At 38.2% G+C, this 1,043,780-nt stretch overlaps 6 protein-coding genes across 17 annotated transcripts; 2 read left to right on the top strand and 4 right to left on the bottom strand.

The window, feature by feature from the left end:
* The first annotated feature begins 74,508 nt into the window (after nucleotides 1-74,508).
* On the top strand, nucleotides 74,509-561,205 carry NBEA (neurobeachin). 5 transcript variants are annotated; one of them, XM_054164765.1, is made up of 59 exons: nucleotides 74,509-75,151; nucleotides 162,340-162,571; nucleotides 168,755-168,855; nucleotides 169,116-169,211; nucleotides 172,877-172,998; nucleotides 178,994-179,120; nucleotides 185,082-185,201; nucleotides 191,903-192,049; nucleotides 197,150-197,347; nucleotides 197,769-197,902; nucleotides 209,597-209,705; nucleotides 210,857-211,009; nucleotides 212,188-212,356; nucleotides 218,290-218,369; nucleotides 219,106-219,168; nucleotides 219,277-219,374; nucleotides 221,295-221,387; nucleotides 223,801-223,909; nucleotides 225,874-225,955; nucleotides 226,173-226,296; nucleotides 226,683-226,875; nucleotides 227,151-228,170; nucleotides 231,489-231,706; nucleotides 233,142-233,295; nucleotides 239,235-239,258; nucleotides 242,050-242,230; nucleotides 243,248-243,378; nucleotides 244,790-244,897; nucleotides 245,316-245,484; nucleotides 246,871-246,966; nucleotides 259,684-260,122; nucleotides 269,796-269,950; nucleotides 274,005-274,131; nucleotides 278,511-278,638; nucleotides 299,878-299,939; nucleotides 312,498-312,562; nucleotides 327,276-327,384; nucleotides 330,955-331,121; nucleotides 371,822-371,946; nucleotides 390,637-390,780; nucleotides 394,051-394,089; nucleotides 405,825-405,961; nucleotides 461,123-461,240; nucleotides 462,106-462,208; nucleotides 468,768-468,883; nucleotides 476,706-476,818; nucleotides 486,517-486,657; nucleotides 493,576-493,695; nucleotides 505,425-505,577; nucleotides 515,545-515,712; nucleotides 535,234-535,323; nucleotides 536,683-536,875; nucleotides 538,144-538,215; nucleotides 540,724-540,879; nucleotides 541,751-541,921; nucleotides 553,397-553,498; nucleotides 556,663-556,859; nucleotides 557,571-557,722; nucleotides 559,407-561,205. In XM_054164765.1, the coding sequence occupies exons 1-59, from the start codon at nucleotides 74,879-74,881 to the stop codon at nucleotides 559,495-559,497; spliced, it is 8,877 nt and encodes a 2,958-aa protein (XP_054020740.1). In that variant the 5' UTR covers nucleotides 74,509-74,878; the 3' UTR covers nucleotides 559,498-561,205. The 5 variants fall into 5 exon arrangements, with proteins under 5 accessions (XP_054020740.1, XP_054020738.1, XP_054020736.1 ...); XM_054164763.1 differs by lacking the exon at nucleotides 394,051-394,089 and having other exon boundaries at nucleotides 269,796-269,932; XM_054164761.1 differs by lacking the exon at nucleotides 394,051-394,089 and having other exon boundaries at nucleotides 536,698-536,875.
* On the bottom strand, nucleotides 408,538-410,761 carry MAB21L1 (mab-21 like 1). Its single transcript, XM_009902839.2, has one exon. It carries the CDS (start codon nucleotides 409,729-409,731, stop codon nucleotides 408,652-408,654), a length of 1,080 nt encoding a protein of 359 aa, XP_009901141.1. The 5' UTR covers nucleotides 409,732-410,761; the 3' UTR covers nucleotides 408,538-408,651.
* A 69,200-nt stretch (nucleotides 561,206-630,405) lies between the features above and the next one.
* DCLK1 (doublecortin like kinase 1) lies at nucleotides 630,406-882,503 on the bottom strand. 5 transcript variants are annotated; one of them, XM_054164721.1, is made up of 18 exons: nucleotides 882,220-882,501; nucleotides 878,832-879,220; nucleotides 867,790-868,136; nucleotides 755,436-755,535; nucleotides 709,118-709,234; nucleotides 694,474-694,568; nucleotides 677,074-677,158; nucleotides 675,603-675,711; nucleotides 670,691-670,748; nucleotides 669,844-669,963; nucleotides 664,382-664,528; nucleotides 659,600-659,733; nucleotides 658,872-658,949; nucleotides 658,180-658,276; nucleotides 656,097-656,177; nucleotides 648,702-648,815; nucleotides 642,985-643,058; nucleotides 630,406-633,519 (listed from the first exon to the last, which is right to left on the bottom strand). In XM_054164721.1, exons 2-18 carry the CDS (start codon nucleotides 879,205-879,207, stop codon nucleotides 633,462-633,464), a joined length of 2,190 nt encoding a protein of 729 aa, XP_054020696.1. In that variant the 5' UTR covers nucleotides 879,208-879,220; nucleotides 882,220-882,501; the 3' UTR covers nucleotides 630,406-633,461. The 5 variants fall into 5 exon arrangements, with proteins under 5 accessions (XP_054020696.1, XP_054020695.1, XP_054020697.1 ...); XM_054164720.1 differs by lacking the exon at nucleotides 642,985-643,058; XM_054164722.1 differs by lacking the exons at nucleotides 709,118-709,234; nucleotides 755,436-755,535; nucleotides 867,790-868,136; nucleotides 878,832-879,220; nucleotides 882,220-882,501 and adding an exon at nucleotides 695,502-695,688.
* Nucleotides 882,504-931,476: 48,973 nt separating this feature from the next.
* CCDC169 (coiled-coil domain containing 169) lies at nucleotides 931,477-963,060 on the bottom strand. The gene is given in 10 exon segments (XM_054164511.1): nucleotides 931,477-931,598; nucleotides 937,374-937,450; nucleotides 939,568-939,621; nucleotides 939,820-939,918; nucleotides 954,986-955,026; nucleotides 955,119-955,229; nucleotides 955,480-955,562; nucleotides 962,866-962,894; nucleotides 962,896-962,925; nucleotides 963,019-963,060. Coding segments are annotated over 10 exon segments (669 nt in total). The 3' UTR covers nucleotides 931,477-931,495.
* Nucleotides 963,061-967,717: 4,657 nt separating this feature from the next.
* On the bottom strand, nucleotides 967,718-987,456 carry SPART (spartin). Of its 4 annotated transcripts, none has more exons than XM_009902850.2 (9): nucleotides 987,288-987,378; nucleotides 979,018-979,850; nucleotides 977,757-977,954; nucleotides 975,739-975,843; nucleotides 973,858-973,987; nucleotides 972,323-972,517; nucleotides 971,226-971,384; nucleotides 971,058-971,148; nucleotides 967,718-969,430 (listed from the first exon to the last, which is right to left on the bottom strand). In XM_009902850.2, exons 2-9 carry the CDS (start codon nucleotides 979,846-979,848, stop codon nucleotides 969,238-969,240), a joined length of 1,902 nt encoding a protein of 633 aa, XP_009901152.2. In that variant the 5' UTR covers nucleotides 979,849-979,850; nucleotides 987,288-987,378; the 3' UTR covers nucleotides 967,718-969,237. The 4 variants fall into 4 exon arrangements, 1 of the variants encoding a protein (XP_009901152.2); XR_008462400.1 differs by adding an exon at nucleotides 970,123-970,183 and having other exon boundaries at nucleotides 969,314-969,430; nucleotides 971,058-971,384; XR_008462401.1 differs by lacking the exons at nucleotides 967,718-969,430; nucleotides 987,288-987,378 and adding exons at nucleotides 970,123-970,183; nucleotides 987,413-987,456 and having other exon boundaries at nucleotides 971,058-971,384.
* A 38,442-nt stretch (nucleotides 987,457-1,025,898) lies between these two features.
* On the top strand, nucleotides 1,025,899-1,031,361 carry CCNA1 (cyclin A1). Its single transcript, XM_054164668.1, has 7 exons — nucleotides 1,025,899-1,026,024; nucleotides 1,027,231-1,027,474; nucleotides 1,027,696-1,027,817; nucleotides 1,028,516-1,028,739; nucleotides 1,029,346-1,029,550; nucleotides 1,030,440-1,030,553; nucleotides 1,031,219-1,031,361. The coding sequence occupies exons 1-7, from the start codon at nucleotides 1,025,899-1,025,901 to the stop codon at nucleotides 1,031,354-1,031,356; spliced, it is 1,173 nt and encodes a 390-aa protein (XP_054020643.1). The 3' UTR covers nucleotides 1,031,357-1,031,361.
* Nucleotides 1,031,362-1,043,780: the final 12,419 nt, after the last annotated feature.

Raw genomic sequence — 1,043,780 nt, 5'->3', positions numbered from 1 at the left:
CTACTAGTCTCTACTTAGGCAAGAGGCATTCCCCACAATGTTAAAAGCTGATTTATTTTTCGTAAAAGGAATTGCAGTATGTAAGATGCCCAAACAGATATCAAAGATATCTGTTTGGGCATCATGTAAGCTTCTAAACAAATACCAGGACTTTGTATTTTTAGTCAGGATTTAAAAGCTTGCTCTGCTAAGTCCTCCGACTGCCTCGGCAGAGTGACATGGACACATGAGACAGGAATCATGAATCATTGCTCTTATCTGGTATAGCTCATGGGTATGGGTAGGGGCTAGGGATTTACCTTGGGTTTTACTGTTCAGATGAGGGGGGTTGCTGGCATCAGGATTAAGTGTGGCATATGTGAACTTCCATCACAGACATGACACACTGGGGATGGCCATGTTCTCTTTAAATGCAGATTTTAAATGGGAAAGAATATTCTTCTTAGAAAGGTAAATAATGAGAGGTACTTTATGCTGTGCAATGTACAAGGTATGAGACTGCATAATCACTATTAAAAGTGACCTGATTTTTATTTCTTTTGAAGTTTGTGCACGTTCAGTCAGCTGAAAGGGCAGACAGAACAAGAGCACTGCAAACCAGTGTCTAGTGGCAGTTACATAGCTACAGTTCCATTGAAGTCTTGCCAGTGTGCATGAAGGGCTCAAGTTTTTGAATGTTTTTTTCTAGTTTTATTTACTTTAGTCCTTGCAGGCCAGAATTGAAATGGTTTTCAAACAACTGGAAGAAAAATTTAGCTGCCACCAACTTACACCAATTCACTGTCCTCTCGTACTCGTGTCAAATAAAGAAAAGTGTGCTACACAGAAATCTGAGACTTTAGTTAAGGCACTGCTTATTATTATCCTTCTGATAACTGTGATTTATTTTGCTACTTTCTGTAGATCTAGAATAGCTTCTGAGGTAAAATGCATTATGCACTTTCAGTAAATAGTTCACCTTATGTGTCTGCACTACTTATTTTTCTGTGGGGAGCTGTATGTCAGTGTTCTGCTATCTTGATTCAATTATATAAGTGCTGTAGGAAACTATTTAAAACAGTATGTAGAGAAAATATTTCCAAAACTAATTCAGGGATATATCTGACAAAATTTTTTTCTGTGTTATTTTGTGCAAGCAGTTGTTGTGCTTCCATTTTATGTATGTGCTTAGTTACTTCATATTTAACTAAACCAGTATAAAGACTTATAAATATCAAACTGTAACTGTACAATTTGTATTTTCAAAAATACTAAAGATATTTGAATTGTCACATTGAACATAATGACAGTTTCCCACTTAGTCTAAAAAAAAATGGATCAGCATGCATGCACTTCAAAATTTTTAAAGCTGTAGAAGGTGCAAAACAAAAGAGTGAATTCATAGAAAATTTAGACAATAGTTTCAGAAATATATTGCCCACCCTACCCAAATCTCAGAAAGATTGACTAGGACAGAGTTACTCCTAACAAGTGAAAAGAAAAAGCAAGCAGTCTAAATGGGACAGGATAATTTGTCTCAGATGGAAAATGTGACACAGAAACTAGCACTAGTGAAAAAATGGAGAAAACTTTTTTCAACATTTTGAGCATATAGCTTGAAAATTTAAACATAGCATAAACTCTGTTGATGTGTTGGTTTTGTGGTGGGTTTTTGGGGGGGTTTGTTGTTGTTTGGTGGGGGGTGTTGTTGTTGGGATTTTTAACATTTACTTAAAGATTTAGAGGTAAATCCCGAGTTCCTTATTTAGGTAAATTCCTTCTACAAGGACTAGAACTTAGACAGAACAAGAACATGCTCACAGCTGAACAGAATTCTTCTTGTTTTGTGCGGCAATAATGCATCTCTGTTCAGCTCTTGGAGTTCTTTCCCAGTTTTCCATCAGGACAGAGTGTTCCCTTTTCCTTATCCCTGCCATCCCTTTCATTAAAATCTTTTAGGAAAATTAGGATAATGTAAATCAATATTTTTTATGATGTGTCCAAAATAAAAATTCAGTGGAAGAAAATAGTTATTTGGCATTGGATCTTTTACATTTTCAATAATACCAAGTCCAGGCAGCCCAATACCTCCCAGAGCAAATCTAGGACACATCTGTAGTAGTATATGTACAAGGTTTGTTCCCTGGGTCTGACATGAAGTAAGCTGTAAAAATAAGAGAATATTTTCATATCCTATTATAAGAGAGAATATCTGGCAACAGATGAATAGAAATATATCAGGTCAACCCATGGATTCCCTTTCTTAAAACAGTTATTCAGTTAGCATGTACCATGGAATCACAGAATCAGTGTTGTGAAATCTTAGAATGGTTTGTGTTGGAGGGCACCTTAAAGATCATCTAAGCCCAACCCCTCTGCCATGGGCAAGGACACCTTCCACTAGAGAAGGTTGCTGAAAGCCTCATCCAGTCTAGCCTTGAACACTTCTGTGAGGGGGGCATCCACAACATTTCTGGGCAACAGTGTCTCACCACCCTCACAGTAAAGAATTTCTTCCTATTATCTAGTGTAAACTGGTAAATTCAAAACCATTACCCCTTTTCCTATCACTGCACCCCCTGACAAAGACGTGCTGCAGTCATGGCTCTCCTCTGGACTTGCTTGAGCAGGTCCATGTATTTCTTATGCTGGGGACCTCAGAGCTGAACAGACTACTCCAGGTAAAGTCTCACAACAGTACTAGGAGGAGAATCACCTCCCTTGACCTGCTGGTCATTCTTCTCATGATCCAGCCTAGGATGCAATTAGCATTCTGGGCTGTGAGGACACTTTGGTGGTTCATTTTCAGTTTTGCATCCACCAGTATCCCCAAGTCCTTCTTTACAGGGCTGTTCTCAATCCATCCATTGCTCAGTCTGTATTTGTGCTTGGGATTGCCTTGACCCATACTGAACTTGTCCATATTGAACTTCACCTGGTTCACATGGGCCCACCTCTCAAGCCTGTTAAGGTTCCTTCATATGGCATCCCTACCCTCCAGCATTCCGATTGCACTACGCAGCCTGATGTCATCAGCAAACTTGCTGAGGGCATTTACAGTCGGTGTCCCCAGCACAGATGTTAAAACAAGTCCCCTGTATGCACCCTTAAGGGACAACACTTACCATTGGTGTATTTTTCTATTCTATCAAATATTCTCAGAGCTTTGAATAGAAGAACTGCAAATAGAATGGAAAATATGTAATGTAATAAGGCTATACAGTAGGATCACTAGGAGCTTTTATTTTCTGTTCTTTTCCACAGAATTTTCCTAATACCATTCTATTTTTGAATGCTCACAAGCATTGAACCTAGTGTTTTTATACAGCTACTGTAAGCCAATCTCATCTTTCCTAAGTAGTAGCTGGTCAAGCCATCAACATCTGAGATCTTAATTGAGGAATATCACATTTTGCTTGTTTATGTTGGATTTTATTGCACTGTCATTCACTATCTTCAGCTTTTTGTGTAACTTTCATTAATCAGTTCTCCTCCTGATATGTCTCTTTAAAACTTACTAATATCAGTAATCTATCATTTCACTATTTTTGTCTTGTTTCCAGATCATCTCTTAATGTATTAAACAGTTGCAGTGAGGACCTCTATTTCCAGTGGGGAATGATAGCCCAGGAGTTCCATGTACTGGAAAAACTGACCATTTATTACTGCTCTGGTTTCCTATATTTAACCTTGTTAAAATTTTCCCTTTTAATTCATGTGAGTTATTTCTGTAACAGTGCTTAGTGAGTACCTGACAAAGGAGATTCACACAGTATGTGATCCTTTTTGTTAATGGAACTCTAATAGGAAGTCATCTCAGTTCTGGCTTAAGGGCTTTCTTGGTCTTTCTAACATATTTTCATAAGTAATACGCATTTTCTTTGAGCAAACTATGTATTGTCTGACTTTTTAATGCATTTTACATGTCATGTCAAAATATTTTACCCTGTGGTTCTCCCCTGTATATCCTTTTTAACAAGAAACAATGTTTTGTCGCACTTATGTTGGGTTTTTTTCTTGACACTAAACAGAATGATAATAGATAGTATTATATAACTGCAAAAATGCTGGAGCTATGTACTTTATGAAGATCTTTTTACTGCAAAAAAGGCTCATTAAGGGAATGGAACATCTTCCATATGAGGAGAGACCGAGGGAGCTGGGTCTCTAAAGAGCTGGGGCTCTTTAGTTTAGAGAGGAGGAGACTGAGAGGTGACCTCGTCAATGTCTATAAATATGTAGAGGGTGAGTCCCTGGAGGATGGATCCAGGCTCTTCTTGGTGGTGCCCAGTGACAGGACAAGGGACAATGAGGAAGTTTCCTGTAAATATGAGGAAAATTTTTTTCACTGTGACGGTGACAGAGCACTGGAACAGGCTGCCCAGGGAGGTTGTGGAGTCTCCCTCTCTGAAGATATTCAAAACTCACCTGGATGCATTCCTGTGTAATCTGGTGTAGGGGATCCTACTCTGGGAGAGGGGGTCAGACTAGATGATCTTTCAAGGGCTCTTCCAGCCTCTGAAATTCTGCAATTCTGTGAAAAATTGAGTGCTGCTCAGAAGTAAACAACAAATTTCATCCCTTCCTACATGATCCCTAACTAATTGCTCAACACCACAGCCAGTTGTGTTGTCTAAAACCTTAGACTCCATATTGTCCCCTGTTGTGACATATTCTTTCAACAGGATCATAGCCAAACCTTTAGCTATTCTTGTGTTTCCTGGCATTCTGTTGCCTTTTGGCAGGTAACAAAAATCATTGTTGTCCTATTTGGATATTAACAGCTGTTTCCTATTTAGAATGGAAATTTCAAACAGCCATCAGGGTTTGAATGTTACCTGAGACACTGAGCTTATTTATTCTATTTGACTCTTTCCTTAAGGTATAATGCAAATCCCATTATAGTCTATGCTTTATTTCCCATACAGTTTATTTTTTTCTATTGCTGTGTCACTCTAATCTTCCTTCAGTGATTTTTTTCTGTGCTAGTTCAAAATAAGACATTCCAGTTTTCCTCTTCTTATTTCTTACCTTTTTATAATTTCTACATTTTTTAAATTATGGCTTGTTTGGTGCCCTATTTAACAGAGAATTCATTTACTGAGATTGTTCCTTGTAATTTGCCATTGTCATTTTGCCACTTTCTGTCCTCTCCTTTATGTGGGAATATACAATTAATCACTTTGAATTGTATTGTCCTACTGTAGAGAGATAAAAAAAGAGAAAGAAAGTGACAGTGAAAAGAACCTACTTATACTAGAAAAACTATTTTTCTTCCAGAAGTGTTTCACAATTCCTAGGGAATCTAAAAGCCCCCTCCCTTCTCCAACGTTTATCCTGAGGCTGTCCTTTTCACTTCCTTCCTTCCTTCCAACTCTGTGAGGGCTGCTACCCTGGAGTTGGGATTGCTCAGCAGTGTCTCTAAACACACTGTAGGAAAAATTCTGTCTCCATTGGAGGACCCAGCTCGGAATCCCCACAACCCCAGGGGATTTTCTCAACAGGGGATTTCTGTAATGTGGCAGGAGAAAACCAGAAAAAGCTAATACAGCCTTAGACCATGAAAGTTTGATGACATAGAATTATCCTGGGGAGAAGAGCAATTTTCTCAGTCCTTTAAGTAAGCCCATGCCAAGCATGCAGAGGGACTTTTCTGTGATACTTTCAGAGAGCTGAATGTGCTACCAAGACAGATGGCTTCTGCAAAGTGAGTCTCCCCAAAGTGCGTACAATTAGAAGGTAGAATAAATCCAGAATATAAGTGAAAAACTAAAGGTTGAGCATGGCATGGTAAAGACCAGTGAAATAAGGTGTTTTCAAACAGGAGGTTAAGGAGGGATTTTAACTAGAAATATTTTTGCAGTTCTGCAGGAGGAACATTTTCCAATTTAGCAAAGGATCTGAATGAAAGGAACAACTGTGGCAAAACAGAGTGTGAACAGAGTAGATTCTGCCAAAAGAAAAATCCTTGAGGAAAAACGAGGATGAAGGTGAACTCTCAGAGTTTTTATTGGATTAGTTCCAGTGTAGTGCTGCATTTTGAAATGAACACCAATGAGGCTTGAAACAATTTCTGGTCAGGAATCCGGATTTGTTTTCTTGATTGCACAATGCTACAGATTATGCATAGCTTTTATGTCATGTTCATTAGTTGCACCTCACTAACTAACCATTTGGGCTCTATAATAATTACCAATTTAACTCTTTTTAACATAACTATTTTTGATCATCTATGTAAAAACTCTTCATCATTTTATTCACTCACTGGAACCTGGAACCCTCAAGTAGCTAACAAGAGTAAAACCTTCCTTGATTTATGAAATTGTAATAATTGAGTCAGAACAAAATATCAATAAATAGAAATGATAGAGAGACTAGGTGTGGAAAAGGTTAGGAGAAATGTGTTGCTTCTCATGTTTTCTATCTGACATCTTTTGGTGATAGACTGAGAAACCAGGTTTCTCTTTGAAATTATAGTCCTTTTATTATCATGTGATGATGCTAGGTACCTGCAACCCCCTGCAAAACAGAGTTAGCCAGAACTAGAAATTCACTTCATTGTTTTAGATCAATAATGAAGCCTTGCCAGATGTCTTTAGCTCCAAACCTCATTTCTTTATCAAGAGGAAAATCCAAATCTAAAGACACATATGAAGAAAATGAAGAACAGTGTTGATCAGCATGACAGCAGAGGTATATTTTCTTTAATAAAATAACTCTGTATCAGCTCACACAAGTATAAAATAGCAGCTGGTAAAAAATAATTCTAATGAGGGACACACTAATTAAATAGTTATATTAAGAAAGAAAAACCATGAGTCGACCTATTTAATTTCCATTCATCAGCTGCTCAATTTCCTCTGCCCTCAAAACAGGATATGAAAATATTCTCCTGTTTTTATAGCTGACATCATATAGCAAATTGGAATATTTGGAAAATATATTTTACTCAAAATCTCTGTTTCTTTATCAAATATGTAACTTAGCTGCGATACATATTTTTATCATTAAACAAACAAACAAACAAAAAAAAAACCAACCCAGGAAAACTTAGACCAAGTCTCTGCCTATTAAAGAACTATCACAAAGGTTAAAAAGATGAAGAAGCTTTGTAGGATATTAATGAAAGCCTTCAAAGAAGGCTCCTTATGTATAGCTACATTACTATTTTTCAGACAAGTACACCAGCATCTCAGGACCTTGACACTGTTACGTATTCAATTACCCCATGAGGCCCTACCTGAGCAAAGAAAGTTTAATCCACTGCTCACCATTTTAATGCTTCAAAATTCTAAAGCCCAGTCCAGCATACAGTACTCCAAATACAGTTCTTCAGCACTGAGTGCTGTGAGCCCAATCTACAGCTAATCAAAGAATCCATAATGCACATAGTAAAGTATGGATTATGGTGTTCGGTGCAATTAAACTGCTCTAAGGCAGCATGTGGTAATCTTCAAGGAGATCTGCTAAGGAAAGTTACTAGAAATGTACTACTTCTGCTCTTTTATGACAAGTACAGAAAGCCTGTAATGTTTCTTGTACAAAACAATCAAACAAACAAAACAAAAAACAAAGGATAGTGTTTGTAGAGGGGTTAATTGTACTTGGACAAATATTTAGGTATAATATGGAAAGCAGCTTAGCAAGCTATTTGGGTTCTCCTCAAAACTAGGACAGTTTCCAGGGAGACATTCTTCATCCTTATTTCATCCTACAGAACAGTTAGCATGTTCTGGGAAAGGGAGCTATCTCCTGACACCACTGATGGGGGACAAACATTGCAGACAGCAGGAAAACAGTGCATTGATTGGGAAAAAAAGAATATGATAATGTAGGTGTGTAAGTGCACTGCTGAATCATTTGGAGAATAATATTGTAATTAGAGAATAAGTGGGACTGAAAATCCTAGTTGCTGCTGTGTAAGTTTCAATCCAAACTGCCTAATTTCAGTAATTAGCAAGTTTCACAAGCTACCATCCATCAGATTTTACAGGTAGCTTTACTGTTCCACATTAATTTGGCTTTTAAAAGTTTAAAGCTAAATAATCCCATTACTTCCGAGAACTGGAAAAGTAGAGGAATATTATCCCCATGACAAATAATGATAACCATTCCTAATTTTGTAAAGCTCTAATGTCAACATTGCTATCAGTCCATGAATGATCTCCCTCATTTACATGTGGAGAAACACAGCTCCTTTTCTTGTAGAGCAGAGTCAAAAAGCTCTAGGGGAATGCTGTGCATTTTGTGCACCTCTACCCAAGGTGTACAAAGGGGCTCCTATCTACTCATAAAGTGAAAATGGAACTCACAGTATTTAGCAATTTACCAAGCATTTTTAAAATCTTTAGGAACTTCAATTTAGACAATTTCATCTTGAGCAAGGAATTGAAGATGAGATTTAAGTTCACATCAAGGCCTTCTTCTTCATAAAGAGAGCTTTGTGAGATACCTCCACCAGCCTGTACTCCCCAACCTTGAAGCTCTTTGAGCTACTTCATCAGGAGACTCTTGCCCTTCATCCCTACCAGAATTGCACTGCATCACAGCTGTCTTTTTGGCCATGAGTCCCATGGATCTATCTTTTGACCCCTGATGCCTGGCTGGGTGCAGCGGTACAGCCAAAGCTGGTGAGGCTCTGTCCTTCCACATTACTATGAGTCTTAGCTCACAGCTCCCCTTCCTTTTCAAAGTACCACGTCCAATTCTATTTGGCACCCTGCCAAAAAAAAAAGGTGGGGAGGGGGTATGTGGAGGGAGCAAAAGTATTCTGAAAAAAAGAAAAAAGAGAGGGGGAAAGAAAAAAAAAAAAGGCTGGCTATTCTACCTGCTGCTTTCCACTCATGACTGTCAGGACTACATCCTATACATCCTACCCAGCCTGACAACTATTAATGTCAGATTAATGTCACTAATGCAGATTAATGCAGATTAATGTCACTAATGAGCAACTAACTGGCTAAAGTTTGATTCTTGCACTCTATCATCCTCTACAGGAGCTGGTGCCCTGACTCTGGAAGGCAAGTGTAAAGCTTAGCCCACCTCACTTACAGTAAAACATTGTAAATAACCCTCAGAATGTGTTTTCCATTCCACCTAGAATTAATGATATGTAAGTTAGGCATCTTGGACATCAAAACTCTTTAAATACCTGACAGTCCAGGGCAAGCATTTATAGAATGCAATTATCCCCACCAGTCTTTGACACCTGTTTCAGGATAAGGCACATATCATTTATCAGGCATAGAAGGAGCTCAGATGGCTAGTTTAAGGAAAAAGATAAATTGCAATGATTCCAGATAAACTTCATTTTAGATAAATAATTCTACACAGGCTACTCTACCAGAGTATTGGTTAATATATTGACTTTGAAGATACTTTGTGGTCCTTTATTTTGGCTATGATTCTGGTCTGTGTGTTAGAGTGAGAGGCAGGACAGCAGTCTGCAGTAAGGGGCTCTCAGGGGAATTTCGCTAAGAGGAATGGAAGCTCCTTGCAATTAACTACAACAAATTAGCAAGGCCTTTCACAATCCTAGAAAGGGTTTCCTGTTGTTTTTTCCCCACATTCTGAAACTTCAGCTAGTTTGAAAGAGATTCCTCGAATGCACATCTGACTATCATGAATCTCCTAAGACCTGTACTGATTTTTATTGTTTAGCCTAGAAACATGAGTCTGGGAGGGAGCTCCTCGATTGTCAAGGACAACATCTTGTTATTGCAGACAATCCCTTTATGTAATTGGTCTTTGAAAACTCATCCCTCTCTGTCTTACAAACCAGTCATCTTTGCTCCTACTAAACAGCTGTGCTGAACCTCACTATACTCATATTTACAAGGTTTTCTCTACTTTCTAGACTGAATGTACTAATGGGAAATGTATGATTACCTGTTTTTTTAATGTCAAAACTCTGTCATCTCAATGTTTAAGTAGTCCACTCCTATAGTTTCTGCCCACATCAAAAAAAAAGACCATAAATCATTCTTTAGGGGTGGTGGTGGTAGTCATTCCTTAGATTCATGCTCCTTCTTTTGGCACAAGCAGTCTTTTCCTCTTTGCCTTCCTTAGACATTCAAGCCTCTCTCCTCTGAGTTTACTAAGTGTCTCAAATGGTATCATAGACCTTACTCTAGTGAATATCAGATACATTAGTTCCTTGTCTAGAAAACCTTTTATTTTACTTTTTTTCCTAAAAGAGATACTGTGTTCTTGTGGATTTATCTAGCATTGGCAAAAAATATCTTATATTCTTGTAGCAATTATTTCAATGCCATTAAATAATATTACTTCCAAGTTTATGCTAAAGATTAGCTTACCAATGAAATCGATGTATTGTGGCTGATGTTGTGTTGTATTTCTCTATCTTGAAATAAACAGTTTTCCAGTCATGAAGCACCACTCAGCACTGACAGACTAATTTTTAAACTTGGTATCAAAATCTGTGATTTCATATGGCATTTTTTTTCCAGAGTGCAGAATGGTGGCTTTCTGATGGGAACATGCCACATTTCATGAATGAGGCTTCTGCTTTGCTTGAGGTAATTTCTTTTTTATTTTAAACAGTTGTCCATAGTTCACTCTGACTTCACTTCATCAGTCTAGATCAAGTATTTATTTTAACTGAAGCATCTGGGGAAGATGTCAGGAAGGAATAACTAAATCTTATTTAAGCTCAATACCGTGCTTACTTTATGGGATTTCCCTTCTTAGAAACCAGGTCTCTTGCTGCTCAGGCAGCTTCCTTATATATCCCCTGCTCTAACTGTCCTTCCCTCCACTTCCTGAAGAGTTTCTTTTGAAGTAATAGTGTGTCCAGTAGCTCCTTGCTCATCTAGGCAGGCCTCCTAGCATTCTTTCCTGCTTTTCTCTTTGTTGGTATACATAGCTCCTGGACACAGAGGAGGTGGTCCTTGAATACTGACCAGCTGTCCTGGGTGCCTCTTCCCTCCAGGGCTTCGTCCCACGACACTTTGGCTAGCAGATCCCTGAAGCGATCAAAGTCTGCACGCCTAAAGTCTAGGGTCGTAAGCTTAGAATACGTCCTCCTGATTGCCCTGAGGATATTAAATTCAACTGCTTCATATCTGAGTAGTTAAAGTCCCCCATGACAACCAGAGCCTGTGAGGCTGCTGTCAGCTGTCTATAGAAGGCCTCATAGACTTTATCATCCTGATCAGGCAGTCTGTAATAAACACCCACAACAGTGTCACCCATGCCAGGCTGCCCCTTAATACACACCCACAAAATCTCAGCTCACCCCTCAAATATAAAAGTGATGTGTCTAGATCTCACACTTTCTTCTGACAGATCTAAGAACCCCTGGTAGAAATGCTAAGTCATAAGGTTTTAAAACTCAAATTTAATGAAATTCAACAAGGGCAATTGTGGAGTCTTGCACCTAAGAAAGAACAACCCCATTTATCAGTATAGGTTGGGGACTGAGCTGCTGGAGAGCAGTGAAGGGGACAAGGACCTGGGGGTCCTAGTGGGTGGAAGGTTGACTATGAGCCAGCAATGTGCTCTTGTGGCCAAGAAGACCACTGCCATTCTGGGGTGTATTAGAAGGGGTCAGTAGGTTGGGAGAGGTTCTCCTCTCCCTCTACTCTGCCCTGGTGAGGCCACATCTGGAATATTGTGTCTATTTCTGGGCCACTCAGCCCAAGAAGGACAGGGAACTGCTTGAGAAGTCCAGCACAGAGCCATGAAAATGATTAAGGGAGTTGAACATCTTCCTTACAGGGAGAGACTGTGGGAGCTGAGGCTCTTCAGCTTGGAGAAGAGGAGACTAAGGGGTGACCTCATTAATGTTTATAAATATGTAAAGGGTGAGTGCCTAACATTCTGTGATTTGAAAATCCCATACAGTCTTACATGCTTGTTAAATTCCCTTTTTTATAAAGACATGAATTCTTTAATATATTACTCTGAAAGTTAATGTCAGGTTATAGATTATTCTTCTGCATTTTTTTGAGGCATTATGTGCAGTCTTATAAACACAGCCATTTGCACACAGTTCAATAGGCAGCTTTGTCTTTGAATATTTACTGATATAAAAGAAAAAGGGAAATATGAAATGATTTTTTAATTAAAAATATGTGTTCACATGATGTGTATATAAAAAATAAAAAGCAAAATAATATTCAGAGAATAATTGATCACAATGCAGGGTTTTCTGTAGATTCTGACTCTACTGGTTACTAAGACCGAAGAGATATAAATAGGAGCTTAGTATATTTTGGAGGATGAGAGCCTGCTAGCAGTTTCAGATACACCCAAAAATTCTTAGTGCATTCCTAAACTGGTTCACTTTCAGGGTATCTAATGCATGTACAGCAGTAAATGATTGCTTCTTTGACAAATACCATCATTCTGAGATGCAAAGACTGTGTTCCTGAATGCATGGCTAGATATTCAGAAACATTTATTTCCTGTACTATGACAGTGCCCCATATTGATTTGCATAATTCAAATCAGAATGAAGAACCTGTTTTAATTTGGAAGGAGTCATTAAAGTACCTCCTAGGGCCTGCTCTTTAAATTAGTTCCGTCCTGTGGTTGCATTGCCTGAGACTGTTGTGTTCCCTTTATCAAATTCTTTCACTGCTGTCCCCCTCCTGTTATTCTACAGTGTAAAAAGCTTTTGCCTCATCAGTTTAGTGAATCAGTCATGTCTAGAAATAATGAAGAAAAAGGCAGTCCTGTGGTTAACTGTTGAAATGATATCTCTAAACTATAACAAAATCCGTCTGTGACCGTGGACTGCATACATCATATATAACAGCAAGTATTTTGCAGACACATCTCTGTTATCTCTTTCTACTGAGCAATCACAGAATCACAGAATGGTTTGAGTTGGAGAGCAGCTTTAAATACCATATACTACCAGCCCTGTGGGCAAGGACACCTTCCACTAGACCATGTTGCTCAACTGGAAGGCTGGAAAGAGTCCATGGCAGGACTTAAATCAGGTGCCTAAATTTAGGTGACCTGAATCTGAGATAGATTCCAGTTCAGAGAAAAGCTGCAATGGGCATAAATAGAAGTTCCTGAAGAGTATTAGTTAAGATAATGGGTTTTAAGAACATTATTAAAATCAAATCAAGCTTGTATGTGTTTTGTTTAATGGAGTTGAAATTCTCAAATTAAATATGCTTAAATATCTTAACAGATGGGAGCTTTTCCCTCTCTATCTCAGTTTCTCATTTAGAAAGAAAAATGACTCTTTTTCTTTCTTTCACTCTTTTCATTCAGTCTGAGACCTCTCTAGGAAGCAGAGTGTCTCTGGAAGTAGAATATAAGAGGATCACTATTCTCTGTGTCTCTGTATTTGTAATTATTTTCTTATAGCCATGTCTCCTGGAGTCACCTGAACACTCAAATCCAGGCTTTCAGTTAAAAACTGGAAAGCTTCATAGCTATGCAGAAAAGTTTGAATACCTGCTTGAATTTATCTTGACACTTTAGCAATCAGGATTAAAAAAAGGGCACAATGAAAATCTTTAAAGGATCATTACTTTTCAATTGATCTGATGATAATTGGAGCTTCATTTACAGGTTTTGAAATGTTAAAATAGGCAGTTCTGATCTCAGTAATGCAATGAGGCAAAATGTTTGCTAGAATCAAACACAGTAAAAAATACCTTATTAGCAGATGTTCAGTTTAATTGCATGAGCTCAAGTACAAACATTTCTGACCTGACTTGGAAACCTGATTTGGCCCAGGAAGCTAGACTATTTGAGCTCTCCTCATCTCCCTCCTTTAGTTGAAGTGAATGTCAGAGAGTATCTAATGAATTATAAGATCATAAAATGGTTTTAGTTAGAAAAGATCTCTAAGATCATTGAGTTCAGCCATCAACCTAATCAAAAGAATCTCTTTTAAAAATTCCTAAGTTAATGCAAAGCCTAAACATACTGTCAAAGATTAGTATTTGCTACATATAAAAACCTCTCAACATTTTCATCTGCTTACACAATCCACCTGGACTTGTATAAAGAGTTTGATACTATTCCACACCACATACTTGTCCCTAAATTGAAGACACATGGATTTGACAGACCACTCAGTGGATAATGAATTGACTGGATGGTTGCAATCAAAGAGGTGGAGCCAACAGCATGATGTCCAAGTGGAGACCAGAGACTAGCAGCATTCCTCAGGATTCAGTACTGGGACTGGTGCTCTTTAACATCTTTGCTGGGCACATGGACAGTGGAATTGAGTACACCTTCAGCAGGTTTTGTGATCACACCAAGCTGAGTGCTACAGTCAGAAAGCTGAAGGGAATGGATGCCAAACAGAGAAAATTTGACAGACTTGAGAGGTGGGCCCATGTGAACTACACGAAGTTCAATAAGGCCAAGTACAAGATCCTTGTGTTGAAGTAATCCCAAGCACAAATACTGGCTGGGCTAAGGGTAGATTGAGAGTAGTCCTGCACAGAAAGACTTGGGAATACTGGTAGATAAAAAACTGAAAATGAGCCAGCAAAGTGTCCTCATGGTTCAGTAAGCTAATTGTATCCTGGGTTTCACCAAGAGAAGAATGACCAGCAGGTCAAGGGAGGTGATTCTCCTTCTCTACTCTCTGTTTTCATGCGACCCTACTTGGAAAGACATGGACATGCCCAAGCAAGTCTGGAGAGGGCTGTTTGCCCATTGACAATTGCTTGTATTCTGCATGAACATCAGGTCCCTAAGACAGCTTCAGGTATTACATGAACTATGTCTCAGCAGGGTAGCTACTTGTAACTACAGCCACTTGAAAACAGTAGCAGTAGGAGAGCAAAGTGAGATTATCATACATGTTTGAGAACAGAACAAGAAGTCAAGGGAAACAAAAGTGGCTCAGAGAAATAAACACTAAGAAAAAGGTCCAGTTACAGAACAAGCACATTCTACATTCTGTTTCTTCCTCTAAACAAGATTAACAATCCTTCAGAAAGAGAAATGTTACATTTACAGACTAAGTACTTTTAAGTTACACTGTGAGTTTGCTTGAGAGAGATAAGGGTGTTTTTTCCTCTTAATGCAGGTACAGCAGATTAATGCTTAGTGAATATGAAGAAAAAGATCTTACCAAATCCATGGAAAGCAACATATATCCTAATACCCACAATAAGACTGATTCCACCAAACCCATTCATTTGGACAGACAATACAGTAGAGGCAGCATAATTCCTGATAATTTATTTGCTTAGCTCATGTCCTGCCAGTGACTCAAAATCTTAGTCAATATCACCCAAGTAGCCAGCCCATACACCAACTAAATTAAACTACAGAATAATAAAGGAAAGATGGTCAACAGAAATGCTCTCCAGACATGCTGAGCCCTTTCCAGAAAACTAACCAGAGAAGTTTAGCAACTTGTTCAGGGTAGCTACTTAAGTTTCAAATGACATGAAGTTAAGTTAGATGTGGCCAAGCAAGATGAGATAGTAAAAATATGGCATGATCGAAATACACTTCTCATTGGAATCCGGTATATTCCATTCGAATTTCATTCATTTCATTATCTGTCAGTAGGAATATCCATAGCAATATTAAAATCAATGTGATAGGAATCATCTAAAAGTTCTTTCAGGAATCTTTCATTACTTTTTATAGAAATTGTCATGCTTTTTCACACAAGGTTTATGTCAGTCCCTTTTATGCTTGCAGTAGAGTGATTCTTTTAAAAATGTTTTGTTCTTTTTCTTCCTAGCACTGGGGAAATCTTTCTCTTTACCAGTTCTAATTATACATTAGTATGTTAATTTGTGATTCTATCACTTAACTATTTCTACAGCCATATTGCTTCCTGAATGTTTGTGAGGACTCTTAATTTGTAAAAGCAAACCAGACTTTAGCTCATACATATGCTTTTGATAGGAGCCCATGCCAAGACATTACGTCTTCCTGGGAACACAAATATTTAAAGAAGGTTGGAGGAGTGGTTTAAAAGAATTGTTTTTTTCTCATACAAAATAATCCAAGCCTAAATATAACCAGCAGTGAGGTAGAGAAATTTGGATGATCAAATGTTCTTTGATTTAAACTGGTTATGCTTCTTTCAAGCACAGTACACGGAAAAAGTAATGAGTAATGCAAGCAAATGCCAAAGCAGGAGATACAAAAGTTGCTGCCCCTGTTGACCCTAGCATTTACCCAGCATCCAGTGTCCTACAGCTTAGTTTTGTTAGGAGAAAGAATGGGTGGAGCCATTCTATTTATTTAGAAACAGTAGAGACTAAGCCCTTTTTCTCTCAAAACAGCTGGACTTAAAAAGCCAGAGGCAGTTTTCCTTGCTTGCAATTCCAACCTCCTTCTCATCTCATCACTGTTTAATAAATAGCTTCCTTTCATGGCTGAAAACTGTGAAAAAGTAAAAGTACTTTTCTGTCTTGGCCTCTTTTTTTTTTTTCCCATTGAATCATAGAATGGTTTGAGTTGGAAGCGACCTTTAAGATCATCTAGTTCCCACCCCTTGTTGCTCAAGGTCCTGTCCAACTTGCTTTTGAACACTTCCAGGTTTGGAGCCTCCACAACTCCTCTGGGCAACCTGTTCCAGTGCCTTCCCATCCTCAGGGCAAAGAATTTCTTCCTAATGTCTAATCTAAATCTAGCTTCTTGCAGTTTGAAGTGGCTGCCCCTCATTCTATCATATTTATGCCTTTGTAAAAAATCCTAATTTTGGTGAACAGTAGCACTTACAGTTAATCTTCTTCAATCAGTCTTCCTTCACCTGCATTGCTCTTACCTGACATTTGGGGAAACCCTGGAAACACAAAACCTAAGTTGCCATTAAGATGCTCAAATTAATGGGAGCCTAGGAAATTCTTTCTCAAAAAAATTAAGGAAGGGAGATAATTAAACATCCAAAGTTTGCTGGTAGCAAAATTGCAACATTTCTATGAGCAGCTTTTTCTTTGGGCTGATCTCAAGGATTTGAATAGCTGGTCAGGAACCAATTAATCTACTTAGCCTCAGTGACAGACAGCAATCACATTCGACTAATTTCAGTGAATAACATAACCACAGCACTTGTTCATTTGCCATCTGGGAGCACTTTTTCACACTGAACAATATCATTTCCTCTGTGATAGTCAATATATACAATGATCCTGAATGTCGGACCCCTGAGTACATAGTCCCGCTTCTGGGGATTTGTCTGCTAGGCTCAGGGCCAATTTAGATAATGATGCAGGTGCCTAGCCTTGAAGAATGTTGTTGGTGAATGCTCTGCTAAAAAGCTTCAGCAGAGCCTCCCCCTAAGAAAGTCTGCTAAGATGCCTCAGCAAGGAATCTGTCTTCTTCCCAGGAGCTGATTTTAAGCTGAGTCTTGCCCCCCCATCAAGGGTTAGGGCTGGGCAGGCCACTAAATGAGTCACAGACACTCAATTAACCCTTCTGCTTTCCCAAGGCAGAAGAGAAATGGAATAAGGGACAGGAACCTATGAATTGGAAATCTAAAACTGCTTTGATGAAAACACTACCAATAAAAATATACACATAAATACAAACTCAATATCTGATTCAGAACCCCTGATGGCAACTTGTCACCATCACCATTGATGATGTGGCAGAGGTCCCAGACTGGAGTCAGCAGCAGGTGAGGATCAGATTCAGAATTTAGATTCAGGATTTTGATTCAGGAGGTGGATTCAAAAGCTTATGGTCTGTGATCTAAGACAGAACAGAAAGATTCTTTAGATGGCAGCCATTGAAGAAGAGTGATTCTAGTGATCCTTCAGCTTTATTCTGAATATGATGTATTTCACAGAATCAGAAAACATTAGGAGTTGGAAGGGACCTCAGAAGATCATCTAGACCAATCCCACTGCTATAGCAAGACAACCTAGAGCAGGTCAGAGAGGAGCACATGCAGTTTAGTGTCACCAGAACTGTCCCCTCCTCCCTGCAGGTGTGGCCCTTTATTCTGCCCCCTGCAACATGCAACACAAAATGCAGCTGTTTTAACTCAAAAAAGAACACACTCCAAGGTGCTGCCAGAACCACACTGCAATGGTTTCATGACCATGCCTGCGCATTGTCGCATACCTGTGATCCAGATCTGAACCCTAACCATAGGTTGACCTCTGGCTTGACTCTAGACTTGTCTCATGCTAGGGATTTGCCTGGCATTCACTAAATAGTTGACTGAGCTGGTTATCACCAACATCCTTCTCTGTTCACATGTGGTGGTGCCCTGGTGCCTCTGGGATGCCCTTCATTCCTGGACCCCATGAAGCAGGCAGCCTGCACTGAAGACTCAGCAAAAGTCAATAACCACCACCAAGGGAAATAAGCAGCTTGCAGACACCTGCATTGTTCAGGAAAGCACAAGTTAAAACAGCAGCCAGAACAAGTGATTGCTATGATAGTAAAGTAAACTAAAGAGAGGGGCATTTGTCCTGAAAATGATGTGTGCTACAGTCATTTTTTCCCCCAAGCCTACTGAAAGGCACTACCTCTCTTCCTCCCAAGTAAGACACTGCAAGCTTTGCCAATCATGAAGCACATGATCAGGTAATGTATATTGGGATTCACCCCTGATTTATAGCACATTGTCACAAATAAGTAAATATAGTCTATGTTGTATCTCCATAGAATAGATGGCACATTCATTTTTAATGCCATTTTATTTAAGATGCCTGCCTTAGTTCATTTAACAAGCTACAGATTTTAATGAAAAATATGTTCTACTATCTCAAATAAGAATGATAATAATTAAAATTATTTCAACTACATTATCATTAGAGGCCCCAGGTTAAATGAATTCAGATCAGCTTCTAACACAGTTGCACACATCATAAATCTGTCCTTTTTTCTAAAAAAAAAAAATAAAAAAGAAAAGAAAAAGTGGCTGTGCCTTGTTCAAATAATGTTGCTTGAAAGCTTCAGCTTATGGGGAAACACAATCTGAGTCACTTTGTTTTTTTCTGCCTGTTTATAGAGAAGAATCTATTATTTCTGATCAGAGTGGTTTACAAACAGGAATGCAGAAAAGAAGGAATAATTGTGCAAGTACTTGGTAAATTCTTACTCAGTCTGTAAACTAGATGTACATTGTATTTTTACACATCCCAAGTAAAATGCAGATCTTAATAAGAGATATCTTATTGTCAAGGGTTAAGGCTGAGCCAGCCACTAAATGAGTAGCAGATGCTTTCTATCAAATCCTTTCCCATCCCAAATGGGAAAAGAAAGGGAGTAAGGGAGAGAAACTTATGAACCTGAAAACTAAGATTACTTTAATGAAAATAATAAGAATAACATTAAATATATACTGACAAATATAAACTCAGTATCAAACCAAACCCCTGTGATGACATTTAGTCACTGTTACCACTGATTCTGTAGCAGAGGTCCCAGGCTAGACTCAGCAGCAGATGAAAACTAGACTCAGGAGCTGGATTCAGGAATACATGGACTGGGATCGAAGGCAGAATGGACAGAGTCCTCCTCAGATGATAACCATTGAAGAAGAGGAAGAGAGCTTGACCCTTGTGATCCCTCAGCTTTACTCTGAGTATGTGGAATGGAATACACTGTTGTTCACTTTAAGGTCACCTAATTGTCCTCTCCTCCCTACAGGTGCAGACTTCTACTCTGCATGCCAGCACAGTACACAGGATTTAGCAGTGATATTGGTCTGCATACCAAGCCTTGGTACTAACTAGAATCATCTCTGCTAGAATCAGATACTGTTCGCAAAGACAAGCTGTTAACTTCAGGAAGTGCAGTTACCGTGAAGAGACTGAGAAGGAAAATCCCTGAATAGAATTAGTTCTATTCTAATTCAAACCAAGACACTTTGCAAATTATTTACATGAATTTGTCCAGAGAAAGGCAATGAGGCTGGTGAGAGGCCTTGAGCACAAGCCCTATGAGGAGAGGCTGAGGGAGCTGGGATTGTTTAGCCTGGAGAAGAGGAGACTCAGGGGTGACTTCATTGCTCTCTACAACTACCTGAAAGGTGGTTGTAGCCAGGAAGGGGTTGGTCTCTTCTCCCAGGCAACCTGTGACAGAACAAGAGGACACAGTCTCAAGCTGCACCAGGGGAAGTTTAGGCTCAAGGTGAGGAGAAAGTTCTTCACTGAGAAAGTCATTCGCCATTGGAATGGGCTGCCCAGGGAGGTGGTGGAGTCACCATCCCTGGAGGTGTTCAAGAGGAGATTGGACGTGGCACTTGGTGCCATGGTCTAGTCATGAGGTCTGTGGTGACAGGTTGGACTCAATGATCCTCGAGGTCTCTTCCAACCTTAGTGATACTGTGATACTGTGAAATCAGTAAGAATATTCACAAAATAAAGTGACATTTGTGGTGAAAGGTAACCTGGTCATCATTGCATAAAAAGTCAAGGTTGAAGATACACACTTTCAAGAATGAAAGATAATGATGCAAAAAAAAAAAACCAAAAAAACCCATATGCTAATTTGCTGGTGAAGTGAAGTTTAACATTAGCTCTGTAGACCAAGATCAGAATATAATGAAGGAAAACTGAATGGCCTTGAAGACTAAATTGGAACTAATAAACAACAGTTTAATAGCACATGGTGCAGCAGCAGGCAGGCCAAGACAGCTCTGAGAATTTGTAAACTGGAAATTTATAGTTGGAAACTGCAGAAGAATTTCAGAGAAGAGCATGACATACTGGAAATGTGTCCACTAATACAAAATCACAGAACCATTTGCATTGGAAAGGACCTCCAAAGGTCATCTAGTCCAATGCCCATGCAGTAAGCAGGGACATCCTCCATTAGATAAGGTTGCCTAAAGTCCTGTTGTGCCTGACCTTGAATACCCAAGGATGGGGCCTCAGCTACCTCCCTGGGGAGCTGTTCCACTGTTCCCCAACCCTCATGGTAAAGAACTTCCTTCTAACATCCAACCTGTTCCAGCCCCCAATCATTTTCATGGGTGTTCTCTGGATCCGCTCTGTCATGTCCACATCTTGTGTTGAGGGCACCAGAGCTGGGCACAGTACTCCAGGTGAGATCTTACCAGAGCAAAGCAGCAGAATCACCTCTTTTGCTCAGACTATGAAAAATAGAATTTTAAATCTACGAGTGCATCCCCTTTCTACAGAGACAGAGAGAGAAGCATGAATATTATAGTCCTCTGGAGGTCTCATCAGGTAGACTGTACACTTCTGTTTACCTGTGTCCATCAAGATGAATTCAGATAAGCCAAACTCAAGGATGATTAACCAGACCATTGTAGGGAATGGAAACCACATTAGATGAGATGAGAAACGTGGCTTGCTTAGACAAGCAGGAAGAAAGCTCAGTGGGGGTGTCATTGCTGTCTATAAATATCTCAAGCAGAGAAAGAACAAGAGAGACACAGATCTATTTATGCTAAAGACTGCTTTGGCATAGCTATGAAAGGACCATGACTACATTTACTGCAGATTAGATTACTTACAAGCAGCACTGTGAGGTGCTGAATGGGTGGTATGGAGACTTCAGGGAGAACACCTTCAAGTTTTTTCAACATCTCCATTGTTAAAAAGGTTAGTTGATGCATAACAGGAGATGACCCTGCAGTCACTGATAACTCAGGACATCCCCTCCAATCTTGTGGTAACTGGTGTGTCATTGTACCACATTAGATTAGCAAAACACCTGAGTTATACTAGGAAGAGTTTGTTGGACAGTAGATTCAAATTGTCTTCTTGATCTCTTTTACACTGCGTTGGTCTGAAACGCTGGAGCTGTTACTCTTGACATAATTATTTTGTCTCTTGCACAGGCAATATATATGCATTTCTATTGTTAAATATATGTATGTGTATATATATATATACACTATATATATACACATTTGTAACATTACAAAATGCTATTACAGGAATATTTATTGTAACATCAGCCTTTCACAGAGCCATACCTGATATGAATACTATTCTGTATTTACTGTTTTAAATGTACACAGAATGGATTACTGCAGAAAGGAAAAAGAATTGTCCACTTTTCCAAGAGCTGTAGGAGGTGAATGCTCTAATACTGAAAGTGTTTCCCAAATTGTTGGAGCTTAGTGAACACAAGCCTTTTTTTCCCCAATGTTTGGCCTCTGTCATATAACATATTTGGGATGTTAATTCAGTGTCTTGCTAACCTTCCAGCCCCTTCTTTGACCAATCAAAACTGAAGCCAGTTCTCACCGCTGCAATGGTAAATAAATGTTTCCTTATGTGTAGCTCTTTCAGGCTAGATTGCCAGCAGCAGAAATTGCATTGAGCCTTAGAAAAGCAGACTTTTATAATGCTCATGTTACGTGCACTTCTTCAGTGTCTGATGTGACATTTCATTTGTCTTTAAAATAAAGAAACTCTGAAAATGCAATGCTGTCAGAAAGCTAGAGCTCAAGCAGAACTCACGGAGCAGTATGCAACCAGGTGATATGGCAGCTGCAGTTACAGATTCCCTGTGTTTTCTATTTAAAGAAGATGGTTTCCTATTCAGGTCCTCTGCAGGGGACAGGAGAAGTGTTCTGAAAAACAGATAGGTGTTCAGTGCCTTGTTGTGCATCCTGCACTGCTAAAGCTCTGGTCATAATTTTGCTCCAAGCTGCTGGGCTAAACTCACTCAGTATCCCATAACCACATCACATAGCTCAAGCAGCATGCCAGTGATTCTCCACACATTTCTCTGAGCTACTGCTGTCCAGCACATGGATACAACATTTCATGCATACTTAAAAGGCCAGCAACTCTAATTCTTTGTTCCTGTTGAGTTTGGTTCCAGGTGCGTCCTCAGCATGAATATGAATAGCAGACCATGGTATCCCATGGGAAAGAGCTTTCCAATCCTTTATCTGTGCTACCTTCTGTTAGATTGTTCCCAAGGACATGCCACATAAGGAAGAGCTAGCCTGATCTTCCTCATTCATTTCAGGCTCCCATAGTACCTTCTGGCCTTCACAGCCATTTTCACACTGCAAGCTATGTGGGAGTGTTTGGGAATACTACTTACCCTGCAGGATCTTATGGTACCTTTGGCAAAGCCATTCAGATCCCAGATCATACCCTAGTTTGTCTTTAGTTCATATTCTTCATTAATCCCACATGCCTTCCTTTACAACGGAACTGCCTCCCATGGTGCCGCAGCTTCCTGCTCTGCAGCACGCTGGCACAAGCTATGACTCACAAGTTTAGGAGTCTAACAGAAACAGCAGATCTGCTGCAACATTACAGTTCCACTAGATCACATTATACTCAGGTAAGACCATGTCCTTCTTCAGAAATGGGATGATCAAAATCAAACTATTTTCCCTGGCTGTGATAGTGCAGTTTGTGATGGACTCAAATACACTGAGAATATTCTGTCTCTGTTGAGTGTCTGTCAAGTGCCACTCAAATCCATCACTGAAACCTATGTCAGGGGGAAGCTGGTATCATGTTCCGCCATGCTCTAGATTGTGCCTTCTACCAACAACATTTATATTTCTATTCTCCCTCTTAATGGATTTGAAGGGATTTATTTTTGCATCTGGGAGACTGATAGGTTCATGAGTATGGAAGTTGCCAGCTTTGTCCCTTGATTGCACAGATGTTGGTTCATTCCTGCTACTAGTTTCCTCTAAAACAAAACTTTGGCATGGCTCTGGTGAGCGACAGCTATCAAAAAGCAGCAGTGACAAGAACATACCAGATTTGTCTGCCAGCATTCCAAGAGACTCTCCAAACTCTCTTGTGCATCTCCAAAAACCTCCACACATCTCTTCTTACTGTCACGTCGTGGAACGCAACCTTAGTTTCACTACAAAAATCAAGAGCTATCTATGATAGTCTGACATGCAGCCTTTACACGATTAAGAATACCTGAAAATAAAGAATTCACAAAGAAAAAATTAAATTATTCTGTTGTATGGCCAAAGAATATTGTAAGAAAACCCAAGAAGGCTCAAACTTTGCAGGCTGTCAGTCTAACATAGTGGACACTACCATCCCGCTGCCCCGTTACAGCCGCCCTATGCCAGGGGATAAATACTGTACTTAGAAGCAGACACTTTCATTTCTGCAGTCTTAGCCTATGTTCACAGTATCACAGTATCACAGTATAACTAAGGTTGGAAGAGACCTCGAGGATTATCAAGTCCAACCTGTCTCCACAGACCTCATGACTAGACCATGGCACCAAGTGCCACGTCCAATCTCCTCTTGAACACCTCCAGGGGCGGTGACTCCACCACCTCCCTGGGCAGCCCATTCCAATGACAAACGACTCGCTCAGTGAAGAACTTTCTCCTCACCTCAAGTCTAAACCTCCCCTGGTGCAGCTTGAGACTGTGTCCCCGTATTATTTGCATTTACAAACCATCATAGCCTTTAATAAATGCACAAGCAGCCTCTACCTGTCCTTTACCAGAGGCATCTCAAATCATTACTGACTGTCCTCTCTAGGCTTCAAAGGAGCTACACTTGCATTTTCCTCTGTGTTCCATCATTTCTCTGCTGCCATAAGAATGCTATAACAGCTTGACTGAGACAAATTTTCAGCCTCATCTCATCAGTCAGACTTTGTTATTCAAAAATATATTTCTTTTTGCCATCTTGGACTTTGACCAGAACCCACTGCAAATGTAATGCAGGCAATTCATCCTTCCACTTGCATATCTCAAGGATTACCTTCAACCACATACATATTCTAACCATTTTCCAAACATTTTCCATTCCTCCCTGGCTCCTTCTACCAAGCTGACAGATCCCAGTGCCACGCACTATATTTTCACTCCATTTCCTTTCTAATGTATGGCTTGGGAATCATCTCTTTCCTGTGAAAAGCTGCCAGCCTGCCTTACCCTATGCTACTGGCTCCTTTTTATCAGGGATAGTATCTAACATAGGGCATGGTCTATCTAATCTAAGATGACATTGTATAAAGAGAACCAACATGTATTAAAACCTGTGGGTTTTGTCTATCCATCACTAATAAATTCTAAGGCTGCAGATAAATGAACAAATGGAAAGAACAAACTCTAAAAACCAGCCCACATGTAAGACCACTATGCCATTTGGAAGCATAAATGAATGTGCAAAGCACATATCGACAGTGAGCTGCATTCTGGAACCAGCAGATCTAATAAGAAAAATCCCTCCTGTAATACCTAAGGGGAGGCTTACAATTGCATTGAGAACGTGGCGCATTACTTAGAATCAATGGCTCTAAACCAGATTTTTCCTAGACCCATTGTTTACTGGAGCCAGCTTCAATTAGGCCAAGCACTGTAACGGAGCAGTGACATTTCAAGTATCTTTATTTACTAGATGCGCCAGGAATCCCTCAGTGCCCCTTCAGTCTAAATGCCAGCTGAATCACGTTATTTAAAGAAAGGCAAGGAACACAAACACATTATTCTCTGAGAAAAAAACAAAAAAAATCTTTGAGTGTCCAAGACCCAGTTATGCAACAGTGCTGGTGTAATGTATCCCAGGTGCACAGAGAGGCTATGCCTCAGACTGTGGTAAGCACAGAGGAACTGTGGGAGCCCTGCTTCAGATGATGCAACTACTGGCCAGGTTTGCATCCCAACAGGGTGAGATGTGGCATCATGCCCCAGATGAACATTATTCTGCTGTCAATCCTTGCAGTTTTAACAATGGATATCTACAAATAGCAGGCAGTATTCTGGATGCCTGTGGCAAAAGGAGATAGTCACATACAAGCCTGTAGTTAAAGTAACTCCCTTGGTGTACCCTTAGTCTGAAAGCCTGGAGGTTTTACTCTTCCTTCTGTTCCTCCTCACTGACAATGATGCTTTCCTCAGTCAAGACTGGTCTAAGAATTGCCAAGAACCATACAGCAGCTTTGCTGCTGAAGGTTTTCTGTAAAACCTTTTAACTGAGTCAGGACTGCCCACCCCAGATGCCATTTGCCACAGGAAGATCTGGGCACAGACTCAAAACCATTCATGTATCTATAGAAAATTCAGAAAATTAAACTCAAGATTCAATTCCCAAATTATTTTCATCTTTCAATTACACACCAAAATCTGAAGAAATAAAAATTCTTTGAAGAATGTTTAGATTTTTTTTATAAATATTGATTTCAGTATTCTGAATACATAATATTTCAGGGATAGGACCAGAGCATTGTGCAATCCATTCCTTAGCCACACAGCCAGAGATGCCCAAGCTTCTACAACACTGTGTTAACATACATTACTGTAGATACCTCTCTTAACAACATTACAAAAGAAGCCACAATGAGAATTACCATCAGGTCCATGGATTTTCTTGACCTTTATCTTTCAGAAATTTTCTTATATTATTTTATCTTTCTCTTTTGTGTTCTGGGGGTTTTTTATTATTATTTATTTAGTATGCTTTGTAAAGTATTGGATAAAATGATTTATTTTATTTGATTTCCCTGGATAAAGTGGTTAAACTAATTGTCTAAGGGATTGCACTTGACTACCACCAGACATTGTTACTGGAAGCCTACCATTTAGGATTCTATGAAGAGAGTGAGGAATGTAGTGAGTATTCCTTTTAGTGACAAGATAAAGTAGCTTTCCATCTGAAAGTTAAGAGAAGCTTCAAGAGGTGGGGAGGTGTTATTCTCCCCCTTGATATACCATTTGCTGTTTGCACACGGAGATCTAAATTTAATAAGAAAAACCTGCAAGTCTTTTTTTCGAAAGTGGCTAAAGGGAAATGGTGTCTTTCAATAGACAACAGACAGAGCCACTAAAGGTGTAGTAGAACATTTTAACAAATAAAAGGTCATATGAGTTAATTAGACTTTTTTTGCTCTTCCATTTAATAAGAAACAAAGTTACCATGGAGACTGACTGGATAATGCATTCTATTTTGGTTCAAAACCACCTTTTAGAAAGAACATATTTAGCGAGAAATTTTCAAAGGCAGTGAGTGCTCTGAAAAAAAAAAAAACAACAAAAAACAAACCACATGAAACCTTTACTTATTCTTTCTCTTTTTTATTTGTTGTGTGCATTAGTGGTTCTCCTCCTGCTGTCCAGTGGTCATCTGGGAAGAGTTCTCTGTTCTCTCCATAAAATATATATGTGGAAATAGCCATTCTGGCATGGCAGCAGCCCTGCCTAGCTTGAAATAACTACCTAACAGGACAAATTTTCTGTGGATCTGATACTCCTGAGATTTCTGAATTCTTTGAAACTTCACTGTCACTTTCCAATGCTTTAGATCCTAAATTCCCTAAATTGCTTTAGGTCTCATACTATAGATGTACATTGATCATATATCCAGATCGGTGGGAAACACTTCATAATACTAAAGGTATTTTTCATGTGTTCTTTGGTTGTCTTTTTGTTTTGTTTTGTTTTGTTTTGTTGCTGCTTTGTTGTTTCTGGGGGGTTTGTTGTTATTGGTTGTAGAATCATAGAATCAGCCAGGTTGAAAGAGACCTCCAAGATATCATCCAGTCCAGCCTATCACCCATCCCTATCCAATCAACTAGACCATGGCACTAAGTGCCTTATCCAGTCTTTTCTTGAAGATCTCCAGGGATGGTGACTCCACCACTTCCCTGGGCAGCCTATTCCAATGGCAAATCACTCTTTCTGTGAAGAACTTCTTCCTAATATCCAGCCTGAAGCTCTCCTGGCACAACTTGACAACTTGGTTTGGCTTGGTTTTTTTTCTCATGTCTTATTCATTGTGATTTCCTTGATTTCCAGTGCACAAAAAAAATAAATAAATTAAAATAATATAACACTCAGCATTTTGTCACATACCTAAGACCTTGGCTGAAAATTAGCTATTTTGAAAAGTCTCACAAAGAGTCCTTATCTAGCAAGCAAGGAGGTAAAAATGTCTGGACGAGCCTGATTACAGTTTCCAAATGGAGAAGGTAGTAGCTGCATTGAACCAAACATAATCTATCATAACAAAGGCTTACTTGGGGCACATGTTAGAAATGAGAACATTAGAGAGGAAGTAATTTTTCTTGAATTTATTCCCTACAGGACAAGAGGCAATATTAAATATTTAACAACTGTGTAAAAAATAAAATTGCCAACTTTAACTCAATTTCCAAGGCTGACTGATGGTGTATTATTTCTATGGCCGTGCAGACAATGAAGAACTTGACATATGCCCATTGCTTCTTACAGACATACTGAACAGCAAGCAAAATATTTGAAATATTATTCTCTTTGATGGATTTGGTAATTGACTAGCAGAATATTACAGTGTATGTCTCTAGCACATCAGACAGACACTTTCAAGATGACACAGTCAGGTTATCATTAGTAGTGTTAATGGGAAATTCAAAGTGTTCAAAATACACAATTTTTATTAAATATATACTTTTCACAATTTTTCAGAGAGTGAAGTCATAATGGTTGTTTTTAGTATTTCATTGACTTGTGTTTGATGTTTATAGATAATGAGTGTAAAGTTAATTTTACAGTAATGTAGGAAATGACTAATATGGAAGGGCTTAAATCAGTTTAATATGCGAATTTATAATGCAACTTAATATTAAGGAAAGAAAAGCTTCAAAAAGAGTAAAATTATATATCCATTTAAAAAAAAAAAAAGTGTAAGAGTTTAATTAAAGCACAAAATCATGTTTTCCTTCCACTAACCATATTCTACAAAGAGGACTTGTTCAGTAGCAGTCATAATATCTGACTTGAGATGTCTGAAAATGAGGTGTCAAGCTTGGCCTAATCCCTGTAGGATACTTTATGATCAAGAGAGGAAAATAGGTGCTATCAAGTAAGGATTAATGTGCCCTTTGTTGGCCTGTCATCACAGGACAACATATTTTTATATTTTTTAATTAATAAATAATATTATTAATAAAAGATAATAATAAAAGCAGCTTATGTTTAACTGGTTTACTAATTTTCAGATGTTCAATCTAAGGATGATTCATCCCCCTTATTTCCTGTGAAGCACACTTTCTTCTCAATATATTCCACAATTTAGGTACAAGAACTTCTATGAGCTGAAGAGCACATTGTTTCATTAATACCTAAAACAGACTGAACGTCATAAAATTGTTTTCATCTTGAGCAAAGCTCTGGCTATGTTGGTTTGGGTTTGGGGTTTTGTTGGTTTGGGTGGTGTTTGGGTTTTTTTGTTTTCTTTTGGGTTGGTTTGGGTTTTTTTGTTTGTTTGTCTGGGTTGGTTTGTTTTCTGTATGATAGATACATTTTTGCACCCTGAACCCAGCTTTTCATTGATATGTTGGTGCTTGAGCTCTGGCTGCCAAGTGTAGATACAACCTCTTTCCTGTAGAATTACAGAAAATTGATATAGATTCTATATCCAGAAGCTCTATGGGAAAATGCATTAAACACTATTAATTTGTGCAAAAATGATTATCCAAATACTTGTATTCATTTTTTATGTGCCTTGGGATCAACTGACAACTAGTGCCCCTCCTGTTCTTCCAAAAGCATGACTGATTAATATCCCTAAAGAATAAAGATGCAGAAATGCCATTTAGGCACTGTTGTGTGAGGTAATCCGTATACAAGGTTCCCAGGTAAAGATGTCCCACTTCCTTACTTTACAATCACATCCATGTCTACAATAACCATTTCCAAGAAGTAACCTTCCTGTTGATATTAGAGATACAATTGGAGAACGAAGCAAATGTGTCAAACCTGAAGTAATTTCAATATGACAATGTTGTGATCTTCAGTAGCAGCCACTTAGGCTTTTACCAACAGATGTTGTGCTAAGAGACATGGTTTAGCGCCAAACTTGGAAGAGTTAGGTAATGGTTGGACTCTGTGGTCCCTCAGGGATCAGTACTGGGACCAGTCTTGTTAATGTCTTTGTTGGCAACATGAACAGTGGCATTGAGTGCACCCTCAGCAGGTTTGCTGATGACACCAAGCTGTGTGGTGCAGCAGACATGCTGGAGGGAAGGGATGCCATCCAGAAGGAGCTTGACAGGCTGGAGAGGTGGGCCCATGACAGCCTCATGAGGTTCAACAAGACCTAATGCAACATCCTGCATCTGGGTTGGGGCAATCCCAAACACTGATATAAGCTGGGCAGCTTGAGAGCAGCCCCAAAGAAAAGGACCTGGGGTGCTGGTGGATGAGAAATTCAACATGAGCTGCCAGTATGCACTTGTAGCCCAGAAAGCAAATCACATTCTGGGCTGCATCAAGAACAGCATAGCCCCTCTATTCCACTCTGGTGAGACCCCATGCATGCATGCAGTTCTGGAGCCCCTATTATAGGAAGGATCTGTATGTGCTGGAGAGTGTCCAGAGAAGGGCCACAAGGATAATTAGAGGGTTGGAGCACCTCTCCTATGAGGACAGACTCAGAGAGTTGGGGCTATTTAGTCTGGAGACTTTATTGTGGCCTTCCAGTATCTTAAGGGGGCCTACAAGAAATCTGGGGAGGGACTTCTTAGGGTGTCAGGTAATGATAGGACTAAGGTGAATGGAACAAAATTAGAAATGGATAGATTCAAATTGGATGTTAGGAAGAAATTCTTTACCATGAGGTTGGTGAGACACTGGAACAGGTTGCCCAGGGAGGTGGTAGAAGCACCATACCTGGAGGCTGGATGTGGCTCTGAGCAACCTGATCTAGTGTCAGGTGTCCCTGTCCATGGCAGGGCAGGGTTACAACTAGATGATCCTTGAGGTCCCTTCCAACCCTGACAATTCTATGATTCTATGGTCTTAAAGGTCTTTTCCAGTCAAAATGATTCTGATTCTCTATAAACAAAGTCCCTAAGTTCTGACAACAAATATGATTCTGTCAGGATTGACTTATCACAAATGATTCAGCAACACTACCTTGGATATCTTTAACAGAATAATTTGGTGTTGCTCCTTTTATCAGAGAAATAGGGATCCATCTACTACATTGCTGATGATAAAACACACACCAGACATGATGCAAGTGAGAATGTCTTCAATGGTTTAATTTTTCTCTTCATTTTTTAATCCCCAAAGAACTGGAGACATATGGCTCTCTGAGGTATTCAGTAATTGCATACTACAGACATTTTTAATTTTGCTTCTATGAACACATTTGTTTTGCTTTAATCTCTGTCATCTTTTACAGTGTCACCAGAATCCGCTCTATGAGAATTTGCTGAAGAAAGAAGATAATGGTTAGACCTCCCATGCCTGCACTGCTGATCTCCCTACATGCAATATTTTTCTTTTCTTCTTCACAGTAAACAACTTCATTACACTGTAGATGAAGAAATAGGGATGTGTCAAGACATGCAGCTCAAACTCTTAATTTTTAATACTGTGATTAGTCAAGTGGGAACAGCAGCCAGAGAACACAGGGATTGATTTTCAGTTTTTCAATAGTTCCTATAATATTAATAATTTTTAGTAATTTACAGCATTTACAGCTGTGTCCCTCGCTTTAGAGTAACAGAGAAATATGAAGTAAGAAAAGTATTTGGTAGGGAATCAGCAGTTGATGAACCTCTCAGCATGTCCATTATGGAGAGCAGTGTATTTCGCTTGGGCAAACAATTTTCGGAACTGTGTTGGAATTAGCTGTAAGCTAATAAGCAACAGTAATTTCCAGATGGTCATGCATCTATGCATCCTACTGTGGATCAATTTGTGGCATTTTAAGGAGCTGCTCTATCGACAGGGGACAACATCTTCTTCCAAGAGGTTTATCCCTTGGATTCAAACTGTAGTTTACAAATACAAGTGAACAAAAGAACTGATTCCAAAATAGCAAAAGGTATGCAGTTTTGACAGAACTAGAAATTCAAAAGAAATGTGAACAGAGGTATGACACAGCTCCAAAATACCTGCCTTTTAATACTGGGATTGGGTTTTGTTACAGCAGCCAAATCTTCTGAAAATCTGACTGGAATGTTCGATTTTATTTCCAGAGGAGGTGTGGGAGGAATTTTACCGCAGCAACAAGCAGTACTTCTTCCATACTCTATTCAAAGCCTAGGATCAAGTGTCCCAGCTGTTATGAACATAACCCACATAGGTTATGTTCAGTCCAAGGTCAGGACCTGCCCTCGTAGCTTGGCACATGAAAGCACTCCTAGAAAAGGTCTTGGTGTCCCTTTGAGAAAGGACCCCAAACATTTGTTCCACCTGATATCCTCACTACGGGGTTTCCTCCAAGGATTTCAGCTCAATCGCCTCCTTCTACTAATATAATTAATTTAACACTAATAATAACTACACTATAACCAGTAGTATGATTAATCGCTACCTAGATAATATTAATTAATTTGGGCTTGGGTCTGCTGTGTGACAGTGAAGGCATAGCCATTCTTTCTTGTAAAAGAGCAGCAGGGATTTTCCAGTCTACAGATCCACACGTGCAGAACAGATCTCCAGACCAGTGAAAAATGGGCTATGTTTTTAACCAAAGTCATGAACAGCTTCCTCGCTGAGCCTTTTATGATGAAAGCAATCTACAATATTCCTTCTCACTTGAGTGTCTTTCTACATAATGTAGGCTGTAAGCACTTGCTCTGCTCTGTGTCCTTATTTCTAAATTTTATTTCAGGTTTATGTTGCTTAAAAACAATTTCTTTGGGCATTCATTGGAATAGTCGTAGACATTAAACACTGTTGTTTTTTTTTCAAAAAGTGCTCACTGGAAGCACTTCATAAAATCAAAATAAACACACATAGCATGAAGTGTTTCAAAAACTGACTGTAGCAAGTGGAAATGCAAGTCAGAAGCAAACCATTATATCTTCAGTGGAAACAAACTATTACAGCTGTGTTGGTATGAAGAGAAAATGCCTGAAGTACACAATTCCTACCCAAACTCAAAACTGAGAAGTAGGGGGTTTTCAGAGTGAATTATAGCCTGTTTTGTGCCTTGGTTTTGAACTCTTAGTCAAGCTCACTATACTCTCTAAGCACCAGTAGAACGATTTAAACATATGTCACTTCCTCATGAAAGGAAAGCCACCATTAGAAATTTGGCAACTACAGTGCATTTCATTTAGTGTTCAAAATGACAGCATAAAAAGTCAATACAGCATGTTGAAGTAAAGAGATAAAATACTCAGCAGCTTCATTCATTTAGAGAAAAAGAAATGAAATATTGGCAGCCTGGGAAAGAAGCTAATTTGATGGGAAGAGAAGAAGCTGCAGTGCCCTTTAAAATGCCTGTTGTTCCTGATCACTAAGGGAGGAAGACCCATAGTGTAGTTAAGATGCAAAACTTATGTATGATGTTTGTTATGTCACGCTCTTTCTATTCTGTCAAAAATGTTCAAAATCTCATTAGCATAAGCCATCTTACTGCAAAATCCTGTCCTGCCAATATTTATTGACAATGGTTTTCTACAAGCAAACCACAGAAATCTGAGAGTTGGTGAAGTAATTTCTCAGAGAAAAGACAATTCAATAGAATTGAAGGTACTCCACTTAATGATCAGCAGCTCCAGACAGTACTGCACAGATCTGTAATTTTAAGATTGTGCAGCTGGGTTTGGCTTGACTTTCCCAAAGAAAAATGCTAAATGTCTCATTATTTTGTCTAACTCTCAATTCCACACACTTCTATGTGATGAAAGAAATAAAAATTTTAATTATTTTAAGTGCCTGTGTGTTTGTAATACTCTGTGTGTGTATGCATAAGTGTCAGAGTAAGCCACTGTGTTCTTGGATAGACATTTTACTTTCATTCCTTGATTTCCCAGACTTAACCATTTACAGCATGAGTATCCGGACCACTATACCAGTCTTCAGAAAAAAAAATCTGCAAGAATTCTTGGAAAACTGTTGTTGCTAATTCTGCTATTTCAGCAGGGATGAAAATATTTACATATTTGTATGGCTTTTTTTTTTCTCCAGCTCTTTCCCTTTGTTCTGAAGGGCACATCTAGGACACTTTCTTTTTTTCCCCCCATAGCTGTCAGTATTAAATGTTTAAGATCTGTTTCTATCTTTGCACAGTATACAGAGAATGTCAGCTACATTTTAATCCAAGCTATATTATCTCAGAAAGCAACCATGTACGATTTGGGTTCTCTTGCAGTAAGCTCAAAACTGTAGTTTTCATGTGCCAGACGTGGCAGTTGGCAGTTCATATCCTAGCCCATGCGATTAAATGGTCTTGGGCAGGGAGCCATGCCCAGTGTGTACAGGCAAGAGAGGACACAAGTTTCTGGAAAAATAAATGGAGTAACTACACAACATTCCTCAGTCTGCTACCCAACCCCATCAGCACATTCTGCCTTGCACCACTTAGTACTGTGAAATGTGCTGCATTTTGCCAGTTGAGGTGGGCCTTGTGAGAGGCCAGTCTTACTCTGTGCGCATCATGGCAATTCAGAGACAACAAAAAAAAGAATGAGTACCCTGCAGAGATACAATTCTACCCCCACAGTGCATGCCTAAATTTGTTCAAATCAATGTCTCCTTCCTGTTTGTAAAGTTTATGCAGTCATTAAGCCATGGAGACCTGAACTGACAGTAGAGAGCTGAGGAAACTTGCATGCTACTACAAAATGTTATTGTTGTATTGTTATGTTTTACTCACAGGTTTTTCACATTTTAATTTTATGATTTCTTAGAATACAAAGCTCTACTATACAGTTCACTTGTGGACTGGCTGGATTGCTATGTCAAGCAGTGAAGTATGTGTTTGAACACAGCTCAGGGAAATTTTGCCCTATGGTAAATGGAAGACCACCATACAGAGATATAAACATAATTGTGCACAGTTAGTTTAAAAGTGATTGAAGCAATCCATACATTTTTCTCTTGAGTGACACCACATAACTTTCATGAATTTATTGCCTGATGCAAAGAAGTAACTAGATCATTGACGCATTTAACCAGTAATTCCTAATTTAACCAGTAATTACCAGTAATTCCTGCAGCTGCAAAGAACTGGACCACGATTCACAGGCCATATAAAAGGTTGGTACCATTTTTTTTCTAGTACAGATGTCATACATTTTATTACAATGTTCTGATGATGGATTTTTTAACATTACTAGTAACTTCAGAGTGAAATATAACAAATTAACATAAAGCCTAAAGACTGCTCCCTAGGTGGAACTCAGGCCAGGCCACAACCCAAATTCATGAACCATCTACTTAGTCGTAAAGTCACAGAGAAGATACCTCAGAAAATGTAGCACATGCTTTCTATAACAACTAAGACCTCATAGTACAGAGATACTCCTTTCTTACCTGACAAGAAGGAGTGAAAGATACAGTAATGAACTGTTTTTAGTCCACCACTACATGACAGATTGATTATAATAAACACATAAAGCAGAGAGACCAGGAAAATATGTAAGTCACTTGCTTTATTTTGAGAAAGGTATCATTCTGCTCTCTGTGCGTGGACAAAGCTTTTAAGTGATAGCTGAAATGTATGAACAGAAAAGAGTACCTGCAGAATCCTAACAGCTCAAGCTGTGAAGCTGTCATTACTGACTGTCTTCTCAAAAAAAAAAAACAAACCAAGAAACTTTTGCATTCAGAAGCATCCACTGAATTTTAAATTTCCTAAATTTTCTATTTTTATGTATAGAAGAAAGAGCTGAAGAAATAAAACAGCTACTGTAGGAGCTATGAGCTTTAACTAGAAATGGTGAGTGGTAAAAGAGTCACTTTAGTCTCTGCCTGTTGTGGCTAATTTTCCTTCATAGAAGTTCACCAATTAATCAGTGCTCATTTTCAAGCTGGAATGTACGTAGCTGACTCAAATGAAAGACCTTCTCTTTCAGCTACTAAGGCAGAACTAAAGAAAAAGACTTGCTTCTTTCTTCTGCCAATTTCATGGTAAAATTTAAGTAGTTATGTTAATTTGGTGACTTTATAAGATGTCATTGGCTTATTGATTCAATTTCAATTACGATCTTGGTTTAATCCTCAAATTAGTCTATTATTAAATAACCTCAGACAGCAATAACAGCTATAATGCATGATGCATATGTTTAGAACTGGATTAGTTAGTCCTTTTGATAAAATATACAAAAATCTGATTTGATACATTCTTTCTACCAGCAGTATGAGCCAATTCCTCTCTAACAAAGGTGTTCAGATGAGATATTTGAAAACCAGCTGGTTTTCTTTCTAAATTCATATCTTTGCCTCTCACAGTTATGTTATGCCAGTTAGCAATAAAGTTATGGTTTGATCCATGAATTTGTGTGTACTGGCACTCCCAGTAAGAATTTTCATAGGAATGTTATCACTATCACTAGCAGAAACAGAGCAAGCAACTGGAGTCTGATTTAGAAGAAAGTAAACTGAAATTATACTATAACCTCAGTGTCTTTTGCCACCAACTAAAACAGTCAGTGCTCCCCCTTAGCCAGGCCAACATTGTTTTATCATCCTAGTCCTCTATAAACAAACCCAATTATTTTATTGTAAATTAAGTGTGAAAGATAACAAGAGCCATGAAAGCAAAGCTAGACCAATAGTGGCATATTAACTTCAAAGGAGAGGATGAGGCATATAGCAAATCAAAGTGAATTTAGATGCCTACTCAACAGACTGTCCTAGGTAAGTCTGTCACACCAGCATATCCCCTTAAACCTTCTGGGGGATTAGAATGGGAATGATGCAGAGAGGTAGCAGATGGGCAGCATCCTGTACTGCTGCCTGAAGTTTGGAGCCAGTGGTTTGTCAGAGCAGGCAATACTGTGCCATACTGTTAGTGGTTTTACCCAGCTCAGTTTCCACCTACGATATGCCTGCAGTACGCATGTACATGAACGTCCACAGTCACTCATCAAGGCCATGCTTCAAGATATAGTGGTGATGCTTTCTTCTATGTGCTTTCTAGGAGAAATGACAGAATCCGTCAATGACAGGAGATATCAGCTTTTTCTGAAACAGGCACATTCACCACCACCTCAAAATGCAGCATTGTGATGTCAGAACTTTAGCCACCACTATACACAAAGGATTAACTAATCTTGAAATGCTCCCCAGCCCACTGGTAACAATGTGAAGGGTCACTCTGCTTGTCACCTGCTAAATTTTTATGCAAATATTGGGCCAGTTATTCCGCTGCACAATCAACATCAGATCTGGCAGCAGTTTGGGAATGCAATGTCTGCCAGCAGAAAGCTGTGTAGACACTGTTCACCCCAGACTGAGAGCACAGTGCTGTCCCACTGCACTGTTTGTGTGGATCTTGCCATGTAATTTACCAGGAAGACATTCAGCCACTCTTCCATGTACCACTCATGAGCTACGTTCCTCCATCACCTTTCATGGAGTTGGGACATATCAGAGTAATGGATATTTCATGGTGTTGCAACTAATTTGAACAACTTGTGATACGCTTCTCTGCTAGTCAGAAAAAGCTGGTTTAGATGTAACATTGAAGAATCCATGTCAATGAATATTGTAAATTATTTATCTATAAGAAATTAGTGGTCTCTGTAGTCAAAGCAGAATTAATGCTTATTAATTTTTCTACCCTTTGGAAGGCCCTAATTAAATACATAAAGGAATTTACAAGAATCTTTTTTTTTTTCTCCACAAAGTCATGAAAGGCCCACAGGGCTTCCAGAAAACATTGTCATTATCTGCAACAGGCTAAAACCTGGATTCATGCCAGATATATATGCCTAGGAAATATTTGTGTTAAAGCAGTTTAATCAATCATTAGTATGGGTGGAAACTGCAACTACATGCAAATAATATATGTAAATCCTTGTTGTTGCTCAAAGATGAAATGCATAATTAAGAAAACTGTCTCCAGGAGTTCTATATGGTAAATATATGTGTGGATTTACTAAATCCATCAAAACTTTCTTTCTTGCATTGCAGTAATCTTTCTTCAGTGACATGAATTTAACCAACAGTATTTTGGAAAAATTGAAGTACAAGTAATGGATAACTATGAAAAAAAAATTCCTGTACATTTAAAAGACAAAAATGACTGTGTCTCAAGATGGTATTTTTTTGTACTGCAATTATCTGTGTTCTCTGAGTTTTAATAACATCATTTAGAGTCTTTTGCTTGGGCATAAAATACCTAATGAATAAATTTGATGAATAAAGGCATGAATAAAAAGTTCACCTCTTACCTCATACCAAAGAGAGACAAACAAAATGTCATCTTCTTGTATCAAGCATAGAATGAGTTAGATTATTTTAAAGATATCAGTCAGCTTCAGCTTATGCTAGGCACAAACTGGTATGCCAGATGTCTTTCCTATGTTGACAACAGGGAGATTGAAGCTCAGATGCTAGATGCAGAGCTGCCTTGAATTCAAGTTATGGGATGTAGAGTCCTTGTACGAGGCATTTATACTGGGTCTTAAGTTGATGTGGTTTGTTTAAGATTCAATATCCAACTTCATAGCAAATTTTGTCTTTTCCTTGCAATGACATTTTCTCTCAGTATTGGAGGGACAGGAGTGGGAAAAGAAGAAATTTGGAAAAGAAGTAAAGAAAATGGTCATTCAGAAGGATGTGAAATGCTGAAGTAATGGAGAGACACTGTCATACAGAACAGGAAATATTTATTGTATTTGTGCAGAACATAGATACTGACATGAAAAGTATGTGACCAGTATCAGGTGTATAGCTTTGTGTCCTCTAGGTTAAAACCACAATTTAATATACTGGGGAATACAGCCATCACATCTGAAATAGAAGTGGATACTCGTGTGCTCTGCAGAAACCTGCCTCATAACAAATACTAGCTCTTGAGTACCTGTGCTAGTGGAAACACAATCAAGGTCAAACATCTAGTCTTGATGTCAGCCCAACTCAGATTTCTTTCCCCCACTGTCATCCTGAGGGGAAGAAAGAAGTACTACACTTACAGAAGGAATGCAGAATGTAGATAAATTTGAATGTAGGTAAGTTTAATATCCTAAGCTAATTTGATTACAAATCTGGATGTAAATGCTTAGAGAAAAAAAGTAATCTTAACATAAATATTCATCATTGCTTGTCTTTAAACTGTAAGTCTGAAAAATTTCTGCAACTTAAGGTTTTTGCATAGCTGGGCCATGTTAAAAGAGACTACTGAGATCTTATTCAGAGTTTGATTTTCCAACTTTAGGATCTTTGCTCCTCCTCACTAGATATACAGTAAAGAGCAATCTTAATATCAGATAAAGCTTTAGAATTTCCTGTAAGGAATTTAAAAATTTTAATTAAAAAATAAAAAACATTGTGTGCACATTTATATACAGTTTCCCCATATTGCTGCCACTTCAGTAGTAGAATTGTATCTAATGCCTGCTGTGATTGGATAGGCTCCCCACCAGGACTACAAAGGGATAAAAGGGCCACACACTGAGAAGAGGCACCAGATCTGTGAAGCCTGGTTAGTTTAAGGAGCAATTATAAAAGCTGACTGGAAAGAAACTTAGTACTATCATGAAACTTAGTACTATCATGAAGAGTGTGGCACCTTCCTTTCTCATCCTGGAAAAAAGGTGGAAATAGGAGCCTTGTTTACCTTGAGAGAGGAATGACTCAAACGCCGAGATTTGGGAAAATGCTCAGAATGGTCTCTCACAAATGAAAAGATGCTAAGGACTGCTTTGCCAAAATTTCACCATATTAAACACAACAGCCTTTTAGAAGATGGAGATTCCAGGAGTCTTTTTCAAACACTGAGGACTCCTTTTGGACATACAAATGGATATTTTACTAATAACTCTCACTATTACCTTACACACAAAAATGACCACCAATTTGATAATTAAAAAACACAAAATGTTGATATCAAAGTGAACCCCCCACCCCACACTTTCTTTTTTTCTTGCAAGAAACAGTTTTAAATCTTTAGAAGTTCATCTGCCTTACTTGAGATTATATTTCTAAATTAGGATGAGCTACTAAATGATTAAAAGAACAATTTTCTTCCCCCAGGATTTCAGCTTATGGAAAATGTTTTGTACTTACCTTTGGTAGAATGTTCTTCTGTCCATTGAATGACTCAACCCTAAGTTGTCACAGTACGTGGACATGAATACTCATACTACTACTGAGTTCTTTCTGAGCATTTTCATGCATCAGACTGTACATAAAACTTGAAATAGACTTCTGAATGATTTCTTCACTAAGTTCCTCTAAGACTTTGGATGAACAGACAAAATAAATCTTTTCAAGATTCTTTCTCTTTGCTCTTCAGACAATCACCAGAAAAAGCTTAATCTCAGTATATCAAACTTACCCTTAGGAGATGGGAGATTCAGCGTAGTCAATCAAAAACATTTAATTAATAGATACTGTTCATCACTGTAGAGGACTGACACACTCAGGAGATAAGCACTATATCCAGTCATATTTTCATGTCAGAGATTTCCTAAAGGAAGAAAAGTTTCTGTGTTGGAACATTCTGAAAAATGGAAGCAATCTACAGGCATGCTAAGTCTTTCACTGTCTTCTCAACTGTTCTCAACTGAGAAAGAGGTGTCTGGCCTTGTAACTATTATTTGTCTTTAAAAACATGTACCAGCTGATGGAATGGAGACAAATATCTATTAACAACAAGCAGTAAAAAAAACTAAATAAATAATAATATCCATCAATTACAATTTAGAGTATTTCAGTGTTCAAAATCCTGTGCAGATACCAGTTCATCATTGTAATATGAACTCATTTGCTGCATACTGCAAATTTACTGGGCCTTAATCTTCATTCCTGCTCTGTCTATAGAAAACATCCTGCAGAAATATCACTTTTTCAGAGAGCACAGAATGCCTGTGGGTTTTATTTGTACTTTTTTTCTGTAGCAGTCACATAAATAGACTGTCAGTGTCTTGAAGACTTCTTCCAAAATTATTCCACCCTTCAAATAAAATTAATATCTTTCCTAACTCCATAAATTACTTCTGATTTGTTTTTGCTTCTTAGGTGGATCTCATTACATCTTTCTTGAGCTGCTCTCATTTACATTCAAATGCTATCATAGAATCACAGAATGGTAGGGGTTGGAAGAGAACCCCGGAGATCATGCAGTCCCAAACCTTGCTAAAGTAGGTCACAGAGCAACACATCCAGGAGGGTTTTGAAAGTCTCCAGAGAAGTAGACTCCACAACATCTCTAGGCAGCCTATTTCAGTGCTCCATTACCCTTAAGTTCAAGTGAAGCCTTCTGTGTTCTAGCTTTCAACTGTTGCCCTTTGTCCTATCACTGGCCAGCAAAAAAAGAGCCCAGCCCCATTCTCTTGACCCACACCCTCTAGGTATCCATATGCATTAGTAAGATCCTCTCTCAGTCTTCTCTTCCCCAGGCTAACCAGCCCCAGGTCTCTCAGTCTCTCCACATCAAAGTGATGCTCCAGTCTCCTAATCTTCGTGGCCCTCAGCCGGACTTTTTCTGGTAGTTCCCTGTTTTTCTTGAACTGGGGAGAGCAGAACTGGAAACAATACTCCATGTGTGGCTTCCTAAGGGCAGACTTCTGTTGTGTCAGCCCCTCCTCCAAGTTTTGTGTCATCAGAATGTTTGCTGAGAGAACATTCTGCTCCATCATCCAGGTTGTTGATGAAGATACCAATAAAGACTGGACCCTGCACTGACCCCTGGGGAACACTACAGGCCTCCAACTGGACCCTGCTACTAGACTACTAGCACTTATGCTCTGCTATTTAGGCACAAAAATAAACCCTCTAATTTTACATAAATAACTTTATTTATACCATTAAAGAGAAAAGCATGAAATAGTAAAAGTAAGATTCTTTTCAAAATTGTAGTGCATATTTTTTTCTGTAATGTGCTGCAGGACTTTGACCGAATGGCAGATTACTCTCTTGCCACTACATGAAGTAAATCCCATCTAAAGAAACTGTATCATTATGAAATCATGACTCCTTCCTCACATAAACTTTTTACGCTGCTAATGGGTCAATCTAGTGGCTTGCATTCTCTAGTTAACTCAGAAACCTTTCCATTTCAATATGAAAACCCTCAAAATGTTCCACCATATGCTTGAATATTTCCCATCAGCAAATTATTTTCTCTGGCCCATCAAGAAGGACATACACCTGTAAACCTTCCTTGAGGGGAGGGCAAAATTGTTGTACAAATAGTCCTAAAGAGATTATTCTCTCCTTTTAGGCCAGCTAAATTAGTCACCTTGGCTCCCTCTGTCTCATTGGAAAGAGACAGACATTTTGGGATATAATTCTTTCTTTTCTTTGATGTTTTTCTTAGGACAGGCTCAGTTGTCCTCTCTTTTCCACATCTCTTTCCAATACATTTATGAGATATAATTTATTATCTTCAAGGGCATAGATAACGCTCTTAAGGCTAAATGCTGTCAAATGAATGTCCAGATTTTGGTGTTTATTCTCATACCTGTTCTTTAAGAATCATGTTATTCTCCACCATGTGCTATGCAAAGGAGAAAGTGAACCCAGAAAGGTCCTACCAAGTTCCCCAGTCCTACCTTGTCCTATACTCTCTAAACTGTTATTCAACAATCTTACAGAAATTCCCAGGTGTTGTGTGGAAAGTGAGATTGCTTGCTTCTTTAAAATAACCAGTACCAACCTCTGAACTGAAGGATTTAAAATCATTTCTGAACTTCTCAGGCTCAGATTGATCTCCTGCTGGGTACTAGTCTGACAGCAAGACACAACTCCGGTACATACTGTATAGTTGGAGCATGAAAGCCATGTAGTAGTTACTGTGCATTCTGAGAAGTTCTCTGACTCAACATTCAGTGGATCCATCTGCAATGATACTGCAGTATTCATCTGCTATTCAGCCCAATCAGCTGAGATGCTCCTTCAGTGGAAATGCAGCCTCCCTCCCTCAGGTGGCTTCCTTCCAGGACTTAAGGCACATCTTGTCAAAAGGTGTGAGTATTTGAATAATTCAAATCCTCTAAATTAATGATCATTTGATTATTGAGATAGCTCTTATCCTACTGTTGTGTACAGCCTGATTTGGAGATTCAAAACAAGACAGAAGACAAAATGCAAGTATTCAGGCACTGCAATCTTACAAACAGAAATAGTGCTCACATAAGAAAATGGAACACATCCTCCTGTGTCAAAACAATCCACCATAGGAGGATAGTGTTTTGCTATAGTACTGAAAATTTAACAGAGAAATTTTTAGGAGGGGGAAAGAGTAAGTCCACTTGAGTATAAACAGGAGACTATGCTGCATATGTAAACAAAAGCAATGCATCTATTAGGAAAAAAAAACCACCCACACCTCTGCAGCAGAGTAATCAAATTATTCGATGTGAAAATTTTACCTTTCTGAACAGCAAGATCGCAAATATGCACAGGGCAAAAGCCATTTGGTTTCATTAACTGAATTGAACTCCTCCACAGATAATTACTTTCCCTTCAGTCTCACATTTCACTGAAAACTTGGTGCATAAAAAGCATAGTTTGCAGCTTTTTTTCTCTATTTACACAAGGTTCAGCATGGTAAAATAGTCTGTCATTCTTTACTCAGTCACATAGCAAAAAAAGAAACAGTAGGCTTAAAAAACCTTGATTCCAAGCTTTCCTTATATGGCACATCATTGGCAAATGCCTCACATGGATATCACCAAAAATGTAATTATAATGTCATGGGGTTTTATCATTCAGCTACAGTCAGTATTACTCTGTTTGAGTCTACTGCATGGGACTTTGAATCTAGACAAAGCATGAAAGCAAGGCATCAGCTGACAATGCCTTTTGCTGTCTCAGATATCCTCATCAGTCATACGTCAACGTGTGTGTGTATCATCTACCCTGATCCTTTAGTTTATTATGAATTTTCAAACTGACTAGCCTTTGATACAGTGCCTGTATTGAGAATTTATGAGACTTCCAAAACAAGTTTCTACCTCTTCCTTACAGATGTATTTGGTAATATAAATGAATGTGCCACACAATCTGTGCAAACACTAGCAGGAAAAAAAAGCATATCCAAGGAAGCAAAGAACAATACAGTATTGTCTTGAACTCTGGAGATTTCCTTTATTGTAATCGCTGCGTCAAAAATGTGCACAACATGGCACAAAGTGTGAATGATAAAGATAAATTAATGGTCTCTGTCATCACTAAAAGCCTTTCACAATGGCAGGGCATATTAAGAGAAGCCACAGTATGAAGAGATCACCGTGCTCTGTCTGCTATCGACACAAAAGCAAAATTGATGAAAATGCAGATGCATTTTGTAGTAAACTGTTCGTGGGAACAGATCAGATTCTATAAGACCTTTTTTCAGTGGGAAGGGAGGACATTACTCTTAAAACTTCAAAGGCATTATTACCCATGTGTTTTTCACATGTAAAAAAAAAAAATAATTTTCAAAACTAAGTACTATAAATCTGTAGGGTGTAAAATGCTCCTTTTCACATCATTCCACCAGGAGAAACTTAGCAGAATTTCTGCCCTCAAGAATCTGTAGCATTAAAAGACTTACAGATTAAACTGACATACAAAGCCCAGGATGAGCTTGCTTGCTCCCAAATATAAGAAAACTTCTAAGAATTTACTTACATGTCATGTTTCATTTAAGACATTTTAACTAGGTTAGCATACTTTAAGCCTGATATCATACCTTATCTATATTATACCTTATATGTATTACATAGTTTAAGGAAGAAAGGCCACTTACATTCCACTTACTGAGGTTATCTGAAGAAGCTTTGCTTTTCAGATCATCAAAGTATCTTATTTAAGATCTGAGATGCAAATATAATAAAAGATAGCTCTAAATTATGTTATGTACTTCAGTAATCAAGTGCAGTCAAATGAAGTAGGCGTTTGTGGTCTCAGTTTTCTCGGAAGCTGAATAGTAGCTAATTACAGTAAACAACATTCTATTCCGTTTAAAATGCCTAATACTTTATCATTGTTACTAGGAAACCATGGACACATAGAATCATAGAATGGTAAGGGTTAGAAGGGACCTTTGGGGATCATCTAGTCCAACCCCACTGCTAACACAGCTATGCCTAGAACAGGAATGCCCTGTACCAGAATGCTTCCAGATTGGTTTTTGAGTCTTCAGAAAGGGAGAATCCTCAACCTTTCTGGGCAGCCTATTCCAGTGCTCCAAACTTCCTGTGTTCCAGCTTGTGTCAGTTGCCTCTCATCCTATCACAAGGCACCACTTAAAAGAGACTGGCCCCTTCTTCTTGACACCCACCCTTCAGATATTTGTAAACGTTTATAAGATCACCTCTCAGTCTTCTCTTCTCCAGACCCTCATCCTTCCCTCATAAGACAGATGTTCCATCCCTTCATCATATCCTTGTAGCCCTCCATTGAACTCTGGTATGTCCCTGTCCTTTAGATGGGGACCCTAGAACTGGACACAGTTATAGGAATATAAAATACTACAGTAACGGTATTTTATTAATATATTATAGAAAGCATAAAATACCATAGTAATGCATTAATTTGTTATTTAGCCTTCCATTTTCCCTGTTAACCCTTCAAAACAGGCATTTTCCTGTGCTATGTAATAACAAAATGAAATATTTTCTAGCACTCATGAAAATATTACATTTAAGGTAAAAAACCTTTACATATTCATATGGCTCTTAATGCATTGCCAGTCCAAATTTACACAGTTTGCTACTATGTCTCTCAAACCAAAATAAGCCTTTTAGGCATAAAGGATTCCTCTGGCACTTCTGTGAATGTAAAAGAGTTGCCATTTGTTATCCACACATACAGTTTATGTGGGGCTACCACTTCTTCTGGAAGGCAATTTAAATATGTATAACATCTTTCATATAAAATAGTGATGTATTTCTTGTAAAATATCAATAATTCATATGTTAAATGAAGTAGGACTTAATTGCAGCCACAAATCCATAATATAGTGAGTTTGGCAGGAAGGCCAGCTTACGAAGATCTTGCTCCCTGTTCGTGGTTCTGAGTTTAAAAATTGGGTTGGGTAATCTTAACCCCCTATTAATTCATTGATACTGTTGACAAAATTAAAATAGCAGCATGGTCCTGCGTGAGGGTGGGAACAAATATGCATGGAGGATGTAGAAGGACAAGCCTTGATCATGCAGGAATGACAAAATAATTGGGGAAGGAAGCATGACAAAAACTGGCTTAGTTGCAGTAAACAGTGGCATATGACAGGAGAACAGTGACTGGTTTAGGGAAGACCCTGTGCTTCAGGCAGCCTCAAACAGCAACAGAGCAGCAAGAATTTCAATAGGACATCTGCAACTGCTCTAAGGTCCTGCAATGAGTATATGCAAGTATATGATATTAGGTAGCATTTGCTTTTAAGATCTGGGTTGTCTCTATAGTAGGAGTGAAAGACAGAGTTCTGGTATTAGTGATAATAGTATTCTCTCTCTTCCTTTGTCTTTGCTCTTCATCTGCGCAGCACTTCCACATAGTTGCTGATTGTAAAATTGTTGAAAGACAAGGGAGAAAAAACATATGACTGCATGAAAAGAGAATGCTAAAGGAAAGGAAGGGCTATTGAGTAATGGCAGCAGCCCTGATGAATGTCTAGCATTCCAGCAGGGTTGCTAGAGACGTGAAATGCATGTGATTTGGCGATTAGAAAATAAATCTAAGCCCAGAAAATACTGTTCCCTGTTGCAGTCTTTCTCCTTTTTACCTAGAAGGCTTTCGAGATTAGCTGTGGATGCAAGAAACGACTATGAGTTCAACAAAAAGAGCTACATATCATCAGAAGGAGGAGTCCAACTGAAACACTGACCTCTAGTCTCTTTGCAGTAGCAAAGACAATTAGTAAGAGCTTGTATGATGAACACTTTGAGTTTCCAAATAGGAAAGGACAAGAAAAGACTGAAAGGGAAAAGTATTGCTCATTGGAGATTTTGGAAAAGAAAGCAGGGTTGCTGTTGCTAATACCAAAATTGAACTTTGCATGAACTTTAAAGCACATACCCAATTCTTATTTAGAAGGCACTTGGGAGACATGGGAAACCCATGAACTGATGAGGGAGCATTACATCACTAAGAGGATCTAGTGTAATGACAGTGAATGGGAGCAGACTAAATGGATGATCTTCTGGGATGGTAGCCACAGAAAAAAAAAGGGTCTTTGAAGGGAGCAGCATATTGATATAGAGAACCACTTAATTTTAAAGAGCAGGAATGGCCTGGAGGAACCCTGCATAACTGCATGCCATAATCAGAGGGAGGAGTTAAAATAATATTTCAGAGGTATGGAGAGATACGCAGAGCAACATTTGTCAGAAAAAGAAATTGAAGAAACAGTGATAAGGTCTGTGGAAACTGTTAGACAATAGCAGAATAGACTGAAGAAGAATGAAGAAATACACTGAAAGTATGTGAGTGGAGAGTGAATGAGAGTAGGAAAAAACCTTGTGATCAGCAAGAATGCTGTTTGACAGAATGCAACAGTGGGAAGGTCTGGAAAAAAACTTGATGGAAAGATCTCAAAAGCACGAGGAAGAAAATTATCAAGGGACACACAGAGTACATTTCCACATAAAATGTTACATAAAAATCTTATGTGAAAAATATTTGAGGTTTTGTGATTTTCTGAATGCATATTGTTTTAAGGAATAGGAATTACGTGATGATTTGTGTTTTGTAGAGTTTCTGCTCCTTTGCGATCCTCATCTTGACTGAGGCCTCTAAAGAGTACTATACTATACACACTATATTATACCAATATTATATGACAGTAATTTTATTACTTCTGTACAACTAGCATGGAAATACTAGGGTGTATTCTTTATGTTTATGTGTGTAAGATCATTTCAGACACATACCCAGACTTAATTCATTTGGATCTATATATACCTAGGATGCTTTGGGCACCTTCCCACAAGGGCTGTATGAGAGGCAAGCAAACCTGCTGACAGATATCTTTCCAGTCATTGTAACAGAGGCATGGAAGTCCTGTGCCTCCCTCATAGCCACAACATTTAGTAAATCTGTCAAAATCAGATAAATATTGAGCTGCCCAGAGAGGTTGTGAAGTCTCCTTCTCTGGAGACTTTTAAAACCTGCTTGGACAGGTTCATGCACAACCTGATCTAACCTGCAGTGTTAGCAAGAGGGTTGGACTAGATGACCTCCAGAAGTCCCTTCCAACCACTACTGTTCTGTGATTCTGTGACTTTCATATGCAGAGAGGGAAAAAAAATTAAAAATGAATCTAATTAATAAATGAAGAGGAAAAAAAATTAGTGATGATGATATAATCGCTGAGGTGCTGACTATCCAGTTTTTAATGAGGGGAAAAAGGGAGAGAAGTAAGTATAATTAGGAAGTAATGAAGCTTCTCTAAATACAGCTGTTTATAAAATAGAGGTAAGTGCATGCTGGAGTGCATAATGGCTATATCCACCAGCATATTGCTTTGTAAAGAAGGTATTGACTGAGGCCTGATTTTCTTCTCCTAAGACTGCTGTGACAGCAGTCTAAGGAGCACAATGGTTATCTAAGGATTTCTAGAAAAGCTACATACAGCATTCAACCTAAACTGAATTGTGTAATTTACTGACATAATTCATAAAGAAATGACAGCCCATCACAGATACGATTCTGCGGTTAAAAATCTATGAAAGGATTTTTTGTGGTTGCTGTTTTTCTGGTACCTAGTGTTTGTTAGCTCAACATTTTCTGTCTTCTAAAAGAGAAAATGTTGAGTTATCTAAAGTTAGGAAACAATGCCTGCTGTATATCTGAAAATAGTTTTGTATTTTCAATTAAATTCTTAGAGGATTGTAGTTGATTTTTGACATTCTTGCCAGGCAGGAAAATGTGGAAACAGATATTCTAGAGAAGTTTACTTTAAGGGTGATCCTCCAAGTTCATATCTGGGGCATCTATCAGATAAATGTAAAGAAATTCTTAATGTTTTATGAAATTCCAAGTCTGGAGAGCAGCCCTGCAAAAAGGTAACTGATTGACAGTAGGATCATTATGACTCATCAATGTGCTCAGATAGCCAAGAGGGCAAACCACATCCTGGGGTGCATATTGAGCAGCAGGGTGATTATTCTGCTGTATTTAGCATTGGTGTAGCCTTACTTTGATATTGCATGCCGGTCTGGGCTCTATAATTTAAAAAGAAAGGGAAGGTGCTTGCATGTGTCCAGAGGAAGGCAACAAAACTGGTGAAAGAGCTGGAAGACATCCTATGAAGAGTGGCTAAGGGCTTTGGGTTTGTCAAGTTTGGAGAAAAGTAGGTTGGGGGGCAACCTCATTGCACTCTACAGCTCCCTGAGGACAGGAAGTACAGAGGTTCTGATCTCATCTTCCTGGTATCCAGTGACAGGAAACATGGGAAGGGTTCAATATTGCATCAGAGGAGATTCAGACTTCATGCTAGGAAGCATTTCTTTACTGAGACAGTGGTCAGACCCTGGAACAAGATTTCTAGAGAGGTGGTCAATGCCTCATGTCTGTCAGTGATTAAAAAGCCCTTGGACAATACCCATAATGACATGCTTTAACTTTTGATTAGCCTTGAATTGGTCAGGCAGTCCGACCAGATGATATTTGTAGGTCCCTTTCAACTATAAGAGTCTATCCCTATTCTAGTCTAGTCTAGTCTAGTTTGTTATTCTATTTTCTATTCTCTATTCTATTCCATTCCATTCCATTCCATTCCATTCCATTCTATTCTATATAAACTAGTATACAGGCCAGTCTCTGAGATCACGGACGAATTCTCACAAGTAGAAATTTCACAGGCTATTTGTACATATAAAGCAAGAGACTGTAAGAAGATTTGTGAGGGATATAAACAAAAACAATCCTATACATAGTAGACTGCAAGGACCAACTTGAGTCAAGCATTTAGTACTCTAAAATGTCATACACAGAACAGTCATATAAATGGACTATGATATCAACATGCACCAAGTTGACAAAAGTTGCAAATTACACGACCATATTGGCCTGACAGTCAGTAAAAAAGTGAAATACCAGTTTTGACATGAAAGGAAATCTAAAGGGAGTAAGAAGAAAAAAAATGTGCTCTTTGTACCTGTTCGTCTACCCACAAAAAAATAGATCAATGTTGGTTTATACTTAAAAAGGTGTTTTACATTTTAAAAGGTGTTCTACATTTTAAAAGGTGTTTTATACTACAAACAAAGCACAGACAGTTCCAAGTTTCATTTTACATTCCCAGGTCTCAAGAGCCAAATTCAGTCCTGATGTCACCCAAAACTCCCAATGTGCCTACATCCATCATTTATGTTCAAGACTGCAGCTATAAAGAATACTTGAATTTTTTTCTTGCAAATAAACCCATTTATTCTCGGAAGTAATATTTGCACAGTGCCCATTATGACAGGATATATTGGTGTCTCTGGCAACATTTAAAACACAAACACAATTAGTCTGCACAGAACAATACTGAGCTTACCCAATTCAATACCAAATAAACACAAAATGAAGCAACAGTGCTTTTTATCCTTATTTTAGAACTCATTGAATGTGATCAATTACATTTTACATATTTTACATCAATTATAGAATAACAGTGGACAGCAATCAAGAATATGAATTGAGTTGAACATAATCAGGTGAAATTGAAATCCAGATTTAAATTCTTCAAAATAATGCAGTACCCAGATCCAAGCATTGCCTTCCACTGTAGTCTATGAATTTTGCAATATGATATAGTAAGGCAAGAAGGTTGGTATGGTCTGGGAGTTCTGCTACAACTGAAAACCTCTTATATGAGTATTAGCCATGTTTTAGCCCCACCCAGAAGCTAAGCACCACGCAGCCACTCACTCCCTCCCCCACCCTCACTCACTGGGATGGGGGAGAGAACTGGAAAGGTTAAAGTGAGAAAACTCATGGGTTGAGATAAAGACAGTGTAATAGTTATAGTAAAAGCTCCACATGCAAGGAAAACAAAATAAGGAATTCATTCACTGCTTCTTATCCTCAGACAGAAATTCAGCCATTTCCAGGAACGCAGGGCTCCATCCATCATGTGTAACTGTTGGGAAGACAAATATTGTAACTTTGAATGTCCCACCTTTTGTTTTTCTTCCTCCACCTTTTATTGCTGAGCACGATGCCATACGGTATAGAATATCCCTTTGGTCAGTTGTTGTCAGCTGATCCAGCTGCGTCCTCTCCCAACTTCTGCAAACCCAGCCTGATCACTAGTAGCTTGAGGAGCAGAAAATATTTTGCCACTGTGTAAGCACTGCTCAACAATAGCTATAACACTGATGTATTGGAGCACTGGAATGAGCTGCCCAAAGAGCTGGTGGAGTCTCCATCTCTGGAATAATTCCAAAACCTGCCTGGATGGAGTCCTGTGCAACCTGCTGTAGATGAACTTGCTCTGTCCACATGGATTGGACTAGATGACCACCAGAGGTCCCTTCCAAATCCAGTCATTCTATGATTCTGTATTGTCAACTCTGTTTTCATCCTAAATGAATTCTCACATATAAATACATACTGTGTGCTTTATTTAATTTTTTTATACTTTGAATTGTCATTTTTTACTACTCATATTTGTTTTGCTGACATCTCTGCTGTCACACTTTTAAACAAGGAAACCTTGGACAGTCCTACTCTTGTCAGGTAAATAAATCTTCTGAGCTCTCCTAAGGGCATCCTTGCCATGTGAATGTAGTTCCTACTCATGACATAATTGTCATAATTTGCCAGGATACATTTGTTCAGATAACATCACCTCATCTTAAATTGAACTTAAATGGCTTTGTTAATTTTTTTAAGGGGAAAAAAAAATTCAGGTATGCAGATAAGGCCTACTTTAGCTAAATACATTTTGTCAGCTCTTCCGGCTCCTCAGTGAATTGTGGTAGATGAGGATGATCTGTCCCTCTGAAGCCCTCAGGGAGTGCTGGTCTCTTCAAGGATACTCCTTGATGGGGACTCATCAACAAAGACAACCTTATACACTGCATGCTTCAGTTCATCAGGTTTGCACATGTGACAGAATTTGTGATGTGTGGATCCTACTGGATATCTCAAGAAGCTACAAGCAGGGTATGTTGATGAGGGGTTTTTTTCATTTAATTTTTTTGAGGTGGGGGGAAATCTCTTGTGTTGTATTTATGCCGGTAAATAATGGTAAGAAAATGAAATAATATCCAACTGGTTTTCAGTTTCAGCATTCTAGCCCCACAGAAACCAGTTTTTCTTGATTATCAGGAACAAGTGAGCAAAGGCTGTCCCTAGCTGATCTCTCATTCAGGACACCTACATCCTTTTTGGCAGTAGTATAATGCAAATAGAGAGTCAGCAATCTTAACTGACGATAATTCCCAAATGACAGGTGGAAAAAATCTACATATCTGCATTTAATCTCAACTATAATTCACAGAAGTTAAAAGAAAATTATTCTTAAAAGCTCAGCTATCTAGATTGACTATTTAGCTCTGACAAGAAACAGTTATTTATCAAAAAGAGGGAACATCATGGGCACGGCAAGGCATATAACAAAGACTGCAGACAACTAATTATCATAGGAAAGGAGTCACCCTTAAATCTATGTTACTGGTGATACAAAGCAAGAAGTGCAGCTATTGTGCTGCTCATCACTTCATTCTTTGTCACTGAACTTAACAATGTGTACCTCCTTCCCATGGCTCTTTTCTTTTCCTCTTTCCTTTGCAACATTCAGCAGCATCCAGCATTTATTTCATGGTGATTTTCAGGAAAGGTTTCCTCCTCTTCAGTAAAGGCTTAATCTCCCTCCAAAGCATCCTCCCTGACCCACTCAATTTCTTCTTAAAATAACAGAATAGTCAATATGAATCAGTGGAAAGAGCATACACTATCTGTCATGGGTAAGGATGATGCTACTTCGTATGAAGTTGGTGCACCCTTCCTTTCAGTATGATAACATGTTGCTCCATAGTAGGGAGGATGAATGTCATACTATTAAAGTTAGTTTGACCAACATAGCATTTAACTATTAACATTTTGAGAATTAGAACCTGTAATTTCTCTCCATGACCTCTTAGAAAGTCCACCCTCCATATATTTTACACTATGACTTTTATTTCTATTCTATTGTAAGAAACCACAGAGAGATTGTGTAGATAAAGCCTATGAAAATACTTTACAGAATGTTTGCCTGTCTACAATAGTGCACCAAATGTATGTAATAAATACAACCACTTTAATTAATCTTATTTCCTGGAAAATCAATGCCAAGAGTCCTAACACAGCAGTTCTTCTTGTTCTTCTATGATCCAATCTATCAGCTTTCAGCAGGAAGACCTGGACTCATCTATCCTTGTATTTCTAGCTGGAATTCTAAGTGCATGGTGGTCTATTGTGACCCTAAAATGCCTCTTTATTCAACAAAAAGGTGCTTGCAAAGGGTGACTCAGAACTTGTGTAGGCATTTTGCTGTGTGGATTATAGAGGCATGTGTGGAGAGCCAGCTTCTAGCTTGGATAACTGAATCCCTACAGTTACTTGGAACTGGTCCTTGACTGAGCAGTAGAGGCACATGCCAGTTTTCTGGTGGAAAACAAACAAATATTCAAGTACTGTAGGTATATTTTGTCATTGAATGGATTTGCATTCACCTGCATCTTAATTCTGTATTTTTCTGGTTATCTAAGGTTTTGATCTTGCTATGCTCTGGAAGACCATGAGACCAAAAAGCTTTAACTTGGCATTATCAGTGATTCTTGACACTGAAAATACAAAACATGTGCGAAAAGAAGGATGAGTGTTCTTTTCATTTGACACAGCCATGATATTATCTAGAATAATTAATTCTAATCTTAACACTATAAAGATTTAAACAAAATTACAAGACCTCAGAAGTGAAAAACAAATTATTAGGAAGATGGTGTGATAGCATTTTGTTGACATGTGGCTTTTTCTGCAAGTAGTGAAGAAGCAGAAAAGGTAACAGGATTCAAAAAATACAGGGAAGTGTAAATACAGAGAATAGCTGAAGGTGTTCCAGAGGATTGTAACTGGGTGAAACAGGAAAGTTGTATAAAAGGAACAAGACCAAACAGTGAGGACAAACAAATCACGAATAGTTCATGAGAAAGGGCAATGTGGGTTTCATTGTAGGTAATTCCATATGGTACTCAAAAGTACCTGATAAAGCTGTAGGAAGTGGTTGCACTGTATTCTCTTGCTAAGGTATGAATATAACAAAGTATTTGTTGGAACCCACTCACTACACTGATATTACTTAAAGGTTTGTAAATATCAAACTAAGACAAAATTATTGTCCCCTCAGTTTTTAAAGTGCTTACTCATTTAGTTCATGTAAATAGGATGTAGTGTAGAGTGTAAAAAAATCATAATATTTCAGCTGAAAGTTACTGTTCCCATTCATCATCCTTTTCAGGTAAAATACAATCACTGTCATTGAGACAAAGAATCATTCAGGCTGGAAGAGACCCTAGGATGTATTGCTAGGATGTATTCTGCTCAAAGTGGTCAACACTGAATTCAGAACAAGTTGCTCAGGGACTTACCCACAGCTAATCCATGCTGAATATTCTGAATGACCTCATTTTTCTCCATGCCTCAAGAAGTGGTTTTCAATCAGACTTGGTTCACCACTTTCTCAAGAAGCAGCCTGAAGTTCTCTGGCTTCTGTTTCTTGCCATTTTTGAGGACAGTACACTTTCATTTCTTCACTCATCAAGAATCTCCCTGCTTCAGTCTTTATGAGTATGAAGAGGTTATAAAGCTACTACCCTCTGCATCCTCAGAGCCATCCCATTTTGTCCTATGAACTTGTATGGCTGAAGATTTCTCTGGAGAATCCCAGTTGAAATATTTTTCTCTATTGTTATTTCCTCTCCCTAAATCTTGACCCTAGGCACAAACAGATGTCAGTGCTAATTCAGTGGGCAGTTAGGAGGGAAAAGCATAAAGAGAAGCTAGGACCTGTTTCAGCCAATGCTGTCAGCCAAACAAATGCTTGTGATACTACATTGTTGGCTGAATAACATCTTAGATATGTGTCGTCTGACTAGACAAATCACATTTCTTATGTGTATACAAGGTAAACCTGTGAGTTTGTATGTGTGAAATATTTCAAGCTCTATCTTTAAAAAGATGACATATCAATAGTATTTTCTGTTAGTTCTTTGTATGTTATGTATAGAGAATAGAATAGAATAGAATAGAATAGAATAGAATAGAATAGAATAGAATAGAATAGAATAGAATACAATACAATACAATACAATACAATACAATACAATACAATACAATGGAATAGACCAGGTTGGAAAAGACCTTTGAGATCATTGAGTCCAACCTATCACCCAACACTATCTAATCAACTAAACCATGGCACCAAGCGCCCCATCCAGTCTCTTCCTAAACACCTCCAGCAACCCATTCCAAAGGCAAATCACTCTTTCTGTGGAGAACTTCTTCTTAACATCCAGCCTAAACCTCCCCTGGCACAGCTTTATACTCTTGTTCTGTCGCAGGTTGCCTGGGAGAAGAGACCAACCCCCACCTGGCTACAACCTCCCTTCAGGTAGTTGTAGACAGCAATAAGGTCTCCTCTCAGCCTCTTCTTCTCCAGGCTAAGCAACCCCAGCTCCCTCAGCCTTTCCTCATAGGGCTTGTGCTCCAAACCCCTCACCAGCTTTGTTGCCCTTCTCTGGACATGTTCCAGCAAGTCAACATCTTTCCTAAACTGAGGGGCCCAGAACTGGACACAGTATTCAATGTGTGGCCTAACCAGTAAAATTGTGGTGGGCTTATTACAGCTAACACTAAATTATTTTCAAATATAGATTTAGCAAGTTTGACTGAAAAATAGGAGCATGTCCAGGTATGGATCAAATACATAGTTATGGGCTAGCACTTGAGATTCCTGTTTTTTTGGATGAGAATATTGGCTTAAATATTTCCCTACTTGTCTAGTTTCACTTTGAGGGAAATTAATAATTCACTTCAGCAAATTTGATTCTAAATCCAATCTTTTGGAGGCTTAGTTTGGAAGAAATTAATGTTTGTTCTTGGTGGAAGAAATAAAAGAGAGTTTTAAAAAACCTGCATTCATAAATAAATATTTTCAGTAGGTTGACTTTTACTGTAAAAGCAATTCCTGTCCTAGTTGAGCTTGTCATTTTTGTCTCTGAAACATTTATGCTCTGCTAGAAATGGTCAAGTAGCTTAATAATTCAATAAATAAATACATTCATTACTTATTTAATACAGTACCAGATGAAAAGAAAGCAGTCAGTGTCACTCACAGATTTTCTACTTTGTTCAAAATTTTAGTGCTAGTATTAACACTGCAAGAGAAGCAATACATATTACTGGGGTTCATAAAGTGAAGAGGTGAAAAGGTACAATGTTGTGCTGCTCCTAGTCCTGCAGCTGTTGATGAAGGAATTTTCTTCCTGTTATAAACAATCTGGCCTGAGAATTCCCACTCTAGAAATGTTAATGACTTTTCTATCCCAGCTTTCTTTATTTTATGTCAGTATGCTACCTAAGTTCAAGGCACTGTCTTGGAATATATTTATGCTCATAAATTAAATCAGCAGGTGATCAATGTTTAATGTTTACACTGCTGATACCTCAAGATTCTTTAACATTTAATTACATTTGTATTATCAGATTACCGTAGAGAAACTCTTGGACCAGGTTCTTGTGCACAGCAATACATATTATGCCACTGATTTCAGTGGTGTTCCTTTGAAATGGGGACTTAGAGGAATTAAGAATCTCACTCTTAATGGAACAGAAGTTAAAGTCTAGGGTGGGGTAAGAGCATAAGGATGCCTTTTTGCCATTTTTATCAGACTTTGTTTGCTTTTTAAAGATTGGTAACAGGACAACAAAACCTGTCAAGGTTTGTATTAACCTAAATGTGTTAGCCTTTTGTACTACAGAGAGTCACTATTAGCAATAAGTGAGAATATTTAGGTGGCAAGTTGCACAGCATCACCACTTAGTTTCCATTTAGACCAGGCTACCTATGCGGTTTTATACCACAATCACCAACTTAATGTCTAAACATAAAGATTCATCTATTTAAATTTTTCTCCATACTTTCAATTTTAATATAAGAAAACAAGAGTGATAATATAGCAGAAATTCTTGGTCAGATCCTTATGGATTCAGTAAAGGTGGCATTCCCACAGCAGGCTTCAGAAATAAGATGAGAAATTCTGTTTTCACACAGAATGACTTGTCCTATTGAATCAGTGAATCACATGTTTTACTGTTTGACTAAAAATGTGTATTTTAGAACTACTATTAGTACTGAGAAACTTACTTAGAATTAAATCCCATTGCATGTACTTTATTTGGACAAGGAAAAAATCAAGTTTTCTTGGCTATCCTAAAATCTGATTAAAGAACAAAAACTATAATCAGACAGGGTGAATAAAACTATAATCAGGGTGAATTTAACAATAACAGTAATACTGAGGGTAAAACATTATATATCCGCAGTGAATGGTTCAGAATCATATTTGTACTATGATTCTTTGCATAAATAAAGCAAGCATCACCAAAGAATATGAAACTTCTTTGTTGCAATGTACGTAAAAGCCATATGATGGTATTCACTTGTGCAAAACACATTAACATTTGGATTATGTGGTAAGTCAGAGTCATAAATCTGGAAAAAAAAAATCACAGGGAAAAGTATGCACGGGCAGAACAGAATTTGAAAATGAATGCAGTACTTTTTATTACAGGAAGAATTTTCAGCACCTTGGTGGCAATGAAGAATTCTGAGAATTCTGGTTGGAATTTTTGCATTTAAGGGATTTTTACTTTTTTTCTTTAAGTTCTTTCCTCATCCATGTTGTGACTAGACAAGTAAATCACCTAACGTACTATCATGTGTAATTGTGACTCAAACACAGGCAATGCATGAAAAAATATCATTAAATTTATTTCTAAATAGCTGTGTAGAGAATAATATCTTTTTAGATAAACCTAGTAATGCTTTAAAATACAAGTAACTGCTCACCTTGAAGTAACTGGTTCTGTGGGATGCAGAATTTACAAAGATTCCACTCTTGTGCATCTGTATCCCAAGGGTGAGAAATGTAATTCCTTTCTGATCTAATAAGAGGCACGACAGCTTCATGAGCTTCCTATTTTACTCAGTAATAAAGACACTTCATTGTCAGAAATCCAAATTTGTCAGGGCAGAACACTAGCTTGAGAAGCTTAGTTACAACAATATGAATAGGATTCTTTATTTTTAACACAGTAGAAACCCAGTCAGCTGCAAGCAGTGCCTTATTTGTGGAGATGAATAAGGAGTCTACTGTACCTATCAAATTTTAGGTACCTAAGTAAAGTATTATACAATGTGCTATCAAACTACAGATTGAACACTTTATTGTAGTTACAAATTTCAATAGGTTTTTTAAAAGATTGCAGCAGAGATTATGTGAGTTCAGTCTGTATGAATTGTCATACATTTGAAGATATTCTTCATCATTAAAATGTGGCATGTTCATCTGCTATTTGAAACTCACTTCAACTCTTTGAATGTACCTGCTGTTCTGAAAATGTCAAAACCAGTTTTGGTGGAAATGTAGTTGTGAGTCTAACCCAGACCTCTCCAGAAAGAAGAGAAGCACTCTAAATATATCCAGGATGCCAAGCTGTGTTTTGGGTTGAGAAGGAGAACTAGGAAAAGAAACTGAGGAAAAGATACAGTAATTTAAGGGTAAATTAGCTGCAATAGATAACCTAAGATCAATGTTTTCATTAAAACCTAATAGCAGTCAGTATGAAGTTAGGAATTACTTTATTCTCCAGTGACTAAGCCACAAGGAAAGCAATCTTCAAGGAAAAGTGACAAACAAAATAGGTACTGAAGATCTGCTAATCCATGAACTCATGTAGCCTTAACCAGCTAGATAGACCTTGACCAACTACAGAATGAAAGGTAGTGCTCTGCCTATTGGTATAGAGCATCCACACCACAGGCTGCATATATTGTTTTATATGCTACAGCACAAGGATGGGAGAGATGGAGAGCAGAAAATCAGTCCAAAGAATTAAAAGATAACATAGAACTCCTGATTTCATGTTGTAAAATCACATCTTGAAAATGATTTCTGAAAAATAATATTTCAAAAAGCTCAGTGTTTGGGCTGTCTGACAGTAACTGGGACTTTTGAACTTGTCAAGTTCCTACACTGTGAAACTGACAAATACTTTCAACTGTGATGTCATTTTCCTAGGGAACAAGGTTTATTTGTACAAGTTACTATATATCAAGTGTATCTCTTTTACATACTGTTACATAAAATGAGACAGACCATTTTCTGTCTCTGGGGTCTTCAGCTTCAGATACTGCACACCCAAAGCTCATATTGAAGCTTATAGCACACAAGTTTACACCATCTAAGCACCTGAATGAACCCAGTCACAATCCAGTGAAGTCTGTGTTCATTACAAACGGGTACAAAGGCCAGAGAGGATGCAGTGGAAATTGATTTTTATGTCCCACACAGACTGTTGTGCTGGCACTAGTCTGTTTTCTCCTTAGATCACTTTAGAACACTTGGTTCCTACTTGCACAGATACTGCCCTATTCACCATGGTGGAATAATGAGGTATTAGGACAATGTTTATCCTTTCTGCTGGATCTTTATGCAGAAAGAAGTGCAAAATGTATAGGATGAAAGAAAAAAAAAAGGGGGGGGGGCAAAAAAATCCCTTTGCTTTTCAGTTCAAAGAGAAGGATGCTCCTAAGGAAGGTAGAGCTCCAGAGCTGCTGAAGAGAACTTCATGGTGAACAGAGAGCCTTACCGTGCAGCCCTGATGCAAGTTCTTATTCAAACACAATCTCTTACTTACCATTTCATATTGGTCAGCTCTAGCCTGTCCTTCACACAGTATATGAGAACACTTGCCATCTCTGCAGGCAGTTATATACAGGAGCATTTGAATAACATCATCATCAGCATTATTATTATTAGTAGTAGTATTAGTATTAGTATTATTATTAGTATTATTATTATCAAACACCCCAGAAAGACAGGTATTTCATTTAAGTCTTCCAAGACAGGTTTTGTTAGGCAATTTTATTTCTTTTCAGAGAGACAGAGCCCAAAGATGAGATAGAGCCCAAAGATGATCCAAACCACAATGCTACAATTACTAGACTTAATAGAGGATGGCGAACAACAACAAATCTATCAGTGGAACTGGTCAATCAGATCATTTTTGTGATTACATCACTAAAAGAAAGGAAGACTTGATAAAGGTGTCTGTCCCACCACATAATACTTGTGCTGAGAATGAAAATGAATGTCAAAACAAAACCGTATTCTGGGAGGGAACTGATTTGAGAGCAGAAGGTAGAGCAAACAGACAATAAATGTGAATTTTTATTAGTGTACTGGATCACCAGCAGGTCAAAATGGGATTTTATCAGTTCTGCTAAAGAAACATGTATCTAGAGGCTCATAAGGTAATGGCTCTATTTTTGCTTTAAAATGCAAGAATGAATGTATGAACAATGGTGTAAACTATTTGCAAACAGAGCTGTTTTAAAAGAAAGGCTTCTCAGGCTGAGCCTGCTAAAACCTGATTTCAGAAAGTTAAGAATAATTCCAAATGAGCCTATCTAGAATATAAGCAAGGGCAATACTCATATAAGTAGTGAGCAGAGATGATCTAAATTTTTAAGGCATTTTAAAATCAAACAATAACAGAATCAGGGGGGAAGGGGGAAGGAGGGCAGGATAAAAAGGTAGGATACAAGTTATGTTACTTATAATTTTCCTCACTTCTGAAAAAAAAAAGCATCACCAAAGAATATGAAACTTCTTTGTTGCAATGTACGTAAAAAATATAAAGATACAGGTAGCCAGCCTGGTTATGGTGATAAGAGCACTCACAGCACTATATGCAAAGAAAACTGTCATGGAAAATATGAAGAATCATTAAAGGTTAAGAAAACAATAGAAGTGGAAATATGGTCACTGTAATAAGATCTTTTGGATCCTTCTGTTAAACTGGAGGAAATCTCCATGAAAGGAGAAATTAATGTAACCTTTATCCATAATCAACATTAGAGTTAAAAGCCAAAGAAGATCTTCTTTCCCTCACACCTACATCAAAACCAAATACCTTGCAAACTGTTTATGGAGACAGTACAGATTAGAACTTGTGAGTCCTGGTGGACACAAGTTCACTGTAACCTTTGTGGCAAAGAAGGACAATGATACCCTGGGGTGCATTAAGAAGAGTGTGGCCAGCAGGTTGTGGGACATTCTCCTCCCACTCTGCCCTGGTGAGGCTGCAACTGGTGTATTGTGTCCAGTTCTGGGCTCCCCAATTTGAGAAAGACACAGCAGGAGAGAGTCCAAGAGAGGGCCATGAGGATGATTAGGGAACTAGAGCATCTCTCTCATGAGCAGACGCTGAAAAACCTAAGCTGTCTAGTCTGGAGAAAAGATTGAGAGGGGATCTTATGCATATAAATATCTAAAAGGTGGAGGTCAAGAGGATTGGTCTGGGCTCTTTTCAGTGGTGGCCAGTGATAAAACAAGGGTCAATGGGTGCAACTTAGAACACTGGTTTTACTTGAACTTAATGAAAAATATCTTTACTTTCAGCATGATGGAGCAGTGGAACAGGCTGCCCGGAGATGTTGTGGAGTCTCCTTCTCTAGAGACTTTCAAACCCCACCTGGACATGTTCCTATGTAGGGTGGTTGGACTAGATGATCTCCAGAGATCACTTACAACCCCTACTATTCTCTGATTCTGTGATTCTATAAGATGCAATGTGACAGCTCTGATAAAATATAACGTAAGCATGATTCAAAAGTTGCAACTTAGTCATTAATTGCCAGGTCTGTGTAACCTCTAGGCAAAATAGATTCATGCTATCCTGCATCATGTTAGTATAAACAGAAATTGTTGTTTAAATATAAGGAAAAAATACTAAGAAGTTGATTAATTTCTATGTAGAAGAAATTGTTTTAATGCATTCTTAAAAGCTACCTGGGCTGCATCAAAAGAACTGTAACCAGAAAGTCAAGAGAGGTGATTCTACCCCTTGTCCCCACATTCATGACACCCCAGCTGGAGCACTCCATCATCTCTGGGGCTTCCAGCATATAAAAAGAGGAGAGCTATGAAGATGATCAAGGGGCTGCCACACCTACCCAGTGAAGACAGGCTGAGAGAGTTAGAGTTGTTCAGCCTGGAGAAGAACAGATTCCGGCAAGACCTTGTTGTGGCCTTCCAGTACTTAAAGGGAGCCTGTAAGAAAGCTAGAGAGGCACTTTTCGCAAGGGCATGTAGTGATAGGACAAGTGGTAGTGGCTTCAAACTGAAAGAAGGTAGACTTAGATTAAATGTAAGGAAGAAGTTACTCATTGTGAATGTGTGTGGTGAGGCACAGGAACAGGCTGGCCAGAACGGTTGTGGATAATTACTCCCTGGAAGTATTCAAGGTCTGCTTGGATGGGGCTTTGAGGAAGCTGGGCTAGTGGAAGGTATCCCTGCCTATGGCAGGGGCCAGAACTATATGGTCTTTAAGGTCCCTTCCAACCAAAACCATTCCATGAATTATAACTGCTCTCTTGTGCTTACATAGTATGTCAACATAATTGCTTGATCATCTACTAATTTCCAAATGATACATTAAAATATATTGCAATACCTTTTATAGCCCTTATGAGACTCATTTTGGAAAGTATGGTTTTCCTGGGGAATTTTCCCTAGTTCACTGGCTATCTTGGTAAATGTTATTCATGGACTTTCACATACAAATAAGTTATATATATATGTATATATAAAAAGATTGCTGAGAAGTTTATCTTTTTACCAAGAAAATTATATATAACTGTGAAAGTGAAGGCAAATTTGTCATGGTACAGAAGTGTGTAAACAGTTTCAGCAAAGCTCATTGTACCTTACCAATCTACCACCCCCTTTCTCAATCTAACTGTCCTCTTTATTGCAGTCCTAGAAATATCAACTAAAGACTGAAGAGTACTGACCAAATCTCTTCAGGAATGTGAGCTGATGTATCTTCTGAATGAGGATGTATCTTCTGAAGAATTTGTCAAAACTTCTTCCTCTGATGCATCTGTCTTATGGACAAATGTAAAACACCCAAAACCTGTGGGCCTGTTTGCTTGTTTGGTTTTTCCTTCACTTATTAGTAAGGTCAATTTACAAAAAAATGACTTAGCATTCACAGTGAATGTATATATCATGACCAGTAGCCAAAACAACTTGTCTACCTGGCATGTAATCTAATGTGCATGGGATGGAAGTAGGGTTGAGCTTCTGGATGGAAGTAGGTAGAGCTTCTTTTCAAACCACCTCTTAGAAAGGGTTACTGACCAGGAATGCCAAAAATCACATAAAACCAGGAACTCTGCAGTGATTAAGTAGTTCATGCCGAGGGGAAAACTGAAGGAGCTTGTGGTCTCTTTTTGATACTGCACAGGACTACAAGAGTCAGCACAATGATGATCTCGGCATACCACACCACATGCTCTCCAGCTACAGCCAGACTGACTGCTTCTGGCACAGAAGTCCTGACTGAGATGAAGGTTCAGAAAGAGGACTTAACCATGCAAGTCTCAGGCTGCAGAAATTACCTGCCACTTCTCTCTAAGACTTAGCTGTAAGCAATGGTGTCCTCGCTTCTGTGAGGTGTTCTCTGCTCAGATCGTTGATCCACCAGGGGAAGGTGCCAAAGATGAACAGCCTGCATACTGCTGGAGTGAGTGAATGGGAGGAATCTGTAACTTTTTCATGACTTGTCAGAGGTCAGCCAGAAGCTACATTTCAGTAGGTAGTGTCCAGAAATACTTGTGACTTCCACCAACAGAAAAAAAGCTCTTTCTGTTATTGAATATGTGGAATTGGAAGACATTTACAACCGGGGCTAAGAACCAAGTTCCATCAGGGGATGTAACTGATCTGTATGTTGAAAGGTGATATTAAAAGGCACTGAAAGGCTACAGTGTTTAGAGACTGCTTTCTGCAGGTGACAGGGGCACAAAGCAGCTGATCATGCTTGACATATATTGGAGGTTTGTTTCCAGAGGCTTGTACTGAAGATGTTAAAAAGGGATTTCCTAGGCTTGTTCAGTCCTCAGGCCGTTATCTCTATCATACTTGTGAACACCAACATTGTCAAAGAAGCCTCTAAAGCTCTGTGACCGAGGTGGAAGGGCACAGGAGCCCAGACAGACTAGGATAGGAATGGAAATATGCTGATGGATCAGCAGCTGTCTGAGCAGCTGCTTTTGTAATCAGTGTTTTGGCTTTTATGACCACAGCACTTTCTTTGAGGAATGAAGACAGTTAGAGGGAGGTAGCATCTATTAGTCAAAGTGTAGCATTTTTGTATACAGGTTCAATACATAAGGAGGGATTTAGATTTTAGACAAATCAGGTTGAATTAATAAGAATATAGACAGAAGGTTTGTTGAAGTGATATTCACTTACTGCCACTTTTGGGGCCGCATTTGGAGAATTGTGTCAAGACTGAGGCTCCCCAGATAGGAAAGACATTTATAAACTGGCAGACTGAGCCCAGCAGAAGCAATCAAGATGGTTAGAGAACAAGAGGGCATTACATACAACGAAAGGCTGAGAGCACAGGACACATTCATTTTGAATAAAAGAAGTCTAGGTGACAGCTAACTGCTCTCTTAAACCATGCAGTAGGTGGAAACAGAGTAGATGGATCCAGAGTTCTTGGATATGCACAGTAAAAATAAGAGAGGCAAAGAACAAATGTTGCAGGAGGACAAATTTGTTATAATTACCAGGGGGGAAAAAGTCACTATGAGTATGACTAAGTATTGGAAGGAGACTCCGAGGCAGGCTTCAAAATCTTCAGCTTTGGAGATATTCAAAACCTGACTGGACAAGGTTCCTCAGCAACCTAAGTTCAATGTTTGATCCAACTTCAAAGCTGACCCTGCTTAAGGCATCACAGTGTTGAGGATCTGGGCAGGGAGAATTAGACCAGGTCATATCCCAAGGACCCTGCTAGCTTAAATTATTCTCTGTCATGCATGTCACTGTCATCTCAGCTTTTAGAAATGTCTTAGAATATATTATGAAAGTAAGACTTGGAACTATGTTCTCTATATACCCTTTATCATAAGGCTATTATGAAGCTATATATGCTGTCCGTTATAATGAAGAATAGATATCAATAGTTCGCTGTCCACATGGCAAACGGTGCCAAGTGTGCTTCTGCGGGGGTGACCAAGGTTTGATACTATATAATAATGTCATTAATGATCTGGATGATGGAATAGAGTGTATGCTTATTAAATCTGCAAACAACACTAGGCTGGAAGCAACTGTGTCTACACTGGAGGACAAGATTAGAATTCAAAATTATCCTGACAAACTGTAGGAATGGTGTGAGAAAAACAGGATGTTATTGAACAGACACAAGTCTGAGGCATTACTTTTAGAAGGCATACTAAGCAGCACAAATACAGGATGTGGCTCATCCAACTTGTTTGTACTTCTGCAGAACAAGATCCAGGGGCAACAGAGGATCACAAGCTGAGTAAGAGTCAACAATGTCATGTTGCAGCAATAAAAGCAAACAACATTGGCATTTTTACTTCAAAAGGTGTAGCCTGCAAGACATGTGAAATAATCTTTCTACTCTGCACAATACTGTAAACTCTCAACCATAGTGGCCAAGCCAGTTCTAAGCACTACTTCAGGAAAGATGCAGAACAATTAACCCAAGACCATGACCTATTGGAATTCTGATGACAGGCTAAATCTTACATACTTTCTTGGGCAAATTGTAAACATCCAGAAATACATTATTTTCCCTCCTGTGTGCCACACTCCTTTTTTTTTTTTACAGTCAGAGGTTGAAATGATTACACCAATATCAATAAAATATCCTGAAGGGAAATCCTGAAGCAAGGAAAAATAAATAATACTTGGAGCTTGAGGAAGAGTGTGTCATAGCTCTTTCTTCTCTAGATGATAGATGGGGTTTTTTGTTTCCTTTTTTTATGGTTTTGTTGGCAGTTACGTCAGAAAACAAAAGAACTAACCTCAATAGCATGTTCTTTTCCTTTTAGCACAAGCAAATAAGTAACTAACTAAATCTCTCTGAAAATCCTGTGTTTAATTTTACTCATGAAACTGCTCTGAAGTCAAGTGTTAAGCAGGAATATAACGAATCTGTTTACTGAGTGCTTAGGGATTTTCTTTTAAACTACTTCTAATGTTACAGGTGTAATAGCTAAGTATATATTTTAGGAAGATAACCATAGAATCATCGAACTATGGAACAGCCCAACCTTTCCCAACCTTTCAAGGGAAAGAGAGCCTAGAAGAGATTAGTTTGCACGTGTTGATCTGTTGGATGGTGGGAGAGAACTGCAGAGGGACCGTGACAGGCTGGACAGATGGGCAGAGTTCAACGGCATGAGATTTAACACATCTAAGTGCCAGGTTCTACACATTGTCCACAACAACCCCATGCAGTGCTACAGGCTGGGGTCAGAGTGGCTGGAGAGCAGCCAGGCAGAAAGGTACCTGGGGTGCTGGTTGATAGTAGGTTGAACATGAGCCAGCAGTGTGCCCAGGTGGCCAAGAAGGCCAATGGCAACCTGGCCTGTATCAGGAAGACTGTGGCCAGCAGGAGCAGAGTGGTCATTTTGCCCCTCTACTCAGCACTGCTTAGGCCACACCTTGAATACTGCGTCCAGTTCTGGGCCCCTCAGTTTAGGAAAGATATTGACTTGCTAGAACGTGTCCAGAGAAGGGCAACAAAGCTGGTGAGAGATTTGGAGCACAAGCTCTATGAGGAGAGGCTGAGGGAGCTGGGGTTGCTTAGCCTGGAGAAGAAGAGGCTGAGAGGAGACCTTATTGCTGTCTACAACTACCTGAAGGGAGGTTGTAACCAGGTGGGGGTTGGTCTCTTCTCCCAGGCAACCAGCACCAGAACAAGAGGACACAGTCTCAAGCTGTGCCAGGGGAGGTTTAGGCTGGATGTTAGGAAGAAGTTCTTCACAGAGAGAGTGATTGCCCTTTGGAATAGGCTGCCTAGGGAGGTGGTGGAGTCACCATCACTGGAGGTGTTTAAGAAGAGACTGGATGAGGCACTTGGTGCCATGGTTTAGTTGATAAGATGGTGTTAGTTGGAATTGATGATCTCAAAGGTCTTTTCCAACCTGGTTAATTCTATTCCATTCCATTCCATTCCAATCACACCTTGAAAACTGCCAATTATGGGAACTCTGGCATGTTCCTGCAGACATTGTTCATTTTCACTGTAAAAAATTTCTTTATTTTGTTGACTTTTCCAGTGCAGCCACTTGTCTTTTCCATGTGGCTCCTTGTGAAGAGAGAGTCAGTCCTCTTGTAGCTGCCCTCTAAGTACTGGAATACTGTAATGAGGTCATCCTTGAGCCTTTTCTTCTTCATGGAAAGCAGAACTAGCTCCTTCATTTTTTTCTTGTAGAGTAAGTTTTCCATCCCTTTGGACCCTCTCCACTCTGTGCACATTTTTCTTCAATTTTGCAGGCCAAAATTTGACACAGTACTCTGGGTGTAGCTTGACAAGCACTGAGTGGAGTAGGAAATAATATGAAATAATACTGACAGTTACTGTGGACTCCTGCTGATAATATCTATGATATTTCAGTAAGCTGTTGATCATCCCCTGATAATAAAATTAGGCCATTAAACACTACTTTCTTGCTATAAACTAGCCTATCAATTATAAACCTTTCATTGATCTCTGTTTTTTGGTGTATTATAAATGTTAAGTCCTTGAAATTATAAGTTAATTGTATCTGTTTGGGGAAATGCTTCTCATGAGATATGAGAGCTGCCAATTCTTTATCTCCTGTTGTTGGTCATTGCAATAAAATATATATTTATATGTTTTATATTTTAGGTGGTGGTATCTTCAGACACCACCGCAACATACTCACAGAACATACTTACAGCTTCTGTTATTCGGTTGTGAGTAACATATTCCACATATGAAGACAGCTAAATGATTTAAACATAAATCTGAGAATTTCCAATATAGCAATTCAAATTGGAAATAAAGGTGCCACGATCTGCAGTTTTCCCTCAAGGGGGATTATAGCAAATTAGCCAGGGACTCATAGCTTGTTCCTCTGTCTGGCACTATCCCAGATGCTGTAACTATAACTTAAGAGGCTCTATGCTCAGAAAGGGCTAAGGGACCTTTCTCCTCTCATGCCCAGTTCACAGTCTGGAGCTTTTCCTTGGCTGGGAGAGGGCTAAGGGGCCTCTCTCATGTTCTCTATTGCCAGGCTGTAGCCTTTCCATGGCTCTTTTGGAATTAAGTTATCTCAGGGCCTTTTCCTTTTCTGCCTCTGGCACAGGGCTCTCAGAGTGTTAGTTGCCTTGGTCCAGGTGTGAAGCTCAGGTGTAGTTTGCCTGCTAGGGCAAGCTCTTGAGCTGCAACTCTGGCAGCATTCGGCTCTTGTTGATTTGTGGGTGAGAACAAGGCAAATTGCATACCATCTTGGCTGGTTTGATTACTGCCCAAAGACAATTTAATGCCTGTTGGTAACAGAGAAACCTGATAGCTGAACCTGTAAGAATGAGGCATATCCAAACATGGATATGATACAAGGTTAATTACACATGCTACACATTTACCTGGACCATCTAGACTCCAGGAAATGTCCAGGTTTGGACATTTACAGTTGCTTAGACTGTTGCCGGGGTTAGGGCATGTTTTGGGGCTTGTCCCTTCATGGCAGTACTACTGCAGTATAGATAGAATATATATAATTAGCATCCTTTCTGTCTAAGCATTTATTTGTTTCTAAGTAGTTGAAGGAAAAAAATATGCAGAAACATTAAAAATAAACATAATTTGCCAATGAATTAGGTTTTTTCTTCAGCAAATAGACATGTATAACACCAACAATTAGTATGTTGTATTATTGCAGAGAATGTTTCCATGAAAAGTTAATTTCCATCATAAGTTATTGTCTAGAAAAACATTAAAAGAAAAATGTCAAAGGCAGCGATAATTTAGTTCATACATATGGAACTTAAAACAATGCTTGCTGCTTGTATCATTTTTAAGACACCTGAATTAATTTTCTAAGAGCTACATATTTTCAACCCTAATTAGAGTTTGGAATTTATAAGAAAACATATTTTTTACTAAAAACAGCACACGGAAATCTAGTTGTAAAAAGTGTCTTGGACTACCAATGGCAGCATGTACTGATTTCTTTCTGAGTTTGCCACACTGTGATAAATGTCAGAAGATAATTTTTCAAGTTAGCTGGCAGCTTGGCATTCTGTATGCAAATGGAGTGTTTAACACAGATTAAGGAATACAGGGAGAGGAGAAACTAACATGATTTTTCTTACTATCCCTACTGTTGCCTAGAAAATAGATCTTTAGGTGTCCATATGTTACAAAATTCCCACTTTGAAAGAGCCAACAATACAGACTGAAATATCTACATGTCTGTGAAAAGAGATATCAATAACAATGAAATGAAAAAAAATCAGTTATGGAGAAAAACCAACAGAGAGGTCAATACTAGTAACTGACCTCCATAATATTTGACCTATTAATAACTTCAGTAACAGAAATTACTGTATTCATTTCAGTAGGGAAAAGGTTCTCATGGTTGTTTGTAAAAAAATAAATGAGAATAAAATGTCTGCATTGATTAAGCAGCTCAAACTCATGGTTTTAAAGCCAGATTTATGAATCAATCACAGAATAAACCCTTTCAAAACCAGAACCATAAGACCTGTGCATTACCATAAACAAATTGTGCAGACATTTTCTGTAATATCACAAATCCTGCTATTTACATCTATGAATCTTTCACTATGATTATACCACGATCAAAGCAATTAAGAAAAGAAAATAAAACAAACAACAACCCCCAAACCCCCCAAAATGGAATATGCACTTTAATTTATACAATGGAATATATTTAATATATAATAAAAATATATAAGAATATAAATATACATATAAATATATATATAAATAATTTAATTATAAGTATGCCTGTTGACTATTTCACTACTTCTGAGACTATTAGCTCTTTTTTCACTGAAAGCTTACATATAAAGAGTTTTTCCTAGTAGTATTTGCAGCCACGAGAATAAACATAATGTCTATTTTATTTTTACTGCTCTGACTGCAAAATACATAGAGAAACCTGAATAACATAAATTCCATGTAGATGTTTACTACATCTTTTTTAAGTTACAACAAAATTATTTGAATAACCTATTGCAATAAAAAGTAAATTAATTTAGTGAAGTCACACTGGCTTAATCTGCTTCACTGTGATTGAAATGTTTACACCCTCACTTGGAAGGCCTGTTAAAGTGTTTCTGTAATTGCACAGGGTATAACAAAACTTGCCTCTGGAAATACAAGGTATTTTTCATTTTTATTTTTTTTCCTCATGACTAAATAAAAGGAATTACAGATTCACAGTTAGAGAAGAAAGAAAATTCTAACTTCAGGTTTTTTTACTTATGCTTTAATTCACCCTGTCATGTGGAAGTTGAAAAACAGTGAATGGAACTATTTGGTGCAATAGGTATGCACAGCTGGGTAAGTTTAGATGCTGTCATGGCCTTTCAGTTTGTATTTCCTAGCTTTATATTTTAAGCTTATAAGAAATGCTGGTTTTCAAGGAAAGGGGCTAATAGCACTTCCCCAGCCTGGCACAGGAACAAATCACATTATCTTTACTCATGAGAATAGTCTAATTAAACACAACAGGAGTCCTCATATGGACATGGTAAAGCAAGCAGTATTTTGATGCCACTGTAGTAGACCAATGAAAATTCTCTTTTTCAAACATGGTTCAGTTCTGATCTACATAATTTCGCTATTTAAAAAGGAAACGTTTTCTAAGATTTAGCAGATATCTATTCCTGTACAAAGCACTTCCTATTCACTTCAGTAGTTTCATTATTTGTAGCCAAGTCTGTCTTCTAAAACATGTTTTTCATGCTTTCTCAGTTGAATGACTACATAATACTTTTGCTTTTAAGGTAGTATTGCTACCATTTATTTTATAATTGTCATGAAAATTGAGATAAAAGTTGAAACAATTATTTGCTAGCTTTATTTTTTCCCCATCTGTTTGTTTGCTTGTTGCAAGTGTAAGAACATGGATACATGGGTTTATTTTTCATTTTTGAGGTTGTATTTGAGAGTACCTTCTGGCATTTATGGAGAATGTATGCTGAGAAAATGTGAAGAATATGCTTTGGGAGCAAAGGCACTGCTTTCTCTCATTTCAGTAGGGAGCAAATGTTGAGAAAATTACAGAAATGTATGAGATCAGATCCTGGCGTTGGTATTGTTTTTGTGAAGGGCAAAGAAGTACATAACATCCTTCCACACATACTGTCTCCTGTCCCACCTAGTCTGGGCCTGTGTCAGTACTGATCTTGCAAGCTGAACTGAAAATGGTTATAATTACATAAACACTAGGATTTGCTAATGCAGGGCACTTTGCTGGAATGGGACCCCACTAAAATGGTCATTACGGAATTTACAGTCTTTTAACTGCATCTGTTAATATACAGTAGATGAGACAAACATTATTTTTAAAGGAATGAATCACGTTTTGTGGCATTTCCAGTGTATGTACTCTTAATTTTCAGTCTGATGAGGTGTTAAAATGGAAGCAAATGAACACAAGGGCTGCAATTACTACTGGGCTGAGATTAGTGTTACAAATTTGTTGTTCTTTCAGAGCCAGTGCTACAATAACATTCACATGAGTTGATGAATGGCCTGAATGAAAGTTTTCTTATCAAAACCAAACACTGTTAATTAGAGAAGACAGCTACTTAACATTGTTTTGGCTTATAAAAAAAAAAAAAAAGAGAATATGATTTTGTAAAAATGTAGTTGTAAAGCCATATATGAGGTTAAGAACTAAAGGAAGTCTCTCCTGTTAAACATAATCTTGGGAATTCACATTCCTTTAATAAGAGGTTTTTTTTTCCTTTAATACATGTAGGATATTATGAGATTTCGGTAGAGGAAATGAGACTCAGCCAGTTAAAGTCCTAATTGGGAAAGTATATAATGAAGAATTTAATAAACAAAACTTCTAAACAATCTCATGACTTCAGCTTTATCAGAAATTCAGTGTGGAGGAATGTATTGATAGATGTATATGAAGCGGCCGTAGTCAAGAAGTACCCCAGCATTTGGGTACATGTGTAAATCAAGGAGTCTTCCATTAATAGTACTATGAGTTATAGAACACATAATAAAACATCAAACCATTTTCCATTATCCCACTTTTCTAGAGAAAGTAAGTTTATGTGGTTGTGCTATTGATCCATCTGTTCCATTCCAAATATGAAAAAGTCACTGACAAATTTTAAGCAAATGTAACAACGGATCTCAATGTTACAAAGTTATTTTGGGATTAGTAAAAGTTGGTAAGTGCACAGAGATCCAAGTTAACACACGACAATTTTCAGTGGCCATTACAGACTTCCAGGTTTAGGTTTCAGCTTTGCAACTTGAATTTTTTAAAATATTTACATGTAAATTTAATTAAGTTTACACAAACTTAAGGACTCTCAAACTCTAAAAGGATACTTGGCTTCCAGAAATTATTATTAAAAGCATGATTCATTCCTTTCTGAAATCAAGATAAACACTTTTGGGCAGTCTCCTTTTTTGTTTGGTTGTTTGCTTTTATGTGTGGTTGGTTGGTTGTTTTTTGGGGGAGGGGTTGTTTGTTTACTTGTTCTGGGGGGGGGTTTTGTGGGTTATTTGCTTGTTTTAATGGAAAATGGGGTAAAGTAAAAAAAGTCATGGAAGCTTTCACTGATGTTCCCAAGTTAAGAATTTTTGTCTATTTTTTTTCTGGAGAATCTTTTAAAAAGCTTCTAGAACAGGACTTACTTTAACCAAGGACAGAAACAGCAAGTGCAATTTGAAACACACTACTTGATCAGCTCATCATTATCCACTAGCTGGAAGTTACCGTGCCTAGAACTCACACTGTGATACACAAGTGCTTCTCATCCGCTACAGTTGAAACTCTGCCTAGCTACTTCACTCAAGCACTCCCCTCTTTGGGTGTTTAAACTAATACGGGCTGACTTTTTATAGCAAAGCAGTTGACTGCATGCGTATTCAGTTTTGCTAGTTCTGCTACGAGGCTGGGGGGATATGGAACTTTTGGCTCCTCAACAAGTCTATGAAATTAAAGTATTGCTTTATTCCAAGTCATACAAAGCTGCTCATGAATGGCGGCAAATTGTACAGGAATTTCCCTCCAGGAACACTTTGTGCTTTCTTATCTCCAATAATCAATCTTTTGGGTTTTCTCCCCATCTTTTGCAGTTTTCTGAAATAAAGTTGATTCTGTGACTTCCAGCTAATCACTGGGCTATGCATAGTTAAGCATCTATTGACCTTGCAAACAAGTAAATGTAACATACTGTGTAGACAAGTATGCAGAGTTAATGCATTGCATAGTACAGAGCTGAGACCTTTCTCTTCTTGGTGGAGCTCAGAGCATTTCCAGTAATCCTGGTTGATGCAGTGACAGGGTCCTGCTGATTTACTCTGTTTATACAGTTAAAAGATGGGTATAAAGAGGACCAGCAATCCAGCCAAATTCCTAAATTTGGGGTTACAGAAGAGACAGGACAAATGGTATTCTGAGACCAGAGAACAGGATTTATTGTAAAAGTCAACTTTCTGATTACAGCCACTGTGAAGCCAAGATATAAAGGGGATGGATGATCTCCAGCACATGCAGAGCAAACATATACAACTTTATTCCAACTATTTGAATAATTTCAGTCTCTTCCAAATATGAGAGGTACTGTTGTTTCTCTGATGATAATGGAAGAGCTTGAAGAAATACTCTTTGCCATGAGGCATCACTGCAACTAAGAGGCTTGGTAAAACTGCTGGACATCTGTGTATGCACACCATCAGCAAGGGACAGGAGTGTATGTACTAACTTTGAACAAATACCCCTCTGCTTTGCACAAGCACCACAAGAGCTCTCAGGCTTTCAGACCCTAGGTTTTCAGTTGTCCCATGCCTAAGGAGACCTCAGCTACGGAGACCTTGCACAACCCTTGACACCCTCATTGAAATCTGACCGCTTGTAAAGACCGAAGCTGTTAAACCCCCTTCATCCGAAAAGGTCCCTACACATCCACCCCTCACGCAGAAGCGCGGGACTAGTGTGTGGAAGGCACAGCAGAAACCACAGAAGCTCGAAAGTGTGGGAGCTGGCTGAAAAGCAAGGTCCTGGGGAAGACGAGGAGGGGACACTCCCGAAGATGGGGGCCTCCAGCTTGCGGCGGGCGCTAACTACCACGGCAGCGACCGCAGCCTCTATAGGCGGCTCAGCGGCTCGCTCCTCCCGCAGGAGGCGCCCTGGGGCGGAGGGGAAAGACCGAGCCCTCGACAGAGGGATGATCCTCCGTCGAGGCGGGCTGGTGGGCGCCTCCCTGTCCCTTCAGGAGGCGGTGCACGGTCTCTCTGGAGCGGGTGGGCGCCGGCCTGAGGAGGCGTGCGGTTCTCCGGCGAGAGGCGGTGGTTCCGTGCCTCAGCGCGGCCCCTCACGCCGCCACGGTGGCAGCGCAGCTCCGGTGCACCTGCTCACCTGTCTGCCGGCCGGCTGGGGGGGCTTGGCTCGGCCACTCCCCTAGACGGGCTCGGCGCAGGCGCTCTAGCGGCTACCGCAGGCAGGGGGCGGCAACATGGCGGCGTGAGCGGCGGCGGTTTCGGCTCCACAACAACAGCGGCAGCGGCGATCGCTCGCGCCGCCGTCAGCTCCACGCGCCGCTCGCCTCCGCCGGGCCGCGCCGCGTCACGTTCGCGGCGCCCGCTCTGCCTGCCCCGCGGCGGGGAGGTGGCCCCGGCTCGGCAGCCTTCGGCTAACGGGGCATCAGCGCCCATAATAATCCCTCATTATAGCGGAGCGGGGGAGCGGCTCCTGGGACGGTGCCTGCGCCTCGGGCCGGCTCCCTGCGGCCCCGCCGAGTGAGACTGCGGTGGATGCGCGGCTCGGCCCGGCCGGGCGGGGAGGCAGAGGCGGCAGGTGCCGGTAACGGCGGGGGGTAAATGGCGAGCGAGAAGCCAGTGTCGGGGCCGGACCCGCAGCCCGCGGGACTCATCTCCGTCGGGGCCGGCGGTGGAGGCGGAGGCGGCGGCAGCAGCGTTGCGGTGATGGGGGAGCTGAGGGCGTCGGGCTCTGGGTCCGTGGTGCTCCCCGCGGGGATGATTAACCCATCGGTGCCGATCCGCAATATCCGGATGAAATTCGCCGTCCTCATCGGACTCATCCAGGTCGGGGAGGTCAGCAACCGGGACATCGTGGAGACGGTGCTGAACCTGGTAAGCGGCTGTGCACCCCGCCCCGGTGACGCCCCGGCGGGCATAGGGCCCCTGGGCACCGGCCGGCGTAGCCTACCTCCTCCCGGAGATGCTCCCTACAACCCCCCTCCGCCTCTGTGCAACCCGAAAGGGACCTTCATTTTCCCTGCCCCCGTGTCCCTCCTACACGCATGGGCCTTCCCCAACCATCTTTCCTTTCCAAACTCCTCTTGTCCCTCTCATGTTAATGCTGCGACCTGCGTGTCTCCTCGTCGTACATGTGACAGAAACCCCTTCAGCACTCCCTAAACTCCGAACAGGACCCTACCTAGTACAGACAGGCCACTTCCCCTTGCCAGTGCCTTCCCCCAGCCGCCTCCTGTGCAGTTCACAATGTAAAAATTAAAGAGATTAAGTAATTTGTAATTTCGGAAACTGGACGCTGCCCTGTAACCTAGTGGTTTCCTCATTGGAAGAAGAGTGGCATGAATGTAGTATCTGTTTTTAACTGAAATGCATTAAAAAAAGCAGCCTGAGCTGGTATCTTAGTGGCTGAAACATGTGAAAGGTTTAACCCTGTTTGCTCTGAGCTAGCTGAGTATATGTAATGTGGAGGAAAGGGGAGGAGGGAGATTTTTTTTCAAGGATTTAATAATATGCTTTTATATCTGGAATAAAGAGTTACTTGTATTGCAGTATTGTGTTGGGTTGCTTATGCCTTACTAATCTGCCATGCTTTCCAAAACACGTTCTTGTCTGCAAAGTAAGTGCTGCTGCTAATTTTGTTTAAGGTCTGTGCATTGCAAAATACTGTCATATGCTGGTAAATAGCTTGAAATAAGAAGATGCTAAAATGTAGCTCCTTAGTCATCTGCTCACTTCGTGGAGTGAAAGAGTTACTGCAGGACTGTATGACTTAATGTTTTTGCGCTACCTACACCAAAGCCTGAGGAACCTACAGAAGCCAAACGAGTGGATCAAAAAAATGAATCACTTTCAATTATGTGCAATTTGGTGCTGCTCCTGAATGCAAGATTTACTGCAGCAAATCTTTTGAAGCAGTTCAGTCAATGAAATATCCAAAATTTTTGCATGTAAAATAGGACAGAAAAATGACTGCCCAAAACTGAATGGCAATTAATTGAAACTGCCTTTGTTTCAGATGACTTTAATGCTTCTAACCATCACTCAATATATATATGAAGTCATGTGAAGAATGTATTTTGTTTCAAACACTTTAAAAGGATGTGTTCAGCTGTTTGACAGTTATTTGCATTTGACCTAGCACAGACTGAATTGAGAAGCTGCAGCATGCAGGGGAAGACGTGGTTTGGTCAGATTATTTTAATATTTATGACTTGTCTGAACACACAGGGTTAAAGCCCTAATAGTTTTGTGAATATATCAAAACAGTAATCTGGTATATTTCACACTCCTTTCTTCAAGCTGTTTGACACAACTGAAACCTGAATTGCAATTTATTTTTTTTATGAGTGTGGTACAAGTCATCATAACTTTATTGGATTATTCCCATTCCTTTAACAGTAGCACTCAAAAGAAGGGGATGACGTGCAGTTATTTTATTAACTGGCTTTGTGTAGATTGTGACAGATACAAAGATATCTAATCCTTTTCCCATTTTCTTTCTTTCATTCTTTTTACTGATATTTAAGCTTGTTTTAATTCTAGCTGTTAATTCATCAGCAACTGGACTCACATTGGCTTGTCTTTGGGGGAGGAGGTTCAAATATGTTTTGGTATTTGTGTTGAGGACATGTAGTGCTTGTGACAGTGCCTGCATATAAAATTTACCTGCTAATTAGTTCCTATTGTTGGAAACTATGCTCATATTTAAAAATAAATGCAAGAGTGTTTAACAGTTCTCTCAGCATTGGGAGACGTATATGAATGTGAAACTGCTTGGGAGTCTGCTGCAGTAGCAATGCATTCTGGATCAGTCATTACTTAACAGATGGACTGTAATATACAATAGTCAGTATTCCCACAGCAGAGAGAGGTTATATTGTGTCTGCTGATCTTTTCTCTTCTGAGAGCAGTGAATGACTGGAACTTCTGCTTGTATTTTTGAAACTGACATTACTTGCCTATGAAACAAATGTAGTGAATTTGACAGATACAAAGTAAAGCTGATGGCATATACCTGAACTACTAAACATTATCTGATTCTGTATTAAGGATTTCAATAGTAACTTTAAATAAAATACAGATTTGTAGTTTAGAAGCATTTTTTAGGGGGATGTTTAGGAGTAGAGGGAACTTGATTTTTTTTTTTCTCATTTGCTGTGTGTGTTGTATTTTCCTTTAGCATTTTCTATTTCTGAATAACTTTTACTGCAAGTGTGAGAATGAGTTGACAGTGCTGAAAGAGCTGATTTCAGTTTGATATGTCAGTCTTCAAGAGAAATCTTGCCTATACTACAACATATTTGGTATCTATAAGCCATTTGCTAATAGCTGAGACTTCTTTCATTATCTCATAGTTAAAGATTGAGATGATGGTTGGTGTTTTGTTTGTTGTTGGGTTGGTGGGGGTTTTTGTTGTTGTTGTTGGTTTTTTTTCCTCTGAGGTTACTATTCTCTTTAAAGCTTAAGTCAGTTCAGTATTTCTGCATCTGTGTGGAAGCAATAGCAAATGTCTGAGACAAAACTTTGGTTTGTCTTGCCCTTGTCGTAGAGATGGTCACTCTTCTTTCCTGTTAAGTTTTTCTCTTAGGGTTTCCCTTGAAAAGTTTTTACCTTTAAATAATTCTTTTGGTGGCCCCACACTGTGTTCTCTGTTACTAAATTTCAGACGTACTTTATGTAGTACCTTCTGGTCTTGATGGACACAGTAATTTATTTTATCTGTGAGGCGATGAAGTGCTTTTTATGCAGTGCTGAAAATCTTTTTTCCGTGTCTAATGTTTTGTTGGATTTTCAGTTTTGCTAAATTTTAACAGTCACCTTTCAGCTCAGATAGTATTTTGTTCTTTGGCATGCCTATACTGCTTATGGGATTAGTTGTTTCCTTTGATGCGTTTTTTTGTGACACTTCTTTTCCTTCAAACTTGTGTGTTTAAAGTTCTGTTATACTTGTGAATGTATTTAATAGAGTTTCACTTGGTAGAGTTTCTAGTATTGCTTGTGTTATTTTTCATTTTTTAGCATTAGAATAGAAGACTCAATAGAGTGAGAGTTCAGCCCTCAATATGAACTACTTACAGTTACCCTTGAAAAACAACATGCTATTGTTAATACTGCGAAGGTCAGAAGATGTTAAGAGTCTGAGCTGAAAGCTTTCCTGGAATGATTTTTTAGAATATTGTATTATTTTTACTTTTCTAGAAAAGTAGGAAGGAATTTCTCATTGTACCTCATTTATTCTTCTGTGATGGTGTTCATTTTGCTCTGTAGGTTTAATATGAATTTCCAGGTTCACCATGTGCTTTCTGAGACGTGTGTGCACTGACCCTTGTGTACTGCAAACCACCAAACTGGAAAAGGCTTTCCTTGGAAACAACATAATCCTCTAGTTGCTCATCGTGATTTCTCTTTGGGGGTATTTGACACCATGTCTGCTCTACTATTGATGAAGAGACCTTTCCCCTTTCAACAGCTTTGTTAGTTTTCTTAGGGTACTGTCAAAGATGTTGTTATTATTATGATAGATGTACTGCTTGACTTTCCACATATTTCCTTTGCATCTTGACACACTTTTACATCTGATATGTGTTAGACTGACATTTAAAATTTTATTTTAAAAATAAAATTTCAGTAAGTATGATATCATGGTGGAAATGGGCCATTCTATCCACTTGTATTCTACTTCAAGTGTATTTTTGTTGCACACATTTCCTTGCACAAAATTCCCACATCTGGCTTTAATTAATTTTTATATAATATATCTTGAATGGCCTTTCATTGTTTTCATTGACTTGCTGCTTTAATTCTCTGGTTTCCCAATATTTCAATAGTTTTGGTATTTTTCCTTCAGTCTATATTTTGAACTGTCTTTTTATGGCAAGCTTTCATCAAATGTGACCACGCAAATTGCATTGTCTCTCAGCTTTTAGAAAGTTTGTTCCAGTTTAAATTTCCTAGATTCTTCTATTCAGTTTTGTAGTGGTGATTCTATGGCAGTACGAAGTAAGAAAGGTGAACAGGAAGCCAACTGATACTAAAAAAATTGTGGCTGGTGTTGACACATACTGCTTATTTTTCCTGTGCATCTTGACCAGATGATGTGATGCAGATTTGAACAAATTTCAATCTGATACAGGTGTGGCTGACCAGCATTCTCCTTGTACAGTCTTGAAAGCTTTTATGTATGTTTTGTCAGGGTAGAGAGTGCTTATAAGAACTAGGTCAAACACCAGGCATAGTTCAAAAAGTCTCTTGCAGTTCTTGTTGACTACAGCCCACGCTTCTGCCTAGCTCTTCTCATTTTCTTGGCTGTTCCATCCTACTTCCCTGTTAGTCACCCATCACAAGAGGTAAGCCATTTTTTAGTGCTCTGTCACATTGTGTACGTGTAGGAGTGGCATTTGCAGCTTCAGAAGAAATGGGTTAGATTGTGTGAGAGATCCTTCTTGCCCTACAGGCTTTCCATAGTAGTGGTCATAAGCAAAAATGTAAAGCAAAGCATAGATAAGAAATATTTTTTCCATTTTTGCTTCTTTTCTTTGAATGTTGGTTCAGGGTCATCTTGTTAGTTGGATTCTTTGAATCCATTTACATACAGTTTTGGTTGCTGCAATGTCTTTGTGGCACAGTTCTGTTCTTGTCTTGGGGGAAGAATCACTTTTGGTTTTTGTCTGCTGTTTGACTCTGAGAAGACGTGCGCCATGTGAGTGTAGAAATAGTCTTGTACGCTTGAGAAACTCCATTTTCCTGGTGTAAACCTTTCAAATTTTGTAATACAATTCTTTGATGATAGTATTATTTGAAAAACCTGGCATTCTTGGGAATTTTAAAGTTGTTTTGTTTTGGTTTTAGGTAATACTTAACTGGAGCTGGCAGTCCTTGTCCAAGTTACTGCCTATCCCAGCAGGTCCCTTTTATTGTGCTCATGTTAGCTCCATACTAACCTATTTCTGGATGTTACCCTAGAAACTACCAGAGCCATATGGAAAGAGCAGTATCCAATACAAGAGTTTGTAATAGTGTTTCATGGGCCTCTATTTAAGCTATGGAAAATTTACAGAAAATCTTTGAATGACTGTGTGTTCACTTAATTTGTTTCAGTATAACTGATTGTTTTGGCCTTCTAAACTAATCCTTGACATGAGGTGTTTATGGGTGGGAAGTTTGTTCAGTCCTTGTATCAGTCATGAAGCACTAGTGGTATCTCAGCAAGTGTCATGGAATTGGCTGTGGTTCTGTTATAAAGGATTGATACATTTCTATAGGTAAATCTGCCAAGGTGAGCCTAGCACTGAGTATTCCTTTCTGCTTAACTCTGAATACCTATTTTCTTCTTAGCTTTATATCTGACACGTTTCTACAGGATTCAGTTCATGGATTAGAAGGGAGGTGAATACTTAAAGGATTTTTTTATTATTTTTATCACACTGAAGTAATAAGATTCTGAGGCTGGTGTTAATAAAACACCTCCAATCTAGGGCCTTTCCCCCTACTCTCACCTGAAACTCTACCTATGTTTTATCCCTTTGCATCAAGCAAAGGGTTAGCACCTTTCTCTTTCAAGATACTATTTTTACAAAAGCATGACCTGATTCCCCATTTAAACTGTGTGTTTTACAAGACTAAGCATTTGGCTGTATATGTAGTTATATACTGTACTGCTTTGGCACAGTCTGCTCTCAAGTCCCCTACCCCCAGCTTGGGAGGGAAAGTAACATACAAAAAAAAGCACCCTGGGTTGAGATGATAGGATGTACAATTACCTTGGGCCTGTTTCACACACCATGGTGAAAGAAGAAGCAGCAGCAAAAAAACAGTGATAAAATTACTTCCCCCAAACCACAGCGAAATTAGTGGAAAAGACCAACACCCCAAACTTGAAAATGGAAGCAGCAACTGGAAACATATTACAATCCAAACTGGAAGCCCCACCACACTGTCTTTGCTCTGGCCAGCACTTTGATTTTAAGCCTGGCATGACACCAGCATGGTATCAAATACTCACCAGCAGATTCAATTCGTTAAACCCATGACATACTCCACCTCTTGTTCTATACCATCTATGTCATGCCCAGCAGCAATTGACATCATACAAACATGCATCATACATCATTCACTGTGCGTTCTCACTCAAAATAGATTGCCTTGCAGTACAAAGCAGGCTTCTTACTGCAGATGCTCTGAAGCTCTACCCTGTTGCAGTACAGTTTCGATCAGTCCAAATGATGGGGCTGTTTCTACCTCTGGGGCAGTTGATTCCAGTGACCCCTTCTACCCTTTCAAGTGAAAGCAAAGTGTGGCTCGCATTCTGGTGCTCAGCTTCCAACACATCCAGTGGTTGGGATCCCTCTGTCACACCAGTAACATAGATGGGTTCCACCCCTCATAATTTGATGGCATTGGAGTACACTGTGCATCTGTGTCTGCTCAGGCTTAATACTTTTGCAGATTCCACATGCCAAGTCATTGGATCCATACAGTCCAATATATCCAATTGTCCCTTTCCTCCACCTGCTTGCAGGCAGGGCACCTCTAATTCTGAGTGGAATCATTTGCATCTTGTGAAAATGCTTTGGAAGCCCCTTCAGGAGGATCAGAAGCAGTATCAATTCTTCTGCCCTTTTTGGGCTCTTTTCCACTAGAAACTGGGGTAACATTCTCCTGGGGTGAATTCCCATGTAATTCACAGACTCATGTAGCTAGGACTAAAGTTTTTCCATCTCCGTTCCTCATGCTGTCCCCATGGTCATGTAAGCAAAACCACAGGGTACACCATGGTGTGTACCTCTCAGATTCTCTCCTTTAAACAGGGAAGTGCCTGCTCTTATAGCTGAAACACAGGACCATAGGAGTGGGGAATAGGACATGTTCTTTTTTAGTTTATGGACCTTCTGGGACAGTTTCTTCATAGCTGAAACACAGGCCTGTACAGAGGAGGAGAGACCTTCCTTGTATTGTCAGAATCTGTCATTATTTGTCCTTGGCTGTCTTTCAAGGCCAGGGATAAAGACTGAGTGAGCACCTCTGGCTCTTCCTCTTGTTCCTGTGATGACCCTGATTCATCCTCATCCTTTTGCAAGATGAACTGCTTTCATTGTGTGTTCCTTTTTCTGTACAGGGGTGACTGATACTGACAGGCTGGTTCTTTGGTACAGCTGCCATGCCTGCTGTTGGGGTCTGAGTAGCCACAGTGTCTGCCTGTAGGTTGAGAGACCTCTTGCCCCTGAGTGTTCTGAATGGTCATGAGAAAGACTTGATAGGCATGGACCAGGCTCCAACACACCATAGTGATTTCTGTCTCTCAAAGATTTCCAGGCTGACAGCATACCTTTCCCAAAAATTTTACCAGCTTGCCAAGATTTTGTACTTGTTCAGGGGTGAAATTTCAAGAAATTGGAGGTGACTAACATCCTATCCAGCCTTTGGGTAGGTCTCCAAGTGGTGTTCTTAGCAAAGACTTGCATCGTTCTGGACAAGACCTGGCCTAACAATTGGGTGAGATGACATCTAAACCATGTGGCTAGTCGAGCAACCATATCATAACATGCCAGTAGCCAGCACATCAACACCATAACACTAATCCATTTCCCTGAGGCAATAAGCACATCCCTGAGCACATCACAGTATCACAGTATAACTAAAGTTGGAAGAGACCCCAAGGATCATTAAGTACAACCTGTCCCAACAGACCTCACGACTAGACCATGGCACCAAGTGCCACGTCCAATCTCCCCTTGAACACCTCCAGGGACGGTGACTCCACCACCTCCCTGGGCAGCCCATTCCAATGACGAATGACTCGCTCAGTGAAGAACTTTTTCCTCACCTCGAGTCTAAACCTCCCCTGGCACAGCTTGAGACTGTGTCCCCTTGTTCTGGTGCTGGTTGCCTGGGAGAAGAGACCAACCCTTTCCTGTCTACAACCACCTTTCAGGTAGTTGTAGAGGGCAATGAGGTCACCCCTGAGCCTTCTCTTCTCCAGGCTAACTACATCAACTACATCAACTAGCATCAACTACAAGTGCATAAGGTTTTATGTAATTGTAATGAAACCGGGGCTAGGCCCCAGCACATCAGCCCCAGCCACCCCTGAAAAGCAGAGACATCAACCTGGCAAAGATACTACAGGGAGGGAAATACAAAATTCTTTTAACAAGCTTTAATTGAATTTTCTTGTCAAAACAGACTCTCCTGGTTTCACATGCACCTGGGTTTCCTCCAGATCAGGAAGGAAAGTAACACAAAAAGCTCTGGGCTGAGATAAGTTTAATGAGATGATACGATATACAGTTACCTTAGCTTGTTTTTGTGGGAAAGCACAGCAAAAGCAGAAGCAGCAGCAGAAGCCAGTGATAAAATGACCCCCTCATTCTGCAGGTCCACAGCCACCTCAGTGGAAAAGAGCAACACTCCTAAAACGGAAGGTGGAAGCAGAAACCAGAAATGGGAAGCTTCTCAGTTTGCAATCTAAACTACAAGCCCCATGATACTTTGCTCCAGCCAGCGCTTTCATTTTAAAGCTGGCATGATGTCAGCATCATATTGAATACTCAGCAGCAGATCCAACTGGCTAAACCCATGATATATCCTAATCTTTCTCTTTCCTCCGTATGTTCCCTCACTGTCACCCCCACACACTTTGACTTTCAAATAAGTACTCAAAGAGGTAGAGGTGAAGGGGTATGGCTCGTTACATTCACAAGGTTGTTGTCTAGGAGTCTGTGGTGCAGTTGTTTCTTTGCATTTTAATGCTTTTCAGTGTCTTCATTCATACTTCTCAAATTTATAAATCACTGTCTGTATTGTGTCCTTAAAACACCACCAAAACCCAACATGCCAAAACTGCATCATGATCTTTGCGTTTCTGCTGAAGTGTTTGTTTCCTTTTCATGGCATACTGAATTTAGTCAGTGGAATGAAATCTGTGATTTGGTTAGTACCAAATTGAGACTTTTATATCCTGATAAATACTGTGCACAGTATTAACACAGCTGTGTTAACTTAATAAGCTATCTAAGCTATTTTAAATCAATCTCATTCATTACTTGTTACTGCATTTTGGTTTTGTTTTCTTTTTTTCTGTCTTAGCCTGTCATGCTATATCTGCCATTTCAAATCAACTTGTGTTGCTGTCCTGTAACTACACAATTTTATAGTACTCTATAGAAAACAGTATCGGTGCAACTACCTCCTGAGTTGATACCTTGTACGTACCTGGTGGCCAAAGGGTCAGTGTAGTATTGTGTGTTTATGTTGATGAAGTGGTGGACTGATCTTTAATTACTATTCATGTGTTTGGAAATGCCACATTGTGGAGTTTTATTAATCCTTGTGTACACAGAACCCCTTAAGCTTTCTTTTAAGTGAAATTTAGAACTTGCTTTTATAATTGGAGGTAGCATCATCTGAAACATCCGTTTTGAATTTGATGATCTGCTTCCTAATTCTGTCTTGCAAAGGTTTGGCTTGGATGCACTATGAGTTCCCACAGTACTCAATATGTGATATTCAGCATAAAGATGATCACCAAAAAAGAAAAAAATGATTATTTGTGGAGAGTCACATATTACTTCCTTAATGATAGAAATATCTGTTTCAACTATAGGATTATGATGGATTTCAGCTTTTGAACTATAGTTTCATAACTTCCAATTTATAAAGATTATTAATGACATTAATCTCCAAGATAAAGATTATCTGTTATTTCCAGTAGAGAAGCACTTCAACTTCTGATCAGCCTACTGATTCTGCTAAAATTTGTGTTGTGGTAATTTTTGTAGTTTAGAGTTTGTTCTGCTGTGGAGTATGATAATCTTCAGTAAGTAAGTAAGTCTTAAGTAGTTTAGGTGTTAGTGTTACTGAGATTTATACCAGTGATATCAATTCTTTTATATCAATGCAACTCTGTAATGTGATTACCCTGATTTAAAATTAGATTCCATCAGTGAAATTGTTCCAACATAATAATTCATTGAAAGCCTGCGTAAATATGAACAGTGCTTATCCTCTTCCACACCCTACAAAATGGAAAGTAATGTTTTTTCACTGCCCTTCTATTTACAATTGGAAGCCTTTCTAAACTATGCATAATAGGTATTAGGTTTAGGAATTACCTGAAAGTGAGATAGGGCAAGTTTTTCACTTCCAAGTGAAATTGTTATTCATGTCATGCTTTTTGGTAATGCTTTTTATACTGGGACGGTGTAGACAGACGGATGAAAATAATTGTTCTTTGAGGAGAGCATTCTGTAATCCAGTACCAGAGCAATATGACACTCTAATCAGTTTTATGTGATCATACTTTGTTGTTTTTTTTCTTTTTAAGTCTTCATACTCTGTGACAACTACTCAATTACATGGAATTTTCTAAATTATATTGACTTTTGACTGCCTGCTTTAAGAACCACTATTACAGGGGGTTTTTCATATTTTTCTCTTTTGATTTGTAGAAAGATGTGTTGAGTATTTATAAACACAAATATGAATTTGGAAAAAATATGTCCATTGATTCACAAAAGAACCCGTACAATCCTGTTGAAACAAAGGTTCTCTTGTGCTACAGAAAGAAATAGAAAACAGTAAGATGTGCTTTCATTAAATATAGAATAGTAACCATGAAATGCACATTTAAGCTAGTAATGAACTGACTGAAGCCAAGCTGTGTCTTGGATTGCTGATGCCTGACAGATCAGAATTTGGTATTACTCTTCAGCAATACTTTGTGTAGCTTGCTACATCCAAAAATATTTCATGATATACATGTGAGATAAAAATCTTAACTATGTTATATATATAGTGTTAAGAACCTTCAGTTAAACAGAAGCAAAACCAAAAGACAACAAATTTTAAATCAGGGGAGCATTCTTACATAGTGGAATTTATGTTTTATATCTGGCAAAATGGGAAAGCTGTCTTCCCTTTCATAGAATCAATAAGGTTAGAAAATGCCTCAGAGATCATCAAGTCCATCCTATCACCCAGCACCTCATGACTAAATAAACCATGGCTTCAAGTGCCACGTCCAATCCCCAACAGGGGGATCCCCAATAGGACCTATTTATATCAGAAAGTAGCTACAGTTTTGTCAGCTCCAATTGTGTAGCATCTCCATAATCTGAGCAAATATGATCTAATACACCTGAGTATGTTATGCACAGAGAATGAGCTTCCCAGTGGTCTGGAGAGTGTACTTGGAAGTTCACCATCTATGCAGAAGAGCACTAGCTGCAGCTGTTCAATTGCAGGAATTGGAATGTTGCGAGAATGGGGCAAGAGCTGTTGCATGAAATGAGAAGTAAATCCAATTTTGTGTTTTGTCTTAATAAATGAAACTTATTAGGCAGTCTCTGAAAGCTGCATTGAGGCTAAGTTATACTTGATGGCTGGTTGGTTTTTTTGAGATTGAGACTTCATTGTAAACTCAGTGTTTACGTGTCCAGTGGGGTAGTTTGCTGTAACATACTCCTCCATGAGCGAGAAGTTCACTGACATACAATTGTCAAAAGTGAATATCCTCTTTTCCTTCTGTTACTACAGTGAAATACATTATCTGTTTTGGTAAATTGGTAGGTATTTGTGAGTCATGTCTGTGACTGATGGCTACTTGACTGTTAATATTCATAGACAGAATAGCTGAAACTTAGGGAAACATTTGTGTAAGACTGCCTTTGACTGAATAAGGTCTTCCAAGCAAGATGCTCAGGAGGTTGGAGCTACATTGTTCTAATTGTTTTTCCCTGAAGAGATTTGTGGGGTGTCTGCCTGGGGCCCCCCGGGTTCCAAAAAAGCATCTTTGCTGCTGCTGCTTCTTCTACGTCTTTGGCAATGGCATGTATGGCCTACAGAAGTCAGCTGTTTTGTTGTTTGGTGGGGTTTTTTTGTTTGTTTTGTTTGTTTTAGTTTGGTTTGGTTTTGTTTGTTTGGGTTTTTTGTTTTGTGCACCTTTTAGGTGTTTGGAAAGACTTTCTCATCCACTCTCTTCCTCATGGAAATATTGCATCCCCCCTTGTATCTTTCAGTATCTTAGATAGCATTACATGACTGCAGAAATAGACTTGGAAGAAGTGCCTGTTAGAGTTGTATCTGCTATTTGAGGCTGAGGTGAATTGAGTCCATCTGAAAGGAAGCTTCAATATACTGTCCTAGCCTTGTATGCAACACTTCTAAGTTTTTTCTTTTTCTACTCTCATCAAAATCATGTTAATATTTATGCCTCTCCATTCTTCTCTTTAACACTAATTACAAGATTCTCTTGAAACTTTGTTGTCAGAGTGCTTTCATCAACTACAGAATCACAGAAACTTCAAACAATTGTAGAATAGCTGAGGATGGGAAGAACCTCTGGAGGTCCCTTAGACTAAATCTATGCTCAAACTATGATCACCTAGGGCAAGTTGCTCAGGATCTTGTCTGACTAGGTTTTTGGTATTTCTAAGGATGGAGGCTCCCATGGCAAGTTATTAATTGGGCTTAAGCAGAGTTTTTTATGTCCACTGCTACTTGGCCTTTAACTGGGTGACACTGAGAGGAGTCTGGGTCTGTTATCTCTATTTCCTGCCCACCCTTTCCCCACCTTCTTCCTCACAAAGCCCTGGAATACACACACACACACACACACACACAAATTCTCTTCAAATCTTCTCTTCTTAAGGCTAAACAATCCTAGTTATCTTCAGCCTTTCTTCATAAGTTGGATGTTCAAATCCTTAATCATTTGCACACTTCGATCTTTGTTCTCTTTGTGCAGATACTAATACTTCTTTTCCAAAAAGTGGGAGGTGGAGTCTGGAAGCCTTTTAATTATAGCAACCCTTTTCCTCATCTTGCAGTATGAGTTATAATATCAACTAGAAATAATCCAGTCAATATTGCTATGCCTAACCCAGCAAAGGACAATTTGCACCACATGCAGCCAAGAGAGAAAACAGACCTCTGTGAGCCACAGCAGCGTTTGCTTTTCATCTATTGTGCCTCCTTGTTAATACATAGCCTTGAATGAAACACACACACCTGAGAGTGTCTGTCAGTTCTGCAAATCCCAGTTGTAGTTGTAGGTAAGCTTTATTTCTTGGATTTCAGAAATACAAAATGTGGCTACATACAATATTCTGCAGAAAATATATTAAGTTAATGACTTAATACTGTGTTAATCAAACTTTGTGGCTCTTAATGTATACTATAAATACTACCTTCCTCAGTGAATTAGCATGAATAGAAATTAAACTGGAAGAGTTATTATAGTCTTCAAAGTTACAGATGCTTGATATCAGAAGGAAAAAAAGGTAATATTCAGTATGGAGCCACAACTGTTTAAGTTCTGCACTGAGTTCAAAAAAGAGATTTGTGACTTTATATATAGTCTAATGTTTATAGAGTAAATGTTCCATAGCATTTTATGTGTTTATATGTAACTTACAAACTAGTATGTTAAGCAAAGATACTAGTGTAACACAATTTTATAGCTCATGTTTTATGCAAAGACAGTTATTTGTTCATAGTAACCTAGGATGTGCAATAATAAACACATTGTGACTGGAACAACGTGTAGGCTTGTCCACATAGGAGTTAGTCATTGACAGTTTAGACAATACAGTATTTGATATTTTAAGGATAGGGATCACTGAGTAGGAATTGGTACTGTCTATTCTTTAGGAAGTTCGCAGATGACACCAAGCTGAATGGTGGTGTTGATATGCCAGAGGAACAGGATGTCATTCAGAGGGACCTGGACAGGCCTGAGAGGTAGGCCCAGGTGAACCTCATGAAGTTTAACAAGAGCAAGTGCAGGGTTTTCTACCTGGGCCAAAACAATCCTCACAATCACTGCAGACTGGGGGATGAGGTGATAAAAAGCAGCTCTGTGAATAACAACTTGGGGGTGATGATGGATGAGAAACATAACAGTGTGAGCTTGCAGCCCAGAAGGCGAATCACATCCTGGGGTGCATCAAAAGATGTGTTGCCAGCAGATCCAGAGAGGTGATTCTGCCACTTTGCTCTGGTGAGACCTCACCTGGAGTACTGCATGCAGGTCTGGAGTCCTCAATATAGGAAGGATGTGGATCTGATGAAGCAGGTCCAGAGAGGACCGTGAAAATGATCAGGGGTTTGGAGCACCTCTGCTACGAAGACATGCTGAGGGAGATGGGGTTGTTCAGCCTGGGAAACTGGAGGCTCCTGGGAGACCTAATAGCAGCCTTCCAGTACCTGAAGGGGGCCTACAAGAAGGAAGGAGTGAGACTGTTTACAAAGGTCTGTAGTGATAGGATGAGGGATAATCCCTTCAAACTAGAGAGGAGCAGATTTAGATTGGACATTAGGAAGAAGTTCTTGACCATGTGGGTGGTGGAACACTGGAACAGGTTGCCCAGGAAGGTGATTGGGGCCCCATCCCTGGGGATATTCAAAGTGAGGCTTGACAGGGCTCTGGGCAGCCTGATCTAGTTGAGGATGCAGGGCTTACTGCAGAGGGGGTTGGACTGGATGACCTTTGGACCTTGCAAGCCCAGAACATTCTATGATTCTGTGATGCAATATGTATTTCCTAAAACCTAGAAGTGGATTATTCCCTATCTTACAGTTGTGATGATTTCCCTTATTACCAATATAAATTATTTTTACAACAAGAGAAAATTAATTGTAGTAAATAGTTGATGTGACTTTTTCCTAATAAAAAGCAGTTAAATTGTATTTAAGAACAATTTGGGATCTGTTTGCTTTGCTGCGTGTCCTGGTTCATTTAAAAACCCAAAAAAAGCCGTTTTCAGGTCTGTAATCCTTTTTTCTCAGGGGAGGGTGTAGTTTATTAAGCAAGCTTTCACTTTTACAGGAACCAAACTGCTCAAACTATTAGCCTAACTTCAAGCAGTTAACAGCTTTCAAAGTGTAAATAGAATGTAATTTTCTTTTCCTTTTCATAGTCCAGCTTTAAGCCCTTGGATTGTTTATCACAGTGTTGTCTTGTGGTTCTAGCCTGTCCTCTGAATCGCTACATATAGTTGTAATTGAGCTCTTTTCCTGCCCTACTTATGACATAACTGGCTTTTCAACTTACTTTAACTTAATCAAGCTCTGTTTTAGCCAAAACTTACTTCCTCCTGAAAAGAGAGCAGCACATATAATATATTGCCTTCTGGCTGAGAGCAATCCTAAATCTGTCTTGTACCAAAACTTGATGGTACCCAGATGTGCAGAAAAAGAAGTAAGACGCTTGAATTGTTGATACAATCTAAATCCTTTCTGGAGGTCAGAATAATTTGAGGAGCACCTGGTTTCAATTATTATTTCAAAATTATTCTCATATGCTCCTTGGAATTACAGTAGATTTTAAGGTCTTCTCCATACACATCCAAGCGCTGGGTTCTGCACATTGGCCACAACAACCCCATGCAGTGCTACAGGCTGGGGTCAGAGTGGCTGGAGAGCGGCCAAACAGAGAGGGACCTGGGGGTGCAGGTTGATGGTAGGCTGAACATGAGCCTGCAGTGTGCCCAGGCATCCAGGAGGGCCAATGGCATCCTGGCCTGTATCAGGAACAGTATGGCCAGCAGGAGCAGGGAGGTCATTCTGCCCCTGTACACTGCACTGGTTAGGCCACACCTCAAGTACTGTGTCTAGTTCTGGGCCCCTCAGTTTAGGAAGGATGTTGACTTGCTGGAGCGTGCCCAGAGAAAGGCAACAAAGTTGGTGAGGGGCTTGGAACACAAGCCCTATGAGGAGAGGCTGAGGGAACTGGGGTTGTTTAGCCTGGAGGAGACTCAGGGGTGACCTTATTGCTCTCTACAACTACCTGAAGGGAGGTTGTAGACAGGCAGAGGTTGGTCTCTTCTCCCAGGCAACCAGTACCAGAACAAGAGGATACAGTCTCAGGCTGTGCCAGGGGAGGTTTAGGCTGGAGGTTAGGAGGAAGTTTTACAGAGGGAGAGTGCCCATTGGAATGGGCTCCCTGAGGAGGTGGTGGAGTCACCATCACTGGAGGTGTTCAGGAGGAGACTTGATAGGGTGCTTGGTGCCATGGTTTAGTTGATTAGGTGGTGTTGGATGATAGGTTGGACACAATGATCTTGAAGTTCTCTTCCAACCTGGTCTGGTCTATTCTATTCTATTCTAGTTAAGCAACCTGGTGCCAGACAAACATGGGGGCTCAGTTTTCTGAACTGGCTCCATGGTCATGTTATATCTTTATTTGTTGCTGTCTCTTAAAGTATTGTATCTCTCCCAGCCTATTACAGATACTGAGGCATTTGGGCATTTGTGGCATTTTTATGGATGAAAGTTGATTTGGTTTTTTAATTCTTTTTGTTTTTTTTTTTGCTTAAGCAGTACATCTGAACTCACTATGTATGTTCTTGCTGCATTCATTTTTGAAAAATCTGAGTTTAAAAATTTTGTAGAGTTTTGAGTTTTTGAGGAGGCCACATACTTCATAGTACAAGTAGGATGTGGTACATGCTGCAGCTGGCAGTGCAGCCAAGGTGAATTTTTATTTTAAAATTCCTTAAACCCTACAGATTTCCTGGGAGATAGGAAGGAATTGTTTGTGGTCTAAAAAACAAATCCTGGCTTAAGAAAAACTCCTTGGCATTTCTATTTATTTAGAAAATTGAAATCTAGCTAAATAGTCTACGCTTAGTGCAGCAAAATGAGATCTTTAAAACACTATAATGAAAGGCTACTGAGGAATTATTAAAAATTAATAGAGCCAAGAGAGTTATTGAGAAAAGTAGCATTTAGCAGTAACTGTTAATGTGTTTTGGTACTGTTATATGGTATGTATCTGCCAGCTTCTTAATCTGTATTCAGTGTCCCTAGTAATGTTTTTAATTTTCAGTATTCTCAGGTATTTGCAAGTTAGTCTTAACTGTTCTGTAGTCTTAACTGTTCTGTGTCAATAGGTTTGTACTGTAACCAAAACCAGAGACTTTGTGAAGTCTTGTAAGCATCAAAATGAGATGTAGAGGAAAAATACTTTAACAGTACTGATCTTTAGGGAGTCAAATGTCATATAAAAAATACTGTTATGCTCTATGGGGACAGTATCTGGGACAATGCTCAGATTTTGAAGATGTTTGTTTTGGGGGGATTGGAGTGATACAGTCCTGATGTCAGGGAAGGCACTGGGTTTGTGTGGCAAGGTTTTGGTACTGGTGAGGGTGAATGCAGGGGTAACTTCTGCAAAAAGCTGCTAGAAGCTTCCCCTTTGACTTAACATATTTAAGAAGGGGTGAAAAAAAAACATGCTACAAAACAGAAGCTGAGGAGAGCAGTGAGAATGAGAGAAACAACTCTGTAGACACCAAGGTCGTTGAAGAAGGAGGGGAAGTAGATGCCAGAGCAGAGATTCTCCTGCAGTCTGTGATGAAGACTATGGTGAGGCAGGCTGTCCTTTTGCAGCCCATGAAGGTTAATAGTGAAGTAAATATCCACCACAGCCTTGTGGAGGATCCCACGGTGGAGCAGGTGGATGCCTGAAGGAGACTGTTACCCTGTGGAGAGAAGCTTGCACTGGAACAGGTTTGCTGTCAGGGTTTGTGAACCCATGGGAGACCAAGTGCTGGGGTGCTAAGGGACTACATCCTCCAGAAATTAACCATACTGCAGAAGTTGATGGAGTACTGTCTACCATTGGAGAGATGCCATGCTGGAGCCTGGGAAGAGAGCAAGGAGCAGCAGATACCATGTGTGATGAACTGACAGCAACACCCATTCCCTGTCCTCATGTGTTGTTTGCAGGGAGAAGACAGAGAAAGTGGGGAGTGAAGTTGAACCTGGGAAGAAGGGAGGGGTAGGGGGAAGGTGGGTTTAAGATTTGGCCTTTTTCTCTCATTATCCTACTCTGATTTTATTGATGATAATTAATTTCCCTAATTTGAATCTGTTTTGCCCATGATGGTAATTCCTTAGTATGCTTCCTGTCCTTATCTTGACCCATGAGCATTTTGTCATATCTTTCTCCTCTTGTCCAGTTGAGAAGGAGGAGTGACAGAGTGACTTGGTGGGCTTCTGGCATCCAGACAAGTGCAACCCACTACAGGGAGACAGGTTTTGTTTAAATTATGGGAACATTTTGAAATACAGTTATTAAGAAAGTACAGAAAACCTGTGGGTGGGTTAAATATTTTCATTCATAGTTTTAGACAGAATTACAGTTTTATGCAGAGATTGATCGATAGTCACTACTATTCATTTCTCTGTATTTCAACAAACAGCTGGTTTTCAGCTTTTGAAATCTGTAGACTTTCTTCATTGTGTTGACATTTGCAGGGGTAAGGTATAATTAAAACAAAAATGTGATTGAGCCTTTTGAGGTATGAAAAAGGTTTAGTTATGCATACTGGCTGTCCTGGATGTATTCCTGTTTCTGATAACACCCAATATGTTCTGACTAGTTAGAAGAAGTGGCAGTGGTGCGCAGCTATTCAGTGGCTCCACTGCTGCCTCTGGAAGGTCTTCTTTAACAGAGAGGAATCTACTTGTTCTCTCATGCAGACTGCTAATGTCTCTTTTCATATACATAAAGCTATTTAGAGACTTCTTGGAGGACAGTGCTACCAGTAAACAGCTTGTATTAAAGTTTCTGTGTCACTAATCACACATTCTACTTTGGTGTGATGTGGAGGAAAGTGCTTAACGTTTCACGCTCTATAGCTTTTACTTACACATCTAGGGATTATTTCCTACTAACTAGCACTCCTTGTGTGATGCATCTGCTGGAAATGCCCAGTTTTCACACAGAAGGTTCAGAAGTTGAGTCTGGTAGGATTTATATATCTGCATTGTACTTTTCAAGCCCCTGGCTGAACAGAGAAAAGGCTGTAACTGTTCTTTTTTTCTGGAGAGTTTGTAGTAGCAGTTGTTTCATCCTGGCTTGGAATATTAAGTATGTATTAAAGATGAAATTAAATGTTTTCAAGCCTTATCAGACAGCTACTGCTATTTAAAACTCTTGTATAGGAGAAAACGATAATTTATTTGTTACATGGGTTGACTGGGAAGTTACAATTAAAATGTAACAAAGCAACAGAAACTTTGTAACTTTCTATTGGTTCTGGCTATTTTCAAAATACACCAACCTAGTTTTCAGTTAAGCACTATACTGCCCTGCCATGGTTACCTGGAAGGCTGGAAGGTTTTTCTAACATTTTGTAGAAGAAAGGATTGCACTATGTTTGAACTCCTTCCTTGCTATCATTATCATTTAGTATTTTCTGATTTGGTTGACTGCCAGAGACCAGTATATGTGTGTGTTCTACATGGAAGCATTTGTTTGCCATTATCTGTCTTTGCTAACTATGCTGTGGATGCTTGCATACAATTTTCTTTGTGTAGGTGAGATTAACATTGTTTAATTTTGTGTGCTTTTGAAATTGCAGAATCCTTCCTTTTTCCCTTACACAGGGCCAGTTAAGGCTTTCACAGATGTCTGGCACATTTAATTGCAAAGTGCCATTGAACTGCACATGCATTGTTCAGTTGGATCATCTTTTCTTATTTAAAAATTCATGGCAAAAATGAAAGAAAATGGAATGCCTAGTGAGCATCAGTCAATTATAAATGTAAATGTAAGCATTTGGAGGCACTTGCTGCAGTATGAAAAAAATGTTAATGTAGATGTTGTTATCCAGCTTTGAATCACAGAATTCTGAATCCTTAAAGATCTATGAAGGCTGGTTGAAATTAAGGCGGTGGGGCGGGGTGGGGACGAGCCTTGGATCAGTTACAAAATACTAAACCATGACTCACAGGAAAATTTACAATGGAAGGCTTCTTCCTAGCAGTAGCCAAAACTAAGAAGGCATGTATCTGAGTCTAGGTTTTGGGGGAGGGCATGGTGGAACACACGCAGATCTAAAAATCTGATAGCTTCCATGTACTATGAGGTTTTGTGGTGATTGTTGTTCAGATACATTTTTTTAAAAAATTGCTTTACCTTCTTTTGAAAAATTTTAAAAGTTTCTTGTTTAAAATACTGTGGCTTTATATGGCCTGTACTGTTCTTTGTCCTCAACAGAGAGTAGCCTAGAGAGTAGCCTCATGGTTGTGTTGGTGCCTCATTACTTACAAGCGAATAAAATTTGCTCCTTTGAGATGAAGGGACTCTACAGAGCTAGTTACAGCAAAAGCAAACAAACAAAAACTTAAAAAGCTATGCCTGATGTAAGTAAGCAGATAAAAATGGATTAAAAAAGGGATGTATCTGTTTACTGAGGCAATATTAGTTGCTTTAGGCATTTACGGGCTGATGATTTCTTTGTCATTGTTCAACTGGTTGGGCTTTAATTTTTTCATTTTTTTTCTTTTAGTACTTTATCATCTCCACTATTTTAGTACAATTGCATTTTTGAAGTCTCTTTTTGATCTGCATTAGTATAGTTCACTGTTCTCCTTGTCATAAGTGACATCAAACAACAGGTTATGGCTTTACTTTCAAATTAAGTAAAAATTGAATTGTTATGGAGAACAAGTATTGAAGAAACATTTCAATGGCTGTATTTGTGGAGTACTGGATAGATACTGTTGTTGAAGGAAACAGAAACCAAGTATTTGGTGCAAGCTTTCAGTCTGTTTTTGTTTCTTAATCTCATCCATGTGCCCATTAGATTAGATTTACATTATATTCTCCCTTTAGCTTCCATAGCTTCACTATTGCAGTTTATCTGTATCTAAAATGATTGCAATATTTTTTTCCCCCAAAGTCACTCTTCGAAGTGAGTATCCAACCTATTGAATGAAAGTAAGGCTGGCGTTGTCTTCTATACTATGTAAACAGGGGAAGAAAAATCCCTTTGTCCTGTACTTCAGCTTTCACAAACATCAAAGCTGTGCCTAATCTTACAGGATTTGGAGCTACTTTCCCCCCCCCCCCCCCAAAAGGGTTTCAACTCAAAAATAAATATTTTTAGCTCTTCAAATAATATTAATAGTATTTGATATGTGAAGTATTTCTTCTGTCTAGGGTATTTTAGTGAAATACTTCCTTCTGTGAAAGTCCTGGATGTGTTTACATTAACTTTACTAAGCTACTTTTCATAAAGAACAATGAAAAGTTGGTTTCAGAATTTTTAAATTTTATTTTTAAAAATAAAATAAAAAACATACTGGAAATCAAGCCATTCTTTCTAAAACTGCATAGAATACTAAATCTTTTAAATAACATTATTGGAACTAAAAATTAAAGCCAGTTATTTGCACAATGGCATAGTAAAGGGATATTAAGAAGTCTTATCTCTGGGTGTATTCTGTAAGAGTTTTCCTTCCAGACTGATTTGTGATAGATCTGTGAAGGGCTAGAATTAGAGTACTAATACAATTTTTGCTTTGAGAGACTGCTGGATTTTAGGCAGCATCAGTAAACATAAAAAATCAATTAATTTGTGCCTTGTCCTGATGGATTTTAATTCTTCATAGATTTTTATGCGTTTTTTGGTGACTTCTGAACATCAAAGATGTCCTTTATTGGATCCTAGGATTTTTAAAATTCCATGAAAAACTAAACAAAAGTTATAATGGAAAAAAATCTTTGTGGTCATGAAGTTTAATGGCTATAGTACATTTTATTTAAGGTCATGTTTTCAGTGAACATTTTAAACTGTGTGTAATTAGCACCTGTTATAATAAGGGGGAAATGTTTTGCTTGCAGGTTTATACAAATCAAGTAAATACACATTTTGATTCATCAGCATAGATGCCAGTACAACTTTTGTTGTTGTTGTTTTTACAGGAAAAACTAATGAATATGAGTTTTCCCCAAAGCTTTAGTTGTTTTTTTCTATATTTAAGAATTACTTCTTTCCCCCTTCTCTTTCATGAAATCTGATATGGCAAATAGGCCATCATCTTCTCTTATGTAATTGGTGGAGGAAGTCATTACCTGGTGGAAGTATTCCAAGTACCATTTATTTACTGTTACTCCAGCAGATTTGTTTGATTGAGAAGAGCAGATTTAGGAACCAGAGCAACTTTGAATTATCAGATTTATAGTCCTGAAAAATTTATTCCAAATTTCTTGACCATCAATGTAAAAGACATCCTTTAAATCCTTTAAAGCATTTCCTTAGCCAGAGAACCAGTACTATATGGGTATGTTCTTGTATGGTTGACATGTATCTTGCACACTCAGATTACTAACTGGATTTCATATTGATTTAAGTGTTCAAATACAGCACTAAACATCTCGTGCAACTCTTACATCCATCAGCAAGTTCTAATTTACTGTAAGACCTAAAAGGGAGCTATGAAGGCTCTTCCTTTAACATGAATGGTTTATGGAAAGAAAAAGATGGAGGAGAAAAAGAAAATCCTTCGCATTCAGGTATTTCTCATAAAGCTGTGTTCCAAAATTACTCTTTTCAGGCTGTTAGACATTCTTTCTGTAACAATGTGCATTGTGCTAAGGTTTGATTAAAAAAGTGATTAAAGAAGGTTGAGGGAGGGTATTCTGCCCCTCTGCTCTCCTGAGACTTGTGTCCAGTTTTGGAGCCTCCAACACAAGAAAGACATGGAACTCTTGGGGTGAATCCAGAGGAATGCCACAAAGATAACTGGAGGGTTGAAGCACCTCTCTTGTGAAGACAGGTGAAGAGAGTATGGATTGTTCAGCCTGGAAAAGAGAAGGCTCAGGGAGACCTTATAGCAGCCTTCTGGTATTTGAAAGATACTACAGGATAGCTGGAGAGGGACTTACTACACAGGTATCTAGTGACACGAGAAGGGACAATGGCTGTAAACCGGAAGAAGTTAGATTTAGAATAGACATTAGGAAGAAATTCTCCATGAGGATGGTGAGGAACTGGAACATTGTTGCCCAGAGGAGTTGTGGAGGATCCAATCCTAGAAGTATTTAGACCCAGGCTGGATGGGGCCTTGAGTAACCTGGTCTAGTGAAAGGTGTCCTTGCCCATGGTAGGGGTCTTGGACCTAGGTGATCTTTAAGATCCCTTCCAAACCAAACCATTCTATGTTTTATTTATTTAAGTAAAAATACTAGTTTGATATGAGGTTCTTGGCATATTTTCATGCCTGAATCTGATTTTGTGAGTCATAAGCCCATGAAATTTCTGTGTATGTCATAGAATCCTAGAATACCTATTTGGAGGAGACTTCAAGGATCATCTGGGCTGACCTTTCATGTGAAAAATGTGGTTTAGATAAGATGGTTCTGCACCCTATCCATTTGAATCTTAAATCTATTCAATGCTGAGGAATCCACCACTTTCCCAGGGGGATACTATTCTTGTGTCCAATCAAAATCTTTCCTGTAGTAATTTGTACCCATTACCCCTCATCATTTCCATGTGACTCCTTGTAAAAAGGAATTCCTCATCTTCTTTATAGCCACCCTTTAAACACTAGAGCATTGTGATAAGGTTTTCTGTAAGCTTTCTTTTCTAAAGACTAAGCAAACCCAGTTCTTTCAGCCTTTTTCGTAAGACAGGCTTCCCAGTCCATTGATCACATTTGCAGCCCTCTGTGGAACCTCTCCAGTCTGACCACATCTTTTTTGGATAGTAGGAAACAAAACTGAACACTGCCTTCCAGGTGTAGCCTGACAGGTGCTGACTGAATTGAAATAACGATGACTTTCTCTTTACTGGTGGTGCCCTTGTTGATGCAAACCAGCCTCCTGTTGGCTTGATTTGCACCAGCAGCACACTGTTTTGTGTGTCCTTGATTTGTGAATGCAGGACAGAAGTGCCTTCCTGTCTTCATTGTGTTATTTTTTTAATTTTATGAATAGTTTATTTATTTTAATAGTAACTAAATAGTATGGCAGTCACTGATTCCTGAGTTGCAATAAGGTTCTTGCATCAGAGGGTTTTTTTCCAACTTGGCAGCCACAATGTAGTCAGTGTTTGACTGTTGCAGAAACTACAACAATTGGTATTAAGTTGGTTGTTGAAATTGCATGTACATAATGCTGTCCTTAAAAGTGCAAATTTGTGACTGCACCTCAGACTCCTAATAGAGAGTGGGAGGCCATTCAGAAGCTCAGATATTTGGATCAGGTTTTGCTGAAACAGTATATACTGATAGATCCATGTAACTGAGTGATGCCATTCCAAATTTAAAATATATTATCACTATGAAAGATATGCTCTAATGCTTCAATCCTTTGTAGTGAGACATCAAGAAATTCTTTTAAAAAGAAAGATAGGCTGTTTTAGAACTGTGAAGCAAGAAGCTAATTTTTTTTTTCCCTTTCTGCTATAATCTCACATTCTACAACTTGAAAAAAGAAAAGGCTGGTCAATCTGAGAATTGTTTCCATATTTATAATTTTTCAAAATAAACCATCATTATTCCTAAAACACAGGCAGAAAGCCTGTGCTTGGTATAGCCAGCCATGCGTTGTAGAACCCCACTCTGTGGGGTTAACTAATTCCTTTTTACAGCTTTGTTTAGTTGTCATCCCATTCTCACAGATTACAGTATTAGTGTAGTTTCTAAAATTCCTTTTTTAATATGATTTTATAAGCCTAAACCCAGATATATACATTTTTTTAAGTACCTCAGGATGAGATTCTTCCCCCTTTCCTAAAGACTCTCTCACTATCTGAAGAAAAGCTAATGATCAGACTTCATTATACTCTTAATGGGAACCTCAGTTTCTAAGACAGACTTCTGTGAAGTCAGTACTGCACTTCCTTCAGGTCTCACAAGATCTTTTAAATATGTCAGCATGGAGTTCCTGAAACCTCAGCTATGGCCAGTGCAGTGTAAACATGCGACCATGGACATGCTTTGAACTGCTGTTGATCAGCACCTTCATTGCTTGGGACTGATTGTTAGCTGTATATATACTCATGTTACCACTAACTGTTGCTTGCTATCCCGAGGTCATCTTGGGTCAGTGATCAAATTGCAGCCTGTGTATGCACAGCCACTCATAGCAGGCATAATTTCTGATCCCTTTTTGTCCAAATAAATTTCAGCCTTACATGTTCTTGAGATCACATCCCTTCCAAGTGCTACTGGCACAGTTCTACTGTGATTCCTTTTTTTTTTTTTTTTTTTTCCAAAATAATGGCAGTACTGTCAGATCATCTGAGTTAACAAGCCTTTCTCTCCAAGCTTGTTGTCGTTTATCAGTTGATTTGGAAAGCTTATTCATAGGTACAGCAACGTGGGCCTATCAACACTATAGAAACAGGTTCCTCATTAATATAATGTAACTTTGGTGAGGGCCACATGCCAGGCATTTGTGTTCAGGATTATGATGCATGCATGAATGGCATGACTGTGTTGCTTTACTTCCATAAAACAGAAGTCTGAGTTTGTGTCATGGAATAGATCAGTCCTTGTGAATAGCATGTGAACATTAGTTTGCCTATGGGACACTCCTTTACCAAAGTGATAAGTTTATAAGAAAGCTTTTAAGAGATTATAAGAATGACGGAAGTCTTTTTACCAGGGCTTGTAGTGGCAGGACAAGGGGCAATGGATTTAAACTGAAAGAGGGTAGATTCAGATGGAATATGAGGAAGAAATTTTTTACAATGAGGACAGTGAGGACAAGTTGCTTAGATAACTTGTGGTGCCATGGTCTAGTAAGCATGAGGGGGAGTTAAGTTGATCATCTTTAAAGGTCCTTTCCAACCCAAATGATTTCATGATTCTGTGAACAGTCTCTGGCAAATATAGGATAGTTCCTAAAAATAGGAGCTATCACCTGTCCTTAAGGTTATGTTTCTGTGGGAGCAGTTTTTCATTGACCGCTCAAATGGAGAGTGCAGCCGGTCTACACAAGGGTTGTTTTAGTTCTCCTAGTTCCTTGGTTACTAAGATTTGACTGTAGTCAACGTGGGGAGAGGGAAGAGGAAGAATGAGACAAAGTGCTTGTGACCCTACTTGTGACTCTGGAAGCTTAAATGTCATTGTTTCGCTCAGATAAGCCTGCTGGGTAGGATTTGCAAATCTGTTGCATATTTGTAAGACTTGCTTGGTCAGATTATAAATAGGACAAATAGGGTATCTTTTAGCTGAACCTCATCACAGAATCACCAAATGTATTAGGGGTTAAAACGGACTTCTAGAGATCATCTAGTCCAACCTCCCTGCCAAAGCAGGATCACCTAGGGTAGGCATGCCTCTTGTGAAAGGCATTTTGTATGCTAGGAGTCCTTCTTTCCTAAACTTGTTTAAAACCTGGTAAGGCCTCCATGGATTGTGAATGAGATTCAGGCATGATTCTTCCTCATGAGCAATGGATGGTCATTAGATTAGGATTCTCAGGCTGTGAGCTGCGTTAAGGTCTGCTGTGTTGAAGCTGTTCACCTCTTTGTTCTTTCCACAGCCCTTCCATGTAGGGATAGCAAGCTGCTTATTTTTTTCCTTGTACCGCCATGAACTGTGAATCATAGAATCAACAAGGTTGGAAAAGACCTCAAAGATCATCAAGTCCAACCTGTCACCCAAGACCTCAGGACTACTAGACCATGGCACCAAGTGGAACATCCAGTCCCCTCTTGAACACCTCCAGGGAGGGCAACTCCACCACATCCCTGGGCAGCACATTCCAGTGGCTACCCTTCAGGTAGTTGTAGACAGCAATAAGGTCTCCCCTGAGCCTCCTCTTCTCCAGGCTAAACAATCCCAGCTCCCTCAGCCTCTCCTTGTAGGGCTTGTGCTTGAGGCCTCTCAGCAGCCTCATTGCCTTTCTCTGGACATGTTCAAGTGTCTCAATGTCCTTCTTAAATTGAAGGGCCCAGAACTGGACACAGCACTCAAGGTATGGCCTAACCAGTGCTGAGTACTGGGGCACGATGACTTCCCTGCTCCTGCTGGCCACACTATTCTTGATGCATGCCAGGATGCCACTGGCCTTCTTCGCCACCTGGGCACACTGCTGGCTCTGTGGATTCTTGGCATGCCTTTTGCCCTTTGCAATCTGTGTATTGTTCCCCTTTTCAGAAATCTTGGGTCTTCTTTGGAAGAACTCTTACCTTTAATGGCTTCCTCTATATTCTGGATCCAGGGAAGTTGCCTTCTTACCACGATAAAACAAGATGTTTAAATTACCATCTGTTTTTAAAAATGCAAATGCTGTTGTGGCAAATTTTTATACAGAGTCATGGAAAGAGATTCAGTTCAAAGTTGTTTTTTTTTTTCTCACCAATCTTTGTACAATCAAAAAATATCCAGTAAGAATGATGATTATTTTTTTTGACAGCAGTTTTGCAGTAACTTTGTGTGCGGATTCTGAAAAAGAGCTGCATTAGCTTGTAGTTTCACAAGATAGTGCACAAGGTTTGTTATTTCTTGGAACCACCCAATGTGTTTGTGCCTTACAGATGTAAAAACATATAAATAAAAATCATAAAAAGTAATTTATTTTTGGTATATATTATTACAGTTCGCTTATGGGTGCCAAATGGGGAACTTCATCTTTCCTACTATGAAACTTTTGGCATGGCAAGATCCAGGATGTTTTACTGAGATTAGTGTAATTTAAAAATTAACTTAGTCCATTGACCAATGCAGATGAACGATAAGTAACCGAGAGATGTAATAGAGTTAGTGGAAGAGGGCTGGATCCTACAAATCTTTGTTGATACTTAGCTATAGTAGACCTTGATTGCTTCTTTGAGACATAGTAGCTTTGGTTTTTTGGATAACCTCTATCAGAATGTGTAAAGATCTCACATTAGATATCAGTGCTAGTACTTGGGAAGAGTGACACAAGAAGTACAGAGAACCCAATGTTGACATACTAATTTTAGGGGAAGTTACTTCAGACTAATTTCAGTCTGATCCCATTTGCTATCATCTGAAACAAAATTTATTTTTGAAGATTTAGGTTTCCCCATGTGGATTTTTATGTGTACTTCTAGAGTACATCTTTAATTTTAGTAATCTGAAATGTCATTTGTGTGCACCAGGATCATGTTGTCATGTGAACTGAGGCATCCACATTCACTATGTAAAAAATCTAGATGATTTGCTTCAAAAGCACACATCTGATCTTATGAACTATGATGCTAATGTAGACATACTCTGAATTTTACTTTATCTATTTCTGTAGATTTTTTTCTTCATTTAGGTTCACTAATTACCAATCCTCATTTCCAACCTTGTGGTTAAACAGAGGTGATACCTAGGAGGAGCCTTTTGGTCCAGTTAGCACTGTTAAGGTAAATGTGAAACTGACTACACTTTTTATTAGTCAAAAGTAAAGATGATAACTTTAATTAGCTCTTACTCTAAATTTTGGTCTGCTCAATCTGTGTTTTCCTATTATGAAATTAATTCCCTACAAAATGCTAAGCTATTTATTTATTTATGAGGAGTTGTGTACTGTAAGTATTCAAAGTGTGTTTGTCTGGGAAAACTGTAAGCTGTCCTCTGCTGCAGGGATCCTATTGTTAAACAAGGAAGCATAAAGGAGTGATTTAATCAGTCTTACGGGGATTATAAAGGGGAGAAGCTGAAGGTTATATTTGGAGTGATGCTAACTGTACATTCCAGTCTTCATTCCATTGTTTAAAAACTATACCATTTTCAGAACCTTCGGAGTGATTACACCTTGTTTATGGCCAAAATGAAAAAAAATCTAGAATCATATGTTTCAACAAGCTTGATAACCTGTTTAAACAAGTCTTAATTCCATTGTGATTTGATTTTTTTTAAAGTAGAAATGTGTTCATGATTAGATGCTGTATTTTTGGAAGGGAAAACACATGATTTTCTTTTCTTATCCCCCCTGTTATTCCTTTATGGTGGGTTGATCTTGGCTGGATGCCAGGTGCCAACTAAGCCGCTCTGTCACTCCCCTCCTCATCAGGATAGTGGGGGAGAAAATAAAATGGAAAATAACTTGTGAGTCAGGATAAAGGTAGTTTAATAAAGGGGAAGCAAAGAAAAATGAAAGATTTATTCTCTACTTCCCATCAGCAGGCCGTGTCCAGCCAGTTTGTGGGAAGCAGGGCTTCATTATGGTTTCTGTGGAAGACAAATGTCATTATAAGGATGCCCCCCTGCCTTTCCCCTTCTCCCTTCTTCCCCCCATACACCTTCTCCTTTCTCTTAGCTTTTACTGCTGAGCAGATGTCATGGTATGGAATCTTTTTGGTCAATTTGGGTCAGCCGTCTTGTTATGTCCCCTCACAAGATCTTGCCCAACCTCAGCCTACTGGCCTTTCACAGGGAGGATAATGGAGAGGCAACCTTGATGCTGTGTGAGCACTGCAAGAGTATGGGATTGTATTGTCAACATCTTTCTAGTTATAGATACAAAACACAACACTTGGAGGGCTGCTATGGGGAGAATGCACTCCATCTCAGCCAGACCCACCACATTCTTTTATATGTAACTTCATGTGCATGGCCTTCTGCATTCTTTCTTGTGTTAAACAACTGTCTAAAGTAAGGGTAGGAGATTGGTGCTGCCTTTACCAAAGGAAGTTTTTAAGTGCTCTGGAAAAGAAGTTGCTCAAGTCTGTCAGTATAACTTGTTAGCTCCTTAACAGATTTTTTTCATTGTGCCTCTTATCATTGGACATTTTGTTTCATTATTTTGGGACTGCAAGCATCTCCTTTCACAGGAGAATTTTGTTTCATTTCATTAAAATATGTTTTCTTGTAACACATGGCTTATGCCAAGTTGCACCAAATACCCAAGGGTGGGTGCATAGGGAAGAGTGTCAGAGCAGGGAAAGCACGTAACAAAGCCATTTCCTGATGCTGCTCTTGCCACTAGAGAAAGCATGGTTCTGAGACTTCTTATGTGTCAACTTTGAACTCAGCATAGGTCAATGTATTTCTTTTCCCACCCCACCTCCAATGAAGTATAAACTTAAAAAGCTCCAGGAAGAAATTATCAAATTCTCTGCTGCTGTTGGACATATGTAAAATGTGTTTTTAGCATATATTCCTATGGGAAGGAATTACAAAACTGTTTTTATAGTGTTTATTTTTAAACCCATCCTTCTTCAATTTTATTGCAATACCCCTTAGCTCTTATATTAAAAGAGCTGTTGATTTTTGATTGTATCATCCATAATTTTCTTTGGGTGTCCTAATTATTTCTGGTAGGAAAGTACTGTGTATCTAAACAGGAAAAAAACCCCAAAAACTGTGAATTAAAAATGTTTTTAAACCAGCATTTCCATTCTTAACTGGAGTGAAAAGTGTTTGTTTTTTTTTGACCGTATCTCTCAGTCTTGACTACTATTTGTTCTTTGGGATTCTTGTTCATGAGCTTGCTAGAACAGATTGAAGTCATAATCCCTTCATTTTAAATCCCCTAGTTTTGAAAACATACTGTTTGGATCCTCCACCCCCTTCCACTGCTTAAGTATGTGATACATGGAACAAATCCTTATCTGTTTTATTTACTTTTTCCTTCTGTCTTAGTAGGTCTTGTATCCTTGCTGATACCTCTCAGATCTTTTTGTCACAAGTAGGTACAATAACAATGTAAGGATAAGATTGTTTTGCTAGAACTAAATTTTATGACTGTAGACTTCAGTGAAAATAGAATACTGGGGAAATTTGTGAAGGCTGTTACTGAAATTTGGCTGGAAGATTAACAAGCCTTATTTAGATTAAAGTGATTGCTTACAGGTAGTTGAGATTGTTGGTACAATGACATCCACAGAATCTAGTAGTGAAGCTACCATGGTTCTTGACTGGATTTAGCTACCTGTAAATTTGTTACCATGGCATTGTTCATCAGATGACATGCCGCACTTTGGTAATTTATCAAAAGCTTTTGTTTAAGTGGATTTTTTTTTTCATGATGTCTATATAGCTATCATTGTTAAAAAGTAGGCTAAAACTCCTTTCTTACTTTATGCAAGGCATGAGGATGAGTATTGAAGTACATTTAATAGTACTTCACAATGTGCTTGGTTTTTTGTTTGTTTGGTTGGTTTTTTATTAAAATACTTTAAGTGTCAGACTGTCCTTTTCTGTGATTCTGCAGTAAAGATGCTTGGGAGAACAGAGGTACTGGTGTGTTGTTTCTGGTCTTTTTAAACAGCATGTCAAGGTGCGGCTAATTTTTCCATATTATCTTGATTTCTGGCAGGAGAATTCAAAAGGAGATTGGCTTTTGCTAAATCTTTAGTATTTCTTGTAACAGCACCCTTAATTTAGTGTAAAGTAAATTACATTCATGAAGCAGAGATGCTGCTTTTGCAGCCAAGAGGTTCAGTTTTGAATGTAGACAAATTGTGGCCATGTAGCTCTGCATATAGATTTACTCACATTATTGTATAACTCTTTGATTTAGTTATCATAATCATGAGCACTTTTTCAATCCTTTTAGTTGTTGATTTATGAGTTGGTGTCAAAATTCAGTGTGTTAATACACACTTTTGAGAGTAATCCTGCTACTAAGCAGTGTGTTAACATAGGTGTATTAATGTTTACAAGAATGAGACCAAAGGCATTATGAAGATGTATTTAGATGCCACTTACCATGTGACAGAATGGTGAAATACCACAGTTTCAGCAAGTAAAAACAAACAAAAAAATAATATAACTCCACTTACTACCATCCTGTGAAGAAGGCGGTATGTCTTATCTCATGATTGAAGTGCTCTGCTGCAGGGCTGTGGAGTGAGTAATTAAAGATACTGTGATACTCTGGAGTAGCTTTGTTTTTCCTGGAGTTGAGTCATACACCTGTTACAAGATTGTGAGGTTTGTGTATTTGGAAGCATAGCCTGCACTACACTGTGGATTCTTTGACAGGTCTACTGAGACTCTGATGACTGTGAATGTGTTGGCAGGGGAGGATAAAATGAGAATGGAGAGCTAGGGATGATTACAGTGTCTAATAGGTAGAAAGTTTGAGGCTGTTGTCTCTGTAGATGCACTTTATAGCCATCTAAGGATGGGAAGAGATGGAGAAAGACTTTTTACAGAGGTGGAAAAATGCCTGAATTAGAATCTTAGTTGACTTGAGAAGAGATTATTTTTTTCCCTTTCTCTCAAGAGATTAGCCCTTTATTTAGGAACAAACTTAGATCTCTCAGATTTGATGGTACAGATGTTTTCCTAATCATTTAGTGATTAATGTTTAGTTAATTTGAGATCCATTATTGCACAGTCAATATCATCTCTGTTCATGTGCTATAGATAATGGTATTGACATGCTCAAATCTGAGATTTGAACTTTGATATTTTCTTCTTGGAGCTTTGTAACAGTTTGTTTTTTGTTTTTGTTAACCTAGACTCTTATATTGTAGTCTTTTGTTCTATTTGCTATGGAAACTATTACATTGGTATCTATAAATATTTTTATTGAGCAATTTTGTTATACTTTATATAAAGTATAGCTTTGTTTCTGATGGAAGAGAATATGTATGATTTCAAGTAACATTTGGAATAAAGTCACTGAAATGTCAAATTTGTTATTTTGCCTATTTCATATTGTGCATCTCTCTCATGGGTACTTTTTTCTTGGTTACAGGCCAGTTGCCTAGATAAAGTGTATTTTCTGACCCAGATGCAGTAGGTTTTGTGATTTTAGCTTTCTTAAATAATAAAGCTTTTATTGTAAACTTCATTGTCTTTTGGCAAAGAGTAGTCTCGTCCATTTATTTCTGTAAGATTTCAAGCCCAGAGACAGTAGCTATGATAGTCTTCCTTACAGACTGGACTGAAGACTTTATCAATTGGAACTCAGTTTTATTTATGACATTATTCTTGGAAGTTCTAACACTAAATTATGTCAGTAGTAATCTGTTCTTGCATCTTTTAGAAAACTGCTATTTGCTATGTCCAAATCTGAGTAATTGATTCATATAGTAATTATTCTCAAAGCTGTAACTTGTAAAGCTTTACAAACTATCTTTTGGACATGAAGTCCCAAAAAGAAGGCAGCTAAGCAAGGTATTCTCATGTCAGTTTTATGAAAGAAACACACTTTTCTTAATACTAACAAAAAGTTTAAAATCCTTGTCTCTGCATCGAATACCTAGCCTGAGGCTCATATCTTGTTCTCAGCTTCAGTGATGTTATAATGAAGTATGTCTGAGGAGACTGATGGAGATACTAATTAGGAGTGATTCCTTAAAGAAATGGTGTTGAACACTGGAGGGCAACATTACCATTTACAGGAGACATGTTGGTCTCTATGTGTTGGAGAACCTGTGCTCAGCTCCATGCTTTATGCCTGCTACCTTTTCTGATACTTGCCCTGCTTTAAGGTTCTTCACATATAAGTTGCAATGAATGCGACTGTTAAAGCTGCCTGCTAATGTGGCCTTTGCTGTTTTCTGTAGTGATTTAATGAAATTATTCAAGTACCCAATTTTAATCAAGCTTTAAAATGAGTGTCCAGGAGTGTCTACTTTAATGAAGTCCATTTACCACTGCCTGGTAATCAAAAAGTTATCTTCCGTTCTGTATAACCTAGTGGTTCTTTGACATTGATTCAACAAGTATTTTCAAAATGCATGCCAAAAATATAAATGTATTAGGTGACTGATATAAAATGTTCTCATGCAAAAAGCAGTTATTTACCTTGCCGTTTTTAAAAACATCATGCTTCTCTTGTGTTCTAACACTTTGGTCTCTGCTCACTTTGACATGGGACTTGCCTTTTAATTCCTGAATTCTAATTCCTTATGCAAAAATGTTTTTGCAAAGATACTTGCAAAGAGCATTTTCTTACTGACATCTCTTTAAGGCTAACTCTTTGCAGACCTACTTCAGCAATACCAAAATTTGGTTTTTTACCAGTAGAGCATTTTTTTTCTTTACTTGAAGTAGCATGGGATGTCTCAATATTTACAACACAGACTTGGTCTAAAAGAAAGTTTACATACCTCATGATTTATGGCATATTAACTTATTTGTAGTTATTTGGATCATTAGTTGAGGGGTTTGCAGTAAAGATTTTATTTAGTTGTATTAGCAGGTGTCTGTGAATTTCAGTCATGAAACTGATTCAAGAATATATGATAATAACACTGATATTGATACTGAAAGTTTGGGGAGAAAAAAGCATTAGGGGAAGTGTGAATTAATGAATGAGCAACTAATATGTAAGAACATGTAGTAATATTGGTAGAAATGGGTGGTAGAGAGGAAAAAGACAGTAAAGTGAAATAAGGTGGCATTTGAGTGACAGTGTAAAGAGAAGATTTGAAATGCAGAAGATTCAAGAGACATCATCTCATCAAAAGGAAAGATTAATATTCCTGGCAATATGGAAGATGTGTGGGAAGTAGCATAAACCACAAGAATAACAAAGAATAAAAATAAGGATAATCCTAGGATTTGGGAGATGGAAAGGGGAGAGGAAGAGGAGGGATGTATATAAATGGGGAAGGGATAGTTAAGCATTTTTTTTTTTTTTTTTTTTTGACTGGAGAAATGCTGTCTTTAACCGTTTAGTCTAAAGATTTGGTCTTTACATTCAATTATCAATTTGCAATGTTATGTGATGTGCTTCTGATAAAGAGAGAGGAACCTGGAGTGAATGTAGTTAATTGTCAAAGGTATTTTCTAGGCTACTTGCATTTTCTTTCTTTAGGTCAGTGAGCCATTTAAACCAGAATCATGCTGTGAGTTCTTCCATAGGTGTATAATCTACTGTAGCAACCAAGGAATGCCTTGGCTCTGAAACACTCACTTCTAATTGTGTTCTAGTCTATGTATTTTCCTCTACTGTGTCAAATGCTCTCTACAGTCCTGGAATCACCTTTTATCTTTTTTTCCCTGAAGCCCTGCATGGGCTTACCCATTGCAACCTGTCTGAGAACATTTGCTTGGTTGGGTCTGCTGTTTGTGTCAGACCCACTGCTGTAATACTATGACAATAAGTAAAATTGACCCAGATCAAGGAAATACACTATTTAAGCACAAGTACAATGCTTGTAATTGAAAGCTTGTATGTATTAATCTTTTACTTGGTATTTTCATTTTATAAAATAGCTTATAATGTGCCTTGTGAAATGCAGTACATCTGTAAGTATAGTATAATAGCAAGATATTTAATGTATTGGATCTAAATACGTATTCCTGCAACATATATATTACATTTTTGCGTATATGTTTGCACAACTGAATATTTGATATCCAAATTTCTTTATTCTTCAAGCAGCACATGTAATTTATGGTAGCTAGATTTATTTAGACAAAGTAAAATATGGAGAGATCCTCAGGAGACTGGATTGATTTAACTGATGCACTGTGTGGTTTTGGCTGATTGTGTAAATTTGAAAAATGCTGCTTGTTCTTTTAATACTTATCTACTTACTTCTTTTATTAGTCTTTCCTTCTTCAACACCTGCAAACAATGGCCTTTTTTTAGGGATTAACTGGAGTTTACTTCTGCATATTCAGCAAGACTAAAATAGTTTTGAGTGGTTGTTTTACAGATAAGTCATTTAAATTACACACATTTTGAAACTGCATACCTTCAAACCCCACAAAATTAAAGACTGATAAATTTGTAAAGGCCACAAACTTATCTTTGATTTTTCTAATCCACTGTTTTCAACAAGTAAACCTTGTTCTCCAGGGATTTTATTTCCTATAAGTATGTGTGTGGAAACCCAAATAGTGTTTTTACTTCAAATTGTAATAAAAATACTTATCTTCAATTGCAGGCATTTTAGGAAGGTATGTTCAACATAGATAGCAAAAGCTTATGTGATCCACAGTCCTGCATAATTTATAGAGATTCAATTAGTTGCCAGGTATTTTAAAATTTCTTATTTGTCCATGCTTTTTGGACCGTTTTAGAAAGGTTTCTTTGGGCTTTTGTGAGAGAAAGCTTCAGTCTTTTGACCGCAGTCTAAACCACTTTCAAGAAGGATGAAACTACGATATTCTTCAAGTGTTTTTATGCATTCCCACTTGTATAGGATAAAGAAGCATTGGGGAATTAACTTCCTGGAACTTGAGAATTGTATTCACTGATCAAGTCAATGCACTTCCTCACACAGTTTAGGAGAAGGGAGGAAGACAGTCTCTTTGGTTCTTTCTAGCTTTTTGGGGTGTAGTAAGCTTGCCTTACAGTCAGAGATGGGATTGCTTTTCTTTTGCTGTTTCTGTGATAATTCCAGGAAAAAGTTCCTGTGCCACCCTCAGGGTGTGTACCTTATCTCTGTCTGCAAAGGTGGAAGAAGCATTGCCTTTGGGGCCGGAGCACCTCCCCAATGGGAACAGGCTGTGAGTTGGGGCTATTCAGCCTGGAGAAGAGAAGGCTCTGTGTAGACCTTATAGTGTCCTTCTAGCACCTGAAGGGGTCCCACAAGAAACCTGGGAAGGGACATTTTACAAGTAGTGTTTACGTGTAGTGATAAGACAAGAGGTAACGGCTTTATGCTCAAAGAGGATAGATTTAGACTAGATATTAGAAGAAATTCTTTACAATGAGGGTGGTGAGACACTGCAAAAGGTTGCCTAGGAAAGTTGTGGATGCCTTCTCCCTGGACACCTTCAAGGCCAGGTTGGATGGGGCCTTGAGCAACCTGGTCTAGTGGAAGGTGTCCTTGCCCATGGCATATGGCTTGAAACTTGATGATTTTTAAGGTTGCTTCCAATCCAAACCATTCTATGATTCTTAGGAGCAGTTGGACAGGATCAAAGTCCAACCACAGTTACCATGATGGAGCATTAGGAGTTTGTAACATTGTATTTCTATTACAGCATCAGCTTTCTGTCCTATTGTGTCCATCATATTTTTTGCATCTTTCTACAACCATTTATCATTGTCCAGTATGTGTCCACTGCAGCCTGCTGAGGTTCAGGGCTTTCATTACATAGTGACAGCCAAAGAAATGTTTTTCAACTTTATAAATAAATGAATAAATAAACCCCCTCTCTACTGCTAGGTCTTGTATGCATCTATTTGGTAACTTTTAAAATTACCAAGATGAAGGAGAACTAGATCTGGCCACAAATGAATGGGTTTGTTTGACAGAATGATTCTAGTTTGTGTGAAATGTTCACCTTGAAAGTAGGTGTTGGAAGGGACCTCTTGAGATTATTTTGCCCAACCCACCTGCCAAAGCAGGTTCATCTTGCATGGGCCACATAGGAATGTATCCATTTTGGTTTTGAAAGTCTCCAGAGAAGGAGACTCCACAACCTCTCTGGGCAGCCTGTTCCAGTGCTCAATCACCTTCACCGTAGAGAAGTTTCTCCTCACATTGAGGTGGAACTTCCTTCTTGCAGTTTGTATCTGTTGCTTCTCATCCTATCACTGGGTACCAGTGAAAAGAGACTGGCCCCATCTTCTTGACACCCCCCCTTAAGGTATTTGTAAACCTTGAACAGTTTCCCTCTCAGCCTGCTCTTTCCAGGCTAAACAGCCTTTCCACATAAGAGAGATGTTCCAGTCCCTTCATCATCCTTGTAGCCCTCCATTGGACTGTCTCTAAGTACTTCCCTGTCTCTCTTGAACTAGGGAGCCCTGAACTGGACATAGTACTCCAGATGAGGCCTCACCAGGACAGAGGAGAGGGGCAGGAGAACCTCCCTCGACCTGCTGGTCACACTCTTCTTAATGAACCCCAAGATACCATTTGCCCTCTTGATCACATTCTTTTTTTGTTAATACAAGGTCCAGCACATCTATCCTCACTGGCTTCTCAGCCACCTGCATCAGGAAGTTACCATCAGTGCACTGCAGGAGCCTTTCCAGCAAATATCAGGGGGCTGATGCCACCCATGAGCACCCTGGTATGAGATCTTCTAGCTGTCAGTTATTAGGCTAAGTATTAAAACCCAGATATGTGAATTTGGGAAGTTATGTTCAAAGGATAAGACAGCCACAAAAATGTTTGGCTTCTTCATTAGACATGGACTATAAATTAAATATGAAATGACATTAGTGTGGGACTAAGGTGTTTGAAGAAGATTTTAATTTACTGATAAAATTATTAAAGATTTCTTGTTAGAAAAGTAATCAACCTGTAGGTGGAGGTTGTGGGGAGTATTGACATGTATTCAGCATCCTGACAAGGAATACTGTTTTATCTGTATTCCTTCTTTTCAGATAATATTATTTTACAGTAATTTTTTTTCTTACCAATTAGCTAAAAGTAATAAAAGAGACAGTGGAAATCTAAGTAAATGAGGCATGCTTGATTTTTGGTGTGAAGACAAAACATGTATGAGTGGCATAAAAAGTAGGAAGGTAAATGAAAGCAATCCTGAGTAATTTTGCTGGTGCAATTTTGTATTGTTATAGTAGCTTTAACGTAATGAACTTGAAAGTTTGAATATCCATACCCCCTGAATTAAAAAAAAATAAGAGAAAGTTAGGTATTTTTTATTTTATAAACTCCTATTACTATGGTATGATACTTTAGACCATCACAATTACATCTAACTGTTGCACTAAGGGAAAATAATTATAGAAGGATCATAGAATACATAGAATACATAGAATAAACCAGGTTGGAAGAGACCTTCAAGATCATTGCATCCAACCCATCAACCAATCCAACACCACCCAAACAACTAACCCACAGCACCAAGCACCCCATCAAGTCTTCTCCTGAAAACCTCCAGTGATGGCGACTCCACCACCTCCCCAGGCAGTCCATTCCAATGTGCAATCACTCTTTCTGTATAGAACTTTTTCGTTAATATTCTTATTGTAATAGTATGAAGCTGAAAGAGTCAGATGTGTCTACATACATAGCTGCAGCTGAAACAGCCTGTTGAGACTTAGTTTACTTATTTAGGATGATAGGATATGCCTATGGTTATCCTGGATATTGGTGGTAGGTGTCATCTTATTGGACTGGTAGTGAAGGACAATTACTAGAAAGTATACCATTTATAGATTCACGAGTGCTGTAATTTACAGTTCATGAATGATCTTAAATGGTGTTCAAGCACCCTGTGACTATTAAAAGGAGATAAAGACAAAAACGTTTCAGTGCACCTATGTAAGCCTGCTTGCATGTACATTATCTGAAGCTTGCTGTCCAAGAAGACTGATACTCAAAGTCCTGAAAAGTATCTGTTGCTATTTGAGACTTTTTTCTTTGCTTTAGTGTTAGAATGTGTAATTTTTAAATAACAATTTTTAAATACCACCTTTCTGATGAGATGAACATAAACCCCTGGCTCTAAAGATGTTTAGTGAGTTAGTTTTTTTTTGAGTCAAAAAGCCTCATAAACTTAATGCAGAACAAAAGACTGTGATACTAGGACTTGGTAATTCTTCAGCAACTCTGGTTTTTCAGCGTTGCCTGCAGTCTGCTTGATGCAGCATGATGTCAGAAAATCAGATTGGAAGTATGCCAAACAGCGCCTGTAATGTTCTCCTCTACCGTAACCAGTGACAGACACAATTGTCGCTGTCGGTTGTTTCCACTCGCTGATAAATGAGTGCAACATCTGTTACTTAATGAGTATCTTCAGGAAAGGAGAGAAAGACCAAGTGAAGGTTTTTGTTTGTTTTTTTCTTGTTTGTTTTTGGGTTTGTTGTTGTTCTGGGTTTTTTTCTTGTTTATTTTTGTGTTGTTTTTTTTTTAATCTGTATATTAACCTCGTATACTATATTTAACTTTTATCAAAAGAATGTCTAGTTTCAACTGGAGAAGTTTGGTCCATTTATGCATTTTGCTGAATAAAGGAGGGCATGTCCTACAACTTTTTTTCAGTGTAAAAGAGACTGAATTGTTAGGATGGGAATGTGCTGACATAATATTGTGGAGTTGATTCTGTATTTGATTGTGTAGCTCACTTCTAACTTTTGAGGGGCCTGTTTCTTGCGTCACCCTCCTCTCTTGCAGAGTAGTGTTTGGCACATAGCGTCCCTCAGTAGCTTGACAAGGGAGCTGGGACAAGGGACAAGAGGGAGCTGGGATTGTTTAGCCTGGAGAAGAGGAGGCTCAAGGGGTGACCTCACTGCGCTCTACAACTGCCTTAAAGGTGGTTGTAGCCAGGAAGGGGTTGGTCTCTTCTCCCAGGCAACCAGCACCAGAACAAGGGGACCCTATCTCAAGCTGTGCCAGGGGAGGTTTAGGCTCGAGGTGAGGAGAAAGTTCTTCAGCGAGAGAGTCATTTATCATTGGAATGGGCTGCCCAGGGAGGTGGTGGAGTCGCCATCCCTGGAGGTGTTCAAGAGGGGATTGGACGTGGCACTTGGTGCCATGGTCTAGTCATGAGGTCTGTGGTGACAGGTTGGACTTGATGATCTTTGAGGTCTCTTCCAACCTTAGTGATACTGTGATACTGTGACAAGTGTAAGGCACATGTGTTTTCTTCTGGGCTTGGCTACCTGAGCCATAGCAGAACACTTCATTTGAACCATTATCTTTAAAACAAAGACATAAAACCTGCTCGACCCTGAACTGCTACCTTGAGGATTGGAGATTTGAAGTATTACAATTTCAGGATGATTCCATTAAAGGTGAGTATGGGTTACCAAGGACCTGTCAGCAGTGGGACTGTATGGATCTACTGGGATTTGCAAAGCAACCGTTTCTTGCTGCATGAGTCAGCAGAGTGTTTAGTAGCACATGACCTTTCTTCATTCTGTATTTGGCTGCTGAGCTGCTTGATCCCACTCTGCTGACCCTAGCAGGAACTGCACATGTTATGTGGAGAAGCAACTAATAAGCTCAAGTCATCTGCACCCAGCATTTTTAAGGAATTCAAGCATGAAGAAATTGAATTATAGTATATAATAATGAAAATGGTTCTGAGGTCAGTACATCTGATAAGTGTACTGATAAGCAGGTAGAAATCATATTTCAAAATAGAATTAGAGAGCATATGGGTGAACACTAAAAAAGATTCAACATGTTTTAAGCATCAGCATTTTCTGAAGGAAACTATGCATATGAGCAGTTGATATCATCCAAAGTATTTGGCTAGGTTTTTCACCAAAGGCTCTTAAAAAAAATTTGAGCTGCCATGATATAATGGCAGATTCTTAATGGGTAAAAACTGGTTAAAATGTACAGTGAAGAGGACAAAAATAAATGTCCTGTTCTGAAGGAAGGTCACCAATGCAGTCCCATAAGGATATGAACTGAGGCCTGTGCTCTTAATATATTCATATATCATTTAGAAAAGGTATGAATAATGAGGTATCAGAGTTTGAAAACACTACAGGGTAAAGTAAATATCCAGCTGATAAGATTGAGACTCTTGAACATGTCCAGAGAAGGGCAGTGAGGCTGGTGAGAGGCCTTGAGCACAAGCCCTACGAGGAGAGGCTGAGGGAGCTGGGATTGTTTAACTTGGAGAAGAGGAGACTCAGGGGAGACCTTATTGTTGTCTACAAATACCTGAAGGGTGGTTGTAGCCAGGAGGGGGTTGGTCTCTTCTCCCAGGCAATCAGCACCAGAACAAGAGGACACAGTCTTAAGCTGTGCCAGGGGAGGTTTAGGCTCGAGGTGAGGGTAAAGCTCTTCACAGCGACAGTTGTTAGCCATTGGAATGTGCTGCCCAGGGAGGTAGTGGAGTCACCGTCCCTGGAGGTGTTCAAGAGGGGATGTCTTGGATGACTGCTTGGACTTGATGATCTTTGAGGTCTTTTCCAACCTTATTGAGTCTATGATTCTATGGCAGTTCAATGTAAGTAAGTATGTATTTGGAGGGAGAGAATAATCCTAGTTTTGCATATTGACCTGCAGTCCTTAAGTTTATTGTTACTTCTCAGAGAATGTAACCTTGTAATTGAAATAGATTAATGAAAATGTTAGGTCAATTCTAAGGCACAGGAAGGGAAATTTAATGTATCATTACAAACACAATTGACAGGTCTAATGAAATAATGACAGTTGAGCAGGTTTGCTGTAGCTTCTAACTAGGAGTTAGAAGCTGCCACAAGAAAGTACATACTCGCTAGCTCAAGAAGTCTGAAGAAAATATTGGTGGTTGTAGAGGAGAGAATTAGGTTGTGGTATATATGCTTACCCTAACCTTACTTTTTTTTCACTTTGACCTGTTAATAAACAGCTAGTTTTCTACGTTTTTTATTTTTTGTCTGACCTAGTATGGCAGGTCTTCATACTTTTTCAGTATGAAGATCCTTATTCTGGCCTCAGGCTCTAATTAAAACTCTAATTAAATTCCTCTCATGAGGGAGAGGTGAGAGAATGGAGAAGTAATATTTCTGGTGCCTCTTTTCCTATGATGGTAATATTAATGTTCTGTTCTCCTCTAGTCCTGCTGACACTAGTGATCTGACCTTACTTTCAATATTCCTTTTGTCATACAGCTATATGTTGATGTGAAGTACTTCTGTTTGCCTTCATGTTAGCACACTAACCCTCTCCTCCTGCTGCTGTGCTACATTTCCAGTATGCTTAGTGCTGTTTTCCTTCTGCTCCTTGTATCGGATCTAAGAAACTGAAGGGAAGCTACAATGAGCTGCCTGAGGTATAGGTTGGCTTCCAGCCTTGTGTTGGACCAGGAGATAAGATGTGAAGGTATACCTACTTAAAGGCCTATGCAGTTATATAAAGCAGCCTAAATATTATTCCCACTCCTCTCTCTGAACTGTTTCAAATTAATGCAGGATAACTAGACTGGTTATTGAAACATTGACCTGAATGGGAACCTGAACTGGAAAAACTTAACTGTAGCTGTCCCTGAATAGAGGGAAGCTGCTCTGTGCCATGGCTTGTTGGCTTTCCAAGAAGACAGCATATGTGATGATAGGGTTGCTTGGGGCTCGCTGTGAAACAGCTTAGCTGTAAAATTAGGTTAAGTAAAAAAACATGCATTGCTGTGAAAACTGGGGAAATGTTTGATGTTCTTTGGTTCTTGATGACATTCTTTGGTCTTGAGCTAACTCCTGTAGAGACCTGTCTGCAGTATAATAAGGGTAATACATTGCTTTTGCGCTTCAAAGTAAATTGTCATGGGATATATTTTAAACACAAAATTGTAGGAAGTGTTTTAAAAACCAAAAAGAAACTACATAGATCATCATTAAGATAAATACTAAATCTTTAATTTTGATTGTAATATTGTGAGAAAGCAGTGCAGAAAGTGGAAGGTGAGATATAGTATGGTTATAGCCTTTGTTTTTTAGGTGCTGAACACTATGCCTTGACATGCTCTTCTGCTGTTGTTTAGCCAGACAGGGGCAAGATATCATGTTCTTATATTAGACTTCATTAATTACCTGGGTTTGAGGTAGCACTGGGTAAGTAAATACGTTTAGTGTCACAAAGGGATGTTAGGAGCAATGCTAAGATATTCAGGGAATTTTTCTGTTTTCAACCATTTGGGATTTTGCCACAGATTGGAAACCCTTGGTAATCCTTTCCTCCTCCTCTGGGACAAACTTCAATGTTAACTTTGGATCTTGCCAAAAAAACATTTGTGAAATTTGCAAGTAAGTCATTGTTAAAAGATGTTAAGTTTCTAAGATCACTTTTGTAATGCAAGAAAGTGCTGAAAATACTTGGAAATAATTTCATGTTTGTAAATTATTAATTTCATAGATTCATAAAATACCAGATTGAAAGGGACCTCAAGGATCATCTAGTCTGACCTTTCAGGATAAGAATGCAGTTTAAATGACATGGCCTACAACCCTCTCAAGCTGGGCCTTGAAACTGTCTAATGCAGGGAAATCCACCACCTCCTCTGGGAGTTTATTCCAATGTCTGATAGTTTGAATAGTGAAAAAATATTCTGGCATCCAGTCCAAATCTACCCAGTAACAACTTGCACCCATTACTCCTTGTCTTTACCATGTGACTCTTTGTATAAATGGAGTCTCCCTCCTCATGGTAGCTGCCCTTTGTGTACTTGTACATGGTTATGAGGTCTCCCCTAAGCCTTCTCTTCTATATGCTGAACTAACCTAGTTCTCTCAGCTTTTCTTCACATGACAGGTCTTCTAGTCCTCTGATCATTTTTGTGGCCTTTCTCTGGACCCTTTCCAGCCTGTCTGCATCCTTCTTGTATAGGAGGGACCAAAACTACACAGTACTCAAGGTGCAGCCTGACCAGCACTGAGTAGAGTGGGAGCATGACATCTTTATCCCTGCTTGTGATACTGTTATTAATGCAGCTCAGCATCCTGTTGGTTTTCTTTGCCTCTGCAGCCCTCTGTTCACTCATGTTGAGCCTGTTGTCCACCCAGATTCCCAGGTCCCTCTCCACAGTGCTGCTCTCAAGCCAGGTGGTTCCCAACATGAGCTGCATTCCTGGGTTATGTGTTCCCAAGTGCAAGACCCTACCCTTGTCCTCACTAAACTGTATGGTTTAGACTCAACTAGTCTGTCAAGCTCTTCCTGGAGGGTGGCTCTCCCTACTTGTATGTTTCGACTAGTTGATTGAAAGGTGCCCTGTTCACAAAAACAATAAGGTTCACAAATATTAAACCTGAGAGATGAGAACCTCCTAATGTAGAGAAAACATGTTTGCATTGGGGAATTTGATACTGAAAACATGAATATCTGTTGTGGGTTTTCTCTGATAGCAGTTAGGCACAGTAGTGCTGCTTGCTCACTCCCCATCAGGGAGGTGGGTTAGAGAATAGTAAGGATAAAAGTGAAAAATCTCATGGATTGCCATGAAGACAGCTGAATAGATAAAGTAAAAGCCACAGTCATTTGCAAAACAAAATGAAGACTTAATTGCCTGCTTCCTGTTGGTGGGCAGATGTTTAGACATCTCAAGGAAAGCAGGGCTTCATAATGCCTAACAATTACTTGGGAAGATAAATGCTATAACTCTGAATGTGTGTTCCCCTTCCTGCTCCCTTTCCACCAACTTTTATTGCTGATTTTGATGTTACATGATCAGTTGGGGTCAGCTGTCCTGGCTGTGTCTCCTCCCAACTTCTTGTGCTTCCCCCAGTCTGCTCACTTAGGGGGTACTATGAGAAGAAGAAAAGGGTTTGGGGCTAAGTAAGCAGAACTCAGCAATAGCTAAGAGACCCCTGTGTTATCAGTACTGTTTTGGTCAAAAATCCAAAACATAGCCTTATACTGGCTACTATTAAAACAAACAAACAAACAAAACCCAGCCAACCAAAAAAACCACACACACACAAACCAAACAAAAACCCCAAACCAAACAAAAAACCAACCAAAACCAAACCACCCCCAAACAAAAACCCCCACAAAAACACACAACCCAAACCCCAACTCTATCATAGCCAAACCTAGAACATCTGGCTTTCACAAAATGAGAGTCAAAACCCAGTTAACTGGCAATGTAAATATTAATACCCTTCCTATCCTCACACTACCCCCTCCAACAATACAATAATTAAGCACAATACACCCAAAATAATGTATATTTAAAATGAGCAGAAATGCAGTTTAGTTGTAAAAGACCATTTATTTTTAGAATTACAAAGTTGTCTATTCTCTGTAAATATCTTATGTGAGATTAAATACCTTAATGTTACAAAATAATGGATTATTTTTGGTTCTGTCATCTATAAAAGTTAAGTCAATTTACAAATTCTTACATGTGGATGCTATATGGGACTGTTTTTTCCTTTTTTTTTTTTTTTTTCCCCCCTTCAAGTAAGAAGTCTAAATCAAATTTTCAATTCAGCAAAGGATTATTTCATCATCTTATTATTTTGTAGGGTGATGCAAACACAGGAGATGTTTGTATTCTCATTTCTGTAGATATTTTTACAGGAAACTCATTATGCTGATTTAATAAAGGCAGATAATACACTTTATTTACAGAGCTCAGACCAAGAGTGCCATTGATGAAAAATTTGCATCAACTCCTAATATTTTTATTAAATGCCCCAATCCTGTTCCAGGGCTCACATTTCATATTATGGATACCTGAACAGACACTACAGTGGCTCTGTGAATACAATGGTGAGCAGCAGAGCATAACTCATGGTGTAGTATCACTAAATCTTAATTGCTTAGCAACTGGAATTTATATCTTACTAGCTGTGGCTTTCATCATGTATTACAGCATAGAGCTGTATAACTGCATCAGTGTTAAGTAGTTAGATGTTATGTTTATGAATCAGTACCTTGGTTGTGTTCAGTACATGTATGTGCTATTTTTGATGTAATCTGATAGAACGTGTGTGCGTTACAAATAGAAGTCTGAATTTTACTTGCTTGACTGTTCTTGCTAGCATCTTAACATTAGAAGCAGTCCTGCAGCCACTAAGAGTGTCCATGTCTTCTAAGCCCTGGCCTTTACTTTTCTTTCAAATGAATCAGTAGGTAGCGATTAATACAATTTTTCTAATTAGTTAAGGACTTATCAGTATGAGTTGTAAATTCTGATTTTAATACTAGGCAGGCTGTAGAGCCCACAATGTAAAATGCAAGAGCATTGTTCAGTATAGCTAAGGGCATACCTAATGATGGAGGCACTATGCATGTTTGCAGTATTGTTGGATAAAAGTGCAGCAATGCAGTGAAATGAAAGGTATGTTCATATCTCCTTTATAAAGACATTCTGTATCGTTGCAGTCATCCCTTTTTGCACTTAAAACCACCCCCTCATTTTTTCACATGGGTCCTGTTACTCAGCTAAATCTCTGATTTCTTCCTTACTGAAAATATGGGAAAACATGGAATCAGATTTCCACAATTTCGTTCTAGGCATCCATTAATTTACCAGCACCATCTTCAAACTACTCCCAGGAAACACTGATAAATGCTATGAGTAATAAAGTTGCTACTATGCGAGTCTTCTTCCAGGTTGAATATGAATTTTCCTTTATGGGTGTAGAAGGGGATAAGCACTGTTTAACACAGGTCACTGTGTCATTCACTGGATTAACTATTTTGCCTCTATCTCCATTGTATGAAGACATTTCCTCTATAAGAATATAGTGCTTTTGGTCAAGGAAGGCTATATTTTCTGTAATCTGAAAGCTCAATTATTGCTGCCTGTTTCCAGAGAGGTATTGAATAAGTTGTACTCAAACTTTTAAAAATTTGTTTGTTTTTTTTTCTCCACCACTGTTTAGGCCTCTTGGTTAGTTTGTTGTTGTTTGTTAGTTGGGTTTTGTTGTTTTTCTTCTTTTTCTTTTTTGTTTGACAGATGTTCATGTTTTGCTGGACTGTAGTTTCCTGCATATAAGCTACATGGATGTTTATCTTTCATCCAGATCATGTGCCTGATTCATTATAGGCACATATCAGTACCATATCAGCTTTTATCAGTACCTTAATAGATGTCTAACTAGTTTACTAAAGAATTTCATCATTTCTAACTTGTTATACCACCTGAGTTACTGAGGATATGAAGATGGGGCATAATTTCTTTTAATGAACACTGCTCAGGAGACACATCGAGGATCTACCTATGCCATAACATGGGTAATAAGCAAAACAGCGGTGTGGTAAACATAACAGCTTACAACAGTTTTAATCTAGTGGAAAGCCTTTAACTGATAGTAACTTAGTGCTTCATAAACTTGACAACTGTGATATGCTTTTGGCTGTAAGAGATTATTTCTGCACAAATACTGGCAAGATCGTGCAAGATGTTTATCACCTGAATAACATATTTAAAGTTCAGAGGATTCTGAAAAAGGATCTTTCAATCATGGCCAGTGGAGAGACTCCACTTCGCTGTACTCGTTGCATTTTTCCTTTTCTTGTATAAAATGAACAGTAGATGAAGCCTAAATCCTGCTGGGAAGATTCTTGAATTTCAGATCCAACACAAAAGATTGCTCACATGGGCATACAGTGTGCCTCAAATATTTTAGCAGAGGTAAGTGTGATGTCTTTTATGGATATAAGCTCTTCCTCATTGACAGTGAGGCTTATCCGTGGTAACTTTTCCTTTTGAAAGAAAGACAGTTTAGTGGTGGGTGTGTCTTTTGTGGAGGAGAGGTGAAAAAGAAATACTATCAAACAGCCTCAAAAGAACAAATATTTTTGTGGCAGCACGTGTGCTAAAATAGAGTGCTGCTTTCAAGTTCCCTGCTGATCAATAGAAATTGTTCTATGAAACTAGCAGAAATCTTTAGTGATTATTTTTTAAATCATCATAGGACTTCATAGTGTCTTACATGGCACATCTTGATTTTGGCCATTTGCCTTTGAAGTTTCATGTTAGCTAAAACATATTGGGAAAAAAAAGAACTGTAAGCTAGCATTCTTGATTTTCTCTATTTGTTTCTGCAATAAAACCAATAAATATATTTTGTAAGATTTTTAACTCTTGTAGTGTTGCCCTCTTGATCAAAGCAGGAAGTTCAGTTTAGTATCCTGGAATATGAAATGTGCAGGAATACCTTGAGTTTTAATGGGGTATAAAGTTCAGCATACCTACACCTTGAGTACTGTGTCCAGTTCTGGGCCCCTTAGTTTAGGAAAGATGTTGACTTGCTGGAACGTGTCCAGAGAAGGGCAACTAAGTTGGTGAGGGGCTTGGAACACAAGCCCTGTGACGAGAGGCTGAGGGAGCTGGGGTTGCTTAGCCTGGAGAAGAGAAGCCTCAGGGGAGACCTTATTACTCTCTACAACTACCTGAAGGGAGGTTGTAGACAGGCAGGGGCTGGTCTCTTCTCCCAGGCAACCAGCACCAGAACAAGAGGACACAGTCTCAAACTGCACCAGGGGAGGTTCAGACTGGATGTTAGGAAGAAATTCTTCACATAGAGAGTGATTGCCCATTCGAATGTGCTGCCCCGGGAGGTGGTGGAGTCACCATCATTGGAAGTGTTTAGGAGGAGACTTGATAGGGTGCTTGGTTGCATGGTTTAGTTGATTAGATGGTGTTGGATGATAGGTCGGACGCGATGATCTTGAAGGTCTCTTCCGACCTGGTTTATTCTATTCTAATGCAGGTTTTAGCACAATATGATTAGGTGTCTAAATTTTGTAGCAGGTAAAAAGAGACTTTTCCATTTCCTACAATCCAGATGGTACATAGAGGAAAATAGGTTAATCCCTATTTTGTATACGAAACTAGTACATACTTATTAGCAGCTTTCTTCTCTATGGAAATTTCAGTCTGCTTACAGTAAAACTGTTCCATTGCTGTTCCAGTAATTCTGTTTCTATAAGGATCTTGCGTAACATCAAGATCTTTGTGATCCTAGAGTTCTTCAGTGCTATGATCAATCTTTTCTTAATGAAATCCTTTATAAGAAACACAATATTAAAGGATGCTCTGGATGTCATGGATGTTCTGTTGAGAACTGTCAAAAAGAGTGGTCTGCTTCACTGGTAACTATGGGAAAAGACAGAATCCTTCACTTGTGGTAGAAAGAGAAAAGGAAGTTTGAAGATAATCTTGCTTGGAAGCTTTATGCTGTTCTCTTAAATATTTATGTCTCTTTGATGTAGCAGTGGTTTTAGACTTTGCTTTGGAAATGTATATTTGTGTATATTCAACAGTTCTTTCTACAGGCTATATAGTGTGTACTCCAGAGAAAGCAGTCCACTTAAAGGATATCTGCAGTGGCTTACAGTTAGGCAGGGCGAAGTGACTACTCTTCAGTTTGTGAATCACTCATACTGAAGAGATGTTGCCAGAAAGACCTCAAAAATGGAAGGGACTTCTGACCAGCCTTTTCCCAGAGCAATGGTGGTATATAGGTTGAAACAGATCTGGAATAATCTCATGAGGTAGCTGAAATTCTTTCAGAAGAGTGAAAAATGTCCATGTTAGTTGAACTCCTTTTCCGTAGATAGGAAAATCAGCTTCATCTGGGGAAAAAATAAGGTAAGAAATAAGTTTCAGAACTTTTTGAGACAAGTCCTATTGTGTTAAATTGATAGTGCTAAGGCTTTGGTTTGTCAAAGTTTTCATGTCTGCATGCTGCAAAATGTAAGAGTAATTATTGCTTGTTGCAAGTATCCAGAACGGCCTCTCCATCCTCAATTGTTAGAGTTCACTCTTTTCTGCATTCCCCCCTGCCACCTTCTTTAAGTCAACAGCTTGGCTATTTAAACATTTTATAATATGTTTCACATTAAGTTTTTAATTTAAAGAATACAGACAGCAAATATTTCTAGGTCAAATGAAGGTGTAGTTTGAATGATCATTATAGCAGTTTTCCAAAACTGGAATATCACATCTAACAAAATAATTTCTGCTTTAATTATTCTAAAATATAGATACCCTCCTTAAATGACCTGTTTGTCTTCAGCCTTTTTGAATATTGAGTGCAGAAAGAAGAGGCTGTAGAAGAAAGATAATTTTTTCTTTTGTGTACAAGGAGAGATGTAATGAATGGCATAATATACTGTTCTCTGCTATTGCTACAGGTAAAGCCTCTTTGTTGGACTTGTACAAAAATCAATGACTGTTATTAGAGCCTAGTTTTCAGACTTCCCTTTCCTCTTCCCCTCCCCCTCCCCCTGAGTTGTAAAAGGCCATGCAGCAGTTTCTCTTCCATATGAAACCAAATCGACAATTAGTTCACAGGATCACAGAATTGCCTAGGTTGGAGAAGACCTCTAAGATCATTGAGTCCAGTTATTAACTCTAACACTGACAAGTCTTTAACTAAACCATATTCCTAAGCACTACATCTACATCACTTAAATATTTCCAGGCATGGGGACACCAGCATAACCCCAGGCAAGATTTTCCAATGGCAGATAACGCTTTCAGTGAAGAAATTCTTCCTAATATCAAATCTAAATATCTTTTGGCATGACTTGACGCCGTTTCCTCTTGTCCTATTATCCGTTACTTGGTTGAACCAACCAAACCCCACCTCTCTACCACCTACTTTCAGGTAGTTTTAGAAAATAATAAGGTCTTCTCTCAGCTTCCTTATCTCTACACTAAATAACCCAGTTCTCCACTGAGACCTATTCTCCAGGCTTCACCCAGGTTTATTGTCCTTCCCTGAACATGCTCCAGTACCTCAATGTGGTTCTGGTAGTGAGTGGCCCAAAACTGATCACACTCCTTGAGATGCAGCCTCATCAGTGCTGAGTACAGAGGCATGATCCCTTCCCTGCTGCTGACCATTCTGTTCTGAATACAGGCCATGATGCCTTTGGCTTTCTTGGCTACCTGGGCACACTGCTAGCTCAGATCAGAACTAGGACTGACTGCAGGCCTAGACAGAAGTTTTGTTTTGTGTTGTTTGGGTTTTGTTGTTGTTGTTGGGTTGTTTGTTTTTTGTTTGTTTGTTTGTTTGTTTTTCCCAGAATGTTGATGACCTTGAAAGAAAACCCTGATTTCTTCTTTTTGTGACTTCAGAAATCAGAGCCTATTTGAATATAACAGTTTAGTGATTTGGTATACTTTGCTGATAGTGCTTATTTCTGGAGACATTTGGGGGATAAACACAAAAGCACTGCATGTACTCAAGCCTTTGCGAGTTTGTTAAGGACGTCTTCCCTAAAGTTGAGTCAGAGTATTTTTTTAAACCAAAGCTGTTACTTAGAGGAATAAATGTATATTTTCAGAGTACCTGAATTATATTAATTTGTGTTTAGGCACTTTGAGCTTTTTTCAGTTGTGTTGCAAAAAGGAAAGCTCCATACTTGGTAACCATTAAGATATTCTGATACACTTCCAAATTAAGCCTTGTTGCTGAGTGTGATGCTACCTTTCTGTCAATGAGCATCAAAGCCTAGTATTTTAGAAATGCTTTTGTTGGTAAATATGTATAATTTTAGGTGTTCTGATTACAGTTCCTCAAAATCAACTTTGCATTTAGAACAGTCTCAAAAATAGTGCAGGAGACAGGGAACTCAGTTGACTGAATTCCTCATCCTTCATGACATTAGAACTACTAGATCTACCTATTCGCTTGTATTCATTGAATAAAAAGAGAGGAAAGTTGTGCCTTTTTTTTTTTTTAACTTAGCCCATTTTGAATGAAATGATACTGATATGGATGAAGATATTGTTATACTTCAAAAATAAACACAATAAAATTATGTATTTTCCACATTCTTTCTCTTCTCAAAAGAGCCTTCTGTGTAGATTGGTTGCCCTTCAGCAAGCAGACTTTGACAGTTAAACAGCAGCTTATGTCTGTTTACTTACATTTATCTCTAAATCTTCACATGTGCTACTAAATTAGAGCATTACTACTATGTATTTAATTAAGATCCCAGCTTATGTGATAATCAGAAATTAATTTTAAATTTAGGTTTAGTAATTCTTCACTGTGTGTGGTTTTTTTAAAATAATGAGTTTCTCAAGTATTTAATCAGGAAACTGAACTGACTTAGGTACATGATGTTTTCTTTGTTTTAGTCTGGAATGACTTACAGATATGTGACTTTCTCTTCTTTTGTCTTTTTTGCTGAAATATAGACCAGGGTCTCAAAAGGAAGGACTAATTTTTCTAATGCATTCAGTTTTGGTGGCTTGAGTTTCTTCTGTAACTAATTTGATAAAGCAAAATGTTTGTTAAACAGGTAAATACAGTTATTTTAGAGCAATAGCAAGGAGCTCTTTGTTGCAGCAAATATTCAAAAAGAACAATAGAAAATTCTGTTAGTATTTGCTGGTTGATTTTTTTTTTTATTTTTTTCTCCATCACTTGAGCAATTACTGTGCTGTTTGCTGTTTTATATACAGGGAATCATACTCTGCTGGAAGTCTTGATAATAATCCTTCAGGGCACAGCATCTGTAGGTCTTCTCAGAAACAGACCTGTGTTGTCGCAAGCTGTTGCTTTGTCTGCTGTCCTCTTTCGTACTGCAAGGACAAACAATAGTTGTCTGAGGAGAGAGGAAAAAGGAGGAAGACCTAGCAAGGTGCTGAGACTTTTATACTAAGTCCAGGACAGAATGTTTTTAATTTTGACCAGAAATACAAGGAGAGCCGACTCTCTATATGAAATACACTCATTTTAATCAAGCACAATCTGCAGCTTGTGGAGGAGAAGGTAAATTGTGCTAATTACCTTCATACACAGCACAGTAGAGATAGAATTTTTGTAGTGTTTTCTTTAGAGAAATGACTCAACAATTACTTTTGCTTTGCTATTTTAGAGTTTTAGGGTGTTGGTTTTTTTAAAACTAACTAGGTAATAAAGGGAAGTTCAGTGTCTGGAGTCTTTATTAATAAGGAATTTTGTTGTGTGTCTTTCCACCATCTCCTGCTTGCTGAAGAAAACTTAAAAGTCCTAATACAAATGTGAAAAAACATCCATATCCTGTCCTGAAATGAATCTGCATTAGCAAGTATTATTTGCTTAGAGAGCAAACGCTGCAGCATTTGAAAGTGTAACTTCCCGAGTAGCAATATGGGTTACACCTGTTAAACTTCCCTATCATAAACAGTACAGAAAGGAGTAACAGAAGCATGAGAAGTTCCTTTTAGAAAAAGTAAAAGTTTTATTCTGTATTGCAAAATTGAAAATAAAGAAGACAAAATAGAAAAACTATAATGTGAAAATCAAAGCATGGTTTAAAATTAATGACCGAATCATTGTTTCAACATTTGGTCTAGCAGGTGAAAACAGCTATTGGTGAAGTTGCTGTGAGCTTTTTGTTTCTTTAGATTGTCATGAGATGGCCTTAACTTTACTTTTTGTGCCCAATAAGCATCTTGCTTCAGAGTTTACATTGCATCTGGCTATGAAAAATTCATGGTGACATGGAAAAAACACAAACACATATAATAAATAGATTTCCATCCTTTCTGGTATTCTGAGATGGATTTTTTCACCTCCTTTGAAAAAGTGCTTGAATTTACATTTCAAATGTATTATTTAAGTGACTAGAAATTATAGTTATTAACTAGTTTTCATCAAGGCACAAAGTCTTCGAGAGCATGCAAAATTTTATGAATGATGTGTGGTTGAAATATTGAGTCGAGATGCATCTTCCTGAAAATCATGGTATCTTCTCACATTAACCAAAATAGGCATGTTAGGCAGTTATGCTTGGCAATTTGACTAAATTTTCTAAACTAGGCTGTCCTTGCTGTAGCTTCACTTTGAAGTTCAGCTATCACAGTTGGTTAAAGACTTAAACTGAAGTAAATCTATCACTTTGGGTTTGCTCCTGAAATTCAGTAAACACTTCTGTGTTGGTATAACTGAGTTTTAATCTCTGATTTTTATTCTCTCTTGGAATTCCTTAGACTATTAGAAAAAGGAATATCCAATAACTAGAAGAACAACTGACCCACACAGTTCCTGTATTTGTTGGGTACTAAAATAAAATTAAAAGTTACAAATGTTTAAGTGGTCAAAGTCTGATCCAAAATTTTCAGTAGCTGAAGATAGGTGGAGTCTTTCTAATTTTAAGGAATAAGAAATTTTAGACATTATATTAATATAGAAGTCAGAGGTATATGTAATGTTCAGAAAAAATGTCTGAAATGACCTTGCCTTTTAAATTACAGGTAGATATATTGTCATTTACATAAAATTGTATTTTACTACACTGAAACAAATTAATATATTTACTCAGAGTACATTCTGGAGTACATGGTTTTGGTTCCAAACCCACATAATACATTTGATCATTTTACATTCAGTTACTGGCATCCAGAAAGACTTAACAGTGTGTCTATATAAGTCTTGTAAACACTTTTTTGGATGTTGTCCTTATTAAGTCACTTTCCTTTTTTGAGATTTTGAAGGCAATGATTATACACTGTGTGAACCAAAAGAGGTCCTTATGCAGGGGTTTTAAAGTCCAAGCTAACAATTTTGTTATCGTATGGTTTTGAATATTAACTTTGCCTTTGGTGAGAACTTAAAACCATTATTTATTTATATTAAATGTTAATTATGTTTTAATGTAATGCATTATGGAATGTATTGATTGTACAAAGGGCTTCAGCGTGTTATCTGAATTGACCAACTGTACTCTAGCTTTGGTCTGCTCAGTAAAAATAAGTAATAGTTCAATGAAGGAATCCCAATTGTAAGTTGCTGCTTTAATTCTATACTGTGACTCTGCCATACAAGACAGGTTTAATTAGTGAGGTATTTGAGTGAAGTATGAACGGAAATTCCCCTTTTGGAGTCTGTGGCTCAGTTCATTCACTTCCAGGTACTTCTGCCTCATTCTAGTACTAAACACTAGGCAGAGGAAAGAAAGCACAGTGCATTACTAAACCTGGCAAGATGCACGCTCTGAATGAGTTCCTTCACTATTTCTGCAAGTTACTCTTCAGTGACTGGTGCAGGAATGGAGGCTTGAGAGGATAGGGAAAGCAGAGCAGCACAGTTAGCCCACAGAAGGAGTTCCTCCGTATTATTGCAGCACCTCATCCTGGTTCTGTTCTAGCCATTACCATCAGTTCAACACCAGTAGCATTCTGAAATCTGTGCTGTCCTCTACCAAAATACTGATAGTCCAATCGCACTGGGACTCTGACTTTCTGGAATTGGAGCAAGTTCTGAAGCAGTAACTTAATCTCTTTTGCCACTCTGAATTTCCTTTGAGTATTGGTGTCACTTAGTTGCAGGGGAGAGATGATTACTCCAGATAACATCATGGGGATTACAGAAGGCTGAGGAGGCATAAAGCCACTTGGAGGAGAGGAGGGCTGTATGAGCAAGTGTGAAGAAAATCCTAGCCTGGTGGTGTTTGCAGTGCTCTTATTTGTGTGAACTTCTCTGTGATTTATGACTTTGTTGCTGGAAAAGGTGCTACACTAGTAGCAAAAAAATGCACTCATATATATATCTCTTTACCATAGTATTAAATTGGTTTATGGTGTCAGTGGCTTTTTATTAAAATAGAAATGGCATGTTTTCTCCCGATTACCTGTATTTTGCAGTAAATTAGCAGTATGGAAGGGCTAAATTAATTCAGAATAATTGCATAGACAGAAATGCTGAAATCAGAATGCACATGGGAAACAAAGGTTGAAATATATAGCTAAAGAGAAAAATGCTGTCAATTCACACTTTGAATGATAGGTTTTAACTGATTAAATGTCTAGAAAGTGATGCATATGCAAAAGGTAGCCTAAGTACTTTGATTGTGCATCTCTTCAGCTTTTTATCTTCTTTATTTTGAGATGAGAAACCTTTCCCAGGCTAAATTTGTAGTTTTCAGTCAGAATGGCTTTCCTGATATTAACATAGGGGAATCATCCCACTATAAATAATGCTGTGATGTGATAATTGCTGTCCTAGAAAGGGTGGATTAGGTGACTGCAAGAGAATGTAAGTGGTATTAATCTTTTTGTGTTTTGTCATACAAGTGTTGGGAGTCTGCTAGACACTCCATTTTATACAGGAAAGAGGAAATCCCATGCCCGAGTGCAATTTATGTAACTGGTTTTTTAATTGCTGTAATAGTTATTGTGGTGTTCATAGCTGTTTCTTATTAGAGAGAATACATTATATGAGTTTAGGTGTATGTCAGGCATAATTTGTGTTTAACACATAGTAACCTTGAAACAGAGATAATTACTAGATGTTGTATAGGCAGAATTGTTTTCATGAACTGTAGCCTGAATGAACATCAGTACAATGCTGGAGTTGTTCTTCTGAAACTGATCTCTTTTGTGTGCACACTTGCACATGCACACGCAGCAAATGAGGAAAGGTTTCTGTTAAATAAAGATTTACCAGTAAAAAGATAGTATTAAAAAATGTGTAATAGTGCCATCTGCTGACTCCTGTCATAACTCAGTTGTATGCATGGGCGCTGGAGAAGTCAGTGTAGAGAAAAGGAGAACTTCATCACTTGAAAAATTAGTCAAATCTGGTAAAAGAAGTTAATACACTTGGAGCTTATACTAATGAAAACTAAACCCAAATAGAAATAGATGTTGATCATAAGGAGTTGCTAAGAATTTTCTTGGCAATTTTTTAGCATGTTTGTTGACAAATGATGAAACTTCACAGTAAATAATGTCAAGCTGAATCCAACCTTAATGATTCTGTGATTCCCATCTGTTGAAAAGTGTTTCTGACTTTGTGCTTGCAGTCAGCATTAACAGTTCATCTGGTGATACAGGTTCATCTAGAAAACTCATCTATTTGAAGGTATAGAAATATATGGTTAGAGAGCAGTGGCTGATAAAACTGCTTGTTTCAGTGGCAGTGTGTTCTTGGACTGTCTTACAAGGGCTGTCTTTAAGAGACTTCTTTTGAATTGTGGTAAACATTTTTTGTTGTATTTGCTCTGTTAGTCGTTATCCTGAGAAGTTTTCTACTAAATTGTCTTGTGACTATTCTTAGAGGAAATGCATGTAAAGACTCCTCTCACTAACACTTATATGGAAGTGTATTTACCACTTGGGTTGAGTTGATGAATAAGCTGGAGAAGACCACCAAATTTGTCAGGTGGGATTTGACTTTGGTGAAGCCCTGCTGGCTGCCACCAGTCACCTTGATTTTCTTGTGCCCTAGCAGTGTTCCACAACGGGGAAGTAATACTTGGCCATCTTGGTAACTTTCTATGATGAAATGGCTAGCTTGGTAGATAAGAGGTTAGTAGTGGGTATTGTCTACCTGAATTTCAGTGAGGCTTTTGACACTTTATCCTCTGAGATCCTCATATAAAGGCTGTTAATATACAGGCTGGAGGAGCAGACAGTGAGGTGCATTGAGAACTAGGTGAATGTCTGAGGCCAGAGGATGGTGGTAAGTGGCACAACGTCTTGCTGGAGGCAAGTGTCTAGTGGAGTACCCCAAGGGTCAATTCTGGGTCCAGTGCTGTTCAAGATTTTCATTAATGATCTGGATGGTGGAACAGAGTGTACCCTTGGCAAGTTTACACATGACATAAAACTGGGAAGACTGTCTGATATGCCAGAAAGTCATGCTGCCATTGACAGGGTAAAGAAATGATTTGACATGAACCTCATGACATTCAACAAAGGGAACTGCAAAGTTCTACACCTGGGGAAGAAGAGCACCATACACAAGTATATGTTGGGATCCAATCAACTGGAAAGCAGCTTTGCAGAAAAAGGCTTGGATGTTCTGGTGGACACTAAGTCGGATATGAGCCAGTAATGTGCCCTTGCAGCAAAGAAAGTGAATGGTATCCTGAGCTACATTAGCTAAATAGTTGCCAGGAGATTGAGCTAAGTGATCTTTCTCCTTTATTCACTACTTGTCAGGCCAAATCTGGAGTACTGATGCCAGTTCTGGGCTCCCCAGTACAAGAGATAAATTGACATAGTGGAGAGAGTCCAGTGAAGGGCTGCTAAAATCACAAAGAGAATAGGGCATCTCTCCTGTGAGAAATGGGTGAGAGAGCCATGACAATTCAGCATGCAGAACAGGAGACTTGGGGAAGTTTTGTCGATGGTATATAATAGGTACCTGAAGGGGGTATGCGAAGAGAGCAAAGCCAGGCTCTTTTTAGTGGTGCCCAGAGGCAATGGGCACAAACTGAGACATAGGACGTTCCTTCTGAACAGCAGGGACCACTTTTTTTAAAAATTATTATTCTGAAGGTGACTGAGCACTGGCACAGGTTATCCAGAGAGATGGTGAAAGCTCTTACCTTCAGGATATTCAATAGCTATCTGGATATGGTCCTGGGCAAACAGTTCCAGGTGGCCTTGCTTGAATGGAGGTCTATCTGAGATGACCTCCAAGTTCCAGTCTTAAACATTTTATGATTCTGTGATATGTCTTTGAATTTTTACTAATAACCTGGTAATTTGTAAATATTTAGCAGCAAAAAATCCCCCACCAAAATTCAAACTAGATTACTTAGCTTCTTAATTAAATTTGGTTTAACCAAGTCATTGAAGAAGGTTTTTTTTTTAAAGCTTCTGACATTATAGTAGAAAATTTGGGATGATGTTGCTTTAAAACAAATATGAAAACAACCTGAACACCCTCAAAAAACACCTACAAACCCAGCTTTCTCAGCAAACTGAAGAGGTGGTTTGAAGATGAACAATTTACTTTCTCACTAAACTCCCTATGCAGTATCCTTCCTGCAAAATTGTGATGTAGACTGGCTGTGTGGCTGTCAGCTGCCCCTGCCATCGTTTGGACATCAGTGTGTGTCAGCATAAAATAGAAATCTGTGTGTGATACACTGGACTAGTTCTCTGGGTTTCACTAATTGTCTAGATCTTCTTCTGTCAAGAATGAGTGATTGCATAGAGAACTGTTATGTAGATATTTAAATTAAGGGCATATTTAAACTGTACTTAAAAGGGCAACAAAGAGGCCTGTAGAACAAGTCTTATGAGGAGTGGCTGAGGGAGCTATGATTTTTTGGTCTGGAGAAGAGGAAGATGAGGGGAAGCCTCATAGCTTTCTACAGCTACCTGAAAGAGGGTTGTACTAAGGTGGGGTTAGTCTCTCCTTTCTAGTATCAAGTGATAGAATGAGAGGAGATGGCTTCAAGTTGCACCAGGTTTAGGTTTGATGTTAGGGAAAAACTCTCTACTGAAAGAGTGGTCAGGCACTGGAGTAGTCAGCCTAGGTTGGTGGTGGTCACCATCCCTGGAGGTGTTTGAAAAAATTGTAGATATGGCACTTTGGGACATGGTTTAATGTTCATGGTGATGTCAGGTCAAGAGTTGGACTCAGTGATATTAAAGTTCTCTCCCAACCAAAACAATTCTGTGATTCTATGAAGTTTCACCTGGCATTCCTACAAGGTGTCAAAGTTCTTTGTAGTATAGCTTCTGTTCTAGAAGGTCCCTCAAGTTTCAGAGTTAGTGAATTAGAGGACTCAGTTTGACTTCACTTAAGATTCCCATTTAAAAACAAATAATTTTTGTGTGTGTTCTTAAATTCCTTCAGAGTTTTGCATTTATCTCTTCCAAGTTGCTTATTTTATATTTCTGGTGAACAGTACATTTTGTACCTTTTTTTAAGAGGGTAAAACTTGTCTCCTTGTACTTTGTTGTTCTGTCTTGTTTATGCTCATGTATTTCTTTCCTTTTTTCCTCTTCTAAATTCTTTGTTTTCCTCTTTACTCTCTGTTGTTGTTAATATGGTTTTTATTAATTGCCCTTTTTTTTGGTATATTTTGTCTTAACTGAAGTGCCAAGACACCATTATAACCTCATCTCTGATATGTTAAGGTACATTCTTCGAACTTTGCTATTCAGTCCAAATGTATTCCAGTTCTCAGTTCTTCTGGTCATATTTTACATCATTTTATTTTATGAACTCAGTTTAATGTTTGTTTTTGAATGTAAACTCCTTGGTTTCATCAGTAAATGATGAACCTACTTATTCATCAACTGTCTGACACACACACCGCCCCCCAACCCAAAATCATAAAAAAACCACTAAAGCCCCAACCAAAAACCCATTACCTCAACAATATATTTGGGTTACATAGAGGTTTTGTGATAAAGCCCTTAGCTTCCAGATGAAGGCTTGCCGCAATTGCTGTAGGAAATAGTACAGAAACTTGCATTTCTTTACTATTACCTATCGGAAGTGGCAGTCTAATGGAAATTTTAATAACAGATTTGGACTTTTTGTCTTACTTTCAACAGCAGTAAGCTCAGGCTTCTGTAAACAAAAGATGTGCTGGATTCTGGCCCCAGTACATGTTGTTTGGTAAGCAGACTTGAAAGACTGAGGCTCTTCACTATTTTGGAGGGGTAGACGAAGGCCTTCTTTTCATAGTGCTTTCAAGCAGTGGTAATTGTTTGCTGTTTGCTTTGGTGTGTTGCTCTAGTGTCTCTGCTTTCATTTTCAGCTTTGCTATTCTCTGTACTTCAGATACAAATTCCTTGTTGTTGCTAAGGGAGTCTGGGACTGTAGTGCTATTTTACTGTCTTGCAATGGTTGGAAGTGATTGCAATGGAGTAGGTTTTCTAAGTTACTTACATTTAGTCTCCAGTGAATTTCTAGGTGTTACAACTTAATTTACCTGTCTTGTAAACCCCATAACTAGAACTGTAAAACTTATGTAAATTCCTTAATTTTATTCATAATTTTAAAGATACTTGTTTCTGGAACATAGTTTGTGAATATATGTGATTTATAAATGTGTGAGATAAGTGTAGTGTTTTGTTTTTCAAGTCTTTTTTAACATGTGGCAGTTGCCCTGTGTGGTTTTGCTAATGCTAACTGAGGTTGGATCTCTTAAGGGAATTGCATCAGAATGCTAGGGGATTTCACTCTTACTTACCTTAGAGTGGTGTAAACCTCATTGCTTCCAGATCTTTCAGGTCCTCATTTTTCACTTGTTGCATTAGGTACAACTGAATATTACTAAACTTTTCTTCTATTGCTAAAGGGAAGGAAACACAAAAACAAGGAAAAATAGAGTGGGGGATCACGTTACTTTTGTTTTGTTTTGTTTTTTCCCACTCCTCTCTCACACAGTTCACAGTTTCCAGGTACTTGTCACTAAATCTAGCAAAAGAGCTTTAGGCCTAAATTGCTTTGCCACTGCCTGGTATGCAGGAACTATGAGAAGGAGGCTGCTCATGCATGGTAGAACATAAAAACTAGTGGACTGGCTACTGATGCCTGGACTGCTTACCACTGCCATGCTTTGGTTGAATGGTCTTGCCCACTCACTGAGTTACCTGTAGAGTTTGCTGATGAAATAGAGTTTAGTTTGACTTTTCCAATTATTTTTTTTTTGTTATATTCAAAATTATATATAATCTGCATATGTTTTGCTCAAATCTCCTGTATTTGACAAGCCAATTGTTTATCAGCTGTGGTGTAGACTTTTCAAGATTCAGAGTAATCAGTCCTGATTGGTGAAAGTTATGGTCCTGTTCAATGGCTTGTGTGGAATAGCAATCATTTTATTCATTCACGGACTTCTGAAGTGAAGTGCTACTATAAGAATATAGGTTCAAAAACTTTTCATGTGCATGGTTGCCAAAGGAATAGTTTTTATAAAAGAGAAGGGTAAATCCTCAAGTGTCTTATGAAAAGTGTATTCTTCTTTTCTTGCTTTAAATAATATATTTGGATAAACGCCTGATTCCTTGTTTGGAGTCATTCCTCACTGACAGTGTTGGATAAGCAAAAGCTTTTTCCAGTATATTTGTAATCTTGAAATGCACAATATTACTTTTTTTTTTTTCCAATGTATAAAATGAAATTCTTACAGTTGACTCCAAAATCTGTTTAATGCAAGCATTTAGTAAATAACACTTCTGATACAAAGCTGCAGTAATATATTTTCAGTGTGGACTTGAAATGATTGATGATTTGACATTAAAATTTTTTTCATCCTTGAAGTATTTCTCTTTCCAGATCTCTTAAAAATTATTACAAAGTAAATGTTTGTATGTTTAGTAATGCGTGACAGTTTCTGTGTAAACAGTTTTGTTACCTATGAAAATGCAAGTTTATGCATAACATTTTTCATTCTTTCAGCACTGTGAGTGCATGGAGAAGGGAGTCAAAAGGAAGCCAGCTGGGCCTGGGCAAAAGGCACCATTGTGTATCTCTGGTTGCATTACAGCAAGGTCGTTTGGAACAGGCTCAGAGGAGTGAGACACAAAAGCCTGTGGGATACTAGAGGCTCTTTTGTTAATGCTTAATAAGCGTAATGTAAGGGCAGCTGACAGTGGAAGCAGGTGGAAATGCTGGAAGTAATTACAAACACAGATTTGAGAGTTGCCATGGTACAAGGTGGTGAATAAATTAAGAACATGAATATTGCACTTTATATGTTTCACCATGAGGATTTTAAAGTTAATTTATTATAGTGAAAATAGAGGAAAATCTAACCCAACAAATCTGTATGCCCTGCAACTACATTCACTTTTTATCTAGGATCTGTATATGTAGTGTTGAGTTGTGCTTTGCAGTACTGTATGGAATGCATACAAATTGACTATACTGTAATTTATAAATTCCATTATTTTAGTGGCACAGACTGTTTTTATCTCTGAAAACTAAATCATTAATTGTTTAAAACCAGGAAATGAGGCTCAATAGTTAAGTCACTTTGCCAACAGTTTCCTCAGTCAACATTCTAGAATGCCTTTCAGTGCTCAAATAATTTACTTTGATATGGCATTTCTCTATAAAAGATAGAATGGCTGTGTGATGGTGGCTATAAATAGTTTTAGGCAGGATTATGGGATTATCTATATTAAGATAATGAAGGCAAGAAGTAACCATTTCTCTGAGGTCTGGTTCTCAGGATATATATCTACAAATTGTCATAGTACTTTTTCTATCTTTTGCCTTATTTTGTATGACAGCATCAGTCAGTGCTTTGAGTTTGAGCCATTATTTGATTTCCTTTCTCCCTGAAGTGCTGTATCCCTAATTCAGAGAAGTATTTGAAGTCAGCTAACTAGCTTGGGTAGAGGGATTGCCTCCTGTCATTGTCCCATTAATCAATTACACCTTCAAATCTGTAACTGTGCACAGATTTACAGTTAGTATGAGAGCGTGTTATGGACTGCTGAGCTTTTATAAAGGATATTATCTCCATTACTAATGTAGTTTTCCCTACAGTTACAAAGGGAAATGCATTCTGTGCCCTTGGATCTTGCATATTCTGATGCAGTGTTTTCCTACAGCCCGGGTAAATGTCACTGCTATGCTTATGTAATAGGTTTTCATGGGCAAATCAGCCTCAAATCAGGGATTTTTTTACTTAATTTATTGCCAGTTGACTTAAACTTTGATCACTGATTTGGACATTGAGGAGAACTAAATAATCACACACTTGCTTAAACACTTTTCTCCGTGTGCCTAAGTCTGGAAGTGAGCTCAACACCTATCCTCCCCAGAGCCCCAGCTTCTCCTCTTGTCACCATGTTGGATTTATCCCAGCTTCTCCAACAGGCCATGAGCACCAAGTTGGGTTAATTTGTATTACAGTTTCCATGCAACACTTGTTTCTTAGCAATCTCCTCTGCTCCACTTTGCTCACTCGTTTTTTTTCCTGTGACTCCTTGCTTTTTAATATGCTTGTTAATAGTTTTTCCTGCCACACTGCCTTCTCCTCTGACATACTTTTTCTTCAGTGGCCATCCCTTAAGGTGTCGCTGGTAGGAGTCACCCATGGCTGCTATCCCTTGAGGGTACATAGGCCTGCTGTACATAGCGTGCTGTACATCACCCCAAAAGCATGTTGCTGTCACCTGCCCTTGTGGCTGCCACCTCAGGCTCACAGACACCTGAGGAGAGGCTCAGCATGCTACTCAGGGCACATGCTGGTTTTGTGGTAAGACAGGTTAGAGCATTTTTACAGCCACCTGGAAGTGGCCCAGGGCAGTTCACAGCCACTCCCATACAAGGCTGTCTGTAGCTTCCTGATACAAAACCCCTCCCAGCCATGCCCTGTACATACAGTGTTTGTCTATAGGAATTTTGCAGTTTGTTTTGGAAGCTAAGGAGGAGGCATAGGGGCCAATGAAGAGCCCTGAGGCCTGTTATTTATGCAAACACTAAGTGTGAATTCATTGAAGTTTCAATGTGTGGCTTCAAGAATTTTTTGTCACCTTGAATTCAGACTTAAGCACACTCCTTTTGCTGTACTTCAGAGAAACTCTCTATGTGCACTATGAGAAATCAAGTATTTCATTGATAGTCTTCTGCTCGTGACTTTTTAGAGAGTTGCTTTCTCCCAGCATCCCCTGCACAAATTTGCCTTTTTGCCTAATGCACATGTAAACACCAGTCCAACTTTACTCCATCAAGTGCTATTCAATACCACCATAATTCTTCTCAGCCACTCTTATTTCTGGGAAATGTTTAATTCCTAGAGTACTCTTTTTGACTGAAGTAAGACACCCCTTTTCCAGGTTGAGCTACTTTACTTCTCTAGCTATTGCAGCTTGTGTCATCTTAAAAGGCATAATTGCTGGAGGTCCAGTTCTCTTGTTTAATACCAGGTAAGAATAGCTGGTTATGCAGTGGGAATTTTGGCTTCAGTCAGAGCAGGGGAATTTTTTGTTCACTACTTTTTTTGTAGGATGTTGGGGGTTTTTTGGTCTTATTATTGAATGTGGCCTCTGTATTTTTGTTTCAGGGTGTACCATTGTCCTGCAATGATTATAGCATTACAGTGGTGTAAAAATATTCCTACTTGTGGGAGTAGTTTAACAAGCAAACCCCCAAACCAGACATTATTGCAGAATGTGTGAAGTGTCAGAATAGGAAGTGAACCAGAAGCGATGTTCATTAATAGTAGCATCCCTGGGACTAGCAGTGTCTCTGTGTTGAGTGTGTAACATAAGGTTTTTATACTTCATTGTGTTATGTTTGTCTGTGTGTATTTTGTCTGTTGCCAGATTGTGGCAGTTTAGGCTTCAACCTTTTAAGCTGAACGTGCTGGTGTTCAAAGCTAAGATGTACAAAAAAGCCTGCTGTACGTACTGGTTTACTGCTTGGATGATAAGTGTGTTAATCCAGAAAGCACTATACATTTTAAGCTTCCTAATGAGGTGTTTATTAGAATATTCTGACTGTGACATATCAGTTCATTAACAGGGTTGAATTTAGGTGCAAATTTTATGGGGAAGAATCAGTCCCATTTTTTTAAAGAAGTTTCCCTTAACCACTGGGGAATAAAACTGAATCTTGGAGCATTCTTAATTGTTGCATATCTGTTTACTTTTAAAAGGAAAAATCTGCTTTCAGATTGCTGTTCAAGATAAAAATCCTCTTTATATGTTCCAAATAATATCTGAGCTCTGCAGGGTGAGATAGTGTGTATATTTATAGATCCTTTTCCAATGGAAAAGCATGAACAGCCTGTAAACCCAAGAAGGTTGCAATTAGTTTGTAACTCGGTGACAAATCTATGAGTATAGTGTGTATTTTTTTACTTCTTATCACATAGGAAATTATCTACTTGCACAATGGAGCATTTGATCACAGAGGTAACTCAGAGAATCTGTAGTGATTGTGTAGGAAAAATAGAGTCCTGTAAGGCAGCAGCATTTCCTTTAGGTCCTAAATCACTGGGCTGCATAACAATGGACTGAAGGACATGCAAAAATGTAAAATAAAATATCTGAAAAGCCCCTATGTGCTGAATGAACAGCCTACAAAGCCATACTGGGATTTTCTTAAATTGTCTTCAGGATTTCTAAAAATTTCTTGCAGTGTTTTGAAAAAGAGACAAAACCAGTACATGCATAGACATACCAATTGTTCAAATTAGAGCCTATGGAATTCCCTGTGTATAGAGAATGAAAATTAAATTTATGCACAGGGAGTAGCTAATGAAGGAGCATTTAGAAACTAATACATGGGTTAAATTTAGAGTTAACATATTGAGAAGTCCACCTAAAACTCCCTATTTCTTATTTGTATTTCCATGCATATTTTATACATTGCTGTTACATAAATTACATGTGTTCAGTAATTACAGTAATTTCCATGATTCTTCCTCTGGTACATCCTCAGAAAATTTCTTCCCAGTTCCACAAGTGAATACAAAAAGAAAGCTATTTCAGTATTAAGAACATAATAGAACTTAAAGTTAAAACATTAAAGTTAGTTTTATAAACAAATCTCAAATACTATGATTTAGCTCTATTCACAGAACAAAAAGAACTTGCTTAACTAATGAAAAGTGGGAGGGTAGTATGACAAAGAAAGACGGTGAATTAAGACAGAAGAAGATAGGGACTTTTTTAAGTAGGAGCAAGGGGGAAGGGACTGAAGAGAGGATCTCCTTTATATCTTCAAGATTACATGGAAGAAAAGTACTTGAATCATTTAACAACTTGGCAAAATCAAATGGAATTAAGCCCTTGTATTTGTTGTGCTAAGATGAGTGGGGAACTCTGGGATGCAGTTGTTCTTTGTGAGAACAAAACTAAGTGTGATTGAGATTTTTGTTTGTTTCTTTCTTTCTTTGTTTATTTTCATGGAAGATAACTTGTATACCACTTAGGAGAACAGGCTTTTAAATCTGCATTTGTTTGGTTTGTTGACTGTTAACAGAATTTTAAAGTTCTGAAAGTAAATGGTTGTTAGGTTTCTCCCAAGTCCTCTGCACTACCACATCCTCTTTCTTTTTCACTTTCATCTCTCTGTGGGCTAATTTTTGTGCATAAATTATTTTTTTCTTTTTTTTCTTCTTCTCCTTCCCTTCTCTGTTATGCCTAGAGTATCTCCAGTTGATGGGTTTGGGTTTTTTGGTGGTTTTTTTTTTTTTTTTTTGTTTTTTTTTTTTTTTTAAATATATATTTTTCCCTGCTGTCTACTAGCCTTCAAAAGTAATTTGTTTTATGTCTGTGGGAGAATATCTTACAGGAAAGGACATAAAGCTCAGTCAAATGAATTGATCAAAAAAGATGAGATGTGACTTGATTTGAAGCGTGTAGGGACTTCTATGCAGTAAGAGTTTCTGTTATAAAAGTCTTGTTAATCTAGTGACAAGAAACATCATAAGAACAAATGGCCACAAGCTGCAACCAGGCATATTAAAATGAGATGTGCATTTTTAATAGAATGAAGAACTGTTGTAAGAATGTACCCAGAAGTACTAGTAACGTATCTATGTCTTCTTGCTACACATTTTTAAATCAAGATTTTTGGGTGCCTTTATATGGTTTTTAGTAAATCTAAGCACAGTTGAACTCCTGTTTCTTTTGGAAGTACTTTATAATTTGCGTAGAATACAAATGCAGAAATGCGTTTTGACAACTGGTGAATTTTAAGATACTTACCAGGGAAGGGCAAACTGGAGCTTTTGAAAGAAGTTGCTTAGGGAATGCAAAAATCTTTTCCTATTGCTGTTTTGGCAGTATTAAAAGTATTCAGACAACTGGTGAAATAAGTGTATTTAATTTCAGCATGAGATCCTTAACCTAAATACCGATTTGAATAGGGATTTTCTGAGTGTTGCAGTGCAACTGTTGTGTAAGTGGAGGTCTGAATACGGTTGCGATAAAACTCTTATGTGGAAATAAAGCTCACATTCCACTAATTATTTTTGTTAGGTTTGTGCATTTGAAGCTTACTGTCCCTAATTTTGTTCTTAATGCCCTTTTTTTTCTGGAGTAGTAGAAGTTAGTTCTTACATTTCCTTTGATTTGAGATATTTGTTAACCATATTGTGACACAAGGTATTTTTTCTTGGTGTCCTCCCACCTGATAAAACCATGACTGTGGGGAGCAGTTCTGTATGATAAGTGTGATGGCATTACCTTCTTTGTATGCAGGAACCAGAGGAAACCATTTTCACAATGGATAATCTTTATAATCATCTGTCCTTTTAGTCAGAAACCTCTTATTTGAGAAAAGGGACATAAATTAAAATAAATGGGGAAAAGAATGTTATTTTCATCTTGCAATGTAGAGAACTCAAGAGTAATAAATGACATTCTTATCAGTGCTTTCGATATGAAGGGGCATCAGTTAAATTTAAATGAAGTTTTGGCATCAAGAAAGCTTTAATATATTTTTTTATAAACATTACATCAAACATCAATAAAAATACTTACTACCATTTCTGTAAAACTAGCTTATAGCTTAATAATTTAGTTACCAAATTTATGATCAAATAAAGCAAATGCATATTTTTCAGGTGTATGTTTTCATTTGTGTTTCTTTCAGTGTGATGATTGATACAGCAAATAACCCTGGAACTTAAAAGTAGTTATGAACCACTGGACTACTTAATTCACAGTTTGTTAAGCTTCATCAGAATTACTTTTTTTTACTGCAGTGATAGTATTGGTTGAGTCTGTACACCAGTCTGTGAAACTTACAGTAAAGTACAGAAAATAACCTAGTTATTGTTCTCCCTCTCATAATAAAAACACAAAGTAAAGGATTTTTATAAGTATATTTTGTAATGGAAATTTTAGCAACCTTTTGAATGAATGGTTATGACTTTGTTTCCATGGAGCTAGCACAAAAATAGCTCAGAAGGAGTAAAGTCGTATTAAGAGCATGATGTTAAGGCTACTTTGGGGATCTTTCCACTTGATCTGGTGAAGGCAATTTCAATTAAATAATTTAACTTATTAAAAGTAAAATTTAGGATAGTATTTGTTTTGTTGAAGCTTTATTTAGTAAACACTTCCTCTGCTCCTCCATCCTATGAAGCCTTCCCAGCCACAACAGGAACTGTTTCACTGTGTGTATAAATAATGCAGTAGTAACTTCACCCACATTCTGTCACCTACAGGAGGTACGCACTGTCACCCAATTGCTTGAGTTTGGGGGAGTGCATTTCTCTGTTCATTAAGAGGCATACTTGGAGTCTTTAGAAAGTTTTGGGTTCATTGAGTTGTGGAATTGGAGTCTGTGTATGTGGTGGGAAGTGGGGTGAAGTTTGTTTGTTTAAAATTTGGTGTGATTAAGCTGTTCTTTTATAACTCTCTATATGGCTGTTTAGGGTGTCTCAGTGAAAAATCATAGAATCATTTAAGTTAGAAAAGGCCCTTAAGATGATTGAGTCCAACTGTAAACCTAACACAACTGAGCCCACCCCTAAACCATGTCATCAAGTGCCACCAAGTCCGTTAAATACCTCCAGGGATGATGACTTAGTGATACTGAATACTGACTCAACCACTTCCCTGGGCATGCTGTTCCCACTGCTTCACAAATGTTTCAAATGAAGAAATTTTTCCTAATATCCCATGTAAACCTCCCCTGGTGCAATTTGAGACCATTTTGTGTTGATCTATGACTTGTTAATTGAGAAGAGAGTCCAACATGCACTTCCTTGAGCATTCTTTACTCCAGGGTAAGCAACCACAGTTCTCTCAGCCACTCCTTATAAGACTTGTGCTCTAGACTCTTTATCAGCTTCATTCCCCTTCTTTGGACATGCTGAAGCACCTTGATATCTTTCTTGTAATAAGGGGCCTAACATAGTGTTAGAGATGTGACCTCACCGGTGCTGAATGCAGCGTGAAAATCAGTTCCCTAGTCCTGTTGGCCATGCTGTTTCTGATACAAGCCAGGATGCTGTTGGTCTTCTTGGCTGCCTGGACACACCACTGACTACAGCTGGTTGTCAGTCCCAGATCCTTTTCTGCTAGGAAGCTTTCCAGCCACTCCTCCTCAAAGAAGATACTTTCCCCCCCAAAACTGATGTAAAAAAGAAGAAAATAAAGTAGTCTCCCCTAAAAATACTTAGAAAGTTTAGTGCTTCTTTAAAAGAAAACACACAAAGGAAGACTAAACAAACAGCAGTCTCTCTCCTCTGGAAAAAAAACCCTTCACTCAAGGTAATATAATCTTAAATCAAAATCCTTAGTGACTTTAAATTAATTAAACGTGCTCTTGTATTCCCAGTGTAGAGTGGTTGACATGGTCCTTAAATCAAGTGAAACATGGACCAGGGAATGATTATCCTCTCTTCCACCTTCTGACTTCTGGGACTTCTTATGTTGTCTCATGGGTCTTTTTGTAGTTGGATTGTTGGTTTTCAGGGGATACTTTGGAGTGGTCCCCAGTACCAAAACCTCTATGAGGGGACTTTTGCCAGTATTATGCTGCTCTTGTATTGCAGTAACTACTTAGGTTTAGTTGACTTTAGGATTGGAGAGAGGCTGGTAAAACAAAGCATCTTTATTAATAAGGTACAATTCATATTTAAAATTGTCAATATCAATCAGACTTGGAGTGTGTTAGTAAAAGGCTGGTCTGAGTCATCAGCAGAGAGAGGAGAAAGTGTCTAAGCTAGATAAAATTTGCATCAGTATTGTCACTGGTATTGAAAGTAGTATTGTTTACAGTACTAGAGATTACTTTTCAACACAGAGGAGACATTTGAAAGTTGTGTGACAGTATGTCAATGGATGTTTTTTTCTACACAGAGCTCCATAGGGGAAGTATTTACCAATAAACCCGTATGTCTTGTGTGGGACTGAAGAGGCAGTGATGCTCACTGCTTAATGCTAAATTAAGGCTGACTGCGGAAGTTTCACTGGTACTTCTTAGAGGGCAAATTGATACAGATTTGGATGCTTTCAAGAAACAAAAATTTCTGGAACTAGAATAATTAATTTGCAATCATTATGGTTCTGAGTAGGCATAATAGCACTGCTAAAAAATTCTATTGCTTTCCAGAGCATGCCCTTTTTTTGGGGGGGGGAAGGGAGGCAAGTGAGCTAATTTTCTTCTAATTGCTTGAGCAGTCAGAATTTAGGGTTGCAATTTCTCTTCTGCTTTAATTCTGTTTAGCTAGTTAAGAGAAAGTTTTGTGTATTATTTTGCTGCCTAGACAAATGAGTAATGTACTGAAAATACAGAAACATAGAAAAATCAGACCATCAGAATAAAACAATCCATTGTTTTTAAATCATACAAAGTAGCCAGCTTAATTTAGCTACTGGAGTACAGAGTTCTGGTAGTATTATAAACAAGGTTGGAAAAAGAGTTTTTTCCTTCTCTGTGTACTTCTGTAAATTCCATTATGGAGAGGATTTATGTGTGAAATTCTCGAGGAGATAAGCCCCTGACTTAAATTCAGATACCCCAAGAAGATCTAATGGAATAATAAGTTGTTCCATGACTGAAACAGCTGAAAGTGAAATAGTTTATTTGCAGAATATGGTTGTAATTATTATATGTATTCAGTAAGTCAAGAGCATAATAAGATTTGTTCTGGGAGAAAATTGGGAGGAGTAGTGGGAAGGGAAACACTTAAAATTTTGATCAAGATTGTACAGTTATTTTAATGAATTTGTTCTAGCAAAGTTGTTCTCATCTGTTTACAGATGGTGTGAATTATTATTTTACTTGGCATACTCACTTCTGATTATAATCCAGGCAATTAAAGAACAACTGAATAAATTCTCTGTTCTGTCAGTTGATAATGGTTTCTGAAGACCTCAAATTTGAGAGAGCTTTTATGGATTAAGATCTGTGTTTTTTTCCTTTGTGCCATTTCCTCTGGAGTAACTTTTTTTTTTTTTTTTTTTTTAAATGTAAATCAATCTCCAATTCTGTTATGCCAGCCAAAAGGGAAAAATCAGTGTTGATCACGATAACCTAAGGTGGAGGTCTCTGAAAATATTTGTGAACTTCTAAATATAACTTAAAATTACAATATGGTATTAATTATAAATAATAAAAATGAATATTAAATATGCATTAATATAAAACAATTTTTTTTATAAGATAAAACATACTGAATAAAACAAATTTCAGATTGCTTTTCTTAAAGGCTTGTGAAGAGCCTGCAGCACATGACCTGTGAGGAGTGTCTGAGGGAGCTGGGGTTGTTCAGTCTGGAGAAGAGGAGGCAGAGGGGAGACTTCATTGCTCTCTACCACTACCTAAAAGGAGAGTGGAGTGAGGAGGGGGCCAGCCTCTTCTCCTTAGTGTCAAGTGACAGGACAAGAGAAGATGGTTACAAGCTGTGCTGGGAGAGGTTTACGCTGGACATTAAGAAGTACTTCACCGAAAGGATTGTGAAACATTGGAATGGTCTGCCCAGGGCAGTGGTGGTGTCACCATTCATGGGGGTATTCAAGGGACATATGGACCTGGGGCTTAGGGACATGGTTTGTGCTGACCCTTCAGTGCTGGGGCAAGGGTTGGACTGAATGATCTTTGAAGTCTCTTCCAACCAGATATGTTCTGTGATTCTGTGATCTTTGTTGCTCTAACATTTCACATACTGAAGATTTAATTTAGGATGTTTAAAATAAGATCTGAAAAGTTGTTTTTTGGTAGGTTCTACCAGATTTCTGGTATGAAAAAAAATATTTTTAGAGTGAACTGTAGCTACAGTTTCTATTTTTATTTTATTCACCTTTTCAAATTGTGTAAGTGGAGGAAAAGTAACTGAATCCAGCCATTTGAGGAGGTCTTGTTTAGAAGTCCTTATGTTTACATTTATTACTGCTTAGTAACTTACACTCCTCCTTCAAAACCAAAAGGTGTGTAAGCATTTTGAAGATGATGCGAAACAAGTCAGAGATCAGGTTTCACTGCTGCCTTGTGCAAATTAATTTTAATTCAGGGTTTTCTACTTCCTCATTTCAATTAGATGAATAGAATTGTGGGGGTTTTGTCTTTTTAATAAAGAAGATGTATTAAACTCCTTTGTATTGTAATTTTCTTTTCTAAAATATGATTGAGGAATATGTTAGTCATCTCCAAACATAATAACTTTAAATGAAAATTGTGATTATTTTAGAACCAAGGTCTTCATTAATAAGACATGGCTACATTTAGAAGTGTAATTTAAAATGGTTTCTAATTCTATTAAAACCCTGTTTTCTTACAGTCCACTCCTCCCTCCTTTTTTTTTTTTTTTTAATTCTTTTGAATTATAACCACTATTTTTTTTTTAACTAAAATGTTTAAGAATGTGCTTCTGCCAAGTAGAGATAAAAAATTATTTTAAGTATTGGAAAAAATAAATTGTCATAAAACATTTTGTACTTTGGCAGATTTTTTAATCCAAGAAGAGTATCATGATCCATAGAGTATGTTATATGAATTTAGATGAAATTTATGTAAATATCAGCTAAGCATAATGCTAAAGGAGTAATCATATGTATCTCTAGGATATTTCTCTTCTAATACTGTGATGATCACTTGGTTTTCCTCCATTGTGTAACATCTACCCTTGTAATTACCGATACTTCAGTTGTCGTTGTCTTAGTAACCAAATCACATGATATGTGATACCAGTTTTATCTGGATACATGATGCCTTAAAAAGAATTACACGTGGAGTTGTGTAATTAGTTATGCAAATGAAGTGTTTGAAACTCACCACAGGAATGTTTTCAAAATCTAGGCCTGAGTCTTGGAATGACTCTAAAAGTGCATCCTTAGTATTCCTTCCAAGCTTCACCCTGCATTGCTTGAGAGAATAATGAATAAGTATAGTGTAAGATATGAAAGGAATGTCAAGACATTATGGGATATCTTGCTGAATGGATGTGTTGCCTATTAATCTTTTTTTTTTTTTTGGTAACAACTTATCTTATGTTTTTCAAGTAAAGCCAATAAGGGATAATGTGTTGCTGTGTGAGAGTTTGGTTTGGTTTGAGTTTGTGGTGGGTTTTTTTTGTTTTTATTTTAATAATGTCATTTAGGATAGGAGAGGGTTTAGTATCCTAATTATTTATTAGTGGAATTACCCTTTCATTTAAAACTTTATTTATCAATTATGTATAAGTTTAGTTTATGATAGGAATCATAAGTGGAAATGATGTTATTTACAGAGAAGTATGGCACTCAGGTGCTGCATTTAGGTACATATTTACAAGAATTAAGTATGTGATGCAATTAACATTTATGGAGGTTTTTCATAAGTCTCTTTCCTCCTTTTAAAAAGCAATAGAAGGTCTAACTTTGTCTCATATCTGCTACTCTGTATTAACTATGCTGTCTCACAAATGCTCTTATAAATCGCCTCAGTTATGTTAGTTCTGAGAAAATGCATTTTGGTTCTTATTAGCAATTATAAAAGCAAGTTAAATATTAGGAATCATTAATAAGGAAAAGGAAAGCAAAGCAAAAAAAACCCAAAATATTTTCATGGAACTGTATAAAACAAAATGTTTGTATTTTGAATGTTGCATGAGGTTCTGGTAATTTACAGCCTTGAAATAATATATTAGAAGTAATGGGAAGCATGAAGGATCTGAAAGTTGATTACATATTGCTTTCAGATGATGAGTGAGTTTAAGTATTGAGCTTGGAAAAGATGATCAAGTATATTTGAGATAGAGATGAATAAAGGGGAGAATGTGATAAAAAACACTTCTTCTTTGCATTTCAAAATGCAAGACCTAGAGGGCTGAAATGAAATTATCAAATATCAGGTGTATTACAAGATATTTTTACTTAGAACATGAGGAGACTGTAGGACTCATAGGATGTTACGCTTCCAAAAAAGATGAGAGATCAGAGAAATTAATGAAAGTAAACTTATTGGCTTTTTGAAAGACATTGTTTCTGGTTTAGAAATTCCTGTGTCAGTAGTAGTGGTAAGCTAGGTCTATAATGGAGAAAATCTAGTATATGCTTATCCCGTTTGTATACTTTTTTCAGAATCACAGTATGTTAGGGGTTGGAAGGGACCTGCAGTGGTAAAGTCCAAAATCCCCAGTCAAAGTAGGATCAGCTAAGGCAGGCCTCATAGGAAAACATTCAAATGGGTTTTTAAAGTCTCCAGAGAAGGAGCCTGCTCCAGTGCTCCATCACCCTCACCATGAAGAAGTGTCTCCTCATGTTGAGATGGAACCTCCTGTGTTCTAGCTCATTGATCCTTGTCCTATCACAGGGCACAACTGAAGAGAGACTGGCAACTTCAGCTTGACACCCACTCCTCAGATATTTATGGATCTTAGTAAGATCTCCCCTTTTCGTAGACATTTGGCATTTTGTCACAGGGAGCGGTTAAAACATTCTTCTGGTTTTATAGAACAGCAGATCCAGCAGTAACACTAGGTACAGGGCAATATAGAGATAACCTTGTTGTCTGTACAGGGATTTCCTTCCTTGGTCATTTATTTTCATTTCATTATGGGTTTCATCTTTAGAAAGGTGGGTGTGTATTTTTCTGAGGTATTTTAAGTAACAGAAATAGAGAAGAAATGTACACACAGTGTTACAATAAACCAGCATTTTCACTCTTGGCTGTAGTTGCATAATTGTACCTAAACTTAATTCTCTTGCCCTTATCTCAGGATCATGTGAAAAGATGAAAAATGCAAGCAGTTGTACATAAAATGGTGCTGAGTTTGGGAAAGCTGAACAATAAAAAGGTCCAACCAGCTTCTTGCATGAGGCAAACTGATTTTTTTTTTTTTCTTATGCTTTTTTTATGTCTTTCAGTTTCCTTCTTGAAAATTATCTGCTGTGATTAGAGTTGCATTATTATCCTCTCCTATTTTGCTGTACAATTCTGGGCTTTGTTCTTGACTGTGTTCTCTTTTACAGGTTAAAGAAAATATTTCATTGGGTGAAGAACTGCCTAATAAATTTTAAAGGGTGGGGGAAAAAGGCAATTAGGATACACTTCTGGCTTTGTAAAACAACTGTCATTGTGGTCTCTGTGGTGCTTCCTTTAGTGTTTGAGGTTTTAGGTTTTATCCTTGCACAAAAAAAGTCTTAAATCATTCATGACAGCTAAAACCCTATGGGAGGCCAGTTACAAACCAGAAAAAATATCCTAGAGTATCCTGAGACGTATTTAAGGAAGGAAAGATGACAGATATTGACAAATCTGGTTTAAAAAATAAATAAAAATGTCTTCTAATCATTTACAAATCTGTTGGGTAGTTACCTTTATAACCAAAGTGAGCTTCTTTTAAGGCTAAAAAAGGGAAAAAATGCATAGAGAAGTTTTAAAAGAGTTTTTGAAGCACAATCCCTATCATTCATCAGTATCTTGCTCACTTCTGAGGACAACAAAAATGTTGGAAATAGTGGAACTTCTCTTGCTTTTATTTAAAAAAAACAATGTATGGACTGATATAAAATTAAATTATGGTGATTATTTAACAAATGTCAGGCTACTAAAGCTGAGAAGCCACAGGAGTTATATGGCCATTGATAAGGAATGTTGCTGATAATTTTCCCACCTTGTTTGTAATTCACTATAAAATTAATTGGTATGTGTAATGGGATGGTACTCTTCAGCATTTTATCACATACTAAACAACATTATGCTGTTACAAATTATTGTTTTTGTTGAGAAATTGCTAATGCTTTTTGTACTAACTAATTGGATTTAGAAGTGTATTGCGAGCTATAAATTAACATTTATGTGACAAAATGTACTTAAGGAGCAAAGTAAGCTTTGTGGTAAAAGCGTGTTTGTTTATACATTTGAGTGTGCTCCTTTACAAAATGTGGTCAAAGGCATTTTGGTCATTGACAAGGATTATGTAGGTTCTACAGGATGCCTTTGTTCAAGCTCAATTGAAAAGTTCAATTCACTCATAGACCATATTTTTTGTTGTTATTTGATGAAATTTACCTCTCTTTAATCGGAGTGCTGACTGCAACTTCCTCACTTACTGTTGTCTCTCTTTTACCATGTAGCTGATTACATGGAACTGTATCACATGTCCAACGTTAGTTTTATAATCAATAGAGAGTCATACAGAAGAGTTATACAGAAATGAGCTAGGGCTTTTCATTGTGCCTGAGCACTGTGTAGTTTTATCCTATGATAACTGCTGGAATAAAGAGGCTGTATGATAGGTTGCTAATGCTTTTGGCATTTTATTAAAAGTGGAGGATTGCAGAAAATGAGTATGTTGGTATGGAATGTAGGGCTTCACAAACTGGTGATGAGCATTGCCATAGGAAAGTTTCAGAATATCCATACCAAAAATGTTGCTTGACGTCTCAAAATTGCTGATGTAAGTGAGCAGCAGGATGCTGAGAATTAGAGACTCTTCTTCCTTCTTCCAATTAAGCTCCTGCTTTTCAGAAATATGGAGTGGAGGAGGGTAAGAGCACTGTTGTTCACCTCTCACTTTAGTATTGTTGAGATCATGTGTCCCCAGCATTGTGGTTCTTCTGGGCTGTCACTGTCATTAATCATTAACTGGAACAGGATACCATTGACACCTATATGTACCTGTACATTGTTCTACTTTTAAATGTTGCATAGCCATGATTTATAGTGTTCAGGCTTTTCAGTCTTAGAGTGTTTTGTGACAAGAGAAAGAGAAGACCCTAAAGAAAGTAAAAAGAGAAAAGTAGATATGAGAACTGGACATTTTGGAATTATTTTATTTTAAAATAAGTAACAGTTTAATTTTCATTAGAGAAATGTAAGTAATTTATTTTCTTACCAAACTAGCAGTGCTATAAAAGCAATGCAAGATGAGTTAATAGTAAAACTAGTATTTAGCAAGGTAAGTGAATTGCATGTGTTGATTATTTTATAGAACCCCAATTACAATATGAAAGCTACTTACATTAAACTTCCTTTGTTTTATGTTCAAATAGTGATATCCTTTAGAATAAAATGTAAGTTATTTCTTGGCTAGCTGCTGAATCTCTCAGGTAAACTATAAGTATTAGGGAAATACTTTTCATCATAGGTTCTCAGGAGAGTTGCAGGGTATTATACTCTCTCAGTTCTGTTACAGTGACAGATTATACTGTATAAGTTTTCAGGGGATGCAGAGCAGAGAAGTGAGAACCTGAGTGAGGTGAACTCTCCTCACTATGTCCAGTAGGAGCTTGCAGAAGAGTTGCTAATGGGGATGGGTGTACAAGAGGGCTCCTTCATAGGGGGAAAAAACCCCAACCACCACCAACAACAAAAAAACAGATGCCAGCAGGCAGCAGTTGCTTTGCCTCTCTATGACTGCCTCATGGAAAAGGAGACAGTAAGACAATTTGCATGTTATTGGCTTGGGATTTACAGGCCAAGGGTCAATATATGATGGTGTGGTGGTTTGGCCCTGGCCTAGAGGCCAGATGCCCACCAAAGCTGCTCTATCACTCCCCTTCTGAAGTCGAACAGTGGGAGAGGGGGGAAAAATATAACAAAAGGCAATAGTAGGATAGGAGCAATTTTAATAACAATAATAAGCAGACAGCAATAGACTGCGCAGAAACAAAAAGCGGAGAGAGAGGGATGTTAGTCTCTACTTCCCATCAGCAGGATGATGGTTGGTCTTGGGAAGCAGGTTTCTCTAAGCTTGGTGGTTACTTGGGAGGTTGAACTCATGTTTTTGTTTTGAGTTAGGTATTTGTATGTGAAATGCATTTGTGGCTTTTAATGTCTGTCAGAAGTGGCTGGACTGCTCTTCCAGCTCTCCTAAGTCAGTACAATTTAAGATACCTAAGTGGAAGTCACACTTTAAAACTCTCATGTTGCATTTCTTCTAAAGCAATTTTGGTACTAAGAATCAATGAAGAGAGTCTGGAACAATATCTCATGACAGATGTCTTAACCAGTGTCCTGGTATCAGCTGAGATAGTTATTTTTTCTTCCTTTGTTTCTTAGGTACAGTTCCTTTAAGAGTGTTTCTTTGGGACAGCTTGCTGAAGTGACTTAATGTTACCCTTGCCATTACTTAAGTATTACTGTTACCATTATATAAGTATTGACAACTGCTATTTTGCAGACCTTATCAAATGAGCAAACGTTTCTTAAGGGACTTGGGGAATACTGGAATCACAGGACTGGACTGAATGGGACTTGACAGGGACATACCTCATTTCTGTCATTTATTTTCTTTGGAAAACCCTCCAGTGATGAAAGTTGACACCCTCTTTAAGCAGTGTACTAGAGCTGCATTGTGCCAGGTGTGCCATGTGAAACAGCAGGATGGTTGCTTAGGTAACTAGCGTTTTTTTAAAGTAGTCATCAGTGGTGCTTAATAAACCTTTGTGTAATTGTTTTACAACAAAGATGGTTTCAGTTGGATAGTTGCTAGTTTTGTCCTTTTTGGTGCCAGCAATGTTATTTAGAACGGTCCTCCTAGAAATAAAAGGAAAGTAGACAGTTCTTGTAGTAAATTTTACTTTCTCTTCCTGGTTTATGTTCCAAAGAACCTAATGTCCTAAAGCGGGTAACAATGATGACAGGGGAGGACATTGGTAAATACAAAGTTAATCTTCATTGCTTGAAGACCCTTTGTTCTTTCACAACATACAGTATCTTCCAGGCATTTAAAATATTTTTTGTTCCCCTTCGTGCTTGGAAAAAAAGATCTGAACTGTAACAAAAGACTAAAAAATGTAGGTATTATCACAACTGTTGACACATAGAAAATTACTCTAGGGCGGGGAAAGGCATGGTGAAGTGCTTTCCCTGTGTAATGGTGGTACAACATGCAGGTTTGTTTGAAATGGGGAATAAACATGCTTTATAGTATATTAAGAAAAGGTGGGCATTTGTTTTTCTGAGACAGACACTGAAGTGTGGTGTTTCTGGAAGAACTCAGCAGGCTATGCTCAAGGTTATTTGGACACTTGGGCAAAGTTTGCTGTGTTGGATTATAGTATGATGCTGTGCAATTTACAGTTTTTCCTTTCAGCACTTTAACACTACGTGTTAAGATTTGTTAGAATTTACTGAATTGATTAGTGCTGCTCAGTGGGCAAAACTGTCTGAAATAAATTTGAGGACAGAAGCCAAAAGTTTTAAACCATGGTGGGTTAATCCCAGCCACCAAATAAGCACCCACTACCTTAAATGCTCACACACTCTGCACAATCCAATGGAGGAGAGAATTGGAAGCAAGACTCCTTGCTGAGAATGATGGTGTGGAGTATCCTTTTGGTCAGGCAAGATCACTTGTCCTGGCCGCAGCCCTCCCACAACCTGTTGCCCGCCCCTAGCCCACTCGCTAGGAGGGCAAGGTGAGAAACAGGCAACCCTGGCACTATGCAGTGCTCAGCACTAGGTGCATTATCAGTACTGTCTTAGTCACAAACAAACCACAGCACTATATGGGCTGGCATGAAGAAAATTAACTCCATCCCATCCAGAGGCAATACACAAACCTAGAAAGAATATACAAGACATTAAAGGCAGATTTTTCACTTACAAAATGAGCAGCTCACACTCCAAAGTACCAAAAGTGAAGCAGAACATGGTATTTCATATATTCTCAGCAGGTGTAAAGAACGTTTATATTCTTTCTTTTTTTTTTCTGAATACTTCAAAATTTTCCATAGCATTCCCTTAGTGGCACACTGCAGTGTGCATACTATACATTATTCGGGATTAAAGTGTTTTTGAAGCTGAAATGAATAAAAGGTTTACGGTAATCTGGAGAAGGACGTGTTGTTATAGTGATTCACGTGAGAATCAATCTTTATTGCTGTCATTTGGTTATAAAACATACTGTGAGCACACTGGGTAAGATTAATCTGACAGAGCTTTAGATGTGTCTGTCTGAACTAGTTGTCCTTTTATAGTCAGTGAAAGGTACTACATTTCCTGGGAAAGATTTATTTCATCCTGATGTTGGATCTAAAACCAGTGGGACAAATAATTTCCCAGAAGCACCTTTTACTTTCCAGTGATGGCAAAAAGAGCTTTGAAAATTACCACAGATACACATACCAGTAGTTCTGATCTCTGAACTCCATTCAACAATTGCACGTCTTAAAACTTCCTTTTCCTTTCATAAAAAAAAAAAAAAAAAGTGGAATATGTACCAGTTATGGAAAATATCTACTTTACATTATTGTTACCTGCTTTTTCTCTATAATCATAGTAATATATTTAGTTTAAGCTGGCTATATCCAGCTTTTCCCTATGGAACTTAGTGCCAAATGCCAAGTCAGTTGTTTTGCAGTGCCTGGAAAGATATATGAAGAACAGGAAGGGGAAGAAAATGATTAATTTTGTTTCAAAACTGCTTACCTCCTATACTTAGAAGATGATCACTCATTCTAATTTATTTTTTTGCTGGTGTTTCTGGTGTTGGTGGTATTTTTAGCCAACAGTTTGGTTCTCACAAACTCACCCAAAATAGATAGATGACAAAGGTTGTCATGTTGACTGTGATATGTCATCATTTATTCTTAGTCTTAGAAGAGGTTTAGCAAATGTGACAGTGGCTAATGAGGGATGGAAGCAGTGCTTTGGTGCAGATCTGACCTGGGTGTGGTTTTGTGTTGTAGTAATTATACCATTGTGATCAATTTGCATTTACAGTGGTACTTTCTAGTATTTTGGAATTCTTGTTCTTAATTTTTTTAAGATGCAGATACAGGTCAAATTTGAAGGATATTAAAAGTGCCTCTGACAACAATGAACAGCAAATTTAGCAATATGAATGTTTGAAGACTTTGACTTATGTAGTTCTAATATGCATCCTTTGATCAAGACAAAATACAAGTCTGATAATGTAGATGAGGGTGGGGGGAAGGTTATAATAAAGAGCTTTGGTTTTGTTGTAGGTAAGTACAACCACATTTCACTTTATGGTGGATAAAATTGAAACTGGAAAAAGACCTTTGCCTACCCAAAAGTGTAGAGATTAAATACAAACCAGGAAGTGGTAGATAGTTATAGATAACACCTTTTCCCCCTTGTGTGCATTCTTGTAATTGTATTTGAAGAAAAAAAAATTCGCTGAAAAATATATTCTTAACAGTTAAAAGTAAATTTGAATTGTGCAAGCTAGTAGTTGTTATGACTGTGATCCAGAGCAGGAGTACAGAGAAATAAATGTAAATTTAAAAGCAAAGAGAAATGTCTAGTTTAGATACCATGGAACTTCTGAAGTATAAGTGCAGAATATGGCAAAACAGACTATTCTGAGAAAGTTTTCATATTTCATCTATTTACCATGAAACTAATTGCACAGAAAAATGTTTAGTTTGATATCTCAGTAATTAAGATTTTTGCACTTCGTTATTACTGTGTATTTGTACTATGTAATTCTTTCTTTAGCAGAATGTACTTGTATTGTGCATTTAACCAAAAAAAATACGAAATGTTTCTAAAATACCTTTTTGTGTCTCACACAGTTCATGAAGTAATTATGCCTGGCAGTTGTGTGTTGGTTGTTTGGGGTTTTTTTGTTTGGTTGGTTTTGGTTTTGTGTATTTTTTTTTTATTATTAAATCACAGATGAAATTGTTTTGTAAAACTTCATGTTTTTTTCTATAAAACCCTCCCAAAGTTCTGACCTCTGCTTTCTTTGAATTTTTCGCCCTTCAGTCTCATTATCATCCTGATGTTCCATTTACTTATTTCTGCTAAGATTGGCTGCCATCTTTCTTTTCCTTCTATGTTAATTTGAAGAATTTTCAAGTCATCTATTATTGGAGGCTGGAGAGGTAGCCTTACTGCTCTCTACAGCTTCATGAGCAGGGGAAGTGGACAGGTTATTGCTGATCTCTTCCTCTTGCTATCTCTCTGAAATGATTTGGAGCTGCACCAGGGGTGGTTTAGACTGGATATTAGGAAACATTTTGTTACCAAGGGGCTGGTCAAACATTTGATCAGGCTTCAGAGAGGTAGTCAAAGCACCATGCCTGTTATTTCATCTCTGTTCTAGTGCGTAAAAGATCAGCCTAAGTTCTGCATAGGTGCAGCAGAACTTCTGTTGCATAGCATAATGAATGGCAAAAGCTTACTGAGGAATGGCCACAGTTTTCAGGAAAACAGATATTCTGAGTAGTGCAGCTGCTTTGGAGGATGGTGGTATAGGTTAACGTAGATTATTGGAGCAATTTACAAGGAGTGTCAACCTGCCACTGTAAACAACCTCAGTATAGGGAAGATAGTCCGATTTGTTTATAGCTGCCAGTTCAGTACATCTTCATAGGAGTTATGTTTGTTGGGTATATTCATCTGACTTGGAATCATAATCTGAACATCAGTTTGCTGTTTCATTTCCTACAGCTGTGCTGTGAAAGATGCAAAATAGTTCAAAATTGATAGATGAGCTTGACAAAGTACAAGCAGTAATTCAGGATACTTAATCACAGTGAAAGCGTGGTCTTCACTGAATATTAAATGGTTGCTTTAAGGGTGCAAAGTCAGACTGAGTGTTTGACATCATAAAAAAGATTGTACTCGAGATCTGTGATATGGAAGAAGTGCTGATTTATGGTGTGGTATGTTGACTTCTGGAAGTTCTCGGAGTGTGCTCTAGCTAAAATTCATCTTACAACATAGGTCTTCCATATGTTATATTAAAAGTAAGTTGCTTTATGGCAGTATGATTTAACTCTTTTTTTGGTGTGTAATATTGCATCCAGAATTGTACCCAAGTTAGGAAGCTGTAAATTCATTGTTAATTTTTACACTTGCCAAGGGACAGTTTTTAATGTGGCATAGTTGTTTAAAATAGTCTCTTTTCTGGACGATAATGGCAGATCTGAGAACTGTCATTCTGTACATATGAATAAAGTTATAATAATGTGATATTACTTTTCCATTTATTGACTTTGAATTCTTATTTGTTGTAACCCAGCTACTTAATATCAGAAAAATCTTTGCAGCTCTCAGTAGTTGGTGTTTCTTACTGCATTTAACGATTTTTGGCTCTTCAACAAACCTCAGTTGTTTCATTAGTATCCCCACTTGCTACCAGCTCATTATCACAGTGGTTCTCCACTGATAACCTCCCTCTGTTGTGAAGATTGACTGGTTATTCCTCTTTACTTACTCTCTTTTCCTTGGAAAATACAGATGCAGAGCCTTATTAGAGAATGCTGTATTTTCTGTAGTGAATGTTTCTTCTTTTCTGGGCTGCATTGTATTTTATTTTTTACATTTTAAAGCAGAGATGGTTGCTTTGCCTTACTTCTTGAATACAATTTAACCAAAGCCATTTATTTATGTATACTCAATTAATTTTGTGTCTAGATTTTTCTTTTTTCATGACTCCTAGCATTTTTATTTTATATTGATTTTTAGGATGATGACTTTTTAAAAGTAACACTCCTCACCTTCGTCATTTTTTGCCTTCACTGTTAATTAATTCCTGTTCTTTCTTTATTCAGGAAATTGATTTTAATAATAATTATGATTGTTAGTGCCTGAAATATGCTTAAGCTGCAGTTAAGGGCAAATCAGGTGCACTTCAAAGTTTTCTTTCATATAGTCAGTCACAGATGGACTATAAATATTTTGCTGACAAATGAACAAGTAAAATAATTATACTACCTACTGGATAGTCCATACCCTAATGGAAGCTTTTATTAGAATTCAGTACATCTTTTTAATGCAAATTTGCTGATCTTTTTCAAGTATACAAACAGCTTGATTTTGATAGTACTAAAACACTAGCAAGTAAATACAGTCTTTGAAATATTTTAGTCTGCAGTGAATCATTTTAGTCTAACTATTCTATGTTTATTAATTTACATTAGCAAGAATTTTTCAATGAATAGTGTTTGAGGAAATGGTGATTAGCCTCCAATGAATCTCTACATTCCAACTGAGGTTGTGCTAGTTTTTCCTTATTTTCAGGTCCATCTGTTACCAAAAAAAAATGATGGAATTCATCTCACATAAATTAGGTATCTGAAAATTTTAAATTGAAAAGCTATCGCAGTATTGCCAGGATTGGAACAGAACTCTGGAGGTTCTCTGACCTAACCCTCAAGTACAAGTGGGGTCAGCTAGGACCTGTTGTCTATGTGCAGATGGCTTTTGAATGTATCCGAGGGTTGAGACCCCACAAATATGATTTCTAGATTTCCTGCCTGGAAAGAAGTAGATACACAGCAGGTGCTTCATGCTGTCTTCAGATAAGCATCTAAAAGAGTTTAACTGAGTATTTTCTACAGGTGCCTGGTTTACCTCTGTGTGTGATCATGTTAAAAATAACATGACCTTAGAGAGGCTCCTCCAGATGGAGAAACACTGAAAAAAAACCCCAACCAACACAGATTGATGGTGAAGTGTGCACCAGTTACTGCTGTTTTCAGAAACAGAGACTCCACCTGTCTTTCATAGAAGTGTGGTGTTTCTGTTTGATGTTATCAAAGAATTATCATAGAAATAATGTGTTTATAGTCTTGGCACTCTTTGGAACACATATGTTTACCAAGCAGTCACAAGTTCTAAACTAAAATTCTAATCATAGCTAGGATAATAGTTTTATTTGAATGTAATTAAATGTCCTTAGTCCTCACTAAGGAGGTACTTTTTTATGTATTTAGTATACTAGAAGCATTTATGTTAGAAAATTAGCAATTGTTTATTAGCAATTAATTGATAGAGAAGAGGAAATAGGTAAGTGGATGAAAAGTGTGAATTAGGGTATAAGTCAAAACTAGACCTTGCTTAGTTATATTACTTCTGTCTGCAGTCTGGAAGACGACTTTGAATATTTGCATAAGTTTAACCACCAAAAAAAGAGTTTACTCAAAGTTGGTGAGGGGTTTGGAACATAAGCCCTACGAGGAGAGGCTGAGGGAGCTGGGGTTGCTTAGCCTGGAGAAGAGGAGACTCAGGGGTGACCTTATTACTCTCTACAACTACCTGAAGGGAGGTTGTGGACAGATGGGTGTTGGTCTCTTCTCCCAGGCAAGCAGTACCAGAACAAGAGGACACAGTCTCAGGCTGCGCCAGGGGAGGTTCAGGCTGGATGTTAGAAAAAAGTTCTATACAGAAAGAGTGATTACCCATTGGAACGGGCTGCCTGGGGAGGTGGTGGAGTCGCCATCACTGGAGGTTTTCAGGAGAAGACTTGATGGGGTGCTTGGTGCCGTGGGTTAGTTGTTTGGGCGGTGTTGGATTGGTTGATGGGTTGGACGCGATGATCTTGAAGGTCTCTTCCAACCTGGTTTATTCTATGTATTCTATGTATATGTAATTCAGATTGCTCCTTGTTTGGAGTTTAATTTGAAGGCAGTATCAACTCCTTTTAAATAGGCTACGGAATAGCTTTCCATTAAAGATGGTGAAATTATACACTTGTAAGAGATTAATTCTTTGATTATCTTTAATTTAAAACATACTATTGTGAATTTAATTACGTAACTTCCTGAAACAAATAGGAAAGAATTTATATAAGTTATTTTGTAATTAATTTATTAATTTCGGAATTAGGAAATTGTGGCAGTTTGGGCTGGGTGCTTTCTGCTGCTGCCGTACGGGGTGCACCTCTGGTGCCCCAGATGTCCAGCCCAATGGGTGGACACAAGAAATAGCATATTTCATACCCATGATGTCCTGCTCTCTTTTTTCAAGTCAAGCAAGTGACTGGTCAGAATTCCATTCTTTAAGATATACTTGTTCTTGACGTATCATGCCTGGTAGTTGTGGTGGAGCTCAGGACTTTGGACAGCCCTTTGCAAGTGTTTGGGTAGAATGGAGTCATACTGTAATTTCATCGGTACTGCTGCTAAATCACTTCTCCTCTGAGTTCTGGCTCCTCTCCCAGTGCTGTGTCTTTCTTTATCAGCAGTAGGTTTCCTTTACCACAGGATGAACCGATACGTCTACTTTGGTCCAGAGCAGGTCACTGATTCCTTTTCTGAGCATGATTGCATAACTTCTAGGTGATACAGTGGAAAGGGCAGTAAGGCCTTGCAAACATGTAACTGAGGGCATCTGTTAGCTTATATGAGGAGAAAACTTAGATATTTCAGTGTCTCTTTATTTCCAAATAGGTCAATTTCTGTTGAGAGAACTGTTAGAAAGCCTCAGTAGCTTTTGAGCTTTTCAGGTTCTGCAGCTTTTGCACTGCATCATTCTGGTCCAAGCTACTTTCAACTATTTTATAATAAGGAATATTTCAAATGCATCTTGATTTTTATTTTATGCAAGTGTTTTATTCAATACTATGACAAAAAATAAAGTAGTATTTTGACACTCATGTGTATTTTGTGCAATTATGTTTTGCATGCAATGATTGTTAGTTTGCTATCTTGCTTGTCATAGCTGTGAGTTTATCAAGGTAACTTCCCTCATCATGCAGAGAATTTTCAGTGTTGGTTGCACTGAAGGTATGAAAGACACTAAACTATGTATTTCACATTGTAATGCTGTTCCTTGTTTTCTTTTGTAGCTGGTTGGTGGTGAATTTGATCTAGAGATGAACTTTATAATCCAGGATGCAGAGAGCATTACATGTATGTCAGAGCTTCTGGAGCACTGTGATGTAACGTGCCAAGCAGAAATTTGGAGTATGTTCACAGCAATTCTCCGTAAAAGTGTCCGTAATTTACAGACTAGCACAGAAGTTGGCTTAATTGAACAGGTACTGCTGAAGATGAGTACTGTGGACGACATGATTGCAGGTATAAATTGCCAACTGATAAAATAATTGTTTGCATTCTAGAACTGTCAGCATGTTGTGATTGTGGAAGGGTTTGGGATTCTTTTACTTAAAGTGATACTTTGGTTTCTACTGCCATTGAGTCAGAAGTAATTTTTAATCAATTTACAGTAAAATTAAAACAACAACAACAAAAATATTCTTAGTTTAAAAGATATGTAGATACATTGCTTAAAATAACTGCCTGATAATTCATCTGAGAAGATGTTCTCTTAGTGATAAAAAGAGGTATTCTGAACATGATTATGAACAGTACATGTTAAGCTTCTTAATTGTCAAGGTAACAGTTTTTAAAAGCATCGATCATTTTGAGTTATTCAGATGTTAGAATTCTTACTATGAGCCACTTTAAGCATAACCTACATTTGACAGCATATCAGAGAATATTCATATTGTTAAATGCTAGACATTTGGACTATATTACACAATCATTTCATAATATATAGCTCTGTTCCCTATAATATCTCTTTGGTATTTTGGGCATAATTTTTGGGGGGGTAATTTTTCACAGCATTAAAAAAATAGCCTTCTGAAAATAAGTGATGAAGATGTTGTGCAGTGAAGGTTTTCAGAGTGCTTCTGAAGGAGTTTGTTAGTCCATACTATGTCCTCTAATTAGTATGGTACAGGCTGTAATCCTGAATTTACTAGGTTAGAGAAGATTTGGTTGTCCTGTTTAAATATGGTAGCTGAGAATTACTTTTGATAAGCATTTATCTACTCCTTATTCCTCTTGGGGAGAAACAGAAACCAATCACTTTTTTTCAACTCAGTATGAAAGTAGTTCTTAATTGTTATATAGTTTGAGACTGACAGTAGGAAACTTTAAACTGCGTGGCATTTTTTGAAAGATTGAAGAGGTTATCTTCCATAATTGTAAAATCACCTGGTTTCTGACACAGTAAATCCTTGATAGTTTCAGACCAGAAACAAGGAGCATAAACCAGAAGCCTGGTCTTGGCTTTTTCTCAGTATAAAGTTGTCTGTAATATTATGTATTTGAAAAAGGTACATTACCTTCTTTATTTCAAATCAAATCATCTAATCAATCTTGTTTATTAGAATTGTGCATCTAAATTCTAAGGCCAGAAGTGTCACTCTAAATATTTTACTGTGAGTTTCAGACTGAAGTGTAACAGATCAATAAATTCACAAAGCAATGTTTTTCACCAAGTATGTTTTGTTTTTCAGGACTTGTAAGTATGTCAGAATGGTATAATGATGAAGATACAGTTTTATTTCATCCTAAGTATAGGACATTAGTTGATGCAAACAAACATTTATATCTTGATTTTTTTCAGGGTTTCATTCATGGAAATAATGTACTTACAACAGTAATCATACCAATAAAATTTGTCCAATTCAAGCTCACCTAAATAGTATTTCCATATGTGGCATATGTAGCTGTAGTGATACACCCATTAGAAAGAAATTTTTTACAAATGCTTATCTGGAAGCATTCTAGATAAGAAGATTCTATGCTGGAGCCATCCTAGCATATTTCTACAGGAAGTAGAAGTCAGAAATCAAGAGTATTGGATCCAGGAGCATTTGGTAATTTAAAAACTGCACTAAATTTTCAACAATTAGCGTAAGCCAGGGGCAGTACATTAATCAAAAAAATTAATGAAGCATCTACCCCATTAATCTTTTCCTAGGAGTGGTTACAAACAGTTTAGAAAGAGACCTTCAGAAAAAACATCAGTAGACTGCCTTTTTACTGTACTTAACAGGGATGAAGAGAGCACATACTCAATTCAAAATCAAAATTGAAAGTTGGAATTCTGATGGCATTTGAGCACTGCAGTGCATGTCAAATTGTCTAAATGGTGTCTTACATACCATGAGCAGGGATTTAACAGAATCACAGTTTGTAGGGTCTTTCTCTTATAAATAGATAAGAAGGTGGATTTTTGGAGAATTTTTCTGGTAGAGATGGAAACAACCAAATACGTCACTTTTATCTCTTGATCTCTGCAATCACTTCACCACCTTTTTATAAATAGCAACAGTGTTGGTAATAAGTCAGAAATAACGAATGTGTTCATGTAATAAAAAGTTCAATGGTAGGCACTTGATGACAATAGCAGTGACAGCTAATGCCGTATCTATGTTCCCTAAAGTGCTATGCAGATGTTGAGGTCATAATTGACACCAGATGACTGTAGAATTGCATCGTCCTATTATTTCTGTGAACTTCCTAAACCCAGAGAATGAAGGGATAAATTTTGTGGCAAAATAATTTTTACCGCTTCCTGAAGCAGTTGCTAATGCTCTGTCAGCCTAGTGTTTTGCAGCTGGCTTTTAAGATGTGTCAAGGGTACAGTTTTCTGGGGTTTTATTTTTGGGGGTGTGGTGGGTTGAAGTTTCCCAGCACATTAACTTAGCACGACTATCTCAGTAGGAAGCAAATGAAAGCTGTATTTACAAGCAAAAGAGGAGGAGTTATTTGTTTGTTTTTAGGTCATCTCACTTGTTCCTTTGTGAAATAGTGTGATTAGACCTAGATAAGATTTAAATAGACAACACAGGCATAATCTATTTTTTATGTTCTGACAGCACACTTTCAGGACCAGTCTGTCTGAAGCCACTCTTCTATGGTTTTAGAAAAGTAACACAACAGCAAATAAACATGTACCCAGTCTTTTGCAGTTAGAAGAGCTTGTCTGTTTAGATGAAGACTTTCAGATTCGTGAGACTTCTCAGCAGTTCAAATATCTCACTTCCTGAGATTTTACAGATTACATGCTCAAGAATAAAAGCTTAATCACCTTGCAGTTCTCAATTGCAATCCAAATGAGATCATTGCCATTTGTATTCCAATTTGCTTTCCAGAAGCATCACCTGTCAGAAGTTATCTTTGTACTCTGATAATCTGTAATACTGGAATTGGGGATGTTCAGTTGTTTTGTCAGTGGTTAAGGGGAAAAGATGGCTAAAATATTTGCATACACAGTTGGCACTTTTTTTTAAACAGCTGCACAGGATCTTGCTTGAGAAGTTTACTTTTGCAGTTCTCTATTTCCAGGTGCTGGGTAGTAAAGCAAATCATCTGCTCTGAGAGGCTCTTGGGGATAGTGTCTCTAAAACTTTCAGAGAAGTCTGAATGGTGGATGAGAAAGTAGCCTGAACTTGTACACAGTGGATATGTCTCCCTTGAGCCCCATTTTATTTCTAGTGATTCTGTTGCGATGCTGTAGTTAAATTGTTCTAAAATTGCTGGAACTGAAGCATTCTTAAGCATGGAAACAGTTCCTGTTTTTTAAACAAAATGGTTTTGATCACTCTTGCCATTAATAGGCCTTTAACAAGCATTTCTCTTACAACTTGTTCTATAAGAAAACCTGCAAAATGATCACATTCTCTGTTGCCATTGTGCAGAAATTAATTTACTTCACCAACAGAGTTAAAATTCACAGCTCCATCACTGTCTGCTATTAAAAGCTTAGGGAGGCATGAGGGTAGTTTTCCTGAAGCTATGATTCCAGTGCTGTTTAATATGTCTTCTAAAGTTAATGCTGCTCCATTCAGTTTGATGTATGTGCTTGGTTACTTGAAAGACAGCCTGGCTCTTTTACAATTGCGTTTTCATATTAAATGAGCGAATTAAGCATTCCTGCAAGGTTTCTGCTTAATTTGTAGCTCCTATATAAGCTGCTTAGTATGAATACCAGTTAAGGATGTGGTTTTATTTAACACTAAAAAATGAAGTGAACATAAAATCCAATTGTAGTATGTTTTCTGACCTTTGTCCATTTGTAGATGAGTGGATTACTAGAATTTATAAACCAGATTCAGACTGGACTCTTTTACATGAGATTTCTGATACATATGAATAAAGTTATGTAATAGAGTACAAATATTTTTAAGTCAGTGTATTGAAACAGAAACAAGCCTTCTGTAGAGGTATTTACAGCAATGTTTTTATGTAGTATTAAGTGCTTTGACTTCCACAGCTCTTTTTTCCTTTGTGTTTACTTGTTGCCTACTGGGATTCAGTCTTTCAGGTCTTTGTTTTACCCAGAGTTATATTGTTAGGGAGCTTATGTTTATTTTTCTCCATCAATGTTTTATTCACTGTTTATAAATATGTATTTCTAATGCCTATGGGCTATCAAAATGCTCAGTAGAAGTAAGAATTTTTCTGTTCCATAAGGTAGTATAGAGCCATAACAATGAAACACAGTCAGCAGTTTTAAAAACTTGTCAATCACTTTTGTGTTTGTATTAATTTACACATTTGGCATCTATTTTAGAAGTTGGGATTTATTTTTTATGCTATTCTAATTTTCACCGAACAACTTGGCTTCTGTGCAACAGGTTTTCTCTAAAAGAAAAAGCATTTGAAGTGGCTTGGTGTAAAAAGCAAGCTAAGACTACAAAACAAGAATGGTGAAATTCTCAGCCAGAGATTGGTATTCACTTGTGCTGATTTCCCTTTCTGCATTTTCACTGTGTTACTGTTCTCAGTTTCTGCTCACGTACAGTATGTGCAATCACTGCCAGCTCCACATTGCAGGCTGGAGACTGTACAGTGAACAGGAAAGATGCTTGTAGGTACCAGAGGAGGAGCTGAGTCATACAATTCACCATCATAAAAGAGAAGGGGGTTTAGTTTTCTTAGCTTTATTTCGCTCTCCCTTAGCAAATTCTGTCACAAATATAATGTGACACTCATTATAAAGGGAAGATTAAATAAACTGTGCCTTTAAAGAAAGAGGAAATAAAAGTCTATGGTTGAATATCAGAAATGCATTCAGATCTTATGGTGAAAATGTCTGCAAGTTACAGTGCTTTCACTTTGCCTTCCCTGACATGCAGTTTCATTCACTGAACAGCTTACTATGTCTTCTGTAAATCAAATGACATTTCATTCCTTACACATGCCTTTTGCTTACTGAGGAATAGAGATTGGTTCCATAGTAGAACAAGTTAAATTGATATTGATGTTCTCACTCAAAAACTGATATATAGGGATTTTTCAGAGAGAAAAAAATGTTTAAAAATAAATAAATCAGTGCAAGATGTCCTTGAAAAGTATGGATGCTTTTTAAAACTACTCTGTCAGCACCTCTGAGAGTCATCATCTCACTAATGAACAAAGAGAATAGATAGTCCTGCAAATAAAATGAACTTATTCATGTCTGCTATACATTTTATGAGGTGAACTTTCTGACTGTTGAGCAAATTGAAAAAGTTTATTAAAGCTTATTCTATTGTGTCATAACTTTTGTATGTGTGTGTATTGGGAATTTTGTACTTCACTGTTGGATCTCTGAATCAAATTTCTTATGTTACATCTAGCATCTTGAAGATAGCTAAATTGTTTTTCCTCCTGCTAGAGGAGGTATTAATTCTTAGTAGTACTTCTTACTCTACAAGAAAATATAGATTATAAGGCAAGGTCCAGCATCCCACAAGCTCACATTATTAAAATGAAATTGTGTGTTTTAAAATAATGATTCAAGCACTAGCAGTAATTTTAAACCTGATATTACTTTAAAAATTTATGGGTCTTGAGATGGCTAAATGAAAGCTGTATTACATAAACTTTCTTCACTTCTTTTTATTGTTGTCTTTTAATTTTTCTCACTGATTTTTTTTTTTTAAAGGAATTTTTTTTGTGTGTGTTTTGTGGGTTTTTTCCTCCCTTGTCTTTCATTCTGGTAAAAAAATTAAGCATTATCACTATAGCAAAACTGTGGGAACCATGGAAATGCTAGGTATAATTTGCTGTGCTTAGGTTAAAGAAAAGCATCAAGCATCTTTTTGGGTCTGAAATTTTTGAAAAATACAGTCTTCAGAGGAATGAAGAAGCCCTTATTCCAAGAGAATGTAACAGAAAGGAGCAATCAAGAAGTTCATAATGTATCATGAATGTTGTGAAGTGGGAAGAACTAATTCTTAATAAATTGAATAGATATTTTGTTCAGAGTGTGATGCAAAATCTAAAACTGCATATGTAAATTTATTTCTAAAACGACAACAGAATGTAAAGAGTTTTGTGAAATATTTAGGGCGACTAAGCTTGATTTTTAGAATTTATGAATACACTTAGTTTTTAAGGTACTAACTTTTTCAGATTTTTTTATTTTGTCAAAACAATGAAATTCAGAGTTCAGAATAACTTTATTTTCCTTTGAAGATCTTCTAGTTGATATGTTGGGGGTTCTTGCCAGCTACAGCATCACTGTCAAAGAGTTGAAGCTTTTGTTCAGCATGCTTCGAGGCGAAAATGGAATCTGGGTAAGCTGTGATCAGATAAAGCATTAAGTGTCATTCCATTAGACCCTGAAGTTAACATAAATTGTCTCCTGGGACATAGAAATTTGAATTTTTAATATTATTTCTTTTCATGTTGATTGAACATATGCTTATGAAGTATTTTTGCTAACTACTTTAGAGTTAATTCTCTGTGTTGTTCGAAAACTGTCCAGTTTCCATTGTAGCCTAGAGAGTACAAAAATGGTTATATTGACTTTTGTGCACTCTTCTTGTTTTCACAGCCAAGACATGCAGTTAAACTATTATCAGTTCTTAATCAGATGCCACAGAGACATGGGCCTGATACCTTTTTCAACTTCCCTGGCTGTAGTGCTGCAGTAAGTTTTCAAACAAAATGCCACAACTTGAGGAACAAAGAAATGATTCCTCAATTGCATTTTCTATCATTTGATTTTGGAAATTCTTGAAAAGGAAACAAGAGGGGAGATACATGCTTGATTAGGATAGACCTGGTCTTCCATTGGTTTGCAAGGTAGTTACAGTTTCACCTGTGAGGATGAAATGTCCAATAGCAGATTTTTGTCTGGGGAAGTTATTGTAGAAGCAACAACTGAAAATTTCAAAGACCAGTGTTATTTTACTTGAGTAATGGAATTGGTATTATAAAAAGCAGAGGCTTGAGGAAAGTGAGGGATGAGCTTGTCAACATTACCACAATTTACAGTGATAACACAGTCATAAATTGTATTATATCTTTTACTTTTTGTCTGAACTCCATTGACTGTTTCCCTAAGGCAGTGATTTCAGTGCAGTCTTCTTTTGGCTTTACTTTTTGAGATAACTTAGGACAACAAAATTGTATTCCTTTCTAAACCTTCTCAGATAATTCTTCTTCCATTCGTTGCATGTGCATTCAGAAAAAAATAAAAATAAATTGAAATATTGTAGACAAATGTATAAATATCATTATTAAGGAAGTCAATACAGATGCTTAAAAATGTGAAATCCAGATTTGAGGTTCATGCTTGGATGCAATGTATATGCTCACAGTAGAACCTGGAATCTTGTAAAGGAGGGGCAGTAGTGTCTTCTCTTGGGCAGTTGTGGTTGTATTTCCTTAGTACCACAGATAGTTTTCTTCAGGCATAAACCACCACCTCCTGTTCTTTGTGAATACAACTACTGCTGTGCAGATTGCATCAGAGAAATAAGCTGACTAAAAAAATCACTGTTTTTCACCTGGGCTATTTTTGGCTTGATCACTTCCGTGATCTTTTTTGATACTCAGCTGCAGATGTGTCAGTAAAATGCACAGGGCAGTTCATGTAAGGAATTAATTACTGAGTTTTAAAAGAGGGGGTTTCATTTGCTACTGCTAAATTAAAACCACAGTTAACCTCTCCTAAAAGTACATGCAGCATCAAGACAGCTGATGCAGAATATGAATGTCTATAATGACACATACTGCTTTGACATTTCTGGGCTTCAGAGGCAAACCCTGATGAAACGTCTCTCTTAAATTTCATTTTGTGTCAGAGCTTAGGAAACAAAAAAAAGAGTTCTGCAGGGGAAAAATTTCAAATACTCCTCCCTGTCCAGAGAGAATGCATCAATTACAGGAACATGAAGTTTCTTGATTGAACGGCACAATAGGCGCTTTTTTTCTGTGTTGGGATATTGTTTCACATACCACTCACCATTGGTTGTGTACCTGTACACCAAGTACAAGCTTCAAATTTACACTTCTTGAGTAAACACATGTTGGATTACACTATGAAGATCTGGAAAGGACACATCCTCTGAAGTGGATCAGGGTGAATACAAGCTAGATCACAGGAGGATCCAGCTCAACATAAGGAGACACTTAGTTATGGTGAGGGTAACAGAGCACTGGAACAGGCTGCCCAGACAGGTGTGGTGTCTTCTTCTCTGGAGACTTTCAAAACCCTCCTGGATGTGTTGCTGTGTGGCCTGCCTTAGGTGATCCTGCTTTGGCAGTGGGGTTGGACTCGATGGCCTCTAGAGGTCCCTTCCAGTCCCTAATACTCAGTGATTGAGGCAGGATAGGACCTGGTTTACTGAGTTTGTGTTTTCAGGAGTGATGCACAGTGCTGACATTCAGACAGAAAGAAAGCATGTTTACTTAGCATGATAAGTATCAGATTAGCTATCTTTAAAGCCCTCTTTGGATGCATTTTCCTTGTATAAGCAAGATTACAGTGGTAGTATGAAAGAGCCAGGAGTCTCCTGAACTACTGTGCAGATCTGCTTGTGAAAGCTACTTCAGTATCCCAGCTGAAGTGCTCTTCCCAGTACTGTGTTACATCTGTACTAGTCTGTATAAGTATCACATTAGGCACTCCATTAAGAGGACTTTTCCCAGGTGTTGTTCCTGTTTGTCATCAAGAAGGTTTTTCCCTCTTTCAGGCAGGGAACTCCCTTTCAAGAGGCAAGAGTGATATCCCAAAGGAGTTCCTTAAAATGCTTTATACTAAGCAGTTAGAATGTGTGGATTTTGGTTTTGGTTTTTTATCTACTCAAATACTTATCATAATCTGAGCACATTTCTGTATCTAATTTTAAAATTCACTGAGAGTTCCCTCTTACAAAATACCCTTGCATATAAAACTAACAAAAAATCAGTCCCACTCTGTACCCTTTATGTACTTTACTATATTGATAAAGAATCATAATGTCCCTTCTCATTTTAAGAAATGTGTAAGTTTGCTACAGTTCTTTGTAATTTTCAATTTGAATTGGGCAGTACAAGACTTACCACTCCTGAAAAAGCATTTCCAACCATGTCTTATTAAGTACCACACAGAATCACAGAGTGGTTGAGATTAGAGATTAGAAGGGATCTCTGAAGGTCATCTCAGCCAGCTCCTCTATGCAGAAGTAGGTCTACCTGGAGCAGGCTGCCCAGAACTGTGTCCAGATGGCTGTTAAGCATTGCTAAGGATGGACACTTCGTAACCTCTCTGGACAACCTGTGCCAGTGCTCAGTCAGTATCACTGATTGCTTTGGTAAGAACACAATACTGTCAGGGCAAGGATTCATTAGCTAATATTTATTATTTTAAATTGTAGTATGAGTTTAAAGTATCTTACTAAAACTGAAAAACATCCATTAAATACCCTTAGAAATAATATGTTATTGTTGTTTAGAAATTGATTTTATTCTGCTTTGCATTTGTATACAACTTATGTCAAGAAGTAGTATTAAAAACTCTTACTCAACTACTTTTCTTTAAAATATACCATACTACATCTGATGATGTAGTAATACAGTAATACAGTAATCTCTAAGTTACTGAAAACATTTAATTTCTTAATTTTTTTTAATTACGCTTCATTTTTCCAATAGTACTTATAGTGAGGAGAAAAAAGAATATTTTATCTTTTAGGGGTAGCACAGAAAACACTTTGTAAGTGACCTCTGAAGTTCTTCTTGTCTGATCTCCTCACTAAAAGTGCCTACCTTCAAAGTCAGATCAAATACTCAGCGCCTTGTTCTCTTGTTCTCTGAAACCTCTTCATCAGTCAGTCTATAAAAATAAAATACTGAAAAGTCAGATTTCTTCTCAGGCTGTGCCTTACTATTAATGTATTTAACTGAAAATAGGGATAAAATTTTCAATTTCTTACTTTACTAAGTGCTCATAAGAAAAAACCCCAAACTCATAGTGCACTTAAATCTCAGAGAACAACCTTTTTTATATTGTAGTTTTAACAGTGAATCTGTTGAACTCTGTTGAGATTTAGTGTTTAAGTCTATGGATGACATGAATGCTTCCTGAAAGCTGAATTTATAGCTTAATTTCTGTAGAAGTAATTTTTGTATTTTTTTCCCTTAATATTGCCCATTCATAAATTTAGTTTCATGTCCTCTGTTTGCAGTAATTATGTATTTAAACACAGAAGTATTTTATAGATAGAAAAGGAATGTATTAATTCAAAAGCACTTTTTGAAGGGAATGTTTTTTTATGTTTTTCTTTTGTATTTGACTTGCTATTTCTTTTTCTTCTCTCATTCTTCCAGGCAATTGCATTGCCTCCTATTGCTAAGTGGCCTTATCAAAATGGGTTTACTCTTAACACCTGGTTTCGTATGGATCCACTAAACAATATCAATGTAGATAAGGATAAACCCTATCTCTATTGGTAAGTAACTTATAATGCTTCAGTTACAGGTTGTTATGGTTTCCTAATAATAGTTAATATTTTTCATTGGTTTGCATTACTGGCGTGCTTTTTTCCCCCTAAAATATCTGCAGACTTTAATAGTTCCTTACTGTATGTACACACTTACAAAGTCATCTGTCATTTTTGCATTGTAATTTTTTAATTCATGGACACTAGGTGTGCTTGTAGATAACCATGAAATGTATTGTGCTAGTTTTTAAAGGAATTTTTAAATAGATGATTTCTTAGAGCTGTAAATGGAGAATGCTGTCATATTTTTCTCTTTGGTGTTTAAGATATTCACCTGATGCAGATACTTCAAAACAAATCTCATACACTCAAAGCACACTGGTTACACATTATTTATAAGTAGTAGAAAGTAGATCTATGAATATAAAAAAGGCCCACTGATCCCTTGTTCCCAAAAATGGAAGCAGTATTTCATAATACACTAATTGCAGGAGAGTTTTAGTTTAATTAGGTTTGCAGTTGTGATAAAAGTAGAAGTAATTGTTAAATCCCTGACAAAGTCCTCTTATATTTAGAAATTATGCTGTAATACTAAAACTGTTTATTCTTTTCTTCAGTCATGAAAAATGTTTGGGGGTTTTTCACTTCAGAAATTAATTATATATCTGTCTCAATATGGTTGTCTTAGCTGAAGAAAAAGAAGGATGAGGAAAGTAAGGATGTGATGTCAGAACATGCTGTTACTTTCTTCAGCACTTCTTCATTCTTTATGTATTTGCCATTTAGTATGCTTACCTTTTCTCCTATCCTTAAAGAATTGGACATAAGCAAGATCTATGAAGTTTTGTCAGCTCAGAAAAACAGGATAGCACAAGGAGGGAAGTCACCAAAAGTCATGTTTCTCACTTTGTAGCCATTCTGGTCCAAAGAGCAGAAGTTCTTAGTAGTCAGCTGAGAAGAGGACCAGGTGATGTGGTCTCAGGAAAGTACTTGTACTATCAATACATAAAAATTTTACTGTGCATTTACTTGGAAAACCAAGCTAATTAATATTTTTATGGAATAAATATCTGCTTAAAAATCTAAGTCAGCATCTGGGATAATGCTATTCCGGGTGCTTGTTTTCTGCAAAGAACTATAGTTATTTTACCATGGAGATTTTTTTCAAGCTGTTGGTTATACCTGTTTAGTAGTGTGATCTATATTTTATTTATTCTTTCAGTAATTCTATGATAAAACATGCATAGAGAAATTTAATATGATCATTTGTTTCTGAGCCAGAATTTACATTTCAGAATAGGCAGCATTAGGTGGTATATTTGATTTGAGAATTTGTTGTTGGCTTGGAACAGGAAAAACATACTCTGAAGTTTCACAGCCCATGACATATGCTGCTTTTGTTGTGGTTAGTAGTACAGAAGACCTTTAGCTTGAGTGATGAATATAATTCCTTCCAATTCCACTGTAATTCAGAAGCAGCAATGCATTAGGTTAAAATAGCTTGAGATTGATTATTTACTTTTTTTGTACATATTTTTTGCCTTGATGTAGTTCTGATGTTTGTTGTGATATTTGTCTGTGTCAGTGGGAATTCTGGTTTCATTTTAAAGTATATTGATATAGACATTTTCTCTAGCCTATATTAATTTTGCTACAAAGAAGTGGTGTAACTTAGAATGAATAACTGTCATGTGTCCTCAGTTACCTGTACTTAATAAACACATTTTTCCTTGATTAGGTTGTTTGTTTCCTGGAACGTATCAAGCAATAAACCTCGTAGAGCTGCCTTTTGAGTTAAAGAAACCCAAATTTCTTCTTTCAAATGAATTCTGTCTCTCACCTTGATGTTGCACTCTCAAGAATATATTTTTAACATACTTTTTATTAGTGACAACCATAGCATTTCCATGTTTTCTTTAAAAATATCTACTGATTGACTTGTAGTAAGAAGCTTAATATAATACCTATTTATTAGAATAAAACAGAGAAGAAAAGATTTTAAATATTTTTTGAGTTTATCTTTCTCCCATGGTTGATGTGTGCTTTTTTTTGTTTTCATGTTGTGGGTTTTTTTTGTTGTCATACCAAGATAACATCCTCTGTATTTTGTTGTTGCAACCTGAAACCTGGAGAAAAGTATACCCCCCAAACATATGGAGTTTCAGCTCATGTATTGTAGTGAATAAATTATAATCTCTCTAGTAGGCATAGGTATTTTGCTGCATGCACAGACACTTCAAGTAAGCTTTGGGCATATTTGTGCTGGGTGATTTTCTCTGTCTCACACCAAGTTGTACACATGTATCTTTATAGTTCAGTTCTCACTTTCTTGCAGTAACTTCTGTTGTGGAATACGTGTAAAACTCGGAATATTTATCAAAAGTAAGAAATAAAACTTCTGTGACTAACAAGGTTGAATTTTTGAAATGCTTCATGTGAGTCATAGAAAGAAGTCAGTTTTACAAGAGTCAAATGTCAAAATTGAGACTGTAGAATGCCATGTAATATGCATAAGAGGAAGTGAGTATGTCATCCTCAGAAGGAAATTAGGAGCAATGGAAATACTTATCATTTTTATATAGTGGCCTAAACCAAGCCATAATTAAAAGCAGGAAATATTCAAACTAGATTACCCATTTCTTCATTATATTCTTCTTGGTCTTGTTTCCCCAACCTGCTCTGGTCCCTCTGAATGACTACACATTTATCTGGTGGTGTCAGACACTCCTTCCAATTTTTTTTGTAATCTGTAAGTTTCCTGAAGGTGCACTCTGTTTCACCATTCAAGTTATTAAGGAAGAAGGTAAAAAAGATTAGACCCAGTATTCACCTCTGCAGTACTTCAGTGGTTCCTGGCCTCCAGCTGAACTCATACCGCTGGAAACAATGCTTTTAACACAGTAGTTCCATTAGTTTTCAGACCACCTCACTGTCCACTTATGTAGCTCATTCTTCATTAGTTTTGTATTGAAAGCTCCTGCTAAAAAGCTGGGATAAATATCCACAGCTTTCTTCTCCATCTTCCAGTCCAGTCATGTAATTGTAGAAGGCTAGTAGTCTGATCGAGGAGGATTTCCGATTTGTAACCCCCTGCTGTAAATCCAGAAACCTTTCTTCTGGGAGAAAGCCACTACATTGGCTTGACCATAACATGAAAACTAATGTTTAAAAATCAAGAAAGGAAGCAAAGAAATGCTCTACTGTTTTGAAATTAGTGAAATGCTAAGCGATGTTTCAAGAACTGTAAGCCAATTTGTTGGTTTTGATTTGTTTGCTTTTGGGGTTTGTTTTTTTCAGTAATTTTAATTATCTCTGAGGATGATGTTGGGCAGCTGCTAAGTGATAGTCTATTAATACTTGTGTATTGGAACAGTATTCTAGCTTTCTTACCAATTATGGAATGAGCATGAGAATCCTAGAAGAAAATTAGTAGTCTTTCACATTTGGTTGCTTTAACTGTCACAGTTATATTATGACACAGTATAATAATCGGTTGTTGGAAATGTTTCCTTAAAAATGAGGAGATTCTTTGCCATGAAGACAGTGAAAATTTAGGAATTTAAGGCCAGCCCTAAGCACACTTGACAGGAAAGTCTCCATCCTCTAATTTCTGCTGTAAAAAGGAGATGGGTTAATAGTACTTCTAAGTAAGGTCTGAAATTAGATAAAATCAATTCTGATAGTAAGATTTGTGTGGGATAATTGCCAGTGTGTCCTTGATTTGTTTGTTTGTTTATTTGTTTTTGTTTTGCTTGTTTCATTTTTTAACAATTGCTTTCTTTCAGATTGTGTATTTGGCCCTGTAAAAGAACTAGAGGATGAACCGAGACTGGATTGTCATGTGTTGCTTTTTGTCCTTGAAACATCCAAGTACTTCCACAACCATTTAATGGAAGTCTAGCTAAAACTATTTAAAGACAGGAAAAACAAAACCAGAGAAGCCAAAACATAAGCCATCTCATCTTTTCAATCTTTCTCTAGAGCTAATAATAATAGGGATCATTCAGCACATATTGGAATTCCAAAGCTAGTAGAAAAGAAACTTTTTTTTTTTTTTTCAGGAGAAAAAGAATTAATATCTTCTCAATCTTAGTACTATAATCAGTTGTAAAATTGCTTGTAAAATCCTAAACTAAAGGAAATGCAACTCCTAAACAGTTTATCAGTGGATGGAAGAATGCTTATGTGCTATTGAAGTGTAATAGCATCCAGTAGCTACTTTGGGAAACTGGATGAAATAAAACATAGCTGTAAGGGGAATGACCAGCTGCTATAGGAGGTGCTTAAAGGCTTATAAAACCATATGGCTATTGATAGTACTGCTTTTCTCTCTGTGTATTTCATCTTTGAATGTGGCAAGTTTTGCATGTGTAGATAATTGGTAAGAGAATTTCTGTGCAGTATCCTTGAGACCAATCCCTAGCCTACTTTACTATTGGCAAGAAATAAAATGTGAAGATTAACATAATCTGTATATTATAACTTTGAGGTAAACAGAGAACATATATGAGTTTTCAGTTTCTAAACTGTTGCATTAAAATGGCAATTAATATGGGCCAAAAAAAATGTAAAATCTTGGCTAAGCTGTCTAGAAAACCGTTCATTCTATTCCAAGAGGAAGAGTTGTGTAAGAAATGAGCTATTATTTCATTGCTTTCTTGTCTTTGTATGCTGAACTCCAAGAAGTTACATGTGGAAGGACAATTCAGAGTTTAAAATTGCAGGAACAGCCCAGTTTGACCATAGTGTGACAAAATCAGCCCACTAAGTGGAGTGGTTAGAAAAAGGAAACAGTTTAAACATGTAGACATTTGTTGGTTTGGATTGGTTTGTTTAGAGATTTTGGTTTTGTTTCTTACCCCTGTTTCAAGTAGTAGCTAGGATACATTTTACACAATTTAAATGTTTCATCCAGTTAAAAAATGCTGATATTTACAGTGATTGTCTGTTGATAATTTAGAGAAAAACATTTTATTTGGTGTCTCTAATGAAATTATACTATACCATGTGTCAGAACATAGTGAATTCATGTGTGTTTTTTTTAAGTATCCTTCAGAACAGCATTCTCTTAGCCAAAACCATTTTAGCCAAAACCATTTTAGCTTGTAGAGTTGATGTATGTGACACAGCTGTAGATATGGACTTTTAAAAAATTCTCTATGTAATTTTCTGAGTTTCTAGCAGCTACCTTTGCAAAATGTTTATTATGAATTTCTCTTTGCAGCACTTTTGATTTCAAATAGAAGTAGAGAGATGTTTGAGGTTTCTGCATTATATGTCTTTATGATATTTGCTACAAGAAAGCGGGCAAACCTTACTACACTTGCTCTGTTAGAATTGTAGTCCTTTATCAATTTGACAAATGAAAATAAATCCACAACTCAGATGATTAAAACTTCATAGATCATCTGCTTAGCTAAATCATGAGTCTTGAAAAAGAAATAATTCTTGTGCATAACAACTACCTGGCATAATAACGGATTTGGAAGCTGAGGGGAAAACCTGATAGATATGGTATCACAGTATAACTAAGGTTGGAAGAGACCCCAAGGATCATCAAGTCCAACCTGTCCCAACAGACCTCATGACTAGACCATGGCACCAAGTGCCACGTCCAATCTCCCCTTGAACACCTCCAGGGATGGTGACTCCACCACCTCCCTGGGCAGCCCATTCCAATGACGAATGACTCGCTCAGTGAAGAACTTTTTCCTCACCTCGAGTCTAAACCTCCCCTGGCACAGCTATCTTGGAATTTATAAAGAAAGAAAAACCAAAAAAATGTATTGCTTTTTAGAATGTAGCCTGGAATCAAGTAAGTGACGCAGGTTAGTATCTCTCTTGAAAGAAATTTTGAGTAGAGAAAATAAAAAGGAAATTAACTTCACCATTACAGGTACTTGTTTATGTTTTGTGTCTTGGAAATGTAAAGTAATATTTGGATCTTGTTATTATACAATAATTCCCTTTTTTCCCAATTTAATTAATAGTTCTTTCTTTCCAGTTTCCGCACAAGCAAAGGTGTTGGATATTCTGCTCATTTTGTTGGCAACTGCTTAATAGTTACGTCACTGAAGTCAAAAGGCAAGGGTTTCCAGCACTGTGTAAAGTACGACTTTCAGCCACGCAAGGTAAGCAAAGTGGTATTTACAATAAAGATTAATGTTGAAAATGTGATAAAGTGCTCCTGAGAAGGGCTAAAATCTTTTTAGTGACAAAGTGTTACTAATAATGTCTTATAAATAAGTAGCTTTTCTGATGGTTATGAAAGTTAATGTCAGTTATAGACCAGAATCAATTAAGGAAAAATGTAGCCCTTCATAAATAACATGTCAACTTAAAAAAGAAAAACAAACTACTTTATTACCTTGAGATAGAGAATAATTTGGAGTATTTGTAAAAAAGATTGGATTTTTTGAAAGGCTGTCATTGTATTTCTGAGCACTTTGTATTTTTGTGGCTTTGGTGCCAGTGTCTGGAGCAATTTTGCTGGCAATGCTTTGCTTTTGTTATCTGTTTCTGGGGCATATAAGTCTCTGAACTTTCATCTGTGTCAGTGGTGTTTTGGGATTTCTCATTTTCATCATAAATCTTGATTATTTCTCCAGATCATATTAGTGTTCATTTCTATTGTAAGCCTAGTGGTCCTAGGAGAACAATGATTCTGCTGGCTTCAATATTTCAGTTCGTTGACTGAAGTGTTGACTTATTCATACGGCAAAAATTATGTTTGTCATTGATAGCAGCCTTGAATGTATTTGACTGTGAAGCTCATTTTTTATGGATTTGGAATTTGTATATTGAATTTCAGTGCTTGTTTTGTTTTGAGAAACCAATCTCTTAGGCAGGGGATGCCATTGTTCACTTGTCAGCTTTATGTTCTATTATTTTCTTGGTATGTAGTTGTGCTTCGAAATCACTGCTTCTAATTCTGTCTTCTAGCTTCGAGGTAATTTGTGGTTTTTTGTTTGTTTGTTTGGGGTTTTGTTTGTTTGTTTGGGGTTAAGTCATAGTAATGTCTTTGACCAGTGTATTATTTGGCATATATAAAGTCTTGTAAACATGTAGCTGCTGAGTGTATTGAAATGAACCAATTCTGTTTTACAAATTTTGTGTAATGTTATCGCTAGAATAGACTTTTGATGCCAGTTCATTTTTCTTTTAAAGTAGCACATCTGAGACTACTGGGAAGCACTCAACCTAGGAACAAATGAAACTCTTAATTTTTGGATCGTGTTATTGATAACTAGCTCATCAGATCTAGATGGTAATTTTGTTACTTGTTAAGAAATAGTCTTTCATATTTTAAGAAGATATTATTTTGATGATTTTTATTATGAATGACTAGTTTCCTTCATACCACCCCTGGAAAATTTTACCACTTACTATTTTACTTAAAATAGTTAATTCTTAAATACTAGTATATCTATATTTCATATGAGTATCAGTTTCAAACAATAATCTACTGATCTGCTCAAGCATGTGTAAATATAACTTCTGTGATGAACTGGGGAAGATCATAAAGCATACTAATGTAAAGTTTACACTACTTGGCTATAAGCTGGGTGGCGTCTTACAGGGATGAGAGTTCAAACTTTTAAATACAAGAAGCATTTGGATTTATTTCTCTTTGAAATTCCTAGAGAGCTCAGATGCTGACTCTTGCTTCATTTTGAAAAACCTTAGAATAGAATAAACCAGGTTGGGAGAGACCCTCAAGAATGTGTCCAACCTATCATCCAACACCACCTAATCAACTAAACCATGCAACCAAGCACCCTATCAAGTCTCCTCCTGAACACCTCCAGTGATGGTGACTCCACCACCTCCTCAGGCAGCCCATTCCAATGGGCAATCACTATCTCTGTAGATATTCACCTAAAAAACAAAACAGAAAAAAAGAAGAGGAGCAGTTAAAAAGTGGAGATGTTTGATTGTACTGGAGAAATATATGAAAGATTAAGAGCAAATATTCCATTAGTAAAAAACAATTCCAATATGAAGTTTAAAAATTCCTCACAATGTAGCTGAGCATAGATAAATGGCAAATTAGAGACCATTGTAAGTGTAAAGAAGTTGTTCAGAAAGTGGAGTTGTATCAAAGTGGAAAATACTTAGAAAAGTATAAGTTACAGGGATTTTTATGTGTCATAAGACAATTTCTGTTTTCCAGTACACAGAGGCAATTAAATGACTAAGGCTTTATAGGAGCCCTTGATGAATATGATATCATAACAAAACCAGCTAAATTAATTAATTGCATCATTGTTTACTACAAGACAAGTCATTGGGGATGAGTCACAGGAAGTGTCTCAAATTGAAATGTCAGTTGAAGAGGCGTAGAAATTGATATACAAGATAGTAATTAATTGCCCAGACCTTACAGTAGGCACCTAAAAGTTTCAAAGAAATTTGAATGTGGAATTTGCCAAATGTATGATTGTGGAATATAATCTATTTCCTCAAACAAAGGGATGAAGTGCAATTACACAGCTTTTTAGAAAAAGTCTTTGCACAGATATAGAATTACCTATTCATGTGCACATTTTCTTAACAATCAAAAAGGAGTTAAAATCTAGAAAAAATGGAAAGCAAGGATTATAAAACACACAGATAAATATACCAGAGCCAAAGCGATGCAGTATTGCGCTGGAAATCTTGTTCCCCACTTCGGTTGAGTTATTTGAAGCATTCTTGCTGTGCATAAGAATGGGTTTGTGAGCCAGTTAATACATGCCATGTGGATTCCCCAAGAACACTGGACATTATATTTCTTTGAAAGTCTTAAAGAAGTTAGGCTATCATACAGTAAGAGAATTTATATTTGTTAAAATATATGGTTGGAAGAACATAAATTGAGTGCGCAAGCTGGAATCTCGGAAAGACCTTTTATTTTCCTGTCAATATTGGTTTAACTCAGTGGAGTTTGTCATCCTTTATTTTAGGAACTAGCTTTGAAAACCCAAGTAACATTTTATCTAGATTGGTTCTAGTGACAAATATGATACAAAGAATACATGGGGGGTTTAATAATTGAATATTTCCCTGGCTAAAAAGAAATTACAGACTGAAGTGTAAATTTAGTTAATTCAAGTGCAAGAGGCAAAAGAGCATTTTACTGGGTTAGTTACGATAATGAGCTGGAATGAACTCTGTGTGAATGCACCTGTGTTTGTGCACATATATTTCAGTACAGAAAAGCTCAAAGTTTGTGTAGTGCTTGCTTTGTGGGTTAGAGTGGCAAGCATAGGTAGTGCTCTGACATAGCAACAATGCTAAAGATTCAAAAAGGTTGCATCGAAGTGAGGCTTAAACTAAAAGAAACTTCATGTGCATGAATGGAGGTTAAGATAGAGAATAAAAATATTATGAAAAATAGTTTATATAATTTTCCTAAAGTTTTACATAGACACCAAAGCTCTCCCAAGGTGGCATTGCTCATTTTAGTTCCTCATAGGCTCTGTGGACAGTGTTTCAACAGAAGTAAGGAACTATTTACTTCCAAATGAATGACTCATCTATTAAGCTTAAGCTACACACAGAAATGGTCTTACAAACTGATACATTGTCAGAAATGCTCTTGAAGTGCTGCTAAATGAAAATCACAGCTGGAAGAAAATGGGTAAAACTTGGGGCTTAGGATTGTCAGTTGATTTGTGTTACAAAAGCATCAGAACTGGAAATACCACAGAACCACAGAATGATAGTGCTTGGAAGAGACCTCTGGGGATCCAAGCCCCCTGCCAAAGTGCTTTCATCACAGGATGGTGTCCAAGCAGGTTCTGAATGACTTCAGGGATGGAGACTCCACCAACTCTATGGGCAGCCTGTTTCAGTGCTCTACCACCCTCAAAGTAATGTTCCTCCTCATGTTTACTTTGAGTAAATTTTTATAAAAGGTGTGACTTGCTGTTGGGATGAAAGTATTTTTGTCACTTAGTGGAGATTATTGGTAAATTAACCTTTGAAGGAAAGAGGATAATGGATTATTATATTTTTTTCTTCTAAGAGATATATTTAAGGTGGTGTGGAAGCTGTGGAGAAGTGCTGATGAAAGCAGAGCTCTAGTCATGTGGTTTGCACTTAATTTCTGATTAGCATAGTCACAAGTTAAGTCTCTAGGCTTGTGTGTGTGCCTTTCTAAAACAGAATCTGCTTACAAAATGGGGAACAACTGTCTTATTGAGTTGTGGGTTTGCTTTTTGATTCTTTTGGGGGGAGGGGACAGTAGCCTACACAAAATGCTTGGTTAATAGTTGCTTGTCAAAATGTAAATTTGACTTCAGAAGCCAAAGCTGTATGAGCATGTCCTTAATCTAATATCACCTGAGAATTTGGTTTACCTGGATATGCATGAAGTGAGATACTCCTGCATACTGTTAAATGATTAATAGTGGTTAATTTCCCTTCTTCTAACTGTAGGTTTTCAGGAGAGAAAGGCCTGGAAATAGATGTGGAAAAATAAGTATATTCTAATATATATAGATATGTAAGAGAATTCAGCTGAATTTGAGGACTACTACAATTATTATTGTCAAAAATTTGTATTTTGCCTTCTGATTGATTTCAAAATCAACATGTGGAAAATGTTTGCTTTTACTTTCTCTGATACATAAATGCAGTTAGTAGGCTCTGTATGTCCTCATCCCAGCTTACAGAGAGAGTCAGCATGTCAGTTACTAAAAGGGATGCAGAAGTTCTCTGCAGACCTAGCAGAATGAAGAAATCAAAAGACAGTAATTAAAACAGATACCAAGTCAGGGAAAACAATTAAACTCTAAATTGCTCTTCCAAATTATTAAAGTATGAAATGGTGTTCTCAAGGCAGATGAGCTGAGATTTTTCACAGAATCAGTAAGATTGGAAAAGGATGTGTTGAGGCAGTCTTGTACTTACCCACTGTTCAAAGAAGGGATGCTTAGATCAAGTTGCTCTGGGTGTTGCCTGGATAGGTTTTGAATATGTTCAAACACATTCCACTGTTTCTCTAAGCAACGTGTGCTAGCGTTTGAACAATCATTGATGCTTATTACCCTTTTCATTCATATGTTTAAATGTTTTTTTCTGTATTTCAATTTGTGCCCATTGATTTTTGACCTGTCACTGGGTATTAGTGAGAAGTCTCTGGCTCTGTCTTCTTTATTCTTTGCCTATCAAGTATATATACACATTGATAAGATCCCCTTAAGCCTTCTTGTCTCCTGGCTAAACAGACGCATATCTCAGCCTCTCCTTATGTGTCAGAGGCTTCAATCACTTAATTATCTTTGTGGCCCTTTCTGGACTTTATCCAGTATGTCCATTTTCATCTGGTTTGCATATTGATATACTACAGATGCCCATAATGAGTTGATTTTCAGATCTTAAAGGTTGAATTTCCATTCCTAGTCTTAGATGAGTGTAAAGGTTCTGTTTTAATGGAAACAAGGTTTTCTTCTTGAAATGATTCCTGCTGAAGAGATTATTTCAATGATCAACATAGCTGTACTTGGAAGCATTTTGCTGTGGTGCTTCCTTTATGTAATGCATTTCTAATGATATGAGAGTTGACCAAAATTCAGTAGAATGGTAAAGAACAGGGGCAGAAAATTGTATGAAGTGATCAGGATAATACAATAAAATAGGCTTTAAAATACGCTATTGTGATTTTTTTTTCCCTTTTATTTGATAATATCTGTCAGATGATAATATCTGTGATGAATAGGCAGAGATATATGATATGAATTTGTTAAGGTAAGTGCACGTAGAACACAGTTTCCTATCAGAACTCAGTTGTGTTTTGGGTTACAGTGCATAGTATTGAAATTAAGCTACACTTTCAGGAATGGGAAGTGTGTTCAACTTTTTAAATTGTATATATTCCAGTTTTGGCTCTAATCCCATAAAGGGATGCAGGTAGGTATTGTCATTACATTTAGGCATGATTCTGCTGCCTGAACTTACCCTTCTATGGATTTGTCTTTTAATTTTATGAAAGGAATCACCTTTTGTATAACTTCACAAGACTGGTCATTTATTTTTAATGGCATTTATTAACTTTGTTTTATAGCACCAAAACTGCCACTACATACTGATTTTCCATGTCTTTCCAGTGGTACATGATAAGCATTGTACACATCTATAATCGATGGAGAAACAGTGAAATACGATGTTATGTGAACGGTCAGCTGGTATCCTATGGCGACATGGCCTGGCATGTTAACACCAATGATGTAAGATTTTATTTTTTACCTTTCTCAAAGCCTTCCATTTTAAAGTTAATTGGAAAAGTACTGTATTTGTTTTCTTTAGATTTTTGCATTTACTTTTTTTTTTTAACATTCTTCTTTGATCTGTCCTAGGTATACATTTTAAATGTATTATTGATTTTCTGTAATAATATTTTAGAGAATTGGGGATTTAGTGGGGCTGTGATTTACATATTTTCTTTTTTTTAAAAATATGTGATATTGTGTAGAGAACACTCATAACAGTGGAATAATACTCAGCTTTTTCCATAGGAAAATGTGGTAGAGTTTTTAATTTTACCGTTTGAGCTAGAGAAATGTCCTTAAGAAAAACCGCCAAACTGTTTTAAGCACTATGTGAGTGTAGGAAGATGTAATTACTTTTAAGTAGATTTTGCAGTTTTAAACCAACAAGATAGAGAGACAGATAGTAAAAACCAGAAAACAGAAGCATGAAAGGTGTCAAGAGATCTGTAGCATTAAGTGAACTCTGAAGTCTTAAATCTGTCTCCCATTAACTAATATATTTTGCTTTTATTGTTTGACTTGACATTAATAGACAGTTGACCATTATTAAAACTTCTGTGGTAAGTGTTTAGGTATTGATAATTTAATAAATATTGATAGTAATACAAGTTAACTGCTGAGAAATTTTCTTGGATAGTAAACTTTTACAAAGAGATCCTCCCTTGTCCATCCAAGCCAGCTTGGAGCAGATACAGCGATCTTGTATCTGCTTGTCCCACAGGCAAAACAGTCCTGAGAAGATGCATATATACCTGTAAATATACCTGTATGTATTATTTGAGCTGAATTCAAATTAATGCTGTAGTCTTATAGGAAAAATATCTGGTTTCATATATTTTACATTTAAATTCTTTTAATGAAATCTATACAAGTCGTACATTTTGTGTGTGTGTGTGTGTTCTGGAGTCTTTTACCTTCTAATTTGGAAGGTTTGAGAGTCTACATCTAATGATGCAGAAAAAAGACCCTCTTTTTGGCCCAAAGTTTTGGTTAGGGAAGGCACACGAAATGGTTCTCCTATGCTTTGCCTTTGGGTAAAGCTGTGCTAGACTTTCAGAGGTGCTTTATGCATCAGCTTGCTGCACTTCTGTTATTTCTTATTTATCATATAATTCTCAGTTGTTTCTGACTGCCTGTGTAGGATAAGGAAACTCTTTTGTACTTAAGGAAATTTACTGGCTTTTGCTAAATTCTAGAGGCAAAGTTGGATTTGAAAGGAAAAGCTTAAATATTACATGGTAATTTAAGTAGGAGGACTGTGCCAAAGCCTCTGATGATCATTTGTTCTTTTCTTGGTAGCACTTCTACTTGCAAGAAAAGGCAAGCCTTTACATTTTTACAGAGTATTCTTTCTCCGTGGTAATATAAACAGGTTTGTGATAGGTGAGAATGTGGTGACCGAAAAACTAGCTGAGGTGTCAGAGATCTGGGCTGAATACATACATAGAATACATAGAATACATAGAATAAACCAGGTTGGAAGAGACCTTCAAGATCATCGCGTCCAACCCATCAACCAATCCAACACCGCCCAAGCAACTAACCCACAGCACCAAGCACCCCGTCAAGTCTTCTCCTAAAAACCTCCAGTGATGGCGACTCCACCACCTCCCCAGGCAGCCCATTCCAATGGGCAATCACTCTTTCTGTATAGAACTTTTTTCTAACATCCAGCCTGAATCTCCCCTGGCGCAGCCTGAGACTGTGTCCTCTTGTTCTGGTACTGCTTGCCTGGGAGAAGAGACCAACATCCGTCTGTCTACAACCTCCCTTCAGGTAGTTGTAGAGAGTAATAAGTTACTGAGTTACTAGTTAGAGGTTGTGGGGATCTGTAATCCTTAATGATAAACGATACTATTTCTATTCATATTATCTTTACAGTATTCTTTTCTACTTTCCCAAAACTTCAATCTTTTCTTAAGGTGGGATTGGTTTACCAAGCTTTAGAGCTGTCTTTTAAGTTTCTGCTAAGGTTTTATTTTGTTGGGAAAGACACTAGGGAGGTTGTAGCCAGGTGGGAGTTGGTCTATTCTCCCAGGCAACCAGCACCAGAACAAGAGGACACAGTATCAAACTGCACCAGCGGGGGTTTAGGCTGGATGTTAGGAAGAAGTTCTTCATAGAAAGAGTGATTGGCCATTGGAATGGGCTGCCTGGGGAGGTGGTGGAGTCACCATCATTGATGGTGTTTAGGAAGAGACTTGGTCAGGTGCTTGGTGCCATGGTTTAGTTGATTAGATAGTGTTGGATGATAGGTTGGACTCGATGATCTCAAAGGCCTCTTCCAACCTGGTTAATTCTATTCTATTCTATTCTATTCTATTCTATTCTATTCTATTCTATTCTATTCTATTCTATTCTATTTCAGGAAAGATGTATTAATGTCACTGTGCTAAAGACATAGAAAGGAAAATAGGGGAATGTGTATATACACTTCTGAGCACTATTATGTATTAGTTAGAAAGAGAAAGGAGCTTCTGTTTTAACTGTAGAATTTTCTTGTTTCATGTTGTGGCAGTTTAGGCTGGGTGCCTCCTCTTGCTGCCACACAAGATGCACCTCCGGTGTCCCAAGTGTCCAGCCCAGTGGGTGGACACAGGAAACAACACATTTAACACCCATAATATCCTGCATCCTATAAATCTATCTGCAAAATCATTCTCTTCCTCTTTTTTCCCTCTCTGCTCCCGTGAGAGAGATGCTCCCTATTGGGTAACGGCAGGGGCCGGGGAAGAAAGAGCCCTGGAGGTTTTGGGTGTACCCTCAGGTGGGGAGAAGGGATGTGTTGAGAGGCTTTTGGGTATGCTGCAGGGGACTCTGTGTGCTTTGGGTTTCTTTTTTCACTATGCTTGTAGTTTCTGTAAAACACTTAACTGCTTTTCCATTTAAATTTTCCATCACTTCTGCAATCCATTCATGTGAGTGTTGTTCTTTTGCTCCTTTCAGGGGCAAGAGAGGATCTGCCTGCCTGGCCTCAAACCAGGACACATGTAAATGTTGAGGTGTTAGAAGTGTGCCTTGGAAAATCTTGAGCACTTGTCTACCCTTTAAAATCCAGAAGTTCATTTCTACCTTCATATTCTTTCACTTGGATATAACAAGATGACAAGAAAATACCTTGCCATAGTAGCTTTGGAGGGTAAAAAAAAATATGCAAATCACCCCATCATTATTCTTTCTTTATATCATACATTGTGCATAAATATTTATGTAGATTATACTGGTAGATTTATCAGTAGAGGTTGCAAAAACAGTGAAAACTGAGAAAGGAAAGGAGTTACATGTTGTTGGCTAAGTGCATCTTACTCTCTTCAGTCTTATACAAGAACAATATAAGACAGTGGTGTTTAATGTAATAAAGTGGTAATAGACTAGTGTTTAAAACACTGTTATGAAGACAAGAGTTTTTTAGTTGGTCACTGTATCAAAGCTACCACTGAACAAAATGCATTATGATTAAATCTATAGCTTTTAGATTAATAAAGTGTTCATTAGATTTGTATTCTTAAGTTCAAGATTATGAACTGAGTTGAATTATTTTTAAAGCATAAGCTTTTGTCTGTCTAGAGACTAAGATTTTATTTTATTTTTCCCAGACTGATCTTGCATTAAATTCCCTTACATTTTTATTACATTATTTTCAATAGCTGACACTTACATCCAAACAATTACCAAAGTCTGCAGTTTTCATATGTACCCTGAAAGATACTGAAGTAAAGATGCAATGACAAAAATGGTTAAGGTTTAAAAAGATAAGGGTGGGGAGGGTGGGAGGAAAGGTATTTGAAGGTTGGTGGGGTTTTTTCATTTCTTGAAATTCCTGCTTATTTATACACAGCTATGAATTCACTGGGTTCAACTATTTCTCTAATATGGGCAGCAAGATATAGGATATTACATAAACTAATCATTAAAGCTTCACATCTGTATTCTTCACAAAGGTGTGTTGTCTTAGTAGACATGTTTCTTCTAGGAATTTGCAAAATATGTCATCTGTGCAAGCTTCTAAATCACTTAAACCTTCTTCAAGATTTCTCATTTTGTTGTGGGAATTTCTATGTGTTAAAAACATTGTACAGTGTTCAGCCTGGATGTTAGAGGGAGGATGTGAGTGTGGATGAAAGCTGGGAAGATACTGTAAACTTCTGTGAATAGGTGTTTCTACTATAAATGTTGCTGATACACACTTTTTTCATAGAGGCAGTTTTGGCTCTGTCTTTGTTATTACTATTTAATAAAATAGAAAAAAAAGTAGCAATGCTGAGATTCATTGTGTTAAGTTGTACACAAGATACAGTAGCAAGTGGAAAATAACTCATTGACTTTATATTCCAAGGTGAGATTATGACAAAAAGATGAAGTGAAATACCTAGCAGGGTAGAAGACAATCAAATGTGTGAAATTGCTACCTGGTCAGTAGTCATGGTCAGCTCTGTGTGCCTTTTGGAAATAATCATTTATAAGAGATCAAATACAAGAGATCTCTTAGATTAGGAATTTTCCCCAGTTATGGGAAGTAACATGAGAAAAAGTGTTAAACTTCTGTTCAAGAAGTAGAATATGAGGATACTGAGGCACAGTAGAAGATATTTTGATCAGATAACTGGATGAAAATAAGCTTCATGATGTGCTGATGTCTTTTACAGAATTTTGTGTTTCTGTTGTAGCATAAGAAAACTGTAGAAGAACTTCAAAAGTTGATATAAGTAGTAAAGGCCCACAGATTTAGCTCATAAGTAGCACTTTGGCTGCACTGGAAAGAAGGATTTATAAACATCAAGACTATTGAGGATATAGTTATTTCTTTAAGTAATGAAGTTCAGAAGTCCAAACAGTTTAATTTTTTTATGTAAATAAAATAGGGGGATTTGGACTAAGGACTAAATGAAGCAGAGTTGTCAGTCACTTCATTTTGGGGTCACTGATGACATATTACAAGGGATGTACAGAAACAGACAAACTTGAACCAGTTGGTGTCCATCAGGTTTAAAACTGTGGAAAAGTGAGATAGTGGGAGGAAGACCTGATGAGCTATGAGTATTGGGTGCTGACTTTTAAATAATTTAATTTTACAAATTGTTTGGAACAGAAGGGAATAATACTTTCTAGAAGCTCAGGAGTTAGAAATAATGGGAACACCTAATCACAAATTAAGAACCAGAAAATGGTGAAGTTGAGTCTGGTCAGGATGAAAAAAGAAAGAACTGTAAACTACTACAAGTTAACAGACCTAGAATTTGTAACTCAGAATCCCTTGAGAGTTACAGTGGTATTTGTGCAATTCATGGTAACTTAGAAGAGTCCAGGAAGATGCCCTTGTAATAGGCAGGAATATGTTTCAGAAACCATTTGTCAGAGTGGTTTCATAGTCCCATCTTTTACAGATTGCAACCTGGATATGACTTTGCAAATCAGTTTTGATGTATTTGTTTTCAGAGTGGTTTGATGTGGCTTGTTTGTTTTATTTATCTTTTAAAATGATATTAAAAAATTATAAATTCTGTGAGAAAATCATGGAGGGAGTATTTGATCAAAACAGAGGATAAATCAGAGGTGTAATCCTGGATACTTTTTACTTTACCTTGTTGCAAAATTGAACTCCAGAATCCCCTTTTTCTTGTTAGTAGCTTATCCATCTAGATAGTTGCTGTAGCATTTTGTTATATTTGATGCTATTCTCCAGACCAATGAAAGCTTTTCTTAGGGTAAAACAGAGCAGCCAAGCAACATGAAAAAGCAGACTTTCTAACACAGATTCTACTATTTTGCTGATTCAGTTCAAAAAGTGAGACCAAATCCTTGTTTCCATTAAATGAAGAACATGTGACTCAAGGAAGCTGAGAGAATAGCCTTGGGATGCTTGTGCTTCCTGCTGCTCTCTTCTTGTGCTGTATGTTGTTTTTCAGTTCCCCAGATCTTTATTCCAGACAGCTGAGTTCTAAAATATGTTTCATCTGAAAGCACCACAACAGCTTAACCTGAGTCTTGTAAAATAAATTTAAATTGGGAAAAAAACCCAAACAACCAAAGGTGACATAGAACCCCAGTTCAAACCTTCAATAATAGGAAATGGACAGTTCAGAAACTGCAGAAGGTCTTTGTGCAGAGAGATAGTCAATGGAAGGAAAAATGGAACATAAGAACTCTTGTGACTGTGGAAGAAGACCAAAGAGGAGTTTAAGGTCAAACCATGTCGTTATATAAGCTGTGGTCATAGTGGAAGACAGTGCACCAGTGAAAAGTTATATTTGTTTTCTTCTGCTAGAGATGTTTATTTCTAATAACACAGCATTGAAAGAACAGTGCATTTCAACATGTGTACTCATGTGTTAGCAGTGGGAGTTCTGATTATAATTACAAGGAACTTCAAGGTTTTCATATTTCCTAGAAGGCAATAGAGAAAGTTCTGTTCTAATTTTATTATATGTTGAACCACTAATAAAAGCCAAATCCTAGCAGCAAGTCATAACAGCTTTGGAATACTGACTTGTAAAACAATTAATGCTACAATATTCAAAATGAAGTTTTTTTTAATTACCTCTTAATTATTTTTTTGCTTCAGCAGCTGTATATGAATATTATTTCATTGTATATTTTGTATGACTAAATTTCATCAATATGGCTTCTTTCTCATACAATATTGCTTCTTTCTCATACAGAGCTATGATAAATGTTTTCTTGGCTCTTCGGAGACAGCAGATGCTAATAGAGTGTTCTGTGGCCAGCTTGGAGCAGTGTATGTATTCACTGAAGCACTCAACCCAGCACAGATATTTGCAATACATCAGTTAGGACCTGGATATAAGGTAACAAAAAATGTAACACCGAAAAAGAAAGTAATAATTAATAGAAATAAGTGGTAGTTAAGTATGCATGTAGGTATTCATCTTAGGATCATACAGTGTTATGTGAATTGATTGCAGCAATGGAAGAATATTTCTTCAAGTATCCTAATTTATCAATTTCCAACAGCTTTTTGAAAGATGCAAGTTTCTTCTTTAAAGGATAGCTGAGACATGTTTGTAAGTCAATTTATGACTTTGGGTCATGATCAGATTAGAGCAATTTTTTGTATTGGTGTACTCAGTATCAGAGGAAAAACTTTCTTCTCTACTGTTTCTGTTTAAAACCTGAGTTAAGGCACATTAAAATTCAGCAAGTCATAATAACCCAATTCTGTTTAAATGCACAGTTTCAAATAGTTCTGCTGAAGTAAACGGTGAGCTTTATACTCATGCTTTGACAGTGACATTTAGAGGATGGCTTGGAAAAAGTGATGTGTGCACAAACATGGATCTCTAGTATGAATAATCACATTTTTAAATGGATGTGTATAGTATCATTTCATCAGGAGAAACAATGGAGATATGTTGCAGAAGTCTGCAGAGACTGTCTAGAAGGCTTGACAATTAATCCAAGCCCAGCTAAACACTGTTGAATTCCTATCATCAATTATTGCCAAATTTTGTGAATTTTTTTTTATTTCTGAAATTTCTGGTATCATCTGAAGTACTTTCAGGTTCTTAGTAAACATATACTCTGAAAATAAAAAACTTTTCAAACTAGCAAGTAAAAAACTAATATTTAGATTCTAAAAATATTAAGTTGATGTGCTGAAAATGATTGCTCTAAATCGTTTGATGACAGCTAACACTTTAAGTGGTAGTGACAATTGAAAACATCTTTTGTGACATGTTTGTGGCATGAAAAGCCAAATATATATCAAGATTGCTTGGAGAAGAGGAAGTCTATTCCATATCATTATGGTTAGAACCTGCCTTGAAACTAGAACTGTTCAGTCACTCCCCACACAATTCCTTTCTTCCTAGGCACAGCTCTGCTGTCTCTTCCCCAGAAGTGACACAGACAGGCAGGGAATGGGAGCTTCAGTCAGTCCTGCCTATTTCATGTTGTTTCTGCTGCCCCTTTCCCCTTATGGGGAAAACTCCTCACAGTTATCCCTTGTGGCAGTATGGCATCCCTCCCGAAGGAGACAGTGTGCCACTAACTTGTGTGACCATAGACCCCTTCTGTAGGCAGCATTCTTCCTAAGGACAGATCACTCTGGTGCAGTCTTCCCTCTGATTCCATGACTCTGTTACCTATTCTAGTGGGGAGTCTTCTGTGGACTGCAAGGGCTCATTCTCCACTGAAGGGTAGTGGTTGCTCCTGAAGAGGAATGGCTGCTTCTGCATGCCTTTTCCTCTCCTTCACTGACCTGGGTGTCACTTTCAAGTCCCACTCCTCTCCAACACAAAAGAGCTCCCAAAACAAAAGAGAGAGGTTACTGTAGAGGCGCTGATCGGCTTGCCCTTGGAACCTGGAGGGGTTTGAGGGTAGGGGACACACAAATGTAACACAGGCATTATAATACAAGATAATATTTTATGTATGATCATGGAACCTACAGTAGCAAAATGGGTGAATGATAAATCAGAAAGCAGCACTCTGGCTTCTGAAGAAAAGAAGAAAGCTGCTGATGTTTTAAATAGTGGTCCCGATCAAGCACAGCTTCTCTTACTGGAGGAGACAATGCTGGAGTAATTCTCAGCTCTTTTTGTTAACTCTCCTATTCCTGTAGGAGCAACAATTATCATTTATACCTTTGTTATACATCCCATATATATTTTAGAATATCTTAAATCAAAGGCTCTTTTTATCTGTCTTTACGCCTTGCTTGTACTACATCTCAGAGCTGCATTCTTTCAATGAGCAGTGCCATTTGCAATTTGAGTTTGCATGCTTGACAACTTCTGTCCTCCTGTGGCTGTGTTCTCTCAAGCCCCCAGTAGAGTATGCCTATACTGAATTTCTTTTCTCTTCCTGTCGATTGCTGTTAGTCATAAAGGAGTATCGTATATCAGAGTCTGTAGTCTCTCTTTTTGTATACTAATAATCTTTTGAGCAGGAGACTAGTATTTCCAACTTATGATCACTTTCTTTGGGCAAAATGTCCCTTTGATTCTTGTGGGTTTTTTCTCAAAAAAAAAATGGGACAGAGTTTTATGTTGATTCAAAACTTACTTGTACCTCACTTTAAAATAGTAATCTCTGATAAATTCTTGAGGAATAGTAAATGTTGAAGACTGGGAGATAGATTAGTGCCAAAGTTTGTTTATAAAAATTATTTTAACTTAGTGGTTTAGAAAGCTGCAAAATTTTATGGGTATGAAACGGTACAAATTTTGTATCAAAATACTTTGACATATTTAAAACAGCAAAGTTATGAAAAACTACATAGAGGTAAGACATTTTGAGCTTTGAAATCTGACAAGGCTTAAAGCCATGAAAATTTTTCTAAGAGATCTTTTCATGTGGTACAACATCAAAATATAGTATGGGCAGAAAGCAGATATCTTTGGGAATCAAGGAACTCACTGAATTATTTCTGTCTCTGCAGAAAGTGCACAAAGATTTATCTGTATAGTTAAAAATGCTCTTTGGGGAGAAATAAATCAACACCTTCCTCAGGACAAATATGTAATCTGTAGCAGTCATTTCCTGATAAGTGAAATGTAGCCAGCCATATCAACAGAGAGATAACTCTCAAGCTCTAAACATAATATTCAAACTTTAGAGCTTTCTACTTCAGTAAGTAATGTGGCACAATATGAACACATTTCTAGATTCAATTTTTGGTGCTGAGGGCTGAATACCCACAGCATGCATATTTGGGGATTTTTACATCAGAATGGTGGTAGTCTCGTCCTTTGGGCTGAATGACTATCACCAGGTGCATGTCAGTCAAAATGAAGTCTGGTTCAGTACAGCTTTATAGTATGAGCAGAGCAGTAAGGTGGGGATTGTCCTGGGTTCAGAAATGAGGAATTTCCCTACAAAATGGACTCTTAACCCAAATGCGAATCACAGGCTCACAGAATGATTGAGGCTGTCACAAGGGACCTCTGGATATCATCTGGTCCAAGCCTCCTGTAAACGCATGGCCACCTAAAGCCAGTTGCCCAGGTCTACATCCAAACAGCTTCTGAGTATCTGCAAAGATGAAGACTACCAGCTTGCTAAGTACTCCTGCAGTGAAAGTGTTTCCTGACTAAAGGGAACTTCCTGTGTTTCAGTTTGTGCCCGTTGCTTCTGCTTCTGTCATTAGGCACCATCTAGAGGAGCTGGACTTTGCACATTTCCATCAGATAGTTATACACATTTATGAGATCCCACTCAGGCTTCTTTACTACAGTCTAGCTAGAACAGTCAGCTCTCTCAGCCTTTCCTCATGGGAGAGACGCCCAGCTACTTCATAATTTCAATGGCCCTTCATTGAACTCTTCAGTAAGTCAATTGATCTCTTGTATTAAGGAACCCAGAACTGCAGGTGTGGACTAACTAGTGCTAAGCAGAGAGAATCACCTTCCTCAGCTTGCTGGCAAGTCTCCTCCTAATACAGCTGAAGTTAACACCATTCTTTGCCAAATGTAGATTGAACCACCGACTTCCCATTCCTACTTGCATTGTCTGTTGTGATATCTGCATCTCATACATTTTCAGCACAGAATAGCTGCCTCCCCTCTGCTTGACATCACCAAGCATGGGACAGGGCTGACTGACAGATCTGCTCCGAGGGTTCTTCAGCAGCTGCAGTCTGTTCAGTCTGCATCAATCTTACAATCCATATACAAATGGATGCTTGTCACAAGACCTTAAATTGCCATGTGTTAGTCACTTCAGCAAATTCACTTTCCCATCACTTGTCTGCAGGAAGGAGAATTTTGTTAGGCTGTCCAGCAGCCTTGAGAGCTCTGTGAAAGCTGGATGGGTTTTAGGGGTTTACGTAATTGGTAGGAACCTGTAATTTGTTTGGAAGGGGAAGCTGGTAGCCTGCAAACTGCCTATTTTAAATCTAACATGGATAACCAAAACCCCAGTGATGGCACTTTCGATAGTTTCACGATACAGAATTTCTTACTGTGTAGGGCCAGGAAGGGAAAGGTTTGGTAGGACCAGAGATAAAGGGAGTTGTGATAACTGCATGCAGTGGAAACAAGTGAAGCACATCATAATTAAACTCAACAGTAAATTACTTTAAACTGAGTAAAGATTTTAGAAATATATATGCAGCACTAATTAAATTGTGGTAATTTCTAACAAATGTGCTTTATTTGTGTCAGTACAGCACCGTGTCTTGTTACCGCTGTCAAATGATTGTTAGATGCAAAAGTAGTGCTTGAAGTAAATATGACAGTGCATTGCAGGAAGTCAGAAATCTGTCGTCTTGAGCTTGATTGATTTGTCACTGTTGCCAGAAAACCTAGTTTTAGACCAGATATGAACAGTGGTGTCCTTAAGAACAGTAGACATTTTCAATTTTCATTTGTAAAAGCTTTGAATTTAAGACTCATTAATTCAAAATGCGGTGTTTATGATTTATTTGGGGTTTTGTTTTATGGTGTAAGCAGCTTGTATATACATAGTCCTGACTGCTGGTGAAACATGGGACTTAAAGCTGTTTAAAAACAACTATTATTTTAGTCAAAATGGGATAAGATTCAGTATTCTATTTCAAGTGATCTTATATAAACTAAAATACAAGGCATACAATTTGTTCTTTAGTTTTAGTGCACTATCTGCTCTTCTTTTTATTATTTTCGCATATGTATAGCTGTTTAATGTGACACATTTCTTTGAGGTAATTGCTTCTGAATATTGTTAACACTGATACTGAATGAAGAGAGTAATAATACTACCAAATATTCTATTCAGATGTTAATGTGAAGTAGAGTAGGTAAAAACATTGTCTCATTGTTCAGTAGCATTAAACTATGGGAAAATTAAAACACAGTTTAGCAGTTTCTCTAAAGTCCACTTTATTTTATACACATTTTGTGGCAAGGGTTTTGTCTAAAATACTTTGTGAAACTTATGGTTTTTGTTGTTGTTTTCATTTTTTTCAGAGCACATTCAAATTTAAATCTGAAAGTGACATTCATCTGGCTGAGCACCATAAACAAGTGCTATATGATGGGAAACTTGCAAGTAGCATTGCTTTTACTTACAATGCAAAGGCTACTGATGCTCAGCTATGCCTTGAATCCTCACCAAAGGAAAATCCTTCAATTTTTGTACACTCCCCCCATGCTCTTATGCTTCAGGTTTGTGCTATTAAATTGATGTTCTGTTATTACTTAACATTATTTGGACAACAAGATAATTTGTGTGCCAGTGTACAAAGATACCGTTCTTTTGTATTACTTCATCTCTTAACATACTTATCACTCAAACTGTTCTTTCTTTGCTCATTCCTTGAGCAAAAAACTACTGTTTCTTAATCTAAAAATACATACTTCATAGCATAAAGAAGTTTGGCAGGATACTGAAGTTGGTTTTTTTTAAATGTTTGTTTTTAAGTGTAATGATTAGAATTTCAGCATACTTAATGAAACTAAGTTAAAATGGGTCTGATATCTGTTGCACCCAGTTCAGTGTTAAGATGTACACAATTTATGTTTGTAACTGCCTTTTCATATTGAAATTTAACTGGCTTTTTTCCATTTATTTGTTTTACTAATTTAGGACGTGAAAGCTATCGTAACCCACTCCATTCACAGTGCAATTCATTCCATTGGAGGAATTCAAGTTCTGTTTCCTCTTTTTGCCCAGTTAGACAATAGACAGCTGCACGACAGTCAGGTGGAAACAACAGTTTGGTAAGCTTCTTTCAAGCAAGATAAAAAATGAATTAAACTAAGAATATTTCTGTTTTTGTTGTGAGAATGTTTGGTTTCTATTCTTTGTAAATGCTGTGACTTAACTTTTTACCCTTGTTTCTTTGAAAATAATACTGTTTTTTAAAAAGTAGAGGGATGTAAATTTTATGAATCTGGTGAGATTCCAGGTGGAACTGGCATAACACTGATTGGATTAGCTAATGGATTCAAATCACTCTACAGTCTCTAAGGGTAGGTTTGTGACAGTTCCAACTTCTAATGGAAACCAGTGTGCTTTTACTTGACAGAGCGGTGTTGTTTACTTTCTCAAAGTCTGTGCAGTTTGACTTCATATTTAATACTATTCAAGATTAATGAAAGAGATTTCCTTTCATTTCAGTACACATCCAGAAAGTCACAGAGCTGCAATCAGTTATTTTTTGACCGTATTACAATTAAAATAGCAACTTGGGACAGAGAGTTCTATGCAGGGACACATGAAGTCTCCACTCTGATACTATGGAAGTACCCCCTAGCTCCACAGTCTGCACAGAAGTTAGATGAATTCTTCCAAGTGTAGTCTACGAAGGACTCTATAGAGAGTGTGTCAGCGCCCATGCTAGCTCAGCTGTGGTTGTTTTTGCAAAGGAGGTTTCTTGCTACATGCTTGTCAGGGCAAACTGTTATTGTAGTGGTGACACAAGATGTCTAAACTTGTCAGAAGAAAGTGTGTGGCCTAATACTATGGAGGTAACACAACTAAAAAGGTCATGCTGAAGAATTGCTGTGGTGGTTGTGGCTCTAAGCAACTTGATATAGTGTGAGGGGTCCCTGTCCATGGCAGGGGGGTTGGAACTAGATGATCCTTGAGGTGCCTTCCAACCCTAACAATTCCATGATTCTATGATTCCCTGTAGGATGGAACATAACCAAAACCTACTAGAAAAGGATGTCTAGGGGCAGCAGAAACTGACTCCAGTATTTGAATAAGTTCTAAAATAGGTATGTAATTCAGAGTACCTGAGCCAGTGTACCTGGCTTATTTTCCAGCTTAGAATACTCTGCTGTTAATTATTCTGAACATTTCCTATGATGTTAGATAATCAGTCATAAATTAGCTGACTGAAAAATAAATACATAATACCTTAATTTGCTGATGATTTTGAAAAATTAAAGTGAAATAACTTACCTCAATCTAATTTAAGAAATTTAGCCATTTGGTGAGATTTTGTCAGTCATCTGTTTTCCCCTTTGGTAACTCAAATATATCTTGCTAAGATGGTTGCTGTTTTCAATTTCTTCCTGTAGTGTGAAAAGTTATTGTAATTCATAAGAATATTTTGGCACAACGTTAGAAGAAATAGCACAGTCTTAAAATAATATATTCTATTTTCAAGCAGTATAGTGGTACGAATTATTTCATTTCAGTGTTAAACACATAAAAGCTATTTCTGTATTTGCTCTTGGGGGATATTTACTTTTTTGTGAGTCTGTTTTCCATTATATACTTCACACTGAAGTATTGTGATGTGAGGGGAGTAGAAGAAACAACACTTGATTTGAAATAAATTTTGGAAGAAAAAAAAAAAGTCCCTGGTATGTTTTTATTTACTGGTATGACAGTAGGCAAAAGAGCTTTATTCCAGTTTAAGGCAGATTATGTGTGTTTGTGCCTGTACACATGAATAAAATACACCTTAAATTCATTGATGAGCTGAGTCTGAAATAAATATCAGAGCAACAGCTAGGTCTGTTTAAAAAGGGAGAGCTAATATAATGTAACTTCTGTAAGTTGAGATAGACGACTTACAAAATCCTTCCCAAGTCTGTAGTCTTTCCAGTGAATGAAAATGTGAAGTACAAGTTTAAATGTACAGAACATTTCTGCAGTTAGTTGAACTGTAAGTTATTGTTCTTGAATAAATCAATGCATTTCTTCTATAATTAGATTATATTCTAAAAAGTGATCTGTAATTCATTATGCTTTGTGATTGTACGAATGCATAATGTAACAAGATGGGATTCAAACTCGAGGACATATTCAGAAGATTTTTAAGCAAATGACTGCTTGACAAGATGTAACTTAAATGTTGAATTAGCGTGGGTTTGGTGTATGTGTATTATTTCCTTATATTAAATGTAATAGGCTGGAGATTTTGAGAAAAATAGTAGTTGAAGTGAACAAGGAAGTAGCCAAATAAAGGATTGAAAGCTTTCTAGAGGCAAAGAAAGGAGACAATAGGGAAAGCAGGCTCCGCATGAAAACCAGGGCTATAATTCAGAATCATTTGTGAAGTGGAAATAGGGAAGAAGTTCATTGACTGCGTGCTTTCCTTCTTTACCCTTGTTTTTTAGACTACTCTGTCTCTACATGTTCCTTTCCAAAATGTAGCTGTTGATCTGATACTTTTTTACACTCTTAGCTATGAAAATGTATCTACAACAGCAATAGGAGGCATTCAGCCATTGCAATCTATGTATGCATTTTTATAAGCAGGTAATCTTTATGCCACTTTACCAATAAAATAAAATGTAGATGATGCCTAATAAGAGCAGGTGATTGTGTTTGTAAAGGCTTACTATGTTTGTAGAATTTATTTCTTTATGGTGGCCAACTGGGGGAGACTTGGAAGTTGTTCTTTGATTGTTGCTGCCTTAATACATTCCTGGGAGGTGGGAAGTATAAATAGCTTGATACCCCAGTGTAAGTGTGCTGAAGTCACCCCTGCTACCAAAACTTGGCCATGTAAGCCTAATACAATGGTTTTCTTTCTGTTAAGACACTATTGTTGCCTTTTGATTATCCTAGAAGGGTAACACAATAGGAAGATGGGTAATATGATAGAAAGGACTTGTTTTATTCACTTGTGGTATCTCTGCATGGTTTTTAATTCATTTAGGTCTGCTGAGCACAGACATACAGACTGATTCTGACAAGGTATTTGGTGTGCAGTCTTTGGCACTGACCCAATTCCATCACAGAATAAAAACAAGTGTTAATTCAGATGAACTTGTTGCTTTGGGCTGTACCATATTGGGAAAATATTTGAAAGCAAAATGAGCCTGAGCTGTTTGCTTACATAGAAGCAATTCCAAGAATTTTTTTTATCTACTTACCTCAGAAGTTACTGACTGGATATGTTAAATTGCATACACGACACAGTAAAAATTAAAAATACTTTTGCAGCTTAGCATACCAAATAAATGCAGTGCCTGAGCCCACCTTAATTTCCTTAAAGATGATGTATACACCCACCAAAAATTTGTAGCAAAGTAAATGTAGGTATCTTTCCAGTCAGTTTTATTACCTACATTATTTTCTCTCTTTTTAATGCAGGTAACCATAATGCAGAGTACATTGCCCACCTATTTTAAGTCATTGAAATGGTAACATTGGTGAGGGAGCAGCAGTAATATTTCAACTGCTGTTCTTAATCTTTTCCTGTAAACATTTTGCGTGTTTTGCTTTAATCAATTGATATCCTTGTATTCATTTTTTTTATATTCAGATAATTACTTTTGGGGTTCCTGTCTGTGACTAGTAATGTTGCTACATCTACTTTTTAATGGATGCATTGTTTGATGGGAAGCCGGCAGATTTTCAATCTGTTCCCACAAATAGGAAATAGCGCAGCTTATAGGAAATACAATTTGATGTCTTGATTTTTTTATTACCTTAATATGAAAATTCTCTGAGTTTCCAATAATTCTTAATAATGTCATTAGCTTCATTCAATTTATCTTTAAGATTATGGTAACAAATAAGATGAATACCAAATAGTATCCTACCCAACCTGCCCTCTCGTACTGTCTTTCATGAATTTTCTTGTTTGCTGCAGCTGGCCTAGGTATTTAGACTTGAGAATAGGTACAAATGTGATCATTTTCAAGGTTGTTGCATTTGCAATTGCAGTCTGCAATTCAGACTGCAGAGATGGGTGCTGGTATCACTCTTCTGCATTTCAAAAGGAAGAAGACTGCATGTTGCACCTGGAATTTCATATCTCTAGTATAACCTAGCTATGCTCAGCTGAAATCAACTGTACTGGAATCATCACAAACAGGAAGGAACATGACCTGCCAAATCACACAGCCTGGGTGATAGTTTATACTCTAAATACAGTCACTTTATTGTGGTAGAAATCCTTTGTAAACTCCCAAAATGTGATTCCTCCACAAAGTTCAGAAGGTGCAGGAACTATTAAGAGTGGCTAATTTATGGCTTTAGTCTGTATCACAAAATGCTATGCCTGTAAGCAGAGGTCCGTACAGCGTCTCTCTCTAGTTCTCCCACACAACAGTTATTCAACTGACTCATGTTTAGTGTCATCAGTTTGGATGAAACATATTTATTAATCTTCTTTTATTGTCTTCATCATATGTTATGAGAAAAAGATGCGGAAAAAAAGCAAAAGAAAGAAGGAATCTCCACTTTCTTCCCAACAACCTTGCAGACAGAAGAAAGGTAGTTAAACTGGAAGCTAAGGAAACGCTAGAGAACTGCCATAACTGTAGCTCATGGGAGCTTCCTCTCCATCCCCACCATCTGTATCTCTTAGCTCTGAGTTTATCTAGCATTTGACCTGGTTAAGGGGAACTCTTCTTGGCTTTGCAACATGCAGACTTTAATGGTCATGACTGCAAAACAGGAATGAGTGAATGAATACGGTAATTAGTAAGCAGAGCAATTGGCTTCATTAAAACATGCACAAGTGTTTGATTTGATGAAAATCCCTTTTTGTATACCCAACCTATATTATAAGTACAATCCAAACAGTTTCTGAAATCCACACTTACCCTTTGTGCTTTGATTTTCTTCCTGAAAGAATGAAATAAAGAAGTGGATAACATCTTCTTCAAAAAACATTGCTAAAGCTTCTCCTTGAGGATTTCTTAAGTCTACTATGAAATGTTTAGCAAGTATTCTGATGAAGTAAGAAATTATTTAATGAATCAGCTAAACTAATTTTACATTGTTGGCTAAAAGTGAGATGTAATGGGTAGCCAGCAGATAGAGTGTCAGTGTTAGTAATAATTTATTTCAATATGGCCAGTGTTGCATTTTGACTTGAAGTCAAGGGGCAAGACACTTAGGGTTTTCTTTTGTTTAAAAATAAAACATTAATTGTTGGTGTGGGATTTTCCGTAATATAATTTTATCTGGTTTTGCTAAGATTTGTTTACAGAACTTATCATATAAACAGCCTGTGATGGAGTTGATCATACTATCCTTTTGTCTTATTTTGGAGAAGCTGAATGTGCAAATGGCATTAGTTTATTAAGAATCCTACCCAGAGATAATCAGATAGAACAAATACCTAAATCATTCTCTTTTACATCGCATCTTCAAGTTAAATCATCTGTTATTAATCAGCATACTTGGATCATTATAGCTACATGCCGGCTTTGATTAAAAGTGCCTTTTGTAAAATGCAATCCAGATAACTATATAAAACACAACCCAAGATGAAACTTAATGTAATTAAGGTAAATTTTTGCTGAGAAAATTATCATGGGAAAGAGTGGTTCTGTGATTTCAAGTAGAATAGAGTATTTGATCTATGTAGTAATTTAAAACATAATTAACAGTGCAATTTGTCTTTTCTGTTTGGTTGGTTTTTGGTTTTTTGGGGGGTTATGTTGTGTTTTGTTTTGTTGTGGGTTGGTTTTGTTTCTGTCCTAGTCATGCACATTCCTGACTTTTAGGGTTTTCTTTATTCCTCCAAAGCATTTGTCACTTGAGTTTATTTGAATGTGTGACTGATGTTCCTAATAAGATGCTTCATTTTTAAGTTGAAGTCATAGAAACTCATTTCATAAGAATGGTTTATTTAAAGTATCCTCTATTTTAGCTTCACAAAACAGTAATAATTGTTTGCTTAGTGGAAACTACTGGTCAATTTAGAATTCGACAAAGGTGGCTCTGTTTTGTTCAATGATTTGCATAGCATATGGATTTTGTAGCTCTCAGATTACCACTGTGAGCTTCTTTTATGTGTAATGTGTAAAATTCTTTAAAATTCCCATAGATGCAAATGGACAGCGACAATGAAATATTTATCTGTGTAATTATTCTTAATGAAGAAGGAAGTGTCATATTTTTGTATTTCGAAGACTGTTGGCTTTGTGAGTATCTGTAGTGTATTTATTTAAGGAGAAATGTGGCATGACTGCCTGAAGATTACAATGCTGAAACTTTCCAGTGTTGAAACATAATGATGAACTGTTGAAGCATAGTATTTATATTGTAGCTAAATCTTTAGATTTATCTATAATATACAACAAGCAATATATTAGCTATAATATACAACAAACAAGCCAGGTGATTTTTTATAACTTTACAGAATAGAGTAGAATAGACCAGACCAGGTTGAAAGAGACCTTCAAGATCATCACGTGCAACCTATCATCCAACTCACCTAATCAACTAAACCATGCAACCAAGCACCCTATCAAGTCTTCTCCTGAACACCTCCAGTGATGGTGACTCCACCACCTCCCTGGGCAGCCCATTCCAATGCGCAATCACTCTCTGTGTAGAACTTCCTCCTAACCTCCCGCCTAAGCCTCCCCTGGCACAGTTTGAGACTGTGTCCTCTTGTTCTGGTGCTGGTTGCCTGGGAGAAGAGACCAACCTCCACCTGTTAACAACCTCCCTTCAGGTAGTTGTAGAGAGTACAGTGTACTTCATATGGGAAAAATTTCTGAATTATAAGGTTAGGGACTTCACAAATGCAATAAATGTGTACCGATGTGAAAACATTATGAACATCTTCCTGTCAGAGTATGCTGCAAACACCAATTTTGTGCTTCTGTTTAATTTATTTAAAAAAAAAAAGTCTTCACAAGGGACATGTGTGTTTGAGGGAGAAGTCAGGCAATACAGTAATGGTGTAATTAGTCTTCAGTTTTCTCCCTAACAGTAATCCAGAGACTTACTGTCTCTGCAATACACAAATTATAGAGGAAATAGTATCATAACCTTTGCAAATACAGCATCTTCATGTTTGGTCTGCAGCCTTTTTTGTTTTGGTTTGGTTTGTTTGTTTGTTCCTGCTTCTTAATAATGGCAAACTGCTGGACAAATTTTGTTCTGGAATATAATTATATTTTCAGCAAAAATCATAATTCTGTCTGATTTTGTGCCGGTTGACACACATATTTCATTGTGCATCTGTTGTCTTAGCTGCACTGCAGACAAACTGAACTGTTCTGGGCAGGGTGTTTATATTTACCTTTGTATCTAGGGGAGTTGAAAATAGGCAAGAATGGAGAGAAATTTTGTATGGCATTGTGCAGAATTTTGCAAGTTTAATGTGAGCCCTGCTGCAATCTGATGCATTTTAGTTACTGGTAAGTTTATTAAATTGTGTTTGAAAAATTGTTCATCTTAGGAGACAGCCTTCTAATCAGTATTATTTCCCCTGTGCCAACAAAATCTTTTTAAAAGCATTATTTTGGCAACCTGGTTCTGCAGATTAAAATTTGTAAATTTAAAATCCTCGGGTTTCATTTGTTTTCAGCTGCCAAAATGACTACATAAATTGACTATCCTTAGAAGTATGTTCCAAGTTCTGGATACAGTCCTCTGAATGAGGCAGTCACTTCTCTAGAAGACTAAAGTCTTAAAATGCAATATTGAGAATATTATGTCAGTGTGAATTTCTATAAAAATGCACACACTCTTAAGTGTTTGGTTGAGGTCAGTCTGAATGTATATGGAAAGAGAAGTTTTGAAGAGACTGGTGAAGTTTCATAGATTCATAGAATACCAGCTTGGAAGGGACCTCAAGAATCATCTAGTTCAACGTTTCAGGGTAAGAATAGAGTTTAAATAAGATGACCTGGTGCCTTGTCAAGCTGGGCCTTGAAATTGTCTAATGTAGGAGTATCCACCACCTCCCTCGAGAATTTATTAGATTGTCTTGAGAATTGTTAACTGTTATGTCTTTTCAGTCAGATTGAATATTCTCTATCATGATGTACATAAGAGAGAGAACATAACATGTAAAACCATTATTTTGATCAACAGCAGTTTTTCAGTGCAGTTTCATTCCCTCCATCCTCCTCCGAAAAAGGCATTTCACCTGATACAGGTGTAAGCAAGATTTCTGAAACAAATATCAGAGCAAGCATGTAATCAGTTTTCTGCCTGTCTCTGATAGTCGTCTTCAGGTAGTCATGACTTCAGTACTGTACTTGCAGTGAGAATTTAAAAACCACTTACAGTTCTTCTATCACTAAAATATTACAGAAACACAGAATGGTATGAGTTGGAAGTGACCTCTGGAGATCATCTACTTCAACCCCCACAGCAGGTTCACATAGATCAGGTACAACAGAAATGTGAGCAGGCAGGTTTAGAAAGTCTCCAAAGAAGACTCTACACCCTTTTTGGGCAGCCTGCTCTAGTGCTCTGTCACCCTCAAAGCAAAGTTTTTCCTTAAGATCAAATGAAACCTCCTGTGTTCTAGTTTATACCTTTTGCCCCTTATCCTATCACTGGCCACAACTAAAAGGATCCCAGCCCTCTCCTCATGACCTCCACCTTTTAGATATTTGTATTAATTGATTAGATCCCCTCTCAGTCTTCTCTTTTCCCAGCTAAACAGCTCCAGGTCTTTCAGCCTCTCCTATTAAAAGAAATGATCCACTCCCCTTATTGTTGTGGCCCTTCATTGGACTTCCTCCAATAATTCCTTGTCCCTATTGAATTGGGGAGCGTAGAACTGGACACAGTGCTCCATGTGCAGCCTCATGAGAGCAGAGCAAAGGAGAACCTCCCTCAGCCGGTGGGCCACAGTATTCTTAATGCACCCCAGAGTACAGTTGGCATACTGATGTGGGGAATTAGGATGCTAGTTTTTATCAGTACTATGGTCCTGAATAGTATTTACCTGAAACTTTTCTGTAACTGAAAGGTGTTTCTCCCTAACTGCTTCTTTTTCTGGTTCTTGGTATTTTTATGTGCTTGAAGGTGTAAGATGTATTGATGCATTCATGTGTACTATCCCAAGATGTAGATTAATATATACTGCTGTCAGATCTATTATTTATGGCAGCAATCTTGGGTAATGCAGAAGGATTAGAAACTAGAGTCACTGCTTGCAGTCCTGAGCTGACTCTGCAGAGCTGGCTTGTGATGTCTTTTTGTGTCAGGTTCAATAGATGTTAAAAGCTGTTTTGGACTTAGGAAAGGCATAGCTCATTCACAAGATACTGGCTAATAATGTTTTCCGGGAACTAGAAACATTGGCATCACTTTGTGGTGATAGCTAAGGTAGCTCTGTACAGTGCTAATGCGGGTAGCAGGATTAATTAGTTTAGCTGTACTCCACATAAAGATAGTTAATAGCTTAAAAAGTGGTATTTGGGCTCTATCTGAAGTAATAAACTTCATGAATTCAGGTTTTTTTCCATAGAACCAGCTCATATGTTTCTGTGTCTGTAGCATGGTTAAATATTGACTGGCCACCAATTATTTCTGTGTTTACTGGTTTATTTTATGTGTACTTACAAAGATGAAAGGAGAGAAGAATCTCTCTTGTTAGGGTGTCAGTGTGCCTTACAATATGTATGAAGAGTCTTAGCACAATTTCTGAACAATTGCTTGTAGATCTTGTATTACTATGAGATAAGAATAACTCCAGCCCATGAGTTTGCTTCTAAATTCATTTATCAGGCAGATAAACTGCAATACAAAGAATAGGACTTTTGGTACATCATGTACAGAATATTTTTGGCTTTTCAATATAATATTAATGTTATTTATTGTTGTAGTTTAGGTCCTAATCTAGCAAAAATATGTGCCATTCTTTATATATAATAGGTTGCCTTCCTAAGTCATAAGGTTACTCATAAACAGTGATAGTGAGCACCATTTATATGGAATTATCTTTGACCTAACCAATTTTTATTTTTTATAAATTTTTAAATATAAATTATTTTCTTATGAACTATCATGTGGTATAAATTATTAATATCTTTATTTTAGATGACAAATACAATAGAAACTTTTGTTCGGGCTAGAAAAAAATGATGCATATAACCTGGTTTGAAATTGATGTGACAGCTTGACAGGCTGTTTTGATAAAAGATTTGTAGTACTGTAAATGGATATTATCTGTGCTCTTTTACTGCTGACACTGTGGAGCATTCTGTTTGTGATTTTAGACTGATTATTGTGACCATTCAACAATGAAGCGAGACAAAGCACTATTTCATGTTCACAGCATGTACTTTGCCTACACTGTGTACTTTTCGCTTGGCAGCCTTGCTCACCAAATAGAATAAAACTTGTTTTCCTCAGCAACTTCATTATTTTTTGGTGCTGGCATGGATTAACCAATCTCAACATTTATTTCAAAGTAAAAGTTTTATTTGGAGAGCAAGTGAACCTTCAGCTGACTAGCTACTGGAACTGAAGTTGAAATTTATGAAATGCAAGTTGGATGTTTCCTTTAATACGCTTTTTCATATCTGCAAAAGCCAGAGTTTTCACGCTTGCCTGTGCCCACCACCTATGTGTGAACCTTCATGACTGTAGACATTTGTACAGCTAGCAACTACTGTAACTATTTTAAGAAAAGGAATTATGACTTTATGTATGCATTGTATATGTAGTACAATGCATTCTGTCATCCACCTTTTCAAGGTGCTTGAGAAATAATTTTAAATATTTCCTTTCTGTCAGAAATGTTGGGGTTTGTTATGTTTTTTTCTTTTTCTTCTGGATTTTTCAGCAACAGATGCGAATGTATTTTTGTTTCCTCATCAACACTCAAGAGTCAACTGTGATTTTAATTCTTTTTTTTTTCCCCCAGGGTGCATTGATCTGTCATACGATTCATTTTTATAACATGCTTTCACTTCTTGCTAATTCTGTCCCCTGAAGTCTTTCATATATCTTCTGTTTCTAAACCATAAACTTGTCTGAACACTTTTTTCCAACCCAATACTTCTCTTACCGATTGGGATGATATAGGATGCGATGCTGGGTGATTTCTTTCTGACTTCTGGAATCTCTCTCTGCTTTTCTTAATGGATGAAAGTGACTTTCAACCTTTATTTGGTCAGGCCTAGTTGTTATTCTTCTGTTTGTTCTGGAGAAAGTATGATGGAAGTTCTCCACCCTGGTGTTGTTCCGCTGTGCTTCTTGGGGGTCATTGTTGCCCACATACAAGTTACGCCATTTTGTGCCTCTTTTCTGTAGTAGTAATGACTCAAGGGAATGAAAGTGTGGAATGATGATATACCTACTGTCGTAAATTTGGCTATTTAGCCTAGTCTTAGATGGTAAAAATGGTAGAAATGGTCGCTGCCTGCATCATTGTATCACTGTCGGCTGGATCCCACTCATCTTCCCCTTCCTCTCCCAACTGCAAAACCTTTGGCTAGACCTGCAAGCTGCAGGACTGGATAGTTAAAATATGGAATAGTCCTGGTAAAATCAGGAGAGCTGACAAAGTGATTTTGCATTTCTGTTTGAATATGAACTCCCACTCCTTGCCATTGTAATATGTGAACAATCATTGGAGAAAATTTTCTACATGAAAGTAAGAGTGCATTCTTTCAAGGAACTATTCATCACTTTAAGCCTGTTCCTGTCACTTCATAGCTGATGATTATTGAGAGTGTAAAAGATTGATTTTTCTAAATTTGTGATCTGAAAAGATGCTTGTTCTTTACATGCAGTGCTACCCTGTTGGCTTTCTTGGTTGAGCTTCTTAAAAGTTCAGTAGCCATGCAAGAACAAATGCTTGGTGGAAAAGGTTTTCTAGTCATTGGCTATCTCCTTGAAAAGGTATGTTTTGAGGGGTTTGTGTCGTGTTGTGTTTTTTTCCCTTAGGATGACTACTGTTATTGTGATATATTCAATTACTTAGCTCAAAAAACTGATAAAACAGACTATGTTTGTGATATAAGGTACATTTGATTTGTAATACTTTAAAGTTGTTTACAAGAGTCTTTTTGTCCTTTATGTCCTCTTATATGGCAATATTCAAAGAATCAGGTTTCTGTAGTTGATCATATTTGTCTAATTTATACTTTTACTTTAGATCTCCTTGTAAATTGCTTCTATGCATTTTCAGTTGTGTTTCTCCACTCTATGACCTCCAAACTCTCTTTTAGGAAAGTTCTCTTGTTCCCAGTTTGCACAAATGTATCAGGGACACTCCATAATTTAGGTTTAAACTTGCATGTGTGTGTGTGTGAGAGAGAGATAATAAAAATCAAGATAATCCTCTGTGGCTCAGTTTTGAAATCATTGATATAGTTGCTCTGTGTTTTGAAGAAAAAATGTAAAATAGTAACTGTAAAAAAAAAAATATTCATTTATGAAGGAAATGCAAGAGGCATTCACTTTACTTGCTTGTTTTCAGACATGATGAGCAGTTATCACAAAACTGAGGTTCAGTTCAGATGCCTGTCTGAGGACTATTACCTGCCTCCTGGCCCAAAATCCTCATGAAACCCCCTTACTGTGATTTGATAATCTGGAGACATAATTACTGTCAGTGTACCAACATAGTAATACTCTTACAATTGAATCTCATGGCTCCAACATTCTTGACTGTCTGCTGCTGTAGTATTCATTAGAATGCAGGCAGTATAATAATCGCCAGTATAATAATGACCAGGGCTTTATGATGTCCAGTGGTGAAATTAAATAACAATAATATCACATTTAAAAAGTATTTAACCTCAGTTATTGATGAATATTTTTAACCTGTTAAATGTAACCATTAGGTAGACCATTGATATTATTAAAAAGTATTAGTTGCTGGTATTTTTTTCTATCTTTCCTATCAAATTCACTGACCTAAAAATATACTAGATGACACATATTTAGTAAAGATGAACCTGTTGAAAATGTCACTTCATGTTTCCCCTCTAAGTAAATTAAGAAATAATTTTTTTTTTCCTTTGTTCTTTCTGATTATTTTTACCCAGTCATCCAGAGTTCATATAACCAGAGCAGTTCTGGAGCAATTTTTGTCATTTGCAAAATATTTGGATGGATTGTCTCACGGAGCACCTCTACTGAAGCAGTTATGTGATCACATCCTTTTTAATCCTGCTATCTGGATACATACCCCTGCAAAGGTAACTGTACACTTGAATGATGTTATTATGGCTTTCCTACAATTAAGGAAAATAAATACTTATACCATGGCACTTAGGTTTCTTCTTCTAGCAAAGATTTTATAGATCATGAAATCTGTTTAACTATCTTCTCCAATGTCGCTTGTAAGTTCCTAAAAGGAGTTATATTCTTCCCTAAGGTTCTGGCTTATTCTACGACAGGTCCGTTTCTAGAAACCCAGTCCAAAGATCAGTGGTTGCATTAATTTTCCTAAAGATTAAGCATACTTCTTGTAAAGATAAAAATGAAGATGAGATATCTTTTGTTACATATTCACAGGAGCTTTCATTTTAATTTGAATCATGTATTTTAGTTTGATAAAATCTATGTAAAGTTACCATTCATCTCTGGTAATTATGTGCATACAGTATAGGAAAGACAGTGAGGTCCTGGAACATGGTCCAGGGAAGAGCAACAAGACTGGTGTGGGGTTTGCAAAATGTGTTGGACAAGGAGCAGCTGAGGAGTCTGGGGAAGAGAAGGCTCTTTAACAACTACCTGGAAGGAGGTTGTAATGAGGCTGGTGTTGGTCTCTTCTCTCAAGTAACTAGTCATAGGATGAGAGGAAATGGGTTGAAATTGTGCCAGGGGAGGTTTGGATTGGGCATTGGGAAAACTTCTTTACTGAGAGAGTAGTGAGACATGGGAAGAAGCTGCCCAGGGAGGTGGTAGAGTCACCATCCCTGGAGGTGTTCAAGAAGTGTATAAATGTGGTGCTTCAGAATATGGTTTAGTGGTCATGGTAGTTGGGTTGCAGTTGGACTTGATGATCTTAAAGGTCTTTTCCAACCTTAGTGATTCTATGATGCTATGAATTAGTTGTTTTCATAAATACACAGTTGAGGAATGTGCACCAAAGTGAAATGTGACATGATCCTAAAATTTGAAAATCTCTATTTCCATTATAAAAAGCCAGAAGAGAAACAAACCAGTATGTTCTCACAACTTGAATCATAGAATCATAGAAAATTTGGTTTGGAGGTCATTCCAGGTTGTCAGTCCAGTCTCTGCCCTAAACTAAAGCTTAATTATTTTTCACATTTTTATATCCTATTCTAAGTAAATCCTAAACCCCCCACAAGATAGGGTTGCTAATACAGAACTTGCATTTATGTGGATAACTTATTACATTCCTCAGGTGCAGCTGTCTTTGTATACCTACTTGTCAGCTGAATTCATTGGAACTGCTACTATCTACAACACTATACGCAGAGTAGGGACAGTACTGCAGTTAATGCACACGCTGAAATACTACTACTGGGTGGTTAATCCTGCTGATAGCAGTGGCATCACTCCTAAAGGATTAGGTAAGTGCATTGCATGAGAAAGAACATATAAACATTTCTTGTATAAGATGATTTATGATATGAATGTGTGAAAGCTCCTTGCATCTGTAGACAAGGAGGTAATTAAATGGCAATAATTGGTACTAGTGTTCAGTAGTACAAGGACTGTGCAAGTACCTCTGATGTTAATTCCTTATATTTGTATGTATTCCCAGAAGATTCCCTCTCCGTTCTTCACTCACACAGTGAGCACAGTTTAGTAAACATGAACATCACTCATTTTATTTCTGTAACAAAGAGAAAATGTTAAGTGTGTGTCATATGCCAAAGTAAGCTTTGTGGGATTTGAATGCTTGTTTGTGTTAAGAGACCTTGAAAATAATGTGGAAACCTCTAGTTCTCACTGCTGAGATTTCTGAATCTATATTTCTATTTCAATTTTTCTTCTTATAAAATAGAGGTTGATTTCACTGTGCTTATAGTCATGTGCTTAGCTTAGCTCAGGAAGTGCTGAATGACAGCAATGATGACTAAATACAATAATGCATACCGGCTAAACACTGCACGGAACAGATATTATTCTAATCCTATACACTCCAGATGTAATGTCATTACATTTAGCTGACTTTTTATGCAAAGCAGGGAGGATTTGGCTGAAAGTCACTTAAAAAATTAAATTATATAGGAGAACTTATTAATTATCTTTATTCTGTAACTATTATTGTCATGCTGAGAAATTGAATAATTGGGGAATGCTTTAGTGCTGTCACATATCCAAATATTTAAGAATGTGACATATAAAGCTTCTAAGTTATTGGATAGTTCTTCATTTATAAGTGAGCTAAATGTATAAGGTTTTTCTTTATTTATTTTTAAATAAATAAAAATGGAAGGCACAATTCTTCTAACTAGATTATCATAGTAGGCAGTGAAGTTGTGGATTGAGGATCACAGAAATAGCTGCTGTTGGATCTGAGACCTCATTTTTGGTTCTCTCATAGCATCATATTAAACATATTCTTCATGAAACTATTAAGATTTGCTTTACAAGTACCTAACAAAAAGACACAATTCTTTATTTGAATGAAAAATTTGCAATATCAGATTATGAAAATTAACCATGGTGGTTACTTACCTAACATTCTTTGTCAGTGATAATGTATAATTTCCACTTACACTGATTCTGGGTCCCCTCTGTCTGAAGAGAATTGAATTCATTATTGGTACCTGCAATGAAGGTGTCTCCATACGAGATAGGCATCCACTGATTATAGACAGTGGAATGCAGGAATGAGTTGCCCGAATATGGGTTTCTAGCATCATTTCAGATATGGGGTATCCCACCTGCCTTCTGTGCATCCTGCATCAAATCTGCTTGTTCTTTGTAGGTGTTTTGGATACCTTACATCATTTCAGATCACACTGATTAGTATGTTTTGGAAGCTGTATCCTATCTCTAGTTGACAGAACCTTGAGAACTATTTAGTTTGAGAAGTAGTTACTTTCTAGACTCCATTAGCTATATTGATTGGATCTCCATTGATTTCAGTGGACAGTTAGAAGCTGGTCTTACAAGCTGGCAACTACATGGTAGATGTGTGAAATTAGAGTGAGCTGAATCCTACCTTGGGACTGATTTATCCTTCATGCTTCAGAGATCTACTCTGTTGAGGGTTACAGTGTTGTTTTGCATAGGTATAGTTACCATCAGACAAGTTAACCACTTCTGAGCTCTTTGAGAAATCAGGATGTTAAAAGCTCAGCTGATGAGCTTATAAGCACATCATATTTGTGATTGGAATGACCAGTTGTTGGGAGGTAAAGTTTCCAGATATCAGCCATTTTTACACCTGAACAGAGACCTGGAAAACTGATAACTAGTTTGAGACTGTAAGTTTGATAATATTGTCTACTTGTTATTGATGTAATTATTTTGGGGTGTTGGGGTGGGTTTTTTTGTTTGTTTGTTTGTTTTTAATTAAAATATTTCTGCACTTCTGTGTCATGATAGTATCTAACACCACTTTGAAGAGGTACTGCACATTGCAGACTTCCTGCTGGGTAGGCTTGCCCTTTTGTGGAAACAGTGTGATGTTTCTTTCTGTAGGAGGTACTGCTTGTTTTTATACTGCCCAGATCTGTGCCTCTGCAGTTAGCTGTATTTTTGGATAATTTGTATGTGTAACGCCAGTTGAATAGCTACGAAAAATATATGTAATGTATTCATCAACATCTGAACAGAAGGCATGGTGTACACCAGGACACAAAATTAAGAATGAGGAATGAATCTGTTAACTCTTAAATTAGGGTACATATGGCTGGTTTACTTCCCTACCTTTTCTTTCATTCTTATTTTAAGAACATAGTATATTTCCTCCTCAATGATTTTAAGTCCAGATAATATTGTATTTTTCTCAGGAAGGCAACCAGGTAGGTTGCCTGGTAGGCTACCTGAAAGGTAACCATATAGTGTAAATTACTGGTGGGTTGGTGTAGCAGCATGACATCAAAATTGCAATTACCGAGGCTTTCATACAGTCGTTGGGAGGGCATCTGGTGAGCTATGAGGCCGTGCACATTTTCAAATTACATATTATTATCCAGTACATCTGAATTTTCTCCTTTTTTCCCCCCTTTAGCTCAATCTGTAGAGAAACCTGACTTTTTTTAAAGGTTGATCTCAACTTTCATCCTTATTCCTTACTTCTTCCATCCTTCCTCTGTGTTGCTCAGACTGCTGAAGTCCTATGTAATGAATAGAGTTATAAGAAAGTATTTTGTAGTACTTACTTTCCTGTCTTTAAAAATAGCTTTCCTTGTATTGAGTTGAAGAACGTTGGCTTAACAGGGAGGAAGGTGATAGCAATGTATGTACAAAACCAGCATAGCTATAGAGTTTTCTCCATGCAAATCATCACTAGGGCTTTATTTCCTATTAATTCTGCTTTTGGATAATGCAGCTGTAATAACTGTGGTGATTTTCAGGCAAATGACTGTGAAAATATAGTAATTGCTGAGGTGATGGGTAACTAAATTGATATTAATTTAATTTCATATTAGTTTTTTATCAAATTCATATTAATTGCTTTCAGTTGATAAAATTCCTGAAAACTTTTCAAAAATGTTTAATCACCCAGATATTGCATCACTTTTCTTCACCAGATGCTGTTTCTTTTAACATTAAGTGCAGTCTGCCAATGTGATATGCAGGTCTGGCTGACTCAGGTATATCGTCTTAGAATGCTAGATGTAGCTGTACTTAATATGCTTAATGCTTTTTTACTTTCCACCTTTGTTTTCAGCAACTCAGAACTTCACCAGTTTTAGTATTTAAAAACAAAAAAAGTGATCAACATAACATATGATGTTATTTATATATATGTGTGGAAATAAAATTCTGCTGTATTTCATGTTTTATTGATTTAAGTAGCCGAAAATCATGCATTTTACATGTAAAAAAACCCAGTTGTATTTGCTTGCTTGTAGAACTGATAACAGAGTGTATTATTTCCAAAGACAGGATTAGAAATCCTTTTTTTTTTTTAATTTATTTAAAGCTTCCAATCAGTTTTTTTTTATACCAGTACTGATTGTACTTCACTCTCTGAATATATTTATTTATTCCCTCGTAATTAGTTCTGGTTTATGCCCTTATAATTGCTCTGTGCTGCTCTGTACTGCAAGGATGAATTAGATAATTTTTTTTTCATTTATTCTGTCTGGATAAAGCTAACTAACTCTTGTTATGAGTGGATATCTAAAAAAAAAATTACCTGATGCAAATCATGTGCTAACTGCAATAAATACATCCACAAAGAATCTAAAAGCAGGAAATTATTTAGTGACTCATGCTGGTGTGGCATAAGGGAGGCATCCTTACTCTGCCAGTTAACAAGAATGGTGCTATTTTGTATTAGGGATTTATGGTTGCTGTACTGGCTCTTTGTTGATGGTTGTTTTGGGTTTGGTTTGAATGTTTAGCAGTAGTGTTTGCCGGTTTGTGATTGATGATGACACTGACTTGTCTATGTCCATTGACGGTCTTAAAAAAACCCTACTTTTCAATGTTTGATTTGATAAAATAAGATCTACTTGTCTCTCCTTACCGCCATATACATGTATATAATATGTGTGTGTGTGTATATATATTTATTATAGCATAAATTATGCCATTGTTTGGTCAATAATGCATTTTTTTTTAAATGAATCTTCAACTAGCAATGACTTTCTTCAACTTCTAGTTGAAAACAAAAAGTGTGGTGATGTAACAATTATAGTGGCAAATTCGTTTTATGTAGCTTTACAATTTCCTAGATTAATTGATGCCATTCAGTCTGTGTCAGATGACTGTTCACAGAATCACCAAGGTTGGAAGAGACCTCAAAGATCATCGACTCCAACCTGTCACCACAGACCTCATGACTAAACCATGGCACCACCTGCCACGTCCAATCCCCTCTTGAACACCTTCAGGGATGGTGACTCCACCACCTCCCTGGGCAGCACATTCCAATGGTGAACAACTCTCTCCATGAAGAACTTTCTCCTCACCTCGAGCCTAAACTTCCCCTGGCACAGCTTGAGACTGTGTCCTCTTGTTCTAGTGCTGGTTGCTTGACAGATTTCTGTGATGCAGATAGAGGAATTAAATCCACATTTGAATTAGGAAAAAAATAGCTGTTGTCTAGGAGCACACCATTGCCATGAAAACACATGCAATATTTAATGTAGTTGCAGGTAGCACCAAAAAATCATCCTTACTTATATTTTTACAGTAGATGTTCTGTGATGCCAGTAGAACATATAGACATAAAAGTGTTCCTATATTTTTAAGGTGTGTATGATATATTTTTAATAAAAATTATCCTTGCTGTTCTCACACATGCTGGTGGGAAAAGGTTGAGGCCTATTTGCTTATTCATGAAAGTGCCCAGTTTGCCTCTCTGCATTCTTAAACAAGGATGAAAACTTGAGAGGGTTAACAACTCTTTTTTTGTTCCTGCTTGTCAAACAACTATAACTTACCTTCAGACTGCTGTTGTTGCAAACTTGAATTACTGTGTGTACAGCAGTGGTTTCACTTAAAGGACTACCAAGGGAGGCTGTAAAATAATCTCCATTAGAAAGCTTAATTCATCTGGATTGGAAATAATACTGGGACAAAGAGTGTTATTGAGCTTTGTTATGTGTTTATCAGCATAAGATTAAATGGTTGATGAAAAAATAAATTAGACTGCATTTCCTTCCACTGTGCAAAATTTAAGACTGCCCATAGTCGTGTTGTTTCATAAGGCACACATTGTTTGAAAAGTAGGAACTTTACAAAGGAATTTCCAGTTCAGTCATAACTATGAAAGGGGAAAACAGAAAATACAATACAGCAAGGTTCAAGTGAATATACTTGTTCAGACTATGTTTCTTATTTGTTTAGATACTTCTGCTTTCTTAATGTACTTCCTCAAACAGAATCATTTCAAGTATTGTGGATTACAGCTGTTTTTCTTTTTGGCTGGTATAAATTTAATATTTTTTCCAGATGGTAGTTAAACAGCATCAGTTTCGGTTGGCTGTAATGACCACCCCTAATGTTTCTTTAATCCTTACTATGTTGGTTTTCATTCAGATGGTGTTCAACATAGTGGCCTACTTATTCCAAGTAAATGATAATGTATTTTATTTTTAAAAGAAATGCGTATTTATTTATTTATCTTCTAAATGAAACATCACATATACATATAGGTATACATATACATATACACGTGTGTGTGTGTGTATGTATATATTGGTGCTGTAAAATGTGATGCTGAAAGGTTGTAAATGATATCATTTGCAAATATAAACATCTATAAGTGAATAGAATGCTAAATCTGTTGTAGTAACTGTGATCTCTTTAAGAAGCCAGTCACTAAAGGAATTAGTTTATATTTAAAAATGGTATGTTTTGCTTCTTTCAGATGGTCCTCGACCCTCACAGAAAGAAATCATATCACTAAGAGCATTTATGCTTCTATTTTTGAAACAACTTATACTGAAGGTAAACCAGTTGAGATCTGTTATGTACATGTAGTTGGATCATTCATAGTAATGAATACTAAATACTCATCAGGTATTGTATCTGTTTCTGGTTAATTTTTGTGTTCATGCACATGCTAATTAATACAGAGGTGGGAAATCAAGACAATATTTTTTATTAACCTCACCAATCTATGCCATATGTATTTTATTAAATGTACATGCAAAACCTTTCAGGTATTTGGGCACTTTTTTATGTGTGAGTAAGTAGTTGCTTGGTTGATCAAATGGCAAAAGGGTAGTGGCAGTTGTTAAATTAGTTGCTGCTTTATCCTGTTCTTGATTCTAAGACTGGCTGAAATGGTCTAGAACTCTTTCTCTGTTACAGCTAAAGTCTAGTTTTTGAGGTTTAATCTGCTGTTTGAGAATAGACTGAAAACAAGTATTTTCTCACCTAGTTTATTCCACCTGCTTTTTCCGTTCTGTTTCAGGGATTGGAAGGGTGGTAGTAATAGTGTATGGTATCTGAGGACCCACACTTTAACAGTCCTCACTAGCAGGAAGAAGGGATTGACTTCATACTGGGTTGAATTGTTAATTTGATAAGGAAAAACAATGTAATAAAAGAGAGAATTTAGCCTTTTGAGTTTAAATAGAACAAAATGGTAGAATTATTTGACCTGGCCCAAGCTTTTCTTGGGCCAAACTTAAAAAAATTATTTCCTCTGAATACCTTGCCTCCATGTTTTTCTTTTTAGGATCGAGGAGTGAAAGAAGATGAACTGCAGAGCATATTAAATTACTTACTAACAATGCATGAGGTACATTTCTGTAGTTACCTATATTTTACTATAAGCAATTGTATCACATCTATGGGAAGCCTGCTGTTGAGGCTAGTTTGTAGAATAACATTGATGCTTGTCATACAGGATGAAAATATTCACGATGTCCTGCAGCTGCTAGTGGCACTAATGTCTGAACATCCAGCATCTATGATACCAGCCTTTGATCAGAGAAATGGGATACGGTAAGGCAGTGAAGTTCCAGTAGCATTATTCTCCATCTTTTTTTTTTTTTCCCTTACTACAATTTGTTTTTTACTTCTACTATATTTTTTGTTAAGAACAGTTTATTTGTTAGTTTGGAGATTGCTTAAGGTTATCATTATGATATTTGAAGGTAAATGACCTGTTGTACTTGCTTCTTCATCTCAAATAGATTGTGCAACTAAGAAGATGCATCAAAAAAACATCTATCTCAGAATAATTTTTAATATTCATGTCTTCATATGTTTAACATAGTTGGAAGGGAAAAAGAGGAAAGCAAGAAAAATTGTGCCCTAGCCTCTGGAATTTTCTCTGAAAAGATAAATGGAGGGGAAAAAAATAACACAAAACTCACCTACTATCTGATAAATTCAAGCTCTGTTTTGCCAAAATACTAAAAACTTATGCTTCAGGCCCTGTTCCTGGAGACATTCAAGATCAGACTTGACACTGCCTTGGACAGCCTGATCTAGTTGGAGGTGTCCCTGCTCACTGCAGAGGGGCAAACAAGATGACCTTTGAGGGTCCTTTCCAACCCAATGCGGTCTGTGAATCTGTGAACTTCATGCAAATAATTTACTTAAAACTGTTTGAATGACAATTACTTGAAAAGAAGACTCTGTACTTACAGTTAGCACTTTCCTGCCTGTAGTTGTCTGTATTCAGACAGAATTCTATTACTGATACCTTTCAAAGAGGGGTAAGACTGATCTGGATAATTTAAGACACTATTTTAGAATCTCAGAATGATTTGTGTTCAAAGGGACGTTTAAAGGTCATCTAGTTCACCCTCTCTCCAGGGGGGGTTTATGTAGCATTTGTGGTACCAATATTAAAGTTGTTTGATGGTGCAGTTTTAGTGAAAATCTGTTTTGAAAAAGTGGAAAGCATGCACTGAAATGCAATGTTTAAGTACTCTGAAAAAAATGCCTGGCATACAATTAGGAGTTTGTCTGCTTAGGTTATCAGAGGACAGAAGACTCTGAGGTCATTTGATAATGGCATCCGTCCTTTGAAAATACGAAGATATTGTCTGCTAAAGCACTGTTTGTGGAGAATGATGAAAAAGAATGACTGGAACCTGAAAGTCAGCTAATTCAAATAGGGAAGCTAAAATAAAAATTTAAGAATTCTTTGAAGAAGAGTCTAGGTCTAGGGGGAAGGGTAATGTTACCGATCTCTTGGTGCCTTCAAATCCAGCCTGGTTTATTTTCTGAAAGGCTGCAGAATTTACATTTAAACCAATCATATTTATTTAAAAAGTAATAAGTTCAGTTAGTCAAATTTTGAGTGCTTTATTTAATCCAGGACTTAAAAACAGAGGATTCAAAGATTTTTTTAAGAAGTTTTGTTTTCCTACTGCGGATAGATACCGAGGATGGAGCTTCATAAGTGTATGTGGGATTTTGTGTGACACACTGCATATTTTACTTTTGGCAAATGAGTTTTCATTATCAACATCTTGTGATTAAATACTGGTACATTAACCCGTGTAGAATGGACATTGAGTGGGATTTTAAAGAACACAAGGAACATTTCAGTTCCAGATACTCCAGGGAACTTCAGGATATCATCTTGTGTTCCAGTTTGCTTCCCTTGTCTTAAGCTGTAACTGTCTTTTGGTCAGATTTTTTTTGTTTGAGTTTTTTTCCTGAGTTATTAGTATAAGGCTCCTACCTTCAGTTACAAGACATTGAACTGAACCAAAAGACACCATGTCCCTAATATAAAGAATTCATATTTAGACTTTTTTGCTGTGCTTGGTGCTTTCAATATATCCTTCTATTTTGTGTAAATTGCCTTCTTTATAGTTTTATTTATTAAAAGATATCATCCCTGTTCAGTGAAATACATGATATTTAGTAATAAAGTGAAAAAAACTTGTTGGATTTGTTTTTCAGAGTAATTTATAAGTTATTGGCTTCCAAAAGTGAGAGTATATGGGTACAAGCTTTGAAGGTCCTTGGATATTTTCTTAAACACTTGGGTCATAAGTAAGTGTTGTTTTTTTTTTATAGTGATGTGTTTAAGTTCACAATTCTTCATGTCTTTTTTATCATGATCACTGTATATTCTTTAGAAATGATCACTATATGGTCTTTAGAAATTGCTATTACTAGGTTTTCTCATTAATAATTTGCATGCTTTGTTACCTTTTTACATCAGGATAAAATTAATTTTCCAGTTAGCTTGTTGCTACTGTGGTACTTAAAAAGATACAATGATTTTCTGCCAAATATATGATATGCTGAAATTCAAGTCTTACAACTACTGAAAGGCATTTTTCAAAAATGTATTTATAAATGTGTATTGTATACTCAGCTAGGGATAACAGAAAACATATGTATGTCACCAAAACTTTGTTGCTGGAATTTCCATTGCAATAAAAGTTTCAGAGCAGTACTTTTAAAAATAGCTTTTAAATGATGGGAAGATGAAATAGATGTTATTCACATGGGAAAGTTTGAGAAGGAAAAGCAAACAGACCACGTAAATGGTCATAAAAAGGAGGTAAGGACATGCCTCTATTCATGAAATAGTCACATATAAAAAGAAGTGGTGTCATGAAATAGATGTATTTAGTCTCATCTTCTGTAGTTTGTTGGGAGGAAAGAATTAAAATTATGCAGTGCTGTGAAACCAGATGCTACTTCCATTTCCCCTTCTGCTTGTGGTGTTTAGCTTCCTGCTGGGCTTAACCCAAAACAATGTTCCAGTGGGAGACTGTGCAGTATGAAAAATAGCCATGTGCTTCACAAGGGGCTGTATTATGTAAAACCTCCTTAGAAGGAAAAGGAGCTAGGAGTCCAGCCAGAGTGTGATATTGCTAGTTGTGCTTTTCTCAGTAAGATCAATAAAGTATGACTAGATAGATAATTGAGAAACAGTTAGCTGAGAATATACTCCCAAATGGGATTTTTCTTTTGGTATCCTGCAAGCCAAGTAGCATTCTGGGAATTAGTCAAGCAAATTGATAGTCCACTCAGGAATCTCCAAGGGCTTTTCAAACATTACTTACTAAAAAACATTCACATTGATAGGAGTTGGATTAAGTAAGGTACACAAGATGAAGGTTTTACTTCTGCAGAAGCCTTGTTGTGTTAAAAAAAGTACATTTGTTTAAAATATTTATCATTTATTCATTAAATCAAATTCCATTAGTAAAGCATTAGAGAAAAAGAGAAGACATTTTTCAGAAGCTGAAAGTTCCTTTCCCAGTCCCTGGCATTTACTTGTAATTATGGTTGTAACACTGTTGTTTCCATTGTTGAGAGAAATCAAGTGCTTAGCACAAAATTAATTTGATTTTTCATGTAATTGAGATAATTTAAATCCTTTTGAATATTCTGTGTAACTCTCAAGGGTTGGCTTTTTTCTATATTTTCAAACCCCTGAACATCTGTAAATACATTTTATGCAGCTCACAAGGTTGAATACATGTAGGTTTTCTCATAAGTAACTCATGAACTCTGTAACCCAGTTACAAGTTGTTGCTACTCTCTTTTGGGGCTATTTAAAAATTATAATAATGTGTTAATTTTAAGTGTTCTAGAATGAATCTGTGTCATTTAAACCTGTGTTATTATCATCAGTAGTCAGCTTCTGAGCTTTTGAATGTATAAAATTTTACACTTTCCTATTTTTTCACTTCCATCGTTCTAGTACTTCAATATAGATTATTAATTATTTTGAATAACAGTTTTTATTTCAAAGTCATTACCGTAGTAGATAAATTTAATGATGCAATTTACAAGAAGTACTCTACTTATGATGATGTATCCAATTTTTGGAACAGGTGGAATTCACTGATGTGAGCAGCTTTCTTCTCTGCTTTTTAAGATAGGAGTATTTTTCAACCTACCTATAAAAATCTCTTCAAGTACTTGGAATTTCACAGCTTTTCAGGATTTTATTTTCCTTGGAGCATTTCATTATTCTGGTTCCATAAGAGCATGCTATATAAAGAGAAAGGCAATACTGATAAATCTGTATGTTAGTATTTATATTGGAGGATCTGAGCTTGGAGTGTCCCAAATCCTTGAGAGAGCAGGTTATGTTCTGCAGCAATCACATTTTAGCCAACCTGTAAATATCTTGAACTCATTCTGAGTAAGATAGAAATTTGTGTTATTCAACTGTGAAAATTGCAGAGGGTGAGAATGGTTTGTGAGTTGCTTTATACAAAAGCCCCCCAAATACAACATTGCTTTCAGAGAACCTTTGTGGATTTCTACAGTTGAATTCATTGGAAAAAAAATCTTCAATGAGGATTATTTCATAGTATTTGCAGACTAACAAATTTAAGAACTTCTTAGTACAACACCAAAATATTTGACTTCCAGACTTTTTGCATTAAAGTGTTCAACACACTTCACATTTTCCTAATGCCTTTATTTTGTCTTGCAGGCGAAAGGTTGAAATCATGCATACCCATAGTCTTTTCACACTGCTTGGAGAAAGGTTGATGCTGCATACAAATACTGTGACCGTTACAACATATAACACACTTTATGAGGTACAAATTATTAAACATGGTGATTGACATCTCTGCTGTGAAGAATGTGAACTAATTGTATTGTTGTGACTCTGTGCTTTACAATATCCTGATTCTCAACAGAGAAATTTATAGATAGAAATTTTTAAGAAAGGGTTGATTCAGAGGTATCCTTCCATGCTTTTGGATATTTTTATTAACAGTTGCATAATTTTTACACAATGTCTAAGCTTTCAATTTATAGCATTACCTTGCTTTTTAAGATACTTATCACTTTCCACGCGCAAAACCAATTTACTTCAGACCTCCAATTGCTCTTTCTCCTCCATTGTTTGGAGGAGTTTGTTTCCATTGCAATGGAAAGTGCTGGAAGCAGAAAGATGCCTCTTTTTCTTTTTTGTGCCATTCTTTTCAAGTTTACACAAATTCAAAAAAGGCTCTTTGTCTTTTTCAAATAAAAATGCTGGTAGTTTGCCATAATGATAACTAAACACAGCCACTTTTATGTAACAGATACTATTTGAGATGAGTAAATACGACCTTGAAACATTCTCCTGTTCTACCAGGCTCTTGTAGAAACTTAATTTCTCATGATAAGCAATTTTTGTAAGATAAATATTGTAATCATCAAATTAGTCAAAACCCACATCCTCATGCCTGCAAATGCATAAAGAGCATATTCTTTAAAATGATGACTTAAAATTGACTCTTTTGCAATTTCTGAGCATCTTATGCTCTAGAAAGATTTTTTAATTATTTTTTTTGGTTGGTTGGGTTTTTGGTTTGGTTTTTTGGTTTTTTTTTTTGTCACAAGTAGGCATAACAGCTGGGTACTCAGGTTAGATTAGTCTCAAGCAAAAACACAGAGTACTAAAGGAGTGCTTGGCATTTAGAGTTCGATGTTAGAATGATGTAGAAAGCATTCTCCTTTGGTTGTAAAAATCCTACATGTCATTTATTTGACAAACATCAAGTTCGGGGATTTTTGTTTAATGTATTTTGTCATACATATCTAAACTTCCACTGTGTACTTTGACCACTTGGATCTAGATGTCCCTGCATTCAGATTTCTGAGGGCTTCTGTATTGGTATTCCTGGAAATTACATGACTTAGTGAAAAAATTAAAGGCCTCATAAAGTCCAGCCTTCACAGACATTTGCATTTGAAATAATAGTCAGAGGAGGGGAAAAAAAGAGTTAAGTGCCCTAAGAACAAAAGATTTGCCAAGGAACTCAAGCAGGTATTTTTCACATTCTCTCATAAAAAGCAAAGGTATTTGCATTCCATTTTAAATACCAATATGTAAGGACCCATTCAATGATATTTTGATTACAACTGACATTAGTTTGATTATTGATTAATGAATGAGCTAATGTTCTGCTTTAAAATAAATAGAATCATTTCATTATTAATCCTTATTTGCTTGAATACTCTTACGGAGAATCCCATGTTAATATCATTACATTTTTAGCTTGTTCTTAAGAATATCTCAATATGAACAGTCTCTGGTGTTGCCTCATTACAGATTATGTAGATTGTCAGGTACAATTCATGAAACGTGAAGCTCTCTTCCTCTTTCTTAGCTGCAGAAAACCAAACCCACTTTTAAAAATTAGTTGATTGGGTTCTGGATGGAACAGAATGTCTTATTAAATTTTGATATACGGTGCTCATGAAAGTGTTTTTGATCTGTGAATGCATAGCACTATGAGGAATGTAAATGAAATGTCTTTAAAAAACACCACTACTGTATAGTCAGATAACTCAAAATGTGGTTAACCAGCCACTGTATAACCATGAAAATCTTGATCCTTCCTTAGAGGAATTGCTTGTTCCTATTCTTCAAGAATGAAAATATTTTATATAAATGTTTTATAAGGAGTGACAGTGTGGCCGTGGTAAGCGTTCTTACATTTAAAAATGAACAAAGAAATGCTGTAACATTTAATAAAAATGGTAAAAGAAACCTGATATTCTCTTTCAGATTTTGACAGAACAAGTATGCACTCAAGTTGTTCATAAACCACATCCAGAGCCAGATTCTACAGTGAAAATTCAGAATCCAAGTAAGGACTATATGTTTGTATGATAAATGTGTTGCCTCAGGGCGGTGGGTGTTTTGAAAGAATGTAATTCAGGAAGTGAGAACGATTAATTAGTGTATCTGAAATACATATGGGTTTCAGTTACTACTTATATGAGGAACTGTCAGCAACTTTTTCTATCTTTTTTTTTTTGAATGTTATTAAAATGTGTTACGTTAACTAATTTATTCTTTCAAAGTGATTCTTAAGGTGGTGGCAACACTGTTAAAGAACTCCACGCCAAGTGCTGAGCTGATGGAAGTTCGACGTTTGTTCTTATCTGATATGATAAAGCTCTTTAGTAATAGCCGTGAAAACAGAAGGTATGTTGCTGCAAATAGTTGTTGTTTTTTCTCATCCTTAGTTTGTAGGTAATAGTAATTTGTTACATGAGCACCATCTTATCTTTCCTCCAGACAATGGCAGCAAACTCTACCCTATGTGGAGTATTATATGATATTTTTAGTGAAATAGAATAAAAATACATTGAATAAATTTGTGGTACCTTTTCTTAGTTCAGCAACTAATCCTGTGTTCTTTGGTTTAGAAAATATTTAAAATCAGTATTCATCCTGAAGTGTTTGTAAGTTTCTTCCTACCATTGGAAGCAGGAAGTTTCAGAGGAGATGTTCCTCTCATGTTAACCATCATCACATTAAATTAAAGCAGCTTTGTTTGGATATATTTTGACCTAATTATTTCACTTTAGATGTTTACTTCAGTGTTCAGTGTGGCAGGACTGGATGTTTTCTCTGGGATACATAAACCCTAAGAACTCTGAAGAGCAGAAGATCACAGAGATGGTTTACAACATTTTCCGCATTCTTTTGTATCATGCAATAAAATATGAATGGGGAGGCTGGAGAGTGTGGGTGGACACTCTTTCTATAGCTCATTCCAAGGTAAGAAATGGTTCGTGGGCTGTTATTTTTCAGCACTGGTAACTCCCCAAACAAACGAGCAATGTAGCAAGAATAAATGTAAAGTTATTTAGTGCCATCTGGTGGCTATTTCCATACATGTCAAGGCGGCCTTTTTCTGGTCATCGTTGTAGGTACTTTGCTGTGAAACAATTTGTAAGCAGTATGCAATATGTTGTCAAGATTTTTGTTATTTTTTGGGGTCCAAGTTCACATAGCATATATTCATCCATGTAATCTGTTCACTTCTTATTTAGGTCACATATGAGGCTCATAAGGAGTATCTAGCAAAAATGTATGAAGAGTATCAAAGGCAAGAGGAAGAAAACATTAAAAAAGGGAAGAAAGGGAACGTCAGCACCATCTCAGGTCTTTCCTCTCAAACAACAGGAGCAAAAGGTGGAATGGAAATTCGAGAGATAGAAGACCTTTCTCAAAGTCAAAGTCCAGAAAGTGAAACAGATTACCCTGTTAGTACAGATACAAGGGACTTGCTCATGGCTACAAAGGTGTCAGATGATGTTCTTGGAAATTCTGAGAGACCAGGAGGAGGAGTACATGTGGAAGTTCATGACCTTTTAGTTGATATAAAAGCTGAAAAGGTAGAAGCTACTGAAGTAAAACTTGACGATATGGATTTATCACCAGAGACACTGGTAACTGGAGAAAATGGTGCACTTGTAGAAGTTGAGTCTCTTCTAGATAATGTATATAGTGCTGCTGTTGAAAAGCTCCAAAACAATGTTCATGGAAGTGTGGGTATTATTAAGAAGAATGAGGAAAAGGATAATGGTCCATTAATAACTCTGGCTGATGAGAAAGATGAACCTTCTACTAACAGTACCTCATTTCTCTTTGATAAAATACCTAGTCAAGAGGAGAAACTTCTACCTGAACTTTCAAGTAATCACATTTCTATTCCAAATGTGCAAGAGACACAGATGCATCTTGGTGTAAATGATGATTTGGGATTGCTTGCACATATGGCAGGTAGTGTAGATATTACATGTGCTTCAAGTATAATAGAGGACAAGGAGTTCAAGATTCACACAACTTCAGATGGAATGAGTAGCATTTCTGAGAGGGAGTTGGCTTCCTCATCTAAAGGATTAGAATATGCTGAAATGACTGCCACAACTCTCGAGACAGAGTCATCTGGTAGCAAAACTGTACCTAGTGTTGATGCAGGAAGTATAATATCAGATACAGAAAGATCTGATGATGGTAAGGAGGCAGGAAAGGAGATACGGAAGATCCAGACAACTACCACAACCCAGGTAGGTTTCAAGTGCTGTACTGCTGTATGTGTCTGATGCAATCACTTTTTTGTTGCTGACAGATAAATTGATACTCTAATATCTGGGAGATATTTGAAGTGTATTTCTTTAATTCTATGAAAAGTGCCCAGTTTTCAAGTCTATTTACTTTGCAAACTGTATAACATGTAACAATTGTCAAGCCTTTCATGTTTGTATAGAATATGTGTATTGCAATTGTGGACGCTTTAGTTTAAAAAAGATAAAACAGTCTCTCATCCATTTGCCTTAGTTCTTCTGGATAGGTTCACTAAGACTCTTAGAATTCTGCTTTAGACTTTTTTGTTAGTAAGTCTTAAGATTGGCAATATCTGTATTTCATTGTGGAAACTAAGTTGAAGTGTTTTTACTCTTGCTGTACCTTTCTCAGAATGCAGTCTTACAACACTTTAGTACACTCTCTTTCTCTCTGCTGACGTAAGTAATCTCCTTATTTGATCCTAACACAAGAAAAATGAATAGTTTAGTGATATTAGAAGAGAAACTGTGACTCAACTTCCAGACCAGACTTCCTGAAACTCTGGAAGAAGAGCCAAACAAAAGTTGCAAAAAATTACTCTGCCTGGAATTGTATAGTGTGTAGTTCATTGTTAGAAAAGGGGGTTTCAGAGACACACTTATGTACACTCAAAGTATGTGTCATCTGATGAAAGGACAGAGGTCAGTTGGCCTGCTGTGTTCTTCAAGGAGAGAATGCTTTCAGAAAAAAACTTTCAGTTCCCAAACACCTTATTTTAAGTCTTAATTTTGTCACTGTTAATACCATAGAAACTTATAAATGGAATAAATGGAGGATAGCAGGAAAAAGGAACAGTCATCTTATATTCCAAAATGTGGACTTTTGTTTAAAAAGTAAAGCACAAGTGAAATACTAGTATTCATTTTCTGTGTACATACATACATGCAGAACCACTGAATTTGTTAGATACACCTTTAATGAAAAAGATTTTCTGACTTTGTGCTATCTACTGCAGAAAATCCTGCCAGCGTGACTTCAGAACTTTTCTGTTCTTCAACCTTTTTGCTTGATGACTCTCACCTATAGCAACTGAATCATAAAAATGTAAATTCCTCAAGCCTGTATTGTTAGGATTAAAATTATATCTAAATCTTAGTTTAATGTTATCAGATCATTGTAAGACAGGAGAAACAAAATGTTTTCCAGGTGTTTTAGTTACAAAATTCCTATATTTTCTTCTGCAAATTATCTACAAACTGTGAACTCTTCAAAACTCTGGCTCCACAATTAACTCCCATATACTACTTAAATTACAGTTGTTTGCCTCTAAAATAAATTTGAAACTACCAGAAAGTAAGTCTGTAGCAATTAATATGTTTTTAAAATGTAATTATCAACTGTGTAACCACCAGAATAGTTGTTACTGTCTAATCTTTCCTTTAGGTGTTTCAAAGTATGCGGTGAACTGAAAGCTGTCCATGGTTAAATCTTTTCTGTTTAAATGAAGTTAACCTAAACAAAATCAAAAAACAACCCAACAACAAAAAAAGAGAGAGGTGGATATATATCAAACAAAGCATAAATTAAGCATTATGGTTTTCATGAGTAAAGAGTGATGTTTTGATTGCAGCATACGTGGGGACTGCCACATTAGATTGGACCTCTTTGATGCTACTGAAAAGGCTTAAGGCTGGCCACCCAGATATGGACATGGGTTTCATGGTGAATTATGTAATGCACATATAAAGCCCATTCTTGTAAATACAGTATTATTGGCTAGAAAATATTTCCTTGCTTTTGGTACAGTTATGATACCATTACTGCTGCTGACATGACAACTACCTGTCATACTCAAAAGAGATCAAGTGGTATGTGAACAGAGTTGCTAACTTCCAGTTCTCTACAATCAGTTATCTGCCTTATGAGCAAGAAATAGTGGTTTTTATTCAAATGGACTGAAAGAAAGCAACACAACAAAGTAAAGATGGGAACTCCTTTTTGCTTCTAACAAGAGTTGGTGCCTTTATCAATAGTAGATCAGATACTGAAGAATATAAAACTGAAGTCTTTCCTGACTCAGAAAGACTGAATATAGAATTAAAAGCTCTATGCAGAATATTCATGGGGAAAAAAAAATTAAAATCTTAGGTATGTCTAAGAGAAAAAAGGAAAGCATAATTTAAAAATAACTTTAAGAAAGACATAGGAAATGAACAGTAACAATAGTGATCCCAGTAAGTCAAATGGAGTGAGGGAAACCTACCTTGTTCTCAGAATGCTGGCTATGGAAGATCAAAATTAGACTAAAGATCTAAGAAGCTTTCCAGCTCAACTCCAGTGCTGTGACCACTTTCACATTGCCAGCACAGATATTTCATAAATGTCTGTTTACGTTTAAATGTCCAGTTTTAAAACAGCCTGCTTAGATCAGCATGTGAATATGTGCAAAGCAAGTGTATTTTCTGGTTTTTGCCAGTTTTAAGCTCAAGTGTGAATCTCAAGGGTCAGACATTATATTCATTCCTTTCAGAAACATTGCATGTTATAAGTAATTTCATTGTTAGGAATACTTGTGTCCAAGACAGTCAATATGTTTGTTCCTTACTACTTCTTCCTTCACAGTATTCTTCATCATATCCTTTATGTGTATCTTTTACTTTTGCCTTTAATCACCAAGTGGTAGATATGTGACTATGTAGATATTGAAAGGAAATGAAATTCACATTCACTACCTGTTGGGAGAATCTAAAGAATGTCCTGAGGATCCATAGAAATGTTAACCAGTTATGAAGTGTGATAAAATTGGCAAAATGAGATCTGGGAGACTAGACCTGAGTCTCTAATCATCCTGCTAAAAAGACCAGATAAATTAATGAGTTTTGGAAAAGGAGGAGCTGTTTGAAAGTACACTGATTCCATGGAGCCATCACTGTATAGTTTATCTGTGTCTTGAGTCAAATAGTCAAAGATGACTGTGTTTACCAACACAAAAGAGCAGTAATTTCCTATAAACAAAGTCTTGTCACTGTTGACCTTATACATGCTGCATTTGGTGTTTTCTGTAATACCTCAAGTGAAGAACCTGAGAGTAGAACCTTGGTGAACAGATGAAATGAAGGCCAGCTGTAGGCCCTCAGTGCTGATTAATTTGAAGTAGAACAGCTTCTTCACTGAAGGCTAGTACCTGCCTTGGAAAAGCAGTATCTTCCGTAGTTTGCACTCGAGTCTAGTGTTAGTGTTACTCTTTCTCAAATTCTGTGGTCCACTCAAGAACACATTACAAAAAGTTAATATGATTTTTGAACTTCTTGTTGCTGTAGGCGGTGCAGGGTCGATCTGTCACCCAGCAAGACCGGGATTTACGGGTTGACTTGGGATTTCGAGGAATGCCAATGACAGAAGAGCAGCGACGACAGTTTAGTCCGGGTCCACGCACAACTATGTTTCGTATTCCAGAGTTTAAATGGTCTCCCATGCACCAGCGGCTCCTGACAGACTTGCTTTTTGCACTAGAAACAGATGTACATGTTTGGAGAAGGTAGGTGGTTGTTTCTTCTTTAACTCCTGTGTTGTGTTTCCATCAACAAGGGAAAATTAGATGGATATAGAGGGGATGTTACTGGGATAATGGGAAGGGAAAGAGTTGCTGTAATCTACCCTTGTGTATCTTACATCTTCTCTTTTCACCTCTTCACAGACTGTAATGGCACTGTTTCACAGTTAACAATTTTTGGTCTCTTGAGGGCTTGTACAACTCATACATACCTAAGTGAAGTGAGCTGCTTTTTCAGCCTATGTTTACTGTTAGAATCTGTTGCTTCTGTTTCTGACATGAGGAAGACTTCTGTGTCTTCTTATGGCCATTTTTTTCAACTGATCCATCAAAAGAGACCTACTCGACCTGCAAACCATATAAAGGAAACCTCTTTCCTATAACGTTTTCTAAGGAACTGTTTTTTCTAGTTGACAGTCTTTATTAATTTTTTTTGCATGCCACCTCCTGGTTGTGGTTAGTCTTGGTAGTTATGTTAATTTTATGACAGCACTGTGGTTTCCTAGGTTGGTTTTTTTTTGTGCACTTTTTAACAGACATCCCCTATAACCTCTTGCTGTCATAGCCCTTAGGTATAAAAGACAATATTTAATCTAATATCCAGAACAGAATAGTTCATTTCCAGGAAACTTGAGCATAGTTATATCCAAGGACCAAATTATATTGCCTTTAATTTCCAGTTTAGTGAACTCTTCTGTGATAGTCACTAGGAAACAGACAATTTTGATAATTCTTTTATGGCCAATTATGTGGGAGGAGTTTGTACTTTGTGTTTAGGTTTTGGTTAGAGATTGAAGTTCAGTCTGTGCATTTTCAGTTGAAGCATTTAATTTTTGTTTGCTGGCTTTCAACAATATTGCTTTTGAGGGGAAAAAAACCCCACATACGTATAAGACTGAGTTTTCCTCAATATTGTCAATGTTTTGTATTTTGAGGGAATTACTATTTTGTAGACAACTTTTCACCAAATATGAGTTGCAGAGATTTCAGCTAGTTTTAGTAGCATCTATCACTTGCAAGTTACTATTAGATCAAGGTATCACCATATTGTCATGTTATCATCAGGTGTTACCTAGGGTGCTTCAAATGGCACTGTATCAATATGGTGAACTCTTAATTCATAACTTTCACACTGAAAAAACAACCCTAAGTGCTTTCAACAGAACTGTTAATAAAGTAAAAATAAATTATTACAAGCCATTGTTCTAAACTGGTTATCTGAAACTGAACCTGTATGAAAATAAGATAGCAATCAATTTGTTCATTAGACTAGTCCTGTTTATATTTTTAGACAATTTACTTGCAAAGTTTTTCCTTTAAGTCCAAGAAAAATGGATAGTCTATTTGCAAAGAATACATCTATCTAAACTTGTTATTTTAACCATTTCTTTTTAATCCACGATTTCTTCTGTTCTTGCAGTCACTCCACAAAATCTGTGATGGACTTTGTCAATAGCAATGAAAATATTATTTTTGTACACAACACAATACACCTCATTTCCCAGATGGTAGACAATATTATTATTGCTTGTGGAGGAATTTTGCCATTGCTGTCAGCAGCCACATCCCCAACTGTAAGTACAATATTTCCACCTAGTGGTGATGTTAGAAATTGTTAGTAATACAAACCACTATTTGCAGCTGACTTTTCTTCTTTAGAGATTCCTGTTCCACCTCTGATAGTTCCTTAAAAAAAAAAAAAACAACACTAAAGAACACTTTATATACCAAACGGTTAAGCTTTCATAGACAAAGTGTTTATAGTGTTTTGCATTTGGAATGCTAATTTTATTGAAGAGGCAGTACTAAGTAAGAATAGTATTTTGTAGTTATATAATACTCTGAAAGAGAAGACTATTAGGATCATGGTTATGAATCATGATTACTGTAAGAAAATTACATGCTTTATGATGGCTAGCCATTGATATTCATAAGTGCATTTTGCTTGGCTACTAGTTGTTTGCATGCAAAATACCAAAAGTCATCCTCTCAGTACTCGGTTTACTTCTTTCTTCACTAGGTCCTGACCTTTGTTTCCTTTTTTGTTTTAATCTTATATTGAAATAGGCTTTTATTTTTATCCACTTCAGTGTTCTTAGGTGATCAAATCTCAGGCAGGCTAAGCAGGCTAATAGAATGCTTTCTTGAAAAAGGAAGAAATATTATGTAAACAATGCATTACCAATAGTTATTACAGTATTTGAATGGGATACCTTGTCTGTATATATATGTGTTTTATTACTTTCATAGTAAATGTTTTATCCTGAGGATCCCATAAACAGTTCATATTAGTCTATGAAACAGGAGCAAACGAAGCCCAAAAGTAACGAAGAGGCTTCCCTTGTAGTAATATGGCTAGTAGGCATTGAAGGCTGCAAATGTAGTTTATCAGAAAAAGCTCCAATTCCTCATTTGAGCCTTTCAGCAACTGAGATTACTGTATTATGCCTCAACTATTACTTCTGATTAGCTAGCCTGGTTGGCACAACTCTGTTTGAAACGTATGAATGTATGGACTAACACTTCAGTAAATATTAATATGATTTTCAGCCAGGCAATTAGTGATAAAAAGCTTTGTCTTTACTATTTCCACTCTGTTAACTGGGAAAATGTTTGCTATTAGCAAAAGTACAAGACTCAGATGAAAGACTGCAGTTGTCCGTAGTCACAAGAATGGCATCAAGGTTGCTGAATTTTGTGAGTGCTTTATTGTAAATATTGACAAATATGATAGAGTGCAGCCCAGACCATCTTGAAATGCAGTCTTTAGGTAAAAGGACACTGGGCAATATTTTTTAACACAAACCTTTTAGACATCACTTGAAAATTAATGTGTTTTCTTTACTGCCTCTTACATAAAAATATAAACCAGGGAGAGCATTAATTAGGCTGCTGTTCCACTGAATGATCATCGTGGGGTTTAGCTCTTATCCTGGTTTATGACGCTGCAGAGCTATTTTAAGGAATAATAATTTTGTAGTTCACCATTTCCCTTTATTTATTATGGATAATAAATACGTGTGTGTGTGTGTATGTGTAGGTAGATAGCTGATACAGCTTTATAAATTGCACATCCATTTGTTAAAGCACTGAGTGTTGCTTCTGCCTTGCTACAACAGCAGTGATTTTCTCGCATTGGTAGAAAAGACTACCTTTTCAAATGCATGTCTTATGCATCCATTTCTGCACTGCATAGGGGCTGTGTGTATTACTGAAATGCTCAATTTTGCCATCTGTTTAGGATAATAAAATAAAAATAAATAATAAACTAAACTAATTCACTAAAAGATCAGTAGTTGGTTTCAAATTGAATTAATCCTACTTTGTGAAATTTAAATTTAAATTTAAAAAATAAAAATAAAATTACTTTTGCCCCAGATGTCCAGGGAGGCTGGAAGGAAGTAACTGATAAAAATCACAAATTCCCTTCACCTGGAAATAACCATTACTCTCTAGGTGATTCCTCCTATTCAACTCCATTCTTGTTCTGTCGTTGCCTGTCCATAAATATAAGCAGAAAGCTGGATTTATTCATCAGTGTGACAGATGCAATGAGCCCAGCACATCTTTTCTCCTTAGAGAATGTGCTTTCCCTCTATATTTTTCTAGGTCTCAGTTATGGTGGGACCAGATGCCCATGGGGTATCAGACCACTTCTGAATATCCCTTATATGGTGAATGTAAAGAACTTTCATACTGATTCAGACTTCTAATACTTTTGCATCCTTGAACTGCTGTGGAGAAATTGTCTGGTGATTTTTTTTACTGTAAACAAGGCATAGTATTAGAAGTCCAGTCAAACAATTCTGCACTACTGTTACAAAAGTAAGCAGTTAACATGGGACGTGAGCTGCCTTACTGGGTCAGCCCAAGGGTGGGGCTGGTTTACCATACTGCCTCCCAACAGTGTCTGCTTGCAGCTTACCTCAAAATAGAAGTCTGAGGAAGCGTATTGATTGCTCTAATGATACTTTGTTTCAGGATTCAGGGTTTTTAACAGCTAGAGTAGGTGTCCAGGCCGTCACATTTAATCACTACAGATGAAATTATTCTAGACTTTAATTTTTTTTTAATGCTACTTAAGCTTTTAGTTTCCATAATAACCCCGTGGCGCTGAGTCTGGCAAAGTAATTATATAACTATTGAAACACTTCTTCTCTTTGAGATTTTTAAGCCTACTTAAATCTATAAAGTCACTATGTGCCTTGCTGTTTATGCTATGAAATAAGTGGTTAATCACATCTTTATTCATCTCCATATAATTCATGGCTTTGTAGGCTTCGGTTGTATCTCCTGGTGTGTCTGTTTGAATCCGAAAAGTCTTCATCTTGTCTGTCACTGAAAGCTTCTGATCCCTCTTCTCTATATTCTCTGAAGCTTTTCTGAGGTCTCAAAACCTCACATTTTATAGGTCCTGTGAAATACATACATATGTTCAGTTCATCAACAAGTATGAGCTCATTTTACTTAATTTCTTCCTTTATCACTTTCATAAATGATGACTCGGATATTCCCACTGAAGGCCTCTCATGCCCATACTGAAATTTTAACATAGTAGTTCTCACTTACTCACTGGCATAGGATATGTATTTACATCTACCTCTAAAAATTAATATGCTTTTTGATATGACGTAATGAAATAAGAGAGCAAAAAGGCAATAGAACAGACAATAAAAGACATTTCACCCTTTTACTTTTGGGATGATAAAACAGGATGTAGTTCAGGAAGAGATTAAGGTAAATTCAGGTATCCATCTGAAGTATTTACATGTGGGCTAGATTTCCACTACAGATCTGCTCAGTAGAAGCAAGTAATTCAGCTCTCTTTGATTTATACATTTAGTGGCCGCTCAGTCAGATCCCTATAGGATCCATTGACTGCAACAATTGTTAACCTGGAGCTGAACCCAAGAGTAGTTTACCTGTTTTCTAATGGGGAGGATGACAGACAAAAACACACATTTCCTTTATCAGTCTCGCACTCCTACCTATTCACACTTGCCTGACTTAAGAGTGTCTCAGTCTGAGTTCAAGCAAGTCCTCATCCTGGGCTGTCTGTTACAAATCTTGCATCTCGACAATCTGCTATAGTTAGTTGTTATTACATGTCTCAATGTCTCTCATTTTTTAACGGTATTTTACCTATTTCTCATTATTAGAATAAATGCTTGAGTTAATTAAGGTGATAAACAGAAAGAACCAAGAGTTAAATTTAGGAAAACTACTGAGAATATTGGAGGTATTGTAGGATTGTGTGTGTGTGTGTGTGACAAATTCTGTGTTGTGCTCACTCCCATGCTGATAAAGTTGTACTGTCACAGTTTCTTTAAAAAGAAAATACTTTTTTTCTTTGTATAGTTAGGGTTTGGAATGAAATGGCAGCTCTTGGGGGCTGGCTACAATATTACTCCATGATCCTTGTCTGGTGTAGAACAGGCAATCTTAATTATGAAATTTCTTCAGTATTGAAGTGTTGTAATAGGAATCTGCCATTTGTTTTGCCTTTTCTAATCCAGGATGGAGTGATTTGAATAGTGCTGTGAACAGAAGCCTTTAAATAGGAGCAGGAAAAGGAAAGAAAAAATGCATTATCCATCAAAACTAACTACTCACATATTTCAGACTGACTTGAGTACAGTGAAGGTTACACATTTGTATAGAATACAGGGGAAAGTTTACTGTAATCCACAGTAGTCTATTCCCACTAGTTTTTAGTATTTCCTTTTGATTTCAGTTCTATACCATCTAATTTTGAAGGTTTATCAATTGTACATGTGAAACAATTTGAAATTTAAGCAGATACTAAAAAAAAATTACCACTTTTTAGCAGGAGTGTGTTCCACTGATGATTCTGATGTCTTATTTATTGGGAATATTAGATGACTCTACCAGCATTATAGGGATGTCATAAAATATTAAGTACTGATGATGCTGTGCAAGTATGACAAAAGCACATATCTGGAGCTCTAAGGAAAAAAGGTTTGCAAAAGATGCTTTCTGTTAATAGCAGCTGTTTGCCAGATAAAATAGTTGGTGTACATGCTAGGAATTTGGAGTTGCTTACTACACGGATAGCAGATGTGACAAGGACTTGAGGACATTGAGTAAGGCGAAAGAAATTTGACAAGCTGAAATATATGTGACAATTAAGAGTAACTTTCCAGACCCTTTGCAATTAGTTTGCTTTTCCACTTACTCTATGAAGTCTCTATGAATTCTTGCTTGAAGCATTTAAAACAGCCGCTCGCAAACTGTGATCAGAGAGCTGCTGGTGTTACATTAATGTCTGTCTACAAAACTTAATTATATATTTTAAGCAGTCTTAATAAATATATGAATTAAGGGCAAAGAGGAGGTTTCTTTCTGTATGGCTTGTATGTAGCAATGGCATTATCCTGCCATGGTGCATGTGATACCACGGGTCCTATGTGATCGATAACAATCCTGAGAATCAAAGGTGGCACGCTGATGTAAAAATTTTCAGCTATGTAATGGACAGATAATAGATGCAGTTGCATTCTCAAGGTGCATCTAGCTACAAAAGGGAAAAATGCAGTTGAAAACTGGTTGAACTTGGTATTTTCTGTTCCAAAAGGAAGGCTAATTTCAGCTTATTTTACTTTCTGTTAGGTTATGGTTTTCCACTGTTTTAACGATAAAAATGACAATGTAGTCTTGAAAATTCAATTTATTTCTCTTTGTAAAACATAACCATTGAAAATTTAGGCATTAGTTCTTAGCCCTTTGTGATAGGAGAAAAAATGCTCCTATCTAAAACTAAAAAATGAACATTTAACACACCTTTTTAAATTGTGAACATTTGAATTTGGTGACTAACTCAGTCCAAGGGTTTAGTGGATCTTTAATTTGTTGCTTTGGGTTGTTTGTTTGTTGGTTGTTTTTTTTTTCCCTGTGGTTCAAAAAGTGTTCAAATATCCATTATGATACTGGTTTAAGCTGAAGAAATCACACCAAAATGTTACACTTATAATGGCCTATCTTGTGTAGCTTCAAGGGAAGCAACATTATGCATGAAGAGCCAGCTTGCTTTTTGTGATTTATATTTGTTTTGTAAAAGCATTTTGAACTTATTTGCTTCCTCATGCAAGGATTAACTGCTTTATTACATTTCAGTTGAATGGCTTGCTGTAAAACACTCATTTTATTCCTGTATAATCAGTGAAAACATTACTTTGGTTTACATTGCTTCATAAAATTGCTGTTGTACTATATCAAAGATGTACATTGGTTTGGAAGAATCAGAGTTTACATGAAGTTCATAATAATACAAGATTTACAATTTTCCTTGTGTGTAGCTATTGTAGAAGTCTTAATTTTCAAATACTCATGCTGAACTGAAATGTTTTGCTGTTCTAATTGTAAATCAAACAAATGTAAAGTTCCAAGATACTAATTTGTTTCAATTTTGCATTGTATTTTTAGTGAACTTAAATAATTTTCTTTTTCTTTTGTTGTTGTGATCTGTTGTCTGTTTTGTCTGTTGCATGTCCAGGGTTCTAAGGTTAGTACTGCTGCTGTAAGTTTCCGTTTTTTTTGCATTTCCAACAATAACTTCTTTTTTATAATTTAATATTTTGCTTTTTTATTATTATTTTCCTGTATCATTTAGTAGGATGCAAATAGGAATATATTTGGTGTAACTTTAAGCATTGTCAAGTATAGCACTTATTTTTAACTATCAGATGAATGAATGAATGCAGGAAGGTCTATGATCTAGTTTAAGTTATGTATATAGAATCATAGAATGCACTGAGTTGGAAGGGACCTCTAGAGGTCCAACCCCCCTGCAATAAGCAGGAACATCCTCAACTAGATCAGGTTGCTCAAAGCCCCACCAAGCCTGACCTTGAGTATCTTCATGGATGGGGCCTCCACCATTTCCTGTCACTCATCTCTGTCTGTACAGCAAGCCATTGACCACTGCCCTCTGGATGCAACCATCCAGCCAATTTCTTATCCACCTAACAGTCCACCCATCAAATCCATATCTCTCCATCTTAGAAAGAAGGATGTTGTGGGGAGCTGTGCTAAAGGCCTTGCAAATTCCATTGTCCCTCACTTGTCCACTGATGTAGTAACTCCATAATTAAAAAAAACCCACCAGATTGGTCAGGGAGGACTTGCCCTTAGCAAAATGATTCTGGCTGCCTCTCTTTTAGCCCTGAACATGTTACCTGTAGGGGAGACTTTTTACTGCTCTTAAAATATGCTAAGTAATGAAATGGTTATCAGTTTATTTTTTTAAGAGTTTTTGAGCTACATCTATCCAATATTGCTAATACCTGAAGCCAGCTTGATCAGCAATGGAGCTTATTTTAAATGTTATTAGGATACCAATGTGCTGTTTTTAACAGGTATAGTTGATGGTAAGTTTGGTTGTCAAAACTGTTGGTGTTTTTTGTAGGTTTTTTCCTCATCCAGCAGAATTTTAGGGAGATTTGTAAAGAAAGAGGGCTGGTGGTTTGGGGTTTTTTTCAATGTAAAGTTTGAGAAAAGCTTGGTAAAATACATTGAAGTGTTATATAGAACAATTACATAAATTACTTAAAAACGTAAGGTGGTAGCTATTTTCACAAGGTTTAAGACTGTGATTGATGCAGTTTGAAAAAAAATCAACAGCAGGCAGTGAAAGGGCTGCTAGGAAGCCTGATGTTATTTCAAACATGAGTTCAAAGTTCAAGCTTCTATAACCGCCTATGGGTTTTTCTAGCAGACTGTTAAGCCTATAGATTTTTGCAAATATATTTTCTTTCTGTGAGGGCTTTCAAAAAAAATGATGTTCCACTCTGTTATGAAAAAGCAGTAACTTGTTTTCCCAAGGAGTAGGAACAGAGCACGCACACTAAGCAGGGGAGACCCAGCTAAAGATAAGGCTGGAAAGCAGTCTTCTGAGAGTCGTCATCTTGCCATTTTCTGATATTGCTGGGCAGATCAGAGAGATGACAACACTTCCCAAAGCAGTCATGTAACTGACATGTAACATCCTTAAGAGAAATTAAATGAAGCGGTATCTATCATTGTGGTGACAGATGCCACATTACATCCTTCATTTTTCAAAACAATTTTTTCCTTAATCCTGGTTGGCAGAGTTCACACTTTTATAATTTTGGATGTAAAATATTCTAAAAAGTCACTCATAAGTGAGGGTACTAATTTTTTAGAAGGAAGGAAATGAAGCTTTTTTTTTTCATTATTTTTTTTCCCTGTATTTTTTTTTTTTCCTTTGGAAGGAAAGAGCCTTAACAGCACAGAATATATTTTGAATTTTTATTATAGCTACTTGTAAGCAAATGACTAAGAATAAACAAGCACAGCTAAAGGAATGCTTTTCAGAAGGGTGGAACTCCCTGTTCAGAAAAACCCTGCAATCTGCAATCCTGTTGACAATCAATAAGACTCAGCCATCTGTTACCAGTTTTAAAAATAGTATTTAGGCATAGAAATGTGGACACAATCATGTACTAAATCCCATTTTCAATGCCCCAGAGTAAAAATTTTTGAAGACGTACTTTTGTTTTTTATTGCTATTTCACTTACTGTTTCCTCACTTACCTGTATTGTTAATCTGTACCTGAATGCACGTAACCATGACTTTGGATATCTGAGTATCTTTTTAAAGAAAAACATGAGCCCCTTTTAGATTTCAGAATTACTGTCCCCATTCAGCACTTTCCTGTGGATTGCCATTAAGGAGAGTCCAAGACAACAGTAAGAAAGAAGTGGCTCTAAGAAACATGAGCTACACACTATGCAACTGGTCATGGTTTTACATTCCTCCTCTTGCCTTTGTGAGGGAGTAGGTAGGCTGTCTCCTGATGTCCATGAGAATTAAGACTTTCTCAGTTTCCTACATTGTATAGGCATTCCCAGGGAGAATCAATTCATGGAAATAGGGCTTTTCACACTCTCTTCCTCACATCTGCTTGTTTAGCTAAAATAACATAAAAGCTACACAGACAGTAATTACTTGTTGTTAACCTGTCAGTTTGCCTAGGCGGTGGAAGAATGCAGGAATACATTGCACCCTTAAATACCGTTCATTGTTTTACTGTGTGGCCACGCTAATCACTTTGCCATTTATATTAAACTTTTTCTCATCTTTTACAGCATGTACATGTAAATAGTTTTTTCACTCTCCATGCTGTCTTGCTTTGAATTTCACTCACAGTTCATGTTAACGGAGAGTATTTAAAATAATTTTTCAATGTATTTGTCATTAAGCATAACAATTTAGATATGCATCTGTGTGTGCTCTCTTTATATTCCAATTGTGTTCAAACTCTTTAATTTGATTGTCTCCTTTTAAGACTGAATTGGAAAATATTGAAGTGACACAAGGAATGTCAGCAGAGACAGCAGTAACTTTTCTCAGCCGTCTGATGGCAATGGTTGATGTACTAGTATTTGCCAGCTCTCTAAATTTTAGTGAGATCGAAGCTGAAAAAAACATGTCTTCTGGAGGTCTAATGCGACAGTGCCTAAGGCTTGGTAAGTCGGCAGACAGTATGTATTAAATAATTAGTTACAGATCAATGAGCTACAGATGAATCAAATGGTGGCATGTGTAGGAAAGGACCTGTATTGACTATGGTGTGATAAAATCCTGCTTATTATTGATTCGTTAGTTTTAAGTTTGATTCAGTTTAGCCACAAGAATGAGTTAAAATGACCCATCTGAAATTGTTCTTTCTTACGTATTTCAAGTTGGAGAGTTAAAATGTGAAATACAAGTGAAAGGAAATTTCTGGGTTTTTAATAAAACTGGTTTGCTGCCTGCATGTAGCATATTGCAGGTTTCCTCATCTGAATCTCCACGCATTTGGAAGACTACTTATAGGCCATATAAGATTAAAGTGTGGGATGAATGTGCAGACTCTGTAGACCTTGTTGTAACAGTCTGGCACCTCTGTTCACTGTTTAAATTAGGAAATTAGAAAGTTTATAAATAATTCCATCTACTCTATGCAAATGATATTACTTTATCGTTGTGAACATTACATTTTGATTGTCATCTGGCATGATGCTGACTTACTAATATTATGTCCCATATACTTTTTCTGGTCTCAAATGATAACTAATTTTTGTACTCAGATTTTGTTCTATTATTATTGACGTAGGTCATTGATAATTGTACTGCTCCTGATATGGAACTTGTGGTTTATTCTCAATGATCAGGTTTAATGAAATTCCAAATTGCCGCCTACCATTATCATATGCTGTTAAGTACTTTCAGATTTTGATAATCAATAACATATGAGAGGTCTAGATTAAGGATTTATAATTTTCAAATTCTGATATATTAATATTTATACAAAATAGTTGTTCAAGTAAAGAATGAAATAAGGCACTGTAATGCTTTCTTAGCACTGACTGCCTCTAATGTGAGAAGTATGTTGAAGTTAGTATTTGGAAATGTTTACTGGCATACCAAACTGCTAATTGGTTTTCTTAACACGATAATGAGAAAATGCTTTTAACTTGCAGCATTTTCATAACTTTTTTTAGTTTGTTGTGTGGCTGTGAGAAACTGCTTAGAATGTCGGCAGAGGCAGAGAGAGAGAGTGAACAAAATTTCATTAATCGGCAGTAAAACTCAAGACGCTCTTCAGGGTGTGACTGCAGCAGCAGCAACCAAGGTAACCCAGTCTTCAGTTAGAAACAGCAATGACAAGTCTGTACCACTGCTTTATAGGATCAGAAAATAATTGTGATTACCATCTTAATTATGTGGCAAAAGCTTAGATTTATTTTTTTTTGCTATTAAATGTTTTAAAGTAAAAGTATGTGAGGGACTTTGTGAAACAAGAAAATGTTACTGCGGTAGTATGATTAGTGTCATTTTAAACAGCTTTTTCACTCTTGCTTGGTCTATTTCAAAGGCCAAGTCTCACAACTTACATCTGTCATATATACTTGCATAGCTTTATTCATCTGTTTGGGCACTTGCAGTTTTGATGGAAACCTGCAATCACATCTTTGTTGGTGGAACATCAGTATTTTCTATCTAATTTTAGGAGTGAAACTTGTTTGCTATTCTATTGTGTCTCAGTTTTTCCAGTTTAATTAATTCATTTGTGTTTTCTTTGTTTTTTTAAACTTGTTTAAAGCTTTAAGACTTGGGGAGCCTTGAAACTAAAATCTCCAGGAATTTATTGCAGCCCATGAGTAAAAAAAATACACCACTTTGTATGATGTAATGGATTCCTTATTTTGTTACTATCTTTTCATTACTAGATAGCTCCTTTCACAGTATTAATTCATTAAATCTCACAAAAACCATTACATTTCTCTACATTTTACATTCAGTACAAAGCAAATCAGTAGAAGGAGAATTTAGGGCAAGAGGAACTGTATCAAGTTACACCAGGGGAGGTTGAGCTTACATATTATGCAAGACTTCAATACTGGAAGGGTCATCAAAGACTGGAACAGGCTGCCCAGGAAAGTGGTTCAATCACCATCCCTGGATGTATTTAAAAGGCATCTAGATATGATGCTCACGGGTATGGTGCAGTAGTGGCCCTGATTCAGTTAGATAATGGTTGGATTTGATGTTCTTAAAGATCTCTTGTAACCACAGCGATTCTGATTCTGTGACTTGTAATACATTATATTTTAAAGGAGGTATACTACTTTATGCTTTGTAATAATAGCAGTTATTCAGTAAGCAGTCTGTAAAATGGACACAAACTGAGCTTTAAAAAAATATTTTTGCTCATCCTTTTTAAGATACATATTAGAAATAATATACTGTACTCCTATGAAAAAGCTCATCTGAAATTAACCTTTTGTGTGGAAATTATTATCTTAACTATGGGAAGAGCTACCGTTTTTCTGAGACACAGGGAAGATACAACAATTTATATCTTAAATAGTGACTATTAAGGCAATAATTCAAAGTCCTTGTCTGGGCATTATGTTGGAAGCATATTGGTAGTAAAAAAGCATCTAAGATTGATGCAATATCTAAAAAAGATGTCAAGATTCTAACAGAAATGCTTTGATATTTGGCAGGAATGGAAAAAACTCACTCCTTTTTATTTTTAGGCTCCCCTTGAAAATGTCCCTGGCAACCTTTCCCCTATAAAAGATCCTGATAGGCTTCTTCAGGATGTTGATATTAATCGTCTACGAGCAGTTGTTTTTCGTGATGTGGTGAGTAATATGTGCTGTAATTCTTTCTTCTGCAAAATCATTGCTTAGTACCCCTTACCTTCATGTCACAGATGCTTTTGGAGTCTCACACTTGGGGCAGCAGAAGTCCTTGCTGTTGGGAAGCCTTGAAAACACTCTTCAAGCATAATCTGGCCTCTGTTCTGAAACTCATGTTGCCTCTACACCCCCAGAGATTTGTGTAGTTGCCAAATTAACTGTAAAATTCAGTACTTAATACGTGATGTGTGTATAGTACTCCGCTGAAAATCCACTAATCTTCTACATAATCCGTTTTCTACTATGCTAACAGATAAAACATTTCAGAAAGGTATTATTTATTAAGCCTGGTAATGATCTTGTGTGAAAATTCTATGGAAATGTCTGGTATCTTAGATCTGTTCTTTTTTTTCCAACACAGGATGACAGCAAACAGGCTCAGTTCTTAGCTTTGGCCGTAGTCTACTTTATTTCCGTTCTGATGGTCTCCAAATACCGTGATATACTAGAACCACAGAGAGAAACTGCAAGGTCTGGGAGCCAGGCAGGTAGAAATATCAGACAAGAAATAAATTCACCAACAAGTACAGGTACACTTGTTTTCTTCAAATGTATTAGATTTTTTGTATTTTTTTTTTTTTTAGAACTGTAATTATTTTATTACAAAGTATTTTTACTGAGTAGGTTAAGATCCTATGAGGAAATTACTTGTTACTTTCTTCCTCAGTTGGTTCTTTAACATACACTGGCAGATTTCTTTATATTTGCTTATAGAGTATAAATCATTTCCATTTGTATATTGCTTTTTTATCCCTTTCTTTCTTTAATCTGAAAATAATTAAAAATAATCAGGGTGCCTGATGGAATTAAAGCTGTAAAATACAAGACAGTTGATCAGCACAACTTCCTGAATCTGCTGTTTGTTAGAAAGAACAGATATCTTTAACTCTAACCCCATGAAAATTATAAACAGCAAACACAGCTGTTTGCTCATGTGAACTCCTTTTGTTTGAGTGAGATTTGTGAGAGTAGTGGTGGAGGACCGAGTTCTTTCTTGAAGTCCTGCTGTGTTAGTGCCTGTGTTTAAAAGCCTACAGAAACAGTATGATAGAGAGGAAACATTTCTATTGTGTTCCTTGACTGAACTGTTTGTGATTTTTATTAGTAGTAGTGGTTTACAAGCTTGTGTTCTTCAGCTTGAGAGGGAGTCTGTTAGCTGTCAGAAGCTGTCAGAAATTAGGGATCCAGACTTTACCCTGCTTTGTTTCAAATATTTTACACTGTCAGGGTAGTAGGTTTTATCAAGTCTAACTGGACTGATTTTAACTATACCTTCTGTGTTAGAGCTGAAAGCAGTAACTGATTTTGTCCATGAAGGTCTTTATGTATGGGGTTTTTTTTCTTGTATTGATTTTTAATTACTTTCTTCATTTATGGAGTTGCTAATTTTCATCTTCATAGAATTTATCTTCCAATTTGTGTCTTATTTACATTTAGTCATTATTTTCTTATTCATTGTGATGTTTTAGTTTACTATTTAAACATAAAATTTTAAGTCTATATGTTTGTATGCTTTTCATTTTAAATATATTCCATTAACATCATTATGAGAAATCATAATTTTGTTTGCCTCTCTGTTTATATATTATGGTTCTGCACTAAGAAAACTGCTATTTTCTGTGAACTATTTCTGCCATGATTGTCTTGGCTGTGTGCATGTGTGTGTGTATATATAGCTCTTTCTGTGTCTCTTTTTTCCCCGTGAATGTTGCTCTTGAAGTGCCCAAACAATAGGTATGCTGTTTCCTATCTCTTGATACAGAACTTGTTTTCTTCCTTTAGAAATGCATTTTTTCGTTGATAATACCATATCTGCATGTTTCAATGAGATAGGATATCTGTCATGGATCCACAGTGGACCAGGCCACACATGAATACTAGCTGGCTCACATCTGATTCCATGATTTTCTCCACAGTTGTGGTCATACCATCTATCCCTCACCCAAGTTTGAACCATGGATTCCTTGCCAAGTTAATTCCTGAGCAGAGCTTTACCCACTCATTTTACAAAGGTAATATTAACATCATCTCCTAACCTGTTTGGGTGTTCTTATTTAATGTAATGTAATTCAAGAACGAACTGTGATGTAATGGTTGATAAATAAGTATACGCCTCAGGTTACATGGAGATCAGACCTGATGATACCTTTAAAACTTGGACTTCCTGCCTAACTTTCTCTAGGAAATCTCTTTCCCACTTTTACTACCATTTATTAACTTATTATGAAAAAAAAATAATAATAATTAAAAAAAAAAAAAAGTCAGGAGGAGGGAATGGATGTAGAAAATTTTAAATGTTTTTGGTTTGTGCTTATTCTGCTACAAATATTAGGTCCATAAAAATAAAATCCAGGCCTATGTTTGCGTACCACAAAGTATGTAGTACTTCCCCATATCCTTTCCTGTTCTTTTGCCTTCCTTTCTCGCTTCTTTCTTGCCTTTTTGATGGTATGTAAACCTCCAATATTGTATGTATTGTGAATTATTTTATGCCTGTTATTTAATGTGCTGTGCTGTGCTTTTTTGAAGGGAAGCACTTTTGTGATCAGAGCAACTATTACGTGTTTTGGGCCTAATTTGTTTTGTTTGTTTGTTTGTTCATTTGTTTGAATAGATGCAGGGAATATGTTTATCAGAGATCATTACTTGAGAGAGAGGATTATCTGAATGGAACTATAACCAAGTTTGCATGTACATTTCCCCATTTATTTGCATGCACTGTGCTGTGAATATGGACGTGTAAAATAGGTGAAAACGTTTAATCTGATGAAAACACTCTTAATATGATTTTGAAAAATCTCAATACGTAAAAAAGACTGAGAGATTTAAAATTGCATCCTGTTGATGAAGAACAGAAATAGTTATCTTCCTACTGCAGTAATAATGCAACTTATGTTTATCATAGACTGTTGTGGGACCATTATGTTAAAATACTCATTACATCAATTTAAAGTATCACTAGGCTAATCTAGGATTTCTTTTCTGTGCACCCATATATGTATATTATAAGTTCTTTGAATTTCTATTAACTAGCAAGCAAGTTTGTGATTTTGATTAGTAAGACTATTGTCTACCATGCAAAGAACAAAAATATTTTGGATCATTCAGTTTGCTGATAAAGCATTTGTTGTGATGTAGGTGCATTTGCATGATTTAATCTGTTGTCGATTAAGGGAATCATTTGTTCTTAGTTTAGAAGAGCGCCACAGTACTATGCAGCAATATATTGTAAACCCCTAAAATTTCACTATTGCTTTTTCATTTTGGATCTAGAACATATTTCTGTATATCACACATAGGATATGTTATTCTTAACTACGTTTTCTTAAAACTTAATTGGTTAGACTGCCTCAAGACATAGTCATTTAAGAAAATTTTTTTAAAAGGAATGATGCAATGAAATAAAATATGCCACATAAATGAGATTATATTACTCTTTGTACAAAGCTTGGCATTTGATATAGTATATGAATAAAAGATATGTCAAAAAGCTGTGACAAAGTTGAAGCAGACATAGAAACTCACAAAATATTTCAGATGAAGCATTTTTTAAGAATGGTGTCTTCCATACTCTTGTTCATAGTATTTGTTTTAGCTTGAGTTCAGGTTTTGTTTTTAAAATAGTTCAACAGAGCTACAGTAAGAGTGAGCAGAATACCAAACAAAAAAAAGTGGTTTAATAAAGGAAATGTAATTTATAGATAGTTATTTTGTTGGTTTTAACTCTGAGGTCTCAGTCTATTTTTACCTACCTGCTTCACCTATTAGGGAAGAGAAATGTTTCTGCTTTTTATCTTCTGAACCCAGTTCCTTGGTTTTGAACATTAGCAGGAAGTGAAATTTAAAAACACCAAAAAAAGCCACCATTGGCAGAAAAGACTAAAAGTCAAAACCTATTTTGTCATTTCAAGAATCTTTCATTCCAGTGGCTAATCCAGTTGCTTTCATTTTAGTGATCTGACGTGCATGCATATGTTGGCAGTGAGTGTATAGTATTTGAATATTATTTTGATTTTTAAGTTATTTTAATATTTTAAGGAATAGTTTAATGTAGCATTTAAAATGAACTGCATACTTTAAAAGCCAAATCCTTTTTTTTTTTTTTTTTAATGGATACAAATTCAGTTGTTACCTGGAAATAAAGTCTATATTTTATTCATTCCATACGACCACTAAATGGGTGTAAAGGATTTGTTCTTCGTCAGTGCAATTCAATACAGCATATGGTGTCAGAAGTGCACATGACTGTTTTGGAACATATCTCTATGAGTTAAGGGACAGGAACTGGATATTTGAAAGAAATCTATTTTTAGGAGATGGAATCTTAATTGTCTGTCCAGGAAATTTGTTGGGGGAAGGCTAAGGTAGGACTAGGTGTTACTGGTATTCAAGTAAGATATCAATTTTGTTCTTAGTGATGCTTTTTTTAATTACTATTATTCTATTTTATATGGAGCAATGCCTTTAATTAAAATAAATTTAAGGCAGTGTGAAAACCTAGTTTTCTCAGGCACATTACAGTATGTCCTTGGTGTATGCTTCTTATGGGTAACTACAGCTGCTGTCAAGTGCAGGTTACAAGAATTTTAAACATGTTGGTTCATGTCTCATGCCTAGTTTATTGATGATATTATATATGAATAAAATGTAACACTGAAATAAAAGGGGTTTTTAATATGCTTTGCAGGGAAAATATATTTACTTGCAAGTGTTTGTAGGTGGTAAAATAAAGATTTAATGTTTCTTCTTTTGCTCACGAGCTATGTTATCTTATGGTGCTTAAAGAAGAAAGGACACACCCAGGAAGAAAAAAAATAAATTACTGATGTCCATGGCTACCATTTAACAATAAAAATGTTTCTTTCTTTACAATACCTTATACTTCTGTATTTATTTTTCTTTTTAAGCTGATCCATGAGGAGGAAAAAAAATGTGGCTCCTTGTGACTCCTTGTCCTAAGTTTGTTTCAAATGCTTGGGTTTCTTCTGCTAATTTCTGATAAATTCAGAGGTTCTGCAGTACTTATAAAATAGTCTGCGCTTAGCCAAACAAAGCAGAACTCACAAAATTAAAATAAAGCTCCCTCTCTTTTCAATATAGGTCACATATAGTATTAGTCTTTAGAATAATTTATTATCACAGTCTCTAGTAAAATTGCAGACCAGAATTTAACTCCTGCATCTCAATGTTTGAGGAACACAGTCTTACAAAATTAAATGTTGCCAGACTTGCTTCTTTCTGTTCAGAATAACAAAGAATTAGAGTGATTTAGACTTTTGGGATGTCAGATACCTCAGTTTCTCTACATTTGTGACAAATTTTAAATGAAGACTTAAAACAAGAATTATTTAAATGCTAGAGCCTGTCAAGTGTCTGGCTTACAGACCTTATGGTTCATCAGATTCTTCAACTGACTGTGATGAAGAAAATTTCTTCAAATTAATTAAAGTACAGAGAGGCAGTAAAGATGAGAATAGCATGGAAAACACCTTTTCCAGGAGGGGAGAATTGTTTTTACCTGAATAGTAAACTAATTATAGAAGCATTGTTTGTTGTTCTCACTGTCTCTGTACTGGCATCTGTGAGGACTTCAGGCTTTTATCTCAAAATCATCGGCCCTTTATGACTTGTACTTTCTGGACCATATCAGTAGTGAATCAATGTCTGACCTAGTCATCCCTTTGTAATAGGTTTCTGCACATTTAGGGTACAGTTCATCTGTCTTGCTTTAGAGATGAGCTTAAAAAAAGATATAACTTTGGCACTGAAAATCCCTAACTTTTTCCAGTCTCTATAGATGCCATTGTAAACCTCTGCCTTGGTCAGATTAGTCCTGATTCCTTTGACTGGGTTTAACATAACTACAGCTATTAAATATATGTTCATAGATACATATTATTCTTTAGGAGTACTACATGTATATGGTTAGAATGTAGGAACTATATATCCATCCAAAACCCATTACATAGTATCTTCAACCTAATGTTTGTCAGGCATGTGCCCATTGTACCCAGCATCTAATAAATCTGAGCAATGCATATCATTGCCCCTCTGATAAGCACCTTATTTCTTTGCTACCTCTCTCTCATGTGCAGTGCAACTAATTTGCACTTTGCTGTGAATTATTTTAAAATACTGATTTTTTTGTTGTTGTTATATAGTTGAGATGTCCAGTTTTGTTCTTTTTTTTTTTTTTTAAGTATTCCAGTGTCTTTCTTTACCTGCTGAGTGTTTGAGATCATCAAAAGAAGGATCTTACAGTCTGATCTACTAGCATCCTTGCAGTCTGATGTACTAGCAAACTCTTCTATAAAAATCTTTACCTTTCATCTTTAGCAGCATCTTCAATAAAGATCATGTGTGAGAGATCTTAGCTGCATTGTATTTAGGGAAGTGGTGCTAAAGCTTAATGTCTGCTCCTGGTGCTGGGAGGTAATTTTAAGTTCTTTGAAAAGATTCATTTCAAACTGAGAAGACGGAAAATAGTCTCGGTAGGCAGATAAGCTTCTGGTTTATTTTTCAAGCTAATACTACTTTTGCAAACTCCTTTTTCACAAAGGAAAAGTGGGGGGAAATGAACACAAGTTACACCTGGGAAGATTCTGCTCAGAAACAAGAACAATTTTTCACAAGAGCAATTAGCCATTGGAATAATCCCCCCAGGGAAGTGGTGAATTCCCCAACACTGGATACTTCTAAGATTAGACTGGACAGGCCATCTTGTCAAGATCATGCTTTTGCCGGGAAGGATGAGCCTAGAAGATCCTTGAGGTCCCTCCCAACCTAGTATTCTATGATTCTATAATTCAAATATATTAAATTAATCTTGACATCACAGGAGTCTTTGTACAGGAGGGTTATCAAGACTCTCACAAGGCTTCTGGCATCATGGCACATTCTCAAAGTTCACCTCATCAGTGAAACTTGCCACAGGAGAAATAGAGGAACATGGTATCTGCTGTTAATAGCAGCTAATCAGACATCACATAAACCCACGTAACCTCTTTGGCTTAAAGCTACAGGTTTCAAGTAGTTTTAGCTATGGTGGTCAGGATCACTTCAGATTATTTTTCTCCATTATGATCATTATTGGAGCTATCCTTGCTTAACTTAAAGGTTTATTTTGATTATTCTACACACACACACACACACACACTTCACCTAGCACCCTGTTAATTACTGAGAACAGAGTTAGTGTTAATCATATCGTGCAAAGATATTTTCAGTTGAAAACTGATCTTTTCACTTAGCATTATTCAGGAGCATTTCAGAAATTAAAGCATTGCAACAGTGCAATTCACCTTATAACATATGGTACAAAGAAAATTGCTGTGTAGCTTATCAGAACACTTAATTGTCTTTTCAACTCCCTTGATGTCACTGGCTGTATTTTTCCCAAAGCACTATAAATGAACATATTTCTTAAAAGGCATGTTCTGTGGATGGAATGCAAGCTGTTGATTTTCTCTTCCTGACAGAATGAACTATATTAAAAAGTTGCAAAGTCTTCATTGAAGACGTGTACAGCATCAAGGTTTTCTAGTCTCATTGTTATGTAGTACTCTGGGTATTGTATTTTGCTATGCCATCCTTTGTATTCCTAATGTAGCAGCATAGAGATTTCTGGCTTATTTTTAAGTTGTTGGGGTTTTTTTTGCATAATGGTAACTAACTATGCAAAATGGCCTAAGGGATTAATTTCCATTGCTTGCCAAAGTATCATAGAATCATCAAATCATTCAAGTTGGAAAAGAAGTTTAAGATCATCAAGTCCAATCATTAACCTAACACTACCAAATCTGGGGCTAAACCATGTCCCCCAGCACTATGTCTACATGTCTTCTAAATACCTCCAGGGATGATGTTTCAACCGCTTCCCTAGGCAGCCCATTTCAGTGCCTGACAACCCGTTCAGTGAAGAATTTTTTCCTAATGTGCAACCTAAACTTCCCCTCACACAATTTGAGGTTGTTTATTCTCATCTTGTCACTTGCTGCTTGGCAGAAGAGACCACCACTCTCCTCACTACAACCTCCTTTCAGGTAGCTGTACTCTCTTTCCCCAAACTAAACAACTCCAGTTCTGTTCCCTCCATAAAGTCATGGCAAAATTCATGGCTCCCTCTACCTCAAAATCTACTTGTATATACGTTTTGAAGAAAGTGAGGAAAATCTTATAAATGACATGGATGATAACAATTAGGATCATAAAATTCAAATTCTACTGGCTATTGCTCAAAATTACCATACTACTTTACTGGTTAAATATATGCTGCTTATTCCAACTATCTCTGAAGACATGTATTTGAAGATCTTGAGATAGTAATAAATACATCTTGATGTAATATTTATTGCCCTTCATGAACTACTTAAGCCTCAGAAGAGAGGTTTGCACATGTTTCATAATTAATTGGTCAGTCATTTTGCATGAAGCAGTTGTAATAAGGATATTTTTTTTTAAGTACCATCAATAATTTTCACTTGTACAAATTGCATAGCGTTAAAAATACATCAAATTACAGTAGATGTTTTTAAAGTTTTTTGATTTTTTTTTTTCAAAGTAGTGTTTAACATAAAACAATTTGAGTATAAGTTTCATCATGTGTATGGAACATACCCTGTGCTTCCCTGTTCAATGTTGTTGCTGGGTGCTCTAGCCTACCTAGGTAATGGAAATTTTTGTGTTTCTTTTGCAATAAAAGTTTAGTCACAAAGGTAACAGCTGTAGTAGCATTGGTCAGAAATACAACTAATCTGGTTTTTCATTATGTGGTTTTGGGTTTATGCAAGACAAAAATAAAATCCCAAACTAAAAGCTGGCAAAAGCTAGGTAAATTCATTCAGAACAAATACATATTAGTATATTGTTCCTAATTTGTTACTGTTTTTTAATTTCAAATGTAAGCAACTCTTTTTGTACTCTAAAGATAACATTCTATTAATACAGCTTTTAACTTTCATACATTTATTTTATCATGTCTTTTTTAGTTAATATCTAGGTAATGCTTTGGTTTAGGACTGCTAGCATTTTGTTTGGCAACCAGGTAATCAATCATACTGATGTACAGCTGTCTTATCTATCAAGCGCTGAGCGAAAGAGGTTTGATTAGTAAGGAAGAATTAAGACATTGATTAAAGACGTTGCCTCAACAGATCAAGAGTTATGTCTGTCATAAGTGGCTCTTTTAATCTCTTTCTTTTGTCAAGGTAGAAGGATTTGCCCTTTGTGTCTGCCTGAGTCCAGGAGTGACTGGGGGAAAAGAAACAAATTATATGACTTTTGAGGGATTTAAATAAATAGAAGCAATTTCCAGTGAGCAAAAAAAGACGTGCACTTAACAGGCGTCCAGCTGTGGAAAAGGGCTAATAATTCTGTTCTCTTCAGTCACTTCACAACCCTGATTTCCCCACCTTAACTTTCTCCTGCTCAATTTCTTTCCTATTTAAGAGCCTCTATTTTGCCTAGTTCAGAGCTATATACTTTCTCCACACAAATCATTTCTGATTAAAAGGAAATCCCCAACTCCCTGTCTCAAATCTTCTGGCTCAAGATCTGCACCCTTCCATTTGCCAACCCATTCCTGAGTCTTTCATACATGATTTTTCCCAGTTCCCTAGTTGTTGGTTGTGTTCCTCTTTCCCTCAGCCATTCTTGTCAAAGCCCTAGGGTATCCTTGTTTGTGGCTTCTGATCTTCCCAGCCAGATGTTGCTGTGGCATGTGCTCTACTTCCACCTCTCCATGTGCCTGATATTAGAAGATATTTCTTCACAGAAAGGGTTGTAAAGCACTGGAACAGGCTGCCAAAGGTATTTAAAAGATGTGTAGATGTGGTGTTGAGGGACATGGTTTAGTGGTGACCTGGCAGTGTTGGGTTAACAGTTGGACGTCATGATCTTACATATCTCTTCCAAACAAAACAATTCTATGAGTCTATGGTTCTAAATGATTAAGCCATGATCACAATCATTATACAAGGAATTTGTACTCTGGCCTCTTTATAACTTCCATGCAGAAGTACAAACAGTAAGAAAAATGGTCCTGAGCAGCTTGGCATATTAATGCTTCTTGTAGGGTGATTCTTCTCAAAGATGCACCTCAGGCTAAGTTCATTTTCATTGCAACTTCATTCCTGGTTACTACTTTCATTGTACTTCTACCCTTGTTCCTCTTTCTTTCTGTTCCCCTACATAGTTTCTCATCTCAGTTTAATTGTGCTGCTTCTCATGTATGACAATGAGTAGATTAATGTTGCTGGGAATATTTTTTTCAGTCTCCCTTTATAGCCTAGGAATTGATTAGTTGTCTGCCACCTGTGGAGGAAGCGGTATCACTGCTTGCTTGAATTGAAAACATTTTCAGCTTGTAGTGTACTGTCTCTGAAAGTTCATAGGATACTACAAAGGAGTATATAAAAGGCAGATAGCAAGATTATTATCAATGTCTTAAGACAGTTACACCAAAAACAGCTCACAAATTTTCTGCTGCACATGGAGACTGAGAGGTGGTAGCAACTCCTATATCAAGATTGCCTCAGACCTTCCATTGCCATATGCTGCTATATTGTCTGCAGCAGAAATTTGGCAATGATTTGGGACAGTATGAGTTTCAAATGGATTTTCAGCCGTATTGTAAAGAGTTTAAAAAAAAAAATCATACATTTTTAGTTTTTCAAAATTTTAGGATGAATTTTATCTAGTAGGGTGGTTTAATGAAAAAGAAAAAAGATCACAGGGATATGTGCATAATTTTTCCATTTTAAAAAGTAGATTGAGATTATAAGAACATTATTTGGTGGTGTCATTTTTTTTTATAGTGGCAAAATTATATCTAATTACTGAAGATATGAAATTTCTCATTATTAAGTTAATAAACATGGATTTTTATGTACTCATTTTTTTAGGCATATGGAAGCAGTGCAAGAGCTATTTAGGTAACTCAGTAGGTTAAAACAATTGCAATACACTTCATAAATCACAAGCAAACAAGGTATTTTAGGGAAAGAGCGTGACGGATGAGGTCACCAGATAGGCAATATGTCATTTAGTTAACTTAAGCCCATATTTTTCCCATAATGTAGTAGATGAACTCATTAGTTACAATGAAAAACAGTAAGGAGGAGGCATCTGGCTTCCAACTGCCGATTTTTGACAGGGTTAAGATCACAAGATCTAGTAATGTTTCTGCTTTGTCTACTGACGTGGCCTTGTGCTGCAGAAAACTGATGAGGTTTGCTGAAAATTTACAGGCTTACTGTCACAATGTTATAACATAGACAGATGCAATCAGTTATATTTTTGCTTCTGTTCATGTTTATCATTTTGCTGAGTTGCTTTGAGTGTTTAGGATCTTTATGAAAGCATACAAGTTACTGATTTAAGGTATTTCTAAATAACTTTATGAAGCAGTATTCTTTATTCCTGAATTCTGAAGGTAACAGAAGTGCTATGACACAGTATAAAAGGCCATAGAATTAAAGTTGTGGATATGCAGTATTGTAACTAAAATTGATTGGATTTTGTTACCCATGCTAAGGAGTTTATAATTTACCTACAACAGTACTGCTAATAATGCTGATCCAGAAGATTTTGTAATACAGCTTGTCAGACATTTATCTGAATGTCACAAATGCTAATTTGCTAGTATTCTTGTTTGAGAGGCAGTTATTAAGCAGTTTTATCTGTTCTGATTTTTCTTCCTGTGACTTATATATACTGGACCTTTCAAACATTTATTCATTTAGCTTGCTTGGTGTTTTAAAAATGGGAGTCAATGCACTGGGTTTAGATAGCTTTTAGAGGTTGTTATTCATAGTGATAAATCAGACCAAGTTTAGTTGACTTAGTACAGTATATTTGTATTAGGTACTGGAGATACAGTAAGAAAAGTAAAGATACAAGGTTGGTTACTATTTAAATCAAATAGCCATGCAAGTAGATATATCTAGAATAACTTCTCTTGATTTTTTTTTTTTCCTGTTGTGGGATCTATTTCTTCAGAAAAGTTTGTCATGACATTTGCCTTTTCTATAGCAGTACTGGTAACTAAATAACTACCCAGTAACTGATCTATCCAGGTTCTTCTCTTCAGTCATTTCCAGTTGATGAATTCCAGTTATAATGGGAATTTCTGTTAGTCCCTGGATTCAGACCTTTTCACTGTTAAACGCAATTTGCAGCTCTGTCATAATATCTTCTTACAATCCTCCTTCTGTGGTCATCAATTGTACCTCATAACTGTTGTCAGCAAATTTCACCAGATTGTTGTTACTTTTTCACCTGAAATCTTTATTAAAAAAATTAATGAGATAATCATAGAATCATAGAATGTTCTGGGTTGGAAGGGACCTCCAAAGGACTCCCATGGTAGTTTCTCCCAGTCTGTCTGTCTTTATATTTTTCCCTTGAAACTACTTGATGGCTCTTTCTTAGCCATTTTCCCCGCTGTGTTCTACCAATTTCCAGGTTCTTATGACTAAAATACTATCTGTTGTGACCAAGCTGCTATCTGTGGCTCTACTGAGTTTTGCTACATTTGTCCTTATTTTCTTGGAGCAACAAATATTTTAAAAGCTCATTGCCAAGCTATTCTGTAATCTGTCTTTTTCCATTCCATTCCATTTTAACTCCAAAATAAATCCTGAAATCTTGCTTAAAGTCTTGTACTTCACGAGCTCATATTTTCTTCTTAAAAAGAAAAACAATATTTTAAATTCTTCAGTTATATATTGCTGTCTCCATTTATCTGTTTGGTAAAAATACTTACTGCTAATTTTGAAAACAGCTTCTTTCAAAATTGGCTAGGAGTCAGTTCATTCCCATTATTTTAATACATTAAAATGTCTCTTCTGGTTTATTTAGCATATTTGAATTTCAACAACCACATTTCCATTAACTTTATTGTCTTTAGTTTTGTATTCAGCATTGAAAATTGAGGTTACATGTACTGTAGCTTCACCGTGTAGTAGACTGTCCTTTTAATGTCTTCTTTTCCTTCATATAATAATGGAATCTTAATCAATTTTACTTACCATATATTACAAGGACAACAATCTGCTTGACCAGTAGTCCAATCTTATTCTTCCCTCAGTTAAGCAATGTTTTTGTGTGGATGAAGCTTAAAAAGACAAATGAGTAGAAAATTCATTAGCATCATTCTGTGGATCAGATATCCATTTGTGCCAAATATAGGCAGTGCTAAGTCGATACTGACTTTTTAACTTCCTGGCCTGGCAGATGCTAAATGCATTTTATACAGCTCATAAATCCAGTTTCTACTTCCTGCTTCACAAAGCAGAGCTCATATCTATTTGATAAGATGTGTTTCAGGCACTTAGGAGAAAGAGAAGGAAGTGGCTTCAGCATTTATGGTTATTAAAAGAAGAAAACAATACTCTTTATAATGGATTGTCCTGCTTTGTATTGTTAAAAGCCTCTTCTGTTGTATCTATATCCATTTGTTAATGGCTATACAGTTGGAGAGTGTACATTGTTCAAACAAATAATTTCATATTGAATTTTTTCTGTATGCATGTATAGATACACACAAACATGTGGTAAATACATATTTTACAGCTGTCTGTATCAAGCAATTGGTGAGAAGATTTATAGGACCACCATTAAATTATGTTGTTGAAGGAGATTTTTGTTGGGATAGTCAGGAGGGCAGAGCTTTATCTAAGTATGTTGTAAAATATTTTCCATAATATCTAAAGTACTATATCAGAACCATGAAAAAAAAAAAAAGTCCTATTTCATACATAGACCAGCTGAATTTTATAATCAAGTGATCCAATGAAAATAACGTAGTTTGAAAATTAAAGTGAGTGCAAGCTTTTTGTTATTAAAAATAACCCCAGTCTGTTGCTTAAAAAAGTAAAACCAAGAAGATGTGTATGGAAGTTACTTACAACTCTGGCTAACTTTCCACTCAGCATAGCAAATTAGTCTTATTTAACGAAGTTGGTTTTGTCGCTTTCACTGAAGTAATTAATAGAGGTATGCTTTTCTCGGTTACAAGATGTTGTAGAGTCCGTTTGAATCTGGAAATGTTCCAAACTCAACAGATTTCATTTGCCTGTGGCTAAAAAATTGTGTTTATTTTGTTCTAAACATTTACCTGAAAGAATTACAGAATTTTACCTTTCGTGAGGAAGGAGTTATCCAAAGAATCAACAATAGCACTTCATTTTTCTTTTTCTTTCATTCATGCATAGATAAATTTGCAATTAATGTAATATGTGTGTAAAATTTTCTACAATACACACTGCAAACAGAAGGTCTAGCAGTTCTCTTTTGAATGCAAGCTTAATATTTGCTGGCAGCAATAAAGGTTAAATTTTGTAGTAATTCTAAAGTATAAATGGTTGTATTTTTCTCTACCAGTAGTCTCACAGGTCATACAGATATGCATTTGATAGGTTATAATGTTTAACCTTATTTTTCCTGGCAGTATTTTCCTGTTTGATTACTGTGAGGGTAGTGGGCTCTAATTTCTAAATGTCACTGAGTTTGCATAATGCAACCTTGGGCTCCCTCTTCCAAGCCTTTATATATGCCAAACAGCTGTTTAAAGCAAAATATTTTGTATATGAAATGAGTTTTTAAGGTTTGCAAGACTAAGATTTGTGGTCTTTATAACACTTTCCTGTCTTGTTAAACATTATGATCATATTTTGAAGAAAAAATTATCTGAGTTAGAAATATTGTTCATAATCTCTATTTCACTGCAGAGACACCGACTGTATTTCCAGAAAATATCAAAGATAAAGAAACACCAACACCAGTTGAAGATATTCAGCTGGAAAGCTCCATTCCTCATACAGATTCTGGAATTGGAGATGAACAGATGCCCAGTATTTTGAATGGGACAGACTTGGAGACCAGCACAGGCCCTGATGCTATGAGTGAGCTGTTGTCTACTTTGTCTTCAGAAGTGAAGAAATCTCAGGAGAGCTTAACAGAAAGCCCCAGTGAAATCCTGAAACCTGCATCGTCGATATCCAGCATCAGCCAAAGTAAAGGCATCAATGTGAAGGAAATACTGAAAAGTCTTGTGGCAGCCCCTGTTGAAATTGCAGAATGTGGTCCGGATCCAATCCCTTACCCAGATCCTGCACTGAAGAGAGAAGCTCAGGCTATTCTTCCCATGCAGTTTCACTCATTTGACAGGTATATGGCTGGATTCATTATTTTATATTGATGTAATACAGAATTTTGATTTTTTTTTTAAATGTTTTTAAACATGGTTCTTCTTCTATTGTTTTCTATTAGACTATGTTAAAACACAGCTGTTATTTCTTCTCTTTTTCTGTGTTACCAAAACAAACCATATAGTACAGATAAAGGTTATTCACCTTGTTTTTCTCTGCCAACAGTGAATAAAACTCTAGGAGGTACTTGTTTTCCAAGCCTGTTGTAAGGAAATATTTTTGCAATAAAATCCTTTTTCTTTTAAAACAGCATTTTAGTGAGGAGGAGGGGTAATACCTGCTGATACAGAACAGACTGCAGAAATTGAGTCAAATATTCTTTCAAAGGCTTAAATCTTAATTGGATCCATCATTGAGCTGTTTTCTGGTACTGAAATGCTTCAACCATGGCAAATTGTTTGCATGGTCATGGTGGGAACCAGTTTCTTTTTAGTTCTTTAAACAGCAAATGCATCTAAAAGTTGATGTTTAAAAATAAACTGCTGAACGTTTCCACAGAGAGTCCTTTGTTTCTCTTCTCAGACTGTAGTTTCCCAGATTCTGATAGATATACTTTACTTTGTATGTCCAGTCCATCTGAGTTACCTTGAACACAGAAGGTATGATAAGATGTGCAGTTGACAACATCTTTCCAGAAGAGTAACCTGATCAATTGTGGGTTCAATCTTAGCCTGTGCAAGGTGCTAATTCTTTTGAGTGCTGATATGGTTATGTTTTCCCATATGCCAAGATCTCTGCAGTTTCTTCATAAAACTATTAAGTGCAAAAATTGGAACCAAGACTTAATTCAAAGATACTATAAAACATCTCAAAGTTTTAAGCAAACATTTGCTTAAGAAATGCAGGCACAACAATTAAAACTCTGGAGAAAGTGGAAAATATAACAAGAAAATGGCTGTGTTGTGATTTCTGAGAAAAATCCATCTGCATTTATGGCAAACATGCAAAAATGTCAGAAATGTCTTCCTTGACATCGTAAGCAATAGACAATCAATGTTTCCAGCATAATTTTCAGCATAAAGATACAGAGAATTTCACAATTGAAGAAACACTTCATCATTATGAAATCCATAGAAAAATTAATTCCTTTTTGTCTCTGCTTTTCTGAAATAATTCATATAAACAATCGGACAGCATCTGTTGTAACAATGAAGATTGGATCAAGATAGGAAAAGTGAAATGTGCTTTAGCAGCTGTGAATCTATCCCTTTCTAATAATATTTTAAGTCATAGGGCTGTTCCAGAGAAATCTTCTTTAGCATCTATTTCATTAAGAGAGGTTTTGGGGGTTTGGTTCATTAGTTTGCATGTTTTGATGTTAGAGTGATTTCAATGTGAAGTGAAAAATACTTTGTTTTCTGTACATCTTTTCCTTATCCTCTTGTAAGGAACCATCATATTTGAGAATGCATTCTTGTACAAGCAGTACAAAAAATTGTGTTAGGTGTGGAATTAATAGCACCTAGATGTAGTCACAGAAAGGCTACTTAAATCTGTTCAGCTAAATTTCTGCCTGGATCAATTCAGAAAAATACTTCATTGTTGTTAATTTACAAAATGCTAGACAATTAAATTATCACCTCATAAGATGTGTTAGAGGGAAATTAGCATCAAGCTGATAAAAGACATCCATTTTATCCTGTATTTCTAAACTACAGCTTTAAGAAAGCACTGAAATTAAAGGGCTGCAGTGGGTTGGCCATAACCTGTATTTAGTGTGAGCACCTCCACTAGTGGAGCAGTGTGACTACTTGTGCATTTCAAACATCATTGTTAGTAGTTGCTAATACAGAATTTTTAAATTATTTGAGAGATGTTTCATGTGTAGAGGTTAGTTAATATGTTAAGTTAATAACAAATTTGGTTTAGAGCTAGAGAATTTAGTGGTTTGCTTTTTTCCTATTCTGTTAAGCCTGCTGAAAAGGTGGTCGTGCCGTGATCTTCAGTATAAAGTGTACAGCTGCATTTGTATCTTGATAGTATATGTTGTACCATGTCAACTCTTGGCAGCATTTACTACTTCAGCTAAAAAAGTGGTAATGGATAATGTTAGGCAACATAAGGTCCATTTACATCAATTTTATTGGGATATTTTGTTTCTCTTACATAGATGATTTTGCTATCTGATTTTGGTGTGAGGTAGGTCATGCTTTTCAATATAACTGACAACTATGAGTTAACAGGTTCAGGCAGACCCCAGCAGATCAAGAAGTATTCTATTCTTCCCTCCAACTAAATGTATGTTATTGAACCATGGGCATCTTCATAAAAATATTAATGTTCTTAGCCCAGATGGCTGCATATTTTCAAAGCACTTAACTGACTATTGTGGCAATCCTTGGAGGCCGAAAATGGGTGGTATTGTCACTTTTCTTTTTCCAATTACAAAGAAGGAGCAGATTGAGAACCTGATGCTATAACTTTTAATAGCAGATGAAACAAGTGTTAGGGGGAAAGGATCTTGAATAATATATTGAAATAGTTCTAGAATTAATTAAAATAATAATTGATACAGCAGCAGCAATTTTAGTTTATGGTGGTTTATGAACATTTTGTGTATCCCAGTTATCATTGAAAAACTGGGGGAAAAATGAGAGCCAGATTGTTTTTCCATACTTGCTCATATAAATACAATTGCATTTAAAAATATAAAATAAGAGTTAAATAGTATACATTGCACCTTTTTAAAAAGCTAACACTATGCCTTTAGGATCTTCTGTTGATATAGTTTATTCAACTTTTGATACTACACTGAGCAATGTGGCTATTGGTCATATTTATTCTCTTAGGGAGATTCATGAGCAATGGAGTGTAACATTTTGTCAGGTTTTGTTTCATTTTTTATACAATATACACAGTGATCACATATTTATAAGCAAATCAAGGTGAAAGAAATGTATTTTTCACTTCACTCAAAAGATACTTAGTCCTTGTCAGACTAGACTTTTTAATTTTGTTTTTGGTTTTGGATGGCTGAATGCCTTGTAAAAGAAGAGTTGACCTAATAAGTAATTAGTAGAAAAACATCAGTATCTTTGTTGTTTCAAGGCTGTTTCTTGAACTATAATCGCTGATCTTGGATGCAGGATGCAGGTAAACACCATATAAAGCAAAGCTTCTGCTGATGTTAAGAATTCTGTTTTATCATTTAATATGGTATGTTTTGCTCTGCACGTTCTTTTTATTGTACATTGCTAATACAATCATAAGAGTTATTGTGCGATAAGCTACAGTGTGTTCCTCCATAGAATTTGTGCAGTTATAAATGAAACATAAAAGCAGAAAACGTGTCCAACATGTTTTATCAAACAGGACTTGTGTGTAGTTAATGTATGCAGCAGTTCAAGTACTATCGAATGTAAATGATGAGGTGATATTGATGAAAGGAGGGGATTGAGGTCTCGAGGGGCGCTGATGACGGATTGAACAGAAGCGGCCTTGCACCGCACGTAACTCAAGTCTGTCGTCTTCACCGCTCAAAGCCGTAATGGGAGGTGGCAGTCTGAAATGAGTTGCCACGGCAAAGAGTATTATTTTTGAAATGCTTTCACACAAATCACTAGGCCCTGCATACAACTTAGTTTCATGCTTTAATGTCATCAGGAGGCACAAATTGGTGTGTCTAATTGTTTGCCACCTGCCAGCAAAATGAGCTGCCAGCCAGCCAGACGGGTTTGATTGTCTGTCAGCTCTTCAATAGATTGAGAGTGACAACATCAAAAATTTCACTTCAAACTCTGAAGCTTTGAGCAGCTTTTCAGAGACCTCTTCCCCACAAGTGCTTCTGGACAACTGCATTTTTCAATTAGTTTTCAATATATTGCTGCCTTCTGCCTCATCTGTCTTAAGGTAGCTGTAATTACATTATGAGCTATATAAACAGATTTCTGGGACACTGGAGCCTGGATCCTCAAAGTTATGACATGTCTTTTAACATCAGACTGAATTCTTTGAAAATGGCATCCAGGATGACATTTTTAGAAGAAAACACTAAGGGTTATTTCACCTAGATATGCAACTAATGGAGCATAACTCTCCAGTAATTCCTTTTTGCCTTCTCATCTTTTGTCTGACAAAAATCAGTCCCTGCTATTGATTTTTAGGGTTTGGGGATTTCTTCTCTCTGTTTTTGTTTTGGTTTTGTCAATTTACATTTGTCCCACTAAATGCAACCCAGACCATTAACGTTTGTGAGTTTATTTGTGATTCTACCAGGTACTGCATTGTGAAGCTTAGGTTTGTTCCAGTCTACTTTTTTTCTAGTACAGAATATTTAGAGGGTTGCAATTATAAAAATTGAGACTGCTTGTGGGTTTGTGTCTCATTTATCTTTTTTTTCAAAGCAAAGCAATTTACATTCATTTTCAGTACATAGCAGAATTATTTCAATGGAAGGCATGCTTGCACAAGCAGAAAAGCGAGAGTTCTTGGAAGCGAGATCAGCTATTAAATATCTTACTCCCTCTTTATCCATTATCACTTCATGAATTGGAACATTATGGGCTTACATAGTTTGCATCCTCACTGAAGTCTTTACAGGCATGTTTTAAATATTTTGAAGTATACACTTCTGAAGTACTGTAGTCTTGGTTTTGTATTGGATTTTTCTCCCATAGAAGGTTCTTGGAGCCAAGTTTAAAGGTATTCATGTGCTAGAAAAGTTGGATATCTTGTGAAATTCAATCAGAAATGCTACATTCCAGTTAGTATAGTGAAAGAAGTTCTTCAGAAAGTAAGCTTAGTATCTTTTCTCTATATAGTCTCTAGGAGGACTGCTTAGAGTTTTAATGGAATTAACTGTTACCTTTTTTTTTTTAATACTGACTGACAGAATGGGAAAAAGAAAAGAACTGTGAGAGAAGATGCACTGAGGACTCTAGAGATTCAATGTCAATCTGTTGTATTATTGCCCACCATTTGGGAGATCATTGTTATGCACTAGTTTATGGAGTCATTGAAATAAAATAGTTAAATTAGGAGATTATATTCCTGTCAGAAGCATTAAATTCTCCAAAATATAATTGCTGAAAAATAGATTTGATTTTCCTGAAAACTTCATAAAACTGACTTATGAATAAATATTTTAGTCTTCTCCCAACAGAAAATACTACTTTGTAAAGTTCGTAATGGAAAGTATTTGGAGAAAAAGAAAACAGCACCTTTCTCATGAACCAAGAAGAGACAGTTACAGGTGCTGCCTGTACTTCATCATTTCATCCCCCATTACTCTGAGTATCAGTAGTTTGTGGACTTGTGAATGGGCACTGGATAATCAGCAACAGACATGTTTTATAAAGGACTGGACACGTACATATTAGTAACTTTCAGAGAAGAAATTATAGGCTTTCTTTTCAGAGGTCAAATTAATCTAATTATGGGAATAATGCAACATCTAACACAGCAGATAGATTGCTCCCAGTTTTCTACTGTGATTTCTTCAGAAATGTCTGGCAGAGATTGCTGTTTGATACAGAGTGCTTCTGTGAAAAATTTGCCTGAAGTCTGTACTGCTTTTTTGAAGAGCACTTCTTGAAAATCCTCAAGCTTTCTGCTGCTATGTGTTGAGGAAAGGAGCAAGAGCCTTAAGAGGTGTCACATATCCTAGAAGAGGGTAAAGTGATTCTAATTTAATTGCCACTGCTCGGATAGGTAGGAAAAGACATCCACTATTAGAGATGTAACTCTGACCTCTTGATTGATCAGACTGATGAGGTTGGAAGGCCTTTAAATTTTAAAACAGATAAGAGATACATAATGTGGTTGGACTCCATGATCCTATGAGTCTGTTCCAACCACAGTGATTCTGTGCTGCTTAACCCGATTTGTCTGTCACCAGCCCTAGGTAGCTAAATTTTAAGGAAACTTAAGTTGAGAAACTATTTCTTTTTTTTTTCTTCTTTTTTTTTTTTTCCATCACCATCATCCTCTTTTTGTGGTTCAACATGCTGATGGTATTATTTTCTATCTAATTACTTAATGTTAATTTTTAAAGCCCAGCAGAATCTTGTAGCTATTTGCTGAAGGTAACTAATGAACCAACAATACATAAATAGTATGAAGGCTGAACCAACAACATCATCTTAAGCATGATAGGAATTCCTAGCACTTAAGTCCTAGGTTTATAATTTGGAAAGGACACTTGGAGTAACAGAATAGTAGTTGGTAGTCACAATTCTCTTTAGAATTGTAAACTACCCAATGAACAGAGAAATAAAATCAGTTGCTGCAGCAAATTGCTGCTAAGCTTTTGCTGACTATATCATCAGGGATCATGTCAGACCAATACAATGTGATTCAGAAATATGTGGACCAGTTTGGAACATTTTGAAATACACTGTATAAAATGAGGCCTAAACTAAAATGATGGAAAGAAATACCTGATTCCTAGAAAGAAACACGTGATTCCTGACAGATACATGTAATGCATCTATCACATTAAATTCTTTCCTCCATTCATATTGTGCTCAGGTAAATAGATAGATTTCTTTCATGAATCTGATTTGGTTTGATTTCCCTATTTTCAATGTGTGAGCTGTTAGAGTGGTTTGATTGGTTGAGGGTTTTTTTTTTACTTGAAAGCAGTCAGGCATCTTCTTTCACCTTTCTTGTTCTGCTGTTCCTCTGATTGTTTTGCGCATTTTTGACCATTCTATTGTGGTGTTCTTCCAGTTTTTCAGTCTCCTTCTGCTGGGTGTCATTCTGTATTCACTTGCTGTATTTTGTTTTATCAGTAGGAATGAGACATTTTGACAAGGTCACCATGTATGACATGTCATAAAACTGCCATTTCTCTCAGACTGGGATGATAATGTCTCGCTGATTTTGCCTATTCTTATGGTAGAAAGAGGGAGGATGGTATGAATAGCAGCGGATTAAAACTCAATGTATGACACTCATGATGTTTCTTTATAATTTGTAATTTAGCAACAATTTATTTATAAGGATAAATAATGTCTGTATTTAGACCTGCAGAAGAATATCACCCATATGTAGAACATCCCACATATGTACTTGTGGGATCTGGGCAGGATTGTCCTTTCTTGCTGTGGGAGATGAATTTCAGTCTTAAACTGCACTCTTAAGAAAAGACTCTTTGCTTTTAGAGGGGGATAGTGCATTTAGGTGTTGGATTAAATGACCTTTAAAGGTCCCTTTCAAACCAAACTGTTCTATGATTGACATATGTGGTCTTTGTTATGGTAAATTAAGTGATCTTTTGAATACTCTGAAAGAACACCGAGTGTCTGAAAGTAAGGAAGGAGACCTTGAATTTAGCATCATCTTTGGAAAAGTAGCAGGAAGATAGCAGATACTTCTGCAGCAGCTTTATCAGCAATTCAGCAGATACCAATACCAGACTTTATAGGAAGGAAGAAAATATTTTACTTAAAACCCAAACTAAAACTAGGATCTGCTGCAATTGCACGGAGAGCATGGGATGCCACCTGTCTAGCCTTCCTCACATTTCCTAGGTTCTTCATGGGCTGGCAATGGTTTTTAGGTTTTGCATGTGCCTTTTTTTTATTCTTATGGAGCTGCCAATAGCCTTTCTGTCCTTTCCCACTTCTGTGAATCTCTGAGAGTTCACTGCTTTTGCCTCCAAGGTGTGGTTATCTTGTGAAGCTGCACACATCTGTAGCTTTTATAACCTGATCGTGATGCCCTCCTATTGCAGTTCTCTGCAAAGATGCTGTAGGTAATGATAGTAATGTAATTGGGACATGTTTCCACTTAAGGTACAAGTCCTAATTTCTTCTTGTGTTTCTATGGCACTAGAGGGACATCACTCTTGTGTACTTATTCAGTGATCCTGTAAAAACATATCTCAAGTGTTTGACTGAAGTATTAATAGACCCTAGAGGTCTTCGTGTGTAAGAGCTAATTTTAGGAAATTACATGTTGCGATGGAGCAGATCAATCTAACCCATGTAGACCTGGCTTTATTCACCTGTAGCTGCTCCTATGTAAACACTTCATATCAGCAACAATTGCAAGAGATTATTAACTACAGACAAAAGCAGTTATTTTAGGGTCACATCTTAATCAATAGCTATCGCATTGTGCAAACTCATCTTCTCCTAATGTCAATGGAAGGAGACAGAAAACCATCAATATGCCTCAAATTGCCTTTCTAATAGTACATGCTTCAGGGTGGTGGCAAAACTGTTGTTCAGAATGCAGAAACATGAGCTGGCACTGGTAACCCTCTTAAAAGAGTGGGGAAAATAATTGCTTACAGATTCTTTTGAGCAGTTTCATCACATAAGAGGACATCCGAAAAACTAACACTTTGTATAATTCTCACAGTGGCTTCACCAATACAATTTGCATCACCAGTCTATACAATCTGGGGAGACTGGGGATTTAGACATATATGAAGAAACTACATTACTGTAAAAAAAAAAAGTTCTGCATCTTTTGCTCCTTCTTACTTACACAGAAATACAAGAAAATAATTAATAAAGGAACTTCTAGAGCAAAATGTGGCCTTATGCCCCTAAATAGTTGCATTTGCATGGTTTTTATTTGATCACAATAATTAATTTTAAAGAAAAATGCATCTGCTTAATGGGGAAATAGATGTATGATGATGCAAATCTGTATCTCAACATTAAAAACATTTTTTGCAAGTTTGTTTTTCCTATTTTTCCACAGAAGTTTTCTACTGAAATAGACTTGTTAGGAGCAGTTTTTTACAGAAAAATGGAAATATGAAGTGGAAAAATGTGAATAGTCCACACTATAAGAGCTGTCCAGTGTTGAAAAAAGTATTAATTAAATGTCTGTATAATATTTTTTCTTCTTTTTGACATGCAGAGCAAGTCTTTTAGTTTCAAGGTTTTTTAAGTGTTTTAAGTTTAGATAGAAATAGGTTTGTTTGAAGACAGTGTTATCTATATGTAGACAATGATATGTCAGATTTTCTTTGTATAAAAGGCCTGTTCTCTTCTCAGAAGCTTCAAATTCTCAAGACTGCTATTTAAACCTTGTTTTTAAATGGATGTTATAGCAGTATTGTGAAAGCAATACTGTGTTGCATTTTAGGTCTTCAATTTAAATGATGTGTTGCTTATTTAAATGTGTATGAAAGTCTTCTAGAAGCCTGAGTGCAAAATTGTTTGCTAGTCAACTATAGCTGGAAGACTAGTATATGCATGGTGCTGAAGAATCAACTACTATATTCAGATGACTGGCAAAATAATTGCCATCTTGGGTAACTTCAGTAACATCAACAAGTTAACATACTCAGTAAGACTGCATGCGCATAGACTGCCAGTATGCTGCTGTCATTTCCAACACAGCATTTTATTGGCAAATCTAAAGCACAGGTGGCAGTGGTGTTCACAAAATATCACTGAAGTGCTATGGTCTTTCACTATGTGGGCACTGAAAGACAAATTAAATATCTCAGAGCCACGTGAGGCTGCAGTCAAAAGATAGGAGTATGGCGTCCATTCATATACCCTATTTCAGAAAGGCTAGGAAAACTGACACTTCTATGTGTTCCTCAGCACTGCTGGTTTGTTCTATTCTATTCTATTCTATTCTACACAACATTATCTCATCATAAACAAAAACTCTCACTGACTCCATTGTGCAGTTCTAGTAAACTGCTGTTTCTTTTTCCACAGGAGTGTGGTTGTGCCAGTAAAGAAGCCCCCTCCAGGTAGTCTGGCTGTTACCACGGTGGGAGCTGCGACAGCTGGGAGTGGACTGCCACCGGGTAGTACGCCTAATATATTTGCAGCAACAGGAGCAACACCAAAAAGTATGATTAATACAACAGGTATTGTCCTTAAATATTTTTGTGGCACTCATTATTTCTTGTTTGTTTTTTGTTTTGTCACTTTTAGTGGCATTTTGGTTTTTAATCACCTATCTTTTTTTGTTATGTTTTCTGTACTTCTAAAATAAAAATCTGGAAAGATTAAATCGTGGCCTTTGTCAGAGCCAATGTTTTCTCTTGGTGCAATTTTATAATCATTGATAGTGCACATTGGACTTGCAAAGCCTTAAGTAAGTGAATAAATAGCTTTAATATTGTTTTCTAAGTGTAGTTTAGATTGAAATGAGCAAACTTCTCCAGTGCTCTGCAGTAGAGGATGTTTATATGATATATACCAATTATGTATCAGAGAAAGTAAAGACAACAAACTACTTAATAAATATACTGTAGATTGCGGAGAATTAGTATTTTGGGCAGTTTACTATTTGTCAATAAGAATTATGCTATGCCTTTTTGTAAGATTTTTTTTTTTTTCCCAAAGAACCTACGTAATTTAACTGTAGTCCTGTCTTAACAGGACTACCTCTAGAAGGAGCACAAGACCTTTGTGGGGTTTTTTTATCATTTAATGATGACATTATCTATCATGAAGGAGCCAGTTGACCATGGAGACTGTGGTTTTTCATTCAGAAATTAATCCCTGCCAAGAGCAACTGATGTTTACTTAAACTCCTTTGAAATGTCTGGCTACAGTCTTTTCTTTGTAAAACAAGCAAAAGCACTTGAGAGAAGAGCTCTTTTCAAGGATATCACAACTTCAGTCAAGGGTTGAGAAAGTTAAAATATCCCTGGGATTGCATAAAATGGAGGGGGAAACTTTTGGCATCATTCTACTTCATGGAATAATGTGAAGGCACACTCACTGTTTCTTCTTTCCTTTTGCAGATTACAATTAATACCTGGTAATTGAATTTTGATTTTTCTAAGGATTAAAACAAAAATAAAAATCTTAAATTCTATTTCTCCTGAGGCAGATTGGAGGAATGAATGCCTTGAATAATGCTACCACTCCTATGAACAGTTCCATTTGTCTAGCCACTTCTGTTAATCCTGAATGGATTTCATTTTAGGTACTCTTATGTCATACAAAAAATATCCTTCATTGGAAACCTTGTTTTCCAAGAGTTACTGAATAATGTAAGCTTTTCAGTCTTCTCACTCATTAAAGATCTGAACTGTTTTGTCTGGAATATATTAGCCCTTCTTTGTAAGTAATTGCATTTAAAAATCAGTAAATTCCAGATACTGTTCTTAGTATAGGACACTATTTTAACGCACCATGGTCCATTCACTGGGGTTTAAAGGCTGTTTTTTGGTGGTGGATCTTATAACTCCATTTTTTGTTTCCCCTTCAATAGAGCTGTTTTTGTCTCCTAGTTTATGGATTAGCTTGCTTAAAAGAAGAATATTTATTCAATTGAATTTCAGCAAATATCAGATTTAATTAGAGCTAGTTATCTCCTGAACTTCTTTAGTAAAGCCTTTTATGCTTGAATTCATCTGAATGAGCTGTAGTGAGGAATTCTCAGAAGAAATCGTTTGAAAATGCCTTCCCCTCCAACCTTTTTCAATATTTGAATTTTATATCAACATTTTAGAAATGCTAAACACATTACTGATGGAAAAAAAAAGAAGCACTAGCACATTGAAAACATGTAAATTTTTAATTAAAATTATCATGTTGCCATTTTTAATTAAGCTATCCTGCAGTAGTTCAAACACTGATGATCTATCTCAGATTTTGAGATATAGCAGAAAGTATCTGGATACTTTCTGGTTTATATGCTTGTAGTCTGTGAAATTATTGATCTTCATATTAATTTTAGAGTAGTGTATGGAATTTGATTGAACAGCATTTTTTTTTAATATGATAAAACAGAAAGAGTATACAGTTTTTTTAGGAACACTAGATGTCTCCCCAAACCTATTTACATTGTTTTTACAGATACTCTAGAAATACAGTTTTATCATTGAGATATATTCTGTGCTCAGCTTTTGTGAGAGGATGTTTTTTTCAGTTATTTGTGGATTGCTGTCAATGTTTACATTCCATGTGCCATTGTTGTCGTAGTTAATGTCACTGTCACAATGTAATGAGATGTATGTTACTGAAGTCCTTTTAGTGCTTTGGATGTATCTTTTGGGAGACAGGTTTTCTTCCTTCATTTGTTTTTTTGGTAAGAAACTGCTTTTATAGGTTTTAGATTGGATTTCTGTCGTTCGTATCCTGATTCTCACTTTTATGTTAATCCAGTAGTTTTAGGTCTGTTTCACCTTCTCTTCTGGGAGCCTAGCTGGTTAAACAACTTTGCAACTGCATTTTTAGACAACTCTAATGAAGAAAATTTGACTTTGGAAGGAAAAGGGAAGAAGCAATAAAAAATTATTATCTATGTATATGTGACTACAAATATGTAAATAATATTAATACATGCACACACATATATACACATAAGTATAAGGCCTTAATATTTTTTAAACTACCTTATTCCCAGCCAGTTGTTGTGATTCCTAGGCTAGGAGAGATAGCCCACCTTATATTTTTGTGTTTTCTTCTCAGCATGTTTGGGTACATTTGCAATTTGTATTTAGTCCCAGTCAGAATCCACAGTGTAAGCCACCTCCCACTCATGTTATTAAAACAGGAGGTTAAGTCAGTTTGTAGTCTAAATCCAGAACCTCAGTAGTTACTCTAGTGCCAACAAGTTCAGCAAATCCTTCTGCATTTAGGTATGCTGGCTTTAATGAGAGAGAGTCAGATTTCTGATCTTTACCTGATTTTTTTTTATCAGTAAAAATTATTTTTTAAAAAATCATAATAAATAAATAATAATCATCACTGATGCCAGGGAATTTCTCCCTATAACCAGCATTTAGCCTTCACTTCACTGTCAGCTCTCTGCTTAAAGAGTTATGAAACCATAAATGCTTTGTGCAGCTTCTCAGGAAGCTGACAAATAATCTCTAATTATGCAATGTAAAGGGCAGTGATATATCAGGTGCTAAAACTGGCCAGCAATAAGGACTTTCCAGTTATCATTTTAAAAACAGTTACTAGAGTACTTTCATTGATCTCTAAAAGGAGGTTCTCCAACCCTCCTTTCTAACTTGGATAACCCTCGCCTATTGTCTTCACCTTTGGTAGCACTGCAGTCCCTCAGGCTTTGAACTCCTGACTACAAGGGCGTTTGTTTCTACCGCTCTTGCAATGATGCATTGCACAAGGACTGTGTAGTGGAGCAGGGAGGGCATTTATCAAGGTGCTCTCACAACTGAGCATGGCCATTCTGAGCCTTTGCTGGTTTGCATCAGAGAGGCTGAACTCCCAGTGTCGTTTCAGCAAACATGATAGATTGGCATTTAGAGTCTAAGTTTAGCCCTTAGCTTTGACCCAGACCACTTAAAGTATAAATGTATGTTCTGTCTGCATCTGTTTTCTGGGTAGCTGTTCACAACTTACTGAAATGATACCCCCACTGCCCTCCCTGGTTTGAGACCTTAAAATTCTTCTCAACTAAAGGAAAAAAACAGAAAAACTATCATTTGAGTCTTTATACTCCTCACATACTTGTTTCCCTTACTGCTTCATGAAAGAATATGCCTTTTCTATCTTCTTGTGACATTTTTTAGTTCATATTTTATTTCCTGCCCATAGTTCTAACTGGGCAGTCAAGTATATAGATATGTTTTAAAATATTAGTTAAACTTCTGGTTTCAACTCAAGCTTATCTTAAATGCACCTTTGTTTTAGAAAGATCTTGCTTTAAAGGATGATGTAAAAATGTTTTCAGCTTTGGAATGTAATTTGAGAATGATGAAAATGAGGTAAGGATTTGTTTTGCCTGACTTTCAATAGCTTTTTAAACTTTTTATTGTTATACTAGCAAAATAAAGCCCTAATTTCTGTGATAATCATATGGAATGGTTTTAATTGTTTGGTAATAACATTATTTCCTTATTTAAAATTAGAAGAACAAGACAAGGATTGTATTAAAAATCTCTAAAAGTTATGTTTCTTCAGACTGAATTTAGACCTGTATTTTTTGGGGGACAGGTGCAGTAGACTCAGGATCTTCTTCTTCCTCTTCGTCATCCAGCTTTGTGAATGGTGCTACCAGCAAAAATCTCCCAGCTGTCCAAACTGTTGCTCCAATGCCAGAGGATTCAGCTGAAAACATGAGGTACACAAGTTCTGTTTTTTAATACTAATTATGATATTTCCTCTCATGACAATGTCATACATTCAAAGTAGTGAAAAAAATACTTTTTAAAATGCATTTTACCTCCTTTAATGAGCATTGTTGTAGTTACTCATATAATACTGTGTATATTTGTTAATTTTTTAGTACTAAGAATGTACATACTAAAATAACACTTCAATGAAAAGTGTTCAAACTATATCAAATACTAAAACTTAATTAAAAGTAGTTTTTGAGTTGATCAACCTTTTGCATCATTCAATAATGGCAATAAGGATTGGAATGTAAGCAAAACTTAGCAATGGAGCAATAGCAAGTTGAAAGAGAGCCACAACCTCTTCTGACCAAACAAACCCTGTTTCAGCTGGAGAGGAGAAAGCCAGATGTGTATTTGTGCACCAGACCTGATTTGGTGTCGCAGGAGTCTCATGCCACGGGATACCCAATACTACTCTTACACTGACTGACAAGTGTGAAAGTGCCCTCTGAAATTGCAGTTAAATATCTTTGTGTAATAGGTTATTATTTTATAAAAGCATTCAGCTGTGCCACAGCACACTTCAGAGACAATTTTTTGACCTTTTCAAGGTCATACCTGTCTGCCCTAAAATGGGGACGCAGTGTATACTAAGCATCCTGTAGTTGGCATAGCACATCAAGATATGGTTTTAAGAAAATGGGAGTGGAAATAGCAACCAAGCTCATGAACAAGAGAATTTCATCCCCTGAAATGAACTAGATGGTAAATAAACTTAAATCAAGGGCCCTATATAACCTGTAAAAAAAAAAAAAAAAAGGCATTGATGCTTCAGTGATTTAATACTCTGCAAGCCCAGGCTGAGAGTGTGAGGGCTGTTGGCTGCACTCCTAAAAGGTGCAAGTGGTCAAAGAGAGAACATGTGATGCAATTAATCCACTTCTTTTGCTTCTTGTCTTTTTCATGTGTTGGGATAGTGCTTTGATAAGGATGAAATATTTTTTTTGAAATTCAGGTATTAAAGTATGCTAAAAGGAAACTGAATCACAAATCAGTGTTTTTCAGCTATTTTAACCAATCCAATATTCCTATTTTTTCACAAATATTTTGAGAATTTTTTTGTCCTGGAGTCAAATAAAAACTTCAGTTCTGAATTCTGAATTCAGAATTTGAACTCAGAAGCAGTTGTAATCTGAATAGCAACTGAAATTAGCAACTGAAAAACCCTATGTTGAGCACAGTATCAGAAATGTAGATAGTTAGCTTAAGAAATGTCTTTTGGTCTTTTTACCTTTTTCTGCCCTCTCCCAAGAAACAATTAAAACTTTATAAAAGACAACTTTCTGTCTTCTCACTTTGAATTCATTGTGCTTCAGCCTGTATGAGATTATAAATTACTGTGTTTTCATTAAGAAAAAAAAACAAACAGCAAAAACCAAACCAACCAAACAAGAAACACCCTTAGTTCAGTCATGAAAACTGCTTACATTAATCTCCACAGGGAGTCCCCTAATGATTGCAAGATGCATTGCAAGGTATAATGGATGTTAGAAACAGCTGTAGAATCAGATCAGTCTCTCATTTGCTGCTCTGTGTGCATGTGTATGGACAGGAAAAGCTGCAGATGTGCTACCTGCTTCCCTACAGGCATGTTTGGGGGGTTCTGTATGTATGTTTTTTTTCTTAATTCTGTTTGTTCTTTTTGAGGACCAGAACTTCAGTCAGTATTCAAAATGTTAACGCACCAGGGATTTGTATGAAGAAAAAAGGAACCTTTTTGTTCTTTCTTTTTGATAGAAATATTAATTTCTGTCCTTTGATCTGCCTTTTTCAACAGTGCTAAATTATTTTCTCACATTTTCACAGAATATCCATCCATCAGCTATCCATTTCACTTGTTTCTTAAATCAAAATTTATTTTAATCTAAAAAGTTTTAAAGTTTTTAACTTGATTTTTTTTTTTCTATTGTACGTAAAGTTTCAGATGTAAATGCACTCTATAATCAGGCCTTCTAAACAAATTTATGGTCAAAGCATTTTTAAAAATGTGGTTCAGAGAAGTCTAGGTTAATGAAGTAGTCCTTTTATCTCTAGCAGCAAAAGCTTGGGGTAGATGCATATTACAAATGTAAAACTCTAAGCTATGCAGGTGAAATTCTAAGAAATGTGGGTGACTGCCTGCATTTCAAGTATATAGTGAATAGAGGATTTACCATAGTGAAATTCGCTTCAATTAATCATCTAAGACAAAGGCTGGCTAGTGATATGAATCCATCCTTTAGAATATCAGAAAATCAGTATCTGAATTTGAAATGGGAAAGCAGGACCCTGAAAGAAAATAAGCTATAGGAATTCAGTAATTTTAAGCTGATGAAGGAAAGCTTCCAATTTATTTATATCAGCTTTACAATAAAGGGATCTTTGTGCAGTATGAATTTAAATCCCACATTCCTGTATTGTTTATAGATAGTAGATTCGGTATAAAATTTAAGTGCCAGTGTTCACCCTCTTAGATTCTGTCAGCAAATGTAACTTTGTGCTATAACCACACCTTTAATTGCCAATATTTTGGTGACGTAATTCAAACACAACAAAAACCTCTTGAGCCATCAGCAGTCTGAAAAGGAACAGCAAAAATTCTTCATAGACCAAAATATGTATGTAATTTCTGTTTTGTTTTTAAGTAATAGTTCATTTGCCTGAGATAACATGGCAGGTTTTTTTAATCTTGGCATAAGAGTTTCAGAGGGCACAGGTCTTATGTTCCATTAAGTTTTAAGAAGAAAGAAGGACTCTTAAGGAGTACAATCCTTGGCACACTGCCGGTGTTTGCATACTGTTGCTAGGTTTGTACCAGAAATATTATTTCTGATGTTTAACAACCAAACAGAAATCACACTTCTTTTCATTGTACAAGTGAAAATTAAGGAACACTCCAAGCTTCCAGGAACCTCAGTAGGCAGAGAGGTAATAATGCAAAGGCAAACTGGATAGGTGGGCCAGGTGAACCTCACGAGGTTCAATGAGAGCAAGTACAGGGTTCTGCACCTGGGCTGGAACAATCCTTGCTATCAATACAGACTGGGTGATGAGGTGATAGAAAGCAACACTGAGGACTTGGAGGTGATGACAGATGAGAATCTGGATATGAGCAGGCAGTGTGCACTTGCAGCCCAGAAGGCAAATCACATCTTGTGCTGCATCAAAAGATGTGTGGCCAACAGATCCAGAAAGGTGATTCTGACACTTTTCTCTGGTGAGACCTTACCTGGAGTGAGGTAATAATGCAAAGGCAAACTGGGTAGGGGGGGCCAGGTTTGCCCTCCTTAATAGAGGAATGACATGAACCTGATGGAGCAGGTTCAGAGCAGGGCCACGAGAGTGATCAAGGGGTTGGAGCACCTCTGCTACAAGGACAGGCTGAGGGAGCTGGGCTTCAGCCTGTAGAAGAGGAGGCTCCAGGGAGACCTAATAGCAGCCTTCCAGTACCTAAAGGGAGCCTACAAGAAGGATGGGGAGAGTCTGTTTACAAAGGCTTGCAGTGACAGAACTTCAAACTAGAGAAGAGCAGATGTAGGTTGGATATCAGGAACAAGTTCTTTACAATGAGGTTAGTGGAACACTGGAACAAGCTGCCCAGGGAGTTGGTTGAGGCCCCTTCTCTGGAGATATTCAAGGTGAGGCTCAACAAGGCTATGGGCAGCCTCATCTAGTTGGGGATGTCCCCGCTGTCTGCAGGGAGGTCGGACTAGATGACCTTTGGAGGTCCCTTCTTGCCTGGACCATTCTATGATTATGACTAATACTAATTTAACTAATATGTTCCCTCAAAGTTGGGGGGAAAAAAAAAGAAAACAAAACACAATAAAACCACACCACAAAAAAAGCACCCACAACTGATTTTTTTGGATAACCGTGCTAGTCCACTTCCTCCTATACTCCCTCATCTAGCATTGCAATGCCAGATGTTATTTGAATGCTTGAATGAAAAAGGGACTTACTTATGATTGCTTTGAGAGAATAAAAACTTCTCTTTTCAGGATTTCAAATGTGTATAAAACAATGAGATGCCTATAAACTGAGACAGCTGAAATAGACTTATGCTTAAATATCTGACACCCTTACCATGTTTGAAAATGGGAACAAAAGTTTTACTTGTTCTTGTGTACTCTGTAAATGCTGTAGAATTTGAGGCTGATGTGCTGCTGACTCTGACATGACATTTGCATTTACTTAATGCCATTTAAACACTGTAAAGTTTAATCAAATTATGACCATCCTCTTGTCTAAAGAAGCAACTTCAAAAAACAGGAATGATTTGACATCATTTAACTTTTACTGTTAAATATCCTTCTAAACAAAGTCTCTCTTTTTTTCCCCTCAGTATCACTGCAAAGCTTGAAAGAGCTTTAGAAAAGGTGGCCCCTCTCTTACGAGAAATTTTTGTCGACTTTGCCCCTTTCCTATCCCGAACGTTGTTGGGCAGTCATGGACAAGAGCTGTTGATTGAAGGTACTGTGTCTGTTATAAAGTTGTGCTATTTTAGCTATTAGTTGTGGTATGAATAATCTTTCATTTTCACAAGACTTTATACAATTGGTTTTGATAAGTTACTGAATCAGTTGTTAATGTGTTGTGATTTTACTTTCTGACATTTAACATCATTGAAAGAATTGAAAAAATATAGGTTTTGTGCTTCTTTTTTTCCATCAGTGAGATGTTGTGTAAATATAAGAGGGACAGAGATCTACTCAAGAGAGTCCAACAGAGAGCTACCAGTATGATTAAGGGACTGAAGCACATGCCCTGTGAGGACCGGCTGAGAGACCTGGGGCTTTTTAGTCTGGAGAAGACTGAGAGGGGATTTAATAAATGTTTATTAATACCTGAGGGCTGGGTGTCAAGAGGGAGGGGACAGGCTCTTCTCAATTGCACCCTGTGATAGGACAAGGGGAAATGGATATAAACTACAACGCAGGAGGTTCCACCTCAGCATGAGGAGGAACTTCTTCACTGTGAGGGTCATGGAGCACTGGATCAGGCTTCCCAGAAAGGCTGTGGATTCTCCTTCTCTGGAGACTTTCAGAACCCATCTGGATGTGTTTCTGTGTAACCTGTGTTCTGATTCTATGGTCCTACTCTGACAGGGGGGTCAGACTCGATATCCAGAGGTCCCTTCCAACCCCTAACATCCTGTGATCCTGTGATAATGTTTTGCCATCCTGGAATGCAAAAACCTCTCTATAATTTGCTTTTTCCTCCTCAGAATAATTCTATAAATCTTTTAGCCTAACTTTGAAAAACAAAGCATAATTAATAAGTGTAATTGATTCCTATGGAAAATTGTAAATTGAAGTCTGTATTCCATCATTATTGATACATGCATCTACATTTGGTAGGAGACTATTTGCTCAGGTGGGTCGGCTGGATTCAGACAGGCAGATAAGGAGTTGCCCCTAGATAGGAATAAAAAGTGATCAATTCTATTTATTTTATTTAAACATCCTTGAATACTTTCAAGGATTTTTATGGGGTTTATGTGTTGCCTTTACTACTTTAATTATACGTATGTTTTATCCAAGTATTTATGTACAGTTTTTCTGTGCTTTCAGTTATTATTCCTGACAACACTAGCCTTCTTTTATTATTCATGCTAGAAATAGTTGTACCTTGTAACTGAAATCTTCTAGTCCTTTCTTTTTTGTCTAATTATTGTTTAATTATATTAGTATTTAATAATACCAAGGAATGCTATAGTAGTTTAGTAATTCTCAGAAGCCTTAGGGGTTTTATACTGCTTATTTTAGAGCTGTGAGTAAGTTGCAGTTCTCAGTGGTCCTACATTCTCATTGAGATGGCTGAAAGATATTTGGTGGATTCCATTCTTCTTTCAGTGAAGCTGACTGCAAAATTTGTGGTGGTGTTATTACTTTCCATTTGAAAATGTATTAATTGCACTGTAGTGTTTATAGAATACCAATAAAATAGTGTTTGTTTCACCTGAGCTTTTTTATACATTACAATAATTGTTCACCGATACTGTTCTGACTTTGTTCTTTGGGTCAGATTCATGGTGTGAACAATGCTCCAACAGTTCCCACTGTACAACTACCTGAAGGGAGGTTGTAGACAGACGGATGTTGGTCTCTTCTCCCAGGCAAGCAGTACCAGAACAAGAGGACACAGTCTCAGGCTGCGCCAGGGGAGATACAGGCTGGATGTTAGAAAAAAGTTCTATACAGAAAGAGTGATTGCACATTGGAATGGGCTGCCTGGGGAGGTGGTGGAGTCACCATCACTGGAGGTTTTTAGGAGAAGACTTGACGGGGTACTTGGTGCTGTGGGTTAGTTGCTTGGGCGGAGTTGGATTGGTTGATGGGTTGGACGCGATGATCTTGAAGGTCTCTTCCAACCTGGTTCATTCTATGTATTCTATGTATTCTATGTATCACAAAGACTGAAAAGCTAGAGGCCACAGGAACCTCACAACTACCTGGCAATATGTGTTTATCTCATTGTCTGACCAGACAGAGACATGGTTACATTTGCTGCTGCATTCTGCTGATACCCACTGCAAATGCTGTTCCAAATTTTGTCCCATCTGTGACTCAGGAGTCACTGTTTACTAACCAAAATAAGTACTGTCCTTCCCATCACTTTTCCTTTCTCTTCAACCACTGTTTCTTTCCTGATTTCTAAGAACTAGTCCTTGCTGCCCAAGATACTAGAATAGCAATCTGTAAAGAACAAATGCAAACATGGTTTAGATTTTTTACACTACATGCCTGAGGACCTGAATGTCTGTTCCCTCTAAAATAGCTGGTGTTTTTTATGTGGCTGTTTTCTTTTGTTTTGTTTTTGCAGAAAACTCAGCAGCTTTTATAGTCATTGTGTACTACTTTTCTTTCTTCGTTGCCTGTATGAGACCCTTGATCTCAACTAAACTGAATTGTTGCCTGCTTATGTTGCCTTTAAAAGGGAATTCTAACTCCTCTTATAGACCATTGCCTGATTTACTTTGATAAATGTCTTGTGCAGCTTACTGGACCTTGACGTTCTTGAAAGGACTCTTCATGTAATGACTTTGCCAAGCAGAGGATTTAGTGGCATGATTCAAGTTATATGAGTACATAGAATTCCTGTAGGGCTTGGATAATTTAAATTTGATTTTTACTGGCAAGCAGTAATTATCTTGACAGCTTTATAGGAAATAGTGTAATCTGTTGCTTTATGTGTAAAGGTTTTCATTAAAACAATTTAAAAGGAGCAAATAAACTTTATGTAATCAAATCTGAAGGTGCTGTCTATTTGCCACAGAAGTACCTGTTGCATGCTCTAAAGCATGTCCTTTGTTTTCTGATTACTCAAGTTTGAAACAAAAATACCTTCCCTCCTCTTTCAAAACCTCCATATGATATGAAGTGTTTCCCCTATCATATTTTGTTAAAATCTGAATACTTTCCTTCAGGTCAGCCTTGATGGCCTGTCCCTTTTTTCTGAAGCTCTCTCTAGTGCTCTTGTGTATGTACGTGTTTAGAAATTACTAAATAATTTCAGATTTGGTGAAGATTATCCACTGTAGCTGAGGTTTTGTGTGCTGAAGAGAGAGCACAAAGGAAAAAGGAACAGAAAAAAATAATTTTAATACATGTTATTTATGCAAAATTTTCATAGGATCTGATATTTTGAGATAGGTTTTGTTAATACCTATTGAAGAAGTAAACTGCCTCTGACAGCTCCTCTGATGAGGAGGGGCTGTTGCCCTGGGATGGATGACTGAAAGCTTGTGGGTCAGAATTTAAGGCAAGGACAGGTGATGCTATAGTGGGAGTCTGCTCCCACTGCCACCTTACCAAGAACAGAGGATGAGGCCCTCTATGAACAAATAGGAGTACCTCATGTTCACATGCCTTGGTCTTCATGGGAGACTTCGGCCACCCCAATATCTATTGGAGGGAAAGCACAGCAGTGCACAAGCAATTCAAGAGGTTCCCGGGATGCACTGATGACAGCTTTCCTGCTCCAGGAAGGAAAGGTGATATGCTGGACCTTCTTCTAATTAACAAGGTGAGGCTGATGGAGAATGTAAAACTCAAGGCCAGCCTTGCCAGCAGTGACCATGAAATGGTGGACTTCAGGATTGTTAAAGTGACAAAAAGGGTGTGCAGCAAGCTCACTACCCTTGACTTCAAAACAGCAGATTTTGATACATTCAGAGATCTGCTAGGGAGAGTACCATGGGATGAAGCCCTGGAGGGAAGAAGGGCCCAAGAAAGCTGGTCAGTAATTCAAGGATTACCTCTTCCAAGCCCAACAGCAATGTGTCCCAGCAAAGAGGAGGGTAGACAAAGATGCCAGGTGGCCTACACAGATGAACAAGGTACTACTGGACACTCTTTGACACAAGAAGGAGCCCAACAGAGAGTGAAGCAAGGACAGATATCCTAGGAGGAATACAGAGAAGTTGTCCGAATAGCACATAAAGAAACAAACCTGGCCAGGGGCTTCAAGGGCAACAAGAAAAGCTAATTATGTCAATGACAAAAGAAAGACTAGAGAAGAAATGGGTCCTCTCTGCAAGGAAACAGAAGACCTGGTCACTGGGTAGAAGTAGTAGCAGAAGTACTCAATGACTTTATTGCTTCAGTCTTCACCAGAAAGGGCTCTAATCATACCATCCAAGTTACAGAAGGTGAAAGCAAGAACTGGAAAAGTGAAGAAACACTCTAAGTGAAGATCAAACTCAAGACCACCTGAGGAATCACAAGTCATGGGACCTGATGGGATCCATGTGCAGGTCCTGAGGAAGCTGGCAGATGAAGTTGCTAAGCCATTATCCATCATATTTAAGAAGTCATGGTAGTCTGGTGAAGTTCTCACTGACTGGAGAAGATGAAATGTAACACCATTTTCAAACAGAGAAAAAAAGAAAGATCCAGGGAACTATAGGCCAGAGAATCTCACCTCTGTGCCCAGCAAGATCATGGAGCAGATCCTCCTGGGAGCTCTGCTAAGACATGAAAAATGAGAAGGTGAGTGTTGGTAGCCAGCATGGTGTCACCAGAGGCATATTGTGCTTGACAAACATGGTGGCCTGTTATGAAGGGGTAACAGCATTGATGGACAAGGGAAGAGCAATGGACATTGTCCACCTGCACTTGTGCAAAGGCAAATCTCCCCCTCTATGCTTCTCACTCTGGTGAGACTTCACCTGGAGTACTATGTCCAGTTTTAGAGTCCCCAGCTCAAGACTGGGGACTCTAGCAGTGTCTGATAGAGCAGATTCAGAGGAGGACCTCAAAGATGATAAGAGGGATGGAACAGCTCTCCTATGAAGATAGGGTGAGAGAGTTGAGGTTTTCCAGCCTAGACAAGAAAAGGCTCCAGGTAGACCCTTCCAGCGTTTGAAGGGGGCCTACAAGATAGTTGCAGAGGGACTTATTACAAAGGCATATAATGATAGGACTAGGGGTAATGCCTTCAAACTGGAAGAAGCTAGATTTCTATTAGACATTAGGAGGAAATTCCTCACCGTGAAAGTGGTGAGGCACTGAAACAGGTTGCCCAGAGAAATCATGGAGGCTCCAACCCTGGAAATGTTCAAAACCAGGTTGGATGGGGCCATGAGCAACGTGGTCTAGTAGGAGGGGGATTGGAACTAGATAACGTTAAGGTCCCTTCTAACCCAAACCATTCAGTGATTCTGTGTTCTTGAAAACTCCAAGTGTGCCTAGTAGCAGAGGAGCTCTGTGGTGTGGAAACCTGACATTGAAGAACATAGTTCTTGGTAAAACTCTTAGTCTGTTTACTTTCTGCAGTAGTGCTCATTTTTGCCCCTTTTTCCACCACCAGTTCTTTCTTCAAAGGTATCTTACTACAGTCTGGATATTTAACTTCCCAGAATTAGTGTCCTCTGATAGGGTGAAAGGGACTGATTTGCAATCTAATGGAAGTAATTTCAGAGTATACCAAAACCAGCCCATCACTACTGTGGTTCACCAAGTGAGGGTCTTTCAATGCCACAGAGAACAGAAGTTGCAAAGGTTAAAATTGTCCATATAGAATCTAATTGGAAACAAACATGCAATATGTGTAGGTCACATATTTAAGCTTGGCAGCGCTCATTGTGGAGTTCCATTTAACACTTGCACAGATATGTTTTCACTAACTCTAGTTTCCATATGGTCTGCAAATTCCCTCACATGAGAAGAGCATTACAACATTCTAGCTTTTAGGTGAAAATGTTACAGGCAAGTGTAATCTGATCGGTATCTGAAAGAACAGCTATATCCTCTTTTTGTTAAGCACAGATGGGTAAAAGTATTTTCACTACAGCTCTTCTTGGAGTGTCCTGAACTGTCACAAAATAGGTCCAAGATAGAAACATAGTAAGAAAAAATGCTTTCCCTTCTTTTTAGGGGGATACCAAACAAACATTACCAATGCTTTTCGTCTTTCAGTGTCAGTTACCTGGGTAGAAGGTCAGCCAAGTAGCCTTTCTCCAAAAGAGCTCTTAGGAATATTTTTGGCATACATTTGATACATGCACAATTCAAATCAGATTAAAAAGAAAACATTTTCATGCCAATATGAGCAGAATCTGTTTCTCCTCATTAACTCACCACATGGCCCTATGAAAATATTCAGGAGAAGTGGTGATGGACTAGTTTTGTATGGTGTTTGACAGGAAGCTTCTTGAAACAATTGAAACATTGCTGAAAACATTCCTTTGGTAACCACAGATAGAACTTGAGTGCTAAATGACACTGCTTAAAAGCTCTCAAGGACCACAAGTGTGGCATCTCAATGGTGGCATCACATCTACCAATGCTGGCACAATTTATTTCTGAACAATGAGGAAGAACATTGTAACTATTTTGCTGGGATATGGTAGAAGTCTGGAAATCCCTTAGACCTTCTGGAAAAATCAAAATACTTTTTGGTGCTTAACGTGACCCTTGGCTTGCTCTTAGAAATCTTGCAGAACCTTTTCAGCATGTAGCCAACATGTTGAACAAAATAAATTAATTACTAAGTATGAGCAAGTAAGAGAGAAAAAAAAAAAAAAAAATAGATAATGTTATGATTTTGAAAGCACATTAACTGAAATTAGCAGTACATAAGTAAAACCTGAAGCTGTTCATAGTGGCGAAATTCCTATACGCCACTTTTTGATCCTATTTTGATATTTTTATTAACAGTCTTGATTACGGTGCAGGATTGTTCTAGAGAAAGCTTACTGCGTAGACAGAGATACGCAAACTAAGAAAGCAAAAAACATTCCACTGGAGGGGTACATTAAATCATTTTGTGGAATAACTGAAACTCAAGAAAAAACTGGATTTCAACACAGCCGAATGCTGAGTCCAGGCTCTAGGAAGCAATAATATAAACTGTACCTAAGGTGTAGGAGGTGAGGGATGAAGCCACTCAAAAAATGTAGGGACTATTATAATAATTTTCATATTCTGGGTTCTCTTAGCTCAGTGCTGAGGCACAAAGACTTGTTCAGTACCTAGATGCCTAAGAAGAATATACAAGGAGGTGATTTCCTTTCTGTGCACAATTTCAGTAAAACTCCTGTCATCCGGTTCTATAGTCAGCACTTCAAGAATGATACACACACACTGCAGAGGGAACAAAAGACCAGGGCACAAGAGTGATTGGTGAATGGAAGATAAACTCCATGAAGTAGAATGCAAGGAAATTGATTTGTTTGATGTACCGAAGAGAACAGATAAAAAGAAGTTGGATACTCCAGGATGTCTTAACCTTTCTACCAAAAGAATGCCTTATCAGGGTAAATAACATTTGAGAACGCAGTACTTGGAGTCTTTGTGACTGTTTTAAATGTTCTTTCTAAATATAGTCTCCAATCCAGCTTCTCAGGAGGAAAAAAAAAAATAACATATTTACTGAATGGTTTGGGAGCTCTCTTTGTGTCTTTGGAGCCTGTGAATCCCCATTTCATCTGTGCCATATCTTGCAAGGAATGATACTCTGCATTAACCTTAAATTGCTCTAACATTGCCGTAGCTGCATTTGTTCTCATGGTCTTAGATGGATGTACTTCCGTGTCAGCTAGCCACTTGCAGGGATCAGTGAAAAAGTGTGGTTTTTTTCTTGTTCTGCAGTTGAGAATATATAATCTTCCCCTGAGGCATGAAATATGGCCAGTTTTCAAGTCACTGTATGAAATAAACTCCTTTTTTTACTGCTTTTTTTTTAGTGTTTGTGTGTGGATATATATAATTTATTTATTTTTTTTTTAAAGAAAATAAGTTCTTTAGTCTCCAGCTCATTTTTTTTGCTCTTTCTGCATAATGAAGTTTGTTGATTTAGACAAGCCTCACAAAAGGCTCATAATAAACGTAATTTGGTCCCAGACTTCAGAGGCTCTTGCAAGTGTGTGAATGCATAGCTATACATATACTTAAATGTGATTTCATGAGGGTGTGGGACTTATGCGTTCACATTGAGTGAGGAGGATCAGCATTTTACTCCCTTGATAGCTTTTCAATGCATTGGCCAGTTTAACAGAGGATGTGTAAAAGATACTATTTTTATACAGCATTCATGAGTATAGGTATTCCTGTAAAGAAAAGATAGCCTACAATATCTTGACTGAGGCACTAATTTCTTAATCAACTTCAATTATTTGTTCTTCACTGTCATTTAGGCTATGCCATCATTGTGTGGTGAAAAAAATGGAAAACTAAAAAGTAACTCAAAGAAAATCTAACGTGGTTCTTTTGCAGCTGTGCTGTGTACTGGATGTAGATACAGATATACAGTGTTGGTACAATACTGTGCATATTGCAGCACACAAAAGGAACACAAAAGCAATTTGATAAAACAGGGAAGAGAGAGCAGTAGGAACTCAACCCTATTAGATATCACAGAATTCATGTTAGAAATCAAGGTGAATGTTAAAAATGCTTCTGTGGGGAGATCAGGCTAGTGTCATTTGCTCTGTGTGTGTCTTACTTGGTCACTCTGGTCAATTAGAGTCAGGAATCTTGTGGATTGTTTGGTTTGTATTGGGGCAGGAACTCTGAACTGATTTAAAGGTTGAGGAGTTCATAATGTATTTCTTCTCTGCTGTGCCATTTCCCGCTCCTTTCTTTCTGTATGCCCCAGGTGTCTCAGTGTGCATTCCTCAATGTCTAGTAAGAGTTGATGCTTCAGGCTTAGCTCAGTGAAGTTCAAGCCAGTGATCTGGAAGATCACTTTCCTTAATTTGTGGTTGTAGAAATCCTCTTCATAGATTTCTTTTCTATCTTTCATTGTAAACACCTGCAAAAAGATCCCAGTGAAATCACACTGCTATCCAGAAACAAGCCCTGTATAAATAATGAGTTTGGAAAAATAATGAGTTGCAGATAGTGCTTTTCTTCAGTATGTTTAAAAACAATACACCGAATAACTTCATGTTGCTATAATCTTTCAGGGTTGATTTGCACTGTGAAGATGTTTTTTAAAGTGTTTTCCTTTTTTCACTTTATTAATTTCTGCAAGTAATTTGCAATTTACCCTGAAGAAAACAATAGGCAATTTTGAAACAGGGCATGGAACTCCTTGAAATCCTCTAGTGGATAAGATTTAAAATGTTGCTGATGTTAGAACTCCTGCCTGCACATGTTGTAATGCCTTCATAAGCGGGGGGGGGGGAAGTTAATTAATTTAGAACTTCTAATTTTAGGCTTGTAAGAAATTATCTACTTATGATTAGGTCTTGGTGTCCTACTGAAGGACTGCACAGTATGTTCATAGTTCTGCAAACACTTCTGGACTGGAAGTGTTTCTTTCTATAAAACCTTTATGAGTCAGATACACATGGAGGCAGAAAATAACACCTATTTTCCCCAAGTCTGTATGGTAGGAACAAAGGAGTGATGAAATAGCTATTCAAATCTGTCTATTTATGTATACGTACTCTATCAGAGTCAAGGCTCAAAGCTTCTCAACTTCCACACAGTTTTTCGGAATACACTTCTAGTGGCAAGACGGATTCCAATACTGGCTCAGAGGAGGAGCAGAAGAGCAGGTGCCACAGCAGAAGTCGCTTATCTTCAACTAGAATGACACCCCCTCCCCCCCCCCAAGTACATAACTTTTTTTTTCCTTTCATATAATATTGCTTTATGATTCCTTTAAAGGGATATCATTACAAACCCCAGAAAGTAAAGAGAATACACATTAATTTGATTTTAAAGGTTTAACTCTTGAACTACTGAAGTTCCTGTGTGCAGAAGTGTGTTCTGAACAGATGTTTAACATAGCAGGAAACATTATAGATCAGAGATCAGATAGCAACTATGAAATGCATAGCATCTGGCACCTTTTTGAAAGTAAACCTGCTAATAATTAATTACACATATCCCTGTCTAATGAATTGGACACTTACTAAGATGTATTAGGCTATGTAACAGAGGTTAACTGCTCATGCCCTCTCCTTTGTTTTTGGCTTGTGTGGTCCCACTGTAACTTAAGGGTAGAAATTGTTGTTGGCACTTGGGTTATATGTCCTAGATTGAGGTGGTTCTGTTGCTTTGCCAATGGAGAAAAAAAGACTGAAAATGTGAGAGTAATTACAAAGTTTAGAATCAACAACATGTACTCAAAAGAAGGGGTTAAAAGAGTGCAGTGAAAATGCATTAAAAGAAATAAATACATGCCCTCAGGAAAACAACAGCTGGTAACAATGTAAAGTAGTGGAGTTTGCTGATGGGAAACTCTGAAAGTTATCCTTGAAAATGCAGAAGCCACCAAAAGTTTAAAGCTACTAAATTACTGAGAAAATGCTACTATAAACGTTATGCTTCTAGAAACCAAATATCTATTGCTGTTCTTTTAAAGCATGTAAAGACATACACAGAATAGTGGAGCCTTTAAAAGAGTGACTAAAGGAGTTTTTTTGTGGTCCATTGGTGTTGGGCACTTCCTCACAAGTTTCTTTTTGAAGTTAGTAGCCTGTATTCCAGACTGGCTTTTTATTTTTGCCTTAAAACTCTAGAAGAAATTCCCTCCCTGATGACTTCATACTCCTTTTTCCTAATATCACCCAGGTCAGATGGCTGTGGTTTTTTTCATTTGTTTAGTTGGGGGTTTTTTGTTTGTTTGAAGTAAGTTTACCCTCTACTGCAAAAAAAGAGTAGCAAGAGATTGATTTAATGTTATTTCAAGGAAATTAGTATTTTAAGGATTCTTGAGAAAGTTCTTAACACATACAGGCACTACTGTAACATAGCCTGTAGGTGGACTCATCATATCAGCTATACAGCAGTGCTACTGCATGGTAACACTGGACCAAGTTGTACAATTTCTTTTTTAAAACAGCCACCTTTTCCCCCCATAGTATTTTCTCCACTACTGTCCAGGTCCAAAGAAAAACGAGGTGGTATGCCATAAAGGTATTTAGTATCTACAGGATGTTCATGCTGTGAGTGAAGCTCCCCACAGGCAGAGGTTCTCTGGTTCTTATTCCACTTAATTCATCATTCAGAACTCAGCAGGGGACTCTGCCTGATTTTGGACTTGAAACTGTTAGGCTGGTATTTGCCCCACCCTTTGTCCTCTGAAAGCTTTTTAAAAATTGAATCAATCTACTTTATTATCCTTGCAGTATTTTCCAGAGAACGATCTAACTTTGGTATACTATGGGGTGCGAATAACATCTCTGTATCAGATTTTTGCCCTGAAAGATGTGTTTCTCATGAGGCACAGTCTAATAATCCCTTTCCATATAGCCTGAGCTATATGTCCAGGTTCTTCACACAACTAATCTTACTAGAGCTGGTCACAGATTCTCCTTCTGTGTTCCTTAACTTTGTGTCTACTTATCACCTGTTCTTATGACCCAGACTGAAACCTTTCAATCACGGACAAAGGTTACAAAACTCCTTTACTTCTACAATTCATCTTATTGGATGTGCATATGCCTGCTTCTTTGCCTTCAAAGAATAAACAAAGAATATTCCACAAAAACTATTGGATCAATTAATTGAGACACTACTACATTTGAACCTGAAAACCACACCTATTTATAGAGTCCTTTGGTTTTGATAGAGAAAAAAATATGGAAAATAGCATAAACATTAATGAACCATCAGGCTTGATTTATGTAAATGTTAGCAGACTCCCTACAGACCTGGGATTAATTTTGCAAGGACTAAGAGAATGTATCTTTGCTGTGTTTAATGCAACTTTATGTTAAAATTAACCTAAAAAAAAAAACCTGCTAAATATATATTGTCTTGTATCATGTCTTATTTTTGTCTGTTGGTATATGGAATTTTATGATCCAGTCTTTTTATACTAATAATGACATTGTCTGTGGAGATTTTCTTGCACTGCAAAACCTTCATGCTGAAAGAACTTGTCAGACAACAGAGACAGTTGTGATATGTCAAATTAAGATGGCAAAGTGATGTCAAAGCAGGTCTAGGGAGAGCTCATAACAGTGTTACTGTCAAGTAAATAAAGAAAACTGAAACACAAGAAATACAAGTTATTTCAAGAGATCTGTGACTGTATGACATGGTTCTGTGCTTTGAGAGACACTGTTTTAGAATGATTACCATTTGTCAGTAGGGCTTCAGGATGGGAGCAATATCTGATGGCTGCCAACTAAGGTCAACAAAGTTCAGCATGGAAATGTTGATTCATTCTTCTCCCTTGCTGTGAAAATCTCAGAAAAAAATTATCCTCTGAAAAAAACAACAGTTTGCTCAGATAGATACAAAAATTACCTGGTAGCTTAGAAATTTAGGCCTTAGAAATTTAGGAAGCTGCATGAGTTTTGGAAGGTTTTATTATACTTCCTATGTAAAGCCGCACTGCTTCACTCACTGATCTTTCAGCATGGCCCCAAGGTTGCCAAAGAGAATAAATATAAGGAAGTAAGAAGTACAGAGTGTTTTTACTGCTGTGCAGCTTATCCTTTTCTTGCCTGTTTTTGTTTGTTTGTTTGTTTTCATTCAATTGTGTCATGCCATGACAATAATATTTCCTGTAACGATAGTAAAGGATCTAACAAAGAACTGGAAGGTAGTAGTAGAAAGATACAAAAGACAATTCCTTGGCGGGGGGGGAAGACAAAAATAACAATAAAAAAAACATAGAAAACAGAGCATCAAATAGGAGTAAGTTATACAAGGAAGCTAAGGAAAAGTTGATAAATTTCAGGAGAAAAATAAAACCTCATTCCTAAGTAAAAAAATAGCATTGAGTAGTACATTTTTAAGGACAGTATGATATTCTAGAAACTGTCATTTGGCATCATACTTATGATTCATCTTGTCCAGGATGTCACTTTTGACAGCTTTAGAAAAACTTGCAGAAGATTCTTGAGATTAAGAGAAAGCATCATAGTTGTAGTTAAGCTATAAATGCTTATTTATGGTTATTGAGTGAAAGTGGTGTTCTGATTTCTGTTTGCATACTTTGAAAATAATTCACTGTTCAGATAATTCTTCCAAGGTGTGTTTCCTGATTTGAGAGGAGGTGAAGGACTGAGGAAAATGGAGGAAGGAGAGGTAGATATTTCTTCATCTAAATGAGAAAATTGGGAGGGACCAGTAGAACATAAAAATCTCAGAATATCCATTGGGGTTTTTTTCCCAGATGTATTGAATATGTGGCAGCTTCTTTGGTATTGGCTGTTTTTATTTGGCAGTTTTTCTACAAATGTAATCACAAAAATAGTAGCTTGATCAGGAGAGGAATAGCATCCTGAGAAATTATCACATGCCAAAACTTGAAAATTCTCACACCTTTGCACATGCTAAATTAAATTCTAAATTACTTTTTTGTTTTTTTTTCTTAGTCCATTCATTGAAATAAAATTTCCAGGGAAGCAGCCATGGCAGAAATTTAGCCACAACTCTGAGCTGCTTATTTGAATTATATCATAGAATAAAAGAGGAAATCAGGAGACTTTCAGCATCGTATTTTACTTTTCACAGTGGACTATTAAGTGTTTGGGGAAAAAAAAAAATAAAATGAGAATGTTATTCATGAAGATTCTTTCTAGATAAATACACCACGATTTGGACTTTCCAGAACCTCTGTGTAAGCGTTCTTTACATTTCAGTTATTCCAGGCTTCCACTGAAATAAAACAATTATCATTTACTCAAGTACCTGAAACTGAAATAGAATTCAACAGAGAAGTAATCGTTCAACTTTATAGATATATTTAAGATTAGGGCTGTTTTAATTTCATCAGCTGCAATGCAGTGTGGTCACTGGTTTGATTTTTTTGACTTGTCTCTAAAGGGACTTCAGAGGAACAGGCAACGTTTATTTTCCAAATTCAATTCTAGTATATAATGAGTATCACATTATTCTGAAATAGTCTGCCTTATTTAAATTTATCAGGGTATTATTTTATTATAATTAACATTTGTTGTATATTATTTTTTATTAAAAGGATAATTTTTGTGTTATTAGTGCTAATTAGAACAATTTCTCAATTGATACATGATAGATTGTTATGCATTTTTGATCTGTCCTGGTATAGCAATTAGATAAGCATATTAGTTCACTATGTCATAACAGACTTTGGAACAGAGATCCATCCAAAGAGATACTGTATTAAGAGAAATCCCAAAGGGCCATTGGCCAAAGAAAAAATTACCACAGGTGCTACATGGAAAACTGGATCAGTTTTGAAAATGTTCAGTGAGATACTAAACTTAACAGTGGTAGTGGGTTTTATTTAATAGATTAAGCGATCTCCCTTTCAACCAAAGAATGTGAATTTGTGCATCCCATTAGCACTAATGGAAAACTGACAAAATTTCATACACTGGTATAAGGCTAGACTCTACAGAGTAACGTGGCACCAGCATCAATTTTGTCAATAGCATTACAGCTCATGGGATCATAGTCTGAAAATCAGGAATTTTAAAAAAGTTAATCACGTCCACATTGTAGTAAATCCCCTCTCTGTGGGTATGCTCTCAAGGGTTTTTGCCATTCTGTGGTTCCATCTGGATATTTTGTATTCCTCATTTAGATTCCTTTTGAGTAACTGCAGTGGAGAAGTATAGGCTTTCTTACTTCAGTAAAATTATTTAAGAAATTGTTACATAATGTTCATATTATTTTAGACAGTGTCCTAGTATTATGATGTACTTTATTTTACAAAGGTGGCAAAAAAGGCTGAACTGTTTTGAGTTGGATTTCAACAGACTAAAACCTGCTTTTTATGTTTATCTATCAGTGTTTATTTGAAGTGTAATCTTATGAGTTTTAAAGATTTCTGGTAATATTTTAAAGGTATTTCATAACCTGGATGATACCTTTCCTAAATTTTCAGGTACTGGATATAAAGAATATAGTGTGCATTGTGCAGTGCCTTTCACTGTTACGAAAGGTCCTGCAAAAAGTATAAATTTCTTGATCAACTGAAAAAAAACACTGAGTCAAATTTGTGTTCATCTCATTTTTCTATGTCACTTCTCAGCTCTGTAAAGGAGATCTAACCGTGAAAAGGATGTTCTGGAGTAGTAATACAGCCATCCTTCATGGTCCCTAGAGTGGATGGTAATGTTGTGTTCTGCCAGACAGGGTTGCTGAATGGAATTGTTAAATTCATGACCTTGACTTTGTTATTTTAGTGAGTTATGTTCATTGGAATAGTGTTTCCCTTTCATCTCGTAAAAGCGAAGTTGTAATTATTTTGCAACACGGCTATGATTTCCATCTGCAGACTTTCTGCAATTCGTGAATATTTGCCAGCCTTCACTTTTCATGTGTTAAGATCATTAGTGTATTTTAAATGTCTACAAAGTATGCGACATATGTATGTTTCTAAACCCAATTTGGAGTGTGATTTTGCAAAACATTGCATCATTTAATGCAATTTTTTGTTTGTTGCCTTTTTTGGGGGGGGGTGGGGGAGGTGGGGGTGGAGGGGGTGTTTTGTTTGGTTTTGTTTTCCCGTGATGACATACTTAGCTTATACTTTCAAACTTATCACCTATCTTTGTATTTTCCCTTCATACTGCTTGTTTTCAGATCTGTAGGGAACTCACCAGCAATGTGATAATTGATTGAAAATACCAGTTTGAATCCAGGCTTCACACAGTTTCACAACGGTTTCTCTGAATGACAACATATGGTGGAGAGGAAATAGTACAGATTTAAACTACCCACACAATTTTAGTTAATGGTCAAAAAAGAAATCCTAAATGTATTTCTTTGATTCTAAATTGGAATATTTCAAGAAAATATTTGCCATAAGATTTTTCTGGCAGAAGAAATACATTTTGCCAGAACAAATACACATGAAGGAACAGCTGCATTTCCAACCAAAATGTCACCATCACTTTTTTTTTTCATAGTACTGTCACAGCCAAAGCAGGCTTTACTTTCTGTCACTGGCATGAACTGTCCTCAAAGCTTTGTTATACCATTCCTAACAAATGTTGAACAGAGTGTAAGGGAAGAGTCTATCAAAAATGAAGACACAATTTGTGAGCAGTAGTTCCCAGCAGAAAATTCCTACTCTGCTTCTTGTTGCAGAAGTCAATGAGAGTTATGAGAAGAGATACTGTGGTGTGAGTAAGTATAGTGAAAATTTTGAAATAATGCAGTTCTGTTTAAAGTACATGGAAGAGGAAAAGTAGGAGGAAAAAAAATAGCTGATTTCACAAAAATACAAATTAAAAAGAAAAATTCTAGTATTTCTCTTTTTTTTCATGTCCAGTTATAGGACCTTGTGCTCTTTTCTAACTACATTTTATGCATTTCTCATATGTCAATAAAATAATGCTTATAATAGCATGTCATAAGCAATATTTTTCTGTACAATATGCTCCAGTTTAAATGACATGCTGTACAGGAGTAATAAGAGCCAAGTTTTCTCTGCAAGGTGATTTATACAGATTAAACTTTCTCAAGATTTATATTTGGCTATACCTGAGACTTTCAGCTAAGTAGGAGCTATAATTGAGTGAAAGATTTCTGCAGGGTCTAAAATGTAATTAATTGCATCTTTTTTTTCCTGAGTTGAGCATAAGATATAAAAACATTTAACTTTTGGTTTTACTGATATTACAATTGATTCCAGTTCCAATAAGGGTTTACGTTGACACAAAGTAAAATCATTGAAAGAAAATGCAGGCAAACCTTGATAAAGACCAGATGAAATTGTGGTGGTATTCAGTTAGACTCATACGCACATTGTATTAATAATAATAAAAAGAAGTTCAAAACCATGATCTTATTTCATAAGGATTTTTTTTCTTGCAATTGATTTTATCAGCCTACATCCTATTTCTTCAAAATAGAAATTCACACTGACTAGTTCAGCATGGTGACTTAGAGGTTTTGAACCCATGACTTCACTAATGCCACAGGCATGACTAAAATAGTACAGTTGAAATTAATCTTTTTTTAGACATTAATAAGTCATAGTGAAAAGGAATAATTAGCATATCTTTGGGCCAACAGAAGAACACTGAAAAAGAAGTCAAGTATACCAGAGCACTTCATGATAATTGCCAGGCATACATCATTTATTCCAGATTAGCTAAGGTCACGCACTTGATGCTCCCATTTTTTGCATCTATATATATGTGGTCATTGTTGCCATCAAATTGCTGAATTTCGTTGGCTATGTTTAATGGACTGAGAATAGACCATGAAGAAAAGTACTAAGAACAGCACACATAAAGAGCACGTACTCCATTCAGTTAAACAGTGACCTTTTTAACCTTCCTGTATGCAGGAAATATCCACTTGTATTTTAGTAATTACATTAGCTTCCTTAATGGCATTTGATACAGATGGTATAAGAAGAACTTATCTGCAGCTAAAGAATGCATGCAACAGTTTTAGCTGGAATTGCAAATACATTTTCTCGTTGGAGTAAAGAGGGGGTGGGGAGGGTGGAATATAACTGAAAATAGATTTGTGTGTTCTCAGTCAGAGAAGCCATTATTTCTCAAACCTTGTTATCATTTTTGTTTCTAGAGTTAAAACATAGAATTTTGAACACTAAAAATCTCTGTCAAATCCTGAAAAATGGTGAAAAGGAAGAATAAAGGCAGTTGCTCGTGCATTTTGGACTGAAAAAATTGATCTTTTTCCTGATTTGTGCTACAAATTCTATTTTGGATTTTTATGAAGATACCTCAGCCAGTTTGTGCCCTCTCTTCTGTCTGTAAAATGGGAGTAGAACATTTTCTTCTGCTTTTTTATTTTCCTTTTCCCTTTTTTTCCTTGTTTCACCCCTTTTTTCCCTGTTTCTTTCTTTTTTCTTTTTTTTTTTCTTATCATTTCTGTTAGAATATATACCATCTGCTGCAGGAAATTATTTTAGTGTCTGTACCAAGCCAAAAGCAGTTCATACAAGTTGGACTTTGTAGACTAGAGGATCATGCAGACTTAAAACCCAGAACAGCATTAAAATTATCTTTTTTCCTGGTCTGTGTAGGCTAAGTTGAACAGGACAGGGATTCTTCCTTGACTTGCTCCTTCAGCTTTTGATTATGTGGAATCTTCATCAAGCAGAGATTGCATTCTGACAGTTTTTCCTAACAAGCAGAAATGGATCTGTCCTTCATTAGATCTCATCATTCTCTAGTATTGACTGCACAACAGCTCTGACAGTAAACTCTGAAGATGAGCTCTGTTTTGCATAACAGGAAGAAAAAAATCTTTATTTATTTCAAATCAGGAATGAGCAAAAATGGGAAGAAGCACAAAGGACACAAAACCAGAGCACTTTGCAGTTAAGAAGAAGGAAACGGAGCATATAATGGAAGGCACACACTTTCCCTCCTATGATTTGAGTGGAAAGAGTCCCTGAGTTGGGAGGAAGAAGCTGATAAGCAAGAAACTTGTAATGTGAAATGATGGCCCTGCTATGAATCTTTCATATTTCTGCATTTATTTATTTTTTTTTTTACTTCAAGGAATATATGATATGAATGGTTAAAGGTGAACAGAATGTGTTTATGTTTCTATTTCCTTTTTCCTGCCCATGAATATGCATGGGATTCTCCATCTGCTGTCACAGCTACTCCTATTTTTTTTATTTACAACTTCAGTGCTGCACACTTCATTTCTGCTGTAGACTGAGCCCTCTGTCAAAGGTTGTTCCTTGCATCCATCGTAGAATTGTAGAACCATTAAGACTGGAAAATACCTTTAAGATCAAGTCCAACTGTAACCGAACTACCATATCTACACTCTTCTTGAAGACCTCCAGGGATGGTGATTTCACCAGCTCCATAGGCAGCCTATTCCAACACTTCACCACTCATTTAGTGAAGAAATTTTTCCTAATATCCAGTTTAAACCTCCCCTAGAACAACTTAGCCCGTTTCCTATTATCCTATCACTAATTACTTGGGAGAAGAGACCGACAGTGGCTCACTACAGCCTCCTTTCAGGTAGTTATAAGAGCAATAAGATCTCCCCTTCATCTTTGACACCATAAACTATCATGTCTAAGGTAGTTATTTGTTTCTTTTTTACATGAAAAACAACCTCTTAGAATGTCAGGTTTTGAATACTGTTGGTTATAAGAGGTCTTAATGGCTATTATCAATGGATTTCGTGATCAACAGGCAGTAACAGAGCTGGGTACAACTAAAGGGTGTGCTGATGTATCCTTCTCTTTCTGTTTCTGAAGTTCACCAAAATCAGTTTGGTTCTCTTTTCTGGTGCTAGAATGCAACATCCAAGCTTGCAGTTCATTAACTGTGATAAGCAAAAACGATCAAGTGATGTCCAGACAAATGGAGAAAAGGCATCAATTCTATGTCAGGCAACCACTTTACTCAAGCCCATTGAACCATCAGGCTATATAAAAAGTTAGACTTAGTATATAAAGAACTTACATAGAAAATTTTACGTTCCTAATAATGAGTACTTACCCTAACTTTGTGCAGTTTTAGGCATGTGGGTTTTTTTTTCATTCATGCTCCAAACTTTTTTTTTTTCATATTATTTGAAGCCACACAAGTGCCATAAGTGGCACCAACTCTTTGAAAATTAAGAATTTCTAATTTAATGAATTAAACCAGGAAATACTCACAATGTGTTTCCCTTTAAAGTGTGTATCTTACACCAAGTTTTCTCTTCTTTTTGTAAACCTGGTGAAGATACAAAGAATTCACTGCTGATGCATAAACACTTGTTATGTAATGTAATTGGTCTATTTTTCAGAGCTATGTATGATGCTCATTATGAATATATTTGTTCTTTTGGTATAAAATCAGAAGATTAAGACATTTACAAATATTGAAGCCTGTAGTATGGGAATGTGTTTCTAGGAGTATTATTTTAGTTTGATCCTGGTTTAAGACACCTCAGGCACCCACAGTGATCCAAACTATTTTATGTTTCAATGATTTTGAAAAATAAGTGAATGTGTAACCAAAAAGATATTTTTTTTAGTTTTACAGAGCATGAGGTGAATTAGTAGTAAACCAGAGAACATTCTATGATAAAATATTTGATATATCTGTGCTACCTGCATTGGCTCAACTGTAGAGTTCAGACTCCTGTTTAGATTTTTCTTTGTCAGCTTTCAAACAGTGGAGGTAGCTTGCAGGTGATAAGTATCCCATTAATCTTTCTGATCCTCTAGTACTTGAGCATGAGAATAGCTGATCAATTACAGCAATTGTCTCCCTAAATGAGCTTTGCACATCTGCCTCTTATTTCATTAGTTAACTGTCTGCCTACATATCTGATAGAATGGAATCCTGGTGGCTTCTTACAGCTTGTTCTGTGTTACTATACAATAAGGATGGGGTTGTTAGCAAAATAGGCACAAAAGGGTATTTATCCACTACCCACAATAAATATATGTGCTATTGTGTAGGAGTGCTTTTGTCTCTAATCGCTGTTTGTAGAAACCTACTTAAAGCACATCAGTTTCCTGTTCAGCTTCCTATTTAGTTCTTACTTACAAGGGTTGTATTTGTGAATTTATTGTTCTTCTAATACAACCAATGTGTGTTAGAAGATGCCCTAAGTCATCATATCATTGTCTGTATGGTTTTAGGTAACAGAAGCTACCATATACAAAATTAACAGAAGTGTAGTTTCCTTCTGGTCTCCTTACAATGCAATTTTTAAATACTTAGGTATTTACAATACTGGAAATTGTATTTGGTATTGATTAATTAAGTGCAAAAAAGAAAAAAGAGTAACAGTAACACTGCATAATTCAATATTTGTTCTAAGCAACACGGCCTACAAATGATGGTTTATAATTTTAACAAAAATAGGATTTCATATTAATGCCTATTTCATTAATTCATTACCAGATGAAAATAACTTCTACCTATTAATATGTGGCCAGCTTATTGTTAAGAATTTACATTATTTAAGATTCAAAGGTTGTTTTCTTATGTTTATTATATATTGAATCGCTTTGGATTACATAGATAGGTATTTATGTAAGTACATATCTGTCTATCTATGTATCTATGTCTGTATCTATTGCTGTCTATCTGGTTATTTATTTATTTACCTAAATAGCGACCAATTCTAAAACATTCTTTCCTGAAGCTGGTATGTATTATTCAAGATGATTCTCTGATGCTTTCTGAACATTTTAATATGTTTGAATTAAGCTCTCAGATGTTTGTGCTTGAAATTTTTTTTCAGTGAATTTGAGTGATTAATACCACTCAGATATTTTATAGAATTGCTGAAACCATCAAGCTGTAATAGCTACATATCACCAACCTTTTCAATTTATTCTTTGACTCTCAATTGCAGGTCTGGTTTGTATGAAGTCAAGTACCTCAGTGGTTGAACTTGTCATGCTGCTTTGTTCACAGGTAAGACATTCTCTGGTTTTAATTGTATTAGTTTATTTGCAAAGAGCTAGATTACTGCCAGACTAAGAATTATATCTTGGTGTTTGTTGCATTCTTCCATTTCAGTATAAGACAATACGAATTAATCTCTTCTGGTAGCCTGTTTATTGTAGAGTGCATTTTTTATATATATGGTCCACAACTTCTCCATATTCACAAGAGTATGCAACTTAATGTTTGCTTTGTTAAAGTGCATGGATGCACATTATGCACATTTTTTTTTGTATGACCTGTTTTTCCAACCAGAACTTATTCAGAAAGATACTGTTGTCAAAGTTTTATGCTGAAATCACTCTATGAATTAGTAATTTTCTTTAAAACCTACTTTGTGGTGGCTTTATTACTTTCGATATACATGACATAACTTACTGGATACTTTATGTAGCTGTCAATATATAAAAAAGCAGAGAAATGTGGCTTAGTCCTCAAGACCTGGCAGAGGTATTTCTGATTTAAAAATGCGGATAATTACAGGGGGGGAGGTGGGGGTACAGAGCAGTACTAGTTTTCTCAGAAATATGAAGCAGTTAACATTTTGAGTAGCTTTCACAAGTGAAATACTCAAAACTAAAATTATTCAAAAGTAAAATAATTCTTCATACTATTTCTGTTGTTTATGTCTCAGTTTTAATTTTATGTTTTTGACAGAGGTGTTATTGGCTAATTTCAGAGAGACAGCCTTCTGTTTCAGGCTAAGAGTAATAGATTATCAACAAACACTTTAGAATTTTGCTCATTTTGTAAAATAAAAATGCGATGACCTTACAGATCCAAATCATTTCAGAAGTTTTTACACTTCTATAAAGACTTATTAGCAGTGTTTCATTTACCAAGTACCCCTACAGATATTTTAGTACCCGTTAAACCAAGTTAGTACATAAAATGCCCATATTAACTTGTTACATTATTACCAAGGAATATTACTCTTTTGGAGCTTTACTTGAACATTCACTGCTGCACATTGAGAGCATGCACCAAGAGTGTACTGAAAACAAATTAGTTTCTAGAGGTAACTGAAAATAAAATCTACATTTGAGGAATCTATCTGAAAATAATCAAGATTCACAACTGATTTTGGAGGAGAGGGTTCCAACTTACCTGCTGTTTGCTAGTCTGTAAGTTGCTCTTCTTCAATCTTGTGTCATAAGGAAATCATTAAATCTTGTTTTCCCTTTTTTTCGCCAACTCTTCCCTTTTTCTTTTTTTTTTTTTTCCCCTTCCTCTTTTAGCCAGGGTGGATATTGGTTAGGGAAAAGAAAAGAAAAATATATCCCTGGCAGGAATCCTCAGTGGGGTTTGAACTTCAAACCTTCTCCAACAGGGCACTTGAAAAATTTGTTACTTAATGGTGAAGTCCTGAGTTTCAAGAAAATTCCAAAAGATCCATTAAGGTGTTTGAGCTCTGCATTCATGCCATGCAACTTTTTTTCCCCCCTTTTTAGCAGCTTTTGAAACATTTTCTTGAGGGAAAGAATAACTTACACTCCTTTCTTCACTAGCCTTTGGTTTTACTGCAGTTCTCAGGAATAAAGTGGAATGTAGCATTAGGGTCTAGCGTCTTCGATGGCCTCATCATCTAATCATAGGTTTAACATTACTCATTTGCTGGCTCCAGGAATTCCTGCCATTAAGGGCCCTAGAGATGAAACTTTGCCTCAAATATTGATTGAAAGGAAGAGAGAGAAATTTAAGCTCTTTCTGCAATGCTTTTTCCTTAGACATCCAAGTAAAGTAATGCAACAAATGCAGCTAAAATCAATTTGTTATTTTTAGTACTGTTGTACATGTTATTCGTTATTTCAAAAATATTTGGCTATTTTAAAAACAAGAGTCAGTTTATACATTAAATACTGTGGAGAACCTAACTATTTAAAATTTTTGAACAGTTATTAATTTTCTTTTGTGTTTCCTTGAGAAATTGCAAGTTTTAAGTGTTCATACCCCATCTGATACTTCAAGGTTGTTTCTCCAACATCGAAATATGGAAGATTTTGTTTCTTGGTGGCCATTTATTACTAAGTACTTCAGAATCTGGTGCTGCAATTGTTGATAGTGATGTTAAATGTTTCTACAGGAACTAGTCAACAGGGGGCTGTAGTGATGCAAATTGCATTCTCCCTTCACCTTCCTAGCTCCAAAAGTACTGCTTTTGCAAACTGCAACTCCACAGAGCACTGTGCTTAATCTTACAGGTGTACTAAACAGGTCTGTAGTTGTAATCATCTGCGGGGGGGGAGGAAAAGACTTTTTCTTTTTTTCGTTAAAGAAAACACAAAGTAAAGTCTGTAAAAGTACTAATAAATAAAATGCCATAATCCTGTGTATAGCTAACAGAAGATGGAATTAGGGTTCTAGGGGATGTTTTCTGCCACAAATTAGGTTGACACATCTCTATAGGAAAAAAAAAAAGAAAAAGAAAAAAAAAAGATAGTGCTCCCTGAGCTTTTCCATGTAATAAATTGAGACATATGAACTAGAAAGACTATTCAAAGTACTGCAGTTTTTCAGTAATCCTGTTGTAACTAGGGCTTTTCTTCCTAACTTGGGTAAATCCTCCATACTCAAATTTAATGACATTTTGCAGATTATGTGGGGAAGTTTGAAATATATGTGGGGAAGTTTGAAATATATCACTCAAAAGATAGATGATGATCTCAAAAGCCTTTGAAAAGTACAATTTTGTTTGCACAGAACAGAGTAACTTTAGAGGTTGAGTAGGAAAAGGAAATGCAAAGTTTGTTTTCCTTTCATTTGCTACAGCAAATTAGATGCTTTTATGCTCTTTATGTTGGAAATTCCATGTTAACAACTACAGATTAGCAAGGATGTCAGAATTTTTTTTCTTATCTGAGCTCCTGAATAAAATCAACATTGCCAGTGGCTCACATCCAAGGTATGGTCTAAATTTACATGAAATATCACATTACAAATGTCTGAAGGTACATGTCATGGATAATTCAGTTCATATGGGCAGCCTTTTAGACTCTGAAGGATATGCAATCAAGCTTTTCCCCCAGTGGAATTCTGAGTTTCTGTGAAAAATATATTTTAAGTTTTAAAGGAACTCCTGTAGAGATAGTGCATCATTTGTTGATTGGGGAAGAAGAAAGAAGTTTTACTCTTTCTATTTTCAAAATCTCTCTTGTACCATAACTTGCTTCCCTGTACTCATTTTATTTTTTCCTAGTATGACCTATTTAACTAGACTGAAATCTAAGTTAATTTGAAGATTTTATTTTCTGTATTTCTTATATAAAACAAAAGCATATGTCTGTGTACTTTGGATATTTAATATTATATTTTTTTTTTTGCTAAATAACTGAAAAACATGCAATGCTTTTCGCTTTCCGTGGAATAGGCATTTTCATTTGGTCTTAGTCTATTTTAACATGAAATGAATGAAGATGTGTTATGTTTGACAAGATCTGTGCTTGATTAGCTGGTCTTTGTTCCCTTAGTGTAGTTGAGCATGTCACAGCTCTGTTGCTGTTGGAGTGGTAAATTTCTTCAATAAACTACGGAATGTGTTTTCTAATGCACTAATTTTTACAGTGTAGTTCCTTACATCAGATAGAGATTTCAATTACTTATTTCTTCTCTGTCCTTTTTTTTTTTTTTTTTTAGCCAAAACACTACAATGGTTTCTAATCAATTGCATATATTTTTCAAATTTTTCTCTTTGGGATACAGCTTCTACAGAAACTGAATGATGTTATCCCAAAGGAGTCTTATCTCCTGCCACTTGTATTTTTCTGTATATTGCCTATTAACAGCGGAAATTGTCTTAAACAGAAAATACTGTCTTAGTATTTAAGACAGTTATTTTAAACAGGCTACTGGCCTGTTTAAAAATATGAGTATTATAATAGACAAACAGTTTCTTTAGTAAAAACATCTAAGTCATTTGTGATTGTAGACTCTCTGACATGTTTCAGGATTTTGTAGTTTTCAGTAGCTCATTCATTCTGTGCTTCCCTGCCCCGTGATCAAAGTTTGACCAAAGTTGTAATTGAGGAGATTCCAAAGGAAGTATCAAAACTATAGTGAAAACAATCCTCTTCTGAATCATTGTGCTGACAAAAAAAGGTTTCTTTTAGGTGCTAGCCCTTAAGTAGTCTTACTAGAAAAACTGTATGAGGAGTGAGGAAAAGGGTATACATAACCAAGAAACAAACTACAAATAAAATTTTCTAGGGGGCTTCTTAAATAAACGATAACACAGAGTTCCTTTTATAATTGAGCTGTAAAAACCACAAGCTATATGAAGAGTATATCTATAACTTTCATAATTAAAGTCCAGTATGTAATTGGTATGTAAACTGAACTTCAACTAAGCCTTTTAAATGTTGGTTGACAGTGTGAGCCTCATAATGCATTGTGTCTGTCCCTATCGTCTTACCTATTAACTTGGAAACTTTGATACTTCATGGGCTGAATCCAGTCTGTCTTTCCATATCACAGGCAGCCATTCAGTACATACTAAATAAATAAAGATCTGTGAAGGATCTTCCCGTATGCAGCACAGCCCAGAAAACACTTTCCAGCAGTTTGACACATGTAGAACATAATGGTTATATACTGCTATATATACGATAGCAGTCCACCTCAAAAGATGTGCCTTGTCAGTGCAAATTCAAGGGAAATTCTCATGGAGCAAATTTGGTAATAGGTTTTCCTTTCAGTATGTAGGAAGATCCATCAACCAGGGACTGGAGATATTTCAGTACCCACTAGCACATCTAAAGTTAAATTCTGCCTCAAAGTATGGGATAACTCTTGGGCTCCTGCCCAGTACAGAAACTGTGCAAAATAAGTTTTTGGGTTTTTTTCTGGTCCCTACAGCTGACCAAAAGAAGCCCAGAAATATGGGATTCATATAATAGAAACACAAAGCATGCTTCTTGATACTAAACATACTCTATTCAAGGCTTTCTAGAAAACTTAAAGTAGGAATTCTCCATCTCTGCTGTTACAGTAGCTTCCTAATGATTCCATCCTCACAGGTATCTGACCAGGCTCCATCTTAAGACAGCTTTATTTCTCTACTATGCTATTTGTATGTCTATTTTACATTTTCATTTTAGGCATTATTAGAAACTTTTTCATTTTCATTACAGCTTTATTTATAATAATTCTGTATCTGTTTACTCTTGTTGCCAGCATCAGATTCAACTTGCACTGTGCTTGTTGGTCCTTATTTATTCCCTCCAAAGGTACTCCTAGAGCTCTCATATTCTTCAATTTTTGTTTCATAATGATAGCTCTTTCTGAGCGACTGTGAGAGCAGTACACTAGCAGAAGTGTTTGCTATTTGTCTTTTTGACACCTACTGAAGACAAGTTAAATAATGACTGCTTCTCCCTTCTAGAGAAAAAGCAACCTGAGACCTAGTCTCTTTATGAAATTAAGTCTGTTAAAACTTTGGTGGTAAAATTAAGGTTGGTTATGCAAAGTCCTGTGGAGCGTTTTTTAATCTTCCTTTCTCCTAATCATGAAACAGTTTGGATGTTTTGCATTTTGCTGTGTTTTCCCACTTGGCCTGTTGGATTATCCACTCTCTCTGCATGTATATCAGTGCAACTAGGAGACAATGCTGCATACCATATAACTGCAAAAGTCTGAACTGAATTAAAATTTGATGTAGAATGTAAGGACACACAGAAACACACATACAGAAACTTACTGTTTCAATAATGCTTTTTTCCAGCATATCATGAAAACATTTATTCTAACAAAGTTGTGGATCTGATATGCTTTTTTCCTGCAGCTTCTTATCTTCTAAACCCACTTTTGTGCCACTGCTGATATTTGAAAGGCTGATTCACAAACACATCTGAAAACTGTTTAGATGTTTGTTTCCTGGTTTAGTGCATTAAGCTAGCTGAGACCCTAGTTCAAAAGCCACAGAGCTTTTTGAATCCCTCAAGAGAGGGATTCAAAACTGCAGATCTGGGAGCACAGAGAAGAGAGAAAATGCCACTCCTGCTTTCATGGTAGCAAGCTGAAATCCAGATCTCTGCATCTAATGAAATCAGAGTCTTAAGTAGCAGTTTCATCTAGCAGCTTAAGCTTCTCTCTGTCCCAAATCAGACTGACCAATGTATTGTAACATCTCCATGCCTAGTTCTGTATTCCTGCTTGCTCCCTTCCACCAATACATGTAATGATGGAAACAATTACATCAAAACAAAAAGTAACTGTGGACAAAATAATTTTTTTTATTAATTGTATCTCTAGAGTGGCAATGAAAGCAAGAGGTCATAGCAGGTGGCAGGGAGGATGGCTGGGGCTCCAGGGAGGAAGGGTTACCTCTGTGGCAGTCAAGAAAAAGGAAATTCTTACATTTGATGGGACAAAAATAAATTAAAGCCAAAACAAATTCCCACAGGTGGCCATACACAGGACAAAGCATTAGAAAGATGTATGAAAAAGTCATGTAGCTCCAAACTGAGGCTTTGTAACTTCACATGGACCACAGGGTCAAGTTTAAGTTCAGTACTTTCTCTAATATTGTCATCCTATTTTTACTATATAAAGGTCTAGCAAGAAAGAAACAACAGTTCTACTTTTCTCTTTAGCAAATGTGGTACAACTTAAATGTGTATTTGTGTTCTGATGTTCATATGGGTTCCTTCACAATCCAGAACATGTTCTATACTCACATAGGTTGTTACATACAATTGCCAACAACAGATGAACTGCAGTACCAGCTACAGGGGAGGAAGAAAACTTTTGAATTTGTATTTTTGCTCTAGCTATTAATAAATACAGTTTTGAGGGTTTTCACTATACATATATATAATGGTGACAATGTGAGGAGTAGTTTTCTGTGCATCAGGAGTCTTCTCTTTAGTGCTGCTTTTTGGAAGACTTCAAATCAGGTATCCACCTCTAACATCAAAGTTGAGTAATAAGTGGATTGGCTTTCAGGATTAATAGCCATACATGGCAACACATGTTGTTTACAATAATTGTTGTGTCTCTTAAACGAAAAACTCTGGCGGTGCATGTATCTTCCATCTTCAGTCTGTATTGGAAGATAGTTATTGTTGCTTAGATAATGTCAATGGTTTTTGTGGGGTGTCTCTTCTTCTAAGATCCCAATGAAATGTTCCTCTGGGAATATTTGACTTCATTTGCAACATAAATTGGGCAATTGCCACAAGTGATATGAAGGGCAGTATTTCCAAGAAAGTGAAAATGAACATACTACAACAAGTCAACAAAATAGAGGGGGAAAAATAGGCTTTAGTCATGTGAAAGTGAAATCTAACGCTTCAGACTAAATTTGCTGCATTGTTAAAGTCATATTCACATAGCATAATAGAAGTTTCACATTCTTTTCCGTTCTGTGATTTGGCAAGAAGCCTGGTGTATTCAAATGCTTGCAGATTTGCCATCCAGGAAGATGTCATCAGTCATTCTCCAACTTCCTTATTGTGGGAAATAGTTGCTTTTAAAATGAATGATCAGTCATAAAATCTTAAAACTAATCTCAAAGTTACTTGAAAAATGAGGCCAATGTGATGGTTTGGCCCTGGCTGGTGGCCAGATGCTCACCAAAGCTGCTCTATCAGTCCCCTTCTTAGATGGACAGGACAGAGGGAAAATACAAGCAAAGGCCCATGAGTTAAGATAGAAGCAATTGAATAGGGTGAAAAGCAAAAGCAAAGGCTATGCACAGAATCAAAAGCAAATAAATATATTTTCTCTACTTCCATTCAGCAGATGATGTTCTGTCGCTCCTAGGAAGCAGGGCTTGCTCCAGAGGACAGATGCCATCAACAAACATCCCCACACTTCATTCTTTCACTTAGCTTTTGCATCTGAGCTGACAACATATGGCATGGAATACCCCTTTGGTCAGTTTGGGTCAACTGGCCCGGCTGTGTCCACTACCAAGATCTTGCCCATCCCTCACCATACTGTTGAGGTGGAAATGTTGAAAAAGCACAGCCTTGGTGCTGTGCAAGCATTGCTCAGCAGTAGCAAAAACACTGGTGCGCTATCAACACCTACCTACCTCACTGCAAAGCACAGCACTATGAAAGATGGTCTGGGGACAATTAACTTCAGCTCAGCCAAACCAAATACAGCCAAAAATTACATTTTGTTTCTCAACCAACAGCAGTATGTATGTGAATGTGAGGGAAGGGTAAAGGCAGTAAAACTGGACTTCTTAAATCTGATTCTCATTTCAAACACTAATGGAAGATTTTAAGATTTCAATATCTTTTGATCAGTTCTTCTACAAATGGTAAGGGCAGTCCTATGATCTTAAAAACTGTGTAATCTTCTCAAAACGTTATAAGTATTCTGCTCAAAATTTTATAAGGCCACATCTTCGTTTTTCTGGTTTTTCCTACTTATAATGGACATGGTTTACTGCCATTACAGAACACTTCCTGTGATTTTTTTTCCTCTTAAGTGAAGCAAGTTGTTGGTGATTTTAGAAGGTAATTAACTTCACAATATGGAGTTCAAACCCAAGCTAAATTGCATGCATGTTGTGATTTGCAAGGGCATTTTTATAACATTTCTTATTCCTTCCCCTGATAGAAGGTAGCACCTGTTCATCTCAGTCCAAGACTTTTCTCCATACATATTCAAGGGTCTGGAAAGAAGAGATTCCATATAATAGAATTTCATCTGGCTCAGTTCTTATTATGAAAATACCATGATTGAAGAACTAAGGTATTAACTGAGTTGTTAATATCTTAGACTAAAAACTTCAATAAATGTTCAATATGACAGAAACAGACAAACAAAGAAAAACCCCTGAGATTAGTTTAAAACATGGAGAACAGAGAATTCCAAAGATACAATTGGTCATGACAGTGGCACCTGTATTGGAAAGGGAATAGTGGGGCAATAGCTACGCCAAGTATCTGTCCATTCAGTAACTGCAGTTGGCTGAGAAACTTGCAATTTGTGACACAATTTTAGACTTCCTTGCACGAAGTGGAAAGGATAAAAGCTGTCCTGTAAATTATGAAAACTCTGAGAATCACTATTCCTCCTTCTTTTTTTAAATGTTTTGTCATATTTATTATTTGCTTTTTAATATTATCACAGGGTATTATCACATGTCTTCTTAAAGACATTTTTGAAGCATCATGAATTAAAAAATATATATAGAAAACAAGAATTGATTTTGAAAGCATAATATTCCTAGCATGCCAAGCCTAGTTGTTCCTGTTTGTTCCTTAGCTGCTACTATTTTAAATTATTTAAAGAAATTAATATTTTTAATTATTTAAAGAAATATAACTAGAGAACTACACTCTAAATCTAAGAATATCAGAGATTAAGATGATGTCCCCTGTGACTTGAAAGAAAAAATAAATAAAAGAAAATAAAAACACCCCCCAAAATGCAAGTAATATCTGTAGTGTGTTGTGGTTCATTATTTAGAATTTTTAATCTTTTATTCTCATCCTTGTTTCATTCATCTCCTGTCCTCCTTTTCATGGACAGTTTCATAACCGGATTCAGTCTGAACCTTCTGTCAGGAAACGTGTACTGATGGGTTTTGGATGCAGTGATGCTTTTCAGTCAGTGACAGAATAGAGGAGGATGACAAATAAGGTTGGGGCAGCAGACAGCAATTGCCAATATCCTAATGATTTAGACATTTTTGATGTCTTTTGATTGAAGTTTGCATAAGATATTTAGCATGTGGCCCTACTGACAGGAATTGAACGGAATGTCTGAAGTTGCAATATTTAATTTGTTTTGACAAGAATAAAGCTAAAAATGAAATTTGATATCTTCATTCTGGTTTTAGTACAAAGAAGTGATATGCCAAAATTCTTGAACACTGTGTTAGTCTCTAAATGTGCCTCTCTCTCCAAGTGTTCTGTGACCTGCCTTGTTCTGAGCGTTGCGCTACTTGCAGCAGTAGTCATCTCCCCTGCCCTTTCAAGCAGGAGTGCCAAGGGAGGAAACATCAATACATTCCTCTTCTGCAGAAGAAATTCTCTGGGATATGATTTTGTTCAAGTCTCCATTACTTCAGCATGCCATCAGCATTTTTGAGCCACAGAAAAGTCTCCTCAGCTGTGGTTTTAAGACTCGGAAGATTCAGGATATGAACTACACCAAAGCTGCCTAAGATGCAGTGTACTCACTTACCTGCTAATAGCCAAGTGTCTGCAATATTTTTCTGTTTGCCTATAGCATAAAATTTCCAATCACCATCACTGCATCCATTATATTTGGTGTTTATCTTTCTGCTTCATGTTTCTTGCGGTTGAGAGAAAATGTCCATTCTTTGAGCATCTTAATCTATTTCTTAAATTACATGCAGTAATCTGGACAGCTATTGCAAAGGCAGTTGTCATGCTGGCATTTCTAAGTATTTTGGTTTATTGTTTGGTCTTTTAAAATGAAACTGCCTCTTCACAAGTACAGTTCACTTCTCAGCATCCTAAATGTGTTATTTTTAAACTAAAAAACTGAGAGGAAATTGTAGTAATAATAATTATTTCCTTATTTGTGGATTAATGAAGGGTTAGGAGTTCGTAGTGAGGTTTGTAGTGTCATGTTTGTCGTGAAGCAATGCATGAGTCATTAGTCCTGGTTTCTTTATGGTCCTGCATCATCACAGTTTCCACTGGATTTTGGCAGGTTTCACACAATTTTATCATTAATAATTACTTTGGATAAATTGGTGGGATTTTCCATTCATGGAGACATAAGATGAGATTTGTTTGCTTCCACATAGCTATCTAATAATTCATCAGGTACTTTACTATATCTCACCTAAAATCCAGTTAGCCATTTTGGATGTCCTGCAGTATCTGAGACATTTGCATTGAGCAGGAAGATCTGACAAAAGACTTTCTCTTACAGACAGAGGTAGAAATTCTGTCTCTCTTTAAAAAAATTAATTAGCATGCTTTCTTGTACTTATATTAGGGAGCCTTTTTTTAATATATTTTTTTTAATTTCTTCTTTTCTCTTTTTGACTTCTTTCCTGAAATGTAGCCACAGCAGTGCTGCTTTCTTGCCTACAGCAGTGGTGCAGAAAAGTATCTCAAAAGAAAGTGCTAATAGAGGTTTTTACAATGTACAGTAAAAGGCTCTAATTAGAACTTATAATAATGCTCTGCCTCAAATACTCTCTCTAACCCATACTATTGTTTCTTGAAATGTCACTAGGTGTCTGTGTTCAGCTAATTGGATCCTTTCCTTCTTAGTTTTTGAAAGTGACTTGGTACACTACCAAGGTGATTTAATTGCTTCCAAAAATTAGATAATTAGGCTTGCTTCAGTTACTAGATTTGAAAAATATCAAAATAGGCAGCACTGAAGAAAGGACTTGTTAGAGTGGTTTTCTAGCCTACAAACTAGAGGCTTGAGTGCTGATACTCCATCTTCCCCAATCAGGACACACCTGGCTCAGTAGTGACTAAGGGTGTGTTTGTCCATTGGCTATTTTAATAGCTTGTTTCTTATAAAACCAATAATTAGTGCAAGATTATTGTTGTTAGGGGTTTTAAGATGCCTGACTTGGTTAAATCTGTGAATTTTCACAGAATCAGTAAGAAGAGCCTTGTTGATTAGTAATTAGTTTTCACAGGTATTCTTTGAGAAACTTTATCTGTGGAAAGCTATCTTTCCCACCCACACCACACACCCCACCCCCACCCTCACCCCCCCCATCAGGAAATAAGCATTGGGATTTTCTGCTTGAACTTTTAGTCCTGGGAAAAAAAAATGAAATGTAAACCATAATAGTTCTGTAACTGTAACTCTTTCTACCTTTTTCTGTTTATAACATGGAGTCTTAGACTAGAAGTGTATCTCTGAACCATAATCCAGCTAAGGTATTTTGATTTTTTTTTTTCCTGTGTGATGAAAAAGAAAATAATCTTTACTTGACAAAGAGATAATTCAACTTTTTTTTTCATGTTGCGTATCAGAAGTGTGATGGTGTGATGGAGGCAGAAAAACAGTTTATTGTGTATTGAGAATTTTCTCTGTGACTTAGTGATATATGAGGTAAAAGTTGTTATCTTTTAATCTCTGTTAGGTGGTTTAATTCTCTGTTGAAAATTTATCTTGGAAAACCATGTTAATAGCAAAGGAATTATGAAGCTCAGTTTGTTATCAGTGACTGGTTTTGTTTTCAGTCATAATGGGGAAGAAACAAGGATTGAATGTGAAGAAACTATTGCTGCCATAGTTTGTTGCACTAAGTTCGTTGGGCAACTGTATAAATGGGAGAAACAAGATGTATTTGCATATTCTTTATATAAAGAAACTAAAGCTTGCTTAAGGGTGAAATAACAATCACGACCATCTGAAATTAATTACAGAATTAATTACAGTTTTAAAAGGACCAAGTCATTCTTCTTTTAACAAAAAAATCAAAAATAAATTAAAAAGAGGCATTGCATCAAGAAGTTCAGCCTTCAGCATAGATTCAAGCTCCTTAGGAATTCATCAGGGGCAACTTCAGAAATGTGGTTTGAAATCCTTGGGTTTTGATCATGTTATATTTTGTCTTCTTAGGAATGGCAAAATTCTATTCAGAAGAATGCAGGACTTGCATTTATTGAGCTCATCAATGAAGGAAGGTAATTAATTTTAAAGCTTTTGAACAAGTAGTCATTTTGCATTTATTCCATTGGGTGATAATACTTTCTCACCATCTGTTCCAGAAAGATTGTGAAAAGGCCATTTTAATTAAGAGATTTATTGTATAGATACCTTATATAGTAAATATTTAATGTGGAAATGGGTAAATTCTGAAGATTTTGTTTATTGACAGAAGGAAATAGAGCTCCCATGAACTGTGTATAGGTTTGAGTTTATTTGAGAATTGAACCACCATTTTCCAGAGCAGCAAGGGTGTTTTACTCAGACAGTCTAGGGAGCCCAATCTGTAAACCCATCTGCTGCTCCATCTGTTTTAGGAGCACAGCATTCCTTGTACAAATGCACTTCTCTATACTACCATTTCATGAGGAATTATTTTATCTAGAATTTCTGGTCCAATTTGAGTCCAATAAAATGCACAAGACTGTTGAGATGCTTTATTATGAATCCTGAAGTCATTTTAATGCTGTATCTATCTTCTGTTCTGTGCAGTGTTTGTCAGTACTTCCAGCCAGCAAGCTGAGCAGCAAAGAGAGACTCTTTGGCCTTCCTGATAGTGGAATGCCAAAGGCAAGAGGAGCCACTTGTGTGTGACTCATATTGGCCAGTACATTAAATCTGTTTGAATCCAGAGATGTCTTGATAATTGCAGCTGAAAAACAAAATAATAAAAACACCAAAACAAAATGCACACTCCTTAAAAAAAATAAACAGAAAACCAACAAACATCCAAAAAACAGCAATACGCCTGTGGAAGAGATACTGTTGATTTATTTGTGGTTTCTTGGGTTTCATCAACAGTATGTCATCAAATTTTCTCTTTATTGTAGGATGTTTTTTGTCTAACTGATATATCAGTAGTTAAATCATGTATTCAATTAAAATGAAGTTTAGAAAACACGAGAGTGCAGGAATATAGTATCTGGAAATCAAGAGCATTTTGTTTGGTAAAAATTCTTTTAGATTCCCTGTGAACACTGCAGTACAGCAGTCAGAAATGTAGTCTTTTCATTGGAAATTCTTCTTGCTGTGAAGTGGCAGTATGAGTTTACACCAGAGAAGGGCTCTCTTGACTGGGTCATGTACTGCTCATTATACAGTAAATAGTGCATAGTGTAATAGACTAATTATAGGAAGATGATGTTCTTGGATAGGAATATGCAATCCCATTTTGACCTTCTTTATTTTCTTGGCCAGGCTATTGAGTTCAGATATTACTTGCATGCTCACTATCGATAAAATGCTCATTCCAAACAAATGCTACATCTACATATTTTTAGCAGTCAGGTAATAAGATATGAGTTGAACCTCCACTCCCCTCTAACAATAGCTTTTCGAAACAAAGTAGTACTTAAGAACTGCTGCTTAAAGCCAGTCAAAGGAATGTTTAGTCCAACTACCCTTGACGCATGTTCCTACATACACTTTTGTCAGAAAGATGTTTTAGAACAAGTGTGTGTGAATTTCCTTTGCAATCAGCTCATTTGTTTTTAATTTACCCTTTTGGGTATAAAGATAACAATCCTTTAACTGGAAATTGTTATAAATATTTATTCTGCTTAATAGCTAAAATTGTGAATGCAATTCATCAATCATAGCTAGAGAATGCAATTGTGCAGTTGTCAACAATTAACAGGACATAAACAGTTGATGAATGTGCAGCTGAATTAAAGTGCTCCCTAGGATAACCTGAAATTATAAACAGGATCATTTAAAGGAATCTAACAAAGGATCTTTATAATTAAAACAAAGCAGGGTTAATGGGATGTAAAATTGCATATAATCGCTGTGCAATAATGATTGAATTTTAAATTATTAAAAGCAAAATGAAGACTAAGAATATTTTGAAGGACTTTCTGGGTAAGATTTTTTGAGAGACCTGGGTAATAAATCAACAGCTTTGAGAAAACTTTTTGTTTTGAACATGAGGGAAAATGTTTAAATGTAATGTGGAGGCTCTTCAATTAGATGTCTGTTTTAACATATGGATGCAATAAGGAGATTTCTGTCTGAGTAGCTTTTTTTGTTTCTGATTGAAATCATTCAAGTGTTTTATTGATCTTTAACTTGATTAGAAATATTCTGAAATAAAATATTTTGGTTTAGTTGTAGTTAAAAAAATAAATCTATTCTTGACACTTTATTCAATTGCATTTTCAATCACATGATTTACTGTATTAATTTCATTTTTTTTTTTCTCACTTTAGATAATGTTTGGTTAGGAAGGTCTGAAGCACATATTTGTAGAATTCAGCTTACAAACATTCCAATAGAGTTTTCTAAATATAGGAACTGTTATAACAGTTTTTTTCACATAGCAAGAGTATTTGAATACAGATTTAAATTAATACTTCCAAGGAAAACATGTGCAAAGATACTGAAGTTGGAAATGTAGAACACCACTCTGTAATAAACCTGAAACTTCATGGTGTTTAAGAAGTCTCATGCTAAGAATTTGTGATGTTGAAGGTAACATACATGTCAAGAGCTTCACTGGTAGCAGCTTAGTTGGAATTTCAAATTTGCATTAGTTTATATATATAAGTAGGCTTCTTAATTTAAAAGCTGGATGCATCTGCAATGTTGGCTGTAAAAGATGACATGAAAAGAGCACTCTAGGCGTGGTGTAGGACATGTTTAAACACACGTTTAAGTTGTGTTATGATAGATGAGGTCCGAAAAAAAAGCGTGCAGGGTCACAAGAACCAGAGATAGGAGCATCCCCCCTCAAGTAAATATGTATACTAATATGTACATTTTGGGAAACCAGAAGTAGAAATGACTCCACATGTAGCCACAAAACAGTAACATCACTGGAATGAACGAGATTTGGTGGGACAGCCTGCATTGCATGACAGAAATGCTGTGATGGGCAGATACAAGTTCCTTGAGAAAGACAGGCAGAAAAAGCAAGTAGAAAATGTTGCCTTTTCTGGAAGGAGCAGCTCAGATGTGTGGAGATTGTTTAAACATGTAAAGAAAGTTTTCAGGAAGGCCAGAGCTCAACTGGAAATGAGAATTGGAAGAGATATCAAGGGCAACAAGAACTTCTGCTGCATCATTAGTAGTAGAAGTTTGACCAAGGAAAATGTGGCCTGTTGCTTAATGGGTTGGATGATTTAGTGATGGATAAGACTGAGATGTTCAATGACTTACTTGCCTCAGTCTCCACCAAAGTTTCTCAAGCCCCTGTCTTTAATGAAAGGGTTCAAAGAGGATGCTGGCAGGTTTTGTACACTGTGTCCCACAATATTCATGTATCAGAGTTAGAATGCAACGTCTGAATGCATGGACAACTGACTACACAGAAAACTGGTTCCAAGGCTTGTGGTTAATTTTTTTTATAGCCTACTTTGACACCTTTGACAAGTGGAGTATCTCAGGGGTCTATCCTGCCTAAGAGATGGATGTTACAGATCATTATCTATTAGTTTTTCAGAATTTGATTATTATTCTCACCTTCCATTTCCTTCCCTCTTAATGTTTTCACAATACTCGCCTCATTAGAGAGATGACCTTGTACTTTAAAACAATTTCCTTTATTTTTTACAGAATTTCCTCATTTCAAATAGCAAGAGTAACCTGACCATAATATAAATTTGAGGAAACATGAGACCATATTTCATCTCAGATTTTAAATTGCAAGTTTTGCTTCTATAATTTCATCTTTGTGCTTATGTCTGCTTTCTGCCTTTAGCCATGAAAAACATACTTTTGCATATCCAGATACCTGGACCTCCAAAAATACTTAAACTTCACAGGAGGCCTTTTCCTGTTAAACTTTGTTTTGTTGAGAAGCTTCACTAATTTTCTGGAAAGAGTAGTAGAATGTTTAAATAGACTGGAAAATTGTGTTTGTTTAAATGTAGATGAATTACTGATTAAGTCCTGAAAGGAGGCTAATAAAGACTTACATTCTTTCCATGTTACCTCAACTAGGATTGTTGGGTAACTGCAGCAAATTGTTCTTTGGACATCCTCTGTTGGAGTTTGGCAGATCTGATAAGTTTGGTTTGTGTTAAATGAGCTCACAGTCATTATTCACTGTCTCAAATATTTAAATGCTCAGGCCCTGTGTTAAAAGGTATATCTGTGGTGCCATTTGCCATATTTGATTTATGATGTCAATTTGCAGTTGGGTCCCCAGACACTGCTTGAGGAACTCATTTAGAAGTAGGGTCCAAGAAGGGAGGAGGAAGGACACTCTTCCTTGTTTCTATCTTGACAATGATCTTGATCTCAGGAACTTTGAGGTTAGAATGGGGAGTTCACCTGAATCATCCAGAAATGCAAGATACTTGGCCTTCAGACATCATGAATATTTTGCATCTGAGAGCAAAGTGTTTCAGTCTGGGGAAGCAGTAGCACTCACATACAGTATATAAATGGGCCCTATGTTCTGCTGGCAGGAACAAAGGACCCAATATGTAGGCTTGACCTTCATCATAGGGAAGCCTGTAGTCTTCCTGGAGCCCAAATCAGGGGTATTACTAGAGAACTCCCCAACATGGTGTGGTCAGCAGACTGTTATCCATTACTGATCTTCCAGACAGGTGAGAAAGAAGCTACATCCTGTAGTGTGAGGGGAATGAAAAGAGATTTTGAGGCTTTAGGATGGGTGGTGAACAAGTCTGGGGCATAAGTTATTTACTCTTCCCTACTTCCAGTACCCAGCCATGATATGGAAAGGAGTAGAAGCATCCAGTCCATAAGTACCTGGCTCTGACACTGATGCTACAGGCAGGGTTTTGGGTTCTTTGATTTTATAGGACACCAGGACCAATGGTAGTATGTGGGGAAGGCTTATCTCACAGGGGGGAAAGGATTCTAGGACAAGAACTAGCAGGACTCATTCACAGAGCTTTAAACTAGAATCAAAGGGGTTATGATCTGGTGTCAATTACAGAGATGTGGTGGGACAGCTCACGTGACTGGAATGTGGTCACAGATGGCTGTGTCTTTTTCAGGGAAGACAGGTCAACAAAGCAAGGTGGTGGCATTGCTCCTCATGTAAAGGAGCAGCTAGAATGTGTTGAGTTCTGTCCAGGGGCAGATGGGGGCTGAGTTGAGAGTTTGTAGGTGTGAATTAAGGGGCAGGCTAGCGTGACCATTACTGTTGTGGGTGTTCATTACAGACCACCTGATCAGGACGAGGAAGTTGCTGAGGCCTTCTACAGGCAGCTGACAGCAGCCTCGCAATCACAGGTCCTAGTTCTCATGGAGGATTTTAGCTATCCAGGTATTTGCTGGAAGACCTACTCAGCCAGCCAGCCACAGTCCAGGAGGCTCCTCCAGTGCACTGATGATAACTTCTTGATGCAAATGGTGGATGAGCCAACTAGTAGAGGAGTGCTACTGGACCTGTTATTCACTAAGAAGGAAGGTCTGGTTGAAGCAGTGAAGCCTTGGCTGCAGCAATCATGAGATGGTGGAGTTCAGGATCTTATGTGGTAGGAACAGAATACCAAGCAGGATCACAATCTTGGACTTCAGCAGGGCTAACTTTGGCCTTTTCAAGCAATTGATAGGAGAAATCTCGTGGGACAGGGTACTAGGAGGCAAAGGGACCTATGATATTTGTTTAATATTCAAGGACCACTTCTTCCAAGCTCAAGATCAGAGCATTCCGACAAGCAGAAAACTGAGAAAGGGGGACAGGAGACCCATATGGTTAAGTAGGGAACTGCTGAGCAAAGTCAAGTGGAAGAAGAGAATCTACAGATCATGGAAGAAGGAGTGTATAAGAAGAGGGAGGAGTATAAGACTGTTGTCAGAGGATGTAGGGAGACAACTAGGAAAGCTAAGGCCTCCTTGGAATTCAACCTTGGAAGGGAGGTCAAGGACAACAGAAAGGGCTTCTTCAATTACATTGCAGGAAAAACGAACACTGGAGGCAATGTAGGCCATCGCTGAATGAGGTGGGTGCCCTGGTGTCAGAGGGTACAAAGAAGACTTTGTTACTTAATGACATCTTTGTCTCCATCTATACTGCTGGATGGACTCAGGAGCTCCAGAACTCTGAGGCCCCAGAGGAAGACATGACAAAGGAGTAGTTTTCCTTGGTTGGTGAGGACTGGGTTGATGAGGGCTGGGTTAAGGCACAGTTAAGTAATCTGGACATCCATGGGTCCTGATGGGGTGCACCCATGGGTGCTGAGGGAGCTGGAGGAGGTCATCACCAGACCTCATCATCTTCGGTAAGTCATGGCAGACAGGAGAGGTGCCTGGGGACTGGAGGAAGGCAAACATCATTCCAGTCTTCATAAGGGTAAGAAGGAGGACCCAGGTAACGACAGAGTGGTCAGCTTCGCCTCCATCCCCAGAAAGGTTATGGAGCATCTAGTCCTTAGGCATATCAGGGACTAGGGGGTCATTAGGAGCAGTCAGCATGGTTTTGCCGAGGGCAAGTCATGTCTGACCAACCTGATAACCTTTAATGAGGACATAACCAGGTGGATAGATGACAGCAGAGAAGTGGATGTGATTTATCTTGATTTCAGTAAAACATTTGGTACTGTCTCTCACAGCATCCTTGCAGCTAAACTGAGGAAGTGTTGTCTGGATGATTGGGTAGTGAAGTGGATTGTGAAGTGGTTGAAGGAAAGAAGTCAGTTGTGGTCAATGGGACAGCGTCTGGCTGTGGAATCCCTCAGGGGTCAGTAGTGGGACCAGTACTATTCAATATATTTATCAATGACCTGGATAAGGGAACAGAGATCACTGTCAGCAAGTTTGCTGATGTCACAAAACTGGGTGGAGTGGCTGACACACTGGAAGGTTGTGCTGCTATTCATCAAGACTTAGGTTGGAAGAAATTTAATGAAATTCAACAAGGGCAAGTGTAGAGTCTTGCACCTGGGAAAGAACAACCCCATGGATCAGTATAGGTTGGGAACTGACGTGTTGGAGAGCACTGAAGGGGAAAAGGACCTGGGGGTCCTAGTAGATGGAAGGTTGACCATAAGCCAGCAATGTGCTCTTGTGGCCAAGGCCAATGCCATTAGAAGGGTTGTGGTTAGTAGGTCGAGAGAGCTTCTCCTCTCCCTCTACTCTGCCCTGGTAAGGTCGCATCTAGAACGTTTTGTCCATTTCTGGGCCACTCAGTTCAAGAAGGACTGCTTGAAAGAGTCCAGCACAGAGCCACAAAAATTATTAAGGGAGTGGAACATTTCTCTTATGAAGAGAGGCTGAGGGAGCTGGGTGTCTTTAGCTTGAAGGAGACTGAGGGGTGACTTCATTAATGTCTATAAATACATAAAGCATGAGTGCCAAGAGGATGGAGCCAGGCTCGTCTCAGTGATGCCCAATGACAGGACAAGGGGCAGTGGGTGAAAGCTGAGGCATAGGAAATTCCATGTAAACATGAGGGAAATTTTTTTCACTATGAGGGTGATGGAACACAGGAACAGGCTGCCCAGGGGAATTGTGGAGTCTCATTCTCTGGAGACACTCAAAACCTCCCTGGATGCATTCCTGTGTGATCTCATATAGGTGATCCCGCTCTGGCAGCGGGGTTGGACTAGGTGATCTTTCAAAGTCCCTTCCAACCCCTAACATTCTGTGATTCTGTGAAAGGTGATTATTCTATATTTGACAGATGTAACCAAATTCTGTTGCTGTAACTTTTGATTGGAGTAATTCTTTATTAACTATGAGTTGCTGTTTTATGGAAATGTATCTTTAATATAATCTTCCATTGGTAGAAGATTCCTATCATAGATACTTCTATAAAACTGGTCACTGAATGTCTGTATTTCTTCCAGCTGAGGCATGAGGTTGAGCTCCCTGTTAAATGTGGGTTCTTATAATCTCATGTTCTTTACTTTAGCTGTCCTTGCCCTACCTCTAGACTAAGTCAGTTTGTGTTAGACAAAGCATACACTGTTATGGTATCCATCTGCATACTTGTGGGGTCAGTATAGCCGGAGTTTTTAGGTCTTTAGAGGTTTCAATGCATCCTCCCGTCTTCTAGCCTTTCTTGATTCAGTCTTATCTCAAAGGAGAAGCTGAGACTATCTCAGTTGTAACTGCTGGTCTTGGATGTTCACCATTTCAAAAAGACATATTCCTCTTCATTTAGAAAATTCTTATGCAAAGCAGAAAATCTTTACAAGGAGTGAGATAGATTCATTTTAGACAAATCTGAGTTTCACTAAGTCTGTTATAGCTTCTGTGATCGTTCTGAAACATTGAGAGGTACCCTTCACGGTGTTTATCTTGTCTGTGTGCTCCTGTTGTAGTCCAGTAGCTGGTCTTTGCATGCTATGATTTCAACCTTTTTTCTAGTAAATTCTTCATCATTGCCCTTTTGTTGAAATTAGACATTACCTTCTAAAGATTATATGAATTTACTTTCAAAGTATTTACAGCAGTACTGCATCTTGTAGAACTCTTAAAGTTAGACCAGTTTATCTACATTATTAAAGAGACTAAGTGCAACAATATATTTAATTTCTCATGAGTGCCATTAAGAGCAATAATTGTCAAAACAACTGTGTTGGTGAAAAAGTGGCATATTTCCAGGCTGCTTCTTGGAAAAAATAATCTATGGGCATCTGATGAAAGTAAGTCAGAGAAACATCTGTTTCCCTGGACATATGAGTTGGCAGAACTTCAGGAGTGAGTAGAGGATGCAAGACCCTAGCTAAATTATAACAAATGTTCATTCTGTAGTCTGTTTTGAAAAGTGCTGTTTGGGAATGATTTGGGTTTTTCAGTTTATCTCAAATGAAAGAAAGATTGGGTAGCATAAACACAATTGTTTTATCTAGCAGTGTAACAGCTATAAGCTCTCTCTGGGTGAGGTTATTACTAGGAAGAACTGACTACAGGATAGCAAGTTTAGAATAGTTAGTGAGATACAAACTTTCATCCTTCAGTTCTGATAGGTGTACAAATAACCTATCCCAATCCACATCTAAGTGTGCTGAAAACATTTTATGGTTTTTACATGGCTTGAAGACAGTTTGGGTATAGTCTTATCACTGCCTCTATTTCAAAACAATAAAAATGTTCTTTAAAAGCTTTTAAATTCTTCCAGGTTCTGGTGTTTTACCTGAATGACTTCCTGGAATGTGGAACTCCACAATCCAGCCTTTTAAACCTCAGCATCTGAAAAACAGGGGATTCTGACTGATTACATACTTTTTCACATCTTCCTTTAACCTGTAAGCACTTTAGACTTCGCAAGTAATCTTGCTGAGGACAGAATGCAGGAAAGCCAGCCACATGGATTTAAAATGACTTCTTATCTTCTCCTAAACATTTTGAAATAACTCATATTTGTGAACTGCCATGTTCTGTGATGTACTTTTGCCCAGTCTGCAGTCATTTAAGTCATGAGTGATTTCAGACTGCTTTGTTGGTGAATTCCTTAGTGAAAGATTTTTTTTTTATTCAGTCTAAAACCAAATCAAACCCATTTCCTAGTGAGGGACCTTCAACTGTGGTTCATTAATTTGTGGCCATCAATAGAAATCAAGCTTGTCTTGGTAAAGAGAAACCATAAGGTACCAAGTCAGTGTTTAATTTCTACCTTATGCATTAAAACTTGCCACTCAAAAAGGATATAATTTTTGCTGGTCATCAGTTCCTGATTGATATTAGCTGATCTGGGGAAAGACACAGCAGCACACTTGTCTTCAATTCTGGTAGGAGATTCAGTGATGCAACTGAAGAAGTGGACACATAGGATAAAGCCAAACGTTATTTCAGATCGATGTCTTTTTTCTCTTTATATATAATGAATTATGGGGAAATGGTATAAAAAATACAGCAAGCCTGTGGTGACACTTTTCATACAACTCATCAGCCCTTTGGGAGGACTATTTGTCTAGAGATTAATGAGTATGACTAGAAGGTCTGATTGATCACTGTCTTAACATCAATCCATTTACTAGTCTTTTGAGGGTGGTGCTTTCTGAGGCAGGATGAGGATTTACAAGGATGAAGAAGACAGTGGATATAATTCTGTCACAGCTAATGTTCAGTTGTCAGTGATAAGATCTCACTAAAGAACATGTTTACAAAGGACCATAAAAATGGTACTTTTCTCAGATTTCAAATCTTCCCTCTGTTTAGCAAGTACATACGCATTTTGTACCTCAGTCTCCTTCTGATGGTTCATCAAAGATGCACAGAACAGATTTTTTTCCCCACAAAGGGAAAACCTGTGGATGGAAAACACAGTTGAGCAGATGACTGAAATATCAGTCAGGATATATTGAGTGGGTTTCAAATCTGCAGTAATACAAATATTATACATTATAATAAGTTACATAAATACTTTATAATGTAACTATACATGAAGTTAATTTTCTTAGGAGTATATGCTAGAGACTGTTGGTGCATCTTTTCAAAAAGGCTGAGGAGGTAAAAGACCAATCTGTCACTGACATTTTTTTAAGCAAAATTACAGGCTATGGGGCTAAGGAAAAGGAAAACACAAATCTAAAATTGTATCAGAAAAAGTATTTCCATTGAATAAGACAGCATCAATGTTTCTATGTAAGTAGAGATTAAAACTTGTCTAGAATGCTGCTGACAGTTTTGGCCATGCACTTGCAGAAAAGGTAAAATCAGTATATGAAATTAGAAAAACAAACAAACAAAAACCCAACCAACCAACCAAAACCCAACAACAACTAAAAAGAAAAGGCAATCTCTTTTGCTAACTGTTTTGCAACACAAGTCAGAGAGCTGATTTACTTAGCCTAGTAAGACAAGGATAAATGGAATATCAGAAGGTCAGCAGAAAATAGGATTCTGTAAGCCTAAGGGCAAAATTTGCATAAAATGAAACACTAAAGACTGCTGAAGAATACATTTGGATTGGAGAGTAAAAGGGTTTTAACCATCAGAGGACCTTCTGAGGTTGTGCTGTAGGCAAGCAACTCGATCACATTTCCCTTAACTGAAGACACTTTTTGTGAATTAGAGTTCATGAAAATACTAAAGATAGTTTATGAAAGATATTTCCTTGAGCTCTACTTCTAAATCTAAAGATAGCGTATAAAAGAGTTTGTGTGATTTAGCTGTGTGTTGCAGTGAAAGAGTGAATTTGCTGATGGAGATGTCCTTGTTCCTTTCAGTTATTTGCAGTGCAAGGGAGATTTTTTGATGCATTGGCAGCCTTTGATGCCACTTAGTGTGAGATTTTACCTAGTTTGGCATCCTTTCTGAATAATTTATATTTTTTTTTCTATGAGAATTGAAATGATAGTTACAACCATTTTATCTCATGCCAGAAAAATATTATTTTTAAATAGAGGTTTATGTTTCAAAAAGTAACAAGTTTCCTTGAACATAAGCAAGTTGCTTTGCCAAAACCTTTCTAAGGCATTGCTTCCATGACCTTGTAGTAGACCTTGCCTTTTCTTTTAAAGCTGACACATGTAACTGCTTTTAGTTATTATACTTCTGTTTTCTGCTTTACTTTCTTGCACTTGCAAATAAAAACATCCGGGCCAAGGCTTCTGGAGGTATGCAAGATTTCTAAATTATGGCCTTGATTTTAACTGTTTTTCAAAAGTTTGGCTTTCTAGCAAATTATTTTAAGACTAATGTAATTCTTAATGGTCTTCTAGATGCAAAAGCGTAGTCTACCTAGTCTTTGAAGTTTTGTCTTAGGTGCATAGACATACCTAAGGTAAAAGAATCACAGTAACTGTTATTAGCACATATTGATACAATATTATTTAATGATTACATAGTGTTGATAGGCTGCGGTCTCACTTTTGTCCTAATCCAAATGTACTGGCCACCATGCAAACAACTTTTTGTCTTTTTCTTGAATAAATCACAAGCAGTGGTAGAGATGTGAGAGTGTATGAAACAGCTGGCTAGACACAGTTGAAATAATATTGAGATATTCCATAGATAACAAACAATAAAGGAAGAGAGCAGGTGTGTCTGTAGTTTAAGTAGCCTGGACTGGCCTATGCTCATACTGCTTAAGGTTAGCATCTCCTAGAGCAGGATGTCCTCATTCATCCTACATAGCACTTAGTCCAGGTCTTCCCTGAAACCTGTGCAGTTCCTGTTTCACCTTAAGAGTTCATTACAATTTTGTCTGTTTAGTTCAGACTAACTGAATAATGCGAGGACTACCCACTATAATGATGTGTTCTATGTATGCTGGGGTATGGCACGAGAGCACCTGCAGAAATTTCTTGGGTAACATTGGAGAGAGTTCAAGTTGATCCAGACTCATTGATGTACCTTCAGTTAACTGTACCTTGGACCATGCCTGTACATTTGCTGCATGGCAGTTAGAGTGAGCCAAAAAAAAGACTGGCAGCCAAGCTAAGGATTTGAGTGCTGTAGACAGTCAAGCCCCAGTGTTCAGGCATGTTCCCTGGTCACTTCTTATTTGACATCTTGATTTTGGACCCTGAAGACCTGAAGCATTGCCAGGTTATCTGAAATTTGGATCATTTTGCATAATGTGCCATCCAAAAGATACAGCAAGTCTGAAGTTGTTCCCAAATGCATCAATTCTCTCAGTCTTTGGAGTAGAAAGGTCCATTAGAGGGGTGGGAAGTACATCTGGGGTCACCAGCAGTTTCAGCCAGCTGATTTGAATCATCTGCTGCATGTCTTTCAAAGTTTCCATTTTCTGTAAAGCAACCAGAGACTTGTGTTGAGTTCTTTAATATCTTTTCTCTGAGTACTGGCAAGAGATTTGTTTGTAGCTTGTATTAGCATTCTCTGGGAATCCATTTGAAGTCCCTTGTAGGTGGTTTTAGTGCATAAATGGGCACAGAGAATGGGAATGCTTCTTACTACAGACAAATATAACTAAGATGAAGATAGCATGAATTTACCATCGCTCATGAACAGAGGCAGTTTAGTTTTTGTTTTGGTTGTTGGGGTTTTTTTGGAGGGACAAAAACTATGCCCAGCTGTCCCAAATAATAAACCCAGTGGATTGAAGTTAGTCTCAATCTTTTCTCACCAAAATCTTGGTGGCAAGGACTACCTAAGAAACCTATTGATTTCACCTCAAGCCTTTTGGAACTAGAAATCCTGCCTGGCCCACAAATGGCTCAAAGATACTGAATTTGTACTGTGCTTCATTTATTCAGTAGTTTATTCATTCAAAAAGCTACCTACAGCTAGTAGACACTTGAAATCTCAGTGTTTGGTTTTGAAATCCTAGCTAATTTCTTCCAGGTAGTTACTATAAGACAGAAAGGTTCAGGAAGACCTGTGATGCCAAATTTGATTTCAGATGTTAAACACTTCTAGTATTTTCTCATTTTAAAGGAGCTTGTTAAAATCATGAATGTTCACTCCTAATCCATATCTGAGGGAAGCTCTACACTTACATCTTAACAATAGAAATCTGTACACTTCTCAGTAATAAAATACTAAAGTATATCTTCCAGCAGAGTGGATTTTAAAGTGAAGATCAGTTTTAAAGAGTACAATAGAGGCAACATAATGTCTTTCACATGATAGTTTGCCAAAACATTTTTTGCTTTCAAGAGCTTATTAAAAGTATGAATACCCACTGTGAAGCCTTGATCCAAGCTTGTTTGTCTTTATCTCTAAACAGAGGCCCCAGTATTTTTGTCTTCCCATGCCACACACCCATATTAAACAGTAGCTCAGGGTAAGTTATTTCCTTCTTTCAAAAATGGTAGAACACACCAAAGGAGGTGAGAACAGAATTCAGATCTTATAGGTGTAAGGTTTAACAATCATGGTTTTCACCTCTAATAGTCACGACTTCCGTTGCAGTGCTTTAAGGCGCCAGACACTAACCTGAGGGTGAAATGTCTAGAAATGTCACATTCCTAATATAAGAATCTCTGAAATTGTTTCCCTGGTGTTGCAAGAAAGAGAATCCCAGATTGTGTGCCAATCTGACACAAAGAGAAACAGTTCTTCCTGATTCTAAACAGACCTGTCAGGTCTTTGCATCCTGATATAGATTTCCTACATTCTGATAAAAAGACCAGAGTGATTTTTAATAAAGCAGGCAACCTTCAATGTGGACTGCAGGGACAAGAAGGAGTTGCTTCTATTCATCCTGCCCAATAAGATATCAGCAATATTTAAAACCATGTTATTTAAGCTGCAGTTTCATTATACATTTCATGGTATTTGGTGATCTTAATTTAGGTATCTGATTGACATCTTCCATCTCAGTCCAATCTTAATCTTTTTTTCCTTCCTCTTCAGTAAGACTTGTCTAAGTTCTGATATCATGAAGACTTGGAAACATGATGCACTTTGCATTCCAGTGTTTGAAAAACATATAAGGGATATTAATATTCTTTGGGAATTTTAATAGAATTTCAAATCTTTGGTAATCTCCTTATTTTTCTAAGGCTTTGAAATATCTATATTTAATGATAGAATGGTATCAATATGAGTTTAAGTCTAGACTTTCTAGTGACAGTCTAGTGTCTGTATTGAGATGGCTGTTAAAATCATGCTGGAAATACACTTCTATAAAGAACTTTTCCCTTCAATAATAAATAGCAAGCTTTTTACATATAAATTGTTCATGCTTTCATGAACGAAGTAAAGTTTGGATAAAATTGTATTTTTCATGCCAACTCATTTGGCAATTGCATGAAAATAGTTTAATTACATTTTTTAACCATTTTAACTAAATCTGCTGAAGTGGCTTATTTTAAGTACATCAAATACAAAGGTTGATTTCGATTTTTCTTATTTTAGGTTATTATGTCATGCAATGAAAGACCATATAGTGCGTGTTGCAAATGAAGCAGAGTTTATTTTAAACAGACAAAGAGCTGAAGATGTCCACAAACACGCTGAGTTTGAGGTAAGCCTGAGAGTCAATGCATTTCTGCTTCTCTGTTTTCACTCAGTTGTCACCTAGAAAGAAATTTACATTGAAGGCATTTCAAAACTAGTTTTTAAAAGCTTTGGTAAATGTCAAACACAAGAAATGGGTTTAATTTCTCATCTCCTCATTGAAATTAATGAAAACATTTACAGCTTGAAGAGATCCCTTAATCAGAATGTCTAAAAACATTTCATCACAAAGAACTTTTTTGATTTATTGTAAATAGCAAGGAAAATCACATTAGTAATTATCTTTCTTGGATTTTATCAGCAATATATGCGATTTCAATAAGAAGGAAAAGCAATTGATATGCTTGAGACACTTCATAAAAAAAAAAATAATAAATAGAAATGTTTTGTTAACGAGAATTAGTATTTTAAGGTAATTTTGTAAGAACATTTTGGGCCACTAAAACATTTGTTTGCTACAATTTATGTGTTGAAATACAATATTACACATCTTTCTTGCTAGTTAGCGATCATTAACTATTGACAATAAGATAGCATTTGAAATCTCTATTTGCCTTAAGTATTAGAAGAAATATGTCTCTTTAATGTCTGTAATTCTTACTCCTAAAAGGAGTCAACATTTATTAGCTTTTTTCATCAAGGAGCATTGACGTATGCAATTTAAATTGTATTACTTGAAAATCATACAAATATACAAAAAAGCTATTTTTAAAAACTTGTTCAGTTTAACAGGTTTTTGATTATTTCTTCAGATTTATTTTGCTCTTATTCAAAAAAGTCTTATGCAAAAGGGATGGAGGAAAGCCATCATTTCATTTTTGATATGACTTTATCGGATATGGTTTTGCATTTTTATGATGTTTTATACAATATTTCAGCATCGTTTGTTATTTCCAAACCTGTCTGTGCTTGCATTCATTTGTCTATGTGTGAGTATATATTCCCAAACACACATTTCCACATTTTAATGCTCAAGTGACCTAAAATTAGAATTAACTTAGAATTGATAATAATAAAAAGCTATATCAAGTTAGTCATCTGTCGGAAAATGTCAACAAGCACCTGGTGGCTAGAAATTGGATCCAGTTTTGATGAGGTTTTTATCTCCTTGAAACAGCTTTCTTAAATGTGCACTTTGATGTGCTAGTTCTTGTGCTCCTTGTCCTAGATGAGAAGTGTGACACAGAGATATCTGTTGTCATTTTGTATACACGTAACCTTTACTTCATTTTGTCAGAGCAGCCAGAAGACACTTGTCATATGGGATTGCAACAACTTTATTACCGAGCATATACTGGATATTTTGAACTTAGATAAAATCACATTTACAATTAAGTGTGTGGCAGAGTGAAGTTTTATATTGCCTCAACAATAAATAACATTTGATATTTATCAGGGCATCATGCAGTAACCTAAGATGACAATAGAAGATTGAGTTATCTGCTCTTTGAAGAATACATTGAGGTATAAGATCTGTCAGAACTCTAGACAAAATGAGAATATTCAATTAACTTCCAGCTTCTGTTAGCAAATAGGATTTAGAATAATAACTAAATTCCCTAAAGGAATAACCTTAAGTCAGTCTTATTGTCTGGTAAGGAAACCAACACATTTTTCATATATGAAAATTTTCATTATATTTGTCATATAAAAACCCTCAGCTACACGTTTTAGATGAGTAAGATAAAATCTGCAAGTCATAAAAGAAAATTATGAAATGTAGCCTGTGTTAAATGTGAAACTCAGATGTACTTAAATAAGGTGATGGTTAAAGCAAGAAAGATTGGTTTATATATTGTCTTCAATAATGGTGGGTATATAACTGAACATTTTATTATTTGTCATCCTACTTGAAAGTAGTAGGGACAAAGAGATTTCTGGTAGTTCTCTGTTGCATAATTGTAAATCTGTCATTTTGTTTTAATAAGCTGTATTGGTATATGTTCTGGGGTTTAGTACATGTTAATCATTGCTCTCAGCCAGAGAAGTGAGTGGCTATTTTATTTTTACCTTTTAAACTTTAATTGAATCATTATGGGTGAAATTTTTTGGCCCAAGCTGCACAAAGTTACTGTGTCACCTGTGTAGTGAGGAGGCCCTAGACCAGCATCTGAATTTTATCCTGTGACTCCAGTTGCAGTCAGGACCAGGGAAATTCCTCCCGGAATGGGTACTTCACAGTTAACTTCCATTTTGCTAACCTTTGCAATTGTTCAGGAAGAAAAATGAAAATTTAATTTTACTGTCCAATGAGCTGGTGAAGTATTAACCTCATTACTAAGGCAGATCATTGTACTAATTGGTGCTTCCCTGTACAAGAAGATAAATTGAAAGATGAATTAACCCTTTATGAATTAGTGTAACAATTGTTCCTTTCTAGGTGGATTACTTGAAATAATGGCTGTAACACAAAGGAGAGGCCACTGTTAAAATTTTACTGAATTCTAATGGGATCTATACTAAAATGGCAATGTGCAGAAATATGAATAATAAAGTACAATTTAGTATTTTAATTACTCTTGAATACTAAAAATCTGTTCAGCATTGTGTCACATCACTGAATGTTGGTTAAATGCTCCAAAATAGTGCACAATAATTGTGCATGGAAAAAGGTCTCTAAACAGATGATTTTAAAAATAGTTCTTTTGGAAATAATCTTGCCTTTTTAATTTATACCTAGAAAATGATGCTCCAGATGGATTTATTTTAAGTACTATGGCTACATGTGCTTTCTTTAAACATTTTGAAAGTATCTTTACTAGGAGTCAAAACTGAATTTGAACTTAACATCAATGGAAATGGAAATTTGTACTGTGCTTACTATATATAAAGAAAGGATTTATCAGAAGTAAAATACACTATAGAGTTTTGACAGTTTTAGAAATGACTTTGCATGAATGTCAATAACCACGGCATTGCTTTAGAGAAAATTTGATGAAAATACTAAATCCTTTCAAGTTTAGGGGATGAGCCATGTCTTTTTAACCATTAGTGGTTTTTAGAAGTGGTAGCATATTATGAAAAGTTTTCATGTTGTGATATGAAATAGAAAATATCCTTAATTTAAAGACGTTTCTCTTTAGCATTCATAATAACCAAATTAACAAATGGCTTTTTAATTGAGGGTTTGTTGCCATTAAAAAATAAGAATAAACAAACCAAACAAAGCCACAAAAGAAATCCCAGCAAACCATTTTGTTTCCCCTGTTTGTTTTTTTTCTGTATATTATGCTGTATGCTCTACCTGTATTTTATACCAGAGAACACAGGAAGCTTTACAAATAATGAGCAACTTTTAAGGCATATCCATGGACATACATATGCACACAGAGATGTATAGCTAAATGGTTTTAATTACATTTCTATGGCTTTTGATCCCAAGTTTTCAATTTTTGCATGTTCTGACAGTGATTTTTTCAGGGATAACACATAGTACTAGAACCATTTCATTGGTGTGTCCTATTCCCTTTTAAAGTATTTTAATTAATTCTCATCATATTTAAAGGGTGTTAATTATCACTCTAAGATGATTCTAAATAGCCTGTCTTTTATGAAGTTGATGTACTTTCATTCCTAGTCACAGTGTGCTCAGTATGCTGCTGACAGAAGAGAGGAGGAGAAGATGTGTGATCATCTTATCAGTGCTGCAAAGCATCGTGATCATGTTACAGCCAATCAATTGAAACAGAAGATACTCAACATACTGACAAATAAGCATGGTGCCTGGGGAGCTGTTTCGCACAGGTAAGCTGCAAACCTAAAATGTGTAGTTTTTAAATGTTTCTTTCAACATATAAGAGGAGCTAGTAATGATAAAATAAATTTTCTCTAAGTCTTTTCATAGAATGTGTTGGGTTGGAAGGGACCTTAAAGGTCAACTAGTTTCAGACTGGTAAGATTCACTAGTAAGATTAGTCTTCACTCACCTACCACAAAACAGTAGTCAATGCCAGCCAGGCACAAACTACACCTGAAGCAAAACTTACATTTTACTTAATTGTAGCAAAACTGAACAAAACCAAAGTGAAGCTCAATTCTGCCAATACTCTTTTTCAAAAAATAAATTAATAAAGAAACCATCATGAAAATACGTCATTTCTACAGTATCTAAGTGATATCATAGTATTTGAGGTTTTAATCAGAGCTATATTGAATACTGGGTTTAAAAGTTTGTTACATTAAACACAGCGGTGCAATTAAACATTTCTCTTGCTCTTCTGAATCACAAAAATAGCCACTGGCTAAGGTGCTGACCCTCATGTGGAAGAAGTGAGCTGAAATTGCTCTCTTCCTTCATTCAGAGCAAGGTCTTGAACCTGGATATGCCATGTGAGTGCCTTGCCTGCAGAACTAGACACTGCCAAATCTCTCTTGTTTTGCATTCTAGCCGCTAACATTTTATTTGTTGAGGGTAGATCAGCTCAAACAAGAAATCAAGGAAGGTCTGCTTCCAAATACCCAGATTTTTACAGTTTGAGTATCTACCTAAAACAGACAGAGCAGAACAGAAAGTTCCATTTTAGCTCTAAAAAACCCTTCCAGTTAAATGTAATTGAGCCTGACAGACTAAGACAAGCACAAACACTTTGCTCTAGATATTTTCTTTCAAAAAAAATCTATTTTGATTTAGCTTGAACAGATATGTAGTGCTTAAACCTGTTAGAAAAGTTGCCAAGTAATAAATTTGTCATAATAACAATGTTTAATAAACAGTAATAATGTTTAATAAATTATGCATACACAGTTCCCTTTTTGGTTTTTTTTTGCAATTCTATATAGTTGGTTGCTACAGTTATATGGTGCTTTAAAAACATAATTTTTTGTGTGTTCCTCATCTTTATACCTTCCAAAGAAATCACTATTTTCTGGATGATGATAGAAGTCTATTTACTTTTTAAGATGGTAGGAACTGTGGAAATTAAGTGCTACAAAAACTCTGTAGTCTAATTCCACAGATGTGCTGGTGGAAACTACAAAAATGACAAATGAGGATTGTGATATGGTTAATTCGAAATAGCCTTAGTCCATAAGAGACACTTGTGTTATCTCTAGGTGAGGCTTAAAGCTGTGTATCTGGAGATTTGAACTTAAGGAAAATAAGTGCAATTTTCAGTCCTTTCATTGTCTTTGAATTTTTGAATAATGTTGTAAACTTATGCAACAAGTGAATGACAGTGGATAGTTTGCAAGCTCAAGTCAGTTCCTGGTCATTAACATTTTCAGAAGACCATCTCTTCTTTGGGCCCAATAACTTTCCACTACTGGATTGTTGATGGCATCCTAAATAGGAACAGACCCCTGCTGCAGCTCTTTTTGCTCTTCAGTCCATGATAGTTTTTGATGGGCCATGAAGCAGCTTGACACCTGTGACAAACCAATCCATTTTTTTACATCAAGCAAAAGAAACTTTCATTTTATTCCTGTCATGCCACTTCCCAGTGTGTCTGCTTCTCAGTTATTTGCAGTGATGCTTTCCCATTTAGGCACTTGCTGTGTTAGGTGCAGCTGTTGTCTTGGTTGTATTTTAGCTGTAGGCTACTACTTACCCTGGAGAATAAAGGACATCATGACAGCACAGGTGTCCAAGTGGAATTCTCCATTTGCAGAAGCCAATCAGGAAGCAAGTGGCCTTGTACTGCAGGTCTCACCATGTAGCTGAGTGATTCACCACACAAGTGCACCTTCTGTCATAAGACCTAATGGACTGTCAATGAAAAAGCCCAGGGTGGCAGCAGGTAGGGGGACATGCCCTCTAGGACAGCCTCCAAGCCTTGTTAAGGAGCAAGGTCACTGGTTATCAGTAGGCAGATTTAAAAGGCTTCAAGCATAGAAAGTAGAGAGTAGTGTAATTAAACTGCTTAGGCACAGAAGGCAAAACCTGTTGTTAATTAGGTAGCTCCTCCAATACTTGTGAAATGTTGGAAATTAAAATGAGTTCTAAAATTATATATACCTCTGATCTTGGCTGACAGAAGATACAACAGGCCTCAAGTTTCTATTTTTAATTCCTGACAAAGAGTTACCACTTTAGCAGTCTCTTTATAAACTGATGCTTCTCTGTGCTACAGAAGATACAGCCTGACTGGAATACAGAGTTACTTTAAAAAAACCAAAATTAATACTAATAGGTTGACACTCCAGACCTCTAGACCTTTGTAGTGACTCCATCATTTCTGTTGGAAAGAGCGTTCGCAGTTTTGAAGGCACATTGCTTGTCTCCTGTCTACCTCATGAGCTGCAGACCATTCATTGAAATTGTGAATTAGAGAGGTCGTTCTCTGACCGTTCTGCCCCTGTACTCAGCACTGGTTAGGCCACACCTTGAGTACTGTGCCCAGTTCTGGACTACTCAATTTAAGAAGGAGAGATACTTGAGATACTTGAACGTGTCCAAAGACAGGCAACAAAGCTGGTGAGAAGTCTCAAGCACAAGCCTTATGAGGAGAGGCTGAGGGAGATGGGGTTGTTTAGCCTGGAGAAGAGGAGGCTCAGAGAAGACCTTATTGCTCTCCACAACTGCCTGAAAGGAGGTTGTAGACAGGTGGGGGTTGGTCTCTTCTCCCAGGCAACCAGCACCAGAACAAGAGGACACAGTCTCAAGCTGTGCCAGGGGAAGTTTAGGCTCAAGGTGAGGAGAACATTCTTCACCGAAAGAGTACTTGGCCATTGAAATGTGCTGCCCAGGGAGGTGGTGGAGTCACCGTCCCTGGAGGTGTTCAAAAAAGAATTGGATGTGGCACTTGGAGCCATGGTTTAGTTAGTCATGAGGTATTAGGTAATAGGTTGGACTTGATAATCTCTGAGGTCATTTCCAACCTGGTTGATTCTGTGAGACCAAGTGTTATGAATGTATGGAGGTTATTAATATGTTATGTCACTGATCCTGGTACCATGCGGCACACATGGGGATTTAAACAAAAGCAAAATGGCATCAACCACGTGAAAGCTGCAGGAACACAGTTTCACTTTCTGTTGGCTTCTGCAGCTTGTTGCTGTAGCATATATAGGGTTTATCTCCAAAGGCTCTGTACCTGAAAGCTTTGCAGAAAAGAGGTTGCTGCCAAGGCTTGCAGGGCTTGGTGGCTTTGTAGCTTTACCTATTTGGAGAGGTTCTTCAGCTGCAATCTTCACAGCGGTGCTTGTTGCTTCTTCCAGTAAAACAAAACTGTCTTGGGGACTCTTAGCTCTGCCTGGGGTTCGTCTCTTGGCCCAGCAAGACACTCTGCTCCTGGGCTTTATAATGCTTACAGTGAGAGGTCTTGCAGTCTGTCTGGGTAAACTGAAGCACAGCTCGGATTCCAAGCAAGACTTGTGACTTCTCCCAGAGTTTGGACAATTGCAAGGCAAGGCACTGGCTCTTTGGGCTTTGGATTTCCTAAGATGATGGCCAATGATAACAAAGATTAAGAGATAAAAACCTGACACCTTAACCTATAGAATGAGTTTTCTCCAAACGTGGCCAAAGGTGCACACACCTGGCCCACTTGGACTCCAGGGCATGTTCAGACAAGCCTGGACAACGTGGTCATTTTCCTGAAAAACCAGACCTGCTGGCTCCTGCCCTATTGTCTGATTCAGAGCATTTTTGAGGATTTTTGTACCTTCAGGACACCAAGAAAGAGCAGGGGAAGAAACGAGCAACCTCTTCTGTGTGATAAATACTTGGGCAATAGCAGTGCCTTTTCTTGTCCAGAATGGACAAAATAAGTAAAAAACTATTTGGGAGAGAATGAGTGCAATTGTTAAAAGTGTCAGTTCTCTAGCCACATACACAATCTGCAGCTACTGGTTTACTAATAATTGTAGCATATAGTACATATATGTGCATTTTTGTTTATCTTTCTTCAAGGTAAATAACAGTTTTTAAGTTCTTTAACATAGGTGCTCCTGTTATACAATATTAAGGTCTCATTTTGTGAAATACTACCCAGCTGTAGAGAAAGTTTTCCCTTGCATTTCTAGTTTAACACAATGAGCTTGTAAGCCTCTCCAGCATGTGTGACTGTGTGTATTGCTTCTGCAGAAAGCAGCAACCAGCATTTACTGTGTTTAATCTGTAGGTGTCACAAAGCTTTTGTTCTCACAAAGAGACTGTTAAGAAATATCAAAATTTAGCCCTGGGGATTAAAAGAAAAGGTCAAATGTAGAAACTCTGTATTATTGGGAAATGATGAATTTTAAATATGTCATCATAAACTCTTCTCAAAATGTCTGCAGAAACAAGAATGAAGTTAAAATAGTGTGAGTCAACAAAACACCATATAAAACTTTAGATTATAGTTACATAAAGATAGTTAAATTGAAAATAACATAAAATCATAGGTGACTTGCATTTAAATTACCTTCTTAATTAGCTATTAATTTATGGAGAAGAAATTAATAATTTGCAAGTGCTTCATCACATGAATAAATGCCTACAAACAGCAGCACTGTACAACCTATCACTGTCTATGCATTAATCAATCAGGACGGTTTGAGTTGGTCTGAGAACCTATTTACTTTTACATCTGCTTCTCTCTAAAAATGGCAAATAACAATTGAAAAACAAAACAAAACATTATTTTGTGTTGCTTCTCCGTGTTAACTTCTTTCCCCCTTCACCTATTAAAGCGAAAACCTAAGTTCTTTTGTGTGATTTCTTGCAGATGTGAGCATGAACGTTTCTACAACAAAAGGAAATTATTTTATTTTCTGCTACATATCACAGATAAAGAATAATGGATTTCAAAATCTTGTTTCTTTGTTATAGGTCATGTGTGTGCCTTTAAAGCAAACTACTGTTTTCCTCATTTGGACAACTTGACACTTCTAGATATCTTCATAGGATCTTACCCTAAATACTCTCTTTCCCCCTTTTTATAATTTCAGCATTTTACCAAAATTAGAGTTCTGCATATTTTCCCCATTCAGATGAGAAATCAAGTAGTTGGTTCTTTCTTTCTTTGATGCACTGCCACTTATTCATAGTGAATATTCAACATCCTATTTCCTTGAACTCAGGAAGAATCAAGGGTGTTTCATAGCTTAGCATTCAAAGCTTCTTTAAGCCAACACTTACCCTTAACATTTTTTGAGGGTTATAGTCTTCATGTCACAGCATATGCTTCCTTCTGTCTTCTCTGTCAGCTTCATATGGTGCTTCTCTTCCTCCCCATCTGCTTCTCTCCCCATACATATCTTTCTTTAAAAAAAAAAGTTTAGCAAAACCTGTCTGTACCACTGTTTGAATTCCTGATAAACTATTTGCATGCCTGTGTTTTAGGCCATCATCCACAACCATGTTTATTAGGAGTATTTTATTATTTCAGCTTCTTGATTTGATCAGATACCTCAACTTTTCAAAAACTTGTATTCAATAATACTGTATATATGTGTCTACCTTACAGTTTCTGTAGGTTAAAGCTAATCTAGGACAATACAGAGAGTTCTGAGTTCCAGTTTTCTAAATCTAATTATGAAATATTTGTTGTAGATATTTTCATATGATCAGTTTCTATATACACAGAAGGTTTGCTATAATAAGAAAAATGACATTTTAAAATGAGACTTTGCTCAATGAAGGAGATTTCCACCTGCATTAAAGCAGCTTTACCAAAAAAGCAAGTATACAAGGGCTTTTTCTGTTCAAATCCATCTCAGGTTAAACTAGACACCCATAACAAATTAATCATTCATGGTGGAGGGCAGAGCTGTCAAACTCATTCTGTGGTGAAGACCAAATTCGTCTGGGGAAACAGGCTGGAAGTAAAAAGTTTCTTGCTAGACAGCTAGTTTTGCCTCTCATGGCAGCATGTGCTTCTGCAGGGAGTGAGTTCTGCTGGGGGCCAGGGGAAGAGAGTGGAAAGAGAACTGTGGGGTTTGGCAGTTAAGTTGATTGTAGGATGCTGTAGTTTATAGTGAGGAAGACCAGAATGCAGGAATATAGTAAGAAGGAGTTTCCCTTACAACCAGCCTTTGTCATACCCTGACTCTATTGCTGTACTAGCTGCTGCCTTAGGATGTTCAGAGAAATACAGAACCTATCCTGTCCTCCACTGCAAATCAGCTTCATCTGTTTTAGTTATTCATTCATTTCTGACTGATTTTAACTGCTAGACAAAAATTAAAAAGGGAGCTTTAGAACAGTGGAAAAGAGTAGGACCAGATCCTGTCTAGTAGATTCAGAAGTGTGTTTGACATGTGTGCTGTTAGAGGGTCTATTGTACATACTCTGTAAAAATTGTGATTTTTCTCTATTTCTGGGATTGGAAGAATCAGTTTTTCTTTGCAGAATAAATCCCCACAGATTGATCTGGTGGAAATTTTCAGCTCATTCATTAGCTACCCTGATTACAAGTTCCAAATGTTGTTACAACAAAACATTAAGAAAATGTTTTTTCTTTTATTGTTCAAATTTGCAGTGTTTCACTGTACTACATAAGATACCTTGAGATCAGCAAATGTGTCGGCATTATTCACTTTTTAGGTCCAATGTTAGTCACCCTTCTGTAGAGGTAATTAAACATGAATGTGAGTTTGACAATTTTTCTAACCTTAATGATCTTTTATAGTAGTTTATTATTTCAATCACCTGCTTACTTCTCTTGCTTTGCTTTCAGCTTTGTACTGCACCTGCTGCTCTGCACCTATTCTGTTACATCCTCTACCCATTAGGTACCCTCTTCCTTCCTTACTCCTTGATTGCTTACGGCTGTGGTGAAAGGCAGAGACTATTCAAAGGAGCTATTGCTAGTGGTGCTGTGGCACTTGATGAGCACAATGGGAAAAGGAGGGTAGAAGAATTCTATATGCTTTTCTGATAACAGGAAGTTAGATCTAGGATGCTATTTGCAGCACTACCTGCCAAGAAAGGAGCATTGTGTAACCAGATATGGGCATGGCGCATTCAGTTCTCTACTTGAGCAAGGTTATTCCGTTGTTTTAAACTATGATGTTGTTCATGATGGATTATTTTTTTTCCCACAATAAGAGCTATTTGTTTAGAGGAAGGATAATTTTAACAAACTGAGAGGGACTTCTACTCCTTAAGTCGATCCATACAGCAAGCATGTGCACATTCAGCCATTCAGCTTCCAGGACACTGGTCACAGCAAGAACCATAATGGTTCAGAGGAGCCCTGTAACCTATCTTCAGTTGTAAATGAACACTTACAAAACAGGAAGATAGGACAAGTAGATACCCTAATACTCAGACTCCTTGAATTTTCAGCTCAGGATTTTCTGAGGAATCTCAAACAATCTCAGTTATGAAGTTTCAACACCTCAGCTGGGCTCCAAAGTCCAACTGCCTTTCTTAATGTTTTCCTCCTAGTTGCTGCAGTGGAAATAGCCTCTGAAGTGTGTATCGGTAAAATGGACCAGCAGTTGCTGTATTGAACAATATTCCTAACACCTATGCTCTTTCTTTCCCTGCCACCCATTTCAATAGAGGTATGACTCTAGGTTGAAACCATGAAGAAAGAATTTCTCATTAGGCAGATAACATTTCCCTCACATGATTCTCAGTTTTCTTCCTGTGTCTATCTACTAATACCTGTGCAATACAGCAGTGGGTTTCCCATCTTCCCCACATGTAAAAACAGAAAGTAAAGAATTAAAAAGAAACAAAAGCCACAGATTAGAAGTAAGTTTTCTTTTTTTATGAAGGTTCTTTTTTTGATCAAAAATTTCTTTCATTTTTTCCTCTCTTTGATGACACAAATGGCTGAGAAACATTGTATTTTTAAGTCATAGTGAGCTGTCGTAGTACCTATGCAGTCCAGAATTCTTTCCGATGTGATGATTCAAGTATATAACAGGAAATCAGTGCAAAGCTGGAGAAAATGTTATGTGGTTGTGTTGGTTTTTTTCTAAGTGAAATGTCTGTAGTATTTTGTTGGAAATACCATAAATGCAAATTTTAACCAGAAGTGAAAACCCCATGCAGCCATTTTGATTCCCCTCCTCTCAAAACCTTGATATGTCTTTTCTTTTTTTATTTAATACATATTTATGCCCAATCATATGTTCATAGATGATTTAAGGTATTCAGAGATCTATAAAGGAACTGAATATCAAGGAACAGGCTGCCCAGGGAAATTGTGGAGTCTTCTCTGGAGACATTCAAAGCCCACCTGGATGCATTCCTGTGTGACCTATTCTAGGTGATCCTTCTCTGGCAGGGTGGTTGGACTTAGATGATCTTTCAAGGTCCTTTCCATATCCCAACATTCTGTGATTCTGTGGTTAAATCAGCCTCAGGCACTGAGGCAGGCATATTCTAGCACATCCCTATCACATGCTTTGCACAGAATTTTTTTTTCAAGATCTATTATTTTAATAAATTAGTCTTCTATCACTTGAATTTGGCCTTTTTTCCATTTAGTTGTTAAAAAAATATAAAATTAAGTATCTCATGTCTCCCTCCTTTTTCAGAAGGTGTGATAAAGATTTTTCTGTTACATGTCAAAGCACAGTACTACCTTTTTTTTTCCTTTTAACATTGCCCAGACTTTCAATAAATGTTTCATGCCTGTTTCTGAACTTCAGAGGAAGTAAACTATTATGTGCTAAACAAAAAGTACTTCTTTCTTGTTTTTCACGGAAACAATCACTCATTTGTCTTGGCAAGCTTTTGTGATGCCAGACTAAGTTTCATCTTTAGGATATTAAGACTTTTTAGTTCTTTATTTCTCATTTTCCTTATTCCAATGTGTAAGTGGCTAAGATATGTAATAAGCTGATTATTTTTTCTTGTCTTCTTGTTTGTTTTTTTCCTCTTCATCCTCTTCCCCCAGGGAGGGGAACAAACTGTTAGACCTTGGAGATTTTTATTTTTATTTTTTACTATTTTTGCTACTCTATGGTACATCATCCTGCTTCAAACTTATTTAGAGCTTTCCTAAATCAATGTGTCAATCATACAGGTCATCTGATGGTAAAAAGAAAACATTTTATCTCTGCATAACAGGTTTTTGTTTTGGTTCATAGTTCAACGTTTGAGGAAATCAAAAATCTCCTCTCAGCAGTATCTATTCTGTCATTATTTGCAGCTTTCATCTATCCATACCCTTACCATCACGAAGAAATACTTTGTGCTTTTGCCTATTTCACTTTATCTCCTCTCACTCTGCAGTAATTTCTAATCTTCTTGAGGTCTTATCTTGCTGTATTGCTACAGGGGAGTGATTGGCAAGTGTGTGTGCAACTGCTGCTCCCGAGCACCGCACAGATATATTCCTTGTACCCTTTACAGACATAAAATATCTGACAATAACAGATTGCAGGCTTCTCCAAATATTTGTGCTCCTCAGTATATTGATATCTGTTGTCAATAGTACAGGCTTTTGATTCGCTTGTAAACTCCATTGCTCAAGAGTGTTATATTTTGAAGTCATCTGTCATGACTGTGTTGTAGAGATAGGAGACTATTTATGTTTATGGCATTTTAAGTAACTCAGTAAGACCCTTTAGAATATACAGAAAAGGCTTGTTTACTGTCATCATTGCTCACTTAATCCTGTGACCTTGACATGATAGTATGTCCATAAAGCTCCCTGCGGGTAGTTCAATAAAATAGATGAACATCAGAGTCTAATGATTGTTTCAGCTTCAGGAATATACTGCCTTATGCCATAAGTATGTCTGAAGCATTCAATAGCACTGAACCATTTAAAGCTCAATAATGTAGCAAAATATCCAATTGTTGAGATTATTAGAAAATCCACCAAAAAATGTTTAAGGTGCATATACTTCTACTGTTCAATTTGAGAATGCTAACCGTTGTTTTAAATAACATTCTGTATACACAATGCAAATAGACTACAATTTAAAGTTATTTCTTATCATTTAAGTGTACTTATTTTTCAGATTCACATTATTTTTTTTCCCTTCTCTCCTGATAGGAAATACTCATTGGGTAGGAGTGCTTTTTAGTTTCTTCACAGTCACAGTCCGAAATCTAGGAAAGATTCATGTGTAAGAAATTTCTTTTGATGATATATTAGAAGTTACATTTGCACTTATGGTAGGAAGCAATAAAAATGTACATAAAGAGGAAGCTAAATTTCATGTCTCTTAGGCCCAATTTAGAAATAGTACTGGAACCTTTGGGATACTTTGCTATAAGAGGGCTCTACTTTTTTTTTTTAATTTTTTTTGCATAATATATCTTGTTCTATGTGCAAACATGGGGAAAAGTAAAGCATGATGTATTTGCCTCATGGTGAGTGGAATTGTTGTTTTGGAACTATTAATTTATCTTTTTTTCCTAATGTATAGGTATCCCAGTTTCCAATTTCTGTTAGCTAACAATGCATTATTTTCAGGTAGATGGTCTTTTACACTCTTTAATACTCCAGCCTCTTGTGTTTTCCTGAATAAAAAGCAATGTTTTCAAAGTTGATGACAGCTTAATAGTAGAGGAAATTTATTTAGTGACCAGTATTTTCAGTGGTAGAGTTTCATACTGAACTGTTGAGCTAAAAATCTATGAAAATTAATTGGGTGAAACCTGCCAGAAAAAAAAGAGCAGCCATGAGAAAGGTGTTGTAGGTTTCCACTAGAACAAAATGGAATCTGCTGTCCTTTTTGATTTAATCTCAGCTGAGTATCACTGAGAAGTATGATAGACAATAAAAAAGACACCCTACATTATTTGGCTAAAAGCCAGAAGAGGATGAATAAGGAAAAAAAAAAAGTTTCACTAGAATAACCATGCTGTTCTTTTGTAATAGAGATTTGAGATCATCATGAAGAGCTAATGAAACTCTATATACTTTCAGAGGACCCAGACAGACAAACTGCAAAATTTTTTGCCTTTTAATTTTTAGCAGGCTTGGCATTACAAAACTGTGATTGGAAATTTGTGGGAATGGCCACCAATTTTTCTGATAATGGCTTCAATGAAAATTAAATTGTCTGTTAAATTTTAACAAAAAGGTGGAATAAAACCAACGTACTAAAATTAGTATAAAAGATGGATTGGAATTTATGTTGGAATTTATATACATTTCAGTAGTGTTAGAAGAACATTACCAATTGTCTTGAAAAACAAGGATATAACTTTTTACATATAAATTATGTTTTTCCATAAGAAAAAAAATGTTCCTTTAGTGTACCAGATATACTGGGGCTTAGCTTTCAACTTATTTTTGGACTGAGGATACTGCATATATTGCTGCTTTCATTTTGTGATGAATATATTCTCTTCCTTGGAAAGAAACAGGTATGTTTCTTTCTGAGTGGATATCCAGTGGAGGCCAGGTACATAAATTTTTCTAATGTGTGTTGCAGAACCTAAATCCACAGGATGTATGTTGGGTTCTGGCTAGGCTGCCCCTTGTATATCTGGATCATTTGATAATTTTTAGCTCAGCTCTGAAGGGGTGTTACTGCCAACCCCACAGGAAGTTCAAAAAGTTCTGCTGGACACCACTACATTTTAAACAAAGACCTTTTCTTGGCAAAGTCCTGTTCTGAAAGTACTAGAATAGCGCCTTTATTTTGCAGTGACACAGTGACAAATTGCCAAGGGCAGCTCTCTCAATGCAATATTTATTTAGACGATTCCACTTCTTTAAAAGTAATCAACAAATTCTCAATTTGTGTATGCTAAAACAAACAAACAAACAAAAAAAGAATGTACTTCTAAATTCTTGTTCTTTAGTAGCAGGATCAAGAAAATACATTTACCTTTTCCCTTCTTGTGTTGAATTTCTCTTTTTACAGTCCCCGCAGTAAAGTTGTGATGCTGGTGTTTTCTGAAGACATACATTCCATAGGAAAAATCCCTGTTGTTAAAATGACAAGGCCAAAATGGATATTCTCTTATAGGACAACTTCTACCGATTCCTATTGTTATTCATATTTTCCAAAACATATATGATGGGTTGAATCACAAGCAAGTTCTGTGGTAGTTTTTAGTTAATAATTGGTTTCTATGTACTGGTTTCTCAGGTTCTCCATTGATTCTATCACTCAAATACTTTTCTCACCATACCCGCTGGTGTTATCAGTTGTAAAGGCAGAGCTTCTGCTGGTACTATTTCAACCCTATTAGAAATTCATAGCTAATATAATTACAGACAATAGAGAAGCATAAAGGTCAGTGAATGGTATAATTAGCATACATATAACTGAATGATTATGATTTTGGTTCCAGAAATTGCAGTTGGACATCAAGAGCAGATGAATTTACAGAGAGAAAAATAGTCATACTACCTGACGAATACTATCTGTCTGAGAAAGAGCTATAGGTGTGACTGAAGAGTCATTTTATAAAACCTTTGAGTTGAGACTTGACAGACAACCAAATCTGGAAGGATTGGGAAGCAATGATCCTTACTACCCAGTTTTTATTCTTATGTCTGGCATCAACAGTGAAACTACAAAGCATCAGTCAAGCACTTGTGTTTCTTTTTGAGCAGCATGAATTTCAAATCAGTAGCACCTTTTTGATTATTTGAGAGCTGGGGGGGAGGGGTAGGGTGGGGGTGGAAAATAAGGGTGAATCTTCTCATTTTCCATAACCATGCTCACTGCTCCTCCCTTTATTCTGCTTCTGATGGTAAACAAATAAGGCAATTAGCAACAAAATGAAGAAGTTTTAGTAGTCCAACATCTGTGCAGAAAGATTAAAATTTGAAGTCCTTTATGAGTTGGAATATTTTTCAAGAATTCCAGGAGGTACTATTTTTCTTAATGAAAACTCTAAATTCCGATATGTCTTCCCATTTTACGGTTTGCATCAAGAAGGAGCAAGACTCATGGGGTTGTTACCTGAATTTATGAAGGAGAGAAAGATTGCTGGTATATACCAGCATTTACTCATAACAATTTCCTTTCTTTTTGTTTTCTAAACCAGACAGCAATAATGAAGGTGGAACATGATTTACAGGATTTATTGTCATGGGGTCTGTGGCCCCTTCCTCAGATTTCTCACTAAATACAATTGTCATTGCAATTCAATTTCAAACCAATTATATGCCTTCATTTACAGTATCTTGGTGTTACCTACCTTCCATAACTTTCCTGTAGACTGAGATCAATGAAATGTTTTTAAATGACACTGTACTGAGTGCACTCAGTGGTTTTTACTCTCCAGTATATGGGAAACAAGAGAATTTAGCATGCATAATTTATTTGGATGTTTCCTGTACTAAGATCAGGAATTAAGAGGTACTATAAAATGCTGGTTTGTTTGTGTAGTGCATTAAATGATTTTGCTCATGCATGATTTTGTACCCTAGCATGAGTTAAGTCACAGAGTATATTTTTTGAGATTTTCTCCAGCGCTGTTGATTAATTATTTTGAGTTTTGAGATTTAATTATTTAATTGTTTTACAAATTATATACCTGGGCATATTTCTTGAGATAGAGAGTAACATCGAAATAATTTTGCATGTGAGTTTGGGGATGAATGAGAGTTGTTTTTCCTGTGGGTCAAGAAAGCTATAGGAGTGAAAAAACGATGTGTTATTTCCATGATCTAAATGTTCTGCAGCAGCAGCTGAGCAACTCACTGTTATTCAATGCTACATTAACTTTTCCATTAATGCTGGTGCAGTAAAATATGAAGCCCTTAAGCACTGTGAAGTTGCTGCCTGATTTTGTTCCTTTACATGGCTGCTGTATATTTGCATGCTACAACCATTATATGGATAATCGCCATCATTACATTTTAGAAGGTCACTCTCTTCTTGTTCATAACATAGTTAGATACAGAAAAGCCTTAATAGGAGAAAGGATCTTAAAAATATTTGCTACAAATGCTGTCTTTTTCAGTTATTTGCTGCTATGTTTGTATCATAGCAGCTCAAGTGTCAACAAGATGTGCTGCCTTTGTGTTTTTCTTTCTTCATTAAATAAAAAGCAAAGCTATAAATAACCCAATAAAATAGAGACCATGAAAGACTTGTTCTTTTCACTAAAAAAATGAAAGGAGAGAAAATATTTTTCAGAAATTAATTAGCATTGTTTTTCACCAGGATAATTTTTTTGTTATGTTATGTAATAAACATATTTTTTTAAAACTGAATTGTGTAGAGAGATTTTAATTATATTTATTCAAATTTCCTGCAGTTTTAGAACCTTTCTTGAAAATATTTATGTATGTTTATAGGATTAGTGGATTTAATAAGTGCCGTTAACAAATCAGAGCAGCAATTCATGGTAATTCCAAGCAAGACATACCAACCGCTCCATTCACTCTCCCCTACAGAATTTGCAGTACAGTTTGTATGGGAAAGCAAGTTTTTTTTTATTCAGCTATGAAAGCAGGCACTTCATGCCCTAAATAATGAAGTTATAGTCTTGATGGTGCCAGTGAGGTGACACCTCAACACTGAATAAATCATTTCAATCTTTATCTATCCTCCTTCTTTTCCCCATCTTTAATATGTGAATTATGGCACATAGTTAACAGAGTGATTTGAGATCTGCTGATGTAAAAAAAAAAGTCCTAAAAATAGTGCTTAATTAATATCTTATTTTAAGAGAAAATGTTTAAATATTTAGTGCTGCCTTGCTTTAGTTTTAAATATACTTTAGTCATGAAGTTCTTTAATGAGGTTTTGCTGTGCTTCAGATTCACTCTGTTTGGTGATTTGATGGTTAAAATCATCAGCATCTGAATAATAGGGTGAGTTGTGTGATGGCTTATATAGCTGCATGGAGCCATTGCCACTGCACTTAAGGTCTGTTTCTGCAGTTTTTGTAACAGGATAAAAAGGCATATCTGATTTGACTACAAAGTCTTTATTTTTATCTTCAGGCTAGTTGTGTTTCTTGTCCATGGTTTTCTCTCCCACCTCTCTATCTTACAGAATGTTTGCAACACGAATATCCTAAATACTTTTCAAATTCAAGTACTTTGATTTTGGTATTATTTAATATCAGGTAAACGTAAGAAGATTAATTTAGTATGCAAATGCTAGAAATAACATTGTGTGTGTTCTATAAATAGAATGTCCATATTGAGCCCTAAGTCTACAAAGAAATTGTGCAAGAAAGTTTAGAATTTATTATATTCTTTCCACTGTGAAAGCAATTATTTAGGATTTTTCACAGTCCTGTTCAGTAATCGCTAATCTGGATGCACTGTGTTACCAGCACATGGTCTGAGTGAGTGTTTACTAATCTAAACCCTCTTGGGTGTTGCCTGAATCGCGTCCCTTGACTATGTCCTGCCAACATAGGATTATGATTTTTCTCATTTATTTCCCTTAAGCTGCTGAGAAAACTCTTCTACATTTTTATACAGGGTGTATTTCCTCCTAAAACCTGTTCAGTGTCTATCTGTATTGATGCCCTGGCTGGATAATCTGTCTGTACATCCCAGCAGCAATGTGACACTCTGAAATGTTTGTAGTCTTGTTTAGACAGCTCATAAAAGGGCTTTTGGGGAACGGGAAATAAAATAATTGGCTCAAACTTGTAAATTATTTTTAAATTTTATTTAGGTTGAATAAGATACTTGGGGTTGATGAAATAATTCCAAACAAGAAAAAATACACAATCAAAATTGTCTTACAAAATCACACATTTTTATAATGAACTCACTATTAATATCAATTTGAATGGGTTTGATAACTACAAAAGAAGAATATATAAACAAGGGAACATCTAAAAATGTAGTGTGCTTTGAATGTTGAGGAACAGCAGAGCTCTTGGATGTCACCAAAATCAGACTAGAAAAGCCTAAGGTGCATAAACCCCAATGCGCTTGTCTAAATATTGTCGTGTAAATGTAGGACAAAGGTTATTGTTTTGTAAAATAGCTGTTTCTACTTTAAAAATATGCTTTTCCTTTGATGCATGGGAAAAAAATCCTCCTTCTTGAAGCATTAACTGATTCTATGTTTGTGAAGCAACTCAGTCTGAGAACTTCACGTTCACCGTAACTGAATATTTTAACTTGAAGTTCCAGTTTATACTCCTGTTTAGTAAAACCAGAAAAAAGTCTCAAGATCCTCAATGCAAAAAAGCAAAGAAAACTTTTATGATCTTCCTTGGCATGAATCCAGTTACAGGATTAACAGTCTAAGTCAGAGTCAGAAATGAAAAGGCAAAGTCACTCTAACACTGATTAGCTGTTATCTGGAAAAACAGATTTCACTTTACTCAGTGGAACACTCTATTTTGTTACGAATCAAATTTTACAAAATAAATTTCAATATTTTTTAGCATGGCAGGTGATGAATGTTCTCCCACAGAGGTTATATCAGAAAATCAATATTTGTAAAATTGAAACAGTATAAGTTCGTATTGATCCATGTGGCTAAATCAAAATGAAAGGCTTTGTAACAGCTTTCTTAGACAGCCTGCTACCCAGTAATGGCAAACTATCAATTTTAGCTTTCCACTGATAAATCAGCTTGAAAATTGGATGTCAATTTTTTTTTTTTTACTGAAGTAGTGATTTTTTTCTGCCCTCTAACCTTTCTTGATGTGTTAGATTGGTTTATAAGACTAAGCTCTGCTTTTTTGAAAGCAGTTGTCAAAATTGACATTTAGATATATTTTGAAACAAAACTGAAATGCTCAAAGCCTAATTTCGACTGTCTTGCTGGTAATGCTATGTTTGCACATCTGTGTAAACAAACAGGAATATATGTACAATACTGAAAATTACATTGATTTAATACTTAATATATATATGTTTTTCTCTTTTCTAATCTCTGGAGTTCACAAAGGTCAGGTCTTCAACTGGAGGTTTTAGAAAGTAATGCTCCAGAACCTACTTTAGCTTTCAGTAGTTAGGAAGATTGATTTTTCTTTAATTGACTGATTTTCTTTTTTATTTTGTGTTAAGTGAGACCTTATGAAATTATAACAAGAACATCAGTTTCAGCTGCAGGTTGCAACATGTCCTAAAAACCTGCATGGTTACTCATTGCTTTTAATGATAGAAAAAAGAGAATGCGTGTACCAGAAAATAAATAGCAAAGTCCTTTATTAAGGTGGGGGGAAGGAAGCCCTTTAATCTGGGTCAAATGTGGTTTTCAGTGACAACTGACAGTGCCATACCTTCATGTCTGTACAGCAGAATATAAGTTAGCTGAAGAGAGTATTGATTGTGAAGTTTGCTCTTCTATAATTACTTTTGACTGTAGAAAAATGTGGTGTGTATTGATCTAGATGGAAGCATTTGACTAGCAGTTTCCCTTGGCTAACAGTGAGTGTCATCTTTCAGCCATGATAAATGGTAACACTCTGGGTCAGCATAATTACTTGGTGGTGAAATGAACCTCCTGTATCTTTCTCCCTCTCATGCCAAAGAAACACCATCATCATCTTTATCTGAAAGCCATGATTTACTGAACTAACTAGCCCCTTAATAAAGTCCTTTTTCCCCCTTCCCACAGTATGCACCCACTTTAATTGTGGCTCTATACTATTATTTTTTAAACTAACCGGTTCTGTTCTGAGTCCGAAAGTATGATTTTTTAAATTTTTTTTTTCCCCAATTCCCTGTCAGTGGACTTAGATCACCAGGAGGGAAGTTTATGTTTAATGTTTACGTGGAAAAAGTGGAAAGATAAAGGTGTTTGTCGTTTTGACACACTGCTTTTTAAATCTTGGAATCAAATGTTATTAACACACCGGTAAATTATTAGTGTACTGCAAGGAAAACTGCCACATGAATTTATTGTCAGCAGCCCTTTAATTTTATAAGAGTAATGCACACACTGGATGGGCTGTCTTTTGAGAACAGATGAGGATATCTTTTCACAATATGCTGCTAGAACAGCTTCATTTATAATAATTTTGACACCTCATTTAATAACAGGTTTAAATGTAAGATTTTTTTTTTTATGAGTGTTAGCCGTTTTTCTGTTCACATGTATGTCTAACAGGTGACAAATATGTTATCAGAAATAAGGAAATTGTATTTACTGCTAGAATAGAAAATGATGATGATTTGTATTGTTTGGCACCTTTTTAACGGCGAGTTTTCAATTTGTTACTGATATTTCATTAAAGCTTCGTAGCATGTTGTTGAAAATGGATTTGTGTTTACTTGCCAGTAGTATAATATGGCCCCGGGGTAATGACTTTCTGTTAAGTAATGCTAGTTAAAGAAAATCTGGCAATAGTTTTAGATCATTTTAAGACAGCTGTGAAGGGTTTGGATAAAGGTCATTTTCAATGATTGTGCTTAGTTAAATAAATGTGAAGGGTTTCACAATGGGAATCTTGCTTTTCAGTATGCTGTCATAAATTTCCCTTTAACACATCTGGGAATATGAAGTAAAATGTAGTTGTTTCTGCCTTGAAGGCAATGTATTTTATATTTTCCTTGCTTTGTTTGTTTTTCCCCTTATAATGCTGTTTATTCACATAACTAGAGTTCAAAGGTTTTACTTTGTCATAAATTAAATCTTCTATTCTCTGACAGTCTGTGGGACCCACTGGATATAATTTTCAAATGGTTGTAACTTGAAGATTTTTTGCTGAGATTTAGTCATTAAAAGTGTTAAATTTTCTGACAGCTCAGCCTCTATTGTGACCCTGGTTCATTGCTTGCTCTCTCCCTTGGCCACAGCTGGCCTCTTGCTGTTCACAGCTGAAAAGTGAAATCAATGCTGGGTCTAACGAAATGCAGATGAAAGCCATTCTGATCATATATAGTCATTTCCCGTAATTTTATCAGCCTTCAGTTTCTTAAATGATCTCTGGAAATCATTGTTTGTTCATGTGAATACAATATCGAATTTTGTGATAAAATGTCCCGTCTTTCTGAAAAGTAATACTTTCCTAAATGCTAGTAGTGATATATAGCTCACATTGCCATAGCAGGACTCTTTAAAATACCAGTCTGCTCTTTCCCCTGTTCCCTCCTGAAGGGAAGCGCGATGTATCAAAGCCCGTCAAAGAGCTGCTGGCTGAATCCTGCCAGCTTTGAGTCTTTGGAATCTTGCAAATTGAGGTTTTTATGTTCTACAAGGCTCAGAGCTGGAAAGTAAGAACTCTTAACATGTGCCAATCCACATTGCCATTGATCTCTCGTGCTTTTTCTTTTTATTTGAGCAAGATTGGTAGGAAAGCCATGTTGCAGTTAGAGGTGGCAGCATATGATGTAGCTTAATGCCCCAAAGGTCACGGAACTACAATGAGTTTGATGGAAAACAGCCTTTCTCCTTACTTTAAATGGTTCCTGCTTTGATTACAGGCATTTATTATAATTATCAAGAGATTAGTCTGTTGTTATAGAATCCTTGTAATGGAACCATTTAAAGGGAATATAATGGCAGTTTATTGGATTTTGCAAAGGAAAAGAGAACAGATAAAGTGGTGTTTTTAAATGGATCAACTGCTGCTCTAAGCATACTGATTTATATTTTTTTTTCTTTTGTTTAACTTCATGTTTCTTTTGGTTCAGTTTTCAGTTCAAGTCTGAAAAAAGTCACTTTGTTTCAAATTTTGAAAATATTTCATTTGTAATCGTTTCATCACACTCTAACCCTATGCAATTTAGTTACTAAAGATATTCCTTCTGTAACCATACTGTCTTACATGGATGCTTTGGGATTTTATTAATATCTTCATTTTAAAATGGTAACAAAAATACACTGTTGATCAAATATCTAAAAGAAATTGTGAAAGCTGTATTTCATCAGTGCAACCAGGGTGATTTCTCATTTATATTGTCAAAATACAATAATATTGGTGAGGCTCTCTTACTCCAAAAGAATGGGAGTTAAGATTATAACTTAATCATCTCATTCAAATGTTACAGAATACTATTTGTGACCCAGCAGTGAATGTAAGCTCATGTTTTATATTAGAAACTAGTTGGTATTTCAGGACCACTGAATTTCATAACATGTGTAAGTGTGTCTTAGTCTTTGTGGGAACACCTTCAAAGGTTTGGGCCAAATCTGCATTCTTCAAAAGAGTACTTACAGAGCTTTAGTCCTCCTGCTGAGAACGTGCTGTTCTGTGCTCATTAGCTGAGCAATGGCATGAGTTACTTAGTACTGCTGTTAACCTAGGGAATAAAGTTAATTGACTGCAACTTAGTTGACATGGGACTATTTTGATGGCATTAGGGAATCAAACCAAAATAACAGTGGAAAACGATATAACAGAGACCTACAAGAATCAGGTTACAAGTCTGCTACTCTAATATCTGTTGGCTGCCAGCTGAGGAGGCCTAGGGAAGAGGGTAGTATTTCCCTAGGTGACTTTAGCATGATACTCCCCCAGCATATCCTCCCAGCTTTCAGCAAATTGTAGCTCAGGGACTTCCTGAGCTAGAGGTGATATCCTTGACTTTAATAAATTGTGGGGTGGTTTTTTTCCCCTCTATGGAAGGAAATGTCTAATCCCTTTAAGAATTTGTGTAAATTTGTGCTGTCAACAATATGGCAGAGCATTGAGCTCCATGCCTTGAGCTTGTTGTGTGAGAAATTCACACAAAGTGCATTTTCATTTGTCTTGACTTTGTTCCTTGATGTCTGTGTTCTCCCTAGGTCTGTTCTCAGGAGAAATAGTGAGTCCTTGTTGCCATTTCACCATCCTGATGCCATCCAGAATATAAAAGATTATCACACCCCTCTCAGTTATGGCTCTGTTCTTTAGCTGAGGAGGTCTGAAATGGCCTTGTCCACCTTCTTGGCGGCTCCCCTAGCAAGCTGTAGCTTGTTCTGGAGCACGTCTCTGTTAATCCTTCCAGCTGGAGCTATTTTACTTTGTGTAATAGCCAGAGAGAAAAGAATGACATACATATGTACTTACATCTCTCTCATTGCCTATCCACCCTCCCCCATCTACAATGTGCCAGTTTGTAGCTTTATTGCCATTAGGAAGCTAACTAGGAATGATTTAAGATTCCTCAACTACATCCCCTGAATCAGTACTTTCAAAAGGGAAAAAATAGTAACAATTTGGATTCTGAATTAGAGCAATGGGGTAAGAGATGATCCATATTATTCTAATCCTTTAATTCCCCACTCCAATCAGTGTTCTGCTAGTGTAAAATGAGACAGTGTTCCATTCCACAAAACTCTGATGATTCATGAGGGAAGCGTGTTGTGTCCACTATAGCATTTCTTATATAATTGTATTTACATTCAGATAGAATCAGCTGTAAAAGTTTAGGCACAAATTATTGTTGGTGTGTATATTTGTGACAGAATGACTTCACTGGCAAAGCTTGTGGGGGGAGGGGAGGAAAAGTTTAGGCTATCAGAACATCTCTGGAAGATTGCAGGCATGATACTATATAGTGAATTGCATTCTGGTTGCCTTTGGATGTTGGTGAAGTTAGAACATATGTGTATTTCACAGTTCTGGATAGCAATTTCTCTGGGGTTTCATATGGAATTTAAAATTTAAACCACTTTGCTTGCAGATTTAACTTTAAAATTATAGCAAGAGTAAGTATGTACACCTTGAGTACTGAATTATCAGGCTCAGTCAGCATGGGTTTATGACTAATCTGATCTTCTTCTATGATAAGGTGACCCACCTAGTGGGTAAGGGAAGGGCCATGGGTGTTGTCTACCTGGACTTTAGTAAAGCCTTTGACACTGTCTCCCATAGCATCTCCTTCTGAAATTCATGGCACAAGGCTTGGAAAAGTGCACTCTGCACTGGATAAAAACCTGTCTGGATAGCCAGCTCCAAAGAATGGTGGTGAATGGAGTTAAATCTGACTGGCGCCCAGTCACTAGTGATGTCCCCCAGGGTTCAGCCTGTCCTCTTTAATATCTTTATTAATGATCTGTATGAGGGGATTGAGTGTACTCTCAGTAAATTTGCAGATGACAACAAGCTGAGTGGGTGTGTCAATCTGCTAGAGGATAGGGAAGCTTTACAATGGGATCTGGACGGATTAGACTGGTTGTATGAAGTCCAACAGGGCCAAGTGCCAGGTCTTGCACCTGGGTCACGACAACACCATGGTAAGCTACAGACTTGAGGATGTGTAGTTGGAAAGCTGCAACTTGGGGAAGGACCTGGGGGTGTTGATTAATATTCTACTGAATATGAGTCAGCAGTGTACCCAGGTGGCCCAGAAAGCTGCTGGCATCCTGGTTTGTATTAGAAACACTGTGGCCAGCAGGAACAGGGAGATGATCATCCCCCTGTACTCAGCACTGGTGAGTCCACACCTTGAGTTGTGTTCAGTTCTGGGCCCCTCAATATAGGAAGAGTATTGAGGTGCTGTAGTGTATCCAGAGAAGGGCAACGAGGCTTATGAAGGGCTTGGAGCACATGACCTACAAGGAGTGTCTGAGGGAGCTAGGGCTGTTCAGTCTAGAGAAGAGGATGCTGAGGTGAGATCATATTTCTCTCTGCAATAACCTGAAAGGAGGTTGGAGCGAGGAGGGGGCCAGCCTCTTCTCCTTGATGACAAGTGACAGGACTAGAACAAATGGTTACAAGCTGCACCAGGGAAGGTTTAGGAAATACTTCTTCACTGAAACAGAACTGGACCTGGCACTTAGGCACATGGTTTAGTGTTGACCCTTCAGGGTCAAGGGTTGGACTGGATGATCTTTGAAGTCTCTTCCAGCCAAATATATTCTGTGATTCTGTATTACACTCATTTTATTTTGTTCTTTTGGTATGCTGCAAATGGCGTGTGGAACAGAAATAGAACAAATACTACTAGGGAATAAGTTCCAAACCATACTGCCTTGTCACTGGTCACCAAATCACTACAATCATAGACACACTGCAAGTGTCATTAATGATGGTTTGGTTGGTTGTGGTTTTTATTTGTTTGGGTTGGTGTTAGTGTTTGGTTTGGATTTTGGTTGGTTGGTTTTCTTATTAATCCATTGATTTATACTGCCTGTTTGGGAGATAATGCTGCTGGTACTGGGAATCAGTTCTTAACACAATATTGTGAGTGTGGTGGAGCAAAGATATTTTCCTAGCATGGTGTGTAGGTATTATGATATAGTATCATTTTCCCAAGCTCTTCCTGAAGCTAAATAATGGAAATATTACTTTTTTTCAGGTGATAAGACAAACTGAAGCAGATATTTATATATTTATTTTTTTTGTCTGTGAGCAAGAACACAATTTTCTGAGAGTTTTTTTTCCCAAAACCACACAATAAACTTTTGTCAGATTCAGTGGTAAACTAGTCCGTAATTTAGCTTTACTACTCTATGGCAGGATATTGCTGTTGAAAAACAGTAGAATTGTTATATATTGTGCTTGGTTTGTACCTGCGGTTTAGAACCACCTCACTAGCTGCAGAGACTACAGAACACCTGCAGAAGGATAAGGATGCTTTGGGTCAATGATAATATGCCTACAGCAACTTGATTTAGATAAGTTTGGGAAAAGAAAGTCTCATGGAACATCTTAGTCTCTCTTATCCATCAGTAAAGCAATACTGAGGAAAGAACTTAACTACTGGTGATAGGACAAGGAGCCATATACTTGTTCAGTTAAACATCAGACAAAAATAATGCAGCTGTTGAGCAATACAGAGTACAGACCTGATGTGTATAATCTAGTCCCATGTCGCTTTTGTTGCTTAAATAAAGCATGAGATAGTAGACAAAAGCTATTTTAGAAATGTATTGGAGTTATATTTTGTGAAAAATCCTATAAGGCATGAAATAAATATACAATCTACATAAATTTTCCATATAAAAGATCAATGCTCTTTCAGAGTGATTTAGCTTTTCACTCTGGTGTCAATTTAACCCATTTCTTACTAGGCGTGTTGGAAACTTCACAAGTTCGCCTTTTTTGTTTGGTTGTTTGCTCCTTGAAAACAGAGCTGTTTTAGAAAGCAGGAAAAAAGTTAACAAAATAACCTCAACTGAAGTCTTATCTGTACATTATAAAGTCTAAGGTATCTTTGCCTACCAATGTTCAATCTGTAGTATGGAAAAATACATTGATATTCTACCAGTAGCTTAAGGCCTTTTCTCAAATATTGGTGGTATTAAGCCCCTAACATATGTCCAGAACCATGTCTCATTTTAAATACATTGTTGACCTTAATGGGAGTTCTGAAAGGCTTATACTTAAACTCATATTTATTTTAAGAATCTGGCCTAAATTGTATTTTCTCTTGAAAACTATGTATATGCTGCACCACAGATTGAGGCTCTCCAAAATAGTGCTGCTGCTTTGTTAACACTGTCTTATGCATAAGAAAGAGTATTCTGGGTTTAAGTATTTAAATATTAAGCTTTCTCGATTCCTTTAGTAACATGGTCAGATTTTTGAGAGTGTAGGCTTTTTTTTCCCCCCCATTGCTTGAATTTATATAGGTTTGACTTCCTGAATGTATATATTTTTATGTTCAGTATTTTGTATTAGTTCAAAAGAGTTTTGTTTCCAAGTAAGGCATTTACAGTCTGAGTCTGAGGATTTTGAATGCTGACTCTCTGATTCTCTGTTGATTTTTATCAATAAAATCGTAAGCCAGTTCTTTAAAAGAGGAATTTAGACTTTTTAATTTTTATTTCAATAGAGGAGATGTTTTCTGTGATATTTATCTATTATTTATTTAGCATTTGCTTTAGCAGGTCAATCAGGTGACACCTCTGTGTAACTTTTACTTATAACAATATAAACCTGGGACAAGTCAATCGGCCACTTTCTCCAATTCTCTCATTTAACAGGATCCATATAGCCTATAATTCTCATTTTCTCTATCCTGCTCTTGGATTTCACTTACTTATGTGATTTCTCTGACCTGATCCTTCCCTTGACGATTCAACACAAGTCTTAGATGCCAGATTCTTTTGAGAGAAACCTGTGTTTTTACTTTCTTTACTGTTGAGACCTTTGTTACTTGAGACAAGAGCAGTAGGTTTCCTATTGCCCAACTTTTCCCAAGGTGCAACTAGTTCTTTCCATCACCTATGAAATGGATGTGGGTTGATTAGTTAAATGTCAATAGTGTTGAGATCTTAAGTGAGATAAAAGAAACTCAACTGAGCTATCATTTGGCATAATTTGACAACCTTAATCTTCCAGTAAATTATTGTTGGTGAAGAAGGGAGAGAGCAAACTGTATTTCCCCCAAGATGATAATTAGAAACTGGAGAACCTCTAAAGCTGGCATGACCTTCTCCATGGCTCCTAAGCCACATGTAGTTTTTCAGCACTTCAAGATCAATTCTTTCCCAGTGCTTGTGCTACAAAAAGATTCATCAGAAAATATCCTGCATGGTCCAGATTCACAGCTTAGCTTAAAGTAAACAGAAAACACACCATCACCAAATTGCCTTTAAACTCAGGTGCAGACTGAGTCCAGCTCCATTTTATCTCACTGTCTTCCACTTTTGAACTTCTTCTACAATGATGTCTCTTCTAAACTCATATCTTGTATTTCAGAGACCTGAAAGTTTTGATTTTTCTTTCTCAGATCAGGAAATTTAGCTACCCAGGGTCTGAAGGGGGAACCACACATGCTTCTGTACCCAGATGTGCCAATCTTTCCCTCACCAGTTCCCTACCTCAGTACTGATCAGTCAGTAAGCTTTCCTTTCTGGTGTAATAATAGGTGGGTTTCACATAATCATAAACTGATATGAGTTGGAAGGGACAGCTGGAGATCATGGAGTCCAACCTCCTGCCAAAGCAGGATCACCTAGGGCAGGACACACAGGAACAAATCCAGATAGGCCTTCAAAGTCTCTAGAAAAGAGCTGGAACGTTTAAACTCCTCATTTCTCATCTTCCATGCAGACTGTGGCAAGAAAACCTTAAGAAAAACAACAATCAGCAATGAACATGTAAAGGTCAAAATCGGCTTAATTAGCAAAGTTGAGGATTGCAGTTCCTCATGGTGATTTTACACAGTTATTGAACTGCTTCTACTGATTTTTCTTTAACTGTAGTATTCATAGAGTATTGGGTTGGAAGGGACCTCAAGGATCATCTAGTCCAACCTCTCAGGATATAGTTTAAATGAGATGGCCCAGGACCCTTCCAAGCTGGGCCTTGAAACTGTCTAATGTAGGGGAATCCACTGCCTCTCTTGGGAGTTTATTCCAATGTCTAGTAGTTTGAATGGTAAAAAAAAGATTTCTGTTATCCAGTCTGAATCTCCACAGTAGCAACTTGTCCCCATTACCCCTTTTCTTTCCATGTGACTGTGTAAAAAGGGACTCTCCCGCCTCATGATAGCCACCCTTTATGTACTTGCACGTGGTTATGAGGTCTCCCCTAAGCCTTCTCTTCTATAGGCTGAGCAAATCCAGTGCTCACAGCCTTTCTTCATATGACAGGTCTTCCAGTCCTCTGATCATTCTTGTGGCCCTTCTCTGGAACCTTTCCACCCTGTCTGCATCCTTCTTGTACAGCAAGGACCAAAATGGTACACAGTACTCAAGGTGCAGCCTGACCAGCACTGAGTGGGAGCATGACATCTTTATCCCTGCTTGTGATACTATTAATGCAGCTCAGGATCCTGTTAGCTTTCTTTGCCACTGCAGCACAATGTTCACTCATGTTGAGCCTTCTGTCCACCAAGACTCCCAGGTCCCTCTCCAAAGTGCTGCTCTCAAGCCAGTTGTTCATTTAAGTTAAGAACATACAGCCAAATATAGACAAATACACATTATATATTAGTAAAGCACATCCCTATAGGAAATCATACTATACGATATCAATGTCAGCTGAACTATCAGAGTACATGGAAAATGCAGAAGAAATATGTGATCATGTCACAGATTTGTGGTACAAACATGGGAAAAATCAGCTGTGTCCCATAACTGTCACACAAAATTGCCTAACAGATTGAGCAGCTGAAAGGAAGAAAAATGTTTAAAAGTGTATCTGGAATAATGGATTGTCAAATACTTTGTATTCAAAATATTATATAAAGCTTATCCTGATTGCTTTTCAAAATCAAGAAAATATGGGGAGTTTTGAGAGAGAGAGAAAAAAACCCTGTGTCTTTTTCTTCCTTTTTTCCTTTCTGCCTTTCTTTCTGTCTTTTATGGCATTTCTGCTTCTTCTCCCATGACTTTTGCAGAGCCAAAAATAAATCATTAGGTCATGCTGATATATTTTGGGAAGTTTTATAGAAGACTGTTTCTATACTTCTAAAGAACCTGACTGTCAGAAATGAACTATAAATAGAACAGTTTTGATTTACTTGCCAAGCTGATTTCTTAGCTCTTACCAAAAAAATTCCCAGGAACAAAAAAGATCAAAGTTAAGATTACTTCAGCATTTATTTGATTGTAAACATAGTCTCTATTTAAAATTCTATAGCACTCCTGGCTATTCCACTTGGCAAATGTTTATTTCATCAATACAAGTTGCATTTGTGGGTAGGGATAACTGTTTATACACCACTCAAGACATATCCACTAAGTGGGCCAGCATGTCTTTTTCTCAATTCTTAAGAACAATATTAGGTTTAAAGTTAGATATGTGCTTTGTCTTAACTTACGCTGTACTTGCAGGTGGCACTTCAGAGAAAAAGAAATCTGTCCCTAAAATATTGCAAAAAGTTTAAAATTCAGACCTGTATAAATTTTGTATTTAAAGATTTCCAATTGTCAAGCTTGAAACAGCATTTTGCAAAAGTCTCATTCTGTTAAAATAGTGAATTATTAGACTTGCATTTTAATAAACAGTTCCGCATGATAGAAATAAAAAAAATTGCCTAGGTAAAACTTAATTATTTGTTTATTGGATTTTGATTACTGTTGCTGGAGCATCTCTCCTATGAGGACAGACTGAGGGAGTTGGGGCTATTCAGTCTGGAGAAGAGAAGGCTCTGAGGAGACCTTATTGTGGCCTACCAGTATCTTAAGGGGGCCTATGAGAAAGCTGGGGAGGGACTTTTTAGGGTTTCAGGCAGTGATAGAACTAGGGGGAATAGAAAAAAAGTAGAAATGGGTTGATTCAGATTGGATGTTAGGAAGAAGTTCTTCCCCATGAGGGTGGTAAGACACTGGAACAGGTTGCCCAGGGAGGTGGTGGAGGCCCCATCCCTGAAGGTTTTTAAGGCAAGGCTGGATGTGACACTGAGCAAGCTGATGTAGTGTGAGCTGTCCCTGCCCATAGCAGCGGGGGTGGAACTAGATGATCCTTGAGGTCCCTTCCAACCGTAACAATTCTGTGATTCTATGATAGGCCTCCAGAAAGCTAATTATTTCATCTCGATGGCAGGTTTATAAGCTAGCTCTCTTTAAACAGTTGCAACTTGAATAATGTATAAAGGTTTGAAACAGTAATTCATTACGGGTTTTTTAGAAACGGTGTTTTAAAAAATAATAAAAAGCAGTGGGTCTTGATTTTAGAATAATACTTCAAAGATATTTAGATAAAACTTTTTGGTTTTTTTTATTAAAGGCTTTGAGATACAAATTTTCTGTTCCTGCCTTTGACAAACAGGAGTCACTAACATGATAATGACTCCTTGTTGGTTTCCCTTGAAATGGGACTGTAATTTGTATGCTCAGTAGCTTCTTCAAATGTTCTTTCACAAGAAATCCATCTGGAATGGAGCAAACAGTTGGGGCAGCATCTTCATCAGCAATCACACATATACTATCCCTACTTACAGGTTTGAGTTTGATATTTAAGTAAGCCAGTGAGGCACCAAGGTTTTCAAGAGCTTCCACAAGTGTTCTTACTTTAGATACCCACTTTGAAAACCTGAGACTATTTTTTCAGTTGTTGAAGCATATTAACTCTAATTATAGCAACTTTTAGCTCGTGCTTAACTCTTCAATGATTGCACATAAGTCACAAAAGACCATTTTTTTCCTAGAAACTATGTCCCTAATTATATCACAGTATCACAGTATCACAGTAACTAAGGTTGGAAGAGACCAACCTGTTCCAACAGACCTCACAACTAGACCATGGCACCAAGCGCCACGTCCAATCTCCCCTTGAACACCTCCAGGGACAGCGACTCCACCACCTCCCTGGGCAGCCCATTCCAATGACGAATGACTCGCTCAGTAAAGAACTTTTTCCTCACCTCGAGTCTAAACCTAATATGTTTATTATAATGGGTAACATTCTTGAAATATAGACTAAATTGTCTTTCCTGTTAAAAGCACCTGCTTCATCAGAACACCTGCAAAACCTTATAACTTCTGCATTGTGCTGATGTGGACAGTATGGGAGTGATGTGTCCAATAAGCTGAGAAGGGACCCCAACCTCCAGCTTTTCTTATTGAAGTTTCTTAATGCAGTGGAATTACTGCTATTCAGAATTAAAGGGAAAATAGATTTGATATTTTTTTTTCCCAATAGAGGTAGAAAAAGCTATCTAAAGAATCTGGCTGTGTTCATTTTATTCAGAAGCAAAATATCGTATTGTATAAATAAATAGAGAAAGCAACCCTCATGCAGAAGTCAAAGGAGGAGGGTGTCTCTGGGAGATTTGAATAAATTGTTCTTTCTCTCTTCCCTTTTCAGTACAACATCCGATCCAAGCAAATGATACTGAAAGAAAACCCCAGAACAGTTTGATGGACAAAGGTTTTGGGGTTTAAGTGTATTCCTGTGAGACAAGGGAGTCAGACAATAAGATGCTATGCTAGAGGCAAAGAATAGCTACAAGAGGGAGTTCTCTTACTTCCCAGTGGTCATAACACCAGTTTATTTGGGGTTTCTGCAACAACCTGTTCACCTCCCACAGACAGAATTGAGTCACTGTGCTTCTGACTCAAATGTTCTTGTCTGAAAAACTGAACAGAAGTTTGACCTTGCTCAAAAACCAGAATCTTTATGGCAAAGCGAATAGTTATCCTAAGACATTTTCAATTTAGTTTAAATCAACATTCAACATTTTAAAAAGTCAAGATAAACAAGATTTTCTGAGATGTTTTTCCAATTCCTTATGGATTATAGCTGTAAAGTGGAACAATGCTCAATACTTGCTGATTTTGACAAAAAGTTGTGTGAGGACTGCTGCTTGTTGTGTTCAGAGGTCACCCCTTTTTGTTCTTTTAATCTGACAAATAAGATGCTTAAGAAGCAAAATAATATTGCTACCAGCAGGTGGTATACTTGTATAAACTGAAGAAGAGTTGAATGGAAATTTTGTTTTAAAACCTTTTTTAATCAAAACCCAGTATTTTGGTTAAGTCTTTGGGTGAAAAAATATGATGGCATAAGCTGCTATGAAAATATCTGATTTATTTTCCCTTTCATTTTCTAAAATAATAGAAGCCTTCAAAAACATTTACTTCAAAATTTTACTTTATTCTGTTTTCATATTCTATTTCTTCACACCAGGACTATGTAAGTTGATATTATAATATATATAATACTTAATATTTTTTTCAGAAAATGGAAGATCATATGGTAGAACATTTTTGTGTCACTTAAACTTTGAGATATTTCTGCATTTTGAATATGAAAACCTGCACACTTAGCATGGAATAGTTTTTGCTTAACTTTAGCCATCTACAGTTCTGCTTCTTGTCTAAGCCATTCTCTCTGACTCTTTTTGCTGTCAAGAGAGAGGCAACCTCAATGCAGCATTTATTGGAGTTTGTTACAGTGGGACATCATGGCAGTACTTGCAATACCTCAATAGGTACATCACTGCTGAAATGGCATGGTATAACAAAAAAAATGCATTTAAAATGTCCTAAACTACTGTATATTCTTTCAACATGTTTTCCAAAATTAATTTGACCCAAAGTTTCTTTTACCTGAAACTTTTAAAAGGAGGTTTGAGTCCTTTGGAGCCTTAGGGGGAATTATTTCTTCTTTGCTTGGGGGGATGACAGCATATTCTGAAATAGAATAGAGATTCCAAACTAGAAATCTGAGTTAAACCACAGACTATTGTTCCAACCACTTTCTTTTCCCTTTTTCTTTTTTTTTTTAGTATAAGATAAACAGATGTCTTCATTTTAGTAACCTTAAAAATTAGTGCATTTTAGTGTTTCTAGGGATACAGTTTATTATTTCTAGAATTGGGTTCACTTGCATTCTGTTATTATTGATAATTTTGTTGCTAAATAAACCCATTATGATTCTGATGAGTTAAACATTGATGGCCTTTTTTATTGCTTCAGTTTTTCATTTAGTGTTGTTGGATTAACTAAAAGGAACTGAGTATGAAACTTCAGGAAATTGTGTTGCTTCATTTAGCTGTACTACATGTAGTGTTCTACTGTCACACATAGTAGGTGGCATTCAACATTGTGTTCAACAAAGCCAAGTGTGGGCTCCCACACCTCGGTCACAGAAGCCCCATGCAATGCTACAGGCTTGAGAAGAGTGGCTTGAATGTTGCTTGGCAGAGAGGGATCTGGGGGTACTGGTTGACAGCCAAATGAATATGAGCCAGAAGTATGCTCAGGTGGCCAACAAGGTCAGCAACATCCTGACTTGTGTCAAGGATAGTGTGGCCAACAGGACCAGGGAAGTGCCCCTTACCTTGGCACTGATGATGCTTCACCTCATGAGTACTGTGTTCAGTTTTGGGCCGCTCACTACAGGAAGGACATGGAGGTACTGGACCATGTCCAGAGAATAGCAAGAAGGCTAGTGAGGGGTGTTGGTTGCTCAGCCTGGAGAAGAGGAGGCTGAGGGGACCCCTTATTGCTCTCTACAACATTCCTGAAAGGAGGTTGGGGTGAGGTGGGTGCCAGCCTCTTCTCCCAGGTAACAAGTGATAGGACAAGAGGGAATGGCCTCAAGTTGCACCAGGGAAGATTTAGATTGGATATTAGGAAAATTTTCTTCACTGAGAGGGTTGTCAAGCATTGGAACAGGCTGTCAAGGGAAGTGGTAGAATCACCATCCCTGGAGGTGTTTAAAAGACATGTGGATGAAGAGCTTAGGGACATCGTTTTACAGTTGTGTACAGGTTATGATTGGACTCAGTGATGTTAAGTTCTTTTTCAGCCTGGTGATTCTATGATTCTGTCGTAGTATTTGGATAGATTTGCCAAAGCTATGTTGCATTAATTTATGTTTTATGTTAAATCAATCAAATTACTTTAAAAATCCCTTTTACCTTTGGTTTTACTTTATAGACATTTGAGTTATCTTTTTCTTCTTTTTTGCCTTTTTCTCTTTTTTTCCGAGAGGTACATGGCCTTTTTCTTATGCTTTTTTCCTCATATAGTTTTATGCAGTCAGTTTTATTTCCCCCAAACTGCTGCTTCTTGGTATATGTTTACTACTTTTTAATAATATAGCAGCCATCCCAGAATGAACATCTCATTCTGGAGAGCTAAGCTTCATTAAAAAATTCTAGATGGTCAGGACAATTATTAGTTCTTCATTGTGTGTTCATTATCAGTTTGTTCCTTCAGACCCTATGCAATACATTATAATCCTCAATCCCTATACAAATTGCCTGCCTTATACAAATTGCCTGCCTTCTATATAAATTTTCTCAGACTATACAATAAAATCTGGCACTTAACTGCCACAGAAGTTTGTATTTCAGGTACTGCTATAGCTAAAAGGAACATCTCTATTGGCACAGCCTCTCTTTCACTTCTACTGACATTACTCTTCTCTCTGATGTCTCATCTAACTGAAGATTAATACATCTGGAGAGATTTCTCTTTTCAGCTTCCCTTTTCTATTTATCATCTTTCAAACTTCAATGTCCTCAGTTTTTTCACCAAAATTAAGTCATAAAAGTTTCAGTACTTGGAAGGTTTCCTTGAGACGATTTATTAAATATACCTTTATCTAGTGCCTTAAGAAGAGAATAAAAGCCACATAAATCACTCCCACATTTCTGACAAGGATGCTGCACTTCAACACAGTTCTTAGAAAATTCTTCTCCAGGAGTTTGGTGGCTATTTAATCACAGGATTTTTGCTCTCTCTTCATTTGTAACCAATTCTCTGTTCCTCTCAGCTTGTCCTTCATTATTAATGCAAGACCTTTAGTAACATGATAATAGGAGAGAAACTGAGTTGACAGTTTTCGTTTTGCTTTCTAGAGGTGACACCTCTGCACTGGTTCTGCTGATTAGTGATGGTATCGTCAGTTATTTTGAGTTCCTCCATGCTCTTATTTCACCCTTATTTCCAAGTCCACATGAAAACCCTTCCCCTCCACCCAGACCTGGCAAAGCTACAACACACAAGTACTGACCTCTGTAGAAGTTTGCAAGTTTATGAATTGTATTCATCCTTCACAAGTGTAAATTACCTCAAAACTTTTTCTTTCATATTTTAAAAACTGTTACCATTTTCCCATCTCCACAGGGAAAACTAGTCTGCTGCTGACTTGTGCTGCATATGTTGTCATGTTAAAGTGAACCATTCTCCCCCCTTTTCTCTTCATACAATAATCAAAGAACATCACAGATTAGCCCTAAATTTCACATGTTTTTGGAGTTCACTGCATTAAATAAAAGTAGCTCAAATTAATGCCTCAAAATGTAATAGATTATCTAACATATGTTCTTGATAACCCGGTATTCATCCATTTATGCATCTATGAATTTTCACATGGATTTTGTTCTCCTCCCATTCTCTTTCACAGTTAATTCTCTTCCACTGGTTTCCATAATCATTCATTTATTCTCACATCTTTTTCTAACAAACTTGCCACTTTTCCATTTTTCACAGCTCAGTGTTTCTTTTTGTTCACCAATCAATAATTATATTTCAAACCTTTCAACTGTGCTTTTCAATTTCATTTCCTCCCTACCTGTTCTCTTAGTAGTTTCTCATTTCACAATATTATGGAATATATTGCTAGAAGAAGTCTTTTAATCAGTCCTTCACCCCTGTTCCAGTAAAATTATTCTAATGAACATTATCTGTTGGTTAGATCCTATTACTTTTCTATCAAGTCCATTTTCATTTTTAGGGCTCTGACTTTATCTACATTTCTTCTGAAATTTCACCAATCATTCCTGTCTCATGTCTCTTCTCACTTTAATTTTTTACACTTTGGCAGCCCTCCATAGGAGGTACAAAAATACTTCTCATCTCTTGTGACACCTGTAAATACAGTGGTGCTGGCATGCTGTCTAGCCGTGCCACTGGAATGTAAGTCATCTAGCTGGACTAATGTACTTGCCACACCATCTCCTCCAGCTGTCAGTGTTCAGAACTCTAAATGCTTAAACCAAATTCACAGGAAGCTCTCTCATTTCTACCCATGGTAGTTTGCTGCACTGGTTACAAATACAAGATAAATGCAGAGCCATGCCTTAGGAAATGCTATCTCTAACCAACAGCCTAGGTATCCCTTGTTTGCTCTCTGCCATAATCACCATCCACCAGTTTATAGTCTTCTTCATGGCTTTTCTTCCTGCTCTTGTCTTTCTGCTTCACTAGTTTGTGGGCATAATAACTGCTGTGTGTTGTACCGATACCCTACATCTTGTAGCCCCATTTCCAGTAATCTATATTCATCCACGTGACTTCCCTAGGGCATGTCCACCCAGCTTCTTTCAAAGGTATGAAACTTCTCACACAAGGATTTAATCACTCAATATCACATTCTTTAAAAAGAAAAAAAAAAAGAAAAAAAGAAACTTTAAAAATATGAAATATTACCTATATTTCTCTTTTAGCATCTATTTAAATTATAATCTCTGAGACTTCTTTCTATGCTGAGACTGACAAATACTCTGATGTTTAACAGTAATAATTATGCATATGTACTTAAGAGAAAATTAAAAAGTGTCTAAGAATGCTTGAAGATTTTTTAAACTATCAATTTTCAATGTATTAGGTGTTTCTCAGGTTCATCAACATCTTTATTCTCTGTCTTCCTAGTTCCAGTATTTATTATTATTGGTATTCCTTGCTTAGCATTTTTCTTAGTCTTCAGTATTCCTAGTTTTATTTCTGGGATTCCCTAGTGTTGTCTTTGGAAAAATATAACGGAGATTAGCAATTTTTGTCACTAAAAAAATCATTTCTTTATTGTGTGGGATAACTGTAGTAGTTACATTAGCTAAGGCTTCTGGTACTTGTTTCTGTTCATGTACAACAGAGCCTTGTTGTCTTTTCATCAGTGAGGAGAAAGTTCTTCACAGAGAGAGTTGTTAGCCATTGGAATGGTCTGCCCCGGGAGGTGGTGGAGTCCCCATCCCTGGAGATGTTCAAGAGGGGATTGGACGTGGCACTTGGTGCCATGGTTTAGTGGCCAAGAGGTCTTGGGTGACAGGTTGGACTTGATGATCTTTGAGGTCTTTTCCAACCTTATTGATTCTATGAGGGAAGTGATTTTTACCTACCTGTCTCATCATCTTCACTGAACCAACTGTTTCTGTTTCAAGAACAGTCAGAAAAACTTTAATACAGGTGTTGTCTCTGTTGCTATACCATTTCTGAACAGTGTTTGCTCCTTTGTTGTTACAGAAGACTTTTACTACTTAGATCTTCTAGCATATAGGTTTATATCTTGGCTTGTATTTTTTAACTGTAAAAAAATATTGCAAAAGTAATAATTTGTAATTATTTGTACATTTTCTTAGTGGTTTGGGTTTTTTTTAGTGTTAGAATTTTTCTTTATATTACTTTATGGAAATACTTCACACTTTTCCAATAAACATTTTTTCTTATTCTTCAAAACGGAGTAATAATTTCACATTGTGGAAGGAATTGTTTGTCCTTTTTAAAATATGTTATGCAAAAATGACCAGAACTAATTCTTAAAATTATAGATCATATTTTCCTTGTCTTTTCTATGCAGTTTCCCAGTATTACAAAAAAATATGGATTCTCTGACATCATTCCAGTCCTTTGACCAACCTCTTTTTTTCCAAACAACTTTTTTCCCCTTCCCCCATGCCTGCAGGCTTGTTCCTCTTCATTAACATATTCAAACTTAATCTCTTCCATCTGGCAGCCCATCCTTTGGTCTGCAGTCTGAGGATCTTTTATGGACATGTGTACTGCTACTTGCCACTGTTTGTATTTGCCTCTAGTTGCTGTATCTGTAGGTGACACAGAACAAACTGCATTTGTACATGAACACAGTCTGGTTTTCACAGCCATGGAGCTGCTGTCTCCGATGCCAACTGCCCACAAGATGGACAAAGGCTTGCTGTGTAGGACAGCTAATATTCATAAATAAAAGAAAAACATGTTCCCATACACTTAGGATCAAAAGTTGTCTTTAAAAATGCCAAGTTCTATAGGCGTTGTGAAAAGGCAGGAGAACTTCGCTGTGCAAGCTGGCTTGATATTGATCTAATTGTTTTAGTGACAGAGTGCTACACAATTTCACCTCTGAGAGGGTAATAGTTTGGACTATCCTTTAGTCCCCAATAACATTTGTCCCCAAATATATGAAAGGGTGGTGTGTGGTATGGTAACAGATTAATATACAGAATTCTGGGTAGTTCAAACTTTTGCTCTTGGGAGATTGCAAAGATGTTTTCACTAAGTCTCCCCTGGCTGTCTGGAGTAGCATAACACCATTTTGCCTTTCCATCCAATGATGGCCTTTAACAAGATAAAATGCTGTTTGAAGTGGGAGGGTGTGCACAGCAAGCTGCTAAGTGGACACCAATGATGACAGTGGTAGTGAAACAGATTTTGTAACCCTTTAATAACTGAAGTAAAATAGGACTTAAACATTTAGTGTCTGTATTAACTATATGAAATACAGCACATCTGAAGTCTAGGATGAATTTTGGAACATGCACACCACTCCAAATAGAGTTTTTCATCATTATTAGACTTGTGATATCACTGGTTTCATGCCGGCCTTTATTATAAGAAAAAGAAATGTTTATATTAGATTATATTACTGTTTGTACAGAAATTATCTTGGCAATTAAACTCACAGTGCAGACTTCTTTGGGTCGTGTGTTTTAAGGTGCATTTTAAATAACTTCAGTTAAAGAGAGGTATTTCTTTTTTTTAAGTCTGTAGAAGTAGCTCATGAATGATGCTATAAACTTTTAGTTGTTAAAAAAAAAAAATCATTATAGCATGTTTAATATGCACTTACTCAAACAACCGTGATTCAAAAATGTCACTTAACTAGTATAACATATGGGGGAATGAGAAATTACATATAATCTAGTTGGCTATGGAAATAAGGATTATTAATAATATAATAATATACATTATATCTAGATAATATTAATAATATACATAATATTATATATAATAATATATTATATAAGATTTTATATATTATATGTATCATATTATATAACGTAATTTAATCTTATTTATAATATTAATGATATAATATTAATAATAATAAAACATGGTTACAAAAAGTAGAGCTTTTTGAGATATACTTCTCACAGAAATAAATTTCAGAGATGACTCAATTTAACCAAGTCACTTCTAGGAAAAGTGTGCTGTAGTAGAAATAGATAGGGACAATTTGCAGACAAGCTGTTTCCTAGGACTGACTTGTGGAAGCAATAGGAAGTGTAGTTCTGTTCGATATGCAGCTATCATTTGGAACTACCTAACAGCTGTCTAAGTTCCTAGACAAAAGTAAAGACTGAATAATATGCACAGGATTATAATATAAGTATTTCCAAAGTACTCTAATCTAAGAGCTAGACAATTTAATACTGATTCTGTCCACAGTTCTGGGCTTTTAAAGCAGGTTAAACTTAATTTCAGGCTTGAGCTTGTGGCCACAGTCTACTATGTGCTACTATTTTTAATCTAATCCAAAGATGCAATAATACAACTGTTTAGGAAAATCCCACTCATTTTTCTGTCTATAATGAAAGCGATGAAACTCAACCATTCCAAACTCTAAATACAGCCATCAGCTTTTCTTGCTAAGAGTAGCATAGGAGAAAGTATCTAGCCTTTTTGTTAAAGATGTCGCTTGAACTGTCAAGGGTAAATATGAGAATAACTGACTAAGATTTAGAAAAGGGGTTTTTTTTATGGTTCAGATACCATCTCCCAGTATCCAGAAGTATGCAATAACATGATGGGATAGACTCCTGTAGAAAAGTCTAGGAGGAAGTTTCAGTTGTGTCTTCAAAAGCTATATAATTTGTGGTTAGGAATAAGGTTTGCAGTCTATTATTTCAATTTTTGTATTTTGCACCATTAGTATGCATTTCAGACTTTGATCCCTGGTGAACTCCTGACCTCTTTTGAATCCCCAAAACAGACTTTATCCTCTGACAATTTCATCACTTCTTTACTTAGCACTTCATTAAAATAGTGACTTTAAAACCTGTTTTACTTTCTGCTAAGAATATACAGTATTCTTCAGACTGATGAATGAAATTACTGAATTTCTAGATTAAACACATAAATTAGAAGTGTAATTTTTAAAGTCTCTGAGTTTTTCTTAATTTCCTTAAAAGTGTTTAATTCTTACATGGTTGTGTCATTCTTACCAATCTAACAGTACTATTATTATTGTTGTTATTGAGACAAATACCATTTCAGAGAACTCCTGTCTTTAAATGAGTTTTCATTGAGTATCTTTGCTCCTGTCCCATCATGACCTACTCTTAGATGCAAAGGAAAAATTTCTTGCCTTTCAAAAAAAAATCACTGTGATAGAAAACCTTTAGGATTATCTTTGATATTTTCAGTTCAAAATGTAAACTTGGAGTGCACAAGGAGTCTTTAAACTTTGTCTTTTAAACCATGGGACAGTGGTCGGCCCATTTTGCATTCATATCACATAAGGATCGAGGCGATTTAGCAGTTGCAATAAAATTATTCAGTGCTCACTGTAGGAGGATAAATGATGGACTGATACTTCAGGCTAACATGACATCTGTGATCTAAAAACTGTATCAGAATACAAACCTAAAGTAAGCTCTTTTACTTATCAAAAGATAATTGGCACTCACGGTAGCAAAATATTTCTGTCTCATAGCATGTAGGCCAGGCCATTAATGATGCGTTTTCCCACCATCAAGCTCAGAGTCACTGTCTCAGCTTTACACAAGATGCTCAGAATTGCTCCCAGTGAAGAAGCAGCTCCCACTAAACTCCTAAGATGCTTTCTCACTACTTGTACATAAGTAAAATGCCTGTCCTGCAAGACAGCAAGGAAGTAGCGCCTCCACACAGACTCAAGGAATGTATAGTGAAAATGTCATTCAGGATGAAAAAAAAAGTGAACACAACACTAAAAAAGATGGTGGGCTGCTTCTGAAAATGTGTAAGTGGCTAGAAGGCATGCCGCTACATCCACTGCCCTTGATGCTGTGCCCTGCAGAACTGATTCAGGTCTCATGACAGCCATTAGTAAAGCTGGATAAGAACTCATGCAATCTTCAAAAAATAAAAAAAAGTGGTTAAGTGTAAAACCTGTAAAGGTCAGTTCAACGTTAGCGTGTTCTTGCATTTCCTCTGGAAATGGCTACAGGCAGATAGCTTGGCAAAATGAAGGCAATATAGAAAACAGTGGCTTAAGTAACCCCTAGAAAAATCCAGCAAAGATGTAGTCCGTACTTGTGAGTGGAAAACTTTTCTCTTTTATTTCGTCTGCCTTTTGACCCTACACCACCAGGGTTCTGCAGATAAATTGAAAATGACTGGCTGAAGGCAGTAATTTTCTAGTTCCAGTCTGCAAGGTCATGATCTGCAGAATCACTTTAAGTGCATAATGTGTTCATGAGTTTGATGATAATAGGGATCCACAAACGTTTTGGCTATTTGTTATTTTTACATTTGGATAGTGATCCAAACATTTTTGTAAATGTTGGCTTAGAATACAGCTTTGGCTAAATATCTTGCAGCAGACTTGTACAATTGATGTGGGAGATGTTTGTGTTGATCAGGTCAAGAAGTTGTCTGAAAGTGTACCTAGTTATTTCTTTTAGAACTGAAATTGAGTACCAGATTATTACATGTGTGTATGTTTTGACTTGAAAACAGATTAACAATGGTTTATATCATTCTGCAGAACTCTAATATTGCTTTGGAATGTAAAAAGGCAATGTAATGCAGAGGTGGACATGGTTGTTAATGGCTTGTATTAGCTGGAAGCTATAAAATCATCCTAGTACTCTGTTAGTGCTGGAATAATAATTTACCAAGACAATTACCACATGGTGGAATTTTTTTGCAGCTCTAATTCAGTGTTATTAATAATGAATAAAATTGCAATTTTCTCAGGTTGCTAGGGGCAGTGGGGAATTATTTCAATGAATATTTCAGCACATTAGTTTAATCATAGTTCCACAAAATTCAAGTGGGCAATATTTTATACTTCTAAGTTCAGTCTGCTAAGGGACCATAGTCATTAAATTGCAAACTATTTGCACTGAGGTCCATTCTATGATTTACAAGCCTTGTTAAAAACACTGTAAAAGAAAGCAAGCTGTGCCATTAATACTTGTAATTTGATGCTGCATTTGTTAATGGGCTCAGTGTGATTAATGTTTTTAGCAGCAGGCAGAACATTTTGAGACAGGCAGTGCTGAGGCTTATAATATATAAATACATGTAAAGAAACATAAGAATATTGTGAGGTTTAGTAATATATGTTTTTACAAGGCCATGCCTGAAATAAAAAAAGGAGCAGTGGAATTATACTATAATGTTTGTAAATACAGTTCAAGCTGTGGTAGGTGCTGATGTGTGTGTTCTTTATTTCATAGCCAACTGCATGACTTCTGGCGCTTGGATTACTGGGAGGATGACTTGCGCCGACGGAGGCGATTTGTTCGCAATGCTTTTGGGTCTACTCATTCTGATGCTCTTCTAAAAGCTGCTGTGGAATATGGTCAGTACTAACTCCTACTTTAAAATATACCTTATGCTGGTTTCTTGATGTCCATGAATCCGTGAAGATTGTGTCCCTTTTTTTTCTAAGGCTAGTGTTGAGAATTCCTAGCAAGATATATTTTTAGAAAAGGAACTATTTCAATTCTCACACTTCAATAAACCAGAGGATTTTAGCTTGTGGGCTGTTATTTTTTTCTCATTCCCAAGGGATTCACATTGTATCTCTTTAGCATTCCCAAACACTAATTTTGAGTCACTGGTAAAAGAAACTAAACTTGTCTTTCCGGAGTGACAGAACGAAACTGCTAGGCCATCAAACTAATCTGTTGTAATAGTTCTATTGGAGACTTGCCATGAATGAGGAATTAACTGGTTTTGAAAATCTTTAACTTTGGCATCCATAATCTCAGCCAAATATATTTTTTTCTGCAAATCATTAAATGCATAAGAACTTGTTTATAGTAATTTAAACAAAAGCATGGGCTTTATGCATTATACCAGTATAAGAACCCTTTAAAATTCTTATTGATTAGTATATTTTACTTTTTTATATTGAACTAGCATTAAAGCAGGGCAAAATCTGATTTATAAACTATTACAAAGTTTGTGATTTGAGTGGTAAACTGACTAAGTAGGAGCTTCAGTCTAACAACGGAAGGATTAGATGAAGTATGATTTTCTTGGAGAGGTAGATAGCATATAAAAGAGAAAGGAGGAACAGGCTTAAAAATTCCCTTATATCATCTGAAATTTGTCTATGTTTAGTGACTTCTAGCACTAAACATATACAACATGAACCTGAGCACTCCAAAGGACTAAAGTAAATTTATTTCTCATATTTAAGGTGTCTAATTTATTAGACAGGACTCTTTAAAAGAATACTAAGATGTTTTTTCTGTCCTTTTGCTGTTAAAAAAAAAAAAAGGCAACCTGCAACACTGGAAACAAATCCTAAAGAAGATAAAAATGGAAGTAACTATACACAAAGCGAGTTGAACCTTTCAGCTGATGTGTAGCCAAAGGCTAATGTTGCCAGAAACTCTCAATATGATAAATACAAAACTAACATTGCATGACCTATGCATTTCATGAACTTTGCAGGTTGTTGAGGCAGATAGCAGGGATTCAAACGTTAGACATACAAATTAAAATCTGTGTGTGCAGTTATACCAGCTAGTATATGTTAATATTTACTTAAGCATGAAAGCTATTATATGAAGGACTTAAGGTCATAAACTCTTCCTAATTGGGTTAAGGAAGACATTTTCCCCAGTAGTGTATAGTACTGCATCTTTGACAAAGGGTTATTTTCTCCACATTCTTCCAAACCATCAAAATAGAGATAAGAGGCAGGGCAAAACCATACTGATTAAACTATTGCATCTGTAAGGGAAATGGTCTTCAAAACCATGGGCTTTATGTGTTATAAAGGTATAAAAACCCTTTTAAATGTTCTAATTTATACTTTTCATTTGGGATCTTGAACTAGCATTAAAACAGGAAGAACTATTACAAAGCCATGGTTTAGTCATGAGGTCTGTGGTGATGGGTTGGACTTGATGATCTTTGAGGTCTCTTCCAACCTTGGTGATTCTGTGAAAGTTTTAAGCCTTGATGTTACCCTATTTTGGGTTTGGGTTTTTTTAATAGCAGGATAGCCATTTACTTGGCTTTGTTTCATGCCTTTACAACAGGAATGTTGTATCTTTGGGAGAAGACTACTGGGAGAATGCTGGAAATAGTTTTGTTTGGTTTTTTTTAATGAGAAATGTAATACAAGTTGCACTTAAACTATTTCAGCATATGTAACTGTTCCATTTATGTAGTTTCTGTGTTTAGTGCAGGTGACAGGTGCTAGGTAGTAAAGCTACCCTGCAAGATAAAGCTACAACCAAAAGAGACAGAAAAACATGAATAGTTATAGTTTTGCATTGGATAATTTCTGTATAATTTCAGGTGTGGTTAGAGGAGGTACACATCAAACTTGATGGTTGCATAAAAATTACAATAGACTGAAGTTGTCTTGTTTGCAGAATTCAAATAAATTCTACTAATTTTGCAGACAGAGTAAATTAACATATGGATTTTTAAAGCAGTGTGCATTAAAGTTATAATTCGTGGTCTTATCTACATGTACTTTTCAGAGCCTTTGGATTTTAATACTAAAACTTTTAGCTGACCTTTCTCTGTAAGAAAACATCCTTAACACTGATGTTATTTTTATGCCTTTTGGTGTTACTAATGAGTTGAATAATTTATGAGGTTGTCATGTGAAAAGGATTTGGTGCAGTTTGATGTACTTTTAGCCTCTGGTGTTGGAATGTGATTAATAAAGATTAATAAAGAGCTGAAGGCAGATCTTTTTTTTCATAGGGCTTAACTTTCATTGTGTTGTTGTTTGGAGTTGTTTTGGGGGTTTTTTTTGGTGGTTTGGTTTTTTTGGTTGGTTGGTTTTGTTTGGCTTTTTTATTAGCTTTATTTTGATAATTTTGTTTGAAACAGTTTGATACTACAATGCCCCTAGCTTCCAAAACTAAGTATGATATCACACTTCAGAAAGAATTCAAAGCATTTTTTAGAAAATCATATTGCATAGCTTTCCAGTAACAGATTTTTTTTTTCCCCCTGACCTCAGATACTTTGTTTGTGAGAAATAAACTATTCATCAAAGGAAAATTTGTTGGGCTTTTGTCATATTAATAGCGAGTTTTCATCTTGACTGATACCTCTAGTACAAGTAAAGCTATTCTGAGCATCAATAAAATAGTGGAAATATCTTACAAGTTTTTGTTATCTACATTGACTGTCAGTTATCATTTAGGATTTTGTGCATGAATATTGCAGCAGAGGAATGTTTAGTCAAAGCCTAAGTCAGCAAGCTCCTCAGTGTCTACGATCAAAGGCATCAACTTAAATAGGTCTGATCAGGCATTGCAGAAGAGGGCAGGCAGTTTCAGCTGAGCAAAAATTGCAGAGCAAAGATGACAAAATTAATCAGTCATTTCTTTGGCAGTAAATAATAAGATACACTGAGGATTGCAGATGAGAGAATTTGCAGATTCCTTGGAGATGTGCCTGCTTAACAGCTGATTTATCTAAGCTTTTGCAGCCATCAAGATATGACCTTGATAAATAAAAAAGTGCTCTACAGCTACTCTAGTATTGAACCAGGGTTGATGTTGGATGTGTTGGATACTGTAATTATATAATGCAGTCATCAAGGAATAGAAGTGTCTTGGAAGTGAAAGCTGTGTCTGTGATCTATATTTTTTTTACAGAAATAACAACAAATGTTAAATTCTACCTCAAAAAGCTTAAAAAAAAAAAAAAGAGAAATTGCAATTTACTTCTATGACTGTATACAACTGTGTGAAAAATTCTCGTTTATTTCTGTGACTACACACTTAGCTGTCCTTTGAGACTGTAAGTATGTTGGAGTCACAGCAGCATTTACAGGAGATGGATTGGAGAATTTTTCACTTTGGATGAGTCTAAGATTTAGGTATTAGGCATTGGATTTGTTTGTAGTCTGTTAAAATGATTTTCATATCTAGATTTAAAATTCAAGCATAATTAGTTCATCATTGACTCTGCTGTGCTCTTTTGATTTCAATTCTTACTTGAATAGAAATAAAGATTAATTTTTTTTTTCCCTTTTGTAAAGCTGAAGGGACACTTACTGCAGTATCAAAGAGCAAGCTATAATGGGATTTTGAACTACCTGGAAACTTTTACTAGAGTATTCATTTTATAATGTCAACAGATTTTTTAAAGTTCTTAAGTTTAGACTGAGTTTCAATCTAAATGATTAAATTGAAGACCAAAAAGAAAAGAAGAAAGAAAAAGAAGGTTGTATAAAATATTATTAACTCTTCTTCCCTTTTCCAAATTTTTCTACCAGTAAATGCATGAAATATGCAGATATGACCCAATTCACAGTGATTCTGTACATGTGGTGAAAGAGCTGTCTCTTCTGGTTAATCACCTTAACAGTTTACAGTCATTGGAGATTAGTATAGATGAGACACTACTGTACCACCCTGTGAACAAGACAGAATGCAGGTCCACAAAGATCATGTTAAGAGCAAAACAGATAGCTTTGCTCCTTCAGTCTTTCAAGATTGTGGTCCACAAACCATTTGCATAGTGGGGGGGCAAGAAAGGACACATTTTCTAGTCTGCACTGGAAGAAACTGTCATGAATAATTTTGTGCCCATGTTCTAAACATATATATATATATATATATATATATATATAAAAGCTGGTCAAACACTTCTAGGGTCTGTGCTCAAGAATATTTGGCCTGTTAAGCTGATTGTTGTGACAGATCCTGAATGCTTAGAATAAAAATTACAAATAAAAAAAAATCTTCATAATTTACTATGCAATACTTTGGGGTTTGAAAAAAAAGCTACAGATATGATTTATATGTGCAGTATGAAAATTGCTTTTGAATTTTCCTACTTGAAGTGACTCATTCCATTAGGCATTTGGACATTTGATTAGCAACCTTCTTTCAAGAGTGGTTCTAGTTGAGACAGACTGTATATGGCTGCTTCTGGGACTTGTTACTACTCTAAGTTTCAGTAAATGCTCTGTGTGCTCTTCATCAGAAATATGGTTTCCTCATATAAACAATTTAAAAAGCATCAGGTTTTGAAATCTGAAGTGTTTGAATATGAAATCTGCTTTCATGAAAGCAGATGGATTTTGATAGACTTTCAACTAATTGTGGTCAGGATTCCTTCAGGCTGCTGAAGGAATTGCATTCCCAAAACATTTAGCTTCAAGCAAGTGCTGCCTTAAAAGATTTTGACTGTGGAGCCTTGCTATAAAACTGTGTCTGAAATCCATGGGAACTTATACTCAAACCAGGAACTGTCTTCAGAACAGGGATTCTATGTGTTCTATGGACCCTAAAGAAAAATACTGATTTGTGAAGGTCCTTAATGTTAAAGAAAAGTGTACCAAGATGAAATTTCAGTAACTGTAGCTCTAGAGAAACCCCTCAGTACTGAGAAGTCTGGAGCAGTTGATTCCCTCACCTTCAGACTTTCATCTTTGGAACTGCTGGACTCCCTGCCTTCTGCAGTCAGTGTTAGAACAAGATAGATGGAGGAGACTTCAAACAAACACTTGGCATGTGCCAAATGTTGTTCTAGAAAGCTAAGTCAGTATTTTACAAACAAGCTTGTTTTGACATTTTCAGGTGATAAGACATCAAAATGTCCCATGAACTCGAGATGCTTCAGTCCCTTAATCATCTTCGTGGTCTTTCATTAGACTGTCTCCAGGATGTCCATCCCTCTTGTAATAATGGAGAGATGAGAACTGGTCATAGCACTCCAGGTGTGGCCCACCAATGCTGAGTAGAGGAGAAGGGTCACTTCTCTCCACCTGCTGACAGTACTTAGCCTAATACAGCCCAGGAAAACACTGACTTTTGCAACAGGGGCACATTGCAGCAATAGGTTCCTCAGGGATGCGGTTGTATCCCCACCCTTGGAGGTGTTTAAAAGATGCATAGAAGTGGTGCTAAGACATATGGTTTAGCAGTTTTAATGTTCATTGGTGAGCATAAGTCATTAATCCCTAACAATGCTTACATGTGTCATCAAGTAAGTCCTCTTTGTTCTTTAGTCTAAATGTGATTATGCTGAAATGTGAGACAAGCGTGTGAATCATTCTGCTTCAATTGGAACACCTGAAATAATACTCCTATTACACAGCTTTCAGTACATGAACTAACTTCCACATTGTGAAATTTTCAATGTACTCTGAGTGAGTCGACATCTGACTTGTGTGCCTGAAGGACTTGCAAAAATCTGTCATTTTTTTTAAGATTTAGGATTTACATCTACAGCCTTATAATTATAGCCCAACAGTGCCATCCACTGCTTCTCCAAATAAACTTCCTAATATTTCATCCTCACAGGGTTTTAGGGAAAACACAATCTAATAATTGTTTCCACTTAATATTTTGCATGGTAATTGTCAGATACAGATTAAAATTAAATTTCTTTAAAGTAAATCCAGGAATAAGAGCTTATATTAGGTATTACTGGAAAGATCTGTAAAGTAAAATCCTAATTGTGAGAATAATTGACTCCAAAATACTAGATTTAACTTGCTCTCCTTTCTCTTCTTTCTGATACTTCTTCCCCCCCTTCCCATCATACATATATTATCATTAAATATATCTACTATTATGTTGATACTCATTCCTATACCCACTGTAATGTAATAAAAGATGCCTTCAAGGCGTACACTGTAATGGAGTTTGCTTAGATAGACTGCTTCACACTGTTACACTGACCTGAACACCCAGTGTCTGAGCTTCTCCTGCCTGACTAGGTGATAGAAAAGAGTTGCAATTGCGTCCTAACAGGTCTTTGCAGTCTCTAAATATCTGTTCTCCATTATATGCTATTTGTAGCACAGGAATTTTTATAGCAGCTTTATTATGTTTTAAATGCATTTTTATCAAACAGTCTTTTGGTTTTTTTTTCCCCTAATTATTTCCTCAAGCCTGGAATGTCAGAATCTCTGTCTGGATTCTTACTCAAAGTTTTGGATATGAAAACTTTGGGTGTCATCCCTCCCCTCCCAAAAATTTCTGTGTTGGGTTTCAAATGCCTTCACTCTGAGATTTTCATGTTATCTGGCATGAGTTGGATTTTAATGACTTGGATTTTAGCTGCTCTTAACTTTCTGGCTTTTTACCAGCAGTTAACATAAGTAGTTGTGTTTCTCACTTCTCCGTCTGAAAGCTTATTACTCCAGAATGTTCTCGAAGTGATCAAATTGCCCTGCAAAACCATTCCTAAGACCTAAACCTCGCAATCATTGACATTCTTAGAATTCTAACTACATTTTTCTCTGTTCAACCATTATATTTTCATGTGAAAAGAATACACTGTCTGTTCTGAAAAATGAGAGTCACTTACTTACCAAAACAGTAAATTACTATGATGTGAAAAGTTTTTAAAACCATCTCAAGGATGTATTGGTTCCATTGCTAACTGATGAAGAAATAGAAATTATTGACCCATGTATATGCAGTGCATCTCACAGAAATATTTTGGGAGAACATTCTGTCAGTGGAAGTCTAATAATAGTTCTTCAGGACAGCTTTCACAGTTGAGTGAATGTATCTCTTGGGACTCAGGTTTTACCTTGTGCTTTTCTTACCTCCTATTTTCTATGCTTCTAGACTCCATATTTAGGAGTCTTCTCCTTAGTATCACTATACTTCTTTGGCTCAAAATATTCCAGTTTTAATTTTTCTCTACTCTTTCTTATTCTTGATGTCTTTTTTGACTGCAGAACTATGTTCTTCACCTTGCATATGAGTAAGTGGAAACACATGTCATTTGTAAAATGAAAATGTTGTTTAATATCACCAATAACTGACTGAGTAAAGAAGCCAAATCTAGACCAAACAGGTCTAAACATGCCAGATTAATTTCAATTTCTGCCTGTACCAAGAAAGGTGTTTTCTGAAGATCTGGCTAGGGCAGCCTGCCAAACTCATGGTTGGAATGGAGGGCTATTATTCCAGCAGTGCTGCAACCATTGCAACCTAGCATTAAGAGACTATAGTGCAGATTTTAAGACTTTACTCTCCCGCTCTTTCTGACAGTCAGAAGGAGGCATGACAGGCATTCAGGCAACGAGCTCAGGTTTAAGCAAGCTTCTGAGTTACTGTAAACTAAAGATGTCGAGGACACCGAGACATTTGAATGTGTCCAGAGAAGGGCAACAAGGCTGCTGAGAGGCCTTGAGCACAAGCCTTATGAGGAGAGGCTGAGGGAGCTGGGATTGTTTAGCCTGGAGAAGAGGAGGCTCAGGGTGACCTCATTGCCCTCTACAACTACCTGAAAGGTGGTTGTAGCCAGGAAGGGGTTGGTCTCTTCTCCCAGGCAACCAGCACCAGAACAAGGGGACACAGTCTCAAGCTGTGCCAGGGGAGGTTTGGACTCAAGGTGAGGAGAAAGTTCTTCACCGAGCGAGTCATTCGTCATTGGAATGGGCTGCCCAGGGAGGTGGTGGAATCACCATCCCTGGAGGTGTTCAAGAGGGGATTGGATGTGGCACTTGGTGCCATGGTCTAGTCATGAGGTCTGTAGAAACAGGTTGGACTCAATGATCCTTGAGGTCTCTTCCAACCTTAGTGATGCTGTGATACTGTGATAGGTTAAGTGGACAGAGGCAGATTGCAGGAATCTCTTCAATATAAATGATTTATTATCTTTCACAAAGCAAAAGGAATTAGCATGTACAAAGGAAATAAATGAAGGAATTACTTTTCAAAATGAGTATATATTTTAATATACCTAAATATTTTTACTGGGTTTTTTTTTTATGTTACACTGTATTTATCATAGAAAATCTTTCATATCATATTAAATTCTTGTAAGAGTTTTACATAAATAGTAACATTTTTACACATGAAGAAAGAATTATTGTGTACATGCACTGGCTACTCCCTATCCCTACAAGTATAGTTAGTTCTTCAATACCACTTATTTTGTGTTTCTCATTTTATAGTGTTAGCTTTGAAACATACACAGAAAGTACCAGAGTAGTGATAAACTTGGAAGATTTTATAAGTTTCAGTATTGTGCAAAGTATAGGCAGGGATGAAGAAACTTCTAGTGAAAGCACTGTATTAAAAGTCAAATACATTTCATGGATAAATTCTCAAATATGCACTAACCAGCATGACAAGGAAGACACCTTGTTAAGAACTCTGTCAGCCAGTATATTATGCATGTTTCCAGTGATGTATTTAATTTGGTTTTCATATCATGTATTCTACATCATGAGATGACTTTTTTCTTATCCTTATTGCATGCCTAAAGAATGTATCTCACAGCATATTTATTTGCAATAGTTATACTTTCCCAGCTGAAAGAACTATGCATAATGCTTGAAGAGTGTTTTATTGGTGTCACTTTTGCCATATAGCACAAGTCATTCAATCCCCAGCCCTTAAAATAGCTGATCATGCTGTCTAAATAGCATCTCAACTCCAGTCTGAACGGAAAATTGTGTTCTAGTGGTTGAAAAATTAACATAAACCTAGAAATTGTGCAAGTTGCGTTGAAGGTTTGCACTCTCTTGCAATCCTTGCAAAGCAGAATGAAAGACATTGCAGACCACTTGTGACAGCTTAATGGAAAGTGAAAGAAAATACTGCTGACTGCTACAAAGATTTTTGTGAGTTAGGTCTCCTTAATCCCCCTCCACCCCCCGGCTTTATACCTGGGACAGTGATAACCATTCACCTGTTTCAGAAGCAAAGTAATGAAAACCTTGTTGGTTATCTTATTGAGCTGTTGTAATTACTGACTCTCCAAATCTTCTTTCTCAATGATACTGTGTGTACCCTTTCTGTTTTGCTTTTCATCTGCTAGGCTGCATAAAACAAAGACATTTTCTAAATGCAGCTATTTTTGTTAAAACAAAACAACAAACAAACACAAAAGCCCAGCAACCAACAAACCACAATAAACAGAGTAAAATTCTACCGAAAATGAAGCAAATAGAAAGGCTTTGATTTGATAGATAATTGGTATTTAGAAGGAAATTATATATTTACAGCAACCTGGACCAAACAGAATTGCTGTCTGTTGCTACTAGAGCATGGTCCCTTAGTAGCACTTCAAGTTAAACACAAATATTCCAATGTTAGTACCACACTGCTGCCTCACAAATGTGTATATCCTGTGAGTATTCTGTATATCCTTTGTCTGGCATTGCTACAGACATTGATTTATACAGAAGTAGAAATGGTTCCTCCCACCAGTTGGTTGGTGAGTTGCTGCTGAAGTGAGAATTATGTATGCCAGTTCTAGAGCTGTGGTGGTCTATGTGAGGATGATACGAAATTTGTACAGAAAAAAAACCAACAACATAGTGCGCAGCATACTGAACCAGTTGGAATTGCACGGTCAAAGACAATGCAATGGAAAGTAAATCAAGATGTTTCAGTGACATTATTATATTGACAATTTTATTTATACATGATGGGGACAATCTTTCTAAGAAACAGTTACAGAGGACTTTGTCATGTATAAGGGCAACAAAGCTGATGAGGGGTTTGGAGCACAAGCCCCATGAGGAGAGGCTGAGGGAGCTGGGGTTGCTTAACCTGGAGAAGAGAAGGCTCAGAGGAGACCTTATTGCTCTCTACAACTACCTGAAGGGAGGTTGTAACCAGGTGGGGGTTGGTCTCTTCTCCCGGGTGGCCAGCACCAGAACAAGAGGACACAGTCTCAAGCTGCCCAGGGAGGTGGTGGAGTCACCATCACTGGAAGTGTTTAGGAAGAGACTGGATGGGGCTCTCGGTGCCGTGGTTTAGTTGATTAGATAGTGTTGGATGATAGGGTGGACTCAATGATCTCTGAGGTCTTTTCCAACCTGGTTAATTCCATTCTATTCTAGTCTAGTCTATTCTAGTCTAGTCTAGTCTATTCTAGTCTAGTCTAGTCTCATCTATTCTAGTCTAGTCTAGTCTATTCTAGTCTAGTCTATTCTAGGTTTTCCCTGTGTAAAGACTGCATGAGATGTTCCTTCTGAATATGTCTGAAAAGAGCAGAATTTAGTTTGAAAACATTACCATTCCAGAAAAAAAAAAAAAAAATATTTCAGACTTATTAACAAATAGGTTATTTGAAGCACTGATCATGACCTGTTGAGTCTTTCTTCTGCAAGTGAATAGTCATGGTAGAAATTAAAATAGTTAACTACTGAAATTAGGATAGCTACTATAAAATAATTTAAAACTTACTTCATATACCTTCATTCTCTGCACTACAGAATGATTTTTGTTTGGGGTTTTTTTTGCCATCCTATCATATCTGTTTACACTGGGTGTTTCCAAAGAGCTGGTCTTGTTTGGACCTGATAGCAGAAACTTAAGAGCTGAGGGGCAAAGTTGCCTTCTGGTCCATGTTTTGTCCACAGAGAGAGAGAATTCAATAATTAAAGACAAACAATAATACCACAGATATATCTTTCTTTTAAAAGTATTGGGGTTTGGACCAGTCTCATGGTGTGAAGGCTCTAAGGTAAGGGTTAAATATGTTGACATATGATACCCCAGTACAGGAAGTAGGATCACATTTCTCACCTGCCGCTGTGTTACCATGGGGCTCCTAGTGCTAGCATACATCAAGTTTTTGTATTTCTAAAGAGCATTTCATTTCTTCCTGAGACTTTGTCATGATTAGCCTTTTCAATTAGAATTTTTTGTGAGCAGGAAGCAAAACTGAAGCTAGCATATGTGAATGCAGTTCCTCAATATGCCTCTTCAGAAGTCCAACAACTTTGATCTTTCACAAGAAGATAGAGTCAGAACATGGCTTTTCCTGCAGAATATGTGCTTGGGTTAGGTATTTCAAACTCAGAACTAATCTAAAATTTTCCAGACATAAATGTTAAGATGTGTTTCACTTACCTGTTATCTTATCAGATGCTATTTCAAAAGCATAGAATGCCTTGTTTAGCAGATTCATTTTATTACTTCATTATCATGTCTTATATATTTAAATTCAATCAGCTTTTTCTTCTTATGTTATTAATTACATTTTTCTGTTGAAATAGTTTGATTACCCTCTTCAGTGGCCTGTCTTGAGAAACCTTTGCTTACATGTGAATATTTTGAATTAAGGATAAATGAAATTCCTTTTTGCTGTCAAAACCAAATTGTGAAAATGCATTGCATGGCTTTGAAAATCAGTACACTCTATTAGCAGACCTGTCAATATAAAAAGTGCATTCTATTTCCACCTCTTGCTCTAATAACCTTTTCTATGTTACTCAGAGGCAGTTCACATAATCAGAGTATATTGTCAGCTTACTGGAGTTGGGGAAGCATGAAATGAAAATCACGTTAATATTGATCCAATTCTCTTACTTGCAAGTGTCCTTGATGTCCTTTCCACTGAGCAATAACTGTTGGTGTGATGTAGTTATTTTCCTCTCAGCTATTACTGTACTTCTGTAAAATGGCTGGAAACACAGTTAGGAAAATTTTATTGTTCTTCATTATTTCTCTTGTGTATCATCTTTGTCTGTTTAAGTGATCCACAGCATATCAGAGAATTTGGTTTCTTTCTGCAATTTATCAAAGTACAGTATATACCAAGTGGTTGCATTTCAAACTGACAGGGATTTGTAAAGGTCATCAGTCATGAAATATGAACCTATTCTTGTGTGTGCAAGTTATGGTAGCAAACCACATCTTAATCAAAATACAAACATTTAATTCTTTTAAGTTCCTGTTAGAAGGACTTCTGATTGCAGTAAGAATGAAGACTGTCCTTCAGGAACCAGAATGCCTTGTAACATTTGCTGGACTTGGGCATATCCAAATCTCTCTCACTCAGTCGCTGTTTATGGTCAGTGCTGAATCAGTGCATGACCCTTTCTTTGTATACTCAGAACACTTGAAATCTCAATTATTATGTAATTTAATAATATTGATGACTTCTAAAGATTCAATTCATAATCACTCTCAATCTTAGTTTTCCTATCTGTAAACTAAAAACTAACAAGTACCCAACATGCTAATTTCATCTGTATTTTTATGGAGGACCTCTTACATTAATAGATAATACTCTGACTGTAACTACAAGTACTTATTATTTTAAAAGCCTCTAACCTCATCTGAGAAAAATACTCATTTTGGTCTTGCCTATATTCTTGGACTTCACATTAGCTCATTGGCACACTCCAGTTTGTGTCAGTCTCATTTAAGCAGTGTAAAACATCTGAAGATTTTAAAGAAGAAAGCATGTGCAACAGTAAAATATTTATTTACAAATGACTCAAGATAATTTGGTCAGGTGTTAGGTCTAAAAATTAGAAGAAAAAATATATGGAAGGTTTACGTTTAAATTTTCATGTATTTATCTTACACAGAAAACAAAAATGTGATTTGGTTTTACTTTTGGTGGAAGTAACTTCCAATACAACTATATGCCATTTTTAATTTCTATGCAATATTCATACTTTTTCTCCCTTGTTTTTTTCAAAGATCCTTAACATTCAAGTATGATTTAGATATATCTGGTGTTTATTAAATCTATTAAAACCAGCCTTCCTTTAATAACAGTCACTTCTCTGATTTTCTGGGGGGAAACTAAATTATATGCCAGTCAAAGCCACCAGTTCCAGAAACACATTGTAATTTAAATAACAACTCTAGCAGACACAGGTGGGGACAGTTCATCATGATATGCCAGCACTGGTTTGCTACTCAAAGTCAGAAGGCCAGTCTCTTGAGCAGATCCAGGGATACCTGGTGCACATTTCTCGTGGAGTGAAAGCAGTCCTAGGAGGGCTGGCTCTGTAGCCACACGGAAAGATATTACGCTGGGATGGAGTGGTCACAGTATCAATGATTTAATCTTAGCGGCTTTTGTAGAGGTCAGTTTGCAGACTCCCTAGCAGCTGCTCTTCATAGCTGGGACTGCTGCAAGGGTCCCAGTGCCTTATCAAGTTAGCAAAGGTTACAATGAAAGCAAGGCTTTAAACTGCTAGAATATATAAAGCAGGAAGAATATATAAAGCAAAACTTTTTCAATTACTAAGTATTTTCAATACTTAGAATGTTGAATGGACAAAAAAGGTAGATAATAGTGTTGCTTTTCAATTCTGCGTACGCATAAGCTTGACTCTTCCTGTAAAATTTAGTTTGTAAAATAAACAGTCTCTCCCAATATAAAGCTTAGTTCTTTCAAACCTTATTAATGAATTATATTTTACCCGTGATGTAATTTCATAGTTCACATCATGACCTGTACGGAGTCCCTTTTTTAAGGAACTAATTCTGAATTCCTGTATTTAATACAATATTAAAAGCTACCCTACACATCTGAAATTTGGCCACAAAAGCAGTGTTCTACAGAGCAGTACATACCAGTGATCTGGAAGGAGGAAAAAGCAGCTTTATCCTTGAAAGTTTCTGAGGAGACCTAAGCTTCAGAAAAACTGTACTTAGCTGCTATAAAAGAGAGGTTTTAATTAAATGCAGCATTTTACTGTAAAGAGAACAGACTTTACTTATGTCAAAAGCTCCTTTAGAAGCCACATAAAACTGTAAAAGACAATATATGAAAAAGGTTCTTATAGAAAAGAAGAACACCGTCCCATGAAGCAGATTTCCAGATGTTTGGAAACATTAGAATTTCCTGTCAGTATATTTAGGTAACATTAAAATGAGGTTAACTTTCCATTCTGCCATCTCTTTTCAAAGATCAAAGAGCACTCACTGCATAAATTGCCTTATCGGTAATTCGTTGAAGTAAACTATGGAAACAACTTTATAAGAAGCAGTAGTCTCCTTTTGTTGGTTACAGTATTACCAAGCAGACTTTTCTTAAAATCAACCTTATTTTTAACCCCATTCTGTACTAAGTAGAGAAAGAAAAAAAAATTAAAACACTGTATTTTAAAATACAATTAATTGTTAAAATCTTCTTTCCTGTGTTCAGTTACAATAATTAGTGTAATGTCTTAATAAAAGAAGTGTATGTAAGCATAAATATAATCAACAATATGTTATATATGTACTGCTAATTTTAAAATTCTGTGTGGGAACCATTTTTCTGGATCTGGACACCTACAATGTCTTTGAAACTTAGATTGCATCCCTGGAACCTGTTGTGACCTACAAAACCCAACAGGGAATTTATTGATTTAATTGAAAAGAGAGGGGCAGAAATACAGATGTTGTAATAACAATAGCCTTCTCCCTCAATTGTTTAAATATTGCCTATATTAAGTACTTCTTGAGGCTGTAGCTGCAAAATAACATGGAATTCTTCTGTTCTTAGGAAATCACTAGGATTTTGTGAGGCTTTGGTGTGGGCTTTTTCTGTCTGCTTAATTTCTGTATAAAGAAATGTAATGCTACTGGAAGAAAGATTAGTACATTCTTGGCAATACTGTACAAGTTTACTGTGCAGCCCACGTAACCTTTCAGACATATAAAATACACTCCCTTTTTCATGGAAGCTGAGGATATGTGGAGGAGCAGTGGTTGGTTTCTTTAATTTCTTTCAAAGATGAGCTCTGTTTCAGTTATTCGGAAGCAACTGCAGGAAGACAGTTTTTATCATACACAGTAGAAAAATTCTCAGCATTATAGCAGGTGTCCCAAAAGATGGATTTTTTTTTTAATACCTTATCTAGCCTGGTATGTGTGTTGTCTTGAAATATCTCTAAGACAGAGACCTCAAGGTTCAGAAATTAAAGCACTAACTTCAGATGGACTTCAGTGCGAATTGAGTGACTTATTTCCTTGAACTTTTATGCAAAACATAGTCTAAAGAAATATTTAGATGCTTATTTCAAGGCTTCTTTCCAAATCCCAGTGTATAAAAATATCCCTTAAGAGGGAGCTTGATAAGGGCAAGGACTGATAGCATCTGCCAGTTCCAGTTCTGTGCACCCCAATGTCAAAATGTTGCTCTTGAAATTATATCTAGTTTTCAGATTTATTTTTTTCCCCTGTTTTAATGCATTTGAAACATTTTCTAATTAGACTTTGGAACTTACATTAATACAATTCTGTATTGTGTCTTTAAAATACAAACTCTTTGTGTCCTAATGAGAGTTTTAAGGGAAATATCTGGAAATTCATTTCATAGTAATTTTGCTGGGGCTTTGAAAAATAATTTGAGGTTTGATTTTTTTTTTCAAACATGCTGAAATATCAAGCATTCATTTATTCCTCTCTCCTTTTTATATCACTGTTAACAATACTCGACATAGTTTTGTGTCATATAATTTTTTATTCAGTTTGTTGTCTGATTTTAAAGAGACAAGTTGTTTTGCTTTTTACTCTTATTTGGAGAGGTTCTCATATTTTAAAACCTTTTTGAAGTCATCTTGAAATATAAAAATAGAACATCTGTGACAGATCTGTTTTGAACATATTTCACATTTCAGGATCCAAGGAGATCTGGTGGTCTGTGGTATTCGCTTGTTAATTTCTTGATGAATGGGTAGAAAGGCCATGAAGTGCACTCAGTACAGCATGTCTTCTGAAGATAGATGATCTCAAATAAATTCTATTCCAAATCAGTTTTTGATTTGTTAGGTGTTAAACCATTTCTTTGTAAGGACAGTGTTTACAAGCCTTGTAATGAGACAGCCCTGTGAGACCTTACTCTTCTTGCTGTAATTTTGATAAATGGAACTCTAATTCATAAAGGATATAGTGATTGAAGGGCAGCTCTGGGTCTTGTACACTCTCATTTAGATAAATGTTTGGTACAGTACAGCAAAACTGAGGTGCACTCAACAAAGTGATAAATTTAAACAACAGTCAAACCAGAGGTTTTTTTCTATCAAGACAAAGAAGCACCATTTACTATAATTCTGTTAGATAAATGTATGTTTAATATTATCAACCAGAATGGATTTTAGAAACATTTGTCTTGTTGCTAAGCTCCAAATTTGCCAAACTACTCTAATGCCTTCTACTCTACCACATTTCATACACTGGTGTCTGGCAATATTTCTGTAATCTTGTAACTGGAACTCCTATCACAAGGGATTTAATATATTCTAAAATTCCAGTTCTTTTGATTTAAGTGTTAGTAATAATGTAGGGCTTGGAACTATTTACCTCTTTATTTTAATAGTGTTATCTTCATTGACTCTATGAATACTTCAGATTAGTACATTTGGAGTAATTAATTTGAAGATTTTCACATTTTATGAAGCTCAAAACACTTTGGTAACATTCACTAGAACTACAAAAAAGAGAACAGTATTCTCATGCTTCCTTTTCCACTGCATTAGCTCAATTCAGGCCTGGGCTCCTTTAGTATCAAATGCTTCACAGCAGGAGCTATTACTTGTGTCAAATGATGCTAAACTCCCTTGCAGTAAACAGAAGTGTAATAAGTTCCTGATCCAGCAATTAAATACTCAGAACAATCCTGATGTAGTAAATTGAAGGTCTGTTACAGCACATTACTCCTTTGTGTTTTTCTAAGCTCCTACAGTTCTTGCTCCTTTTTTGTGAAAAAACCAACAACAAATACACAAACCAAAATCAAGCGAAAGTCCAAACAAACAAATACACAAACCAAAACAACTACAATAATGCTGAAAAAAATGGACATAAAACTGGACTGAAAACTTTTCCAAGCATTGTTTACTTTATTCAGTTTTTAATTGGGTGAATCATTATAGTTAGTCATTATAGTTAGTTATACTAAGTTGTAACATGTGAAGGTGAGGTAATGATCACAGCCTAATAGCTGAAGACAGCAAAACTCAGTTCATTAGTGTACATTGGCATCAGTATTGTCTAAATCGCTGTCAGTATCGGTATGGTCCTGATGAAGAGAGCAACAAACAGGAAGACTAGAGATGCTGTGTTTGGTTTGGGGCTTGCTGAAAAAGTTGGAGGTTTGCCTTCTTGTTTGTGTTTACCTGATCTGTAGTTTCAGATTTCTGGATAATGGCAGTAGTGTACAACGGTATCAAATTAAGCAATGTAAAACGTGAGGTTGTCTCAGCCTGTGGTGGAGCCCAATATCAAGTGGTGTGCTAACAGTGATCTTTAAACAGGATAAACACTGCTACAGAAAAATATGCCTCCAGCATCTTCAGTTTTCATGGTGTTACTCTTCTGTGCACAAACTAATTAAATGACTCATATTGGAGTAGGAGATAAAATCATAACACCTCCCCCACTGTTTGTAATAACAAAACTGCCACGCATCTTGTTCCATTCCATGCTTCTTCACTAAGCTATCTACTTACTATATCCCTCTTCATTAATATGAGGCCATGAGTCTTACTGGGCTTTGTCTCTCCATTTTACATCTGCTTTAATAGTATTCTTCGTGTTAAAGTTCATGGAAGACAAAATCCACACATGACTGGTGTCTCTCAGATTTCACCCATCATTCTGCACCTTAGGTAGGAAGCAAATTTCCAAATTACACAGAAAGGAAGGATTATGTTTGAGTTTTCTTTCTTGGTTGGCAAAAATGGAGATGCCCAGATCTTGTGTGGTCCAAGGTGAATATGCAAGGGTTTCAGCTGTAGGCAAAAAGAAAGGGTAAGACTTACTTGTGAAGCTCTTTGTGGTAACTGGCACACGTCCATACACCATCATTTTTATTATGCTCCTTAAAAACACACACACAGATGTACACCAAAGTTCTCTCACCATGCTTGTCTTGTTTTCTGACCCTCTGCATAGCTTACCTTGTGGTTACTGTATATTGAGATAACCCATCTCCTCCATAATGTCCCTCTCAATTCTAAGATGAAAGTCATTACACATTTTGAATTCATGAAAGCAACTTCTTTGTTTAAAGATTTGAGCTCTGAAAGGCCAGTCAGAGTCAGGACACCAGGAACCCAAGAGAAACTCCTGTTGAATTTCTTCAAGGTGGAAAACTAATGAGACCATCAAACATAAAGTAAATAGAAATTATTAAAAGCAGGAGAGTCTTTGTGAAATGGTCTGTATTTTGTTCAAGGTATATTTTGAAAGGAAAAATAAGACTGCTCGATAAAGTCTTGGAAAATGTTCCTTCCCTTTTTCAATAAACGTTATTTAGACTGTATTTTTTTACTACTTGACTGTGGTTGTTTTATATTTAAGATATTATTCTTCTAAATTCCCAACATTTGTAACTTTTTTAGGCACTGAAGAGGATGTAGTGAAGTCAAAGAAAACTTTCCGAAGTCAAGCTGTGGTAAATCAGAATGCAGAAACAGAGCTTATGCTGGAAGGAGATGATGATGCTGTTAGCCTGCTCCAAGAGAAAGAGATTGACAACCTCGCAGGTAATTATAACTTTTCATTATAACTAAGATTTGAGCCAAAAGCCTCTTTTAAATGTATTAATTCTTAACCCTTATGATTAGTGTCTTAATATTGACAGCTAGACATACAATTACAGTACAAATACATGATGTCCTCCTTCCATGAACCAGGAGAACTGATTACAAAGCACATGGCCTTTCAGCAGAGATGTGAGAAATAGCAATACCTCAAGTGCTTTTATTGCTGCCTGTGACTTCTTACTGAAAATTCTGTAAAAGCACTGTGAAACGAGTTTTTTCTTTTTGGTTAAAATGGAAATGCAGACTAATTCCACAACTCAGGGTTTTGTAAGTCAGAGTGCAGTTGTGTATATACATGACCTGATCCCAAGTGCCATGGATCTTGTGAGTAGACACCTGCACTCCTACTGGTACCCGCTTCTTTCAGTGATGGAGTAAGAGGGATCTTTAGTATGTCAACCCATATGCCACAGGGAGAGAAAAAGTTCCCTGTTGTAACCAGTGACGAAGAAGGAATGAAACTGTTACCAAGCAATGAACTTTGTTAGCATATGAGCTGGGAATGAATCCTCTGTAAATATATACATGAGAGGTCCTTTCTCCCTGGGTGGAGGTATGCGGTGAGGTTTCAGTTTTATCCATCCTCTAGTAGTAGGTTTTAGTTACAACTCTGTCTCAAGGCAATACTACATTTCCTGGGGAAGTAGTCTGGAAAGAAGGGCATGTTGAAAGTTGAAAAGCCACTCTCCTCTCAGATGAGATAAAAATGTGAGAACTGTGAAATGCAGTGTGATTATTTTTTTTTTTAGGTTAATTCACTTTGGAATACCTTTATTAAACTGTTCCACTAAGGGAAAGTTCTGTGATGTCTCAAGATTTTTTCTGCATATTGAATTTCTAAAATAGCTATCTTTGTTCCTAATCCAATAAGGGAAATTTATAGCAAAGGTAAGATCATAAATGGATGATCAAACAAACAAACAAAAAAACATTCAAATGAAAAAAAAAATCTTACATAGAAGTTAGTCTCAGACTTTGAAACTAGAACAGAGCAGAGGGGGAAAATAAATGCTTTTATTTGGGAGCAACATTCAGTATATGATTATCACAGTTAATATGTCAAACTGCTTGCTTTCTCAATCTGCAGCTAACCATTATTGAGACACTGTCATTTTGGGTCAGTAAAACAGTCTGTCTAGTGGGACCATTAGTGGGATCATTTTAATAATATCCCCTTCTCCTTTACAAGTAAAACTCAGTACTGTTTTTGCTAAATGCTAATTTCTTGTATCTATGAACAGTGATTCCAACTAAATGCATATAGCACCTATAGTTTAAAGGCTTTACTATGCATTTACATTGAAATATTGATTAGAACTGTGAAGTGGACATGAAAAATTCTTTCCCAGCCTGGAAGATCTGACAGTCATCTATGAAGTTCTTATATAAACCCCAATACCGCCATGTTGTTCAAACACACAGATGCAATAAAATCCCTAGTTACATCCCTCTGGGAAAAACAAATAAAAAGAAAAGGAAAAAGAAAAAGAAAAAGAAAAAAAAAGAAAAAGAAAAAAAAAAAGAAAAGGAAAAAGATAAAGAAAAAAAAAAAAAGGAAAAAGATAAAGAAAAAAAAAAAAGAAAAATAAAAAGAAGAAGAAGAAGAAGAAGAAAAATAAAAATTAAAAAATCATTTCAATGTGTCCTTAAGTATTAATGTGCAAAGTACCCTTTTACCAGAGATCACTACATGTTCTCTCAGCTCCTCCAGGATATGGCATGATAATTCTAGTCCTTTGCTTTTACAGTTTGCAGAAGCTGGGAAGTATTGTCAGTATTAAAAAAAAAATAATAATAGAAATTGAAACAAATTAACTTTCAAATATTGACAGGACATCTGTCCTACCACTGGCAGAAAATTAGTCTTTTTTTGTTCCCTTTCAACACTAACAGGGCAAGCAAGGCAGATCCAAATGTGGTGAGGTAATGTGATAATGGCTATTTGTGTACCAAAAGCTGTGAAGATCTCAAAACAAACCCACATTCCATTACCACGTTTTTCCTATTAGATTAACTGCAACCTTTGATACTCAATTCTTGCTCATTTTTTGAGCTGAAATGCTTTTGAGAGTTAATGGCCACACATGATATCATATGTGTCTTCTGCAAATTTTACCCATCAGAGAAAAACACTGAATCCTTCCATATCCGCTGTTTCACTGCATGATTTTGCATCTAATCATGTCAGTGGTTTCCACAGTTCTCAGTATATACAATGTGACTTGAGTCCAGCAATTGAAATCAAGAAAAGCAGTAGGCAAGGAAGGTGGAGTTTGTGCCTAAGAAGCAGACAGCACCAAAGAACAGGTCTCAATAAAGCCACACTGTCCGTTCCTGTCTAATTCTGAAGAGTTATGTAGATTCGCTGTATGTGATCTGGAAATCTTTAAGATATATCAGGTTACAGTATGTCACAGCATCATTTATACCTTGTTACTGTTCAGAGTGGAATGACACATAGGAATTTCTATCTTTGGATATGCCTCCAATTTGACTTTAAAGCTTAAATCTATTTAAACCTAGTTTACAGCTATTTGGATTGTCTCAGTAAGGGATGGGAATTAAACAAAATCATTATAAACCAGGTTTAAATTGATTTAAGATTGTCCACTTTTAACTAAAACAATTTAACATTGTTTATTCCATTAAACAAAAGCACCTTTTTAAAAGAAGAGACTTTAGGGTTTAGAAAACTTTTAACTAAAAGGCCATAAGTAAAGGAATATAAATATTACAATATTTTGATTTGTGAAGTTAAAGTTAAAAAGAAAAAAAAAAAAAGAAAGGAAAAGTTTGAAACAGATTGAGACTGTTTGTACAAAGTTATCTGTACATACCTTTTGTTCCAGAGACTCTTTATAGTTTTTCATCAACCATGTGGCACAAATCAGTGTAAAGTTAACTTTGATAAATTACATATGGGATGGGGAATTTTTAAATAATTATAGTCTGAATATTCTTATTATATAATCTTAGCATTCCACATGTTGCAATGGCAGTTAGTCAGATTTCATTATATTAAGTAGCATTTTGATAAAATGTAACAATCAAATTCCCTGTTACTATGGTCTTAGAATTATGACTTCTAAGTTTGCATGGAGATTTTTAACTAAAGCAGTACTTCAACTGTCTTACAGTATGAGTTACAAAAAAAAGTTGTTCTTGTTTTAGAATTTACGTATTAAAATATTTTACATTTTTCTGTTTCAGTTTTAGCTCCTTTTCTTCCCAGACTGTTCACTTCAAGAGGCAAGTCACATCTCTGTTAGAACTAATGACTGAGATAGTCCAGTCAATTTTAACAGTTTTCTAATATATTGTACATTTGTGGGTAATACAATCAAATCTACTGTAGTGAGTTGATATTACTAACTCTTCTCCTTTTCTTTTCCTTCTTCCAATGCTTTTCCTCTTCTAATGCTGAAAATAGGACTCTTAAATACCTTTTTTTTGTTAAGACTGAGAATGCAAATTTGCTAACAGTTTGTCTTCTGCTTAGTTGCTGTTTTTTTTTTTTCAAAATGAAAAATATGTTGATATTGTAAACTGGCATTCTCAAAGGGGTATATGTTTTAGGAGATAAATAATATTCTTTCCCAAAAGATTTTTTTCTTTTAAGCACTGATCTTGCACTAAATTAGGTCATTAAGAAAAATTTGAATAAACGTTGAACCGCTCAGATTTTATGAATTCTACATTTTAGAAATAAATTCTCTTCTCTTTGTTATGAAGTTGCAGTTGACTTGCTGAGAATTGTTTGTGTGCATCCAAGAGCAGAATGTATTCTTAATCGCGTTTTTGCAAGATGTATGTTCTGCAACTGGAGCACATTTCATCTGTTTTGTTATATGGCTAGTGGCAACAGCAAATAGCCAAACAAACTATCCCTGACAAGATCTTCTTCTGCTCTCTAAAGAATAGTTTCTAGAAAGGAAAAAAGAAGGAAATAAAGATAGGAGGATATGAGGCTTTAGGTTATTTTAGGAAGACAAAAGGCTTATGCAGGCATCTGTCTGGTTAGTTGCATGGGCTAAATCAATTCAGACTCTGAACCATGGTGAATTACAGCCTCACAAGTCATCTTGCAAGAATAAATACATATTATTTGTTCCATTATATGAGGTTGCACAACTCATCCAAATAAACCCAAGGAAAGACACTAACAGCCTTTGATGCATCTTAGTCTTAATGTATCTTAACCTTCATTACAGAATCTTCCATTCTCCTTAGACATCTGTCTTAGGTGGAAGTAAACCCCCATCCCCCACCCCCAATGCAAATGTGCCAGGAAGGTTTGAGTAAGACTCAGCATCCCAGCACTGCCCTAACTTTTAGCAACTCTGAGCTTCAGTGTAGAAATATTTATAGAAAGCAGTATGACTACTGCTAAACAAGAGCTGATCTTCCATCTAAGCCAGCCTGAGTCTATACTGGCTTAAGGACTAAATGTGATAAGCTCTCTGTCCAGACTTCTTGGCAGTGTGCTGTGTATTTACTTACTGGCCAGTGCTAAGGAACACACCAGGTCATAAGGATTTGACAGCTTGTATTATTATTAATGAGATATAAGACCTTTCACTTCCAGGTCATGTGTTTGAAGTCCAGACAAGTCTGGTTGTAACCAAACATTATCAACATCTGTTTTGTGGCCTATGCAAAATAAGTCTTTTGTCTCATTTCAGCCACACTAATAGAAAGCGTCATGATTTTGAGCAGTTTCCAACTAAAGAAATATTTGGTGCTGTCATTAGAGGAAATTGGAATAGCTCCTAAAGTTCTAGTACACAGTTACAGTCAAAATTGTATAGCAGTATGTTAAAAAAAGGGGGAAAAAAGAAGTAAACAGTGTAGCCATTAATGAAATCTTCTATTCCACGTTTTAACAAAGGACTCATTTGCATTTATGAAATTATTTTGAAGCCTTGCATAGATCCTGATGAAGTAACAAAAACACTGACACACCAAGACACTGCATCTAAAGCCACAAAAAGCTCACAAAAGTTTTTGGGATGGAAAACTGACATAAGATTGACTCAGCTTTAGACATATAATATAAAAGATTTACACATATATTAATGTAGATTATAGAGTTACATATTTTTACGTCTACATAGTTAGTTATAATAACATTTCTTATGGCCAAAATATGACACCAAATTTTCTTCACAAGAGTTGAATGGTGCTGACGGTCTCTGGTAAGCAAAGCTGTTTGCAGCTTTTTCTTACCTGTTCTGAAGAAGTGGTAGAGGGGCATATTTTCTTTGTTTGGTTGGTTTCTTTCTTCTGTTGCCATCTGAAAATGATTTTAAGGTATGTAAGAGAAACAGTAGATTTCCTAAATTAAAGCAAAAAACAATAACTTGAGCCTCTGCTGAGAAGGCAGGTTTTCAAGGTATTAGATGATGCAGGCAAAAAAAAAAAAAGCATCATTTGTTTGTGGCCAACCAAAGAAAGTTTTGTTGCATTATGTAGTGTCAGAGTAATAAATTGAAAGAAAGGGTGAAATAGCAGTCACCACAGCCTAACCAGGAAGTTTTAGAAGACAGGAATCATTATCCCTCTCAAATCCTGGAGAGCAAAGTATGATAGTGGTTCCAAAAGTAGTCTCATCTTCCCTCACCAACCCTTCTCCTTCCTCCTTGGCATGTCCTGTCCCTCATGGTTGGAAGAGCCCTGCACTGCCCATCATGTGCTCACTTTCTACTGCTGCAGTTGCCATCCATACATCAGATGGGGGTCCCAGGGGGCAGAAAGCAGAAGCCACAGGGGAAGCCTGGGAAGGACAGTAACAAATAGACAATGATACCACCTCTAAGGCTTCCAGAGTCAGAGATAGTAGTTATTCTCTTTATTTTCTTTTTTTTTTTCCTTTTTTTTTTTCCCTCCACATTTTCTCTTTCTCCTCTCTCTTGCACATTCTTGGTGGCTAAGGTACCTTAAGCTTTTTCATGGTTTGTTTGTTTGTTTGTTTTTCACTTTAAGAGAGTATGTTTGTATATGTGCGCAAGCAAACACATCAGTTAAATAACAAAGCTTCATTAGAAAACACCAAAATAAAAGTCTTACTATTTCTCCTAGTTTTTCAAGTTTATCAATAGAAAGTATTCAGCATGCACAACTTGAGTAGTTTTCTCCCCTTCAATTCCATTGCAAATTAGCATTACAAATAGGAATTTCATTTACGGCAGAGGGAGTTGCTCGTTTGGGGAAAGGACAAGAATGTGGAAGAGGAGTGATTCTTTTTCCCTTTTTATGGTAGACATGTAACCACACAAGTCTCATACTTCCAAACATGGAAATTTAATTCGGACACATTTCCATAGTTTATGCTCATTATATATTCAGATTTTGATCCTCAAGCCTAAGTATAAAAAAGAAAAACATATTTGTATGAGTTTAATTTGGAGTATAGATTCAGGCATAAACTGAAAGCAGTTACATTTTTGATACATAGTTGGCTTTCACATTGGAAAGAAAAATAACCCCCTCTCAGTTTCTTACTATTTCACAGTAACATGCTATTTTTAGACATCTCAGTGTTTATTGTAATCATTATTCCACGTAACTATCCAAAATACCTTAATATTTAATAAGGTGGTTGTCAGTTACATATGATAGTGCTTCTAAGCACAGCTTTGAAGAGTTCTTCTGTTTGTACCTTATTAAACTCCACTCTAAGCCTGAGCATCTTCAACTTCTAAAATGGCAGACAGATTTCCTACCTTCCAAGCTTCAAAATTAAATACATTCCAACTTTGTTGTTTTGTAGTTCTGAATGCTCTGAGAGTGCTTCGTGAGCTCTTATTGTCCACTCATACCATTCTATTTATTTTATTTTTCCTGTAGCTTTCAAAATGGTTTTTTATCTGAAATTTCTGAAGCTGCAAAATTAAACTATGGCAAAGCCAAAGACTACAGACATGCTTAGTGCATGTTTGTAGCTTCTTCCTTGCCCTGAGGTAAAATGTCCTACATCAGCTACCTGATATATGGAAAAGAGATTGCAGAAATATAGTCCTAGACATAAGGAACCAGACACCACCATTCTGTAGCTCATTTCATCATCACTATGCATTTGGTTCCAATGTAAAAATCCCTGTAATTTCCTAAGAACACCCAGTGACAGACCTACATAGATTAGTAGTAGAGGAGTATCCAGAACTGTATTTATAGTACCTATATTTACCATTTACCTAAGCACTGTCATTGACCTATGGATAGGACTTGAGATTTTTCTGCCCTTCCCTCCCATCCCCACCCCCCTCCCCCCCTTTTTTTTTTTGTTTTTTTTTTTTTTTTTGTTATTGGCTTTGGTTTGGTTTGGGTTTTGTTTGGGGTTTGGATTTTTTTTTTCCTTCCTAGTGTTATAGAAGCAAGTTTAAAAATCAATCAAGAAGACAGTTTGTTTAGTCTTGGTTTCATTAGCCAGAAATTGTACAAGAGGCAGCCTCATCCAGTGGGCTTGGGCAGTCCTTGCCAGTAGCCTGTATACAACTGCTTTTAACTTGGTTTCTAAAGAAACAAGGTTTACATGAGCATCCTCTGTCAGTATCTATCTTTGTAATTTCTGAACCTGGAAGCTGTTTTGAACAAACTTTAGCACAGGAGCAAGGATTTCAGAAGCAGTAAAATTCCTGCAGTGAAATCAGGCTGTTAAGGAAAAAAGCCTAAACCTGGATGACAAAGCTTGCTACACTGGTTCTCCTTTTATTAGGTACCAGAGAATCTCTTGTGTGAGAATCATCAGAAGTTCCCTGACTGTGAGAAAGTGAAACATGCAATCAACCAGTAGACACAGTTAGACTAGAAGACTTTATCTACTGTTTCTGGTGGTGTTTAGAGATACTCATATTTTCAGAAAATTTTGAAGTTACTACTATTGCATCTTAGATGATTCTTCCAGCAAGTTGTGTGCTGATTCAGCAACATACTTCTTTCTTCCTACACACATACAGGATTAGCTAACCAAATAAGTGAATTTTCAGTATCACAAGCTATGTGAACATAATACTTCACTATGGTCTCAAGGAGTACAAGGCTTACAGTTTATCCTGAAGAGCTTTTCCAGAGTAGAAACTGAAAGATATGAAAGCGGAGGGCTTGCATCTTTCATTTCATTTCTAATCAACTGAGCTTTATTGGCATGACAAGGTACACAGGCTGGACTGTATAATATACCTGTCAAGTCTGGTTCATGCAGACTGGCAAGTGGGATTTGATCCCTTGCGTTCCTAATCATTACAATGAGCTCCTGTTTTGGTGGTGTACCGCTATAGCAGGGTGTTCTCTCTGCTTTCTCCTTTCTTTTTCCAACATTAAATGTGCTTTTCTAAGGTGTGTTTTTCTGTTACCTTTTGGTTAAATATAGATATAGTTACTCCTTCAGAGACAAAAACTCATTTATGTGGGCATGTTCATCATCACTTAAGGTTGTCTGGCTTGAAAAGGACTACCTTAAATTTTACCTGAAAAGGGGGAAGGAGCTCGTGCAGGTCATAGTGCATTAGTGTAGTATACTCACATCTGGATGTACTGCTTAATAATCAACTTGTTAGTTTCTAAACCATCTTAAATTACTCAGTCCTTCCAAGGTATAGCTTCAGGCAGAGCTCACTGTATGAATCTAATTGTGAAGAGGCAAATGTATGCATTGCAGTAGTGAGGTCCCTATCCCAAACATTTAAGTTTATGGCCATCTGTAAACCATTAAGGAGAGTCTTGATTATTATTAATACTTGGTCTGGCAGGTTGGAGCTTGAACACGTCCTGGAACACCACTAAACTCACATAAGCCACTCAAAACTTGAGCACAGTTCCAAGGTTTTCTTGTATGCCACAGAGAAAATCAGATTTTACCTGTGAAAGGGGGGAAGAGTTGATTTTCTGATTTTCTTTAGGCCATTAGACACACAGCTAATTGTTACATCACGTCCTCAGTGAGAAGACACCTAATAAGATTGACTTTGGTATGGTATTGAGCTTGCCTCTGCATATTCTGTAACCACTGTATTGAGTGGTTGCTTTGTAGCGCACTTTGAATGATATAAAGAGATTCTTAGGAGTATTCTGAAACACATTTTCCTTCAGGAATAAGTACTGTTTTATATTTTTCTTTTGATGTGACCAGAAAGGTATGAAATCCAAGTAAGAATTTACCTGTAGAGGTGCATATGTCACTTAATTTGAATGTATAGAAAGTATGTATATATTTGAGAGAAAATTCCTTTTTATTTTCCCTTAAGCAATGCTATCTTTAACTATTTTCAGTCTCACCAGAAAATATGTATTTATTTCTTATTATTTTATTCACAGATGTAATATGTAATATTATTTTTATTTACATTTTCTTTTTAATCAAACACATTTGTTTGCCGTTATGGCACCACTTAAGGGAATCGAGTTGCTGTAATTGTTTAGTTATTGTTGTTGGAAAAAGACCATTGAAGTTGATCTTTGATGTTAGTAGTAATGTTACATGCTTTATGGAGGAAAGGGGGGAAAAGTGGGGAAAATTTGGGATAGTAAGGCCTATCCACACTGCACTGACATACAGAAAAAAAAAAGAAAAAGAGGAAAACCCAAAACAATAAAAATCAATCCCTCCCTTCACAATATGAAACATATGATTGTGCAAGAGTAAAAAGCCAACAAAGTAAGCTTGGATACCTCTGAAAACAGGGGGAAGGAACTGAGGTTGTTATTTGGTGGTGGACGGTAAAAACAAGATAATAGCCCTGTTTAGGCTTTGATTCTGGTTTTTGCAACCAAAAAGTTGTGCAAATCATTATCTTTATTGAAACTGTTGAGAGTGATATGTAAAGGGAGCTGTATATATCCATTCCTATAAAAGCCTTGGCTTGCATAAAGGAGTTACTCCTTGTATCAGCTGTAGTAGAGAACAAATTGGGGGCAACCATCCTCATGTAAGTTCAATATATTTACTGCAGAAATCTTTCTAAAGGGTGGCTTGGATCAGATTTATGACAATAGGAACAAAAAAAAAAAGAGACTAAATTCTGTACAATTTTTAAAGAATCTTACATTGCTTTTTGTTCTAATACATGGCAGTGCATGTATTCTATTAATGATGTTAATTGCATGAAATATTTTCTGGCTACAGAGCTTTTCCCAAAGGCTTCTGGTGCCTATACCTATTTCTGCTTATATGCTATGTGATTTATGTTACAAGAAACTGAAGTTTGTGTGTGTGTGTGAGTGTGTGTGTTACATATAAATTGTTTCAAGTATAGGGATTCGTAGTAATTTTAAATGTAAGTTGGTGTCAGATACACTGGACTTTACAGTTAGAGGGCTGAAGGCATTTCAGTTGCCTTGTGAGTGATTTTTAATAATTATTCTTAGTGTGCAAAATTCCTGTTCCAGTATCCTATCAAATTACGAATTGTAGCTCATGTAAATTTTTTTACATATTAAAGTTATTATTTTCAGCTAATCAGTTTTGTATTTCCCGTGTTAAACAATATCTGAACAAATAATTTTTTTTTCTTTAAAAACCAATGTCAGCTAAAAATTAAACATGACAATATTTACTACTTTGATTTTTTACTTCTTTTTTTTCAGAGTAGCTACCATTAGACTGTAAATTTGAATTGGTATAATTGATTGGATATGTTTTCAAAGTATTTTTTTTTCCAGACAGCATTTTTTTTCATCTACAAGTAATCACCAAAATATTAATTTTGAAGCTCTTGACTTTTAAGGCTATAGCAGGTAAATTGCTTGTTTTCATAATTCAGCATATAAAAGCTATCCTACTTAGGAGTAATTACTCCAAATCATGTTAGCAAATACACCTCTGGAGTAATCTTCAGGCTCATAAATGTAACACACCTTTAGCTCTTAGAGTGAAAAATGACAGTTTATGAAACTGAAAATGTTTTAAATAAGTCCAAAATACCTTTCCTTAAGAAATGTAATTTCACTTGCATTGCTGTAGCAGGTAGCAATGTCTTTCAACTGACAGACCTTCTCCCTTGCATTGATTTTCTCCACTTGAACTTGAAAGATACAAGAGCTGAGATACAGGAACTAAATACAGGGATTGAAGCCTCAGTTTAACAAAAATTAATGGAGAGGAGGAGGGCTTTTATTCACTGGGACCATCCAATCCCGTAATCATTTACTTTTGGAAAGAAAATATTATTTTAAAATGTATATTTGCAGTAGCGTTTATTTTAGAAATGTAAATCACATGTGCGAACCACAGGGATCAGGCAAAGGGGAAAATGCTCCATTTAAACAGATCACGACCTGTGGATCTGAAGTGATTTCTGGTCTGGTTTTAAAGCCAGAACTTCTTTGTTAGGTAGCTGCCTCTCTGCCGTGCATCACCCCGGCCGCTTCAGAAAGGTTGGGAAGGGGCAATGAAACGATTCTTAAACAGAGATACTCAGGCTTAGAGCCCAAACAACTGACAAGCGTTCTGGACGCGTGTTTTCCCCAAGAACCACATGCTGTTTGGCGAAGTAGAGCAGCCACAGGTTGGCATTACCTGGGAGATAGGAAGGGCGGGCCCCAATGCCGCCGGCTGCTTAATCTGGGCTGGGATCGCCCGGCAGTATCACCCGGTGCCGATGCCGGGCAGGGACCACTGCGCTTCGCTTTTCGGCGGCTGCAGCCAGGCTAAGGATGAATATTTACAGCCCCTGCAAAAGCGCATCTCGCCACCGCCGCAGAGGGGACGTGGTGAGGCTGGTAGCCGGAGCTTGTTATCTTTGCCGCATGTGAATGAGCCCGTCCCGCGGCTCTTGGCTCAGGTGTGCCCGGCTTTTGTTTCACTGGATTATCAATTGTGTTTGGAAAGGGGACCAGAGCTTCCCGGTAGCTCGGTGCCATACGGAAAATCTGCAGTATTTTGATTGTGCTCTATGTAAACATTTTAATATCGGATCCTTAAAAATCCAGAGACTATCCCAAAGGGGATTAAAACATAATCCTCTCTATATATAGCTGTAGTGGATTAATTTCGTATTCTCTCAGCGGCTGGCTTGCTCCCTGAAGGCTACAACAAAAAGACTCGGTGCTCTTTAAACATGCTATGGAATTGGAAGTTGTAATTGGAGATTTCCAAAGGACAAGTGTAAAAATCACACACTGTTAATACCTTTTTTATCATTCTATGCTTTCAGAAGGAAAAAAATAATTTTAAAAAATAAAAGAAAGAACAGAAACCAACCTCTGATTTTTTTTAAACTTAGTTTGAACAACCTGTCCCCCAAAAGCCTATAATTTGAGCACTGTTTATTAAGCTTTCTGCTTCTTTTTTACTAAAAGATTACTTTAAAAAAAAAAAAAAGTTTTCTTATCTGGAGAGTATAATAACGCTTATTCCTTGTCTCACTTTAATACCTCTGACGTGTTCACATTACAACAAATCGAGGGTGTCATTTGAGCAGAACACAGGGCAGATGCCAAGGTACCGATCTGGGAGCTCGGAGCTTTTTCTCAGGAGGAGAAAGAGGAAGCCAGAAATCCTGTATTTCCCCTACATTCAGTAACGAGCTAAGAAATGCATGTCCCTTTTCCCTCTATATCCACCCTTGCTTTTGAAGCTCTGCCCCCTCACACCCGCTAGCCGTGGTGCACCTATTGTCTTCTCCTGGATGTCATATTAAAGGTTTTGGCCTTTTGACCATTAAAATTGGAGTGGCTTTATTTTTATTTTAGCCACATAACACTAGGGAAAAGAGGTAATTGGATTAAATTGATGGTTTTCCTTCTGGGATTCAGCAAAGCCCACAAACGCCTCCTTAAAATGATAGAATATCAAGTCGTTTCCAGGACGCATCTTCCTAAAGCGCTTTTCTTCCCGCACAAAGGCCCGGGAGCCCATTACCGTGCGCCGGGCCAGGCGGTGACTCCCGGCCGCGCTGAAGGGAACGGCGAAGGAAGGGCTGGGACGCTTTGCTTGAGAGGGCAAGTGGTTCTGCAGGGCAGGGAGCCGCTGTCTGCCCAGGCCCCCCTTCTGTAAACACAAAGAAAGGGGGCCTGGGGAATAGAAACCCAAATCCACTTGTAATCGTACAAGAGAATCGGGCGTAATTACTTGAGCAACCTAGATGAAGATTGATGAGGCTTTAAAGCGGCGTTTCGGATCGATCTCCCTGCCCTTTGGAGCCTGCAGCCGGGCTTCCCTGGCTCGGCTCGGCTCTGCTCGGCTCTTTTCTCACCGCGAATAGAGGAAGGGAAGATGGAGGCGAGACAGGGAGAGCAGCAAAGCAAACCCAGCGCATGTGATTCTGATCAGCTGACTAGGGTCAAGAGGCTACCCCGGTTTATTAGGAGATGGAAAACAATAAAATGAAAGAAAATAGAGTTTGTATCAATATTATCCAGCCTGCCACGCTGGGCTGCTGAAAGCTGTCACTGAAACTGTGCGGTTTAGCTTCCCCTTGTGCACACAGCAATCCATGCCTTCCTCTTTATTTATTTTGCAGAGCGAGTGACAAAACATTGTGCAACACAGTCTCAAATTGGGTGTTACAGTGAAGTAAAACATTAACAACATGACAGTTAGATGCACCGATACAGGGCTAATTCGGGCTAAGTGAATAATTTGAAGTGTTTCTTTCAAGATCTGGTAGTAAAGTGTGCGTGTAGTACTGAGAGAGGAGAGGAGAGTCTGCATCCATGCGTATAAGCCTTGCTGCAAGCTGCAGCCCAGGGCTCTCCCTGCCCGCTCCAAGGCCCTGCTGTTCCCTGTGCTGCTGTCTTGGTCCCCAGAGAGATGAATGCCCAGGGACCGCAGCTGGAAGCGCAGGCAGACACTCTGCCATCTGAGAAGGGTTTTCCTTATTGCAGGGGAGATTTTAACTACATAAAACAACCAACCTCCTTTTTAAGCGTTTGCTGAGATGATCAGTTTGCCAGTTTCAGAGAGGTGCACTGGATGGATGCTGCACCTGGTTTCTCAGTACTGATGCTTTATTATTGTATGCCAGATGTGTATTTGTGCATGTATGTGGATGTGTGTGTTTACACATATGTATAGAAATTACGCTATGCACTTCAGCAGCTGAATGTATAAGAGTTTTTTTATTTAATATTTTCATTTAATTACAGCAAGTGAGCTTCCTACATACACATACTGTCAGCTTTAGCAGTAGACTGCATTCACAGTGAAGATAAGATGGTGAAAAAGTGATCCCCTGTTGTCTTTGGCATTACAGAAGTTTGGGGTTTTCCTCCTTGAATTAAACACTAACGATTTGTGCGGAGAAGGCTGCCTTTTACAGTAGGTTTTCTCCATCCCATCTTTTCAGTGCCCGTGCAAGCATCTCGATAAGGAATATACTTAAGCGAAACATTGTTACAGTAATTATAAAAGGATTGAGTGATAGCAAGGTGAAGTAAAAACTGTCTTGCTGTAAATATATTTAACAATGCTAGCCTTTGTGTGCATGTGATATAGAAGTAAGGGGGATAGGGAGTGGGAAAACAGCAAAAACAAAACCGAAAACAATCTCTAATCTTTCACAATACTTTCGGAGCTGAGATCTGGAGCCAGAGTTAAAAATTTTGTCCCCAGGCTTCTCAGGGTCGGTGTGGCGGGCGGAGGCTGCGGGCTGCTCTGCCGGGCCAGAGACCCTCCGCTGCCAGGTCGAAGCTGTGTGTAAATGAGTCGCCGCTATCGCACATAAACAGCGATAGTGTTAACGAGGATCAAAAGGGCATGAAAAGAGAAGGGACCTACTTCTAAGAGGCAGCTATTTTTCACTCTAACCGCTCTTCATTTCGCTGATGGCTGATTTATCTCGCAACCCGGAGCTCACAAACTCGCTTCTGTCCTGACTGCGGAGTTCAAAGCGCTGACCGCGGGCAGCAGGGGAATAAACACGGCAGTTTACAAACAGAGTTTATTAGGGGGCTCGCCGGGCGCTCGCTCGGCTGAGAGAAGGGGAAGGGCCACCGGGGATGGGCCGGCCGGGAGCTTCCAACCTGACTCCGTTGCCCTTGCCTTGCAGGCCCCGTGGTCCTCAGCACGCCGGCACAGCTCATCGCCCCCGTGGTGGTGGCCAAGGGGACGCTCTCCATCACTACCACAGAAATCTACTTCGAAGTGGATGAGGATGACCCGGCCTTCAAGAAGATCGACCCCAAGGTGAGTGCGGCGGGTGTCTCTGGCACACTTGCGCTGGGGCCGCCCCCTCCCTCCAAACTCCGCGCCCGTCAGTCTCCTCTCGCTGCGTTTTATTAAAAAGTACAAAAACAAACAAACAAACCCCAACATACACACACCCCGCAATGTATTAACGATGTTAAACCCTCCTTTCTTACTGCGGCGTGAGCGTTTTCCGGCAGTCTTTCGCTCAGTGCCTTTGTATGAACGTCGTCAGATTTAGTAGTTAAGCCAATTGCTCTGAAATCCCAGGGGGGGAGCAGCAGTCCCAGCCCGCTGCCTTCCCGAGACACAGCGGAGAGGGTTTCCCTTTACGAGGATAACGGAGAATCCCGTTATTTGGGAAACGTTCGTTTCCTTGGAAGAAAACACGGTGCATTTGAGTAAACACTGCGGAAATGCAAGTTAATGCTTATTTTCCTGGAGAAAATAATAATAATAAATTAAAATAAAGGGGAAATAGGCATGCACCCAAGAGCTGATTCCTGGGAAAGCTCTGGGGCTTTTTCTGAAGTCATTTACTACTACCAATTCCCCAGCGCCGCCCCCCTTCTTCCCCTCCCCTCCGCTAAATCCTCCAGCCCAGCCGCAACAGAGCACGGGTGCGTGACTCGAGCAGAAACCTTTGCGTGGCTTCCTCCCCGCAGGAACGCATCAGGGGGCTGCTACGGGGGGAGGAGGGGATGTACGGAAGGGACGTATGTCACCGGGCATCGCTTTTTTCACTATTGCTTTTTCGTTGTTGTTATTGCGATGGAAAACGTTAGAAGAGAGAAAATAGGGAAGGTACTTTTCTAAGACATTGGGACTTTTTCTTTTTTATTCTGAAAAGAGATCATAAATAATTTCCAAGAAAATGCTAGCAACCTCGTTTGAATGTGTTTTTAGTAAGGTGATTTCTCTTTGACAAATAATTTCTCCAGCTTCACAGTGCTGGGGGAAAAATATAAAAATTAAGACCGTATGTCAGAATGGCTGGGTATAACGGTTTCGTTAAAGTGCATCCACTGGAAAGGGTTGCTAGTGAGTGTTGCATGGGCAATCGACCTCTTTCAGCACTTGTTGACTGTTAGGGTTCTAAGCAAAATCTGCGTCGTTGTTACACATTTTGATTTTAAAGCCGCTTTAAAGAAATGCACGTTGAAACGGGCCAGGAGTTGCAGCACCAGTAAACAATTTTGGATCACTTGCAGTTTTGTAGGCACGCACATGTTATTCCCTCTGAATGCCCTGGGAGCACAGGGGCTTGATTTCTGGGAGTGCAACTGGCAATCTTATCACATTCAAAACGGATTTGTAGGTCAGAAGTAATATTGTTGTTCATTTTATTGGTGCTGGCATGAACTTTTCACCTATCAATTTTCTTTTCTGGTTTGTTTTGTTGTTGGTTTTTTTTGTTTGGTTTTTTTTTTTTTTTTTTTAATGCTTGCACCAAAATGATAGTTTTATCAGTACACTGACTGTTTCAGAGATGTGTTGTGTTGCCTCATCTTTGTCCAAACCCAAGCAGAAACACATCAGTGCCTTTTGAAAATGGACTGCTTTTCTGATGGCTGAAAAAGTGTTACTGGCAGTTGTTGATGGTCATCTGGAGCTCAGTTCTAACGGATGTGTACCACTAATACTTCCCTGTTGTTCAAAACTATTCAAAATACAAAATCAGGCTGCTGCCCTTAACTTTTATGCTTTACAGGGTTCAAGCAGCTATCCACAGAAATGCAAAATTCACAAACCTTAGCTGCCTCTGTTATTTCAAGTAGAAAACTTGATCTGGTATTGAAACACTTACCCATATGCATTTTACTTCATTTATTAGCTTGTAATTAAATAAATCAGCAACAGGAATTAAAATCTAAATCACAAAAGGTAATTATCCAGTGTATTTCAAGTGCATTTTCAAATATATAATTCCAATATTCAAGCGTTATTATATAAGCAGAATCCAAATTTCTTTTGAATATATTTAAATAACATTTCAAGTATATTTATGGAATGTTAGAAATAGAACAAGCAATATATATGAAACGAAAAATGTAAACTTGTTAAGTTTAGACACTTCAAACAACAATTAGCAAAAGTACCGTGATAAAATCTACCTTTTTTTTATGGTATCTTCTCTTTAGCAGAAAATGTCCTTGAAGTATCCAAAATGGAAATTTAACTTCTGTTCACCAAATCACAAAACACCAACATCCACAATTTCAAAGACAATGTGAGATCACAATATTTGATACAAATTAAAAGGTACATTAGGATTTGTTCAGGTGGCATATCCAAACAGCTTTTACTCACAGAGGGCTTACGTAAAAATACCGGGTTTGTTATAATCCATTGGTAGCATTTCTAGGCAGAATGGTCACAATCGTGTTAAATTACGGCAAATTTTCCTTCTTGTTTCTTTCTCTCTCTCTCTTTTTTTTTTTTCCTTCCAAGGGGAAGAGCAAAACTGTGGCAAACGATACTCTTTTTTCTTCTTTGCCTTTTTTTTTTTTTTTCATGAAGAGCCTCAGCTATATTCCTTACAAAAAAAAAAAAAAAAAAAGAGAGAGAGGGAGAGGGAGATATAATATTATTTGCATTGTCGAGTGGAAATATTTGACTTTTCGAACAGGCTTCTTAAATTTTATCGGGAAAAAAGCAGACTTCGGTCAGGCTGTTGTTACAGTTACCCTCTAAAGTTTCTCCAAACTTTTCGGGTTGGTAAGTATTTCCCTAGCCAGTCGCCACGTTTGTTTGGCCGCATTTTCCAGAGCCGAGTGAGGTTTGCCCTGAAAGAGGTCTAAGTTGGGCAAGAAGTAGTGCGGGCACCTCCTGCACTGGAGGCAGGAGATGAGCTGGAGTAAAATCCCGTTGAGCCGGTCCCCCAGGCACGACTCGTCCCAGTCCGACTCGCGGGGGTGCTTTTCGCATTCGTATGAAACCAGAGTCTTCATGTGATAATTATTCAGGGGCTGGCCCGGCAGCTCCAGGTGCCGGTCCCGCAAGGTTTTGAGGATAGAGAGGCATTTCTTCCTGCAGCCGCCCATCTGCAGTCTATTCTCGGCTTCTGCGAACTGCAACACCCAGGCATCGCTCTCGGCCGAGCTCTGCTTGCCGGCCAGAGAGTGGCACTCCTTGGATAAGAGGTTGAAGCCTTCCGCCTTGACCTCCGCTACCCTGTTGGGTCCTGGCCAGGGGATGTGAGGAAGCGGCCAGTGGGCAGCACTCCGCGGCCAGATCCCGGTGCATTTGAACGCCGGAGTGATCTGCACGACATATCTATCCCTGATTCTCAGCTTCACTTCGCTGGTGTCCGCCACCATCTTTACCACGTCTCTGTAACTGCACTTATCCACGGCTTGAGCCACCAGAGTCTGAAATCTGGACCGGATTTTGCGAGCGGAGAGGTAGCCAGACGCCGTGATGAACTCCACCCAGAGGGACATACTCCTCTTGCGCCCGTCGCTTAACTTTAACACAGCACAGCCCGGCAAGGAGCCGTCGTCCACGAAGTTGAAAACCCCCATCTGGTTCAGATACAGCACGACTTCAAACTCCGTGGGGGAGATGACTTCCAACCCCTCGTAGCGATTGTCCATCTCATTCAAGGAACTGATGAAGCGAGGCTCCTGCACCTCCACCTCCTTCAGCACGTCCGACACCACTTTGCAGACTTCTCGGATTGTTTTGGCGATGGCAGCTTTCCTGGCTTGACATTTCTCGTTGTAGTATTTATTCAGATGATACACCAGCTTGGCCTGGGCCGCGATCATGTTGGGGCAGAGATCCGGATTGTATACCGGAGTCTCGCAATAGGCTGTGGGATCCAATGCGGCTGCTAAGGCTGGAGCCAACTTCAGAGGAGAAACAGGCTGCCGCACTCTGAAATGTAACAAATGTTTTTCAAAATGTGCTGGGGCTGCTGCTCCTCAGATGCTCTCTTCCTGCTTTTTTAGATCAGCCGTCTTGAAGTGTGTGTGGCGAGAGGAGGGGGGGGGGCGGGGGGGGAGCGGGTGGGGGACTGGAGGGGGCGATATTTTTCCTCCCCCTTTTTTTAAAGGGTCCGTGAGTGAGAGGAAAGCATTGAGAGCTGCACCTTCCCCAGAAGCAAGAAAAACAAAAGTTGCACTGAGACACAGTGAGGCTTCCAGTAGTCAAAATAATAAAACCTCTTCGTATTTATTTATGTTTTCCCGTAGTAATCACTGTGTGTATGCTGGGTGGTTAATCAGATGGTGGAAAAAAGTGCCGTGTGTGTGTGTATGTCAGAAGAAGCTGGCTGTTGGTTTGTATAAGAGCCCAGATGCACTCGTGTGGAAATTATAAAGGCAGGGCCAGGCAGGCGGGCGGCCAATCGCCACTGGGCTCGTCACTGCAGCCTCTTTCAGCTCAAACCCGGTTAATTAATCCCTCTCTAGGAGATAGATATGTATACACAGACACACACACACACACGCAGGCACATACAGAAAGGTAGAAGGTTCCTGGCAGAAAAACCGCCTCGGTCATCGGTACGCTCGGAAATCCAGAAAAATCGCTCTCCTTTGGGTGTGACTTGAAGGGTATTGACGTTTGGAAAGGACTTGGCAAAACTGTGCTGCGCCGCACTGAATCCCTGCGTGCCTACCCACGGCCGAGACGTGAATGCAGGTGTATTAATGGGCATCCATCAACTAGGGAGATACAGACCGGGCTCGCTCCTGCAGGAGCAGAGGCGTAAATTCATTAACTCACACTTGGCGTCACATCCCGCTGTCCTTTCCTCCCGATAGTTGTCTGTAACTGCAAGCAAGAAGTTGTTGCTTGGGGTTTTTTGTTTGGTTTTGTTGGTTTGTTGGTTTGGTTTTTTTTCCTTCTCTCATGAACCGGCCAGTGAACAAGGCAGCTCATTCACGGCAAATTTACTGTCCTATGGAATAAAATATTACGCAGAAGTCCGCGATTTGTATTGTTTTAAAAGGTCCTCTGACGGGCTCTAATCGATTTTGAGCTTTAATACTTTTCGGCATTGTCTCTGCCTTGCTTTTTGGGTTTGTACCTTATGAAGGGAGAATCAATCGCTAAACGTACCTGTCAGGTCTTTTACACGTTCCCTCCAGAAATCAAGTCGTTCATATCCATGAACGGTAAATCTCAGCTGCCAATACTTAGCTTCGTTTTTTTATTCCGCCTAGCGCACCAATATGTCGTGAAGAGTGGATATTCGGCTGCTTTTTGAGACGCGCTAGAAGTATCTGTTAATTTCAAACCTGGACGATTTATCGTATAGCGAGCTCTGCTAGCAAGCTGCGTTTAGTAAATGTGCACACGGGAGGGATGATATCGACTGCAAACATGCTGGCATCTGACAGTTCGGGGTTTCATGTGTGTGATATGTAATTAGCAAATTTCTCCTTCAGTACTTTAAGTGTTAGTAATCGGGACCTTCATTTGCAAATAAGATGGAGTGGCAGACTCCTCTGCTTTGTAGCACTTACTGTGCTTCACTTAAGGAGAACCCATTTTTTTGCTCTCCCCCCCAAAAAAAACCAAAAAAACCCCACCTACATCAGCAAATCTTTTAATCGCTTGGAATCTTTACTGCCCGATTACTAATTCTTAAAAGTTGCTGCCACAGGCATATCCATCGCTAAGGAGAAACCGTCCCGCAAGGAACGTCAGGACATTTATTCAGCGTGTTAATGTAACCAACTTTATTGCACACAGCGTTTATACGGGCGCTCCCCGTCGGAGGAAGCTGATGTGGGAATCATTTTCTGCTTATTAGTACAGCAGCACTAGGGCTGTCTCGGGGCGCTTCGCTGAAAAAAACACAGGTGACAGCTCGTCCCGAAAAAGCTTTTCCGCCTCTAGGCCGCAGCCCCCTGGCCGGCGGCGGAGGGGCGGCCGCTTTCTGGCTGTTTCAACCGAAGAGGAACGAGTTTCCTCCCAGCCTTTTTGCTTCCTCCGGCTGATTTGTCGGTTAGGCGGCGGGCGCCGGGCGGGACACGCTTGGCTCCCCTCGGCCACAGCGGGTGCCGCAGCGGCACAGCGCGTCTGCTCCCGGCGCCTCCCGCGATGAGCAGCTGCCGGCCGCTGCCGCCGTCCCCACACAGGGTCCGAGACTGCTGCCTCCCTTGTTCCCCGGGGCGGTGGCGTGCACGACTGTTCGGCAATAGGCTCCTGGAGGCCGGCTGCCCCCGCTTCCCCCGAGAAGGCACTTACAGGGGTCTTGGCTAAGTCCGAGGGGGCAGGCGAGCGCCTCCACGCCGCCGTGCCCCGCTGCTATTACCGACGGCTTCCTCGGAGTGCGCGGAGAACCTTCCGCGGCGGGGGCTAGCCCTCTCCCCTTTTTTCGCGGGCTGCAGGCGCACTGAGCAGCCGGCTTGGAGACACCGCCGCGGGCCCAGTCGGCGGGCGGGGAGGGGGAGGCACTTCGCCGGCCCAGTACATCCCACCCCTTTGCTCCCGTGGATGGGACCCGGGACGACCCCCACCGCCCCCGTCCTGTCCGCCCCTCGGGCCCGGGGGCGATGCTGGTCGCGCTTTGCCCTCAGACACGGGATGCGGTGTTGGCCAGAGCTGTGCTGAGGAAAGCAAAGCGGTGAAGTTGCGTCCAGCTCCGGCGGGCGGGTCCCGAGACTGCCTGGGGCGGGGGAAAGCCCGCGGCCCTGCTGGCCCGGGCTCTGGTCTCCGCCCCGGCGCGGCCGCGACGTGCCCGCCGGCGGTTGCTCAGTCCTGGAGCCGGCCGGCACGAAACCTACGGCCCTGCCTAGTCGGGAGCGGCTTCTTTGGGATTTAAATAAGAAAGAGCTCTTTCCCCGCGAGGTTACATACCAGCGCCGTGTCAAAACGAAAGTTGAGGCGGGCGGACAAAAGGTTGTCCCTTTCTGCAATCTCTGCCAGGGGGACAGCCCTTTCCTGCAGTGGGGGGCACACCGACCCCACTCAACTTCTCATCGCTGCAGCAGCAGCAGAGCTGACGATGGAAGCGTTTCGGACGAGGCTTTGGTTATTTTTGCCCCATGGCTTTTACCTTAGTAAATCCAGTTGCTGATGGAAAAGGTCGTACCTCGAAGCTGTCAGAAGTCTTAATTTTCACAATGTGGCAAAATTAAGTGAAATAAAGCCCACATCTTACATCCTAAATCAGAGCTTTCAATATAAAATGCTGAGATTAACCTATGATATCATGTAATCCAGGTTATACGTATTTATTGTCTCATGATGGGTATGGGAAGTACTAGCCTTAGTCTTGGCTGGGTGATGTTCAGCACTAAAGGTTACTATTACCTTCACTACAGAATTTTGTTCCATGCATAAACAATGAACGTTTGATAGTTTGACCATTCCTGTATTTAGGCATTGTTGACACGAGTCAACTACTGGAATGTAACTGGTAAACTGACTGGATTGTTTCACATGAAAAAAAGTCAACAGTTTGATTTAGATTCCAAAAATTATTATCTGACTATATATTATATAAAATATGAATATTTTTGAGGCTTCTGACCACTTACTGCAGTTAGTTTTTCTCCGTAGTTATTAATATGCCCTTCATAAATTACAAAAGAAAAGAACACCTTTTCATCACTGAGTTTTATTTTTATATGTATTGAGTTGTTCTGGAAAATTGAGATTAAAACCACCTCATTAAAATGATGATTGATCATTTGTCATGATAATGGTACCATATGGTATTTGTGGCTTTTACCAAATTACTGTTTTCTAGGTATTTTCCCCTAATTAGGGGGTACTATAGCAGCATTTGTTGAACTCTACTTATTTCAAATCTTTCAAAGTCTGGTGCCCTGTCACATATTGCCCATGTTATCCGAAAAGCCAAATGATGTTGAAAGTCCTTGACTGATGGTACTTGACCACACTCCCAAAAATGTAATTTGGAAAAAAAATAAATTCCTTATACATAAATTTCACAAAGAATTCTTGTTTGTATGGTGAAAAGTGTGAGTGAGTAAGTGTGCATTTGCACACGCAGATGCATACACACAAGAAGAGCTTGTGTTGGTATTACTTTATATCTCTTATTGTATAGTGATAGTTCTAACACACATAACACTGCTCATGAATTTTAAAGTTTTCTTTTTTAATATCTGCCTATTGCACTGGGGAGATAGGAAGAAAAGAGTGAAGCTGAGTTGATTAAATTATTTATCCCTATTGCTGAAGTGAGTTTGAAGGCTCATTGAATGTATCTGATTTCTTGACTTCTCTTTTTCCCCTCCCCCCTCAATTCATCTTTCCAGCAACAATAAATTTGCTTCATTTCTTTTCCTCCCCCCAAGTAGGAAAACTAAAGAAAGATATTTTGCCACATTTGCTCTAAGTGTCAGATTATATAAAATAGGCAGACTTTTTTTTTTTTTCCCTTTTTTTCCCCCTGATAGTAGTTGATGGTATCTGCAATCTCTGTATTGTTATTTGTAGTTTACCTTTGGACTCAATTTACAAACTCTGGAACAATCAAAAAGTTAAGTTTACATGTAAGTTGCCATAGCAGTTGCAAAAGCTTTGTTTTAGTGACATGCATTTCATTGCTTAGATTTTTGTACATAAGATTCTGGATTATTAGGATTGCAAACATTTTTATTCCATTAGCTACAGGTTTCTATCTTTTTTAACCTTTTTTTTTTTTTTTTTTAAGTGATATAGCTCCTTTTCGCAGCACATAGTTTGAATTTCTTAACGGTAAACTCATGACGTGTGTACTCCCCCCCTGTTAAAAATAAAAACCTGAGAAGAGTTTGCCGAAGAGTCTTAGACTTCCTCATCCTCGGTCTTATGGATGAACTGTTAATGCCTTAAATTCCTTTAATCTGCAATCTGTTAAAGGAAAAAACCCCACAAACACAAGAATTGATTTGTTTTCTTTAAAATGTTACATTTCAAAAGTCAACACAGAGCTTGCACAACTGTAACTTTAGTTAGAACTGCAGAAACATTCAAGCAGGGAAAAATGCATTGAATTATTCATTTGGTTCACTTCTCCATCAGCCAGACATTCCTTGAAGCACAGCATTTTATTTAAGCAATCCAACACTGTTTTGTTTTGTTGTTTTTGGTGGTTTTGTTTGTGTTGTTGTTTTTGTTTTTTTTTTAAAGAGCTCCTGCTTGGAGAATGCTCTTTTCTGCTGAACTGAAAAAGGAGCGTGGAATCAGTGGGGATTAGCATCTTTTAATCTGCTACATCTGTAGTGGGTCATCCAACACTGCAGAGCTCTCATTACTCTCTCATGCTGTATATGATTAAATGACTGAAAATATTCATCGCTGACCTTGGAAATAAGGCTGTATGAGTTGGATGAACAGCTTCCAAAGACTCCATGTCCAAACTAACCTTTCCCCTCGGTAGCTTCTAACCCTGGTCTGATAGAGATCTAGAGCATTAGAAAATGTAAGTAAAAAATGAAGCATGGGAACATTTGAAATGCATCATTATATAAATTATGACATCACTCAGCTTGTTCATGCTGTGTTTTATGAGTAATACAACATCTTATTAGCCCAGTTGAGATGGGAGGATGGTATGTCTTGAGCACACTTATTTTTATGACTGGTGCTTTTCTGTAAAATGGTTTCATACCAATTAACACACTAAACTACATCCTCTTGTAGGTAGCAACTAAAACTCTTGACATCAGCAGAAAGCAGGTTGCTTAATGTCTTTGAACACCAGCTAGAAGTAAGCTAGAAGTAAAGCTTAGTAGTAAGCACCACCTTTTCACTACATTTTGTCATGTTGTGTTTATTGCTTATTTTCATGCTGCCAATACTTCAGGCATGTCAAATCCCCCTCAATCAAAATGAAGCTTGTCCCCTCCCCTTACAATAGCATGGGTATGGTAAATTACCTGTGTAACTCACTTTATCTATAAAAAGACATGCCTAGCATATTTCAATGCAGACCTCTATTTTTTAATGGAGTATATAGCTCTCTGATATTTTCTTTCCAAATAATGGTGAAGGCAGGAGTTGAGTGAGTTCGTTGTGAGTGATTAATATGTTTCATTGAACCTTATGAAGGCCCTGGTTAGTGAAACATTCAGATGGTTCTGGTGAGGTCACAGGCTTCTTTAGGCTCACACTTAAGCACAAGGGTGGTTATTTGCAGGATCAGCACCAAACTGATAACTCTTGGAGGTTTACATTTGAATAGGATGAAATATGGTATGCCTTTAAAATATCTAATGCATCAAATGCATGCATTGGTGAGGAGCTATGATTTTGGCCATAGGGTTTACTCTTCTGTCATATAGAACTTGCCTGTTAATTCCACTGGTTTAGCGCTATTGTTGAATTAGCTTCTTGAGAAAGGACAGTTCTGTTCTGTCCATATTTTAAAAAGATGCTCCCACAAAAATGCTTTCCCTAGCCTGCTTTAAAGCTTTACAAGGAGGGTGAAGTTATTCAGAGAACTGAGTGAAGCGTTATGGTTTTAAATTCCCTATTAAAATTCTGCTTTTTTATTCACTTACACATATTGAGGACTATTTCTATAAGTCCTGAAAGGTACAGAATCTTTTAACAATCTCAAATATAAGCAATCAACTTGCTAAAATAATTTATTCATTGTTCCTGAAAATTTCCTAACTATAACTGTAATATAAATAGGTCAAACAACTTATTATTTAAGGAAGAAGGGGAGAGATCTGTTCAGGAAAAACTTGGCACTTAGATCCTTTGGCCTCTTGAATGTATTGATTTTCCCACTGCCACTCTGATCTTTCTTTCTTCTGACTGGTGGAACATTATCATTCTGGAGTGTAATATATTATCTAGGGGAGAGCTGAGTCTCTTATGAAGAGGAGCAAATCACTAGTTCTCTTACTTAGGTTTGAAAATTCAACTTAGATTACCTACTATCCTTCTTATACAGAACATACAGCACTGGCTCCTTTGCAGCATGGTGACAGTGTCATTGAAATGAGAAAGAATACAGAAATAACGTGTTTGCTTGTAATTTCCTAAATCTCCAATACAACTGTTGAAAGAGAAATACTAACTTTCTGTTATAGAAATATCTGGTTATCATATTGATTTTTCTTAATAGCAGAAATATATTGTTTGATGGGTTGGACGCGATGATCTTGAAGGTCTTTTCCAACCTCGTTTATTCTATGTGTTCTATGTATATCTTACTTTTTGGGCATGTTATTGTTTGTAGTATGTTAACGACAGTGGAAAGAAGAAAAAAAATTGAGGTTAGGTGGTATCTGTTAGGGCAGTGACAATGTTTCCACTTAAGTATCCTTTGTTTTAGATGAGGCAAAGGAGATACATTTGTTATTTTGCATTTTTTATTCTTCTTTACTTATAGTTTCAGTTGATCCCCAATTCTGAGCATTTATTTTCTAAAGTTGCCCCATTGGTTTTAGTGGGGTGGATTTACTTGGTCAAAATTGGACCATAAATATATTCTTTATGACTTTTTCTTTGTTCACTACAGTGGTAATTTTAAAGCTATGCAGTATGTACAGGCCTACTAAGAGAGAGGTTGCTGTGATCAACATCATTCTGTCTTATTTCCACCAAATGTTCTACCGTTTCTATTTCTTGCTTTCTTCCTCAAATTGAATGAACTGGCTGATTTTGGGTTCAATTTTTAAAATAACCTTATCAAAAGGAACAATTAACAAGTGCAGACATCTTAGTAGCCCTCTGTAGCATAGAAGAATATATGACATATGCTACGTTGTACCATAAGGATGGAAATTTTTGGCTATACTTCAAGCAGTTGCTTCTTTTAGTAGGTAAAAAATGACAGCAAGTATGTTGGACAACAGTTTTCTCATTATATTCTGTGAGTACATTCATTATGTATTATTAGTCCTTAATTGTAAAGGTGAAATAATATAACCATTTATCTTGGCAAGCCCATTATTTATAATCCACGCCTTACAAAATTGTGTGGATCTGTGTCAGTGTTTTCTTCTACACACGCTATTCAGAGTTTTGACGTGGAAGATGAGGAAAAACTTTTAAGGCTGAATTTATAACTAACCTAATCCACTCATGGTCCTCTCTCCCTCGCTGCCCCCAAAACTGAGTTCTTCATTTGTTTTGTTCACCATGCTGCATTAACACGGTTTTCCCTTGTGTGCATCTGCCAGTGTACAATTTAGCCACAGGCATCTGTAGACCTTGTGGTGATCAGTATTGCAGGCAAAAGCCATATGTGTTTAAATAAAAAAAAAATCTCTTTATTTCATTTGCTGTTTTAACTGGATGGATAACTTTTGTGCCTCAAGACAGAGGAAGAGAAAATACAGAAATAATTAATTGCCTCTATTCTTGAGGCAGTTTCATTTTCCCTCTCCAATATGGAATGCTTGTCAGCTTCCCTGATAAATGACTGCATGTATTTGCATAGATTTTACATTAACACAAAAATTAGTTTTATTTGTGAAAAACTAGTTTACATAATAATGCAAAATACAGCATTATGGATTATATTTCCAAAATTGAGAGACTGGATAAATGAGGTGGTTTTGGTTGGTTGGTTGGTGGTGTGGGGTGTGGGGGGGGTTTGTTTTGTTTTGTTTTGTTTAATACTTTCTGTTTGTTATTGGGTTTTGGTGGTGGGTGTTTTTTGATTTGATTTTTATAACATTTTTAGCTTTGTATTTTATTTCTATAATCAAATCAGGGTCTTTTAATGTTTGTAAACCCTTTCTTCAGTCTTTCATAGATTAAATAATTGATGGTATGGCTTCGTTCATAGATTTTTACACATTCCATTTATTAAATGCAATCTTAAATATGAATACATTTGCAAAATCTCAGGGAACTGTTTTGAAAAAAATCATGCAGCAACTTAGCTGATAAATACACTATAAGAGTATACTTTACGTTTCTAATGCTACTGTGAAAATAGTGTTCCACCAGCTATTCTTTCAAAATATTCATGTACTGCATTACTTTGTATGCCATTGTAGAACTTTTTGGTTTTTTTTCCCATCTAATAACCTGTCTGGTTTAAATAATTAGGCATTCCTAGCTTGAAGTGACAGTACTATACCTCTGTTTAAAACTGTGTTTTATTCACAATTTATCATGTCCATAAATAAAATTTACAAATTAATCAATCTGAAATATTCTTGAAGGAAAATATACTGCTCTAATTTTGAACCAATTGTAGCTATTTTCAAGTGACATGAATTGGCTGTTTGCTCATATAATAAACCTGGTGTCTTGTAGTCTAAAGGCAACTGCTAATTGTGTATCAGCCTGTTCTCTATGCTGAAGAAAATACAGATGCATTCAATGCTGTTATTTCATAGAGCATAACAAAAAAGAAAATATTGCTTCTTATGAAGCATGCTATACTTGATGGCAACTTAAAGTAAGAGTGCCTTTGCTACTCCTTGAATCTGGGACACCCTAGGTGCCAGCTGTCACTGCTCAGCTAATGATGACAAATGCCCCTCTCTATGCAGATTGCAGAGCTTGCAGGCTGCTATGAAAGGCAGCCAGATTACCTTTCTTCAGATAGTAACTTAACCTTTTAAACTCATGTGTCAGAATGAAATTATTAGCTGGAATACTTTCAATATCTGTTTCTTTAAAAAGGAAAGAAAAAGAAAATAAAAGAAAGAAGGCACCAGCAACTTCAAATACCATAGCAGCTCATATTCACAAAATGTTTATGCTTTTCTGATGCTTTAAAAATAGGAAATTGCTGCCACTGTGCCTGTGAGCACTGTGTGGAGTTTGCTGGCGCTGAATGCATGAATACTGAAGCTGACCTCTCGATTGCACTACACGGAAATGAGGCCAAGTGGGCCAAACTCTGTCCTTGCTTACATCCACGCAGTGTTACTGATGCACAGATCTGACAGATCACAGGTTAACTGATGCTATTATAATAGACCTTAATTGATCTTACATATTGTGGGTATACTCAGCTCACTCCATGACAGGTCATGTTACCACTCAAAGTCTAAGAAACTCAGTTAGAGTCCACTGTACCAAAATAACAGGGTTGTTATTTCATGGGTATGAGTGGTTTTGCAGAACTCACTGTCATGTGGTTAATGTAAACTTACTAATTTCAATATGTTCTTCAATCAGAGTTTTGGAGTTATTTTCTAGGTTTTCTTGGAAGGAACTAACAGGATGAGAGGATATCACATAGTTTCCTAACAGCACATCAGAAACAATACAATGTAAGCACTGTATGTGCCACCTAAAGGTGTAGGGTGCTTTTTAAATGCGTGCACATGTACCTGCATATTTATGTGTGTTTAAACAGTTGAATATAGAAGTAAATAGAGACATGGGTGTTCATATTAATACATGTATACATGCTCTAGCCTGCACATGTAGCATCCAAACAACATAACATTTCTGTATTTGTATTAAAATACTGACATATATGAGCATGTTTAACTTGAACATTATATTTGCCATTAAATCAGCCTGTACAGTGGATGGTATATGAATATTAGTTTCCTTCTGGGCAAGGTGTAGTTTTATTACAGTAAACAAGTGCTTGCCTCTAATATTTTCAGATGATCCATAGCAGTGGGCAATAATAGAAGACTACAGAAAAGATGTGGAAGGGTGCTTGAAGAGAAGACTATGATTACTATGGTGCATGGGTGCAAAGAAATAAATTAACAAGAATAAGAGGGGGAAAAAAATGAGACTGGAATGTCCCAAACAGAAAATAGTTATGACTGGCAGGAAGTACAGGAGGTAGAAAAACAAGAGCAAGTTTACAGAACAAAGTTAAGATGAGATCAATGTTGCAATAATTGCAACGTGCTTGGATTTGTAGTAATCACTAAAGGAAAGGAAATCTGATCCATGAACTTAATGCTAATTAATATTGTTTTCTCCAGGAAATAATAGATCTAATTGCTGGTACATGCATTCTCAAGAAGCTTCAGTCGGTACTTGCCACTTTTGGCAATACTTTTAAAAGAGAGATGGTAGTTAATACTATTTTAGAAATGTTTCCTTTTAAAGTTTGGGGAAGTGGGAAGAGTGTCTGTTTTTGCCTGTGCATAAGTAAGTTTAATTTAACATCACATTTTGTTTTCTGTAGTTTTTTGCTTGTTTGTTTTGGGTTTTGTTTGGTTTTTCTTTCTTTAAGTCATTATGCTCAAAGTATTTAAAACTATACATGTTTCTTTATTTTGAGCAAGTGTAGCACAATCTGGGAAATAAAAAAGACAAAGATCTAGTGTTTCATACTCAGCTTTCTCAGCTTGTTGGTTGAATAGGCATCAAATGAAGTCCAATGCCTATACAAAAGAAATGTTCCTTGTTTGGATTTGCCCCATCTGTGTCATCTGGTGGCTTATGCAATAGGAGGTGTTATCACATGAATCCAAATGCACAGGCCAGTTGTTTTATGGACTCTTTCTGTGCTTGGAGGAGTTTATAAGTTGCCCACTCTATTGTGTGTCACTCCCAGATGACACGTGTGCATTCTGCTGAGCATATTTTGGGGGTAATTATAACTAATGAAGCCTGGTACACAGCTTGTTCGCAGAGTGATTTATTCTTCTCCTGTCTGATTCCTGAGAGTTCTGTAAAATGGTTATATTGTGCCTTCCACTGTGGACGTGTATGGGAGCATGTGGTATTGAGTCCATCTGAGAAAATTTGCCATTCAGTGTACCACAGACTAATTACAAAGATATTGGCTCCGTCCATTTGTTCAAAACTGTAGGGATGAGCTGAAATTATAAATGGTATCTGTAACTTTAGGGATATTGACTTCAATACAGATCTTGTTTAGTCATTTATTCTTCCCAGACTTGCAGTAACTGACTTACTTAGATGTAGTGCTGTTAAATGGCTCGGAGCTCCTCTGAACCTCATAAATTGAAATTAGGTTCCCTTTATATCTTTAAGCAAAGCAGACTTTATTATGCAGTTTGATTTCTGATAACTGATGATATATTGTGGAAAAGGGGATTTAAAAGTTGGGAAGGAAATACCTTGTATCTTTGCAGGTTTCAGAAAGCAGCAACGACAGAAAAAAAACACCCACTGCTGAAGCCTGGTTGTCAACCTTTATTTAACCTTAGATATACCATTCTCACCCTAATTTATCTTGACTTACCAGTCTCTCAGGCAAGTAAATCCACTGACGTTAGCGAGACTCATCCTTTGTACAAGAAGTACTCATGCATTTGTTTGTCAGGGTGGTTTCTAATTTTTTTTTTCCCCCAAGATGCTAACCTACCTCTGAAGTCGTGAAGCAATGGGGTGTACAGAAGCTGCAGGGTTTGGCTCTTCATCTACCAGTTTCCCAAATGTCCAAGCTGGCTGGATGTTTTTACAAGTATCTCAGCATCAGTGTTCAGTAATAACAGCCTTTAATTATATCTGTCTTCAGTTATATTATTTTCTCCCATCTTCACACTCTCTAATTCTGTATCCAGATTTGAATGAATTCTGCATCTTTTTCTTTTTTTAAAAAGTGTTTAAACAAAATTTTCCTTCACAGGAGAAAAAAAAAGTTAAAAATTATAATAGGGCATGTAGAAATTGAGCACATTTCATAAAAAGCATTTTATAAGGCTAGGAAACAAGTGTGCTGGGTGGTAGGTTGGACTTGATGAGCTCAAAGGTCTTTTCCAACCTGGTTAATTCTGTAATTCTGTAGTATCCTTCCTATTAGCTGTGTGAGTAGAAAAGCAGCTTTACTGAGAATGAATTATTGTTTTTCATCTGGTTTTGTGCAAACGACCTGGGATTTGTTTAAGACAACATTACCAGCATGATGAGTGAGAAGACAGCACTAGTTCTCAGAAGTGAATTGTATAAAATGGCGTTCCTTAGCTAGTACCAAGAAGCTGGTGACCACATTTTCTTGCTTAAGAAAATGTGGTCACCAGCAGACTTGAAGTTTACCTGTTTCCTAACCTGTCCCAGTGAAGAAGTTTATAGTATCAAAAGCATTTTTCAAAATCAGTACTTCCACTGGGAATGAAAAGGAGATAAACCAAAATCCCAACCTAATTTTTATCTTCAGAATCACGAAAGTCTGTCAGTTGACTTCATTTTTGCTCTTGTATTTGCATGGAGCATGTTCTCCTAGTAGGGGTCTGCAGTGTTGCATACCACAGATGATAACCATCAGAAGGTAAGAGTGTTAGAGACAATTTTTTGTGTATATACAGAGTATGAATATACCTTTGTACAATGTGTGTGTGAAAACTGACTTGTTCACTGAGGACAATTTTGTCATAATGCAGCAGTTATTCTTAAATTGTTTCAAATAAACAGAATTTGAGCTTGAACTCTGGTAGTAAGGATGTTTAGCTTCATGCTTTGTTCTGTATTTCCTCCATATATAAACACGTGTTCTGAGGACAGTTTTTGCACAATGATTTAGGGCAATATGCCAACTGACTTGGGAATGGGTTCACTGACAATGCAATTGTGATAGGTTTTGACTTTTGGGAAAATTCATGTATTAACCATCTTACCAAGCCAGATTATTGCAAGAGTTTTGCTAAATTGAGAAAACATACTTATAATTGAAACTCTTAGATAGAATACACCTCACAGATGGAAACCAGAATTTGGCACATTTTGTGATGTTTTTCTGGGTTTTTGTTTGGTTTGTGTTAAAGAACCATGACAAACTGCAATAAGTGGTATATTGGAAAATGCCAGAAAATGAGAATTTGTTTTCCTTGGAGAAAGACTGTCACACATTTGAAGCATAGTTATCTGGAATTATGTTCTTGTGCTATTAAAATACTGTAGTTGTCAGGTGTAGTTTTCTTTGCTGAGTAATCATGTTTAGTCAGAGTACATCTGTTGTATATAATTTTAAACATTTCCTAAAATATTTAAGACTAATGGTCCAAATCAAACGCTAGCCAGAATGATGACACTAATTGTGTCAGATGTAGTCAGGTCAGTGAAGCTTACATGTCACTCTTTTGTGCTGACCAAACTTTTGTTGCATGAACAACATCTCATTTTAGTTGGCTTCTACAAGAGGCATCATTGCATGGGAGTAGAATGTGACCTTCTTAAATCTGGGAACTGCAGCTGTAGTTTCTTCTGCTCCACTTTCTTTTCTTCTGCAAGCTGTATTAATTTTATTAATTTCCATTCCTTTGCTACTTTACAGGAATTTTGTGACAGAAATGGCTGTTTATGTCACCTTGAACCTAGAAATTTATACTATGCAGTGATAAGGCTAGTACATATGATATGCTTATCAGTTATGCGTAGGTAAAGATAATTTTTCATATTAATATCTAGAAAATGGTAGTACAGTAGTGCTTATTAGTACTTACAACATTTAGCAGAAACTGAACCAAGAAGCTGAGTTGCTTTTTGGATGGTAATTTCTTACTTGTAAAGCCCACTGGTGTTAGCAGGAGACTTTCCTCCCTGCTGGTAAGCCACGCCCTTGCATTTTCCCTGGTAGCCTCCCAGATTGGTGGGGCCAAGCTGCCTACTTGGACTGTTTTCTAGAAATTGTGAAAAAAGGTTGATGGAAGAGTGCTTGCCATATTTCATATGTGCTGATCAGTCACACAGTGGATGATTAGAGGTCTTGAGCATCTTCCCTATGAAGAGAGACTGAGAGACATGAGGCTGTTTACTCTTGAGAAGACTGAGAGGGGATCTGATCAATGTCTATAAATATCTGAGGGGTGGGTGTCAAGAGGAGAGGGGCAATCTCTTTTTGGTGGTGCACAGTAATAAGACAAGGAACAATGGGTACAAACTTGAACATAGAAGGTTTCACTTCAACATGAGGAGAAACTTTACAGTGAGGGTGACGAAGCACTGGAACAGGACTGTCCAGGGTGGTTGTGGAGTCTCCTTCTCTGGAGGCTTTCAAGACCCAGCTGGATGCATTCCTGTGCAGACTACCCTAGGTGATCCTGGTCTTGGTGGGGGGTTTGGACTCAATTTCTGGAGGTCCCTTCCAACCTCTAGCATTCTGTGATTCTGTGATATTTTGGACTACTTCTAAAGCAAGTGCTGGCATGTTTGAGCTTAGTGAGTGCAGAAGGAATTTGAACTCCAACCTCACAGTGACCCTGTGATCCTATTTGCAGTATCAGTTGTGCAGGCAAAATGATAGTGATTCAATTTTTGTATCCATTGAGTTGTGTTTGTATGGTTTTGTGGAATGGGAGAATTAAATCACAGACAAGAAGACAACCAAAAATTATGTTGTGTTTAGGTTAGGGAAAAAACCCAACAAACTATAAACTGGATAGGCTGACCATCACAGCAAAAAGATCTAAGAGGATGAATTAGAAATGGAAGACATGAAAACTTTCCAGGAAAAATTAATTTGAAAACTTCTACTAATATTTGTTTCATTGAAACAATGGGACTTAAAAAAAAATAAAAATAAAAAAAAAGATAAAAAGAACCAAAAGGGGAAATCAGAGGGCAAATAATGAAGGAAGAGTAATTATTTTCTTAAAGAAGTTTGAATTAAAGTAGACTCATGTAGAGTTTTTTCCATATAAAGATAAGTGTGATACTAAATAGAAATCAGTTTGAAGGAATCTCTACCAGTGCACCTAAGTACAGTTGGCTCACATGGTGATTCTGATGTGAATCGTGATGGAAAGTAGCATTTCCAGGCATACTGTTGGCTGTGCTTTAACAGATCTGAACTCAATGTAGTTGCTGCTTTTCTGGGAAGAAGTCATTGCTTTGTGAAAGCAAATAAAGTAGTTCTTCAGGAGCTGTTCTCCAAAGCTGTAGACAGTGACAACAGCACCTTTTCATCATCTTCCACTGCTCTAGAGGTTAACCTGTCCACAGGCTTATGCAATCTGTACTGTAAAGGAAAGCTTTATTAGAGTGGGAAACAGAATATGTTTGAGAAGAGGGAAACAACAGAAAGGTTGAAGTTGAGAGGGAACGCATATAATGAAGGTCATGGAACATCCTTAAAAGCCAAGATAGTAATATTGACACCTTGGCTGATATTTCTTTTACCTTGTACGTTAAGACTTAATGAGTAGGACAGAATGAGACCTTCTTGGATGCACAGACTGCTGAACTTGCTTATATTGCATGGCACTGCATTTTCTGAAATTAGTGTTGCTAGAAATAGGACTTATGAGAACTTCATTCACAACCCTACGTTATTTGTTATTGGTCTTGTTTAATATTTCTAGAGTGACAAACATTTCCATTTTGCCTTAGGGAATAAATAAAAATGGTGTGATTCTGGCCTCATTTTACAGTCTAATTTTGGCAGATGCAAGAAATTGTGAGACCAAAAAAAAATTTTAAAAAAGGAGGAAGAGGTAATGGTAAGGATTAAAAGATTGTATTAAAAATGTTTGCTACTGTATTATGTAGGAAGCTTGTATTTATCTTTGCTTGTTTTAAAGCCAGTATAAAATGGAATATCCAAAAGGACAACGATGTAGAGAAGAAGTCCTGTTTAAGGGTTAGGGCTGGGATAAGCAACAGTTGAAAGGCAAAGGCAGATGATTATTTTGATGTGAGTTTGTTGAATTCAGAGATGTTTGAACAAGACGCAATGGCTAGAACAGGTAGGAATATTTTACTGTCCCTCCTCTCAGGTGGATGAGTTGAAGACCAAATGGTAGGCAAGCTTCCTGTTGCTGTCTGCTAAGTAAGCTACCTGAGCCAAACAGTAGTCTTGTTGGGGTTTCCCAGAAATGCACAGTTCAGTGCATGAGCACAAAACATTCAGCTGCAAAGTTTACATGTGCATAGGAGCACAAGCTCAAGTTCCCAAGAAAGCCCAACGAAAAATTCTTGGCAGTCTTGGTCAGGAGAATGATGACATTGGTGTAACATGATAATATGCTATTTTTCAGATGTGACTGTAGTAATGCATCATGTTGCAATATTGGGCCTGTAATCAGAGAATCACAGAATGGTAGGGATTGAAAGGAATGTCTGGAGATCAACTAGTCTACCCCCACTCTAAAGCAGGTTCAACTAGAGCAGGTTGCATGGAAGTTGAGGCTAGCTGGTAGCTTCCTGAGTCCTCCTTGTTGTCCTTTTTGAAGACTGCAGTGACTTTGCTTTTTCTCAAGTCTTCAGGCAGCTTTTGATGTACCCAATACTAATCCAGTTCTTCAGCTTTGAGAAGTGAGATGCTACATATCTGAATCTTCTGTTTCTGTACCTTTCTGGACTCATTTGAAAAACTTTCCATTTTCTCAAAACACCACCATTCTAGTATTGTGTTTCATTGATATTTAGAGATACACCGTCAAGTTCACTTGTATTTTGTCAGGTGTTGAAGGAAAGAATGATTCATCTTTTTAGTCACACAGTCTGCAACAGTGTTCAGAGCATTTCATAGACATTAGGTTGATACCCTGTCTAGAATACTTCTGTTATTTAAACTTCCTGTATTAGTTAAAAAAAAAATGTTCTTAAGTATGAATTTTTGGTTTTAACAGCAAAAAATATCATCTTTGATAATGATAGGACAAGGGGCAATGGGTGCAGACTGGAGCACAGGAGGTTCCATGTGAACATAAGGAAAAACTTTTTCACTGTGAGGGTGACAGAACACTGGAACAGGCTGCCCAGAGAGGTTGTGGAGTCACTTTCTATGGAGACATTCAAAAACCCGCCTAGACTCATTCCTGGGTGACCTACTCTAGGTGATGCTGCTGTGGCGGGGCAGTTGGCCTAGATAATCTTTTGAGGTCCCTTGCAACCTGCAGAATCACAGATTCTGTAACAAGAAGTGGAAATAACTCCCTGCAAAAACTCAAGTATAAAATACCTGTACAGGTGGACAAAATCCTGGCATAAGAGCTGACCTCTTTTATGGCTTTTCAGTCACTGTCATGGTAATAACATGTTGTGTTTAGGAAGTGGTCAGTTTTGCTTGGGGTCTTCTGCTTAGTTGACTGCTAGCACAAAATATGCAACTTTTTTAAAAAAAAAATCTTATTTTTATTTACAAAGCAAATAAGTTGCAGGGACCATAAATCCTGTTATTAAGCCTTTGTTCGTTTATTAATGTTAATCATTAGGTGGTTATTAATCTGGATAAAAGGACACACAAAGAAAACAGTTTTGTGATAAGAAAGCAGCTTTGTGTGAAATAAGGGACACTGGATGTAATGCTCAGCACAGTACATTTTACAGAAACACACAGGATCTGTTTACCTGGTTGAAATTCAAATTGTTTTATTATGGTGTCAATTCTTTGGTTTTGGCAGCACTTCTAAAGTGTCTATACACAAAAGGACTACCACAGTGAATGAATGCTAGTGTTGACACCACCTAACAAGCAGGGATTATGTGTTTACAGAAGAAGTAATATGATAGGTCAAGTATAAGAGGCACTTCTCAAGAGCACTTCACCACATAATGAGTGACTGACTAGAAAGTGCGGAGCTGCCACTCTTTGGCTTCGTTTTGGTGTTGATGCCTGCCTCTCTTCCTCCAAAGCTCTCTTGATCATGTTCAGCTGCTCTGTTCTCATGTGGTGAATAATAGTAGAGTAAAGCTGCTTTTCTGTCTCATTTTTCTTGCTAATTTACACATTCAAGCCATTTTTTTGTTTGCTATCCTTATTTGCTATTCCCTTTTGTCAAGGCACTGTTCTCTTTTTTTGCCTCAGGCCTAGGAACTAATTTGAGCTTCTATAATTACTTCATGTTTTACACCTGTCTGCATATCATGCATCCCTTGTCTCTGTACTTAAGCTGTATATTTCCTTGGAAGGAAAAGGGGGAAAAAAAAATTAAAAATAGAAAGGCTAGTTTTCATATACAAGGAATCCCCAAATTTCTCCTCTCAGTCTTCCTACAGGAGAAACACAATTAAACTGTTGAGATGTTCTCAGCAATGCAGCTGACCTTTTGGGTTCATGAAGGACAAATGAATGCTGTCTGTTCAGACAGTTTGTGTTAAGACATTGTTGAGCAAAGAGCCCTGAGCTTTGTTCCTCTTGAATGAAGCAATGGTTGTAGTCATTTTAAAATCATTAAGAGCCTGAATGCACAGTATCATTCTACAGTGTTTGCTCTACAGCTGCTCTTCTGCTTTAATAGCAGCTTATTAAATTTGGGTCAAGCGCACTCTGAAGAGTATCACAATGAAGAAACTGTTCAGAGAGTTACCTGTTTAAAAAAAAGGCAATTGATTAGATTTTTAACTTAACAGACAGCTGCAATTCATTGCCTGTTCTTTGTGGTGTCCTGCAGCCAGAGTGGAAGCCTTTTGTAATTTGGTCTTCATTTTGTAAAAGCTTTCTTGAATAATCCAGGGTTGCTTTCCACTCTGAGACCGCCTCAATCCAATTAGGAGTTTAACAAGGGTCAAATTAAGGAGACTTTACACTTCATGTTTGCATCATTAGCCATAAGACTGTTTTGTGTGTGCACGACTGTGTGTCGAGGGAGGAGGGGAGACTGCAAGATGGGCAGACACAAAGCTGTCATCCACCATGTGGTGCATCCCATCGCTCAAAGGAGGCACAGCAGGCTAGGAACAACATTTCTAGTTGTCTTTTGGGGCTGTCGTCATGTGGATTTCAGCTGGTACATAGTTGTTTGGAGGTTACAGGTGCTAGCTAGAGCCAAGGAAGACCATGCTCTGCGCTTAGTCTTTTCTCTCCTGGTAGCCTATTGTTATTGGACAAATGACTGGGAAGAGATGAAGTTAGAAATCTCTTGAGCATTCATTATTTTTGATGAGATGACAACTACCCCAGTTCCTTGTTCTCACTGCTCATGCTGTTTCCTGTTATTTTTTGAAAAGATAATTTTTCTGCATGCTAAGTGTATTGTAGAGTGCAAACTTTTTTTCATACAAGTAGTTTGTTAGCAAGCTTTTGATAATCAGATGTGTGTACGGACAACTACAAGCATGCAGTCATATTTTCTACAATAACATGCAACGTCGAAGTGATGCTGGCTTTTCTTATGCAGTTTTTTGACTATGACTACATTTTCCTAATGAATTATTTATGGCAATTGTTGAAAATTAAAGAGAAAACCATAAGACCCTCTTTCTGTGTAAGACTGTTCTTAATGACAAGAAAAATTCTCCTGCTAATCAGTGTTTAGATGTGTGGGATATTGCTGGAGAACTGTTGCAGTGTCTCTTTAGCAAATGCTTTGTGCTCCTACATACAAAGTAACGATTTATCTAAAAATAACACTTTCATTGTTCCTCCCCCCCTAAACCCATTAATAGGTACTTTAGTATCATGTGAGTTTTCATAGTTTAATCCCTTTTCAAAAGCTTTTCAGAATAAAAGCTCTAAATGGTCCTCAGTATTAATTTGATGTGACTTCTGTACAATATGGTTTGAAACTCTCAGAAGCACATTTTTACAGCTTACCCTTTTTCACTAGATCAGTGTGTGGAAAATACCAGCTAAATGTTTCATGGAGTCTCTGCTGTAAGCCTTTTTTGTTGTCTTGCAGATGCTATGGCTTTCTAGTGAGTTTTATTTAGTACCATCATTATTAGATAATACTTAAGCCATATAAAAAAACTCTACATATATTATTGTTCATTGAATTTAAATTTTAGGAAATACCACTTAAAACATAGTTTAAAAAAAAAAAAGGGAAAAAGTTTTGACCTATCTCTTGAATCTCATTTGATGAGAATTAGCTTCAACAGTAAACTGTGCATAATAAACGGTGGCTGAGTTTAATGTAGTCTGTGTCTGTAGTCAGTCAGATCTTTGTTTACATTTAGACAGGAATAGCTGGCTTTAGGGCTTTGGACTCCCATAAATAATAACATTTTTTAAATGCTCAGCTCTCAGTGAAATATTAATATGTTGTGTCTGATGGCAGTAACACGCAATAATTAAAAGTTGTTCTGTCAATTTCTTTATCAAAATGGGAATGCGTTTTCTGTTTGGATTGCAGTGTGACTGGTGAAACAAAAGTCTTTACTATCAAGTTCTTTTCATAACATATGTCTCCTTTATTTTGTTTTGTTTTGTTTTGTTTTGTGTTCCTCAAGAACACTTCCTCATACTAAGAAATTATGTGGAGGGGTGTATTTTGCTTTGGTTTGGTCTGTTTCATTAATTACCCCAATTTTAAGGATTTTGCATAAATGAGTATCATAAATTCATTAAATGACAGTAATGTGTATTATATAAGCCTGTTTGAAGATATTCAGTCTATTCTGAGCTCTAGATATCTAAGAGGATCAGAATACTACAAGATCCTAAATGCCATAAATTTTAATTCTGTATTACGTAGTTTCTTTAGACCATTGAGAACGCAGTCACTTGACTATAGAAGCATTTATTCCAGGTACTGTTTGCCATGGTTCTGTAACATAGGGTACCAACAGATACTTGGGTACTGAAGAAAGCTTCCACCACTAATCTGCAGTGTGCTCTCTTCCTGACTGACCATTACATGTATATATCCAACAAATGCCAGTTTATTTTTTTTTCCTTTTCCTTTTCCTTTTTTATTTTCCTTTTTCTTTTTCTTTTTTCTTTTTCTTTTTCTTTTTCTCTTTTTCTTTTTCTTTTTCTTTTTCTTTTTCTTTTTCTTTTTCTTTTTCTTTTTCTTTTTCTTTTTCTTTTTCTTTTTCTTTTTCTTTTTCTTTTTCTTTTTCTTTTTCTTTTTCTTTTTCTTTTTCTTTTTCTTTTTTCTTTTTCTTTTTTCTTTTTCTTTTTTTCTTTTTTTCTTTTTCTTTTGCTTTTAATTTTTTTTTCTTTTTCTTTTAAGCTATGTACCTTCAGAAAAGGTATTTCTTTTTAGAATGTTCACACCTGCGACCCTGAAGAGATACCCTTCACAAGACTGTAACAAACTGAAATGATGAATCATAGTCATTATGAAATAACTTGCCTATCACAAGATATATATTGTAGTCTGATATTATGTGATAAGCTGAAAAGTACTTTAGTATTTCTTCAAAATGAAGCTTGTGAACACCTTCCTGTGCTAACTAAAAGTCCCTTTTGCCTGCCTGCTAGATCCTTTTATTATAGGTTTGTTAGGTTTTTTTCACTTTTTTTTTTGGAGTGTAGGTGGTCTGCAAGAAAAAAGAATGTATTATACAGCTGCAATGCCAGAATTTACAGGTTGAAGGAAAAGTGGGCTTGCAACTGATGAAGATTACCAGTCATTGGTTCTTATTTATCTACCATAAAATACAGCAATAGAAAAATACTTTCATTTTTTTGTTTCAGTAGGGTGTTTTACAGATATACATGTAGACATTTGTATGCAAATTAGAGAAAAATATTGAGCTCTTGGTAAGTTATCAGAGTGGATCTTAAGTGTCACAAACCTTCTGCCCACTCTACCAGAATTTATATAGCCATAAGAGGAATTATGACAACATGATTTATGCATCCATTTAAGTTTCTGGACGATCACCCAGTCACCATTTTGTGCCAGTGTCACAGATACCTGAAGTAGTGAATGGTAAACAGGCTGTTCCAGTAAAGCCTGAAAAATCCTGTCATCTACAAAGGTTGGAATTTGAGATAAACAGACCTCTCACAGCATCAAGAATTAAATATTTCTTCTTAATTGCAGTAAGTCTGTACAGCATAAATTCTTAAAAGCAATGAAGCTTTAAAGGCTGGTAATCTAAAAAGGTTGCTAATCTAAACTTTGAAATTTCCTGTATCAGTACATATATTTTCACCACTGTTAATTTTGTACAGTTTCCCCTATTTCAGAATTTGTATTTTCTTCTCTCTGTGTGTTGATGTAAAACATAATGTTCTATCTGTATTAAAATATGAAGTTATTTGGATTTTTAGTGTAACAAACTCACCGTATAACTTATTTGTTTTGTTTTCTTTGTTTGTTTTTTCTAACATACAAAGCCATTTACTAAACCTAGTTTTACTGACAAGGTAACTTCAGTATGAAATTGATTGCATAGTTGTCCAGAGGAGGATCAGGTGCCAGCTTTATTTCTTTTAGAAGGGCTATCTACACTTTTTGTGTATAGTGAATTTAGTTCTCTTGAAAGATGCTAGGCTGACAGCCCTGAAGAGCAAAATCCTTTATTTATGCATGAGCAGCAACAATTCTGCCTTTCCCACACTGCCCTCCTGATATGCTTCACCCATGACCTGAAGGATCCCCCTTAGAGGTGACAGCTCAGTAGCCTTCATACCCATTCACTCCTTCAGTCCTCTGCTGAGAGTGCCAACAAGAATGCCAGGGTGGTGGTGCCTTTTTGCTGTGAATGTTTGATAACTGCCTGTCAGGTCACAGTGGATATCTCATTTTTCCATAGATTATTGAATAGCAGCCTTGAGAGTGGTAATTTTTCGGCTCTTTGGGATAATGTCAAAGCAGAGGCCTTAAGGTAATTAAAGGCAAGACCAGGATTTGGTTCAATTTTTGTAGATAATCTAGTAAATTTGAGTCAGGTCCTCCAGCCCATTACCAATTCCCTAATTGAGATAGTCCTCTTGAAGTTTTATGGCACTATGAACGTTCCTCAGACACTCTTTTATTCACTGGGAAGAAAATGTTTTCTGCAAGCACAAGTCACAAATAGCCCAATTTTCTTTTGGCTTACAAAATGCAAAGCATAACTAATTTGATAGTGGATTGTACCAAGTTTAATTTGATTCAGAGACCATATGGGCTAATTGAGTAGGTTTCTGATCTCATTTGTGGTAAAATAAATTTAAATTCCATTTGAGTTAGGCTAGATACACATGTGAGTATAACCACAGTACTTGACACCCTGTGTGTAACTTATGTACTGGATGTATGTAATTAGTCCTTTATGTAACATAATACAAAAGTACAAGAATTATAGTAGATCAAATAGTATAGTGCTAGCAGAAACTCTAACTTATTCCCTGCCATAGATTTATTTATAGTATTTTGCATCAGCAATATATTTATATTAGAAATATGTGCTCAGTGCATCTGAGCTGCAATTCAGTTGCCCACTTTCATGTGTATTTCAAGAAAAATGTACCAGGTGTTTGATTTTATATTTTTAGTTATTCCAGAAAGTAACACATACATGTGTTAAAAAAAAAAAAAAAAAAGACATTAAAAAGAAAGAAGGAGAAGAAGGAACTGTTGTCTTGTGCCAAATGGGCATATTTTCAGTATTCAGTGAAGTATTGAAATATTCCACGCTCTAAATAAGAATACACAAGCCTATGCATATGAAGAGCTCCCCATGTTAATATACTTTAGAATTCTTAATGGATGATTTAAGTGTTAGAATAGTAAGATAATTCAGTTATATCTACATTAAAATCATTACATGAAAAACTTGTTTCTATGTTTCTGAATATGAGAGCTAGAGTGTATACACACAGCTGCATGCAAAGCGCTCATCATGTTGCTAAAGGTTATCCGTGGCTCCTGGGAGAAAAACCCTTTAATTTCAGCCCAATTGATTCATATTTGTCAAAATGATTATGTTCCTAACAGCCTCTATTGAAACCAAAACAAAGGTTAAAATGAAATTATTTCTAAATAATACAGCTAAAATGTAAAAAATATTTGAGTCGCTTAAAAGATTTAAAACTACAGCCAATCACTTTATGAAAAAGTTACTCATCTAGACAAAATAGACAAAATTCCATCTCAAAATAATTGTCTCCTGAAATATATACTTAATATGAGAACACCACTTCACAAAGCTGTTTGTGGCACTGAATTATTTGAGAAAAAGTGTAGAATCTTAACATGATGATGAAATCACTGCGGTTGAGGTGACCATAAATTATTTTTCTCTCTTTCAGTTGGGGGAAATCTAGAAAAAAAAAAAAATCATCCTCAGTTTCTGGGCTGTGCAATGCAGGAAGGAAATAAATAACAAAAAGAAAAAAAAAAGAAAGAGTAGATTTTAATTTTATATCAAAGAAACCCTTGAGGTGGAAAGTTAGGGAAAGCTGCATGGGTTTGTAGCACACAAAATGTCGCTTGAATTTTGCTGCTCAGTAGTTTGATATACTCATTTGCTGATGTGAAATGACGAGGGCTTAGAAAGCAGGGTTTTGTTTTTTAGCTGTCTGTAGACCTAGTGGGGCCTTACAGAACCCAGTCAGCAGGTCATTAACTCTGGAGAAAACAGCTTGCATTAATATGCTCTAATCCGGTATAATTAGTCAAATTACTGCACGCCGACCGGCTTGTCATGTGTTGTCAGATTTGGCATGCAGGCAGGATCGCCAGGGTCCCTCTGGAATGCCACCCTGGATCAGGGAGAAGGACTCGTTTGTAGTACTGTGGGTTTCTTGATGAGGAAAGCAAACATAATAAGCAGCCATAGCCCTACAGAAAAGAAAAGAAAGGAACAAAACAAAACAAAACAACCCAAACAAACAACCCAAACTTAATCTGTTATTATTTTGTTGAAAATTAGAGAATTTATGTTGTGGGGACTATTTATGGTTGATACCTGCTGTTAGAAATAGGAGCTGTTCACTTGCCTTTGCAAATTCTATGTACCTAACAAAACTGGAGATCCGCTGTACTATATAAGATTAGCATTCATAAAAAGATTTAAAATAAATAATTACAAGAGGATCAGCTACAAATTACCTACCACACTGTGACACAGATTATTAAACTACCAGCGTGTGTGGGTGTGTGTGTATGTGTGTGCTCGTGCGTGTGCATGTGCCCCTTTTTCCAGTAGGGGAGGAGGTTATTAAACTATAAAAGGGCCATATTAGCATAAATTTACAAGAGCTCTTGTTCTGGCGGCATGATAAAAACCTGTGTTACCTTTGCATTAACACTGAATTGCTTGTTGTGCTTTTGGCAATGACAGATAAGTCAGTGTAATTCCCCATCACAACGGAAATGATGCTCCAGATTCCAAACGCATCCTGAAGATGTCACTGACAATAATCTTCAAAGAACGGCCAGTGAAAGTGGGCTGTATGTTTGCAGGATGATATACTGCAAATGACAGGAAGAATTATGTGAGTGAAGACGAATCTGTAACATATTATTAAGCAATTTCACGAGAATAACAGGGATAAAAGGATAATGGATGAGGGTGTCATTACTACCTTCATGTAGAGGGAAAGCAAAAGCAAAGGTAGAGAGACAAGATTAATTGAGGAAGGGTGAAGCATTCATTGCTCATCAGCTCTTTTGTACTCTCTGCTCCTGAAATTCCAGACACAAAAAATAAAATAAAAAATTGCTCAGGGCTGCATTTTAATGCAGCTGGCAAGGCAGAGCTGAAAACTGACAGGGCACTTTTTAGTCACCTCCCTGTTTCTATAAACATACAACAGCTATACTCCTGAAGTCTTCCTGTGGTCAGAACAGCAAACTATGGGATGTTCTTGTTTTTGTTTTTGTTTTTGTTTTTGTTTTTTAAATCACAGCCACTGTTTTTAATTGTGCTTCCAAACCCGACAGTTTTATCTCTTGATGGTGTGGAACTGAGCAGGTTGTTCCCTGCGCATTGTTTGCATTGGAGGGTTGCAAATGCAAGCAGACTGTACATAATAGATGTCAGCAGAAGGGCTTCTTCTGAACACAAAGGCAAGCTGGAGTGTCCTGTAACATTAGTAACAACATAAAATTATGTCAAGGTATCAGGGTTTTACTAGGTTTTAATAGACAAGATGAAGAAACAGGAAGTCATTTGGCAATTGTGCAGACCAATCCTGAAGTGTTAACTCAAGTATAATTCCTGTCAAAGTCAAGTTTTGCTTACTCAGAGAGTTATCACTGGGTCAATAATTTCAATTACTATCCTTGTTTTCTCTATGTTCTCAAAGCAGCAGCTGATTTTACTGCAGAATATCATTTTAAAAGCATTCAGTTTTCTTTTATAAATCTTGGTGTGTAAGACAGTCCTTGATAATTAATTAAATGTTGCATAGATACAGAGTTTTCAGATAATAATGTTATTTTCTCTGCATACAATTAAATTTCAAAAACAATGCTAAGGGCCTGGGTAATTAAGAACATACAGCTATTCATATGCAGAGAATGGATTTGGAATGCTAAACCTTTATAGATTTAGGGGGAAAAAAAGTATTCAACTTCCTTCCCCCCCCCGCCATATTTCTTTCATATGAAGAGTGATTTTGATGAACTAGACAGAGGGGATGGTGTTTTTTTTTCCCTTAATTGATAGAAATTATTCCAAAGTTTTTACACTGAGAGAGAAGGAAATTAGTTTCTCAGCTGCTTTGTGTAGGGAAAAAAAAATTTTTTTTTTTTTTTTTTTAATTTTAGTACTGTAAGGGAGAATGATGAAAATCTGCAGTTTAAGAAAAAAAAATGGAGACTATGCCTCAATTGATTGTTGTTTCTAGTAATGAAAATTTGGGTTGATTTCACAAAGTTGTGTATTTCTTAAACGGAACTGCTCACATATGACAAAGGGCGTATACAGGATTTCAGAAAGAAGAGCCAAGGTCAGCAGCACAAACTCACTCACTGGCAGAGTTTGAAACCGAGTCACTGGGGGAGAAGGATTTTTGTTGCCACCTCATGCATAACAGCAAGATAAACAGAGAGGAGTACTGGAGGACAGAAGGGAGTTGGAAGCTGGGTTAGGTTGGGAGGGGGCATCAGGTTTATCAATCACTGTGTGAAAAGAATCAAGAGCAATTTTCTATAGTGTTATGCTTTGATATATTAGCACAAGGATATGGGAGAAGGTTGTTTCAGCAAAGCCATGCTGCCCAGGAGTAAAATGATGTGAGAAGTTTAACAGGACTAGGGGACTCTGTTTAGGTTCATTACAAAGGTCTTTCTTAGTAATCTACAGAATCTCATGCTTAGATTTATATTTCTTACAGTAACCTGCTTGCACAGTGTAACTAAGAAACTGGGTCATCCTGCTGGCAGAATGCATTTCTGTGTTTGATAGTTCGGATCATGCTCCTTTTTGTGGATTTTATTTGTTCATAGTATGTAGTACAATTGTTGTCCTTAGAAATCTAAAATCACTTCTGATCAGTTATCAGTAGATAATGGCAGTGGTTGGTTAACCCTTGTGGATTTTGCTTTTTATGTTCAAAGCAATTGTTGCTAAGGCAAATTCAGATTGTACAAGATAACAGACTGCAGATTCATATCAGTCTTCTATCCTATACTTTAAATTTATTCTGTTCCAGTGTTCAGTAGTGTAATGTCTTAAAATAAACCCCTGCAGACCTGACCAAGAATCATGGAGAAAGTGGGAATCTTAATTTTATTCCCCTTGTCCCATCACTGCTCGGTCTAATGTTTGTTTGACCTGATTGAGCCTGTGAAAAGGGAAGAAGGTAGAGAGGAAAACATTTTATCTTGAGAGATTTTTATTTGACTATGACTAGCAATGCTTAAAACTGCACAGTGGAATTTTTCATGACTCTCTCTAACCTAAGCACCAATAAATTTATTCATTTTTGTGGGTAGAACGCAAACAAAAGCAAGGTTGCATTGTCCTCTCTACTGATTGACCTAGCAGTCTACTGAAAATTCTGTGCACCTCAATTTTACAATGTCAACATGTGGCATATGCCTCAGGTGGCTTACAGTTACTGGTGATTACGTTCAACTAGGAAAGAATCCAGCTTGACAATATAATTCTCAGATGAGTTTTCTTGACTCATCATTATAAAAGAAATCTCATTCTGTTACACCCAAACTATTCATACATGGCCTGAACTAAGCAGGGTGGAACACACTGACTGCAAAACTGGCTTTAGAAAAAGTTTTGGACAAGTATCTGAACTGATGTGTTCATATTAAACTGAAGAGTAATTCTCACCCAGGGAACCAGTGGGACATCCTGACAAGACATAGTGGCAACTTCGTTGTATGGTATCATCACGTTTCAGGGCATATTTACAGAATGCAGGGATACTGGAAGATCAGGATATTATTGTTGTGCTTTGTCTACCCAATGCCCCCTGTCTTTATCACCTAATAGTTTAAATTAAGTGATGCATTCACTTTCTCTCTGCTTTGTTGTGCTTCCTCCTCCACTTTTTAATGTTTCTCTAATCAGAGTTCCTTTTGATCCAAAATTACTGAAATCAGTGGAAAGAACTGGAATTATTTCAGTGGGTTTTGAATAAAGCGCAGTTGTTCTAAAATCAAGAAGCTCTTCAATTTTGATTAAACCTTTTGCAGTTTAATGTCCATGAAAATCCTTAGGCATTAGTAGGTTCCAGAGGTATAAAAGTACTGCCATCTTTGTCTGAACTGAATCATTTATCATGGAGGAAAACTCCATTAATGAATGCAAGTTCTAGCTAGCTTTGTGTTCCTATTATGTTAGTTAATACTATCAGGACTTTAAATATTTGTTGAAATATGTGGTGTCTCAGTTCCATATTTTAATTTCCACCTCCTTGCCCTCTAGTGGACAAAGAAGCTCATTATTGTTAGAGCCCAAACACATCAAAGACAGCAATTACTCGTAAGTGGTTTTCTTCTTTTGGTGATTCCATGTAAAATAGGTCTTGGGTTGTTTTACTCTTTGGTTGGGATCTATTTAGTTTGTCTGTACTAAGGCAGGAAAATGTTGCTTCCTGGAGTTATTTGGTGTAAGCTTATAAAAAAATTGGAATGTTCATAGGAATATTTTGCTTAGATCACAGCAGAATCAGACTGAATCCTCCCATATTCGATTTTTTTAATAAGAAGTTTGAAAAATCATGTTTGTTGATTAATTCCAAAATAAAATGACAAAAAGTATTTCAATTGTTTGGGATTTTACAGAACTAGTTGACATTTATGCATTGCAAACATTTTATCTTTTTTTTCATAAATATTAAAAATACCCTAAGTTTTTGTGCTCAGAGAGGAAGCTGCTTCAACAGCAACCAACTGATTTTAAAAATCTCTTCCAAGAATAATGCTCTCACTGGATTTATTTATTTTTATATTTATTTTTACATATAGCCTGACTGCCTTACTCTTCATGGTAAATATGAAGGAAACTCATGCCAGTATTGGACATTGCATTAGAGGATTGAAGAAAGGGTCACTGTATTAATTCACTGAGGTTTTCCACAACTTACTATGGCCTTGTTTTGTTTCTATTATTCAATCATTTACATGAATGATGCCATGGGCTCTTAAGAATGAGTGGTTAATACCAGGAAGGGAAAATGTACATATCTAGTCTTCCTCCTGAAGCAAATAGGTATTTCTTCATATCAGTTCCTTATACATGGGTGCAACACTGTTGTACGGGAAAAGCAAATAAGGTCACTTTATAGGTTTCTGACAGTGAGCACCTCTGTGTAAACCCAGACTGGGACACTTTAAAGTACTTCCAGCTTCTACATCAAACTTCCAAAAGTATCAGATGTTCAGGGCACTGAACATTTTTGCAAACAAGTCCAAACTCAGCACTGATATTAATAATAGCTGATGTATCTTATTTAAATGCTGCTTCTAGAGCAATGATGTAAATTTTTCTCTTATTTATTTAGTGTGGTGTTAAAGTTTTAAATTATTTATAGTAATTCATATAAAATTGATTATTCAGTCAGCAACATTGATACATCTCATTCAATTAATTCACTGGGATAGCATCAAAATGAATGTAGGAAAAGTTTTACTCCAGTTCAGGCTTACTTTACCTAATTTTGCTGTATCTTCATTTTGCTTAATGATTTGTGGCAGAGAAGGCAGGGAAGCAATTATGGTAATTTTGCATTGCTCTGTGTTTTGGTAGTGTATCCTTAGCCTTGTCTCAGTTTCCTGTTCTACATTCAAAACAGAAACACATCTTCTAGCTAGCATTTTAGAGTACAAAATAGAAAAAATGCAAATACTCAAAAATAAATTATGCCTTTTTTTTTGAACGCTCAATTGCTACTACATTCCAAGAGGATGTATAGATTTAAATTTTGTGTGTGTGACAGAGGTAGCTAAAAGCGAATCGAGCATTATCATAAGATATGGTGATTAACATTAAATTTGGATAAAAGAATGTTGGATGCTTATCATGATAGGAAAAAGGTTAATATTTTAAAGTGAGGCTAAAGGTTGACAGGAGAAAAATTGAGTTAGTTTGCAAAAAAGAAATTTGTTTCTTTAAGTGAAAATTGGGGTCAGGAGGCCAGAGCTCTCTGCTTCAACAGGAATGAAATAAATTAAATAATGCCACCATAAAGCATCAGTGTATAAGCTAATGATCAAATAGTACATGCTGGTTTTGAGAAAGATACTGTCTCTAAGAAAAAGAATCTGTAGAAATGCTCTTTCAAATCAGTGATTTTGGGGTTTAAAAATTTTATTTTTACCATTGTTTTCAAAATGGGTGGGGTTTTTTATTTTAGTTTGAGGCTTTTAAATTTATGCAGTACCTTTATTAAGAAAGACACTAATGCTGACGTTCAGAAAAAAAAATAAATTTTCAATAATTACATTCAGTCTAGCAGAAATTTATGGCATTTCAGATGGGTGCACTATTCTGTACCAATTCTTGATAGAACTGATGTGTGATGTCAGCTGATATTTCCCCATCTTAAGTCAACAAGAGTTGACTCTCTTTCTTTGGTCACTGTGTAGTAATCCTTGTACGTGTGAATAAATTTAAGACAGTACATCAATCTGTGACTAGTAATATAAAAATACCAAATACAGGAGTTAAGAAATCTATCAGTATCATTGCCCTTCATCATGTCAACCTTTGCCTTTGGCAGGCAGAGCTGGGTAGATAGTTTACTGTCATCATGGCACTATGACATACTTTTGTTTCCCCAATCATATGAATATTTTTCCCCATTATCCTTGTCAAATTAATTAAAATTTTCTAAAAACCCAACCAACCACAAAAAACCCCAACCAAACCAAACCAAACCAAACAAAAAAACCCCCAACCACAAATCAACAAACCCCCAAAATGAAACACAACCATTTTAAAAAAATTTTCCTGCTCTCTAAAGGTTTTTCATAATCTAGGTGACTTATGTATCAAAATATTAACATAACAGATTTTGTGGCAGCACTTGCTTCTAGTGTTTCATTTTTCAGATTTCAAAGATGGTTAGGGGGTTGAAAATTGAAGTATATTTGTGTATCTAGATTCCTTGTGGAAGTACATTTGTATCTAGACTGCTCACAGAAGGGATTTCTGTTTGTATGCATGCAATAATCCACTTCCATTTTAATTTTTCCTCTCAGGTCTACAAATAGGTTTTGAGTAATAGTCAGCTCTGCTATGTATCTTGCATGAGTTTTTTCAGGCTGGGGAATTTTAGGCTTTTTTGGAAAGTCAAGGGTTACCACTTCTCACTGGCATTGGCAGTGAGGGCTGCATCCAGTCTCAACTTCACAATTTTTCACAATTCTAGCTGTAGACTTTAAATTATGAAAGAGGTGATTCCTCATCTCTTCCCAGGAAAGTAACATGGTGCTCTAATTGCATGCCTAGTATCTAAAAATGGGGGAAATAATTCTGATTGGTCTTGAGGTTAAAAAAAATAAATAATGGTTTGGACCATCTCATCTATACAGAAATGTTAGGGTGGCTGTGGCTTTAGTCAGTGTATATCTGGCAGCAGAATCTAGCTATTACCCTTCCATCTGGGGTCATAGTTTGTTTTAAAAGAGTTATGTATGAATTTTCTCTAAATTGTAGCAGAGGGTCATGAATTAGTGTCTAAATGTGGGTTTGACAAGATTATTTTAGTCTCTATTTCATGCCAGAAATAAAGAAGAACAGAGATGGCAAGCTTTTAAACAGACTTTCTGACATCTATAATGTCATCAGAGAGTGAATGAATGGCAGAATGCAATAACAAATCTTCATTTTTCATTATTTTATCAGGATTAGATGGACCTACTCTCATTCATAATTCCTTCCTAAAATAATTACTAAGTACTATGTGAACCAGTCATTTTTCATCCCTGTTACATTCCAAATAACACAAATTATTGACTAAGATGTACTTGTTAAGAAACATACACTGGAATATACTTTGGTTTACATTTAGGAGTAGATGACAGGAGACATTTATTTAACATTTTGCAATTTCATTTTAACTAAATCTGTATTTTTAAATAATTTTGTTTGTGTGTAGACCAAATAATTTTGTTTAATGCTTATTGGGCTTCTTTTAAATAAGAATTTTCAGCCTCCCTTTCTGTGGATTTAATGATATTTGATTTCTGCAGCAGAGATCTGTGTTAGCAATTTCTGATTATTGACTTTATGGAGCCAAAATCTCTGTTGACAATTTTTGAATGACGAAGACAGTATGCCTACCAGTATACTACTTCCTTTTCATTAAGCTCCTTTGAAGATACTTGTTCAAGATTTTCTTCTTTGATTATTCATAGTCTGTGTATAACTAGGCAGGAACCACCTATGTTGAGGCTGTGGACTCCAATACTTTTTAAATAAATCATTGTTCCTTGGTATGAATATTAATTTCCCTTTAAAGGCACAAGCAGCCCCACTTTGGCAGATTTTCCCCAAATGATAATACAAACCCTAGCATGTGATTGTTATGAAGAGATACAATAATCAGTGACCACAGCTTCTTTGAAAGAATAAAACCACATACCATTAGTGGTAAATTTTTGTAAGTATAGCTCTGCCAATGGTTGCAGATATCTTTATATCTGTATATATTTTGGAAAAGAATATGTAAGCATAGTAATAAACACAGTAAAATCATAGCCAGGTACTACAAATGCTCTCTCATTTTTCCTTCTTCTCTAACTACTGACATTAATGCTTTTATTAGTCTTCTTTTTGCTAAAGGAAAGACACAAACAATTCCACTAATGAAAACCAGCATGAAGTGCTAGTAGCTTTTAAAAATGTGTTTGTTTTCCTCCCCCATTAAAAAAAAAAAAAAAAAAGAGTATGTAATTGAAATAAAATCATTGTTTCGATCCTAATATTTTTCTATTATTATTATTATATATATATATATTTTTTTAATCTTTCTTTTCCTTGAGCCCATCCTGTCAGGCTGAAAGCGTGGAAGTTATTTTCTGGTGGTGTGATTAGATTGGGGCTGAACTCTCCAGCTGGCAGGCCTGTCTGTGACTGGCGGCGGCCTGTCCCCAGTGCTTGTCATCTCCTGACATGCCTGACAGGATGGGGACAGCAGCCCCAGACAGGTTCATTAGATGGTGTTTTCTACAGCTGGGCTAAAAATAATAACAACAACAACAACAACAAAAAAAATAAAGTTAAGGGAAGAAAAAAAAAAAAAAAAAGCCACACTTTGTCAGGGCCCAAGCTGTAGGGGCCCTTCTTGTTGGTTTAAACCAAGGCCTTGTTTTGACAAATTCTGATCTATGTGGTTTTTACATTTTCTGACACATTTTTGTTTTCTTCCCCTTTGGCCTGCACTCTTTGCACTCTGCCTTGTTGCTGCTTCAAAATCCTAACACTGTCTTCCCGAGAGAGCAAGGAGGATGCTTGCAGAGGGCTTAAAAGAAAAATAGAGCACTACAGTGAAACAGCAATAAGTGTTCATTTCCATGGTGATCAGCCCAGTGGCACAAAAAAACAACCTTGGGACTCTCCAGAAGCCAATTACAAGAAAGGTTAAGAGTTTTATAGTGCCAGAAACATGCCATCTACATGAGAAAATAGTATCATTACTAGCAATCTATGCTGTTAAATGCATTGGTGTCTGATGCTGCCAGAAATGTAAGCTGTTTATGTTGTTTTGTTTTCTTTGGGGGCTGCCAGTTTTCTGGTGGTATCATCAAACTCTGGTGCAATACATCAAAAATCTGCATGGTTGTAGACAATAAAACAATCCAAAGCAGTAATAAAACAGTTTGAAAGCATTAGGCACATTTAGCGTCACAACACTAACTAAATTTATTCAGATTCTATGAGTATATTTGTATCAAATCTGCACTTTATATTTTATTATAAAAACACACAATTTTTACATTGTCTATAATTAAAGAATTTTCCATAAAATATTTTTTACAATTACCAAAAACACTTAATACTTTTTTTTTTTTTCTATTGCAGTAGTGTGGTACCTACTGACTCCTTTAATTTGCAGACTGGTGACTATAGTTTGAGGTTACCTGCTGTTTTTCTCAGGAGTGTCACTTGATTCCACACATTTTACATAGCTACAATATGTTGGTGTGTAAAACATTTCTCTAGCTATGGGGGAAAAAAGGAAGATGTTTACTATTTTGCTTACTTTGCCCTGCTGCTTAGGAGCATAGAGAGTGTTACAGCATTTTCTTGTTTTCAGCGTTTAGCTGCTTGCAATGTGAGCACTGCAGCTGAAAACCAAGCCCTTCATTCACAGAAATCCTGCCACTTACCTTTCCTTTGTATTGTTAGTTACTGCTGCTTTAGTTCATGGTCTCTATGACAACTGTTTAAATTGGGATGGGCAACTGTCATCTGGAGTATTACTGAAAGAAAAGTGTTAGTGAGCACACAGTTCCATAGATAGAGCATTTCAATATAATCCAATTTTAATTGAGCTCCAGAGACTTTGATGTGCTGCCGAAGGTTGGGAGAGAGCTATTCCAGGGAGAAATTAAAGCAGCCCAGCAAGGCTTCACTACTCCAGACTGTCACCATTTTAAATAAGCATTAGCATCAGACTTAACCTTCCCCTATGAAACATCTCACTTTTTTTCCCCCCAGCTTTTTTTTTTTTTTCCTCCCTGTACATATAAAGGCAAAGACACTTTCATCTTTTTATATACATTTCTATATTGCCTTGATTAAGTTTGAAAAGCATGTACGGGACCGGAGACACATCAGGCTGTCTATTGGACCTTGCATTGCAGTTCATAGAAAGAAATAGAAGCAAAGTGAGGATTAATTGGCATATGTTGGGTTTTCTAAGACTGCTCTAAAAGTAGCCCATCCTTGTGCTAAAAAGTTGAGTGGGAACTCAATTTACCTTGGCTTCATAATTAATTCCCTATTTTATGTAAATGAAAAAGAGCAAATAATCTCATTGTAGACTCTTTTAACAAAACTAGCTTCTTTCTATAGCTGTGTGTCTGCTGGCTGCTGGGGTTTGGTCTTTTGTGTATTGCTTGGATTTTATTTTTTTTCTGCATAATAACCAAAAAGAGTCACATAACAATTATGGTAACAATTAGCAGACTTATCTCTGGTTTTGTACAGTGAGAAGATCAGAAGGTGACTGTAAACTTTTGAACTGTTGAATTAAAATCTCTCATGACTGCTTCATTTAAACTATATGATCCTTTTGTACTATTCCATTTTTCTCTCACAAATATGTATACATACAAAAAAACTACTAAAATGAAAAACTTCCATAATAATGTGTATAAAACATGAGAATCACTGTGTGTCTTCTAATATTTCAATGTACATTGGGCAGCATTGCATTTTAGAGAGCTAAGACACATTTTGACATGATTAATTTTCCTGGCCTTTAGTTTCCTTCCCTTTCTTCCTTCTGAGTTCCTTCCGAGTTCCTTCTTTCCTTCTGAGTTCTTTCCTTCCTTCATTCCAAATTCCTTTGGAATTCCTTCCTTCTGAATTGCTTCCAAATTCCTTCCGAATTTCTTTCAAATTCCTTCCTTCCTTCCTTCTGAATTCCTTCCAAATTCCTTCTGAATTCCTTCTGAATTCCTTTATTCTGAATTCCTCCCTCCCTCCCTCCCTCCCTTCCTCCCTCCCTTCCTTTCCTTCCTTCCTTATTTCATTCTTCTTTCATATTTTATTATTACCTCTCTTTATAGCTGACTTTTTTGGCTTTCAGTGAATGAAAAGAAATACGCAAGATGCTGAGCTCTCTTTCTGGATGCTCTATACTCAGCTTCTTCTCCAACTGGTAGGATTTGAGATACTCAGCTGCAAATAAAAGATTCATCTTGCAAAATTGAGTCTATCAGAGCTACACTATTGCATGGGATGCTTTATTTCTTTAGAAGGAATGTGGTATGCGTCAAATCTAACCTTAATTGCATTAGAAATGGAAGCAATCGCAGTATGGGGAATAATCTGTCTATACAAGTTAATAGGGTTTATTGTGTACTAAAGCAATTAGCTTGTAACCTGCATAAAAGAAAGGTAAGGATCTAGATTAATAGGACAATTTTAATAGCTAGCTATAGTAATATATTTGAAAAAAGGAAGTATCAAATCTCTTTGTAAAGCTTGAGGTATTTTTAAAAATTAAAATAATGTTAATAATAAATTATTTGAGGTTATTTGAGGAACCCCTTTTTGACTGGAATGGCAGTTTTTCATAGTTGCACAGTACCCAAATGTCCATAAAATCTAAATACCTTCTAAGGTGGAGCAGCTTATACTGGATAAAATCACAGGCACTTTCACACAAAGTATCTCTACATGCTGACAGGTGTTGTAGTAATTTCATACTGGGAACCTAGAGTTCACCACAGGAAAGCCTGTGAGTATGCCCAAATTTAAGACGTTCAGGTTTGCATTCCAACTGGCTAAGAATCCAAAGAGGAAGGAACTGTATATTAAATCTGCTATAACACTTCTTCCTCTAGCTCTTACAGACATCACAAGACTCTGTGCCAAAATCCATTTCCGATAGTCAAATGAGTAGACTTAATATTCCTTCTAGTTTTCAAGAGCATTGTTGGTACAGGATTAGACCACCCTGTACATTGTTCAAATTAAAAATAAGATGATAATTTACTAGGTGGAAGTACACCTAGAATAAACAGAATGCACATCCTAAAAATATAATGTAAATGTGGCTGCTGTTATTGCAAGAAATACAAAAATAACTTATGAAGTTTCCATATGCTATTTACCTTTGCTACAATTTCTGCAATTTTAATATTTTCTGCAGATTAATTTTTCAGTGCTTAATTACTGTATCTGATTTAAAGAAAACATAAATGTTAAAGCACATATAAAATGCATAGGTGCATTTTGTTCAATTTTGAAGCAAAATAGCTGTAATGAAATGCAAACTAATTAAATTATTGATTATTAGCAGCAGGCAGTTTGCAGGAACTCCAAGTTAAAATTCTCAGACAAAAATTTGCTGTTGCACACTGAGTAGTATGAGATGTTATATAACACTAAAAAAGTATAGCAGAATTTTGATTTCTGTTGGACCTGTTAAGTTTTCCCCAGTGCTATAATTCCTTGTCTTTTCCAGCAGTTGAAAAGAAACTCTTAAACTCATCTTAAGTGGTCATCAGTTGGTATAAAGATGTTTTGATGTGTGTTCACCACAATTCATAGGGAGTATAGTTGCTCTTTAGGGATATTGGGAAGTGACACAGTGTAGAGTAGGCTTGAATCTGCTCTAAATTCCAACACCAAGCAAACTATCTTCCAGGAGTCATTAGTGCTCTAGACCCAACACTTTCAGGCACAGCTGCGTGTATGACAGCTATAGATTTTTTAATTTCTTGAGGATTATGCTCAATTGCAAACTGTAATAAAGAAAGTTTGGGGATGGTGAGGATGTTGTAGGTGTATAATACTGATCACTTCATAAATGCATATAATTATTTTTTGTTAATAAAAATAACTTTTTGTGCTAAAATTTTAGCAGTAGATATTACTCCAATTATATTGCCAAATATTGGCAGTATAAAAGAGTTTTCGCATATGAAATTAATACCAAAGTATTACCGGTTTATGATCAATATTATACAGGAAGAAATATTAGCAACAGAACTGACAAAAAATATGCTATGTAATAGAAAAAGTGTTTTTATGGATCTTGGTTCATACGCATTCTGCTCTGAATAAATCAAATATGAAACTGTTAAAATCCAAGATGCATGCATATATCTTCTCTATGACATTGAGTTCACGTCTATAAAAGCAGAGGCATAAACCTATCTTTCTACCTGTCATTTGATAGGGAATGGGTAATGTTTAAGAAAACTCAATACATACACTTTTCGTCAGGCCAATTGTAGTGCCTTGAGTTGCTGTAACATTTAGGATTTTCATTATGGTACATTTGAGTCTTCAGACATCTTTTATTGCACTGCACTTTTGAATAAGTATATTGGTAGGCAAGTTCTCATATTATAAACAAACAAACAAAAAGACCCTGAGGATTTTATGACTTTCTTCTTGAGAAAGAATACACAGCATACTTGTGGATACCATATGTTCTTTTTTCCCCCCTACATTTTGTGCTTTTGCTGTGTCCTAGAATTTGAGTGCAAGGGAAAACCTTATACATATGAGGATAAATTTAGTACGTGAAGACACAATTTTAGAATGTAGAAGAACATGAATTTCATCTAGTCCTTTCTGATAACTGGGTGGCCAACATATTCATCTGGAAACAAAGGTGTTTTGTTTCCTGTTTGAAGGGAGCAGTTTGCCTTATATGTTGGCAAATTATTATGCTTGCTTTGCAATCCTTTCAGAAACGTGGCAAGAGTCAGCGAGTTTCTTTCTATTGCTTAATCAGTTGGAAGTGTGTAGGAGCTTGCCAGGAGCTGCTTGCTGCTGACTCTCCTTGGGGCAGCACACAGCTGAGGCAGATGATGCAGCTCACTGTTGCACTGTCCATCCTGGACCGTTGAGGAGTACTCACCCAGATGTGAGCTGCTCACTGAGAACACAGCAGAGAGGTGGAGCAGACACCACTGTTGGGGAAGGGGTGTTGTTCTGGTTCACATGCCTTTGAGATAGAAGGGAACTACATCCATCTATTCCAACTTCTAGCCTCAGGCAAAAGAGAACTTGTTTGTTTTCATGCTGGTTTTTGACTCCAGTCCCACGGGTTTTTTCAGCTAAAACTCTCACAAATTCTATCAATTTACCAATATTTAATAAAACTGCAGTTTTCTGTCAAGTAACTAATTTAATGAACTAATGTCCAGCTTTAGTTTCATGTTACAAGCATTTATCAACACTGTCTTCTCCCTGGATTTCTGAATATTACATGTCCATCCTTTTCATTGCTTTACTTTACTAAGGAGTATAATGAACCAGTTGACAGAAAAACAAGCTCTCCTTTTTTAGTCCTGGGGGGAAAAAAAGTCATGTTTTTGCTCAGATCATATCAATTTGTTGTCGTTTTGGGCCCATCCACTAGGGAAAAAAAACCTAATTTGTGCAGTTCTAAATAAATTATAAAAAAATAAATAAATTACATTTCACTGAATGTTGTGCTGGGACAGAGCTGGTCAGATCAATTTGAGAACCGAGATCACCATGCACATGCACCTTTTTGGATTAATCTCCAAATACGAGATGCTGAGTGAGAATGGAAACTGCAGTTCTGTTAAGATTCTCACTAGATTTGAATCTGACATCCCATTAGTGCCAAAGTCAACATAAGATCATTTTAGACCTTGTGAGGTAACAGACACAATCTGTGTCAATTCTGTCACTAACTAGAACTAATTAAGCTTCTTGACTTTGGATTTTGCTCCACTGTTTGTTTCCTTGGTGTCTATGTTTTGAGTTGGACTGTGCTCTAATATTTCATTCTGGGGCACTAGAATGTATTTATCTGTGGCTTCTCTGCATGCACTTTTGCCCCACTAGGCACCATCAGCTTTATTCTTACTTTTAGAATCCTTAAATGAGCTGAAACTTCTGCTTAAAACAGTAATTGTTAGAATTTAGTTTGGAAGTAGAGCCTAGAAAAGGGCTCTTCCAAACTTTTCAGAGATAGTAATATCTGAATCTGCTACCACTTCTTGATGCTGTTCTTCCCAAGAATTTCAATCCATTGCTCATTTCAAGAGTGGCCTACAATGAGTCTGTTTGCATGTTGCACAGAAAGGAAACTACACAAAGACACATAAATGTGTAACACCCATAAAATGGTAATAAAAATAATTCTTATGCAGAATTCTCTTTTCACAAAGGTGTTATTTTCCAATTTCAGTAGTACTTATCCTATTTAAAACTATGCACTGATATTTCAGAAAAGCAGAGTTAGAAATAATGCCTTTAGAATATGTAAAATATTATCTTTGGTGTTTTTTCTTTTTTATCTGGATATTAATATTTACCAGCAATGTTTCCATATCTAGAGGCAGGATATTTTTTTTTTCTAATGACTTTACTGCAGCTGCTCCTCAAGAAATCCCCATGTCCTTTCCATTACTCTCCTCAGACAGAAAATCATAACATGCAGAACCATTTTACCAAGGAAAAGAGGAAAATGGCCTGAAAATGGGCCAACTTCAAATAATTTTTCAGATTACTGAAAATGAATGTGGGAATAAGAGTGTCAGTTTCTTGAGTGGGCATTGTTTTAATGGATACTGAAGGGGTATACTCACCAGAGAAACCAAATTGAGAAAAGGTTGGGGTGAACAGAAACTTATGTTCCATTTCAAGAAGAGGGGCCTCTTGAAAGCTTAAAAAAACATTGGAAGTAGAAGTATAAGCTACGAAAAATTGGCAAGGAAGTAAAGTCCAAAACCACAAAAATAATATCTGCATTTTTTAGATCCCTGAAGAGGAGAAAAATGAATCAGGAGTGCCAATATTTATTTTTTAACAAAGCTCTAAAAAAGTTTTTTAAAACTGATGCAAATTGAGAAGTTATAATGGGACACAATACTCAGCTGAACCTGCAGAGCATAGGATCACAAGAGCTTTGTGGGGAAAGTGTTTAGGGCTTACATTAAAGAAACATTTTACATAGAAAAGAAAATAATAAAAAGAAAATAATAAGTCATCAATGAAACACTGGGATATTAAACTAATTTGAACTGTTCTTCCTCTGTATTTACATTCTCAATTTCCCATCTCAGAAATGCAAAATACAAGGTGTTTAATTACTTGAACTTACCCAAATTTGAAATTTCTTAATAAATATGTTTTCTTGTTGTATTTATATACCCTGACATGATATATCCCTTGTTACACTGCATACATACTTTTCCTGTTCTAGTGGTTTGGCCCTGGCTGGGGTCCACATGCTTGCCAAAGCCACTCTATCACTATCCTTCTTAGATGGACAAGGGAGAAGAAAATAGAACAAGAGGCCCATGGGTCAGGACATAAGGAGTTTAATGGGGGAAAAGCAAAAGCAAAAGCTGTGTGAAGATACAAGAGTAAACAAAGATGTTATTTGCTACTTCCCATCAGCAGATGATGTCCAGCTGCTCCCTGGGAAGGCAGGGCTTTAATACAGGTAGCAGTTGTTTGGGAAGACAAACACAATCACCGAATGCCCCTACACTTCCTTCTTTCCCATAGCTTTTATATCTGAGTTGACATCATACAGTGTGGAATGCCAGTTTGGTCAGTCTGGGTCAGCTCGCCTGATCATGTCTCCTCCTGAAGTTCTTGCCCACCCCTCAGCCTACTGTTGAAGGAGGGGAGTGTTGAAAAAGCACAACCTTGGTGCTGTGCAAACACTGATCAGCAGTAGCCAAAACACTGATGTGTTATCAACACCCTTCTTGCTACCACGACAAAACACAGAACTATAAAAGATGCTATGGGTAGAACTAACTCCATTTCAGCCAAACCCAATACACCTGCTAAATCTGCAAATTGATCATATCCAGTACTTCATCAAATGTTTTGAAATTATGTAATATTTACTCAATACAGTATTTCATAAACTCTCAGGGTGTGGTTCCATGCCATTAATGCCTGTCATTTCAGTCTATATTTAGAATACGTAAAGCAGTCATGCAATCTGCCATGTACTTGTAGTGAGCTCTGTATTATTAGATGGCTCTGAAGAAAGAAGTTTACTGTATGTGTACAGAAGCCATTTGTTTTCAATCTGTGAAGATCTGTATTCAGAATTTCACATTGTCCTTGAAGCAAATGGTAATACCAGCAAACACTCTTAAAAAGGAGATGCAAATCCTTGACAAGAGGGAATGATTTTCAGTAATTGTTTTCATGGTTTTAACCTCTAAAAGCATACTATGATACTAAACTATTTTATCTGTTGTGTACCTGGGACAAGTGCATAAGCACACTTGTGTAGCTGGGTCTATGCATCTCTCTGCTTTTGTCAAGTAATCCATGTTCTATTGGCAGGCGTTTTCTTTTAGGTGCTGAGGTTGCAAGCTTGGAAACATCCTGTAAGACACTAACATAGGGCATGTACTAGAGGAGTACAATGAATTTTATGGTTCCTGGGTTCTTATGAAATGGTTAATATGAAATCAGCTGTTGCTTTGCGCCTGAAGCATGCCATACCTTGCTATTTCAAACACAACTATAAAGAGTAGCAGCTTTTCCCACAATTATAATTTCTTTTTTCTTTCCTTCCTTGGCACCTTTTTTTTTTTCTTTTATTTTTTTTCTTACTTGCTTATTCATGTACAAGAAAGATGAGGTGACCACAAATTTAGATTTTATCTCTTTTTTTCATTAATGTCCTCTTATCTCACTTTATAAAGAAAGCAAGAGATACAGTTTTCAGCAGACAATGGGGAGGCCAAAGACCCTTTTGGATACTCCGTGGCTATCACAACTGTTTTTCAGGAGGGTAGCATCAGAATAACAAAATTACTTTACAACAGAATTTCACTGTGAAAAAAACACTCAGCCTTAGGGAATATTAAATATTCATTTGACAAGGATGGACAAGAGAGCTTCAGAGAGTTTTTCTTCTCTCCTTGGCTACCGCCTTCACAGAAAAGTCTGTCACAAAAAGCTCCTGACCTGGAAATCTGGAACACCAGGGCTATTTTACTTTTGTTTATTTTGATAATGTAGGTGTAGGGACTGCAATGTAACTGAAACGAACCCAGATTTCTTCTTCCTGTCTTTTATTTAAGGTTGTCATACACAAAATAGATTCGGATGGCTCTTGCTGGTTATCTGTCTTACCAAAGTTGGTGAAGTTGTATAATGAACAAAAATTCTATTCAAACTGAAGGACCACTGTATATGGTCATTTTGTAGTGGAAGAAGCACAACTTAGAAAACTTGATTAGAAAAATAAAAAAAAAAGGTACCACATGTAGTTAATGCACAAAGAAAATACTTGCAGCTCTAATTGAGCACATTTGAAACACTGGAAAATAGAAAAACTTTTAAAAATTATTAGGGTTATTGAACTGCTGGAGGGACAGATGGTGAGTACACAATACAGTGCTTTTAATCATATGCTTCCAAAATTCTCGATTCAAGTGAAAAGGTTTGTTTTGGGTTGGGCTACCAGGACACAACAGCATCCCACTAGACCTTACTAGTCAAGACAAACCTGTTCAAATGCAAAACCAATACTTTTGAAATGTGAAATATTAAAGTTGAATAAGTAAGAGGGTTAAACTGAGAAGGAGATAAAAGGGTAAATTCATAGAAGTTTCTTGCATCCCTAGAGGAAAAATAAAATGAAGTAAGTAGCACGTGGCAAAGACAATACCCTGCGTTGCTGGGTAACAGAGCTGTTTAACAGATAGATGGAATTTTGATGTCTAAAGCAAGGACATACCAGAGTTCTTTCTTAAATGTTCTAACTAAAATAATGATGTCCAGGTTCAACATAGTAGTAGCTACACTTAAGCAGTGGATGAAAATGGTTTTGTGAAATAGTAAAATATTTACAGTATTAAAATTACAGTATCCTCAGAAGCCCTTGTGTTCATTGATAAGAGCAAAAAAAAAAAAAGCATCCAAACAGTTACTTTCAAGAAATGCCCATTTTATTCAGAAAGCATGACTCTGGGAATGATTTTCAGACTTTGAAAAAAATTACGTATAGGAATTTTGGACTGTATCTGTGGAAATGCAGCAAAACCCAAACCAGTTCTACTAGACATAAGTGCAAGGCAACATTGTCCCTTGCTGATCTTGTTTGACATTAGTAGTACAAAAGATAAAGAAGGATGAAGGAAATCAGTGAATAAGTACCTGGAAAATAAAATTTTAAAAAAAACAAACCCACCACATAACCCAAACAGAAACCTATATTGCATGTTAATGGATATATGCATTTTGCACTACATATAAACAAAGAAGATGGGAATTAAAATACCCTGAAACAGAAATCTCATTCCAAAAGACAAATGATGAATTCCCATTGAAAAAAAAAATAGATTAAATTCATATACGTAGACATTAATGAAATGCCTCAATGGACTGCTTTTAAAAAAAAGGAAATGTTGAGCCATAAGCAACAATTCTTTGCAACAGGCTGAAGAAGTGGCCATTCTTACTGTAAAGGTAGCAACAGAATTGATAGAACTTCTGCATGCTGCTTTCCTCCATTTCTTTGTCAGAGGCTCAGGGGAAACCTTATTGCTCTCTACAACTACCTGAAGGGAGGTTGTAGACAGGCGGGGGCTAGTCTCTTCTCCCAGACAACCAGCACCAGAACAAGAGGACAAAGTCTCAATCTGCACCAAGGGAGGTTTAGACTGGATGTTAGGAAGAAAATCTTCATAGAGAGAGTGATTGCACATTGGAATGGGCTGCCCGGGGAGGTCGTGGAATCACCATCACTGGAGGTGTTTAGGAGGAGACTTGATGGGGCACTTGGTGCCATGGTTTAATTGATTAGATGGTGTTGGATGATGGGTTGGACTTGATGATCTTGAAGGTCTCTTCCAACCTGGTCTATTCTATTCTAGTCTAGTCTAGTTTAGTCTTATTTTGAGATTATTTCAATTCCAGAGCAATAATCAAAAGGACCAGAATATTGTAGAGGAACCTGGACAGGCTGGGTCAGTGGCCTGAGGCCACTGGTATGAGATTCAACAAGGCCAAGTGCAGGGTCCTGTACTTTGGCCACAATAACCCCATGCAGTGCTATAGACTGGGGGATGAGTGGCTTATGCAACTAGTGATGCAATTCTGCCCCTGTAATCAGCACTGGTGAGGCTTCACCTCAAGTACTGTGTGTAGTTCTGAGGTCCTCACTTCAGGAAGGATATTGAGGTGCTGGAGTGGGTCCAGAGGAGAGTGACAAGACTGTTGAGGGGGCTGGAGGGAAAGTCATGTGAGGAAAGGTTGAGGGAGCTGGGGTTGTTCAGCCTGGAGAAAAGGACACTGAGAGGGGACTTTATCACTCTCTACAACTACTTAAAAGGAAGTTCTAGTCAGGTGGGGGTCAGGCTCTTCTCCCAGGCAACTAGTGACAGGCAAGAGGGCATGGTATGAAGCTGCACCACGGGGGAGGTTTAGGTTAGATATTAGGAAGCACTTCCTCACAGAAAGGCTGATTAGGTCCTGGAATGAACTACCCAGAGAGGTGGTGGAGTCACCATCACTGGAGGTCTTTAAAAAAAGGTTGGATGTGGTACTTGGTGGCATGGCTTAGCTGATGCTGTGATGTTAGGTCATAGGCTGGATTTGATGATCTCCAGAGGTCTTTTCCAGCCTCAACAATTCTGTGATTGTTCTGCTGTGTCTTGTGCATGCTGTGAGATACAAATAATGGTATAAAACAGTGAACATAAACCTCAATGCTAAAGTGTTTCTCCAGTGGAAATAATCTATTAGGGATTCTAGGAGAATGGAAATTAGTATTTCTGGTCCTTTGGTTAATGTGATACTTCAAAATTCCAGCCATTAATTAACAATTAATTAATTATCAATAATTGAATAATTACTGATGTAGGTTTATGATTAAAAATGGATTGACTCTTCAATGAAGGAATGAAAAGGGGGAAAAAAAAGCAGAGCCTTCATATTTGTGCCAAGCAGGAAAGCCTTTCAATAATGGCTCTGTTTCTTTTCTGTAGAGCTTTCTGTCTGAGCAGCCCAAGCTACTTTACTAATCTAAGTGTTAACCATTAATTGATTTTTCATATTAGAGAACTCTTGAGATTTAAAGACTTCTTATTCCATTATTAGGGTGACATCTTCATTTTACAGCAATCCTAGCAAATTTTTATTCTCGGTCTGTTGTCTGGCTAGTGAACTCATTGCTGTCTTTAAAACATACCTGTATTTCAGGGTAAAAGAAAGGGTTTTACAAGGAGAAGTGAGCTTTAAACCAAACGATTTCAGCTGATATTAAAAAAGTATGCTCAGTTCACATTTAGATATTGTTGCTTGGCTGCTTGGATTTTATTTTATTAAGACCATTTAAGGACATATATATAGTATTAGTATTAAGTATACATAGTATTAGTATTAAGTATATATAGTATTAAGTATTACATATATGTAAGAAGAAGTCTTCACGAGTATTTGTAGGAGAAAAACTCATAAAGCTATCAAAATAATGAGCACAGACTAAATAAAAACAACAAAATATGGAATGGAGCACATGGTAATGTTGGCTTCAGATGACTAGGTAACATAATTTCAGTGTGTTTTGGTGAATGCAGTGGTATTTCCATGGGCTTTTTTAATAATTAAATATGCAATTGTCCTGGTTTGAGTTAGGACTAATTCTGGTCAGTGATTTTACTTTTCAGCTCAGGCTCTTCTACGTGCACTTGCTGAAATGAACAGCAGGTTTTTGCAGACAGTGTCTGCTTCTGGTAGCAATAACAGTCAATGTTTCTAGTTAGTACCAAGGCTTGGTGTGTAGACCAAGGTCACCGCTAAATCTTGTGTACTGCATTGGGAGTGTAGAGTAAAAGGCCATAGCTGCAGGGAGAAGTAGACAGGCCAGGTTACCCTAAACTGGCCAGTGAGGTATTCGAGGTATTCCATTTCACATATGTAATACTATAAAGGTGAGGGAACATAAGGGCCAAGCTTTTCTCTTTCTAGTCTTCAATGTTCAGTATCTGAAGAGGATGTCTCCATTCATCCTTGAGTTCCTGAACCCAGTTCCAGAATCCAGCTCTTAAATCTGGTTCCTGTGTGCTGCTGAGTCCAGTCTGGGACTTCTGCCACAGCATCAGTCTTGACAATGACTAATTACCATCAGGGGGGTTGGGTTTGGTATTGATTTGTGCATGTATATATACATTTCATTTTACTATTATTATTTTCATATAAGTAGTTTTATTTTTCTTTCCCAGTTCATAAGCCTGTCTCCCTTATTCCCTTTCGAGAAGGGAGAGAGACTGGTAGAAAGTGTCCATCAGTCATTTAGTGGCTGGCCCAGCCCGAACCCTTGACAATAATACATGAACTCTGTAAAAAAAATTAAAATAGTCATTCTTTCATTTATGTGATATGAGAAAGTGAAATGTTGAAAGTAATCCTTGAAGTTTACAAAAAAAAAGAAAAAAAATCTTTCAAAGTATTCAAATTCAGAAAAATTGACTTACTTTGTTTTGGCTCTTATAGCAACAAGAAGAAAGAATCCTGCAGCAATGTCAGTAATTTTTGGTGTGAGCTGTAGATGCCTAATAATGGAGGGTTTAATACATTGCTTGAAAATAGTGTTAGATGAATGTTAAGGAGGATGGCGAACATGGGTAGTACATCTTGGACAGGAAAACAATACAGCAGAAATACTGAAATAATTGAGATGATTTGATATCAACATGATAATCTGATATTTCTAGGACTAATAGACAGTTAAGAAGAGTGTAATTGAGGACAGTAATTGAATTATAGGCTCTTTCCTTTCCTCTGATTTCACTGGAGTGCTATTTTAAGTCATTCATTTCATAGTGGGTGAATGTACCTCTATGAAGTTATAATTGCTTTATACTTGATTCAGGAGAGTAGGAAGAAAGTGGCAGCCAGTGTATAGTTGATATACAATGTGCTTTTAGTGTTGTTCTCTAGTAACTGAGCTGTGGTATGTAACAAGACTTCATAAATGTATTATTGTGAATCATCTAAAATGTTAATACATCATATATAGTCACTATTAAACATTTTTCTTTGGAGAAAAAAAAATAGGACAACTAGGAACATTTTTGAAACAAAATGTGAATTCCTGAAGCATAGTATTTTGTCCAGAAACTAATTCTTTGGCTAATGTGCTGTCTGCTGTAGATCTTGTACTTCATACATTTCAAAATCCTCTCTCTGGGAGACTACTCTCATCATTTAGCTTTTTAAACTAGAGGTTTTTTATCTCCCTGCTTCCTCTCTGTATCTTGAGAACTTGTGTATCTATAAAAAATGTGTATCAGATAGCAGCAAAATACATTCAAAGATGGAGGGTGCTGAAATCTTCAGTTATTGTTCTTATCCATCTGAATTTCACATACACGATACCAGCTGTATCCTAGCATCTGATCTCAATGAAAGACTGAAGGGAAATTTGGTTTATTTAGCTCATCAAAGAGAAAGCCAAGCAGTAACTGAATCACAGTCCGTAATTACTGACACAAGGAAAAGTTATATGATACTAGAAGACTCTAATCTCACAGACAAAGGTGCCATGAGATCTGGTGGCTAGAAGCTGAAGTCACCAGAGTTCAAAGTAAAAATAAGGTACAGATTTTTAACCATTGCAAGAATTTAGCACATGATATAGTAATTCCACAGCTGGCCTGTGACTGAATAGAGGAAGCATACAGACCCTTCTGTGTGTCTGGGAGGTATCCAAAGAAATCAAACCCCTTCCCTTCTTCAAGGCTGCATTTAGTTAGTGCGGAAAGCTGAGGTGAAGGAAACAGCACCATCAGCAGTGTTGCTCTAAGTTTTCTATTTAACTTCTCATCTAGACATTACACAGGGATCAGTGTGTCCCTGATACTAGCAAGGACATTTGAATATAGCATTTGAACGCTACAAAGTGTGCTGAAGCATATTTGTATTGTTTCTTGTGTAACTTCATTTCTGAAGTAGACTCACCATGGTTAAAAGAAAAAAGTTATGGAAGACAAATAAACAAACATCCAAGAAGCTCTTTTAACACCTAATGTACAAACTTAAATTAGCTTTTTCATATATAAAAATCTGTTACTAACTTCATCAGAGAAAAATAAAGAAGGAATACAATTTCCATTACCTCAAGCATGAAGGATCATTGACAGCAGCAATGTATGGTCCCCCTAATATTTCCCTATACAGAAGTTGGGGGAGGTCATGAATACAGAAATCAAAGACCCCAACTGAGTGAGTAAAGCACTGCAAGCTGGTATGCCAACAGTTTCTATGTACCTAATGGAGAACAGAGAAGTTCAGTCTCTGTAGTCTGAAAGCTTCTTTTTGCATTTCCCTTTAGTGAAGGTGTTCATTGTGTTTCTTTGAGGCTGCAGCTCTCCAAGAAACTGAAGCCTAGGAGAAGGCACAGTCTACAGAGACTGGGAAATGCAGCTGGGTATGGCAAGGGGATATTTCCCCATCCCAAACAGCTGGTCTCTCATAGGATGAAGTGTTGGGGTCTCAGCTAAGGGCAGAGCCCACCTGAGCAGAGATGGAGGGCTGAAGGCAGCTTTCCAACAGGAAAGAAGGACTGGAAAAGACTTGTTCTACATACTGTTGGAATGATAGTTCACTGATAAGTTAATAAAGCAGACACCTAATTAAACTGTGTCCTTTTTAGTCTGTCTACCTGAACATCCGGAAGAGTGAAAAAGATTATTTAACCATTAATATATAGTTTTAGATGAACACTGACAGCTGAGAAACTGACAAATTGGGAAAGCAGTACTTGTTTTAAACGGTTTTATTTAAAAATAGTTTTGCATCAATGTTAAAATTAAAAATAATTGTTTTGTTCATGGATTTGAATGTCAGATGTACTTAAGTTTAGAAAAATTACTGTGTTAACATACAGTTCCAACTAATTTCTGGTTTTATTAATGGAGTTGAGTGAGTTCCAATTTGTGACCCTGAAATGGATGTGAATAGAAAGTTATATTATTTTGGTTGTACTTACCCAACTTAACTTCAGAAGTGAATTTGTTGTTCTGATGCATAACTGACAATTGTGTAATGCTCGCTGTTGGAAGAAAATAAAGCTAAGCATAATTGCAACTATGTCCGTTAACTTGTGCTTGCTCGTAGAGTTTTGGGGTTGTTTTTTTTGAGAAAAATAAGATGATGTGACTCATGAGAGATAGACCTTAGGAGATTCAGGTTGCAGTACCTAATAATCTTCTAACAGCTAAACTTCACTGCATTTTTTAATAAATGATGCAACTTCATGTTTTAACTCACGGGTTTCAAGTTTTAAAGAGATACAATTTACTGTATTTCTGTATGGGCACACAGAACAAGAGGACACAGTCTCAGGCTGCACCAGGGGAGGTTCAGGCTAGATGTTAGGAAAAAGTTCTATACAGAAAGAGTGATTGCCCATTGGAATGGGCTGCCTGGGGAGGTGGTGGAGTCGCCATCACTGGAGGTTTTCAGAAGACTTGATGGGGTGCTTGGTGCCGTGGGTTAGTTTGGGTGGTGTTGGATTGGTTGATGGGTTGGACACGATGATCTTGAAGGTTTATTCTATGTATTCTATGTATTTACTGTATGGGTAAAATTTACTATATTCTTATGCAATATTTTAGTGAATAATTGGTAACTAATAGGTAACAATTGCCACTTTGACTTTCTTTAAAGGTCCTTGCCTATACAGAAGGCCTTCATGGAAAATGGATGTTCAGTGAGATTCGGGCTGTTTTTTCAAGACGTTACCTTCTCCAGAACACAGCTTTGGAAGTGTTTATGGCAAACAGAAGTATGCCTTTGTTTAATTTGTTGTATAGATGTGTGCTAGTAGTTGTTTTGTGTGTTATTTATTAGCCTTAGAATTTAAACTCTGTGCTTCATCTGACAAAGTGCTTATGTCTGAATTCAGTACTGCTTATTCTTGCATGTATTCATTTATTTTGTATTTAAATCAATCACATAAATAAATCTCACTGCTTTCCATGCAACAGATTTATTTATTGAAAAAAAAAAGTCACTGCAATTGGTAAATTCTACAAATGTTTGATAGGAGATTCGCTTTTCCTAAGATCTTACCTCTCTCCTCCATTTTCTGCAAATGTTTTACTGAAGTATCTAAAAGGATATTTCCTTTTCTAGTTACAAACTGAGTTCAAGTAAAAAGGATCAGTTCAAGAAATTGATCCACTCAGTTTTCAGTATGTGTTACTCTGAATCAGAGTTGAATGGTTGGTGAGGTGTGTCAGTAGTCTTTTGCCCTGAGGAGCTCTGATGTAAGTTTTCATTTTGAATGAAGAGGGAATTAAGCACTTTCTGGTCCTATGTGTTTTAATGCACCAGTTAGAGGACTGAATACCAAGCCAGCTGCTGAATAGCTTCCTCAGCCTGATAAACTTTTATGGATTAATGGTAATGATTCTTTTGATGTATACTTCACTTGAGTCTTCTACAAAATGGGAGAGTTAATGCCAAAATGTTAACCAGCTGATGATACATAGATATGCCAGGAGCTTCTGTAGTAACATCCCTAGGATAAAAATGGAAGTGGCTTCTCTTCCCAAATAAAAATAAAGAACATTTTAAAAATATGTGTAGGTGGAGAAACAGGTGTCTGCATATGGCTTACTAGTTTTTACTTTCTCTTCCTCATTTAGCTTCTGTTATGTTTAATTTTCCTGACCAAGCAACAGTGAAGAAAGTTGTGTACAGCTTACCACGTGTTGGAGTAGGAACCAGCTATGGGTTGCCACAAGCCAGGTAATTAGTTTTGTATATTTTGTTTTATTCAAATTCCTGTCATGAAACTCTAGATTTTCTCTTTCTTAAGGTTACTTTGAGGAACAACATGCTTTATCTATTATATGGCTTGTTGTTATTAAATAGAAGTAAAAGTATTGCAAATTAGATTTCTTTAAAAAAAAATCATTACAGGAAATAAGTACCTTCCAGTGAAGGACCAGAAAACCACATATACCTTGTATCTTCAAAGTCTGCTTTTCAGTCATAACTGTATAGACAAAGGTTCATCCTTGTTATAATTGTTATGCAGAATCACAGAATTGCCAGGGTTGGAAGGGATCCCAAGGATCATCTAGTTCCAACCTCCCTGCCATGGGCACACTAGATCAGGTTGCCCAAAGCCAAATCCAGCCTGGCCGTAAAAACTTCCAGGGATGGGGCTTCCACTACCTCCCTGGGCAACCTGTGCCTATGCCTATGGTGAAGAACTTCTTCATAAAATCTAATCCTCTAGCTTGGATACATTCCCCCTAGTCATATCAGTACCATCACCCTAAAAAGTCCCTCACCAGCTTTCTTGTAGGCCCACTTCAGATATTGTAAGAGCACAGAACATGGAACCACACTAGGTTTTGTATTTGCTGAATGGAAATTATTTTTTATACATACCTTCTCACTTGCCTTTTCTATGAACATGTGTGGGTTTAATTAACTTCATTCCTCATCAGGGAGTGGCTATTTTGAACTTTCAGCTTTCTTCCATTCATGAATACAATGCATTATTTGTCTTTTGTCTCTAAAATTAAAGACAATATATGTTTTGAAAAAGAAGTTCTAAGTCTAAGGTTCAGTTTAGGCTGGATGTTAGGAAGAAGTTCTTCACAGAAAGAGTGATTTGCCATTGGAATGGGCTGCCCAGGGAAGTGGTGGAGTCACCCTCACTGGAGGTGTTTAGGAAGAGACTGGATGGGGCTCTTGGTGAGATGGTTTAGTTGAATAAATAGTGTTGGGTGATAGGTTGGACTTAATGATCTCGAAGGTCTTGTCCAAGTTGGTTAATTCTATTCTATGCTATTCTATTCTATTCTATTCTATTTCTATTTCTATTTCTATTTCTATTTCTATTTCTATTTCTATTTCTATTCAATTCTCACATTCTATGAACAAGTACAGTTTTTGTTACCTCATCAATGTTAGTATCAGATAGGCCTATGGTCAGAAATAGGGCTGGATTTGTCATATCCTATAGTATAAAAGTGTTTATATTTCAGTGATGAATAAGATGATCTTTCTGTATACTTAGCTGAGTTGGGGGAAAATTTCCTGTCCCCACTATTTTTTCATTGGTGGCTTAGAAAGGTCCATTCAAACCAAAATTGATTTTAAGATTCTACCATTAGAAGTTTGGTGAAAGATGTTTAGGTTCAGGAATAATTTCTGGTCAAAATTAAAGAAAAATAAATAAATATAATGGAGTGAAGAAACAGCAGAAAATTAACAAAATGTGGTGCTTTGGTTCATATCTCCATCTGGCTTGACTTGCCAGTGTAATTAAGTGTAATGTCTTGGATGTGCCTTTCTCTAAGTAATACAATGCAAACTAGAATTTCAGATTGTTCTAGTTTTATCCCAATGTAGAATGTGGAAATACTCTGAACTGTCAAAGCATTTGCTGGATTGGAGAACTATTTTGTTCCCAGCTGAACATCATTCCCTGTCATGAGCTCAAGAGTCTCATGATGCCTAAGGCTTGATCTCTTGAATGTGCTGAAGTTCTTAGGCAAACTGCCAAATTTCTCAAGTTTTCACTGAGATCAAGGGAAAGTTGGGGCATTTCTTTGGAAGGTGCATCTTGTTAATATTTGCATTGCTCTTCCAAATACTCAAATTAAAGGAATTGCTGTCTCTAAATGAAAAGTAATATTATTCTTTTCTGAAATAGAAATGGCCACATGGTCTAGAACAAACAAAATGCAAATTTCTCAATCAGAATTTCACATCTGCAGTGACATTTTTTATGTTTGAAATTCATATCCTTTGTGCATTATTCAGTGAATAATTGAAAAAGTTTGTTGATATATAATTATTTAGAAAAACTTCATCTTTAATATGATATGCAGTTATTTCCATACCTTTTTGATTAAAGTTCAATTTGAATCATAAATAGGCTTGCTAGCCTTCAGAATAAATCTGGCATATGGTAGTGAAGTTGTTTTTCTTTTCTTGAGTAATCATGATACGATTTATGTACGATAAAGACTCTGCAGTCATGGCTTTTCTTTTTGTTTTCCTGTCTACATACCCTTATTGTCTTCAATAGGCTCGCAGCAGAGTGAGGGAAAATCTGGCTCTCTAGCTTTGTAGTTAATATTTTGTTAATGTTAGAATTTCCTATGAATGCGTTGGCTCAAGAATGCTAATTTTTAAAATTACGCTTAATTGTGTAACTAACATAGGGAGAGATTATGCTGAGTAACCAAAAGAAACTGCTACACTGAGTAAAATGTTACCCTTTTTAAAGAGCAATTTTCAGGATTAATCTGTACTTTAAAATATTTTAACAAAAGCAAGTATTTCTGGTTGTTTTGCTTAAGTCCTTAGTTTTATTTTTGTTAAGTAATAGTTCCTCTCTGATGCTACTCTGATAAAGGTTTCATCTAAAGTTATTTGCATTACCACGAAGAATTGCACTCAGAAGGAGTATATTACTTTTGGTACAGAATGTGCACTTTCTCATGGAGAAATATTTTCTGGTTTTATGGAGAAATTTATTAAGACAGATGGAAGAAAATAAAAGAAAAAGCAATATTTATGGTCTTCTAATAGTACAAAGGATTAGAAACAGGCAAACTGATACCTCTTCCCTAGACTGCTACAGACCTGCTGTTCTGAGCAAGTCTCATTTAGGTCTTTGCTACCTTTCCCAACAGCCTGTCTAATGCTTTTCAAGCATTGAAGTCTCTGCTTAATGTTACAAAGAAGTAATTACATCATTAAAATTAGTAAAATGTTGAAGAGTTCAGTATGATTTAGTAATCACATTCATCTGGCTTTGATAAATGCATTTTCACTGTTCCTGAAACATGTTGCATTGATTGAAGCTCGCCATATGATACAACTGGGCACACAGTACTGTGCCTTTTAATTAACTCCTTTCTACAGCTCTGTACGATTCTACATAGGTAGAGTAATATCCATGTTTTTGCAACACTATTAGCAGATCACTTTTTAGGTTTCTAAAACCTTAGATGTAATTTACTGATGAATTTTTATTGAGGGTAACATCACAGCTTAGAAACCAACTGTGAGCTTCCTGTTTTGTAAGTGTATAGAGATCAAAGAATTGGTAAAAGATATAGTATCATCCCTCAATGCTAAACATGTGCTAGCACCTTTCACAGAAATGCAGTTGTTAAAACAAAGAAATAAAATGATGAAGTTTTTACTGAAAGAAAACATGCATGTGTCAGCTCAGCTCTGCCACAAACTACAATAACTTGATGATCAGTTTCCAGATCTCAGTGTATCTGGTTGCGGAGGTCAGATATGCGAAAGCTAGAAGGGTGGTAAAACTAAGGTTTGATGTCATCAAAACATAAACCCCCATTTAGAGCTTTGATTAAAAGTTGGAAGCCAGTGACTTTCCAAAGCCTTTTGTGTTTTTCTGAACAGGAGCAACACAACACAAAATATTATGCAGGTGCTACATTTTGGACAAGACACTTAAGGATTCCTTGCATGAAAATGGATTGTAGCTAACTAAGTTAAAAGTGATTGTGGAAGGGATTGAGTCATTCTCCCCTTATGGGATATATAATATCCCTTCCCTCACCAAAATGTCATATTTAAAGCATATAAAACTTTAGAAATTGGACTATCCTTTGTACGTCGGAGATTCTTCAGGAGTTTCCATTTTGAGTAGGTATTTCATGATTCTCCAGAAGCAAAGGAAGCATATTCATTCGTGCATCTTCATATTGGTGGTGGCATATCAAAAGAGAGAAATGATTTTATCAAAGTTGGGTGGATTTAGCAAAATGCAAAACAGTGGGTCTTCCTGTGTTAACTGAAACAGGCAGATGTGGAACCAATTTATTGTGCATAATTTTTTCCAGTCATTGCTGAAATAACTGTGAATCTTTCAAACACCTCAGCTATAAAGAGCTTTTTTAGTATATTTTCATTTTTCTGTAGAATTCTCTTAAACCAGGCATTCAAATGCAAAGTGCAGCACTTGACAGTTTGTAGATGTTTTGAGACACCCTGGGAGATTGTGAGTAAAGTCTAAAAGCAGCTACTAAGCTGTACTGATTCATAAACATTGTTTTTTCAGGGGAGGAACAGAGAGTCTGTGACAGAAATGCCTTGTAAATGTAATGATCTCTTTAGTGTTTTTATTTTGTTTTACTAATTTGATTGTAGCAGTAGTCATGGTTTACTGTAAAAGTAATTGTTATCCTATAAAGTGCAATATAAAGTATGACTACATTCAGATAATTCTTTAGGTAAATTGTTCAGGATTGTAACAGAAACAACTTTTAAAATCTTTGTAATGTCTTCCATGTATTAGTAAAGTGTAGTTACTATGGGTGTCTTAGAGTCTACTGCAAAAAAAACCTAGCCAAACTGACAAGCTGACATGACCCTATGTGCTGCTATTTTGAGTAAATACAAACATTTTTAGAAAAAAACCCCAAACAAATAAGGCACACCTATACTTGGACAGGCTGAGGGAGTTGGGGCTGTTCAGCCTGGAGAAGAGGAGGCTCCAGGGAGACCTAATAGCAGCCTTCCAGTACCTGAAGGAAGAAAAGAGAGAGACTGTTTATGAAGACCTGCAGCAACAGGACAAGGGGCAACGGCTTCAAACTAGGGAAGGGCAGATTTAGATTGGATATCAGGAACAAGTTCTTTACTGTGAGGTAGAACACTGGAACAGGTTGCCCATGGAGGTGGTTGAGGCCCCTTCCCTGGAGATTTTCAAGGTGAGGCTCAACGAGGCCCCTGGCAGCCTGGTCTAGTTGGGGATGTCCCTGCTGGCTGTGGGGTGGTCGGACTGAATGACCTTTGGAGGTCCCTTTGAGCCTGGACCATTTTATGACTATGTTTTTTGTATGCCCTATTTGTAAACCTAAGTATAGCAAACAGCCTACACATTGACAATTTTGACCGATAATAGTGATAACTGTATACTCCAATCACATACTACTCATTCTTTCTCCAGCAACAGAGTTTAGTGCATGTGTAGCAGTAGTAAGTACATACATCTTTAGATGTTCTGAATTTTTGCAATCACTGCTGAGTTTGACACTGTGTTACTTTAAGAAAGTACTCAGCATGCAGAGTCTAGAAATAGAGTACACTCTAGAGTACACTCAGTGAGTGTACAACAGAAAGCTGCATCAAGAGTCCCTATTTAGTCCAGCTATATAAATACTAGATATATTCTTTAATTTCATCCATAGGCTACACATTAGAAATCCACTCTTTCTCTCTCTCTCTCTTTTTTTTTTATTTTTAACAGGTGTAAACATTTTCTCTGTTTTGACCTGTTTCTAAGATTTTAATTTGTGGAGGTTTGGTTTGGTTTTTTTTTTAAAGTATCTGAGGAGGTAATTTTTTTTTCATCCTTCCAAAGATTTCCCATGTCTTTTTTCAGCAAGGACTGTTTTCTTTAGAAATGAGTCGTGAGCAGTGAGACTATTTCAGTATATTGCAGATTTTTTTTCCTCTAATGCATTAGTCTAGACTGAACCTAGTTTCATATGTTCTACCAACTAGGCACAGTATATACTACAGGTAATTTAGAACTCTGAGCACAGTATTTGTCACTGTGATGTTGTCAAATTGAATATAGAAGAGCCAAAGTTTCTGGGTTTCTCTTCCCTGGCACAACAGCTTTGTTCTTTTCCCCTTACTCAGTCATGTAAGTTTCAGACAACGTATGTAAAGTGAGTATCTGGGAAGCTTCTACTCTTCTTCCAAATTCAAATGAAATGCATCACAGAAGTTATTACAGAGAGACAGGCAGATGTATATGTGAGCAGCTAACTGAATAAACATTGTGTTTTTTTCAGAAATCAGGCTAAAATAGAAATCTCAAAGCTTACTGGCATATAAGAAGGATAAATGTGGAGGAGATGCACAAATTATGGAATAAATATCTTAAACCCATGTGCTGGAAATGTGTGGCACTTTATCACTCACTCATCTTAATGAACTTATCTCCGTTTATCCTTTTGAAAAAGGGAAATGATATTCCTCTTTTATTCCTGCTGGACAAGGCAGGCACCAGGAGGTCTGCAGTTCCTTTTATTTCCAGTCTTTTAACCAGATTCAGAATAAAATAAAATATATTATTCTGAACTATTACAATGCTGTATTACTGGTAAAATAAAATACAGATCTTAATTTTAGCAATTTCTCAAATAAAGATAATAGTGTCTTCTTGACTTCATTAAAGGAAATAAAAAAGCCTCTGAGAGAATCTGAAATTAATCACACTAATAACATTGTCCTACATCTTAACATTTAATGAGGCTCTTAAAACCCCTCATTTTTAAAATGTATTTCCTAGGAGAATCTCTCTGGCCACTCCCCGACAGCTTTATAAATCCTCCAACATGACTCAGCGCTGGCAGAGACGGGAGATATCAAACTTTGAATACTTGATGTTCCTCAACACTATAGCAGGTAAGGTTCCTGACTCTAATCCTTCATAATATGTTTAGGTTTGTCGAAGTCTTAAGCACTATGTCTTGATATAATACATTTATCCCTCTAGAATTCAGCTGCAGCTTTTTGATAGGTTTGGAAACACACACATTAAATTTTATCAGAAAATGCACAACATATCACTGAGACTTTCAATTCATGTATTGTTTTGGAGGCTGTTTCTTGCTCCCCCTTCTGCCATTTCCTCTGCTGACAGCTTTGTCTGAAGCTTTATTAGAGTCAACAAACCATTGCCAGAGAGTGTCTGGAAATAATAATGGAAAATGTAATTTTGCTACTTCATCATTCTCAGCAACAGCAACCAGACAGCAGAATAACAACAGTATTCTGCCTAGTACAGATGTCACCTGGATTATGGTATGATTAGATTACAGCATCTTTTCTCATTTAGTTCTTTGAGCTGAAATATAATATCAGATTAGGTATTTAAAATGAAAAATAACTGCCATAGACATCCATTCGTTATTGGCAAAGGAAGAGCTTTTCTGGCAATTGTCATTAATTAAACATTCAGAATGGCATTATTCCTTTCACCTTTCCCTTTTCTGTGTGTTAACTCCTGTGGTAATTTTAAGCGTAAAAAGCAGCAGTTTTCTGTGCCATATACAAAGATTTCCAGGGAGTTATCTACTATTATGATTCCTGTCTGCAGCATACATGCTGCTTATGATTCTGCCTGTGGAGAGCCTTCCTCAGACACTTCAGTCCAGTGAGCTTTAATTTGAAACCCAAATTAAACTCCACCAGGTACCACTTTGTACTCTAGTGTTATACCTCTGGTCTTTATTTGGTCCTGACTTTTATTCTTAAGGTGCCGCCATTCTGCAACATTAAGGTTATTCTCTGGCCAGATAAAAGACAAATACAATTGTAAGACTCAAAGGTAGCACCCATTATGCTGACCAGGTGGAGGACAGTCACTATGTCCTTCTCAGCAGGGCAGTGACAGAATTCAGGAGTTGTCAAAATCACTTGCTTTAAACCTTTAGGCTTTTGCCTTTGTGTTTATATATTAGTCGCCTTCTGTGCATCCAGTCTTAGGGATGTTAATAAATGTGTCATCAAATTATCCCAGTGTGATACAGAAGTACTACCGCTGAACAGCTGGAAATCTGGGGGCATGTTTACCTTGTGTATTGGAGCACAAAACAGAGTCTCTGAAGCTCCCAGAGACCTGGGCTGGGAAGTCCATATGGTGCAGTCCAGTGCAGGCTCACCAGCTTGGTTCCTGAGCATTATAGCCACAGTCCTGCAGATCTCTCTTGAAGGAAAAAGCCCTGCTGAGCATTTATTATGTCTGGCACTGTGCCAGAAGAATGCCTCTATCCTGCTTCTGGACACTGGCCTGCCTCCAGCCCTGTTGTGTCTCTTGCACATCCGCTGCCCTTCTGGTGATGAGGAAAATGCAGGCAGAGCCTTGCAGGCTCCCTGACCACCTCACTTGAATATGGAGGGTTTACTGGAGAGCTGGGAATGTAGTCTGGATCCCCTCAGTCCTTGTCCAATACATTATTGACAGACCTGTCCTTCACTTGTAATTTCCTTTTTATGTATTCATTTTTTCTGTAAGCTGTGTCTAAACTCTTTAAATGAGAGTAGACAAGAGCAGAGATAATTTTTGAGAAATTACTTTTCATTTTTAATCAGTTTAAAACTCCAAGGTCATTTATTTTTAGGTACATCACCAAAGCATCCAAACCTGGAAGACATCATTAAGTCTGAAATCAATTAGGAATTGTAGTGACACTTACACTAAAATATCCATCAGTAAACAAACTTCAGCCTGAAGACATTCCTTCACAGTATCTCAGAGGTCTCGAGAAAAATGTTTTTTGACCTGTTGTTTTATACTAGTATTGATAGGCAGGCTTTACACCAGACACCTGGGTGGTTGCATTAGGCGTGTTTCTCTTAACATCTAGCATCATTCACCTGCCCTACAACAAGATGATTTGACATTTACAGCTCAGGTATTACCTGTTATACTGAAGGTTTGGAGGATTACTGGCTCTATTTTTGTGTGTATGTGTGAGCTTGTATTCTGTTTGGAAAAGCTTACAGAAGCTTGGTCAGTATGCTAGTAGGGTCTCTCTGACTCAAAGCACTTAATTTCTGGCAGGTTTTTTGGTATCAGCCTCTTACTGGTAAATCTCATTTGTTCATGTAATCTCATTGTTGGTAATTGTATAAGCTCACTTGTTCATTTTCACAGCATTACCTACCATCTTATGAAGTCTTTCAGCAATGCAAGATCAAATTCAAATTTAGGTAAAGATCATATTCCCTGAAAGACAGGGAGGTGAATTTGAGTCTGTGGAAGAAATGTTATTATCTCTACCAGAAATACAGTGCTGGAAGCAAGGTACCTCAGCTACATGTTGCCCTCATTTTGATAACACTGAACTGGTAACTCTCCAGATACACCAGTGCTAAAACAGAAGCAAAATTTTATATGCACTGTGGACAAGACCCTTAGCAGTCAGAAGGAAATGCAGGTTTTCCTATTTTGCACATAGAGTACCTTTGTCAAGATGTGTATTTTCTTTTCTTTCTTCTTTGGAAATACTTCCTTAAAAGATAAAACTTCTTTGCTTGTAATTGTTCATGTAGACAGTGATGGCCTAATTTTATACCGTGTTTATTTATGCAGCATGTTCTTTTTTAGCACTATTATTGGTTGTAGCTGTTGAGAAATATATTCATCAAAGTTTTTTAATTTATTGTGCCATTTACCTCCTACTGGCTTATACAGCATCTCTGAGCTGAATAAGTGGAGGTTTGGAACTTGATAAATGTAAATTTTATTCTGATAAGTGAAACATATGTCTGTTTGGGTTTTGTTTGTTTTTCTCTTCCATATAAATAGAGGCCCACTAATAAAGTGGTTTAGTACACTTTTTGCCATTTCTTTGTGGCTTCCTTTTTTCTTACAATGGTGTTTAATTAGCAGCTATGGAAGAGAGACCTTCAGAAGTAAGGCTTCAGGCACCAACTTGTTTATTCCATTTGTGACATGCAACTGGGTCCTTTCCCACAAGATTCCTTTTGCCTGCTTGTTGATACTGTTAATTACATCAACCAGTTGGTTTCTGTAGAACTGAACACAGAAATAAACGTACAAATCTCTCCCTGGTTTGCCAACGTGTCTGTCCTGGCAAGCATCTTGAAGTGTCCCCTTGGAAGAAATCCATCTTTCTATGATTTTTTTTTAAAAAAAAGTTACATCACCCTGTTACCACCTCTGAAACATTGCCTGGCTTCATTTTTAGTTTAGCTGTTTCAGCTGTGATCTGTACTCGTGACATAGTAACTTTCCACTTCAGCTATCATAGTTCTCTCTTTCTGGATAATTTCCTATTCAAAGACATATGATTGCCATAGTAGCCCTGGCCTGATGACTCTCTTCAATTTAAATTCAAAATCACTCTCTGTTTTCAAAACTCTAAAGGCTTGTTTCAACCTGTTTCTCTGGCCCTCTAGCCAATATTTTCTTGCCTCCCTATTCTGTTTCCAAGGTCTTCACCTCTTTCTTGCCCTCTTTTCTGACGAGTATATTCCATCATGTTTACAGCTCTGAGTTTTTCTCCCAAAGGTAAACAGTGCATTCTGCTACTTATCAATCAGTCTTGGTGTTATAGTCTCTGTGCCCCTGGCTTTTATCCTGGTTGTGTAGACATAAACCTTCCCTCTACTCCTAACTGTTGTTGTCTCAGGGATCCATTATTTTTGAATGCTTGGAAGTAGCCATGATTGTACTAATTGTCATTTCTTCAAGCACATAGGAAAAGGCCATATTACATATAAACAGCATGTATGTCAACTGAACCCTCTAGGTGATACAGGGAACAATTTTTACTATTCTCAGTTACAAGATTATTGAAAGAAGTACTTTAAAGTATTCCCACCACTGCCAAAGGGGCAGGAGTAGTGGGAACAGGACGTTGTTTTGTCATATGGTTGCATTACTCACTGTTTGGAAATCTATTTCTCATTATTTAACTGATTTCTGATGACATTTCCTTTTCAGATTGCAGTATATTAAATGTGTGTTTGCATTTGTATTTATTGGAATTTAAATTCTTTTAAATCCTACCTGCCACAGCCTTTAAAAGAAGTGGAGAATAATTATATCCATAATTTTTCTAAGTAATTTCGTGTAGTGGAAAGGGATTACTTTTAATGGTTCGTGAAAAAATGACATCTTCAGTCAGTTAATAAATTCAGTAAAACTTCTTTACCTCCCTCCCCCTCCTTTTTTTTTTTTTCCTGTTTAGCATTTTCCACTTTTTTTACTCTGTGATGTACAAGCACTCACTGGTTAATTATGTATATATTTAGCTACTGCATACGTTGGGCTTATTATTGTCATCTAATTAGATGTAACTCGAACTACTTCCTTCTAGAAAAATCATTAAAAATTCTTTCCTAATGACCTAGAGATGACAAAATGTCTGTAAAGTGTGAAGAAGCAGACAAGCACAGGAACATCGCTCTTAAAGAGTGTTAATCCAGATGCTGCAATCATCTAATTAAACAATATTTTGCTGTCATTAACATTTTCACCAAGGAATTGCAGTTATAATTTCTTTGTCAGCTGTCTCTAGCTCACTTTACCTTCAAAACTAAAGTGCCATATAAAAACATTAAATTGGATGGTTTAATTAAAAAGTTTTTTTTTAATGAAGAAACATATCCAGTATTCCTGAGATCTCATTTACTATGCCTCAGTTTTATTGTTCAAGTAGATTAGTGTCACAGTCTTGCAATATTTAATATTCAGCCTTTAATATTAATCTCTGTAAGCCTACTTGGGGGAAAAGCTGCAGCTTCTGAAAAGGTATAGGGACTACCAACAGTGGTACAGCTTTAATTTTTATATTTATTTAGCTAAAGAAAGAACCAAATAATGCTTGTTGGGAGCACCAGACAATTGATGAGATACCTAAATATATTAATCTCCTGACTTTGTTCTGAAATTAACCATTGTGAAGCCAGAACTGATCAAGAAAGCATTGCTAACCAAGTTAAACAACTAATATTTATGCACGTTTAGAAATAGGGATTTATAATCCCATCATATACCTAGATTACTATCATCCACTCAGATAAACATAGATGTGGCATCTTATCTCATGGTGTAGGTTTGGTCTCTTCACAGTTTAAATTATGGTTCATCTCCTCAAGTAATTTTATTGTGTTGATACTAAAAAGAAAAAGATTCAATTGAGAAAAAAAAAAATCACTGACTTTTTTATTTAACAAATTGATGGTTATTCTTAGTAGTTAATCCCTCAATAAATAAAATTCATTTTATAAATATTGTAATAGATAAATAAATATTTTATTTTTTCCACAAGAGTATGGTTACATTTATCAAATACATAATCACAAAGGCTCCATTGTTTGTAACTTGAAAGCTCAGAGTGAAGCTCCTTCAAATTATTTCTCATTGTGGGGTAGAAAAATGCACTTATTGCAGTGTTCTGACATAGAGCAAATTCGATGTGATAATTTGTTCATCTATTCATACTATAAGTATCAAAACCATACAGCAGCTAGGCTCAAGATTGTGTTTTTTCTCCTGTGCTATTTACATATTTATGACTTTCCTATGTGGAATAAGAACAAAAAGTCAGAATCTTGTTGACTGAATACTGACACTGAAATGAAATGAATAAAATTGCTATCAATGTTAAATAAAAATCTGAATATGGAAAACAACAATTTAAAATACAAAGTAATTTGGGATGACCCTAAATTTCCTTTCAAAATTTTGTAAAAGGATTTTTTCTCCTTTCCAATTTTTTCTGTAAAGTGTTTTCAATTGGAGGTCTTTATCACTGTGAACTCTTTTCAGGAAACTTCTGATTCTGATGAATCATCATTGTTTGCTTATACTTCATAATGGACCACAGTCATCTCAGTCACTCTCTTCCTAAATCTCTTTTTTTTTTTTCCAGTCTGTTGTCTATATAAATACAAATACTTTTCTTTTGTGGGAGCTTTTGCATGCTCTTCTGTTAATTTAATTAAGGATTCTGTTGGTAAGAAAAAAAAAGTATTATATAAAGGTGTAGTTTTATAAAGGCCCTATTTTACAGAACCTTAAATTTGACGGTCTCAAGAAACTTTACAATTTGTATGCAATTAATCCTTTGCCAAAGAGGGGAAGAGTATTCTGTTTTGATGGATGTGGAAAATGAGGCAGAGTTGTTGTACTTCAAGATGTATAGAGCCCCCTCAAAAGAAAAACACCACCAGTTAATATTCTGCCAGAGGGTATCTTTCCTTTCCTTCCTTCACATGGGTAAATTCTGTTGCACTTTTTGGTTTAATTGTTTGATACATACTCATTCTGTCCAAGAAAGGGTTTGCATTCATTCCTTGTTAATATTAATGAAGTGGTTTTGTTTCTATCCATCTTTGTGTGATGCAAAGAATTCCTTTTTAAACAAAATTGTACTTGCACCTCCATTATTTTTTTTATATTCTCGTGAACATCTGTGTGTTCCAAATGTAAACCCGAGGACACAGTTGTTAACAATATGCACTTTTCCTGTTTTCAATGAAACTATGTACAAAATAGAAACATGCTTCGTGTACATCAACTTTTGTTGAAAAAATAAGGTGTTTGTAGAGCAGTGAAAGTTTCACATTTCATTAAAGCAGAACTGATTTTTGTGGAGAACTGCAAATGCTATTCAGAACAAGGAAGCCTGTGTTTTCCTGTGCCGGGTTTTGTACCTCAGGAATCTGTCCAGAATCTGGAAGGAAGCAGTTAGTGAGACAGGGCTGTAAATCTGCCACAGGACTGGGAATTGTTAACCTGGGTTATTTCAGTCTGCTAATTATATTATATAAATACACACACACATATATTTATGGCCTGATTTTGTTTTTTAAGACTCATGTTGCATATTGTGTGGTTCTCAGTAAATCAATATGGTGGATGGTTCTGTATTAGGCAACTTCATTTGTCTTATCAATGAAATGTTAGATAATACTAAATACCAGCTGACACAGAAATAATAGCCTTTCCTGAACACACTTTTTTTTTCCTGGTGATGAATTCATAATCTTCAGTTCACTTCAGCTGCAGTTATTCTTCTGAAAATGTACCTAAAGATGGCTTTTGCATATTTGAGCTGCTGGGATGAAAATCAATATTTTTCCATTATGTTTGGAGGGAGTGGCCTGACCAGTCAGTTCTGTCTTTTAGTGGGGAGAAAACGTCTTTTAATTTTCAATGTGGTTACAAAATAGTATTAAAGCAAACATTACTTTTTCCACTTTGATGCCACTATTGCAGTGAAATATCAGCGCTTCTTTAGTGAAGAAGAGCTATGGGGAATGATGGATTAATATGATTTATCAAAGATAGAAGTAGATTTGCAAACTTCGAATTTAGCTCCTTGCTGTTTGGAGTTTTGTTTAATCTTTGCCAGCTAATGATACCGTGCACAGCTTCCAGGAAGCTAATAGTGTAGTGGGTTTAAATTTCAACATTCATGGTATGAAGATAGCTTCCTGGAAATATAGTAGCATATGGTGCATTTTAGTTGATCTTGAAAGATCCTGTGATCTTTATATTATGCTGCTTTCTGTGCTGACTTCTGATTCAAGATAGGTGCATCAAACAACTGCTTTTGTCTGAAAGTTTTATACCTGTCCAGTGGTAGAAATTGGAACATGATGCAAAAAAAAGTAACCACCAGATTGTTTTTCAGCTGGAGAAGTGGACATTATTTACTAATTCTTAACACATTTTCTTTCTTAATAGGACGGACATACAATGATCTGAACCAATACCCTGTATTTCCATGGGTACTTACAAACTATGAATCTGAGGAGTTAGACCTGACTCTTCCAGGCAACTTCAGAGATCTTTCAAAGGTATGCTTCAATTCTGTTAAAGAGACTCAGCCAGCCCTTTTAAGAAGAGCTGTTTTACAATCACTTTATACTGAATCTTTACAGTATGCTACTTCAATGTCACTGACTGATCTGGTTCAAAACCTTCACCTCTTCTGTTTCTTCTTATGAATCACAAGTGCATCAGACCACTTCATCTCACTAATTATCTCACTTGGTTTGTGAAAGCTGATCCTTTGGAAATAAAACTTGGACTAGTTTTCCACTCTGTTTTGCAGTGACTAGATGAGCACCTCCTTTTGGTTTAATAATTATTCAGTAAAGAAGCATTTTGTATTTTATACCCTGGAGTATCTAGTCCCCTTATTTGTGTTTTTTTTATCCTCCAACCATTCTTGGGCAGGTAATGCTTTGTAATAACACAGTCCCCAGTATTTGTTTCTCTTAATGACATCAGACTGCCATCTATACCCAACTCTGGTACTCTGAGTGTGTCAACAGGCTGGCAAATGTGTCCCAGCCAAGCATAGCACAAGCATATTGAGGGGCTCTACTTCTGGCCAACTGGAATAAAGACAAAAAACAGAGTTTGAAACTTATGGGAAGAATGTTTCCTGGCTCCTATTAACTAAGTGCATGCACTTTCTTACCAGTGAAGGTGGGTAGCCTTGCAACATCTGCAGCATGAGGTTTCTGTTGTCTGGACATGACAGCTTTCTTGCATCTTTGGCTGTAGTTCCTCTGCCAGGAGAGAGAAGTTGCTTGCACTAGTGGTGTGAGGCTCAAAATTACAGGAGGCTGTGATTTGCTGGCTTAAACAATGAGGCTGGAGAGGAGAAAATTATTCCCAAGGCCTTTTTCTGCACCCCTTCTGCTCCTGGTCAGGGATGAGAATTCCTGGAATCTCTGAATGCCTGTTATTCTTTCCTCCTCTTCCCGCAAAGCACACATACTGGGTAGCAATGGAGAGATCTCACCCTGGGTATATCACAGTCTCATAACCCTTTTGGAAAAAGTATGCTTGCAGTACCCCCAGATGCATTTTCATCATTCCTGCAAGCCTGCTTTTGTGAGACTTCCAAATTAATTTGAGCAGGACTTGATTGTGTAATATCAGATAGAGACACCTACCTTTCCTCTTCCTTTCTTTCTTTCTTAGATAAATAAATATGTAAATAAAAACAAAAGTAAACAAGTTGGTTGAGATTCTGTTACCTTCTATAAAACTTTCACAATACTATAGGTATGTTTCACAAAGTGTTTTTCAGTTCTGTAACACCACTCTAATCTGTGCCAGGAACAATATAAGAGAATCCACAGGCAGTAATTAAATAAAGAATAATGATCATCTTGCCCTGTCTCATTCTCTAGCATGTATAAAAATATTTCTGCTTTAGAGTTGTTTATAGTGATAAACCTTTCATTAAGATGCTTACACTTTTCAAAATCTCTTAAACTCATTTATTTCTGGCATTAATAACACTGTGTGTGGTGAAGTGCAACAAGATTAGGCAGTGTGTCACGAGTCTTTCATTAGATACTTAGCTTTGGTTGAATCCAAATTTTTATGGTAGCCTATTAAAGTGTGTAATTGCTACAGGAAGTACTGTGATAGTTGAATAGACAGGTTTTCCTCATGAGTTAGTTAAGACTCATTATGGAATTAGTGCTTGTATAGCTTATTAAGTATCACTCCACTGTGCTCCTAGTAGTGCTCTCCCTTGAAAGGAAATGTAAAATCAAGTCCCTGGTTATTTATGTTTCTTCAAGAATCCATGCAATGTGCACAGCAGTATTTTGTCTGAAGACCTTTTCTTGCCCAATTTGGTAACTGCATTCCCTTACTCTAAAGCTACCAGCAGTTTCTTCTGGAAAAGCTAGGTTTTTGACCACTAGGAAAAAAGCCTACACAGAACTAGTTAAGGCAAATGGCCTTTCCTTTCTGGCAATATCTGGGATGCATATGTAAATGGATGTGTGGGAAAACACATCTGGGATCTGTAAAGTGTTGTGGGATCCCTCAGAATAAAAAGGATATAATTGTAGATTTTTTTCCAATGTTTATTATAATAACATCTGATAGATTTCACAATGATTTTAAAATGAAAAATAGATTTATGATTTTTTATATTTATTTTTTTTAAAGGCAGTTAATATGAAATACCTTACTTTGTGAATTTGGGCTGTTATACATTACTTGCATCCTGTTTCAATTTCTGCATTACCAGTAAAAGTCTTCAAAATCAGAATGCATCTGAAATATTTCCTTGACAATTCTGTTTTCATTTTTTATATTGTCCTGTATCTGTAAGCCAGCCTCTTCTTTCCTTGTTAGGGAGGTGAATCTTGAGCCTAGTGCTTAAAAGCAGGAGTTAGTGATTTACTGTTCACATTAATGAACCAGGGTGTGCTATCAAGCCTCAGCCAGACCTCTGGGGCAGACACACACTGTATCCTTTCCATGAGGAGCCACTTCCTTCTGTCAGATTTCACCCTGCAATGGAGAAATGCTCCTGCAGATTGGATGGCAAATCAGAACCTCCGGCTAAGCTCTTGATGGATAAAATCTCCCTTGTCACTTCCTGACCTTCTATCTTCCTGCAAGTTTCCCCTTCTTGGGTTTCACAACACCTCTCTCTTTAATATTTAGCAATTAATACCACTCAGTCTTTTGAAACTATTTAGAATTGTAATGGCATTACATGTGTGGTAAAAGCCCACAAAAGCAATTGACTGAAAAGAGAAGCCATCACTGATTTTAAATAGTTTTGGTAGTTAAATGTAGCTGCTATATGTAAATTCTAATTTATTTATTTTTTAATTACTTTATGCATTATTGCACAAGGTTCATACAAAGCTGTGGAGTCAGTTATGATAATTGTGAAATTTTTTCAAACTTTGATTCCTGTGCTCAAAAGCGGTACATCACTTTTGCAATATCACAAGTCCTAAGTGCATACACAACAAATGCAATGTGTAAATGAAATTAGATACGTTTGGCTTGCTTATGTTGTCAGTCGAAGCATAAAATATATGCGTTTTGCATTTACCTCAGACTTAATTATTTATATTTCTCCAAAGCCACCCTGAACATGTAACTTGCCCTTTCTTTCCATTCCATTTAATTCTGGCTGTATGTAGTGTTCCTTATCATATTACTTTTACATTCAGTTGTTGCTTGTTCTCTCAGATCAATTATATTTAAATATTAGTCTAAAAATTCCTCTGCCCTTTTTTTCTTTGACGTGTTTGGAAATTCCCCTATTAAGGCTTTCTTTGTTTTCTTTTACATAAGATTTAAAGCCAGGGCCTATGGGCATGGAAGGTACTGCAACAGTAGGAAATATTGGGTCTCTCATTTGATTAGACAGTGTAGGCTCAAGTTTTATTCATTACATATACGAGGTTAAAGGTTATATTTATTGTTTGACAGGATGAAAAGCTAATGAAAGAGGCTGTCATAGATAGGTAGATTATCTTTTCACTATCAAACCACTAGGTGATCTGCTTATTTTCTTCTTTATTGAGATTTTCTTTGGAAGAATGGTATTAAACATTAGTACAGGAAATGTGTATTCAGCCTGTACTGTGCACTGAGGGATTTTGGGTTTCATCACACTTAAAATGTGATATGGTTTGTTTGTGCCAAATTATATGACTTTTACTCCTAAATTACAGAAAATGCATGTGTTTGACATGCTGCATTGTCCCTGCTCATCAAAGTGTAAATGGGAACTTCTCCTCATTTACTTTCAGTCCGGCATACTGTTAAATAAAATTATTTCTTCACCAGGCAAAGTAATACTAATATTGACATATGTATGAGACATCACACACCCATTCATTGAGTGGAAAAAATTATATTTTGTTAATATAGAAGGTGTTTGACTGACGGGTGGTGATAAGCATAACCACTTTTCCTTATTACTGTGCCATTTCAAGAAAAGGAAGTGATAAAGCCCCAAGGCTTCTAAATGTAATAATGCAAATGAATCCATCAAAGTGTGAATATTTCAAGGCAAACCACACTTAATACTTCCAAAAAATGTGAGTTGTGGAATGGAGTTTATGGGCTTATGAAGAACCAGTTTCACTGGAGAATACCTTAAACTTCTCTGTTTTCCACACACAAATCTACCATCAGAAGAAAGATTAGTTTGATTCTTGCTTGGTTTAAACTGCACAACTAAATATTTTCTTGCCTCAAATAAGAAGTTCATTTGACTCTGGTACTTTCAGTCTGCTAGAACTGTTATATTTGATAATGTTGATAATGATATACTGCAGAAAACTGTTCATGAATTTGAGTAAAACCAGAATTCAGTTGAAACTTTAAAGTATCATCCTAAGATGTCCTACTTAAATGTTGTTGTTCAGTGGGATTTAAAAAAAAAGCAAGCAGACAGAGAAATCTCAGGCTATATACACCCAGAGTAAAAAAAAAATAAATAAAAAAGGAAAGAAAAAAAAGGGGAAAAAAAAGAGATAAACAGATAAGGTAGCTGCTGCATCAATTAGAGTCAAGATAAACAGAGTATTTCAGTGGCTGCATAAATAGGATGCTACATTCAGTTTTGCCCTCATGAGAGAATGTAGTTTTATTGAGATAGCTGGCAAACCAGTAAATATTACATGAGCTAACATAACATGTCCAGTGGATATAAACACGAGATGTATTGACAATACAGAGGTTCAAAGGCCAGATGTCTAACGAGATTAGCCAGATAAAAAAGAATGGCATGCATAGCAGTATATTTTCAGTGTTAAAGTAAATACTTACATTATTTTTAAGTGGAAAAAGAAGCATAAAATAAACCCAAACAGCAGCTTTTAGTACATCAGCAGTGAAATGTCTGAATAGGCATTGTCATACAGTGAGTTGTTGTGCTTGGTTGGAGTAAAGAATATATTATAAAACCATTTTAAGGAAAGTTAATATTATTTGATATATGTCCTTACAGAGGGCTTTTTTAATAAATAGACAAACTGAGTGTTTGGGAAAAGCATTTTATAAAACATCAACATAACTTTTTATTTAATGTTCAGAACAATTTGTTTGACTCAAATTCAATTTCTGTACTGCTCTTATGGTTAAGGTACTGGACTGAGACATAGTACATAGATTGAGCTTTTCCTTTTTATTGTTTGTGCAAGTCATTTTAGCTAGTTTACACAGCAGTAGAATTTCACTGAAGTGGAAATAAAGTAATTTTTTTCCATTATGTGAAGATAGAGGGACTGATCTGTAAATAAAATTTATCTCCAGTTTATAGGCATGGTCTCAGATTAAAAGCTTAGTAGTTGAATATCTGGGCTGAGAACAGCACTGTAACACTATAGAAAAGTGACAAAAACTCTATATACTCATATTTCTTGTGAAATACGAGAGAACTTGCTCTCTAACAGAACATATGCCTCATCAGAGTAAAACTAGGTTCATTACTACAGTACAGAAAGGCTTTACAGAAAATGTATGTCTTTACCGAAGTATTCATGTTACCATTTCTTTGGATAACAGCATTCTACCACACAGACATTTGAAAACTACTAAGGAGCTCAGGGCAGACCTCTCTGAATTTACTCCCTGCTGTTTTATTTACAGAAATTTTCATTCTCAGAAAATGCCTGCTTCTCTGGTACACACAAGCTTATCTACTTGTAGTTCAACAAGTTTTTTAATTATACAACAACAAAAAAGGGAGATTAGAGTACTTCCTGTTAGCAATTTCAGTATATGGTTTCCTACATAAGGGGAGATTTAAGTCCTATCTATTAATGTGAAGAGAAGTGGTTCACACAGGGTTCTCTATTACTGCACAGAAGAGGAGAAAAAAGGGATCAGATATTCCTTGTATTTCTTTGCCACAGGCCAGAGAAAATTGAGTTGACACTGAATCAGAAGCTGCAGAGTTGTATGAGCATGGGCAGCTCACAGCTCTTCTCTCTGTGAAGTGCTGCATTGAGACAGCTGCACTACTTCTGAGATTCCAGTTGTCATCTCTGCGTAAATGGTGCCATGGTTGCATGCCAACTCCTCTAGAGCTAGCTCAGGGATTTCTAGCCCAGCATTGTGTTGCAAGCTATAGTCATACCTAAGCAGTTTCATAGAATCATTTAGGCTGGAAAAGACATTTAAGATTGAGTCCAGCTGTAAACCTTAGCACTGCCAAGTCCACCACAACTTTATCGCTCAGTGCCATTTTGCATACCTCCAGGAATGATGACTCAACCAGCTCCCTGGGCAGCCTTTTCCATTGCTTGACAACCCTTTCAGTGAGGAAATATTTTGTAATATCCAGTCTGAACCTGACCTGGCACAACTTGAGGCTGTTTTCTCTTGTTCCTTGGATGAAGAGACTGATGCCTATCTTTCTATAACCTTCTTATTCAACCAAGCCATACTTAACTAATGAAATTTGGTTGTCCTGGCAATGAAAATGAAACATCAGTGGTGTAAGAGATGTGAAGCACATACAAAATTTTCCTTAGTCTGGAGGCCTACCATTCTAACAGCTAGCTGGGTCTGACTCTGTGGCACCAAAACCTCTGAAAGGCCTGCCACCATAGCAGAGGCACATGTGCTGTAGCATATCTTGCTCCTTATGCATTTAAATCCAAATTCAATCATTCCAGTCCAGTTTACCTGGCAACACTACAAATCTTTGTGGAATGACATAAATGAACCTATATCTCCTGAATTGCAGGCTACCATCCAGATCGCTATTTCATCCAATCCAGGATCTGTCCCAAGATGTCAGTATGAGACTTTCTAGCTGAAGACAAGCTCTACCTCACCTCTTCATTTCTGTCATCCCTTTTCTCTGGGGCAAGGAAGGGTAATTCCCAGCAAAGATTCTTCCCAGAGATTTTCATATGATTATTTCCATACCATGGAAGAAGAGTCCATTTTATTCAGCAAATATTTTGTGCATTTCAGCATTTTTCTTCAAATGAATCCTAAAGTAATTGAAAGAAAAATGGATTCTGACTCTGAAAAGAATATTGATGGGGATGAAGTTAATCTTCAGAATCCAGCTTTTTAGGTTTATCATTTAATAAACTGAACATGTGTCTTCGGAAAGTAGATTATTTTAGCTACTTGTGCTGGCATTTTTACATGAAAATGGGAATGTAGCATTTTACAGCATTATATCTTTTAAGTTGAAATAACACTTCTCTCTGAAGAAGCTAGAAAATGATGGTGTGCTTGCATTACTGGTTTATGTGACTTCAGAAAATTATTGTCAAGTTCTTGAGAGAAAGTAGCTTTTTTATTAAATACATACATATATATATGAAAGTTTTTTAGAAGTTATTTAAAAGTATGGGTTAGACCATTGTTAAAATTTTCTAGTCTATAAAACAAAATGCCTTGTTTTTATCTTTGAGCATCACAGTTGTTACTACCATAATCAATTTACAATGAAGAATGAAAACACATAGCTTATTTGATGAAAGACATCTGAGCAATTTCAAATATATTTTGAAGAGCCTTGAGTTCTGTTTTTCAGTCTTGCATTAAATCACTGTATCTCTTCTGTACTGTGCCTTCAAACATATATGTACAATCATATTGTGACAGATGACACCTCTGTCTTTCATAGCCTCTGAATTCACTGTAACATCAGGTAAAATGAACCTTCACGGTGGATGGAAGAGATAATCCTAGGGTGTTTTTCCATTACAAAATACTTTCTCACTGATTTGTCTGCCATTTTGTGTTTCCTTCTCAGAGGGAATTACTGCTTTAGCTTTTGAAATGTGCAGTTGAAGACTGGAATTTACTCTGCCAGAGAAGTAGATGCACAGTACCTTAATGAGGGCAGTATCAGCAGGTCCCATGCAGTCCTCAAAGCAACCCAGAGTCCTGATATGGTTTAGCAAAGTGAGCATATATCTGCACAGTTTATCAGTCTAATAGGGAAAGAATGTCTTTTAATGAATTACTTTTTCACAGAAGTGGCTGAACAATGATTTTTATATATTGGCAACTTACAGGGTATAATAATGCCAGCATGTTTCCTTACAGTGGCAGGATGTGTAATGAAACTGAGTATAACAAAAATGCAAATACATATTTCGTTCTTTTCTTAGTAGTTGAAAAACAAGGCTGGAAAGCTCATACTTCTTTTTCAAGCATTTCTTGTGAGGTCTTGCAATGCAGTCTGCACCAGATAACACTGGTCCACGGGGATTACTCATACATTTTACACCTATGAGAAAACTATAAACTTTACCAAGGCACAGCAAAGTATGAAGCATCCATAGTGTTTCATGTGAAAAACTACTGAAATCATAATGTTTTAAAATACAAGTGTTCATCAAAGACTGCTATTTAAATCAAGTTCTAATATGTAAAAATGGAAAACATATTGTCCTATGTCAGCCTTTTAGCAGCCATCTCAAAAAACATAGTGCTGCTGAAGGAATTAAACACTTGGAGCTTTGAAATTGTTCAGTTACAAACATAGTGTTGTGAAATACACTGATTTGACTTTGTGTGGGAATTTCCATTGCAGATGACTTTGGATTTTAACTCAGTAGAAAAGCTATGCAGTGGAATGAAATGCGAGAATACCTGTTAGCTTTCTCAGAAGGGTCAAAGTCCTTAAGAATATGTTTTCCTGTTGTAATTCTCTTAGTAACATCAATTCTAACTCTTAATTTTTGTTTAATACAAATCAAGTAATCATTTAAAATTATAGTCACTTTGACAGTTATTTGGTGTGGGGAATAAATTGTGCTCTCCTATAACTATTAAACTATGTGCGTTTGGTTAATTTTACTATGGAAGATAAAATCTGAGGATTCTTTGCAGATAGGTAATAAATACTCTCTACTATCTCATCTAGCAAAACAGATTTAAGATCATGTATACTCATTACAACATTTTAGTTACTTTATGTTCTGTTTTTCTTATCCCAGTGACTGTTGTATGACACGATAACGAACACATTTTACCATAAAAACTCCCATGATGGACTGTGTCAAAAAAAACCCCAAACACTACAGAAAAGCGTGTATAGCCTAATTAGATATGTCAAAGCCAACAGTTCCTACTACTGTCTTGAAGTTTCTTTTGTTTTCCACCTAATCTGTATAGATTGTCTGTTAAGTATGCTTAGAATGGACTTTGAATTCATGAATAATTTCCAAATTCTATTGGTTTAAATTACAAAGCTTGTTTGTTTTGTTCGATCACAAACTACATCCAGTCCTCCAGTATTTCTGCTTAGGATCACCAGACACCATCAGCAGTTCCGCGTGAAATCTTTTCATCGTGAACTGTGCATTATAAAGTATCCTGTGTGAGCAAAAGTCAGTTTTCATTAGCTGTGTGATTATGGTGAATGACAGCAACAGAAATATTAGTTTGGCCTCAATGCATTTTAAATGCAGTTTTAGAAGTCTATTTCCAGAACAATGTTACTGAATTAATTGGGAAACAACTCATACTTCAAGAAGGTCTTGAAAGTTTGCAGATGTGGATCAATTATATTTGTCAGTTAAAATGAGGAATCTCATAAGACCTTCAGCACACAAAGCCTTTGAAAAGAAATTCTAAGATTGCAAAAAATCTGAAGGGATTACTAACAGCACAGAATGTGTTTGGTTGCAGGCTCTTCTATGTACTTAATTTTAATGCAGAATTAACGTATGACATGTTTGACATGCTGCTCTTCAGCTGATGTTGTATTTGACCTCTTATCCCTTTGCAGCCTATTGGTGCTTTGAACCCAAAGAGAGCAGTTTTCTATGCAGAACGGTATGAGACATGGGAAGATGATCAGACTCCACCTTACCATTACAACACCCACTACTCCACATCTACTTCTACACTGGCTTGGCTTGTTCGTATTGTAAGTATTCCTGCATCCTGGTTTTCAGTAGTATACCTATGTGCAGAGTCTTTTCTGTCACTTACCACCATTTTTTAAAACGAAAATACCTCTCTATCACAATCTCATTGTTCATCCCTGCTGTAAAACCTCAGAAATTCTCTAGGTATGCTGCATATAGACTTTTACAGTGATGAGTAGTCCTTCCTACCCCAATAATCTGAGATATATTTAGAAGCAAAATTGTGGTGCTGTGAGGACACATATGGTAAAGAAAATCCATCTAAAACTAAATCCATCTTAAAAAAGTCTCTAGACTGAAAGTTGATGTTACTTGTATATTAATTTGTTATTTTCAGCTACAGACATATATATACAACATCAAAGAAAAACCTTTCCAGAAAAAGCAGATGAAACTGTGTCAGATTGAGAGGGGACTTACAGAACTAGTTTTATGTTGAAGCAGGATGGAGTAATACTTTATGCAAATGAAATAGGCTTGTCAATGAATTAATAACTTTTCAGAAATCATAGATTCTAATTGCAAAGTTCTATTTCAGTTCTGAAAACCTCTTGCTTAAATCCTAGACTTAAAATCAGATGTAGAGAAGTGGGACAAACTTCAAAGATAAAATGAATCTGAATTTAGTTTACATGTTAACACAGTGATGTAAAAAAAAATATGCAATGATGATAAGAGACTTAAGGTTTCACAAAAACCCATGGATTAATGAAAAATAGAGTCACTATGTAATTACTGACCTTAAACTACACCCTTCCAACAAAAATCTGTCTCTTAAGGTGCATTCTAAGCATGTTTTGCTCATAATGAAGCAAAGCAGAGCTGCAGAAAAGCTTGACATCTGAGTTTTCACTCATCTCAGCTTCTCTTAGATGTGTCCTGTTTTTCTGCTTGGAAGGGAAGAGTTCATGTGTCTATGAGTTAAGGATATAATTCTTGTTAACCAATGGGAAACTAAATGTTGATTACACTCCTATATGGGGTGATCACTGTACTCCTTTTAAAAGTTGCTAAATTATTCATGTACTGTGGCTACATTTTATGGTTCACATGTGCTTCTTCGTTGCCTTAAAGTGTATTAAAACCAGTGGGTTTATTTGCATGTTTATCTATTAATTTTGGCTGCTCTTCAAGAATAGATTCTCTCTTGCTAGTTGGCGAATGCCTAGGTCTGAAAGTCTGCTTACAGACTGAATGTACAACACACTAAGGACTGTTCATTTCCTGTATTAAGCTAATTCTGTGTCATTTTTACTACTGTTGTTTATGTAATATTGTAGATGTTCTTGCTCTTTTTCTATTCAGCCCTAAAGTAGTGAGAGGACAAAGGTTCTGCCTTGATGGCCTTGCAGTGTAGATGTGACAAATTATGTTTGTTAGAGCAAAAAATATATATGAGAAGAAGAAGAAAAGGAAGAGCAGTACTTACTAGGGAACAGATTACTGATGGCTAGAAGGTGAAAACAGCAAAGGGAGAATTTAAATATGAGGAGACACCTAGATAGGCATTAAAAAAAAATTCTTTAAATAAGAGTCACTGGTGAAGAAAAGCAATCATTAGCAAAAGGAGACAACAAAAGTGAGAGGGAGACAGACATGGGGGAAAATTAAAACTCGGATAAAGGAAAAAGGAGATAAGGTGATGAGACTAAGCCTGCATATGGAAACCCAAAATAAAACTTTGAAATAAGTGTGTATAGAGACTGGAAAAGATTATAGCTATGGGGATTATAGAGTCATAGTGACTTAAAGAAGTAGTTTTGGCTACAAAATAAAGGGTTAAAATCCTAAAGAAGAAGATTATGCCAGTGAAATTAATAAATAAGGCTAAGTTATATTTCTGGAAGTTAAAGTAGAACTTCTGGCTCATGAAGTTCTTGAGCTAGCATGTGAGTTTGTGAAGAAGACTGTGTAAGAACATTTTATAAAAGGTAAATTGCAGCCTAGTCCAGAAAGAGGAAAGTGCAGTCTAAGATGCAGAGATTAAGAGAGAAAAGCAATATTATAAGAATTTGGAGAAGATTCATGGGAAGGTAAATTGCAGCCTAGTTCAGGAAGAGGAAAGTGCAGTCTAAGATGCAGCGATTCAGAGAGAAAAGCAATATTATAAGAGTTTGGAGAAGATTCATGGGAAGGGATGTATTACAGCAGAGCTTTTGGTAGTATCACAAAATGAGAATGAAAGAGAAGAATGGAAAGTAAAATCATGGGAGAAGACTGTGCAGACCATGGTTTAGTCATGAGGTCTGTGGTTACAGGTTGGACTTGATGATCTTTGAGGTCTCTTCCAACCTTGGTGATTCTGTGATTCTGTGACCAAAGACTAAGAGAAAAGAGAAAGAAAAGAGAGAAATAAAGAAGGAAACAAACAAGCAAGCAAACAAAAAAAAAAGCTATTACAAAAAATATACTGGGAATGAGATAGCCTACACAGAAGCAGAACAAAACAGTACAGAGCAAGAGGGGTCAAAGGGAGAACCTCCATGCCTAGACCTTTGTTTTGGAGGAAACAGTACTTGTAGTAGATAAGGAAATTTCAGCCACCCTGAAGTGTGTATGTATTGAGCTGTGTATATGCCACAAAACCTTAAAATATTTTTGAATCTTGCTTTTTTACTTTGGCAGGTGCAGTCTGGTTCCTGTCATTCTCTTCAAAACACTGATTGCAATATAATATCTCTAAGTAAAAAATAATAATATTATTATAATAATATTATTTTTTTGTTCTTTTGCCTTTCATTGTGCTTCATAAGAGTATAATCTGTAACAAAAGCTCTGAGATGCTAATGTGTTTTCAAAGCTTCAGATAAGATCAGATAACTACTTTACAGAGGCATATGTGAAAGTCAACCTTATTTATTGTTCAGTTAGGTTACTAATGCTGATAAAACTATCAGAGAACATCATGACTTATATAATATTACCTACCCTCTTTTGAGGTGTTACTGAAATCAAACCACAGTTAAGCAGTTTTGTACATTACACATCTTTAAATCTTGAACCCAAGAAATTCTTCTTGCTCCGTAGGAGCCAACACTACCAACAGGTTTGCTCTGGCAAGCAGAATGAAAGGTTTTCTGGAAAGGGATTCACTGTTCTGTTGAGTTAGTTCCATTTTTGCATAAATTAAATTAAATATTCATAGTTTATGGCTAGGTGACCTTATCACCTGGTTCAAGAGTAATCTTTTTTGCGTGCTTTGTCCGGACCAGTGAATATTTAAGATGCAGAGGGCAGCATATTTTAAACCAAAAATGCTACATCAAAATGCCATATATTACAGTGACTTGAATGTCAGCTTGAAATGTAGACAGAAGAAAACAGAAGAGAAAGAATAATGAATTCTGACTTGAATTCAGATTTTAGGTGAAAGAGGCTACAATTGTGGTGCAACTGGATGCTCTCAGTAGCTGCTGTTGAAAAAGCTGTGTTTATGTGAATCAGTTACATCTTTATTGAAACAGAGACCAGTATTAGGGAGCATAGTTCTCTAATGCACGTAGTCAAAGACTTTGTAGAGAATAATTGGTTTCCAGCTTTTGTTACAATTACTGAATACTTGTACAAGGTAGAAGAATTTCTGAATTTATTATGAGTCAGGCCTGATTCAGCTGAAATGACTTTTTAGTGTGATTCAAAGGTGAAAATCCTCTTGTAAATGGAAGTGAATCTGAGTCTTCTTTTTCGGTTGGTCTGACCATGACAGTCACAGGTATATCAGACAAAAGGTTTACATCAATCTGACAAAACCTGAAATACTCTTTTTCTCCTCTTACAAATGACTGGAAAGACATTTTTGTTTGACATAACATGTCTTAGAATGACGCATCACTCCCTCCTTTCTCCCCTGCTCCCACCGTAAGTGATTCAAATGGGACTGTGATGTAGAAGGGAATGGTGGGAGAGAACTGCTGTTCAATGGAAAAATTCCTTGTTCCCACAACTCAAGCTTGTATTCATTGTAATCAAGTACTGCACAAATTTCTCATCTTGTTGGCAGCAAATAAGGCATGAATTTATTCAGAATATTAGGAATGAGTGAGATGGGGTTATAATGAAAACGTTGTGCAGCTTTATAGCTTTCATAGCAACAAAACCTTTACATGAAATGACAGTAATCGGTATCATAGAATAACAGTATTTAAATGAGTATATTGAATACAGATATGAATTGTATTTATATAACATAAGCACTTGACTTTGCAGAGAATAAAAATTATCTTAAATTTATGTGAGAGGTCTGAGATAAAGCAAGTGAAAGCTCTGAATTTCTGCTAAGGATTAAAAATCCAAAAAGATAGGCACAACAGGTCATAGCAGGAGAACATAATAGGGCACCCTGTAGTGCTCAGCTATTAAAAGTGTAATCCTTGATTATGAATTTTATTGCTTTTGTATGTTTGTCTCAGATGCCTAAAATAATGTTGTCATGGAATTTTGGATTAATATATTTACATAATTTAATGTAATTACATCATTTTTCTGGTTTCTTTCTTTTTTTAATCCATCAGCTGCTTCTTATTTCAGAAGTGACCCACAATCTGCTCCACAATGATATTCATAACAAATTACATGTATCTTATAAAGAAAATAAAAAGATAGATAGGGATTGGTAGAAGACAGATTTTTTTTGTGCTCAGATCAACAACATATAAAGTTTTTCAGTCTGAGTAAGCTAGAAAAACAGCATAATTTGCAAAGATTAATATTGCAAATGTATTCAGAGATTTGGGGGGAGGAATTCAGTTTAAAATAATTCCGGTGTTACAAGAATTTATGTAAATGTAATGTTAACAATATAATATAAATATAATTTTAGGATAAATTAATATAATCCAATTCCTGTGTACATTGTTTTCTGTTTGCAACCTCTCAGTCTGAATCGTACACTTCTTCATTCATATTTTACCTTTTCACTATATGGAGCACTATAAAATCCAGACACATTAAAACTTAATTTCTTTCAATATTTCAGTTCATTGTGATACTTTTATACTGCTCATCACATTGAACTAATGTTAAAATTTAATATTCTGTTGAAAATATAAACCTCTTCCTCACTTGCCACGCACTCTTTTAATATTAATGAGCGCAAAATTATTGTGCAATGGGAGTTGGGGTCCTCCAACAAGAAACTATGTTGTGATGGTTTTGTATTTTAATTAAATTAATTATTTAACACATATTAGGATTCCTTGATGGGAATAAATGTAATGGTGAAAGTATATTTCTTAGATTGTTACCTATTATTTTGAATGTATCTTTTAAAAATAAATCACCGATATTTTAAGAGAGGGGAAAAGAAAAGGAAAACCACCCCACCATTCCATTAAAAGTAGTATATCCTGCATTCTTACAATGAAATTATTTCATATTTTCACTGACAGACAACTGAAAGTTAGGTACTGCCCCTAGAGAGAAAAACATCAAAAAGAATGCAATAATTATTCTAATATAAGCCATTTCCTTGAGCTACTTAAAAAGTTCTGTCACACCTTGATGACAGTAAGAGAGAAATCCCATTCCTTCTCATTTAGAGAGATAAAGCTAGAGATTTTCTCTTCTTTTAAAGAAAGTAGCCTCTGTTGGCTGTTGTGTGTGATAGAAAAGATTACTTGGGAAGACAGGTGGAGTAAAGACTGGAGAAACAATGGAAAATCTCTGGAAATCTGAATATCCTTTTCCATTGTCTTCCTCTTTTTGGATTCCTTCACTACCATTGCATCCATGAGTTCCATATATATAAATATATTCCAATTGCACTTAAATGATATAGAAAAGTATTTACTTCAGTCCTCTCTAATCTTGGGTAATTAAAACACAGTGTGTATAATGTGATGTAATTTCCTCAAAACTTCCATATTAATAAAGGAATTCCCTGCTTCAGTCAGAAGTTTCAGACAAGGAAATAAGAGGACATGTAGAATAAATTTCAAATAGTGTGTGGGCAATACTGTATTAAGAATAAAGATCTGCTGATTACAAAATGCTTACATTAACATTTCCAAATGATCAGGACATTCAAGGAAATAAATTTGGCTGTGAATTTAACTAAAACAACACTTTTTAAAACATTCCCCATCAGACTTGTCACAGAAGAAGAAATAGTTTCCATTCATATGGACATATTGACAATTATTGGTTGAATCAGAGAGCTAATGGAGTGGTGTTGAATAACCAAGGCGTGGGAAAGATCTGGGTACTCAGGTTCTGCTGTCAAATAAAGGATTTGATCCTGTTAGGTTCTTCACTTTCTGCCCGAGAGTTAATAGCTGTTTCCATTTAGTAAGTGGTTTCATATAGAATTATCAAAATCAACAAACTGTAAATATTTCATCTCTGTATTTCTGCCCCAAGGAAATGATAAGGCTAGATATCCTGTAGCCATAGTCTGCCTCATAATGACCATAGAGCCATTCTGCCTACCGTGAGGCAAAGTGGAGCCTACGGAGGTTTTTTAAATTTAATGAAAACAGAAAGAAAATTCAGGAGGTGGATTATTTAAAATTTTATTTTGGAATACTGTCTTACAAGGGGTAAACAAAAGAGGGTAATATCAATAACAGTGAAAGTGTTTATGATGGTTGCAATGAGGTGAACAGCCGTTGTGAACTGGAGCTGAGCTACATAGGTCTGACACTGATGGGTAATTAGTTTTATGAAAGAATAAATATACAAAATAATCTTTGCTGCCAGAAGTTGGGATTTGTGTGTGGAAAACGTGTTAGTGCCAATAAAGTACTGAGATACTCAGTATAGGTACCCATGCATAGATATAATTATGAGGTGCCATATTTTTCTTTAATTCTGCGTATATGAAGTATTTTGATCTGCAAAAGTCATTTGGATTTTGTTAGGAACCGCTGCATGATTCCTTCTGCAGTTTTCTTAATCCATCTTAATTTCATTGATTACAGGAGCCCTTTACAACATTCTTTCTAAATGCAAATGATAGCAAGTTTGACCACCCAGATCGAACCTTCTCTTCGGTAGCCAGGTCTTGGAGGAACAGCCAAAGAGATACCTCAGATGTGAAGGTAACATAAACATTAAATAAACTGATAAATGTATGTTTTCACTTAAGGTATTTTGATTTATGTAGGGACAGAGGGATTTATATTTCATATTTTTTTTATTCAGTATGCTAGGCATAGTTTAAGTAAAAGGTAGATGTTACTACAGTTTATTTTTCTACCATAAGCAATCAAAGATTCTTTGAAGTTGAGTAGACAAAAGGTGTTTTGTTTTTAGAGAAAAACAGCCTAACTGATCTAATTTAGATCAGATAATCAGGAGATGGAGAAAAGCCCAATAAATTGTTCTTTCCTGCTGTTAACTCAATATTTGGCCCACTCCATAAAACACAGCAGGAATTGGATTTGACCTTAAAGTGTCATATTGTTATAGCTTGCCTAGCTCTGGCTTTGCATTGCCTAGGGCAATTAATAAAGCATTAATGACAAGACCCATTTAAAATGTTGGCTTTTCTGTACAGCTTTAGCTTTTACTTGAGTGTGCCTGGGGATATTATGCAACAATACGCATTAGATTAAAACAACTTCTGCACGATATACAGAAACAGCCGGAGAGCAGGGTGATTTTACTGTTGTTATTCCTTACCTATTGTTAAATACAAAGGGATATTGTGCATATACATGAGACCTTACCAGGAAGAAACCAAAATCTAACTGTGTTTGATAATGTGGTCTTTCTTGATTCTAATTTTCTAGTAATTAGGTAGGCAAAGGCTATCTTTGCAGTATACCAATAATGGCACTTTAAAAAAAACAACTTTATTTTAAAGTGAATATTTCTCTCTTCTGTTTTGATACTGTTACTCATACTAGGAAATAGTAAAGTCTCATTATCATTATATTTTTTACTTAATTTGACAAAAGATGTACATTTGTTGATTTATTTTTATTCCAGAGCTCCTGTTTGCTTAAAAATTCCATTAGAGCATGATATTATAGTTATATATTATTATATATTATTATGGTTATATATTATCATCTATTATGGTTGGAAGAGCTAATCCCAAATTGTGTGGCACTCTTAACATATGGGAGAAAATGCTTTTTAAATAAAAGAATTTAAAACTGTTTACAACCCATTTCATGTTTATTTATGCTTCTCTGGAAGTCAATAGTATTTTAAATACTGTCCCTGTCACCTTTGTAAGGAAATGTCAGAACTTCGAAGGACTTTGAGTTAATACATTTGAAATGCAGCTATTTCTTCAAATTAAAAGTGCTGACATTTTGATTTTTTCCTTTCGCTGAAATACAGTTTTCCTGGAATTCCACCAGAGCATCTGGGGAAATGGCTTCCTAGGAGTGGGGCTGAAACAAAAGATAAGAGCCTTACAGTGCGGAATAAGGGAAGACAGTTGGAAGTGACTGTAATCTTCTTGTCTGGCTTTAGTACACGGGAGGAGGGCAGTTAAGTACATGAAGGCATTTCAGAAGATAAAGGGATATCTGTGGACAGAGGAAGGGATGGTAGTCGACTAGGTTATATAATTAGTGAAAGGATTGCTCCCGAACTAGAGGCTGAATGAGTTAAAACAAAGAACTGAAATGTTTGTGTGAAAATACAAGGCATCCTGTGAACTAAGTGGGATAAATTAAAGTGCTGCTGCCAGCTAGTGCAAGGATGCAGGAATTATGGAGGGATAATGCGTTATAAAATGTATTTGTGTTTAAAAAGCACAAGTTAATAAAATAAAGTGACTATTAAAAAAAAGATACTTAAAACTAGATTCTCACCTTCGCAATAGGAAGCCAAAAGATGAAGATGTGGGGTAGCTATGTACTTGATGGTCATTCAGTTTGGAAAAGGGAGTTTGGGATAACTTGGATAAAATAGTAAGAATTATACTAGTGGAAAGACTGTAAAATACTGTATCCTAGAATACATTTGTGAGTCTCACATAGAGTCCCAAAGACAGATTTAGATATATACACATTTCTGTTATGCCAGTGGAAACAGAAATGCTACTTGGAGCTAAGTCATGACAGAAAATCTAATATGGGAGACACAGATGAGGTATGTTAGCCAATGTTTTCTCCAGATAATCCCTCATCTGTCTGTTCAGGGATACTTTAGGGATTAAAGATGCTATTTAAAATATGGGTTTGTTAATTAATGAATATACAGAGAAGGTGGGTTTAGAAATTAACCTTGAATTGATTTATTATAAATTGGTTCAGCTAAATATAAAAATATTTTATATATATAAAAATATTAAAATATAAAATATATCAAATATACATAAATTCCATTTAAATATATATAAAATTATGTAGAAATGTAGTTTTATATTTTATATGTATTTTTATATCTTATATATAATATACATACTATAAATAGATATATTTGTATATGGACTATATTACAGTGATGAATATAAATATATAAAAATTATATTTATATAGAAATATAAACATATAAAAATATTTTATCTATAAAAACAGATAAATAGAAGCAGATTAAAAAATAAAAAGAATCTTAAAAGGGTGTAAAAGGAAATAGAAAAATTCATAGGCTATCTAAATAAAAAAGAAAAATTATGAGAAAAATCACAGAAAGGTAGAAATGAGAAGAGATTTTAAAATGTATTTAACATCAGCACTCAAAGTCATCATCGTATATATGTTACATATTAATACAAAGCCACTACTGGGATAAGTCTACCCAAATACACTGCGGTGGCCTAAGCAGCGTGTGTCACTGCAACAAGGAAACTTAAAGATCAGCAGGATGGCAGAAAGCTTATAGTGAGACTGAAGCTATGTCCTTATGTTAAACAGCAAGAATACCTTATGGCGTCTAAATTTCATGTGGAACAGTCTGGTTAGTCATCCATTTCCCCAAAGCTCTTATTTTTGTTGAGAACACAAGTTTTTGCCTTTTCCTCCTTCAGTTTCCACTCTGTGTTCATGCTGGATAAAGCAAATTCTTAGTGCTTTCTTTGCTAGGCCTAGCAAAGAAGTAAATATCCAAAGTGGATAGTAAATATCCAAAAAGATATATATATCCAAACTAGAGGGAGCCATAGGAAAAGTAGAAAATGCACAGAAAGAGGTGGATACAGGATGAAAAATGTTTGTATATGTGAGGTAATTAAGTCTAAAAGTGGTAACATAAATGCTATGAAATATGCAGACATATGAAAGGGAAGAGAATTGTCAGGGAACAAGGAGCTAAACCGTAGAGGAAAGGGATCAGATTTGTAAAATGCTTACTTAACCAATAACGTTTAAGTAAAATTAAGTATTCTCTGAATTTGAATATCCTCAAAAGGAGATGTAGTAAAGCCCTTACTTCTCAATCTTCTTAGAAATGTAGAAGACAAAACACTGGAAAAGCATCAGGGACAATCATGAATTGGCAAGAGGATATGGTAGTTGACCCTTCAGGCCTTTTCCATTTGTAGAGTCTGTGTTTCTTAGCGATAAATCAAGAATGAGTAGAGTAGCTAATTGTTGCTCTTGTTTGTTGCTGAAGATCTTAATGAACTGCATTTCTCAATGCCATGACATCAGGGCCAACTTTTCCCTGAGGCCTTGGAGTTCATCCTGCAAAAGGATGGAAAACTTAACTATTATCAATACTAGAAATACCTCTTTTTTAATTTTTTAAAATTTTTTTTCTTTATTTTCTTTTTTTCTTTTTTCCTTTTCTTTCTTTCTTTCTTTCTTCAGATTAGTTGCGCTACTGCTTGGGACATCTTACAAGCTTTTTATGCATTTTAATTCAAGCATTTTGCCAAGACTGGAAAATCTGTCAGGTTTAGGGAACTACCAAAAAATCCCCTCAAAAATCTCGTCCCATTTTGTCCACTTTCCTAAGAGCAACCACTATCTTGCACTACAAAATGCCTTCAGCTCTAAAACTGTGAAACATCCAAAATTCACATTCAGCTGTCTGGCAACTTCTAATATTTATCTAGCAGTCCTGCAACAACATAAATACTGTGCTCGAGAGATGTGTAGAGGTTGTGTGTGAGCACAAAACCCTAAAGCATGTTCTGTGTCAAAGTGTTCTGTATATTTGTGTAGTTTCTTCTGGCTGCACGTGCAGTAAATAAATGGGAGTCATGTGGATTCCCACATGATGTGCACACTGTAAATTGTTTTCCCACCCTAAAGATTTTTTTTTGAGTCTTTTTATCAATATTTGGTGTGTGGAATACATCAAAGAACCAACCTTTGAAAACTGTTACGAAGAGCAAGTGTTCGTTATTCATGTACTGCTTATCATGCATTTGAAATTCATCTGAGCTGCTTTAAGTACATTTAATCTCTGATCTCACTAATCTTGTTAATTACTGTGGCACAGGTTGTGAAATAATTTTAAAACAGCCTGTGTAATGAATTAATCTGACACCCTTCAGTCATGTATACTGTAACATGGTCACAATTTTTGCGTTCAATTACTGTATTGACTAATAATTTGATTGCTGCAGGTCTCTATTAACAACATCTAATGAAAAAAAAATCCTTTTAAAGTTGTTTGGGGTTTTTTAAGGATAACAAAAGTATAGTTTATTTTCTTTAGTTATTGTTTACAAAGAAGGTGTTTGGGATGCTTGATTCTTAAGTGTTTGTGAAGTAAGTCAGTGTAAACTAGTAATTTGAGATTTTAAGCAATGTGGACACTTCCCACGATTGTTCTTTTGCAGCCTCAATGTAGTTTTAGAGGAAACATCCAAACCACTTTTAGGAAATTTTCTGCATTAAACTTTAAAAACCAAATACCTGACATTTGCAAAAGAATGTATATCTTGTTAGGAAGCTGCAATTCTGTGGGTTAGTTTCCCTCTTTTTTCAGGTACATGTGTCCTCTCTGGCATTTTCCCTCTCTATTTCTCCTTCTCCCATTCCCCTTCCTCCTTTTCTCTTTCTCTGTGTATGTGCTGTCTCCTCCGGAACTAAATGGTTTCATAGTGAGCTAATGAAAATAGGGCTGTGGCAGTAGTTTGATCAATATGAGGGAAAAAAAAAAAAGAAAAAGGTTGTAATTGCTACATCCTGAATTGTGTCAAAAGGTAAAGAAACTTTGGAAAAAGTAGTGTATGATAGCTTATTGTTCAATGGATGATTAAAGATCTACTTAGACAATTTTGTTCCTTACATTTGGGCTGATTTGGTTCATTTTCAAAGAAACCTGTTTGGCTACAGTGGATGAAACACAATTAATATGGTATGTGCTATGTTAGAGTGGAAATACACAAGGGAGAACCTGGATAACAGAGTTTATTTTATTGTGTCTCCCTTTATCAACATCCACCTTTTCTTGAGATAATCAGTGCAAGCTGGAGGAGGAATGAGCATTCACAAAGTGACCTTTGGGGAAGCAAGTCACCCAGAAATGACCATAACTTGGCCAGTCAGCTTTCCAATTTTTAACTTTCTACCTCCCCCTCCCTGCTCCAGTTTTTGGTAGCATTGACTTACCCAGAACCTCCTGTTCAGGCACTAATCTTTCCTAATGCCTCTCAAACTTGTTATATTACTTTTTGAATAGTGTGGTTAGAAGTTGGAAAGGTAGCTCTGACAAAATGTCATTAAGATGTCTTAGTGTGAATTAACGCATTTAATGGAAGTACTCATGGCTGACTCATTGACCCAGTACTATGCTCTCATGGAATTAGTGGATGCCAGGGGATCAACCTTTTGGGAGGAAAAGAAAGAAAAAGAAATGGCAGCTTTAAAACCTTGAAGTGAATTATATTAGGAAAGTGAAAACGTCTGGGTTGGATTTGATTTCACTGGGAGGCCGTAAAATGGTATACCCTTAGCAAAACATATTAAACAGAAACGTCAGGTTTGATGCAAGTGGTGTACAGCTATGATAGTGTTAATAGTGGTCCTCTATCACCTCAAGACATATTTTTAAAAGTTTAATTTCTCAGCAGCTTGGATTTGTCACAGGCTTGTAAATTAGAAAACACATTTGGGGATGTTTTCTTCTATAAGGACACAAGGCATATAATACTGTTAACTATACCTTGGGGTTTTTGTATAGCTATTAAAATAAACTAGAGATCACATTTACAGACAAGGAATGTCTGTTATAATATTCATTTCACCTGTTTTTTTACACCCCTCAGTAGCTTTAGTGCATTGTTCTTCATCTGAGAAGAGCCAAGTGACGCAGGCAGTTTGAAAGGTAGCTGACTATTAAATGATAGAAAGCTAACCTGTCTTATTAGAAGTGTGTAGGAAAGGGGAGCAGAGGAGGTTACCAGTGTGTGAAATGTCAAGGACAACTAGACAGAAATTACTGCAAATAGATTTAGATCACTAGAATACCTATTTTTATTAACTGTTTGAACTCTAGGTATTTATTGTGGTAAGAAATTACCCATGACAGGATATGTAGTTGGAAAGATTTATTCAGAACCTTTGAAATGTTTTGGCAAAGCAAAGAAACCAATAAAATTTACTGAATCATATCAGTTAATACAAAATTATATATCAGCTGAATGGCATATAATAGCAATATGCACTTAAAATGCTTAACTGGTCTGTTAATATTTTTAAAGCATCAGATTTTTAAAATATATTGATCTTCGGTTACTTTTTTTTCTTCATTCCTTTATTTTATGCCTACAAATTGATGTAACTCCTGGGGAAGCTTTTTTGTTTTATTTTTGATGTGTTCCTTCATGTCTTGATTTGCACTGACTGACTCAATATTTGTACAGTAGGAAGAAAATATTTTGAGATTTGTCCTTCACAAACATTTGTAGCTTGAAACACAATCTTCTCAACATCATGGTAGTTTCAAACAAATATTCCTTTGCATAGACTTGGCTTTTCATTGACCTTTTACTGCTAGTGCCACTGAACGTGCAATACTATTCTATCTGTTAAGTGAAAAGCAGATTGGAAGACAGAAGGTACTCAGTGTCCCATCCCCTTGTGTAAATATCGTCTCTGAGATACCTTTTCACCCTGTTAATTTCTGGTTCTCCTTGTCTCTGTCTTCAGGGTGAATTTAACAATGACCCTTCTAAAGCATGAAAACAGTGATGGCTTGGATGAAGCAAATTACATAAAAATGAATGAAAAATAGCAGACATCAGAAAATTAGGCATTCTTAATCTCTGATCTAATGGCCACAGAGGTTGATCAAAACATTTGTTTTGGCTTCTGTGTTTTGAGCATGTGACAAACTATAAGAAGGCCAAAATGTATGTAGGAATAAAGTATGTTATGCACTTTTTAGGAATAATTCTAGTACTTAATTTAGGGAGTTTAAATGACTGTTTCATAACTGTAACTGTCTGTAACTAAGACTTAAGCAAGGTGTCAATGGAGAAGGTAAAATCATTGCTCTTCATTTGGGCTTTTAGGAGCTGAAAAGCTGTAGGTAGGATAATGCTTTCCAAATGTAAATATGTAAAGAGAAAACCAGTAATTTGTTGTCTGTATGTAGCATAGATAGCTAGGACAAGGAAGATGAGCTTAGATTGTGTAATGAAAAATCCAGGCCAGGTGTTAGGTAAAACTTCCTCAGAAGAAGAGTACTGAGGTCAGTTTTTGCAAATTGTGGAGTTGCTGTCATGTGAACTCTGGTACAACAGGAAGACAGTTATCTGGCAGGAAAAGTTAGTGCAGCTGAAATGCTTCTGAAATGAAAGAATGGGCAAGGTCACCTTTCCAAAAGTGACAGTGGAACAGTTAGGTATTTGAGGTATCCATTCTCTGTCCTTATAGGAAAAGCACCAAAACAGCTATCTCTCCTTAGCTATAATCTTTATTAGAATATGAACTGGCACAAATCCACTTACAAAACAAGCTCTATCTTTGGCTAAGAAAACTACAAATAGGTTTTGGAGCTAACTCTAGCCCTTCCTAATGTTATCCTTCCCTTCATTTGTGTGTTCATTCTTGCAGCTTTCAGTGGCTTCTCAATTAAACCAATTCTCTGGGCCCCAGTTGTCATCTTGCCGTCTCCACTGAGATTCGCTCCTGTCTGCAGCTTCTTTTTCCCAGCAACCTCTCAGGCTCTGTCTTGTCTTTGCTGCCTGCTCTGTCCTTGCTAATGGTTCCTCTCCCTGCTTCTCCCAGCTTGTTACTTCTCCTAGTGAAGTATGCTCAAGGGCTTTGGGTAAGGTAGTACTCACCTTCACATCCTTGCCAGGTGCTTGCCTATGGCATGAGGTAGAAGAGATGGCTTCTTCACTTACTCACAACAGAATAAACAATGAACACAAAACCAAAGCTTTCTACTGCAGTTTTCCAGATTAGTTATGGTTTCTGTGCATCTAAGTGGGTAAATATGCATTTTTGAAGATTTTTTCCAAATATTAGTGAATTCATGCTCACTGGGTGACAAAAGTTTTCATAGTGAGTCTGTTCTTTAGTATGTATGCATTCTTTAGAAATGAGAAGGGGATGGATTTATCTAAACTGGGTTGAAGTGTTGTGGTTTCTTAGTCTAGTCAATGGTGAAGACAGCAAAATTGTACAAGGAATATCAAATGCTACCAAAGAAAAATAAATGGTTAATGCAAACTATGGGAAATATGCAAGTATCTGGGATGGACAGCATGCAACAGTATTCATATCTCAAGAAGAGGTTCCATTCATCCTAAATAATTGTCAAATGAGCAAAGACATTTGTAAGCTGCACTAAAATTAACATTAAAGATAATGCTGAGACTGTAACACAGTGGGTTTATTAATTTTTATTTATTTTTAAATATTATGTATAGTTTTGTTACTTTGACTAAAAACTAAATAGATACCAGATGTGTAACAGAAATGATTAGGGTTCTAGAGAGAGTGTTATTTGAAGAGGATTTAGAAGTCTGGCACTGGTTATTTTCCAGAGCACAAGAATAAGACAGGTCAAACTAAACATATACAACACAATAAATCTTATGAAGAAAGTTAATCACATGCTTTCTATTTATTCTATATCTGTTTATGCTTTCTGCTATATCAGACAAGGGAGCGTTAAATTACACTGAAAGCAAACAGTAACAAAGATAAAATTACTAAATGGAAATACCATTAAAATATTCAGTGACTTAAATCCTGTTGTTTCAAGATTGCCCTGAAGCCATAAGATTAGTAGTATTCTTTGTTCTTCTGTCTCTGGATAGCACATCTCTTTCAGATATGTCAGATGTAAAGGTTCACAACCGAATCTTAGGACATTTAAAGTTGAAAAAGGAAATTTAACAATTAATGTATATTTGACAGAATCAGAAACGTGCTTGCTATTTGATTTTGCAGGTTAGTACACCCCCATGTTGCATAAAATGTGATAATTAAAAGCAGTGGTATGTGTTTCAAGACTGCCATATAAAACAGAAATAAACTTTGTGTGATTTTTTTCTTTACTTTCATTTGAATTGTTTCATTTGATTGTTGGCTTTTAATTTGATTTAGACTGAGTAATATTTCAGCATTCTGATATTCTTATGAATTTTCCCTTTTTTAAAGATGATACTCTCAGTTTATCACTGATTTGTATGGTAGCACATACTGAGTTGTGGCCAGCTTTTAGTCCCCAGTTACTAGTAGTTTCTTGAGATCTAGGAAGACTAATGTCTAGTTTCTTAAAACTGTGATAATCCTTCATTCTTCTTTGGGCTCCATTAGAGAAAACCAAAATACTTCCTGGGGAACCTGAGTGTGAATCCTGTTTAGGGGACAGGCAGAATTTTGCTTTTAGAAATATTCTGGGCAAATTAGAGGAAACATCATATAATTTAAGACTGTCAGTAAAATAATACTTTTTCTTTTAACCTTATAGGATATTCAGCATTGCTTTTAGCTTGGTTTTGCTCCAGCTGCTGTGTTATTATTTACTGCCTGTAATAGTTCTTTTTTCTTGGGGGGGGTGGTGTGTGTGTTAGGTTTTTATGAAATTACAACTCATTCCAGAATGAACTGTTCAAGCTCAGGCATGTCAGACTTGGTTAGTGTTTTGCACTGGTTAAATATTGATTGGCATTGCAGTTTAGTCTAATCTGAGTTCAGACTGTTTATAGCATAATAAATATGATGTAAAGAAGTAAGTAAATTGTCTTCTTAAACATTTAACTTTGTAACATAAATATTATCTTTTCCTTTTTTTTTGTTTTGCAATGAATACATTTGAAAGCACCTTCTATGCTTTAACTGTTCTACTCTCTATGGATCTGCACATCAGATTTAATTAGATAAGTTTTTGTCTGCAGTGATTTTTTTATTTTTTTTTAATGCTTCACTTGTCTGCCTTGAAAGAAACTTAGGTTTCAGGTGCTGTGTCATCAGTTTTGATCACGTTACACAACTGAATACCATAATGCTTTTAACAGTGTAATTTAGTGAATTTAACCCATATCTGGATATTAGAAAAGAAGTAGAGAGCTTTAAAGCTTTTTTGTTATTGCAGTTCAGTAATTACTGCTAAAATAAAGGACAGCACCGAATGTTGACATTTATCATGTCAAAATCTGTAGCTAAATTCTATTTAGCTATCTTGGAAATGGAAAATCTTCACAGCCTAACTTATCTATAAGGTATTAATTCACTGTAGATGTTCTTCACTACTCAGTTACTGATCTTTAAGTGTAAACATCATGTGTTTTAAGGATGTTTGTTGTACTGCCATTTTTTTCTCCATTTATTTTTAAAATTTTCTTTGAGTAGAGTAGAATAGAATAGAATAGAATAGAATAGAATAGAATAGAATAGAATAGAATAGAATAGACCCGACCCAATGTGCAGAACCCAGCACTTGGATGTGTTAAATCTCATGCCGTTGGATTCTGCCCATCTGTCCAGCCTGTCGAGGTCCCTCTGCAAAGCCTCTCTACCCTCCACAAGTAGTTTACACTGAATTATTTTGCCCTATATAGGTAACTGAATTCCCACCTTTTCTTGTGCAATCAAAGAAAATAGAGAAAGTAAAATCAAGACAGTCTTATATCACCAATTCCCCCCTTTAATTAGTTTAATTGAATAGTGATTAAAATCTAACATATTTATAGTATCAAAGGCTTAGCATACACTTTCTTCTATCACAGAATCTCAAAATCATAAAATATATCTGGTTGGAAGAGGCCTCAAAGATCCTGTGGTCCAACCTTCAACCCAGTACCGGAGGGTCAACACTAAACTATGGCCCTAATCTCCAGGTCCACACACCACTTGAACTCCTCCAAGGATGGTGACTCCACCACTGCCCTGGGCAGACCATTCCAATGTTTGATAACCCTTTCAGTGAAGTGTTTCCTAATAGCCAGCCTAACTTCCTCTGGCACAGCTTGAAACCATTTCCTCTAGTCTTGTTGCTTCTCATCAAGAAGACGCTGGCCCCCTCCTCACTCCAACCTCTCTTCAGGTAGTTATAGAGAACAATGAGGTCACCCCTCAGCCTCCTCCAGACTGAACCCCAGCTCCCTCGGATGCTTCTTGTAGGTCATGTCCAGACCCTTCATGAGCCTCATTGCCCTTCTCTAGGCATGTTGTTACCTGTTATTCTGAAAAAATCTCCTTTATTGATTTGAACTTCTTTCTCAAGTAAGGCTTTTCATTAAAACAGTTAAGAGAAAAACAAAGATTGAATATTCCATTATGAAAAATACGTTTGACTGCAAGTACAAGAAAACAGATTGTAAAATTTCTTTTTAAAATGCACAGAAACATAAGCAAAACCAGGGACGCTTTAATACATACTACAGCAGAGCCTGATTCTGGCAGCACCATTTGTTATCTTTGTATAAATGTCTCATTGTGTCTTTCTTCCTTTCCAGGAATTAATTCCAGAGTTTTACTACCTACCAGAGATGTTTGTCAACAGTAATGGCTATAATCTAGGAATCAGGGAAGACGAAGTTGTTGTGAATGATGTTGATCTGCCGCCATGGGCCAAGAAGCCTGAAGACTTTGTCCGTATCAACAGGATGGTAAGCAGCACTTTAATTTTATCATGAATTTTAACACGCTGGTTTTCATCTCTTTAGAACTAGGTTAGGAGAAAGAAAATAGAAAGTGAAGGAGAATTTGCATTCTGTCCTGCTTGACAGAACCCTTTATTTTACAATGGGCTTTCTTTCCATGTGCTGATATCATGGGAAATTAAATTCACTCTCTTATGATAAAGCATCAGATGGACACAAAGTGGACAATAAAAGATAGCCTGAAAAGTTTGTAAGTCTGCTCCTCCTCACCACTTTCTACATGAAAAAAAAAAAAAAATTAAAAATGCTGATACCTTGAAAGATATATTCCTTACTTGACTGAAGCTATACATTTCCTGTTCATCAGAGATGAACTGGAAGTACAGAAATGTGAACATAAGCCAAAAACTACAGACTCTGAGGAAATTTTGCAAAAGAACTGCTCTGCTGTAAATCACCATGAAGACTGCAGAACTTAAGCCTGGAATACATTGATCTATGTTATATCTTTCTTACTTTAATCTGATTGGTAATGATCCTATTAATAAGAGTTAATACATACACGTGGTTCTGGTAATTTTTAGGAGAACCAAGGTATATTCTGATGTTTTGGCCAGCAGTAGTTCAGTTTATGGTTCTGTTCTGGAAATTGATCTTCCTTAAAATGTCCTATAGAATTTTCCTTATAAAGTCAGGACTACACATTCAATAACCTATGGGTTTCCATACAGTTTCAATAACCTATGGGTTTCCATGCAGTTGCAGAACTGTTCAGCTTGTGCATTATTGCCTGTAGTGCTTTGTGGTAGTATTTTAAGTCTAGCAGTGTTGGGTATTTTCTGATCAGTTTGGCAATTTGATTTCAAGAACTCTCCATTTAAAAAAAAATTGTTCTTCAGGAGCTGATAGTAAAAATAGTTGTAATGAAGTTCAAAAGAATAGGAGAATATTGTAAAAACAAACCTATTCCTGCATGGATATTATTTAGAAGTGTCCTTCATTTAGAAAAGTAAATTATTTGACATATGTACAGCAGTCTCCTAAGGAAGCGGTGGACCTCATCACTTGAGACGTATAACATGCACTACACAAATCAGGAGAAATGTGTTCCACAGAGTAGTCCTTTGTTGTCAGGAAGAAGTAGAACATTTTCCTTCCTTTTCTTATCTGATTCCTCTTATAGCTGCATATATTGTAACATTCTTTCTAAAACCAAGTAATAGTCACAGCTGGGTGCAATAAATTCAAGCACAATTTTACTAGTAAAGAGGGAGATGGCCTCAAAGGATCATTACACTCCGTTAGCATTCTCAAGTGTGAGATGTGCAATCACAGATACCTGTCTCCAGAGTGTCCATGTCCCTGCACAAAGGCTTTTTTTTTTTTTTTTTTTTTCAATTGTGATTGTGTTGTGGCTAAACCCAAACTGGGCCCAGGAGTAAACGCACTGAAGTTGACCAAGAGATTTAGTTTTGACATCTGTAACAACAGAAACGTGATACCCAGAAAGAGGCTAAAGTGCCACCTATTGGGGAATATATTGTGAGTTGCATATTGATTCCCCTCAGGAAATTTTATAAAGAATGTTTCTTCTTGTATTTTAAATTGTGTTTTCTCCATTTTGCCTTTCCACAAAGATGGAATGATAACTAGGAGGATAAATGTCAGTGTCTGATAAGAAATCACATAAAGAATGTAGGTCTTTTGCTAAATTGCACAATGTCTCTGATATAATTTCTTTTTTTTTTTATATAATTTTTTTTTTTTTTTTTTTTAAAGAAAATAGCATAGGAAATCTCTGCATGAAAGTTTTGTGCTGTTCAGGAAAACAGCTGCATGCATGAATTTAGAGATAACATTTATACCCCTTCAGGACAAAGCTTTCAAGAAAGGGTGATGGTGAAAAGCTGCAAATTCCTTTTCAGTATTAGCTGTAGCAGCACTAAGAACTGCTTCCATATGTGTAAGCATGCTCAGGCTATCAGGAGATAGACCAGCCAATGTTAAGTTTAGAGTAGTATTAGTATTACAGGTTTCAAGTAACTGAGTACTTCACAAATTTCTGAAGTCAGGAATGATCTCACTTATGTATCATACCCTTCCTATACTGCCTTCCACTCCTCACAGATGTGAGCATCATGCTGCTATTATACAGCTTTGCCTGGAGGCAATTTCTGCATGCCCTTTATTCGTCTCAGCATCTACTTTTAGCAAGAGCATGATCAGTAGTTAAAATTCATTTCTACACAGATATGTGCTGTCTTCAAGTGAACAGTCTGAAGTTCACAGAGTTGGGAATTGTGTAGGAAACAGGAGAAAGAGGCACAGATTTATTTTAATTAGATACAGAAAATACACTGAAAATCACCTTGGGAGGAAAAGAATTAAAGATATTCAATAGGATGCTGAAGTCTGGAAACAAAAGTAGTAATAAAATAAAGCAGGAGCATGGGAGTGGTGACAATGAGCAGTAATTAGATTAGACAAAACTCTGCAATTCTATGTACACCAGAAATAAATGCATTTTGGTGCCATCTATAGAGAATCATTGCATCACAAGGGATGTAAACAGTCATACCTGTCTGTGGTCCTTTTGAGACTGCACCTGGAATATTGGACTCACTTCAGGGTGACTGGATGACAGAAGGAGTATTCACATTTGGATGGAATTCAGAAGGTAGAAACAAAGTGAGCAACTTGGGGATGTTTAAAGAGCATGTTATATGTGTAGTTTTTTATAAAGCTTATTCTAAGGTAGCAAGAAGATAAGGAAGGATAATCCCTTTCTCAAAAATGCAGATAGTATGCATAGTAAGAAGTAATGGAAATATATTTTGAAAGTGTAGCAACTTGAATATGTGATGATTGTTTTTCAGATAAACTTCCTTGTGTAGGGTTTTATTAGCACATACAGTAAACTATCACTATGCTCTATCATTGGCCACTGAAACTAGACTGGTCAAAGTAAGAAAAAAAATGTAAAGGGAGCAGAAAGTTTTACATTCCCTTCCTCATGTCTGACTCCATGTTTTGAACCAGCCAGCAGATGTACTGTTCAGTTAGGTCATCTCTAGGCCAAGCTTTGGCTGTTACACAAGAATCTATCTTGAGAAGGAAAAAAATGACCTGGGTGTGGTGCTGACGTGTAAAACACAGCAAGCTTGTGGGAGCCTGGAATTTCTACAGCAACACAGCAAAGCAAGTAGAGAGCATGTTTGCAGGGAAACCACAGAAAACTGACGACTATTTCAAATAAGTTTTATCCTGATCCCTTGTCTAATGAAACCAGCAGTAGGAATTTCATTTCAGTGGAAAGGAAAGGATCTTGTGTGGTATTACCTAACATACAGTGGGATCTTGTGTTTTCCTAGATGACAATATTTCCCTCTGTTCATTTTTGTTGTTGTTGCAGGCATATGTGATGTGTAATTTTGCATGGGAGTAAATACAAATCCCTATATACAACCTACTTGCACATTTGTGAATGTCACCGTTTTCTTTAAATAACAGCAAGAATTTCAGCATTGCATCCTGAGACTTATCAAAGTAGAGAACACCCTAGAAAACATCACAGTGGTACAATGACATAAATCAATGTAATTTTACCAATTGGTTAACAAGCTTTACTAAAATTCTGTGCAGATTAATAAGTGGCAGGCATGATTTTAGTGTGTTTTTTTTTATTTGATTGTTTGGCTGAGTGTTTTACACTTTTAACTAAACACAGAAATGGAAGTGGAAATGATTTTCCATCAAAGGAGATTCCTTTAACTTTTGAAAATTAGACCTCATATAAAGACCAGAAAAGACATTCAGTCCAGTTACTTGTAAGACCTATTACAGTAGCTTCTAAGGCACTCAGCCTATCCATCAGGGATTGTTGTAGCAGTTTTATTTATCCATACGAAGCTAGACTGATTACTATGGAGTTACTCATGAAACATTAATAAAGCACTATGTTCTATGCTAACATGATTATGGTCTGACCTCAGCGATGGCACAAAGGACGGAGGCAGAAAGTGTCCCTGATAACATTACCCTAATGCTGGGCTCATCAATCATAATCTCCCAGTTTACCAGGGAAAAAAACCCCACGCATAAAACCTTCCACAGATGTGCATCTGTAGTCCTACTCAGCCTCTCAGTCCCCACAGACTTAGAGTGGTCCTGAGAGCCAGAAATAGAACAGATTCAGTCAGTAAGTCAAGCATGTTAAATCAAGGCAGGGAACACCACTGTGAAACACCGAAGCAGAGCTTTTGTAATAAGCATGCTTTAGTTTTGAAACAAAAGATGCAGGATTATGTAATTCAAAGTTAATTATAATGATATTTTCATTATGGCTTATGCATATATTAAATTACAAATTACAGCATTGAGTAAAATGCATTCATTATAAATTGTATTTTTGAGAGACTGAATCGTGTCCTGTTTTTGTTACACGTATTTTGTTTCTATTACATCAGTGTTACTAAGATTGAATTTTCTTTCTGTTTGTGAAATGATTCATTTGTGCTCTTCTGCTGCCTGCCAATTACATTTTTATACAGTTCCTTAGCTGTTCAGAAGCATGCATAGTATTTCATAATTAAAAAGTGTTTTGAATAGTCATTAGAAACATCTACTATGAAATGTATGTGATATAAGGATCTAGATGATTTATCTTTTCTCTTCATCATTCACCAGTAGTTGACATTCTTTTTTACCAGATAATCTGTAGATAAGATTTGATATTACTTCCTCAGTAGTAACTGTGATTTTATTTTGTATGTTGTGAAAGTTTGTTCTCAATGCAATTAAAACTCATGCAGCTAACAGGTTTCAATCTAATTGGAAGTGGCAGTGATTCTTATAAAATCTTTCTATATTGCTGAAGAATCTTATTTACACCTTGAAGCTGCTCACATAAAGGATCCATTCTTGTGCAGACATTCCTGAATAACCTAAATCTGATGTAGAAGGCACTTTCTGTGTCACTTCCATTAAAACAATACTTTTTAAAAATGAATATTAGTATTGCCCAATTTATATTTGGCAAGAGACATAAGGATTTTACTCTGATAATCAGCACAGGAAACAGTAAATGAGGCAGAGAAATATTAAGCTGAGAGTGTCTCTATATTCAATGGAAGAAGAGCATGAATGTGAGGGGAGAGAAGAAAAAGCCAGCTCATGCTGAAACAATTTCTGAGGAGATCTACAAAACCAAAGTGTCTTGGAATGGTTTTAAGAAAATATTTTAAAATGTACGGAATATAACTTAATAGCAATACGCTGTGGTAGGAGTTCTTGGAGAGACAGAGAACATGTAACTGCAATGGGGAGGGAAACAAGGGAGAAACTGTAGAAACAGGGGGGCCATGTACAGCTGTGGTCCAGACAAGGGGCAGCATCAGGTCTTTCCTTTTCTCTTGTGACACAAAATACCCAGGTAACACAAAACATTGAGGTAGAAAGAGATTTGAATAGCATATTTTATGTATCTGCAACTCCGATACTTTACACAGCACATAGTGTGCATTAGAATAAAACCAATGCTTCCTATTAGAATCTCTGTAAAAGATAATTTTGAGATGAGCTGAGAAGGAAGTGTGCAGCGCTCAGTACTGCACAAAAGTCTGGAAAGGGCTATAGTGATTGATACCACTAAGCAATACCTTCATTTTGTTTACACATAAACATAAGCTTACTAATAACTCTTTACATTTTACAACAGCTACTGGTTGTATTTTCAGCCTGTGGAATGTGTGCATACACTTGCTGCAAACACACAAAATTCATAGTACTACTACAAATTATGTATACACTAGATGTATAATAATGCTTGTGATTAACCTGTTAGCAATAGAAGCTTCTGCATTGAAAACAGTAGCACAAGTGACTCTTTCCTCAAAACAAACCACATGAAAAAAAACCAACTATTTGGAATGCTGCTATCTGAAAATGAATCCATAATGGCAGTAGTTCAAACGAGATCAGTTCAACAGTGCCTGAATAAAACTAGTTTCTGTACATTTTAATTGTAGTAAAAGGCAAGGTGGATATTAAACCATTTATGCTTAACAGTAAGAAACTTAAACCCCATGAATAACAATATATAATTTATTATTATTGGTTTTAAAGTAAAATTGTTGCCTCATATTTCATATTGAAAATATGTTCAGAAAAAACAAACTTTCTTCAAAAGTTTTAAAGCCAAAATTTTCTTGAAACATACTGTTCTTTAAGGATAATATTGTTACCTTTTTCTATATGTTGTTGCTGCTCTACCTACAAATTATTTTTTACACAGAAAATTCTGTCTCCTTATTCCCTACTGAGTATTGCATGTTTTGTAAAAACCAAATGACATACTGTTCACAGTGAACAGCTCATAAATTTACAGGAGGCACTAGCATGGAGGAGGAGCAGCCTGTGCATTAGAGCAAATTAGGGAGAGGATTCTACAAGTATCACACGAGTAGCATTGCAGAAGTACTTGGGAGAAACACCAGCAAACCAGGTCAGACCACCAGAAACTTTCTTCTGACTAAAACAAGCTCATGTTATAAAGCACAGATCAGGAGCCTTGTCCCCCCAGACAAGGGGCAGGTGGAACTTTGTAGCCTTTTGGTGACCTGTACTAGAGTGGACCCTAGCCATTGTTTATGCCAGCACGACACCCCACAGGATACTCTGATGGTGAGGACACACAGCACACACATCGCAGCCCACAGCTGGAGGCTGTGCTGAAGCCCATACAGAGCCATTCTCTTTCACATCTCTGGCACCTTTATTCACCTTCCAGTCTGGTCTCTATTCCAAATCCTCTACCACACTGGCATTCCATCACACAGTGCCTGACAGGTACAGCACTGATAATCCCCTTGCTACCACCAGCATCCTCACAGTCCCGCTGACAGCAGTTCTTCCAACTGCCAATATATTATGGAGTTCTGAAATTTATAGTTCAAAATAATTACATTTACTCCTTACCAATTTCCCCAAAGTTTCTCCAAGAAACTTTATGGGTATTTTTGTTGTTTGTTTGTTTTTTTCCCAAGGAACTAAAGACTTCAAGGTTCTTTAAGGAACCACTAGACCTGCAAACATAGCACAATAAAACTACTTAAAGAATTGCAGACAAAGACATGACATGCAGCTGTTAAAAAGTCACTCATTTATTTAATAATGAGTGGCAGCATGGTATTGAATATCAGCAGATTCAACTCGGCCCATGACAGTTATTAAAGAACTGTTCACCCATGTGAAATAGTTCTCCCAACCTGCCAGGGTCAGTAAGACCTTCTCTGGAATGACAAGCTGCTGAGTAAGGGATGGTCATGCAAGTAGAAACTGCCTCAGGGAAATATAACCTAGGCATTCAACTCTCTTAACTCTCCCAACTATGAAGGTTGCAGAAAGTGTATTACCCCTGGATGAATACAACTGCCAAACTGGTAACAACAGACAAGGAGGAGGCTGAGGTACTCACCAAAGTTTTGTCACAGTTTTCAGTGTCAGTCTTTCTTCTCACACCTCTCAAGTGGATGGACCACAATGCAGGGACTGGAGGAGCAAAGCTTCTACCACTGTCAGAGATCAGATCCATGACCACCTGAGGAACATGGATATGCATGAGTCCATGGGTCCTGATGAGATGAATGATGACAGTCCTGAAGGAACTGGCTAATGTAGTTGCTGAGCCACTCTTCATGATACCTGAAAAGTCATGGCAGTTAGTGAGTTTTTGCAATCAGTGATTACTGGAAAAAGGGAAGTATTGCACCCATTTTAAAAAAGGGTAGAAAGGAGGACTCCAGGAACTACCAACCTTTCAGCCTCACCTCTGGGAAGATCATGGAAGCTATGCTAAGGTACATGGAGGACAGGGAGGTGATTTCAGACAAGTCAATATGGTTTCACTGAGGGTTAGGCCTGCCTGACCTTCTGCAATGGAATGACTACATAGTGGACAACTGCTAAGCAAATATTTTGTTGCTGTTGTTAATTGCATTCTAATAAATAAATAAAATATACAGATGCAAAAGAAACTTATGAATATACAGAGTTTGGAGGAGGAAGAAAAGAGGCTACTCACTGTACGTTGACCAGAGATGGATGCTGGAAAGACAATAGGTGTTAAATTCTATTTTAAGTTTTATTACATACAAAGTACCATTAAAAATTGAGCATTTAGAAGTCAGGAAATGCTTTATTTACGGTTGCTGTGGCATGCTTGATTTTATCCCCATATGCTAACATCAAGCATGCTATGAAAAAAATTATATGGGGTGATGTAGTTGCTGACATTATCATGTCACATGCACACAATGTGATATAATTAAGGATCTGGCATTTTAAAATTATTTAGTGGGAGACATGCTTTGAAACCAAATAGCATTAGTTTAATAGTATTTAGTATTAAGTAGTATTAATGCTATTTAAATTGTATTAATTGCAATTTGCATGTGATGGCCTCTGATTCTGAAAAGAATACAGCAGATTTTTATATGGCTCTCTGGGACACATCTATATAGCTTCTTCTGATTTGCGGAAGCCCTTGAAGGCTGAGATACATGTCAGCCATTAAACCTGTGCCTTCCCGTTCATTTTCCTGAGAAATAACAGTCATGGGTTTTGACAGGTTCACCAAAGCACAAAGAAAACTTTCCACCAAAGCACAAAGAGTTTCTTTTCCACGTGGAGCATTACAGGGAAACATCTGAGGAACAATTGTGAGAGCTCACTAGACTCATGTGGCTTTCCCTCTCTGCAGTGATTCCTGCATGTGAGGTGGTGGGCAGAGGGCTGCTGCCATTGGGCAGTGAATGGCATGGTACTTCAGGGTGCAGTGATTATTTCTGAAGCAACTTCCTTTTTTCATGTGAATGAATGAAAACACATTTAAAAAAAAAAAGTTTATCTGCCTAGATCAGGCTCAGTGGTAATACTATCATCATTTTCTCTATCTAGAAGTATCTTTTTCCATATGCTGAGCAAAGGAATAGCAATCCTTGAACATGTGTTTAAACTGTGTTCCCCAGTTAACCAAATTAATGTCAAAAATAATGTGTAAAAATTGCTTTTCTCCTTCGAGAAACTGCTCACAATTTACACATGGAGTTCAGAACCTCATTTAGCCTATACAGCTTTTTAATCTTAAAGTTTCCATTTTAGGTTTAAGGCTTGTTAGAACTAGTTGGAAAATGTGTTTTGGAAATTGTTTTCTGATTTTAATCAGAATTATTAAATTAAATTACATATCTTATCTGATGTCATGGGTTTAGCCAGTTGAGTCTGCTGATGAGTATTCAACACCATGCTGACATCATGTCAACTTTAAAATGGAAGTGCTGGCTGGCGCAAAGTATCATGGGGCTCGTGACTTAGATTGTAACATGAGAGGCATCCTGTTTCTGGTTGCTGCTTCTGTTTTCCATTTTGTGTTGTTGGTCTTTTCTGCTGGGCTGGCTGCAGGTGTGGGAGGTGAGGGCATCATTTTATTGCTGGCTTCTGATGCTGCTTCTGAGTTTGCTGTGCTTTCCGGTGAAACAGGCTAAGGTAATTGTACATCATCTCATCTCATCTCATCTCATCTCATTAAACTCCTTGTTTCAACCCAGGGCTTTTTGCAGAGCTTTACCTCCTAATCTGTGTTGGTGGGAGGCTTGCTTGTGAGAGCAGGCTGTGTTAAACCAGGACATTTAACAAGCCCCTCCATATTAATAATTAAACCCCTTGCAGCTAGGAAAAACCCAGTAGCTAAGAAGAAAATAGGATTATATAAAGATGAAGTAAAGAAAAATGTCTTTTTAGTGTTTCTCTCAATACAATTAGTTCTGATTTCTAATTTTTGAAGGATTTCAAATATATCAAATAAGCCTGAACAGTAAATATAATGATTCTTAGTATGTTTCCTTAGTTAATAGGAAAAAGTAACATGCAATTTGCAAGACAGAATTTACTTCCTAACTCTGAGTTTCACTTGCAGGCACTGGAAAGTGAGTTTGTATCATGTCAACTTCATCAGTGGATTGACCTTATATTTGGCTACAAGCAACGAGGACCAGAAGCAGTGCGTGCACTCAATGTTTTCCACTACTTAACATATGAAGGCTCTGTGAACCTGGACAGTATCACTGATCCTGTCCTCAGGGAGGTAGGTGTTTACGGCCATTTTATTCTAAAAATTGATGTCATCTCACAAGAAGTGGCACTTTCTCATCTTTCACTGGTGGAAGAAATTGTTGTTTGTGAACTGATTCTATAATAATATATTTAGTGGTCAGTTATAATATGGGAAATTATGTTTAATGTATTGTGTAATAGATATTCTGCTACTTTTTATAGTTTACTTTTTATTAAGTTCACTTAGTAGACACGATGGAAGGAAAAAAATCCATCATAGTCCTGGGGAAAAAAAAATCCAACCTTTTCAATCAGATAATATTGGTGACACTATGTATATGAATATATTTACTATAACGACACTAGCAATTATTCCAATTACTTTTGCATTAATCAAATTATAATCAAAGCATTACCAAAATGGAAAATGTTTGCTATTTCTTGTGCAAATCTTTATGCTTGTATATATGTATGTGTGGAAAAAAATACATTTATGTGCACGTATGTACAAGTAAGCTTTTTAAATACGTCAGCAAATTTAAAAGCAATTGTACTGGCTATCTTGATACATTTCCTTCCAGTGACTGTATTTGGTTTGAATGACTATTAATTTGAATGATCATTTTCTAATATCATCCATTTGTTGGATAAAACAATTGAAATTTGGTGAAAAGTGTGAAGAAGCAACAGCTGCTAGATGAGTACCGCTGTGATGAAGCTGTACACACAATCTTCCATTCCCCTAGATAGCTGCCATCTGCTGTATGCAAAACAGTAATAATTTATACATTGCCAGGCAATGGCTGTTTGTTTGTTCATTTGTTTGTTTTCCAATCTTGGAGAAAGAAATCCACAAATTTCAGAAAGAAACAGATCCCTGGGAGCATTCACATTCAGCTACATATGGGGTTTGGCATATTGCTTTTTAGTAGTGTATTGTTGCATCTTGTTACATTTGGTGTTTTTTGAGGAGGAGAGCTAGGAACCATTCAGACCCCTAGCTTCCTAGAGCTGGGTTTATACACCATGCATTGCAAAGCTTGTATTTTGTAAACAGTATTTGCTTAGTTTGAAGAATGGCTAGGCCTGTTTTGAACCCACTGCCTCAAATATGTAATGTTCACATCTGCATAATGCTTTTCTGGATTTAAAACTTTGAGCACAAGAAGAGTCAACAGGGTACAAACCTGGAGATAGGAAGGAGTAATACTGTTTAAAGCATAAAACGTATGTCAAGCACCATGAATACAAGGGATTTGTATGGCTTAAGGTCCTGATTTGCATGGACAGACTCCTATGTCTTGGCTTTAAGGGTCTACTCCCACAGGGCAGATTGCAGGATCGAGGTCTATCTGTCTGTCTGTGCGCCTTATTTAACATATTATGACATGATGAGACTCTTCAGCTCTCCTGTGGCTCTACTTACATGCATAACTTGTCATCAGAAATTTCAAGAAATTCATGGGGATCTTTTTGTTCACTCACTTGTACATCTAGCCCAGGCCCTGTCAATCAATAGCATATAAACCATGTAAACTTCTAGAACCCACAACTTTTTATTCATCACCATAAGTTAGATTAATAAATAAAATTCCTTGTTAGGAATGAGAAGGCAGCACATCTTGAAAAAATGAGTCCAAATTTCCTTTTCATATATATAGCTACATCAAGTTATATGCACACATTTAAAAATAGCATGCTTTCTTCTCCAAGAGCTCCTACACATTGGTGATTTGTGGTTTGACATAAGAAGTTTAAAAGTGCTTTTTATTCATTTTTAATCAGAAATTGCAATCCATAGATAAGTATAGACAGATTTAGGGCCTTCATCTGTTTCCTCCAGCTATATTTTTGAAACTAGCAATATTTTTGAAATGTGGCCAATAATAAAATGTTTGACATCTTGATGATCAAGTGGATCAGGTATTTGGATGTCATGTTTCTCTTACAAGTATATGCTCTATATATACAGTTTTGTTGGCTTTTTTTCTTTTACTTTATTCTGGCTTTAACAAGATATTGCAGAAAATAAATTAAAAGGAAAAAAATCTTTTAAAATCCTCTGCAGAGCAGTTATAAATACAGAAACATGAGGTTAGGAACACTAGCACCTTTTAAAATAGTGATAACAGTGGTTTAGTATGTTTTACAGTGGCAGTGTCTGGCAATCTTAACTTAGAAACACTGCAATTCAAAATTAATTGAGATTTACAGCAATCCAGGAAAATGCATCTCTCAGTATCCAAGTGCTCTTGATGTCTATTTTCTAAATAAATAGAAACTTTGGGGTTTTTTGTCACACAGAGAATGATGAATTGTATAAAAATAACAACTGTAAAATAAGCCAACCTTATTGGCAGCAGCCATTATCAGACCAAGGGCCTCAACACAGAGAGAGTGATTGCCCATTGGAATGTGCTGCCTGGGGAGGTGGTGGAGTCACCATCATTGGAGGTTTTTAGGAGGAGATATGGTAGGGTGCTTAGTTGCATGGTTTAGTTGATTAGGTGGTGTTGGATAATGGGTTGGACGTGATGATCTTGAAGGTCTCTTCCAACCTGGTCTGGTCTGGTCTATTCTATTCTATTCTATTCTATTCTATTCTATTCTATTCTATTCTATTCTATTCTATTCTATTCTATTCTATTCTATTCTATTCTATTCTATTCTATTCTCTATTCTATTCTAAATATGACAGTAGCCTCCTCAAACTGCAGCCACAACTAAATTCATATTGAGTTGATTCCAAGCAGAACCTGTGCAGTGAAATAACTCTGCAAATAAGAAACCCTTCCATTTAGGTCTCAGCTGATTGAAAGACATAATTTAAAAATGCATTTTCCCATGACGTGTTGATGCTATACATTGGCCCTTTCACTTTGACCCTTTGTTTGGGAACCTCACTTACCCACCACGGTATATGTTGTTAGCTTTCTGTGAAGAACTGCAGATAGTCACTTCAGCAGCCATCAGGCTGGAGCAAATATATATTCAATGATGGGATAACTCATCCATGCCATTCTTTACATCTCACATGTGTAGGGGAGCCCTCTAGGAACTGTCTGTTGTTTTAACACTGGAAAAATTGCCATCTTGGGCTTTTGTTCTGTTTGACTCTGTTTAGTAGAGGACTCTCCATCTGGCTTATTTTCTTCATTTTCTATTTCACAATGAATGAAACAGGAATGCTGGTATACCATTAAGTTTTATGCTACTAAAGTCTATGAAATCACATGTGTCTGGCCCTGTAATAAGTCTTTGGCAGCTTAAGATCTGCACTGGATGTGTAAAATATATTGAATTCACTTAAACATTCTAATTTTGATTTTTCAAACAACTTTGTAATTTTCTGATACCACAAAAAATATTTGATCACTGTAATTGATTTCAAGTAGCGATGAAGGCAAGATGAAGTTACTGGCTAAAACACTCCACAGAGTGTATGAAGATGAAGTTTGTTCTTTACAACATTTATGATTACAAAATTTGGAATTTCTACAGTTCTATCCTGTCTGTTGTTCTTCCTTAATCTGCACATTGCAAGATTGTTTTCATATTGTAATGAGGAGGAAAAAAAACCCAAACATTTTGCCCAAATTAGGAGGCCCCAAATAATTATTTTTTTTTTTATTGCAGCCTTTCATATGCTATTTGTAAAATTTTTTTTTTAAACTGAGAGCAGTGAAGTGAAAGCTAAAACTTGATGAACAGCTTAAGGATATTGATTCATTCTTACTTGACAGGTGAAATCATTGTTGCAGCACTAACCACAGCAATTACGGCATTAAAATGTCAAGAAATTAGAGGTCAGAATAACAGATAGTTTTCTTCCTTTTGTCAGATTAAAAATTGACATTCTTTGACAGCACAGGATCTCTGGTGGAGAAAATTATGACAGCTTAACTCATCTTGTACTTGTAAAGCAGTAATTGATAATGAACTTTACCATGACAGTCTTCTCCTGTGGAGAAACATGACAGAACATCCCAAGTACAAAGCCTGTATCTCTTTTTAATATGTAAACAGTAGTTATGTTGGACATTAGATGTTATTTGGAATTGTCTTTACTGTTAGTTTACATCATAATTCAAATCCTTTCCACTGGACAGCTTTGGCTGACTTCAGGAGGCTGGTGCTGGGAATGCTAATGTATAAAGAGCAATATCTGAAGTGCAGTTTATTTATTGCACTTAGATGTTATTGGCTCACTTCTTTAGGAAAATACAGAAGCGAACCTGATTTCTCCCAGAATGCTTACAGATTTTAAGAGCCTTCTTTTCCCCAAAGACCTGGAAACTTAGTAGAGTTGTGCTTTTTTTTTCAAGTTAGGAACTTGCTTATGTGACAAAGGCTGAAAGGCAACAGCATAGTTACACTGGTCATTAGAAAATGCCACATAAGAAGTAAAGCTATTTTCATTACTACCTTGTAGATTAAACATGAAACAATCAAGTGGGCAATTAGTGCATAATAAATTAATCACATGTAGTAATGAAAGCACACCTAGTATGGAGAAAAATACTATTATGGGCTTTATGTTTAAAACTGCAGCCAGACCTTGATTTCTTTTCTTTTAGAGATTCAGCTTTTTTGTGATTTCAAATGTTTTGAAAAAAATCAGGTGAAATGTTGTGTTACACAACTATAGGTTTGTGCTAGATTTTAGGCTAACTTTGTGTCATCCCTGTGTTCTGCGAGTTGCAAATACATCTTAGCAGCACAGTACAGTGACTTTCTTGTGCCTCCTCTGTCTTCACCAAACACTTGCATCCCTGTATCAGACAGGAATTGCAAGCATGTAGGAAAGCACAGCAGTGTGAAGCTACTGGGCTCAGATATTTCTTCTGAGCATCCACCTGTCAAAATACCTGAGCATACTTGCAACTCACACAGCAAATTGAAAAATGATTAAAATTGCTAGTGTTTGACAGGCAGTTGCTGTGCCCGTAAACTAATCCTACTAGGACAGTTTTGCTGCCAGCTAACAGAGCATATGGCCTATGCAATATTTATTTCTTTGCTGGTGACTAGATATTTAGCATATTTAAATAATTTGAAAAGTCATAATGATGTGGTAGTCTTGCAGTGCCTTTCAGTTATCCTCATTTCTGGATTTTATTTTTCCTCTTATATTTTCTTCTGTTATCTCTTTCTTTGATCTGACAGGAATAACAAAGCAGCCCTCTGGATCTGCTATAGTGAAATATGCCCACAGGAAGCAGAGTAGATCACATCAGTTTTCACTTCTTTTTTTTTTCTTTTTTCTCTCTTTCCTTGCTCCCAACCCCCACCTCCACCCCCCCCCCTCTCCTTGCTGAAACACTCTTTGCTACTACAGAGGGCTGACATGATAGGGCTGTCAAGACTCAGCAAGATAGATATATCTTTAACAAAGGAAGCTGGAATGCTAGCCTTTCCCTGGTGGCTGAACCTGGCAAATTTATGAAGAAAAAATTAAGACTCTCTTCTAATAGCACTACATAATGTTTTCAAAGTAGCACCAGCCCTTGCAACAAGGTGCTTATTCTTGCTTTTACTTGATGCTATTCCTATTCATTCTGACTTTGTTTTTAACTTGTTAGATCTTTTTTTTTCTGGTCACCATTTCTTTGATGTGACAAGAATATCAAAACCACCCCTATGGATCTGCTTGATTGAACTGTACCCACAGCATTAGCGATTTACATGTTCAGTTGTGCTTAATTGCCTCCATACAAGGGACAGTCTTTGCTTCCTTTCTAGGAACAGTCCTGCTTGGGCATGAATATGGATAGTGGTGAAACAAGTAGGAAGCTGCACATAGTATCAGTGTCCACTTTTTTCCAAGTTGATTGAAGGAATCTGTGTAGTAAGAGTAGTTATTCAAATAAATCCTGTCATTAAAGTAGAACTGAAGGAATCTGTATAGTGAGAATAGTTATTCAAATAAAACCTATCATTAAAGTAGAATTAATTTTCTTATATGCTGAGGGTACTGTTCTTCCCTAACAAATGTGTAGTTGCATCCTGTTGATTTTTGTTGAGAAGTCTCCATCTCCTTTACTCTCAAATACTTTGCTTCCTAGACATTTTATTATTTTTTTTAAAATTTATTTTAAATTTGTGCTAATCTGGGGTAAAACACCTTGATTATTTTCCAGTGGTTTTGCCCTGTGTGTCTGTTTTGCATGCATTAAGATTATGAACAGAGAACTAAACGGATTTTTATGCTTCTCTCTGGGATCATCTATGGATATAATAATTATTAAGTCTTTCTAGTGAGTTTCAGAGCTCATATCCTCTAAATACTAGAGGAAGAGTTTTTACGTGCTGTCTCTTTGTTATGATAACTCTCTGTAGATCAAGAAGAAAAGCACAGCAATTTTCTGAGGGTAAGATATTTATTTCTGGAGGTATACAATCGTGCAGGTGACAATGAATATGGGCGGAGACATCTTAACTCAGAATATGTAATAAGGAATTAGCATAAATTGCATAAGGCCAGTTACTGCACAGTAATTGCCTAATGTGTAGACTTTTATTTTGCAATTAATGTGTGCTCTGTAACTTGTTTCTCATTCAAGAGAAAGGATTTTCAGGAGCTGTTTAGTGCAGAATAACAGAAGCATTTTAACTATGCATCCCATTTTACGGTGAAATAACTTTCAGGGAGCACCTACTTTAAGTAACACAAGCCATTTATGACAAGGAGTCAGAAGTTGTAATCTGATCCATAGGATTCCAAATTAAAGCCATTCTCCTACCATTACTACAATTATCTGCAGTTGGTTTAATGATTGATCAAGATATCTCCAGTTAATGAATGTGTTACCAATAATCTAGTAGTCAGTATTTTAGTGAATCTGTGCTGATCAGAATTCATGACCTGTTATTATGCTGTCATATGTTTATGTTGGATTATGCTATTACATGTTTATGGGAATTCACAGTCTTTTCATAGTCAAGAAACAGTTCCAGGAAGTAAAACAAATTGTAGCACACAGATGGGTTTTTTTTCCATAATGGCATATAAGAAGGCTTGGAATTTGGTTGCTATTGATTGTACTTGTGATAAAAAACTCAGCATCCAGACAGAGGAAAGCACTGCCATTCAACATACATCACCAACCACACATTGAGCGTTCAAACTGAGGTACTGCTGATAACTTACTTAGCTGAGGAGACCTCAAATATTTGATAAATATTTCATTCATTCATTGAAGTAACACTAGGGAGAGTTTCTAAATAACTCATAGCCCAGAAAAATATCTCAATCTACTTTGAGTGTTACGTGGAATAAATTGTTTGGCCAGTTCTCATCTGCATTAGAAATTTCATATGTATTTTTGTCAAAACATCCTGGAGTCTTACCCAAGCCAAGTTTAATGTTTTGCCAATATAAAAGGAACCTTAACTGCAGTTGCTCTGCTTTATTGCAGAAATATACAAAATACAGGACTGGTACATGAAAATTTTCTTCTGGTTACTTTATTTTTCTGCATATGGATGACATGCACCAATTATTGATTTTTAAAATTAGCAACAAGCATTTTAATGTACACTTAAAGTAATATTTTATGTGGGAGAGACAGAGGGAAAATAGGCTGAAAATTACTGCAGCTGATTGTAACAGAAATAGCTGGAAGGGGCTTCTTTTTTCCTATTAGCACAGATTTCAGTTGTATTATGCTGCCATTACCTCAGCATAAATTAACTATTATTCAAAACATTTCACACGCAGCAGTTTATTGAAATAGATATTACTCAGTCTAAGTATCTAGTCATTCACATAGGAATATGCAAAGCTGAGCTTTCTAAATGTTTTAAACATATTGATAATGTGCCTCTTTAATGCCATTTTGAAGCCTGTGTACAGTATATCTATATTATTGTTTTCAATTTATGTCAAGAATAAAGTGAAGTTTTGAAGAATGTGTTCTGGGAAATAATCCAGATAGAATTATTTCTTTGTAAGGTAAACCCTGAAAATAACTGAGAACATTTATTTTAAATATAAGAGTATAACCTGTTTCCCAGACTGAACTTCTAATACACACTGAAGCTTCATGAATGTTCTATGTGATGCTTTTCAGTATGCATGTTTTGCCTACTTCCCTGTCAGCCCTTTTTCAGCTGTTAATTTTGAAGGCCTTCCTGTTCTCTAAGATAGTTTTTGTGTCCTGCAGTGGATAAACTGAAGGCTGGTGGATGGTTGGACCTTCATCATAACCACACTTTGTTGTCAAGAGTATGTGATTTGCAAATCTCAGAACACCTTCATAGGGTAAATAATTTGTGATAGAAAGATGAACCAGCACCAGAACAAGAGGACACAGTCTCAAGCTGCACCAGGGGAAGTTTAGGCTGGAGATTAGGAAGAAGTTCTTCATAGAAAGAGTGATTGGCCATTGGAAGGGGAGGTGGTGGAGTCACCATCATTGGAGGTGTTCAGGAGGAGACTTGATAGGGTGGTTGGTTGCATGGTTTAGATGATTAGGTGGTGTTGGATGATAGGCTGGACGCGATGATCTTGAAGGTCTCTTCCAACCTGGTCTATTCTATTCTATTCTATTCTATTCTATTCTATTCTATTCTATTCTATTCTATTCTATTCTATTCTATTCTATTCTATTCTGTTCTACTCTACTCTATTCTATTCTATTCTACTAATAAGGATAATCTGAATGCCATCTCCACATGTCATCTATTTGAAAATTAACTCAACTGCTTCAATTTTTTATGATGAAGCTGAGAGCAACGAAGTCAGCAAGCATTTACTTTCTATTCAGATAAAAAAGAAAACCCCTCATGATATATTACCACATTTTATTTTATTAACTAGGAAATGTTTTACTGATGAACTTAGGTGTTTGGTTTTTTTAACAGAGCAGAAATGGAACATGAAGTCACACTTTTAATTTTGTGTAGTCTTATATTTATAAAATGAGAACAAATCACAGGAGCTAGACACTTTGGTTTACTAAGTCTGTTCTGCTTTTCCAGCATTAAAAATGTCTTCAGTGATCATGTTTTATTTCAATAATAAACCAGAAGAAAAAAAGTCACAACTAAAATGCGCTCTTTAAAGATTAAGTACCATTTCCTCTCTTATTACTGCAAGCTTTCAGAAGGCCTGTTCTCTTGTTTGCTTCCCTGTTTTTCTCATTTTCTTTTGCATTTTCCTACAGGGGATGGTCTTAATTGTAAAATTAAGTGTAGTGGATTTCTGAAACCCGTGCAAATTTTCCATTTGGCAATAAAGATTGCCCACTATTTGAGCTGTTAATAACATCTATTTTTCATGATGCTGATATTCTCTAGACTTGATCCTATACCTTCATTTATTTACCTTCTACATCAAAAGATGTCAGTCTCACTACCTCAAGACTATCTGCTTATAATCATCTGAATTCTTGTCAACTACTGGCCAAATTGCCATCAGGTAATGTTTTGGTTGAAAATCCTCATGAGCATGGTGTGTTACTCTCTATAAAGGTTTTCTAGGGTGATTTGAGGAGATCAGAGTATCCTAGTGATGAGAGGACAGAGAAATATGATATATGAGGATTTCAAGAGCAGAAAATAAGAGAGTGAAAAGGGTGTGTAGCAAAAGGGCAGGAATTTGGATGGTTGCTCTTGCCAGCTAAGATAGGGATATTACGTAGTCTGATGTCAGATTAACTAGCAGTTACAGGATCAAATTCAGACAGGAAGGTTCAGGCTTAAAGGCAGAAGTTTCCTAAAGTCTATGAACTGTAATTTGACTACACAAATCTTGTAGGAGAAACTGTGGAAGCATCATTAAGTAGGTAATTTCAAAGTAGGATTAGGAAGAGTGTACACTATGAGCGAATAGAAAAATAAGGAATTTTTCATCTTTGTCTTTTATTCTGCTGTGTTCTGTTATGATGATACCTATAAGCATAACATGAACATAACTACTTGGCCAGTAACTACATTAGTCTGTGTCTACTTTCCAGACTAGGCTGTGGAATAAGGACAGAGATGATCAGTCTGCTGCTTTGTCCAAACTAGAGATTGCTCCATGTCTCTTTCCATAGAACTTCATGAACAGTAAAAGTTTATTCTTTCTTCTGCCTCAATGGAGAGGGAAAGTAACAGGATTGTTCACAAGTACCTTCTCTGATTTGTAGCACTTTTTCGCTGGGACAATATTTGGATTTTTATTATTATAGGAATACAAATATACAATACAATTACAGGAATACATGATGCCACTGTCTTCATTTCCACAGACTAGCTAGCTTCTGCTGTCAGCTCAGCATTCTGGTTAGCATAAATGGTAGTGGATCAGAGACATGTGAGTTGGAATATTTTTTGAAATTATTTTTAAAATATAGGGAAACCAAAAATACCTTCAGTTTTTGCCCAGGATAAAGCCCAGTGTGTACTGTAGTGTTTATCTGAACAGGTTAGACTGATAAGCTTCTCTTCATGTCTGAAGAAAATAAATAACAATGAGGGATGAAGGAGGGGAAATGGAATTGCATGGGACAATGGACATTTACACAATTCCTGTCTTCTTGAGAGAGAGAGAGAGATCAAGGTGCAATGGGAGCATGAGAAGGGAGCTGAACAACAAAGAAGGGAAAAGGACAGAAGGGACATTTGGAGCTCTTGATGCAGAGGAGGAAGGGAAAGGGGTAGCTACAAAGTCCTTGGGAGCCTTGTAGAAGTGAAGGAATTACTGTAGATCAGGGAGCTCTTAGTGTGGTTATTAATGCAGAGAAATGATGTTTGCAACATTCCCAGAGTTTAAGAGATTTTTTTTAGTCTTGACCTTTGGGACTTCTTTATTCATTAGTGAATTCATTGAGGTATTGTATAATATAATCAAGTTGGGCATTTCTAAACAACAACAACAAAAGACTAAGTGCTTTTGACTTGTAAAATTTAGCAGGTTTCTCAATGCAGTTGATAGTGTTTTGAGAAATACTACTGGCAATTTTTTGCTAGCACAACTGGAATTTCAGTCTTTCTGTCTGTTACTCACTACTTTTCACATGTGGAAACAATTGTAGCCTCCCAGACAGCAGCAATTCTTTTTTAAATGCCTGTAAATTTTAGTGACTCCCAACTAAGGGATGATAATGACAGTTTTCATATTATTTTATTCCTTCACTTCCTTTTATTTTATTGTAGACTTTGGAAATCTGTAGTGGCTCCACTCACAAGAGAAGCTACATTTTAAAATTCTAAGAATTTTTTATTTCATACTCAAGGAAATGTAACAAATTTATCCCTGCTTTAGAAAAGCCACAAAGTGACCTTTCATTATTGGACATAACACACTTGGGGGAAAAAAATGTTTTTGTCATAATTCTACTCTTGTTTCAGAAAAAAAAATCTTAAAAAAAAAATCCATCTCAAAGATCTGAAAACATAAATTAAGAATTCACCATCCTGGATTGTATTTCATATGCAAAATATAAAAATAAATTTGTTAAATGGTAACATAAGGGAGAGGAAAGGAAAATCTTGACTTAAAAGCAAAAACACCAGAGCAGGAGTGTCAATAAATAAGAAATATGACAGACCTACATCTTTAATAGTAGATTTTAATTTTATTTTTTTTAAAAGAAAATGGTAGGATGCAGGCAAAGAAAGCTTCAAGAGGAGTTTAAAGAATAGCAATTACATTTTTTGAAACTGGCGGTACAAACTCAGGAAGAAAAGAACAGTTTGGTCACAACAGATGATGTGTTCTGGGTAAGATCTTGCTAAGACCAAGGTCTCTCTCTTAGTAACAGGAGTTATACAACAGGAAGCATGCAGAGGCAAGAGAACTGGTTTGGTTTTCAAATTCTAGATAGGACACATCTGCAGTTCTGCATGTCGTGATGCTTTGATTACCATCACATAAAGGAGTAATAGAAAGGAGTAATATCAGCAGGGAAATTCTATGCTGCAGGTGTACATTTTAGTAATTTGCATTGCAGAATCAAGATGTCAAAGACAAGCTTGTTCCATAGACCTAAGCACCAGATGGGAAAGATCATCTAGACTGGCCTCTCACCCAACAAATCACACAGAGGTTTTCTCCACACAGCCTTTTGAATGTAACCATAAGTGTCGGTGTCTGAATAACAAAAAGAGTATATGGAAGCATTTCCTTGTATTGGTAGACTTCAGGTGATGAGAAAGTATTTCAGTCAGTCACCTTAAATGTTTGTCATCCAAAAGCAAAACCAAAAAGTCTTCTTTAAAAAAATGAGGAAATGTCTTCAGAAAAGGCAGAACTGCTCGTCACTTTGAGAGGAATCCTTGTTTCTGAGGCTGTCCGTTATGTAACAATAGGAAGTTATTTCAGGGAAATCATCAATCATCTGAAAATAAAATGTCCTGATTGCTATTTATGGCATTGAAGTTACATATTTAATGAATTATTGTATCAGGCTATTACATTTCTCACAAAACTAACTTAGCAGTATAATCTTTTTTTAATGTGTTGTACTGAGTAACTTAGTGATCAAAGAAAGCAACATCTTGTTTTATAAACTTAATACAGATTTGGGAGAATGATGACAGAGCAATGATTTCATTTGGCATGACATCAATGAACACACAAGAGTTTCGGTAAATGTTACCAATCTGTATGGGACAGGAATTATTACAAACATGAACATAAGAAATACAATACTTCAACTGAAGAAAATAATGGCATGAAATAAGAAGAATAAAATGTGTGTATATATGGAAGGCAATCTCATTGCTCTCTATAGCTTCCTGAGCATGGGAAGTGGAGAGGGAGGTGCTGATCTCCTCTTCCTGGTATCCAGTGACAGAACACATGGGAATGGTTCAAAGCTGCCCCAGAGGTGGTTTAAACTGGGTATTAGGAAGCATTTGTTTCCTGAGAGGGTGGTTAAACATTGAAACAGGCTTCCTAGAGAAGTGGTTGATGCCCCATGCCTGTCAATGTTTAAGAGGCATCTGGACAATCGCTTTAACGGCAGGATTTTACTTTTGGTCAGCCCTGAACTGGTCAGGCAGTTAGGCTAGATGATCATTGTACATCCCTTCCAACTGAAATATTCTGTTCTATTCTAGAAAATAAATGTAATGCCATTGTAAACAAAATTATAAACAAACATTTGACTTTCTTCAGTTCCAGACTATGTTTAGAGTTTTGCACAGCGCTGACTCTACAAGTAAAGGGATGCTCCCTCTCTGCCTTGTATACAGACAAACAGCAGGGAAGAAAAGGCAGCAGAATTGTCATGGCCTATGTCAGAGGACCTGGGAGTTGAAGAGTGTAATAGAGCTTATGCTTTAGAGCACAATAGAATTTGCTGCAGTTTTTAGGGTAATTTCGTGAGAGAATTTCATTATACCAGTGGTAAATTCCTTTGTTCCAGGTAGAGTTGGAAAGATACAGGAAAGAGAAAAACTGTAGAAAAGGAGGGGCTTCCCTCTGGTATAGTAAGGAAGGGAGGAGAGCATTTCACCCTTTGGCATCAGCCCTTTTCAGTGTCAGCAAGGTTTCTATGATTTTCAGGGGAATGGGCTGCTGGAGAGGAAAAGGAGGTATTTGTGTTCAGGCACATGGGAACCTTGCACATGAAAGTATGCCTGAAAGAGTAGGGTACACTCTCAGCTAAACCTGCCCTGGCTGCAGGGTAGCTGTCTTTATTGAATTTATTTCCCACATTCAGTGTATTAACCAATTTTTTTGCTTAAGATGGCAGAGTGTTTAAAATATTTTTAGGTCATAAGAGGCATGTTGGACTACCAGGAGCAAGAATGAGAGAATTCTAAAGATGGAAAAGGGAAGGACTAGATATCACAATTAGTAGCTTAATGAGGCAAATGTCAAAGCTAAGAGGCAGCACTCCCTGAGACAAATAAGGTCACCAATGTGGCTTATGCATGTGAAGAGAATGAGAGATCTTACCTTTCACATTCTCATTCCTTTTATAGTACTATTTCCTTTCACAGGGGAATAAGGAAGAAGTTCTGAGGTGCACTGGCTCTGGGAGGCTGAAGGTCAGCACTGAGCTATTGGTCTTCTGCTGAGAAGCCATTTAATTGCACACTGGATCCAATGAGATACCTCCTGTGCAGGGAAGGAGCTTAAGCTTGCCCCTTCTCCATTGTTAAATTAATAAAGTAGTGACCTGTGGAGAAAATCCATTTCTATGCCCATCTTTCAGTCCCTTGAGCATCCTGATTAAATAACCAACTGTACTGAAGCCTCCAGACTAGTTGAGTCATTGCTTGTGTTTAAACCACAGCATTTCTTTCCTCTAAACATACAGTAATAAAATGAAAATCAATACTCTTAACCTAACTTATCAAAATTCCTGAAGATGTTGATGCTGCTTAACAGCTATAGATGCAAATAAAAATGCAGTACCTCACACCACTCCTATGAAACAATAACATTTCAAACTGCTTATGCTACCCACCAGAGAGCTGTCAATCATGTCTGCTGTGAAGAAAACGATTCTTGGGGGCTGTTGAGCATGCTGGCTGCAGGGCGGGGAGAGCATATAGGGATTCCTGTGTTCACTTATGTGCAAAAGTGAAATAAACTTTCTGGATGACTACTGCTATGCTGTGGATTTCTCAAATGTGTACACATATTTTCTCTTTACTGGAGTCAGTCCCCAAGCACAAGGGAAAATAGATTGTAGAAATACCTGAATGGGATATACAGGAGGAGCAGAACACGTCAGGATTATGGGATATTGACTAAAGTTTAAAATTTTTAAAAAATATACAAAAAGAGTTAATAAAAATAGAGGGACTCAGATAATACATATTTTAGAAAGTTTAACATTTTATGGTAGTAATTGGTGAAGATGAATGAAACAGAGCCACATAAGAGTAAACCCATTGTCACTGCAGTGCAGTCTGGTTTTAGGAATTTCTTTCTTCCCTCCATGATTCAAAATAAAAGTGCTCATGCTTTTATATTTAGCTTGTTACACAGTCGCCAGGCATCTCTCTCAGAAAAGGGGGGTTTGCAAATGAGATTGACCACCTTCCTTGGTGCATTTATAAACAACTTTGTTTGGAAAAAAGTGTGTTAAAAATAAACTGCTTCGTGGCTTACCCATTTCTGCAAAGGTGTGTTAACAAAGCCTTCACTTCTGTGGAAGAGTCAGTTCTAACGTTGTCTTTTAGATTAGGACTGCGCTTCTGAAATGAATCTGCCAATCATCCCTATTTGTTATGCTTTCATTCACACTGCAGAGAAGTTTTGGAGTGTGTGAACTCTGTGTTCCGGGGTTGCAGCTAGCAGAGCTCAGCCACTGTCAGGGTCTGGAGCCCATGCTGGAACCAGGTGTGGGGAAAAGCCTGCAGTGGGCCTGGCTTCAGCATGGGTTCCTCATGAGGAAGATGGTGCTGAGCTCTTCTCCCTGGTGTCTAGTGACAAGACACATGGAAATGGTTCAAAGCTGCAGCAGAGGAGGTTTAGACTTGACATTAGGAAGCATTTCTTTACCAATAGGTTGGTCAAGCACTGAGCTAGGCATCCTAGAGAGGTGGGGTTTTGCCCCAAGCCTGTCAAGGTTTAAGAGGCAGTTGGACAGTGGCCTTAACAACATGCTTTATCTTTTGGTCAGCAGTCAAGTGATTGGACTAGGTGATCATTGTAGGTCCTTTCCAATTGGAAAAAAAAAACCCTTTCCTATTCCAAGACCAGCTCTTTTGCTCTGCTGCTCTGCTTCTGATGAATTAAACTTCTTGATGTTAGAGCCACTGCCTTTGAACACTAAAAGTATATCTTACACCTAAATAAAGAGATTTTAAAAAATTATTTAATGGCAATTTGTATTTCTTGCAACTAGAATTATGAGGTAAACACCAACTGCTTCAGTAGGTTGCATAATAAGCAAAGTAAATGGGCTGAACTCTTCATTCCACAGGAAGCTGGATCACACTCCTCCAGGTTGCAGAGAGCATCCCAGTGTCTTTGCGAATGTATAGTCTGCCTTGAAGCATAAAAATTGTCACTCAGTAATTAATTTTCTTCGAGCAAAATATATTTTTAAAGCATATAATGTTACTCTCTCTCTGTTATTATTAAATGGCCAATATGAAGTTGTGTTTTGAGGGATTGCATAAATTGGGAAGTGTGGCACAGCTAATTTTAAACTTGGAATTACCAGTAAGTTTGCAGGTATTTTTTTCTTTCCTCATTCTGACCTGTGATTATCAGATAATGGGCTTAGACCCATTTTATCTTTCTGCAATACATGATCATATCCTAACAGATATTCCCTGAAGTGTCTGGAGTACAAATCTCATTTTGTGTGTATTAAAAACAGTAGGGAATCTCAAATCAGCTCACTAAATAGCTTTTCTGCAACACCTTATTAAGAAAGTGAAAACGAATATAATTCCCATTTTGCTGTTCCAAAAGCATTAAATCTAGTAGCTGCTGAATTCCAAGCTTTTATTGTTTCTATGTGAAGGACATTTGAAGGTGAAATGAGAATAAACTTTATTTTATTAACATTTGTATTAAATTCACTAAATGTGTGTCTCAGGAAGTGGTATAGTACTTTGCACACAATACTGAAGATCTGTTGAGGGGAAAAAGGAATTGATTAATTAGAATTAAATGTTTTAGGACATTAAATAAATCTAAAGTTTGAAGAATTACAGTTCAGGGAAAAGTGTGGTGTACACATGCCAGTTTTCAGGTTAATTTCAGATACAGCCAGAGTTCTCTTTTTGTAAACAAATCAATGTAATACATTATTATTCACAGATCTGTGCTGTACCTGCTTTTCATTTTGTGTCAAGTGATCTGATAGGAGGCAGCATTAGAAATACCTTTGGGCCAGGCACTTTATCTCTGCATGCTTATGTTTATCTTCTGCTTTAAGTTTTGACAAGGTTTTTCTGTCCTTTTAAAGTGTTGTGAGCTTCAGAGAGGAATAATAGTAGCTGTGCACAGCTGTGGTGTTATGCAGACTATAGTCTCAATGCAGTAGTTAAATATTATTTTTTAAGAAAAATCTTTCAGGTCTTTTTAATGATTCTATGAACAAAAGGTGTTTTGAAAGATTACTATCCACAAGGTGTGGGGAGAGGTGGTTGTCTTGTAAGTGCAAGCCAGCAAAAATGCTGAATATTCCCTTAATATCTGGGTCTTGGTTATGCATTTGTTCTGGTTGCAGAAGGACTTGACATTAACTTAAATGTTTTAAAATGTAAATTATGTAAGAGAGTATTTACCAGGACATCTTCAGCTGTAAAATAACAATTGCTTTTGACAGGCATGTTTAGATTATCCATTCCTCATAATCTGAAAAAAAATCATGCTGATTTATTATCACATTCTGCTTCTCTTTTCTTCTGTTACTATCATAAATCTACCTGAACTGGGAGGCAAAGCCAACGAAGTTTATGTGTGCAGAATTTACAGCTAAACAACCAGAATTTTCCAAAACTAAACACCATGAAAGTAAATGTATAAATTGGAATTTGGCTGCACTGAAAAAGGATTTGATAGTTCATTTTGGTGTGCCTGTGAGAGAACAGAAATGTTATTTAAGTGATCATTATGAGTGTGGGAGAGGAAGATCTGGGCTTTGTTCAGTGTTGCTGCCAAATACAATTCACACTCTTATTTCAACGCAGAAGTCTTTCAAACATTAAAATGGAATTAACCTTGATAATTATTTGAAGAAACAAAAATGGAAATTGCTTTTGTGAAAAGGTTATTGACAGATCTGCATAGAGGCATCTATCACACAGTGCCTTATTGCATTGATATTAGCCGCTGTAATTTTGAAAACGAAATTCACAAACAAGTATCATTCCCTTCCCTCCTCTCCACCGGGCAAATCAGTTCTAGAATGCTAAATGTGATAGATAATACTTGGATTTACCTGAAGTGAAATGTATGTTCCTGTTTATAAAATGTCTTTACAAGTGAAGGTAGCTACACGGTGTGTAAAGAGATGTATGGTACACATAGGTAGCTGATATATATATAGATATATATATATATATATATACATGCATATGGTCACAAAAATGCATTAGTTTCATATTAATTTATTCTATGATTTAAAATTAATTCATCATTAAATGATATTACTAAAACCTGAGATGCTCACCAGTTTCCACAAAGCACACCTGTGCCTTGGAGACTGAAGTTTGATCTGAATTAGTCAATAAACAAGAAATCATTTCTCTTTGGATAATTCAGCATCAAATGGGCTAGGGCTGCAATCCACTGAAAGTCCTTCAGCTGCTTGACTGGACTTTGCCTTAACTTTCCTTTTCATCAGCTGTTTGTTTCTGGTATTCCATTATATGCCTGTCAATCTAGGGCATCAAGAGTGGTAGACATTAGTGACCTGTGAGTAAATCTCTCTCTAACATCTGTGCTTGCATCTATGCTGTGAAGAGGAGGAAAACAGAAATTGGCTTGCAGGCATTACACAGTATGTGGATTCTTCTGTATCATGAAGTAATTGTTGTGCTTCTTACCGTTTTTTGTCTGAAAGAAATAACAGAATTTACCAAGATAGTCATGTGTTTGGTGTTCTTTCATGTTTCTTGTGTGGTAGTGAGTAAAAAATTCTTAAAGCTTGCAAGAAAAATATTCAGGGTCAGTAGTGCAAGGTACTGTACCTATATAGCTACATAATGCACAATGTGTTTCAAAATCTGCCTGGTTAGCTTTCTGTGAACACTTTATTCTCAGTTTTATAAAGTCAAATAAAATAGCATCAGTCTGAAAAATAAGGAGTGTTCTATAACAGTATTGCTTTTACAAGCAGCAATCTTTTGCCAAAATCTTTAAGAATTTATCTTGAATATATTTTTGTTTGAGTAGTGAAGCATCTCAGCACTCTGATGTATTCTACACCCTATTGAATGACTCCAGATTTAGTCTGAAATTAGATTTAAGTCTTGAAAAATATATTGGGAATGCTAAGTTTTCATTTCAAACCTGTGATGTCTGAACACCCATGAAAAAAAAAACCACAATAAAATTAAGCATGAAATCAGGACATGAAATGAATGTACACAGCTTGGAAAGACTCTATCTGGCAAGATTTATTTTTGACTCTTTTTTTGCTTTAATTTACTAATGTTGTTGAAATAGTAATTATTTTGGTTTTATTATATTTTATATATGAATTTTGTTTCTCAGTTTGCTTTTCTTTTCCCTCATTTAAGATTCCAGAAGCTTATTTTATTAGAGATCCTCATTCTTTCCTTCTTACAAAGGACTTTATTAAGGTATATATGTTCTTCTTAGTGTAAAAAAAAACCAACAAAACACCTCTCTCAAGACCTGAGCTGCATGTCCTCGCAGGTTAACATTTTCACATGTAATGCCAGTTACTGGAAATGAGAATGGTTAGTTGGTTAACTGAAGCATGCTTGAAAGGAGAAGCAAAGCTTGTCTACAAAATACTAACACTTGGATGAGTCTGCAGCCTGGGAGGAGAGCACCGGGTGAATTTTCTGGACTTTTTTCATGGCTGACTTGGGATATGCCTGCATTGTCACACAGTGTGTTGACCTCTCTCCTTGATGCATATTGCTCATGACAGTCCCTCTCCTTTGCCCACAGGCCATGGAGGCGCAGATACAGAACTTTGGACAGACGCCATCGCAGTTGCTCATTGAGCCCCATCCACCTCGGAGCTCTGCCATGCACCTGGTGAGACATAACTGCCGGCTGGGAATGCATTCCCTTTCAACCTGAGGATCCTTTGTAGGTCGTAAAGTATCCATTAGGCAACACTTTTAATGCCCTCCGCTGCCCATACAGCTGCCCTTTCTCCTGGCAGCAGTGGCTCGCAGTTCTCTAGCAGAACAAGGTGGAGGTTTGAATAGCTTTAGCTCCCTATAGTCCTGGATTTTCCTGTCTAATGTTGTATAAAAAGGCCCTTTCTTCATAAAATTTACACTGGATAAACAGACATTTGTATTCTTATGTCTGCAAGTAGTGGGAATGACTACAGACTTTTCTTAGAGTGATCACGTTGTTTTGTTTTGTTTTAAAAGATGCATTGTTAGGGGCTGATTTCTGAACAATGGCTGCTTGAAAAAAATGAAGTATTACAGTTCAAATCATGTTGGAATCCTCCTGACTGTTACCCTGGGAGAATACAATGTATATTTTTAATTTTAATTTCAACTCCAAAATTCATTCCTAATGCATTTGTCTCTGTGCTTCTTGCAAAGTATTACATGAAATAGCTAGACTGAATAAGACAGATCTCTGTGCCCTTCAGTGAATTTGATTAAATGTTTAGAACTAGACAGTTTAAGCTTTGTAAATAGACAGTAATATGTGCAGTGGTTTCAATCACTTTATCTATCTACAAGGAAATCACTGTCTAGTTGAACAAGGTGAAAATGAGAATTGATTTGGAAGCATTAGCTATGTTACTTTAAGTAATGCATGGATGTCAAATACCCATGATGTTTATTTTATATTCCTAAGATATGGGTAATATATTTTTAATAATAATTTAAAATTATAAGGAGAAAAGATTATTTCAACTACTAGAAATAATACTATTTCTTATAACAGAATTAAATTGTCTGTGTTTAGAAGTGCTGCATTTCACAGAAAGAGTTCATTAAGAAAAATTAAATATCTGTGAGTTTTTGTGTCCCCCCTAGAATTTCTTCTTTCAATTGTTGTAGTTACAGCATTTATATTTGTGATGCATTCATTGATTAATTCTTATATGACTCTATGAATACTAACTGCTGTATAATTTTCTGTTTCACTGTATATTAATATAAGCGCTAATTTTTGGTCATTTTGCACCCCGTGATGATAACCCTTACCATACCTACTCTCTGCTTGTCCTCATGTAATGATCCCATAATAGCTTCTGGTTTTGCTTTCTTCCATTACTAGTGTAGATGCACAGGTAGTGCTGTTTTCCCTGTATGTGCACATGCTTGCCTGCTCTTTTTTAACCTTGTTTTCCCCTCAGACCTCCTCACTAATTGTGTTATCCCTTCTGTTTTCTTCTGCTCTCTTCTCCTTTCTACTCAACAGTGTTTCCTTCCACAGAGCCCCCTCATGTTTAAAGATCAGATGCAGCAGGATGTCATCATGGTGCTGAAGTTCCCATCAAATTCCCCCGTCACACACGTGGCAGCCAACACGCTGCCCCATCTGACTATACCCGCCGTGGTGACAGTCACTTGCAGCAGGTTGTTTGCAGTCAATCGGTGGCACAACACAGTAGGTATGTTCTCATGGGCACCGTTCATTCAAATTTAAGACCTTGGCAGTATACAGCTTTAATTTCAAGTGCCATTTAGCTAGAAGTGGGGTAATCTCACTCACTTGCCTGTGCACAAAAAATTTCCTTTTTTACCTGCTTTACATCAAATAATCAAAGCTTGTGTTTTCTCTGGTGCCATTCCTAGAAACACTCTCCCCAACAGCAGCACATCACCACGGCAGACAATCGATTTGTGGTTACATCAGGATCAGCCTTTGATATAATGCTTTTCAGGAGAGTGCTGCTGTTCTTGACACAGTGGATATTAATATGTCCCAGGTTTCAGGAATACATACTGGCTAGTATGCTAGACAGCACACATCACTGTCTGCTGCCTGAGAGAGATTTCAGGTCTGTTCAGAAGCTTGTCATAAGCCTTCCCCTGGGTCACCATTAGATACTGTGGGACCTTATGTGAGCCTAAGCAGCCAGTCGCTGAACTGTTCTAAAGAGGTTTCCTCAGTCTCTCCCAGATCTCAGAGCCCTGTTTTTCAGAAGATGACAGAGGCCAGCTGTAGACTGTTTTCTTACACCTCCTCCAGTTGTCTATTGCAGTAGTAGAAGATAGAGCTTATTCTCCAAACCTCTGTATCTCCTCTTATGGAGGATATCCATGTGCAATGTGGCAGCTCAGTAGTGACTATTGTGATTTATACGCTGGGGAAGGTACTCAGAAGAGCCAAAGCAGTGCTATCTGTGCACAAGAGCAGATAACATTAAGAACGCAGCCACCGTTGCACATTTCATCAGCGTAAGAACTGCTTAGGATAGAACTAATAGGAATAATGGTGGCAAATTTACACTAGCCTACAATTTTCCAGGTAGAATTTCTAGATAGATCCATGAGAAGGTCTAAGTTACTGTCACTTACAGGTTTACATATGTAAGAAACTCATAACAATGTTTAATCCAATTATTTTTCTTTCTTCTGTTCATCTGTTACACTATTTTAAAGGAGTTATTTAAGGAATGTTCGTGATGGCAGAGGTGGTGATGAAATTAACGCTTTCACATTTTATAACTACTATTGCATAACTGAAGAATTAACAAATGTGTCTTTGTGTAGCATAGACAAAGGAATCTTAAAAGATTCACAGAGCAAGTAATAGTAAGAAGTTACTTTTTTATATATGTAACAACCAAATAATGCAGTTTTAAAACTGGGAAAATAATATCTAACAATTAGACAATGAGGTTCCTATGTGCATTATTCTTCCTTTCATATGTAGGCTTACGAGGAGCCCCAGGATATTCTTTGGATCAAGCCCATCATCTTCCAATCGAAATGGATCCATTGATTGGTATGTCAAGATGAAAATGTAGCAATATATTTGAAAATGGCATTTTCAATCATTATGGATTAGGCTATATTCGTATATTATGCTTCATTTAACACAGAAGATGGAAAAATATTTATTCTGTAGACCTAAGAGCGTTAGCTATTGATGCTGAATGAATTACAGGAGTGCTATTTGTTATTAGCATCACCAGCAATTGCTTTTTAAGGAACAACCAGTTAAGTGAGTTACATTGTCAGCCCATATCTATAATTCTATCCTAAGATCAGGTCACATTAGTAAAACAAAATGTGAGAACCTGGTAGAGTTCACATATTTTCATTTCATACAGCCAAGACTGCATCAGTACAGGTGCAGATCCATTCCTTTTTATTCAGTTTAAGATTAGGATTGCATTAGTCAGCATTACTAAATTAATAAAGGGAAGGCTGGATTTAAGATTGGTGCATGACTACATTTTGTAAATGGGAAAGTGAAGTATTTTGAGAATCAGTGTCTACTAGAACTGTTAGATTATAGGGCTTGTATTTCTAATGTTCATTATTTCTCTTTAATTGCAACTATTTGTTTTGTGGGGATTTGGTATTTTGGTTTGTTTAGGTGTTTTAGGGTTTTTTGGTTTTTTTTTTGCAGTAGGCATATCTCAGAGACAGAAATTAGGGATAGGGAAGGTTCTTAGAGACAAATTTGCAGTATTGGTGTGGAAAAAACCACTGCATTTTTAAACATCTCCAGATGAAAAGTTCCTTTTTTGTCTCTGCCAGTGTTTGCAGTTCAAAGATTTATATAAAAGTACCTCAGCAGAATTAGCTTTCTCCTTCTGCATTCTTCATTTGCTGATATGACAGCAATGGTTTTCTCTTCAGAATTTCTTCTCAATAGCTAGGGTGCAACAATTGTATCCACCTGTTCTGGAAATTTGAATAATTTGCTATTCATTATCGTTCAGTGGATGACATAGAAGGTGTGGTAATTTATGTGGATTGGGAATGTATATAAACATAGCATTAATTTCTACAACCAAATTTAAAATCTGGTCTTTTTCAATTGAGTCTCCTATTTCAAGCAATCTTGAACAATTCAAGTAGAATAATGACAAACAAGGACAAAATTTTTTTTCAGAATATTATCTACATTAAATCATATAGGAGAAATGTCTTTCAGAGTGAGTTTCATCTCACATAACTTCTGTTAGCTGAAGTTAGTTGTCAAGATTCCCTCCAATGCTGCTGTATAAAGAGAAACCTGGAGTCGTCTAGCACTTGGACAGCTATTAGAACATGAGATGACTTGAATCTCCCTCTCTCTCCAGGGAGTATAGAGGAGTGCAGATAATTAACTTAGATATTATACTGAGCTTTTACAAAGTTAATATTAGCTGAGAAGGATCACACCTTTTATCTTATTGCCAAATCCTGTCTATTGTGTCAGGGGAAGTAATGAGCACACAAGGTAGTTACTCTCAGTCACAGAATCACAGAATCACAGAAACATTCAGGTTGGAAAAGACCCTCAGGATCACCAAGTCCAACTAACAACCCTGCTACTCTACTAGGTTCACCCCTAAACCATATCCCCAAGCACCACATCCAACCACCTCAACCACCTTGTGGGGGCTGAACTTGATGATCTCCTGAGGTCCCTTCCAACCCCTAACATCCTGTGATCCTGACATCCTGTGACCTCCCTGGGCAGCCCATTCCAATGCCTGACCACTCTTGCCCTGAAAACATGTTTCCTAATGTCCAGTCTAAACCTACCCAGTTGCAGCTTGAGGCCATTCCCTCTTGCTCTATCACTATGAGAAGAGACCAGAACCAGCCTCTGAACAATGTTCTTTTGGGTAGTTGCAGAGAGCTATGAGGTCTCCTAACAAGTCTGACAGTTGAGGTGCTGGAATTCTGCATGGACCATTCCTTTTCCCTCTGTCCAGGGGAGTTCCCAGGTGTCACTCCCTCTGCTCCCTGTTTGAGGAATAGTGTTGAAAAAGCACATTAGATTTTAATAACTTCATTGGTTGAGTCCTTTTGTCTTTTGTCCAGTTAAGTGTCTATAGGTATGGGGGATGTCAAGGTCACACAATACAAGCTGGAATATCTTCTGTAGGAGAGATAGCAACCAGGAAGAGATGACTTTCTACAGTATTGTTAGCACTGAGCTGGTGTTTATTACTTCCATCACTTTCCCCTAGCTGAGTTTGGTTTTGGAGTGTACTTCAGCAGAGCAGTTAAAATATTACTACATATTATGCAGTACATCAGACCATTTATAAGAAATTGTCATCTCCTGTAAAATCTTTTGTCTTATTCAAAGGGAAAACAGAAATCTAAGGATAATTTTGTACTTCTGACACCCATATAGACGGCTCTAAATGTTCATATTCAAAATGCTTACTCAACAACAAATTCACAGTTCATTGAAAGTTAAATGTATTCATTTTCTCCTGTAAGGGGATGACAGGAAGGTGTTGGAATGGCTTACTTGTAAAATGTGTTTTGCATTTCGTTACAGCCAATAACTCTGGTGTGAACAAGCGGCAGATCACAGACCTTGTGGATCAGAGCATCCAGATCAATGCACATTGCTTCGTGGTCACAGCAGATAATCGCTACATTCTTATCTGTGGTTTCTGGGACAAGAGCTTTAGGGTTTATTCTACAGAAACAGGTGACCCTAAATACAACTACTTGTTTCTTCTTAGGTCACAAATCATGCAGTTGTCTTAATAATGCCATGTATAATGACTGTTCTTGCCCCTCAATAAATAACAAAGGACAAAAATCCTGCATTATTGTTTGACCATAATAGCTTTAGGATGCTTTTTATTTGGAAGATAAAGGATGTAAAATGAAATGGAAAGGCATTCAATTTTGTTACTGGCAACTTTTGAAAAGCATAAATGTATTCAGGAAATTAATGCTATCAAAATATTTGTCACCACATTTTCATGGCTGTATTCTTTCTAGCTCTATTTCATGTAATAAGGAAGTTGGTTGCATAGCCTGCTACCAGGAGCAAATATTTTGTTTCCCTGTCTGATTGTGTAGCCTAAAATCATTCACGGTATTGCTAAAACCCAATTGCAATGACAGGAAGTAAACCTTAGTTTGAGATTAACATAGAAGAAATAATACTTTTTCAATATAATAATGTAGCAGAAATATGGAAAAGCTCATGTGCTACCTTATGCATATCATTCATGAAATTCACAAATCTTTTAACACCATTGCTTAAATACTGATGGAGCAGTAACTCCACTTAATATTCAGTGACTGCAGCACTGTCTTGATTTTCAGTGATAAGGGTTAGGCTGTGGATTGACACAGAGCAGAGTCCTCAACAGGAACACGAGAGAAAATAAAAAAGTTTTACATTTGTGACTTTTTAATTTTGTTGTAGCATATTGTGAATGCTAATAAAGGGACATGAGGGGCAAATTACATTTGAACTAATATTTGTTAATGGTTTAGTTAAGAATTTCTAAATGCTGCAAGTAGTTTAAAACTCCTAAATGTCTATCACTTTGTACTCCCATCAGGAAAGTTAACTCAGATTGTGTTTGGCCACTGGGATGTCGTGACTTGCCTTGCCAGATCGGAGTCCTATATTGGTGGCGACTGCTACATCGTGTCTGGGTCTCGTGATGCTACATTGCTGCTTTGGTATTGGAGTGGTCGACATCATATTATAGGTGACAATCCAAACAGCAGTAAGTATCCTGTAAAAAACACCTTCCAGAGAGGTCCTCTGTCACACCTATTCATTTTTAGCATTGCTTCTGTCAGCTTTGGAAGGTACTACCAAATATATCAATTACTTCACTTACGGGTTGAAAGTTGGTATAAGAAGAGCACCACACACTAAGCAGTTCATTGAGTGCTAGCCAAAAAAGTGTTTAAACAGTCTGTGCGTGGTAGCAGATAATAGTAGGGGAGTCATTCTTAAATTCATAATTGTCTTTGTCACTTACAGCATCATGTCATCATAAACTAGAACAAGATCGTTCTGGCCTTTAAGTGACAGGATGTACATCACTATATTTTGACTTTCCTTTCCCCAGAAATATTTTTTGGCATTTTAACTTACTCCATTTGTGCTACAGCATGCCGTATCAGCTGCTTGCCTTTTCAAACAGGGAATGTCTCACATGCCATGGAATGAAATGAGTCTCTCTGAGCAAAGTCTGTAGCAAGCAAACCTTTGGAGAAGCAATGTGACTGACTAAAAATAGGAAAAGATGAAATGTCAGGTAGAGTTTACATATCATTTGAAGAGGGCTAACTATCAGTGTTGTATAAAGTGATGGGGACACAATAATAAAAACATTAATTTATGGAGGAAGTCACTTAAAGCACACTGTGAATTTACAAGGTCCCCTCACCCAAGACAGAAATGTGACCATAGCTAAAGACAAGAGGAACTTTTATCCATATACTAGTTCTGTACAACAAAATTACAGAATCACCGAAGCTGGAAGAGATCATCAAGACCAACCTGTCACCACACACCTCATGACTAAACCATGGCACCAAGTGCCACATCCAATCCCCTCTTGAACACCTCCAGGGATGGTGACTCCACTACCTCCCTGGGCAGCCCATTCCAATGGCTAATGACTCTCTCGGTGAAGAACTTTCTCCTCACCTGGAGCCTAAACTTCCCCTGGTGCAGCTTGAGACTGTGTCCTTTTGGTGCTGGTTGCCTGGGAGAACAGACCAACCCCCTCCTGGCTACAACAACACTAAATCCATTTCATTCTAAGCAGTTTTTTTAATTCTAATGATTACTTTCAGCACAAGGATATTGCTTCTTTAGATAAACATGGAAGAATCTATCCCTATCAATCTTGATCTCCTGTTCAAGTACTGACTGGAGGCATTTGTAAGACCTATTGAGTACAGTGAAGCAGGTGTGAAGTGAAAGCATTTCATCAATGGACTGTCTGATAGGAAAGTCTTTTATTTGTTGCAAAGTAAATATTTTGTTAATTTTGCAGCAGCACTATTTTATTCTAATTTTCTTCTATTTATTTATCTGTATGCACAGCAAAGGAAACCTAAAAGTCTCACTTTCTCACCTGACTTTCTCTTGCCTTTGTAATAGGGAGAGAAAGGGGGGGCATAAAATTGTGTTCCCATGATAAATGCATCTAATTTTTGTGTGCATTACAGGGCTTTTAAAGCACATTCCCAAACAGGGAGAAATTCAGTTTGAAAAGGACACTTTAGCTTGACCTCATTTTGCTTCTTTGAATGCCTGTATGATTCATATCAAGTATTCATAATTTCTGTGCTTTGACTCAGGAAAAACAAAAAGAGCTTGCTCCTTTCATTAAAGAGAAAAATGTAAGATTTTTCCTTTACTTTATTTGATTATATAGGGCTTGGACAGCATTGCTACTAGTATGTCCTTACTGACTGATATAATCTTCTTCAATTCTTTTACAGATAGATTTATTTTAGTTCCCATAGCTTCTTTGTCATTATGAACATAGTTGAATACAAGAAGCGGTACTTTTGTGGAATCTCAGGTTTAATATCTTAGGTGTGTTACTTTGGAACTGTCTGAGTTAGAGTTCTTTAATTTTTTTATTAAACAAAAAAAAAAAGTTCATCTATCATATGGCAGAAATCAGTGCAAAAAAAATATTTCTATGATTTACTCTCTGTCTCTACCTCTCTATGGATACGGCACTGTTTTGCTGAAGACAAGGCCTTATGATCAGATAAACAGGAGACTGTGTTGGAGGAGATCATGCCCAGACAAATGTAACTCATAGGCACAGGTAGCAGAACTCAGGAATATTAAATACCCAAGACCACTGTGGTAGCTTCAAAATATATTGGTCAGATTTCTTAGTACTCATGTTGAAGACATGCTGAAGATTCATGTTGAGAAACAATGATGTCATCACTCATTATTGCTATCTCTGCTTATTGGATTAAAATTATCATGAATTTGCTAATTATGTAATAGCACTGTTCTATAATCAGAACTTCATATGATGTAAACATATCCTAAATAATAACTGCTCTGACTTTTCATGAATATACACGAGTGATTAAATGCTCGAAGGACCTTCTGCCTATCGGAACTTCTACCATTGCAAAATCATTCAGCTAAAGTAAAGACTACAAGATTCTGTTCCCTACCATGAACAGGCATAACAGTTACTGTATGACTGACTCCCCATACAGTAATTTTCAGGAGTGAAGCATTCTAAACAATCCTTATGAAAATGTGAGTGAAGTTTTACATAGGTATAGCCCTCCAAAGCAGTATAAAATATTTCCCAATCTACTCTTCTTCTATCCTTACTAGTAGAAGATTAGTGTTTACCTTGTAGTAAAAATGAAAGTGAGATGTTCACTGTAGGTCAAATCCAATTAGTTAACATCTTTAGAATGAATTTCCAGAAAGATGTAGATGATATTTCCAGGGGAAAAAAGGGGGGTTAGTTTTTCAAAAGCTGTCATCTGGAGACACAGATAAGATATTTTATGCCACAGAGTGTAAGAAGGTGAAAATTTCAAAGAAAAATGTCAGATACAGTAATTAGCTGGGTTATATGCTTGACTTTATGATGATCTTTTAAGCTGAAAGACAGTTAATTATCAATTTCAGCTTCAATGCATCCAATTACCAAAAGGAACTGTAGTCGTTTCAGAAAGCGTTAAGGAGGGGAAAGCAAGGCCACAGTCCTAAACAGTTTATGTAATTTAACAGTTGTGTAGAAAAAGGTAGATAGCATTTCAAAAGAAAACGTAGCAACCACAGTCATTTATTGTGAAATACTCTGGGGCAACAGATCGTTAGAACAAACTCCTTACCAACTCTACTAAAATTACTTAATTTTTTAATCCATAAGTAAGCTAAAATCTGTCAGACAACACATATGCCAATAACCTAACCTTGAGACTTCTGCAGAAATACCTGTGTGAACATGTGCTCAGAGGGTGACCTCAGCTGTGTCTGTGGGGATTACAAAATCAGCTGTGTTTTGAAGAGGAGAATGTAGGAAAATGGTTTCTTGGATAAGGCTCTTGCAGGTGGCTGCTTCAGCTCAGTAAAACTTGCCTGTGAGAGCATGGCCAGCCTCACTTTATAGTTTTAAAACAAATTTTCCAATCACTGCATTTTCTAAGTTGTCACTTCTATTCTACGCTAAGTATCAAAAAGGAGGTTCTGGTTCAGTTTGCGCATGTCACAGAAGACTGAAGTTTTACTAGATTTTTAATACAGTGTTTTCCATGGAGTAGCTTTCAAAAATAGCTTGTAAAAAACCCTCTGCTTAGAAAATTTGTCCAGGAGGTGAGAAAGGACGCTCCTGGTCTCCACAGACAAATGCAAACCCACAGTCCCATATTCAGAAGCATATGCTGACTATCAGTCTATAAACTAATGTGGAAGGGGCTCTCTGTGAACCTCCAGCTTTGGTGTAAAGCAAAGTTCTTTCTGTGTGCTGTTGTTTGTGGGTCTTATGTGACTTGGCAATTGGATAGAAATAAAGAAATCAATACATTTTTTAAAAAATTAAAAAATCAATAAATCAGCAACTTCAACAGCAATATGTAGGGCAAATCTTCTGCATTGTACTTTCTCCAGTCCAACAAAAATCACTTTCATCTCTATTCAATGGCTAAGCTCCAATAGCAGTAATAGAACATGTCTTTTTCCAGCCTAGAGTAGAGTCTGGTGCCTGGGGATGCCTCTGGAAAGATGGGAGATGCAGTATATATTCCTTTAGGAATTGTGGTTGAATGCAGATGTTTGAGCCTCCCCTTATTTCTTTATCCTTACGTAAGTACCACCTTTGGGAAAAACACTGAACTGAATGAAGCTTAGTCAGCTTGCAGGGTCAGATACCTACCTTCTAAGCCAAAATTGCCCATCTGAAATAGGTAATCTGAATCTGCACCTTATTAAGTTGATGACCACATCATAATAATCCTCTGTACTTCAGAGAACAGTGAAAAGAATCTGTTTTCTCTTAGAAAGACATGACACATGCAAAGGACAGAGTTTGCTTATTTTAAGTCTTTGAAATGATCTGCCAAATGTTAATCTTTGCAATCCTAATAAATTCAATAGAAAAACTATTGTGGTGGAGTTTTAAAATCCATGATGTGATTTTTTTTCTCAGGATCTGTAGGGATTTGTTTTAGCTGAGTGTTAATTTGTATACAAATTTCTTCTCACACTGTATCAGTCACCACAAAAAGGAGCAAAGAAAGTACATGATATGCCCTAGAGTTCAACATGTGTCATTATAGTTGCTTTATTTTTATATTTTATGAATGCTTTATTGACTATCTCCTTCAAACAAATTACTTCGAAAATGAGAATTTTCTCTGAATCTTTGAACAGATACCAAAGTGGATGATAGAATTGCAGAAAAGTGAGGGACAGATGCTTTCATCTGAAACAGACACAAATTCAGAAACTAATTTGGAAGTGATAAAAATTAATTTGCACACTTTAATTGGAATCAGACTCCTGCATGAAAGAAAGGAAGGGTAGGCAGCTTGTGCTAAAAGCTGATTGAATTTTTTGTCAGGTAAGTATGTTGGACTTGGCCGCTTATCCTCTTGAGCCTCTCTGTGCAATATATTACATTCACCCTCTGCCTGGTGTTCTTTAAAGGGATCAATGCTATTCCTGCTTTGTCCCCAGAGCCTGAAATTTCATTGATCTTGGGACTTGACATTTCTCATTACCTATTGTGGCTTCCAAGAGGAAGGCCACAAGAGGTGTGAGAGTTAACCCTCCTTTTTCTAACAGGAGCTGTGCTGGTCCTTAGAAAATATTGTGTCTATCATCCCTAAAATGGGTTTGTTTAACATTGTAACGTAATCCTTAGGGGCGCTACCAATTCATCCTATCCCAGTGAGTGTATTCTGTGCATACCTGAAAGGGAGTGTAAGTGCTACCATAAAGGATCTTTCTCAAGTTAACCTATACTTTTTTTTTTTTTCTAAAGCCTGTCATGAAGTATAACTTTATGTGGTCCTTATACATAGTATATTTTTGTAACAGTTTAAAATTGTGAATATCACTGTTTAGTAAGTTTGTCTCTTGAAAGCGTAGGTATTCTGAACTCACTTCTTTTATATCCCTCCACATTTTAATACCATATAACATGGCCTAGTTAACCTTGAAAGGGAAGCAGTTAAAAAATAGCCACCTCATCAAGTGGACTGAATGGCCATCTAAAGGTCCTGCACAAGTGCATTGTCACACATGCAGTCTGTTTTGCATGTTTAGAGTATCAAGGTACTTGTATGTTTGTACACATTAAATATTAACTTTTAAAATAGGGTATCTTAGCACTGTTCTGGCAGTTCTATGAAAACTACTGTGTAATATATACTGGCAGCATCTCTGCTCTGGTAGTCAGAGATCTCTCTTCTAAGACTTCTATGCAAAGGTGAATGAGTCAATGATATATCCAAAGTAATGCAATTATATCTAGCATTTTATCAAGCAATGTTTGCACCCATGCTTTGTTGCAATATCCCATGGGAGAGAGAGTCAGCAACTTGCTAAAGTTCCCAAAGCAATTTAATGGAAGAAACAGAAAGAGAAGCTGCAAATCCTTACTCTTCTCCACTGTTTCTCCACTGGATAGGTACAAGGTACCTGAAAGTCCACCCACCTGGGTTGTTTGTAGATAGCTACAATGCTGCTTACATCCCTCAGCAATTAGACCAGTTCTGCCAGAGGTGAGAACATTTTAAATATATTAATATTTTCCAGTTAGCAGTCTTTCTTTTACATCCATTGCATCCTTATGTTGGTGGATATTGTTATTGGCTATTTCCTCATTTGGAATATTCCCATTAAGTGGTCATAGACTTATCTTTTCATCAAACTCCAGGATGTTATTTTCTGACAATAAAAATCCAAGAAGGTTGTTGCATTTTCATTTCTGTGAAAGCCATAGTATTTTCTGAGATTTTTTTTTTTTCTGATAAGTACCCCCTCAAAAGCGTTAATAGTAAAATAAATTATTTTCAACAAATAATTCAGGTATAGCCTCATATTTGATTCCATCAAAGTCAGAGGTAAATTGGAAGCTGGGATTTGCTTTGTGCTCTCATGCTTTATACAGAAGACTCCATAGCAGTCTGTATATAACTCCTGGGAAAGGGCAATATGAGAGTAATAGTAACACTGCCTGTTTTGGTTTCTTTTGTTTTGGTTTGTTTTGGTTTGGGGTTTTTTTAATCTTAACATGCAAGAAGGCTATTTGTTCCATAAGAATCTTACAACAGTATTAAGCATTATATTTTTCAGAGAGAAGGAAAGGTGTATTTTATTTTAACCTTTGTAGAAAAGCTTACTTGTTTGGAAATACAATGCTGATTTACACACACACACCACTTCCTCCCCCCTTCTGCCCTGTAGTAATTCAGTTCAAAGGTGCTCCTTTGGGGAAATTACAGGGAGTTTACAGTGATGGTATCTCAGTTCACAGGTAGAATATTTTCACCTGCAATTCCCTCAGAGCTTCAGCCTTTGACCCCTGGCTGCATCTATCATTGGTGATGCGACAGTGACAGAATATTTTGCTAGATTTTGAATCATTCTTGGAGTTCACAACTTCTGTCCTTAGCAATAAAATGTACTAAGATTGATGTTCTGTTCCCCATGCCACAGATTGTCCTGTAGAAAGTATTACTAAATATTTTTTTCTCTGAGCCCTAATGGGAAAAATCCCATTTTCAATTACCTTTGGACTCTCACTTTTAATAATGATATTCTGCTATTAATTTGTATTTACTAAAAAAAACAGGACTCAGAAATCTATGTTTTGGGGCAATTGTTTCTTATAAGCATTTTCCTTCATAAATCAAGCAGTCAATTAAATATAGTAATTTTTCATATTCTGACATTTTATAGTTTGATATTATGGTGTTTTCCTAGGAAACTCTGAGGAAAATGTCTTTCTGGAAATTTTATTATTTCTTTTCCCTTAAAATTCTAACCAGCTAATAATTTCAGACTTTAACCCTTGCAGTCTGATGATGCCACTGTGTACACCTCTCAATCAGAGCTTAAACCAAGATGATCCATGAGCAAAATTCCTCTTTCTTTTTTCATTTTTTTTTCTTTTTTTCATAAGGACAGAAGAAAAAAGTGGAAAATTCTGAATTTAGTTGAACTGTATTTTGTTTTTCACTTTTGTGTTATGTACTTGGAGAAAAGAAAATCACAAAAGGAGATAGGTTTCTCAGCAGCGACATTGATGGGGAAATTACAAAAATCAAAATCTCAAAATATAGGTAGTTGTGAATGAGAAATGGAAAGCATCTTTTGTTTGTTTGTTTCTTCCAAAATCTATCAAGCATCTTTATTTTTCATTTCTTCCAAAATCCATCCTTCCCTAGTAGTAAGCCTTCCCTAGTAGTAAGCCCTGTTTTCATTTCCCATTTTCACTTTCCAGACCAGAAGGATTCTTTTCTTTCAGATAGATTAAAGATTGGGAAACTAGATTTTATTGGGGTGCCTGAGTCCATTACAGATAAGAAAGTGTTAATGTGTCTGTACAATGCAATGATAAGACTAAGCAGATTGGACTATATGATCTGCAGAGTTCCTTTCCAACCCCTACCATTCTGTGATTCTGAGAATCTGTGATTGACTCACCTTGTATTATTGGGTGCAAAACTGAAGTCCAGAAATCCATGGTTGATAGATCTCAGCTGGTTCAGAAAGACAGTAAAATGCATGCAATTGCTATTAAAATTCTGATGTCAGGAGATGTTACAGTTTGGCAAGAAATACTATAGATTCGTGCTAATTTTGTTCTTATATGCAGTTCTGACTAGCCTAATTTTAAGAACTTGGAGCTACACAGGCACAGAAATGGGTTGCTACAGTTACTAAAACATGGAAAGCCCATCACTGTGAAGGCTTTTGTAAGAGTTTGATTTTAATAGCGTCTAAAGGAAAGACCAAGGGGGCTGATTTATTGTCTAAGTAAGGAAAACGCAAGAGAAGGAGAAAAGCTTAAGCCAGTTCTGGGCCCCTTAGTTTAGGAAAAGTACTGACTGACTGGAATGTGTCCAGAGAAGGGCAATAAAGCTGGTGAGGGGTTTGGAGCACAAGCCCTATGAGGAATAGCTGAGGGAGCTGGGGTTGCTTAGCCTGGAGAAGAGGAGGCTCAGAGGAGACCTTACTGCTGTCTACAACTACCTGAAGGGAGGTTGTAGCCAGGTGGGGGTTGGTCTCTTCTCCCAGGCAACCAGCACCAGAACAAGAGGACACAGTCTCAGGCTGCGCCAGCGGAGGTTTAGACTGGCTGTTGGGAAGAAATTCTTCATAGAGAAAGTGATTGCCCATTGGAATGGGCTGCCCAGGGAGGTGGTGGAGTTTCCATCACTGGAGGTGTTTAGGAGGAGACTTGATGGGGTGCTTGGTGCCATGGTTTAGTTGATTAGATAGTGTTGGATGATGGGTTGGACACGATGATCTTGAAGGCCTCTTCCAAACTGGTTTACTCCTATTCTATTCTATTCTGTTCTATTCTATTCTATTCTATTCTATTCTATTCTATTCTATTCTATTCTATTCTATTCTATTCTATTCTATTCTATTCTATTCTGCTTCAGACTGAAAAACAGAATACTTCACTTCTTAAGAATAGGAAAGCTGGAACATCCTTCCAAATCACATGCTCAAATAACCTATTCATTAAACTGTTAACAGATTTATTTCATGTGCGTGTCCACAATAAAAAAGACTATATTGATTGACCCACAGAATTCTATCCAAACCTCCATTCCTAATGCATATCTTTTAGAAACCCATACAATATTGCATAGCTACACAAGCAGCTCCCTTTTTATTTTGTTTTAGCGTTTAACTGTTTTCTAGTTAGGAAACTGCATTTTACTGCAGGATTGAAATGTGTGTAGCCACTCATTCATTGGATCTCACTGTTCCATTAGCTGCAAGATAAATTTCTGGGCCACTGGACATCTTTTATTCCTGAGACTCCTAGCTACGGTGATCAAGTCACTGCTTTGCTGCCCATGCATTGAAGATAGAAAATACTTTAAACACTGCAACAGCCTCCTGTCTTCTTTTTTTCAATCAGTTGTGTGGCTCTCCTTTGAGCTAATTTCTGTAAATATGGGTACAAGACTTTAATCTTTCTGGCCTACAGTGGCAAAATAGTTCTCAACTCCTATTTGCTATTCTTGGGTATTGCAGTGAAACTTAATACTGAGGGAGTTATCCTTTGTGGCCGCATAAATCCTTCTCTGTCTTGCTGTCTTTCAGAAACACAATCTGCTGCCTGGTGAGCAGAACTTGTGCTTGTCTGGGAGAGTCAATATTCTACCTGGCTGCATTCAAAATAAAGAAATCAATAAAATAAATAAATAACTGCATCTTGCTACCTTTTTATTTAACTAGGCAATGTGGAGAATGTTATAATAGTGATTTTTCCTCTCTTCTTTATGCAGTTACCAATGAATCACTGTATCACTTTTATATACAACTGTATCTTACCAGCAAAGATTGTGTTTTATCCTGTGAATAATATTACTGGTTAGTATTCAGTCAAGAATTAATTCCCAGCTCCTAATTGGACACCCTAATTTCCAATACCTCAGTACGTAGCTCATAGTAGTTACTTTTCTATGGACAAGAAATATTAAGGTCCATCACTGAACCAGCTTCTGTGCCATCCACATTGTCCACAGTCAGTTCCATATAAAGGAGGTTTACATCAAAATGTTATGCTACTAAAACAAATATTTTGGGGAAAAAAAATACATGGAGACCATTTTAACATAGCTGTCTTTATCAGCTATACCTGTCATCCTGTCAAAAACAGATAAGAAGCTTGCTTGACAAGGCTCCCATTCCAGTACAGCATGGTGACTGGCATTAATGAGTCTTCTACTTCCAATTCCTTGTTGACAGAACTGTGAATTAACCATTTTGTTATTTTGCGTAGGAGTATTGTTACAGTAACTCATCCGTAGTTCCCTAGGTCATTTCTTTTATCCTTTTAAAGTATTTGTACTACACTGGCAGTACTGTAGCCCTTTGGAATTTCCTGATTTTCTGTATTTCATAATACACAAAGCAAATGCAACCAGATGAAATCTGTGCTATCTAGCAAGCTGCTAATTTTATGTTACTGATTAACCTTCTTTGCCTGGCAAAGCAGTATCAAATACTGAGTGATTGCTTACTGCAATCACTGGTAAGATGTTAACATCTGCTATTATTAGAAGAAAAAGAAAGCAGAAATGTTGCTATTTTTCATTAAGACTCCATAAATGCCCACTTGTTTGAACCTAAAAAAAAATACATTTCACTCCTGAATATAAAAATCAAATATTCAAGGAGTAATCTATCCTACTCTTTAACAAATGAAATGTGATATAAATGGCATGTGTATCCATAGACATATAAAGTGATGTATACTCATAACCATTTTTAGGTATAATTTTAATCTATAAGCATTCAGTGTGTCTCTGAAACAATGTATGTGCAGCAGTAGTGTCTTTCTAGTACAGTGCTGTTCCTCCTCTCTTCGTACCTCCAGTTTCATGAAACAAATTGTGGTTATTAATATATGAACCTACTCAACTCATGCTGCTCTTTAGGTTCTTAGCAGAAGTCTAGAGGCATGTCTTTCCAATATAGACCTTTATATGCTTCATGGTGCCTGGGGATATAGTTTAGGGGTGAACTTTGTAGAGCAGGGTCAGTGGTTGGACTTGATGATCCATAGGGTCTTTTCCAACCTGAATGATTCTATGATACAATTCTATGATATTACAGCTGCTTTTAATCCACCACATTCTGTGTTCTTTATTTGACACAGTATATTTTCAGGTCATAAACCAGTGATATATTGTTATGATTTGTGTATTGTAAACAGCACACAGTCCATAATTTTTAACAAAAGAAGCTTTCATTTTGTTAATGTATGAACTAATGCATCGAGAAGCTGTGCTTATGAAACTTTATCGTCTCTGAATGTATTTTGTCCAGAAACCTAAGTGTAACATCTTTAAGCACACTGCACCTCTCTTTGATGCTTACTGATTTAAGGGCAATTTACAGCAAAGTTCTTTTGTTGATAGAACAGGTCTGGTTTGGCATTCCTCTGTTACTTCCTTTTCAAATTTTTTTTCTTCCTGTGTTCTTTTTTCACCAGGTGATTATCCAGCTCCTCGTGCTGTTCTAACTGGTCACGACCATGAAGTTGTCTGTGTGTCGGTCTGTGCAGAGCTGGGACTTGTTATCAGTGGTGCTAAAGGTCAGAAATTATTTTATGAATTAAGTCTTAGCACTTTTAGAGCCTGTTTTAGTGGTACTTCTCAGTCTTTCCTCAAGCCACATACACTTTCATTATCTAAAGTCTGCTTTACTAAGATGTGCTGTAATTCTGAAGGAATCTGCAGCATCTTATTCTGAACATTAGTAATACCTGGATTTAAGAGGTTTAGACACAAATTAAGTTGACCATTCCTTCCAACCTTCAGCCTGTGCTACTATTTCCCCCAGGTTTGGAAGAGTAGTTGATAAAGATTTTACAATTTATATATCCACTGATTTTGAAGGAAACTGTTGAGAGAGACCTGTGCTGGTAGAAGGGCCAGCTCCCAAGTTCTTCACCCTGATCTTAACTATATGGCAGTTTGTAGGCAAGCAAAAAAAAGCTCACTTTGCTTGGGTTTGGACCTGTGGACAACATTTAATCCAGTATGGATTTTTTTGCAGTGGATTCCAAATAATGAGAAGCTTGCAGATTTCTGTCTTTTGTTAAACATTTTGAACCATTTGTTCACAGTTTCTTCCTGTTACTTATCCATGGATTTGAGTTTTCAACCAGTGCTAATATAAATGTTCAAAACACCTTTCCAGACCTGCAGCAGCCTCCTGTATAATTGGCAATCAACATAAATAAAGCACTCACCTCACTGAGTGTTTGCTTCATCTTTCCTCATTCTGTTTCTTCATTTGTTCCCTTTTTCTTCTTTTGTCCACCTTCTTTTCCCCTTAATTCCATGTATACTTTTCTTCACGCACTGCACTTTCATTCAGCTTCTTTTCTTAATTTGACAAACTATGTTTTTTCTCTTTTCCTTTCCTATTTGCCTCCCCCTCCTTACTTTCTTTTGTGCTTCATTATCTCTTCCTCATTTCCTTTCTTTACATTACCCTTGTCATCCCCTAATATTCTTCTTTATATATCTTCCTATCTCATTCTCACTCCACTCCTACATCCACATCCAGCTACTTGCTCTCTGTCTACAGCAAAGACTGTTTTATTAATCCCCATGGATATCCTTGTACTCTTTAAAGTTTGCCGCTTCTGAGGGTAAAAAGGATGTGATTCTTGTTCTGCCCACTTTCCCTCACAGTTCCTCCTGGGTTACTGTCTTTTATACTTCCCGAAGCTCAACATTTATTTATTTTAAGATGAGTGTGAAACTTCTGGGTAAAGACAGGAAATCCTAATGGGTCATTAGCTCTTGTAATGACATACTACATAACAGTCATAGGTGAAGTCAAGACATTGATGAAAAAAATGTACATTGATGCTGAACCTAAAGTTTTTTCTTGCAGTACTGCTGTTTCTTAACTTTTAAGGCAGCTTTATACACTCTTAGTGCTGTAGTAGTGTACCCTTTCCAAGTATCTCTATTGTAAATTTCCTCTTACTAAAATAAATGGCATCTGTGCTCACTTATCTTCTGCTTTATTAATTACATTATGCTTTGGTAATATATAGTTTTAGAGGTAAAGTCTGCTGGAGGACCAAAGACTTTTACATCAAATCCAGAAGAAGTTTGTAATTGATCAAGAGAAATGGAAGCTCAGTCTGTCCCCCGAGTTACTCTTTTAATGTTCTTTCTCTTCAATATAGAAATAATCTTTCTCTTCTATATGTAAATGCAAAGAGAAAATCACTTTTTTATCATTAGTCTCCATCAGATGCCTCTTTTAAAGCTGCTTCCTCAGTTTCTGTCCTTGCCAGTCCCCTTCCAGTCTCTTGGCTGCATTTCGTTGGCAGGACTCTATTGCTCTGCTGTCCTGGCTGCACACTGCCCCTGCTCCTTCGTGGGGACCTTGTGCCTCTTAAACTGACTGTGGCACTGCAATAAGGCACACAACTGTTGAGAACCTGCTGAGGCAGGGAGACACCATATTCAGGCCTCCTCTTGGAACAATCCTGTTTATCAGGTTGATGTTTGCACATTCTTACCCAGTAAACCCCCAAAAAGAGCCATCAGTCTGTACACATTTACAGTAGCATCCTAAGTTAGGTTTTAATTCCATTGCATTCATATTCCATGGACCCAGTCAGGCTTGAGGTCTCACTGCATAAGGTTTTATCCAAACACAGATACAAACCTGTAGCAGAGGGTTTGCAGATGAATGCATTGATGCCATCATTCATTCTGCCTGGGCAAACCCATCTGCTGTGTGAACTTCAGAGAAGTTTGAAGGACTTAACATGAGGTGGCTGGGCCTGCCAATATGAATGTGCTTTCAGAGTCATGAGCCAGTTGTATAAGAAAGAGATTGCTGTGCTGTCCAGGAGTATCCTGTGATTCATAAAAGAAAACATATACTATTTACTGTGACTCATTACGTTTATCACAGAAGAGACATTTTTTCATATCAGGAATACAGATCGCTTTCAAAAGAGCTTTACTCTGGATCATGAAATGGCAATAGCCTAACTTTGCATCTTAAAATGTACATTGCAGATTTCATAGCTGGTTTCTTCTTTCATCAGCAGTTACACAAAGACAGTAAAATCTCATATGAAAGTCTGTCTGGGGCAAACACAGTTAGAGCATGGTCTCCTAAAAGCTCTGATAGTCCAGCTATCATAGTAACTGTAGGTTGTCAGATGACTCCCATCATTAAAACTGTTCAGGACTGAAATCTATGCATTTAACATAATCACAGGGGGAGAGGACCTACAGCAACTGCCATTGTCTGTTGGAGAAATATGCAGTGATACAATTATATGCCCTCTGGGAGTTGTTCCTACTAGTCACTGATAGGGCCCCATCTGTTTAATGTGAATGGGCAGGCCAAAGAGAGTTCATGTTGTTGGAGGAAAGCAGTAAGACAGAGTTCTGAATGCTTGGAAAGAGGAAAGAATATTTTAGAAGATAGATCAGTGGAAACTGATCTATCAGTTTAAGTAAATAATAAACTGAAATCAGTTTAAGTAAATAATAAACTACCACCTTAAGGCATGTTGTATCTATTCTCTCAATATGCTACCTCTTGTATGTTCTTTTCTATTGCATATTTTAAACTGTTCAAGCAAATATTGCACCTTCTTGTAGCTATGCAGAAGTAATGTGATATAAATGTGTGTTATGCATTGCTTCCGTGCACAGAGTATAGAGTTTGTATAAGAAGCAAATCTATGATGTCTTATGTTTTTATATACAGAAGGTCCTTGTCTGGTACACACAATTACTGGAGATTTGCTGAGAGCCCTGGAAGGAACAGAAAACTGCTTGTATCCTCGCTTAATTTCAGTATCTAGTGAGGGTCACTGCATCATCTACTATGAACGAGGACGGTTCAGCAATTTCAGCATTAATGGCAAACTCTTAGCTCAGATGGAGATCAATGATTCAACCAGGGTAAATCTAAATGCAAACAAACATTTGTTGTGTCTCACCTTTATTTATGAAAATCAGTTTAATGTATTTGCAGTGTGGTTCAAAGGAAATCGCAAATGTAAGATTGCCACCTCCTGCTTAAGGCGTAATCAAACACAGGTCCTCTGTCTCCAAATTCAAAACTACACTTGAGCTTTTCTACAATAAATAAGAATTGTCTGTGATCCCACACGATTCCCGAAGTATCTGTTTGGAATTAAATTTCAGTGGGAAACATGTCTTTAAAACAAGATGCTCTGAAAAGAGTCCATTCTCCTTTTATTAGCAAAGACATGAATTCCTGCCTTCAGGGCTCTGCTCTGTCACTAGCACTTGAAGCAGCATTAGGAATGCAGATCACTGCTCTGCTATAAGTGTTAGTGATGGCGCTGAGTATTGTAGGACAAACAGTGAAATGTTATGTGCTGAATTCAAGTTGTGATAAATTCAGCTAAAGAGCTTTTGGGGTATTCATCGTGTTTTAAATCATGCAATTGTTTCATTTAACGTTTGGAGATTCAAAATCTGTTGGTTTATCATTTGATTGGAAAGAAAGAGGAGTGGGAGCCTTTTTCTTCAAATTTAAATGGGTGGAGCAAAATAAATGCTTGTCTGGTGATTAGTTTTTTGTGCAATTGACCCATTCCTATAAAAGCTAACTGTATGCTTGGATTTTCACTTTTTCTCCCAAAGGCCATTCTCCTGAGCAGCGATGGGCAGAACCTGGTGACAGGGGGAGACAATGGTGTAGTGGAAGTATGGCAGGCCTGTGACTTCAAGCAGCTCTATATTTACCCTGGCTGTGACGCTGGCATAAGAGCTATGGATCTGTCTCATGATCAGAGGTGAATTTGTCGTCAATATTTGTGTGTAAATGGTAAAACTGCACAAACTATGCATCACCATGGATTTATGGTATGCAGCTGTTAACAGGATATCGTACAAAATTGTTACCCCCAGTATCTCTACAGCTACCTGAAAGGCAATTGTAGTGAGGTGAGGGTCAATTTCTCCCACTAACAAGCAATATGATGACAAGAAACAGTCTCAAGTTGCACCAGGGGAGGTTTAGATTAGATATTAGGAAAAAATTCTTTACTGAAAGAGTGGTCAAGCACTGGAACAGGCTGCCTAGGGAGGCAGTGGAGTCACCATCACTGCAGGTTTGAAAAAGACATATAGACATGGCACTTCATGATTTTGTGGGCATAATGGTGTTGGGTTGGTGGTTGGGCTTGATGACCTTAGGTCTTCTCCAACCTTGATGATCCGATGATTGTTACCATGTGGATTTATCTGACTCAGCATTTTTTTGCATCCTTGAGTCACACAGTGCAAGCACTTAACTTCAAGGTGGGTCTTACATCATTGAAGTTAGTAAGACAGAGACTCAGCAAAATATGAGTAAAATTGCATTAACTTAACACAGGAATAGTCAGTCAGGATCAGAGTGTGGTAGTTCCTATTAACCATTATGACTTAAAACCAATTACAGAAGTTTCTGGCATATTGAGAACTTCCTGGGGCTGCATCTAGACTACAATGTGTGATTTTATCAGTGAACCTAGCTACCAAGAGTGAATGTGGTCCTTTCCTGTAACCTTTTTGAGCAGTGGAAACATACAGACCTAGATTTATGCAGTCCCTGCAATGACACTAAAATGGTTTGACAGAAGTAGTGGTAGATATCTAATTAAGTTTAAAACTCATCTACGAGAGTTAGAGGATATGTGATAACTCAGAAATCACCTCAGCTATTGTCACCAAAACACTGTAAATATGGGCCTACGTTTCAGTATGAAACTTTTGAGAAATACCAAAGTGCTATCAACTTATCACAAGGGATGAGGTCCATTGCCTTCACAGAGGCATCTTAGTCTGTTTAGAAGGCCCTAAGATATCTAGCTAATTCCAGCTGCGGCCCCAAGTGGGCTTCATCAGCCCTATGTCCCAGATGCCAGACAGCTGTCCCAAACATGTCAGCCATCCTGATGCACATCCAGTGGCATGAGGTAACTAAAATTAGGCAGCTGGGTTCTGAAATACCTGGTCAAAGGGGTTTTTTTTGGCATAGGCATCTTCACATGAACTGCCAGAATAAGCTCCTGTAAAAATCATGGTGATTTATATGGCTGTGGAGTCTTGAGCACAATTAAGCTCACCCTAAAGTACATGCCAAGTGACATGAAGAGAGTTGGCCTCAGGCTGCAGAGATGGCACTACTGATTGGGGCCTAATTTGGTTGCCTACACATAACCAGTTAATACTGTTTGATATGCCTCAGAGGTCTGGGGTGGCATATATGACAAAGGACCTAGTGGAGACCCACACACTTCTGGAGAGGCAGCTGAAGGCAATACAGGATATGCAAGAGCATACCTCCATCGCAAACTGCCACCTATGAGCTTAATCTTTAGAAAGTGTTGCAAAAAGAGCCTCATTGTTTGAGCTTTTTTGACTGTTTATGGTAAACCGTTGCTTGAGAAGGTAAAACAGGATTAACCTGGCCATCTTTTCTATCTTTTTCAGAACTCTGATTACTGGCATGGCTTCTGGCAGCATCGTAGCTTTTAATATAGATTTTAACCGGTGGCATTATGAACATCAGAACAGATACTGAAACAGAATGAAGAACTGAAAGCCCAGGTAAAGCTGAGAGCACAAGTGCTGCAATGAAAGGTGTAGTCTCTGGTGGAAAACCACGTCTGCATTGACCTCCGTTGTACATTCCATTACACCCAGCAATAGCTGTACATTGTAGTCAGCAACCATTTTACTTTGTGTGTTTTTTCACAACTGAACACCAGCTGCTGAAAAGCAAGCTTGTATCATGTAAATTATATGAATTAGGAGATGTTTTGGTAATTATTTCATATATCTTTGTTTATTGAGAAAAGGTAGTAGGATGTGCCACAAGAGACTTTTGAAAATTCTGGGGAACCTTGTGTCCAGTTATTTCAATGTTTAGGCTTTGAACCTAACATGCATCCCATCTCCAGCCTCTTTTCAAGCTGAGATTTAAGAAAAAAATAAAATAAATACGTTTGATACTTTGTACATCAAATGCACATCTTAACTTTAAAGGGATACTTTTGTAAAAGTAAAACCTTGTATAAAGAACAAAACTGTTTCTTAATTTTATTGTGGAGCTACAACTTGCATGTACTTTAAACCTGATGTCTTGAAGGAACAGGTGCATTCTCACAAATCAAACTGGAGATCTCCTAAGGGTACAGCTTGTGTTGAAGGGGTGAATTTGGGCGCAAACAGTAACTTTGACATTGCCACCAACACATGTTTTTCACTTTTTTGAATCTCAACTTTACCCCTCTTATGTGGAGTTCTGCTCATGAAGCATTTGGATAAAAAGCCATCATTTGCCATATTTACACTTTATACAATAGAAATTAAGTCCCTCCCTTTTGAATTCAAAGACTAGAGAGAAAGGGAGCAAAGAGAGAAAGAAGTTCAGTTTAATGCTTTGCAATGCTTAGTGACTCCCAATACAGACAAAGTGCTATACTTCTGGATTTATCAACATTCGGCATACAAACCATGGGCAAAAGAGCCCCCAGCGATTTTTCTCCCCTTGTTTTTACTCTGAGCAGCTTGGTTTATTTGACAGCCTTAGCTTCATTATCGAGGTGACTGAGGTTATTCTTTTTGGTTCTCCTGAAAATCTCTCCTGAAGCCACACAGACCAAGGCACTTCATGTTTTACAATACTGTAATGATAACTATCGGAATAATTTTCTGCACATTGTACTGATCAAATTACACACCCAGGGGTATATACACTTTAATTCATGTTTCTTCTTTGTATATTTGGTGACTGTATTGTCATAGATGTACATATTGTGTCGGTAGGGCTATGAGGCATGTAACAGGAATGTAATTTTTCTCAGAATTTACACTCACTTGCAGTCATTTATTTAAAAAGATAATGGATTCTTTGTATTGGCACTTTGCACCAGGAACATATCATTATTTATTGATGTGATTACTTATTTGTTATCCACCTTGTATTAGTAAGTTTAGCACTGAATTTCCCTCTCCATTGTTGTTTGTATTTATAAGATTTGGAAATCATCGGGGATCAGTGTAATGATTAAGTTATTCATCACCCGTCTGTAAGCAATATCTTGAGTTTGTAGCTTAGAATTGGGAGACTATTGAACATCTGGAAGACAAGTTCATTTCATCTTGAGATCATGGTGAAATATTTTGGATATATAAATTCCTTAAGCTATTGTAACCATGTTTTATTGCAAAGATGTAAAATATGCCAGATGTGTGTGAGTTGGAAATCAAAAAGAAAAATAAAATATGCAAAGAATTCATTGATTGCTTTTAATTTCAATGAACTTTCCATCCAAACATTCACATTATCATTGGGAACTGACAGTTATTTTAAGAAATTGTCTCTTGTGTCCTATGTATATGCCAAAAATTATGCATGCCTGGGTGGTTTTATTTGCTGGGGTCTCAGGAAATAAAACAGAGGTTGCAGGGTGTGTTTTGCAAGTCTCGAATTCCAGTACATGAAGAAAAGCTGCTAAAGATACTTTGATCAGAAAAACTGTAAAATCAAAGCCTTTAAGGGATATTTAGGATCCTTGTAAACAGGCAATAATCTTGTTTAATAGACCTCACATAAAGTAAAAGATCTGATGGGAGCCATTTTGGGTATCTCTCAATATCTGGTAAGACAGAATTAATTTCATCTTTTGGGGGGCATTAAAAGTTAGATATCTACACTCCCTCTATAGCAGAACAAAATGCTAATTACTATTGAGTACATGAAGTGTCTCTGCATTATGTGAAGTACAATTTAGTCACAAAATAAAAGGTTTTGCACACAGGAAAACTTTTGAATGCAAAATGGGCCACAAGTTACAAGAATTAAAAAACAATCCTTCTTTATTGCCCTCATAGATAGAGGTACCAAACAAGTCAGACTCATAATAATAATAGTAGTTGTAATAATAATAATGATAATATGCCATCCCCATTACAATTTAAGTTATAAAAACAGAGTTACCACAAAGGCACAGGACAAAGAGAATATATTGACAGTCACATAGACCATCTTAAAGGAGTTTTTGTGGTGAAACACCACTGTTGCCTTTTACTCTGTATTTGATTTCTACTTTTTAAGGGGAAAAAGCCAAAAGAGAGTTATGATTGCCAGGATATTTAAGTTCCTTTGTCACTGTTGTAGTTTGGTTGGTTTGTGTTTTTTACATTACTATACTCCCATCTGAGCAGTCTCTGAAAACTGCCTGTGGAAAATGTAGCAGCTTTGACCAGACCAGTTAAATGTGATCAATTTCTTAACTAAGGGAGATGCAGCACTAAGGATACAGCTATGCAACCAAAATATGCCTGCAAGGAAAATAATGTGCAGTTATTGGCTGTGTTCCTCCCAGTGAGTCCTAGGTTAAGACGTGTACTATAAGACAATGCCATATCAGGAGGGTGATGCAACAGCTATTAGGAGGATGAGGCAACAGCTATTTCCACTGTTGAGGAGGATGCTGCTTTCTCTACAAGAGCAACAATAAAAGAAAGAGTACTGCATCTTACCTCAAGGAAAATCTAGTTCGGTTCAATTTACTGGATTACAAAAAATGATTGAGTTGATAAAGAATCTCATGGATGGTGTTTGTAGAGCTAAAAATGCTGCCTGTGACAACAGTTGTGGTGAATGCTTGTTATAATACAGTACATCAACCCTGCTGACAAGAAAGCAGGATGTTTGAAGCAAGCCTTGTGCTGCCAGGAATAAAAGTGTTTCAAGCAGACACAAGGAGTGAAAGGCTGACTTTTGATAACAGAAAGAGAACCACCTAGCAGATGTCTAGTACATATAAATATTTAATTTGAAGACTTCTAGACAGAGTTTGTACTCACATTTTCCAAAGGTTTAATTGTGGACTGGCTTTATTTAGCCTTTTATGTGTGTCTTACTTGCAAACACTAAAAATGAATGCACTAAAACTTTTGCTGCTCCTTAAAGAAGGAAAGAGGTACTGGAAATGTGTCTTTGCAATGCAGTGAAGTTTTTGGACTCTCTAACCCCAGTGATTAGCTTTGCAACTCCTTCAGTTAATTTTCAAGATCTGCAACTGACAAGAAATGTCTGAAGATTGCTTTCATGTAAAATTTATAAGCTGTGGCCAGATAATTAGTTTACAGAGGGATTTCTGTAGACCAAAATCTGCCAAACAGCTGACTCAGTTTATGGGGCCCTTTATGGTGACATCATGCCTAAACTGCATTACAGCTTTGCATCATTAGTTGGAAGTTCTCTCTCAATTGCACCCCATTTGCACAAATAAGGACCTGGGTGATGAACAGGGGAACCTATGTGCAAAATTTGGAGCCTGGAGTGCTTCTTTTATTCATGAAAGGATTGACTGTGTGTGCCTAAAGGTGCCATAGTGCCAAACTACCTTCATCCTAGAATTCCTAACATGAAGCCGAGAATATGCTTTTATGTATAAAACCAGACAGGGGGGAAAAAAACCCTACCCTCCTCTGGTGCCAAAAGATTACAGACAGCTAAAAGCTATCAGCACTAGTGGATTTGGCTTAAAAGTTTCATCTGTTTATACTTTGAAGAGACTTACTCTTGGCAGGATGCTGCAGTGACCAAGCCCTGTGGCAAAGCTAATCCTAGTATCATAGCTGTGCAAATTTAAGAATGATGCATTTAGTGTGTACCAGAACTAGTGATTGCCAGAAAATGCAGCATAATAATTGAAAGTGCTCTTTCAGTCATGCTGTACAGCTATGCATATAAATTCAGTGCCTGTGGCTGTTCAGCTAGGCTGTACAGAGCTATCAAATACAAAATAAAATAGTGCCTGGTGACCAGTGGCTAGTAACAGAAAAAATAAACTGTTTCAGTAGGAAGGCAGCAGGACTCTGGAAAGGGGACAGGAGCTTGGAGAAAAGTTAGCAGGACTGATTTCCTCTGCAATAAACCACTCAGCCCATTTCTTCCAAATAGGCCCAAACAAATCATCCCAGATCCATTTCTGCAGTGTTATTTCCCTCTCTTTCCTTTACTAAACCTTTCCAACCCCCTAGTTTTAACATGCCATGAAAAGCAGGCTGTAAGTTGAGTTTTCTCTCTCCTGCAACCATGTTCCTCCTGTTATCCATCATGTGCCCTCATTCCCCCTTATTGCTAAGGAGGACTAAAGCAAATTCAGCATAAAGTCCACATGTGAAGCTCCAGAAGGCCCACACAAATCTCTTCAACAGGCTCCTTACTGTCCTAGTATGAGTTGCAGGAGGAAAAAATCTGAAAAGAAAAGGGTATCTTATCTTTCAGCTGTCTATTCGAGCAGAACCAGCAGTCATGTGGGAGTATTATTCTCCTAGCAATTAACACAGGTCAGGGCCCTTCTCTGACCTGAGAGCAAGTGACATGACAGCCTCTAGCCATGCTGCCAGACTCCCTGGGACCAGCCTTTAACCTATCCTAGCCCATGGACGCTGCAGAGACTTGTTTAGAGGGTGATAAATTACAAGCATGCCAGTTACACCATACAGATGAGCAAAGCACACTGCCCAAGCCTCCATGTTTAATTGTCCAAGTTGCTGGATGTCGCCAAGTCACCTGTATGGAATCCCTTCAGCTCCATTATCATTGGCATATCAACCACATTGCACAGTCATGACAGATGGGTCTTAGGACTCAGTAACAACTCCCAAGCACAAGTTTATGCACAAGACTACTCCATCCAGTTTGAGCACCACATGGTAAGACTACAGCTTTTGGATCACAGAGTGCAGCTACTGCAGTGTTAGATGAAAGGCACTCATCTTGTTAAGACTAGTGCTTTGTGAGGGTCTCAGGTTCATGATGCCTTATGTATATCTTTACATGAGGGAAAAAAATCAATATTGACTGGAAAGAGCTTCTACTCACTCTCTAGCTCTCAAGAACTTTGTTGTCAGGGCTCCTCTTTAGCCATTACGCCATGAAGCTACCATCACCATTGCAATAGCTTCCTCTGTTGTCAGAGCCTCATTGCAGAGGCCTATGCCCCAACTTGATAAGTCACACAATAGTAAGAAGTTATCTTGTGGGAGATAAACCTGTCAGTCAGACACCTACCGCAGCACTTAGAAATGTCAAGTGGGAAGGATTAACCTGGAACATAAAACTCTGGACATGTAATGAATGAATATGTGCAGAAGCTGGCATACAGATAGCATACTCATGTGCACCTCATTCCGTGTAGGCTGGATTAGTGTCCCAAGGGGTGCAGTTCCTTCTTCATTGATGTATGATCTGGCCAGTACACTAGTCAGGAATACCTTCCAAGTTCCATGCCCCTCCATAATGAATGTGATGAGGCTATATGTACACAACTAGAAAGACCAAAGTTTACAGTTTTCTGCAAAGTGCAATCTGTTAATTCATGGAGGGCTAGAAGGATAAGTTTTGAATTGTACATACGGATAAAAATCTGGGGGAAAAAAAGATTGCTTGCCTGCAGTTTTTCTTCAAGATGAGTTGCCTGTAGGAATATTTTCAACCTACTGCACAGCCCCTTTCTCTCAAGTCTCTTTCTGTTTCATCCCTTTTGTTGCCATCAATTTGCCATGGAGAGGGAGTGGACCACTGTACCTTTCCAAGGCAATCAGAGCACAAGTATGCATGCATGCAGGTGTGCGTGCAAGGCAGCTCACTTATGGTTTTGTCTGTTTTCCTGTCTGTTCTTTATGAAATTTGCTTTGTGATTCGTAAGAAGCGATTCTCCCTTTCCAACCTGCCCCTCTTCCTGAAGGCTTCCAGTTCAGAACTGATAGATAAGTGAATGTATTTTCCAGATACGCTTTATTGCTTTCCCCCCCTCCTTTCCTTCCTTATTTCTGAAAAGAGGCAGTGAGGGGGAAGAAATGATCTGCCTGTAAATGAGACACAGAAGCAGAGATTTATTGAATGATGAGAGCAGACTCAAAGGGCCTCCAGGTAAAAACAGCATAATTAGCATAGTATCATATGACTAAACAGCTTCTGCTCCACCACTACCATTTTTGCACCTATTCCAGAGCTAGGGGCAAGACCCTCACCAGCCAAGATACCACACAGAGGAGCTCAGCCCCAGTAAGGAGGCTCAGCCAGCACCCGTGGATGATATTGGAGAAGTCATCAACAGTCTTCCTACCTAACCGGGGGGCCACCAGGCCCCCCGGCCTTTGTTGTCACCACCACCATCACCCAGTGTGCACCATGGGCACTCACCAGTGATGAGAGGAGGATCCCTCAGCCCAGATGGGCTCAGCTTAGGGCTTCTGCCCTTCTTGAGGGGATTAAAAAGGGGAGTGGGTGGGGAGGACCAAGTGGCCACACCTGGGGTGGGAGGAGATTCCAACAAAGCCCAGGTGCTCTGGGCTTGAGGGGAAAAAGGGGGAAACTGGGGTGGGTGAGGGACTTTTAGGGTGCCAGGTAATGGGGAAAAAATAAGTGGGTAGATTCAGATTGGATGTTAGGAAGAAGTTCTTCACCATGAGGGTGGTGAGACACTGGAACAGGTTATCCAGGGAGGTGGTAGAAGCCCCATTTCTGGGAGTTTTTAAGGGCAGTCTGGGTGTGGCTCTGGGCAACCTGATCTAGTCTGAGGTGTCCCTGCCCATGGCAGGGGGGTTGGAACTGGTTGATTCTTGAGGTACCTTCCAACCCCAAGAATTCTATGATTCCAAAACAATTTTGCAGTTTAGGCTGGATGTTATGAAGAAATTCCTCACAGAAAGAGTGATTGCCCATTGGAATGGGCTGCCCAGGGAGGTGGTGAAGTCACCATCCCTGGAAGCATTTAAAATAAGACTGGATGAGGCACTCAGCACCATGGTTTAGTTGACTAGATGATGGTGGGTGATAGGTTGGACTTGATGATCTTGAAGGTCTTTTCCAACCTGGTTAATTCTGTGATTCTGTCTTTTTTGCTGCTTAAGGAACATTCTAGCAAAACCCACACCAAAACAAAGAAATCATTAAATCACAAGGTTAGATGGTACCAAGGAGAAGAAAGGGAGCAGTAAAAATTCTAGTCAGGGCATCTACCAGGACCTGGGCTCAGGGCAAAATTAGGAGTCAAAGCTCAAGTCCATTTTTTATATCTAAGGCAAAAAGAAATAAGGCATCTTCACTGACAATCTAGAATAGTCTGCAGACATGCATAGGAATAATACAGCCATTCACAAACCAGGGTCTGAAGGTAAAACACTTATATTTATATTGCTACTACTTAAATTACACTCAAATCTTGTTTTAGGAATCTAATATCTATCTATATCTGGTCTGCAGACAATCAAATTACAGGACTGCAACTTCTGGAAATGTCCATTTCTAGGCATTTAATGTGAATGTACTTATAAGTGCATAAAACCTGCAGTCCCTAAAGACTGTTTTCCTTTCCAGACATTAATGTTTTCAGTAATTTCTTTTAAGTAGATTTTCAGTAAAAATCCTCCTTAGTACTGTTTCTTCTCCCCAACACATAAATTTTTTTTTCCATAACAATTAACACTCAAATACAAACTATGCATGTTTCAAAAGATAAAAAGCAAAGTGAGCATTTAATGCAACTGTGTAAAAGTCCCACTGCTTCAAGGCTTTTCCAAATGAGAGCATTTGAAATCCCAAATCAATGAGAAATTAATGAACTCAGAAACAAATCAATTTTGGGGATTCTGCCTTGGGAAAATGTGGGACAATCAATGTCCTTTTGCTGTATTCTTCATTGGTTTTAGCCTTTTGAAAGAGGTTTCTAATAGAAATCTTTTTCTGCAGAATCCCAGCAGAAACTAGGTTTTGAGACAGTGACGTGGATGTGCCTGTTATTTCTTCATCAAAATACTATGCAATACTAGTCAAATGCCTTTCATTAAACCAATGTTGTTCCTTTTAACACATATGTAATCTCATCAAAACTATATCAAGTCTATTCTTCACAATTTATTTTGATATCAAATTACCTCATAACTCAGCACTAAACTCCTTATTAACTCCTGTTTTCCATGAGATCCTGTAAAGATGACAGGCCTGCCTTAATTTGATTATTTTTTCTTTTTAATATATTGGCAAGAATTGTTTGTGGTTTAATCAGTTCATAAAGAAAACCCAAAGCAAAATTCAATAATTCAAAAGACACCACATCCAGACTCTTTAAACTCTTCGAGGTAAGTTGCAGAGTACACTACCTTGAGACATCTTACGTTAGTGTAATGTTTAATCTCGTGCAAGTGGAAATCAAATAGTCCTTATTATTTAATTCATAGTTTTCACTGAGAGACAGGTAACTGCTTGTAGTGTCAAAATAAAAAGTATTTTTGTTAAGAAGTCCGAGGACAATTCAGTGGCAGCTTTATAATCCTGCAGGTAACAGAATCATAAAATCATAGAATGGTAAGATTTGGAAGGCACCCCTGAAGATAATAGAGTCTAACCTTCATGCCAAAGCAGGATCACCTAGGGCAGGTCATGCAGAAATTAATCCAGATAGGCCTTGACAGTGGCTAGAGAAGGAGATTCCACAGCTCTGGGCAGACTGTTCCAGTGCTCCATTATCCTTGCAGTAAAGTTTTTCTTGATGTTGAGGTGGAACTTTCTGTGTTCTAGTTTGTATCCATTGCTTCTTGTCCTATCACAGGACACCACTGAAAAGAGACTGGCCTCTTCTTCTTTACACCCATCCTTTATAAACATTAATGATATACCTCTCAGTCTTTTCCAGCCTAAACAGCCCCAGGTCTCTCAGCCCTTGCTCATAACACAGATGTTCCAATCCCTTAGTCATGCTCATAGCCCTCCATTGGACACTCTCTAATATACCCCCGTCCTTCTTGAACTATGGAGCCCAGAACTGGACACAATACTCCAGACATGTTCTCATCAGAGCAGAGTATTAGCTGAGAAAGTTTTCTCCCTGACATGGTTTAAACCTATCTGGCAACTAAGACCCACATAGCCTAGTCGTTCACTCCCCCTCCCCTGGTTGGATAGGGGAAAGAATTTTAAAAGCGAGAAAACGTATGGGCTGAGATAAACATTTTAATAGGTAAAGCAAAAGAAGTGCACACAAGCAAGGCAAACCAAGGAATTTCAGCACTTCCCATCAGCTGACAGGTGTTTGGCAATCTCCAGGAAAGCAGTATCAACACTGTTTCTCACACAAATACAAACTCTAGTCCCCAAGAAGAAAATTAGCCCTTCCCCAGCCCAAACCATCACACTTCCTTAGAGAAAACTTCATTACAATTAAGCTTTTCACCATGTTTCCTAAACTAAAATAGGTGGGGTTGGGGAGGGGAAAGAAACCTGTTCTTACAAAAAGGGGTAGAGACAGCAATCAAGACAATACCAAATGACTTAATATTTTGTGGGGACAATGTAGCTACACAGTGCCTTCTCTGTTTTCTGACACCATGTGTTTTGTTTCTCTGGGCTTTATTGATACAACATGGAAAACAAGGGTTGCTAAAAACAAACCAAAGCTCTTTCTCCTCCTTAGAGTTAGTGACTGAGTACACCAATTCCTGTCAATCTACAGTGTTGAGACATCCAGAGCAGTTACCTTCTGCTCGCAAACATGACCCAGCTCTCTGAGATATCCCCCATTGTGACAGTGAGATGAAGGGGATTTTTAAAAACAATCTGGGGATGGATTTCCTGCAGAGCCAAATGGTTGTTTTATTAAACCAAAGGCAAAAGTACACAAATACTGGGTGAAAGGAGGCAATGATTTATATCAGACAGACTGGAAGTTCAGAAAACATTGACAAACATCTTAGAAGGACTGATTTCACATTTGTGTTCCAGACACAGTTTCCAGGCTGAAGCAAGGAGGATTCTGGTTACTGAGTCAGTCTCAAGCTCTGCAACTCATACATCAGGTCAAACCAGCTTTCACACTGCCAGTAGTGCTGCAGGGCCAAATTAGGTGCTCAGTTACACCTGTGCTCCCCAGGGCTGCAGATTAGAGTGGTGGTGATAGGGGTATAATCCCCGTGCAGTGATAGGGCTGGGCGCTGTCGCTGCCTGAATTCATTACATGATTATGGTGATGACGTGTGAGAGGCATCAGCTGCTCCCCGCTGAGGTGCAGCATCAGCAGCTCTCCTGTGTGGTGACTGCAGCAATAAGGTTTGGAGCCAAAACACCTGAGCTCAAGCAAATTACTTTGCTGACACCTTCTCTCCTCCTTCATTTCCATGTGATTATTAATCCGGAAGCTGTTTCAACTCAACAGCCTGAGACAGTACAGGAAGAGGAGCTGAGGCTTTAGAATCCTTGACCAAGGGAGCCATATGCCCAGTCAAGGAAGGAACAGAACTGTAATTTTGAGCACATGATAAGGAAATTTCATATTCAAAGGTGTGTTCCTTGTGCATCAGGGTTGTCAGGGCTCAGTGTAGAACACCACCTACACTCCACTTATTTCTTATTTTTGGAGCTGGCTCTCTCTCCCTTGTTGGACTAAAGGAGTTATGCACATTATGGTACAGGCTAGCCTTTCAACCACATATGACAATAAATAGTAAAAGGCAGTTTTCAAGGCTTTACAGGCAGGTCTTAAAAATAAAGAACTCATAGGAACATACTTAGAAGCTGACTGAAAAATAAATGACTGGGTTGAAAACCATGAGGATATAATGGGTAATGTTATAAATGTCACTACCGATGAATATACAGCAACATTTCAGACAGAACAATCTTTGCTTCAAGAAAGAAGACATCTTCCAATTTGACAAGTGTCCTAAGTGCCAGTGATGATGCATACTGATTGGAGATCTTTTGCATATGTTTTGAGATTGTCCTCAGTAACGTATCATTGGTAACAAGCATATTATAATAAGCAAATGTATATGATCCATTTGCAGCCTGAAGTACTCATTTACACTGGTTCAGGAAGCACTCTGATATCCCCTGTCTAACACTTTCTTCTCAGTGAATTTGAGAATAGTTCACCTTTAGTTTTTCAGTCTGAATTTGATCTCAATGTTTTGTGATGTTTGGAGGCAAGAGGCTTTATACAGAACATGGATTTTGAAGTACACCTAATAGGATGTTAAATAATGAGATCAGCTTAGTGTGGCAATAAATGTAGTAAACTCTTTCTGTAAGAAAGTAGCTCTCCTATTAGCATGACATAAAAAATGTAAAACATATTTTTACATAGAAAGTTTCTTCAGAGAAGAGTCTATGGAACTTAAGAGGGATTTCAGAGAAATGCTATTCAGGTAAAGACAACAGCTAAATAAGGACTGGAGTGAAAACAGAAAAAATACACAGCTTATTAACAACTGATTTTTGCCATTTATTCATTGGCTTAGGCCTAGGTATGTTTGTGCAAAATATGTTTAGATGTGCCAAGTATGGCAAACACAGGATCCTCACTGTTCTGTATTTCCCAATAGTGTTCAAGCAAATTCAATAGCCAATTTTAGCTCAAATCCATGTTTTTGTTGAAGTGAGCTTTTACCTCAAGCTTATTTAAGTTCTGCCTTTCTTTCTGTTCACATCTTGTGCAATCTTATTACATAATGCAACAAAACAGAAACAAAGTTATACCATATCTTAAGGTTATTATTGGTTACAATACCTATTACTAGACAGATTACATCTAATTGTACCTAAGAGGTGTAACTCAAACTCCAGAAACAAAATTATAACCAACTAAAAGCATATTTCTAGTTGAGAAAGTTGTCTAGATTTGCCAAGCCACACATACTATTGAGAATACTTCAGGTCATGGTCTCTACTTTTAATATACTCGGTGTAATGATTATTTTTTTGAGCCAAGGTCACTCAAATGTTGTAAGATCTGTAAGTCTACCTTCATGATTGGCAGTTGTCTAGAGAATGCTATCACTAGTTTTATTGTGAAAGCACAAAGATGATCAAATACCGCAAAATTTTCATAGAGCTCTTTGGCACAAGTGATGGACTGGGCAAGCAAGAGGAGCATCTTTATCAAAAAGCTACTCAGCAAGAACTGTCAGGCAGACAGCAGACAGATAGTTTGTTTAGCTCTGATTTCCAAAAGATATTTCCCTAGAAAGCTAGATTTGCCAAGGGAACCTGGGCTTGAGCAGCTGTAAGTCATATCAGAAAGAAAAACACAGGGAACAGGAATCACACAGCTAGGTGTTTCAACAGCCCCATTTTCCCATGAGATAACTCACACAACACACTCCCTGGCACAGCTTTCCAAACCTTTGCTAAAAGCACCAGAGTATGCTATTTTCAAAGCAGGGTAATCAAGTTGTCCTGTAGGAATCATACAAAACATTCAAGACGTTGTTCGCTAAAGTAGAAACATCCAGATGAATGAAACTGGGAGTAGCACCTCCATTATCTGGGTTACACAAGTGCCCCCGTCTTCTTAACCAGTAAAGCCATATTGCTGACAAGCATCCTATTATCTCTGTCTTTCAAAGCCTTATCTAGGGAGACTGCTGTGGAATCAGGGAAGAAAATATGAATACAACAGTCATAACACTCTGAGTGAATCACCTGAGTGAACTCTCTATCTTCAGAAACCAGTCACTGTAACTGCAAAGTTGAGCTGGAGAGGCCACCTTCATGCTGGTTACAGCTGATAAGTAGAAAGTGACACTTGGTAATGTTAAGCTAAATGCTTCTCAGAAAGTCCATATCTGAATTAAGGAAAGACTAGATGCATTCCTTGATTTTACTAACAAGTTCACTTTTCCTTATCTATCCACTACAAGAAAAATCAATGTGTAATTGAGAATGCAGAGGCTAAAGGGACTTGAGACACTTACTACAAAAGACACTCAAGCTGAGTGCTATTTACAGTAGGAAACTATGCTTGTAGACAAGTTGTGAGGAAATGGTTTTTGAAACTTTTAAATTGTTTCATATGTTTCAAAAAATCATAATTACAGAGATCTCACTCAAAAGACGACTGGTAGGCATTCAGATACAGAAGGAAAACATTTTTAATTGACTTTACCAGTACTAAACTTATGTTACAGTGATACACTGGCTTACAGGTCTGGTTAAATTCCAGGGAAACACACTGCATGGCAACATTTATCTGTATATCACACTTGACACTTAATTTATCATAGTTTTCTCTGTGTCTTCTAGTAGAGACAAGAACTAGTCTGAAGTCTAAATTTCTAACAAAAGTCTGTTGTGACCCCCTGAATTAAATATATGATTCATTTAGCATTTGAAGTGTAATATCTTGTAAAAACATCTCCTGAAGGCTGAGACTCAAAGCTTACCAATTCCAGTCTAGTACGTCCCCAAATGAGCCGATTCCATTGAGGCAAGTCAGCTAAGGGGCCTGTATATATGTCTGTGTCATTTAGCCATTTACCAGTACACAGCTGGGTTTCAAGTCCATTGTTTGGGACATGCTGAGCATGGAAATGCACACACTAAACTCAAGATTTGTTTCACCCAGTGCTTCAGCTGTCCAAGATCATGTATCCAAATCCATACATGTAACCCCAGGATACCTATATTGTCAGTGGAAAGATGCAAATAGGCACTTGTGGAGGGAGAGTCCTTTGAATTAATGGGATACCTGGTTTAGGTATCTAGGATACCTAATGAAATAAATCTTCTTGTTGTAATACATATTTCTCCCCACTGGAAACAAACACACCTTGATGTCACTCACACGGATGTAAATACCTCACATCTATACATATTAAGGCATTTCAGACTGGTGCTGGCCACCCAGCCCCTCCTCTCCATTCAGTCCAGACAAACCTGGACCCTCCCTGCTCTGCAAATACAGCTTCTTCTCCCATCTGCTAGCTAAAGTGGGTCATGAAGCAGATTGTATTGGAGATACCTTCTTTTTTTTTTTTTTTTATTCCCCACTGGCTTCATTCTTGGCTGGATCAGCTCACTGGATGGATTAAAGCTTTGCTATTCTATCCAAGCACCCCTCTCTGAGTCATCTTACAAGTATACCTGGAATAAGGCTGAAGAAGATAATGTGTAGAGAGGTGGGAGGTGGAGGCGAGGAAGAAGATAAAAGACCTCAGGAGAGGGATACGCTATAAAACCTGACATGCTCTGCTGAGAGCAGGTTGTCCCTAGGGAGCACAGCCTGAGGCATAGCTTGTGTATGAAGAAATATAACATGGAAGCATCTACTGCAAATTAGGCAAACACAAGGAGAGGAGCTTTCCTGGCTGGATCTTGGTGGTAGTACTTTAAGCATGTGTTTCTTTATAATTGCCTGTAACTCTGATTTCTGTTAGCATGTTGTAAATAAATGGATTTGCAGTTTACTATATCCTGATTTGATGACTTGATGCAACCTGCTTACAACAAACAGTTCCTTACTGTGGTGGGTTGAAGTTCCCACCCCCGCCAACATTATCTTTGCCAGACCAACTCAGTTAGAAGCAAATGAAGCTGTATTTACAAGCAAAATCTACACTCTACAATGGAATGCAATGAATATGTACAAAATAAACAGGATTTACAATATTTACAGATATTTACAATTAATAAACAGCACAAGGATCCCCCTGGCCAATGACCAGGGGAAGCTACTAGCTTCTCCCTCCCTTACCCCCCCTTACCCACCTGTACAAAAGGGACAAGAGAAAGGAGCAGGGAAGTTAGACTTAGCCAAGGCCAACCAAAAGCACATTATCTCTCCTGAGTGAAGCAAGAACAGCCAGAGATTAGAAGAGAAGAGAGAAGGGCAGAATTGTTATGGTACAGCTAGTCTTATTCTAGATATTTACCCAAAGAATTTGTTTAGAATAAGCTTTTGTTTACAGCCAATAGTGATTTATTTATATTTTTCTATTTTTCTGCTTGGAATCTGTAACTAAATTTTAAAGGCATAGCCTAAACCCACCATACTTACACAGGATACTGCAAATCTAAACCACAAGGTTTAACCGCCACAAAGAATAAGTGCCAAAATCACCAAAGTCCTGCTTGAAGGTATTCAAAGAATAGCTCAGCACATCTCTACAAGCCAGACTAAGACCTGGGGATTGGGTGAAGAAGAGTCTCCCAGATACCAGCAACAGTCAGAAAAATTCCCCAGTGTTTCTAGATGCATTGGAGGAACATACTTAAACCGAGAGATATGTCCTTAGTTTGTGCCATTTCCTACAATTCAAAACATTCATCTAAGGGAATGTCTTTATTAACAGACTGGGACTTGCTGTGTTCCCAGCAGGACTTTGCAGTCAGACCCAGCAACCAGCACCAGAACAAGGGGACAAAGTCTCAAGCTGTGCCAGGGGAAGTTTAGGCTCGAGGTGAGGAGAAAGTTCTTCATCGTGAGAGTCATTCATCATTGGAATGGGCTGCCCAGGGAGGTGGTGGAGTCACCATCCCTGGAGGTGTTCAAGAGGGAATTGGAGGTGGCACTTGGTGCCATGGTCTAGTCATGAGGTCTGTGGTGACAGGTTGGACTTGATGATCTCTTCCAACTTTGGTGACTCTGTGATCTTCTGGTCAGGAGAAAAGAAATATATAGGAGGGAAAAATCATCAGATGCTCCAACAGGTTTCTAATCTAAAGAGGGGAGGCATATCAAAAGACAAAAATTAAACTTGCAACATAATACCCTAGTGAGAAGTCAGAAAATAACATCTATTTTCTGTATTTTGTATTTGCATTTTAAATTTGATTGGCTAATACAACATGTTGTGAGGTCTGTTGGAACATGTTGGAACAGGTTGGATTTGATGATCCTTGGGGTCTCTTCCAACCTTAGTTACTGTGATACTGTGATACTGTGATACAGCTCTAACACTAGCCCATTTTCTGCTCCTCAGCTATGAAACACAGATGCAGCAAATAGAAACAAAGCAGAATTACTCAGTTCAATAATTTCACTAATCAGGATGAGTAATTAAGGTTCCCACAAAGCAAAATTAATTGCAGCAAGAGGGCCTTACATATAGCACAAACACCTGCCTGAAATACCTGGAGAAGCTCCACAGAAAAAAATGCCAAAACCTCCCATGAAACTGTAAAAAATGTCTCATGTAAACTTCTGTGTATTTCACATTGTATTTGTTATATTGAATTTATGTTTGGGGGGGGGGGGGGGAAAACTAATTATTAAAACCATTTGATTTTAGTCCAACATTTTCTGTAATTTTATTTTGTTAACAAATGGGGGATATCTACTAAACATATAATGGGTTTATCACTTCTCAAATGAAACTGCTGCCAAATCTCTAAGGTTAGTGTCTTCTCTCAGCTATAGTATTGCAAAATCCACAATACCTGCATTGAAATTGACAAGATTTTTCACTGATATTTTAAAGGAATCTAAATTCTCTACAGTTAGCTTCTTTGTGTTATTTTGTAGATGCTGGCTGTTACTTAGAAAGTATTACCATCAACGCAGAATGGTTTGGTGATAATATTCATTGGGAAGTACGATCACCTGAACCTTTGTTCTGAGCTAATGCTGATACAGAAGTGTATAAATGACCAAATACAATATATCACAATTTCTATGGTTGGTTTGAGTTATGCTCCTGACATTTTATTACATACATTGGGCTGGCCAGCCTAAAAATAATTTATATAGTGTTTGTTTTGGAGTGGAGGTCATTTCTGTGGTTATGGATTAGTAGTGTAGCTTGGCTTTACCCACTCCCTGTTACCTCGGGCTACAGCCAGAGAATATTTTTTGTTTGATATTGCCAACTTAGAATTTATAGGTCCACAGCTCACACCACCAGTTGCCAGAGGCACTCATAAACCCTTCTTCCTAGCACAAACTATCAATATATATCCTGATCAGGAGCAGACACTGCAAGTAATGGCTCTTTGTTTCCCTCTGGCTGCAAAGTGCCATTGCTGGCCGTGCAGGATTTGGATAAGATGACAGCAGTGATAGTTACTGTGCTCTGAAGTGCCTCAGCAATTTTAACCTGCTGATATACAATACAATGAAACAGCCCTACCTGGAGTCATTCCACATAAAAGGTATGCCCAAGACTCATATTTGGTCTGAATGAGACCTGAAGGACACAGAGCTCTGAAGAGGAGGATATGTCAATGTGAAGGTCCTCCTTCTCTTTCTCCTCCTCTTCCTCCTCAGCTTAATCAGAACATTACTGTCAAAGTGGAATGTCTTCTAAAAATCACACTTTTCCAGGAATTTGAGAAGTTTGAAGGAAACAACTTTTCATATAGAAATGTTATCAAAGAAAGGAAGCCCACAGCAGTGCCTGTAAGGTGCTGATCTGAGATGTGAGGGAGTCCTTAACTCAAAGTAGTTTTCAAATGTCAAGACCAGTGTGAGGAAGACTGAATAGGGACTGACTCCTTGGTGGATACTGCTCACACACCCCTGCACACATGCAGGCATGGAAAGAGTTCACCCTTTGTCAAAAACATTCAAAAGAGGCTTTTACTGTGTTTCAGCAGTAATGAAAAATGTCTCCTAAATCACAGGAGTTATTACTAAAAAAATGTGAAAATACCTGTCCTTTATTCAAATCTACCATGGAAAGACTTTTGCAACATCAATGAGAGTTCAAGTAGCTTTCAAAATTTATTCTGTGTGGAGGGGAGGTTTTTAATAAAGACATAAAAGGAGAATGGATGCTAAGCATGACAAACATCTGCTCAAGAACAAAACAGGTGAAAACCATCTTCATCTGCCCAGGCCTACAAATGCTTCCTTTGCTCTTCCTGTCATTGAAACAGGACACTAAAGGCTCAGCTTTTACCATCTCCAAAGACTTGGCCAGAAATGTGGAACAGTTGAAAAATACTTGATACTATATAATTCAGGAGATAATAAAACCAGTAGCAGAGTTTAAGAATTTTTTTGGATTTATGAGCTGATGGAAGTTACTTAGACAACCACAGAGTCAAAATCTCTTCCATGAAGTCAAACCACTCAAAGATCAAAGCATCTGTATCAACATTATCACCAGGCATGAAAGGAAAAAAAAAAAAAAAGGAAAAGAAAAGCTGCAATGTACAACAGATGCCCCCTCTGTCTGCCTTCAAATGGTCAGGAGTTAGCAACTTTCAGAGCATATACAACATACACATCTAACCGAGAAGGAGAGGGAGACCAGGGAGAAAGGACAAAAACGTTGAATGAACAATTGGATGGAACACTAAAAAACAGGCAAAATTTACCTGCTCCTGCTGAGTTTTGTTCTTTATAATTTTCATGGTATTCATATAATTGCACACAGAAAAGCCAAACATTAGGAAGTGTGCACATTTCCAGCAGTGATGGTGACCAACAAGCTTGTCTAAATTGATGAAGAAAATGAAATAAACTACTAATATGCCTTTAAAGAAAGTGTCATCTCCATGAGCTACATCAAGTAATGAAGCTCACACAAATTAAATACTGGAAATGAATGTCTGTAACTTTGTGACTGTCACACAAACACACATGGCTTTCTTCAGGAAGTTATCTCCACTGTAGCTGTTCATTCTTTCATGTTGTGACCGGATGGTTCATGAAGTAAGGATAAACTTAAGGGGAAATTAGTAAACCGTAGTAAATCCTTGTACTATTCTGCATTTAAATATGAACCAAAAATAACTTGATTTTCCTTTTTTTAAGTAAGATGACTTCTCTAAAGCTCAGTGGGCTTTAGATTTCTGAATGTTATTGTTTCATGTAAAGGCAAACTTAAATGTGTTAATGTCCCTACCTTCTTAACAAAACCCCAAAACTGTTATGCAGGCAAATTGTGCAGTACAGAGTCTGTTGCTCACAGCTGGAAAAGCACAGCATATTGCTATTACTCTCCACAGGCAGTGGAGCTCAAGCGATTCCAGTAGAAAGAAGTGGGACTTGTACATCAGAGGGCTTGTTCGAAAGCCATTGTAGGAGAAGCCATACTTCAAATATGCATAAAAGCAGTTATGAGTAGATTCTGGATCTATTCTGTGGTGCTTATACTACACTTAAAGCAAACCGTGGGTATTTACAGTTGTACACACCACTGCCATTCTCAAGCCTCTAGCTACCAGTTCTTGCCTGGTATCTGGGTTTCCACTGCTGAAACATTCCTCATGCTTACACTTCTGTGGTTGTACACATGAAAGAGTCCCTCTGCCATAGCAGCGATAAGCTTCATAACACTTCATTTCATTCTAAATCCTATTTGATACACAAACTATGCACGAAAAGGTCTATCTCAATAGCAAGGACAAGTGGATGATACATATTCATACATACCCCTTGCTCACCAGCCACATGACTGTGACGTGATGCCGGGTGCAGGGTCCCAGCCTGTCATGCCTGTTTAAGGGACACATATAGGACTGGGCATTCCAGGCAAGGTAGCCAAGGACACATAAAATTTTTACTCCAACAAGTCACAGCTGCCATAATCTTCCTGTTATCATTGTGGCCGTTTGACGCTGTGCCTTTAAGAAAGGGGCACACTGGCTAAATGTTTGTAAAATATTTTGGTATTCTAAACGAATTTCATTGGCCAAAGATTGTGGGAGGTCAGATTGGACCCGGGGGAGCTGGGAACTTTCTCTCAGTCTTCCTTCCTTCGCTGTCCCTTTCGGCTGGATCTGCTTCTGGGATTCTGGCCAACTAAGATAAGATACTAACTCCCTGTGCAAGGCCTTTATTCTTTTCCTGCCCTGTTAACTGTCCTCGTCTCTTCTTCTACCTCTTTTGGGGGAGAAGGGAGGTAGGGGGGTTGAAGGGGGCACAGGGGGAAGCCCCCTCTGTGGGGGGTCTGGTTTCTGGTTGAGTTCATTTGCTGTACATTCCTGTATATATTGTAAAATACCTGTGTTTGTTGCGTTACATCTGATCTGTTTCCTTGTAAAGTATAATCTCATTTCTCCGACTGGGTTTAGCCGTGGTTTCTTTCTCAGTGGGGGAGGGAAAGCAGAGCCTTTCCTTTCGAACCACCACACTTTTTTTATTGGCTCACCAACGTGGGGCTGGGCAATTAAGTAATTAAGTTGATTTATTGCTTGTCTCAGCCGGAGAAACGAAATGAAGGTGCTCTGGGTTTTAGAACGTTTATTCTTCTCGGTCTGTGGCATGTTGGTCTACCGGTACTGCATCGGGTTGATGTTAGACCAGATAGGTAAATATTTAATGCGTAAAATCTATTTGTGGTTTATGCATAGGATCCAGCTGCTGTATAAACACTGTTTGGGTTTTTTTTGGCTCACTAATTACGGCAATAGAACGTCTTCCACTTTGCCGATCGAGATAAGGGAGTTTAACACTTCAGGAGGTCAAAGAGTAACTTTAAGTGCTGGGAGGTTCCATCACATGAGGAAGAACAAGCTGGAATCCAAAGAGGCCAAATGGTATGCTACCATAGACATTGCTAATGCATTCTTCTCTATTCCCATAGCAGAGGAATGCAGGCCTCAGTTTGCTTTCACCTGGAGAGGAATCCAGTACACTTTCAACAATCATGCAAAGTTGTGTATCTGCAAAAGAGATAAATACAATCTCAAGTTCGCCTCCTATGTGAGCTGCTTCCAGCAGAGTAAGGCACTGCTGTTGCTATTAGAAAACATAATTCAGGGAGATTTCATCCTGGTCAACCATTCTCAGAAGAAATCAATTCAAAATACAGTAGGCACAGAGGAGAGCTGCCAAATCTTATAAATAGTAAACAGACTGGGATGGCAAACACAGAACAACTATTTTTAACTGAAGGATGATTCTGATATCCCCTGTGATGAGCAAAACTGACAAGCTGGTAAGAACAGACAAGCAGAAGGCTGAGGTTCTCAACAACTTTTTTGCCTTGGTCTTCACTGACAGCCTCTTTCCTCACACCTCCCAAGTTGAAGGACCAGAAGATGGGGACCAGGGGAATAAAGTCACTGTAAGTGAATACAAGGTTCATAACTCGGGAAACCTGAACACACTCAAGTCTGTGGGACCTGATGAGATGCATCACAGAATCCTGAGGGGACTGGCTCATGTAGTTTTCAAGCCACTCCCCATGATATTTGAAAAGTCCTGGCAGTCAGGTGAAGTGCCTGGTGACTGGAAGAAGGGAAACATTACACCCATTTCAAAAAAGTGTACACCAACCTTTCAGCCTCACCTCTGTGCCTGGGGAGACCATGGAACAGATTCTGCCAGAAGCTCTGATAAGGGACATGGAGGACAGGGAGGTGATTCAATACAACCAGCATGGCTTCACCAAGGGCAAGTCCTGCCTAACCAACATAGTGGCTTTCTGCAATGGAATGACATCAGTGGGCAAGGGAAGGACAATGGATGTCATCTACCTGGACTTCCATAAGGCCTCTAACATGGCTCTCCACAACATCTATCCCTCTATGTTGGGGAGAGATGAATTTGATGAGTGGACTGTTTGGTGGATAAGGCACCAATGTTCAGATGGAGATGGGTGACAAGTGGCATCTGTCAGGGGTCCATACTGGGATCAATGCTGTTTAATATCTTCATCAGTGATACAGACAATTGGATTGAGGGCACCATCAGCAAGTTTGCAGATGACACCCACATGAGAGGTGTAGTTGATATGCTGGGAAAGTGGGCCCAGGTGAACTTTATGAGGTTCAACAACACCAAATGCAAGATCCTGTATCTGGGTTAGGACAATCCTTATTATCAATACAGACAGGGGGATGATGTGGTAGAGGCCAGCCCTGCAGAACAGGACTTGGGGGTACTGGTGAACAAAATGCTGGACACTGAGTCAGCAATGCGTACTTGCAGTCCAGAAGGCCAATTGCATCAACTCAAATGATCCAGGAGGTGGCTTTCTTCATGTATGAAAACCAAAGAGAGAAGAAAAGAGCTGGAGATGCTGGTAAAATATTTTATAAACCCCCAAATGCTGATGTAGAGGATCTGAAGTCCCTTTTCAGTCCAAAGTGACTATCAAAACGAAAATTACTTTTAAAACAGCTCCTGCACTTGGAAAACTCTTGCCAGGAGAAATAATGTTTAGAGGGGACCAGTAATTTTGAATGGAAATGATCCAAAACCTTGACAGTTAGGAATGGAAACCTAGATGTGCCCTGCCTTCCTCTCTCTCTGTGTTAGCTGCTGTGATGTCTGAAGAAACCCAGAGATGCTTCAGAGCTCCTTGAGTGAAATTCACAGTTACTTACTTCAACTAGAACATTACACAGAAGAGGCAAGCCTTGAGGTAAAGGGATTAAGCTACCTGAAATCCTACCAGTTTCTCCAAACTAGAGTAATGGAGGCTAAAATGCAACATTAGGGAAGGTATTGCAGGCTTTGTGTCTGGGAAGCGTACCAGAGGGCTGCTGTGAGTCTGACACAAAAATGGAAGCAAAGCCCTAAAAGAAGATAGAGAGATGTTTCTGTTTATACCGCACCCACAAGGATATACCTGATTAAAAAGCCCTAGAGAGGTGTCCAGAGATAGTTACTCCTGTTTTCAAAACTGACATCCACCAAAAAAAAAGAAAAAGAAAAAGGTGTTTGTGGAAGGCATAAAGACAAATTCTAGATGAAGATCTTGGATTTCCACATGGGTTTCGTAAATTTCTTTTGCAGCCCTCATTAGAAAATCCATCTCAAACCCTGCCCCAGGAGTACTTTGACCCTTCCCAAGGCTTTAGCCTTCCACTTGGGAGCCTGCCTCCCTAGAATTTTCCTCCTCCTAACCACTTCTCAACCCAGAGCTGCCATCCCCCGACACTCAGTCCTTCCCCTGTTTTACAGGGCAACCTAATGTGATCAAGATGTTCAGTATGTCTGGGCTGAGGCAGGAGCAAAGTGGAAACCACACTGATCTCAGCTGAAGCAGGGAAAAGGCAGCTTTTTGAGATAAGTGTTCAGAAAAAAACAACAACTCAGCATCTGTAAAAGATCTGCCAGTGGAGGGGGAGTTCCCTTTTCCCTTTGTAAAAGGAATGGGTGCAGGAGGGGCTGCCTCTACTATAGCAACAAACCGCAAATCCTTCCATTCCACTATGGAGCTTACTTGATTAAGTACAACTCTAGCAGAGGATGCTATTTGTAACGTCAAGAACCACGCATTTTCCTTCTGAACAACAAAGTCCATCATAATATACAGGAATTTTTCCAAAGTCCCACCCCAGTTGCAGTGGGAACAGGACTGCCTCCCAGCCCACTGCTCAGGGGCTACCCCAGCAAGCTCATTGCCAGTTTGATTGTTGCCAGAGAAGGCAGCTGCTGTGAGAGAAAGGTAAGAGGGGAAAAAAGAGAACAGAAAACTGAGCCCAGAAGTGGCATGTTCACATTAACACATTACTCAGTGGAAAACCTGCTGTAATTGGACCTCTTGGATCTTTTATCAGGGTGACACTTTCACTCTTCATAGACTGAATTGCAAAGATTAAAATGCACATATTGCTGCACCCAAGTGTGGGCTTAGCACTGGGCCACACAAACCCAGACATAGACTGCTGCTATTTGGTAACAAGTTGTATTGGAATGATTTAAAAGAAACCCACTGAGAACAACAGTCCCATAATACAGATCTTAAAAAAGAGATAATCTTTATATACTAGCAGTTTTATCTCAGTTTTTCTGGAGCTGAACTTTAGCCATTGAATGTTCCCCTTTTGTTTCATTTTGTTTGGGTTTTTTTTGTGGTGGTTTGGGTTTGTTGGGTTTTTTTGTTTGGTTTGGGGTTTTTTTGTGTGTGTTTTGGTTTGGTTTTGGTTGGTTGATTTTTTTTTATTTTTTTTTACACAGATGTCCTTTCAAAGAACGAAGGGAAAAGCCATTGCCATTGTCCTTGGTGCTCACTCAGCTTTCAGACTGGGGTGGACGAGAGGCCAGCCTTACCCAAAACAGTCTATTTGCAGCTAGCTAAAGTGTACTTACATGAGCTGCAGCTTTATGACTTCCAGTCAGATATAGCCTCCAAGAGTCATCCTTCACATTACTGTGTCAGTTCTCCATGCTGACAATACTACAGGGACACTTTCGATGCAAGGACTGTAAAGCACTCTACACCACCAGAGTGCTTATGGATTTAGCCTTGCTTGCACTGGCAAGCAATTCCTGTAGTGAAATAAATTGTCTTTCCAAGCCCCTAAATAAATTAATGAGACTACAGAAATCATCTCAAAGGATATGGGGGATCCCTTGCCTTCTCAGCCCTCCCCCTTTCCTCACAGGTGCATGCACTGTTGATTATTGTCTGCATTAAGACAAATTATATTTAATAGAATTGAAGCTACACACATTTTTAAAGCAGACTGGCTCTGTGTGACTGTGTTGAACAAACAGTCCTACTGAGGCAGTAATTCACTATTATTGCTTGGCTCTTTTTTTTATATATATAAAAACAAATGCTTCTCTGTAAAACTTGGGATGCAATGAAAGTGAAGATGAAGGAAACAAAGGGTTGTGAAACCATTCAGATCCCTGGTTAATGGGAAAAAATCCAACAGAATCAAATTCTTTGATTCTCACATTTCTATGTTAAGAGAGACTTCCCAGGAAGCTCATTCTCACATCAGCAGCCTACCCGATATCCAGAGAGTAAATGAGCAGGAACTCATCTCAGTGCCAGACTTCTATCAGCCATTAGAGTAGGAAAAATTTACAGCATGAGGCTGCATAATAAACCATCCTTATGGTGATAAATTAATTCTAGAAAAAAGAGAGAATGTGCTCCTATGGGCTGCTGGTGGTTAAGGTAAAGGAGTGGATGTCAAAAAAGAGCATGAAGAAGGTGGTATATACATACCATCATGGTACTGCTGTGTGAGCTTTGACAATTCATGAAACCTTTTCTTGCATTGCCCATTTTTTGAGTGTGATATTTCCCTTTCTTCAGTGTTTATGCCTGTGAAGAATTCTGGCATTCTTAAGTGGGATGTGGTACAGAAGCACTATTTCGCAATGCTTTTCTGCATAGGCAAAAAAAAAAGGTTTAAAAAGCATGTTACAGTTTTACAGGGCTGAAGCATGGTTGAAGAGATATATACATTTCTTGAGGGAAGCATAACAATGAATTTTTAATGAAGAATGGTCAAAAGGTCAAAAGAGCACAATGCAACTCCTTTCAAAGTGATGTGATAAGCTGGAATCACACATCTGCAAGACTTAACTGGAATTAAAAAAGCATCCTGATAACTGGAGATAATCAACTGTCATGGCCTCACCAGCATGTACTTGGAAAGGGAAAGGAAAAATAGCATTAAAAAGGACCAACATTTCAGCCCCATATTCCTGAAAGAGAAGCTCTACAACAAACCACAAAATCAGCAAGTTAGTCACTGGTGCAAATGGAGATCTCATTTACCAGACATGCAAGAGACAAATCTGAATAGTGGGAAATATCTGTTCAACAACTTCAAGCTTCTGTTGCTTTTGGCAACAAATCAATCAAGAATGAGGAGGTGAATGGGAAGAATGTACTGGGATCTACTTGGCATGTACTTGGGAATAGACAGTGGGACAAGAAGGGGAAGGTGCTCGAGTGTGGCTCAGTCTGCACAATTCATATGCACTGCAGACACCCACAGCAGAGCTAATTGTCCGCAGTGCCCTTTAATGACAAAGAAGATAAGCAAGAGTTTCAAGAATACAAATCCTCTCACTCTGAAGCAAACACTTAAAAGAGAGATTTAAAAAAACCCAATTATTTCTATTTTTTGTCTATGAAGAGGGTTCAGGATGACTAACTCTAACAGAGACAGCTTAAGGAGGTATGAGGAATCCCATTTCAAGGTTCATCCAAGATTAATTTCCTCTTCCAATTGTCCTGCCACAATGATACATGTTTCTACGATATGGTAATTCCTTACAGAAATCAAGCTGTTGGAAACATTGCTGTCTACCAAAAGAAAGGAAACTTGAGAATGCTGTTTTGCAAACAAAGGTGTTTGGGCCTCAGAATGCTTTTAATCATTTCCATGTGTTATTATTTTCATGTTCCTGTTTCAAGCACACACCAAAACTGATTGTGAAAACAGTCTTTAGGGATTGCTTTTGTACTGTTATTTCTACACCTGCATATGCAAATTTAACTGTGCATCTGAATTCTAAGTGCATCTGAAATCCTACAGGAGCTCAAATTTGCAAGTGGCTATTGTTTAAGCAAACCCAAATCCCTGGGAAAATTGCAAATCTCATTGAAATGCTAGGTATGAAGCAATGCATGCTTAACAATGGCATAAACAAAGCTTGCTGGTATTTGCTGGCAAACTGTAGAATTTTCAGATTTAGAAATAGGAATGAGCATATAGTAAGAAGCAAGTTATTGGCATGGAAAGCATATTGCTTTCTACCATTGATAAAGTGCAGCAGCACCTTAGGAGAAGGATTGCATAAACTAAATATTTTTGCACAACGTAGCAAGACAGGTCCACGGAGCTTAGTGACACTAAATGCCAGCATAATATAAATATTTAACAACTTCTGCTTCCAAGAAAATTCAGGCCACATGAAACATAGATCAGGATTGTGTATCATGAGCCCATTCCAGTATTAGCATTAATGAGATCTGAACTGGCCAGTCAACATAACAAAATAGTTGCTAGAAAACAGCAGCTAAGCTATCTGCCATGCTGTCTTCATCTGTCTTATGATGGTCTGAGTCCAAGCTGCAGTCAGTGATACCTACCCAAAAGTCAGAGAAGATTAGTAAGTCAGGTGTCCTGCTCCACAGTACTAGGCTGAAAGATGAAGTGGAATTCATTTAATCTGTTAATCGGGATTCTAACATTCAAATGCCCTATCCCGAAGCTTTTCAAACTGACATAGTGTTGAATGATAAAGTTAATATCAGTTGACAGTTTGCCATAAGCCATTAATTTAAGCTCTCAGTGTTGTTTCAGGGCTTGTTGATTTTATTGTGGTCTTGAAAGAGGAAGAATCCGAATAAAGAACCACTACGTTTCTTATTCGCTGTGTTTGTTTGTTTGTTTTCATCTGCTGTCTTTGTTATTTTGAGGTTTGTTTGGTTTTGTTTTTTTTTTTTTATGAGAAAGGTAATCTAAAAAATTTTGTCCTCATGCATTTTTTTAAAAAGAAGTAAAAATTAAATCAGACCTGTGTTTATACAACACACTGCACTGGCCCTGGATTTATTTTTGAAAGTTGGTAAACTCTCCTTCCAATTTAAATTGATTAAATAAGTACAGCTGAGTAAATGGATGGAGTTAGACTGTAAGTCATATGTTTCCACTTTAAAATTACATACAGAGGAACGCAGAGAAAGGAAGCACAGAGGAAAAAATGTACAGAGGAGAGTTCACTGTTATCAAGATTAAGAAAATAAAATCACAAACAAGATTTGATGCCTGCCACATTTTGCTCTCATGTAGCAGATGCTGTGGTCAGCTATGGCTGGCTATCTCATACCAGTGGCCTGTGATGCAAAGCATACATCTTACTAAGTAGCATTTGCATATCCTTTGAAAAGAGCCTGTATTTCATTTTGCATCAGCTAGATGGATTTTCACAGTTTGTTGGCTGTAAGTTTTAGGTACCCAAAGAACGCTACCAAAATGCAGCTGTGATGCTTCCAAAATGAAGTACTCTGGTCATAAAAATTTCCTTTCTCTTGAAAATAAAGGATATCTCCAGTCCTATATAGCAAGCAGCATCTGTAAGCCTTCAAAGAAATCTGGTAATTATAGTTAATTCTATTACTTCCCCACCAAAAGCACACATTATATTGTAAGCTAATTCCTTTGTGTTCATGAAATAATTAAGGTACTGCAATGAACTAAATGGTTTCCACAAAAATTGAAATTAAAGGCAATTCTGTGCAGTCAAAAGAGACTTTATGCAGTTTTTGTTAAACTGTGAAGAATAAAGCAGGCATAATTTCTTTAATATTGGCTTCTTCCCCTTGCTAATTTGCAATATTGCATATCTATCATTCTTTATACATATGCATTATAAAAGGAAATATAGAGAAATATTACAATCCAGTACAATGGTTTTGTGGAACTTGAAAAAAGGCCAGATATCTGCCTTATCTGGAAAAATAATGGATACATTTGTGTTGGAAAGAACCTGCATAGATTAATTTACAAGTAATTTTTGCCATCCCTGAAAGAAGCTTCTGTATTTACTCTGAAAACTGTTAAGGTACTATGAGAGTAGAAAGACATCTTTCCTTGGTATATACATAAGGCTATTAAACTAAACTACTTTGTTTCTTCTCTATATTTTACTCCTTAGTGTTCTAGCACTTGGGATCTGCTTGTAATAGGAATTTAATCTGCTTCCACCAATGTTTTTCTACAGTATTTACAGTCATCCCTGTTGAATTATTTTCATCCACATTCCACATGACTGCTTTCCCTTTCCAGCTTGTTTGCTCTAGGCAAACACAGAGACCAGACTTAACACTGTGAGATCTAGTTCTCTCTTTTATTTAATGGTCAAAAATATTTTCCACATTACGTTGCTCTTTATATCTCAATATTTGGTCATAGACCCAGCCACAGACCTAATCACTACGTGACAGAAGTAATATAATAGATGTGAACCATTTCCAACACATACAATTTAAAGGCTGCTAAAAATATTTTTTTTCTGCACAGGGAAATTTCTTAAATTGGCAAATGGGGATCCTTCCCATTACATGCAGCAAAAGTCCAGGATAATCTCAGACTTACTGTTTTATCATCTGAGGCTTCATGCTTTCAACCTACCTAGTTTGAAGACCATCAGTGCAACTCTCAAAGCAAATTCTGTACTGCTTCTGATTTGCAAAAGTGAAGTTTCTAACTTAACAGGAGTGAGAGGCGGCAGCTCCATGCCTTGTGATGAGGATGCTGTGGAAACCTCACTGACTCCATAGGGAAGTTGCTGTATGAATCTGGAAGCTTCCAAAAGAGAAAGGATGCCAGACAAGTAGAACAAACAACATTTCTTGAGCAACAAAGCTGGTGAAGGGTCTAAAGAACAATTCTTATGAAAGAATGCAGCTCTGTGGAAAAGGACCTGGGAGTGCTGATGAACAGGTTTGGCATGAACCAACAATATGCCTTCATGACCAAGACAGCCATTAGCATTCTGGGGTGCATTAAGAGTGTGGCCAGGAGGTCAGGGGAGGTTCTTCTCCCTCTCTATCCTGGTGAGGTCCAGTTCTGGGCTCTCTAGTTCAAAAGGGTCAGGGAACTACTGGAGAGAGTGCGATGGGGCCACAAAGATGATAAGGGGGCTGAAGCATCTCTCTTACAAGGACAGGCAAAGACCTGGGGCTCTTTAACCTGTAAAAGAGAAGACTGAGACAGGATCTCATCAGTGCTTATAAATATCTAAAATCAATATCTAAAGGGGCTGGGCTCTTTTCAGTAGTGCCTAGTGAGAGGTCAAAGGGCACAAAACTAGAACACAGGAGGTTTCATTTGAACTTAAGGAAAAACTACTTTACTTTGAGAGTGATAGGGCACTGCAACAAGCTTCCTAGAGACACTGTGGAGTCTCCTCTGGAAACTTTCACTTGGGCTCGTTCCTGTGCAACTTGATCAAGCTATACCTGCTTTGGCAGGGAGACTAGATTAGGTGATCTCCAGAGGTCCCTTCCAGTCCCTGTGGTTCTGTGAACTTGGGGTTATTTAGCATGGAGAAAAGGAGGTTCCATAAGGAGGACAAGGAGTAACCTTATCACTCTCTGCAACCACCTGAAAGCAGAGCTTGTAGTAAGGTGGGGGTCAGTCTCTTCCACGTGACAGGCAATAGTATGAGAGTAAATGGCATCAAGTTACATCAGTAAGTGTGGTCAAGCATTGAAGCGGTTGCCCAGGGAAGTGGTGGAATCACTATCCCAGGAGGTATTTTAAAGAGGTGTTTAGAGGTGGACTTGGCAGCATTAGGTTTATGGTTGGACTCAATGATCATTTTCCAGCCTAGATGTTTCTGTGATGCTTTATGAACAATCCTGTTTACTAAGGATATTATATATGGATGGATACAGAACAAAATATGTTCTCTAATGAACAAAAAGCTCTGAAAGCTCTTTAAGACTAGATTACTTAGTGAGCTACAGGTACTGGTATATTGGTCCTTTCAGAACACAGTAGGAGTTACACTGATACACTAAGTGTCAGGCAGGATTTCTTCTAAAAATCAGGACCTTTCATCTCCATTTCCCCCTTTTCCATCTACCAGATCTCCAGTGAAACCTTCAAGTATGTTATCAAAACCTAAGATGGTGATTTCCTAAAGCAAAGTAATTTCTCCATTTCTACAAAGACTAAATACGAATTCTTTACCTGGATTTCTGTTCTGACTTTTCATTGTTTGTTAGCCTTCAAGAAGATGAATATTTAGAGCAGGCAGCCTCTGTTAGGACTACATGTAATCAGCTTTCTATAAATACCTGCCTTTCACTGAGATGCTAGTTTCTACTTTAAGAAAATGTAATTATTCCCAAGTACAAGGTTATGTAAGTGAAAAATTGATCTCTGAGTCATCATTATGAACATATACTACTGGAGAAATATGGTTTCATATAAGCTTCCAATCTTTAACTACATTCTAGGACTTGTTGCTATTTGGTAATCAGCAAATTTCATGGTATGTCTGAATACAATGTAGAACATATAGTATTCATGCCTCCACATATTGTAACTGCCTCATATTCATCCTGAAGGACCCTATCATAGCAGAACCACTGTGCAAACGAGAGTGACCAGGCAGGCTTCACCTGGATTTAATTACTTTAGCATTCATTTAGGTAGAGGAGAAAAATAAGGTCTTCATTATGGATGTCGGAATTTGGTCAGGAATCCCATCCAGACTGAACTTCTCCAGACAGAATTAGTGCATGTGCTTGCCCATCAGCATTCTCAGAAGATGGGACTGTAGCACAGACATAGGCTAGGGACATTGCTGTAGTGCAAACAATTTGATAGGTCACAGACCTTCTGTTCACTGATTCTGAAATCTGAAGGCACAGGTGATTTTAAGGGTTCACCTCTTTCCTCCTAAAGGACCACTTGTATCTCAGGTACATCTCTAATCAGGTAGAGTTAAAGAATATGTTCCCCCTTTTCCTACCTCACATATATTGCTCCCCACTCTGACCAGGCATAGAGATGAACTACACCTTTCACTGAGGGAAGAGCATCACTTCAGAATAAAGCCTTCAAGGATCTAATATTTGAAGGACAAAATTGTTCATTACAAATACTGCTAAAGTGGCTCCAGTGATGTGTTATCCTGCACAAACAAGGATAGCTGCTATTAATAGAAACTGTACTCATGAATAAAGCCTCTACCCCCAAAATGCCAGGAGACATGAGTTTGATTCAAATTACAGCAACTTTTGCTTAGCTGGACCCATTCAACACCAGGAATGATGAAACAGTGTAGCAGTGATGCAGTATATATATTTTATAACCAGTAATATTGAAGAACCACGAGTTCAAAACATACAGCCCAAAATATACTAGCAGAAGATCAGAGCTACATGCAACTGTCAGTCCCAGAGGATACTGTGCCTTTGGCTCACGCAGCTGCAGCACAAGCTGGAAAACAGCATCTGAATCTATGGCAATGTCATTTTGTTAATAAGAACAAGTACTAAAAGCTGTACAGTTGTTCAGCAGGGAATCAAGCAGCATCAACAAGGTTTTGACAAAATTAAAGTATACTTGTCAGATCAGCCAACGTGAGAACCATAACCAGCATCTGTGAGCAGCCACTGCAGAGGGCTGGCAGTAGGTGGCTGTCCTTTGGGCCTGAGCTGAGACAGCTCCTGTCTGATTACACTGGCTACAGAAAGTTCATGGAAAATGGTGCTGATTGTTTTCTTGTTGCCACCCTAGAAAAGAGACAAATCTTTGAGGTGCTACTTAAGTCTTGTAACTGGAGACACATAGAGGCTACTTTAATGTATGTCATCCTTTGAGAACTAAAGTAAGTTAAAATGCCTAAAAGGAGCAAGGGGAGAGGGTGGGGGGTGGGCATAGGGAAACTGGTGCACAGAATAAGTGGGAACTAATTTGTTGGGGTTTTCTTATAGAAATAAAATGATGACTTATAGCAGTAGTATTGGAGAGATAAGACAAACATACTTCAGCAAAAACTGTGCCCAGGGGAACCAGTGGGGAACGCATAGGGTGTGATGAAGGGGATTAAGGGAAACAATGGCAAAACTACAGGCTGAACAAATGACAGCTCACACGAACTTCAGACCACACAAACCAACATGCAAGTCCTGTGCCAGTACATTTTGATCATGTGGTTCTCAGAGGAGCCCAGATCTCAAACTACCTGGGAGGTTCTTGACTTCTACCTACAGCACCCACAGGTGCTTCAGGCAGTTCACCAAAAGGATATTTCTTGTGACATCAGTGCATTAGGCTTGATTCTGTCTAGAAGAATGGTATTAAAGCAGTTGTTTCAGTGCATTTCTCAGTGCCACTTGCTGTGCAGTTGTCACCTGAGTTCCAGCTGGAGCTCACTCAGCTGTTACAGCAATAATGCCAGCCTTCAGCTTCAGGCCAGCTCTGGCTCCAAGGTTTGCAAGCAGCCTGCAGAGCTCAGGCTGTGAATATAGAATAGAATAGAATAGGATAGAATAGGATAGAATAGAATAGAATAGGATAGAATAGAATAGACCAGGTTGGAAGAGACCTTCAAGATCATCGTGTCCAACACCACCTAATCAACTAAACCATACAACCAAGCATCCTGTCAAGCCTCACCCTGAACACCCCCAGTGACGGCAACCCCACCACCTCCTCGGGCAGCCCATTCTAATGGGCAATCACTCTCTCTGTGTAAAACTTCCTCCTAACCTCCAGCCTAAACATTCCCTGGCGCAGCCTGAGACTGTGTCCTCTTGTTCTGGTACTGGTTGCCTGGGAGAATTTTACTCCTCTGTGTGTCACTTCAAGGTGTGATACATGGATTCTACCTTCTGCTGCTACTTTAATACAAAAGTCACTGTTTAAATACTTACCTATCACACCTTCTTCAATCCTGTGTCTTAGACTCTAACACATGTCAACTACCTTTCTGTCCTTTTGTTTCACATTACCAATTTACCTTTCCTTGCTAGTCACAGGAAAAGGTCACACAAGATGGAACTTCACTAGTTTAAAAAGTAGCTGGAAAATACTGAAGATGCTGCTGATGCATAGCTGACAAAATTTTCCAACTTCGTTTCCTGCACAGGAAATATTACTGTGCTGAATTAACACTTTCCTAAAATCAAAATGAAATCAATATTCAGGTAGAAGATTACTTTTTTTTTTTTACTTTTTTTTAAATAACAGCCAAAGCCTTTTTTAAAAAGCCCACTCATCCAGATTTTCTATTTAGCAGCAGACCAGGACACTTTTTCAGTATCTGTCCTTGGAAGAAAGCCCTCAAGGCCCAAGAAACTCACAGCCCTGCATTGTTGTATGCCCACGCTTGGTCAATATTGAACAGCCATATTAAACAACTGAGTGCACACAGCAGTAGCAAATCCAATCTTTAGCCACTTTCACAGGAAAGCACTTCAAAGTTTCAAACATTGGTCTTCCCAATCTAAAATGTGACTCCAAGATTAATTTTGTGAATTGAGAAGTAAACCAGGCCGGTTTCACAAAGAGGGATAAACCGGTAAAGGTACTACACCAAAACTTACGTTTCCTGTATCTGTTTTACATTATAGAAACATTCTAAGTGAACAAGACTGCAAATATCAACCCCTTATTCCAAGCAGCCACCTCTCCATTCTATTTCACCATGCATTAATTAAGACACTGACAGTCATATATTTTTCCTTGTCATACACTTCAGCCGCTGTGCAACTTGGATAAACACAGGCACAAGGGGATGTGAAAAGGGAAGGTAACAGAAGGAGGACAGTCTCACCACAATACAAGTTATAGAAATAATTTGAAGAGTGGCAGTGAACCATGAAATATATTATCTCTCTTCACATCTCAAACTCTCTCCACACACAAGATTGTAATAGAGCAATAGATGCAGAGATGAACAGATCAAGCAAAGAGAAGACTATCCTGTGGGATTATGCAGCAGCCTATTCTTCTCCAAAAGAAAAAAAAAAAGATTGTTAGATTTCTCTGACTCTTCAAATACTCCAACTCTTTCTTACTTTTGTCAATATGTTTTAAATAAAAGTTTTATGGTGATCTATTCTGAAATGGAGCATACTTTGGCAGTGCAGAAATGAGAACAACGTTGACCTAGAGACAGACAGTTTCTTAAGATGGAGAAAAAAAATACTATATATAAAAAAAAAATCACACCCACTGAGAAAAAAAAAAAACAAACAACCTTAAAGTTGTAAAAAAGAAAATAAAATAGAAACCACAGGATCAATGTGAAGAGTGGCTGATTTGACAAAGCACTTAGGATAAGGCTCTTGTGTGTCTGCATGTGAAGAACATACAAATGAAAGGTAAAGCAGAAACTTGGGATTGCAAACAAGCCTCTACACATATGGGTCTAGTCCTGGTGAAGTCAATGGTGACGTAGGAAACTGTGACTGAAAGTGAAAACGCAATACAAATTTAAGTAGGTAAAACAGTTCTGGGTGAAGGACACAACCTTTTAATGTCTGAAAGTGAGGTAAAGCCATCTTATTTTGCATCTCCTCATATAAACAAGAAGTGTGGAGCTATATCCTGCCCTTTAATCAGCCCTATAGAGGCAAGTATTTGATGTCAAGACACCTGACAGTGACTGTCTTGTCAGGCAGTCAATTGCCAGTTTCTCCTGGCAATTATATTTCAGACAACTCTCTATTTTACCATCTAATCACTGGCACCTGTGTTGAATTGCTCTCTTTGTTAATCCTAGCTTTCCTAAAGACAAGATCTGAGATTTTTAGACCAGTCTCAGCTACCAGCTCTGCCTTTGCTGTAGAATTCACTATTTCACACTAAAAAGGACCCTGAAAAATCAGTAGTCAGTGGACAAGCCAGTGATATTAGTATCAAAGGTTTCCTTGTTATGACAGTCCAGCACCTGGGCAGTGTCAAGTGGCAAGGCACAGACTGATCATGTAATTCAAAGTGTGTGGCATCAGGCCACACTTTCCGTATTAATAAATGGGCAACTCATTATATAAACAATATGCCATTGCCTTAGTTTGATGCATTGAGAAATTCTTCTGAAGAGGAAAACTTGACTTGCTTCTCTTTAAAATGGGAACTCTTCTTTTACTAAAAGCCATTTTCCCCTCCTTTGCCAATTTGTGTTTAGTCACAGACTTCTCAAATCCACTCCTTATTCTTCAGTTAAAAATGTGACTAAGGATTTCCACAACAGCAGGGCCAGGGGGAGAGGAGAGTTGACAGGAACAAGAAATTATTTTCTCCAGCATTTCATGGTCATTTTTTAAGTACTTCTTTTGATTTCTCTTCCTTACACCCATGTAACTTCCTTGTGTAAGCAAGAACAGATGTTGCTACAAGCAGAGTTCACCCTTGACCCTGAGATCTCATTGCTTCTTTTCTCTGGTGCATGTTTGGATTTAGAGCGAAAATCCTACAAAAATGTGTGGGGGTGGGGTGTGATGTGAGGCCGGGAAAGAATCTAATTTTGGCGAGTCTTCCCTAGGAAACCCTCCCCAACTTCCACTTGTCTCACTTTATTTGTGAATGTCTGAGTCCCAGAAGCTGAAGGCATCCAAAATGCACTCAGATACCACACCGAGCAGCATTGCATCCAAGTACCCAAATGGATAAATTAGATCTCCTTCTCCAAAATTATTTTTGGAAGACATAACCTATTGCCCTTTCTAGTGTGCATGACACACTGCAGCAGAAGACACCTCCCTCTCCACATTAGCCCCATGCACAGACTCCTCTGTAGAGAGCTGTATTTTATAGATTTCAACTCTTGCCTACAAACACCCAAAACATTTTTACCCACAAGCAATTAAAAGACAAACCAAAAATATCTTTTGTAATACTACCACTCCTCTTCTTGCCCTGTGTTTTTCCTATCAATTTTGCCATTCTTTCTGCACAGACTCTGAACAAGTTGCTCCTGGTGCCCCACTCCCATTTCTGCCCAGTGTGGGCTATGCCCACTGCTCACAGCCACTCTCTGCCAGCTCCCCATCTTTGTCACACTCTACTGGCTGGAGACAGGTTGGGGAAGGCAGACACAAAACGAGCTGCAACAAACAGCTGGCAAGGGCTGAAGAGTTTGCTGAGAATGGCTGCTAGCCATGCTGTACTGGGTTGCTGGCAGGGGCTGTAGCTGCCTCTGATACAGATTGAAAACAGAGTCCTGCCACAAGGAAAGCAAGGCTCCTGAACAGCTTGCTTTCCCCACCACCACTCCTTGTGGCTGCCAGGAAACCTCTGGGTACTCCTATCAGGAGCAGGATAGAGGCTTCTCAAATTTTGGCCAGAAAGCATTTAAATGAGCTGCCAACAGGCTCCCAGGACATACCTCTGCAGCTAGCATAGGGTCCTGTGAGTATCCCCACTCCCACAACTCCCTTCTCAATGCTGTTTTTTCATCTGCATTTCTTGCAGGCAGGATCGTGAAGCTCTATCTGGCTGCAGGGAGGAAGTATCCTGCCACAGGCCTCCTGTTCTCATGCTCCCTTTTGTGCTGCTGAGTAGTACTGGCAATGACATGCAGGTGACAATGCTGAATCCTTGCCTCTGACAGAATCAACTTGTGCTCGCTAAGAAAACACACTCCAAGAGCTGCAAGAAAGAAAAACAAACAAGAAAACCAATGCAATTACAGCCATTATATCTCAGCATATAATTCTGAACTTTTCTAGTCCTTTGTCTGCCTGGGATTTTTTGTTCAGAGGACCATTCCCTGAGGAGATTGCTTCTCAGCCAAATACCCTGTCTCAGCTTTTCTCAGCAGGCACAGTTTTCCACTCTATTCTTTTCCCCTTTATGCTTTTATTGATATACCTAAAGAACACCTCCCTGTTTTTCCTCACATATGTATCTTTAGCATTTACAGCTTTGAGAGATTGATTCATCTTAACCACCCAAATACCTTGTTTTCTAACAATGTAGTCTAATGTATGATTGCATTCTAATGTATAATACTTAGCTTTCTAAATCTTTATATTAAATAGAATTTTGTGATGCATTTAAGTTCCTCAGAATTTGGATTCTGTTTTTACATGCGTCTCTTGTAATATAGGCAAAAATATTTAACAGATGTAGAAAGGTACCTTGGAAACTAGCATTCTATAAAGTAAAAAAAGCACTTTCTGAGAAAGGAGAAAAGATTAGAGATTAAAGCAGGCAGCTCTCCATTGTGTGGCCACTTAGTGTCACAGAATCCAGCAAGCGACAGCTCTTGCCATTTCCTTTTGATTTCTCTCTGTAAATCTGCTCTCACCTAAAGCTTGAGCACATGACAGTATATGCTCACATTAAACTGATTATTTCTGTCTGAGCTGGGTGTAAAAGAGGCAGCTTTAACTTAAAAATAAATAAATAAATAAATCCCCAACTCTTTTCATAAAATACCCCCATTCACGGCAGGAGATATGTTTCACATCCCTAACAGACCACTGCATTTTATCTTAACTTCTTGATGATTACCAGGCTAGCCTGACAGGGCTAGCTACCAGCCCAGCCTAACATTTGTGTTCAGAGTTCACAGAATCACAGAAACATTCAGGTTGGGAAAGACCTGCATCACCATGTCCAACTGATAACCCTATTCTCTACAAGGTTCACCCTTAAACCATATCCCCAAGCACCATATCCAAATGATCTTTAAACACATCCAGGGTTGGTGACTCTACCCCCTCCCTGGGCAGCCAATTCCAATGCCTGACCACTCTTTCCATGGAAAAATTTTTGCTAATATCCAGCCTAAACCTACCCAGTTGCAGCTTGACACCATTCCCTCTTGTTCTATCACTAATTACCTGTGAGAAGAGACCAGCACCAGCCTCTCCACAATGTCCTTTCAAGTAGTTGTAGACAGCAATGAGGTCCCCCCTCACCCTCCTCTTTTTCATTAAAATGTCCAGATAATGTAGAGAGAGACACAGATTAATCTAAAAATCGAGATGTTTCAGATACTATAGATCAGATTAAAATTTTACCATTCCTAAAAAACTATCAGCCATTTACCACAAAATACATTCACAAATTTACTTGACTAATCTGAAAACAGCTTATGGTTAACCAAGGGATCAAGAGATGATTGCCTGTAAGAGCAACTGAGTTTGCACTGGAGAATAAATACCCTGATTGCAGAGGTTTCTCCTAGCAATAACTAGGCTTCTCTTTTCCTGCAGACACAGCATATATTTGGAGAACAGTGGTGCACCTTGAGGGTGGGACTATAAGAAAATTGGATTAGGTAAAGTACTGAGCATTCTGCTCCCTGATTGGGCAAGCTATCTCGACAGTCCCCTTGGAGCAAGAGAAGTATAGCTCTATTTCCTCCTTTCTCTAACCTCACAGCTGTTGGGTCAAAGGATGCTTTAAATCCACTAATCAAGCAAAAATGTATAGCAAAAGTCAATTTGATGAAATTTATTAATTTCTTGCAGAAGATGCTGACATCATAGAAATGCGAGTTTATGGCTACTTGGACAATTAAGTTAAAAGAGAACCAAACAAATAAATCAGTCAGATCAAGTATGTGAACAGTTATAGAAATTCAAGAAGGAAAGTCTCTATAACATGGACATGACCCAAAATGATTTATAAAGTCTTATTAAAAGAAACAGGATTCAGCATTTCAAATGTTTTACCATCTCTAGTTTTGTGATAAAGGTTTTAGGAACTCACAAAATTAAGCTGTTCACTCTGTTGGTTGCACATCATCACTGAAGCCACAAGGAAGTACCTATCATCACTTTGTGTGACTTTCCCTCTCAGATTTGTGGTATGCTGTTGGACTGCACACAAGAACGGAGTCCAGAAATTCCCAGTATAGGATTTTGTTTATGACCTCATGTAAGTCACAAGCATTTCTGGACAGCCCACAGATTCTCATGCCTAAAAGTCACAGAGCAGTGTTTTCCTTCACTGGGTGGCATACAAACAGGACTGCTCTGAAAAGCTCACAGAGTAAAGTAAGAAACTGATCTGGCAAGTGCACATCCAAGGGACCCCACCAAAAAGCAAAACCATTATGGCCAATAGGAAATCTAATGGTCTCAAAGGAGTAACTAGCAAGAAACTTCTCAATAAAGCCAGGAGAAATGTACTCTAGGAGCAAAGAGGAATGGGAAGGCAAACTAAAGGAAACAAAAAGAGGCCTTGGGACATTTTTGTCTTCTTTGATCAAAAGCAGTGAAGACTGTGGGACCACTCACAGGATGACCACAAAAGTCTTGGTAACACCCCAAAAAAATATAACCCTTTTTGATGGTATATTTAACTGGCATAATTTCGACTCAAAGTCTGTCCATGTAATAATTTGTTGTGTTGTTATTATCTACCATATCATCATATACAATCTACCTCTCTAACTTCAATTTTACATCTATAATTTTTAACTGTATGCATTCCTCAACAGATGACCTAGGCAATGTGGCTATTCCAACATGTTTCTCTTACCCCTCCAAAATCTGCTTGTACCTGTGAGGCCAGAAGATCTTTTTATATCTTTTTTTCCCCTGCTTGCTGAATTTTCATAAATATGTCTATTAAATCCAAGCATGGAGAATATAAAAGTGTCTGCTGACTTTGCTTTTCTGTTTCCAAGGCTAGAGATCTTTCTACCAGCTGTGCTAGCCTGAGTCCCAGAAGCCTAAAATCTGGTTATTTTTAAGGGAGGCCCAGAGAAATATAAAATATTTTCCTTTTATGAATTGTTCTGAATGGTCAATGTCACAGAGCATCTCTAAAAATTCAAACTGGATACTGTCTTCGTAGCTTTGTCAAACTTTGTCTCTGCTTTCCCATCAAACAGGAGGATTCTTCAGAGGATCAATGGAGTTTCCATTTCTTTGAGTAACTTTGCCAACTCGGGTAATAATCTTTCATTTATTTCAGTGAGACTTTGGGAGTACCAGCTGCCTTCATTTGAAGCCTGACCTATAGATTTTCTTTCAGAATACTTACTAGCTTTAAATGGATCCACAGCATACCCTTTAGGTTCTTTGCACATATTTTGTGTAGGCCTAACACCTCACAGTAATGAGCTGTCATTTTATTAATAAAACCTTTATGCCCTATGTTCAAGCAAACTTACTGGCTTTCTTTATTATTTTTTTTGTCTGTCCTCAGATCAATCTGTCTCATCATCTCTTTTGGTGTCACATCTACCTGAACAGTATCTACATTCTTCTTTACACTCCAGTCTCAGAGTAGAGAGGCTGTTTTTAGTTCCTGCTCTGCTGTGATTGGTTTCCCTTTTTCCTTTGTCGTCATTCTTTTGTCTGGTTGTCCCTCTCATTTGTATCTGTTAATTTTATTTCTCTTTGCTAATCAAGCTGTCTTCTCCTTACAACCATGTTTTGAAACATGCAGCTGTCATTCTGTACACTGCTATGTCTGCTTGTTTGAAAGTCCACTCTCCTAGCACCTCCTTCATCTACACCTGGAACACCTTTGGCTTAGGAAATGCATATTAGGAGCCCAATTTAGAAGAATGTGATTTCTGATTCCACCCCCCTCATCCTCCAGATCCACTCCATTTTTGTCACAATAGTCACATCCCTTTCTCTTCTTAATGCATCTCTGTTCTTAAAGTAGAAAGAAAACCCCACAAATAATTTCTTAGACTCTTTCAGATACTTAATCTCATTTCCTATTTTCTGGATGGTATCTCATTAAAAATATATAATCTTAAGTCAAGTACAGAAAATGGCAGCAAAACAAGAAGCATTCTGAGACTTTTCACTTCTAAGGTTTCTTGCTTACAGGAAACACCTATATAAATAGCTGTCATAATCATAGACATGTTTGGATTGGAAAAGACCTTCATGATCATCAAATCCAAACACGTTCCAAGTCTGATGCTAAGCCATGTTCCTCAGCACCACACTTATGGTGCAGCTGGAGACCTTTTTTTCTCATCCTATGACTTGTTAATAAGGACAAGAGGCTGACATCCATCTCACCACAACCTCCTGTCTCCAGACTAAACAACACCAGTTCCCTCAGCCTCTCCTCATCAGGCCTATCCTCCAGACCCTTCAACAGCTTTGCTGCCCTTCTGTGGGCCTGCTCCAATATCTTAATGCCCTTTTTGTAGTGAGGGACCCAAAATTGAACACATCACTCAAGATGTGACTTCACCAGTATTGAGTCCACAGGAACAATCACTTCCCTAGACCTGATGGTCACACTATTTCTGATATATGCCAGGATTCTGTTGGCCTTCTTGGCCACCTGAGCACACTGCTAGCTCATGTTCAACCAGCCGTAGGTCAACACCCCCAGGTCTCTCTCTGCTGGACATCTTTCCAGACACTCTTGTCCAAGCCTGGAGCATTGCATGTGTTTGTTGGGACAGAAGTGAAGGACCCAGGACTTTTTGAATCTCAAATAGTTGGCCTTGGCCCATCTATCCAGCCTGTTTAGGACCCTCTGCAGATCCTTTGCTCCCAACTTAGCGTGCTGTTCACCTAATGTGTTCCACACCAGAAGTTGCTGCAATTCAAGTTTCTTATCCACAGATACATTTTTCAATGTTCCTTGACATTTTCCATATTTTCCTTCTCAGAGTATTTTGTGACTTCACCATCTATTGCTCTGTAAGGATATGTTATTTATATTGGATCTACTTCTTAAGCTGTACTTATTTGATTTTACCTTATCTGACATCTTGTTTCTCAGCCCACATATATGTATGCAAATCTGCTTAGCGTATTTCCCATTTCTTTACAATTTTTAGTTCCCACAATTACATATCTTCTACAGATTTATTCAACTCCCTACTCACTACTGACATCTTGACACTAGCAAACAACCATTTGCTGAAAATCTTTTCCCATGACTTAACTTGGGAATCAGTTTTACCCTGTTTCCTTTGTCTGCCTGTAAGTTTAAGCACTGAAGGTTTTCCTCTGCAGTAGCCATACCGGTCTAGGCCAAGTGAATTAACCTTCCGCACTTCCTCTCAGCCCAGAGACCACAAGGAAGCCCATCCATGCAGTAGATCTTGGAACAAACCCTCCTCTGCTGAGGAAAAATTAAAAAAAAAATAAAATTAATTGAATCAAATTGCTTTGAGGCTCCCAGTAACAATGACTGTACGTGGAAGGACCTCGTTAGTATCTCTGCTATTTCACAGTTTATTTCTTTCAGACTCCTCAGATTAATACCATCTGCTTCTGGTAATCCCCTGCATTTGTCTTTCTTGAGTTGCTTCATAACTTCCTCTTGAGAGACTGAAATGTCTCTTAAGGCCAGCATCTGATTCCCCATAGGAAATGCCCTCTGAATAGCACCTTCTACTGAGAACACAGATGCAGGAAATTTCTAGACTCTGCTCTTAGCCAAGCCTTCTTCCCAGCTGACTCCCCAGTCCAAGTAGTGCACAGTCACCTTAGGTTTCTAAACACAAAAAAGTACACCTGAGTTTTTTGTGTTGGAAATATTTTTATATTTTAGGCAAATTTTTCATATACTTACATGACAGAAAGTCTCTTTATAGTCTCAAAGTTTCTTTATAGTGCTTATCCCAAACATTTCTTAGGATAGAGTGTTTTGAGACAAAGCATGACTATGAATTCTAAGAAATACTTTTCTCATTTTTACCCATTTTCCTTTGTGTTCACAGCCATCATGTTTCACTGGAAGAATTTTCATTGATTAGAAACAAGTTGAACCTTCTACATTCCTCACATCAATTAACTCCTGCAATTACACGATGAATCTTTTCCTTTTTCAAAGACCCTAAAATGAGTTATCAAACAATTAGTTACTTATGCTCTCAGTAAACTGCTCTAATCTGCCACTCTGCAAAGGACAATGTGGTGATGCATTAATTATGCTGCCAGTTTAGTAAGTGTCTGACAAAACAATGGCTTTGGTTAAGACAGTAGTCTGGATTTGAATGTCACATATGGGTGCTGCTTGTTCAAACAGAACCAGTAAGGTTATTTAAATCTCACCAACTCAGGAAAATATGAAGAGGGTTGCAAATTATGCTGTCAAACCAACAAAGTAAACAAACTAAGACACAATGGGATTAAAAGATGGGATAAAAGTCTAAGATCAAAGAATCCTTCTCAGAAACTCTTATGCACTAACAGTCACTTCCCATGCAAAATGAGTTGCAACTATATTGAAATCAGACAGGTAGAAAAACATCCTCCAGAACAACCAGGACTGTTGGTTTCCAAGGGGCTTACGGCATCAAACACAGTTCCTTATAATACTGCTATAAAGAATTTGGGAACTATTAAATGCTACAGAGAACAAGTGTAGAGTACTTCCTGCAAGGAATTCCAACTAATAGGCAGCTGTATTCTGTACTTGTTTTATAACTACAGCAGATCCAACAGCAGTGAACTTTTTTCTCTAATCATTATGTACCGAATGGCTTAATCAGTTTGCAATCTTTCCTTTCAGGTAAGTGAAAACAGGATCAAATAAATGGTGTACAAAAGGTACCCTCTGAACAAAATATTTCAGAACTATGTAATACTCACCTGTCTTTGTCTGACAGCAATGTGGAAAGAATCAGAGTACTTCTGTGAGGTTCTGAAAGAAGAAACTATGTAAAGATAATATATAATGCAAACATTTTTGATAACACCACCTAAGATATTTAGAATGTTTTTTTCTACAGTCTCAGATATTATTTATAGTAAATTCTCCCACAGTACGTATAGTACTTACATTCCTTATGGTCAGCTCATTAGAATCCTAATAAATTCTCTATCACTTGAATCAATTATGTGACTAGGATTGTAACAAATTCTTTAACTCACCAAGATTCCATTGTTTTCTCATGACAGATTGTTCTTAGAAAGATTGTAAGGAAAATAATCTACAGATTTTACCAATGGTAGGGCCATCCCAGTCAAGAAAGAAAAGAGAAACATTGTGGGAACCAATCATGGCCTATTTTAGTGGTGATGTTTATTTCTACCTACCACACTTTGCAAACTGGTTCATGCCTTGAAGCATACAGAAATATTGTGCCTTTAAACCTTTATTAAAATAATTCCCTAGAGAATTTCAGATATTTTTTAAAGGATTTGTAAACTCTGTTTACAAAGTTGTTGCAAATTTTCTAAGTAGTTCTCACCTTGCAGCAAAAGGAAATACTTTTCCACATCCATTTGATATGTACTATCTTCCAATTTCATTGAACATAGTCTTATTTTTGCATTCTAAGTGTGTAAAAATAGGGCTTGTTCACCCTCTGTTTATCAGTTATTTCTTAGTAGATTTTAAACCACTTTCCTTTTTCTGACTGCTTGTCATGAATGCATCCTTTCCTGATGAAATAAACGGAATTAAACATATTATTTTTGTTCTGAAATACCTAATGATTTATGTAGATGATTTATAGTGCCTCCAGAATTATCATTGTCCTCTTTCTAAAATATTGCTGAATTTGGTTTTTATTTGGTGTTTTTTTACTGGCTTTGCACATTGAGTAGAAGTTATAATTATATTCCTATAATAGTACCCAGGTGCCTTTTCTGAGTTAATTTAGAATTCACAAGGCATATGACTAATTAAAACTTCATTTAAGAACCAGATACTCTTGAGGGCTGTGCCTAAATGACTTTGTGACATTTTTAAACATATAGGAAAATGATCTGTGGGGTATGTCAGCTGCTCCACGCCTCTATTGTCTGATAAGCAATTAAAAGTTTTAATAGTATATCCTTCTCTATCTTAGACATTTGAGTATGCAGAATGAGCAATAGATAACCTTTTTCTTAATGTTAAAAAAAAAAAAAAAGGGGAAGAAGAAGCAGCCATAACCCTCAGTCTAATGATCTAATGTTAGTTATTTTAACTGCTGAGGCAAATTTTACAAGGAAAGAGATTATTCAATGTGGTTATGTAAAGCCAGCCTGATCTTGGATACAATCACCTGATTCTTGCTTAGAGACTCAGAAGATCACAAACTCTGCAGGTAACAAAACGTGGCTCTGGAACTGGAAAGGAGTATTAAAGTTATAAATAGAAATTCTCTGTCAAATATTTCTTCAGCATCAGTGGAGATGAGATGCAGACAGAGAGGAGATTAAATCTACAGGAGACCTGGGGTATATTAATTAAGTGTCTGACATTACAGAACACATGTCTGGGTTGAACATAACCAATCTCATCTTGGCGAATTGATTTTCTGATGGTATCTTGAAGACTAGTGGCCAGTGTTCTTGATAAAAATCTTTACATCTACATTACTTAGTGAAATCAGGAAATATACATCACATTCTGGGCATTTATTAGATTTAGCTTAAATGCTAAATTCTTGCATGGCAAACTGCCACTTTCTCTCTAGAGTTACTGAACTTATTCCCTATCAGATGGAAAAGCAAGTGAGAAAAATCTTTACAAAAGCCTGCTGGGACTCCATCAAAGCCAGGTGTATTGGCAAGAGAAAATTCTTCATTCAATTTCCAAGTTTCCTAAAACATGACTGCCTTTTCTGATATTAGCTAGAAGAGACAGGAACTGTTGTTTAACTTACTGACTGAAACGGAATACGGAGATAGGCTGGGCACCATAACGCTTTGTTTTCATCATGCATTTAAAAAGATTCAAGCTAGATAAAACAAAGTAAAAGCTGTATTAAATTAATCAGAGCAAACTTGCAAAGTCAAGCAGCAAAACCAAGGAAAACTGAGGCAGCCTTTGCACAGCCTCCTTTACCAGTGCCAGAAGAAGAGGACACAGTCTCAAGCTGTACCAGGGGGGGTTTAGGCTGGATGTTAGGAAGAAGTTCTTCATAGAGAGAGTGATTGGCCACTGGAATGGGCTGCCCGGGGAGGTGGTGGAGTTGCCATCACTGGGACACAGTCTCAAGCTGCGCCAGGGGAGGTTTAGAGTCGAGGTGAGAAAGTTCTTCACCGAGCGAGTCGTTCGTCATTGGAATGGGCTGCCCAGGGAGGTGGTGGAGTCACCATCCCTGGAGGTGTTCAAGAGGAGATTGGACGTGGCACTTGGTGCCATGGTCTAGTCATGAGGTCTGTGGAGACAGGTTGGACTCAATGATCCTCGAGGTCTCTTCCAACCTTAGTTATACTGTGATACTGGAGGTGTTTAGGAAGAGACTGGATGGGGTGCTTGGTGCCATGATTTAGTTGATTAGATAGTGTTGGATGATAGGTTGGACACAATGATCTCTGAGGTCTCTTCCAACCTGGTCTATTCTATTCTCTTCCTCTACAGCATCATTTTAACATAATATATGTTGCAGTCCCCATAAAAATAATAAAAAAGGTCTTTAAAGTTTTTGGGAACAAAATAAAGGTTCAGAATTAAAAGTTTAAGTACCCATCCCAACAGAATGACTTGACATGCACACACAAATACAAATTGATATTTTTTCCTTTTGAAAATTGTTTCCCCAGTCCTTATTTACAACGGGCCTTTTTTCCCCAGCAGCCTAGTGATTTTCCTGTTTTTTACCATGCACACAGGAACTGCTATATTTTTCCACTCCTTATACACTGATGCAGTGAAGCTTTCTGCTATTTTTATCTTTCCAGCCTCACTTCATCTCTACACATATATATGAAATCAATGACTTACTTAAAAATTACTTGTCTTTCTGCCCCTAAAAGAGCACTGTATCAGCAAAATGAGACAAAAAGGAAGCTATTAAGTGATCCAAGTTCATATCTGCTAAATCTAGAACTCTGTCTTGACAAATGTAAGAATGGAGCAGGAAAAGGATTGGTGGAAGAAGTTGTATGCAAGAAAAATTATAAGCAAATTATTGCATAGTAAGCTGGTATCAGAAGTCCTTCTTAGCTACTTTCTTCTGGTCCAAGACCTCTACTTAAATATACTAGAAAATGTTAATGTTATAGTTATCTTTGACTTTTTCAGAACTCAGACATGAGTATTTTATTCTCTTACATCTACCACAATGATGTCCTGTTTTGCAGTTGGTGCCTCTTTGCAATAGCAAAAGCTTCTCATTTCAGAAGATATTTGAGCCAACACAGGCAACACTACAGCTTACTATATGATACATGGATGCTACCTCTAAGCTCAATTTTACCTTCTAGTAGGCTCCAGTGTCTTAGTGAAGTATATATATATATCACGAGCAGAACAGACCTAATATAAGCTGTCTGAAATCACATACTTCTTGGTACATATCCACAGAAAACCTCCTCTGGGAAAGAGTTCAATTAGAACCAAGAGAGATAGTTTTCATGAAAAGTCAGCATCAACCCAGAGTCATAACAAAGCAATGTATATTTGAGAGGAAGCCATAAAAAAACTTGAGAAGTTTGAACAAATAACAGCACTTCTATTTTCTGTGTATGTTTGCAACATTCATCCATAAGTAGCTGAAGTAATGGCTGAAAAAAGGTAACCAGAAAACTGCTCAGTAGTTCAAAACTTGAATTTAGTTAAAGTGTCATGGCACTTAAGAGATATTAAACACACAAACTGTTTTCTTTTCCAGTCCCTACCCCTGTGCTACAAGTACTTCTCATAGGCATTGGTTCTATGTGGGCTGGATCATCAATAGCTAACACAAACTTCTAAGGACAATCTTTACATTTTAATCAGAGCTTTGTCATTCTACTCAAGTAAGAAGACAAGCATATTATACATATATATATATATAAAATAATATACACATTTGTGTGTGTGCACATATATGTTGGTGTATAAATACATATAAACACAGAAGTGTATTTAGCCATTACTTGCAAAGTAGCTACAGGTGCAATGAATAGAAGAATTATCCTTTTTTCCTTACTTTCTTTTTTTTTAATAAAGGAGGACTGGGAAAATTTAGGGAATTTGTTAAACCAACACTGAACTCAGCAGTAGTATTTTGCAGCCATTTGTGCAAGACCTTGTTGTGTTTTCCTTCCTACAGAAGTTGTGCCCCTTACAGTGTTTTGTTTTCACAGTGCTTCAGAACTGAACATACCAGAAACCAAATTAAACTTGGCTAAAACCACCATGGTTAATCTAGGTGTAAAATGTGACATTGTAAAAAACAGAATTTTGCACAATTTTCATGTGAAACAATAATTGGCTATAGCTGGCTCAGAAAAGTGAACCCATGTTCACCAGAAACTGTTGAAACTTTGTTTTCCTTATAAGATTTGTCTGGGGCTTGATCCCCCACAAAACCATTTATCTACACTTTTCCAAATCTCTTACAGTTCTTGGAAGGACTAGAAAACTCAGTCTTCTCCTTTATGTTTGGAGATACAAAGGAAATACACTCTGAAAAAATATCATATAGCAGGAAAAACAAAGGAAGTTGTCATGAGGAAAATGCCTTCAGAATCCTCAGCCTTACACTAGTTTAGATCATTCATAATCTCTGCCCTCAAAAATTAGATATTATAAAAACTAAGCATGAAATGGATGACTACAAAATAGGATTTCTTTACTTTTCTTTAAATAGCTAAAATTATACCATAAAAATGCTGCTACCTTGTGTGACAGACAGAACTTGAGTTCTTGTCCACAACTCCTTGATACTTCTGAAAGGAGTCTGAGCCAGGTGATACCCGGCAGATATTGTCACCACTACAGATTGGCATCCTGAAGTTTCAGGTGTCACCAGAAAAGCCACAACCAGGAGGTGAGTCTGCTTGTCTTTCATCATGAAGACAAAATACTGTGACAAACAGAGTTTGACCTCCAAAATTACAAGATGAGCTTTCCTAGGAATTGGAAATTACTGGGCAGGGCTAGCAAAACCCAAGAAAGTCTGACTGAAAACACATTGTGAAGAAAATACTTCAGGACAAGTTACCCATGCATCTCTGCTATTTGTCTTTATCCAATCTTTTCCCTGGGAGTTTTATTATTTGGGAAGGCAGTCAATTACTCTAGCACAGAAGTGAACAAACCCCCACTCTTCATCATTCAAAGGCTTTTCAGCCTCTCAGAGGCATTCACTAATAAAAAAGTTCTGGCAAAATATCATTAGCTAACTAATCATTGTCCATGACTCCACACTGTTATCAAGTTGTGAGGCAAGCACTTTACAGTACTTGGTTATCAGGCTGTTTCTTCCAACTCCCTGTACAATCACTGACAACTTGGGGCAGATCCACAGAGGTAGGTGACATATAAACACCCCTCCCTAAAAAAAATAGTCTTTCCATGTCTCAGCTTTAATTACTATTTCTTGGAAAGAAACACTATTCAATATAAGTTTACTATGCAATACAGCAGGAGATAAAACCAACCAGGATTTTTAAGACAGAGTATTACAGTTATTTCTAAAATTGGTTAGATGAAAATTTTCAAGCAAAAGTTTTTTAATGGGTACACAAAAAATATTCAGAAAGTTTAAAAAAAAAGTCCATCAAGGATCTAAACTCAGACAGTCCTCCACAAAAAGGCACTTCTCAAGATAGACATGTGAAAAGTCAATGTCAAAAGAGATTCATATATAATGGCTTTCTGAAAATCAACACTCACTTTCATCCTGATGGCAGGTAAGGACTTTGGCTGAGGTACCTAATGTGAGGGGTTGTTGTCTTTATACCTTCCTAATGTGAGTCATCTGTGGGGCTAGAGAATGTCAGCTTCAATGAATATCAGCCATCAGGTTTAGGTAAAGGTTCAAAGATCCACAAAGCCTACAGCTTCAAGGACACTGAGGATGGAAAAGGAATCCCTATCGGGAATGGAAAAGGGAGCAAGGCACTTCAATAATATAGCTGCCTCCACACCTTTCTAATCTGAGTGAATCACAGTGCAGGGGATCTCAACCTCAGACTCAAGAAGGAATTAGCATTACAATTAGGGTTCAGAGTGGTACAATGCCTACAGCATCAGAGGCACTGGGGCTTTAACTGCATGCCAAGGGGAGCACAGCACTGCAACACCATGGAGGATGCATCCACAATGTTCTAAACTGGGAAATCCATGGTACTGGAAACATTGAGCTGAACCTCAAGTTGTCATTAGAGTGAGGGGTACAGCTAGAGTTAGGGTTCAGGAAGCCACAATCCTACAGTTCCAGGGACAATGGGGCTGGAAAATCTATGCTGAGGTGAGCATGGCACTGCACCAGTACTGCTTTCTCCTCACCATTCTAACATGCTGCTCTTGTCATGTCATTTTCAGACACTGTGTCCCTGGAGTCTTAGGATTTGTTGGCCTATGGACCCCAACCATTAACTCAAACCCTAATGTAAGGTTAGGGCTGAAACTGAAGTTCTCAATACCCTGGGTGGCCCAGATTATAGAGATGTGAAAGCAGCAATGTTGGTCCAATGCTTTGATCTTTTTGGAATGCCTTTTCCATCATTGTCCCTGAAGCTGTAGCACTTATGCCACTATGATGATTGTAGTAGTAATTCCCTTTCCCTTATATGCTTGTGGCAGCACAATAAAACTTCCACAAGTATACCTTGGATAATGTCAGCTATGTCTCTTTTCAGTGCTCTCATTTAACAATTCTGTTTCTTGATTTTATTGTAGAAATAAGTGCCACTTCTATCATTTTACTATTATAGCTTTTTATGCTGCCAGGGTATAAAATGTGTCATGACCTTTTATGAGAGAAACAAGCTTACACAGGAAAATGTTTTAAAAAGAATGGAAATATCCATAAAGGTATGGGAAATATCTCTATACTTCAGGAGCAGTGCTATGAGAGCCAGGCATAGCTGCAATTTTTTACAGAAGAATGCATTTTTATCAACTCAACCATTATGATTGCACATCTTCCCAACTGCTTGTCTTCTAGACATTGTATTTTCCCTTGATCCCAAAACAGCTTTTCTGCTTCCTGTATCTCTCTCTGGGTTTGTTTTTGCCATGTTTCAGAGACATTAGGTAAAGCAATAGTCCTACCTGCTTTTCCCCTCATTCTTCATATTAGTTCTTCTACATTGTGTACTGCATCTGTTCCCAAAGCAGCTTTTTTCTACACTTCTTTCCTGGGAGGACACAATTTACTGTGATTTAAGGTATAAAAATCTACTTAGGTGCCCACAGCTATCTCCCTGCCTCATAGCTTGGGAATGCATGTTACAGTGCAAAGGCCACCTGGAGCCTGGAGAAGAGGAGACTCAGGGGTGACCTTATTACTCTCTACAACTACCTGAAGGGATGTTGTAGACAGATGGATGTTGGTCTCTTCTTCCAGGCGGCCAGTACCAGGACAAGAGGACACAGTCTCAGGCTGCGCCAGGGGAAGTTCAGGCTAGATGTTAGGAAAAAGTTCTATACAGAAAGAGTGATTGCCCATTGGAATGGGCTGCCTGGGGAGGTGGTGGAGTCGCCATCATTGGAGGTTTTCAGGAGAAGACTTGATGGGGTGCTTGATGCCATGGGTTAGTTGTTTAGGTGGTGTTGGATTGGTTGATGGGTTGGACGCGATGATCTTGAAGGTCTCTTCCAACCTGGTTTATTCTATGTAAGTCCTAGCTGCTCCTCCAGTGCTCCCTTGGTAGAACTCTCAAATGAAATCTCAGAATTGAGGCATCTTCTTGTTTAGACTTTTAATTTTGGGGATTTTTAGGTCTGCTAAAATAAACTAGCAAAGGCAAAACTGAGAGTCAAGGTATAGTGAAAGCAGTTGAGCAAATGAGTGCCCCCACTTTTGGCAAATGTCATTTGTTCTGGAGGTTCTTGGTTGAGACATACAATTTTCTCACATCATGCTGTCAAAATACTGTCTAACTGAATGCTTAGGAAATCCTGTCAGTATCTAAATAATCAGCAACAGGCACTGAACAATATTAGTTTCATGGGTTCTGTTGAACCTGCGGGTGAGTGTTTGACACCATGCGTGACATCAGTGCTGGCTGGAGCAAAGTATTGTGGGGCTTGTAGTTTGGACTGCGCATATATCACATCTGAAGGTGCAAAATTGTTTTCATTTTTAAATAAAGCTTTCTGCTAGTTGTGGTTCAACCAGGCTCCATCTGACTGTTCACTGAGCCCACAATGACTGACACCAAGGAATTCTGCCACTAGGAAAATGTCACAAGAACATGATGGAATTTGGGAGGTGAACAGTAGAGTGGACCAAAGCCACAAAAGCGAGAGGATTGCTCCCAGGTAATGCTAGCCTTACAAATGTGCACACTAATGATTCATTTAGTGTATTTCATGTGACCTTAGGACAAGAAGAGTCATTCTCATAAGTTTGTTTCTCTGCATTGACTACAAATGCATATTGGAGTGATAGGCTCCAGTGTAGACAGATATGACACCTCTTTCACTGCCAGTCTGTGTTTGTCTGTGAATCTGTCCCATGAAGCAGGCAATCCTGCCCCACTGCCAGGTCAGAGCCTTCCCAGGGACTTTTGTATACTTCTGCCTGCAGAGTCCCCTTGTTAAATCTGTGGAGCATCAATTTATTTAGCAACAGCTGCTACTGGTCAGTATCTGTTCAGCCCGTACAAGTCTGGCCTCCCCATGGCGAGTCGGCACAGCTTGGTGCAGGCCTGGACTGTGCATTTATCTCTTGTGCCCTTCCTCCTGTTACACAAAATACCAAAGATTAAAAGGAACCTCTGGAGATCATCTAGCCCAGTTCCCCTGCTAGAGCTGAGCTTGCTAGACCCATTGCTCTTTTTTTGCTCTTAGTGAGGTTGCTACGCTCACATGGAGGCTGGCATCAAAGTGTGGGTATCATTTCTACCTGTTAATCAGTTCACTGTCATGGTAGAGAAAGACTCAATTTCTCTCATTTCCCAGTGCAATGCCCTCAGCCACAATGATGCCTGGACCAGAAGGATGTTGTTGACACTTTCCTGAATAGCAGAGAGCTTCTGCTTAACTGCTAAGATAGCCAAAAGTTATTTCTGCCTTCTCTGACCCCTATATTAGCTCCCCATGGGATTCAGATGGTATCTGTTGAATACCTTGAATGCAATGGACAAAGTGCCAGAGAGATGGATCATTTGTTAAGGGCCAGGAGCAAAATGCCTTGCTGCTGTCAGTGGATAACCTGAAACATAGGTGTGAGTCAGCTACACTTCCGTCACCTCAGGCTAAACAAAAACATAAACATACATTTATTCATAATATTCAAAGCAGACAACACAGTCACAAATGTTTATAGAAGATGTAGGCAGAAAAGAATAAAAGCAAAAATACGCTTAATGTGTTTATACTGAGGTAACATGAAAAAGTTCCCTCATTCCATTATTCAGTGGATTTGCTGTTTACTTCCTGGTAAGATGACAGTTTCTGCCTTTGCCCACACTTCCTTTTTGAATGAGTAGCTCACCTTTTATAGTCCACAGGCCCTTTGAAACATCCTAAAGGGTTAAAACCGGCTTCATCTTTCACCCCTAAATGCATCTCTTGGTTCCTGAAGTAGGAGACGGGTTATTCATCCTCATGAGTGCAATAAAGGTTGCTTCCCAAGTACAGCAAGGTTGCAGTAACTTCAGCCTTCTCTTTTGTTTTACTAGTAATTTATTGGATGAGCTGTAGCATATTAGCAGTTCTATTAAGAATTTAACAGTGTTTTAAAGAATACTACATTAGGAGTCACCTGTTATACTTATCTGGTGAGTGAAGCACTGTGGCTAAGCTGGGTATGAATTTCTTATCCCCTCCTTTCAGTAGCTTTTTGGTGTGGTTCAGTGAGAATGCATTCTATATAACATTTTACTTAGAAATGTATGTGTTTGTAGCACCCTGCCTGTATATAATTCACTACCAGTATTTGCCAAGAGAACACAGCAACTGATCATATTGAGGCAGCAAAGGGTCTTGTATGACAGAGGTGCTGAACGTCTATGGATAGGTGAGGCACATACTGTGCATGGATCTGAGAAAGGAGGATGAGAATTGGGAAATGAATCTCAATATTCCAATCTTTGCCTGTGCTCATGGATTTAGACAAAAGAAAAATTTGTTTCATTGGTTATTAGTCTGCTTTTGAGCAGAAGGCTTTGAATTAGTTATTTTCTTCCCTTTGCAACAAAGACATGTTTCTTAGACACACTCATTTAATTATAAGATGAACATGGGCGCTCTGACCTGTTGCACAGCAAGATTACAGGTCTATTTCTGTTAAAGGAAATAGTGAGTGAAAGAAATCCTTTGCTCAGACTGGATTAGGGACCAAAATAGCTTTTGTCCACTGCTTAGGCATGTAGACCAATCCATACGTCACCAAAGGTAGGAAAAAAAAGCGGGGGGAGGGCACAAAGTTACAAGATGCATCAAATTATGGAACCCTGAACAGACCCAAATGCTCCCAAGTCTTTGTTATGCACCTGTTGGATCATGCTTCTATAAAGAAAGATTTGCTGAAAGTCAGGAGAACAATTGTCTAATGAATTCACCCACTGATCAAAAGGGTAATCAAATACAAAGGAAGGAGGGGAAGAGAGGAAAGATTCACCATGCAAACAAATAACAAAATATTTAAACTAAAAGACATTAAACTAGCAAAATGAATGCCAAGCTGAAGTGAATAGTACCATAGTGGAAGGAAGGATTTCAGACATGTGAATATTGTCAGTCCAACATCCTGGATATAAGAAAGCAGAGTCATTAATATTCAAGAACTTGCTTTTGGTGCTCTGAACCATTCACATTCCATATACAGTTTTTCTGTATAAAACCAGCTGAGGAGGATTGAAATACATGACAGGTCAGACAGATGATGAAGTGGGAAAATGAATGGTGAGGATAAGGGTTTCTTAAATTAAGTTCTTGTACATGAACAAAAGAGAAACGTATTGCTTAAGTTAGCAGAACAAACAAAGAAAATAATGGGAAGTAGTAGTAGTAGGAATGACTCGGTCTATAAACCTGAGGGCTCAGCAGGAAAAGCAGAGACAAGAGAAACAGACAAACTTAAATATAAGGAAGACAAGATTTAAACTGGATGACAGGAAAGAGAGTCCAACTAAAAAGGTTATTGGGTTAAAGATCAGGCTGCCAAAGGAAATAGTTCAAGATATAATTATCAAAGAATTTAACACTGGGACCAAAGAGCACTGAGAGGCTTATAACGTTTATACGTGGGATGGATTCACCCTGATAAAGCCAGCGGCCCCTAGACAGAGCTGTGTTTCTTTCCAGCCAAATTTCTCCTATAAAAACAAGATGGAATTCCTTTTACTCATTTCCAGTAAATTAAACCACATCAAACTTATTTTATTTTTTACTTAAAAGCTGCACTGTAATTGTCCTCAGAGTTTGTGCTGTGCCTCAGGTTTACAAGGTTATTGCAGTTTACAGCATTGTCATCTGACATGCACATCATTAATGGTCACGGCTGAAGCAGTATTTCTGTAAACAGCCATGGGCTGGGGTAAAAGAGCTTTCTGGTCTAAGTGCCAAAAAACAATGCCAGCTTCTGCTGCCATATGGCATGGAGACAAGCAGCAGGGTCACCATTTCACAGTATGTTGCCTAGTTCCCTTCCTCAGATTGATGAGCATTAGCCAAGGAACTGTTCACAGACTTGCAAGGCAGTGCCACTTGCATCGTCAGTCCCTGTGGATTTTTTAGAAGAATAATATTAAAAGAATGGGAAAATATCCAGGAGTTTGATTTTATGAGTTCTACCTCCCTGCCCTGCCCCTTCCCCCCCCAGTCTTTTTCCTTTTTAGATAAGGCTGAATAATAATTTATATAGAAAGCTAGCAAGAAAAATCAATGTTTCTTCTGAGAAGAAGATTAGAATTATGAAATAAAGCAATGCTGTTTTCCAAAAAGTATTCATAGGACTGAAATATTGAAGAGGTCTGTTTCAACAAGAGCTACATTCGACAGTTAGACTCAATGATCTTGGAAGCATTTTCCAACAAAATGATTCTATGATTCATGGTCACAACATTTCACAAAAGCATAATTTATTCTGGAAAGGTCAAAATGACACATTTCTACCTGGGATGGGAAGCCTAGCTGCAGCCAGTTTCAGTGCATCAAGATTAAAAAAAAAAAGAGAGAGAGAGAGAGAAGCCAAAAGGGCACTGCTCTCCTTCAGAAAAAAAGGAATTATAATAGCACTCCTGCTTCATCTCTCACTTTAAAGATTTGTGAAGAAGAGAGGAAGAAGATAAGGGACACGTTACTTCCTCTCAGGGCTTTCCTGCCATTCATTTATGTTGCAGGGCACAGAAATCAAGTCTTCCAGCTGCAAGTGGGAATAGGTGACACTAGAGCTGCATCCTGAAAGTCAATTGTACAGTCCACAATCCAAAGCAGCATCAAGTTGGCTCTCCGCCTGTCCCTTCAGCCACTGCCACAATAGTCCAACATCCCTTTCACAAAGGCAGACAGGTAAAATCACTATGCTGCCCCTCTGAGCAGGAGTACTGCTGACTCACACTTGCCTCTCTCTGACACAAGGGTCAATGACTAACTTAACCTTCTCTCAGCTACTGAGCTGCTGATTTTCACAATACTTGTATGTCCTTAAGTATTTTTGAGAATTCTGTTTCTTTTCTCCAAATTAGTTGAAATCAGCCAATCGACTGAGAAGTTGTGAAAGGGAGACTGGACAAGGAGTGCACCGATTACAGCGGGACACAGAGAGGAAAAGAGGTAACATTTTAAGTAACAGCATTCTGAAAACCAAACTAATCAATTTCTCCGTGGATGCAGGCAAATGTTGGTGCATTGACAGATCTCTGGGCACTGGAACCATATCTGAGTGTAATTTAAGATCCACATGAAAGACAGCACATGTGAAACTGAATGAAAGTCCCATGGGATTGTTTTCTTCCAAATTTGTACTTCAAGTAAGTAGTAAAGTGTGAACTTCACTCTTTATTTCTGACTATCCCATTCAATGTTCTCACTAGGCCAAATTTCTGTTGCCAGTGTAACTAAAAATCACAAGGGGCGAGTGCACAGCCCTGGTGTCCAATGGAAACTGCTGGGTGATGAAGTGTGGCAGAGCAGGCAGCTTGGAGCTTGTGCATTTACATTGAAATGTATGGCCAGTTTGCCTCTAAATTCTCCTGGGCACATTTCCCTTTCTTTTTTTCCATATTACTTGTCTCTGAAACCTTTTTCCTCATTAACTCTTCTGGAACTGTAATACTTACTGAAAAAGTACTTTGAACTTACCTTCTTTGCACACCCCTCTGACCCTTGTGCTTTGATGTAGCAGAAACCACCTGGGCTAAATAGGCATTGAAAGCTTTGCCTTCATCTGATGCCCATTTTAATTTCAGAAGTGGGAGAGCAATGAAACACTTTCCTGCTCCTCTCCCTGAACTGGGCAGTGGCACTTAGTCGCTGGGATGGCAGAGAGGTGACAGTGTACAAGGGCTTAAAAACAAGCAAACTTTTTTAAAAGGGCCAAGGTCTCCCTGATCATCACTGGCTCACGTCACAGAATCACAGAATTTTAGGTGCTGGAAGGGACCTCAAAAGATCATCTAGTCCAACCCCCCTGTCAGACCAGAATCACCTAGGAACATACAGAAACATATCCAGGCAGGTTTTGAATATCTCCAGAGAAGGAGATGCAACAACCTCTCTGGGCAGCCTATCTCAGTGTTCTGTCACCCTCACAGTGAAAAAGCTTTTCCATATGTTCATGCAGAACCTCCTATGCTCCAGCTTGCACCCACTGCCCCTTGTCCTATCATTGGACATCACTGAGAAGAGCCTGGCACCATCCTCCTGACACTTGCTCTTCACATATTTATGAATATTAGTGAGGTCACCTCTCAGTCTCCCCCAGCTTCTATAGCTTTCCTCATAAGGAAGATGTTCTTCCACTCCTTTAATTATCTTTGTGGCCCTATGTTGGACTCTTTCAAGCAGTTCCCTGTCCTTCTTGAACTGAAGGGCACAGAACTGGGCACAATATTCCAGGTGCAGCCTCACTAGGGCAGAGTTGAACTGGCTCCACCAAAACTTACTCTCTTCAGGAAGTGGCTCCAAAAAGAGCCCTTAACCCTCTCAGAGAAGCCGTATTCAAACATTAGCTTGGTCAACCAACTTGTGTTAAGCTCAGAGTGACTATGCTGGACAGAACAGGAAAGGATTTATTAAGCACATGTGGTGGGTTGAAAATTCCTTCCCACATTAGATTTGTCAGACCAGCTTAGTTGGAAGCAAATGAAAGCTGTATTTACAAACAAAACTACACTCTACATTGACATGCAATGAATATGTACAAAATATACAGTATTTACAAAGACCAGGGGAAGCAAATAGCTTCTCCTGCCTCTGCTCCTCTCCCTACCCACCCTGTACACAAAAAGGACAAGAGACAGAGCAGAGAAGTTGTTATTGTTAATACTAGTCACAACAAAAGTGATGCAGTCGAGGTCAGCAAAGCCAGGAGAAGCATCACTCAGAGCCCAAGAAGCAAAAAGAGAGAGAAATTGTTTATGTACAACTAGTTTAAGTCCCTTATCTCTCCAATGGGATTGTTTAGGACTATCATTATTTTCCTTTTTACACCCAGTAGTGGTTTATTTACATTTTACCACTTTCCATTCAAGATACATGGAAAATTTTAAGGGCATAGCCTAAAACTACCACAGCACACTTACCCTTTTTTATTGCATCCTTGAAGACAGATTCTTTTTCTTAGCTTTCATTTCACCCAACTCCACAGCTTTTCGGTTTTTACAATCCCATTTTGTTCCATCTCCTCAAGCTCAGTTCAACCTCATCTCTGTTGCTTACTTTTTCCAGTGGTTTCTTTGTTTCTGCAGGCTCCACAGTTTAACAAATCAGTCTGCACATTTCTCAGAGGAGCTGACTGCCACCTCTCCGCATAGACCACCACCTCTCTAATAAGCACCTCAAAATTAAGAACACCTAAAAATTGAGAAGGAAACAGGACCTTGGCCATCACACAGGCCTTGGCTTTTCAAACTGACAGCTCATTCTCCCTTTTTTCTTGAAGATCTCTGTGCTCTAATTCAATGACGTAAAATTAGCCACTAAGCTGATGCTGGGGTCAAAGAGAGGCCACATGCTGCTCCTGTGATTTGGGCAAGTTGAAAAGTTTCTGGACACCAATAGCTGCACATCCTCACCAGGGATTGGTCATTAGAGCTTTACTTCTAGAAATATTTATTTGCTTTATGTGCTTCAGAGTTTCCTCCAAGTCACCCACAGAAAGCAAATGCAGCATCAGTGCCACGGGCAGGAAGTTAAAACAAAAGCAGCGGTCAACTCTTTGTATGGCTTGAAATAAAAATCCATAGGTTTGAAAATTGAGTGAAAAACGTTAAGTCTACTCCTTCAAAGTGGAGAGCCGGGAGAGCCAGCTCCTGCCCTCATATTGGCATGTTCCATATGAGCCAGCTGACTGCTTCTCCCTTTATAGCATTGCACTTCAACATTACTACATCATTTGCATGCTCATGCAGCGTGAAATGCTGTGCAGCCGGAGCAGCTGGCTGTCCCTCATTGGCTTCTGAACCACCAAACCTTTTAGACTGTGAGTCACTGAAATCCTGCAGTCTGGAAACTTTGGCTTGGTTCACAATGTGTCAGGTTTTTGTGCTCTCCTTTTCAGCTCATCACTCTTCACCGAGTATGTTCTCTTGATTTGTGAGCTGTTGGTCTCTAGGAATTTCAGTGCCACATGGTTATTTGCGGTTTGGATTTCTTCATCTATCATACATCCACACCCACATTAATCTCCATCCCACTCCAGCTCCTAAGACTGACTGAGTTCTCAGCCTCTCTCAGGGTTTTACCAGTGGCCTCAGGGCAGAACAAGCCAGTTTCAGCCAGTCTGTATTCCTCTATACAGGCACACAGCTGGTCATGAAACCTTTCCAATGGCATCAGAAAATTTCCACCATAAACCTTGAGTTTCAGGCAGAAACCTACAAATATCCCTTCTAAATATAGCTGCTATAAAGGGGTAAAGGTTGACATTTTAACAGCAACCACTGCATATTTTACACAAATTAGGCTACTGAGCACATTAACATACACAGTCAATAAATTAGCTACTTCACCAATCTGTTTGGGTGAAATGGGAAAGGCTGCAGGAAATGAGGACAAGTTTATCCTGACATGTAAAGAGCAAAGGATGATACCTTCTCATCCACAAGTAGACTCAAATATCAAAGAAAATATTGTAATTCATTACAAAAACAAAGGAAAACTCCACAGATCTGTAAGAGAACATGGAAACAACATAAATTTTTTCTGCTGCATGATGTTAAAGGGAAGATGATGTTCTTCAGTAATGCCCAGAAAAGTGGATCTATATTAGGGGCAAAAAGAAAAAATAAATACCAGGATTTTCTCTTCCTCCAGCCAATGGAGGGGACCACTTCTGCAGGAGAGTGACTGCACATCGTTAGTGGCGCTTCAACTCAGCCCTTTATTAAGCAACCAAACTGCTGTGCCATAGCAGCAGCATTGTGGTCTACAATACCATTCTTCCCTTTGTGCTACGGCTTCCAGTGCAGGGGGAACTACTTGCTGTGTTGCTGTGCTTTGCTTCCAGCTCTGTGGGTACTAAGTCTACAGGTAGAGAGGGTTCGTGTGGCTCTACAGCTGTCAGTAATTAGATGTGCATTAATAAAATAATATTTTTTAAAAAAATCTTAAAAGAAATCTAGGCCAAAATATCTTCCTCTGTTGCAGTTTCATTCAGCACTGCCTGGTCAAAAATGAGATATTTCATATTCTTAAGGAAAAACTGGATCTGACAAATTCATTACTTAATCAGGCTAATCTAGTAAATGAAGAGGTGATTCTGAAGAAATGATGAAAACTCTCTAGTGGTGCATTAATTAGGACTTTTTTTTCAGTTATTAAGAAAGGAGGAACATAGATGTGGCTAAGAATAAAAGTATCTATTTTCAGGGTCAGTGGATTTATCTTTTCAGACATTTAACAGAAAAGAAAAAATTGATTTCTCGCTATGCAGGTGATTTGAGAAGCCTTGGACAAGAGAGGTGTTTTCAGTTGGTGTGTTGTTGGGGTTTTTTTGTTTGTTTGTTTTGTCCCCCCCAATATTGCATAATTAAAGTTGCTACATTTTGAAGTTCAGTATCTTAAACACAGGCAAATTCATATTTTTTTGATCCAAAATCCAGCAACCTCTGATAATTGGCACCTCTCTCAGTGATAAAAGTTTCACTTTCTAATTGTAATGTCATTCATTAAGTTTGCTACCTCTGTGTTTTGCTTCTCCTACATAAACCAGTATAGAAAGATATCAGTTTGGGGGACATCCTATAATGTTGTCTGCGATAGACTTGACTGCGTGGCAACTGCATACAAACTAACAACACCAAGCTCCAAGTCACTTGAAGGGACCAAGGTTTCCATTCAGGTAATTTCTCTTCCTGGAATGCAATGTCTGCACTTCAGAATGAGCAGTTGGATATAATCTAAATCCTATCTTCCTTATCTGCCCTTTGCACAAATAGAAGAATCACAATAACCTTAGGATAGTTCTTTGATGTAATGCTGTTAATTGTTTTGGTTGTGGGTTTTTTTTACACCTCTGAAGCCCCATTTCCCTGAACATAACAGAAGCAAATAGCAATAGATAAGTTTGAATTTTGAACAAGTTGCCTGCCTAGAAAAATGAAAGCATAACCCCAAAACCAAATCCATCTGCTTTCCAGGGAAGACTTGGTTATAACCACTTACTATTGATTTACAACCTGCCCACAGGCTCCTCATTTGCTGCCTGATGCCTGGCACATCCTCACAGTAAGCACAGAGGCAATAAACCAGCACTCCAGTGGCTGCATTTTTTGGTCTCTTTTCAGAAGTATATCTTTTATGATTATAGAATCATAGATTTGTTTCAGCTGGAAAAGACCTTTAAGATCATTGAGTCCAAGCATTATTTGCCTTTACCAAGTCTTAGCACCACATCCGTGCATCTTTTAAACACCTCCAGGGATGGCAATTCAACCACCTCCCTGTGGAACATCTTCCAGTGTCTAAAATCCCATTCAGAGAATAAGTTTCTTCTAATATCCAATCCAAACCTCCTCTGGTGCAACTTGAGACCATTTCCTGTTGTCCTATCACTTGTTTCTAGGAAGAAGAGACCAACACCCACCTCACTACTACCTCCTTTCAAGTACTTGTAAAGAGTGAGAAGATCTTCCTTCAGCCTCCTTTTCTCTAGACTAAACAACCCCAGTTCCCTCACCTGCTACTCATAAGACTTGTTCTCTAGACCCTTCACCAGCTTTGTTGCCCTTCTCTGGACCTGCTTTAGCACCTCAACATCTTTCTTGTAGCGAGGGTCCCAAAACTGAACCCAATACTCAGGTGTGACCTCACCAGTACTGAGAACAGAGGGAATCATTATCATTGGTTCAAATGTTTCAAAAAAACAAGCAAATGGTATTTAAGGCATTATCAGTCTTTCAGTGCTGGAAGCTGCTGCTGACCACTGTTGTGATTCAGGCTCATACAGCAGCTGAGCCCCACACAGCTGCTCACAGCTGCTTCCCTCACCTCAGAGTGGAGTGGGAGGGAAAAATCCAGAGAAGAAAGCAAAATCATATGAGTTGAGATAAGGAGAGCTTAATATAACAGCACAAAGAGATAACAACAACCAGGAAGAATAAGAATATTAATGAAATAGTGTACAGAGCAAGTGATATAAAACATAGCACTGACCACAATGGAATGGAGTGGCGTAGCATGGCCCCATCCGTCTGATCACGCTGTTCCACACCACAGCTACCTGCTGAAAGCACCCCAGCATGCCCAGCCTGCCCAGCCCTTCTGTTATATAGCAAGCATGACACCGGTGTGATATCAAGTACTCCATTAGTTGGTGCAGCTGCCTATCCTGGCTCTGGCCCCTCCCACCTTCTTGTGAAGGAAAACATACCAAGAAACCCTCAATTGCAAACTTAATCCTATCTTAGGTGAGCCCAGGACTCCATACAGTGCATGACTGCTAGCTTTTTTTCTGTCAGACTCCAGCAGTGCAAAGCCTGCCTGCTGGGCCATGGTTTAGTTTTCTACCTACACCGTGGGAAGTAGAAAACACTCTCTAAGCCAGCACAGCTCACTACAGTGGGACAGCATGTAGGCTTAAGTTTTGCAGCAATTGCCTTTACCCATCTTGAAGGTTAAGTGGCAGGAAATAATAAAGCTGTATAAAATTTATCACCTTGAGGCAAGTGACTGCAAGACAGAGCATGTGTCTGTCTTCCATCATTGTCCTTTAGAAATCATTGGAAAAACCTAAAGCATGCAGCATCTGAAGGTAACACTTGATGCATCCTCTCCATGTACTCCCAGTTTTCTGAGTGTATGTAACATTTAAATATAAATGATCATGTCCCAGTTTCCCCCAAGTCTTTCTTCTTTTGTTATGGTAGCATTTTTTAAAACCACCTCACATTTTCAGTTTATTCAAAAATAAAAATTATTTGAAAGATCCATATGTAAAGAACAACTGTGTAGATCTTGCTCCTCACAGAGGCAACACATGTTTTTTTAGACCTTACTCCTTAATTTAATTCACAGTTTAAGCCACCACTACTCTTGGAAGAAGTCCCATTGTCCCATTGCAACAGTCTTTTTTTATGTTCCCTTTTTCCTTGCATGTTGCTGTATTGGAGCAATGAACAGAACCAGGTAATTAATGCAGGGCAAAACTTTTTGATGACTCTGGAGCAGTTTCTCTAATCTGTTTTTACCATATGGATGCACAACATTCGCACCATGCAAGAGGAGAGGTGTGTAATAAGGAGAAAGAAGCAAATGGCTTGGTGAGGCAGGACGTGTGTGTATCCTGGGCTGCATCAAGAGAAGCATAGCCAGCAGGTCAAGAGAGGTGATTCTCTCCCTCTACTCTGCTCTGGTGAGACCCCCCCTGAGGTACTGTGTCCAGTTCTGGAGCCCCTATTACAGGGAGGATCTGGATGTGCTGGAGCGCATCCAGAGAAGGGCCAAGAGGATGATTAGAGGGCTGGAGCACCTCTCCTATGAGGACAAACTGAGGGAGCTGGGACTGTTCAGTCTGGAGAAGAGAAGACCCTGAGGAGACCTAATTGTGGCCTTCCAGCATCTGAAGTGTGCCTAGAAGAAAGCTGGTAAGGGACTTTTTAGGGTGTCAGGACTAGGGGGAATGTCTCACCATGAGGGTGGTGAGACACTGGAACACGTTGCCCAGGGAGGTGGTAGAAGCCCCATCCCTGGAGGTTTTTAAGGCCAGGCTGGATGTGGCTGTGAGCAGCCTGCTGTAGTGTGAGGTGTCCTTGCCCATGGCAGGGGTGTTGGAACCAGATGATCCTTGAGGTCCCTTCCAACCCTAACAATTCTATGATTCTATGAAAGTGGGTGGAGAAGAAGGGGGTCGTTTTATGTGAAGACAATGAAGGTTCATGAAGGTTTAACAGTATTCACATTCCAAAACTTGTGCTGACAGTAAGATGGAGGACAAACCGTTTGGGAAGACAATGTCCCAGAGGGACAGTACCACATGCTTATAACCCTGTTGTCAGTTTATAATCTTCATGAACATAAAAATGTATCTTACAGACAGACAGAGAGACATCTTCTGACAGACTCTTTATTTTTGCAGCTATCTCCTGTATCGAGAATCATTCCATGAAACAGCTGTTGAATAGCAACTATTAACTTGTAAATGAGAGTAGGATAAAATACAGGCTTTTATCAACATAGATAAAAAAAGCACTTTTTCTGCCTTTCAGCAAAAATAATCAGAGAGCCCTGGTGTGATCTCATGTTACTCAGACTCCTTATTTGTAGCTTTTATACTCCAGTACACTTGCTGATAATGTATGAAGTATGAAATTAAAATTAAATCAATTGTCAGAACAAATGAAAAGTACACTATGTAATGCATTATCCTCTGGTCTTTTATTGTATTTCTTCATTCACCTGCTAATTCCCCAAATCCAGCCATTTACAATGAGACTTCCAGTCATTAGTGAGATTTAGCAGGCTTCCACTGTAAAATAGTATTCACGTGTCCTGCTAGACTTGGTATGTGCAGTGCTGAAGAGCACCAAACACAAAGGCTCTTGGTCCACAACTATATTTGATTTCCATAAGCATATCCAAACTCACCTCCTGAAGGGTGAATTTCATTTTGAATAGTTGCTTCTGGTTTTGTTTTGTTTTTTTTTTTTTCTTTTCATTTAATAATCACGTTCATCAAGACTCACTTTGGTGCAGAGGTTTATGTGGGAATACTAAGATGTGGCTGCATGACTAATTTTTAAAGCCTGTGCACAGCTTCTCAGGAATGCAGCTGGATCTAACTCCTTAGTGGCTTGCTTGTGATGACTGAATTGAAATATATTGTAATGCTTCTCTGCTCAAGACGCGTGAGCTTGCTGGAAGTTGAGACCAGAACTGAAGTATTAAGTGATTTGTCTCTTTCTACTCTTATTACCATTTTAGAGCAAATATTTTACATAAAAGTAAGCAACAGCTTAAAAAATTAGCTCATAAATTAAGGTGATAATATCAGGTTTTATTTCTGTTCATTTAAGTTTAGTAGCATAAATGGCAGGATTTGAAAAATGCTATTTTCTTCTCTCCTTCTTTTGCAGGAATATGTATTATGTAGAAAGTATTTAATTAGTACCTTGAAAAGCAAAGATTTATATGTGCATTCAAACCACATATCAGTTTCTTATTTTTTAAAAGAAACACCTTTCTTTTTTTTTCTAAACTGAAGTAATTTATGAACTTGTTTAAAAGCTACCATTTCCTTAGTTTTTTAGCATGCATGAGGAAAGTGCTATTTAATTTCACACTCAACTAATCCTTTAACAATTTTCTTTCGGGCAGAATACAAAGGTTATTCCTAAGTCCTTAATAAAATAAAATAAGGTATAGTGGATGGCTCTTTAACCCTGGATCAATCTGAGTAATTTTTTTCTTCTTTCAGAGAAGGCACCAAAGATCAGCACAAATGGCAAGCGATATATTGGCCTCTGGAAATTACTCAGGATTCTTCCTCCTCCCTTTTAACACATCAGGTCTCTCTGGAAATGCCTCTCCTGAACTACTTCTGGTTTTAGGATTGGTCAGTCAATTTGATTACCCCTACCCCTTAACTATCAGTGGCAAAAGTTGTCAAGGTCTGATGTTACTCACCTTTAAATTTTGATTCCCTATTACACTGAAATAATCTCACAAAAGACTATACCTAGTTAAGATTCATGATGAATGCCAAATTGTCAGAAGTTTGTTATCTTAAATGCTTATTTGTCTTTTTCTATGTGCCTGGATTTTCTGAAAAGAAAAAAAAAAAACCACCAAAACAAACAATCTCTCACTCTCCTTTGCAAGACAGAGCACCAGGAATTCCCCTGAACACATGATCCATTGCGTTTATACCTTAAACCTAATCCTTCTCTCAGTGCTCCAATTACTAACTTTCAAACTCACCATATTATAGACCCCAGCTTCAAGAACTATGAGCATCCTGTTTGAAAAGAAAATAAATGCATAGGTGCTGTTATTCATATGAGACAAATCTGGTCTTAATAGCAGATGTTGAAGCATTGCAGGCACCTAATGGAGGTGTGCGGCTTAAAAAAGGAATTAACTCCAAGCAACAATGATGGTGGTAGTAGTATAGTAGCAGCAGCAGTAAGTCATAGTAGTAATGTCAGCTCTTCTTGAGAGTAACTTTAGACAAGTAAAGCTAGGCCTCTTTTTTGTTATTTTTTTTTCTCTTCCAGGCTCTTAAAATTAGATGTCTTCCTACAAGAGGAAATGCATATGAGGACATACAAGAAACACCTCAAGAAGAAAGTCTCATCAACAGATAAAGTTTCAACTGAAAATCAGTTAAAGTTTCTTGGCTCCAATGGTTCTGTTGAAAAAAACTCTCAAATATCTGTTTTATCATTTGGCCAGAAACCATCTTTAAAACACTATTCTACATCTGCCATGGCTAATCTTTACCTCTATGCTTTTTTCTACCTTTGTCATTTAGCATAAAAGGGTCCTTTCTTAATCCGCTGTTTACTCATGGCTTTGCAAAATGTGCAGCACTGCAGATGGATGCCAAGAAAACAGCAGAGCTCTGTCCTGTGTCACATTCTCATCCATTTAGGCAGAGTGAATACTTTGGGAAAAGACAGGACATTGTGGCTCATCACTGAAGTAAACCACTATGAAGGATTAGGAAGATGTCTCCATTATGGGTGGGTCACTCTCTGAACTCTTTTTATGAAGATTCATGAAGGATGCTTTGTGCCTTTCTCTGGCCTCTGCTGCAGAAAACTGCAGGTAATACGAAGCTTCAACATAGCACTTCAGTTCTTACTGAAGCTATTTGGCATGGGCTATCCAAGTATATATTCAGACAATTATAAAATGCATAGACAACACTTTTTAAAAGCTGTCATTTCCCAAAAGGACCTATTAAGGTAGAATCATACTGCAGAATTGGTATTTAAAAAAAATAAATAAAAAGTACAGTCATTTTTAAACACCTAATTTCCCCACTAGCCTGTGTGTAACACTAGTTCAAACAGCTACACACGGTCTCATTTAGTGAATATATGAGGAAGAGGTCTGCATTATGTTTGCTAAAAGAACTAGGATTTCAATTCCATCTGCCACTGGGTGTGTTTGAGTTGTATATTAATTATGCCTGTTTGTAGCTGTAAATTTGCTCCAGATTAGTAGCTGATTGGCTCTGCATATGGATTCATTACACTGTGTGGCTCCCTTGCACTTTTATAGTTTTCAAATGATTACATACTTATGCTTTTTTTAAACTGCTTTTTATACCTCTCTCATTTGGTTTGAGCTTTCAACTCTGTCTTAGTCAAACCATTTTTTTCCTTTCAAGAGCAAATGTGTTCCTTTGATTCTTCTTTTTGTAGACCTTTCTGGCTGGTGTCACATCAGCTTTGTCCATGGTGCTACTCTAAACTACAGGATGAAAGCACTTCTTCTCTCAGTCTTTAACAGAAATTCAGCATATTCACATTTAGCATTTGCTATGTAGAATGACTTAAACTAATGGCTTTAGGAATTAACACGAACACTCAGCAGGGCACATACATATACCCATTACTGTGCAAACTTTACATGCTTGTCACATTGAAATAAAACTCTCCCATATGTGGAGCATTTTCCTCTTAATCACTGAGCTTGCCCTCTGCTTTTCAAAATGCCCAAAAGTTCTGAGCTGTCACCTTTGTAGTTAAGACCTCCAAGATACGCTTGAAAATGTAACACATCTGAAATGAGCTGCATAGAAACAGCCTTTGTGTCTGTGTGTGTGTGTGTGAGAGTGTTTGTGTAGACTTAGAAAATACATGTCAAAGAGGTCAAGCTGATTTCCTTCATATTTCAGGAAAAGAATCACTCTGAGCTGAAAAATTGTATGTCAAGTTTCTGGCCTGAAGCAAATTTTTACGATCAAATTAAAAACCTTTGAGACTAAGAGTTTATAATGGAAATACTAACACAGCCTTAACCATGGCAGCACCAGCAGGCACTGCAATAATATTAAGAAAGCTCTCCCTGCCCACAATCTAAACTAAATAAAAAAGATGCCATTTTCTAACATGTACCCCAGGCTAGCAAATAACAATGATTTAATGTACTTGCCCTGTGGTAATATAGCAGCACTGCAAACCTCTGCGCCAATTTTTCTTTTCTTTTATCTTTTTTTTTTTCCTCTTTTTTTTGATTATTTTTTTTGAACATATATGCCCCATAGGGAAAGGATTGCAGTTTAGCTCTTATTCGTGGATATATCGCTTTCGTTTTGACAATTCTTGAAAGCACTCCTGCTGTCACATGCTACTGTATGCAAGCACCCAACTGAATAAAGACCCACCAGGCTTTTTCAGGAGTTTATTCACAGGTTTGGCTTTGCTTATTGTAGTATGCACCACATTTAAATTAGATGAGGGCTACTGTAAAGCAATAACATTGTCAATGACTGGAATCTCACTTTCCCCTCTAACAGTCTGAAGCAAATTAATGTATTGGTTGTTCATTAACAAGTAAACAGTTTCTGCTACAATGTCAAGGAAAAAGAATGTGTTCATTAATATGAACAATCTTCATCTACAAAGATGATTTACACAATGCATGTCATGAGATACCTTTCCCCTAACTAGTACACTACCAAACTGAAAAGCTGATTCTTAGGACTTCCTGGAAATTACAATATTGTTTGTTTACCAATAAGAAAGACAGTCTCAGTCACCTATGCCACCATTGTATGATCTATAGTAAGTACTTAAAAAAAGAGAGATTTCTGGAATCACTTGTGGAATTAATAAAATTGATAACTACGGACTTACACTGCATCAATGATACATATTCCTGTGATAAGTTAAGCTAAAAATAAGATAAATTTGGTTATAGAAATTCCTTAAACAACAACACTTAAATTCTTTCAAACTTGAAAATTTCCAAGATTTTTTTTTTTTTTTGAAAAAAATCAGCAAACACTGGCTAAAAAAGCAAAGCAGTTTGGATACACCAATGTAATCAGCATGCCTAGTGCTTTTCTGTTAACCCTCTGAGTAGAACCATAGTATTCTGGATTTTTTTTGTACATTAACACTATGAAAACTGTAAAATACAGAAATATTAATTTATATGTCATGAAGTAATAGATCATGTTCTAAATATATTTGGACTAGGCACCACTTCTAGGAAGCAATTTCAGCCATCCTAGAATTTTAATTATCCACTAGAGAAGCCAGTCTCTAGCAACTATAAGGAAGGTTTAGACAATTGCCTTTGATTATATGCTTAACTCTTAGATGGAGACATCTAGATAAGCAACACCCAGCCCAGCATCACTTAACTAATCCTATGCTATCATCTATCAGAACTACATTTTCACATCAAAGTTTGCTTACTGCAAGTAAGCTCTCTAGAATATTGCACTCAGGTTGGAGTCCACATTACTCCCACTTACATTTAATTGAGAGGAATTAAGCTGGAAGTGACCCTGTTTCTGCTTTCCTGTTATTACTAAGATCAGACTGACAGGCATCTCCAGAGACCAAATATTAGATGACCTGGATCACCCTTCAGAAGTGCTCCTCTTCATCTCCTTGGTGATAGACTGTGCCTACCACAACTGCCATCCATCTCATCTAACTATACAGGCTTGGTGGGAGGAAGTTTGCCTCGTATGTGTAACAAGCATTAAAAACCTGTCATTGTCATGTGTAGTACCAGTACAATGCAGAGATTCAAAAGGAAAATGAAGGAAGAAGTCAGGAGGACTGGTACATGTTACAAATGACCAGAGTGTGCTATGTGCTCTCCCAGATTATCACATTAGAAATACTCTGTAATCTTTGATTTGGGTTTTTTCACCGTGGGGACACATATTCTGTCTTCACTTACCCCCGGGAATTCAGAGGTTAGACAAGAAAAAAGGGTAGTCACTGCCAAACAAGCCTGAACCACTATTATTTAAATGTAGTCATATATATATATATATATACACATATATATGGATATATTTAAATATATGTATGGATATATTTAAAACCATCATTGCAAACTCTTTTAAAACAGCTTAAGTATTCAGATACCTTTTGTAGAGGCCTTAAAAGAGGCTATCAGCAATTTGAAACCTAATCTCTGATGGACCTAAAAATAACTTTAAAAAAAAAATTAACTTGTAGTTATGTTCATAAAACATGAATCAAAGATCACAAACTTATAAGACTTTGAGGATGAGTAGGGTTTTCAGGATGTAGTGCTATTTTAATGTACATTTTAAGTAGTACAAGATGGTGCAAGATGAAGGAGTCAAACATTCCAAATCAAGGTAAAGCAAAGGTGATAGGAAAGTCCTGAATGCTTTGGGGTTTTATCAGTAATATTTATCATGCATAAGGTGAAGCAATTTTATTTTTTCTCCTGTCTTCTCTCTCCGATTAAGAAGAATGAACATTGCTCTTTGCCTTAACAATGACAAATTTTCTCAACAGTCAAGAAGCGTGTGCTATTAATGGATACCTTTTTTATTACCAAATGTATGTTTTGCATTTACATGGATGAGTTCTATCTCTTCTAAATGGAAGACTGTGATATAATGTGGGAAGGACAATGTGCCAAATCCTAACCCACTGTAAACTGATGTACCTAAGTGCCAAGGGAGGTTTTACTTTGGCTGAAGTTTTGATCCTGTGGTAAAAACAATCCCTGTCCTATCCAGATGTTCTCAAACCACAGCCATTAACATCAGAACAGAAGTGGCTGTCTACGAAGGTCTTCTGTCCGCAATAACTGTATGGTTTGATAGGCACAGTCAAGGATCTCCCACAGACACAACATTTCTCAAAACCTAAAAGCAGACATCTTTCCAATGGCAGCTCCTTTATCCCTTCACCTCTTGCCCCTTTGGAGTTCTTGAAGACACCAATTTGCTTTACTTAGGACAAGCTGTTGCTACTCGGTTTCCAGACAGAGTAACTGAAGCCATGCACAGACCTTTTGCCCTTGGACATACATTTAGAGGTCAGAATCTCCTAATGACTTGGGGTGACATTCATTGATCTAAACTATAATTTGATGTTTGGTGTCTGATGTAAGCTTCCATCAGCAGTTCTTTCTATAGTCAACAGAGTGAGAGCAATAGCTGAATCAAAGTATGAGTCCTGCCTAAAACATGTGCCCATGACAGGTGAAATGAATCAAACCTGGAAATGCTCATCTGGTCTGGACACCTAGTTTCAAATAAATATTGCACTTGCAGATTATTACCATTGGATGAATTTAAAAGCATTCTGAAGGAAATACTTGTACCACTTGTGTGAAGATTCACAAGATTAACTTTCTGTATAGGAAATCTTCAGAGCATTTAGTATATAAATTTTCATGAGTGAAGCAATGAAGATATACTTTAAAGGGTGGAGGAACAAAAGAATGTCAATGTTTCTTGAAGTACATTTCGACTGAGAATTCCAACTAGAACTGCAAAGGAGCATTACACTAGCTCCAGCAAGTTGTAGGTACGCATTCACTGGTACAACTGCTTGCAGGGATGGTTCCATGACAAAACACAACACAGAACGGAAATGGCATTGTGGGCAACTTGCCCTGTTCCTCCAAAATTCAGTTGTACTTCGCAGCAAGATCAGAAGATTTTGCATATCTTTTCAGGCAGTATATTGATATTTCTAGTGGCATGATATGGAAGGAAAGGGGAGAAATAAAAAGGATGAGGAGAGAGAAGTAACATGTTTATGGGACTTTTTAAAAACACTGTGAGAAAATTTTAACTTTAGAGAAGAAAACTTCCATTTTATATGAGTAATAAGAGGAAAGTATAAATTTCATATTTTTTAGTTTCTTTTAATATTAGAATAGATTTTGGAAGTTGTCTTTTTTTATTTAATTGAAATTCTGCATGGTTTTATAATAGTTTTCTTCCAAATTACCACAGCTGAAGCAGAAATCTACAAAGTGTAATGTTTCTGTGAAAGCTAACTTTGGGATGATGGTTGAATAAAATGCTATAATGCTGTGCTGAGGTTCTAATAAACCAGAAATATGTATACTCTGTGTAAATGCCCATTTTATTAAATATTACAAATGGAACTGGTGAATCATTTTTAGTTTCTCCATTCCAAGACAATACTTTTGCTAATTCAGTTTAGGTTTTACATATATATTAAATGACTCGTATTTTCCCCGATTTAAAAGTACTCTAGTTATTGTAAAGGTAATTCTCAACCATGTTAATCTTTGAAAGCAACTCTCTTGGAATAACCAGGTTATGATTGGTTGCCTGTACATGACAGGATGCTGTACATTTCTGAACGTGAGACAAAGGAACCAGTAACTTCTCAACTAGATCATTACTACCATTACATGACAGAACATGTCCTCAAGCCATTTCCCAAGACTCTGCATTGTTATTAGCAGCAAACGATATGGAAGCAACCTTTTGTGGCCATCATCATGTCATCTTCTGTAAACTATGAGGTTGCCCTAAACTGAATTTCCCATTTAGCCTGCATAATATCCTCCCACAGCAGCTACTTCCTGTGGAAGTATAATACAGGTTTAGAAAAGAGCTGCTGTAGAACATACTGTTTGCTTACTTTTATTTTAATTTTTAAAGCTCATATTTGTAACCCCTAAGCAATAGTGCGTTTTGTATTGTTTTGGCCAGAAACAGGCAAGGAACTTTAAGGTACTATAAAAGATATGTGCGTATAAAAGCAACATAGCCAGAATAAAGCCCTAATGTGGGTTGTCAAGATTTAAGCTTATCGTTTACTCAGAGGGTTAACATGTGCTAAAATTACATACTGCAGTTCCTAGCTTCACTGATGAAAACATTCACTGCTCCTATCTTTAAATAAAAAAAAGCAAAATAGCCTTAACCCTTTGAGGATCAAATTAGCAGCAAGTTACAATCTAAACAGAGAGCAAGTATTTCAATCAATTAGGAAATTATTCTTACAAAGATTCTGTGAGCACCCTTTTGTGTTCCACCATCCCAGCATTTACTGCTGGATAGATCAGCTGTAATTACTTCACACAGGTCTGAAGGATTTTCAGGGTCTCAAAGGGTTAAAGCCAAGACTTTTGAATAAAAGTGTTTTATTAAAAGGGTGAATTAGGTGAGCGAACAGTCTCGGATGAACTTGGTGAATAGTCTTCCGATTCGGAGTTGAGTTCAGGTGGAGCTTGCTGTGCCTTATAACGTCCCCTCACATCCTGGTTGCGTCTTCGTCGGAAAACCTGCCTCTCCTTATCAAGAGCGGTGGTCTGGCAGGGGCATAAAATAAGAATAAATGAAATTAGGCTGTGTGTGAAATGCAATCTAATGAAAACCACGAGTTTTTATGTGGCCTGCAAATACCAGGGATAATAAATGTTCAGACCAAATTAAACCCGTTCTGTGTCAGTCAAGTCTGAAAAGTCGAGCCCACAACACAGCTAAATGCTTTAAAAAGTGCATATCCCAAACCTTAAGAGGCAGCATGACATCACCAAGTAGATACAGTACCATATATATGGATGCCATATGTTCTACTTCTGGATGCTATTAATTTCATCCCTTAATAGATTCAAATTTCAAGCCAAATTCCAACTGACCTTCCCCTCCACCCCCTACCCCCTCAAAGTATAAATCTGTTTCAACAGGCAAGGCAGAGATGCGCACTTGTCTTTGATTTGACCTAATGAAGGCTGATACACACTCACCCATGTTCAACTTAGTGCAACTGGCTTACAAAGATGGATTGTGATGAAGTTGTCAGACAAGGGAGAAAAACAAACACTGAAGGGAGCTAGCCCAGCTCTTTGACACCTCCTCATGCTGCAAAATGGATGTTCTTAGGGAGAACACTGAAGAGCTCTGACGGAAAGACCCGTTTAGCCTGACCACCCTGTCTCCTCCTGTTAACCAGGGTCTATTGAATTAAATATTCTGCTAATTTTACCTAGGTCTATCTAGAATATAAAGGAATGGGGAAGAAAAATGTTTACTTCACGGGCTTTATTTTCTGATCAGTTTCTGCCACTATGGAGAATACAAGTCTTAATAAAATAGCTGTCATTTCTAGCCACATCCTTTCTTCTGCTTTCCTGGCACATATACAAGGTGAAACTGCAGTCCAGGTAAAATCAGCCCAAGACTGACTAATGATTTCAAGGATAAGACTGGGTTTCGCTGTTTTTCTTGATTACGGGGTATTAGCCTTTAGTCCCTGAAATCGCTGCAAAATTGCAAGTTCAACAGGATGGCCTTGATTCAGCAAAAGCACTTTGACATATAGTTAACTGCCTTCTAAAGCAGGGCTGCCTTCTTAAAGTATGGCCTGTGATTTTTAAATTTTTTTTTGTTGTTGTTGTTAAAGCAAAACAGGAAAAGGCAGGTGGCTTGTAAGATGACATACAAAATGCAAATATCTGATCATGGCTCTGGAGGCAAAGATAATGTTGAGAAATGAATTGGTTTAACTGCTAGCACTTGTAAAATTTGTCCCTAGTATGAAAATATCCCTTTAAAAGAAACTAGCCAAAAGGTTATTCTGCTTCAAAGATTTACTCTTTTCTCTTGAGAGACACATGACTGATTTCTCTAGAAAATTTAGCAGTTACAGTGTGAACCTCAAAGGAGAGCAGAGATGTATTTATAGTCAACATATTTTTGAGAACAAAATGAAAACTAAATCCATCATACTGATGCAGAGAAACATTACAGCAATCCATGCTCTAAAATAATGCAATCAGCATTCAATAGGGATGTAACAGGTAGAAAGATGGACAAGAGCACAGAGTTACTATAGCAAAATAACTCAGTTAGGTTAAATTGCTGAGCTATTATTTTTGTGTTTTGAACCCACATAGCACTACTTTAAAGGAGTAAAATAATTAAGTTCTATAATTTCATCCCCATATTTTAAATAATAGTTGCTATAAAATACAACACTTCCCATCTGGTGAGAATTTCTTTGTTTACTGCTAATCTTTTGCTTAAGCGATCTAATTAGTATTTTCAATGCCTTCTACATTTCTTAGCCTTGAACCAATTCAGTTTTTGATTATTTTTTTAATGTGAAACAGAAGAATACCTAGATCTTTTGCACAGAGTGAATACACTGCATACAGTATGTAATTCTGTGTGAAAATTGAAAAGAATGGCATATATTACCATTCTATAAAATACAGATTTCCATTTAAAAGAATTTTTATGCTTTGAGGAAATGAGCATATATTGAAGGTTTAAACCACATCACATTGTCCTGTGGTAAGAGATAATCTCAACTCAGAAAGTGAAATATTCCTGGTTGAGTAAATAAGAATATTCATATTAAATACAAAAATTAATTTTGAAACCTGCTACATGAGAATGGTAAATGTGTAGGTAAAAAAAAAAAAGAGAAGATATTTAAAATTAGATCAGTTTCACAGAAGGAAATACACCTGAATAAAAGCTTAATTTTAAAGTTGAGCCTAGGACATTGTTGGGCTTTTTTGAAGACAAAATTCTAAAATTGCAAAACTAGATCATTAAGTGTCTGGACATCTTTAAAGACCTCTTCATAAAATAAGCCCAAAGATATTATATTTCTACTACTGTTGAAGAAGCTCTGGAGGGCTTTCATTTAAATGTATTTATTTGTTGAAACACACATGAAAGTACTTCCTGTCTCTGAAAAAAAAAATAAATAAATAAGAAAAAGTCTCCTATGATCTCACCTAATCCAGCACCTTTTCCTGTAGTTTGTGGAACCAAATATTTCTGGCTTCTTAACACTTCAGAAACTTCCTAGGATATTTTGAGGCTATGTTTTTCTTTACATTTTTATCCAAAGTTTCCCCTTAATTTGAGTTAATTGGTCTTTGTAAAGACACATTTGTGGATCCAGGGGCATTAATGTGGTTACTGTCCTGGGCTGAGAGACATTCAGAGCCTTTCTCACCCAAAGAGCTTATCAAAGAAAAAATGTATAAAGTTACAGAGACCCAAAGAAAGCAGTATTTTTATAGTGAAAGCAAAAAACACAGGTCATACTCTACTGTGTTTAACATGTCAGAACCACAAAATGGGTCACTTCTGGCCACAGATAGGGCACTCACAAGCCCTACAGAACTTACAAGACCATTGGGCTTATTCTGCCCAATGCTGCAATGACATCTCAGACTGCAAGGCTCTCATATGCAGCTGGATGGTGTTGCCACTCTGCATTCTGCACAAATGCTATTTCTCATTTAATGAGGCCACAGTTATATTTTACCTCTACAGAATTTCAAAACATGATAGATTAATGCTTTGGAAGGCAGGAGAGAGGGCAAGATACATTTAGAGTGTTGACTACATATGTTTCACAAGCACAATTTTCACCTACTGTATCCTCTAGTGCACGTGGGCATATGCCAAAAATCAGCTTTTCATTATTATTACTGTTTTTGCAACAAAGGCCTCTTAGACACATTGCCTTGGTTTAATAGATGTATTATTTCATGTACTATTCAGCTGGGTGGTTCGCTGGTGCGTGAACTAGTCCATTATGGATTTTCAGGCATTTCTACTTTAAGCTACTCTTTCAATAAATAATAAGAGGATCTGAAGTGCACTTATGCTTCACAGGGCTGCAAATCCCAGATTTTCATTATCACATTTTGACATTTTTTTTCCCAGCTTGAGGTGAGAGAGTAAGAATCTTGAGCACTATATGATAGCAATGGTAACTAAAATGTAAGGAAAACATTTTTGCTTAAGATATGTGGCTGTACTCCTACAATCCATGTGAGGAAACGTAGAGCTTCTTATCCAGCAGCAGGTAAGTGGATTGCCTCTAATAGTTTGGAGCTGATGAGTCTGAAGCACTTCATTAAGCACTAATGTATTTTGCATCAACATTTAGTAATCCTGACACTCACTACCAAATGGTTAACAAGCCATTTTTGGAAATGCATTTAATTTGAAGTAACGGCTCATTATTTTAAAATCATTGTTTCTGTCACCTATATACTAAGGTGCAGCTAGCATTTTCTCTAGATTTTACCACAGGGAGTGTCTTTATCTCAGTTTCCACCTCTTGACATTGCAGGACTCCTGAGCCATAAAAATTAGTTCATTATCTAGAAAAACATTGAACTCTGTGTTTATGAACAGACACTCAAAAACTCCAACTGCTTTGATACCTGTGTTGGATTTGCAATAGGAAGTGCCTTATTTTAGCTGGGGGGTGATATTTTGTCAGGTCAGTAATTACTGGATTGAAGTAACTGCATTTTATGAATGCGAGTAGTACTGTTTCTCTTTTCACTTGTCTTAATCTACTGCTGGCCACCAAATATAGATATATATTCGTTTCATTAATAAATGAACATTATTGCACATTTTGCCTCTTAGCCTATCCATTATTCATACCAGCCAGGAGACTGAACCGGGGAGGCAGCTGTTCACGCATTAATCTAAGAAACCCTTCACTCGTTTTCATTCCACAGGAGCATATTTACAATTTGTTTGTAATTTTTGTGATGCACTATTTAGTGTGTGAAATTACATGCACATATATATTGAAACCCTGCTATTTTCCTTCCAGTTCATTCTTTTATAGACACATATGTGTATGCACATATTTAAATGTTCACACCTAGATAATTTAATCTTATTTCTTTCAGCTTCTGGCTAGTGACCTCGATACACTGAGATATGCAACGGCAGGTTTTCTGACTACAAAAATGATCATTAAATAATGCTTGTGGCATGAGCCAGGCAGCCCTTCAGTCTGATCTTTCAATTTTTTTTTTCCATGGGTATCTGAGGTTAAATATACCTATACACATATACATATATATATATATATATATGTAAAAAGATATATATATATATGTGTGTGTGTGTGATTCATGAGTCAAAACACTTTTTGGAGAGCACTTCAAACTTAGCAATGCACCTCAGTCCAGGAGTGACAGACAAATGTTATTTTTAGCCCCTCAGGCACAAGCTGTAACTAAGTCAAGTTACACGGTGATTTGGAGACGTGCAAATGACCACATCGAGGGAACAAATTAATCGAGTGGATTTGAACCTAGACCTCCAAATACAATAGGCCAGTGCTTTAGCACACCATGTAACTTCAGACATGAAATTTAGATAAAATGAAAGGAAAAAAAGAAAAAGAAAGAAAGAAAACCAAATCAATTTCATGTATGCTTCATATTGTATTGGTGAGTGAATACAAAGAGGAGTATTCTACATGTACAACTGCTGAATTCATATTGCTATATTTAAGTTTGTGTTTACTCTTTGACATCCCCCATTTTTAGAGACACAATTCCTCAGCTGGTTTCAATTACACATGGAAGAGCCTGAGCGCCAAGTTGTTTGCATGGATGAATTTTATTTATAGTTTGTATATCAGTTGTGGTTTTCTTAGTCAAAGAGTAGGCAAAGAGATTTAAAATTAGTTTAGATGTTTTCCTGTTTTTACCAATATTCAGTTCACAGCAGGGTTTACAGTATAAAAAAGGCACTTCACAGACAGTGAGTCTGATTCCCTGCTTCCTTGTCCCACTGTCAGGATGTCTGGCTGTAACTTTTGACTTGAAAGTGTGTTCTATCTGCTTGCAGCAGGTGTAAGCAACAGATGCAAAGTAATGGGAACTAGGAATGAAACACAGAGGATGCAACTCTGGATTTTGAGATGAGCTATTCAGATGTTTGACAGTGAGAACTGTTTTTTAAAATTGCAGTATTTTATTAATTCAATATTGGCTAGATGGATGATTTTGTAAAGTATCCAGTGTAACTCATCTCCTTGCTACTGTCATTACGTAAATAAGATCATTAATGACTTTCCCATACATTTCCTGGGTTTTATGTTTCTCCTTTAGCTTTATCTAGTGTCTGTGGTTATATAGAAAATAACATAATAACAATTTATACTACTCTTAAATATAATACTACATATTCTAGTATTTTCTAATAATAGTTTACATTAGATACAACCACTCTGGTGCTCGCTTAATACTCTGGATCAGCCCAGAAATGGCATAAAATTCAGGACATTCTGTCAGCAGCAGATCAAAATAATATTAGGATTCAGATATAAACCAGCTCCAGTAAGGAAATTCAGGGTCAAGGAAAACATTGCCAAGTTATGCAAAGTAGTTCCTTCAAAATGTGCTGCCATTGTGCAGAACAGTTAAAGCAGCTGAAGAAGGCTATAGACTGGACACTGCAATGCTTGGGTCTAAAGAGAAGGCTTGAAATATTCCCACTTTTAATAGTGTGGCTTAGTTACAAGAAAGCCAAAAAATGGAATCACACAAACAGTTAAAAGCCTCAGTTAAATATATCTTGTTCCATACAAGAAAGCAAATCTATCAATTATGCTAATTCTGAAGGACAATGCAGGTGCCACTTGAATTTTTTTTGTGATCACTCTTGCTAAGTTCCAACAGAGTGAAATTATGAAAGATGATTGGATTTGCTTTAGTCTTTTCACAGAGACCTATCAGTGAATGGGGTGTCTTTGGGGGGAAAAAAAGAAAAGAAAACCCAAGCACAGTATCTCTACTCAGAGACAGGTCATCTCTGCTGTCTTCCACTTGAGTTGAGATTGGTAATCCTGGGTGAATTGAGATGTGTCTGCACCATGGCCATTACCCACCTGCACCAAGTCTGGCTTCCTTGGCTACCATGAACAAAAATGTTTCACCAGCCATGGCGCAGCGCAGACTGTGGGGTTTTAACTGGAACCTCTGGGATTTTGGCCTTTTCTGCACTTCTGGCAGGGCTGATTCCTGACAGCATTATAGGGCTGTTTTTAAAATATGTATCAGTCTAGAATCCAAATGAATTTACTGATTTGGCCCCTGTATTTTTTTCTGTTCCTCATATTTGGGGAACAATATAAGATTTCCCAGGCATTATATGTCATACCTGCCACAACAACTAGTATTGTACATAAAGTTTGTTGTATTTCAGTATCTCAAATCTTCATGTCACTTCGGCACATGTTATCCTACTGAGAGGGAACAGAACAGGATGCAGAATGAGTGCTCAGAAAATTAAGACTTTGAGGCACTTCGAACAGGAAAATCTTTTAGGCAGAGAAAGGAAAAGGTTTTCTGGTTGACTGAAAGAGGAAATAGTACCATTAAAAAAGATATTTTAGAAGACTGCTGGAAAACAGGGATGAAAGCGATCAAAGGAACCAAACTAAGGAACACTAACAAAGGGAGCATTAAATTTTCCTTGGGACTTACTTTCATTTTTTGCTGTATGTCTGAATTCAGGTTAATTTTCATGGACCAATGAGAAATTAACTGTTTTGTACACGGGAATTGACAAACCTCTTCATATTCTCTGCATTTGCTCTACTAAAAAGCAAACAGTTGCTACAATGAAATTATTTTATTTAGAGAAAAATGCTGGCCACTACAGCAGTTGCTTGTTTCTTGGAGATTAAAGAGAACCAAACACACGGCAGTGCTTGTTCAGAGGTGCCCCCTATTAGAGCATTTCCTAATTAAGCATCTACACCTAGGAGCCCTGCTCTCCCAATCTGCCTTTCCGCACTAGGTGCCCTGTTTAGAAAGCACTAATTATAAACACTGTTGTTACTGCCCCCAGCTGGAAAACAGAGCAGTTTATGTATGAATAAGAGAGATTATCGCCCATCTGCTCCAGCCCATTATTCAGGGATGTGTCATTTTGTATGCTGATGGCAGCCATTACTAGTGTTTTAGTCAAATAGCCTTTTTTTTTTTTTTAAATAGCACTTATTTATTTAGTAACCAAATTGAAGAATTAGCACCTTTCGCCCCACCTATCTCCTCAATATGGTTTGTTTCAAAATCTGAGCTACGCAATTAAACTGAGTCAAGGCCAATCTGAAAGGAGAGACGCCCGGATTTATCAGAGGCTCCTGTTTCTGGTGGTCTGCTCCTCCTGAAGCTGGGGTATTCAAAGATCCAAACATCATGTGTAGCGAAGACAGATTTTATTTTTTTTTTTCCTTCTTAATTTTAATTTTTGTCTGTTCGTTTGCGTGGGTTTTGTTTGTTTGTCTTTGTAAAATAAAATGAGTGTAAACTGATCACAGAGCACTGAAAATCCAGGAAGATAAATAAAGCTCATGTGAGCTTTTCCCCATTTGACAGAGGACGCACTGAATTTGCAACTATTTTGACAAAGTTCTGCTTGACACAAAATGCCATCTTTCCTTTGTAAGCAAAAAAGAACAAGTTCTCTAATACTGGCAAACTCACACTCAGCTAAAGCTGGGCATTCATTCCCCCCCTCTTCAAAACCAAAAAAGCACAGATGTTGTGCTGCCGTCTCTCATCTGTGTTACAGGGCTGGAACCTACGAAGCATGATGCCAAGTGACAAGATAGAACGAGCAGATTTTTCTGTGTCCTCTCAGGTCACAATAGACTTATAGCCACCAACAAGAGTGGAATTACAGGTACTGCTGCACACATGAGCACTTGGAGTGAAAGTGTTTCTCCAACACTGACAGATGGGAACTACTTTTCTACTTCTTTGCTTGAAATATAGGATTATATTTGTTTATTGTTTCCCCAGAACATCCATATCAGAATTTGCTTAACCCTCAGTGTGTGCTCAGGGATCTACTGGGCTTTATGGAAACTGTGCTCTAGCCTGATCCATGCACTCAGTGAAATGATCCAGGGTGGGTGTTTCACTTTACTGGAAACACTTGCAGTGACCATCTCTGCTGTTTTGCTAAGGCAGTTAATTTGCTGATTTTTTTCCAAATACCTCACAGATGAGTTTTTGAAGGCTTCAATCAGTGCAGTGTTAGAAAGCGCAGGTCTGGTGAGAAACTCTTGACAAATTTCTCCAGCTATCAAAATGCAGGTCTTGTGAGTGTCAGGAGCAGTAAGAAGGAAAAAAGCCAGCAAATAAACACTCAGGGTTCTGGATTGATTGAGGAGGAACACGGCCCTCGAGTGGGCTATCAGATCTGGATCCCTCCTTGGCCCCACTCCAGAACAAACCCCATCCCACCCAGAGCCCCATTTTATCATACAGGTTAAGCCAGCTAATGACAACCCTGGCACAGTTACACAATGAAGAAAAAAATATCCAAAAAGACTCATGCAATATTTAAAAAAAAATAAAAATCAAAATAAATAGGTATCAGAAGGGTTTTTAAAAGAAAAGAGAAAGAATGCATTGTTAGAAACACAAGCTTACCCGCACATACAATGCATTGTATTTCATTGAACTTGGGAGAGTTTCTATGGCCCGCGTTATGTAAATGCATTGTGCAATCTAAGGTAAGGATTGTGTTTAGTGGGTTTAAAATGACAGTATATAGTTCCACATCTCGCATGGGAAAAGAGGAAAATATATGCTGAGAGCCTGTTGCTGCTCCGTGTGTTTCAGAACAGGAGCGTGGGGGAAGCAGATGCCTTAACAAGCAATAGGGAGGGGGAGGGTGCGTACTTCAGCATATCTAGTAGATTGTCTGTATACACTGTCCTTTTAACTATAGGGGAACTGATACTGAGCATGTGCAATGAAGAGAAAGCTGGTAATGTGGGTGTGAGGGATGGGTGAAGAAAGGGAATGAGAGGGTGTGGCATCTCAATCAAGATTAAAACAAAACTGATAAAGCAGCATATGGACCGGATAACAAATCAAAAAGCATGTTTATCCACTGAAGGAACTGGTTAATGGAGACTGCCAGCACGTTGCCATGGAAACACTGACTGTTGGCGCTGCACCATCTCATACCTTATCCAATACATTCCTGGTTGCTGGTAGTAGTCCAAAGACCCTGATCTCTTGATGGTAAACCCGTGGTCCAGCTGAGCAGAGAGAAACGGGGCAACTCAGTGGATCGACATTAGGCTACAGAATTCAGACTCCAGAGCAAGCTGTTCCTTATTTAGTGCATATTTACTGTTTTCACTTTCAGAAGGCACTTATCTAACATCCTAAAGCTATGTATCAGAGACTAAAAAGAAAAAAAACCAAACCAAACCAAAACGAAGTAAAGAAATAAAAGAGAAGGATACTAACTCTAGATTTGGGGTTGCTAAATTAGAAGTCAATTTAATTGAACTAAAATGGAGTTTGTGAAATAGGTTACTTAATGCATAATGCGTTCATTTAAAAGTCCGACAAATATCTTGTTACTTCCAAAGGCTGAAGTGCCCTTTTAAGTTGCACATACCAGAAATGGAAAATTATCTTTTGCAATTAAACTGAGGTTTAATTATAAAAAAAAAAAAGGCAAAAGAAAAAAGAAAAAAAAAATAAAGCACTGCAACCATCACAAGGAGCAGGCTAGACAGGCTACACAAGGCTTAAATTAGACTGCTTCATAATCACAGAATGTGTAAAGATGAAAAGAATTAGGTTTTGATACCCCATCAATCATGGTAATTCATTTCTAAAAATGCGTTAACCTTGGAGAGTAGGACTACTCAGAGTCATGAATAACATTGTTTATCATTTCAGCTTACACCTCATGCTCAAAAAGATAACAGTACAAAACTACGTGGTTTAAAATTGCACCAATTAAAGTCAAAATGGAAATGAAGTTAACGCTGTGTCCAGGAAAGTGTGCTCGTCATGTTACTTAAGGAATACAGACCTTTTAAGTTTAGTTTATCATTAGCAGAATCATGTGCACAGGAACAAAGAAAATGTGTTGCTTTCCCTAACTGTTCTGTGCTGCACTAAGAGATGGTGGAAACACCATTTAGCTGATTTGAATTAAATTTTAGGGGGAAATATGTGTAGGGAGACACTGCCTGCTTCAAAACTGTTAGTTGTGAAATTTTTTACGTTTTGCCCTATGAAGAGAAAAGGCCATTTTGTGCTTCAATAAGAGCGTGGCATGTATTTGCAATAATGATGACAGTTTCTTATTCTAAATTCAGTAAAGCAATTCCACGTATTTCCCGTTACCAACCACTTCAAGGGTGGCAAGGAGCTAACTGCACATTTAAATTTTTCTTGATGACTCCCCTGCAAGTGTAGAATTTAATAATTTATTCCATTTGGTTAAAACAATGTCGCTTTCATCTAATTTAGAATTATTTAAAGGACGTTTCCTGTTTAAAACCAGAAGAACCTTGCACCTAAGAGTTAATGCGCGGTTGTCTTCACTACATCGGTCTGCTATTGCCATCTACTGGCTTCCCTGTGCGCTGCACACAAAATACACAAACGAGGTGTTGGATTAAAAGGCAGATCAAAAATATTGCCCATAACCAGAATAGCTAAAAACTAATACAGAGAAAATCAGGAAAGTCTCTTCCTAAGGCGATTTGAAACAATGTCATTGATGTGGAGATCCTGCCATGAGAATCTGGCTGTGGACGATGAACCCAGGACAACCCAGACAATAGGTGGGAAATGATAGCTGAGGAATGGGTTCAGCTTTAAGCCAAATAAAACTCATAGACTAAACTCGGCTTCTCTTTTTCATCACCCGGGAAACCCCACCACTAAAAACGACACTTGGATTTCGTACTTCTACTCTAAAATCGGCAGAAGGCAGGGCAAGGACCCACCCACTGCCTCACACCACTGTTCCCAGCACAGAGAGGATAGCACAAGAGGCGGCCAGCTGCGCCAACTTTCTGAGCAGCTTTTCTCTTTTGCTGTCCAGCTTGATTCCTCTGAGCCTCCAGCTGGAATTTACTCCCACTGTCAAGACAGAGACCTCATACAGCCTTCAGAGAAGATTCTCATTAGTCTCTTCCTCTGTCTTAACAATGGCAAAAATGCAAGCATGAAAGTGACAACATAGGACTTCAGACAAGAACACAAATTCAGTGATGCTCAGTCCATAGAAGGAATTACAGCACACCTCTGGATAGCAGAATAATTCTGAAAAACTTGTGATGGCTCTTGATCACTTTAGCCATTGTCACTGAAGGCCAGAGCATACAGCCAGGGGATATTGCTGCGTGGTCACAGAGGCAGGGAAAAAGAAAAAAAAAAGGGAAAAAATAATATATCCTTGAAGAATTGCAGAAAAGTATCTATCCTCTGATTTAAAAAAGACTACTTAGTAAGGGTCTGGGTTTATGTTTTTACTGCAGTATCTTTTATAAACTCTATCACAGAATGAGAAACCTGATCCTGCAAATATTTTGGCACAAACTTAACAGTAAGGCAGCTATTCTGACACAGAGTGGAGGGGCACTAGCCCAGTTATTGTCTCCTACAGAGATCAGGAATCAGTGCCTAAAATTTTAAGAACAGGGCAAGTAAAATTATCTTTTTCCTACCTAGTCTCCCATCAGCAAGCAGTGTTCTTAGAGACTTGTTAGTTCTCTCGCTGTTTCAAAAGCTAGGCCTCCAATTAAAATCTTGCTGGCAAGGAGAAGTTGGTTTAAGGGAATTTTTTCCCAACTGACATAGTTATGCTGGCAGAACTTTTAATGATGTATTCATGTATTAGCAGAAAAGTCTCTTTGCCTGTACAGTTAATTTTGTTTGAGGATTTTTTTTTTCTTTTTCTACATCAGCAAAGGAACAACTTTGCTAGGCACACACATGTTCATTATGGTAGTTTGTCCAAACTGACAGACCACTTCAAATGTGGACAAACTTCAAGTCTGGACACTTGCATGAGAACTCCTAGGATGTCTCTGCCCTGAAAGGTCAGAAACAATTTTTACTGAGGATTATCACATCAACATAGCAGATGTACATCTGAACCAAAACAGCCAACACAACGTATTTGCACATCTCTGAAAGAAGCAGTAGCCACAGTAAACATATGTAAAATACGTGTGGCTTCACACTTCCTTCCAGTGAAGCTGACCATAAATGTATCTTTAGGAACTTAGTTTTCATATTGATTAGTTTTAATTGGTGCATATGATAAATACTGCTTGAGACCTTTGAGGTGTGTTACTGCTCACAACTGAAGAAAACAGGCATATAATGTCATACCAGTGTGAAGACAAATTAAGAACTAAATTCTACAGATTAGCTATCTCTGTACAAAAAAGGAGTTATGAAACTCAAAATATTAACCTTTCACACTACTAAGTAAGCTATATAACTATACGCACATATTAACACCTTTTCACAAACACACACACACACAAACACAGATGTGTCATATAATATATAGAAGGCACCCCTATATATTATATACACAAGCACTCTCTCAAAAAGTTAACAGTAAACATACAAGCAGGCACAGTAAAACAGTGCTTTTGAGGAAAATGTACTTAGTGTGCATCTTAAGTGCTGAACAATATGTTACAGCATCTGCACATACTTTGAAAACTCTAAATGTAGAACATTCTTTGGTAACAAGATTTACTTCTGTGATATTTGAGATTGCAGTTAAAGGAAGATTCTCAAACATAAAACTCTGATGACATGCACGTCAAATGTATACTAAGTATGCTTTCAAATGCAGAAACAACAATTAAAAGTTTTATTGGTTTGGTTTGGGCTTTGTTTTACTTATTAAATTAGCTTATTAAAATTATCTAACTTAAGGAATATTACCATAACACTAAAGAGGTCTATGCTTCCTCACATCTTCCAGTTTTTTAGAGAACAATTGACACAAGCTAATCAAATCACTTTCTGAATTCTTTAAAAATACTCTAAACATTTCTACTTTACAGGCCAAGTTGCAGGGTTAACTGTGCCAGAGTATGATGTTCACCCATAGACATGATCACTAAAAGGAATCTGTTAAATGTCAAAACACTAAAAACTAAATAAAAGCCATTAAGGATATAATTAAACATATACTTTCCCCCCACCCCGATGTATAATGTTTTGCAATGGAAAGATTCACTATGGTGCCTTTTTCATTACTCAAGTGTCAAACTGCTGTAAAGAATTCCTTGGCAGAGCAACCGGGGCAAAAAATAAAACAGAGGAGGGTGGGGAAATTAAAAAGAAGGTGAGGGATGGATGAGGACAGAGGCGTTAATTTCTTGCTTTCAAGCTTTGAATTCATTAGCATGGAGGATCTAAGCAGTAATTCTCATGGACAAGCGTGCTGGCAGTCCATTCAAAAGGAACACGGTTTCAGCTAGTCTATACAGAACATACCTGCATTTTGGATGAGCAATGGGTATGTGATGTTTTAGTTGTGGAGAGTTGTTGCAGTATTATTGCTTAAAAAATGAAAATAAATAAATGCTGACTATGTTAGCTGATGACTGAGAAAATCTAGGAAAAGCATGAGGAACAACTTGCTTCCATGTTGAGGACATTCAGGGTTGGAAAGAGTAAAGAAAAAATATGAGAGAGGCACAGCTTGAAATTTTAAGTACTTTATACCAAATAACTTTGAGAGAGTATCCGTTTTGCTGCACAAGCAGTTCACACCTGTGAGCCAGATTGCATGTGCTGGGCTGAGTTTACTTCATGCTGATTTAACTCAGCACTGGAGGGGCTGAGCTGAGAAACATGAAAGCGGAAACAGTACAAGAAAGTGTACATGTGCAGTCACACCACCTGCAATTTATGGAAGCTAGGAATGAACACTGAGTAATCTGATATGGGAATGGGTATGTTTAATGTGTCAATTATTTTTAGTGACTATTTGGAGCGTTAACATTACCATGAGTAATAAAGAGAAGCTTACAAACACAGGCAGATGTAGCCAAAATGCGAAGGATGTGCATGTTACTATTCAATGGCATTAGCATGGATAATCTCATAGTACATTGACTATATTCTCTGTGTGTGTATATCTAATGCACATGCTCATCTCTGGGGCAAAATACAAATGTATGTGATGTATACTACGCTGAGAATGCCATTGAAAACTCAGTAAAACTTGGTGAAAAGTCTGGTTTCGGAAGATCCAACACATTCTAACCTGGAATGCCTAGACTGAAACTGCAACATGATGGAAGGCAGAAAGGAGCTCAGCTAAGTCCTTCTGCCTAATGGGAAGCAGCTTGCATGTGATAGTACAGTAAAATGCTGCTGCTCAGCTAAATGTGAAGTGGCTAGGCTTGTATCAACAAGTAAGGTAGCAGTGATGCACCACAGCTTTCCCCAGTGTCTTCAGAGAAGCAAACCTTAGGCTGCCAGATAGCTTTTTCTGTTACAACTCTACAGTAAGTTCTATTTTTAAATGCTGCTGTTCTTCTGCTACAAACTCTGTGTGGCCTCAATCCATCTGATTGTGCTGCCAAGTGAAATGGAATGATCCTGTAGTTCAAACTGTTGGAACTACATTGGACTTAGATCCACTGATCTTCTGGTAAAATGTGGAAGTGTTTGTAAGGGATGTATCCTAAGGTTGTAAATAACAATGTGACTCACAAGGAGAATCAATGGAGAAGTTGTGCAGTATACCAGTCTAACTACGTTTATATTAATTAAATGTTAGCCCTGTCTAAAGATTAGCCCTCTATGGTTTCTTATGGTGGCATGTCCAAAATTCACACTGTCTTGTGAGTACACAAATTTAAATGTTTCAGCTGTGTATTTCAGATGCTTACTGCTATGACAGAAACTCCAGCCGCTGTGCTGTTTGGTTTAGGGCCTGTGTTGAAATGCTTCTTTATCTTCCCAGCTACTGACAGCTGATGCTCATTCTCTGGAAGGCCATCATCCTGCAGAGAAATAAAGCAAAATAAAACTTCAGAGAGAAAATGTGAAATAAAGGAATTATAAGGTGATTCTGATAGCACCTATCAATATGGAAAAGTTTACAAGCAGTTTGTAATGAAATATCGGGCAGTCATTGTCCCCAGTCAATATGGGTAAGGTATTTGTAAGATGAAAATCATATCATGAAGCAGCCTTTCCCTTGTTTACTCAATATCTTCCTCTCGAACTCTAGGTAATGTTAATTAATGATAATTATTAAAAATGTTATTATTCTTTCTACCATGTCTTAACTACCACTGCCCAGTTATTTTGAGGTCCATTAATATTTCAAAGCTTGATAAACTCAGATCTGTTGATGATTCTGTTTACTCATTTCATAGACTTGAAGATAATGACCTCAACAGTAGGAAGCACTCAAGAGATTACAGTAACCAGAAGATGTATTCTGGTAGGATGCAAGACAGGATCTCCAAAAGCTCTGAGAGACACCAGTAAGGTCCTTGTCTCATAGTGAAGTTTACAAGCTTGGGGACTGTGGGCAAGAGAGGAGATAAGATATGACCTGCCTGAGACCCTCAGGACAGCTGAGCTTGAGACCTCACCAACACCAGGATGCATCACTGCATGTGACTGCAGGCCAGTTTAGGTGCCAGCTCATGGCTTTCTGTGAAGTTCCTTGCAGACTGTGACTGAACCATGCTAAAATCATATTTAAACAAAGCCACTTCTGCAAATCAAATCTCTGACTGACTGATAACAAGGGACTGCAATTTCTTCCTTAGTCCCGAGGCACACAAGCCTTGGACGCTGTGGGGAAAGAACAGACAGAGGTACAGACTGCCTGGGAAACCAGAGAGGGGCTGGAGCTGGCTGTGGGTGGCCTCTTCTTCTCTGCTGAAAAACACATGTTCTCAGCTTGTGCTAACCTGAGGTAAAAGTAGGCACATAACTGCATGGCGAAGCAGAGGCAGACACACGTTCTGCTGTCGTGCACACCAAGCAAACCAGCTGTGCCCAAGCTCCAGACCAGAAGCTATGCAGCTGGGCTGGGAGGTGCCTCCTTCCAGCTGAGATATTCTGCTTTGCAGAGCAAACCTGTCTATCCACACCTTGGCCCAGGCACCCTCAACGTCAAAGCAAAAACCCAAAAACCTAGCAGAAAGAAAGGAGTTTGCAGTTTTGCACAAGTCAGTGGGTTAAATTCAAGCCCAAGGGAAGAAAGGATAATTTTTAGAAATTGAAGCAATATCCTTGTGCCTGAACAAAAAGTGCAAAAAGCCACTGCTCAATGAGACTTTCCCACTAGTGGGAGGATATGCAGGACTTCAGGCAACAATATACAGTTTAGGCAACAAACTGCAGAACAGGCAGAACGAGCTGGATATCAGGTCGCAGGCCATCTGGAATAGTCATCTCAAGCTGGTACTACATACTGTGTATTGCTATCAACAGTTGAAAAAGTTCTTAAATTCCACTTAAGTGAAATCTTAGCAGAATACAGGCAAATAAGAGATAAGAGACAAGCTCAGAATACAGAGAGAGATGACAGACCCTTCCCCCCCCAACCCCGGCTTTGCAGCAATTCTGAGTGCACTTAAAGAGTTACAGTGGCTGCGGTAAATCATGAATTCAGTGAGCATATGGGAATTTTAGGGAGGTTGGTTGGGGTTTGTTATTTATTTAGCTTGGGGAGTTTGTGTTTAGAGATCCCTCACTCACCCCTCAACAAAATGTCTCAGCTGGCAATATATGGTCAAGTGCACACAGCTGCAAAACACAAAACAAAACAATACAGCCCAGTAGCTGATTATTGTCTAGCACCAGGGAGTCTTGGCTCGGTGGTATATGACCCCTAAAAATAACCTGCTTTCTGCTGACCTTGCCTTTCCCAGAAGAAAGCAAGCCTGTAAAATGAACTCTTCTTCACTAGGGGGGGGTGGTGGTGGGGAATCATTCTCTTGGCTTTCTTGACATGAAAGCCTGCCAAATGTTCATGTCATTTTGACAAAAGACTAAATTACGGAGAGGACAATAGTTACCAAGACTGTGGCAGTATTTTATTGGTGAAGCACCACACCCACAATTCCAGTGGCAGTGCTCCAGAGACACATAGTTTGGGCTCACAGCGCTCATATGAAATATCTTCCAGCTCAATTCAAGATGCAGCATAGGGATATATGGGAATTACTCTATCTTTATTAAAATTTCTTACTACTTTATTGTGTTTAGTAGTTATATTTTTTCTTTTTCTTTTTTTTTTTTTCTTTTTTGTTTTTTTTTTAAGTCCAGTGTGCTTTATTAACAAGCTAATATATACTAGCCAGCTCCTGGAATCACTTCAGCCAACAATAAAATAGATCGATAGAATGGTGAGAGATGACAGCTGTTTAGCTACCTAGAAAGCAGGCTGCTCTGCAGTTTAAACAGGCAAGGAGTGAAAAAACCAATGCATCAGATTCACCAGAATCAGCAGGTGAAGTTATAGACCTGTAGAACAGGCTAAACATTGCTGACAAGAATTTCATCAGGTTGTTGCAATGGGAAGGATGTCAGTCACCAAAAAGGTTAACTGTTCCTTTCTCTCGTGTAACTTTTTGCTATAGAAACTACTTTTTGAAGCAGGTTAGAATCAACAGAATTTCATCTCAGCTTTTGCAGCCAGAACAAAATCTTTTAAAGATGATTAGTGCTTTTGGTGTTCAACTCTGAGAACTTTAAAGGGTCATGAGCTTCAGAAAATATTGACTGCTAATGCTCTGAAACAAGTGCTTTTCAGAGCCTGTCTCAGAAATTGAGTAGTCTGAAAACTTTGTTCCAGAATTTGAATTTTTTCCTGGATAATGTAAACTGCTTGGGATCTTAACATACCTCCACAAAGTAGCTTTCATGGTGTATTTGCAAGAAGTAAAAAAAAACAACACAAAAAACAATAAAGGACAAGAGGCAGAAGGTCTTAGCATCAGTTGAGTAATTAATAAGCATTGCTTTCATGTTTGCGTTATTCTCCGTGACAGGAGACATTGCTGCTCAAGGCAAAAGAAGTGTTAAAAACATGGAACTAAGTTCAGGATTCTCAGACTCCTACTGCCCTAAAGCACTCAGGTCCATTTCACAAGCCAGTCACACAAGCTTTACTTTCCAGGTCTAAAAGAATCAGATGAATAGGTCATTATATAAATAACAGCAGGAAATTAGAGCAAATAGAACTGCTGGAAAAGCTTTTGGACTCTGTTTCCTTTAAGGATTACAAGGAAATTTTCCTTTGGGCAGTGTCCTAGGGTGTAACCAAAAGGAGGGCAACTGCCAAGTAAGAAATGTCTTTTTTAATTAACTTCCTTACGAATGTTCAGTTTATTATTATTTACTGCTTGGTTATTAATTTATTTTGCACACACATTTCCAAGAAAATATGCAAAAGTTCCAGTTTCCCTGATTCTTTTTAGGCTGGTGTGTGCCATCTTCCTCCAGCAACAATCCTCCTCCACCAGATTTTATATCAATTATTTTAACAGAGAAGGATTTATAGAATGCAATGCATCCCTTTCAGCATCCATTGCTCAGTGGTGTATCAGGAAATGTTTATTACTTTTACAATAAAAAGAATGCATATTTGTCCTGTAACGTGCATAGTATAATTCAGGCTATCCATAGCATCAATGTTTAAAATGCTAAGCCTAGATTTTCCAGCTTCTTCTATAAATTCTCTGATTTTGCAAAGAATTTGAGCAGGTAAAAGAAAGACCAGGGGTTCCTGTAGGGGAAGTATAAACGGATGGATTTGTTTCCAGGTCTAAGTGTACCTCATAGGACAGACAAATCCAAATAAACTAAATGGAGGGGGTAAGGAATTGCTGCTGAATTTAATTTAGAATTCAAGAACTCCATTTGTGGTAGTGGCACGTAGCCAACATCTTTTCAGATTCTGTTTTTTGAATTGAAAACAGCTGGGACATTATTGACATAGGAACTGCTTTACTGGTCTGACTCTGACCATAACAGGTTTTGCAGTTTCCAAGAAGATTCCAGCTATTTTTATAGCAAAAACTGAAACTGAAATGAGGGTTGGCTCCTACTGAAACTGTCAAAGCACGTTCCAGGAATCTCAGCAATTTACCAAGTAATCACATAGTAAGCAGCTATAAAGTAGAATGGTTATTTACAATCTACAAAATGGTTTTATATAGTGTAAGCAGTTACAACACTTCTATCAAAGGTTTGATCAAAGAGAGAAGAAATTTTTTAAACTGTTGAAGAAAACACGTGCCTATCTTTCAAGCCAGCTGTCCTAGCCAGAGTTTCAGCTGCAAGTTTACCACTCTACAAATAGGTTCAAAACTAGAATAAAAAAAGGGAAAGTGAAGTCTACCATTCATTGCCACAGACAAGTATTTTAACAGGTTATTTGGGAAAATGGAGTGTTAGGTGAAAACTGCGTGTGCCATTTCTTCTCAAAAAGACAGTATTTTACTGGAAGTTGCAGATAATTGCTCAAGTAATTACAACACATTGATCATGCAACCTCTTGTAAACAGCGATGTGTGCATTTATTCCCTGTTCTGAGGTAGAGGTGAAGAGAGATTTTGTGACAGATTTGCAGGTGGTCAAGCAAATGATGGTATGGGGATGTGAGGTCAGCTTTGACACCAGTGTAGCATTCTGCCTCTGTACACAAGCAAGATGTCTCTGCTAGGCTGTCTATTGCATACTTCCTGACCCACTTCAGGGAAGCGTTCTTTATCATGAAAGCATCTAAGCACCTGCTTCAGCTCAGACATGTTCTTATTTCTCCTGAAATTAACTAGGATTCTAGTGCCATTTAGTTAATTTTATGTCTAATATTAAGTACTTCCATGTGTGATGCCTTGAAATAGGAGCAATGTTTGGAATATGATCAAGCAGTTTCCTGAACCAATCCCAGTGCAGGCCTTTCTCCTTCCAGAAAAAATATCTGGAGGATCCATAAGAGAATTCAAAAGACATTTTGATCTGCACTTTGAACTATCATTAGTATATTGCTGAAGATGAAATATTGAACAGAAAAGAACTGTCATAGAATATTTGTTTCACTTATCTATGGACAGAACTGGTACAAGCCTTGATTACAAAGGGTTATAGTCAGCATAAAACTAAAAGTACAGCAGAGCTAGACCAAAGGTGAATTGAACATGGTGTCTTGTTTCCAACAGTGCATGATGGACACTATTTATGAAATAATATATTTAATAAAGACATTTAAGTTCAAGTAGGTCTTGAACTGTCCTTGATATATCCTCCAGTTTCTGCCAACCAAGTACTTAAGAACTTAGTGAGCCAAGAGTTGTATCCAGACCCTTATATTTAACAGACACCAATGGGCTCATCCTCCAAAATGTATCAAGGTCCCTTTTGAATTTGTTTATACTTGGCCTTTATGGCATCCCCTAACAAGGACCTTCACATTTTAACTTATTGCATAAAGCCCTATGAATGTGCCATTGCGCTTCAGTAACCAGAGCTCAAGTTTGGTTCATGGAGATCTGGAATGTTAAAAGACATTAGCCCTTGGCACCTTTCCCCATCCCTCCTCATCAACAGGCACTAGTGAGGGCAGGAAGCAGACCCTCATGCCTTCATGTCACCTGTACACCATCACATTACTGACAAAAAACCCTGTACCTCTTCTTAATACATCTTGCTAATTGGTTTTCTAAAATACACTATGGTGTAACTGAAGGGAAAAAACCCAACATGCATGCACCAAAAAACCCAAACAAACCCCACCCCAAAAAGGTGTGGAGGGGTATCATTAACAATTCCAATGTATTTTTCAGTACAGGAGGAAGATTAGTGACCACATCCTTATGTGGCGTAAACAAGTGACATTTCAGCAACTTCAACAGCAGTTCAAATGCAGTGCAGACTGACACAGCAGGTGACCTGGCCTCTCTGAGGCTTCTGATCAGTCACTTCCACATCTTCCTTAGCAGCATGCCAGAAATTCCAACCTGTCCTCCTCCCACAGAGATAGAGAGACATTTCAGTCACCAAAAATCATTATAAACTGTCACAGAACACTGTGTCCAAGGACAGCACCTGGTACCAAGGAAAATTAGTAATTCAGCTGCTTGAATGTCATCTTAAAAATGAAAAGATTTTCATCAGACATTTTCCTGTATTCTTGCACTCCTTAAATATTGCAGAAGTACTTTGCACAATAATAATATTTACAATTTAAAAAAAAAAAAATGTTTAAACAATAAGGGAGCCTCCAAAACTAAAACTGTGCTTGGAAAACAATTGATCACCACTATTCTGGGATATGGAAGGCACTTCCATTTTAAACAAAACAAATTAAAACAAAACAAAACAAAACCAACACCGTTTGAGATTACTGTGTCTTTGAATTTTTAGAATAGTTGCTTTAGTGAGAAAAAGATTTTGGATACAGCAGTTGAGGGATGAAACAGTATTCCAAGAATGACTGCACAGAGAAACTTGCAACAAACGAAACATTATTTCTTCCTCCTTTTAGTATTTTTTTTCTGCTCATCCTTATTGTATTTCTTTTCTTGATCTTCTCTTCTGAGTTTGAATCTGAATTTTATCCAATTTTTCTTTCTTGTATTCCAAATATTTTAAGACATATGCAATATACTGAAACAATTTAGAAATGTTAAGCAGTGTTCCTTGTCTCAACATTAATTGAAGAGAAATCACTTCATTCTCTACTAGATTTACCTGTATGCTACCTCACTGATTACCACTTTTATGACAAATGTCCAGTTGCTTAGAGAGAAGCCAGGATACATAAATAACTATTTTATAGTAACTCAGATTTAATGGATATGGCTGCACATCAATATATCTACATTTTAATGTCAGAAGCTAAATATGATTCTAAAGGTTTCCTTGTTTCATGCTGCATCAACTAAGATTAAAACTGTGGAATGTATTTCAATACATAACTGTCAGATTTTAGAATCACCTAATTTTAGGAGTGCAAAATGTGTCACTGAACACACACACACACACACACACACATTTTTAGAGATACAAATTTGTCAAGTGTGATTGAGATTTGTTGAAAAACTGGCCCAAAATATTTCAGAGAAAATGTAGTTGAGCATGCATACTCCAACCTATGGGTGATATATTAAACCAGCATGTAAACCAGCTTATTTCCAGTTAAATCTGTGTCATTTTAAGAATGTGCTGGCTCCAAAAGGGCATAGAAAGGACTTTACCGAAAAGAGATCAAAGTGCCAAACTACAAGCAGCATCTACAAGCCTGAAAAAATACTTACATTAACCCATGGATGCTCAAGAACTTGCAATGCTGAGAATCGCAGATCTACATCTACTTGAAGCATCATTGTGATAAGCTCCTGAGAAATGGAATACTGGGTCAAATTCAAACATTTTAAAAGAACAGATCAAATTTAATTTGCTAAAGTGCATGTCAACTGATTATGTAAGAGTGCTCAAAGAGACAGTGAACTACCAAGTGCAGAAATATATTAAGATTACTAAAAGAAAAGAACAATAATGAAATGCTGAGCTTTGAGCCGAACATTTAAATCAATATCTAACAGTACCTTGGAAAGTTAGTAGACAGCTCTGAGTTACAGAGGCTCTGTTGCCACTGTTTAAGAGAAAAGCTTTTAAACATAATGTACAAAACAGATGGTTGCATGAAATTAGGTTAGCTTCCCATTAAGAAAAAGTCAATCCCGCTGTAGGAAAAAAGCCAGTAAATACAGAATTTTACTTTAACTGTTGAGTAAATAACATAGAAGATGTTAAAAAAAATTACTTAAAACATTTTCATCATCTGATTTCCTCTGCTTTTGCCTAGTGTTCAACTAGCATGTAAATAAACATGTATCTAATTTCACTAGTGAGCAGACTGCACAGAAAACAAGATGGTAGCATGGCAGCAAATAAAGGGGTAACAGCAAAGAACAAAGTTAATAATTCTTAATCACAAGAATAAGTTAAATGAATAGGTTTAGGCTAAACCCCCAAAATTTTACACAAAATTACTTAGAAGGAGTTTCAAAGGAGAACATCACTGGCAAAGGACTTGCAGAGCTCATTAATGAGGCTACGAAATAAAGCCTGCCACAACACAATTACATGATTTAGAGGAGTTCTTCCAACTCTGTGACTGTTAACCTTATTAGTTAACCTCATTAGTTAAGAGGCTAAAAGTCCTTATCACCCTACACATATCTGTAAAGGTAGGAGGTAATTCTCCAAAGAATGGAGATTTAGGATCTAGAACACTATTTTGATTACCTACATCCACCTCCAAAATTTGTACTTCTTTTTTTATTAATGAAACACTTTCACACTGAAATAAACAGGAAGACAGTATTGCCTGGATTTGCCTTACAGGCTACAGAAGTAAAGGGGTAGAAAGTAAGCACTTATCCACAGGATGACCACATGAGCAATTTTACATTTTTGGCTTTTTGTGTGTCTGTGTGTTCTGTTTTACATACACATATGTATTATTTCTCTCTCTATATATATTCTTATACACATGACTACAGTGCATGCAAGAACTCCAGAAAATCTGTGAGTTAAACTGTTAATCCAGTGCACTAATGACAGTTGAAAACTTAAATCTGCCCTGCAAGTATAATGAATTCTGTCAGGATCTGTATCTGAAAAAGACTGTATCTGGTTTAGCACACCTCAAGCTCTTCTTCCTTTGTGTCATGTGCCACGAACCTATGGCCTGTGAATTGGTGGCCACAACTAGTCTGTACTTCATACCACACTGACAACAATAAGGACTTACTGGCAATGCCAGCCCTGGTTCTTTGGCAGAGGGAAGCAAGGAACATATGTAGTGCTTGGTTGCATGGTTTAGTTGATTAGGTGGGTTGGATGATAGGCTGGATGTGATGATCTTGGAGGTCTCTTCCAACCTGGTCTATTCTATTCTATTCTATTCTATTCTATTCTATTCTATTCTATTCTAATAAGGAGAAAGCAGCTTCTCTATGATGTTATTATATAATATTTCAATGCTCCAGGTTGGTACCTGGTCCACATCATAAGCACACATAAAGCTCAGTCCCAGAGAGCTTCCAAGATAAGAAGTGTCGGTCAAGAAACATTACTTCAAATTTTTCTTCATCAGTAAGGGCTGCTGGTGTCTCTGTTATGAGAGATAAGGGTCCATTTCAGAACCACCTGAAGTCTAACAGACGGACAGTGGTCAAACAACAAGATATTTGGTGACCCAGAGGAATTTATAAGTGTAGCAGGAGGTGTATGAGACACATTAAATAAAGCTCTGTGAGAGAACAACATACATTAGATATCAGTACTTGGAATAATACAGCAAAAGATAATATAGTTAACTATAAAACCTACCTTTGCGGAGTCAGAGACGTTGTCCCAGTATGGAGATGGAAAATCCACCTGTCCCATCAAAATCTGATCAAAAAGCACTTCTTGATCATCTCCACTTCTGTAAAGTAAAGACCAAACAAAACCAAACAAACAAAAACCACACAAAAAGTTATTTCCAGAGTTGGTTTCTATAGGCTTTTGGAAATGGCTTTTAGTTGGTGATCCCCTAGAATGCTTTTGGAAGCTGTTGATTCCCCACAAGCATGCAACCATGGGTGTGAATGGTGAGATTACAAAACAGAATTCATTTGGTACATTCTTTCTGAGGTAACCTGCTTATCTTTGGGACCCTCCACAACTTTGCAATTGCCTTGAGAGGGAGGAAAGATCTGACACATCCTTAACAAGGGGCTTACATTTTAATTACCTTTTACTGACCACAAAACATGTTGTATTTGGTCCATGATAGAAGATGATTATTTCACTGTGTGTTTTAAACATCAGGCAAAGGCACCCAGAACCCGTAATGGAAGCACTTGTTTTGCAATGCAAGGAAGTTTAAACTAAAATAAACAAATGTGAGACAGAAGTTTTACAGTAAAATCATAGACATAAGCAGAGAACTTTTTCCAGTAGGAATATCTGCGCTTAATGAAAAAGCAGCACAGGCACCAATTCACAGAACAAGGATGGTTGATTAGATCAGTCCATACCCACGGAACGGAGGAAAACCACAGAGCAGGATGTAAGTAATCACACCCGCTGCCCAGATGTCCACCTTCAAGCCATATCTAGAAGTGTGAGAGACATGGTTTGAGACATCTGATTTCTATGAGCTACTGTAGAACAGAGGAAACATTTTCAAAAATATTAATAACTTCTTATATATTTTCATCTGAACTTTCTATGTCCTATCTACCGATCCTAATTTGAACTTCAATCTTTTTTACATTTATGTCTTAAAACTACACAAGGTCAGAATGTAGGAATACACAGAAGACATTGTGCTCTATTCTTTACTCAAATATTGATGCCCACCAATATGAAGCCTGCAAAAGCAACACAGGCTGCTCAATCCAGCGTGGAACAAATCAGAAGAAGAGAACACTGGGTGCTAACAAAATAATATCAAGTGAACAGCAGTCAGTAGCCTCTGGATAGCTTAAGAATTTTACTGTATCTGCAAATGGCTACTTAGTAAATCACTGTGAATCTGACAAGTTTGAGGCCTGATATAACTCCAGAGTTGTTCCTGCTCTTGACAAGATAGTATCCAGAGGTGCCTTTCAACTAAATTGCTCTATGACCCCTGATTTTGTGTCATACCCAAGCACGGGGTTAATAAAATCTTAATTGCAAGAATTCCTGTGTGGTACACTGGTGAGAACATGCTCCTGAGAACTGTGTATACATCAATGAATCATCGCTAGAAGTGATTTACCCAGTTTCAGCAATGATTTCTGGAGCTACATATGTTGGGGTCCCACAGACAGTATACAGAGGTCCATCCACAATTGTTGCTAGGCCAAAGTCTCCTAGCTTCAGGGACTTGCTTCCATCTTGGTGTTCATACACCTAAATCAGGAGGAAAATTCAAGAGTTTAACACAATAACGACAAGGTAATTAGCCTATAATTTAATAATGGCCTGAAACATTCCTTCTAATTTAGTCTTTTTTTCTTCTGCTCACCTAAAACATAAATTCAGAGACAACTTGGACAGCTTCCTTTGAATACATTTGAGGTGTTTGGGAAAGACTTATCTTGCTTTCTGGCTAACAAAAGACATATTACTTGCTAGAAGCTTTAGCTTTACCCCAGAGGTAAAGGTCTGATCTTCAAGTGGTGACATTCTTGTGTTAACTCTACTGACAGCCAGTTCTCAGTGTAGGAAGTTTGAGTTTATTCATTTTGTTTGCACAGAACACAAACTTGCACAGTAATTTCAGCATTTAGATAATATAACACTCTCTGCACTGATAGCATAAACAGGCTCTTCTCTGTGTATTGAAGATGCAAACCTGGGTGGACTATTTCACCTGGAAACACTGTCCTCTTCTTGGATGACTAAGCACCAATCAGTGTCTTAATGGTATGTCAGAGTCGTCATCAGTGGATATAGGTAGGGCTGTTCATGAGTACACAGGGAAATACTGCCTTAAAACATCATCTTTGCAGCAGTAGCATGATCTTTCATAGATTTTTTTATGGGTGCAAAGGGAGATTAAGATATAGTCACAAGAAAAAAACTAGAAACATTGATTTAAAAAAATACACACTATTTTAAAAGTTGGCTTAATGCAAAAGAAGAACCTCAAACCTGAATTCTTCCCCAAAAATATGTTAAAAAAAAACAAAAAAAAAACCCCCAAAACTAAAAGGTTTCTAAATGCTAGACTGTGAGTGTTTGTTTAATCCAGTTGCTTCTTTGGGTTCTTGCTTCTCATTTTTAGATTGTTTATGTTGCAATTTAATGCTGTTTACTACAACACCAACTTCAAAAATGGGAACAGTCTGCAGGAGGCCTTCTTAAAGTATATGCACCACTTGATTATTTTGCAACCCAAATCAAAGCTCCTTTTAATCTGGCTCACCAGATAGTGATATCCTGATGATTAGCTGTAACACTGCACAAAAATAGAAGATTTTGCACTTCGCAATCAAACCCAAAATATCCCTTAATAACCATCGTGACCAGCTGCTCATGCATCATAAAACACATTTATCTACAACTGTTTGCACAGGAAAATCCTAGATTTTTTTTTTCCTCAAAAGAATACAACAAATTTTGCAGAGCTGTGGAGAGCAATGAGGTCTCTGCTCAGCCTCCTCCAGGCACCACTTTCCCCAGCTACTCCTCACCAGACCTGTTCTCTAGACCCTTCACTGGCTTTGTTGCCCTCTTCTGGACATGCTCCAGCCCCTCAATGTCCTTCTTGGAGTGAGGGGCCCAAAACAGAACTCAGTATTTGAGGTGCGGCCACACCAGTGCCAAGCACAGCAACACGATTACTTCTGTGGTCCTGCTGGTTACATTATTCCTGATGCAGGCCAGGATGCTGCTAGTCGTCTTGGCCACCTGAGAACACCACTAGTTCATGTTGGGTTTTGCAACACATTAATAACCCTGTGTCTTTGCTGCTACATGGATGTCTCTGTCCTACCTCCATCAAGACTACAGACCAAAGGCCTTGCAAGCACATGACCCCTCAAATGTTGGTGTAGTTCCCTCAGACTTATCTCCAGAGAACTTGGATTTTTCCCTTTTTCTCTTCAAATCTAGTTTAAAGCTCTTTCAATGAGCCCAGCCAGCTCTTCTAGCAGGGAGGTTGGACTTGATGATCTTCAGAGGTCCCTTCCAACCCCTACCATTCTTTGATTCTGTGATACAAGGGAACCTTGAATAGTTAACTTGGTGCAAAAGTGAAATCTTGAAGTCTCTCAGTTTATAATAATTAGTTATATTATACAGCCTCACTCTAGTTTTTCCTTTGTTAAATTGAGTCATGTCTAGAAAGAAACCTCTCTGCCCTGAATCCCTGCCACCAGGTGATACAGCCACAAGCAAACATTCAGAACACACAAAATTCTTCTCCTTTCCTTATGTTATTTTTAATAATACAATTGGATCTTTAAGAGGACCAGCAATTTGATATGGATTCACATTTCTCTGCTAATAAACCAGAAAAAAAAAGATAAGCTTATAGAAAAGCAGTGGAAAAAAAGCAATTATGCTTTTATTAAAAACACAGATTGTTAAATACATCTGGTTCCTGAAACTAAAGAAAGTGCTCTCTGAAATGGCAGTAATAAATCTAATTTCAACAACAGTTTTAATTAAAGGCTAGAAACTAGAGCTTTAAATATTCACTTGCTGAAAAATGTAGAGTGTGCATTCAGACATCAAGAGCTGAATCCAGCCTAATTAGCATCTCATATTCTATTTCATGCGGTTATCTTTTACAAAGCCCTCTCTGAGCTGTGTTAACCTGGAAAATGTTCATAAGTTCCTTCCTTGAACAGACTGCACCCTGTGTGACTCATATGTCCTAGAATGTAATTACGGAAGAAGCTTGTTTGCAGTGTTTACCAATGAGGAGGGCTTGGGACTGTGCAATTTCTAGTATTTTGCCCCATGTGTTTCCAGGAATTACCTTCCCTAGAAGACTACTTCAATTGACTTGTAAAACTGTAAGAAAGTAACTTTTCCTCACCCTGTTATAACTCCATATAAAAATGAGCCAAATATGAAGCTGTGGTATGTTACTTGCCAGTCAAGGAATGTGAAAGATAATTTAATGCTCATGTTATTCAGAAGAAACACTATATATATGTTCCACTGCATTTAAATACCATTAAAATACTCATGTTATTCAGAAGAAACACTATATATATGTTCCACTGCATTTAAATACCATGGGGCAATTAAAGAAGTGGGGATTAGTGAAAATTATCCGCTATGTAGTGCTTTCACTGTTTTAACTAAGCAATAAAACTGCGTAATTGTACAACATTAATTGAATGCAGCCACACATAATTGTGTGCCACCATATGTATCCCATTACTATAAAGACTGTCAGTATTTTCTAAGCTGCTCTTGTGATCAGTGCAGATGGTAACAGTCAGAGAAGTTGTTCTCCAGGGTTTATTATATGGCTATAAAGACATCCCATGTCTTGACAAAATAAACGTGCTAAATAGCAGCAATTATGAAAAATGTTCCAATTAAAGCATGGAGGACAACCTCTAGAGAACAAATAGATGGCAGAAAATCACAAGTATTCAGCATACCCTGAACTCCTGGACAGCTGATGGTTAGGTGGGCTTTGCATGCCTTGAGGGTAATAAGGAATATTTAAGCACTTACAGAAATAACTGATGTTGCACATGGGATGTTGAGACAGGTTCATACATGCAAAGATTCATCAGCAGGGTCTACAGCTGATGGTATGCATCGGGTCTACAGCTGATGGTATTCATCAGCTCTATGCATGAAAATTAATTTGGAGCAAAGGAAAAAACAAAGAAGAAAACAAAGGAGGGGAAAGTAAAGCTCTCCTAGGAGCTGGAAAGAGATGCAATGAGGAGGTGCCAGATGACCATCTGCTTCTGGGTGCCCTCTCCAGAGTAGCATGCTCCCCTTCAGCCTCCATATTATTCCTGTAGCAACTTTATAGTTTTTGTCAGGCCCTACTCATCCTCTTTTTTACCCCTGCTGATGGAGCTCTTAGTATTGGGACATGTTTGACCAGGGCAGAAGCTGTTTTTAGCAGTTTCTGGAAAATGAGGGTAGGCTACTTCCTCACCGTCTGCCACTAGAGGAATCTCAACCACAAAAATCCCACTCCCCAGAAGTTTAATAAGACCTACTTGAGTCAACTTTCCCTTAAACCTCTTCAGTGTTAAGTCATGGCAGAGAGCACACAACTTGAGAGAACCGATATTATAGGTATCTTAAACAGTGCTTTATGCCTGGTACTGGCACATGCCAGAAAATTTGAGAAAACTCAGAGAGCATTGAAATGATCAGGAAATATGAGTCAATTCTCAGAATTTAATTCCTCAGAAGAAAATTGGAGAACACAATTGCTGCACTCAAGAGTGTGAAATTCTTGGAAGGACTAATTGCCAGGATATGTCTTTCATTGTCTTCAGTGAATAGAGTTCATACAGATTCAGTCAGGGAAAGGAAAATTTAGGTCGTGAGTTTGGGAAAGCAGCTTAATAAATATCTGCTATAGAATTATATAGGAGAAGCAACAGGGAAAGGAAGGACAATGAAATCTCTCACTGGGTGTGCTCTGATGTCCTATGTGATTAGGGCAAACCATTTACACTCACCACATTTGTAAAACTGAGCTGCTGCTAATTACTTAGGTTGCTGCAGAAGTTCAGAATAGTCTACTGAGGGCAGAACAGCTTTGTATTTATGAGAAGCTTGAAATTATACTGCTGCTTACTAAAGGTCACTTCTAGCGATCACTGGAACAACTCTGATGCTGTGTCCTGGGGAACAGTCTAGACATATCAGCTTATATTACTGTTCTTTTTGTAATAGCTGTTATTCTTAGGAGACCTTTAGAATGATAAGTTTAAAATTAAAAGACTAATGACTTAAAAGACTGAAATCACCTTAGAGCGTGTATAGAAGGAGGAAGAAGCACAGACCTTCTCTCATACACTTTCAAGTATTCAACAATAGAGAAAGCTGAATCTTCACTTACCAGTAGATTCTCTGGCTTGATATCTCTGTGGACAATGTTCAGGCTGTGAAGATACTTGATGGCACTAGCCAGATTGTAAAGCATCCCACTGGCATCCCGCTCTGTGTATTTGTTGGTGGAAGTGATAGCATCAAAAAGATCTCCTCCCTGGAGAAAAATCACCATGGCATATGAGCAACATTGCTTGTGAAATGACTGAAAAATTTAGGGAAGATCAAGAAGCATCATTTACAGAGAAGAAGGAGGGAGAAGCAGCAGAGTTTTCTTGCAGCTATAAACTATGGCTATTATGATGACATCCTCCACAATGGCAACTGAGCATATCAGTAACTCAGAACCATTTGTCGTGGCTTATATGGCTAGCCAAGAGGCCAGAGTCTCTACTGCAAACTGTTCCCACTTGCTGCTGCTTTTGTAATACATCCAGCGCTTGTCAACCTGTGTGTTCAGAGGCCCTGCTGCAAACTTCTGGCTTGTCTACATACTTGTCTGTCATGATGCCATATACTAACCCTTGTCACTCTTTATAACCACAAACAGGCTGAAATAAAATTTTTGCCCAAAGCCTCATAAAGATAAAGGAACTTTGAGGAAAACTCAAACTGGCTACCTGTCATCACTGCTAGCATCTTTTAAAAGTCTGTTTCCATCTCATAAAACTTTGAAAAGGTGGAGTTTAGTAACCACGTTCTCTATACTCAATATGAAGTTTTAGGTAGTTTGATGCTTCTTGTAGCCAATACTGAAGAACTTTCTAGAATATATATCAGACAACTATACTGGAAGACACTTAAGAATTAACATTAGGATTTCACCACAGCTACAAATACAGATGGCAAATTGTTCTAATTCATCTAAAAGCTACTTTCAGTGAAAGAAAAAAAAGAGAAAAAAAAAAACAACAACAAGAAGAAAAGAAGGATAATAAAGTGTAAGTCCTCAAAGCTGAAATGATCTTCACTAAGATCTGAGGCAGCTATGACATTTGGACTGTATTTCCAGAGCTGAGCTGGCAAGTGGAAGAAGAACATGCGAGTGCTTGGAGAAAGACACACGCACACACACAGTTTAAAGAACAGATTTAGGAGGAAGCTTGACAGAGTGGAATTAAAACCAAACATCTTCTGAAAGATACTATTCAAAGGTATTGGTTCTTTTAGCAAAGAAATACCATGAAGAAAACACAGACCAACAGAAAAAAAAAAGAGGAGTAAAAGGATAATTCTGCAAAAAACAATGCAAAATATCCATGCTTCAGTCAAAACATTAAGGAAAAAAAGCACAACAGATTGTATTTTAAAGAAAAAGTAGGTACTTTCTGGAGGTCACAAAGGAGTCCCTGCTTTGGCAACTCTCATGATCTTATCAACAGACTCAAGTTATTTGTCAGGGGTTTGTTTTTAGGGCTATATTCCACAGTAAATATTATTTTCACTAAGACAAAGAAGGAGGGGCAAGAAACAAAAAAGGAACTTTTCCAGGAAAAGTAGGAAAAGGCAACCACCAAAGGGAGAAGAAGGCAAGCACCAAACACTCAAATATGAGAAGACAGACATTAATTGTTTAAAAAATCCAAACTATTAAAATTTTTGAATTGTTGAGGTGCAGCTGAAGTATTCCAGGGCAGGTATATTTCCAATGTAGATATAAAACCTCAGCTTTGGCAACTGCTTGCAGACAAGCCTTGTCAAATCTGCACCACATGAAAACCTCTTGCTCTGGCTGGTGACTGATCAAGATACATCCAGATACACAAGTGTCAAGACAAAGGAGGAATAAAAGGCCAGATTAAACCAGAGAGAGGATTAGAGAGAAAAACCAAATATTTGGCAAAAGTACAATCCCATGTACTTCATGGCAGTATCTGATCCCTAAGTATTAGATATCCGCATGCAGCAAAATATGTGGGATGAATAATCTATCTTCCCTAAGATCCTTCCCACAAAGCCCCTGTACCAGCTGCTTTTTTAACATGAGGTAGTAGATTAGAAAAATCTTTGGTCTTATCTAATATCTTCCAGATGCTCCAGAGAAGTGTCAATAACATCAGCAAATGATCTGCCTCCAAAAAAAGAAAGAAGTCTAAAATGAGATATGAGGAGCAAGAAGGAAAGAAGCTGAACCTTAAAAAGAGAAGGGAACATTTTGGCCTAAAGTCAGAATGAAAAGAACAAATGCTATGTGCAAGAGAAACCTAAAGTCAGGAAAAGATAGAGCCTGCAGAGCACATTAACAGATGGTCAAGCCAATCTGAAGCAGAATAGTTTTCTCCATTTAAACTTGACTTAGCAAAGTTTCTTACCAGGTAGCATGCTAAGAAAATAGAATATATATTTAGATTCTGGCATTCTTTGCATTTAAAAGAGAGGCGATATCCTGGAAAGAGTTAAAAGAGCTGAAAGCTGTATCAGGCAGAATTGTTTTCAGACTTCCCTTTCCCCTGAAGAGCACTTTAACCTGCAAGGTTCTGCTTAGCTGATCCACACAGCAGGTCACTATCATTTATTCAGGCACAAGGGGTGAGTTCAGGATGACATTTCAGTCTTAAATCCCCTGTTCTGGAGTGAAATGGCAACATCTGAATGCAGTTTTTATCATCTGCACACATGAGGAAGTATACTTGGAAGTAGAGTAACCAATTATTTATTTATTACCTTGTTATGTAAATGATATAATCTCTCTTTTCTTCTGCAAAAGTGAAATCATATCCTGGAGCAGTAAAGGAAACTCTGCCATAAATCTTGCTTCTTAAATTGGCCAAACCTCTGTTAGGTTTGAATAACAATTTTGTTTCGCTGTGTAAAAAGGCAACATGCCAGAAATCAGGTCCTTGCTTCCTTTTACAAGCACCACTTGCAATGTGTTTATATTTGTATTTATGAAGTGCTTTTTCTTACACTTTACAAAGCAATGAATGGCCTTTCCGCCACGAGGTGAGGGCAGTATTTGCTGCAGCCACTTATGTCAAACATGTTACTGCCAATTAATTCAGGGTGGTATTAACTGAAACCGTGCTCTGTGGTATCAAGCCTTTTCTCCTTGAATTTCTTTCCTGTCTGTCAGCTTGATTGAAAGTCAGGTCTTCAAAAGTCAGTCAATAACAGATGGTTAATCAATTTTAACAGTGAACACTATGAAATGGTAACAGTCAGCAAGCAACTGGTGAATTAACAATTAATGTCTTTCCAGAAATACCTTCCCTGGTGCCCATAGAGTATAGCAAGGCTTTTTATCCCAATTAAATATTAAAGAATAGATGTTTGCCTCAAAGAAACAAAGCTGACTTCCCAGGATCAGGATATTCCTTCTAAATTTCTTCTATTATTCTACATAACAATAAAGAACATTAAAGCAGTGCTCTCTAGGCTATCTGAACTACACAGATGTCTATAAAGCCCTTCTATAGCATAACTAAAAGCATAAGTATCTTAGTATGTGCAGCAATTCTGAAGAGTTAAGAAAGAGTGTAAGAAAACAGATCTTTCCAGAAGGCAAATATAATGGATGGTTTTCACAGGCTAGTTATTTTGTTAGGGCTTGTTGGTTCCCCACTCTCTTATTCAGCTGAGTAAGACTTTGATTAAAATCCACCAGAGACTACAGTTTTAACATTTTTCAAGCATGAATAACACAGCAGGTTGCACCCATAAAACCAGCTATGTGCTTATGTTTTGGCATGTTAGACAAGGCACAGCTTTTACTTCTTAGCACACCTCATGGGGCCAAGATGAAGCATTTGTCAATGCAGGCTGAAGCTGTAGCTACATTACATTACGATGTTGTGCAAGAGTATTGAGGTACCTTTGAATGAACTCTCACGGATGCTGGGAAAAAACTACAATAGCATGGAACACAAAGTGAACTCACTTATCATATAAAAGAGCAGTAATTATGATAAAAATAGCTTTAGATGGCTAAAGGCATCTGCTGTTTCACACAGCAGCGAGAACACAGCTTGTGTCACCACCACAGGGGAATAATGGAACAAACCAGAAAGTCTCTCATTCTTCTTGCTCTCATATTCCACCCCAGATATTGAGAAGTTCTTTAAGAAACACTTGGACTTGGGATCTCCCTGTTGAAGATCTCAATGATGTGCCTACATAAGAGCATCCCCTAATCTCCACCTACAACCAAAGCAAAGCAGATAGCAATCGTACTTGCCAAAATTATTTTCATTCAGGACCTCTGGTGGTGCCTGTTTCTAATTACTGATGCAAAGAATGTCTGCTAAAGGTGACCACACTTTTAGCTTAAGGTAAGTGGAATTGATCTGACTGCGAGGGTTCCGAGTGCCTTATTTACTAACAAGTGTTGAGCACACATACAACAGGCCTGCACACAAATGCTGCTGCTGCACAGCTTCATTGTAATCTTTGTCCTTAAACATTTAAAACTGTGGAATTCCCAGGTGTAGACATGATAGGCTACCCCAGGAGAACATGCTGATCAAGATACAGAAATGGAGATGGCTGCTGGAAAGATCTTCCCACAGAATAACTGAGGAAGGAAGGCAAATTGATAATCTCATTAGTGAATTTGAAAAACAGGTGTATTCTGTTAAAGTAAGCATAGATGACATGATGTCCTCAGTGGTTTTATGTCCCAATTTGTACAATTTACTCAAATGTATTTTTACAACCTTTTATGCACAGTGGCATACTTGTGTTTTAGTACCAGAGCCGAGAGCTACATTCATGCTTCTTGCACTGCGCTGTTGACAGTATGGGGGCAAGAGATGAACTGGTCTGAATTCATAATCCAGTTTGAATAAGCAATTCCATCAGTGAGTGAAATAAACACATACAATCTGGAAGTTATTATAAAGAAATAAATAGGCTCCCAAATATAAAACACTACATTTGCAAAGTTACTTTTCAGAGCAGAACCAGGCTTATTCCTTTCACTCCCCTCCCCTCTTCCTCCATCTTAAATGTAAATTATTTTTGAGGAGGGAGGCCTGGCAATGTGTTACTACAAGTCAGTGGAAAAAAAAGAGACAGGTAATATTGTTTAAATTGAATATAAATTCATACAATTTAATAAAATTCTATTCTGTCAAAGAATATTGAATTTTGAAGGCTGGTATTCATGGTTATTTGGACTGAGTTTATTTTCAATTCATCTCAAGGCAGATTCATTCCCTTGAGATATATATTTTTTAAAGAGACTTCTCTTGGGGGAGCAAATAAAACTGGTGATCTCCAGAGTACTGTCCACAGAGCTCTTCTGACTGTGGCTTTCAGAAAGTTAGACAAATAATTGAAATATCTGAAAGTTATAAAATCCAATCTGACAGTGGGTTGCACATATTTCAGTAGTGTGCTAGACTACCTTCAGAAACTACCTCCATTCTAAATTGCTCTGTGGTTCCGTGATTTTTAGTAGGATTTAGTACAAATGAGATTTCCCAATATGGTTGAAACAATTCCTTATAAGCAGCTTGTCTCCAAAATACCCACCTTTACAAGTTCCATGACAAGGTACAACTCAGTTGGCATGTCCATCTCCTCTATCAGAAGTACAATATTGGGGTGCTTAACTCGTCTTAAAATAGATACTTCATTCTGGATCATGTGTTCCTATCACACAAAATAAAATTTCAATGACTATGGGTTGGTGGGAAAAAGAAATTGACAATAAAAAGGCAGACAGAATTGGAACCTGCATGGATTTTTCAGGGTTTTTTTTAAAGTTAACACGTGTTGCCTCCACCAGTATGGAAGGAACATGTCTACAAACATTGGTGTGATAACTAAAAGAACAGAGAGTAGAACAGAAAGAAAGAAATGGAGGAAAAGATGCATAGAAAAGTGAAATATGGAAGCTTCTTTTTTTTTCAATCCAATGCAGAATCTTTAGTTTTCAAAATATGATAGCATTTCAGAGAATCTTTCATTGTAGATATCAAAAGCTAACAGTCACTTGGTATAAAACTATTAGTAGCATTAGTAGCATCATTATCAGTGTTACGACTACTAGCACTATTTTTCCGTTTTCCAGTAACATCTGGAATTAGAGGACATAATTACAGAGGTAAAGAGCAGGAGTGCCCACACAAAACCAACCAACTGGAGAATCACTACGTGCATCTAGAAAGACACATGCATCCTTTTATGCCGGTATTTCAAGAATCTCCAGAAGGCAGGCAAAGGCGTCCACCCAAAAGATTCTGTCACTTGCCAAGAAGAAGATAAATACCAATAGCTTCCAAAACTGATCTATTTTGAAAACTGATCTTTTTTTGGGGGTGGGGGTGTGGAAATAAAAAAACCCAACCTTTTGATCTCATGCAAATTTTGTACTTACTTTCCCTCTGCATTTACTTTTTTTGATTATTTTCAGTGCATATTCTCTACCAGTTGATCTGAAGGAAAAGAAAAGAAAAAAATGTATCTTCAATCACATTGACTACTTTTGTCAGTCAAGTTTTTATATATCACTTGATAGGTCTAGGCAAGAATTCTATTCAAGAGTTTGTTTCGTCAAGAAATGAAGCTTGGATTTGACTGAAATTGTGAACTTGAGTCAAATTTACTGAATACCTGTGGCTGAGAAAAAAGCATTAAGCATTTTTTTTGGTAAATGAAGACATTTCAAGGTTTAAACAAAACCCAACATAAACTTTTTTTCCCCTTTAATTTTGTAGTGATAATTGTGGTTTTCTGTAAAAGTGTTATATCGTATCTACAGACACAAAGCTTTTCAAAAAGAAATTTTTGCTTTCTGTTATTAAAAAGCAAGCTAAGGAAAAGACTGTTTTGCTGTAATTAAAATGAAAAGATTTTTTTTGCACATCTACACTCACAACTGCTATGACCAAAAATAAAAAAGTCAGACTTTAGAATAATGTTTTATGCATTCAGCATGTATATGATATTTATCAGCCCTAAAGGTGATGTTTATAGAACAGAATATGAAAGGATGTGGATGCAGCATGAAACTATAGAAAATAAGTTCAGGATGAACACACATTTCCTTTTAAGCATTTTTTTTTTAAACCATATAATATTTATTACTACCATATATATCTATATTATATAGAATGCTAACACAGAAGAGTAAGCTTGTAGACAAGTAACAGTATCAACTTCCATTTCTTAATCAAGTTACAAACCCAAAAAGATGGTTATAAGGATGACATCAAGGATTGCTTCTCACAAGCTCTGCTTTCACTATAAGGTTAAACAGAGAGTAGATAATACACCAAAAAAAAGCTCTTACTGAAATATTTTCATTTTGTAGCAAGTATCTAGACAGTTCAAAAAGGTCTATTACATTGTCCTTAGGCATATGTTTGGTTAAAAAATATAGACAAATATAACCTCTCCAGCATATGGGGTGATCTTGTTTTCATTCCCTGTTTAGCAAAACATAGTTAATCTGATACATTATATTGATATATAGTAAGCCAAACAGAGAAATAAACGTGCCTAAATGTGTACACAGTCTGTCAAACAGAACATGCAAAGCGAGTCATAAACTGAAAGCATTTCATCAGGAAAATGACTGGGCATTTTGATTGCTGTATTTAAGCATGGAGAACTCCTCTGGCAATGACGTACCACTAGGTATTAATTTAAAGGAAAATAGGGACTTCAGAAAAAAAAGGAAAAAAGAGTTTGGTTTGAGTTCCCAAGTCAGCGGGGAGCAAAACCAGTCTGCTTTAAGACATCAAAGAAATCAGACTGGATGATGGTGTTTATGACTTGGAAAAAAGTGCAGCCTGGCTGTTCAAGACTTCAAGCGAATTAAAAACTTCTCATATCTATAGGATTTTAATACTGCAGACTCCAGAAATGAGTCACACTCCACTTGGGGTGCCCCTTCTCAGTATTGCTGTTTGGTGCCTGCAGTCCCAGATCAATGAGGGGACAGGCAGAGATATGGACACTATTTTAGAGGAATTGACGGAGGACGTAGGAGAAGGAACACTAGAAATTAAGATATCTGGGGTTCAAACTGAGACATAAAATGCCCTCTATCAATAGGAGTCTTTTTCAAGATGTTTAGTTTCCCTAGGAATGCTTCCTTTCTGTCATGAGAAAGGAAATTGATGGTTTTTGTTGGCCATGGGAGACTACATATACTCCAAAGCACTGGGAAATCTGAGCTAGTGAGGAAATGTCAGAATTGGAAGTATCTGAAAGTTAAAAATGAACACATATAAAACCACCACAGGACAAATTACGTATACAATGGAGCAGATATGTAACGAGCAGATGACAACTCTGACTGCTCTCTGTTTTGATAAAAAGAAAATTAAAGGTAAGAAAATGCAAATCCCTTTCCCTAAAAAGCTGCAGAACCGCAGGCTGTCAGCAGCACTGCAACTTACATGCCCGCCAAAAAATACACACAGCCATGCCAGAAACACACAGTGAAACCAGCACATCACCTCTCACCTATCACTCAACCCAAACAATAAAAGGTGCCACACAAAGTAGGAAACATGTTATAACTGGATAAAAGTCTGGACCTGTGGCACTACTGCAGGGCAGAGCTAGACCTCTAGTTCATACCAGGGCTCCATGACACGTCCTCTGGCTGTTTTAACCTTCTGCAAAGTTCACCGAGATTTTCATTGCACTGGAGAAGAAAATCTATCTTTATTATTTTTTATGTGTGCATTACAATGTGTTTGTGTGCATGTGTCTGTGTCCCTGGGCGTTCACAGATGCACAGAATGGGATTGAAAAGTCTTCACATGAAAATTCTGAAGGTAGTTCTTGTATTCTACTTGGACTGTACATTGTCAGAGGAAAACAACCGTGAATGCACTTAAAGCATCAGTACACATGCGCTGGTCTTCACAGCTATGGAAAAGTATCCATGTGATCAGCAAAGATGTGCAAGAGCCAATTCCTACTTGCTTAACACCTCATGGTGCTATTCCTTTGAAGTCTAATGCACACAGGATTTGTGTGTCAGAATAAAGTGGGAAAGTCCTCCATCCCAAGTATCACCCCATTAATTCTGACTCTGAAAATGATGGACATATCAGACTTTGAAGTGAGGTGTTTTTTGCTTAGGACTATAAAGAATGTTTTTGAAGGGCTTTTACACACACTGGCTTTAATTTACCCTCTGAGCCATTAATTTCTGATTCCACACTTGTGATGGCAATGGTACACCACTTTAAAAGTGGAAACTAACAGATAAAATTCTACTTTAGTTTTCAAACTCTCTCAAAGCACTAATTCTTTGATATTAATGGGATCTATGAAATGGTATAACTCAGAGACTGTAAGAGTATGTATCTAGGAAAATCTGAGTGATCATGCCATTTGAGCACATTTTCACAGGATACATTGTATTATTGGATCCTTCTGGGACCAGTGGGACAGTCAAGAGGACAGGAAACCGTTTTCATTTGAACTCTCAAAACTGTTGTAATCAGCATTAGTTTCAGGTGTGGTGGGACCTATGCTTAATTTTTTTCCTGTCTTTTCTCTCAGCTTAAGAAAGAGTTATAAAGTGCACTCTAGCACATTTGACTGTCCTGTGGCATCATCAGTATTTTCAGCTGAGCAACAGCATATTAAAACCTCAACCTTTTTTAATTTTGACTTGTAAGCTGTATCTCTCAGTCATTACTTACTTTCTGCTTTTCTTGTTCTCTTCTTTAACACATACATGTTTTTGCCTGTGGTTTTTATCAGTCATGCCCTCTACATCCATTTTACAGTGCCACCTTGTATTCATATTGTGTTGCTTTCCTTCCTCTAGGTATCCATATCCCCCAGTTTAGTGTTCAGACCTTGGGGTTCGATCTAAACAGCTATCACCCTCCAAATGACCAGCTCCACCGTGAACTTGCTCTTCCTGAGCTTTCGCCAAGTCCTGCAAGCACTCTGTCAGTTGATACAAAATCCAGTCTTCCCTCTTTCCCCAACAGCTGTCTTCATGGTCTCTGACTTGCCAGACTCTTTCAAATGCAGAGTGGGACCTGACTTCTTCCAGAGAGATTCTAGTTTAAAACCAGTCATGCTAATTTATCATCAGCTGCCATGAGATCTAATCTTGACTAGGTCTCTAGGATTTATATCAAATTCTTACAGGCTAAAGAGCAAAAAAATTTTTCTTTGAGCCCAAAGGTGAGGTTGCAGTCTTCTTTAAGAGTCTCATCTCTAGGATATGGTAATAGGGGATATAAAACTTTGGTTCTGGAATTTTGTTATCAGACCTTGACATCTCTTTTGTTCCTTCTTTTCAGCATCACTATATCTACTATATCTACAGCATCACTGTATCTAGTTATCTACACTGTTACTATCTTAACATGAGCAATCTTATAACCAATTCATATACATGTACCTTTTGTCTTTTTTACACTGTGTTCTCCTGTTTTTAACAATACTACCAGAGGGCACCTGAAGTTCTGCTTAGAACACTTCTGTATTTGTTCCCTATTTTTCACACTCTTAGTGTTGGTACATTCAGTTCAAACCTGGCTCATGACCTGCTTGACCAGATTTAGAAACTGGCACCTGAGCTAGACAACATGGATGCTTTCAGCAACATCAGTGTTTGAGGTGACTTCTCTAGTCTGAAGTGGATGTCTAAAACTGGTCTTTAAATGTTTCTGCTCTCGCCTCAACTGCCCTTCAGTAAAGGACACCTAAGAAGTTAGATTTTGATGTCTGCAGTGCAGTCTCCTAAGGTTGGATGGAGATCCTATAATGGCATAGAGTAGGCAAGCAGGAAATGGATGCCTATATAATTAAAGATAACCATGGAAGAGGTTATTCCTCAGTGTCAGATGGCAGAAGAGACGGATCCAAAGTCAGTCCTTTCTGCTGACCACCACCACTACACTGCTCACACAAAACTTCCTGACATCTCCTACACGTGAATTGTTTCATTGGTCTAATGTAAAAGGAGAGTTGCAAGAATATAGCTCAAGAAAAGGCATTTTAGTGTAACAAGAAAGATTTCAGAAAAAGAATTAGTAAAATCATGTGGTCTGAAGCAGAAAAACCCCACATATTAAACACACAGATAATTAAATTCATAGATTGTCCCTTGGACACTTTCTCCTTCTCTTCATGAGAGGCCATTAGTCTGTTTTTTCCATCTGGCACTGAGAGATTGCCTTATTACATGTCCTGTATTCTACAAATAAAGACATGTCCTGTATTCTACAAATAAAGACATGCTCTAGAAAAAAGCATTACATTTATGATCATCTTTACAGTAATGAGCATATTATCCTTCTCACCTTTCTATACACTCCTTCACAATAGCAAAATTTCCATCCCCTATAGTTCTTCCAACTTTATATCGTTCTGCTATTGATGCTGGAACCTGGAAACCTTCCTCCAACACTTCTGAAAGAATCATTAGTACATTTTTATTGTTAGTGAAGGAAACACAGATGTTGCACATAACATGCATTTTGAGTCTATGGTTTGAGGAGCCTGGAAACCATTCGGAGTCAGTATCTCACTTACTGTACAGTGAAACCATGCTGCTGACATTGTATATACTCAACAGGTTTCACACAGATACAATAATGAAAAATAAGACTTCTGGGGGCTCAAACATACCACCACTCGAGTGTTACATAGTTTACCATTCCCACTGCAATATGCCCCCAGGACAAAACCAAAATTGTATTTTTTTAATTATGAAAAGGCCTCTGTGATCTGCACAAGCGCAGACCAGCCTCCAAAAAGGGCTGGAACTCCTTGACACAGCATGATTAAATATATGTACCAAAGAAGTCCAACACTCAAGCTCTTATTTTATTACATCCTGTAAACTGAGACATCCATAAAACTCCTCATGTGCTAAGTGCTAGTTCTCCCCCTCCCCCAATATTAAATATTTAGTTTTTAAACAAATGTTCTCAATAATACTACCTTGCATGCAACCTGGGCACCAGATGTTTAGGTAAAAATTGCATTAGACAGTATCTAAGCATAAGAAAAGCAGTTTCATGTACTTTAGTGCTCATTCATGTACCATTATTTTTAAATGTATTTGAAATAGCATATTACAAATACCTAACATGCCTCTAAAAGCTGACTTGTAATCTGCAGCTGATACAAACTGCTATATAAATACCATAAAGTAAAAAAAAAAAAAAGCCTCTGAGTATGTGACTTGAATTTACACTTTAAGACAGTGCTTTTAAGCATAGCTTATCTGTCCTTTGTTCCAGTTTAGTATTAGAAGTGAATGTTATGGTACAAGGAGGCTGGGGTTTGCCTAAATTCACAGACAGCATGAAGAGTTACTGTCAGACAGGAACATATACACACACTTACGTATGTGTGCATGTGAACAGGCAGTATTTGAGCAGACACTATCCCTTAGCCAACTTGCTCAAAGCCTTGTACAGGGTGAGACTAATAATTCTTGAGTAAAGACCTAGGACTGCAGTATGCTTTTCAGTATCTTGACAGATCAGAGCAAAAATTACTGAAATAATACAGTCAGCACTGAGTCACCTACAGAACCAGTGTCTCCAGCATCCAGTAACCAAAGCACCTCTGAGTAGCAATGTCCAGATCAAATCTGATCCTGAGTGAACCTAATTGGTCTGCTAATACTGATGAGTCTCCTCACACAAAGTCATCCAGCCCTCAACATTCCCAGCTTCTCCAGCAAGAAGAATGACTCATTTCCGACACAGCTGCTGTTATCACCACATTGACTGCTTTGAAATGTCAGCCTTCAAACGTTACCTTCTGCAGGTCCATCATTTTCATCCATAGAGCTGCAAACTTTGGTGGATGCTAATGAGGTAGAGGAGCCACTGTGTTGGGAGCTCTGGAAATGGAGAGACACAAATGAAAACAGATGATTTTTAATGAGCACGTTCCCGCTGGACATATGTCCCAGAGAGGCTTCAGTGTTCCCTGTGCAAAGTACCAATTTACTTTGGTGGAGGGATATGTGGATACTTCAGAAGATTCCGATTTTCCCACCGAAGTTACACATTTGTTACCCCTGTGTACATGGAGATAACCCTGATCCATCATGTGCAGCAATGTGCAGAAACACTTTTACGTATGGTCCATTAGCTTCTCCCTATTCCATACACATTTTTGCCAGAGAAAACCGTGGAGCTGTATGCCCTCTGCAGGCAGGAGACTGCTTCCTCACCGACACCATTAACACAGCAGGCACTAGAAGCAAAATGTCTGTTTTGGCTGAAGCTGGCTTTGTTACGGGCAGAATTCCTCACTTTTAGAAACCTCCTTCAGGGGAAATCCTCCCCACTTGTGTTCTAGAAGGGAGAAAGAATTATGGCAATGCATGGTGAAAACAAAATGTCATAGCGAATAACTGGCATTTCTGTAAAAGCACTTGAGTGGGTACAGCTCACATGAGGTATGAATGCATACCCTGGGTTCAAATTTGTGTACAGGAAGTGTCTGTGGTTGTCCATACAGTTAAGGTGGGGAGGACAGTAACTCTGTAGTCTCTAGAAGCTTTGTAGCCACTCAGCTTGGATGTCAGAAGTATAGCAGGCAGGATCTCACGAGGAAAGCCTTCCAAAGCACCTATCAATGTTTATCAGTAAAGTATGGGCTCTAGGTATGCACTTCAGGAAGACTTCTCCATCACACATCTAGAAGGGTGAAACTACACAGACATGAGATGGACTGGATTTCACCCAAAATTTTAATTCCATGCTGTATAACAACTGTATAAACATATCAAGGTTTACCCATCTTCAAGGGAAACCAGGAAAAGCTACAACTTTAACAGTGGCCCTTTCAATTTACAGCAAAACTGAGCATTTTCTCCTGCCCCTGTGTTGCACCATAAGAGAGAAGTACTCAGAGGATTTCCAAAAATCTTTCTTAGGCTCACATAGTTCACATGCTAAGAGATTATAAAGTGATGCAGTATTTAATTACTTTCTTCAGTCTATATATTACATAAATTTCAGGCTGTACTGTATGAAACTATTAGATCCTTATCTGTATTTGCAAAATATCTAGATGTCCACAGCCAAGGTGCCAAGCCACTTTATATATTTAATACAGCTTCTTTGGGATGATTTTTCTCTTCTGCCATGACAAAGCACAGCCAACAGCTGGAGCAAGAATAACTCATGATGCAGCAGTTGGGATTTTTGCTTGCAAAGTACAGAGCCAGGGAGAAGGCAAACAGCAGAGTTAAAAGCTGGCCAGTGTGCTGAGTTCATTTGAATAGACTAACTTTTAATTTCTCCCATAATAGATTAAGGTCAGCTGATTTAGACAAAGGCTGTACTTGGCCTATTTTTCACTAAATAATCCTGAGAGCTTGCACAACCCTTCTATCAAGAGATTTTTTTTGTCCCCTTTTTTTCTTTTAATCAACTCCAGCTCATTCTTTTCATCCATCCCAGCATTTATTCTGAGCTTTGATCAGAATTAAAAATTGCATTCATCAGTTTTTGGACTACTTTTGCTGCCTCTTAGCAAACAGAAGTGAGCACTGACTGATTTTATGCCATTCTCTAAGATATTGCTGCCCTCATTTTATGATTAGGATGTGTTTGTGTATGTGCCATTGCTGTGCTAAACTCTGCAGGATGTCTCAGTAAAAACTTACCTCTGGTTCATTTTTGAACAAATGAGCAGGTGAGGACCAAGGTAACAGGACAATGCTAGGAGTTGTCATGCCTGGAGAAGTCACTCTCAAAATCTATTTTTATAAACGTGTAATGAGAGAATTGTTTCCATTACACTCCTGCTTGTAAATTAAGCAGAAAAACATGTTTTCTCTACTCATTCTGCCGCATCTATTTGTTTTCCTAACAGGCATCCAATTTCTTCTTTTTGTGCCCCAGAGTATTTTTTTTTAAAGTAATTACAGCATCTTTAATATTTGCTACATACACAATCAGGAATGAATCTTTACAACATGCTAAGGAGTACAATACAAAAAAGTTAGTGCTAGATTTTCAATAGATTATCAAGCAACTATTTTATTCAGCTTTTTGACTTTTATACTATTCAGCAGATGTTAGGTCAGGACTGTTGACTATACACCACTGCAGCTTTCTTTAGCAGCCTGATAGTCTCTTTATGGAGTCTCATAACCATTGTTCTCATTTGTGATAATGTGAGATGTGAACTTCAAGACTCAGCTCAGTGGCCACATCTCAAAATAGGTGCCTAGAGAGACTCAAATTTCTAACTGGGAACCTAACTTCTCAAAGACCCTCAAGATGAGGCTTAGCTGTGAACTACGACTGCTCAGTCCTTCCAAATTTAGACTCTTTTGAGGGGCCATTTCAGCAAAACACTTCAACAAGTGCTTCACTTTAAATACAAATAGTTTTACTGTCCTACAAACATCTGAAATTCATTCCTAAATATGTCTTAGGTACAGCTCCCTAAATACGTATTAAGCCTAGATTTAGTTAAAGAATCTTGAAAAAAAAGTGGTCCATAAAAAATTGAAAAGAAATAAAACATCCATCAGACATTTAAGTGCCCCTAACTATTCTTATTGACACTACATAAGAAATGGAAGAACTAAATTGATGCATTAGCAGTATATACTATACCAGAGGTTTGCAAATAAAGCATACAGCCCCTTCAGTGAGATGTGTGTGAGAAGCACCAGTGTGCAAGCAGAAGCAGAACTCACTAGTGAAAAGAAAGCAGTTGCTAAGAATACTAAAAAAATGCATGCTGAGGCTTCAAAAGTTTAAACTTCCAAGATCTGAATATCAATTGAAAAATAGGAAGAAAGCCCCCCATATTTTTCATTACCTTTGCTAAACCTCTCCTATTAAAATAACATTAAAAAGAAGTCAAGAACTTCACATTTGCATATATTCACCAAGTCTGCTGATAAGATTCCCTCTCACCATTAATGAGATGTTACTAGGTAAACACAAAACAAATATTTTTGTCTTTATTCAATTCACTGGAACAAAATGCAGGCATTTATTTATCTTTACTTCAGCTAGAAGGACATTCCATTTATTTAGACTTTAATTAGCTCGTTGTTCTCACAAGCTGAAAGTCCTCTGGGTCCAGCAATCCTTGTGGGTCTCGGTGTTCCTTCCAGTTGGCTTGCCAATCGTGAGGCAGTCTGCCGTGCACACTGTTGCTCTCACAGCTGTGGACCCCATCAGGGACATTGCAGATGGGGAGTGGGAAACCCAAACTCTAAGGAAGCATATAATCTCTTCAATACACAGACCTTAATGCAATTAGCTGTTTTAATTTTAAGAGATGCTGAGGTACTTGAAATGTCATCACTTTTACACAGATTTAAAGGGGTCCAGTTACACAGGTCGCCAGCACATGGCCATTTTTATGGCACACCTCCATAAAAAGTGATGGCATTAAAAACTCCAAGTCTTTAGTGTAAGGATTTCAGATCCTATTCAGGTTTATATAACAGATGGCCAGCACACCACACATCTCAATGATGTGAATGGAAACATTAGCACTATAGAGTTTCGTTCGTGTCTCACTGGGAGATTTATTTAGCAACTGCTTTGTAAATAGTTTGTATCTCAGTGGAAATTGTGCTAAATCCACGAAAAAAAAAAAGGCAGTAAAATATTACTGTGATTTCTCTCCTCATACTCAACTTTGTCCTAAATTAATCTTAAAATCCCATTCCAACTAAACAGCAGGAATTATTCTTGTGGGCTACCAGTATCAGCAGTTATGAAAAGAAACTTAAACAAGTAGGACTTGGAAGTTTGTTAATGCAATTCAGATTCCTGAATCTTTAACCCTAAACACTGCATTGTATTTTCCCAACCTCTCCAAACCTTTAGTAGCGCATATGGAGTCTACAAAGTCTCTCAACAATAGATTCCTTTGTGTTTTCCTAGCACGAAGGAAGCATCTGGATGAAATGTGAGCAACAGAAATGCACACAGGTGTAATGCTAAGTTTGGATCTCATGCAGAGTTCTGCTCCTTCAGAAATGGGCTTAATGAAATGAAGATTAAAATTAGCAAAGTGTAAATTCAGGGTGGAGGCTCAGGATAAGGGAATTATTTATAGCTTGAAATGATGTTTCCTTAGACTTTTCCTAATACATATAATTGTACAGAATTAAAAAAAATCCAACAAAACAACACACAAAAAGCTCTGCATGTCAGTAATATGTGTAAGACAAAGCTCAACTCAGCACAAATAGCATTAAACCCCAAACCAAACAGTTAAGCAACAATGTTCATGCCTGTACTAGTGTTAAGTATGGTAATAAATAATCTTTGCAAGGTAGCTGTCATGAATTCCTCAGTCAGTTCCTTAGCCTAAAGATTATCACGGTAGTGGCAAAATAAAGACAACTGCCTCATGCAGGTACTGTCTTCGAAAGGCTGAGAAAATTTCTGTAATACATTAGTGTTAAGCATGAAATAAGTGAGTCAAAAAAACACAATGGCACATCTCTAGGGAATCAAAGACGACAAACTTGTTTCTTCTATTATTTAGTTTAGAAAGAAACAAAGGGTTATACTGCAACTCCCTCTCCCAACTCTATTCAGTGAAAAATGGTTTTGATTTTCTTTTTTAAAATTGTTTACATTTTTTTGGCCCAGACAGCTGAGATGGCAATAAACATTTTCACATAAACAGTACAGAGCTGGCAAAAAAACTGACTTCATGAAGAAACCATAGGCCTGATGTTGAAAGAATGGAAGCCTGTGGAATTCAAAGTATAGAAAGAGAAATGATGCAATTCTTTTCACATCTGGACACTGCACTAAACTGACACATAAGATTCAAACTTATTTATAAACTGTTTAATCCAGAAAGAAAGGTCCTGTTTTATTAGACACTTAACAGAGACCCCACACAGGGAAATTCTGTGTTTTCCTTCATTTATGCAATTCAGAATTTACACAGTTTGAAGAAGAAATAAGTTCAAATGACACAGGCTATAATCCTGTGTTTGTTGTTCAAAATTTGTGTTGGTTTTCGTTATTGAGTGATTGGAGGGCAAATGAGAGAGATTGCAAGGAAATGGAGCTGACAGACTGAAGTTAAATTTTCAAGCTGAAGCACTCTTTTAAAAATTAAGATCCTCTTATTAAGCTGCAGCATCAATTCTTGTACACTCATTTGATTTGTGTAACGAGGCAATCCTGAAAGACTAACCTAGTTTCCTCTATGATATTTAACAGTAAACGCAAATCTCTTAAATCAGTAAACTTAAAACTCCGCTAGCTCCTAACAGCTGCTTCCAAAGCTGAGCCATAATTCAGGCTGCAGGCTCCTTCAACCTTTGACATCCTCCAGAAAAGATTGATGATGTAAAAAGAAATAAGTATCAGTTTCGTGGTAGCGGAAGTTGCCCTGTCATTACTGTAGCCGTACTGCGGTTAAACATAAAAAGTTACATGTACAAGCGATGCAATGTGAAGGTTTCCTTTTTCATTTTCTGAAGTTATTTACAGGTAAAAATATCCACTGAATTACAGAATAGGAATTGAAAGGCCATCAAAGGAAGTTCTTATGTCTTTTACCTAATTAGGGGCATTGCACAAGTACCACTTTTATTTTTATTCTTAACTGTTTACTTGGCAGAGATAGAAATCTCAATTAATTTGTTTCTACTCCACCTAACTGGTATTGTACTGTTTCCTTAGTATGTTTCTACACTTTTCTTTAAGACCTATTTATTACCAACCAAAAGGGTTTCAAAACAAGAACTTCTATCAGGCCCCAGGCCCAAAGATTCCTCTAGGAGGAGAGTGCCTGAGCATCAGCTGAAGCATCAGACCGGCAGATGACATCTCAGAAATTGTAACATCTCTCTTCCCCCGTCCCTGCCAAACAAAAAATAAAATGAGACTATAGAAACATATTATTTTTAGAGTGGAAAGATATCTCAAGAAAACAAGGTAGTTATTTTAAGACACTGTGGGTATGTTTCAGCACTTCTAGTTTTTCACAGGCATATTTTCTTAATACTTGTCTTAAGAGGAGTGCTGCTGTTTCTGAGTTGTCAGCAGGGAGCTCAAGCCTTCCTTTGAATAATCTATTAATTTCCCACTTCATACTTCAAACCTCTGTCATTGTATACACGCAAACTCACACACAGGCAATTCAAGGCAGGTATATTTACTGTCTCCAAAAGACCCATTAGAAATCAAGCTCTTCTGTGAAGGATCTTTTACATCTACACACTAGGTTTCAGAGTTTATGATTTAAATGGGCACTGAACACGTCTACTATTTAAAAGGAACCCACTAGGATGCATGAATCCCATACGCGTAACTAAGTGAACTGTTAAATGGACAATGTTGATCCAAAATGAACGAGCAATACCAACCACAAGAGTTTGTTTTCACTTCTTTTAAAGTCTGTTAGTCATGTTTTTGAAATAAACTCACTGAACAGCGGGTATTTTTTAAATATATTTATTACATCACCTACAATAATCTACAGCAATGTTAAATCTAGCAAAACAACAAATTACAACCAGGATGACGTGGCCAAATATGAAACACAAGTACAACACAGTATGGTGAAACAATGGCACAAAAATGAAGGTGATTTTTCTTCAGCTGATTATATGAAACAAAACATTCATCGGCATTTTTTTTTTGCAAGTTTTACATTTTTTTTGTTGATAAATCAACAGTTTTGGTTTTGCTTTCCTGTGTCACATTAATACAAAAATGGTATATTTTAAAAAGCAAATATCCAAGCACTTTTCTTTAAAAAAAATAATCGTATGCGTAACTTTTAAAAATCTTAAAACTTATGTTGTAAATGTGCCAATATTTACAATATCATAGTGCAACTAACAAAATGAAGAGGCCTTAGCACAAACATCGTTAGCTCCTCTTTCACTAGCGTCCCAATTCCAAAACACTGTATTGCAGGGCAAACCACAAACTAATTACCTCATATAACATCAGACAACAAGTACACACTGAATACAATACAGCTTTTGTTCATACTTCACTGCTGAGGGTTAAGTTAAGCAAATGTGAATATAATCAACATGCGCAAATACAGACACTAAAATGTATACGAATATGTACGTGTGCACCGTGTGGTTTTAATCCTTCGCTAACATGTGCATACACAACACATGTATCTACATACCCATTGCGTTCCACAGGGAATTTGGGTGCTCGGCCAGTCTCAGATCAGGTGCAAGGTGAAAGAGGCAAAGTGAGCCAGCTGAAAGGTGTTACAACAGCAAATGGAGCTCAGAACAGCCTCTTCTGCTTGGCAAGCCCTGCATTCCGAATGGAGGGGTTTCCTGGTGGGTAGCACACCCATCTCCAAAGAGTGTGACAGCCACTTGCTTGTTTTGCTCTGCACATAAAACTACAGCTGGCTGCATGACACAAGGTTATTTTTCTATATATCACTCATAGTTACAAGTTCTCATCCCATCACTAACGGATAAATTGAAAGTGAAGATTAAATAAAGAACACTCTTGTGTTCGGTTGTATGCCATTAACTGGATACAAGAAAGCACACAGACAACATTAATCAAAGTAGTAATCAAGTCATGAAGTAATTTAGCACCATAAAGATTTTGTTTGTTCATTCCTGTACTGTTTTTGACAAAACAGTAAACTTGTGTTGATCTGAGGTTCTTTTCTATGTAACTGTTAATTCACCTTAACGTATAGAATCAGAGAGCTTTTTTTGTAATGCACTGCAATAAAGAATGTTCACGTGGCAGTGTGAAGTATGAAACTGTAAAAGCAGAGGCTATTATTTATTTTGATTGTTAGGCCACATAATCTTAACTCAGGTGTTCTTCAAGGCTGTTTAACATTATGTGTCCTTATAACATGCATTTATGGTTACAATATTAATGCTCTTTTTTTTTCATTTTACAGCCATATACACCCTGTGAAAATGGTTTAAAAAGAAAAATAACTAAATATAGTGTGCTGCCACTTAATTATTTTAGAAATTCAAAAGCAATTTTCCCTTTGGATAATGAATGGTAAAGACTTTACTGATTTCCACAAAAGAACTTTAAGCACTGCATGACTTAATATATTGCAGAGCAGTGCAGTTCAAGAGGATACACAAGTCTGAACATGTCAAAAAAATACCATTTCAAGTTTATGATTGTTTTGTCTATGTATATGTATTTGTGGATAAGGTCCTTTCCTTCCCACCTGGTTTTGCCACTAATTTCAAACTGAGTGGAATATAGCCCTTGTTTATATGTGAGATCTCTTAAAATCGTACAGACTTCCTCAGGGAAGCTGCTCACAAGTATAGGTCGGTGCAGCGTCACTGACTTGAACAGAGCTGTAGTGAAACCCACCAGATGAATATCCTTCCATTAATACATTCTCCCCACATATTTTTTTGAAGCCACAAATGTGACATAACTGTGCATGGGTTTCAAAGCCGTTAATCTATGTGTGTGTGTGTGCGCGCGCGCGTACGTGTGTGTTATAGGTGTGTAAATATAAACATACACATTCTGTGCTTCACATGTGAACTGTTTGTTGCATAAAAGAAGAAAAGAGATTAAAAAAAAAAAAACAACAAACAAACCCAAAAAGTTGTAGAAAGCATTAGGGAAATACTCACAAGTATTCATAAAACTCAAGGAAAGCAAAGCATTCAAAATCTATATAAAACTCTTTAGCTACATCATAATAACCTTAGAGTAGGCACAAATAATGCAGCATACAGAGAACTCTAAGAGGTTCAAACACTATAAAGCACTGAAGCTATTCCATTATTTAATGAAGCTGATGAAATCTAGGAACAAACTAAAACCTGTGCTCTTGCTAGCAGGACTACAGCATCAAGAAACACAATTTCAGTTTCACCCATAAACTTAAACCTTCTGGTCTTGCTCAACAGAAACGCTTCATTTCTGCTCTTATATAATGGAAATTACATTCCACACAAAAAAGGGACCTCAGAGTCTATAAACTGTGTACCTTTTCAATCTCTAAGGGACTTTCATTCCTTAAATGAAGTATTAATGATACATATTGCCCTTGAACAGCCCCTTAATACAAGTCATATGTTTTAATGATTAAATGTTATGGACTAGCATATTCTCTAAACCAGTCTTGACAGAGAACTTGCTGTGATAACAATTACTGATCTAAGGTCCATTTTTCTTTTGCACAGCTAAGCAAAGCTGTGGGATTCAGGTTTGCTGGCAATCTGTGCTCCCTGCACAGAACAAACATTCTTAATAAACTGCCTTAAGCAGCAGTAGACTGTATGGTAGAAGGGAGGGAAAATAACATTCCTGGAATTTATGTTCTCTACAGGAAAAAAACAATTATTAAAATGCAAGTTTTTGTTCAGACTGCTGGAGCAGTCTGCTTTTTTGGAGACTGATCTCAACACACCTTTGCATAATATGCATTTCTTGGGATTAAATAATACATTTTACACAGATCTTCCCCCAGAACAGGCAAAAATGCAACTAACTTCACAGCGGAGAACTTTTTCAGTAGAACAGGACAGCCTAAGGATTGGGATATGGGGGGGACTGTTCCTGTGTTCTTATTGCTGGGAACACTTTTAGATCTGAAGTCTGAAGCAGGAATGACGAAACATGCATTTCAAAAGGGAATGACCTAACTGCTTCAGTAAACCCACCAGATCAATGACTTTCTCTTCAGGTGATACTGGAAACAAGTATTGAAAACAGAAAAGGTAAGCTTTGTGTTCTGCTGCCCTTTTACTTCTTTTTTTTTTCTTTTTTTTTTTTTTTCTTTCTTTTTTCTTTTATTTTTCCCTCCCCCAAATATCCTCCATAAAGAAAATTATATTGATAGAGTGAAGCTATAACATCACATGCCAATATTTTCCAGATGCTGAATCTTATTCTGGACAAATCAGTGTAAAGAAATTATTTAACTACATTTAAAAGTTGGCATGTAGCAGCTAAATATTTGCTGCTCTTAAGTAAATTTCCTGATTTCAAAATATATTAAATCATCACTAAGTAGCTCAAAAATATAATCTCTATAGTTTTGTGTTGAGGATTAGAATCACACTGATTTCTATTTCTAAAATCATTAAGGATTGAAATATTATAAGAAAAGGTGTAAGACAGGAAACGTGTATGATCACTACAGTATGGGCTTAAATACAACAGATACAGTTTAAAGCAATATGCAGCATAAGATGGGAAATAGTAGGCTAAGATTCTCACAATAAAGCAGCAGAAAACAAATAGTATTAGTAGATATTTGTTAAGCAACTGATTATAATGCGTGACCTACTTTAACACTAAAGGAGTTTTGCATATTCATGCTGTACAAATGACGATCTCAACAAATTAGAAAAACAGAGAAATTAGGTCAATAGGAGGATGATTTACAGTACCACCATTTCTGTAAGCTTTGATTTAAAAATGCATAAAATGTCATACTAGAGTAAATAAAAATTGATGTTCCTGTCCTTAACAAGCGAAAATAATCGCCAGTTTCTCAGGCAAAATGTGTTTTTCCAAAAGGTGTCATCATATGTGTGTCAGATGATGCTGCTAGCCAGCAGGCCCCCATATTTCCTCATTTAGAAATCTGTCCATATTTACTTGCAACACACAGATGATCACTATTAACAGCTCTTGCCAGGTAAAACACTCACACTGCCTGTGACCATTGTTCTGTTTAAAGTCATCAGATGGTAATGCAGTGAAAAGAACTCAAACACCACTTTGAAAACATTTACTTTTTGTCCTGTGACCACATGGGATTTCTTAACTTTCTTTTCATTTAGATAAAATGACTAAACTTAGAGTGTTCCAAATGACTAAACTTAGAGTGTGCGTATCAGGATCAGACAGCATGGTGCAGGCAGTTTAACATGGCAGGTTTTTTCTTTCTGCATTTTACCTATTCATTGGTAAAAGCAAAGTATTCATTAACTGTTCATACCAAAATGAATAAAGATACCTATGGTAAAAATAGAACATATAATCAGTACCTTAGACGGTAAAAAGAGTGCTATTCATAAATGTGCCCACTATGGATTTGTGCGTTATAGTCACCTTATCCAATCTTCGTTCCTTAAAGTGTGCACAATGCTGTTTTGTACTTGATAGACATATTCAATGGCTCATTCATTGAAAATTCTTGCATTAAAATGCAGTGGTAAAGACAAACACCCCCCCACCACCACTTGAATTAATTTGGCCCCATCTTTTTAATACTAAATATGCAAAACTCTTTTGTGCGGTTCACTATAACTGTAAATTAGCAGCTATTCTCTTTAAAAATGTTAAACCTTCACCATATCACAAACCATAAACATTGTTCCATTTTCTGTTTTACACTGAGTCTCCTACTGAATCCATATCATCCGAAGAGAGTGGGCGATACAGGTCCTGTAAGATGAAGTGCAGTATAGGTTTGTTTATTGTGCTTGATTTGTTGCACTGCAACTCTCATATCTTTGTTACTGTGGATCAGAAGATACTTTTCAAACATAAAATACACATATGCTACACACTCATTTTTTGCTTAATGTCATAAAATTATTTTTAATCAACAAATTGATGGTTACTAAATAAAGCTGGAGTTTCAATGCAAAACATTGTAAGATGCATTTTTTCCCCTTGTTCTTTCTTATTAAACACTATTAAAACAGCATTTATCTAGTCTGGAAAGTCTCCTAATAGTTTGGAAACTTGGCAATAAGAATTTAATTTTAAAGAGAACATATTTCCCCTTTTTGCTGTTTCATAAACAGCAAGAGATTGTATAGAAGTGCTTACCTTACATAAGGTAATCAAAACTTGCCACCCACTGGTGATAAAGCATGGATCCAGCAACACTTGAGCCCCAGAATGCTGACACTGAATATTGCCATTATCTATATTGTACTGACAATGGTATCTCTTCGCCACAGTTCTGCTATCTATATGTGTAAGAAGAAAGCATGTAAAATCTCCCTGTCACTGGCTCTTCCTGATGGTAGCCAAGCAACCAGCTCATGACAGGGAGGGAGAGTCTGAGTGTACGGATCCACGTCGTTTTTTTCAACACCCACTTGGAGCATCCTCTGACGAATCAGATAATCCTCAAATGCCAGAGGTGTTACGGGATGATACACTGCCCTGTGCAACCTACACAGCACAACAACCCTTGCCAAGATACACAACAGAACCAAATGAAAGTTCAGCAGAGAGAAGCAGCAGCAGACACAGTACTATCTTTTTTAAGGTGAATTAAGCTTAAATGATGTTTCAGAGGGACATTGAGTAGACAGGTACCCAGCACAACTCATAGCCAACCTCTTACACCTTTAAGGTGTTTTGGGGGATCCTTTAAGACGTATTTATGAAATAGAACAAAACAACTACAAGACAAAACATAAGAACAGATGAGAACGGGATGGCTGATGGAGCCAGCTCTAGGGCTGACCTTGTTTGGTGTGTTGTTTTTTTCCCTTTGTTTTTTTTTATTACTGAAAGAAAATAATTGAAAAAATAATTGAAAAAAAAAAAAAAAAGATGAAATAAAATCTGTACTATAATCCAAGGACTACCTAAAATGAATGCTTACAAATTTTGGGTTCACAAGGATCTCAATAATTTGTACAGGTTTATGCTCTCCTTGCTATGATATAAAGGAGATTTAAGTCCCTTAAAAAGATTTTTCATTCCCTAGAATGATTATTCTGCATGTATGCTGCCACTGACCTGTTAGAATGGGAGAGTGAAAATTAGATCTTAAATACATTTCTATTTGTTTTTGATGAATGAATATCTAGTAACAAGAAATTTAGACAGACAAGACCATCTTACTCTGAATAGTAACTACTTAATTAATTATAAAAATTGATTTGGGCATATACAGTTTGGAAATTTGTGATATATAGTAGAGAAAAAAAAAAAAAATCTTTTCATTTGCTAGGGAGTGTAACATTCCAAACTTTTGAGTTGTATCTTCCAGGTGATTGCTTTTAAAATATGCATTAAAGACTTGAAAAGAAGACATTTGTGAACACTGACTTTTAATATTTAGGGAGCATATTTTTGTTTATTTTAGTAACTATAAGGCTAGAATCAAAATAATGCACAGAATCATATTCTCTGTGTATTTCACATATATTTAAGTATCTAAAACTTTTAAAAGGTTTTTCTTTTCTTGCCTATGATTAGCCAAAGAGCTGTATTTCTGAAAAACATGATGAGAATCTGGGTGGTTTTTGCATAGATTAATAAAATCACAAAACTTACTGAATAAAGACTTGGCCATCTACAACTCAAAAAACCTTTATATACATAGAATTCAACTAATTTTTCTGTTTAGTAAAAAGGAACCTTAAATTTAGCTTTTTATTATTCTATAGATTGTAATCTCTAGGGAAGTAAGAAAAACATTTCAAACAATGGCAGGCAACAGAAAATATGGTATAAAGTATAGAATGTGTCCACTTTAATTGAAGTATTGACTCTGGTTACAAGATGGTGGGAAAATAAGCACATAGACTATTATAAAGGCTAGTTAAATAAAATGGGGGGGTTGCCATTATGTATACTTCTTGTTATGATTGCCATGTCACCTTTTCTGACTGTGTCATTAACCATACTCTCTACATGCATGAGCAATACAGTAACTTTCTACTTCTGCAATTGCTATAAACCTGAATTTCAGATGTTTTAATCCTCCGTGGAAACAGACAATTAAGTGCATAAAAAATTTAAACCAAAGAATCTTAATTTCCTATTTAAAGATAACTGCAAAGAAATAATTAAACTACAAGAAAAGCGTAACTACAGTACAGAGTCTGCAAGCTGAAATATTCAGAGCTGATAATTGGCTGTTAGTTCAGATAGCTGATAAATGGTTCTTAGTTCACTTTCAAGTCCTTGTATTACTCATAGAATTAGTCCTTCAAATCCGACTTTCCTCAAATATAGATTGAATTTCACCCAAGATTATAAAAATATACCTTACACTGAATTTCTGGAAACAACTCAGCTACATACATATGCAAGTGAAAAAGGATAAAACTTTCTTGTTACATTCTGGCTTTTGAGGATATGAAATTCAATCTGTAGGATTACAAGAGCACCATTTTCATTAATATGCACCAAAGTAGCATTTTGGGCTTTATTTACACCAGTGGAAATCTTTCCATTATAGGCCAGGACTTATTTTTCCAAAAAGTTGAGTGATGTAATGTCAGTAATTAAGATGATTTGATCCCCCTTTGAAGTTGCCTAATGCACTCCATAATTAGAAGGAATATTTTCTTTGGAAAATTCTACCATCCTTACTATTTTTACAGGTCTTTAGTAGTCATAGGGAACAATCTCTCAGCTTGTAGAAGTACCTTGCATGACTTCCTCTCACCTGTACTTCCCAGGAAAAATGCTGTCAGCCCTGCTCAGACCCCTCAGCACTTTCATGTACCAAGCCTACAACTTCCTCATAGCATTCAGATGTGGATGCTGAAGAGTTGATTAGTTACATCAAAGGGAATCAGGCTACACTAGAGTCAATGTTCCTTTTCACCTTCCAGACTGAGTACATACCACCAGCATCCCATTTACCTAATGACATGAGAGAACACGGCTGAGCTGGCATTGCCAGGACCCAGCATTTTAGTTCAGTTCTAAAGTAGTAGCTCCCTCAAACTCCATATAAAAAGAGGAACTCAGACATGTCAGAAACCAAGTCATCAGCTACAAGCCCAGACTTCTAGCAGCCAACAGTTTTCTTTTAGGGCAGGAATATCCCACTTCTCAACACTGAAGACAAGGTAAGAGCTGAAATTAGTCTCCTCCTCTCTTGTAGTTTTGTCACATGATACCAACACTTCCTAACCTACTAAGGAATAATCCTCCTGCAGGTGCCTTATCAGCCCTGTAGGTGAAGCCATTGAAGACAAAGCAAAATGCTTTGGGTTCAAGTTTGGCTTATGACAATATGGTACATAAAATAACTTGTCCTCTAAATAAAATTTAAATGACATCACACAAAAGATGGTACTAAACCAAAACAGAACACCATTTATACTGCAAACAAGAAAATTAAGATTTGCAAGCACTGTTTAATGGCTGTTCATAGAACTAATTTAGCCACTGAAATACAGATTATGACCTTTAATAACACAATTGTGTGCTTTACACAGAACTTCTAGCTCACTCATATCACAAGTTAAACATGAAAAGAGCTGAAATAAATTCCTGAAGTGTAAAGTTTCCATCCCTGAACTTCCAAGTAGTTGATTTTGTAAACTAAATAATACTATTGCAATGCATTTTTACATGATTGTGATCTATTTTTACACTAATGGATTCCATGTTCTGTTAGGTTAAAAAAATATAAGTCTGTTTAAAATGATCCAGACAAGCATTAAAGGCCCCTTACCAAGGTCAACTGGACTGGATTTGAGTATTTCAGAGGAGAATTCATCTCTTTAACAATGTCTTACTTCTCCTGTAGTTTACTTTAATATTTATATTCTATAGAGTTAGCAATGTGATTGTGTTACCACTACACAGTGCTTTGCATCCATAATACTGATGCTTGTGATCCTGTTACACTTCCACATAGGGAACCTAGATAAGAAGAAGCCCATCTGCCCTCCTCTTCACATTTGAAAGTCAGAAACTTTGTGGTCAAAAACTCCTTCTGTCTACTGCTGCTGACCACACGGTTCCCACTCATCCATCCACAAATGCTAACAGAAAAACACTTCTTCACTGTGGGAGAGAAGCATCAGTGGTGGGGAAGGAAGTTTAGGAAAGTTACCAATGAAGAGACAGCCTTACAGCGAATGCAAATCCACTGTATGCTGGTATCATCCATCTAAATGGATTTTCTTACATCACCAATGTATCATTCATTAGGAAAACTGTTTGTTCCCTCTTCAATGACTTAATAATGATTCATTAATATGCTTTGAGAGTAAGAATAAACAGGTGTGGAAGGCACTGCATTCAAGATTTTAGTACTAGCTTACCAAAATGAAACTCTTTAGCCTTTACTCTCTGTGTACCAGATGATTAAAACCATGACACTACCCTGTGATTTCAAGCTCCTGCTCACTGGCTATCTCTGTTCTGCAAGATCAGTCAGCTTTCATATCTATAAACAAGTCACATCAGAAACTCATGGCTATATCCCAGCCTGAGGTAAGACTTGGGAATGCACAATTCCTCAGCTCCCTGGTATACACTGGACATGAAGAAGGGAAGACAAGATTGATGGGAGTTGTGCTTTTCCCTGATCTGGGGAATCAGGTCTGCACCAGCTTCTAAAGTCAAGCCCTGCCAATTTTGTACATAATCCCCTTACTTTGAGAGACACAAATTATGTCTTTATTTAAAAACTAAAAAGGCAGGAAAAACATGTGTTCAAACTATGTTTATAAACAAGACTGAGATACAGAGTACTGCCTTAGGGGAGCCCTGATTGACGACTGATCACAGTTCAGAAAATAGCAGAAGAGAAGATATATAGACATCTGTCCCATTGGTTTTTAGTAGATACAATTAATTAAATGAGCATGTGGAGCTTTTGGGGTTGAATAAGTAATATTTTGTCAGAGGGTTACAGCAGTAACATAGGTTATTACCTTAATTCTGGATGCTTAGGTACACTTTAGGTTACTCTGCGTATGATAACTAGGGTGAACCTATAGCTAACAACTATGGCCCAGCAAAGTGACTGACAAATCTCAAGCTGCCTTGATACTGATACCATCTTGACTGAACAAGGCTATGATATCACAGATAATCCACAACTAAATTCCACAGCACATTCTTTCACCTTGTTTCAAAATCAAAGCTATTTGTAAATTTTGCAAATAACATAATGCCCATGTCAAATTAAGGACAAAAAAACCCCAACCGACACTTTGACAACGTGAGCATTTCCTTCCAGTTGTGAAACCTTTGGGAAAATACACTAAAACAACACAAAAAAAAAGTTTTGTTAGAAACAAGAAAGATAGCCCAATTTTTCCCTTAAGGATAAAACATTCCCAGCACACTTAGCATTTTGACAAGACACAGAACAGTTGTATTCCACTTCACAGTGTTGTACAAACACAACAAGGACTGTAGCCAGGCTCTTCCACGCTATGCCTTTACAGACAAAGAATCAGTGGGGAGAAGACCAGCGGATAATGGCTATGCCAGACTCCCCAGCCATGCTCAGAAATCAGTTTCCTTATTTCCTTACCCTCTGTTTCCTTAGGCTTCCTGGGCTGGTGGGAGATGGGCTTGGAGACTTCCCAGAGCGGGGAGTAGAAAGCTGGCTGCCAGGGGTTCCATTCACTAAAAGGACAATACATTAAAAAAAAAAAAAAAAAAAACAAGGCATTATTAAGAGCAAAGAAATAGTCACAGCAATATATTTCTTTCAATTATTTGTTGAACAGACTAATTTGCTTTACCATAATGTTTTAAACATTAAATAAGGTAATTCAGAAAAGAAGTGCTTCCTCAGAGTTTTGGCTCATTAAGCCAATTTTTACATGGAGTGCAAGAAAATAATCAAGAAATCTATAAAGACTGCTTAGTCAATGGCAGAGAACATGATCATGTGTACTCCTCCTGTGCTTGAAAGTGAAGGGGAGCAAGGTGCTTTGTTAACCTGATCAGACACTTGCTAAATGTAAATCTTTTCATCCCATTTAGTTATGACTTGAAATGCTACCCACCAAAAATAAAAGGCAGCAGTGCTTGCAGGAACAAACCATCTGCTTGCTGTTCCTTGCTCACTCGTTTGAAGAGATTTTTGTAATACTACCTGACCCAAACATCACCTCAGACTTAACACAGAGGGTTTTTCTAGAGGCAAATAAATTGAACATAACAGCTCAAGTCTGACTTACAGCAAAGCATCACTTTCTCAGATAAGTAAGTTCCTTCATATATGCCAGTGCCTATCATTTTAGAGGCATCTTTTGCATGCACATGACATTATTCATTTAATTAACAAAACAAAACCAGCAGAGGACAGAATTCTACTACAAAGTAATCACACAAGAGACTAGCAATACTGCTCACATTGAAACACTGAAAGAAACACTACAAAGTGTGTATCACATATATATGTGTAAATATTCTTAAGCAAGCAGCTACTAACTATATCACAGTCCATATTTCTCAGCACCAGCTAAAAACAGAATCAGCAATCAGATTCCCAGATTCTGAATCTTAGGAGAATATTTACACACTAGGATATCAACGAGGGATTTGACTTACCTTCTATGAGTTCTAACATGGACAAAATCTTACTGTTTAACCTGAGAATAGCAAGCAGCAAAATTCCTGCTCTGTCTGTACTAAGCCAAGCTGTAGCCAAACTGAGAAGCAATGGGATTAGTTAAGGATAGCTGGGGCTGCTCACAGAGTGAGCTGAACGCGATGCAGGATTCATAAGCAGAAGCCTTTTCTGCGTAAGGCTGACGTCTTCGGAGCAGCAGTGGGAGGTGCAGGTGCTGTCTTAGGGCTACATCAAAGGTGTCAATTAAGCATAATGCTGCTGCTTCACAACGCTGAGCCACCGCAACCCCCACTCACTTTCCACGGAGCCCTGAAAGCCTAAGGAATTTTATATGCTGTGCACTGAATCATAATGAGGTGCCTTAGGGGGGCAATATACCAAATGACTCATTTGAAAATCAAAATGACAATAACTCTTGTAAAACCTTGGCTGACTTGGAATCTAGCAAATGGTAATGCCTTTGGATAATACAGTAGGCATTTTTAATAGTTTTTTTCTTACTTTGTACGTTACACATTGTTCTCTCCAGCTAATACGGGGCCCGCACATCATAAGAAAGAAACATGTAAATCTGCTGCACCACACACATCAATAAAACATGCAACATTGCATGGTAAATAACAACCCCTTAACAGTGCAAGGCATTGTTTAAGGTAGAAGTGTAGTGTATTTGTATAACCATAGGAACAACAAGATACAGTAACTGGATTTAAATAGGCTGCTTTTCTAATAAACCATTCCACTCATCCAGGCTTCAAATTGTCTTCGTATAGAGGCCAATAATTTACACTTATCAACACCCATTCAAGTGTTGAACTAAGTGTGTACTCGCATATGGACACATTCACCAAAGATCATGCAGTATTCAGCAAAATACCCTGTAGATGTGGCCAGTAATGACTAAACTAAATTTATTAGCAATACTTCTGTAATAATTTATGAAAAAGGCAAGATGAGGGTATTACAGATGAGCTTTGTGGAATCTCAACCTTCTATATTTCAACAGGCTTCTTATAAACAAAAATGATATTACTTAGAAATAAGTACTAAACTACTACTATTACTCACATGAGGCCAGTCCTCAAGACTGCTAAGTACTGACTAGTGCTTTGCCTTTTCTTTAAACCAAGCAAATATTCTTAGGTCTTATTATGATAAGAAAATCTAAGAAAACAGATATACTTCAATAAACTTTGTAGCATTAGGCACCAGTTCCTGCTCCTTATAGGTTGACTCCTTCTTCATTTTTTTGTAGCATTACTATGGCAATTATCCTGTCCTGAAGACAAACACTTAAGGCTACCAGGTGGAACCAGACAAATAGATGCAGAGGTGTATGTGACATGTACCATGTCAATGAGTATCCCATTTGAGATTAAAACCAAAAGCACTGTAAAACCTTAAAAATTACTTGCCGCCCATCTGCGCACCATCAGATAAGTCATGTCATCTCTACCATCTATCCACTTAAGCTTTAAGTTCTGGCACATCATGTTGTCTGCCTTCTGGATGCTCTGCATACCTGGAGATACACATTATGGCTGATATTATCAATGTTATGATTAAGACAGGGAAGAAATAGTAATTTCCAATAATTCTTCAGTTCAGTTCAGGGGTCCTTCTTTTTTATCTTACTAATGACTGCTGGCCATTCCACCTCTGAGTCTAGTTCCTTGTGAGTCATTATACTGAATTTGAAAATAGCTGGTATTAGGTGCTGTGTAGAAGAAAGAGAATGGACTTATTCTGACCCCTTTCCTGAACTCCATTTACAATCACAACACTATGCTGCTCATGACCAGATAACATGGCAACAAATACATGAATGAAATAACTTAATAATACTAGATTCCTGGTAAGTACAGGAATATAGCCTAAAGTGTCTTTAACTCCATTTATAGGAAGAATACATTCTGCTGGGAAACTGCCTTCCAGTCCAGTATATGCACTGCATTTCTCACTGACTGACACAGCACATGTTTCCACAGGGAACCCTGATGTAGATAAAGAAATAGGAAATTGGTAAATCACTGTTGTGATTCATCATGTCACTGAGTGAAGCAAGAGGTTTCTTGTCACTTTTTATCCATAAAATGGCAGAGGTCAGACTTCACACACAGAGCCCTCCCACCATCTCATGAAAAAGATTTATTTGTTCAAAATTTCACAGGTGAAATATGTATTAAAATGCCAAAACAGTAATAAAATTATTGTGGCTGCTATGAGCAGATTTATGCAACTGTTTAGCCATGAGTACCTTTCCTTCCTGTCCTCTCTTGCTGAAGATGCATAAGAAAGCAAGAACCTGTATTTGTTTTTCCAGCACCTGGCACCCACATGAAGGTAAAAAACCTTATAAAATTGAGTATTAAAGCTGGATGCCATAACCTACTGAGATAAATGCAAAATAGATTTTCATATGGTTATGTTTATAAACTAGTAAAAATGCTGTAAATAGAAAGTACTTTGATGATAATCCAATAAATGAAATTTTATTATCATGAATATTTTATTGGGTAATTAATAAATCATAAATAATAATAAACATTTTATTAAGCAATAAAACTTAAAAGTGTGAACATCTGAATTAAAGTATCAAGTGCCAGTCTGAGAAGCTGCCAATGCCACTGCACAGTACTGAAATCATACTCTCCTATAAAACTGCCTGTTGATGTGTTAGCATCTTATGCTCTATAAAGCACATAGAGATGACTCTGTGTGTTTACAGAAGTGGTTTGCCAAACACAAGTGTATGAAGAGGAAAGAGGAGTCTCAGGAAAAGGAATCGTGCAGGCTTTTTCACAGCCACAACTTACTCGTGACTAGGACAGGATAAACTGAAAAAATATTTAAAGTCACAACAGGTGTAGATCATAGTCTGCAATATCAGCTAGAAAATGGTGATGTGAGATCATTGCTTGACCTTCATCTCAATTACTCCTGCAATTTGTTGCTGTACTTTCCAAAGCAATATTCTTGTCTCAACAAGATTATGTAGTAACAAAGTAGTTAGGGAACAAACTACACCTCGCCTATTCATTCCCTTTGCTTTTGTGCTCTACTTGTATATATTTCACCATTTTTACTTTCATTCCAGAAGACAGTTTGTCCAGAACATCACATTAAGCAATGCCCTCATTATCACTCCCCAGTAAAGACAAGGCTTTGTAGATTAACCTTAGCTAGCATCTGGTTGAGAAAAATCCCAAATAACTAGTACTTCATTTGTTTTAACTGGTGCTAAATATTTTATGTTCAATCTTTTCTAGAGATTATGGAAAGAAATAATGGAGATACAGAAAGAACATCTCTCTGCCACTGAAGACAAGGCTTGACAGACCCATTCAGAGTTCTCACCTTATCAGTATATCAACAAATCAGAAATATCAGCAGAAAGGATCACCTTCAAGTCAGGTTTACATTCATATCCCAGCAGCCACCAATACCTGAGTTCTGTAAGTCACTGGTACCTGTGGTAACCTAACCAGTGCAGAGCTTAGTAGGGACTGTAAACCCCACACATGCTCAGCTCACACTGATCTTCATGGAGTGGCCATTATGATAGCACCTCTACCTCAACCTGAAGTCAGCTATATCTACACCACCAAGCAGAGAAGTGCTGCAGACACATAGACACTGCGCACACCTGAAATCTTGGAAGACAGGAACTTTCCTTGAAAATAAAGTTCCCTGGAATCCAGGAGGGTTTTCCATGGGCCTCAGAAAGTGGGTAAGTGCCTCTTGTTTTTCTTTCAGTACTTCATCAGGAGTACAGCTGATATCTATGATCTCAGCTGTTAATTTCATGTAGTACCTAATCAAGAGAGCATCTGCATGTACATAAGATTTAATGAAAATCCCTCTCTTGAACTGTTTTGCCTAATTGGAAAGACTAGAATTCCCACATCAGTTTGTGTGACCAGAGTACAAACTCTGAGGGTGTTCTTCATTTGGCATTTAACTATTTAATCCTTTAAGAGGGCTAGACTATTCAATCTAACCAAACCTGTTTCTCTTACTAACTGTTAATTTTTGTTACAGGCTATAAAATGATAAAAGTTAAATTTGGAATGATTAGTACAAAATACAAACACCATAAATAAAATATCTAAAAGGAAATCAGGATCAAAGTAAAAATCATCTGGAAATCCTTGGGTCTACAAGATAACTCATTCACTCCCACGGGTTTGTACTCTGGGCTTCAGGAAAGTTTCACTTAAGCACATATATTACAAAATCTGTCAGCTGAGTACCTGTAACAGTGTGCATAAAAATATGTGACCTCACCAAAGACAATGTGATAAGTTGTGTTCCTTCCTCTGGGATCCAAAAGACCTTCTTCAGTCAGGTGGCTGAAGAAGGGCTGTTTCTGAATAACGGCTTAGGGATGAATTATCAAACTAAATGAAAACATTATCCTGCAGAGGAACACATCTACCTATTTTTTTTTTTCTGAGGAAAGCACAAGCATCTGCTCTAGAGAAGCCTCCCGTAAGATCCAATTTCCATATCCTAAACTACAGTTTTGATCACCCTTTAGGGTGACAAGTAGTTTCACAATTTCTTTGCCCTGGTGCAATTTAGGAACCTCCAACACTCATCCTTAGGAGTGTAAGGAGGTTATTAATATTCAATAGGCAGAACAATTAATACAAATATTAATAATATAATTTTAAAAATCCTGCAGAAAATATTAATAAAACCTATTTACTGGTTTGAAATATTCAGATGTGGAACAGATACCTCACCAGCAGGAACATGTAACAATTTAAACAACGTGAGCAAAAATCCAGAAACAACAAACAGTAATTTAAACTGTAAAGAAAAAAGGGAACATTGGCAACAGAGCCAGAGATTGCCCACAAGGTGGTGGAGGGGGGAACTCTAGAATTCTCTAGGGCAACAGACCTTTAACAGATGCTTATAAAAATCAGGTTTCATAATTACTCACTGATCCTGGTACCACGTGGCACATGTGGGGATATAAACAAAACCAAAATGGCATTGACCACGTGAAAGCTGCAGGAACACAGTTTCACTTTCTGTTGGCTTCTGCACCTTGTTGCTGTAGCATATACAGGGTTTATCTCTGAAGGCTTTGTAGCTGAAAGCTTTGTAGAAAAGAGGTTGTTGCCAAGGCTTGCATGGTTTGCTGGCTTTGTAGCTTTGCCTATTTGGAGAGGTTCTTCAGCTGCAATCTTCACAGCGGTGCTTGTTGCTTCTTCCAGTAAAACAAAACTGTCCCAGGGACACTCGGCTCCGCCTGGGGTTTGTCTCTCAGCCCAGCAAGACACTCACTCTGCTCCTGGGCTTTATAATGCTTACAGCAAGGGGTCTTGCAGTCTGTCTGGGTAAACTGAAGCACAGCTTGGATTAACTGAAGCACAGCTTGGATTCCAAGCAAGGCTTATGACTTCTCCCAGAGCTTGGACAATTGCAAGGCAAGGCACTGGCTCTTTAAGCTGGTATTTGTAGATTTCCCAAGACAATGATAGCTAATGATAACAAAGATTAAGAGATAAAAACCTGAGTTTTCTTCAAATGTGGCCAAAGGCCCACACACCTGGCCCACTTGCCCCCCAGGATATGTTCAGACAAGCCTGGGCAATGTGGGCAGTTTCCTGGAAAACCAGACCTGCTGGCTCCTGCCCCATTGTCTGATTCAGAGCATTTTTGAGGCTTTTGTCCCTTCAGGACAATCCCTTGCTAATACAATTTACTCTATCCATTCTTCACCTATTTTCCTTCTGTCATTTGGAACAGGTATGTGGATCAACCCAGTAACTCGTGAAATACATACTTGTCACATGAAATAACTGAAACTCATAAATAAATCTTCTTAGTAAAACCAAACTTAAACTGCTGTTACAAATAAGATTTCAAGCATCCAAAATACTTCGAGTGATAGTTTGAAGAGAACAGGAGATAGCTCAGAGGGGAGGAGAAATGAGAAGGGAATTATTTTAAAGCAGCTGCTCAAACTGAAAAAAAAGAAGGCAGCTCCTTTTGATGAGAGCATGTCCTGAAAATTAGAGTTGGGATTTCAGAGGCTAAAACAGAGTTCCTGAATGCAATATGGTTCCTTAATTTAATGGACCGAGAGTACAACAATTCTAGCTGTCTCATACTTTTCTGGATTTGATCAGAAATAATAATCATGAAGAAGTAAGTCTTGCTTTCTTTGAATCTGCTACCTCTTTACCTGCTTTGAGGCTTCCACCAATGGTGTCAATAAGTAGCTGGACAGAAGCTGACAGCTACTGAATATCCATCAGACACATAATTTTCAGTCAGCAACAATGGGCTGATACCCAGTCTTACTGAAATTCAATGTCTCTTTTCTTACATCCTTTCCTGAATATTTGATGCTAACAAAAAGACATCAAAGTGTTTTGCAGGCTTTAAGAAGACATCAGGAAAATTAAATAGAGACAGGATTATCTATTGCACTTGGAATAGACTTCAGCCTTGTGCCTGCCTTGGAGGTCACACTACCTTTCTCTGCTTCTCTTTGCCTTGTTCTCTGCTTCACTTCTCTATTTAGACTGAAGTATTTTGAAGTAGACAATACCTCAAATGCATTTGTTAAAAAAAATAAAGTGTTTCTCCTACAGTGAGATTTCTGTCTTGCAGTACTGTTTTGAAACCTTGTCAGATGTAAATAAGAAACAGAACGAAACATATAATAATGGAGAAGTCATCTCTTACACAGATATTCCTAGCTTGCATGTACTCTTAGGGAAAAAAATGCCACCAAATACAACAACAGTCTTTTTATATAAAAATAGAATAGAATAGAATAAACCAGGTTGGAAGAGACCTTCAAGATCATCGTGTCCAACCCATCATCCAACACCACCTAATCAACTAAACCATGCAACCAAGCATCCTGTCAAGCCTCGCCCTGAACACCCCCAGTGACGGCGACCCTACCACCTCCTCAGGCAGCCCATTCCAATGGTCAATCACTATCTCTCTGTAAAACTTCCTACTAACCTCCAGCCTAAACCTCCCCTGGTGCAGCCTGAGACTGTGTCCTCATGTTCTGGTACTGGTTGCCTGGGAGAAGAGACCAACCTCTGCCTGACTACAACCCCCCTTCAGGTAGTTGTAGAAAGCAATAAGGTCACCCCTGAGTCTCCTCTTCTCCAGGCTAAGCAACCCCAGCTCCCTTAGTCTCTCCTCATAGGGCTTGTGTTCCAAGCCCCTCACCAACTTTGTTGCCCTTCTCTGGACACCCTCCAGCAAGTCAACATCCTTCCTAAGAGCATCATAGGAGGCATCTGGTCCCAGGAGTAAGGGAGGCTATCAGGAAATACAAGCAGATTAAGCATATTCTCTGTTAAGAAGAAAAAGGGAAAAACAAGGATGGGAGAAAGATGAACATCACCTATGGAAAGGCATATATTCCTCTCAGATATGTCAAGAAATGGTGTAAAAGCAGATGCAGCTCTTTTGCTCTCTAGATTGTATAGCTCAAAAAAGGGTGAGGAGTGTGTCTCCCCCATTCTCTTACAGGCTGACATATATTTCCTTGCCCTCAGTTAATGTGAGGACAGATTTGAACCTGCATAGCACTTCAGCACTAGGTACCCTCTGGTAACACTCAGGGTCTTTCTGTGCAACCCTGCAGCCTGCTTTCCACTTGCAGCTCCACCCTTTCTCTCACATTGCCACCACAGTGCATCCCAGAGCCTGTAGGACAGTGTTTTTTCATTCTCTTCCCATACTGTTGCTCCCATGGCCATGTAACTGCAAAGCCTGGCAGTTATGAGAGGTTATGTATGGGGCTTTATGGGGCTTTCAGGGTCATCAAGAATGTCATCTTTACAGGCAACAGAGGTAGGAAGGCACTTGACTAAGAGTCCTTTGTCCCCAGTAGCAGATGAGATGATGACGGAAATGGTTCTCTGGAGCAGTGGCTGGGGGCTTGCCAAGGAGGGGGGACACTCAGGGCCCTTTGCCTGTTCCTGCCCACAGTCAGAGGCCACCACAACAAGGTGACAATAAAACACATTAGGGGTGAGGCCTTCAAGAAGTATTCTCTCTAAAAATAATTTGTTAACATTAATGAATTTATCTCCAAAGCACCAGCCTGAAACTTGAGATATGCAAAAATGAGACAAAGACATTAGAGAAAATCAGCAAACCAATTAAGACCCCCAGAATAACCTTTTTGAATGCAACCAATTTCAGAAGCTATTGGGATGAATTTAAGAAAGGTCATCACCTCATAACACTATTTGCTCAGAACCAGGGACTCATGAGCATCATTGCATTTATAAACATGCAGTTCAAGCCAAAGTTTAGCTTAATTCACTTGCCACTTAAAATCTGTGTCAAAGGGAAACAGTTCATGAGAACGGTATTTAAGTGCCTAAACTAAAGCAGATTGTCTACATGTCCAAGACTCATTCACACATCCATATCTCACAAATTGGGGAAATCACCCAAGGATTGTGCTTTTAATAACCCTGAAAGTGATGAATCCTGATCAGCTATCTTATGCTGTAGAGATGGAGAAGAAAGTTCATAGAATCAGAAAACTGCTGGGGTTGGAAGAGACCTTGGAGGTCACCAAGTCCAACTGCTCATCTAGAGCTCACAATCCAACTACTACTGCTGAACTACTATCATTAAACCACATCCCTCAGCACTGCATCCATGGGACTTTTAAATACCTCCAGGGATGGTGACTCCACCACCTTCCTGGGTAGCCCATTCCAATGCCTAATAACCCCCTCTGTAAAGCATTTTTTCCTACTATCCAGCCTGAAGCTCCTTTGGCACAACTTGAGCCCATTTCCTCTTGGCCTCTCACTTGTGTATGAAAAGAGACCAACCCCCACCTCACTTCTTTTCTTTTTTTCTTTCCTTTTTTTCCACACAGTCTTTCTTGACAAAACTTTCTTTTTTGGCCTGTGTAGCTATCCATATATATAATCTTGCTATGGACACAAACTGACGACCAAGACAGGAGTCTGGTCCTTTTGCGTAGCAAGAATGTGTGGACTTTTCAAAATGCAGCAAGAATCAGAGTCTTTCCAATTAGCAACACACTCTTCTCCATACAGTTTGCTTAGCTTTTTCTCAAGGGTACACTATCTGTGATGCTTTCTGCCTGACATTTACCCCTACTTTTCTGAGCTTTCTTTTATGATACAACTTTTCTCAAAATGAGGCATCTTTTCATTTCATGTATTGTCTTTGATCTGAACAAAGAATCTACTGTTTTTCAGGAGGATTTTTTTTATGTTTATCCCTAATGAAATAAAAATCCCTAACATTAGTTTAAAGACAAACTGAAAGCAGTTTAAAAGCATAGAATTAAAAAAAAAAATACACTTAGCAGTACGAACATGACAAAAAGGGGAAAAATTATTTGCTTATCTGTGCATTAGATGGTAATTTCTCTATTCTGCTACTGTCACAGGTACATAATTCAAATAAATAGGCAGCATTTTCAGGCCTACTGGGTAGCAGAATGGTGAAATCTCTACATATTGTTTGCATGTCAGGGGAGAATTTTGTGTTTTGCCTAATGACATCCAAGAGTTAGCATTTCTTCTTCTTTTCACTGTTGTTTTTCATTGCAGTGTATAATGTCAAATTGCACATTTAAAAAAATCTATTCATGGATTGTTTGTAATTTTGCATGACCTAAACACAATTCTTGAAGTCAAACGTTCACTTAGTACAATATTTCTTCCTTTTATGACAGTAATATTGATGTAAATATGAATGTTAAGGTTAGAAACAGGCTTTCTGTAACATTCACACAATTTGACTTCACTACTTGCAGAAAGCAAACACAAGAGGTACAGATCCACTGTTCCCATTTAAATTAATTTCTTTAGAAACATCTGGAATTGTTTATAACTTTTAAGCTGTAACAGGTGAGTGGAATGGAATGGAACAGAACAGAGTAGAGTAGAGTAGAGTAGAGTAGAGTAGAGTAGAGCAGAGTAGAGTAGAGTAGAGTAAAATAGAATAGAATAGAAGAGAAGACTAATAATCATCTAGTGCAGCTGCCTGACCAATTCAGGGCTGACTAAAAGTTAAAGTCTGGTTTTAAGCACATTATCTAAATGCTTATTTACCATTGACGGGCTTGGGGCATTGATTAGCACTCTAGGAAGCCTGTTCCAGGTTGTATTGGATTTGTGTAGCAAGGTTTTGGTAGTGGGTGGGGACTATGGGGAGAGAGGTTTGCAAGAAGCTGCTGGAAACTTCCCCTGTGTTCAATAGAGATAATGCCAGCTGGCTCCAAGACAGACCTGCTGCTGGCCAAGGATAGGCACAGCAACAACAGTGGTATAATGTCTGTGATAACATATTTAATAATGAGGATAAAACCCAACCTGCACAACATGTGGACACATGGAGAGAGGAGCCTACACTGGAGCCAGTTTGACAGAAGGACTTGGGAACCTCTGGGGTACCCTCACTGGAGCAGCCTGTTTTTGAAGGATGGCACCCCATGGAACAGATCCATACTCGAGCAGCTCATGAAGAACTGTAGCTTGTGGGAAGGAATCAGACTGGAGAAGTTTGAGGAGAACTGCTTCCCATGGGAGGGCCCCCATGCTGTAGCTGGGGAAGAGTGTGAAGAGTCTTACACCCAAGGAAGAAGGAGCAACCAAAAATAACATCTGATGAACTGACCAAAACCCCCATTCCCCTGCACTACTGGGATAGGGGAGGTAGAGAAAATTGAGAGTAAAGTTGAGCCTGGAAGGAAGGGAGGGTTAAGGGTTTGGTTTTTTTGTTGTTGTTGTTTGTTTGTTTGTTTGTTTGTTTGTTTTTCAATTACTTTATTATTTTATCACAATATTCTGGTTTGATTGGCAATAAATGAAATTAATTTTCCCGAAGCTAAGCTTGTTTTGCCCATGACGGCAATTAGTGAGTGATCTCCCTGTCCTTAGCTTGACCCATGCCATGAGCTTTTCATTGTATTTTCTCTCCCTTGTCCAGCTGAGGAGCATCATGACAGAATGGTTTTGGTGGGCACCTAGCATCCAGCCAGGGTCAACCCATCACAGAGATTTTTACCTCCTTTTTAGTAAAAAAATGTTTCCTAATGTCCAGTTAAACATCCCATGGTTCATCTTCTCACACATCTTGTCATTGCATCCCAGACAGAAGAGATCAGGACCTCCCTCTCCACTTCCTCTCCTAAGGAAGCCACGGAGAGCAATGTGGTCACCTCTCAGCTTCCTTTTCTCCAAACCAGACAAGCCCAAAGTCCTTAGCCACTCAGAGAACATACCTTTCAGCCCTGTCACCAACTCTGTTGCCCTCTTTTTCATACATTTCTTACATTGTGGGGCACACAGTGTTCAAGGGGAGGCTGCACCAATGCTGAATACAGCAGAATAATCACCCCTTCTTACCAATGAGTTATGCTGCTTGATGCACCCCAGGATGTGGTTTGCCCTCCTGTCTGTCAGAGCATACTACTAACTCATGTTGAGTATCATGCTGCTGATGACCAACACTCCTAGATCCATTTCTGAAGGGCTGCTTTCCAGTCACTGCATGTTCAGTTTATACTTGTGTTTTGCATTGTGCTCCAATCTATCCAGACCCATCTGCCAGGCTTTTTGCCCCTCAAGAGAGTTTAATGACATCTCCCAGTTTGGTATCATCATCACACTTGCTAATGGTGCATTCAACTCCTGCATACAGATCACTGATAAAAAATATGATCAGAGCTGCCCCCAGAATTAAGCCCTGAGGAACACCACTGTTGACCAGTAACCAGCCAGATGTAGCCCTATTCACTACAACACTCTGGGCCAGTCATTCCTCAGCGCTTTACTTCTTGACAGACTGTTCTGGCAATGTCTTACACACTCCTGTAGGGCTTTGCTCAACATTTTTCTCAAAACATTCAAATGCCCAAATGATTATATAAAATAGACAAAGTCTATTTCCACTACATTGTTCCTTTTCTTCTTATAAATTTAATGGTATATTAATTATTATTGTGGCATAATGAAAACATTCTTTATTTTATAGGTTGTGGAAAGACAATCTCCTGATCTTTTTCAGTGATTGGACATGTAGTGGTATTCTGGTCAGACTCTTGTAAAACTGAACTGCAGGAAATTACGATTTATTCATCTACATTTCTCCTTTGTGTTTAAGTAAAACCAACACTCTCCCAGGACGAGAACAAACAAGGTATCACATAGTCAACATGTCAAAAATATGGCTAATCCCATGACAAAAACATTTGTTATGCATAGCAGGACAATTATTCCACATAGAAATGAACACATACAGTTCAGTGTCCATTACTTACACTTCCAAATGAATATTCATTAGGCAAAAAAACCAGAAAGAGCCTGTAACATTCACATACAAAACAGTACCTCCCTTGCTAAAGTTTAATTTCACTTTGTTCTACCTAGCTACAAAGAAAGCTAATTAATGGATGTTTAAGAAAGAGCTGCTCTGAGCTTGTTCCTCAGAATCGATACTTCTTTCCATTACCTCTTTTCAGGTTTCTCTATTTCAGCTGTTCTTAGGATATGTAGGAGGCACATTGCCTCCCAGCCCTGCTACCAACATCTACACCTCTGCCTCTCATTGTATCTCTCCCACTTTCCTCCTTCCCTGAGCAAGAATGATCTTTATCTCAGCTTACTCTTCTTGTGAAAACTATAGTTCCAGCTGGTCTATGTCTCCTTTATTTGAAACTGCAGAGGTGCACCTGGGCCATTCTGGTCACCACATCCTCATGGTGCGAGTCCTACTATGATGTTGGCAGAAGACTTGCAGAAGAAAGAGCAAGGTGGCTTTTACACACTCTAGTGTTTGCCTCTTGTGAAATCCATATTCACAAGCAATGCTCCAAATGCTGGACTGGGTCTACTCAACTGGCCCACACGAAGTATTATTTGCACTTTCAGGCACCAATACTGGCAAATTAGTTAGTGCACTTTAAAAAAAAAAAGTATTTGTTTTGCTTGGTAAAAAGCTGCAGGGGGGAAGTAGTCATAGACTAATTAGTGAGAGCAGCTGCAATGGCAGCCAAAGCAAGGCACTTCAGAAAGAATTTCTGTAAATCTTTTTTGCTGTGCCTTCTCCAGCCTGCATCACTGGCTGCTCTGACTTATTTCTCCCTCATCTATCTCTACACCTCATGTTCACATCTGTAGTTGGATTCTTTCTCAGCCATGCCCCCCTTTCCTCAACACTGTCATTTTCTTTAAGCTGTTCTTTTCTCACTACTGCGTCTTAACTCCCTTGGAAACAAAATAGCTTGACCTACTTTCTGCACTGTGTTTATTCAGTTCCTAGTACACATATCTTTTCTTGTTGCTCTAGGTATTGTCAGCAAAACCATGCATAAAAACCAAATTGAACTGTGGCAAAACCAGAATATGATTTATAAAACAATAAAGAATTATTTTATATTGGGCAAACAATCTCAGATGCAACTGAGAAAACAAGTGAAGGTGTACCAACAACTGTTTCATGCACACAATGTTTTGCCACAAAGATGTGGAATTTTAAGCACATTGACAAATGTGTTGAAATAGATTGGTTGCTGCTGTTAAGAAAGACTTCTTGTGTGCTTTACCTGAGCTAGTAGAAGCAGGAGACTTGCTGCGTCGGGATGGGCCCGGGCTCTTGGTGGTGCTCCTACGTGAAGTCGAAGCTATTTTGGTATAGGAAGTGGATTTCACCACCCGACATTCTAGAAGACAAAGAAACTGCATAAGTTAGCAATTAAGAAAGCCAGCAAGGCTCTGTAATAGAAAGAGCACTGAAAAGCACAAACATTTAGCCCACGTTTGTTTTCATTCAGCTTGAGAAGTTTTATGGGAAAATACAAAACATGCATAAGTGGCTCCATTAAAATCTAAGTACAGTATGTACCACATCCCAGACAAAGAACTGCTGCAGTAATCCAGAGTTTTAGATACCATGGTTACTGCAGGTATTTAGGATAGCTTAATTTAACAATGCTGAGACTACATATAAAATGCATTTGCTTTTGAAATTTCAGCACAAGCAATGTGGTGAGTTTTTTGCAAACAATCCAAATGCAATGTAATCATTTCTGTCATCTTAGGCAGTCTCCTCTGGAAGAGCCAGAAGGCTGCTTTTGTATATCAAAATGTTAAGACTGTGCAAGGTGATGCAGGTGTCTGTCACTCATGAAAGGTTTGAAGAAAGCAAAGCAGGTTTGTTGCTCCTGCTTAATCCTCTGGTGAGCAACAGCCCACATTGTATAGCACACACAATTCATCACAGGTTGAGGGAAATGGCACTACTTGCTCATAAGAGACATTAGTGAAATCAATGAAGAGGCGAAATTGCCCTCCCACTTGAGAACACTGCAAGATGTTCAGGTTAGAGTTTATATACACCCACACAGCTCTGTAGGCATTCTTGCATTACACCTGCAAAATGGTTTGTGGCCTGAGGATGAAAGAATTTAGTGTGCACAATGCTGATGTCTTGCACTCATAATGGATACCAAATTAATCACCAGACATGTTACACAGCTGGAGAAAGAAGAGATTTCAACTTCTTAGCCAATATACAATTAGAAGTCTGCAGTAATGTTTATACTGTCTTCACTGATGATGTCAGTATACATAATTTATTAAAAATACACCAGTAAACATTTAGTTCAGTATGACATGTTGCCCATTATCTTCCCATAGTTAATGTTCCTCCACATAGGTCAAGAGAAATAACCAAGATTTTTTTCTTTCTAGTAAGAAAATACATTGCACAAGCCTGCACATTGTTTAGTCTTCACAGATGATCAGCAAAGCTTGTAACACAGTTTAGACAGATTAGAGAACAAAGAAATAAAACTGAGCATAACTAATTAACTTAAACATATCCACCAGAGCATGATGTCATGAAATCTATTTCTCTTGGCTGCCCTAACTGTTTGCCTTTCATCAAGTTGTTCAAGAAAATAGAAGCAAGAACTGATGTGTTACTGAGGGAATATCCAGCACAGCTGAGAGGACCAGAGAAATGCTCCAGCCTTCCAAAAAAATCTTTTCCTTGCAAACTCCCACTTTCCTAATGACCAATAGTAGCAATTAGCTTTCTGTTGACATTTTATGTGATTCATTGATGACTACTCTTACTTTATACTAAACAATGAGTGTAAATGGAGAAAAACATTTCCTCTGTTGTAACAGGAAATTATCAGCTGAAAACAGAAGGAGTCAGATGAAAGCTTTCAATTAGATTCCACTAGGTAATTACAGCAGGAACCTCACATTGTAATACTGGCATAAACAGCTGCTCCAGAAACTGTCTATATATGTTGAACATAAACAGGTTCTTTACCTTTCTTGTAAACAAAGATTTAAAATGTCCAAAAACCTAACAGCCAACTTGTTTAATCTTGTAAAACTCTAAGTAAACTCAGTGAGGGCCCCATTCACAGGAATCAGTCACAGGAAGGGAACTGAATATTCTAATAGTCATCAAACAACAAGTCTTAAGTAGAATGACCCAATCATATCAAAATCATTAGAATATAGTCATTAGTAGAAAAAATTCAGAGTCCATGAAGGCATTGAAACTTTACCACCCAAAGGTGGTAACTTTGGTACCACCCAAAGGTGGTAAAGTCACCATCCCAGAAGGTGTTCAAGAACACATGGACATGGCACTTTGGTCTTAGATTGATGCTCATATACTTCAATATATAAAAAGCTTTCCTGTTTCCATCTTTTGCAATTCATGCTATGCACTAAAATATTAATTTTGCTAATTCATTAAATCTGTTTTTATTTCAACCCATGGGTCTTCTCAATTTCCCTTCTTGGCCATGGAGGGGTCACTGGGTGACAGACAGAGCAACTACTATATAGCTGAGCCATGGATATGGACTAAACATAGGCAAAAGGCTAACAGTGTCTTGTCACCATCTTTCTTCTCCCAGCAAGAAGTTCTGCTCACATGCTATAGAGGTTACAATTTCTAGGAATCCCCTGTAAGCTGGGTGCATCCAGTAAGGCATTTGACCATCTCTCAACTACTGAGAGTCTCCTTAGAAACGGTATTAAGAGTGTCTTGATGGGCTACATATAGACCTTGACCTGTCACTTGAGTAACCCTACATTAGTGTCATATTATCCTATGAGGAAGCCACTTCTCACAGCCAGAGGAGCATTAAATCTGTCCCTACTGGAGCAGAAACACAGATGATCACATGTTCATGTAATTATTTGGGAAAGGTAAAATCATCACTGATCATAGGATAAACTAGGTTGAACACTGTATAAGGTCCTGGAGGGAAAAGAGACCTAAAAAAGCTAATTAATATTGAAGAATCATCTTCTCCAAGCTCTAGAACTTTAGGGGAGAGTGCAGAGAAGATGGAGACAGGCTCTTTTCAGCAATGTCCAGTGAAAGGATAAGAGGCAAGAGGCGTAAGTGAAGTAGGATGGTACATCTGAACTTTTTTCTGTTGGGGTAAGCACTAGAATCAGCTGCCCAGTGGTGGTGTGAAATCTCCATCTTTGGAGACATGGTCCTGGGCAACCAGCTCTTAGTGACACTGCTTGAGCAGGGAAGTTGTATCAGCTGAGGTCCAGAGGTCCTATCCAACCTCAACCTTCTGAGGACCTGTGATTATCAGGGCTTTGTCCAGTTCCTGGAAAATCCCCAAGGATGGGCACTGCACAGCCTCCCTGGGCAAATCCATTCCACTGCCTGACTGCTGTCACAGTGGAAATGTTTTTCTTTATATCCAGTCTGAACCTCTTGTTTCAATCATCTTTCATCCTCTTACCATGCATCACCATGAGGACCCTGACACTATCATCTTGAAGAAGAGATGCTGCCCCATTGGCACTGGGGACTGCTGGCAAGTCCCCCTAAAGCCATCCCCTTTTCCAGGCTGAATAAGTGCAGCTCCATCAGCTTCTGCCAGGGGGCAAGTGCTCCACCTCCCCACCATTCTAATGACTCTTTAACTGCCTCAAATTTAGTGCTGTCTTCCTTGAACTGGGGGACTTTAAACAGTACTCGAGACATGACCTCACATGTGCTGAGTAGAGGAGACCAATTACTTCCCTGTCTTTACTGAGTCTGCTCCTTTTCATACAGCCCTAGATGTTGTAAGCATTCTTTGCTCTCAGGGCAATGCTCTCTTCTTTTCAGTCTGTCATAGACACTTTGTCTCCTTCCCTACTTTTTCTATTTGTACAAACACTTTTGAACTTGTTCATTTCTTCAGTAGATTTTTATTCTTCCTCTCAAAAATAACTCACAAGTAGCAAAGTTTTAAAAGATTGTAATCCAAGTGAGCATATATTCTCTCTGCTCAAACACCACTATGAACTCACAGGTAAGCTTTAATAGTGCCCTGTTTCTTATGGGCTTACAAGTTTGTTCATAAACGACATGGGCTATGGTATGGCCTGCAGAGAGCCACATGGACAAGCTTTCAGTGCTGCACACACCAGAGTGAGGCAATTCATGTCTTCACAGACTGTAGCAAGACTAATTAGAGTGCCTAAAAGCAATTCCAGTTAGGGGTATAATGTAACCATGCTGCTTGTTGTAAACACCTCTCAGCTCCTATGAACAGTTTACGTGTGCATTTCTGTGGTCACATTTATTTTGGAAAATGAAATTTTACTGCAAGCAAAGATCCCACTCATTAACCACACAACCACTGCTCGTCTCCTCTAAGACATTACCATAATCTGCTTGTTGCTGTAGAACTGTGTGTACATAAATAGGAAGGGAAAATAAGTGGGCTTTGAAACTGCATTTGCTACACAGAATCTATAGTGGTAAGGAAATAAATACACATCTTCTCCTCATCAACAGTATTCTGATGACTATAAACCAGGTCCTTGGTAAGCCATGAAACAGAAGAGCATTTCCCCCCTCATTCTCTTTTCATGCTAAAACTGTATCAGAAATAGATCTGAACTCCTGACACAAGAGAGTTATACTGCCTTTCTCACTCCTTTGGGCAAGCTCAACCAAGAAGAAATACCAGGTGTTTCTGTAGTTGTTCAGTGAGGAAAGAAATATATCACAAGCCCCAGTTCTTCCTCTCACCATTGACTGACTATAATAAAAGGAAAAAAATCATGATACCCATGGTAACGTGAAGCAAAAGGTGGTTAGCTTTACAATCCAATCACAGCCTTTATTGCTTTCCAACTCAGAATACTAGATAAATAAGAATGTTTTTAAACTGAAATATCTGGCAATAAAATGTTCTGTTGTATAACCACAGAAAGAACTACAAAGCAGGACAGAAGTAGAGATTATCTAACAATAGAATAGAATAGAATAGAATAGGCCAGACCAGGCTGGAAGAGACCTTCAAGATCATCGTGTCCAACCCATCATCCAACACCACCTAATCAACTAAACCATGCAACCAAGCACCCCATCAAGTCTCCTCCTGAACACCTCCAGTGATGGCGACTCCACCACCTCCCCGGGCAGCCCATTCCAATGGGCAATCACTGTCTCTGTGTAAAACTTCCTCCTAACCTCCAGCCTAAACCTCCCCTGGTGCAGCCTGAGACTGTGTCCTCTTATTCTGTAACACTGCAGTCACTTTATAGCTTGGAATATTATGACAGAGGTCTCAGATATTTAATGGACATTAGCAATAAGGCTGAGGCTATGATCTGACACCACTGAGACACTGTTGGGACAATATAAGGAACACAAGGTTCCTGAGATTGCACCGTGGTGCCAGTGAGTGGCAGGAACTGGTGTAACTAGGAGGACCCGCAATATATTTGTTTCTGAACTCTTGATTCTTCTGGTTGTCAAATGGATAAAATGTAAGCCTGAAGTAATTAAGGGATGCTAACACACAGAATCATAATGCCTCTGGTCTCCAGTTCTGTGATGTTTCATTTCCAAAATGTTTCATTATCTTCTATGTTCATTAGATTTTACAATGGCAAGAAAACAGCAGAGAGTAACTAATCTGCAATAAATGTGTCATAAAATGAACAAATTTAATATGTTTCTAGAGGAGACTGTGAAAAGCTAACTAAATTACCAGGAGATCAAAAAGGCTTGCTTGTCAGCTACTCAGAAGCTGACTGCATGGCCTTCACGAGCTCTCTCTGGGCTAACATATTGCTCTCTGCTATATTTCGCCTTTTTGTATTTGAGGTCTGTGTGTAGGGGATAGATATTTATTTTTCCATGTCCCTGACAATTTGTTTCTCCAAGATGAGAACATTTAACTTTGTTTCAGCAACAGCTGTATCCCACAGATAAGCAAGGAGGGAGGATCATGGGTGCTTGTGACTGTTGGTAAGCCATTTTACTATGAGCCTTAGGCTGGTACCTTTTACCACTACTTAAAAGACATTAGCCTCACTAGCAATGTCCTCAGGCCAATCAGTAGATCATTAGCCCAAATGCAGTACTGAATTTAATTTTTAATGTTAAGAATAATTTGTTCCATGTTGCTAATTCTTAATGCAGCTAATAAGATTTTACTTTTCAGTTGCATTCATGCCTTCAGTTAAAACCAGTAATCTGCTGTTTGCAGAAGTTTCACTCCCTTCAGCAAAAGGGAAATGGTACCATCCTGTCTAGTGGCATTGACATACATTGCAAATCATCCAACCCCACTGGTGAATCAGTGGCAGCTATGACTTGTAATTACACCATCTTCAAAAGGGTAGCTATCACACAGTTTCCAGAAATGAAAGGGATATAGGTTGTTTCACAGAGGTTTTAAGAAATTTCAAATCTTCTATCGTCATGGTTGTGCCTACTTCAGTTTTGTTCTGCATGTCTTCCTGTTCAGCATGTTCCTGATGCAGATGGACAGTGATGTAAGCATAGAATAAAAAACTCCTAAAGTTTTATCCCATGCACTAAGCTATCTGTCACTGTAAATGAATGGGGTTTTGAGACATCTTATCTTCTGATTTGACTTCTTACCAGTAACCAGTTCATGATAAAGATTAGGAATACTGCCTCTTTCAACTCTGTGCTGAATATCCCTGCTAGCAAATACTTACAGTGAAACATGCTTTTACTGGGATATGAAATACAGTAAAAGCTAGATTTTCTTTCATGTGAAAAATCGTTCTACAATTCTGAAACTAAGTATTCACTCACAAGGCTAAAGCTACAGAAAATAAAATATTAACAGCTAAGGCCATCTATGTCTTACTGCAAATCAATAAAACAGAGATCTTGCAGGCTCTTAGGGACACAAATAGCTTCATCCAACCTAAGAATGCTTTCAGATGTATGTATTACTCAAAAAATGCCTTGTAAGTTAGAAAGCAGGTATTTGTGGGTTCATGAATTATCTCTACTATCTCATTCTGCTCTAATGTATAACTTTCAACGTTGTTATTTGTTTCTAAATTCAGTGAAGTCTCCCAGAAAGTTCTTCTAAAAGGACAAATGGATTGTATTTACAATCAAAACATTACTTTAAGTATTGCCTACTTTACCTACAAACATACTTAACTTAAAGACACTGTTGGGAGGAGTGAACTCATCTAGTACTATATAGCTAAAAAATATGACACATACATATAGAAGGTCTTTCTACAGTCAGTATAGAACATGTTCATTTCTATAACCAGTCTTAGTAGATTTAAGTTAGAGAAGGTGAAGCTTATTCATGAATGACCAGATATAAATTACAGATTTTGAGTACTAGTGAACATATCTTAAATAGACTATCTTTCATAGACTCATAAAACCATTAAAGTTGGAAAAAAACTTTAAGATCATTGATTCCAACTGTAATCCAACTACCATGACCACTAAATTACATCCTGAAGCACCCTACCTACACACTTCTTTAACACCTCCAGGGACAGTGACTCCACCATCTCCCTGGGCAGCATGTTCCAATGCCTCACCAATCCCTCTTTTGGATGGGCTCTTAATACAAACAGTAGTAAGATTTCTGCTGTATTTCATGAACTTACTGTGAATGAGTATATTTTATCTTCCTGTCTTCTCCAAGTGCTATACTTTTTGTTGGAATTCTCTCACACAAACTTCCATGTTAATATTTTGGCTAAAACACACCACTAGCACACATGTAATATTTAACATGCATGTCTTGTCTTGTTACATATTCCATTCCACTTCCAGGATTTTTATTATCACTGTTCAATATAGTTCCCCCAATTTGTTCCAATGCTTCAATAGAATACATACATAGAATACATACAGAACCATGTTGTACTTCATTAGGTTTATCACAGCAGCTGCACTGATCAAAGTATCCTGATGCTACTTTAAACTGGAAATGGTTAAGATGTGTCCTGCTTTTGCTTATGGCTTTTGTTTACAAGGCATATATACTAACAGTAGATATCCTTCAATTACCCCTGAAAAAAATCATCACTGAAGTACCTTACTTTATGTGCACAATTTGGATGGTGTTTTTCTTGGCATTGTTTTATTCATACAATGGAGAAGGAATGAGAGGATGATACCGTTTGTAAGTTTTCTGTTCAGCAAGAGCAATTGTTTATTTTCTTGTTCAGCATGAAGAGGTAGCATTTGTCATATTACCTATTAAAAATCACCTTGTTCTTTACTTTGAGAATAAACAGACCTCCTATCTGATCCATATGGTCGATATTAACATCATCCTCAGAATCAAGAATACAGGCATTCCATCATTTTTTTTTTTATTCCGGTCTAAGATAAATGACAACATTGCAGTCCAACAAATTCTGAGGTTTTGGTACTACTACTTGCTATCTGAAGAGTATCACTTATTTTCAACCATCTTCCAATTCAAATGACCCTTTTGGAAGTTTACAAGATCAAGTCCTTCCCACAGTTGGAAAAATAGAAATCCTAATTTTCAGAAAATGTGCTTCACATGGAAAGTATCAAATAAAGGCATTACTGAGAAACAAGCATTTAAAACAGTTAAATTCTAGCACATTTTAACTGAGTCTCCTGAAGTTACAGATTTTTCCAAGTAACTGATTTGTGATGAGGCAGAAAATATGTATTTAAACCGAGTGTCCTATTTATTTCTGCTTTGATGCTTTTTCTCAAGTAAATCTGCATATTTATGATGCACTCATCAGTCTCACAACTGTATTGTGCAGTATTAAGTATTGAAAGCCCTTTTTTTTTTTTCTTCACAGAAACACCATACACTATAATGGGATAAAGATAATAGTCACAACAGTTAAGCACAACCCAAAATCCCATGGCACTTACACATCTAATTAGTTAGATTAGCAAGGAGTCTTGCACAAAAAGGGGAAAAAAAATAAATATATATAAACTACCATTTAAAAAAGCATGAATATGAGAAGCAAACAGTTTCATTTTTTTTTGCTTCAGTTTTCATTAAAAATATTTTCTGCACTCAAACAGATAATGTAACTTTAGCAACAGCGAGACTAGAAGACAAGACATACTGAGAATGGGTCAGACAGAGTCCTTATGCAATCTTTTTCATATTAGCTAGATGTGAAGAATATTTAGAGACATACCGGAGACAATCTATGAGCTCCAAGACACTATTTTTGAGAATTATGAAGGACAAGTAAAGTTCCAAGAGATGAGAAAGGAAAAAAAAAAATCAAATCAAAGCAAGTGCCAATCTTTAAAACTGGGACAAATGAGAAAACTAGGAATTGCAGAACAGTCAGTCTGCCTTGAGATTAGGGAAAAAAAAATATCCAAAGGAAGGGTATAAAGAAGACAGAGTCATGGTTCTTTCCTTCTAGATGTGGCAAGAAATGAGGCAACGGGCACAGCTGAAACATAAGAGATTCCCTCTGAACATCAGGAAACACTTTTTCAGTCTGAGGGTAACAGCACTGACACACCTGTTCACAGGCATGTGGTAGATTTTCCAGCCTTGGGGATATTCAAAAGCCATCTAGACATGATTTTGGCTCCTGGTGGCTTGAGCAGGAAGGTTGGACCAGATGACCTCTAGAGATCCCTGCCAACTGCAACCATTCTTTAATAATACAAAACAATAAAAGCTTAGAAGGTATTAAAATTGCATGCAAGAGTCTAAAGAGTTTTGTCAAGAATGAACTGTCAAAGTAGTCTTACAACAGAATAACAGGGGGGTGGTAGGGATGGTAAACTTTTCTAATGGGGATATTTAAACCCATAACTTTGGAAAACAACATCTGCAGAAACTGTTTTTTAAAATGGGTATTGGAAAACCAAACCAGAGTAGTTATCAATGGAATTACTGCCAAACTGGGAAAGAAAGAGCAGAGAAGCTCTCCAGGATTTTGTTTCTGAGCCTGGTACTAGTTAATATTTTTATGAATAAACTGAGTATGAATTTTTAATCCAGAGATAACACTACCACAGGGTAAGGCTGTAAGCATTCTAGAACATAACAGGTATTTTGAAGAATCCTGAAAACTAGAGAAGTGCTGAACGTGAGCCAGCAGTGTGCTCAGGTGGCCAAGAAGGCCAACAGCATCCTAGGAAGAGTAGGGAAGTGATTGTGCCCCTGTACTTGGCATTGGTGAGGCAGCACCTCAAATACTGTGTTCAGTTTTGGGCCCCTCACTAGAAGAAGGACATTGAGTTGCTGGAGCATGTCCAGAAGAGGGCAAGGAAGTTGATGAAGGGTCTAAAGAACAAGTCTTATAAGAAGCAGCAGAAGAAACTGGGATTGTTTACTCTGGAGAAAAGGACACTGAGAGGAGACCTCCTTACTCTCTACAAACTCCCTGAAATGAGACTGTAGTGAGGTGAGTATTGGTCTCTTCTCCCTAGTATCAAATGATAGAACAGGAGGATTTGGCCTGAAATTGTGCCAAGGGCTGTTTAGATAGGATATTAGGGAAAAAAATCTTTACTGAAAGGGTGGTCAGGCATTAGAATAGGTTGCCCAGAGAGGTGGCAGCATCATCATCCTAGAAAGTTTTAAAAACACGTAGACATGGCACTTTGGGCCATGTTTAATGGCCATGTTGGTGTTAGGTTGATCGCTGGACTTGATGATTTTAGAGGTCTTCTCCAGTCAAAATGATTCTATGATTCTGTGACATCTGAATGACTCTGGTTTCGTTAGGGTTACTGCACTGTTAGCTAAACCAACAAATACACTTTTGTGTTCCCCATTTACAGTATCACAGTATAACTAAGGTTGGAAGAGACTCCAAGGATCATCAAGTCCAACCTGTCTCGACAGACCTCACGACTAGACCATGGCACCAAGTGCCACATCCAATCTCTTCTTGAACACCTCCAGGGATGGTGACTCAAGGCTTTCACCTTCAGAGAGGTGAGAGAGAAACAATGATCACAACTCTGGGAAACATGATCAGGATAACCAATACAAATGAGATATATATAAATAGATAAAATATAAAAAATATATAAAAATATATATATAATATAGTGTAATATATTATATATATAAAATAATATATAAATTATATAAATTATCAGGATAGCCAATATAAATGGGAAGTGATGAGCCAAAATAGCAGGTTTCAATACTTAATACACTGTCAGAAAGAAAGAAGAAAAAAAAAATCCTACTATTAGTTGTATCACAAATAGGACAAATGATCTTAAGTTTCTAACAAGTAGATTAACTCAGACATGAAGAAATATGTTTTTAACTGCAAGAATAAAGAAGCACTGCCATGGATCATGTGGAGAACTTACTGAACTTCCCTAACTATCACTTCACATAGACATGTTAGCTAGAAACCTGTGAAGTCAATTTAGATACAGCAGGTCCTCCCATGGGACCTCTTAGATCCTTTCTATGATGCTTTTGATTAACTCCTCCTAGTATGACTCACAGAAGGTACTCAAAAGCTTATTCATTGTCAGCACATCTGTCTTGAAGGATAGTTAAAGGAAGATAAGCATTCTAATGTAAAACTGACTGAAAGTCCAAGATCATTTTAGCAAGGGAAAAGTGCTTGCTTAATGGATGAATTTAAATCATCATAATTTCCTGAGTGGGGTGAATATTGAGATATAAATCTTTGATTTGTCTTCAAAAGCCATACTGATTACCTTTAAGAATTTCTCTCAGCAGGACATTAACAAAATTGGTATTTTCCCAAAACTGTAGATTTCTACTTCATAGACAGTTCAGAATCTTGTTGGCTAATATTCTCTCATAACCATTAAGACATATGTACATTCATTCCAAACCAACTATATGATGGAACTTAATACTGAGAGATGACAATTCTTAACAATTTCCTGGATCAGGTTGTTTTTTACTCCCACTGAACATATCTAAACTGATTTTGTGATGCTATAGTTGCTTGAGGAGGCATGGCTCTATCTATATCTTCCACAACTCAAGCTGCTTTAAAAACACATCTTTCATTCTTAAGTCCATATATAGGCATGAACAGATTAAAAAAAACCTCAAAACACACACACACAAAAACCAACCACACAAAACCAAACCAAAACCTCCAAACAAAATCCCAACAAAGTTACGCCAAACCGGTAACATACACATGCTACCCAATTCAAGAAAAGCTGTCGCATGAAAATAACATAAACTACAACATGCTGAAAACATGTTAGCCCACACCAGGGCATGAAGCAGTCTGCATTGTAAACATTTGAAGGATGGATCCCAGCTTAATATGCAGTTGATGCTTAAATGGTAACCAACAAGCAGTGGGTAGGCAAAGAGGGACACAGAAGCAGTGCTTACTGTGCATCGATAACTCTGTATTTATACACATTCAGTTATTTTATTGTTGGAACCAATGCTTTACACCCCACCTTATAAAATTACATGTATCATTTATTATAGTATCTAACATTTCAGTAGATCATTGGTTTCAGAAACTAGTTTGCAAAATTATTTCACAAACTTAACTGACATTAGTCTGAGCTGAAATGAAAGCCCTTACTATGACTGACATAGTGCCCTATAGTGCCCTAGACATAGTGCCCTAACAGTGCCCTAGACAAGAATGTTTTGTAAGGGTGTCTCTTTCTTTAAATTCTTTGAACCCATGTAATATTTTTTTCTGCAATGTGGTGTCCAAGAAACATAGAATAACAGGATGCTCTAGGTTGGAAAGGACCTTTAAAAGTCATTTAATCCAGTTTCACCCCTGCCCCCCTTCCCATCCTCCTACTTCAGTATGCAGTGGCATCTTTAAGTAGATCAGGTTGCTTAGAGCCCTGTACTGTGAATGTTTCCAGGGGTGGGACTTCTAACGTCTCTCTGGGCAACCTGTTCCAGTGTTTTACTACCCTCATTGCAAAAAAAAAAACCTTTTCCTTATGTCTAGTCTAAATCTACCCTCCTTTATTTTAAAACCAGTACCCCCTGTCCTGTCACAAGAGGCCTTGATAAAAAGATTGTCCTGTTCTGTCATATAGACCCCTTTAAGGATGGAAAGGCCACAGATAAGGTCTCCCCAGAGCCTTCTCTTCTCCAAGCTGGACAACCTCAGATCTCTCTCTGTCCTCATGGGAGAGATGCTCCATCACTTGCGTCTTTTTTGTGGCCCTTTTCTGGACCTGCTCCACCAGACTAATGTCATTGTGCTAAGGACTGCAGAGTTGCTCACAGTACTCTAGGTGAGTGGAGCAGAGTGGTAGAATTACCTTCCTTGACCCGCAGGCCATGCTTTTTGATGCAGCCCAGGACATCTATAGCCCTGTATCTCTTCCATTAATTTTAAAGAAATTCAAATGTGGAACCATATCCTTTGCTAATTCTTTAAATAAAAATGAAATTCTACCAAGTGTTTGAAGAGAGTTATCATATGATTTGACAAAACACTGGGCTGCCTTTGAGTTGAAGTGATGTAGCAACTCTGAAAGATGAAAAAATAATTAACAAATTCTGCCACATTATTCTTTGTGAGTCACCCACGATTTTCTCAGATATGTTTGAGAAGTATATTTTTTTTACAGACAAGCCCTACTTGTCTAAAACATGCACTTAGAAGTTTGGGATTAAGAGTATTCCTAATCTTCAAAGGAATCCAACACTCAGAAGCTTGTTCTGAACAGATAAGGAACAACTACCAGTAACAACTTGGTGCAAAGCCAATGCTAACTTACTCTCTGTAAGTATTCTCAAGAAGACAATTTCCTTTGAAAGGTCATTCCAAAACAGTTTTTTTACAAGAGTATTTTCAAAAGACAAATACCAAGAATTCTAAACAAAGATGAACCCAAAAGTTAACTTAAGAACCAGATTTATTAACAGGGTAATATTCTTATATTCCTCCAGATGCTCTAAGATAAAATGTGACTTCTTTCTCACAAACACAAGCACATAGAAAACAATGTTATTCAGAATCACAAATTACTGAATTAGGCAACACCTCTGATGATAAAACGTAGTTCCTGGAATTCCTAATTTCCATTCTACCAGTATCTGGACCCCAAGGTGGTCTTCAAGAACATCATAAACCCCCTTTGCAATTGCAATGTAGAAATACTGATGACAAAATATCCTTGGCTTAACTTTCCAATTTGTTTCTAACCTCTCCGTGGTTTTGTCAGCGTCAGTCCTACCTTCCCATATGTCTGTTCCTCCCACAGAAAAGCCCCTGCACTTTCTCTGACACCAGCTTCTTTGAACAGAAACCTCTCCCTGAGGCAACGTGCACAAGGCTGCTTCCCCCTCTGTATGATCCCTCAACAACTTTATAGTTTAAATACTGCAATCGGGATGATGTAACGCAATGCAAAACAAACAGATGGGCAAGAGATGTAAAGCATGGCCAGGCCTAAACTGGAAAATATCACTGCCAGAAATGTTGTTGGGCTTGCAGCTGTTGACATTGCTCCTGGGATGTGTGGACGCTGAAGCTTTGCTGGCAGCTGCATTGCTGGCTGAGGTTTGCAGCATGTGGTTCTATTTAGGTGCCACAAGCTGGGCTTTGTTTGCTTCCTCCACATTTACATGTGCCTGCATGCAAACCTGTGGAGATAAAAGGCAATTCCAAATGCCAAAACTCTGTTATGTGCATTAGGTATGTTCTCCTACACTGAAAGAATAATGCTATGAACAAATGGGAGTTTTTTAATGAGGTATGCTTACTTTGTGACTGCAATGTAGAGATCTGGAGGTACCATCCTAGATTTAATTTAGGTACTGATAGCAATCTAGTTATAGGAAAATGGAGCTTGGGCTGGCCAATGTTATCTTCTGTGCTACTGCAGTAGATTGCTTGATTGTGTGAGAGGGTTTATTTAAATCTCACTTGGGAATCTCTAGGAATTCTGTGATGGTGCTGGATAAAAATAATCACTCCCATTCCAATTTCTTTCCTAATTATTATATTCCATGCTATCTTTATGTGACAGAAGGTGTAGCTCATTGACTATATAAAAGCAGAGTACCACAGACACACTGCATTAAATAACATAATTCTAACAATAAAGAAATATTGGGCAGGGGGTAGCGTGTAGGGGGGAGAGATAAAAGCATTACAAAGAAAAAAACAGTGCAAATGCAACAAGAAATGTCATGATATCATGAGAACTTGTCAAACAAAACCATCAAGTACTTTGATTGTCCAGTCTCAACCCAACACTGTAAGACTTCAACTGGATAATGGTGTTTCCATACCAGTTATGGTCTAAAAGCAAGGACCAAGGAATGCTGGATAGTCTGAGCTATACGTCTTAAGTGTCCAACTGAAACAGCTGCACAAGACCAATAGAATTCCAGCTTTCTGAACTGTTTCAAACAAGAAGTACCTTTTGAAGTAACCAACCTTATGCACAAATTGCCTTCCTGATCAAAGAGGAGCTCCCTCCCCTAATATTCACATTTGATGAAACCAAATGAAAGCATCCTTCTAACTTGTAAACTAGATATTCTTATGGGTGAGAGAATTAGAATGCAAACAGTAGAGTTTGAAATTAAGTCTCTGGAGTTTTACATCTGAGATACTTATAGGCATAAAAATAATAGATATATATCAAGAAGTATTGTTTTAGATGAGTTGAAAGCCATTATGGGGACCAGAGGACTTTTCAGAAGAGCATGTATACTGAATTCATACCTTAGTTCTGGCAGAGTAGGATTTGAAGGATCTAAAATACCTGGATTAACATCTGGGTCACTTTGAAACAGACAAATGCAAAGAAAGATTTTGATCTTGTTCCTTGTTTCTACCATTCTTCCACTGAAATAAACATTTTTATGGGGTAAACATGATTTTACAAACACAAATAAGTAAATCAAGGCACCCTGCATCTATTCACAAAAACTCTAATTATTTATTCTAACACTCTGTCAAATTACATACTGATTCCTAGCAAGGTAACACAGTTGAATTCCATCATTGCTATCTGCAAAACATGAAGGAATGGATTGATGAGGCTGGAGGATATAATGATCCATATATATTTTACTGAGATAAAATATTATTTTTTTTCTGGCTATTGATGCAAGGACAACAGAAAAATTTACACAAATGCTCCCAAAACTAATCAGAGACTTCAAGGTGGAAGACATCATCAGCCACAGATCTTACTCACAGGCACCTCATCAATGATTTAACATGACAGGGGGGACTGCAGCTTCATTATCCGGTGATATTTTATTTATTCATATTTAATTACTGCATATCATAACAATTTGAAACTTGACTGCATTGCAGAAGATGAGGGAAGGAATGAAGCTGTTTTACGGGCTGTACTAACACATCTGCTTCACAGACCTACAGGGATTCACTCAGCCACGATATATATATAATAAAAATGAAAAAAGCACTTATATTCTACAAATGAGTTACAAATTCTTCACATTAAAACTGGACGAAATAAACAATGATGTCTGCAAAATTCATGCAGTGGACATGAAGAATTCTATTTATCTTCATTATATGCTGAGAGTGTTTGGGCCAAAATCCCCAATTTAGGTGAACCATGAAGAGGAAAAAACCCAATGGCAGGAGAAAAAAATAAAAAAGTAACATGACAAATTAGCAGAACCAAACCTCTCCCCCAGTGGGAGGGAGAGGTGAAGGCCAAAGGGTAGATTAATCTTGCTATATCATATGGTCTTGATCTTAAAAATTTCTCTGCGTGTTTAGCAGAAATCGCATGCACAATGGGGAGACTTTGAAAAGATCAGGAGCCAGAGCAGATTAAGATGAAATGGGGACAGATCCAAAAAGCCGTCAAACTCCCACCCTTTCCTGCAGACTCCCATGTGGGCAGGAGATTGTTTTGTGGCTCCAAAGTGCTTGTCTGTGCTGAGCTCATTGATGAGTGCTCTCGCTCCCCATGTCTCTCATAGAGTTTTGACTTCTCTTTTCACAGCAGTATGAGCTGCAGCTGTGGACACAGGTCTTTGTAACCCTTTTCACTTTTTGGCTCCACGTTAACATGCAGAACCTATCTGATCCAAGCACACAAAAAATGGATCCATCCATGTTTTTAAAAAGCAAAAGAAATGACCAATTTCATGAGGCCTGCTTTTTAAAACAGTACATTTTATCTTTTTTACTGCTGCTCACAGAGTTACTGAACATCAGCTAAGTCACAGCAATTATCTACATATATGCACAGTAAAAGTGAGTTAATACAACACAGCTTAGCTGAGCCTACAATAGAAGAAAATTAAATTATGTGCACACAGACAACTGCTACAGCAGGCACACAAATAATTTGGAACATTTGTTTTTTCATCTTAAGGGGTTTTAGATAATTTATTTATTTCATGAGTTACACAATGACCAAAAAATAGAAGGAGGACCCCTAAAAAGCATAAATGCTGTTGTAACTATTGATCTGAAAACTGTTTCACTAATTTGCTTTCAGAGCTGCTAGGTACAGGAGCATATGTCCATTCAAATAAATCTAACAGCAGTGTTTTCACTCTCTTTTAAGATAAAAGCTAATTTGTTCCATGAGTTATGATCTCACTGACTTTCCATGTTCAATTAGGCAGCTGAAACAATCTATGCCATCCTGTGAATTGTTATTAACATGGTAGCACACACACATACACTGACTGATACATTTTATTTTAATCCTTTGTGGGTAAGGATAACATAACAATGTCATGAGAAATGGTTATACATCTACTAATGACAAACTATTACAAACATCTGCTCAGGACTTATGTGCAAAGTCTACCAAAGGCAAACACCAAGGTAATTCCCAGTTCTACACTGGCACAACTATTTCACACTGTAACTTGAAAGAAACCTTGTGTAAACCAGATACTGTGCTCCCCATTCTTCATTATAAAGAGCAGTTCAACATACTTATATACCAGTTGCTTCACGTCTTCTTCAGATCCTCTAAGTGTCTACCAATCATGTTACTGCTCACTGAATGAGGCAGAACTCTTTCTTCTTCCCCCCAATTTTTCCCTGCAACCATAACTCATTGTTGTTTTTCCTCTAATATTTAGTTGTGCTTGAGTGAAATGCATTGGCTTACACCTAATGCACTGCATGTGTTTACGGAACACAGCAGACGCGTACTCCATTTTCAAAAGATATAACAAGAGAATAGCCATTTATGAAAGTTTTACTGCTTCTGATTCTCGCTTCCTCTTCACTCTCCACCTCCTCCCAGAGTCCAACTGGAACATCTGGGTGCACTGGATTAAATAATGGACTCTTTGTTCGAAGAAAATTCACAGGAAACCTCTCTTAAGACAGGAGAGGCTAGTGCATGGGAGCCAGAAGAGAAGAAAGCCAAGGATTCAAATGGAGAACTGTGATTCTTGAAGACAGGAATTTAAATGTATCACTAGAATGTGTGAGAGTGAAGTACATAGCAGCTAACTGTCACAACAATCTGGGGCTCCTCTGTACCTCCTATACTGGAGGGAAGAGGCAAAAAAAATATAAATAATCACCTAAACAGGTAGGAATGAACCTGAGAAATTTCCTTGCCATGGGAGAATTTCTGCAAGGCAGTGTGCATGGACTAGTTCAAAGAAGACTCCAAAGAATTTGGTTTGATCTGTTATCTTTGCCTATCTCTGCACAGCTTTCCACATGTTAAAGTCTCAAGACAGTGCTTTCTACATTTTCTTTTGCTAAATTACATCATGGAGAGAACAAAGGAGCTAATAAAACCTAGAGAAGATCTACAAAGAGATGTGCATTGTTTTACCAGTTCAGCTTGGTCTGGAAGCTTTTTAGATCAACAGAGCTCTATAACCATCCTTGGTTTAACAGTACACATCGCATTTTTATCACTATAGCAAATAAGCAAGTAATTCAATTTTGATCTGAAGGTCAGTTTAAATAATATGGAAAGTTCTACAGCATTAATTTTAGATGTTAACATTGGTTTGTGGTTGGGTTTGTGTTTTGGTTTTTTTTTGGCGTGTGTATGCTTTCTTTTGTTTTGGTGTTTGGTGTTTGTTTGTTTGTTTAAATCTGCATAGTTCCAGTTCCCAAAGTTAACTGCAGATCTTCTATATCTGGGCACAACTGTATCCAACAAAAGATTTCTACGTACATAGGTATCTAAATATTTTATGGCTCCCCTAGCAATTCGTAATGGAAAATGAATCTCTATGGAAGTAATAGAATTTGAACATAGCAGCGTGCTGCTGATCTCCACAAGATTAATTTTACATCTCAGGCACAAGCTATTTTTTCTTTATGTACGTAGGGGGTGGAAAAATATGTGCTGATTTTACTGTATTGATACTATAGAAGCAGAGAACACCTACATAAAGCACAAGCCTTATGCTTCACTTATGTGGATTTATTCTACAATCCACTAAGCAACAAAGATGACAAAGGACAGTCTTAATCTGCTTCCCTCTTTTTCAACTTACATGGAAAGAATGCTAACCAATTGGTTTAAGGTGTTATAAGATACAGGACAGAGATTCACACTCGCCTCAAAAATTATCAGCCACATGACCTGAGGAAGAGCCATGCTGCACACAGTAAAGAGAACTCCTGAACTCATGCCAGTGAAGCTTGAGCACCCCCTAAACTGGCTAATTTTTCTGCAAAAATAAAGCCTTAGCAACTATGCACCTTCATTAAAACAAATCAACATGAAAAAATAGAGCTATGTATTTCATCCTCAAATTCTGGGAAGCAAATGCAGAGAGGCTGCAGCAAGAAATTCTTTCAGCATATGAATTAGTAAATAAAATGTATGCTCAAAGCACACTAAAAATAAAACTGAGAAGCAATTCAGTCCCACCAATTGTTTTTTTCAATTATATTTATAAAACTGTTCACCTAATGTCTTTGGTATCTCTATAACTTTCTATCTGTGCTTCACATTGAGTACCTGAAAGAAAGTGACAGAACTGGTTTAACAGACAGATAGCTTTATTTTAATACCACATATGGTTTTGTGGTTTCCATAATTAAATGACCTTGATATAATCTCAACTTTACATATATGGTAGAGAGGTCTAAATGTCTTATTTCACAATAAACTGAAAAATCTGATTTCTGTTTTCTCTCCAAATATTTTTAGATATTTTTCTTTAAACAGCAGATGTTTAACATGCACACTTCAGTGCACACTCTCAGCTTGTACATCTTCATTATAACTGAGTTACCTTCAAGAGACTGTGACAACATGACAATATATAAGAGCTGATGATGTTCCTCTTTCCACCATCTTTTCTTAAATAAATCCCTAGACATATTTCTGCAATGATATTTTAGGGTTGCTTTTAATTGTGTGGGTTTGGTTATTTCTTTTTTTAACTCTGAACAGGACAGGAAAAATGAAAAAAGAAAACAAATCTTATTTAAAGGCTATGAATGAATGCCTAAATATCCACCTTCATCATATATTCCGAACATGTAATCAAGTTTCTGGGTTTTTTTGGCAGTGGATTTGCTTCTACCACAAACAGTACCATCAGCATAAACAGGAAATCATAGTGGTCATGCTAAACACCTAAACACCTAAACAAACCAATGTCAAAGCCCAAAACATAATAAATGTAATAAATGTAATTTAAGAGTTACAAGAAGATAAAAAGAAAACACTGAAAGACTTTCACATAATGGTTTCTCCCATTAACAGAAATATTTATTTCCATAGTTCCATTTTCACATTTCTAACAATTAGGTTTTGTCAGTATGATGAGGCATGGGATACTTTTGTTTCAAAGGTCAGTAATATTTTAAGATTTGTAGAACACCAGGTTGGAAGGGACCTCAAGGATCATCAAGTCCAGGGTGTAATAAAATGTATGGTTTTTATATCTTTACTACTTAATATCTTGAGTGGTGGTATCTTCAAACATCACCACAACTTATTTACAAAATGTATTCACAGGTTCAATTATTTGGTCGTGGGTTTTACACTGCACATATAAAGGCAGTTAAATGATTTAAGCACAGATCTAACATTTCCAATATAGCAATTCAAATTGGAAATACAGATGCTGTGATCTGTGGTTTTCACACAAATAGGATTCTGTGGCAGATTAGCCAGGTACTCACAACTTGCTCCCCTGTCTGATACCTTCCCAGATGCTGTGTCTACAATTTGAGCAGTCCTTGTCTCAGAGAGGGCTAAGTGGTCTCTATCTTCTTGTGCCCAGTTCACAGTCTGGAGCTTGCCCTTGGCTCGGAGAGGGCTAAGGGGCCTCTTGTGTGCTCCATTGCTGGGCTGTAGCCTCTTCAGTGATTCAATTCTCTTGGAGCTTTTCCCCTTTCTGCCTTGGTCCAGGTGCAAGGCCTGGGTGAAGTTGTTGGTCAGCTAGAGCAGGTTCTTCAGAGGCTACTCCAGCAGCATTTGGTTCTTGTTGTTTGCTGGGTGAGAACAAGGCAAGTTGCCTGACTTTTTGGCTGGTTTAAATACTGTCCCAAGACAATGGATGTCCTTTGGTAACACAGAACCCTGATAACTGGACCTAAAGGATGGGGCATATCTAAACATGGCCAGGGGCAAACACAGTTCACAGGTGTGTTACAAAATTAATTACAAGTGGTACATGTTTATCTGGACACCAGGAAGTCTTGCTTACAATGTTAATCACATGTGCTACAAGTTTGCCTAGACCATCCGGACCCCGGGGACTGCCCAGGTTAGCATGTTCACAGGTGCTTATCCTATTGCCTAGGTGAGGGCATGTTTTGGGGTTTGACCCTTCAGGACACAGGGTAAGAACACAGTTTAAATAAGATGGCCCAGCACCCTCTTAACCTGGACCTTGAAACTGTCTAATGTAGTGGAAGATGAAGTGCATCTAAGAAATGGCATTCCTGATAAATTTTCAGGACAGAAAAGCTTTGACTCAGTAACAATTTTAAAGAACATCTTTAACTACATTGCTCATCCAGAAACAAAAATATTGTCTACCAGCATCTCATCATATCACGTAACTTACTCTGTTTTATCACCTGTCTCCCTTCTTCTATAGGAGTGGGTGGAGGTTTTGTCTGTTTTTATGATATACTGAAGCAGTGAGGGAGTAGGAAGAGAAACTGGGAGAGGAAAATAAGGAGTTAACAGTGAAGATGTTACTGCAGAAAGTGTGATCAACAGTGTGGAATCTGAAAAAGGTCAAAGAGTAGAAGGATGGAGCAGAGACTTTGTGACATAGCCAGGAATGGAGAATTGGGAACTCCTGAGAAACCACATCTGATGGGCTGGAAATACCGCAAGCAACACTGAGGCTGCAGATGGAGAATGAGGAAATGATCACATAGAATCTGAAAACATTGCAAGAGGAAGAATCAGAGAATCATTTCCATTGGAAAAGATCTTTCAGACTACCCATGTCAGCTGTAAGAACAGTGGTACCCTGACAAAGGAGTTGCAGTATAAGAGAGTACATTTTTGAATACAACTTAAGATGACTGGATGTGCCAAGTTTTCTGCTGCTGTTCTTGCTATTACAGCATTTTTTGACAGCTTTTTGGTGCTATTCTGAATTTGCTGGGTTGCCACAGGTATTCACTGAAGTCCATGATTAGCAGTCACATTGTGCTAGAAAACAATTTCATCATGGAGCTAATTTTTGTGGTTTTTTTTCAAATGCATGCCATGTTGCAATATAAACATCAGCATTATGGAACATCTTCCTTAGGAAGAGAAACAGAGGGAACTGGGTCTCCTCAGTTTGGAGAAGAGGAGACTAAGGGGTGACCTCATTAATGTTTATAAATATGTAAAAGGCGAGTGCCCAGAGAATGGAGCCAGGCTCTTCTCAGTGATGCCCAATGACAGGACAAGGGGCAATGGGTGGAAGTTGAGGCGTAGGAAGTTCCATGTAAACATGAGGAAAAATTTTTTCACTGTGAGGGTGACAGAACACTGGAACAGGCTGCCTGGGGGTATTGTGGTGTCTCCTTCTCTGAAGATATTCAAAACCTGCCTGGATGCATTCCAGTGTGATCTGGTACAGGTGATCCTGTTCTGGCAGGAGAGTTGGACTAGATGATCTTTCGAGGTCCCTTCCAGCCCCTAACATTCTGTGATTCTGTGACAGAAGTCCAGCAGAGGGATAGATGTTATTTTTTTTCACTCCAAAGATGTCTATAGGCTTATAACCAAACATCAAGGCTGCCTTCTCTTTCAAGCCTCAGATCTAATAACATAATCTACACATCTCTAACTTACCTTTTCATTTCTATGCCTTTGAAAGACTTTTAGTTCAATGTAACTTCCTTCTAAAATGACCTTTTCTTGAACATCAAGCTACTTAAAACTGATCTTTTCCTCCGTAAGGTCATAAAAGATAATATATTTCAATAATAGAGGTATTTTTTTTATTTTTACCCAAATCAGCTCATACTCCTAGATCTTAATAACACACTGAAAAATCTTGAACGTTTTTGTAAAATTATTTGACAGATATTTTAAATTTTTGATTTGATGATTTGTGTGCTCAGAAATCTCCAAGCACCTCCAGGCTAATTGTTGTATGAAAAGTCCTAGACAGCACAGATGCATCATTCGCCAGACACTGTACTCAACAGATATCTTGATGTAAAACACACAATGGTTTTATTGCTGCTGTAATTAGTAGCACTATTTAAAATAAATTTAAAAAATGAGATAGCAATTAAAAAAAAAAACAACAAAAACTGTACTTCTGCTGAAGTGTGTGTCAAGAAATGCACAAAGAAACACTAAATTATTCCATTCTGTGACTCATATTCAGCACATTGCCACATTTAAAAGGTAAGATATTTGGTGCCAAGCATTTCTGTTTCTTCACAGCTCACGTGTATAATGTTGCCTAGACCACATCATGAGCCCTCCTTTCTACTGCAAAACACATTATTGAGATTACATTAAGTGGAACATTACAGTTCACTTCAGCTGAGCATTCTATTCAGTGTTATAGTTGAAGCTGCTTGATACCTCCTATTATAAATCATTGTTTACCAGTTGCTTATAAAATGTTACAGAAATTTTAACTGTGGATTGAAATCTTCCATGATTGCTGCCTGTCCTCAGTCTGATTTACTCCACTTACAAGTTCTCAGTTGATCCCAAAACTTAGAGATGATTTGGAGAAAGTTTATTATTTGTCAGGGGAAAAGAAATTAAAGGAAGCAGGACTGATATAAACCCAAACTCACCTGATTTCATAAAACTTTTGATGATGCTTAGTTTTTCTGAGATTTACACAGCTACACAGAAAAGCAAAGGCTTGGAAAAAAAGCACAAACCTCCAGAACTGTTGGAATATAATTAAAAGAGTTCTTTAGAAGTTTTCAGACCTTACAGAAAGATTTTCCTGAAGATTTTGCCTGCATAATGGAGGACCCGTCTCCTCTGCAGCTTCTGCCCACTGACCACACAGTTAGGTGTGTCACATTGTGCAGTCATGTCTGAGCATCTCCCACCTGTAGCTATCAGGGGAGAATCAGGACTTTCTTTCCAGTTTCCTTTTCTGATATCCACAGGTTACAGCTATTCTAGACGTGGAAAGTGGAGCTGGAGACTCGGTTTTATATTTCCCATGCTATCTGGTAAGGGATGGCATAGGAAGAAGGAAACAGCCACACTGAAGCACTGAGGAAACCCAATAATGATGAAAAAAAACATACTTGCTAGGCAATCATAACTTGTGATTCCCTAACATTTGTGAGCAAGATTTGTTTAATATTTGAACAGTATTATTACACAGTGCTTTGAATTTGGAGAGGGTTTTCCTTTTTTCAATTTTTTTTTAATCACCTTTTTATTTGTTAGTTTTATTTTATTGAAGCACTTATTTAGACTCCTAAATTTGCTTAAAGAAATTACACCTTTTTAAAATAGTAAATTTTTACCAAATAACAAATAGTAAAGAATTAAAAGAGCTGAGGCCAATGTATGTGATTCAACAAGGGCAAGTGTCAGATCCTGTACTTCTATCATAACAACCCCATAAAATTCTACAGGCTTGGGGAAGAGTGGCTGGAAAGCTGCCCAACAGAACAGGACCTGCAGGTGCTGGCTAACAGCCAGATGAACACAAGCCAGCAATGTGCTCAGGTGTCCAAAAAGGCCAACAACATCCGGGCTGTATCAGGAATAGTGTGACAAGCAGAACTAAGGATGTGATTGTCCCCCTCCTCTTCGCACTAATGAGGCCACGCCTTGAGTACTGTGTTCAGTTTTGGGGCCCACACCACAAGAAAGACACTGAGGTCCAGAGAAAAGCAATGAAGCTGGTAAAGGGTCTGCACAACAAGTCTTATGAGGAGTGGCAGAGGGAACTGAGATTGTTTAGCCTGAAGAGGAGGCTGAGGGGAGACCATATCAATCTCTAACAAGCAACTGAAAGCAGGTTGTAGTGAGGTCTCTTTAGTAACAAATAATAGGACAAGAAGAAATGCCCTCAATGCACTCAGGAGATTTGGATTTGATATTAGAAGGAGCTTCTTCAAGGGTTATCAAACACTGGAATAGGCTCCCCAGGACTGTGGTTTGATCTCAGTCTCTGGAGGTGTTTTAAAGACACATAGGTGTGGTGCTGAAGGACATGGTTTAGCAGCAGACTTGGTAGAGTTAGATAATGGTCAGACAATGATCATATATTAAGAGCATCTTAAAGGTTTTTTCCCATTGAAATGATTCCATGAAATAAATTCTCATATTAAAAAAAGAAATCAACAACCAAAACCAAACTTTAAAAAAAAATAAATCCTGAGAAGAGGAAGTGAGAATAAATAAAGGAATAGAAAAATCTAAGCAACAAAATCTGTATACTGCCCATTAAGGTTTTGTTCCTATTTCTGTAGGCACACACATACGTCTGTCCAAAGGTATTTTTAGTTCTTTCCTTAAAGTGTATCAGCTGGTATTATAGTCCAATTTTAGCTATTTCCACACATCAGTGCTATTTCTGCCCTTCTCTACCACAGACCACACATTACCATTCATCTGGTTACAACACGGGAGTAGAGGAAAACAAGTGCGCTAATTGATTCATTTGGAGATACTTTGAAGGTAAAGAAGATAGGCTAAAATGTATTAGCATGAACTTTCTTGAGCATCAGTCTCTAATGGCTTCTCACTAACCTTTGTACACAAGATGAATTAGACTTTTCCCTGTGATGAGCTAGCAAAGATGGGATGCTTTCCTTGTGTATTCTAAGAAAGCCCAGCTTGATCATTGCGCACAAAGCACACCTGTAATTGTTGTACTCAATCTGTTTGCATTTTACAACTCAAGTATCTAACACCACAGATAATATATGCAAATGACAGAAAAATAAACTCCTACTTTCAGAGGTATAAACCAACACCTATTCCAATAAAATTCTATTAAAACCAAAGATAACTGGCCCCAGATAATTATGTTTTTATTTTGCCACTGCTTATCTCTGAATTTACAGTTTCTAGGTAACCTATGCACTGTTTTATACTCCTACAGATCAGATATTTAAGTCTGAGATATTAATTAGCGTTCTGTAGCTTTGAATGCCCGGGAGATATACATTAGCGTTTCATTTAGTTTCTTTTTTCCTTCCTCATCACTGGGCTTGCAGATCACAGGCAGCTTTAAAGAAAATTAGGCCAGTTTCAACTACAGCAGCAATGGTGGCAGTCACACATTTTGCCTAGTCAGGCACTTACTAATATGCACAAGATGTGGCATCTAAACCCCCTTCTGAGTGGGAGGCCTGACAGCAATGCTACTTCTAATGATAAATACACAGCAAGTGTATGCTACAGTAGAAAGAATGCACTTAAACTTTTAAAAACTGTGTTTCAGGATGAAGACCTTTTTGCCTCTCCTTCCTTTCTCAGGGCATGCACAGTTGTCGTCAGATCTCATCATGGTACGCCCAAGAAAAATGTGAAGCATATCCAGGTGTTTACAAGCCCACTGAAGTTGTTCCCACAAAATGCTCACAAAAATATGCAATCTTTGTCCTGAAGAACTTGTTAGTAAGGGAAGTATTAAGATGCCTTAAGAATCATACAGAAATATGTTCAGATGTCCTATGTGTATTACCTAAATCGTCCTCTCCCCAGACTTGAAGTAAAGGACAAGCCCATGGGATGAATATGATGCATGACCTTTGAACAGAACACTCAAATCATCTTCCAGGAAGTGATTTTAGGAAATAATTACTCAAGACTTTGTGAATCTCTGCTGATCTTCTGGGAACAGTTTCTAAACTGTGAGTCTGGAAATGAGCTAGAGCTGTTTGTTATGTGAATTTTCAATGGCATCAGTAATCTGTGAAAGTTCATAAAGCCACTGAACTTAATATCCTGTATTTCGTACTGTGTCCCACATGACAAATTCTGTTCTGTATTTCTTGCTGAAGTGTAATGGAAAGGAGCCACAGGTTTAAAAGGTATATTGGAAAAGACCAATTCAAAGGGACTTGGACAAGCTCAAGAAATGGCCCCAAGTTCAACAAGGATGAGTACAAGGTCCTGTACATGGATCAGGTCAACCCCCAATATCAGTACAGGTTGGGAAACGAAGGAATTAAGAGCAATCCCATGGAGAAGGACATAGGGGTACTGGTGGGTGAAAAGCAGGACATGAGCCAGCAATGTGTGCTCACAGCCCAGAAAGCCAACTATATCCTAGGCTTTGAGGAAACCTTATTGCAGCCTTTCAATAGTTAAAGAGACCTTACAGGAAAGATGGGAACAGTCTTTTTAGTAGAGCCTGTTGGGTGAATGTTTTTGAATTAAAAGATTCAGACTAGATATAAGGAAGAAATTTTTTTATGAGGGTGGAGAAACATTGCCACAGGTTTCCCACAGTGCTGGTGGATGTCCCATTTGTGTAACACTTAATGTCTGGCTGGACAGGAGTCTGAGCAACCTGACCTCTATTGAAGATGTCCCTGCTTACTGCAAGAGGTTTGGACTAGCTGATATTTAAAGGTCCCTTCCAGCTCAAAACATTCTATGATTCCAGTTCAATGTCAGCCTTCTCACAGACATGAAAAATCCTCTATGTAATTCAAATACTCATATTCACCTGAATTTATAGAGAGCCCTGAAATAGGAACAGCCATGTGCATTACAGATATTGATGAATAGTGTTATTTTGAAGTATCATTGTCATAAAAAAGGACACAGTGAACTTGATGGAGCATCATTACATATTTCCTAAAAGATAAAGACATGGAAACAGTTCAACAGTTCTGAGAAATATCCAAGTATGTTTAGAAAAGAGGAGAAAAAGATCTGCCCCTCACATTAAGCAACAAATTTATTTAGTTGCCCATCCACCTTAATGCTTCATGAGGTTCACTAGAAGAAAGGTAGGCAATAGCAGTGAAGAAAGATCTGAAATAGAGTCCAAGGAGGCTATTTCATATGTGTGGAGGAGGAGAGGAGAAGACAGTTCTGGAAAACATGTGGGAGAATTGGCCACAAAAGCTAGGAATACTTGTGGAAGAGTAGGTATCATTATGAGCTGTTCAGAAGAAAGGCAGGCACTCTCCAGGGACTTTTGGGTCATTTAAAAGAGAATTATGTTCTAATCTCATTCAGAAAGCATCCATTCTGTGATTACAAAGTAGGCATGTTTAGAAGTTTTCCCTGTTATCTGTTGAGGAGAGAAATTGCTCATCTGGAAGCTCTGTCACAGCTAACATATTCATCATGGACATTCTTCATCAAATTATGCCCCCAAGTGACTTTTCTAAATCTGCCATATAAGCAGAAAACACATTTCAGAAGCTTGGTCTCTTAGGAAAATAGGAATGTTAACATCTTTCCAACTGAACTATTCTATTCCATTCTTTCTTGAACAACTTGATGTACTATTGCAAAGTGAGATACTTTGTTCTATTTGAACATATAAAGACTATATGGACAGCTTATGTGGAAAAAAAATGAAAAAAAATCCAGATATAGCTATTGCAATTTACTATACATCACAGAAAGCTGGCCTGTTGCCATCTATCTGAGAGTTTGGAGAAGGTCTATCCTCCTTATATGTTCAAATGATAAAGAAAAACAACAACCCCACAGGTATGACAAACAACATGAACCATACACATTCCCTTCAGTATACAGAAATGATAATTTGAAACGTTGAGTGTGATGGTTTAAACTGAAACTGTCACAGTGAGTTATGAGAACATGAACATTTTTTGAAACCCTCCAGATGAATGTTTTGCTGGAAAAAATAACTCTGCTGTCCCTCACTCTGTAGGCGAATCCCTCCCCAAAGTGCAAAAATTCGCAAAGGTTAACAAAACACCTGTAGTTTAATAGAGACTATGTGCTTTAAAAAAGGAAACTTCACAAAATCACAGAATGATATGGGTTGGAAGGGATCTCTAGAATAGAATAGAATAGACCAGACCAGGTTGGAAGAAACCTTCAAGATCATCATGTCCAACCCATCATCCAACACCATCTAATCAACTAAACCATGGCACCAAGCACCCCATCAAGTCTCCTCCTAAATACTTCCAGTGATGTCAGCTCCACCACCAGTCCAACCCCCTGAAAGAGCAGGTTGACCTAGAACAGGTTGCACAGGAGGGCGTCCAGGTGGCTTTTGAATGACTTCAGAGATGGAGACTCCACCACCTCTCCGGGTAGCCCATACCAGCGCTCAATCATCCTCAAAGTAAAGAAGTTCCTCCCCATGTTTAGATGTAACTTGCTATGCTGAATTTTCTCTTGTCACTTGAACAACTATTGATGGAGCTTTCATCTCTGAAACAGAAGTGCTTACAAGCTGTTAAACATAGCCTGAAGCAGTGTCCACTCCAGACAATATATCTGGCTTCTCTTTTCCTGATAACAACCATTGAATGCCCTTGTTCAGGTCTCCCATTTCAGTAAGATCTATTCATTGACAGCATAATTAATTCACTCAGAGTTCATTCTTAATGAATGGTGTGAAAAAGACTGTGACAAGCAAAATAATCTGCAAAGCCACTCTGTGGTCTTTCATACTTAGCAATTTCATGTATCAGTTCTTGAAAGAATTAACCTGGTAGAGTCTCAGGTTAGCAGCATTTGTGCTCTTTAAACAGACAAGATAATAAAGAATATTTATGAATATCCCACTTGAGCTCACAAAGACTCCCATTTTGCACTGTTCCCATGTACTCCAGTTACTTGTAAACAACTCAAAGAAGTCCTATTGTGCCTCTGTACTACAAGCAATTCCTACTATATATATCTGTATCTCCATCAATAAGTTCCTGTCACCTCTACTGAGTTCCAAACACTTAAGAAGCACCTTGATCAAATTCAGATTCAGAAATGACTTCATAAAATTAAGAAGAAATACTCAATATCCTTGACATGGCAGGGCCAAACAGGCCCAGCACAAACCCAGACAGGACCTGGAATGTCTAGACATGGTCCCCCTCTCCCCACTCTCTCCTGAAGGAGTCGGCGTAAGGCGGGAAAAGGGACAAAAGAACAGGCCCCAACATGTCTGGGTGAAAAAGTTTCCTTCTGGGGCTAAGAGCACATGTGCTGGCCACTGCTTCTCCTCGACCAGGCCTATGTTTCTGCCTTTTATGGCCACAGCCTGGCAGAATCCCTTTTCACTGGGTACCTATTTGCTGGCTTCCTTTGTCCTATGCGCCCAACTGAATCTTGGGCAAGATAAATATACAGACTGATTTGGAGTCGCCTTGCCTTGCCTGCTTGGACCTGCCTTGTTTTAATTTGCCTTACCTTGAGCTGCCTGGTCCAAAACTTGGGATAGAAGCCATAAGCCTACTCACTGCAAGCTAGAGAAGCCATGAGCCTTAGGATCCAAGCCTCGCTTCCCCTTGCAACTAGAATTTTTGCCATGCCTCAGTTTACCCAGGAAAGAGCCCTTTGCGTTGAACGCTTCGCATTGCCCGCCAGAGACAGACCAGCTATCAAGGACTGCATGGCTTTCCTGCTGGTAACCAGCTGTGCTTGGCACATGAAAGCAAAAAGCGTCAATGGCTAATACAGCCACAGCACCGCCGTACTTGAAGTAGAAATCTTCATGAGCAATCCATTCATTGCCTCCTTGGCTGAACACTTCTTGTCAACCGTTCCTGTCATCCAGGCTGGATGAGGCTCTGGCCAGCCTGATCTAGTATGAGGTGTCCCTGCTCATGGCAGGGGGGTTGGAACTTGATGATCCTTGTGGTCTCTTCCAATCCTGACTGATTCTATGATTCTAAGTCTCTTCCCCTTGGTTGAGTGCTGTTTTGTACTGGGGGATTCTCTGTTTCCCTGTTATTCCTCCCAGTTTACTTAAAATTGTTAAAATTTTATATTGCCTAAGTGTTGTACATTCCCACTGTAAACATGTATTCCAACCATATATCAAACCTATTTAATAATGTTTGTCAGTTTTAATATTAATAAGAAGTTATTATTTTATTAATATTCACATTTGCCATACAGTTAATTATAAATTAATAAATTCATTCCAATCCTACCTCACTGAAGATGAAAGCTGTTAAAATACAATGCAATGCCAACTATATTAGAGCTCAATGCAATTAAAATAATCCAAGAAGTGCAAAATCTCACAACAAATCTATTCATTAGATTCACCTCTAATACAACACTGAAATACATAGTATCAAGGAACCTCTTATTTTAGCTTGAAAGCTAAAATGTCACTTCTGCAACACGTAAACACTGTGACCTTAGCTAGAACCAAACTTTGGCCCTGAGAAGGTTCTGCTTAACAGAGGAAATAGGAAATGACTTGACCAAAAAAAACCCCCACAAAACATGTTCTCCACAAATCCTTGGGACACTTACATAGAATACATAGAATACATAGAATAAACCAGGTTGGAAGAGACCTTCAAGATCATCGCGTCCAACCCATCAACCAATCCAACACCGCCCAAGCAACTAACCCACGGCACCAAGCACCCCGTCAAGTCTAAAGTCTACTTGAGTACTGGAATCCAGAGACACAATAATAGATGAGACTTTGGCACCAGTTCATGGATAACTATGGTTCCTGTGTAAAGAGTATGCTGATACATCACCTTTCCAATGACTTTATGAAACTCTCAATTCTGATTTTAACTGACAAAGACTTTGCTCCTTCCAAAGCTACTTGATTCTTCAGACCAGTTACCAAACACAAGTGCAACACAGCAAGAATTTGTATCTCTTTTAGCAAGGCCATATACTGGCAGATCCCAAAGGTTCTGAAATTTAAATGCAAACTACATCTCTCAACTACATTTTTCAACCTGACCTGGAACTCTAGGATTGTAGGCATAAACAGGGAGATGAAGAGTAAGGTATCTATTTAAATACTGTGAGATAGGAAAGGAATAAGAGTGCACTACTTGTTTTAGGTTTGGATTCTTTTTTTAGATTCCTTTTTCAATGCTTGGGCACAAGTTTCTTCAAATTACCTGTAACAGATTTTTTAATTCTCTGTACAATGTTGCTTCATAAGGAAATCTGATTTTGTGATGTTAATGTCCCAGGGACTTGTAAGAACAGTTAAATAACTTCTGCAGGGATGTCCTTGTTGGACAAGATGCAATTATTTAATGTGAAACATGGTGACTCTTAAATAATTTATAAATGACAGTTCTTTGCTTATTTTTTTTTTTATTTTGGTAATAGAAATTACTTAAAATAGGATAGAAGCTTACAAAGGACTGCTAACAACACAGTCTGACACACAGCAAAACAAGAAATACACTTAGACCTTGAAATTCTAGACACAATTTTAAGAACTTCAAGAAAAACATTTGTTTACCATACCATGAGGGTTTGTTTAATTGGTTTTAAAAGTAACAGTAACCCTAAATTGTTTGTCACTTAGTCAGGCATTGTACTAACTGAAGATTACTGATTACTTAATGTATGTGAAATGATTATGTTGAATTTCATTGAGAATATGAAGAAAGTTATGTATAAATACAAAATTGAAAGTACTTGGGTGATTAAGCAGATATGCCTATTGCATACTAGTTTATGGTGTGGCTGGAGAAAGGATAAGGCCTTCTGGGGCTGGCTTAGCATTTTCAAAGTTTAATTAAGGTTCCTTCACCCTGTTAAAGCAGGTTCACAAGTGGAATTCACTTGGGTGACAAAGTCATATAGGGCATGGTCATGCCAGGCAATGGGGATAGCATGCACAACCAAAAGCACTCACAGCAGTGCCTCCTTTCATTACCTGGCAGTTAGGACACAAACAGATGACAATTAAGGTTTAATGTTTATGAATTTTTGCTTATAAACGATGGTGCACACACATACCACAAACTATCCTGGGAAAGAGGAAGCAGAGTGGAAGTCCTTTTTCTTCCTGATGTATGTTCTAACTTACTAGACTGTAGACGCATGTTCCTTCTTGCTTCCTACCTCTTTGGTTTCATGACTCTCACATTCCTGCATGCAAGACATCAAGACACTTGTTCTGGAGGAGGAAAATGTGGACCACTGCCAGTAAGAGCCAGACTATTTTAGTCTACCAGGAAGTCATTTGTTTTGGTACCCAGTATAACACAATAAATCTGTAGGGTTTTAGGCTAATTATAGTCTTGCCCATGACAAGAATAACAGGTATCTTGGAACTCTGTGCTACCTAGCTATCTAGCCACAATGCTTACTATGAAACTATTGGTGTGTTTATTTTACAGGTTTTCCTCTCACCTCAGCCTCCTCTTTTCCATACTAAACAGCCCCAGCTCCTTCAGTCACTCTTCACAAGATTTATTCTCCAAGCCCTTCACCAGCTTGGTTGCCCTCCTCTGCACTCGTTCCAGCACCTCCACATCTCTCTTGCATTGAGGTGCCCAAAACTGGACACAATATTCGAGGTGTGGCCTCACCAGACCTGAGAACAAGGGGACAATCACCTCTCTACGTAGCATTTCTAATACAAGCCAGGATGTCACTGGCTTTCTTGACCACCTGAGCACACTGCTTGCTCATATTCAGTTGCTTGTTGATTAGAACCCCAAGGGCCCTTTCTACCAGACAGCTTTCCAGCCACACTTTCCCAAGCCTGTCGTGTTGCTTGGGGTTGTTGTGACCCAAGTGCAGGACCTGGCATTTGGCCTTGTTGAAGTACTTCCCATTGATCCAATCTATCCAAATCCCTCCATAGAGCCTCACTAACCTCATGCAGATCAATACTCCCTCCTAACTTGGTGTCATCTGCGAACTTACGGATGACACAATCTATGTATTCATCAAGATCGTCAGTTAAGATGTTAAACAGAACTACCTTCAGCTGCAGTGGATTTCATGCAGCATGGCTTTAACTATCAATAGAAAATCAAGAAATTAACTTCCTAAATTAAAAAATACCAAAGATTCCAGGAGTGCCTCCAATTTAAAAATCCCTAGGCAGCTTTTTACTCTAATATTAATGGGTTCCCCTTGAATGCTATCTGGTTCAGGCAATTAAATTTTGTTACAATTATTTAGATAAAGTAAACAGCCTGAGTCATCCTGGCAATAGGCTAACAGCGTCGTATCTGGAAAACATGGCTTTACTAAGAACATCTGCTAACACCACAACACTTACTGAGTGTGTCAAGTCCCAAGGACTTTTTTTTTCCTTTCTCAGAAAGTTTAATCAATTGCAGATTGAAAATGCAAGTTAGTCTGGAAATAGCCTGTGTATCGCAGTTTCAAAGTTTCTAGATAAGATTGTTCGAAAGGCTGATGTCCTATCTGAAAACTCAAGGACCCTGTTTTTACTGAGTACAGGAAATCAGATCAGTAAAGAAATGGCAGATGACCTTTAATAATGTAAGTTTCTTTGTTACTATCTAATAGCATATATGAAGTTGTTTTTTCCTCAACAGTGATACATCTTACTTGTACAACACAATTGCTACTGACTTAATTTCTGCACTCTTCCCTAGGACGGCAATTTTCATTTCTCCAAAGATTTCTAAATAGGCAGAGTGCTTTTATCCCATTATGTATTTCTGTTTGTTTCTGAATACAGATGCTAAAATATTGGAATAGTAGATCTGCCATTACTACTACTACATTACTACTTTCTGTGGTGGCTTTTTGTTTTGTTGGTTTTTTTTGGTTGGTTGGTTTGTTTTATTTTGGTTTTGATGTTGTTGTATTTGTTATTGGGTTTTTTAAACTTTATGTCCTTCTTTGGCTAAAACCTTTATCTAATTTTATTTCTTTTGCAAGGTCAAAATCAGCATAATCTTGGCAAATGTGACTATGTGAGCATTGTCATGTCTAGGCTTTGGTGGAGAGTTATTTACTGACCAATTGTTTTTAGGCTTTGCATTTCCCACCACTTGAGTCTGCATTCTTACTAATATATTTTGGACAGATGCAAACCTAAGACAGTTGTTTGAAATTCCAAATATTTTCCATAGTTCAGGTCCCCAAACTTAAACAACTTAACTGCAGAACTGGTGTGGTTTTCTGTAATTTTCTGTTCAACACACACACAAAAAAATCAAGACATTATTAAAATATCTAATATTCTTTAAAAGACACTGCTTTTATAATATCATTATTGTTAACAGCCTTAAATTGGAATAAATATTTCTAGTTAGCATTAGCATCATTTTGTCTCTAATCTGCATCTGATAAGTTTAAAACTTCTCATAATATGTTAATATTTCTCCTGCTGGAACTACACAGCTGCTTGTCTGCAGCAGTAGGGGCTGTGATCCCAGTAGACACAGTGATCCCAGTAGACTCCCAGCAGAATCTCTTGAGAATGGTTCTTCCCAAAGTGATTTTTAAAAAATCAATACTGTTTTATTTATGTAGGTTTGTTCTTATTATGAAATGCTTACATATGAATTTAAGAACTGTATTTCACAGGGCACTGGAAAAAGCTCCTCAGGGAGGTTGTGGAGTCTCCTTCTCTGGAGACTTTCAAGCCCCATCTGGATGCATTCCTGTGCGACCTGTGACAGATTCTATGGTCCTGCTCTGGCAGGGGGTTTGGGCTTGATCTCCTAACACCCTGTGATCCCGTGAGCCTGTGATTTTTAAAGACAATTTCAGGGAATTTATTTGATCTGAAAGTTAGGCTCCCTGGTGTGTATTCCCCATGCTTCCCCAATTTATTTACTTTTTTTTTTTTTTTTTAAAACAGGAAACAATACATCGTATCTTCCAGCCCCACAATACAGCAACTGCCATGCAAAAAGCAGCCTATTCCATTTTCTTAAGACACCTGTTCAGTAGCCGTGCTTGCAAAACTTAAAGAACATATGAAGTTAAAAACAGAATAATTTTTATAAAGCTTCGTCAAATTTGCTCTCCTGTGGAATATTTTTTCTTCCTAAATATGGTGTCTGCATCAGAAACTGCCTTGCTCTGCAAGTTGTCTTCCCATTTTTGCTAGACAATCCTAACATTCCTAAGTAATTGTGAAAATTTTCTCTTTCCTATTCCATAATAACATGAAAAACAAAGTGATTTTAATTTGTCTTCTAACCACCCTCCACTCTATTAATTCACAATCTTCCAAAAACTTTTATTTGGGTCCTTCAGTTAAAAGGATAGCTTTTTTTCCTTCAATAAATTTTACATCCCTAAATGATTTTCTTCTAAAAGAAAAAAAAAATAAAATAAGTGCTGCAATTCCTATAGAAGAAAATGTTTAAAAAGGTCTGACTGAAGAATAAAAGAACTCAAATCGTTGCTCCATGACCTACCACCTACGGGTGTTCAAATCCATGGCAACTTCCTAATGATTACTCAGCCTTAGATTACTTTATGCATAATATTAGCATCCAGTCCTCCTGCAGTAAGCTGTGCAATGAAAAAAGTTTAGTTGAAGGTGACTGTTCACAGAAGAAACCTGAACTGTCAGGTAACACTTGAATTTTTCAATGGTAAATTTCTCTAAGAGCCGTTTTGAAAATAACAGCCCTGAACCACTACTGCAGGATGTATTGTGAGCTATCAGTTCCATCGTGCAGTCCAACAGTCATCAAACAGAGATCTTCTACTGGTTGTCTTTGCAGGACAGTATACCCCTTTATAATTGATGTGTTTTCGTCTGTATGCACAGCATCTCACTAAATATGTATGAGTATATAAATATGAATACCTATCACTGATGTACTCAGTTTCTGATTTTACCACTTTGAAATATTTCCAGGTTGGTTTTCATTCTCTCTCAGCTGCTGTACCACACTTTGTGTTTGATAAGAGTATTTTTTTAAAGGCTTTTAATGAATATTAAAAGATGAATACATTTTCCTCATATGCCTTCAGAAAGTTTCTGCTTTCTAAAAGCTAATGAACTCTGGACTTTGAACAATCATTTTATTTTCAAAAGATTTTGCCAGTATAACAGAATCTATGGATGGCTCTGGCAGTGAAAATGTGTGCGCACACTTCCTTGCAGCATGACAAAACTCCAGGTATGGAGCCTGTATCTAGTGTGAGAAGCAGAGAATTATAATGGTCAATTTAACAAGTCAGCCCAATGTTATTGATGATGAGTAGAGTCATCTCAATACAAAATCTCTCTAATACAATCGTACTACCCAACAAACAGGCAGTCTCCATGGTGCATCCTAATACAGTTTAGCAGACAGCACATTCCGTTCAGGTTCTCAAACAGAATAATGAAGCATTGACACTTCAAGAACTATTCATCTCAAAGCTATCCCACACAAATTCATAATAACTGGAGAAAAAGGAACTATGGTGCTCAACCAAAAGGATCTCCTGCAATAGGACTATGGGGTACATCTTTTCAGAAACAGATCAGATTCTAACAGTTCCCAGCACTGAAAAGGATTTGCGGTGAAAAATACAAATCTACTGGACAAATCTGTACACTCCTTTTTATCAAGGTAATTAAAAAAAATACTGAAGAAAAGTATAAAGTACAGGAGAAAGGTGATTTCTAAACATCTTTGTGAGACTGCTTTACACTTCTCAACAAACTACATAAAAGACTCAGTGGAGAGGCTCATAACAGACAGCTACTATCTGCTGCTTCCATCATCACTGGAACTGGAAAACTAAAGGACAGAGTCTCTCCTAAAAAGCACTCAAAGGAGATAATATTTTGGAACCTGCCATCTTGTGAGGATACAGGCTGAATACAAGCTCACAACTTAACCTGTGGTCTAGAACAGAGTATTATACAAACTGTGGACTAGACTCAAAGTTTGCAACGTAAAGCTACTTCCACGAAAGAGAAGATACGAGACAGTCAAATTAAGAACTCAAGTGTCAAGATCTACCCTGTTAGGTCTACCAAATTTCTGAATTACTTCTCCAGAAATGAAAGCTTGGCCATAAAAATTGGAATTGTACTCTGTGTTTGGATACAAAACCAAGGTGTTCACAGTTTGGGAAATCAGCTTAAATTGTGTTGTAAGAAAAACCTTTTCTCCTGAACCAATCTAATTAATCTAAATATTCCTCTGGTAATATTCAGTTCAAGAAATTACAACACAAAAATAAAATGACAGAGTAAATATATCAAGCTATACAAACCCAACAAACACATTCTGCCTACTCTGTTATGAACTGCATAATAGCACTACCTGTTACGAGCAAAACCTCCTGTACATTTAAGATAATAATACTGATGATGTTTAATACCTATTTTTCTTTTTTTGTAAAACAAGCTTACACTTTTTATTATGAAGTTCCAATAAAAATTCAAAATAATTCATATGCACATCTTATGGAAAAAAGCTTGATTTTTTTTTTTGAACCAAAGTTTCTAGTATTTTCATATCCAAAATCAGCTTTGCCATGGAAAAATGTTGAAGGAATATGCCCACTCAAAATTCCTTATGCAAATGAAATGGGAATTTCCACCAGCTCTAATTTATTGGATGGCATTTCATTCATGATATTTTTAACAGACATCAGAGAAAGCAAATACTGCAGAAAACAAACTGAAGAACATTTGGTTTAATAGGCAAAGTGAATTAGCATCAACTACAGCCTTATAATTTGGCTAGTTTCAATGACAAACCATTACATAAGTTTTAAGTGATCATGATTATTCCTGGTTATACATACAGGAAACTTTGCATAGCAACACTGATGAAAAGTGATAACTATGCAAATACACATGTATGCATGGTGAGGAGTTGGGGGAAGGAGAAAGAGGAAAGTGAGAGGCAGTTCAGTGTAAATCTGGGCTGGAAAGAACATGTATAATCTTCTCAAAAGCTCTAACGTCCTTATTCAAGTCTATAAATCTGCCAGCCAGGGAGAGCAAAGAGTTACCACTTCAGTGACCAAACTTTCACTCCTAAAGATGCTTAGGCAGAGAGGTGAGAAGCAACGTTTGAAATAAGTAGACCTGTGAGACAGAGTAGAGAATATCCAAAGCAAGTAGCTTGCAGACAACAGATAAAGAAATAGGCTTACATAATGAAGAACACATCTATAAAAAACCCAACTATTAAAAATCTTCTGCAAGCAAAAATTAGAGTTCTGTGAAAGCATTTTTCCTGTGATCAGCTCACTCAACTCAAGAATTATTACAGGTTTTAATGAATGCCACATGATATTAACAGCCACCTGATGACCATGCTAACAGCCTGCTCTTGGTATTTAATTGCAGATCAGCATTTCACTTTAAGAGTTCAACAAAACAGAAACAAGCTACCACTTGCATGCTACCATACAGCTGAGTATGTCCATTCAGCCAGAGTCAAGCCTGTTGGATAAGAAAAGAGATCCCACTAATGTCCTTACTGTGAGGAAGGGAATGAGGACAAGCAGCAGCATGCCAAATGGGAGAGAACTAAGCATACTGTGCAAGTGTCTAAGGCATGACGTGTGGCTGGAGATGAAGCTGGAAGTCTCAGAGTAGAAAAATTAAAGGGGCACAGGATGCAAATCCACAGTGAAAACAGCTTCTTTCCTTCTGCCCTTTCTAAACTCTTAGTCTAAACAGTACGTGCAGCCAGAGGACTGGTCCCTCATGCCTTTGTTTGTTTCTGCCTTGTACACAGAGTATCTGTCTCCAAGGCCCAGCAGTTGCTGACATTTGAAAATATCACACTGCACTGGAACGCTATTCCTCTGCTGAAAGCAAAGTTATATCTCAAAGTCCCCAGAACCCACCATTACTTTCCAATTGCCAAAGCACGAGTTCTTGATGAGGGCAGAGTAAGTCAGCCAGCATGCTCTCCACTTCTGAAGTCCAGCCATCACTCTCTGTTCTATAAATCAGGGTAGACAAGGACTATAACCAATTTCCCATTCCTCCCTCTTTTAGGAAGGACCGAGTAATGGAAGTTACAGAAACCTGACAATTATTAACAGGGATAAACATGATACTCCTGACCTTAACTGAAGTTCCTGAATCAGATGTGTGTGCACGCCTCCACATGCACAAGCACGTGTGTGGACACCACAGGACTCAGATTTTCCTGGCAACAAGTCATCTGCTGCTGGCAAGATGAAGCAGTAATACTGCTGGCACAGAGATGCTGAGCTGAGGGCTAAAATAGGCTAATAAAGTCAAAGCGAAATTAGGTTTCGAAGATTCCAGTCTTAATTTTCCCCTAGAAGAGAGTAATTCTCCTCATTGTTTCCATAACCGTAATACGTGCTCTTGACAAGCGATATGCAGTTGTTTTCACGTGCAGACATTCTAGTGGGTTACGCTCTGCTTGGAGGCAGACACTGGCTTTGGTCAGCCAAGACTGCAGCCTTTTTGCATGATGCATCTCAATAAGTGATCAAGTCTGTTATACTTAAGGTTGAGTACTCAGCCAACATTAACTAAACATAAAAAATAATTTAATTTAAAAACATTTAAATGTGATAGCACCAGCCTAAAAAAAATATATATATATATATCTTATATTTTAAAGTGCTAAGAAAGAAGTATCTGTATAAGCCAAGGAGATGTTCTCATTTAGGGTGAATCCCATGAGTTATTTACATTGCCAAATTCTATTTAGGTGCCTAAATTATAGCTGACTGCAAATATTTTTTGTGAGTGTGGCCCTTAAACCCTAATCTCTGCCAACATGCAGCTGCAGAGCTATAGGAAAAACATCCTCTGAATTCTTCTCTTCTCTGAAAATGGAACCACCACCAGTTAAAGAAAACCTGGGATTTCTGGGAAAGTTTCCAGAACTGCAAGTAACAATGCCTAAAGCAGCCACTGCCATACTGTACAATGAGGATTTTTCTTCTTTCAAGCTAGCTGATAGGGGTTTCATTAATATAATGTTTTTGTGCTTACATTTCCCACAAAATTTTTCAATACAAAGAGCATTGCCACTGACACTTGACAAACAAGAAGTATTTATTTATTGAATTTTATGGTCACTCCCATGTTCCATCTGCAGTTCTCATGATGGAAGTGTATGTAGCTATTGTATCTATCAATTAGGCCAGATATGGAGATGATTGATAGAAATTATTATGGGAGTGGTGCCTATTTGTTCTGTATTCCATGCAATAAACAGTGTGTTTAATATAAAAAACATCTGTACAGCAAAGAAGAAAGAAGAAAATGCAGCGTATAGTGACAACTGTTTGTTTTTCGCTTCAGTGGATCCCTAATAGAATAGAATAAACCAGATTGGAAGAGACCTTCAAGATCATTGCGTCCAACCTATCATCCAACACCATCTAATCAACTAAACCATGCAGCCAAGCACCCTATCAAGTCTCCTCCTAAACACCTCCGGTGATGGTGACTCCACCACCTCCCTGGGCAGCCCATTCCAATGGGCAATCACTCTCTCTGTGTAGAATTTCTTCCTAACCTCCAGTCTAAACCTCTCCTGGCACAGCTTGAGTCAGTGTCCTCTTGTTCTGGTGCTGGTTGCTTGGGAGAAGAAACCAGGCCCCACTTGTCTACAACCTCCCTTAAGGTAGTTGCAGAGAGCAATAAGGTCACCCCTGAGCCTCCTCCTCTCCAGGCTAAGCAACCCCAGCTCCCTTAGTCTCTCCTCATAGGGCTTGTGTTCCAAGCCCCTCACCAAGTTCGTTGCCCTTCTCTGGACACATTCCAACAAGTCAATATCTTTCTTAAACTGAGGGGCCCAGAACTGGACACCAACTTGTCTTAACTGATTATCAAGGGGATATGCAATGCCTCTTCCTGAAAGACAGAAAACAGAAAAGGGAGATGATACAAAGAAAGAACACACTCCCTCCTTCCAGGACTGGTTTGAGTTCAAAGTGAAAACCAAACAATTAGTTCAACCTAAAGAACAGAAAAATTATAAGGTTTATGGGCATCCACAGACTTTTTCAAAGAAAAAGGAATAATCTGTTTCTCATGTTCACAGAAGGTAATTTGCACTGGGCTTAATCTAGACCAACAGAATCTGGGCTAAGATAGCTGAAAAACAGTGAGGCAAGATCACTAGTGGCACAGAAACTCTCAGGAGGCTACAGGTTTCTCCTCATCAGAGGAGGTAAAGAAGTCATGTTAGACAACCGTGTCAGCAATGCAATGGGGAATGTTAATCCCACACATAGACAGTGAGATTGATTCACTGACTTCTAGATTTGTTTTTCTACATTTCTGATTCTGTGGCTTTTAGAAGGTGTCATCCTGTAGCAGAAGCAAGCCATGAGAGTGGGATAGATAAAGATGGCAAAAATAATGCAAACTGATGAGTCTTCAGAGTGGAATTAATCTCATCCTAAAAGTTTTTACACCAACTTTAAAGCAATACTATGTAGATAAGAACAGCTAAATCAGACATAGAGACAGATCCCTTTACAAAAGTGAATCAGTTATTTCTGGAGCATAATTCACAAGAACTCTTCTGAACATCCACCTTCAACTGAGTCAACCACGCATCTACCATCTACCCTGTCAATTAGTCTAATTTTTATTTATTGGGAAAGAAACTTATTGGGAGTGGCTCAGTTGCAGGTACTTACTTTCCTGATAGCTACTATTATCAAGAAATGAATGCCTGTGTACTAACTGATTTTCCAGTCCTAGAAACTTCTGTCTTTTACTCATCTCTAGTACCAGGAGCTCTGAACCCAGATCACAGAAAAAGAACATTCTTTCTCCCTGATAAGTAATTCCTAAAAGCCCAGAGCCCTGATTGTGTATTTATTCTCTCTACTCTTCTTTCCCACCTTCAAATTTTGCTTTTCTTTACTCCTTAAACTGCAACACTTTAACTGTTATTCTCATCATCTGGCTGAAAATGGGAAACACTGGAGTGATGTAGTAACACGGAGACTAGCAGAGAGCTGCTTTCAAGCTGCTTTTCAAGAAAACAGAGACAGGCTTTCCAAGCCTTGCACAGTTGGACATCACTTACTAATAGTTTTTATGTTCTTAAATTAACTATGAGAAACACAGGCACACGGTGTGATCACACAAACTTTATTTGCCAAGCAAAACAATCTCAGTTATTTTTAAATTTTTTCTCCAAATCTTGCTCCTACCTCAGAGAAGGCTGACTAGATCCATATGAGTTGGTACATCAATTATTTATGGCAATCAACCTAAACAAGTTTTCTGATACCAAACATGCCCAAAAATAGAGAGCAAAGTATGCTTTGCAAAGGAATTAGATATAGTCTGGACTCTGATTCTCTGCTATTTCTTCCCTCCTGTAGCCAAAACAGCCAACATTCATTGAATATTTAACTAGCAGAAAAATAAAACACCCCAACAAATTGCTAAAGTTTTGTTTTCAGCCTAAATGTTAAGAAGGTTATAGTTTGCTTGATTTTGTTTTGTTTGTTTTTTGTTTGTTTGGGGTTTTTTTAAGCTTAGCATTATGTGGTTTTAAGCATCAATGTTTCAGAGAATGATAGTGCCTACTCAAAGAGATGATGATGTCACACAAAGAATAGGCAGAGTCAGGCTATGCCTGTACTTTGACACAAGACCTTCAAAAAACAGCTATGCGCTTCAAAGAGGATTTAGATGAATCTGTTGTCAGCACTTCTCCCTGAGTTAGCAGTGGAAAAAGTGATGCATGTTTCTGTGAGGAGACACCAAGCAGCTACCAGTGTCATCTTTCAGATAACCGACACAAATGGATAGAGATTGTGCAGTCAACTACCTATCTCTCCTCTCATTAAAAGCAAGGACAACCATATGGCTGCGTGTCCACCTGGGAAACTCCTCTGATGCCCAAATATGCTCCCCCTTACCTTTCTAATTCCTGTCCTAAAGATAGAATAGAATAGAACAGAATAGAACAGAACAGAACAGAACAGGTTGGAAAAGACCTTTGAGACCATCAAGTCCAACCTATCATCCAACACTATCTAATCAGCTAAACCATGGCACCAAGCACCCCATCCAGTCTCTTCCTAAACAGCTCCAGTGATGGTGACTCTACCACCTCCCTGGGCAGCACATTCCAATGGCCAATCACTCTTTCTAAGAGCTTCTTCCTAACATCCAGCCTAAACCTCCCTTGGTGCAGCTTGAGACTGTGTCCTCTTGTTCTGGTGTTGGCCGCCTGGGAGAAGAGACCAGGCCCCACCTGTGTACAACCTCCCTTAAGGTAGTTGTAGACAGCAATAAGGTCTGCCCTGAGCCTCCTCTTCTCCAGGCTAAGCAACCCCAGTTCCCTCAGCCTCTCCTCATAGGGCTTGTGCTCCAAATCCCTCACCAGCTTTGTTGCCCTTCTCTGGACACATTCCAGCAAGTCAACATCTTTCCTAAACTGAGGGGCCCAGAACTGGACACAGTACTCAAGGTGTGGCCTAAGCAGTGCTGAGTACAGGGGCAGAATGACTTCCCTGCTCCTCCTGGCCACACTATTCCTGATACAGGTCATGACTAAGATTACGTCTTCACGATTAGTACATTTTACCTTAGAGGCAACTACAGCAATTTTATTATTCCAAAGAGCAAATACTGTGCACTATTTTTCTTTCCATATTATAAGGTCCTCTAGAAGAAAAGGAATGTATGCCTGTTGCTGTCAGTGTCTTATAAAAAATGTCATTCCCTTGCTCAGTAGCAAAGGTACCTCCTTTTTCAGACTCATCTTTCAGCTCACAATGTAAGCTGCTTCTGCTCCTCCACAAGGGCATAAAGCATTTGTCTGGATCCAGGTAAACCAAGAAGCCTTCCACCTTCACAGGTTAGTTAGGGAAATACAGTCACAGAATCTTTAATTTAAATGCATATTTGCAAAAAAACAGGATGATGAAATATGAAGTTAAACAAGGACACACATGATGACTATGAAGCAGTTACTGTAAAAAACTTGGATTTTCCAGTCAGCTGTCCTTTGAGAGATTTAATATTTCAAAAAACATATGAGAGTCAATACCAATGGATTAAAAACACACCCTGGACTGAAAGGTAGTGCAGGAGCAATAAGACCTTTGCTGGGTCCTGCTCTACACAAAAATAAATGCAATTTAAGTGGCAGCTCTTTTTCTTTTAAAATACATAAGTCCTATAGATTTTCTCTTAGAATACATAGAATAAACCAGGTTGGAAGAGACCTTCAACATCATCACATCCAACCCATCAACCAATCCAACACCACCCAAACAACTAACCCACAGCACCAAGCACCCCATCAAGTCTTCTTCTGAAAACCTCCAGTGATGGCGACTCCCCCACCTCCCCAGGCAGCCCATTCCAATGGGCAATCACTCTTTCTGTATAGAACTTTTTCCTAACATCTAGCCTGAACCTCCCCTGGAGCAGCCTGAGACTGTGTCCTCTTGTTCTGGTACTGGCTGCCTGGGAGAAGAGACCAACATCCGTCTGTCTACAACCTCCCTTCAGGTAGTTGTAGAGAGCAATAAGGTCACCCCTGAGTCTCCTCTTCTCCAGGCTAAGCAACCCCAGCTCCCTCAGCCTCTCCTCGTAGGGCTTGTGTTCCAAACCCCTCACCAACTTTGTTGCTCTTCTCTGGACTCGTTCCAGCAAGTCAACCTCCTTCCTAAACTGAGGGGCCCAGAACTGGACACAGTACTCGAGGTACAGCCTAACCAGTGCAGTGTACAGGGGCAGAATGACCTCCCTGCTCCTGCTGGCCACACTGTTCCTGATGCAGGCCAGGATGCCATTGGCCCTCTTAGCTGCCTGGGCACACTGCACTCTTACTACTGTGATTCCTAAGTTAGGAATATTCTTTGTAACAATAAAGGTATTTGAAAACCTAACACGTATTTTCCTTAGAGGATTTTGTACATTGATTACATTATTGTATTAGTCTCTGGGAAAACAGAGAACTCCCTGTCATTCTCAGATGACTTTGTCTGCATTTGTTGATTATATTTATCTTTTGTACATAATTGCATCTATCCTCCTTTATCATATTACCTGTGCAGCATTATGTGTAAGAACTGTGAAGTGGAAAGACTGTGATAAAGAAACAAACTAAAGTCAAAAAGCAAATAAAGACAAAATGCTAAAAGAATGCAAAAAAGGAGTTCTACCAAATACATGACTATCTCCTACAGTACATAAAAATTGGACTGAAGTAAAGTCTTATGCTGCACAGCCAGAAACATTCCCCTTGCCAGCATTACTCTGGCTTTCAGTTACCTCTTATTTTCAGTACTCAGAATTTAAAGAACAAAAATATGTATCCTCTTTTTGAAATCAACTTAGGCAATACAATTTTGGCTTAATTAGCATGATATGGAAACTTGTCCTCTGCTTTGGTTGTAAACATTTTAAAAATACATCTTCTTACCACTTTCATCCAGTAAGAAATCATCCTGGTAACGGAACTTTTCTGGTCCACATGCAATAAAAATGTCATCATCACCAAAGAAATCCTGAAGGCACATCACCTGCAAGCAAAAGGGAAAAGAAAGGCACTGTATGAAATATTTCATCACCAAAATTGTAAGAACTATAAATCCCTCATTTCCATCTGCATGAAAACTCTTCACTTTTAATGGAATCAACAGGGCTTCACCTCCAGATATTTTTCAAAGCAGTGCTCTGACCATCTGTTACAAGTGAGAAACACTTTTATGGAGGCTGCAGGAAGAGAAAGATAAGACAAAAAGCCGTAGTTGTCACATTTATTACGTGATGCGTCAGAGGGGTATGAGGTAAATGCCTTTTGTTTATGCACAAGGTCCCATTCAGTAGTTAGTGGATAATTAATTTGCTTTTGAGCCTACATCTCTATCCTTGGGCTGCAATGAAATGGGATTACAGCTTTGTAACCTCTGTGCAGAATGCAATGTAGTTATTTCAATAAAAACTCCCTGACTGGGAATGAAACTTGTATGGGTGAACTGAGTATCTATCACATACTCTTCCTCTTCACCAGCAGAGTCAATGTGAAGTCTCTTCGAAGGCACCAAGCTGAACAATCAGGGGAGCTGGGAATGATTCTTCCAGAACCAAGTAAAAGGGTAATCCCTTTCTACTCATAAATCTGAATAAACACAATGACTTTGGTGTAGTGTTATATCCATACATGGGATTTCCAGAGAGATCTTATTGCAGCCTTTCAATAGGTAAAGGGAGCTTATAAAAAAGATGGGACCATCTTTTTTTATCAGGGCAAATTGCACCAGGACAAGAGTTCATAGTTTTAAAGCAAATGAGGATAGATTCAGACTAGATAAAAGGGCGGGGGGGGGGGGGGGGGGCGGAATTACAGTGAGGGTGGTGAAACAGTGGAACAGGTAACCCAGAAAGGTAGTAGATTCCCCATCCCTGGAATCATTCAAGGTCAGGTGAGACACCTAGCTAAAGAGGTCCCAGCTCACTGCAAGGGAGATGGACTACAGTACCTTGAAAGATCCCTTCCAAGCCACACTATCCTATGATTTCCTTACAATAGTTTTATTTACAGGGTACTATTTAATTTTAATGTTTCTATTCCTTTGACTATTTTTACTATTTTTCTACTCCTATGACTATTTCAGTAGCTTTCCCAAAACCTGACTGACCCAATTTTTACAACTTTAAAAAACAAATTAGATATCTGACTACTGAAAAAAAAAAACAACCCACAGAGACAATTGGTAAACTCTGTTCCTGCTTCATATTCACAAGAAGATTTTAAAAGGCTATGCTTGCTTATTTTTTTATATAACATTTGTAATTAAATAGGGCCCTAATGTTTGAACAGGATAATTTCACAAATAGAATTTCAGGTCCACAAACAGGACAGTAATGCATAAAGAATCTCTAAATATTGGCAAAATATTTGAGAACAATGCAGCTGAAGCAAGGAGAGAGGGAAGTCAGAATTTTAAGCCCACAAAAATGCAAGTAAAAGAATAAGCCAATGAGATTTTGCTAGAGTTTGGCATTAAAACAAGCACCCCCACAACCCACAGTGACTGGTGTCCAGGGGTTACAAAGTTCATGTCACGCTTCACAGAAACACACCTGAAGGCTCTAGCATCTGCAACAGTTATGAGCCCCTATGCTAGAAAAATATTTTGAATAGAATAGAATAGAATAGAATAGAATAGAATAGAATAGAACAGAATAGAACAGAATAAACCAGGTTGGAAGAGACTTTCAAGATCATTGCGTCCAACCCATCATCCAACACTATCTAATGAACTAAACCATGGCACCAAGCACCCCATCAAGTCTTCTTCTAAACACCTCCAGTGATGGCGACTCCACCACCTCCCTGGGCAGCCAATTCCAATAGGCAATCACTCTCTCTATGAAGAATTTCTTCCTAACATCCAGTCTAAACCTCTCCCGGCACAGCTTGAGTCGGTGTCCTCTTGTTCTGGTGCTGGTTGCCTGGAAGAAGAGACCAGACCCCACTTGTCTACAACCTCCCTTCAGGTAGTTGTAGACAGCAATAAGGTCTGCCCTGAGCCTCCTCTTCTCCAGGCTAAGCAACTTCAGTTCCCTCAGCTTCTCCTCATAGGGCTTGTGCTCCAGACCCCTCACCAGCTTTGTTGCCCTTCTCTGGACACATTCCAGCAACTCAACATCTTTCTTGAACCAAAAAAAAGAACCAAAAGTACTGAAAATAATGGTACACACCATGACTTGCTTGCAAAGTTAAGATTTGTCATTAAAACTATTTTAAATGTAGAGCAATAGCAAATTAAAAACAAATGGAAAATTAGGAGAAGAACTAAAGGAAATAAAGACCTTAAAAGACACAAAAGTACGCCACAATTTATCCCCCTCTTAGTCAATGCACATAATTTTAAATTCAGGTCCACCACAATCCTATTTCTATCATCATTGTAATCTTAACACCACAGAGCACATGAACACTAACATCAAAAATAAAAATATATGATGGAGCGTTTTACCATGTTCCTACTCAGTTTATGTTCTACCCATGTATCAGACTCAGCAACCTTAATATAAACTCACTTCCCATCTATTATTTTTTTTTGTCCACAAGACACATCCTGCCTATCTTCCCACCCCATACTCCCACCAAGCTTCAAACATCTCTTCCCTTCAGTCAAGCTCCTCTGAAATTGCTACCTCTCCCACAGCATGTACAAAACTACTAATTTGCACAATGACATTAAAAATTCTGTGATTTCCTGTTTGCCTCCTAAGTTTTAGGGGAGTGATAACCTTTACATTTGTGTTTATACTAGATCTAATACTTTACTGAACATTAGAATTGAACAAACAATAAACAGCCCTGGATATGAAGTTGAGCTACTTTGACAACAAGCATGAATGAAAATTAAGTTCATGTCTGAATGAAAAAATTGTATGAATTTAATAAAACTCAGAAATGCTTGGCTCTGCCCAGTTAAGGGGGTTTCATTCAAGCCTGAACAAGACATTAAAATGGAAGTTGCCACATCTAACCAGGCTCAACTACACCAATACTTAAAGCATCTACAGTTCAATCAGTGCAATTTATATGCAAATAAGAAAGCAAATATGATTAGCACAATAGAAACATAATTAGTATTTATATGTCCTTGGGTTTTATTAAACTTCAAAATTATGATTTGAAGTATTCATATGCTTGTGCCTTTCCTCCATGCTCTTAGTTTTCTACTCTGTCTGTAAAACTACACATGCTTCTAAGTTTTTCTGGCCTCCTGAGATTTTATTAATTTGGGAATTACAATTCTTGGTCTTGCTCCTAGAATGCTCATAGCAAGACCATGTTCTCTAAAAACCCATCCACCTCTGGACTAATTTATCTTCAGGCTTCCAGTACTTTTCCCTATTATTTATCAAAATCTTTGAGATGCCCTTCATTTTCTGCAATTTCCATGCTTTGTATCTCAGCATTCCTGGCCTGCTCTGCTCTCCAGCTCACTCTCCTCACAGATTACACCAAAGAGCCCTTCCAGAAGGCATCTAACAAATACACAGAACTCCTTTCCAGGCTTTTTTTCAGAGAGAAATCTGCAAGCACTTTCTATTCACACTCAGTTATCAGCTAACCAACAGAACCTGCTTTTTATTAGCCATTTTCACTTCTGTAGAACACAGCTTCTCTAAAGTTATGGTTTAGAAGATCAAGGATTTGTATCACTCAGACTGGACTGTGTCAGTTCTTCAGAGACCAGTGTGCTCTGCTGCATGTGATCAGCTTTAAAATTAGATAGTTTTTAAGACAGTGAATTACAAAAGCCTCCCTGAACAATTTTGTTGTTTTCAAGACACAAAATCCTTCTTCTTCTTTTTCATAGATTTTTACCTTCCATATTCCATCAGAACATTTCTCACAGTGGGGAAAACAGTCTACTCAGATGCAGTCAAACATACACCTTAAATATGTTTTCTACCACGCACTTGGTACTGAACATACAGTGACACTTGTAAACAAAACACTTTCTTACAAAGAGGTGATATTTAAAGTTAATGGTGCCTCTCTTACACTCTGCAGGTGAATGAATAACTAACAGTAACATTACCAGTGCCCAGGATAGTCTCAGGCATTGCAGTCCTCTATACGGGTGGAAAAGACCACAAACAGCAGCAAAGAATATCAGTCATAAGCATTGGGTTATACATAAGTCACGTAAAAAAGACCAGCTGACATGTATGCATCCAAGGGAAAACAGAAGAGAGAACCAATAATTTGTTGTGCCTAGGCTCACCTAAGCAAGTTGTATAGACTGAAGCCCCCACAAATCCTTGTCCTAGTAAACAACTTAGGAATCCCACATGCCTTACCAGTGGGAAATGTCTATGTCAGCTTAGGAAAAACCCTCAATTATTCTGGAATTCAGCAGTTGCCATGGTGCTTTTGCTAGAAGCCAAGAGGGGATATATGGGGACCCAGCTGTGTCAGGCACTCACAAGACACAGTGGGTGCATGAAGCAGATCAGATGAACTGTCTGAGAAGCACAACAGTGAGCAGAGCACCAAACTTGGCTTCCAGACTAGCCTTCAGGCCTCGCTCTGCACCATAGCACAGACACTATGGGCACCTTACAAATCACCCTCATTTTTCTTTCTCCTTTTTTTTTTTTTAAACAGGTGAGTATCTGGAATCAATGGGAGATCTCCTATTGTGGAGCCTTTTGCTCCTCCTTGACTAGCCCAAAACACCTAAGTTTGTAAGAGTCACCCCTTTGAAGTCGGTAACTTTGTTATGGACATCCTGTTTCCTACATCTACAAAAGATGCGAGAAATTATGCTTTATGTTTTGGAGAACAGATGACCATAGAATAAGAACAGCAGCTTGCAGAGCCATTGCCTGATTTTATTCTCTCACCAGAAGTGAGAAAGAGCTGTCAGTAGTGGTGCGGAAGAGGTGCAGAGGGAGGGAGAGCAGAAAGAGGGAAAGGAGAGAAAAGACAGGAAGAGGTGAGAGGAAGAGAGGGAGAAGAGGGAAGTAAGAAGAGGGAGGGATGGAATCAATCCCTTATCTAAAAGCATGACATGAAAGCTACAGATGAAATCACCTTTTTTAATTGCTGCCACTCCATAGTAGCATCAGGGACCCTTTTGAATTCATGTTTTAAAACAAACACATGCACAAAAAAATCCCAGAACAAAATTCTTTGCAGACGTCAGTCACAGCAAATCAAATACTTTTCTTATTGTTTTAAAGCTGACCTCATATCAAGTTCATACTGACTCTGAATTTTTTAAATAAATTAAAAAAAACCAAACAAAACCAAAACCTCAAATTTTCCTCTGCATTCAGGAATAGCTCATAGCACCAACACGGTACACCACCACTACCAGGACAACTATGTTTCAAGGTTCTATTATAATTCTCATAACATTGAGTACTTGGATGCAAAAGAACAAGGTGATTATTCTGTGTGTTTTCTTTTTAAACACAACAACTCAATTAGACTCAAAGTTGACAGCTATTTTGGATGACCAGTAAAAAAGGTCAAGGTGCCTTCAGGCATCAGGGCTGTTGGAGGGCTGGTAAGAAAAGTGAGGACAAAGAATGAGGTAGCAGACCAAAAAAGGATGCAGAAGGTTATAAAGAGAACTCAAATGACAAGCGAGTATAGTGGTTTTCTGAAAATAAAAAGATAAATGAATGATGGCAAAAAGGAAAACATGAGGCATAAAGAAATAAGGAGACACAGGATGTAAGGCAGGAGCACACATCCACAGCAACAGAGATGTAATTAACGCTAGTGGGGGAAAAGCAGTCCAAAGGAGGAGCAAGCAGAGACATAGTGGAAGGTGCCTTCCAGATCTCACCCACAGCCAGGCAGCTGGAAAGTTTTACAGCTCTTTTAAAGTAGTCTTCTCGAACCTGAAACAAACTTATATTGAGTTTGATTACCAATTCCCTGATGGTAAAAAAGAAATTGAAAAAACCCTTTATCCTTGGAAAAAAAACCCTCAGTGTTGACATGACTCATGATTTTAGGACTCTGAGTCATCAATTTTGAATCAAGTTTTATGAGTCTTATTGCGTAACTCTTTGTCATTTCCCTTCTGGTTCACTCAGTCTCAATGTTTAATTCCCATGCAGATATCTTTAATTCATCTTGTGTCAAGGGCACTCACTCTACCTCTATTTTTCTCATTTTTTCTTCTGATATTTTCAGTAAAACAAAACCCCTCCAATCACATACATTGATTTTTTTTATGTTTTCTCTCTATTTTCCTATTTAGTTGTACTGTATTTTCCAATAAGAATTACTTATTTTATTCCTATTCCCTATTATTTATCTAATGCTTTATGGAAAAATATCTCAGTTTAGATCCTACACTGATATCACTGCTGTCTGCCACTGACAGCTACAGATTTTCCTGAGATCTTATAAATCAGTTATAGAATCATAGATTAATTTGGATTGGAAGGGACCTTTATAGGTTTATCTAGTCCCTCACCCCGCCATCTCCTCTGCAATAAGCAGGGACTTCTTCAACCAGATCAGGTTGCTCAAAGCCCTGTCCAACCTGACTGTGACTGTTTGCAGGGACGGGGCTTCTACCATCTCTCTGGGCAACCTGTTCTAATGTTTCGCTACCATCATTTTAAAAAAGTCTTCCTTAGATCTAATGTAAATCTACTCATTTTTATTGTAAAACCATTACCCACTGTCCTGTTGTAACAGGCCCTGCCAAACAGTTCTTCCTCATCTTTCTTATAAGCTCCTTTTAAATATGACAATAAGGCCTCTCCGGAGCCTTTTCTCCTCTAGGCTGAACAACCACAACTCTCTCAGACTTTCTTCAGAGGTGTTCCATTTCTCTGATTGTTTTTGTGGCCCCTCTCTGGACCTGATCCAATTAGGTCCATGACCTTCTGGTACTCTGGATCCCAGAACCTGAATCAGTATACAGAATACAGAATCAACCAGGTTGGAAAAGTCCTTTGAGATCATCAAGTCCAACCTATCACTCAATACCATCTTATCAACTAAACCATGGAACTAAGTGCCTCATCCAGTCTCCTTTTTAACACTTCCAGGGATGGTGACTCCACCACCTCCCTAGGCAGCCCATTCCAATGGCCAATGACTCTTTCTGTGAAGAATTTCTTCCTAACATCCAGCCTAAACCTCCCCTGGTGCAGCTTAAGACTGTGTCCTCTTGTTCTGTCACTGGTTGCCTAGGAGAAGAGACCAACTCCCACCTGGCTACAACCACCCTTCAGGTAGTTCTCCAAGCTAAACAACCCCAGCTCCTTCAGCCACTCCTCATACGGCTTGCGCTCCAAACCCCTCACCAGCTTTGTTGCCCATCTCTGGATACATTTGAGCAAATCAACATCTTTCTTGAACTGAGGGACCCAAAACTGATACTCCAGGTGTGACCTCACCAGAGTGCTGAAGAGGGACAGAATCACCTCCCTTCACCTGCTGGACACACTGCTTTGGATGCAGCCCAGGATATGATATGCTTTCTGGGCTGCAAGCGTGAGCACACATTGCTGGCTCATGTTCAGCTTTTTCTCCACCAGTTCCACCAAGTCCTGCACAAGTTGTCTGAAGAAGTATTAATATAGTTTTGTTTAACTTTATAATCCTAGCAGAATTACTAGAACAGAAGAGACCACCTACATTACTGCATTTATCTCCCAGCCAGTACTGGGCTGCTTCCCATACTAGCTTTTCCACTGCTTTGCTCAGTTTTGTAATATATTTTGTAATATATTAATTAATGTGTAGAACCTCCCTTAGCAGAAAGGCCAGTAAAACAACTGTTACTCATTCAGCAGTATTTCATGGCTTCAAGAAAATAAGAAATTAATCATTTCATAATGATGTAATTGCTCTTTAAGTCATTGCTGTGAGATGAGAAATCCAAACATATCAAGAAGGCTTTCAGGAAGAGGAAAGAAAAATATTCATTGTTTCTAAATAAATAAATGATATCAAGCCATTTTTCCCCCCTCTTCTCCCCCTCCCCTCCCCCTTTTTTTTTCTAAGGATTTTCAGCTGGCCCCCTTCTGTGTGGACTGTGGGATAATAGCAAGAAATACCTTTTCTGAGGGAAAGGAATTAGACCTCAACAGGAATTCACAGAACATCACATTTGACTATTTCCTTCAAGTTTAAGGCAAGAGTACTTCCCTTCCTGTTGGCTCAGGCTCTGAGGCTTTTTATTCACACCCTTTCACATTTATCTGTCACTACACACATGCCACTTCTTGAGATCCGGTCATCTACCAAAAATATAATTCATCATCAGCATATATGTACTTCCTCTCCCAGCTTCTGATCCAAGTTCTCTCCTCAGGTGGTAGCTTAGCTGAAGGCATTGGGAGGAAGCTGCTACACATTTCCAAAGTTAAACAGCACCAAATTTGTTCCTTTCTGTTGGAGTGAAATCTCCACGGTGACAACCGCATCATCAAGCTGTGAGAGCTTTTCAGTGAATAAGAGCGTTTTATCATGAGATTTTCATTACAAGAGTGCCCTCTGTAAATGAAGAAGAGATGTTACTGCAGGGGTTCCTGTAAACCATGAGAAGGTACTGTACGGCTTCAAACTGACTGAAACTAATCTTTACCAATTGGCTCATGAGGTTACATTGCAGACTAATGCCTCTGAAATTGTGTGTGTGTCCTCAAATTAGATAAGCACAAGACATCATCATGGTTAGAAACATGAATTTTCATACTCAAACTCAGCAGAAATAGCTTGCTCTCCTGCTGCTGGAGTGGATGGAAAGCAAGACAGCACCCTCAGGGCAAGGGCGGTTGTGTTTTGCGCCCCCTGCCCCTTCTGCCTCAGCTGCTTGTTAATCAGCACTGGTTGAGGACTGACTGCTTTCATTTTGATCCCTCTGTCACTAATACAGAGGTTGCTCTACTTTATACTGTTGAAGCTGTAGTATTAGTCTACTTCCCTAGTTCATGAACATCCATTCTGTGCTATACACACCTCAGTTTTTATCACCTTTATCCAGCTAAGACGTGGCAAATAAATCACTAGGAATGAAGTATCTGTTTTTATCAGTTATATTTAGTTCTATCATGGTCAGTGTGGGCTTTTCAAAAGCACAAGAAAACCTTTCCACACTATGCTTTATATACCACTTTTAATGTCCTCTGTGGGTTTTTTCCTTTGTGGCACTAAATGACAACATGCTTAAAAGAAAATCAATCTAAATTAAGATCCCAGCTTTTGCAATTGTACCATCACCTTCTTAAGGAAAGGAATTTTAATTTGTGACAGATCTATTTTAAAAGTTTCACATTAGTACTTTCAATTTCAAATAAAGATAATAGAAACTTGTCAGTTCTAACACACTGAAAGGACCATTTCTTAGCCTGAAATGTTAGGTAAGACCTGAACAATTTCAATTTCATTTAATTCAATTTAAATTAAAATTAATTTAGTAAACAAGCTTCTTTGTTACACTATTTGAGGGGACCAGGGCATATTTCCCAACCCATGGGCTTATGCGTGAATGCAATGCTGAGAAGCACTAATACTCAATTTCATGAAAGGTTTGCTTGTGGGAACTACTAACACAGCCAGTTCAAACTCCTCCTGTCAAAAATTGCTTCATGGTAGGCAGGATAAGAGCAGTGAGAACATGGCTCCTACACACACCCAAAAATTACTCCTCTTCAAATGTTACCTTACTTTGACAGCTGCACCAACACAACTGATCTGCGTAGCTAGTATGGAGACAGGTGACAAACGTTCACATGAGAATGAGGGAAAATGTAGAGTAGGCCTATAGTAGGTATCTCCTCCGTTCATCTATTTTGCATCTCCTGTGCCAAATAAAAACTTTCAGCCCTTCAATTTTCTAACCAGCTCATTGCTTCTTTAGTCCCCTCTCTCTGCAATTCAAAACCCTCAGTGTACTGAAATTTCATTTCCCATGCAACTCTTGTGAATGTATCCAGCACTGATGCCTGTTCTTGCAAACAACTACATAACTGTTACCCTTTCACTTCAGTTCTCTTCTGAACTCAGCTCTCCACATCACACGCTACTGTACAGCTTTGCCCAAGACAGCATTCCCTCCCTCTTCTAGCAGAATCCATTTTCTCCCCTGCATATGAATTCTCCAAGCACACTCTTTTCATTCACTCTGTATTGTGGCTGTAACACTTTGGCAACACAATTCTCCTCCCACATCCTCTTCAGCACCCTCTAAAGAGCACCACAGGCATTAAGTTGTGGTTCTTTACAACCTTTCCATCAATCCACTAAGGATAGTATTTGCAAATTCAACTGCAGCCTCTTTCTGAAATGCTTTTTCCTCATTCTCAATTTAACTCAAATTTATCAGAGCCACATAATTACTGTGGAAATCTCCCTTCTAGTTTTCATGGCACCACATTTAGCTATTCTCCTGCTTTCAAAGACCCCAATGAGTGCATTTCTTTGCAGTTTAAAACCACTCTTTCATTTCTGAAGTGGCTTAGTCTTTGGCTCCTTCCTCTTATTTATACTATGTCCTTGATTACAGTCATCAGGAATCTCTACACTTTCTGTATTTCCAACTTCAGACTCTACATAGAATACATAGAATAAACCAGGTTGGAAGAGACCTTCAAGATCATCACATCCAACCCATCAACCAATCCAACACCACCTAAACAACTAACCCATGGCACCAAGCACCCCATCAAGTCTTCTCCTGAAAATCTCCAATGATGGCGACTCCACCACCTCCCCAGGCAGCCCATTCCAATGGGCAATCACTCTCTCTGTATAGAACTTTTTCCTAACATCCAACCTGAACCTCCCCTGGTGCAGCCTGAGACTGTGTCCTCTTGTCCTGGTACTGGCTGCCTGGGAGAAGACACCAACATCCGTCTGTCTACAACCTCTCTTCAGGTAGTTGTAGAGAGTAATAACGTCACCCCTGAGTCTCCTCTTCTCCAGGCTAAACATAAGCTACAACATAAGCTGTAAAATTCTATTGGCTTCCCAAGCCCATGACATTAGTGTGTACCTCCTTTTCTTTACATCCTAGGTTCAGGATCCTACTTTGACCCTAAAACTCCCTACATAAAAGGGATATCAAATAGTTTGCTACTACTATTGAAGCCTTAACTCGATATACCTCTTTTGCTTTAACTATCTAGCTATTGCCCTGTAGCATTCCAAGTCAATCCAAGGCAAGCAAGAGTAGGTATTACAGAAGAGTATTTAAAAGTTTGCAGTTATCACATGTGTGGGTGAACAAACACCTTTACTAGCTTTACCCAATCCTCTAATGGTTGAAGACCAATGAAGCATGCTTTTGACCTTGCAAAACTTTTATTTCTGCTCTATTTCAGAGTAATTATCACACACAACTTAGATCAGGGAAACCTGGATCTGTATAGTTTACATAGCAAGCAGTAGTTTATCATCGTGTTTTATGCATGAAGAAAAAACTCGTGAGGGTGACAGAACACTGGAACAGGCTGCCCAGTGGGGTTGTGGAGTCTCCCTCTCTGGAAATATTCAAGACCCACCTGGATGAGTTCCTGTGTGATCTGGTATAGGTGATCCTACTCTGGCAGGAGGGGTGGACTAGATCTTTCGAGGTCCCTTCCAGCCCCTAACTTTCTGTGATTCTGTGATATTTGGGGTTTAATTGATTGCCAATATGGATTCAACAAAGATTGTAACTTATCCACAAACTGACTCATCTTCCTTTTTTGGCACTTCAATTCCCAAGTTATTGACAGATGCTATTATTTAGTCAGAATCCAAGGTTTTATGTGATGCAGAGATCTTGCTATCCAAATAGATTACATGAGATGAACTATAGAAAGAAAGAATTGCTGCAAGAACATCACACTGGTATTTCTTTATATGGATACTCAAGGTTCCAATACCCCAGGACTAAAAATAGTCTAAAATTCTGAATAGTAAGTTTTACTGCTTCCTTTGGTGCTTCATGATTTTGATTGTTTGGCATTTCTACAGTGAGAATCTGCATTTCCAGCCAGGTATATCTTTGACTGGAAATACCTTGTGGTGTTGGCTACTCCATAAACTACAGTAAAGTCAAGTGCCTAAAAAATCACAAACAGAAAGAGAGACATTTGCTCCAAGTTCTGAGCGGAAGCTATTGCCCTGTGGTCCAACAGATGGCCCACAGCATTTTCTTGGCAGACAAGAAACTGCTAAAGCATACAGCAAGGAAAAAGCAATTGTGCGCCCTCTGCTGGTCAGGGTGATACAGAAAGTGGGATCAGGCATTACTATTGTCTCATATTTGCACTGAGAAAGGATAGATGGATGCTCTCTTCCCCAGGAGCTCTGCTTAGTAGCACCTACTGGAAGCAGCATCTGGCTGAGTATCTATATGTTGTAGCACAAGTGAGAACTACTCCCACATCAAGGGACAGTCACAGGTATTATTGCAAAAATAATTGTATTATTATTATTCACAATATTATTTACCATTATATTTAATATTAAATTAAATCAGTATTATTTTTAAATTAAAAATACAAACTATAAAGTTGAATTACTGGGTAGCTTATTCAGGCAAGTAAGCAGGAAGACATATTTATGAGTAACTCAAGAACTGCAGCAATTTCTTGGCACAGAAACAAGAAAGTGAACCTTCAGGTTCAGAAGTCCAGCTGGAGGAAGAAGCAGGATGTCCATCTGTCACAAGCACACACCCTAGCATTCTTTATCCCTGTCAAATATGCAGTGCATATTCCTACACCACCATTAAAAGGGAGATAACTTTGCAGCTCCTGAGCCCAGACAATCTTGCTCATAAAAGTCAAGTACATATGCCAGCTAAACATTTCTCCTAAATAATTAATCACTTGGCCACATCAACTAGAGTCTTCTTTTGCATTGAAGGAAACTGAAACCTGCTAGTCACCATAGAACACTGCTAATCCCATGGCAACTGCACAACAGGTCAGATTGCTTGTGATGGGCAATTCAACAGCACAACAAAGCCCATAATTTAAAATAAATTATTGTTAAACTGAGGATGGGGTTTTCAGAACAATCAAACACTGAGCAAATGGTTGAATTAGCATCAGATGTAATTAATGGGACAATGGAAAACAGTTGAGACTTCGATGGAAAATTTCAAGTACACCTGGATTTTCTTTTTTTCTCTGCCTTATTTATGTCTTTTCCTTTTTCAGCTGCAATACATTACCACCATTTAGTGGCCAGACACACAGAGTGCAGATCTCAACAGCCTTCCCATATTTTTGTCCAAACAACTGACAACTATTTTAAGAGTAAATATTGTACTCACATAATCCTAACAACTAGGAAATTAATGTTACCATAATTTCTGATTGCTAAGCAAAATAAAATTTGTCTGAATTTAGGCTCTTCCGTAAAGTCTTATCAGAGGTACTAAATCAGTTCCAAATATTGGGAAATATTTGTAAGATGCTACCAGGAAAAAAACCCAACATGATACTATCTTACACAGCTCTGGGCTTCTGTTGAAATGTATCTGAATTTCAGAATGTGTATGTAGAAGGGAAAAAATTCATGGAGCTGTTTAATTCCTCTTTTGCTGAAAAAAAGACAAATGCAGGACTATGTCCCTGAAAGTTGTTTATTTGATGATTAGTATTGAATTCTACCATTAAATAGTTTGGAATGGAAAAATTAAGCACAGAGTATGTTGTTCATCATCTAATATGTGAGTCTTTAAGTAACAAGTGGTAAGACAAGAGCAAATGACCAAGTTGTACCAGGGGAGGTTTAGATTGGACATTAGAATAAACTTTCTTCACTGAAAGAGTTGTTGAATACTGGAATAGGCTCCCTGTTCAAGCACCAGAGATTGTAAGGAACATGGGTTTAGCACCAGACATGGTAGAGTTAGAGTTTGACTTGATGACCTTTCCCAACCAAAAAGATTCTCTACAATTCTATGAATTCTAAGGAAGCTGATCCACCCACTTAACTAGCATGGCTAATATCCTCTGTCTCAAAACGGCCTTTATTGTACTTACTTGCCATGCAATACATTGTACCTTTGTAACTGGATTTGAACAAAAGATACTGGTTTCAGAGCAGTCTCTTTAACTTACTTTAAGCACTTGTCAGTGTGTTCCTCAAAAAGTGGTGACAGCTAACTGGCTGAAGAAGGCCTTTCCATAACAAAACCTCTTATGAATGGAAAACATACAATTTGAAGACCACATAGTAGAAAACCCAAATGGCTTTTCGATCATCAATCAAGTTACAAGTGAAAATGCTATTTTTTAATTGCTTGGGATAATATTATTTTTTAGAATGCCATGCCAGATATATTTTAAAAATAAAATCCACAGCTTTGTTATTCTTGCAATCAACAGCAGAGCTCTGCACTGGATTCACATATCTGTGTGTACAGTTTCTAAAATGTGCAAGAAAAATCAATCATGAATTTTCATTGTTCACATTTCATGACAAATTTAGCTGATGATTGAATCCTATCCTTCTAGTTTCCTAGAACAGATAAACAAGGGGGCAGAGACCAACTGGATGAAATTAATTCATTCAAAAGAAAAATGTAGTCAGGTGCCAGTTTATGGGAATTATAATTACAGGCTTGGAGAAAGAAGGGAATGTCTTTTTAAAGTACAGATAAAAATATTTCTCATTGTGAGCTAGTGCTAGATGAAATTAAACACTGTATTCAGTTATCCTGACTATGTTTAATAAATGTGTTATATTTGCCTACTTCCTCAGGGCAATTAGTGGGTCTGTCATTTCTAAAGTAGTTTTAATGTATTTCCCCCCAAATCTTACAAAGTTTTAATTCAGAAAAGTGGAAGATAAGATATACTTGATCAGTTTTCCTCAAAATCTGCTATTTCAAAGTTGAGACTCCATAACCTCTCTGAACAGCCTGTTCCAGTACTCTGTCACCCTGAAAGTACAGAATGTTTTCCTTATGTTTAGGTAGAACTTCCTACACTCTAGTTTGCCCCTTGTCCTATCACTGTGTACAACTGAAGAGTCCAGCTCCAACCTCTTGACACCCACCCTTCAAATATTTAAGTACAGGCCTCAAACTAGATTCTGCGTCACTAATCACAACTCTCTGAGCTCTCTCATTTAGCTAGCTCTCAATCCACCTCACAATCCACTCACCTAACCCACACTTCCTAAGATTACCTATGAAGATGCTATGGGAGACAGTGTCAAAAGGCTTGCTGATGTCAAGGCAGACAACATCCACTGCTCTCGCTTCATCTACCCAGCTAGTCAAAGAAGACCATCAGATTAGTCAAGCATGATTTCCCCTTCATGAATTCATGCTGACTACTTCTGATAATCTTCTTTACCTCCATGTGCTTTGAGATGACTGCCAAAATGAGATGTCCCATCACCTTTTCAGGGATGGAGATGAGGCTAATCAGCCTGTGACTTCCTGGGTCCTGCTTGCTGTTATTGAAGACTGGAGTGGCATTGGCTCTTCCAGTCCTCAGGCATGTCTCCTGTCTTCCATCACCTTTCAAAAATGATGGAGTGGCTTATCAGTAACCTTAGCTAACTCCAACAGCACTCATCAGTGCATCCCATTGAAGCCCGTGGATTTGTGGGTGTTCAGCTTGTCTAAATGATCTCTAACCCAGTTCTCCTTGACTAAGGCAGAGTCTTAAAAGGCTTTAAGTCATATAAGACTAGGCAAGTATGAGTCCTTGAATTAATTCTTAGAGCAGAAGCCCCCAATTAATTTTGCACCATGGTCCACTATGTATTTTTCTAGAGGACTGTTTATTTTAGCAGAGTTCTGCTCAGCAGGAAGCTATAAGCTGGGCTCTGCTCTGCTTGGTTGGTCAGATCCTGCTCTCTACCTTCCCTGCTGGGAATTGTGGCAGCAAGCTGTAATCACTTTTTGAGACTCTGGGATATCAAACGGTCTTCCCTTGGAGACTGCAGGAGACACCACTTATCTGGGAATTGGTCTGAATAAAATTTACTAGCTGTCTAGATCCAAATCCACATGGAAATCTTCCATTTGTAATTCTGCTTTAGATACTGAAAATCCCTCTATAAGAGAAATTGTATTATATATTGCTGACTGACACATAAAAAGTTGAAAGTTATAGTCTACACATCATTATGAAAGCATACAAGTTAGAGACTAACAAGTCATCAGGTCCACTTGGCATCCAAGGAGGCAGTTTCTGAAAAGCCACTTAGAAACAAGTATTTCCTTTCACAGAATCATAGAATGCTTTGGGTTGGAAGGAACCTTTAAAGGTCATCTAGTCCAAACCTATTGCAGGGTCATATTCACCTAGATCATATTGCTCAGAACCCCACCCAATCTGACCTGGAATATTTTCAGGAATGGGGCATACACCATCTCTCTGGGCAACCCATTCTATTTGAACAGGTCTGAGGACTCAGAGCAACCTACCTCACTATGTCTTTGTCGAATGTGGGAGAGTATACTTTGCAAAAACAAGTAAAAACATGGAATTTGCAAGTGTTATGTGAACTGAATCTATCATGCCTTGTGCTGCAACAGAACAGTTGCAATAAGTGATTCAAACAGCAGATGGACTGTGAAATAACATATAGCTACTCAAATACATTTATAGATGGGAAGGTTTATTTTTTCTTCTTTGAAAACATTTTTATTCCAAAATCCCAGGGCTACAATGCAGGCATCACCTTAATGCCCACAACAGAATGGTCTAATGTTAGTTTACTGACTAATGGTGGACTCTGGTGATAAAGCTGTAATCTGCATTTCTTTCAGGCATAATAATTTATAAAAGACATGCAGGACATACACTGTCTGGAACTGAGATGTATGATGCCTGTTGCTAGATACACATGCTATGTTAAGTCTCAGCATGCAATACTGGAAAAAAGTGACATGGTTGACTTCGAAAAAAAAATGAGGAAAAAGGAAAACAGATGTCAGGGTTTCAACAAGTCATTGCATACTGCAGCTGGAACCCGTACAAAATCAACACAAGTATGCTGATAATGTAGCATTTCATGTAACAATAAGGGTAATAAAATAGCAGAAAATGCAAAACCTTGAACAGCTAAACACCTTCCTCAAATTCCAGAGAGTCAGTTAGCCTGCACAGTAATAGTAACCTTTTCAATAACCAGATCAAATGATCCAACCATTAAAGCTCTTTATGCTTTAGAAAAGTGAGCATTTAGATATTCCCTCTCTTCTAAGTGCAGAATATGGACAATAAATCTAAACTCCAACCCAAACAGACATTCAGATGCATGCAATCTCATCACCATCACTCTTGAAAGTATTTGGCAATAGTTTCCATTATTACAACAGATGTTAACAAGATGGATAGAGAGCATGTTAAATAAACATTAATATTAATATGTAAGTATCTATCTAGCAAAGCTCCTGTTCAAATTATAGACTACCCCAAGAACTTTTCTTGGAAAATTAATCAGAGAATTTGTCTTGCAAGTAACTGCTATAAATTCAAAGTATTTCATGAGCAAAGGCTGTCCTTCAGAAAAATTACTAAGTAAAATAAATATGATCTACTTGTGTAATCTGTAACTGGACTCTGGTGATTTTTGAAACTGGAAAGCCACTCTCACTGGGTTTAGCCTCTTAGGAGGGTGCAGTAAAGGTAGGAAATGTGAAGAGAGAATCTAACATAAAAATTTATAATATGAAAGAGTTCAAAAGCTTAAGGATGAAGTAAGAGCAGACACAAGGAATAATTACAAAAATCTGGAATTTTAAGCCCAGCTCTGTGGTAGAGACACCTCGACCAGAACAGCATCTGCATTACTCAGGCAGGCTGGTTACAACCTTCAGGATTTCTGAAGTGTGTGGAATGTGGAGGTTGCTTTCTCACGTAAATGTTCATGTTCCAGTAAGTTGTGAGTCTTTTGGTACAGCAAGTTTTGGGACATTAGTGAATCTAACAAGTAGAAAATCAGCAGAAGGGTACACATCCGTGAATCTGAGGTGAATCATCAGGATTTGAACTAGCATCCAAGAAAGTAAGCAAAAACCTCCAACTGACACTTGGGAAAAGGATTTTAAAAGCAGTTATAGACTCATAACTGACTACTAAAGTTTTGAGAATTAAAGAGAATGCTGGCAAGAGGTAGGGAAAAAAAATCCTTCAAAATCCTGTCTATTTTGCTAGGATTTAAAAAAATATTTGAACTGTAATCTCATCTGTAAAATGTGAAAGGAGGTACTTTTATTAATTTTAAGATTAAAATTATTAGAATATAGTTAAAATATACTTGTTGCCTAAGAAAGTACAAAGTTTATGGCTGCCATACAACCAACCCTTTTGCATTCATCACTGACCTGACAGCAAAGAATGTTGCATTCGTGCTTAATTATTAGAAAGTTCATTCTCATCTGTGCACCTTTAGGGTGACTTATTTTAAGCTGTAGCATAGCTTAGAAGAAACATGTGGAGACATAATCAGTGTAAAAAGGAATTTCGAAGTGTTTTGATTCCTTTGGACATAACAAGATACATCAAACTGACACCCTGATGCAGATGCACATCTCTGCTAGCACTGCAGCATCGCTTACATGCAATAGTCCTACTAAAAATATTTGCCAGATGCGCTTGGAAATTATATGCTATTTAATGCACATTTGAAGAACTGACTCAAAACTCAAATGAAAGCAGCTCCAAATAACTTCTTGAACTGCTGGGCAAGAAGTCCAGTGATGCAATCAGCACTTTGGCTGTTCCTTACACAACTTTGCTATCTTTCAGCTTGTATTCCTCACGCTCTGGTTTTACATCCTATTGTGAACTCCTTCAGCCATCAGCTAAAAATCCTTCACTTCTGAGATCCTACATCTTTTAGGGAACAATGTGATAAAGAAACGCAAAAGAAGGCTACAAAATGTAGGAGAATTTAGTGAGTTTGTGAAGATTAAAAATAAAATAAAATTACCAAGTCAGACAAAAGCAGCAAGAAAGGAACCAACTATACAGCCCACAGATGGTGACATACTCTGCTGGATATGGAAGTAATTATGAGCCAGTCTTAGTTCTGGTACTCTTCAAGGAGTCCTTGAATGATATCCACAAACACTAGGCACGTGAGAAGGGATAAGCACTCTCACTTATACTAGTGGCAAGGCTCCAATTACTCTGACTGGCTTCATTAGTTTGGAAGTGTTGCTAATTACTTTCAGCCAGGCCATGTAATGCTTCAGAAAAAAATGAGATATTTTTCTTTTTTTAAAAGATGCTGCAGTAACAACTTGATACTGGAATTCAAAGTTTAAGTGATTTTGTTGCTTAAATGGAAACCTGGAAAAGGGGAATTCTGAACCCAGAAATATCAATATTTCACAACCACACTTCCAGAGTGCTGCCAAGTGCATGACTGTTCAAGGGCACTCTGCATAGTGACTTTTCTCAATGTATGTTAGGCAGCAATGTTTATGAAATGCATTTGGTTTGTACTAATAACCTAATTACAATTTTCCAGCAAATTTGTAACAGGCAGTAAACTTGGCCAAAAATGCCTCAAACATTCACCCTTACTTGACCTTTCCCCGTCATTTCAAATCACATTTGCTCTTTCAGTCCCCAAAGATACTTCTTTTCATTCCTTTCCATTTCATAGAGGAACTTTGCCTTTTGTTCAAGATGACTAGCCTTTAGTATAACCCTTCTTTGCAGAAGCCAAGAGACTTGGGAGCAAGTTTTTCCTTCTTATGATAAAGACTAACCTGAAAGTATACAAAATTCAGCCCACTTCAGAGCAGTAACTTAGTATAGAAATAACCAACAAGGACCCAGAATAAGCTCTCAGCAGAACCAAAAGCATTTACACCACGTCTGTTTAAGGGTGTTAGGACTCAGAAATGTGTTTTACAGACAATATATGATCCGGGCATAGTGTAGGTGTCAATATTCCTTAAAAAGGCGTTCCCTAAGCTTATTAAATGTTTTGGGTGGGTTTGTTTGGTTTGTTTTTTTTGTTTGTGGGTTTTTTTTTCCCCTACTATTATACACATAGGGAATATATTCACAAAAGTTAACATCACAATCAGGAAGTTCTTCAATGGAAAGAGGTTTTAGAAAAGGTGGTTCAGAGCGGGAGCAAAACTTAAAACTGTTTGAATGACCTTTCTAACATTCTGCAATTCTGAAATCCCCTCACTGAGAGGGGAGAACTCACCCACCATTTGGAATGACACAATGACTCAAACAGCTTTATGGTTCAGAATAACATAAAGATCCAAGTTACTATCACTGGATAGTAACCTTACAAAGACCATCTTTAAAAATATTTTGTGTGCAAAGATTACTGTCTACCTCACTGAGTTCATTAGTGGCTACCTCAGAATAAATTCAGTCTTGAAAAAGAAATGTCATCCTGAGGGCAGACAGCAGCCTTGCCTTCCCTCCCAACCAGCCATGAATATTCAGAGAAATGAATGCTGTTTCTAAATGATGCTAAATAGTTCCTTGTCCATCTGAAGTGGCTCCAGAGGTCTTCATTCAGTTTCAATTACCTAGTGCAGACTCCAAGCCCTCTTCTGCATACTCAAGCATAGCAATTTAAAACGAACTTGCTTGCTTTATAATGCTTTCAACCTAAGTTTAACAGTATAAGTTGACGCTACTGAATTCGAACATTTACTGCCTGCTGTTAGCGTGCTCAGAAAATGCAGGAGCACAAAAAAAAAATGCAGGAGCCTAGAAGCACTGCACAGGGAAGGGCCGGCTCGCTTCAGAACGGAAGCCCCAGCCCTCAGCGGGGCCCCGGCGCCGCTGCCTCCCCGCAGTTGCACACACGGGGGAGCTGCAGCACCGTGCAGCACCGGCGCTGTCCCATGCCACGCCAGTGGTCACCGCCAGCGCCCGTTGCCGGCAGAGACCAGCGCACGTTGCCTTTGCTTGAGGGTTTTTTCTGACAACCTAGCAAAGACTAACAGCTTCATATTCGGCATCTTTATATCCAGACAGGTTGGGGGGGGAGAAGCGTACATAAATGCAGAAATAAAAGGATTGTAAAGGAACTCTCCTACATGCTCAAGGAAGCTTTACTTGCAGAATTTCAAAACAAGGGACTTCTGTTGTTTTGCCTTTATTTTTTTTTTTTCCAAAGGTGAGAAATCTACCCAGGAAAAGCCTTTCTCCCTTTCCGACACTTGAGATGCATGAAATTAACTTTGCTCAAAGCTATGCTTTGCTATGAGCAATCACCCCAGCTAGTGCTCATAGTGTGACATTTCTTTTTCACACTTTCTCCCATTTTTTCTGAGTATTCGGAAACAGATTTTAATGTGAGGGTGACTGAGCACTGACACAAAGTTTCCCAGGATGGCAGTGGAATCTCCACCCTCAGAGACACTCAGAAACTATCTGGACATGATTCTGGGCAACCTGCTTTAGGTGACCCTGCTTTAGCCGGAGTGGTTGGATCAGATGACCTCCAGATGGCTCCCTTCCAGCCCCAGCCATTCTGTGATTTTATTTTTTTATTTTTATTTATTTTATTTTTGGCCCACCTTCTCCTGCCATCACTCCTACGCTCTCATTCTTTTTTCCGTCAGTAGCCACTGCTTCCATTGCCTGTTATCTCTGCTTACTTCATCTCCTGCGTTTCATTCTCGGCCCTTGGGAAGTAACAGGAGAGGCTACATGTTTGACCACTGGAGATAAATATATAGTATAGAATAGAATAGAATTAACCAGGTTGGAAAAGACCTTTGAGATCATCGAGTCCAATCTATCATCCAACACTATCTAATCAACTAAACCATGGCACCAAGCACCCCATCCAGTCTCTTCCTAAACACCTCCAGTGATGGTGACTCCACCACCCCCCTGGGCAGCCCATTCCAATGGCCAATCACTCTTTCTACGAAGAACTTCTTCCTAACATTCAGCCTAAACCTCCCCTGGCACAGCTTGAGACTGTGTCCTCTTGTTCTGGTCCTACTGAAACATTTTCCATACATGGTTAAGTATTTTGCAAAATCATTTCTGATTTTTATTTTTTTTTTTAACTCACTTATGAAACTAATTGTAAAGGCTAGTAAGCAGATTTTATATAGGTTTAGAAGCAAAACCCCTTGACCAAGGAGGTATGAGCTCCCAAACATCTAATTTTCTTAAAAAAAACCCAACAAACTGTATGAGATTTGACAAAGCCAAGTGCCAGGACCTGCACTTCAGTCACAACAACCCCATGCAATGCTACAGGCTTGAGGAAGAGTGACTGAAAAGCTGCCCAGTAGGGAAGGACCTGAGGGTGTTTACGGACAGACGTCTGGGCATGAGCCAGCAGCATGTCCAGATGGCCAAGAAGGCCGAAAGCATCCTGGCCAGTATCAGGAACAGTGTAACAACAAGGACTCATGATGTGATTATACCCTTGCTAACAATGGTGAGGTCACCACCTTGAGTACTGGCTTCACTTTTGGGATCCTCACTACAAGAAAGACATTGAGTTGCTTGAGTGGGTCCAGAGAAGAGCAGTGAAGCTGGTGAATGTTCTAGGTCTTATGAGGAGCAGCTGAGTATGCTGGGCTTATTTATTCTGGAGAAAAGGAGCCTGAAGGGAGACCTTCACACTCTCTGAAACTACCAGAAAGAAGGCTCCAGTGAGGTGGGGGTTGGTCTCTTCTCCCCAGTAAGAAGTGACAGGACAAGAAGAAAGGGCCTCAAGTTGCACCAGGGAAGGTTTGGATCAGATGTCAGGAGGAGCTTCATCAGTAAAATGGTTATCAAATACTGGAATAGGCTCTCCAGGGAGGTGGTTGAATCACCCACCATTCATAGAGGTGTTTAAAAGACCCACAGATGTGGTGCTAAGGGACATGATTTAGCATCAGACTTGGTAGGATTAGATTACAGTTGGACTCCATGATTGTAAAGGTTGTTATGTCTTTTCCAACTGAAGCAATTCTGTGATCCTGTGGTATTTTTAAATGTTTCATAACACAACAAAGTCCATATCCTTCAGGGTAAAAGATTTATGCATTCTTAAAAAGCAATTCAGTTCCAAAATAATGCTGCATTCTTGTGCTATCCTACAATTTGTCTGCTAAAACTGGTTCTCAGCAAAAGCCCTGCATTCCAACAATTGCTTACTTTCTTGTTGCAGTCTTAGCTGCAGTGTCTTGATAAATACATGTTTCCATGGAGATGACAAATGAATATCATCCATGTTGCAATGAGCTTCTGATTTCATCTTGAACCATTAGGTTTTAAACCACAGCCTATTCATTATTTATTTGCAGTAAGGAAATGGCTGAAACTCAGAGCATTACAGCAGATTAGAATCTGTGCATGCAGTCCAAAAAGGAAGTGCATTTGTCACCATACAAAATTTAAAATAAAGAAAGAAAACCAACACAAGAAAACAAAACAACAAACAAACTCCCTGTGATTACAATAATGATCCTAGAAGCTGCCTTCAAGGCCTAGGAAAGTTTTCCCCTCGATTAATACCATGTTTACACAAAGCATGGGAATTAAGGCATATCTTAAATACTCAGGTAGGCAGGGGGCTGTCAAGAGGAAAAAACCAGTAGGTAGCATTCAAAGTTTTGACACTGTAAGAGTAATACTAAATGCTTTCAGAAACTCAGGAGCAGGCACAAATTATTTTAAAAAAAAATTTAAAAGTTTAGTAGGAGCATGTATTTTTGAGTGGTTTTTGACTGTATGAAACCAGTATCTGATTCTCATTAAGAGAATGCCTTTCTTTTCTCATTGGCAGATGACTGCAGTCTTTGGCAGCTGTGAAGGAGTCTAAGAAATAGAAGAAAATACTTTCAGTCTTTCCTTAATAAAAACTTTCACAGTTGCTGCAGTTATTTTTTAACAAGGACTTTAAAGCTCATGAGAGCTTTCCACTCTGCAGGAATAAATCTCTACTTTTGTCTGCTCCACTCAGAGAAATATTTATTTTTCTATATTTAAATAAAAGCATTATAGTTTTAAGATGGCTAATCATATTAATGTATAATATCACTGCAATCCATCATCTGAAAACGTTCTTTTAGTCCTAAGTACTGGGCTAGAAGGAGAAAAAATGCAATGCCTTGTTATTACTACATGTAGCACCTTTTTCTGTCTTCTGCCCTTTCACATGAGGGCTTCATATTTCTGGTAATTTGAAGAATATAGAACACTAGAACACTGTTTCCTGAATGCTGACCTAAGACTAGCCTCCTTGGAAGGAAGGAGTCTGTGACCGCTGCTTGAAAGATGCAGCAGACAAGCATTGCAGTATCATGTAACTTTTACTTCCTGCTCATTGCCTGTAACAGCATTCAAATGTAATATAATTAAGGCAGGCAGAAATTCTCTGGCTGATTTTGAGATTGAAGGTATTTATATGTACATGACCTGAAAGACATTTCGTCTGGATGAAAATTATCGTGCATCTGATCCAGGGAAACAAAACAGGGCATATAAAAGTGGGACGTCCTTCACACTTGCCCTGGTTAATAACATCCATGCTCCTGCTGTCTTGAGTTATCCTGGGAAAAGCATGTCAATTAGAGTATGTTATAACCAATTACCTGTCCCATCATTTGAATTATTGTCCATTAAGAACTGACCTGAGTTTACAGAACATATTTCATTCCCATAATAGGCTTAATACCTGTGTGATAAGAGGTTGAAGGGTAACAAGAAATGATGAAGAGACATTTACTTTGTTACATGAAAAGGGGACAGTGAGCAGTAGCTACTTTTTTCCACTAGTGCCTACATGCCATTTTCATACTACTACTATTTTACCAACTTTCTCAGATTACCATGAAGCAGGAATTACCACATGCTCCACCATACAGCCATCTCCATAAAGTCTCTCCATATCTTACAGATGAAGCTTTATCCAAGCATAACACTGGGATGAGATCAAGCAAGCAATAAAGGCCAACTCCTACTCATGTCAAGAAATACACAGACAGTCTGTGCAGGCTGCCTCACCTGCCAAATGACCTTTTCTGTAGAAACACAAACTTGCTAGGGTCATTTTTGTTGCACACAGGATAAGACAGAGGGGGGAAGTGAAAACCACTGTCCTGCCTTTGCAGCCTCTGAGGATTTGATCCACCACATTTCATTTAGGGAGCTTTTCCACTCTGAACTCAAAATAGAAGCTGCATTTGATTCTGTCCATTATTGCAATTCACAGCAGTTAAAGTCTGGATCTGCCTAAGGTGTGAAATGAGACATTTGGGACACAGGCTGTCAAGAAATGGATTTGTCTCTCAGACCTAACTCTTCTCTTATTTGGCAAGAAATGGGAAATGCTCTCTCTTCATCATGCTCTTCATTTGCCTCTGAGCACAAATCCATAACAACCATGACAGTGTGGTCTCGCTCAAAAGCACAAAATGTAACTTTGTGAGGAAATAAGAGCAACAGGCAAATAGACAAAGCTGTGGAACCCTTTCACCACAGCACAGTCAGGATTCCCGCATCGAACTAGATGGCTCATAGAGTAAAACATGTTCTCTTCTCCCTTGAGAAGAAAAACAAGAAAACCCCAGGATGGAACAAGGTGTTCCAAGTACAGTGTCATGGAGTACTTCTTTGTAACTTTCTAAGTAAACACGCAAAAGACTTAGAGTTTTAGTGATATTTACTGGAGCAAAAATGACTGCTGGGAAACCACTGAGAAATACATTGAATCTTCTGAAAGACAGTGTGTTAACTGTTATGTTTGCAAATACTTGTTTAACCAGTATCTTCTCTTTGCTTGCTCTCTCATGCATTTACATAAACTTGTCACCATGTGCCTACCTGCTACTGCTTTTACCTTCTCCAACTAGATATGGAGAAGTGACTCTGCAGGCAGATGGCATGAGACAACATACATGGTCCTACAGCAGAAAAATCACTGTGGTTACCAACTTACAAAAATGGGAGAAAAGTCACACTGTGGCATTTCTTCCCCACATTAGTGACCACATTAGCCAAGCTTACCTACTTTTCTGCTTGCCATTCTGTGTTGAGCACTCCGGGTGACCCGCCACAACCTGCTAGCAGATAAAGAACTCAAGGATCTCTCAGACAAAAAACATTGTGGAAGAAACTGAAGTAAGATGGAAAGGTTGGGGCTATGTATGGTGCTGCTGGTGCTGAAGCCCCTCAAAGGACCATATTTGAAGCCCTTCTGTCATCTCATGGTGGAAGAAGCCCCATGGAGAGCTAGGGCAGAGAAGCTCACAGTCTGAGACACTCCTGTGAATGCAATCACAAGCCCTCACTCACACAGTTCCTATTCACCAAGCCTAAGTGGGGCCAAGCACACAGCTTTATGACCATGGCTTTTTTTCAACTTTGAAGTCAAAGTTCCATGGCTAAGAAGCTCACCAGGCATTTTGAGAACATATATAATATCTTTGCAGTTTCCAACCTGCTTGATGATGAACTATAATCATGAAGGAAAAAGCACCACTGTGTCACCACCGCAAGGAAGAATCGCTTTGATTTTAAATTACTACTTCTCTTCTGAAAGAGATCTTATTTTTGTCTCATGAAACCTGCTTTTTCCTAATTTCTTCTCTGCAGAAGGGAGAATTTATGCAATGTGTAGAGCTGGCTGCACTATGTATAGATACTATTATAGATCATCATATCTGATGATCATGATGAGTTCTTAAACCATTTGACATTTTTCATACCAGTGTCAGTCCCAGAAAACAGCAGGGAAATCTTCAGCAGCAGCCATTCAGACATTTCCCTGTTACCAGCCAGGATAAAACTCAAACAACTAGAGCACTTTATACAGAAGATTTAGCCCTTCCATCCTTTGGAGCAGGGACTGCACCAAGGTCAAAGAAAAGCCTCATTTCTCTCCCTGTTAATACTCCAGTTTACTCAGATTTTTAAGGTGGGTATGCATTATTCGAATGTACACCCTGTAGACGTGTAACAGAATCACATAATCTCTTTTTCTAACACTGCCCCTGCAGGGCACTTTCTAGCCCATGAAGGTGCAAAGCAGCATTAGGGAGGATGTGCCCCACCTAGCTCTATGGCACAAGCCGAATATCCCCATTCTTGCATGTGCAATTGCTGCTGCAACCACCAGGTGCTACTGCGGCATTAGAATGAGAGCCGGGGCTATGGCTGCATCGCTCCTCATGCTCCCCTGCTGGGGAATGGACGTTATACAGTTTTTAATTACATGATCATACACAACCCCATCCCCTGAGCAGGTGTCCTTTGGAAGAGGATAATCACAAAAGCTGTCACCTGCAGGACTCTTATTTGCCAGAAAAGTTAGCAGGTATGTATTGAACAAAATGAGATTGCAGGGGAAAAGGAGGGTATTGCTGCTGAGGCTGCTGGACACAATGAGGCTGTTAGAGAAAGCATTGAAAAGGGCTGCATAGCTGGGAGCCTGGGTACAGACAGCATTCTAGCTATCCAGAATCAGAGAATATTCATGGCACTGTATTTCATCTCTCCATGTCTCTGTTTCTTCCATGAAATGGGCATAATGCCTGCCAACATCTCTGAAGTGACTTTATAAGTATTGAACAAACAATGGTTCTAACACTCTCAAGCATTTATACAGGAACTATTACTAGCTGTAGGATTTAGCACTGCATACCCTATAGAGAAGAAAAAAAAATCCACTATTTATTTCAGGTAATTTTTTCTTTAACAAGCTGAATACATATAAAACTCCAAAAGGATACCTATCTAACATATTCTAAAGACCTTTGACAGCTTTACATATCTAAAATGCAGCAGCACAATAAACTCCAGTCTTCTTCCAGACACATTGAGAGGGAAATTCAGAAACCAAGGTTAAGGAGAGGCCCTCCAGTAGGATCCCTGTAAGGACACCAGCATACCAAGGCCACTGCTCCCTTACTGTAATGAAACTTGAGCTCTGATTGTCTCATGTGAGGAGAATGATGGCCATGGCATCTCATGGATGGTCAGATGATAAGAATGAAGATGGGACGTAGAGAATAGGAATGAGTGCAAAGCCCACAGTAAATATTTCAAACACATATCCAAATTACACTGGAAGCCTAGATTTAACATGTAAGCCTTCTGCTATTTGCAGTTGTTTTCCCCATTCCATTGCAACTTCAATGAATGGGGTGCATTAAGAGGAGCGTAACCAGCAGATCGAGGAAGGTTCTCCTCCCCCTCTACTCTGCCCTGGCAAGACCTCACCTGGAGTATAGTGTCTAGTTTTGGGCTCCCCAGTTCAAGAGAGACAGGGATCTACTTGAGAGAGTCCAAAGGAGGGCTACAAAGATGATTAAGGGACCGGAGCATGTGCCCTATGAGGAGAGGCTGAGAGATCTGGGGCTTTTTAGTCTGGAGAAAACTGAGAGGGGATTTAATAAATGTTTATAAATACCTGAGGGCTGGGTGTCAAAAGGGAGGGAACAGGCTCTTCTCAGTCACACCCTGTGATAGTAGAAGGGGTAATGGATATAAACTACAGCACAGTAGGTTCCACCTCAACATCAGGAGGAACTTCTTCACTGTGAGGTTCCCAGAGCACTGGAACAGGCTTCCCCAGAGAGGTTGTGGAGTCTCCTTCTATGGAGGCTTTCAAGACCCATCTGCATTCCTGTGCAACCTGTGCTAGATTCTATGGTCCTGCTCTGGCAGGGGGTTTGGACTCAATCTCCAGAGGTCCCTTCCAGGCAACCCCTAACATCCTGGGATCTGGTGATCCTGTGAATGCCTGGTAATCTTTGCATTAACTCCTTCCCCAGCTGATATGAAAAAACCCTGCTGTCTGTGCACTGTCAGATGGAGGGCTTGAATTGTGCAGAGATGGGGTAACTAAAACCCCTCCAACTCTTCCTCATTCTATGATCAGGCCTGTTGTTTTTTTTATTGCAACCCATTAATGCTCATACTAGGGCAGCTCAGCAGGAAAACAGCTACTGTCTGGGAGGCTGATCTCTGCTGCTGCAGGGTAGGAAAGAAGAAAGGCAGAGAGGGGAATTAGCAGTTTAACTTTATTCAAAGTGAAGTCACATTATCACTGAATTGAAGATGGTCATACCCATGAGAGAGAGCAATTATGCTTTTCCTTCTGGGTTTTTTTTTGTTTGTTTGTTTTTTAAATCTTAGGATTGCAATGTCCTGATCAGCAATCAGGATCAAACATTTAAGCTCTACATGCAGAATCTACAGTCCCTTCCTAAACTTTCATTTCCTTTAGATAGCATTTTTTCTTCATCAAAAATAAGTCCTTATCCCAACCACCCACCTGATTCTCAGCTCCTTTCTAGACCCACAGTCCATCTACAAGCTCAAAACAGAGCTGCTGTCCTACTCCTTGCTGCCTTCCAGCAACTGGCCTGCACTGTCAAAGCTTTTGCAGAACTTTCAGCCAGATTCATAAAGGGATTTTGCAAAAATGGCATCACTGACCTAAGCAAATATTAGATCACAAAGACAGAACAGTGAGAGGAATCAAGCCACCAGAAACAACCCAGCTGGAAATGAAACCTGAGCAATCAAAAGCAAAGTACCATATTTTTTTTTGGTCTGGTAGTAAAATAGGTGCAACCACCATGACAAAGTAGAAACTATAGGAAGAAATTATAAATGTCTGCTTTTTGTTTAGTGAGGCCAAACTAGTAAATGTTTTAAGTCCTGTCAAACAAACTAGCAAATGGTCTCAAAGGCAGAAGCAGTTTCTCTAGTATAGTACACAATCCCTCTATACTGGAAAAGCAAATTTGATACCACAGGCTTGGTCACATTTTTAATTGGACAGAAGCTGGATTGCAGCTGTAAGAGAGAAGCAGCTGAGAACACAGGACGCTCATGTGAGTAATGTTGACCATAAAGAACAGAAGACACCAGCGGTAATGCTGCTTCCCTACAGGTGGGCACATGGGATTAAGAGGATAGGCACTGAGAGATAGGGGCTACCTTCATCTAGTCCACCCAGAAGATTTTTTTAGAGGAGGTGAAGAGATGTTGCTATGTACTGCATCTGTCAAGAACTGTGCAGGAATCACTCAGTGCATCAAGTCCCCACCCCAAAAAATTATCCATATAGAGTCTCTTAAAAAGAGAAAGAGATAGAGGAATCATATTTGGTGTTCAATTTACCTTCCCACAAAAAGGTTCCCATACCATAAATGAGAGTTTAGTTTTGTAGTAATGACCACACTGGAATGACCATCTCTGGAAATGAGAAATGCAGCTGCTAGCTGAGGAATCTATCTCTACCATAGGATTGCATTTGTCAGAAGTTAATTTTCAAGGAATATGTCCTTACCATGGGGTGCAATCATCTGAAAAACCAGTGCTTTAATAACAGATGCTATCACTTCTACACAGCTCCAGTCTTGGTTCCCCTTCCACACTGGAAACCAGAGAGATTAATTGCCAAGCATCTACTGAAATCCAGCCCTGTAAGTGAATGTCACTTAGCCCTCTCCGGGGTCTTGGGTCTTCTGACAGTGTCTCCATTTTCCCTGCATTGCTGGATTATAAAACAAGCCTCCCAGTTTTCCTTTCCAAACATAGTTACTGCTTGACTGAATGTGGCAGCTGGAGGCTTCAAGAGAGAAGCACAACGGCTGCAGTTTCCTCTGTGTTGTAGGAATGTGTTACAGTTCTAAGACTGTGTAGGTGCCTCAGAAGATCTTCAGGCCTGGGAAGCATCTAGAGTGTTGCTCATATCCTACAAAAGGGATAGTTATTCAAGAATTATTGCCTCTATGTTCATTATCAAACCCCAGTGCTTCCTAAAGAGAGGAGTATTAGGAACATTATCAAATTCCAATGCTTCCCAAAGATAGGGATATTAGGAGCAACAGTTCTGTTTCTTGTGAAGACTTTGCTTCTCTTAAAAAGCCATGGTGAAAGAAGAGACCATTTCACTAAGTTAAACTTGGACAGAGTTTAAACACCTGACATGAAATTCTGATCAGAATCCCAGCATAGTTCAGCAGGACCCTTTTAAGCCTGTTTCAAGCAATACTAGAAGAAATCTCACTCCCTTCTCAAAGCTTCTGCCATCACACTGCCAGCAATCATACTTTACCCATACAAAACCTTTGAGAAGTAGTACTCAGCTGTCCTAAAAACAGTACTGCTGATTGCAATGGAACTTGACTGCCATTTTCTATTCACAAACCCTTTTAGTTCTTGCAGTGCCTGCTGTTATGCAAGGTAATTTACCGGTTATAATGAGGTTTAAAATAGCTAGAGAGACAATCCAGAACAAAATAAAGCACATACAGTAGGTATTTCTTATGCATTTCAGCTTCATTATCAGTAAGGCTTCCAGCGACTTCCTGATATATTGATAGAGAAGTGTGACATTATTTTGACAGAGTTAAGCATAAGATTTGGATCTTAACCAATTGACCCTGAACTTAGGGCTGTTTTGATTTCTGTATGCTCACTCTTTTGCTTTAAAAGAATTTCCTTATTCAACTCTGTAAAATATGATACCACAATAAGGTGAAAAGGAATTGCTAAGAGTCAGTGGCAGACAAAATGACAGATGCCTGTCTGCAGTGCCAAGTGGGGATGTACCTTCCCTGCAGGAACAATGACTGCCTGGGAAGGTACAGTGAACTGTACTGGGTCTTCTGCTGCTGCAGAGACACCATTTCCAATACTATTTTGTTAATTTAATACCAGTGTGGAAATCTATACTGTGTGCTCTTGTGACAGTGGTGCAGACAAATACTGAGGCACTCACATGAATTGCAAAATACCATTTTCCAAAAGGTAACCTTTAGAAGAAATAGCAGTAAAATGGAATCCTTATGTCAATTTTAATTTTCATGCACTGGTAAAAGTGTGAATGAGGGTGAAAGTAGCTGCACTTCAATGTATTTTGCTGATAGCTGTTTTTTTAACTCTATTGACCACAATACTGTTAATAAAGCAGGATACAGAGGCCAAAGTCAGATGAGCTCTGCAACACATCATTGTTTGCATGGGAAGCAATAAATTCAAAACATCTAAACTTGCTAACTTGAGTCTATCCAATGACTACCATGTGTCTGAAAGAGGCAGAGAACGCCTGTGAATTTTTAGTACCTCTCTAGTGAGGCACCAGCAGAATACACATTGTTTGGCTAAACCCATTACATGTGGTAATTCTCTGCCCTTCCACAATTCCTAAAAGGTCCTGAATTGGTGCCTGTGAAAGACAAACATGCTCCATTACAGTTCACATGGAAATAGACAAGAAGCAGCAGGATTGGCACATGGCACAGGGACTCTGCAGCAGAACGCTGCATTGTTTCTTCCAGCTCCCAAATGGACTACTTCTTCCTTCTTCAGCTTCACAGGACCAAGAAGCTCATCTGCTAAGTGGTTGACTTTTGAAACAGTGCCTTAAAATTCTCACTTTCCAAGGCAACAATATCATTCAAGTATCTCAAGGAAAACAAGAGTCCTGAGTTTCCACACTTTCAGCCTGACAAGAAATGTCTTGGTAAGAAGACACATGCATGTTACATGCCTAATTACTCTCACATACAAGAAGCCTATTTTATGCACTCACAACAGGAACTTCCTATGTATCTGTGATACTTTAAGAAGCAGAAGTCTGTTGTGAAGACCTCAGTCATCTACACCTTATGACAGATTTGGCCAACTTTCTTTGTACTTTTCTTAGAAGGACTATAAGGCTCATGCAGGGCCTGGAACATGTCCTGTGAGGAGTATGTGAGGAAGCTGGAGCTGTTCAGGCTGGAGAAGAGAAAGCTGAGGGGAGACGACATGGTGTCTCTACAACTACCTGAAGGGAGAATGGAGTAAGGAAGGGGCCACCCTCTTCTCCCTGGTGTCCAGTGACAGGACTAGAGGAAATGGTTACAGGCTGCACCATGGGGGTTCAGGCTGGATATCAGGAAATACTTCTTCACTAAAAGGGTTATCAAACATTGGGACGGTCTGCCCAGGGCAGCAGTGAAGTCACCATTCCTGGGGGCATTCTAGCAGTGGGTGGACCTTGCACTTAAGGATAGGGTTTAGAGTTGACCCTTCAATGCTGGGTCGAAGGTTGGCCTGGATAATCTTCAAGGTCTCTTACAAGCAGCTATATTCTGTGTTTCTGTGATTTGTCACTGCCTTTGTGATACAGCCCAGTTCTTAGAGCTATGCTCTGTTCTAATGCAAAAACCACTTCCAAGCACAAGGAAGCTAGAAGTTCCATGTAAATAAGTAATCTAGTTGCATTCCTAATTCTAGGTTCTGATCAACTCTTTGGAAATCATTTATTTAAATGCCTCTTCCATATAGAAAGGAAGACCCCAAAAAATGAGTAGCATGATAAAAACGTAATTGCAGGCAACAAAGCACTATTGCAAAGCATTCTCGTTCTACTTTTTTCTCCTCTGCAACATTTGTTCTAGAAGAGCAGTTAAAATGCCAAAAAGTGCCACTGTAATTCAAGATCTTTCCAGGTACTTCTGACATTTCACTGCAGCTCAGCCTCATTTGCCCGTCTGCCTTGCCAGCCACCCAAACACTTATTCTCCAGAGATCAGTACACAGTTAGACTTTATCTCAAATGCCATTTGCTTCTTTTTCCCTTCCAGTAGAATGAACAATAATGTTTTCCTCCACTTCACAATGACCGAGCTTTCACGTTCAAGCAATTCAAGATAGGAAACTTATGTCTGACTTTTCGTGAAACAAAAAGAACCATTTCACTGCATCAGTTTTTAAAACATTCCATATAATAATTTTCCAGTAAATAAAACAAATAAATACATAATTTCATACTGTGCTTATCTTCTGGGTAAAGAACAGCAAAATGACAAAATAAGCATGTTACCTCTGAAGTAATTTGCACAATCTGCCAATTACTGGTGAACAGAAACAAGCCTGAGGTGAATGAATAAACACACACTTGCTCCTCAAGTTTTAATGGCTACCAACGTCTTCCATGAGTATGGGCATAACTAACTGCAAAAAATATTGCAGCTATTTTTTCTTGTGTGTTCAGAACAACACAGGCTAAAAGCCTTTCATGGTTTTATGGTTAAACAAAAGCACTTTAAGGTAATTTTCTCAAATTACACAAGCAGAAAAGAGAGGAATAAATACTAGCATGTTAAAAACTGTAAAAGAAGAGAGAAATAGTAAGTAGGACAAAGGAAAATTCTCATGTCCAAGGACTCAGGATACTGAAACTATTCAAGCAAATGAAGAAAAGTAGTAGTATGGGTTCTCTATGGACTAATTTTGTTAATAAAGATGCGGAAAAGGTTTGTCTATCCTGCATTTCAGAAGTGGCAGAAAGTTACTGCATCAAGTCATGACAGAGTGCATTCTAGTCTCTTGATAGCTGAAGAGAGTATGAGAAAGTATCTACTGCAAAACACCCACACAGAAACTTTCAAAATGAGAAAAGCTGGTAAAATATCATCCAGAAGTCTAGAAGAGATGAGCTGAAAAATAGTCTTATATCTTATTGATATATATGTCCACTTCAGGACATGGTTTAATGGCCATGGTAGTGTTAGGTTGAATGGTTGAACTCGATGATCTGAGAGGTCTTTTCCAACAAACAATTCTATGATTCTATATATGTGTCTTTGGCTGCTACAGAATCTTTTAAAGCCTGGAAGGGTATCAATAAAAACTGAAATGTCACTTCAGGTAGCACTGGCAGATCTATTCTGCTTGGCCTGACACCAGCCCTGAAAAATGCAATACATTTGGGAAACAAATAATTAGAAGGCAAACCCAGAATTTGTGCTGGTCAGTACAATTTTGTGGAAAATTTTGTTTTGTCAAATAAACCTGGGTTTATTATCCATTGAAATAATTGGGTTGATGAAAGTTACTACATAGGTGCAACAAACTTAGATGATACGCATGAGTTGGTACTGCATGACACACTGCTTCAATAATAGCAGTATTAAATATCATACTGCTGAATGGTGTTCAACTGTTATTCATGTGGCTGAATAACAGTTCTCATATGGTAGCTGCAACTGGGAAATCACCTTGAAAAGGCTGCGTTTCCAGCAGAGATCCACTGGGGTTGACACTGGGCATGATGATGCTTAACAATAATTTTTTTCAGTCAGCGACTGATGACTGATGAGATTTGTGAGAGGCACAGGAATTGGCACAATATGTAACAAATGCTTTGCAAAGCATGTTTTATAGATTTCTTATCATTCTGAAGTGCTGCTATGGACCCTTAGATGACATTTATAGAAGTAAATGAAACACTTCACTAAAGTGAGAGCATGCTAGTTAGCTCAGACTAAAAAGCATTCCAGGTAACCTTCAAAAGATTTATTGCTATGGACAACATTTCCAGTGACAGGAGATGTCGTAGAGCCCAAGAAAGACAAAGAACAAAGAAAAATGTAGAAAACTTGGCATATGGGGATGGAGGGGAGAAGGAGCAAACTGAAGTTGTTTAATCTGGATGGGAAAAAAAATTTACCAGGTCATGAGCATTTGTATATAGAAAGGGCTACTGCATTGGAAGAGGATACATTGGCTAAGACAAAATAAATGTAATTATAAGCAAGGAAGATTCAGTTAATCTTTAGGAAAAACTTTTTGACAGCAAGCACAGTAAAATACTGGAAAAGATTTCACAGAGAAGTTGCAGAATCTCTGGCAGTTGAAGATTTAGACAATCATACTCCAAGAATTGTTCCTGCCTTAGAAAAGGGAGGTTGACTCAACAGACCTTTGACCCATTTGGAGCCCTGTCAAATATTTTTCTCCCACAAATACTACAGGATGCACACATACAAAAAAAAAAATACAATTCCCCACTTCTGTGAAAACAAATATTTTTCTCCTTTTGCTGCCAAACCCCAATGTATTTATGGCATATCTTTGCACTAGCACAGATAAGAACATCCAGAAAGTTAGAGAAAACCAAAGCCTACATGGAAACCTGACAGTTTTTCTTGAGTATCTTCTTGTACTGACACAAATAGTTTGAAAACTTCAGCACATTTCTGAGTCATTAGATAAAATCTCTAGATAGTTTGAGTTTTGTTATGCAGAGAAAAGTCTACATCCAAATCAGTCTATTGTGGGGTTTTTGGTCACTTCATCCACAAAAAGGACATTATCTCTAACAAAGACAATTATTATGTCATGAGGTGTCAAAACTAAATTGGTTTTAGATTCTTATTCTTCTTGACAATAAAGACTTTTTGGATGTAAAGAGGACAGGACGCAACAAGTTCTTCCTTGTACACAACAAGATGTTTCATCCTAGTAAAACACAGATTTAGAACATGAAGTTTTAGAAAGTATTTATTGCATCTCTTTAAAAGAGACTACTATAAACATGATACATTTGAAGAATTTGTAAAGCCAGATTCTTTTTCTGTGACTGGATTTTCTTCCCTGGATATGTCAAATACCACTGCATGGTACTCTTTTACAATCCACCTTTAAAACAAAAATGGATTGTGTGTCACACAGAGTATGTAAACAAAAGCAGCATCTCCTAAACTAGCATAAAGTAGCTTTACATTCAAACCAAAATTTCTGGCACCACATCTGCCAGTTGCTTACATATACAACTGCAACTTTCAGGAGTTTTTGAGTATTCCCCTGGCTTAAATAAAAGGCATCACATAAGACCTGTAAATTACAGTCATAAGCATTTTATTTTGAAGTTGAGATGGGAAATATGAAGGAAGTAAAAAGCATAATCAGTTGTGTTAGCTCAGAATTAAAGTTATCTGCCTACTCGTTAAGTCAAACTCACTGCATTAACAGTACAGAGTTTAGAATCTAGTAACATTTTAAATGGTTTACATTTTTCTGTGAGAAATGGCATTAGACTTCAGAATTAAATATAAAAACTGTTTCCTACTGCTCATGTGATGAGAAACAGCAAACAGTAATTCCCTATTTAACTTTCCCACATCCTGCTTGTATGGGCCTCAACTCCATTTCCCCTTAGGGTTAAGGTTAGGATTTGCTGGCTTTCCTCTCCATGCTACAAAGTTTTAGTTCCTCCCTGTAAAACAGACAAAATCCATGCTTCAGTAGGACTGCATGGACAACTTGAGAAATGGCATGCCACTAGAGTGCTATGGGCATCATCAGCATCTGCTGTTTTGTCTCCAAACCACTTCTAACACTTCTAACCACTTCTTTGTGTCCTTGACCACTGCTGCATATTGAAGCTGAGCTTTCCAAACAGAATCAGTTTCAGCTTCAGAATCTTCTTCCATAAAAGAAACATCTGATTTAGAAATGACTGAATTCCTAGCTAGATGAATCACTTTTCATCTGCTGACATGAAGTTACATTTGTGCTTTCTTTCTGGCCAGTTGTTTAACACCATAAAATATCTGTGTAAGACTTTGCCACAAGTTTTAGCACTGAATTTCCATATAACATTAACCCAACACCAATCCCTGTTCCTGGATATTTATGAGGATGATGAACAGGACAAGTCTTAGCACAAAACCTTCTGGGACTTCATTATGAATCTGATCTTACTCCCACCATCTGTTCTCAGTTTTTCATTCATTACAGGCTAAGAAGTCCTTTTTTTTCCCCCCTTTTTTCCATAATACTCCCTCACATAGCCCACTATTACTCCAACCTTCTGAATGTAACTCAGATCATTGTTTCCTGGCTGACATATAGAGTTCCAACAAAAAGGAACATTGAAAAGAAATCTGAACTCGGAGAAGGTAAGAAAACTTCTGGGCAATTTGTATTGGGTATTTCATGTTCAAGAAATGGCACAGCCATAACCAAAATAAAATAACTTAAGCCTGATTATTTATAAGCTATGAATTCCAAATAACTTAAGTCTTTTAAAAAGCATTGGATATGGAACCTAGCTTCCCAGAGGTCAAATAATTGCAGGGTTTTGTTAGCTGTTTTATTTTCAACTCATGCTTACATCTATTTTTGGACCAATGAAGTTTTGTTTACTTGTGCTACCACAGGGCTTCTGCAGAAGTAAAAGTGGTGGTTAATTGAATTCACCTCTACTCTTTGCCTGCTAAAATTCTACATATACTTAGTCCCCAGACCCACCTGTAGACCTCTCAGACATCTTCTCACACATTAGATTTCATGCCTGAGATAAAGGCTAAGCCACGTGAAAGCAAAACGATCAAAAAAAGGCTGCACAAAGTTAAAGACTGTACTGTGTATTGTCCAAAAACACACAGTAAAGTCAATACTGTTTGACTCATACTCAGCACAGTTCAGCTGATACACTTTAGAGCATTCCTTAGAAATACTTTTCTTTGTGCTCTTTGCTTTCTCTTCACATCTACAGACGTTACATCCATGTACCCTGACATCCACCCACATATGCCCACAGAAAGGGCGCAACTGATCCATATGCTGTTACCTAGTGTGTAGGTAGCAGGTACTGCAGCATGAAGCACCTCAGCCTAAGTTGTTCTGTATTCAGCAATTAGAGGTTGCCTTCCAAAATAATTCTTTTTTTCAACTTTTATTTAAATAGCATTCATCACTATACTACATGTCTGGACAACAAGATACACACATACCCTTCCAAAGCCACTGGTTCGAGTTTCCCTGTTGTCACTACTACCAAAGTATTCTGACAACCCCACAAATTTCTCCAGGGGGTTAAAGGATTTGAGTTGAGTGGGAAGAGGATTTCAAATCTTTCTTCCTAGAATGAGAACCCTAGAGAACTTTGTTAAAGAACAGATGATAAAAGATGACCATGACCTCACTTCATATGAAAACCAGACTGGATTCTGACTTAAGCAGGAGGTTAATAAGTTGAACAGTCTTACATGTTCACTTGATAGTCAGTGATGAAAGGCTGGCTGTCAGATTTAATTTGCTTGAAGATAAGCTGATTTATTGCTTACAAGTAATACAGTTGGCACAAGGCATGTGCCCGAGTAACGGTGTATTTCAATAACTATCACTGAAAAATTCAATTCTGGCAGAGTATATTCACTGTTCAGAAAAATAAATGCAATTCCTGAAATAGCATTTCAAGCTATAATTTTCTTGTATTTCCCACGTGACAAAAAAAATAAATAAAAAGAAATCCCCAAACCCCCTCAAAATAAAACAAACAAAACCATACTTCTTTTACCCCCACACAAAAAACAATTTTTTTGTTCTTCATATCTAGCTGTTCACACTTATGCAGAGCCACTTTAATTATACTCATCTTGGAAGTTCAAAAACCAGAATTGCAGTCTATTTATAAAGACATTTGGGAAAGAGTTTTTGTTTGTGCTCTATCAATAAATGTTTACAGCTCTGCAAGTTCCCTCATTTTCCACTTGTAACAGTATCTTTTGACGGTCGTATGCTTTACCACTATTTTGGATTAAAATGATAACTCAGACCTACTAAATAACAAAGATTCACAGAATTTAATCTATAGCCAACACAAGGCCTGCCACATGACTTGGAGTGCTACGTTACTTTTTGGTTAATACTGAACAAGGAAGTTTTAAATGGGAAAAAGATTAAACAAATTGCCCTTACAGGACAATCAATGGAAGGAAAATGCAAAGCAGCAGAGTCAACAGTATTGGATGACTACAAGGTACGAAGAAGCTGAGCAACACCAAAAGAGATCAAGATTGATAGTGGATACTAAGTTGAATCAGGACAATCAAAAAGGATGGATATAGTCACAGTATATTGGCCAATATACAAAAGTCAAATGAATACCTTTTTTTCTGAGTGAAAAAAATACCCAAGATCAAAGTTCTCAAGCTGTTTAACAGAAGAGTGTGGAGGCTGGAGGAAGTCTATTGGAGAAGGCAGAAACAGGAAAATGCACATGACCAGCAACTACTGCCTGCTCCCAGGGCAGGTGGTTCTGAGATGGAAAGGCCTCCATAAGGAGCACTGTCAAAGGCAGGACTTCAGACAGAAAGCAACACAAAGATTGTATAGAGAAAGAAGATAAAATCAGATATCCTGGTTTCTCTTGGCTCTGCAACTACTGCTCCATTTTCTGCCCTTCTCCAAGATTACAGGGAGGACGCATTTGCTCACTGTGTTGAGTCTTGGATTTCTGATCCCCATCTGCATGCCTATTCCACTTGTCTTGTGATGTCCACTGATACTACTCTTGCCAAAATCTCCAAGTGTCTCTCCCTTGTCCCCACCTGCACATCACTGCATTCTCTTAGCAATCTGTTGTGTCAAGGACCAGTAGTGTAATCTTTGTAAACACCATTCAAAAGTGTTTGTACAATAGGCTGTAGAAGACACAAAAATGGATTAGTGTTTTGTGATCCATTTTTTAAACAAACAAACAAAACCAGACAGAAATCCTTAAAAGTACCTCAGTGGTTCATTAAAAAAATTCTACACCTTGATAGTATTTTTATTTAGAAAGCTTATTTAAATAATACCAGGTATCCAGATTTTCTATCAGGAAACAACACAGTGGCATTTTAACTTAGTCAATGGTATATATGCTAGTGAAAATGAAGGCAGTGAGTCCTCTTGCAAGGCAAGGCTGGAAAGAAGCTGCATGAGCCCTAGCATAAAACAAAATATCTGCAGCCAACAGGAAACTCACATTTCACATTTAGCTGAAGTTTTGCGGAGATGATTTCTCCAGGAACAGGGATTGAATTGTTCTCATTTTGCTTGGAAAATAAAGGCTACAGACCTCATATGACGATAAAGCTCATTAACCATTCAAATAGTAGCAGCGGAAAAGGAACATTTAACAGTAAAAGAGGAAAAGGGAGTTGTATTAAGTGTCCTAGGCATCACCATCAGAGTGACAAGGAAGCTCCCCACCAGGCTTCACCACTTCTAAAGCTTAATGCCAACTTATGCCATGCCTGTCCCTGCAGTACCCAATTACCACCACAGTTTGAAGCACTTGAGAGCTTCTCTCCCAGTAACTAGCTGACCTACCAAGGCTTTGGATACTTAATGGCTTTAATATGTACTTCTTACAGCACAGGTCTTCAAAGTCTCTGTTACAGGGTAAGGTAGTGCCATCCAGTCTTATTAGGCTGATGTCTTCTTCTGGCCACTACTTGCTGAAAAACCTGTTTTGCACATGCCTCTCAGGATGAACTGTGCTTCTCCTGGGAAACCATCACCCTTACTATACAGTCTCCTTTCAGAGATGCTTGGGTCAGTTCTGTGATTAACTTTACAACATCTACAGCTTTAAAAGTTTCAAGCTGCGTAAAGAAATATGTGTTTATCAACTTGCATCACTCTCATTACAAGACCTGATACAAAAGTGTAAACAAAATTAAGTCATTACTGATACACTCTGCCAAGTGTGTTCTGAAGTATATTAACTGTTCCTCTGACAGAAATTGAGCATCCAGGACCATTTCTTCCTACCTGAAATAGCAACTACCTACTGAAAAGTCTTCATTCAGCTGTAAAATTTAACATGAAAATCTTACTGGAAAAAAAACAACCAAACAAACAAACAACAAACTGGTGAAACACAGCCCTTTAATGCAAGCAAATCCTTCTCCTGTATGAATCAAAATCTGGTGTTATTATTTACTCAAGCAGCATCCAATGGCTATGTTTTCCCATCACTGCTCATACAGGGGAAACACTCTAAGAATATAAACTCACTTATACTACAGTATGCTTTTCCTACTTTAATCGATAGCATTCTGCCTGTGTCTTATACCAATGCTGACAGTAAAATTCCATGTGATACTGCTGGTATTGTCTCTATTTGTTGGCAATTTCCATCTCCCTTGTCTATGATCCATGTGCTCCTTGGTATGTGCCTGAATATCTTCTTAAGTGTCTCAAACCTAGGAACACTTGACATCTCAAAACCAAAACAGAAGTAGGTATGTCATTTCAGAAAGGCAGGTGATCCTAAACACAGAAAGAGGATTAACAGATTCTCCCATTTTTTTTTCACTCCTATGGCAATTTAAAGTGTATAAAATCTATCAGCCTTTCTATCTGTAAAACAGACCTACAAGATTTTGTAAACTGTTACATTTTCAGGATGCAATGAATGCAGCTTTGCCTCCTGCATCTTATTAATGGAAATTCTTTTTCTACATTCTATTACCACCATCCTAATTCTAGTTGAAATTGCTGCCATTAAGATGGATTAATCCAATGGATTAACAAATCATTAAAAAGTTCCTTTGACTTTCAAATTGCTATTTATTTTTTTGTTATCTTTCCTCTAATCTACCATTTTATTATAACAATGATTTTCAAAATGCAGCACGTTACCAGTTAAAATCAAAAAGTAAAATAGCACATTATTGATAAAGTTCTGCAACTACAAATAAAATGCAAATACAGTAAGAAAAAAAAATTAAAGATAAAATAAACAAAGATTATTTCATTGCGAGTGAGATTAGCCTTTGAGACATCACAAGCACTGTGGCATCCTGCAAGATGCCACCGTGTATACAATATGCCAAATTCAGACTGACCCCTCTGAAGCTCACAGATGGAGCAAGTAGCCACCATCCTTCGCATTGGTCACTCTGCTGCATAATATCTGTTTGCTTCTTGAAATGTAAATTACTTTTTCTTAAATACCTATTGATATATGCTACACCTGCATCTCAGCTAAAAGACATGGCTAGGTATGAAATAGTATGTTTATGAATAGTGGGGCACTTGACACCCATTTTATACCCCATGAGAACTCAGAGAAGCAGTGCTGAACCCTGATCTTAAATTACCTAAAGTCCCTCTGCTGAAAAGCACTGTATGATCCTAAGGGAATTTACATGAAACGTAGACCTAATTTTGTTTTAAACAAAAAAATAATCTGAAATTAAATGTGCATCTCTCATCATCTCATTGACATCTACAAGTTACTAATAACTCTGTGCTGGAATTACTCAGAAAAAAAATCCTTGTGCATTAGAACAACATCCTTGTATTTCAAAAGCATTCGGCTGCTGTCACTTGGAATGCAAAGCAATTGGCATATCAGCATGATCCAGGATTATATAATGCACCAGTTGAAATTAAGCCAAGCTCCAACATGATATCACTACACTGCTGCTGTATGCTAAGTAATTGTGTATCTGCAACATCGCACACAGAACCTATTTGCAAAGCATTTAAATTAGGCTGGCACACATTCCAAGACCTTTCCGCAAGGATGTCAACAAGCAATTATTCTAGCTGCGGGCCTGCTTCTACAATGCTAGGCCATAATTAACCACCTCACGGTTAAAGTATGGAGGTCACAAATACTTCTACCTGGAGACAGGCACTGGTGACAGAGATCAGCAGGAAGCTGGGAAAGGAGGTAAAATTAAGCAGATGAAGAGCAGTATTTACATAACTGTAAAACATTATACTGCAGCATTTGTTTTAGTTCCAAGGAAAGAAAAGTCATAGGAAGCAGGAATGACATTTCATTTGGATTGTCTTCACTGAGCTGAATGAGGCAGGATAAACTCAACTAGAGCCAGTAACACCGAAAGAACACAGCAATCTTCTGATGGGCTCACAAAATTTCTGAATACTTCCATTAATATTTCAATTTATATACTCCATGTCTTTGAGCATGACAGCTGATCATATTACAGCTTCAAGCAAAAGAGCCTATGAACACTGGCACTGATGACAGCGCTAGTGTCATCAAGTGACCTGAGTGAAGAGACTGACCTAAGACATGTCAGCTGCCACACTGACATCCCAGTGCACACCTTACTCTGGATTTTTACATACTAGGAAAAGTTTCAGAGAATTTTTTAACTCTAGAGATTATATCATCAGCTGGCTGCTCTTAATTGTGATTTTGTTTGGTTTCAGAAAGAATGAAGGTAAACATTTTCTAAAATTTAAGTTTGTGGACCTTACTAGGACAATAGGAAAGTGTAGCTTAAACAGACAGCCTTAAGAAAATCCTACAAAACCGATACTTTGAAAGCTTACCACAACATTTGCACAACCTTTGATAATAAGCTGCAAATGTAGAATTTTAGCAGAAATGGTGCCATCAACTCCCTACAATTCAAACTATGAAGAAAGCCTTGTTAATACCCAACACATTTTAGAGCCACATATGAGAACAGAACCTATTTAACTAACCAAAGAAAACCAGGGCTTTTAGTCAGGAATTACATACACTTCGCAATAGGTTTTTGTTGTCTTGTAAGTTCAGTTTTAGTTTACAAATCTTGTTAAAGAAGATTTCTATGGGTAACACTGAAGCCCCTGACCCAGACTGAGAGGGACACAGTGATGGAGATCCCTCCTGGGCTAAACAAAGAGCGTGGTTTGTTCCACAGGAAGTTGTGCAGGGAAGAAGGTATATGGTGGGCAGAAGTCCTAATATGTTCTGTCACTCTGGACAGCTCTGAAAAATGTTCTTGCATTTCAGTAAAGAGCTAAGAGGAGCACTATAAAAAGGAGTCCCAAATACCTACATTATGTTTTACAAAAATGAAATCTGGTCAGAAAACAACATTCCTATAAATTACTTGAGAACAATTTACACCTATTTCACAGGTCAGTGCAGGGCAACAAGCTCATACAGAAGAAAAGGCAGAACAACCCCAAACCTACAGCTGCACTGAATCAGAAATGTTATTTTTATATTATGACAGTATTTTAAATTCCCATCAAGATACATAGGACAGCCCCTGGTCTGTAAAGCTTACCTTTTGTATACATAGTATGTCACTTAGGAAACAGAATGACAGGTGAATTGATATGCTAAGGAAAAATATGCCAAGAAGTTTCCCATATTTTGCCCAATTCAGTGATTTACCTACAACAATACTTTCTGGAGTCAGGCAGTTTCTATAGGAAATGTCTTGATCTTGTACAGCAGGAGAAAAACTGAAAACAAGATCCACACTCATACTGCTATTTTTCATTAAACCAGGAAGCTGTTCTCACTTTTTCATGGACTGACTTTTCATCAATATTCCATAGAATACAAACAAATACTGCTTGAAGCAGTGCAATGAAATCATCAATAGCTTAGTAAATGTACTTCACAAGTTTCTGGAATGAACATCGGGATGTGGCAAAGAGCACATGAAATGACCTAAGGTTTCACATATCTCAAAACCAATCCAAGCACATGCATAGACTGAGGAATATTAATATAAAGGTCTGTCTCATAAAGAAAGTAGCCAGAGAAGACAGGCTACAATAAGATACATAACTTCTGAAACACCTTAGAAAATAAATAAAAATTCTTTTTATTAGGCTAACAGCACCAAGAATGTGTGGGTCATCCCTTCCTGGAATCTTATTCTACATTAAAAAATAAAACCAAAACCGAACAAACCAATGATGCAAAAGCATTAGGACTCACAAAGATCTTGAGGATGACCTGCATATCCTTTTCATTGCCTGTTACCATTCTTTACTGTGATGGTAGTAAATAGTAGGTAGATAAAATAATCTACTTTCTCAAAATAGTTGTTGGTATAAAACCTCCTCCTAGTAACCCCAACTCATATAATCTAAAAATCTGTACAATCTTGAAACCATACATACACCAGGCTTAGCTTTAATTTAACCTTGGCCCAGTCTGAACTTTTGACTTCTGGAATCCAAACTAAACTGTGTTAGCCTTCATTAGCCCTACATCCATTCCTTAAGAACTTGCCACCTCAGAGACAAATCCTCTGCACACAGAAATATCACAGAGGTGAAGGTCTTCAGCTTGGATTACTCAAAGCAAAATCCACATTAAAGGTCTTCTTAGAGTTCCCTTACTCCCCTGTTACCTGCTCACTTCCACATCAAACTTGTCAGCATATCTGTTCAGAATCCTTCCTTTTCTGTTACCTCCTGCAAGCTTTCTTCTTCCTTTCATCTCTCATTATGTGTTTCTTATCCACTGGATGCTTCTTGAATGACCCTCTCAGCCACTCATTTCCAGCATTTTGGGAATGTTTTAAAGCAAGATTCCTTTTAGAATTTGCCATCCTGAGTTCCACAGCCTATTTATAGTTCTCTCTAATTAACACTGTGCTATTTTCCACTGTCATTTTGTAAGAATCCCTGTATCATCAGGATTAAAATTGAAACTTACATTTAAACAAAATGTTGGCATATACGGCCTATGCTTTTTTCAAATGCTACAAAATTCACCCTAGGCAACTTTGTAAAGCATTTTATTTGTTTTCACATGGTCTTTCAAAAAAGTATTAACTACCAATATAACCATGCCTCCTCCACAGATTTGCTTCCTGCAAGAAGCCTGAACAACTAAAATTTCAATTTTACTTGGAACTTCCACTAGAAATTACCCTCTAAACAGCACCTTTCAAAATAACTTCATAATGCTTAGCTCTCAGGAAGAAGTCTTAAATAAAATGCTGTTAAGTATATTAGTTAGCTCCATCTTAGGGGTACTTGAAAAATAGTGTTATTTCCAATGGTCTCAAATTACATTTTATCCAGCTGTGACCTTCAATACAAACAGATATCATGTGGCAAGGTAAAAACAAAAAGGCATTTTCTCACACCCCACATCTTTCACACATATGAACAAGTAAGAGTCTACCAGGACTTTACTACTTCTACTGTCCACAGTTAGAAAAAGAGACTATGGATGATGTGGAAGACTCATGCTCTAAAACACAGCACTGTCTCAAAATGGATGCACAAGGGCAGCTTATGATCAACTACTGCAACCCACTCAGTCGCTTAGGGTGCCACCATACCCATCACTATTACAGCTGCAACTGCAGCAGTACTGACATCTAAAAAGACCTACATGCCAGAAATATGCTAGAAACATGCTAGAAAAACTTAATCTACACAGTTTCTAAAACAATCACAAAAATGTGATAGTTCAGGAGTCTTCTGTTTGGGGACAGGTTTTGTTAGGTTTTGTCTGGCTGTTTTGCTTTTTTGGGTTTGGGTTTGTTTGAGGGGTTTTCTTTTCAAAAAGCAAGCAAACAAAAAACCCAAAGCAACAAAACAACCAGAAAATTAAATGCAGTGGCCTTATATACTAAAGATATTAAACTAACAACTACTGTGCATCTTAGGTAACATCATTATCCATAATCCTCGCCCTTGGTGTTGAGCTATGCTGGGTGGCTACCTATTAAACTGCACCATCAAAGGTCAGATTTGTAAGACTTTCATAAACTGGTCCTCCTTAATATCTCTCTAAGCACTGTATACACAATTGACTTACACTTGGTTTACAAAGTCAAGACTCAACATCAGCTTGAAAAGCAGCTGCTGCCAGTGCAGAAAGCAGGTCTAATTTACAATGGTCTTCATTGTGGTTGACAAGAATATTAAGAAGCAGCTAGAATTGAAACAAAGCTGCAGTTATCTTTCAAAGAGCTTCTAATTATGATCATTCTCTAGCCTTAAGTTGTGCCAGGGAATGTTTAGGTTGGACACTAGGAAAAATTTCTGCTCTGAAAAGGTTGTCAAGCACTGGAACATGCAGCCTGGAGAATTGGTGTCATCACCATCAGTGGAAAGATTTAAAAGTTGTGGGGATGTGGTGCTGAAGGACATGAGTCAGTGGTGACATGGCAGTGATGGGTTAACAGTTGGACTTGAGGATCTTAAAGGTCTCTTTCAACCAAAATGGTTCCATGATTTCATGATCCTGTCTGCATTTTGACTCAGTCCAAAGCATTGCCATTTGTATGGTTGAAGGACAGCTACCTATCCAATTTGGATACCATTTCCAGTCCCTTACATCTCCAGAAATCCTGTCTGAGGAAACCTTTTTCATTTTGGTCTTAACCCAGAACACTAGTCCCTTCAAAAGTCTTCAAAGAAAGGTGGCAACTGGTTTTAGTTTTGAGAGAAAACTGCCTCATACACTTTGACAACCTAAACTGAGCAGATCAATAAAAACACCCCAAAACCACAGTTTGGTTTCCAAAAAGACAGCACTGAACCACAGCAATGTTATTAATAAATCAGTGGTAGCAGCTACTTAGCATACAAGTCTGAAAGAATACACTCTTGTATAGCACTTTTCACCATCACTCTATATGCCTTCCTTTAAAAGAATGCCCAATAGTCTTGTCCTCTTTCCAAGACTCCAAAAATCCAAACCTTGCAATGTGATACACTGTTTCTAAGATTCAAGTGGAGCATCATAAAAAAATTACAAAAATTGAATTACCACCACTATTTATATATATTTATATAAAATAATAATAAAAAGTAACCCATCAAAGAGCATAGTGGGGGGAAAAAAATTCCAGTGAAGCAATGCAAAGGTGGTGTAGGACTAGCCCAAACTTTGATACATGCAGGTAGCAGAGGTGGATCTCATTATTACATGGCAAAATCAGCATGCAAACAAAAGTATTGTAATGTTATGAAAAAAAAAATAATAATATGCCACAAAATTCTTGGTTTGTAATCAGAAGATATATTTGTGTTCCTGAGTGGATCTATTTAACTCAGTCTAACTAAAAATTAGTTCACTGTGTGCTCTGTCCTTCATTTTTAAAGTTTTTTTGTTGTTGGGGATTATTTTTTTTATCTTACAAAACTGACGTGTCAAGATGTATCATGAAAAACAAACAATGAAGTCTTCATAACTACAAAGGAATCAAGTCACCATATGGTCCCTTTACGACACTGGTAAAGGAGGTTTGAAGTATATCAGAAGTCTTCAATAGCGGTGTTTAATTATAGTAAAGTCACTTGATCTGCATTTAATGACAAATCATTCTTGGAGACTGTCCCTATCCATGGACAATTTTCAGCTCCAGTTCCATACTTTTGCTCCTTCTGTGGTGTGGAGAAGTGCACAAGGAGTAGCTGTTTGATGCTTGGTGTTATCAGGGTTTTCCCAATAGATGTGGTAAACACATGCAAGCAAAAACATCTACAAAGGAATAAGAAATTCAGAGATGGCTTCTGTAAAAAGAAGCAGAGGCTCCTGCCACTTGAGCAACTCTCAAACTAGGATAAATAGCATGATCCTGGAATTGAAACCAGTCCCTGGCAAAAGTTTTTCAGGAAGCTATTCTGGCATGGATTTAGTTATACTGGACCAAATGACTAGACAGGGTGAGCTATAACAGCTACATGCCAAAGTAGAATGGTAGTATGGGTTTGGATTTGTGTTAGAAAATCCTAGTTATTCCATTTAATTTTTGTCAGAATAGTTAAAACTGAAGCCTAAAGCTGCCTTAAACTTCCAGAACAGCTCCCCTTACAAAACAGAAAACCATTTGTGACTGTTGCCTTGTAAATATAGATCAACCCAAAGTACTTCTGGCTCTTGCTTTGATAGCAAAGAGATCCTACACCTAGAATGCAAACCAGCAATCCTGGAGCAAACATGAAGTCAAATGCCCACCTACAACAGGCTGGCTGAGCCCCATCAGAAGCAGGCAAGCCCATGGGCTTCAGAGGACAGCACAGATAGCAGGTGTGCAGATGTGCCATACGCACTGAAATTCTCCCAGCTCGCAAGGATGGATGGGTCCTGTTCTGAATTTTAACGGCCAAAAGAAAATAAAGATTATATTTCTAGTCAGTCAACTTAGCAGGCACAACTCTGAATACCACTGAGGATGTCTGTTGAAGCTGTTCCTTCAAGCAAAAAACCACTCAAAAAGCAGCACCAAGTGATTGTATTTCTCTCTTCTTATCCCTGCTGCATCAAAAATGTAATAGCAGCTGTCCTACTCCTCTGCCTACCTAACAGCTCCAAACAGAGATTTGCTGATCTGCTTTTTAGGTGTCACTTATTTAAGACCTGATAAAATACACTGATGTCTGTTTTAATTTTATTATATTAGTGTGAGATTCCTAACTAAAGAGGCTGTTTCTTACTTGAATCAATAAAGGACTGAAGATAGATGTGCAAAACAGACAGCAAATTAGTAACCTGGCCATATTAGTTTTGTAAGCAAACAACTTTGTAAGAGAGTGGTTTATTTTTTATGCATGATAAAGAGATTCTCATTATGTATCCAAAATCCAATCCTGTCATGCATATAAAAATTAATTCCTACTGTAACAAGTAGATTTTTAACTCAGTGTTTTGTGTTCTTTTAAAAAACATTGTATTTTTTTCTCATTGGGAAATGAGAATTTGGTTTAATTAAAACATTTTGTGAGAACATAGGCATTTCATCAATATTTTAAACAAAACCAGCAACAATGTTTTTGAAGTGCTCCATCCTCAAATGAGATTGATATTTTGTCCCAATTAAGCACAAAACACTGACATCTCAGAATCTCCCACGGAATGAAAAATCCCTGTGAATAGTTACAGGCTTGAAGCTTGAGTCTGCAAGGTGTTGTCATAATCCATTTCAAAGGGTACTTGTACCTTTAGGAGAAAAATTGTCCACATGTATGAAAATACCTTAAAATAACTTAAACTCTCTGCTTCTTCAACAGCAGCTTTATTACTCCTTGAAATTAAAATTGTCCATATCACATTTGCAGCAAAACTAACATTTCTTTCAAGAAAATCCACAAAAGCATGTATTTTTGAAAGTAGTGACAGTTCTGTACATATGTAAAGAGGATTGTTCCAATGACACGACTGAACGACCCTTAATCACTAGCTTACAGCAGATGAGGGGATGATCGGGGACAAGAGGTTAACTGACACAGCCATGCAGTCTTCACAGGAAGTAAAGAATAGTGAAATACTCCTGAATTCATCACTTTCTAATCATGTCAAATAATCTCAATCTATAACTTCAGGAAGTTTTTTTCCTACTTTCCTTTACAGCTTGAATCTATCACTGTTTTCAGTATCAGTAGCACTAGAAGAGAGGTGGGATGTGTAGTTCCTTTACCCTTCGAGTCTCCACTTGCCCTTAATATTGTGAGCACTACCTCTTCAATTATACAAACTTTGGGGATTTCTTGTGGGATTTAATCTTAATCAACGTACATTTCTTCCAAGGTTAGGAATTAGGTTTTAATTCACCTTTCATTGAGCACAATAGGCACATATTATGAGGAAAGACAGTATGACTGTCCCTCTTGGAAGCAACCACCCAGTCATAATCAAAGCCTTTTTTTTTCCCCCCAATGAGCTCTTCAATAGAACAAATAATTCTATAAATAATAGACCTTGCAAGTGTAAAATGATGCTGTTGGTACAGCTGATTACAGGCTTTCTAATATTCCTGCCCCTTGTAAAATTCACTTTTCATTCCATTAGCAAACATTTGTGTAAAAAACTGATGCAGAAAGATTTTTATCCCATATTCCTATGCACGTTCATGAAGAGCTTAAAAGCAAAGAGAAAAGAGTATGATCATCCCTCATCTACAGAAATTCTAGTAGAACTTAAGCTGCTCAGAAAAGGACAGTGCTCCTATTTTGTTTATCCATACCTCTAGTTAACTGGAAAAATATGTCCCTGAGCAACACCTCTTCAGTAGTTGTTTGTTTCAAATATATGTCTGGCACAATGCAACAAACGTAAGAGAACCATCCCTGAGATTCTGTACTCCTGACTACTGGTCACTGTGCTCCACAACTGAATAGTTGCTTATTGTTCATCCTTTTTAGCTTGAACAGAGGAGTGGAGAGAGCAGCAAATCTTTGTTAATAATATTGTGGAGTGATATCCAGAGCTGGGGAGCAGAAAACAGTTTTTTTGAAGACAGAGTTGAAGGCTTTCCTTCCTCTTCTATGCTCAGTATGTCACTGGTCAGTAATGAAAAAGAAATACTGAGAGGTAGCCATACATTAGAGGACAACTAATGTTTGCAAGGATGAGAAATAGCATTACAAAAAACACAGAGGAATTTTCTGACAAGCAGGTTTACAAATTAGAAGCACTGCAGCACCATTCATAAGAAATTAGTCAATTTACTACATAGTAGTCTGCTGCAGCATGGAAGCATAGATGATAACATAACGAAGGAAGAGGAAAGTTAATTTCTTTGAGACTCTTTTGCATCCCCAGGATATAGTCTGAAATATTTCATCAGAAAAGAATGAATAGAATAGAATAGACCAGACCAGGTTGGATGATACCCCTACCATTATCATCAAAGAATGCTAAACAACAGCTGCTTCGATAAGGGTTTTGCAACAGTAAAATTTGGCATACATTGTATTTAAGACCTGTAAAAGAAGCTGAATGCAGAGTTCTGAGGCAATAACAGTCAAAACAGAGTAGGAAACAGGTCCAGCTTAACAACTGAGGAAACCAAAGAGGGTTATCTGGACAATAAAAACCTCTTGTCACTATGACACTGGGTTCTCAGAAAATAAAGTGGTAGTTGATGCAGAGTTCCAGTAATTAAAAGAAGGAAACAATGAATGACAACTGGGACAGAATTATGGAAAATGGGTCTTGTTGAACTAAATTGGTATTTTGTGAATGTGAAAATGATTCCTTTAATTGAGCTATGCTACTTCTGATGGGTGAACATTAGCGCCTGCTCTAACATTAAGACCAAAAAAAGGAAACAGTGAGTCTGGTGAAGAAAACAGATGTTCTTGGAACATTGTTCACTCTAGGACAGTGGCATGAAGCTGGACAGTTTAGAGAAGGGCCAGTGGAAAACTGAGGGATTAGAAGTACAACATGCAGAGAGACCTATCCTTTCATCCTATCAAAGAGAAAATAAAAAAGGACTACAGACTAAGCCACTACACAGCAAAGAGAAACTTAATTATTGAAGAATTTCTGTCTAGATGGACAAGACCTCATCAAGACAAATTACTGGAAATTTGAGCTGGATAAATTCAGATGACAATGTATATCATATTTCTCAACAATGGAAAATATTAAGCCACTTATAGTAACTACTGTGGTGAATTTTTAAATCACTGGGAACATTTTAAATATCAACATTTATGATACAGTGGATGCTATTCAAATATAGATAAAAGCCTGGGAGCCAAAAGTAGAATAGTAAACCCCTTTGTTCTGCCTTACATGGAAGATGAGGGTAGGTGACCACAACAGGCTGTTCTGATCTTTTAATGTCTGCAGCCATGGATAATTTCCCCTCATTTTTTTCTTTAATAGATAACCACTGTGCTCTGCTATAGACAAAGTCCTCCTCTTGGTTCACAAAGCACTGAAAATAGTACTTATTTTGTCCTTCATTGCATTTTTGAATTAAAGCCATTATGGTAATGGCTTATCATCTCAACAATTTTAGGAAGCTTCTTTGCTTTCACAGGATCACAGAATGTTTATTCTAATCCCTCAAGAAAGCAGCCCCAGTTAGTTCAGAAAGCGACCTACTTGACTGAGAAATATAGGTCCACCACAAGCACCATTAGCAAGTACTGCGCCTTCCATGACATTGTGTGCTGTGTTCACAATGTGCTGCTTCACAATAATCCAGTCGTCTTCCATCAGGAAGACAAAAACCAAAATCAAGACAAAACCTCTTCACAGCAAGGTCTTAATAACAATGGTTACAATCTCTTCATTATTCACTTTCCAGTTCTCCCAGTAAAGAGATCTAATCAAAAGCATATTTTTTTTTTCCATCAGTAAATACATGCCTCACTTAGATACTTAATCCCAATCACTCCTCTGTGGTAAATCACTGTATTAATGTGACATGCTGCTGGCTCCCAGGAAATAATGACTTCTCTGCAGATACTGAAAAAAGGATGGAAGTTAGTCCTTTATGTTTTGTCACTAAATTAAGGATTTGCTGGGAAATGTCTTCCCGTAGCTTTAAGCACATCTATATGCTGACAGGAGCAGTTGCCTTGGAAACTAAACTGCTCAAAATGTAATAAGGACAGAAGACGCATTAGCCAACAGTTTCAGAATTGTTCCCATCGTTAACAGCTACACCACTTGTCAATCCCTACAGTATTACAGGAACTGCTGCTAAGTAATTCTATCAAGAGATGTTTCCTTCATGCACAACAAGAAGATTCCTCCCAGTAAGGTAGCTTCTACTATTTGTGCATTTATAAGGTTTCAGGATGGGGTTTGTGGTTTTGGGGTTGTTTTTTTTGGTAGAAAGGGTTTAGAAAGATTTAAGAGAGAACTCCCACAGCCCTGTTTATAGCTAGTCATTCAGAACTGTAATATTTGGAAGGAAGTAAAAACATGCAATGATTGCTTTCACAGTCCCCATTCATGCAAGGTGCAACCAGAGTCTTCACTTAAAACATTTCGTTGTTGCCAACTGTCATTCAAGATGCACACACACAAATGAACTGAATAACAGCTGCTGATGGGAAACAACTTTCAGATTTGTGCATGCAGGAAAAAAAGATAAAAGGAAAAAAAAAGTGTACTTGGCAGGTTCATGGTCTCATTCAACTATAGGAATTGTACAATTTTCAACAATAAAGATTAAATATGAATTCAGGTGACTGTTCAAAATGTACCATACTGGCAAAGAAGTCATATTTGTAATACTATTGTGGCTTATTACAGTGTGGAGACAGCATGATATATACAAGCACTGGTACATAGGACGAACCTGTGAAGAGCCATTCCTCTGACTGATGTAAAATCCCTGCAGTATTATATATTTCAAATTACCCATAATACATCAAACACACCAAAGTTTTGAATAAGGGATGCAGAATCCCACATTAGCATGTAAGAGAATTTTCAAAAGTGTTCCAGATCATCTTTGTTAGAAGACATTTTTTTCATTAAAAAAACAAATACATCTTGTAGCCCTACAGGCAGGGCAGGGGAGAGAATCAAATTTGACCTTAAGAGAAATTAACCCACACACTGTGATACCATCAGTGCCAGCGTGAGCATCATCACAGTACACACAAAATACACACCCACGTTCTTTTGCTTACTGCTGTCAGGGATTATGTGTGCAACTCTCTAGTTTAGATGCTGTACTTTTGGTATGAGTTGTGTTACCAATCTGTTAATCAAACACAATTTATTCTGCCTTTACTTCTTTGTAAGTTCCACCTTGAACTTGTACAGTTCTTGGGGGGAATCTATGACTGGCCTAACTGCAAGACTTGCTTAGTTGCTCCCAGTGACCGATCAAGCAGTTCAAAATGGCAGCTTCCTTCCAAATCAATATTGTTCATTCTCCTCCAAAGCACTCAAATGCAGAGGAAAAAAGGTTAAGCACATAATGCTTGGAGCTTGCTTCCAGCTCATCCCCTTTCTTATGGCTTAGATGACCCAGGATGTCCCTGACATCCAGCAGGGCCCTTTGCCTTAATCCGCAATACCGCTCTGGAAGCAGCTCTTCATTCCTCCCCCTGAACTACTCTTAGAAATACTCAGTTGAAAATATTTTTATAATTTAATTCACTATTTATTTCCTACTGTGTTCCACACAGTCCCCTTACCTCAGTAAAATCAGCCAGACAATACACACTATTGTCACAACTAATAATAAATTCTCCAGGATATTTTTCCTTTTTTATTTTCTTTGTCTTTAAGTACTTTCAGCTCTTATCAGTGACAAGAGCCTGATTTGTGATGAAGACGTAGAATGATGAGAAAAGTATGTGCATACGACTTGACTAGATCATGATAATTGAGTCTGCATGAGATTCCTTTTATCTTTACTGGCCTCAAGCTCAGCGGCAAGCTATACCACAAGGGACACAGCAGCATCAGAGCAAATTTGCCGCCAGATCTTTCTACCCAAAGCTTTCCATGCAATTATTCATACTGAGCTGACAAGCTTTAAGGAGTAATTTCCTAGTAACCTTGCATTAACCTTCAGACAGTCTTTTGCCACAAGCAAGAAACTTGTTTGGGCAACCCATAATCTGCCATGTTGACTGCATGCACAGTTTGGATGAGACCTTTTCCAAAAGTTGCTGGTGTTGGAGACATTGCTATATGAGGTCATCTTAGAAAGTAACTGCATTGTTTCATGTAGGGTGATGCAGATTTAAGCAATCTGGTATGGCAGCTATAGAGTCTTGAAGACTTGCACTCTACAAAGCAAAGGAGATGGTATGGTCAGATAATAGTCTGCAGGCTTAGTGGCTTCTGGAAACCCTTGTTCATGCCAAATACTATTTTGTAGACGACTAATGCATGAGCTTGCTTTGGTGGTAGTTCTGGAATTTCTCTCTGTAGCATAAGAAAGATGGAGAAAGTACTGGCACAACAGGTAAACTGCACAGGGTCTTCAAGTCTTTGTGCCAGTTTCCCAGTTTATCACGATATAGGTTGAAAACTCATCTCTTTCCTTCAGAAATAAGACTAAGATTTCTGGATGAAGTTAAAGAATATGACTAAGATAGTGACCCAACATGCAGTAAGCCAGCACTACATTTGCACCTCTGCCTAGGGAGATGTCTTGCTCTCTCCCTCCCCGTCTCTCCTACTGCCCCTAAACAAAGCAACAAGCCTGCCATCAAATAGAAAGAGAGAAATGGGACTTAAGACTACTCACCATTAGTGTACTGATATTCCCTTTCAAGCATTCAATTTCTATAGTGCTTAAACAACAATGCAACCACAGATTTTAAGTACAGGTTAGGGGATGCCCTGCTGTAAAGCAGCTCCGCAGAGAAAGACCTTGGAGGCTTGGTGGACAGCAAGTTCTCCATGGGACAGCAATGTGCCCTTGTGGCTAAGAAGGCCAAGGTTATCCTGGGGTGTGTCAAGAAAAATGTGTCCAGCAGGTCTAGGGAGGTTCTTCTTCGCCTCTACTCTGCTCTGGTGAGACCACACCTGGAATACTGTACGCAGTTTGGGGCTCCCCAATTCAAGAGAGAGAGGGATCTGCTAGAGAGAGTCCAATGGAGAGCCACAAGGATGATTAGTGGACTTAAGCATCTCCCCTATGAAGAGGTTCAGAAAGACCTAAGGCTGTTCAGTTTTGAGAAGATTGAGAGGGGATCTCATCAAAGTCTATAAATATCTGAGGGGTGGGTGTCAAGTGGATGAGGCCAGTCTCTTTTCAGTGGTGTGCAGTAATAAGACAAAGAACAACAGATACAAACTTGAACATAGGTTTCACCTCAACATGAGGAGAAACTTCTTTATGATGAGGTTGATGGAGCACTAGAACACGATGCCCAGAGGGTTTGTGGAGTCTCCTTCTCTGGAGAACTTCAAAACCTACTTGGATGCATTCCTGTGTGGACTACCCTAAAGTGATCCTACTTTTGGCAAGGGGGTTGGACTCAATCTCTGGAGGTCCCTTCCAACCTCTAACATTCTATTATTTTTCACTACTTATAAGACCTTGCAGAAGATGGGGCAGGGTATTTCGAGGTCCAGGGAGGAGGGATGCAGTATGGTTGTTTTTACAGAATGAAACTATTTTAAGTTAAAAGACTACCCTATAACTTTACAAACAAATTTATCATGTAAGTCAAGAAAGGTTTCAGCATTTTGTCTGAAGATAACGCATGATTAACAGAGGACAGCAGGCCTGAAAGGGTAATTCATTGCATCAGTTGTATCAGCTTATTTCAAGAGGAACTGAATTGCCCTGTGAAAATATCTACTTATCTCTAAACAATTAGCTTAGACTAGACTCTGAACTTTAAGCAGTTAGTGCTAGGTGAGATGCATCATGCCTGCCTTTATTCTCTTCTATGTCTGTACCTTCCTTTGCCTGCAGGCACATAAGGGAAATGCTCCCTCTTTTTAGCTATAGGGCTGACACTCTTGTACCTTATTCGCCATCTCAAGTTCCTTTGTATTAATCCCTAAGAGTCACTAGCCTATAGAGAACCAGGAGGACACAGATATAGCTAGTTTTTATAAAACAATCGTCTCAAACCAGAAAAGCCAGGTAAATGAGTTTTTCATACGTTCACAGAATATTAGTTTACGGGTGTTCTCCTCTACCTCCAAACATCACAAATTTAAAAAAAAAAAAGAAAAAAAAAGTAAGCAACCCACAATCCAAACCAAACAAACAAAAAACCCCAAACAAACAATAAAAAGAACCCCAAGACTGTTAGTTGGTGATGCTATGCTACGCACAGGCTTTTTCAAATGAGGCACAGCAGGTAACTAAGACAAGCAAAACTTCATTCTATGCTATTGTTTTCTTAGGAAAACATCTATTTTCAACCAACACAGAAAAATTGCCTATCTACATTCAGATCTACTTATTTAATAAATTCTTTGCTGTATTTTTATTAATATGTATCTACCAATAAACACAGACTAAAAGTCAAACATCAATTGAGAAAGAATTCTGTTATCCTAACTTCTCTCTCTAGTAGATTTTGACCACAGTATCTTAAAATATCTTACTCTTCTCTTATAGCCACATCTGCCTTCTGTGTATTAAAAAAGTTCACATAAAGAAAGTTACAGCTTTTTCAGTTTAGGAGACAACAATGTCATTGAGCAAGTTCCTTGAGGCTTTACTTCTTGCTTTTATAGACAGCAAAACCTTTTCTTACGCCTTTGCTAAGTGTCGCAGTGAATTTGCATTCCTGTCTAATCTTGGGCCAAAATAAAGGACAGTACTGACACTGCCATCTGAGTTCTCAGTGAAAAGCCAGTGAAGTTTATAGTAATAATAGCTGTTCATGGCCTGCTAGGCAGACTGACTAATGGACCTGGGCTTTGGAAAAAAGAAATGTTTCCAATGACACAGAAAGAAAGGTTACAAGATTGGGGATGCATTTTAAAATACACTCACTTGGTAAGAAATTCAGGATGGGAAAAATAGCTTGTTGGACTGTTTAAGCTCAGAAACAGAAATACAGGGAGAGTCCAATCTATTCATACATTGCACAGGCAATAGCAAGAGGGTTTGTTTAGGAAGTGCAGACTATGCAACCTATGTTTAAGTAGACAGCATACAATATTACAACAAATAGGGTACATGTTATGGCACAATTGCTAGCCAGTCATTCAAGTGGACTAATACTGTGTGGTGAGTATTATGGGTTTGTACCACTCCTGACAGCGGCTGGCATTAGAAACACTTTAAAAGGTTTTACTTGATGCCACCCCATAAGCAGGAGCAGTCTGGCTAGGCAGCAACTTATGCCCTAGGATCCCACAGTGCTCACTCTTTCTCAAGGTTCAGTGAGATAGCAGTAGTTAGCAGTTTCAAATAACCCACTATTGCAAGAACTGCTGTATTTCCACAGCATAGTCTTGGATGGAAAGAGAGAAACAAGACACCTTTTACAGTATGACCATAGAATAACACAGCAGTATGTTTCCAGGCAACATCTTCAGAGTTCATGTAAATGCACAGCAATGAGCGGTGTTGCAGTCTCTTACAGGTGCTGCCATTTCAGGTCCTGGTGCAGCTAGTCCCTTAGTGATCCAAGAAACTCCAGAGCAAAACCAGGATTCATGTTCTTGGCAGTGAAAACCTCTCACTGACTGAAAAACTACCTTCACCACTTCTAGCTCCATAGCAGAAAAGCAGAATTGAGACACAGGCAATAAAGGGAAATATTTAGGGACTTTGGAATATAAGTGGATGTGTCCCCTCTTTTTTGTTTTTGATTGCAGGCTTGAAGAGAAGATAGGTATCTTCTGTTATTCTTCTGCACAGCATGTCTGGGATGGGAAAGAATGGAGCTTATGGCAGGCTCCCCCAGCCTCAAAGAGCTTAAAACTGCAGAAGTACTGAGCAATACTGAACTGGGGATAGACAGCATGCTTTTTCCTGGGGAAGAAAAGATTGATCCAACACTTGTGTACCTATATAGAGTTGGATAGATGGTACTGGATGAATTCATGGGACATACTCAGTGTCTGAGAACAGGTTTCCAGCTTCTACTTTCATCAAATGGTCTGAGTTTCCACAAGAGAAAATAAACCACAGCAGGCTGCAGGAACAGAAGTGTTAAGATCACAAATATAAATGGCAGTTAATTACCTCCAACTTCATTTTTTTCCTTTTATTATTATTTGACATTATTTAACACAAAATCTAAACCCCAAAATATATTATTTGCATGCCGCACAGTATACAAAAGTATGCACCAAATAAAAGTTAGGCACGACTCAGAGGAACAGTGAAAATCTAACACCTTCATGGTGTTCATTTGTCATAATGCCACATCTTCTTTAAATGGAAAGCCAGAGCAATATATTAGATCTCTGTCAACTTAGAGATGTTCGTAACAACTCAAATACTTCCAGTACAAATCCTTCCTGAAAATTGTCATGGAGGAGATCAAGATCTGTAATTGTGCAATTATAATGTAGCAAAAATATTGTAAACTTTTCTGAACAGGGATATTCTCCCAAGTGTACACTGCTGAGTTGCAACTTTTTTTTTCCAGAAATTGAACTGGAAAGTAAGAACTATGAACACGTAATGACTGGGCATGTAACAACTTCATGGTCAACTTACAGATACACTATTTTCACAGTATTACCAAGACCAGTGTAGGGCTTCCAGTATCTCAGAATCAGTTTGACTTCAGTGAATTTTTCTGGTGATCACACTTTTAGGGACAATGTTGGGGGGAGGGGAAGGAGGGAAAAGGGGGCAGAAAGACAAAGAGAAAAAACTGAAGTGGCAAAGGGAATGGAAACTCCATGCAAGAAGGCAGCTCCTGGTAGGCAGGCAAAAACCATGAGTACAGAAGTAACCTCAAGTATATTCAAGAAAAGCAAAACCTTGGCCAAGGCTAATGAGGAATTTATCTGCCAGAGTAGGAGGAGCAGAAGTTTCTGTATGATGTCTTTACAGTACTTCATGCAACCTCTCAGAAACGGGATCTGAAATACACTCAGTGATATGACCAGTTAACAGAAAATGTGAAGAACTAGGGGGGAAGGAATGCTGTACTTCAAATACCACCTCTGCCAATCTTAAATGCTTCACTCTGAGCATTTATCCATAAGCTAAAGCCTTTCCATGTGGAAAAAGAAATAAAAGTGCTTCTATTTAATCTTCAAAGATGGTAGACAAGAAATATTCTAATGGTTAAAGGAACTATTTCCCTTTACTCAGGGAATTGCTCTAACCAACAGGTCAAACTGTTCTGAGCAAAAGCACTTAAACCCATAATGAAGTTGGTTCACTTTGCAAAGCACAACACAGATCATTATTAGCTTGGAAAGCCAGCTGCTAACACCAACCACCACAATTTTCTAGCCCAGATAATAGTGTACTCAAGAGCAAGGAAAACCTAAATGTCAGTTACTGTAACCATGTCATACTTTTCTTATTAATTTATTTTGGTAAGCCTCTGGCATTGTGGTCATGCACAGAAATTAAAATCATCCATGCTAGACTAAAGGTCAGATACCTATTTTTTTTCCCCCCCCCTTCAATTGTCCCTAGATTTTGAGGCAAGTATCTGATTTCCAAACTTGCCAACTGATGACTCATCCATAAAACCACAAAGAGAAAAGCAGCATCACCATAGGTCATGTTATGTAATTACATGGTACAATTATCCCAGAAGTTCTGTTGCCCTTGCGGTCCTCTGCCTCTGATTCACCACACAGCTCACACCCACAAGCTTACTTGTGAGGACCCCATGGGACACCATCTCTTCATTTTCCTGTAACTCTGTTAAGCAGTCCTTCAAATTAACCTTCAGTTAAAAACTCTTTTGTAATTATAAAGGCTACTGACAAATCACCTGGAAGTGCCCACCCATTTGCATCAAGTCTGCCACATTTGGCATCCCTGACACAGTATATCCAGTTTTGCTTTATTGTAAGCTGATAGAAGGCAGATTCCATACTCATACTGCAGTACTAATTATAATGCTGAATTTAAAAAGAAAAAAAAAAATAAAAAATGCATCTAAGACATCTCAAAGACTGATTTATTTTAAAATCAAAAGAGGATGGAAAAGGCAGCTATTTTAAAAATTGCTGGCATAGAGAAAATCCTGTTAGCACTTCACTTCCTGGCAGAAGTCTAAAAGAGATGAATGAGGAAAAAGTGAATAACTGTTTCCAGTCTTACTAATCGAAAGGTAATATAACTTACTGCAAAACTCTAGTGAGCTTTTTTGAGGTACTGACACAAACTCTTCTTCCTCCAAATTTTAATGTAATCTAATCACTGGTATTTAGGTATAGAGACATACATAACCCAGAAATGTAACAGCACCCCCCCAAAAACATCTCTTCCTATTTCTCCCCCTCTCCCCAATTTTGCAGTGCTGTCTCCAGCAGAGACTAGCTCTTCACTGTGGCAATAGCTATATGAAAAACAAGGTATATATGTATAAACTACCTCAGACCAAGATGTAGGTTAAATACTCATAGTTCCTGATACTGTATTTATTTGTGGTGCACAAAATTATTCTACATGCATTTTCTTACTCACTTTCAGTTTCAGCTGCCTAATCCTATGAGAAATGCAGCCCTAATGAGAGCACAAAGCTATGGATAACACCCTTTGAGGAGAGATACCAATGTCGAGACAGCAGCTACTGTTAAAACGTTTCATTCATACCTACATGTGACACTTCTGACAAACTCCCAAGTAGCTGCTGGTTTTGGCTGTATCATGCTGGGTCTTTTCTGTATTTCACTCTGCTTCTTCTGCAAATAGGCTAAGCTAAGGTAATCATGCATTGTATTAGATTATTAGACACATATTGTATTATATATTATTAGATTATTAGCTAAGGTAATTATTCATTGGGCTTATGATATCTCATGTTATATTAAACTCCTACCTCTTTATCTCAACCCTCAGTTTTGTGTGTTACTCTTCCCCTCACTTTTGTGTTGGGGGAGCAGGCAGGGTAGACCTTGTGCAAAACCATCACATGGTCTGTAACATCCCATAAAAAAGGTCAACCTAAGATCACTTTGAAAATTCATTACAGCAGTACTAAATATTACACTAAGATATGTGGTTCACACAAACTGCACAAATTGATAGGAGCTATATATTTCAAATAAATCAGAGAATGGTAGAATGGTTTACTTGTACGTGACCTTTAAAAATATCTAGTCGAACCACATTTTCCATGGGCAGGGATATCTTTCATTAGATAAGGCTGCTCTTTCCTGACTTTGACCACTTCCAGTGGTGGGAAAATCCAAAGTCAGTTGTGAGTAATGAAACATAGCGCTTCAAAACTGACTGGTGAAGCACCTTGCAAGTTCAGATACCACATACACACACAAGAAAAACCCCAAACTTAGGCAATGTGTTTTGGAGGTCAGGGTAAAGAAGCTCAGAATTTTAACCCAAGGAAAGATACAGTTGTCCTCTTTCTTCTTACATACAGCAGCACTGAGAAGCAAAAGAACAACAGTAACTTATTTTATGTTACAGAAGACTCTTTTTTCCTTTTTTTTTTTTTTGGCTCGTGGGTGTTGCTTTTTCAGATGAGGCAAAGAAGAACAGAATTATGTAGCAGACGCTGTCCTCCAAAACGCATAGCTCATATGCCTAATTTTCATTTCATTCCTCAGTTAGTATGTACCTCATTTGGAGACAGGTCTTTTATAAAAAAATAAATTTAAAAAAAAAGTATCTGATCAGCTTTAACAACATTTTGCTTCTGAGAAGAGCGCTTTCTGTTCAAACCAAACAACACCCTGTATATTTTTGGTTTGGCTCATTAACCTGAGCTGGGCAAACTGTAAATAGAAAGCTCTGTTCTCATTGAATCATTTCTACAGTTAAAACAATGGATTTGGCAAATAAGGCAAAATGTTTATCATTAGCAATGAAACACTCCAGCCAGTATCTAAAAGACAAATGTTGCTGAAAAATAGTCTTATGGTAACACATTGTGAATAGCCTGAATTTTATTCACAGGCTTACATTTAAGACCTCAAGCCAGATGCTGCCTGTTAGAAAAACACAATTCAGCCAAAACTGTCATCGTCTTGTATATGCTATAATGACAGCAGAATTTCTACCAGATTATGCCCTTTGATTTTCACATGTCTGTGTGTGCAGATCTGGGCGTGGGAAGGACTTGCAGATTTGCAGCTTGGAAAAACCAAACATGGTTAAAATCTACTCCTGAAGCTGACATTAGATGAGGCTTCTGTTTTCCTAGACAAGAGGCACTGATTTCCAAGGCAAAACTGGTAACTCCTGATAAAGTCGTTTCAGTGAGGAAAGAAGATAAACCTATCAGTATGCTATTGTTACTCAATTGTATCTCAAGCTAATCAGGATCGTCTAGGAGGGCAGAACCTGACAACCCTGAATGCTGTTGTGTTACATTACCAGGGCAGAACTCACTCTTCCTGGCTAACACATACAAAGCAAAGTTATGAAATGGGGGTAGCAACTCAAGCTTTATGAATCCTGTAAAAGATCTCTTTTTTTCACACCTGAGGTTTCCTCCTCATCAGTAAATAGAAAAAAAAAAAAACAAAACAGTTTGTCAACAGTAAATTACAGACATGTAGCAAGCAAAAACATGAATTACAAAATTAGTGGTACTATGACATAATGTGAACTTCTTGTGGATAAAACCACACAGGCACTATCAAATTTATTTTTCATTACTATACTGATTTTTATATGAGTAGCAGTGCAAACAGTAACTAGGAAATAAAGACCAGAGGTAATAATACCAGTGTCTGCTAATGCACATTTTCAGAACTAACTCAGATACTGAGGAAACCAAGGACTGAATAACGTGTACAAATTTTTGGCTCAGTATCTGAAATCAAACAAGAAGTCCACAATTTACAAGCCAGGTCCTCCCAGTATTAAATCCTAGCTGATGGATAATTCAAATAAGCAATTAGGAGGGAATGCTGATCTGCTTCAGGGAAGGAAGGCTCTGCAGAAGGACCTGGACAGGCTGGACTGATGGGTTGAGACCAACTGTATGAGACTCAACAAGGTGAAGTGCTGGATCCTGCACTTCAGTCACACTAACACCATGCAACCCTACTGGTTTGGGGAAGAGTGGCTGGAAAGATGCCAAGTAGAGAAAGACCTGGGGGTTTTGCTCAGCAGATAGCTGGGTTTTGTTTAGGGCACTCACTACAAGAGAGACATTGAGGTGAAGCAGGTCCAGAGAGGGCAGTGAAGTTGGTGAGGGGTCTGGAGAACAGGTCTAGAGAGCAGCTGAGGGAACAGGAGTTGTTTAATCCAGAGGAAAGGAGACTGAGGGAAGATCTTTTCACTCTCTACAACTACATGAAAAGAGGTTGTAGCAAGATGGGTATTGGTCTCATCACCCTAGTAACAAGTAACGGGATGAGAGGAAAAGGCCTCAGAGTTGCACCATGGGAGGTTTAGACTGGAAATTAGAAGAAACTTTTTTCACTGAAAGGGTTATCAAACACTGAAATAGGCTCCCCATGGAGCTGGTTGAATCACCATCCCTGGAAGCATTTAAAAGAAAAAGAGATGTGGTGCTAAGGCATGTGGTTTAGCACCACACTTCGTAGAGTTAGATAATGGCTGGACTTGATCTTGAATGTTGTTTCCAACCAAAATGGTTCTATGATTCTAAATCCATACTCTTTTGAAAACTGGCTTTGCCCTTTGGGCTCTCATTTTTAACATCAGTTCAGGTATCTGGACCTACCTAATGAGATAAGAACTGACAAACATACTCAAAGAAATCTGGAAATCTAAATATATAACACACTGCTCTAGGGAATAAAAGGACAACTCTGTCAACTCACACAATCCTGAAAATGAGTTCATTAGCACCCCTATGAGCAAACACAAAGAACAAGTACTCAATGCAGTGTTATGAAAAGAAAGCAAGAAGTCCCTCTCAACAACTGGAATACTTCACGTGTGAGTTTACTGTAGTTCAGATAAATGTGGAAAGGATGAACTACAGCAGAAGTCTTGCAGAGTAAATTAAGATACTCTGGGTATTTTAGGTTTTGTTTCTGTAAAGGCTCAAGCAATCAAAGCAAAATACCTGTCTGCAGAGGAAGACTAAATTAGTATGAACAACTGCTGAGAGGATGTATCATGGTGCCTGGTAAAAAAAGCCTGATGCTCCTACTCCTGTCATCCCAATGTGAGCAAACCACACAAAATGCCCTACTCTAGGCATCCATACAAGAGCCCTAGCTCCCTATAGGATCTCCTTCTGGCATGTTTTATAAGGGAACAGGAGTCTCTGGCAGAACTTTGTCCAACAGTTACCCATCAACAGTTTCAAAAGACACAACATTGAGAAGCTGGGTTTGGTCTGAGATGTTTCATATGGTAAGCACCTGTGAAATTCCAGAAGGTTCAGAAAAGTTGAGATTCCCATGAAGCAGAAACAGCAACTCTGCAGCACCAGGGGCTGACCATCAGTCTTTTTTCCACAAAGAAAAGTGAACTTCTATAACCTCCTCCAACAACCCCCCAGTCTGCAAGGATTCCCATTAATTCTGCTCATCTTTCTCCTCAACTGATTTTTTCCCCAAAAGCCTTGTTGCAGATGTCAGCCCTAGTGTTCCCAGGCAGACACACAGACCTTGTTCTTCTGAGGTTCTCAGTTTCTTTAAATCTATAAAATGTTGCATATGCTCAATAATCAGGGCCAGAGAGGAACAGTAATCACAGGCTGGGGACATCATGCACTCCTTCCCACAAGTGGAAAGTCCATGTGAAAAATTTAACTGAAATATGTCAGTCAGAAGGGTGAGAAAGTGATATGGAATTACAGGCTATTCTCAGAAAAAAACGTATCCATGTCTGAGCCATTGAAAGTAAACTTCAGCATAGAAACATTTGTATTTTTATGTCAATAAGAATTTCTACACAAGATCTGAATTGAAAAAAACAAACTCTAATTTAGCTTTTTTATTTAATTTGGTTGACTGTTTGTAACATCACCACTGTGTGACAAATGCCAACCTTGCAGAGCACAATACTGCACTCAGAACTACAAATGCATTACACTATTAGAGTGCTGTCCCAGTGAACAGCCACAAATCCTTCATATAAGGTGTACCACTGCACTGTGAAAAACTTGAGTGTGTTACAAACTACAGATAACTTGAACAGATGACAGAGTAACTAGTATCTTTTTGCTGATTTTCAGAAACATTTGTCCTTTGAAAACTGTATGTTATTTCTACCAAATGATAGAAGCAGTGGGACTATAGGCATTTGGATGTATTGCAGCTGATACACAGCCTATAAAATGTGAATAGATGGTGTTTGGCTTCTAGGCTGACTTAAAGTAACATGCATTTATTTTCTTCTTTGTAGTCAGAGCACAAGAATACACGCTATTCCTTCTACGAGCAACGCTCCTTTTGTCATTAAAATTTCTCCTTTTGTTTTCACTTGTGAGCATCAGAAAGTCTTTATATGTTTTCAGACTGTAATGACCATTTCCAGACTAGTATATCCAGTTCCTGCAATGAAACATTTTCAAACAGAGACACAGAAACAAGCCTGGGAAGTTATGGAACAGTTTTGCAAATTAGAGGTCATCAAGTTCACAGTTCTTCACTTGGATTAATTTTGAAGGCACACAGTCTTTGGCAACCTCACTCCCTCCCCCCCCATTATTTTAAGAGCTATCAAGCACTTTGTAGTAAAAGGTTACATTCACCGGCCAAATAGCATAGGAATCACACCTGGATGTAACTGAGAAGTACCCACTTGGATCTTGTTTTGGTTCCCTACAGTAACAATTGGCATGCTAACAAACTCCCAACCTGGAAAGGAGCCTTGGCAATCATTGATTTTTCCTGTTCATTTAAAACTAAAATTTCAGTTAACAGATACAATGTTAGACTACAAACTCCTTTGCCAAGACTCTCAATGTATTTTTGCAGTCTTGCTTTGCAGTTTTATTCATCTCTGCAGACTCTGCTTCACAGCAGAGTCAGCAGCAATCCAGCAGCACTTACTAATTCAGGCTGCCCACTGGGCTTGGACATGACACATCTGCACCTCCTGGGTGAAGCATTTGCTTATTCAGTGAAGAGGTTCTTTGCTGAGGTGAGGCACTTGGAGTTAGGATCTGAGCAACACAGCAGGAAGGTTTCAACAGAGAAAACAAGTACCCTAGGGCGAGCCTCTAACAGGGACATGATACAGCCATTACTGGTGTCAGTCAGCCACAGCCTTGAAAAACATCCACCACTAGCAAATGTCCCAACCAGTGTATTACTGGATTTTCTCCTTGACTTCTCTCCAGAACTATAAAAGGGTAAGTTTCAGCCATATGGCAAGCAGAGTATTTTCAGGGTTTGAGGAACTAAATTTGGGATACAAGTTATTTGAGACACCATATCCTCCTCCTCTTCTTCTTCAAGTCCAGCACTGGGCAAGTTCCCTAACTGGTATGGCCAACTGTGTAAAACATTGTCTTCATATTAGCAGAAGGAAATCAGTGTTTTGAAGTATCTGATAAGAAAAAAAGCTTCAATCAGCATCAACTGCACCTTTCAGACCCCTTTAATACAATTAAGAATTAGCTTGCAATTATTTGCACACTGAAGAAACAGAAATTTGGTTTTTGAACTACAGAGTCACAAGAAGAGATATAGTCATAACTTCATGGTACTAGCACACACAGAAGCATAGTACAAACCTTGCAGAAGAAGCAGATGCTTCCTGGATTAATTTCTAAACAAGCTAGAAACACTGCAAGGAACAAATGCCATAATGTTTCAGCCTGACCACATAACTAATACAGTCTAGGTCCAGTGCTGATGGCCACAAACCAAGGCCAACTCTGAAAAAATTTCACATGTATCAGCATAACCAGTCGGAAGTTAATCAGGCACAAGGAGCACACACAGGTACTTTACCAACACCACTGGCAGCTTCCTCCATCTCTTGTATAATTCCGTGCAAATAGTATTTGCAAATCTTTCTGCTCACAGCCCTACAAGCTTTAGACATTATACAAAAATGGACCAAAACAATCACATGGATTTTATTCTTTTCAGCCTGCAGTACAGAGGCTGGATCTGGGCCCTCAGGAAAATTCAATTTAGTTATGCTTACAGACAGCTTAACTTCCTCAGAGCAATTTGCATGTTAAGAGAAGGGTCTTCAGGGCAAAGGCTAGATTCACTGTCCTGGCAGCTGCTGCAGCAGCTTAATCTGGATCCTTCTTGCAATCTCTCAAACCTATCACATCAGTGGGTACCTACATCTACACTGCTCCCCAGCAATATGGCAGCTGTCATATGCAGAACAGCAGTGCTGTGAATGGGCAGTTAATCCAATTCAAGCAGGAACTAACCATTCTTGTCTGTAAGTGCAATACACACACGCTGTCAAGTCTTGTAAGACCAATGTCTCCAAAACCACTGTGGGTATGCACTGGGTTTACCAAGTGGAAGGAATCACAGCATAGTTTTGATTAGAAAAGACCTTTAAGATCGAGTCCAACCATTATCTAACTCTGCCAAGTCTGGTGCTGAACCATGAACCATGTGTTTTTTAAAGACCTCCACACATGGCGATTTGACCACTTCCCTACGGAGCCTACTCCAGTGAATGCCACATATTTCTCTTGAATGTGTTGAGACTGCTCAGCATCTCAAGACTGCACCATTCATTGTAGAGTTTTGATCTATGCAGCTAAATTTCTGTTATGTTCCTCTAAAAAGGTGTGGATACTGATGGGTGCCATCTAATTATCTACCATACATAGGAAAAAGATAGAAAAGATTAACACAGTTTCAATAAATTTATAACTGGAGAAATACAACATAATGTGGAGGGGAAAAATGTCTGAAGCAAGTTTCAAATTGCAAATATGCTGTGTTTTCCATATCTGCCTGCAAATTTTTCTGAGATCAGAACTGAACTCAGTCATCATTTTCTTTACAATTACTGCAGGGAAGTCAAATATTGCAGCACATCATTTCATGTCTAATATTGCAGTGAGGATTACTAAATTGTTCTACAATAGCTGGTAAGCAAATATTTGCTACTGCTTCAGAGTGAACCTATAATAAAATCTAGGGTAGCACATTAGGTACCTTTTATTACCACCTCATAAATACCAGGCACATTGGAGCAGTCAGACCTCACCTCTGGTACTCTAATCCTGCAAAGCCAGTTTCACAAATTCTCATTAAAGGATGCACTGATGCAGTCCTGATGCATGTTGTAATAAATATGCTACCTTGTTTAATTCTGGTATCTTACAGGAAAAGCCAGATCATTGAATAATCAGATTTAGCTATCAGCACAGCAGGAGATCTATGTTTTAAACCAATTGAAGGTCTACAAATACCATATGCCAGCTGACAAAGTAACATAATTGACTCAAATGCTATCCTCTTCTGTTCGGTTGTTGCAGGACAATCTATGAAGCTACAAAAACAGCCACAGTTCCTTTTTCTCAGAGGCCACTCAGCTTACAGGCTCATTAAAATGCCTTCATGTACAATCTGCATGAATCAGTAAAGCTTAGTATTTAACTATTAGAAACTCTAAGCATGTTTCTGGAGAGACAAGTTTAGAGAGCAAAGGAATGAATGGAAGCTGTTTAATATACAACAATTTCTAATTCTTTTTAACAGAGAGTTTCACCATTGTGTGCTCATTCCATTCCCATTGCAAGAGGGGCTCCAGACTTCTGTTCACTGTCTCCAGTCCCCTGCACCAGAAGCTGTTTATTGGAAAGGAAGAAAATCAGCCTGCTACAAAAAGTAGTAAAAACCTGTGCTGTTGTGGCTAGAGAACAGAGTCCACCCGGTTTAAAGCTATCTTAGTACGGCTTAAAGCTAGCTCACTATGCATGGGAAGCTGCAGTAACACTCCAGACTGCATTGCAGACACACCAGGACCTTTCATTAGTGTAACCCCCAGAAGCTTAGGGAGAAATATTGGAGAGAATACAACCATGGTTGTGACTGATGTCACTCCTGAGCTTTTCAATCAGTGCATTTCACTTAGAAAAAAATTTAAAATATATGATTGTATACAAGATTAATTCTAACTCAGACTCAACAGTAGCACAGGGATTTCAGTAACATGAACAAGAACTGCAGACACAGACTGCCATAGCCATGGGCTATGTCACAGAAGTCCTCTAGATCTTTGCTCATACTTGGTGCTCTTGCATTTAGCCTGTCTCCAACCAGTCAAATATCTTCTCTGCAGGCTGAAGCTCAATGCAGGGCACATTTCATTTCACTCCTCACTTAGTATCTTCTGAGCCAGACCAGTGCTGCATATAAGCACTGTGTTTACACAGCCAATGGCAATGTTTTCCAACAAGATGTCATTCCTAGTTAGTGTTCGGCTGGAATCAAATACAATCTTTAAAGTCTTTTATTCTTAGCTAGCAAATAATTCCCATGTGGTATTTGATTATTCTTCCCAATTTCACACTTAGCTTTTACAGTGTCAAAAACCCCCAAACCCTCAATTTCAAATCTATTTGCTTACATAGCTTATATCTCTGATATGATTTGCAGAACAGATCTTAATTACAATTTCTTGCTGTTCACAGCATTAATATTAATTAGTAGCAGGCTTGGGAAAGGTTACTGCAAAACTGGGAATTTCTCTGCAGTTGAAATCAAACAAGCACAACCACACAATAAACTTGGTTCTATGTCTACTTTGTTCAAAGATTCAACTAGACAGCATTTTCACACTGTTCATAGGAGTGCTACGTTGAAAGCTTTCCTACAGTCAAGATATATCTAATCCTACTTCTCCCATATCCAGCAGGCATGTTGCTCTGTCACAGAAAGAAAATAAACTGATTCCAAATGACTTGTATTTGACAAATCTATGTTGATTGCTGCTTACCACCTCCCTTTCTTCCAAATTGTTTGTTTCAGTATTTTTCCAGGAACTAATCTGCCTGGTCCACAGTTCTCTTACATACTTCCACTCCCCATTCCCTTTAGAAATAGGCAACACCTTGGTCTTTTTTGTATTTCCAGGTTATCAGTTGTCTTCTGTTCATGCTCAAATAAGGTCCCTAAAAGCATCAACCCATTTTAGCCATTTGCCTAAACTTTCCATCTGCCCTAATAGTGTTTAGGAAAGGACCCCATGCTGTGTTCTGACATCTTAGCTCTTGTGCTTGTCAGCTCAGTTAATCCCAATCAGTGAAGCAAAAATGGTCCTTGCACCCTCTTCAGCAACATCCGTCGGTAACTAGAATCCAGCTTTTCTGCCTAACAGACAAGTTCTTTCTTTAGTGATTTCTCTTCCTACTAATATATTTACAGAATGTTTTCTTGCTGAAGCTTTGCCAGCTCTGTCTTGTTTTGTACCAAGTACTCTTAATGTCTCCACATACAAGTACTGTTCTTTTTGTAAGACATGTTCAAAAGCTGACCTAGTACCCCCTTTTTGCATGGCTCCTTCAGTTTGAGACTAATGAATAAATTGTAATTAGGCAGCAGCAATTATGGCTATCTATTCTTCCCAGAGAAACAGCTTGTACTTGTGCCCTTACAGCACATCTTTAAGAAGCCACTGAATCTTCTGTCCTCAAACTTCAAAAAATTCTTTGATTTTCTGAAGTATGTTTTCCAGGCCATTGCCTAATAGCCACTTTCATCCACTTCACCACTAAGACCTTTCTCTTAGTCGTAAGCAAATAGAGAAGACATTCACTATGAGTTGCTTTCAGCACTGTTCATCAAAAGAAGAGCTGAAATTTTGTTAGACTGCACATTACAATACTATCTTCTGGAAGTTGTCAGAGTTCTCTGAATAGTATACCCTGTATATGGGAACACACATGGATAAGAATTAGTCTCCTTCAGGGATGAAAAGAGAGAAAGAATCACTTTTTTGTTTTCCTTCATTGTACTTTTAGAGGTTTTCAGTACTGCCTAGTGGATTAAGTAAAGGCATCTGTAACACAAGGAGGAAGAATTTCTTCTCTTACCAGTCCTTGTTTTCCCTTAACTACTTATTCAGCCCTTCAGTCACAAAAATTACTCCATTTATTTAACTTGAGTGGACAGAAGGTCAAGGAAGGTGATTCTGCCCTTCTACCCTGCTCTGGCAAGACCCCATCTGGAGTACTGTCTCCAGCTCTGGGGTCCTGAGCACAAGAAAAGCATGGATCTGTTAAGAGCAGGTCCAGATGGGGGCCATAAAAATGATCAGAGGGTTAGAGCACTTCTCCTATGAAAAAAAGACTGAAAGAGTTGAAGTTGTTCAGCCTGGAGAAAAGAAAGCTCCAGGGAAAACTTATTGGGGTCTTTCAATACTTAAAGAGGGCCTAGAGGAAAGATGGGGCCAATCACTAGAGTCTGTAGTGACAAGACAAGGGGCAACACCTTAAACTGGAAGAGGGTAAGTTTAGATTGTAAAAAACTTCCTCCTTGTGTCCAGTGAGGTTGGTAAGACACTCAAACAGGCTGCTCAAGGAAGTTGTGTGTGTTCCATCCCTGGAAGCATTCAAGATCAGGTTGGACAAGGCTCTGAGCAACCTGATGGTTTGAGCAACCTGATCATGTTCAAGACATCCCTGTCCATGGCAGGGAGGTTGCTCATAGAATATTTTGGGTTGGAAAGCACCTTAAAGATCATCTAGTTTCAACTCCCCTGGCATTAACAGGCACCCTTTCCACTAGATCAGGTTGCTCAAGGTCTCGTTCATCCTGGCCTTGAAAGCCTCCAAGGAGAAGGCATCCATGACCTCCCTGGGCTGCCTGTTCCAGCATCTCACTGTCATTACTACAAAGAATTTATTTTTACTTCCTAATATCTAGTCTAAATCTGCCTTCCTCAAGATTCAGAGGAATGTTCAGATGTTCTTTAAAGGTCCCTTCCAACCCAAACCATTCTATGGTTATGCTAAATAAAGTACAACTTTGATTTACAAGTATGTTCAGTTCCCCTTCTTTCAAATATATAAACCTATCATTTCCACTATTAAAACAGCATCCTCATGGACTAGATTCCAGGCTGGAACAGGAAGATATCTGGTCCTTGCTACTACCTAATCAAACTAGCAGCACTTAATGTAATATGATGAAAGTGAAGTATTGTAACTTCCTCTCAATGTAGATCACGAACATCCCATCATATCAGGATGTGACTTTTTTTGCATTAAATCGGTGATTGTTTCACAGAGCAGCTGGATAGGAAGCCTGCAAAAGAAAATGCCACCCTTGATTTGGTCCTAAATATAGACTGACTCTTCAGCTACAAGATTTGAAAAATCCTGTTTCCCAACAGGAGCCATAGAGGCAAAAAATAAACCTACAGTTGCACTCAGGTTCAGAGAAAGCAAGCACAAGAAAGAAGCAAGCTCATTAAGAGAACCCAAAAGTGTCAGATAAATAACTTCAATCTTTGCAAGCACTGTGGAGATTATGAATGGTAGCAACACCAAATAGACAAGGCAGGTATATATTTCATATTAAGTAAAAACCTTAGAAAGGAAGAAAGGAAACAAGAAAGGTTTGTGCCTTTTTGAGGTTATCTTCAAAAAAGCTGAAGACAAGCACAAATAAAACAGTAGCTCAATAGGTCATAAACTCTGGCAAATTAAAAGTACAGCAAGGCAGGTAAAACAAACAAACAAATCTGATGAACAACTGGCAGAGACTAATGATAAATCTGTTTTCAAGCACATCAGGAACAGGAAGCCTGACAGAAACTCCAGGTGGCAACTCAAGAGTAGTAAAGGAGCACTCGAAAGATAAAGGCATTGCAGAAAATACATCAGACAGATGCCCTGCAATGATGGTAACAGTACAAAGTATTGGGAAGTCTCTGTAAAGAACTGTGATAGAAATATTAACTCTGGTATGAATGGAGAATAACTGTTTGAGCACAGGATCACCAGGAAAAATAGTAGAAGAGGGAATACAATAACGGCATTTGTTGATGGCACCTAGATTAACAGGCCAGGAAGTCTGTAGCACATTTTCATGCAGGGTTTCAGGATATTCAAATCAGGAGAAGAAACCTGAAACAAAGGACTGTATTAATTCATAATGATGGAGAGGTGAGAAAAGCTGGAAAGACTAGCCACAAACCAGATGGAGACTAAACACATGCCTGCCAAACTAGGGATCCAGAAGTCGTGATGAGAAGGCAACAGCTGGAGCCCCTTGTATTCCACATGACTGCACAGAATCCTGGACCAGCAACATGGGTACATGTATCTTGGTGCCTGAATGCTAAACTGCGGGAACACAAGTATATTGCTGCTTTAAAGTACATTGTTGTGAGAGCAAGGAATGAAATCAATTTAGTATTAAAATAAAATCACTTTTCCCTTCTATGAAGTCTCACTGATTTTCACCACATTATTGCTATAATATTGCAACACTGTTTCTCAAGATTCCCCTACCAGGACCCCTCTTTGCAGGGGACTCCAAGGATGTGTTGGATATTGCAGTGACTGTGTAAGCAGATACGACAGGAAGCAACAAAACAAACGCTAACAACTCACCGGGACCAGATGGCAGTCAAGCCAGGAATCCTCAAGGAACTCAAGCATGAAATCAGTGAATTACTAACACAACGGCATGTCATCTCTCAATTAAAAGTATGTTGGTAGTGGAGAACTGTGTAGTGGCAAAGGTGACAGACTTACAAGAAACTGCAGGCAAGATCTTAAGACTAAGATCTGTGTTGCATATACTAATAGAAACTGCAATGAAGAGTGGAATTCAGAGATATCTGGATAAATATGATCCAGCTGGCTTTTATAATGGGATGTCCTGACTTAGAAGCCTGCTGGAGTTCTATCCACAAGCTGGTGGAGAATCATAATCCATTTCCTCTCCTTCAAGTTTCAAAGGATTTTCCCCAAAGACCTTGATTAAAACTTTTAAGGATGCTAAGTATGCAAAACAGTAAAGGTCCTTCTTGCATGGGTGAAAACTTGATTGAAAGATTGATCACTTACTCCTACTCATGTTTGCAATTGCTGTCACCAGTGCAGTTCTGGAGATACCTGAAACATATAGGACATACAGCCTTCCCACACCAGATAAAGAGATGAGGAGTACACTGATGACACCCACCAAAGGCTATTCAAGGTAACAAATGTAAAGGCAAAGTAAAGGAAACAAACACTTCAAGAAAAATGACTGAGCAAACAATAAAATGGCACATTACATTCAATGTAACTAAATCACAAAGAATCTTAACTTCAGAAAGAAAATTCTGTGCTTAAGTAAACTAGCACCTGCTAGGAGTGAGAACTTGGTAGTCATGATGTACAGTTGCATGAAAATATCAGCCCCCTGCTCAGCAAGCAGTTAAAATAGGAAATAAAGTGTCAGGAATCATTAGGAATGAAATTTCAATAAACAGCCAACAGAGTTTCAGATGGACAAAGAAGAGACAATTTTGTGGCCTATGAACATCACTCCCTAATAAACAGTAAGGCAATAATTACCAGTTCCATGACACTTTTACTCTCTGGAATATCCAAGACCAGATGGACATTCAGAATTGTTTGAAGGAAAGCTTTCAAAAACTTTCTCCAGAAGGGATGGGTTACCAGACTACTTTCTCTGATGCTCACCATGCAAAAAGGGAGCACAATTTACCTCTTAGCAGATTTAGCTCGCTCACTACAATAAGGTGAGAAACTTGTGAAACTATTAGGCAGATAGTTTCAGAAAAACATTTGCATTAGCATTATTCCCCAAATCCTACACAGCAGAATCATTTCATAGGGGTTGTTATATTGCTCAGTCTGTGTGCATTCTCCTAGCACAAGATAAACAATGAAAATAATTATATCAACATGTCCTGTCTTCTGACAATCGTTTTTTACTGCAGGTTAACAAACGTAATTAGATGTTCACAGGCCTGAAAAACCACTGGATAATCTAATTCTCTGGTTGTCAGTTACTCTTTTGAGACACATACAGTCAGTGAATCAAAACTGAAACAACAACTTCACTTCACTACCCATTGTTTTTCCACTGAAAGATGAAACTTTTCTAGCATTTTTTAACGGTAGCAGAACAAAGCCAGCCATGCAGAGTTTGTATTCTCTTCTGTTACAGTTGGTTTTGAGTAGCCTGCTTAAAAGCATGTAAAAAAGATACTTCATACATAACAAAAAACACACCAAAAAAGCCCCACAACCAAACAAAAAAAAAAGTATTTAGACTACTTTTTCTTAAGTAATTAAACAAAAGAGTTCTTACAACACTGTCAGATCAACATGCCCAAAATCCACAAAGGCAGCCTCACACTTCCTAAGGTAAAAAGCAAATGAAAGATCTTCAGTGGTTAAATAAAAACAGTATGTGGATAAAATGCTGTAAATTACATTTCTAGAATAATATCTGTCAGCTTAGAAGAAAAATGCAATGCAACTTCTCGGACCAAACTGCAAGAGTTCTGAAGCCACATTTTCAAGACAGACAAAGACTACCACAAAATTAAGGACAGTGCTAACACTGCAGCTCTGAACAGCCCATTTTGTTTAAAATTCCTGGGCAAGCCATATCCTTGGCTTGCTCTTCTCACCCTGTAAGTGTGTCACCACTCTGCTGCTGTGGGTGTGCTGATATGGTTGTTATATAATTCCCTTGCTCCCAAGTGGGATTAAAATAAAAAAACAAACCACTCTCAAAACTGGAAACCAGCAGTTTCTCAGATAGGCTATGCTCCTCAAAGAGCACTATTATGCTATTGTTTGAGGGGTGGATTACCAGGTAGCAAAGAGCCCCAGCCCCTTTTGTGTCTAGCAGTATCCAGTACCAGGCACATTCTCCAGCACTGCAGTGATGTTCTGCCCTAGCTGTGGCTCCCCATGATGCAAACATCTACATGTATTCTGGTTACTTCAAGTGCCATTTCACAAAGAAACAATCCTCTCTTGCAGGTTCAGTTCATCTCATCTTACAGAACACCATGAGCCATGCTTATGTCATTTCTCTGGCTATTACAGTAGTCTAGACAATTAGCTTCAACAGAGGAGGCTAAGCAGCAAGTATCTGAACAGAGGCAAATGTAAAGAAGCAGGCTCGTGGTTGTGCATGCCACCTCCTCTTCTCATTCACAGTTCGGCTGCCTTAGCTTCTGCTTGCATTCTCCTTAGGCCTCCAGCATATGTTGGTCCTCAGCCCACAGATGCAGGGAGCTGAACTTACATTCTGATGATCTCTTTGCTGAATGAATATATATGTAGCTTCAAAAAAAATTTCAAGTTGTTAATCATTTTGAAGAACCAAGTGCAAAAGTATGAAAACATAGGGATATGCACAACAGAACTAAATAGTTTCCTGTTTAGAAAAAGCAAATTAAACAGAAATTTGAGTTAATTAACTTGCTAACCCCTACTATCACTGTCATGCTCGCTCCCAACTCAGTAACTTCACCTTAATAAGCAAACAAAGTCAAATCCCACAGAGAAGAATAAATTCAGAATCTTATCTGGGGTTTTGCTGCTTGTACATCAACAGTATTTAGCCAAAATCTCATGCCTTTGAGTACTTCAGAAATTATTAAATCAAGGTAAAAATCTGACAATATGCAGAACATTGTAAGAGAATTAAGAAAGAAGTAGAATCCAAGAAGTACACGACTTTTCAAAACCTTTTCCTATGAAGGATGCTTTTGAAAGAACTATGAAATGGCTCCGATGATTGTTGCTAAGGTGCACGGCAAGACAGTGTGGGAACTGACCCTCTTCAAAGAGAGAGTTCTTACCAGAGATAGCATATTCCTGATAGCATGACAAACTCGGGCCATCTTTGCAATAGAAAAAGATAAGCCTAGGCATGAGAGGGGAAAATGACCTTCAATCAAAATAGAAATACTCCTTTCCTGAGTGAAGGTGGGTGCTTCCAGCCAGCAGGATACTGTCAAGTATCAGCAAAAAAGCAACCCTGTTCTAAGGAAGTTGCACTGTGTTCTCCAGCATTCTTATAAAGACAGTCACACAACAGATACTGGGCTTGACCCAGCTCCATACCCTTACCTGACCACCTGTACCCTACTTGACCTACCAACACTATCCAGATCCTACCTTCTGCTCCTTTTCACTTTTTTCTTGTCTCAGCCAAACCATCACACACAGCAGTAACTTTTCAACCTCCTTGCATGCACTGGTATCAATATTTCAGAATGTTCCTCTCAACTTCTCTATCATTTCACTATTTCTGACCTTCATTGTTTCATCACTAACTGATTCTTTTCTCTCATATGTTTCTCAAAATCACAAATACCCTTTTTCATGGTAGCATTTGCTTTATGCATAAGCTCTTTTTCTGTTCTAATTCAGAAGATCCTTTTTCTCTACCCTCTGACACAGCAGAAAATACTATTCATTACCACTTTAATTTTCCCCTTTCTGATTTAGAAAACTTCAATATCAAAATAAAATTGCAAATCCTATCCCAAGAGTCAGAAATATGAAAGCACCTTGGTTAATTCCTGCTCTGAACAGTCCTTTCTGTTTTAATTTCCTACAGCTAGGTGTGAGGCTTTACTAAAAACACATCCATTAAACACCAAAGTTAGACAGTATCCCACTCCCAATGCCTTCACTTTTACAGCTGTAGAAAGATCACTTCCCTTCAACTTCAACAGACATTTCCTACATTTTTGCAGACACTTCAGGTAGTACTGCTGAGGTTTTGGAGTACAAACTGGTGGTATTACTGTTCAGCCACCTTACAACATCCTTAGCAATTTGCTTAGGGCAATGCCTCAGTGATACAGAAATCCAGTTAATTTGAAGCAGCAAAATCACTCTATGTTAGTAGGAATGGCATGTCCTATCTAAAAATCAGAAGACCAGCATGGGATCCAGTTTCAGTTTCCCCTTTCTGTTGCAGTACCATATATACAAACAGCAAGAAGCAGAAACCCCTATGGTTTGCCAGCTCAGGTAACTCCCCACAAAGGCGGCAGTCATTGGAGCTCTGCACTAAAAAGCTCCTGACCCCAAAGGGCAGCTGCTAATAGGGTAAGCAGATGCAGCAACCTTCTGCCAGCTGGTACTGTTGAAGAGCCGATACCCTGAGAAGTGCCACTCCTATCTGAGCTGGTCTGTCACTGTGCCACTGCCCTTTACCCCAGAGTTTCTGCTCCAGAGAACAGGTTTTCCACAACAGCAGATCAGCACAAAGCATTAACAAAGTAGCAGTTCACCCAAATTAGTTGAAGACTTGTTCAACTCTGTTATACATTTAAGTAATTGATGATTCTCATTTGATTAATTTCTCTTTTCAAATACTGTTATTACCTGAAACCAAATGAGATCTTTGTCCAGAAAACACCACCATCCAGCAAACAATAAAAACCATCATCATGCTCTCTTGACTGTACCCCATTGACACTCCAGTTTGGAGGGAATCATGGAGTGCCCACATTCCTAAAATACAATTTCTCAGTTCAATGTACTCTACAGGGAGATACAAATTTCTAAAAGGCAGAAAACATAACATCTAATTAGGGACCTATAACTGAGGTCCTAACACAGTAGTTTTTATTGATCTCCTTACACTGTTGAAAACTGAATGGAACAAAAAAATAGTAGTTAGAGCTCCTGTCTTTTACGAACATTTTCTGATTATCATATATGGTATCTGTAGACACACACAGTCATTTGCAGTGTACTTTAACACTGGCCAATGAGATTCCTAGAGGCACTCCAGCCATTCCATTCTCCAGTTCTGTGGTAGCCAGTTACTCACTCATGCAGGAAAATGTTTACTTTTGTGGTTTGAACTTCAAAGACACCAGAATACCTGATAGAGCAACTTTTGGGTCATGAGCAGAAATAATCTGAAGACAGAAAGGAAATGTGGTGAACTCATTCTTGGCACCATGCAATTCCCTCTATTTTTTTTGAAAACAACAGCAGCATGTCCACAGCTATTTTAGTTTTAGAGAGCAGTGCCAGAACACTAAACTACACATCCAGTTATAACATGTCAGCATAGCCAAAACCCAGATTCTAATAGATTATTTGTACTATTTCCAATACAAAGTTAGGCCTAAGTACAACCTTATACTAAATGCTCTTGAATCTGGAGGGGTTTGAGTAAATTAATTAAAAAAAAAAAATGGAAAGAAAAAATTCTTAGCAATCTGATCTTGTAAGGAAACAGGCTTTATGCAAACCACATGCTTTTATCTCTATGATATTTAAAAGCATTAGCTTCAGTCAAAGTTGACAGAGAATCAGAGGTCTGAACTAGTTCACATATCTCTTAATTGTATGATACTATAAAGAAAGATATAAAAACGACTATTGGGAGAGGCAGGATGCACAGGAGCTCAGTGCCATTTATCAGCAAGGCCTTTATGCCAAGATAGGTTACAGACAACCAAAGTCTTCAACAGCTATTTTGTTATACTCCCAGTTTATCAGCCACAGAAAGATAGCTTTGCCTTTTACTTTGTCTTTTTTTACTTCCTAAATAGTATAAAGCAAAATTTACTTTAAACATTTGTTTTCATAAAACCGAAAACTAAGGATTCTGTGACTTTCATTATTCTCCATCTTTAAAACAATCAGAAAAACAACCATTGCTCCTAACTTCAAAGCTGAACACCCTGCAGAGCCAGGAAACTCAGCTCTGTAGAACGTCTTAAGGTTTAAAACAAAATAAAAGAACCAAACAGATAAATTTTTTTTGTCCCTGGAAAAGCCAAAACATCTAGATTTAAATAATGCTAGCAGATATTAACTTACTCTTTAGGGAAGAAAAGGCTACATCTTTTTAAGTATTTTGTATTTAACCCTTGTTATTATATTGGATCAAGATGGCTCTACCCAAAAAGGCCACATGGGATGCATTTTTCCCTAGAAACAGATAAATGAATTTTATATGGCCTTAAAATCCCAGTGTTGCAGTAACAGTCAGAGGTGATCAAGTGGGATGAAAATAATTAAAGTAACTATTCATGTGAAGCTCTGACACTGTATGTCTATATTTACACCTCTGACTTGAAGCACACTAGGCTGATTATGCCATCAGTCACCTGTACGGCACAAGGCAGGCACTTGCCTCCCTGTCTAAGCAGAAAGAGTTATTCTAATGAGCTGCAAACTCCCTGAGATTTAAGCACCATTAAATGCACATGAACTAAAAATTTTCCACAAGGGATTTCTGTGAAGCCATAGAAGGCATTTCCTGCTCATTCTTCAGTTAAACACTGCTTTACCTCGAAGCAAGATCACAGCTATGATCATCTTCACATAACTTTCCTGCCACCAAAACATCATAGAAGCATAGAATGTTTGGGGTTGGAAAGGACTTTTACAGGTCATCTCATCCAAACTGTCAGCAGAGGCCATGGACATCATCAACTGCATCAGGTTGCTCTGAGCCCTATCCAACCTGACCTTGGATATTTCAAGGGATGTGGTTTCTACCACCTCTTTGGGCAACCTGTTTCAGTGTTTTCACCACTCTCCTTGTAAAAGATTTCTTTCTTACATCCATTCTAAATCTACCTTCTTTCAGTTTAAAACCATTACCCCTTGTCCTATCACAACAGGCCATGCTGAAAAGACTGTCTCTATCTTTCTTGCAGGCTCCCTTTCAAAAATATTGGAAAGCATTATAGGTTCTATGGTAAGCATCCATGAAGATCTGACAGCTCTGTTCTGCTCCCTTGTCCCTGACAGCAGTATCCCAGGGAGTCCTATTGATTAATTCCTTGAAGAGATGGAAGTTTGCTTTCCTGAAATTCAGGGTTCTGACTACTCCTCACCTGATCCATATCCCCCAGTACTGAACTCCACCACTGCATAATCACTGCAGCCTAGACTGCCTCTAATCTTCACATCTCTGATTAGTTCACTTCCATTGGGGACCATCAGGTCCAAGTCTAGTATTGCATCACCTCTCACAGGGCTATTACCCAGCCTAAGTTACATACCCCCTTTTATCATGTCCTAAAAATAATGTTATTGGCTACTCCAGTACGTTTAACCTCACAACATCTTCCTTTCAGAAGCTGAAAAGGGCACTCAGATAGCAAACAGAGGTTGCTGAATAACCTTTATCTTGGCCATGTAAGCAGTATCTTTAAAATGAAGTCCTCTCCCCTGAGGCACAAAGTGGCAAATAGATGAATAAGCTGACAGTTTTTGAAGACTGATGAAAAGAAACCAAGTAGGCTTGTTATAAAAAGGCAAACCTCACATGACTTAAGCATATGCTGTGCATTACCAGTCACATGGGAACTCCCTCCTCAAAAGCTGCAGTTGAAGGGAATGGAGTTGGAGGTATATCCCTTCCCCAGCAGGTAAAGTCTACTTACTCTCCATTCAAAGAGATGAGATCAATAGTAGAATGTAATGTACCCTTAAGGCTAAGAGATCAATTAATACAATATTCTGACCAAACCCCTGTGCTTCCTCCTGCCTCTTTGCTTCCCTTTCTATATGGAAAGATATTGACCCACTTCTAAAAATGTAAATTATGTTCTCAAAAATTTGGCAAGGTATGCAGTATCTGGAGTAAAAAATTCCATGCCATGTGGTAGTCTCATGGCACCCTGATCTGGGAAGCCTCATTAACTACAGCTCTGGCATGAAGAGATTTCTTCACATTAAATATCTTTGAACATTTCAGTGACAAGTTCTGGAATACTGGAATCAGACTGGAATACAGACACACCATTTTGGTTCAGAAGCTACAGTCAAGTTCATGACTTTTGACATTTTTGTGAAAACCCTCTTGGATTTCACCAAATTACAGGCTTCTGAAATGAACAAACCTCAAACATATGCAGCAGCTATTTGCTAGCATGTGGTTTCACCACCATCAACTGCTGCCAGCCCACATTCATGCCACAGTCATGTGGCTAGTCAAACCCTACCCTTCCACCTCTGGCCAGCTGTAGCACTTTCTCCTCATCCTCCAGTCTGCATTGGGTTTAATGCTTTGGAGCTCAAGGTCACTAATGTCCAAGTTCTGGCACTAGCACAGAAGAGGCAAGGGGACACAAGTGCATCTTTTGGCAGCATGGCTAACAAAACTCCAGACAAACAGGAAACAGCTCTCTAGGATGCTGCTCTGTGTCAACAGAAAAGCTCTGGACATTTCATCTAGATGAAATACATTAATTATACCATGCTTGCTTGAGCTGGTAATAAAAGCCTCCCATCTCTCTAAGACACTGAACATCAGCATCATCCTGAGTTTCAAAACCACAAAAATCTGTATTACATTTGTAATGTCTACCACAGTTTCCCAGAGATAAAGAGGAAAACACCTAATTAATATTAGGCACAAAAATAAGAATATATCAAAGAGCTACAAGGATAACAGGAAGGGATTGATGCAATAACCATTTTGTGCTCCAGATCTAGCAGCTGACACAGTATTAACCAACATACTTTTATTTCAAGAGTCTTGTCTGAAACAGTTTTTGCAGAGGACTGCAGGTAGCTAAAGTTATAGAAAGATGTGAAAAAGAAATGGAGGTAGACTAACATCTATTTATGCTATCTCCCAGGAATTATGTAAATTTATACACCTTTTTAAACAGAAATAAAAATAACAATGTTCACAGAATCACCAAGGTTGGAAGAGACCTCAAAGATCATCAAGTCCAACCTGTCACCACACACCTCATGACTAAACCATGGCACCAAGTGCCACGTCCAATCCCCTCTTGAACACCTCCAGGGATGGTGACTCCACCACCTCCCTGGGCAATCCATTCCAATGGATAACAACTCTCTCAGTGAAGAACTTTCTCCTCACCTCAAGCCTAAACTTCCCCTGGCACAGCTTGAGACTGTGTCCTCTTGTTCTGGTGCTGGTTGCCTGGGAGAAGAGACCAACCCCCTCCTGGCTACAACTACCCTTCAGGTATATTCCTACAATACACCCAAAATGGGTATCAGTGCAGAAGCTCATGACTATTTATCTACTTCAAATAAACTTTTTAACATATAAAGTGATCTATACAAGATACATACTATGCCAAGAGGTCATCTTAAAAGAAAGGCTAATTTTACACATACTTGACTGCAATAACAAATACCAGAAATTCATTCATCTAGAAGTCAAATTTGCATTAAATATGAAATAGTTATCATTATGATTTTGAGTCAGAGGGTTGTTGTTTCTTTCTAAGATAAAAAGTTCTCCAAAATATTGCAAGACTGAAGTTTTATTATAACCTCTGGCAAAATAATCTAGGAATCTATGCATCACAGAACACCAGTGCTACAGTGTGCCGTACCACACACCTCCACTAATCTTGAATCTTTGCACAAGTTCATCCATGACCAAACAGATCAATAAGGCACATCACTGAAGTCTCCTGAGGGATACCAATCTCAGTAAGAAAATTAGTCCCAAGCATAACAGCAAGTACCAACAGTTGTGATTGATAAAGCACACAGAGGAATGAAATCTGATGACTATCAAATCTCTACATCAGTAAACTATTACATGGCTAGTGCACAGGAGTCAAGGTTAGTAGTTGCCACGTATCTAATATTCTAAGGCACACTCTTTCCTGAGGAACATGGTCTGCCACATTGACTGTAGGCTACAAAGTGGCAGCTGCCATGCACTACCAGCTCATAAGAGAAGCTGGAATGCTGGCCTCTCCAAATAGGTCAATAAAAATAAACAGATGCAGCAAAACACAAAACTGGAAGGTATTCACAGAACCACAGTTGGAAATTACCTCTTTGGGGTTTTAGTGTTGACTCCTATTCCTTCCTGATGACTTCCACCTACTCAAGCTCTAAAAATTTCTAGAGATGAATATTAGACAAACTCTGAGCAAACTGCTCTAGTGCTATACTACCCTCCTTGTGAAAATGCTTTTCCTAGTGCCCATCTGAACTTGCTAAATAAGCCATTCCCCTTGCTACTCTATTCACACTGCTTTGAAAAGCACTGCAGGGTCATCAGTTTAGGTATTTCCAACTACTTGCACTCTTGCTCCCCAACTACTGCCTGCTCCTCTCCCTCCCAAATCATTTTGCTAGGAAAAAAGTTTTGCCTACAAAAAATGATGAGGAATAGAAGAGTATTTCATCCTTTTGTGCATTACCTTCACCGGGCTGCCTTCCTCCATCCTTAAAAAACATCCCATTTCCCCTGAACTCTCTCTTGCAAGTACCATACTTGTAGGATTCTTTCTTGTTATCCCTCATGTCCTAAATTAAAAAGTTTCTCCAGCAAAGCTCTCTGTAAATGCTGCTTTGTTACATAGTTAGGGATAGGTTATGAATCTTCATAGAGGAGGAGGGTGGCAAAAAAGACAAAAAAAAAAGGCAATTCATTGCTTTGGCCAACCTACATACTCCCTTAAATGCTGAGGTACTTTGTCTAGTACAGTCTGCTGTGCCCATGCACAGTGCTTGAATTGAAGCTGTGGAGGAAAGCTGGGAAGGTAAGCAGCAGAGCTAAGAAGCTGAACTATAGGAAAGAAGACTTTTCAGATATTTCAGGAATTGCTAGGTAGAAACCAATGGTAAGCCACCACGAAGTCAAGTCTCTGCACTACAGCCCTTTGTATTAAGTAGCTTCTGATGCTCAGCCCTAAGGGTTGGTTTTGTTTTGTTTAAAAAAGAAACACACAGCACAACTCCCCCACACTCTTATTTCTATTATACTAGGTTGCTGCTAAGATTAGGAATCAATTGCTAGAGTAAGAATGTTAAAGCAGAGGGTTAGAGACAGCCCCTCACCCTACTACAGAAACAAAGATGGGCGTACGATCATTCATTAGAATGCTTGAATCAGAACTAGGAACTGGAACTCCAAGGCCATCCTGTTTTCCTACTGGGTTTTTTCACTTGCTTCTCTGAAGGAGAGCCTTTATATGGCTCACTGAAACAACTGTTTTTCCTTTGAGACTTGTGGATCGCCATACTTGTCTATGTTTCTCTGTGAAGTATATCCTAAAAGAAACCAAACATCCAGTTCCCAAAACTGTATCTGCTTTCACTTATATATTCCTTCCATCTGACATTACTTGTCTTATCATGCACTAAGAAACCTGAGCATTAGAGCTCAGTAAAGTTTGTGTTGCTTCTGGCAAGGACTAACAGTTTAAAAGGTATTTAGGTGGCTAATGATACAGTTAAGCATCTAATAAGGTTTCCAGATGAATGCTAGCTGCAGTCAGATGGGTACATATAAATACCTTTAAAAATCATGCCAAGAGTGTAGAGATGTTTCTAAAAACTAGCTGCAGGAGTCTTACAAATTCCACACTGCCTCTCAGCAGATAAATCTAATCTTTAGCTTACGGGCCACTAACTAGAAGGTTTGAAGTATTGTGTATTTGCCACCAAGTCTGTTTGCAAACACTGTTTTATTGGAGAATAAATCTTATGAAGAGCAACTGAAGCAGCTGGGGCTGTTTAGTTTGGAAAAGAGAAGACTGAGGGGAGACCTCATTGCTCTCTACAACTACCTGAAAGGACATTGTGGAGAGGCTGGTGCTGATCTCTTCTCACAGGTAATTACCGAATCAACCAGGTTGGAGAAGACCTCAGAGATCAAGTCCAACCTATTACCTGATACCTAACACTACCTGACAACTAAACCATGGCTCCAAGTGCCATGTCCAATCTTTTTTTGAACACTTCCAGGGGCGGTGACTCCACCACCTCCCTGGGCAGCACATTCCAATGGCCAATTACTCTTTCTGGGAAGAACTTTCTCCTCACCTCAAGCCTAAACTTACCCTGGCACAGCTTGAGACTGTGTCCTCTTGTTCTGCCACTGGTTGCCTGGAAGCAGAGACCAATCCCCACCTGTGTACAACCTCCTTTCAGGTACTTGTAAAGAGCAATAAGGTCTTCCCTGAGCCACCTCTTCTCCAGGCTAAACAACCCCAGCTCCCTCAGCCTCTCCTCATAGGGCTTACGCTCAAGACCTCTCACCAGCCTTGTTGCCCTTCTCTGGACATGTTCAAGTGTCTCAATATCCTTCTTAAATTGAGAAGCTCAGAAATTGACATAGTACTCAAGGTGTGGCCTAATCAGTGCTGAGTACAGGGACAGAATGACTTCCCTGCTGGCCACACTATTTCTGATACAGGCCAGGATGCCATTGGCCTTCTTGGCTACTTGGGCACACTGCTGGCTTATGTTCAGCCACCTGTCAACCAGTACCCCCAGGTCCCTTTCAGCCTGGCTGCTCTCCAGCCACTCTATCCCCAGCCTGTAGCACTGCATGGGGTTTTTGCAGCCAAAGTGCAGAACCCAGCACTTGGCCTTGCTAAATGCCATCATGTTGGACTCTACCCATTAGTGACAAAACAAGAGGGAATGGCCTCAAGCTATGTTTGGGTAAGATTAGACTGGACATTAGCAAAAAAATTTCCACATAAAGAGTGATCAGACATTGGAATAAGCTGCCCAGGGAGGTGGTTGGAAGTTTTTGGTTTGGGGTTTTTAAAATTTATTTATTTTTAAAATAAGCATATTAGTTTGTTAGCTGATCATGATAATTTGGTCTTTCATTTTCAAGTGAGAGATTGTGATAATTGCTAGTTTAAATGCTGAGACAGTAGTTGTACTAATACAGAATCACAGAATTATTTAGGTTGGAAAAGACCTTTAAAATCACCAGGTCAGATCATCAACCTAACACTGCCACATCCACCACTAAACCATGTCCAGAAACCATCTACAGAAATACCTCCAGCAATGGCGATTCCATCACTTCCCTGGGCAGCCTGTTCCAAAGCATAACAACCCTGTTGGTGAAGAATTTTTTTGGCACAACTATAGGCCACTTCCTCTCATCCCATTGCTTGTTACTTGGAGGAAGAGACCAACCCCTACCTCACTACAACCTCCTTTCAAGTAGTTTTAGAGAGCGAGAAGGTCTACCCAGAGCATCCTTTTCTCCAAGCTAAATAGCTCCAGTTCCCTCAGCCACTCCTTGTAAGACTTGTTCTCTAGACACTTCACCACCTTTGTTGCCCTTTTTTGGACATGCTTCAGCAACTCTAATGTCTTTCTTGTATTCAAGAGCCCAAAATTGAAGCCACTATATGAGGTTTGAGTTGACCTTCTTGTCCACGAATTGTAGCTACCATTGTAACGAAAGACATTATATGTATGTTAATAGATTGCACAGACTTTATTCAATCCAATTTCTTTTCTGACAATAAGCCCAAAACCAAGTTGTTGTCTGAGATACAACAGAACACTCAAAAGTCCTAAGTACAAGAGGCCACCACTGTTCTGCAACATGGCCAAGATCAGCAGTTGTCAGTTTTCAGCTCTATCTTGCAGTTTTCCATGTACCTGCCAAATAATGATTCACAACAGAAGAATTCTCAGAATACTGTAACCAGACATGAAAAAGTAATGAAGAGAAGCATTACGGTTTGCTGCATAGATCAAAGGCAAATCAAGGCTGAACTGATTGATTTAATGCAGGAACATGTGAATAATGTTCCATAAACAAAGTGACAGATTAAAATGCTCATCCTTTCTAGTATCAGCAAACAAGAAACTATAAACCATCTAAATAAAAGAAATCCAACCTCAGCTCTAAAGATACAGACATAACCCATGTAATTCAACTCCACACAAAATACATTAAAAACAAATCCTAAGAGTGACTACCTCAGTCAGCAGAGGCCACTGCAGACACCTTGATAAGGAAGATTCAGCTTGCTCAGAACATCTTGCCATTCACCACTCTGATACTGGGCTTCTTGGCCTCAGCCAACAACACCCTTCCAAAGCTGCCATTTACTCATGATGAACAGAATCAGAAACTCATCCCACCCCAGAAGTCCCTGCAGCTGGCTTCAGCACTTTCAGCTGCACCTCTTAAGATGCAGCAAGCAAGCGCACCTATCAAGGTTGCTCAAAATAGCCCCTGGAACCATCCTGCTGTTGTTAAACTTCAGCAAAATGAGCCACAGTGCACCAAGCTAGTTTCCTCCATAATTTAAAACCACAATTACTAAAAAACACATCAATTTAAGAAAAAAAGTGAATAATAAGAAGAAACATTTTGCCTGAAATGTGCATTTCTTGCAAGACTTCCCCTTGAAAACCATTGTGAAGAATAAATAAAATGTCCCTTTCAAATCACAGAATGGGCTCCTGCTACTGCAATGAATATATACCCCGGACTGTGCATGGTCAAAAGAAAGAAAGTATTTCTGAAGTCTCACAATTACTCTAACCCTTCTCTGCTCCCTTTCAAGGAGGGCAAGAAAACTGCCAATATCATCTGGTGCTTTATCAGCCATAGCAGGTTTGTAGACAACTTAGAAAGTCCAGCTTGGCTGATTAAGCACAGCAGTATGATACCCTGCCCTGGAGATTTTCCCCATACTTATGCTTTAATAAATCCTGGAAATTGAACTAGACAAGACTTAATCCCTCCAAGCCAAGTCTGAACCCTGGGAAGTGTATTCTCCTTGTGTGCGTATTTCAAATGTTACTAACATTAGCTGAAGCTTGTGTGACTGATAAGCCAAAGCAATTAAGGCCTCAGAATATAAAACAAAAAAGATCCAAAAGCAGAAACTGCACAAGTTTACAGTAAGGATTTATGTTGTCCCCTTCTCTTGTTGAGGGTATCTCAATTTACTACAAATTGTCTCTGTCAATCAGAATAAAAGGCCTAGCTTAATGCAACCAAATATTCCAATACTGTTTATGTATTACTCATTTTCCTGCCATTTTAAAGGAAGATCAATGTCACTATGTGACACTTAAAAACAGCAAGACTAACACTTACCTACATGCATTCATTTGGCAGGTTAGGTTTAAGGAGCTTATATATATATATAGCATATACATAAAAGCTCCTTATATATATCCTTCTATATAGAACACCTAAAGAAGTTCAGTGCTTTTTGCATAGCTTGAAGGAACATAGTACACAGAACAGACCCTCACAAGTTAAAAATACTTCAAAACCAAGTAATTTAAGGATGGCTCATCAGACTTCCAGCAACTGATGCAGAAACACAGAAGCCATGCACTCTGCTTTTTGAAGGGGTAGTATGAGAAAAAACAACAGAAACAGACAAAACAGTTTCTAAAAAAAACCAGAGCAGCTGTGAAGACACACAGACTAAAGAGGCATAGAACCTCAAGCTGAGAGTGCCTTTGCAGGAACAGATAAAACAGGACTTCTGGTGCCATTTTGTGTATTTATACGTAAACCAAATAGTCCTTAACTTCCCCTAGGACAAGGCTGGATGGTATTAATCATTCAAGGCTAAAAAGGGTTCTTCAACATCTTTGGTGTACAGTCTCCTGTACCACACAGCTGGTGTACATCTTCATTAAACTGACAGCAATATAGTACAAGAGCAACATACTTCCAGCACATACTGACAACTTAATAAATGGAAAATCCCATCACCTAATGGCTTTTAGTGATATTTCAGAAGGAAAAAAACAATCTCTGATAACATTCTTCTGAACTAGCCTTAGAAGGAAATCTACCCGAAGAGACTTCTAGGAAGCTGATTTTTTTGTTCAGATGAACTCCTTTCTTAAGGCAATATTAGCATGCTTACAGAATTTTCTCACAGCCCAGTTACAACACATGGCACAAACTGTAGCTAAGCTTTAGTTTTGTGAATTTTAAGACATGCTGTGAAATAGTCATGGTTAAAATTAGCGTCCCTTTCTCTTTCCAGATACATTGGAGGCAGTGTAAAAAGACACTGTTTTTTGAACTCAGACTGGGATGACTGTAAGCTATGTTAGGTAGCACAAACACCTTAAACCCATCATTTGGTTCCAGCCTATGAGAATGAATTATTAGAAATCTGGACTATTAAACACAAGCAAATTCTCTCAGTATCAGGGGAAAAAAAAAAAACAAACCACAAAAAATAACCCAAACAAAATCTGATAGTACCAAAAGCTGGGAGGAGTATGCAGGAGAGAGCTGCTGGATGCAGCTTTTGTGCTGACAGGCACAGACCCATGGCCAGGCTAGGAAGCAAGTCCTGCCAGTGTAAGCACACCAGGCTAAATAAGCCAGTTATAAAGCAACTCTACCTCATCAAAGCTGTACCAGCCTGGGACAGTAAAGAGTTTTGACATTCAATCCCTCTTCTAAACTACATTCTTTTCATCCATTATAGAGCTAGCCAAATATAAGGTCTTTTTTAGAACTTGATATGAATATGTTTATTGGGTTTATTTAATTTTGGCAGGATAGGCAATATAGAGAGATGAATATAGGACATGCACTTTACATAAAACATTTGTGTGGATTTTCTGTATCAAATCAGGATTTTGAAGTCTGTTATATAAGAGGAGAAAAATAAATCCCTAGTTTGGCCAAGTTCTATACAATCTGGATGACTGATCTCATTTAAATAAATATAACTCAGGAAGTAATGCTCAGTTGCATTGAAATGTCATTTTCTCCATTGTAAATGATATTTATTTTTAATATTTATTAAATAAAGTCATTTATTTTAACAGTGAACTGGCTCTCCAATCAATCTATCTGGTCAGAGATTATAACATAAGTAAAGTTCAGAGTATCTACACTCAAACAGCAGCCCAAGTGCTGCCCTGGTTCAAAAGGACAAGTTCAGGTCAGGCACTTAATCTAGTTGGCTGGCTTTTATCAGTCTGTGCTGTAACTTTTATGTTGTGTTTTAGTATCCAATTTATTCATACAAGTTTTTAAGTAAATCATGCCTGGAGTGACTTGTAAAGTTATTTGGGCAACTGCAAATTATTATAAGTGAATTACACAGAAAGAGAATTCAATGTTCCCCATTTAATAACCCCAAATGTTTTTTTAAAGAACATTGTAGGGCTTGGGTCATGGAAAACAGTATCTGAAAGAGAGAGCAAGTACAAAGGATAGGTTGATATTTATGGTGTTCATTAAAAGATAAGTAACTTGCTCCTTTATTTTCCAGTGTACTCTGTCTTCTCTACTCAAAGCTTTCAGATTACAGCTAACCCCTTTTTAGGGGTTGAGGGTTCTTCTCTGTTCTGCATTATGACATATCACCTCTATACCCACCACATTACTCCTAACTTGCAAAATGTAGATGGTTTGCTCAAAGTGTAATACAGTATTTGAAATTGGGTGTGTAGCTTTACAAACATTCATCTAAGTCAAGTTATTGCTCACTCTGATTTCCAGTAGCTGTGATGACTGCCCTATAGCTTTCCTCACTACAAAAACAGCCATTTTTTTTTATTACATCACAGGAAATATTTGAGCACTTCTATTAGAAATACAAAAATAATCAATTCAGTAACAAAGGTGGTAACAATAGTCAAGAGATAAAACTGCATTTCACTCAGTAATCCATCAAGCTGGGAATACCATATAAAGGCACCAACTTGCTTCAGTGAACTTCAGCTATCCACATGCAAACATTTTCTAAGCTAAGGTAAATCCAAAAGAACTCCTGAGAGTCAGCCTGAAGGTCTGCCAGTTCATGTAAGCAGGGCTAGTACTGGGTGACAAAGGACTTTAAAAACTGTCAAAAATCTAGAAAGTATTAGAAGTGCTTTTTTGGCTGCACTTACTATAGGAGGCTATGCCCTGCTGAGTACCTACAAAAGCAAAGTGGCTGCAGGTAATGCAGCATTTCACTTAAGCTATAGAACTAGAGATGCTATCAAATTTCTACTCACTTGGCTTCTCCTTGTACTCTGAGATGCATTGTGATTGCACAATCCTCCTGGAATTTTAACTACAGGAGAAAATAACTATTCCTGGCTTCTTTTCCTGCACACCTGTGGGCAGACAATACTATGCAATAGTTTTTCTCTTTCACAGGAGTATCTATATTTCTGCATATAACTAACTACTCTGTACTACACAATACTCATTTCACTCTCCTTGCATCTATTCCTAATACTAACTGACTGCAAAAACCACTGGTGACCAGCATTCACGTTAACACTATAGTAGCAGCACTTCATTGGACTAAATTAGACTTACAGATTCTACAATAAGGTCAAAAAACCCTATTTATGTCTACATCAGCCTCTCCCAATTCTCTCACTCTTTCAGTCTCACAGAACTATTTATTAGTTTGTCTACATGCAAAGTACAGTATTTTGTCCCGATTACCACTTACAAAACTAAAAAGCAAATGAATGCCCTCCTTTGAAAATATGTGCATTCTTTTGTAACAAAGTCCAAATTAATTCCTGAGCTACTTTGAGACCATGCACTCCGAAATTCACAGCTGTAAAATTGACGGCTGCAAGGCAGCCTCAGAAAGAAAATTCTACACTAACACAGAATCATGACTCACAATATGCTCCTTCTATCTGCATTCATTTTAGAAAACTGATGAACTGATGACAGGTGCCAGTTTGCACTCAGATGGGAATCCAGATTGTAGTTCTATCAGAGGTCAAAAATGAAAATACTTTTGGAGTTCCAGGGAGCCTAGAGAACCATGTGGCCAAGAGTTATCCTAGCAGTGCTCATTTTTAATCCTATTGTCGCTGGGATATGTGGAAAGAGAATAGTTGATTGCTCTCTGCAAATCACAGAACTGGGACTTATCTTGCGTTATAAAAATAGTTCCTTTTTTAACCAAAGAATGACACAATTTATTGTATGGTTAGTTTAACTGTTCTGAAAACATGCATTTTCCCAGTTCTTTATGTCCATGCAACTATTACATCCTTCCACAGGAGTCCAGTACCTGCACATAACAAGACAGTTGTGATGGGTGAATTACAGAGAAGCCAATACCTCAATTAGACCTAAAAAAACCCAACCTGTTCCACCTAACAGTCAATATGGAGTCCATACTTCAGCAAATATCAAGCTTTTGCTTTCACTGCCTGTAAGTGCCAAGAATGAAATCACTCTGTAGCAGTGTCCCTGTCCTTTGTGCAGCAGAAGCTGTTCCTTGGCAACCGATGCAGACAATTCTGTTGCCACAGAAACAGGAAAGACTAATTTATAAAAACTCTGAAACAAGGCAAGTGTAAAAGCAACCCTAACTAGGGAGAGTATATTCTGTATTACTTCCTAGAGCATTCCCACAGTTAAAAAAATAATAAAGACTAAATTATTAGGCATAATTCTCCATTAGTTCTGCAAAATTTTGTTTACATAGAGCAAATGTTTCATTGCATCAGCAGCAAGCAGCTCCTTTTTCCCTTTGGTTCAAGTTGGCAAATACATCTGAAGATTTATACTGCAGATGAAGAGGAACACTTCCCACAATTTATCTTTTTGGAAAGAGACGGGCTGAGGGAAAAAGGCACAGAACTGTTGAGGGGTCTTCTGGATAAGGCAAGTGTTCGCATAGTGAAAAGGTAGAACAATTCTGTATATCATAGCTCACATAAGCTTAAGACTGTATATTCAACCTTTCTCTTAACAAATATTTATTGGCAGAAAATATTTTGCCATTAATACTTAGAAAGATGCCAGAGACAGCCATCTCCTGAACACACTTTAACCCCATTTACATTTTGCATATGTACATGTGTGGAGGGCATGCTCAAGGCATACCTTTTTACCAGTGAACAGGATGGAGGGGAAGCCCACCACATACTGCATTTCCAAAGAAAGGAAACCAATCTCAGCATGATACATTCAAGAGAAAGTGAGATGTTCCTACCTATGTGCACAGCATACATTCTCCTCCTACCATCTTAGCTTCAACACTCTGCAATATGCCATGACACATACACAGAGTTAGATAGGCAGTAACTATTTACTGACCATCTGGCTATTGACAAACATGGTATCAGTGACAAGAATCCTGGCTGCCTCACCTCCACAAGGGGAAAAGTCTGCTTGCAGCACTAAAGAGAGCCTGGATTACTCATCCAATACAATTCCATGAAGTCACTGGAACTGCTTCAAAATTGTTATTGCTCTTTCAAGTTTGATTTAGGCAGACCATAAATTCAAAATCTATTAGGAAAGTACTGAAATAAATAGTCCAGAGTCCATACACTGTATTTCCATGGACAGCTAAACCGGAACTGAAGACATCAGCAGGTTTAAAAGAAAATGCATCCTCTTGATGCTTTCAGCAAATCAAAGAAATCAGTCATACCACTGTACTCACTCTCAGCTATTCAATGAATTGTGAAAACCAGTATTCTCACTAGTGATTATCACTGAGATTGACAGGTGTGTGCTCTGGAGAAATGCTGCACATCAATCAGTTGGGGGGGGTGGGCATTCCAGCTGAATACTTGCCCAAGCTGCCCCATCATAACACCTTGCTTGTTATGTAAATTAAGAAAGAAATTAGGCACAGATAACATTGATTTTAACCCAATAGTGAAATTATTTCTTAGATACAGGGTGCTCCTAAGAAGTTTCTCCAGTATATTACATTAGGCACCAACAGCCTATTTTCCACCACAAACAAGCTCACTCAAACAATCTGACAAAATTACTGCATATAGCTTCTCTGGAGTTTTTTGAAAGTAAGTAGAGGTTAAAAGTTAATTTAGCTTGAAGGGTTGGTGTACCAAGTATGTGAAGCTCTCTCTGCTATGGTGCTCCTACAGAGTGAATATTGGTCTATTATCTCAAGCAACCAGTGAACAAGAAGACATCACCTCAAAATGTATCAAAGGAGGCTTAGATTGTATACTAGGAAAAAAAGTTTCACCAAAAAAGGTGTCAAACATTGGAACAGGCTGCCCAGGGAGGAGGAGGAGTCACCATCTTCAGATGTATTTAAAAGAAATACAGACGTACTGCTTGGTGACATGGTTTAGTGGTGGGTTTAGCAGTGTTAGCTTTATGGTTGGACTTGATAATCTTAAAGGTCCTTTACAATCTAAATGATTCTATAAGCAATAACAAACATTTGCCCAGTACCTCTGAAAGTAACAACTTCTACAATTTCACATGAAAGCAACGCACTTCGGTAACTCTAAAAATCAGTACCAGTGTGAAAATAATGACTCTATTGATGAGAATTATTCTCAAACCTGAAAAGATTTTAACAAACATTTTGAACTAAGTGGCAGATTATTTGCATTTATGTATGACAGAGCAAGATCAGGAAGAAGCACCCCAAACTTTCTAGTAACATTTTCCTCTGCAAAGACAGCTGTATGTGCTATCCCATAAATGCAAACTTCCCTTATAAAGACAGCTGTCTGGTTAAAGACCAAGACAGACAGGCTCTGCTCACTACCTGTTCTTCGCAGAACCAAACTTCACAAATCTGAGCCATACTAATAAGGGTCAGGAAGAAGATGGAGTGGTGAAAATACACCAGAAAAACAAAACAAAAACAAACATAACCAAACACACACACACACAAAAAAACCCCCACCCCCACCAAAACACAACACCACAACTGGGACTGCACAGGTTTTGTTTACAATGTTGACTGGAAAACAGAAAGACAGATGGAAAGACAGACATAACACACAAAACCCAACCAACCAACCAAGTCACCCCCCCTCCAAAAAGGCAGAATTAAAAAAAACAAAAACAAAAAAATATAACTCCTTATTTGTTATTAAGACAAGAATGTGAGCACTGGATTGTGGATGTATGTGTACATAAGCACACAAAAGAGTTCCAATCTGCCCTTCTCAGGCATCAGGTGGGCAGATTATTGACTAGCAGAGATTTATGCAGATGTGTCTGAAGAAATGGAACCTGAATTACACAGGGTCATAAAAGAAAGGGGGTGGGGCGTGGGGGGGTGGAAATCCACAAGCAACAAATGTAGATTAATTGTATCCTTGTTCAGAAAATAACTTTTTGGGGGGAATGAAAAAGCAGCACCCACCCACCTTCCGCTTTGCCACCTTGCCCCTTCCTACACACCATCCCCGTATAGGAGAGGAAAAAACTAGGAAGACTCCAGTTTGCCCAGCTGTTTTGCAGATGGTCTTGCCTCTCCATACAACAATTTTGAAGCAAGTAAATGACATGTCTGAAGAGAGTTCTCAGAAGGTATGAAATTTTATGAATGAGAGGAGTACCAAAACACCCTGGTTAATTTAGTTCAATACTGTATTGCAGGATGCGTCACAATACTTGAAGCCTGTTAGAATTAGCCAGTTGACTCATGATGGTATTATTCACACATGGCACTTCAGTCTTTTCTGAGAAAGGAAGCTCAAGAACATGAAGCCTACAGAAAATCTTAAAGATATACAGAAAAGAGCTGTCCAAAGGGAAGAAAAACCCAAATTATGTTTCCACTAACAAGATAAAACAAAGTGGGGCTACTAAGGCTATTAAGCCTTTTGTCTGCTAGAATTTTTCATTCAAAATATCCTTTCTTGGCTTCAATTACAGCTTCACCAAATGAACTCTTGAGATATGTTTGCAATTAAATGTTTTTCAGGCTCGCTCAAGGGCTAACAAATACCTGGATATAGTGCAGCTTATGTAGATGGCAGAAGCTCTATGTTACTTGTGTTACTATTGAAAATGGAGGAGAATCTACCCTTCTGTGTCTAACAGGCCAAAAGAAGGAAGAGAGGACACAGTACTCGGGATTTGCCATGAAATACCTGCTGCTTCTGCAATACCTAGAACAGCCCTTTTACTTACAGTGCTTCCACAAGAGTTTCATGGGATTACAAATCAGTTCCTTTTCCTGACCTACATGTAACAGGCTTCTATGTAAAAAGCATGAGTGATCTTTTTGTGTCTCCAGTAGCTCTGTACTCTTCCCACAAACTCTTCTGTCCTTGCTGTTCCCTTTGTCACCATTCCAGTCTACTAGTGTCATCCACGACAACTTTATATTGTCCTCTCAATTTTGTCTGTATCTCCTCCAACAAAGTGCAGATTATCCAGCCTCATTCTCGTCTGCCATGTCCACTATTAAACAATTACCCTCACCTTCTCTACATCTTTAAGTGACAGAGATTAAGTGTTAAATTAAAAATTAATTATGTACACCTTAAAGGCAAAGTGTCTCAGTCTTATTTTGCACAAGCCTCCCATTTAACTATTATCCAGGATTTTCAGCCTAACCTTGATTAGGACTGCAGGCAAAAGTGCTCTTTGTTCTTTCTAATGCATCACACACCCACTGCACCTTGCAAAACTCTCCCAGCTCCACTTGACAAGCTGAAAATGACTTGTCACCTTTTTTAATCTGCTTGGAGTTTTTTGCACTAAGTTTAAATACTCATTTCCAGGGAGTAATCTAAAATAATACAGAAAAAAATTATAAGGAAAGTTGGTACACGTCTTTAGTGAGGCTTTGTTCCCAAAGAACGGAAACACTTATTGTACAGACAGACTACCATTGACTTGGAGTACAAAAACTTCCCACACACTCTATCTAGGTTGTTCTGAGGAGAGAAATTTGGAGCTGTAAGGCTGCCTGTCATTTCAGGACTTCAGAATTATGTTAAGTCGTGACAGGCTGTTTAAAAAGAAGAAAGAAAAAAATCAACAGCTAAACTTGACTGTGTAATATCATAAAGTTCCTGTTTCAGTGGTACAGCAGGACAAAATGCTGCAGTTTGAAACAAAAGGCAAGAGAGGTCCCTCCTCTGCAGGAATACTGGAACTGAACTGGAGGCAGTGGTGAGGAGCTTCAATCAGTATAGCCACAATATAGGTCATTTTCCAGAGCATCTGCCTCATTTCATCAGTCCTTCTGATTATTTGCCAATAAGAGAAGCAGCACTGCTAAAGCTTTCCTCTTCCTACACAAGTACAATGTGACATTCAGTTGTTCCTCTCCCCCTCTTTCTGAAACATTTGAGAGCAGTTCCTACTGTATGCTGTGAAAGATGACTGTCATTCACTTGGACTCAGCACAAGAGAACCCAGAGATTTATTTTTTTTTCTAGGACAGCCCTCCTCCATCTGCAGATAGAAGAGTTTTTACAGGGATGCCACATTTAAAAGCTACTCCTCCTACAGTGTTATTGAAGACCTGCCAAAGTAAAGAAACTCACATCCTTTCATTCTCATCACCTCCCTCCTCTCACAGACAACCAAAGTATAAAACACACCAGGCCATATACCAGGACCTCACATTTAAATACTGCTACTTAAACAAAAGTATAATAAACCTGTAATGTAATTTTTCAGGAAGATGCATTCCTAACAAATACTACTAATATATAATGACTGCTATACATCTTTACTCTTCTGCTCCTTTGATTCTGCATTTAAAATTCTCTAAATATTTTAAAATAATTTTAGCTTCATGGCATTATTTGTTCTCATATCTTAATGAAATTCCCTGGGTTACAAAACAAGGTGGGGGGGGGAGGGGGAAAGGCATTCAACTGAATAGCTTTTTGTCATTTGATTGTTACATTGGGTAAGTGTATTTATTGTAGCAAATACTTTAACTGAAAATGTCAGACATTAAGTACTGGGAAACTTACACAAGACAATAAAAAGGTTTTATTTCCTTTGAATCTCAAATGATAGAAATGGAACCCCAGACAGCCTTTACCAGTTGCTTGGAATGTCCATACTACAAACACTAAATATTTCTCTCACGTTTATTTGTTGCTACATTTAACCAAAATTCCAAGTACCAATGTTCCTGGTTCTCAGCCAGTTAGAATAGCCCTGATATTCCAGGTTCATCCCTTTAGATGCTATGTGTCTCTCAACTTTTGCTCACCACACCAAGAACGATCAATCCTAGTATTAGTCCAGTTGTGTTTACATAAGGTGAAGAAATGTTAATGTCCTTGATGGAAAAGATGTCCACATCTGCTTTCACAAAGATCCTAATCAACTGCACAAACAATAAACACTTCTTACTTCTATAACCCCATTCTCCTACATACATGTTTTTACACCATCTCATAGTAATGAAATGTTCAACAGTTCTTATGTTAAAAGCCTTCATGTCATGCTTACTGCACTCTCATCTGGTTTCTGTTCCTCTAGTTTTGAAAGGCCATTTGATTATTCATTCCCACATTAACTGCTTCATATTTGCCTTATTAAATTTTACACTGATTACAGTTCTTGTTCCCAATTCATCAAGATCACACTCTATTTAAACAGATTCCTCCAGAGTATTGGCAATGCTCTTCATTCTGCCCCAGAACAGATGTGATCTGGTTTAGAAATGGAAACATCCGGGTATCAAGTTGTTTCTGTAAGGCCTTGAAGCTGCCTTCTTTTTCACAACCACTTAGAAAACTGACTGCTGAAGCACAGGAGGGACTTTTAAGTAGAAAGGATAACATAATAGATGTACAATAGCATTTCAGGTAGCCACATAGACTACTCAGACAATAGAAAACAAGAGTGGCTTTTTATGTTCCAAGTGCTTCCGTCCTAAACTCAACTGCTTAGGTGTGAACTCTGCTACCACCATTGTATCCACACAGGGACATGGACTCTGTTCATGCTTGTGCAGCTATAGTAAAGAATTGGACAGAAAATAAACTATTCTGTATCAGCACTGACAACATCATATATGGATGTTTTAATGATCACGAGCTTCTACATTTTTAACCTTAATCTTAAGCGCCAAGACAGAATTACAGCATGTATTAATTTATTCTCATGAGAGTACAGGGTTTCTCATTAGCAGTGTCTACTGAGCCAGGATCATTTCCCACAACACATGCGTGTTACACTCACCTCCTTCTCAAAGTTATTTCCTCTCCAAGGAGCATGTAAGTGTGCCACTTAAACACCCTGTACATTGCATTAGCTTTAACTCAGATTTTGTGTGGGTGTAAGATGCAAACACAGATTCCATAGATGGAGAAACAGCAGAAGGGTAAAGAAATCTTGATTATAAGCATACAAGATTTACAGACAGAACAAAAGAGTGGACTACAGAATCTAGATGTTGTGCTTAGGAGACCATTTCACGCAGGACAAACTCCACAGAAAGTGCCGTTTGTCAGAATGTGCTAGATTTTTAAATGAACAGGAGTTGTGACTAGAAATCAAAAGAGAAGGCCATACTGAAATGAGTAGTTAAAAACTACAAAAGGTGAAGGAATCTCCTATAAAACCTCCAGAAACATACAAACGATTCAGAGGTGTGGCAGTTCAGGCTGGGTGCCTCCTGTTCCTGCCGCATCAGTTACGCCCTTGGTGTCCCGAGTGCCCAGCCCAGTAAGGTGGACACAGGAAACAATCCTGCACTCTAGAAATCCATCTGCAAAATCATTCTCTTCCTCTTTATTCCCTCTCTGCTCCCATGGGAGATGCTCCCTACCGGGTAACGGTGGGGGAGTATCTCAGGGCCTCTTAGGGCTGGCTAGGCCTAATGCCAGGAGGCGAAGGGAGGGAGCAGTCTCAAATCTGGTCAACCTGAGACCAGCCTAGCTGGGGGGGGGGGAAGAAAGAGTCCTGGGGGTTTGGGGTACACCCTCAGGTGGTGAGAAGGGAAGTGTTGGGAGGCCTTTGGATGTGCTGTAAGAGGCTCCATATGCTTTGGGTTATCTTTGCCACTATGCTTTGCAGTTTCTGTAGAGCACGAATTATTATTTTTTTCCATTTAAACTTTCCATTACTTTCCAATCCACTTGTGTGTCATTCTTTTGCCCCTTTCAGGGGCAACAGAGGATCTGTCCAGCCTTAAACCAGGACAAGAGACATATAAGATGTCAAGGAAGGGAACACTAGACAGTAGGATGGATATTTCAGGGACAGATGGAATAAAGAAGGTGTCAAAGGTTTAGCATGCTATATAGCAGCAGCTGCAGTCTGCAATTCAAACTAATGCAAAATAGACACATAACCTGGCTGTAAAGAAAGGCAGGTGAAGGTATTTTAAATAGCAAACATTCTTCTATTTAAAAAGTCAGCATGTGCATTTCAGGCAACGTTTTGCCTCATATTTAATCAAAGGCATTCTACCCTGGTGGCTATTCCACAAAAAGATGCTCCAAATCTTCCCCTACTGCCTGGCGGCTTTGAGAAAAAAACATTGCTTAAACCAAGCCAAAATGATAATTAAAGCAGTTCAAACTGAGATTTCACTCCCTGTTCACTTTGATGAATAAACGTCTCTTACCGTTTTAAGCTATTAAAGCTCAGAGAAGTTTTATTTAAAAGAAGTTTCAGAAATCCAACATTTAATGGAAAACCAAATCCACCAGAACAAACTGATTTGGGAGAGGCAGTCAGCCTTAACTACTTAACATGAGTTTTATTTTCAGTAACACCCAACTCTGAATTCAAAACTCCACAATGCTTTGCCAGTTCCAGTGGGAGCATACTACAGTCTTCTGTCTTGCTTTCTGAACTAAAAGTCAGTTATCTCTGACAATTTAACACCCATCTGTGTTCATTTTTATCTATTTGTGAAGTAACATACCCTGTCCTGCATGCCTCAAGTCCTCAAAGACTTCTTTGCACTTCTGTCTCTGACCTCAAGAATGAAGCTTGATTCTCTCCTCAGCAGCCTTCTCAAACCAAAACATCCTTGTAGCAGGTGGTCTGACCTACTTCCAAAATTTGTTGGGAGGAAAAACAAAGTACTTAATGAAATTTCAAAAATAAACCATACGTGATATATGTTTTGTCACATACCATTAACCAGGAACATCAGGAAAGCAGTCTTAAAAGAATTTATTTCTTCATAACAATCTAAGCTGTTTTCAGAGCACCACTGTCTTCATTCAGCATAATGGAAATATTTTAACCTACTGGTAATTGTATTAGTTCCTAAATCTGATTGAGTCTGGGCATTCTGCCCCCATGAACTGGCACACAGTAGTAGGGACAAAGATTCAGAATAGATTAAGTCAAGACTTCCTACAGGATTGAGCAAATTAGTTTCAAGCTTAAAGTGGAATAGAGGGGGGAAAGAATGCACTGTACATCACAGATTTAATAGTTCTTAATATTGGTGTCCCTGAAGAACCTCTGTCTCAGTTTTACTTCTACTGGAATTCACAGCTGAAATCCTCACACACACGGTGTTGCAGTGAAAGAATTGCATCTCCAACACACAGCAAGGTTCATTGAAGAAGAAAGCCTTCTGAAGGTAGAGACCTGGATTCATCTTGACTAATCTGAAGAGCACCTGAGAAGTATATAATTGTTCTAGGCTCAATTTCTAAAGAAAAAGAATCGCAAGAGGCAATTCCAGACTGAATAGATTGCCCATTGGAATGGGCTGCCCGGGGAGGTGGTGGAGTCACCATCATTGGAGGTGTTCAGGAGGAGACTTGTTGGGGTGCTTGGTGCCATGGTTTAGTTGATTAGGTGGGTTGGATTGGTTGATAGGTTGGACGCGATGATCTTGAAGGTCTCTTCTAACCTGGTCTATTCTATTCTATTCTGTTCTATTCTATTCTAATATTACATTTGTGGCTTTAGCTACTCAAGACAAGAAAAGTGCCTGGCTTAAGAAACTGAAAAGTATTGAAAGTAAGTTAAGATGCTTCTCAGCTGACCACAATTTCAGAAAAGAAACTGGGTTCATAAAAGCTTAATCAGAAAAAAAAACGTCAAAATTGGGTTGTCATTATGATTTCCCCAACCATCAGTAATTTTAGGATTATTATGCCAGTATCAAATACATTTTGTGATGTTTTAAAGGTCTTGGTTCATATAAACAGAAAAGAAGAAAAGGAAAGATCAGGTTTCACAGAAAACCATGGCTAGTTTCAGAATATTTATGTAGTTTGCCTTCTCGATAGTCATTGTTCACAGAATTATTTTCTTCTACACAACAGCTGGGAAAAAGGTGCTGAAGGGAAAAGTAAGTGGAAAGGAATAAACAAATAAGTAACCTGAGACAGCATATGTCCTTGATAACTGCTCAAACTTGAGTTTGATTTAAACGTTATCACCCTTTAGGTTATTAACTCAACTCTTTCAAAAGAGAGATTGCCAAGATTTTCTAAGTGTTTGTGCAAGATTTCAAGGCCCAACGATCCATGGGGAGAATTAGACTAAAACGTTTCTTTAAAAAGCAAATACTGAAATTCCAACAAGCTGCATGCAGTATTAAGAAATTTTTCCATAAACAGTATGATTTAATTTCTTGGGAAAGGAACATGCGCTACCAAAAAAAAAATAATTTAAAAAAATAAGAGGAAAACATTCGTATTTTCTTTTGATGATGCTTAGAATTCTGCTAAATGGCTGGGAAGTTTTAGCCGTCTTCTAACAATTGGTTTTAGAAGAAACAGAAACAATCCAGCAATCCAAGATTCATTATGCTTTTTTACAGTCTTATTACATCACATCACTTCAGAGTAAGGAAACATACGACACTTATTTATGCCAGTGGAAAAATATTACAAACAGCAACAACTTCAGAGAGCAAAAATAAATATTGTCCCAGTGAACAGGACAGTTTGACAATACACAGTGAAGGAACTTCAAACTATAGAGCTTATCTTGTTCAGTGAAAGTCAAGAAATACAGTACCTTAACAGAACAGGGGAGAAGAACAGAGGAAGTTTATGGTGACCACTACTTGAAAGCATCACAGAAACATTCCTCTGTTGACACAGAACCTGAGAACTGTGTGGTACTGCGCAGAAGAAACTTTCCAATGATTACAAGTAACCTCATGCCTGTCTCCACCAAATAGTCACACAGCATCTGCAAGTACTTTTCAAAGTTCTTTTTGATGAAAGAAGCAAAAAACCCACACACATTCACTCCCAACATAACCATACAGTTGAGGTTGCTTCCATTTTCTTTTCCTCTGCACCCTGGCCAGCAATACATAAATCAGAACTTAGCATGGTGAGAAACACTTCTTATTGCTCATGAAGCAAGGCTCAGATATAGAGGAAAAGGGCACTTACTCTAGTAACTGATAGTTCTGAATGACCACAACATCTCCTTTTCCACCAAGACAACCTTCCTCAGACTCACCCAATCCTCAAAACCTTTGAGGAGCTGGAAATCATTCCTCAATTTAAAAAAAAAATAAAAAGCGCCTCTGACTGTACATAAACTCTTTAATGAGTAGCTGAACATTCTTATAAGACAGTAAGATGAACCTACACTATATTTAAAGTATACTGCAGCAGATCTGCAGGTTTTCAGCCATATTAAATTAATAACAGCTTTTCTTTTGCACAGCATGAATGCCAATCTAAAGGTCACAGAAGAAGGCATCTTCTCTTCTTAATTTTCAGTCAGCCTACAGTTCCTAAGGGATGCCACTTGGCAACCCTGGAAACTCTTATTGTGTGAGAGCTTATGGAGACAGAGCTACACAGTTGTCAGTCTCAGCTTAATAGGAACCGACCCTAGACAAATGCATTAACACACTGCTTTCAATTAGGAATGGGCTTCTGTTCCCTCCTTTACAGAAGCCTTTATTTGAGTAACAATTAAAATTGTTAGTCAATGTCATAACATGACACCAAAACAGCCTACTCAGAGTCACAAGAGTTCAAGGATCTATCACAGCTCTCCTCTAACACCAGAATAATGCCTACTGTCAGCAAACTGTCTACTCTAGCATGTCTTTGAACGGCTTTGAATCAGGTTTTTATGCCTTCTTTTTACTGAAAGTACAGAATTTAATAACAGAAGTCCACTTATCTCAATAGGAATCATAAGAATCTTCCAAAATCCCCAGAGCCCATCACCACCTATTAAGTGACTTTTTGGGGGCTTTTTGTTTGTTTGGGTTTGGTTGGGTTTTGGACTGTTGTGTTTTGTTTTTTTTTCTTTTGGGAGGGGGTGTTTGTCTGTTTGTTGGTGGGGGGTTTTGTTTGTTTGGGGAGGGGTGGGGTGGTGGTGCTTGTTTTTTATTCTGCCATGTCTTCAGGAAGGGACCTTTTCTCCAGTATTGAGAAAAAAATCCTCATCTTTGAAATCCTGCAAAATTAGCCACAAATCATACATTTTCTAGAGAAAGAAGGGAGTTTTTGATAAAATATACTGCAGGCAGGAAGGAGGGAAAGTGAGGCACATTAAAGGCTGGAGAGACGCTCTTTGTTCTTGGAGAGTGTGTCTCAGTTACGTAACATGGTAATCTGTCAGCATTTCCCAGCTAGGGCTCTAAATTTCTTGCTTAAACCTGAGCAGCGCAGGTGTTTTCTGAGAGGTATGGCTGCCTTTGGAAGTCCTTTAGGAAGAACCAGCTTGTACAGTGTAAGCAAAAGGGGTTTCAGGTCCCCCGATGGTAGTGAAATATTGAAGTATCACCTCAAGAACACAAGCACAAGTTTCTCTAGTTGTTCCTTTCATGCTAAAATGCTTGCAAGAGCTGTAGAAACCATTTTACTTAAATGCTTGCTCAGAATTGGTCAGTATCTGCGCAGCTACGTGTCAAGAGAATTAACCACGGTTCTCTGCTCAATTAACACTAACTCTGCATGCCTGTGACTGGTAGGGAGCTTCAAAGTCTTCAAGAAGAGACAGAAGTTAAAGTTACTGTACTCAAGAGAGGTCCTACAGAAGATAAAATAGCACTTATTGTCCACATTTTTCAGACTAGTAATGATTTTAAGTTGTGTGCATCTCAAGTGAATTGTAACTACAACCGAGGAACAAATAAATAGAACATGAAGTCAGTCAGCCCTTAAAATGAAATGTGCTGTCTATGTTAAGAATGGAACCAATTACAAATACTGATGTGAATTAAAAAACAAGTCATTTGCTGCACATCAGTTTTCTTTGTTTAACATTAACTTTGTCAAGGTGGTAGCATAACATGAGTTACACAAATACCAAGTTGAGAATGTCTGTCTTTGTGAATGATACTTACCTTGTTTTATGTAGGCTTTTCTGTACCAAGGACAATCCAGGTCTAGAAAAAAGACACTTGATATTTTTAATCCATCCTGTGAAAGGGTAGATTTGGCCACGAATTTATTGCATTATGAAATGGTTTCCACTCGTTAAATACAAACCCACAAAAAAAAAAAAAAACACACTTATTTTTCTTGAAGACTACTTGCTTAAAACAGTAACAGTAATTCCATATTAAAAACTAAGACATTAGCTGCCTTCACCAAGAGAAGTCCACAGGAATTTTTAATTTATTTTGTATCCTAGGATACCACCTTAAGAGCAAGCTTCCAATAAAAAACAAAAACATTGCACTTCGTGAAGAAGCTTGAAACTTTCCAGAACTGTGATGTTCTCTTTCCTTGAAGGCACAATTTTTAAATAACTATTTTAATAGCGTAAAGCAAAGTTATTGAGGGACATCCTCTACCTATGGTTTCAAGTAAGAGTATCTGTATTTCAAATTTGTAGAGGCAAATTGATTTGTAATAACATTTATTTATTAAAAATAAAAAAAAAAAAAAATCAATCACTTTTATTCTGGTATCACTGCCACTGGAAAGTTACCTGTCTGGAGCCAAACTGACAATATCATGCATAAACTGACAAATAGTTTGCATTATTGAATCTTGTTAAGGTAAACAAACCACCTGTTCAAATAGGTAGGTCCCATTATAAACCACATTTGCTCTACAAAATGCAAATGGAGGACTTAAAGGTAAGAAAGCACTTTTGTCCAAAATTTAGTCTTTATCTAAAGATGCAAACTGTAAATATGCTGAACAAATACACACATCACAACACTTCTAAAAATGGCACTGTTTCATAATTTTGCTGCTATGTGTGACCTTCATTAGTTTTCTTCCATTTTAGCCAAGTGCGCCAATTAAACAGAAAGCAGAGAACTGAGCTCGCAACACAATAATCAGGCCTTATCTCCTCAAGCAGATGGTATCCTTGATGCTTGCATTGTGTCCACACACTGCCTTTACAAAACCATACTGTAGCACACAAACTAAAAATGACACCTTTTGCTAAGAGACATTTAAAAGCCAAACTGCAATGGTGCAGCTACAATAAAGCAAGACATGAGAAAGCAAGCTATGAGAAAGTGCTCCTCCTCTGCACAAATGTATGACAATATTAAGGGTCCACACTAACAATACCTTTTCATATACTTAAGATTTTAATCTGGAAAAACATTATTAATACTCACAGTAAGGGCATGCCCTCATGATCTGTATTCCTACAGGTAGCCATAACACCTACTCATCTATTTTTATTTTTCTTACACAGCAAAGTTGGCAAGGAAATCATTGCAAGACCTCCTCCTGGAAAGGTTTTCATTTTGGCCTGAGCTCATAAAACAGTTTAACACCTCTGAGAGTCCCACTATCTTCTTCAAATCCATCAGCATCTTACAGGGAAGTGATTGCTTCTCTTCCTCTAGAGTACAAACAGCACCACTTCCTTGTACCAGGAGGAAAAAAAAAAAAAAAAAAAAGTATATCCATAAAAACATACATAGACTATTCCATATATGAGAAGAAACCTGTCTGGCTTTGAGAAGTCATCAATAATCGAATTGTGTAAAGCATATTAAATGCAAGCCAACGATAATGTGCTACACAATCAGATTGCAATTGTATACTGTGCAATATTCTAAATTTTCAGAAATATTGATGTCAAAACAGAGATTCTGAAGAGTTGCAAGAAAATGCAAAGTCACTCTGTCTGTAAGGCGAAACACATTTTAACAAAACTGAATTAAATGCATGAAATCCAAAGTAAATACCTATCCGATGCTGGGGGAAAAAAACCAAGTTTCAGTCCCTGAAAGGCCACTAACCCAATGAAACAAGACTGGTTTGTCAGGGTCTCTTTTATCAGGGGTTGTTTTCTCAGGTTCTTTTGCAGGTTTAATTTGTAGGGGGTTTCCCTGCAGTTCTAAGGAAGGCCCACAAAGAACCATGTGCACCTAAAAAACCCTGATTTTTTTCAAAACTAGGAAGGAATTCTGGGGATGGAGGAAGCAAATGGATGTCATGGAAGAGCTTTTTTCCTAGCAATCATAACTTTCCTTAAGTACTTAAGTCCAAGCACTACCTCTATCATCCAGCACTACCTCTACCATCAAAATAAGCTCTTTACATTGTCATCAACTTTTATAGACCATAATTTAAATTCCTTTTAACTGAATACAATACATAATCATGTATTTTAGAAGTACAAATCAAGACATCAGAACTAACCAAGCTGTTGGAGACAGAACATTAAAGTTCAATTCTTCAATGTGTAATGTCAGCAGGAAACAGCCACCTAATGCAGATGCCCAGTTCGGATTCTTGACTTCTACTACTATCTTTTTTTATAGCCTGAGGCATCCAATGATAGCACTCAACAAATGGCATCTATACCTCATTGTCCAACTGCACTAACTATTTATGGGACTTATGTCAATTTTTGCCATGGATGGGCAACTCCAGTCTTGGCCTCATAAAAGAGATGACTGTACAGAACAGCTTTTCTCCAAGTTACATTCACAAAAAAATAATCCTAGGAGAGCCTTATTCTCAGTAAATTACTTTTCTTGGCTCAGAGCTTTAAGATTTTATTGCTTTTTAAGTTAGTGATGAAAGATTTAATCACAGATTTGTTAGATTTAGCCACTGAACACAGGCTTCTCCGGAACCTTTGAAGCTCCAGCAGGAGTCACAGGAGAAGTTCCCAACTGGCAAAATTTTGGATTTACCATGGATTTCCTCTCAGTAATCATTCACAGCTTGAATTAGCAATAAAGAAATCCATCATCATGCCCCCAACGCCATCTGGGCGATCAGGCTTTTGGCAGAGAAAAATGGAGCAGCAATTGCCTAGCAGCACAGGAAATCAATGACTTCCCCCAGCACGAATGAGCAACAGGCTGCTCCTGCTGAGTGCAGGATCATTCATTTCCCTTCCTGACAGCGAATCTGCTTTGTACATGCAGTGAGCAAAGTCTCCATTACAGTGGCAGGACACGCACACTACCCCCCAGATCCTGCCCTTACCAGTAGGATTAGGTAGTGAGCTACACAATTTCAACTGTATAATCAAAGAGGGAAGGACTGTGGAGATACCAGTCTCCTGGGAAAGCCTTTAGGTTTCAGGCTACAAGGTAGGCAACAAATATCTCATTACAATACTGATGTCAGCTCATCTCAGATCCCAGGACTTGACAACATCACAGCCAAGAAAACCTGGTCTTCTCTTTTCCCCCAGGAGTAGTGTAGTACTATTTACTTCCAGTAATTAGAGCTTTAAAACAGCTGCAAAGGTCTATTTTTCATTTTAAGCACAACCATTAAAGAGGAGTTTGGAATATTAGAAGAAAAACAACAAAATCAACAAAACACCTGAGCACATTATCCAGGAGACAAACAGCCACACTGGCATCATTCCAGGTTGCACTTCTTCATAACCAAACCACAAGTTTATTTACATATACAATACAAACCAGACACACATCCCTTTTTATTGAGAGGGTTTGCAGAAACTGGAATAGTCAACATCTTCTGTCAAGGTCACAGCAGAGACCATCGCTGATCTCTGCAGCTTTAAAATCCCAACTTGTTCTTCAGATTTACTAACCTTAGTGCTCCCTGGAGCATGAGGCAATGTAAGAAGGACAGGAGTTGAGAGCTTCCCCAGACACACATTTTACCCTTGCTGCAGGCAAAAAGAATTTCACATCCACATTTTCGCTCTAGGTCAAAGTGTCCAACAAAGTCACAGTAACAGAATCATTACAGACATGTATGCAGTCTTCAAGAACTGAACTATTGCCTGTAACTGGTGTCAGAGGTTGCTGATACAAAGTAGCAGATGGAAGCAACTTCTGGTCAATACAGAATGGCCTTGATTTGAACCAGAGGTCCAAATAGGCAGACTGTCCATTAACCAGCCCTCTGAGATCAGAAGGTACTGCTGAAGATGTTTCCAGAGCTATGCCTGCATATTAACCCCAATAGTGTTAGGATCACCACTCCATCTAGCTGACTAGATTTACCAGTATCAAGAATATTTTGCAGCCTCTCCTGGTAGCTACACTGGTAGCTGCATATCTCTGAATCACCAAGCATAGCATCTGTAAAACACAGTTATGTTACAGCACAAGTATCTTGGTCTCTAGTAGCTTCTAGCTTCTCAGGGAGACTGCTTGCTCATCTTTCTACCCACATGTTACACTTCTATCATTTCTTCAGTTTAATAAGTTACATCTGTAAATGCAAGTATCTGCTTTATTTCTCTAGAGTCACCATTGCTCTAAATCAATTCAGGTCAAGCTGAAATTAGTCTTGTCCTTCACCAGGTTAACAGCTTCTTCAGTTTTGCTATAATTAATACATGTCCGTAGATGAATTACAAATAAATGAAAGACCAAAAAAAAAAAAAAGAAAGAAGTAGGGTTATTCTGTGTTGGTTTTTTTTTGTCTCTCCATCTCCAAGTTCAGTAAGAAGTCTGTTAAACAACCCACTCAACTGCAATTTAGTAAGTCATAGGGGAAAAATAAAAGAGAGACACTGCATTAAGGTATTTAATAGAATATGCAAGCTACAAGATTTTCCCCAACAAATGCGGTCATCACACAACCCTACCTGTTTTCCTGCAAAAGGGAAAAAGCTCACTCATTTTCTAAGCTTGCACCTTCTTCATAGTCCATTCTACCTGCAGTAAGTTTCATTGTTTGGTCACTCTGGACAGCAGTAGGCCTGCACTTATCATGGTGGAATGTGTCCTCACTGCTGTTCTTACAGTTTATGGAAAGGCAAGGACAACGAGTCATAGAACTGCTGCAAGAAAAAGCTGAAACAAGTTAACAGAATGAGCCGCTTCAAAATTACAACCTTCATCCTACATTTCCGGCATACAGTGCCAAAACCACATCACACTTTCGACTGACAGATTTAGAGCTATTATTTATCTTAAATGACAAGCCCATCACTGAAGCCAAGTAATGCTTCATGATGTGTTCCTGAACTGCTAACACTATAAACAGTGGAAAGCCTAATTCTCTGTTCTAAAGAAAAAGTCATTTTTTTATTAACATACTATTGTTTTCTTTTTGGACAATTATATTTTCTTCATGCTGAGAATAATCATCATGAAAACTCTTACCTGTTTTCCATCTAATGTGTATAATCGTTTAACCACCCCTGAATCCAGCTTGATGGCATCAGTTATATCAGTAAGAACTTGTTCAAATGAATGTGCTGTCTTCTTGTTGAGCAGAATCCGGACTGCTTTCCGTGGTTTCACTCCGCTCCTGATGATAGTGACTAGTTTAGGCCTAATGAAATCCTTATTCTCTTTTGTGTCTGGAGTACCTCCTTTAGCAGTGGCAAGAGAAGGTACTGAACGAGAAGTAGAAGTTGTCTTGACATTCACTGACCAGTTTGGGTTTACATTCTTCGTGTACTCCAGTTTCTTGAAGGGTTCTATGGAACCACATACATAGCTTTCCCCTGCAGAAACAAAAGTAACAGACCTGCACGTCAGATCAGAGGAGGGGGGAAAACCAAAAACAACCATAAAAATCACACACACACACAAAAAGGAAAATCCCAGAAAAATACCAAATCAAATCCTTCTCAAATTGTTAAACATAATTCTTATCACTTAATGCTTAATGCACTGATCTCTTCCCTCCCAGAATGCTATAGAATATAAAATGCCTATTAAAGGTCACTCATCAGCTAACCATTGAGAAAATGCTGTTAGAAAATCCTTGAATGCAACTGTTTCCTTTTCAGAAAATGCCATCTGCATGGGGATGACTGCTGTCAGTAAGTAGTGTTCATATCTCATCAGCTGCCTGGACCCAGCACATTATCACAGTAGTCCCCCAGTCTTCATGCTTACATAGCCTGCTCCTAACAAAACAGCAGGCCCGCAACACTTCAGATGAAATAATATAAAGCATTATCAAAAAATATAGGTTACAAATTACTTTCCATTAAAAGTGGATTAAAATGTCATAAGAGATTTGTTAACATTTTATTATTTAAAGCTTTAACCAGCATAAACCCAGGATATATACAGGCAAGAAATCTTACTGTATTATTCTACTGATGTAATATATAGTATGGGAGGAAAGGAAGGAAATTAGTTGCAATTAGGTTTCTCACAATAAAATTTACCATACTTTAAAGGGGGGAAAAATGGATTGTAGCTTATATTTCTATTACAACACTATCTACAATAAAATATTTTTACAACCACACAATTTCTGGGGAACTAGAAGATGGCCAGAAAGCATCTTAATCCAGTCCAAATACAGGCTGCTGTGAAAGAGGAAAGTGCTTGGGTGCTCCAAATCACTCCCTTCAGATTGACTGAGTGACTGGGTGAGTTTGATCAGCTCAGTCATCTGACTGGACACAACAAAGATAATACTAATTTTGCAGTAACAACCTGATCCAGTTCATTCTCTGGATGAAACAAGCAAACAAACAAAATACCCAATACTAGATCCAGTAAAACTGCACCTTCTGGCAAATGCAGTTAAACGCCATTAGAAATAATGCAAAATCCTATCCTGAACAACAGTACAAAAGCATCCAAGACGTTTTAATTCTGGGTTCAGCAGTTCAGTGTATGCTAATAGCACACAAGGCTTCACATTATCAGTCTAGCCCAAGTTATTACAATAAAAGAACAACATTCAATGATCTATCTCCTATGCCAAAAAGCACATAATCAGATTTTCCTAATGATCCCTACCCTAAGGAAATAGGACTCACAGTTCAATTACTAAAAAAAAAAAAGCATTTAAATTTTATTTCTGGGCACAAATTTTAAGGATTCAGGGCACCCAACCCAATCCCAGCACACATGAAATGCTAGTAGATACACAGACTTATTGCATTTAGAAGTGAGAGCAGTTAGGATTCACTGGGACATGAGGCCCCAGATGCAACAGGGGTTCAAATCCATTGGCATGATGCTCCAAAGATGAGACAGTAACACTTTGTACAGTGATTATCAGAAAGGCCGTGGAAAGACTCCAAAAGAAGACAATGAAGTCAGAGCAACATGTGATGATAAACTAGTGAGGGGAAAAGATAAATGCAATAACAGCATAATCTTATGCTGTAAAACCATTAAAAAAAAAAAAAAAAAAGAGAGAGAGAGAGAAAGAAAGAAAAGGCAGTGTCCTTTTAAAGCAGAACAAAATACACAGTGGGAAATGAACTAAGGCATTCCAATGCTTACTAGTCATCATCCAAATTCAAGTTAAGATGTTACTGTAAAGTGCAAATTAAGAAAAGACCAAGATGGAGTGCTTGCACAACCTTAAAAGTAAGCTCTTCCTTTTATCCATTGTAAATACATGAGAAATATATATATATATATGGTAACATAAGAACAGAAAGGCTTAGCAACAATAATGATCCAAGAGTGATCAAAAAGTACATACTCTCTTTTATCCATGACCCTTTCTTTCCCATATTTTTGGCACTAGATACTCAATTGCTACGAGGTCAGAATGCACCCTCAACATCACATCCATAAAATTAATGTATTTTTAAACACTTTTATAGCATTTTATAGGGGGGGGGGGGGGGGGGGGGAATCCTGTTATGAATAGGACTTCACACAATACAATAAATAATTTTTCTACAAAATGTTCAGCAAAAGTCTCTTCTACATTTTTTTAAAAATTTATTCTTTTCTCCACTTGTGTTTGCTGTAAGACTTAAAACCCATCAGGTGGGGTAAGGGGGGATGGGTAGAAAAAGCAAGGGAATAAAAATCCTATTTTCATGTTCAGTGCAATCAGAGAAATTGTTCAGTTTAATTGCATGCAATAATTATTTATTTTTAAAGTCTCCATATTAAAACTCACTTCTCAAAATGTAGGTGCAGAAACAAATGGCCACACACATTGTATCCAGATGATTTACAATTTAGTTTATTAAGAATTCTTCTGATTCCCCTTGGAAGGATAGCATTCCACTATCAGCCAGGTCGGCTAAGCCCCTTGTATCTTTAAACAGCACATCAGTTCTTCATTATTGGGGTGGTTTTAGGCCATGCCTTTAAAATTTAGGTACAGATTTTGAGCAGAGAAGTAGAAAAATATAAATAAATCACCATTGGGTGTAAAAAGGAAAACTAATGATTATTCTGAACAAATTAGTTGGAGGGATACCTGTTATAAAACAAGCTGTACCAAAGCAATTACTTCTCTTTTCTGATCTGTTCTCTGTTTGCTTCACTCTGGAGAGATTAACCTGCTTTTTTTTGGCTGACCTTGGCTTGGCTGTGTTGTTTAGTTAAGTCTAACCCACTGCTTTCTCTCTGCTCCTCTTCTCTCTTGGGACAGGGACAGGGCAGGGCACTGGAACAGCTTCCCTGGTCTCTGACCAGGGGGATTTTCGTGTTGTTTGCTAATTGTAAATATCTGTATAATATTGTAAATACTGTATATTTTGTAGATATTAATTGCATTCCATTGTAGAGTGTAGCTCTTGCTTGTGAATACAGCTTCCACTTGCTTCTAAGTGAGTTGGTTTGGCAAAGTTAAGGCTGGGGGGAAAATCTCAACCCACCACAATTATGAAATTAATTTTGTGTAAATGACCATTAAAAAATACCAACATGCTGAGATTGTGTATTGTTTTAACATCAGACTTTTTTCCCTTTCTTCATTTCCAACAGTACTATATTACATCAATGAAGTATTTGCACCTTTTTTGTTTTTTTTAATTTAAAGAGGCTCATATTTAACTGCAGAATCACAATTACACCTGGGGAGGTGGTGGAGTCGCCGTCCCTGGAGGTGTTCAAGAGGGGATTGGACGTGGCACTTGGTGCCATGGTCTAGTCATGAGGTCTGTGGTGACAGGTTGGACTCAATGATCTTTGAGGTCTCTTCCAACCTTAGTGATAGCGTGATACTGTAATATCTTGGAGGTAAGACATTGGAGGCCTTCTAAGACTATATGTCTTTAGTAAGAGCTATTTTATTTAGGAAAACACATACCCCTCCCATAACACTGTTATTTAAGATTGCTTATACTTTAAGCAAAGTGCTGGGGCTTGTAAACCTTCAGGGATGTTAGCCATGAACTGGAGTTCTTATTCACAAGGGCAGGTCTGTAAGGAAAAAACCTAAATGGACAAAACTATGTCCTAAAAGTACCTTATATCATAAAACAGGACTCACTGATCGTCAGATAACATCCAGCAAAGTACTCAAACCACTAGAAACACTCAAATAGAAGCTTAGATTCCCTGACAGTAGCTACAAATGTCAGTGTCTAGCCTAATCCTTTTTAGTATGCACAGTGTTTGTACGCAGAGCAAATGTCAAAGTAAAGGACAAAAAGCCTTCCCTTAGATTTTCATCTCTTCTTTTTTACAGTTAAGGAGAAAAGACTTCAAAGAAGTTTTACTAGGGGCATGACTCACCTTCTGCCTTAACTACTGTTTCCTCACCAAAACTATTAGGTAATGACACCATTTCTTTTTGGTTGTTTGGTAACCTCTGGCTACAACTGCCTTCCAGACACAAGCCTAACATCCATGACTTGTACCTGAAGGGACACAGAAGCTGTGATCTGTAGGCAGGCAATACCAGCAGCAAGTTTGTTCTCCCAGCTCCAAAGCACCAGGAAAATACACCTCCACAGGGTAAAACCACTAAGCACCATTAGCACTTCCTCAGAGTCAGGCCTGAACACAAACACAGCCCACAAACATCACCTGCGACTAAATGGCAGCAGGAGACAGAAGGTAACATACTCCATACGCTAGATTTGTAACAGAATGCATGTTGAAGGAAGCTTTGGAGATACTGGATTAAACAAAAGCATGGAAAAGATAGCCAAATTTAAATGTTTATTTGATTGCAGCTCCCCAAGAGAGAGGAGGTAGCATTTCACAGTGCAGACAGCGGTCACTAATGAAATTTTGACTACTGATTACAATGAAACTTTGACTCTTGATTACAGTACCAATAGTCAGTAAAAGAAGAAAAGGGGGACCCTCAGCTGTTTGGAAATATCTGACATCTAGGAAAAAATTCATTACTAAATGTAGAAAGTATCCCTTTCCTGACAGCCCTCCTATCTTTTCACAGCAACAGTGCAAATGAAGCACACACAACTTTAATCCTTAAAAAAAAAAGAGAAAGATTAAGATACACAATTCCTGTTTGACAGTTTTAAACCAGTAATCCTACAATTTAGGTTGTGCAAGTGCCCAGGAAATTCCATGTGGAACAATTAAAACAAATCTTAGCCTTGAGAAGCTAATCATGTAGGACAGAACACGGTTTATGCTTTAGGGGAAAAACAAACAAAACCCCACCCAACACCCTACTACCCGCAGTTACACACCTGTTCAAATTCATTGCAGTTGAACTACTAGAGCCATGTAACACTGAAGGGTAGTTCTTACAGGTCATGATAAAACTTCATTACATGCTTTATGTATTAAAAATACAATTTAAAAAAATATCTGTGTACAAATTGCCTGCCAAGAAATCACTGCCTGTAAGTACTGGCACTTTCCTGATGCAAGTGTTGATTCCTTCTTTGGCATACTGGTATTAGTTTATTTCCTTCAGCTTGCTGATGTTCTCACTACAAGAATGATCAAGGCATTATCTCTTAAAAAGGATTATTTGCATTGCTTTTCTGTGCTAAAGGCGACTTGGCCTAAAATGACTTCATAAGGAAGCCAGCTGGTCTTAGGTGAAAACCCTGGAGAAGGAATAGAGAATGTTTGAGAACACAGAATCTGCTTGACTCCTGCAAGCAGAGAGGGAACAACCAACGCTTCATTGCGGGGACAGCATGACTGCAAGTTCATTAAAAACACTGTTGATTCGTTGTAGCAGAGCATGTACAAGACCACAGTACTCGCACACTTTGGTGGTGTGGATGTTCAGTGTAGCAGTTAGCCATTGCAGTCCATTTCCCCCACAGAGAGGACAAGAAACACATAAGGAAAATAGGGAAGGGATTGGCATCCCCAGCACTCTGTGCAGCAGGCACACCTGCCCTTCTTCATTTCCATCCTTTCATATTGTACATTAAAAGGCAGAAGAACAATCTCTCAGGGCAAAGGACAAGGAATTCTAACACTCCCTCAAACAGAGCAGATTGCAAAAGACAGATGACCTGAACCAGATAAGTTACTACCTGATAGTTCCCAAATGTGTTCTTTAATAGAGCAATAACCTACTTAAACTACATTATGCTGCCTTGACTTTTTGCAGTGTGTGAAAAAATGCAACAATGCAAAAGAGATGGAGCATCTATAAGAAATACCCTGGCCCACCCAGGTTCACCTAGGAATAGAAGCTTCAGAAACTTCAAATCAGATCTTCTCAGACCTTTTAAGACTTTTTACATACCATTATTTCTGCTCAGCTCAGACAAAAAAATATCTTTCTTTCCTCATCAAAAGACATACTGTCTGCCCCTCTCCCCCCCCCCCCAAATTTCCAGTGTCACCACAAGCAAGATAGGAATTGTACATACTTTAAAAAACAACAACAACAAAAACCACCACCAACAAAACAAAACACTCCACCATACCACTGGAAAGCACCTAAAATAAGAAACTCTGGGACCTTCTGAGAAGTTGTTAGGGAGGACACAATGTGAATCAACTGACTAATGGATAAAATCTTCTCAAATTCATAAAATAAAAATAATCAAACTGTGCCAGATCAACCCTCTACCATTTTATGCAACACGATTATTCAGCTGCTTGTTTATTAAACAATATAAGGATTGTAGGCATTTCTGCCACAGGATCCAGTCCAAGTTTCACTAACTGATAGCCCTGGATCAAGTCCATAGTAAATATCCAGCGTAAATTCAATCCCATAAACAAATGTCCACATAAATTCAGCTCTACAAACATTTAAACTGATACTTTACTATTATTTTGATAGCATATTACATATGCATATGAACCTTTCTAGCCTATCAATTCCCAGCTGCTGTAGTAGGCATAACTTAGAAAGAAGAACACTGGATCCAGAGTGTTTCAAAGACCGTATCAATCAGTTCCTACAGTCTAGTCTAGATGAACTTCCCACCAGCATCACTGGAGCAGGTGGCTGAGATAAGGAGACAGCAGTAGGAGCTGGCAGGAGAGGGAAAAGATGAGGAATGAGGAGACAGTGGGCGCTGGAAGACCCACATGCAAAAAAAGTCAGGAACTCTGTCATGCTCCACCACTTCAAGACAGGAGGCACTGCCTTTCCAACCCACCACTGACAGGCAGCTTCTCTGCTATAACAAACTCAAACTGAGGGCCTCCACTTACAAAAACCCTCAGTCCTCACGTGACTCATCATCTCCTCTGCCACTGCAATGAGGTTCACAGCTCCCAAGAGTTACTAGCTGGTTACAGCCACTACCAGATTTTTAAACAGATAGTATATCTGTGTTCTTTCCAACTGCTCCTTCAATGAGGATTGCACCTCCAAGATAATATTTGACAGGCATTAATTTTAATTTGAATTTCAGGTTATTCCTTGGCACTGTTTTTGCCATCCTGCCTACACAAAACGTGCACACACTCATACAGGTCTTTACAATAGTTTGGTAGTGCACCCAATATTGACAACATGACAATATTGTTTCCCAGCAGTCTTGTGGTTTGGGATTTTGGGTTTGTAATTGCTGGTTCTCTGCTGCAGGGCTCTTCTTTTGGGGTAGGTATTATGGAAACCTAAACCAATTGATTCTGGTTCATACCCAGGACTCTGAGGTAATATTATAATAATAATTAATGAGAAAGGGATGCAGAACTAGCTATGAATTGATTCTGTGGTCTTTGTTCTACATAGCAGGACCCCAAGAGTAAAAACTGTAAATAACACCCTTTGCCTCAGAGTTATCCTGCTCTTCCAGTCTATTACTGGTCTTGTTAAGCCATTCAATGCTGACTTTGGGGGTAAGGATCATTAGCTCATCTCTGCCTTCAGCTTTAAATATGGAACATTTTTGGAAAAGCAAAAAACATTTAGCCCTTTCCTGAGACCTTGTTTACAGATAGCTTAGCCTTAAAAGCAACTTCACTTTTATTTGTAATACATGCTTCGATTACGTGTAATACCTAGGGAATAATGCCCCACTTGGAAGCTGTTCTCTAAAGGCAAGAAGGTCCTGAACATCAGTTCTTGACAAAAAGATGGTAACCTGAGTCTATTACATAACTTCCTTCATCTAAAGTGACAGAAGTTACAGAGTGTGTGAAACTTTTTACATTACGTATCCTTTGTTATCAAATTCCAACAAATTTCACATACCATAAGTCTTATAAAACAAAAAAAAAAAAAAAAGCAAACCCAAACAAACCAACCCCCCCAAAAAACCAAACCCCAAAGACCAAACATAAAAACCAACACCAAACTAGGGATGGCATTAGTTTCAAATGAAGGGAAGATGTGTTCATGCACCTCAAAATAACCCACAGCACCAGCATACAGCCACACCAGATACTAATTACATGCAGCACAGAGCTAAATCACTTTCTTTTGGGACTATCTTACATGCAGCTCTATGCATTTAGCTCTGGGATGAAAGACAGTGGCTGCTGTCTTGCTTCCTGCAGGAGCCAGTTGCTTCTCCATCCTCACATACCATATAGGAAGCTAAGAGTACAGTAACTCCCTCATAAAGACAAGAAGAAAACCCATCACCAAATCAAGGCTTCACTCATTCACTTTCAACAAAATCACTAAGATCAATGTCTTCCCTTCCCCCCCACACACAAAAAAATATCTAAATGCATAAGAGTCTAATTAAATTAATTTATACAGTAAGGGAACAGTCTCACCACAAAGAAAGCAGTGCTTTGTATTTCAATGGTTTGAGCACAAATGTCATTTGGCAAGAGGCAAAAATCAAGTGATTTTCCAGCTATTTAAACACAAAGCACAGCTCCAAGCTAATTAATGTTGTACCAGACCAGCCAAACTCTAATAAATTTGTCCAGTAAAGAGTGGAAGGAGCCTACATAAAAACCACTGAGCCAATAATATATGAAACTGTACTCTACAGTGAAGCTCTATAAGGGAAACAGAACAAAAATAACTGCCTTGAAGTTTTATACAAATAGACAGAAGCCCCCTTTCAGGTGGAACAAGGATGTAACTTTTGACTTGCACACAATGACTGACTTCTGTAAATCCCACAGCATTAAGGGCACACAAAAATAACACTGTCCAACTTGAAGTACACATGGGAAGGGATGATCTGTTCATTGAAAAGGTAAGCAATAAAGTCCCAAAGAACTGGAAGAAACCACAAAGCCCTTCTTTAAAATAAACTTATGCTCTTGTACTGTCATTTATTTTGACTGATTTATAACTGATATTATTCTTCTCTGGGATGACAAAATAAACCAGTTGTATAGGTGGCTGAATTTACTTCTTTCTTTTCAAAAGCAGATTCTGACTGGCAACAAAAGACTGTGAAAATCAACATTAACATCAGTGGTACTCACTTCGTGATGAACATACCAGTCAAATAACCACAACTATTTATATCACTACTGAGAACCAAATACACAAACATTTTGTTAAACAGATGTTGATTAATATTGGTATTTCCTCCCAGAAATTGATTTTCTCCACCAATTAAATACTGCCCTGACAAACATAGTTCTCTGTCCTGGAATTTATTACATTGATCTTAAGATCAGCTTCCTTTCCATTTCACTAAACCTATGGTCCTAACCCTCAAAACCCTTACTTAGAAAACTGAAGTGGTGGGTTTGTCCATCTTTCTTAAGCATGTTATCTCCTAATCATCCTTGCAAGGAGATTATCAAGAGTATCTTATTCTCAAGACTTCTGTTTAAAAAGTTTCCCCTGCTATGATACCTAAGTAGCCAACTTGAAGGTGGCCAAACACCTGCTATGCAAAGATATGCTCCTCTTTCAAGAGCCTTATTTGCCATTACCCTTTACTTGGTCTCTCCCCACATTAGCCACCTTCTAATCCTTTCATTACATCCTGATACTGCAAGTTCTCTCCCTCAGTGCTCAAAATGAAAGACATTTTAAAAGGACAGGCTCTGTTAGAACTCTAAATTCTGTCCAGTGGTTACAGATCCAAGCTTTACAGGTTTGCCCATTGCACATTGTGGCCAGGGTCATGATAGAAACAATGACAAAAAGATATTGTTCCACCTTTATTTGCCCTGAACATAGTCAAGAACCTGCATTTAGACTTTAGAGATGGAAAAAAACAAAACACCTCATTTATGGACATGTGCTAGTTAATGCTTTCATATCCTATGTATTCTGACAATTTATACTAGGAGCTATTTTTTTTACACATAAAAAGAAATCCACTGCAAGCCAGAACCACTCTATGCTGGAAAAGCTGCTTTAGCAATTTGTAAAATTGTTAACAGTGTTATTAATACCCTAGCCTAATATTCAAACTGATCAAGAGTGTCATTTTTTTGCCAACAAAACTATTACTGAAGGAGTGATAAATTCAGCGCCAATGGGCAAATTAGTAACTGGCATCTCTGATGTCTGATAGTGACCAAGACCCATCATTTCTAACCAAAACATGAGTAATGCTTTACACTGCAGGTACAAACCAATGCACTGGGCAAAAAGATTCTACAATATGCCCCTCCTGAACCATAGCTACAACATTGCTCTTTTGACAGGTTGCCTACATTTACACAAGTCCATGAGAGGTGAGTATTTACTGAAGACATTCACTTGCAGGGAAGAGTTAGAGCTCCTCACTAAACATAAACAGACTTTAAAAAAAAAAAAAATTCAAAAAATATCCATGGAGAACTGAATTTCTTGTAGGTTTCATCAGCACCATGGAACTTGTCAAGTTTAAATGACTAAGCTCTCATTAGCATTTGAATTATGTGAGTCCAAAAGAAGTAGCAGGTGTGATCTTCAAGATCTAGGACTATCAACACTAGGTGAACAGAAAGGGAAAGGTCAGACACTTTCAACAAGTGAGAAATAAGTAGCAAAGTACAAGTATTTCATGAGACAATTTAAGATATTCACAATTCTAGCTATACCACTGAAGATCCGTTCTTTATCAATAACACCACCACCACCATTACAAATTTGCAGAAGGCTTAACAGATTAGACAAACAATGACTCAAACATAACTTTACACCTTCAAATCTTACTGCTGACCTTCTACTAGCTGGTCCAAGGAGGAAATCTTCTTGGAGCCATCAATCGTGTAGATTGTTCGCACTCCCTGGGGCAGATTCACATTGTCAGACAGAGTTCGGGTCAGATCAGCCAGGAGAGCTTCGAAGGATCTAAACCGGTCAGGAGAGATGGCATATACAATCCCTTTGAAATACCGGTCTCCATTACGATAAAACCGAACTTTCTTGGCTTTTTTCTCAGAACTCAGGGTCTGTAGGGTACGGGTTCGGTAAAAGCTGCAGTGGGCACTGTGAGTAGGGCTGGGCAAACCATTCACCCGGGACCCTCTGCCATATCGCTGCGCTTTATCACGCTCGTCAAAATGCTCCAGCTCCATATCTCTCCCAAAAGACATCTTGAAGTTCAACCTATGGGACACACAAAAGAAAAAGTTTAAGAAACTTACACATTTTAGGGGAGCTAACCTTGAGTCTCCACATTCTATACATGCCACTTACAAAGGCATTACTTTACAGGATGAGAAAACCTGGAAACATTCTCTCATTTATTTCACAGCTAACCCTCCTGCCATGCCATAAAACCTAGTTTATGAGTTAGACTTTTACACACCACAAAAATGCCACTCGTGAAACCAAATGCTACCCATATACAAACATTAAAAAGCATTTGTTCAAATTCAGTAAGAACTCTGAAAATGAGGTGACAAAGTTGAGCTACTGGAAAAAAAGATCAAATGCATCAACTTTCTACTTTTTCTCATGTTATATTCAGGTGCTATTTGAGTCCAATCAACCTTCTAGACCCTTCGTTCCACTATACTGTTTGTTCCAACTGTGATCTCAAGAGGTGCCATTTCAGAAAGGCAACTAGTCATCAACAAGTAAGCAATTAAGAACTTTTCAGAGGAACAGATGTTGCAGGTTAGCATTGAGAATCAGGATTATCACTTAGTTGTTCAAGCCTCACCATTCAAAAGTCTCTGTGTATTCCATCTATTGGTTTCCCTGCATCCTAAGCTTTGTAGTGAATTACTTCAGTCATCCCTGTGCAAATCCTTTGCACACTCTAAACAAAGTGCTCAAATGTCATGAAATTAAAAAAAGATTAGAGGGAGACAGGAAACTAGTATCTTTTCAAGGAGCAAGCTACTGCAGCACTCTGTAAAATTTGTGAGATGAATTATTAACATCCTAGGTCTAATATTCAAAATTATTAAGGCTGGCAGCTTCTTTTGCCTACAAAACTATCACTGAATGAGTGATAAATTCAGCATCTATGGGCAAATTTGCAATTTGTATCTCCCGTGTTTGACAGCAGTAAAAATCCATCAGCTCTGACCAAAATGATCCCAGTTGTTCAACACAAGACAAAATACCACATACTGCACAAAGAAACAAAATATGAAAAAATACAGAATAATCAAAATATCATTAGGTTCAAAGGGTATTTTTTTATTTAGGAGCCACCTAGATTTGCAGTTGTCTGTGGAAGAGTAAAGCACAGTAAGTTTATACACAGACCTAATTTAGAAGTGAGCCCTTTCGCTGATTTCCAATAAAAACAAACAAACAAAAGCACAAACTTTTTTTCAACTACTCAAAACTGTGTGACCCTTAAGGGGAAATCCAAACCAAACAACACCAACCATATTCAGACCAACTGTACAATAGTAGCAAGAAATACAGAAAGACTTACTGGTGCTCTTTAGCTTACAGAAGTCTGGATTAAACCAATGATTACACAGCTGGACCCCATTGCTGCAAATCTGCAGAGGGATGCGCTCAACAACTTCCCAGAGTGGTTCATGCAGTAGAATGTGCACCTAAGGGCTAACAACTGCAAGTCTGGGGCCTTGGTGGAAATTAGCTACCTTGCATTTTTTACAGCTTACAACTTATTTTGTTACATTGGCGCAGGATCGTGTATTTATGTGTGTGTGTGTATATATGTGTGTGTGTGCAAGATTTATTTTTGCAAATACCTTAAAGCTATCTAATATATGTATATAATGCAGTATATATGTGTGTGTGTATACACACATAAAAGAAAAAAGCTAATCTACGTTTTTATCTCCTCAATATACACCCACACCTATACTCCAGTGAAAATAACATTTGCTGTGAAATTTCTATTGGTTAAATGCAAAATATCACTTAATGGCCACAGTTTAGCTTCAAGATTACACTACCAATGTTTCCCTGTTGAAAAATAAAGTAATTATGTCAGTGGTTTCACTTCATTTTTACTTTCAATGAAAACATGCTATTCAGATTTAAACACTCTCAGAACTCACAATTCAGAAACCATCTCAAAAGCAATGGCTGTGCCAAGAAAATTATTTTTTCCTTTCAGTCTGCTGTTTCATCTGCTCAAACCATCCCAAATACATGCAAAAAATATATATGTATAACTCTGCATGAAGATACATTTTTAAAGAGACTTTCATCTTTTGCAATTTTGGTTGGGGCAGAAAGAAGTGAGTCACTGCCCTTTCTTCCACACACTTATGCTTTAATCAATAATGGCTGTAATTCCCAATTACGCCCCTTAGAACAGAGCTCCCTTTGAACACCACAGTCCTGATGTTTACAGGAAAACCTGTTCAATCTACAAGGTCAGAGCAGACAAAGAAATCCTAAACAATCTGATCTGATGATACGTTTCTGTGTGCCTTTGCACATATAAATACATACTCATATACCCACAGATACCAGAAAAATGAAAGGACACACCCCTGGAAAACCACCATGCCCAGCACTTCATACCCTACACATTTGCTGAAAGAATTACTTATAATGCAGGTGTGGGTGAGCAATTACATAAAACAACCATGTATTCTGATTTAAAAAACCATCACGCAGTGATGTGACTGGGACCCAGCGATGATCATTCAGCCACTAAGCAGCAGTCTGACTACTAAGTCATTAACTGGGGGGAAACGTGAATACATGCGGCAGCAGCTTCAGGGGAAAAAAGGTTTATTCCGCTGAGGTGGAAGAAACGTGCTTGAAATAGAACCCCACGCTGGAAGTGGCATCCAGCACCTGAGCACCGCTGCGGGCTGGTAGCGAGATGCGCTCGCCTCCGGTAGGGCGGAAGCACCTACCGCGCTCCCCGGGGCTGCCCGGGAACGGCCAGCTGCTCCTCGGGGGCAGCAGGGACAGGCGGCGGCGCCCCGCAGCAGACGGGCACCGGCACACGCCCCGGCACACGCCGGCTGAGGACGGCAGAGCCTCCCGGGGAAGGCGTTGCGGCGCTCGGCGGAGGCCTCCGCCCCACACAATGGGCACAGGTGCACCGCGCCGAGCCGAGCACCCAGCGGCCGCGCCCCGACGGCCGCGCCTCAAAACCGCTGCAGCCCTCGCGCAAGAGTCAGGGAGGGATGGTTTTGGGAGTGGATGCTTACCTGTTCTCCGCAGCCTGGCGAGCACCTTCTCCCTCAGACCTGCCTGCGAGCGTAGAGGGAAGGCAGCGGCTCGAAATGGCAATCGGCCAAAGAGTTAACGGCTTCCCCCCTCCCCCCCCGGCGACCACCCGGTTTTAATCGCAGTAGTTGCCGCAGAAAGCGGCTCCGCTGCCTTTGTTACGCCTCCCCTGGCTGGAGCCCGCTGCTGGGGAGCCCGGGCTGCAGCTGCTTCGCCTTTCTTCTGCTGCTGCCGATTGCAGTGATTTGCATTAGCCCGGCCCTCATTGAAATGCGGCTCTTCACACCAGCCTCTCCCTGGCACTCTCTCCAGAGGGCGGCGCCGCCGCCGCTGCTCTCTCTCCCTCACTGTCTCCCTTTGCGGGCTCTCTCTTCCGTCGGCGCCGCGGTGTGTCCGCCAGAATCGCCGGTGGCAGAGAGCCCTGCCCGCGGGGCGGCGGGTGCGAGGGGAGCTCGCTGCCTGCCTGCGCACCCCGCCAGCCCCAGGAGAGGGGGGGGGGTACAGCAGAGAAGCCGCGCTGGGACGCCGGTTACTCTCCCAGTGGGCACCTCCTGAGGTAATTGCTGGCCTCACCGCGGAGAGATGCCCACCCGCGGTCGCCCGCCGCCCCAGGATCTTCCGGCCGGTGACCATGTATCCAATCGGGGCCTGTCTGTTCACAGGGCAGGGCTGTGCCCGGTGGGAGGCAGCTGCCGGCCCCGCGAGTCTCTGGTCCGGCGTCCAAACATGCCTTTAGGAGTTTTTTCTTACCATATGTTACTTGGTATTTCCAAGAGGTTCGTCTGCACCCGAAGTACTGAAAGCCCACCCAGCCCCCAAAGGCCCTAGACAGGACTAGGGTGGCAAAGGTGGGATTGATGTGGAATTTAGGTACCAGAACTGAAGCCATGCTTCCCCACACCACTCAGTTACAGCTGACCTTGGACGTGACTAACCTCCATAGATGCTAAGGTTTTTGTGCTTAAGATTCCCGGAAGATTAATTTGCCAAAAGGCATCTCAGGTTTCATGTAACTTGCTTCTCATGTGCCAAAACCCCTCAGATCTTGGAGCACATTTGTGAAGTCAACCTCCACACAAATTCAGGTATAACTGATAGTTTTACCTCAAAGGCTTGGTTACATTGTAATATAAAAATGTTGGTGATGAAAACATTCTCAAGTTGAGGGACCTGGTTTGTTTTTCTTTGTGCAACGAAGACTTCACGTCTCTTCTTGTCAGGTAAACAGACCAGGCTCCAGAGGGACATGGAAGGGAAGAAAACACAGTCTGTCCCTTCTGTTGAAGCTCCTCCACTTTGTACTCTGAAAGAATTAAAAATGCATTAGATCAGAGAGAGGGAATTAGTCTATAACCTCATGGTTATGACACTTAGTTGGGAAGGACAAAAGGAGGCTTTGTGTGTCTATATTGTGGAGCATTCATGTGTTTTATATCCATAAATCCAGAAACAATCAGTGAAACACTTGGGATGTGCTGCTCCCAGTGATAGACCTTAATCAGAACAGAGGCTCCTGCTTAATCTGTCTGAAGGCAAACCAAGCCTTCAGTCTACAAAAACTGTAAGAGGCTCAGAAGAAGGGGATAGAGCACCTCCCTTCTTTTCTGTTTCCCTAGAATAGTCCACAGATAGGAGATTCCCTAAAGGCAAAAAAGTAGTTGTTGCTGTGTCTTCATTATCATGGAGGACCTCTTTAATCACCAAAATATAGAGCAGAGATAGGAGTATTCTAGCTATACTTGTTTCCTTAGCTTTTGAAAGAGAAATAAGCACCTAAAACCTTCAGGAAAACCTCTTCTTAAAGGAGTAATCACCAAAGTGATTGAGAATTCAATGTACAACTCCATTCTCATCATGCTCCTACCACCTAGTTTAGTTTTTGTGGATCATGTTCTAAGGCTCTAAGTTCTCCTTCATGTGCCGACCTTCCCCACCGTGGTCAATGGGATGCTGAGACACTTTAATAAAGATTGTCAGTTTTCACATAGAAGTTCCTAAATATCGAGCACTGAGTACTTCACCCACGATGTTGCTTTCTTGGTCTTTTGTTTTTGAAAATCACTTGGTCTGTTTTTAGATGTAACAGATACGGTGATAAAAGTAAGTTGGGGAGAATGGGAACTAATTTTAAAACAATTCTGATAGTCCTGCGTTAAAATGTTGCTCTTTAAACTTCTTCTTTTGTAGGTCAACAATCAAATAAAATATTCATGACCGTATTAAATGATAAGGAAAAGTGGAAGGTTGCCAAGACTAGAGGTGGAAAAGACTATTGTAGTCACAACAAAAGATTGTTCTTTAACATTCCTCAGTGTTGTTTTATCCAGTGCATTTTAAATTTCTCAGGTAATGGGGCATCTACTTCACAAAGGAGATATCTCTTTGAAGTGGAATTCCTCTGAATATAAGGATTTTTTTTTTCTGGTTAATGGAACTTTCTTATGTTTCATCTCATTACTTTAGCTATAGTGCCCTGTGTTCACGTACATAATTTATTTCTCCCATTGGTGTTTACATCTCTCTGACATGTATTATTTACGTGTAGCCAAAGTGTGCAAAATATTTCACAGATGTTCAAGAAAGATCTTCACTCTGGTTATATTAAAAAATCAAAATAAAAGAACAGTATATAAACCAATACTCAAGTATGAACCCAATAAGAAAGCGTATTTCCAAACATGTTCTTTTTGTTCATTTACAATTTTGTGTTCAGCACAAGATCATTCAGTCTATTTGCCTTTGTCATGCATGCTTGCCATGCTTTTCTTTTTAAAGCACTTTTTAAAGTGTTTCCCTTTTTCATGTGTTTGTCCGCCACCTCACAATTCTAAATAGAAACAAAGCTTGCATAAATTGTTTCAACAGTTACATAGTTGCCCTGTTAAAAGAGTGTACGATTTTGCTAATGTAAAATAGTCTTTCCTTGTTGGACAGACTTTGGAATGCTGTGTGTTTCCTCAGCCCTCTGTAATGCATCTATATAAACCACAATACAGTCACTCCTTAATCCCACTTTGGATAAAGTAACTTGGACTTCTCATCTTTGTTATTGCTGATCAGGTTTTTCAGACCTAACAGTATTCCAACAGTGCTCTTCTGAACACTGCTAATTGTTAACAACCTTTGACAAAAGTGTACAGTAGAATTGGATACAGTTATGTCACCACCCAACACTCTTGTATCTTAAGACTGCTTTGGAACATTGTTCTGGGAGCTTCTCTTTAGTTGGCTAAACACTGTGACCCCTAAATCCTTTTCAGAGTCACTGCTTTCCAGGACACAGTCTCCAATCTTCTAAACGTGACCTACATTCTTTGTTCCTGATGAATGACCTTGCATTCAGCTGTCTCAAAAAGCATGTTCGAATGATCTTGGCTTACTAAAGGATGTCAATTTCCCTACTGAAAAACTGTTATTTTGTTGCATTATTTAGGGCTTTATGCATTTTATGTCATCTTCAGATTTTGCCATTAATGCTGTTAAGTATTTCTTTACACCACTCATAAATTTATGTAGTAGCAGAGGACAGCATTTTCTAAAATGTGGGGCTCAATCCCCCAAGGTAGTGGTGTCAAGGGTGTGTTTAGAGCTCATTCCGCACTGTGTCAGAGAGGCACACAGCTCTCAGAATGCCAGACCATGCCAAGGGAACTAGCTGGTCACATATGTCTGTATCAGCAAACAGCCTGTGCCAGCTCCCAGCAGGCATCTGAGCAACTGGAGCTGCACCAGCCAGCTGGGCACTGCAGAGGCATGGAGCAAGGCGGCAGGGTCCTGGCACTGGGCACCACAAACACTTCAGGAAAAACTTCCTTATGAAAGAGAACAGAACTGTGAATTTCTCATGAGTTACCCGAGGCATACTGATTACCTGTTTACAGTTACTTTTGGAGATCTGTCAGCTATCTGTTTTTAAATTAATTATTATGTGTTACATTGATTTTGTATAACACTAATCACTTAATTAGATTGATGTGCCACTGTATGTCTGTTGCTTTACAGAAGCACGTGTTGATGCAAACTAACTTTATCAATCATATTTGGCAATCTCACTCACAACCATTTTCTGTATTGATTACATCATAGAATCATAGAATGGTAGGGGGTTGGAAGGGACTTCTGGAGGTCATGGAGGAGAGACACCTAGGGCAGGTCACACAGAAATGCATCCAGGCAGGTTTTGAAAGTCTCTGGAGATGGAAACTCAACTCTCTCTGGGCAGCCTGCTTGAGGGCTCCAGGACCCTCACACCAAAGAAGTTTCTCCTCATATTTAGGTATAACTTCCTGGGTTCCAGTCTGTGCCTGTTGTTCCTTGTCCTATCACCGGGCACCACTGAAGAGACTGACACCTTCATCTTGGCACCTACCCTTCAGGTACATTATATATCAGGCCTTCAGTTATTTTACCCGCCACAGATTCCAGCATAGCAAGAATTATATAATCAAGTTAATTTTTCTTCTTTTTCTTTTTTTTTTTTTTTTTGGGGGGTGGAGGGGCTGTGTGTTTGTTTGTTTTTTGTTGTTGTTGTGTTGTCCAAATCCCAGTGTAGCCCTGGCTGTATCTAGGTTTTTAATACTTCTTTAATATTCTTTGATTTCTTAAATAGTAAAGGTAAGTCTCCAAGCAGACCAATAATAAATTCTTCTGAAACTGCCTGTGTATTAAAAATCACTTGTATATTATTTTAGGCAATAATGTATGGCATTCGTGGCGAGTGTAGGAATGCATTATGCAGAAATATTAATTGAATACTTCTCTCTGTTCTACATTGTTACTGACAATTTCAACTATTTGCTTCTAATATTAATTCTTCTATTATTAATTCTTTTCCATTCCTCTTTGTCTGTAGTATTTCTGGCTAGATTATTTTAGATATGTCTGGTTTTGATATTTCACTTGTCCAGACTTACAATAATGAGTAAATAGAGTGTTTTTGCTCTATTACCTGTCCTTCTGTATGTCCCTTCAGTGAGAATATTTGTAAGAAAAGACAACATAATCTCTAGCTGTACACTACATAACTGCAGATTTTTGAATGTGGTAAAATCATTCACAGTTAAAGACTTTGTTTTTTCTTATTTGCCCATAACTGATCTCTTCAAGAAATTAATCCTTTAAAAACCAGTTTATCAAACAGTAGTTTATCTCTTTGTCTATAGCAGATATATTTTTGTGGTGGTCATGGGATAAAACACGTTTAAAGATATTTCTATGTTTGTCTACTGGAAAGGGGTCCCATTGTAAAGTGAACCCATGTTGGATGGAACATTTCTTATGTTGGAAAATTCTATTAGTTCATTTTTTGAAACTCCATGGATATTTTAACTACAAATTGCCCCCATCATGCTTTGTAATACTTGCATCTTTTAATAATTTAATTTGTATCAGATATTGAAAGGGTTTGTCTTTCAGATACTATTATTTCAAATATCACAGTATCACAGTATCACAGTGTAACTAAGGTTGGAAGAGACCCCAAGGATCATCAAGTCCAACCTGTCCCGACAGACCTCACGACTAGACCATGGCACCAAGTGCCACGTCCAATCTCCCCTTGAACACCTCCAGGGACGGTGACTCCACCACCTCCCATTAAGGGCATGTTTAAGAGCTGTTTGTCTGATTTGATTTACTTGCTTATATGGGTTAACATATTGAACCTAAACCCCTGCCATTTGGCATAATCACTTGGAAATGGACTGTCGAAGTGGCAGCCCAAATCCTACCTGTGAAACAATTCCATCCATATCCAAAATATTCTTCATTGCACAGCAAGATCTGCGTACACTGTTACTATAATCTTTCTCCTTTCCAGGCTGCCAAGAAGCTGAATTAGAATAATTCTCAAGCGCCAGATTTGAATTTTTGCTAGTCCTTAGTTCAAACTTATTACATTGGTATTCTGCTAATCTTTGGCAGAAGCATTTTAAATAATTTAGAATATGTAAGTTCACAATAACCTCAGCCCAGTCTCAGCAGTATTCACATGCTCTAAGCTGAGGGTTTGGGGACTGTCTCTTCCATTTTGAGAGAAAGCTGGAATGTTTTATGAATATAAATGCACAAATTGTACACAGTTTTTTTGAATGACATGAGAACAGCATGTGTGATAATTTCATTTACCAGTGTTTTAAAAATAAGTTTTAGGGGCTACAGTTTGGTCACCATTTTTACAAACATTATTTTTAAAGAGGGCTTGCTTCCCAAAAGAATTTGGAGGATTAAATTCTGCACCAACTGTTGGCACTTTTAAAGCAAATCTCCAAATATCTTTTTTCTTTTTCCACGCAAGGCTTGCCAGTCAGAAGAGGGTTAGAGCATCCCAGTAGCTGAGGCAAGATTTTGTGAGAAGAGGGAGAGAGACACTTTAGCTCATTCTCAGGACCGTAATCAGCCAGTGTGTCCCAAATCAGTAAATGATGTGTGTGGGCAGTAAATAAGAAACAACAAGGGAAATCCCAGGTCATTGAAAGAGGAGAAGACATTGGTCATCTGGGAGGTGTCAAATTTTCAGTGTGTGGGAGTAGTGTTTTCACCACGTAGAAGCCATTTTTTTGTGATGCGTTGGTCATATAAGGTTGTCAAGCAGTGTCTTCTAGGTTCCAGAGCTCCTGTTGCAACCAGAATCAGATCCTTTGGGCAGCATATATATTTCCTGAATGAGGATTTGAATGCCATGCTCTCCCACAGTTGTCAAGTGGAGGGGGCCAATCTCTTTCCAATGGTGCACATTAATAAGAAAAGGAACAACGGATACAAACCTGAACATAGAAGGTTTCACCTCAACATGAGGAGAAACTTCTTTACGGTGAGGGTGATGAAGCACTCAACAGGCTGTCCAGGGACATTGGGAGTCTCCTTCTCTGGAGACTTTCAAAACCCACCTAGGTGCATTCCTGAGGAGTCTACCTTAAGTGATCCTGCTTTTGACAAGGGGGGTTTTGAACTTAATGATCTCTTGAGGTCCCTTCCAACCTCTAACATTCTATGATTCTGTGACAAGACACTGACTGTTAATTTAACTAGACTAGCACTTCTCTCCTCATGCAGGTTGTGTACTGTGGAGGGATCCTGGTCTATTACTAATGTGGTCCAAAATGGTTCCATTACTGGTGGTCCTTCTACTTGACAACCCTATGGTTTAGCACAAGACCAGGTAGAATCATTTTAATGATATTTGATTAAAGATTTATCTGTATTATGGCTGAAAGTCCAATTTTCATTAATCTGTAGGAGATTCAACCTCCAAACTGTTATGGTATGTTGTTAATTAGATGTTCTAATCACCTCGAGCAATGCTTCCAGTACAAGATGTAAGCAGGCAAAGACTTTTATTACATTATACAGCAAAGTTTTATAGTCTTTTTGAAAGCATAGGTACCACATCTTAATAGGCTATTTTCTACTGGTATGCATGTAATTAAGGCATGCAATAGGTTAAAACAGCAAAACAATATTTTAACACATCCAACCAAATTCTGCCTAGTTTCTCTCCTTCAGTTACAAGGTGTTTACATTCTTCTCTGAGCTATACACCAAACATAGTCTTCTCTAATTTGAGCAAAGGCAAATCTTCCCCTACAATGGTAAAGATTTCAGCCTGACTGTCTAATATCGTTAGTGTACAAATAGTTAGTAATCACTCTTTTAAGACTCTGAGCAGCAAATAATTTTATCTCCAAATTATGAAAATATAAGATTTAGAGATGTACTTATTAATAATACCTCTGTTGATAATTTGGATGTTCTTACCTACTGTTAAGGTTGTGCACTGCGGTAAGCTTTATCAGGTAAAACAAACAAAATGATTATAGTGTCCTGTTAACCCAGGACACACAGATATCAATCCTAAATACCTTTTTGCTGAAGACAAATGAAGGTAAATATACAGACAGCAATAGTTTTATGTCTGATACAGTGGGTGTTTATAATTAACAATTATATTGAAAGAGTAGATGTGACTCTTGTGGTAGAATGGCCTGAGGTAAAATCAGATCAAAGTGTAATATTCCTGGTCATCACAGATTGTCTCATGGATGCACAGATAACCAATAGACTACAAACAAAGCAAAAAGAATGAAAGCTAGAGACCGTCTTTGAGGTGAAATAAATAGTTGGTAAATGAAGAAGGCAAGGAAACATGAATGTCTTTTCTCCTCCCCCCCTCAAAAAACCAAGCAACCAACCAACCAAACAGAAAAACAACAAACAAACAAACAAACCAAAGCAAAACTACAAACAAACAAACAAACAAACCACCCAACCAAACAAACAAGAGAACAAAACACAAGAGAAAAGAGCTTCAACACCTAAAACTGGACTGAGACTTTAGAAGCTTAATACAATACTGCAATATGCCCAACACCCTACCTTTCTGGACAGTTCCAGGTACCTCCAGTTCTACTTCACCAAACCAGAATTACCAAACCAAATTTCATTAAAAACTTGTATCATGAAAACTCTCAGCCAGTTTAAATGACAGAATGATTCAAAATGCTGTTATTTAGCATTGCTCCTTAGAAAAGGTAGGGCAAAAGCTCTGGGCAGGAGTAGATAGATGTTTTCTGATATTTTAAAACTCTTTGGATAGTCAGCTCAGTTGTTTGACAAGTAATAGGACCTTTGTTGTCTATAAAGTAGCTATGGTTTTGTGGGGAAACTCAGACCTAGATGGCACTTTGCATCACCAGATAACCCTCTTTCTGCTTTTCCATGTGGTTACATTTTGAAAGTTCAGCTGCAGTCAAGGGGAAATATATTCACATACAGTCTTAAATATGAATTTTGATAAGAAGAGCTTGCTATTGTTGATAGCCAGAAAGAATTCAAACACAAATCTTAAGATTACATTCAAACAATTGTTTATAGGAAAGAGAGTAGTATAAGGAAGTCAAGCCACATCTAAGGATGGTAACAAAGCAAAACCTAATTTGCCGTGGAAGTGGAATTCAGAGTCACTTGTTTTGAATAACTAATTAATTTTGCTTTAGTATAAGAAAGCTTAGTGTGACAAATCCCTTGAAAATTTATGGAGGGCTCTTTTACATAAACAACATTACACCTCTTTATAGTTCTAAAATAAAGGACCTTAAATTGTGCATGGTTTAAGTTTGTGAAGCTTCAGTAAAGCAAGTCCATGTGGAAAATGAGCATTTTTTAAGCTTAATTAATTTATGATATTGCAGTAGATAGTGACACTAAAATTTCTCTTTTCTTTCTTTCTTTTTGAATGGTGTAGGCCTAGGGGAAACTGCCTCCAAACAATCATTATTGTTTCATCTCCTCATGTTAATTTTATCAGGATTATTACGTTTAGAATTATCTAAACAACAAAAAGCCCACTTGTCAGTTTGGAAATGGCTAGATTTCGTTACGCTCTGGAATGTCATTGTGGAAAGAATCAGATATTAAGTAGACATCTAGTGATACCATGGACCCAGGAGCTTTCAGAGAAGCTAGTTTCAACTATATTTCAAATTTGCTATCAGAGAAGATGACGATCTTTTCTGTTATTTCATACATCAAGTTTCTTTACAAGTGTTTCTAATTCCTTAATTAGATTTCCTTTGTCAGAGTGCTCTCACAGTGGTGTCAGTATTTCCATGGTAAAGCCTGGTGACAAACTCAAAACACTCATTTCCCATGCTATGACACTGCTGTCTGGTGTGATAACATCTCACTTTTATAAGTGGTAAGTTATTTTAGGGGTTGAAGAGTGACCAAGGTCATGATGTCAGGGAAAGTTTTAGCTAAGTATTTTTTGGTCACTACAAAGTCTTCCTTTATTTACACTCTGTGGAATCTCACAGTTCTTCTGTCCCTCCATCAGCCTCAGAGCTGAAGTACTCTATTTGTCATCCATGAGTTAGCCAAAACGTTGGATGAGTTTGAGTATCTCTGGGACTCTATATCCAGTAGACTGTCAACTGTCACACAGAGAAACAGATCCTGCCTCTCCTCTTTAGCTGTCTGTACCTCATGCATTCATGCAGCATAGCATTTCGCTTTCCCTGCTCTGTCGTGTTCCTCAGATGATATCCTAAATGCAGTTCCTTTCCTCCTCTCAATCACATGCTATAAGGTGCCAGACACATCCCACACAATACACCAATCTGTAGTGCTCTCTCATGCACAGAAGATAATTAAGGAATGTAGAAAGATGCAAATCTTTGTTAAAAACAAAATGTGGTTTACTTTGAAGAAGAAATAAAGCTTTTAGAAAGAATAATTTTTCAACAATCTATAGCTGTGTTTGTACTACTTTAAGACCTACAATTTTGTGTTGGTCATCCATAAAGCTGCAGTTTTACCCAAATACCCCAGAAATGTTGACTATGTCTCAGTTTTGTTTGTGCAAATCTGTTCTTGCCTCTGTCTTACAGGATCTTTTTTTACCCTGCTATCATTCCTTCAGCCTGTGTACTCAAGATACGGCCATTCTGGTCTTGTCTGCTCAGCAAGTCTTCAGGACCTATGGCTCTAGTCATTGACCCTCAACAGCTTGTATGTTTGCTAGAGCAGATATATTGAGTTGGTTGTTTTTTTTCTGCCTCCTTGCTCTGACAGAATGCTGCCAGATCCCTCCTAATATAGTATGCATCCTATTAACCAAGCAACACACATTATCTCTCTCAGAGCAGCACTAAATTTAACATGGTCATTAAAAACTACTGCTAGGGATTCATCTCATAGACTTGCTACTATTCTGCTGCCTACAAAATAAAAGACTAGTGTACCATCTTAATTATGCCAAATAATTATGAGTTACAATCAGAGACTCTTAAGATACATTTACTCCAGAAACTAAGGGGAGCATATGAAAAGGGGAGGGAATTAAAATGAAGTTGCTAATAAAGCTGAGATTTCCCTTACTATGCCCGTTACCATGTCAACCTGAGTTATGCAGCATCACATTTGAGATCTATTCAAGACCCCTTCAAAAGCTTAGCAACTAACCAGCATGTTATAGATGGATTTTCAGCTGATTTTGGCATCCTTTGCATGATAAATGCTACTTAACCACATTCTTTTTCTGGTTTAATATCAAATGCAACTGAACAAATGTTTAATTATATCCATGCAGATGGCTTATTATGTAAGAGATAATTACTTGTCCCACTTTGAAAGTATTAAACCATGCAGAAAACATGAGACTCAATCATTTTAAGATGGCAGTAACTTAATATAAATAATTATTTCTTGCACATAGAGAAAAATATGCAGCCTCAGAATCTTGTGTATGTATTAGTTTCAGATGGTTTAAACTGTGATTCTTTTAAGTTAGCATGTAAGTATTTCCTCTGTTCTAAACTTCCTTCTTAAATTCAGCACAGCTTTCCACTGCTGGCTGGCAGTAGTCTAAAGCCTTTTATTGAAAACTGAAGCAATGCAAAATTTGACAGCTGATCTTTCAAGAAAAGATACTTTTCTTTATTCTTAGTAACTTAAATATCTATATAATGGCCTTTAGCATGATTAGTTTCTTATTTGTCTTACAGATGTTATAAGCAGTATTATTTCCAGATTCAGTGTCTTAGATTTGAGGATTATATAAGCTGGTACACCACAAAAGTTGGTAGATAGCAGCTATTGAGGAATTACAAAAATTTTTACCTGTCTCCCCTGTTAGTTGAGCTATTTAAATATGTGTTGAGAAAAAAAAAGGTGAAAAACTATGATTTGAAAGCAAAATTAAAGTATCAGGCAGGAATTATTTAAATTGGTATTCATAGTAAAGAACCTAGACTTATTTACCTGCTTTTTAGTAAAACACTGACTCAAAGCTGCAAAAGGGAATAAATCCAGAAGAACTGATAAATCCATTGCATAATATCATGATTATTAATTTAGCCAGGTGAAAGTCACTGGTATTGTAAAAGTGATTAAACGCAATTTGACAGAAGATGCAGAAAATCCCCTCACACTTAAGACAAATGCTGGAAAGATTGTTCCCAGAGCAGCAGAAGTAATGGAATTCAGTTAGTAGCATATCTTGCATATGTTGATTCTTTGATGTCCAATAGTGAATGAACTTCTTATTCTTTCTCCGCACAGACACAAACATTGTTTCTCTTTACCCAGCTGTCAAATTTTGTACAATTTCAAGGAATTCAGCATACTTGAGTTCTCTCATCTTGGCCAGTTCTATTAGTTTCCAGTGGTTTTAAATGATCAGAAGGCAGCTGATGGATATGGCTTGCTCACCAAAGGCAGCAAGCTGGCAGTAATCCTCCAGAGAGTCTGAAGGGCCTTCAGGGCAGGGTGGATAATCCCTACCTAAGCAATGCCAAAGCCACACTGGAAATTCAGACAGTGAAATGTAGGTGCTCAGATTGCCAGTATTTGCTCCATTCCTCAGAAGAGCTGATTTTGAATTGAGCCTAACTGAATTTTCTGAGTTTCATATCCTCAGAAAAAGCTAAACCAGTGTAGAAAAGTCTTGGCATATGTCTGCCAGGCACATCCATTTATGCAATGCCTGCACGTTTCTCAGGCAGCTCAGTATACTCCCCTAACATCCATAATCCATGCAGAAAAACTGTCTTATGTTACTGCATGTTCCAGAATGAAAGCAGGTCTACAGAATAACCAGCACCCTCCTCTGGCTACCTGAAGTTATGTTTACAAGCAGATAGCATACACAAACATAACCCTCCTACCTACCACTCAAACATCTAGTTCTTAGATTGTATTTTCTAGGGATCCCATATTTTATCTGAGGAACCCAGCAAACAGTGACCATCTCAGCCTAGGAGATACCCACAGGTTCTGTTGTCTTCTATTTTCTCCCCTTTCCACTGGCAAAAGTAAATAGTGAGCAAGAAGTGAGTGGAAGGAAAAGGCCAAAGTGGATCAGAAAGGAAAAAACAAATCAGAACAATAATTACTTTTTGGTTGTGCAAATAGTTTTTAAAGTGTTCCTACAACAAAACACATGCTTCTGACAGGCTTATGAGATAGAACAATAGTTTGAAGCTGATATTTTCATTTTACAACAAAGCCAAAGTCTCCTTAAACAAACTAAGGCTGAACTCCATAGTAAGATGAATACTTGAGCAGCTGGGATGAAAAAAAAAAAGATGTATTTTCCTCCTTTCTCATTAAACAGGGATTCCTTCGTTGTTGCTAGACATACATAGTGAGTCCTTCAGCTTCTCCACTGCCACACTCTGTAGTGCAAAGCTGAAAGAATTGCCCTAGGTTCAGTGACATATGCGTAAGAAGCCATGAAAACTGCAGGAAACACAGTAGTAGCAATTTTCCTGAACTCTCTGCAGAGTTTGTGGTGTTCATACTTTTTCATTCTGAAACTAGAGACACAAAGCTTCTGGGTGAGAAAGGATAAAAAACCCCACAATGCTGGGTGAAGAAAAAGAGGAAAGAAGGTAAAGATAGACCTTTAAAAGGTATGCTGCATGCTGTCTGATGATGATACATGTGTAAAAAGTCACTGGTTTTATCAGTGGAAACATGTGCCCCCATACCTCTCTGCTATCGTATTCTCTCACAGCTATTTACAAGATAAAATGAAAATTGTGATTACTGGTTTTAAAGAGCACAATCTACTTCCCATGCTTGGTCAGGCCCACTTATATTTCACAGTGTGCTGACTTGAAACAGTAAGGTGCAGTATGTCTTCCAAACTGTAAGAAGAGCAAATTCCTGTGACAAATAAGGTATCTGGGGATTTTTATTGTAAGACAATATACCTTAAAACACTTGCTGTTCTTTCTTAGGTACATAAGGAGCCCTAGCACATTTGTCCACAAGCAGGACCCAGCATAACAAAAAACAACAGGTATATTCCTGAGTATAAGAAAAGCAGGAAGTGTATGTGCTGGGCATTGAAGGACCGCATATCTGTATAGCAAAGAATGATTGCCGTGTGGGAGCTAAGAGGAAGAAACAGGCTACTGTGTTGGAAACTGAGGGGGAGAATGGTTACATAAAGATGAAAGACAAGGAACTGCCTACAAGCCACATGTAACTTTTGTGAGGATCTGTGATAATGAGAAACAAACAGGAAAAGAAAAGGTTATATACATGCACCCATGTACACACGTCAGACGCTGCAAAATAAGACAAGGGAGGCTATCTGTTGAAGTTTTTCTACAGATCCTCTTATGTTGTATATCCTAGCCTCTCCATCTTCTTTTTCTCCTGAATTTCTTATGTATCATCTTTTGCAATTTTTTTTTTTAATACAAGAATGGACTAAAGTGTAGGAAATCAAACTGCCTTTTTTTTAAAATGAGAAACACATAGCAGCATTCTTAAAGGGAATTTAGCCTATCCTAAGCAATCATAAATTTCTCAGAGAGCCAGAATTAACCCTGTAACATTTATAACATGTCTGCTCTTTGAGAGGTACAGCCCATTGCTTTCTAAGGTGTTCACCTGAAACAGCTTGACATGGTGTGATCTGTGTGATAATTTCAAGTGTATGCTTCCTACTGTAATGTTCTTAAAGAAAAGACTGATGTGGATTGTATGGCTCAGTATAGTGCAGTGAAGGTACAGCGGAGGCCCTTTACGCGTGACTCAAATACAAATGGCATCCAAATGTAATGAAGAATGTAATGGGTCACTGGGTAGAAGATATCTTTTTGGTTTTAGTCCCAGTTTAGACTGTAATCAGGGAGTTCTTACTCTTGCAATTATTAGGTTATGTGTAGAGTATTCAGACATTTACAAAATTAACAGCTATCTTATACTAACAGTTGAAAAGTGCCATTAGCTATTAATCAGGCAAGTGGCCTGTGAAAATTAATAACTTGTGATAATGGGAAAAGAGTACATCTGCACATTTGTCTCTTCCTCTTCCTACTAAGTGCTCTGGAAACTCTGTTGAGACAAAACGCCTGGGCCTTAGGATAGGGAACACAGTTGTGGCTTGCCATGACCAGCAGAAGGGTTAATGCTTCTGGTGACACAGTTCTTAGTTAAAGGAGTCAATACAGAACTATAATACCAGGTCTAGCTCAAGTAATGGTGGACAACATCTCAGCTTAGTGTCTAGCTTGGATCTTTAACAATGCTTTAATCCTTGACTTTGTCCATCACCCAGCTGTGCCTATGTGTCCTCAGGTATTGTCTAATTTCCTTTCTTGCTTCTATCATCCATGTAGAATACAGTATTCCGACATATCCTTGATGGCAGGCTCAAAGAGTCTCTGCTGCTTTCTGTGCAGACATAGGTCATCATAAAATAAAGAACAGTGAGGACAGCCTCTGAATGATGTCTCATTTCACCAGAAAAAATGCCAAATGAAAACCAAGTAGGAAATGAATGTGCTCTTTCTAAGATTTGTTTTGTAAGATAGGCGAGGAGATAAGTTTCACATGTAATATTTTATGTATAATGTTTTATATTCTATATTCTGACCCAGCAGCAAAAAGGTATCATCAAACTGAAGATGTCTGCAAATAAATATTGCTGCTGGTCACATTAATTGTGAAAAATATTCAAGTCAGTTCTTAAACTTGAAACATCTTCCTCAGTAAATACAGATATTGATGTTTCATCTTTAGCTAATGACAGAAAGAACACTTAGTTTGGAAATCTGTATCAAGAAAAGGTCTTTTTTCCAACAGTAAACAAAGCAGTTTCTAAATCAATAAAAGACAAATATACAACAAATATTAGAGGAGTGAGTTGAAGAAGACATCCAAAAGGGAAGCTGTGTGACCAAGACTAATACACAACAACTAATGCAATTAGCAAACAAACCAGGATTATGACTTAGCAATGTATTTACCTATATGATGAAACCTCTTAGAAATCAACAAACTTCAGTACTCACTTAAATCTCTTCTTTTAATTAAACTGCAAGAATCATGGAATATTACTTTGCATAGAGATAACACAAAATACTGTGTAAGCCTAGTAGTTTTAAGAAAGTTCTGGAGAATGAAAAAAAACCCAACCTGTAATTACATAAGGAAAGATTACATGTGCTGCTCAAAACTGTGAGAACAGCTCTCATGAGTGAACTCAGCTCCACTAAAACACAGGCAATCTTGCAGAACTGAAAAGCTGTGTTTAGATGTTCATTTTAGGCTTACACATTTACATTGAAGAAAATGTCATCCTGATTCAGTGCATTGCTAACTAGCAAAAGTCTTAATCATTCCAAGGGCTGCAGGAGGAGTTGACCTTTGGCATATGAGTGATAGCTGGTGATGGATATAACAAAATATTTTATGACTGCACACTGTTTCTCCAAATCAAAAAGGCATCTGTTTTATTATTGCTAAGTAAAACGTACCCAAGGGGCTGAGTAATGGTCTCTGCACTCACTGGACTGCAGATATTTTTATTTACAGGTCAGAGTGGAGCAGCCCTGTGAAACCTGTGAACATGGTTTAGGATCTGGTGCAAAGAACATCCAAGTACAAGATTAATCACTGATACCCAATGAAGATCACTATTTGCATTGAAGAAATATATATGCAGAAGTGTATGCCAAAGAAAGAAAGAGAAAAAGAAAGAAAAAGAAAGAAAGAGAAAAGAAAGAAAGAGAGAAAGAGAGAAAGAAAGAGAGAAAGAAAGAGAGAAAGAAAGAGAGAAAGAAAGAGAGAAAGAAAGAGAGAAAGAAAGAAAGAAAGAAAGAAAGAAAGAAAGAAAGAAAGAAAGAAAGAAAGAAAGAAAGAAAGAAAGAAAGAAAGAAATAAAGAAATAAAGAAATAAAGAATTAAATAAAGAAAGACAGAAAGAAAGAAAGAAATAAAGAAAGAAAGAAAGAAAGAAAGAAAGAAAGAAAGAAAGAAAAAGAAAGAAGGAAAGAAAGAATAAATGCTTTTGGTTCAGCTTATCAAGCACAATATTTTTATACCATGAAAGAGTACTTGTCTGAGGGAGACATACAAGGTTGCTTGAGGCTGCAAAGCCTACTGAGAGTGGGCTGGAAGAATGTACTGCAGAAGTCAGAGCTTGTGCAGGTTCATATATACATCTTTGGAGAATGGGGTTTGGACTGAATTATCCCCAGAACTGCATATAGATTTTGTTTCATGGGCAACTAAATGTTTTGGTCTAAAAGAGTGCTTATTGCTGAACTAATACATACACTATTGACGATCAGTGAGCCAGAACACAAATGAGGGACTGAAATATTTGGCAGTTGTGAATTACCTCTTGAAAACAGATTGGGAATACATGATTCTCCATTAGCCATTTAGAGAGTCTAGCAGCTCTCTGAAAAAAAATAGAAGCAAGTCACCTATGGAAATCAACAATATGAATCTCACTGCTCTTCCTCAGACATTCCACTAAAGCCATATAAAATGCTTTTTGTTTGTCATTCTCTCTCCCATATTAAAATAAATGCAATTTAAAATTATTTTCCTATCTCCTGCTATCACAAGTTAAGGTTGACTTTTAACAAGAAATACAAGTCTAAATAAATCAAGCTCAATGGCTTTCTCTAAATTAATTCCAGTTGTTTGTATCTTTCCTTTTCACTTTGGTCATATTGTTTGGAGTCAACCACTTAAACAGCACATGGTTTCCAGATTTCAGCTTCACTAATTGTGTAATTTTAAGAAGCAATATTTTATTTTTATTCCTAAAAAATGAGATAAATTATTTTATCCATACAAGCAGGAATGAGAAGCACAAAAAGGTGTGAGCTTGGTCTTGGGAGATCCTCTCTTGATGTTCAAAGCTGTAGAATGACATCACCCAGAGATCTAAGAGGAGTGGTCATTATAAAGGTGGAATCTTAAACAGTTTTTTGTGCTCCAGGTATCTGAACACTTTCACAGATGCTTGTGCTTCCCTGTAAGAGTCTAAACTCCTGGTGTGACTCAACAAAGATAAAATCACTTGCTGCTTGCCCAGACAGTACCAATCCTGGATGCAAATCACCTTGCGATTGCTTCGTGATAACACTGGACTGCAGCTGGCCTATAACAATGACCCAAGGACCCAGCCATCACGCCTTCAAGACAGCTATCAGATACCCCCAGGAAGGGAGGGTGATGAGTCAGTGGACTCTCCACCTGTCTCCTGATGTGTGATAAGTGGGTAGGCAGGGAGATGGAGAGGAAGGAGGCGGAGGCCCCCCCCCACTCCATCCAGACCACTGTCCAAACTCACATGAATACACAGAAAGACTTCCTGGGGAACGATATCTGGATACTTATGATTTCCTGGCTCCTGAATTCCTGAGGGACAATGCTTGGACACATACCTAAGGACTAAAAACTGTATAAAAGACTTGACCACTACTGGCTCAGGGGAAAGAAAACCACAGAGGAAGAAAACCGCAATGGAGGGAAGAAAAACGCAGAGAGAAAAACGCTGAAGGAGGACCATGCCGCTGAGAAGGAAGGAAGCAGACTGAACCCTCTCTCCGTGTCTTAAGTCCCGCTTGCTGCTACTCATGGAGCTGACCCACGCTGCCCAGAGGGACCTCATCTATTCTCCAGCCAAAGCCTCAGCACCCTTTCTCTACAGACCCAGGCTGCCCAGAGGGATCACATCGCATCTCCAGCCAAAGCCTCAGCACAAACCCAGCACCTCATGCAGCACCTCTCCTCCACAGACTCAAACTGTCTTGGGGTGGGTGAGGGGTGTGGTAATAGGATTCCTTTCTTCTTCTCTCTCTCTCTTCTCTCTTTCCCTCTCTATCTTCTCCCTCTCCCCTTCTTATTTCCATTTTCTCTATGTAATAAATAGTCTAGCTGTTGATATTTTGGCCTCGTTTGTGCCGATTAATTTCACAGCACGGGAATATTCAAAAGAACTAGTCTCCTTCCCTCTCCGGACCGAGACATTTAATTGGCGTAGTCGGCAGGATTCCCGTGCAGTGAAAGTATCACAGCAAAACTCCTGTATTTCTGAGCACCCCGAGATGTGTGTGTGTGTCTGAGACGTACTCTGAGTACGAAGTGAGTGCGGAGTCCAGATTCGCGTTTTCACTCTCCCGCGAGGGAAGTGGCCGGAGAAGGACGAAGCGAAATTTTCAGAGAGACTGTGTGGGAGTTCTCAAAAGCTTTCTATGTGTGTGCTTTCTCGAGGAAGGTTATCTGGGGTACAAATGTTGAATTTATAGTGTGACCTCCTTGAGAATCCTCTGTACCCTGCTTTACATGTGTGTGCTTTCCCGGGGAAGATTAACTGGGGTACAAACGTTGATTTTATAGTGTGGCCTCCCCGAGGATTCTCAGTACCCTGTTTTGGGAAACCCAGTTTTGGTGATATTTGTAAAGTGTGTATTCTTTCGGGGATAGTGTGGCTTTCCCGAGAAGCCCAGTATTGAAGCAAAAGTTGAGTAACTTCTGCTGGTGTGTCTTCTCTCCGAGAAACAGAGATTCTTCCTTAAGAATCACAGGTTTCTTGTCCCGGTGTAACAGAAAATTTGAGGTACAAAAGCCGAGAAGCTTTTGCAAGTGTGGGTTCTCTCAGGGAAATTGTGTTACCTCCTTGAGAAGCCCAGGTTGGTTGGTTGTTTTTTCTTGTGTGTGACCTCTCCTGAAAAATCTATTGTGCATTTTTCCTGGAGAAGATTAGTTTGGAGTAAGCTTTTAAAGGTGTACGTTTTCCAGGGAAGATTTTGTTGGTACAAACAGTGTTTTTGATCTGACTCCCTGTGAAACTTAGTGCCCTGTTAAGAAATGCTTTGTGAAACAAAAGAGATGGCCCGGAGTGAGAGGCTTTTTAACCTTTTAGAAGCTCACGGTGCCCGCCCATCTGTACAGGTACTTGACTGGGCCCGTGAAAATTGGCATAATTTCCAGAGTGTGGCTGATAGAATTGTGGCTCTGCAGAAAGATGCAAGAGCAAAAGCCGGAAAAGGCAAAGGTTTTATTTGTGCGGTTTTAGGCGCCTGTTTAGCTGCTTCAGTGAAGGAGAAAGAGGAATGGCATGAGCGAGACAATACAACTATTTCCTCTTTGCAGGACTTAGTTTCGTCACTACAAAGCCATGTTGCCACTTTGAAAGACGCAGTGGCAGATCTTAAAATTCAATTGGAAAAGGAGAGGAGGCAAAATTCGTATTTGGACTCAAAACAGGGTGTGAATTACCTGGAGTCTGCCCCTGTGTACCCTCGGGCAGAATTGGCAACTGCTAAGGAAGCTGCTGTGCATGTGAGACCTCTCATTAAAACTGAAGTATTATATGAGGATGGGGAAACTACCCCCACTGTCACAACTAAAGATGCACCTTTCTCCTACACTGTGCTGGCCAAAATTCGTAAAGAATTTGCACGCTCTGCTGTGGAATCTGAGGTGGAATATGTGTGGCGAGTTTCACAAACTGGAGGTGATCAGATTATGTTAACAGAAGCTGAAGCCATGGGCTATTGGGGTGATAATGTTTTTCTAACCACGAAAAACAGGAGTGGACCCTGGAGCCTTACCCAGCGAGCTGCCTATTGGGCAGGGGGGGTTGATCCAAAGGAGAGAGGAGAACCTGTAGTTCTGCAGGGAGGGATGAATCAGATAATGGAGAACGTGCAAAAGGCTGCATGCCTGCAAATGATCTATGAAAGAGAACTAAAACATCATTTTGAATCCCCCCTTTCTCTTCTGGTGGATGCAAACAGAATGACTCCTTTGATCAGGGGTCTCCCTGACTCGCTTAAAATAAGAGGTATCCAGCTCCAAAAGGAAATAGCTAATACCGCACTTTCTTCCAGGACATGGGAAGATTTGGGAAGGGAGTTATTAGATTATGCCAGGCAGTATAATATTCCTGAGGAAAGTAAAAAACCTCAAACTAGAGGCTTGAGACATGTGAAAATGATTCACCCACCAAGCCCCCAGGGCCAGTCGCGCCGTATTCCTAGTAGGCACCTGGCCAGGGGCAGGGAACACTTGAATACCCGGCAATATTGGTGGGGGGTGGGTCAGACGAAAGGTATTCCAAAAGAAGTGGTTGATGGGGTACCCACGAGGCAATTAGAAATCATTGTGAAATGCTGGCCTGAGCCTAAAAAGAGGGCTGAGGCCACTGCTCCTCTCTTTGTGAAACCATTTGGTGAGGGGAGGGGTATGCCCCTCAGGGCAACTAAGGGCTTCACTTCTCAGTGGTGAGTGGGGGGTGAAGCATGAGTCAGAAGATCACCAAAAAAATTGTACTTGGTTCGGGGAAAAGCTTTTGTTCGTGTTTAACTTGGCTTTGAGAGAACCTGAAACAATCAACGATACTTACAGGCCCATTCAAAGTAAATAAGCGAACTCTTTCAGGGACATCACCTGAGAGGGTGTCTGTATGGGAACCTCTGTATGGGAACCTGAAAATACCAGTTTTGTATGTTTTAAGGTTGTGTTTCTTATTTAAGTTCTAATGCTAAATATTACCTGTTATTTAAATTATAATGCTGAAGACTACCTGATGTATTGTCAGAAGGACTTGTCTTGTTACAATATAGAAGACCTCTCAAGTTTTGCATCACAGAAGACATCTCTTCAAAGACTGTACTTTCCATAGCCCCGCAGACATTCAGATCTGGAAGGAAGCTCTCACTTCAATTCCAAACTGAAGGACTGACGGGGTGGGGGGGGTATGGGTTTGTTCTCTTGGCTTCCAGGAGGAACAAGGATGCTTTCACCTTGTGTAATTACCTGTTTTGTCCTATTTTGCTAGTATTGTTAATCTTTCACATTGTGTAGTGTCCAATATGCAATTTGTGTCTAATGATGGTGTACAACAGATTTGTGCCATTAGCCAACCAAAACTTATGTCTATTGAAAAAATTGTTTAAAACTTCTTTCCTTTCCTTTCTTTTCTTTCTTTCTTTCTTGCTTTTATCTTTGATTGACGGGGTGGTGTAAGAGTCTAAACTCCTGGTGTGACTCAACAAAGATAAAATCACTTGCTGCTTGCCCAGACAGTACCAATCCTGGATGCAAATCACCTTGCGATTGCTTCGTGATAACACTGGACTGCAGCTGGCCTATAACAATGACCCAAGGACCCAGCCATCACGCCTTCAAGACAGCTATCAGATACCCCCAGGAAGGGAGGGTGATGAGTCAGTGGACTCTCCACCTGTCTCCTGATGTGTGATAAGTGGGTAGGCAGGGAGATGGAGAGGAAGGAGGCGGAGGCCCCCCCCCACTCCATCCAGACCACTGTCCAAACTCACATGAATACACAGAAAGACTTCCTGGGGAACGATATCTGGATACTTATGATTTCCTGGCTCCTGAATTCCTGAGGGACAATGCTTGGACACATACCTAAGGACTAAAAACTGTATAAAAGACTTGACCACTACTGGCTCAGGGGAAAGAAAACCACAGAGGAAGAAAACCGCAATGGAGGGAAGAAAAACGCAGAGAGAAAAACGCTGAAGGAGGACCATGCCGCTGAGAAGGAAGGAAGCAGACTGAACCCTCTCTCCGTGTCTTAAGTCCCGCTTGCTGCTACTCATGGAGCTGACCCACGCTGCCCAGAGGGACCTCATCTATTCTCCAGCCAAAGCCTCAGCACCCTTTCTCTACAGACCCAGGCTGCCCAGAGGGATCACATCGCATCTCCAGCCAAAGCCTCAGCACAAACCCAGCACCTCATGCAGCACCTCTCCTCCACAGACTCAAACTGTCTTGGGGTGGGTGAGGGGTGTGGTAATAGGATTCCTTTCTTCTTCTCTCTCTCTCTTCTCTCTTTCCCTCTCTATCTTCTCCCTCTCCCCTTCTTATTTCCATTTTCTCTATGTAATAAATAGTCTAGCTGTTGATATTTTGGCCTCGTTTGTGCCGATTAATTTCACAGCACGGGAATATTCAAAAGAACTAGTCTCCTTCCCTCTCCGGACCGAGACATTCCCATAAAGTGCATGTGGGGAATCAGGAACATCAAAACAGGCTGCATAGTTAAGTGAAATGAATTTCATCCTAATTCTCTAGACCTTTGTAGTTTTCAGGTATTAGTTGTGCTGGAGTACTTCACCTCATGAAGGCTGATGCTTCCAAACATTCAATAACACAGGGTAATGTAGATTGAGAGCACTGCACACCAAAGAGGGGATCACAGAATTGTCAGGGTTGGAAGGGACCTCGAAGATCATCCAGTTCCAACCCCCCTGCCATGTGCAGGGACACCTCATACCAGATCAGGTTGCTCAGAGCCACATCCAGCTTGGCCTTAAAAACCTACCACCTCCCTGGGCAACCTGTTTCAATGTCTCAATACCCTCATGGTGAAGAACTTCTTCCTAACATCCAATCTGAATCTACCCACTTCTAGTTTTGTTCCATTCCCCCTAGTCCTACCACTACCTGACATCCTATAGTCCCTCACCAGCATTCTTGTAGGCCCCCTTAAGATACTGGAAAGCCACAATAAGGTCTCCTTGGGTCCTTCTGCTCTCCATGCTGAACAGCCCCAATGCTCTCAGTCTGTCTCTATAGGAGAGCTGCTCCAGCCCTCTGATCATCCTTGTGGCCTTTCTCTGGGCACACTCCAGTGCATCCATATCTTTCCTGACTCCAGAACTGGATGCATTACTCAAGCTGGGGTCTCATCAGAGCCAGGTCTCACCTCCCTCGACCTGCTGACTATGTTTCTCTTGATGCAGCCCAGGATGTGATTAGCTTTCTGGGCTGTGAGTGCACACTGGTGGCTCATGTTGAGCTTCTCATCCACGAGCACCCCCAAGTCCTTTTCTTCAGGGCTGCTCTCAAGCTAGTCACTGCCCAGCCTGTATCAGTGCTTGGGATTGCCCTGACTCAGATGTAAAATCTTGCACTTGGTCTTCTTGAACTTCATGAGGTTGGCTTGGACCCACCACTCCAGCCTGTCAAGGCCCCCCTCTTTGGATGGTATCCCTTCCCTCCCGTGTGTCTGCTGCACCAGGCATCTAGGATGCTAGTCAGCTTTAGGTGCCTCAGTCTTTAAAAGGATGCTGAATAGGTCGCTGAGATAAAAATTTCTTACTCAGTGAAGGGAAATAACTGAGCAAAGAAAAAACATTGAGACCTGTGAGAAAGCAAGCAGCATAGTCAAGGAACTCATAAAGACAGAGTAGATAACAGGGGAAAAGTACCAAGATGCTTTAGCTGCATATCACAAGTAGCAAGTATACAAGTAGCTGTATATCACAGAAGCAACTCACTGTGCTCTTTGATGCTGTATTTCACAGTTATATTAAAAAAAAATTAAATTAAAAATCCTTCAGGTTCAGGAGCATTTAAATATTAGTGTTTTGATGCATAATGGAACTCTAATATTATTAAAAGTTGGTCCTAATTGTTCATATTTGACCAGTTATGTAAAAATTTTATCCTTGCAGAGCAAATTTAATTCACATATTCCAAAGTTACTGAGAATGTATTTCCTAAGGGAAGATCTCCCTATCAAATTGATTATCTTAGCAGAACAAGCCCCCACCAGAGAGCAAAAATAATTTCTTTTATAAAGTCCTACTACAGTTGCTAAAAAAAAGAAATCTTCATAAACTGTTAGCTCATTTTGTATAGTGCTCTATTTCAGAAACTAAAGCTGATGATTTTAGCATGCTAGACACTGGGAAAAGGTTCACAAGGTAATTGTTTTGTTCCAATAGAGCACTAAAGTGAGTTCCATTTGATCAAGCAATATTTACAAAAAACAACATTTAGAGAAATCAGTTTTAGGCAAAAATGCTTCAATATTACATAGCACCTTAGGAACTCTGTGCTATTATGTTTTAAAATTTCCATTTAATAATCTCAGATAGATGAAGCTGTGCTTGAATAACTTAGAGTTGATAGTTCATGCTACACATTTGCTAGAGGCAGGGGGAAAGAAGGAGAAATAATGATTTCTTTACTAGGTTGTTCAACAGTTTCAAGGGCTTTTAGAACAGAAGAGAATAGAATAGAATAGAATAGAATAGAATAGAATAGAATAGAATAGAATAGAATAGAATAGAATAGAATAGACCAGGTTGGAAGATACCTTCAAGATCATCATGTCCAACCCATCATCCAACACCATCTAATCAACTAAACCATGCAACCAAGCACCCCATCAAGTCTCCTTCTAAACACCTCCAATGATGGCAACTCCACCACCTCCCCAGGCAGCACATTCCAATGGCCAATCACTCTATCTAGGAAGAATTTCTTCCTAACATCCAGTCTAAACCTCCCCTTTTTGCAGTCTTAAAATCAAGACTAGTTCAGGAATAAAACAGCATAATGAGGATTTAAGCTGTATATGATAGTATTGAACCTCCAGCCTTCTGCAAGATGTGACAGCAACAAAATACTATATTTCAGATTATTCCAGCATTGCAAAAAAGTGGAGTAAATTAGGTGGCTCAAGGTACAAGTTCTCATGTAACTGATATGGGGCATGGATAACAGACAGGCTGTAATTTAGATGATCAGAATTATTCCCTCTCTTCATTGTTAATGTGTATTTCTTCATTGTAGTTTTCTTAACAAAAAGCTTTGTTTTGTTTCACAGTAACTCAGATCGATACTTTAGTGGTCCCTACAGAGAAAAGTATTCCAAATTTGGATGGGAAGACATGTAAAAAAATTAATAGAGTAGCATTGTGAAGTGATATATATTATGTATTGGACAGTAAAAGCATATTGAGCCATACACAACAATCTGGCTGAGTGTCATCTGCCTGAATTTGGCCTGTTGCTTTTGTCTAATAGCCTAAACATGTTTGTCTCTCTAACACACATTTTCAAGCACACAGTCTAACAGGGGCAGAAAAATAATTTGATAGCTAATTAATACTTGGAGAGCATTTGTATTACAAATGTTTTTTGTTTTATAAAACAAATGAAAATGTAGTGTAAGAGGTTAGTTGTCTAAGGTGGGCATAAACCACAAACCCCTTGATCTTTTTTACTAAAACAGCCAGCACAACATGTGTTGTATATAACATATTTTTCACATAAATCTTTAAAATAAGATGAGAAGTATGCAAGAAGCTTTGCAAAGCAGGAGGGAGTCAAAGATAATGCAGAATAAACCAGACAAACTTTTCATTTTAATAAAATGGTTCACAATAATATATGAGAGAGCATGTCCCCTCTGCTATCTCAGATTGGCAGCCTATTCAGAAGCAGCTCCCTGAGAATATCCTGATAATGCTGTTTTCTGATAGGGACTCCGTGTAGGAGACATCAAAATAAATCTTGATATCTTTGACTGTGGTCTACAATATTGCTGGAAAAAAACCCAAAACAACAACAACCAAAAAACAACAAACAAAGACCACCCACAAAACAATAATCATAAAAAATCCCCTCAAAATGTCACAAGGAATAGATTTAGCCAATGGGATTGGTTTCACATTCCCTGAAACATAATAGGTGCATAAGCATGCTGTACATATGAGACTCCCACGTTACTTTTCTGACTGGTACTGCCATATTGCATTATTTATATACTTTTACAAAGTGTCCTTTTGACTGTGCTCATGAATTTCATTAAACTGATTTTAAAATGCAGATAATGTTCAGATTAGCCTTCCATCCTGTGTTCCAAACTGTCTAGATTGTCTTCTGTGCTCTTCCAACACGCACAGTGATTTCCACAGAATTCTGTGGTGACAATACTGTACATATCTTTAGACTTCCAGATTTTGTTTCAGTGACTTTTAGAAGACTCCATACCTATTTGTGTATGAAACTGCCAGTTCCTTGTATCAGTACTGACAATCAACAGGCAATCCAGGGAGTTAAACCAGTTACAAAACATATTTTTCCTAAACTTCTTAATTTGGATACTAGGTAATTTTACTTGATTGCTCTTAAGCATTTCACAATATTCTCAGACAAAACCAGCAAAGCTTCAGAGACTTTTCTGCGGTTGGAAGCCGCTTGCAAATTCACTCTGTTTTGACTGGATGACAGGATAGCAGCAGGGGATGACTAAAAACCAGCACAAACAAAAAAACCCTTTTCAACTAGGAGACTCAAACTCAGCTGGAATGCAGACTTCTTGTTGGATGGGAAGGAATTTTTAATTATGGAGAAAGAATAGCTGAATGAAGGAGAAGATGTAAATAACTAATGACTGACTTCACCCTGCAACAGCAGTAATTCCTTTTGAATATTTTTAAACAGAAAATTATTAAAACATTTCAGAGTGTGAGAAACAAACTACTTTTTCAGGTACTCTTTTCTTTCCTAGAGTAAAACACTCCAATGTAACTGTGCCACTAAAACATTTCCAAATTGAAGAAACTCCTCTGAGTACAGCACATGCAGGGCAACCAGGTGGTCAGGCCCGGTCAGCATCAGTTCCTGAAGGGCAGGTCCTGCTTAAGAAACCTGATCTCCTTCTATGAGGTGACCCACTTCATGTGTGGAGCTAAGGCTGTGGATGTTGTTTGTCTGGACTTTAGCAAAGCCTTTGACACTGTTTCCCACTGCATCCTCCTGAGGAGACTGTCTACTTATGGCTTGGATGAGTGAACCAATTGCTAGGTTAAGAAGTGGCTGGATGGCTGTGCCCAAGGAGCCCAAGGTGAATGGAGCTAAATCCAGTTGGTGGCCAGTCATTAGTGGTGTTCACCAGGGCTTGGTATTTGGGCCAGTTCTATTAATGTTTGTCAATGATCTGGATGAGGGAATAGAGTGCACCCTCAGCAAGTTTGCAGATGACACTAAATTGGGTCTGAACTTCAGTATAAGCTGGTGCATTTACAATGAATGTAATTTCTAGTTTGATTACTTCAAGATAAATTGTACTGGACAGAGCACTGGGTTTCCTTCAAGAAGCCCAAACCACAAGAGCTAGAGAAACTTCTTTCAAGAAAACTAGCTAAACTGTGCTAAAAATTTCATATTGACTTTCAGGATAGAGAACTCCTCTGTGAGTTCAGTATTGCTATGTCCTTGTACTGAGAAGCCCCAAACTGAACAGAGTACTCTAGATACAGTTTCACTAGTGCCAAAGTGACAGGAGGAATTGTTTCCCTGTCTTCACATGCTGTTGCAGCCCAGAAGGCTGCAGGCCTTTATTGACACACAGGTGCACTGCTGGCTCTTGGTCACTTCTTGTTCACCAGAGCCCCAGCGTCCTTCTCTGCAATCCTGCTTTTCAGCTATGAGTTCTCAGCCCACATTGGTGCCTGGAGATTTTCAGTCTCCAAAGGCTGAAGATTGCATTTGCATTTGGTGAACTTCATGAGATTCCTGAGGTCCTTTTAAGTCCCTAAGTCATATTATATTCAATTCTATGTGAACTGAATTTTTCACAGGAGGAAAAAAAAAAAAGGGGGGGGAAAAAAAGCAATTAAAAGAGATTTTCATTCAGATGGTTCTTGGAAGCACTGAAAACCTGCAGGGATGCATTCTACTTACTACTGAGAAATGTCTGAATGAAAGTGGTTGAGTCTAGCATACAACCTTTGGTGCCCCCCATGTGGTATTTTCGACCAATAGAGGGTCAATAACTGAGATATGTTTAACTATCTTCAAACGTACCTTTTTGCTTTGACAGGGCAGCTGCATAAAGCTATTTCATTTTCGGAGGAAATACAGTGCTGAACAAATCTTCAATTGTATTTTGAAATTTCAAGCTTCTTAGATATGGCATTTTCATAGTGAAAACAGACATTCTTATGTGTGAGCCTGATGTCTGCTCTCCTTTGTGATACTTAGCTTTATTTACTGCCTGTCTGCATGGGTAGCCACAACCATTTCAGGACAAGAAGATGTTGCCTAGTATTTTTATCCCAATATGCAGGTAGCAGAATACATTACTTTCAAGTTCTCCATGGACCACAAATTATGGTAGTCTAAACAGCCTTTAATTTTCTTATCAGCATGAATTTTACTCCTCTGAAAACTGACAGTCCTCTACCTGAAATTTAAGAAAAGAGAAATGGTCTTATTATTGCTATTATTACATGCAGCACAGTTTTTCCTGCTGATGGCAAGGGTAATCAAGGTGATGAAAACCCACACACTTAATTCTCACTCAACTTATTAAAAGATGTCAAGGGATAAATCCTGAGCTCCTTAACTTAGATAAACCTCAACTGAATAAAAAGGTTACCTGAATAGTAATTTACACTTTAGATTAATTTTGGTATATAGTTGCCATTACTTTAATGAAAACTCAATACCTTTCTAAATCTGTGTCTCAGCTTATATTTAGGTTGTTAATACTGTATATAAATTAAGTAAAATAAAACCTGTAATATTTTACCCAGATAGCCAGAGATTTAACACAACACATTTATATGGCAATGTTTAGGAATTAAATGTAGCAAACTGCAAAATTAGCTTTACCCTGATAAAAATCTATCTACATATGCATCTTTCTGATTGTCCTACAGCGCTTCATAACATTAACTGGGGAAATACAAAAGGTACTTTAAAGGTTAGTGAGAAGTATTCCCAGAGGAGAATGAAGCAGGAAAGAAGGTCCATGTGGGACAATGGTGAGGTATTTTCAAATGACAAGAACTGCTGGGAGTAACAGAAGAAGCAGAATTAAGTGGTCTTGTAACCTCTTACTAACCTTACATTTTTGTGCGTAGGACAAGTATGGGGTGCCAGGTAACGATAGGAGTAAGGGGAACAGAATAAAAATAGGAATGGGTAGATTCAGATTGGAGGTTAGAATAGAATAGAATAGAATAGACCAGACCAGACCAGTTTGGAAGAGACCTTCAAGACCATTGTGTCCAACCCATCATCCAGCAGCATCTAACAAACTAAACCATGGCACTAAGCGCCCCATCAAGTCTCCTTCTAAACACCTCCAATGATGGTGACTCCACCACCTCCCCAGGCAGCACATTCCAATGGGCAATCTATGAAGAACTTCTTCCTAACATCCAGCCTAAACTTCCCCTGGCACAGCTTGAGACTGTGTCCTCTTGTTCTGGTGCTGGTTGCCTGGGAGAAGAGACCAACCCCCACCTGGTTACAAGCTCCCTTCAGGTAGTTGTAGAGAGCCATAAGGTCTCCCCTGAGCCTCCTTTTCTCCAGGCTAAGCAATGCCAGCTCCCTCAGCTTCTCCCCATAGGGCTTGTGCTCCAAACCCCTCACCAACTTCATTGCCCTTCTCTGGACACATTCCAGCAAGTCAACATCTTTACTAAACTGAGGAGCCCAGAACTGGACACAGTACTCAAGGTGTGACCTAACCAGTGCAATGTACAGGGGGAGAATGGAAGAAATTCTTCACCATGAGGGTGGTGAGACACTGGAACAGGTTGCCCGGGGAGTTGAGGTGTCCCTGCCCATGGCAGGTGGGGTTGGAACTGGATGATCCTTGAGGTTCCTTCCAACCCTAACAATTCTATGATTCTATGATGCTAAGTCTCACAACAGAGACAGTTTATTATTTTACTTTTTCTGAGTTCCTGCTGTTAGATAATTTAGAGCAAACTATGCACTATACTGGAAAGCATGGCTATAATCCTTTCCATGAATACTATAGTGAGGCATAAACTCTGGTGGAGATCTAACCTGTGCAGATCATAATCCCACCTTCTCCTGAGAACACTTCCATTGTACAAGCCCATTCCTGTGGCTTGCCTACCTGTAGTTCTGAGTTATGATTGCTAGGTGGAAGTGGAATCTGATGACTTCAGACCTAGGGAGTCCCAAGACCCTGTCCTGTAGAGCCAGTCTGCTACAGTCCCTGGCCTTGGGCCTAGCCAGAAGCACCACAAGCTTTCACATACATATGAGCTGTACAAACAGCCTTGTTCTTACTTGTCAGATAACGAGGTTTGTGCTCAAAGTTTGCCAGCAGAGCTCACACACAGGCTTACACAAATAGAAATCTGGACCTACAGTCCCTCCAACAGTTAGTTCTCAGACCTCTAGGCTCCCAGTGCCTGGTCCCCAGACCTATGGTCTTTCCAGCAGCTGACTTCCAGACCTCTCACCCTGTTTTGGCTTGTAGTTCCATGGTGTCACAGATACACAAATATACAAAAATAGAATAGAAAGCACCCTCAGTCAGGAAAATGTTTATGAATAGTGTTTACTAAGATAGGACTGCAGTGACCAGCTGAATGGCTTGCCCAGACAAGGATACAATCAACAACACAGCTGGCCCCTGTTATTCAACTCTACTCTCCATTTTCACATACTTGTTTCTTCCATATCCATCTTAGTCCCTGCCTTTCTCATCTTTGTTTCTTCCCTTCAATATCCCATAATAAGTTTCACACTTTTTCACAATTCCCTTCAAATATCCCATAAAAAGTTTTACATATTCACACAAGCCCCATCAGGTTGCTCACAGCCACATCCAGCCTGGCCTTAAAAACCTCCAGGGATGAGGCTTCCACCACCTCCCTGGGCAACCTGTGCCAGTCTCTCACCACCCTCATAAGGAAGAACTTCTTCCTCACATCCATTCACATCTGAATCTACCCATTTCAAGTTTTTTCTAGTCCAGTAATTACCTGACACCCTAAAAAGTCCCTCACCTGCTCCTTTTTCCCCTCAAGCCCAGAGCACCTGGGCTCTGTTGGAGTCTCCTCCCACTCCAGGTGTGGCCACTTTGCCCTCCCCACCCACTCCCCTATTTAATCCCCACCAGGAAAGGCAGAAGCCCCAAGCTGAGCCCATCTGGGCTGGAGGATCCTCCTCATCTCTGGTGAGTGCCCATGGTACACACTGGGTGATGGTGGTGGTGACTACAAAGGCCGGGGGGCCTGGTGGCCCCCCGGCTGTTAGGGCAATGGTTTATGACTCCTCCAATATCACCCATGGCTCCATGCTGGGACTCCTCACTGGGGCTCCTCTCCTCTGAGTGCTCTCTCTTAGGCATTCAAAAAAGGCTTGGATGTGGCATTTGGAGCCATGGTTTAGTTGGAGATAAGGTGTTAGGTATTAGGTGTTGGACTTGATGATCATCTCTGAGGTCTTTTCCAACCTGATCTTGGCTGGTGAGGGTCTTGCCCCTGATTCTGGGGTGAGTACAGGCATGGTGGTGGTGGTGGAGCAGGCGCTATTTAGTCAGATGAATAGAACAGAATAAACCAGGTTGGAAGAGAACTTCAAGATCACTGCATCCAACCCATCATCCAACACCATCTAATCAACTAAACCATGCAACCAAGCACCCCATCAAGTCTCCTTCTAAACACCTCCAATGATGGCAACTCCACCACCTCCTAAGGCAGCACATTCCAATGGCCAATCACTCTCTCTATGAATTTCTTCCTAACATCCAGACTAAACCTCCCCCTTTTGCAGTCCTAAAATCAAGACTAGTTCAGGAATAAAACAGCATAATGAGGATTTAAGTTGTATATGATAGTATTGAACCTCCAGCCTTCTGCAAGATGTGACAGCAATAAAATACTATATTTCATCTCCCTCAGCCTCTCCTCATAGGGCGTGTGTTCCAAACCACTCACCAACTTTGTTGCCCTTCTCGGGACACACTCCAGCATCTCAACATCTTTCCCAAACTGAGGGGCCCACAACTGGACACAGTACTCAAGGTGTGGCCTAACCAGAGCTGAGTACAGGGGCAGAATAACCTCCCTGCTCCTGCTGGCCACACTGTTCCTGATACAGGCCAGGATGCCATTTGTCCTCTTGACCACCTTGGCACACTGCAGGCTCATGTTCAACCTACCATCGACCAGCACCCCCAGGTGCCTTTCTGCCTGGCTGCTCTCCAGCCACTTTGTCCCCAGCCTGTAGCACTGCATGGGGTTGCTGTGGCCAGTGTGCAGAACCCAGCACTTGGCTGTGTTAAATCTCATACTGTTGGATTCTGCCCATCTGTCCAGCCTGTCAAGGTCCCTCTGCAAAGTCCCTCTAGAAGATCAACACCTGCCCTCAGCTTGATGTCATCTGCAAACTTTCTGGTGATAGACTCAATGCTGTCATGCAGATCATCAATAAAGGTATTAAAGAGCATGGGGCCCAGCACTGATCCTTGGGGCACACCACTAGTGACTGGCCAACAGCTGGATGTGGCACTATTTGCCACCACTGTCTGGGCTCAGCCCTCCAGCCAGTTCCAAACCCCATACAGTGTGCTCCCATCCAAGCCATGGGCTGACAGCTTGGCCAGGAGTTTGCTGTGGGGGACGGTGTCAGAGGCCTTGCTGAATTCCAGGTAGACTACATCCACAGCCTTCCCCACATCCATCAGGCGGTCACCTGATCATAGAAGGAGATCAGGTTGGTCAGGCTGGACCTGCCCTTCCTAAACCCATGCTGGCTAGGCCTGATCCCTTGGCCATCCTGTAAGTGCTGTGTGATTGCACTCAAGATGACCTGTTTCATAATCTTTCCTGGCACTGAGGTCAGGCTGACAGGCCTGGAATTCCCTGGCTCATCCAACCGGCCCTTCTTGTGGATGGGTACCACGTTGGCCAGCTTCCAGTCATCTGGGATCTCTCCAGTGAGCCAGGACTGATGAAAAATAATGGAGAGTGGCTTGGCCAGCTCATCTGCCAGCTCTCTCATCACCCTAGGATGGATCCTATCCGGTCCCAGGGACTTGTGGGGTTCCAAGCGGCTGAGGAGATCTCTAACTACTTCCTCCTGGATTACAGGGGAACTATACTGCTCTCTGCCTCCATCTGCCAGCTCAGGAAGCCAGCTGTCTGGAACACATTCTGTCCTACTATTAAAATTTGAGGCAAAGAAGGTGTTAAGTACCTCTGCCTTTTCCTCATCTTTTGTTACTCTGTTCCCCTCTGTGTCCACCAAGGAGTAGAGGTTGTCCTTGCCCCTCCTCTAGCTATTAACATATTTATATATTAATTAATATATTAATATGAAATATTTGTCTGTTTTCTTTGCTCTTGTCATTATCAAACCATAGGCCTGTAAACCCAGCATTTAGAAACTTCATAAAAATAACCACCATATCAATTATGAGTCTGAAAATACTTTATCCTTCTTTTTATATCCTCCATGATACAGTGACAAATCATAAGGGGGAGACCTTTCACTGTGTTATTTCTTGTTGTGGTTTTGTGTTGGGGTTTTTTTTCTAGATATGGTGGGTTTCCATCCTGGAAAAAAAACAAAACAGGGTGGAGGGTTTGCGGGTGCTTTGCCCTCCCTGCAGGGCATTTACCCCCTGGGAAACTGAGTCTGTTTCACTCCCCCCTCCCTGTCCAGCTAAGATATATAAAGCAGGACATTGCAGTCATTAGGCCTCCTTTTGGCTCCTGCCTCTCCTGGATGAGAGCTACTGTGGCTCCCTTCCTGCTCCTCTGCCATGTGGTTAGGCCTGATCCTTCTCCCTGCTGCCTCTGCACCTCTTCAGAGAGAGACTGGTTTTGTATTCTTCTTTGTCCCCCTCTCATCCATCCTTGTTCCTTGCCCTTGCCCACCTTACCTGTTAGTGTTATTTATATATATATATATTTTAAAGAAAACTCTTTACCTCTCTACTTCCAAGCTGACTCCAAGTTATTGTTTGGTGGATTTGCTCCTTTCCTTTTTTTTCCTTCTGTTGGGAGGGAGGAGCGGGGGAGCGATTCTCAGCCTTGCTCCCATCTGAGCTCTTAACTCCCAGTTAAGGTTTAAACCACCACACTAGAAATCATACATATTGGAAGTTCTTTAAGGTGCATTGCCTCTTTTCCCTGCTAACATGTGGTAAACTTTCAAATCAGCCCTGCTGATTAACATGGCAGTTCTGTAAGGAGCTCTGGTGGCAATCACCATGTTTTGTTTGTGGGGATACATTTCCTGCTAGATCATTACTTGAAAATGCCTTGAAAGAAGACAGGGCTGTCTTTTCACCCTTCCAAAAAGCTGAAGGAGAAAGAGACTATCATTGCATTCACAGAATTTTTCTTTCCAGCCTTTAAAAAATATGGCTTAAAGATGCATTTTAACAACTTATGCCAAAGGCAGACTCTCAGGTGAGCCGGGTGGTGTGGAAGAGTAGATGTGAAGGAGTGACTTAAAGACATAAAAATATGGAGAGTGTGAAGCTGAGAAATCATATTTCTGTGTTAATCACAAATAACCTTCAGGAGAAGCTTCAAGTTTAATCTCCTCTTTGTACTTTTGGTCTTTTTTTGTTCTGGAATAAGGGAGAAGTTGGTTTCACCTCTCAGTTCTTATGTCAGAGAACAAATTTAGAAAAACACTTACATTTCTTCCCAAAGTCTTTTGCTCTGACTATGGCTATTATAAAACTTCTATAACAACAAGAGCTTGGAAAAAAATGTTTCATTTCCCTTATGTTGTGCAAATGACAACACTGAGTCCACATCCAGTCCCTTCTGCCAGCATAACTCCCTAAGTTTTAAGCTGAATAAGAGGCCCTTCACAATTTGGTTCTCCCTGCTCAGTAACCACATTCTCCTAAACCTACCCATTTATCTGTCTGATTTAAAAAAACACAATAATCAAGGAATAGAAGAGAAGCAAATAGATGGAGGAAAGCACAGACCATAGGCAAGGTTAGTTCACTTGCAAACTCTTTTGAAGAAGGAAGCAGATTCAGCAAAAAAAAAAAAGAGCTGTGTCACATAATTTAAAAACATTTGGCTTTTCAAAGGGCCTTGGTTATTTGATCTCCACCAGGTAGGTACTGTATTTTTCAGCAAGAAGCTTGTCTTTGAAACCTAGTTCTCAAACTGGCTTATATAGTGAATGACAAGAAAAACTGTGGTTACTGATCTCAAGACAACTTGCAAGCAAAATGGCAAAGTATCACAGCGCAATTCTTTTAATTTCTCTTTCTGAGGATCAATTTTACTCGTTTGTTGTCATGCTCTCTCAATGAACATTGGTGCTACTTGACCTTTAAATGTCAAAATGCACTTGAATGGAATTTGCTGTGAACTCTGCAATCGTATACCATATGTGAACAGCTAATGAATCAAAAGATGTATTGCATGATGCACAGTTAGGCTTATGAATTCATGTTATTATTCCTATCACCTCCCAAGAAAATAAATTTTCAGCTAGCTACTGCTATTTTAAGAAGAGAGTAGGGAGAGTACACACCAGCAAGCTGATTGACATAAGTCAGCTAACTCTTCCAGCTAAAGGTCTGAGTCTGCAAGCTGTTTCTTGTGGGTGGATCTCAGTGCTTAGATTGAAAAGACTGCAAAATTTAAAGTGAAATCAGCTATAGCTAAGCTACAAGGCATAAAATCTTACTTCAAGTTTTTCAGGAAAGAACCACTTACAAAGTCAAGTCACTTTGCATGTTGTTATCACCACTTCCCATTTGCTCCTGATTAGTTTTAGCATACAAATAATCTGTGTTTTATTTTTTTCTGTTTGTGTCACATTGACAACAGGAAGAAGCTTCTTCCACTGCATCCTCCTGGATTAAATACTAAATCTAAACCAATTATCCTCACCTTTTCCCTGGGAAAGTGATGGGGAAAGGAACAGCAGGGCAACCAGTCATGAAGAGCAAACTGAAAATATTTCCGGTACAGGCAACAATTTTATCCAGGCTCATCTCTCTAACTCAAAGCCATTTGGCAACAGTTCAGTCATAACAGATGTTCTGTACCCTCTTCAGCTAGGACAAAATAACAGATTTTGTCCAATTTTCAAGTCAGTTTGGGAAAAAAAACCAAAACAAAACAAAAAACCAAGAAGACAACTCCTTCAATTTCTGAAGCAAATTATGATGGATTTTGCAATCATTTACTCAAAATTATACCCACAGCATGATGCAGAAGAGCATAAGGATTTTCATTTCTGGACATTCTTTTACTTTCACAGGCGGACTGGCCTATTTTACCCATTCAAAGGTCTTTCTTCCTACAGAAAAGAGCTTTAGTCTTCAGGAGGGGAGAGTGAAAAATAATTATTAACTTACCACTATTTCTCTCACACACTTGGTCTAGACTGGTAGGAATGGATGTCACAAAGAAACACGACTAGGGCGCTGCTGTGCTGCATAAGCAGCCCATGGCTTGAACAGCCCACAGGAAACTAGTCATTGTAGAAATGTGGTTATAGCATCTTGCTGGGTGTTCAGCCAATAAACTCAGGTAATCCAATTTTTTTGATGTACAAAGCATGTTAAGCATGTAAATTTCCACTGCTGATTCAATTTTCTTGTTTCAGCCTTCTGAATTAGAAGTCATGCTGGTTTTCACCAGTGATGCCTGTCACATCAAGATGGAGACACCTCTAGAACATGACAGAATATCAGTGCTTACAACACCCACAGGAAACAGTTGTTATCCCGCAGGCAAGTGAGAAATTGAGTCACCATAACATCATCATCATCTCCTACAGCCCAGCTATGTGTCCCAAGTATAACATCAGTCCCTATTCAGAATCATCTAAGTAAAATGAAGCCTTAAAGTTAAGTACCTCTATAGCGTTGCAGAGCTTTGCCATCACAGCAAGCTGTCTCACATTTGAATTATGGACACCTAGGCTAGATCATTACCTGCAGGATGACCTCAGGAGGTACAATAGGCCAAAGCAAGGGCTGTTCAATATTCCCCTGATGAAGTGCCCTATCCTAAAGTAAATGGGGCATAGCCTTCACTGGAAACTTTCCACACAGCTATGAAGAACTCCCTCCTCTGTGTTCATTAGTACACACAGTGACCCAGTGCTGTGTCGGTTTACTGAACCTACCTCCCAGTCAAAAGAGTTAATTTGATGACTTAATTCCTTTTAGAAAGCAAATGTAAAAGTAATCATCTGTTCATAGCTGAACCACTTCTTCTTTCAAAAACATTTTCCCAAGAGCTCATCTCAGATGAATGGGATGTTGGCCATGGAGCTGTACAGTCCTCAGTAAGGTAACCGATAGTCAAAAGTACAATACAGCAAAAAGAAAGGAAAATCCTCATATTACAAACCCAGGAAAATCTTCTTTCAGTTAGATAACTGTCACTTGAGAACTAAATTACAGGGTTTTGTTATTTGTCATGCATTGGTCTCAAAGTTTTCTCATATGTTGGAGATTTCCTCCAAGTGGGCAGTCTGCACATGCACTCCCCACAGGGTGCTAGCGCACTGGGAATATCAGTAATGGTGACGGGCACTCACAGAAAGCAATACTTGTATTCCTCTGAGCTGAAAACAGTGCTTTCAGCAGCTGAAATGGTGCCTTCTGCATGAAAATACAAAGACAGAAACAAGACTTATTAATAGAATACAAGCCATTAAGTCACCAAAAACCTTTTCCCGCAGATTTCTTACTGTGTTGTTGGCTTGTTATTAAGTAAAATAAACAATAACAATCCATATTTGGTAGTGTATGTCCAGTTTTTTCCATAGTAAAAACTGTCTTTGCAGGGATGCTGCAATCTTAGACATGGACAAGGTGTGTACTGAAAGAAAGTTTTTTTTGATGACAGTGTCATACTTAATGAGAGAATCTTTTGGTATTTCTGCATGCACTGAAGAAGCTTAAACCTACCCTTCCCAAGAGTCACTAGCTTGACTAATCAGCTTGTAGACAATACTTCTGACGTCACTGCTTTGTTAAAATTGCCAAAATCACAAATTCAGGGTCTTTCAGAATGACAGAATTGTCAGGGTTGGAAGGGACCTCAAAGATCATCCAGTTCCAACCCCACTTCCATGGGCAGGGGCACCTCACACTAGACCAGGTTGCTCAGAGCCACATCCAGCCTGGCCTTAAAAACTTCCTCATGGGGGCAACCTGTTCCAGTATCTCACCACCCTCATGGTGAAGAACTTCTTCCTAACATCCAATTTGAATCTACCACTTCCAGTTTTGCTCCATTGCCCCTAGTCCTATCTCTACCCAACATGCTAAGAAGTCCCTCACCACCTTTCATATCAGTTCTGTTTAAGGTTGGTAAGAGGCCAAAGAGAGAGTCTGACCTGTTATACACAAAATAACGTTTCATAGGCAACAAAAAGAGAAAGAACTAACCTGATAAATGCATCATTCCCAGAGATGCACGTACTGAAACTGTTGATTTGCCAGGCAGAGAGTGAAAAGGTTACATGAAATGTCTTCAGCTTTCCTTATTAAGGAGACCTTTCCCTTTTACTTGATAGTGATTACTTTCAGTCTTCTTGTAAATGTGTATTTCATAACGTAAGATGGAATTAAAAAAAAACAAAACACCAAACCCCCAAACTAATAACCCCCCCTATTTTATTTTACTATTCCAGCACGGCATTTTCTGTTTGTTAAATATCATTGAATTCTAAATGACTGTGGAAAACACCTGTGTTGTGATGTACATCCAATAACATCAGTGATGCATTTATTTCTGCACTGTAGTAAACTCTATTAACGGGAAGCCATCCAAAGGCTGAAGTGTTCCAAAGACATTTGAGAGATCTGAAATGGAGTACAGCACAGTATTTTCTGGCTAAACTGCATCAGTGTGAGGTGGTCAATAACTGAAGTGGAAGCTCTCCCTAGAAACTCTCCCTACTTTGTTTAGACAGATAAAGCAGAGTTGCCAGGAGCTCTTCACTGTTTCTGCTCATCATCCTGATGACTGGACTACTGGATGGCCATCTTGGGCTTCCCCCATTCAGCATCTTAATGCTGTCAACCTCTTCCTTTGATTTCTAAATTTTCCTATGAAATGTATGGAGAACATCTGTGTCAGATTCCCTTTATGGAACGTAACTTTCAAGCTGTATATGATTTCAGCTCTCTTTGAATCTACTCTCTAAAGTCCTTTGACAATCTGGCTTTTAAAATAAGTCTTAACAACACATTCTGTATTATTTTCTTTTTCATCTTCTTTTTAAGGATCCAGGAATCCACCCGATATCTGTTTGTGCAGTTGCACTGGGCAAGTACTTCAGCTATGCTTGCACTCTACAGCTCAAAAGGAACACCAAAAGCATGCAGGGTAGAACACCTTCCCTCTTTTTCGCTATATAAGAACTCAACCAGTCCATTAAACTTGTTAAGATTTATCTTTGCTACTAAATAAATTATGCCCTCAGTGAGCATCTTCTGTATCAGAGGTATCTTGCTTGCCTCTTTAAAATAGTCCCTCAAAGGTATTTCTTAAGTAAACCTTTCAAAGGCTTTTATAGAGTAACTTTCCTTCTCTCCCCCTGCTGTGTACCAATGTTTGTTTAAACTGAAATTTATATGAAGTTTGATAGTGCCGTGTTTACATAGAAATGCCAAGTTTCCCCTCAAAAATAACTCAAGCCAAATCTTGTATGAACTACTTTTGTTTTCATTGCAGAGACCAATTATTTCGATTTTATGGGGGATTGTTTTGGCCTGTGGTTTGGTTTGGTTTGCTTGGGTTTTTGGGTAGGGTTGTTTTTGTTTGGTTGGGGGTTTTTTGATGGTGGTGGGAAATTTTTTTGAACCCATGCTCTTTTTTTTCCATTTTCTGTATTTTCAGGCACAGACCATTCCTTCTTTCCTTCTTGGAAATGCTATGGGTGCTGTTTGTAAATGATGATTCCCCCAGACCCATAGTGAGACAAGAGAGGGCAGACAGTTCCAAAAGGGAATAGCAGGCACTGCTGTGGCTGATACTGGAATTGGGAAACAGATGGTGCTGGGAGATTCCTAGGACAGAAAATAATAAAAAAGTCTTCTATACCTCAGGCTTGCCAATGGAAAACGTTAATAAAACAAGATAAAGGAGTAACTTTGCAGTTCTTTAAAATGCTTAATTGAGAAAGTATGTGCTGCAGATACAAGGGAACAGAAGAACTGTCATGAGTTTAGCCAATTGGACCTGCTGGTGAATACTTGATACCATGCTGACGTCCTGTCAGCTTCAAAACAAAAGTGCTGGATGGATCAAAGCATCATGGGCCTCCTGCTTTGGGTTCTAACATGAGAAGCTTCCTGTTTCCAGTTGTTGCTTCTAGTTTCCAGTTTTGGAGTGTTGCTTTTTTCTCGTGGGCTGGCTGTGGGCTTGCTGGGTAGGAGGGTAGTTTCATTGCTGGCTTCTGCTGCTGCTTGTACTTTCGCTGTGCTTTCCTGTGAAATAGGCTAAGGTACATCATACCATCTCATTAAACTCCTTATCTCAACCCAGAGTTTTCTTTTGTGTTACTTTCCCTCCTGATCTGGGGAGGTGAGGCTTGCTTGTGAGAGTAGACTGTCTAACTAAACCAAACAATTAAAAGCAATTAAGTGGGCAGCAGAGAATATGGGAGGAGCAAGGCAGGTATTTTTGCCAAGGTTTTTGGAATATCTGCCATGAGAACTGTCATAACTGCCCCCATTGAATGCCAGCCTAGGGGGACAGTGTGAAATGCCATATCTCTGCAGAGGCTTTAGCATAAGTTCACATCTCTTCTAACTTCTTGGCTGTTTCAGGAAATGCTAATTGGAATGGCATCCTCACAGGGATAAAATAAGTCAACAATGGAGAATGCTTTGCTCTTCTGAATCATGAGATTGTGTCAGAAGCTGATATATAACATTAAAAGCATGCATCTTGCTATAACTGTTGAATTTCCTCTTAAACATCCCACCTCTAAAATGTGTTGCCTGAAGTTAGATGTGGGATCTTAACATGAAGGCCAGAGGGGAGGTTGTGCTGACAGGATGACAAAGTGCATGAACCCACCACTGTGAGGTAACTTGTACACACCTGCCATGTACTAAAACTGTAAACCTTGGACTGCCAGTAATAATCTGTGGCATGATAATCTCTTAATGAGCAACAGCAGGTGCTAAAGTGCTTAAAGTAAATCACTCCTGCATTTTAGCAAGTTGTTATTTATGTCATCACTGTCAAGTGCAAATCTGACAGGACTGGCAGCAGCCAGTGACCTCTGCTACTGAGGTCTAGGAGCTGCAGGGGATCTCCAGGCAGGCAGGAAGGAAAGGGCAGGCAAGGTAGGACAGGGCATGACAGGGTCTGGAAGCCATGGCCCATCCCACAGCCCCAGCCAGGAGCAAGGTAGGCTGGGGGGAGGGGGGTTCAGCCCCAGGCATCAGGTACTTCCCCAAGGACAAGGGCAGCCAACCCTGGGGCAGGACATCTGCCCACAAATGGGGTTGGGGATCAGGCTTAATCATGGGAACCAGGGTGAGACCCAGGCCAAGACATCAAAGTGTAGCCAAGGAATTTGAGTGTGGTTTTGTATCATCAAGTTTTGGTCTTCTAATTTTGAGTTGGTTAGAAAGAGGTATGTTTTATCAGTCTTGGGGAAGTTTTTTGTCAATTTAGGAATTCCTGTTACTTGTCCAGTTTAGCACATCAGTAGATACACCCAGAAAAAACAGTCACTAAAGAGGTATTCACACATTATGAAACATTAGCCAAATAGCAACAAGGACAGCACAACAGTAAATTTTCAGACTTGGTGCTTCACTGCAGATGTCCAGAGTGGAAACCACAGCAAGACCAGGCTCCTTTTCCTCAGGAGCCATGCAAAGGACACTCTGTCCTCACACCCCTCCAGACACGATGGCAGAAGCAGCTCGAAAGCAGCTTCCATCCTCACTGTTAAGGTGCTGATAAGAGACCAAAGGCTTGGCCTGAGATTTCTGTGCATGAATTCTGTGATTTCTGATGGCAGCCTAAGGCAAGGCAGATGATTTCATCCAAAGATTTTAAGCATATTTGAACAAATTATTTTTTCCCTAGATTTATACTAATGAAGTTATGCTGACAGCTGTTGTGGGCCTGGCAGGAATTGCAAACTGTTTTAATCCTCGAGCAACATATTTGGCCAGTCAGTAATTTGACTTGTCATTAGTAAATTCCTAGCTCAGCTTTTTAAGAGACAGGAACACACAAAAAGTATTGATTGCAATGTTATTGATCCTTATCACAACTGAATCAAATTTCCTTTAAGGTCTGTAGCAAATGGATCTATGGACTATGTTTTCCCATCCGTATATTAAAGGTCCATAGGATTTAGGGAGGGCTTTTTAGAACAATGTATCATCTTCTTAGTTTGATTTCAAAACACCATGGAACCTGCCAAATCTCTTCAAAGGGAAGGAAAAAAAAAGAAGAAAAAGGAAAAAAAAAAAGAGAAGGTAATTTGTCCTTGTAAGTGTTGATGCAACATGAGAATAGATCTATAGGCCTTGTAAATACAATGCTTAAAGAACAGGTCCTCTGTTGTGTGCTGTGCTGCTACAAGAGGAAAAGACCAATCCAAAGAAGGGGCAAATTGCAGCTTCATATTTCTTCTTGGCTCAAGCTCTCTACTGAGCCTGGGTATCACTCTCTCTAATCAGAGCAAGAAAAACAGGACCAAGATTCAACTAACCTAGCTCCATGCTACACTCATTATTCTGAATTTGTCATGTGATATCTCTTCTAGTCAGTGGAGAGAAATCCAATAGATGTATCATCTGATCCATTTTAAGCATCTTTGTTAGAGAGGAACTGTTCTTTGAAGGTGTCTGCTATTTCCCATTGACTACATACAGAGTATATAGTGATTAGCTCAGACTTTGATGTATGACTTTCAAGCCCCAAGCTGGGACAGACAACTCCCACTCTTGTATTTCGCTTTTTTTTTCTTCTGCACTTGTTTAAAGATGTCTCAGTATCCTATTCCTAAGCAGCACAGAATGAGTCAAGGGGAGCACACCCTTATTGCTCCATCCTTCTCCCAAAATAACCCTTCAGCTGTGCATTGTTTCTCTGCTCCCCAGCCTGCATTGCTCTGTTACACCACACCATTCCTCAGCAGATTCCCCACAGGACACTTGTCAGTTGTGAGGAGGGATCAGACAGCTGCAGGAGGAATCGCCTGTTGTATAGTGGTGAGGGAGCAAGGCGTGTCCTTGGTCACACCTCACAAGGGGCTCTTCTTTTCTCATGGCTGACATTTTTTCCTTTGACAAGATTTACACAGCAACTGGTGCCACTGATGAGCTGTGTTCACTGGGAAATACCCTGATGTGAATCTTCCCTGGAGGTTCTTTTCAGTATGATGCAGCAGCCACAGCTGTTAAGTGTCTGTACTAACATAGCACCAGTGTTGTCCATTTTCATTGCAAGACAAATGAAAACCCATTTGATTTAGGGTCAGACTTAGGCTCACTGTTTTTACCAGCTGGCTTCCTTCTACTGCTGATGTATTTATCCTCACATTACTTTTCAGTAGCAGAAGCACACTATTCACCCTAATTTACTGATGGCTTCCTGAAGCAGAGTTCATCTTCTCCCAGGCAACAAAGGGAGGGGCAAAGAAGTTACACGGGAAGCAGAGTGTAGGAACTGTGCCAGTCTGGAAGTGAAGCTCTTCTGCTTACATCAGGGAAGACAGCATCAAGGAAGTCTTTTATATGGAATCCTGCTGTGGTGGCAGTTCTCAGACATGTGCCAGGCTGTGGCAGCAGAGCACTCCTAGCTGCAAAATTTGAAGGAACTGCATTGCCTACTCCTGGAAACCCTGCTGTAGGAACTGCCCCAGTTCCACTGGGCATGAGCACATGCAGCTGATTAGCTTCTCCTAGGTAGGTGCACTGAAGCATCTGCAACAAGTCAGTACTGTGTTCCCAGCTAAGTCAGTACTGTGTTCCCAGCTCTGTTTTGTCATCGGTTATAATGGGCAAAGGAACTCCAGCTGAGGGCTGTCCCCTCAGTCAGTCTTTCTAGAGTGAGAACTGGAAGTGCTCAAAATAGCCCTGTGCTAAGGGGCGCACATTACTGTCCTACTCAGTCCCCAGCTCTATACTGTGGGTGAACAGAGTGCAACTCATGTTACCATGTTACTACCATCAGGCATACATCTCTCTTCCCATAGTTCTCAGGTAATGTGCCAACACCTCTGGTCATGGAAAAGATGCCTGACAGGGCTGTGGTGGAAGCCACCTGTGTGACAGGTGGTGCCCAGAATTGCTTCAGAGGTTAAACCCATTCCAGTAGCTCAGCTGTTGGTGGTTCTGCTGCAAGGAAGGTATAGCCTAGGTGAGCACTTTCTGGAGTGGTGCATCAGTTTGCACACAGAACCATTGGGAAAGCCTGGTCCCACCTCCATGATGCTCCTGTAGATATGAGATACTCATTTGAGCTCTGCATGGTTCTTAGTAGTTTATGGCACAAATTGGTGAAGCTCAGGAGAACCGGATTCCAATCTGTAATCTATAAGGACATACATACAATGTTTGTATCTCTGGAAGAGAGGGCTATACTGATCTGCCAAGTTAAAAGGCACACTGCTACATTTGAAAACCCTTATTATGTGGTCTAGAGATATCTGCTGTTAGTTTGCCACTTGTATGTAAGGAGTTAAAACTGTTGCCATTAGCTGTGATCTTCAACCATGTACATTAATTCTTCCAGCCAGAGTTAGTCCAAATTAGGGTTTGACACCAGACTGGCAGCAAGAGCAGAAGCCTAATAATACACAGGTTCATTTATTTGTTTATTTGCTTGCTACTGTGTCTACATCACATTTCTAAAAATGCCTCTGCAGCATCTTCCACTACTGGAAATGCATTAGGACTAAATTATGAATCCTGTCTTTACCAGCAGAGATGGAATATCATAGCAATTGGGGAAACTGTGAAATGTACCACCTAATCAGTTACTTACATGGAGATCCCATTAAACAAAGTAGTGAAGCAATTAAATATTTTGCTTATTGTTACCTTGACTGTGAGGAAGCTTATCACTCAGGTTCACTGGAGTCTGTAGTTATGCTGCATAATCACACAATAATTAGCTACACAGTCAATGCCTATCCAGTAAACAACTTTATTCTTTCAGAGGAATACAGTACAGCTATATTGATTTATTAAAAAGAAAAATCATGGCTCATTAGGCTCTTAAATTAGGAAACTTAACAAAAAAAAAGGTATTTTGGGAAATATGAAATATCTTCTTACCAGCATTTGAATTCCCTAATTTGTATTTTCCAGCAACAATATGGGTAAATATTTAAATGCCATAGTTACTTCATAATCATGAATCATCTGAAATCGGTGGAGTTACATGACTCTCAAGTCCCAGGAGTCGGGATAGCAATTTTCTCAGTCCATCAGTTAAAGGGAAACTACAACTAGTACATCTGGAATCACAATTACATTCTGTGAAGTTTAGACTGATTCAAACCTTTCAGCTCTAATCCTATCTCACTCTGACATTCAGGTCCATTCATTCACTGACCACAGCTGTCAGCAATCCAGTTTCCCAGATTTGCCCAGTGTTTAGAATACGATGTACACAGACTTGAGGAGACAAACTTTGCCTTCTAATGATTAGCAACATTACAGATCACTGTCATGAATTCAGGTAAAAAACAGACATCACTACACTCTCATCTCTAATTTAAATAAAGCTAGCTCCGTGACTCAGTCTTATATGCCTCAAATAAGAGTAATAGCACAGACTGTGCTTTGAAGGATTAATTACTCCATATATATATATACCTGCTATCCATGTAGAAGATACTGAGCAAAGACATGTAAAGACATGTTCATTGCTGCAAATGTAAACAAACCCAATGGCACAGCACAACAAATGACCCTTCCAACCTGGTATTCTATGAATCTATGAATAGTAGCAAGAAAAGTCCACACAAGAAAAATTTAGGAATTCCAAAACACCGACCCATCCAAAACCACTAAACCAAACCAAACCAAAAATTTCCAACATGATTTGGGAAAGTTAGCTGTGTAAGAGTTTTATTCAGGTCCAAAGGAAAACCACAACACTTTTGATGCCCAAACTATCTTTCTGCTGTTGCAAAGAAACTTGAGCCATCAAAATTAACCATTAGGATGCCCTTATTTTCAAAAAGGCAGAAGGAATATTAAAAGCCCAGTATTTTAAAGGGTAGAGTAAAAGGGGGTTGGACTAGGTGATCTCCAGAGGTCCCTTCCAACCCCTAATATCCTGTGATAATGTGATTTTGCACAGAAAACAATGGGCACACAATTAGAATGCTCAAACAAATGTTTCAGAGCTTGATTATCATGCTACTGAGTTTCACTTCCTAATATTTTCCTGGCAAGCCGAATCAGGGACTAAGGAGGACACAGTCTGTTCCTCTCCTCAGGTCACTACTGTACCAATACATGTATCTTCTTAGGCTTTAAGACCTCAGTAAGGACTACCCAGGAGCGAAGTGTTGAAAGGTCCTGCTGTGAATAGGTGTCTTCTGCTGTATTTGTGAAACATTTCCACTTACTTTGTGGTGTTACAGGGACCACACTTGAACACATTTACTCACATTTGATTTAGAGACAGCAGTAGTAAATGTCTGCTGCATGAAGCCAAGAACTGGATATTCTTCACTACTGCAGATGTCTCTTGTCTTTTATGCCAATAGGACCATTATGGCAAGTTTGGGGTTTTTGTTTGTTTGTTTGTTTTTCCCTCCAGAATAGCAAATGCCAGCACAAGCAAAATTTGGAAATTCTCCAGGTGAAAAACAGGAACAGAAGAGTGCTAACCTAATCAGCTGGGCTATGCTTTCAGCTGTGACTGTGAGGAAAAAATTGGCCAGGCAGACCACTCTGCTTGTGAAATAATGATACCAGGTGCATCATGGTAACATTAGAAGGATCTGTAAATAAATCTTGTATTATGTTAGAGAGAAAAAAAAAGGGGGGGTGGGGGGGGCACACTGAATATGCTGCACAATACTGGAGGTCTTCTTCCTCTGGTTTTTGGAATGACATCATTGATCTTTTTAAAATGAGTTTAATTACAACCTCACTTTAAGGCTGCCAATAATAAGCAACTATTAGTACTGCTCTTAAAGAGGCAAAAAGCTTTAATAGATACTGCAAAGAGCTAGGGATGCTTTTAATAAAAACAAAAGTTGGGCAATCAATCCCATTTGCTCTGCCAAGAGCTTTTAAGATGTGACACAGAGGCTTGGAAGCTTCATTACCAAAATGTTTTTCCTACCATCATTTACAAAAATCTGCCAAAGTTTTAATGACTAAACTGTAGGTAATGAAACCGCAATAAAAATTGCACACCTAAAAATGAAAATACAAAATATTTCTACTTTCACTGAAGACATTACTTTAAAAAGACCCTAAATATAGATGGGTCAGTGTCACTGAAGAATGCCTAGACTTTCATGGAAGCTGGACTGTGGCTACAAAGGTTCACCTGAGAGTTCAGTTTTCAAATAGCAACAGCCAATACTGGGAACAATAATGTTATGGATTCCATGAGTTGAATCTGCTGCTGTTCTTCATACCATGCTGCAGTCATGCCAGTTGCAAAACCAAAAGTGCTAAGTGGAACAAAGTACTGTGGGACCTGAAGTTCAGGTTGCAACATGGGAGTCTTCCTGTTCTGGTTGCTGCTTCTGGGTTCCAGGTTCTTGCATGCTGGCTTTTTTTCCTCAGGGATGGCAGCAAGATGTGTGGGGGTTAGGTAGCACTGGTTTTGGTTTTCTGTTTTGTGCTGTTTTTTCCCCTGTATCTCACTGTGCCGCTTCTGCAAATAGACTAAACTAATCATGCATTGTATTATTAATTAGGTTATTAGCTAAGGTAATTATGTATTGTGATTATGATATCTTATGTTATTTTTATCTCTTTTATCTCAACCCTCAGTTTTGTGTGTTACTATTTCCCTCATTCTTGTGTTGGGGGAGCAAGAAGGTTAGCCCTGGTGCAAAATCATTGCAGTGTTTAAAAGAAACAACTCCTCCATGTGATAGACTCTGAAGAATTCTTAATAAAAAGTACTCTATTTTCCTTCCATTTCTACCTGTTACTAGTGCCTAAAGTAGCTGGCAATGGTGCTATGCTTCTAAATTATGCAGACAGAAAGTGGTGGTCAAACACAGGACCTGTGGCAAGCCAGCTTTTAACAATGTTAGATTTGGAAGTGTTTTGTCTTCTCTGCTAGAGAAGTTTTTACATAAATATAAAATAATGTTAAACTGTAAAGGGACTCCACTGTATGGTATCATGTAGGAAATCAGATGTGCTGGTAAGTTACACTGTTGATCTCTTTAAGAGCCAAACGAAAGGGCATGTTCAGCTCTACCAACATCAGACTACTTCAGAATCTCTCTTTCCTGTCTGTGCTGAATGGATTTTTTTCTGAGAGTTAGTGTTTTGAGTGGCAAGATAATACCTCAGTTTATATCAGTCTGCCTTTTTCTTCTTGGTTAAGAGATCAAAAACGTTAGAGGCTTGTTTGTTTTCAGTGTTTGCTGTGCAGTCAAAGAGTTCAAGGATCTACTTAGGCATTATCCAAGGCATTCCAGTGTTCTCCAAGGCTTCCAACATCCTGACACCCAGAATCACTGATGAGAACCAGAATGAAAGATTCAGCAAGCACCAGAACAGGTTTGGCAACTGGAAGAACAATTCTGATTGGCAGAGGAATACTTAGATTAAGGCTGCCAAAAGACATGCCAGCCCGTGTTTGGTGTTATAATAAGGCACAAGCACATTCATTTTTAATCTAGAAACATTCAGATTTTTTACTTTTTTTTTTTTTTAAAGTGATGGACATTCTTGGCATTGATGTTAAATCAGTGCTTTAGTTTGGGAAGCTGCTTCACTCCTGCAGTCTTATTAATTGATCCTTTTGGAGGATTAACCATCTTTGGGTTTCTTGGTACACTGCATCTCCCTCTGAAATGAAATGGATGAAGTTAGTCACCAAGCATCACATTCCCTGTAAGCTTTATCTGCTGGAAATTACACTTTTTATATTTGCATAGCTGATTACTATTGTGAATTAATAAACCTGAGAGAGGAAAAAAACAAGTGTACTGCTGGGTTTGCAGGCTAGCAGAGCATCTAATTATTATGCATGCAAACTCAGTCCTCATCTCATGATTGCTGACTACTTCCTGTTACCTAAATGATGGCATTTGAAGAACATGAACAGAATACTAATTATTTGCAGAAAGAATGATAACTGGCTAAGGAGATGTTTTCAGTAGTTACATTATCCCTGTTAGGAAATGGAAAGCCACTTTACGTAGATGTAGTTAACAGATCTTCGCAAGGACTCCACTGTGGAGACCCGTGGTCTTGAGCCTATGATCTCACTGTGAAAATACCACCAGCAGACTTCTGAAGTTGTACTCATCACAGATAGCTACATACATCATCTACATGAAACCTACATGAGCTGTTTTCATCCAGATATTTTAAGAGAAATCAGTAATAGGAATGTAAACAGAACTCCAGGGCGCAAGGGAGACAAATTGGAAAGGTCATTCTCATGACCAAGCAGCATGCATCTCTACTCATATGCAACATACCTTTGTTCCTATCCCTGTTCATTACTACAGTGGACAGACAGCACTTTACATAGTACTCTAACAACAATATACAGGATTTCAATGTCACTGTCTTGGTCCAGAGAGGGAAAGAGACTCCGTTCTTTTGAATATTCCTGTGTTATGAAATTAGAGGCACAAATGACGCCAAAATATGAACAGCAAGGCTATTTATTAACAAAATAAAGTAGATGGATCAGGAGAGAGAGAGAAAAAAGAGAGAGAGAGAGAAGAGGGAGAGAGAAGAGGAAAGGAATTATATTATCACCCCCCAAGACAGTTTGGGTCTGTGGAGGAAGGGTGCTGCCTTGTTGGCTGTGCTATCCTCCAATGGAGGAGAGGAGGGAGAGATCCCAAAGTCTAAGTCCAAGTCCTTCTCTGAGCAGCTTCTTCAGCTCCGTGAGTTGCAGCAGGCAGACCTTAGGACACGGAGAGAGCGTTCCTCCTGGTCTGCTTATTCCAAGCTACATGGTGATGTGTCTGTCTTTTTCTCTCCTGGTATATTCTTCATTTTAATTCAGAGCGGCATTGCCCAGGTCTTTTCCTTCTTCTGATCCAGTAGTTTCTCAGGTCTTTTATACAGTTTTTTAGATATGTGTCCAAGTGGTGAATCCTTTGCACCATCCTCCCTCTCCAGGGTAGCTGATGGGTAGAGATGATCTTGTCTATGCACATTCCAGAGAGTCATTATCCAGTGGCATCTGCCCAATACACATCAGCTGTTGTCTGGGCAAGCAGCAAAGGTGATTTTAAGTTTGTTGAGTCACATCAAGAGAGACGAGATTTAGTCTCTTACAGTCACTCTTAAGGAATGGCATTCTGATGGGGAATACATTATAGTAGCCAATGATAATATTCATGATGATACCCCAAGAAATATTTTGCTATGTGGTAGAAGCTGTGATGACTTGATATGTGCAGGTTTCAAATGACTGGGTTAACAGCCAACAAAGTTGTCCTTAGGACTTGCTAGTCTTCTGGAGGTTGATACATTCTGTTTTCCAGCTCTTACAAGCAGCCATGCTCTTGAAAGAAGAGCTACTTCTACTCAGAGCTTGGAAGATCAGAACCCAAGACCTCAATTTGCTCAAAATTCAAATCAACTGATTACTCAAAATGAACTAATGAATCTGTAGATCATTGTCAGGCAGGACCAAGCAAACAGCATATGTCTGTTCGGAATTCTGCATGCAGCAAAATCTCTTTCCACTCAAAAACAGCTGGACTAATGGATTTAGAGCCAGGTAGCTGCAGCCAGTGCAGTGTTGAAATTAAGTGTAGTAAGGGCTCAGAACAATATTAAACTGGCTGCTCAAACTGAGACATGAGTCACCAGGACATCCTACATTCTTCACAAATGTCACCTAGCCAGTGGTCTTCTGCCTTATGAAATACTGTAAAAAGGACTCCTGTTGAATGTGGCTTCTACATTTGTATGGCCATGCATCAACAGTTAGTATTCACAATTACTATTCAAAAATGTTTCAGTGCTGCTAGAGTTTCTCAAGTAGATGTGGATTCTGATTTTGATCTCGACTGGAAACACCGAGGTGAGATATTCTTAGCTCGGTGGGCTCACCATTCGTCAGGACATCAAGGCAGAGATGCAACCTACCAGTGGGCTCGTGACAGAGCCATAGACATTTCCATGAATGCTATCACACAAGTCACATGACTGTGACATTTGTGCTGCTATTAAGCAGGCAAAGCAAATTAAGCCCTTGTGGTATGGTGACAGATGGTCCAAGTACAAGTATGGTGAAGCTTGGCAGACTGACTACATCACTCTACCTCGTTCTCATTCTGGTAAGCAATATGTGCTTAGTATGGTAGAAGCAAACACTGGATGGTTGGAAACTTATCCAGTTCCACATGCAACTGCACGCAACACCATTCTCGGTCTGGAAAGACAAATCCTGCGGAGACACGGAACTCCAGAGAGGATTCAGTCAGACAATGGAACTCATTTCAAAATCTTGTAAAGAACTGGGCCAAAGAGCATGGCATCGAGCAGATATTCCACATCCCCTACTATACACCAGCTGCAGGGAAGATTGAACGCTACAACAGTTTGCTGAAGACCACTCTGAAAGCCATGGGGGGTGGATCTTTGAAAAACTGGGAGAAACATTTAGCACAAGCAACCTGGCTGGTAAATAGTAGAGGTTCAGTGAACTGAGCTGGACCTGCACACTCAGATTTGCTACGGAAGGTAGAAGGTGATAGAGTTCCTGTTATTAGAGAAAACAATCTGTTTGGGTATTTTCTCCTTCAGGAGAGGCCAAACCTGTCCAAGGGGTGATTTCTGCTGAAGGTCCTGGTCACACTTAGTTGGTAATGCAAGAGAATAGTGAAATTCAGTGTATTCCACAAAGAAATCTAACTTTAGCTGAGAGAGTTTAACTTCAGAGTGTTGTACAGATACAACATCACACCCAAGGGACAAACCCTGAGAGCCCTGAGTCAACTGAGAGTCCCTGTTTCTTTTCTTTGCTTCATCTGTGATGAGACAAACTGTTTTCTGTTTTCTTGTTTCCTGGTTTTCTTGGACTTCTGAATCATCTACATCTGAGGACAGCCAGAATGGACTATGAACTTTACTTATGAATTGTAGATAGTGCTCTTGATTAGATGGACAGTACTAACAGCCAATGAAATTGTTTAGAAGGGTTGGATTGTGACAGTTTCAGGCTGTGTCTTTTAAAACATTTTGAGCAAAACTACAGTTGGCTGTAAAAAGGAAAACAAAATATTGTTCTAAATGAATTTTATTGGTCAGATGTGAGATGTACCATAGCAATATCTCACAATCTTCTGTCATTCCCTCTCTCTCATTGCATTCCATTAGTGCTTTGTAAATACAGCTTTTCCATTTGCTTCCCCAACTGAGTTCAGCTGAGCTTTTGTTAATGAAGGTGGGTTAAACCATCACACCAACTAAGACCAAGGTTTGACCTGAAAGTCACTGGTTGTAAAAGCCAATGCTTTGCAAACTGGGTCCTTTGCTACTAAGGAAAAATAAAAAGATTAACAATTTCTTTCATGTGTGTAAAGTATTTTTAAAAGTTTTTAAAAAAATCCCCTGAGGGAAAAAAGGTTGAAAGGTGATATTTGTGGTGCTTTAGCTCTGGCTGGGGGCCAAACACCCACCAAAGCCACTCTGTCACTCCCCTTCTTAGGTGGACAGGGGAGAGGGGAAAATAGAACAAAAGGCCACTAATAAGGTAGAAGCAATTTAGTAATGCTAAGCACAAGCAGAGACTGCATGCAGAAGCAAAAGCAAAGAGAGATGTTATTCTCTACTTCCCATCAGCAGATGATCTTTGATCACTTCCGGGAAGCAGGGCGTTGCTCTGGAGGACAGATGCCATGGATGAATACCCCACACTTCCTTCTTTCACTTAGCTTATATATCTGAGCTGATATCATATTGCATGGAATACCCCTTTGGCCAGTTTGGATCAGCCAGCCTGTCTGTGTCCCCTGACCTTGCCCACCCCTCAGCGTACTCTTGGGGCAGGGAAATGTTAGAAAAGCACAGCGTGGGTGCTTGTTCAGCAGTAGCCAAAACACTGGTGTATTATCAACAACCAGCTACAGCACTATAAAATGCAGCACTAGAAAGATGCTCTGAGGAGAATTAACTCCAGCTCAGCCAAACCAAATACTATATGGTATTAAAATATGCATCATCTGAGATCAACAATTACAGGGCACATTATTTTCTTTCATACTTTTTTTGCTTTTGTTTGACATAGAGAAAAATACAGAAACACACTGTCATATAATCTCAGGCTAAATTATGGTCTAATACAATAAATTGAAAAAAAATCCTAACATAATCATGTCAGTGCTAAGAGTCTCAATATCTGGGGGATGATATTTAATCTCCCAGCAGAGACAGTGAATTCTCCTAGTTCCAGCTTCCTGACCCCCCCATGAGCTGTGCTAAACATCACTGGGGTCAGAAGCAACGCACTGCCTATATATGGGGTATCTCAGACCCATATAGTGCTTTATTCAATATAGAGAAACTTCAGTTATGGACTCTAATCCATATTGTACTACATTCATTCATATTCTACTAATATTCCCTTCTGAAGCATGAAAATCCACTGTTCTGATTTATGAAATCCTGTGCTTCTGTGCTTACACAGAATGAAAGGCTAAAGCTGGTAAGCAAACACGTCTACATATTTTCATGCTTATAATTCATTCATTACATTTTCAGATATTCCCAACATGTACTGTGAATGCTCATTTCAATAATATAGTTAAGTGGGTTCATGGAAGAGTATTTACTGTGAGACTTTAAATAAACAGAAACTATACTAGCTCAGGTAATCTCAAAAATAAAGTATTTGGGAGAGTTCCAAAAGCAAATATTTTGTCTGCCTGCTCACACACTTTTTTAGGCATTTATTTCTGGCCACTGGATGTAGGATGCTAGGTCCAACACACTTTTGATGTGATTCCCTGTATTCTTAGTTCTTTATAATCTTAACATTTTCCTTTCAGTTAAAAAAAACCCATCTCCTTCAATTTCAAGCTTTCTCACAAACACTACAATCAGAAATTCATTTTATTTGTACAACAGCAGGTGGGCTCTTTTAAAATTGAAATTACTAACCCATATAACTAAACAGAAATCTCTTAAGCAGTGAAGCCTTCATATGTTGTCATCTAAAACCACACACATTATCATCCACAAAAAGCTTTACAATCTCTATTGTATTGGCTAAGAAGGACCAAACAAGGCATTATTTGAGTTACTCTTAATGGACTGAAGAGTAATACTTGTTGCTCCCAACACTGCAGTAATACAGAAAAAAATGGATCCATTTTAAACACAGGTTGGAAGAGCAGAACATTGCAAGTGTTGTAAAATTTTTAAAAGGTCACACAAATATATGTATTTTCAATAGTGCAGCATACTTAGTATTAAACCAAACTGACTGAAATGCAGTATTAAAAATATTAAGATTAACACTTTGTCACTTTTACAAGTGGGATTCTGCTCAGTGATATTTACCAAGAACAAAGGGGTGCAATATTCAAAATGTAGTAATTTGCACAAAATAATAAACTAGGAAACCGAGGGAATATAAAGGAAATTTACCTCAGCGTCTGGATTTCTCTCTTGCCTGTCAGAACATCTGGATTTTGCCCTTCAACAATTTTAAGTCTAGCTGAGGTCTGCAATAGTCAAATTTTTATGAAACAAGTAAAATCATAACCACATTCACACTTAAGGAAGTAAAACTAATGTGGACCTACTATGGTCTTACTGCCATGAAGTACTTTTAAGCACATACTATACTGATGCCTTGTTGATTTGCGTAATTGAACACATGCCAAAATCCCTTGCTGTGCAAAAATAGTTTTATTTATTAACCTGGATGAGCAGAGATTATGTTATTTCAAGCAGCATATTTTCGGTCATACAGCCTGTAACTCCACATTTTTAATGAAGAAGCATTATATTTCTAACTCACTTCCCTGAATGAGGAAGAAAACCAATTATGGTCACAGCAAAATTTTAATACAGCTAAAAGAGTGTGGACTGGAGCAAGTTCAATAAAATTAGTTGTTAAAAGCAGGGGAAGATTTCAAAATATAAAAACAACAATCAATGTCAGGAACTGAAGGGACCACACAAGCCAATGAGGCAATGGCATCAAATGAGAAAAGAGCAGATTTAGACTGAATGTTAGGAAAAGATTCTTTACTATGAGGGTCGAGGAACAGATTGCCCAGAGAGGTGGTTGGGGCCCCATCCCTGGAGATATTCAAGGTGGGGCTCGACGGGGCTCTGGGCAGGCTGATCTAGTTGAGGATACTCCTGCTCACTGCAGAGGGGCTTGGACTAGATGACCTTTAGGGTCCCTTCCAACCCAGACCATTCTATGATTCTATGATTCTTTAGCAGTCAACAGTTAGCCATGATTAGGTTGACTGCCATGATCAGATTAGAAGTGTGAAAGGTAGAAGTCTAATCTAAACTACTCACCTAGGCTTGGCTTATAGCTCAGGAAGAGGGACAGATAAGTCCCTGGGAAATTTCATCTTGATCTAAAAACAGGTGTAATTGTATGCACTTTAAGCATGCTTCTCTCTCTGCAGATTGCAGAGGATCCCTCTACAACTACTTTAGATTGGCTGTTTAATATGCAGAGAAGTAAAAACAATGAGATTAATCTGAATATTATTATTTTGCTCTCATAAGATTCTGAAATCTCTTAGGCAAATACTTGATTACTGAAAATATAATGCAGTAACTACCTTGAGCGTCAAAGGAAAATCCTGGTCCCACTTAAGTGACATGTCAGTGCATGTGCCTTACTTCAAATAATATTTTAGTTTAATTGCTTTTCTAGGCAGCTGAACATAGACACTCCTCTTACTAGCATGATCAGTAATAAAATCATCTTTTATTTCTTTTATTTCCTACTTCCTTCAGCATCTCCCAGTTTCACTGTTAATGCAAAGATATTAACAGTTATCGTGGGCATCTCTTGGGCTTTTTCTTGGTTTCATGCTCAAAAATTAGTTTTAGCAATTCCTTCAGATTTCCCAATGTAAGAGAATTAGTTTCCCACATAAGAGAATTAGTTGCCCGCTGTGCATACACATGAAAACATTGCTAATTACAGCCTTTCACCCCAGTTAGCTACGACAGGGATTCAGTCATTCTTGAGCATCAGACTAAGCTATTACTTTTACACTATTTAGGAATTAAGAACACTTTCAGAATAAGAAGTACTAGAAATCTTCACAGGTTCCTTGACAGATTCCTCCAGTTTATAATATCAACTTTTATGTACAACATAATTTGCCATCTGCAGCAATAAAATTTAACCTCTGGTTTCATCAAAACGAGGTATCTTACTCCTTGTCTTATAACTTTAATTGAAATATGTGCTGTACTGACAATCTGAGCTGCCTGGCTAACTGACCATTGAAATAAAACCTGAGAAATACAAAAAAGAGGAATTGCTCCTTAAGGTGGGTGATACTACTGCTGATAGTTTGGTTCTGTTCAACTGAAACACTGAAGCAGCCTACCAGTCTTGTGACTAATGGATAGGCAAACAAGCATCAGAAAATTCCTTCAGCTTTCTCAACTAAAGACAGTAATTAGTAGCATTATTTCAGTGTCTTGTTGTTATAAAGTTAAAATAAAACTCCAGCTTTTGTTATGGATTTGGTAGATGAGATAAAAGACTCAGACCTAATAGCATTAACATATGGTATTACTATATTAAGAAAGCATAAGGATTTTACAATATTATTGAGTCACACATTTGTCTTACCTGTAAGATCTCGGAGAGGCACATGCGCCGCTCATCATTAGCTTTGTGGTAAGCCTACAGGTAAAATAAGGGATATAGGGTACAATTAAGCAAAATATTTTAGAAGTTGGATCATACAGAAAAAGCAAATACAAAGCAGAGCTTTTTTCCAGTGACATAATTTGTGGAACTATTCTACATTCCCCACACATGGGCTGTTTGTCAGACAATATAACAGCTTTCATAGATTAGAGGTGTAGAGCGATTACAAACCTTAGCTTCTTGTTCCAGCCTAAGTTCATAGTCTTTTAGCTGATTCTGGAGAATTTTCTTCTTTTCTTCTAGTTGTTTAAGAACTTCCTTTAAGGCATCCTGTGGTTGCAGTAAATAAAGACTGTTTTACAAATATTTCCATTTTGTAAGAAGATATCATCACCACAGTCTCTGTTCTTCAAGTATTATAGTGTTTGTCATTCTCTTTGTTTCTTGTGCACTTTTGTTTACATGATTTTAGCTGGCACACTGCAGAGATAACAGCAACCAGCTACATGTTACAGATAGGGTTTTCCACACTTTTGCTCCTTGGTAAATTGGCAAAGTCAGCTTGCGGTGACCAGCCAAAATTGCTCCTTGCTTTGAACTAAAGTTCACTCTACTCTAAGTAGAAGATTTCAGATTTCACTTACACACCCATTTCCAAATCACTTGCAGAGAGAACTACTGGACTGGCTGAAGAGGCACATGTGATGTCAAAAGTAACTCATAAGAAACAACATTGATAGAAAGCAGTACATTATGGGGAGACTATCTGTCTTAGGTGTGTAGCTATCTACCTCATCTATGGTTGGAATGAGCTAGAATAACAGTGGTAGAGTCCATTTTTGGTTACCAGCATTGGCCAGTTGTTTGTCTGCTGTGTAGTGCAGGTAGAATGCACACCCAAGCAGGAAAGTGCTTTTTATAACCCCTCTCATAAACAGACCTATCCATCCAGCAAATACTTTTATTGGGGGAGACTCTAATAGTAGATGGCTTTTTAAATTCCTGGTCTTTGGTTATTCAGGATCATTTTTTACCTGTTTGTTCTTCTGGTCTTTTTTTTTTTAAGATTAGATTGAAACATATTTTTTTAAAGACAACTCCTCCTCTTCTACTCTGGTGTTTGCCCCCAGCGTATACTGACAGAGCCAGGAACATCTTTTTTACTAGGATAAATAAATGGAGCTTTAAAACATGGTCTTTCCCACAGCAGGCTGCCCATTCATCTAATCATCACAGTAACCCTCTTGTACACCAGACTGGATCTTAACCTTGTGTTGTTGTCAACTCTACTACAGTATGCAGTACTCCAGAAGCTATCTCACTGCCTTGAACAATGCCAGTAATACTGACAGCATGTCCTTTTCACAGCTGCATGGTGATGGCTCACAGTCAACATGGGATCAGCTAGATTACCCAGATTCTCCCCTGCAGCTGTGTCCAGGTAATCAGTTCTCAATTCATAACGTAGTTTGTTCACTATTTCCTGTTTGGTCTACACTATTAAATTTTAATGATCTAGTCATCCTTTTTATAAACAACATCTAGATCCCTAATCTAATTATGTTTTGTATATAAATGTGGTCCTGGAAGTACTCTGCTTATACTCTCAGAACAGCCTCCTTCACTAGTCATTGTTACTATATTCCATTTGCTATCTCTTTACACCTTCAACAAATCCACTAGTTTACCTTTCCTCCAAATCAATCAGTTGCTTCCCATATCACTAAAAGGTAGGTTTTAGTCTTTATGTGAAATAAGCAAATATAATTTGTGGAAGTAATCTGATGACATTATATCCAATTTCATCTATCCAAAATTTATATATATTAGACTGTATAGACAGGATTTAGTCTGAGGTGGGGACATCTACATTTCAGTGTCCATATGTGAACTAGGCTTCTACTAAGAGTCACAGTCAATAAAATCAGTGGTGTGCAGTGATTCATTCAGCTAAGCATCTAAAGAGCTCAACTCAGTTGCAACCTGAGATGCCCTAGAGCGTCCAAGACATTCATGTGTGGTAGATAGAACACATGGGTTAATGGAGACACATGTCCTTATGGAACAGTGGTAGATTACTCTGCACTGAAATGTCTGTGAGTCTGTTTACACAACTATCCCACTGCGGATGCCTACTTAGGTAAATCTGGATACAACTATCTATACTCATCAGACTGTACTAATCAGACTCACACTGCCTGTAGTAGGAATTACAGGTGTACCTAAGAGGCAGACATCTACATACAAAAAAAGAAAACATTGGTGTCCTAGTGTTTGAGTCATATGGTTTAAATAAATATTTCAATATTCCCCAATGTTCTTGTGTTTAAAATGAATTTTTCTGTCCATTCTCAAGATGAATTAATCCAAAGAGATTCAGAGATTCCTTGATTGGTTTGGAAGGGACCTTGAATATCATCTGGTTCCAACCCCCCCGTCATGAGTGGGGACACCCTCCACTATACCAGATTTCTCAAGGCTTCACCCAGCCTGTCCCTGAATACCTCCAGGGAGGGGGCACCAACAACCTCTCTGGGCAACCTGTTCCAGCATCTCACCACCCTTACTGTCAAGATTTTTTTTCTAATATCCAGTCTATCCAGTTGGGCAGAATCACCTCCCTCATCCTTTTGGTCACACTTCTTTTTATACAGCACAGGACATGGTTGGCCTTGTAGGCTGCAAGCACACATTGCCAGCTCATGTTGAGTTTTTCATCAGCTGACATACCCAAGTCCTTCTCCTCAAGACTGTTCTTGCATGGCCTATATTTCTGTTTGGGATTACCCTGACTCAGGTGTAGGACCTTGCATTTGGCCATGTTGAACTTCATGAGTTTGGCTTGGATCCACCTCTCATGCTTGTCTAAGTCACTCTGGATGGCATCCCTTCCCTCCAGTGTGTCAACAGACCAGACAGCTTGGTGAGGGAGCACTCAATGTCACTGTCCATATTGCTGACAAACATGTTAAACAGCACTGGTCCCACTACCAAATCCCAAGGGATGCCATTCGTCACTGGTCTCCATTTCCACATTGAGCTGTTGAACAGCAACTCTCTGAATGCAGTCATCCAGCCAGTTCCTTATCCAGTGAGTAGTCCACCCCTCAGGTCCATGCTTTTCCAATTTGATGCAGGCATTCATGGGTGTGTAGCTCTTCTTGCTTGTTCTTCATGCTCTGTGAGTTAGTGTAGAGGCATTTAAGTTGGTGCTCCACTGAATCTGATTTACTGACTGGGATTCCCTTATCCTGTACTTCAGGTGCTCTCTACCCAGCCTGTGGTCCAACTCCAGGCTCAGGGTGCCTATAAGTGTCATTGCCCTTGATGTGGGATGGATTGAGGATCCCTTCTCCCAGCAACTCTAGTTTAAAGCCCTCCTCACCAGATGGCAAAGCTTGTGGCCAAAGATGAGGAAGAAATAACAAATAATGGTAAAGTCTCTCACATCTGCTATATGCCACATATGTCTGTGTTTTGATATTTCCTGACAAGTGCATACCTTTTAATACTTGTTATTGCATTGTTTTCATTATCAATGTTAGTACATTTCAGGCTAGTCAGGTTCTTCCATTTGTCTGCTTGGGCCTTCTGTGTAAAATAGATATCTCTTTCAGAATTTTTGCTGCTTCTTATTTCTGCCTCAGGTATCTCTGTAGTCAGAAGAGCTGTATCCTTTCACTACCTGTACTGACTACCTGACCATTGTCTTAATAATCAGCTATTTCTTCTCATGACTTCAGTGCTTTTTAATACCTTTACTTATCAGATTTTCCTTGGAAACATGGAAAAGAAAATAATATCACTTTCTCCAGATACTTTCAACTTCTTCCTTCTTGGATTTTTTCTCCCTATTTATCATGCAAACCTTAGATCCAGAAGGACAATACTGAAGTATGGTCAATTTCTCAGAGAATTTATTAATGTTTCCTAATGGTAAACAAAAAATCCCAGAACCTAATTTAAGCCATAAGTGATCATACTGGGTCCAATCCTGATTTACATCTTCAGTAATGACCTGGATGATGGGGCAGTGCACCCCCTCAGGAAGGTTACAGACTACACCAAACTAAGAGGAGTGGCTGATACACCAGAGGGTTGTGCAGACATACAGAGGGACCTTAACAGGCTGGAACAATGGACTGACAGAAATCTCATGATGCTGACTATGAAGAACAAAGTCCTGCTGAAGAAACAATCCCATGAGCTGATAAATGCTGGAGGCTTCTCAGCTGGAAAGTAGCCTTGTAGAAAAGGATCTTGGGTCATGGTGGCCAGTAAGTTGAACACAAGCCAGCAATGTGCCCTTATTGCAAATAAGGCAAATGTTATCCTGGGCTGCACTAGACAAGCATTGCCCTTGACTCAGCCCTGGTGAAGCCACATCTGGAGTGTTGTGCCCAGTTCTGGCCTCTCCAATACAAAAGCTACATGGACATACCGGATACTGTCCAAGGACAGTACATATGGATACTTAACAGGCTGGATCCTCTCCCATGAGATGATAAAGAAGGTTGGGACTATTCAGCCTAAAGAAGAAAAGGCTGAGGAAGGATCTTATTAATGTATATAATTACCTGGAGGGAGGGTGCACAGAGGGCAGAGCCAGGCCATTTTCAGTTGTGCCCAGTGACAGGACCAGAGGCAGTGGGCACAAAGTGAAATACAGGAGGTTCCTCCTGTACATGAAAAACCACTTTTTTTTTACTGTGAGAGTGACCAAGCACTGGAACAGGTTGCCCAAGGAGATTGTGGAGTCTCCTTAGACATGTTAAACATTTGAACATGATCCTGGATAGCTGGGTCTATGTGGCCCTGCTTGAGTAAGGGGGCTGGGCAAGAAAATCTCCAGAGATCACTTCCAGCCTCAACAGTTCTGTGATTCTGTTCCTTCATTTCATTGTTAGAACTGTGTTTTCCATGTCTCAGTCAGTACCTTGGTCAGATCAGTTCATGAAAGACTGTGTCATTCTACTATGAGTATTTTCAACTCAGGTCTAAAATTGTATTTTTGACTTTGGGCATCATCAAGTCATTCTATTTTCTGGATGTGTAAAGTGATAATCCTACCAATGGCACCAAGCTTATGCATCTGCCTGTTTGAAATCTCCAGTCTTCTCCTTTCTGTCTTCTGCAGATTATTAATCTTTTATTCTTTTCATAATTTTCTGTACAATACATTACTTATTTGACTTGTTTTAGTTTTGGTGTGGGGTTTTTTTCCCCACAAACCCATGTTTGCCTGTTACTGAGATTTCCCTAGGAATGATTTCCTTTGAAGATGAGATTTAGCTGGAACATGGCAAAAGGCATAGAACTTCTAAAACATGTTGCTAAGAGAGTATAACCCCTCCCACTGTTCCAAAAAACCCAAAAGAGATGATACAGAAGAGCTATATATTTCAAGAATGTTTCACACATGACTGAACTGCTATTAACTTTAATTTGTTTTAATAGACACACTGGAGACAAGAAAAAAAATCAGGAGTTTTTGGGTTGATTTTTACTTTTCCCCCCCTAATTAAAGCATAAGTATGTTGGACACATTAAATCTTTGTCCTAATACAGTCAGTACAGTCACCACTGGTCGATTCAAGGAGAAAAGTAAGCTGCAGATTAAAGAGAAGATTTGGCTAAATTCCAGTAGGGTCATGTGCTATTTCAATACAATATCAGTGTCTGTACAGCACTAAACAAGACACATAGAGAAGGTCTCAGCACTGCCAAAGGTAGGAAATAATTTTTTTTGCCCTCTTGACATGACTGCACATTAAAGATTATAACCATGTGACATATTCATACCACCTACCACATATTTTGTACCACCACAGTAAGCTTAAATACAGTAAATACTGAGGTTCATGCTGCACTCCAGATTTGTTTTATATAAATCTACAGCCCACTATTTTTTCCTCACTACACTGTCCATCAGTGTTATTATATAAGTTGACAAGACTCAGTATTAAAGCTGCTACATTAGAGCAACTTGGTATCTCCTCAATGATGCTACTTGTCTAAAGTCTGATTTCTTTCACCTACAAAATAAACTACTTTTAGATCTTTCTTCCATTCAACCTTTTCAGAACCACTGTCTATTTTTTGGTGCCAATGCAGCTGGTCCAGGCAGATGCCTGGCCATTAATTCAGCTCTGGAGCAAGGCTCTCATCCAACCACAAGCAAACAAACAGTACAGTACACAGCTTCTGATGAGCAAGCAGGCAGAAGTAGGTTGATAATGTGACTAAAGTATATAGTCACCAGCCCTACAGTGTCTGGGTGCTCCATAATTTGTAATGCACCTATGCTTAAAATTCCTCTGTGAAATAAGAAAATTATAAGTTACTCCAAATTCACAGATTAGAAAGTGAACCCCCACACCAAAAAAGAGACTACAGTCTAAATTGCACTTCGGGCAGGATTTAACATCCTAATGCTAACAAAGCAACCTATGCAATGCCTTACGTTCTTTTTATCTGGCTCTGTCACATAACTTAGGTAGGTATATGAACTGTTGCTGTTGTGGTTGTCCATAAGCACAAGCTTCATGAAGCTGCTTAGTATGCTGCTGAAAGCCTTTACAGAATCTCAAAGCAAAGCCTTGTGCTGGTCCTCTCCCTAACAGGGCACAACCTGAGAAGCATGCTCCACCCATAGTACAGGGGGAAGGAATCCTCTTCTGTCTAACAGCCTCAAAATTAACCCACAAAGAAATTGGATGAGTTATATTTTAGTCCTCTGTCACCCTACGAGCTTGAATTCACGGCCATCTGACATCCTAAGTGTGCCCTTGCCATTATTCTTAACTATTCCTGAGATAATTTTTAGAGCCAGGCTGTTAATCAGTCAGAAATACAAAAAATTACATGGATGGAGAAGGAACAAGTGAGAAAGGCTGCAAGGTCATGCCTACTTTTGGGAGGGGTTTCAGACACTATTCTTGGGGCATTTCTTAACAACTTTCTATTCTCTTCCATATTACATGCTCAGTTGTGAATCCCAGTCTAGCTGCCTTTCTTCCAGTTAATACCTAGGAAACTTAGGGCACTAACTTGGCCTTCTCAGTGATGTAGCACTGTCCTAGAAGGCAAAATTGTCCAAAAAAACCCACTCCAGGAACATTTAGTAAGATAAATCCTGAAAAAGCTTTTTAGAAGTGGTTTAACTGAACATTGAAATGTTGTGGGTTTGGTTTTGTTTGTTGGTTTTGTTGTTTTGTTGTTTGATTGGTTTTTTTTAAGTTAGAGTTATTACACTTTCTTCTACAAAGCCTTGAATAGCTGGACAATATACTGGTGAAAAGGAGACATAAGCTGGCTAAGGGATTTAACCTGAATTTAAGATCTTTAGTTTTCAGTAACTTGTCCATGTCAAACCACTCTGAGAGAGCTGGTAAGCTGAAAGACACACTGAGGTATTAAATGAATATTTCTTTATATAACAGAATTTTGCAGAGCTTAGCAAGATTCACTCTCAGAGTAATGACACACTAAGTCTTATGTGCAGCAGTGACTGAAGCCCAGAGTTTCACAAAGGGAACACCAATACTCCAGTTCTTTTTTCCTTGCAATTTCCTTTACATTGACTGAAGTTACATATTTGGCTTAACACTTGCCAGGATATGAAATTATACAGAATGATACTGCAGCTGAATTTAAAGGCCACCCACAATACTTGCTCTCATTCCGGATTTTTCTTTGCCCTGCTATCAATGGCAACAATTTCTATCAATCATTTCACAACAGATAAGGTGACAAATCCATTACACCACCAAGAGGTTCAAACTTGGTTTCATCAGAGCACAGCTCATGCAGACTATTGATCCTTATGGCAATTTGCTACAGCTCTAATCCTCTTTAACTTTGTTTTCATGAGTTAGAACAGTAGCAATATATCTGTCAGTTGTGTAGCAAATCCCAACAACACGAGAAGCCTTTGCAACCCATTCTGTTTGACATTTTACATCAAATGAAGTTTACAAAATAATTTCCCTTCCTTCCACACTTGGAGCTGATGTTCACCAGCTGATTTAGCTGAACCTTTTAATGTATTATTTTACACTCATCAAGAGCAAAAAGCAACACTACATGTTTAGTTTGACTGTAACAGAATTTGATTTTAAATTGGTATCAATAAACTGACTAGTTATATGTTACTGAAAAAAACAAACAACTAATGCATAAAAATTATTTGGCTTAATTCTACATACAGTATGGACTTGGTGTGTGTGTATATATATATGTATATATCTAGTATACACACACATATACACACACACGCACACACACACACATACATATACATATATACCAGATTCTATCAGGGCTTCCACGCAGGTGAAGAAAGGCTCTCAGTACTTGTCTAAATGCCAAGTGCCCCCTTGTGGTTCGCACCATCTTGTATTGGAAACCTGACCGAGCAGCGAGCTACATGTGTCCTCCTCACATCAGACTTTGGCTGTGGGGATTGAAGAAAATGAGTTAATCCCTTTGGCCAGGATAAAGAAATCAGACTAGCGACTTGTTGGAAAGTTCAGGCTCTTTTAATATGTGTGCAGCCTTGCTACCCTAAATGCTCAGGTCCACGGTTTCCACAGAATCACTTATAGAGTATCTGCTGATTTGGGGACAAGGACCTTAAAATGGAGACCTCCTTTAATGTCGTTCAGATTGACAGAAGTTGCTGCTGACTCTGAAATGTTTCACTTAATATTGCTCCAGGTAGGACTGAAAAAGGCTGGAGATTGCTTCCTTATGGACTTTCTCTGGAAGACATGCCAGGGTCCCTGTCAATTGCTAAGGAATTCTTGAGAATAACCAGCTAATAAAGTCACTTGACTGCAAGACTTTTCCCTGATTGTTTTATTTGAAAAACAAAGTACATTCTGCCTCTGGAAATATCACAAAGTCGTTTGAATAAAATAATCTGCTGGTTTGAGCAAGGAACAACTAATGCAGACATGACAAGGAGATGAAAACGTGTGAAAAGGTCCCTTGGAGGCATCCAAAACACTTGTCTGAGGTAAGACAAAAGGACTAGGATGGGGAAGTTTTTGAGGAGGCAGTATACTGCTTAGGCAGTCAGACCAAACTATAGAAGCTTCTCCAAAATACTTCCAGGTTTCATGAAAAGATAGGATAATATTTAATCTCTCTGTAGAGCTACTGGTAACTTAATGCAGGAAAAGCAAGTGTTCATTTAACAGTGACTTGCTAGGAGAATTGTCAGCTTCATAGGACATTATAAAGTGCTGATGTTCCCTATAGGCAGTTATCAACACCTACTGAAATACTAAGTCCTCAATGCATGTTTCATAAACCAAAGATTCCCCTCCTGTCATCCTGCCACCGCCTTCTCCCATGTGACACTGCCACATATTCTGCTCACAGTTTAAAAGCGACAGAAAAAAACCCAAGGTGCTTGTGTGAAGGTCTCAGTTCTTCAGTCACTATGCTCTCAGAAAGGCAGCTTTGCAAATCAAGCATCTGGCCCCTAATGTCAGGATTTTCTGAGCTATTGTCTGGACATTCCTGAAAATGGTGATTTATCACAGAAACCTTGATTCCTCGGCTAATCTTAACTGGAGCGTTGCTAAGGCAATGCTATCAGGAGTGTGCTCTTCTGAACTGATTTTGCAGTATGTTCTTCAGTATTTGCATACTAAAGCTGCTATCAAGGGATTCTTTCTAGCAGAAATGATGAGATATAAAGGAATAATTTTCTTTCTGCTTATATGGGAAATGATGCTTAGTAGAGAGAGTGTATTTCACCAAAACTCATTTAATGAAAAAAATGTAACAAATGAGTGCAGCATGTTTAAGAGAAGCAAGTAAAATTCACATCATGTTGTACTTTAGAGAGAAGGCATTCCTTCTGTAATTATTTCTGAAGTACTATATGACATTTGTATTATTCATTGGGACATAAAGGAAATTACTGACTAAACAGTTTTCACTGCTGGAATTCCCTTGTGCATCTCACGGATTAGGTAATTTTTACTCTGCCCCTCAGTACACAAAAATTATTTTCTAAACCCTGGCTGTAAAAATCTGTGGTTCTGCATATACTGTCACATGACACCTATGTGGTTTCTTGAAATAAAAAAGAAGGATTATCTCAAGTCAGCATGAAGGCTTCAGAATGATAATTGTATATTCAAATGTTCTAGGGGTGATTTTTAACAGCAAGGAATCATTCATCAGTATGATTCTACTTCTAAAGCAAAAATACTACAAGCCATCTGCAACAATTATTGCAATTTATCAACACAGAATATCTTCTGTGCTTCCCTGTTCATCACTCCAGAATTTGCATTTGTATTCTTTTTCATTCAGGTTTTTATAGCTTGCTGACTGCCAGAGTCCCTGATGACTAATCTTTTATATTTTCCCTCAGGTGCTTGATACCAAGAATATATTTTATGCTACCTATCTCTAAAAGGGATAAATTACTCTGGAGACATGTTGGTTTTTTTCCCTTCCATTGACTGTGGTTGTACCTTAAATGACTAAATGAGATAAATCTCTTTAGTATCTTTGAAATACTTCCAAAATTGCTCAGGAATAATCATTAGAGATTCTTCTCATAATAGATGCATTAAGAAGAGTGTGACCAGCAGGATCAAGGGAGCTTCTCCTCCGCCTCTTTTCTGCCCTAGTTAAGACCATCTCTGGACTACTGTGTCCAGTTCTGGGCTTCCCACTTCAAGAGAGACAGGGAAATAACAGAGAGAGTCCAATAGAGGGCCACAAAGATGCTGAGGGGTCTGGAGCATCATCATTATGAGGGGAGACTGAGAGACCTGGGGATGTTCAGCCTGGAGAAGACTGAGAGGGGATCTTACAAATGCTAATAAATATCTAAAGAGCAAGTGTCAAGAGGATAGGTCCAGTGTCTTTTCAGTGGTCTCCCGTGATAGGACAAGGGTCAACAGGCACAAACTGGAACACAGGAAATTCCACTTAAACAGAAGGAAAAATTCCTTATTTTGAGTATGACAGAACACTAGAACAGGCTGCTCAGAGAGGTTGTAGAGTCTCCTTCTCTGGAGACATTCAGAACCCGCCAGGATGTGACCCTGTGCAGTGTGATCTTAGAGAACCTGCCTTAGCAGGGGAGTTTGACTAGAAAATATCCAAAGATCCCTTCCAACCCCTGCCATTCTTTGGTTCTGTAATAACTCCAACTGCATAGTCTTAACTTTCTTGGGAACATAGGTTAGAAAGACTTGCAAATCCTATTTAATTTTCTAAATACGCTGTTCAAAATAAAAATCTACTGTGTACTTCTGCCATATTATAGAAACTGCATCATCTTGCTGGAAGAATCACTTTGCCATCTTCCCACAGAGCCTCATATGCAACTGCTAGTTGAAATATCATAGTGTACTTTTGATTTAACAGACACACACATGATTTTATCTATACCCACTCTCAGCATTTTTTCTTTGAGCAAATGTAGATTGATGACTGGCTGCAAAGCTCTTTGCTTTTCTACACCCACTCACCACATCTGCTCTTTATTCTCATCTGTGGAAAAGCTAAATATTCTCCCCAACTCCCCTGAACAACTGTCAAAAACATAAAAAAGATCTGCATAAACCTATATGCTTAAATATCACAACATTATCTGTGGGGATTTTTTTACCAGTGTTTTATCTCCTCAATTTAAAAGAAAAGAAAGCAGCACTGAGTTCTCCAAGAGTATCTGTAAATGTACACTGACCTTTAGGATAGCTTCAGTGGGGAAAAAACAAACAAACAAACAAAAAAACAAACACCAAAACACACAACAGCAAAGCCCACAAAATACACCTATTTTCTTCTCCTCTTTCCATCTCTCAAAAACTAAAGCAAGGAAAAATAAAATATTTCACTAAATTCCTAAGAACTATTTTCCCCCCCTCTGGATAGCAAGCAGAAGAATTTTCCTGTCTAGAATGGAAGGCTGAAGGAAGGACATAAAATTGCAGAAGTAAAATCTAGGGCATGGCACATGGGGTCCAGACTTCCCTAGGTGTGTCACAGGTTGAGTTGAATTTGCTGCTGATATTCAATCCCATGCTGTGTTGTGCCAGATTCAAAATGAAAGTTCTGGCTGAAGCAAAGTATTATGGGCTTTGGAGCTCAGATTGTAACATGAGAGGTTCCCAGTTCATGTTCCTATTTTCATTTTCTGGGCTTGGGGTGTTGTAGTCTTTCACAGGGATGGCAGCAGGATGGGGAGTGGTGGGGAGGGTTAGCTTGCTGGCGTCTGCTGCTGTTGCTTTCTGCATTTTGCTGCACTTTTTCTGCTAATAGGCTAAGGTAATTGTGCATTGTTACCTCATTTTTTCTCATTAAAGCTCTTTATCTCAACCCAGAGGGGGTTTTGTGTTACTTTCCTGTACTTCTGTGTTAACCACTACAAGGTGTCATCAAGTCCAGGACTCCCCAAACTGTCTTCTGTCCTAGCAGTATGAATCAGTTCTGCTGTCATTTTTTCCTTTATGAGAACCACACTTCTCAGAACCACAGCTCATAGGTGAGAAGGCAAGGCAGTACTTAGTAAGGGTTAAAAATGTATTGGATTGGTGTAGTACAGCTGCTGATAAAGGAAATTGGCAAGGTGTAATTTGACTGGGTAAGAAAGTACTAGCAATTGGATGGAAAGAAAAACTTCTGATACTGTAAGCATGCAAAACAATCTGTGCTTTACAAGCTGACAGGAATAACACTGTCTGAACCAGACTCTACTGTTAATTTTCCAGATCAATGTTCCATCTTCAAGACTTTTCTTCAAACATAATTCTAGTTATATTTTCAAATCAACTCCATGAAACAGGAAAGTAGAGATGGGAAAGATTTTGTTCTCTAATTACATGCTTTAACAATAAATAAATAAATAAATAAATAAATCCTGCCAACTCAGAAACTCACTATGGTCTTCAGGACAGTACTAAAACTGGCAAGAGTTTTTACTGTCTGAAAGAAATGGGTTAGATCAAATTTTAGTTAATTTTTCACACCCTGCTTACAACAGATAATTATTACCACTATTAAGGCATGTAGCCCTCCCCAGGCTCAGTAAAGTCATATTAATCTTCAGAATCTGACAAAAAAGTTAGATGGAAATACCTCTGTAAATGTAAGCAACTGGAACAAAAAGCATCTGAGCCCGGCCTCATAATGTTCATTATTTCTGCTTATCACAGAGAATCACAGACTCACCAAGGTTGGAAGAGACCTCAAAGATCATCAAGTCCAACCTGTTACCACAGACCTCATGACTAAACCATGGCACCAAGTGCCACATCCAGTCCCCTCTTGAACACCTCCAGGGATGGTAGCTCCACCATCTCCCTGGGCAGCCCATTCCAGTGGCAAATGACTCTCTCAGTGAAGAACTTTCTCCTCTCCTTGAGCCTAAACTTCCCCTGGTGCAGCTTGAGACTGTGTCCCCTTGCTCTGGTGCTGGTTGCTACAAGGCACTATGTCATCTTTATCTCCCTTACCTGTTTCTAAAAATGGATAACAAACAAAAAAGAAAAAGCAGTCCTTGTTTTCACTTCATGTACTACTTTTAAATGGACAACTTTTTTTTTCCTTGTCATTTTCGCCACAAGAATGCAGAAAAAAATGTTTTATGCTTTGCTGAAACACAGGTCCTGAAATACAAGTGTATCAAGGGAAAAAAATTAAAAATTAAAACAGATCCTTCTTTTGATGTTGCAAAAATTGACTGTACAACCAGGGATTATGCAAAGCATTACTGCAGCTGTTTATCCATATTATCTCATGGCTGATATAAAACTGGGAGGAGTGACTGATACACTAGCAGAATACATTGTCGTTCAGAGAGGCTTCAACAGGCTGGAGAAGAGAAACAGGGAGAGAGTAATCACATGAAGTTCAGTTTGGGAGGGGGAAAGGCAAAGTCCTGCCCCTGGGGAAAAATAACCCCAGGCACCAGCATATGCTGGAGGCTAACTGGCTGGAAAGCAGTTTGGCAGAGAATGACCTTGGTGTCCTGATGGGCAAGATGACTACAAGCCAGCAATGCACTCTTGCTGCAAAGGAAAATGGCTAGCTAGGCTCCATTAGGAAGAACATCGCCAGCACATTGAGGAAGGTGATCCCTCTCTTCTCCCTAGCACTGGTGAGACATATTAGAAGTGCTTGGTCCAGTTTTGGACTCTCCAGTACAAGAAAGATAGGGATTTCCTAGAGGAAGTACAGATTAGAGCTATGAAGATGGCTAAAAGACTGGGAGCATGTGACATATGAGGCTTAGAAAAGCTGGGACTGTTCAGCATGGAGAAGGCCCAAAGACATCTGATCAATGTGTTTAAATGAGAGGGAATGAGTAAGAAGCAGCCAGGTTCATCTCAGTGCTAACTAGTGACAAGACAAAGCAATGGGTACAAACTAAAACACTGAACTCCATCTGATCACAAGAAAATACTTTTTTGTTTTTACTGTGAGAATGGTCAGTTCTGAATGATGCCATGATTTTGTAATCAAGGTTTAACATCTTTCCATTTATTCATTGAACTAGTCCAGCTACTCCATCTCATATGCTTTACTGCACGTTCAAACACACAACCTTCACTCAGCTAAAAATTTAACTACATGATTCTTCCTAACATTCAGGTCTTACATACCTCCTACTTAATGATTTTACTCTGTCAATTTATAAGCAACTGCATATCTGAAACAATAGAAAAGTAAGTAGGAGTGATTGTTTTTATTTCTAGACCAGGCTGCTGATATTTCTGTCATGAAAAAAAAAACAAACCCAGAGATTATACAAGTTAATAAAGAGTGGAGGTTCTTCTTGCCCTTCTTTTTAGCATTAATATATTTATAAAAATGCTTTTTCTTGTCTTTCACAGCAGTGTTCAGCTTAAGTTCTAACTGGGCTTTTGCCTCTCTGATTTTTCTCCTACATGATCTAACATCCTTAAACATATCACAAGTTGCCTCCCCGCCTTTCCAAAGGTGATACACCCTCTTTTTTCCCCTTAATTCCTTCAAGAGCTGCCTGCCCATCCATGCCTGTCACCTTCCCCACCAGCTCATCTTTCAGCACATGGGCACAGCCTGTTCCTGTGCCTTCAAGAGCTCCTGCTTGAAGTAGGTCCAACCATCCTGGACTCCTTTGTACTTAAAGGCTGCTACCCAGGGTACTCTCTGAATTACTTGCCTAAATAAGCTGAAGTTTGCTGTCTGGAAGTCCAAAGTGAGGGTTCTGTTATTGCTCCTCCTTATTTCCCTGCATATTGAAAACTCCACTATCTCATGGTCGCTGCACCCTAGGCAGCCTCCTACCATCACCTCTCCCACCAGCCCTTCTCTATTTGAGAAGTTCCTCCATTACTCTGCAATTTGTTGTTAACCAACTAAATGCCATAGTACTCACCAAAGGCATTTGATCAAAGGTGCGAACAATGGACAGTTTATCTATAAATAAGCAGAAAAATTGGACCATTGAGGTAATTTCAACACATAGTCACTAATTCTATTGGAAAACAATTATGAATATCCATTTCTACCTGCTGGATTTCCATGAATAAGCTCCATCTTATCTTGAAGAATATTAATCTGCCTCCCCAGCTGTCTGTTCAGTTCTACTTGTGTCTCATACCTGGTTTTCCATTCATTACCTTAAAAATAAGTAAGGGGTTATTCTATTTCCCAGATTACTTCATGTCATTTCAAGTGAAAGCCAGCATTTTTTCAAGCTGTCCCCACTTTCTTTTTTTCTGGAGACTGAGAAAATCTCCACTTAATAAAGCTCCAAATCAGAATCTTTGCTTATAAGAGCCTACACAAAAGATTTAATGGGCCTACAGAAAAGAATTAATTTTCTGTGTTTCTCAATCAATTAGCAAGGTTCTGTTGCTATTCACTTACCTTCATCTTCAACACTGCTAAGCCTTTTTTCCAGTTCTGTTACAGTGTTTCTCAGTTCAAATATTGAGATTTCAAGCATCTGCCTGTGGTGTTTAGAGAAGTCAATAAATCAGCTTTTTCATTAATCCTGTTCTTAAAGAAAAATAATATATTTTCAGATGAAGCATCTATTGGTCTTTCCTATTCAATTACATCATCTTGTCCACACCTTTTTAATGCAATTTTCTCTAGAGATATGTGGTGGGTTGAAGTTTTTCCCCCCCAGCATTAACTTCAGCCAGACTAACTCAGTTAGAAGGAAATGAAGCTGTATTTAGAAGAAAAACTACACTTTACAATGGAATCCAATGAATATGTACAAAATATACATATTTACAATATTATACAGATATTTACAATTAGCAAACAACACAAACCACCACCACCCACCCCAGTAAAAAAAAAACCCAGAGAAGCCGTTCCACTGCCCCCCAAGCCCCTCTGTCCCAGGAGAGAGAGAGAAAGCAGTGGGTTAGACTTATCCAAGGCCAGCCAGAAGCATGTTATTTCTCTCCCGAGCAAAGCAAACCAGCTGAGATCAAAAGAGAAGAGAGGAGGAGAGAAGGGAGAGGGTAGAGAGAAAGGCATGGGAATGGGAAAGAATTGTTATTACAGTATCACACAGTATCACAGTATCACCAAGGTTGGAAGAGACCTCAAAGATCATCAAGCCCAACCCATCACCACAGACCTCATGACTAAACCATGGCACTAAGTGCCACATCCAGTCCCCTCTTGAACACCTCCAGGGATGGTGACTCCACCACCTCCCTGGGCAGCCCATTCCAACAGTGAATGACTCTCTCAGTGAAGAACTTTCTCCTCACCTCCAGCCTATACTTCCCCTGGTGCAGCTTGAGACTGGGTCCTCTTGTTCTGGTGCTGGTTGCTTGAGAGAAGAGACCAACTCCCTCCTGGCTACAACCCCACTTCAGGTAGTTGTAGACAGCAATGAGGTCTCCCCTGAGCCTCCTCTACTCCAGGCTAAACAATCCCAGCTCCCTCAGCCTCTCCTCATAGGGCTTGTGCTCAAGGCCTCTCACCAGTCTCGTTGCCCTTCTCTGGACATGTTCAAGTGTCTCAATGTCCTCTTATCCCAGACATTTATCCAATGAATTTGTTTAGAATAATATTTTGTTTTCCTTTTTACACCCAATAGTGATTTATTTATATTTTTTCTACTTTTCTGCTCAAAATCTGCAGCTAGATTTTAAAGGCATAGCCTAAAACCATCACAGGATACTACAGTGCCTTAAAACCAATAGAAGCATTTCTACTTTGTGAAACAAACCAACATTTCCTAAGATTTAATAATGGTCTAGCAAATCAGCAGAATTAAACCAATGTAGTGAAGACACTGGCCTTAATTCTTCATCTAAAAGAAGATGCCAAAGAAATATGACTTTTTAAAAACAAAACCAAATGAACAGATAAAAAAACAACCAAACAAACCAAACAACTCCAAAACAATATGCCCAAGGGTTGTGCTATTTGAAATTCTGAATTAATTATTCATTTTGATTAATAATCTTCATTTTGATTAATAATGATTAATAATCACATTCTAAACTGTACCTGTAACAACTGATCAAATAGCATGTATTACAACTATCAGAAAAGAAATCCAGTGATTGAAATGAGTGTAACACAAAAAACCACAGGAGCTAAAGCCACCATTTTTGTCAGCACTTTAAATTCACCATTGTGGGAAAATATGTATTTTTGCCCCTTGATTGCTGTTGTACACTGGTCAAGCATCCAGACAGCTGACAAATACCATAGAAATTTGGCTTTTTCAGCTTTGGAAAGTATGACCAGAAGCAAAAGCTAGCAGAGGACTTTGATGAGAGCACAACCCACCTGCATGCGCCACACAACAGCTGAATGACTCTCATCCTTGTTAAGTGGCAAAATGGTAGTTCAGTGTGCTACAATGAGGCATATGATCTCATTAACTCCAAGAGAAAATTACTGCTAACTAAATTATTTACCATATTTATGCCAACAGCCTGGTTCTTTTTGCAGATGTCTATGGAGACATACTTCTGCCTGAGATCTCAGGAAGTGAGCCTACACCAGCACAGGTGCAAACAAAACACAACACAGAATCACAGAAACACACCACAAGGAAAGAGCAGTTTAGGCTTTGGTCCTTTAAAGTCGAGCTTGGAAGGCAAACATTAAAAAAACACTAAATGGTTCTTGGGTGCCTGAAATTTTCAGTGCCCAAATGGAGGTATTTCAAAAGGTCTGAGAACACAACTCTGCAAACAAAGGCCATTTGGAAAACACTTTACAATGCCAATGTGACCATAGATGTCTTTGAAATCTTGGTCTAGCTCACTAAAACGTGCAAGAGAGTAAATCACTGTGCTGTCCTATTTGTTGTTGTTGTTGTTTGTTTTTTAATAAAGAGGGGCTTCTATGTCAGCATGATTCTTTTTTCAAACACATTTATAATGAGAAATGCTCTTCAAGAAATAGTTATTTAGCCCATGAGAAATCTGATAGAGCTGATTACTGAGAAATGGTAGCACCTGTTGCACTCTTCCTGCTCACATTCGGTCAGCAACATTTCTTTTCCATAGCTTGAAACATCACATTTTAACTAAGAAGCAGAACAGAATCAACCAATTTTAAGAAACAGAAGAGGTATGCCTGGAAGAATGATGGCTGAAGAGCTGAAATAGCAAAGGTTTGTACAGAAGAGTAATTTAAGGTAATTCAAGTAAGAAACACAATGGAGCCCACTAAGACAGACGTATTGAATTACAGGAGACAGCTGTCTTCCCAACCCTCCTTGCTCCATTGCTCTTTTTGTTCCTACCAGTGTTAAATTAGAGGAAGGGGAGATACAGGCAAAGAAACAATAAGTGTACAGGCAGCTTGCTGGTGACAGAAGGGTGCGGTGAAGCCTCAACAAAAGATAGTCTTCAAACATGAGTCAAAACTCCTAGATGAAGGAAAACCAAAGGAAATTTGATTGGTGCGACCAGTTTGCTCCCACTCCAAATGAAGGAAGCAGATAGCTGAAAGAATGACAAACTCCTATTACATTGCTGGAATCATCCCAATATAAATAGATAAGGTTTCTGCAAAGCAGATTTCTATCAACCTCTCAGTGCTTGGAAAAGAGGAAATTGTGATGACAGTGTTAAAATGGGATTTTTGAAGGAGGTAACACTGAAAATTTAGACACAGTCCAATCTGTAACTAGAACAGAGCTATATCAAAATGAAATTTTTTCCTTCTCAATTGAATCCTATCTAGGTGCTTACATGGACACAGAGGGATAACACAGTTCTTCAGCCAATATTTTCAGTTTTAATTTCTGTTACTATTTCAAGAGTATTTCTTACATTACATTTTGTTATTCTTTTTTCACTATTTGCAAAACTGCCAGCCAACTTCCAATTGTATTTTGTCTTGATGAAAATGTGTACAGAGATGAAAATTGTCAGGTGTCAGACTGTAAGTGCTACACCGCCAGAAAATCTTATTTTCATTTAGGAACTGAAACCAGTTTTAAAAAAAAAAATCTAATTATTGTCAAGCATCTAATACACCAATAGCACCCAGAAGGTAGCCAGGGTGGAAACCCCCTCTTTGAGTCTGTGCATATGGAGAAATAAATCACTTTGACTTAGCTTGGAAATCACAGTATCACAGAATCACCAAGGTTGGAAGAGACCTCAAAGATCATCGAGTCCAACCTGTCACCACAGATCTCATGACTAGACCATGGCACCAAGTGCCACATCCAATCCCCTCTTGAACACCTCCAGGGATGGTGACTCCACCACCTCCCCAGGCAGCCCATTCCAATGATGAATTACTCTCTCAGTGAAGAACTTTCTCCTCACCTCCAGTTTAAACTTCCCCTGGTGCAGCTTGAGACTGTGTCCTCTTGTTCTGGTGCTGGTTGCTAGAGAGAAGAGACCAACCCCTTCCTGGATACAACCACCCTTCAGGTAGTGGTAGACTGCAATGAGGTCACCCCTGAGCCTCCTCTTCTCCAGGCTAAACAATCCCAGCTCCCTCAGCCTCTCCTCATAGGGCTTGTGCTCAAGGCCTCTCAACAGCCTCGTTTCCCTTCTCTGGACACGTTCAGGTGTCTCAATGTCCTTCTTAAACTGAGGGGCCCAGAACTGGACACAGTACTCAAGGTGTGGCCCAACCAATGCAGATTACAGGGGCAAATCTCTTCAGCTTTTTAATGTATCAGAGTATTTTGCATTTCTGGAGTTATTTCCTATTACTGTGAATTTACTGCAGCCATATGTAGCTGCCTGCCCAGAGACTTGGTCTGTACTTAGAAAGGTTTTAGTATGACTCTCCCTGCAGTCTCAATGTGTCAAACATAACTGGACATATTCAAAGCCTATGAATCTCTCCCATGCCAATGGACAATTTACAGTCATCACAGAAGAATTCCTATAAATCCTGGAAGCTCACATTTAAGTCATTAGGAGAACTTAAGTACATCCTTGAATACTAAACATAACAAGTAAGCTCTTGTGAAAAGAATAACAAAAATTGCAGTTCAGATAAGAAGGCTGTGATTGAAATTTAAAAAAATGTTAAGTTTCTTTTTAAGACAGTATACAGGTGATATTTTATTTGAAAGTGACAGCTACTTAGGATGAAGGCTATTTTCCTGCACCTTTTGCTATCCAGATCTGGATATCTGGTACATGCTAAACGCTGCCTGAAGCCATTTTCTATAGTGGAGAAGAAAACCAATGGAACATTAGAGGAGAAGCTCAAGGCACATCATCAGTTCTAGGGCATTAGTTCTGTAACATGGCAGACCTTTACCATTTCCTGTGGAAGATAAAATATAGAGAACTTACAAATAAAGCAGAAACAATACTGTGCAGTTCCAAAGGGATGACAGGGAAGTACTTAAATCTACAGGCTGCTGACACTTGCAGTCAGCAGTGTGCTAGGAAAATTCTGCAGCTTTCCTTGCCATGAAAACCACAGAAACCAAAATCTCACAAGCTGAATTAACACACAACTCTGTCAACATTAGTGTGTAGCTGATATACATCAATATATGGCTTTAAGACCTCTTTATCTATTAAGAAGTATTCTGCAGTATTATATGCCTTCTCTCTGACAAATATTTGCCATGACATTTCCCAATCAAACCTGTACTTAATCTTGTTTATAGTAGTTCAGAGTCAAATTTAAGCTGACTTTCATTAAAACTTTTGAAAGATTTCACAGTACTACATCCACAGTCATTGAGAGTCAGCAGGTACTTTAGGTACAGACATGGATGACTGAATTTTATTCTTTGAAGTAAAAATCTCTTCTTTTTAAGTATTAAATGAGAGTAGTAAGTGGGCTGTTATCAAACTGCCTAAATGGCACAATAATCATATAAGCCAGTAAAAAGACAGGGGTGTGAAGAGATGCAAACATCTATCTGTAAGGCAGTTATCCTCAGCTTGCTTTATAACAAATGGAGAGAAACAGGCATCACCTAGGGTGTGAGTCATCTCATGCTAAACCGAGCAGTCAAAGTAGGTCTGATGAATCACACTTTCAAAGGTCCCTTCCATATTCACTGACTATACATGCCACTGGTTTAGATGTAGACGTCTAACAAGCCAGGTCATTAATGGTTGAATAAATAACTTCCGTGAAATCGACAATAATGGTATAGTCTATTTGTACATACAAGATAGGCACAGGAAATAGGTCCAGAGCCTACCTGGAGCAGCAAGTCTTTCGGTGTCATCAAAATAAAGGCTTTATTAATTATGTATTTTCTTTTCATCAGCCAATAAGTCACCACTTTATAATGTGTGTTAGGCTTTGGGCCCAGGCTTGGAGAAAACTCTCAGGAATATTAGCAAGAACTTAAGGTGCAAGAAGAATCTAAAATGTTACTAATTGAAAAAAAAAAAAACAAAACAGAGCAGTGAAACAAAGCTAGGAACAGTCTGCTTTTTTTTTTACCTGAATGCCTAGAATATAAGCATTGTGTCAGGTAAAAAAATCAGTGCATGCAGAGGATAATTTATATGTTACACAGCCACACTACTGCTTAAGGCATTTAGTAAAAGGACAATTGCTTAACTAGATTGATGCAAGTATATCCAAGCTGCTTTTTTGTGTCATTTTGAACAGAGGAGCTGCCCAAGCATTTTGACTCTGCTAATATTCGCTTCCCCTCTTCCATTAGTGAATAAAAATTCTATAAAATCCACAACTGCAGGACTAATTTGAAGAGCATCTGCAGCTCAGCCACAGAAAGCAACATTGTCCAGGGGAGAAATCAGTATGGATTAGAATGTTTGAAAATGGTTTGGAAATTTAAATATTAGGACTCTGACTTAAGGCATCACAGGAGCTTCTGACAGATTTCTAAATCTTAATTTATGGATTCTAAAGGCAAGCATGGTCTTTAACACAGGGAAAAATGTTTAACTTCCTAAGGAAACTAAGAAAAAAAAAACACATCTGAGAATCCCAGCATTGCATGAACTCAACAGTTATCAGAGCCCTGAAATATTTGCTGTTTAAGCAAAAGGACCAATTGGTAGCAATAACAAGTCCTCATCTTACTCTGCAAACTGCACTAGAGAGATGCCATACCTTCCCTGTAAATTTCAGTGATATTTGCTGATAGTACAGTGAAATCCACTTCTTCTACTCAACACTGTCAGAAGTGTGTTGAAAGAGCACCTCATTGTCCATTTGTTTCATCTTGGCATGCACCCATGTGAAGTCTTTCCATTCTACTCCATCATGGCTTCCAATCCCAGTATTCTGATCTGGGCTTGGATACATCATATTTTCTTCACAGTAGCTTTCATGGTTCTGTTCTGGATTTGTGATGAAAACAGTGTTGACAATACACTGATCTTTTCGCTGCTACTCAGCAGTGCTTATATATCAATGCTTCTTTCCAATTCTCAGGCTGCCTTGTCAGCAACCAGGCTGGGAGCGCACAAGAAGTTGGGGTGGACACAGTCAAGACAGCTAAGTCCAGCTGACTGCAGGGATATTCCATACCATGTATGGTCATCTTCAGCAATAAAACCTGGAGGACTGAAGTTTGCTGGGGCTGTCTCGCTTGGGGATTGTCATTAGACAGCTGGTTAGGAGAAACAGTGATCTTTTGCACTGCATGCTTTTCTTGGATTTGTGTTTCTTTTTAAAAATTTTTTCTTTATTTTTTATAACTTATTAAACTGCCTTTATCTCAATCCAGGACTTTTATCACTTTTACCTTTCTGAATCCCTTCCACTGTGTGAGTTGTGAGTGAGCAGCTCAGCAGTGTTTAGCCGCCCAGTCCTATCTTCCATGCCTTTTTGACTCAAATTTTTAACTTGGGGTCCTTGTGCCAGGCCCAGCTGGGCCTTTGGCCAGCTGTTCCTATTACCATCAACCTCCGTGCCTCACCAGACTCAACCGTGTTTCCAGCACAACAGGCCTAGCTGTGGGACCTCCTGGGACACACACAGCCCCCAGGCCGCCGCTACCCACCGCATCAGCCGAAGCACGCCCAAGGCAACCACCACCATTTTGCCGCAGGGAGGCGGCAGCAGCCGGCTCCTGAGAGCAGCTGGCCGCTGCGCTGCTCAGCTACAGCCCAGTCCTCTGTCGGGAACTCACTTCTTCTGCCTCTCCAGCTCCAGGAGGTGGGGGTCTCCCTCCCGGCTGCCGCCGTCTTCTCCCATGGCCCCGGCTTCCCGCGTCGGCGGCCGTTGCCCGGGGCAACGGGAGCTGAGCGCCGGGCCGAGGCCTGGGGGCGTGGCGTGGCGTAGCCCGCCCTCCCGCGGCCGCAGTGTGGCCAGAGGCAGCGGGGTCGTGGACGCTGGCCTGGCCGCCTCTGGGTGTTGAGGGTCTTCTGTCTTGGCAGCTGCCGAGGCTCTCCCACTGCCCGTGGAAAGCGGGGAGAGGGAGACGCGGCCTGGCAGCCGGCATCGCCTTCACGGCCTCCGCCTTCATGTTCCGTCTGCCAGCACTTGAGTCAGGTCTTGCCAGTCTCCGCGTTTGATGGGGTGGTTTTCTTTCCTTAGCCCATGGGAATCCCCCGGCATGTGCTTCGGTGCAGCACCATAAATTAATGGGGAAAACATGATAGTTTTGGCCCTGTTAAGGAATTTTGATGGTGTAGGACAAACTGTTGGTGTGCTAAGCTTTCCATGACCTGGGAAGCACAAATGTACAGATTTTTGTTTTCAGCACTTCATTCGAATAGAAAACAGCAAGGTTTAAGTAAGTGCTTTGACCCACATATGAAAGCAGGCATAGCACAGTGGGGCCTGGACCAAAAAAACACCTATCCTGTATTTTAGCACACCTGATAATTATAATCTGTGCTGTGCATTAAATAGTTCACAGGAAAGTAACCTGAGATAGGACAGAGAGCTTTTAACCAGTCTTACTCATCACTGATCAAGTCAATATAGTCAATTAGTCAATATAGACTGGCTAATACTTAAACTGTCTTACAATGGTCCTGATTCATGCTTTAAAATGTCTGATGTTACATTTTTGAAACAAGGAATTTCAGATCCATTTGTGGCTTTCTCAAGGTAAAGCTTTATGAGGTGGATTGAATTAATCTAACAGTGTAACACTGCAATAGTGGCATCATCTCTGTCAGGCTTTCCCTATCATCTTCCCCAGCTGCTTCAGTGCCAGTTCTGATATTTGTGTAACTCTCCAACAAGTCAGTACAGTTCATGAAAATTCAAAAACTTACATCAGGGACCATGTTTAATGTTTGCAGTTTCTGCTGCTTAGTGAGCTGAAATGGCTCAGCAGCTGTAAGGGACAGGGTGAATCTGGGAGTAATTAGTGTGCTCTTCAATCACTTCCCATTTCATGAGACCTAGTGTTCACTAGAGGAGTTATCTGTTCACTTTCTTATAAAGGAGATGGACTGTAATTTTGCTTTACTGTTATACTATGAAAAAACAAAAGTTCAAGTAATTCTGTTGCATGAGTAGCAAGCTAAATGCTATATTCCTGCAGACTGTTGGGTAATAGAGGCGCTGGTTTCAAAGTTTAAAACAAGGGTTATGTATTACATTTACTTAAACACAGCATAAATAAGCATCATCAGCTAAAAGCTGGTCCTGAAATTTTGTACATTTCAGTCTTAAGATGCTATTGTATGGCACTGGAATAGGCCAATCTAACACTTTACTGATACTGCAACAGCAGTATTGCTAATCCATCAAGTTCCATTGTCTAGGGGTAGAAAAGTAGGATCGCGAGTGAGAAGCTTGATTGTAAGAAGTAATTTTAACTTGATTTAATATAAATTAGAGCAGCAGGTGATTTTTGACAGTCTCAAGTTATAACTAATGCTATCATCTAATCAGTAAATTATCACATCAGGTGTGGATTGGATTCAAAATTGTCTGAAATACTTTAATCAAGAAACAAATTTAGAAGAGTGCTGCACTGTAACTTCATTTAAATTTATCCTCGTTTTGCCTTCAGGATTTACTGAATGCTGACTTTTAAAGATACATATTGAAAACACATTCCATACCAAATCAGTAATTTAAGTAATGGCTTGAACCTAGGAGGCCAGCATTAGTGACTAACTCAGTGTACTGAATCTTAACAGGAAAGATGTTAACCAGTAATGCTTTTTCTTACCAGTTTTTGTGAAGAACTGCATCGAGATTAACTTAACCAGCCCACTGAATAATTCACAACTGGAGGGCGTATTCAGAGCTCAGAAAGAGCTCCAGCATCACAGTGAAGTCTGAGGACAGCACAGGTGAACTCATCTGCCCCAAAACACTTTCTTTGACCTCCTCTCCAGGATACTTTGAAGTTCCTGCCTCAACTCAGGGATTACCAGCTTCTCTAACTGGGTAAACTATCAGGAATCATGTCACACAACCACAGAAGGGAAGGGGGTGGAACAGACCTCCAGGGATCATCCAATCCACCCCAAATAACTAGAACAGGTTCACCTATATCAGTTTGCACAGGAACGCATCCAGGCAGGGGGAATTTTCAACCTACCACACCTTCTCAGAGAAGATTCCTCCACCTCTGGACAGTGTGTTCCAGTGTTCCGTCACCCTTAAAGAGGTTTTCCTTAAGTGAAACCTCCTGTGTTCCAGCTTGCACCCATTGCCCCTTATCCTATCATGGGGGACCACTGTAAAGAGCTCAACCTCCTCCTATCGACCTCTACCTTTGGTACTGGTAAGAATTGGTAAGATCCCCTCAGTGTTTTCCAGATCAAAGAGCCCCAGGTCTCTCAGACTCTCCTTGAAAGAGAGATGCTCCATTTCCCTGGTCATCTTTGTGGGCCTCACTGCACATAAGGATGAGCCTAGAGCACACATTGGCACAGGATGACAGGTGTAACTGTACTTCACCAGATGGTTTGGGAACTGGAGAGAGAGAAGAGCAAAAGTGTTTTGTGGACTGAGATCTCATGCATGTAAAGCTTCAAACCATCAATACTTTTAACAATCATGGCAGTAACATAGTGACACTTGCAACACATTAGAGTTCTCCTCCATTTCTTTATTCCAAATAAACAGGTTACAGTTAGGGTACTTTTCACTGCTCTAAAGCTTTTAGTATTATTTTTGAGATTAAAATGTTTAGTAGGAAAATGTAGGAAACTCGGTCAACACCACAATGTGGTTTGAAAACAGAATTTTATACTTAAGTATGTATCATCAGATTATGTGAAGGTAATAAATAGCTAGGGTTGTTTAAAAGCAAGGTACACCAGTTGCTGAAGAACAAATATTTGGATTATGACATAAATTATTTTTTACCAAGAAGCAGTTACTTTTGTAGCACCAGTAGTTAGATTATAATGACTAGCTGTGAGCCAGGGGAAACTGGTGCATGTTATATATTTTGGCTTTACCAAGGACTTTTGATACAGCCTCCCATACTAGCTTTATAGCCAAACTAGTGAGTTATAGATTGGATAACTGGGAAATAAAGTTGCTGGAAAATTGTCTGGGCCAACAGGCTTCAAGTATGACTGTGTAACAGAAAGCACTGCAAGGTACAGGCCTTTGACACCGTTCCCCATAGCAAACTCCTGGCCAAGATGTTAGCCCATGGCTTGGATGGGAGCACACTGCGATGGGTTAGGAACTGGCTGGAGGGCCGAGCCCAGAGAGTGGTAGTGAATGGTGCCACATCCAGCTGGCAGCCAGTCACTAGTGGTGTGCCCCAGGGATCAGTACTGGGCCCCATGCTCTTTAACATCTTTATTGATGATCTGGACGAGGACATTGAGTCCATCATCAGTAAATTTGCTGACGACACCAAGCTGGGGGCAGGAGTTGATCTGCTGGAGGGTAGAGAGGCTCTGCAGAGGGACCTCGACAGGCTGGGCAGATGGGCAGAGTCCAACGGCATGAGATTTAACACATCCAAGTGCCGGGTTCTGCACATTGGCCACAACAACCCCATGCAGAGTTACAAGCTGGGGTCAGAGTGGCTGGAGAGCAGTCAGGCTGAGAGGGACCTAGGGGTGCTGGTTGATGGTAGACTGAACATGAGCCTGCAGTGTGCCCAGGCAGCTAAGAGGGCCAATGGCATCCTGGCCTGCATCAGGAACAGTGTGGCCAGCAGGAGCAGGGAGGTCATTCTGCCCCTGTACACTGCACTGGTTAGGCCGCACCTCGAGTACTGTGTCCAGTTCTGGGCCCCTCAGTTTAGGAAGGATGTTGACTTGCTGGAACGAGTCCAGAGAAGTTGGTGAGGGGTTTGGAACACAAGCCCTACGAGGAGAGGCTGAGGGAGCTGGGGTTGCTTAGCCTGGAGAAGAGGAGAGTCAGGGGTGACCTTATTACTCTCTACAACTACCTGAAGGGAGGTTGTAGAGAGACGGATGTTGGTCTCTTCTCCCAGGCAGCCAGCACCAGAACAAGAGGACACAGTCTCAGGCTGCGCCAGGGGAGGTTCAGGCTAGATGTTAGGAAAAAGTTCTATACAGAAAGAGTGATTGCACATTGGAATGGGCTGCCTGGGGAGGTGGTGGAGTCGCCATCACTGGAGGTTTTCAGGAGGAGACTTGATGGGGTGCTTGGTGCCGTGGGTTAGTTGTTTGGGTGGTGTTTGATTGGTTGATGGGTTGGACGCGGTGATCTTGAAGGTCTCTTCCAACCTGGTTTATTCTATGTATTCTATGTATTCTATGTATTCTATTCTATGTACGTTAGATAGTAATTTTAAGCCTGAAATATTTCAAACTCTTATTTAATGAGCTCGTTTCTATGACAGACAGACCTAAATGCTTTTATTACTTCAGAAGTCCTAGTCTTTCCACTTACACATCTATACAAAAGGCCAAGCACAGATGGACCAATTTTAATTTCATCTTTATTTCCATAAATCAAAGTTAACACTTCAAGTGGTTAGATCCTCTGTTTCACATTTCTCACCCCAAGTACACACCTACAGTAGCTATCACATGTGCACCTATTACCAATCTAATACACATTATTGTCTTTTTTGAATCTGATGCCATTATTTGCTATCAACCATTTACATGGAATAGAGATAAGTTGGACATCGATGGTGTTCTGTTTGCCCCAGGTCCAGCCAATGTTGGAATGTGTAGCAGCATTTAACTCAATAGTGAGTTGTTAAATAAGTAGCAGTGTGGAAAAAAAAAAATCTCAAGGATTCTATGCATAGAGTTACTTCACAGTGCACTAGGAACAGGATGAAAAACCTAGAGTTATGCCTACTCTATTTCACACACATCTCTCCATTAAAAGCTCTTGTCTTCATGCTCTTTAAAGACATACCTTGTGCAACTATCAATTTAATGGAATAAAGATGCTGATTGTTAGAACTACTTGTTGAAGCAGTAACATATGTATTCCTTTAGAAGGCCATGATATATACTCTGAATCTTTCTGGATCAGCTGAAGTACAGAATGCATAGATGTTCCTAGTGTCCTCTATAGAATGTTTTTACAGAAAAATAATTTATGAAAAAAATACTTCTCCTCTTTACATAAAAATCTCAATTTCAAAGAATTTTTCATATATTTCTTATGGAGTAAATGGGAGAATACATTTCTCTAGAGTTATAAATATTCTCTTTTAGAAGAAATGCTTGTTATCTTTGGTTTTCTTATATGATGGATGAAAAAAAAATAAGGAAATAAATACCTAGTTACCTGAGGTTCATCTTTCATTTCTTCTAACAAACTCTGTATATGATTAGCTTGGTAACTGAAAAGAGAAAGTCTCTACAAACCAATGAAACACAAAGCTCCTTTATAGTAGTGCATAATAAATAAGACAAGGCTGTTTTAGTAAAACTAACTCTTAGGGTTAGTTAAAAGCCAAAACTATTAATCCTCTTTGTTCTATATCACCACCTTCTTTAAAAATATAAAGTATTAGAAAAATATTCACAATAGTATTTCTACATTAATCTATTAGTCCATATTGTATTTTGAAAAAGTGCTTAGAGACAAGCTTATTAACTGCAAACATATCCTTCCAGTTGTGTAAACACTTGATCCAGTTGTTTAAAAACCTTGTTCGATACAGAGCAAGGAATTCAATCAACTTCATTCTTCCCCATCTACAAATGCTCTCCCTACATTTACATTTTCAATTAACTGACAGTTGCTTGAAAAGTACAGTGTTATTTATGGTTAAATTGTAAATTAGCAATGTAGTTACTTCTAAATAGGAAGTTTCACCTGTAATGTAAGGCTTCGAAAAGTATATTATTGCTTTATTTTATCCTTATTTTCATTATCCAATACTTTATATTCATCTAACACAGCATGGCCTGTTTCCTTTGCAGTTCTCTTTACAACAGCTTTGATACCCATATTTTCAATGTTAAATGCTGTCACACCAAGATTGATTGCAGAATTCATAGCGTTGTCTGTAGCATGCCCGGCATCCTCTCCATACCTTAAGAAAGACAGCAGTTTTGTAGATTCATATAATTAATTCTTTTGAGAGCAAAAATTTAAGCATTACCATGTCCAGATATTAAACACTGCCAAGCCATTTGAGTAAGGGCTGCTCCTCTATCAGATGGATTACTCTTCAAAGATACCAATATGCTTCATAAATTAGCTTTAAAAACCATTAGTAAAATAGATAACCTTATTTAAAGTAAGGCTTTATCTTAACCAATAGTTACATTATTTCTTAAATATCTGGCAACTGATTTTTCAGTTTGTCTGTCTCTGCTGCATAATTTGTAACTTCTTTTTATTTTAAAGGAAAAAGTTGGGCAGATGTAGATACTGCAGTTATTTAAATCTTGAAAAATCCACTAATGTAGCAGCGTGGTACTTTGGTAGAAGCTCTGTTGTACCACAGTACTGATCAACATCCACATACAATGATCACCGCTTTGTAATTCCATCCACAGAGGTATTGCAGCCAAGTTTCAGCTGATTTTTTTGTTGATTTAGGGATACCATGATAATGCTCCTTTAGTTGTTTCCGCTAAGCGGAATTTAGCTTAAGCACTGAACAGTGTTGTCGCTGAAACAAGAAACAGCTTCCACAAGAGATGCTATGTAGGATTTTAATACATTTATGTAGATAAATTTTAAAGATCACATAAGCAAATAACTGCAACATGTAATTACTTATTGTTTTTCACTCTGAGTGGCTGTTGGCTGCTGATCTCCACATTTCATATTTTTATATCTAAAACAAAAACAGTAATGTGAATGAACGCAAAATGAGTACCAGTACAACACATCCTGACATTCCTACTGAAAACAAGTATCAGCAGTAAAGCACCACTGACCAGAATGTCCCTGTCTAGCCTTCTATTTAAAGTGTATCACAACATGACCCTGAATGCCAACCTGTTTAATGCTCTTGTATGGAAGGTAACAAGGAAGATAACACAAGCTAGTAGCTTGTATGCACTTTCAGCAATCCTTTTCAACACCTCTTTTGCTACTTACCACTAATTCCATTTAAACTACAGGCTTTTGCTTACATCTCCCTGTATATGCACTCAACTTTGGGTTTTCTATCATCTTAAATCCCAAATGTTATTATCTTTATCAGCTTTTTCTAATAAAAATGGTATTTTGCATGTCAGGGCTATTGTGTTTCTGCTATTTATACCTTAGATATCCCTACACAATTTTTTGCACCTCCTTGCTTTAGTTCGATCTGATGAGAGATGAAGTTCTTTCATTTTTCTTAAATTTAGCTAAGTTTACATAAATCCTGAATCAGAGCTGAGAGGTTTAAACCGGTAACTTCATAATGTCATTATACTGTAGAACAAAAAATGTAAATCTGAACATTATTTGTAACACAGCCTGAAGCTTTAGTACTTCTCCAAAGGAGCTAAAAAAGATACTTACCACAACCATTTAATTCCATATTTTTACTTACAGGAGATGCTCATTACTGTGCACTTAGCAGTTAGCAGGTGCTATGTAATTGGTACAAAGCAGGTATTTCAGCTTCCCTGCACTTTCATAAGTGTGTTTTTTTGGCAGTATTCAAACACAATGACAATATGCTGTAGAAGATGAAACCAACAAATCAGGTAACTTACTTGTATTTGACAGTTTTTACAGTTTCAGTTGAAACACTTTTAGCAATGCACTTCACTGCACTTTCTAAACCTTGCCACACTGTCGAAAATCCTGTAAAAATGAACAGCTTCTGTGAGTTCATAGCATTAAAAAGCATGCAATTGAAAAATATAAGGCATTTTTATTACCTTCAACTCCGCTTGCTGCTACCACCAGAGCACCATCAAAAGTAGATTTGCCATCTTTATCGCTCTTAAGGGATTCTGGAACTAATTTGCTGCCATGCTTCTTCACGTGTGGAGCCAGCTCCTTTCCAACACAGCTTGCTATAGAACACACTCCCTCAACTACCATGAAACAGTAATATACAGATTATTTAGCAAGAACACAGAAGATTTTTCTTTAAAACTCCTTACTTGTAATTAAAACTAAGCTTCACTGAAGTCTTAAGTGTTGTTTCTATTTAAATATGCTTATTTGAAAGACAGACCTTTTAATTCACACAAGTACCAAACTGATATAGAAGCAACCTTATTTTTCAGATTCTGCACAGTCCCAGTTCCTAAGAAATGAGTAAAGTTGGCCTTATGACTAAAAACCACTTTAGAAAAAACACATACACATGTCACTCCATTGCAGATAGGGAACAAGCTGTATTCCTTTCCTGACTTGTCTTCTGGGTCTCGCTTAAAATAATTTCAGCTCTTCCAAGTAGTTTTGTAACATCCAGCACAATTTGCTTTTTAACTTGGATGACTCACTAGCCTCATGAAATGTAAACATTAATGCAAATAAATAACAGAATTAGGTTACTGTGAGCACCTCTGAACACAAAGCTATTTCCAGATGGAAGTTTACACACAGTCTAATGGACTTGCTTCAGTTCTGTGTATTTACAACCATGCACACACATTGTTTAGTGGTACAATATGTTAGCAACCAGTGATACTACTGCTTTTAAAATACAGTTATCAACTCAAGAATTTCACCACTTTGCATTAACTGTCTAAAACTTAGAAAAGCATGCTACACTTAAAGACTGTACAGGTGGTTATTCTAGGGAAGAAAAATAGGCCTCAAGACCATGTAATAAATATTAATCTTAAAGCATATCTCTCACAGGAGGTAACTAGGCACAAAATACTGATCTCTGTATCTCATCAGGTCAGTTCCTCCTCTAGTTAATTGGCTTAAGAAACTAGTTCTCATTTTACAGAGTATCTATTATTTAAGGCAAAATTACAATACAAAATTATTACAATTACAATGAGATGGGAAGTTTTACCTAAGAACTGGCTGACTTTCACAGCTCCTCCAGTAGCCCGTTTTGCTACATGAAGTCCCTTTGCTACAGTTGGGTTGACTTCCAGAGGTTTTTCTTCTGGTTGAATGTGTTCTCGCAGTTTAGAAGCTCCTTTGTGGATAGCTTTACCAGTATATTCTGCTCCTTTTACGAGGCCCCAGCTCACCCAAGATGCACCTTCAAGGCAAAAAAATGTTCTTCTTGGAACGTACAATTTTACAGACTATGATTCCTACAGGTTTTCCTCCTCTTTCTCTGCAACACTGACTTTAGAAACATTGCTGGTTACACAGTCTGCAACTGTACTCTTCCCTGAATGAGCCAGAATGAATTCCTTCAGTGATTCCTGCTCCTACCCTACTCACATATTTTCAATTCACTTTATTCAATAAGCCAGCTCTCACCCTAACATCAGCTTTTAGAAACTTTTTAATAGATAGTCAAGCCCCAGCTAGGTCAGTAGTGACAGAACTCCACATCTCAATGCTATTAACATTCCAAACAACCCAACTCTCTAGATCATTAAGCAGATTCGTATTTATTACAAGCAGGTGGGGATCACTATTATATTGCAAAGGTTCATAGAATCATAGAATTGTTAGGATTGGAAGAGGCCTCAAGAACCATCTAGTTCCATGCCCCTGCCATGGGCAGGGACACCTCACACTAGATCAGGTTGCTTAGAGCCAAATCCGGCCTGGCCTTAAAAACTTCCAGGGATGGGGTTTCTACCACCTCCCCAGGCAACCTGTTCCAGTGTCTCTCCAGTTCTCAGAGGAGAAAAAACTGTTTATGTACAGAAATCACAACAGACACCTGCCTTAATGTAACTGCTCATACAGGAATAAATTTGTTTTATCATACAGTTCTGAGTCACAGGGGGTGATATCCTAACATACAGTAAAATGAGGAACCTAATTTGTTTGCAGTAAACATGGCTGTTGGCAATGGAATTAAATTCTGCTCATCAATGTATCCTTCAGATGATCACAATTGGAACTGGTGAAGAACTATTACAGACCACTCAGAGGAGGGACACAAAGGTGATCAGAGGACTGGTGCACTTCTCCTATAATGAGAGGCTGAAAGAAGGCTCTGGGGAGACCTTATAACTACATTTCAGTGTCTGAAGGGGACTTACAGGAAGGCTGGTGAAGGACTGTTTAGAAAGGCATGTAGTGATAGGATGAGGGGCAATGGTTTTAAACTGGAGCAGGGTAGATTTAGGTTAGACATAAGCAGGAAGTTCTTCACAATGAGTGGTAAAATATTGGAACACCTAGGCTGCCAAGGGCTGTGGTTGAGGTCCCGTCTCTGGAGACATTCAAGATCAGACCTGATGTAGCTCTGGGCAGCCTGATCTAGTTGGAGGCATCCCTGCTCACTGCAGGAGGGTTGGACAAGATGACCTTTGAGGGTCCCTTCCAACCAGATGCAATCGTGAATTTAGGTGGAACTACTGTGTAAAATTTATACAGAGGTTTACATTCAACACAGTCCTCTTATTACAACAGTACCTGACAAGATTCCATGGGCAACTTTCTCACTCCATTCTGGTAACTCTTTTTGATTTTCTGCTCCTTCAGGTTGTGGTTGGATATGTACAGTCTGAGGCAAGTTAATTGCATCACTAGAGGCTTCAGGAGGCTAACAGGAGAAAGAAAACATTTGAGAAACTATTCACAACTTATCATCAGGCTTTCTGGTTTAGATCATACAGATCTGTTATCAAATAATGTTCATGTTTTGTATTCCTTGGGTGAGTACACAGAAACTCAAGGGAAATTTCTGATTCAGTTACTTCTTCACAGAAGTGCTGTGCATTTAAAAAAAGCTCACCACATAGCTCAGCATTTTGTGTACACTTTCTTCATCTAGTTACAATGAAAAGATTTGCTTGCCATCATGGCCATACAGTCAAGTAGCTAAATAGGAAAAAGTTACAGTACAAGTTAACTAGCAAGAGACAGAATTGTCCATCTGTCCTTTTTGTCTTAGAGGGAAGTCAGCTCTGTTGTTATTCAGTACAGCAACTGCAGTCTTTGACCAGAGAATCCAGCTGCACTGAAAGAATGCAGCTGTTCTGGTTTCCCTCTCAAATTTAAAAATAAAGAAGATAATTCATTGTATGTGCTGTTGATGCTTTTCAGACTGGGACAGCCAAGGAAGACATCAAGCTGTGTATAATACTGCTCCCCATTTAAAATTGGGTGGATAGGTTTTGTATGATTTCGTGTCAAACACAATAGAGAGTTTCTGGAGTAGATGTTACTATTCAAAAATAGCAACCCCCACCACACTGTGGTTAATGCTTCTAAGAAGTGTAATATCACTTTACATGGTTCATAGAAAATGTATAATTAAACTTTAATTACAGAAAGCAAAAAACCTGTAATAGATTTGGGGGTTTTGTTAGGCCCACCAAACAAATAACAATTCAGTGATTGAAAACACTGCTAGTTAATGATGGATAGAAGGGAAAAAAAAATTAGTCTAGTCTCGAAGAGTTCATAGAAGCTATGAGCAGAATGGAATACACAATACAGAGTAATATTTGTTGTTTTAAGGAAATCTTAGATTCCCCTGAAATATTTACTGGAAATAAAAGCAGGGTCTTGCACAAAAATAGCTGTTGCAGTAAAACAAAACCAAACCAATATTAACAGGAAAGAGTAGATTAAGACGTAGAAGATTTCTATCCAGAAGGTTGAAAATGTGTAACTGGTATATTCTGTATCATCAGCTGCTGCTTAGCAGTATAGAATCTCACATTCAATTAATATCTTCAACATGTGACCAAAGCACTTCCAGGGCTGGGCTGGAGAAATAAACTTAATACATAGCTATAGATAAAAATCAAAACAAAACCCAAATGAAAAACAAACCAACAATATTCCAGATGTAATTTAGTTCAGTGAACCACAGTTTGGGTCACTATGTAGAAGAACAGTCAAGACTTCTAAGGGCTATACTAATGAGCAGAAATAGATTATCTAATAAAGGTGACTTTGTGGTTTAATTGCAGTAACTATAGATGTTAATTAGATCCTCATGAGTACTATGTAAAATAGACACATTACATGGCCATCAGACCAGATTCTGAAATACTTGTGGTGTATCAGTTTTTAAAACTCCAGAAATCTGCCAGTTTGCAGAATGTGGTAGGCTGCAGTAACTGAATCAGCTCTTACCAAAAAGACAACCAACCAACCAAAAATACAACCACCAACTGAAAACCCAATTAAAAAACAAAAAACAACACAACACAAAAAAACACCAAAGAAGCCCACAGGGCATACAATACATTGCTGCTGAATAGAGTCTGGAATCTCAGCAGTTCTAACATGTATTTCAGTGATAGTTTTACTTGGTTTTTACTATACAGTCCTGGAATTTACCTGGACTTTGTGGCCAGACATCTGTCTAAATTTATCTTCAAACTGCGCTCTCTCAGTTGCTGGGAGCTGTGAAGATAACCCTACTCTCTCATGGGATCCTGGCACCTGTGACATTGTTTCAGGGAACATTAACAAAAACATGGAATTTTAGAACAATAAGGATCTAATGAGACGTCAAATTTGAACTACTACCGCATAGGAAAGAGGACAGAATTTTATCCACTTAAGTCCTGCACTCAAATATCACATAATTCTGTAGTACTTTTCCCTTTTAAGTAAAAATTAGTGGCCTCTTAGCTAGTGAAATTCCCCACTGAAGAGGATTTTTGCCATGATTCCACCCATATGGCATGTTGCAAACTGCTACATCATCACTACATTCTTATCTTGGTGATTCAACAAGGTTTTAATCTTTTGTGAAAGGACAGATCCTTTCTATGATCTTTTCAGTAGTTAATGATTACCATTCTTTCTGAAATGATACTCAGTGCACTTACAGTAACATTTTTTCGCCGTGTTTCCAGATATTGTATTTTATTGCACATTTCATAGATATGGGGTTTTGTCTGTTTTCTCTGTCAGCATTTTACTGCAACAAGGCATTAGATTTATGTTTTGAGATCCAGTTTGAAGGCAGATTTCTAGGATACACACTACTTCCACAGGTCTTCTCTGAAATGAGTTAACGGAGTTAAAAGCAGATGGTGGCCAGTCACAGCCCTGTTCTCTCAGGGCTCAGTGTTGGGACTACTTCTGTTTAACATCTTTATTGATGACCTTGATGAAGACAGTATGTCATCAGTAACTTTGCAGATGACATCAAGTTAGGTGAGAGTGTTGATCTTCATGAGGGTAGGGAGGCTCTACAGAGGGACTTGAATAGATTGGTTTAATGGCCCAATGTTAATGGGATGAGCTTCAACAAGGCCAAATGCCAGGTCCTGAACAACAACCCCAAGCAATGCTACAGGCTTGGGAAAGTGTGGCTGGAAAGCTGTCTGGCAGGAAAGGACCTGTGGGCTTCTAATCAACAAGCAACTGAATATGAGCAAGCAGTGTACTCAGGTGGCCAAGAAAGCAAATGACACCCTCACCAGGATTAGAAATGCTGCATCCAGGAGTAGGGAGGTGATTGTCCCCTTGTACTCAGCTATGGTGAGGCCACACCTCGAATATTGTATCCAGTTTTGGGTACCTTAATACAAGAGAGATGTGGAAGTGCTGGAGTGAGTGCAGAGGAGGACAATGAAGCTGGTGAAGGCCCTCAAGAATAAATCTTATTAAGAATGACTGAAGGAGCTAGGGCTGTTTAGTTTGGAAAGGAGGAGGCTGAGGAGAGACCTCATTGCTGTCTACAACTACCTGAAAGGACATTATAGAGAGGCTGGCGTTGGTCTCTTCTCTCAGGTAATTAGTGTTAGAACAAGAGGGAATGGCTTCAAACTACAACTGCGTAGGATTAGACTGGATATTAGGAAAAAAAATTCACAGAGTGGTCAGGCTGCCCAGGGACCCTGGATGTGTTTAAAGGTCATTTGGATGTGGTGCTTGTGGATATGGTTTAGGGGTGAACTTTGCAGAGTAGAGTTATCAGTTGGACTTAGTGATCTCAAGGGTCTTTTCCAACCTTAATGTTTCTGTGATTCTGTGATTTCTGAACTGTAAATACATTTGGGCACAATATTCCAGGAATGGTATCATCAAAACTACACAGAGTGTCTCTGTGTGTGCACACAGATGGAAAAAAAAGTGCTTTCTCCCAAACCCAAAATTTAATTTTGGGTGCCATGTTATCTTTTGGAAAAATAGAGAAAATATACAAAATGTTCTCTTCTTTGTATTTAAAATATAGTATTTTTAAATGTCTGTCCTTCCATGCCACCAGGCTTACAGTTTCATCACTAGGTTGTTTAATCAAAGAGCTTTCACATTTTACACAACTAAGTGTAGATGGGAGAATACAATGGATCATTTACATCTTTCCTTATTGGTTTAAAAAAGGAAGACCATAAATGTACCTGGATTCGAAGGTCAGACATCTGTTTTAAGAGATCCTCAAACAGCTCTCTGTCAGCTGCTGGAAGTTCTGAAGACAGCACTACTCCCACATAGGACCCTGGTATCTGGGATATTGTGTCAGGGAACATGTAGACTCCAATATTGCAGCACAGAACAGGAGACTGGTTACACATTAGAGGATACAACCAGTCACAAACCTAGAAAATATAAGTACATAAAGGAATTACAAGAGCCTTTTAAAAAGAAAGATGCACCACAAACTTATTTCCATTAGGTTCAGTAACATCAACAAAAAACGCCTTATGCCATCTTGAGAAAAACAAAACAAAAACCAACCAAGCAAGCCAACAAAACAAAGCAAAATAAAACAAACCACAACACAAAACACCCACATGACTGTGGAAATACCATTCTTGATTAGTTCTGTCAGTCTAATACAGAGCAAATACTCTTTTTCACAGGACTACAATTCAAGCTGGGAGCCTCTTAACCGAGCTCCAGTCTTGAGGCCGAGTAAAAAGCACTACCAAACAAGTCAGGAATCACAGTGCCTGTAACATCCTGTAGATCTCAGGACAGGTTCATGTGACAGGTTAAAGAGAACATATGACTATTGAAGACAGGTGGAGGTAAACCAGCAGACCCCAAACCAGGAAGCAGCTTCTGGTTTACTCCTCCAAGTTGTACCTTCACTGCTGAGACTTCCAATAGCCAATTTTAGCAGGAACAAGAAGATTCAAAGTCAGAAAACAGACCAGGAACACAATGTACATTGCAGAGAATGCCTACAAGAAGCAAGCATGGACTGAAAAAATTCAAATGCTCCATCTTTTGTATTTGTAGTTCTGAGTATGTGCTCTCAAATTATCAATTGTCCTAACTGCAATACATTATCACTAGTTGAGACTGAAGTGGGTTGTGCGCAACCCTGTTTTACACTGACACATTACAATAGGAAAATCAACATGTCTTCTCTGTGTGAGGAAAGGGAAGTTGATTTTATGAAATGGAAAGACATGTATAGTCAACTCCTTTAGAAGACAGAGGTCACCAGAACAGTCAGCACTCAACAGTGGTGATTTTTTGGAGAAAAAGTAATAGAAGTTTGTATTTGCAGAAAACCATTTACTCAACAGCTGTAACAGCCTTCCTATTATCATGGATTTAGGCTCAGAAAAACAAAAACTTAAGGAGATTCTGTTGAACATTTTATGACAGTTCTTAAAATGTAATTAAAGGATAAAATAATTTTCCTGTTACCTGAAGAAAAGCAGGTGGAAGATTCTGGGCTGTCTCACTCTCTGTATCCAAGAACTTCACAATGCATAGATATCCAGGATAAGAAGGAGCACTAACTTGCCCATCAGGATTCACAAAGAATATCTGTACTCCTTGGGGAATCAAGATCAGCTCATCTACATCCACTCCCAGGTTCTGAAGGGGAGGTGGCTGAGTACACTTGCTGTAGTAGTCCTCACCCACAGAAGAAAACTCCCCAGACTCTGTGCCATAAGACACAGTAAAATGGCCATTGGTAGCTTGAGGAGTATAGGCAGGAGGTGCTTCATTTGGAGCACAAAGAGGGTTTGCAGATGATGGACTCATAGCTGGAATTGGCCCCTGGCTCACAGTTGCAACACTTCCATCGGCTGCAGGTGGTTGACTTGGTACAAACAGAGAACTGGGGGCTGGGGGTCTCTCTGGCTTTTCTTTGGAAGGAATGGATGGGTATAACTTGGGCACCCCCGCAGGGGCATCCATCACAGCAGGACTTGCTTGTACAGGTGAGTTGTTTTGTTCTAGAAGGCCAAGTCGAGCATGAACATTTTGGAGAGTCTCCCTCATCTTCTGTTGCATTTGCCTGGCAGACTCCCACTGAGACCCCACACATGCAGGACCCTGTGATGGAATGCTAAGTCCTCGGAGCAAGTGGTCAAGCCCTTGCTTGTAGTAACTTCGTGCCTCTTCCTTCTGACCCAGCTCATCTGTGTTCAGTCCTTTATTGACAAAAATAAAGGCTTTTCTGTACTCTTCATTAATAGCTTTAATATTTTCATCTTCTTGCACAACTGGATCCTGAAGTTGTTCCATTACTGCAAATTGGAATGAATATTAGTAAGAATATTCACAGATGAAGCCACACAAAATTTACCTTAGAACAAAATGCCTTCTGATTGGTTTTTAATGACCATACTGCATGAATTAGTAGAAAGCTTAGTTGCTTAGTACAATGTCACACATTGTGGTTATCTTCTATTAACTTTCATATGTAGAATACATGATTCTAAGACAGCAAGAAATCTATAACCATCACATCTAGTTACCTCACTGGCATGTATTCCTTAAACATCAGAATAACAGGGGTGCACCTAATATTAAACTTTCCATCTCAAAAAGTATTAAGATCAGCAGCAAGCAGTGGAGTAAAAAAAAAAAAAAAAAAAATCTAGCTTTACTTTTGATAGTATTAAAAAATTTATTTAACATGTTGTCTGTTTAAATAAAGGCTGAATTCAGAAACTCAGTACACTTTTACTTAAATAATTTAAGGGAGAGCACTCAACAGATTTAAATAAATCTTGCAAACTTCAACTACCATCAACACACAGAAATGGGAGGAAATACTCTGAATGTGTAAATCTGTGCTTTACAAAACAAAACCAGGGAATTACTAATTTCCTTTATGGTGTTTATAAAGTGAGAAAGACACCTGTTTTCCCTTCCTTACTCCTTAGATGACAAAAGCTTGAAAAAAATCAGTATGTACAAAAGTTCAGAGAATCACAGGATATTAAGGGTTGGAAGGGACCTTGAAGGATCATCTAGTCCAACACCCCTGCCAGAGCAGGATCACCTATACCAGATCACACAGGAATACATCCAGGTGGATCTTAAATGTCTCCAGAGAAGGAGACACCACAACCCCCTTGGGCAGCCTGTTCCAGTGTTCCATCACCCTCCCAGTGAAATTTTTTTTCCTTATGTATGCATGGATCTTTCTATGCCTCAACTTCCACCCACTGCCCCTAGTCCTGTCATTGGGCATCATGGTAGATGTCATAGGTTCTAAGTCTATTTTGGAATGCATTCCTCAAACTGCATCATGTATATTTCAGGAATGGAAAACCAAAAAATAATCCATATCTGAACTCTGAAATGTGTAAAAATCACAGTTTTAACTGAATGCAACCTTCAGTATTGGTCAGGCAAATACAAATCTTTTTTGGACTAAGGTTGTGTTGTGTTTACAGCACAAAAATTGTAAAAAATTCCAGCAACATTTTTTGTACGGTGTTGAGACATTGCCAATTCAGAAAAATCAGGGTATTATACTAGAAGAGATTAATAATCATGGACAAGAAAAATGAGACGCTATATAAAAATGACAGCACATACTGTTCAAAACCCGCAATGATTCTCTGCTATAAGGTAGACTGAAAGCATGGGGGAAAGTAAAATCCAAATTCCCAAAGTAAAATTACTTCTATTACACACACACAAGCTGTGATGCCACTGTACACAGGACTGGCGAGACCTCATACAACACTGAGCCACATTAAGGAAAGTTCCTCCAGAACAGGAAAGGTGTGCAGATGGTTAGTGATTTTTTTCTGGTGAATCATTTACTTTTCTCTTCTCTAAAGAAAGGTCGTTTGCCTTACCAAGGCAATAAACTAAAGAGTAAAAGATTGGGTTAATCTCTATAAATGTACTGGACGAGAAGAAGTAAATCAGGAAAGAAGAAAAGAGCTATTGAAATCCAAACTTTTACTAAAATCCTAAAATCTGTATTTCAGTTTATTTAATGTCTCTTCTTGCTTTAGTTATAGATAAGGTAAATATATATACAACATCTGGAAAATATTCTTCCTGTACTTCAACAAAAACAGAGAAACTAAACAAAGAGATTTTGAAGAGGCAAGGATGGAATGCACTGCTCTACTCCCACATCCTTTATGATGAAAAAGCAGATAGCACTTAAGATGACTGATGCAACTGCAGTCACAGGACAGAAGTGCTGTGTAATCTGGAATACATCTGTATTTTTATGAAGTGACAGAATCCAGTTTCATGCAACAGGCAAGATGCATGACTTCAACAACAGGGATGTGGCTAAGAGTACAACAGGGACAGCTTGAGAAGGCAGCCCATGTGGAGCACGTTGGCAGCAACTGAAGCCACCGGGCTTACTGCCCATCAGGTAGAAGAAAAACAAATCTTGGGTGCTGGAGGAGAATTTTCTGGCAGATTGCAGTTCCTTGCTGCCAATGGGATCAGCATCTTTGATTTAAGTGGAAATACAACACTGACAAAAAGAAAAGTGAATTTAGTAACCACCAAGGACATCAAGTTTAGAAGTTACAAGCATGCTTCTGACCAGCACAGCAGCAAGTATAGTGAATGTAACTGCAAAGAATTCTAACAAGTTTGCAAATAGAGATGGACATTTACATTGTTGTAGTTTGAGCTGGGTGCCCCCCTGGTGCATTCACTTCCTGTGTCCAGAAGTCCAGCCCAGAGGGATGGACACAGGAAAGTGTGTATTTCCTACCATAATTCTTTGCACCACTATAAGATCCAGTGCGGAGTCTGGCACTTCCTCTTTCCTTCCCTCTCCGAGACTTGGTAACTGGGGGAGAGATCTCCCGGCCATGGGCCTGATTAGGCCCAAGGCCACAGGGGAATGGGCAGTCTCAGGCCTGGCCAGCTGAGACTAGCCCAGCAGAGGGAGGGGGAAGAAGGAGCCCTGGGGGTTTTGCATGCACCCTCAGGTGGGGATGGGATCTTTCTTTGTCACTGCGCTTTGGGTTTTCTGTAACATTCACTGCTTTCTATTTAAACCTTCATCACTTTTGCAATCCGTTTGCCTGAGTCGTTATTTCTGCCTGTGGTGGGGAGGGGACCTGCCCCAACCCATTACATTTTTGGCGCACCAACGTGGGGCCAACTGCAGCTCGGATTGCAAAAGATGGAGAGTTTAAATTTAGTTCTGGGCGTCGGTTTGGGTTTGGAAAGTTGGGGCTCAGGTTTTGTGCTACCGGGGCGACTGTGTGAACTCCTGTAGACTGCAGAAGGATAGCTGGTGCGTGGCTGATGGCATGGAAGTCCCTCCTGTTGTTTGGGAACAGCGAGGGGTGGTTCTTTCTGTGACTTTCTGCCCAGGGTAGCTTAAGAATGCTCGAGTAGCCTAAGAAGGCGAGACCTGCCTTCTCCTCGTTCTCTGCGGAGCGGCGGGGAGCGGAGGAGGGGCAGCGGCAAGCAGAGCGTGGTCGGCCCGCGGCCGCTGCGGGGAGCGGACACCCGCGGCGAGCGGGCAAGCGACTGCTGGAGGTGACTCGGACTCTGCATCGCGGCGACAGAGACGGCGGGGGCCGGGCCGGGCCGCGTTCAAGCGGCGGCGGCGGCACCGCCCGAGCCGGGCTGCGTTCAGGCGGCGGCGGCAGCTGTAAATCTTTCCCTGGCGTTTTCGGACGTGTTCCGAAAATGGCGCCGAGCACCTGGCTCCGCCTCCCTGCTTCTTCAGCGGGCTGTGGCGCAGCTCCTCCCTTCTCCGGGGGTGGAGGTTGTGCAGCCGGATGCTGTCCTGCCTCGGTACGCGAGCGCCCAGCCGGGGGGTGCGGAGTGCCTCTGACGTGCATCCGTGTAGCTTTGGTCCGCGTGAAAGCGGTTGGCTGCGGCACCCTGGATGGATTGAAAAAGGCAGTCGTGGAGCCGGATTGTTCCGACTGGCCTGCCCCAGGGGTGGAGAATTTGCCGCTGAATAGGAGAGTAAAGGCTTGTCTGAGAAGTTGTGAGGTATTTCCAGGTGACCAGGATGTCCCAAGGAGTCCACAAGGAATTCACACTGCAGGAGAAGGACTGCGTCGCTGGGAGGTTCCATCACATGAGGAGAAGAACTGGAATGGACTGATGCTTGAGCCTGAATGAGAGACTGTTTGAGTGGACGCCCAGATGAAGATGTGGACTTCGCCGGACATGTCATCAGAAGTTTTCTGATCTGATGATGTGTTTGGGTGCAAAGATTATGGTATGAAATACAGGGGTGGCATGTTGTAGTTTGAGCTGGGTGCCCCCCTGGTGCATTCACTTCCTGTGTCCAGAAGTCCAGCCCAGAGGGATGGACACAGGAAAGTGTGTATTTCCTACCATAATTCTTTGCACCACTATAAGATCCAGTGCGGAGTCTGGCACTTCCTCTTTCCTTCCCTCTCCGAGACTTGGTAACTGGGGGAGAGATCTCCCGGCCATGGGCCTGATTAGGCCCAAGGCCACAGGGGAATGGGCAGTCTCAGGCCTGGCCAGCTGAGACTAGCCCAGCAGAGGGAGGGGGAAGAAGGAGCCCTGGGGGTTTTGCATGCACCCTCAGGTGGGGATGGGATCTTTCTTTGTCACTGCGCTTTGGGTTTTCTGTAACATTCACTGCTTTCTATTTAAACCTTCATCACTTTTGCAATCCGTTTGCCTGAGTCGTTATTTCTGCCTGTGGTGGGGAGGGGACCTGCCCCAACCCATTACATACATGAAAAATTGGACTTAACCATGTGATATATTTTATAATCTAGACACTAACCATTTAAGATATGCATAGTCCATTTAAGATATGCTGACAAAAACCCTTTGGATTCCAAAACCACATCATCTTACATCAACACTTCTATTTACTAATGAAAAAAAAAGAATGTTCCTTTGTAAGGAAGGGTATAAAATAAATTTAATATCGAAAAACTCCAATTTGAAAATTATTGTACGTTTCCAAAACACAGAAGTTTAGAAAACTAAGAAGAAAGAAACATTAAATTTTGCTCATAAAGAAGTAACTTATGATGTAAAGTTAGTGTTCTGACATTTTGAGTGCCTGTGCATTCAATGTTTTAACAAGTCCCTTTCTAAGGCTTTAAGTAAACAATACATTTGTGCAAACACAATTGCAGTACCACAGTCGAATCTGGCCCAGGCTTTTTGATTTGCTTTCAGTGGGGGAGGCTAAAGCAAAGATACCTTACAGATTTTAAATAATTCTTTTGCTAATGACTGTTAGTACATAACAAGAAGGGCCATCAAGTAAAATCCTAAAATCATAGCCACATTTCAACTTAATGATGAATTAATTTACTATTCACTGTATGTTTGCCATGCTGTCAACACCACTGTTCTTGCTAAAGCTCAGTCTTTACTGACACTAGAAAAGGTCTGTAAGAAAACAGAGGTGTCAGCACCATCATTGGATACACGGCACCAGTGCATGGCAGAGGTACAAAAGCTAGCTCAGCAGTTCAAAAGAATGGAAGCATTCCAGCTCATCTTTGACTGCTTGAAACATCCCAAGTTTGCAGTACATGTGGTGGCATCATTGCCACCAAACTATGGATTTGCATAGCAAAGCATTTGGAAATGGAGGAAGGAATTAATGGCAGATTTTAAGTTTAACACAAAATAACTAAAAGTCAGCCCGAAGAGCTGAATTTTTTAATTATTAATTTATTAAAATTAATACAAATAATAGATGGTATAAACTAAACACGCCAGCTGGATTGCTCCCTTACAAGAAGAAATACATCCTCTGAAATGGAACATTTAAGGAGCAATGGGATCATATGCAAGGAAGATCCTTGGTCACTGTTATATTTCAGTATATGCTCTTAGGGCTCTTAATACAGTATTTAAGTGCCCTCATGTTTTAATATTTAGCTGTAATCCATTTCTACATGATGCAGAGCCTTGTTTTGTTTGTTTTAAAGCTGGAACAAATGGCAAAGTATATATATTACAAAATATGTGAGTGCCACAAATAAGCTCTTGGTCATACAGCCAGTAGATTGGCCCAGATCTGCACTACACGGTGACAAGTAAGATTTAGAGAAACTTGTTTTGGAGAAAGCCGGTCCAAAACCGCTAAGAAAATAGTTATCAGGCACTATAAATAATCACAGATCAATCCAGTGCCTGAGCTCATTCCTTGCTATTTGTTTTTCATGTATCAGTACAGATATAGCTTGTGGTTTTAAGTGACTCAACCAGGAAAGGCTAAAGTGCAACAGGAAAACAGGAGTTCAATTGGATATTGTAAGCTAACATCTCAGCTACCTGAGCATTCTTCCTCTGAGGCAGCACACCCCATTTCATTAAAAAAGAATGTGTATTGAAAACCCCAAACCAGCTCAATAGCAGATCTTGCTGACAGAAGGTAAACATGAAGCCTAAGGCTTATTAAGAGGATTAAATACCCTGACTCACAGAAGTTAGCCATTCTTTCCAACTCACTCTTTTTGAAACCTGGGGGGAGTAAAGGGGAGAAAAAAGCAACCCCCCCAAAAAAAAACCTAAATCCAAGAGCTCTTCCTCTATGACAACTGTTTTTCTATTAGCTGCTGATGTCAAAGATTAAGAGGACGAAGAACTCCCAAGCAGACAGAACTGTTTAAGCTTTATTCTGTAGGGAAAGTACAATTAAGTATTAGTAACTTCCAAAAGATCAGAACTAATACAAGCCAGCTACTAGTTGACAGATCTATGTTTTTTTATTAAAATTAGTCTGTTTAAGGTAGCCCTCACATTTTTCATTAAGTGGTGGCCTACTGATTGTTTTTTATCACCTAAGGCTAGATAATATCAAAGACTAGACAACAGAGAAAGTCAGTCATCTGAACTAACATGGTAATTCTTACTCTCAAAATTACTAAAGACTTAGTACGCTATCTTCTGACATTTCAACCTACACCATCTCTGATTGGCATCCCTGCACCTACATTCACTAGCCACCATGTCTAATTCCTTCCTCTCGACTGCCGACTCAAGCACATTTTGTCCAAATGAACAGATTTCTTCCTGACTCCTTGTATTTCCACACTCTCATCGGAGACCTTTTAGAGCTTGTGTGCTTACTTAGCACTTCTCTACAAACGAAAATAAAAAACTTGTAGGGCTGATAATTCCCTTCATCAGGCAGCTGTGCTGTCCACAATTACATTTTTCACAACACTGAAGTACAGTCGCTACCATTCTGTGGCCAAAAAGTCTAATGGCATCACAGGAAAATTAGCATTACGTAAGATTGCAATTTAATATTTTGTCATTAGCTTTGTGCCTGCCAGCTTCTGATCACTGCCAGCAGATTTCTCCATATTCAAACTCATGCCCAGACTGACATGAATCTTTAAAAAAAAAAAAAAAGACAAACCAGAAGAAGCAGTTTTCCTAAGTATTTCGTCAAACAGTTCCATAATGATAGATTCAAAATATTATTATCACGGCTTCTTTAACCGGCCTCATCACACCCCTCCCCTCGGCTCTCCGTGGCATCAGAGCTCGCGTTGCAGAGGCCGCGCTTCCATCCCCCACGAGGCCTGCGCGCCGCTCGCCCCGCACAATCCCAAGGAAGTGGGTTCCCTGCTCCTCCGGGATCCGCCTTGACAGCTCCGCGGACGTGGGGGGCCAGCCTCGGGCCTCTCTTCAGTGCGAAGATAGGAGACACCTGAGCACTGTCACCACCATCCCCACCAGGCCCCGCCCAGACCCGCTCACGCAGCTACCTCTGCCCTGCGCTGACCGGGCGAACGAGCCCTCTCGCCGCAGCCCACCGGGAAGACCCGCGATCCACGGCTTTGCAGGGAGCCTCTGCCAGCCCGGAAAGGCCCAACCTCGCAGCCGCGCTCACCGAGCCGAACCGAGCCCAGCCGCGGCTGCCCCAAACCCCGCCGCGGCCCCAACCCGCCCACGCCACCGCCTCCCCGGTCAGGAGGTAGGGGGCGGGGCTGTTGGCATATGGGCAGGGACGTCACCGAGAAGCTGTCACGGAGTGCGGGCAAGGCGGGGGGGTGTCGATTCGGATGGGCCAGGGCTGAGTCCTGTTCGTGCGGACGAAAGTGGCAATTGATTGGCGCGCTCTTCAGCGGGCCAGGGCCCAGACGATTGCGCGGCGGGGTGAGAGCTCCGTAGCAAGGGGCGGCTGCGGGCTTGGAGTTAGGGGAACAATCCTGCGCCTTCTGCATATCTGTAACAGCTTCATGATCTGAATCTTTAACAGCTTAGTTAATAAAGAGCATGAGGTGCTACACAGGAGTCCTGTGGAAAAGGACTTAGGGGTGCTGATGGACGAGAAGCTGGACATGAGCAGGCAGTGTGCACTTGCAGCCCAGAAGGCAAATCACATCCTGAGCTGAATCAAAAGATGTGTGACCAGCTGATCCAGAGAGGTGATTCTGACACTTTGCTCTGGTGAGACCTCACCTGGAGTACTGTGTGCAGGTGCGTAGGCATCGATACAGGAAGGACATGTACCTGATGGAGTGGGTCCAGAGGAGGGTCACAAGGATGATCAGGGGGTTGGAGCACCTCTGCTATGATGACAGGCTGAGGGAGCTGGGATTGTTCTGCCTGGAGAAGACTCCAGGGAGACCTAGTAGCAGCCTTCCACTACCTGAAGGGGGCCTACAAGAAGGATGAAGAGAGACTGTTTACAAAGGCCTGTAGTGGTCGGACAAGGGGCAATGGCTTCAAACTAGAAAAGAGCAGCTTTAGACTGGATGTTAGGAACAGGTTTTTTACCATGAGGGTGGTGGAACACTGGACCTGGTTGCCCAGGAAGGTGGTTGGGGACCTCATCCCTGGAGATATTCAAAGTGAGGGTCAACAGGGCTCTGGGCAGCCTGATCTAGTTGAGGATGCCCCTGCTTATGGCAGTGCAGAGTGGACTAAATGACTTTGAGAGGTCCTTCCAACCCAGACCATTCTGTGATTCTGTAAGTACTTATTGTGGTCTGTATCTTATCCCAGCCTGATCAGGAAAAAAGAGGACATTGTCTCCTGCCACTCCCCACCCCAAGAGCAACATCATTGTGGCATAAATTCAAATTCTGCTGGAGCATTCCATCATACCCTTTGGGGCACTTGGACTAGAGGTCACTTTATACATAGCTGCTTTGTATTTACCTGAATGGCTTTGTAAGTAAATTAATTAAATAGGATAATGAAGCAAGTAGTGCCTAGTAAGAGGCCCATGACTTAACCATTGTTGAGGTAATACAGAAACAATTGAAGGGAACATCCTTGTGATGCAGAAATGCAGGCGTAAGATAAGAAGGTGATGAATGACAGAAGGAAGGTGATAAACTGTGAAGTAAGCTATGTCTTTGGTGATAAGGAAGAACGGGGAGTTTTACAAGCAACTAAGAGTGTTCTGTAACGAGCATGGTTCAAGTAAGGGACACAATGAGAAAAATGATGGGTGAGCCCCTGAAGACCCCTAAAGGCCCCTGAAGACCACGAGAGGATGAGAGTGTGCATGTGGAACATATATTTCCATATATTATCATGAACTGTGAAAGGCTAATGAATATGTTAATGATTCATCAGAAAAGCCACGAGTATGTTTTGATGTGTGTGTAACCGGCTCCTCCTCAGTACGCGCATACTTTGCAAAGAGATTCACCTGTGTGTCCAGTGCAGATTAAAGAATGCCTTGCTCAATAAAAGCTCCATGCTGCTCTTACAGAGTTTAAATCAGATATTTTCAGTTGAAGTTTGACATACAGTCAGACTATGGAAAGTGGTGGAGGTGCTGAATATAATTTTTCATTTAGTGACAAAGGTGCCAATATGCAGCTGTGAAAAAAAGAGATCATTCAGGGATAAGGAATTTGCATGTCACAGGTCTGGAAGTGAAATTGTATACAATTAATAAACAATGATGAATGATGCAATTTTCCTGGGGTTTTGCTGTTGGTTTTGTGTTGGGTTTTTTTTGAGGGGGGAGGGGGAAGGTGGCTACACAGGAAACTAAAAATGCAGAACTGAAAACACAGAATCAGAAAGCAGTGCATCTCATGCTATATCCATATTTAAACTATTTTTAAAATGCTCTTGGTGTTTGGAAGAAGCAGATGACTACATGATAATTTCACTTCACCATAGATTAATTTCTCTGGAAAGATGAAAGAGAACTTGTGGTTTGTCTTCTGGCTTTTATGGGTTTACACTAATGTGTAAAACTGGAAAAAAAAATGTATAACCCTGGTTATATCAAGCATTGTTTTTTCTGTTGTTTTTCAGTGGCCAAGAGTGGCAGTTTTGAGTTGGTAATTTGATTTAGCTAGTCTTTTAATAAGAAGCTGTAACTCTCATTCAGTTCTCTGTATGTGTGAGAGTACATGTGTACAAAATAGCACATATACCCAAACTTCAAACTGTGCTATTCCAAAAATTACATTGGCAAAGTTAGGCACTATACAGTATGTACTATACAAATACTGTATGTAAGAACAACTATCATCAAGATTTTGCTCCAGGTGATGTGAAAGAACATCTAATTTCCTAATGATTTGGGTGAGGTAATCTGTGGCCATGCCGGTGGCAGTGCTGGCTTGTCTTCTTGTGGTCTCAGCTCTTCACAATTTGAAATTCGCACTGATCTCCAGTTGCTTGAATTAAAATGGGTCTGAGGGCTGTTATTCTGTAAGTAACAACATAGTTTTTTGCATCTTCCTTAGGTGAATGTGGTATTGGCCAGTTTTTGGAGTAGACAGTTCAGTGAACTTGTCCTGTGCAGGCATATATGCCATACTGTCCATCTCATGCACTGGTAAGTGTATATGAATACCAGCTATGAATTGGTAAGAGTATAAGAAATACTAGCTGAAAGACATCTGCTTATGTAGATTTTACTTCTTTTTATGTTTAAGGTATGTCTTTCTTTGGATAGGTTTCACTTTCTACTTGGAGTCCCACTCTGTGTGTGTGCTAGATTACATAGATTTATGTATTACATAGGTGGGAAGTGGATAGCTTTCCCGATAGCTGTGTACTTCAAAATGAGAGTCTGTGTTTAACTCGGTGACATTTCTATCATGTAATCAAATCAGATTTCCTTGCCTAGAAAAGAAAGATACAGGAATGATGTTTCAATTTGTTTTGACATACAAGCTCCTCAAAATGATGGGTAGGAGCTCAACCAGAATGATTCCCATTATCTTCTGAGTAATCCTCTGCTAAACATGAGCCAGCAGTGTGTCCAGGTGGCCAAGAGGGCCAATGGCATCCTGGCCTGTATCAGGAATAGCATGGCCAGCAGGAGCAGGGAAGTCATTCTGCCCCTGTACTCAGCACTGGTTAGGCCACACCTTGAGTACTGTGTCCAGTTCTGAGCCCCTCAGTTTAGGAAAGATGTTGACTTGCTTGAACATGTCCAGAGAAAGGCAATAAAGCTGGGGTTTGGAGCACAAGCCCTATGAGGAACATCTGAGGGAGCTGGGATTGTTTAGCCTGGAGAAGACGAGGCTGAGGGGAGACCTTATTGCCATCTACAACTACCTGAAGGGTGGTTGTAGCCATGTGGGGGTTGGTCTGTTCTCCCAGACAACCTGTGACAGAACCAGAAGACACAGTCTCAAGCTGTGCCAGGGGAGGTTTAGGCAGGAAGTTAGGAAGAAATTCTTTACAGAAGGAGTGATTTTCCATTGGAATGTGCTGCCCAGGGAGGTGGTGGAGTCACCATCCCTGTAAGTGTTTAAAAAGAGACTGGATGGGGCAGTTAGTGCCATGGTTTAGTTGATTAGGTGGTGTTGGGTGATAGGTTTGACTCGATGATCTTGAAGGTCTTTTCCAACCTGGTTAATTCTGTATTCTGTATCCCAAGAAACATTCTGGTTCCTCACAGCTCTGTAATGCTCTGGATGAAATGTGGAAGTAGTCTGTAGAAATCAGTTCTTCTGGTTCCCAAGTCTAGGTGTTAAGACCATCCATGATCTTGTCAGTATCAGGGCATGCCCTTTTCATGAGTCTTCAGCCTCTTGGTTCTTCGGTTACCAAAAGAAGTATTGAGTAGGATGCTTGGTGGATTAACATCTTGAGGGTGCAACGATACATTTCTGAAAGTGCATCCACATGGCCAATGAATTCAAAAAGTGCAGACTGAACACTGAATGTTCAACTGACACTCTGTAAGCAGGTTACAAACAATTCATGGATCAAACATAAGAGATACTTGCTAGGCAAAGTGTTTTGTAGAAATCTTGGTCTTTGGTAGATGAATGTGGAAAGAGGATCTAGACTTCAATTCTCAAATATGTAGTTTTAACTTTGTTAGTTACCCCATTCAACTGAAGGCATATATAAACCTAGTTTTAACTTTGTTAGTTACCCCATTCAACTGATGGCATATATAAACCTTTGAGAAAGAAGATCCTGCATTTGGAACGTAAGTCATTCACAGGGAGCAGCTTGTTCACCATCAGATGCAATAATTTTAACCCTGTTCTTACCTTTTTGGTTTGCTGTCAGATAGTATTTTATAATATTGTAATATTTTCCTAAATAATAGATTATGCCTGTGCCTTTTGTAATTAACAGAAATGCAGCTGGAATCCTTGTATCTCTGTTCTGCTGTTCCAAACTGAAATAGAAAACCTTTGTGTCTAGCAGAACTGGGCTAAAGATATACTGTTACTGTATAGCTAGATGGCAGCATTCACATTGCTTTGAGACAAAGTAGGGTCATTTGAGAGATTTTCAGAAAAATCTGGCTTCTCTGTAACACTTAATTGGCATGGTACTATTTTGAAATGTGCTGCATATGAACATCTGAATATCTAATACATCTGAAAATCTGAGGAGTTTTTTTAGATGTGTAAATGGGAGGTGCATAGTTTGATCCTACAGATGAAGAGTATGAAATAGAGTATTTCACTGCTTATCAACAAAGATAAAAATCTCAGTAAGTGTCTACAGCTTTCAAAACACTATTGAAGGAGATGGACCTGCTGGAGCAGAGGAGGGGCCACAAAGATGATCAGAGGGCTGGAGCACCTTTCCTGCAAGGAAAGGCTGACAGAGTTAGGGCCATTCAGCCTGGAGAACAGAATGCTCCTGGAAGATCTTATAGCCTCATTTCAATGTCTGGAAGAGATGTACAGGAAGACTGGGGAAGGACTGTGTAGAAAGACTTGTAGCACTGAGACAAGGGGCAATGGTTTTAAACTGGAGCAGGGTAGATTTAGGTCAGACACAAGGAGAAAGTTCTTTCCAATGAGAGTGCTGAAATACTGGAACAGGTTGCCCAGGGATGTAGTTGAGGCCCCATCCCTGAAGACATTCGAGGTCAAACTTGATGGGGCCTTGGGCGGTCTGATCTAGTTGGAGATGTCCCTGTTCACTGCAGGGAGATGTCCCTGTTCACTGCAACCTCTGAGGGTCCCTTCCAATCCAAAGCATTCTGTGATTCTATATGTAATTCTTTTTATTTGAGAATTTTGTAAATAAGATACTGCAATAAGATAATATAAAAATACTCTTTTTACATACCCAGTCCATTTCTTTAAAATCTGTGGCAATAATAATGTAAAAATTGAATCTTTGCCATTGGCTCAACAGGCCTCAAATCATTCTTAAAATTGTCTTCTACTTATTTTTGTCAGTAGTAAACCTCCCAAACCACATTTGTTTCATTAAGAAAGTAATTAATCATAGTTCAGTAAAACACACAAGACATTGACCGTGTCTGCAGTGGTTTTAGGCTATGCCTGTTGCCTGTCATGCAAGTCATACATGACTGTGACAATGTCTAACAGTAGGCTAGTCTGTAAACACAATGAACTGGGAAACAGATACCAGCTTAAAATCCCAGGAAGCTACTTTAACCAGCATTAGAGGGAAACATTTTTTTATGATATTATCATGAAATGCTACAACAAGCTTGTTTTAATGATACACAAATTTCCTTCCTTTCAGATATGTAACAAAATACTTACTAACCAAAGTCTTTCTGAATGTCTAACAAGCTCCTTCTATCTATCCTACCAAGACTTACTTCATCAAGCATAACCCCACCAGCTCTTGCCTTGCCCTGTAGGGGGATAAAGACACCTTTCAGGACATCACCACATCTCTCTCTACTAACTGAAGATGTTGGAAAGACCTGGGGCAGGCAAACTTGGGCCCCACTGGCTCACACAGCCTAGAATAGGATGGCTTCACTTTGTCCTCTCAGTTTTCTGGAGGATGACCAATATCCTGAGACTAATTTGCTTAAAAGCCTGCTTTGTGATTATATGCTACTTTGGATACCTGAGGCTTTATGAGAAACAGAGTTGATGTGCACTCAGCTGAAAACCAGAGTGAGATGCAAAGAGCTGAGCAGCAGCAAGGTACAGAGGAATGAAACCAGGAAGATATAGGTATGGGTAAAGGAGACAAGTATGGGAAGGAGACAAGTAGGTTTGGGCAATGATTTCTGTGCAGCACAATCAATCAAATAAAAAAGAGACAATAATCTGGCCTAAGCAATGTTGCTTTATGCTGTATTTGATACTGGATATAAGATGCAGTGCAGATGGCCACTGACAATTGTGGATTGTTTAGGCCATTTGAAGGAACATCTTGGAAGGTGTTAGAAGAACTGAATACTCCAGGGGTTTATTCTACACTTTATTGTGCAAAGACTCATCTGCATTAAGAGAATGATGAATTCTTTATTATGCCCATTTGTGTAGGTTATTGTTTGCATATTTATTTCAGTTGACTGGAAGTTAGCCAATGTGATACCCATCTATAAGAAGGGCTGGAAGGAGCATTCAGGGAACTGCTTGACCTCAGTGCAAGGGAAGCAGATCATCCTGAGCACCATCACACAACATGTACAGTCAACATGAGTTTATGAAAGGTGGATTGTGCTTGGCTAACTTGTCTCCTTCTATGACAAGGTGACCTGCTTATTGTGTGAGGGAAAGGCTGTGGATGTTGTCTACTTGGACTTTAGTAAAGCCTTTGACACCATTTCCCACAGCATTGTCCTGGAAAAACTGTCTGCTTATGGTTTCACTGGGTAAAAAACTGTCTGGATGGCTGAGCCCAAAGAGTCATGAATGGTGTTAAACCCAGGTGGCATCTTGTTGTAAGTGGTGTTGCCCAGGGCTCAGTACTGGGGACTGTTCTGTTTATTATCTAGACAAGGGGATCAAGTGCACACTCAGTAAGTTTGCAGATGACAGCAAGCTGAGTAAGGGTGTTGATCTTAAAGTTAGGAAGGCTCTACAGAGGCATCTGGGTAGGCTGTATCAATGGGCCAAGGCCAACTGTATGAGATTCAGCAAGAACAAGTGCTGGGGCCTTCACCTGGGTTACAACAGCCTCATGCAATGCTACAGGCTTTGGGGAAGAGTGGCTGGAAAGGCATCAGGTGGAAAAGTACCTGGGGGTGTGTAACAGGTTAATGCATGGTAAACAGCTTAACTTGCCTGTTGCCCTCCCCCCCAGCACAGAAGTGAGTTTTCATGTAACACGCAAGAACTCTGGGTTGAGATAAAGAGTTGAGATAAGATTAGAGTCTAATATAAAATAACATAATCACAATTACCTTAGCTTAGCCTACTTGCAGAAAAAGCACAGTGAAATGCAGGAAAGAAAGAAAAAAAAAAAGCAGCATAAACCAGCAATGCTACCTGACTCCCAGCTGTATTGCCACCATCCTTGCAGAAAAGAGCTAGCTGTGGTTATGTTTCTGAGTGTTGTAAAAAACATAGTGGACCCAATCCTGCTGGTCCCACCATGGTGAGCTGATATACAAGCTGACAGACCAGTTTGTGAAGAGGTGGCCACTGCTGCAGGCAGGCAAATGACCTCTCATTGCAGAATCAGTCCCTATTTATTGAGAGGTTCGTACACGTTCCACTTCCCTTTCCCACAGCCTACCAATCCTTGAAGCCACTATTTACACTCTCATTCTAGCAGGTGGCTTTTTACCCCCTGTTTTCCCATCTGCTCCAATGATACGGAATTTCATTATCTCCATACTCACATCCTTTCTCACATGGTTCCAAGGTACAACAAGGCATGTTATCACTTATCACACCCCAGGTTGCCACATAGATGTGAAGGCCAGCTAAATATCCCATTAACCACTACCTTGGGTTCCTACAGCCAGCACCCAAAACCCAGAACCCAAAAGCAACAACGGAAACAGCAAGCCTCTCATGTTACAATCTGAACTTCAAGCCCCATAATACTTTGCACTTTCATTTTGAAGCTGGCATGAGGCAGGATGGTTTTGAATACCAGCACCAAATTTGAATTTAACCCATGACAGAGTGTTGATCAACAGCTGGCCAAATATCAGCCAGCAGTGTGCTCAGCTGGCCAAGATGGTCAACAGCATCCTGGCCTGGAATAATGTGACAAACAGGACAAGGTAAGTGATTGTGCCATTGCACTCAGCACTGATGAGGCCACACCTTGAGTACTCTGTTCAATTTGGGGTTCTCACTACAAGACACTGAAGCACTGGAGCATGTCCAAAGTAGCAAAGCTGAAGAATTGTCTAAAACACAAGTTCTTTGAAAAAAACTGAGGGAACTGAGGTTGTTTAATCTGTAGAAGAGGCTGAGGGGAGATCTTATCACTCTCTCACAAGCACCTGAAAGGAGGAAAAATTTCTTCACCCAAAGAATTATCAAGCACTGGAACAGGTTGCCCAGTGAAGTGATGGAATCACCATCTCTGGAGGTTTTTAAAAGACATGTAAATGTGACACTTAAGGATGTGGTTTAGCAGTGAACTTGACAGTGCTAGGTTTATGTTTGGACTTGATAATCTTAAGTGAGGTTGTATTTCCCTTGTCCATGTCATTCCTGTGCTGAGGACTGCATAGACGTAGAGAACAACATGGAAGTTCCTGCACTCAAAGGGCTTGCCTTCTCAGTAGGAGACTGATGATGGCAGGGGTTACAGAAGAGAAATCCATAAAGCCATGGGACTGTTCAAAGCCTCATTCAACCCTGAACTAGATTCAAGAGTAAATTAGGGTGTTCTGATGTCTTCTGAAAATCATCTCTACTACACACTGTTAAAGGGTCCATGGGGACAGGATGGACATGCTAGACAGGCTGGTTATCTGGCAGGGGGAAAGAAGATGGAGAACTGTCAGGAGTGGCTTTCCCCTGGTGACAGCAATCATGTCACCTGTGACAACAGTCATCAGAGCATTTGGCATTGTGCTGACCTGCTGGATCAGATGAGATCCTGGAATTGCCAGGATGATGTGGGCATATTGTCTTTTCTGGTCAGCTGTTGCTGTGGCCTCAGGTCTGTGCTTAGCTCTGCTATTGCAGTTCTGCAGTGAAAATTGGGTTTTATTCAGTGTCCATCTATGCTACAGACTATAGAATAGTGTGGAGATGCTTAAAATAATTTTCAGTATTTCTGTATAACACTGAAGGTTATACTATGGACATATTTACTTGAAATCATAATGTAAACCTAAGGATTTTATTAGGAAAAATGCACCAATATATTATTTATTTCCAGTATTTCTGGTTTTATAGCCTTGCACTGATGGCCTTGCTTGCTTTTAAGGTTTCTGAATTTTCTTTATTTCTGTAAAACCAATGCCTGTGCTTTTTAGCTTATAGGAATGGGTTTCATATTTATTAGCTCAGTAGAGGAAAACTGCCATCAGAATCTGTAACAATGCTCCAAAGCTTTTGTAGATATGTAATATCAAGCCAAAGGTCAGTAAATCTCATTATCAAAGGCTGTATAATATGGAACAAAGATTAATAGTTCATTAAATCTCTTCATCAGAAACTATAAAGGTTGAATGGAAAAGTCACCTGAAAGCTCTCAGCTGTCTTCTCAACCCTTAGATAGGGATCTCAGAGACAAAGCCTTGGCATTGAATCTGCAGGTAAAGGGGCTAAGTAATGCATTATTTACCAATATGATTGAATTGATTTTTTAAATTTGCCAAAACATAGAGAAAAATGAGACCATGATGATACAGACACCTGAGTACATCATTGATGTTATGGACTGACATGCTGTAAATGAACCTGCATGTGTAGGATTTTGTCTAAGTGTCGAGAATTTGTGACCCGTTAACAGCTCTGTGCCTATGTGAGTTCCTCTTCCCTAGGCTAGAAGGCTACAGATTTTACTGAGAGATACCTGATGGTTATTTCAGCATGACAATCACAATACCTAAGTACCTGAACCACATATAAAACTTTAAAGTTTTTTTGTTATTGTCTTTATATACTCACCTAGGTAAACTACCTACTACAAGCGTTGGCACGCTGTTCCAACACAGTATAAATAAACTGCAGTAAAATTATTGTTTTCTGCTTTCAGTCTTCTTGGGTGAATGAGAAATATGTATTAAATTTAGTGAACATGAACCTCTTGTGAAATGAAATAGATATTTTAACATTTTCTAGGGTTTATATTAGGCTTAAAAATTATTGTAATTGAAATATTTAATGTATTTCCTTTTTATAGAGGGATTACAAGGAAAACCCTTCTGGGGTCAATTTAATGCAAACAATTCCCAATAAGTAGCACTGAGAACTCTTTAACCAAATGGATAAACTGTCTGTATGATACTGAAATGCAAGTAACAAGATTATATCCCAAAGATTATATCTCTATGAGAAATTTTTCATACTTTCTATTCCCTTGGTACCTGAGACATTATTATATTCCATTAAAGTTATTTTATTACCTTCAAGTATTTTTTTCATTTATTAAAATATTTAAGAAAACATAATATGCAACATTATTAAATCTAGGTTTTCATGTGCACAGGTCTCAATATGTGCTATTAGGGAATTAGGCTGATTTGAAGTCTACTTGTATGACTAAAATACTCTTTCACTTTCCCTTTTGCAAATCAAATGAGCTAATATTCATTTCATGCTTCAAAAGCTCAGGAACTCATGCTGTCTGCATACCAGCAGAGTGCAGAGAGGCTGAGGACATAATTACCTTACCAGTCATTTGGCAGGGTTTTAATGCCACTGATGCAGTTCATGGTAGGTCTCTATCACAGTGACACCTGCAGACCTGATGGGGTGATGATCTGCAGCACGGAGTTGGGGAGCTTGCTAAAATAGCCTTACTGTCAGAGAAAATGGGGCATCCCCAGCACCCTAAAATACACCCTGTAAAATATTTCCTAGGTGTGCAGTATAGCTAGTAGTTAATTTATTTCCTTTGCATAAGCTAATATTCTTGTGAGACCCCGCCTGGAGTACTGCGTCCAGTTCTGGAGCCTCTATTACAAGAGGGATATGGACATGCTGGAACGTGTCCAGAGAAGGGCCATGAGGATGATCAGAGGGCTGGAGCACCTCTCCTATGAGGACAGATTGAAAGAGTTGGGGCTGTTCAGTCTGGAGAAGAGAAGGCTCCAAGGTGACCTAATTGTGGCCTTCCAGTGTCTGAAGGGGGCCTACAAGAAGGCTGGGGAGGGACTTCTCAGGATATCAGGTAGTGACAGGACTAGGGGGGATGGAATGAAGCTGGAGGTGGGGAGATTCAGACTGGACGTGAAGAGGAAGTTCTTCACCATGAGAGTGGTGAAGCCCTGGAATGGGTTGTCCAGGGACGTGGTTGAGGCCCTGTCCCTGGAGGTGTTTAAGACCAGGCTGGATGAGGCTCTGGCCAGCCTGATCTAGTTTGAGGTGTCCCTGCCCATGGCAGGGGGGTGAAACTAGATGATTCTTGTAGTCCCTTTCAACCCTGACTGATTCTATGATTCTATGAATAATAAGTAACAGGACAGGGATCACCATTCTTTGCTGAGAACAGTGGCTCTGCAAAGCTAAAGTGCCATGAGAAAGGTACAATTCTGTGCATAAGGAAGCACAAGCATTTGGAGGATGGTAGCTTGCATTGTCCAGGAAAGTAACATCTCCACGCTGTACCAGCTGTGACAGTAAATTAGCTTTGCTTGCAATATGCCATGCTCCATTTTTGACTGTTCAAATTATTACTTTGTTCTGACTTAAAGAAAACACATATTTGAGGATAGCCATGCTCTCTGACTTGTTTTTACTTGTGAAACACTTTCAATTCAGGAAATACTCAATCCATATTTATGTAAGCAGAACTTGTCCCACTGTTCTTTTCTACCGCATAAATTCTCTAAGTGTTTTCAAAAGCTGCCTGAGTAAAAATATACATATTCAAGAGTTCTCCCGGCTTCAGGGATGGCTAGTTAAGTGGCTTATATAGTTTTCTTGGTTTTTTGAAGGCCTTTAAAGATAAGGAGTTGCTGAAGACACTTTTATCTGGTAGGAATGAAAAGCGTGAGTGTATAAAAAATGCTTTTGATTGAAATTAAGGTCCTAAATGCAACCTAAATTTGAATTACTCTCTACCGAACTGAATTCTGTCTTAACAGGAGTATACACATCAGAGGTGAGAGAGTTTGTCTGGTCTAGTTTAAAATACTTAAAGAGGGCTTATATCACCTCTGAAACATAGCATTCTCATTTTCTCCTATTAGGCCTTTCTGCCTCAGCTGTTGCACTTAACAGTAAAAGCAGCATTCTGTGGTGTTTCCAACTATTGCCCTATCTTTAATGTTCTCTTCTCTGAAAGAATATAGCCCAAGAGATTGGAAAAGAGACTAAAAAAATCAACAATAATAACAAAACAGAAAGCTCACGTAAAGCAACAAGTGTAGCAGATACTACATTTCTCTAAATACATGCAGGGAATGCTCCCTCCTAAACCCATGCTTGTCTCTTGTAACCTTACTGAAAGCAGTTCAGCTCACTCGTTAGCTGTCACTGACCCACATCAAACCAAAGATGATTTGGAAGTTTTTTGGTCTAATTTTGTCATTAACTGCAGAAAAACCTAATTAATTATCAATATTATTGTAATATACTCTTTAAGCCTTAACTCAAAATCATCAGTTTCACTTTGTGAATATATTATTGAAAGAAATATTTTACTTAGAAAACACAGTGTAAACATCATAGGATCTTAGGAACAAATTATTTGTTAGCAAAATTATTGAATCCTCTGCAATCAGTAAAATAATCTCACCACTTTCCCACTGCCACATTCATTCTTGAAGTGCAAAGCATGGTGCCGTGCTTACTGCCCCCAGCTGCTGTCCAGTGCAAATTACCCACCTCATTGCATAACCTCTTCCGGAGGAGCAGTGATTGTGGCTGGAGTTGGTGAGGGCCAGGAGCTCTTAAGATGGAACCAGAAAAGTACATATGTCCAAGGCCTTGGTATTATTTTGTGATTTGCTTTCTATACAACTCAGTTCTCTGTGACACAGGTACAATGTCCAAATTTGCTGTGAAGTGCTAGAAAACCAAAGTGATTTCAGTCTCCAGACAGAAAGGTGTGCAGAGCCACCAGGGTGTATTCTCACATTGAATTTTGGAAAGGTGTCCTCTGCATATGAAGGCTCTTGTGTGGGGAACTACAAGAGAACTGAATGAGGCTCTCCAATCTTGCAGAAATCTAAAGGGTTGAGCATATCTCCAGCTGCAGAAGCGGGATCTGTGTCTCATGTGCAGCTGGTTTTTCTTGCAGATGTTTTGATCTTCCTTTCTCACTCCTTTAGGCCTGGAGCTGACATGGAGGATAATGCCTCCAATGCAGCAGAACTGCAAAACAGTTGCAAAGAAGTGCACCAGCATGCACAGTATTAAATAAACACACCTATTTCTTCTGTTTCCCTGTAGAATAGCTATTCCCTAAGAAATCAATAGTGACTGTCAATGGTTGTGTTAGCATCTAGGTTGATCTGGTGGCCAAGGCGGCCAGTGGCATCCTGGCCTGTATCGGGAACAGTGTGGCCAGCAGGACAAGGGAGGCTACTCTTGCCCTGTGCTCAGCACTGGTTAAGCCACACCTTGAGTCCTGTGTCCAGTTCTGGGCCCCCCAGTTCAGGGGAGATGTTGAGGTGCTGGAATGTGTCCAGAGGGGCAGTGAGGCTGGTGAGTGACCTGGAGCACAGCTCTATGGGGGGAGGCTGAGGGAGCTGGGGTTGCTTGGCCTGGAGAGGGGGAGTCTCAGGGGAGACCTCATTGCTGTCTACAACTGCCTGAAGGGGGGTTGTGGCTGGCTGGGGGTTGGTCTCTTCTCCCAGGCAACCAGCACCAGAACAAGAGGACACAGTCTCAAGTTGTGCCGGGAGAGGTTCAGGCTGGATGTTGGGAAGAAGTTCTTCACAAAGAGAGATTTGCCACTGGAATGTGCTGCCCAGGGAGGTGGTGGGGTCACCGTCCCTGGAGATCTTCAAGAAAAGCCTGGATGAGGCACTTAGTGCTATGGTCTGGTTGATTGGATAGGGCTGGGTGATAGGTTGGACTGGATGATCTTGGAGGTCTCTTCCAACCTGGTTAATTCTATGATTCTTTTTAAGCATAAATTTTACTGCTCTTTTAAAATGACAGCATTCCTAAAACTATCAGATGAGAATGTCCTCATGATTTGGGAGGAATTAAATTAGGTTTGATGGCTGCCTACAGCTGTAACATATATGACCTATGCACAAAGAGTTGATGCCTGGCTGCTAGCCTTACTTCTGCCTGGCTCCCACAGCTGCTGTGAGAGCTGAGAAGACGGACTTTGGCAAAGGCCCAGAGCAGTGGGAATGCTTGGACAGGCATCCTGGCACTGCTCTTTCTTTGTCAAAATCTCTGCATTTCTTGGACAAGTGACAGTAAGGACCAATTAGTTTGGAAACCTGCAGGAGGGTGGTATGTCTGTTACAGCTCTTGGACATCTGCAGCGATGATGCATCAGTGATGTGAAGTGCTGGCTGTGCTGAGAGCAGCTGGGCTTTTAGCAGTGGTGCTGGCAGGTGTGAGGGATAGAGGGAGAGCCCCAGCCAGGAAGCCAGGGACAGGGATGGTCCAGCCCAGCTTGGAGTGTAAGGGCACATGGGGCTATGCAGATGGGATCAAGGGGCAGGTGCATGCTATGGGAGCTCCTCCAGCAGCAATCGCTTGAAAACTCCATTTTGCCTCCCTGCTGCCAAGAACCATATGCAAAGCCCTTTCCCAGCCTCCTGCCATGGTACATCCCACTGCATCAGGAGGCAGTTGCCTACACTAACCTTGCCATTTTGAGTCAGTGTGAGCAGCAAGTCCTGTTTATCACCTGGAGAAGATTTTATAGCTCATCCTTTATCTTTGTTGTAGAATCTCTGTGTGCTCTTCATCAGAAATGGCTGAGTTTCTGTGATCACTTTGTCTGGTATATGTAATTAATTAAAATCTCTGGGTAAAAAGCCCTTTTGAATGAAATGTCCTATATAACTGTGTTCTTATCATTGCCAAAAATTATTTTGAAACCCTGCTTATCTCTATTTTGTTTATCTTAGTTTGGTTCCTTTAGAAAAAGGCATAATGATAATGAATAATGTGATGGTACCATCTTTTTCTATTGCTTTAGTTTTCTCAGCAGTCATCATTGCACTGAGTGGATGTAAACTCTTATTAGGAGGTAGCTTTACAGCTAAAATTGCACATAGGGATCACATTGAATTTGCTTGTCTGTCCATTAAGCAATTTCTAAGCTAGAAAGCCATTAGTAATACCTTAGTACTCCTGATGTACATCACCTTTACAAACAATTCAAGTGATAATAAATTAATTCCAAGAAATAGTGTTCTGTGTTCTTAGAAATTAAACCAAATCCTATCACTTTACCATTTTCTAATTAAAGCTGGGCAAACACTCATTTTATAGTTTGGAGACAGCCAGCAAAGAAGCAATATGCATTAGTCACCTGCTCTTCACTTCTGAGATTAGTATCAGTTGGAAGCTGCATATTCTACTTTGTTCAATAAAAAAGATGTTAATAGATGTGTAGAGATGGTGGCTCATGATAAACAACCATTTATGAAATACTTTTTAGAGAAGCTCTCCTGGTAGATAGTATCAGCAGTGCTACAACTAGCTGTGTAACTGAAGAAATGTGTAGAGGTTGCTGATGTACTACACTATTGGAATTATAAAGAAGTTGCAGTCTCTTAGTAAAAGACACTGCAGGTTAGAAGGCCAGGTGTTTTGGATCTTAAAGCAGAGCTTCAGGTGCAGTTACAATTTCTTGGAAATAGACTGAACAGAAACATATTTTTTAAATTTCAAAAAGTCATTAAAAGCTATAGATTTTTAGAAAAGTCCACATATAGATCTCTGCACTACTGACAGTGCCTGGTGAATGCTTAAAAAAAAAAAGACCAAAGGGCACTGGAGATAAACACCCTTGTAATCTTTTCTGCTAGTCTTTCTCTCACCTTACCTGCATCTACTAGGCACAGAGAGATGTCCTGTGGGGCACCCCCTCAGCTTCACCTACCTGCAATGCCTAGCAGCCAGCAGTTTGTTTTCATTCTTTAGTCGCATCTCTCAGTTTTCCTGTGCTTTCATTGCTCACCAGAGGGAGGTAACAAGAATAAGACTGTTTTGTTTCATTTGTGATAAAAGCAGGAGAGTGAAAGATGGCATCGTCTGTCTTCCTTCAAATCAACAGAAGCTGGTCTCAGAGAATGTTGTGTTTGTGAGGTTATGGATTAACTGGGTGTGTTGAAACAATGGAGGTGACAGATGTTATGTAAGGATGGTTTGCTTCATTGTCTTGGGAAGCCAGCAGCAAAAGATTTGCAGGACAAAGTTACTATCTGCAAGAATCCATACACATTTCTGTCCAGAGCTTAGTGGGAAGGGAAGTAGTGACAAATTATTCAAGATCGTGGGTGCAGGCTGCATATCAGAATCTCCTATAAGCTTTGTGGGCAGTTTGCAGGCAGAAGCCTTCCCAGGGTTCCATGAGTTCATTTCTGCAGGATACGGTTACACTAGGCAAGTTGATGATGGCAGATTCAGCAGCTCATGCTGGTTTGCCCTTTCCCCACTACCCAGAATGGAAATAATTGACTCAGCATTCCCTATCCTGTGCGGGGACCCTTCTCCTGCCTGAGGTCTCTTCTAGGCCCATGAGACAATGAAAATGAAGAGTTAGAGTCACCTCTCCTAGAAAGCCTATATGGTGATTAGAGCACAGGAAGAGTCAGGGTTCACATCATCTAAGTCAAGGAGATATCTGACATGAAGTGTCCCCCATCTCAGTTACCTGAGCATTGTTACCACCAGCACTAACAATTTGGTGAATCTAGGCTGTCATTTCCCATTCTTTTCAATGGTTCTAAAACACACTCCCAGACAAAACATTTTCTTTGTTAGAGAACAAAATCTTACCTCAAAATTTTATCCCTTCTTCTTGGGGTATTGCCACAATCCTGATCCAAACCTTAGGGGTTTATTAACCTGAAAGTAGGGAAATAGGGCTCACTGGCAGTCCTCTCTAGGTAGCAGAGCTCTGCCTCAGTGACAGCTTTGGTGATACATTCAGCTGAATGCCAGGCATGTTGGTTGATATGCATCTTGCAACAAAGCATCATTTTGTTCCCTGAGAAAGTCAGACCTCTTCCTTTCTCAGAGCCTATGCACACTCTTCTCCACTTCATTTCAAAATACACTCTGTTCAAAACCATTGTTAAAAGCAAAAAGACACACAGTTTTTTTCCCTTAAATATAGCATGTCTTCTTTTCTTTTTTCTCCCATGATCTGACTTTGCAGTGGTTTTTACAGATAATGCTGTACATAGTACAGTATAAGGAGGCAGTATTATTGAAAAGCCAAGCACAGGGGAAGAAAAAAAGTATAAAATATGAGGTTTATCTCATTATCTTTAGGAGCCTCCAGATAAAATTGTAAATGGGTGTTTTCATAAAGCTTTCCAGCTCTCACCACCCAGAACTAATTAAAGCTTTGTATAAATTCGCACATCTTGGCACAAGCACAGAGAAAGCATGGGGAACTTCAAAATGCAAGCTCTGCTGACATGCATGTGACCTTTTAATTTTGCATATTTTTGCTATCTTTGTTTTTGCAGGGGAAATTAATGCTGTCCTATTAAGACAACTCTTCAATATCTGTATCTATATGCACATATATATGTGCATGCATTGCTGTACAAATCCTAACAGTATCCACACTTGTAACATAAAAATCACACAATGCTGAGCTAATACAGAGACACAGAGACATTCAGCCTTCTCTGAAGTACCTTGCAATACAATTTAAAACAAGTTGTAAGTGTGAGGAATAACTATCTTTAGAAAGAATGAGGAGAGGTGACAAGATATCTCAGATAGCACTGTGATACTTGAGCCATTGTGGATTTTGCTTTAAGCCTTTCTTTTCCTTTCTTATGCAGTGAGCATCTGGCTGGGTGGGTATTTCTGGCTTCCTCTGATATCAGAGAAAAGCTAGAGCCTGCTCTGCTGGGAGCTACAAAGACAGATTTGTTCAGTAGGACATTTGTCCCCTTGAAGGCCACTTAGTGTTTCCAGAGTGGCCCAAAAAGAGCTTGTCTTCCTGAGAGCCAGGCTACCTTTTTAACTCAGGGGTGTAATGGTTTTATCATTATTTGAGGTCTCTTTCCCATCAGTCAGGGTCGCCTCTGAGTCTGGGAGCTGGTGTGCTCTGCACTGCAAAACCTTGTGAGAAGCGAGGTGATGTTCTCATTATAGTAACCATGAATCCCTTGGGAGCATCCCAGCCTTCAAGAAACTCAATTTGTTGTTTGACCTGTTTTCCTCAGAGAGGCCACTGGAGAACATGGAGGAAAGGTTTGACATACCATACCCACACTGACACATTGGGCAGAATCAGAGGAGTACGTCATTTATGAATCACTCTGTATGAACTCACCTACAGCTCTACAGAGAATATGATTTGTAAAAAAATAAATAATTAAAATGTTACCTGAGGTACAGCTTAACAAATCAATATTTAGCAATTTACTAATAATGAGTGATTTTTACAATTTAAGGGAGTTCTGGGTTAAGCTTAGATGAAGGTTTGTTTCAAATGGTTATAGATTATAGATTTTATCTATGGATGTATGTGTCTGATTTCTCACTGCTTTGGGTTTTATATCATAGAATGAATCATAGAATTGTCAGGGTTGGAAGGGACCTAAGGATCATCTAGTTCCACCCCCCCTACCATGGGCAGGGACACCTCATACTAGATCAGGTTGCTCAGAGCCCCATCCAGCGTGGCCTTAAAAACTTCTAGGGATGGGGCTTCTACTACCTCCCTGGGCAGCCTGTTCCAGTGTCTCACCACCCTCATGATGAAGAACTTCTTTATAACATCCAAACTGAATCTACCCACTTCTAGTTTTGGTCCATTGCCTCTAGTCCTATACAATCACATGCACATGGAAAGAACGCTGGAAAACTCTATCAAATCAGACTGGCAGTGATATATAGTTTGGACAGCTGCAGATGACCAGACAGGCAAAGAATCAAATTGTCTTCTGCGAAAACATTTGCAAAACACTCAGGCTACAAAGCCTAACTAGGACAGTAAAATACAGGAATATGCTTGTAGAAATTCATTGAGTAATAGTACATTTATTCTATGTAGCCCTTGCTACAGTGGCTTCTGAATGTGTCAGTTTAGCAATCTTTTTTATTACCAAGTGTCAGGGGATCATGCAAAAAACAAATTGTGACTTGGCAGTCACAACATTAGTCTGCTGCACATTTAAACAGACTGTTGAAAGAGAATTTTTTAGCAACTAAAATCCAAGCACCTGGCAAGCAGAATGTTTTGCTAGGAGATTGCTTTATTTCACTTGACAGTTTTATTAAACTTTAATCACCTTCTCACTTCAAGCATTGTCTAGTACCCACTGTTCCTATGGCCTAAATCACGGACTTTTGAAACGATGAATACTTGTTTTTCTGATTCTCAAGCATGGTGCAGTTCTGCTTCTGTAAACCAGAGACAGAAATCGGTGAGATAAAGTGAGGCAATAAAACAAAATTAAAGTGCTGTCAACACTAGATTTGTCAGGGATTTAATGAGCTTTGCAATAAAGGCTGCTGATTTTAGGTAATATTTCACAATGTCATTCATCACTTAACAAAATAATACACTTTTAGGAGACAACTGTTAACTGTGTTGTGAAATGATGGAGGTGCTTACAGATGAGATTAATGTGTGCTGTGAGCAGGTGCCATTGCCGCTTTGCTCCAGTTAAAGGCTATGTGAAGTGTACGCAGTTAAAGTTGTCTCCTATCCAGCAATTTCTTTACAGAAAGCTTAAATAGCAGTAACAGAACATCCAGCTCAGCCCTAATTGTCTCCTGCTAGCTGTTCCTATGGTTTTATGCAGATACCCCATCTTTCCCCCATTTCCCATCTTCTCGATGCTGCAGGAATGCATGTGACATGTGCATCTGAGACATGTTAGTAGTCAGTAGCCAAAGGTGTATGATAAGGCTGCTGCCCCATCTGGCTACTGTGAATTCCCCAGCCCTGTTGACCAAGCACTTAGCAGCAGCTAGGCCTCATGGGGACAGCCATTATGGCAAGCACTATGCAGTGTTTAAATTTCTGGCACAGGGAGCATAGTGAGACACCTTAATTGCTCTGTCATTTGCCCTGGAACCTGGGAAACTTGCCCTCCAATTGTTTTCTAGGAAAGTGAAAAACATGAAGAATTTACTGAGGAATTTAAAGATTTTTCCATCTGAGTCAGATCTTTCATTTATTTTCCTTTTGTTTCCTTCCCCCAACTCTAAATCTAGGTGTGTTCATTGAATACTTCCACTTCTCACTTGTGCAAAGAGAAGGCTCCGAGGTGACCTAATTGTGGCTTTCCCGTATCTGAAGGGGGCCTACAAGAAGGCTGGGGAGGGACTTCTCAGGATATCAGTTAATGATAGGACTAGGGGGAATGGAATGAAGCTGGACATGAGGAGGAAGTTCTTTACCATGAGAGTGGTGAAGCCCTGGAATGGGTTGTCAAGGGAGGTGGCTGAGGCCCTGTCCCTGGAGGTGTTTAAGACCAGGCTGGATGGGGCTCTGGCCAGCCTCATCTAGTGTGGGATGTCCCTGCCCATGGCAAGGGAGTTGGAACTAGATGATCCTTGTGGTCCCTTCCAACCCTGACTGATACTATGAAATTAAACAATGAGGTTAGTCAGACCTGCAAGGTGTCATTCCCTACTTGTCTGCATTGCTGTAACTTAAAGTAGTTGCTAAACCTGTAAAAAGAGAGAGGAGGATCTACCAGCACAATGACTCACGCCTGGTGGGTGTGCACAAGTATTACTAGTAGCGTCTTGCTCTGTGGGGAATCTGCTTGGAAACTGATCTTTTGTGTCCACAAAGAGCTGTGCAGAAATGTCAGCATGAATAGCAAAGCAGCTGACTTCAGTGTGGACACAGATACTTAGAGATCCAAAAAGTGCAGAATATTTCAATTACACTTGCACCTTTAAGTCACTTGTTATTTATAACTGCCATCAAACAGAAAAAATACTGGTATCCCAATCAACAGTATTCAGTATTCCTGTAATATGTAGCCATTGTTCTATTTTAAACACATTTTTTTCACTGATCCATGTGATATCAAGACATCAGGATAATGAGGATGTAGGCCTGAGCCTATGGACTGTCATGTGAGGCTAAAACAGGTGTTCTGGGTAATTTAATACAGACAGAGAGGGGAAAAAAGCAAACCCACAGTTAGCTGTGACTATTATTAATGACTTACACTGCACATAGCATCTTTGACTCATCACTGACATTGAGTTACTTAGCACTGAGTGGTCCAGGGCAAGCCAGGGAGCTCTAAATCTGGGGCATTTTCTGGTATCGCTGTAAATGTCAGTAAAGGCAGATATAGTATAGTTTTGATTTTTGATGTATGCAAAATCACTTTTGGATTGAGATTTGTAAAGGTGATTTTCATTCCTTTCTGGGTCACTTCAGGAGATGCTGTCAAGATGCAGTCATGGACAGATGAAAACACAAATTGGGATTCACTGCAAAATCCAAAACTGTGCAGCCCAGTTTAACACCAAGTAGCCTGAATGTTGGCTCTCAGCAATTGTTGGGGAGTTCTTGGACCATCAGTTCCCTTTGGATATTCTTAGTGGGTGGACATCATCTTCTCTTTGCTCTTTCTCTTTTTCCATAGGGACAAGATCCACCAGTGCACACACAACACAAGACACCTTCAGTTCAATACTTGCAACACCCCAAGCTCCTGAGGACTAAGAGGGCAACCACCCATGCTCATGAGTTCCTTGGTTACTTCCTATTCTCAGACGACAGTTATTCAGGGCATAATGTCATTTGTTTCGGCCTGGTTTTATTGACTGGGTAAATAACTCTCCTGATTACAGTAGTTACAGTTTTTCCTGTAGCTGTATTTGGCAACAAGCTACTCACTCTTCTCTAACTGCACTGCTAATTAGGAGGTCTATGTTTCCCTTCTTGTCAACAGCAACTAAGCTTCCTGCCACTGGAATTTCTTCTCCCTTCAAGGATGAAAGAAGAGAGATTGTTTGCCTGGTTATACTTCAACTCTTCCATATGCTTTTAATAAATCTATAATTAATACTTGGAGAGTTTTTTGTTTTCTTTTCTTTTCCCCTGTGGCTGAGCACATATTTAGCACAATTTTGTTATGGCAGTAAACAAAAATAAAGAATACTTAATTGCCCTCCCAGCACAACTCTGATATTTCTCACAATGATGCAATAGTCTTGGGAATCTAAACATGAATGTCTTAAAGTCAGTATTGTATTTGTTACAGGCAGCCTGACCTCATTAACTAAATATTCACTAACTGTTAGAAGGAAAAATCTGCCCAAACGCTTCTCAGTATTTGGCAATGTTAAAAGCCAGGGACACTGGACTTTCTGAGAACAGAGGGCAGGCTGTTACTGCTTTCCCCCCTGGATTTTGGAAGAAAGTAGCAATAGTGTTTGAGCTCTAAAAATGTATAAAGCATACAAGAAGCTTGAACAGGCTCCAGCTGAAGCCAAAGACAAAACTAGACATATCAATATAAGCATAAAGGAGTCCAAAATATGACACTGGTAACTGTGTTATTTCTAAATACAGAGTATATATTACTTACTGCCATCAGATATCAGAGACTTAGAGTTTAGCTTTAAACTGTGAAAAAAAATAGACATTAATATGCTTCTACATAGCAAATACTAACAAGAGAATGTGTTCTTCTCTTATAATTTGTTGAGATAGTCTCTGTCTATAGCCAAACTCAGCTTTTCAGTCTTTAGGCCTTAGTTTAAAATGGGGCATGACCTTTTCTTGCAAGAGAACATAAATTTCAAATTTGTCATCAAGAGCAGATACATTTTCAAGCTAGACATACTCCACTTTCCATATCTGGACTACAAGAAAATTTTCTCTGATACACAGAAGGACAAGGAAGAGGAAGTCCAGCAGAAAGCCACTAAGATGTTTAGGGGACTTGAACATCTACCTTAAGAGGAAAGGCTGAGAGAGCTGGGTCTGTTTCACCTGGAAGGAATCTCATTAATGCTTATAAATGTCTAAAAGGTGAGTGTGAGGAGGATGGAGCCAGACTATTCTGAGTGGTGTCCAGTGATGGGACAAGTGGCAATGGACACAAACTGGAAGACAGGAGGTTCCACATAAGCATAAGGAAAAATCTTCAGTTCCAGTGTAGCAGGGCACTGTAATGGGCTGCCCAGAGAGACTGTAGAGTCTGTGTCTCTGGTGGCACTCAAACCTGCCTGGATGTCTTCTTGGGTGATTTACTGTTGGTGATCCTGATCTGTCAGGGGAGTTGGATTAGATGATCTTCAGAGGTCTCTTCCAACCCCTACCATTCTCTGTGACTCACTGTGATATGTCACTGCTCACTATCACAACCAGAAATCTGGAACATAGCAAGCATAGAGCACATTCTGCATTCGCACAATGTGCACATGAAAGGAATTTTGTATTTTACTGAATAATAGTGTTGGTCCTTGCCTGAGATAGGCTGTTCAGCTAGATTAAATAGGTCTGCTGGGAAGACAGTAATATACCTATTAATGTATTCTTATTCTTACCTATTTTCATATTCTTGTAAAAGCTTTACATTATATTTTAAAATCTCAACCTGACTTTCTGAAAGAAGTCATTATCTAGGTAGCCATTGCATGAAAAATACATTTAATGGCTCTGAAGAAACATACTATTCCTTACTATGAGGTGTTCTGTTCAATACTTACAAATCCTTTACCACATTATTTGTACTATAGTTTGACTTGACAGCATCCAACAGAATCCTTCTGTGCATCGCTGTTTCACAGGCACATGGCAGAGGAGAAGTCTCTTGGCATTTCCAGCCAGGTGCTGAAAAGAATGATTCCCTGAAAGGGGACTGTTTGCACACATTTAAGCTGCTGAGCAGCATCTAGGACTGGATCTAGGTTATTTCTGGTGAAAGAACATATTCTAAGATTGCCAAATAACCCCACTGGCAGCATGTGCTGTGGGACAGCCATACAGGCAGCTAAGCAGGACTGCTGCACAGAGGAGCTGGGCCTGCCTTCTGGAGCTGATCTGCCAGGACAGACACTGGGTCATTTGCAGGCCATAACATAATTACCTAATTCCACAAGGGACATTGAGACTGAATGGACAAAATGGAGATAGAAATTAGAGGAGAAGGGGAAAGGAATTACTTTTATGTCCTGTTTTGGTATATCTGTTTTGAAAGGATCCCTTATTTGCCCTAAAACAGTGGGATCTCGTATCTCCATCACCCTAGTGTTGAGATCAGTGCAAGAATTGGGTACAAAGCTGTCAGCAGTGCTGGAAAAGGACCATCTATTCTGAGGAAAGAGATGATTCCAGTGTAGGGAATTAGATGAATATAAACTATACAGGTGAGAGCTTATAATGTCATCTAGTGAGTGATGTCACAGATCAAACATAACTGTACAGGAACTAATTTTTAGATTAGAGTTGTTTTGATCTTAAAAACCAACAAGTTCATCTCATTAGGCTTTCTATCTATTAGCATACCATAAAATTTTTTCCCACTTACACCAATATACAATCTGGCAGCATGTAATTTTTTTTAGATAATGTATATCTAAAGTAAAGGCATACTGAAAGCATTGAAAGACACCCTGTTTTCTCCTGGGGGTTTTCTGTAATAGGTAATCAATCTCATTGTTACAAACATTTGCTTTTGTCTAATTGGAATCTGACTGGATTCAGGTACCTATCATTGAATCTTATTATCTCAGCGTCTGCTAGAATAAATAGGCTTTTCACGCTTGGTGTCTTCTTCCCATGGGAGTCCTGATGCAATCCAGTTATCTTTCAGTCTGCTGCTTAGTAAGGATGTTAAGACATTAAAATATCTTCCTGTAAGCATTTTTAAAATATATATATATATATAAAAATATATAATGGTTTTCACGCACACACCCGTCCACATCTTTTTGTTTATTTATTCTGTTCTGCATCCTTTGCTCCATTTTCAACATTTTTTAATAGGCAGACATGGGTTTTCCCTATCAAAATCATTATTCTTGTTTTGTACTTCATAAAATTCTTACTCTCCACCACACTGAAAGTGGAAATTCAGACTCTGTGATCTGAGATATCCTCAGCTTTTCAAGATGTAGCCAGATGAACATTACCAAGCAAAGAGCATAGTTTACTATATGAAAAGAGCTTTTAAAATTTTAAACAATGTAAACCAGATGTGCTGAATTTCCCAGTCCTCTATTTTGCCCTCCCATCTCCACTGCTTATATAGAGGTTTGCTCTGCATTTAGTAATTGGATTATCTAATTGTATTTCTTTATTCACACTGTTAGGATTTCTTTTAGTCACAGGGGAGTTTTAATACCTCTCCCTCCCACAAGGCCATTTTTTTCCAGCTAGGCATTGCATTTTCATGAGAGGTATACACTTTCAATTACAGGTGCTCTATAAATCATCATCGCCGTGAATCATGGACATAAATAAACAAGGTTGATGAAAGACCTTTACTGCTATCAGTTATAACATAAAATGGGTTACACAGACAATCTGTGACCTGTGAGATCAGATTGGTATCTAGAGTTTTAATCTCTCTTCTTGGCTGCGTTAGAGAAAAATGGCTATCATTTATCACTAGCAAAGCATGCTGTAAGCCATGAGAATGTGTGAGCTCAACTAAATGGTAGCTGCTGTGTATGCACATGAGCACTGCTGTGCCATACACCTACCACAAAGATTTATTAGCAGTATGCTGTAATTATGAACACAGATTCATTAGAGCAAACTTGAAACAGCAGAACTTAGATAATTGCAATAGGAAAGTGTAATTGCAATGAGCAAGTATCATTAACTAATTTTCTCAGATAATCAAGAGCCAGCTAAAATTACATTGTGGAGGAACCACACAGTATTCCAATTAAAACACATAAACCAAAGAAAAAATGCAGGAAAACTTGCCAGGTAATGGAGGAATTTGGCTACTTCTGTTTCTTCTGTCAATACACTTTCCTGGCCACAGGGCTAATAATTCTGGTATTCAGTTTGTGATGAACAGTGCCTTGTGGCAAGCAGCCATACACTTGAGGTTTTTTTCAGTTTGAAAATGGCTAGAGTGCAGTGCTCCAGGTTTGATTGGTATAGGACAGCCTATTTCTATCGCAGGTTATGAAATCCACATTAGTGGCCTTATATCCAAGGAGCTCATCTAAAAGTTTTGATGAATCTTATCACTGACTTCTAGGAGGAATTATGGAAAGAATGCCAGTGACACAAAACCACCAGGTAATGGCTCCGTTAAGCCATCCTCTGTCTAAGCACTTACCTCTCCCTTTACCCATGTAAGTAAGGCATAGAATTCAGAGGATAAATTGTTGTCCAGTTTATATAAAACTATTGCCAGAGTCCAGCAGTGTCAAATCTTGCATGCAGAGCTAACTGAAAACCAGTTGCTTGTCATGATTCATTCTGATAATAGCTGTAGTTCTTATCATTCCCTTTAAAACCAAAACATGTGTTGTGATTATGTCTTGGTCCAGAGAGGGGAACAGACTCAGTTCTTTTGAATATTCCTGTGTGTGGTAGTTTTAGGCTATGTGTGTAAAATTTAGCTGCAGATTTTGAGCAGAAAAGTAGAAAAATACAAATAAATCACTATTGGGTGTAAAAGGGAAAACAAAAGGTTGTTCTAAACAAATTCATTGGACAAATGTCTGGGATAAGAGAAGCTGCATCATAACAATTCTTCACATTGCACTTCCATTCCCATTCCTTTTGTCTTCTCCTCTGATCTTGGCTGTTCTGCTTCATCTGGGAGATAACAATGCTTCTGGATGACCTTGACTGCTTTCTCCCAGCTTCTCTCTTTTCTGTCACTGGTACAGGGGGGTGGGGGAGGTTTGAGGGGGCAGTGGAGCAGCTTCCCTGGTCTTTTGGACCAGGGGGGGTTCTGTGTTATTTGCTAATTGTAAATATCTGTATAATATTGTAAATACTGTATATTTTGTACATATTCATTGCATTCCATTGTAGAGTGTAGTTTTTGCTTGTAAATACAGCTTCGTTTGCTTCTAACTGAGTTGGTCTGGCTTCAAAGTCAGTGCTGGGGGAAACTTCAACCCACCACACCATGTTATGAAATTAGAGGCACAAACAAGGCCAAAATATCAACAGTGAGGCAATTTATTAACAGAATAAATTGGATAGAACAGAAGAAGGGAGAGAGAGGGAAAAAATAGAGAAAAGGGAGAGAGAAGTGGAAAGGAATTATATTACCACACCCCCCAACCCCCCAAGACAGTTTGGGTCTGCGAAGGAAGGGTACTGCCACTTTGGCATGGAGGAGATGTCATCCTTGTTGGCTGTACTGTCCTCTGCTGGATGAGGGGAGGGAGAGATCCCAAAGTCCAAGTCCTTCTCTGAGAAGCCTCTTCAGGTCCATGAGTTGCAGCAGGTGGAACTTAGGACACGGAGAGAAGGTTCCTCCTGGTCTGCTGTCTCCAGGCTACATGGTGATGTCTTTTCTCCTGTGTCTGTCCTTTTATCTTCTGGTATTTTCTTCATTTTTCTTCAGAGCGGCATTGCCCAGGTCTTTTCCTTCTTCCGAGCCAGTAGTTGCTCAGATCTTTTGTACATTTTTTTAGGTATGTGTCCAGGTGGTGAATCCATTGTCCTTTGCACCATCTTCCCTTTCTGGGGTGGCTGATGAGTGAAGATGATCTTGTCTTATGCATATTCCAGGAAGTATTGATAGCAGTGACATCTGCCCATTATTTGCAGGGCAGCTGCAGTCTGGTGAGCAATCTTTATTCTTTGTTGGCGCACATCTCAGTTCATGATACAATCACAAGGTGATTTGTAGACAGGATTCCTACAGGATTCCTACAGATTGTACATAGATTGTTCATGCCTTCAACAGAGATTTTTCAATTTAATTGAAAAGAAAATATTTTAGTATTAAAAAAGGTTAAATTAGTGTAAGGTAAGGTCTGAAAGTTTTGGTGGTTGATTTCTTTTATTCTAAGTTGAAAAGGAAATCCCATATGAAACTGCTCTTATAGTAAGAAAATTATTGAAATGGCTTCACACAATTACAGTGACCAGTCCTGCTTATATTCTCTAGTTTAGTTCTAAGAAAGTTTTACATTATGCATTTTAGCATGTGAAAACTCCCAAAGAATGTACCATCCTGTCAACATCCAACATAACGGCATTTATGTTCACACTTCAGAACTCTACTGAGCTGAGGCCTTCATGAATAGCTTTTGCCTTCACAACACCAGAGGTGTTGATTATTGCACCTACATTTCAAAGCAAACATTTTAAAAAAATAAATCTATTTCCAAGATTACTGTTGCTATAAATTTTGCCTCAGTTTTTCTTAGAGGTAGATTTCCAAGTAGTTGTGCATACAAAACTCACCAGCTTCATACAAGACACTGTATTTGAATGACTTACAAGTAGAACTGATAGTAATAAATAACAAATAGTTGGTCTTTTAAGCTCTAGATGCTGCACTCTGAGAACTTGTAACCTAAGAAATAAAGCCCTAGAGTCAGCTTCCACAGGATCAAGTCAAAGCATTAATTTCTTTTGAAAGTTTTCAACTGTCATCTTCTGAGTAGAAATGAGCATCACCTGTCAAAGCTGAATAACAGATGCTGTAAATATAGGGACCCTAAATTAGGGACTTGATTAAGAAAATATCTAGAATAAAAAAGGGCATTTTAGCGTGCACTGTATCAATATCTGCCAGAAGAGCCTAGCACTGGAGCTAGACAGTTATTAAAATGTGATTTGAGCAATCTGGAAATGTCTGTTTCTTAACCACGCAGAACCATTTCAAGGTTCTGTCAAAGTTATGGGTGCTTTCCTGTGTTATTCTGAAATGAAAAGCAAGGTTGAGATAATAATGTTCTGTGAAGGACATTCATTTAAAACGTGCACAGCGCTGAAGTACTCTAGTCAGCTGCTTTACAATACAGAGAAGCTTGTAAGGAAATAAAATAAGGATAGTAGAAATGTTTGATTTTAAGATTGATATTTTGCCTTCATATGCACACTACAGGGGCACAGCTTATATTCTGAGATTGTTTTCATGCTGAAAAAGCCTGTTCTCTTGTCCTGAGTGAAATGGGAGTAACTGCAGCAGTGCTGGGCAACCTACATAGTCAAAGCTAGCAGGAGCACCCCTAAACTGCTGTGGAGAAGCAAAAGCAACCCCAAAGCTGGAAGTGTTTAGAGCCGTATTTGTCACCTGTCACACCACTTGATTGAGAAACATCTTTGGGTTCAGCTTCGGGCTATTCTGCTGATACTCTGAAGTGCACTGGGGCTAGTGTACCTTGTGATCCCAGTAATGCAGCCACTGAGACTCCATAAGCTATTGTTTAAAGTACCATTGTCTGGAGCTAACACACGAAGAAGAAAAACAGATAATCTTATGTCACTTTGTGTGCTGAGAACCCCAAGCTGTGCGGTGTCAGATCTCTGCTCAGGGCCTGCAGTGTTTATTCCACCCCATAGGAAGTTTCACTGACCTTTCGTTTTCCACATCTCTTACAGAATTTTCTTTGTATTTGGCTTTGCTAATGTCAGCCAGCCACAGGTTCACATGAGAACTTGCTGCTCTGTTGCAAGATAAAGACAAGGCCATGCAGGTGGTGTAATCAAGAATACCAAGTGGGAGCTGCCTGTAGGCTACTCTGTTGACGTTGCTCAGCTAAGTTTATGCTGCAGCCAAGAGATCTATACAGCCCAGCACAGGCCTGAAGGGTAAGCTGTACATGCAACACAGCACCAGCTCTTGCTTACTTGGGGTCACTGTTACATGGATCACCAGCTCTTTGATAAACAATAGTCTTCTCATTGGGACCATTGCAACCCCAAAGGGGAAAATCTTGCATCTGCTTATGGCTTTAGGCTTTGCTTCCCTTCTGTGGGCATCAGCTTATGCTCTGTGTCAGCTTGGTATCTCCCACAGCAACTCGAGGCAAGTTCTGCCTGCTATCAGACATTCAACACAGTGGCAAATGATTGCCCTTCATTATCTAGCATGACAACAATGAGATTTGCAAGCAGGCTATGCTCCAAGGTCAGGGGACCTACAGAGATAAGGATGCAGAATGCATTAGGCTTCTCAGAATCAACCACATCATGAACAACAAAACTGCAAGCACAGAAGCCAGCTTATAGATGATTAGAGTGCTGTCTGTGACATGGGATACATTGCCATTTCCCTTCCTTTCTTTACATAGACATCCTGGGATTTTTCACACATTATTTCTGGTTTTTATAGCAAGTGGAGGGTGAATACATGCAGTATACAGGCAAATCATACAGTGTTACCTTGCACAGCATTTCCAGGAATGCAGTGTGTGTAATTCTGAAGACATTCAACATCTGGGGAACAGACAACTACTTTTGAGGGCTGCTTTGGGACCGTCATAACTCTTCTTACACAGCCTCACATGGCTGTCTGTGGGCTGTTCTGCAGAACAATTTTCAAGAGCACTCTGGACACTAATGTGCCACATTTATTGTCCTCCCTCACACCCCAGGCTCCATGTCTGTATGTAGGAATTACTCTACACCCACTTCATATTTCATATATGGATTATAGTGGCATGCAGTGTAGTAAGAATCAGCAGTTGTCTTGTAATGCAACAAAATGGGCTGTTTGATTGATCCTGCAAGCAATATGAACCTTTCACTGTGATTGGTGATATGAAGAAAATCTCTCAGTTCACATTCCAGATACATTTCAGCTCTGAGAGCTGATAATCTGCTTTCATATCCATAAGGACTAAGAGTTATTACTTTAAGGTTCTATTTAGGAAGAAAGTTTCAACTCTAAGCATTGGAGTTAATTGATTTTATCAAGTCAGTATATTTAACAATACACATATTTGTTTTTTTCTATTAGAACCCTAATATGTATAGAGAAAACATAATTTTGCACAATGCAAAATTGTACGTGTGGTGGTTTCTATTCTTTTTTATAATGGAAAGATTTAGTGCATGAAGCCTTTTGGAGCTTGCATTACAAACAACAATGGTAAAGATATGAGAGCAAACTTAATCACTAAATGATTTTGAAAGGCAAATAGCAAGTACTTTCTAGAGAAGTCTAAGGAATACTGATACACTATACAAACTGAATTTATGTGGACAGCATTCACAGAAGCATCAGAGAGGGACAAAGTATATTTTAAAGTACATCAAGTATGCATAAGCAAGAGTTTAAAGTTACAGGTCCATTGCAAGAAGCTACTTTTTTTTACATTCTCTGTATTACAGGTGAGTACTGTGTCCAGTTCTGGGCCCCTCAGTTTAAGAAGGATGTTGAGACTCTTGAACGTGTCCAGAGAAGGGCAATGAGGCTGGTGAGAGGCCTCGAGCTCAAGCCCTATGAGGAGAGGCTGACGGAGCTGGGGGTGTTTAGCCTGGAGAAGAGGAGGCTCAGGGGAGACCACCTTGCTCTCTACAACTACCTGAAGGGTGGATGTAGCCAGGAGGGGTTGCCTGGTCTCTTCTCCCAGGCAACCAGTACCAGAACAAGAGGACACAGTCTCAAGCTGTACCAGGGGAAGTTTAGGCTTGAGGTGAGGAGAAAGTTCTTCACTGAGAGAGTAATTCATCATTGGAATGGGCTGCCTGGGGAGGTGGTGGAGTCACCATCCCTGGAGGTATTCAAGAGGGGACTAGACGTGGTGCCATGGTTTAGTCATGAGGTCTTGGGTGACAGGTTGGGCTTGATGATCTTTGAGGTCTCCTCCAACCTTGGTGATTCTCACATAGCCTCATCTGACAAGCATACATGTAGCCCTATTTAAATTATTCCAATTAATACTACATAATCAGTACAACCTGCATGACTTAGATTAAGGGTTGGAAAGTTGAAATAAAAATTTAAAAAAAAACAATAAAAGAAACAGGTTATAAACCTTCCAATACAGTTTCCATCTTCTAAGACTCAGAACACAGTCATTTTTCTAAAACTTTCCTGAAATAATTGAAAGCAATTCAGTATTTTGAAACCCTGTTTTAAACACAACATTTCTTTCTTTTTATCTCTGCTCTCTTTTTGCCTGTGAAGACAACAGTCTAAATCATAGCTCTTCTACTTTTTCTTTTGGACAAGTGTGACTTTGCAAAAGTTAGAGAATGGCAAAAGGAGAGAAGATTAAAGGAAACCAGATGGCAGATATTAGTAATTTGCACCCTGACAACCTTTCAGTGATGGTCTCTTTCTCAATTTCTGGAGGTTTCTGAACAAACACAATTCTTACTCTCAGGCCATTTCTTCTATGTTTAGGAATACAGGTTTGGGAAAACTTGGGGCACTATGTTCTCTTATCTATCAAAACAGGGAGTGCTCATGTAAACTGCCAATGGGGGCTACTCCCTGGCCATGCTAACCTTTAGATTGTGCCCACTAACTGTTGAAAAACACAATCTACCATGAGTGTGAACTACAGCAGGGACCATGTCAGAGTTGTACTAACAGCTGTATGATATAGATGACTGAACAGCATGGTAGTATGCATATTCTGACCCTTTTTAATGAACTCTCATAAGCCAAGCAATACAGTCTGCATTTGTGACTGCCTGGGCTACCAGCGATATGTGATCCTATCTGTTAGGCTCTTGGGTGCGCAGAGGTTTTTTCTCACTGGGCTACACAGTTGCCCAAACTCCCTGTTGTCTGTATGCTTTCACAAAGAGGAATACTACATAACCTGGGGCCTGAGTGCTGGTTTGCACCCATGCGAAATATCCAGATAGAGAAAGTCAAAGTGCCCATACAGAGTCCAGACAGTGCTTTTGCTGTCAAGGAGATTTCACATCCTTTTTATAAACTTTCTAAACTTGAATATTGCATCTACAGAACAGTTTCTGGGGTGTTATGCATCTGTGCACTACATTTGCTATGCAGTAGGACTTCCAGGATTGCTCTGCAATAAGCTGACCTCAGAAGAGTCTGTTTTACACGTGGACCTGTTGTGTGATTGCTCACTGCATTAGTTTGAAAACACTTGCTGAATATTGAATGTGACCTGGCTAAGGTAATAATAACTTTGTGTCCAACCTGCCAGAATAAGTTTTCCTATGTGAATGTTGTTTTGTAATTCAATATAATATTTGGATAAACAAAGCTCGTAAGTTGCAAGTGTCTTACACTAACAGCTTCTCATCTTGTGCTTACACATATTTGTAAGCCAATGGACCAGTGAAGATGCTACTTCCAGGTTTCAGGCCAAAAAGCTATTTATGCCAAGCTGAAAACCTAGAGATTAAAACACACTAGGAACCAAAAGATACTTTGAAGGGTGAAGAGAAAAAGGGACAGCTGACAGTTGTCTTGGTTTTGGATAGGAGCTGCTGGCAGCTTCTGAAGCAGTTGTGTCCTTCTCAAGCTCATGAGAGGAATAAATAAGCACAAAAATATCTTGGGTCAAAACATTGTCTGATTTCCTTTCAAAAGGCAGTTTTTCTACTGTATGCTTATAATTAGAGCGTGAGGAATTCATGTGGCCTCAAACCACAGAGATAAGGATGGTCCCTATAAGGGTGATATGACCAAGATCCTAGGTGATGGTGGTAACTCTGAAACTCTGAATTGTACAATGAAGAGAAAAATAGAGCACAACTGACTGCTCCTCTTGCACCCAGGCACAACAGAAAAATAAAATCCAGGTCTTCAATCTCTAAAGAAGCCCTCTGTGGTGCTTCTGGGATGTCTGGTGTTGGGGCAGAACTGGAGGCCAGGTGCAATCACTCTCTATGCCCTGGATCATAGACTGGACCCACTGCAGAACTTGCTACATAAAAACTGAGAGTTCACAGTGGTCCTCAGAGAGAAAACTAGATGTCTGTGCCTGGCATGAAAGAAAGGCACAGACATCTAAGGCACCCAACATTCAAAGCCAAAACTGCAGAAAGAAGAAAGAGCTAAGAAACTAGGAAAGATTTGTGAGACAGAGATGAGTCCTAACCAGCCCTTTAATACTATCTTCCACAGCCACAAAGGAAGCATCCTCACCAAGTCAGGAATTGCTCCGACTTCTCTGTCTTCCTAGAAACCATAAGAAAGACATGAATTACTATAAGAAGCCCTAAGCAGTCCACACAGGAAGGCTTCAGTTTCTTTTCAAGCACACACAGGGAAGCTCAGTAGTAAATGATTAATGGTCCAAAGCCTTATTTGATCTGCTGCTACAATTAAGTAGTGACTGGCAAAGCTCACTGGCCTCCCTCAGGTACTAATCTGTATTGGGCTGTTTCAAAGGGTTCCTGAAACACTGGAGCTTAGATAACCTCATTAAAAGCTATTTGAGAGGTGTTTCAGTGACGTTAATGTGCTATATGACTACTGAGGATATCCATATGCTGCTCATGTATAAAAGTATGAATAAATCATCTGTTGGGTAGCTGAGGTTCTTCAATTATGTCTAAATGGTATATGGATATGACGGGGATTTGGATACAAGGGTTATTCACTGACTGAAGATTAATTTAATAAAGAACTTCCATCCAGGTATTTGGCTAAGAGTAACATGTGAGCTTTGTATGAATGTCAATTATGTGTTAAACCTGTAACTGACAAGTTCTGACATTTCTCATGACAAATACCATGTGAAGAGACTGAACAGTTAGAAAAACAGGTTTTGGCAGAGGTAAGATTATTTTTATAAGAGACTGACAGCATTTACCTATCTGAAAATACGTGCTTTCATAATGTTTCATCTATCTCTGTGTCACATCCAGATTTTTTTACTGAAAAAACAAACAAACAAAAAATGGCTCTGGCACTGCCAAAGGAAGATCCCTTGTAAGACCCCCTGGGATTTTCAATGCTGACAAAAATAGGATAACACTTTTAAAGTTGTGAAAAGCGAAGCAGCACTTAAATATTATGTAGGCAGGAAACACTAGGTCTATGAAAACAAGGGATGGCACCACTCCCACTGCCTTTCTGGTGGTGGTACCCCAGTCTCATAATTGCTTTTGTGCCAGACCTACAGTTGATGGAGCTGTAGAAAAACAGCTCGGAGAAATTATCCCACTGGTTAACAACACTGTGTTGTTGTTGCAGTTGTGTTACTCTTCAGGTAGACTAGATCCTTGGTTTGTCTCACACTCTTCTTGTGCTAGCAGAAGGGTAGCAGCATCAGTGAGTAGCTGGGAGCAGGGTAGTCCTTGTCTGTGTCAGGCCACGCCGAGCCAAATGCAAACAGGTATGCAGCCCAGACATCAGGGGCATAAATGTCCTTGGGGATCTGAACTATAGAAGCATCATCTCACTGATATCCTGAATGAATGAGTTTTTGAAGTCATTCCCTTTTTTAATATATTTTAACATTTTATTCTTAAGTATACAACTTCCATTCTTGTCAGAAGAGATTTTCAAACTGACAGTAAGTATTGATTTAAGCTCAGAAGAATAGTGATAGCTACTTAAAATATAAATTAGAGGCTGAAATCGGAGTTTGGATACTGCTGAATTAGGAAAAGCATTGTTAAATTGTAACTTGCAGTGAACAGAAATTTTTACTTTGATGGAAAAATCTATTTTTTCCCCTTTGTTGCTAAAAAGTGTGAGACTGGGCTTGGTGTTTGTTTTGTTTTGTTTTCCCTCTCAAAATATAAATTTCAGAAGCTTTTTGCTTATAACATGTTATTAAACCTAAAAATTTCACACATTTAAAAAATTATTTTATTAACAGCTGCCTTCTTAGACTGTTGCATTCTGTATATTCTGTATATATCATAGCACAGGGTTTTTTCCAATATTTTTAGTGATTCCATCAAAACAATAGGATAAAAAGTACCTAAAGATCAGTTTAAGCTGATATTAATTTTGAGGGCTGACAGCTAGACTGATTTCCTCCCCCCCGCCCCCCAGAAATTCAAACTTTGCATGAAAACTAAAACAAGTGTCCCCAAGTAGAGTCTTCCTTGTGCTAACCTGAGGTGCAGAGATGACAGCAATGAAAGAGGAAGCTCAGAAATACAACACAGCCCTCTGAATTGCATTTGCCCACACCCGTGGCTGTGACAGCTCCATTACGATAACTACCTGCTTACAGCCTTGCTGCTGTAAAGATATCAAACTCCCCTATTAAAAGGGAAAGTAATGTTACATGTTACATGGCTGATGGATGAAACACAGGTAACATATTGTACCACTTACATCCTACAGTAAATTCATTTGATGAGTGTGTGGGGAAGTCAATTAAAACATAAATGCAAGAAAGAGAGAAAAAAATACAGACAATAATACAGCTTGGATGACAAAACTGGCAACAACCAATTCTGCCATAAGAACCTTCTTGATGTATGTCCTGCATTTCAGTCACACTGGAGTGCATCTTAAGAAGTACTGCAAATGCCAAGGCACAGACATTTTTGAGAGCAGCTTCTTTAACTTGCTTTTATAAATGTACTATGTTTAGCCTATATATGGGGCTAAATTACAGCATTATAGCCATATCACCCAATGACCTCTCCCCAGCAGAGAAAGGGGATCAAGAAAAGACTGACAGACATATCAAAATGAAAATGGATTTTATGAATTAGCCAAATTAATACCAATGCAAGGTATATAAACAAGGTCTATAAAGTCATACTCAGACAAGCAAAAGTGCAGCAGTCACATTAAACAGGAAGGCAGTCCTCAAGAGCAGGAGAAGGAAGAGGGGAAGGGTGGGGAGAAACCCAAGGAGGATGATCTATCAGGAGACTCCCCTCTCCTCAGCAATATCCTCCTTTATAGTGAGTGTGATACTTATCACAGGGCAAATGCAAAAATGGAAATCTCCAAATTTCCCACGTTTGTCTTCTGGGATCTCAAAATTCTGGTATCTAACCCAAGTCTTGTGCTGAGATTTAAGCTGTTACACTGCTTGCTCTTTTGTCTTCACTGTGGACTCTAGAGAGCTCATATACCACACAGGCTGTGTTCCTGTTTTTTCATGATAAGACAGCCAGGAGCATGGTGACTCATGCTCTGTCTCAGGTTCATTAGAACCTGCCGGTTCTTCTTCATGGAGCTGCTACCTACCTAGCTGTTCCCCATCCCATGTATCTGCACCTGATGGCCCTGACTTTGGGCAAGTGCTTCAGGAGCATCCTGCTTTTTCAGAACATTTTCCCAGTTTGTCAAGATCATTTCTGAAACCTGATATTGTTCCCCAGCATGGTCACAGAGCTTCCTAGCACCACGGGAGCTTTTTAAGAGGAATTAAGCAATGTTCCATCCAGCTAACCACAAATGCAGTAAGTGTACTCTCTGCAACACCACTGACATCACTGGTGAATATCTTTGACAGCACTGGACGAACTGCTGGTTAATTCCTCTTAGAAGGCTCTGTATTTCAATCGTTGCTGGCTGGGAACTGCTCTTGTGTACAGCTGCGCTGTCAGTTCTGCAGTAGCCCCCTAAGGCTGCTGTTACCGCGCTCAAGTTCATGTCTTAAGCTCCGGACGTTTAGAAACGGCAGACAGCGCGAGGTCCGAGGCAGCGGCTCGGGGCCGTGCACCGGTACCCCACCGCTTGGCGGGCGCTGCGCGGGGCGGTCCGTGACCTGCGCGGGGCAGCGCGGCCGGTCTCGTGGCGGGCGGCCCCCGCCAGGGTCTCCATGACGACCCGCCGCCGCTTGGGTTGCCAGGGCGGTAGCGCCGGGGGTTGCGGCCCGGGCTTCCAACTGGCCGCAGCCAACAGCTGCTGCCACCGCCTCTATCGGCCGCCGCCCATAACAGGGGCGGCGGGCGGCCCTCCCGACGGTGCGCCGCTCTAGGGGGCGTAGCGTGCTGCAGGGACAGGTGGAGAGCAGAGCCGGGCTGCGCGGCGACAGCTTGCCCTCCTGCCGGGCTGCAGGGGCTGCCCGAGGCGTAGCTAAGTATTTGTGGTGGTTTGAAGGAATTTTTTTCCTTCGAACTTAGTTTTGTTTGTTGGGCCTTTTTTGACTCCTAAAAGTTACGGACGTCGGGATGCGCCGCATCGGTGAGAAGAGCAGGGCAGGACGGTGGGAGCCCTGCCCCGCTGTCCCCCGCGGCGGCGAACGGGCCGTGCTGGGGGTGCTGACGGAGAACGGGCAGCAGCGTCCCGGCAGCCAGGTGAGCCCCGTCTGCAGCGGCAGCCTCTATCGCAGTCGTAGAGCCGTGCCGCCCCTCCCTTGCCCGCCGAGGGGCTGCAGCTGCTCCCCGGGCTCCCTGAGGAAGCTGTGCGTGGCTGGGCCGACCGTCCGCGGGCCCGCGGGAGCTCCTCGGCCCACCGGGAGCCCCGAGGCTGGCGGCCTGCACAGGCACGAGCGGTGCGAGCACCTTCTCTCGAGGCTGCGAGTAAAGGCCAGGGGGTGGCGGGGGAAGGAGTTGCGTCGGGCTCCCGTTAATGAGCGTGAGTTTCCCGAGAAACCCAGCTAGTAACAGCCGAGTCCTATACCACAGGCGTGTCCCCCTGGAAATACTTAGAACAAATAAACCCATCTTCAAAATGAAGGGAGGCTCGATGTGATTTTATTTGGGCACCTGCCCCCTAAAGTTTAGGGAGTGGTTTACGAAATGTCCGTTAATTGATGGTTACCCAAACGGCCCATTGCCGTGTGGCTGGCCATGGTGCCAGAGCCTTCCAGAAGCTAAACTTCACAGCAGTATGTCTGTCTGCATTTCTGTTTCTTGGGCCCTCCTGGAACCTGCTGGTGTGGCAGGGAAAAAGCTGTGCTGACTCAAGGGACCTAAATTAATAGCTATTAGATGTGCACAAATTCTTCTTGATTGTGACTGTAAAGCCTCTAAATCAGCTGGTGGCTTACTTCTAATAGATGATGTGAAGGGCTGTAGCCTGATTGCATATTATAGATACATGGCTTGTGATGCTTTAGCTCAGAAGTTTGAACAGGTTTGTAATTCAGCATAAAATACCCACTCACAGGTAAAGTCATTCATAACTCTGTGACATTGCCTGAGTACTTCCTTTTGTTGTTTTAACTTGTTGCACTTAAAAGCAGCTACTCCTTGGGATAACTAAATGTGTAGCAGACTCTGCACTTGCCAGCCCCATCAAAACTAAGCAGCACTCACCTCATTGTCCTTGGAGTTGGGGCTATACTCCCCTGGTTCCTGACTTTCAGTACATCTCCCTCTTTCTGTGAGTGATCTGTTGCAGCAAGACAATTACAAGTGATACTTCTGAGACACCAGCTGTAGCTGGTGTTTCTCCAGTTAATTTGTTATTGATGTCTGTTGGGCAAGAGAAATGATTGTCTTTTCCAAAACAAGTGATAAAGCCGCGCTCCGATGGTGTTACTGTGTGCTCTGTTTCAGGGTACTGCTGTTATCAGATGCTTCTCTGGCTCTGAAAATGCTCTCCCTTCATCTGGAAAAAATGAATTACCCAACCGTATGGTCAATGCTGCATCAAAGCAAGGGTTTGCTATCTATGTTGATGAATCGGAAGAGAAAGAGAACTACAACTGCCAGGTGTCTGAAGAGCTGGAATCAAGCTTGTGTGAACTAGATACCAGTGTAATGACATCCAATATTCACCTACTGTTGGATCTGAGTACAGGTAACTCTGGTTACTATTCAGATGTATCTACAGCACAAGTAGATGTAGCGTGGTTATTAATTGTGATGCTGGTAGCGAGTAGCTTATGTTACAATAAATAGCACTTCAAGATAACTTGGATTTTTGTCTACACGAGACACGACACTTATGTGCTAGAAATAACAGGAGAGGATGAGGAGGTTAATTATACAAATGCCTTACTGCTTCCTCTTACCTGTTAGGAACTCCTATGTTAGTGGACACATCCTTCCAGTCCCAGCCTGAGGATCACATGGAAGATTCCATAACTCTGACTGTAGAAGAGTATGCTGAAGACATTCATAAGTACCTCCGAGAGGCTGAAGTGAGTGGCTTGTAACAAGCTTGTGGATACTTGTGATCTTTGTGATGGGCTGCAATACTGCAAAGATGTATAGCTGTCCTAGAGTAACCCAAGGCTGCCACTGAACTAGAAAGCGAGCAAGCAGCAAAAGCCTCTTTGAAGGCAGCATCTAAAGAGTGATGAGATCTTTCAGGATTGTGTCCCTGAAATTCCCTATTATTGGAGCATTGCTTGACCCTCTGGGATTAAGAGTTCTTGCAGATAGCAGCTGAAGGCTGCAAAAATACTAGAGCACCTGGATGTCATCTCACTGACAGCTCTCTTGTTATAGTAGTATTTTTTCCCCATCTTTTGTGTCAGAACAGTTCAGTCTCCCAACAGGAAGGGGGGAGGGGAGGGGAGAGGGGGGAAATGTGACTTACTAATTTTTGGGTCCCTCTGAATGGTTTGTATGTGTTTTATGGCAAAGGCTGTCCATACTCCAGGAAGCCTTTTGTTATTCTGCTACTAACACGGTAGCTCCTTTCTCTTCAGTGCAGAAGTACCGTTTTCTAGTGATGGTACTAGCCTACTACCACTATAATTGTAGCGAGTACTATTAAGTTATTAATAATGGAACAACTCATGCTGCTTTTAGTATAAAGAATGTTCATCAGCTCAGGTATCAATGGTTCTCTTCAGGCTGGGCATCCTGTTTCTTTTAACTCTTCCCCAAACAGGTAAGATTCAGGCCCAAGCCCTACTACATGAAGAAGCAACCAGATATCACAGCAGGAATGCGTGCTATCTTGGTTGACTGGCTGGTGGAAGTAGGGGAAGAGTACAAACTTCGGACAGAGACTTTGTATTTGGCTGTGAACTTCCTGGACAGGTTTCTTTCCTGCATGTCTGTTCTCAGAGGAAAGCTGCAGCTTGTAGGAACAGCAGCAATTCTTCTGGCTGCGTAAGTGGTTCATCTTGTGAAACATCAGCAAGCTAAAACTTATTTTTGGACTGAATCTTTTAATTTAATTTGAAGGACTTAAGCCTGGAGTGCTATGTGACTTTTTATGTTTCAAGATTGGCAACTTTGCCTATACTAGCAAATTAAACAGTTAATATTTGATGTGAGAAACTGTAGTGGGGAAATCTTGTGGTTATAACAGCAGGAGTGAAAACACTACTGTGTTAGGCTGTTAGCCTAGAAAGTTGTGGAAATTTCACAGATACAATCTACAGTTAGCCTTGAAATTGCTTTAAGTGGCCAGGGTACCAAACATAGCCCATGAGTGCATTGTGCTATTGAGACTTTCTCAAAGCTTGCAATTAGTCAACAGCTAACAATGAGTGTATTTCTATCCAGTTCCTTTAAACATCTTTCACCAAATCTGAAACTATATTGTTGCCAAGCCTGGAGGAAGCACTGAAATATGAGCTCTAGACAAATCTTAATGTCATGTGCCCATCATTACATGGGTCCAGCAGAAAATCAAATGTTTTGGTTTCTTTTACCATAACTTTCAGGCTGACAAATGTGGCTTCTGTATTTTTTCCTCCCCCCCTCCCCCAGGAAATATGAAGAGATCTACCCACCAGAAGTGAATGAATTTGTATATATAACAGATGATACATACACAAAGAGGCAACTGCTAAAAATGGAGCACCTGCTTCTCAAAGTATTGGCTTTTGACCTAACAGTCCCAACCATCAACCAGTTCCTCCTCCAGTATTTCCAGAGACATGAAGTCTGTATCAGAACGGAAAACTTTGCAAGGGTATGAATTATCCTCTTTTTAATACTCAAGTGCTTCTAGAAGCAGAACCGCTTGTGCTTCACTAAATTACCTGAGCAGGCAGTGTAGTAGCAGGACCTATATCAGAAGATACTCTTTCTCATGCCAAGTTTTAGCTAGGACTGCAAAAAGCCTAAAACCAGGGGTTTGTGGCCTACCTTCAGTAGATAGCTTATTTGCTCAGACTTCTGGATAAAAGTCTCCTGGAAATCCTAAGTTAGGCCTATTTGCCTGGTCAGGGACAATGTGCTGACTAGGCAGCTGGGTGATAGGAATAAGGTTGTTTTTAAAACAGTGCATGCATGGCAAGTCTGCTGGGGATGTGGTGGTACTACATGTTGGTACACCAGGGCACAGTATATGCCTGCATAATTGCATAGGCAGCTGTGCTTAGAAACAAGTTGACCCAAGCTCATAGCAAAACATCTGGCTTGCTGCAAAGGGTATAGGATTGTATAGCAACTGCTCCAACAGAGCCCAGATTCTATTTCCTAGCGCTCTCTGTCCATTTTTCCCTGACCTCCAGGTCAACTTCTGTGAACATGAGCCTCTGTGATTGGGAAGAGTGTTACTTTTAAAAAACATTTATTTTCTAAGTCTCTACATCAAAGCTGATAATGAGGTCAGCACTTCAGATTACTATATGTTGTCTAGACTTTGATAGAGTATGACTCGTGTCCCCATTGAAACAAGCTCAAGGTTCTTGAAGATCAACATGACTAGAATGCTATTTCTACCCACCAGACATGTAACTCCAGACTTTTTTTGTTTGTTTGTTTGTACTTGAAACAGACTATAGACAATTTTCAGTGCTGAATGTACCACTTGGCTTCATTCTGTTTGAAAAACTTTTGGGCATTTTTTTGTTCAGTATCTTGCAGAGCTGAGCCTCCTTGAAGCTGATCCTTTTCTGAAGTACCTTCCTTCACAAACTGCTGCAGCAGCCTACTGTCTAGCAAACTATACGGTGAACAGGTCTTTCTGGGTAAGAACTGCGCACTAATGAGTAGCTCAAGTACTTTACGTAGTCATTAGAACTGGGCTGAGAAGCAGAAGGAGTAGCTTCAAAGCTTAAAATCTGAGGATAGGTAGCTGTTTCTGAGCTAATAGAACTACCTGATGAATGATAAATCAACCTGAAATATCATGCTTCCTCTCTAACATGTGAGGGACCTTGCTGTCTCATTCATTTATATCAGGTCTGTACCTAAAGCCTTGTTAGTCTTCAATCTCCAAAACTCCTCTACCAAATTAAATTCAGGGGTTTTCTGGGAGGGAGGGGAGACCTGACTGTGTCTACTTAAGTGAAGTGTTACCACAGAGTGGATACTTTAATGCAAACCTTGACAGGCCTGTCAGATGTGTGTTGGAGGAATAGTTTTAGCAGAGAGCAGGATCCAGAAAAGATGTAGTGCATGCTATGTGCTTAAAGCAGAAGGAGGTACTTGTCAGATCTTATGGCACCAAGGAAGACCTAGAGTGAAACTGATGGTAGGATGCACTTGAATCCTTTTCAAACCTAAAGAATCTAGTATGAGCAATGACATAGAGCAAATGGTTTCTGCTTCAGTAGAAAACATCTTCTGGATCAGTGTTACTTGATTATAAATGACATCTGTTGGTTTTGGTTTTGTTTTCTCCTCTGACCAGCCGGAAACACTTGCTACATTCACTGGGTATTCATTAAGTGAGATAGTGCCTTGCCTGACTGATCTGCATAAAGCATGCCTTGATGTCCCACGTTTCCAACTGCAAGCAGTTAAGGAGAAGTATAAGCGCTCTAAGTAAGTAACCAAGAAACCAGTGCTCTCTAACTTGAGGGCTATAAGCGTAGGATACCCATGGCTTAACATCTTTGGCTACAGCTGCTGTAGCTGACAAAGCATCAACTTCTGTTCCTGAAAGGAAAGCCTCAGTCAGTTTCTTGAATGGAAAACTGACCAGAGGAGTAGTTCATCGGTATACAGGTGTAAGAGATAACATTCTTCTGCAATATTGCAAGATGATTCTTTTCTTCCCAAGTGTATTGCACAAGGTGATATCTTTAAATTTGTCAGCTAAACAGGTAACTTTAGTGACTGTGTTTCTGTTCCAGGTACCTGCAGGTGTCTCTTCTGGAGCCCCCAGCAGTTCTTCCTCTACAGTAGCGACTGTTAATCCTGGACTGAAAGATCATTTTGTCCTTTCATAGAGTACTGCAGGTCATGTGTCTGTAACCATAGCCATCAGAATGGTTTTTAGCTATTTTTTTAAAATTGGATGCCTTTTTAAAAAAGGATATTGGACTACAGCTCTTAATAAAACTGACAGCACTTTTAATAAATGTCTTACTGCACTCTTATGTGAATCTTCTGAGTCCAGTTAATATCTGCAGTAACAGTGAGTAGAAAGGTTGTGGGTGTTTTAGAAAATCATTGTAAACAGGGCTTTTAAGCCAGCTGCAGTGTGGATAAAGTGTGGCTTGAGCCAATGCAACTTGACATCTCCACAGACAAGTGATTTGCTGCTTACATTTCTTCCTCTCTGTGAGACAAGACCATGTGGCCATGAAGATAACCTATTTTCTTCAACATCTTCACTTGCATCTGGACATTCTTGCTGTGATGCAGTAGTCTGTAAGCTCTGAATTTGTGTGTAGAAGACTATCTGTGCTGAGATAAAAGTCAATCTTCCCTTTATGAGGGAGATTAAGGGGCTTTATTTTTGCAGGGAGCTGGAGGCAGGGGAGTTCATGGCTAGCAGAGCCTAAGAAACATTTCAAGCACTGATGGACAGACTGCAGTAGAGAGTAGTACTAAAAGCTGCAAGCTATGGGAACAGTAGTACTGGAAGAATGGAGTTGAGCTAGGTGGCTGCTGTGTTAATCTTGTGGTACTGAGTAGTTTTATAGCATAGTTGTCTTGAGATGACCTCCTGCCACTAGAGCACTGTTGAACCTCACTTTTAGCCGGAAGGAGGGGTGATAATGGGACAGGGCTAACTATTAACTAACTTGCCTTGAGCTGCTACACTGTCTTGTGCCCCCTGGTTATTTGTGAGGTTGTACTTTTAAAAACAAACAAAACATTAGCTTGGGTACTCTTAAATGTAACTGCTGTTCAAAGTAGCTAAACTAATTAAAAAATCACTTGGTGAACTGGTTAACATGGGACTATATTCAACTCATCTACCTCATAAGGTAAGTCTGAGACTCTCTAAAGGTTTAAAACTTTAAAGTGCTTACAACTTCAGAAAAGAGTAATCTGTGTAGGGCACTGTTTCTAGGCAAGAATATGCTTAACATTTGACATTAACATACAATTCAGCACACATAGTAAGTACCAGCTAACAAGCTTCTTACTTTCATTTATGAATCTGGTTATACCATTTTGTGCCATGAGGCTGGTCTTGGCTTCAGAGGTTTCACTTCCCTCAGTGTGTTGAAGGTTGGGTTTTTAACTTGCTTCTTCCCTGTCCAGGGTAGTGAATCCTGGTAATTGAAACACTTAAATTTTGTATTCCTGCAGAATGGAGGCAGTGATAGTAACTGATTCCCTTGTCTCCAAGTAAATATCCTTTAAGGAAGGAGGGCATTTTGTTTCAGGCTACCCTGTGCAGTTCTTGGTCTCATCCAAACACCTTTTAGTCAAGTAAATTAATCTGTCTTGGTGTTCACTGATAATGACAGATATGACGCTTATGTTTGTGATAACTGTTTCATGATGGGGTCCTAGATCCATAGATTGGCTGCAAGCAATGAACTTCACAGCTTGTGCATTAATATCTTAAAGGTGGATTGTGAACTTCACTCATGCCTGCAGCCAACTACTTTAGTGTAGGTGGCTCAATACAAAGCTCAGAGGCAGTGGTGCCTAGTTAGTATAGAGGGTGGTGAATTTCTTAGTTGCCTATTTCACAAGGTAATGGTGAATGTCCTGAGGAAGAGTTGCCAGATCCCCCAGATTTACATACTTAGTTCATGGTGTTTCAGATTCAATGGGTGTCCCAAACCTTGTGTTAACAAGCCTTACTCTACTCATAAGTAATAGTGCTTACTGAACTGCAACTAGTGTAGTATTGAGTATTTTGGAAACAGTAATGAATATCTCACTGTTTTCCAGTGATAGAGCAGTTTTAAAGTATTTGCATGGTTACATCACAACAGTAACAGGGAAGAGATGAGTTTGGATCTTGTGAACAGTAATAAATGCAAACATGTCTCATGTTCATAGGCAGATGTGTTTGGTGCATCTAACAGAACAGGTGGTGTCCAGGTCTAAATTTCCAATATGTTTTACCATGTGGTGTCTTCCTAGAAACCAAACTTTTACTACTTTTACAACTTGGCCGTAAGACAGGTACAATAGACTCAGAGAATGGACTGGATTGGATTGGATTGGAAAAGCCCTCCAAAGGTCATTTAGTCCAAGCCTTTCAGCACTAAGTAGGGACATCCTCAAGCAGAACAGGTTGCCCAGAGCCTTGTCAAGCTTCACCTTGAATGTCTCCAGGGATGGGGCCTCAACCACCTGCTTGGGCAGCCTGTTCCAGTGTTCCACCACCCTCATGGTGGTGGAACACTGAGCTTGTTCCTAACATCCAATATAAATCTACTCTTCTCGAGTTTGAAGCCATTGCTCCTCATTCTATCACTACAGGCAATTAACTACAGTTATAATTAACTTCCTTCAAGCTTTAATTCTCTGGTATACAAAAGCCCCTGATTTATATATTTCATTTTTTAAAAGATATAATCTATAATACCTGAAGATGAGTGCTTCATCTGCTTGCTTGTGTTGTTATTCTGGTGTAACTGAGCTAGTGGCTTAAATATTCTTTTAGTCCAAAGGCTGAAAAAGAACAACCAATAAAACCCAACAAACTCGAAGTAGCTTAGGTGAAGAATCACATAATGCTGCTGTGTGAATGCTAATAAGTTTGTATAAGGTGGATTAAATTTTAATTTGTGAGTCAGAAGAAACTCATCTGAGATCTGTGGGTAATAATAGCATTTTGAATGTTCCTTCTCTTCCTCGTTACCTTTTGTTGTATTTTTCTTACTCAGAGCAAGGAAAGGTTGTATTGCTCTTATAGGAATGATTCTTCCAAGGTGAAAACCCGGTGCTATCATCACACAGCTCTGGCCTACCGGTTGGCTCTCCTCTGCTGAGGTCAGGGTTTAAGAGATGCTTCAGTTTGGGGCTTATTGTGGTACTGAGAGTGAAATGGTGCTGTTTCAGTGAGTGTTTAAGTGCAGATGAAAAAAAACCACTTGAGTACTTAAAAGTGTTATGGAAAGAATCAAATATGCAGGAATATGGATTTATATGGAAGGAGATGAACGCAACCAAAGAGGAAGCTCTACATTTTCATTGATGTAATGCTTATGCTGTACAGGAAAATTAAGACCTGTAAAGCTTGCAGTCTTGTGCAATGTTTGAAACAAGCAGAACCAGACTTCTTGAAGACAGACATATCCTGGAAAAGAAATAAAAGGGAATCAGCATTGAAGACTGAACAGAGGCAATCTCAATTTTTGACCATTCCAGTTAGTGGCTTGTAGACCATGGCCACAAATAACACATTGTTGTTGTTCAGGAAATATTTTAAATGTTGATGGTTTAGAATTGCCACATCTGATCTTGCTCATTTAGCTCCACTGTGAAGGTGAGTTGTGACTTGAAAGATATATTTTTAAACGCTGAATATTGACTTCTCTCTAGGTCATAGAATCTTTCCCTTGAGTTAAAATGTATGGGGAAATTACACTGAGAGTAAAGCCTGCTGGTGAGACAGAAGGCTGAGCATATCTGAGGGGCTTTGAGTGATCATTCAATACTCTGCACAGAATGTGTTAGAATTGAGAAGTGTTGAAGATTTTAGTTTTGTCCTATGATATTGAATACAAGAGTTATCCATTATTTCATTAAGATTAAAATGGATAAATAAAACATTTTAAAAAGACAACAAATCTATGAGAAAATACTGATTCAAAAACTGGGATCTGTCTTTATTTCCTATTCTCTGGAATAAATTAAGAGCGTCTGAGCAGTAATTTGGGTAATTAGAATGATTGAGCTGCGGTCAGAACAGTTCAGCTTTTAACTTATGACTGAAGGGTGTATCCTTGCTGGAGATCTAGCTGTGTGATTAGAGTGCATATGCTTGCTTGCTGTCAGTTCTGCAAATGACTAGAATCAGCTCTGATCATTGTGATTTGTACTTATTTTAGATAGTGACGAAGTAGCTTGTGGGGCTGCTCTTAAAGAAAAGCAAAGTAGCTGCATTAGCTGTTGCTTCCACGTATTAAGCTCTTTGTCTTTCAATTTTCTTCAGCCCATACTGCCCTAAAGCAAGATCATCTTTGTATAGAATTGTTTCCATTGGAAAAGATTTTTTTAGATCACCAAGTCCAGTCATTATCAAACTCTCCCAGGACTTGTGCTAAACCATGTCCCTTAGCATCTTCAGGGATGGTGATTCAATCACCTCTCTGGGGAGCCTGTTCCAGTATTTGATAATCCTTTCAGTGAAGATGATTTTTTTTTTTTCCCCCCCTAGTATCCAATCTAAACCTTCCCTGGTGTAACTTGAGCCCATTTCCTCTTGTCCTGTCATTTGTTATAAGGGAGAAGAGATACCCATTTCACTACAGCCTCCTCTTAGTAGTTGTAGAGGGCAACACAGTCACTCCTCAGCTTTCTCTTCTTTAAAGTGCTGTGTAGATTCTGCAAGGCATATGTGCCTTGGAGGAGGTAAGAACCATCCCCTGTTACTTCAGTTGTTCTTGAGTCCTGTCATGTTGAGTCTTAGGAACTTTGTTAAAATCACAGAAACATTCAAATCAGAAGAGTCCAAGTGCAGGACTAGGTATTTGGCCTTGTTGAAGCTCATCCCATTAATGCTGTCCCATTGGTCCAATCTATCCAAGTCCCTCTGTAGAGCCTCCCTACTCTCATGAAGATCAACACTTGCAGCTAACTTGGTGTCATCTGCAAACTCATTGATGACACACTCTGTCTTCATTAAGGTCATCAATAAAGACATTAAACAGAAGTGGTCCCAACACTGAGCCCTGAGGAACATCACTTGTGACAAGTTGCCAGCTGTATTTAACTCCATTGACCACCTCTCCTTGGGCCTGTTCACCCAGCCAGTGCTTTATCCAGCAGTGTGTGCTCATCCAAGCCATGAGCAGCCAGTTTGCCAATAAGAATTCTGTGGGAAACAGTGTTAAAAGGCTTTTTGAAAGTCTAGGTAGTCAATATCCCCAGCCTTTCTGTCATCCAATAGTCAGGTCATCCTGTCATAAAAGGAGATCAGGTTGGTCAAGCAGGACCTGCCTTCATAAACCCATACTGACTAGGCCTGATCCTCTGGTTGTTCTCTATATGTCATGTAATGGTGCTTCAGATGATCTGCTCCATGACCTTCTCTGGTACTGAAGTCAGACTGTCAGGTCTATAGTTTCCTGGATGCTACTTTCTTCTGGTTTTTTTGTAGATAGGTGTTACATTTGCTACCCTCCAGTCCACTGGACTTCCCCAGTCAGCCAGGACCTCAGGTAAATAATGGACAGTGGCTTGGCAAGCACATCTGCCAACTCCTTCAGCACCCTTGGGTACAGCCCATCCAGCCTCATAGACTTGTGTGTGTCTAAGCAGTGTAGCAGATCACTGACCATTTCCCCATTTATTGTGATGACTTCTTAGGTCCTCTGCTGGTTATGGTGTATGTATTTTATCTTTCCTTTGCATCAGACAAGAGTCTTGCTGAACACATTTTTTTTCCATAGTTGTTCTCTTGTATGGTGAATTCAGACTTTTATGGATATTTGTTCAGAATATATACACTTAATATAAAAAATACAAAGCTTTGCAGGATGAGATGCTGGTAATGAGTGACCTGGCAACACGTTTATGGAGGATGTGCACTTTTTCTGATGTTCGTGCAGAGGTATAGAGAAATATTGACTTAGCCTGTGTGATGAGTAGCCAATATAGCCAGCCCCAGGCCTTCTGTAAGCTGCTTGGACTTTGTCAGTGTGGATGACAGAAGTGCAAACATTGAAAAGAACTAGCACAGACTTCCAGGACAGTCTGCAGAAATATATTGAGCGTATGATACAGTTAATCCTAAAATACATGCATACCCTCATTAGATTAACTCGCCTAAGCTAAACCAGCACAAGAAAGACCAAACACTCTTGGCCCTGACCCTTATGAAGATGCTAACATTATGGTTCTGTCCTGGAGTTTTGTGCAGTGCTTGCCTAGCTAGGCTGTGTTGGTACTGAAACAACTGTGGGCTCAGCAAAGTTTGGTTCTGAGCCAAATGTCTGTCTCCATTTGGCTTGCATCCACCATGCTTAGGACTAGCTCCTTTTTTTAAAGGAGATTTGTCTTGAGGAGAGCTTGTTGGATCAGGACAAAATAGTCAGAATGAGCTAAGAGGCTATGCGGGTGGTTGTGTTCAATGCTCATGCTTGCAGTCTGTCCCTCTTTTGTCTCAGCAATGTGGCCAGAATGGTCAAATGTTCCTGATACTAACACCGGTAAATATCTAACTAAGCCATAAGGGAGTCGTCAGTTGTGTTTCAGATGTTCAGACACTCTTTATTTCAACACAGAAGAGCATTACTGGACCCAAGTGCTGGAAGAACAGGCTCACAATAAAGCATAAAGTTCTGGCAAGAAATGGTGTTTTCTTTTCACCATCTGCAGCCAGGCTGCCTTTTCTGGGTTTGTTTATTATTGTTTGTGTTTTGATGTGTAAATACATTAAAAAATTGGGAGAGATAGCATTAGACCCCACAGTATTTGACAGATTTGTTTTAGTACTATCAGTGAGCTGCTTACAATAGAATACTTATAAACCCTACCCCTATCTGGGCAGAAACTGGAGTGTGACCTGAATCTCAATCCAGAATCATCCTCTGTTTGTTTCAGTTGGTTTTGGTGGGGTTTTTTTGTTCCTTATAAGGAGGATAGAAAGATCTGGGAATTAAGGAAAGGAATGTCAAAACAGTGCCGATGATCTGCAACAGCAGTGCTGTTCTTCCATGTGATAATGAAGTGAGATGTCAAGGTGGCAGAGCCATGTTCCTTCCAAATAATTTTTGTATAGCACATGCTTAGGAACAATATATCTGCCGTGATGTGCTGTCACTATTTATTGAAGAGGCACATGTAAATATTTTCAGGTTCAGGCATACATGCAATTTTTACTGAGTTAAACCTGAAGCAAAAAGCGAGCTGATTTACAGGAAAAAAAGTAAGAGAATTGTATTCTGCTGGTCTCCGAAGAATGCGACCAGAAGAGGGCACCAGCGTCCTTGGTCCATGGCTTGAGAGGAAAGTCAACCCAGGTATTTCCAAGAGGCTACTGGGTCAGAATTCAAGAAGACTGTTCTTGGACTCGTAATTACGTGTGTTGGGGTAGACTAGAAACATGTGATATCGTTGCAATAATACGGTTGTGACTGGTTATTTTTACTTCCCCCCCCTCCCCTCCCTTCTTTTCATCAAATGTAACCAGGATTTAGTGAAGCGTGCAATGTAAGGTGGTAATCAGTGCTGTGTAGCTCTTGCACATGGTGCTCCAGAGACACCTGAGGAACTTAAATGCAACTTTTCAGAACACTTATAGTCTTATATCGTGAAATTTGTCTTTTTGCACTATTTTTCTCAACATTTTCAATTAGATCTTTTACCTTGCAATCAGGTTATCTGATGTCAAAATGTGCTTCAGACAGGATAAAAATGATGGAAGCTGTTAATATTCATGACATAAGTGTTCTGCTGAAGCATCTCCTTATATTGCAGACTGGGCAGATGAAGCTCTTGTATGGTTTGTGCAGGAAGGTGTGTGTGTGTGTGGGGGGGAGGTGGTGGAAAATTCCTGCCAGGTGACTCATCCCTATTTGGGGGAAGGGGGGAAAAAAATTAAAAATCAGTGAATTGTTTCTCCTGCTTATTGAAAACTTCATTGTTAATTCTTTCAAGGTAATCTAACTAGATGGAGAATGGTTATGTATGGCAATATGATTCTAATTATTGCTCAGACTGTGGTGTTTTAGTTTCTTTTAAATTTTAGTAATGTTTTCCTTGTTCTGTTCCCAACTTGAATTAAGTTTTACTTTCACAGGCTGCTGACATAATCTTTATTTCTCCCCACCCCATAGCTATTTATAAAATGTATTTTATTTCAGCTTTAGCCTCTAAACAGAAGACAGGAGGTGCACTGGTGGAGTCAGTGGAAAGCTTGTATCCAGAGCAGTCACCTGAGCACTGGAGCCAGTAATCCAACGTTATTCAATGCAAAACCTGCCAGTAAGGCACTTTTTGAGGCAAATTTAAACGTCTTCTCCCTGGACAACATGTTGCTGAGTTGTGGCTGAGGCTAGGTTCCTTACTGATTTGGAGGTTTTGCAAGTATCTATATAGATTTTAACAGCATTACTGAACCAGTTGTCATGTGCTCAGAGGCATGGGCTCCCTGAGGCACTCCATGGACACCAGCTACAGAAAAGCAAATGTTTTGTTCTGGCTAAGAGTAAGAGCTTTCAGAAGGTGTTGCTTGCTGTCCCTCAGTAAAAGAGGGATGAGGAAGGAGCAGAGCATGTTCACAGCACGCATGTGTATCTTCAGTAGGCACTTGAGCACCTATGAACAAATGCAGTTTTCCACATATGCCTGTGCATCTGCTAGCTGAACATTGTACTCCTTCCTTGGTCTTTTTCTTTTTGTTCAGTGACTGCTGACAACATTCAAATGACGTGGATGAGGATGTGGCTCTGCAGAGACTCCTTTGCCAGCGGGATAACATTGTGCAGGACTCCTGGCCCAGAGCCAGCAAATAATAAATCTCTCATCATGCACTACTGACATGCTAGTACTGAACAGAGCACACTCGTTTTTAAAATCATCTCCCTCTACCAAGTCTGAAAAGTGAAGCTGGCTCCTAATCTTTTTATTAGCTAGTTAGCCTGTATCACCCAGTCAAGACAAACCCAGCAAGGAGTAAATGGGCTCTGTTTTTCTCAGCAAGGGCAGAAAGCTGCGCAGCATTCTGCCAGATTATGCCTCACAAAACTACTTTCTGTAAACAGTGTTGTTTTGAGTTGGTTTTGTTTGGTTTTGATTGTTTTGGGTTTTTTGGTTGTTTTTTGGTTGTCTGGGTTTTGGGGTTTTGTGTGTGTGTGTTTGGTTTGGGGTAGTGGAGTATTTTTGTTTGTTTGTTTTCCTTGAACAAAGCACAATTTGCAGCACAACTGCTGCCAGTGCTCCCAGATCACTGAGCTGGGCAGCATATATAAGGGATGTACGAGTAAGTTCTGCTGTTTAATACTGTTCTCTGAGCCCATTCAGAGGTTACTGTTTGGGAACTGCTGATCTCTGTACCTCCCACATGTGTTAAAACAAATGCTGACTGGGCTTAAACTGGAAAAATCCTTTATTTTATCCTCAGATGAAGTTTCCAGAACCTTTCACAGCTATCTTGAAAAGAGAAAAGGATTTAAAAAAAAAATAAAGCAAAAAACTCCTCCATCCACTAAATTTAGATTCACTCATCTAATTGCCAAGACGACTGTGCTGTCAATCTTGTACCAATACAGGACTAAATTGTCTCTAGCAGAATACATTACTAATTAAAAAGTTGCCATTTCTTCCATTTGGAGAATAGAAACTTGTGCATGTTTTGGGATGAGAAAATCCTCCACAGGTGGCTGGTGTGTGCCTGAAAACAGTATTTTAAAGTCTTTGGGGCTTTTTCCTTGTGTGATGTGGCATGAGCGATCGCTCTAAGGATGGTCAAAGAGACTCCAAGAATTTCTTTTTGCTATTTTATAGTAAACATACTGAAGGATTCAAGAGTAAGTGTAGGGGCATAAGATTCAATGTGACACTAAGGCTTAAAAAAAAGCCAAGCACAGTATTAAATTTAACATCTACTTGCCCTCTGAAGATAAGGAGAAACTTCTTCACTTTGAGGATTATGGAGCACTGTAACATGCTGCCCAGAGAGGTTGTGGAATCTCCTTCTCTGGAGATATTCAAAACCCAGCTGGATGTGATCCTGTGCAACCTGTTCTAGGTAACCTGCTTTTATCAGGGAGGTTGGACCAGATGATCTCTAGTGGTGTCTTCCAAAACTTGCCATTTCATGATTTGAAACAAGTAGTGTGTTAGGACAGGTGTGTGCAGTAGTTAAGTAGAAGGCCTGTTGCAGTTCCAGCTAAGGCAACAAAAAGTAAACAGGTATTTTGCTCAGTGTACAGTTGGTGTCAGAAGCCTTAGTTGACACTGTATAAATGCATAGATTTAATGTCAAGAGATTAGACTTCCTGATGCCTTTTATACCTGTTTAACCATGTTTGATTGCTGACAAATCACCCTTGGTACTAGAATCCCTCTACTTTTGACTTCTACATTTCTGACTCTAATTTGAAGTCATTCAGTTTTACTTTTTCCTAGCTGGGTTAAAGAACCCTTCACTAACTGGGTTTTTTTCCCATGTGAGAAAGTAACCACAACTGTTTTGTTTTTCTCTCTTGCAAACAAAATGAATGTAATAAATGAGTGCTATACATGCAGGAGAGCTAGGACTACTCTCCAGTTACTGAACATTCTCTTAAAACATGGGTATTGGATAGGATGCAGCTCTTGTCACCATCTTGTGAATGCAGCAGGTGTAAGCTGCAGGAATGCAAGGCCTCCTTTCTAATCAGAGTAAGCGCTGGCAGCTACATGCTGCTGAAGATGTGACTCTTGTTGAAGCCTGCTTATAATGAAAACTGATTCACCACTTCACACCCCCACCCCCTTTATTTTTCCCCCCTCTCTCTCAGTGTATACAAATCCAAGGCAGACTTTCTACCTCCTGGCAAGTTACCAAAGCCATCAGTTAGGCAGGTGTTAGCCAGATGTCTTCTATGCCAAAGCACTGCTAATGTGTACTAATTGTAATTATTATGCTAGTATTAAATATCACCATCTGCTTTTTACCTGAAGTCAATGCCACTAAGGGACTTCAAGCAATTTGAGGTATTTCTTTAAATTTCAGAGGTGACAACATGGATATTGGTCCCTCTTTCCGCTCCCCCCCCCCCCCCCCCCCCCCCCCCCCATAATACTCATCTCAGTGGTGCTTTGAGAGCCAAACGGTGCTGGGATTTATTAGATCTTCTGGGTTTTGTCCCTCCACTACATTTACAAAATTAAGGTAGAGGCACATAAACACTTTATGCATATAAAACTCTGAAGGGAACAGGCAACTTAGTGGTGAAGGACACTGCAAAGCCTGAGGCATGAAATCCTTTAGTCTTTCCCAGCAGGATTGTGTTGAGGCCTTTCATACCTGTGTGAGAGCTTCAGGGACAGAGGGCTTGCAGTAGAAAAGGATTTAGTTGAGGGTCACCTAATTACATGGATGTCCTGGATTTCTGTGTCAAGGTGTTGGCATGGGCTACATGGCAGCCTCTGTGAGGAGAGGTGGGGGCTGCCCTGTGCAGGATATGGCCAGTTCCACCCTGCACCAGTGGACCCACTCCAGGGCACAGCTGAGATCCTCAGCCAAGATAGGTCGTTTGTCTGGTAAAGCACATTTAAGAAAGAGTGAAAAACAACAGACAAAGGAGGAAACTGAGGGAAGACTAAGGTTGGAAGAAGAGGAGGACAGGATCCACACCAGAGCAAGGAGAAGCATGAAGAAGATGGAGTGGCAGAGAAGAGCCATTACAGCCATTACAGAGAGGAGCCAGGAGTAAATCTGAGCCTGGGAAAGACAGTGGGAAAGTTGTTTTAAACCTTGCTGCTTTGTTTCCTACTAACCAAACTGGTAGTTAACATTTCATTTTATTTCATTTCATTTCATTTTAACTGGCAATAAATTGATTTTCTCCAATTCAAGTCTGTTTTGTCCATGATTGAGGAATTGGGATTTGTTTAACCTGGAGAAAATGTGGCTAAGGAAAACTTAACTGTTTTCAACTGCTTAAAGGAAGCTTGTTAGAAAGCCACAATTTCTCTGGGATTTCTAAGTGGTATATCTGAGGCTGGGAGGCAGCAGCTGCAGCTTGTAGCAAGGAAGGCTTTGTCTGCACAGGAGGAAAAATGTTTCATCCTTTAACTGGTTAAGTACTGATGCAGTGTGCCCAGAGATGCAGTGGGACCTCCATCCTTGGAGGTATCCAAAGGTCGATGGAACAAGCCTGGAGCACCTGCTCTGTCTG

This window comes from Dryobates pubescens, chromosome 10 (genome assembly GCF_014839835.1).
Source record: "Dryobates pubescens isolate bDryPub1 chromosome 10, bDryPub1.pri, whole genome shotgun sequence".
Taxonomy (NCBI): domain Eukaryota; kingdom Metazoa; phylum Chordata; class Aves; order Piciformes; family Picidae; genus Dryobates; species Dryobates pubescens.
Note: the sequence above shows the minus strand (reverse complement) of the source record. Positions and strands in the feature narration are given on the sequence as shown.

Coding starts and splice junctions, on each gene's coding strand:
- SPART (XM_009902850.2), bottom strand. CDS start 979,848: ATGGAACAACTTCAGGATCCAGTTGTGCAAGAAGATGAAAATATTAAA. Junction 977,955..979,017: donor TTCCACCTGCTTTTCTTCAG/GTAACAGGAAAA, acceptor TATATTTTCTAG/GTTTGTGACTGGTTGTATCC. Junction 972,518..973,857: donor TGCCCATGGAATCTTGTCAG/GTACTGTTGTAA, acceptor TTTGCCTTGAAG/GTGCATCTTGGGTGAGCTGG.
- CCNA1 (XM_054164668.1), top strand. CDS start 1,025,899: ATGCGCCGCATCGGTGAGAAGAGCAGGGCAGGACGGTGGGAGCCCTGC. Junction 1,027,818..1,028,515: donor AGTACCTCCGAGAGGCTGAA/GTGAGTGGCTTG, acceptor TTCCCCAAACAG/GTAAGATTCAGGCCCAAGCC. Junction 1,029,551..1,030,439: donor GAACGGAAAACTTTGCAAGG/GTATGAATTATC, acceptor TTTTTTGTTCAG/TATCTTGCAGAGCTGAGCCT.
- NBEA (XM_054164765.1), top strand. CDS start 74,879: ATGGCGAGCGAGAAGCCAGTGTCGGGGCCGGACCCGCAGCCCGCGGGA. Junction 197,903..209,596: donor CAGGTGGAAACAACAGTTTG/GTAAGCTTCTTT, acceptor CTTTACATGCAG/TGCTACCCTGTTGGCTTTCT. Junction 538,216..540,723: donor CGAAATGGATCCATTGATTG/GTATGTCAAGAT, acceptor ATTTCGTTACAG/CCAATAACTCTGGTGTGAAC.
- MAB21L1 (XM_009902839.2), bottom strand. CDS start 409,731: ATGATCGCGGCCCAGGCCAAGCTGGTGTATCATCTGAATAAATACTAC.
- DCLK1 (XM_054164720.1), bottom strand. CDS start 879,207: ATGTCTTTTGGGAGAGATATGGAGCTGGAGCATTTTGACGAGCGTGAT. Junction 675,712..677,073: donor AAATGATGGACCTGCAGAAG/GTAACGTTTGAA, acceptor TGATTCTTTCAG/AAGTGTTGGAGGAAGGTTTC. Junction 658,950..659,599: donor GAAATCATTGCTGAAACTGG/GTAAATCACTTC, acceptor TCACACTTCTAG/ATATGGCTTGAAGGTGGACA.